General features: G+C 40.9%; 3 protein-coding genes, 2 long non-coding RNA genes and 1 pseudogene across 21 annotated transcripts; 3 read left to right on the top strand and 3 right to left on the bottom strand.

Annotated features, from left to right (window-relative positions):
• The first annotated feature begins 128,651 nt into the window (after nt 1-128,651).
• On the top strand, nt 128,652-453,290 carry LOC122553721 (uncharacterized). Of its 4 annotated transcripts, XR_015757933.1 has the most exons (9): nt 128,652-128,711; nt 129,151-129,198; nt 345,765-345,910; nt 382,190-382,342; nt 401,829-402,007; nt 407,293-407,351; nt 411,281-411,419; nt 419,066-419,173; nt 452,883-453,290. It is a non-coding gene; the product is annotated as an uncharacterized LOC122553721 (long non-coding RNA). The 4 variants fall into 4 exon arrangements; XR_015757931.1 differs by lacking the exon at nt 129,151-129,198; XR_015757934.1 differs by lacking the exons at nt 129,151-129,198; nt 452,883-453,290 and adding an exon at nt 429,710-430,429.
• Nucleotides 229,547-401,279, bottom strand: LOC122553722 (uncharacterized). Of its 4 annotated transcripts, none has more exons than XR_015757935.1 (6): nt 400,694-401,279; nt 356,853-356,980; nt 306,021-306,158; nt 236,896-236,934; nt 234,641-234,777; nt 229,547-230,425 (listed from the first exon to the last, which is right to left on the bottom strand). It is a non-coding gene; the product is annotated as an uncharacterized LOC122553722 (long non-coding RNA). The 4 variants fall into 4 exon arrangements; XR_015757937.1 differs by lacking the exon at nt 306,021-306,158 and adding an exon at nt 239,822-239,930; XR_015757936.1 differs by lacking the exon at nt 234,641-234,777.
• Nucleotides 453,291-565,725: 112,435 nt separating the features above from the next.
• Nucleotides 565,726-582,421, top strand: thbs1b (thrombospondin 1b). 2 transcript variants are annotated; one of them, XM_043697967.2, is made up of 22 exons: nt 565,727-565,944; nt 566,071-566,162; nt 566,302-566,852; nt 567,132-567,207; nt 567,706-567,899; nt 567,985-568,113; nt 568,956-569,049; nt 569,728-569,904; nt 570,304-570,480; nt 570,620-570,793; nt 570,921-571,048; nt 571,138-571,290; nt 571,854-572,072; nt 572,605-572,712; nt 573,250-573,409; nt 574,445-574,563; nt 575,801-576,035; nt 576,171-576,398; nt 577,832-578,103; nt 578,942-579,039; nt 579,873-580,012; nt 580,321-582,421. In XM_043697967.2, the coding sequence occupies exons 2-22, from the start codon at nt 566,096-566,098 to the stop codon at nt 580,326-580,328; spliced, it is 3,507 nt and encodes a 1,168-aa protein (XP_043553902.1). In that variant the 5' UTR covers nt 565,727-565,944; nt 566,071-566,095; the 3' UTR covers nt 580,329-582,421. The 2 variants fall into 2 exon arrangements, with proteins under 2 accessions (XP_087846134.1, XP_043553902.1); XM_087990008.1 differs by lacking the exons at nt 579,873-580,012; nt 580,321-582,421 and having other exon boundaries at nt 565,726-565,944; nt 578,942-579,043.
• Nucleotides 582,422-590,657: 8,236 nt separating this feature from the next.
• Nucleotides 590,658-991,473, bottom strand: LOC122553719 (fibrous sheath-interacting protein 1). Of its 6 annotated transcripts, XR_015757930.1 has the most exons (16): nt 991,289-991,425; nt 988,277-988,450; nt 984,894-985,116; nt 980,099-980,167; nt 976,625-976,794; nt 973,884-973,958; nt 972,201-972,276; nt 962,326-962,409; nt 945,793-945,947; nt 945,460-945,561; nt 935,022-935,195; nt 758,511-758,651; nt 598,305-598,857; nt 597,800-597,930; nt 596,475-596,625; nt 590,658-591,722 (listed from the first exon to the last, which is right to left on the bottom strand). XR_015757930.1 is itself a non-coding variant. In XM_043697966.2 (15 exons), exons 2-14 carry the CDS (start codon nt 988,442-988,444, stop codon nt 597,830-597,832), a joined length of 2,091 nt encoding a protein of 696 aa, XP_043553901.2. In that variant the 5' UTR covers nt 988,445-988,450; nt 991,289-991,425; the 3' UTR covers nt 594,019-596,625; nt 597,800-597,829. The 6 variants fall into 6 exon arrangements, 5 of the variants coding, with proteins under 5 accessions (XP_043553901.2, XP_087846130.1, XP_087846131.1 ...); XM_043697966.2 differs by lacking the exon at nt 590,658-591,722 and having other exon boundaries at nt 594,019-596,625; XM_087990004.1 differs by lacking the exons at nt 590,658-591,722; nt 597,800-597,930 and having other exon boundaries at nt 594,022-596,625.
• Nucleotides 991,474-1,016,164: 24,691 nt separating this feature from the next.
• gpr176 (G protein-coupled receptor 176) lies at nt 1,016,165-1,131,305 on the bottom strand. 5 transcript variants are annotated; one of them, XM_043697953.2, is made up of 3 exons: nt 1,131,162-1,131,305; nt 1,049,651-1,049,903; nt 1,016,165-1,023,054 (listed from the first exon to the last, which is right to left on the bottom strand). In XM_043697953.2, exons 1-3 carry the CDS (start codon nt 1,131,202-1,131,204, stop codon nt 1,021,944-1,021,946), a joined length of 1,407 nt encoding a protein of 468 aa, XP_043553888.2. In that variant the 5' UTR covers nt 1,131,205-1,131,305; the 3' UTR covers nt 1,016,165-1,021,943. The 5 variants fall into 5 exon arrangements, with proteins under 5 accessions (XP_043553888.2, XP_043553887.2, XP_043553895.2 ...); XM_043697952.2 differs by lacking the exon at nt 1,131,162-1,131,305 and adding an exon at nt 1,069,849-1,071,698; XM_043697960.2 differs by lacking the exon at nt 1,131,162-1,131,305 and adding an exon at nt 1,070,457-1,071,676.
• Nucleotides 1,094,333-1,095,224, top strand: LOC148149421 (uncharacterized; annotated as a pseudogene).
• Nucleotides 1,131,306-1,153,433: the final 22,128 nt, after the last annotated feature.

Raw genomic sequence — 1,153,433 nt, 5'->3', positions numbered from 1 at the left:
GAGGCCTCCCAGGTGAAATGTCCCTTTATTAATCTGTTATTCATGGATAAGATGAGGACAGTCATGGAGTACTGTTGGAATCCAATCATCATCAATACGGTTAAAGCGCGGAGAGCAATGCGACAAAGCGAAGGCAGTTCATCTAAAACCTCCTTTCTCACTCCTGTAGTTGGAATGCCAGGATTTTGACCAAGGTTGATAGACTCTGGATATAAGTTATGGGTGTCCAGGGGAGTCTCCTGTTTGAGAGACTTATTTGAGGGAGAGGTCATAATGTCCTTCAACCAAGTGAGTCACAAGTATGGATTGCCCAGCAGAGACCTCTATTGTTACTATCCAAAAAAACACTACGCTTTTGATCAACCCTTATAGATCTGATGCAGAGGAGAGTGCTTCAGACTACAGGCACTCTCTTGATTAACACCCTTTACCACTTATTGGGATGTGGCACCTCTAAAGATATCGAGCGACTAAGTGGGGTCTGGGAGCAAGAGTTGGAAGTGGAGATCCTTTCAGAGATACGGGAGGACATTGGGTGAACATGAGAAAGATCTCGATTTGCAGCAGAATGCATGCTATCCTGCTGAAGGTCCTTGGCAGAGTTTATCTAGCTCCAGATCGGTTTGCAAAATTCAAAAAGGGAGCATCTCTAATGTGTCCCAAGTGCAAAATAGGTGCGGTATGCTTACTCACTGTTTGTGGTCATGCCACAAGCCTTGAAAATACTGGGGTGCCATGGCAGGAGTCATAGGCAGGGTCCTGGGGACTGAAGACAAGGTAGATCCAGTCTCCCTTCTCATGGGCCTGCCAAATTTTCCTTCCTTAGATGAGTATGGGAAAAGGTTATTTAACATTCTCACCCATTTTGATGAGTTAGATATCGGAGAAACCCCCCGGGTCTACTGGGATGCCGTAAATTAGTTATGGAACACACCCCGGTGAACTTCCTTACAAACATGGTGCACCAGAAAACAGAACTTTTCTATAAGATGTAGTGGCATTGCTGAACTATTTAGAAGCAGATTTCTGTCCGCCATATTAATTAGGGCTTTTGTTTAGCTACAAAAGTTCTGACAAGCCGTGTGCCCTAAGACGAAGAAATCCCGAATAAATACAAAGTGATGGGAGCTTTGGTGGTGTTGCCCTGAGAGGTGTAATTTATTTAATTATTTATTGAATTGTAGTAAGTGTAGTTTTGATTTGTTTTGTAGAGTAGTAGTTAATTTATTGTAATTGTTGTTATACTCTCAGATTGTTATATACTTTGTAATTTTATAATTTTGTAAAGAAAAGTCTTTTTTTCAATAAAAATAGTTACGTAAAAAAGGAGGGCTGCAAAGAAAACCCTGGGAGCTATAGATCAGTAAGCTTAACATCTGCGGTGGGTAACTTACTTGAGGGTTAAGATATATATTCATTTGGAAAGACAGGATTTGATTAGGAGTAGTCAGCATGGGTTTGTGAGTGGGAAATCATGATTCACAAATTTGTTAGAGTTCTTTGATGAAGTGACCAATAAGGTTGACAAGGGCAGGGTGGAAGACGTAGTCTTTATGGATTTCAGTAAGCCTTTGATAAGGTTCCTCATGGTAGGCTGCTCTGGAATCACATGGAATCCAGGGTAAGCTGGCAAATTGGATACAAAGTTGGCTTGATTGGAGGAAGCAGAGGTAATAGTGGAAGGATACTTGTTAGACTGGAGGCCTGTGACTAGTGGAGTGCCTCAGGTATTGGTGCTGGGCCCATTACTGTATGTTATCTATATCAATGGTTTGGATGAGAATGTACAAGGTGTGATTAGTAAGTTTGCTAATAGACAATAAAATAGGTGGTATTATGGACAATGAGGAAGGTTATCAGAAATTGCAGCAGGACCTTGATCAGCTGGGGATATGGGCTGAGAAATGGCAAAACGAGTTTAATATAAACATGTGTGAGGTCTTGCATTTTGGAAAGTCAAATCAAGGTAGGAGTCTCATGGTGAATTGTAGGGCCTTAAGGAGTGTAGTGGAATAGACGGATCTTTGACTACAGGTGCACGATTCTCTGAAAGTGGAGTCACAGGTAAACAGGGCTGTGAAGAAGGCTTTTGGCACATTGGCCTTCATCAGTTAGGGCATTGAGTATAGAAGTTGGGAAGTTAAGTTGCAGTTATACAGGATGTTGGTGAGGCTGCACTTGGAGTATTGTGTTCAGCTTTGGTCACCTTGTTGTAAGAAGGTTATTATTAAACTGGAAAGTGCGCAGAAGAAATTTACAAGGACGTTACCTGGACTCGATGGACTGAATTAGAGGGAGAGGTTGGACCAACCAGGACTTATTTCTTTAGAACATAGGAGACTGAGGGATGACCTTATCGAGGTGTATAAAATTATGAGAGGCAGGGAGAGGATGAATGTATTAGTCTTTTTCCCAGGGTTGGGGAATTGAGGACTAGAAGGCGTCAGCTTAAGTTCAGAGGGGAGGAATAAAAAAGAACCTGAGGGGCAACGTTTTTCACACAGAAGGTGGTCTGGATAAGGAATGAGCAGCCAGCGGAAGTGTTGAGGTGAGTATATTAATGAAATTTTAAAGGCATTTGGACAAATACTTGTTTAGGAAAGGATTAGAAGGTTATGGACCAAGTGCAGGGAAATGGGGTTAGCGTGGACAGACATTTTGGTCGGCATGGACCAGTTTGGTCCAAAGGGCCTGTCTCCGTGCTGTAGGACTGTAGGACTCTCAACAAAATTCCTTCACACCTGAGATTAAATGAGTTTCCCCTTATTCTGTAACTATGTCTTCTCATTCAAGTCTCTCCCACTATTGGTAACATCTTCTTAACATCTAACCAGAATATCATATGTTTCAGTAAGGTTGCCCCTCACTCTTCTAAACTCTAATGAATAAACGTCCACAGTAAAAACAGAAATTGCCAGAGAAACTGAACATATCTGGCAACACCTCTGGAGAGAGAAACAGAGATAACATTTCGAGGGCAATTTGACTCCTCTTCAAAGGTCCAGAGAAGAATCATACTGGATTCGAAATAATAAATCTATTTCTCTCTCTACAGATGCTGCCAGACCTGCTGATGTTTTCCAGCACTTCCTGTTTTTATTTCATCTTCCCAGAATCCGCAGTATTTTACTTTTATCTGAATAAAGACCTAGCCTGTTTAGCCATTCTTCATATGTCAACCCCCTTCATCCCAGGATCCAGGCTTGTGAGCATCTCTTAATGTCAATATATCTTTTCCTAAATGCAGGAGCCAAAACTGTACACAGTACTCCAGATTTGGTCTCACCCACATCATGTACCATTATAATAAGGTTTCCCTATTTTTAAACTCCAACACCTGAATAATAAAGGTCAAAGTAACTTCCTGTAACTGCATACACTCAAATTTCTATATGTTGCACTTTTGGAATCTCTCCATTTAAATAAATAAAAGTCTGCCTTTTTTTTCTACAAATATGCATGACCTCATACTTACCTACGTTAAACTCCAAATGCTATGATTTTGCCATTCACTCAACCAATCTATATATCCTTGCAGATTCCTTGTATCCTCAGCACATCTTGTCCTCCCATATATTTGTTGTATTTGCAAATTTAGATACATTACACTCTGCTCCCACCTCTAAGTCACTAATATAGATGGTTAACGATCAAGGCCAAAGGACTGATCCTTATAGAACTCTTCTCGCTTGCTTTTTCAACCTGAAAAAGACCTATTCATCCTGACTCTGCCTTCTGTTTGTTAACCAATCCTCGGTCAATGCCAATACCTTACCCTAATGCTATGAGCCCCGACCTTGTGCCAAAACCATTTACATGGCAGCTTGTTGAACAAATTCTGGAAATTGAAATACACTACATCTACTGGTTTCCTTTTATCAACTCTGCTTGTCATATCCTTGAAGAACTCTAACAAATTTTTCAGACATGGTTTCCCTCTCACAAAATGATGCTGACTCTGCTTGGTTGTGTTAAGCTATTCTGAGCTACCTGTTTTCTCTCTCCTTCCCTTCTTGAACAGGGGTGTCACATTATTGATTTTCCAATACACTAGAACCTTCCCGAAATCCAGTGAACTCTGGAATATTTCAACCGATGCCTCCATTATGCCATAGTCATTCCCTTTAAAACCATTTGATGCAGCTTATCACATCCTGAAGCTTGTCTGTCTTCACTCCCATTTCTTTGTCAAGTACTTAGTCCCTCTTGGTAGGGACTATTACAAACATTTTCTCCCATTAATTATCTCTCAATTATCTGTTATCTTTGGGATGCCCTCCACCATAAAGACTGGTGCAAGGTTTTGGGTTAAATTATCTGCCATTTCCCCTTTTGCTTGCTATTAATTCTTCAGTCTCAAGCTCAGACTCAAAGGGTCCTGCACTTACTTTTACTACTTTGTTTCTTTTCATACACTGTGTTCGTATTTCTTGTCAATTTATTCTCAGCACCAGTTTTCTCCCCTTTTGTTAGCGTTTCAGCCTTCACTTCTCATTTCATAAACTGCTGCAATCTGGTGGCCTACTACTAGTTTTCATCACTTTCCCTGCCTTTGTTTTTGACTGAATTTTCTCCTTGACCATTTTTTTTTAATCACAAAGATGGCAGATTTCCTTCTCTAAAAGATATTAATGAATTATATGGATTTGTGTAATGAAAATGCTAGTTTCTATGGTTGACTATTGTTGAAACTAGCTATGTACAGCAAGTTTTCAAATTCCATTTGTCATGGAATTAGCATTTGTGAGGGCCTTTGAATTATTAATCTAGTGACATTACTACACACCATTATCCCACTGCAAAGGAAACAAGAAAGGACATTGGCATACAAAGGATGGTGGAAATATGAAACCCTAATTCCTGAAAAGGTTTGGTATGCTGGACCCATTAGAATTTCAAGGCTACATTTGGCTTAGGTAAGGCTATCAGAAAATATGGAACAAGGCCAGGCAAATGGAATTGAGATACGCATCAGTCATGATTTATTTGAATAATAGAACAAGGTTGAAAGGCTGAATGACAAAACTAACTTCCTATAAAATAACTAAAGTGCAGGAGAATTATACATAATTTATGCACAGATGTTAGTTATTGTGAAAGAAAATTCTATAATAATGTAGGTTCATCAACCACTTGACCACAAACTATTCGGAAACATCACTGAAGAACATTATTGACAGCACTATGCATAGCATGTTATTACGACTGCAAATGTATTTACTGAGAGTATGACACAAGTCATAGAAATTAATCCCAGCTGCAGACTCTCAGCAACTCATTAAACCACCAACACATTCACTATGTAAGCCCGAACATGCACGCTTCAGAATATAAAATGGCAGGAATAAAAGATAGAACTGCAGAGGAATCAAAAGAGTGCACGACTTGAATGTTGCACCAGGACATTAATGATCAGTGCAGATCAGACCTGCTTGCTTGAAATAACACATACAATTCTGAAATCAACTGGTTGCAGAACTCTATTTTACTGAATAGAAAATTGTATTGAAGTCCACGAGACTAAAAGTCCAATGGAAAATATTTTATGGCGTAGCAGCAAGCAAAAGGGTAAAGATTTAACCTACTAGGTCTATTTGTTATGTTCTAATGCAACTGAATTTCCTCAACGCTGGAACTATTCTTATTGACTTTTGCTGCACCCTCTCTAATGTTTTCACATCCTTCACTGTACATCTTTGGTAGAAAGAAAGCATGTACTTAACAAAAGTATGCTGAATTGACATACCAGTTTTTGGAGGATTTGTTGTAAATATCAAATCAATATTATACATTTATACATTACATTATACATGCCACACTTCTAGATCCCTGGCATATGTGAATGATGTTGTGCATTATGCACGAACACATCCAAAAATAATACTGTCTCATTTAAAGTTGTTCACAGTCATTTAGGTTTTACTTTTGTTTTAGATTGGATTACCTGTAACAAACACAATGAACCTTAGAGAATCCTTTGCCATAATTTTGCTTAAGATTGGTAATTACTTATTTTATGATTAAACTAGAAGAAATATTAAAGTATTCTTGAATAATAGAACAATACTATTTATTTGAATCATCTGATGGAAACATTATACTTAACATTATACAAGATTATCATGAAAAACTGTAGTATGAATTTCTATAGTGGAGATACTTGAGTTGATAAATTTCATCCTATAATCATGTTCAACTGAGTAATAACAATTCCAAGCAGCATTTTGAAGAAAATGACAATATTCTCACTGGATCTTTTTGCTTATTTTATTAATCACTAGAGTATAACTTCACTTCAATTCTAATACAGAATAATGTGAAAAGATAACTATGTACAGGCTATAACAGCTAACAGTAGGTTTCATAAGAGCAAGCTATTTCCAGATTGGATTGCAGTTTTGCTTCAAGTTTTCAACCAATGTTCATGTGTTTGTGAACACAAAAATTATAAAACTGCACCCAGAAAATTATATAAATCATTTTGGCCACCCCTATCATTGAACTATAGAAACTTGCTGAGCAATTACATGTGTAATTGATAATTGGTCAGATCACTGATTTGTAATGTTTATGGACAGATAGAATGGAATTCCCAAAGAACAGGTAAAAATTATTTGATCTAAGGTGATAAAAATGGAATTTGACTCGTTCAGATATCATAAAACAATGAAACTAGTTATGGTGGAAAAAGAAAATAAGGTGTTATTCATAAAATACTGTTAAAATCCCTGCAACTGTTTTCATAGAAGTTAAAGCTAAATGATTTCAGTTATCATTCAATAGTAGTCTTGATTATTTGGTTTATAGGCCTTTATCTTATTAAGTATCTAGACTTGTAAGCCAGCTGCAAATACATGTGCAGGATTGCAATGCACCTGGGGATAAATATGTCTTTGAAATAATTTTGAGCTTATTGTCTTCAGAAGCAGGGATTAGGAAATGTAATGATGTGTGTAGTTGGTGGTAGTGGAAAATTATGGCAAAGATGCAAGTGTGCAGATGATCCATGTAATGAAAATAAACATTTTCGTAAATCAACAAATTGTGGTTGAGTAAAGGACAAAGGTGGTGAAATATTGTTTGACGCTATATCTTATAGTGGATAGAATATATAGATGATTTATATACACAATGGCTCAAATCAAGGAAGAACTCAAGATTCAGAGGTTAACAACAGACTAAATGTTATGATATCAGAGGTGCAGAATTCTTTGGAATTGATGAATACATAAAAAGCTCCAGGCACAGCTGACATAACAAAAGAACATCTAAAATCTCTTGGAGAAATAGCATTAGCAGTGACAACATAAATTTATGATCAAATGCATGAGACACAGGAAACATTCCAAGTAAATTGAGACATTTATTATTTGTTGAATTATCTAAGAAACTTAAAACACTGTAGTTCAGTCACTCTAGAACTAAAATTTCAATGAGTCACCTCACTAAAACTATGTTGAAAATCATAATAGGAAGAAATAGCATATTTGCAGCAAATGTGGTGAACCAGTCCGATTTTAGACCTAGAGTAGGAACAAGGTAGGGGATACTTAACCAAAGAGAAATCTCTGATAAATACCAAGAAGTAAGCAAGACCATATTTTTCATAGTCTGTTAAACCAGAAGAACATAAGATATAGGAACAGAATTAGGCCATTTGGCCCACTGAGTCTGATCTGCCATTTGACCATGGCTGATATGTTTCTCAACAATCTTTGATCACCTTACTAATCAAGAACCTATCTATTTCTGACTTCAGCTAAGTGTTAATTTCATTGCGTTTTATGGAGAGTTTCTCTTTGTGAGACCTAGCACATTTTCTTGCACAATTGTCCCAGTCTCGCTTTAACAGCTACCTATGCTATCACTACGGCATCCCTCTCATCTGCTGCTTCCTAGATCCCACCACTCTCCATATCCAAGGAACTCGCTACTTCTGGGATGTTGCAGAATAGACTGGCATCTCTGGCACCTGCATCATCTTTAAAAGCTGTGGCAAAGGACTGTTAGACTGGAGCCACCCTGCACAACTCATAGCATTCGCCCTGGCCTTGGCAGATATGAGGAACTTGGCACCTCTCTTTATGGTCAGGCACCTAGTGGCTCTGTGGATAGGATGGTGCAGATCAGGCTGATTCTCTGCCCCAGGACCAGCAGAGGATGTCACTCCATCAAACCCTGCCAGCCTGGTACAGTTATCACCTGGATTATTGCAGTCTCAGAGAGAAATGCCCAGCAGTGAAGGAAGAAGGTCAATGATCTTTTCTGCTTGGCCAATGTAAATGTCAATTACCTCCCACCAAGGCTTATTCTCTACCACTCTCGCCATCACAACATCTTCCCTCACCTTGTCACGCACCCAAACAGCCCCATACTCTTAACCAAGCATGCCCTTCTCACTGCCCAGTCATTCACTTCGAACAATGTACCATCTTTTCCCCCATGGTAAAAACAATGACTGCAGATGCTGGAAACCAGATTCTGGATTAGTGGTGCTGGAAGAGCACAGCAATTCAGGCAGCATCCGAGGAGCAGTAAAATCGACGTTTCGGACAAAAGCCCTTCATCGGGAATAAAGGAAGAGAGCCTGAAGGGTGGAGAGATAAGCTAGAGGAGGGTGGGGGTGGGGAGAAAGTAGCATAGAGTACAATAGGTGAGTGGGGGAGGGGATGAGCTGTGTCACCCATCTTCAGCTTGCTCAATCCCTCCCTTTTTCTAATTCGCAGAGGTAACAGCTCACAATAGGAAAGAAAGAGTCAAGACAGATGTGTTGGCTCTTGACTCCTTTGAGGAGAGAATCCTGACCTTGAACACCCTGAGTGGCCAACTGACTGTGCCCAAGCCTTTAGTCTGGTATCCTATTTTGCTGTTGAGTTGATGTGCTGAGATACCCTGGTTGAAGACTGTGTCCCTTGATTTGTCTGGGGTGTGCTGACAAGCATGGTAAGCTTCCTGGCTTGGTATCTGTGCTGAATGGCAAGGCAAGATGGAAGAGCCTGGATCCCCTGGTTGATGGAGGGTGGAAAATGCCAAGCCAACAGCAGCCTCCAATATGAGACCAAAGGCTTGGGCACAGTCGGCCACTCAGGGTGGTCAGGATTGGGATTCTCACCCCATGGGGGGTAAAGAGCCAAATGTCGGCCAGCAAAAAGGCAAGGCAGGGCAGTGACCCTGTAAGCATCCAAGTAGGCTCATAGGGAACGAGTGCTCAGGGAATGAGCAAACGGTCCTGAGGTGCAGCTAGGTCCTTTCTGTGAGTTGGATGCCCACTTTTGCAAGCAAAGTGTCTCTGCATTTGCACTTCAATGTTAAATGCTAGGTGTGCCTAGAGCTGCAGCTGTAAACTGCAGCAATATCTGATAAGTGAATCAGAAAGGTCCCATCATTGCCCTGATAGGCAGCCAGGTGCCAATGCCCATGGACGGGTTGAGTGCAGCAGATACCCTGAACCATGTCCTGAGATATTGTTGCTGGGTTTCCAAGGTGGCACTCCAGAAGGGTGGGCAATGAGCCAGAGTTACCAGGTACTCACTTTGACTTTCATGTCAGGAACTATTGAAGTCTACTTTCCTTGCGGCAAGTGATAAGAAACCATATATTAATGAGGAGAGATGTGCAGCTAATGAGGCTGACAACAAGCAGCAATCTCTGTCAGTAGGCATCTAGTGAGAATCCCATTCTCGAAGCCTAGAAATCTGTTTAAATGAGTTGGGCCTAGCATCCTCCAGATGGAACTTGCCTGACTTCTCCCAGATTTCTCAGCCATATTGCATGTTATAAAGCGTTCATAATTTATTTTTTATTTCTGCAGTGTGGTCCAATCTCTCACAGTGCTTGCATTGAAAAAAGGGCCCTTTCCAAAATGTAAATTTATCTACTCTCTCCACAAATGCTGCCTGACTATCGAAAGTTGTTAGTCCCACCTTATATGAAATGACCTGGCTTCATTAAATGTGTGGTAGTTTGGAATATATTGTCACTGAGCTTTAAAGATTGAATCCTGAGTGCCTTTACATACATTGTACTATAGAACATTATGATGAAGAATCACTACAGTGTCTCTAGCTAATCAAGTCTGCAGTGACCCTCTGAACAGCAACCCACCTTATCCCCTTCACCCTGCAATAACCATGGCTTATTTAGCATACACCTCCCTGGTCACTACAAGACAATTTACCGTGGCCAACCTAACCTGCACATCTTTGGACAGCAGGAATCAAACCCAGGTGCCTAGCTTTGTGAAGCAGTGTGCTAATCATTGTGCCACCTGAGGTAATCTCTTACCACGTGAATGAATGAGGACTTTCAATGTCACTAACACTCAGTATGGAAAATGAAAACCGTCAAACAACTTCAGAAGAATTAGAAGGAAAGGAAAAGACGCCTGAACAAACCTTAGAACAATAATGCTACGCATTTAATGACTAGACTGCAGTATTCACTTCGCAAATTCACTTAATTTAATTGTGGTTTTCATGTGGAGGTTATATTCAATTGTCTGCAATTTACTTTAATTGCATTCCCTACTTGCCCAGTTATTTTCAAAACTTTCAGACTATTGCACTTACTGTATTCCCCCTGTGTATCACCAGGCGCCTGCTAAATAATTACCCGGTACTTAACTTTATTAATTAACCATGCCAAGCACAATTTGGCATCATGGAATTCAGCAAGGAATGATGGTAAACGACTCCCATTTTAATATTTATCATCCGGGTCAGTTTGGTCAATGACGTACCAAATGGAAAAGTAATTACTCTGACATAGTCCAGATAACAAACTCCATTTTCTCTTCACCATTTAGTGCAGCCCATTTGTGGTCAGTTCAGTAATTATCCAAGTTAATGATTCCAATAAAAGGATATGATGAAGTACAATTGTTATCCTGATGATTAAAACTTGGTCTGGATTTCAAAGACCAGGAAATGTGAAATTTATTAATAAATACCGTCAAGACTTTAAGGCTTTGTTTTGTTGGGGAAAGCCCTTGTGTTTAAAGAATTAATTAAATTTTCCATGTAAATTATATATTTTTTTCACATAGAGGTAGTAATTTGACATTTGTACGCTTTGTAATTTATTTCTCGAGAGTCCTCCAAACCATCTTTTTTCCAGCCACAGCAAGTCCTATCACACTGTGCAGCACTTTCAGAATGTAGTACTGCTTCACTTTAAACGTAGAGCTTTGTACACTCTCACCACTTTAAAAACAGAATCTGTCATTCTTAAGCACTCACCAGGCATTAATGGAACATTTCTCCATAAACTATGGAATCTTTATGCTTTCTGATTGTGAACAATAAAAGCAACCTCTTCCCAAATGACACAAAATGAGGTGCCCATAATGTTTGCTTGACGTCCATATCGTAACATTTTTAAGTTTTGAGGGTGTGTTCTCCATTTGGTTACCTGAATTCAAGATACCAGCCGTAGTACCAGACAACCCAAATCCTGAATATGAGCTTCTACATTGGGAAGACGGTGATACAGTAGTAATGTCACTGGGCTTACTAATTCAGAGACATGGGCTAATGCATTGGAGTCATGAGGTTAAAAATTTATCTCAGCATCTTGTGGAATTTAGATTCAATTAATAAATATCGGAAGTGAAATCTGGTCTCAGTAATGGTGACTATGACAACTACCATATATTATTATAGAAAGCTATCTGGTTCACTTATGCCATTTAAGGAAGGAAGTCTGCTGTCTTCACCTGATTAGACCTACATATGACTCCCGATCCACGGTTTTGTGATTGATTCAGAAATGGCACAGCAATTCAAGAGCAATTAGAAATGGGCACTGCTGCTGACTCTGCCAGCGATGCTCAGATCTCACAAAAATAATAAATCAAATTGCACCATTGAGTCCTCCCCTTTCAACTTATAATGTCAAAGACTGCCATAGAATGAGACAGGCACAAGAAAATTACTGTTAAAAAAAATGCCTTCATTTATTTCTCCAGGAGGTGTTCATGAAAAGTTAAATAAAGGCAAACTGCGTCAGAATAATAGAAGTCGAAGGGGAATTTAATTTCAGTAAACGTTGATGAATGTTTCTTGGTAAAAATGGTCATTTATTTGATAACTGTTGATTTTTGCCTTATACCGCCTGCCCGCCCACACCTATATCTCATTTCCTCTTCGCTGGTGCACCATCTGTAGCTTTGCAGAACAGTCGTTGTATCAAAACGTTTGCATTTTTTCCAGATTGTTCAAAAAACCCAATGATTAAGTGTTCTCATTTATTCCAGCTGTCATTTACATGACCTCACCCTGCCACTGGCTACAGCAGTTTTTTACATCAGAAGATCTCTTTATTTGTTCAAAGAGGTTACATCTGTGTTGAGCACTGCACCTTGCCTCTTTACCACCAACTTCAGCGCTGACAGTTGGCTTACATTCTGGCCTAATAGAATCTGCTGGTTTGTGCTAACTCTCACAGTACATACTTTCTTGTTGAGGCTTCTCACTCCCCTGCAGGAAACTTCCCTGGAACTCTGATTGTTGGACTTTCTTGGAGATCTACAGTTCAGCTCTTAGCTACCTGCAGCTGACGATGATCCAAAAGTCAAAGATGGGGAGAAGACTTCGTTCCTCTAGAGTTTGGTTTATTTTTTCCAGTATCAGAAGAGAGAAAAACTCAGTAACTGCCCAACTTGTATAACATTTTGAGAAACAGGCAAACCTAATTCCCTCTAGCGAGACTCAGAGAAGCCTCAAGATCTTACTTGGCTACCATATTGTAACATGCTTGAGCTAGGACTGGGTATTTATCACCTCCTTTTACCAAACTAGCCTACACGTAAGCAGCTATTGGAAATTCACAGGCTGCTTCCTTTCAGGTTTGCTTCAATGGCTATGCATTATTGTAAGGAATTGCTAAGCTTCAAACAGTTCAGCTTGAGTATCCCTGAGGTTGTACTTTCATTTCTTTTTGGCAGAATTTGTCTGAAACCTGTCCAACCATGTGCAAAATATTGCAAGATTTTAGCCATAAATTACATTTGCTAGCACTTGAGTTTCCATAATCTTTTGTATTGGAAAAATGACGATCTGTTTTGAATTGTAAAACACTGGACAGGAAGAAAGCCCACTCACAAACTGGCTGTGTCCCTACTTTGCGTTAATCACCATTTAGAGGTTTCTGGGCCATTCTTTATACACTCCTCAAAACTCCTCCCGTCTGCCGCCTTCTAACCATTCCTGATGAAGAGCTTATGCTGGAAATGTCAACTCTCCTGCTCCTCAGATGCTGCCTGATCGGCTGTGCTTTTCCAGCACCACAGTCTTTGACTCCATCTTCTAACCCTGTCAACAAACCCCTCTATTCCTTTGCCTTAGCAGGGGCCCTGAAAATTGAGCCAATTTTTCACATCCAAGGAAACAAAAAGGCTCGTTTTAAACTTTTATAATCTTTTCCCTTTGCTTAACAAACAAACTGGCTGTGGTACACCAATACAATTGGCAAATGGCGCTATATAGCATATCTTCGTTAAGTTAATTTTAGCTATTTAACATTATGTTACTCACAACCGGTGGGCCAAACAATCCCATTAAAATGGTTGATCTGGAGATACCAATGTGCCAGATTGGGTTTCTTGGTGAAACTTGATATTGGTGCAATTGGCATAAATAATTATGGAATTTTAAGTGACAAATTGCATTCGATGCTGCTCGAGTTTCCTCCTTCTTTGGCAAATTTATGGGATTCGTTTTCGTTGAAGCAAAATAAATTGAGAGAAAACAAGATTATTTTAGGGACGAAATAAATGTATTGGCAACTATAATGCCACATTGACTTCTGCGGTAGATTTTGTTCAATTATTTCAACAGGTCTCAGAGCTTTTGGAGAATCTTATTGACTTGAAAATGCTAATGTTTCGGCTTTCTCCTTATATTTGCTGAAGCTGCTGGTTTATGCTGGGAAGCCATTGTATTGTTGTAGGAATCTTTGATACCTTGTTGCAAATGGTGGCACATTATTCAATCAGTGAATAACTCTTGCTCAACTGCTTACCTCCTCTCTTGTATCCATTGGTCAGACTGGGACAACTTGAACTTGTATTTTAAATAACCTTAGAAAAGGGTCCAAATTGCTTCTGAATGCTCCTTCTATGAAACATTCTTAAATGTTTTGGGAATGATAAACGGAGGCTTTAACTGCAGAACTGTTAGATAATGTTATTACCCAGTTGTGGCAACAACTGTTGACAACATAATGCTATATGTTCCAACAAATTTCAGCACATACAGGAGATGTGTCTACATCCATCACTCCAGCTGACTCCACTGTGTGGTGCTATATCTCTCTGAGTAATGCAAAGATGACACTAGTTTTTAATTCTGCAGCAGGCTTATTTCCAAGAGATTTCAAATATTTCTGTAATCACAAAATGTCTGCACTCATGTTTACAGCTCAGGTTTAAGTTGCTTCAGAGTCTGCCAACTTAACTCTGAGTCCACATCCAGGCTCAACCAAACAAGCACGAGTGAGCATAGATCAGTCACCAGAATCACATGATGAGACATGGAACATTTAAACGCGACACGTGGGTGACATAATAAGCATCTGGTGCTACCTTATGCACTACAGTACACATCCGCAATTAGGCCTTTATAGCACTGCAAGAAGCACCGCTAAGTGAATAGTTTTGACCTCTAGGATGTGCTAAATGTTTTACAACCAATTAATTACTTCAGCAATGTCATCACCACAGTAGTGCAGGGAAACACAGCAATCAAATCGAACAAAGCATCAGTGTGTGCCACAACAAGCACATGTCTTAGTGATGTTGGTTGAGAGAGAAACGATAACCAGGGCACAAGGAAAATTAATCAGATCTCTTCAAATTGTGCCTTGGAATACTTTACTTTTACCTGGAAGCACCTCTGTTTAATGTCCAATCCAAAAGGTAACAGCTAACAAACGTGAGGCACTCCTTCACTGCTGCACAAGAGTGTTGGTCTACATTAGATCTCGGATTGGGACCTTGAATCTATGGCTTAATGACTGAAAAAGTAGAGCATTCGCTGACATAGCAGATATGTTCTAAACATCTCCCAAGAATATGAGTCATTCACAGCAAAAAGGGTGATCAGGAGAAAAGCAAACCACACTCACTACAACCATAAATAACTCAAAATAAACTTATGGCTGAGATGGGAAGATTTTTTTTCCCCAGAGGGCTGTGTGACTTCAGAATTCTCTGCCTCAGAAAGCGGAGGAGGTTTCATTGAGTATTTTTAAGACAACGGAGGAAAGACCCGAGGGCGAAATGGAAATGTGGAGTTTGAAACTCGAACAGATCAACCATGATCTCATTAAATGGCAGAGCAAGCTCAAGAGACCAAATGTCTATTTAGTTTGTTTCTGAGTTAAAAAAATAAGGATAGGAGGCATTTTACCCAAGCCAATTAAATGTAGTTTACAACCACTCCATTATGATTTTTCTTTGATTCTGTACTGCTTTCTTTCTGGTGTCTAAAGATTATCACTCCCTTCAACACCAGGAACTCCAACTGATACTGAGACTGACTCCTAAACACCACTTTAGTGAATTACAGATTGCCATGCGAATGGGACATATGAACTTATAAAGTAGCCTTAACTCAAAATTGAGCTTCAGTTTGGCCCATAGAGTCAATTGTGTGGATAACAGCCAATTCCACAGCCGCCTTTTTGGTCCCAGAGCCAATGATAATTTCAAGTCCAGCCAAAATTATGTTGAAGTCTCCAGTTTTCCCACTTCGGGACATGTCCTGAAAGGCATCTAAGCATTGGCTCTGACCCCAAAAGCAAGTTTAATTGATGTACCTTTGTGTCTGCACCAAAATATTGGCCAAAGGAAGGAATACTAATGAACCTAAAGAACACACTGCAGGATAAATAACTCCCTGTTGCACAAAATTTGTAGATAAAATGGATTTTTAAAAAAGTCTCCAGTATGATTTACAGCACCAGTGATTTTGTAAATCATTAGGCCGGTGTGACATTTTCATGAGGTCTGCTCTACATTTGACTATAATTAAGTCTTTGGAAAAAATATCATGAGGACTTATCAGTTTGAAATTGTTCAGTTCAGTACAATAGAGATGTTGGGATCATTTGGAAAATCAAAGCAAATTCCAACAACTTTGGTAGCATAATTTTGTAAACTTGGCTGAAAAGAAAGCATGTTATATTAAAAAGTGTAATGGTATAAAATCTGTGTTTTCTTATTGAATAATGTTTAATTTCAGAATTTACTTTCCAAACACTATGTTTCATCTCTTTTATTTTGTTTTCCGCTTTTACTGCTTTTTCTGATATGACAAACATTCTTTTCCAATCAATATTTATTCTGGTCATTGATCTTTTATGTCTGTCTCCTTGGCTCATTCAAAGAGTCTTCAAGACATGACATAACAACCTAGATAAAGGAATGGAAATGAAAATCTAGAAAACGTTTAGAAAACGTTTAGAAAACAAGTGGGGAGGATATTCAGGTTTTTTTTCTGGGTTGACAGACTAAGGTGAATCAAAAGGCCTCTCACATACAGAAGTATGTCCTGATCATATGGCACTGTCAGAATAATGGTTTATGGCAGAAAGTGCTACATTTCAACTGCCGTTTGTGGATATTCTAACTTCTCCTTGTATAACTATCAAGGTTGTTCTGGATTTTATATGTTTTTGTCACCATTTCACCAAGCAAAGCAATTCCTAACGTAACTGTTACAAGTTTAAGGTCTAACACAGATAATCAGTTTGGTCTGTTACTCCCATACTGAGTTTGCCAAAGTTTCTTAGTTTCAAGACTGTGTCCAATATCTGAATAAACAGCAGCGTAATTGGAAACATGTGGAAAGCCTTGTTATTTTAGCAACAATATTGTGACTTTATCAGGTGCTCCTTCTTACTCAAGTGGCTTTCATTGGGATGACCTTGAAACACTATAGAGAGCAAGCATCTTGTGTAAATTGTTAAGATCATTTTACAAACATATGAACATTCAAATTCTGGTACAGACGTAAGACATTTGACCCTTCAAGCCATTCAATAGGATCATGGCTGATCTGGTTGTGTTCCCACTTTCACATTCCCATCTATCCCGGATAACCTCTCATTCTCTGTCTTAAAAGTATTCAATGACCTCATCTCCTCTAACTTCTGAAGCAGAGAGTTCCAATGTCACACAGCGCTCTAAGAAACCTCTTTGTCTCTGACCTAAAAGAGAAAGCCCTAATTTTAAAACAGGGTCACAAAGTTCTGGACACACATGAGGAAACATCCCTTCCACACCCACCTGGTCAAAATCATTCAGGATCTTATACACTTCAATTCTAACACTCCTCATAAAGCATCTGAGATTGTTTGCAAAGAACAAAATTAGTATAGCACAGGAACAGGCCCTTTGCCCCACCAAGATGCACTGACACATGATGCCTTTCTAAACCTTTTGCCTCTACATAGTCCATATCACTCTCTTCCCTGTCTATTCATATATCTGTCAAGGAGCCTCTTAGACACTACTATCTCAAATGCTTCTACCACCTTCTGTGGCAGTGCATTCCAGGCACCCACGCTATGTAAAAAAAATTGCATCTCACATCTCCTTTAAACTTTCTCCCTTTTACCTTAAACTTATTTTTCCCTAGTAATTGATATTTACTGGGAAAAAGACTCCAACTATCCATCCTATTCATATCTCTCATAATTTTGTAAATTTCTATCAGGTCACTCTTCAGCTTCCGACATTCAAGTGAAAACAAACTAAGTTAGTCCAATCTCTCTTCATAGTTAACACTTGAGCTTTGTGTGCATTCAGGAAGTAAGCAGTGCAAACTAGATTCACATACATTACCCAATTTCCACTTGTCAGGATGAAAGGTTAGGAAAACTAATCCACATGCCACTTTATTTAGTCTTGCTTATATCCTTTGATCTGCTACTAACTGATCTATTTGAGTCTTGCACATTAACTTCGAACTCGAGTTTGACTGCCTTTGGGAGAGGAAGTCATGGTACTGGTAATTTTAATGGTAGTGGATAGAAGAAGATGGTGGTTTTGTGGAGTTGGGGAAGGTAGGGGTGAGCTGTTCATGATTTATGATATTCTAAAATCACCTCTTTAAACCTACCTATTTTTATTCCTTTTTCTCATTGACACCAATCACGAAGACTTTCAAAAGTTTCATTTGAAGGGTCTGGTCAAGAAACAGCACCACATCAATAAATACAATATCACGGAGCATTGCGACCAACTTAACTGTCTATGGAAAATATATCTGCAGATATTCATTGAATTTCTGAGGCTATATCGTCAATGTTGCTGGAATTAACAATCTTAAAGCAATTATTTATTCACCTGAGCTTCAATAATTTGTACCTGAAGACTTTTAAAGAAGCTTTTTCATACATACTAATTGCATTTGTATCATTTATGTTATAACTTCTTTGATTGGGTAGTTTTGGATGATGTCAGATCTGCTTACCCAGCATCACAATCACAATATATCCAGACAATTCTTAAGTCCAATCTTGAACAAAACTGTGAAGTAAGAAGAATATGTGCTATTCAATGACATGCATATGGATCAATTCATTTCATGCTGCCCCAGGATGAAGGAGTGAGATATTTGTTTATCAGTGCCTCTTCAAGCAGAACAATACAAACGACATTGATTATCTCGGAGTAGACAATGCTATGGGTCGTGTATGCAATGGTGATGCTGGCCATGGAGAATCAGGGCAATTTGCGCAACACAGCATTTTAAGCCAGGTGAATAAACTTTCACACCTTAGTGTCTTTCAAAGACACACAGGTTAATTCATCCAGCAAAATGCACATCCGATTTGATCCTTTTCCATTGCGCACTTTGGTTCCTTCTTTGTTGTAAATTAATTCAAAAAGAACATATTCTTCAGGTTAGTGAACATAGGGTGACTTTGAACATGATACCATCCAAAAGGCTTCCTATTCTTAACTCTCCCATTGGATCCATAGGACTTCTCCCTCCATATGGTGACCTGGCAGTTGTGGACACAGTTATCTCAGAATAGAGGTATCCTTGTAGACCCCAGCTAAAATGCAGCACCCATCTCTGCTAGTGAGACTGCTGGTAGTGCTTTCTGTGACCTCAGGCAGGGGCTCACCATCTATAATTGGATGTGATATGAAATTATTCAATTTAGAGTCCACTTCTTCCCAGAAATGGACGATCAACAAATACAGGTGGGAGTGCTGGTAATAGAACCAAGTAATGATCATTTCTGCTTCCATTTCTTCTTCAAGTGTTTATTTATGCTTATTGCCCTAAAGATGTTTTAAATCTGCAGCACCTTAATGTTAAGCTTCCAGTTTATATTCTTGCATTAAATCAAGTCTGTTGTCATAAAGTGCATTCAAAATTTTAGCAATACAGTATATAATTCTCTGATAGCTTTAAATTCTGTTAATTAGCAATCATTTGTTATATTATTTCTTTCAAGTTACAAAAGATATTAAATGGCATAACTATAGCTCTCTACTGTTTGGTAGTGACTTTCCTGCTTTTTTAAAAAATGGCAAAATAGTGGTTTCCACCTTCTGGATGGCTTTCCTATGTTTTGTTGCCAAAATGGAGGCTTTCCCGCATCTTTCCGGGTAAAACCATTGCTTTTTAGTCTTTCATGACCTAACACGCAAAGCAGACACCCTGCACAACATTTAAACTAAACTTCTGCCTGTAGCTTAATAAGTCTTTCTGCCAAAATCAGTATCTTAAAATTGTTATCTTAGACTCTCTCATCCATTCAGCTAAACTTTCCTTTTTGTGACCAAAACTAACATATGCAGCCTCTGACATAAATGGTTTTTCAGACCCTGACTTTTTCCTTTGCAGCTGCGTAGGGTGAAGCCTATTCACCCTGAAAGCAATGCTCATATTGAGAGGAAAAAAAATCTCTTTTTACTTGCTTTCCTTCTCTACCTGGTCTTTAGTTTTGTTAAAGCATTTTCCTTTTCCCCCAGGGATCCCTAACTTTATTTATAGATCCTTCAATTGCTCCTTGTAGAGCTTTCTTCTCTCTGCTTTCTCCCAATGTAGATTGCCTTGACTCTTTTCCAACCTGTTCCTCTTACCAACTCTGAGGAAAAGGTCTTCTTCTGGAGCTTTGCTGCTACACACATGGCTAATGCTGACTGCTTGTTGGTTTTCACATTTCAGTTGCTGATTGAGTGTTTCTTCTTAAAGTAGTATGTTCTTAAAGTGATAATGTCACTTGTCTTTTCTTCAGTTTCAAGTGGGATTTGAATCCTTCCTGTTCCATGATATTTGTATCTTCTGGTTACCAAACACTGATGGTTAGTGATTGCGATAGATCACTACAACCATTCCTCCTTTCTGCTAATCTAAGGACCTGTATACCATCAATGCAATATAGAGTTCATCACAAGAAGAGGTGCTTGTCTTGCATAACAGGGCATAGCTGATTGCATGAATGCAATAGGTACAATTAACATTGGCTATTTAGGCACAATTTCAAGTACCAGGAGCCAGGTATGTCATGGCAATGTCATTGCAAACTCAAACAAATCTAACTTTTCTCCAGCTAGAGAGTGTGTGGCATTATGAGTCTGGGTGGAACTAATCCATTTTCCACATTAATTTTTTCAGAAATGTTACTATATATATTTATTTATATATATGTATATACACACACACACACATACCTATATATACATATATATTACTGACAACACTTACAATGACAAATAATATTTGCAATGTCATTACTTACAGTTTGAGGTGTTTTGGTCCATTTCTATAATAATGTTCACCTCAGTGCCCAGAAGGATAAAACAGTAAAATTGTGAATCATGTGTATTGATCTGACTTGTAAACCTTAAAATGGCACCTAAGTATGATACTTTCCAAGTATTACTGTCCAATCATTCCTCCATATCTGCGAGGATTCCATTCCTGAGAACTCCTGCAAATGATGAAGTTTGATTGTGCGGAGCTATAAGTAAGTCAAAGATAGGTTAAAAAATATATATATGTGAGATTTGGTCAGAAATGTTGCATTTTTTTTGGTGTGGACAGGTTAATTCACAATTCATGATTCCACGGATACAGATTTTTAAAGCTTTTTGCCTTTGGGGATGTGCTGCTGAAGAAACTTTCTGGAGTCTGCTGAGATGGGGAAAACATTACTTTTATTGCAGAGACATGTTACTGTGGCTTCTTCTTGCTATGAAGCTGCAGGAGAAAGCAAGAACATGTGACATTACATCACTTCCTACGATGATATATCTTGTTTCTCAGCAGCATATCTCACAGACAGGACTAACATCTTATCTTACTTTTTCCAGGTCTTCCTGTACTTTGTCTGACAGGCTTCAGACGGCAACTGTAATTGCTGACCCAAGCTTTAGTGCAGCCTTCAGTACTTAATCCTGGACATTGGAATGTGCCAATCTGCAATACTCAGTGGTAGACAACTCCAGAAAATTTTGGACGGACCAAAATAATCCATCTGCTACTCTGTAAGCCACCAGCAGGTGAAGGTAGAGTTCACAACGTGCAGTAACTGAGTACTATTTTACACATAATACACTCAGCCACTATAATATGCTTGACATAAATTGAAGTTTGCACTGAAAGGGTTAGAGTGGATTAATTAGTGTCATTTGTCCTATATATGATTGCTTATAAAACACAGTTTAGGTAATTAATGTTTACATTTTGAACTGATTTCAGACTAAGCTTCCTGGCAATTTTAAATCATTCTGCAACTTCTCACTAAGCAGTGTGATACCACAATCAATGTGAATGATGCCCAAATGGAATAATGTTATGAATTAGTGGCTTATGGCCAAGGTATCATGCATATCCTGGCCAATTAAGCTGAAGCAGATCACTAGTGAAACAACTAGCGCCACTCATCAAAGATAAGCCTCGAGTATGTAGCACATTGTACAAGGTTATAAGTGTCTTCAAATCATTTCACGTAGCAATCTGTGATTTTCTTACAGATCATTAGTAGCAGTTTTACTTTAGCAGAGGAGAACTATTTAAACTTTGAATCTCCATTTTATTTATCATGATTGAATGTGTTTTGAGAGATAGTGATACAAAGAAACAAGACCTATGGATCAAGTCATCGCAAGCTGTCCACTAGTGCCCCCTAGCAATGACATGAGGGACTTTGGAAAGACTTCAAATAATTTATCTAAACCTCTCTACTAGGGAGTGCAATGCAGCACAAAGATAACTGAGGTCCTGTGGAACTAAACACAGTATGATATAATGCTAGGTATCAGAAAATAATGCTAAGCATTTGGAATTTTAGCAGAGTGGAAAATGATTCCAAAATATGTTGGTTAATCAAATACCATTAGGAATGTGAACTGCTGTTATTTCTCCACTATATCGCTTGGAATACTTTGGCAGAATTAAATAGTATATTACATTACTTAAGGTAAAATATCCTGCTTTCAATGATTTGCTGATCAGCATTATCTGTCTTGTTCCCATATCAGCTACTCTTCACTGCCATAACTTACTCATGGATGAGAATCTCCTCTGTTTATAATATAATCTGTGTGCAGCTCATTTTATATCTAATTCTACTGATTCTACCTTTAAAAGATATATTTCAATGCGCACAATAAGCACCAAAGAATCTATGTTCATACCAATCACTGAAAAATGCAGTGAGGAAATCTGAAATGAAAGCAGAAAATGGCGGAGATATTCAGCAGGTGAGCGAGCATCTGTGGATTTTGAAACAAAGCTAGCATTTTAAGTCAGTTACCTTTCATCAGAATTAGTAAAAATTAGAGATGTAATAAGTTTTGAGCAAAGGATATTTAGGATAAAGTTCCCTAGCCCGTGCCCTTCACTAAGCTGTTACTGTATAGTTGCAACATAAAGAAAATTGCCGAAGTATGCGAGCAAAAATCAGCACAAGTCCAACCCAGTCAATTACTACCCCATCAACCCATTCTTAAAAATCAGGAAATTGTCATCAACAGTGCTATCAAGCAGCATTTGCCGAGCAACAACCTGCTCACTGACAGCCAGTTTGGTTCTGCCTGTGTCAATCAGCTTCTGTACTTGGATCAAATGTGGAAAAAAAGTTGAACTTCAGAGGTGAGGTGAGTGTGACAACAGTGTTGCGTTCACCTGGGTGTGGCATCAAGGAGCCCAAGCAAAACTAGATTTAATGGGTATTGGAGGAAATCTCTCCACTGATTGGAGTCACACCTGACACATAGGAAGATGGTTGTTGTTGTTGGAGCTCAGTCATCTCAGCTCCAGGTCATCTCTGCAAGTATTCCTCAGGGTGGTGTTCTAGGCCCAACCACCTCCATCTGTTTCATCAATAACCTTCTCTTCATTATAAGGTTGGAAGTGTTGATGTTCGGCGATGATTGCACAAAGTTCTGCATCATTTGTGACTTGTTAGATACTAAAGTAGTCCATGTTCAAATGCAGCAAGACCTGGACAACATCCAGGCTTTGGTTGGAAGTGATAAGTAGCATTTCCACTGCACAAGTAATTGTAATGATCATCTCTAACAAGAGAGAGTCGAATTACTGCCCCTGGCATCGCCAATACTATATCCTCCACTATCAACATCCTCGGAGTCAACTGGACTATCCTTAGAAATACTATGGTAACAGGAGCAGATCAGAGGCTAGGAATATGAGTAACTCACCTCCTGACTCCCCAAATCCTGTCCACAAGGCACAAGTCAGGAGTGTGATGGAATACTACCCTCTTGTCTGGATGAATATGGCTCCAACAACACTAAAGAATCTTGACACCTTCCAGGACAAAGCAGCCCATTTGATTGCCAGCACATGCACAAACATCCTCTCCCTCCACCACTGACACTCAGGAGCAGCAAAATGTACCATCTACAAGATGCTCTGCAGAAATTCATCAAGGCTCCTTCGACAGCATCTTCCAGAAACTTGGCATCTATCACCTAGAAGGACAAGGGCAGTGGATACATTGGAATACCGCTGCTTGTAATTTTACCTCCAACCCACTCACCATCCTAACTGCTAATATATCACTGTTTCTTCAGTGTGGCTGGGTTAAAATCTGGGGGCTTCCTCTCCAGCATTATTGTAGATCCCAAATGAATTGCAGCAGTTCATGAAGGCAGCTCACCATCATCTTCTCACAGGTATCTAGGGCCAGGTAATAAAGACTGACCCAGCCAGCAATACTCACATCCCATGTATAACCAGACCTCTAGCAGCATGTGATGATGATGATGATGGAAGTGGAAGGGCAGCTGAACAGACTTTCGCTGGCAAAGAAAGAGTGTGTTTGGTGAGGAGAGAGCTGGTGAGAAGGTAGAGCAGACAGGTGAAGGAATTCCTTGGCCCATGTTATACAATCTGAACTTATTGAACTTAACTTTCAGCCTGGAAAAGACTAAACTGTTTAACTGAAAGATGAGGAACTGTTCCTCAAATTTACATTGAGCTTAACCAGGACAGCAGAATAGGCCAACAATCAAGATATCAACATTAGAGCAAAATGGAGAATTCAAATAACAGGCCACCTAAAGCTTGGGGTCATGCTTGTGGACTGAATGGAGATGTTCCACAAAGAGCTCTCCCAAATTGTGTTTGGTTTTCACCATGTAGAAGGAACTGCATTGTGAGCAGCGAATACAGAGGACTAAATTGAAAGAAGTATACATAATACTCTGCTTCACCAGAAAGGAATTCAGATCAGATCAATTCAGCAGGCAGGTCACAGCAAAATAGCACTAACAGCCTTTATACAATCATGATTTGGAGGTGCTGGTGTTGGACTGGGTGGACAAAGTTAATAATCACACAACACCAGGTTATAGTACAGCAGGTTCCAGCTTCCAAATAAACCTGTTGGACTATAACCTGGCATTGTGTGATTTTTAACTTTACACAATCACAGATATTCAATGTGCTGACAGGGTTCTTTTCCATTTTATAGAGTTCAAATGGGCTTGTAACGGCAAGAATGGGATCGTGTGACTTGAGCTCTATCCTTCACCCTTATGATTTCATGTTGTGGAATGCATTTGTTGTGAAGCTTTTTTTTATTTATCTGCTCATAAAACCATGTTTTCAATTTTTTGGTTTGCGGCAAGCTCTAACTCACTGCATTCTTCCAAACTGCATCCTTCCCCATTGGAAGGAGAGGCTTACCACACTCGCCACACACACCAAGTTCATCATGCTGGAGGATTAGTACTTTCTTGTGAAAACAAGACCTGTTCCTGCATGCACACTCACCGCACTGCAATATCAAATAGAAACTTCGTTATGAACTAAACCACGCCAAGATACACTGTTGACCACAATCATCACAACATACAAGATGCTATCAGCAACCTAACTGCATCAATCAAGCTCACTATAACAAGAAAAATACTGGTTTGTAAAATAAAATGTAATAATGAATAGCCATAACTGAAAAGCCAACAAATTTAGCAAGCCAGTCTTTAATAAGTTTTACCTGCATTCATTGGATCCCAAGCCAGATGGTGAAATAGGAAACAAAGTGCATTGTTTACTTGATAGATTCAATTTATAGAATGCAGATATATTTATGTCTATATTCTACCTACCACTCCAGTGTCCTTGCTAACCTCTTTTGAAAACACGATAACACCAAATGAAACCAAATAAACAAGTGGCAGTCCCTTAAAGAAGCACTGATACAAAGATCACAATTTTAAAGGAAGGTTAACAAATTAAATTAAAATTTCATTTTGGGAGTTGATAGTGCACTCCAGCCCTGCAGTGTCCACCAGGGGAAGTGCAACAACAGCAAAAAAATAAAGACAGGGCAAGAGCAAGAGGTTAAATCTAAATGGTTTTGGAGGGTAAGATAATGCAGTCTGGCACCTGACAGTGCCCAACTCTCTTTAAAGCCTTCAAGAGTGTGGATGGACACCATGGGCAGTGTATTCGGCAGTCACTCTTTATAGATTTTGCTGAATCTTTGTTAAACAATGAACTTTACCTCTGTATTTTAACAATATAATTAACCTGCCAATAATGACCATCATTACGTTTCATCATTTGAAATAAATATTCTGTAACAAATCCAATATTGATCTTGCTCACTGCACCTACCATGCTCACCACAACACAGGCACTTTTACATAAAACCAAACTGCAAAAGATTGTACTGAAGAAAATCCAAATTAAGAAACTGAAGGAATTTTAGATACTTTGTCGTCAACCCTGTTCAGAGGTGTTATTACACTTCTCTGGAGCAGCTGGGACTTCAACTAGGGCCTCCTGGCTCAGAGGCAGAACTACTACCACTGAGCCACAGAAGCCTTTCTAAATTAGTTTTATTAAATAAGGAGTCTATGACTCTATCAGTGTTCTTATGGCCCCCACAGTGAATTGCTTATACAGTTCAATGAGGCATTCTCTAGTCTTATCTGTTGGAAACAAATTGACCAATAGGGCTCAGAGTGAGTTACTGAGTAACATAAACCAGAGGTTCACCTACAATGGCAAGGAAACGCAAATCTCTATGAATGTTTTCAAAATCCCTTCAAATCTCCACCACCATGATTTTTTGAATGTAACTGATTACTGTGTGCAGGCTATTGATGGGACAGTGGACCCAAAACATTAACTCTGCTTTCTCTCCAGAAATGCTGACAGACCTGCTGAGTTTTTTCAGTAATTCTGATCATGTTTAATAACTGGGTCAAGTGCTGGCAGACTGTAATCTATCCTGTATGGTTGCTTTAACTTCCCTGGACATGGCAGATAAGGGGAAATAGGCACTCTGCTTTGTGAGCATGGAGCTGGAGTTACTGGTGGATAGGGTGGTGCTGAGTTGGGCTGCCTTTTCTTTCTACGGCTGACAGAGAAGGCCAAAAACATGCCAGCCTGGTCTGAGATTGCCCCCTGGGTGAGTGCTGTCTCCATGGTCTGGAAAAATGCCCAGCAGCATATGAAGAAAATTAAATGACCTTTTCTACTCTGTCAGGGGAAGTGCCACATCTTTTCTGTCTAACCCCATGCTCAGTGTAATTCAACTACTGTACCTACCTAACCACAATGCTCATAGTCTACCATTCTCTCTCTATATTACATGCAACACCTTCCCTCACTCTATCCCACTTCCCAACCTCTCAATGTCCCACTCTGTTGACCCTGCATGACCTCTGCACTCCCCACTCACTCACTCAGGACACTTCATCATCTTTCCCCTACCAGTATTAACAGCTTTGCCACCCTCTTTCATCTCACTCAATGTCTCCTTTTCTCGCAATACAGGAACAACCATATCAGGACAAAGATAGCCAATACAGGATAGTAGAGTACCCAACATTTGGCTCCTTATCCCCTATGAAGGGAAGATCCTGGCTGTGGTAGGTGAAGACTGGGATTATTCCTGTGGAGATGCTGAAATCTCCAATGCCCTAGAAATCCAGTAAGAAGTATCATCCATTGCAATGCTACTCTCCCTTTCCCTCCACATTGGATGTGTTGTTTACATGTCCAAACGTATGCACCTTGGCCATGCTGCATCCTGCAGGTACAATGAAATCATAACACCATATGATAAAGGAGTAGAATTCAGCCTTTCAACCTCTATAAGCCTAGATCACATTCCTAATCAAGAACCTCTGTCTTAAATGCACTCAATGACTTGACCTCCATAGCCCTCTGAAGCAATGCATTCCACAGATTACCTACCCTCTGGCAGAAGAAATTCCTCCTCATCTCAGTTCTGAAGGGTTGTCCCTTCACTCTGAGGCTATGCCTTCAGGTCCTAGTATCTCTTACTAGTGGAAACATTTTCTCCACTCTTTCCAGCCCTCTCAGTATTCCGTAAGTTTCAATGAGATTCCCCTCTGCTTTCTAAATTCCATCCACGACAGACCCAGTGTCCTCAAGTGCTCCTCATCTGACAATCCCTTCATCCCCAGAATCATTCCTATAAACCTCCTTTGGACCCCCTCCAACAATGTCCAAAACTGCTCACAATATTCCAAGTGTGGTAGCACCAGACCCTTATACAACCTCAGCTCTTGTATTCTAGCCCTCTTGAAATAAATGTTAACATTGCATATGCCAACTGAACCTTCATGTTAACCTTTAAAAAATTCTGAATGAGAACTTCTAAGTCCCTTTGTGCTTCAGACTTCTGAAGCCTTTCCCACATGAGAAATTATTATCCATTCTTCCTGCTGAAGTTCATAACCTTACAATTTCCCACATTGTATTCCATCGGCCACTCCTTGCTCCCTCTGCTAGCCTGTCCTTCTGCAGTCTCACCACTTCCTCAACACTACCTGTCTCTCCACCTATCTTTGCGTCATCTGCAAACTTAGCAACAATATTCTCAGTTCCTTCATTCAGATTGTTAATGATAACGTGAATAGTTACGGTCCCAAGACTGACCCCTGGGGAACTCCACTAATCACATGCTTACATCCTGAAAAAGACCCCTTTATTCCCCTCTCTGCCTTCTACCAGCCAGCCAATTCTCTATCCATCCTCGGTGGGTATTTTAGCTCGATTAGAATAGGGGTCATCAGTGGGTGAGCTTGTCTCCGTGGCTCACCACAGGAAAATATCATAGAACATAGAACAGTACAGCACAGTACAGGCCCTTTGGCCCTTGATGTTGTGCCATCCTTTTATCCTACTCTAAGATCAAACTAACCGACATATCTCAATTTACTACCATCCATGTGCCCATCCAAGAGTCACTTAGATGTCCCTAATGTATCTGACTCCACTACCACCGCTGGAAATGCATTCCACGCACCCACCACTCTGTGTAAATAACTTACCTCTAACATGTCCCTTAAACCTTCCTCTAAGCACCTTAAAATTATGCCCCCTTGTGATAGCCATTTCTGCCCTGGGCAAACGTCTCTGGCTATCCACTCTATCTGTGCCTCTCATCATCTTGTACAGCTCTATGAAGTCACTTCTCACCCTTCCTCACTCCAATGAGAAAAGCTTTAACTCCCTCAACCTTTCTCCATAAGACATGCCCTCCAGTCCGGGCAGTGTCCTGGTAAATCTCCTCTGCACCCTCCCTAAAGCTTCCACATTCTTCCTAAAATGCGGCGACCAGAACTGAATATAACGTTCCAAATGTGGTCTAGCCAGGGTTCTAAAGAGCTGCAGCATAACCTCACGGCTCTTAAACTCAATCCTCCCTCCAATGAAAGCTAACACACCATACATCTTAACAAACCTATCAACTTGTGTGACAACTTTGAGGGATCTATGGACATGGACCCTGAGATCCCTCTGTTTCTCCACACTGCCAAGAATTCTGCCTTGAACCCTTTTCTCTGCATTCAAATTCGACCTTCCAAGGTGAATCATTGCACATTTTTCAAGTTTGAACTCCATCTGCCACTTCTCAGCCCTGCTCTGCATCCTGTCAATGTCCCATTGCAACCTACAACAGCCGCCCACACCATCCATAACTCCACCAACCTTTGTGTTATCAGTAAACTTACTAACCCACCCTTCTGCTTCCTCATCCAAGTCATTTATAAAAATCACAAGGAGCAGAGATCCCAGAACCGAACCCTGCTGAACACCACTGGTCACCGAGGTCCAGGCTGAATATCGTCTATCCACCACCACCCTCTGTCTTCTATGGACCAGCCAGTTTTGTATCCAGACAGCCAAACTTCCATGTATACCATGCCTTCTTACTTTCTGAATGATCCTACCATGGGGAACCTTATCAAACACCTTGCTAAAATCAATGTACACCACTTTGACCACTTTACCTTCATCAATGTGTTTTGTCAAATCCTCAAAGAATTCATTAAGGCTTGTGAGACATGACCTGCCCCTCACAAAGCCATGCTGACTATCTCTAATCAAGCCATGGTTTTCCAAGTAACCATAAATCCTGCTTCTCAGAATCTTTTCCAATAATATGTCCACCACAGATGTAAGACTGACTAGTCTGTAATTCCTAGGGTTATCCCTATTTCCTTTCTTGAACAAGGGAATAACAATTTGCCACCCTCCAATCATCTGACACTACTCCAGTGGACAGTGAGGACACAAAAATCATCGCCAAAGTGCAGCAATCTCTTCCCTCCTTTCCTGCAGCAACCTAGGATATATCCCATCTGGCCCAGGAAAACAAACCTTCTCTTTGAGGGATGCACTTGCTCTGCCCACTCCGGGTGTGCCCACAGCCACTTTCAGCTCCATTGTGCACTTATTACTTACAGCACAATGGAAGGAAACATCAGTTGCTCCTCACACCATGAATCTCAGGCTCAGCCTCTTACTATTGGTGAGCCGTCCAAATGTATGCATTCCCTCTTGGTTGCCGTCCCCTTCAATGCCATGCAACCTGTCTGTCTAAATCTTTTATCTCCCTAATTTACCTCGGTAGCCCCAGGGATATCAAGTCAACATGCCAGATATTGTAATCTGCTGTTCTTCAATGGAGGCCAGAATGTTGCTGTTGATGAAAACCTTTCTGGCATTACCCCTTTCTCCTTCAAATTCTACTACTCCTGACTTTACATATGGAGTTGCTGCCCTTCACATCTGTTATTATAAAATCCCAACAGTGCAGATACAGACCAGTCTCACTGACCCTCCAAAGAGTATTGTATCCAGACCCCTACCCAATCCCCATAACCCTGCAATTCCCATGACTAACCCACCCAGCGTGCACATCGCTGTACAGTCCGAACAATTTAACATGGCGCATCCACCTAACCCACACAACTTTGGACTGTGGGAGGTAACTGGAGGACCCAGAGGAAACCCACACAGACAAGGGAAGAATGCGCAAACATCACACAGACAGTCGCCCAAGGCTGGGATCGAACCCAGGTCCCTGGTGCTGTGAGTCAACAGTGTTAACTATTGTGCCATCAGGCCCACGCAGTGATTAGCTCCTCTGCATCCCAGCACGCAAACTGCAGTATGTATAACCCCAGCTTCTCTCATGCGGCAGAGGCTCCCGACAAACCCTCTTGATTTTTATTTAATCCACCCCAGGACTGGCATAGCGCAGTGGCATAGTCACCGCAGCTACAAATCTACACCATTAACTGATTACTGCTGACAACTAGCACAAGCTGCTTGGCTTTGTGTCTGTGCTAAAAGGCAAGTCAAAACAGTACTGCAGGTCTTTAAGCTCCAGCAAAAAGGCAAGGTAGGGTGAGGCAGGGATGCTGTGGGCGTCAAAGTTGACACAAAGGGATTGAGCAATACGAAAGTGAGCAACCCTACTCCAATAGGGCAGCATGGTGGCTCAATGGTTAGCACTGCTGCATCACAATGCCAGGGACCTGGGTTCGATTCCAGCCTCAGGTGACTGTCTGTGTGGGGTTTGCACGTTCTCCCCGTGTCTGCATGAGTTTCTTCCAGGTGCTCCGGCAAAAACCTGGGTTTCCTCCAGGTGCTCCAGCTTCCTCCCACAATCCAAAGATGTGCAAGTTAGGTGAATTGGCCATACTAAATTGCCTATTCAGGGATGTGTCAGGGGTAAATACAGGGATTAGTCAGGGGTAAATACAGGGTTGGGGAATGAGTCTGGGTGGGATACACTTTGGAGGGTTGGTGTGCACTTGTTGGGCCAAAGGGCCTGTTTCCACACTGTAGGGATTATAATTTTAATTCAGTCCATGAGGTGGGTGCCTGTCACAGTACGCAAAGTATCCTGGCATCAGGGATCACTCCCCTTGGAACGTATCCTGAGATATTGGTACCTAGAGTCTAAATTGGATGTCTGGAGAAGCAAGCATCAACTGGAATTACCAGGGAACCGTTGGGAATTCTGTGCATCTGTCATTAATTATTGCATATACCTGAGGTGAAATTAGCCAATAATGAGATGCTAATGCATGCAAACAGGTCTGGCTGCTCACCAGTGAGAATTCTTCAATTGCCACTCAACACTTGGTTGGAAAATTGGACTTCTTTCTTTCATCGCCAAAAAAGTTCTCACTGTAATCTCACAATTTTCACAATTTTCCGACCAATGCTCACATCATTCCGGGGCTGGGAAGATTTTGTCCATTGGAAATACTCAGTAAGACAGGAGGCACCTTCAGAGAGAAATAGAGTGAATACTTCAGGTCAGAGACTGATTTGTTAGCCTTTTAATACTTCGCTTTGGTTTTCTGTTCAACTTACTGTTTATTTTAGGCTCTCTGTCAATGTGTAATGCATCCTGATGGATCTGTGAATTCAATACTTTGAATAAAGACAGTTACACAACTATCAAAAACTTTGTAACATTCTTGTGAATGGATTCAATTTTCATCCCCCTCGGCCTGAATGCTTTCAGTCGATGTCACCTTCCATAGTGGTCTTTGCAGACAGCTGTGTATGTATCAATGCAAACCTCTTAACCTTTGCAGGCACTTCATCATCCTGAATTGGTTGTGGATGCCATGTTGCTGTGAAGTTGAAAGTTAAGTATTTCATAGAATGAAATTCTGCTCAAATCACCCACAATGAAACAACACCAACCTCTAGATACATTGCATCAACCTCTGCCATTTCTGCCATCAACAATCAGACCCCACCAACAGGGATATATTTATCTCCCCACCCCTATCTGCGTTCTGGACAGACTATCCCTCTGCGATTCCTTCGTTAGGTCCACACCCCCACCAACCCACCCTCCAGTTCTGGCACCTTCCCTTGCCACTGCAAGAAGTGCAAAACCTCTGCCCACACCTGCCCTCTCACCTTGGTCCAAGGCCCCAAAGGATCCTTCCATGTCCGACAGAGATTTACCTGTACTTCCACAAACATCATCTACTACCTCCGTTGCTCCTGACATGGTCTCCTCTATATTGGCAAGGCAGGACACCAACTTGTGGAATGTTTCAGAGTGCATGTCTGGGACACCCAAACCAAACAACCTCACTGCCCGGTGGCTGAACACTTTAACGCCCCCTCTCACTCCGCCAAAGACAAGCAGGTCCTGGGCCTCCTCCATCGCCAATCCCTAACTACCCGACCCGCCTGGAGGGAGAATGCCTCATCTTCCGCCTTGGAATCGTCCAACCACACGGGATTAATGTGGACTTCACCAGTTTCCTAATTTCCCCTCCCTCCACCTTATCCCAGTTCCAACTTTCCAACTTGTCATCGCTCTGTTGAACTGTCCTGCATGTCCATTTTCCTTTCCCCCATCCGCTCCACCCTCCTCTCCGACCTATCACTTTCACTCCCAACTCTATCTACCTATCGTATTCCTGGCTACCTTCCCCCAGCCCCACCCCCTCCCATTTATCTCTCAGACCCCTTGGCCCACAAGCCTCCTTCCTGATGAAGGACTTATGCCTGAAACATTGATTCTCCTACTCATCTCCTACCTGACCTGCTGTGCTTTTCCAGCACCACACTCTTCAACTCTGACCTCCAGCATCTGCAGTCCTCACTTTCCCCACAATGAAACATAGTCTTGTTACAGCATCTGACAATATGATAGGTACAATTGAAATACAAGTGAGATCAGTCCCAATTCAGAAATTACTAATTGCAGGTATACTGATATAAAAGAGAGATCAGTAGCAGCTCCATTTGATTAACCCTTTGCTCCCTGAAAGTGGTTACATTAATAGATAGGATGGTAAAGGAGGACTGTGGCATGCTTGCTTTATTGTAGAGGCATTGAGCACAAGAGCCAGGAAGTAGTGTTGAGGCTTTATAAAACTTTGATTAGCCCGCACTTAGAGTACTACATTCAATTCTAGTCACCACATTCCAGGAAGGATGTGGAGGCTTTGGAGAGGGTGCAGAAGAGGTTTGCCAGGATGCTGCCTGGATTAGCGGGTATAAGGAGAGGCTGGACAAATTAGGGTTGTTTTCTGTGGAGCAGCTGAGGGGAGACCTGATAGAAGTTTATAAAACTATGAGAGCCATAGATAGGGTTGACAGTCAGAATCTTTTTTTTTCTCAGAGTTGAAATGTCTAATACTTGACATCATACATTTAAGGTAAGAAAGGAAAAGTGCAAAGGAGACATGAGAGGCAAGTTTTTTACACAGAGAGTGGAACACACTGCAGGGGTAGTGGTGGAGGCAAATACAATAGGGGTGTTTAAGGGGCTTTTAGATAAGCACATGATTAAGCAAGGAATGGAGGGATATGGTCCATGGGCAGGCAGAAGGGATTAGTGTACTTTGGTGTCATGGACAGCACAACTTAATGGACCGAAGGGTCAGTTCCTTGCTGTACAGTTCTATGTTCTATGCTTCACACTACCACACGGCAAGAAAGATTGAGGACCTTTTTTACTTATTTCTTTCATGTAAACATCGCTAGCTAGCCAGTACTGGTTTTCACTCTGTATTACTCTTGAGCAGGTGATGGTAAGCGATATTTGATATTCTTGAACAACTGCAGTCTTCAGGGTATAAGTACAGCCACAGTGCCATACAGAAGCGAGCTCCAGGAGTTTGGTCATTGGCAGTAAAGGAATAGTGATATAATTAGGATAGTTTGTGACTTTGAGGGGAACTTGCAGATGGTACTAGTGTTCCCATGCATATACTGGCCTTGCCTTTTCAGGTGGGATCTGAATCTTTCCAAAAACATCAGAGTCCTGACAATGACTGGATGACATGCGTGTTGGTGGCTTGGGCTGATCAGTGGTTTTACAGGAGACAGCCCATGGAGAAGGTACTTGGAGCTCCTGCCTTGTGCAATCCACCGTCCATCTCTAGAGCTGCTGTCCCAACCAGACGGTCTATAGCTCAATAGCGCCACCCAAGAAGCGTGCTCATCTACTGAGAAAGTATAGGTTGTTGCAGCCGACAGCAGGAAGAAACGTTTTAAAATTATCAAAATGCAACTGATAGTGGTGAAACCCTTCTGAGGTGATCTCTGGAGCCATGGGTGATACCTTCTTGGCCTGCATCCACCTCCTTGAATAAAATAACACAGTTCTTCCACCCTAGAGCTGCCATCAGTATTCAGCTTGATTCACCCAGATCACAGTGTCAATCAGCCTGGTAAAATGGCAATCAACTGGGTATTTGGAACAGTCAAACTTGCTTTCGTTTTCTCATGCCAGGAAGGCTTTCTGAGGCTGGTCCCATTGTCAGTAAAGTCCCCTGAGAATGAGACACTGTCAGGGAGCCAAACTACCACAGCCCTTTTTCATGTTTAGATTAGATTCCCTATAGTATGGAAACAGGCCCTCCAGCCCAACAAGTCCACACTGACCCTCTGAAGATTAACCCATCCAGATCCATTCTCCTACTCTACATTTACCCCTGACTAATGCACCTAGCACTGTGGGCAATTTAGCATGGCCAATTCACCTAACCTGCACATCTTTGGATTGTGGGAGGAAACCAGAGCACCTGGAGGAAACCCACACAGACACAGGGAGAATTGCAAACTCCACACAGACAGTCGTCCCAGGTGGGAATCAAATGCAAGTCCCTGGGACTATGAGGCAGCAGTGCTAAACACTGAGTCACCGTGCTGCCCCAACGTTATTGCTCCCTCACCTTTCACGTTATGGTCCCCACTCATGCAAGCCTTAAAAAATACCAATTAAGAGTCATGAGTGGCTGTCAAGAAATTTCCTCTCGAATTAAAGGAAAGGTTGACTTAAATTGCTGCAAATAATTGCATTCTCATTTAAATATATCCAATAAAAATAATAATCAAAGAGCTTTGTTTTTACACTTTAATAACATTCCTCAGAGACCCTGACACAGTCTTGCAATGGACTATTGGAAAGCAAACAAAACAGTTACTTAACATTCTCACACCCGATCAATGCAACCCACACACATATCCGCACGGATCCTCCTCACCCCCACTGGGAATTCCAGCCAACAGACTTAACCATATCGAGCATCCACTATGCTGCGTGTAACCACAGTATAAATCTTCTGTTAATTCATTTTGTCCTTTACGGTTCACATAAAAATAGCTTCTGCTAATTATTCATATGAACAGAACTGTGACACATTGTGGACTTCACCAGTCAGAAACACTTGTGGTCTTGCCACTCATCCAGCATTCTGTGGTTTTCAGTCAGAGAACAAACATTGCGTGCACCAGGCTCTCAGCAGCATCTTTTCTATGGCAAACTTCTTCCTTCATATCATTGCTTTTCTTGGTAATCAAATATTGCCATTCCAATTGTATAATACAATGGCTGTTTATTATATAATTCAGTCTTGCTGCTTTTATCTGATTTAACTATGTTTGGAAACAGTATGATCAAACTTCATATAACATCTGCAGCAAAATCAAACCTTGGAGCACTTTTCCTGTTAACATTAAATTTTGATCTGGAGGCATCTTTTAAATTGTAATCATAGACATTCAGCTCTTGTATTCTTATTTTCTTACCTTCTATCAACTGTCACAGTTAGTGTCCTCAAGACCAAAGTACCAGGGCGTAATTCTGTGGAAATGTAATTGCTAAACTGTAGGGTTTATACTAACGATTTACGAAAAGACATTTTCTCCTCAAGCTTTATACACTGATGAAATAGACCCCAAAAGTTAAAGGAGAAAGTGAGGACTGCAGATGCTGGAGATCAGAGCCGAAAATGTGTTGAAGAAGGGCTCATGCCCGAAACATCGATTCTCCTGCTCCTTGGATGCTGCCTGACCTGCTGCACTTTTCCGGCATCACATTTTCGGCCCCAAAAGTTAAAGGTAAACACAAAGAAAATACAGACTACACATTAATAAGGTCTGAAATAATGTCAACCAGCATAAGGCAGTGATTCAGTGTCCAAGTCTTGCTGACGCTCGTGCAGTTCTCAAGTTTCACTGAAGGGGTTTATGACCTTATCTAAAGATGAATCACAGCTTTGTACCTTACTGCCAATTATTTTCTTTTCTTTAATTTATTAAATGTTACAATCAAACAATTCTAGTCAAGAATCGGCAACGGCTTCAAACACAGGTGAAAGCTTTGACGACAGCAAATAGAAATCAAACAATATCAACGATATCTTTGAACCTGATATTCTCATCTTACCTACTAACCTGACAACATTGTAAGATCATGTGGTAAATAGCTTGGCAATGTACTAAAGGATTCTTGTTAAATTACTTTTAATAAATCAATGTAGATTTATTCTTGATGTAATCACTGTTTCATTTTGAGTGGAAGGTTATTAAATATATTCATTCAGATTTCACTAAATTATTGCCAAGAGGCTTTTAAAAATACAATTGATTTTCTACACATTACCATCTATCTGTTGAGCTAAAATTCTCTGGACATCTAACACCATCCTTTCTACACAAAGGTTCGTCATCTGCACATCTAATTAATGAATGTCAATAATTTGTGAACAGCATGATGGCCAAGTCAACACTCTCCTCTACAAACATTTTCACATGTGGAATTTTGAACATCTGTTAATATATTAAGTGACATTCGTACTGAATAAATCCAGGTAACTAACGAGAAATTTTATTAATCAGTCATTGATATTACAATCGCTCAATCGCTCACTATCAACTTGCTGGAAATTTCTATTCACCAGAAGCTGAACTGAAATATCCACATAAATACTGTGGCTACAAGAATAGGTGAGAGTCTGAGGCAGGTATTTCACTTCCTGACTCTCCAAAGCCTGCTCACCTGCCTCAAAGCACATATCAGGGGTGTGATGGAATGCTTCTCTCACTGTCCTGATGGACAGGTCCTGATGAAGGGTTATGTCCAAAACGTCGATTCTCTTGCTCCTCAGACGGAGTGGGACAATTCGGCACAGCCACTTTGGCACGAGCGATTTGGCGCGGCCGGTTTGGTACAACCCATTTCGGCGCAGACCCATTTCGGCGCAGACCCATTTCAGCGCAGACTTGTCTTGTAGTTATTCAGTAGTAGTTATTAAATTACTATTATTAAAATTATTAAACTATATTAAAATAAAATATATTTTGGTGCAGACCCATTTGGTGCAGAACTGATTTGTAGTTATTCAGTAGTAGTTATTAAACTATTATTATTAAAATAAAATATATTAAAATAAAACATATCAATATACAAATTATTACAATAAAATAAAACCCGTTAAAATGCCATCAACAATTTTGTATTTCCCTTATTTCTTTCATTTTTATTTTCTTTTTAACATTTTTACTGAAGAGGATAAACATTATTTTTCTTTTTATTGTTTTCATTAATGCTTGTAAGTAAGCCTGAAAAGGAACAAATAAGAGCTGCGCCAAAATGGGTCGCACCAAATCGGTCACGCCATAGTGGCCGCGCCAAATGGTCCTACACCCCTCCTCAGATGCTGCCTGTGTGTTCTCCAGTGCCACACTTTATCCACTAGATTACCACCTCATCTACCAACATAATCGCTTACTCCCTCCACCACAGATGGGTAACATTATAGCCGTCTGTACTGTATAAAAGATGCATTGCAACAACTCACCAAGGTTCTTTGGATAATACCGCCACCACTTTCACTGTAATTAAGGATAGGATACCAATGCTATCCTTTTTGGTGATGGCCACACATTGGCAGCAGCAGAGACACTACAGGGCCAGGTTCCAACTGACTGTAGCTGGTCGTAACTGGTACAAGCAATTAAACAGAGTGGTGTTGGAAAAGCACAGCAGGTCAGGCAGCATCCAAGGACCGGTAAAATCGACATTTCAGACAAAAACCCTTCATCAGGAATGACTTCTTCCTGGTAATTAAATAGTCATTTAATAATACAGATGTTGAACATTGCTGAGAAAAAAAAACTTTTTAACAAACATTTCATCTTCCATCAGGACATTTCACAACAAATGTATGTGCACCTAGTTTTCTGGCCATGCTGTGGCAAACAAACACAACAGTTGGAAATTCGTGAATTCAAACCAAAAGCCTGGCTAGTTTTATGGAAGAACACACCAAGCCAGGCAGCATCAGGAAGTGGAGAAGTCAGCATTTCGGGTGTAACCCTCCTTCTGTTCTGAACATCAACTTCTGCACCTCCTGATGCTGCCTGGCTTGCTGCGTTCTTCCAGCTTCCTACCTGTCTGCTTTGGACTCCAGCATCTGCAGTTTCTTTGCCTCTGGCTAGTTTTATGGGCAGGCACTGCTTTGAGGGAAATGGGCATTTGAACAAACATAAAAATTCACAGAGTCTAGGGCATGAAGTAACTATGGAATCAATTCATGTTCAAAATTTTGAGTTTTTTTTAATGCTGTTTCTTTCAATTCTGTCCAGTTTAGCTGAGGCAAAAGTGTTTCAAATGCAATTCATATAAAATATTAAGACAAAAGCCTACACCCAGGATTTTATGCATGGTGAACCTTTGACCTTAGCTGATAACTCAAGGAGCAAGAATGTACCTCTGGAATTAGCAAAGAAAACGTAGTGCTTGAGTCACCACTGGCTTTTTCCACATTTGTCAGTCGCTGAGTTAGAAAGGAGGTTGGCAGACGCTAAGCAGCTAGCTTGTCTTTTCTCAAAGCCAGGGATTGACCTGACAGAGAGCGAGATAGAGAGAGATAGAGAGAGAGCATTTATGACAATCCTCCCTGAACATTTTACACATACACAAAATATAATTGAACCATGGGAATATGACTAATTCTTTGTCTACCCATGCTGTTTTATTTATTTATGTTATTTTAACTCATTTAAAGCAGCATTCCAAAATAAAAGATAGAGAGTTCAGGAACTACAAATGCAAAGTTTATTTACTTTGTCATATTAATTAAGTAATAACATAGTAATGGGGTCAGTTAGAATAACTGTTACATCTTTGGCCCGTGTAATCCCACCTATCCATAATACTCCCCCTCCTGTTTTTCCAATGAGCTAGAATCCTAGTAATTACCTGGAGGTTGTCTCTAAGTACATGTGGTGATTGGTATCTGTATTTGAAATTTCCTTCAACAGCAAAACAAAGAATGGTTATATTTGCATGTAATTAAGCAACACAAAAGATCTTTCCTTTTATCATGGAAAGACCATTCATCATTAAGTTGGACATATGTATGCTGTTATTCCAACATCCAGACAGTTTCACAGCTGCAGACTAATTCCAAATAAAAGCCATGGCCAAATTTAACATGTACATTTTAAAAATACTGTTAGTCACAATAAAAGGTTAGAAAAATCGTGTCTCCTATGTCTGTAAATCACAAACTCCTCAGTTTAATGGTCTGGAAGCAATCATCAGATAAAAATTCCAAAAAGAGTTTGCACTTAAATCAGTGAAAGTGAGCAATCTCCACCCTCAGCATTCTGCTGTGGAATGAGATATATTGCATGGAATATTTATTTTTCAATTTGTAAATTGCAAGTGTGTTTTTCTTTTCTATTTCCATATTCGAGCTCAGAGTGTAAGGTGACCACCTTAATATTTTCAGTAAGCAAGTGTCGCAATAAATTTTGCTGGATGCCTCTTCAAATGAACATTAAATTCCATGACTCAAAGAGGAACAGTAAGTGCACCTCCTCTTCTGGCCAAATTCCTTCCTTGCCAAAAGCAAGTCTATTGATTATTCATTTCATTGTCATTTGTGGGGAGCTTCTGTGCAACACGGCTGCTCGATTTGCCTATGTGCCTGCACAACAAAGCAACTGGTTGTTTATGAAGCATTTTATGATGTTTGTGTTTTGTTTCTTCATAAATTTCCTTTCACACAAAATCTAAATAAACTTACAAAGGACGACATAGAATTTAAAAAAAACATAGTGAACAACGAGGATAATAGACTTCAGGAAGACTTAGATTTGTAAAATATACAAACACAAAGATGAAATGTAACTCAGGACAATTTAAAGTGCCACATTTTGGGTAGGAAGAAGAACAGAAGCAATATAAAATAAATGGTATAATTTTAAAGAGATTTGGGATGTCTCTGCCCCAAAAACCTGAAGCCCTGCACCTCGTCCTTCATTACAAGGCTCCCTTCCCCACCAAAAATTCCCAGACAACATTGACATGTGATATCCTACTCCCTCCTTCTCAGGACTCCTTGCAGTCCCAGGAGAAGCCACTATTGTGTTCTGGTGTTGTTGGCACTGCTCACCTCAGGTTGACTACCTGTTTATGCTCTGTATTCCTGCTTGGACGGTAATGGTGGTCAAATTCCCCATCTGTAAACTATCGAACACATTTAATGCTCACTGTTTTAGTGCACAAATGTGCCTCACAAATGTATCCTCTTCCTGTTTGAAGTTCACTGCTTTTCCTCGGTGTGCATCATTCTTCAAGTTATCCCTTTCTGACATGGGTCACCTCAGTATCTGTCAATACCTTTGCTGTTCCATTCCACCATTTGCTTCCCATTTTCTTGTTTTTATTCTTTATATATGCCAAATTTCTCTTCATGCAAAAACAAAGGTTGAATTCTATTGGTTTCAGTTGGAAGGGTAACATAATTGCACTGGAAGTTTAAGTGTCATTATGCCACATGCTACACCTTCCTTCATCTTGACTTCTGGGGATCAAGACTAGGAGTTACTATTTTGCCATTCAAATAGGGGAGTGATTCAAATCTGCAGTACCCCTTGGCTCAGCCATATGGGTAAAAAGTAAAGGAACCCAACAGGATAATTGAACCACCTGGCGTCAGATTTTGTGCTGGTAGTCAAGTACATTTTTAAGAAACATAATCTGGAAGATACATGATATGAACAAAATGGAAAACTTTGATTCTCGTCCAGAATCCAATCAGTTTCCGAGCCCCAGCCAAACAGTGAGCCGCACAGCGAACAGTGTGAGTACAGAGCAATTTGTTGCTGATTCAGTCAGTAATGTTAGTGCTTGGAGAACAAAATATTTCACAAATAGACAGTTTCAAGTAGTTTTCATCAAGGTTAACCTTTGCGTTGGAGAAAAACAATTTGGATATGGATTATGTTCACAATCAGGAAACATCTGAAGTAGTAAGTGATGACAAGAGCTTATTTGTAAAGGTGAGAGTGTCCAAAGGCTACAAAGATTATGTTAGAATTCCTTTTGTTGTCCTAATTTTATTCTTATTGTGACATTTCCCTTGAATTTACTGTGAAACCTTTCATTTAGATCACTGTTTTATAATGTTAAATGTTAATATCATATAGTTTAAAAATTTTCTTGTAGATGTATTTACCTCCGTGGGTGGCACGGTGGCTCAGTGGTTAGCACTGCTGCCTCACAGCACGAAGGACCCAGGTTCAATTCCTGCCTCGGAGGCTGTCTGTGTGGAGTTTGCACATTCTCCCCGTGTCTGCGTGGGTCCCTGCGGGTGTTCTGGTTTCCTCCCACAATCAAAGATATGCGGGTCAGGTGAATTGGCCAGGCTAAATTGCCCATAGTGTTAAGTGCATTAGTCAGAGGGAATGAGTCTGGGTGGGTTCACTTCGGAGGGTCGGTGTGGACTTGTTGGGCTGAAGGGCCTGTTTCCACACTATAGGGAATCTAATCTAATCAAACAAGCCATACTGATTCGGGAGCTGAGTCCCATTTGATTCAATGCTGGCATGTTGAATTGGGATATTACATTGTCATCCAGCAGGTAATTCACATCCAGTGAGTATCAATGACCCTGTCTTCATTGTATAAATTGAGGGAGTCCACAGAACCCACCCATCATATTGGACTATCCACCCTATCAGCATAAAAGCAGTCATATGCAAAGGGTAAAGGTAAACTTACCATAGTCCCACCAAATCAGAGGGCTGCTCTCTCATTAGAGTAAGTTACTGGTGGTGGTTTTAAAATGAGGGTCATCATGCCTCAGACAAAGGAGAGGTTGAGAAAGAATGCAGTAATGTAACCCATGCTGTTGACATTACTCTGTGTTGCAAACCAGCCATCCAGCCAACTGAGCTAACCATGTTGCAATTTGACAGACTGTTGTTGTTACATTCTACAAATTCTTTCATTGCTTTACATTTCTCAACAAGCGTGTAAAAACACAAAAATATCAGCATTCCTCCCAAAGCACCTTCTAAACCTGTGACCTACACCACAGCAGATGAATATAAATGGCACTCCCCACAAGCTCCCCTCTAAACACACTATCCTGACCTGGAGCCGATCATTGTTCATTCACTGTTGCTAGGTTAAAATCCTGGCATTTGCTGCACGTCAGCAATGTGGGTGCAGCAGTTCAAGAAGGCAGCTCAACATCATCCACCAATGGGCAGTAGGGATGGGCAATAAATGCTGGCCCAGCCAGCAACACCAACAGCCAGTGCACAAATATAAAACTGTTCTGTATCATCTTAGTCAGTAAGATGACCCTCCTGCAGTCATCAATGTGATACAACCATTACTTCACCTAAGACTACTGACTAGAGTTTTCCTTCATACAGATGATTTTTCCAAGTCAGATGACCTGATAAACTTGCAAAACAGAATCTAATGTGTACACCTTGTACCCAGAGATACAGTCCAAACTCTCCAAACACTGTTGAACAGATGAGGATAGTGGGCAGAATATGAAATTTGCCAAATGTCAGTATTTGACACGCAAATTGCTATTCACCACACAGAAGTTCCTGTTCAACTTAAAACTGGTTCAAACATGTACCTGAATATTTTACATAAAAGCAACAGAAGCACATCAGTAATAAATGAACCTGTCTCACGAAGGGCTCAGTTTATAAGAACAACTCTTACATTGAAGGGATTGTGAGACTAGACATGCATATAAATATTTCTCCATACTTCAAAAGCTTGTGGGCATTGGGTTTCTTCCTACATAGCAGAATGTCTATGAAAGTCTTTCCCAGAAGTCCAACAGTAGTTTATTTTTTCTTGGTGTATAACCCTGGGGATAAACATTCCAGGAACATGCTTTTTGACCACATGACATTGTGACCCGCATGTAACTGCTGCAGAGGAGCTCTTGTTTGTGAGTTCCACTGGTTCAATGATGAAAGCAAATAGTTTAAGATAAGACAGATGGCTGGTACATAACAGAAATGCTCAATTGGTCTTTAAATTGGAAAGGAGATGGAAAGAATGTACAGACAGAACTTTAACAAAAACAAACCAAAGGAAAATCACACATGAGGTCAAATTTTAAAAAAAAATGCAGTCTATCAGGATATGAGCGAAAACAAGTCAATGAAATGTGACATGATTTACAACATAATAAAAGTACATTATAATAGAAGATAATGCAGTGAAAGAGGGAGTGAAATGCAACAAATGATAATGATGAGGTTGAAGATTGAGAATAGGCCAGCTCAACAAATTATTTGGTGCTTGGAGGGGGAATCAAGGATATTAGTTTGGAGAATACGTTGTGGCTCACAAAATTTAATAACCACAGAAAGCCTGAACTTATCCAATATAGCTAAAGTGAACAAACAATCTAGTACTTGTTTCGACAGCGTTGGAAAAGTAATAAAAGGCTAATAACAATGTTAGTGCTGTTGGCCACCAGCCTAAGATCAATGGCTTAATGTAGAATTGTCTGAGCAAAGAAGGTTGGCCACAGCAAAAAAATGAGTAATAACACCATACCAGAAGTAAATTAGGGACACCTCCAGATTAAGACATTTGGGTGTGGTAAAGGGAGGAAACCAAATTCATAAAGCCATCTCCATCCTTCCCTGAAGGTATTGACTCATGCTTGGCTATGTGTCTACAAGCATCAGCAAAATTTCCAGTGCCTCAGTCAAGTTGTAACCATTGTACAAGTGAAAACCTACATTGGTGGAAAATTTAAGGCTAATTTGGTCAGGGCATGTGAATTACACAACACCTTGTTAGAACTGTATTTATGGAGAAAGTGAGGTCTGCAGATGCTGGAGATCAAAGTTGAAACTTTATTGCTGGAACAGCACAGCAGGTCAGGCAGCATCCAGGGAACAGGAGATTCGACGTTTCGGGCACAGGCCCTTCTTCAGGAATCCTTATGCCATGCAATAGTCCTGAAGACTTGTGCTCCTGAACTTGTCACTCCCTCAGCCAAGGTCTTCCAACATAGGCATGTACCCGACAATATGGAAGATTTCCCACTATGTTCTGCACACATTAAGCAGGACAAATTTAACCCAGCCAATTACCACCTCATCAGTCTATTCTCGATCATCAGTAAAGAGATGAAAGGTGTCATTAATAGTGCTATCAAGCAGCACCTGTTCTGTAATAACCTGCTCAGTGACGCCCAGTTTGGTTCTGCCAGGGCCACTCACCTCCTATCCTCATTACAGCCTTGGTTCAAATATGGATAATGAATTCCAGAGGAGAGGTGAAAACAGACCTAATTTTATAATCTCACAATCATAACATTACCCCTGAAGTTCAGGTATCATTCTTGTAAACTTATGTTCCCTCCAAGGCAATATATCCTTCCTAAGGTGTGGTGCCCTTTTCTGTTCACAGTGTCAGGTTTAACCAAGATTTTACATAACTGCAGCATAATATCTACATCATTGTACTCTAGTCCTCTAGTTATAAAGGACAGCATTCTACTGGCCTTCTCAATTATTTTCTGCACCTATTATATTAGATGACATTCTTAGAAAAAACAGAATACACATTCAAATTGTGTATGACAATCCACAAGTAAGCCAAGATAATCTTGCAGACATTGGAAGTATTGTGTTAACACCAGACAGCAAACCCTCAGAGTGAACATTTCACACCAATCTACAGTCGCAGATAACACAAAATGGTGCAAAATAACACAATCACATCCTGAAATCTCTGCAAAAACTGAATCCAGTCACATTATACATTCATCAAAATGTTATCTCAATGTGTAAAGATAATGTGTGGAAACAAGTCTCAATTATATTTGTTGTCATGGTTTGGAGATGCCGGTGTTGGACTGAGGTGTACAAAGTTAAAAATGTTTAACTTTATATTTGTTGTGTATCTTTGTACGTGCTTCTCGTGGGAGAAATCCTATTTTCTTTAAGGAAAAGGGTAAATGTGATATTGATTGCTTCTACAATCATGCAAAATTGAACGTTTAATAGAGTTAAGTAATGACATTGGTGTGACAACATGCAACATGATATTCTTGTGCAAAGACATCAGACCAATCATACACAATCCGTGTTGTAATTTGTAATCCATCAAGAAAGTCTGTTAGTCAACCAACCTGTTAAGTGATAGAACACAGACCATATAGGTATCCGTGATAGATTCGCAATGTATTTAGTTGCTCTGGGAATATAAAAACCTCTGATACTCTCAGTGAATGTTCTGTCCCAGTGTTCATGTTACATGAGTTAATATAATAGCAGAGAGAATACATCAGATGGGGGCAAGGTGCGTTTCTTATGCTTCATGTATCCCAGACTGTATCAAACATAACTTATAGTTACAATATTCTGCAGCAGGTTTGTAGGAGTCCATTATTACTTTACTATTAAATTTTGACAATGTATACTGCATATAGGTAAACACTTACAGTAAAATAAGAGACAATTCTTATCATGCATTCCTTGGTACCAGGATTTACAATAATTACTTTAGTTTGATAGGAAGTAGGACATAATTACCATCACTCCTACTCCTTAGTCAGTTGTGAACACTTGGGAAGATGTCAAGGAAGCACAATCTCTGGAATCCACAGGTTCGCTTAGTCTTACCATGAAGTACCATGTCTGTTATCATGTTGCTACATCTGCTAGAGTCAAAGGCTATCAATACTGCAGTACTGGTCTTTTGAGCAGACACACAGACTGTCATGCTTGGCAGTAGAGAAGTGTCCTGGGCTGGGGCAGGGTCAAGGTCTATCTTCAGCACACTCCAACTTGAAGATGCCACAGCAGATGAGTGACCAACAAGTTACTTCCAAACAGTAATGCACACTGTGCTCCGACCCCCTTCCTAGCCCAAGACACCTCAACCATACCATTGCATTCATCAGAGCCCATCTTCAAACTGATATGACATAAGACCTGAGTCATCCTGGTAAGATGGGTTAGAACTGGAAGTGAGAGATGTGTTGGAATGGGATATGTAGTCAAAGAGGCATGTTTGGTAAGATACAGTGAGAAATATCATCAAGCTTCATGCTAAAAATCTAGATGCAACTCGCATTTAGCCAAATATGGTAAAATTCAGCCCTGTGTCTTCAAATACTTCTTTGATCATTGCTTCTGAGCATACATTGGATATATCACATATTACACTGTAAATGTTATATTGAATGTGCACAATATATTTAAACAGGATGAGTCAATCTTCCACTGCTGCCTTCTCACCAGGTGCTGCCTGCACCTCCTGCTACAGGACAGGTACCCAGATTCTCTCCTTCTTCCTTTGCCAACAGACAAACGCCAGCTTGAACTTTAACATCTCCTTACCCATTCTCTCCTAATATCCTATGAGCGGGTACGATGACATAGTGGTCATCCCACTGGACCAGTAATTCAGATACTGGACAATTGAGATAGAAACATGTGATCACATGATCAACATGTATGCTGGGAAATTTAAAATCAACTCAATAATAATAAAATTTGGAAAAAAAGCTACTTTCCATAATGAAGATCATGAAACAGATTGTCATAAAAAAAACTATCTGACTCACAAATGTCCTTCAAAGGAAGTAAATCTGTTGTCATGAGCTTGAATCATAACCCCAGACCACCTATGGGCATATTGAAGCCTTAATTCCAACATACGTTTTTTTTTAAAAAAGAGGACTGCTACAGCCAAACAACTGACTGGGAATGTAAATTCAGTAGCTGTTTAGAGAGAGAGAGAGAGAGAAAGAGAGAGATGGAGAAAGTGAGGTCTGCAGATGCTGGAGATCAAAGTTGAAACTTTATTGCTGGAACAGCACAGCAGGTCAGGCAGCATCCAGGGAACAGGATGCTGCCTGACCTGCTGTGCTGTTCCAGCAATAAAGTTTCAACTCAAGAAAGAGAGAGATACCCTGTAATATCACATAGAGTCATAGAATGTACTGCATGGAAACAGATTCTTTGGTCCAATTCGTCCATGCTGACCAGATATCCTAACCTAATCTAGTCCCATTTGCCAGCACTTGACCCATGTCCCTTTAAACCCTTCCTATTCATATACCCAACCAGATGCCTTTTAAATGCTGTATTTGTATCAGCCTCTACCACTTCCTCTGGCAGCTCAATCCATACGTGTTCTGCCCTCTTGCCCTTTAGTCTCTTTTATATCTATCACCTCTCACCCTAAACCTATGCCCTCTAGTTTTGGACTCCCCACCCCAGGGAAAAGACTTTGTCTATTTATCCTATCCATGCCCTTCATGTTTTTATAAACCTCTACAAGGTCACCCCTCAGCCTTCAATGCTCCAGGAAAAACAGCCCCACCTGTTCAGCCTCCCCCATAGCTCAAATCCTCCAACCCTGGAAACACCCTTGTAAACCTTTTCTGAACCTTTCAAGTTTCACAACGTCCTTCTGATAGGAAGGAGACCAGAATTGCACACAATATTCCGAAAGTGGCCTAGGAGTTGAGGGGTTACGTTGCAGCTGTCCTGAACAGCTGCAACGTAACCCCTCAACTCCTGTACTCAATACTCTGACCAATAAAGGAAAGCATACCAAGTGCCTTCGTCACTATCTTATCAACCTGTGACTCTACTTTCAAGGAGCTATTAACCTGCACTCCAAGGTCTCTTTGTTCAGCAACACTCCCTAGGACCTTACCATTGAGGTGTCAAGAAAGTTTCAAAAGAATAGATGTAAATGGAAAATAAACTGAATGGCAACCCCCTTGGAGTCACTTCAGATCATGATCATGCAGGAGAAGTGACGGCAGTCTGGAAGCATGATTGTTCTATCTTGTAGACTTGTGAAAATTCACAAGAACAGGATTTAAAAGCCAATTCAACTGTGCTTTAGTGTGCGAGTTGAAGAAGGTGTGCTAGTGAATGGAGACACTCATCTGTATTAGTCTGGGTTCAAATGTTAGTGAACTGAAAGATACCACTACAAAGTCACTCTCACTCTCAGTGCTAGAAGCCAGCTCATCAGCAAATGAGTCAAAAGACAATAGGACAAAAGTATTTCAATAAACATGAAGCGCCGAGGCTTCCAGAAATGATTCCTCAACTCGCATTGTACCACTATCTATTCTTTACAAATGGCCATAAATATGTACATCTTTTAACTGGTATTTTTTTTGGACTCACTTTTATTTCTATTCTGTCTGTGCTGTCTTATTGACTCACCATTCCATTAACTCAAGAAAGCCTGCTCAAATTGGTTTCCTTTGGAAACATAAATTCACTTTGGTGCAGAAGAAAGGCATACTCAAGAGAGGAATCCTTGTTCACAAATTAAACATTTTCACCATGACCATAAAGGAAATGGATCAATCCCGATTCAATTAGGAATGTAGGAGGGTGTGGCAAGGCAGCAGGAGGCATTTGAAAACCTGAGGTGCAACTGTTGAAGCCTTGACACAAGACCATATACATGCCAAATAGAGTAAGCAGCACCTGGAAATCAAAGCGATCCCACACTCAGTAGATTAAATCTAAGCTCGACCTTCTTCCCAGGTGCTGATAAAGAAAATTAAACAACTGATGGGAGGCATTGGCTCCTTGAACATCCTCATCTACAATGAAGGGAGAATCCAACCCATCAACGTGTACTAGCCTGGGTTCAAGTGTTAGTGTACCGAAGGTCACCACTGCCTTGTAGGTCGAAGTGCTAGAAGACAGCTTGTCAGCAAAAAACAAGACTGAAGCAATTTCAATCACCTTCAGCCCAAAGTGCTAAGTGGTTAACTCACGTTGGCCTTCAGTTTCCCAGCATCAAGCTGGCAATTCTTCACCCAATTCAACTCACTCGATGAGATGTTGAAATGTCTGAAAGCACTGGAAACTGCAAAGACTGTGGACCATGAAAACATCTTGGCTACAAAAGATGTGCTTGCAGCATCCACAGCACCGCTATCCCAGCTGTTCCAGCACAACACCAAATTGGCATTTACCCAAAAAGGTGAAAATTGCCCAAATATATCCAATCTATGAAAAGTAGGACCAAACCAATCTGGCAACTTCCCACCCTATCAGTCTACCATCAATCAACAACAAAGTGGTGTAAGATGTCATTGACAGTGCTGTCATCAGTACTTACCCAACAATAAGCTGGTTAAAAATGTTAAGTTGGGTTGTGTCGGGAACATTCAGCTCTTGACCCCAATACAACATTGAACAGAGGTGTTGAACTCAAGATGTGAAGTACAGTTGACTGCCTTTGATATCTAGATATTGAGCCCAGTCACATTGAAATCAATGGGAATAGGGAAAAGTTTCCATCTGATGGGATGATACCCATAATGTTTGAGGTTAGCATGAAGGTCCTACCTGCCCAACCTCACCTCAGGCATTGTGATCCTCAGGTTAAACTTACCATCATCTCTCTCTCTCTCTCTCTCTCTAATAAGACAGCAGTTTCATAGTCCTCTGGGACTATAGTGACTTTACTTCTGGGGGTTAGTTAGGTCAGTTGTCTGGACAGCTGGTTTGCAATGTGAGTAATACCAACAGCACAGGTTCAATTCCTGCACCATCTGAGGTTACCATGAAGAACTCTCTTCTCTCCTTATCTAAGACATGGTGACCCTCATGTTAAATCACCACCAGTTGTTTCTCTTTAATAAGATAGCAGCCTGATTACAGCAACCTGACCTTTCTACCCAAACCTAGCACCAAGGAAGATGGTTATAATTGTTGGCAGCCAATAATTTCAACCTTGACATTATGCAGTTCCTTAGAGCTGAGTTTTCAGCCGAGCCATGTTTAGTTGCTTCATCATTGAGCTTCCCTCCATGATAAGGTTAGAAGTAGAGATGTTTACTAATGATTGCACAACATGAAGCAACATTCCTGACTCATAGAGTTATTAAAATATACCACATGGAAATAGACTCTTCCAACTCACCCATGCCAACCAGATATCCTAAATGAATCTAGTCCCATTTGTCAGTACTTGGTCCATATCCCTCTACACTCCTCCTGTTCATATACTCATACTGATGCCTTTTAAATGTTGTAATTGTACCAGTTGCCGCCACTTCCTCTGGCAGCTCATTTCATACACGCACCACCCCCTGCATGAAAAAGTTGCCCCTTAGGTCCCTTTTAAATCTTTCCCCTCTCACCCTAAACCTATGCCCTCTAGTTCTGGTCTCCCCCAACCCTGGGAAAAGACTTTGTCTTTTTACCCTATCAATGTCCCTCATGATTTTATAAACCTCTAAAAGGTCACCCTTCAGCCTCTGATGCTCCAGGGAAAACAGCTCCTGCCTATTCAGCCTCTCCCTGTAGCTCAACTACTCCAAGCCTGGCAACATCCTTGTAAATCCTTTCTGAATCCTTTCAAGTTTCACAACTTTGTTCCTATAGGAGGGAGACCAGAATTGCATACAATATTCCAAAAGTGGCCCAACCAATGTCCTGTACACCCACAACATGACCACCAAACTCCTCCACTCAAATGTTCTGCCTAATGAGGGAAAGCATACCAATTGCCTTCTTCACTATTCTATCTACCTGAGACTCCACTTTCAAGGAAATATGAACCTGCACTCCAAGTTCTCTTTGTTCAAAAACACTCCTTAGGACCTTGCCATTGAGTGTGTAAGTCCTGTCCTGACTTGCCTTTCAAAAATGCAGTACCTCAAATTTATCTAAATTAAACTCCATCTGCCCATTGGTCTATCTGATCAAGATTCTGTTGTAAGCTGAGGTAACCTTCTTGCTGTCTACTACATCTCCAATTTTGGTGTCATCTGCAAACTTACTAACCATATCTTCTATGTTCACATCCAAATCATTTATATAAATGACAAAAAGCAGTGGACCCAGCACCAATCCTTGTGGTACACCACTGGTTACACGTCTCCAGTCTGAAAAACATCCCTCCACCAACACCCTCTGTCTTCTATCTTCGAGCCAGTTCTGTATCCAAGTAGCTAGTTCTCCCTGTATTCCATGTGATCTAACATTGCTAATCAGTCCACCATGAGGAACTTTGTTAAAGGTCTTACTGAAGTCCATATAGATCATGTCCATCACTCTTCCATCATCAATCCTCTTCATTACTTCTTCAAATAACTCAATCAAGTTAGTGAGACATGATGTCCCATGCATAAAGCCATGTTGACTATCCCTAATCAGTCCTTGCTTTTCCAAATGCATGTACATCCTGTCCCTTAGGATACCCCCCAACAACTTGCCCACCAGCAATGTCAGGCTCACCAGTCTATAGTTCCCTAGCTTTTCCTTACCACCTTTCTTAAATAATAGCACCATTCTTCTGACATCTCACCTATGGTAATTGATAATTCAAATATCTCAGCAAATGGCACAGCAATCACGTCCCTAGCTTTCCACAGAGTTCTGGGGTACACCACCTCAGATACTGAAGCATTCCTTGTCCATAAACAGCAAGACAGGATAACATTCAGCCTGAGCTGAAAAGTGGTTAGTAAGTTTCACACCACACAAATGCTTGAAATGATCATCTCCAACTAATTAGCTCTCCTTGACATTCAATGGAATTACCATCACTGGATCCACCATTATCAATATTCTGAGGACTTGAAACTTAACTGGACAAGCCACACAAATAATGTGACTACAGCACAGGTCAATGCAGAGTAGTAGTTTATTTCTTAACTCCCCAAATTTTTGTACCAACTGCAAAACCCCTTAGGAGAATGATGGAATACTCACTTGATTGGATGTAAAATCCATTAACATTTGACACTATCCGGGAAAAAGCTGCCGACTGAATTTGCACCCTAACTGTAATGTTAAGAACTGACAACCAACTTGCAGCAGTTTTTGCCATTTACAAGACACACTGTGGCAACTCACCAAGATCTTCTCATCCACAGTGTCTACCATCTTGAGAAACAAAGGACTTAGGGGAACAGGAACATGCTCACTCCCAAGACACACAGTAGCCTGTTTGAAAATCTATTGTTGTTACTTCATTGTTACTGATGTAAAATCCTGGAAATCCCCCAACCACCAAAAAGCATTTCCTTCTTATTGCAGAAGAGAGCTCTTTAATCCTGTTATGTGATTGTTTTTTACAATGTGCAGATTGGTAAAATGGGCAGGACACAGTTCAAACTCTTTTACAAAATAAGTTTAAAGTGTGTAATTTGTCAGCAGCTATATTCTGATGATTTTTGCTTTGCAACCTACAATTTTTAAGCCATGAACATGATACATTAGAGGGAGGTCAGTCCTCACTGTATGAGACAGTATTCAATAAGAATTGACAACAGATTCCTACACTCAGATATCATATTTCCTCAGATTGACCAACTAGCAATGATTGGTGGATATTTGTGTGAGATCATTATGTGGGCAGTGCAGTGGGAAGGCAGTACTTTGTTTGGGTGAAGTTTACAAAAATTCTTTTTTTGAGTGTTTTGCTAAATCTGCCCTTCCAGCCATCAGTTTTCCTGTCGGTTATTTAAAACAAATATTTATCTCTTATGCTAAGTATTTAGCAACTGAATGGAGAAGTCATTTTTCCCAGTAAGGCAGATATAGCAAGGACTTGACGACTCTAATGATTGTGTAAACTTGTGTTGCTGTGGCCTCAGCTGCTGTGTATCCTGCGAATAATTTGATGCCCACAGCTCACATAGGTTAGCAATTATAGTTAATGATAATCTTTTATAGACAGCCCTGAAACATTATTTTGTGTCGTGATGTGTGCCCTATCTACTCTCTTAATGTCTGAATTATAATATTGAAGTTGAACACTGCTGAAGCAAGACCTGTTGCTAAATATTTTCTCCTTACATTCATCAGAATAAATGCATGAGTACCAAACTCCAAACAAACATAACAATTTATAGTTCATGAGAATTCAAATTTCCTGTATGCTCAGCAGGCCAACTCTCCCACAAAAATGCTGCGGAACATTAAAGTGGAGTGAAGAATGGTTTTCACTCAACTCTGGAACAGCTCAAATCATATTCCCTCCATTTCTGATGTGTTCCTGGGCTACATGAAATCAAAACTTTCCCACACCTGCTGGTAAGTGAGACAGATGTGACAAGTGACCAAATTGTAAGCAGCACTCAGGTTGCTGTAAATATTTTTGATATGATGAAGCCTGCAATTTGATCTCCTATTTCTTACTATCTTCATTCATGTCAAGCCGGTCTATATCAAAGGACAAAAAACTGATGGGCCAGGGGGGCAGGAGATAGAATTTACGATTTGAACAGAATTCTAACACACACCTCCTAGCGACCGGCTATCGATGGGGTATCTATATATTTGGGATCTGGGAAGTTGTTACTGGAGTAGATGGGCCAGAGCAATTAATGTCTAACCTTTATTGAACATATTTTCAGGCCAAAGTTCAAGAAACACCAGACTTGTTGAAATGAATGGTGAAGGGCCGTTTGGCATTTGACCTCATTTGACTGTTTCAGCAGATAATGCTAAACCACAACAATCCCGACGGAGAACAAAAGTACTCATAAATCCAACTTTCTCTCTGCAACCCAAAACCAGCGTGCCCACCAATGTAAATAGGAATAAAATTAGGTACTGTGGGTCTGCATAATGTTCTAGTAAACTGTTCTCTGGTTTGAAACTATAAGTGAGTACATATTTGACAAATTCCACATAGTTTTAAATCGGTATGAGGAGTTGCGATAAGTTTTGAAAAAATGCTTTATCCTAAAATGTTAGAAAAAAATGTTAAAGTCTAGCTGAACTTGTTGAAAATTTAAACAAATTGTAAAATTGTTGGGTTATGTAGATCATGTAACACTTACTATGAATGTCAAGAGTTACGTAAAAGAAACGAAAATTTAGCAACGCAGTCTGGCCAATCGATATGCATCTTCGATTTGAAGGAAGGCAAAAGGAACACTCTGCCACACCCATGCCCAACCAACCCCTTGCCATGCCCAAGTGTAACAGAGCCTGCCATTCACCATATTGGTCCATACAGCCTTCAGACTCACGCTGAGAACCATCCTTGTCTACAAGGGACTGCCAAACATGATGATGATGAGATTTTAAGTAAAATGTATTACACACATTATATACTGTATTCACAAATAAAGTACAGCAAAAATGAAACTTTTTAAAATTAGAAGTTTGAGTTTGTCTCTATTAAAAAACTGAAATTTATAGCATTCTAGAATCTTGCAATAAAGTAGGCCATTTAGTCCATCATGTTAGGGAGATACTTAATCATCCCCTGTCCTTCTTTCCCCATAGTTGAGTATTTTTATCTTTTCTGATCCATATCCAATTCTCATTTAAAAGATGTCATGACATCTCACTCTTTCAATCAATGCATTCCACTCCAGAACAACTTGCTTCCTAAATAAATTGCTCCTCATCGGCCCTCTAGCTCTTTTGCCAATGAGATTAAATCTGATTCCCTTGGTTCCTGACCCTTTTAATTATTTCTTTATCAAAATCCTTTATAACAGTCAATATACTTTAGCATAAATTATTCCCTATTATATGCTAAGGAGGTGACATTGCTATAGTCCAGCAGACCGTAGGGCTCCTTGGAAAGAGAGAACTGGTGGTGGCTTAACCTGAGGACCACCAGGTCTCAGATGAGGGGAGAGCTTGAGAAGACGAGTCCGTCATGGTAGCCGTGTCTGGTGTGGGAATTGAACCCAAGCTGTTTGCAGCATTCTACAATGCAGACCATCTGCCCAGCCAACTAAGCTGACTTCTCTATTATACTCTATGCCTCTATTTATACAGCTAATTTACCCTGCAACATTTTTTTAAGCAACTAGCTGTGATAACACTAAACACTTGCGTCCATGATCATGCATCACTCTTTATTTCTGCAACCAGTTGCACTTTAAAACGGTTCCCCAATTTTGAAATCATTTCTATCCTACAGTTGCAGAGTGAGTCAGTGTTGTAAGCAATGAATGCTCCGTAACCTTCCAGGAAGCTATAAAAGGAAAGAATGCTACTGACATTTTTGCAGCAGCTCTCAGACATCATTCCAAGCAAAGAAATCATCCACTGGCTGCATTGTGTCGACTTATTTGGCCAGAAGGATTTCCTCCATGCAGATTTTCCTTATTTTTGTTTTATGGAATAGCCATTTTTGACCACATCCTCTGGCCTCTGACTGTTTGGTGAAGCTTCATTGGGGTGTGATATCTCAGTTATGTTCAGTTATTCCTATCGTGCATTCAAATCTATCTGAATTTTCATTGGAATGATGCCATTGGCATCAAAAGCTACCTTCATTATAATTCTTCCCATTCCACTTCCTTTTATCTCTCTACTTCCATCACATTCCCTTTGATGATGGTATCTTCCATGACAGAGCTTCCAAATAATATCTCATTTTCTTTAGTTGAGGAATCCCCACTAGTATGCTGGCAAGAATACTCATCTGTGACCATCCCATTTTCCACACCTCTATCCTCATTCCTTCTCTAAACTTCCAGAATTATTTTGGGTTCCCCATCTCCTCAACCTATTGATTGCTATCACTTATAAGGTCAAGAACTATAGGCTGATGAGAGAATTCTCACCTGTACGTTCTCAACCAATTCAGAAGCCATTTGACTGGAACATATCTCATTGTTTCTCTATTGTCCCTGAGTCAAAGTCTTGGAACTGCCTACCTGACCAGTGCTGTGGGAGTACCGTCATGATCTGAAATGCAATGGTTTAAGAAGAAGCTCAATAGCAAGTCCTCTAGGAAACCAGGATGGACAATAAATGTTGACTTTATAGCGAGATCTACTTTCCTAAAAGTCCATCTTTTAAAAAAAAATCATCTTTTATCCTCCATCATATAGCTTAACTCTGTTGCCTTTACTCTGCAGCCCTGGGTTTTCTTAGTAAGCTGTTCATCTGTAACATCTTCCAGTTCTGATGATAAGTCAGATGTGACACCTATTGATTAGAGGCGTTACTTGCCAGCCAGAAATAAGTGGACACAGACCAGGGTCCTTTAACAATGACATCATGACTGCACTGACTGAGCACAAACCCATTAACACTCAATGCAGTTCAAACTAAAGTTGAAGCAGTGGAAAATGTGGTACAAATGTGAATATTCTCCGAAAAAAATGCTTTTTCAATAGTCCAGCTTTCTGCCAATAAATCTAAAACCGTCATAAAAAAAATCCAATTATAAGAGCCATTGGAGTGCAGATGGAAGCCATTATAAAATTATTTGACAATGGTGAGGCCCTAATGCAAACTCAGGCCAATAATTCAAACTGCTACCTTGGAATAATAACATAAGCACTAATCTATCAGAGTGTATAGATGCTTATAGACAAAATGAGACAAGACCCACTGGGGCAGTCATACACTTATAAATCCTACAAACTGTTGGCAGCTGCAGGGAAACTTATGGTTCTGATTTTGCACAATGCAATGTATGCATTCCATGACATAATGGCCAGCCAAAAAATGTATGACCCGTGATATGAAAAGAAAGGTTAAGTATTTACTAAGTGACCTCAGGCTTTGAGTAAAATAACATCATCTCTTTCTCCTGTCGTATGGAGAAATAAGGAAACGATCCAGTTGAGAATATTAAGATGCAAGCGCATGCCTCTATCACAAAAGGGGGAGAAGGTAAGGCTGTAATTTCTCCTGCATACATCAGCTTTTAAAGGGGAAATGTTATCCAGAGATACACGTTGCAATCTAAGCTTGCAGGGTTAGTTAGAAAGATCAAGCTGTCAGGTTAGTTAAGAACTGAAATCCCTCCTAAAGTGCTGTTGATGTGATTGCATGACTCAATGGAATTTGTTCTAGTTCAACAAAAAGCACCTGCCTGATCACATAAAATCCTCAACAACTAGAATCCAATTCTCTATTTGCACATGCTCAGCACTGTTTCAGTGAAGTCACCTCTGCTCACACCTCTCCTTCTTGCCCAAGTCTGGAAAGATAAGCAATGGCATAAACATAGGCATTATGGCTGGATGAATTTGGCTATTTGGCATTATGTCTACTCTGAAACAAGTTATGCCTTCCTGTGTACTCACAAGCTGAATATATATCTCAGTGCACCAGTTCAAGAATAGCACAATGTATATACACAGTGGCAAAATGTGGACAATCGGTTTTTGACTTTTATCATCTGATTTTATCGTCTGAAACCATGGATTGAAATAGTTTTAAGAAGGAAAAAGAAACTAACTTAGAAATAGCTGCAATGATCACCTGACCACAGCTTGATCCAAATTTCTTGAAAAAATGAATAAACAAAACTCAGTCTGAAGCGAAATTAACATGTTATCAAAGGACTGAAGTCCATCAACCAAACTGATATCCCCCTCTCTTTGATTTACACCTTTTTACAAAGTTCACATGTTGGAGACAGGGAAAAAAAATCACCTGGGATTAACCAGCTTGGAAACAAGGACCTCACATTAACCAGCTTGGAAACAAGGACCTCGAATATTGGAATATACAAACCAGCTGTGTTTCAGCGAGCTGTTTGTTTTTGGCAGGACAATGAAATGGACTTGTAATTATAACTGGACGGCTCAAAGAAATCTGCAATATTTATGGATGCTATTGTTCTAGCACATTCCTAACCAATCGTGGTATCAGATTAAAACGTAATACCTCAAGAGTGCCCTTAGGACTTTAAATTAATGTTCCAATTTTTGGAATGGACATTTAGTGCCTGTGCTCGAATGTGTGTTTCTTGCCATATCTTCATTATTTCTATCAGGTTTAGCAAGTAATAAAATTCCTCTTCTTTTCACTCAAGTAATCCTTGCAATTGAAACCTAATTGTTTCTAGTGAACTAGTTAACTGAATTTTAATTGGCGTTTCGTAGAGTCAGGCAGCACAGAAACAGACCCTTTGGTCCAACCATTCCAGACCGAACCGAGCCATAATCCCAAACCGAACCAGTCCCAGCCGCCCATGCCTGGCCCATATCTCTCCAAACAATTCTTATTTATGTAGTTATCCAAATATCTCTTAAACATTGTAATTGTACCTGCATCCACCACTTCTTCGGGAAGTTCATTCCACATCGGAACCACTTTTTTATCTAAACAAACAATGCTTGCCAAATAGATCATTAGATATCTGTTGTGGTTAACCAAGAAAGATGAAAAGAGGACAATGCAGTGATAATAATGAATGTACACTTTCAAAAACTTTCAGATCAGGCACTGTGTAGAAACATAATAATTGTAGGACTAAGGTCAGAATAGGTGGAATCAGGAGATACGCAGCAGAACCAGGAGGGTGGCATGGTGGCTCAATGGTTAGCACTGCTGCCGCACAGCAGCAGGGTCCCAGATTCAATTCCAGCCTCGGGAAACTGTCTGTATAGAGTTTGCACATTGTGTCTGTGTGGGTTTCCTCCCACAGTCCAAAGATGTGCAGGTCAGGCATTGGCCATGCTAAATTGCCCATACTGTTTCTGAAGGGGGTAAGTTGTGTTTTGTAGAAAATGGTGCTTCAATCACTGCTGTTCACCATCACCACGGCAATGATTTTTTTGAAACGTAAATTGGAAGCGCAATATTAAAATTCATAGATTCACAGTAGCATTTCATTTGGTTACAGCAAATTTTGAAAGTACATTAAGACTGGCCCAGAATTTACAGTACTTTCAGCAAACTGCTGTGTAGAAAAGTCTAAACCTAAATAATGACTATAGCCAGGGCATTCCAAACAAGGGAGGACAGTTTTCCATGGAAATGTACTATTTGTACAGGGATACCAAGTGAATGTTGCAGACATAGTTTCTATAAAAAGTACTACAATTCGGAAAACTTTACATACATACGTACACATATATATCTGTATCCGCATTTTAATCTCTTTGACAGGATGTTTCTCTGTCTAGATTCTGCACCAAAGGTAAACATTTTAGAGTCTGAATTTGTGCTTCAGAGTCCTAAAATCTGGAAGTAATTAGCACCTTTCACATGGAATGTTCTCCAAGGGTTTTGCGTGACCTTTGACATTGTTTTATTTGACACTTAGCTGTTAGTCTTGCATCCGCAATTGATGTCACACTCTAATATTGAACATAGGATCCAGGATGACAATGGAATAATGGGCTTTTCTGATGAGGCCTTAAAATAAAGCCCCTGTGCCCTCTAGGAGTCTCCTTCACGTTTTTAAGTGATAACAGGGTTGTTATCCAAGCAACAAAAGCAGAATGCAATAGACAGAGCTAAGTGATTCCACAGCCACTGCATCAGATTTGGGTTCTGCAATACTGTCACATCTAGTTGTGAATGGTGGTGAACAATGAACAACTAACAGCAAATGGAGGTGTCACAAATATCCTTATCTTCCAGCACGGGCAATTCCAGCACAGCAGTGCAAAAGAGAGCACTGAAGTATTGTGTCCATTATCAACAGAAGTGCCTAGTGCAGCATCCCACAGATGATGATGCTGGATGCTAAAGTAGACAAGCAGGAGGCTGGAAGAACACAGCAAACCAGGCAACATCAGAAGGTGGAGAAGTCAATGTCTCGGGTATAACCCTTCTTCTGGACTGGGAGTGAGTGTAGGGGAAGCTGCAGATAAAAGGGGTGGTGGAGCCAGAGTGGTGAAGTGAAAATAGGTGAAGATAGGGAGCAATTGATCAAGGGAGGAATGAATCCAGTTGGTGGCAGGGAGGAGTGGAAGGGAGGGAGAGAGGCTGGGAAGGGAGTTAGGGGATGGGAAGAGAGGTTATTTGAAATTGGAAAACTCAATCTGTTCAGAGATGTTATTACCCACCTCTGGAGTAGGTAGGACTTGAACGTGGGCCTTCCAGCTGCGGGGTAAGGACACTGAGGGCCAAATGACTTTTTAAGTAGTGTCTCACAATCACAAAGGCAATCAGGAATGGAAGTGCTAGTTAAGGTTGTGTCCTATCACCATCATTTGCATTGTGAGGGGGCTATTTCTTTGACCTGCTCTGAAACATAACAAAATTTCCACTGGCCACTTCCCTAGCAGAACCAGGGGCCACGTTTGCACTGTGACAAGTTCTGGTCCCACAAAGGTGCAAGGGCATTCCTCTCCCTGACTCAGAAATGACTCGGCAGTGACACTCCGTCTGTATATCCGAAAGCAGCAAAAGCAATGGTAGGTTAAAGGAGAATACTGCAAATTATCCCGAGAGAGACTCCGCTTTCTTTGAGAGACCCTTGTAGAATGGAAGGGTATTCTGGAACAGGAAACAAGGTCACACCAAGTTTGTGCAGATACTTCCGGTGACATCAGCATTAAGGTAGTAACTGCCCACCCAAACATTTGTCATGACTCATGTATTGGCTCTAATTCTTCTCAGGAACAGTTGGACATTAGCATCTTGGCCATGGATCAGCTAATGTGAATGCATTATTCATCACTTTAGGGAATTCTATGGTCTGATTTTGTCTGAAGGGTTACCATTTTTCTGGGGGCTTTCTCATGAAAGCAGTTAGCTTAAGACCATTCATGGTGTCTGTTTGAGAAAAACAAGGCAACCTATTTTGTGAAAATGTAGCCAAACAAATATTTAGCCATCCTGAAACTGTGTTCAAGTGAATTAACCCTTGGAATATTGGGTTAAGTACAATATTTGGAATATTTGGCACACATTGTACACTGTGTGCAATATTAAAGCATTCTTAAGTGAGCAAGATTTAGGTTTTTTTAAAGAATGGAGCAGTTGAATTAGAATAGTTCTAAATTTGTACTGTGATACAAATGAGAATCTGGGAACTAAAGTTAAGTGAATAACAATTAATTCTACCTATTCTTATAAGCTCTGAAGTGAATTACAATATAAAGCTTGTAGGAGTCTACAACATGATGCCTGTATATCTCGTTCATAATTTGTTGCTTAACAAGGAGATCGGGGAGCAGTTTTCAATACACATTCAGCCTCAGTCGTGTTGATACATCTTTATTTCATTCTACATGAGCCTGGATTGTCTAGAGCACAGTCTTCAATATTTTGGCATGTCTCTCAAGCAGTGACTCTCTCAACACTGCTACCTGTTTATGGCCTGGCTTCTGCACCCACAGAGTAAACAGTCAAACACACACCATTTCAATGCATTACCTGTTATAAGGGAAGTCGATGAATTAGATTAGATTAGATTACATTACAGTGTGGAAACAGGCCCTTCGGCCCAACAAGTCCACACCGACCCGCCGAAGCGAAACCCACCCATACCCCTACATTTAACCCTTACCTAACACTATGGGCAATTTAGTATGGCCAATTCACCTGACCCTGCACATCTTTGGACTGTGAGAGGAAACCGGAGCACCCGGAGGAAACCCATGCAGACACGGGGAGAACGTGCAAACTCCACACAGTCAGTCGCCTGAGGCAGGAATTGAACCCAGGTCTCAGGCGCTGTGAGGCAGCAGTGCTAACCACTGTGCCACCGTGCCGCCCACACGGGTGAATGTTAATGAATGGGTAGGCTGGGTAAGTAATTACTGTGCATTAAGGTGACTGATGTTGTAGAAAGCAGTATGGCGAACGGGAGAAGAGGGTGAGATGGATGAGACAGATGGAGGACGTAAGTCGATACATGGTCCTGGTGTGAACCAAGTCAGGTTGGCGGCAGGGTAATGTATTCAGAAGGGTCGGTCAGATTGGGACAGGAAAGTAGTAAAAAAATTGGGGGAAGGGAGTCAGTCTGATAGTTAGGGAATCAGGGATAGTGCAGTCCGGGGGCCAAAAAAGAAGACTGGGGGGAGGACGCAGCATTCAATATGAGTGATTGGGCGGTCAGTTGTACAGTTAACCAGGAGTTAGACTCGGATTGCTCCATCAAACACTTTACGAACAAGCAATCAATCAGTTAACTATCACAGGGCTAGCTGGGAGAAGCAGGAGGGTTGTCTATTGGAACTTCCTGGGCAATTCCCATGGAGGTTTCTAAAGATCCATAGAACAGATGATTTGGGCCTAGATTTGATAAGATCTGGAGAGAGAACTTCCTAAATCATGAAGTACTTGTTTGAAAAAGGGAAACAGATCACCACATATATGGAAACAATTAACTTTAACTTTATTTTGATAATGATTTTTTTTTTATTTTACAAACAATATTCTCTGAAGTCTCCTCTTTAGGAGGAAGGAGAATAAGTCTTATCCTTGGATGATCTGGCAGTGCCAAAGTAGCTGCTGTCAATTCAGGAATGAGGGATTGCCACGCCTTTCCAGCAGATGTCTGTTTTCTTCATCCCTCCCTCACGTGAGTCAAAGCTGGAACAGTTGACGTTTCAGACCCTTGTAAAGCATCTGCCAAAAGATACTGGCACGCTGAGGGATCACTGACAAACCAAGATCAGCAACAGAAGTTGGAAGCAATGCAGAAGAAATATGAAATGGTATATTTGTCATCAGTGATAATCCATTAGTTCTCAAGATGGAAAGGGTTTCACGGAAAATGAAATAGAGATTCAGTATTTCCGGAAAACGTGCAAAATCTTGCTAATATTTCATTGCTGACTCGGTTTTCTGACGGATGTATTCACTGATGATTGGAGGGGTGGAAATCCAGAGGTGGGACTGTGTCAAGGGCTAATTATTGACCTCTCATCAACTTTGGCTAAAATCATTAGAGAAGCACCTGTTCCAATCCTCCAGGAATATTTCCTTCCTGGAATGTGGGAGGTTTGACTCCTTTCCGGAACCGAGTCACAGCCTGAGAATGAAATGTTTCAAAAATGTAATTAACCCTTGATATTGTTTTATTCTTGTGGTTGTATGACTTAGTTTCATGATATTTGAAGGGACTTTCTCTGGTTTGGAAACTCACTTCTAATGTTGAATTCCTAAGCCAGTAACAACCATTGTCACTTATGGATTTTCACCTAAATGTTTGATGTTGCGCAAACAGCAGACCCAATCTCCTACGAACAACACTAGGTCTGACCTTTGGAACTCCTCAGATACTCAAGAAATCTGCATTCACATATAGTAAGATAGGGACAATATTTAGAATTGTATTAAGTATTGACAAGCAAGACTCATATCACACAAGTGCCAAACTATGACCATCACCAACAAGAGAGAATGTAACCATTGTCCCACGACAGTCAATGACATCAACATTATCTCACCGCTCCCTCCCACCACCACTACCACCTCCTCATTAACATCTTGGTAATCATCATGAACAAGAAACTGAACTGGAATGGCCAACTAAATATTGTTTAGACTTTGCTGCTCAAGAGTGAACAACTTTTGTTTACGATCATATAAAAGATCAGTGATCTTTCTCTCTATATTGAATGGTTGCATTTCACTTTCCTATGGATTCTGAACCTGCTGGGCCAAGTCATTGTGTTCATGATGGCTGAAGAATACTCTTCTCCCAACCATTATCCAGTATTACAGGAGACTAAAACTTCCCAACTTGGATCTAATTTAAAACGTGCCTTTCTTCCCTATACTAACAGAATTATTTTCCACTTGGCTTCTGAATTTTGCTAAGGAAAGGTATCTTCACATCATTGATATCTTCCATTTCATGAATCCTTCTAGCTTTTGAAGTTTCTCTTTTGCCTTATTCTATATAAGCTTGTTGTTGCAATGTATGGCTTGGAAATTATCCTTTCTCTTGCATTTGGCCTCATTGGTGGGAAACTTTTGCACCTGTGTTTTATTCCCACCATATTGAAAAGGAGTGAACCAGGGCAGCAGACACACATTCGTTCTGCCTCCTCTGTTTTTTTACCTTTCTCCCTTTAGAACTAACATACTCCACTGAGTCGCCCTGCATCCCACATAGAGTCATAGAGATGTACAGCACGGAAACAGACCCTTTGGTCCAACCCATCCATGCCGACCAGCTATCCCAACCCAATCGAGTCCCACCTGCCAGCACCTGGCCCGTATCCCTCCAAACCCTTCCTATTCATATACCCATCCAGATGCCTTTTAAATGTTGTAATTGTACCAGCCTCCACCACTTCCTCTGGCAGCTCATTCCATACACGTACCACCTTCTGCTAAACCTATGCCCTCTAATTCTGGACTCCCCAACCCAGGGAAAATACTTTGTCTATTTATCCTATCCATGCCCCTCATGATTTTATAAACCTCTATAACGCCACCCCTCAGCCTCTGATGCTCCAGGGAAAACAGCCCCAGCCTACTCAATCTTTCCCAATAGCTCAAATCCTCCAACCCTGGCAACATCCTTGTAAATCTTTTCTGAACCCTTTCAAGTTTCACAACATCCTTCTGAAAGGAAGGAGACCAGAATTGATTTAGATTTTAGATTACATTAGATTAGATTACATTACAGTGTGGAAACAGGCCCTTCGGCCCAACAAGTCCACACTGACCTGCCAAAGCGCAACCCACCCATACCCCTACATTTACCCCTTACTTACCTAACACTACGGGCAATTTAGCATGGCCAATTCACCTGACCTGCACATCTTTGGACTGTGGGAGGAAACAGGAGCACCCGGAGGAAACCCACGCAGACACGGGGAGAACGTGCAAACTCCACACAGTTAGTCGCCTGAGGCGGGAATTGAACCTGGGTCTCTGGCGCTGTGAGACAGCAGTGCTAACCACTGTGCCACCGTGTCACCCACTAATTGCATGCAATATTCTATCAGTGGCCTAACCAATGTCCTGTACAGCCGCAACATGACCTCCCAAGGCCTGTACTCAATACTCTGACCAATAAAGGAAAGCATACCAAACGCCTTCTTCACTATCCTATCTACCTTCGACTGCACGTTCAAGGGGCTATGAATTTGCACTCCAAGGTCTCTTTGTTCAGCAACACTCCATAGCACCTTACCATTAAGTGTATAAGTCCTGCTATAATTTGCTTTCCCAAAATGCAGCACCTCACATTTATCTAAATTAAACTCCAACTGCCACTTCTCAGCCCATTGGCCCATCTGATCAAGCTCCCGTTGTAATCTGCTTCCTGGCCTCAGCTTGCTTGCTCAGTTGAACTGCCTTTGTTAAAATTGTCCTCAACTGCTGGTGGTCAGTTATTGTTTCATCGGGCTATGTTCGCCGAAATGTTGCAGGCTGAAGGGTGAGCTTATAGAAGTTTATAAAATCATGGAGGGGCATAGATACGGTGAAGAGCCAAGTTCTTTTCCCCGGGGTAGCAGAGTGCAAAACTAGAGGGCATAGGTTTAAGGTGAGAGGGGAACAATTTAAAAGGGACCTAATGGGCAACTATTTCATGCAAATGGTGGTGCATATATGGAATGAGCTGCCAGAGGAAGTGATGGAGGCTGGTACAATTACAACATTTGAGAGGTATTGGGATGGGTACATGATTAGGATGGGTTTAGAGGGATATGGGCCAAATCGTGGCAAATGAAACTAGATTAATTTAGATTATCTGTTTGGCATGGATGAGTTGGACCGAAGGGTCTGTTTCCATGCTATTCATCTCTATGACTCTAACAGCAATTGTGTTCCTTGTCACATCATCTTTCAAGCTGTCCTATCTCTGTTCTCTGCAAACTGTAAGAGACCATTGATAAAATTGCGAATAATTCCCCTTGTCACTGGGTATACATATTGAAAGTAACCCATTTGACAATGGTATTTTTTTGGGATGAAGTATTTTATTACCCTCTTGTATATGGAAGACTGTGACTGTTTCTCATTAGCATATTAGACAGACAGAATCACAGAATTGCAAAAGCACAACAGCACAGAAGGAGGCCATTTGGACCATCAAGTCTGCACTAGCACTCCACATAAGTATCACAGTTTGTGCCCTTCTCCTGCCTTTCTCCATCCCCTTGTACAGTGTTTCTACTTTAATAATCATCCAATGCCCTCTTGAATGCCTCAATTAAACCTGCCTCCACCACACACCCCCAGCGGTATGTTCCAGATACAAACCACCATTGTGTGAACATTTTTTTTCCTCACATCACATTTTCTTCCTTTTCAATTCACTTGAATTCTCTGCTGTATGTTTCTTGATCCTTTCATGAGCGGGAAACGTTTCTCTCCTTATCTACTCTATCCAACAGCGCCATAATTTTGAAATCTTTCAGACATCCCCTTCAGCTTCTTCTCCCTAAGGCAGAGAATCCCAATCCCTCCAGTCTATTCTCATAATTAAAGTTTCTCATTGCTGGAACCATTCTTATAGATCACTTCTGCACTGCCTCCAATGCTTTCACATTCTTCCTTTGGTGTGGTGCCTAGAACTGCACACAATACTCCAACTGAGGTCAAACAAGTGTCTCATACAAGTTCAGCTGTAACCCCTTATAGTATAATAATGGGGCACCCTTTATTAACAAGGAAAGACTTATATTAATAAAGGGTCATTCACAATCTCAGGATATCCCATAGGTCTGTACAGCTACAGTTTTGAAGTGGTGTGATGAAATGTTGGTCTGTAGAAAGAGTTGGTCCAATGGCTTGAGATTGTTTTTAAATACATGTTTAAATTCAGAGTTCTACAGAGCGCGATTGAAATTTAGGAACCAACCTTCAATCATTGCACAGCAGCATTTATTACCTCTGCTTTGGTGAAGCAGGTGAATACTGACACACATGAACATTGCATTACGATAGCTTATTTCCTGGTTTAATTTGCTCAATCCACTTGCATTATTCCAGGAGTAACCACTGCCCTTTTAATTCCCTCCTGGAAGTAATGCCAATGTTATCACCAACATCTAGTCATGTCCCCATCACTGTTAAAATTGGTCCTTTTTTTTATTTTCTTGGTTTCGTTTCACAGACAATAGTGCTGCACTTCATTCCACTGATTTTGCATAGTTAAACTGAAATATTAAAGGAAGTCAGACTGATTGACAGTGACAAGCTGTAGTGGAGAATCAGCATAACACATGCATTTATGAACTCAGTATAAATGAAACTTGATAGTTAAAGAACATTGATTCTTGTATATTAGAAAACTTAACAGCGAAAGTATGTCAGTCAGCTTCGTAGGCTATTCAGTGGATCATGATGGATCTGCACCTCAGTTCTGCTTCACATCCATTAATACTTCGATCTAAGATAAAATCCTTTGACCTAAGACTTGACAATCTTAATTGCCTCAGTATCCGAAGTCTTGGAGAAGCAGATTCCGATTTTCCATTGTCCTTTTTTGGAGAAAAGTATGTTCTGGTTTATATCCAAATCATTTAGCTTTAATTATACAAACTAATTACTTTCACCAATCTTATCTTGATGGTATCTGTCCAAGTCCTTACAGACAAACAAGGACTATTTGACCCCTCAAGCCTACTCTGCCATTCAAGAAGATGATAGATGAATCTGCACTCCTGCCCACCCTTCGAGCCCACAATTTCTCATTCTAACTGTCCACTTGCAAAAAACTAGCCATTTAGATTTATGTACCTCTGGAAATAACACAGAATTATAAGGTCTAATAATGGCTGGGTTCAGCTCATTTCTTTTTGCCATTTTAAAAATTTAGACAAAATGATCAAAATGCCTGCTGTGTTACAACATAATTGATTCTAATCTTGACTTCCCGCTGCCTTATCTGTGCCTTGCACAAGTACGTGAGTCATTCCATATTAATGTCTTGAAGGAAATAAACATCTCCTTACATCATCTATAAGGTTTTTTTTATTCATTAGTCATTTGGTGGATTTTCATCGATTAATTCATCATTTAAAATTCAATTTTTGTCACTTGAAACCTTCTGACCACAATAATGTTAAATAGGTTATCTATTTGGCTTAATGCTTCAATCTCTAGGAATATGGACATGTTGAACGAATGTGCCATTTTAAGATGAGACAGCCTTCACAGAGTTACAATGTTACTGGATTAATTAGCAACCTAAAGGGGGAATATTTTTGGTGAAACGAGTACTTAGTTTCTGTGCAGATTGTTGAATAAAGTGGGAAACACTGAAGTCAGAAGAGCTTTTCCAAAAAAAAACTACTAGAATTAAAATTAGCTTTATTGTCACATGTACTCTAATGAGTATAGTGAAAAGTTTAAGTCGCCACTTAAAGAGCCATCTTAGGTACAAAAGGTACCTAGGTATAGCTTCTTCAGTTATAAGAGTTATTGGACCCTCCCTGTGTCTCGATCCATTTAAACATACCATTTGAAATGGTAAGCGATGCCTTTGGTTTGTTGGGATAGAGTCAAACTTAAATGTTTGTTTGTTTACTTGATATGCTACTGTACAAACTGAACTACATTTGTGACAAATATACATAAATAAATTTATGAATAAAGTATATTTTTTAAAATAAAGAAAAGCTACGGTGTAACAATGTTACCAACACCTGGCAACATCTTAGATACAGAGTACCTAGTTACAATCCTCAGTTACAGAATTTAGAACAAAGTTGTCAAATGTGAATTACACTTGACAACTGAATGTCAAACAAATGTTCATATTCACATTTATTGTCTCATGGATTCAATGCTAGACAGCACGGTGGTTCAATGGTTAGCACTGCTGCCTCACAGTAGCAGGGTCCCAGGTTTGATTCCAGCCACGGGCGACTGTCTGTGTGGGTTTCCTCTGGGTGCTCTGGTTTCCTCCCACAATCCAAAGATGTGCAGGTCATGTGAATTGGCCATGCTAAATTGCCCGTAGTGTTAGGTACATTAGTCAGAGGGGAAATAGGTCTGGGTGGGTTACTCTTCAGAGGGTCGGTGTGGACTGGTTGGGCTGAAGGGCTTGTTTCCACACTGAAGGGAATCTAATCCAGGCCAGAATTTGTTGGCCTCCCCTAATAACACTTGAAAGAGGATCAGTGAGCTACCTTCAGGAGGGCCTGCCATGTAAGTACACCCACAGTGCTGCTAGGAAGAGAATTCCAACACTTAACTAGCAATAATGAAGAATGGCAATGTTAAGTCAGGATGACCCATTGCTTAAAGGGTTGTTTTCCTGGCCATCTGAATACAGCAAAACAAATGAGGGTTCTGTCAAATGAAGCTTAGATAGCTACATCAAACCATCTGAAAGAGACATAAAGGCTGAAGTAAGAAACAAAATGATGAACAATCCAACAAAAGAAAGGGAAAGGAACAAAGACACATAGAATAAGATGGAGGCAAAAATTTATGATGTAAGGCTGTTGTCAATGTCGAGTGCAGAAGGCTGTAGAGTGATGAGTTGAAAGATAAGGTGTTTTCCTTGGGCTTGCATTGAGCTTAATCAGAACACTGCAGAAGGCTGAGTGGTCAGCATGTAAACAAGGTGAAGAGTTAAAATGAAAAGAAACCAAATGACCAGGGTCATGCCTGCAGATGGGCATGTGGTGTGCTCGGTCGTCCCAAAGTACTGGAGACCTCATTGTGAGCAGCGGAATGCACAGAATTTGACCTACCCAAAATTATGAAAATTTTAATCTGTGCATAGAATGGATCTCTCAAATGTGGGCTATTGAAAGAAGAAGCAGACACGTTTGAGCCAATGATATTGCAAACTCAGTATATCATGCGATGTTGCGAGGTATCACTATGTTGCTTCGTTATGATTTGTGAGAATTCCTCCAAATTTCTGTTTAAGGTCTGTGCCAGAAAACACTGTGCTGGACAAATGTCCTCTCTCGTTGTTACAGCTGCGTTGGACATTGACCAAATAATGACATCAGCTCCTTACATAAAGTTTCTTAATTCTGTCTGATAGAGTAGGTGGAACCGGAGGCGGACTATCCCAGAGGACACACCTCTTTCATTCCCAGTGTTATCTGAACTTCCTGCCAGCTCCCAGTGGTGAATTACAAAACCCAATCATTAGATTTTTCGTAAGAAACAACAGAATGGCAGAGGCTTCGTGAAACATTGCAACCGTTTTCACAATGACTGTACTCAAATGTCGTCATGAACATTTTGAAGATATTCAAAAGGATTGGATTCCAAAGCAAGCATTGCATGTTCATTATTTGGCATGTTACAGACAGGGAGAGATAGAGGTGGGAGAAGTTTTCTTCTTTGTCCTCATCACTCGGTTGGTCTCCACAAAGTGTGGTTTAGAGGGAGTGTTGTTAAAAGCCCTTTGTGGGTGGTGTGACTTTTAATAAGACTCAGTGCGGGCTTTTGGGCTGGCTTTAACCAGAAGAAGAGATACTTGGGTAAGTCAAAAAAAGGCACAGGCTCATTTCCTCACAGACACATTAACACAAGTAATGATTGCTTCTAGAGAACAAAGCATGCAGCTAGATTATCAGTTGTGTAACCATTTCTTCAATGTTTCTATTGATCACACAAAATGAATTGCAATTAAAAGCATCGTGACACAATGAGGTTGGCTGTTCACACCTACTTGTATTAAATTGATTTCACTGCACCTCTCTTTGTTAGGGATCAAGCCACTGATCTTGAACTTTGGTTAACAGACATTCCAAAAATGGTTTGGTTCCCTGCATGCCTATTCAGAAAGAGGGCACTTCATGCACAGTCATTTCTTCTTCAGAAGAAAGCTCTGATATGAACTGATCCTTTGTGCAGAAATCACAGAAGGTCACCTGATGCTTTGGTGTCCATCTTTGCAACATTATCCACATTTTAAAGTCAATTTCAAAAAGTCCAACTTAATTTTGATTCTGATCTTGAAAGTTAGAAATACATTCTATCCAGAAGGAATATTGTATTATTACACAAAGAGTAATTTTAATAACTGAGGTTATGATTTATAGTATTGCACGTTCACCTGCTGGGAAATACATTAGTTTAATGTTGCATATTTAACCTGTCTTCATCTTATCAAGTCATCACTTTGTCAACCTTTGAGGAAACATGCAAAGCCCAGAGTTTTTCTTGTGCTGACTACATCCCATGATATCTGTGCTACTACTTGTGACAGAACTGTCAATTTAGAACAAACATAAAACAAACAACTGCGGATGCTGGAGACCTAAAACAAAAACAGAAATCCAGTTCAGACAAAGAATCACTGGACTCAAAATGTTAACTGTTTCTCCCTGCATATGCTGCAATATTTCTCCAGCAATTTCTGTTTTTGTGGCCATTTAGAACAGTTATTTTTTGAAAATAATCCTCTGCTAAAAACTGCAGGACGTAGAGTTGTAATGCTTAGTAAACAGGGTTAAAAATCACACAACACCACATTATAGTCCAACAGGTTTAGTTAGAAGCACTAGCTTTTAGAACACTGCTCCTTCATCAGGTTGACAGTCACCTGATGAAGGAGCAGCGCTCCAAAAGCTAGTGCTTCCAAATAAACCGATTGGACAATACCTGATGTTCTGTGCTTTTTAGCTTTGTACACCCCAGTCCAACACTGGCACCTCCAAATCATTAGTAAACAAAGATATAGTAAAAGCCTTCAAATTAAACATTTTTGGCATTTTGTTCACTGAAATAGAATGAAAAGAAGATTTATCATAGCTATGAAGTACAATAACAGTAATTTGCACTTATTTAGCAGCTTTAAAGTAGCGAAATATCTTTAAGCACTTCACAGCAATGTTATCTGGTAAAATTTCACATATAGCAGATGTTAGAACTTGTTAGGTGACCAAAAGCTTAATTTCAAAACTAGATTTTAAGGAATATGTTAAAAAAAGAAGGGAGAGATGGAGGTACAGAAAAGGTTGGGAGAAGGAATTATATAGCTTAGGGCCAAAACCATTAAAGGCATTGCCACCAATGATTGGGTGCAGTAAATTGGAGTTTTCATGAATTGGAAGAGCACAAATATGTCAGAGATTTAGGACTGAAAGAGGTTATAGAGATACGGTGAGGTCAATGAGAGATTTGAAAACAAATATAAGAATTTTATTGCAAAAGGTGTTTCTAGGCCAAGAACATGTGAAGGTGCGGCACGGTGGCTCAGTGGTTAGCACTGCTGCCTCACAGCACCAAGGTCCCAGGTTCGATTCCAGCCTCGGGTGACTGTCTGTGTGGAGTTTGCACTTTCTCCCCGTGTCTGCGTGGGTTTCCGGATGCTCCGGTTTCCTCCCACAGTCCAAAGATGTGCAATTCAGGTGAATTGACCATGTTAAATTGCCCATAGTGTTAGGTGCATTAGTCGGAGGGAAATGGGTCTGGGTGGGTTACTCTTCAGAAGTTCGGTGTGGACTGGTTGGGCCAAAGGGCCTGTTTCCATGCTGTAGAGAATCTAATCTAATCTAGAAGGTCAGTGAGTACAGGAGTGAGTTGGACTTGGTATAAAGTCAGGTTATGGGTGGAAGATGAGGTCAGGAAAGGTAGCAATGACAAAGTCAAAGGATTGACAAAAGCATGGATGGTATTTTCAGCAGCAAGTGAGCCCCTGCAGTGTATAACAAAAACAGGAGTCGCTCAAAGAGCTCAGCAGGTCTGGCAGCATCTGTAAAGAGAAATCAGAGTTAACATTTCGGGTCCGGTGACCCTTCCTCAGAATCCTTAATATCTCTTCACAGATGCTGCCAGACCTGCTGAGTTTTTCCAGCAACTTCTGTTTTGCTTCTAATTCACAGTTCTTTCAAGTTTCATGCAGTATATAACAGGGCCAATACTACAACAATAGAGTCAGGAACTCAATACAGGCTCAAAGAACACTTACAGTTTACAAACACTATCTAGCTCAGTCTCAGAAAGTGTACATAGTTGGTGACTATGGAACGGTGTAGGAGGGTGAAGATCTACTACTTACCCTCATCCCATTTACCAGCACTTGACCTAAAGCTTGTATGCCATGACATTTCATGCGCTCATATAAATATTTCTTAAATGTCTTGAGGGTTCCTGCATCAATCACACTTTTAGACAGTGAGCTCCGGATACCTACTATACTCTAAGTGAGAAACCTTTTCCTCACTTCCCCTTCGCACCTTTGGTAGTGCAACCACATCCTTCCTATAGTGCAGTGCTCAGAATTGCACACAGTGCACCAATGGTGGCCTAACTAATTGTTATATGTAGCTCATAGAATCATAGAGATAGAGGTATACAGGATGGAAACGGACCTTTTGGTCCAACCCATCCATGCTTACCAGATATTCTAAATTAACCTAGTCCCATTTGCTGGCATTTGGCCCATATCCCTCTAAACCCTTCCTATTCACAAACCCATACAGATGCCTTTAAAAAAAAACAGCCTCCACCAACTCTTCTGGCAGCTCATTCCATACAAGCACCATCCTCTGCATGAAAAAGTTGTCCCTTAGGTCTCTTTTAAATCTTTCCCCTCAAATCTATGCCCTCTAGTTTTGGAGTCCCCCACCCTGGTGAAAAGACCTCATCTATTTACTCTATCCATGCCCCTCATGATTTTATAAACCTCTATAAGGTCACCCCTCTGCCTCCGATGCTCCAGGGAAAACCAGCCTCAGCCAATCTCTGTAGCTCAAACCCTACAACCTTGGCAACATCCTTAAAAATCTTTTCTGAACCTCTTTCAAATTTAACAACACCTTTCCTACAGCAGGGAAACCAGAACTGAATGCAGTATTTCAAAAGTAGCTGAACCAATGTCCCGTACAGCCGCAACATGATCTCCCAACTCCTATGCTCAATGCGCCAACCAATAAAGGGAAGCAAGCAAAATGCCTCCTTCACTATATGTCTACCTGCTACTCTACTTTTAAGGAACTATGAACCTGCTCTCCAAAGTCTCTTTGTTCAGCAACACTCCCCAGGACATTATCATTAAGTGTGTAAGTCCTCCCCTGATTTGCCTTTCCAAAATGCAGTACCTCGCATTTATCTAAATTAAACTACATCTGCCATTGGCCCACCTGATCAAGATCCTATCGTACTTAGAGGTAACCTTCTTTGATGTCCACTACACCTCTAATTTTAGATTGATCTGCAAACTTACTAACTATACCTCTTATGTTCATATCCAAATAATAATTTATATAAATGACAAATGAGCTCTCTCATAATTTCTTTGCTCTTATGATAAAATGAGGGAGGACTGAGCTAAAGTAGACTGGAAACAGACACTTTATGGTGCAGTGGAGGACCTTCAAAGAAATGTTTCAAAGTGCTCAGCAAAAGTATATTCCGTTGAGAAGGAAGGACTGTAAGAGGTGGGGTAACCTGCCATGGGTGTCTAAGGAAATAAGGCAGGCTATCAAAGTGGAAGAAAAGGCATAAAAAGTGGCCAAAAACAGCAGAAATCTAGAAGATTGGGAAAACTTTAAAGGTCAACAGAAAACCACAAAAAGAGCTATAAAGAAAAGTAGATAGAGTATGAGAAAAAAACTAACACAGAATATAAAGACAGATAGCAAATGTTTCAATAAGTATATAAAACAAAGAAGAGTGGCTAAATTAAATGTTTGTCCTTTAGAGGTGAGAAGGGGCAGTCAGTTATGGGATAGGATGAAATGGCTGAGGCATTGAACAGGTACTTTGCATCGGTTTTCACAGTGGAGGACACTAATAATATGCCAGTGAGTGACGAAGAGGCGAAGGTAGGTGCGGACCTGGAAACAATTATTATTACGGAAGAGTTAGTGTTGGGTAAGCTAATGGAACTAAGGATAGATAAGTCTTCTGGCCCTGATGGAATGCATCCCAGGGCACTAAAAGAGATGACATGAGAAATAACAGGTGAACTGGCGGTAATATGTAGAGGGTCCTGGGTGTCCTTGTGAATGATTCGCAGAAGGTTGGGCTGTAGGTACAACAAGTAATTAAGAAGACAAATGGAATTTTGTCCTTCATTGCTAAAGGGGTTGCGTTTAAAAGCAGGGAGATAATGTTACAGCTGTATAAGGTGCTGGTGAGGCTACACCTGGAGTACAGTGTGTAGTTTTGGTCTCCTTTCTTAAGAAAGGATGTTCAGGCACTGGAGGGAGTGCAGAGGAGGTTCACTAGTTTAATTCCAAAGTTGTAAGGGTTGGCTTATGAGGAGAAACTGAGTAGACTGAGATTATATTCAATGGAATTCAGAAGAATGAGAGGGGATCTTATAGAAACATAGAAAATGATGAAGGGAATCAATAAAATAGAAATAGACAGAATGTTTTCACTGGTGGGTGAGACTAGGACAAGAGGGCATGGCCTCAAGATTAGAGGAAGCAGGTTTAGAAGTGAACTGAGAAGGAACTTCTTCACCCAGAGGGTTATTAATCTGTGGAATTCCTTGCCCAAGGAAGTAGTTGACGCCATTTCAGTAATCACTTTTAAAGTTAAGGTTGATACTCTTTAAAAAGTAAAGGAATTAAGGGACATGGTGAAAACGCGGGAAAGTGAAGCCGAGTCCCCAAAAAGTTCAGCCACAATCTTATTGAGTGACAGAGCAGGCTCGAAGGGCTGAACAGCCTACTCCTACTCCTAGTTCTTATGTTCTCATATTCAATGCCTTGCCTAATAAAGACAAGTATGCCATGTGCAACTTAACTATCTTATCCATCTGTCCTGCTTCCTTGAACATTCACATCAAGGTTCCTCTCATCCTCTGTATCTCCTAGGTCCCTTGTCTTGTCAATCCCCCAAAATATAATGTCACAGATTTCAGGATTAAATTCCATTTACTGTTGTTCAGCCCACCTAACTAGACTGTGTATATTGTCCTGTAATCTAAGAATCCCTACAGTGTGGAAAGAGGCCATTTGGCCCGAGTCCATACCCACCCTCCAGTGAGCATCCCACAGAGACCAGGCTCCCCACCGTATCCTGTAACCCCATTTCTACCCTGGTAAATCTACCTAATCTTCTCATCCCCGATCACTACATACAATTTGAGAATGGCAAATCCATCTAACACATCTTTGGAGTGGGGGAGGAAACCCACTCAGACACAGGGAGAACATGCAAAATCCACACACAGTTGCCCAAGGCTGGAATTGAACCCGGGTCCCTGGCTCTGTGAGGCAGCAGTGGTAATCACTGAGCCAATCATTCTGCCTTTTTATCCTCACCATGTATCAGACTAAACCCTATTGTATACGACTGGACACAGGCTTCCAGTCACAAAAATACCCACCACTGTCTGCTTCCTGCCACTAAACTAATTTTGAATCCAATTTGTCCCAATTCAGTGCAGCCTCTAATGCCAAGTAGATGAAGCCATGAAATTGCAACTAAGGCTGGAAATCCATAAATATTTGTAGAGTCTCTGGAACAGGCCAACATTAGGAGTCAAAGAGGTATCATTGAGCAGAGGGCCTGGGAGTCAACAGTCTCCTATTGTCTTTGCAGGTCATATCCCATGAGATGGCTCTTTAACCATTCTGCCATGTGACAGCTTGCCAAAAGTCTTACTGAAGTCCTGAAGTCATACTGAAGTACTGAAGTCATACTGAATTGTATGACTCTCATCAACACACTCAGTTACCTCCTTGAAAAGTTTAATCAAATTTGAATACAAGATCTGCCCTGACAACACAATTATAAATATTCTTGATTAATCCTTGCCTCTCCAAGCGAAGATTGATTCTATCCTTCAAACCTTTTTCCAATAATTTCCCTACCACTGACATTAGGCTCACTGGCCTGTATTTTTCTGGCTTACCCCTCAATATCTATCATAAACTTCCTTTCTCCCCCCTTATCCAGTCTTGTACCTCCCCTGCCATCCAGTGTTCACCCCATTCTTCACTTTTACAGGGACATGTTAGCCCTGCAGTCTCACTATTATCTTTTTGAATGTCTCCCACTGCTCTGTTGTAGGTTTTCCCACATGTAGCCACTCGCAGCCCACTTTGGCCAGATTCTGTCTTAACTTCTTAAAATTGGCCTCCCCCAATTTAGATCCTTTCGTTCCAATCCATCTTTGTCCTCAATCAATAATTACCTTAAATCTTATTGAATTATGGTCACTATTACCAAAATGCTCCCCCACTGATACATTACCACCTGCCTGGCTTTGTTCCCTAAAATTAGGTCCAGCACTGCCCCCTCTCCGAAAGGCTTTCTACATACTGGATTAAAAAAGCTCTCCTGGACACATTTTCAGAATTCTGCCCTCTCTAAGCCTTTCACACTTTCTTTATCGCAGTTAATATTGAGGTAGTTGAAATCCCCTCTTACTAGCAACTTATTATGTTTGCACTTTGGAGATTTTCCTACACATCAGTCTTTCTATTACTCCCTGTCTATGCAGAGTCTGTAGTTCATCCACAAAAATAATTATTGCTTCTTTTTTGTTTTTAAATTCTACTGATATGGCCTCATTTGAGGCACCTTCCAAGTTACCATTCATCCTTATTACAGTAATTGACTTCTTGATTAATATTGTGACCACCAATTCCTCTTTTGCATCCCCTCACCCCCTTCTCACCTGAAGAAACTATATCTCAGAATATTGAGCTTGATGTCACGTCCCATCTGTTAATCAAAACCATGGTTAAACCCAGGTCTAAATGGTAAGGCTGACATGATTTTGAACAAAGGCATTGAAGGACGGCATCAAGATAAGAAATAGGCACTTGCAGTCTCCCAGTGTGGGAACAGGAAGGTTTACACTGCTGTCTGAAAATAAATAACCAGAAGTTTTCCTTTGCGTTCAGCGCTGCAAAATTTATGCTACAACTGCAATTTCTGAATAAATCTTTGGGCAGGCTCAAAGGCAGTTAATGTTTTCTCCAGCCTGCTAATGAGCTGAGAGGCTTGCAGGGGACACTCAAGAGAAATTCAGTAATGTGACTGCTGCAAAGAGGGTTTGTCTGATTTAATGCCAAGATAAATAGCCAAGATGACTGCGGAGTTTCCTGACCTCCACTTCATCGTCACTTAATGGTTGAATCTCATCAAACAACACCAGGAATTAAGCAGCACTATATTCATCATTTTGTAGGGCCTCCATTAATTCTAAGTGTACACTAGCTTTTCATTTTGAAATCTTTCCATCATAAAATGAAAAGGGTTTTCTTAATTAAACTTTCATCTCAATAGAAGATGGGGCTTCATATAAACTTAGGTTGCCCCTATTCATTTTGTTGTCCCATTGAGCACTGAGAATAGGACAATAATTGGACTGCAGAGTTTGCCAAAGTCTGCACTGAAACCAGAGGCTGAGTCACTAATAAGTTAAGCCATACAAAGCAAAATTCAGAAGGCATAAGCCCTTCATGTCCTATAATTTATTCACAGAATCATACGTTATGAATTCAATTTTTACCCGATGATAGTTTGGACTCTGTCTTTAATTTAATGCGCACATTTAAAAATTGTACCATTTAATCCATATAATATCCCTCCTCATTTTTCCTACTAAAGTGCATTTCTTCAAACTTACCTTCATCAAATTCCATCATTTACATGTCTACTCAGTTCACTAAGCTAAAGTGTTTTACAAGGATCATAGAGATTCATACAGCTCCTTCGCTCCAATTTGTCCACGTTGACCATAATCCGAAACTAAACTAGTGCTACCATAATTTGCCCTTCGTCCTTCCAACTTTTTCTTATTCATGTGCCTATCTAAGTATCCTTTAAACATTATAACTATACCCACATCCACCGTTTCTTGTGGAGTTTCATTCACACATAAACCTCTGTGTAAAAAGGTTACCCCCGTGTCTTTTTAAAAATCTTTCTCCTCTCACCTTAAAAATATGCCCCCTAGTGTTGAATGCCCAACCCTGAGGAAAAGCCACCTGCCATTCGCCTTATCTATACCTCTCATGATTTTATAAAACCTCATTAGATCACCCCTCAACCTCCGACAGTCAAGTGAATAACGTACCAGCCTATCCATCCTCTCCTTATAACTCAAATTCTCCATCCCCGGCAACATCCTGGTACATCACTCTGAACCCTCTCCAGCTTAATTCTTCCTATAACTGGGAGACCAGAACTGGACACAGTACTCCAGAAGACACCTCACCAATGTCCTGTACAACCGCAGTATAACATCCCAACTCCTATTCTCAAAAGGTCTGAGCTATGAAGGCAAGTGTGCCAAACACCTTCTCAATCACCTTATTGTTTACATTTTTCTAAGACTTGTTTAATCTGCAAAATTTGAATTTATGTCCTGTTTCCTAAGAGTAGGTCACTAACATATATCAAAAGTTGTTCCATTTCGACATTGTACATCTCTCTCCAGCTGAAAAAGTTTCACCCACTGTTATTCTCCGTTTATATGAATGATTTGGATGTGAACATAGGAGGTATCGTTAGTAAGATTGCAGATGACACTAAAATTGGAGGTGAAGCGGACAATGAAAAAGGTTACCATACAGTATAATGGGATCTTCTTCAGATGGGCCAATGGGCTGAGGAGTGGCAGATGGAGTTTAATGTAGATAAATGTGAGGTGCTGTATTTTGAAAGGCAAATCAGAGCAGGACTTTTACACTTAATGGCAAGGTCCTGAGGAGTGTTGCTGAACAAAGAGACCTTGGAGTACCGGTTCATAATTCTTTGAAAGCAAAATTGCATGTAGGTAGGATAGTAAAGAAGGTGTTTGGTATGCTTATCTTTAAAGGTCACAGCCTTGAGTGTAGTAATTTGGAGGTCATGTTGTGGCTGTGCAGGACATTGATTGGGCTACTTTTGGAATAGTGTGTGCAATTCTGATCTCCCTGCTATTGGAAAGATGTTGTTAAACTTGAAAGGGTTCAGAAAAGAATGACAAGGATGTTGCCAGAGTTGGAACTATAGGGCCAGGCTGAATAGGCTGGGGCTGTTTTCCCTGGAGCATCACAAACTGAGGGGGAACCTAAAAGAGGTCTATAAAATCATGAAGGGCATGGATAGGGTAAATAGATCCGGTCTTTTCCCCAGGGTAGCGAAGTTCAAAAATAGAGGGCATAGGTTTAAGGGGAGAGGGGAAAGATTTAAAAGGGAGCTAAGAAGCAACATCTTCACGCAAAGAGTGGTGCATGTAGGGAATGAGCTGCTCGGGGAAGTGGTGGAGGCTGGTACAATTACAACATTTAAAAGGCATCTGGATGGGTATATGAATAGGAAGGTTTTAGAGGGATATGGGCCAATTGGTGGCAAATGGGACTAGATTAATTTAGGATATCTGGTCGGTGTGGACAAGTTGGACCAAAGGGTCTGTTTCTATGCAGTACATCTGTGACTCTATGACTCTACTTAGATAATGTTTTATTCATGCTGCTACTACCCTTCTAGTCTCACTAATGTCACTAATATGATGCCAAACATTTTGAGAGTCTTCATGTACATTAACCATGTTATCCTTAAAGCACTCGCCATTATTTAATTTAATAATTCAATTAGGTTAATGAAACACAATTTGCCTCCTGTCATTGCTGACTTTTTTTATTCATTGACTATAGTATTTATTTGCTGAAAATGTGTTGCTGGAAAAGCGCAGCAGGTCAGGCAGCATCCAAGGAGCAGGAGAATCTACGTTTCGGGCATGAGCCCTTCTTCAGGAATGGCTTATGCCCAAAACGTTGATTCTCTTGCTCCTTGGATGCTGCCTGACCTGCTGCGCTTTTCCAGCAACACATTTTCAGCTCTGATCTCCAGCATCTGCAGTCCTCACTTTCTCCTATAGTATTTATTTGGCAATTCCCATTCAGTTTCCCAGCAATGGCAATCCCAGGATATTGATGGGGGGAGGAATTCAGTGATAGGAATATGATAGAATGTCAAGGGGCAATGGTTCAAGTTACTGTCCTATCGGAGATTGCCATTGCATAGCATTTGTATGCTATTTGCCACTTATCTGCTCAGCTTGGATATCGCCCAGGCATTTGGACACAAATTGCTTCAACATCTGAAGAGACGTAAATGATGCTGAACATTGTCTGCTGATTATTGCACATCACCACTTATGACCTTATGGTGGAGGGAAGGTCATTGATGAAATAGCTGAAGGTGATTGAGCCTGAGGAACTCCTGCAAACATGCCTTGGGACTGAGATGACTGATTTCCCACAACCACAACCATTTTCCTTTTTGCCAGGTATTTTTCCAACCAGCAGAGAGTTTTCCCTAATTCACATTGACTCCAGTTTTGCTGAGCTTCTTAATGTCACATTCAGACGTCAAATGCAGGCCGGATATCAAGTGTAGCCACTCTCACCTCAGCTCTGGAATTCAGATCTTTTCTCCATGTTTGAACCATGGCGACATTGAATTCTCAATCTGGGATACCCTGGCAGACTCCAAAATGAGTCAGGGAACAGGATTTCATGAACCTTTTCCATCACCTTACAAAGGATTGAAACCAGACTGGTGGAGTTGTAATTTTGCCAGATTAAATTTGCCCTGCTATTTGTGTACAGGACAAACTTGGGCAAGTTTCCACACTGTCAGGTAGGTGCCACTGTGTGACTGTAGTGGAACAGCTTGGCTAGGGGAGTGGCAAGTTCTGGAACTATTCAGTACTATTGCCAGAATGTTGTCAGGGCCCATAACAGGCGGTATCCAGTGTCTCCAGCTACTTCTTGATATACTATGGAGCAAATGGAGTTGGCTGACGACTACTATCTATGATGGTGGGGACCACTGGAGGAGGCTGAAATGGATCATCAGCTTATCACCTCTGGCTGAAGATGGTATAAATGCTCCTTTATACGAACATGCTAGGCTTCCCCAATCATTTTCACTTCCACCACCGCTCAATATTGGATGTAGTAAGTACACAGCACTTAGATCTGATAATTTAGTTGTGAAATCACTCATCTCTGTCTATAACTTGCTACATAGGGCTGTTTGGCACACAAGCAGGGGTGTGCACAATTTTACCAGGTCGACATCTTATTTTTATTCCTGGCATGCACTCCTGCAATCCTCATTCAACCAAGCCTGATCCTGTAGCTTAAATGGTAATTGTAAAGTTGAGAACATGCCAGACCATGGGGTTGCAAATTGAGCTTGAATACAGTTATGCTTCTGCTGGTGGCTCACAGTTTCTCAAGGATGACTGGACGAGCATAGCTGCATCTGTTTAAAATCTTTTTTTTTAACACGTTGGTATTGCCATATAACATTATGAAACAGATCCTCAATGTGAAGATGGGACTTCATCTGTGTGCAATGGTCACTGCTACCTATACTGACACAGACAGAAAGGTCTGTGGTAGATAGATTAGTGAGGATGACTTCAAGTATGTTTTTCCCTTCACTTGAACTGTGCTGGGACCACTATCCTGTTGAGATGAATAACTAGAACTGTGAGAGGGCTTTAAAATAATTTGGGGCCAGGGTCGGGGGCAGTGTTGGAAAAATGGAAATGTAGGTCTATGAAGCAAAAATGAAATGGCAGCATTGCAGAGCAGTTCTTTAGATGATACCCAAGCCCACTCCTTCCCCTAGTTCCTACCATTCTAAGATACATCCGTATGAAGGAGGATTTTAGGAAGGTCAAATTCTAAACATAGTTAGCCAAGAAACTCAGAATAACATCCTTAATTGAAAGAAAACTGGAAGAAAAACATACAACATGCCAGAATTGCATAACTTTGGGAAAAATTTTTAAAACCAGAAGATGACCAAATAACAATAAAGAGGGAAAAATAAACTTTGAGGGTAATGGTGCAAGTAATATCAAGAAGGACAGTAAGAGCTTCTTTCAATATATAAGAAAGGAAATGCCTAAGCAAAAGTGAATGGTCCCAGTTGGAGGGAAAACACACATCATGTAGTTGGTTTAATATAGTATTATATTCTTTGTATATTTATAAAAATAATGCAGAAATAAAGTGCTGTAAAGATTCTACAGTGTATTTGGTGAAAATAATAAATCATTTTAACAGAGGTTGAAAAGAGTTTCCTTTTTGAAAAATATTTTTATCAACTTGTTGTCAGCTAGATATTTTAACAGTGAGCTGATTCCTATTGAAAAAGAAATGTTCTACTTTTGAAAATGTTCTACTATTGTTCTACAGTTCCTTTACATACCTTTACTTTAGTTGTGTTTTGAAGATATGAAGGAAGAGCAACCCAAAGGTTCTTTTAGATAGATACATGGTAAAAGAAAAGAACTCCAGAAAAAATGGAGTTGCTTAAGGATCCTAACAGAAGATCTTCTATTGGGAGAATAATGGTGTCATTGAGACATTAAACGAGGAATTAGCTAGAGAAGCAAAACTGTCAAAGTTGCCTTAAAGAAGGAAGTTGTAACAAAATTCTGTAAAATAATCCATTGGATAAAAGGTGAGTATTGGGAAAGTCCTCCAGGTATCATTACCATTTGAACCTTCCTTGAAATTCACAAACTTTAGGTTGTGAGAGCTTTAACCAGTTTTGCTCATTTCTGAATTGAACCTCCTACATTTTAGAAACCATTTGCTTAAAGATCTTTAATTCGCTTATGATATTGGATAAGCATGTTGCTTGATTTAAGTGTTAGTATAATTATGTTCATTTGGGGTTTTATCAATGAGTGCAAGAACAATAATCCTTGTCATGTTTGTCTCCCCATGAAGAATCATCTCAACAAAATGCAGAATATAAGAAGAGCACGGACGTTGTGAAATGAATCAACAGATCATTTCCAGGCCTCTGTCTGAATTGCACTTGTAGGAACAATGTGACTCATAAAAAAAATCAACTCATTACAACTTCAAGTGCTCCTCAAATTTTGACATAAAAAACATAAGCTCTGCGTTTGATTTTTATCCAGCATCTAACCATAATAAATCAACCATAAAAATAAGGGTGAAGTATGGACATTGATATCTTCACGTAAAGCATTAGTGACTGGGAGTTCAACAAGTGTCTGCAGAAGAGGAAGCCTCCTCCTCAACAACACCAACACCATCAGTGAACTTCTCCTCTGCCCCAAATGGGTGTAGACTGGAGAAATACTCTACTCAATGAGGAAAGTTGAGCCAGGAAATAAATCAAATCTCATGCATCCTGCTCAGGATCTGAATTCTCCAGCATTGCTCTTCCTGAGCCAACAAATGAAAGCATTTTAAAACTCCAGGCCATGAGAAAGTATAGTAGCTGCTTTCCTTTGAACTTAACTGTGGGTCAACTACTTGAATGCTGGGTTGATCCAGCATTAAAACTGGCACAGTAACATGAGTAAGTCCATTAAAACGTTTCACAAAAGTAGGAGCATACATTATGATGGAACATTTCACATTTGCAGGGCAACCTAATGCACTTTGCAGCCCACTTAATATTTCAGAAGTGTAGTCACTGCTGTAAAGCCAGGAAATGCAGTTGGCAACTTGCGCACCGAAATACCCCTAATTCTAATGATGTTACACAGATATTGGCCAGGACCATGAGGACAGTGCCCTTGCTCTTTTCTGACTCAGTGAGAGGGCAGTTGGGCAGTTGGTTTAAAATTTCACCTGGACTTCGAACAGCATGGAAAAAGTTCTCAGTCTGGAGTGGAGCTTCAACCTATGACCTTCTGGCTCAAAGGGACCAATGCTGACACAATAGGCAAAGTACAGCAGCAATCGTCCTGTCTCATCAGTGAGTGATAAATGACAGTAACTCAGAAAGGAACGAGTTTGGCTTTCCAGTTTAAGAGCTACTTTAAATAGCAGTCCCTTATCATGAACTTCAGCCAAAGGAAAGAAAAGCTTAAATTGGTGCTACCTCTCTAAAAGGGTCATCCTTTCAATCATATTGGATAGATGAGTAAGAATTATTTCAGCAGAACTGAATGTTCTAGTAGCTGTAAGCCAATCCCTACAGCAATTTCAAAAAGATAATCAACCCTATTCAGGTGTCAACCTTCCATAAATACACAGCTGCACTGGATAAAGAACTGGGCAGAATCAGTTTCAAAATATTCACATTACTGATGATTTTTTAAAAAAACCCATTAAATGTTTGATTTGTTCAATAACAAGTAAATATCAAAGTTATTCCTTGCTTTCTAGTTCTCCTCTCTTTATTCTAAAGATGTTGGTATGTTCCCTCAGTAAGCACCTGGAAATAAAATATTTTCAAAGCATTTTTATTCCTAAACAATATAAAGTGCACAGAAGTAGGAAATATTTCAAATTTGCATGATTTAAAATACACAAATCTTTATATATTAATATTTTATAATCAATCTATATCTGCTACGTAAAAAAGCATTCACAGAATGCTTCAAATTCCAACATTTCATTGCCACATCTGAAGAATGGTAGCTTATGTTGAAAAAAAATTGGACTAGCTTTGTTAGCAGATCTTCCAAGGGTATTAAAATTGTATGGTAATTGTTTGTGAGAAAGGAGACAGGAAGCAGGTAATAAAGGGATTGTGCTCTGATTGTCAGAATTTGACATGTGAATCTCAGGGACCAATACTGGACTTCATCATTTCACTGTATACAAACTCCATGCTTTCGAGTGGAAAGAAAGACAGTCCATCAGCATCATTGAGGCATTAAACACTCAAAACCAACTCCACCAGTCAGGATGTGTCATTCATATGCCAAGCACCAGGCTCCCGAAGCAACTTGGAATGCGGTCATGATAAGAGACTTCAAGAAGTACAGCAGAAACGCTTCACCAATGTCCTCAAAGAATCCCTGAAGAAGACACCCATATCCACCAAGTCATGGAAGAGCCCGGCTTCTAACCAATCAATATGGAGAAGGCTCATTTGGGAAAGAGCCAAATGTCTGTTGGGTATATGTAGAGGTAGATTTGAGATGTGGAGAGAGTGCATGAATATTCAAACAACCACTTAATCTAGACCCTCAAAGCCCCCTTCCTGCATTGAGGCAGGCTCTGCACATCACATATTGCACTTGGTCTGAGAGCCATGCAGTCATCTCAAAATCTATTGAATCCAAGTGAAAGTAAGTCATCCTTGATTCCAAGGGACTTGGGAAAATGAGCAAACATTACTTAGATGAAGGAATTGAAAGCTGTATGTCCAAATTTGGAGATAATACTAAGCTAAGATTTTGAGAAAGTTGTGTAGGTGGAAATGAAAAAGGGACATAGTTAAACTAAGTGAGTAAGCAAAACAATGGCAGACGTAAAATCATTTGCTTTGGATTTGAGGAAGAGTAATTGGAATATTTTTACAATGACTAAAAAATTACGGAAGACAAAAAACTTTTTTGATACAACATGTGGTTAGGATTCGGAATGTGCTGTCGGAGAGTGGTGGAGGTATTTTCAAGCATGGCACAAGAGTATTGGGTTATTATCTGAAGGAAGTTTCGATGGAGGAGTCCAAGGACCTCCATGTCCTTGGTGGAGTGGGAGGGGGAGTTGAAGTGTTGACCCACGTTTCGATGGAGGAGTCCAAGGAAGGGCTCATGCCCGAAACGTCGATTTTAAGATTCCTGAAGAAGGGCTCATGACCGAAACGTCGATTCTCCTATTCCTTGGATGCTGCCTGACCTACTGCGCTTTTCCAGCAACACATTTTCAGCGCTTATTATCTGAATAGCAAGTTTTTGCCTGGCTACAGGAATAAGGAGGGGATAAGAGACTAAATGAGATTTCTTTTGACAGCTCGCATGACCACAACAGGCTTTAATGGTCACCTTCTGTACTGACAATCCCAAAATTCTATGAGCCCTGAAAGGGCACAGGAATTTAGGAACCTGGGCCCCAAATCATTGAAAGCTCAGGGACAAAAATCAATTTAAAATGATGAGTGGAATGTTGGACTTCATTGCAAGGAGGCAGCAGAAGAACAGTAAGGAACTGATGCTTCAGTTGTGTAAGTCTTTTCCAGGAGCTGATCTGGGAAATTGCCTTTAGTTTTGGATGCTGCACTTCAGACTGTCTTTGGAGCTGGTTCAACACGGATTTCCAGAATTATATGAGGACTTAGAAAATTAAATGAGGGCGGGTTGCCTAATGTGACTTGTATTTACTGGAATTTAGCAAGTTGTGAAGTGATCCAAATGAGGCATTCAAAATGGCAACAGAACTAATTATGGAAGATATAAAGAAACTACTTCCTCTGGGAGAGGGAAGAATCCAGAACAAGTGAACAAAAACCTTAAAATTGCAGCCAGGTCACGGAGGATGGAAATCAGGAGACACGTTTTCACACAAAGGGGAGTGGAAATGCCAATGACTCTTAAAGTCCAGCAAATGTATCATGAAGCTCTTTACAAATGCCAATAGTAATAGGAAAAAACAAAAAGTGAAATTGGTGGAAAAAAACTCAGCCAGCTGTGGAGAGAAGGCGGAGTTTACATTTCAGGTCCAGTGACCCTTCTTCAAAACAATTGTAGCCTGGTTTGAATTCACCTTCCATTACAGTCACAAAGGGATATCTATTTTACACGTTCTGCATTGTTTGAACTTGGCAAGGTGAAAAGTCACAAATAAACAAATGTTCTCTTCAGAAAGCTTTCCTTATCCCCTTTCCACAGCAATTACAGAAATTGTGGAGTCAGAGGTGTTGTGCTAGATTTAATGCAAATGGTAGGGACGCACTCCCCGCAGTGGGACAACTGACAGGAACCGGCCAGAAGACCTGCCAAATAAAATGCCACTCGGGCTTTTTACTGGCCACTGGCTGGCCTTCTCAGGGGTCAAGGATCTCAGGGCTGGAAGAGTAGCCAGCAAATCAGAGGTTGTTAGATCTATTAATCAGCAGTGATATGAGGCAAGCACTTGCACATTAATTGTGCTTACGCCACCTCTATAAAATCATGGCACCCACACCGCGGAGTTAGGCTGTTCAAAATGGATTGTAATGGCCCTACAGGTTCCTGTTGCTCAGCAACAACAGCGCCTGCCATATTTAAAATGCTGCAGTACACCCTGAGAAGCAATGTCATTCCAAAGCCATCCTGTTCATTGACAAACTGAATCTGAACAAGGCAGGAAAGAGGAAGATAGGATTGCAATTCTCCGATAGGGACCTGGAGGTCCTGGTCAAGTGGGTTGTGCAAAGGAAAGGTGTCCTCTTTCTGGGAGAGGATGTCATGCCTGAAACCCTGGTCCAAATCCACCACCCAAGTCAGTGCAATCTCCATAACATAGAGAAATGGCCAACAGTGCCACAAGGATAACCTCCTTCTCTGGCTGTAAGGTTAAATGGCGCACTCGTCTCTGCTGCCTCACACTCTGCTTCAGTACCCACCTCCCACCAAAGTTCATTCTCTGGCACTCACACTATTGCCTGCAACATCTTTCCTGACTCACTGGCACAGTGGTTAGCACTGCTGCCTTACAGCGCCAGAGACCCAGGTTCAATTCCCGCCTCAGGCGACTGACTGTGTGGAGTTTGCACATTCTCCCCGTGTCTGCGTGGGTTTCCTCTGGGTGCTCCGGTTTCCTCCCATAGTCCAAAGATGTGCAGGTCAGGTGAATTGGCCATGCTTAATTGTCCGTAGTGTTAGGTAAGGGGTAAATGTAGGGGTATGGGTGGTTTGCGCTTCGGTGGGTCGGTGTGGACTTATTGGGCCGAAGGGCCTGTTTCCACACTGTAATGTAATCTGTAAAGTAATCTAATCAAACCATTAATCCTGTATGGCCTCTACACTGCCAGTTCACTCCCTCCCATCACTATTCTCCCTCCTGCACCAACACTGTCAGTCACGCCACATGTGTCAGCTCACTCAATCCCTTCCTTTCTCTCATTCCAGGAGAAAACAGCCAATAATAGGGCAGAATAGGACCAGATGATTTAAGGAGTGTCTGACATTAGTGCCAGCCGTTACAAGCAGAGAAACTTGGGTCTTACAGGAAAGGTCCAGGGCCACTGCTGTGCCGGTGCTAAGATGTTCAAGTCCCTCCAACTGAGTAGCATCACTTTTCATTCTACGGTAACTCTCACATTAACCCCCTGCTGTCAGTGTCATTCATTGCACACACTTCTAATCATTGGCCATTATATCTTCTCTCTCATCTTGCACTGATCAGGACAAATGCAAAAATGCACTCTAAACTCAGCAGGTACAAACACAACACATCCAACCCTTCCTCAGAAGCCCACACACCCATGCCGGATATTTGTTGAGTAAACCTTCTTGGATCTGCGTCCAATATATTTCCATCCTTCTATAAATAAGGGAAACCAATACTGTACACAAATGTGGTCTCAGCAATGCTCTGGATAACTGAAACATAAACATCTTACTTTTATAATTTATTGCAAACACATTCAATATAACATTCCATCATTTTTCTGCTAATTATTTGTGATTCACACAGTTGAACATACAGATACCACTGCACGTCAGAACTCTACAATCACTCACAATTTGATAGAATGCTTCTTTTCTTTTATTCTTACTGCCATAACTGACAACTTCACACATTTTCTCACATTATACTCTGTCATATCTTTGCCCAGTCACTGGATCTAATGAGATCCCTTTATGTTTTCTTCACAATTTATTTTCCTACCTATCTTTGGGTAACCAACAATTTAGTAACTAAAAACTGAAAGAATTGTGGATGCTGTAAATCAGAAACAAGAACAGAAATTGTTGGCAAAGCTCTGCAAGTCTGGCAGCAACTGTGCAGAGAAATCAGAGTAAGCATTTGGGTCCGCTGCCCGTGCCTTAAAACAGTTCTGAGGAAGGGTCACTGGACCTGAAACAATAACTTTGATTTCTCTTCACAAGTGATGCCAGACCTTCTAAGCTCTTCCAGGAATTTCTGTTTTCGTAACAATTTACTTTTCATGCACGTCACTTACATAATGTATAAATGGTTGAGGATCCAGTACAGATCCCTTTGCTCCAACATTTATTTCATCTTGCCGATCAGACCCATTTATACTATTCTCCATTTCCTGTTAGTGGGCGGCACGGTGGCACAGTGGTTAGCACTGCTGCCTCACAGCGCCAGAGACCCGGGTTCAATTCCCAACTCAGGCGACTGACTGTGTGGAGTTTGCACGTTCTCCCCGTGTCTGCGTGGATTTCCTCTGGGTCGTCCGGTTTCCTCCCACAGTCCAAAGATGTGCAGGTTAGGTGGATTGGCCATGCTAAATTGCCTGTAGTGTTAGGTAAAGAGGTAAATGTAGGGGAATGGGTGGGTTGCGCTTCGGCGGGTCGGTGTGGACTTGTTGGGCCGAAGGGCCTGTTTCCACACTGTAAGTAATCTAATCTAATGATCAATCTTCTAGCCACACCAGCATGTTACAACCTGCAACAAGAAGTTTTATTTTTCATGATAACCTTTGGTAGAACACCTTATTAAATGTCTTCTGGTAACCTAACTACACACTCCTCTTTATCTGAAGTACATATTATTTCCTAAAAGAATTTAACAGAATTAGTGAAATAAGACTTTCTTGTCATGAAACATGTTGGCTCTGCCTGATTACCATGAAATTTTGTCATGCCCTTCCTTTAAATAATAGCTTCTAAAATATTCACATAACATTTGTTATACAACAAGCCTGTAGCTTCCTGTGCTTCAAATCTCCTTCTCTGTTGAACATAAGAGTTACATTTTCCACTTTCAGTCTATTGGAATCTTGACCAAATTTAGAGAGTTTTGCAAAATTGAAAACAATACACCAATTTTCTCATTCGTCACTTCTTTTAAAAGCCTAGGATGAAGCTTATCAGGATCTAGGGACTTGTCAGCCTGGAGCTCCAACAATTTTCTCAGTACTACTTAGCTGGTCATTGTAATTTTCCTGAGATCCCCAGTCTCCTCAATTTCCTGATTTACCACTATTTCTGGGATGTTACTAATACCATCTCTAGTGAAGACTGATGCAAAACATTTGTTCAGTTCATCTTTCATTTTTTCATTCTGCATTACTAATTTCCCGGACTCACTCTCTGTAGGACTAATTCTCACTTTATTAACTCCTTTCCTTTTTAAATACCTACAGTCACTCTTCGTATTTGTTTTGATATTTCTAGCTCGCTTTCTAGTCATGTTCTTTTGAATAACAAATGCATTAACGGCTGGGACCCACTGCTACTTCGATTTCTTATGTTCTAAGATCTCAGATAAACTCCCATTTCTTTTCTCACCAAGCTGCAGGAGGAGCACCTCACTATAGATCGGCAATCCAATATGCAGAATCTGCAAATAACTTATAAATCACTGAAATCAAATTATAATCTGTTTAATTTGAAGCACAAATCATTTGCCTGTATTTATTTTAACATTATTTATAGGAAGCAAGAGACTTTTGACAATTCCAACAGCATTTCATACAAATTACTTGGTTCTTGTATCTGAATTTTTTTGTTGCTTTCAGGAGAATTCTAAACCATCAATTTCCCATTTTGTAAAATTTAAAAAAAAACATTACTGCTGAGAATCCTTGGATAATTTTAGTGACATTAATAAACTTCCCATGAAGTATTTAATGTCAATATTTGTTCGGTCTTTTATTTCAGTTTTTCTAATGCTTCAGCTTTGCTGGATTTCCTTTTAAACTTGAAAAGACTCCCTTACTCTACATTAAGGTTTCTCTAGGAAAAAATCGTGAGAACTGCAGATGCTGGAGATCAGAGTTGAGAGTGTGGTGCTGGAAAAGCTCAGCAGGTCAGGCAGCATCTGAGGAGCTGGAGAATCAACATTTTGGATGTAAGCCCTTCATCAGGAATTTTTCTCTATCTTAATAATGCTATGTTTTATTTTTGGTATCTGGGCTTACCATTACCTCTGACACACCACAGACCTGTTTGCAATCTGTCACCTAATGCTTTGTAATTTGGTCATGAAATAACCAAATCTTATGAAAAATCATGTGTGATCATGCCGCTAATGTAACAAAGTCACACAACTGGTGACTTTCTTTTAGTCTGACAGTGGGTGCTTTCCCTCTCTAAAAGAATCTGTCCATTAGTGACTCTGGGAAATAAGCACCACAAAAATGAGTCATCCCTGGTCTCCAAAGAGTAAAGGTTGCCACATGATGGATTGAACTTCATGCTGTGACACCAGCATCCTCCCCAAACCAAGGACAGGGTAAAGGGGTTAGCAGGATGTTAATTTGCAATAGGCTCATGCCCTTCTGCCTGCCCAACCCTGATGTTGGAATTAAATTGGAGCATTGAATGTGGGAGGGTACCAGTTGTTCAAGCTACCAGGTGAAGCCTGGCAACATTATGGCCAGGTTGGGCGCCAGGGGAAGGAGGTAATGGTGCAGAGTACAGGTACCCTGTAGCTATCAGAGGCTTTCCCTCCTTCCCAGTGTTGACCTTTGTCCCACCATTGTTTCAAGCATTTGATTGGTTCACAACTCTTGGAGATAAGATCTACCCTCAGATGGGCCAGATGACCTAGCTCAAGCCAATTAACAGCGCACCCCCCCCCCCCCCCCCACCCTTCCACCGTGGGATGAGGCAGCCAAATGTAGACAAGCTCGCATGAATGTTGTATCAGGGTCCGCGGATCCAGACACCCTCTCCCCCAACTGTATTAAGTTCAGCATTCCAGTCCACAGCATAATCCATTTGTGCTTTACCCATCCCTGTCTCGAATTAGGTTTTTAACTAAAATAACAAGATGAAAGTCTGCTTTTCATGAAGTGACTTTGTTGAGTTTTAATTATATTTTCACTAGATATTTGCCTGCATTAGAGACTGCCATAAAATAATCTTCTATGCCACCAACTCCATCTTAACAACTCCTGCGGAGTGAAATAATGAAATCACTGGCATCATTAACTGAAATGTAGCTCATGTGCATATTATTGGGAGGTTAGAATTGAATTACCCTGGTATGACCAATTAATAGAGCCCTTTTTTTTGAGCCCGTGATATTACCCCAGAAACAGTCTGATGCTAACTCGGAGTGCTGTGATTAGAAAGTATGTCAGTCCTAGACATTGGCATCCAAAACTAAAATATAAGTGAAAATATAATGGTGTTCCCTGCATTCTAGTTGATGCATCAGGTGCTGATGTCAGCTCACTTTGCAAACTCCACTCACTTTATTCTGTTTCTGGGATAAGTGTTATGTATTATATGCATCTCAGATGTACGTTGAGACATACCTGCGTGGAACAGGTTTCATTTGCTAATGTCGACTCTGTGTGTCATTTCTGACATCCAGCTTTTTCTACAGATTTTTTTTTAAGAAGCCTTTCCGAGTCAACATCTAGGCTTAACCAATCAAGTACAGTGAGCATCAAAAGTAAACAGAGTCAAAGTTAGAGTGGTGCTGGAAAAGCACAGCAAATCAGGCAGCACCCGAGGAGCAGGAAAATCGATGAAGTGCTTTTGCCCAAAACGGCGATTTTCCTGCTCCTCGGATGTTGCCTGACCCGCTGTGCTTTTTCAGCACCACTCTAACCTTGACTCTGATCTCCAGCATCTGCAGTACTTACTTTCACCTAATCAAAAGTAAACAGATTTACATAATCAAACACAGAATATTTGAACATTACAGTAACCACCAAAGATGAGCTGTCATCAAATTTACTGGGATTTTTCCTTTTATTTGAACTTGGCTGTTTAAAAATTTCCAGCAACAGACACAATAATTGATTGATATATTGAGCTGACGAGCTGTTGTGCTAGACCTTTAACCAGGTAGTAACCATCTTCCAGAGCATGAAGAGCTACACAACACTTCATAGCTTTTACATAATGGAGTTATTTATATGTAATCAAGTGCTTGTGTAAGGGAGCAACTCAACCTTCTACAATGGATAAAAAAGCCCTGGGAAATATCTGACCAATACAGAAGATTTCCCTTCAGCGATTGCAATTCTTCAAGGGAGAAGGACATCAATTTTAGGGACCATTTTTGACACACTGCTGGCATTCTAGCCTGAGTTAGAAATTTGTGGAATCAAGTCCATTGTAAGACTTAACCACACCATCCTGATAGATCTCCATTTCAAACCGAAAACCTATCTTTTAAATGACATATTGAACCGATGCTCTATCTGGCCTCTCAGGTGGATGTAAGAGACATGGTTGGTGTTTGCATGATTTGAAGAAAAAAGGGGAGATCTTCTGATATCCTCATCGACAATTATCCCTTAGCCAACATCAGCAATACAGATTATGTGGTCAGTTATCTCATTGTTGTTAGTGTGATCTCACTGTATACAAATTGGCTGCCACATTGCCTTGGAGCTCTGCAAACCTTACATTGAGATGTGTGGCTACAGAGCACTTTGAAGCATTCTGAGGATTATGAGGGTCTCTGTTTAGGGGCAAGTTCTCTTTATTTATTCATCAATGTTCTCCAGTTTTCTTCCTTCTTTCCAACTCACATTATCTCACCTTGTCACTGTAATGTGCCCTTAGACTTAGGGGGCCAAGAACGTGAGAAAACAAAGTGAGATAATGTGAGTTGGAAAGAAGGAAAAAAACTGACTGACATTGACATGTAGAGACATTAGCATGGTATCAGACCAGAAATATAGCCGTTGAATGTGCTGCACCTGAGAATGCAAGATAACCATATGTCATGTTTCCAACACTCAAGTGATTTGAGTTCCTAAATTTACACACAAATATGTACAATAAAAAACAACATATATAAAATTTATGGAAAAAAAAAACAATGGACAAAGGGTTTTGGAATTGTTCAGTCAAAGATTCCAATTCTACATCTGTTTAATGGGTTTCATTTCAATCTCATGGACTGATGCTGTCCATGAGCCCTTTAAATGGGATCATTCTAACTGTTCGGAGTATAATTTTCAATGTAGTTTCCACAGAATGTAACATTTAGCAATCTATCTTCAGCCTGACCTCATGTCAAACAGTTGATTCTTGTGTAGCTGCAAACTGGGACAGGTCCCTTGGTGACCGCTTGAAGATTTTTTTTCTGTGAAACCTCACCCTCTATTGTACAAAAGTCTGTGAATTGCATTGTACTCTCTTAAATTTCTGGAATGCAAAAAAGGTGATACTCTATAGCAGCAATGCTCTGCTTGGAATCATTGCAAAACCCTGGATGACAGAGCACATTCTTCTGTGTGAAATCTTTTTGAAACTGATGCATCTGTGTTGGCTGCTGACCATTATGTTTGGCCCTGATGATAAATGCATGAATCATGAGGATACAGCACTGCCAACTGCCTATAATTTTACCAACAGTGGAAGACTGGAAAAGACCCTCTGGTTCTTTTAGCTGTGTCCCACACTCTATTGCATGTCACAATGTAGAGATTGTGATTCCTGAAGAAGGGCTTATGCCCAAAACGTCGATTCTCCTGTTCCCTGGATACTGCCTGACCTGCTGCGCTTTTCCAGCAACACATTTTCAGCTCTGATCTCCAGCATCTGCAGACCTCACTTTCTCCACAATGTAGAGATTCCCTGCCCAAAACAAAATCAGACCATCTGATCTTTTGGGCAAGGCAATAAAACCAGCTACCACCCAAATCAATTTGAAAAAGATTTTGGGAAAATCCTTTCTGATGCTTTAAAGAATCAAACTCACTAGGAAGCTACTCTAGTTCTGATATCTTTTATACATACTGCAATTCCCTTCCCAATCGTATAGTGGGTGCACTTCCACCACATGGACAGATACAGTTCAAGTAAGAAGCTAATTTCCGCCTTCTCAAAGGTAATTAGAGATAACCAACAAACATTTGCTTTGATGTCACAATCTAATGGTAGAATAAAATAAACTATTACAAATAGGTCTAAATCTTGTTCGAAATAATTCAGGCAATTAGTAACCAGCCCTTGAACCTCAAGTTGATTCTGGAAAGAAAAGTACAACCCCCTGATATTTGTCATCCAAATCTAGTCTTGTGTAACTTATCTTTGCAACTACTGGCCCACTCTAACTAGTACAACTTGGTTTCCAGGCACCCATAGTCTTACCATGAATTATTGAAATATTGGCACCTCTACAAAAGTACAACTGGAGTGTAAAAGATATATAGATATTTTTACTCAATAAATAGGGCACATGGACAACAAAACTGGTATACATGATTGGGGAACAGCATGACAGTTGATTTCATGATTCAATAAGCAAGTTGCAGAAATTATATAAATGGAAATGTCTCCCACCATTTCAGACTGAACCAAACTACAGTCAAAGTGTCTGGTCTGATGTCTAACTAATTATCTGACCTCCACATTATACAATTTGTGTTTTCAGGCACCATACAAATTGAAATGCTCCTCCAATCAGGAATGTCTGATTTATCTCCCACCTCCATCCTCCTCTCACCACTTTTTAGAAGCAGGTCTCTTAGGCCAACAGTATGGACACTACCACTGCATCACAAGAGCCCCTCTTTAGCCTGAAACCTAACCCTAATACTAGCCTTAACCTGAACCTATACAAATCATAAACAACATCTGACCACTATTATGTCAGCAAGGCAAAAGATAGCTGGCTGTTGTGAGGGTTAATATCAGCACAACTGAAATCAATCGATCACTTAATCTTTCATCCATCCTTTTGATTTTAAAGCTGACCAGATCCATTAAACTGCCGACAGATTCATATGAATTAATGTACACACTTACCATTAATGTCAGTTTTCCTTCCGTTAATCATTATTTTTTAATTCACTGGCACCACTTACAGAAATGGGTGGGGAAGAATGGAGTTTAGCTTGAGGTCCCGAAAGAGACAGAAATTCTACCATTGTCTGCCGAGAGGGCTTAGATATTATGTCTGACCAGCAAATTTAACTTCTACCTGTGCTATTATAGAGTAAACTATATCTTGCTAAGACAGCTACCTTTTCTTGTTAAGAATCAGTAATGATTCACTCTCTACCCCGGTTAACCAAATAGGTCATTGGACCCATAAAGAAAGGAGCATTGGGGGCAGCATTATATCTCAAACATTTGTTCTGCAGCAGATAGGCCTATCATTCTCTATAAATTTCATCGCATCCAAATCTCTGCTGTTTTTGTATCGATTCTGCAGCAATCCCTGCAAACTCCTAATTTCACTACTCTTGCTGCTCTCTGTTGGTTCTTTCATAGAATCTCGACAATGTGGAAACAGGCCATTTGGCCCAACAAGTCCATACCAATCTTTCGAAGAGCAACCCATCCAGACCCATTCCCCTCCCCTATTACTCTACATTTATCCTGACTAATGTATCTAACCTACACATCCCTGAACACTAGCAATTTAACATGACTAATTCACCTAAGCTGCATTGTGGACGGAAAAAAGAGAACCCAGAGGAAACCATGCAGACACAGGGAGAATGTGTAAACTCCACACAGACAGATGCCCAAGGCTGGAATTGAACCCAGGTCCCTGCACTATGAGGCAGCAGTGCTAACCACTGAACCACCATGCTGCAATTTCAAATCCTCACCAATGTGTTTACTTCCCTCTTTGGTCTCACATCTCCAGTCATCTTCAAATGAATTGTCACATGTCATTTTCAGATAATCAGGCAAGACCATCACGTGGCTCATTTAGGCTTTCTAGGAGCAACATAGGTTCATACTCAGGATACGCTGTGTGTAAATAAGAGATATATTTGAGTCTTGAGTCGTTACCTTGGAGCTTGTGGAGCCTATAATTCCACATTGCTTTCTCCATAGCAGCACCTTAGCCTTCCTGCTGTAATACAAATTGTTTTGATTGCTTGAAACTTTGCATTCTTGCTTTTGCCCTGTTGAGTGCAAGATGAAAAGCTTTGGCAGCATGCCTCTCTTTCCAACAACTTATCATCTGTGATATTGACCAGATGTCAGGTACCTCCAAGACCCCTGCTCGAATTGTTCAAATATTAATGTTTGAATACTTTATTTTTGGCAAATCTGAAAGTGAACAGGAGCAAGACCATGGCTGTGTAAAAGCAGTGCCCTTCCAGGAGAATGCGAGATATCAGCGATGGAGTTGCTTGAAGCATATTAAACTGAATAATTTACCAAAAATTACATCAGACATTACCAATAATATCAGACACAACCTAGTTCCTTCATGAAGAGAGGCATCATGGTTTTAATATAATCTCCAATCTCTTTCCTTATCTCACTTTAGTTTTCTTTTGCTGTCTGTTATTTACACATATGTCTTTTTCTATTGCCCACACTTTTATCACTACCATAGACATATAACTGTGCAGCATGTAGTAACAAGCCTATCCAGCTCTCCCAAAGCCAGTCAGGAAGAACAAGAATGTCAATATCTTTCTGGAAGTGTACCACTTGCTATATTGGATAAAACTCATATCCCACAGCTGAATAAAATAAAAGGTAGATATGCCTACAGCAGAAGCACGCATTGGGAATTTCATAAGGCCAGAATAACTTATCCATGCTAGGCTTCTATGCATCTTGCACGATGCGGTGTCAACATTCTAATGAATAAAATCAAAATACTGCGGATACTGGAAATCTGAAACAAACGCAAAGAATGCTGGACAAAACTCAGCATGTGTGGAGGGAGAATGAAGAATTAATGTCTTGAGTCCTGTATGATTCTTCTTCAGAACTCTGAACTCTTCTAAGAAGTTCTGAAGGCGAGTCATATCAGACATGGAAAGTTAACTCTGTTTGCTCTTTCCCTCTCTTTCTCTCTCTCTCCCCAGCTAATTTACAGTGCTATTAGTCAATGTTCAAGGCCTTCACAATGCACTTGTAAGCATCTTTGGAAAGTAACATACATTACAAACATGTTTTCGTCAAACTAACTTCCAATGGCATAATTCACCTGGTCCTATTTGCTCTTTAAACATTTTAATTCTGGTCTGTTGTATTCATATTTTCTTTAAAAGCCATTTTCTATCTTTCTTCCAAAGTCCTTCACATTTCTTTGGCAACACTAATAGAGAGACCAATCCAACAAACTAATCAATGGAGGTTGGGAATCTGTGTAGACCTGCACATCATCATCTTAACTATGAGCTTAATGCAGCCATAGTGCAAAAGGGACATGCAATGCCTGGAGTTTTCATCAGTTCTTTGTCCTTCTCAAGTCTGGTTCTCAGATTCACCAGCTTTAAAAGGGAGCAGAAATGGCTGTGTTCCATGATCCAGTTTTTCTTTGCTTGATTATGCCTCTCAGATCACTGACCTATAGTCAGTCTTGCATGATTGTGGTGGCTCCTGTGGAGCAAAGATACCACAGGAACCTCTGGAAGCTGAAGCTGGGATGAGAGCAAACATTTTTTAATTGCAGAGAAATGTAAAAATCATGCCATTAAACCTGTTGCACACCTAGTTTCTAGAGTAGCATCAACTCTGCACTCTGGGAAATTGCCTTTGCCCCAGCGATAGCAGAACCTTGAGTAACCATGAGAACCTCATAAGCACGACAGGATCCGTCAGAACTCAGGCAGCCTGAGGATGGGCATCACATCGCAAGCTGTAGGGTCGAGATGTTCACAGTTGTCTCTGCTTCACTGTCAATCAGAGGGATGATCCTGGACCCTGTATGAGCACCAGTAGGGAGCTAAGATTAGCACCTACCTGGATTTGGGAGTCATATGCTACATATAGAATCCTTACAGTTTGGAAACAGGCCTTTCAGCTCAGCAAGTCCACACCGACCCTCCAAAGACTTTCCCACCCAGACCTATTCCCCTACATTTTCCCAGACTAATGCACCTAACCTACACATCCCTGAACAGTATGGGCAATTTAGCATAGCCAGCTCACCTAACCTGCACATCGTTAGACTGTGAGAGGAAACCAGAGCACTGGAGGAAACCCATGCAGACACAGGGAGAACTTGCAAACTCCACACAGACAGTCGCCCCAGGCTGGAATTGAACCCGGGTCCCTGGTGCTGTGAGGCAGCAGTGCTAACCACTGCTTACTGCACTCAGAAAAATTCCTGGGGTCGAACTCTCCTATCCAAATTGCAGTAAACCTGTAAACCAGTGCTAAACACCGTGCCGCCCTAAATGGTAAGTTTTATTTTTAGTGTGCACCTAAATAAATCTTTCACTCACGCAGAGTGTTGAAAGCCCATGTTAGATGCTCACAGAAATCACATATGCCCTCCTCTTCTGGCATTCTTGTGGTGCAATGGTAATGTCCTGATCTCTGGACCAGAAGGCACATGTCCAAACAACTTGATTAACAATACCTTTGTCTACCTGTTTATTAGTAAATAGATGTCCCATTCCAAAAAACAAGGACTGTCTGACTGAATGTCTAATGGGCATTTACCCATTCTGTTTCAATAGTTGCTAAACTGTTGACATGGTTAGTAAGTGGGGATTCCTCATTCCTGATGAAGGGCTTTTGCCCGCAACATCGATTTTCCTGCTCCTTGGATGCTGCCTGACCTGCTGTACTTTTCCAGCACCACTCTAATCTTGACTCGAATCTCCAGCATCTGCAGTGCCCACTTCTGCCATGGTTAGTAAGTGGATCAGTGACAAAAATGTGAATATGCCTACAGGTTTACTGTAATTTGGATAGGAGAGTCTGACCCCAGGAATTTTTCTGAGTGCAGTAAGCTGTGGACCGCAGGTCAAAATAAATCTAACCTTGATCACATATCCTTCATTTAGCCAGCATATGTGAGAAAAGAATGTTGTATTTGCAACCATTGGGCACATGATTGCTTGTAACCCAACACATGGGCTTTCCCCGTTCTTATTCTGCCTGGCATATTTTACCAAATATTTTGCTTTGTGTGAGGGCTTCTCACTTCAGCGGACAAACAGCTCCCAGGACACAAGACATAATAATACAGGAGAACTTCATGTTAAAGATCGTTATCATTAACATTGTATCCATTCCAGACCAGGAGTAACTTGAGCTGGTTCTGAACGTGAGCTGATTTCATAATAGTCAAGGTCAGACGATTGTTTGACAGCAAGACTTAATGAAAAACAAAACAGATTGCAAGCATACCGAAGTGAATTTAGCTTTTGTTTTTAATCATACTGGGACACCTAAATATAAAAGGGAAGAATTTGTGACTTTCCAATCAAATGTAATCATACATTCTGAAACCAGCTTGTTTTTCTTGCTTAATTAATGCAACATTAAAGTCCAGAAAAGAAAGTGAGCAGTTCTTCATCATGGAATGGTCTCGCCTGTTTGTTCTCCTGTGAGATTAGTGAACTGGGAAAAGTACAGGAGACTCTGACCTCACAACAGCTGCAGGCCTTAAAAACACCGCTCAAGAAATTACCTGCAGCTTATCTCCCTAAGGAATGCAGATGTGAAAGATTCAATCAACGTTCATCTATGTCTGTGCAAAACTGCACGGCACAGTCACTTATACTTTAGATATAACGACAAGAGCGTTTCATTATATTCGAAGTGACAGTTTTGATTTAGCTGTAGACCTTAAAGAAGCACAAGTTTGCAAAATGATAGATTACATTTGTCATTGATCTAGATTGTGAAATTGTTGCAGAGACAGTGACTCAACCTTAGGTGTCAGCAATGATTCATTGGGAGCACTCTTGTGTCTTGACTCAGAATATCATAGGTTCATGCTCCCCAATTAGGGTTGTCAATCCTGTAGGATTGGCCTGGGAGTCTCCAGGATGTGAAGCTTAATCTCTATGAAGACAATGTGGAAAACTGCCTTGTAGAAATGCACACAGGTATAAGATGGTAACTGTGGCCCAGAGCTGAGAATATAATTGAGGTTGACATATCAGTGTAACAGTAAGAAACTACTACACTGTCAGAAGGGCTATGTTTATGAATGAGATATATTAAATCTCTCAAGTCCTCTGAAGTTGATATTATAGTAGTTTTCATTTTACGTTGCTAGAGAATATTTCGAGTCTGCTGAGCTAAGGAAAATAGTTACTTTATTTTAGGAATAATTTATATTGGCTTCATTTTACCACAAGGCTGCAGGATTATGTGACATTACGTTGTATCATTTACTACAATAATGTAGATTGTGTTTCATTATTGTATAACACAGTTAGGCCAAAGCATACAACTGCAGATATAAAGGATTCTATGGCACTGTTCTACGAAGATCAAGGGATTCTGCCTTTGGTAAACAGGTTATTGGGTTATACCTTTCATTGCTGCTTGAGTCAACTGTGACCAAATTGCTGGTTACATTTGCCCCCATTGCATTTCATTGGCTGTTAAATGTGGTGAGGCTTTCTAAAGTCATTGAAGGTACTAGCCAAATGAAAGTTCTGCCTGTGTTGTTGTTTATTCACTCAGCAGATATCAGAATTATCAGCTATTTTTTAATGGCTACTTTAAATCTGTTTCCAAACTCATGTTTATTTATCCAATTTTTAATTATGGCATTCCCATATCATGTCAGTATTTCCTCTGTAATAATCATGCTAAAAATAGCATTGTTGGACAGATTTAATCCTTTGATAATTATAGTTTCATTACTGGACCAAACATTAAAACCTAAATTATTGTTTTCTAATTCAGTGAACTTAGAAATAGTCAGCAATTATGTGTTACACAAGCACATATAAAATAAAAAAAAAATTTGTACATACTTTATGATGTAATAGATGAAAACAAGCTTATATTTGCACAACTCTGAAGGATAAAAATGAATCAGAAAAATGGATGCATAGCATTTTTACAAGAACTGGATATTGAAAAGTGGAAGACATCTGTGAAGGAAACTTTTTGATCGCATTTTCCAAAGACTTTACCAGAATTAAGCAAAGGTGTTTAGTAAGGGTCACATGTTAAGCTTAGTCCCTTAAGTAAAGGTATGTTGGTGAGTTGTCTACCCTGGCTTTTCAAAGTGCACCAGGAATACATACTGGGAACCTGAGCATATGTTCCACCTGGTTTTGCACGCATTAAAAGTTTGGTAGATCATTGAGGACAGGAACATTGCACATCCTGAATTCTTGACAGATACCCCTGCTTTATGAAGCTCCAAGTCACACGACACTGGCAAAAGAAATTATCCTGAAGGGTTTTTTTCCCTGCACTAAACTATCCACCTGGAAATGCTTGTGCAGTTTTAAGGTAGAAGAAATTATAAGTATAGCCCATATGTATGCTTGGCTCATTACCTTCCAAATTTCAAGTTAATTCACTACATGGCATTTATAACTAAATGGAAATATTTTCTACAGGCCTCCTTAACCTTTGGACAATTCTAGACCTGAGTTGAATTGTGGTTTTATATTTACATTGTAATTGTAACTTTACTTTCCCTTGATGGTGAATACTCTTGAAATAAGTGAAGAGGGCACTCAGTCGGTGACATATGTTTGCCACACTGTGTTAAATCAATAATTCCCCACCTAATTGATACTCTGTATCTACAAAGCTCAGAAAAAGAACGTCACTCATGAGGCTATAGATAAATCCACATCCAACAACTTGTATTTAAAATTCTGCTCACGTTTCATTGGCTTTGACAAATCCACAGCAGCAGCAGCAGAAACCAGCCAGAAACCAGGATCCAAAACAATCAATGGCATATTAGATAAAACAACCCACTATTTGAGAAAAAAAATCAATTCCCTCTATTTTCCAAACTTAATGGATCCTTTTTTAAAAGAAAAAACAGGATCCAGATTCCTATTTTCAACAAAAACTAATTTGTTTTTCCTTGGAATATCTGTTTGTCACAAGTTGGGTTTTACATACCTCTACTGGCTCGGGTTTCAGCAGATCAGCATATAAAGTAGGATGACTGTTCAATGCATCATCTTGCCACCCACCCCAAGCCTCACCTTCATAACATACTCAATGGGTAGGTGCCAAAAATCAGCAATCTAACTATCATAGTTAGATCACATATAAGGGTAAAATGAACTTGTTACCAAACAGCTGGCCCCTGAGAATATACTGCCCGTGCCATCATGTGGATGGCGGAGGTAGACTATTTCTTTAAAAAAATGTTTTTCAAAGTATGGGAAGGAAAGGTGGTTACTAACTTTCTACATTATATATAAAACACCCGTCCATCCCTCTTCATAAGGATAGTACCCCCATCTCTCCACTTGCCCTCCAAAACACAAATCGAGACATTCCCTGGAGTCATGTGCCAACCATGAAGAATCTTCGGGACCCATCTCTGATCAACGTAAAGGATGCTTCTATACTTCATGCTGCAGCAGCAACTCTCATCGTAATACTACAGCAAGGACACTTTGGGCTCTGGGACACACACTCATTGGTCAAATTGCCCTATCCATTACCCCCCACTTACCTCACTGTGGGGTACACTGGGATTTCTTTTTTCAGACTGGTTGCAGTTCTGGCAATGCCCACTACTGAGCACTTGGTTGGAGACAAAAAAATCTGCAGATGCTGGAATTCAAGGTAGACAAGCAAGAGGCTGGAAGAACACAGCAAGCCAGGCAGCATTGGGGGGGGGAGAGGCCGACCCTTCTTCTGGAGGGTCTACCTTGGAACTCTTGAGCAGGGATGGCTGGAGTTGACAGCCAATCTGATTGGTGGGCAAGTCCAGAGGTGGGTCTTACTCCCACTGAGTGGTGTAGGATGTACAGTCTACCACTTTAGGGCAGGCTTCCTTTTGGCCTGTTGGCTGCCCACTGATAAGGACAGAGCAAAGGCTGTAGATTGAACCTTTAAGTAGGATTTAAGTTCCTGCCCATGTAGAGGTTGATGATGTATAATATACTTCTGAGCCCACGGACTAGGGAAGGAAAAGCATCCCCAGACTTCTTATCCCTGATTTCTATTAAAAAGTGCCGATGTTGAACAGGTTGTTTACCTTCCAAATATTCATTGGCTAGGTTCACAAATAAAAAATGGGCACCCCCCCCCCCCCACCTGCTTATTGGCTGCATGCCATGAAATGCCCAAATCATCACATAGAAAACAACATGACACACACTAATCAGATCCGTGTGATGGGCTGAGTCTGTATACTTGGTTACATGGGAAGGCAAGTGGTGAGGCAACTATAATGGTTGGAATCTGATCAGGGTATGAACAATGTGAGCTATGGGATTGGAGCCAGTGCAGGATGTGAGGCTGAATCAGGCGTATGTGTGGTGAGGCCCATCTTGATACGGAGGTCATCTCACTTTACCTTTTATGCTTTTCACAAGCCTAACGATCCAGCAGTGAGCTGTCAAATGATGGTCATTATTGCTTGTTAAGATGACTTTGTTAACAACCCAGTTCACCTTATCATGTGGTATTCCAGTCTCCGTCCTAACCAGTTTCACCAAACAAACTTGTGATGGGAAACTCTTCAAGGAAACCAGAGCCAGCACCTGGTGGATTCTGCTCATGGTTCACTTCAAGCAAGCTCCATGTTGGAAACCAGGTGCTAATACCTCGGGGCACACTCCATGAGCACCAGCCACAAGCACCTCGCACCCACCGACTTTAGAATTTTACATGTGCTAACCATGAAGAATCTTTGGGACCCATCTCTGATCAACGTAAAGGATGCTTCTATACTTCAATGCTGCAGCAGCAACTCTCATCGTAACGCTGCAGCAAGGACACTGTGCGCTCTGGGACACACACCCAGTTCATGGACTGAACCAGGCTGCATCTCTGGATTCTTCACTTATTGACATAGCACTCACTGACTTCAAGCCTACGTGGATCTTCACAGCACCTTGCCTTGCATTATCTTGGCCTTTTGCACTTAACTGTCTCAGCCAGAGATAGCAGACTCATATTGCTGCAGGCCTCAGATATGGGGACAAGTTTCACTCAGGGGTTCTGGCACAGGATGTCAAGGACAGTCTTCAAATCGAGTCAGCCTCTGCTCAGAGTGGTCAGAGACAGGATCCTGCCCATATAAGGAGTCGAATGTTGGGCAACCCACCACTTGACTCTGCTTTATTGTAGGCGATTGTCCTTATGAAATGAGAACGAGAGGGAGCAGGTATCACAGGAGATGAAAGGAGTGGCTGTTTCAGCTACAGATTGTTCTGCTATAATGAGCATTCCGTTAATACAAATTCACTATAACACGATTGACGAATTGGGGACACTTTGTAAATCACAAGCTTTTAAAGTGTGTATTGGTTATAACATGATTCCAGCCCCATTAGTTTAAATAATGACGTTATTATGTGATTTTCTTCTAACACAGCATTGCATGAAAACAGAACTACCAGATTATAGCAGAAACAACTGTATTAGTATCTGTGCAGGGCAGGAGGTGGACCGATGAAGTGAGTGGGCAGTGAAGAGATCATGTGGCACTCATGATGTCAGAGGTCAGGGTGAGTGATAGGGAGTGAAGGAAGATGTTGCAACAATAACGATAACAGTGGAGCATGAGCCTCAGTTTAAGGTGGGTATAGGAGCAGGGATAGAGTGTATGCGAGGGATCGGACAAAAGATAAAGGCACTTGCGCTGGTGCAGTGGAGAAGGTCATTGAGCTTCTTCATACAATGTTGGTCATGCCTCTAGATGCTAAGAATTGCACTGACCTGGATGACAAGGTCTGGTATCGTGGCTTCCTCTGCTGGTCCTGGAGGAAGAACGCCATGCCCGCCATGACTTCCCAGTCTCTGACTGCAACACAAGGTGCCACTTGCCTTTCTCTGCTATGCCAGCAGCATAGAACAGGAACCGTGCCAAGCAGCTCCAACCTGACAGTGCTCGTCTAGGTAAGGTCAAGTCGCCTTAGTCTTACCAGACCATAGGGCTGCTCTCTCGTTAAAGGAAGCCAACTGACGATGGCTTAACCTGAGAGTCACCTATGTCAGGCGAGGGGAAGAGGTTGAGAAGGAGACTTCTTCATGGTATCCTCAGCCAGTGCAGGAATTGAACCCACGTCCTTGGTGTCATGCTGCATTGCAACTAGCCGTCTAGCCACTGAATGAACTCACCCTCTATTGTCCTGGTGTACAACAGGTTTTTAAAGAGGGTCTGGGTGGAATGGATCTCAGTGAATAGTGTGATATCTGCTGAGTGGCAAGTTGATCTGGAAATGGCACTCAGTGAGATGGGGCAGACAATGCACATAAGAAATATTATTGGCTATGACTGATGATTAATGAAGCAGACTTACTCAGACAACTTGCTCGGCCTTGTGGTGGCAAAGCCTCCAAAAAACTCAATTCAGCTTGTACTGGATCAAAAATACAAGATTCAGCAAAAGGATTGAACATGGCGATGTAGACGGATTAATTGATTGGGCAAAATCTTAGCAGATAGAATATAATGTGGGGAAATGTGAGGTTATGCACTTTGGCAGCAAGAATAGTCATAGAGTTATAGAGATGTACAGCACAGAAACAGACCCTTCGGTCCAACTCATCCATGCCAACCAGATATCCCAACCCAATCTAGTCCCACCTGCCAGAACCTGACCCATATCCCTCCAAACTCTTGCTATTCATATACCCATCCAAATGCGTCTTAAATTTTGCAATTGTACTAGCCTCACCTCATCCTCTGGCAGCTCATTCCATACACCCACCACCTTCTGCGTGAAAAAGTTGCCCCTTAGGTCTCTTTTATATCTTTCTCCTCTCTCCCTAAGCCGTGAGGCGGCATGGTGACTCAGTGGTTAGCACTGCTGCCTCACAGTGCCAGGGACCCAGGTACGATTCCAGCCTCGGGGGGCAGTCCGTGTGGAGTTTGCACGTTCTCCTCGTGTCTGTGTGGGATTCCTCCCACAATCCAAAGATGCGCGGGTCAGGTGAATTGGCCATACTAAATTGTCCATGGTGTTAGGTGCATTAGTCAGGGTTAAATGTGAGGAATGGGTCTGGGTGAGTTACTCTTCGGAGGGTCAGTGTGGACTTGTTGGGCCGAAGGGCTGTTTCCATACTGTCGGGAATCTAATCTGTGCCCTCTAGTTCTGGACTCTCCCATCCCAGGGAAAAGATTTTGTCTATTTACTCTATCCACATCCCTCATGATTTTACAAACCTCTATAAGGTCACCTCTCAGCCTCTGACCCTCAAGGGAAAACATCCCCAGCCTGTTCAGCCTCTCCCTATAGCTCAAATTCACCAACCCTGGCACATCCTTGTAAATCTTTTCTGAACCCTTTCAAGTCTCAGAACATCTTTCAATAGGAAAGAGACCAGGACTGCATGCAATATTCCAAAAGTGGCCTAACCAATGTCTTGTACAGCCGCAACATGACCTCCAAAATCCTGTACTCAATACTCTGACCAATGAAGGAAAGCATACCAAACGCCTTCTTCACTACCTTATTTACCCGTGACTCTACTTTCAAGGAGCTACGAGCCTGCACTCCAAGGTCTCTTAGTTCAGTAACACTCCCTAAGACCTTACCATTAAATGTATAAGTCCTGATAAGATTTGCTTTCCCAAAATGCAGCACCTCGCATTTACCTAAATTAAATTCCATCTGCCACTCATCTGATGGCCCATTTGATCAAGATCTCGTTATAATCTGTGGTAACCTTCTTCGCTGTCCACTACACCTCCAATTTTGGTGTCAATGCAAACGTACTAACTGTACCTCTTATGTTCACGTCCAAATCATTTATATAAATGACAAGACTTAGTGGACTCAGCACCGATCCTTGTGGCACTCCACTGGTTACAAGCCTCCAGAGTGAAAAACAACCCTCCACCACCACCCTCTGTCCTCTACCTTTGAGCCAGTTTTGTTTCCAAATGGCTAGTTCTCCCTGTATTCCATGAGATCTAACATTGCTAATCAGTCTCCAGAGCAAATATCATTTAATGGGAAAAGACTACCAGAAGCAGCAGCATTTAGGGATTTGATGGTCCACGTACATGAATAACAAAAAGCTAGCAACAAAGTTCAGCCAGTAATAGGGGATACATATGGTCTATGGCCTTCATTGCAAAATAAATGGAGTGTAAGAGTGAAAACCTTTTGCAAAAACTATATAAAACACCCGTCAGAATAAATGGTTTAAGACGGAGAGGAAGATGAATATCTTCTCGTAGTGTATTGAAACTTCAGATTTCTTTCACGCTGAGGACAATTGGGGTTTGATCATCAAATCATAGAGACACATAATCATACACTCTTTGGTCCAACCAGTCCATGCTGACCATAATCCTTAACCAAACTAGTCTCACCTGCCTGCACTTGGCCCATATCCCTCCAAACATTTCTTATTCATGTACGTATCGAAATGACTTTTCAACACTGTAAGTGTACCTGCATCCATCACTTCCTCTTGAAGTTCATTTCACACAAGAATCACCCTCTGTGTGAAAATGTTGCCCTTAAGGTCCCTTTTGAATCTTTCTTCTTTCACCGTAAAAATATGCCCTCTAGTTTTGAACTCTCCTACCCTACGGGAAAGACTTTTAGTATTCATCTTATCTATCTCCCTCATGATTTTATAAACCTCTATTGGGTCACTCCAAATGGGCTATAAGAGATGCTCAAAATACTTGTCTGTTAAGTATATTCAAGACTGAGATAGATTTTTAGTCAGTAAGGGAATCAAGGGTTATTATAATAAGGCATGCAAATGAAGTTAAGGATGATCAGATCACAGCAATCTCATTGAATAGCAGAGCAGGCTTGATGGGCTGAATGGCCTGCTTTTGCTCCTACATCTGATAGTCTAACCCATAAGGAAAGAGACTTTTAGGAACTAATGATTTATGGACCAGATTACATTAATATTCAGACAGAAAAAAAGACATAATTCTCAGAAATGCTTACCCATCTAATTCCAGGCAAATAGTTATAAAATTATATAATTTTGCAAGACACCAGGTTATAGTCCAACAGCCTTATTTGAAATCACAAGCTTTCAGAGCACAGCCCTTTAGTCGGGTGAAGTGAGAGTAAAGCACACAGACACAGAATTTATAGGCAGGGAGATCAAGGCCAGAGAGATCAAAAGATCATTCAATCTGTGTGAGTGGACTGTCAAATAATAAGGCTCTGCAGGTGATCAAAAGATGGTGCAAGTAAAGTGTCAACAGCTAAATAACAAGAGAACAAATTACCTATAATTTGACTAATTGAGACAGAGATTTAAAAATTTAAAAAATTTAAAAACCGAATGACTGGAATAACATGATAGGTATAACAGTTGCATGCTGAGGGTCTAACCAAAGTAATAAGTAATCCCAAACTGTACAAACTAATTAAGGTAGAGAGATCATAACAATTCATCAAGGTGATGGTGTAAAAACAGGACAGTAAGCAAGATTTTATAGACACAGAACAATGTGGTGGGGTCACATGTAGCATAATATGAAACCAAGACGTTTTACAATTCTTTTATAATTATCTCTCTGCTTCATTTAATCAGATTACATGTCAGCCCTTCATATGTTATTTAGCTGTTGACACTTTACTCACACCATCTGACACTTTTGATTATTCAACAGTCCACTCACACAGTTTGTATGATCTTCACTCTCACTTCACCTGACTAAGGGGGTTTGCTCCGAAAGCTTGTGATTTCAAATAAACCTATTGGACTATAACCTGGTGTTATGTGACTTCTGGCTTTGCCCACTCCAGTCCAAAACCAGCACCTCCACATCATACACAATTTTCAACATTGCACTTCAGAATTTTTCTCCAAGTACTTACCACTGAATTAAAAAGGATGGATTTGGTTAAAAATTGCAATGAATTCTTCTGCTGGATGTTATCTGCTGAAAGATTTAGTCTGGCAGATACTAATTTCAAATGGAACCTATATTCCAAATAACGGGAATCTCATGCTTCATGCTACCAGATTTCAGGAAATAAGTGTGTTCCAAGGAAAGAAGGAAACAAATAGAATTCTTGAGCCTCCATAAGCCCTCTGGTTTTCTGCCTCATTCCAGAAAGACTACCTAAAGTTTCCAGATTCCAATCTGGCAGAGTACCACTGAAAAGAAATGAAATCATGTTTAAGACAAACTTGGCTGGCTTTCTTTTACTAGTTTCTGCAACATGAGTTTATGATCTATGGAAAGAATAGCTTTGTCAGCTGAATTATCTTTTCCCGCTCAATGTCGCTTTAATCTTGTTGACTTAGTTACCATGAAGCAAGATCGCTTATCCCTTGACCAGATTTCTGGCAAAAGGTTATAGAGTCATAGAGATGTACACCATGAAAATAGATCCTTTGGTCCAACTCGCCCATGCCGACCAGATACCACAACCTAATCTAGTCCCACTTGCCAGCACCTGTCCCATATCCCCCCAAACCCTTCCTATTCATATACCCATCAAAATGCCTTTTAAATATTGCAATTGTACCAGCCTCCACCACTTCCTCTGGCAGCTCATTCCATGCAACTACCCTCTGCGTGAGAAAGTTGCCCCTTAGGTCTCTTCTATATCTTTCCCCTCTCACCCTTAAACTTATGCCCTCTAGTTCTGAAACCCCCCTCCCCCTCCCAGGGAAAAGACCATGTCTATTTATCCTATCCATGCCCCTCATGATTTTATAAATCTCTATAAGGTCACCTCTCAGCCTCCAACGCTCCAGGGAAAACCGCCCTAGCCTATTCAACCTCTCCCTGTAGCACAAATCTTCTAACGCTGCAATATCCTTGTAAATCTTTTCTGAACCCTTTCAAGTTTCATAACATCTTTCTGATAGGAAGGAGACCAGAATTGCGCAGAATATTTCATAAGTGGCCTAACCAATGTTCTGTACAGCCCGCAATATGACCTCCCAACTCCTGTACTCAATACTCAGACCAATAAAGTAAGCATACCAATTTTTTTCTTCACTATCCTATCCACCTATGACTCTACTTTCAAGGAGCTATGAACCTACACCCCAAGGTCTCTTTGTTCAGCAGAACACCCTAAGACCTTACCATTAAATGTATAAGTCCTACTAAGATTTGCTTTCCCAAAATGCAGCACCTCGCATTTATTTAAATTAAACTCCATCTACCACACCTCAGCCCATTGGCTCATCTGATCAAGTTTTGTTGTCATCTGAGGTAATGTTCTTCGCTGTCCACTTTACCTCCAATTTGGTGACATCTGCAAACTTACTAACTATACCTCTTATGCTTATATCCAAATCATTACTATAAATGACGAAAAGTAGTGAACCTATGGTGAATGCTTATATCGGTGAAATCACCTGACTAATCCCCAGACATTTTTGCTGGTATCGGACTTACTGAGCAATCAATTAAACTATAAGGATCAAACATGAGTTTGTGCATGGGAAATTATGTCATCCTGACCTAATTGAGTTTTTTGAAGAGGTGACAAAGAAGATTGATGTAGACAGAGTGATAGACATTGTCTACATGGACTTCAGCAAGGCATTTGACAAAGTTCCAGATGGTACACTAGTTACCAAAGTTAGATCACATGGAATCAGGGGGAGCTCGCCAGTTGGATGCAAAATTGACTTGAAGGCAGGAGACGGAGGGTGGTTGTGGAGGGTTACCATTTGGACTGGACGCCTGTGACCAGTCATGGGCCTCAAGGGTCTGTGCTGGGTCCATTACTTTTCATCATTTATATAAACGATTTGGATGTGAACATAGGAGGTAAGTTTGCAGATGAAACCAAAATTGGTGGTGCAGTGGAGAGTGAAAAAGATTATGTCAGAGTACAACTGGACCTTGATCAGATGACCAATGGGGCAAGGAGTGGTAGATGGAGTTAATTTAGGTAAAAGTGATGTGATGCATTTTGGTAAGGTAAATCAGGCAGAATTTATGCAGTTAATGGTAGGGTTCTGGGAAGTGTTGCCAAACAAAGGGACCTAGGGCTGGAGGTGCATAGTTTTTTGAACGTGGAGCCACAGGTAGACAAGGTGCTTGCCTTTATTGGTCAGTACATTTACTATAGGATTTGGGAGGTCATGTTGCAGCTGTACAAGACATTTTAGAATACCGAGTTCAGTTCTGGCCTCCCTGTTATAAGAAAGATATAAGAAACTTGAAAGGGTTCAGAAACGATTAACAAGGATGATGCTGTGATTGGAGGGTTTGAGCTATAGCCAGAGGCTTAATAAGCAAGGGCAATTGTTTTGGACCTGAAACATCGACTGCTGTCACAGATGCTGCCAGACCTTCTGAGCTTCTCCACCAAAGGTCTAGCAAAGCTCAGCTGGTCTAGGTGCAACTGTGGAGAAAGAAGCAGACTTAAAGTTTCAATTCTGGTATGGCTCAAAATGTTAACTCTGTTTCACTTTCCATAGATGCTGCCTGACTTGCTGAGTTTCTCCATCACTTTCTGGCTTTAATTTCAAAACATTGTTTGTTAGTAATTTCTCAATGTAATCTCTGAAGAACAATAAATGTTATAACAGCTCTCATCCTTTTTGACATGAGCCATATTACCATAATCGAGCTCTAATTGGTATCAAGTTAGCAGTCTCACAAAGAGCACAGGGATGTCAGCTTTGGGATAGACAACTGCAGTACTAGTATACCTAATGATCCTATTTCTAGGATCGAGAATGAGTAGCAGACATCAGAAGGGGCTTCATAATGGCTGCTATAAGAGATTAATTCCTACAACATTGACTTTCCTGCCTTGGTGACCATGAAAAATTGTCAAGTTGAGGGAAACATTTCCTGGTGGTGCAAATTTGAGTGGAAACTGAGAAAATCTGGACATAATTCACATTTTTATTGAATTAATATGAAGATTTATGCTCCACCCAAGGCAATGATTGGGAAATGTTTGGCTAAAAGACATCAAAATAATTTCCAAATTAAGCTTGCCACTGAAATGTTGTCTTTTGTATGTAAAAATAGACAAAAGAATTCCTAATTGTAATCCTTTGGCAAGAAACTTCAATAGACCTTCTTTTACTTCATCTTGTTCCTGTAAGTAAAGTCAGAATTGAATTCAAATCTGCAAGTTTATGACGCATGCAAAGTATGCTATGTAAAACAGCTCAGTAACATTGAGAAATCTTTCTGTTCCACCTAAGTTACAGACAAAGCAACAGCATACTTTTATGACAAAAATAATCTCTCAACAAATGCAAGATTTCCTCTGGGAGCTGTTCTTTTGTATTACTATATAATTGCAGATTCCTTTAATGCTCAACTTCAATCTAATCATTAAAACGTTGATCTAATGAAACATGTGACACTGAAAGGTTAGTCAGTCATAAATTCTGCAGGTTTTCTGAAACATGCCAAACGATGAATGCAATTACCCTCATGTTCACACACAAAGAAGAAAAACAGGGGTTTGTGCATGTAACCATTTAAAAAGTGTGACTTTGCCAAAAAGCTCTATTATTTTGCATTTATTTAAATATGATTGATGATCAATGCACAGTTTTCAGATTTTTGACTGAGCTGGTGCTACCTTTCGTCAATAACAGATTTCGCTCATGGGGAAAGAGGCCAGCAAGACGTCATTGTCCACATTGGAACCAATGTCATAGGAAGAGAAAAGCTTGAGATTCTGAAAGAAAAATACTTAGAGTTAGGCAGGAATTGAAAAAGGAGGTCCTTGAGAGTAGTAATATCTGGATTACTCCCGGAGCTACGAGCGAGGGAGGGCAGGAATAGGAGGATAGAGCAGATGAATGCATGGCTGAGGAGCTGGTGTATGGGAGAAAGATTCACATTTTTGAATCATTGGAATCTCTTTTGGGGTAGAAGTGGCCTGTACAAGAAGGACGGATTGCACCTAAATTGGAAGAGGACTAACATACTGGCAGGGAAATTTGCTGGAGCTGCTCGGGAGGATTTAAACTAGTAAGGTGGGGGGTGGGACTCAGGGAGATGGTGAGGAAAGAGATCAATCTGAGACTGGTACAGTTGAGAACAGAAGTGAATCAAACAGTCAGGGCAGGCAGGGACAAGGTAGGACTAATAAATTAAACTGCATTTATTTCAATGCAAGGGGCCTAATCGGAAAGGCAGATGAACTCAGGGCATGATTAGAAACATGGGACTGGGATATCATAGCAATTACAGAAACATGGCTCAGGGATGGGCAGGACTGGCAGCTTAATGTTCCAGGTTACAAATGCTACAGGAAGGATAGAAAGGGAGGCAAGAGAGGAGGGAGAGTGGTGTTCTTGATAAGGGATAGCATTACAGCTGTGCTGAGGGAGGATATTCCCTGAAATACATCCAGGGAAGTTATTCGGGTGGAACTGAGAAATAAGAAAGGGATGATCACCATATTGGGATTGTATTATAGACTTCCTAATAGTCAGAGGGAAATTGAGAAACAAACTTGGAAGGAGATCTCAGCTATCTGTAAGAATAATAGGGTAGTTATGGTAGGGGATTTTAACTTTCCAAGCATAGACTGGGACTGCCATAGTGTTAAGGGTTTAGATGGAGAGGAATTTGTTAAGTGTGTACAAGAAAATTTTCTGATTCAGTATGTGGATGTACCTACTAGAGAAGGTGCAAAACTTGAGCTACTCTTGGGAAATAAGGCAGGGCAGGTGACTGAGGTGTCAGTGGGGGAGCACTGTGGGGCCAGCGACCATAATTCTATTAGATTTAAAATAGTGATGGAAAAGGATAGACTAGATCTGAAATTTGAAGTTCTAAATTGTAGAAAGGCAAATTTTGATGGTATTAGGCAAGAACTTTCGAAATCCTTTAGGGGGCAGATGTTCGCAGGTAAAGGGACGACTGGAAAATGGGAAGTCTTCAGAAATGAGATGGCAAGAATCCAGAAAAAGTATATCCCTGTTAGGGTGAAAGGAAAGGCTGGTAGGTATAGGGAATGCTGGATGATGAAAGAAATTGAGGGTTTGGTTAAGAAAACGAAGGAAGCATATGTAAGGTTAGGTTCAAGTGAATCCTTGGAAGATTATAAAGACAGTAGAAGTATACTTAAGAGGGAAATCAGGAGGGCAAAAAGGCAACATGAGATAGCTTTGGCAAATAGAATTAAGGAGAATCCAAAGGGTTTTTACAAATACATCAAGGACAAAAGGGTAACTAGGGGGAGAATAGGGCCTCTCAAAGATCAGCAAGGCGGCCTTTGTGTGGAGCCACAGAAAATGGGGAAGGTACTAAATAAGTATTTTGCATCATTATTTACTATGGAGAAGGATATGGAAGATATAGACTGTAGGGAAATAGATGGTGACACTTTGCAAAATGTCCATATTACAGAGGAGGAAGTGCTGGATGCCTTGGAATGCATAAAGGTGGATAAATCCCCAGGATCTGATCTGGGCGGCACGGTGGCACAGTGGTTAGCACTGTTGCCTCGCAGCGCCAGAGACCCGGGTTCAATTCCCGCCTCAGGCGACTGACTGTGTGGAGTTTGCACGTTCTCCCCGTGTCTGCGTGGGTTTCCTCCGGGTGCTCCGGTTTCCTCCCACAGTCACAAAGATGTGCAGGGTCAGCTAAATTGGCCATACTAAATTGCCCATAGTGTTAGGTAAGGGGTAAATGTAGGGGTATGGGTGGGTTCGCTTCGGCGGGTCGGTGTGGACTTGTTGGGCCGAAGGGCCTGTTTCCACACTACAATGTAATCTAATCTAATCTAATCTAAAAGTGTACCCTAGAACTCTGTGGGAAGCTAGAGAAGGGATTGCTGGGCCCCTTGCTGACACATTTGTATCATTGATAGTCACAGGTGAGATGCCGGAAGACTGGAGTTGGCTAACGTAGTGCCACTATTTAAGAGGGCGGTAAAGACAAGCCAGGGAGCTATAGACCGGTGAGCCTGATGTTGGTGGGGGCTAGTTGTTGGAGGGAATCCTGAGGGACAGGATTTATATGTATTTGGAAAGGCAAGGACTGATTAGGGATAGTCAGCATGGCTTTGTGCGTGGGAAATCATGACTTGCAAACATGATTGAATTTTTTGAAGAAGTAACAAAGAGGGTTGATGAGGGCAGAGTGGTAGATGTGATCTATATGGACGTTAGTAAGGCGTTCGACAAGGTTCCCCATGGGAGACTGATTAGCAAGGTTAGATCTCAGGGAATACAGGGAGAACTAGCCATTTGGATACAGAACTGGCTCAAAGGTAGAAGACAGAGGGCTGTGATGGAGGGTTGTTTTTCAGACTGGAGGCCTGTGACCAGTAGAGTGCCACAAGGATCGGTGCTGGGCCCTCTACTTTTTGTCACTTACATAAATGATTTGGATGCGAGCATAAGAGGTACAGTTAGTAAGTTTGCAGATGACACCAAAATTGGAGGCATGGTGGACAGTGAAGAGGGACTGTGGTGTTGTGCCAATATCACTGGCTTAGTAAACCCAAGACTCAGGGTGAGTTTACAATCCCCCCCATGACATCCTAGGTGAAATTAGAATTCAATTAATAAACCTGGGATTAAAAGATAGTCTAAGAGTGGCCATTAAACTATTGCTGATTGGTATAAAGACTCATGCAGTTCACTAATGTCCTTTAGGAGGCCAAGTCTACCATCTTTACCTCATGTGACCCCAGACCCATAGCAATGTGGTTCACTTGAAATTGCTCTCTGAGATAACTGAACAAGCCATTCAGTTCAAGGTCAATTAAGGGTTGCCACCAATTGCTGGCCTAGCCAGAGATACCGACAACCCATGAAAGAATTAAAATAAGTCAATATTTTACAATCCTTACTGGCCACCTTTTAACGCTATTACACATATGTTATGGGTTGGTTCCATAGGAAACATTTATTGAATGATTTTGGAATAACATGCATTAAAATGCAGCCGGCTAGTTCTGCAGTGAATTTATTTATAACTAAATAATTTGTGCAAAAACAAAACAGTTACACATTTGTTTTCTTTTATTAATTCATGCTGTAGAATACTTTATATGTCAGTCATTTATTCAGTATGTTTCAAGGGGCAACAAGCAGAGACATAAGGCACTCAATATTTAATATCGTAAGGTCATAATCATAAAATAAATACTTTTTTTAAAAAGTTATAAATTTTTGTTAAAATAGTGTCCCATACTAGTGCAAAAGTACATTTCAGAACATTTTATATCACTGCAACAATTATCAACATACAGCCTTTGGGACCAGAATCGATTACTCATACCCTTCAAGGTCATTGGTACCGTGGCTCAGTGGTTAACACCTCTGCCTCTTAGCACCAGGATTCAATTCCACCTCAGGTGACTGCATATTCTCCCGTGTCTGTGTGGGTTCTCTCCCACAGTCCAAAGATGTGCAGGGTCGGTGAATTTACCATGCTAACGTGTCCATAGTGCCTAGGGATTTGCAGACTAGGTGGATTAGCCATGGAAAATGCAGCGTTATAGAGATCGGTTGGAACAGTGGGCTGGATTTAATCCTCTTTGGAGAGGCAGTGTAGAACATGTGTCGAGAGTGGGATGCTGGAAAGGCACAGCAGGTTAGGCAATGTTGATACATTGATTCTCCTGCTCCTCGGTTGCTGCATGACCTGCTGTGCTTTTCCAGCACCCCACTCTCGATTCTGATCTCCAGCATCTGCAGTCCTCACTTTCTACTAGTATAGAACATGTGGCCTGCTTCCATACTGTAGGGATTCTATGATTGACTCCTTTAACTTGAAGAAAAGATTTCCTCAGCAACCCTCCAATGAATTATATCCTTTTAATTGCCCCTATTTTAGCATAAGGCAAACTAGAATGAAATAATAACCATGAGTAGCTGCTAATTTCAATGTTATCGTTATAATGTAAACATCAACTGGACTAAACAAACTCTTGCATTTGCTTCAACTACTTCTAGATATTTTGCCTAATTAACTCATTCAGAGATGTAACACACCTCTCGAGTAGCTTGGAGTTGAACCCAGATGTACTGGTCCAGAGGTAGGGACACTACCACAATGCCATACGTGCTCAATCACCACATCTACTATGCCATACATAATCTAACATTGCAAGGTGTGAATGATCATTTCCACTCAATTCTTACCATTTAATCATTAATCTATGAATCTATTAATACCTCTTGACTTTATTATTCCAGTATTTGCTTCCCATCCTCTATAAACTTGAATTTATCAGACGTTCAGCTGCCCATGTCCTAACTCTTAATTTGACCCACGAATATTTGCATCCTCGTTTTCAATTCCATGGAAGGTGTCCCACCCCTTCCTGTCCTTCCACCTTTCTCCAGCCCAACAAACTTTTCAAAACTCTGCATTCTTCCAGTTCTTAGTCACTTCATTACGAGTAGTTATTGTTTCAGGTCCTTAGTCCTGAATCTCTGAAAATCCTTTTCCATATGTTTTGCCTTTCCTCTCCTCAATTAAAACACTCCTTGAGACTTAACTCTTTGGTTAAGGTATTGGTCAGCTGCCCTAATATCATCTTTCATAAATTGAGATGAATTTAGCCAAAAAATAGCTAAATGTCAATTTTGGAAAGTTTCATGGAAGATTTCTCTCCATACACTTTCCCTGAGAATTTTAAGAGTGATCTCAAGCAATTCTCCACTGTTTACTGAACTGTGGATATACCGTTCCCCTCCTGTGCTGAGCTGTGCTACACCCACCCACAATGGAAGTACTTGCTGCTGCCCTGATCTTCTGTGGTTATGCCAATGGTGCCATACCGAAAGTCCAGCTGCGCACCAGGTGCGATGCTACCAGCCAGAATTAACCCTTCACTGATGTATCTGGAGGGAAACAAATGTGTGCAATGCCTTTATCTCCTTCTTCAGAGGACTGGTGCCACTCTCTAAGCTTTTCAGTATCCATCACACCTCTTCCTTTTCTGCTACAATTGTGCAGAGCACTGCATGCACGGATTATGCAGCACAACCTGTCTGGTCTGTACTTCATGGTCTTTCCTGACTGCTATAAGCACTGGGACCTCATCTTCAGGAGATCTATCGCCATGGTCCTGATGAAAGAATGGTCTGGATTGTACCTGTACTCAACTTCAGCCATGGGGTTGCATATTGGAGTCATCAGCTGTAATCACTGACGGTAGCCCTTATATCCCAGCAGTCACACTTCTAAGGGCTTGAAATGAGGCTATGTGCTTGCGCCTGCTTGCAAAGTGACCTGGCAGCAACATTACAATCCTGGTGATCAGGACACTCAAAGTGCAGCACTGAAATGGAGAACTTTACAATGAATCAGAGATGCGCCATGATAACATGTTGAGGCTAGTATGTTTCTGATGTCATCCTCCGTGGATGAAGGATGGAAGCAGTTGCTGTCCGTGGTTTCAAACCTGAGATATTGGGGAGTGCTATCCAAGATGGAGGTTTGGATGGACAAGTGATGTACTTGCATCATTAGCAACCTGCTCTGAAGTCTTTGCTAGGAATTGTGTCCATCTTGATTCTTTCCACTGCCTGGTAAAATAGCAATGCATCCAATTAAACTTGTTGGACTATAACCTGATGTTGTGTGATTTTTAACTTGGTAAAATAGCAAACTGCCTTTAACTGAAGCAAGGCAGGGTATTTATGAGATGTTAATGTATGCAAAGATTTCTCTCATCATTCACTAGTGAGACTCTCATCTTGCTGTTAAAATGTTTGGTGGAAATTCAGACTTTTACTCACCATCAAAAAGCTCATTCTTCTGATTTCATCATATTTTAACAACTGACTGCCCACTGCCCATATTGTACAGGGTTGGGAAGTTCCATATAGTGTCAAATTCTGATTGGTCCATTCCCTGCAAATTACCTTGGGTTGTTTTATTATAGCAAAGATAGTTGTTGTTGCTGACAAGGCACCATAGATAGTGGCTGTTCTGAGAGAGCTTTGATAAACCTCTTCATAAGTAAGGCTGATTCACTAATTCAGGAAATAAAGTGGAGTCACTGTGATTTAAGAATTGTTTCAGTTATTACATGCCTTATTTTTCTCTGTTTAAGCTTCCTAACAGCACCAGAATAATTTTACCAACTATTTTGTCAATTTAGAGAAGTTCTGTTTGAAGTATTTTCGGATGCCTCACATGTAAAAATATGAAATCAAGTTCAAGGAATTTCCTTATAAAAATATTGCAAAGTACAACCTGCATTTGGTGAGCTGATAAAACATTTTGCGCTTCCAAAGTTACATGTTGTCGATACATGGTTACTTTTAAGGGCCAGTGGTGCTGGCAGTTCAAAGTAATCACACACTTAGACGCAACTATTGGAAGTTTACATTAAGTGTAAATTTTCTGATCCCCTGTGGGCTGGATCATTATAGTGCTTTGGTCCTCTGATTATAGTGAGGTGATGAGTGCTGTAGCACTTTGGATATATACGTAGAACCACCTGGGTTGTACTCCAGGATTATTTTGATTAATATACCAATAGAATCATCACAAATTTAGATTAGTGCAATAACATAATTTTGTGCTTTGTTTCAAATCCGGTTGGGAGGAAAGAAACAATTTTGCTTTTTCAGTTATAAATTCAGAGAGTCATAGAGAAACACAGCACCGAAACAGACCCTTTGGTCCAACTCGTCCATATTGACCAGATATCCTAACCTGATCTAGTCCCATTTGCCAGCACTCGGTCCATATCGCTCTAAACCCTTCCTACTCATATACCCATCCAGATGCCTTTTAAATGTTGTAATTGTACCAGCTTCCACCACCTCCTCTGGCAGCTCATTCCCTACACACATCATCCTCTGTGTGAAAAGGTTGCCTCTTGGGTCCCTTTTAAATTTTTCCTGTCTCACCCTAGATGCTTGGAAGGGAACCTGCAGTAGTGGTGTTTCTGCCCTTGTTTTGCTAACTGTGTGAGATGTTGGGTTTGGTAGGTGCTGTCAAATGAGTCTCGGTGAATCAGGTAGTGGGTGAAACAAAAATGGGCCTAGCAGGAAATCTGAAAGAGGGCCCATCAGTGGTACCGCAATCTGAAATGAGACACGTTCTCAGAGCAAACCTTAAACCTATCCTCTCTGGTTCTGGACTCCCCCACCCCAGGGAAAAGATCTTGTCTATGTGTCCTAACCATATCCCTCATGATGTCATAAACCTCTATTAGGAAGGCGAGAAACGTTCTTAAATTTTTGTGACAAACTTCCTGAATGGAACAAAGTAATTCCAAGTGACAATCTCCAGTAGATTATTTTAATGACATTGACCCTTGACCCTGCTTGGAGCTTTTTTTAAACTGTCTGTAGTTAGACAGGAAAACCAAAATCCCACATCCTCTATAAATCGTATACCACACTCTCAACTTTATTTGTACGACTGTAATTTCAACAACAGAAAATAAGATATTCATAGTTCACCGTTATTATACTGAAGGAAAATGTTCTAGTTCTCATGGATCACCCTGCCCCCAATAAAAAGAGTGATGTTAGAGTCGGGGCTTTTGCTTTCAGTTCAATACAATATTACCCAATTCACTCCTGCTTCAAATTTTAAGTGTAGCTTTAACAGTCTCTCCATCTATCTTTCATTAAAAGAGTTTGTAATTCAGGTGACACACAACACCTTGTCACTTGTCAATGTGTGATTTAATATTCCTGATGAAGGGTTTATGCCTGAAACGTGTATTCTCCTGCTCCTCGGATGCTGCCTGACCTGCTGTACTTTTCCAGCACCACACTCCCAACTCTGATCTCCAGCATCTGCAGTCCTCACATTCTCCTTATTATTCTACCAGTCCTGTTTAAGCTAAGCTGAAATAATGAGTTACCAACACATAACCAAACAACACTTGTGCTTTCACTGTTTATTTGAAAAGTATTGTGGAATTGAGGTGATATTTGCTGAGACCTTGGAGATGGTTTATTGATTAAGATCCAAGAATAGCACAAGTGTAAAGGGATGCATGTTTTGAACATTGACAATGAAAATCAGGGATGCTTTAAATTTCAATCACCCCGGGTTCTTGTCCCTTCCTATCTCTGTGACTTCCTCCCGTCAGACTCTCCAAGAAATTTTGTGCTTTTATACTTCAGCCTCTTGTGCATCCTTCCTACCATCATGTGGCTAACTTCACTCAGTATTCTGAAAGGACAGCACCGTCCCTGAAAAACTTTGTTGGAATGGGGATGGGCAGCATTAACTCATCCTGAATTGCTGGCATGAATTAAAAAAAGAAACAAACTAGAGAGAAAGATAAAGATACCTTTGTGATGAATAAAAGATAGACAAAGCAGATGGGAAATGAGAGTGAAACATTATTGCTGTGACATGATCCCTGCTGGATCAACAGGAAATTCCAAGGCATGGCCATTAAGAAAATGAGACCTTCTGAGACCTGTGCAATTTTGATTCCATACATTCCATTCCCCTTTGAATTGATATGATTTGCGTGAATCAGTGGCAGAAACCATATATGGCAATCCCAGCTGCTGGCCAGTATCACCTAAGCCCATCATTGAAACAAAATAGACCAGAGGAGATGACATCATCTGTCTGGACATGGTTAAATGGTTTCAAGGTAGGTAACCTTCAGAAGTAACTTGTGTCAGCACTCGCTGGAATGCAAAGGATTTACGAGCATTTATTCAGGGAGGTAACACAGCTACAAAGAAATATTTGTCCCAGTGGAGACAGCAGAGGGCTAAAATGCTATTTTTGTTTAAATCTACAGCCTCAACTTCCTTGAGTGGCAGAAAAGCGTAACTAATCCACTTTTAATCATCAGTAAAATGCTCAAAGCCTCTATTTTTGTACTGCAAAGGTTGTGCAAAGTTAAGCAAAATCGCAGTAAACACAAGCCTAAGACAAAGAAAGGTGGTCAGAATATGAATCCTCCCACCATCAATAACAGATGAAAGTCTGAAATGGAATTTGGCAAAGAACTTATTTGTTCTTAATTTCAGTCCCGATTTAAATTATGACATTACACAAAGCAATAGAGCCCTCAGAAACCTCACTTAGATGTGTTGCCAATATTGTAAAGTTTCACAGCAAGTTTACTTTTCTCCTAATTGCACACCTATTTCAGGAATGTGTCAAGTAAGATTTACATTAGATTGAACTGTTGATTAAGAAAACCTTGAGCTCACCAATTTCATTGCCTTGCTGTTATAAAAACAGAAGTGAAGAAAAGCATGCACTCATTTTCATCTAATCATTAAAAGAAATTATGCGCATAATGGTTAGTTTACTGCTGGGGAAGATAATACGCTAATTTCAATCACTCAAGACTGAGCCATGGTAATCGTAGGTATTAACAATAAGGAGATAGACAGCCTGCTGATGATTAATTTTCTTTATGCGTATTAATTATCAAAACATAAACTCATGAGACTGTTCCAGCTCACCCAAAGAGTCTGAATTGCTGCAGCACGTAGTCTGGAGTTTTGAATAATGACCAATGTTCCTTTCATTACATGACTGACCAGGAATGTCTCCTGCTGTTATTGATTGTGTTGGGAATATTTGCAGATTGATACTCAATCTGTTCGACCACATTATGAACTCACCTTTCATGCCATCAGATCCTGTGGTGGCACTCAAATCCTAAGTATCTGGCTCAGAGGCAGGGATACTACCCACTGCTCTGTAGACCTTTTTGTAAGTTGGTTTAAAGGTGTTATTGACATACAACAGTACACTTTACTAAGCGTAATTGAATTCAAAGTGTCATCTAGATTGCTTTGTTGCTTTATGCTTGACAATGGCTAGGAACAGACATTGAAAGTTCCCAGCAATAATATCACAATTCATGATGGAAGGGATGGCTTGTTTGCTGTCTCCTCAATGAAGGTTCCTCCTCAATCAAGGCATCATTGAAGGAAAACATTGTGACACTACTGCAGTGTGATGAAGACATGTGGAGATCCAATTTACATTGACATTATTATGCTTTAATAGGGTGGGAATACTTTGAAATAATGTTGAGAATATTCCCACCCCATTAGTAACTACAGAAAGGCTGGCAAGATTGTGAAGGGAAAAGAAACATTGGGTTGTCAAGGTGCCATGAAGCAAGTGGCAGCTCTGGATGAAATAATCCATCAATTATTTACCTTATATACTTATGTGGAACTGATTGAGAAACCCTTGATATTTCTTGGATAACATCATGAAAGGAGCAAGTGTTGTTGCAACTTTTATTGCAATTGATGTTGTCTGGCCACTGGCAATGGCAGGAAGCAGGTTCTCATCTCGGCATCTGTTACCAATTGTGTAATTCCTCCCGTGATCATGGTCCTTCTATTTGTCTTGTCTCTTACGCTTTGCTGCATGTTGTCTCTGAAATGGGTGGGAGTGTCTTCCTCTTCCAATATGGTATCATTATTCTCTATTGGCTTCCAATCTTGTTGGTGACCCTTTGAAAGCTTCCAAACTTCTACATAAAACATCATCAATGTTATTAAAGAGACTCTGTTATACATTTGCTGGTGTAAACCTAAATAGCAAATGTAAGGACTTGAACCTTCACTGAGACTAACCAATCTGAAAGTTAAAACTCCTTATGAATTGTGCCACATCCTTTTCGCTGGTGATATTCCTAAGACTTGTGCTGAAGGTGTGAAATTCAAAAGAAATATTAAAAAGAATTGAAACCCTCCTCTGAGTTACAAGGATTATGGTTCAAGTCCAACTTCAGGACTTGAATACAAGACTGACAGTCCAGTGCAAAGGGAGAGCTATCAAAGATAAATATGACAGCTCTATTTGAAAAAAAAGGCAAGAGAGTTATCTATAATGCCTTGACCAATATTGGCCAAAAATCATTGTCATTAATGCAATCTATCTAGGTACTATTGTTTATGGGATCTTTCTATGCTGCCACTTTTTCTACATTGCAAAAGAAAATATACTTCATAAAAGTGCTTAATTGATTGTAACGTGATTTACAAAATTTGCTAGGAGTGAAAGTGTTGTCTACATGCAAGAATATTTGGTTTTATCAGTTCTGTAAGATTATTGATTAAAATGATATGATACCTGTTCATCCATCAGTGTTAATTATTGCGACTGTCTAGGGAGCATTTTACATCCATGTAACCAAATTAGCCTCATTTTTAACCAGGAAGTAGATAAATTGAGTCTACTTTCATTTTCTTCAGTTTACCCAGTCCCAATCTCTACCCGTGCTTAGTTATTAACAATCAAAGTTATACCATAAACAGGAGAGTCTCATGGGTATCTTCCTTTGGGGTGTGCCAACATTAGGAATCATGGTTCATGGGACAGGGTATCTTTGCTTCTGGATGAGAAGCCAAGATGTCCCTCGTTCTAAATTGCTGCACTGATGTTGTGATTGGAGAGCAGGTTAGGTTCAACTGAAAAAGTGAGTGAATTTAGAACACCCAGGTTATGAGTTAACAAAAGCTTTCTGAATGTGACCAAATAGGAAGTTGTTCAAAGTTTTGCAAACCCTGTTTTCTTATGTAATCTGATCCTGAATTATTGAGGACTGTCTAAAATCTAAGAACAGAATTGGTATCTGTACACTTCAGCTTGGGAAGAGATGAGGCAGCCTTTGTTCTCCTGTTATCCCATGTATGTGCATGAATATCAGAGAGAGAAAACATTAAGTGAGGTCTTTTAAGTAACATGCCAGCATGTTAGTTTATTCAGCAGCCTCCATGTGCTTAAGAGATGTTTCCAAAATGTTTCCACTGATATGTAAACATATAGTCAGTTCTTCTTTCCTTTTTTCAGTGCTCTAACATTCCTAACAAGCTCACAAAAATAGACCAATCATATGTAATTACTTAATGAAGAGCTTTCATTCAAGTGAGACGCTTGTCAAATTTTTCCTAAGGTGGGGCTGCAACCACATTACATGTTGTTATCCTGACGATGACTTTAGTCCAAGTTGTGTTTTCAGAGAGGAATCTCCCTGTCACACAAGCCTGGACATACTGTGAACCTTTTGCTGTGACTGGCAGTTTATTTGCTTTTTAATTGTCAAAATTGAATTGATAAAACTACTTATTGAATCCTGTTTCTCTTCACAAGTGAATTGCCAGTGGCGTGAAGTAACATCAATGAAGCTTTGTTTCATAACACTTTCTGTCACAATTTGGAATTCTTTGCTGGTCTAAAAAATGACTAAATGATCAGAAATTCTCTCTGACTTTGTCCAACAATTTAAGGACTATTGCCCGCTGAGTTATCTTTGTCGGTTTATGATCACTCTTTTATACAAATCAATTCTTTCTCTCCTGCTGCTTCAAAGGATTCCCTCTTCATTCTGTCCAAAAGCCTATCTGATATCCTTTTGAAATAATTGATTGTCTTTGACCATCTCATAGGTAGTAAGTTCCAGATCGTTTCCATTCTCTTCCTCACATTCCTCCTCTGGATCTCTTGTCCAAAATCTTCCATCTGTGTCCCCTAGCCCTTGTACTATCAGTTAGTTTTTCTCTTAGCTACCTTAACCAAACCTGTCAGCTTCTCATGCATGTCTATCCCAGCTTTCCTTAATCACCATTTCTCAAAGGAGAGTAAACCCAGCTTCTCCAATCTAATCTTGCAGCAACAATTTCCCTGTTTCTGGAACTGCTCTAGCAAATCTCTTTTGCATTCTCTGAAGAAGGCTCACATGTTTCCCAACAATATATTCACATTTCCAGCATCGTTTGTGCTAAATATTTGTGAAGTATCTCTGGAATAATTCAACCACTCCAATTGCATTCCCCTTTTTCCTCTTATACTATATTCTCCTCTCTTTAGCTATTCATACTAAACATTAAATGCTTATGAAAACTATCATGATTGTGGTAAAATAGGAAATGTCAATTTTTGATTTCCTTCATCTGGTTAACTTGAAATGGTTTTAGAAAGGAAATGCACTGACCTTAAAAAATGATCACTTGATCACAGGAGAGAATGTGGCATAGTGGTCATGTCACTAGACTAACCATCCAGAATCCCTCGTGGCTCATGGCAGATGGAGAAATTTGACTTCAATAAAAATCTGGAACTAAAAGCACCAAACTGCTTCACACTGGTGTCCAGCCAACACAGTTCCAAGGATGGGGATGAGCACAATATGTATTTAAACTTGCCTATTGCGGCCTGGATTGTGATCAGAGCAGCTCAAATTTATATTAATTACATGGCTGACCAAGGAACTCTCCACTCTTACCACCTACCCTTTGGTATATTTTGGAAAGATTTTTCAAATTGATAATCGCCCTATTTACCTGTGCTCTGAACATACTTTACTTGGCTATCGTATCCTAGAAGGGTCTATATGCTTATTCCGAGTGGGTCTGGTCCTCTACAAACACTGCACCTAATGCTTCTATGTGTGTGCTCTTGTGTGTATTTTTAATGGAAATCCATTAACTATAGGGTCTATGTAAGCTGGCATCATGTTTGCATATCAGTAAGTTCTTTCATGGAGGCCAATAGTCGACAATATCCGCTCCTAAAGATAAGACAAATGAAATCCAGCTGCTGGTTCAGAAATGTGAAACAGCGCAAGGTCAGAAGGTGGAACCATGACAACCTTCTCATGTGAACAGAAGCTATCATGTTCTGGTCACATTGCACCAAACAGCATTAAATATTTACTGAAGAATGTGTGCTTGTAGCTGACAGAAGAAATCAAGGAGATATAGAATTAATATTCCCGTGATTATCAAAAAGGACAACTCATTGACCATCCCATAAGTACAAGAAAACTAAGAGAGAGGTAAGAACAGACTGGATATTTACTTCATTTATAAATGGTAAGGATCAGTTTAATTAAGCTTACCGTACTTTATTAAGAGAGAAAAAATAATTATCTTGAATCCAGGTCCTTACCCTCAGGTGCAGGAGCTCTCTCAAAACTTTTGATTAGAACCAGAAAAATTATGACTTCTAAAGTGTCAAATTAAGTTTCAGGCCTCAGCAAATGAACCAGGTCAGCTTTTAAATTCAAACCCTTCCAGTCCACGAGGGTTTCTTTTTATAATATTTCCCTGACAAATTCAGAATTTCACTGTGTTTTGAGTCGATCTTTCCCTTTTTATTTCTGATGATCAGCTGGATGTAATTTTCACAAGGGAATGCAGAAATATTTTGAGATACGTACAGGCCAGTTACAGATTTCTGATAACTTCATGCTTAGAATCCTGTTTCTTTTTCAGTGGATAACTTCCCATTTGGACTTGTGCACAGAAGAAAAATAGACTAAGGTAATGATGTTATCTAGTAAGAGAATTCCATGAATATGACACAAAGTGTGAAGCTTCATCTCTCATGTTGTGTTAGCATTATTTTGGACTGAGACAGGAACAGTTGGAACCTCTAAACAGTATGTGTCAGCATTGCTTGGAGGCAGCTGTAATCATTACCCTTTATTGTGTACTTGCCTGGATGGGTGCAGCTCCAACAACACTCAAGATGCTTGACACCATCCAGGATAAAGCAGCCGGCTTCATTGGCACCACATTCTCAAATGTCCAATCTCTCCACCACCAACACTCAGCAGCAGCAGTGTGTAATATCTAGAAGACGCAGAAGTTGCAGAAATGCAATAGGAGTAATTCATCAAGAGTCCTTAGACAGCACTTTCCAAACCCATGGCACTGACATCTCGAAGGTCATGGACAGTAGATACATAAGACTATTAGATTTTGGAGCAGAATTAGGCTGTATGGCCAGTCGAGCCTGCTCTGTCATTTGCTCATGGCCGATATGTTTCTCAACTCCATTCTCCTGCCATATCTGTGTAACCCTTGATCCCCTTAACAATCAAGAATCTATCTATCTCTGTCTTAAATACATTCAATGAGTTCCACAGAGTCACCATTCTGTGGCTGAGGAAATTCTTTCTCATCTCAGTTCTGAAAGGTCATGCCTTCATTCTAAGGCTGTGCCCTTGAACTTTAGTCTTTCCTCCTAGTGGAAACATTTTTTCTATGTCCACTCTATCTGGACCTCTCAGTATTCTGTAAGTTTCAATGAGATTCCCCTCCTATCCTTCTAAACTCCATCAAATATGGACCCAGAGTCTTCAACAGCTGCTCATATGATAAGCCCTTCATACCAGGATCATTCTTCTAAATTTCTTCTGGGCTTCTTCCTACGCTAGCACATTCTTCCCTAGATACGAGACCAGAAACTGTTCTCAACATTCCAAATGCAGTCTGACCAGGGCCTTATACAGCCTTAGCAATGCTTCCCTGCAATTGCATTCTAGCCCTCTTGAAATGAATGCTAACATTGCATTTACCTTCCTAACTGCCAACCGAACCTGCATATTAACTTTAAGAGAATCCTGAACTTAGACTCCCAAATCCTTTTGAGCTTCAGATTTCTATATCTCTATTCTTCCTATCAATGTGCATACCTCATTCGTTCTCACATTGCATTCCATCTGCCACTTTTTTGCTTTGTCTTTTAGCCTGTCCAAGTCCTACTGCACCCTCCTCATTTTCTCAACACTAATTGTCCCTCCACCTATCCTTGTGCCTTCTGAAACTTGGCAATAATGCCCTCAGTTCCTTCATGCAGATCGTTATTGTATAATGTGAATAGTCACGGTCCCAAGACAGACCCCTGTGGAAGTCCACTAGTCACCGGCCGCCATCCTGAAAAGACCCCTTTAACCCCATTCTTGGATGTCTGCTGGTCAGCCAATCCTCTATCCATGCCAGTAACTTACCTGCAATACCATGAGCTCTTATTTTACTTCATAGTTTCCTGTGTGGAACCTTGTCAAAGGCCTTCTGGAAATCCAAATAGATCATGTCTACAGGCTCTGCTTTGTCTAAGTTGCTTGTTACCGAGAGTCAACTAGAGAAAAGTGAGGACTGCAGATGCTGCCAATCAGAATCGAGAGTGTGGTGCTGGAAATGTACAGCAGGTCAGGCAACATCCAAGGAGCAGGAAATCCCTGATGAAGGGCTTTTGCCCGTAATGTCGATTTTCCTGCTCCTCGAATACTGCCTGACCTGCTGTGCTTTTCCAGCACCACGCTCTCGACACTGTTACCTAGAGTCACAGAGTCAAAGAGATGTACAGCACGGAAACAGATCCTTCAGTCCAAATTATCCATTCCGATCAGTTATTCTAACCTAATCTAGTCCCATTTGTCAGCACTTGGCCCATATCCCTCTCAACCCTTCCTATTTATCTACCCATCCAGGTGCCTTTTAAATGTTGTAATTGTACCAGCCTCCACCACTTCCTCTGGCAGCTCATTCCATATACACACCACCCTCTGAGTGAAAAAGTTGCCCGTTAGGTCCCTTTTAAACTTTTCCCCTCTCACGCTAAACCTATGCCCTTTAGTTCCAGACTCTCCCACAACAGGGAACAGACCTTGTTTATTTATCCTATCTGTGCCCCTCATGATTTTATAAACCACTGTAAGGTCACCCCTCAGACTCTGACACTCCAGCGAAAACAGTCACAGCCTATTCAGCCTCTCCTAGAGGTTAAATCCTCCAACCCTAGCATCATCCTTTTGAAACTTTTCTGAACCTTTTCAAGTTTCACAACATCCTTCCAATAGGAAGGAGACTAAAATTGCACACAATATTCCAAACGTGACCAAACCAATGTCCTATACAGCCACAACGTGATCTCCCAACTCCTATACTCAATGCTCTGACCAATAAAGGAAAGCATACTAAGTGCCTTCTTCACTATCCTATCTACCGAGGACTCCAAGGTCTCTTTGTTCAGTAACACTCCCCAAGACCTTACCATTAAGTGTACAAGTCCTGCTTTGAGTTACCTTTCCAAAGTGCAGCACCTTGCATTTATCTAAATTAAACTCCATCTGCCACTCCTCAGCCCATTGGCCCATCTGATCAAGATCTTGTTGTACGTTGAGGTAACCTTCTTCGCTGTCCACTACACCTCCAATTTTGGTGTCATCTGAAAACTTACTAACTATACCTTCTATGTTCACAACCAAATCATTTATATAAATGCTGAAATGCTGCGGACCCAGCATTGATCCTTTCGTCACACCACTGGTTACAGTCATCCAGTCTGAAAGGCAACTCTCCACCATCATCTTCTGTCTTCTATCTTCAAGCCAGTTCTTCTATTCAAATGGTTAGTTCTCCCTGTATTCCATGTGATCAAACCTTGCTAACCAGTCTACCATGAGGAACCTTGTCAAATCCCTTACTTGAAGTCCATATAGATCACACCCATCACTCCGCCCTCATCAATCCTCTTCGTTACTTCTTCAAAAAACCTTGCCTTTCCAAATACATGTAGATCCTGTCTCTCATGATTCCCTCCAACAACTTGCCCACCACTTGTTTTAAGACATCCAGCACTTGCTCCTCTGTCATATGGACATTTTTGAAGATGTCACCATCTATTTCCCCACATTGATGCAAAATACTTGTTTAGTATCTTCCCCATCTCCTGCAGTTCCACATAAAGGCTGCCTTGCTGATCTTTGCGGGGCCCTATTCTCTCCCTGTTTACCCCTTTCTCCTTCATGTATTTATAGAGTTTCTCTGGAGTCGCCTTAACCTTATTTGCCAAAGCTATCTCATGTCCCCTTTTTGCCCTCCTGATTTCCCTCTTAAGTATATCCTACCTCCTCAAAGAATTCTAAAAGATTTGTCAGACATGACATCCTCTTGACGAAGCTGTGCTGACTCAACCCTATTTTACCACGCATTTCCAACTACTCTGCAAGGTCATCCTTAATAATAGAATGCAAGGTCTTATCAGCAACCAAGATCAGGTCTTCTGCCTCAATCCCTCCTCAACAGGGCTGTTACATTTTCCAGTCTTCAGACATCCTCCTTGACTCCAGTGACTCCTAAAAGTTCACCACCAATGTCTCTACAATCTTGTCAGCTTCTCCTTCAGAACTCTGGTGTAGTCTATCTGGTTGGGGTGGTTTATCCACCTTCAGACCCTTCAGCATCCCCAGCACCTTCTCCTTAGCAATGGCCACTTGCATTCACCTCTGCCCCTCTCTTGAAGTTCTGGTATACTGCTGGTATCTTCCACTGTGGAAACCAATGCAAAGTCTGTCATTTCCTTGTTCCCCATTCTCCAGCCTTATTTTTCAGCGGTCCAATGTCCATTCTTGTCTTTCTCTTTCCTTTCAGATATCTAAAGAAACTCTTGCAATCTTCTTTTATATTACTAGCTAACTTGTTTTCATATTTCATCTCCTCCCCCTTTATTCGATTTTCAGTTCTCTTCTGCTTTTCCTGAGCAAAAATGTATCACTTTCATTTGGAAATTTTCAATTGCCCCTCAGCTCGAGCACCATTTTTGAAAGAGTTCCAAATTTTCACTGCAATTTTTCTGAGGGAGTATTTTATGTCAGCACCCACAGGAACCTGGCTCTAACTTTATCATGATACCCTCTTGTTCTGGATTCTGACACGAGATGAATCAGTTTCTCCTGGTCAATGCTCTATCAAATCTCTTATAGAGGACAAGCCTTAGTACATAGAACATAGAACAATACAGCATAGAACAGGCCCTTCGGCCCTCAATGTTACCTTAGAGGGATATGTCAACCAACATGAAGTTGGATGAGGAAAGCACAGACTGTTTGCAGAAAACGGACTGTAGGTGTGCCAGGATGGTGTACCATGACAGCAGGTCTCCCAGCTGGAGTAACTACAAGCAGCAGGAGCAGCTGCAATAGCAGGAGCAAATGGTGGAACTTGAAGTCAATCGAAATCTGGAAATAAGAGTCCATTGGCAATGATACCATTGTCAATTGTTGGAACAAAACTCATTCACTAATGCCATTTAAAGAAGAATACTGACTTCCTTACCTGGTCACACCTATATTATGACTCCAGGCTCATAGAAAGTGGTTTACCCCTAACTGACTTCTGGGAAATTAGGAATGGGTATTAAATGCTGGCCTAGCAAGTGAAACTCGCATCCTGTGAATTAATTTTTAAAAATGCTTTGTTCCTACAATTACAACTTACGTTACACTGCTTTTTTGTTTTGTTGGGTAAATGCCAATGTTATAGCTGACTTGGAATTGCTTGTAGCTGGTGCTGGAACACAATTATTCCAAACTTCAACTGGGATATTGCCTGTGTCCATATCCTTTGCTGTAGGTATTACATTCAGTCATTTCTTGCTATAAATAGAGTGAATTGCATTGGCTGCAGTCTTCTATTTATGATTGTGGGGATCTCAGGAGATGTCTAATCACTGCAGGGTAATATGGTTATTAAATTAAAAGTTAGGAAGGCACCCTACCTGACAGAACAAGAAACATATAATGGTTTCCTTTTCAAAGTAGTTGCATAAATATTTACTTAAGAATGTGACTGGATTTCTTAAAGAGTTGTTGCTGTACCTAAAGCAACTGTAGAACCTTTCGGAACCAGATGCCTTTGTTACGAAGAGCGACTGGAATATATAGGATTTGCAGTTAAATCCATCCTTCATCTTTTCTGCACTTTTGCCCCTGTTTCTGCTGACACCTGAAATCTGAAAATATTATGAGTTCAGTCTCCCATCTTTCAGCAGCTTGACACTGGACACATAAGGGGTGCTTGCTGATGATAAGAAAAAAAATCCATCAGTGTTCAAAATCTACCAATTGGAAAGTGACATTGGCCGAGCAGATCAATGAGAGACATTACAAGAGCTGTCTTACTCACACTTGACCCTCCCCTCGTCCCCCCACCCCACCTCCCCTTACCCTTTGATACCTTTAGCTTTTAGAAATTTTTTTTTTACATATCTTCTGTATCTTTGGCTCCACAGTGTTCTGTGATAGAAAATTCTACAAGTTCAGCGCACTCTGAATGTAGAAATGTCTTTCCATCTCAGTCCACAATGGTCTACAGCATATCCACAGACGGCCCCGCAGCTATTGGAAACATCATTTCTGCGTCCAGTCTGAAAATACCCTGTCAGAATTTGAAACATTTCAGTGAGACTCCTTCTCATTCTTATAAACTTGGTGAAAACAGGCCCTGTTGAACCAATCTCTCCTCATCCATCAAATCAGGAATCAACCTGGTGAACTCTCTCCATGACAAGTATATATTTTCTTAGGGAAGGAAACCAAAATTGCTTGCAATACTCCAAACGTGGTTTCACCAAGCCTCTGCACAGCTCAATAAGAACTTCTTTGCATCTGTATTCGAACTTTGTTGTAATGAAGATCAATATATTATTTGCCTTCCCGACTGTTTCCTTTCAATAATTTAATTGCTCTCAAGGGCAATTCCATGTGAGCAATAAAATGCTGCCCTAGTCAATGCTGCCAACATCCCATGAATGATCAGCAAAAAAAGTGTAGCTCCAGATTCGTCTGAGTTCTGAAAAATATGGCCCAAAGCCCATCCCATTTCATGTGGAATTCTAAGATGGTGAAGAGCTGCTGTTTCTTCCCAATATGTGATTTATTAACCTGTACAAATGTTAAATGATCCTTGGGCCAATCTGACTGGAGCTGGAACTTGTTACAGTCTGACAGAAGTAGCATATCTGCTATTTCCTGAAGCTCACCAACATTTCCACTAATTTGTTCCTCGGAGGAGCTGTCTGGTCTTTATATAAAACATGTCATTGGAAATAATTTATTGGATTTCCTATTTCTTTGCAGCCATTTTGCCTCTCTCACTTACCCCTCCTTTCCAGCTTTGCAGCTCAATTGTCTCTGAGATTTGATGGCTGGACAACCAGGGGTCAATCTGTCCTTGGCAGTTTCAGGGAGCCCCAGTGTGAATTTGTGATAAACTTGAACTTGGCAAACATGCATTATCTGTAATGTTTACATGTATTTTGAGTGTCTCAACAAGCAGCTCATATCTTTGTTATAGAGGTAGGAATTCAGACAACTTAGGGTCATCAACTAGTAGCAGATTGTGATACATGTTTAGCATTATAACCCTGTCTGGCAAGCGCGCAACAAAATATGCTGCACTGAACTTGGCAAAATAAAAATCCTGTAGATAGCTAACCTTTATGAAAAAAAGTGTGCTGACAAGATACCAACTTATTCCTAACCTCATTTACATTGTAGGCAGTGCAAGCTCAAATCATTGAGTTAGTTGTTCTGTTGATAGTTCTTACCTTTTATTTAGCATGTTTGATGATTACCCTCAATTTAATGGGAATGTTATTAAGTCAGCTTAATGTTGTTATGATCAGGTGAGGAGGATCAAATGGGTCCTCTCTTTTCCCTCTTATTTAACAGTAACACACTTTGCTTTGTTCCTAAAAAAAGGTTTTACTAATTCAGTGATGAATTAACTATTTGTGCACTGTGAGCTTTAAACAACCAATTGCGCAGGTTTTCTTGAGTGTAACACAATAATAAAGCAGTTAATTATATTTAACCGAATCCCTCCTCACCACACACCCCCCCAACACACCCCCACCCCCAACACCCCCCACCCCTCCCTCACACACACACACACACAGACAGATCATACAGTTCATAGTTTGGCTGAGTCAACTGGCTTCAATTTGAAATCAATGGTCTTGAAATTTCCAGTTTAAAGATTTAGATGCTGAATTTAGTTGTCTTCTTTGTTGTACACAAGCTGATGATAATCCTGGATAAGTCAGACCCCATCGTGAAACCTGGCTGACTTCTTAGAACAGAAAAAGTTTGGAGCTAACCAAACAGCACGCTATACTAGACCTCATTTTGCACAATGAGATATCATTAATTAATAATCTCATAGTGAATTTGTCCCTAGATAGCAATGAGCAGCTCAGAAGTTAATTTTATAAGCAATTTGAGGGAGAGAGGAATGGATCAAAGGCGAGAAAAATGAATTTATTTAAGGACAATAAGGAGGAGTGAAAACGGAGCCAGCTAAAGCAAGTGGCAAATTAGGTTAAGGGACAGATCAGTAAAGACACAGTGGTAGATAACTAAGGGTCTTTTTCAAAACACACAGAGTAGATGCATTCCAATGAAAACATATCAAGGAGGAGGATGCACTGTCTGTAGTTAATCAAAGAATATTAAAAATGGAGGTAAAGAAAATGCATACAGTTGTGCAAACTTCATGGCAGGTCAGAACATTGGACAAAATATTTAAAAAAACACAGAAAATCACTACAAGATTAATAAGGAGGGGAAATTTAGAGTATGAGAGAAAATGAGCTTAGAATATAAAAACAGAGTAGTAAGAACTCCTATGGACATTTTAAAAGAAAATGAGTTAACAAAGTGAATGTTAATTCTATAAGGAGTAAATCTGAGGAGTTCATAATGGAAAATGATAGCAGATAATTTGAACATTGAAATAATTTGTACAATCTTCACCATGTGAGGATAAATCAGGAGGTGGCATGATTGGAGGAACTCAAGAAGCACCAGAGAAATGATACTGACCGCATGGTTGGAGGTGTGGGTTTTCAGTCCATTGAGACCTGATGGACTTTAGCCTTAGTTATTAAAAGAAGTGGCAGTGAAATAATAGTTATATTGGTTTTAATTTTACAAAATTCTCTTGATATGTGGAAGCTTCCATTAGATTATAAAGGGCAAATGATAACTCCTGCACTCAAAGAAGCAAAGAAGACAATAAGTAGAAACTGTTGGCTTAACATCTGTCATGGTGAAGGTGTTGGAAGCTATTATTTAAGATGTTATAGCAGGGCACTTAGAGAAAATTTTAAGATTATTACACAGGGCTCTGAGAAAGGGAAATCAGTTTGAATTAATGTGCTGGATTTCTTTGAGGAAGTAACATTGAATGTAGATACAGGAGAAATGGTGGATGAACTGCGCTTAGGCTTGAGGAATGAATTTGATAAAGTGCCACATCAAAGGTTATTGTGGAAAATAAAAGCTCATGCTGTAGGGGGTAACATGCTGTTGGCATGGATAGAAGCTTGGCTAGTTAACAGGAAACAGGGAGTAATCATAAATGGTAATATTCTGATTGGAAAGATGTAACATGTGGTGTGCCACATTGATCAGTGCTGGAGCCCTGACTGTTCACAATTCATCTGAATTACTTTGTTGAAGGAATCGTTGCCAAATTTACTGATGGCACACAAACAGTAAAGAAAGCAAGTTGTGGAGATGACATAGGAAGCTATGAAGGGATATAACTAGGTTAAGTAAGTGCACCAAGATCTGGCAAATGAAGTATAGTTGTCTGGTTTAGCAGGAAGAATAAAAGAAATTGTGGATCTTTGGGATGCAGAAGGTTGTAGGTGTCCCAGTGCATAAAGCACAAAAGGTCAATTTGCAGGTATAGCAAGTAGATAGGAAAGCTAAAAGAATGTTGTCAATTATTGTGTGTAGAGGTTAAGTCAAAGGAAATGAAGAGATGAAGGGAATTGGTGAAACCACATTGCAGTATTGGTGGCCATTTTTTCAGAAAGGATCTAAACACATTGGAAACAGTTCAGAGAATGTTTACAAACCTGGAATGTATGGATTGTATTCTGAAGAAAATTTGGACAGACTGGATTTGTATGCTCTGGAGTTCAGAAGTTGGCTTGATTGAAACATATAAGATCGTAAGGGGTCTGAGTGGGATGGAAGTGAAGAGGATGTTTCTTCCTGTGGCCAAATCTGAAATAGAGTTCACTTTTTAAAAATAAGGGGACACTTGTTTAAAAATATGGGGACACTTGTTTAAAATAAAGATGAAGAGAAATGCTTTGTCACAGATGGACATGAGTCTTTGGAAATCTCTTTTACAAAGAGGGGGTGTAAATATTTTTAAAACAGTGTTAGACTGATTCCTCGTGAGCAGGATCTGAAAAATGATGGGGGAGGGAGGCTAGGTATTTGTTTGGACTCACCAGATTAGCCACAATCCTATTGAAACTTGAAACAGGCTTCAGAAGTTGAGTGGTTTGTGCCTGCTCCTAATTCTTATGTTCACATGAACATTCCATTCTGCATGCGTTTCTTCCGGATGCTGTGGTTTCCTCCCACAGTCAGCCTAGCTTGCTTAGCTATTGGAAATGCAGAGTTATGGCGATATGGTAGGGAGCGGGTTTGGGTGGACTGCTCTTCAGAGGACTTGATAGGCCTAAAAGACACAACAGACATTGGTTTGTTATGGCATCTTACTTTACAAAATCCAGTGATCCAAGAATGATTGCATGTTCTGACTGTAATAGGAATAGGTCTGATTTGGGAGTTTCCTCATCTTACCCATAGGTGTCATTGTCCAAGTAATTAATATTTAATGGTGAATCTTCAATGTATGAATACTCCAAATATTTTCTCACAGCTGTATTATTAATAGAACAACTTAAAACATCTTTAAGGTATCTTGCAGGAATTTTGTTGACTTGCTGTCTTAGTTTCAGTAGGGTTGGAATGTAAAACCATCAATGCTATAAGTTAGAATCCAACCACTTTGAGCTGTGAGTTGAATTTTCTGTTTCAACAGATTTATTAAAAGCTTAATTCCTTTTTCAACTGATGAATTAAAAGTTGATATTCAATGTAAGCGCATCTTCATGACAATGTTAATGTCAACGCAAAACTGTTTCCCATGAGCCTTCCAGTTTCTGTATTGTGTTTGTTCAAATAAGAAATAAATATCCAAACTATAAAATTAAATTAGCAGTTGAGAATTAAAAATAGAAATAGCCTGAACTTTCCATCTCCTGATTCGAAATCTCTTTGCCTGAAGTTCTTGGAACCAGTATTAGTGCAGTGTGTGCCATAACATATTGTTCCTATGTTCACTATTCAATTATGTGACAATATGGAATTTATTTAGGCATTTAATGACAAACAACAACATAATTTCTATTGTGACTTTTAAGTTAATAAAGCGTTCCAAGGCACTTCACAGGATCAATTCAGGAAACAAATCAAATTAAAGAACTTGTTTTGATATGGCATCATTCATGTACTCAGGACAGTCCAAGACATAGATGCCAATATGTGTACATTTGATAGTGCTCACATCCAATAAAAGAATGTTTTTTAAAATGATTTGCACAAGCAAGGTCCTACACACATCAAATAAATGCTGATTTCTTTTGTGATGTAGGTTAAGAGACAAATATTGATCACAAACTGGAAGTATCATTTCCTCTTCCTTGCAAAATGCAATTTGTTTTACATTTACTGTTGTATCTGAAAGACGTCACTTCTGATGAACGTTGAGAACTTGCTCAAAGTTAAAAATCACACAACACCAGGTTACAGTCCAACAGGTTTATTTGTAAGCACTAGCTTTTGGAGCTCTGTTCTTTCATCAGGTGGTGGTTCAGCAGTGCTCTGAAAGCTAGTGCTTCCAAATAAACTTCTTGGGCTATAACCTGGTGTTGTGTGATTTTTAACTTTGTACACCTCCAGTCCAACACTGGCACCTCGAAATCATGACTTGCTCAAAGTAATGTGTCAAGTGTGCTGAGCCTGACTGAAGCCGTGCACATAGCTTAAGACAAACAACAGAATAATACCAGAGTAAACAAAACAACAAGCTAAGTCTCATTGAGTTGCTATAGGCTAGCTAAAGCTAAACTTCCTGCTGTAAACGAGTATACTTAAAATTCTCACCATGGCAACAGAATGTTATCTAAAGCATTCCTGTGGCTTTCTTTCGATACAAATTTTGTAGTTAGATAAGTGAAATTTTGGAACCTTTCACGGGAGCAAAAGGCTTTGGTCAACATTCTGTTGGTTATCCTTTTGTTTAAAGATTTAAATCTAAACAGAAACATAAATGAAATAATTATGCAGTACTACTGCATTCTTTACAAATTTCTCATGGAAATAAAATCATCATTTTTGAACGAGGAACCGTTATGGTAAAAAATTTTGAGATATCCTAAATTAAAAGCTTTTTTGGCTTGAACCCAGTTAGTGTCATCGTGCTCTCCCAGCATTCTTTCTCATCAGCTGCTACATACAACCAACAGGTGGAATGGATTAATAGTTTTGACGCAATAGAACAAAAGTCTTAATTAATTCCTCTGATTTATTACAGCGGTATCATAGGAAGAAACATCTTATTGTGTTCAACACCAATGATACATAAGGAATCACTACCCCCAAAAATGCAAATCATTTCCATTTTAATTCATTTATATGACTCAAGGATTTAGCAATGATTTGCGAGAAATGTGATTAGTTTTGGACAACATGTACCACTAATTAAATGTTACAGAACTCTTTTTCATACTTACTGATACAAAACTGGTACTGGAAGAACAACAATTGTTCATTGTAAATCTGGGTAGGGTAATATATGTCAGGGTAATATAACTCTATAAAATAAAATTAAGAACTGCAGATGTTGGAGCTGTGTAACAAGAACACAAAGTGGTGAAGAAACTCAGCAAGTCTGGCAGCATCTGTGGAGACAGAAACAGAGTTAATGTTTCATGTTCAGTGACCCTTTGTCAAAACCAATTCTACATGCTGGTTGAAGCCTTGTGACACCTAATTTGACCCATTTTGTATTAGTGATTAGCTTGACTAAATAAATAACTCTTTTTCAATTCATGATTTCTATTTCACTTCAAAAGATGATCTATGTTAATATCAGGGCATTGATGACTGTGTAATATATTGAGATTTATGTAAGTCATGATAATGTAACTGATTACATACGTTTGACATCAGTAAGAGAAGTCAAAAGTCTGGAATGAATGTGCAAAGTGAAAGGTCTTAGACTCTGGGCTAGAGAGCTACATAAGACCATTAGACATTGGAGCAGAAATTAGGCCCTTCAGCCCATTGGGTCTGCTCCACCATTCAATCATGACTGATAAGTTTCTCAATCATATTCTCCCAATTTCTTGCCGTAATTCTCGATTCCCTTGATATTCAAGAACCTATCGATCTCAATCTTATATGCACTCAATGACCTGGCCTCCACAGCCTTCTGTGGCAATGAATATTTGATAATCTACAATGTACAGAAGTAAATAAAGGAGTGTTAAAGCACAAAAGAAGTTGAAGAGCTTTACTTAGAGAATGGAGGAAGAAGCCTCAGGGATAGTTCACACGCAGAAGCTTACAGGCTGAGATACTCTGGAGGTAACTCAACGTGTAGTCAGCAGCTTAAAGTCTTCAACCCAATCAACCACACCGCCCCGAGGCCCAACATTTCAACTCCTCCTCCCACTCTGCCGAGGACATGGAGGTGCTGGGCCTCCTTCACCGCCACTCCCTCACCACCAGATGCCTGGAGGAAGAACGCCTCATCTTCCGCCTCAGAACACTTCAACCCCAGAGCATCAATGTGGACTTCAACAGTTTCCTCATTTCCCCTTCCCCCACCTCACCCTAGTTCCAAACTTCCAGCTCAGCACTGTCCCCATGACTTGTCTGGACTTGTCCTACCTGCCTATCTCCTTTTCCACCTATCCACTCCACCCTCTCCTCCCTGACCTATCACCTTCATCCCCTCCCCCACTCACCTATTGTACTGTATGCTATTTTCTCCCCACCCCCACCCTCCTCTAGTTTATCTCTCCACGCTTCAGGCTCTCTGCCTTTATTCCTGATGAAGGGCTTTTGCCCGAAATGTTGATTTCGCTGCTCCTTGGATGCTGCCTGAACTGCTGTGCTCTTTCAGCACCACTAATCCAGAATCTGGTTTCCAGCATCTGCAGTCATTGTTTTTACCTATTCTATTCTATGAGATGATGTAAAGTGCAAATTGCACCAGTGCATGCATAGCTTTGGTTATTTTCCTTAATTCTTGTCTCAAATAGCAATTATAAAGTACAAGCTGAACTTTGAGTGATAGAAAAGAAAGAACAGTTACAAATTAGCCAAACTATTATACACCACACTTGATATTAGATTAGATTAGATTACTTACAGTGTGGAAACAGGCCCTTCGGCCCAACAAGTCCACACCGCCCTGCCGAAGCGCAACCCACCCATACCCCGACATTTACCCCTTACCTAACGCTACGGGCAATTTAACATGGCCAATTCTCCCGACCTGCACATCTTTGGACTGTGGGAGGAAACCAGAGCACCCGGAGGAAACCCACGCAGACACAGGGAGAACGTGCAAACTCCACACAGTCGGTCGCCTGAGGCGGGAATTGAACCCGGGTCTCTGGCGCTGTGAGGCAACAGTGCTAACCACTGTGCCACTGTGCCACCCAACCATTAAAGTCTTTTTTGGACTGAGGAAATGAGGAAACCGACTTTCACCATTAAAGTCAACTGATGCGAAAATTCAGACAGGGCCCTACTGAACACTCAATTCGTATTAGCCCAAAGTTCAAATAACCTCCAAGTTGTTTTGTCAGCACCCATTTATCTTTAATAGGCATGACACAATAAAATCAGTATATCTAAATGTGTTCTGCTTCTGGTAAAAGCTGCAAAGGATTTTGCTCAGCAACACATTATGCAATTTGTTCTGCAATTTGTCAAAAGAACTCTAAACAAAAATAAGCTATTTTAAATGTTGTCATAGATGTGATAAATTGTCATATCGTTCCAAGAAATCTAGGTCACAAATTTCCAACCTCAGGCGCCACCTTTAATGATTCGAGAGGCGCACAGAATGTATATGCAACCAGGGAACTTTCACTCTACACAGTCTTTCCTACATGCTGAGCCAAGCAAATATTATCAAACTGCTGTCTGTTGTACTGATGGTGCATTCTCTTCTCTTCTCCCATCAATTCACAAATATCTTTCAGTTTTGCTGAACAGGGGGAACTTTTAACTAACATCAACTAATGTCAAACAAGTTCCAGCAGATTCTATTCCCAACTGTCCCATGAAGAAAATGTTTTCATGTTGCTCTGTAAATTTGTTGCATTGGTTTATTTTTCAATGCAATATACAAACAAGGCCTAATCTTTCCTCTTAGACAGATATAAAGGATCCCATCTGCACAGTTCCAGGAAGCCTAAGGAATTTCACCTGGGATTTTGACTTATCTCTTTACCAACATAACCGAATATCAATTATTTGGTTCTTTTTCCTTTTTGCTGTTTAAGGGAACTTGATATAAAAAAACTGACTGCTCTATTTGCCTACATTGCAACAGTAATTACATTTCAAACATGTTTAAGTAACCGGGAAATTCTTCATGATATCCTGAAGTCATGAAACTCACACTACATCAATGCAAGTTACTGATTTATTTTTCAATGTGAGCATTAACTGACTGGGATGAACTCTTAGCAATTGTTTATTTAATCCATACTTACCTTTGAATATGAGTAAAATGATTTTGTATATATTTATTTATTGGGTACCATGGATTTCACATTCCGAATGGATACAACTCATGTCTTGACAAATGTAATAATAGACAAAAATGCCAGAATATTAAAGAAGAATTTGGGGCTTTTCAGGTTATACTGGATAACATTGTGTTACACTATGTAACACAGATACCCAAAAAAGAAAATAAAATGCTCTGTACGATTTTTAAAAAATTGCTCCATTTCAGATGTTAGTATTGGAAATCAATGTTGCATCACTTTTCTAAAAATGCAATTGTACAGTTTTTTTGTAATGAATAGATATATTATCTGGAAAGCCATTCTATTCCATGTTGAAATATTTACAAAATGAATGCAATTAGGTAGATGAGGTGATTGTATTTCATTGTAATATTGCCACCAGATTTCAAAGTGTCTTGGGTAGAATACTGTCAAAATATATAATTTCGTTTTGGGGAGTGAAAAATTTATTAAACACTTAAAATACCTAAAATAGCAGTTCCACCTGCCTTTTTTTTTTGTTTTTATCTGTGAAAGGCTTTTGTAGTAATATTGAATTTGTAAAAGGACTGGAAGACATTTGGAAATGGAAATTCTGATGGATTCTTGCAAATACATTCTCAAGGCTGGTTGCATTAGGGTGGGTTAATACACCATAGACAGTGCAGTAGCTATTTAGTGTGGAAAATGATAGTCGAGATTTATATAATTCCACTGAACCAGACGTCTTTTGAGACAACTTACATCTTCCAAACTCCCCTGCACTCGCAAATTGTGCCAGAATTCTGAATTCACATGGATAAACTCAAACATATTTGCAATGTTCTTAAGGGGTACATAAATTTAATTTCCCTTCAGGTTCCCTCTGTATTTCCTGATATCTCTAATCAGACAAATCTGGTCATATTTCTCCAGCGTTTGCTCCGAGTGTCACACCACCCATGACCCATTAACTCATAACTGCAGAAAACGTCTCCCCCTTACCTGCTATAAGGTGATAAATTAGAAATGGAGAGCAATTTCATGATCTAATGAAAGACAAATAGCCCATTTGATTGTCTGATAAGGCACCCATGCTCATGTTGAATTGATTTATGAATCATGCCCTCTAGCAGAGGAAACTAAATTTCTCTGACAATGATTTAGCTGGGCAAACCTATTAAGGGAACAATGGCACTATACTCCATGTATGGTGTAGCCAATTGGCTCTTATGGTGCTGGGTAATAGTGAATGGATGAGGATCAGGGATGCATTTAGATTTGGAAGTTCCACATTGCAGGTCAATTTAATTCTATTGTGGCATTTATCTGAATTGCCTTCTCTGTTTTGGTCTATCACAAGCCAGGGTCTCCCATGAGTTGCCTACCTTGAAGTTGCTTTGAGAATAAGTCTGACAAATTACCAACGTCCAGAGGACTTAATATCATGAACAGTAAATTCTATGAATCATATAGAATCCTTATAGTGTGGAAAGAGGCCATTCGGCCCTTCAGGTCAGCCCTAATTCTCCGAAGAGCATCTCACCCATAGCAACCCCCATATTCTACAACCCCACAATTACTATGGCTAATTCACCTAGCTTACAAATCCTTGGACACTATAGAACAATAAAGCATGATCAATCCACTTAACATGCAGAATTAACCAGAGCACCCAGAGACAGAGAGAACATGCAAACACCACATAAACAGTTGTCAGAGACTAGAATCGAACCCAGGTCCCTGGCACTAAGAGGCAGCAGTACTAACCATTGAACCAACATGCCACCACTGTAAGTGAAGACAAAATGAGAACCCTGTTTACAATTGGGAGACATCAAAGGAAACATCCAGAAGGAAGGGAACAGATATGTTGAGTAACATTACAGCAAAGACTTTTAGCCAGGATAGAAAATTAATATAACTTCTCCTTGACTTTATAAACTTGTGAACTACAATGTGTAAAAAGGCTTAAATAACATTGTAAGCATTTGGAATTGAGTGAAATTCCCTAAACTTGAGTCATCAACTAAGTTTTTTAGAAATATAATAAAAGTCTTTTGTGGGCAGAAGTACGTTTGGGAGCACAAGAAGCTATTGAAGTAGGTTAGAGTGAGTTTGTGGTGCATGAAATTAAAAGTTATAGTTATTATGTCAAAATAACTTAATAAACTAGTTTCTTCCTTATACATGACATCACACCAGCTACCTCGTATTGCCACAGGAGATCCCAGTACAGATTAGTAAAATGCCTGGAGATGTTTGATTGCATCCTGAACTATTTGTGAATAGCAGTGACAAGGGTTGGCTGCTGCTCCACTCAGCCACCTACATCACAACTGGAAGTCAGACAAAGATTCATAATAATGCTTTGGACAAATTGGCCACAAAACTTGCCATGGTTATAAATGTCAAAAGTAAACTTGATTGATTTAGGACCGCATAAAACAAAATCTTAATTCCTTAGAGGAAAAGTCTGAGTATCTTAAGAATTTTGCAAAGGAATTTTTTGAGTGTGAGATTGAACCTTTTCTTCTTTTGAACTGAACATTTTTTGTACTTTGTGCTGTGCTCCTTCACACAGGATTACTCCTCTCATAATGGATTAGAGATTTGATTTACTTGAAAATCCCAAACAGGCTTACTTAATAGATAAATGGATAACTTGCAGTTAGAGTACAAATTGTGTGGATATCCTCAGTCAAGCATGCTGCTCATGTGGTGTGACCCTGGTCCTTGGCTTATTAGCATACTCAGATCTTGAAGCAGTAACACAACATCCTTTTTTGTAACCAACATAAAATTACATATGCAAGGAATGAAAATGTGTGCGCGTTAGTTAGTTACAAAACTACTTACACAGTAAGAAGAATTGTAAGATGTACCAGTTTAAGAGCCTAAGTGTATACACAATAAATAGGGGTTTTGCCAATCCTTCTGCATCTTATGATGATATAATCTTGTGAAAGTCTGGACTTCAAACTTATTTGTTCTTGCCTTGTATGGGTGTTGGTCTTTTGTACGCTGTCAGGTTGTTGTCACGAAGGTTTTCCACATCTTCATTAACTGAGTGTATCCTGGCCATCGAAACAATGCATTTCCTTTTGTAGGATGCATGCAAATTATACTTAATGGGGAATGTCATGCATTTACTACAGTCATGCAATGTTTCTTTGTTTGTTTTAAAAAAAAACTTTGTTAATTATTTATTTAAAATCACTGTTAGAAGTTTCAAAATGCTTCTGTAGGCCTTTCTACAGCTAAAGTTTCGCCTGGCAACCACTTGAAAAATTAGAATAAAGGGAATCCTTGGCTCATTAGCATACTCAGCCCTTAATACCGTCATACAGCGGATTAATGATAAATTTACATATTGTTATCAGGAACACCCTTTAAAAAGATTAACTTAATACAGGAAAGTACTGAAGAATAACAAGCTTCTGATACCAGCTTCATGGACTTTAATGGAGGTTGTGATGAGCATGAAGTTTTATAAGATTGCTACCTTTTAATCTATTTCCTTATACTAAAGTAAAATGGAGGAGTGAAGAGGGATCTGTAATGAGTTCTCCCCATAGTAAGCTTTGTGGCTTGGTTACTATTGGCAAAGGAAGGACCAGATTGAGACTTCCTTGGAGCAAGGATGGCATGACATGCAAGGAGGCTGGTACAATTACAACATTTAAAAGACATCTGGATGGGTATATGAATAGGAAGGGTTTAGAGGGATATGGACCAAGTGCTGACAAATGGGACTTGATTAGTTTAGGATATTGGTCGGCATGGACAAGCTGGACCAAAGAGTCTGTTTCTGTGTTGTACATCTCTGTGACTCTATGACTCTGTTTCAAATGTTTACATCGAAGAGCAAAGGCAGAGCAGCTGTGTTGACTGTGGATAGACATCTTTGACAGAAGACACTAACAGGGACAACGATTAAGAGCTAGTATGGTCAGCAAAGAGCAGAGGCATTTTCTCCAAACTACAGAAAAAAAGAGGTGAGAGAGAGAATGGACTCTGCTTGAAGAATGCATCATGTGACAATCTGAGGAACCTGGAAGATATGTTTTGGTGTGGTCAAGGTGGGTGGGTTGGGGGGTGGAGCGTGGGAGGGGGTGGTAAAGGGAAGAATGGCCTCAGTGAGCCTTTTTGTTGGGTTTCGGTCAAAGCTTCTCCGAAAAGTCCCACTCAATGTTCCAACTTGTTGAAGCAGTGATATGTGAGCCCATTAGAAATTGAGAGTGAAGTTAGAACGGTTCCTGTGAAAACTGTTATCCAGCTGCGAGTAGGATGTAAAATATGAATTGTGCATGGGGGTTTTGGTCACATTCATAGTTAAAAGGCAAATATCTTTTCTGCTGTTTAGTGGTATTAGTTGCATACTAAATAATATTCAGACAATATTGCTTTTAAGTCATTTGTTAGAATAGAAGTCTTAAAAGTTGAAACCTTGCTGTGTGGTCCTTGCAGTCAATCGCTGGGAATTCAACCTCTTGCTTAATATCCTTGGTCTCTGTGGGAATTCTATTAAGGTAAAGAGGAGACTTGGAAATGTTAAACAATGTGGGAAGGCACACAGTCACATACATTAACATTGTATAGACCTATACCCATAGAGTGAAAATTGGAGGAAGTGCAGTTTTTCTTCGGTTGTAGTTCAATACTGGGGTAGAATCAGCCTCTCTCTTCAAAGTGTTTTTAGATTTTCAGTAAATAAATAGATTCTTTTCTATTCAGTCACAGTACAATTTTATAAAATTTGCAAAATTGAAGATGGAGTTTTTAAAAAAAAGTGCTGCTAAATGCCAGAATGAAATGATGAGTAAAATGTCTGCAAGGATTCATAATGAATATGCATATGTTGAGCACCTAACAGTCATAAGTTTACTGGCATCTTCAATTGACAATCAGTGCAGAGACTTGGATTTCTACCGGGGTGAGATAAATGCCAGCTGCACATCCTAACAGGCCAGTATTTTAACAGAACTGTGTATTCCATAGAAAAAAAACAGCGGGATTAAATGTGTTCATCGAAAGTAGTGAGAAATATATTTCCAGTTTTGATTGCCTAATTCATCTTGGGTTTTTAAACAGGGTTTCTTTTGCCTCCCCACATATGTGATGGGGTGTATTGCATATGCAATAATAATACTTTAGGCATTAACAGCATGTGGGGGTAGGCCTGAAATCAGATGGTCTTTCCCTGTCCATCATTTTTGCTTGCTTTGTTTGAAATTTACTTTTAAAAGTAATAAAAGTTATGTGGGACCTGAAGTTGAAATATAATGCAACTTGGTAATTTCCTATCTAATCTACTAATCTACATAGCCATCATTAGAACAGATATCATCTTCAATTGAAACAAATTATTCTGTTACCCATGACTGTGTATACACTACATGTTCTGCATTGTAATGCCGTTATAATATCATATCAGGATCTAATCATGGAATTAAATAATGTGTGATGTGCAGAAGGAGACTGTTACACACAGCTTGAATACAACACTTCATTGAGTGCAATGTGAACCTTTTAAAACATTTTTCATTTATCTGGATTAATTCAAATGTTCTGACAGTGAAGATATTGACACCTACTTTCCATAAACATCGACACTTTAGCAACTGGGAGTGTTTTATGTATGAGTTTAATCCATATGCTTGTTTTCAAGCAACATTTCAGACTGGTAATGGAACTGGATTATTGCCTGCTTGGATTGATACCAACAGCTATGATCAGAGGTTTGAAAGCACAGTATAAAAGCTGCTTTACCTAAGTTGTAATATTTATCAAGTACAGTTGCACAGGAGAACACCAATATCTTTTCAAAATGTATGATATGTAACTACAAGCATATAACTATATCCAAAATAAGTGTCAAACATTAATATTTTTAAAATGTCTGTGAACTCAGCCTTTTGTCATCCAGATTTAAAGGTATTAGCTAACTGAATGAAGATGTGATTGGGAATGGATTTAGGATACAATACTTTTCCAAATAGAGGTTAGGCTAGATGACTGATGGACTTGACCTTCAAAGTTACATAGCAGCATAAGAATTCTGCTTAAGTCAATATTGAAGGTACTTTATTGTAGAGAGGGTTAAAAAATGGCCATTTTAATGAAAAATGTAAAGAATATCTACTTTATCCTGTTTCAGTAGCAACAACAGGCTCCTAATATTTGTAGACTAAAGATAATGAAATTCTGTCTGTTCCCATTTCCTTTCTGCACACTGAGGCCACAAGTGCAGGCTGAGTGTCAGACATATTTGACAAGCAACCACCTCTGACACAGAACTAATTATGTTTCTGAACTTCCCAACAGAGGACCTCCTGATGATAAAGTACTTCTTCAAACCATTTAATGTAAACCAGCGACTATCAATTAGCTTTAAATATGCTTGTTGGTTTCAAGACCTAGTAGAGCCTCATTAATATCTATTATTAACAAAGAAAATATCTTAAAAGAGTGGCATATCATATATAAACTTGTAGACATTATATTTGATCATTAAGAGTTTGAAACTGAATTGACTATCAAGAGAGGTGCTAAGGGTCCCCAGTACTTTTAATTCTCTCACATGAGCTGCATTCTCAGCCTCTGTGTGTCATGTCAATAGGTCTAAGTTCACACCATAAAGAGGCTGGTGCCAGGTGCAAAGAACTGCAATTTTTTTAGAATTTAAAGGAGTTACATGTTGGCATGACTGAGAATATGCATTGCATGCAGCACTCTTAGAAAAGTCGTTCAAAAAGTGAAAAGTAGATTCTCAATATGAGAAAGATTTCCTAAATAATGAATGATTATTAATGGATAAGCACTGTACACCCCCAGCTTCTGGAGGAAACACACTCATGGAGAAGTAGTTGTTATTTTGAATGTCATGCTCAATGTGTTTGCGGCTTTCAGAAAGTCAATTCCATGCCCAACTTATGAAGGAAGAAAGCTGATAGATGATTGTTTATTGGCAGTGAGGCAATGTGCAGAGCAACCATGGTGATATTCATGTTAATTCAGTGAATTTGTCAACATTTGTAAGAAGTTATTAAGCCATTGTTCAGGAATCTCTAATCCAAAAACTATTTTGCATGCAACCAGCACATGCCCAAAGCCCATTAAAACCAAGATGGTGTTGATGCTTTGAATTACTGTGTAAAGCCACTTCACACAAACAACAAGGAACAATTTGAATTATGGCATGCAACACAATTTACACACATATTGATGAGTCATTGGGCAGGGATGTGGCTTGGAGAAACATCATAACCTCTCTACAACAGCCAACCACATTGGAGGTTCTGATGTGGTTATGGGCACCACAACAATATTTTATGCATAGCTGCAAATCAAGAAAAGCATGGTGTGTTTTTCCACTTTGGAAATTTCTCAGAGCTGAAGTTAGATTACAAGAAAATAAAGTTTCTGACTAATTCATTGGGATCAATTTTTTGATTCATTTGAACCAGAAATGGTTCTGGCCTACAAAGTATTATAGAGTCATAGAGATGTACAGCATGGAAATAGACCCTTCGGTCCAACCCCTCCATGCCAACCAGATATCTCAACCCAATCTAGTCCCACAATTCACAGCTTCATCACTGTCACCAACATTTATTATGTAACCAATTTTAGACTTACTCAAGCAGTGATGACGTAAGTTGCATCTGTCCCAAGACCAGATAGAAAATCAATTATGATCAACTTGAATGGCAAAATCTCTCTTGTTTCTACCCTCTCTTCAACAGATATCACTGTTCAAATGCCCAAAAAAAGATTAATCAAAGAGATGTACAGCATGTAAAGAGGCCCATTATATCCTTGCCAGTTATCAAGCACCGATCTACTTGAGTCACATGTTTCAGCATTTGGCACAAAGCCATATATGCTACTGCATATATCATTCATCTAAAATCTTCTTAAATTTTGTGATGGTTCCCACCTCTACCACTCTTTCAGGCAGTGAGTTCCAATCAACCCCCGTTCTTTGTATGGAAAAAAAATCTTCCTTCAATCCCCTCGTACCTTCTTGCCTTCAGCACAAACCTGCGGCCCCTGATTATTGTTCCCTCTACTAAGGAGAACATTTCTTCCTATCTAACCTATCTATGTGCTTCATAATTTAGTAGACTTCAGTTAGGTCCCATCTCAGTGATCTCCCATCATAGCTGAAACACTCCAAACTGGACCACATCCTGGTAAATCTCCTCTGCACCCTTTCCAGTGCAATTTCATCCTTCTTATAATGAGGTGACCTGTACACAAAGTACTCCACCTGTGGCCTAATGACTTATGCAGTTCCATCATAACCTCCTTACCCTTAGAGAGAGAGCAGACTACAAATATGGAAAATAGGTGAAAAAATTGAATGCTTCCAATGGCATTTGTCCATGATTTAGATACAGTTACAATGAAGCACTTTGACTTCTAAGAGATTCCACTACTTCAGTTTGTCACCACAGAAAGAGATAAAGCAGTGAGCTTAAACGTTTTCCCTATAAAGAAGCAATGTCAGTAAACAGCAAACATCTGATGAATCTAGTGCCAGGACAGAAGACAGTTGGTAAGCTGCCCAGCTCTAGATTACCACTGGATAAGGCAGTTTAGAATCAAAGGTAGGAAATCCAGCACGCTCACTCCTATAACCCCTATGTTCGAGTTATAGCCTATTTCAGGCACGGCCTTCAAAGGTCCAGTTAAGGACAGCTGCTTCAGCTGTTCAACTCCTGTTGTGATTATTCTTTCTGTTTGCATATTGCAGGTATGGTCCTACAATCTGCATTGAGCCCTGACTTTTTGTTTTGAAATGTATATTCAAGAAGCCTGTTTCAGACTGGACTAATGGACATCCATTAAAAAGTCCACCTGAGAATTGCAATATGTGGGTCTTTTGGCATCCACTATTTTCCTGTTATTGACCACTGCTGGACACTGACTGAAAAAATTCCAATTGTACGCACTTCCTGGCTTTGTAATTTTAATACCCTGTAACACATACCTTACAGATTGGGTTGAGAAATATACGTTGGTGGTTTAATCATATTTGCTCTACAATACTTAAACACCTCACCATCTCATTTTCCTACACCACCCAAAGCTCTCCTTGCAATGAATAAAGGTGAACGGTAATCTTTTCACATGTTGAAATTCGTCAGACCTGAACTGTTACACCCATTACTCTAATATGTATTATTTTATGAGGAACATGTGTCCTTATTTTTCACTTGGCTTTAGAATGAAAAATTCCTGGTTATAATATCCTTTCTTTGACTGAGTTATTTCAGCCCAAGGTTTGAAGCATTATACTTTGCAGTCTGTTTCCCTATGGACGGTTTGCAAATTAAAATCAATAGTATTCCATCCAATGTGGAGTCCACCTGAACAGATAACATTAGCATATATTCAGAATGCTGAGATAGGACCTAGAACATAATGTTCAGCACTTGTGAGGTCAATACTATCATTTTAATTTCTTTTTCTTCTCTTGTTTACTTTTCTTGTTTATTTTTCTTGTTTATGAAATTTCAGCTTAATGGATCGTGGAAATCCTCCAATATCTTGAATATCTTGAACAATTTTTAGATTATGAGCCAAGATGTTGAGACTTCAAAATGCAGCCTCCAACAGCTTGGCCTAAGCTTGCAGGCATGTGCCTGCTGAAATGTTACAGAGGCAGATAGCGACAGAAATCCCGACATCAACTCATTTCAATAACCAATTAAAGACAGAGTGAGGTTGGGGTGAGTGAACATGGTAGATGCTATGTCAGTGAGGAGGAGGAAAGAAAAAATGTGCAGCATAATCAATTAAGTGTGTACAAGAAATTTTTATGTTTCATTCTTCAACCAGGCCAACTTCAAGAGAGCACCAACCAACACATCTTCTGCTCCACCAGAGGACTGAACATCCTGGACTGCTGTTATACAGCCATCACAGATGCCGTCTGCTCCATCCCGCACCCACACATCAGCAATACTGATCAGGGTGCTGTATTTTTCCTCCCAGCTTACAAGCAGAGCCTGAAACGGAAGGATACTTCAAAAAAGGAAGTAAAATGCTGGTCCAAGACAGTCTCTGGAACTGCTGGGAATTGGTGGACTGAACCATGTTCAAGTACTCAGTGGGAAACTGAGATGAGTATGCCATTACCATCATGGACTTCATTAGCAAAGGCATGGAGGACTATGTACCAAAGAAGTTAATCCGAGTGTACCACAACCTTATACCTTGGATGAACCTTGAAATTCACTCCCTGCTGAAGACTAGACGGGCACCATTCAAGCGGGATGACCCAGACCAATAACAAAATTCCGATATGATCTCCGCAAAGCCAGAAGGGATGCCAAAAGGCAGTACCAGACCAAGTTAGAGGCCCATACCTACCAAACACACTCCCACCAACTATGGCAAGACCTGAACAACATAACGGGATACAAAATGAAGCAAAAGCAAGATAGCGGACAAAGGCACATCCCTCCCTGATGCGCTGAATGCTTCCTATGCTCTGTTTGAACAGAATGCCAGCGGCGAGGTGACCCCTACCCCAACAGCCCAGGACACACTTGTTCCCTTGGTCTCCATTGCAGATGGCAGATCGCTCTTCCTGAGAGTCAATCTAAGGAAAGTGATGGGCCTGGACAGTGTCTCTGGCCGAGCACTCAGATCCAATGTAAACCAGCTGGTGGAGGTATTCATCAGCATTTTCAATTTCTCCCACCTACAAGCCGTAGTTCCCATGTGCTTCAAGAAGACCAACATCATTCCCATAGCTGAGAAAGCACATGCAATATGTCTTAATGTCTACTGCCTAATGGCTCTGACCTCAATCATCATGACGTGCTTTGAGAGGCTGGTTATGCCCCACATCAACTCTAGCCTCCCAGCCTGCCTCGATTCCTGACAATTTGCTTACCCATGGAACAGGTCCATTGCAGATGCCGCATCCCTAGTCCTACACTCATCCCTGGAACATCTGAACAACAAGGACACCTACATCAGACTCCTGTTCATTGACTACAGCTCCATCTTCAACACCATAATCACCTCCAGATGGATCTCAAAACTCCATTACCTTGGTCTTGGCTCCGCCCTCTGCAACTGGATCCTCAGCTTTCTGACCAATGGACTGCAATCAGTGAAGATAGATAACTGCACCTCCTCCACAATAACACTCAACACTGGAGCCCCCCAAAGGATGTATGCTCAGCCCCCTACTGTTCTCCCTGCACACCTACGACTCTGTTGCCAAATTCCAAATGAATGCTATCTACAAGTTCATTGAAGGTCACTGCAGTGGGACGGATATCTAACAATGACGAGTCAAAATACAGAAGGGAGATAGAGGGCTTGGTGATGTGGTGCATTGAGAACAACCTCTCTCTCAACGTCGGCAAAATGAAAGAACTGATTATTGACTTCAGAAAGAAAGGAGAAGAACACACCCCCATTTACATCAACAGAACTGAGGGTGAGAGGGTGGAGAGCGTTAAACTTCTCAGAGTGGCTCCTCAGAATCAACAACCTGTCCTGGACTTGCCAACTAGATGTGTCAGTCAAGAAGGTACAACAATGCCTCTTCTTCCTCAGGTGGCTCAGGAAATTTGGCATGTCTGTAAGGACCCTCACCAACTCCTACAGATCCACCATTGAGACATACTGTCCGGATACATAAGGGCCTGGTGCAGCAACTGCTCTGTTCAGGACCGTAAGAAACTGCAGAAGGTTATGTGCACAGCCCAGACTATTACAGAAGCCAACCTTTCATTAATGTGCGCCATTTACACAGTTTGCTGCTGGGCAAGGCTGCTAAGATCATCAAAGATCCATCATACCCCAGTAATCATTTCCTACAACCTCTTCCATCACACAGAAGATACAGAAGCCTGGACACGTGCACCAGCAGCTTCAGGAACAGCTTCTTCCCTGCCAGTAATAGACTGATAAATGGACTCTCTAGCCTCAAATAATGCTGATCTTGCTAATGCTGATCTCACCCAGGGCACATCTTGTGCAATGTAACCTGTATGTCTCTGTCTAAGTCTTTGTGATCTGTCCATCTTGCTTACTATGATGTACTTATACTGTTCATAAACGAAGCTTTTCCCTGTACAATGGTACACGTGACAAAAAATATCAATCAACTAATCAATCAATGCACAGAAGGAGCAAAACTGGATTTACTCTTGGCAAATAAGGCAGGGCACATAACTGAGGTGTCAGTGGAGAAGCACTTTGGGACAAGCGAACATAATTCTATTAGTTTTAATTAATGATGGGAAAGGATAGACCGGATCTAAAAGTTACAGTTCTAAATTTGAGAAAGACCAACCTTTGACAATATTAGGTAAGATCTTTCAAAAATTAATTGGGGGCAGACTTTCATAAGTAAAAGAATGGCTGGAAAATGGGAAGCCTTCAAAAAGGAGATAACAAAAGTCCAGAGACTGTATGTTGCTCTAAGGGTAAAGGGCAAAACTGGTTGGTGTAGGGAATGCACGATGACTAGAGAAGTTGAGGTTTTGTTCAAGAGAAAGAAGGAAATATATGTCAGGTATAGACCAAAGAGCTTGAGTGAATCCCTAGAAGAGTATAAAGATAATAGGCATATACTTAAGAGGGAAATTAGGAGGGCAAAAAGGGGGCATAAGATACCTTTGGCAAATGGAGTTAAGGAGCATCCAAAGGGATTCTACAAATACTTTAAGGACTAAAGACCACCTGGGAGGGACTAGGGTCCCTTAAAGATCAGCAAGGCCACAGATGTGTGAGTATTTTGCATCAGTGCTCACTGTAGAGAGGAATATGAAAACTAGAAAAATGTCCATATTACAGATGCTGGACGTCTTAAAAAGCATAAATATGGTTAAATCCCCAGCACCTGATCAAGTGCACCCTAGAATTTCGTGGTGCCGGAAGACTGGAGTTTGGCTAAAGTGGTGCCACTATTTCAGAAAGGTGATAAGGAAAAGCGAGGGAACTGTAGACTGGTGAGCCTGATGTCGGTAGAGGGCCAGTTGTTGGAGGGAATCCTGAGGGACATGATTTATATGTATTTGGAAAGGCAAGGACCGATTGGGGCAGTCAACATGGCTTTGTGTGTGGGAAATCATGTCTCATGAACTTGATTGAGTTTTTTGAAGAAGTGACAAAAAGGATTGATGAGGCCAGAGTGGTGGACGTGATCTATATGGACTTCAGAATGGCATTTGACAAGGTTCCTCATGGTACACTAGTTAGCAAGGTTAGATCACACAGAATACAGGGAGAACATTTATATACAGAACTGGCTCGAAGGTAGAAGACAGAGGGTGGTGGTGGAGGGTTGCTTTTCAGACTGGAGGCCTGTGACCAGTGGAGTGCCACAAGGATCTGTGCTGGGTCCCCTGCTATTCATTATTTATGTAATTGATTTGGATGTGAACATAGGAGGTATGGTTAGTAAGTTTGCAAATGACACCAATATTGGACAGCGAAGAAGATTGCCTCAGGTTACAATGGGATCTTGATCATATGGGCTGATGGGCTGAGGAGTGGCAGATGGAGTTTGACTTAGATGAATGCGAGGTGCTGCATTTTGGAAAGGCAAATCAGAGTGGGACTTATGCACTTAATGGTAAGGTCCTAGGGAGTGTTGCTGAACAAAGAGACCTTGGAGTGCAGGTTCATATTTCCTTGAAAGTGGAGTCACGGGTAGATAGGATAGTGAAGAAGGTATTTGGTATGCTTTCCTTTATTGGTCAGAGGATTGAGTACAGGAGTTGAGAGGCCATGTTGCAGCCGTACAGGACATTGATTAGGCCACTTTTGGAATATTGCGTGCAATTCTGGTCTCCCTGCTATAGGAAGGATGTTGTGAAACTTGAAGGGGCTCAGAAAAGATTTACAAGAATGTTGCCAGGATTGGAGGGTTTGAGCTATAGGGAGAGGCTGACTAGGCTGGGGCTGTTTTCCCTGGAGCGTCGGAGACTGAGGGGTGACCTTATAGATGTTTGTAAACCAAAAGAGGCATGGATACAGTGAGTAGCCAAGGGCTTTCCCCCAGGGTAGATGAGTCCAAAAGTAGAGGGCTTAGGTTTAAGGGGAGGGGGGCACAAGCTATAAAATGGACTTAAGGGGCTACTTTTTCAAGCAGAGGGTGGTGCATGTATGGAATAGGCTGCTAGCAGGAGTGGTGGAGGCTGGTATAATTATAACATTTAAAAGGCATCTGGATGGGTATATAAATAGGAAGGGTTTAGAGGAATATGGGCAAAATGCTGGCAAATGGGACTAGATTACGTTAGGATATCTGATTGACATGGATTACCTGGTCTGAAGAGTCTGTTTCTGTGCTGTCTAACTCAATGAGACTATGTTGCCAGTTGAACTTGACAGAAACAGTGACAAGTATGTTATCAGAGTTTCAATCACACATGTTCTGTTTTGGAAAATAGCTGGGAGAGCAATAAATAGGCAGCTTCAACTCAATGCAGGGCAGCCTGGACAAAGTGACAACTGAGTAAGTGTTCTCAGCCTTCTTCCCATCTTTGTGAGAGGTTCAGGAATAAATGTTGTGGCCCTGAATTAAGAAGTGCTGATCTGTTTGACAGTCCAGAGAACTCAATGCAACTCTGAGACTAGAAGATATTCAATGATTTTTCTCTCAGGGAGGGAATGGTTTGAAGGTTCTTTGAGGGTTGTTTGCCTGCTAGTGACCAGAATTTCATTCCCATCTTAGTGGATACATGGTATTCATGATGTTAGGGTCATATTCTCCTCAAAGCAGAGATGGTCACTCCTGCAAGACTGGATCGCTCGTAGGATGTGAGAACCTCAAAGTCCAGCCCACATTAATTCCAGGTCCAGGAGGACCAGTGAGAAAGTTCACTTCCATCCCATCTCATAAACATCTCGTAATGTTTTCTGCTGGCATGCAGAGAAGGTATGAACATGGAGGATGAACGAAAAATTAAAATGGCTGTTAGCAGTTGTAACAAATCGCTAAGGGCAGCTTTATCCTGGTGCAAAACATTGGATTAGGAATATTGCTAATGTTAAGATTCAGGATTAGGATGTTAAGACTAGTTGTGAAAAGCCAAAGGTATAACTTCAGCACAGTGCTGAATGAAGTCAAGGAAGAGTTTCAATCAATAGAGACTTTGAAAATGATTCCATGCATTTTGAAAATGTTTCCCGAATGTGTTTTGCTTTCAACCATCTTAATGCAGTAGATACTGCAAATGTTCATCGTAGGTCAGCTCGGCATTATCATCAGTTTTCTGGCATCCACTGAGAGATCTAATTGTTGAGAATCTATATATTTTTGAAAATTTTACACATCCCAGAGCAATGCGGACTGAAAGATAGAAAATAAATTGTGTCTGCACACAAAATCTCCAGAGAACATATCAGCAGGTACAAAATATCTGGTTTTGTTCTGTCCTGCTTTCATACACAGGTTTGTAAAAAAATTTACGTTGTTGGATGTTAATAAAAAAGAAATTGGGGAAGTTTATAATTTCACAAGTTTCTAAGTGTGCAGTAGATTTACATGCTTTAAAATGTTCTGTAATTGTGGTGGCAGATCAGGGAATATGATAGCAACTCATCAGTTCAATCAATTCTTCCCAAGTATATAAGAATTGACTATAATTTTGATAAGGACATTTTTATCTTCTGGATAATTTTACACAACGCTAGAAGATAAGAAATAGGTGAAGGTGTCAATGCTGCCCTCAAGTCTACTTCCTTGTTTTATCTCCATATCCCTCAGTTACCCAATGTGTCAGCTAAAGGAAAAACTTTTGAATTCCTCTTTTATTAAGTACGAAAGATTTCCTATTCATGACCCAAATGCATGAAACTTGATAAGAAAAATAGCATATTTTATACAAAGCTGCTCTTGCTGTAAAAGTGATTTTAGTAAGGTTGTTTTTCTTATATCTTTCCATTACTGAAACAGATTTTCTCTGAACATTTCAGATAAAAAAAGGCCTTTTAAACATCAAGCTATTTATTTGACTAGAGGAAATACTGAATAGAGCAAAAGGATGAGTATTTGGAATATTTTGGCTCATATTCTGCTCCAACGTTGGTTAAATACCTGCAATTTTTACTTTTCCTTTGAGGCAAATGCTTTTGAAAGTACTCAAAGTACTGAATGGTTTCATTCATTGTGAGCTTATTATAATTATTGGACAGAAACATATTTATTGTTGGAAAATCAAAATATGCAGCAGTTTTCCTTTGCTCAATGTTGTGGTGGAAATGATACAAAGACTAGGTTGGAGAGAGGACTGGAAGAGGCCAATTATGACATCAGATCAGTGTTATGTTTTGTTTTTAACATCAGTCAGCCACAAGTCACCAGTGTATCTGGACAAAGAGATTGAATTGATAACATTCTGTTCATGGGGCATTCTTCCAATATCCCATATTAGCAATGCAATGGCTTAGTGGCATTATCACTAAACTATTATTCTGGAGATGCAGGTAGTGATCTGGGGACCCAAATTTGAATCAATGTCAGAAGGAATTTCAATTCAATAAAAGAGCGGAATTAAGAGTCTAATGATGACAATGAAACCATTGTGAATTGTTGGAATCTGAGTCATGAATGCACTTTCGGGAAGGAGACTGCTGTCCTTACCTGCTCTGGCCTATGCGAGACATCAGTCCCATAGCATTGTGGCTGACTCTCAACTGCTCTCTGAAATGGCTCAAAAAGCCACTTAACAATCACTGGAAAGTCTCAAAAAACAAGAAACCAAATGGACTACCACAAATCAACTTAAGCACCAGAAACGACAATGTAAGAAACAGCCCTGTTGACCCTGTAAAGTCATCCTTACTAACATCTGAAGTTATTGCCCAAACTTGGAGAGCTGCCTCACAAATTAGTAAAGCAACAGCTTGATGTAGACATGCAGAATGATAGCTGACAATCTCCCAGACACCAGCATCACCATCCCTGAATATGTCCTGTTGGATGTGTCCTGTTACCACCAGCAGGACATACCCAGTAGAGGTGGCAGCACAGTCAGGAGGCAGTTTCACTGGGACTCCTCAACATTGACTCCAGAATCAATGAAGCATTGTAGCACCTGATCAAACATGCAAGTTATCCTGTTTGAAAGCTTCACCAAATTGATAATTCGTTTTGATGCATGTCTGATGCTTCTCCTGGCATGCCCTCCTACACTCTTCAATGATCCAGGGTTGAGCCCAGGGGACTGATAGTAAAGGTAGATTACTAGCTGATTACCATGTATTATTCTCTCTCAGCTAATAGCTTTATGGTCCTCCATGTTGAACAACACTGAAGATAGCAAGAATGCAGAATGTACTCTGACAGGGGATTTCAATGCCCACCAGCAAAAGTAGCTTGGCAGCAGCACCACTGATCAAAGTGGTTGAGTCCTAAAGAACATTACTGATAGACTGGGTCTGCTGCAGATGATGAGGGAACAAACAAGACGGAAACATATTTGACCTCATCCTCATCTATCTGCCTGCTGTGGATACACCTGTCCATGACAGTATCGGTAAGAGTTGAGAGTGTGGTGCTGGAAAAGCACAGCAAGTCAGGCAGCATCCGAGGAGCAGGAAAATCAACATTTTGGGCAAAGGCCCATCATCAGGAAGCCCTGATATGCTTTTTCAACACCACACACTCGACTCTAATCTCCAGTATCTGCAGTCCTCACTTTCACTTAGTATCGCTAACAGTGATCATTGCACAAACCTTGGGAGATGAAGTCCTGACTTTACATTGAGAATACCCTCCATCATGTTGTGTGGCACTACCACCATGCTAAATGGACAAACTTCAAACAGATCTAGCAAAACTGGGCATCCATGAGGTGCTTTGGGCCATCAACAGCAGCAGAATTGTACTCCAGCACAATCTGTAACCTCATGGCCCAACATATCTTGTTCTCTACCATTACCACCATGTCGGGGAGGGGATCAACCCTAGTTCAACAGAGGGCTTGCCAGGAACAGCACTAGGCAAACATGAAAAGGAGTTGTCAACTTGATGAAGCTGTAAAACAGACCCAATTGCATGTCAAACAGCATAAGCTGCAAGTAATAGACAGAGCTAGGTAATCCCAAAACCAACTGATCTGTAGGCCTGCCACATCCAGTCGTGAATGGTTGTAGAAAACTAACCAACTCACTGGAGGAGGCAACTCAACAAATATCTCCATCCACAATGATGGAAGAGCCCAACACATCGGCAGAAAAGATAATGCTGAAGCATTCCCAGCAATCTTCAACCACAACTACCAATTGGATGATCTATCTTGGCCTCATCCTAAGTCCCCAGTCACAGATGCAAAACTTCTGCAGATTTAATTCACTCCCTGTGATATCAACAAACAGTTGGAAGCACTGAATACAACAAAGAGTAAGGATCCTGCAATATTATTGAAGACCTGTGCTCCAAAACTTACCATGCCCCTAGCCAAGCTGTTCCAAGACACTGGCATCTACCCAACAATTTGCAAAATTGCCCAGGTATGCCATGCACACAAAAAGAAGGACCAATCCAACCCGGCCAATTATCGCTCCATCAATCTATTATTAGTAAACTTATGGAAGGTGTCATCAACAGTGCTATCAAGCAACACCTGCTCAGTAACACCCAGTTTGGGTTCCGCCAGGCCACTCAGCTCCTGACCTCATTACAGCCTCGGCTCAAACAGGAGACCTTGACACTGATCCAGCTCCACAGAACCAGCTCTCCGAATGAACAGGATGTCTGACACTCTGTCTGTCAGCCAGGGCTCCCTGATTGGACCACACAAACAGCCCCAATCAGTGAACTAATATCTTATGAGATTCACCTGGCTGACCTTGTTACAGTCACCACAACCTCCACCTGAAAATTACCCTCCACGTCACGCAACATCCTGGCTTAAAAATATATTGCTATGCCTTCAATGTCATTGGCTCAAACTCCCTCATACTGTACATGCACTGCAGCAGTTCAAGAGGTTAGATATCATGGAATACAGGGAGAACTAGCCCTTTAGATACAGAACTGGCACAAAGGTAGAAGACAGAAGGTGGTGGTGGAGGGTTGTTTTTTACACTGGAGGCCTGTGACCAGTGGAGTGCCACAAGGATCGGTGCTGGATCCACTACTTTTCATCATTTATATAAATGATTTGGACGTGAGCATAAGAGGTATAGTTAGTAAGTTTGCAGATGACACCAAAATTGGAGGTGTACTGGGCAGTGAAGAAGGTTACCTCGGATTACAACGGGATCTTAATCAGATGAGTCAATGGGCTGAGGAGTGGCAGATGGAGTTTAATATCGATAAATGCAAGGTGATGCATTTTGGGAAAGTAAATCATCACAGGACCTATGCACTCAATGGTAAGGTCCTGACGAGTGTTGCTGAACAGAGGCCTTGGAGTGCAGATTCATAGCTCCTTGAAAATGAAGCGACAGATAGATAGGATAGTGAAGAAAGCGTTTGGTATGCTTTCCTTTATTGGTCAGAGTATTGAGTACAGGAGTTGGGAGGTCATATTGTGACTAGTCAGAACAATGGTTAGACCACTTTTGGAATATTGTGTGCAATTCTGGTCTCCTTTCTATTGGAAGGATGTTGTGAAACTTGAAAGGGTTCAGAAAAGATTTACAAGAATGTTGCCAGGGTTGGAAGATTTTGAGCGATAGGGAGAGGTTGAACAGGCTGGGGCTGTTTTCCCCGGAGCATCGGAGCCTGTGGGGTGACCTTGTAGAGGTTTATAAAATCATGAGGGGCATGGATAGGGTAAATAGACAAGATATTTTCCTTGGGGTTGGGGAGTCCAGAACTAGAGGGCATAGGTTTAAGGTGAGAGAGGAAAGATATAGAAGAGACCTAAGGGGCAATGTTTTTGCGCAGAGGGTGTAACGTGTATGGAATGGGCTGCCAGAGGTAGTGGTTGAGGCTGGTACAACTGCAACATTTAAAAGACATCTGGATGGGTATATGAATTGGAAGGATATGGAGGGATTTGGGCTAGGTGCTGGCAGGTGGGACTAGACTGAATTAGGATATCTGGTCAGCATGGACGAGTTGGACCAAAGGGTCTGTTTCCGAGCTGTACATCTCTATGATTCTCTGACTCTAAAGCAGACACCAATACTTTCTCAAGGGCAACTAGGCATGGTCACTAAATTCTGGCAGCCATTCAGCAGCTTTTCAATCATGGATGGAGATTAATTTTGGTTGAGGCCCTGAAGTGATCCACAAGTACGCTGGGAAGTTGGAAAGGTTGACCCTGTGCCTTCCTGTCCAGACCTTACTTCTGGTGTGGGGAGAGTGTGGCTGGATTTGTGTAAACTAATGCCTGGCCTAATTTAGTGCCTTTAAAAATACCTTGTGGTAGGCAAAGTCTGATTTATTCTTTAGGAGATTCATATTGAACTCAAAATGTTAACTTTGTTTTCCTCTCTCTCTAGATTTGGCCAGAGCTGCTGAATTTCTACAGTTTTTTTTTAATTTTAAGTATCCAGCTAGTGCAGAACTTCTGTTTAATCAAATGTTGTTCACTCAGTGTAGATTTCAAAGAGGATAACTGATGTGGCCAAATCAATCCTTGATGCATTTTAAATCTTGAGGATCTAGCACTGCAAGAGGAGTCTGCAGTATCAGTAGCAGATTCTCCCTGGATCCCAGACTCACTGACAATGAATCAGAATGTGGGTGGGGATGATGTAAAATCCTGTCTTCCTGAAAAAGCACATAAAAATTCTTTTATCATTGCATGAGGACGGAGATGAAGCAAAAGATTCCTTTATTTACAATTTCAGTCATAACTGTGAACAATTGATAAAACACTTTCAGAAAAGGAATATCCTATTAGAACGGTCCCCGTAGTCTCTCAATTAAATGAATGTCATTTGTACCCAGCAGGGAGCATTCTGCACTGTCTCTGTTACAATAACCCACTAGATCACAGCCACAAACCAACAAACTCCAGCTGTTTGAGCACTCAACCAAGCATGTGCAACCAATTTACCTGCAGCAAACCCACTGAACTGTTTGTTAGGTGCAATTATCTGGATTAGGTGGATGTTTATTCTGTAGGCGATACTGTCACTAATAACTGTGGCCTTGAGCAGCTGGGATAAACATTGTTCACACATGACTCTCTATTGCATATTATAGTTTTAATCAGCTGATTCAAGTTAGAGTTAGAGTCTTTTATACTCCTTTATACATGCTCACTCAAGTCCCCAACAACCACAGGTTTCATCCGCTGAAGTAACCTTTTTTTAAAGGAGATGATTTTGATTGAGTACTATAAAATAAACGATACTGAGCCACCAGTGTCTTCTATTATACAATAAAACAAAGAACTGTGGATGCTGAAGGTCTGAAATGATTAAAAACAGAGATTGCTGGAGAAACTCAATAGTTCTGGCAGCATCTATGGAGGTGAAATAGAGTAAATGTTCCAAGCCCAGTGACTGTAATAGAGTCACTGAACTCAAAATGTTAACTCTTCTTTATCTCTCCTGATTTTTATTCCTATTGACCGAGAATGAAAGATGTTATGATGTGGTATCATCTACCTTACATTATTTGATAAAATCAAAATGAGCCAACATTTCCAATGTACATATTTCATTGTAATTTGCTTCATTTTCTGCAATGTGGTCAATTTTCTCCTCCCTTCAATTACATTTCACAGTTTGAAATTGCCAGGAGGCTTTTAACTTCCCCAAGTTCCTTCACTGAGCAAAGTAGGTCCATAAAGCAATGCAGTAGCAGCAGAGCACGTGCCCAGTTTCGTGGTAGCCTGTTGCATCATCCACAATTTGATTTCATATGGGTGCAGCCTGCATCACTAGACTTTTGAGGGCCACATCTTAGGAGGAAGGAGAGATGAAATGGAGTAGGCATTTGACACCTTTTTGCTCTGGATGGACCATCCATAAGTGGGCAGACATTACTCAAGTGTTTACACCTCTCCCTCTAGGATAGCTTTTAACTGTAATTAATTCCTGGTTTATCTGAATGACTTGCACTTCAAATTTATTACAGTTCCTCAATCAAGATTTTTCATTTATCTTACAGCTAACACTCTCAACTCCTAAAATTAAAAATTGGATGGTAAATCATACTAATAAAAAACTAGACGTTTTCAAGACTAAATTTAACATTATACGTTTATGTAAAGTAAAAGAACAAGGGAAAATTTCAGGATTTAGGTTACGTATGAGCATATGGTATTGTGAGTGTAATAGTTATTGTACAATTTGAGGCTGTTATCTAGCAGGCAACCTCAAACACAGTCATGTTGAACAAAACTAACAGGATAATAACTAGTTCCTGCTTGCATACACGACTTTTCAATCTCAATCTTACAGTCACAATGTGCTAATGCAGTCCATTCAACATACACTCCATTGATGGTCTTTTCCTTCCTGTTACAATTGTTGAGAGTCTGAATGTCATGGGTGTGGAGCTATTTAAAGTTTAAAGTTTAATTGGAAAAGTACTTTGGATTTGATATTATGAAAGGTTAAAGCACACCTACGAACAGACATGACGCTAGCTCACACGATTGGGTTAGATGTCTTTTTGTTTTTGTAGGTAGATGCTGTTGATTCCATATGCGGCATATTTAAAGATTCTGAGTTAATTCTAGTGGTTATGACAGAACCAAACTGACCACAATTAAGCTGCTGATTCAGATCCTCATTGACAAAGGCCATGAGTTGAGTGGTGTAGAAATGCTAGTGGCTGAATCAACAGAAGTTGCCTTTCTAAGTCCATTGTTGGCCAAGAGCAGCTTTATCCACAGTATCTGCTTACATTTCAAAGGGTGAGGGTTTATTGCCTCGCATATAAGAAGTGGAAAGATTCTGTAACATAAGCATTGGTACCTTTCAAGAACACATAAACAAAACCCATCGTAAAATGTAATAAAAGACAAAAGAATTAATTTGCTGAAATATGGTGTTGCACTTGAGATGCTGATAACAAAATGGGCTTAATTCAAACCTACAGCTTGTACTCACTGATTTCTCTTTGGGGAACGCATAACTGTCAGACAAAAATTACTTCCAAATAAACACAGAACTACTAAGTCTGCAAATAATAAATGGTGGAAATTGTTTTACTGTTTGAAAAATACTGTTCCAAGTATAAGTATATTTAAATGAAAAGGCATTGGAGTTACTTAGGGAGGGAGTTCAAAAGTTATGAGTTGTGGCAATGAATACATGACTGCCAATTGTGAAGTAATTAAAACAGGAATGCTTACAAGTTGCTGGATGTTTGTATTGCTCTGCAATAAATTCTGCAAGTCATATCTTGCCATTAACCTCCCAGTGAGTTTCATGCAGCTGTTGTATTTGTGCATTAATTGCCCATTGAACTCACCATAGAAAATTAATTCTAATAATTAACAGTTTTAGTATTTAGCTGACAATGGGAAAATTTTCAACAACCCCCAACTTCTTCTCTACATAATTTCAAATCGCTGAAAACTCTGCAGCTCTTATCTCAACTCACACCAAGTCCTATTCATTCATTTCACCTGTGCTCTCTGATCTACATTGTCTCCCAGTTCAACAATACTTCAACTTGTTACATATCTATCCATGTCCTTGCCCCACCCCCTATCAGCCTGAAACATCCTCCAGCCCTTTCGGGGTCCCAAATTCTGGCATTTTGCCCATTCCCAATTTTAACTTCTCCACCACGGTGGTTATGCATAGCCTCAAGCTCTGGAATTGCCTCTATAAACCTTTGAATCTTCAACTGTACACCAGATAATTTAGCCTGTACCAGAGACCATGATTTTGGTAATTTGTTTTATTATCTCCTTATGTGATTTAATGTCAAATTTTGTTTGATATTGGTCTTGTGAAGAGTCTTGGGATATTCTATGGTATTAAAGCCACTAAGTAATGAAGGACAATCAACTTTTCTTGTCCAAGAATGCACATTGAAAGGTGTGAGGAAAAACCCCCAAAGAACTGGAAATCAGAAACGAAACCCAGAAATTGCTGGAGAAACTCAGCAAGTCTGGCAACATCTGCCAGAGAAAGCAGAGTTAATATTTTGGATCCAGAGGCCCTTTTTCTGAATTGATTTTAATAAGAAAAAGGTTGATGCTTTGGTTGAAGTTGGAGTGGGGGAAAGGGTAAACAATAGTTGGAGAGAGGAACAGTTAGGCAGACAAAAGAATGGATAAAGGTCAACCTGGGAGAATGAATAGCTGCTAATGAGGACCATCGTTTGTGGTAGCAGCACATATGATGACAAGGTCTGATGTGTGAGGGTTAACATAAAATATTAAAATTATTGAACTCAATATTGATCCCTGAATTTTGCAGAGTTCCCAAACAGAAAATGGGGTACTTTATTCCAGTTTATGCTGAGCTTTGCTGCAACATTGCAGCAAGCTGAAACACAGATGTTGGCCAGGGAACAGCTTTATGGGCTGAACGGTACAGAAATTGTTCAGTTAAATTTTCATATTATGAAAATAGGATTGTTAGACCCAATTATCATCAATTGAAGTCTATCTATTAACATTTCATTCTGCATGTAACATAGCTTTCAAAGCATGAGATAAGTTCACTTGTGTTTTAGTTAAAAGTTCTGCACAAGTGACAGAATGACGTAATAAAGGTGTAGAAGTGTACTGTACCTTTAAGAGAGTTGAAAAGCGAGCAAGGACTGACAAAGCACAGAGAATCCTGAACAAAGTAAAAATATAACACTTGGTCAAAACAAATAGCTGCAGATGAGTTGCCATGAAACAAAAACAAACTCAAATTTGGCCAATCAGTTTAAATTATGCCCCAAGATACCAAAATCCAATCAAATTTGAATTTAGTATTTTGACAATATTAAAACCAATGAAACAATCTGATGTTTTGGAGTATTAAACTGGACTGTCACAAAGTGCAGTGGAGGCTGGGACGCTAAATGTCTTCAAGGCAGAAATTGATAAATTCTTGATGTCGCAAGGAATTAAGGGCTACGGGGAGAATGCGGGTAAGTGGAGTTGAAATGCCTATCAGCCATGGCGGAGTGGACTCGATGGGCCGAATGGCCTTACTTCCGCTCCTATGTCTTATGGTCTTATCGTCTTATGGACATTTTGAACAGTTCGAGGGAGAACTGCCAAGGACATCCACATATATAGACTGCTAGCTGAAGAGCTCTCTGAAAGGTACCTGGCTATAACAAGTTTGCGCAGCAGAACATCGAGGCTGACCTGGAGAGAACCCACAGAGGCAAATCTACAAAGGAGACTCGACAAAGCTGACTGGGTTTTGAAATATATCTTTTTTGTGAATCTTAATCAGGATTTATCAGACCAGTATTGTAGAATGGCACGTAAAAGATAGGTGTAAGAGAAGGAAGTTGTAAAAAGCTGTTGTTTTAATGTTCTCTGTTAAACTTAAAGAATAAAATTGTTAACTTTTACTTTAAATAGTGACCTCTGGGATGGTTCTTTGCCTCTCAAAATTTAACAGATTCTAGCAGGAGGTGAGCTTCTCTGTGTGTCGGGGTTAAATTAGCAGAGGGGTTTATCCCATGTCGTAACAGACAGAAGCACCCGAAAACATTTACATCATCAAAACAAACAGACTAACTATTATTGGTCTGCCAGTTTGCACAGATCTTTATGTAATCACCATTCACAAGGTGAGAAATCACTAGACTCAGGCTCAAAGACTTTGATCACGGTGAAACAAAGCTGATTTAGGAAGCTACACTAGATGTTGACCAACTGCAGGGCTCAAATGGGCCATGATCATTAGGTGACCTGAATGAATCCTTCAAGTCCCTGAGCTAGAACATCTTTTTTAAGGGGCTCGATTTAGCGCAGTTGGATGACTGGTTTGCAATACAAAGTGATGCCAACAGGATGGGTGAAATTCCTTCATTGGCTGAGGTCATTAGCAATCCCTTTTTCAACCTTTCTCCTCACATGAGGCACAGTGACCCTCAGGTTAAACCACAACCAGCCGTCTCTCTCTCTCTCTCTCTCTCTCTAATGAGAGAGCAGCCCTGTTGTCTGGTAAGATTATAACAACTTTACCCTTACAATCGTTTTGGTCAGTCAGAAATGAACTAGGACTCTTCAAGGGCAAATAAGTCATAACTCTACAAGCTCTACATCAAGACATGCTGGACCACAGTCACAAGCTCAGAAGAAGACCAAGAGATTGGCTCGAGAATGTATATGTATGGCCAGCATTAATAAGGGCATATATCATTGCATCAAGCCGCGTGAAACATATCAATTCTATCAACATCAACAATTGAGAGAACTTTTCCTTCCCCATGGGATTCCTTCCACTCTATGGTGCAAGCTCCATGCTGATATTTTCCATGGCCAACGACACAGTTATATTAGAGTGATTGGTTATTTTACCAAATTCCCTTTTTCGTAATAAATCACCAGCTTTTGGCGCATTGACCATATAGATTAGATTCCCTACAGTGTGGAAACAAGTCCACCAACCCTACAAAGAGAAACCCACCCAGACCCATTCCCCTACATTCACCCCTGACTAATGCACCTAACACTACGGGCAATTTAGCATGGCCAATTCACCTAACCTGCACATCTTTGGACTGTGGGAGGAAACTGGAGCACCCAGGGAAACCCACGCAGACACAGGGAGAATGCGCAAATACACACAGACAGTCACCCAAGGCTGGAATTGAACCGTGGTCCCTGGTGCTGTGAGGCAACAGTGCTAACCACTGTGCCACCGTGCCGCCCCCATACTTGACACATACTCAGTGCTGAAAAGCATGGTGCTGGAAAAGTACAGCAGGTCAGGCAGCATACGAGCAGCAGGAGAGTTAACATTTCAGGCATAAGCCCTCCATCAGGAATGTTGAGGGAGGAGGAGAACGTCTTCAGGGTGAGCATCCTTGGAAGAGGTTTCACAGTGAGGTTTTCAACAACTAGGAGGAAGTGAGGACGGCAGATGCCGGAGAGTCAGAGTCAAAAATTTTGGCGCTGGAAAAGCACAGCAGGTCAGGCAGCATCCAAGGAACAGGACAGTCAATGTTTCAGGCATAATCCCTTCATCAGCGTGTATGGCGTATCTCAACAAAACCTGTCCAATGATGGTCCACAGTACACTAATACACCCTTCCAAGATATATGCAGGAAAAAGGGTGTTTAATGTATTATCTCTTCTCCTCACTACCCTCAGTGAAATGGTCTCACAAAACATTGTAAGTATTATAAACTCCATGATAATTAAAGGTAATGTGACTCGCCAAGATTCTCCGATAGCTATTTAAAGTTATGTGCGACTCCTCTAGGCAACAATTTAGTCTCATGTTTGCATCCACACACATTCTTCCCTCCCACACCCTCACCACCCAACCATATCTGCATGGTGCAGGAGTATAATGGTACAGGAGTATAATCATTGAGCATGCAGACAGTTATCCCAGTTTCAACCAGGACAAAGCCTGCAGGTTTCAGAGATCTATACAAACATGTGGATTTATGGAGAAAAAACTATGTTGTTGCATCCAGCCTAGGTCATATGAAGTTGTAATGAACAATGACCAAGTTGTGCAAAGAGAAAGAGACATAATCAAAATATTCATCTGCACATCATCAACTGTCCCTCATATAGGATGATAACTTGAATACTTGGAAAGAATTAATAACAATCACACATCCAAAACAAATGATATACATTAATTCATAATGGAATACAGTACACTGCAGACTGAAACTATCTTGCCAAGGTGTGATAACTGCATAAGGATCAGATAACACAACATTATCTGAATGTATAGGGATAATAAATCTATGTGCATTTTTGTACTCATAATTGAAAAAGAGTTTCCATTCTTTAAAGGGAAAGGGAGAATGCTGTATTATGGTATAGATTCCAGACCACACAGATACAATACCTTTAAGACAATTGCATAACATCACAACATGTGACATTCTGGTAAAGAGGTACCATCTGTGTTGTAAAATCCATGTCATGTTTTCAGCCATTCAGCAATGTAATGTGATGTAAAATCAATAAGCACAGAACCCAGACTAAGTGTGCAAGTCTGTGATATTGTAGCTGTGTAAATAGTTAGTGTTATTAATAAACCTCACGACATCTGTCTCAACAAGAACTATATTTTATAAAGACTAACATGCAGAAAATCACAATGTGTATCAAATGTGAATGCTTATTACTGCTGTTTGTTAAGCATTATATTTATGGACTTGTGATAGCCTTAATAAATTTTGTAAATACACAATTACCCAATATCGTTTGTAGTTAGGCTGAATTAGAAGTCTCTTTTGATCAGTTCTCCAGATCTGATTGTAATTGACTTAAGTCTTACAAGTTAAAAGAAAGTAAACACATGATCATAGATATTACAGCTGATGTTGAAAGCCCACGATCCTGCCTAGTACTCAAATTAAGTATGCTGAAGCAAGCTACATAAGTAAGAATTTATTTAGCTGGCTATGAGCTCCTTCTGAATGGTAGCAGATTATATACCCACTCTTGAAAGTACAAGCTATGTGGGGCTTTAAGAAAGGTCTCTGGGCAAAACACATAGGGACAAGTTAAGCACCCAATGTTATGCATGTAGTATTCCCTGATTCAAAAGTGCATACTGAAGCATAAATGTATTCCATTTAAAGAAATTGGACAGTTTAATCAGATGCAGGACCTGGTTAAACATTGGAAAAGTGACAGGGCTTTAAATTTAATTACAAATTCTGTATCACGATGTGCAGCACAATGAGCAAGTGACACACAGTTCCAGGTGAAACTGTTTGAACAGGATAGTTCAAACAGGACAGATAAAGCAGTGATACAGTGGTAGTGTGGAGTACCTCTGAGCTAGGAGACCTGAATTTAAGTCTCATCTGTTCAGAGGTGTGCAATAAAATTGTGAACAGGTTGATTTTTAAAAGCACAGGTCAAGCTGCAGTCAATGCAGCTTGAAGTGGTATATTATTAACTAGTTTCTGCATTGTGTAACGGAGGCTCTTCATGTCATACAGGCTGAGGTGTACTCTCACACAGGAGACTTCGCAGGTTTCTCAGAAGTTACAGGACTGTCAGTCCCTCTTAGGGAGCTACAAGAGTGACCCCACTGAGAGGCAGATCATGCACAGTGTAAGTCTATAATTAGGAGGCTTGGAAATTATATCATAATTCTTACATTGGATTTGGATAGTAAAATACTGACATTTGTTTGTTGGTTGCTTTGGTGATGTGATTTTTAAAATAAGTAGGTCAGACAGTCCTTCCAGACAGTGACCTATCCACATGTGTCAGGAGCAGGGAACCCATTGTGTGTTGATAGATAATTGACTGCATTGTGGAGGATTATGAAAGGTAGGGTGAATAGTGAAGTCTATTAGCTTGTTTTCAGTTTTAAATAGCTAAGGATTGATTTTAACTTGGGCATTCCAGAGATTGAATGTTTTTTAGGAGCATTTGGAAGGGACACGAGGGGGGCCAGAAGCAGATATATTCTTTCTCCTAGTATAAAGGTCTTTTTCATAGTGGTGAGGGAATGAGTAACTTCAGTAATAAAAAAATGTTTAGAATATGCAACTTCCAGACCATGAGTGCTTGGTAAAAATCTTCATGTTATTAGAAGCAGAAAACATCGAAGCTCCGAGTTTTGTGACTATTCATGTAAGACAAAATTACATTTCACAAGATAAAAGTTGAATTCAAAATTTTAATGCGGAGATATAATATTTTTCTGAATTTGAGTTAGTGATGGTGTTGGGAAATAGTTTAAAGCTTTGTTTTGCTGGGTGTTTTAAGGATTTTCCAACTGTGTTCTATACTGAGATATTCTGTTTGCTTTTTATTTGCATATTCTGTGTAATACATTCATTTCTGTTGATAAAGAAACCTGCAGCCTTTGTAACTGTGTTTCAGTAACTAACCACCACATTAATTAACATTTTTCAAAAAATATTATCTTTCATGTCAATTTTAATTCTCAGCTTTGACTTACTCAGCAGTTGAGATCATAACAGAAGTAAGCAAATTGGCAGTGAGAAAAATGATTACGTCACAAAACCAAATGAAGCCATAATTTGGCTAAATATTAACCCACCTGCATACAATATATCATACAATGTTGCAAGACTGTACCCCCAAAACATAAATTTGATGTGAAGTAGAGAGGACCATAAACAATTGTGACAAATTGAATTTGGCCATTTACCTATTAAAGGTTCCTTTTGGGTATAAGCAAGTACTAAAGGTGAAATGGTTCCAGAATAACCAGTTAAAATCTGTAAAGAACAAATGTTAAACTTGATGTACTTTTGTTATAAGGGTAAGCCAGTGTTCTAGGAGGAAGTGAGGATTGCAGCTGCTGGAGATCAGAGTCAAGAGTGTAGTGCTGGAAAAGCATAGCAGGTCAGGCAGCACCCGAGGAGCAGGAGAATTGATGTTTCTGGCCTAAGCCCTTCACCAGGAATGAGGTCAGTGTTCTATTTTACCTGTGATCACAAACAAGAGTTTGGGATAGTTGCAGGGGGACCATGATGCATCCAGGCCTGGAGCCAGCCAAAACAAATTTGACTGAAACAATGACAGCAATGTCTTCATCCTGGAAGATACATCAATAGTGACACCAGGAAGAAAGGGACTAGAGAAACCTTCAAATTTTACTGGATGCCTGAGGGGTCCCAGAGTACATATGGCCTCAGGTGATGGGGAGAACTACCTCAAATCATGCACCTCATACTGCACATTGAGAGGTTTCTATCTAGACATGGGAAGTTAAAGAGGGATATGCACATATGTGAGTTTAAATAGGAACAGCTGTGAACGATACCAAAATGAGAAATTGCTGCTGAGAGTATGAGAGGTACTGAGATTGAATGTAAATGATGATAAAAGGTTGTTGCGTATTGTCATGGGAAAAATTATAATATTCCCAACCTTAATTACGAGGGATCAGGTTCCTTCATCCTCAAGGCAAGAATGTTGTGAGATTAGAAATTCTTCTTAAAGTTAGAGTACTGTCAGAGAAGTCAAGTTGCCAGAAATTGAAGTCTATCTAATAACATTGCATTCTATATGTAACACTTTGGTTAGTAGGTTCAGCTGAATGTTAGCTAAATATTCAGAATAAGTGATGAAATGCCAAAAAGTGACATCTGATTGTTAATTCAGCAAACAAACTGTTAGTGCTAAATCTTGTCAGAATGTAATAATGTGGCTAGCAAAGCTGTAGGTCACAAAGTCAAAAGATTGTAATAGATTAAATCAGTCAGACAAGATTCATTAATTTTAGTCGAACTAATCATGTCAGCTCTGGAGTCGTCATATGGTCATGAGGGGGAACAATAAGGCACTGGCACCCTGAAAGATTTGAAACAAAGATATTTCTTGGAACAAACACACATCAAGAAGGAAGGAAGACGGAATTCATTCAATGTGAACTCAGAACAAATGTCACAGTTAGTTGGAGTTTGAGGGTTGATGTTTCATGATGAATCAACTGTTTAGACCTGCCAGTAGTTAAATGCCATATACTTGATACAGCCCTAACAAATGTTGCAAAGTTTGTGGAAAACACAAGTACCTAGTGTGGCTTGTAGCTAGTCTTAAACTAAAAGTGCCTATCTTTCACCCCCAATAACACCACATCAAAAGAATAACAAGAATTGGCTTCTGCTTCTTTGCTCTTCATCGCATCAGTGTGTCGAGATTTGAATTAGATTTTTTAGATTACTTACAGTGTGGAAACAGGCCCTTCGGCCCAACAAGTTCACACCGACCCGCTGAAGCACAACCCACCCATACCCCTACATTTACCCCTTACCTAACACTACGGGCAATTTAGCATGGCCAATTCACCTGACCTGCACATCTTTGGACTGTGGGAGGAAACCGGAGCACCCGGAGGAAACCCACGCAGACACGGGGAGAACGTGCAAACTCCACACAGTCAGTCGTCTGAGGCGGGAATTGAACTCGGGTCTCTGGCGCTGTGAGGCAGCAGTGCTAACCACTGTGCCACTGTGCCACCCCCATTGCTTAATGAATTTAACAAATACGTATGGCAAAGCTGCAAGTAATTTTTCTAAAGGAATTGATGAGAACTTGATGGGAAAGCCAGTTTCAATCCCCAGTCTTTCACCAGAAATGGCAGCAGAAGGTGCAGATCCATTTAAATGCAAATATTTTTCAGGTCGAAAGTGGGCTTTAGGAAAGTGCTTTAGAGGTACAGACAGATCAGTCATGAATTTATCAAAAGACAGAGCAGCTTCATAGTGCCAAATGGCATGCTCCAGCTCCTTCTTGTCTGTTGTATTCAAGGTTGTTGCAGACTAATTGTTAGTAATTGATTGCTGCAATTATCACTATTATTGCTGCAACAAGCAACTACCAGGAAGATGGTAGATAAAGTTGACGGACAACCTTGCAATTCACTTGTTACTCGATTCCAAGAATCTAATCTCTAGGAATGTAACTAATTCTCCTCGCCGTGAGATTGGCTGCTTCCATCACATGACCGACAGCATCGCAGCACACTTCAACTCTTTCAATCTTCCTTATTTTTGGTCTGAGTTATACACCCAGTGACTATTCATGAAAGCTGATAGTCAGTTGCTTCCATCACTGGATAGTGTGGAACTTGATTTCAACTTCCATGAATGTGTACTGTGTTTAGAGCTCAGAACAAATTAAAGACACTCGGGGGAAATGAAGAATGCTCCAATGGCATGGGTAACCAAAAGACAAGTTAGAATAACTATCAGAGAAGATTGTCAGGCCCTGTAAATGCTTATCTTATCCACAGGGTGGTCTTGAATGTTCATATATGAATTTAAAAAGTTAAGTTTGAAACTGAAGAAGTGAGATTTAAAAAAGTAAGAATAACAAAGTTAAAAATCACACAACATCAGGTTGTAGTCCAACAGGTTTAATTGGAAGCACACTAGCTTTCGGAGCGTCGCTCCTTCATCAGGTGGTAGTGGAGGGCTCAATCCTAACACACAGAATTTATAGCAAAAATTTACAGTGTGATGTATCTGAAATTATATATTGAAAAATTGATTGTCTGTTAAGCCTTTTGTCTGTTAGAATACCGTGATAGTTTCACTTCTTTCATGTGTAAATCACAAAACCTTTTTTTAAAAAGTTGCATTGAATTGAAGTTCTGACGAAGGGTCACCCAACCTGAAACGTTAACTCTGATTTCTCTGCACAGGTGCTGCCAGACCTGCTGAGCTTTTCCAGCCATTTCTCTTTTTGTTTCTTATTTACAGCATCCAAAGCTCTTTTAGTTTTTAAAAGGATCTGGGTTTGTTGTACTCTGTGAAATTAGTAATGCGCTGTGCTGTTGGCATAAGGAAAACAAGATAGTCTTTGGGATGTATTGTCAAGGGAATGGGGATACAATTGCCCAGAACTGAGTTCATATTGGCACAAGGCATTGGAACAGCAAACCTACTGAACACGTTATAATTTCGGTCACCATTGCATGGCTAGAATTGAGGCAGTGTCGAAAAGCACAATGAACTACACAAACACTGGAACTAGAGTCAAGGGCTGAAGCTCAGAGGATGGAAATTGGGCAGTTTGGATTTAACTACTCTATGCTCTATGTCTCCAACATATTGGAATGGGCTGTCACTGATGGAGCACTGAATTTGGAAACACTTAAAGGGAGATTTGGATAGATAATCTAGAAAATGTTAATTGCAGGGATTAAGCTTTGGAAATGACCAGATAGATTTCAGCATCTTATTCTCTGCTTTCTGTAGTTTCTATACTCTACAGGGGTATAAAATACAAAACAATTACAGTTGGCCATACTGCACAACCATCCTGATGTAAATCAAGGCATCCAGACTTTAGTTGAATACTAATGTTGTCCTGACAACAGGGCAATACACCCAAATATTTAAACCTCTTCCAACCATAAAAGGACAGGCACATGTTTGATGTGTGAAGTTGATGGAAGACTCAGTACTGTCTTATTTTCCATTGATGACCTCCTAGACTTTTGATTGAAAAAACCCTCAAGACATTTTTTCTTATTTTTTTATATTTTCATGAGAGGACTTCAGTCGAGTCCTTCCTGCAGTCTCATCAGGAAATTAAGGTCACCAATTGCACAAAGAAGTCAGCAAATTTTAAGTCAACAGACACGTACACGAGAGTGCATGCAAACAGTTCAGTTTCACTGAATGGCTGCCAGTCGAGTGGGCGGTGGCAAGGCAGAGTGAATGGCTTTCTGAGCGTCTGCACAGTTTGTAAATGCACATTTGTACACATTTGCATTCAATTCTGCTTTGGCTGTAAACTGAATTTTTGAAAGCAAAGTTTAAAATCTCTTCTGTGACCTGAAATATAATTACGTTGAGTGGATCTGGCTTTGACATTTAGCCAGTTCATCAATTCTAACCAATTCAATAAAGCCCACAGCAAACCCTTCATTCACTATATAGGAAAATAATTAATGCTGCACTTAACGAGAAACCCAATGAGCTTGTATGCAAGACAGACTCAATCCCAGTCATCCATTGTGAAAAATATGCAGACACTTCATTTCACCATTAAGCAAGTGCAGATACCTCGGGACAGATTTTCACAATGGAAGTGAGAAACAGGAGCCATGCAGGAGATGTAAGATCATAAGAACATAAGATATAGGAACAGAAATTAGGCCATTCAGCCCATCAAGTCTGCTCTGCCATTCAATCATGGGCAGCATCAGGAGGTGAAGAAGTCAACAGTTCTTAAGAAGGGTTACACCTGAAATATTAACTTCTCTATCTCCTGATGCTGCCTCCTGCTGGCCGACCTTGGATTCTAGCAACTGCAGACTTTTTGTCTCTCCTGCCATTCAATTGTGGCTTTCTCCCCGTAACCCTTAATCCCCTTCACAATCAAGAATCTATCTATTTCAGTCTTAAATATATTCAATGAACTGGCCTCCACAGCCTTCTGTGGCAGTGAATTCAACAGATTCACCACCCTCTGGCTGAAGAAGTTTCTCCTTAACCCCGTTCTAAAAGGTATTCCCTTTACTCTATGGCTGTGCTCTTGGGTCCGAGTCGATCCTACTAACGGAAACATCCTCCCAACATCTACTCTCTCCAGATCATTCAGTATTCTGTTTCAATTAGATCCCCCCTTTTCCTTCTAAACTCCATATAGACCCAGCATCCTTAAACATTCCTCATATGTTAAGCTTTTCATTCCTGGGACAATTCTCATGAACCTCCTCAGAACATGCTCCAGTGCCGATACATCCTTTTTGAGATGTGGGGGTCAACACTGCACACAAGACTCAGAAGTACATCCCTGTTTTTATATTCAAGTCCTCTCGAAGTAAATGCCACCATTGCATGTGCCTTCCAAACTATTGACTTAGCCTGCAAGTTTACCTTGACAGAATCCTGGACTAGAACTCCCAAGTCTCTTGGCACTTCAGACTTCTGAATTTTCTCACCATTTAGAAATTAGTCCATGCCTCTGTTCTTCCTACCAAAGTGTATGACCTTACACTTTCCCACATTGTTCTTTATCTGCCACTTTTTTGCCCACTCTCCTAACCTGTCCAAATCCTTCTGCAGCCTCCCTGCCTCTGCAATGCTACATGACCCTCTCCCTATCTTTGTATCATCTGAAAACTTAGCCAGAATGTCCTCAGTTCCTTCATCCAGATTGTTAATGTTTAAAGTGTAAAGTTATGGTCCCAACACTGAGCCTTGTGGAACACCACTTGTCACTGGCTGCTATCCTGAGAATGACCCTTTTATCACCACTCTCTGCTATCTGCTAGACAGCCAGCTTCTATCCAGGCTAGCACCTTGCCTCTGACACCATGGGCCCCTATCCTACTCAATAGCCACCTGCGCAGCACCTTGTCAAAGGCCTTCTTGAAGTTCAGGTAGATAATATTCATTGGCTCACCTTGATCTAATCTGTTCGTTACTTCCTCAAAGAATTCTCGCAGATTTATCAGCCTTGTTTTCAGGTGATAGCCCTTGGCTCACAATGGCCAAACTCTGGATTGCAATTGTGACTCATATGAAATGTGCAAAGCAGACCATCACAAAATGAATGCATTGTGGGCGTAAAACTGGGCATTGATGGTAAATTCTTTATGAATGGTCATACAAACTAGATATCAGAGCAGTGGAAGCCATTTCTCTTTCAGTTCATCTCAGAGTCAACAGATACTTCTTTCAAAGCTATTGGCATGTATCTGATGGGGTTTTACATCATGGCTAAGCCTGCAGTATTTGGTCTGCTTTCTGCTAAGGGGCAGTGAAATGTTCCCAGCCTCCCTTTTGCAATAGTAATAGATGGTAAACTGAGATATACTGCAAACTTTGTTTGCATTTGTCTGGTAAGTGCATGCTGCATCAATATTCATGGACATGGTCAGCTTTGCCCTGCTCTGAGATTGCAGGTCTGGTTGCAAGAGCTTGCAGACTTCTGTGAGAATGTTCTTAGTACGACACAGAGATCTGACACACTGTTCTTTGCAGGTGTTTGGGTTGGAGAATTGTTCACTAATCTCCACAGGAGGAAATGGTCTCCTGTTGGTGGTCACTCCTCCTCCTGCCTCATCTAGAAACAGGTATAATACTAAGTTAATTCTGAAGTAGTGTCACTGGACTCAAAGTGTTCACTGCTCTCTCTTCACAGATAATGCCAGAGTTTGTTTGCTTTGATTCTAAGTAGGCTGTGCTTGTTTTACAAATCCTGCCATATCCGAGGGGAATTCCTATTAGAGCAGCAGATTGTGAGATCGTGGATATTAGGGATCAACAGTCTGCCCATTGAACCTTCCACCATCATTCTATTCGATCATGACTGAAATGATTGTGGCCTTAACTTCACACTCCTGCCCATAATCAATGATTCCCTTGTCTATGCTTTGTATATACCCAATGACTCAGATTCCACTGCTCTCTCCACCAAATTATTCCAAAGATTAATGGCCTTTTAAGAATATAAATCCCTGCTCATCTCTGTCTTAAATGGGAGACACCTTACTTTTAAACTCAACTCCTTAGTTTGAGATTAGTCCACAACATGAAACATCTTCTCAGTGTCCACCCTGTCAATATTTCCAAGAAATAGTCACTTGGTAATGTAGAAATTAAGCATTGCTGATAAACAAAAAGACATGCTTTTGAAGCTTTTCATCTTACACTTATCTACTTAGATGCAAGAATGCCAAATTCTAAAAGGAACAACAATTTAAAACTGCATGAAAAAAAGGGAGCTGGTTTGTTGATAAGTTAACTGAGTGGTTAGGAATATGCTTTGGGGAATGTAGCAGGGAATTTTTGTCCCCCATTAGACATTATAATGCCTATGAAATGGACATCCATTGACCCACTAAAGAAAAAGAGCACACACCAAATAACACAGCAATGGAAGAATTGGGCAAAAAGTATGAAATAAAATCTTTAAGCAGCTAATGCCCAACATTGCTTCTACTATTTGGTGGCAATGTTCAGCTGAAAGAGTTCTGAAGGAGTAATTCAATTCACTTGTTGTTACTTGCTACTGGTAAACCCTGATTTGCCCCAAGAGCATTCAGTGGAAGGAAAGCTGCTTTGTATATTACTTAATATAAGACATCGTTTTATCACCAGCAACAGCTAAATCCAGCCAAGAGACTGCATTCCAACAAGATGCTCTGTAACTAACAAGTTTTGCTAAATTATTCCACCAAAACAAGAAGAAAAGAAATCACAAAAATAATTAAATGGGCAGCGTCATGACTCAAGCATATTTATTCAAAACAGCTGGAATGCTGTGAGCAAATTACAGCCAATTACATCAAACAGAATCTACTTCTGTGTTGCATAAAATAAACTCCCTAGTTCTGTCTTCAGGCTTCATGATTTAATATAAAACGCTGTTTATCCAAGGATATTTTGTATTGCATTCAGAAACTACAAATCATGGAAATCTTCATACAAATGATGACCATGTATCCATAACTTCCTTTACAATTTTTTTTAAAAGCTTCCAACAAAGATAGCAGCAGTCAGTAACTTTAAAATGTCTATTTAAACACAGAAGCAAAGAATACCAGGAATATTTTGGAAAGGATATGTTTTGAAACAGTTTATAGAACATGGATAAATTTGGTTTGAAGCTCTTTAGTGCAAAAAAATGTACTCTCTTGAAATTGTTTATGCCAATTATACAACCAAGCCTACAGCTGAAATCTATGAATAAATCCATCACAATTTTTATTTTGATTTAATGCAATTTGTAATTGTATAATAACAAACATATTCTCTTGTTGCATTCCTTAGGAGGATAGTCTTTAAAACTTGCAATAAAAACAGAAATAATATTGCAGCTCCGCCTCGCTAGCCTCCCACCCCACGCCAATCTATGTATGTGAATGTGATTGGATTCTGACTGAATTTCAATTAAACACAGAAAACAACCAATAAACATGCACAAAACAGACCTGTCAGAGGTTTAAAAATGGTGCATAACTACATGTTGCGGCTGTACAGGACATTGGTTAGGCCACTGTTGGAATATTGCGTGCAATTCTGGTCTCTTTCCTATCAGAAAGATGTTGTGAAACTTGAAAGGGTACAGAAAAGATTTACAAGGATGTTGCCAGGGTTGGAGGATTTGAGCTACAGGGAGAGGCTGAACAGGCTGGGGCTGTTTTCCCTGGAGCGTCGGAGGCTGAGGGGTGACTTTATAAAGGTTTACAAAATTATGAGGGGCATGGATAGGATAAATAGACAAAGATTTATTCTCTTGGGGTGGGGAAATCCAGAACTAGACGGCGTAAGTTTAGGATGAGAGGGGAAAGATATAAAAGAGACCTAAGGGGCAACTTTTTCACGCAGAGGATGGTACATGTGTGGAATGAGCTGCCAGAGGATGTGGTGGAGGATGGTACAATTGCAACATTTAAGAGGCATTTGGATGGATATATGTATAGGAAGGGTTTGGAGGGATATGGGCCAGGTGCTAGCAGGTGGAACTAGATTGAGTTGGGATATCTGGTCAGCATGGACGGGTTGGATTGAAGGGTCTGTTTCCATGCTGTACATCTCTATGACTCTGTGACTCTATAAAGTGATCAATTCACAACAGACTTACAACCTTAAACACAGCAAAGGTTTTATAAAGTTGCAACCTGCATTATGCTAGTAAGACTCTAATTAGTACTAGATCATTTCACAAGTTAATGTATCATTTTACTCCAAATGTCAATGTAAAGATCATCAGAGCAAGTATTGATTACTGCAAGAATTTAGCATTAGATTATCAATTGACACTTAAGATTGTGAAAATCACATCTCAGAGAATGAGAGTGAGAGCAAATGAAATCTGGATCATGCAATCAGACCATGTGGTTGAATCAGAAATTGGATCTGTTCATGGTCTGACTGCTGGCAAATGGGACTAGATTAATGTGGGATATCTAGTTGGCATGAATGAGTTGGACTGAACAGTTTGTTTCCATGCTGTATATCTCTATGGTTCTGTGACTCTATGAAGAGGATTAATTTGTGGAGTTATGTGAAAAATACTAAAGTGTGGTATTCATGAGTATCTCCTTCAAAGAATGGGAATAGGGTCAATGTTTTAAGATTCTATGGCCACAGAATTGAATTCCTCAGCACCCATTCTGACTGTCAACAGAATGACTCATTCACCAAGGGTCTTCCAGCAGGATGTTTCCTACCTCCACCTAAACCAGGAGCGATGTGGTTATTATCACAGAAAATACATTGCCCAGGGAATACAATCACTGGGACTTTACTGTAGCTTCCAGCAAACCTGCAACAAGTCAAGGTGTATCTTATAGAGGAAAGCAGTCTTTGTGTTTTTGTATTGTACACATTCAGGAAGAATATTTCTACTAATTATAAACTGCATGACAATGACTTGAAAAGTAACTTGAATCATACAATGATTCGTGTGGACCAATATAGTTTGCAATAATTTAGGACCGCTATGTAGGAAGAACTGAGCTGTTTCACACTGCACTAAAATACAAACAGTAATAATAAATTCTCAAGAATTGTAGAAAGCAAAAGAACAGCCACCCTAAGGCAGCAAGTTCTAATTTACAGGGTATAGTACAGGAGGAAGCAGGAAATTGAGTCAGATTAATCTTAATTCTAAATCAAGTCTTTAGAAAACTTAAACAGTATTTTTATTGATGTTAGACATGACAAATTAATTACCTCAGCACATTATGGCAAATTAAACAATGTCAGTTCCTCCCTAGATCTGACTTCAGGGGACAATTGTAGGGATAGTTAAATCTGCACATTAACTTGCATATAAAATAGACTAGACTCCCATGTCTGGTGAAGAATTTAGTAATGAGTGAAAACAATACCATATTAAATAGGTGCAGGTATAGGCCATTCAATCCCTTGAGCTTGCTCAACCATTCAATAAGATCATGGCTGATCAGTGTGTAGCCCCAATTCCATACAGTCATAAAGAGTTCTTGTTTTAACTCTCATCAGTAAAATATCCTACTCACATAACCTTGCATATGTTCAATGACCAGTCTTCTCCACTCTTAGTGAAAGAGAAATCTACAAACATAGTGAATTTCAAGGCGTACTTACCATTTCCATATAAGCTTTCTGGATTGACAGAGAGTCCAAAACCTTGGTTGCAATACTTCATGTGGTCTTGCTTCAGAAGGAGGATAGAATTTATGGTAATAAAATGATGGACGGGGGAGTAAGAGTCTGTCACTTCTCTAATGCTGTATGTGGAGAGCTGGATTGCTGCTTACTCTGTATATCCTATTGATCACAAACACATCATGACATTCAGACATCGACTGAGGATGGATTGGCAGCAGACAGGATGGATTGAGGAACCAGGTGACATCAAGGTCCAGGACGTGCTCTGATGAATATCTGCTCTTCCCAGTAACGCACCACAGAATTTATGCATATTCCCCAGCAGCACTGGGATGTTTGTGTTTAGTTGTTGAGACCACAAATCAATATGGTGAACTTACTATCTTTAAACTGCAAATTTGCCAATAATCATCAGCAAAAGCTTCATTGGCCAATTTTAGGGCACAATATCATAGCTGCATATTTTCTGTTCAAGTAGCTGTTTTGCAAATAAAGCTAATAAAAAAAGTCCTGTCAGAAAATATCCAACCCAGAAGCCCATTACATAGGTGAAGTCCGATCCAACCACTGGTTTCAAAGTCAGCCTTTTTACACCTAAATGGAGAGTTAAACTTGTGGAATCCCAGTTAACCTAAATTATGAACTTGATGCACTGCCATAATATGTATATTTGTATATTATATCTATATTATATATCTGTAAATTGTTTGAAACATCTATGCAAAAATTCATATTTTATTCGACACGTTACCAAAGAATTATACAATGGAATGTATAATTTGAATTGATGTATTTACCTGTCTTACTTCCAAATGATGATTCGAAGAAATAATTCTTGTGAAGATTGTCTTCTATTAGCACAGCTCCAGATTAGATTGGGGTAAGCACTGTGTTGGGAAATCTCAACTTCAGTGGAAGGGTCAGAGTGTCAGCAAATGTAATTTCAAACCAATTTCTCACTAACTGAACCCCATGTTGACAGCAGATGGCAAAGAACCCTTGCATTCTTCCATGCAAAGTACCTAGCCTCCAAAGGGTCTGGCATTGGATTCATATAACCATTTTCCTTCATTGTAATTTTGCAACACTGTAGAAGACTTGAAGATCCAGGAGGAAACTCATTGGTTATTTAATCAGGTGGAGTTTGAACAGATGAAAAATGGCATTTAGGCTTAGAACATAGAGCAGCCAGAATGTCAAATTCAATGCCAAAAGCAGTGAGTCACAACACATTTTGTAACACAGTTGCTTGCAATCTTCAAACAAAGTCCTTCGTAAGAAGGTTACTTTTTTGAAATGCTCAAAAGGAGTACAAACACATTCCTGGCACTACTCTTTATATTTTAAATAGACAGACTTGGCAATATAGTAATTTCCAAAAATGACTCCTATTCGCTGTATCACTCAGTATTGGCTATAAAGATGTCAATTTTTCATTCCATGAAAGAAGAGTAATTCTGAGGACAGTACATGTTGCTATAAACGACTTTGGGTCACTGAGAAACTCCATAAATCATTGTAATGGCATCAATCCAATTCGTAATCATATCAGTCTTGTATATTTACATCTCCTTGGAAAGTAAAATATGTCACTTGGCTAACTGATACGAGAAGGGTGCATCATGGAAACAACAATGGAGATTTGCAGGTCGAGCAAAGCTCAGCAGTAGCTTAAGAGCTGATGAAGGGCTTATGCCCGAAACGTCGATTCTCCTGCTCCTCAAATGCTGCCGGACCTGCTGTGCTTTTCCAGCACCACACTCTCGATCCTGATCTCCAGCATCTGCAGTCCTCACTTTCTCCCACCTCTAGTTTAATAGTATAATAGCAGTCTATTAGAACAAACACCACTGTCCGCATGTGGGGATAATTCTAAACATTTGGAACAAATAATTTTCTCCCCAGATGGGGATAAGGTAAAACAAAATAGTAGTTTCATGCCATGATTCCAGGCCATATAACTGAACCTAAACTAAGGCCTTAAGCTCTGGAGTTCTTCCCTTAAGCTTCATTGTCTCTCTATTCCTCCTTGCTCCTTGAAGATGCTCCTGAAAACCTACTTTTACTTTTAAAGAAAGAAGCAAGTTTTCTTCACCTTTCCCGATATCTTCTCAGGTGGTTTGCTGCCAAACTTTATTTCATTTCTTCTGGGAGTGCATTAACAGAGGTGAAAGAATACAGGATGCTGCAATTTTAAATCCAATTCAGCTAAGAAAACATGGTTATAACAATTAATATCATTACAGTTTTAGAGAGAGTAAGGGGTGAAGGAAAACAAACTGATGATTTAGCAACATCCAGATGGATCGTTAAACTTTGGAATTCTTCGTTCGCACGACTTCATATCAAAGCCATCCCTGGGATGCCCTACTGAGATAACAGATGAACAATTAGCATAAAGAGGCAGGTTCTTGAGAAAAGACAAAATGAAATCTGCTTTCAGGAGTATTTAGAGTTAAGCGCAATCTCAAATTGTGAACAGGTAGCCCTAATATTCACTGACAGGGTGAGTCGATATAAAGAGTGTGTCAACAAGATTGTTATGGCGAAGGATAAATAGGTGGAGAATATTGACTAAATAACCTGCGCACACATGAAGAGAACTGCTGTAACATGGGGATGGGGTCATGGGCAGTGGCAGTAGATAGGATGCAGTCCTATGGTTAATGCTATATTCTATAAATACATCCAAAAATGGTTTTGCAGGTAACTTTGTTATTCACTTGTGCAAAGATAGAGCTAGAATTTTGCTTGTGCTACTTAAGTTTGGTGTCCAATGATATCTATATCATGAACTGAACTCTGGGCTTTGAACCTTTATTAATGGAGTGCAGATTTCTCTGGTTAACAGTAGTAATAGGAGGAAAGGAACTCAAGCAGTGAAACTTGACCCTTTGGCCCAGGACTGCCCATACCTTGTACATCAGTAAATTCAGTAATGTGTTAGTTATAGGAGAGCAGAAAAGCTAGGAGAAAATACATATAAACACTTACCCAATAACAAAGGATCACTAAAAGTCATAAACTTGTTTGGGAGAGCCAACGCATTGAGTGCGTTTGTGCACATGCTGGAGATGGACACTATTTATAATGGCAAGTGGTGTAATCATTACAATAAATCCCTTCTTCCATGGCACAATCTGCCATCAGACCCAACTCAAATGCTCACCAGTCCCAACCCTCCTTATCTCTCTCCTTCCAGGATTGAACACTCCACCCATCTAGCATTGATATCAGGTTTTAAAACATCTACCACCAATGCAAATAGGCCTTCAAAACACAAATATGGGGTCGGTTCTAAACATTTGGAACTAACAACTTTCTTACCCAAGTGGAGATGTGATAAGACTAATAGTAGTTTCATGCCATGATCCAATATCATATAATTGATCCTAAACCAAGACCTAAAATTCTGAAATCCTTTCCTGAAGCTTCATTGTCTTTCTATTCTTCATTCCTCCTTGAAGATTCTCCTGAAAACCTACAAAAAAAAACAAGAATGTAAGTAGGAAAGGTACATGTAACAAACGATAAAATCAGAGAATTCAGGGACAGTAATAGAATAAAGAATAATTGGAGTCAACACAGGGAGAATCTACTTGAAGGAAAAAGGCTGACAGAATTTTTTGAATTATTCTGCTGCTTAGTTTATCTGATTAACTGCAGTCAGCTTTTTAAAAGTGAGTTAAGGAATATAGAATTTTTTTTTTCAATAGGGGTTTATGTCCCACCTCCATCAGTCTGTTCTGAAAATATCCTCCTGGGCTCTTATCTCACACAAAGTCTGGTTCACTTTGTACCCATGTCAATAATTCTGCACTGCCAGCCAGAGTCCAACAGTCTGCCTAAATTTTACATAATCCAAGTCTCTCTCTCATGAGTTAAGAGCTGTGGACCTTGGCCTTTCTCAACATATTTTCTCCAAGGAAATCAACTTCAGTTCAACAAGACTCTCATCACAAATATTCTTAAAAAAAACCTCAACATTCTTGGAGGTTTCTGGTCTACTCATGTCCGTTGAAGGCAAAATGTTAAAAATTGTTTATGACATTCTAAATGAATAGACACTTTACACTGAGTAGGTATAGAAAAATATTTAAACCAGTTGTCTTCTTTACAACTGATATAAAATATTTTTGGTCAGAGAGAGATTATTTTCAACGCTTCTGCATTTTAACTTCAAAGTGATTTATCTGCAGTGCAGCCACAACGTGTGAAGAGTCCAAAAACGTGTTTAAAAATGTATTACTTAAAGCAGTCTTCTGTATCCAATTCTGTATCCAATGTTACTGTTTCTATAGAGTTGAGTGGCACTGATTAAATGACTTTAACACAGTTTTCTCTTGCCCCAGTGCAGCCATAAGCATGAACAATAGAAATTCGGCTTTTCCATAATGAAAGCACGTCATTAATTAACTTTTACTGGCAATGATTCATTTAGTTCTCAGGAATGTTGGCATCTTTGAGTCTATTATGTTTCCTATTAATGAATTTTGCTTTAAATTATTTAGTTTCTATAAACTGTAGTGTACACCATTTGAATGGCAAAATCAATCTTACAGGTAAACATGTCAGATATGAGCATGACTCTCCATTAACTCTAGGTTTTTCTACAAATAAACAAAGTTGCATAAGTTAAAAAGGCAAATGTCTTATGGTTAGGGGGCAAGTTGTGTAAAAATAATTATCACTGGCAAATTGCAACGTGCTCATTTAATACTAAAAGGTAGTCCTGACCAAATTAATGTATACCTGTTCTTACTTGTTCACTTTTGATGATATTTTGAAATCTAAAACGAGAAATTTTGATTGGCTTATTATATAGAATAGTTAATTAGAGATCAAGTTCATAAAACAGATTGTATCCAATGTCATCAAAAAAGTATGCGGACTGATCATGCAAAGAAAACTTCCACTGATTCCAGTCCAGTAAGTTTTATAAATAATATATTTCATTCTCATTGCTTGCTTAAGAGATATAGAGTTTTAAAAAAATCTTTGATGGGATGTGAGCCTTTTGAAGATGAATCCTTGCCATTGCTCACAATGTTGTATGAGCTACATGGTAAACTTGCTGCCACAATCTTCTTTCTTGAGAGGGAACTACAGTGACTACTTGGTCCAGTGCAACAAAGAAAACTACTTGATAGTCTAATGAGAAGAGACTTATGTCTTAAACAAGATGCAGTTTATTACATGAGAAGAACTGTGTAAAACTATGTTACACTAAATTATATACACATTGTCAGACACTATAATGAAGATCCAGCTGGGTAGGTCTCTCTCCTTCAAAATCCTCAGCACCTCTTTCCAAATCATTATCACATAGCAATGGGAGGCGCTTCGGGAAATCTTTATTATTAAAACTTTAAGACCCTTATACAACGTCTACCCCCAACCCAAGCTCTTCTTCCAATATTAATGTTTATACATTTGTGTATATAATCATTTTTACCGTAACCCCATCTCCCCTAAAGTTGCTGAGTTCAGAAATTCAAATGCTCTGGAGGTTTCACTATGCTCCCAGAATGCATTTTCTTGGAAGACTGGTACGTCCCTGAATTGAAATTGACTTTGTCTCTGGGCCTGACAGTGACAGATTTGGAAGTCCCTTTCAGTGGGAGGACTAATTATCTATTAGATTTCCTTTGTGGAGGATATCTTTTCTGTTGAAACATACAATTGCTCCATTGCAAGAACATTTAATCTCTTATACTCACTCTGTGGAGGATGACTGTCCTGTTCATACAGCCAATTAAGTTTTTGCAATGTCCAGGATCATGCATCTCTGAACTAGGCAACTTGTTCTTCTTCAGAATATGCCCTATATCTGGACATTGGTCAATCTTCTTATTGGTGGCTTCCATTGACGTGTATGCATCTCGTCTCCAACTTGTGTCAGCAGATCTTTATTCTCCACATCCTGGTAAGTTTTTGCTGAAGTTGGTTGCTCTCCGTGATTGCTGTATTGATGAAATCAACTTGTTCACTCCCTTAATCATACCACTTGAGCACTGCATCTTGCTGGTCATTGGTCCTGAGGATTTTTCCCGGGAGAATAAAGTAAGATGTTCTGTCGAACTCGTACCTCCTCAGTATCTAGTATCAGACTCAAATCTGTCATTGTTTAGCACTCTGTAGCACTCTGTGTCAGCTCAATTGAAGATTCATCAATGAGCTCAAATGGTTACCCAAGTGTTTGAGTTATTGAAAATCTTGTTGACATATACAATATAAACACTCTTTAGTAATAACAGCAATGATAAAAAATTCATCAACCCATTTGAGTCACTGTTTACTATCTTGCTGACAGTATGAGACAAATTTAAACATAGGACATAGAATAGTACAGCACAGTCCCCTCAGCCCACAATGTCTGTGGTGGCTAATCTAAAGTAATCCCATCTGCCTGTATATTGTCCACATCCCTCCATTCCCTGCCTGTTCAGGAATCTGTCTAAATGTCTGTTAAATGTCACTATGATATCTGCTGTTATCACCTCCCCTGGCAGTGTGTTCCAGGCTCCTGTAGCAACATTTCAAATCTTAATGAATTCTAGCTTGCTTTAGGTTTCACCAAAAATCCATTGAGCCCGACAAAATCATCTACAAGTTGTCATTAGTTGTTCCATGGCTTGAAGGTAGGAGACGTAGGGTGGGGTTAGAGGGTAGCTTTTCAGACTGGAGACCTTTGACCAGCAGTGTGCTTCAAGGATCAGTGCTGGGTCCACTGCCTTTTTGACTTTTACATAAATGATTTGGATGTGAAAATGGGAGGAATGGTCAGTAAGTTTGCAGATTACACCAAAATGGGTGGTATAATGGACAGTGAAGAAGGTTATCTCAGAGTACAACAAGACCTTGATCAGATGGGCCAATGGACCAATGTGACGTACAGCATTTTACTAAAGTGAGTGTTGCCAAACAAAGAGACCTTGGGGTACAGATTGATTATGCCTTGCAGGTGGAAGCACAGGTAGACAGGATGGTGAAGAAGGCATTTGGTATGCTTGCCTTTATTGATCAGTGCGTTGAGTACAAGATTTGGGAGGTCATGTTGCAGCCGTACAGGATATTGGTTAGGCTACCTTTAGAATACTGCATTTAATTCTGATCTCTCTCCTATAGGAAAGATGTTGTTAAACTTCTTTGTGTAAGTAACCATTTGCCTTCTTGCCACTCTGTGACCATGTCCAGCTTCAGTACGCTTTGTGAAAGCGACCAGTTGTATCTTAGCTAAAGCGTTCTTTAGTAATATCTCGGCTCTGCTTGTGTATACGAGATTTCCTTGTTCTACAGAACTGACAATGACTACTGGTATCCACTGTCTTTCCTACTCATTGTATTGGTTTCTCACTGTCTTTGAAGGTTTCTAACTCAGGGACTGGAATTCAACCCGGCAAATGGAATTCAACCCAGAAAAGTGTGAGCAAATGAACTTTAAGAGGGATAACAAGGAAAGGAATTCCACTGTAAACATTAGGATCCTAGAAAGTATTTAAGGTCAGAGTGACCTTGGTTTGTATATCCTTGATGATAGCAAGAGAGTTAACAAAGTGGTTAAGGAAGCATATGTATTAACTGAGACCTATAGAAAGACCCAAAAAGGAAGAGATAGAGATTGACTGTTTACCTTCCACAGTGTGAATGAGAACTACAGTTAGAGTAACTGGAAACCCTCTTTAAAAAACATAGTCAGCTGATCTTGAAGTCAATCTCACAAAGAGCAAGTTCATTGCTGCCTCACAGCGCCAGAGACTTGGGTTCAATTCCCGTCTCAGGCGATTCTCTGTGTGGAGTTTGCACGTTCTCCCCGTGTTTGCGTGGGTTTCCTCTGGGTGCTCCGGTTTCCTCCCACAGTCCAAAAATGTGCAGGTTAGGTGAATTGGCCAAGTTAAATTGCCCGTAATGTTAGGTGAAGGGGTAAATGTAGGGGAATGGGTCTGGGTGGGTTTCGCTTCGGCGGGTCGGTGTGGACTTGCTGGGCCGAAGGGCCTGTTTCCACACTGTAAGTAATCTAATCTAATCTAAAAATAACAAGTGAATTCAAAAAATCTTTTTTAAAATTACATACTGGGGTCTAAATCATTCATGAAAAGTTATTTTACAGATGTTACATGGCACCAGTAATGCCGAGGTCAGTAGCTATTGCTCTAATTCATTTGATGGTGACCAGCTAGCAGCATTCAGAGTACAAGGTTATTTCCCTTACTTTACCTGCAGTGCATAAGTGTTTAATATCTTTTCTCAAGCCTTGAACTTCACAGCTCATGAGTCAGGACACCAGTATTTCAGTTCACTAATACACACTGACCAGGTGTTGCAATCAGTTGATCCACGTGACCTATTCTGGGTCAAGGATGATTACTGCCCATCACTGCATACGGACATGCAGTAGCATAGTTTCCCATTCCCACAACAAAGCAGGGAATCATGAGGGTTTCGAGAATGTGTGTAAACTATCAAAAGTTCATCCCAAATGTCAGCACAGTAGTTAAAAGAAAACTAACAGACCTATGACAGAAAAAATGCAAAGGGGGTATTGTCTAAGAAATGCCAGGGAGCTTTTGAAAAGCTGAAGGCTATTTAAGAAGCAAGCATGTCCTTGACACTTCAAATTTTAACCAAACATTTAAAATCAATATTGATGCAAGTGACCTTAAGGTAAGGGCTGCCCACCTTCAGGAGAATCTGGATTAGAGATAGGCCAAGTCACAACACCTCCACAAAACTTTCTATAAGCATCAGAGATGCAAGCTTCAGTTTGTCTTCACTATGTTGAGGTAAGATGTCTGAAAATGGTACATAAAGGTGCAGTCTTTACTGAAAACAATCCATTAACTTTTGTGACAAGGTTTAAGACTCAGAACATTAAGCTATTCAGAAGAAAGTTGCTCCTACACCTGCACCACATAAAAATCACCCATATTGCCAGGGAATCAAATGGCAGATGCCTTGTCCAGAACTTAAAGAAATCCAGTAGGACTAAACAGATAATATTAACCAAGCTAAGAGAATGAAAATGTTAGAGCATCTGTTGTTTTATATGCATTTAATTTTTTTCATGTTTTATAATGAAAAGATCGAATCTCAATTTATTTATTCTGTAGGGGAACTATTAGGATGAAAAAGCTTTGAAGCACTTATGGATACATTGAACTTTTAATTTGAATGCATGAAAGATGATTGCAAATGTAGATTTATTAACAGTTAGACAGAGTCCCCTGTGGACCCATGGCGTAAAAAGGAAGAGTGAATGAGAGGCTGGCTATCCAACTAACTCCCTTCGCAGGAATCTACCTACTTTGGGCCTTTTGTGTTTTACCCTTCCATTGATGTAAAAAAGGCAGTTAAAAACTGATTGCAACACCTGGTCAGTGTGTATTAGTGAACTGAAATACGGGTGTCCTGACTCACGAGCTGTGAAGTTCAAGGCTTGAGAAAAGCTATTAAACACTTATGCACTGCAGGTAAAGTAAGGGAAATAACCTGGTACTCTGAATGCTGCTAGCTGGTCACCATCAAATGAATTAGAGCAATAGCTACTGACCTCGGTATTACTGGTGCCATGTAACATCTGTAAAATAACTTTTCATGAATGATTTAGACCCCAATATGTAATTTTAAAAAAGATTTTTTGAATTCACTTGTTATTTTTAGATTAGATTAGATTACTTACAGTGTGGAAACAGGCCCTTCAGCCCAGCAAGTCCACACCGACCCGCCGAAGCGAAACCCACCCAGACCTATTCCCCTACATTTACCCCTTCACCTAACATTACGGGCAATTTAACTTGGCCAATTCACCTAACCGGCACATTTTTGGACTGTGGGAGGAAACCGGAGCACCCAGAGGAAACCCACGCAGACACGGGGAGAACGTGCAAACTCCACACAGAGAATCGCCTGAGACGGGAATTGAACCCAAGTCTCTGGCGCTGTGAGGCAGCAGTGCTAACCACTGTTCCACCGTGCTGCCCACTAATTTAATTTTGTGCATGTCATAGTCTCATAGAGATGTACAGCACAGAAACACCCCTTTCAGTCCAACCCGTCCATGCTGACCAGATATCCCAACCTAATCTAGTCCCATTTGCCAGCACCTGACCCAAATCCCTCTAAACCCTTCCTATTCATATACCCATCCAGATGTCTGTTAAATGTTATAATTATGCCAGCCTCCACCACCTCCTCTGGTAGCTCATCCCATACATGCACAACCATTTGTGTAAAAGATTTGCCCCTTAGGTCCCTTTTAAATCTTTCTCCTCTCACCCTAACCTTTGCTCTCTAGTTCTAGACTCCCCCACCCCAGGGGAAAAAAATCTTGTCTATTTACCTATTCATGCCCCTCATGATTTTATAAACCTCTATAAGGTTACCCCTCAGCCTCCAACACTCCAGGGAAAACAGCAGAACTAATGGACTTATTCTTTCCTTAACTCAAGAAAACCTGTTTAAAATGATTCCTTCTAAACCTAAATTAATTCGTTTGTAGAAAGGTATCCACAAGAGTTGGGATTCTTTTGAAATTAACCTTCTTGCAAACAATTGATATCGGTGGAGCAAGGAGTAAGTGAATCAAGAATGGGAGCCAATTCTTCACTCCTCCCTTGTTTGGAACCATAGCAAGTTAGTCAACCTTGTCTTGGCATTGGTTACAACAATGTCCTTATTCATACAAAACTCCAAATGGTAATGATAATGTTGAAATAAAACACTGCTGCACATTCCATGCTGTTAAACCTCCATTAACCTCTATCATCTCATGTGTGCACAAAAACCACCACCTTCTTGTGCTCCCCGCTTTCCTTTCCCCACCCCATACATAGATACACACACTTTGATTCCTTTAACACCGGCGCTTCTTAACATCCAGAACCTGAATTAGACAATTGAAAATGGCTTAATGTTTGGAAATAAATGATCTTCTATTCTTTCTTTTCATGTCCAAACAAGCAAAGCATGATCTTGCTAATCCAAAAGCTTATTTACTGGCAAAGCTCTGAATGCTAACACCCTTCAGTTCTTCATCAATGTCTTTTCACGTTTTGGTAAATATCAGATGAGTCATGCATTCTAAAATGGCCAGAAAATTAATTATTGCTATAGATAGGGAAACAGGACTGTACAGGTTCAAAAGGATGCTGAACAGACAACATTCAACACTAATGACTCAGCAGCATGTGATTCATTGCCATAACCATCTGGCTTATGTAGTCTTAGTGATACTACTTCAGGTACCACTTTATTATCTGTCTGAATGCCAAACCATTAGGAATTTTCAGGATGAGTGTGTCTACTGCATTTCCTAAAATTCTTTGACAGTCCATTTAATAGAAAGTTAGAATTCTTTGATATACTTCTAAATTGAATAGTTCTTTAGTATTTAAAATAAACTTTCTTTACTACATTCTGAAAGTACCATGTCACAACGGTCTTAAACGATCACTTCAGTGGAGGGTCAAGATTAAGCAAACGCAGATATCTTAATGTTATAAACGATTAATATATTGCAACCTGGGGTTGGAAAACATCTGAAAAAATGCTGAGAACCTGGTCTTTCTGCGTTTGTTCGGCCACATATCAGTTGATTAATGATCCTTAGACTAAAGATAATTGGACCTGGTTAATGGTCTCTAGTACTTTAACAAACCAAAACTAATATTATTGTCCCAACACTGCCTTGCTTATTGGATAAAAATACACTATTTCTATAACAAATCATTAAAACAAAAGGACAAGTGGCAAGTTACATCTCCTCAGAAAATGTGCTACTGGGGGCAGCACAGTGGCTCAGTGGTTAGCATTGCTGCCTCACAGTGTCGGTGACCCAGATTCAGTTCCAGCCTCGGGTGACTGTCTGTGTGGAGTTTGCACATTCTCCACGTGTCTGTGTGGGTTTCCACCAGGTGCTCCAGTTTCCCATAGTCCAAAGATGTGCAGGTTAGGTGGATTGGCCATGGGAAATGTAGGGTTGGGTGGGGTGCTGGGTCAAGGTGGAATGCTCTTCAGAGCATTGGTATGCATTCAATGGGCTGAATGGCCTTCCTCCACACTATAGGGATTTTATAAGAAAACAAGGGAGACCTCAATATTAGGCTTTGCTCCTTTGACGTCCAAAACTGTATCTTCACCTAAATCCATATCACATCACCATATTGGGTAATGCTTAATGCATTCCTCAGTATTAACACCTTTAAACTGTGACATACTCATATCACACATATGCCATTGTAAGTCATCATTCTCCTTTCTTTAGATTACTTTAACACTTGACTCATGAAAGGAATGGTAAAAAATCTATTTCAAACTGTTGCAAATTCTATCCTTAAGTCACACGATCTCTTTTTCATTTCATCCCTTCCAGCATTAGAAAGCATCTGGTGCTGCTGCTGATCAACAGGGATGGGATCAAGATCTTGCGATGCAGATCCAATCATCCTGTAGTGGCACAGTGCGTATTTCTACATATCTCCCATTCTAACAGCAGACATAATGGAACCTAGTTCACCTCCAGAGGATTTAAGGAACTCATTGAAGAGTATGGGTTCCACACCATTATCTCATCACCACATCAGCACATTACCTAAGGGGTCAGGGTTTAATGAAACATATGACCAGCTTGTCACGAGCACCCTCAAAAAAAGTCAAGAGAGGAAAGGAAGTCCCAAACCTTGCCTTATTGTCACTGTAATCTATATTTCTCAAGGTTGACATGGAATTACCTGCATATTTATTGGATAGAAAAAAAGTACTAGAGAACTCTGCCAAAGAACACATATCCTCTGGGTTACTTGTACGGAGTAAGATTGTGATTCACTGATATGCAGTTAGGAGATCAACACTTCAAAAAGCATGTCAAGTTGGTACATAAGACATAGGAGCAGAAGTAGACCTTTCAGCCTATCCACCATTCAAGGAGCTCATGGCTGATCTGATAAATGTCAATTCAGCTACAATTGAAAGGACAAACTGCACATGCACATCATTGAATCATGGAAACCTGGAACCCAGCATACGTTATTGGGAAAGTTGAGACTCCCAAAGTGCACATGATCGACACTGAGACTGGAAAGCAGTTGAGGAGGAGCACATTCAACCTTCACACGAGCCAAAAATGCTGAAACAATCAACCACAGCAACAGCAAGATTACTAACCAGTGGGACCACACCAATCTCATCACCAACAAGAATTCAACATCAATATGACCGTAGGGACTATAACATGAGCAACCTCAAGCATGACGCCTTCTGTCGCAGGAGCAGCACATTGCCTGCACAGCATACCAAAAACGCAGAGTCACATTCTATCACCAAATTAAAACTAGAAACAATATTTTGAGAAAAGACAACAAGCTATAAAGAACACTAACAGTGTTAAGTTTACATATAAACGTTAATTGTCAATTGTCCTTCGAGTGGAAAAAAATCAATAATTAAAACAGTTATATTGATTATAGTCAAGAATGTAGTGCTGGAAAAGCACAGCAGGTCAGGCAGGAGCGTTGACGTTTTTGGCATAAGCCCTTCATCAAGAATGAGGCTTGTGGGTCTGGGCTGAGAGATAAATGGGAGGAGGGGTGGGGTTGGGGGGAAGGTAGCTGAGAAAGCAATAGGTGATTGAAGGTGAAGGAGAAAGTGATAGGTCAGAGGGGGGAGTGATGGATGGCCCTGGAGGGCTGTGCCGAATCGGAGGCTTGGCACAGGGATAATGTGGGGGATGGGCTAATGAGGAAGATGTTGAAATCCACATTTATCCCATGTGGTTGCAGGGTCCCAAGGCGGAATATGAGGCATTCCTCCTCCAAGCATCGGTGGTAATGGTTTGGCAGTGGAGGAGGCCCAGGACCCAGGAGTGTGAGGGAGTGTTGAAATGTTCAGCCACTGGGCGGTGGATGCGGGTGTCCCAGAGATGTTCTCTGAAACGATCCACAAGAAGGCATCCTGTCTCCCCGATGTAGAGGAGACCACACCTGGTGCAACGGATGAAGTAGGTGACATTGGTAGAGGTACGGTAAATTTCTGATGGATGTGGAAGGATCTCTTGAGGCCTTGGACTGTAGTGAGGGGAGTGGTGTTGGCTCGGGTTTTCACTTCCTGCAGTGGCAGTGAAATGTGCCAGAGTCGGGTATAGGCTGGTGGAGGTGTGGACCTGAGGAGGGAGTCACAGAGGTCTTTTAGGAATGCTAATAGGGATGGAGAGGGAAATATATCTCTGATGGTGGGATCCGTTTGTAGGTGGCAGAAGTGGCAGAGGATGATGCATTGTATACAAACTTTGGTGAGGTGGAAGGTGAGGACCGAGGGTGTTCTGTCCTTGTTGCATTGGGAAGGGTGGGGTTCAAGGGCGGTGGTGCATGACGTGGAGGAGATATGCTGGAGGGCATCGTCAACCATGTGGGAAGGGAATTTGTGATCATGGAAGAAGGCGGCCATCTGGGACTTTCTGAGATGGAATTGGTCATCCTGGGAACAGATGCAGTGGAGGCAGAGGAATTAGGAATAAGGATGGCGTTTTTAGAGGAGGTTGGATGGGAGGAGGTGTAGTCTAGGTAGCTGTGACAGTTGGTGGGCTTGTAGTATATGTCTGTGGTTAGTCAGTCACCAGAGACGGTGATGGAGAGGTCCAGGAAGAGGAGGGAGATTTTCGAGATGAATTTAAGTCAGGAAGGAAAGTGTTGGTAAAGTTGATGAACTGTTCAACCTCCTCGTGGGAGCTCGAGGCAGCGCTGATGCAGTCATCAATATAGTGGAAAGAACAGGTTGGAGGTGGTGCCAATGTAACTGTGGAAGCTGGACTGTTCCACATATCCCGGCAAACAGGCAAGCATAGCTGGGTCCCATGCGGCGCCCATGGCCTCCCCCTTTGGTTTAGAGGAAGGTGGGAGATTGGAAGGAGAAGTTGTTGAGGGAAGGACCAGTTTAGCCAGGGGGATGAGGAGGCAGTGGAAGGGTACTGGTTGGGACGGCATGAGAGGAAGAAATGGAGAGCTTGGACACCTTCTGTCATGGTGGATCATTGTGGACTACTCCCTCATCACCGTCCAAAGACCCCAAGAGAATCCTTCCAGGACGCCTTCTAATGGATCACTTCAGAGAACATCTCTGGACACCCGCACCATCAACCCCACCACCCCATTCTCCCTCACACTCTGCTAAGGACATGCAGGTCCTGGGCCTCCTCCACCAGCAAACTGTTACCACCAATGCCTGGAGGAGGAATGCCTTGATAGTCCACCTTGGGACCCTGCAAACACATGGGATCAATGTAGATTTCAACAGCTTCCTCATCCCCCCCCCCCCCCCCCTCCCCCCCCCCAACACCTCACAACCTCCAACTTGGCACAGCCCTCCGGATCATTCCATCGTTCAAACCTCCAACATGGCACCCTCTGGATCTATCTCACTCCCCTCTGACTATCACCTTCTCTACCTTCCCCCCAAACCCCCACCCCTCCCATTTATCCTCCAGCCCTGACCCACAAGCCTCATTCTGATGAGAGGCTTATGCCCGAAACGTCAACTCTCCTGCTCCTCAGATGCTGCCTGACCGGCTGTGCTTTTCCAGCACCACACTCTCGACTCTGAGCTACAGCATCTGCAGTCTCCACTTTCTCCATATCGATATATAGGCACTGGATAGGAAAGGATATATTGTTCTCATTTGTAAAGAAGTAGGAACTAATTGTAATGTGAATATATCTATGTTCACTGCTGCACTGAAGTCATCCATTGGATAATAATGTATCAGTTTGGCCACATGGAGAACTGCAAGAAATAATCTCAATGAAGGTCTGGCATTTGGAGTCTAAAGCATGGCTATTTCTAACTTAACAGAACAAGAAAATGTAACAGAAATTCTTACTTAACTCCTGCGACCACTAATGTTATTGTTTTAAATTCAGAAAGCATTACTGTGGAGCCAGGAGTTCTCCCTCTCATCGGCATCCTTTGCAATCGACCCTTCCCGCTATGGTGCCAACTCATGACTCGAGATTTACCCCACTGCCAATTGAATCTTATCATGTGAGACTCCACACAGCAAATTGTGTGAACTGCTCGAAGACAATTATGGGGCTCTTGACAGCTTACACAATAAACGTTAACGAATCTCAAAGGACTGTTTATATAGTTACCACAGACTTCTCAGTTTGGGCAAACTCTATCAGAAAAGCATTGGTTACGGACATGAAGAGAAACCATCACTAATCTCAATCTCAATGCAGCAGCTGAGCAGTGACAGAGTCATGGCTGTTTCTAAAATGGGAAACAGAGTAGCGAAAATTTATGAAACTCTGTTGCGTCACTGAAATGTGGTAACATAACATGTATAAATCTGCCTCCCTCGGTTCCACTTCATGGTGAAATCCAGATGCCAGGGACCAACCGTACACTAAACCACAAAAAAGAATCTATTAATCATTGAAGTTTTAGCTATCTGTTACAATGGGCTATACTAAATGAATTAGTCTTGCATGTTTTTACTTGATATCTGCGGAATAGGGCAACAATAAAACTAATTATAAAAATACTTCAGAAAAGCTTTCTAATTTAAAAAAAAGAATGGTATTGAACTTTCTTCTTCTTGTTTTCTTTGTCTATCTACTACCTTATAATGAAATAACATCAACAGCATTAACTTTCACAAACATGTCAATATATTAACCCATAAGACCATAAGAAATAGCCACAGGAGTAGGCTGTACAGCTCTTTGTGCCTGTTCTGCCATTCAATAGGATAATATCATTCAATAGAATGATCAGACATTCCTCAAGTCCACTTTTCTGCCCTTTCCACATAACCCTTGATTCCCTTACTGTACAAGAATTCATTGCAGCTTTAAAATTAATCAAGGATTATGCTTCCACACCACAGCGTAGCAAGGGGTTCTAAAGGGAGAGAAGACATTTCTCCTCATTTCAGCTTTAAATTTGTGCCCCATTATTCTGAGACTTCTGCATCTAGTCTCTCTCATGTGGGGAAACATCCTCTCAGCATTTACCCTGCCAAACCCCTTAAGAATCCGAAATGTTTCAATCAAATCACCTCTTATTCTTCTAAACTCCAGTGACTAGACTCCAAACCTGTTTAATCTTTGCTTGTAAATAAAGGAAACAAAATTGCCCACTGTACTCCAGATGTGATCATACCATACCTGTATAATTGCAGTAAGACTTCCCTACTCTTATACTTGAAGTAAGGGCCAACATTCCATTAGACTTTTAGATTATCTGCTGCACCTGTGTTCTACACTACTTTATGTGCAAGTCCCCTCAAGTCTTTTTGTGTTGCAGTGTTCTAGAGTTTTTCTCCATCTAAATAATACTGTTTTTTTGTTCTTGCTTCCAACATGAACAATGTCATATCTTCCCTTATTATATTCAATTGGTGAATATTTTGCCAACTTAACATCTCCCTGTAAACTGTTTATGTTTTCCTAAGCTGTAAGGAAGCTAGACTGGGCAACAAGCTGAAGGTCTTAGTGCATAAGTCAGTACCTTTGAATCACCATCGGTGTGAATGTTGTAAAAATATGTCTTTTTAATTCACTCAGTGTGAATGGGGATCACTGGTTGGGCCAGCATTTATTGCCTGTTCTTTACTGCCCTTGAGAAGGTGGTGCTGAGCTGCCTTCTCGATCTGCTGCAGTCTATATCCTGTAGGTTGAACCACAATGCATTAGGGAGGGAATTCCAGGAGTTTGATCCAGTGAAGGGACAACGATGTATTTCCAAGTCAGGCTGGTGAATGGCTTGGAGAGGATCTTGCAAGTGGTGATGTTCTCATGTGTTGGGAACATCTGCTGTATCTGTTGTCCTTGTCTGTTGAGGCGCAACAGGTTGTGGGTTTGGAAGGTACTGCTGAAGGAGATTGTTGTAGTGCACCCTGTAGATGCTGGTGTACACTGTACACTGCTGCCACTGAGTGTTGGTTACAGAGGAAATGGATATTTGTGGATATGATGCCAATCAAAATTGTGTCAAGCTTCTTGATTGTTGTTGGAGCTGCATTCGTCCAGGGAAGTGGAGAGTATTCCACCACACACCAGACTTGTGCCATGTTGATAATGGACAGGTTCTGGGGAGTTAGGAGGTGAGTTACTCATTGCAGTATTCCTAGCTTCTGACCTTCTCTATACCATTGTACATTTAATGTCTAATCCAGTAACCACCAGGATCTTGATAGTGGGGCATTTGGTGTTGGTATCACCATTGAAATGTCTAGATGTGATGGCTAGAATGTCTCTTATTAGAGATGGTAATTACCTGGAATGAGTGTGCCGTGAATGTTATTTGTCACTTTTCAACACAAACCTGGATATTTTCTAAGGAGAAAGTGAGGTCTGCAGATGCTGGAGATCAGAGCTGAAACGTCGATTCTCCTGTTCCCTGGATGCTGCCTGACCGGCTGCGCTTTTCCAGCAACACTTTTTCAGCTCTGGATATTTTCTAAGTCTTGTTACATTTGGACATGGACTGTTGAGGATTGTAAATGGTATTGGACATTGTGCAATCATCGGTGAACATACCCATGCCTGACCTTTGATGGAGAGAAGGTCCTTGATGAAGCAGCTGGAGGTAGTTGGACCTAGGACACCATACTGAGAAGCTCCTGCAGCAACGTCCTGCAGCTGAGATGACTGACCTCCAATGCCACAGCCATCTTCCTATATGCTAGGCATTCCCAATTCCCATTGACTCCAACTTTGCTCGGGCTTTTTGGTGCCATACTTAGTCAAATACAGTCTTGTCACTCTCAGTTCAACTCTGAAAATCATTTTGTTTGTCCATGTTTGACCTAAGGCTGTAATGAGTGGTCCTGGTGGAACCCAGACCGGGGGTCACTGACCACGTTGTTGCTGAGCAGGTGAAGAGAGATGACACCTTCCATCTCTTTACTGATGATCAAAAGCAGACCAATGGGGTGGTAACTGAATTTGTCCTTTTTTTGTGTGTGCAGAGCATACCTGGGCAATTTTTAAAATTGCTGTTTAGATGCCAGTGTTATAGCTGTACTGGAACAGTTTGATTGTGGATTTTGAAATCCCTGACCTAGTGTACACTTTGCACCAATACCACACTCAGTTTTTCCTTCTGGTTTTATTCATTCATGTTATGTGGCAGCCACTAGCTGGATCAGTATGTATTAGAGTCATAGAATCACAGAAATGTACAGCACAGAAACAGAACCATTGGTCCAACTCATCTATGCCGAACAGATATTCCAATCCAATCTAGAAACATTTGCCAACACCTAGCCCATATGCCTCCAAACCTTTGCTATTCAAATACCCATCCAGATACCTACTAAGTGTTATAGTTGTACCAGCCTCCACCACTTCCTCAGGCAGTTCATTCCATACACATAGCACTCTCTGTGTAAAAAAGTTGCCCGTTAGGTCCCTTTTAAATTTTCCCCTCTCACCCTAAATCTATGCCCTCTAGTTCTGGACTCCTCTATTCCAGGGAAAAGACTTTGTCTATTTATCCTATCCAGGCCCCTCATGATTTTATAAACCTCTATAAGGTCACCCCTCAGCTTTCAACGCTCCAGGGAAAACAGACCCAGCCTGTTCAACTTCTCCCCATAGCTCAAACTCTCCAATCCTGGCAACATCCTTGTGAGTCTTTTCTGAACCCTTTCAAGTTTCACAACATCCTTCCTGCAGGAAGAAAACCAGGATTGTGCACAATATTCCAAAAGTGGACTAACCAATGTCCTGTACAATCGCAGCATAACATCCCAATTCCTATACTCGACGCTCTGACCAATAAAGGAAAGCATATCAATATCCTAGACAAGGTGATTAATCCACTATTTTGAACCACCATCACCATGAGGGCTAAGGGATACCCACAATGCTGTTAGGAAAGGAATTGCAGGATTTTAACCTGGTGATTGCAAAGGAGTGGTGATTTAACCAAAGTCAGGCTGGTGAACACTTTGGTGGGTTACTTCCAGGTGGTGGTGCTTCTATGCATGTGCTGTCCTTATTCTTCTAGGTGATAGAGGTCACATGTTTGGAAGGTGCTGTCTAAGGCATCTTGGTGAGTTACTGCTGTCCAGCTTGTAAATGGTAAACACTGCTGCTACTGTGTTCAGGTGATGAAGGGAGTGGAAGTTGAAGGTACTGAGTGGGATGCCAATCAAACAGGATGATATTAATAGCTGCACATATCCAGGCAAGTGTAGAGTATTCCATCACACTTCTAAGTTACTTGCTGCAGAATTCGTAATCTCTGATCTGGTGTTGTAGCCACAGTATGGCTGGTTCTATTCAAAGGTAACCCCCAGGATGTTGATAATGGAGGTTTCAGTGATGGTGATACCGTTGAATGTCAAGGAGAGGATGATTCTCTCTTGTTGGTGATGGCCTCTGCCTGGCACTTGTGTGGTATGATTATTACTTAACCATTTTTCAACACAAACCTAGACGTTTTCAGAGGCCATACAATTAAATAAAACACCTATACACAGCAAAAACAATAACAACTGAATGATGTCCAGGAGATCAGATGTTGAAAGGAACTGTAAAGATTCAGACTTTTCTTGCTTTTCATTATCTGTCTGAAACATTATTTAACCTGTGGTGCTTGGATCTCTTCACTCATTCGGATGTGGAAAAGATGAATTTAGCGTTCATTGCTGCACCATGAGAGCAACCTCCACTCTCTGAAACCTAGGGCTCTGCTCCCCATCTGGATTGTCAACGTCCTAATCCACATACCGCAATCAGGTCCTGATGAAGGGTCCTGCCTGAAATGTCGAGTCTCCTGCTCCTCGGATGCTGCCTGACCTGCTGTGTTTTCTCCAGCGCCACACTTTATCGACTTCGTCTCCACCTCTCGCTGCCTCAGAAAGGCAGCCAACATCACAAAGACCCGCCCCACCCCGGTTATAATCTCTTCCATCAGGCAGAAGATACAAAAGCAGAAACGCACATACCAACAGGTTCAAGAACAGCTTCTTCCCTGCCATTATTGGACTTGTAAATAGACCTCTCAAATTTCAAACCTGACATTGACCTCGGCTTTTGTGCACCTTCTTTGCAGCCATTAGTTTAAATTCTGCACTCTGTTCTATCACCTTATGATCTTTGTATGGTATGATCTGCCTGGACTGCACACAAACCAAAACTTTTCTCTACACCTAAGTACATGTGACAATAATAAACTAAATCAAATCAAATCAAACCAACCTCTGAGAGTTTAGAAGATATGCTCAGTTTGTTATCTTATACCACTGCACAGGAGCTACATTTCCTGTGTATCAGTAATCAACGGCCTTTGGAACTAGGGAGTCATGCACAGGTCATTAAAATGTAGAATTCCTGTTTAGATTAGATTAGATTACAGTGTGGAAACAGGCCCTTCGGCCCAACAAGTCCACACCGACCCGCCGAAGCGCAACCCACCCATACCCCTACATTTACCCCATACCTAACACTACGGACAATTTAGCATGGCCAATTCACCTGACCTGCACATCTTTGGACTGTGGGAGGAAACCGGAGCACCCGGAGGAAACCCACGCAGACATGGGGAGAACGTGCAAACTCCACACAGTCAGTCGCCTGAGGCGGGAATTGAACCCGGGTCTCTGGCACTGTGAGGCAGCAGTGCTAAGCACTGTGCCACCGTGCCGCCCTTTCAATTTATATTTCTGTATTTTAAAGCATGAAAACCTACAGAGAGGTTTGGCTTTGGCAGCAAGCTGTTCAAAATTTATATTAGGCACAGAATAGAGCACTTATCCATGATGTTTGTTCACCAGTCCATTTTTCACAGGAGGACTAAAGGTTTGAAGTGGTTTGTTCTAGCTTGAAAGAAAGCCAGAGTACAAAAAAAAACAAAATAAGTTGGCAGAGGTCTGTGTGTTTCAGGGTGAAGGAATTCAGTAGTACATCCCAAACAGTTTCCCTTTATTCTAGGACATTCATACTTGCGGCTAACCACAGCTTCATACTTCTTGAGACAAGAATTGTGCTTGACCTCACACCTGATGATCACGCAGGAATGTGTTTTGTACTGCCAATAAACCAGAGTCACAACATCTCACACAACGCTTGCTTCTTTTCCCCCCAAGGTTTTGGCCGAGACTGTCTGGTTTCTAGCTCGTCAGAGATCCAATGTACAACCCAAGATATGTACTGAGACCCCATGGACGTCCCCAAGAATCTCCGGATCTGAGCTAAAGCTGAAAACTATACAGAACCCAATTTGAATCTTATAATGAACGAAGAACATGCATAAAAATTTGGGAGGACATCTGAAATGAAATATGTAATGTCTTGGATAATAGTATCAGTGTGCATGTTATAGTCGGTGCTAGGCAAATGTATTATGAAGTAAATTTACATGGATTCTGCTTTACAATTTGACATGAAGGATGTCTATGTGAGGTACATATTCCATTTCTGTATGTGGTAAGTAAAAGACATGCAAAACTGTTTTCTAAACAAGTGGCTCAAACAGAATAATTGTATTTAATTCACAAAAGAGAAAACTTATATTGACAAAATTCCAGTCGTATGGATTGACCTATGTGCGAAAAAGCAATAGTAGTGTAAAGCAATGACTGCAGATATTCAACATGGTTTCGTCAAGGGCAGGTCATGTCTCACAAACTTCATTGAGTTTTTTGCGAAGGTGACCAAGCATGTGGATGAGGGTAAGGCAGTTGACGTGGTGTACATGGACTTCAGTAAAGCCTTTGATAAGGTTCCACATGGTAGGCTGTTGAAGAAAATGCAGAGGCATGGGATTGAGGGTGATTTAGCAGTTTGGATTAGAAACTGGCTTTCTGTAAGATGGCAGCGAGTGATGGTTGATGGAAAATATTCAGCCTGGAATCTGGTTGCTGGATTTTGACAGGCTTATAATGTAAATATCCATATGAAATATTCCCGATCCAAATGGGTTCTTAATTGATCTGTGTCACACAGATCTGTTTTGGGACCACTGCTGTTTGCCATTTTTATAAATGACTTGGACGCAGGAATAGGTAGATAGGTTAGTAAGTTTGCAAATGACACTAAAGTCAGTGGAGTAGTGGACAGTGTGGAAGAATGTTGCAGGCTGCAGGGGAAATGAATAAACTGCAGAACTGGGCTGAGAGGTGGAGTTCAATACAGATAAATATGAGGTGATTCACTTTGGGAAGAACAACAGGAAGGCAGAGTACTGGGTCAATGGAAAGATTCTTGGTAGTGGATGAATAGAGGAATCTTGGAGCCCATGAACATAGATCCCTGAAAGTTGCCACTCAGATTGATAGTGCTTTTAAGAAGGCATACAGTGTGTTCGGTTTTATTGGTAGAGGGATTGAGTTCCGGAGCCATAATGTCATGCTGCAACTATACAAAATGCTAGTGCAGCTGCACTTGGAATATTGTGTACAGTTCTGGTTGCCCAATTACAGGAAAGATGTGGAAGCTTTGGAAAAGGTGCACAGGACATTTACCAGGATTGTTGCCAGGTCTGGAGGGAAGGTCTTAGGAGGAAAGGCTGAGAGACTTGGGTCGGTTCTCATTGGAGAGAAGAAGGCTAAGAGGGGATTTGATAGAGATATACAAGATGATCAGAGAATTAGATAGGGTGGACAGTGAAAATCCTTTTCCTAGGATGATGACATCAGCTTGTACGAGAGGGCGTAACTACTAATTAAGGGGTGATAGATTTAAAACAGATGTCAGAGGCAGGTTCTTTACACAGAGAGTGGTAAGGATGCAGAATGCACTACTTGCTAATGTAGTCAACTCAGTCACATTAGGGAGATTTAAACAATCCTTGGATAAGCACATGGATGACGATGGGATAGTGTAGGGAGATTGGCTTAGATTAGATAACAGGTCGGCACAACATTGAGGGCTGAAGGGCCTGTTCTGCGCTGTATTGTTGTATGTTCTATATAATCCACCAATAATTTAATAGTTCCCTTTCCTTCATCTAGATGAACAGCTTCATTTCTGGTTGGAGCAGTAGGGACAATGATAATACTTAACAAAACATGTTGGGCATCTGATCGCTGACATTCTCATGGAAGAGAATAGATCATTTTAAAAGCTGTTTTGAGAAGTCACTGCTTTCCTACGTAGTTGGAATCCAGAAAACTGACTGCATTTGGCCCCTTTGCAAACTAAATTAGACCCACCAACTTTTCCACACTTATAACAAAGCTATTCCAGTTGAAATAAATGTTATTGTCAATGTATCTGTCACCAATATCATAGTTTCCACCAAGCCTATTACTCTCCTTTTCAGTAAACTCAAGCTAATCAAACTGAAATTGTAATTTTTGGCAATCAAAAATCAAGTGTTGGAGTATTGGATACTCAATCACAGGGGCGTGTGTTCACATCAAAGACTTGACTGATGTTTAAGCCGTGTCAGGGAGCTCTCCAGCTGTAGATTGCTGGATAATAATGATGCAGTGAAACATTCGGAGAAAGTTCAGAGTGTGAAAGAAAGAGAGCAAGTGAAAGGAGGAGAGAGAGAAAAAAAGAAAAAAATCTTGTTTGTCAGTGGAAATATAGTAACCAGAATTTGAAAGGAGGCAAATAAAGAAAAGAATTGTCAAAAGTTCGATATTATTACGGTGCTTAAAAAGTGCTAAATCAAAATTTTGCATTAATTGAATCTGGCACCACTGCAATTCTAAACTCACGAAGTTGATAAATGTTAACTCAAATATCAATAGAGAGCTTTAACAACTATGACAGGTGCTTCCTCATTGAGGGGAATGTTCAGGTTTTGATGTGAACATACGATGGGCCATGGTCAAATCTGGGGTCTGACAGTGGATTTGCAGCAGGATGTCAGTCTGGTTGTCTCAGGTAATGAGCCAAGCCTCAGAAAGAGTGAATGGTACATTGGGAATTCAGTTATTACCACTTGGATACCACCAAATCAGCAACGTATGTGGTCTGTGAGTGCTCAGGGAGTGCAGTGAATGGTATCCAATAAGAAGAGGGGCTAAGGCTGCCAAATACATTTTGGAGGATGGGGGGGGGGTTTCACCTGAGCACAAGGCAGCCAACAATTTCTAATGCAAGCACAGCTCTCAGACTTTGAGTCCAGTGCTAATGACATCTTCCTTCGGAGGGGCGGTATGGAGGGATGAGGGACAGGCAAGCATTGGATGCCAAACAATCAGCATAAGATTGATGACCAAGAATGGAGCTCCCTAGTTGGAAAGTAGTGTTGCTGTTGGCTGCCAAAGATAGTGACATTGAAATTCCTCACCAATGGTTCCTTCCAATGTCTCACAGACAGCCACACATCACTGCACTATACAGGTCACTGATGCTCTCTTTGTGAGAGCTGGACATTATATTCAACATCAGATGAGGGGGGTGGGGAATCTCACAGAGTTAGAGGATTTCACCTCCAACCTTGGAATCTCCAAGTTTGGCATCTTATTTAATTGCATTTACATGGTCAAGTCCCTAAATAAGTGGCCAGTGACAACAAGAAGAGTTTTTACTCTCTCAACATTCAGTTGGTCTGAGGTCACAACAAGGCCTTCCTGCATGTGTTGCCCTTGCTTTTTGGCCAGCTTCCATGACTCCTTCATCCACTGCTCGACAGGTACTTCAGCTTGTCATTCCTTAAACCTTAACAACCACCACTCCCACAGGTTTTCGGGGATAAGGGATATCTCTTGAAGATAGACAACTGACTGTTTGAAGAGGCACTGCAGAGAGATGTGATACCCAAAGCCACCTGCTCATGATGATATCCATCGAGTTAGCCAATAGGCTTCTGAAGAGCCAATGCTGGTACTTGGACCAGTCAATTGGTGTCCTAGCGCACTCTCCTGCAATGTTTTCAATCATTATGATGATCTGCTGCACTCTCCATCATGTGGAGCTTCAGAGAAGTGTGCATCTTAAAGGTGGTGACATATTAGATGGACAGGGAGGAAGGGGAGGAGTAGAGCATGAACAAGAAAAATGGGGGAGAGGGAAGATATTAAACACAAATGTGCCCTGCTTACAGAGACAGGTGGCCTTATCTGTCGCTGGTCTCAAGATGCCATCATATCAGGAATCAGCTCATTCAGACATGTTTCAGCTGAACTCCTCTGAGCCAGGAGGATCGAGATGGGCTGGAACTCACTCTGAGCTATCAATGAGAATCACTTGTATTGAAAGTACAGGTGGGACAGATCACCTATCAACACTAATATAGTGGGCACACTTACCCAATGGTTTTGCTGTCATTACACATAGGGCTTTGTCCACCATGGGCACTTTACTCTTCCCCTGTCCCAACACTTATAACAGGAAGTTTCATGTATCAACATTTACATGATACACTAATCTAAAAGACAGGTTGTACACATTTACAAGTGAATGTTTTTCTTTCCTTCTGGATCTTTATCCCACCTCGGAATACAGATAAACCTGCAATAAAATAGATCAGACACTTAGGTTTCTCCATCTAACATGCAGAACAGTGACTGTTGCCAAATCAGAAAATTGTTAACATAAACGCTTTTAAACATGACCTGAGGTATTTGCCACATGGAAATAAATCATGGATGAACCCTCTGGAGATCTTGAGAAAGATTAGCAAACTGAACCTAAAGATTACAAGTACATTAAAACTAGATATTTAGAGAGGGGATGATGGCCTTGACCAGTAATCTGGGGATGCAGGTAATGTTTTTGACCTGGTTCAAATCCTACCAAGGTGTATAGTGGAATTTAAATTCCCTAAAAATCTGGAATTAAAAGTCTACTGATGGCCACAAAGCCATTGTTGAAATAAAACATCTGTTTCACTAATTCTGGGAAGGAAACTGCAATTCTTACTCGGGCTGGTGCACAAAACCACTCCAAACCCACATCAATGTGATTGCGTCTTAACTGTCCTTTGGGCAATTAGGGATGGATGGTGGCCTAGCCAGTGCACCTACAACCTATGAAAGAGTTTTTAAAAAATTAGAACTGTTGGAAGTTAGCATATTTTACCTTAATTGAGATCATCTTAATTTGGATTCAATGTTTCCAATACAGTATTTTAGATATATTTATCTACACATGAAAAGAAAACACACACAAAAACATAAGAATTCAATCACCCACATGTAAATGTTGGCAAAGATAGATACAAACCCAAACTTACAAATCCTAAAACCTCCAACTTAGATGTTGATGCAGGAGTTTATGTCATGTTTTCACAACTCTTAACTTCAATAGAATAGATAAGTGAAGTGAAGGATAGTGAAGAAGTGTTTGGTATGCTTGCCTTTATTGGTCAGTGCATTGAGTATAGGAGTTGGAAGGTCATGTTACAGCTGTGTAGGAACCTGGTTGGGCCACTTCTGGAATACATTGTGAAATTCTGGTCTTCCTGCTATCGGAAAGATGTTGTGAAACTTGAAAGGGTTCAGAAAAGATTTACAAGGATGTTGCCAGGACTGGAGTGTTTGAGCAATAGGGAGAGCCTGAATAGGCTGGGGCTCTTTCCCCTGGAGGGTCAGAGGCTGGGAGGTTTATAAAATTATGAGGGACATAGACAGGGTGAATAGGCAAGTTCTTTTTTCCCAGGGCAGGGGAGTCAAAAATTAGAGGGCATAGCTTTAAGATGGGAGGGGAAAGATTTAAAAGGGACCCAAGGGCGATCTTTACATGCAGAAGGTGGTGTGTGTATGGAATGAGCTGAGAGAGGAAGTGGTGTAGGCTGGTACAATTATAACATTTAAAAGGCACCTGGATGGGTATATGAATAGGAAGGGTTTGAAAGTATATGGACCAAGTGCTGGCAAATGGGACTGGATTTATTTAGGATATCTGGTCAGCATGGATTGAAAAATCTGTTTCTGTGTTGTACATCTCTATGAATCTATGTAGTGCTCCAGCGTGCCACCTGGGAACATTTACCTTAACCAGAATTCATTGTTCTCAAATCAAACAAGGTCAATTTTCTCATTTTACTTTACATAACAGATTTCTTTCTAAAATCAAGCAGTCAATACATAACCACACAGAGTAATCTAAATGTTTAACAGTAGAAGAGGCTACCTGAGATAAATGTTGAACAATAAGCAGGTACTGAAATGGAGTTTACACAAGTAGTCCACAATGTTGTCTGTTGAACTACAAAGTGTTATGTTCTTCGATACTTAGGCAATTTTTTTCACATTCTAAGTTAAACCATTGCTGTGGTAGTAATGGACGCATTTATGTAGCATCTTTGACAAAGTCCCAAAACATTGAAGAAGGCATTATTAAAAGAGTAAACACCAAGCCAAAAAAAAGAGGATATTTAGTTTAATATTTAAAGGATTGAGGAAAAGATGGAGATTTGAGGACTTGCAGTAGTTTTAAGGATTTTAAAGTCATAGTGGGCAAGGTATGGCTGTGGTTTTGAAGTATGATGGGGACGGTGATAGAGATGGTATGGAGAGCATGAGCAGGCACAGAGGTCATAGGGTCATGGAGGACAGGTAGGAAGGGAGGGGCAAGGGTGGCAATGAAGGGTGAAGGTTTAGGGCCTGCCATTTCTCAGTAGAATTGAGCCAATGGCTCAATAATTGATGGTTGGCATTCTAGCCTGCTAGGGGCTCACCATTCACCTGTCTCTTGCTTCCTCTGATCTGCACCAAGTTGTGTCTGAACTCATCTTTGCCTCACTTTCATGAGCATTATGACACAATAGAATCAGTGCAGATATATTCATTGTGTATAGAGATGTGCCCTGTGCCAGTCATGTAATGTAGCTGCAATAATAGTCAGCAGGGAACCCATACTATGTGCAAGCCTGAGGTCTTTTAACGGTGTAACTAGTTAGTGTTGTTAATAAACTTCAAGACATCAACATGAATCCAACCTTTGTGGTAAATGCTACCTGATCTCACAGAGAGCAAAACACTCTGCTCATATCACACTAGCAGTGGCATTCAACCCAAGAAAGTACTCACCACTACTGAGACACCTCAGGATTTCCACTGCCGATACTAAAGACTAGGAGTGCACCAGGTCAAACATATGCATGTGCAATGCATGTAGTGTGAGGGAAACAAAACTAAAATCTTTCAACTATACATAGGTGGCACGCGTAACACTTCATTGGAAATAGAACCCCACATTCGTAAATATATTGCCATTTTGCATCATCACCTAAGTCATTGTCAGTGTCGTTGCAGTTGCAAGAATCAAGATACGGAGGCTACTGCTGTCAATTAAGTTCTGTCTGACATTTTGTGGACAGCTCTATCATGGCAAAGGCTCCTGCTCAGTGTTCTCACCTTCCTCCTCAGAAGATGCTGCTGCTCTCCCATGTTGAGTAGTATTCATCATATCTCCTTCTTTGCCTGCTCCAACTCTGCAGGTCACAGTGTGCTAGGGTTATGCAGCACAGTTCATCTGGACTGTACTAGAGCACGCCTCCAAGACTAATCCAGATTGAAACCTGATATTCCGGAGACCTATCATCTGTTCCTGAAATGAAATAGGAACATGGGAGTTTTCAAGGATATAGTATCATGGCAGCTTCCAGGGTATCTGACACAAACTTCTAAAATGTGGCCCAGATGACTTGCACATTTAAAGGATGGAACCCTTTTCTATTAATGACACCAGTTGCTTTATAATATAACAATGCAATGTCCATGCAGTCTATGGTGCCCTGCCCCTGAGAGAAACTAGCTATGCTGGCAAACAATATTCCTCCATATCCAAGGATATGATTGCATTCTGGTGTCTATTTAATAAATTCCTTTTTATAAGACAAATCAAAGCAAGCAATAGTGCAATGGATGTTGATAGATTAACTATACGTTCAGTGTTCCTCAATAAATTGTGTCCAAAAACAGTGTACAATACACTAGTTCACCCTTCTTACACACAGAAAATGAGTGTTTAACACATAATCTCTTTCTTTCTCAAACATCTGAATAACAGTCTCACAGAAGGCACTGTCCACACTGTGAAATCTAAGATGGTGAAGTTTTAAGTGATTTGCCAAGATTTCCTATAGCTACATTAAATCTACACATTCCTCCTGAAGGCAACAATGTACTCTTCCCTGCCATTCTCATGTTTGGGAGACATGAGTGCTTCCCTCCCACGGTCTCACCACCAACCACATGTGCACAATGCATTGTTGGAAACAAGGGAGAAAATGGTACTAGCATGATCAATGAGTGTGCAGACAGTTATCCCAAGAAGTACCAGGTTGAAGAATATGAGCTTGAGATTTTCATCCAAACATGTGGTCTTGTGAAAAGACAGCAAGTTGTTGCAGTCAGCCTGGATCAAATGACACTGTAATGAGCAGGAGACAAAAGTTGTGATCATATCGGAACTGTATACGATCAACCACCTGCTACACAGGATGACAACTTGAATACTGATAATATCATACTAGACAATAACCACGCAACCACCACAAATGATACATATCCATCTGTGATGTCAGATATACACAGTCAAGTCATGATAGATTTGGTCATGTGATACATCTGCCAATATGTTATCTTAGTGCAAGGAGAAAATGTATCTGTGTGCATCTTTGTACATGTTCATCAGAAAAGTTTGCCCATTGTTTAAAGAAAAATGTTTGTGGGTGTAGGTATATTGTATTATTACATAGATTCAAGAAAGAGAATGTACCTTGAAGGCAGTTACATAACATCAAGACATGTGACATCACTGTCTAAAGATCTTTGCCTCACTTTCACACCAGTTAGGTGCAATGGAATCAGCGTACAGTATATTCATTGCAGTCAGTCATATGTAGTGTTCCAGTAATGCAGCTATGACATCAGGACCCAGACTATACACGAGTCTAAGATCTTATAACAACATAGATGGCTAGTGTTGTCAATAAACTTCAAGATATCTATCTTAACAAAAGCCCAGACTTGGTGGTATATGTTACTTGGTTCAGATAATAGAAAAACCCTCAGAGAAAGGAAAGATTCGGCACTCATACTGAGAATGGTCTTTGACACAAAAAATACATTATGCTGGAATAAAACCAGCAGGGGTTGAAGGAAGTGCACCGGATGTGTGACTGACAAAAACCTTCCAGGATTTAAATAGGTACTACCCTCCTTGCCTTCCTGGTACCAGGTTCCTAGATCAGCTACAGAGTGCCTTTAAATTCTCGGCTTCCCATACAGCAATTCCCCCATCTATCACCAGCTGACCATTAGTGGCAGAAGGAATAAAGTCATTAAGGCAGCATTAAATCCCTACTTCAGGTTAAAAACCATCACAAACATTCCTCTTTGACCATCCCTCTGGTTAGCTTGCTTGACCCTCCACTAACTGCCTTGTGCCTAAATCCTCCATTATGAAGGAAAAAAGCTATGCATTTTTGCCAGAAAACAGGTAATAAATAAATTCAAGATACTGCTGTTGAGCTTCAGTACAAAGAACGAATGTTGCTGTAAATGAATAGTCATGTTACTGTCACATGAAAGTACTATAGGTTTTACAGATCATAAAGTCTGATATTTAATCTTCTAATTAGTTCAGTCAACCAAAATTTTCCTAGTTAGCACCACTAAGAAATCCTTAAGCACCTTTCAGATTTTTCTTCTGATTTAAGTAGGAACTGTAAAATCGCTTTGATATTTACCAGACTTTGTAGTATATGTCAGCTGATCCATTAATAGAATTAGCATAAAAATAGCTTCAAAATCAGTTCAAAGAGTTTCTTTAAAATGTTTTTATTCACATTAATTTGAGGACTTTATTACACCAACCCATTTATCAAATAGTGTATTATAATGAATCAGGCATCAATCCTATTTTTAAGTAGTGATGCAGTGGTAATAATCCAGAAACTGAATCTAACATTATCAGGACATGGGTTCAAACCCTTCAATGGCTGATTATGAAACTTGAATTCAATTTTTAAAACATATGGAATTTTAAAAAGCCAAGCCTGATGATGACGGTGATGATGATTGTTGTAAAAATCACTTTAGTTTACTAATACATTTTAGAAAGGAAATCTGGCAGCCTAACCTGGTCCTACACATGATTTCAGGCCCATAGCAATATAATTAACTCCAAATGCCCTCTGAGCAATTAGGGATGTGCAATAATTGCTGTTGTTTCAAGCAACACCCGCAAACCATGAACAGATAAAATCTAAATGCAGTGTGACAATTTGGAAACCAGCTGTCGAGTTGAAGAAGACATTCTCAAGATGGCCTCAGAGTTACTTAAAATGTATAACTAAAATGATATTTAAAGGGTTTATCCCTTCTTACAGAGTGTAAAAATAATCACCTTAATTGAACGGTCACACTTCATGCGAACTCGGAAACCTTGGGGTTTAATCCCAATCAGATATTCAGGTGCACTATCGATCTCAACATTTCATTATCAGAGGACTGCTGCATTTCTAACATGCTGTCTTTTGTATGATATCATAAAAGAGAGCCCATGTATTTTCAGGTCAATGTTGGAAATACATTGACGTTTGCAGAATGAGCATGGAAGTCCTCCCAGGATTTTGACCAATATTTAACCTTCAATTACAAAATTTATTGGTTTCCAAGCCCTTTGAGTTAAGCTAACATGCTTGATTGAATTTAATATAAAGTATTCTCTTTCTGAGGTAAGTGAATATATTGTGCAATTTCCTCATTTGTCTAACTGTTAATAAAAGGGATCCAGCAATATAGACACTGTGGGTTACGACAGAAATCTTTGAAGGTAGCAATACAAATTGAGAAGTATATTTGACATGTATGTTGGGCTGCCTGGGTTGATCATCATTCTCCATCTCCTCCTGTCAGTCATCAATTCCTGTTCCAATCCCACTGCAGTTCAGTCTCTTACTACTACATCTTTCCATTGGTCTTGGGTCTTCCTTTTCTCTTTTGTCCTCTCAATCCCATCTCTATCAGTTGCTTCATCACATTTCCTCTCCCTCGGGTAAACAAATGACCCGACCAATTCTATCTCTTCTCGGCTACTTTATTCAATGCTCCCACAATCTTCACTGATCACCTGTAGTGACAGTTCCTGATTTTATTCTTTGCCAGTGCGCCACACTTCCGTTTCAGCATCAGTGTCCCATTAATATCCAAATATTATCCCTCTTTAGCAAGGCCAGTCTCACAACTGTCTTATCAATTCTTCCTTTCAATTTCAGCAAAACATTTTTATCACTGAACACTCCACCAGTTACTCCATCCAGAGCTAATCTGTTGTTTCATTTTCATTTTGATGCTTCCATCTTCTTCTACCAGTTACCCCAAGTACTTGAAATAACACATTTTCTCCATGCATTCATCCATGATCATTTTACTTTCATTCTTATCCACTTCTCTTTGCTCAAACTGCAGTTCCATTTCTTGGTATGTGATATACTGATCTACATAATCCCCGTCTTCAGGGTTTTTCATCAGTCCTCCAGGTACTCACTCATGTTCAACCCCTGCCACATAGATCAATGTAATCTGTAAAAGTCATTGACAACGGCACTTCTTGTCTCACTTACTCAGTTAAAAACGTCCCTGACATTCAGGGAGTGGAAAAGTTCAATATTGATCCTTGCTTTAATCCAACTTGATTCTGAAACTTGCAAAACTTCCCAACTTCCCACATTGTTTCTTGTTCTGTCCCATGATAGTTGTATGCACTTCTCAGTTACTCAGGAACAACAGGCCCACTGTTTTTATTTCCTGACACTCCATCAGCCTTCACTGAGGATACTATTTGGCTAGAATTCCAGGAGGTGGTTGAGAAGTTTCCATTTTGGGTGATCTGTTATCTAAACTAAAACTAAATCATTGGTACACTAAATGCCAGGGTCACTTCCAAACTATTCTTGGATGGATGACCTCAGTAAAGTCCCAGGTGGAGAATTATGAATTATACCATCGTGCTTGGTTAGGAAAGAGAAGTCAAAATACAGCCAGGTATATGACTTACTTCTAATCAGAATTAATAATCACTCCTGGGAAATCTGTTTGACCATAGAGTTAAGGTGGTCCAAATCCCTCTATTTCAGATGCCTGCCAGCACTAACTGGCTCCTAGGCCTATGCATCAAAAATGACAACTTGGTGACATATGAGAAGATGCTTGGATTATGGAAACAAAAGCCTTTGAGGGAGTAAGGCAAGACCAAACTGCAAACTGGGTAAACTTGAATCAGGAAAATTAAGCAGAGTTGATAGTGAAAATAAAATGGGCAACACAGTGGCTCAGTGGTTAGCACTGTTGCCTCACAGCACCTGGGGCCTGGGAAACGATTGCCTCTATGGAGTTTCCATGTTCTCCCAATCTGCGCAGGTTTCCTCTCGGTGCTCCGGTTTCCTCCCACATTCCAAAGATGTGCAAATTAGGTGGATTGGCCATGCTAAATTGTCCATAATGTTCAGGGATATGTAGGTTAGGTGAGTTAGCCACAGGAAACACATGGTTATAGGAATAGAGTAAAGGGATGGATTGGGGTGGGATGTTCTTCAGAGGGTCAGTGTGTACTCGTTGGGCCAAATGGCCTGTTTCCACACTGTAGGGATTCTATGGAAAGAACACAAAGTGAAAACTTGCTTTCACTAGACTATTAATCTAGAGACTCAATTAATGTTCTGGGGCCCTGAGTTTGATTCTTACCGAGGCAGATAATGGAATTTGAATTCAATGAAACAAAAAATCTGAATTAAGCATCCACTGATGACCATGAAACCATTGCTCATTCTCATAAAAATCCATCTAGCTCACTAATGTCCTTCAAGGATGGACATTTGTCATCCTCATCTGGTGTGGTCTACATGTGACTCTGAACATACAGCAATGTGGTTGACACTCACCTGCCCTCTGAAATGGCCTAGCAAGCTACACAGTTCGAGGGTAGATAGGGTCAGGCAAGTAATGCTGGTCAGCCAATGATGCCCATATCCCATGAGTGAATTAAAAAAAAAATTCTGATGTCTCAGCAACCTCGACAAGGAAAATTATTCAGTTTAAACTAAATGTTATTAATGAAAACCGCATTTGATTGGTAACTCCCAAATGTTATTTTCTTCTTCAAGGAGGTCCTGAACAGTTGATTGCTCTTTAAGCAAAATCGACTCCAAATTGCCCAAAACCTCAACATACTGACTCAGTTGATTACAATAGAACTGTGGTTGGTCCCTTTCACAACCATGTGACCCTTTCTTTAAATATGCTACATTTGTTCAAAGGAAAGATTTATCTGCTACAACAATATATCTGAAGAAAACAGTTTGATAGATTGCATTTTATTTATTCAATTAATAAGTTAGGTACAACATATATTCCTGAAATCGGCAACATTTTAAAAAGAAAACTCTTCACGTGTGAAAAAGACAAAGTACTTGATGTTTTGATTTGTAAGCATCAGTCCGCAATGTGTGTTCTTTGGCTGGAAAATGACAATTGATGCTGCACAAACCATGCTTAGTCCTGATAATTTTCGGGTTGTGAAATTGTGAAGGCGAGGTGCTGGACAGTTTTGGGATGAAAGAATTCATCAAAACAACCAGCATGTAAAGCAGCCCATCAGATTATTTGAAATAATATCCTGTGCATACACTCAATTATTTCAAATGACTTTGGTCAGCTTGTGCCATGTAAAATAAATGAATGAACCTCATTTAACAATAGGTTTGAGGTTCTTTTTAACTTTCTGCAGTTCAAATGCAATGTGAAAGTGGAAGGATCAGTCTTCATATTAAAACATATGATTTGTTAAGCACCCTCATCGAAAATCAGGGAAACAAAAATGCATCATGCTATGTAGCAAAGTGTCGAGAATCGAGGCCGAAGTACATACAGTATTCCAAAAGCATTAATTATAACTACAATATGTATTTTTTGGTCAATAAATACAGGTGCTTACAGTAACCATTGTCAGTCCCAGAATGTGTAATGTCACCCTCTACATTTATGATCAAAGTGGATCTAATGTAACCAGGTAAGATATGACCATAAGATATTAGAACAGAAATAGGCCATTCAGCCCATTATGTCTGCTCAGCCATTCAATGTGATTACGGTTGACCTGATAATCCTCAATTCCACATTCCTGTCTTTTCCCTATAACCCTCAATTATTTTATGAATTAAAAATATGCCTGAATATCAGCACTGAATATACTTAATGACTCAGCCTCAAAAGCCTTCTGCAGGAATTAATTCCACAGATTGACTACTCTCTTAGAGAAGAAATTTCTTCTCATCTCTGTCATAAATTCAATCCCATATTCTGAGAGTATGCTCTCTGGTCCTAAACTCTTTCACAAGGAGAATCAACCTTTGTGCATCTACAGTTTCAAATCCCTCAAGAATCTTATATAAGTGATTATACAGCTTTAAGAGGTGCATTTTGTCCTTTCTTCTTAACAAAAAAAGGTTGAAACAGAATTAGTGAGTGGTCTGCTCAAAGCCAATAAAGTAAACAGCAATGTAAGGCCTTAAGTTTTTTTTTTAAGTTAGAACAAAAGAAGCAGCCTGAAAGGGTGGGGTTAAGTAACCACAGAACCAAGATTTTTTTTAAGTTTCAGCTTTCAGTGCTGGAGTTTTTAAGCTGGATGTGGAAGCTGTTATTCCTCTCTCTGTTACAGCTAAAAGCTGGGATTCTCTTCCTGCTGGTAGAATTGACTGTAAGACCATCTATTTTACTGAATTTGCCTTTGCCAAGGCTGGGTTCAAAGGATGTTACTATATAGGAACAGTTGATTAATAGTACCTGTATACTCAAGTAGTAGTCATTCTCATGTAAAAGTCAACCCCTTATTTTTGGCCAAATAACCTGGAATTTTCCAAATATCTCGTATCAAAGTCGACCCTAGTTCTTTACAGATAACAGATCAACATTTATGAATCAATGTGCCACCATCACGTCATGCTCCAGATTCCAGTCTGCCAGTTTTTCCGCTCCACTCCCGGTCTTCCAGTCCGCTGGCTGTTTTATTCTGCTCCGGGTTTTCAGAATTACCATAATTCATTTTTGTTTTCTTTATTCATTTCGAGATCAGTTGGACTTCTGCTAATGGTATGGTATGAATTTTGACGGGCATGAATTTCAGCCCCTCAAAAGTAATATCTATATAATAGTCGATCCCATAAATTTAACCTCAAAAAGTAGTCAAAAAATCGACTATTACAAGAGTATATATGGTAGTTAATATATATATATATAATTTTGTTAAGCATTTCAGTAGAGTTGCAGTTAAGCCGATTCTTTTATTTTTATTTTGTCTTTATTTAAATTATAGTGTGTAAAAAAAGTGTGTTTTGCTTAAAGCTTGTTTGACCAATTGAATTGCATCTGGAACACAAAGCCTTACACTTACATTTAAAATAAGAAAAGGTTAGAGTCCAGACTAACTTCTTAATATTCGGATGGGATTTGGTTTGGTCTGGTCTGTAACATATGTTTCAAGGACACGATAGTCCAGTGCGAATCAAATGAAGATGTGTAATTTGACTCCTAGTATATGGCTTTCATTAGAAAGCTCATTAGAAAATGTGCGCACACAAATCTAAACCATCTATCAGTAAACTATTTTACACTTTTCAGAATGCTGCTGTTGCGTGTAACCGCTTCAAGCAGGAGACTTGCTATCATGATTGGCTGTCTAGTATCATCCTCATACATTCTTTGTAACTTATCTACAACCATGCCGTGACATCCGTCATCCAGCTACACCAAGATTGACCATTCTTTCTGCTGTTTTTCATTTTGTCCTTTAGTGAAGATCTCTAACTTCTTCTTAAAACTCTGAACAAATGACTGAAACATTGGCATCATTTTTTTTCCCTCTGGTTGTCACATTTGTAGATTTCTTTGTTTTCTTGCAATTTCAAGCACCTTTTCATTTGTCTTGTGGTTTTTACTTGGTACTTGTACTATATATGTCTTAGCATCCACTTTAGAAAAGCCTTTATTTCCTTCCACAGACCTTTATTTACTGTCCAAGTTTTTGAGATAGTCAGCAAAGTGGATGGTGGTAGATATAGGACAGGTCAGAGGTAATTTCTTTACTCAGGGAGTAGTAGGGGCGTGGAACGCACTGCCTGCAACTGTAGTAGACTCACCAACTTTAAGGGTATTTAAATGGTCATTGGATAAACAATGAATGAAAATTGAACAGTGTAAGATAGATGGGCTTCAGATTGGCTCCACAGGACAGCGCAACATCAAAGATCAAAGGGCCTGTACTGCGCTGTAATGTTCTATGTTCTATTTGCATCTTAGTAGCTTTTTCCTTGTTACAAGTTGGGGTTTTGTCATTGAAGCATCCTTCATTGTTGCAAAATAATTTCCACGATTGTATATTAGTATTCTATTATCTCTATCTTTATACTGTACAAATCACATCTATTAAATGTTCCAAACAGAACAAATTTAGCTACTTGTTCCAGAGTAACACAATCCTTTTTCATCATCACTTTAATTTCTTTTAAGTTATCCCTTACAACTACCATTGATTCTGTCTTTTGGCTATTTTCTAAATTTGTGGATTTTATTTGATCTACAATGTTTTGTAGAACCTCTTCTGATTTTCCAAGCATCACTCTGTTTCAGTTTACCACAAGTTTCTTATTTTCTTAGGTCAATTTTTAATCTTGGAAGTAAGTAAAAATAAGTAAGGAAGAACGTTCAAACGGTAATGTAACTAGGATACAGACTGATATAGATAAGTTAAGTGAGTGGGCAAACATCTTTTGGATGAAGTCTGATTTGGAATATGCAAAATTGCTTATTTTTTAATCCTTCCTGCCAACATGAACAGAACACTGTTTAACCAGTGAATAACTCCAGAATCCTGACATATATAGTGTTGTACTTGCTTGTGTGCATGACGTGCAAAAGGTCAGTCTGATGGTACAGCAAGTGATTAAGCAGTCTAATGGCATGCTAGCCTTTATTATCAGAGAAATTCGACATAAAAGTAAGGATGTTATGCGATAATTAAGGCATTGTTGAGACCACATCTCAAACCTGCAGTTGTGGTTTCTTTATTTAAGGAAGTAGGTAGAAACAATGTTTTAAAATTAGGACTCAACTTTTAGGACAGAATTGAGTGGATTTTCTTTTTCTTTTCGAGGGTTGTGTGACTTTAGATGTTTCTGCCTCAGCAGTAAAGATTTAATTTCAGGGCTGTTATACAAACTGTAGGCATTCTGGATCCTGCAATAATTGTAGGATTGTCATGAAGAGTTTGAACTGATCATCACAAACACTTATTATAGTGTGGAATGTGTGGATTTACACATTTCCACAATTATAAAGGCCCACAGATAATGAGATTGTGATGCAGTCATTGGTAGGCAATTTAGATCACAGATTTCAAGTGAACTGTTCACTGAACACCATATTTAACAGTTGTTATAATTAAGGTGGTAGGATAATGATGCTCCCTGACAATGGATCCTTGCCAAGTCTGGTAAATTTGAAAGAAGAATTTCCTTTTTTGTGTGTATATTCTTGACACCAGCCACAGATATAAGTTCAGGATCATTCAGAATATTTGTGGGAGATGGTGTGCTGCAGCTGACTTCAAAGTCGACTTTGGAGCTGATTCTCATATTGGGGCTTGCACAAAATGTGAAGGGACCATCTACAATCAGTTTTACATTTCACTCCCTTTAGGAGCAAAGTCAGCATTCTACTTCCATAGCTTAGGAAAGTTAAAGGCAATCATCCAAATAGAGGAAAAGGGAGCAAACAGAAGATCTCAGAACACTGATGTAATTTAGTAATCTGGTGTCTTTTGTCTTCTCGCCTGAATCCATTGAAAGGTGACCACCCAGCATTTTTCAATGATTTACATTCTTCTCTCTTAGGTTTCTGAACAATATCCTAGTTACCTCAGATCTGTGCAGTACCTCTATTCAAAGCTTCTAGCAAATAAAGTGTTTGCAGGAGAATCCAGCATTTGAATTACACTCAGGAAGAGCTGAGTGAATGAGTTTTGGCAGTCTCTACTTGGTTCCACCGTGGAAAGAATTCCGAACTTTGCACTAACTCTGGTTCTAATTAACTCAGGAAACCTGAGTGATCAGTTCAATCTCAGTCTCCATTGCCACAGCCAGCTCTATGACTCAAATGTAAAACAAATAGCGGTCATTAAATTCTCATCTATGATTTTACACTTAACACTGGAAAGAGACCTTGCTCATTTGACACTATGTAAAACAGTGCATAATAGGAGCAATGTCCATACTTGTTAGCATCAACAATCACCATTCAGCTAATATTCTCTAGCTTGCAGAAGTAATTTTCCATCTGCAAAAGACAGAGGATCTGATGTTTGGCTGCCTAACCTAAAGGAAGTGAGAATGACAATGCTGGGATAGACAAAGGATTCTGATTAAACCATGTCTCCCTGGAGCAGGCTGCAAATTGTGGAGGAGCAAAGGGATTTTGATAGCTAAATTGACAAATTATGAAAAAGCTACTGCAGAAATCTGAAACCAAATAAAAAAGAAAATGCAATGTTGGCCTTTATCTGAAAGAGGTTGACATATTCTTTAGCTGCCGACTCTACCTGGATTTTACACAGAAAATGTAAAAGCACCATCAGTGCCTGCTTTGAACTTATCTGGAAGACTTCTGCACATTCCTCCTCCTCCCCATCCTTCCACTAGTCACCACTCCTCCCAATTATCTGAAGCAATGCCCTTCATAATTGGGAGGTCTTCAAATTGGATTAGATTTGACCTAGCTGAAGATTAACCACCTGTCTTGATATTTGTTTCCAGACGTGGGCTGGATTAGGTCAGACTGGTTCCTCTGTATTCTCACAGTATCTATTTGATAATACCGTGATTAAAACTAAACAAAAGTCTAGAGATGGGATGTAAGTAGTATTGAAACATTGGTTGCCTGTCCCTAATTGCTCTAAGATTAAATTACTTGCCAGACTATTTCAGAAGGCAGTTACATGTCAAACATGTTGCCATGCATCTGGAGACATATGTACACCAGCCTTATACAGATTTATGGCAGATTTATTTCCCTAAAGGATTGTCCACATTACTTTGCAGTTTCCCACCTTAAAGTCAGGGATGTTCATATCCTATTCAGTATTCTAAGAACGATTTGTGAGCAGAATAACTTGTTACAGTTTATGATCATCACAATTTGAGAAAGAAATGGTCCTGTTTGTTTGACCATGATGACTGTAGAAACATGCTAATTGGAAGTAGAATAACTTTTTTGAATCTGTTGCCTTTGCTACTGGATTTTGCTTTTCACTCTACATTCATTCACACTCAATAAAATGTGCACATACTTTCACAGTGCTGTTAAAGTAATTCCTTTAAATACATTTTACTGACTGCAGGATAAGTTATTCCAACAACATTTTCAAAAACTTAAAATGCCAAGTATTTGGCATTCTTTTTCTTGCTATTTGTTTGTTAAGTTCAGATAAATTCTTCAAAGAACTGACATATTTTATCAGTAATCAAGTTACCTGACTCAGCAAAAATATAGTACAATGAGTTACTTTATTATTGCCTCATATATAAGGGCACTTTAAAACAGTTTATGACTGTCGTGAATGAAAATATAATGTTAGAGCTGAAGTAGAGACCATTATAGTCAAAGCTTGTGGCACTAGAAAAGCACAGGCAGCATCCAAAGAGCAGGAGAGTCGATGTTTCGAGCATAAGCTCTTCATCAGGAATGTTGGGAGGTGTCCAAGGGGGCTGAGAGATAAATGGGAGGGGGCAGGGCTTGGGGGAAGGTAGGTGGGAATGCGATAGGTAGATGAAGGTGGGGGGGGTGATGGTGATAGGTCGGAGTGGAGGGTGGAGCAGATAGGTGGGAAGAAAGATGGACAGGTTGCATAGGCAGGGACTGAGGAAGGAGATGTGGCTGTAGGAGCTGGTCTGCTTCAGGATGTGGCTGAAGACCGTCAGGACAAAGGAGATGACCTGGGGGATGCTGTGAGGGAGGGACTCACTGAGATCCTAGAAGAGCGAGGATGCCCACCTTGTAGAAGTTTTCCTCCTCCCTCTGAAAGGATCTCAGTGAGTGTCTCGCTCACTGCATCCCCCCATCTCCTCTGCCCTGAAGCTCTTCAGCCACGTCCTGAAGCAACTCACTACCACAGCCACATCTCCTTCCTCAGCGCCTGCCTACACAACCTGTCCATCTTCCTTCTCTGCTCCACCCTCCACTCTGACCCATCACCATCACCCCCCCACCTTCATCCACCTATTGCATTCCCAGCTACCTTCCCTCCAGCCCCATCCCCCTCCCATTTATCTCTCAGCCCTCTTGCACTCCCCACCTCCCCCCCAACCCTCCAACATTCCTGATGAGGAACTTATGCTCGAAACATCGACTCTCCTGCTCCTCAGATGCTGCAGACTGGCTGTGCTTTTCCAGCGCCACACTTTTTGACTCTGATCTCCAGTATCTGCAGTCCTTACTTTCTCCCAGTACCTCTACAGACCATTATATGCTATTGATGATTACTAATCAAAATTGTGCTGAAGACAAATCAAGATGATTAAAATATCTTCCCTTTAAAATTCAAACACTGTAATCAATTACAAATGATGAACACTTTTGAAATAGCCTAATCTTTTATGTTTGGATCCATTTCTGTGATGTTTCCATAGTATTCAGCTCGGATAGATTTTGGTCTTCACCATTAGGGCAGAGTTTTTATTTGAACTTAAGAAGGGCTATAACAGCTTCATTCAACTGATTTCTGGGATGCAGGGTTATCTAATGTGGAATAGTCAAGCAATTTGCTTTAGTCTACACCCACTGGATTTCAGAAGAATGAGTGTTGATCATATATATCCTTAATAGATTTAACAGGATAGAAGTCAAGCGAAGATTTTTAAGGACACCTAGAACTAGGAGACGCATTTTAAAAATTAAGGATCTCCCATTTAAGATGGAGATGAAGGGGAATTTATTTTCTCTCAGAATGTCACTAATCTGTGAAACGCTCTTCCCTACAGAGCAGTAAAGACTGGGCCACTGAGTATACTCAAGGCTCAGTTAAGATTTCATCATGGAAATCAAAAGTTTTAGGAGGGGCTCAGCAAAATGGAGTTGTGGCAATAGTCAGATCAACCATGATCTGAGAATGGCAGAGTGGCTCAAGGAGGCAAACAACCTCCTCCTGCTCCTAATTTTCATCTTTAATTTGTATTCCATGTTTGAGCAGATGTTGCATTACATCTCCACCCTGACTTCTAAATCAGAAAGCCAACCAGTCCTGTCTGGCAGATAATGCCAGTCAGTAAAAACAATAATCTGCTGTTTGGAAGCCAGATTGCAAAGAATAAGTGGACTCAGATATAGTGAAGTAAAGTAGACTTGTTTGCTGAAATTTTCAGATGTTAAACAAACTTTGTTTTACACATAAAAAAAGTTGGAAAGGAGCAGTACAAAGGACAGGTTGAACTGTGGAGAACATGAGGGTCACTTCCTGAAATCTTTGGTGGATCCAAGAAATTAATTCTGTGATGTTGCTCCTCAGCCTTTGGAATGATCCTTGTTTTAGATAATACCATTAGAAAGCTTACCTGGAAGAAACAAAAGTCAGAGCTGACTCTGATATGGATGCAATGATTCATGAGCAGTGCTGTCATTCATTTACATGAACAGATCAGGGAAATATTTCTGAAAGTTACAGTGTGGTTAACATCATCCACTTGATATGTGACAAAGAGGCTTTGCAACCATTGTCACCTTTCTCTGAATAGATTAACACTTTTTCCTGCCTTATTTTACAGCATAGTGGTCTGAAAATGGCAGGAAGTTTGAGTTTTCTACAAACCATTGATGTTTTAAAGTTGCTCAGTTGATTTCTTTGCCATCTACAGATTTGTTTGCCATTCTAACTTTCATCACACAGAGAATGCACAGCACAAGATCTTCATTTTCAGTGAAGTATTTAAAAACTGTCTGAAATATGTTCATGTTAAAGGCACTCTTGAAAAACTGTGACCAACACTTTGCCCTCAATCAACATCACTCAGATTATATGTGTAATTATTGTCTGTAGAATCTTACTGTGTTATGTCCTGTGTCTTTTGATACATGGTTTTATGACCATGTTTATGAGTTATGTACATTAGGAGAACTTTAGGACTGTCTTCAGGCTTGGGCTTCTTTATACCACTGTTTGTTACACATTAAGACTAACTACTACAATGAACAGTAGTTCGAGACATACCAGGCTCTAACTTTACTGTTGTTGTGGTTCTGTTCGCCGAGCTGGGAATTTGTGTTGCAGACGTTTCGTCCCCTGTCTAGGTGACATTCTCAGTGCTTGGGAGCCTCCTGTGAAGCGCTTCTGTGATGTTTCCTCCGGCATTTATAGTGATTTGTATCTGCCGCTTCTGGTTGTCAGTTCCAGCTGTCCACTGCAGTGGCCGGTATATTAGGTCCAGGTCAATGTGCTTATTGATTGAATCTGTGGATGAGTGCCATGCCTCTAGGAATTCCCTGGCTGTTCTCTGTTTGGCTTGTCCTATAATAGTAGTGTTGTCCCAGTCGAACTCATGTTGCTTGTCATCCACGTGTGTGGCTACTAAGGATAGCTGGTCGTGCGTTTCGTGGTTAGTTGATGTTCATGGATGCGGATCATTAGCTGTCTTCCTGTTTGTCCTATGTAGTGTTTTGTGCAGTCCTTGTATGGGATTTTGTACACTACATTGGTTTCGCTCACTAGGACGAAGGACCCGATACCCAGCATGAGCAAAACCAACGTAGTGTACAAAATCCCATGCAAGGACTGCACAAAACACTACATAGGACAAACAGGAACATAAACACCGGAGGAAACATCAAAGAAGCGCTTCGCAGGAGGCTCCCAAGCACTGATGATGTCGCCTAGCCAGGGGACGAAACGTTTGCAACAAAAACTTCCAGCTCGGCGAACAGAACCACAGCAACGAGCACCCGAGCTACAAATCTTCGCACAAACTTTGAACCATCCAACTTTGGCAACATCCTTTTAAATCTCTTCTGAACCTTTTCAAATTTCACAACATCCTTTCTATAGCATGCAGACCAGAATTGCACACAATATTCCAAAGATGGTCTAACCAATATCCTGTACAGACATAACATGACATCCCAACTCCTAAACTCAATGCACTGACCAATAAAGCAAGCACACCAAACACCTTCTTCACTTCCTATCTACTTGTGACTCCACTCATCTGTGGTTCGGCAATTCCCCAAAAATCAAGGATACAAAGCAAGAGGTGATGCTAATATTTAGGGTACATTGAACACTGCAAGCATTTGAGCCTTAAATAATATCTTTAAATAATCAATGCCCTCGAGATCTCTTGGTTCAAATGGATTTAATGGATTATCTACTTTTTAAAAAGAAACTAATCAAACTGGAAGATGCACTGTTGGATTGCTGTGTTATGTGTCTTGGTTTGCAATACATCTAGCAATAAACTTTGAATGCATTTGTAATGTGCAGAATCAAAATCTGTCTAATACCTTATATTTTCTACTTTACAGGCCAATGGAAGTTGTCGATAATATTAAATAGCTTTCAGTCTACAATATTGCTGCTAAGTAGGCTAGTGGTTAGCTCTGAACTCTAGAATCCAAGATGTGCTCTTTGCATACAGTTGTCAAAGCTGTGCCTCACATGAGGGGTCTGTTACAACAATTGGCACTGATTCAGTGCTTTAGAAAGGCTCAACTGCAGCAATATCCTTCTTCCTTCATTTTGGCAGATATTGCTTCAACCTGTTGAAACAGAAAAATATAAATTACATTACATGAACACTGCAGTATTGTTATTTCAGTATTATTATCATTGATTGCTTAAGAATCATCCATAACCTTTTGAGCTTAAAGGTAAGGGAATATAGCAATTATGTACCCCTACATTTCAAAGTCTGAGTCCACATGTCAGCATATGTTAATGCTTGGAAGCATTTGCACACTGATGGGGAGTTCACATTGTCCAAACACAGGCATTTTGTTTTTAATCCCTGTCTGTTCTTCAAATTATTTCCATAAGGCTATAAGCTAAAGGAACAGAAGTAGGCCATTTGGCCCATTGAGTCAGCTCTGCCATTCACAGATATGACTGACCTGATAAACTCAACTCCACTTTCCTCCTTTCCACATTAGTCCTAATTCCCTTACTGACCAAAAATCTCTGTCCCAGTTTTGAATACACATAGTATCCCAGCCTCTGCAGTAGAATTCCACTGATTCATTACCCTCTGAGAGAAGTTATTCCACCTCACCTCTGTTTTCAATGAGCATCCCCTTACTCTGAGATTGTGTGCTCTGATCCTAGATTCTCTCATAAGTGAAACAACTTGCCACATCAACCCTGTCCTCAATAAGATCACCTCTCATTCTTCTAAACTTAAATGAGTAAAGGACCCAATCTACTTAGCCTCTCCTCATAAGACAATCCCTCCACATCCACAATCAACCTAGAGAAACTTCTCTGAACTACTTCTAATGCCAGGATATCTTTTCTTAGGTAAGGAGACCAAAAGCCTTCACACTATTTCAGTTGTGGTCTGACTAGAGTTGTATAGTTTTAGCACATCCTCCCTATTTTAATATTGCATTCAGTTTGAAAAAAAGGCCAGCATTCCATTTGCCTTCCCTATTACCTGAAGTTGTATGCTAGCTTTTTGCAATTCATGCACAAGGAATCAGATTTCCCTCTGCTCTGTAACTTTTTGCAGTCTTTCTCTATTCAAATAATATTCAGTTTCACTCTTCTTTGTGTCAAAGTACATAGCCTCACATTTTCCCATATTATATTCCATTTGCCAAGTTTTTGCCTATTCCATAACCCGTCCATATCACCCTACCTATTTTCTGAGTGCAGCCTAAAGAAAACCTGCAATGTTTCCCATGCTTGTGTAATACCTCAGTGTCTGGTTCTGGTATTAGCAATGTTTTCTAATAGTCATAGCAGCAGTGAATCATTGAAAATTGGGTCATGCAAAAGAATTTTGCAAAACATTCAATGACTCAGATAAGCTCGAGAAAAAAAAAGACAGGTGAATACTATAAGTTGAAAAGCAAAGCAGAGCATATGATGGAAAGCTGAATTAAAAAGTGCTGTTCCCACTGGGGGGGTAGGATTAAGAACAAGAGAGCACAGGTTTAAAGCAATTGGCAAAAAAAAATGGTGACATGGAAAAAATTATTTTCACTCAGCCTGGAAAAATGGAAGAGGGAGCTTCAGTCAAGGTATTCTGTATGAAGTTGGATTATTAGTGGAAGGGATAAATATGCAGAACAGTGGGGAGAAAGTAAAGGAGTGATACTGGATGAATTGTTCCTTTGATGCTGGATGCATTTTCCTTCAGAGACACAATATAGATATAGAGTCATAGTGATGTACAGCATGGAAACAGACCCTTCAGTCCAACCCGTCCATGCCGACCAGATATCCCAACCCAATCTAGTCCCACCTGCCAGCACCCAGCCCATATCCCTCCAAACCATTCCTATTCATATACCCAACCAAATGCCTCTTAAACGTTGCAATTGTGCCAGCCTCCACCACATCCTCTGGAAGCTCATTCCATACACGTACCACCCTCTGCATGAAAACGTTGCCCCTTAGGTCTCTTTTATATCTTTCCCCTCGCACCTTAAACCCATGCCCTCTAGTTATGGGCTCCCCAACCCCAGGGAAAAGACTTTGTCTATTTATCCTATCCATGCCCCTCATAATTTTGTAAACCTCTATAAGGTCACCCCTCAGCCTCTGACGCTCCAGGGAAAACAGCCCCTGCCTGTTCAGCTGCTCCCTGTAGCTCAGATCCTCCAACCCTGGCAACATCCTTGTAAATCTTTTCTGAACCCATTCAAGTTTCACAACATCTTTCTGATAGGAAAGAGACCAGAAATGCGCGCAATATTCCAACAATGGCCTAAACAATGTCCTGTACAGGCGCAACATGACCTCCCAACGTCTGTACTCAATACTCTAACCAATAAAGGAAAGCATACCAAACGCCTTCTTCACTATCCTATCTACCTGTGACTCCACTTTCAAGGAGCTATGAACTTGCATTCCAAGGTCTCTTTGTTCAGCAACACTCCCTAGGACCTTACCATTAAGTGTATAAGTCTTGCTAAGATTTGCTTTCCCAAAATGCAGCACCTCGCATTTATCTGAATTAAACTCCATCTGCCACTTCTCAGCCCATTGGCCCATCTGGTCCAGATCCTGTTGTAATCTGAGGTAACCCTCTTCGCTGTCCACTACATCTACAATTTTGGTGTCATCTGCAAACTTACTAACTGTACCTCTTATGCTCGCATTCAAATCATTTATGTAAATGACAAAAAGTAGAGGGCCCAGCACCGATCCTTGTGGCACTCCACTGGTCACAGGCCTCCAGTCTGAAAAACAACCCTCCACCACCACCCTCTGTCTTCTACCTTTGAGCCAGTTCTGTATCCAAATGGCTAGTTCTCCCTGTATTCCATGAGATCTAACCTTACTAATTGGTCTACCATGGGAAACTTTATCGAATGCCTTACTGAAGTCCAGATCGATCATGTCTACTGCTCTGCCCTCATCAGTTTTCTTTGTTGCTTCTTCAAAAAACTCAATCAAGTTTGTGAGACATGATTTCCCACAACAAAGCCATGTTGACTATCCCGAATCAGCCCTTGCCTCTCCAAATACAAAGGCCTCATCTGTGCTGTGACTGAGCTTGTTTCTCCTGGAACAGGTCATTAATCTGATACAAGAGACTAAAGCCTGAGGATTGGCACAGGATTAAGATTCTCTTGATCTTACTGCCTGCCATAGGCTTGTTGGAATTTATAGGTTGATAATCACCCTGCTTCACTGTATTATGGACCCTCCTTTGTCTGTCATTAAGTTTTAGAGTCATGGGAAATCCGGAACATCTGACTGAGAGCCAGGGATGGTACCTATTGCACAAGAGAACCTTGCTCAGGGAAGGAGAGAACAACAAATAGTAAAGTCTCTGAAAGAGTTTGAGGGACAAATGGGACAATGGAAACAAGATGGAAGTGGGTAAAGCAACAAAAGACAGACCACATCTCCTAAAGCCATTCAATAACCAGGGGTATGAATGGAATGAGGGATAAATGCAAGGCAGTGGGTACTGTCTTCAATTGCTGATGTGGAGGTGCCAGAGGTGGACTAGGGTGGACAAAGTTAAAAATCACACAACACCAGGTTATAGTCCAACAGGTTTATTTGGAAGCACTAGCTTTCGGAGCGCTGCTCGTTCATCAGGTGGTTGTGGAGTTCACAACCACCAGAGCTCCGAAAGCTAGTGCTTCCAAATAAACCCGCTGGACTGTAACCTGGTGCTGTGCGATTTTTAACTTCAATTTCTGAGAGTAACATGAAGTTAAGTTTAGAGACATTTGGCAGAAAAGAGGTCTTGTAGCTAAACTCGTGCTTATGAGTTTGCATTTCATTTCAGTTTTATAGAAATGACTGATTTTGTTTTTATTCATTCATTATTGGGATGAGGACATTGTTAGCTAGGCAGTATCAGAGTCCTCCACATTGCTGTGGGTATGGAGTGACATGTAGGCTCTGCCAGGTGAGGATGGCAGTTTCTCTCTCTAAAGGACATCAGTGAACAATTGACATGGATTCATGGCCATCTTTAGACTTCTAATTCCAGATTTTTATTCAATTCAAATTCCACCATCTGCTATGGCAGGATTTGAACACAGACCCTGGGTCTTTGGATTTGCAGCCCAGTAATAATACCACTAGGCCATCACCTACGTCTCCCCTCTTTCACCAAATTTACTATATTTGATTGTGAAGTCAGGTATTAACATCCGCACAAAGGAATCATTGAAATAACCAGGAGTACTTTGATGATTATTAAACACAAAGACTGAACATGCAGTTCTCAGTTCACATTTCTTCTAAGAATATTCTTCTTTCGGAAAATAAAGTTGGGTGCAATCTATTACCTTGCCTTAACTAGCGAGGCCTGATATGTCAAGGAAAAGCAAAATGGAATTCAAGGTTACACCATTATATTTTGATTGAATAATGTCAATGATGCAAAAGCCTTAATGAATTTCAGTAAGGTTTGACCAACATAGTCCTAAAGACAAAAAGTTATTTCAGTAGCAATATTGCACAGAAAATATGCAAACTAATTCAAAATCAACCAAAGCAATTGTATTTATGTGGTTTCTTTAATGTAATACAGCAACTCTAGGATTGCTATTAAATAAGATTTCACACTTGGCCACGAAAAGAGATATTGGGCTGACAATCAAAAGGATTGTACATGGAGGGTTTAAATAACACACTCAATAGAGAGAAATAAGGTAGAGTCTCAGAGAGGTTTAGGAAAGGAATGTTGTGGGTTTAGGCAGCTGAAGGCACAGCCACCAATGGTGAAGAGATTAAACTCAGAGATGTTGAAGAGGCTAGAACTGGAAGATTGTACATATCTCAGAGAGTTATGGGACTGGAGGACATTACAGAATAAGGGAGGGGTGAGGCAATGGAGAGACTTGAAAACAAAGATATGAATTTTAACGTTGAGACATTTAACCAGAAGTCAATGTAGGTCAGCAGGTACAGAAATGATGGGTGAACAGGATTTGGTGCGATCTTGGACATTGATATTATATGTGCTGTGATGCTAACCACTACCAGCTCATAGAGTCACAGAATCATACAGCATAGAAACTGACCCTCTTGTCCAACTAGTCCAGGTTGACTATGTTCCTATTTGCCTGTGTTTAGTCCATATCCCTCCAAACCTTTTGTATTCACGTACCTATCCAAATATATTTTAAATGTTGTAACTGTACTGTATCTACCACTATGAGCCAATCGCAGATATAGGTCTTCACTCAAAAAGCTGCTCTACCTTTTCCCCACCCAAGTCTATATGACATCAGATTGGGTAGAATGTAAGACAGTCTGTAACCTTAAACAATTCAGAACCGATACCTTATCCAATGAAAGGTAGCAGACGTTTGGATGACCCTAAGGTTTATGAAAGTTAGAAATGAGGAGCGAGCCAATTGTGTTCGAACAGTCAAACTCAGAGGTACCAAAGCCTAGAATGAGTGTTGCAACAGCAAATAAGCTGAGGAAGAGGTAGAATTAAACAATGTTATGGGAGTGGTATAGGAGGCCTTAACAATGGAGAAGATACATGGAAGATCATTCTGGGGGCCTGAGATTGAGCAGTTTCATAGAATAGATTTCACAATTACTTCAATTAATGGTTAAACCTTAAACTGAAATCAGAAGGTTTGCAAAGCATTTGCACTCCTGGTTTGCTCATTATGAAGGTAGAAACATATATCTAAAACTAACAAGAATAGCATGCTCCAGCTATTTGTACTGGATCCCATGAGAAATGGAGAAATTGCCTGCACGCAAGCCTGATCTTTTCCAGATGAAGTGACTGTTCCAAGTCTGGAGATTGACTTTGTTCATCAGGTATACAATGACAACATGTGATTCTGACCAAGCAAACAACAGCTCGAGGACAGGTTATCCAGGGCAGACTGTTCTACTGAAATCTGCATGACGTAAAAGAGTTTACACCAACCTTGCTTTACCAATTTCCAGTCCACTTAAAAGGGCAGAAGCCTTGGAAAAGACTGAGAACCCATCATGTAGACAGGATTTAGATGCAGAAAGCAGCAGTAGAAATCTAAGATTTCTTGAGGAAACATATTGAAGTGAATTTCTAAGCTTATTGAAGTTTCCTCAAAACCCTTATGGAAACACTAGCTTCATAGACTTGTGCATTGAAGCCATTACATTATATTTATTTGCCAAATGTTAAAGCCAACGTGGGTAAATCTTATCTTTCCTGCTGTGATTGAATTATGGGAACTGTAATCAATCTGGCAGCCTAGCCAACAATATGACTATGGCAGAACAATGTCCAAGAGCTGCTCAATTTTGCATTTTCAGCTCAGTAGCCAAGACCTGGATGCTTATAGTCAGAAAATGCAAACTATTCCATACCAATGCCAAAACAGAAAAATGCTCCAAATAGCTTATAAAGTTACCATATGCAAACAGACTATTATCCTGTATTAAAGACCTATCTGTCCAAGTACTTTTCAATGTAATGCCAAGTTATTCAAATCTTTGATGTAGAAAGCAATTGTTGACTCAAATGTTTAACAACGTTGCATATAAGTACAAACCAAGATCAAAATATTAATGTTTCTCAATTTCTTACCCCTATAAGATGCAGGAGAGATTATTACAGTGGATTTTCCTGTCAAAAAAACACATGCATGTTGTCAATATTTGTTTTTTTCATTTCTGCACTTCAGATGAAGAAGGAATGCCACTCAGCAGCCTTCACACAGCCTGTTCATAGAGACAGTTTTAGAAAAGGATGTTGAATACAGAAGGCTTTGCAGGGATGAATGGAATCATTGGGTGAGTTACTCAATATTTAGCGATGCATCTCTGCAGATGCGTCTGTGGCCGATGAGAAAATGAAGAAAAATGCTCTGTCAAGTCAATGGGAGATGGACCTCAACAAGATTTCTGGAGGTGGAATGGTTCAAGTTGAGTGAGCAGATCAGCAGCCATGGAATAGTCACGCAGACTTGGGTGCACTGTGCAAAATATTTCAATGACTTAGTATGAGCTGGAGCAAGCATGCAGTTCTTCATGCCATAGTAACACAGCAAATCATCATGTATTATCAGTGTCCAAAGTTAGGTGCAGAACTGATTCACACTCAAAGCCTACAAGTCAGAGTGATCACTGCATTGTCAACTCTGAATGATCACTTGCAGCCGACATTCTAATGGCACAATGCTGGGGATGGAAAATCAACCTCCTAACATCGTTTAGTTGCACTATGGGAAATTGGTCTCGGGAGACACCCTTCCAATACAGTCTATCACTGGAATCCTTCGAACGATTCAATCCTTTGTTGAACTGATCCTCAGCCTGGCATTTCACTGTATTAATCGGTTCCCACTTCCAAACACCAGTCAGCTGCTGCAGAGCGTTTGACTGTTTCGAGCAGATGAGCTGCTGAGACACTGTGGAAGCTGTGTACTTTGGGGGGGATATTTACAAACTATTTCAAAACTATTTGGTTGCTTAACAACCTTCGTGCCACCATTCTGCACATTTTCAAGCCCAATGCCAACCCATACCAATTTATCTGACAGTGGAAGGATGTTGAGGTTCCATGTTTGCCCTCTATTTTACTAGCTCACCCATCCCCAAACTCTTTCATCACTTGGACAGTAAAACCCTATGGATTAGCGGTTCTCTACAAATCCTCTCTGAATTGCGCTTATTTTCTTTATAATTTGGATTTCCAGAATGCTCAGTATTTTGGTTTCATATTTTATTATTATCATGGTTTTGTGAAAGACAGAAGAATAAAAATCTCGGTAAAAATTGCTTGGCACTACAACATAGACTGCCTGAAACCTTTACAATATATCAGAACTGGGCATTTTAAAAACTTCGTGAAGTCTTCTTGAATACATAAGGTTCATTTTGAAGTAGTTTATCTTTAAATGGAAAACAGAATATAGAGATTGTAAATTGTAGCCTGGTCCTCAATTATCTCAAATACTTCCTGAGGTCAGTCTGCCATAGCCTTTGGATGCTATCCAGCTAACTGTCTCAACAAATAAAAACAAATGCATCTGAAGTTTAAAGAATAATATCCTTTTCAAAATTCTTAGTTTTTTTTTGCAAAAGCATAATACATTGCGATTTAACTTCACAAACATAGCAGCTTATAACTATTAGCTTCACCTCCTGAAAGGGCTGTGGTAAACTGCGAGGGAATAATGTGTGTCTGAAGTATTCGTGACAGTGACACTGACAATTCAACAAAGAATAACAATGTGTTTTACACTGAACCTTATCTATCCACTACCATGCACAAAACAACAGCACTATTAAAATTAATTATGTTTTGCAGACTTGACTTATTTTAAAAGGTCACTCCTGAAAGTAAAACAATCCTTATCTGCAGGGAGATAATAAACTAGTTTTTCTCTCTACCAGAGCAGCGATGTTTATTTATCGAGTTTTATTTGATTCCTCCAGTCTGGTTAAGGCCCGGTTTATGAAAGGCTGGAGGAAGTTAAGTCAGTGTCATGCAAAATAATTGCATGCACTTTTGGAGAGAATACATACATTTGTTCACAATGTTTCTTTCAGTTACCTATTAAAACCCCTCTTACTTTCAACAACATTGACTTGTCGGCTGTAAGGTGAACAAAGATTCTATGAGTACATGGCAGCTGGAGGAGCCTAGAGGAAACTGCACATGTATACAAATAGAGACTGAAAGTCTGCAAGAATGACCAGCCCACTGTAGAATGTCATTCACGTGTAGTTTAAAGGATGCATATTTGGCTCCTGTCAGTCAGTTATTGCTGAGTTGGTAGCCTGAATGTGAAACTGTTGTGGGATGAAATCCCAATCGAATGACCTGAACACAAAATCTCGATTACTATTTGGATGAGATATTAAACTGAGGCATCAGCCTTCCAGGGGAACCTAAAAGATGGTGCCATTTTGAACAGGAGCAGGCCTCACCTAGATTTCCTGACCAATGATTATCCCTTAAACAACATCCACAAATTAGATTTTATGGTTGTTACAACTTTGAAATTTCTGGGTCCTTAGCTGCTGCATTTCTATATACCACAGTGACTAAAGCACCTCATTGGCTTTAAACTGCTAAGGGGGATTCCAAAGTCATGAAATGAGCTATAAAAATGCAAATATTTGTTTGTCACCTTGTGCAAACTGGGCATCAACTGCTTGGTTCAGCAAATTAGTAATATGAAAACATTCTTAAATAGAAGTTAAATACCTTCCAGCATTTTAAAAGAAGAAATAAATCTTTCAATACCAGATATCCTTATACCATTTCTCATATTGCACTGAGGTTTTGTATGTGATAATAGGTGCACCAGTACTACCCTCCAAAATGTAGGCATAGACTAACCTTACACACTGCACAATGACAGCCATTCCTGTTTATAACTGAGAGAGCTTCACCCCAACTAAACTCCTTCTTTCAAGCTTCATTGTTAAGTTGGAAAATCAAAATAGCATTTTCCTTTCTTCTATAAAGTTCTTGAGTCTGATGTTACTTCTTAAATCCATACCTTTTCCAGAATATCATGCTTGAAACCTCCAATCAGATATCTGCCCCGCCTTGGCTCCAAAGTAAGTCTCATCAAAGTCAAAAATCGCATCTTACTTGCTTTCTGTCATCTGTATAAATGATTTGGATGTGAACATAGGAGGTATCATTAGTAAGTTTACAGATGACACCAATATTAGTGGTGTAGTCGATAGTGAAGAAGGTTACCTCAGAGTACAATGGGATCTTAATCAGATGGGCCAATGGGTCAAGGCGTGGCAGATGGAGTTTAATTTAGATAGATGTGAGGTGCTGTATTTTGGAAAAGCAAATCAGAGCAGGACTTATACACTTAATGATAAGATCCTAGGGAGTGTTGCTGAACAAAGAGACCTTGGAGTCAGATTCATCGTTCCTTCAAAGTGGAGTTGCAGGTCGAAAGGATAGTGAAGGAGGTGTTTGGTATGCTTTCCTTTATTGGTCAGTGCATGAGTATAGGAGTTGGGAGGAGATTAGGTTAGGAAATCCAGTCGGCATGGACGAGTTGGACAGAAGGGTCTGTTTTCATCTGTACATCCCTATGACTCTATGTGAGTACAGTTGTACCTCTCTCATCTGGCACCATCAGTGCTTTCATCCAGTCTGCACTTACATATGATGGAAAAACCATGAAAACATTGATTAAAAAACAGCTGGATCTGTAGGTAAAGAGATGATCTATATTCTCAAAAATAATTGATTTTCACCTAATTTTATAGAACAAAATCCTTACAGTATGGAAACAGGCCCTTCAGCCCAACAAGTCCACACCTACCCTACAAAGAGTATCCCACCCAAACCTCTACAGTTACCCCTAACTAATGCACCCAACCTATACATCCCTGATCACAATGGGCAATTTAGCGTGGTCAATTCACCAAACCTGCAGATGTTTGGACAGTGAGAGGAAACCAAAGCACCCAGATGAAAGCCACGCAGACACAGGGAGAATGAGCAAACTCCACACAGACAGTCGCCCGAGGCTGGAATCAAGCCTGGGTCCCTGGCGCAGTGAGGCAGCAGTGATAACCACTGAGCTACCGTGATGCTCCTATATTGCACGGTGCTTTTTAAAGTCAAGAGTAGCTGTAATAGTCATTTTACCATATACAACTGATACAGTAAAAACGAGACAGCATTCCTCCAAGACTACATTGGCACATGGACAGAACAAACTAGACGATCATACACAGGGTGGCATACAGTGCATAAGAAGTGCAAAACACACAAGACAGCACAGTAATTCCTGACATGTCAAGAAAATAGGCACAGTAGTGTACAAATTACAGTGTAATGAAAGAATGGTAATTAATAAAACATTGTTCTAGCAGCAACTCAAAGTCATGCAAAGAGTTTCAGATGGAATAGAGTCTGATCATATAGCGTTAAGGAGCCTGATGGGCTGGAGGAAGAAAATGTTGCACAGCCTGGCCATGAGAGACCAAATGTTCCGGTATCTTCTGCCAGATGGCAAGAGGGAGAAGAGTTTGAGAGAGGGATGTGCGGGGTCTTCCACAATGCTCTCAACCTTTCGGATGCAGTGTTTGGTGTAAATGTCTGTAATGGAGGAAAGAGATTGGTTTTAAAACCTGTTTAAAGCTCCTGTGCTGACCCTGACACATGACCTTTTGTGGTCCATCATATTCTCTGGTCTGGCAAAGGGCCAGTCTGGAGGTTGCCAGATTAAGCAGGTAAAGCCTATTTGGCAAGGGTAAACTTGTCAACTTTTCAAGTACTCTTCAGCTTTTGGTATGTTTGATCATTGTATCTTCCTCCTATACCCATGATCCATCTTCCAACTGGTCATGCCTACACCTATTTGTTCCATTCTGGTCCGTGTAACCTTAGCCACAGAATCAATTGCAACACCTTCTCTTCCCATTCTGGGTATTCCAAAATAATGATCCTTGAACCCTTTCTGTTTCACATATATTTTTCCTCCTTTGGCAACATTATTGGAAAGTACATTGGTTTCCACATGTCCACTGACAACACCTATTTCTGCCCGTCTAGACCCCTCTACTGCCTCTGATCTATCATCTGCTTGTTTGATGTTCAGTCCTGGATTGACAATTTTCTAATATTGGGAAGACTGAAACCACTAAAGGCTAAAATTGGATTGCCTCTGAAAAGACCGACAGGCAGATTATGATAATTATCTGTGGGTTAATTGGAAGGCTGGCTATGCTTCAGCTTTGAGCTGCCTGTCTATTGTAAAGATTTCAATTAACGTTGCTGCTCATTGGTCACACACATTAACAAGGGACCCAATGTATTTCCTTGCTAGGATTCATTCAAGCTTTTGCGTTGAGAATGCTGGAAGCCCTGAGATCTTTGGGAATTAGGCAGTCAACACCCAGATGCTGGCAATAGAAAGAGACATAGATGGACTATAAAAGGTTTTTGGATACTATACTGGAACTCTTTGCAGAAGTTGAAAGAAAGATAAACATCCTTTATCTGTTGGAGGCAGAGGTCCTACAATCACACAATAAACCGACGGTGAGTGCAGATAACGTGGTGGTCAATGCCACTGTTGGAATATTGCGTGCAATTCTGGTCTCCTTCCTATCAGAAAGATGTTGTGAAACTTGAAAGGGATCAGAAAAGACTTACAAGCATGTTGCCAGGATGGGAGGATCTGAGCTATAGGGAGAGGCTGAACAGGCTGGGGCTGTTTTCCCTGGAGCGTTGGAGGCTGAGGGATGACCTTATAGAGGTTTACAAAATCATGAGGTGCATGGATAGGATAAATAGACAAAGGCTTTTCCATGAGGTCAGGGAGTCCAGAACTAGAGAGACTAGGTTTAAGGTGAGAGGGGAAAGATATAAAAGAGACCTAAGGGACAACGTTTTCACACAGAGGGTGGTACGTATATGGAATGGGCTGCCAGAGGAAGTGGTGGAGGCTGGTACAATTGCAACATTTAAGAGGCATTTGGGTGGGTATATGAATAGGAAGGTTTGGAGAGATTTGGGCCGGGTGCTGGCAGGTGGGACTAGATTGGGTTGGGATAAATGTCCGCATGGACGGGTTGGACCGAAGGGTCTGTTTCCATGCTGTACATCTCTATGACTCTATGACTCTATGACCTGGAGGCGGTGCTAGAAGAAGTTCAAGAACTTCGTTCAAATGGTCAAGGTCAGTGTAGGCATCTTCAAATGTCATATCTTACAATACTGCCCACAAGGCTCAGATAGTGCTCAATTTTGACCATATCCCATTATCACAAACCAACAATTTCCATCAACCAGGACTTATGCTCACCATTCATAATTCTCAGCAGACCCCTTATTAAGGTAGATAAGTCCCCAGGTCCTATGGGAACTATCCCAGAATATTGAACGAGTCAAGAGAACAAATTGCTGGAGCATTGACGGATATCTTTGGCCACAAGTGAGGTTCCAGACGATTGGAGAATAGTCCCATTGCTTAAGAAGGATAGCAGGGATATCCTGAAAATCACAGGCCTGTGAGTCTCATGTTGGTGGTAGGGAAATTATTGGAAAATCTACAATATATGCATTTAGAAGTAAATAGAATTATTAGTGATAGGCAGCATGGTTTTGTACAGGGGAGATTGTGTCTCACTAACTTGATTGAGTTTTGTGAGGAGGTGATAAAGATGATTGATGGGGGGAAAACAATTGATGTTGTCTACATGGATTTTAGTAAAGCCTTTGTCGAAATCCCTCATGGCAGACTGGTACAAAAGGTGAAGTCTAATGGTATCGGGTTGAGCTAGCAAAATACCTACATAACTGTTTTAGTCACAGGAGGCAGAGAGTAACGGTGGGAGGATTTTTTTTAGAATGGAGGGTAGTTACTAGTTGTGCTCCACAGAGATCATAGCACTGGGATCTCTGCTGTTTGTGGTTGACATAAATGATTTGGAGGAAAACATAGCTGGTCTAATTAGTCAGTTTGCAGATGAAACAAAGACTGGTGGAGTTGCAGATAGTGAGGAGGATTGTCAGAGGATACATCAGGATGTAGGTCAATTGGAAGCTTGGGCAGAAAAATGACAGATGGAGGTTAATTTGAACTAATGTGAAAAGATGTATTTTGGAAGGTCAAGTACAGTGAATGGCATAACCCTTAGGAGTATTGATATGCAGAGCAATCTGGGTGTGCACGGCTACAGATCATTGAAGGTGGCAGGTAGATATGGTATTAAAAAATGCTTGCCTTCGTTGGAAGGGGCATTGAGTATAAGGATAGCGAGTTATGCTGCAACTTTATAGAACTTTAGTTAGGCCACAATTGGAATATTGCATTTAGTTCTGGTCACCATGCTCCCAGAAGGATGTAGATTCTTTGGAGAGGGTACAGAAAATGTTTACCAGAATGTTGCTTGGTATGGGGTTTTCAGCTATGAAGACTGGATTGGTTTTAACTGGAACTCAGGAGGTTTACGGATGACCTAATAGAAGTTTATAAGATTCTGAATGACATGGATCGAGTGGAAAGTATGAGGCTTTTTTCCCAGGTGTGAAGGGGTCAATTACTAGGGGACACAGGTTCAAGGTGTGACGGGGGAAGTTTAAAAAGAGATGTGCGAGGCATGTCTTTCACACAAAGGGTGGTGAGTGTCTGGAACACACTGTCAGGTGGAAGCAGACACGATAGCAGCATTCAGGAAGGTCCTGGACAAATACATGAATAAGAAGGGAATAGAGGGATCCTGTAAGTGAAGACAGTTTTAGTATGGAAAGGCAAAATGTGGTGTCGCAGGCTTGGAGGGCCGGTTCCTGTGCTGTATTGTTCCAACAACTCACAGCTTCAACGTACTGCCAGTATTTCAACCATAACAACCACATCAACCAAACGTTCACTTTATCTTTCCTTCTCTCTTTGAAGGGAAGATGGCACGTAGCAGGGGGAAGGAGGAGAAACATAATCAGAGTGAGTGAGGTGCATCTACCCCCTGCCATGAAGAAAATGGTGCCTGATGATATGGGAAGGGTCATTGCTGTGGCTCGAGTCAGCATTGGATCTCAAACCAAAGGTATTGGCAGCCTTGTCCCCAACATCACACCCTACGTGCCCCTCATTCCAGCCTCTCTTCTGGTTTAAAGACTGCAAACAGTATGAGCCATTGTATTACCCTGCTGTCATTGCTAAAAGAGTTCATGTGCAATGTGAGTATCATTTTGGCACTCAAAGGAGACTTGCAGCAAGCAAAGTAAAGGAACTTGCTACTGAGCCAAGGTCAAGCCCTCTCACAAACATTATTCCCCAACAATCAACTCCATTGCGCTTCCTGATCACTGTCTGATACTGAACCATATTGGTGGAGGGGAGGGAGGTGGGGTGTCAGTTAGTTTAGTCTAAGAGATCCAGAATATCTGCCCTGCCTTATCCTCCACAGCTTCCTGACACTCTTACCCTTTGAATGAAGAGACAGTAGTAGAGTACTCCATCTGTAGTTGCTGATGATATAAAACCTAGGAGGAAAGCTAAGCTGCAGTGAGGACACAGAGACTCTGTACAGATAGAAAAACAGGTTATTTCCTGAGTGGGAAATATGATAGAAAATGGATTATAATGTTGAGAAACATGAGGTTATTCATGTCAGTCACAAGAATCGAAAAACCAGGATATTTTTAAAACATTGTGAAACTGGTTAAGTATCTACCATTCAGTCTTGACCAGATGGGGCAGAATTGTGGAGCTAAAATCTGATCATTGATGGCAGGATTTTTTAAATTTCAAAAATATACTTTATTTATAAAAATATCTTTATACATACATAGTCACTAAAGCAGTTCAGTTCTGTACAGTAGCATATAAAGGAACAAACAAACATTGGAGTTTGACTGTATCCGGCAAACAAACCAAAGGCATTTCTTACTTGTACCAGACTATATTTATATGTAGTTGAGGCACCAGGGTGTCTGATAACTGAATGGACCCCCATTTAACTTGGGCAGAAACACCTCAGATGGTGGTCTTTTCCCCCACTGCATCTTGGCAGCAGCTGCCCAAGCTTCAGTGTGTTCCTCAGTCCTAGAGCTTGGAATGTGCCAGTCTGCAACACTTGGTTGAGGTGGTGGGATCACAGCCTTATTATATGCTTCTTTCACTGTTTGTTATGTAGTTCCATTCTTTAGCTCCACCAAGCTGACACCTCATTTTTAGGTACGCTTGATGCTGCTCCTGAAATGGCCTCCTGCACTCTCTATTGAACCGCTGTTTCTCTGTCTTGTTGTTCATTCATTACGTGCCCAACATCCAGTCTAGCAGCCTTGTCAGTTAGAACTTGGCCTGCTCAATCAGTAAAGGTGCTACCAAGTTATTCTTGGTGATCAATTTGACGTTGCCTACCCAGAGTACATTCTATGCCTTTGGTATCCTCAGTGCCTCCTCCAATCAATAAACAATGTAGAGGATTCACCAGCAGAGGCAAGGAGGGAGCATGGCAAATAGTAATCAGAAGGAGGATTACTCTGCCATGATTGACCTGATGCTGTGAGATTTATTAGGTTCAGTAGCTAATATTGCGGACTCCCAGGGCAATCCCTCATGACTGTCTACATCTGAGTTGCCACCTGTGAGTGTCCTGACGATGGGACAGAATACAACTAGGACTGTTGACGGTGCTATGTGTAGCGTTGCTATGACTATGTCAGAATGTGTCCGACTAGTCTGTGGGTCAGTTTTCCCAATCTTTGCCCGAGGCCCCAGATGTTAGTAAGATGGTCTTTGCAGGATCGACAGAATAGAGTTCACTTTTGTTATTTCTGGTGTCTAGCTCAATCTTTAGAAGTCTGTCTGGATTCATTGCTTTTTTTTCGGCTTCGTAGCAGATTTACACAGCTGAATAGCTTGATAGGCCATTTTAGAAGGCAGTTGAGCATCAAGCCCATTGCTGTGGGTCTGGAGAAGCTATGTAGATGGGCCCTATATTCTCTGAAGGACAATGAAAGACATTCTCATGAAAACAGAATATTTTGAATGGGCTGGATAAAGCAGAAGCAGAGGGAATGTTGCCGTTGATTAAAAAGTCTAAAACATGGATGCACAGCTTTAGGAGCCAAGTGTTGAGGACTGAGATGAGGAGAATTTATTTCACTTAAATTGGTGTAAATCTATAGATAGAATGTGAGGATTATGACTGTTCCATCATTGAACATAGTTAAGGAAGGCTGGGAAAAACTTTGTTTCCTCAGGGGCTAAATGGATATAAGGAGTGAAGGGGAGCGAAGCTAGTTTGAAGCTCATGATCAGCCAATGATTATATTGAAAGAAAGAGCAGGTTTGATGGACTATATAATCCAAAGCTGTTCCTATTTCTTGTATTTTGGTGTTCCTCCTTAAGACATTCTTTAAAGCCTATCTTGTGGACAAGGCATATGGTCATTGGTGCAATTATATTGTGATGCAGTTTGATGTCATATTTTGTTCATTAACATATCACAAATATATTTTATTGCAGATCTTATTGCTGTTGTGTGGTACCTAAACATATTGGGATGCACAAGGGCTAGTTTTATTCAACTTACATTAATGAATGATTCAATAATCTTCTAATTTATGTTAGCATAAAGCTCACATTTCACGACTTAATAAAATTGAAAAAGGATCTTATGCAAGTCAAAAATTAAAAATTCTTAATGATTGCATTTAGTGCATAGTCCTATTGGAGAGGAAGGATGTATGTCATTCAGTTTTAGCAAACGTGCAACACACATTTGTTTGCCACAAATTGCACAATGAATTCCTTTAGGAAGTGGAACAAACCCCTCTTAAAGCAGTGGAATAAAAACACCTGGCAGTGAAAATGGGAGCCCACTGATACATCTGGAGTGGATCATAGAATCCCTATAGTATGGAAGCAGGCCATTTGGCCAATTGATTCCACATTGAGTACCCCAAAGAGTATTCCATGCAGAACCACACCCTACCCTACAACCCTGCCTTTCCCATGGCTATTCTACCTAGCCTGCATCTCCCTGTACACTATGCACAATTTAGTGTGGCCAATTCATCTAATCTGCAAACCTATGGATTGTGAGAGGAAACCTACACACGGGCGACGTGCAAATTCCACACAGAGAGACAATCGCCCGAAGATGGAATCAAACCCAGGTCCCTTGGCTTTGTGAGGTAGCAGTGCTAACCATTGAGACATCGTGCCACTCCTTTACTCATTGTGCAATACGGAGTCAGCTGTCCATTTAATATCTCATTTTCATCTTTGGAAATGGAAATCTGGAGAGTCATAAAGCTGGATGTCAACTCACTACCAACCACTTTACATCATCACACTTGTAATGTTCAGTTGTTTGGTTATGGGTGCTCACTGTACATGCTCAGTTAAGCCTGAGCAGGGTTGTGGTCACTTAGAGACTGAGAATCAGAGGGAGATTGAAATTGGATTGGAGCAGCTACAAAAAGTATGAGGGTGTACATTTTATAAGCATAGTAAATAACCATGCAGATGTAGAAATTACTTTATCATTTCTGCAAATCTATGTGGCATAAAGCACAAGAACACTAAGACAGGATCTGTCAATAGCAAGTTCAGGCTGTTGGCGTGCTTCCACTGTACTGTCTTGTACATACAGATAAAGCATCATGTAAAAGCCAACATGAAAAGAATTAACTCAGGCTCCTGTGTATCAGTGATAACTCAGATTAAAATCCAACTTAACTTTTTCTTAAAGTATTAAAGCATTTGTATCCATTCGGTACCTTTAGTCAAATCCCTCGCATCAGATATTGCCTGGAACAATTGATGGTAGGAATTTTAATCAGAGTAAAATAATCTTAATGTAAATATATGTAGGAGAGTGCTCCCTAGCCCCATTTGGCATAAATATGAAGCTTTGAATTTCTTGCAGATGCTTCAGAAAGCTCGAACTGTACCTCCAGGATAAACCAAAAACATGGGAAGGAGTTTAAGGAAGGTTGTGGTTTTGAATGGTGGCCCCACTCAGGTCAATGACTAGTTTTACATTTTGTTTCCTGGTTTGGTAATTCATGAAACAGGCCCCATATGGGAATTTAAGTTATGTCATTAATTCCCATATGGAATTAACAATATTTGTACTGATAAAATATTGTACTGATAAAAAAATCAACCAGAGAGCAGGAAAAAAAATACAATAAATATTATGCATTTTTATCTTGTTGCTGTTTGGTAGAATACTTTTTTAAATGAAAAATCTGACACTGGAAAGAAAAGAAACAGGAGAGTCAGTATCTATAGCTCAGTTAAGGATGTGGGCCTTGATGAAATCCTGGTGTCAAAACTAATGAGGATGTGTACTCCAGAACAGGCCAGGTCTCCAGCCAAGCTGGTCCAGGTGCTGTCAAAGGAGCCTTGGCCAGTTGCTGCAGAGATATTTTGTAGACAGCATACACGGCACTCACATCAATGGTGGAGGTTTGCAAATCGCGTCTAGAATTGTGTCATGCTTCTTGAGAATTGTTGGAGGAGTACTCATCCAGGCAAGTGAAGAATATTTCAGTAAATTTCAATAGGAATAATAGGGAGATCAAATATAATTTGGAGAATTAGATTAATTGGGGCTGGCGAGCAGAAAAATCCTAGAGTGCAGGCATAGAACTTATTCCTGACCTATGCCTTATTAACAGTGGACAGGTTTCAGGAGTCAGAGGTGAATTACTCACTGCAGAATTTCCAGTCACTAACCTGTTGTTGCTGCCACAATATGCATCTAGTTCATTTCGAATCAATAGCAAGCCGCACATGTTGAGAGCAGGGATTCAGCAATGGCAATGCCATATTGAACTTCAAGGGGAAATGCTCAGGTTTTGTCTTATTGGAGATAATCATTGTCTCATAATTGTTGGTGCAAATGTTATAGTACTCATCATCTGAAGCTGAAATGTTAGCCAGGTTTATTGCATATGGATGAGGATTGTGACAGTATCTGAGGAGTCGCAAATGGTACAAATGCAGTAATAGTCAATAAAGATTCACTTGCTTGAGTTTATCTTGGGGAGGGTAGATCATTGATGGTGCACGTACAGATGGATGTGCTGAGGATATTACTCTGAGAAACTCATACCATAATGATTGGACTCCAACATCATATCCATATACCTTCCTAGCTATGTCTTAAATCAGAAGAGAATTTTCTGGATTAGACTGATGCTGGAGAGGATGCTGCCTGAACTGCTGTGCTTTTCAAGCACCACTCTAATCCAGAATCTGGTTTCCAGCATCTGCAGTCATTATTTTTACCTAGAAGAGAATTTTCCTCAACTCCCACTGACTTCAGTTTTTCTAGAACTTCATGGTGCTTTATTCAATCAAAGACTGCCTTGATTTGAAGACCAATAACTCAAACCTCACTTTTGAAGTTCAGCTACTTTATCCTTTTTTGCATCAAGGTTGTAATGAGGTCAGGAGCCAAGACACTCTGGCAAAACCCAAACGCAACATTGTTGAGTAAATGCACCAGGTAGCAATGATTGATGTCAATAATATTTTCCATCAGTTTGCAGACTGATGAATAGATTTGTCCTGGCTTTGAGGACAGGATGTACTTAAATCATTTTTGACACTGTCTGGAAGATGCCTGTGATGATCCATGCCTATGTTACCTCTGAACTCACTGTTCTACTTCTCTCTTGCTTATACTCACATCTTCCACCTTCAATAATCTTAAACTTGCCGAGCGCACTGTTGTCTGTATCCTAATTTAATCCAACTCCCATTCACCCGTAGTCCTTGTCAGTACTGATTTGTATTGTTTCTGATCCAGCAGCCTTCTGAAATTTCTGTGCTCTTCCAATTCTGGCCTCTTGCAAATTCCACATGTAATTTCTCCACCATTGTCGGTCATGCCTTTATGTGCTTGGTCCCTGAGCTCTGGAATTCCCTTCCTGAGCATTTCTATCTTTCTCTGCATGTTTACGGTGTTTTTACCTCTTCAATCCAACATTTGCTCATCTACCCATATGCCTCATTCTGTCTTTCAATGTCAAACTTTGTTTAACATAATTCTGTGAACAGCCTTGGAACATATTACTAAAAGCCACTACATATGATACTGGTGCTGCTATGTGGTATCTCCATGAATTGAGATGCATGAGAGCAGGTTTCTCATATTTTGCATTGATGCACGGACTATTAGTCTTCTATTTTATCTTGGCAATAAACCCTCACTTTGCATAGATTACCAGGGAAGCATGTGCCAGTGTCAGAAAAGATTAAACATAGAGTTCCATTAAGCTGATGGTAATTTGGATTAAAAGTTTACGGTATTCTAATTCTATTAAAATAAAGATATCCATTTGACATATTTCATTAAATCCTTTGGATTAAATTTTGCCTGAACAATTAAAACTCCATTTGTATTCAGAAATATTCAAGTTGGAGCTGACAAATGGCAATTCATGTTCACATCACAGAAGTGCCAGATAATTAGCATCTCCAGGTCATAGAGTCATAGAGTCAGAGTGATGTACAGCACAGAAACAGACCCTTAGGTTCAATTCATCCAGGCCGACCAGATATCCCAACCCAATCTACTCCAACCTGCCAGCACCCAACCCATATCCCTTCAAACCCTTCCTACTCATTTACCCATTCAGATGCCTTTTAAGTGTTGCAATTGTACTAGCCTGCACCAATTCCTGCATCACCTTCTGGGCGAAAAAGTTGCTTGTTAGGTCTCTTTTATATCTTTACCCTCTCGCCCTAAACCTATGCCCTCTAGTTCTGGACTCCCCCACCCCAGGGAAAAGACTTTGTCTATTTATCCTATCCATGCCCTTCATGATTTTATAAACCTCTATAACGTCACCCCTCAGCCTCCGATGCTCCAGGGAAAACAGCCCCAGCCTATTCAGTCTTTCCCTGTAGCTCAAATTCTCCAACCCTGGCAACATCCTTGTAAATCTTTTCTGAATCCTTTCAAGTTTCACAACATCTTTCTGATAGGAAAGAGACCAGAATTGCACGCAATATTCCAGAAGTGGCCGAAAGGATCTGATCAGGTGTAGCCCAGAACTCTGTGGGCAGCTAGGGAAGGGATTGCTGGGCCCCTTGCTGAGATATATGTATCATCGATAGTTGCAGTGAGGTGCCGGAAGACTGGAGGATGACTAACATGGTGCCACTGTTTAAGAAGGGTGGTAAGGACAAGCCAGGGAACTATAGACCAGTGAGTCTGACGACGGTGGTGGCAAGTTGTTGGAGGGAAACCTGAGGGATAGGATATACATGTATTTTGAAAGGCAAGGACTGATTAGGGATAGTCAACTTGGCTTTGTGCGTGGGAAATCACGTCTCACAAACTTGATTAAGTTTTTCGAAGAAGTAACAAAGAGGATTGATGAGGTCAGAGCGATTGACATGATCTATATGGACTTCAGTAAGGCATTCGACAAGGTTCCCCATGGGAGATTGGTTAGCAAGGTTAGATCTCATGGAATACAGGGAGAATTAGCCATTTGGATACAGAACTGGCTCAAAGATAGAAGACAGTGGGTGGTGGTGGAGGGTTGTTTCTCAGACTGGAGGCCTGTGACCAGTGGAGTGCACAAGGTCAGTGCTGGGTCCACTACTTTTCATTGTTTATATAAATGATTTGGATATGGGCATAAGAGGCAGAGTTAGTAAGTTTGCAGATGACACCAAAATTGGAGGTGTAGTGGACAGTGAAGAAGGTTATCTCAGATTACAAAGGGATCTTGATCAGATGGGCCAATGGGGTGAGGAGTGGCAGATGGAGTTTAATTTAGATAAAATGCGAGGTGCTACATTTTGGGAAAGCAAATCTTTGCATGACTTATACACTTAATGGAGAAAGTTAGGTTTGCAGATGCTGGAGATCAGAGCTGGAAATGTGTTGCTGGAAAAGCGCAGCAGGTCAGGCAGCATCCAGGGAACAGGAGAATCGACGTTTCGGGCATAAGCCCTTCTTCATTCCTGAAGCCCATTCCTGAAGAAGGGCTTATGCCCGAAACGTCGATTCTCCTGTTCCCTGGATGCTGCCTGACCTGCTGCGCTTTTCCAGCAACACATTTCCAGCTCTTATACACTTAATGGTAAGGTCCTAGGGAGTGTTGCTGAACAAAGAGACCTTGGAGTGCAGGTTCATAGCTTCTTGAAAGTGGAGTTGCAGGTAGATAGGATAGTGAAGAAGGTGTTTGGTATGCTTTCCTTTACTGGTCAGAGTATTGAGTACAGGAGTCGGGAGGTCATGTTGCAGCTGGTGGCATTTAAATATCTCCTCTTGATACTTGATGTCATGATCAACATTGAATCTTCCACCATAAACTTCCAGCAGGTTACCAATGACTAGAAACTTAACTTGGCCAGCCACATGATTACTGAGGCTACAGCAGCAGATCTGGCAGGCAATCTGTGACAGATTAGCTCAACATCCCAATCCCCAGATTCACAATCCACTAATCCAGGAACGTGATGAGATTCTCTTCATGACTGGATGAATGGATATCCAACCACGGTGGCTCAGTGGTTAGCATTGCTGCCTCACAGCATCAGGGTCCCAGGTTCAATTCCAGCCTTGGGTGACTGCCTGTGTGGAGTTTGCAGATTCTTCCTGTGTCTGCGTGGGTTTCCTCCGGGTGCTCCGGTTTCCTCCCTCAGCCCAAAGATGTGCAGGTCAGGTGAATTGGCCACGCTAAATTGCCCATAGTGTTAGTTGCATTAGTAAGAGTGAAATGGGTCTGGGTGGGTTACTCTTCGGTGTGGACTGGTTGGGCCGAAGGGCCTGTTTCCACACTGTAGGGAATCTAATCTAATCTAATCTAAATATTTCAGAAGCTTAAGACCAAAGCAGTTGAATTGAAAAGCATCCCATTCACCACCTTTAACACTTTGCACTACTGGCACACAGTGGCAGAGGGGCCTACAAAGTACAAGATTCACTACAGTAACTCACCAAGGTTATTTTGACAGTATCTTACAAAACCACAAACTCTAGCACCTGGAAGGATAAGGTCAGCTGATGAATGGGGACAGTACTATCTGCAAATTCCCCTCTAAGGCACACACCATCCTGAGCTGTAAATACGTCACTGACCCTTCTTAGTTCTTGATCAAAGTCCTGGAATTTCCTCCCTAAGATCAGTGTGGGAAGTGACTTCAGCTACAGCTCACAACATCTTTTCTAGGGCAATTAGCAAAGGACAGTGGTTTCAGGTTTTGGTGGTAGATAATTATAAAACAAAGACTTAGTACAATGCAAATATTGAAGGCAATCTGGTTCCAATTTCCTCATAAAAAGGTTCAAGGAAGGAGGAAAGATAAATTCAAACAAATGAATACCATAAAATTTGATCAATTATGTATGATTGGCAGTTAATTTTCAATTTGTCCGACAGTTACTCAAATCTTTGGAAACCTGATAATCATTTTTGTGACTTGCAGTACATGTTTTCTAGAAACTGAGCTGAGTAAAGTTTAGATGAGTGGAATACATTTAGACTTCAGAGAGAGATAATTAAGGCCCTTTTGTCGGCAAAGTCTACAAAATGTATTATATTTCAAATGTTTCAAAGTTCATTACTAACTGATGACTTTTATAAATTGTGACCATTTATTGCATGATCAGTGAGTTGCTAAGAATAATTAACATGAATCTCATTTAGTAGGCAGATGTGCTTGGTAAAACTCTTGCCAAATAAAATCTAAAACAAAACCTGATATTTTGATACTCTTTGAAGATGAAAATTCCAGTGAAGGCATTGAGTAGCTAAAGGAGCTTGTGCAAAGGCTGATCTATATGCAATCTTTGGCTTGCTGTCATAATCCTACCTAACTAATCAGAGCCAGTGAGAATGGGGAAGAGCTACATCTCACCTTAAAAGTGATCAAATGTACAGAAGCTGAAATACCTCAAGTAAGAGAAATGGAAGGTTCCCAAAAACATGTTCAAAGTACAGAGACAAATAAAAGCTGTTGGTTAAATTGGATTGTAATCATAGAACTGAAGGGCAAGAGTGAAATAACATTCTCAAAAAAAAAAATTGAAAGAGAATCCAGTCACTCTTGCGGTAGATTAAAGGAAGCAAACTCCCCAAAAAGAAAAACATTGAATGCATTGATTAATTATTCCAAAATAAACACTTCAGGCTATGATCCTCTGTACAATATCAAATCGTAATCTAATACTCTACAAACAAATTTAGAGCTTTGTTATACATAAACCAAAGAAGAGATCTCCCCCATCAATAACAATGAAGTTGGCAGATTGGACGGTAAATATAGGCATTGAGCAAACACTGTATGAAATAAAATGGATCATGTGCCATTGGGCTCTGTCATAGATTAGCTGTGGAGAGAAATCTTACCTCTTTAAATTATTGTGGTTTTAAATGTATGTAGACTTGATGCACTTTAGTTGAAACATCTGTGGGGTCTTGTAATTTTGCAAGACTTTCTCATGAGAGATAAGAATCATGCTCCAGGGTAGTTTATTGAAGAAATGGATCTGAAGGCCCAAACAACCTTTGATTGTTTAATTTCTCATGTTTAAAGGGTTAAAAACCAGGACATCATTTAAGCAGCTGCAGTTTGAAACAAAAAGCACATGCTCGGTATTATATGTTTATTAACAATTTTGCTAGAAATGAGCTTCAAGCTACACTTTATGCTCATGGGGCCCTTATTGTTCTTAGTTCTGGAATTGAAAAAGACCTTGCTGGAATTCTATCTGAAGTATGCTAAACTAGCAGTACAAGGTCGAAAGCTGCTCTGCACTGAATGTGGACATGTTAAAAAGAAAGGTTAACAGTCTCTGAGGTCTCTCTCTCTCTTACACCCAGGGTCCTTTCCTTTCACTTGACCCCACTGAGATGCAGTAAACTAAAAGGCTGATTTCATTCCATCCCATCCGATTGGCTAAGATTATACTATTCAACTCTGGCACAACTTCTGGAAACTAATCCTAAATTTGATCCACAGTAAATATTTTGAATTGACAGGCCAGATAAAGAATGCTACACAATTTCCTTACCAAATCAACTTTCCTCCTAGACCTCCCCATAATGTTTGTTCGTCCACTTTTCCATGAGATTACTGAACAACTAATCCATAAATAATTTGTGTTGCTGTAACACCTCTGATCGCTTATGTATTCTTGATAATATGAAGTAAGAAATAGAAAACATGGCCTTGGATAATACCTCGAGGTCACCCGGACTGAAGCGACTAAAAGACACAACCCATAACTACATTTCAAGGTTTTTAGGATGAGCACAAGCTGCTGGCCTGGCCAGCAATGCCCACACCCTATAAGCAAATAAATAATATTTATGAAGTCAGCTCATTGTCAGCTACTGGCCATGCCTTATTTTAGTGTCATAATTCTAATATGTTCCTCATCTAATCTTCAAGTTTGAACCAAAGCTGAAAATATGACCATATGCCAGAATCATTTCACCTTACTGTATTGTGGAACAGTTACAAATCACAGGAATATAATACTCACAATCAGCCTTCTCCTTTAACGGTGTACAGGCATAGCCATTAAAATTGCGAAGCATCTCTTCAAAGATGTTTTACAGTTATTTGGGGCAATTTCCTAGCAGACTCAAGCTTCTAACTGAAAATGATTTCCAAACTCAGCGGTTCATGCTGCAAGTGATCACCTTGTGATGCATTTAAAAACATGGAGCTAATTTAAACTACGCAAATGAACAGTTAGATGCATGTGCACAGGGTCGCAAATGCCGTTACATATACTGGTTAGAATTCCTGAAAAATAACTTCACCAGATGTCAACATCCCTTTTTGCAAATCTCATCAAATACTAACTCACTGGATTCATAAACAATAAACTTCAGTATCATAATATGAAAATGCAACACCGTAGTCACTGCAAAAGCCTTGATCATAACTGTTGACATTTATTGGTGTGCAATTTATTAGCGTGGAGTATGTTGCCTTTAAATTGTTCACATTTTATTGCACATTTCATGGTACTTAAAATGCCTGCTATAATTCTTTGTCCTGACAATCTAATTTTAATGATGAAAATAAATAAATCTAGTGTTAGTTATTTGATGTCACTTCTGGAATTCAGGTTGAGTTAACCAGAAATATAGGTCAAGTTATACGAATATCTGCCTTTTTGATCTTAAGCCTTACTTTGAGAAAATTTGGTCATAGAAATTACTGGGCATTAGATTATTATACAAGGCTCCACAGGGGAAAAAGAATATAGGTTTCAAGAGGGTCATTGCTGACAGACTTGTGCTGAGCAGAAAGTATGTGGCTGGACTGTAATAGCAAGATTAAAGAAAGCTTGAGAAGATAAAGAGCAAGGGCGCACTATCTACAGCTACTCATTACTCCGAACAAGAGTATAAAACACCTCTTGCCAATAGGAATGAATTGTTTCAACAATATTCTAACAGGAGAAATTCAGAAATGACCAAATACAGAACTCCCCAATGTCTCAGGATAAAATAAATTATAATGGGCTATTAGATTAGTTCTGAGCAATTAGTACTGAAGAATTTGAGAAATGAAAGCAAAAGCTTTTGTTTATGAAGATGATATTCAACATTTAGAAAAGGTGTATAATCAATTTTCATCATCCACATTTCCATATACAATTTCTGTTTTCTTTTCAATTCTATCTTCTCATTTACAGCATCTTTTATTTGTTGACCCTCACCATTTTCCAACTACACTCTGACACAGGTTCAAGCAATTGCTAGTTGCTTTGGCCTAATGTAGGAACATGAGTAGGCTATGCAGCTCTTCAAGATAGAGTCAAGAGTGTGCCACTGGAAAAGCACAACAGGTCAGGCAGCATCCGAGGAGCAGGAGAACCAATGTTTCAGGCAAAAGCCCTTCACCAGCATCTATAGTCCTCATTTTTGCCTAGCCCTTTAAGAAAGCTCTGCCATTTACTATGATCACAGCTGATTGAACACTTCATTGCCATTTACTCAGACTATCCCTGGAAAAACACTCATTTGGGAAAGCATGGTTTTGTGCCCCATATTTAAAGCAGGCAGTGGTTTACTTACTTGCAGTAAGTAAATCATCTCTACTTACTTGCAGTTGAGATATTGTGGATTCTTATTTTAAATAGGCATGGACTTAAAGTTTGTGTGCGCTAGGTGGGTTAATGTAAATCAGTTAGTTCTCTGCCTAGCTGACAGATGCTCTGCTCCAAATTTGCCTCCCAGCCAGTTGGCTAAGAAGAGAATTGGAGAGTCAGGGTTCAGAGCTTCAGAAAATGCCAAGAAAAGATTTCATCTCCCTGATGTGACTGCAAATAGAGCGTAGATTATCTGATCAATATATCAGAAAACAGTCGAATATGAATTAGAGCAACCTCATGGTACATACAGATTATGATTATGACAAGGATTATGAGATTATACTGACAAATGTTGGGCATAGTTGGTATGATTGGCCAGGCAGAATGCTCAAAGGATTGAATGTCAATTAGATTTACATTCATGAAAATGTTGTAAACATTTTATACATTTCTCAGATTGGAAACATCCACAGTCAGGTCATGATAGAATGCATAGTGCTTTCCAAATATTATTTCATAAAGACAGTGCCTTTAAATATTGGCAGCTTTCTAAGTAATCAGTATTCCTTCACAGAACTCGAAGCAATGAGGCCACATGTTGTCTCAACATCTGTGGAGTTCTGACAGTTGTTAGCCGTGTAGTTTGATGAATTGTTGATAATTGTAAATCCCCCAACAAAAAGACAATTTAAAATGTGACACCTGTGAACTGCAGAACATCTGCAGTTGTTGAAATCAGGATATTGGTACAATAAATGATTCTTCACGATTCCCCCAGCGTTTGGATGTCATCATCGATAGTAAAGCTAAACATAGGTCACACAGCGAACTTATTGCAACTTGATGGAAACCTGAGCCAGGCCTGACTCAACACTAATACCAGTGGCTCGGATTGAGTCAGAGCTCCCACTTGGCTCCAATGTGGAGTCATTTATATTTACATGTGGTTGGCAAAGAGTTACTTACTGATGGCTGCTAGAAACCATGACTTCAATGATGCATTAAAAGAAAAGGAATTTGAAAAAGTCACATTAAATTATCCTAATGTGTGGGCTCAATTATACCACAAATCAGTTAAGAGTCAACTTTGGTGAGTTTTATAGAGGGTTTCGCTTTGTGAGTCCTAGCAAGTTTTCTCAGGCTATGCTCTGAAACTTGTCTTATTGCCCATGTGCCATACAGCTGTGGGACTTGGCACATTCATTAGCCCCTCTTTCAGTCACAGAGTCATAAAGATGTACAACAAAGAAACAAACCCTTCGGTCCGACTCATCCATGCTGACCAGATATCCTAATCTAATCTAGTCCCATTTGTTAGCACTTGGCCCATATCCCTCTAAATCCATCCTATTCATATACCCATCCAGATGCCTTTCATATGCTGTAATTGTACCAGTCTCCACCACTTCCTCTGGCATCTCATTCCATACACTCACCACCCTTGCATGAGATAAGAAGTGCTAGCCACCAGGGATTCACATCACTGGCAGCAGATCAAGTGCTGCCAGGCAGGAGTTATCCTTCACCAGGCAGGTAGTGGGAGGGTACATAAGTGGCACAGCTGGCAGTCCATTGCAAATACAAAAGCCCATTTATAAATGCACTGTTATTTAAGAACCAAGCTGTGCAGGTTATCAGACTTATGAATGGTTCCCTCACACATTAGAGTTGATCTTTCTCTGCACCTTCTCTGTAGATGGAACACTATATTCTGCATTCTGTTCCATTACCCTGATGTACTTATATAAGGTGCAATTTGATAGATTAGTATGCAAACCAATACTTTTCACTGTACTTTGATACATGTGACAATAATAAATCAAATCCTTAACCTCATCCCACCTTAGAATCCTTCCCCAGTGTAGAATACAGCCTCGTCATGTTAAACGTTGCCCTACTTTACTCTCTCTCCCCTCCTGCCATCATAGACACCAGAATGGATGTAACTGTAAATAATCCCCTTCTCCTGCAATATCCCATTTCCTCTGATGCATTATTGTCTCTGCCTGCCACTCATTATATGGTGACTTACCTCCTTTGTGATTATTGTCACCTCTGCATCCCTACATGCTGCCTCCAACTCACAGAATTTACTTTCCCAACTTCCCGCCCACAGAGATGGCCCCTGAATATCCTATTTGACTTTAACTGAGCTGATCCTGGGGACCGACTGTGGTCCAATTCTTGACCATCTTCGATGGACATCCCTGTCTGATGACTGACCAGACTCCTGGCTGATATGTGTGCAGCTCCCTGACTGATGTAGCACAACTCCCTGGCCTGGTTAACTGGCACAATGATCATGACCCATTCCCTGGCTATAGTGATATGTACCCGCTGACAGTGACCACCCCAATGTCCATGTTCAAGCCCTGGACTGACTGTGTTTGAGGCCCTTGACTTACTATACTGGAACCCCCAGATTGAAGGTGATCTTCCTTCACTCAACTGAAAATTTGTAACATGTTCATTTGGTTGATGCAAGTGCAGTGTATTTGCCGTACTAGCTGCTGAAACGCGTGAATGTATGAGATTGCCATTGCATGGTGCCATACAGCATCACATGCAGATCCTTGACTGATGGACCACTGACAACCATGAAAGGCTGCCTGACCTTGTGTTGACAATAAAAGGCAAAGCAACAGTGAGGTACTGTGAGCCATAATACACTGTCTGTGCAGTCAAGGCAAGGCAGGGCAGGGATGTCATGAACATCGAAACGGGCATGAAGTGAGTGAGTGCAGTGAGGAACCAGGAGAATGAGCATAGTTAATTCTTGAGCTAGTTGGCTGTCCCTGCACACAACATGATCTTGCAGCAGCCTTGCAGTGTAAAGTGTTGGTGTGCTCTATAGAGCAGCATGGAAGTGCAGAACCATCATGAAATTGGATTGGAGATGTACCTTAAGGGTGCAGTGAAGTTGGTAGCATATCATGTACTGATGTCCATAGAGATGAGGTGATGTTTTAGTTTAACACCCATTCATCAAGCCCTGAGATCCTGGGGAGTGGTATCCCAGATTAAGTGCTGGAGGAGTAAGTGGCGAGATGGAATCGTCAAGTAAATATTTTGACTCTCGTGTCAGGAATTGTCGCCATCTACTTTCCATGTGGCAGGGGGAAGGACAGGAAACTGCATAATGAGATGTTAATGCATGCTAATGGCTATAAGTAGGCCTCTCCCGACTCAGCAATGAGAACCTCGTCTCACCACTCAACCCTTAGTTGGGAAATAAGATTTTTTTGCACTAGATGCCAGGATACCCTTAGCCGATCTCAGATGCTTTTCTCAAGGCCACATAATTCAGTACCTCAGATAATTCCATGCTAATTCACTGCACATTTTTTGACATGGAACCTTTAGATTATATCTTCCATGGGACTTCACTCTGTAACAATTCTACCATAGTCTTATGCGTAATCTAGTGCTTTCTCTAATTTCTTCAGTTTTATAGCATTGTCTCAAAATTACTTCTCTGACTTATGTATTCTCCATTTCTTATTTATAAATGTTGCTCATAACGTTTTCTTGGATTGGTAATAAATTGATAACCGACGAAAAAGAAAAATCGCGCATAGCTGGCCTTTGAACACCTTCACTTTAAATCCCTGCACTTTTGGTGTTCATATTTTGAGTTGTGGAATTCACTTGCTAAACCTCTGCAGTGCTGTCTTCCTTTAGGATGCACCTTGAAACCTCTCTATTTGAGCAAATCTTTCATCACTAGTTGCAATATTTCGTAGAGTGTTAAATTCTAATTGGTAATGCATCCTCGGCCATAAAGCTTCTATACAAATATTATTTACTGCTGCTGTGATTTACATTCAATAACATGGTTTCTACTTAAAGGAAAATGAATTTTTAAATAGATAATTTGCATTCAAATATATTGTAACCGTTATCAAATCCCAAAGTAAGCCTTCTGCTCACTTCTTAGTCTTTCTCTCCCTGTCTGGGTGTTACTCCTCAATCCCAATAAGTGAAGTAGGTTTGGTCATTTTCTACATTGCTACAAATTCAGCTCACTCGTGATATCCAGGTGTCATTCAAAAGAAAATTAATCCAATTTTAAATCTATTTTAATATTATACCTTGGCAGAATGCCCAACTCAAAAAGGATGAAGCAGGGGCAGGAATTAAGCAAGATAGGAGTTATCCCCTTCCTCCCCCATCCCCACCAACTCCCTCATTCAATCCACTTCAAAATTCAAACTTCATATTGATTTTTGAGAAAATATATTGTCTCACTCAACCTTGCTAAGGCTACATCCAAAAATCAGTTCTCAGCTCTGCAAAAGCAACCGTATAATTTATTCTAATCCAGCAGAATGTGTGCTGATGACGTAAACCCAAGTAGTGCGACCATCAGTTCCAGCTGACACTGGCTACAGTACAGCTTCAGCACACTGGCATGATAATGATTTTTTAAAAATAGGCAATTGATCTTCAAATTCTATCATCAAATTTTACTAATAAAACGGTTTTAGGAAGGAAAATCACTGATTTAAAATGATCATGGCAAATCAGTTAACTGTGCTTCATAAAGTCGACATGGAATAAATGAAACTGCTTGAACTCTAATGAAACGTTTTGTCAAAATATATTGAGAACTAGTCCACCTGATCAAATGCAAGGAAACTCTTATCTTCTACTTTGATTTATATCTGTGTGATAAGTTTCCATATTGTACATGAAAGACATCACCTACAATTATTAAGCTTAGAAATAAGAAACATTAAACCATGGAATGCACAACCTGTTGAGTTTCAGGTAACTGTGAATGGCAGAGTGGAGAAGATGAATTTCAGACTCAAACCAGCTAGAACTGGAGAAACAACCACGGTCTCAGGTTAACAACTTTCATACTGAAGGACATCCTAAAGACTTTAAACTGCATATTCCTTTCATCTTCCTTTTGAACTGGACACGATCCTCTATCAAATATGCACCTGTGTGCTTGAATACTGGACGGCACTTCTTGCTTGTTTTCCATCAGGGTTTGCAGATAATAAAATTGTCCTTCTTCCAATCATGGAAATCTTGTAATTGGTTCCCTATTTTTTCTCACAAGGTAGTTAAATGCATTTTAATTGGAGCGAGATATAACTTCATTGTTAAATAGAACATAAAATGTTTAATAAAAGCAAAGTGCTACAAATCATGGAGATTTGAAATCAAAATTGAAGATGCTGGAAAATTTAGCTACATTTGATTAGATTAGATTAGATTACTTACAGTGTGGAAACAGGCCCTTCAGCCCAACAAGTCCACCCAACCCGCCGAAGCGCAATCCACCCAGACCCATTCCCCTACATTTACCCCCTCACCTAACACTACAGGCAATTTAGCATGGCCAATTCACCTAACCTGCACATTTTTGGACTGTGGGAGGAAACCGGAGCACCCGGAGGAAACCCATGCAGACATGGGGAGAATGTGCAAACTCCACACAGAGAGTCGCCTGAGGTGGGAATTGAACCCGGATCTCTGGTGCTGTGAGGCAGCAGTGCTAACCACTGTGCCACCATGCCGCCCACTTATCGAGTCATAGCGCCAGACAGGATGGAAACAGACCCTTCAGTCCAACACACCCATGCCGACAAAGTTTGCTAAACTAATCCTACTTGCTTGCATTTATTCCATATCCCTCTGGACCTTTCCTTATCATGTACCTGTCCAAATGTCTCTTTACTGTTGTAAGTGAACCTATATTTACTACTTCCTCTGGTAGTTCATTCCACATACAAACCACCCTCTATGTGAAAAAGTTAAAAAGGTCCATTTTAAATCTTTCTCCTCTCACCTTAAAATATGCCCCCGAGTTTTCAACTTCCCTACATTAGGCAAAAGACTTTTGCTATTCACCTTATCTATGCCCCTCATGACTTCATAAACCTCTATAAAGTCACTCTTCAACCTCTTATGCTCCAGAGAAAAAGGTCCCAGTCTCTCCAGCCTCTCTTTATAATTCAAACCTTCCAATCCCAGCAACATCCTGGGAAATCGTTTCTAAAAACTTCCTGTTTTTATATAAAATCTTTGTGGCTGGCTACTCAGGATGGTAAAAAGAAGGGATCGGATCCATCTTTACTCACTTGGTCGAACACCAGCCATATTGTCAAATTGGCCATTGTGTATGAGGAAATGGCATTGAAACCACGTAAGACTTTATGTTCGTCTTTTTGCTGCAATGGTCCCACTGTATATCCAAAACCCTCTTTCTGGTTGACCTAATTACAATGAGAGAGGTGCACAGCCAATTTTACTCAAATTCACTAACTACTCAGTATTCTTCTGATATACATCAGTATCACAATAGGCACAATGCACACTTCTAACTTGAAATTCTAGATCTTACAAATTTGGAGGGTATGAGAAATTCATTTACGTTGACCTCCCAGGGACAGGCAGTTCTATGGACTGTTACAATTGTGGCCCATTCGAAAAGCTACAATGAGCATTGAAGAACCCTGCATGGGCTATGGAAATAGCAACCAAAGCTGTCAGTCAATGGAGAATCAATTGCAGAAATGCTACTCAAATAATATTCATCCCCCTTGAGGTCTCATCAATTCTGTTAATGCCTTACACCCGATTTATGCCAGATGTGAATCTCTACTGTAGCTAGAACTGACATTTCTGGCTTCAGAATCCAGAATAAATGTTTATAGTAACTAAGTCAGTTGGACAACATTGAATGTCATTTCTTTACTTATGTCCACATTACCTGTGTTGATCACATTACAGTCCTCACCTATGTATTTGAAAAACAGACTTGTTGTAAAAAATGGCATTTCCTATTCCTTCCTTCACAAATAGCACAATAAGACTTCCTTCTTCCAACAAAGCATTATGTAAGATATCTTCGATATGTGTTTAGCAAAGGAAAAACAACTGCACAATCCAAACTATATTCATCAAAATATAGTTTGCTGAATGGGAGTGAAAGCTATCCAAAATGTTGAGCTAGTTTTTTCAGTATGCAAGAGTCATGGAATTTGTACATTAGTGGATAGATTCCATGGGCATGTTCCAATTAAAACTAGTTTGATTGACACCTTGGAAGCTTTCCTAATACATTGAATTAAATGCTGTAGTGTTGTGGACATTTTTGTTGAAAACTTTTGTATTTTATTGAAACAAAAGTGGAAAATAAAATGCTATGATTTCATAGACACAGAGGAAAATCAGGAATGTTTTCAGGAAAACTTCTGAAATGGTGTCAGGAATGTAACTGAGTAATTACCTATGTCAGCTGAGGACATATTCTCAGTCTACTGAAAATAGTTAGCTCAATAAAGATAAGCTTCACATCGGAGGAACTGTTGATTGCTGAAATTCCAGATGGAATGCCCCATATTGCAATTTGAAAAGGATCTAAAATAAAAATGATTCTTATCACCTGTGATGTTAGAGGGACAAAGATGTCTTGGAAAGTTTGTGCATGAAGTGCACAGAGTTAGAAAAGGCTGTCCCCTTTCATTCAGCAGACGGTCAGGTTGACGCAGTTGCTTTGCCACATCCCATCGGTTGGAAAACGCTGAACATGGAAAACTGGTTTAGGATTTGTCAGAATTCAGATACCACTTCAAGAAATTTTCTGTGGCTTTCAATTGGCAGAAGTACCAAAAATTAAAGCAAAGTAACTATTTCAAAAGATGATTAATTCACTGTGACAATTACTTTTTACACTGCTGTGTCAGGAGTGGTATTGTATGTCAACATATTTCAAAAGAGACTATTGGTGCCTCTTGAGTTCATGGAAATAGACTGCTTGGTCCAATTAGGCAAAAGTGAGGACTGCAAATGCTGGAAATCAGAGTCTAGATTAGAGTGGTGCTGGAAGAGCACAGCAGGTCAGGCAGCGTCCATGGAGCAGGAAAATCGACGTTTCGGGCAAAAACCTCTCATCAGGAATGAGGGTTTTTTTCCTGATGAAGGGCTTTTGCCTGACACGTCGATTTTCCTGTTCCACAGATGCTGCCTGACCTGCTGTACTTTTCCAGTACCACTCTAATCTAGACTCTGCTTGGTCCAATTTCCTTGTCTTGCACATGACTTCATCCAACAGGCCTTCTTTGATCCATTGCTCTTTATTCTCCTTTCTTTCAATTGCTTTCAATGTTGACAAACTCTGGCAAGCTATCACAACCTCTCAACCTGGAGGATGCTCCACAAATATCCTGAATCATATCTGTGCAAAAGATTAGGCTGAAGCATTCACAACAATCTTCAACCAGAAGTACTAGGTGGATGATCCATCTCTGCCTCCTCCAGAGATCTTCATATTACAGATGCCAATCTTCAAACAATTTGATTCATTTCACGTAATATCAAGAAATGGTTGGAGGCACTGAATATTGCAAAGGCTATAGGCTCTGGCAACATTCTAGCAATAGTACTGAATAAAGACAAAATAGTTTGCACACTAGAAATCTGAAACAAACAGAATGCTGGATAAACTCAGTAGATCTGGCAGCATTTACGGAGAGAGAACTGTTTTAAATCTGATATGACTCACCCTTAGAACTTACCATGCTCCTAGACATGCTGTTCCATTGCAGCTACAACACTGGAATATCCACAACAATGTGGAAAATTGTCCATGAATGTCCTGTACACTACAGGACAATGCAACCTAGCCAATGCTCACACCCCGTCAGTCCACACTTGATCATCAGTAAAGTGGTCAAAGAAGTCTTCAAAGGGGCTATCGAGAAGCACTTGCTTAGCAATAACCTACTCACTGATGCTCAGTTCAGTAGCCACCAGAGCCACTCGACTGCTGACCTCATTACAGCTTTAGTTCAAACATAGACAAAAGAGCTGAATTCTAGAAGTGAGGTGAGAGTGACGACCCTCGACATCAAGGCTGCATTAGATTGAATATGACATCAAGGATTAAAACTGGGATCAATTGGATTGAAGAGGAAAACACTCTGCTCGTTGCAGTCAAGTTTATCACAAAGGAAAATGCTTGTGCTTGTTGGAGGTCAGTCATCTCAGCTCCAAGATATTTCTGCAGGAGTTCCTCAGGTTAGTGTGCTGGACCCAACCACCTTCAGCTGGGGAGTTTCATTGTTGACGATATAATGTTCAGCACCATTTTCAGTTCATCAGATAATGAAGTAGGCTGTGTGCAAGATCTGGACAATTTCCAGGTTTGGGCAAGTGGTAAGTGACAAGTAACATTTGCACAACACAAGTGCCAGCCAGTGACCAATGCTGGCAAAACCAAGGAACTCATAATTGACTTCCGGCAGGATGTTACTCATACACCCCTACACAATAACAGCACAGAGGTTGAGCGAGTGGAGAGTGTCAAGCTCCTGGGAGTGGTCATCCACAGCAAGCTTTCTTGGACTCTTCAAGTGGACACACTGGTTACAAAGGTTCTTCTTCCTCAGGCAGCTGAGGAAATTTTGCCATGATGGCAAATACCCTTGCCAACTTTTATAGGTACGCCATCGAGAGCATTCTGTCTGGATGTATCACTACCTGGTATGGCAACTGTACCATTCAAGATCAGAGATGGTTACAGAGAATGGTGAACTTGGCCCGGACAATCACAAAGGCCAACCTCCCATCTATAGAGTCCATCTACCAGGCCCACTGACAAGGAAAGGCTGCCAGCATTTTCAAAGATCCATCCCACCCTGGCAATGTTTTTCTCCAACCTCTACCATTGGGGGGAAGATACAGAATTTTTTATTTAATTTCAAAAATATACTTTATTCATAAAATAATTTGATGGTCTGTACAGTTGGTCATGCCATACATATGTAAACATGTACATACAGAGATCAGAATTTATCATTTTTTATACAGGTCTGTACATTTTTCAATCATATGCCCATATAATTAGCTGAGGCGTCAGCAGAGCCCAAATGACTGCATGGGCCCCCTGTTCTTCGTTAGGCAGGCAGACTTTACACAGTGGTCTTTCCCCACCGTGCCTTGGCGGCAGCTGACCAAGCTTCATCGCGTCCCTCAACATGTAGTCCTGGACCTTGGAATGTGCCAGTCTGCAACACTCAGTCGGGGTCAACCCCTTCAGCTGGAAGATCAGCAGGTTTCGGACCACCCTGAGAGCGTCCTTCACCGAGTTGATGATCCTCCAGGCACAGTTGATCTTCGTCTCGGTGTGCGTCCTGGGGAACAGACCGTAGAACACAGAGTCCTGCGTCACGGCGCTGCTCGGGACGAACCTCGACAAACACCACTGCATTCCTCTCCAGACTTCCTCTGCATAGGCACATTCCAGAAGGAGGTGTGTGACAGTCTCGTCCCCCCCGCAGCTGCTTCGAGGGTAGCGTGCGGTGTGGCTGAGAGTCCGGGCGTGCATAAAGAATCTCACAGGCAGAGCCCTTCTCACCACCAGCCAAGCCATGTCTTGGTGCTTGTTGGAAAATTCTGGCGATGAGGCATTCTGCCAAATGGCTTTGACAGTCTGCTCAGGGAACCGCTCGATAGGATCCGCCCTCTCCTTTTCCCGAAGGGTCTCAAGGACACTACGTGCTGACCACTTCCTGATGGACGTGTGGTCAAAGGTGTTTTTCTTCATAAACTTCTCCACGAAGGACAGGTGTTACGGAACGGTCCAACTACTCGGAGCGTTCCACGGCAACGAGACCAGGCCCATCCTTCGCAACACCGGGGACAGGTAGAACCTCAGTACGTAGTGACACTTGGTGTTTGCGTACTGGGGATCCACGCACAGCTTGATGCAGCCACACACAAAGGTGGCCATCAGGGTGAGGGTGGCATTGGGTGTATTTTTTCCCCTGTTGCCCAGATCTTTGTACAGTGAGTCCCTTCGGACCCGGTCCATCTTTGACCTCCATATGAACTGGAAGATGACCCGGGTGACTGCAGCGGCACAGGTTCTGGGAAGCCTGACCACACGCACCAGATGATTTTGAAACAGTTTCTACCCTACTGTTGTTAGAATACTGGATGGACTCACAAACTCTTAACATTTGCCTGTACCTGAGTTTTTGTTTTGCCGCTGTTTACATATTATTTACTTATCTATGCTACTTAACTCTGTGGTCTGCCTATATTGCTTGCAAGACAAAGCTTTTCACTGTGCCTCGGTACATGTGACAATAAATTAAACTAAATTTAATTCAATGACCATCTCCAATAAGAGACAATCTAACCATTGACATTCAGTGGCATTACCATCACAAAGTCCCCTGCTGTCAACATCCTGCGTATTACAATTGGCTAGAAACTCAGCTGGACTCCTCACATAATTGCTGTGGCTACAAGATCAGGGCAGAGGCTCAGAATCTTGCAATGAGTAACTTGCTGCCTGACTCACCAAAGTCTGTCCACCATCTAGCACAAGTCAGGAGTGCTATAGAGTACTGAGATGGAAATGTGTTGCTGGAAAAGCGCAGCAGGTCAGGCAGCATCTAGGGAACAGGAGAATCGACGTTTCGGGCATTAGCCCTTCTTCTCTTTCTCCCTCTACAAAAACTCCAGCATCTGCAGACCTCACTTTCTCCTCAAAGATTTCAACCTACTGCGAATCCTCTTACAAGGATGCCTTCCTTGAAGAAGCTGTCTTTCTCCCTCTACATGCGCTTTTCCAGCAACACATTTCCATCTCTGATCTCCAGCATCTGCAGACCTCACTTTTTGCTATAGAGTACTCCCCACTTACCTGAATATCTGCAGCTCCAACAACACTCTAGAAGCTTGACACCATCCAGGACAAATCACCCTACTTGATTCACATAAATCCATAAAAAGTCAGTCATTCCACTACTGAAACTCAGTCACAATAGTGCGTGTACTATCTACTGCAGAAATACACCAAGACTCCTTAGTCAGCACTTTACAAACCTAGAAGCACTACCATCTAGAATGGCAAACATAGCAGGTATGTGGAAACAATACCACCTGCAAGTTCCCCTCCAAGCCACTCACAATCCTGACTTGGAAATACATTGTTGTTCCTTCTTTGTCACTGGGTCAAAATTCTAGAATTCCCTCCATAATGACATTGTGGGTTTACAGACACCAAATAGACTGTAACAGTTCAAGGTCACTCACGTTCTCAAGAGTAACCTGGGATGGTAAATAATTGCTGGTCTAGCCAGCTATGCCCTCATCCTGTGAATGAATAAGAGCAAAATCCTGTGTCGAAATGTTTTTTCTGCTTTCGACCTAAATCTCGTACATTTGTTTTAGGCCCTTCAGTCACTGGATAGGATCTGTTTCTACCTATATTGTCTCATCCCTTCATAATACTTTTAAACATCCTTATCAGATCATGGCTTACTTCTTTATTCTACAAAAAGAAGCTCCCATTGCTTTATAATTGTGTTGCTTCACAACAGACAGCATCAGAGTAAATCTGCACTGTAGCCTTACAATTGCCTTAATATCTTTCCTTGAATGTGCATTCCAAGATTATACACAATACTCCAACTGTGTGGTCTTGCTTGGATTTTTTAGAAGTTTATAATTACTGCTTAGCTTTTATACTCTGCTTCCTGCCATACAGTACCCTGCATTTCATTAGTTTTTTTTAACAACAGATGTATCCTTTTATGCAGCGCAATGTTCTTAGAAACCTGAACCCTTAAATACCTCTATTCCGCATCATTCACCTTTCTAAATTAATTATAATTTGTAATGTTCTGTTACATTGATATAGCACCTCACACTCACTTATGTTGAATACCATCTTCCACACTTTTGCCTCATTCACGACCTGATCAGTACCTTGCAGGTTCCTTTGGTATTCAGGTTTATCCATTGCGCCTCTATGGCTGTCAGAAAACAAATGTTCTTTGTCTCTTTATTCCATCACTGACTGTTCCTTGACTTTTAACAAAGTTGTCTCTTTCTGCTATTTGAAGATAATTTGGGTCAAAACACACAGATTTATGCTCAAGAGTGAGAATTCTTGATTAAGAAGTACAAATACAATGTTACCCCTTCTGTTGCAGAGTTGCTTGCAGCAATCATTTTAATTTGCAGTTTTTTGTCAGGCCTGCACCATTTAGTTGTATTACTATAGGCTGTCAACTGCATTTCTTCAACCATGATGCCAACCAATCTGATGTCACAGTGACAATCCACCCTTCATCAAACTCAAATAAGGTAAACTGAGGTGGCAAATTAGGTTAACAAATTGGTCAATGTGGCTAATGGCAGACATTTAATGGAATATATCAGGGTTCACAGAACGAATATGTACCAATGTGAAAGAAAAATTCCGAAGGGAGGAACCACCATCTGTAATAAACTGAAATAGTTAAAGTTAATATCAAGTTAGAGTCTTAGAGTCATGGAATTGTAAAGCATGAAAACAAACCTTTCGGTCCAACTCGGCCATACCAACCAACCAGGCATCCTAAATTAATCTAGTCCCACTTGCCAGCATTTGACCTTACTCCCTCTAAACCCTTCCAATTCAAGTAACCATCCAGATGCCTTTTAAATGTTGTAATTGTACCAGCCTCCACCACTTCCTCTGGCAGCTCATTCCAAACATGCACCACCGTCTGTTTAAAAACAGAGGTCCCTGAGGTCCTTTTTAAATCTTTCCTCTCTCATCTTAAACCAATTACCTCTGAAACGTTTTTAAAAAGCAGGTCAGAAGATTGGACAAAATATTTAGAAAAGATAGAGTTTGATTAAAATATTAATGAGAAGAGAATAAGATAATGTACAGATGAACCTCAATTTATGAAGGACAAAGGTGGGGGGTGGGGTTTGTTCAGTTAATCGAATACCAGATAATCGATGCCAGATAATGTAGTTAGCCAGACATTGGGATCTTGTTTAGATCATCTGAAATTCAATTAATTGAATACCAGATAATCGAGGTTCCTCTGTATTAGAGAAAGATAGCTAGAAACATGAAAACAGATAACAAGAGTTTATGGTCAATCAAGAAATGAAAGGGTTGGAGGAACTCAAAACTTCAATCATAAGGGTGGTACTATTGGACAAATTGTTTATGTGACTGAATAGTCCCCTGTTTGGACTTCATCCTAGGATTTTAAAAGATGTGGTGAGTGAGATAGCGAATGCATTGCTTTTAACTAGAAAAAAACACACTAGATTTTCAAGAGTAGCAAATAAAACAGTTTCCTTAAAACCTGGAAGGAGGCAGAAAGCAGGAAACTATCGCCCAATTTGTTTCATATCAGTTGTAGAGAAGATATTCCAAGCTATTAAAGATATGTTACAAGGGCACTTAAAAAAGTCACGTTAATCAGGCAAAGTTAACATGGTTTTATGAACAGGAAATCATGTTTAACCAAATTATTGCTCGTCTTTGACAATGTAATATATCATGTGGAGAAAGGCAACTGTTAGATGGGTGTACCTTCAATTTCTAGAAAGTATTTAATATTGTACCACATCAAAGGGTATAGTGTAAAATAATAAAATTATAGAAATATGAAATAATAAAGCAGCATATTCTCTAAATGGAAAAAGATTAAACTCTGAGATACAGAGGGATCTGGGTATCTTTGTGCATGAATTACACAATGCAGGTACAGCAAGTAAATAGGAAAGTTAACAGAATATCATTGTTTATTGTGAGGCAAATTTAATACAAAATTAGACTTCAGTTATTTAGGATATTGGCAATAAGTATTGGTCTTTTTATTTAAGGAAGGGTATAAACGTATTTGAAGCAGTTCAGAGAAGGTTTACTCGAACAATGTGAGTTGTTATATGAAGGAAGGTTGGTCAGGCTAGGTTTGCATCACTTGAAGTTTAGTAGAAATAAGATGGCTTGGTTGAAACAGGACAGCAAGATGTCTTTACAGAGTGAATACAGAAAGGATCTTTCCTCTTAAAGGAGCATCTAGAACTTGGAATCACTGTTTAAAAATAAGAAGCCACCCATTTAAAACACAGCTGAGGAGAGTTTTTTTCTAATAAGGATCATATGTCTTTGGAACTCATCCTCAAAAGGTGTTGGCAACAAAGTCTTTCGATATTTTTAGTGCGGACATAGATTGGTTCTTGACAAACAAGGGTTGAGAGATTATTAAGAGTAGGCAGGACTCTAGAGCAATCAGATCAGCTATTATCTCATTAAATGCTGCAGTGGGTTCAAGTAGCCTATTCCCTTTCCTAATTCATATGTTTGTTTGTTCTCTTGACAACAAAATAGATCTCAATCACCCATTTGTCTCAGGTTAACCTTTGACTTTTACTATTGCATACTTTTTTTATTCTTATGAAGGTCTTTGTGTTAATGGCTTTTTGACTTCTTGCAGTTCCTATTTTAGCATATTTTCTCAGAGTGTTTTTCAGATAAAGAATTCCTTTGCAGTAGCTGAGCACTACTTATGTGTATGAAGTCTCCTTGCTCCATAGCACTGACAATGTCTGTTAATGCCTGGTGTTTGTTCTACTTACTGAATTGGTTTCTTATATGTGCCTTAAGGGTTTTATATCTTAGGAACTGCATGGACTCTGCTGATCTCCTGTAATAAGGTTGAATTTCGTATCTCGGAATTGAGCTCTATTGCTTCCGGACTTCTGCTTCACTTGCCGTCTGAATGAATTTCTCTTGTGTAAAACTTTAGTTTGACCGTAATAAATATGAGAAAAACTTATCATGAATTCCAACAACAATGCTCTCTCTTCTAAATTTTGACTTTCAGTTACAATTGATGTACTTTTCCACTGATCTGCAAAAGTCGTTAATGACATTATCCGTGAATTCTTCTAGATTCTGAATGTTTTGATTAAATTTTGCTTTTTCAAGAATTTTACTTGGTTAAAGTAATGAAGTTTTCAGAATTTCATCAAAAAATCTGCTTCTTTTACACTTTGGTGAGATATAACATCACCAACTATACTGCCAGTTATATACAATAGTTTACTTACTTCTTTATCTTCTGATTTACATTTCCACTGTTTCTAAATAATAATCTCTGGTGCTTTCATAATCAATTTTTCCCCTGGATGAGTCCTGCTGTGTTCAGTTTAAATAAATACTTCCTTCCTCAACCATGCTTTAAGCAACGGATCTCCTGCTTTACCAAAGATCTTAATAATCTCCTGTTTTTTTCCACAAAAATGTGCCTACTTTGGCTTCTAAATTGCTCCTTTATTGCCTTAATTCTGCCTTTCTGACATTTCTGTTTCAAAACTATTGTTTCAAATTGCTTTTATCACCATTGATTTCTCTCACTGTAGCTGTACCTTCTGTTGTCCACACACTGTGTTGGCAACACTTAATTTGGGTAAGTGCTTCCTGTGCTACTTGCATTCTAAACATGTAAACTGCACCATTTTGAAGATTTCCACTTGAAAGGATTTAAACTTAACTCATGAGCCTCTAATGTCTGTTTGTTCTCCAGCTGAACTTCAACTTAAGAAAGATTCTGTAGATCATTGGTGTCCAATGGTATCACAACTGATGTGACAAGTGTTCAGCTCCTTGGAGTTTCCTGGCTCACTCTTGGTGCTGCACACCTCTTATTTGGACAGAAAAGCTTTGTACCATCAGTTGCAGATTCTCCATGTTGGAATATTACCACGTGTTCCTCTTCTGTAGGATTCTTGAATGTTCAACTCTTCCAACTGCATGTGCGGCCTTTCTGAAAGGTTCTGTGAAGGATTCGAAAGGTGTGGTGCCGGGAAAGCACAGTAGATCAGGCAGTATCCGAGGCGCAGGAGAATCAATGTTTTGGGCATAAGTCCTTCATCAGGAATGCTCCTCGGATGCTGCCTGACCTGCTGTGGTTCTTCAGTGCCACACTTTTCAACAGTGATCTCCAGCATCTGCAGTCCTCACTTTCTCCTTGAAGGAATTGCCAGACCTCCATCGTTACTCATAAGTAGGAGGCAACTAAATGGTGTCTGCAGTGGATGCTACCATGTTCTACAATGGATCCTCACAATTGCTCATCATGTTGCATCAGCTAACTAGCAGATTTGCTGCCTCCATTCTCTTTCTTGGCAGAATAGTTCTTTAAATGTAGAGTCACAGGTAGATAGGACAGTGAAGAAGGTATTTGGTATGCTTTCCTTTATTGGCCAGAGTATTGAGTACAAGAGTTGGGAGGTCATGTTGTGGCTGTACAGGACATTGGTTAGGCCACTGTTGGAATATTGCGTGAATATTGGAAGGATATTGTGAAACTTGACAGGGTTCAGAAAAGATTTACAAGGATGTTGTCAGGGTTGGAGGATTTGAGCTAGAGGGAGAGGCTGAATAGGCTGGGGCTGTTTTCCCTGGAGCGTCACAGAGAGGTTACCTTATAGAGGTTTATAAAATCAAGAGGGGCATGGACAGGATAAATAGACAAAGTCTTTTCCCTGGGGTGGGGGAGTTCAGAACTAAAGGGCATAGGTTTAAGGTGAGAGGAGAAAGATATAAAAGAGGCCCCAAGGGGCAACTTCTTCACACAGATGGTGGTGCATGTGTGGAATGAGCTGCCAGAGGAAGTGGTGGAGGCTGGTACAATTGCAACATTTAAAAGGCATCTGGATGGGTATATGAATAGGAAGGGTTTGGAAGGATATGGGCCAAGTGCTGGCACATGAAACTAGATTAGGTTGGGATATCTGGTCGGCATGGACAAGTTGGACCGAAGGGTCTTTTTCTGTGTTGTACATCTCTTTGACTCTAAGTCTAAACAGTCTGCGTGGACTCAGGTGATAGAGGAAAACAACTTGGCAGTTTAAAATAAAAACTGCCTGTCTTAAGAAAAAATGTTATTATTGCATGATAGCAACTATGTACACGTTACATAATTGCAGGGATAATGAGGAAGACTCAGATGTTAGATCATACTCTTTCGACATCCTGAGCCGTTTGACATCCTCAAGCTCATATGATATCATCATATTGCAGAGTGCTTCAGACAGCCTCAATATTAAGCCTTTCAGACCTCTACATTTAAGTATAATGCTACTCATTTGTAACGTCCTGAAGTTCTTTGGATATCTCACATCAAGTTCCAGCACCCTGTTCATTTTAGCTTAACTAACTTTGTGAATCTTCCCTTTATTATAACATCGTACAAGATCCAATTTCTATACAAGGTCTCATTTGCACATATAACTTGTAACTAACAGAGATTGAAAACCAGGAGAAATTGAATGTACATAATTCAGTAAATTCTAAGTTACTGCTGTATACTGATTTACAAATTTGGAAATGGCTGTTTACTCAGTCTTTTGATACTAGAATTGTTTATGATAGGTCAGGTATGGGGAGATTCAAAGAATTGCAATACAGGCCCCAGGCAGACATTCAACACAAATTATTTCACTTGGCTTTTATGACAAAAATGAAAAATATGAAAATATTTAAGATTTAGAGATATCTTCAAGGGTGAAGTGAATGTCAGAAGCAACTAAGATACATAAAAACTCTTCCGTTTTGGTTATCTTTAAACATAGTACATGGTGATATTGATTCATTTGAGGCAAAATTGTGAGCATAGTACAAACAGTGCAGTACTCCATTACAAAATATCTTTCTTTAAACTTTTACTAAAGGCTACCAATATTAGATATGTTTACTTTTGTCAATGTCATGGTTATTGCTGGGATGTGTGTTATTAAACTGTAAAAGCTATCTGGTCTCTCAATACGTGATAGATTTCTTCACCATGAGTTGTACAGGCAAGACTGAATCTGTTTTTACACAGAACCCCTCCAAATCACCTTCTTATGACTTGAGCTTCTTGTGTATCTATTCTTTTCGCTTAACTATTGATGGATACTGAGATCAATAGATATTAAATTAAACCAGACTGAGTTATGGTCTGGTTTGTTTCTTCGGTCTCTTATGGCTCGAATGAAGGCTCACTGGAAACGTTAAATCTAATTTCTCTCCATCGGTGATGCCTGAGCTGCTGAGCTTTTCCAGCAATTTTTGTTTTTGTTTGCGGGTTATGGTCTGGTTGGGCTGAATGGCCACCTCCTGTTTCTAATGACCCATCATGCCAATGGAAAATGTTCATTCTAAAGAAATACCAAGCTGAGATCAAAAGATGATGCATCAAATGGGAAACTCAGCAAACTCTGCCCAAACTGATGTGTGCTGTTTGATTGATTGTGGACCTGGTTCTAGTCCAGGTTTTCAGTTTCATTCTTGAACTTTAACTTTGCGTCCACTTTTTGCTTCCTGTTTGATGGCTCAATCATTCATCTATTTTCTCCAGTGCTGTTCCCAATATTAAATGTGGCTCCAAGGCAGTGATCTGATCATGAGGAACTCATCTTAATACTGGTTATGTTCTAGGTTGCGGCTCAGTAAATTACTTTCAGTTTGCAATTAGGCAAATTTCTATACCTTGGGATACAGTTTTCATTCTGGATACAATTAGAAAGCCAGACACAATTTAGTCTCCAAATTGCTCTAGTTTTTGGAGCTGATTTTTTTTTAACTAAAATTTCCATTCAAACTCATATGTATATTATCAAATACAAAATCAACCATGAGTCAGGATGATTGGAAAGCACTAAAAAAACTGATTTTGAATTTTTACTTCAAAATATATTCCTTGATATGTTTAAGAGTGGTACCATTTTATTAATATATTAGAAAATGGGCTCACAAAAATTGATCAATAAGAATGCATTTAGCACACTACTGAGTGGCTGATTTTAATTATCTGGAAATGGTATTTAAAAAATTGTTCAGAATAATTTATTAATTAAAAAAAACTGTGCAGCAATCACTTTTAAATTAAATAATTTTACACATTCAAAAGATACTAAAAATGCCAATTACAGACTTTGGGCTGATGCTTCCTAAAAATCAGGTAAGTGTCAGTTTTGGAGAGTTTCATGGATGATTTCCCTCCATGGGCCCTACTGATTTTTCTCGTGTGACTCTACATTGCCTAGCTCATTATGTATAATGAGGGTGCCCCTCTTGTGCTATCTTGTACTGTAAAATGCTCAATACTTTTGAGGGCCTTCCGATGTTCAAGCCACAGGCACCATATTTGCTGCCCACTATCTCAAATGTTGCCAGCCTGGTCTGAAGTAGCCACCCAGCTGCAAAGGAATGTGCAGTAATGCCACAGGAAGGTTCATGATATTCTGTACTCTGCAAGGGAAAATGCCACATATTTATTCAATTGGTATCGCACTCATCTCTGAATCACAAAGACCCAGGTTCTTGTCTCTATACCAGGGCATCAGCATGAAAGTTAAGTCCAAATAAGGGAGCACTGCAACGTTGGCAGTGCTTTCTTTCGGATAAGGCATTGAACTCAGGCCACAATCTATCTGCTTAACTGGACATAACATGTCCTGTGGAATTATTTTGAAGAAATTATCCCCATATCCCGAGCAATACCCAGCCTTGAATCACAGAAAACAGATTATCTGATCATTTTCACATTGCAGCTTGTTGGAGTTTGCTGAGTGTGAATTCAATGCTACATTTCAATCATACAATGGTTACTATATCGCAAAAAAGATTGCTTCAATGACTCTGAAGCACTTCAATATGAAACATGGAGAGTTTTGTGGATGGTGTTGACTTCGACAACAATGTTTTCACAATCAATGCAAATGAATTGTGCTGATGTCATTCAATCAATGGCACTTTTTGGCTTGATGCCCGAAACGTCGATTCTCCTGTTCCCTGGATGCTGCCTGACCTGCTGCACTTTTCCAGCAACACATTTTCAGCTCCATTGAGCAATATATACAACCAAATAGAAACTTTCCACTCTCTTCCCTTAGCCAACAGGGGAGACACCCAAGGTAAGTCATAAAACAATAGTGACAATACCTCCTTCCTTTTCACTGTCTGTCATAAATGTTTCTGAAACAAACAAATTTACATTCCATGGTTTCCTTTGTTAAAATTATCTTTGCTTCAAGTTCATCATTATTCTACATAGCTGCAAATCATTCCAGTTGATCAGATTGGAGATCATCTCAACGAAATAGTCTCATATTTTTATCTTTAAAACATTCTAAGAATGTAAGCGGATTGTGGTCAGTGTACACAATCATCTCCGACACATCGTTCGTGACATACACATTGAAATGTTGTGAGGCCAGTCCCAAACTCAGTAGTTCTTTATCAATTGTGGAGTATTTCCTCTGGTGGATGTTGATCTTCTTCAAAAAGTAACCGACTGGCAGCTCAATCCCATCCTCATCGTCCTGTAGGAGTACAGCTCCAACTCCTATGTCACGAGCATCGATGGCGACTTTAAAAGATTTTGAGAAGTTTGGTGCAGCTAAAACTGGTTTGGTGGTTATATTGATTTCAAATGGTCGAATGCCTCCTAGCATGGTTCTGTCAACCGAAACTTTGTGTTCTTCTTCAGCACATCGGTTAACAGGGTCACTACACTGCTAAAGTTTGGAACAAACTTCCGATAGAATCTGCTGAGTCCTCAGAATCGAAGTATCTTTTTCTTCGAGGTCGGTCATGGAAATTCCATAATGGCCTTTGTCTTTGTATTCTATGGGGCCAGCCTTCCATTACTGATGTATGTCCCAAAAACATCACCTCTGCTTTTGCGAATTCCATTTTATTTAAGTTTATCACCAATGTTGCTTCTCTTAGTCATTCAAAGAGCTCTGCAAAACTTTACCAAGTGACCTTTCAAGGACTTATTAAAGATCACTACATCGTCCAAATAGACTGCACAGTTTGTTAACCCAGCCACAAATCTGTTCATGAGTCTTTGGAATGTGGCAGGTGCGTTCTTCATTCCAAGGGGCATCACTTTAAACTGATATAGCCCATTTGGGGTTACAAACACAGAAATTTCTTTCGCTGTCTCTGATAAAGATACCTGCCAGTAACAACATATTAAGTCTAATGTGGGGATGTAACGCTTGTCCGACTTTCTTGATACAGTCCTCCAATCTAGGAATTGAGTCCAATTTTGTAACGGCATTGACCTTTTGATACTCCATGCGAACTCGACTTGCTCTGGCTTGGTTCAATGACATCCTCGTTGAGCATGGCCTCCACCTCCATTTGAACCTGTTTGGCTTTGAAAGGATTTAGCTGATAGGGACATTATAGAGTCATAGAGTCATAGAGATGTACAGCACGGAAACAGTCCCTTCAGTCCAACTTGTCCATGCTGACCAGATATCCCAACCCAATCTTGGCCCGCCTGCCAGCACTTAGGCCATATCCCTCTAAACCCTTCCTATTTATATACCCATCCAGATGCCTTTTAAATGCTGCAATTGTACCAGCCTCAACCACTTCCTCTGGCAACTCATTCCATACACGTACCACTCTCTGAGTAAAAGAGTTGCCCTTTAGGTCTCTTTTATATCTTTCCCCACTCACCCTAAACCTATGCCCTCTAGTACTGGACTCGCCCACCTCAGGGAAAAGGCTTTATCTATTTATCCTATCCATGCCTCTCATGATTTTATAAACCTCATAAGGTCACCCCTCAGCCTCCGACACTCCAGGGAAAACAGCCCTAGCCTGTTCAATCTCTCCCTATAACTCAAATCCTCCAACACTGGGCAAAATCGGAGGAGTAGTGGACAGTGAAGAAAGTCACCTTAATCAGATGAGCCAATGGGCTGAGGAGTGGCAGGTGGAGTTTAATCTAGATAAATGTGAGGTGCTGCATTTTGGGAAAGCAAATCTTAGCAGGACTTATACACTTAATGGTAAGGTCCTAGGGAGTGTTGCTGAACAAACAGACCTTGGAGTGCACGTTCATAGCTCTTTGAAAGTGGAGTCACAGGTAGATAGGACACTGAAGAAGGAATTTGGTATGCTTTCCCTTATTGGTTAGAGTATTGAGTACAGGAGTTGGGATGTCTTTGTAAATCTTTTCTGAACCCTTTCAAGTTTCACAATATCTTTCCGATAGGAAGGAGACCAGAATTGCACGCAATATTCCAACAGTGGCCTAACCAATGTCCTATACACCCGCAACATAGCATGCAGCTCCTCGGCTCTTCTTGGGTCTCCACTGGCTTAGCTTCTTTTACCACGTCTTTTCCCACAGTGCCTTTTCTTAATGACCAGCACTGTGAGCTTATGTGTCCCACCTTCTGGCAGTGAAAACACCTTTTCCCAGTGCACTTGAAACTACCAGCACTGTAATTTTCTGTGTCCCAGTCTATACAGTGAAAACACCTGAGGCCTTTCACCTACTTTCCACCCTCTTGGGCTTCTTTTTCATCCTGTGGTAAATTCTTTCCAGCGCTCTCTATTCTTTGTTTGGTAGTGTAGGTTCTCCCAACTTCTATCCCTCACAGGACAAATGTCTGGCCGGAAGCTTGCCTTATGCACCAGCATGTACGTACCTGCTAATTCTGCTGTCCTTCTCAATTCCTGAACGTTCTGTTCTTCTACATGAATTCTTACCATCTCTGGAAGTGAGTTTTTAAACTAATCTCTCTCAGAGCGTCAAATGTACTATTTATTTTCAGAGCACGCAACCATCAACCAAAGTGACTATGTTTAATTCTTTCGAACTCAAATTAAGTCTGACCTGGCTCCTTTGTGCTTCTGAATTGCTGCCTATATGCTCCTGGTACCAATTCAAAAGCACTTAAAATAGCCTGTTTAACCTCTTCATAATCTCTTGACACCTCACCTGACAGTGCAGCAAATACCTCACTAGCTCTGCCAACCAGTTTAGTCTGAACTAGCATTACCCATAAATCCTTGCACCACTCCATCTGCCCAGCTAATTTTTCAAATGAAATAAAGAAAGCTTCAACATCTTTCTCGTCAAAATGTGGCAGAGTTTTGACATATTTATGTATGTCATTTCCTTCTCTTTTAAGCTCTTTCCTGATAACTTGACTTTGCTGACTAAGTCGCAACTCCTTAAGTTCAAATTCTCTCTCTTCCTCTCTCCCTTTCTTCTCTCTCTCTTTGCTCAGCCAGGAATTTTCTCTGTCTCTTTTTTCTTCTCTCTCTTTTTACCTTTCTCTCTCCCTTTGTTTATCTTCTCTCTCCCTTTGTTTATCTTCTAACTCCATTTTCCTCAATTGTAATTTAAATTTTACTACCTCTACTGCATTTGTCTGTCTCTCTGACACACCTAAGTGCTTGAGTAATTCCCTTACAATTTCAGCTTTACTTTTATCCTTGGTTAAACTCAAATCTAACGTATTTGCTAATTCTAAAAGTATGGCCTTTTTACTTTCCTTCTCAAATATCTTGGCAAACTTGCGAATCATCTTCAAATCCCAGAACCTCTTTAGCAATTTTAAGAGCCATTTCTCTCACTTCAAATTTAAAACAATCACAAATCACCAAATTAAACAAATTGCCTCATCTACGTTTTATTTAAAGATCTGAGACACTAACCTGCAAGTGTTTAAATATGCTGGGACTTTTCATATCCCCAAATCTATTCAAATCTGTCTAAACCAGTTCAAATCATGAACCTGAGCTCCCTACCTGTTACGACACGGGGGTAAATCCTACTGCTTAATTTAAAACAGCCACACAGAAAAGATTGATCCCATGCAGTAACCTGTAAAAATCGAGTGGCCAAGAACTATTTAAAGTAAAAATTGACAACTTTATTTCTTAAAGTACAACAGAGAATAATTAACTAACCACTATTTACAATTTCTTTCTCTAACTTATCTTTTAGCTTCCCTTCTAGAATACTAGTCCAATAAAACTCCCAATTAAAACTTACAAAACAACACTTCTTATCTCAAAACCAGGCAGCTGTAGTTTCTTGCCTTCGGATCTCTCAGCGTCTTCCTTTCTCCTTATTAGGAATTTCAGTGTCACAGGTTACTAATCAAAAAAGGACTATTAAGAGAGATTTTTTCAAGCAGTCGCTTACATGTTAGGACATGGCAGATATCCTCTCAACTGTTCAATTTTCCCCCAGTCTTATATTCCAGAGCATAAGATTGTGGTATTGGCTTTTAAGATTGTCAATATACTCAGTTCAATCTTGATTGGAGTTTGATATGTTTTAGGTATAATTTAAACTGATTGGTCAAACCCAAATTTGTTTTTGCTTCCAAGCAACAAACTAACCGAGTGGTCAACCCAGTGTTACATTGTTACCAGTTTTGGGTACACTTGGTACTGGGTCCAGTAGTTCTGCTGCTTTTAACTCTCTTAAAGGTATACCCACATCTTCATAACAGTTCCCATTGTGATTCATCTATCACATACTTCTCCTTGCCTATAGATTTTTACAATGGCTGTGTATTGTGTGTCTCCAGTCATTTAAAGTACAATCACTCAAACTCAAGAAATTACTCTGGTCCTTTCTTCACACTCTAGATTTTGGTAAGTTGCATTTCATACACCCCAGAACCTCAGTAGAAGATCAGAAAACAGAAACAGAAAAGAAAAGATGTAAATGTCTTTTTCCAGGGTATCTGTGGAATTTCTGCTAATGTTGTAGTGAGTGACTGGGAGAGCTGCTTTGCAGATTTGAGTCCAAGAGATTAGATTCTAAGGGTAATTTTGAAAACAGATGCTGTTCATTGATTACTCTGGAGAAACATGTTTACATGTCTTTCCCCCTCCATATTTCTATCAGCTGTCAACTGGATTGGAATTTTAGAAAGATACATATTTTTAGATGCAGATTAAAATGAGTTGATCATCAAGATGGCTGACACGACTTCACAATACTGTATATTCCACATTCCAACCCCATGTGGAAGAGACAGTATGTCAACAAACCCCAAGAACAATGACACTCTCTTGCGATTTGTGATAAGGTGCTGCATGTTGTTGGATTTATACACCGGGAGACAAAGGGGCCAAAAGTTCAAGATAGTGACTAATTGCCTTAATGGAAAATTCAAGAGGAGTATTATTCCCATTTCTTTACCCCAAATCCAAAGGGTTTGTAAGAACTGCATTACCACAAACAAGAGTGGAGGCAAAAGGTGATAGATGAATTCAAGTCGAAGCTAGTTTGATAAGGGAGAAAAAAGAATGTTGACAGGCATTATGATCATGACCCAGACTGCTATTTGTGTAAAGCACAGGTATAGAAAGAGCTTGACATAAACTGTAAACACTGGTCAGGTGAGCTAAATAACGTGCTCCTGTGCTATAAATTTTATATAATTCTATTTAATAATCTACCAGTAATAAAACACAGCACCCAAGACTCTTGCCACTGTATGTTAAGTGCCTTCAATAATTCAAGACAAGATAAATTACTTCCATTCCAAAAACTCCTTACCCATGAGTCAAACGCAAACGTTATAAAACTTCTATATTGGGATTTTTGTTTTCTGAAGGGATAAAGAGTGCAATTAGTCATCAGGCTGCGTGAGAATAAACTTTTCCTTTAACTTATAAGATAAAATTCCCCTACAGTCTAAACTATTGAATGTTGAGTCATCTCCAGCATGATCTAATTGACCTGCATTTCATCTATGATCAACTTGTCATAGCATGCATCTTGAATCATAGCAGCAATACAAAATCAAAATAATCAAATACTGCTTCATTCTAAATATGCACAGTACGTAATCAGATTAGACTCCTATCATAGATAAAAATACTCCAAAGTGCACAATGTTCATTTACAATCACATTGGACTGAATCTTACTTGTTGTTTTGGCTAAGTGCAAGTTGTGTTGAGTTTTTTTGGATGGCTTTGCTCTGAGGCTTGGTGGGATTTCTAGGCAAAAGTGAGGACTGCAGATGCTGGAAATCAGAGTCTAGATTAGAGTGGTGCTGGAAAAACACAGCAGGTCAGGCAGCATCCGAGGAACAGGAAAATCGACGTTTCGGGCAAAAGCCCTTCATCAGGAATGAAAGGTGGGATTTTTCACCAGTCATGCTTCATTACTTCCCTATCCAACCCTATGGCATCCTTTTTGTCTGATTCTATTCCTATTTGACCATTCCCAAAACAACCCCCCCGTCACTGGATATCCACTGAATGACCGGAAGTCCTGGCACCTACGCCATATTTAAAAGGCCAATGTGCACTCGGGTGCGTATGGCATTCTGAAGCTGCCCTGCTTGGTCAAGGATGGGAAATGAACGTGTCGGAGGTGGGTAAGATGTTGCCACAATTCTCTGATGTCGATCTAGAGGTCTGATTAAGGAGCTGGTGCAAAGGAGGAGTGTCCTCTTCCTAGAGGAGGCTGTACTATCAGACCCTCGCAGCCTGGTCCCAGGTCACCAACTGGGTCATTGCAAGCTCCAGGCTGCAGAGAAAAGACCAGCAGTGTAGGAAGAGGTCAATGTCCTTCTCTGCTCCACCTCTCTGCTATCTCACCCACTTCTCAGCAAGGCTCACGCTCTATCATACTTGCCATTGCCAGAAACCTCTTCCCTCACACACTCACTCTCATCCACCCTAACCGCCCACACTACCAGAGTCCTGCCTGGCCTCTGCACTGCCTCCTCACTTCCATGGAGTATCTCACTAACGTTTGATTACTTACACCAACAGATGTACTACCCACTTCCATCTCACTCAATCCCTCCCTTTTTCTGATTCCAGAAGAGAACCCACAAAATTTTAGAGAGGCCCCATTAGCTGCAGGAATGCTCAACAATATCCAGCTACATGGTAGGAATCCTGGGACCCATAGGAAAAGAGCAGGACCATTTCTAAAAGGATGCTGAGACATCCATGTTCCAGCAACAATGTGAGTATCACTTTTCATAAGATCAAAAGACATAGGAGCAGAAATTAGGCCATTCAGCCAATCGAGTCTACTCCACTATTCAATCATGGCTGACAGGTTTTCCAAACCCATTTTCCAGCTTTCTCCCATAACCCTTGAGCCCCTTAGTAATAACATATCTATCTACCTCTGTTTTAAATATGCTCAAAGACCTGGCCTCCACAGCCTTCTGTGGCAATGAATTCCATAGATTCACCACCCTCTGTTTCTCCTTACTTCCCTTTACTCTAAGGCTGTGCCCTCGGGGCTTCATCTCTCCTACCAATGGAAACAGCTTCCCAATGTCTACTCTGTCCAGGCCATTCAGTTTTCTGTAAGTTTCATTCAGATCCCCCCCTCATCCTTCTAAACTCCCTTGAACAGAGTCCTCAAACATTTCTCATATGTTAAGCTTTTCATTCCTGGGATCATTCTCATGAACCTCCTCTGGACTCACTCCAGGGCCAATTCATCTTTCCTGAGGTATAGCACCCAAAATTGCCACAATACTCTAAATGTGGTCTGACCAGAGCTTTATAAAGCCTCAGAAATGCACCCCTGCTATTATATTCTAGTCCTCTCGAGATGAATGACAACATTGTATTTGTCTTCTAAACTACCAACTCAACCTCCACATTTACCTTAAGAAAAACCCTAAGACTTCCAAGTCCCTTTGCACTTCAGATTTCTAAATGTTGTTCCCATTTAGAAAATAGTCCATGCCTCTATTCTTCCTACCAAAGTACATGACCTCACAATTTCCCATATTGTATTTCATCTAGCACTTCTTTGCCCATTCTCTAACCTGCCCAAATCCTTCTGTAGCCTCTCCACCTCCTCAATGCTACCTTTCCCTCTACCCATCTGCAAACGTAGCCAGAATACCCTCAGTTCCTTCATCTAGATCATTAATGTATAAAGTGAAACGTTGTGGTCCCACACTGACCCATGTGGAACACCACTAGTTTCCATCCTGAGAATCACCCATTCATTCCCACTCTCTGCCTTCTGCCAGACAGCCAAGCTTCTATCCATGCTAGCACCGTGCCTCTAACAACATGGGCCCTTATCTTACTCAGTAACCTTCTATGCAGCACCTTGTCAAAAGCCTTCTGGAAGCCAACATCCATCGGCTCTCCTTGGTCTAACCTGCTCATTCCACCTCAAATCTCACAGTGACCACCCTGACAGTGTCAGTAATGGCACACCATGTTTAATCACTGCTATGATGCCTTCTGTCTCATCTGTCTTTCAGGTAGGGGCAGGATATTCACCAGGTGAAATGGCCACCTTCATCTAATTGACCCCTAAGGAGAAGGCATTCAAGGGTACAGAGGTATCAGAAGCAGTGTCAGTGAAGCTGCTTCCTGCATTTCAAACCCCTATCCCGTCACCAACACACACATTGGCACCGCTCTGTGTCAGCTCCGATGCTGCAGGAGGAAGAAACACCTCAGGCTACTAGTTCTCAGAGGTTTTCCAGACACAAGGGACTGACTCAGTCCTAGCCAAGGGAGGATAGTGATGACAGCACGTAGGGATTTCATCAGAAGGCACAGGGAGGAACAAGAAAGGCAGGCAGCTATGTGGAATGTAACGGTCCTCATTGTTCAGCTGCATACATGGAACGGTTGGCAGTTGCCATGAGGAGCCAGGTCCAGCACCCTCAGGGTATGGCAGATGTAGGCACACATCTGCACTGCATTATTCTAGCCATTGGTCCTCAGAATGGAGGTATTGGGCATAGGAACCTGGCTTGCACTCCAGGTGCTCCATCCTCACAAGGAGACAGGGCCATACTAGGAGGCCCCCAGTTGACCTCTTAGAAGTCTCCTCCCAGGACATCTAAGAGGTGGCCGGATCCTCCACCTCCAATCTGCCTGCCACCTTTCGGATCTTGGAAGTTGTAGTTGAGGAGGGTTCACTTGCCTCTTCAGCCTGTCAGTGCTGCCCAAAGACAACCATCCCGAGGGTTACCCAATGAAATTGCCAGGGCCAATGGGATCCACTGGCAAAAGGGGTTAATCCAACCCCCGCTGTGGAAATAGGAACTACAGGGAAATGTAGTGGGAAGGCGAAAAAGAAGGAAACATATTCAGGGTACTTTACTGACATGTTGACAATTCACTGCACATGAATTGTCTCCTTTGTAAAATTTTCACTGCTTTATCTTTACATCCAAGTGTTTGAGTCCCTCTGTAGCCCCGAATATAACTATTGCACCCCACTCCCAGCCCTGTATTTACCATAGACAGACCCTCCCCCTGACTGATGAGTGTCTCCATGGATTTGGTGAGGACTACCCCCTTTAGACTTTGAGTCATGGTTGCTTTCTTGATGTGCATACAGTGTGTTTGCCATTTAAACTGCTGAGACATGGTACAAGTTGATTGATGTTGCACACGGCAGCACAGCAAAATGTATGCCCTCCCCCTGCACCACCTCATTGACTGATGACTGCAGCCAACAAGGCAAGCTGCTTGGTCTTCTGACTGAGATAAATAACAAGGCAAGGCAAGGCACAGGTGCTGCAAGCATGCAGGTAGGTCCGAAGTGAGCAAGTGCTAAGAGAGCAAGTTAACAGACTCTGAGATGCAGCCTGGTCCAATCCCTGAGCTGGGTTACTGTTCCTATGTGCAAAATATTGCAGCAACCTTTCATTGCTAGTTGTTTTTGCAACCTATAATACAAGTCTGTGCTTCCTGAGCATGCTGCAAGTGAATCTGAGAAGTGTCATATTGGTCATGACACCAATGTCCATCGATGAGAGGTACATGTACTGATGCCCATGGATAGATTGTGCTCTGAGATGTCTTTTGGTGCTGAGCACCATGGATGCTCTTTGTCAATGTAACCACCAGGTGCTTACTGTTACATCCAGATGAAGGATCTGCCATGTCCAGCTGTTTGACACATTTAATAAGATAGCAAACTGAGTATTAATGAGGCAATTGTGCTAATAAGGCAATTTAATAAGCAATAATCCCCTTTAATTGGCAACTCTCTGCTGCCGAATGATAAAATATTCACCTGGCCACTCAGCTAAAGCATAACAGCTGGAGCAAAATACTCTGGACGTCAAGCTGGGCCTCACCACTAACCTCACCAGAGCCCACATCACCCTATAGCATTTCATCCATTGATTCAGAGCAGATTAAACCATCATTGGGAGCTCCATAATTTCATGACTTAAATAAGCTTTTCATTTTGTAGGCACAACTCAGTCCACAACAATTAATAGCAAATGATAATCACGGAGACAAAACAACATTTTAGAGTTACACAACTTGGGTACATGCCCTTGGACAAGCTTGTCAGTCAAAACACTTACTGTCAGGAAACTCAGGCCTGCGTGACCTGACAAGAGCGGTTTAAAAGCAATTGCTTGTTTGACCGCACCAGCAAGGCATTTGTAGGTCAAGAGGCAGCCAATACCCTCAATCCATAACCTAATATCGAGCCGCTGTGATACCAGCTGCATCCTCATGTAAGCGGCTGGAGGAAGATAAAGAAGAAGTGAAAGTTGATGGCCAACCAGAGAGAAATCATTTGCGCCAGAAGATAGCAGTGGGACAGGGCAGATGATTTGGGGTGGGATAAGAGCCATATTTTTTTGAGTACATTCCAAAGAAGTAGTCCTGAGCCTTGTGGTTCTACACTGAGGTAAGTACATTTTAACCCGTAAATCTCTAGTTGTAGTAACAGAACACCCTTTTAGGGATGTCAGTTGGATGTCATGTGGTTTCCCAGAGTGCAGTTAGCACCAAATCAGAGCAATGCATCAGAGTAAACCCATCTTGTAGTAGGGATAGTCTTGTTTGGACCATTATTTGCATATATGGAGAACACAGTGCACTAATCCATAAAGTAACAAATGAAACCAGCTTTGAAACCAGTTAACCCTCCAAGTTGCTAACATCTAATTTCTGATGATACAGTCACAGCATTGCTTCCTCAAATTATTTTGAATCTCCTAACTGAGCTGGTCTGATTTTAATGTATTTAATGACAATTAATAATGCCAAAATTGTCTCGTAAAACTGTGCAAGAAAAAACTTGTGATGCTTGGAGCATGAGTATGATTTAAAGCTGCGACAGTAAGAATGACACAGTAATCAGGCCCTTTGCCAGCAGTTCTGGATGGCCACTTTGGAAACTCATCATTTGGATTTGTAAAAGTCCTAAAGTAAAGCAAGTGTCTCCTCAAACCAAATTAGCTTTGTGAATATTGTGTGCATTAATAGAGTGAATCTTACTATGTGCATAAAATCAATGAATACCAAATAAATCATTTTGTTTAGCTGCCACTATCACTCAAATAGATTATTGTTTCCTTCATTTCAATATCATTACTGGGATGTCACTGTGAAAAATTGATTGTTAGACAATAGGTGCAGGAGTAGGCCATTCTGCCCTTCAAGCCTGCACCACCATTCAATATGATCATGGCTGATCATCCTTAATCAGTATCCTGTTCCTGCCTTATCTCCATAACCCTTGATTCCACTATCCTTGAGAGCTCTATCCAACTCTTTCGTAAATGAATCCAGAACTGCCCTCTGGGTCAGAGCATTCCATACTGCCACCACTCTCTGGGTGAAGAAGTTTCTCCTCATCTCTGTCCTAAATGGCCTACCCCGTATTTTTAAGCTGTGTCCTCTGGTTCGGCACTCACCCATCAGCGGAAACATGTTTCCTGCCTCCAGAGTGTCCAATCCTTTAATAATCTTAAATGTCTCAATCATATCCCCTCTCAGTCTTCTAAACTCAAGGTATACAAGCCCAGTCACTCCAGTCTTTCAGCATAAGGTAGTCCCGCCATTCCAGGAATTGACCTCGTGAACCTCCGCTGCACTCCCTCAATAGCCAGAATGTCTTTCCTCAAATTTGGAGACCAGAACTGCACACAGTACTCCAGGTGTGGTCTCACCAGGGCCCTGTACAGCTGCAGAAGAACCTCTTTGCTTCTATACTCAATCCCTCTTGTTATGAAGGCCAGAATGCTATTAGTCTTCTTCACTACCTGCTGTACCTGCATGCTTACCTTAATTGACTGGTGTACAAGAACACCCAGATCTCTTTGTACTGCCCCTTTACCTAAATTGATTCCATTTAGGTAGTAATCTGCCTTCCTGTTTTTGCCACCAAAGTGGATAACCATACATTTATCCACATTAAACTGCATCTGCCATGCATCTGACCACTCACCTAACTTGTCTAGGTCACCCTGTAATCTCCTAACATCCTCATCACATTTCACCCTGCCACCCAGCTTTGTATCATCAGCAAATTTGCTAATGTTATTACTAATACCATCTTATATATCATTAACATATATTGTAAAAAGCTGCGGTCCCAGTACTGATCCCTGCGGTACCCCACTGGTCACTGCTTGCCATTCCGAAATGGAGCCGTTTATCACTACTCTTTGTTTCCTATCAGCCAACCAACTTTCAATCCAAGTTAGTACTTTGCCCCCAATACCATGCGCCCTAATTTTGCTCACTAACCTCCTATGTGGGACTTTATCAAAAGCTTTCTGAAAGTCCAGGTATACTACATCTAGTGGATCTCCCTCGTCCATCTTCAGAGTTACATCCTCAAAACATTCCAGAAGATTAGTCAAGCATGATTTCCCCTTCATAAATCCATGCTGACTCTGACCTATCCTGTTACTACTATCCAGATGTGTCGTAATTTCATCCTTTATAATAGACTCCAGCATATTTCCCACCACTGAGGTCAGACTAACTGGTCTATAATTTCCTGCTTTCTCTCTCCCACCTTTCTTAAAAAGTGGTATAACATTAGCCACCCTCCAATCCACAGGAACTGATCCCAAATCTATCGAACTCTGGAAAATAATAACCTACGCACCCACGATTTCTCGAGCCACCTCCTTCAGTACCCTGGGATGTAGACCATCAGTCCCTGGGGACTTATCAACCTTCAGACCTAACAGTCTTTCCATTGTGCTCAACCTTGTAAAAGTTCAATTCAAAATTATTTCTCGTCGGCTGCAAAGAAGCTCTGATTTCATAATAGATGCTCTATGAATGCAAGTCCTTTTTTTTGATGCACAACAGTGAAACTGTCGATATGAACAGAAGCATCAAACTCTATTTAAACTATAAAATCAGTGGAGCTGACATGTAGCAAGATTGGATAAACATAACGATGCAACAAACTTTATTCGAAAGTGAATGCAGGCTGAGGAATTGATTAAAGTAGCAGGAAACTGCAACAAAATCTGATACTTTGTGTTTCTAATTTAGATAAGCAGAAAACAGTGCAATTATTTAAACAAATCTGATGTGTATGAACACACTGGTAAGTATGATGCTCATAATGTCAAACCAGATGCCAAAAGGAAAACTGCACTTATCTCCAAAACTATGCCTGGATGGAATGTTTCAGTATATTTTATATATTAGGTCAACATTAAACAAAGGCTAAAATGTGCTTCATATACAGAATATGTGTTGCACAGACCTTCAACAGTAAATCCTCAGAGCTGAACTACTCATTCCATTCACTCAACACATTTCTTACAGTTAGTTATCTGTGAGAATCAAGAGTGAATAGGCAGGTTGGTTATACCTCTGTTTCTGCTCTGGGTCCTCAAAGCAGCCATTCTTGAATGCACACAACTGAGGACTATAGGACTGTTTCTGAGAAGCACTGTTAAAAATGTTAACCTTTGTGTGCATGCTGAAAGGCAAGCCAAGGCAGAAATATGGTGAGGATTTAAAGTCTAGCTCAGGGAAAAAATGCAAAAAGGCAAAGTTGGGCAAGTCAGGGATGCTATGAGCAATGAGGTAAGCTCAAAATGCGTGAGCGGCAAGACGTCAAGGAGGAATGCCTGGGGTGCACCTTGGTCCAAACTGAGCTGGGTGTGTACTTGTGTACAAAGACTTGTGTACAAAAGTCGCCTCTCAGCATCACTCCAATTAAAGGAACCATTGTGCTCCAAAGTGTAGCTTTGAAGTGCAGAGCCATATCATAAGTGGATTGGAGTTATGCCATGAAAGTGCAGTCAAGCTGGTACATGTCATGTGCCTATGTCAGTGGACGGGGTGGTGGGAGTTGCGTGTAGTTGCTGCATGGAATATGCCTGAGATGTTAGAGCATGGAGGTCCAGAGGCACGAACAGTGAGTTGGAGTTGCCAAGTTACCTGTCTGGCTATTATGTCAGGAATTGTTGGCATCTATGTTCTGTCTGGCAGCTGGGAGAATGGCAGACTGTGTATCAATGAGACAAGACATGTTAATAATATGTCGCTGCATGCTAATGGATGCAAATAGGCCTCTTGCCTCTCACGTCCCCATATTCTGGGTGGAAAATGAAACTTACTGCTCTCAGTACCAATAGGTTCTTGACTACCAATCTCATGCAATTTTTCCGACTATCATACTCATGTTGTTCAGAGGCTGGAAAAATTCAGGCCAAAATCTTCTGAACTTCAAAACTAGCTGATGACAATACTGAAGATCAGTGCAAGGTGAAACAATGGAGGAAAGTGAAGAAACTATCAGGTAAAATGACCAAAAGCAAAATGTTTTCTGACAAAAGCAATACAGTCTAATGATGAAGGAAGATAAATATAGAAAACTACCAGACAGCAGAACTGACGAGCATTGTTTGCATGCAGGAGATAAAAATGGCTGTCATCAGGAGCTGGGGTGAAAGATACACTAGGAGATAGAAAAGATGTGTAGGAAAGGCAAAGTTACAGTGATCAAGGGGGACTTTTAATATGCAAGTGGACTGGGAAAATGAGGTTGGTAGGGGATTGCAAGGAAAGGAATTTGTGGAAGGTCCATGAGATGGCTTTTTGGAGCAGCTTGTGGTGGAGCCCACTAGGGAACAGGTAATACTGGATTTAGTGTTATACAATGAGGCAGACTTGATAAAGAAGCTTAAGGTGAAGGAACCCTGAGGAGGCAATGATCATAATATGGTTGAATTTACTCCGCAATTTAAGAGGGAAAAGATAGAACAAGAGGTAATGGTATTACAGCGGAATAAAGGTAACTACAGAGGCATGAGGGAGGAGCTGGGTAGAATTCACTGGGAGAGGAGACTAGCAGGAAAGACAGTGGAACAGCAATGGTAGGAATATTTCGGGAGACACAGCAGAGATCCATCCTGAGGAAAAAGCAGCATGGGACAGGGAGAATGAGACAACCATGGCTGACTAGGGAAGTCAGGGATGGCATAAAAGCAAAAGAGAAAGCATATAATGTGGTGAAGGGCAGTGGGAAACCAGAGGGTTTGGAAGCTTACAAAGACCAACAGAGGGCAACAAAAAAGAAATAAGGAGGGAGAAGATTAAATATGAGGGTAAGCTGGCCAGTAATATAAAGGAAAACTGTAAGAGTCTTTTTAGATATATAAAGAACAAAGAAAATTACAGCACAGGAACAGGCCCTTCATCCCACCAAGCCTGTGGTGATTTAGATCCTCTATCTAAACCTGCCACCTATTTTCTAAGGATCTGTATCCCTTTGCTCCCCGCCCATTCATGTATCTGTCCAGATACATCTTAAATTACTCTTTTGTTCCCACCCCTACCACCTCCACTAGCAATGCTTTCCAGGCACCCACCATTCTCTGCATGAAGAACTTTTCATGTATATCTCCTTTAGACATTTCCCCTCTCACTTTGAACTCGAGTAATTGGGTCCTCCACTCTGGGAAAAAGCTTCTTGCTATCCAATCTGTCTACACCTCTCACGATTTTGTAGGCCTCAATCAGGATCCCCCCCTCAACCTCCTTCTTTCCAACGAAACTAATCCTAATCTACTCAACCTTTCCTCATAGCTAGCACCTTCCGTACTAGGCAACACCCTGATGAACATCCTCTACACCCTCTCCAAAGCATCCACATCCTTTTGGTAATGTGGCGACTAGAACTGTACGCAGTATTCCAAATGTGGCCAAACCAAAGTCTTATACAACTGTAACATGACCTGCCAATCCCCAGTTATTTCCTCTCCTGCTTGCCTCAGTAAACTGGGATAGATCCCATCCTGACCTGGGGACTTGTCTACCTTAATGCCTTTTAGAATACACCATGCTTCCTCCTTCCTTATGCGGACTTGACCTGGAGTAATCAAAGATCTATCCCTAACCTCAACATCTGCCATGTCCCTCTCCTCGGTGAATACCATTGCAAAGTACTCATGAAGAATCTCACCCATTTTCTCTGACTCCATGCATATCTTTCCTCCTTTGTCATTGAGTGGACCAACCCTTTCCCTAGTTACACTCTTGCTCTTTATAAGTGAATAAAAGGCTGGCTTTGGGGTTTTCCTTAACCCTGCTCGCTCAGGATATCTCATGACCCCTTTTAGACTTCTTCATTTCTCCTTTCAGATTAGTCCTCCATTCCTGATATTCTTCCAAAGCTTTGTCTGTCTTCAGTCACCTAGACCTTATGTATGCATCTTTTTCCTCTTCGTTAGTCTCACAATTTCACCTGTCATCCATGATTCCCTAATAATTTCCATCCCTCATTTTCACAGGAACATATCTCTACTGACCTCTAATCAACCTCTCTTTAAAAGCCTCCCACATATTTAATGTGGATTTTCCTTCAAACAGTTTGCACGTTCTCCCCGTGTCTGTGTGGGTTTCCTCCGGGTGCTCCGGTTTCCTCCCACAATCCAAAGATGTGCAGGTCAGGTGAATTGGCCATGTTAAATTGCCCGTAGTGTTAGGTAAGGGGTAAATGTAGGGGTAGGGGTATGGGTGGGTTACGCTTCGGCAGGTCGGTGTGGACTTGTTGGGCCGAAGGGCCTGTTTCCACACTGTAATCTAATCAGTTGCTCTCAATCTATGTTCCCCAGCTCCTGCCAAATTTTGGTACAGTTGGCCTTCCCCCAATTTAGCACTCTTCCTTTAGGGCCATGAGTATTTTAGTCCACAAGTATTCCAAAACTTATGGAATTGTGATCACTACTCCCAAAGTAATCCCTACTGAAACTTCAAAATGAGCTGGGCTCATTTCCCAACACCAGGTCCAGTATGGCGTCTTCCTAGGTTGAACTATTTATGTGCTGCTTTAGAAAACCCTCCTGGATGCTCCTTACAAATGCTGCTCCATCCAGACCTCTAACACTAAGTGAATCCCAATCAATGTTGGGAAAATTAAAATCTCCAATCACCATCACCCTGTTGTACCTACATGATCTGTTTACATATTTGCACCTCTATCTCTCATTTGCTGTGGGGAGGCTATAGTACAGCCCCAGCATTGTTACCACACCCTTCCTATTTCTGCGCTCTGCCCATATTGCCTCACTGCTTGAATCTTCCATAGTGCTCTCCTTCAGCATAGCTGTGATATCCTCTTTAACCAGTATTGCAACTCCTCCACTCCTTTTACCTCCCTCTCTATCCTGCCTGAAGCATTGATATCCTGGGATACTTAGTTGCCAATCATGCCCTTCCCTCAAGCAAGAGTCAGTAATAGCAATCCAAGGTACTAATCCAAACCCGAAGTACATCTGCCTCGCTTACTATATTTCTTGCCTTAAAACAAATGCACCTCAGGCCACCAGTCCCTCTGTGTTCACCCCCTGCTCCCTGCCTACTTTTCGCCTTTGTCATGCTGACTTATCTAGTTCCTTACAGGCTTTAGTTGCTCCTTCTTGTCCACTAACCTCCTCATTTGGGGCCCATCCCCCTGCCGTATTAGTTTAAACCTACCCCAACAGTGTTAGCAAAAGCACTCCCAATGACATTGGTTCCATTCCGGCCCAGGTGTAGACCATCCAATTTGTAATAGTCCCACCTCCCCTAGAAATGGTCCCAGTGTCCCAAAAATCTGAACCCCCTCCTTCCTCACCATCTCTCAAGCCATGCATTCATCCTGCTTATTCTACCATTCCTACTCTGACTAGCACGTGACACTGGTAGCAATCCTGAGATTACTACCTCTGAGGTCCTACTTTTTAACTAGGTTCCTAACTCCCTAAATTCTTCTTGTAGGACCTCATCCCATGTTTTACTATATCATTGGTGCCTATATGCACCAAGACAACTGGCTGTTCATCCTCCCCCTTTCTGCAGCTGATCTGAGACATCCCTCACCTGTGGAGGTGGGAGGCAACGTACTATTTGGGGGTCTCGTTTTCGACCACAGTACCACCTAACTACTCCCCTTACAATTGAATCCCCTATGACAATAGCCCTTCCACTCTTTTTCCCGCCCTTCTGAACAGTAGAGCCAGCCACAGTGCCATGAACCTGGCAACTACTGCTTTCCCCTGATGAGCCATCTCCCTCAGCAGTACCCAAAATGGTATACCTGTTTTGGAGGGAGATGCTCGCAGGGGACACCTGCACTGCCTTCTGCCGCTTTCTCTGCCTTCTAGTCACCCATTCCCTTTCTCCCTCAGAAATCCTAATCTGCAGCGTGACCAATCCACTAAACATGCTATCCACGGCCCCCTCAGCATTGCATATGTTTCAAAGTGAGCCATCATGCAGTCTAACAAGAGCTGCAGCTTCCTGCACATGGAGTCAGGGACATCAGCTGTGTCCCTGAGCTCCCACATTGGGCAAGAGGAGCATTACATGGGTCTGAGATCTCCTGTAACTTTTACTCTTAAGCTTTATCTAAGTTGAAACTAAAGTTACGAAAAAGGAAAGAAAAGTTTTTACCAATCACACAATGAAATTTAAAAAAAAACAGAAAATCCCTACCTTTTCAACACACAATGGAGTCCTTTTGTTTGGCTAGAGGAGGAGGGCGGGTGGGAGATACTACACGTGTAGTGTCTCAGGTTCAGCTGCTGCCCAAATATATTAGTTTTTAAAGATCTGTTTACCTTCCCAGCAGCCCCCTGGTCCTTGTTCTCTCTGCCCTCGCTGCAATTAAAATGGACATCGCAGACTCCCGATGTAAGCTTTTTAAAGGGTTTGTTTACCTTCTCGGCAGCCCCCTAGTCCTTGTTCTCTCCACCCTCCAAAGGGCAAAAGAGAGGCAAAAGTGGACATTGGAACGCTGGAAAATGACACTGAAGGGATAGAAGTGGTTAGAAATGGCTGAGGAACTGAATAATTACTCCGCATCAGTCTTCATGGTGGAAGACACAAGTAATTTCCCAAAAATTCAAGAGATTGAGGGGTTAGAGCTGAGTTTGGTAGCCATCACCAAGGAGAAGATGCTAGAAAAGCTGAATGGCCTGAAGTTGGATAAATCACCTGGACCAGATGGACAACACCCCAGAGTTCTAAGGGAGATAGCTGAAGAGATAATGGAAGCGTTAGTGGTGATCTTTCAGGAATCGGTAAGATCAAAAAGAGTCCCAGAGGAGTGGAAAATCACTAACATGACACCCCTGCTTACAAAGGGAGTAAGGCAAAAAGTAGAAAATCATAGGCTGATTCACCTTACCTCGGTCATGGGTAAGATCCTGGAATCCATTGTAAAGAATGAGAGTTCTGAATACTTGGAAGTGTATGGTAAAATAGGGCAAAGTCAGCATGGTTTCATCAAAGGGAGAGCATGCCTGACAAACCTGCAAGAATTCTTTGAGGAAGTAATGAGCAGGTTAGATCAAGGAGAGCCTATGGATGTTATATACCTGGATTTCAAGAAGGCCTTTGACAAGATGCCACACAGGAGGCTACTGAGTGTGATAAGGGCCCATGGTGTCAGAGGCAAGGCGCTAGCATGGATGGAAGCTTGGCTGTGTGGCAGAAAGCAGAGAGTGGGGATAAATGGTGCCATCTCAGGATGGCAGCCAATGACATGTGGTGTTCTACAAGGAGCAGTGTTGGGGCCACAACTTTTCACTTTATACATTAACGAACTGGATGAAGAAACTGAGGACATTCTGGCTAAGTTTGCAGACGATACAAAGGTAGGTAGAGGGATAGGAGGTAAAAACAATGACTGCAGATGCTGGAAACCAGATTCTGGATCAGTGGTGCTGGAAGAGCACAGCAATTCAGGCAGCATCCGACGAGCAGCAAAATCGACGTTTCAGGCAAAAGCTCTTCATCAGGATTAGGTAGCAGTGAGGAGGTGGGAAGGCTGCAGAAGGATTTGGACAGGTTAGGAGAGTGAGCAAAAAAGTGGTAGATTGAGTACAATATGAGAAATTGTGAGTTCATGCACTTTGGTAAGAAGAATAGATGCATGGACTATTTTCTAAATGGGGAGAAAATTCAGAAGTCTGAAGTTTAAAGAGACTTGGGAGTTCAAGTCCAGGATTTTCTCAAGGTAAACTTGCAGGTTGAGTCAGTAGTTAGGAAAGCAAATGTAATGATGGCATTTATTTTAAAAGGACTTGAATCTAAAAGTAGGGATGTAATAAGGCTCTATCAGGCTCTGGTCAGACCACATTTGGAGTATTGTGAGCAGTTTTGAGCCCCATATCTCAGAAAGGATGTAGTATCCCTGGAGCATGTTCCAAGGAGGTTCACGAGAATGGTCCCAAGAATGAAAAGTATAACATATGAGGAACATTCGAGGACTCTGGGATTATATTCAATGGGGTTTAGAAGGATGAGGTGGGATCTAATTGAAACATACAGAACACTGAATGGCCTGGACAAAGTAGATGTTGGGAAGATGTTTCCATTGGTAGGAGAGACTAGGATGCAAGTACACAGTCTTAGAGTAAAGTGAAGACCTTCTAGTACAGAGATAAGGAGAAATGTTTTCAGCCAGAGAGTGATGAATCCATGGAATTCATTGTCACAGGAGGCTGTAGAGACAAGATCATTGAGTATATTTAAGACTGAGATAGATGGGTTCTTGAGTGTCAAGAGGATCAAGAGTTATGGGGAGTAAGTGGGAGAATAGGGTCGAGAAACTTACCAGCCATGACTGAATGGCGGAGAAGACCCGATGGGCTGAATGGCCTAATTTCTGTGCCTATGTCTTATGATCTTATGGTCTTTAAAGGAGCAGCAATGGTATAGTAAAGAGAATGCTGCAATGAATGGTAAAGGAAATAAGTAGTCAGAAGACCATGTGGAGTGATAAACATCATGTTACGACCAGGTTTGAATTTCCTGATGGTGTTTGAGAGTGACAAGATCAATGCAGCTGGAGGAGGAGAGTGTACTTTGCTACAGCAAATCAATGTCTCTGAGTTATCAACATGACCACATAAAAAAGAAGATAAACAATATAAGAGGAGGGAAGTGATAACCAAAGTATTTTCAAACTAAAATTTAATTTTTACATCGGAACATATCGTATGTACTTGTGTATAGGTTGAATGTTGACGACAGTTTTTTAAAGCTGAAATTAGGGGGATCGACTAATACATGGGCACAAGTTTTGAGGGGCTGAAATTCACGCTGCAGTTTGAAATACCGTATTGTTAGCAAAAGTCGATTTGTTCATGCAGCTAATCCCAAGTAAAAAAAAAACAATGAATTACGGTAATGGTAATTACCGGATAAAAGCAAGAGACCAGTACAAAAATGTAACATGTCAAAGACTCATTGAAATCCTGTAAAGTCACACTGTTCAACATTGTCACGGCCTGGTATAATGGCACACTTAAAATGAAATTTATTAAATTCTGAATGTGTGACCATCTTGAACTTTCCCATCAAATTCTTCTGTTTCCCTCCCATTTACTGTCGTATGTTATGAATCTTAACAGCATTAACACATTTGTCAAAGAATGAAAGATATACCAGTATATAGGTAATATATCTCACTTTTATTCAGATACAATGACACAATTACAATAATTAACTTTTTTAAGATATTAACTTTTGGATATATAGTGAACAAACTGTGATATGTTCCAATAGACCTAGTACCAGTCTAAATGAATGAATGAATTACAACGTGCTGTATTAAACCAAGTGCAGTAAGTAGAGTTATGAATGAATGAATAGAGATGTGATATAGTAAACAAAAAGTGATAAATACAGTTACCGGTATGAATGAATGAATGCGATTACATGCAATATAGTAGAGATATAAGGAAAATGCAAGATTCTTTGGCCAAAAATAGGGGGTCGACTTATACATAAGATCAACCTATATACAAGTATAAATGGTATAAAGCAGCAGCAGGAATGCACCATTCAAAGTCCCTCAGGCCTGTTTTGCCATTCATCAAGGTTATGGCTGATCTGATTGCAAACTCAAATCTACACTATTGCCGATGACTGATAACCTGGGTAATGACTGTAGAAAGATCATCCAGATGGATCTTATAGAATATGAGTTCCCTGATTGGGACTGTTAACTCGGTGCAATCAGGAGCCCTGGCTGACAGTTTTAAACAGATGTGTCAGAGGTTCTGTTTACGCTGAGAGCTGGCTCTGAGGATGCCAGACCAATGTCAAGGGGACCCCACATGTAAATAAAGGGCACGTTGGTGATGGGATAGTGGCCCCGTGGAGTTATTTCAACATCAAACTCTGTCTTAAAAATATTCAAAGACCCGGCTTCCATTACATTTTCAGGAAGAGGTCCGAAGACTTATGACGCTCTGAGAATATTTTTTTGCCTTGTTTGTTTTAAATGGATGAGCCTTGATTTTCAAACAGTGACTCTTACTTCTAGATTCTCCAAAAAGAGGAAATATCCTCCCTACATCCCTCCTGACAAGACTTCTCAGACTTTTATATGTTTCAATCAAATCACTTCTTACTGTCCTATTCCCCAGTGAATACAAGCCTAACCTGTCCCAACTTACAACATAAGGTGACCTGACCATTCCAGGTATTAGTCTAGTAGGTCTTCTAGTAAGTCCAAAACATTTATATCCTTCCTTACTTCAGATGTGTTTTCATCAGTGCCATGTATAACTGAAGCATAACCTTCCCACTTCCGTCATCAACTCCCCTCCCAATAAACAGTAACATTCTATTCGCCTTCATAATCACCTGCAGGATTTGTTTACTTGGACCTATTTACTGACCCTTTACGATTCATGTATGAGGGCAGTCCGGTCCTTTTGCATTACAGATCTCTACAATCTCTCAGCATTTTGATAATATGTTTCCTTTACATTCTTCCTGCCTTAACGGACAATTTACAGTTTCCCACACTATTCTCCATTTGCCACACCTTTGCCAATTCACTTAATCTATAAATGTGCTTCTCCAACTGCCTTGCCTCCTCTTCACGTCTTACTTTTCCTATTTATGTCCTATCAGCAGAATAAGTAAGATTACCTTTTGTCCTTTCGGTTACGTTACTTATATAAATTGTAAACAGGTGAGTTTTCAGCACCATTCCTTGTGTGACACCACTTAGTATATCTTGGAGAAAGCGGGGACTGCGGATGCTGGAGATCAGAGTTGAAGAGTATGGTGTTTGTAAAGTGGGAGTTGACATGAGGCTCACAGGCACAAGATGGCCGCTGAGCCATAAGTTGGTCACTTAGCACACAAAATGGCCACTTAGCACACAAGTTGGCCACTGAGCCATAAGTTGGTCACTTAGTACACAAGATGGCCACTGAGCCATTACATGGAAAAGTACAGTGAAGCATACACAGATACTGCCTGGGGCCAACAGGATACCAGCACAATAAACACAGAACATAGATAATTAGTTTAAGGTGGTTGGAGGAGAGAATACACATCAGTAAGGTCTACTGCCCACCGAAGTGCCTGAATCCAGTCACCACGTTCAATAGAAATGGTAACTACCTGAGACTGCTTGTATACAAGTGTTAATATCTTAGATTTGCAGTAATGGAAAACGATCTTTCTTCCTTCTCAGCAAGAACGATCACAACCAATTACTGCAGCAATGGACTTCTGCATAGCTGCTGAAACTGACAATGACTCTGTAAAGTTTTCTATAAACAAACCATGCTGCACAAACAAATTAGACCATTATACCATGAAATGTATAAAATATTGTGACATGCTCCAAGGAAGAGAGAAGGCTCATAGCTGACAGCCATGCTGTTGGACCTCTCTCTCTCTCCCCTGAGCTCCAGTGACTGTGATCGTTGGGAATTGAAGTGGTAATTGAGGTGCCGAGGGCACTAGGAGTTGTGAAGCACAAATGGCAAAGTCAGGTAACATTGGACTCTGTCGGGGCGAACAACACAGAGTCTAGTTGGAGTTTGGTTGAAGGTTGGGTGCTGTTTATTATTGTATTTTAAGTTGAAGTGGTGAGGAAGAAGAGCTGATCACTCTGACCAAGAACCAAACCCCAGTGGAGCAACACATTACGAAGGTGGGAAGCGTGGTCACTGTGATAAACCGTGATACCATCAGTCCATAGTAGAACAACAGAGCTTGAATAGTGGCTGTTGCCAGGAGGGTAAAAAGTCCCCCCGGTAGAGAGCACACCGGGCTAGAAGTAGGTTTCGGGGCCTATCAGGCAGTGTTGGAACAGTAGAGGTGGCCAGGAGGGTAGAGGAGTCTTGGTCGGTAGCACACCCTATTGAGCCAGCATTCCCAGCCAACCGGTACGTACTGACTAGTAGTGGTGGTCGGGAGGGTACAGAAGTCCCACTGGCAGAGAGCACACCTTGCTAGGAGGCTGCTATGGCCTTACGGATGGTGTTGGGACAGTATTATTGGCCAGGAAGTGGAGACGTCCCCACTGGTTAGGAACACTTTGCTGTTGGTAGTGTCCGGGGTATGCAATCTGCTAAATGGCAGATCAAAGTTTTAAAAGGGATACTGCAGGTTCTCTTATTGAGAAATACAAGGCAGGCAGACAAGGGTACACTGAGCAAATGAAGAAAAGTGATTGGGACCCAACCCAGACATTAGTACAACAGCGGAATTGGATTGACAAAGAAAAACGAAAAAAACCTAAAAAGATAGGGATAATGTTAGTGTACCAATTAGCAGGTCGAATTGAACAGGTAGGTGCCTCCACTAGCAGCTGGAGAAAAGGCCAAGAATGAATTGAGGAGCTGAAGGATAGAATAAAGGAGCTAGAGCAAACATTAGAAAAAGTACAGGAGGAAAGGGACACTGACTCTCTCCAGCAGAGTAGGAGGTGCAAGAATATAATCTAGTGCCAGTCACTAGAGGGGGGGACAGAGTTGCAGCCAAAAGCAAACTATAAATCCTTTACCCAGGGGGAAAGGCAACAGATCATGACCTCCTTGGGCAAATTACAGCCCCAAAGTGCCAACACGAGGTTCTGGGAAGAGCTAGACAGGATATAGGGCACCAGCTGCACTTGGGAGATGTACACCAGCTGGTTCAGGCAGCCTGCCCAGCAGACAAATGGAGACAAGGAGATGGCAGACCTGAAGCCACAGCAGCCTGAGACCATAGAGGAGACTGGTGGACATATGCTGTTGCCCTTACAGCTGAGAGAGTGCAGGAGGCAGAAGCTCCCACAATAAAAACAAAACCTGACAGAGCAGCCTACCAGAACAACGGTGAAGGCAGAACCAAACCATCCTGCCACAACTGTGGCCAACAGGAACACTTTGCCAGAGACTGTAGGGCCTCACAGGCAGGGAATAGGACAAGGAGCAGCGTAAAGTACTGCAGCCACTGCAATAGAGCAGGTCATACAGAGGCAGTGTGCTGGGAAAAGCATGGGGAACCCCCAATAAACACCAGTTAAGAATCTAAGCACTGCTGTGTGCCAGCAAACAGCCAAAAGAGGCTGCAGTAATAAAAATCAAGGCGCACCAAAAGGAGCCAGGGAAAGATAGTGCAGGCTGCCTGCAATTTAAAGGGAACCAAGCTGCAGACCAAGCAGCCCGGCGAGCCTTAGAGCAGGAAACCACTGATGAGGTTCCAATAGCAACAATGGAACTAGCGGAAGATGTTATTCACATATAGCAGTTGCAGGAGGACACCCTGCAGGCAGAGAGAGAGAGATGAAGAATGTAGGGAGTACTTAAAGGAGATTATGGTGTCTGGAAACAAGCGGACAAGGTGGTAGCACCAGTGTGCAGACAAAACACCTTGCTCAAGCTGCACCGCAGGCTCTCACATACAGGCAGGGAGCTATGATAGCAAGTCTAGGGAAAGAGTGGTGGTGGAGGGAAATGGGAAGAGATATAGCCAAACACTGCCGCAAATGTGTGGTTTGCACACAGCACAACCCAGGAGACCAATAAAAGTTAGGATGGGACACTAACCAAGGCCAAGGGAACCCTGGGAACACCTGTAAATGGATTTCACAGGGGCACTACCACCTTCCTGTGGGAAAACTGGTCATCATAGACCAGTTCACCCAATGGGTAGAGATATTCCCCACCAAGAACTGTAACTGCTATCACTGTAGCCAGGATTCTAGCAGAGGATGTAATCCCAAGGCGGGGGGGAAGGGGGGGAGCGGGGGGGAGGGGGTACCACTACAGACCGACTCCAACCAAGGGACACATTTCACAGGCAAAGTTACGAAAACAGCATGCCAGCTATTAGGGATAAAACAAAACTTTCATATCCCCTATCATCCCCAGAGCTCAGGGATGGTCGAGAGAATGAACAGAACCCTTACAAATGCTTTAGTTAAGACCATACAGACATCAGGGAGGACATGGGCCAAAGTGCTGCCAGTCATACTCATGAAACTAGGAGCCACCACCAATCAGGCACTAACACCCTCTGAATTAATGACCGAGCAAGCAATGCAATGATCAAAGACCATTATAACAAGTGGGACCAACATGGGTCCACTAAAAGACAAAATTCGGAGATATGTACTGGAATTAAGCACCCAACCAAAAAGGGTGTGTAAATTGGTAACTGAGAGACAAGAGCAAAAGGACAAGGTAGGGGAACTCGAAACCTTCCCTGAGGTGCCAGCAGCTGGGAGCCGCATCCTTGTACAAACCTTGCCTGACAAACCAGGCTTTGCCCTAAAATGGAATGGGCCGTATGAAGATATAATCAGTGGTGACTCCTGTGCCTGTGTAGACATTAGGGGAAAAGGTACGTGGGAGCACTGGACCCAGCTCAAACCATATAAGGATTCTTATGACAGAACTAATATGATTGACCATCCCCCATGCACAGGCAGGAACTGCGAGCAAGACAGTGACCAAGGGGAGAGCATCGAGACCACAGCCAAACAAGCCACCCGGAGACCCAGATAAAACTACTGACAAGACACAGAAATCAACTATTGCCGACCTCTGGGTACCACTGTAAAAAAAAGGGACACTGACTATTAACCTCATTTAACTTTAATCATGTACGTACTCGAGTATATATTACTGCTTCTAAATGTTGTGATAGCCAGAAGCCTGTCAGGATTTGAGGATAACCTTTTACAAAACCCACCTAAATTTACATGGGAACCAAACTGTTACCCACTGGTGCAATCGGTCAAATCTCTATTTATGGCTGCCCATGTGTGGACCCCTTGCGACTTACACACAATAGATACCTTGGGTGCACCATGCAAGGGACAGCGAGGGAAACACAAGAAGGGGCTCCAGGGTAGGTGTGTGCAATTGGTCAAGCCCACCGGCCCATGGGGTCGGGTGTCCAACAGAGGGAGGGAAATACCTATTTGAGCATTTCAGCTTACCCACTTGGTTTCATGGGGCAGGGATGGGGATGTGTTTATGCCCTGATACTAGAAACAATTCATGCGTGCAGACACAATGTACTCACCAGCACTGTATAACCACCCAGGGACAACTTACCTGCACCTGCAGCGAGCAGGTATGCTTGAATGTGACAGCTGAAGTCTCTCTCTCCCTCGAGCTCCAGTTTCTTTGTCCAATAAACTCTGTTCTTGAATCCCAATTCTGACTCTGAGACTGGTGACTTTCTCCACAACCCTGGAAAAGCACAGCCAGTCAGGCAGCATCCGAGAAACAGGAGAATCAATGTTTTAAGCATAAGCTCTTCATCTGGAATCTGGCTAGTGGCCTGAGGAGGCAGAGAGATGAATGGGGGCTGGGTTGGGGGGAAGGAAGCTGGGAATGTGATAAGTAGAGGGGTTGAAAGTGACAGGTCGGAGAGAATAGGTAGGAAGGAAGATGTGAAGTTGAAACTTTATTGCTGGAACAGCACAGCAGGTCAGGCAGCATCCAGGGAACAGGAGATTCGACGTTTCGGGCACAGGCCCTTCTTCATTCCTGAAGAAGGGCCTGTGCCCGAAACGTCGAATCTCCTGTTCCCTGGATGCTGCCTGACCTGCTGTGCTGTTCCAGCAATAAAGTTTCAACTTTGATCTCCAGCATCTGCAGACCTCACTTTCTCCAGGAAGATGTGAAGGACAGTCAAGGAGGCGGTGCCAAGTTGGAATGTTGGATCTGGGATAAGGTGGGTGCAGGGGAAATGAGGAAACTGGTGAAATCCATATTGATCCTGTGCAGTTGAAGATTAGGCATTCCTCCTCCAAGCATCAGGTGGTTGGGGTTTGACGATGGAGGAGGCCCAGGACCTGCATGTCCCTGGTGGAGTGGGAGGGGGAGTTAAAGCTTTCGGCCATGGGGTGGTGAGGTTGGTTGGTGCGTGTCCCAGAGATGCTCTCTGAAACATTCTGCAAGTTGGTGTCCTGTCTCCCCAATGTAGAGGAGTCCACACTGGGAGCAACGGACACCGTAAATGTCGTGTCTCAGAGTACAGGGAAATCTCTATTGGATTTGGAAGGAATCTTTGGGGCCTTGGACAGAAGTGAGGAGGAGGTGTGGGAGCAGGTTTTGCACTTGCTGCCATGACAGGTGAAGGTGCCAGGAGTGGAAAATGGGTTAGTGGGGGGCGTAGACCTAATGAGGGAGTCACGAAGAGAATGGTCTGTCTGGAATGCAAAGAGGGATGGGGAGGGAAATATATCTCTGGTGGTGGGGTCTGTTTGTAGGTGGCAGAAATGGTGGAGGATGATACGATGTATTCGGAGGTTGGTGGGGTGGAAGGTGAGGGGGTTATGTCCTTGTTGCGATCAGAAGAGTGGGGTTCAAGGGCCAAGGTGTGGAAAGTTCATGAGATGAACTGCAGAGCATGGTCAACCATGTAGGAGGGGAAATTACAGTCTTTGAAGAAGGAGGTTATCTGGGATGTTCTATAGTGGAATTGGTCCTCCGGGAGCAGATGCAGCAGAAGTGGAGGAATTGGAAATAAGGGATAGCATTATTACAGGAGGCAGGGTGACAGGAGGTGTAGTCCAGGTAGCTGTGGGAGTTGCTGGGTTTGTAGTAGATGTCCGTGTTGAGTCAATCACTGGAAATGGAGATAGAGAGGTCCAGGAAGGGGAGGGAGGAGTCTGATATGGTCCAGGCAAACCTGAGGTCAGGGTGGAAGTTGTTAGGAAAGTTGATAGACTGTTCAACGTCCTCATGGGAGCACATAGTGGCGGAGGAAACGGTAGGGAATGGTGCCAGTGTAGCTGCAGCAAACGGACTGTTCCAGCACCACACTCTTTGACACTTGGTATATCTTTCCAACCTAAATAGTATACATTTACACCTACTTTCTGCTTCCTGTTAGCAAGTTAAACCTCTACCCTGGCCAATATGCTAGCTTCCCTATACATGAGCTTTTATTTTCTCCAGTAACCTTTGATGTGAAAGCTCATCAAATCATCCACCTTTGTCCATCTGACATTTCCAGTCAATATGTAGATTAAAATCTTCTATGATTATTTGAGTTCCTTTCGAATAACTCTCATTAATTCTTCCCTTATACCTCACACTAATGTGGAGTTACTGTTAGGGGGCCTGTATAGCACTCCCGTATGTGACTCCTTGCCTTTATGATTTCTGATTTCTAACTGGAATATTGTCACAGTTGGTTTCTTCAATTTAAGTAATCCCTCTCAACTGTGCTAATATCATCAAGAGCAAACAGAGCCAGTCTGCCACCTTTTCTGACTTTCCAATCAAGCCTCAATGTTCTGTACCCTTTGAGATTCCTCATCATCCTCCACAGCCAGGTCTCTGTAATGGCTGTCAGACTGTACTTATTCACTTCTATTTGTGCTCGCAATCCATCTGTTTGTTCCAAATGCTATTCAGGTTCAGATACAGAGCCTTTAGTTTTATCCTTTTATTGTCTTTGTAAATTCTGCGAGTTGACTGTCAGAGTCATGCCCTCACTCACTTCCTGCCATGGCCTGTATCTTTTCCTACATTAGTACGTTTCTCTTTGGACTTGACTCTGCTATTTGATTTACAACATCTTCCTAAATTTGATCTCTTTCCCTTACAATTCAGTTCAAAATCCTTTCTATTTCCATAATTATGTAATTGGCAAGATCACCAGCCCCAGCAGGTTCAGGTCTAGACCCGAATCCATTTTTCCCAGTACTTGTGAGAGTGCCCATGAACCAGAACCCATTTCTATCACTTCACTCCTTAAGCCACTGTCATTGATAAATCAAAATTAGTTTTTAAATGTTCATCTTCTCCCTCACTATTTGGCTGAAGTCAAGAATAATTTGCTGTTGGGCAACAAGTTTGCACTCTTTAAAAGGAAGAAAACTCAGGAAGAAAACTCAATTGAATAATCGCTGTAGATCTGTATATGTGCTAATTTACTCAACGCTGAGGGTGGCTGGGGGGAAAAAGAAATACATTTTCTAAAGGTGTAGCTGTCCCTGGAACTTCATGTCCTTCTTCCATATTCTTATACAAATAGTAGCTCCCTCAAAACCATAAACTCAACCCAGGATGCAGAAAATCTACAGCCGCAAAGAAAATAAGAAACATTTGCAATCAGCCATTGTTACAAAAGTGACAGATTAACTTTATGGTACAACTGTGGCTCAGTTAGTAGTGCTCTCATTTCTGAATTAGATATATATTGATTCAATCCACCACACAGGTGAGAGCATAACATCTAATCAGAAACTCTAGTCCAGTACAAAATGTTTTTTTCTTTAACAGAAATTCCACTATTTAAATGAACTGTTAAGTCAAGCTTCTAGTCTCTCAGATAGAATTGGAAGATTCCATGGCATGAATAAGCAGATCATTTGCATAGTATCATTTTTATGGGGTATTACCATGGGCCAGTTGTTACAAGCTGCATTTTTCCATTTTTTGGACAAAATAGTTTTGCAAATCCGATTCATGGCACCCAATCCTTCACAGCTCACGGTGACTTTTCTCCCGTAATCTTCTGCTATACCCATCATTCATTATGCACCAATCTCTTTGGAGTCTGTCTCATGGAATCATGTGGCCGGAGAAGCAGAAGTGCTCCCTGCAGCCAGGACTTTGCAACCATTGGTGCCATAATGAAGCCCCACCTGTGCACCATGTCGGGTAATGTGTCCCTCGAAGAAGCATGTGAATTGTAGGTGTCAACAGGCTCCAAAGTAAGACCGTAAGACCATGAGAAACAGGAACAGGAGTAGGCCCCTCAAGCCTGCTTCACCATTCATTGGGATCCTGGTCGATCCGACGTTCCTCACATTCACTTCCCTGCCCTTTCCTTTGAATTTCCCCCAGTCAAAAATCATAACGCAGCCTTAAATTTTCACAAGGAATCTGACCCCACAGCTCTCTGTGGCATGGAGTTCCAAAGACTCTGAAGCCTCTGAGAGAAGGAAATCCTGCTCCTGCCAATCTGGAATTGGCACCCTTTACACTGAAACTATGCCCTCTGGTCCTAGACATTCCCATGTAGGGAAACAGCCTCTCAGCATTCACCCTGTCAAGCCCCTTAAGAATCCTATATATTTCAATGAGATCACCTCTCATTCTTCGAAACCTCAGTGAGTAGAAACCCAACCTGTTTAGATTTTGCTCATAAGCCAATCCCTCAGTATTAGAGACCATCCCTAGTGACTCTACTCTGAACTGCTGATACTAATACTTTTCTCTTTGGCCTTGACTCTACTAGTTGATTTACCACAGCTTCCTAAATTTGATTCCTTCCCCCCACAATTCAGTTCATAATCCTCTCTATTTCCATAATCATGCAATTGGCAAGATCACCAGCCCCAGTGAAATGACACCTTTCTCTAAATGAAGGGAAGCAAAACTGCTCGCAATACTCTGGATGTGGTCTCACCAGCACCTTGTACATTTGCAGTAGGTCTTCCCTACTCGAATATTCCAACCCCATGAAATAAAGGCGAATATTCCATTAAGGAGAAGAAAGTGAGGTCTGCAGATGCTGGAGATCAAAGTTGAAACTTTATTGCTGGAACAGCACAGCAGGTCAGGCAGCATCCAGGGAACAGGAGATTCGACGTTTCGGGCACAGGCCCTTCTTCAGGAATGAGCAGAGAGTGTTCAGCAGGAGAAGATAAAAGGTAGGGAGGAGGGACTTGGAGGAGGGGAGTTGGAAATGTGATAGGTGGAAAGAGGTCAAGGTGAGGGTGATGGGTCGGAGTAGGATGGAGGCGGAGAGGTCAAGAAGAAGACTGCAGGTCAGGAAGGCGGTGCCGGGCTGGAGGGATCCGGCTGAGACAAGGTGGGGGGAGGGGGGATGAAGAAACTGGTGAAGTCCAAGTTCATCCCCTGCGGTTGGAGGGTTCCCAGTCGGAAGATAAGACGCTCCTCCTCCGACCGTCGGGTTGTTGTGGTTTGGCGGTGGATGAGTCCAATGACCTGCATATCCTCGGTGGAGTGGGAGGGGGAGTTGAAATGCTGTGCCACAGGTTGGTTGGGTTGGTTCGTCCGGGTGGCCCAGAGGTGCTCTCTGAATCGCTCCGCAAGTAGGTGGCCTGTCTCCCCAATATAGAGGAGGCCACACCGGCTGCAGCGGATGCAGTAGATGATGTGGGTGGAGGTGCAGGTGAATCTGTGGCGGATATGGAAGTTTCCCTTGGGGCCTTGGAGAGAAGTGAGGGGGGAGGTGTGGGCGCAAGTGTTGCACCTCCTGCGGTTGCAAGGGAAGGTGCCGGGAGTGGTGGTTGGGTCGGTGGGGGGTGTGGATCTGACAAGGGAGTCGCGGAGGGAGTGGTCTCTACGGAAAGCTGATAGGGGAGGGGAGGGAAATATATCCTTGGTGCTGGGGTCTGTTTGGAGGTGGCGGAAGTGACGGCGGATGATGCGCTGTACATGGAGATTGGTGGGGTGGTAGGTGAGGACCAGTGGGGTTCTGTCCTGGTGGGGGTTGGAGGGGCGGGGCTCAAGGGCGGAGGAGCGGGAAGTGGAGGAGATGCGGTGGAGGGCACCGTCGACCACGTCGGGGGGGAAATTGCGGTCCTTGAAGAAGGAGGCCATCTGTGTTGTACGTATTTTGAACTGGTCCTCCTGGGAGCAGATGCGGCGGAGACGAAGGAATTGGGAGAATGGGATGCCGTTTTTACAGGGGGCAGGATGGGAGGAGGTGTAGTCCAGGTAGCTGTGGGAGTCGGTTGGTTTGTAGTAGATGCCCGTGTTGATTCGGTCGCCTGAGATAGAAACAGAAAGGTCTAGGAAGGGGAGGGAGGAGTCCGAGACTGTCCAGGTGAATTTGAGGTCGGGGTGGAAGGTGTTAGTGTAGTGGATGAACTGTTCAACCTCCTCGTGGGAGCACGAGGTAGCGCCGATACAGTCATCAATGTAGCGAAGAAAAAGATGGGGGGTGGGGCCAGTGTAGTTGCGGAAGATGGATTGTTCCACATACCCTACGAAGAGGCAGGCATAGCTGGGGCCCATGCGGGTGCCCATGGCTACTCCTTTTGTTTGGAGAAAGTGGGAGGATTGGAAAGAAAAGTTGTTCAGGGTGAGGACCAGTTCGGTCAGTCGAAGGAGGGTGTCGGTGGAAGGGTACTGGGTGGTACGGCGGGAAAGGAAGAAGCGGAGTGCTTTGAGTCCTTCGTGATGGGGAATGGAGGTGTACAGGGACTGGATGTCCATGGTGAAGATGAGGCGTTGGGGACCGGGGAAGCGGAAATCCTGGAGGAGGTGGAGGGCGTGGGTGGTGTCACGAACGTAGGTGAGGAGTTCTTGGACTAATGGGGACAGGACCGTGTCGAGGTATGCCGAGATGAGTTCGGTTGGGCAGGAGCAGGCTGAGACGATGGGTCGTCCGGGGCAGTCAGGTTTGTGGATTTTGGGCAGGAGGTAGAAACGGGCGGTGCGGGGTTGTGGGACTATGAGGTTGGAGGCGGTGGATGGGAGGTCCCCTGAGGTGATGAGGTTATGGACGGTCTGGGAGATGATGGTTTGGTGGTGGGGGGTGGGGTCATGGTCAAGGGGACGGTAGGAGGAGGTATCTGCGAGCTGGCGTTTGGCCTCAGCGGTGTAAAGGTCAGTGCGCCAAACTACTACTGCGCCTCCCTTGTCAGCTGGTTTGATGGTGAGGTTGGGGTTGGAACGGAGGGAGTGGAGGGCTGCGCGTTCCGAGGGTGAGAGGTTGGAGTGGGTGGGAGGAGTGTGGGAGTTCAGGTAGCGGTTAATATCGCGGCGGCAGTTTGCTATGAAGAGGTCGAGGGCAGGTAGGAGGCCAGCACGGGGTGTCCAGGTGGACGGGGTGTGTTGGAGGTGGGAGAAGGGGTCGTCAGAGGGTGGGCGAGAGTCTTGATTGAAGAAGAAGGCATGGAGGCGAAGGCGGCGGAAGAATTGTTCGGTGTCACTCCGTGTATTGAATTCATTGACCCGAGAACGTGTGGGAACGAAGGTGAGACCTCTGCTGAGGACTGATCTTTCATCCTCAGAGAGGGGCAAGTCTGGAGGGATGGTGAACACACGGCAGGCCTTCCCCTCAAATCCCCTCAAGACCCTTTGTGCTTCAGCTTTCTGCAGGTTTTCTCTAGTTAAATACCCTTCTGTTCTTTTATCCTGCCATCCAAAATTCCTAAGTTTCTTACACAACAACAATGTTGCCTCTTCAAAACTATTTAGCTGTAAAATGCTTTGGGATATCTGGAGGGTGCAATATAAATTTATGAATTCTTAGAAGAGAATGATGCCCTCTCTCGAAGGGCATAGTTTTTTGAGAAGCCAACTTAACAGGTCACTCAGAATAGCAAATTATTCCTCAATTCTTTCAGATTCAACCAACTGAACTATACCATTACAGCAATAAGTGTTTTTGTTTGATATTAATATACCAATCATTAATCACTACCACATGAAAATCAATACTTCGCATTTTCCCAAATTATACTCCATTTACCAACTTTTTGTCCACTTACTTAACCTAGAATCATAGAATCCCTACAGTGCGGAAACAGGCCCAACAAGTCCACAATGACCCCCCCCCACCCCCACCGACCCGTTCCCGTATCCTATATTTACCCCTGACTAATACACCTAACCTACACATCCCTGAACACTATGGGCAATTTAGCATGACCAATTCACTTAACCTGAATATCTTTGGACTGTGGGAGGAGCACCCAAAGGAAACCCACACACACAGACAGAGAGAATGTGCAAACACCACACAGACACCCAAGGCTGGAATCAAACCCAGGTCCCTGGCACTGTGAGGCTAACAGGTCACTCAGAATAGCAAATTATTCCTCAATTCTTTCAGATTCAACCAGCTAAACTATACCATTACAGCAACAAGTGTTTTGGTTTAATATTAATAAACAGATTGTTAATCACAAACACATGAAGATGCATAACCTACCAATGTCTCTCTGTAAACTGGTTGTATCCCTCTCACAACCCGTCTTTCTACCTATTTTTGTGCTGTCTACAAATTTGGCCACGTCACTTTCACTTACTTGCTGCAAGTCCTTAATATATATTGTCAACAGTTCTTGCCCCAGCACAGATCCCTGTGGAACCCCACTGGTTACAGTATGGCAATCTGGAAAATAATCCTTTATCCCCATTGCTGCTTCCTGCCCATTACCCAATACTCTATCTATTGTCAGTATTCTACCTCCAACAGCATGAGCTCTTATGAATAAACCTTTCATGAGATACCTGGTTGAACACCTTATGGAAGTCTTATAAAATACATCCACTGGTTCCCGTCCATTCACTCTGTTTGAGAATTCCTTGAAAGACTTTAACAAATTTCTCAGATACTATTTCCCTTTCATGAAGCCATGCTGGCATCGATTTGTTAGATTATAATTTTTCAAATGTTGAAGGGCTGGAGTGGTGTGCGATTGTTGGTCTGAGAGCAGATGTGATGATGTGGAAAGGCTAGTGGTTTCATTGCTGACCTGCAATGACTAAAAGTGAAGGGGTTTGGTGTCCACGGGGCAAACAGAAATGTTGTGGCATAGACAGAATTAGACGAAGGCCTGGAAAAGTCAGCAGCAAGCAGCTGCTGTCAGGTAGTCACTCCGACTTTCATGTCGGGAGTTGGAAACATCTAGTTTCAGGGGAAAGTGAAAAGAATCAGTGGCTGCACAGAAATGAGGCCAGTCAGGCAAGAAATGAGATGCAGATGCATGGAATTAGCATAGTAGCTGCTCATCAGCAAGGCCTTAAGGTGAACATCCAATTTTATTTCACAACTTTGAAATTCAAATTTTTTTCAATTTTATGATATACTTTCCAAACTTTCTCACCATTGCTCATGCTGTTCAAGGGAGCAGAAAATTCCTACGTTTCTTACACAGAAACTATTTCAAAACTGTTTAATTGGCTGTAAAGTGCTTTGGGGTGTCCTAAGGTGTTATCCTATCTCAAAGGGTAACATTTATAGAGAAACCTACTTAACAGGTCATCCAGAATAGCAGATTATTTCTCAATTCTTTCAGATTCAACCAGCCAAACTACAACATTATATCAGTAAGTATTTTTGTTTGATATTAATATACCGATGCTCCTAAATCACTAACACATGAAGCTCCACAATGAGGTAATTATATGTAAGATCCTCATGAGACCTAACTTTGGTAACATTCCACATCTTTTGAACTCGACTGAGGACACAGGTTTAAAATCACAGACAAAACTGTCCTGTGAATGAACTTCAGTGAAGCTTAGCAAGGATGAAATCCAGAGCCAGTTAATAGATTCCAGATCACCAATCAGGTCGAATCCAATATTCAATGACATCAACGCCCCAGTGTTATAAAGGAATTCCATTTTCTCACTCCATTTTCCTCCTTGAAGCAATGCTGACTTGCAGATTCATCATCATTATTGAATTTCATAGCGATACATTACAAGAATTTTCTTGTAATTCATTTCATGTGCAGAAATGGAATTTGCACTTCCTGTGTAACAGCTTTCTATTGCTAGCCACACCCAAACATACATCCGAAACTACTTATGTAAGAGGCTAACAATTGCCTTCAAAACAATCAATGCAAGAAAGCTATTCCAGTGTGGTGACTTATGTTAAAGAACGAAAAAGACGTCAAATTTGCAAGACATCATTCGAGTCATACTCATTCCACAGAATCAGATCAATGATGAAAAGAAGTTAGAGGCTGTCCAACACTGGAAAGGTTCAAAGTTCAACACCTGATCCGAATCATTGTATAAAACAATAAAGGTATCCGTGATTTAATGTTGCATGGGCTTTGAATTGTTTAATTCTTGCATGAACTGCTCTTGCAGCTGGTGAAAACTCCTTATGCTCTGTGACCTACCTAAATGGATAGATGAGCTTCATTGCTAAACTCTGGTAAACTGAAGTCATACACAGACTCCAATAGGTGAGGTGATGGCCACGTGGTATTATCGCTGGACTATTAATCCAGAGACCCGGATTCAAACCTCGCCACGGAATTTGATTTCAATAAAAATCTAGAGTCTAATGATGATCCATTGTTGATTGTCAGAGGAAAAACCCAGTTGGCTCGCTAATGTTCTTTAGGGATGGAAACTCCCATCCTTACCTGGTCTGGCCTACATATGACTTCAGACCCACAGCAATGTATTTGATTCGTAACTGCCCTCTTGGCAATTCGGGATGGGCAATAAATGCTCGACTAGTCAGTGGCACCCACATCCAGTGAATGAATGAAAAAATAAGGTGTTCTGATTTTTCTTTTAAACTGAGACATAAATATTGACTGAGGATACTAGGATAACTTCCCCTGTTCTCCTTCAAAATAGTCAAGAATGTGGTGCTAGAAAAGCACAGCAGTTCAGGCAGCATCCGAGGAGCAGGAGAATCAACGTTTCAAGCAAAAGGAATGATGAAGGGCTTTTTCCAGAAACATTGATTTTCCTGCTCCTCGGATGCTGCGTAAACTGCTGTGCTTTTCCAGCACCACACTCTTGACTCTAATCTCCAACATCTGCAGTCCACACTTTCGCCTCCTTCAAAATAGTCCCATGGGATCTTTTACATCAACCATAGCAGAGAGTGGGACTCAAATGAATGTCACTTCCATGAATAGAGATCTACCTCTGTAGTTTAAATTATGCTTGAAAGCCTTTGGGATGGAGCTTAAACCCATTATCATCTGATTCAAATCAAAGTGTGCTACCAATGAACAGCAAAACATACCTTATCAAACAAAATACTATGGGAATTAAGTACAGTTGTGTAGAGTTTGAAAGCAGTAAGTTATTCTAAATTAGCCAATTAATGGCCTTACATCTGTGTGGCTGTTTTGGACTACATATTCATAGAAATTATTTTCCACTTTTATCTGTGGCTAAAATCCATCATGTGTTCCAATATTACACAAAAATGAGTGATCCATCTGAGCTGACCATCTGCTGTCAACTCTGGCTGATTGTATCTTGGAGTTCACCAGTGATGCCATTGTGGCCTTTGATTGGGAAGTCAGTCCATTGACAGACTGTTTCAGTGTAGACCAATACCAAACTACTCAAATTAGAATTTGCATGCCATCCCTGGAAAAACACATGCAAGCACTATTGAACAATGCACAACATAAGTGCGAAGATTGGTCCCCATACTTTTTTTGGTTGTGCAATGAAAAGTTCTACATTTGCATAGATAAACAATACACATACCTCAAGACCATATTGAGACTAATAAGTGCAACCCCAGCAGAAAGGTAGTGCGGGGTAGTATTTTGATGCTTGGCAAGGCTGCCAGCTTCAAGGAGGAGGTCGCAATGTTGCAGATAGAAAAGCCATGGGAACGGGCATCTTCACATATCACAGAGAGATCCATGGGACAGAAAAGCAATCCCGCTGACCAGCATCTTATTGCCAGTTAATGAGGGACATTAAGTTATCCTTAAAGGTAGGAGAAATTATTAGCACAGAGTTATGAAGAGATGATAAATAGGAAAAGGTTTGCCAAAAATCAGAGAAGACAGCTGGTGTTTTCCATAACAGTGGTTTTTCATTGACCCAGTGGGAAAGGTATAATTTCAAAAATACATATTACTCTGGGTTCCAACTGTGTCCATGTAACACCAACAGAAGCTGGAAGATCTCTGTACAGTCTTCTCATACTATATCCATCATTGCACTATGGTGCAGAACTCTTATCTAAGTTTGACATTGGCTGGAATTAGCTACCTTTCTCAGAAAAGCAGATGGTTCTATGTGAAGATAGATAGGTTTAGCAGTGTCACCATGACACTGTGGTATACAGTTCCATGAATTTCATTTGCAAAGGATGAAAATAAGGAGATAGTGTTACCAACTTGCTATTTGATTGTAATTTGTAGCTACCACTGAGAAAGTATATCCTTATCCAAAGGCTGCATGTTGGTCTGTACTCAGCTAAATAGCTGAACTTCCTGAATAATACTGAACGGGCTAAGTTTAGTTTATCAGTAGATAAGTTGGTGAATGTGAGCAGCCACTTGGATCATTTTTCCAGGTTGGAAATTCACTATCAGTAGAAATATTTCTGTTATTTTCTTTTCCCACAGTGACAGTGTAACACTGCAGTAAAAATAGCAGCTTGCGGGAATCACATTGCAAACGCTGGGAACTTAAACTTTGAACAGTCTGATCAACATATTCAGTGTTCCCACTGTTAAAAAGTATTCATCTGCTCTCCATGATTACAAAGTCTTTAAAACTAAATAGTTCTGATAGATTAATCCTGCCAAATATTATTGCTGGTTCACATATTGGGTAGGATATCTGCAACTTTTAATTAAAATAGTTTACTGTTCTGAATTGCAACAGAGGACTCAGAATTTAATACATACATGAAGTTAACTTCAGTCTGCCCTCCAAATTGTGTCATTTAAAATGGCAACAGACAAGGCCATGTTTTGAATGCTGGCATCATTTTCACTACTTACCTGCTATGTTCCTATCAGGCAGATGGGATAAGATTCAGGGTTATGTTGTGTTAATGGTGACTGTCAGTTTTAGGCAACTTCTGGTATTATCTAATTTGCTCCGGTTAACAATACATTTACTAAGCAATTATTGTGCGGCAGGTCAATTAAAAATTCTACTGTGATTCTAAGGGATACAAATGTTACGCCATTTTTTGTGATACATGAGCTTCAATTAGCAGAGGAGATCATTCACAGAGGGAATTTCTAATTATATTGTTTTAAACTATCAGAGACTCAAAAAATATTTGTGGTGCAATTAACATCTCTATTACAATGATACTTGTTTGGATGCTATCACATTCCATTCCTCCTGTGTCATCTCTTTAAGCTATACATACCAATACCATCCCACCATTCCTCCCACTGTTTCCATGCCAAAAGCCCACCACTAGCACATTATTTAGGCTAGTGGGAAACTATTTTGAAAGACATTTTCAAAAAAAAAGCTTCTTCTCTTAAAAGTGATTGTTATTTAAAACAGTTCCTTAGATGGACTGTAGAGGCAAAAACATTGCAGATACTTAAGATGCCTTCAATCAAATTATTGATGGAATTTGTATACTGGAGGAATAAGCTTTGATAGGCAAAATTGCTTTTTCCTCATCCTTAATGTTTCTTACATTCTCATCTCCTGAACATTCTCACAAATTATTTGAAATAGAAGTACAGACAACATACAGCATGGGAAAGGCAATGTGAGTGGTTATACTCCAGATGAGTCACTTTACACCATCCACATCTTCTGAAAGTCACAGAATTATAGAACCCTTGCAGTAGATAAAGTGGCTTTTCAACCCACCAATCCTCAAAGGATCATCCCATCCAGATCCATCCCATCCCTGTAAATCCTATGGCTAACCCACCTAATCTGCACATCCCTGGATACTATGGGGCAATCTTTAGCATAGCTAATCCACCTAATCTTTGGGCTGTGGGGTGAAACTGGAACACCCAAAGGACATGGGGAGAATGTGCAAACTTCACCCAGACAATCGCCCAAGGCTGGAATTGAACCCGGGTACTTGGTGCTGTGAGGCAGCAATGCTAACTACTGTGTCACTGTACCATCTCTCCATATATTTTTCTATACTGTTTTCTCTAATGTAATCATTAGTTTCCTCTTGAAACAATCTAAGCTACTTGCTTCAACAGCATTCTGTGGTGGCAAGTTTCAAATATTAACCACTCTCTGAATATTTATCTTTTCTATTCATTCAAGAGGTGAGCATGTCAATGGCTAGGCCTACATTTATTGCCCTTCCCAATTGCCCAGAGGGCAGTTCAGAATCAACCACATTGTTGTGGATCTGGAGTCACGTTTAGGCCAGACCAGGTAAGGTTGGCAGTTTCCTTCCCTAAAGGACATTAGTGAACCAAATGGGTTTTCCTCAAGGATCGACAATGGGTACACAGTCCCTTTCAACACTTATTTCTAAATTTTTGTCAAATTCAAATTCCACCATCTGCCATAGAAGGATTTGAAGCTGGGTCCCACAAAGCATTATCTGGGTCTCTGGACTAACAGTCCAGCGAAAGTACCACTAAGCCGTCACCTCCCCCACAAAGAAATGTTTCCTTATTTTCATTATTAGATTTGTAAATAATTATCTCACATTATTACCCTAAACATGGATTTGCCACTGTGGAAATATTCTGTTCTATCCACTTTGTCCAATCCATTTATGACATTAAAGACACCTGGCAGATTACTTCCACTGCTTTTCTTATGAATAAAATAGTGCTGACCTGGTCAATCATTCTCGTCAGCTGTAATCGCTCTCAGTTCTAGTAGCAGCCCTATAAATCTCTTTTGCACTGAATCCAGTGCTTCTCTCTTTTTAGTTCCCTTGTATGGCAAACCAAACTGTGCATGCACTTTAAGTGCAGCTTGACAAGGTCCAGTTGAAATTCTTTTTTCTTATTCATTCACGAAATAGGGAACATCGCTGACAAGATCAACATGTATTTTCAACATCTATCTTCACCTTGAGCTGATTGACTTGCCAGACACCATCTTGGAAACAACAGGGCCATGCAGATTAATATGCATTTTCCAGTTTGTACAACTTCTCTTGCCTTTTAGTGGATGACATTTCTTTTGACCTCTATTAGTTAACACTTCTAAAGAGGGCCCATGCTGTTTTGTTTTTGTTTTGCAAGGTTTTCTACCAGTTTACCATCTTTGGTCCCATTTTCATTTTCAATTTGTTCTTTTTCAAACCACTATCTTAGTATTTGATCTACTTCTGCTATGCGATTCTAATCCTGAATCTTACTGTATTGTGAGCACTATTATTAAGGTGCTCTCCTACCAACATCTCCAATTACTACCCATTACAAAATCCAGGAGTGATTCTTTTTTTTGCAAGAGTTTATTGCCCACCATGTTGAAGGTGGGGTGTGCAATTACTTGGGTGGAAGCATGCCTGGTGGCATCCCAACTTATCCCAGTTAGGTCTGAAGTTAAGTTCATGGGTGGTCTTTCTACCCGTCTGCCAATTATAATTAATGCCATTTTAAGGCCTCAACCTGCCATGACTGATATTCAAACAGCAACAAGCAGAGCAAACATTACCGTCCTAAAGGACTAGGCAATCAATTCCAGACCATCTAGCAAAACCTGCATCACATGTATATCACATGTGGGCTAAGGGAGATGGAGTCACCTTTCAAAGGCACTTGATGCCTGATCAGGAAGGAGGCAGCAGGGAGGCTTACAGAGAGACTGCCACCTGCCTTTTCTGGCAACCATATCACCCTTGATCCTACCCCTGACCCTTAACATGCCATCTCAGTTCCCTCAGCCTTTGTTCCCTCAGCCTCCTCGGAATCCCCAGGAGCATTGTCAGCAGTGATTATTGATTCCTCAGTGGCACTGCCTGGAATACTTAGCTACCAACCTCTAGTAGAAAGGCAGTTCTGGGTCATGATCCTGGTGAAGACTCACTTCTGGCCATAAAGTGCCTATTTTGATGCTTAATTTGGTGGTCTTTCCTCGAAGGACATGGCCTGGGGCTGCATGGTAAGAACCCCATCACCTTTCTTAAATATTACCTGACTCACAGTAGGAAAGCAGTTTAAGAGGCATGGTCATGATAATATCACCATATCATACATGATGGTGTAAAGGTCTCAGGCGCCATCTGAACTGGGGACGTTTGAAGCATGATGCAAGTGTGCTACTGCGCCTATTTGAATAGCTTAATATTAAACTTGACACTAAAGTGCCATCTTGGAAGTATATATCAGGAGCTGCAATAAATATCTGCCAAATTGTTCAATACCATGTTACCTATGTTTAACTCTTATGTTACGGGAACTAACAAACACCCTGTTGAAGGCAAAGCCTGATGGTAGGTCACCTCCCACTGAATAAGAAAGGAGTCTGCACACACCATGAAAACTGAATCCCCTTTCTTTCTTTCACATCTTCCTGTTGATGTATTTAAGGTTGGTTGAAATCTCCTTTATGTCCGCTACTCAATTTGTAAACTTGCCCAATGTATTTATTTCTCCAATTTTTTTCCACTATTAGTCGCTCTATAATGTACCCCTATTAGGATGATAGATCACTTAAACTCAATCGATATGGATTCTGTCTCCACCTTTTCTCCCCCATGACTCGGCTTCATTTAACTAACAGTCTACTCTTATTTTCTCCCATTCCTATATTTTCTAAATATAATATTTACTTACCAATCCTTTTCTTTTCATATCCATGTTTCAGTCATCATAAGTAAATCAGGGTTCTCTCCACAAATTATTAATTCCTGTTCATCTCTTGGTTTTCAGTATAATGTACATTGCCATGTCAATGATTTCAATTGTTCTACTTTTCTGGTATTTTAATTAATTATCTTAATTTTTAGCTGTATAATTATATCCAGTCTCTGACCATTTGTATTATCATTTTCCTTTCTTATTATTTTTCCTGTTTTGGTTATTAATAGAGACCTTGCAGTTTATTCACACATCCCTATGTTATTACTTTAAAGAAAAAGCGTTATTTACAGTCCTAGTTATCCACTAGAACTGAGTTCTCAGCCCAAGTTGGGAGTAGGTAAAAACACGGACTGCAGATGCTGGAAACCTGAGTCTAGATTAGAGTGGTGATGGAAAAGCACAGCAGGTCAGGCAGCAACTGAGGAGCAGGAAAATCGACGTTTCAGGCAAAAGCCCTTCATCAGGAATAGAGGCAGGGTGCCTGCAGGGCAGAGAGATAAATGAGAGGAGGGTGGGGATGGGGAGAAAGTAGCATAAAGTACAATAGGTGAATGGGGGTGGGAATGGAGGTGATAGGTCAGAGAGGAGGGTGGGGGAAGGTAGCAAAGAGTACAATGGGTGAATGAGGGTGGGGATGAAGGTGATAGGTCAGAGAGGAGGGTGGAGTGGATAGGTGGAAAGGAAGATAGGCAGGTAGGACAGGTCATGAGGGGGGTGCTGAACTGGAAGGTTGGAGCTGGGGTGAGGTGGGGAAAGGGGAAATGAGGAAACTGGTGAAATCCACATTGATGCCAAAGGGTTGAGGTGTTCCGAGGCGGAAGATGAGGCATTCTTGCTCCAGGCTTCGTGTGGTGAGGGAGTGGCGGTGGAGGAGGCCCAAGACCTGCATGTCCTCGGCAGAGTGGGAGGGGGAGATGAAATGTTGGGCCATAGGACGGTGTGGTTGATTGGTGTGGGTGTCCTGGAGATATTCCCTAAAGCGCTCTGCTAGGAGGCATCCAGTCTCCCCAGTGTAGAGGAAACCGCATTGGGAGCAACCGGTACAATAAATGATATTGGTGGATGTGCAGGTAAAACATTGATAGATGTGGAAGGCTCCTTTGGGGCCTTGAATGGAGGTGAGGGAGGAGGTGTGGGCGCAGGTTTTGCAATTCCTGTGGTGGCAGGGAGGGTGCCAGGAAGGGAGGGTGGGTTGTTGGGGGACGCTGTCTCTTTGTTGGCTACGTAGAACAGTCCATCTTCGATAGTTACACCGGTACCACTCCCCACCTCTTTCTCCGCTACATTGATGACTGCATTGGCGCCACCTCGTGCTCGCGTGAGGAGGTTGAGCAATTCAGCAACTTCACCAACACATTCCACCCCGACCTTAAATGCACCTGGACCATCTCTGACACCTCCCTCTCCTTCCTGGACCTCTCCATCTCCATTAATGATGACTGACTTGACACTGACATTTTTTACAAACCCACCGACTCCCACAGCTACCTGGATTACACCTCTTCCCACCCTACTTCCTGCAAAAATGCTATCTCGTATTCCCAATTCCTCTGCCTTCGCCATATCTGCTCCCAGGAAGACCAGTTCCAACACAGAACACACCAGATGGCCCCCTTCTTTAGAGACTGCAATTTCCCTTCCCACGTGGTTAAAGATACCCTCCAACGCATCTCATCCACATCCCGCCCCTCTGCCCTCAAACCCCACCCCTCCAACCGTAACAAGGCCTGGTGCTCACCTTCCATCCTACCAACCTTCACATCAACCACATCATCCGACGATATTTCCGCCACCTCCAAACAGACCCCACCACCAGGGATATATTTCCCTCCCCACCCATTTTCGCTTTCCACAAAGACCGTTCCCTCCATGACTTCCTGGTCAGGTAGCCCATCTCAGTATTGTAGCTTCTTTTGATCCCAGCCACACAAAATAGAACAGTTTCTTTGCATACACCCCCCTAGACACATGTTGATTTTCCTAATCCCAAGATGCTGACTGATGATATCCTGCTCTTCAATTTAACTTCCAAATCCTGAAGCATCTTCCAGCAGGTCTCCTCCCTCAATATCTCCCATTTTGTTGCTTCTGACATGGAGCACTATCTAGATCAATCCTATTCCCTTTCCACATTCTTTTCCAGTCATCTTCTTTAACCCAGGACGGTGAAGTCAACTCACCCTTCAGGAATCTCAGTCATGACTGCGAAGATTACTCGGCCTTCCATCTAATTAAATACAGAATCTTTGATAATTACAACCATCCTGCTTTGCACCTTAGCCATTGGACAGGCGTTTGCTCTATGATACTTTGGTGGATCATCCAATTTTATCAAATTAATGTTCTTTCTACTGATTGAAGGAAGAGTGGACCAGGGTGTCCAGAGGGAATGGTCCCTGCGGGTCCCTGCAGAAAGCAGACAAGGGAGGGGAGGCAAATGTGTATCTGGTGTTGGCAAATCACTGGATTTGGCCAAAATGACTGCTGATGATCTTCTGGATGTAGATGCTGTTGGGATCGTAGGTAAGGACAAGAGGAATCCTATCGCAGGAGGGAAGAGAGGGGCGAGGGCGAAAGTGCAAGAGATGGGTTGGACCCGGTTGAGGGCCCTATCGACAACAGTGGTGGGGCATCCTTAGTTGAGGAAGAAGGTGGACATTTTGGCGAGTTCCTGTCAAAGATGGCTTCATTGAAACATATGCAATGGAGATGGAGGAACTGGGAGAATAGAATGGAGTCTTTACAAAAAACAGGGTGCAAGGATGTATAGTGCTGGTGGCTGTGGGAGTCAGTGGGCTTATAGCAGATATTGGTGGCCAGTCCATTCCCAGAAATAGAAACAGAGGTGCTGAGGAAGGGAAGGGAGAAGTCAAAGATAAACCTGGTGAAGGTGAGGGAGGTATGGAAGTTGGAAGTGAATTTGATTAACGTTTCCAATTCCAGACAAGAAAGGGAAGCAGCACTTATGACATCATCAATATATCAGAGAAATGGTTGTGGGTGGGGGCCAGCATCGGACTGGAACAAGGAATTCTCCATGTACCCCACTTAACTGGAGCCCAGGCATGTATTCTCTGACCTGAAGAAAGTGAGAGGAGTTAAAAAAGAAGTTGTTGAGGGTGTGGACGAGCTCGGCCAAGCGGAGGAGGGTTGTGGTGGGTGAGGACAGTTCAAGCCTTTGCTCCAGAAAGAAGCGGAGAGCCCTGAGACTATCCCGGGGGGGATAGGATGTGTAAAGGGTTTGCATGTCCATGGTAAAGAGGAGGCATCCGGAGCCTGCAAACTGGAAATTCCAAAACTGACGTAAAACGTCTGAGGAATCATAAATGGACATGGGCAGGGACTGGACGAACGGAAAAGACAGAGTCAAGGTAGGAAGAGATGAGCTTTGTGGGGCAGGAGCAAGCTGAAGCAATGGGACTTCCTGGATAGTCCTGTTTGTGGATTTTCAGAAGGAGGTAGAGGTGAGCTATGTGGGGCTAGGAGACTATCACCTTGGAGGCATTGGGGCAGGAGGAGATCGCTAGATAAAATGAGGTCAATGGCGTAAAGTGATCTTGCCTTTTATTGCTCAAATTGTTGAGAAGAGACATTGAGAGTGATATTCTTGCAAATGAATCAAGATTGGAAAACAAATAGAATTTACTTTGTGAATCTTAAGTTTTATGATTGTGGCACTGAAAAATGTTAATACTCATCAGCTGATTGTTATACTAATGACTCTTCATGAAGTAAAATGCTTTTAAAAAAGAAAAATTGATCTTAAATGGCTGCAGTGGTCACTTGACCTAAAATAGCTGCAGTGGTCACTTGACCTAAGGCAGAGGTTCCCTTTTGTGGAGATCCATGTGCAATAAACAAAGACATTGGCATTGAATTTACCATTTTATTGAAAAGGATTGATACCAGGCAATTGAGTTAGCATCAATAAATTGGCATTTCCTGCTTTACTTCACATAAACATGATATTAGGAATGAATGACTTGCCTACTCGGAAAGACATTGGAGACAGGTTCATCAATACACAATGAGCTATATTTCATCAGAAACTTTTGATCAACGAAACAAAGAAAAAGAACATGGATTAGTAAAAGCAAGGATTGAAAGAATTTCTCTCCCCACCTCTCTCATCATCCTGAAAAGAGCAGCTGATGAAAATGCAAATTGGGGAAACAATCATTTACCAAGAATTCAAACAATATTTACACGTGTCACTACTGCTGAGGATTTCAGTCAACAATAAAATAACCGTGGTCTCAGGTTCTAATACCTTGACAACTCCAAGGACTTTTAAACTATATAACTTTTATTAGTCATGATTTAGAGGAGCTGGTGTTGGACTGAGGTGGACAAAGTTAAAAATCACACAACACCAGGTTATAGTCAAATTGGTTTATTGGGAAGTACTAGCTTTCGGAGCACTGCTTCTTCATCACGTGGTTGTGGAGCAGAATCATACAACACAGAACTGATAGCAATAGGATTACAGTGGAATGTAATGTTAAACAAATTTGGCTTAAGTCTCTCACGTTTTAGAAAGATAATGTTAGTTTTGGTTCCTTCATATGTAAATCCCAGAACTATTTTAAAGTTACATTCTCAAGATGGCTTTTAAAAATAGGCACCATCTCAGCTCAGATAATACATTGAAGGTGTGAAGTTAAAGTCTGCCTGTGTCCCAGTGTTAGGTCAGACTGGTTCTATTTCTAAAGTGGGAGTTACAGAATCTTACATGGATTTATGCAGTTTTTGAGCAAAATAAAATGTAATTCTGCATGTACAAATTCACCCCACAAATTTCTGTGTGTCTGTGTGTGTGTGTCTGTCTGTGTGTGCAGGGAAGAGAGTGCATGTATGTGAGGGAGTGTGGGGGGGTATGAGTGTCTGTGAGAGAGTGGTGTCTGTGTGTAAGTGTAATAGGGTATATATCTGTTAGAGGGTGAGGGTGTGTGTGTCGGGGGAGTATATGTGTGAGTGTATGAGAGAGAGCTTATGCATGAGAGAGGGCCTGCGTGTGTGTGTGTGTGTGTGTGCGTGTGCATGTGTATTGCAGTGGGGTCACCTGTAGTGTGACATGAAACCAAGGTCCCGGTTGAGGTCATCCCCATGGGTACCGAACTTGGCTATCAGCCTCTGCTCAGCCACTTTGTGTTGTTGCCTGTCCCAAAGTCCATTTTGGAGGATGGTCACCCAAAGGCCCAAAGTCAAATGTCCTGGAGCACTGAAGTGTTCCCCGACTGAGAGGAACACTTCTGTCTGTTCATTGTTGTGCAATGTACATTCATCCATTGCGATAGCTTCTGCTCGGTTTCGCCAATGTACATGCCTGCAGCATATGAGATAGACAATATTGGCTGAGTCACATGAGAACTGATTTCCCCCTCCTCACTTGGGTCATAATAGCTTTCATGAAGGATAATCTTGTATTAGAATTCACAGATAAGGTCATTGCAATCACCAAGTCAGTTAAGTAATAAAATAAGTGAAACCTGTTCAATGCAATTTACAACATCAATTAAAGCATGAAATGGATACTAACCCTCATATTTAATTGGTAGCAATGTCACCTCAAATTCTTGAATTTGGACTGACACCCAGCTTTGGTTTTGTAATCATGAGAAACTAGTGTTGGGCAGATGGACCTCTAGCCTCCACATTTTTCTCTGGACTCACATGCCTGCCAGCTGTCCTTCCTCACTGAACATGAACACACTCTGTGGATAAGATAAAAGAATTCTGAATCCATTGAAATCTACAATGGGAACTTTGTGGGAACTTCATTACTCTTTTGGAAGAACTGAAGAACTGGGAATCTTGCAGTCAAATTGAATCAGTGATTCAATCAGTCAGTGATTCAATCGTATGGGAATACAAACAATTGCTTTCCTCCCTACCTTTCATTTCCTCACCAATTTTGAGTGGAATCAATAATGTTTCATTTTTGACTTGGAGATTCCAATGACGTTGAAGACCAATTGTTTCCCTCTCCACAGGTATGACCTGACCTGTTGAGTATTTTCAGCATTTATTTCAGATTTCCAACATTGGGAACCATTGGGAAATGAGCAGATAGTTCTCACCACCAGCCTCATGGCAGAGGTGAAGACTTGACCAGTTTATAATTTATGTTGACTATATTTAAAGAAAATGGTCATGTTTGACTCTACATCAAATGTTTCATGTAATATTGTCCAACTTCCTTCCCAGATCTGAACACTATGCTCAGATGTTATCCTTGCAAGCATGGCCTTGAATTGTAAGGAGTGAAAGACCTGATCCCTATCATTAATCTTTATGGAAAATACTTGTGTGTCAGCTTTAGAGAGGACCAAGCTTTGCCCAGCCTGTGGTGGAGAACCTGCCATTATTCACATTAAAGACTCATATCTGAATTATAGATGGGTTATGGAATGGAAAATATAGCAGCTGGACTGTACCCCAGTCAATGTCGTAAGGATCAGGCATGGAAGCATTTTGCAAAAAAAAAAGAAAATATTTCATATCCCCTTCAAGAATAATAAAGGAAGAGTTTAAAAAGGTGTACGAGGGCTTAGAAGGGCATGTCATATCCATTAAGTACTGATTCATTCACAAGCATAAAGTTATGCCAACTCATCACTTACATCCTCTTGGACCCCTCAAAATATAAGCATGCTTCCAATTCAAATTCTTGCACCAAAAAAATGTCTTAAATCAACTCTTCCAGTTTTGACTCATGCAAAATCATTCAGCGATATTAAAACAAAAAAAAGTGCATTCCTTCATGAAATCACAGAACAAGGTGACCTTGCAGAGAAACAGCCATCTCTTCAAATTGGTTGCAGCACAGCAGCTGAATTGAGAGGATCGTCCTGTCTATAAAATAGATATTTTTCCATTGGCTATCTCTAAGGGGTTTTCTTCACTCCACTCTTGCTACTATTTCTAATTAAAGGTTTGGAAGCAATTTTTAAAATGATGGAATAATTGAAGTCAAACCCCCTACAGGGTGGATAAATTGCTCTTGGTAATTAACTTATATCAATTTGATTTTTACATAGACTTGGAAAAATGAGGATATGGTGATTAAAAGCAGGCAGCTCTTAATTAAAGCTGTGGAACACATTATTATTCACTTCCTTGCATTCTGATTATGCAATGCATTTTTAACCAGTTAATGATAAACAGCAATTTGTTACTAATCCATCATTTAAAATATAGGCATATATTACTTCCCCTGTTCCTGAGTTACTCACTAAGCTAAGAAGATACAAGTATTGAAACACTAACCTCCTGTCTTTTCCAAAGAAAAGACAGTTGGACCAACTGAAACAAACATTCCTATTTTATGTTCAGTGTATGTTATTCCCCTATCTGGCCGTGCCCTTTGGGATTCTTTGTCAGTCAAAATACACCACAACCTCGATTATCTGAACATCAATTATCCAAATTTCAGATTGCCCGAACAAGATCTCATGGTCCCGTAAAAACAGCATTAGGCAACTCAGCATTGGCGTGCATTGCCAGATAGCTAAGAAATGTTTGATAATCGCTACTTAAATTACCGTTTGTTTATGATAGATCGGTTAAACGGCATTATGACGTGCATTACCGGATAACCAAGAAATGTTCGGATAACCAGCACTCATAAATTACTGCTTGTTTATGATCAGATCGATTATCCGAACAATCAATTATCCAAACAAAATACTCCCCGCCCATCTCATTCGGATAAGCTACTGCACACCATGTGAATGAAAAACAAGGCATTCTGGCTGGAAAACAGAAAATGCTGGGAAAACCCGGGAAATTAGGCAGCATCTGTGTAGAGAGAGAAACAGAGTTAATGTTTCAGGATTGTGACCCTTCAGCAAAATTGGGAGACATTAGTGATGTAACCAATTTTTTGAGCAAGGTTTGTGTGGGAAGAGAAAGCTCTGAGAGGGTGAAAGGCAGGATGACAGAAATATTTGGTTTCCAGAGCCAAAGGGAATGAAGATAAGACAAAAGAAACAAAGGAACCATTTAATTGGAAGCTGTTCCTGTACATGATTACTTCTTTGGTGAATCATATTTGGTGCATCAGTGTGGTGTCTTTACAGAACTGGATTTTGATCTGGGCTTTGTGAGAGACCAAAAGACTTCCTTAGACATTTTAGGGCTGGACACCTGGTTGGATATTTCAACCATCTTGCAGGGAGCTGCCATCCCTTTCAAAAACTGTCCATCTTCAAACCACTGCCAGCCAAACAGTGTGTTCACAGCTCTTTGGGCAGGCAGCCCTTGCAATATGGGATGGTGGGGTCTTGCTGATGATGATGGCTGGGGGTGGGGAGAGATAGTGTTATTGTGGAAATGTGCCCTCCATGTGCTGCAGAGTGCATGATCAAGATGGCTTGCCTCCTCAAGCCACCTCCCCCCCTCCCCACAAAGCAATCACACTCCCCCCCACCCCACCCCAGCGCAAGGTGAACAGAGTTCACCAGGCAGTCTGCACACGTGACAGATAAAATGCCATCAGCAGTGGGGAGGAGTCCTTCAGTGGCAGCCAGAGTTTCACCATGCTCCATCTTGCCAGCTGCTAACAAAATGCTGAGGAAACAGAAGAGAGAGATGCTACTGTCCACTCACTGCTCGTCCAGCTCTGCCACCCTTTCTCCTCTCCCCTCCTCCTGTTGGCTGCAATGCAAAATGTAGTACCTTTACTTGAGGGTGGAAACTCTATTTGATTCATTCATTAAATAGCCAAATACTAAATGTACCCTATGTAAATGATGGAACAAGTTTTTTTTAGATGTCAGATGAGTAAATAAATATAGTCAGTAGATTTTTTTGTTTCTTATTTTAATCAAAACAGTTCCAAGTGATGACTGTCAATTCAAAAATATCTTTCTAAAGTTGATCTGTAAGCAAAGAAAAAGAAAAGATGCAATTTAATACTTGGATAAGTAAGTCTGAAAAATCTGGCAGAAAAAAGGTTGATGTGGATTAGGTGCTAAGTGGAACTATATTTGAGGTCTTAGAGGACAAGATGGGATTTAGTTGCATAGATCACTAAAGCCAACAGTACAACATAGAGTTCTCATGATTTAAAAGAAAACAATATTGGTATATGTAACAGGAAATGTCAACATACAAATCCAGAGAGCTCACATTAATGCTGGATTTAACATTAGTTAACCCACATCTGGAGCACTGCTTGCAGATTTGAACTCATTATATCAAAAGAGATGTTCCACTTATGGAAGGATTGATCAGTAAGATTACACATTTGATGTCAGAACTTAAAGGAATTACATGAGAAAATGTAAATCCTTATCAAAGGATTGAACAGACGGCAAATTCAAATTAAGAACTATATTTGAAAATCAAACATAACAAAAGAAAATAGGAAATACAGGACAGTCGTACTTTTACTAAATTTGTGGAAAGGTTTACCAACACAGGAATCCTTAATCTTTGTCCAAGAAAGCTCACAGGACCAGACAGGGCACACATTGTCTAAGCTTTTCATGTTGTACTCATCAGGACAATTCACAAGACTACCTACTTAAAGGGAACCAACATATAGATTGAATAAGGGGAGAATGCTGATTGGCTGGCAAGTGAACGCTGTTTGGTAAAGGCTTTGTCATGGTGAATGAACCACATATGCAATCTAGACTTGTCACCATTGTATGAATTCAATCAGTAGTGATTGAATTTGTGAATTCAACCATTCACTTGTTGAGTTCACTTTTAATGACACCATGCATGCCTAAATAGATTATGTTGCAATGGGATCCCTATGAGGATTACATCTCACATCATTGTTTGATTCCATGAAATAGAAAGACATCAGAGCTCCCACCCATTGTACATTTTTGATGTGTTGATGATTCATTTGCTTTATGTTATCCACTGCTGCTTGCAAGAATTTGCTAATATGTCTCAATTGGTTCCATCCTGTGCTCAAATGGAACAGTTAAATGAACTCCCTTTCCTAGATGAGAAATCAGCCAAGGGATTCTCTATTATTATGCGCTCAAACCTACCTTCACTGATTCATATACGCACTGGATATACATTGTTCCATATGCTATAAGATTGGTCTCATCAGCATTCATGTAAATATGGCCTGAGCCATTTGTTCCCACTATGCAAACTTGATGTTGAAATCGGGTGCATTAAAAACATCTTGTGGGATATGGCTGCCCCTCTCATCATTTTTCACTGCATATTACACAAGCACACTGAAAGGTTCCAAGTCTACCTCAGATTACCCTGGAAAGCAAGTTATCTTAAAGGTTTAAGCAACATGTGAACTCGCTGTGTCACGGTGCTCCTATACAGTACCAACAGAAGTTGTATCTGTCACTAACAGGATGCTGCTGTCAAGCCAAACTGACATTCTGACTATTACACAAATGAGGTAATGCGGTATATGAATTTCAGTGCTGGTGTATTGCCAGGTATCTAGGCCATAGCCCCCAAAGACAAACAAATCACTTCAGCAGCATATTCTTTTGGCTATTCAGAACAAAGTACTGAACCAGCTACTGATGAAGCCACTAAACAGGATTATTTGCACACCAAACAGTATAAGCATCAAGTGATAGACAGAGCTAAGTGATCCCATAACCAATGGATCAGATCTAAGCACAGCTGTCCTGCCATATCCAGTGGTGAATGGTGGTGGACAATTAACAACTCACTGGAGGAGGAGGATCCACAAATATCCCCATTCCCAGTGTTGGGAGGGCCCAGAACATCAGTGCAACAAATAAGGCTGAAGCATTCTCAGCAATCTTCAATCAGAAGTGCCAAGCAGATGATAGAACATAGAACATAGAACATAGAAGAATACAGCGCAGTACAGGCCCTTCGGCCCTCGATGTTGCGCCGATCCAAGCCCACCTAACCTACACTAGCCCACTATCCTCCATATGCCTATCCAATGCCCGCTTAAATGCCCATATTGAGGGAGAGTCCACCACTGCTACTGGCAGGGCATTCCATGAACTCACGACTCGCTGAGTAAAGAAAGATGATCTATCTTTGCCTCCTTCAGGGGTCCCCAACAGTACCAAATCCAGTCTTCAGCCAATTCGATTCACTCCACGTGATATCAAAACACGGTTGGAGGCACTGGATACTGCAAAGGCTATGGGCCTTGTCAACACTTCAGAAAAAGTACTGAAAACCTGTGCTCCAGAATTTGCCGCTCCCCTAGACAAGCTGTACCAATATATTTACAACACTGGCATCTACTCAACAGTGTGGAAAATTGCCCAGGTCTGTCCTGTACTCAAAAAGCAGGACAACTTACTGCCCCATCTGTCTACTCTCAACCATCAGTAAAGGAATGGAAGGTGTCATCAATAGTGTTATTAAGCAGCACCTGCTCAGCAATAGCCTGCTCAGTAATGCCCAGTTTGGGTTCTGCCAGGGCCACTCAGCTCCTGACCTCATTACAGCCTTGGTTCAGACATGGACAAAACAGCTGAATTCCAGAGGTGAGTTGAGAGTAACAGCTCTTGACATCAAGGCTGCTTTTGACAGAACGTGGCATCAAGGAGTGCCAGCAAAACTAAAATCAATGGATATCGGGGTCAAAAGTCTCTACAGCTTGGAGTCACGTCTGACACATAGGAAGATGGAGAAAGTGAGGACTGCAGATGCTGGAGATCAGAGTCGAGAGTGTGTTGCTGGAAAAGCACACCATGTCAGGCAGCATCCGAGGAGCAGGAGAGTCGACATTTCAGGCATAAGCCCTTCATCAGGAATGAGGTTTGTGGGCGGGGGCTGAGAGATAAATGAGAGGGGTGTGGGGTTTGGGGGGAAGGTAGCTGAGAAAGCGATAGGTGGATGAAGCTGAGGGAGAAGTTGATAGGTCAGGGGGAAGTGGAGCGGATGGATGGGAAAGGTGATGGACAGGTCAGGAAGGGGGTGCCGGGTTGGAGGCTAGGGACTGGGATAATGTGGGGGGAGGGTAAGTGAGGAAGCTGTTAAAATCCACATTTATTCTGTGTGGTTGCAGGGTCTCATGACTGAATATGAGGCGTTCTTCATCCAGAGGTCGGGTGGTAACATTTCGGCGGTGGAGGAGGTCCAGGACAGAGTGGGAGGGGAAGTTGAAGTGTTCAGCCATGGGTTGGTGGGTGCAGGTGTCCCAGAGATGTTCTCTGAAATGATCCACAAGAAGGCATCCTGTCTCCCTGATGTAGAGGAGACCATACTGGGTGCAAAGGATACAGTGGATGAGATTGGCGGAGGTACAGGAAAACATCTGATGGATGTGGAAGGGTCCCATGGGGCCTTGAACGGAGGTGAGGGGAGTGGTATGGGCACAGGTTTGCACTTCCTGCGGTGGCAGGGAAAGGTGCCAGGAATGGGGTGGCTGGTGGGAGGCGTGGACCTGATGAGGGAGTCACAGAGGGAATCTTGATAGGGGTTTGGAAGGAAATATACCTTTGGTGGTGGGGTCCATTTGGAGGTGGCAGAAGTGGCAGAGGATGATGCGATATATGCAGAGGTTGGTGGAGTGGAAGTTGAGGACCAGGGGGGTTCTGTCCTTGTTGCGTTCCCCCCAAACCCCCTCCCATTTACCTCTCAGCCCCCAGCCCACAAGCCTCATTCTTGATGAAGGGCTTATGCCTGAAAAGTCAATTATCCTGCTCTTCAGATGCTGCCTGACCTGCTGTGCTTTTCCAGCAATACTCTTGACATATGAAGATGGTCTTGGTTTTTGCAGGTCAATTATCTGAGCTCCAGGACATCGCTGCAGGAGTTCCTCACAGTAGTGTCCTTGGCCCAAACATCTTCAGTTACTTTATCAATGACCTTCCCTCCATCATAAAATGAGAAGTGGGATGTTTACCAAAGGTTGCACAATGCCAGCACCTTTAACAACTTCTTGATACTGAAGCAGTGCATGTTCAAATCAGCAAGACTCCTGGACAATATCCAAGCTTTTCCTGACAAATGGCAAGTAATACTCTCGCTACACAAATGCTAGGCAATGGCCATCACCAATAAGAAACAATCTAAGCACCGTTCCTTGACATTCGCTCGTGTTATCATTCACTGAAACCCCACTCTCAAGATCCTGGGGGTTACCACCATCCAAATGGACCCACCATGCAGCAGATCCAAGACTATGAATACAGGAGTGAGTAACCGTTCTCCTGACTTCCGAAAGGCTGTCCACCATCTAAAAGGTACAAGTCAGGACTGTGATGCAGTACATCTCACTTGCCAGAATGGATTTAGGTCCAACAACACTCAAGAAACTTGACACTGTCCAGGACAAGGTCAGTGGGCTGAAAATTGGCTGATAGAGTTCAATCTGGATAAATACGATGTGTTGCATTTTGGTACGACAAACAGGGATAGGGCTTACACAATTAATAGTAGAGCTTTGGATAATGTTGTAGAGTGGAGGGACCAAATAAGTGCAGGTACATGATTCCTTGATGTTTGCATCACATATAGACAGGGTGATTAAAAAGGTGTTTAGCATGCTTATCTTCATTGCTCAGTCCTTTGAGTATAGGAATTGGGAAGTCACATTGAGGTTGTACAGGGCATTCGTGTGGTCTCTTCTGGAGTATTGTGTCCAGTTTAAGTTGACTAGTTATAGGAAGGATATTATTAAGCTGAAGACACTTCAGAACAGATTTACCAGGATGTTGCCAGGCACGGGAGATTTGATTGTAAAGAAAGGCTGGATAAGCTGGGTCTTTTTTCACTGGAGCAGGAGGTTGAGAGGTGACGTTATAAAAGTTTTATAAAATCATGACGGGCATAGATAAAGCTAATTGTAGGTGTCTTTTGTTTAGGATGAGGATTTTCTAGACAAGGCAGAACATTTTTAAGGAGAGAGATTTAAAAAGAAATGAGAGGCACATTTTTTACACAGAGGGTGGTTCAAGTGTGGAGTGAGGCTGTGGTGGATGTGGGCACAATTACAATGTTTAAAAGACAGTTGGATATGTACATGAATAAGAAAGATTTGAAGCGATATGGGCCAAGAACAGATAGGTGGGACTAATGTAGTTTGGAATTATGTTGGACGGAAGGATCTGTTTCCATGCTGTATGACTCTATGACAAAGCAACCCGCTTGACTGGCAAGCATCCATAAACTGGACCAGTGGTGCTGGAAGAGCACAGCAATTCAGGCAGCATCCGAGGACAGGCAAAATCGACGTTTCGGGCAAAAGCCCTTCATCAGGGTTTCCAGCATCTGCAGTCATTGTTTTTACATCATCCATAAACACCCAATCCCTCCACCATCAATGCTGCTTAGCAGCAGTATGTCCTATTTACAAGTTGCACTGCCGAAATTCACCATAGATCCTTAGCCAGCACCTTCCAAACCTGCGACCACTTTGATCAGGAATGACAGCAGCAGCAGGTACAGAGGAACCTCAATTATCCAAATATCAATTATCCGAATCTCGAGGTCCTGATAGAAACGTTACATCAAAGACATGTTTCCAAAACTGATCGCATCTTTTGTTTACAATGATTAAAAACAAACTTGGTTTACTGAAATGCTGCCGAGAACAGTCCTGGACATCGATGGGAACCCAGACACCATCTCCAAACGACTGACCTCCCCTCCCTTCTCTCTCTCTCCCCACACACTTTACCTGGACTTCTACACAGGGGTGTACCCTAAACCCCTCTTCCCCAGAGAATCTCTCCAACATTGTCCTGTACAGGGCAAAGGTGGAAAGGTGGAAAAAGTTGTGTGTTTGTATGTGTTTGTGTATGTGTGTGTGTGTGTTTGTGTGTGTGAGTGTGCGTGTGTGTGTGTGTGGGTGTATTTGTGTGGGTGTGTGTGTGTGTATGTGTGTGTGTGTGTATGTGCATGTGTGTATTTGTGTGTGTATGTGTGTGTGTGTGTGTTTGTGTGTGAGCGTGAGTCTCACCCACCCCCCAAAAGGCTGCAGCAGTCTTGTTGTTGGTGGCTAGGCCGGCTGCCCCGGAGAGCTGTCGGGGATGGGTGGGGGCAGACCCGGGGCACATGGAAGGTGGGGAAGGGGTTGGATGGATTTTGGGGGTTGGGGGGGAAGGGGGCAGTGTTAGATGGGTTTGGGGGTTGGGGGAAGAGGGGCAGTGTTGGACAGGTGGGGGGTGGGTTGGGTGGATCTGTGTTGAACAGGGTTGTGGGGAGGCAGGGTGAGGGTAGTGGCAGACGGGAACAGTGTTGGACAGGGTTGGGGATGGAGTGTGGGGCAGACAGTGGGGGCAGTGTTGCACGGGTTGGGGGGCTGGGTGGGGTGGGGGCAGATTGGGGAGCGATGTTGGATAGAGTTGGGGGATGGGCAGGGGGCAGGTGGGGGGCAGTATTGGACAGGATTGGGGCAAGGTGGGGGTTGGGGCAGATGGGGGTTGTTGGACGGGGCTGCGGGCAAAGTGGGGGTGGGGGGCAGACGTGGATGGAGTTGGACAGGGTTGGGTTGCGGGGGGCGGGGGTGGACAGGGTTGGGGACAGGTGGGGGCAAGGGCTCACTCGCGGTGAGCTGCTTCCTAATCTCCTGAATGGGGAGCGGACTTAACAGAAAACTCCAAGGCCCAGAGGAAAGGCAATGAATCAATTAACCAAATAATCAATTATGTGAACGAAATAGTGCCTGCACATCTTGTTCAGATAATCGATGTTCCTCTGTACATAGGAACACCACCATCTGCAAGTTTCTCTTCAAGCCACTCACCATCCTGAAGTGGAAATATATCACCATCCCTTCATTGTCGCTGGGTCAAATTCCTGGATTTCCCTCCCAAACAGCATTGGAGTATAATGGTTCAAGAAGGCAGCTACCACCACCTTCCCAAGGGGAAACTAGCAATGCTGGCCAGCCAGCAATGTCCATATCTCATGAATGAATTAAACAAAAAGCAACATCTATACCAATCAAAGTCCACTTGCCAACCAATCGGTACTCATTTAGTATAGATGATGGTTGCTCTTTACATTGGTATTCTTGTGCTTGATCTTGATTAGTGCAAGCTGAAAAACTTCAATAAAATCTGTCTTTTTCCAGCAATTTTCAAGCCCTGTACTGCAAACTGAAGGTTTGGAAACCTCACGGTTGTAATTAGAAACTACACAGATTCTTACCAAGAAAAAGGCTCCAGGATTATGAGAAAGAAGTGAGGAAGACTGTGAATCTGTGGGTTAGATGAGTTGAAGTTCTGCTGCTTGAATCTAATGTTGAAGCTTGAATCTACTGTATCAGTATAAAGTTTTTAGAATGCATGTTTATTTTGTGAATAAGCTCAATTTCTCTAACTGTCTGAATCCTGGAGATGATACAAAATACACTCTCCTAAAAATTGACTCCTGATCTTGAACTGCACAAACAGTGTTTCTGGTTCATGGAAGTCCTTCCATGGAATCTTTATCCATGCAACGTTCCTCTTTAAATCTGTGCTGAAAGATTGACCCAGGATGGGTGAGCGGTAGCATAATCAAATCATTCCATAATGATGACTTTGTCACACCGAAGGGCTAAGTTATTCTTTTAATTCTGGCAAATTGGAAAGTAAACTCTTTCCTGTCTTCGATTTTTAATCTGCTGTACATAAAACAATGTTCGCCCCATCCCAACATCCAAATTAATAGTAAAGCCACATTTTATTTGTTGCATTTTTTTGACTGAAGAGTTAATTAAAATGAGTTCTTAGCCCAATGGTTCACCTCGCCAAACAGCAAGTTAGAACAAATTGGTCATACTCACACATTATTGACATCGCTTTTCCCATACAGGCAAGTGAACGAAAACGTCTACTTGTCAAATGACAGCCCTTTCCATTAAAACACAAAGCTATTATTTTGCTTTTAAAACCTGACTTTTAATGCAAGATTTATCTGATTACTATTCCAATGAATCTGAAAGGGTTAATATCTTGAACGGTGTGATAAGCACCGCCCTCTGTGATAATATCATATGGACAGACTCACAGCAAGATCGACACTGTCAAGGTAGAGACGTGAAAGTTTTGGTGGATCTTAAGTATCATGCAGTAATGCAGTAAACAATGTATTTGCTAACTTTAACTAACTCTTGTGATCTTTGTCAGCGAGATGACCCTGATCCAGCACAGCCAGGCAGCAGTGGTCACAATAATTATGGGATTTAGCACAAATTTTGTCTATCCTCTAACAACTTTGATGAAGTTTACACAAAATTGCACAATGAGTGAGCTCACTAATGTGAAAAGAAAGACCAGAGTTAAGGCTGCAATCTTCCATGTAATGTAACTTTGCTGAATGTTAACTTTTGTCACTGTTAGTGGATTCAACAGGGCAAATACTGAACTAGAAAATAACCAGTTTAGTGAATATTGTAAAGTTTGTGCACAATGTAATGATTGAGTTAAATTACATCTCAGCTGAATCTATGTGAAATTGTGTCATTTGGAGAGTTCCATTAAATTTAGAATTCTTTTTTAAAATGGGTGCACCATTAACTAATAACTAATTTAGTGCAGATCCAATGTTTCTAATTTATGTTCCTAAGTATCTGTGTCTCAACCCAGATTTGATCTAATAATTTGTTTACCTACATCATGTACCAAACACAAAAGCAAAATGCTTATTTTAAAAAAAACAGGATGGTTTCATTATTGTAACCACATTTATAAGCTGATTTTTTTTCAAAAGAGCTAAATATGTCCCATGAGCAACAGCGCAGATTTACTTGAGATTATAGTACTTTACCATATGCTCCCATAAAGCAATATAATTATCCACCAGCTATATGATATTGGCAGAGATGCAACTATTCACAGTGAACATGACACTGATGAGGTACAATATGGAGAAACAGAGGCCTGATCCAAATCCATGGCTGAGGTGCAAATGGTTCAAAATGAACTGATTATTACTTTTTCCATCGTACTCAACAGCTGCACACAATTGAAACCATCCTTTGGACTGACCTGATTATTTGTAAATAATTTGGGGAAAAGCTGTGATTCCCATTATTAGGAGATGTTTGGCTGAACTGTGTTGGCAAAGGCATTGACTGTTATTTAGTTCCAAACGACTAAATAATTCTGTCAGTCATTTGGCTTGAGTCCCGACTGATCAATGAAATGAAAAAAAATCTGCCAGAACTTCAAAGCTAATTAGAAGTCCCATAAAGCCATAGATAATTGGTAACACTTGGTAAAGACCTAAGCAGTTGCACATGTAATGGAAATTGCTCCAAAGTTTTCAATGATATCATTAAGCTTTCCGAGGGATGTTGTGCTGTAGCTGTAGTTTCCCTGTGTCTATTCTAGAAGCTTGAGGTTTAACATCCATCTGCCCTAAGGATTTATCAAGTCCAAACAGGCTGATTACATATTCTTTTTCAGTCTGTCCATGCTTGGGACATCCCTCCACACCTATTGGAAGAATGAATTCTCTTCTGTTCATCACATTTTGTCTGTCTTTGGAGGTCCAACATTTGCTATTCTTCAGTTAATCATTGAGAAGTATACTGTCCTCTGCTCTCTGTGTTTTCAAAGTTTCATTGTTTTAATGCCTCCAAGTTCACTGACTTGTATTCCTTCACTAGGAGCCAATGTCTTGTTTTTGAAATACTTATCCTTGTTTCAAGTCCCTCTGTGGTCTCACCCCTCATGTCTCTGTAATCTCTTCTGAGATATCCACATTCATTGAATTCTGGGTTCTTCAGTGTCACCAATTTTATTGTTGCAAAACTGGTGACTGTGCTAGGTCCTTAACCCTGGAGGTAATAAACTCACTCTTTACTCTTCTCTATCTCTAAAGTCCACCTTAAAACCTACCTCAATGACCAAGCTTTCAGTTATCTGACCATTATCACATGTGGTTCGATGTAGTCCTCTTGTGGAGCACCTTGGGATATTTTATTAATTTAAAGACACAATATAAATATAATTTTTAAAAATTAATTTCCACATATGTGCTATTAACAGATCAACTGCAGCATTATGAGGAATAAAGGTTTCCTACACAAAATAAGGATAACAAAATACAAGCACTATACCAAAACAAACCTAACATATTGCAAATGCTGAAATGCTCAGCAAACCAGGCAGCATCTTCAAATTGAAGTTACTTGATGTTTTGGGCTTTATAACCTTTGGATCTGAGGAGGCATTTGAGGAGCTGAAATGGTGAGTGACTCCTGTTTTTCCTACATTTTCTGTCCGATCTGCAGAATATTTCCAGCTTTTTTTAATCAGCTGGATTTTCTAGGAAGAACCTCAAATTTAATTGATGGAGCAATATTTTCAACTTGAAGAGCTCAGTCTCTGGCAACCTGTAGTCCCTTGATGTTGTCTGAAATTGTTCTTAAGTCAACAACTTAACCAAAAATATCTTTTCCCAAGTAATTTACAAAATCTCCATTCAGCTTCCCAGCTTTGGTGAAACATAGTTCCGCATTGTCTTTGCTTCTTCAATCATTAGTCAGCAGTTCAAAACTTGTGTGTGTTTTAAGTGCTTTTAAATTATTCAAATAAGGTCAGTATCCAAATGCTTCTGTGTCATACAGTCAGCTTTGCCAACCAATGTTCTCTTGCTCAATTATCGCCTCAAGTAGAACTTTTAAATCAAATTGTAACATCAACAGAGCTGCTCCTATTCACCAAGATTTGTTTCAAACTGCTGGGAACTTTAGATATTTTCAATCATCCTGTTCAGTGAAATTATTAGACATCGCTGGCGTGGGTGGGCCTCCTATTTTAGAGGTGTTGACATTATTGCTGTGCCACTATAGCCCCTTCTGGGTACTTTAGGTAGTTGCTGGAGGAGGGGGCTATTGAGGAATCAATACTAAACAACTCCCAAAAATGGGAATAGGAATTACGACACAATTAATTCACACCCATTCAATGTAATGGAGGCAATAAGCCAACTTTGTGCTCCCTGTATATTTGTTGAAGGTCGCATGAAGCCAACACTAAAACCTGCTGTTTATTGGCTGCATGCATCAGTGAGATCCCAAAATAGTAACAGTTTGCAACACTTAAAAGCTAGCCAGCACTTCTTAAAGGGAGGTATACTGTGAATGGAGGATTATGCAGGAGGTTTTGGTGAAAAATGACAGAGTGTGGCAGACAGAAGGCCCCAAGGTTTCCAGTACTGTATGGGAGACCATGATGGAGGAGGTGGAAAATAAACAATTCCTCTATCTGAAAATGTGGGCAATGGTGGGCAGGATACCCTTCAGGCAAGACACACAGTCAAAAGTAGTGAGAGCAGACAGGCATGGAAACCATAGGCAGGGGTCACTGCTGTAAGGAGTTCAATGTCCTCATACAAATTGCCAAGGTCAGTGAATGTATGTCAAAAGGCATATTTTACTAACTGCACTATCAGCCTCACTCACTACTCAATTCATTGGCCCCACATCAGTCAGTCAGTCAGTCATATACTAACAATCTAGGTTAATTATCATTCATACCTAACATCTCACTTTCACACATTTAGCGCTGCTGCAAGCATCAGAAGCATATCTTGCAGCTTGCACGATGAAGGCCTCGTCAGCCACTCACTGTCTTTCTTCCCATTCTCCTGAAGGAGGCAATAGATATTAACCTGATGGGTGATAGCAATAGCGAAATGTCCTAATTCCCAAAGAGGACACAGTGTTGAGTATTAGAATGGCAATTGTTGAGGCTGTGAACAGCAGAAAGGCTGAAACTCCCAACAGAGAGTGGTGAGGCAGTTGCGATACAACTAGACATTGAGGCTTCTGCACAAACCAACCATTGCATGCATAGGTGATGTTCTAAGAAGTCCCTTGGAATGCAACATGTAAACCCTTTTAGGTAATCAGAGTTGATACAGAACAGGAAGAGCAGAAAAAGAAGGAGAAGGGATCTTATCAGGAGGCCATAAGTGCCCAGGTTGTTCAGGGGCAGTTGTCCTGCCTGAACTTCAGTGAATTTTATTACTTGAATAGTCTCACTGAGATTTGAACAAGCTGCTGCCACAAGTACTCCCTGAGAGCAGGACAAAGACAATATCACCAACAACTTTCAAAGTGTTTAATGCATTTGGTTCTAGGATGGAGCTAGAGATAATTGCAATTTCTCACAGTTGTGGGGCAAGGGAGACTCTATTTATAGAGAGCAAAACACAAAACATACACCAGTTTCCAGAGTCAAGCAGGCAGAATGAGCACACAACTTCTCCGGAATTGCAGATGTCCTGAAGATGGACAGTGCCAGTGACAGCAGATATTGTGAATTCCATACATCAATTCAGCTTTGTACCAGAACTCAAAGGCTTCAGCTGTCTCAATGTCCAACCGGTGTGTAACCATAGGCAGTGACTGCAGGATAAGTACTGGCCATGACGTAGGGATAAATCCCTTGTCTTTATTCGATAAAGGAGAAAGTAAGGACTGCAGATGCTGGAGATCAGAGTTGAGTGTGATGCTGGAAAAGCACAGCCGGTCAGGCGGCATTTGAGGAGCAGGAGAGTCGATGTTCAGGCATCAGTGTCCTGATGAAGGGCTTATGCCTAAAACGTCGATTCTCTTGTTCCGCAGATGTTGCCTGATCTGCTGTGCTTTTCCAGCACCACACTCTCAACTTTATTCTATATAGTACCATGGGAGCTGTTACGGCAGGCAAGACCTCGATTTAATGTCACGTCTGGAAGATGGCATATCAAACAATGCAGCACTCTGTATGTCCTGCTGTGGAGTGTCAGCCTGAATTTGTTGAGCTCAAACTCTGAAGTCGGACTTGAACGCACCGGGCTGTGAATCAGAGGTGAGCATACTCGCTAACCATAGCTAACAAAACATAAATTGTGACTACCATTTGACATACTATACATTTCCATTGCTCGTTGGCACATACTGTTTGTGCTTGAGTGTGAAGTGCCATAGCTGAAAATGTGTTACTGGAAAAGCGCAGCAGGTCAGGCAGCATCCAAGGAGCAGGAGAATCGACATTTCGGGCATGAGCCCTTCTTCAGGAATGAGGAAAGTGTGCCAAGCAGGCTAAGATAAAAGGTAGGGAGGAGGGACTTGGTGGAGGGGTGTTGGAAATGCGATAGGTGGAAGGAGGTTAAGGTGAGGGTGATAGGCCGGAGTGGGGTGGGGGCGGAGAGATCAGGAAGAAGATTGCAGGTTAGGAAGGTGGTGCTGAGTTCGAGGGTTGGGACTGAAACAAGGTGGGGGTAGGGGAAATGAGGAAACTGGAGAACTCTGAGTTCATTCCTTGTGGTTGGAGGGTTCCTAGGCGGAAGATGAGGCTCTCTTCCTCCAGCTGTCGTGTTGCTATGCTTTGGCGATGGAGGAGTCCAAGGACCTGCATGTCATTGGTGGAGTGGGAGGGGGAGTTGAAGTGTTGAGCCACGGGATGGTTGGGTTGGTTGGTCCGGGTGTCCCAGAGGTGTTCTCTGAAACGTTCTGTAAGTAGGCGGCCTGTCTCCCCAATATAGAGGAGGCCACATCGGGTGCAGTGGATGCAGTAAATGATGTGTGTGGAGGTGCAAGTGAATTTGTGGCGGATATGGAAGGATCCCTTGGGGCCTTGGAGGGAAGTAAGGGGGAAGGTGTGCGCGCAAGTTTTGCATTTCTTGCGGTTGCAGGGGAAGGTGCCGGGAGTGGAGGTTGGGTTGGTGGGGGGTGTGGACCTGACGAGGGAGTCACGGAGGGAGTGGTCTTTTCGGAATGCTGATAGGGGAGGGGAGGGAAATATATCCCTGGTGGTGGGGTCCGTTTGGAGGTGGCGGAAATGACGACGGATGATACGAAGTATATGGAGGTTGGTGGGGTGGTAGGTGAGGACCAGTGGGGTTCTGTCCTGGTGGCGATTGGAGGGGCGGGGCTCAAGGGCGGAGAAGCGGGAAGTGGAGGAGATGGGGTGGAGAGCATCGTCGATCACGTCTGGGGAGAAACTGCAGTCTTTGAAGAAGGAGGCCATCTGGGTTGTTCGGTATTGGAACTGGTCCTCCTGGGAGCAGATGTGGCGGAGACAAAGGATTTGGGAATATGGGATGGCGTTTTTACAAGGGGCAGGGTGGGAGGAGGTGTAGTCTAGGTAGCTGTGGGAGTTGGTTGGTTTATAGTAAATGTCTGTGTTGATTCGGTCGCCCAAGATAGAAATGGAGAGGTCTAGGAAGGGGAGGGAGGAGTCTGAGACGTCCAGGTAAATTTGAGGTCGGGGTGGAAAGTGTTGGTAAAGTGGATGAACTGTTCAACCTCCTTGTGGGAGCACGAGGCAGACCGTCTCAGACTCCTCCCTCCCTTTTCCAGGAACACATTTTCAGCTCTGATCTCCAGCATCTGCAGTCCTCACTTTCTCCTGTGAAGTACCGTATCCTGGAATTGTAGAGAAAACAGTTAAGAAACAACCAGCAGATGCTAAGGTGCATGATGTCAGTTGTAATGCATATTCCCAAAATCTTTTTAATCATGTGAACACATTTCAACACAACACAATGAAGACTTCATGTTTCCTGTAAATGCACAATCACATGAGCATGCCCCAGAATGTAATTCAAATCCAAATTTTCTCCATTCACAATAGCTGACTGATCTAAACACTCAGCTGTATTGCCTTCCATAGTGAAAATAATGAAAATAGCATCTTCTTACAAATATAATAATTGCCATTTGGTTGATAACCTTGATAACATAAATATTCCTTGTTGTGGTTTGTTCCAGGGATTGAACTCAAAACATCTAGACTGACATTCCAGAGCAGTGCACGGGATACACTGATCTTTCTTTTGAGACTTTGCACCAAGGCTCTATTTGCCTGCTCAGATCGAAATCAAAGTGTAGGTGCATTATCCCTGGTGACCAGGTCGGTATGTATTCTTCAGTCAATTTCAAAACAAACATCTGGTCATGATCATATTCCTGTTTGTGAAAGCTTGTTCAGCACAACTTGGTTGTCAAGTTTCCTATAGTACAAAATGACTAAACCTCAAAGAGCACTACATTGGGTGTAAAGGACTTTGAGACATTCTCCAATAATCATGAAGACCATTACACAAATGCAGGCTTTTCATTCTTGTTTTGAAAGAATCTGGTAGTACTAAATGTGTGTCATGGTTAACTGACTTCTGCATATTCTGCATATTGCACTTGTTCCTGATTCAGATCCTGTGGACAGATCATTGTGCAGGATTTCACTCAGCTCTGTCAAAGTATTTGAGGAGAACAACTGTGGAGGAAAGCAATAACAAATTCACGTACTGATCTTAAAGATGTGGGAAAACCCCTCAGATATTATTGCAACAACATTTTTCACCCATCCCTGAATTATTTTCCCTCATAAAATTCTTCAGTGCAGTCATTTTTAGAATTGACCCTTCTCTGCAACGTCTCTGTAGCTGTAACACTACATTCTGTTCTATTATCCTGATGTGCTTATGAAATGTTATGATTTGTCTGGATAGCATGCAAAACAATACTTTTCAATGTATTGCGGTACGTGTGACAATAAAAAGCAAATTTAACCAAAACCCTTAAAGGAACCCATTCAAGTGTGTGACATTAAAAACAAAAGCCTTCAAAAAATATTGAAGGAAAGAACCAATAAGAGTAAAAGCCAAAACAAAAGCGAAGTTATACAGGACCATGCAGCAAAGGCAACAATAGGTACATGAAACACAAACAAAATATACACACAGCTGAAAAATGTGTTGCTGGAAAAGCGCAGCAGGTCAGGCAGCATCCAAGGAGCAGGAGAATCGACATTTCGAGCATAAGCCCTTCTTCAGGCTTATGCCCGAAACGTCAATTCTCCTGCTCCTTGGATGCTGCCTGACCTGCTGCGCTTTTCCAGCAACACATTTTTCAGCTCTGATCTCCAGCATCTGCAGTCCTCACTTTCTCCTAAAATACACACACACACTACCTTCCCGTATTTATCTCCATGCTCTGTCAAGCCATCACAACATGGAGTCAGACAGCACTTCCTGATTGTTGCCTGCTGCCTTTAAGGCCTCGATCACGCTCTGTCCTGATAGAGCCTACACTTTCATCTCCATTATGTTAAATTTAAATGATAACCACTGTCAGAATTAGAAATTGCTTATTAATTGATCTTTTGAAGTAATTTACCCAGTTTCTTTTTCAAATAACCACTTACAAAGCTTTAAATAGGCTGCAAGAGAAGTGTAGAATTGTGCCTTTCCACTTACGTCAGCAAGCAAAATATTATGCTGTAACATGCATTGATCAATCCACAATAGGTTAAATTAAGCAACTTCTTCTTGTGGTTGTCTAACCTCTGTCTCTTCCACAATGCCGCGAATACTAAACGCACAGGCATAACACGCATAACTCAATTCTTGCAGTCAGAATTGGACATTTAATTTCAAAGTGACAGACTTCCTGAAAAATATATGAAAGAAACAGTTTGTCAATAGAAGAAGCTACCAAAATTTGTAATGTACATGTCTCCACAAAAAACTTCCTTCTCAAAAAAAGGAAACAAATGTATCTTAATGTAGTACTTGAATCTGTTTTCAAATTAGTAAGGAGTGAAGATAACCTTTCCTTTTGTTTTACATTTTGACTGTGAATGTGAATGTGCCCATAAATTTTGATTTGCCTGCGATAAGATAAGCCCTTTGTCAAACCAACAAAAGGCTCATTAACCATGATTCTCAACCAGGTTGGGAATCTCTCAGCTTGGCAGACTTCCCCAGACCTTTTACGGTAACATGTCATCAAATGCAACAAATAAATATGTTTTTGTTGGCTTGTTTTGAATAAAAAATGGTCAAATATCAAAAGGCTGCTTTCAGTTAGATTGCTTTCCATCTTAGATTTCACCAGTGATATAAATTTTCCATTCTGAAGTGATGTCACAAATTTATTTTAAATATTTTAAGAAGATATAATGTTTAACAATTGTCAGCATTTTCAAACGCCATAAATTCACCTTCAAGGCCTGAACAAAATTGTCATAAAGTTAGTAAGCTGACTGCAGTGTCCGCCTAGACCAGCCCGTTGCAAGAAGGCAAATGATCAACTTCTATGATAAGCTACCTGACTCATAGATAATTTTGGCAAAGAGGTTTCTTGAGTAGAAAGCTCTAGGGGAGTGCAGAATATGCAAGGAGAAACTTCAAATGGAGATTAGCGGAGCAAAGAGGAGGAACGGAAGAATAGTGACACGTAAAATAAAGTAAAATCCTAAGTTATTTTACAAGTGCATTAGGATAAAGAGATAAATAGGGAAAGAGTAGAGCCCATTGAGGACCACGTTAAAAATCACACAACACCAGGTTATAGTCCAACAGGTTTAATTGGAAGCACACTAGCTTTCGGAGCGACGCTCCTTCATCAGATGATTGTGGAGGTCTCGATCGTAACACAGAATTTATAGCAAAAATTTGCAGTGTCATGTAACTGAAATTATACATTGAAGAATTGATTGTCTGTTAAGCCTTTCATCTGTTAGAATACAGTGATAGTTTCACTTCTTTCATGTGTAAATCACAAAACCCTTTTTTTAAAAGTTGCATTCTCGGGTTAGCTGTTAATAATGGTGAGCTAGACAATATGTTGAAGGTGTTAGCCCCCTGTGTTCTCTGTCCGTGACCTGATGTTTAGATTGATTCCAATCTAAAAAGTGAGATAACAGAGTTTTACATAAATTCATGCAGTTTTTGAGCTCAGAGTTCTACATGAATGTATGTGGTTTTTGAGCAAAGTGCAATGTAACTCTGAAAGTACCAAACAAATTCACCACACACAATATATGTGTGCATGTGGGTCTTTGTCTGTCTGTGTGTGTGAATGTACATCACACTGCAAATTTTTGCTATAAATTCTGTGTTACGATCGAGACCTCCACAATCACCTGATGAAGGAGCGTTGCTCCGAAAGCTAGTGTGCTTCCAATTAAACCTGTTGGATTATAACCTGGTGTTGTGTGATTTTTAACTTTGTACACCCCACTCCAACACCGGCATCTCCGAATTGAGGACCACAGTAGTTATTAGTGTGGGGAGCCAGAGCACATAGGTAGGATTCTAAATACACTGTAAACACTTTGTGTCAACGTTCACGATTGAGAGGGATGATGTGAGTACAGAAATCAAGGAGAAAGATTGTGATATACTTTTAAAAGCCAGCATAGATAGAGAGGGGGTTCTGAGTGGTAAAGCAGGCTTAAAAATAGATAAACAACCAGGACTGGTTGAAATGCATCCTAGGTTATCAAGTGAGGCAAGGGAGGAAATTGTAGGGGCACTAGCAATAATTGTCAGTTCCTCTCTGACTACAGGAGAGCTTCCAGAGAATTGGAGGACAGCCAAATGTGACAATGTTATCAAAAAGATAGCAAGGGATAACATAGGAAGTCAGTCAGTCTAACTTTAGTGGTAGCTCTGAGGGACAGAATCAATCTGCACTTGTGGAGGCAGGGATTAATCAAAAACAGTAAGCATGGTTTTGTTAAAAGGAGATCATGCCTGGCCAACTTGACTGAACTTTTCCAAAGAGGTAACCTGGTGTGTAGATGAGGACAGTGCATTTGACATAGTCCAGTTGGACACTAGCAAGATTTTTGATAATGACCTGCATGAGAGACAGACAGCATAGGTAAGAGCCCAAGGGATCCAAGAAAATCTGGCTAATTGGATCCAGAATTGACTGAGAGTGAGGAAGCCAAGGGTAATGGTCAAGGGGTGTTTTTGTGACTGGACATTAATGTCCAATGAGTTTCACAGGAATCAGTGTTGAGGCTCTTGCTGTTTGTGAAAAGTATAAGTATTGAGACTTGAATATAGGAAGGTTGATCAGTAAGTTCGCAGATGACACAAAAATTGATGGAATAGTAAATAGTGAGAAGGATAACCTTAAATCACTGGAGGAAATAGACACAGAACAGATTCGTTGATCAATGGTAAATGGAATTCAATCTGGTTAAGTGCAAGGCGATGCACTTTGACAGGACAAACAAGACAAGAACAATATGACCCTGGGAAGCACCAAGCATCAGAGGGACCTTGATGGTCATGTCTACTCCCCTTACGGTAACAGAACAGATAGATAAATGAGTTAAGAAGGCTTAAATGCCTTTATTAGCTGAGGCATAGATTTTAAGAGCAGGAAGGTTCTGCTAAAAACATATAAAAACTTGGGTAGCCAACCGCTAGAATATTACAGTTCTGGAATCCAGCAGGTATTTAATAGCATTAGAAAGGGTGCAGACGAAATTGAACAGGGTGCTGCCCGGGCTGGAGATTTACAGTTATGAGGAGAAATTGGATAGACTGAGGTTGTTATCCTTGGAACAAGGATATTGAGAGGGACATGATTGAGATGTATATAATTATGAGGGACATAGACAGGAAGAAACTTTTCACCTTGCTGGAGGTGTCAATGACCAGAGAGCACAGATTTAAAGTAAGCAGGAGGTTTCGAGGGGATTTGAGGTAATACTTCTTTCATCCTGAGGGGGGACTGATTCTGAAACTCACTGCCTGTTTAAGTGGTAGAAACAGAAATCCTCAGAACATTTAAGAAGTATTTAAATGTACACTTGCGATGCCAAGGCACACCAAGACCAAGGGCCGGAAAATGGGATCAGAATGCTTGGGTGGCTGTTTTAAACCAGTATAGCCTTGATAGGACAATGGCCCTTTTTCTGAGCTAATTAGATTCCCTACAGTGTGGAAACAGGCCCTTTGGCCCAACAAGTCCACACCAACCCTCCGAAGAGTAGCCCACCCAGACCCGTTTCTCTCTAACTAATGCACCAAACACTATGGGCAATTTAGCATAGCCTGACCTGCACATCTATGGATTGTGGGAGGAAACCTGCACAGACATAGGGAGAACGTGCAAACTCCACACAGACAGTCGCCCCAGGCTGGAATCGAACTTGGGTCCCTGGTGGTGTGAGGCAGCAGTGCTAACCACTGAGTCACCATGCTGCCCTAGGCTAACCACTGAGCTGTGGACTTCTATCACTTTATGACTCTATTCACATTTTGTATTCAATGAGTGTCTTAGTAAAATTAGCAAGAAGAGTTTCAACCCTTAGATCACTTTAACCCAAATAATGAGGAACTACTAACTCCACTTCAGTGTACCTAATAATTGTACAGACCAGGTCAGAGAATATCCTATTCTAAAGTGAGAATTGCAAGAGCAGTCCTAGGATTTTCATATAAAAGGATAAATGATTTTTTTTTCTAGTAATGTAAATTACATTAAGTAGATGTTTTCACATCAAACACACAACCTGTATGTGTGCCGAGATTATCAAAAGTAATCATTATTCATGTACACCAGATCTATGAAAATAATTATTACTGCTGCTGAAAACTGTATAATCATATTTTTTAACAAGTGAATTAGTTCTATCAAGAGAAAGGAAATCTGATTTTTAAAATTGTAGGTTTTTTTTGTATTAGCCTGATGGTGGTACTATCCCAGCCTCTGAGACAGAAGCTCCAGGTTCAATTCCCACTCCAGTACCTGATTTCCAAGGCAAGTTTGTGTATAAGGATAGCCAAAAATGTAGAGCATCAATACTTAAATCTTTCCAGTACACACCAATTCAAAGGGTCTTGGTGGTGGGCACACTAATCATTAAGAAACACAGATGCTGGATGGAGCTCAGAACTTGGCTACATGGAGCTGTGGTAGAAGCTAAATTGTAAGCCACTCCTTCACAGGAGAAGGCTACTGATGCATGACTAACTGCATAGTTAACACTGTGTGCTGGTATTAGGCTAACTCTTGGAATGCGTAAATAGTTGAGCTAATGTATCTCGATGTCAGAACAGATATTGGGTAACTCACTAACAAAGCTGAGTCAGTTTTGTGACAGACACTGGTTGATGACTGTTGTGCAATTGGTGAATTTTGGGTGAATTCTACAGATATTTGTTTTTGAAACATTTGACTAGCCAAATTTGGATGTGAAAGGTACTTGTTCTGCCACTTGTTCTACAGATAGTTGGAAACTTTCGTACATCTCCAGGCCAATCTCACAAGAGCTAATTTCTAAACCAAAGTACAACGATATTTTTGGAGAGATTATGAACAATGGTGGTGCGAAACATTCTGGACAAACAGTTTGTATGTTTACTCTTCGGTCACTTCAGAATTAGGGCAAAAGTCCCCAGTTAAGAACAGAAATAGTTTTCCCAAGTTTAAAGTATAAGTCTCCTGCTGTATAAGCCAGGATGTATTAGCACAAGAGGTGTTGGACAGATAAAGTGGAAATTCTGCAAAGGAATTTGTGACATTATTTCATCTGGCCTCAGTTTGAAGAATGTTTGATAGCCTGTCTCAGAGGAAATGAATCCCTGTAAAGACTGATTGTCTCAGAGTATAGAAATGCTCTGAAAAGTATTTCACAATGATTTTTGAATCTTAGTGCCACTGTTTCCAAAAGGCTGATGTTGATGTGTGGAGATTCTGGCACAGAAAAAGACCACTAAATTTGTTGAACCCATGCTTTCTCTATGCAAGAAAAAACCAGAAAGGGCTTAAATTGTGGCTGTAAGAGTTGCTTTTTTTGAGGTAACTTTAGGTGTTGGAAGTGATTTCCTCGAATTCTCAGAGCAGTAATTACTTTTTTATAAGCTGTTGTATTGTTTTGGAAAATAAAGAACGTGGGGGAAATAGATTGTGACATCTTGAAAAATATCCATATTATACAAGAGGAGGTGCTGAATGTCTTGAAATGCATTAAAGTGGATAAATCCCCAGGACCTGATCAGGTGTGCCCGAGAGCTCTGTGGGAAGCTAGGGAACTGATTGCTGGGCCCCTTGCTTAGATATTTGGATCATTGATAGTCACAGGTGAGGTGCCAGAACACTGAAGGTTGGCTAACATAGTCTCACTATTTAATAAAGGTGGCAAGGTAAAGCCCAGGAACTATAGACCGGTGAGTCTGACATCGGTGGTGGGCAAGTTGTTGGAAGGAGTCCTGAGGGGCAGGACTTATCTGTATTTGGAAAGGCAAGGACTGATTAGGGATAGTCAACATGGCTTTGTACATGGGAAATCATGTCTAATTTTGAGTTCTTTGAAGAAGTAACGAAGAGAATTAATGAGAGCAGAGCGGTGGACGTGATCTATATGAGCTTCAATAAGGCGTCCATATATGTTCCTCATGGTAGACGGTTAGAAAGGTAAGATCAGATGGAATACAGGGAGAACCGAACTGGCTCAAAGGTAGAAGACAGAGAGTGGTGTTGGAGGGTTGTTTTTTCAGACTGGAGGCCTGTGACCAGTGGAGTGCCACAAGGATCGATGCTGAGTCTACTGCTTTTCGTCATTTATATAAATGATTTGGATGTGAACATAGGAGGTATGGTTAGTAAGTTTGTAGATGACACCAAAATTAGAGATATAGTGGACAGTAAAGAAGGTTACTTTAGAGTAAAACAGTATCTTGATCAGACAGGCAAATGGGCTGAGGAGTGGCAGATGGAGTTTAATTTATACAAATATGAGGTGCTGCATTTTGAAAGAAAAATCTTGGCAGGACGTATACGGTTAATGGTAAGGTCCTGGGGACTGTTGCTGAACAAAGAGCCCTTAGAGTGCAGGTCGTAGCTCCTTGAAAGTAGAGTCTCAGGTAGATAGGATAGTGAAGAAGGCATTTGGTATGCTTTCTTTTCTTGGTCAGAGCATTTAGTACAGGTGTTAGGTGGTCACGTTGCAGCTGTACAGGACATTGATTAGGCCACTTTTGGAATATTGTGCACAGTTCTAATCTCTCTCCCTTGGGAAGGATGTTGTGAAACTGGAAAAGATTCAGAAAAAACTTACAAGGACGTTGCTAGAATTGGAGAGTTTGAATTACAGGGAGGGACTGAATAGGCTGGGGCTGTTTTCCCTGGAGCATTGGAAGCTGGAAGAGGAGGGGGGTATAGGTTGGGGGGGGGGGGGTGACCTTATAGAGGTTTATAAAATCATGAGGAACATGGATAGGATAAATAGACAAGGTCTTTTATGGGGTCTCCAAAACTAGAGAGCATAAGTTTAGGGTGAGAGGGGAAAGATATAAAAGAGACCTAAGGGGCAACTTTTTCATGCAGAGAGTGGTGCGTGTATGGAATGAGCTCCCAGAGGATGTGGTGGAGGCTGGTACGATTGCAACAATTAAAAGGCATTTGGATGGGTATATGAACAGGAAGGGTTTGGAGGATATGGGCCTGGTGCTGGCAAGTGGGACTAGATTAGGTTGAGATATCTGTTAGGCATGGACAATTTGGACCGAAGAGGCTGTTTCCATCCTATTCATCTCTATGACCCTATGATCCTAATTTCCATTGACCTACTCTGGTCCAATGCAAGCAGTCACTATATCTCAGGACTATTTTTTTTACAATTTCTCATACCTGGCAGCAGCCCCATGAACCTATCTGAGGCGGCTGCACTTGGAGTATTGTGTACAGTTCTGGTTGACGCATTATAAGAAGGATGTGGAAGCAGTGGAAAGAGTGCAGAGGAGGTTTACCAGGATGTTGCCTGGTATGGAGGGAAGGTCTTACGAGGAAAGGCTGAGGGACCTGAGGCTGTTTTTGTTAGAGAGAAGGTTGAGAGGTGACTTAATTACTGCAAGATGATCACAGGATTAGATAGAGTGGACAGTGAGAGCTTTTTTCCTTGGATGGTGATGGCTAGCACGAGGGGACATAGCTTTAAATTGAGGGATGATAGATATAGGACAGATGTCAGAAATAGGTTCTTTACTCAGACAATAGAAAGGGTGTAGAACGCCCTGCCTGCAACAGTAATATACTCACTAACATTAAGGGTATTTAAATGGTCATTGAATAATCATATGGATGATAATGGAATAGTGTAGGTTAGATGAGCTTCAGATTGGTTTCACAGGCTGACGCAACATCAAGGGCCAAAGGGCCTTTATTGCACTGTAATGAGAATATTAAACCTTTGTTCAAAAAGTTCAGAAGCTATGGGACAATCCATTTAAATTCATAATTAATTCTTAATCAGTTTATTTATAATCACTTTGATAAATATGGGCTAATTAAAGAAAGTCACCACAGATTTGTAAAGGGCAAATTGTGTTTGTGTAAATAACTTGAAGTTTTTTGAAGAGGTAACAAGGAGGGTTGATGAGAGTAATGCCATTAATGAGGTGGACACGGACTTCAAAAGCTACGAACTCTGGAACTCTTTCCTCAAACATCTCAGCCTCTTCACCTATTTCTCTTCTTTAAAATGTACTGCATGAACCAAGCTTTTAAATACAATCTGTTGGTTATTAGCGGCTGTATTTCCCCTTTTTTACCTCAGTGTCAAGCTTTGTCTTATAACGCTTTCGCTTGTTATGTATGACATCAAAGGTTGCTATAAAGACATTGTAGTTCATGTTTGCCCTGAAACACCCATCTGCTGCAACGATATGCTATTTCCACCAGATATCAAAGAAACACCATGACAAACCAAAGGTAATAACAGAGTTGATAGTGAAGTAGAACTGGATAACGCCAGCACACATGCTTAGTCTAGTGTCTTTATTAACTCCAATTGCTGTACTTCCTTCAAAAACATTTTACCCACATAGACACTGCTGCAATACGAAACAAAATTGGCAAGACTGCCTTTGGAGTCTCAAATTATCAGATGGATTTTTCTGCCTGTTCATACTGCTCAGCAAAGCAGGTTGAACAGAAGATAGGCCCTTGTGCACTGATTTGAAACAATAAATGGTACTCCTGCGCAGCTGCATTGGAAAAATCTTCTATATGCACACTTGTGCTAGTGCACTCACTGCATTTTATAGTTAATTTATGGATTCTTTATAATGAGTGATGTTAGCACTGGGGACAACCATACATTTGTGTTTTGTTTTGCTGGGTGTGGTGGCTGGAATGCTCCACCTCACTGTGGTGGAGGCAGGTTCAATTGAGATGTTCAAGAAGGTAATGGGTGATTGTTTCCATTTAAATAACATGAAGGGTTACAGGGAAAAGGGAAGAGATTGCATTAAATTAAAATGCCCAGAGATCTAGACGGACACAATGGGCTAAATGGCCTCTTTTTGCACTGTAACAATTAAATGATTCTGAGCAGTTCTGAAAGTTGTTTTGAGTGTAATGTCTGGACTCTCTAAAAGTTTCAGCTTGCCGTACCTCAAAGCAATCATCATGTACAATGAGATAGCAAAGAATACAAAGTCTTCCCTCTTGCCAAACACCACATAAACGTGGTTGACGAAAGAATTAATGACGACAGGAGGAAAAACATCTTTAATTCAGTGAGTAGTTAGGACCAGAATGGCACTGTCTGGGGGGTTTGGTGGAGGCTGATTCAGTTTTAACTTTCAAAAAGGAATTGGATAATTACCTGGCTGTGTGGAGTTTGCACATTGTCCCCGTGTCTGCATGAGTTTTCTCTGGGTGCTCTGGTTTCCTCCCGCAGTCCAGGGATGTGCAGGTTGGGTGGGTTGACCGTGCTGAATTGCCCATAGTGTCAGGGGTAAATGTAGGGTGGGGGAATGGGTCTGGGTGGATTGCTCTTCGGAGGGTCAGTGTGGATTTGTTGGGCTGAAGGGCCTGTTTCCATACTGCAGGGAATCTAATCTAAAATGTCCTTCTGATAATAATGGTATCTAAAGCTAATGTAATCTAACCATGGCTTGTTTAATGTCTTGTATCTTTGAAGATAAGGTACTTCAAATCAATTGTTATTCCGATATAGCAAGTGTTTATTATTAGCATTGACAACAGAATAACAATGGCAGCACTGTTACCTTCACTTTCTGGGCACAATGTAACAGAGGTACTCACCATAAAATCCATTTGATCTTCACCCAGCTGCCATTCTGGCAGATTACTACTGGGACTATAGATTCAAAATTCAAAATTACTCCAAAGACTTCTCACTTTAAAAGTGCAGCAAATTTTGATGTATCAATCTTCAAAGTAAAACAGACACAAATGTTACTCCTCCTATAACTGCAATTATCAACATTCCCCACAGGTAGTGGTGATGCTATTGTTGTGAAGCAGACATGTACAATGAGAATCATTCCAAGATATACTACTTAAATTGTAGCTCCATCAAAGTCATTTAAATAAAAACACTTGAAAGACTTTGCATTTTTAACAGCATGTTAAATATCTTCATATCTATTTGGTCCTTGCAATGTATGCCTATCTTACTCATGTCATGAGTTGACTTTTTTCTTTAGATCTATATTGCAGTTTACTGGTGCTTTTAAATTTGGAATTATGTTTAACATCAAGAGATTTCACCAATGAGAGATTGGCAGAGTTGAGGCGGAATGGTAGTGCAATGGGTTAATGTTAATATGTAAAACACCTACGTCAGTGATGTGAGATCACATGCTACCAAAACTACCGAGAGATAGTCCTATGGAGACATCTTTTGTAAAGTGATGTTCCATGTTTAGTCAGAAGATAGCCTTCAGTAAAAAATAACATTTACTGATAACGAGGGCTCTTCAATCTCTATCAACCACAATCCCAGACATAAATAAACAATAACCACGAACAGTGACTACAGATGGTGAGACAAAGCAAAAATAAAACAACAGGTAAAGCAACAGCAAACGAAAACATTGCCATCAAGAAAGTCAGCAGATAAAAGGAAAGGAGAGAAACGGAAAATAGAAGGAACTACCGGTGATTATAAACTACCTGATGTCTGGTGACAGTGCAGAGAAATAACAAAGCAATAAAAACAGCTGAAATGATGAGTAATTTTGGTTAAATAGACTGAAGAGGGTGGAATTGTTTTTTTTTTGGAAAACTTTAAGAGATTTCATAAATGTATTCAAAGCAATGAGGAGTCTGTACAGATGAGGTAAGGATGAACTATTTCCATTATGACCTAAACTCTGCTTGGAGGAGAAAGTGAGGACTGCAGATGCTGGAGATCAGAGCTGAAAATGTGTTGCTGGAAAAGCGCAGCAGGTCAGGCAGCATCCAAGGAACAGGAGAATCGACGTTTCGGGCATAAGCCCTTCTTCAGGTTTATGTCCGAAACGTCGATTCTCCTGTTCCTTGGATGCTGCCTGGTCTGCTGCACTTTTCCAGCAACACATTTTAAACTCTGCTTGGTGTGGAATGTCAATTTGATGACAATATAGTCACTTGCACCAAGTTCATGGTAGGGTTAAGTTCATAACTGTGACCATACTTTGAAAAAGTAATTAATTAGCAATAAGACATTTTGCGGGGTTCTAAAGACATGGGAAGTGCTATATTAAGGAAAGCTCACTCTTCCCAGCTGGCACTGTGATAAAGACCCAAGAGAAATAGAAAGCCCATTTACAAGAAAAGTTAGGATTTTACAAAATCTTAATTTATATTACAACAATCAACAGGAATCATCTAAAATTGCATCTTCAAAATCATACAAGTTTAACATTAAAAACCTAATCATGTCAAATTTGCTTTTAACAATGAGTGATTAGAAAATGATTAGTGAGTTACTGCATTATTATCTCTAATATAAATGTAATATTTAGTTTCAATTCCTTAAAACAATGCCTTCCAGCTGGAAACTAATTATAGACTGTTGGAAAAACTAAGCACCCCCCCTTATAATACAATGTAGGCTAGTGATGAATAACGTTAGCATCTAAATAATGTTCAGTTTGTAACCAACATACAGCCACTTACAGTAAATGTGCCCTGAACTTTGCTATTCCCTTTAATTATGGAAATGTTCTGACCACTGAACATTCCAATTTCATTTGCTGTTTCATGTGTTTACTGGAAGTATAATAAGTTAACTTGTAGCCAAGAAACACCAGATAACCTCCAGTAAGACATGCCAGAGGAAGTCCCACCATCATCACAAAGTCTTTTGCTGATTACGTCGCAATTTAAATAACCATGAAGCGAACAAAATATTTGATAACTTCGAAGTTAAGTATTTTCTATGTTACTGAACACATTTGTGTTATCAAAATAATTGTTGTAATATATTGTAGGGTATCTGGAGTTTAGTTACTCTTGTTAGGAGCGAGAGTAACAGGATAGTTTTTATGTTTTCAACTTCTCCAGTATTGACTGGGAATACTATAGTTCAAGTAGTTTAGATCAGAGATTAGATTAGATTAGATGGGTCAGTTTTTGTTCAATGTGTGCAGGAGGGTTTTCTGACATAGTATGCAGACAGGCCAACATGAGGCGATGCCATATTGGATTTGGTAGTGGGGAATGAACCTGGCTAGGTGTTAGATTTGGAGATATGCGAGCACTATGGTGATAGTGACCATAATTTGGTTACATTTACAACAGCAATGGGCAGGTATAGGTATATACCACAGGGAAAGAGGTATAACTGGTGGAAAGGCAATTATGATGTGATTAGGCAAGGTTAATGATGCATAGAATGGGGAAGGAAACTGTAGGGGATGGGCACACTTGAAATGTAGAGCTCATTCAAGAAACAGCTACTGCGGGTCCTTGATAAGTATATACTTATCAGGCAGGGAGGTAGTTGTCGAGAGAAGGAGCCATGGTTTATTAAAGAAGTTGAAGCTCTTGTCCAGAGGAAGAAGAAGGCTTATGTAAGGATGAGGCGTGAAGGCTCAGATGGTGGGCTTCAATGTTATATGTTAGCCAGAAAACGTCTATAGAGAGGGCTACGAAGATCCAGAGGGGACATGAGAAGTTGTTGGAGAATAGTATCAAGGGAAACCCTAAGGCCTTACAGATATGTCAGGAATAAAATAACGACTATTAGGGCCAATCAAAGACAGTAGTGGGAAGTTGTGTGTGGAATCTGAGGATGTAGAGGAAGCACTTAATGAATACTTTTTGTCAGTATTCACATTGGAAAAGGGCAATGTTAGTGAGAATACAGAAATCCAGGCTACAAGATAAGATGGGATTAAGGTTGACAAAGAGGAGGTTTTAGCAATTTTGGAAGATCTGAAAATAGATAAGACCCCAGGGTCTGAATGGGATTTATCCTCAGATTCTCTGGGAAGCCAGGGAGGAGATTGCAGAGCCTTTGGCTTCAATCTTTATGTCATCATTATCGACAAGAGTAGTGCCAGAAGACTGGAGGATAGCAAATGTTGTCCCCTTGTTCAAGAAGGGGAGTCAGCTCAATCTGGTAATTATAGACCAGTGAGCTTTACTTCAGTTGTGGGTAAGGTGTTGGAAAAGGTTATTAAGAGATAGGATTATAATCATCTGGAAAGAAATAATTTGATTAGGCATAGTCAACATGGTTTTGTGAAAGGTGGGTCGTGCCTCACTAACCTTACTGAGTTTTTTGAGAAGGTGACAAAACAGGTGGATGAAGGTAAAGCGATTGATGTGGTAAAAATGGACTTCAGTAAGGCATTTGATAAGGTTCCACACGGTAGGCTATTGCACAAAATACACAGTTTTGGGATTGAAGGTGATTTAACAGTTCGGATCAGAAATTGGCTAGCTGAAAGAAGACAGATGGTGTTGGTTGATGGAAAATGTTCATTCTCGAGCTCAGTTACCAGTGGTGTGCCACAAGGATCTGCTTTAGGCCCACTGTTGTTTGTCATTTTAATCAATGATCTGGATGTGGGCGTAAAGGATGGGTTAGAAAATTTGCAGATGACACTAAGATAGGCAGAGTTATAGCTAATTCCATAGGATGTTGTGGGTTACAGAAGGACATGGATAAGATGCAGAGCTGGGCAGAGAAGTGGCAAATGAAGTCTAATGCAGAAAGTATGAGGTAGTTCACTTCAGAAGATATAACAGTAATGCAGAGTACTAGGCTAATGGTAAAATTCTTGGCATGTAGATGAATAGAGATATCTCAGCATCCAGGTGTATAAATCCCTGAAAGTTGGCACCCAGGTTGATAGTGTTGTTAAGGCATATGGTGTGTTGGCATTTATTGGTAGGGGGATTGAGTTTTGGAGCCACAAGGTCATGCTTCGGCTGTACAAAACACTGGTAAGACTGCACCTGGAGTATTGCGTGCAGTTCTGGTCACCAGATTATAGAAAGGATGTGGAAGCTTTGGAAAAGGTTCAGAGGGGATTTACAAAGATGTTGCCTGGTATGGAAGGGAAGTCTTACGAGGAAAGGCTGAGGGAACTGAGGCTGTTTTCGTTGGAGAGAAGATAGTTGAGAGGTGATTTAATCCAGACATTTAAGATAATCAGAGGGTTAGATAGGGTGGACAGTGAAAGCCTTTTTCTTCAGATGGTGAAGGCTAACACAAGGAGACATAGCTTTAAATTGAGGGGTGATAGATTTAGGACGGATATTAGGTGTAGCTTCTTCACTCAGAGAGTAGTAGGGTCATGGAACGGCCTGCCTGCAACAGTAGTAGACTGACCAACATTAAGGGCATTGGATATACATATGGATAATAATGGAACGGTGTAGGTTAGATGGGCATCAGATTATTTTCATTGGTCAGTGCAACATCGAGTGCCGAAGGGTCTGTACTGCGCTGTAAAGTTCTATGTTCTATGTTCTCAGTCAACTGCCATGTGGTATTAAACCTAAGTGTAATTATTGAGTTTGTAAATGATAGGTAGTTAACTGGAGTAAATGTCAGTGCAAGTGAGCTGAACTCCATTCACATGCAATCTAAATTGAGATCTGGTTAGCCAGGATCTAAGTGAATTGCACAGCAGAATCAAAGAATTGAACTCCACCTGTGTTTCTAAATATTTCACGAGGTTCTGGTAGAATTCATTCAGGCTCTCAGTCAGAAGCACAGTGACCTGCATGCTTGATTTGAAATTTGTATCTTGAATTCAGAAAATTGAACCTCTGTGGCAGATAAATCACCTGAAAAGCTGGAAGTGAGGAAGTTAGAAAGCAACAAAAGAATAAGTTCCATTTTTACTTCTTTATCATAACATATTAGGGACTCAAAGGTTAAAAATCCCACTACTAAAAGGACGCACTGCAGTACCAATTGCTTGCTTGTTCTCTTACAGAATGAGACCGGACATCAATCCTCTGGAGCTATACATGTGGATTTCACTTCCAGCCTCAGGCAAAGGTGTTTGTCCTCCCTGGACAACACGATAGCCTTGGCCATAACCTTATTAATTACCTCCTGTTCCCATTATCATTCTTCCCCTACCTACTAACATGGGCATGTGAATCTAACAATGAGAACAGAGCTAAGTTCTTCTGTCAAAATCCCTATCCATCAACATATTATTATGAAGAAAACAATAACCAGTTCCTGAAAACCATTCGCTATTTGTCACAAGAAGTCAGCAATCACCGGGCATTGTAAAATTGCAATTATCTATCTTAGACAATGTAGACCTCTGTATTATTCCTATAAAATAAACTGGTTGCATGTATCAAGCAGAGATTCACTGAGGGGTGCCACCACAAGAAGGCTATGAAACTCCTTTGTTGTCACCCAGAATGTCTCTCTGACTATCCAGAAATAAAGCTTTTGAACTGAAATTTGTGTTCGCTGAAGTTGAGAGCCCAACTTCCACAGAAGCAGGATCTTCACATATTTGTAAGGTAGGGGTAGATAGATTTTTGATTACCACAGGGATGACAGGTTATTGGGATAAACAGGAATGCAGAGTTGAGCATAAAACCAGATCAGGCATGATCTTTTTGAATGGTGGAGCATACTCAAAGGACCAAGTGGCCTACTACTGTTCCTTGTTTGTCTGTTTGTAACTGGAAAGTAAAAACAGTCTTTGTCTCTCATTAACTGATGTCGCACCACAAGCCTTTTTTTTCTGTTTTATTTCAGACTGTCCAAATGTGTGGAATTCTTTTCAAATATATTTTTAAAATGTTATTTTTAAAGATCCTGCAGGCACCACAACAAAGAGTTAGAAGGAATGACTTTTCTGCTTTACCCCTCCATCAACTTAACTAAGGTACAAGCAAAATAATCCAAAGTGCCCAGTCAGTGACTCAGTAAAGTTTGGCTCTCACTACGTTGTCAAGAAGTGGGAAAAATATTCAATCAAAAGATGCTTTGCACTTCTGACTAATGAGCTGGTAAGTTAATATAAAAGTGGTAAAGACAAAATAAAATATCTAACCTACTGGGCGTAATTTTGGTAATTGTTGAAATAGTAGAATATTAGCAGATTCGAAATCTTTTTTTGTGGTTGATGTATCAAGAGGCATGATGATAAAGTGATGTCAAGTGCTTTCAGTATACATGTGGATTGTGGCCAAGTGGACACTGGCCTAAGCAACTAGGCCAAAAATAAAATTGGCTAAAGAGTTTTTGCAAGCAAGGCCTGATGGAATGCAAAGAGGCCAAGTTAATCACAGGTGGAAAGCCAACAGGGATCAGCCCTAACCTATCTTGAACAGAGGTGACTGACCTAAACAATAGTCGAACCATTATGGACCTAAAACCCATTAAGAGGTACTCAGCAAGGACGATAGGGATGGATGTTATGTTTGTTTATTCCCCTCAGTCAGACTTTTAGTCAGAATCCTTAGTACTACGGAGTAATCACATCTTGAAAAGGGGATGGCTGCAACTACAATGACATGGCCTAACCTTACTAGGTGCTCTGATCGCTGCCATGTGACCACTTTGGCTGAAGCCAGAGAACATTTCAGAAGGGCTCAGAAAGGGACATTAGGAAAGACACCTAGTGGCCAACCCTCAGTGAAGACTCGGCCAGCAAAGACTCTGTGCAAGATTCACCTTCGGTCCAAGTTGACCCTGAGTGCACCTGTCAACAGAGTTTTAGATTAGATTAGATTACAGTGTGGAAACAGGCCTTTCGGCCCAACAAGTCTACACCGACCCGCCGAAGCGAAACCCACCCATACCCCTACATTTACCCCTTACCTAACACTATGGGCAATTTAGTATGGCCAATTCACCTGACCCTGCACATCTTTGGACTGTGGGAGGAAACCGGAGCACCCGGAGGAAACCCACGCAGACACGGGGAGAACGTGCAAACTCCACACAGTCAGTCGCCTGAGGCGGGAATTGAACCCGGGTCTCTGGCGCTGTGAGGCAGCAGTGCTAACCACTGTGCCACCGTGCCGCCCTTAAATTCAGTCAATTGAATCCAGCAGTCCAATTATGTTCACCCGAGCGGGTAGTATATGCGTCTTTCAGGCAGTCAGTCTAGTTTGAGGAAAGGTTAACCTAATTTGTGTGTAAGAACTTGAGAATGTTTTAATAAAATGCAAGTTTAAACCTCAATCATTACTTGCAACAGCACCTAATGACTAACAAGCTTGTTGAAGTGTCTGTATCAAGTATTTCACAGGCAGCAGGAACCTGATGACACATATGGAGATCAATACAGGTCAATGAAAAGATGTGTGAGGTGATACATTTTGATAGGAGGAACATGGTAAGGAATAGAAATAAAGGATGCAGTTCCAAAGAAGAAGCATCTTAGAACTTAGAATCCCTACAGTGTGAAAACAGGCCATTTGGCCCAACAAGTCCACACCGACACTCCAAAGAGTGACCCACCCAGACTCATTCTCCAACCCTATTACTCTGCATTTACCCCTAACTAATCCACGTAACTTATACATCCCTGAACATTACTGGCAATTTAGCATGGCTAATTCACCTAACCTAAACATAGATTGTGGGAGGAAACCGGGGCACCCGGAGGAAACCCACGCAGGCAAGGGGAGAATGTGTAAACTCCACATAGACAGTCACCCGAGGCTGGAATTGAACCCAGTCCCTAGTGCTCTGAGGCAACAGTGCTAACCATCAACAGAGGGGCCTGCATACCTATAAGACGGTAAGATGTAGGAGCATAAGTAGACTATTTAGCTCATTGCATCTGTGCTGCCATTCAGTGGGATCATGGCTATTCTAATAGTCCTCAACTCCACTTTCCTCATAATTCCCAATTCCCTTAATGATTAAAAATCTCTCTCTCAGGCTTGAATATTCTTAACAACCCAATCTTGACAGCCCTCTGTAATAAAGAATTCCACAGATTCACAATCTTCTGAGAAAAGAAATTCCTTATCTCAGTCATAGATATCCAACCCCTTACTCTATATTGTGTCCTGTGGTCCTAGACTCTCCCATAATAGGAAACAAGTTTACCCACATCTACCCAGTCAAGTCCTCTAAGACTATTAGTCCTCTTTGTTTCAATAAGGTCATCTCTCTTTCTTCCAAATTTCCTAACCTACTCAACTCTCTTCATAAGTCAGTCTTTCCTTACCCAATATCAGCCTGAACTGCCTCCAATGTCAGTATACCTTTCCTTCGACATTTGGTTAAAACTGTTCTCCATATTCCAGCTATGGTCTAATTAGTGTCTTGTACAGCTTTAGCAAAACCTCCCTACTATGTGTCAGTAAAGGTGGTAAGAAAAGTTGAAAGAGTAGTTCATAAACCATAATGAATCCTAGGCTTTACTAATAGGGGCATAAAGCACAAGAGCAAAGAGGTTATGTTAAAGTTATATTAAGACACTGGTTTGGCCCCTGCTGGATATTGCATCCATGAAAGCATTAGAGAAGGTACAGAACAGGATTGCTCTCTGGAAAGAGGAATTTCAGTTATGAATTTACATTGGAGAAGCTGAATGGTTTTCCTTCAGGAAGACTAAGCTGAGAGGAGATCTGCTTTATGTAATTCAAAATCACAGACAGAGTGAATAGGAAGAAAATGCTGTCATTCACGAAGGGATGGAAAATTAGAGAGCACAGACTTAATTAGTAAAAGAAGCAAAATTAAGAAGTAATATTTTGAAAAGTAGTGAGTGGTTAAGGTCTGCAATGCACTGACTGAGAATTCAAGCAAGGCATTCCAAAGGAAATTCCATGGCTACTTGAACAGTATGAAGGTGCAAGGGTCATGGTCAGAAGGCAGAAAAAACAGTATTAGATGAAATGCTCATTTGAAGAATTAATACAGACACAGTGGGCTGAATGGCCTCCTGTGCTGTAAAACTTCTATTATTCTGATATGATGCTTTTAAATAACAACACAAGGAGAAGCACATAGATGGAAAAAAAAGGGGGATTATCCAATAATAAATGGGCAGATGAATGGGAAATTGGAGTTTACATTGCAGAGATGGGATGGGAATTGAATGCAGAAAAGTCACTGAATACAACTGGACAGATACGAAAGTGGCCACATGACACAGGCCAAAAATTGGACATCTAAATTGACCCATAGCCAGAAAAATTGGGCATGACAGAAAATTGAGAGAAAGTGAGGACTGCAGATGCTAGTGAGTCAGAGTCGAAAAATGTGGTGCTGGAAAAGCACAGTAGGTCAAGCAGCATCCGAAGAGCAGGGGAGTCAATGTTTCGGGCATAAGTCTTTCTTCAGGAATGTAGAATGCTGCCTGACATGTTGTGTTTTTCCAGCACCACACGTTTTACATTGGTCAGTTTTCTATCAAAATCAAAGTCAACAGCAGCCATCGGCTATAGAGAATAGTATAAACCAATATCAAAGAGGTCACAAAGTTACAACCAGCCTGAGGGTTATGTATTGGAGAAGTATCAATCAGACTTTCTGGCACCTTGACTTCCAATCAGTGCCTGAGTATGTATGCTTTACACCTTCCCTGCATGGCAACAGTGAAGGATGCTGGTGCAAACACAATGAATGCATTGAACCCCACTCATGACCCCATTGGCCAAAGGCCACAGAACATTCTGGAAGGTCTATGTGAGGGGGATAAAAGCACTTAGTTAGAAGCCACCCCTCAGCAAATACTCACAGCAAGACTCTGCGGCAACCCAAAAAGATCTGCCCTGACCTGAGTAACCCTCCTTCAAGGAAGAGAGCCAGCCCTTGTCAGAGAGGAAGGAGATTCCAACAGTTCAAACACATGGATTGTTGTGGGTAATATCCTTTCTCAGATGATAGAGGTAGGCAGAGGTAGCATTGTGGGAATTTGGGAAATACGCACATGATGTTTTTAATAAGGAACATTTTGTTAATAAAATCAAGTTGAATGACAAACCAAATTATGTGTCCCTTTGTCCACCTCACCAACAAGAGCACTTGGGAAAATGTTTTTAATACATAAATTGGTCAAAGTGTCCAAAGCATGGACAACAAGAATAATGGGATCAGGTGAAGGCAGTTTCTTCAAGTTGGAGGAGAGAAAAGACAGTGGGATTAATTGTAATAAATGCTGCAGACAGGTCAAGAAGAGAAGAAGGAATAATAAACCACACTTATAAAATCTTGCTTGACTTGAGATTACTCTAGCCTCTTTAAGAGCCTTTACTTTGGTTTTTGTTTGCTAATTTCCAGTCTTATTCTGTGCACAAATGCTTTCATTTATAATGGTTGAGTTCATTTCCAGGCTGTGAACTGGTAAAGTCGTATTATTTCCAGTTAATTTTGAATATGTCACTCTGCTTTCATTACACTTTGTTTAATTTATTCTTTCACAAGATGCAAACGTTGAATGGCTGGCCAGAATTTGTTCCCCAATCTTTGGATGTGAGCCACTTTCATTAACTACTGCAATCATGTGTCAACGTACACCCATCATTCTATTAGGAAATTGCTTTAGTAAACGTGAAAACAGGATGCCAGTGTTTTTAAAATGCTACTCTGCTGCTAAAGTATTTTTAACATCCATTAAAAGGTGAACTGCTGATTTAGATCCTTCACTAACGTTATCTTCCGTCTGCTGAAGGATTTCCACATCCCTTCTAATTTCCAGAATTCCTGCATTGACGCAAGTAAACTGAATAATATTCCTGATATGTGAGCATCATTGGCACAGTCAGCATTTTTTGGCCATGCCCAATTTATTTTCCAAAGTGGTGGTGAGCTACCTGCTTGACTGCTCCAGTCTGTGTCCTATAGATGCATCCATACTGCTGTTTGGAAAGGATTTACAAGACGTTGATGGGTGTTAAGTTAGTCCAGAAAACAATGGTATTGGACATCAAGTGTAGATGTTTAAATTCTTTCTTTTTACAGTCAGTCATCACCTGACAAATGGATGGTGTGAATATAACTTGTCACTTATCAGCCCAAGCCTGATGTTGCCCAGATCTTGCTGCATATGGATACTGACTGCTTCGCTGAGGAGTTATGAATTGCATTGAATAATCATTTGCAAACATCCCACTGCTGATCTTTTGAAAGTAATTATTGGTAATCACACTTGGAACTAGAAATAGTCTGAGGAACTCCTGCAATGATGTCCTGGGACTGAGAAGATTAGCCTCCAACAACTGCAATCATCTTTGTTGTGGTTGGTCTGACTCCAAATGTTTGCCTTTACTTCAAGCATTAGAGAATATTTCCCAATTCATACTGGACTCCAATTTTGCTGGAACCCTTTGAAACAGCACTAAAGGCTACCTGATATCAAGGACAGTCATTTCTGGAATTCAGGTTTTTTGAATATATTCAGACCATGACTGTGATGAAGACTAGAAATCAATGACCCTTTGAAGAAGGATCTAAACTGAGCATTGCTGAGGGTCTTGCTGCATAATTGCTTCTTGATAGCACTTGGTGCAGTAATTTGCTGGATTGGATACATCATGGGTAATATTCCACTTCATTGTGTAGATGTCAGTTTTGTAACTTTACAAGAATAGCTTGGATAGAGCCACAGATAAGTCTGGAATGTGAATCTTCAGCTCGAGAATGCTGTCAGGCCCAATAGCCCTTAGCTGCCTTTAGTCCTTCTGGGTGTTTCTTAATCTCATAGAGTGAATCAAATTGGCTGAAGTCAGCCATCTGTGATGCTGGGCACCCCAGGAGGAGACAAGATCGATCATTCACTCAGTATTTCTAGCTGAAGTTAGGTTCAAATGCTCTAGGCTTGTATTCTGTACTTACATACTGAACACTGCCATTATTGAGGACAAGAACTCTCACAGAACCTTTCATGATTGCACCAGGAGATACCGTAGATCATTGATCAGATCATGCAAACACCTATTTTGTAGCTTATTGCCAGTTAACATGCATGTGTAACAGCTTCACAAGGTTGGTACCTTATCTCCAAATATGCCTTGTTATTTTTCTAGGGTAAATCCCCTGGTTTGCTGGTAATAGTAGAATGAAGGATATACTAGGCAATGAGGTTGAAGGTGAATATTGTTCTGCAGCTGTTGATGGCTGCAGTGCCTCATGGATGTCCAGTTTTGAGTTGCTGGACCTGTTAGAAATCTACTAGGAGAAAGTGAGGACTGCAGATGCTGGAGATCAGAGCTGAAAATGTGTTGCTGGAAAAGCACAGCAGGTCGAATCTCCTGCTCCTTGGATGCTGCCTGACCTGCTGCACTTTTCAGCAACACATTTTCAGCTGTTAGAAATCTATCCCATTTAACATCATGACAGTGCCACACAACACAATGGAAGGTATATGCAATATGGAGGCAGAGATTTTGTCTTCATTTTCATAAGGTCTGTGCAGTGGTCTCTCCTACAAATAATGCCATATAGAGATTAGCTATAGCAGACACCTTTCATGAGGACTTGATTAAATACATTTTACCTTTGTGTTGGTTCTCTCAACACCTACACCAACACAATCTAGCAGTTAGGATTTGGTCAGCTTGATATATAATGGTGTTACTGACATGAAGTACCCATCCAGAGTCCAATTTGGGCCTTTACCTTCCACAGTGTTTCTTTGAAGTAATTTTCAACATCAAGTATTGAGTTTTCAGCTGAGACAGGGTGATTAGCAGGAGGCTGTCTTTCCCATTTTCATTGGAACTCATGGGCCCTCATTGAGTTAATGTTTCAAATCATTCACTCCTGACTGGACTTTTTTATTATTTAATTCTTGCATGGGATGTTGGTCTCACTGGCAGGGCCAGCATTTGTTGCTTGTCCCTAGTTATCCTGGAACTAATTTATTGTCTCGACTGTATTTGAAGGCAGTTAAGAGTTAACCACATTGTTGTGGGTTTGAAGTCACACAAAAGCCAGTCTGAATGGCATTTCCTTCACTAAAGGACCTTAGTAAACTGAATGGGCTTTTTCACGGTCACAATTAGACCAGCTTTTAATTTGGAACTGCACTGAGTCTAACATTTATCTGCCTTGGTGGGATTTCAATACATGTCCCCAGAATACTAGCTTAGAGTTCTGGATCACTAGTCCAATAACAGTGCCACTATGGTACTGCCTCCCTCAATCCCATCTCTAAAGAGGTCTGAACTGCTGATGGTTATACCTAGAGGTAGTGATGGAGGAGTTTGGGACATTGATTCAAAGGTGAAATTCTTTGAGCGCATTTATGTAGTGCTGTTGCTTGACTAACCTCTGGGATTCCTCTCAATTTCAGCAAAGTTCCCGAGATGTTTTGACACACAGGTTTATGCCAAATGACCTGAGAGCTTTTATTCTTATGTTAATTGTGTTATAACAATTTAGTACAATTGCTTTGGCTGCTTGATCATTTCAATGTGTGTTTTAAAGTTAACCACATTTATTGTAAGTCTAGAAGCACAGAGACCAGACAAAGAAGATGAGTAAGTACAGCAGCCTTCCTTCCTTGAAAGGTATTTGTGAACATGATGGGTTTTCTGACAGTCTGGTAGTTTAATGGTCAGCCCATTGCTGCGGCTAGTTATTCAAAACTGGGGCAAAAGGTGCATGGATTTAAATGTACTGCTGAGGTTTGAATTCATATTGTGATAATCTGGTAGCACAACCATAATGCTACCTTTCCCACCATTAATCACATCACACTTTGTTTATGGAATATGATCCCCCTGCTCCCCTCAGGCCTACTGGATTTGTTAGGGTCAGAAATAATTACAGAATAAACACATTTCTTGTGGAAGTGTAAGAGATCAGCCAGCACACAGACAGAGGTCTATTTATCATTCAGTTGATGGCGCACAAATTTAGCACACAACAAACAATGCTTTAACCTCTGATTTCCATGACTCATTGCCAGAAAACCCCTGATATTAAAAGGAATGCTACATTTTCTCAAGGTCCTTGATGGCCTGTTCTAATTTCACAAATCACAGAAGACGATTTTCCCTAAAATATAAATTTATGCAGGTAAAATGAACAGAAATGTACCAGATTTTAAAAGGTTTTGAAATCACAGGTATTAGCAAGATTTACTTTGAAAAGTTGGAGATTGTGAAAGTTCCTAAAAGTCATAAAGTCAGAGAGATGTACAGCATAGGAAAAGTCCCCTAATTAAGTATAATTGATCTGTAAAAGTGACAGCCAAGTCATCCATACCCCAAGCCTCAGTGATAATGTCCAGATCGTGTCTTAGTTAAAGCAAAAATACTGCCGATGCTGGAAATCTGAAATAAAAATAGAGAATTCCAAAGAAACTCATAGATCTGGTGGTACCCGTGGAGAGAGAAAACAGAGTTAATTTTTCATGTTTGATATGACTCTTCTGTAGAACTGTTTTACATTACTTTAGTGATGTTATTTGAAAGCTGAAATATTTCCCAGCACAATTTCCCTGCTGTTCTTCAAATAATGACATGGAATCCAAGAAGGCTGATGAAGCCTGTCTTTCAAATGAAATGTTAAAGAAATCACCTCTGACTGTGCAGCATTCTCTCAACTTGAGCACTGGAGGTTCAGCCTCGGAATTTATGTTCAAATCTCTGGAGTGGATTTAGAACTCACAGTGTTCTGATTCAAAAGAAAGATTGCATGAGCTGAGATATAGCTGACATGTATGTTAGTGTCACTGATTTGAGGTGCGAATGTTTGTTATTTCCTTCATACAAAGTAATGGGAGTATCATTCTGCTAAAGACTGCTAAGCCATCATTCATGGTGTTGCATATGGTCCACAACCATATAAAGTAACCCTGCCGTATTGTGATTACTCGCATCATGCTTCTCAGGGGAAAATACTTCTTTTGAATTTAAAACTTACCAAAAGCAGTACACAGAAATGCATAGCTGCGCTATTAACTGCAATGGATTGCTTATGAATTAAAACTAAGTTACACTGTATGTGTGACTATCATGGAAAATTATTGCTAGATTTCAGACTGAACTTTCATTTTTTACAGCTCATCTAACAGAAGTACAAAGCTTTATGGAACACTTGTATAATACCAGCAATTTCCAGTCTTGATTAAATTTTGGATGTCCAGCTAGAAAAGGACAGTTCCTACACTTGGAAAGAGATTTCAGTCTGATAGACCTCACTCACATTAGAACTGGTGAGCCATTCAAACAGTAATAGGGTCATAGAGTCAGAGAGATATACAGCATGGAAACTTACTCTTGGGTCCAATGCGTCCAGATATTGGATTTAGATTATTAAATTAATCTAATCCCATTTGCCAGCATTTGTCCCATATCCGTCCAAATCATTCCTATTCATTTAGCCTTCCAGATACCTTCTAAATGTTATAATTGTACCAGCCTCTAACACTTTCTCTAGCAGATGATTCCATACATGCACCACCTTCTGCCTGAAAAATTGCCCCTTAGGTCCCTTTAAATTTTTTCTCCTCTTACCTTAAAACCTATGCCTTTTAGTTTTGGACTCACCCACCCCAGGGAAAAGACCTTGCCTGTTTACCCTATCTATGTCCCTCATGGCTTAATAAACCTCTGTATGGTCACCCCTCAGTCTCCAAAGATCCAGGGAAAACAGCCCTGCCTATTCAGCCTCTCCCAGTAGTTCAAACTCTCCAACTCTGGCAACGTCCTTGTAAATCTTTTCTGAACCCTTTCAAGTTTTACAATATCTTTCCTGTAGGAGGGAGACCAGAATTGCACATAATATTCCAAAAGTGGCCTAACCAATGTCCTGTACAGTTGCAACATGACCTCCCAACTTCTATACTCAATGCTCTGACCAATAAAGGAAAGCATACTAAAGGTCTTTTTCACTATCCTATCTACTTGAAACTCTAACGTTCAAGAAACTATGAACTTGCACTCCAAGGTCTATTTGTTCAGCAACACTCCCTAGGACCTTACCACTAAGTGTAAAAGTCCTACTGTGACTTATCTTTACAAAATGCAACACCTCATATTTATCTAAATTAAACTGCATCTGCCACTTCTCAGCCCATTGGCCCATCTGATCAAGATCCTAATGTACTCTGTGGTAACCTTCTTCGCTATCCACTGCACTTCCAATTTTGGTGTCATCTGCAAGCTTACTAACCATACCACCTATTTTCACATCCAAATCATTTATAAAAATGATGAAAAGTAGAGGACCCAGCACCAATCCGTGTGGCACACCATTGCTCCCAGGTCTCCAGTCTGAAAAGCAACCCTCCACCACCACTCTTTGTTTTCTACCTTTGAGCCAGTTTGGTATCCAAATGGCTAGTTCTCTCTGTATTCCATGTCATTTATCATAAGGAACTTTGTCGAATGCCTGACTGAAGTCCAAATAGAGTCATAGAGTCATAGAGATGGAAAGCATGGAAACTGACTCTTCGGTCCAACCCGTACATGCCGACCAGATATCCCAACCCAAACTAGTCCCACTTTCCAGCAACCGGCCCATATCCCTCCAAACCCTTCCTATTCATATACCCATCCAAATGCCTCTTAAATGTTGCAATTGTACCAGCCTCCACCACTTCCTCTGGCAGCTCATTCCATACACGTACCACCCTCTGTGTGAAACAGTTGCCTCGTAGGTCTCTTTTATATCTTTCCCCTCTCACCCTAAACCTATGCCCTCTAGTTCTGGACTCCCCGACCCCAGGGAAAAGATTTTGTCTATTTACCCTATCCATGCCCCTCATAATTTTGTAAACCTCTATAAGTTCACCCCTCAGCCTCCGACGCTCCAGGGAAAACAGTCCCAACCTGTTCAGCCTCACCCTATAGCTCAAATCCTCCAAACCTGGCAACATCCTTGTAAATCTTTTCTGAACCCTTTCAAGTTTCACAACATCTTTCCGATAAGAAGGAGACCAGAATTGCACACAACATTCCAACAGTGGCCTAACCATTGGCTGTACAGCCGCAACATGACCTCCCAATAGACACAAACTAAATGTTTCTAACATTTTACTGACATAATTGGAATCAAGCAAATAAGTTTCGAATTTTATGATTTGACAGAAAAAAATCACTTATGAACTACTTCAGGGTCAACTGTTCTAAACTGATCACAACCACAGTGCCTGTACATGGAAATATTAAAGAAAACCTGGAGCCTTGGTGGAGAATGTTGTGTGTGTTCCATAGTAATTTTCAAAGGAACTCCATTAAAAATAAGAAGATTTAACTACAAAAGTGGCAAAATTCATAGAAACTTCAAGAAAATGTCAAGCTTTATTCACACGAACATTAAAATGTTTGATGGAATTGAACAGAAGTATCAATCTCCATCAATCCCGGGTTTATTGTTGCAATGCAAAGCCAAATAGCTTACAAGGTTAATTTACAAGACTGCATCATTAACAAAGGAACAATAAATATTTAGAAAATCACTTGAGAGTATTGGCAATATGCATGATTATAGGCTAGAAATAAATTTGAAGCCATTGCATCTGTACTGTGAGAGGTCCAAAATAGACAAGACAGATTTAAATTTTCTCTGTGCAATTATTAATGCAGTTGTAAATACCAGTATTTACTATTTTGAGAAAGATTTTTATTTTATAAATGTTAGTGTTAAAATGTTAATGAGTTGGCTAGAAAGCATACGTGGAAATGTGATGCTGAGCATAAAGAACGTAATACAGAGAGAACTGTAACCCTGAATTGAAAAGCTCCCAAAAAAGGACAAGAAGTACATTTTGTAATGATCATTACACAAACAAACATTACACAGAAAGTGGCATTCCATCTCGACAAGTCTAAGTTCATAAAAATTGGGAAGGAAATTAGACATAGCCACAGCTGTTGTTTAGATGTTACAGGGGCTCATTTGACTGGAAGGCTGGTTTACAATGCAGAGTGATGCCAATAACATAAGTTCAATTTTCTGCACCAGCTGAGTTTACCATAAAGGACTCTCCTTCTGAACCTCTCCCCTCACCTGAAGGGTGGTGACCCTTTGGTTAAACCACAATCAATCTCGCTATGGATTGTTAAGAACATGGCAACTCTATCTTTACATTTGCCCAGTCTGTAGAATGTTGTCCGTTGCACCCATGTAAAGTTTTGCAATGAATTGCATTACTGTGAAGCTCTTAGTGTGTGCAGAATACCCAACACATGTCTGTAAATCAGCAAAATAGCAATGTCAGTATGTAAAACTGAATTTATACACGGGCTGTTGATTCAGATGCATGTATTCCAGCCAGCATTACCTTAACCTGACAGACCTAGATAATAATAGCCATGTTTTTTTTCTGCAAGAAATGCATTCATAGCCCAAAGGCTAAGTTGCAAAGTGAATTACTTTGAAAAGTCCATATTTAGAACACTTGTTAAACAGCCGGCAGGATATTACAAGAGTGCTTTCAAAGGATCATTGCTTACAATATTAATTACTAGTTGATTTTTTCTGGCACTATGTAGTAATTCTACAAGTATTTGATATTTCAATTCACAAAGAGCTACAGCAAGTGGTGTGGCTGGTGCTGAAAGATCTTTGGCTGACTTCAAGGCTTTTGTTCAGAACTGCTGTCAGATATGTTTGCACTGAAGGACTTCCTTTTGCTTTGACCATAAGTGGGGGAATGAGCAGAGGTCACACAGAGCAGAACAAATTGATCAAAGAGGGAGGAACAGGAGCAGAAATAAACAGCTTCCAGCAGGATGCCATATCTGCCGACGGCCTTGATGGAGCAAGATTATAGGAAGATTGTGAGACCTTGCACACTTGCATCCAGAGCCATGATGGCAGCACTTCTGAAATTTCACTGCATACTTAGACATTAGTGAAGGTAGCTGTGTTTTAGAGGAAGTTAAGACATTGTATCATGGTTGGGTCTGCAAGTGTGTTCATGAATTTGATCATCATTTCTATCCAGTGGAAGGGGCTAGATGAAGAGAGGATAATGAGTAGTGATCAAAATAGGAAATGGGGAATTGGGAAAGCAGAGAGAAAGTTCAGGAAAGAAAAGACAGGGATTAGTGAAAAGTGAGAGCAAGATCAGAAAGCAGCACAGAATGAGAGGTCTTGAAAAGGCAGTGAAGTGAAGAAGTGACAGGAAGTGAAGAAGGGATAAGAGGAGATCAGGGAAACATTTAGGAAAAGCAAAAGCAAGATTAACATCAGCTATAGAATTTGATATAACTTGCTACACTATAATCCGTGATTTGTTAAATACAAAGTACAACAAGTTTGGATTTCCAAATATAAAATAGGCGGGGCTTTTCAAAGCACCATAAGGTCATGGGAGATTTGTTGGTACTAAACTCAAAGCCTTTCTTGTAACAGTATTTGTTAAGTGATGCATTTACATTCTAAGACACTTTAATGCATCAAACCCCTGATTCACTGTTGACAATATCAATGGTTATCTGTTTTTTCACGGGGCTCAATGGTCTTTATCTGTTCCTGGACAAATATATTAATATGTAATGATATACCGCCAATTCCGTTATTTCCTGCAACTGTCTTACACAATCCCTCTTAACTTTGCCATGTTCATTTACTCAGACATCTTGGCACATTATTAAGAAAATGTTTAAACAATCATGAACTGCAAAACTGTTCAATGAAATCATCTCGACATGACTAAACAAAAAAATCCAGAGGTTGTGTTTTCTGTCAAGGTGATGCAATATGGTATGTAGCGCCATGTGAGTGAAATGAATCCCCAAAGTAACAATCTTCAAACGCACCATTTACAGAGAATTGCCACTAATGTAGCTCAAATCTTTTACTTCTCCCCACACAGCCATATTTCAGCCACATTCCACCACTTTGCTTCATAAAACTTTAATCTTCAGACTCAAATACTCGTTAATGTTTGAGATTAATGAAAGCTTTGAAACTCGACCTTTGCTGAGTGTGGCCTGTTTTCTGTCAGCAATGTCTGATGGGTCTGCCATCACAGCATCCTTCACATGGGGTATTTTAATAAATAGGCTGATTTTCCATTGGCTTTTCTTCAAAGGCAAAGTGCAGAGCAGAGACAAATATACAGACAACTTTGGGTTTCTGCCCAGTCCTTACCAAATCAATTAACTCTTTTTTGCAAATTAACTAAATGGTGCTCCTCTAAATTAACCCAATCTGTGATCTTGAATGTGGTTGAAAATATGAGGCTGTAGCTGGTGGTAGTCAACTTCTGTATTTAGAATAAGAACAAAGTCTTTGAATTGTAAATTTTCAGATTTATTTCTGAGAGGGAGTGTGGTATGACCAATTTATTTCCTACCTTTGAACAGAAAGTGGCAAGTCACCACCTTGAACTGTTGTATCCATAGGGAGTTAGTAAAGTGATGTTGGGATTGAGTTCTAGAATTGGTGGTATTTTGGTGGTAATTAATTTGGTTGAATTTGTCTTGCTTTTCATTGATGTAACATATCAGTGCAGTTCCAGTGCATTGTTAGCTAGATGTTAGTGCTATAGTTGTACTGGAACAGCTTGGCTAGAGGAGTGGTTAGTTCTGGAGCACAAATCTTCAGTACAACAGCAGGGATGTTGCCATGGACCACAGCTTTTACAATCCAGTGCCTTCAGTTATTTTTCAATATCACATGGAATAAATCACATTGGATTACAGTACTGGGGTTCTCAGTAGGAGTCCAAAGTGTGGTGCTGGAAAAGCGCAGCAGGTCAGGCAGCATCCGAGGGGCAGGAGAATTGATGTTTCGGGCATAAGCCCTTCATCAGGAATGATGGAAGCTGAAATTTATCATCTATTCACAGTCAGCATACTCTTAATAATGATTCGGTTAACAATAGATGGTTTTTATTCACATTTAGCAACGTCTCTTTTTTGACTTTTCCTTTCTTCGACATCTCCATTTCTATTTATGGGGAGGTTGGCCATCCATATCCATTGTAAACCAACTAACTCCCAGATTTACCTTGACTAGATGTCCTCACACTCTACTTCCTATAAATACTCTATTCCATTCTCCCAGTTCCTCCATCTCCATCACATCTGTTCTGATGATGCCGATTCACCAGAATAACACTGGGAGTTTGAAGAATGAAATTATGTGGGCAATTTGTGTCAAGTTGTCATATATTGACTTCAGTTGAGAAAGTCATGGAGTGATCTAATCAAGGCTCTTAAAATGACAATGAAATCAATGGAGTAGATACAGAGAAACTGCTTTTTTCAAGTAGAGGAAACCAGAACAAGGTGTTGGAACAGAAACTACTTAAACAACGAATGGTGATTTTTAAAAAGTTCTAAAATAATGCATGCTGTAACATGAATTTCATTATCTCCTTCATTACCTACAGTCCTTGATTGCTGCCAGACTTAATCTATTATGTTGTCTGTGGAGACTTCACCCATGTTAGCTAGCAAGGATATCTGTGCAATGATCAGTAAGGATAATGATATTTTGATAAGATTTCTCACATGTGTGTAGTTGTATAGCACCTTCCCTCACCTCAGTGTAACATATTCAACATCTAATCAGAAACACAAACAAAAATTGCTGGAAAAGCTCAGCACGTCTGGCAGCATCTATGGAGAGAAATCAGAGTTAATGTTTCAGGTCCAGTGACCCTTGAAGGGACTGGAACAAGGCCCGAAATGTTATAATGTTAATAGCGCTTGTTGAGTTTAATTTTCCAACCACATTGTTTCAATAAAATCAGAACATTACAATGTGGTTATATTGGTTAAAACTAGACTTTTAGATTTCTTTTTAGTTAATAGTCTTTCGGAAGATAGTGACACTGTATAAACGATGTGCTCAAATCTCAGAGTGGTGTTCAAATCCATAACATTGAGATGGAAGCAAGGGCACTTCCGCCAAACCAAGTCAACAACTCAAGGGAATTTGAAGCAAGGAGTAATATCCTGTCGGAATGAGCTTGCACCCAGTCTGTCAAAGGGGCATTGAGAAGGTTAATGGCTCTTTCTGCCTCCATGTATTTTCACAGCAGTGCCACATCTAACCATTATTACACACTGTGGACATTTCAACAGGTTTTACATTATTTTTCTCTCTTATTGGGATGGAACCATCCTCTGAAGAGGACCAGGACAGCCACAAGAGGAAGAACGCTGCATATTTTCCTACTCTAAACAAGGAGGAATAATATTTGTCTACCAATTCTTTAAAATGTAGCAATCCAGTAATAGCTTTGTTCATTATTACAACTACCAATGAATTGCATCATTATTGAAACACTTTGTAGCTTTCTATATGTTATCCTGTAAAATATCCCATAACGTTTGGTTTAAATGGGGTTCTTGAAGTTTATTAATACTTAGATTTTACACACTACAATATCACTGACTTACATGCAAAGTGGTTCTGCACTTACTGATATTACAGTACATCACACACACTGACCAATAACTGACTGGACACACTACATTGTGTATAATGGAGCCAGAGTGACTGAACATGAGGTAGATACCTTTACACTAGAACTTGATGTCATATAACTGTATTAAATGAGACAGACCTGTCTGATCCATGCCTATACTATGTTTTCCCTTTACTTATACACATTGCTTGTCCAAAACATGAAAGGTGGAGCAAAATAAAGTCATGAGGGGCATGGACAGGATAAATAGACAAAGTCTTTTCCCTGGGTTGGGAGAATCCAGAACTAGGGGGCATAGGTCCAGAGTGAGAGAAGAAAGATATAAAAGAGACCTAAGGGGTAACTTTTTCACTCAGATGGTGGTGTGTGTATGGAATGACCTGCCAGAGGAAGTTTAAAATATCTGGTCGGCATGGACAAATTGTATCCATGTTCTACCTCTCTATGACTCCATGACTCTAAAGAATGGAAACCCATGTGTTCTGATAAATATATCCAATCAGACGTATTGAAGGGAAACCTATAGGGATTTGAGTGACACGGGCTATGGCAATATTTGAAGTAGAATCAAATGAGCAGTCTCATGAGGCCTAGCTTGACATCAGGGACATTTTGCTCCACCTTTTATGTTTTGGACAAGCAATGTGAATGAGTGTCTCACCAGGCAGCATTGAGTCACCAATGAAGCGGGGTTACAGCTTGTTAAACATTTTGGTAGCAACCCAACTCACCTCATCAGTTTTCAGCTCCCTATCCTACTAAACAGACTGAACAAGCTCAACATTGAGAAAACTCCATATGGAAATCAGAGCAGGTACCTGGCAACTTTAGCTTGCCACTTGTTCCAAAGCACCTCTTTGTTGGTCAGCACCAAATAGCACCTTGGGGCATGAAGCATAGGCACCCACCACACACACACACACACACACACTCCAGCATCTGCAACTGCTCATGCCCATTATGCCCATCTCTATGCCAAATTTTAGCAAGAAGTTGCCCTTCACCAGGCAGGTAATGGGAAGATAAATACTTCATAGGGCACCTAGGTGGCATAGCTGGCAGTTCATTGCAAATACCGGAGCACATTTGTAAACATATTCCTATTTAAGTGCAGGTTACCCATCCTGCATCTTAGAACCTTATCTGACGGAATGCTACCCTTCCCCCCTGTGTCCAGTGTAGCCTGCAGCTTAGACATGCCAACAATCATGCTGTATTGTTCCCCCACCCCTGCCCCCACTAACACTCCCCTCCAAAGCCACGGTCATTGTAATCATCAATAAGCCTTGCAGTAACCTACCACCATCTCCCCCTCCCTTCTATCTTGCGTTTCTCCCCATCATGATTATTGTCCTTTTTGCATCCCAACATGCTGCCTCCAATTCCCACATTTGATTCCCCAGCTTCCCTCCCACAGCAGTGACCCAATGATCTCCACCCTTTGACTTTCGCTGAGTGTCTCCAGCACTGACCATGGCCAACACTCCATTCTGTAGTGATACAGGCCCCTTAACCTTGACCTCCGCCCCCCTCCCCAAAGCAGGTGAGTGAATGTGCCGGAGCCCCTGGACTGAGATCAGATACTGCCCTTCACTCATTGTACCAAGACCCCTTGACTGAAGGCTGTCATCTTGCTTTTCATTTCACTCGTTCAACACCCACCTCCCTCCTTTTTCTCATTGCAGGAGAAAACAGCCCACAATAGGCTGGAGGAAGCCAAGAGAAGTGGTGCGATGCTTGCCTTTCATTTTTTTATCTGTAGGGGGTGAGAATCCTTTCCCTCGTGGGACAGGACCATGTTAATTTTAGTTGTCCTCCATGTCCTGGCAACCAAGTGAGAATCATTGTCTGTTGAATTACTCTCCCAATTTCCATCACTCTGAATGTACTCCTCATATGCCTGAACTCCTGCTTTGCTCCTCATTCTCTCTTCCCTACACAATCCCTGTCACCAAGAGTCGGAACCACATGCTAGTGAACACATCACTGCAATGTCTCTGCAACTAGTCATACAGCTAAAGCACTTCCTGCAGGAGGACTTGGAGGACAGTTCATCCCTAGGAGAGGAGAGGATCCCATAGTATCAGCAATCAACCAGTTTCTGCAAGTGCACAAGCTGACACAGGAGCAGCAGACAGGTTTGGAGAGGACACCGGTGAACTGATAAATGTTAGGGAATTCTACCAGTGCTGTTTATACTGTGCTGCCTTTGGCATGTGAGTATCTGGTTGCTTCAATGGATAGGTTGGTGGCTACAATCCTTTGCGTTAGCCATTGCTGCTCAGAACCAACAGCAAAGCAAGAGGGGATAAGGGACATTGACCCTCTTCCTCACAAGGAGACAGGGCAGTGTCATGGGGGACCCAGCAGGAACTGCACGCAGGGCCTCCTACGGTCACCTCTCAGGACACTCTAGAGGTGCACTAACACCATGCCTTACATCTTCAACCGTTTGGGAGTGCAAGCCAACAAGAGGGAACGTGTAAGGTACACAGAATCGCTTCTGTGTTCACAGCTGTCATTCACCTGTATGGTCTGGGCATCTGTTAATGCTGTCGCCTTTGGAAGAGCTTCATGAGGCAGGAAAATGGAGACCCTCCTTCACAGAATCATCACTTACTCTACCCTCTGCTTGTGATGGCAGTCATTTTCATCTTTATTGTACACTTGAGGATTGGATGTGAATGGAAGGAAATGATGGAAATATGTCACAAAGCAAGACACAAACTCAACCTCTCAGCTTAGATTCCTGATCAAATCTACATTTTCCCTGTTGGTTGCCTTCCACTTTGACCCTATTTGTTTTGAGGTTCCCCTCATCCCTTTCTAAGGTTATTTAACTGTTTATCTCTTCAGTTTCTCCTCAGGTAAAAAGCTTTTGGACCAGACAGTGAAGGAAAACTGATTTATAATACAGAACTGGAAGATTCTCGCTGCCTGTTTCCTCAGCTTCCTGAAAAACAACAAACAAAGCAACACAGGAACATTTAACCACTCAGAACTCAAAAGGTATTTACAAATTTCACCAGATTTCACCAAGCATAGAAGACTTCCATTAAACAGCCATGGTTTCACACCTCTAATACCTCGAGTACAATTTATTTAACTGTATATTCTTGACCTTTTATACCACACACTGTGGGATCATGTTCAAATAATGACCAAAATCAAATAGCCTCTTTTATTCAGAAACCACAAGTAGCACAAGTTCGAGGCAGGAATCAAATCCTGAAATACTGTTCATGCACTAGCCTTTTTACACACAGTTCTTACATATATTAAAATTCCATTACAATAATGTTACATTTCATATCTATGGTACACTAAGGTTTGAGGGGCTTCTGCCCTGGGAGACAGGAAATGGGTTAAAACATGTGTTAAGTGCTGGCTGCTACTTCTGATGGGATTAAGAGTGTCTGTCCAGTCTGCTTGTATAATTAAGATATGCTAGTCCATTTGTCTTTAAAGTTAGTAAATATTAGTAAAACTACTAGGCCTATATGCTCTAAATAAGTTAGAAATTGTGCCTGTGCTTAATAAAAGAATAAAGGATATTAAACTGTTTGTTGAAGCTGGGTTGTGAGGCTTGTTTGCTAGTTGCTGGTGTGAGCTTCATTCATTCATGCAATTTCACATAAGCGCTGTTTTGACAGTTAGTTTCTTAAAGGGATAATGGCCCAGTTAAAAGGTATTCAACAAGTACATACTAATTGGGGAAAATATTTGGTGTTCTGTAATCTATTCAGATCCGAGCGATGGTTTGTAAGGGCTGATTAATACTATAATGTTTCATGAATGATGGGGTTGGCAATGTTCTGAATATGCTACACTTATTCAGAGGTAAATAGGCCTAAACACTGCTTGTAGCAAAAGCTGATAAGATGTGAAAATGCAGTAATGGGTTTGAAGGGTTTTTTTATTTAGAATGGGTTGTTTTAACTTGGTCTATCTCATAATAGTAAAATATATACAAAACTGTGGTTTTATGAATGAATGAATGAAACTGTGTTATAGTAGGGCCCCCTATGGTCATCTCTCAGGACACTCTAGAGATGCACTTACACCATGCCTTACACCTTCAGCCTTTTGGGAGTGCAAGCCAACAAGAGGGAAGGTGTAAAGTTCACAGAAGCGCTTTGGTGTTCACAGCTGTCATTCACCTGTACGGTCTGGGCATCTGTAAATGCTGTCGCCCTTGGAAGACCCTCACGAGGCATGAAAGTGAAGACCCCCTTTCACAGAATCATCACTTACTCTACCCTTTGCTTGGGCTGCCAACCATTTCCATCTCTATTGTACACTTGAGGATTGGAAGCGGATGGGAGGAAATAATTTCACAACGTTTCACAAACTCAACCTCTCAGCCTAGAACCATGACCAAACTGTGTTACAGTAGGGAGTTATGAATGAATGAAATGGGAAAACGGTGCTTGCTTGTCAGTGGGTTAGTAAATGAGTTATGAATAAATAAACATAAAGCGTTTGTGAGTGGGAAATATAAAGCGCTTATAAGTGGGTTAGTGAAGGGACCTAGAATATAATCTCTCACACACTGCCCTTCATAAACTTTACACCTGTGTTTGGTGTATGTTTTATGTGCATTTTTTTCCTTAGGGTTCTTCCATATGTATCTGCCATGGAGCCTTATCCCCAGAGCAGAAACTTTGGCCTCTGGATTACAAGTCGAATGATGTTGACATGACATCAGTACTTCCCCCATATATCACAGGAAAACAGGATATTTCATTATTCAGCCATAATGATCTCATAATTGAGGCAGATGGCACCATTAAAGTAAGCAATACTCTTGCAAACATTCTGCAGGATAGGCAGCTTTTTTCTAAAAAAAACAATCAAGGTGTTCACCTTCTGGAAACATATAACCAAGCATCATGAATGGGACAACTTCAATTTTAAATCAATGGAAGGAATGTCCCCAGCAGCACACCAACAATTTTCTGATTAAATGCAGGCACTAGAGTAGAATCCCACTCCATGTATCTTGTCAGATTAGTCCTCCCAGAATATAGTGTGGAACTGAAGTATGTTACAAACATAAGGTGCAATCAATACCTCACACACTGCAGCAACTATACTCCACAAATAGCTATCAGGATGTCTTACTAATGAGTAGTTAAGTGGTTTGGTTGAGTGTGGTCTGGTTCAAAGCAGTTGAGAAATGCTTAATTTAGCTGCAGGACTTTAATAAAAACTCAATCTAAACACAATAATTTTTCATGGAAATAATTTAAGATGACCATATTAGTAAGGAACTTATTTTCTTGTCCTCTTGCTTTCCCTACCTCCCCATTCAGGAGGGTTTGGAGTGACAGAGGTGAAAGATGTTATTAATTTTTGGATGATCTGTTCAAAGGTTGTGGGGTCGAGTAGGAAAGCATCTGTTAATACTTTCGAAGTGCATGTAGTCTCAGAGAGAAAGTAGCTGAGAAGTTCAGTTGTTCTATCTCAATTTTTCCAATCTAAGCATATTATATAGTATGCAGGGCGTTTGTGCTCACTTTGCACAGGAAGTACCTCTTAGACATGTTAGTAATAAAAGAAAGAGAGGCACTCAAAGCCCGCACTTAAACAAGCATCAAATCCTTTCGGGGGCCGTGAGACCTCCTCTGCAAACTGCGATGTCCGCTGGTGAGTTGACCTGCATCCAAACTAGTGGTTCTCTTTAAAATACTTTTTTTTCTATAAACATTTGCCAAAATATGACATTGGGAAGTGCAAGAATTGCTCCATGTTGGAACACAGTTGTACAAATGAATGTTGTTGTTGCTTCTAAAGGCTTCAAAATGGTGCATGTTAGAATCTGCATTCGGCTCCATCCAATAGAATAATGTTTTATGGTCTGAAATGATGACAATCGGAAGCACAGCTCCAGATGACTCGAGGACAGATGTGTCATCTAAGACTCCCAATTTAGTAACAATGTCTAGGTATCTAAGAAAAAATGTATCTAATTGCTATCATGCAATAAACTACATATTGTGAAAAGAATGCCTTATTGTTAAGACTTACTAGTATGTCATCTCTCTAAGATTGCAAATCAATTAGACCAAGTCAGGAGGAATGCTGGCAGCATTCTTTGATGTATTAAGCACATGGTTTTGAATGCTTAAGCTTTACTGTGCTGGTTAGGATATCTTTTGAACATTCCGTTATCCAGACATTGCCATTTCTGATTTAATGACATCAATGTGCAAGTATAGATGCCAGCTGGCAAGGAGTTATTTAGTGGTGCAATCATTGGTCATTTCTGTCTAATGGGAGGCAGCAACTCTCTCATTCTCTGAGAAATTATCTGATTACAGACATCTTAAGTGCTATTGTTTGCAAATCATTATGAATTACAAAATATAGAAAAACCACTTTGTCCTACCGTGATACCCAGTGAGTTCCTCATTGTAGTCTAGCTGCTTCTAGTCTAAGGCACAGTAGCATTTTTACAGTCTGCAGCAGGGGCATCACTCATCATGCTTCCTTTGTAATGTAGAATTTCAAATAAAGCAACAAGTGCTAGAAACAATGATATAGTGGAGTATGAGATATGTCACTGATCTGCATCACCTCCACCACTGTATTCCCATGACAAAGTTCAAACTGCCAATGAGCTCATCAGATATTGACATTTAGAAGCATAAAGTGGTCAATGCAAGAAATTCAAGCTCCAAGTGGCAAAGGTGTATAAGAGAGAGAAAAACAAAGATAAATCATTACATAAAAGTGGTTCACTTAACCACCTCCTGACTGCAATCCAGTTTTTCCCTCCTGACAAGAAATCTAATCAGGTTGATGAAGAGGCAGCAACAGGAAATGACCATCCCTCCTGTGAAACTGTATTTAAAAACCACAAGTCCCTGAAGCGAGTGCAGCCCCAGATCTCATGCTACACTAGTGAAGTAATAGGAATGTTGAATACCACAAAGGTCTATTGTTGAAAGTGTATTGCACTTTATTGAACAATGTAATAGTTCATCAAGATAGCACAGTGCTGATGTTAGATGGACCGTGGATGTTAAATGTTCTCTGGTGTGATTCAAGAAAGAATATTAAATTTTAATGGCATCCAGGCTATTGATCATTCCTTGACTGACACTGTTAAAAATCACACAACGCCAGGTTATAGCCCAACAGGTTTATTTGGAAGCACTAGCTTTCGGAACACTGCTCCTTCATCAGGTGGTTCAGAGCAGCGCTCCAAAAGCTAGTGCTTCCAATTAAACCTGTTGGACTATAACCTGGTGTTGTGTGATTTTTAACTTTGTACACCCCAGTCCAACACCGGTACCTCCAAATTATTTACTGACACTGTCATTCTATTTATTAGTCTACAGGAATGCAGACATGATATGAAGCAACCTGCTATCCATACTCAGCCCATCCCATTCCAACTTGACTTCTGAAATGGTCTGGCAAACCAATCAATTATATTATGGATGGACATGAAAGCCAGTGTCACTAACACCCCAAAGAGACATTGAAATCTTCCATTTCCAACAGTGTTTTCCCTGTTCCCTTCACCACCCCTCTGTGGAACAAGTTCACTCTTCATATTTAATCCAGTAAGGTTCCTTTTTTTCTGTCCCAAAGCAGTTGTTTACTCTTGTCCCTCTTCCCCTTATTGGAAATGATCCAAACTTCAATTTTACTGATTTAAGTGCACAAGGTTGCATCCTGTGAATTTTCAATTCTTTATAGAAATATTATTGGATGCTGGATTGATTTCCTTTGAATTAGAATTTTTTTTGATTCATAAACAGTCACACTGAATTTGCATCCGTTTTGTTTATTACTTATATAAACAAACAACATCAGGAAAGATACTTTGCATTTTTGTGAGAATTTTCCCACACAGCAATATAACCACAAGTTTAAGAAGTTTAGCTGGACTTTTCATCAAGTATGCAATTTACTGTGTGCCACAATGTTTGGATTAGATACTTGCCGCATTCTAAAAGATCACACAGGCTGATGGTTCTCCATCTTCATACTACAGAGCACATACTGCAAATGCTATTCTCTGATGGGAGCAAGGTATGATATGTGTGAATGCATACTTTAATCTTGCTGTTTATTAGTAAATAGGCATTCATTTACAAAACTGGTAAAAAGGTAAGATAATAAAGAAACTTGCACAAGTGCTCCATCTGAACCAGACCGAAACCAATGTTCCTTGGGGGAGTTTTCACTACTGCTGTTGGGGAGCTTTTAAACTAATGTGGCAGGGGGCTGGGAACCAGAAGAGAAAACAAGTAGGCAGTGAGGTGGAGACTGGAGACTGTAAGAATTATGAAGATAGCATTAATAAAAGGAAGAGTAGGCAGACTGCAGATGAGTGCAAAAAAACTGGTGGCCTGAAATGCATCTACATTAATGCAAGGAGCATAGTGTGTAAGGCAGATGAACCTAGGGCTTGGATTGGTGCCTGAGAGTATCACGTTATTGCAATCACAGAGACTTGGTTGAAGGAAGGGCAAGATGATTGGCAACTAAATGTTCCAGGATATAGACGCTTAAGACAGAACAGGGAGGGAAGTAAAAGGGGGTATGGAGTTGCATTACTGGTCAGGGATGATATCACGGCTGTGCTAAAGGAGGACACTATGGAGATCTTGGGGAGTGAGGCTTTATGGGTGGAGCTGAGAAATAAGAAGGGTGCAGTTAGAAGGGGGCTGTATTACAGGCATCCCAATAATGAGCGTGAGGTAGAAGAACAAATAGGTAAGATTATGGAAAGATGTATAGGCAATAGGGTAGTGGTGATAGGAGATTTTAATTTTCCCAATATTGACTGGGATACACTTAGCGTCAGAGGTCTGGATGGGGTAGAATTTGTAAGAAGCATCCAGGAGAGTTTTCTAGAGCAGTATGTCAATAGTCCGATGAGGGAAAGGGCCATATTGGACCTGGTACTGGGAAATGAGCCAGGACAGGTGGTAGAAGATGCGGTGGGGAATTTCTTTGGGAACAGTGGCCACAATTCTGTAAGTTTTAGAATACTCATAGATAAAGAAGAGAATGGTCCTGAGGGAAGAGTACTAAACTGGGCCAAGGCCAATTATATCAAAATTAGGCAAGAGCTCAGAAATGTGGATTAGACACAGCTATTTGAAGGGAAGTCCACATTTGAGATGTGGGAGGCTTTCAAAGATAGGGTAAAGATAGTACAGGATAGGCATGTCCTGTTGAAGGCAAAGGATAGGAAGGGCAAGATCCATGAACCGTGGATGACAGGAGAAATTGTACAACTAGCCAAGAGGAAAAGGGAAGCGTACATAAGGTCTAGGCAGCTAAGAACAGAACGGGCCCTGGAGGAATATCAGAAGAGTAGGACAAGTCTTAAATGAGGAATCAAATGGGCTAAAAGGGGTCATGAAATAGCTTTAGCAAGCAGAATTAAGGAGAATCCCAAAGTATTTTATAAGATTCAAACGGGTAACTAAAGAAAGGATTGGTCCAATACAGGATAATGAAGGAAGGCTGTGTGTCGAACCTGAGAGAATGGGTGAGATTCTGAATGATTACTTTGCATTAGTGTTCACTGAGGAGAGGAACATGATGAATCTTGAGAATAGAGATAGAAGTTTGATTAGTCTGGATCACATTGGCATAAGTAGGGAATATGTGTTGGGTAGGCTAGAGATTATTAGATTAGATTACTTACAGTGTGGAAACAGGCCCTTCGGCCCAACAAGTCCATACCGCCCCGCCGAAGCGCAACCCACCCATACCCCTTACCTAACACTACGGGCAATTTAGCATGGCCAATTCACCCGACCTGCACATCTTTGGACTGTGGGAGGAAACCGGAGCACCCGGAGGAAACCCACGCAGACACAGGGAGAATGTGCAAACTCCACACAGTCAGTCGCCTGAGGTGGGAATTGAACCCAGGTCTCTGGCGCTGTGAGACAGCAGTGCTAACCACTGTGCCACCATGCCGCCCACTAAAGTGGACAAATCCCCAGGACTGGATGGGATCCATCCCAGGTTACTGACAGAGGTGAGAGAGGAAATAGCTGAGGCCCTGACAGATATCTTTGTGGCATCCTTAAATACAGGTGAGATGCTGGAGGACTGGAAGGTTGCTCATGTTGTCCCCCTGTACAAGAAGGGTAGTAGGAATATTCTGGGTAACTACAGACCAGTAAGCATGACGTCGGTGATGGGGAGGTTGCTGAGAGGGTACTGAGGGATAAGATCTATTTATATTTAGAAAAGAAAGGGCTTATCAGTGACAGGCAACATAGTTTTGTGCGCGGGAGATCGTGTCTGACCAACTTAATAGAGTTCTTCAAGGAAGTGACCAAGTTGAGAGATGAAGGAAACGCTGTTGATGTCATATACATGGACTTTAGTAAGGTGTTTGATAAGGTTCCCCATTGCAGACTAATGGAGAAAGTGAAGTCACATGGTGTGCAGGGTGTTCTAGCTAGATGGATAAAGAACTAGTTGAACAACAGGAGACAGAGAGTAGTAGTTGAAGGGAGTTTCTTGAAATGGAGAAAGGTGACCAGTGGTGTTCCACAGGGATCAGTGCTGGGGCCACTGTTGTTTGTAATATACATAAATGATCTGGGAGAGGGCACTGTTGGTATGGTCAGCAAGTTTGCAGATGACACGAAGATTGGTGGAGTAGCAGAAAGCATAAGGGACAGTCAGAGAATACAGGAGAATATAGATAGAGTGGAGAGTTGGGCGGAAAGGTGGCAGATGGTTTTCAATCCAGACAAATGTGAGGTGATGCATTTAGACAAGGCTAATTCTAGAGCGAATTATACAATGAATGGAAGAGCCTTGGGAAAAGTTGATGGGCAGAGAGATATCTGGGAGTTCAGGTCCATTGTACCCTGAAGGTTGCTGCACAGGTGGATGGAGTGGTCAAGAAGGCATATAGTATGCTTGCCTTCATTGGACGGGGTATTGAGTATAAAAGCTGGCAAGTCATGGTAACATTGTACAAGACATTGGTTCGGCTGCATTTAGAATACTGTTCTGGTCGACACATTACCAAAAGGATGTGGACGCTTTGGAGAGGATGCAGAGAAGGTTTACGAGGATGTTGCCTGGTATGGAAGGTGCTAGCTATGAAGAGAGGTTGAGAAGGTTAGGTTTATTTTCATTCGAAAAAAGGAGATTGAGGTTTACAAAATCATGAAGGGTATAGACAGGGTGGATAGAGACAAGCTTTTTCCCAGGGTGAAGGATTCAATAACGAGAGGTCAGGCTTTCAAGGTGAGAGGTGGAAAGTTTAAGGGAGATACATGCGGCAAGTACTTTACACAGCGGGTGGTGGGCATTTGCCAGCAGAGGTGGTAGAGGCAGGCACAGTAGATTCCTTTAAGATGCGTCTGGACAGATGCATGAGTAGGTGGGGAGCAGAGGGATACAGATGCTTAGGAATTGGGCGAGAGATTTAGACAGTACATTTGGATTGGCTCAGGCTTGGAGGGCCAAAGGGCCTGTTCCTGGGCTGTAAATTTTCTTTGTTCTTTGTTTTTTGCTTAACTGCTTCTATTGAATGCCCAAAATTGATGTCTCTTTACTGATTTTGCTAACTGCGCAAAATGGACAGGTAATATGTGTGAGGAGTAAAGAAAACTCACTAGAAGAATGCCATTAATGCATTTGACTTGTCCAGCAGAGTTCACTATATCATCAATGCTCTACAACTTGTCTCACTGCTGACAAAATTATTATCCACATCGTCTTTGTATGTGCCCAAAATGTCCAGCTCACTGGAATTAGTCAGCACCTCAGGAACAGTTAACTATGGCATCAATACACCATGATTAAAAGCTCTCATCCACTCAATACTCCAAATTTTGCAATTCCTAACCTCCCAAAAAATTTCCCTAAACGATGTGCAGGCATGTGGTTCTAGGGATTTTAACTTTCTCAAGAGAGTTACCATTTGTCTAATGCATTGCAAACTTTAAATAAATAAATCTTAACCAGGACTTACCATCAGCTTCAAAGTGAACCACAACTCACATACACTGCAGCAAATTTATCTGGTTAGTTTTTTGTCCTTGCAATTACCGAAGTTTTAATCCTAACTCGACATTGACTGTAATCTGGAAAGCTGCATCATTTATTAATTTCTTTTCAAAAATTTTGAATATTGTGCATAACGTTAGACATTGTTCAGCCCAAGCATCAATATATAAATATTGCATTACCTCACATTTCACTTTCATCACTTGATCACTTCATCATTCTTGAGACACACCTGTTTTCCACATAAGATAGTTCAAAAACATTTCACTTGTATTGTTCCAAAAATGAAAAGCAAACACACACACACACTCATGCATTAAAATCACAAAATATGCAGCAGACCCATGTACCAGAAAGGAAGCAATTCTAATCTCACTGCAGAATCATCTGATGGCCAACACTATGGTTTCAATGACAAAAGATTCAATGTACTCAGCTAAGCCATGGCCAAACATGTCAAACTTGAATAAAGCTCAGAATAAAATGAAAACACCAAGGTAATGTTTGCATGAGAAAAACATCCAGTTCCTTTTTCTGTTTAATCGAGGAAAATAGGAATCATCAAGATTAGTATCACCAAAATGGGGTGGCGCAGTGGCTCAGTGGCTAGGACTGCTTCCTCACAGTGCCAGGGACCCGGGCTCAATTTCAGCATTGGATGATTGTCTGTATGGAGTTTGCACATTCTCCCTGTGTCTGTGTGGGTTTCCTCCCACAGTCCAAAGATGTGCAGGTTAGGTCAATTGGCCATGCTGAATTGCTAATAGGCAATTGTATGTCAGGGGCAAATGTAGGGGAATGGGTCTGGGTGGGTTATTTTTTGGAGGGTCAGTGTGGACTTGTTGGACCAAAGGGCATGTTTCCACACTGTAGGGATTCTAATTCTAAAACTAAAGCGCAACTGTCAAATTCTGTGGTTGAAAAGTTATTGCATATATTAATATATTAGTTTACTAAGCTTATACATTTATATCAAGTAAGGCTTTGAAGATTAGTACTCAGCTCACTAGGCATTTTTATGTGGGTCAGAAGACAAAATAAAACACAGATCTGTTGGTGGATTAGCTTTGACATAAATGCTTGATCTATCCTCCAGTTCATGTTATCTGTTGCTTTCTACCACTGTTGAGGAATAAATTACGTAACTGGTGATCTTCTCCCTGAACTAATATTAGTTGGGTTTGGGAACCCAATATCACAATTAAGCAAAGGGAAGTGAGTGGGACATGGCATGGGTCAGTTGGCCACTTGACACATAAGATGGCCACCAGACCAGAATGTGGAGAGAGACAGCAGAACATATACAGACACTGCCTGGGTCCACCAGAATGCCAGCACAATGCACACACAACCTCGTTGATTAGTTTAAGACGAGTGGGGGGGGGGGGGAGAATACATATGAGTAGTGTACACTGCCCTCCGAAGTGTCTGGATCCAGCCAACGCCTTTGATAGAAATGCTAACAGCTTGATACGGACTCAATACAGAGCGCTAAAAGCCAGGGCTGCAGTAATCGTCCTTCTCAGGAAGAGCGATTAGCACCCATTACTACAGCAATGGACTTCCGTGCAGACATTGAAACTGAAAATGCCTGTGTTGAAACTGACAACGACCAATTAATAAAGGCTGCACTGGAACTGACAATGACTGCACTGAATCTATCAACGATTCTGCAATGATTATCATAAACAAACCATGTTACAAAGACAATCATCTCATCAATGTCCTGTTGTATCACAAAATGTATAAACGTATCTTGACATGTGCCCCAGATTGAGAGAAGAATCGCAGCTGACCACTGTGCTATTGATGTCTTTCTGTTCCCGGAGCTCCGCTATTTCCTTGTGCAATAAATTCTATCATTGAATCCTGACTCTGACTCTGAGACTGGTGATTTTCCTCATAACAGAAGCAAATGGCTTTGTTTTGGAAACATCCTGAGATACAGTTTGCTCCTGTAGTATAACTGAGTATCTCAGGAGTCTGCACCCAATTTCCCTACAACTTCTTGTTTGGACTTCTCCTATCAATTGCCCTGCCATGCCTCAGCATTTGAGGTGGTGTTTATGAAAGATACAAACACGATTCTCCATCACTGTGGCCATGGTAAACTATCCTTCCTCATCTTTCTTGACCTATCTGAAGCCTATGCCATGGTCAATCAGACCATTGTTCTTTGACACGTTTCCTCTATTTACCAGCTGGCAAGGGCTGCCCATGGTTTCTTCTTTTCTTATCCTCTCAACAGATTTGTAAGAAGATTTTGTTCTTTCTTTTTCTCATTATCTTGGCTTCCTTCTATGTCCCATGTACATGGAGGGAGGTCTAATTAACATCGCTTTAGTATCTTTTCTCATTTCATTTGTATGCAATTTGCTATTTCCCCAGGCAATGGGGAGAAACTAAACTGTAGGAATTCCAAGTGTGGAGCTCACCAACACCTCCTATCCCAACTCTGATAACTTCTATTAGTTATCAATCATGCTAATATACTCTCTCCAACACCATGGGCTTTTATCATAAGTTGCCTGATGTGTGTTACCTTGCCAAATGCCTTCTGAAAATCAAAATATATTTCAATGACTGCTTCCCCTTTATCTATCCTACTTGTTACCTCCTCAAAAGAATTCTAGGAAATTTGTCAGGCAAGATTGCCCTTTCATGAAGCCATGACTCTGCTTGATCATACCATTCATTTCTAAATGCTGTGCTATCTCAGGGTTCTTACTATACTTTCTTAGTGCTCACTCACATTGTACTTAGTTGAATGCTCAAAGCACCTCTGTATTGCTTGCCTTACCTTTTAAAACAGACAGACTCTATTGTTTGGCAACAGTGAATGTTCAATGGGGAGTATGGTCATTCATGGAATGGTCTTTCATCATTCAGGAAAGATTAGATTACAAACAGTGTGGAAGCAGGGCCTTCGGCCCAACAACGACACTCCAAAGAGTAACCCATCCAGATCTATTTTCCTTTGACTAACGCACCCAACACGATGAGCAATTTAGCATGGCCAATTCAGCTAACCTGCACATCCTTGGATTGCAGGAGGAAACCAGAGCACCTGGAGGAAACCCACGCAGACACGGGGCTGGAATTGAAACCAGGTCCCTGGCGCTGTGAGACTGCAGTGTTAACCACTGAGCCACCATGCCACCCACAGTGGTGAGATGTCATAACTGAGTGAATAGGAAGTGCGGAGAGCAGGAAAAGTTAATCGTTTGGGGATGGAATAGGTGACAGCAGCGATGGAGGGAATATGTTACATGCAATAATGAGAGGGTAGAGATGAACCTTGGTGCAATGCCAGAATTAGAGTAAGTGTCATGTCGCAAAGCGAGGATGATTGTGCTTAATGTTCATGGAGAAGGTCATTAATCTTCTGGTGGCCTTAATGTTCATTTCCCCCAAACCATGAACACTGCACTATGTGGGTGGGTACATCAGACCCCAGACTGGGTTTAAATACACTCCCTGCAATGTGAACATGATAAGGCTGTGGCACTGGCAAGCAATTTGCTGCTGCTGAACACAAGGCAGAACAAGTGAGATACCATGGAGGCATGATGCATACTTAATGAGATGAGCAGCATACAATTGAATGAGAAAACATAATAGAGCCCTTGGAGGGAAGCTTACCATAAACTCCCCAAAATTGACACTTAAGCACTTTTGGATAAAACTTCAGCCCAATAATTAGAAGGCTCTCTTTTCAAGCCTCTCATATTATGCCCTTTGTAAACTTGTACTGATCAAGAATTCTTATCAGTTAACCCCTGACAGTTAATTACAAAGCAAAAGCCTTTGGACTAACAAAAGCAATCAACACTTGTATTGTGCTCTCTGAAATGAATCGATTTTTGTTCACCAAAACAATGAAGCAGAAGTTACATTACAGACAAAAAACATCCTCAGAAGACCCCATTGGAAATTTTTAAACAAATGAAATAGTTTACTACTCCAGTACTGCTCGATGGCCCACCAACCACACAAGGAGTTCTGGATTGTTAATTTCAGTTTTGGACTCCAGCTTAAATCAAGGACATTGACAAATTGATATCCCTCAGTTGTTTTTAATTCAAGTTGTTGTTAATGGAGCAATTGTTTTTTTTCTCCATCTCTTGTATGTTTGCAAGCAGGCCCGTAAATTGCAAAGTCTAAGACTGTTTAAAGTAAACCCTACTTCTGGTTTAACTTTACAACAATGTTGCTGCAGACCTTACAAAGTCCCAAACAGTGGGAATGGGAAAAATACAAAATCTGTTGTAACAAAAAAAAGCAAATCACAATCTGCTTACAGACAGATGGTGAGAATCAAAAGAGAGGTTTGTTTGCAATCTGTCAGTAGGAGTTATGAATTATTGGAATATGAAACTTATAGATAGTATTCATCCTGAAAAAGGATGAGTATTTGACCCAATTTTGGCTTTGAGTTCAATGGGTTTGTGGTGGTTCAATTTGTACTGGTGCAACCACTGAATGTACACCAGTTAGTTCAACCCCAACTAAGACGCAGCCATGGATACAGTCGAATAAATCAAACACCAAGCCAATGTTCCTAATCCAGTTTCAAAAAAAATTTACCCAATTCAAAAACAAAGCCACATTGTTTTACAGAATCACATTAAGAACCTAAACTGGCATTCAATTGCAGCAACACAGACAAGTTCTATAAAATGGAATAGCATGCCAAACCCTGGGTCGTTTGATATTAACTGTGTTCAATAACAACCTTCTCAGTTTCAGAGCCACCCATGGTGACTAGGTTTCTAGAAATCTATTTATTGTCCCATTGCAAAATGTGGGGTCCACCTGCATCAAGGAACAGCAGACATGTTTTGAACTGTATCTGTTCCACCCATTTTTTCTTTGCTTTAGTCATGAAAATCTTCATCGTTGTTTAAAAAATTTCATATACACAGATTGTCACGTGGCAGACAGAAATCAAAAGGGATACTTTAAACCACTGCATTTCTGTGTTGCTTCTGCTGTGTAATTGCTATAATAACATTGCTGAATCATGATACTGGGAAGTTAGACTTTGCCACATATAGAACATGCAGCTATTAATGAACAGGGCTCATCACTGGAAGCTTATAAAGAGAGCAATGAAGTTCAATGTACAGCAGTTGAAAAAACCTGATCCAGTTGATATCTAATTCATCTCATTAAAGAGGATATTTCAGACACAATCAATCCATTGGCTGTTAATCCTTGGACAATTTAAACAAAGTATCCAGCAACCCTTGATTTAAATTTTTGCCTCTATGATATTAATAGCATTTCAGGTAATGAAATCCTATCTTTGCCCATGAATTCAGAACTGTGTAAGTATTTGGAACCACAACAGGATTTGTTCTTAATTATAAATAACAAATTAGTTTTTTTTCCCCTATTCTAAGTAATTCACTATAAATACTTTTTGGCACGTTAAAGGAATAACTCGGTCATCTTTATTAACTCCTTTTCTCAAGTGTCCCAATTTAATATCTATTTCACCGTAAAACATTTCCCCAAATGCGATAACTCAATTGAACCAGACGTTACAGGTATTTGAGTTACTTTTCAATGAGGTACAATCAAATGCAATTTTGCTGAGCCTCCATGCGTAGCAAGTAGCTTCAAAAGACATGACCAAATCCTGATAAAAATGTAAAGAACTGTATAAAAGCCAATACATGTGTACAAGGAACGGAACTACTTAAGACTAGTGACTTTTAAATAAAGTTGCATTTGTTTTCCAGCTAGAAAATGAAGGAAAACTAAGTACCACTTGTACAGTGCTAACATTATTTAACACAAAAAGCATTGTAAACCAGTTGTTTTAGCAAATATAATATGGAAGGAGAAAGTATTATCCAATTGTTGTTGGAAACTTTCAACTGTAAAATGATGTCACTATTAATAGAATTGCCTCAATTGTTGTCAATCATTTTTTTTCCATAGGTTAGGATACGACTTAATACATTTCCCTAATCAAGGAAGGTTAACAATATTATAGTCCAAACACTGAAGTATCAGAAGACTAGACCTCAAAAGGAAAGGATTTCCCTTCCCTGGAACAGTATAGCCAATGGTACAAGTAATGAGAAAATATGGTGAAACTGAAAAACAAATCAGAACTTGGAGTTCCAATATTTCCAATTTTTCTCTTAAACTTTAGAAACTTGCTAACGAGCAGTGACTACCTTATTTCTTGTAATTGCATCTCATTATCAACCCAACTTGCATAATGTCTATGCCATTTCCCAACTTTCCCTCCTTCCTCAAGAAACTGGACAGCATAAATTCTTGTAGTGTAAATGTAAATCAGAGTGGGTGCCTGATGGCGGTAGCTAGCCAGTTAGGTGTCACAATCATTATCCAAACACCTTCGGTCACCCTTTGTCCATGCAGGTTGACTTGGACAAACCAGTAGCCTCACTAATCATCACACCAGCTCTTGATCAAACTCTGACACCACGTCAGCCTTTTAGGAGTTCACAGAGGTCAGGGAGGTTGTTTTACATGCAGGGACATACATGCATCTGCAGCTAAACAGGATGCATCTTATGGTGCTTAAGGTTATTTCTTACCATTCACTCGCTTTATGCTTGCTTGGAGGATACCAACCTCTGCAATCTACAGTTGTCTTCTAGCCTAGGGGGAGAGGCCAGTTGTTGGTCACTGTCCAGAGCTCTGAACAGTCAAGAGGGTGGACATGTCACTGTATGGCATCATGCTCTATCAATGTCTTTCACATGTACCAGCAGATTATACTGCAAACATACTGTCTGGATTTCAAGCAAATGCCCATGTCTCGATGTCAAAAACAAGCAGTGCTTATTGGGGTCAAGGAGAACTACACTCAATCAGGAGGTGCTGCCACATTTAGTCAAGGAGCTTATTCAATCCTAGTCTAAGACATTGGCCTGGGTCAGTCAGGTACTTGGTCCTACCAGAGTCCAGGGAGTGGGCTCCAGTCAGTCCTGCAGGTCAAGTGGGATTATAAATGCGACATTCAGGATGGTGTGGAGATGTCAGTCTGGAGTGGAGCAGCTTTTCCTGGAGTTGGCCAGTTTCTCCTGCATCTGACAAAGGGAGGTTTTGAATACAATGGGAGAGGATGGAAAAGAAGTTAGAGATGATAGAATGGCAGGACAGGGAGCAAGGTGATCCGAGGATGCATAGAGTTCAGGCAAGATCAGTAGTTGGGAGGATGAAGTGGGTGAGACCCTTTGAGTAAACATGATATGTACAATACTTGTGAGTTGTAGTACATGTGTCTTGGCTAGATGCATGTACCATGGTAGCGTTAGAAAGAGAGGGTTGGTCCTGTGAGTTTCAGATAATATTGAGAAGTTGGTGGCATTTATCCTTACAAAGCATAAATGGTAACTGACCTTCTCCCTGCACTTCTGATCATTCCTTTTAAACGAGGACACAGCACTAACCCAAGTCGTTCACAGATGCAGGCTGGTTCGGCCTGGTGATGTGGTCTACTTTGATGGCCAGCAGGGGAAAAGAAATATTGTAATTTTCCACCACCCCTTCTAGTCCCTATCTGTGAAATGGAGTGAGCTTTTCTCTTTGGGTCATTTCCTGAATGTTCATAATGGAGCGCAACAGTGCAAGGGACAATTCCAGATCTGCTGCACAAGGGGTGATATGCAGCTGAGCTGTACATGTGGACACCAGCAGTGTGACTGCCACAAAGTTCTGGCAGTGGTGAGCATTCTCGTTTCTCCTGCCACGTGATTCCTCAGAAAGGAGGTGAACAGCCCAGTTGTAGAATTATTGAGGTAAAGAGGAGAATAATGTGAGGAAATAAAAATCACTGAGCCAAAGCAGACCAAGCACCATTAATCTCACTCGACAAAACAGTTTAACTAAAAATGGGAGACCTCAGCCCCACGTAGTGAGGTCCAGTACTGGTTCCCTTTCGTTCTTTGCCTTGTCACCCACACCTCGAGAGTTAATTGCTTACCTCGCCTGCAATGCTTTGGAAAGGGCAAAGTGGTGAACATTGGAATTTAGTTGGTGACTTACAACACCTTGCAGTATTCAAGCTTCTGAATATCAAAGGTGACTAGGTGAGCAGCCAAAAGCCTTTGTTATGTCATCTTCCCAACCAAAGAAACAAAAACTGAATAAATTCAAAAATAAAGACAAAGATATGATTTAGAGAGTAAAAAGAAATATATCAAAAACACTCCAGAGAATTGGCACTGGAAAAAGTTGTGCTTAAGTTTTAGTTTTCAATGTTTATTTTCATTTATTGTAGATAAAGTCTTCCTTTCTACTGTAAAATATACTTTTTTTTCTTAAAACGTGCCACACAGGCTTATTTCGAAAGTGTAAGCGTTTATAATACACTTAGGTTTCAGAATCTAGACTGAAGCCCAAATGAAATCAACCTACAATCGCATACAACTCATCTGACTCATTGTTCAATAAGACAAACAGTTTTTTAAATGCCTGAGTCAAAATTACAACCAGACGATGAGTAAACCATTATGTCAAAGCTCACCCAAAGCAAATAAATGATTTAAGCAACTCCATCAATTATTCACTATTATACTGATACACTCAATGTACGATAAGGGAGCACCGAATGTTTAATGGTTCATTCTTGCTCTGAAGCTTTGAAGGTCAGAGATAGAAAAATCTTTGTGGTTTGTTCCTTTAACAATGGAAAATCATACTTAAAAGATCACAATTCTTATAAGCAAACCAATACATTATTACTGTTTTCGCACTAAATGTATATACCCACTTATTACATCAAAGAAAACCACAAAAATCTTTGGTGAATTATAAATTTGATTGATAGAACACATTGATACACTTGAAGAGAATTTATGAAAAGGACACTGATCCCACATACTAACATAAAATCAGGCTTACTTAACAGGCTGAAATAAAACCTCCAACAAAAACAAATAACCTGACCATCAGTTTTCTAATGAACCAAGCTAAGCATTTGTTTACAAATATAATGAAAAAAAAATTACATATTAAATGCACAGAACACAAATTCAGAAGATCCTTATGCATGTATACATGTGCAGAAAATTAAGCTATGGTAAAATTCTTTGATATTTAAGTAATAACGTATATGGTCATTTTTCTTTTTCATTTGTTTAATGAAAAGCCATTGCATTTAACACACACACACACACATTTGTGCTGCAGTGCCTTTCTTAGATATATAGAAGGATACACAAGGTACATAAATGATTGAGGATGTTATAATTTTGGCTCCTCTGCCCTCACCTTCATTTAAACCATGTCTGTCATGGAATTTTAGTATACATGCAAAATCTAATTCAACTTCAGCAATAACATCATTGGGAAGATACTTACTGCATGAGACCCTTGTGCTAAGATTCCTGTTGATGGTAATTCCAAACAAATCAGATTTCAGAATGAAACTTGATTGATAGATCATTTGGTTAATTTTTGCAGTTGGTTAAAGTGGTGGTTGATCACTGAAACATTTGCATATGGGGCTAATAATATCCTTTAACAACAGAGCATAAGTTTATTACAGAAATATGTGGAAGAGTAGAAAGATCTTAACACAAATATTACTCTTATCTCAACTTTTCTAAATCTTTACTTAACTGAACTTCTTGGTTTCTTTTTTTTCTGACTGCAGAGAAAATTTTTATGATTCCTTTCCGAGTCCCCAGACATGAAACTTTTACACTTCCAACAGCCCGAATGTTTTCAGCTCTAATAACTCTAATACTAGCTTTCCCAGTGTGGAAGCTCAACAGACTGGAAACCACTTACACTGAGATGACTGGTTCCCTTGAACTGACAAACTTGGAAAAATGATTATCTTCTGAACTAAACTGAGCTCTTATGCACTGTGAACTTGAAACTTTGATCCTGAAGTCAAGACTAAGCTAACTGCTTTAATATATTTACTCAATCGCATAAACTCATCAGCATAAAGATTTAATCCGCTAAATCCACTGGGGTTCTGCCACGCAATTGAGTGAAGGCACGTGCCATCTTAGAAGTGATATATTTTGGTAACTGTCCAAGTTACTTTATGACTGGTTTCAAAACAGAAATTTATCTTCATAAAACTGACCAAAACTAGCCTCTATTTAAAAGCCACTCCGCAAAAGCGTAATACCTATTATGCATATTCATCACATTTCACAGTCTCTCTAACCTGTAGTCATCTATTAAAATGATGCAAGGTTGTTACTATCTGAGGTGCTCTTCCCTTGTTATTTGTTAATACCCATTAAAGAAACAGCAGCAAAGGTTTGTGGGAAAACCTTAGAAAGTCCAGGGCAGCTTGATGGACAGCCAACTTGGCACAAATGGACCTCAATCTGTTTCACCCCATCCTGTGCAAAGATAATGCGAGTTCTCCAATTTCAAGGTAGTGGAATAGCTGCCCTCATACTGAATAAAATACTCACAAGGTCTTTTTATATGTCCTATCATGTATTCCACTTACATCTTTACATGCTTTCAGCACAAGTCATGGTGAAGGAATATTTTTGAAATTCAACGTCAATTTCTCACCTGCAATGGTTTACTCTAATGGATCAGGAACAACGGCCAGTCAACCTGCAAAATCCAGCGTCAAGGGGATGTTTCAAGAAGCATGAAGTAAAACACAAATATTCAAGATGAGAAGCAGCTAGATCAAAGGTAAGAAAATATGGCGACACTAGAGCTAGGAGCACATGCTGATTTCTACGGTTGTGAGAAAGATGTGAACTGTTCAGAGGAATAGAATGGTCATACAAATCTCAATACTGGCAGTGATGGGGGTGTAGGGTGTGAAACAGGATTTATTAAGCAACAGGCACTCTTCACAAGTATCTACCACAAGGCTTTTGTGACTGATAAGTGTTCTTCTGGTGTCACATCCTCAAGTTTCTCAGCAATGTCTTGCTCTATCTTCAACTACACTGAGTGAGTACCTCACTGAAAGGTGAAATGGTGGTGTATACGATACACAGTCATAATCCTGGCAATGAGCTTTATTGGAAGATGAATACTGGTCTATTCTTATAATCACAGCATTCCTGTTATATATGAAATTCTGTGTTTGGTAAAAGCACTGAGAGTTTTAATGCTCTCTCGGTGCTAGAGAGAGGACATATAAATCAGTTATGTATCAAATATTCCTCAAACCAAACCTATGTCTTTTGAACGGTAGTAAACAAAATAAAAAGTCTTTGTGGGTCATTAGTGTACAAGCATACATTTTTCATTAAGCATACAATCAAACCATGAACTTTCGGAAATCCAACCATTTCAAGACTATAGAGTCTTTGTTATATTGAATTTCTTTCTCTGTTACCTATAGTTGAAATTATGGTCCTAAAAACATGGAAAATTTTAAGCAGCAGGAGACTACTTAGCCTTTTCAGCATGCTCCACCATGCTCCAACTCAATAGCCTGCTCCTACTTTCTTTCCATACCTTCTGATCCCTTTAGCCCAAAGGACTATATTTAATTTCTTCTTGAAAACTTACAATGTTTTTGCCTCAAATGTTTTCAGTAGCAGAGAATTTCATCGAATCACCACTGTGTGAGAACATTTTTTTTCCTGATTTCAGTCCTAAATGGACGACCCTGCATCATTAGACTGTGACTCCTTGTTCTGGATTCCACAGTCATTGAGAGCATCCTTCCTGCATTTGCTCTATCTAGTCCTATTAGAAATTTAAAAGTTTCTGTGAGAACTCCTTCATTCTTCTAAACTCCAGTGAACATAGTTCTAACTGATACAGTATCTCAAATATTAGTCCTGCAATCCCGGAAATCAGTGTGGGAAATCTTTGTTGCACTCCCTCCAAAGCAAGAACATCCTTCCTCAGATAAGGAGACCAAAGCTGTACACAATTCTCCAGATGTGTTCTCATCAAGGTTCTTCCAACTGCAGCAAGGCATTGATGCCCCTGTACTCATGTAAGGTGGAGTTACAGGCAAAGAACCTGTCCTCTCTTCCCTCGCCAAATGCCATTGGCAAACCACCAACCTCCACCACATTGACACTCTTCTTAGAGGACCAAATCTCACACCATCTCAACCCTTTGTTGTCAGGGACACCTGGGACCTGTATGTTTCTACCAGGTTATTATTGCTCTAAGGTATAGACACACACCTCATGCACCTCTTTAGGATACTTTTGTGCTAACTTGGACACATGCAAATTAAATTTCTTAACTTGCTTTCTTAGCACTGATTCACTTTACAGCTCAAACTGAGGCAGCCAGTTTCAGTTTATTTAACAGTGCTTTCTTAGACCATGCTCATGAACTTCAGCATTGACTTGCAGGCTGCTGGCCTCCGAGAGCAAGTTATTCAGGAATTACAGGTAAGACAGTAGGACTGCTGCTGAGAACTAGCTCTGGGTCTGTGCTAGTTTTTTCCTGCAATGAGACCAAGGGAGGTGTCGAGGTTGATAGGAGTGGATGGAAGAGTCAAACATACTCATGTACAGGAGTGATAGTAAAGTGCTCCCAGAGAGAGTTTTTGAAAGCTCAGAACAGGAACAATTAGTCGTTTGGGACATTGAGGTGGGTGGAAACCATTGAGTGAAATGATGCCTACAATACAGAGAAGTGTAGACCATGAATCTTGGTGAGATGTATATGCAGTGGCAGAGTCTGTGTGAATGCTGGCTCAGCAGAGCAGAGATGGGGGTGATAACTTTGCAGAGGATCACAGATACTCTTCCTCACTATTAGTGTTTTATTTTTACCCAGAACATAATACTGACCTCAGCTGGATCCAGAGTGACTGTGCCCAATGGAGTGGAATCCTTTCACTGCCTTCCCCTCAATCACTGTGTCCTTCAGTACCTCTAGGTCTGTGTCCTCAAAGCAGGGAAGAAAGTGAGGTCTGCAGATGCTGGAGATCAGAGCTGAAAATGTGTTGCTGGAAAAGCGCAGCAGGTCAGGCTTATGCCCGAAGAAGGGCTTATGCCCGAAACGTCGATTCTCCTGTTCCCTGGATGCTGCCTGACCTGCTGCGTTTTCCAGCAACACATTTTCTCCTCAAAGCAGGGGATGAGCTTTCTTTTGCTCTGGGCCATGTGTACAGTAATAGCGGCCGAGCGCTACCATGAGAGGGGCTGGTTCCTGCCCTATCATCTGAAATGGTGCGCAGTTGGGCTTTAAATATGGCATCAGAGGCATAAAAACCAAAAACAGCCCCAGGAGTGACAAATGATTTGGTCCATCCAGCCACGCTGTTCCACCAGAGAATCTGGTTGCATGATTAATGAGATAGCGAGCGGAAGATTGCTGGAGAAAAGTCACTCGAGGCCAAGACAGACCACGTACCATGAAACTCATTCGACAACACTCTTCAACTGGAAATGAAGAAAGTTTCAGTCACTGACACAGCCACGGTCATAGAGTTATAGAGTCATAGAGTAATCAACGTGCAAATGCTTTCTACCCATTCAACCTGAATATCATTTCAGCTCCAGTCAAGATTATATTGATATTGGCTGAGATGTTCACTGCTAATATTATTGGCTGAAGCTTCACTCGGCTCATTCCAAGTATGGAGGAACCATCTTATGAAGAGAGGTTGAGTAGATAGGGCCTTGGTCATTGGAATTTAGCAGAATAAGTGGCAACCTTATTGAAACGGAGAACATTCTTAGGCGATCTGACTTGACTTGGCCAGAAATGTCATTTCCTCCTGTGGGATAGTCCAGAATCAGAGGGCATAATCTCCATTTAAGACAGAAATTGAGAGGAATTTCTTCTCTCAGAGGATAATGAACCTTTGGAATTATTAGCCGCTGAAAGCTGTTGATGCTGAGTCATTATGAATATTCAAGGCTGAGATAGATAGATTTTTGATCAGTAAGGGAATCAGGAGTTATAGGGAAAAGGCAGGAAAGTGGAATTGGGACAGCACAGTGGCTCAGTGGCTCGCACTGCTGCTTCACAGTCCCAGGGATCCAGGTTCGATTCCTGCCTCGGGCAACTGTCTGTGTGGAATTTGCACACTCTCCCTATGTCTGCATGGGTTTCCTCTGGTTCCCTCCACAATCCAAAGATGTGCAGGTCAGGTGAATTGGCCATGCTGAATTGCCCATAGTAATAGGTGTATTCGTAAAGGGTAAATGTAAGGCAGGGTAGTGGAAAGGGTCTGGGAGGGTTGGTGTGGACTTGTTGGGCCGAAAGGCTTGCTTTCATACTGTAATGAATCTAATCTGATCAGCCAAGATCTCATTGAAAGGCAGAGCAGACCCCCTTGGAATGAATAACCTCTTTCTGCTCCTACATCTTATATTATATTTTTATTGTACAACATGGAAGAATTTGGCAAAGACCAATAGCACAAGAAAATGTGAGACTAAGGGAATTCCACCACAACCAGAAGAACCTGGCAGCCACAGTTTTAGTTCAGCCAGCTCTTTTCACCTGGCAAGCAGATTGTGCAAGGCAGAGGTTGATGGTTGGGGATAATGGTAGATGGATGCAGATTCAAAACCTTGGGAAAAATTGCACAACTTTTCCTCACAGTTACCGAATCATCTCCAGCAAGTTTCCTTTGAATCACATTCTAGGCATTACAATCCAAAAAGAAACCAATCCTGTCTCATTTTTAAATATTTGAGGTTTGACACATAAACTAAATTCCACAATAACTTATTCAACAAAAGAAAAATGGAGTTGAGTGAAATAAGATTGCCAATGACGATTAAATGTGTTTCTGGGAATTGACTTGAATTTATTGTCACATGTACCGAGGCACAGTGAAAAGCTATGTCTTACAAGCAACACAGGCAGATCACAGAGTTAAATAGCATAGATAATTAAATGATAGGTAAACAGCAGCAAAAACAAAAACACAGGTACAGGCGAATGTTAAGAGTTTGTGAGTCTATTCGCTATTCTAACAACAGTAGGGTAGAAACCGGCTGGTGTATGTGTTCAGGTTTCTGAGAAGATTGAAATGAAGGATTGGGTAAAAACAGACACTACTCTGTTACCCAGAAACATTAATAAGCTCCATGGCATGGAAGTTTTGGCCCTATCTGATGCAAACATAAATAATAGTACTTGCCCTTTTAATTTAACCACAATAATAAACAAGAGCCAGCAGATAAATTGGTAGCTTCATGTCTACTAATTAAATGCAAGAAAAGCCAAAATTCTTTCCAGAATATACAGTGCAGTTCACACACATTTCACAATGCAAATAGCTTCTCTTTAATTGTACATCTGTACATTTGTAAAGGACCATAATTGCGCCTGGAGTTAAGTAGCTGTCATTGTTACCCTGAGTTGAATCTAATCTGGGCTTCATTGTCAGATTTGATTTGTATTCAGTGTACAAGACATAAAGAAGAAAAGTAAACAGTAGTGACCCGAATGTTAAAGAAGCACTTGCAGCTTTAGAATTACATAGCAGGGGTTAAATTCAGGGTGGACGTATGCAGACCAATGATGGTGCTGACTGGGACTGCTAACTGTTGGTAACCCTGGGAAATGTCTTAGCATTAAATCGTAATGTTGTAAAAGATAAAATGAGAGGTTGAGGAAAACCATCATGTCAATTTAAGAAAACTGCTCAATACAGACCAGCAGCGTTTGGCTTGCAGGCGTTTGCAGGACCAGAGGTTCATATTACTCTGACCACTACTTAGTTGTGTGGAATGGAGTGTTAAAGCTGAATCAATATAACAGTTTAATTGGCCTTTTCTAACAGATTGAGATACATTCTGCAGTGGATAAGCTTCAACAAAGGCACATTGTAACTCAAATTGTTTTGTCCACACATACCCCTGCTTTATAAACATTTGCACATTGACAAATTTTGGTTTGAAATTACCAACTTGTTCATTGATTATTTGGATGGATATCCTAGCAGGACATTAGTAGCATTTGCAGGAGGTTTTTTTTTACTGCTAGAAATCCTCAATAAATTGAACTGACTGACATTTTGACAATTACAGGGTTCTGGAAATTCAAATTGGAGAATTCATCACAATACAAGCCTGACAAATCACAACAGGTAAGACAGTGACAGAAAGGTCTATGAAGCAACTTAATGCAAACATATTGACCTCCCAATGTTTGGATTTTTGAAAATTCTGTGTGACATAATCTCAACTGGCAATGCACTGCTTCAAAAACCAGTTATATCTGTAGTTGGTAATAACTCTATAAATATCCATTGTGTAAAATCCATAGGTAAAATTTCTGACTTTAGGATTGAGAAGCACCTTCCAATCCCAATTTACAGAGACAATCTTTGATATCGCGCTATCAATTTACATAAGTACTCTCGATACTCCAGTCCAATGTAACAGAGGTAAGCCTTCCAAATGAGATCACAAAATCCATTCCTCAAATGAAATGTACTTCAAAGACTAGAAATTGCTTTAATTTGAAACATGTTTGCAAATTTTGGCATGATGTTCTTCCTGACCAAAATATTAATGACTTAAGTGATCCCATTGCAACACATAAAAAACCTAGATGGGTTGACAGAGTAGATGCTGAAAGGTCCTTCCCCTGCTTGGGGAACCTAGTGTTAAGGATCATGGTCTCAAGACTTGGGACCGTAAAACCATAAGATGCAGAAGCAGAACTAGGCCATTCTACCCATCAAGTCTTCTCTGCCTGTCAATGGGATTATAGCTCATTTGATAATCCTCAATTCCACTTTACTGCCACTTCCCTGTAACCCTTGATTCCCTTATTGACTAAAAACCTGTCTCTCAAGCCTTGAACATACTCAATGATCAAGCTTTAACAGTCCTCTGTGGTAAAGAATTCTACAGATTCACAACCCTCTGAGAGAAGAAATTCTTCGTCATCTCTGTCTTAAATGTGTGACTCTTTAATCTAAGATTATGCTGTCTGGTCTGAGTCTGTCTCACAAGCAAAAACAAACTTTCTGCATCTATCCAGTAAAGTCCCCTAGGAATCGTGTATGTTTCAATAGGATCACCTCTCCTTCTTCTATATTCCATTGAGTAAAGACCTAATCTACTCAACTTCTCTTCATATCTGAGATCAGCCTAATGTACCATCTCTAAACTGCCTCCAATGCTAGTAGATAAGATGTCCCAAAATTGTTCACAGCATCCCAGCTGTGATCTGACTAGTGCCTTGTATAGTTTTGCAAAACCTGCCAACTTTTATACACTGTTCCCTTTGAACCTGGCTATTTAAAACTGAAAAGAGGGAGATCCCTTCATTTAGAGGTTTGTGAATCCCTGCAATTATATGTCCCATCATGGAGCTGCAGACATTCAGATCGAAAGCCAATTCAAAACAGAGGTAGCCGAAATATTGAACAATAGGGGAATCAAGGGCTATGGGTTAAGTTAAAAATCATTCAACACCACGTTAGAGTCCAACAGGTTTATTTGAAAGCACTAGCTTTTGAAGTGCTGCTCCTTCATCAGGGGCCTGATGAAGAGGCAGCGTCTCAAAAGCTAGTGCTTCCAAATAAACTCTAACCTGGTGTTGTGTGATTTTTAACTTTCTACACCCCTGTCCAACACCAGCACCTCCAAATCAAGGGATAAGGGGATAGGGTGGGAAAGTGGAGCTGATATACAAATTCAGCCATGGTCCTACTGAATGATGGAACCACTTCAAGAGCCCATAACCCCTACACCCACCGTTTTGATGATTTCTCCACAGCAATGCTAAAGATGATTGCTAGTCACTAGCCATTCTCCTTCCTAGAACATGGTCCCTGTGGGAAACTAAAGAAGAAAAAAATCATTTTTTTAAAGAAAATAATGAACTATATCTATATTGTAAATGTTTCTTTTCTTCTGACAAAATAATATGGTGCAATGAGATGAGTGTGCTAGAATGCTTAGCCAAACCATGGATAAACAGATAATACAATATGATAAGTTTGCATCCCAATAGATTCATAAATTGGTTTTATTACTACACGTTCTCCTTATAAACCTAAGAGAAAATAAATTTACTGCAGATACTGAGATATTGTCACTTAAATCTCAGTATCTCACTGAGATACTGAGATTTAAGTGTATATCTTTCACCATACATTATATTCAACTGTCATACTGAAATAATTCTCTGCCTTTATTCTCTGCGAAGTGATTTTCACAATGAAAAGTGTACCCCCAATCACGTCATCTCCCTTCAACAACACTTCTGCATCCCCCATTCCACGCTCCCCTCACGCCAGTGCCCCTGGTTCACACCTGCTGCAGTCTTCATAACTGGGGCTGGAACTTGCTGTGAAGTGCATTCAGTTGACTAGATGCCAAGCCTGTTCATGTGATTGAACTTCTGGCAGGGTTGCTAGTGAAAAAATAAGAAGAGGAAAAACCAAGACTTGTTGGTTTCCCAACTGAATCTCTGTAATGCTACTTACACCAACTAGGAGAAAGTGAGGACTGCAGATGCTGGAGATCAGAGCTCATAATGTGTTGCTGGAAAAGCGCAGCAGGTCAGGCAGCATCCAAGGAACAGGAGAATCGACGTTTCGGGCATAAGCCCTTCTTCCTGAAGAAGGAATGTGGATTCTCCTGTTCCTTGGATGCTGCCTGACCTGCTGCGCTTTTCCAGCAACACATTTTCAGCTATTTACACCAACTACCCTTGTCAAATGATTGGGGCCACAAAAGTCTAAACTATCTCCATAATTTAACATCAAACCATGCACAGAACTCAAAATAGATTAGATTACCTACAGTGTGGAAACAGGCCCTTCGGCCCAACAAGTCCACACCGACCCTCCGAAGAGAAACCCACCCCCTATATTTACCCCTGACTAATCCACCTAACACTACGAGCAATTTAGCATGGCCAATTCACCTAACCTGCACATCTTTGGACGGTGGGAGGAAACCGGAGCACACCCACGCAGACACGGGGAGAACGTGCAAACTCTACACAGACAGTTGCCCGAGGCGGGAATTGAACCGGAGTCCCTGGTACTGTGAGGCAGCAGTGCTAGCCACTGAGCCACCATGCCACCCTCTAAAGAGACAAAAAAGAAAGATTGGCTTAAGAGACAGAAATGAAATAGCAAGTCAAAAGATACACTACATCTCTAACAAGAAATAGATTTCTCAAGGAATGCGTCTCCGCTTGTTAACTTTAAATTCCTGAGCCAGAGAGACTATTGGATAATATTTAAGCATATCACACCAAAACACTGCAAACGTATTTCTTTTCTGGAATGTTAAATAGGTACACAACACAGCTTCATTTATTTTGATGCAGAGACTATCACTGAAGTACCAGCAAAAAGAATCTTGTGGAAGAGCAGGGCAATACTCAGAATAATTCCTGGATCTTGCTGCTTAACTGCGTATCTAGTACAAATGTCAATATTAATATCCAACTTGCTTATTAGTAATGAGCATAGCCAACTTCACCATATTTAAAACGTTCTATTTCTTTAAGCGTTCCTGCACAGAATGAGCCAATTTACCATCATACAAAGGAAGTTCAGGGCCCCCAGACTCCAAATAAAAAAAAATCAAAAAACAATTGCTCTGGAGGAATGCAAAATATTATATCATATAAAACATTTATAACTTCAAAGTAAATGAAGTGAGTCAGATCAAAGTGAGTCAAAACTAAATACAAAATGGAAGAAAAAGATTGTTGCTCTTAAAAGTTGACTAAACTAAGGTAGCAGAAGCAAAGATATTAAGAAATTTTCTCACTTTTATGTTCAGGAACCTTTAGTCCCAACATACGGACAGCTAGGGAAGGTGGACATTGGACACTTCCCCTGCTGAGCTATGAGAGAAAGGTTTGAAATTTGGGGTGGAACAGAGTTTGTTTAGAATTCCATCTCATATCAAAAGCACAAAACCTTCCAGTGCAAGAGTCAAGTGTTGACGTGAGCTCCACTAAGCTTCTTTGTAAGTAAATTCTTTATTGGGATGTGGCCAGCAACTGTCATTCATCTCCAATTTCTGCTGACCTCTATAGCTCGGTTAGAAACAAATACAACTACAGATGCTGGAATCTAAAGTAAACAGGCAGGAGGCCGGAAGAACGCAGCAAGCCAGGCAGCTTCAGGAAGTGGAGAAGTCGACATTTTGGGTATAACCCTTCTTCAGGACTGGAGGTGAGTGTTGGGGGAGATGCAGATAAAGGAGGTGGTGGGGGCAGGGTGGTGAAGTAGGGATTGGTGAAGGCAGGCAAAGGGTACGACCTGGTTGGTCAATGGGAGGAATGAATCTGGTTGGTGGCAGAGAGGAGTAGAAGGAAGTAGGAGGGGCTGGGAAGGGAGTTGGGGGTTGGGAAGGAAGGTTATTTGAAATTGGAGAAGTCAATGTTTAGGTCTCTGGGCTGTAGAGTCGCCAGGCAGAAGATGAGGTGTTGTTCCTCCAATTTGTGGTTTGGTTCATTGTAACAATGGAGGAGGCCAAGAATGGTCATGTTGGAAAGGGAGTGGTTAGGGGAATTAAAATGAGTGGTGACTGGGAAGTCCAGTCGGCCCCTGCAGGACTGGCTGAGATCCTCAGTGAAGCGTTCCCTAAGTTACGCTTGTCAAGTCATTTTAGAAGACAAATAGTGTGAGAGTCAATCATTGCTGTTGGTCTGGAGTCAAGTATAGATAACATTGGGTAAGAATGGCAGATTTATTTCCCTTAAAAGGACATTAATGAACCAGATAGTTTCTCACAACAATCGATGATAGCTACTTGGTCAGCAACTCAGAGACTAGCTTTCTAATGGAAAGCAGGCAAGAAGCAAAGAAGGAGGAGATGTTGCAAGTGTGCAGTTAGGTTCTCTGCGAGTAAGTGAGCAGCCCTGAAATGCAGCCCTGTCAGATCCATGAGCTGCATGCCAGTCTGTGTATGCAAAGTATCATTGCTGCAGCTTTTCAATGCTAGTTGCTGATGCATACTGCAATGTGAGTCGATGCTTACTCAGAGGTCTGCCAGTCTATCAGAGAGATGTCATGGTGATTGTAAGGGGTTGTTAAATGCTGGATGCCAATATCCATGGATGAGAGTCTGTGTGGCTAGAGACCATGGATTTTGGGTGTTGGCTGAGTTGGAAGGTTCATTTTCAGACATTTCGTCACCATACTAGGTAACTTCTTCAGTGAGCCTCTGGACGAAGCACTGCTCAAACAAGCAGACAAAACACATCCAGAAACCCTAGCCACTCTCCCCTACATCAAAGAAAGACATCTCGGAAATGACTGCCAGTCTACTCAGACTCCTTGGTATCATGGCAGCCCACAAACCCACCAACACACTAAAACAGCAGCTAATGAACTTGAAGGACCCTCTACAGACAACAAGCAAAACTAATGTCATTTACAAAATACTGTGCAAGAACTGTAACAAACACTACATTGGACAAACAGGCAGAAAACTAACCACCAAGATACATGAACATCGACGAGCCACAAAACAACATGACCCTCTCTTATCTGTATTTTTACATACAGATAAGGAAGGACACCACTTTGACTGGGACAACACATTCATTCTAGGATAAGCCAAACAGAGACATGCACGAGAATTCCTAGAAGCATAGCATTCCAACTGGAACTGTTTCAACAAACACATTGACTTGGATCCCATTGACCCCCTGAGAAAAAGAACAGGAAATGACATCACCACAGGAAATGACATCACCAACCCAAGGAAACCCAAACATATAAATAGAATGCAGGAAATATGAGAAGTGTTTCATCCAGAGGATCACTGAAGATGTTACCTAGTATGGTGAATAAACGTCTAAAAATGAATCTTCCAGCTCAGCAAGCAAACCTACACCCAGAACCTCAACCTGAGTTACAAATCTTCTCGCTACCATGGATTTTGCCCTGAGATGTAGTTTAATTATAGGAAATATGGAGTTCCTTCAGAGCGAATGGTGAGCTGAAATCACACACATCTGTCCTGATTTCCATTTGAGTTTTCTCGATGTCTAACCTGTATGGTACATGTGGGAAGATAGAAAATTGAATATTAATGAGATCAGGATTTGAGTAGTGCTGGAAAAACAGCATCTGAGGAGCAGAAAAATCAACGTTTCGGGCTAAAGCCCTTGATCAGTTACTCCAATAACGATGTGTTTAACAAGCAATAGTCCTCCTTAACTCACCATTACCTAGCAAGAAACTCACCACACCTTTTGTTAAAATGGATTGAGATGCTCCCAATGTTGAGATAGGTCTCACAGGCCTTTCTTGTCCGATTCTGCCACGTACCTTGCCAATGTTCACACTAATCATGCCTCTGTAAGATTCTGTCTATTATGTTTCTTTCTTTGTAGAATTGGCAAATATTGGGTTTAAAAATCCTGTTTCAACTGATGTGCTAGTGGAGTTAACATTATTGTGTGTTCAAACGTTAGCATGCTAGAAAGGTCACAGTCAAATAACAATGCCCTCTTTTAAGTAGACGGACTCTCTCACTCAGAGTACTCAAAGTCAGCTAGATAGCAGCCAGGCAAATGGAAACAGGACAACAATGGTGCCACCTCCCATCCTTAAAGCTGGAATTCAATCACGATTGAAAGAAATCAGAACCTTAACCAAAACTAAGGATAGAACATAGAACTGTACAACACTGGAACAGGCCCCTCAGCCCACAAATACAACGCCAAATTAAACTAACCCCTTCTGCCTGCCTGCTGTCCATATCCCTCCATTCCTTTCATATTCATGTACTTATCTAAAATCCCTTAAATGTCCCTATTGTATGTACCTCCACCGTAACCCATAACAGCACTTTCCAGACTCCTACCACTCTCCGTATGAAAAACTTGCCTCTCACATTTCCCTTGAACCTTGCCTCTCTCACCTAAAATATGTGCCCACTATTTTTAGACATTTCAACTCTGGGAAAAAGATTCTGACCATCAACACAACTATGCAACTTCTATTCAGCCTGCCCTCAGCTTCCAACGCTCCAGAAAAAAACAACCCAAGTTTTTCTAGCCTCTCCTTATAGCTCATACCCTCTAATCCACGCAACATCACAATATACCTCTTAGGCATTATCTCCAAAGCCTCCACATCCTTCCTGTAATGTGGCAACCAGAATTGAATGCAGTACTCTAAGTGTGGCCTAACCAAAGTCTTACATAGCTGCAACATGATATCCTAACCCTTATACTCAATTCCTCAACCAATAAAGGCAAGCATGCCATATGCCTCCTTTACCACCCTATCTACTTGCGTGGCCACTTTCAGGGAGCAATGGACTTGAATTCCAAAATCCCTCTGTATATCAATGCTGTTCAGAGTCCTGCCATCAACTGTATACTTTCCCTTACATTTGATCTCCCAAAGCGCAGCACCTCACACTTCCCGGATTAAACTTCACCTGCCATTTCTCTGCCCATAATTGCAACTGATTTATATCCTTTGACAACCTTTTACATCATCCACAATTCCATCGACCTTGATATCTCTGCATTTTCATCCAAGTCATTTCTATATATCACAAACAGTAGAGATCCCACTAGTCATGGACCTCCAGCATGAAAAGCACCCTTCCACCACTATCCTCTGCCTTATTTGGACAAGCCAATTCTGAATCCATGCAGCCAAGTCTTAACCTTCTTGTTGAGCCTATCATAAAGGACCTTGTCAAAAGGCTTACTAAGATCCATGTAGACAACACCACTTGTTCTACCTTCAATCACCTTTGTCACCTCCTCGAAAAATTCAATCAAGTTAGTAAAATGTGACCTGCTCTGCACAAAGCAATACTGACCATCCCTAAGTACTCATTTAGGGTCTTGCCCACATTCATAGCTACCAAACATAAGTTTCTCCTTTATCTTTGGGTGGTCTTACCTTCTCCCTAGTTATCCTCTCATTTTTAATGTACGTATGGAATGACTTCGGAGTCTCTTTAACCTTACTTCTTGAGGTCATTTCATGGCTCCTCCTTGCTCTCCTAATTCCCTGTTTCTTTATATTCCGCACGGGCCCTGTCCGATTTTAGCTTCCTAAATCTTACACATCTTCTTTTTTCCCTTTTGACCAAATATCACAACCTCTCTCCTTATCCAGTGGTCCATTATCTTGCCATCACGGACCTTCATCCTTGCTGGAACATGCCAGTCCTGAACTCTTATCAGCTGGTCTTTAAATAATTCCCACATATCAAATGTGGTCTTGCCTGATAACAGCCTCCACTTCTCACTTTCAAATAACTGCTAAACCTTAAACAGAGCATCATTCACAGCAAACTGTCCAGCCTTCAGGACAATATTGTAGGGTTGTATGGTCCACAACAACATACAACCCTACCATGACAATCTCTGCAAGGCATGCCAGATCATTGACATGCATACTATCATCATACATGGGAACACCACCCACCACATACACCGCAGGTACTCATGTGACTTGGCCAATGGTGTATATTCATATGTTGTGGGCAAGAATGCCCCGAGGAATGGTAAATTGGCAAGACCATGCAGACACTACAACAACAGATGAATGGACACCGTGCAACAATCACCAGGCAGGGATGTTCCTTCCCAGTTGGGGAACACTTCAGCAATCAAGAACATCCAGCCTCTGATCCTTGGGTAAGCATCCTCCAAGGCAGCCTTCAAGATACATAACAACGCAGAAGCACCGAGCAGAAACTGATAGCCAAGTTCCATACCCATGAAGACGGCCTCAACCATGACCTTGGGTTCATGTCACGCTACATGTAACCCCTCTATACTGTTCTATATTTGTAAAGTCTTCCTTTTTGTCCCGTTTTGAAACCATCTTCTTGATAACCTGTTATGATCTCTCTACCTTAATTAGTTTGTACAGTTTTGGATTACTTGTTACTTTGGTTAGACCCTTGGCATGCCACTCTTCTACCTATCATATTAGTAATGTCATTTGGTTTGTCTCCATCACTACCTTAGTTTTAACATTTTGAAATTATCTTTCTGCCTTAATTAATTGGATTATAGGTCATCCCTTCACTTGCTTTTCAACTGTTGACGTTTTACTCGCACCGTCTGACATTTTTGATCACCTGCAGAGACTTATTATTCAGCCCATCGACACTCCACTCACACCATGTGCATGATCTTTTGATCTCACTGATTATAAGCTCTGTGCCTATGCACCTCTCCTCACTTCACCTGATGAAGGGGCAGCACTCAAAAAGCATGTGATTTCAAATAAACCTGTTGGACTATAACCTGGTGTCATGTGACTTCTGACCTTGTCCATCCCAGTCCAACACCGGCACCTCCACATCAATGCTCCTGGTAGTCTCCACTGTAACAACTTCAATGTTAAAACTATTTGCAAACTCAAGAGCTGATCCGTATGTCTGTTTTTTCAGGAAACCTTTTATACTTATGACTCACCTCTTACTGTTAATCTGTGTGTATGTGTGTTGCATTAGTATTTATTTCTATGTGAAGCAGTTTATAAACTCACTCTTTGTTAATTCAAGTAATACTGAATCCCTTGGCTCCTTTTCAAACATATGTTTGAACTGAGAGAACGGTATCCATAAGGAAAGGGGTCCTCCTTATATTAACCTTGCTACAACAAACTAGAGATGTGGGTAGGGGAAGAGGTGTGGGGAGTTGAGGGGTTTATGAGTAAGTGAAACAAAATGCAACCAGTTCATCCCTCCCCACTTGGCAGTTTAATCGTTTGGGGAACCTCAACTGGACTTGTGACAAGGATTACACTTGCCCTGGTATTGTATAATTGCATAGGATTAATTAATGATCTTAAATGTAAAGGCACCCTTAGGTAAAAATAATCACAATATAATCAAATTTTACTTTCAGTTTGCACAAGATGAATGGGTTCAAGACTGATCATTTGAAGTTAAATAAGGGTAATTAATAGGACATGAGAGCAGAGCTGATCGAAATGAAGTGGCAAATAAAGTTAAGGGAATAAAACGAGGAATTACAGATGCTGGAGACCTGAAGTAAAAACAGTAATTGCTCGAGAAACTCAGCAGGTCTGGCAGCATCTGCAGAAAGAAAGCTAAGTTAACATTTCAAGTCCAGTGATCCTTCTTCAGATCTGTTCAGAACTTTTGTTTGGAAGAAGGGTCACTGGATTGAAAACATTAACTTTGCTTTTTCTCAACAGATGCTTCCAGACCTGCTGAGTCTCTCCAGCAATTTCTGCTTTAATTCTGGGATTGGTCAGTGGAAATGCAGCAGCTGACATTTGAGGGGATATGTCAGAGTTCACAGGATAGATATATTCCAACAAGAGAGGAAATTTCCAAAGGAAGAACCCACCTTCTGTGCTCAGCTAAACAATCTGTACAATTCAAATATATTCTTTCAATGTTTATTCAAAAAGGAGTCAAGGTGGTAACAGGCAAAAAAATGAGGTGGTGAATGATTCTTGTTTTTGTGCAGTGTTACGATCTGAAATACACTACGCAACAGAATGGTGGCAACAGAACTGGTAATAATATGCAAAGGAAGAATTGCAGGACTATGGTGAAAAAGCAGCATTGTTGAATAATTGGAATGCTCTTTCAGAGAGCTGGCATGGATAAGATATGCCTCCTTTTATCCTGTAAAGTTCTATAAGTCAAAAGTAGGTTGCAACCACAAAGGAACCCACAAAGGTCCAACAGACATTCCTTTGGCTCAAAGCAAAAAAAAAAAATTCCCTTGTAAAAGAAAGGAGACCTTTTCTTTGTTTTGTCTTGTGTCTCATATTGCCTGCGCTTCATTTCACCTTCATAGCATATTTTTGCACATACCTCAGATTTCACATTCTAGAAAGTATCCAGCACTATTTCCCACAGATTTGAAGGTCAGCCAGTTACTCATCTCATCAGCTTTCCTCAGTCTCCAAGCCAATATACCAGCACAGAATTTCAATGATTTTTCTTTCCACTGAAGTACTGCACACTTATTTACATTATTCAGCTCTTCCCCTCTGGCCTTCACAAAAGTAAGATTTGCATTCATTATTCTTTTTTTCTGCAAGGTGAAGGTATTACACCTCTTCATGAATTTGCAACTTGCTCGCTCTAATTCATCTGTCCCTGTAGTACGTTGCTTTTCCAAATGAGAATTGTGCCCCAGGGTCATTTCTTCCAGTGCATCCTATCTTGGCTTGTGTTCCTCAGTGTTTAGCTCGTCTATCTCCTACGGCTCATTCCACGGATTCTTTGCTCCACCAGCTTTGGACCGTCTTGAAAGTACAATACTGCCTGCAGCAGGGGATCAAGGCCACATCCACTCAGTCCATCATGTCAACTTTACCATCAACCTCTAGCAGATGTTATCCTCTTCTATCTAAGACTATCAATTGCAATTAAAGAAAATGCTGAGAACATGGCTATTTCTAGTCAAGTTGGTACTGCCAGCCTTTCCTCGGATGGTGAAGAGCCAATCACATTGATACCAGACTGTAGGGTTGGAGTCACATTTTGACTAGACTAAGTAAAAATAATAGATTTCCTCTCTAGAATAATTAGATAAATAGTTGGTGTTAAAAGAACATATATATTTCGTGCAGGCACTTTCTTTTCTTTTAATTTACATATTGTTTAAAGTGAAAGTAATTCTCAAGCGATTGGAACTCCTGTGGTCTGTGTACTTATTCCAAGGGTTGCTCATCCAGTACCATAACCACAAATTTAGCCTCTTCACAAATTCTTCATTTTCAAATGATTTAGCTGTCAGTTGTGTGACATTTTCATAAGTGCTCTTGCTGCTATTTCTTCATTCTAATCTATAAATAAAAATCAGCCAAAGCAATTGTTAAGTGTCACTGCTATTTTTCAGATTTTCGACAAGAAAGCTTGTGGTCTCAATGAAATAGCCCCACTGAAACTTTACTCAGAAATTAACTCCAAAAACAATGGAAAAGCGCAAAACGCAGAAGAAAGAAAGGTGGGTTACATTAATAACAATAATGAGTTTATATAGAGCCTTTAACGTTCCAAAAACTTGGAAAAGAAAAGCCTGGAATGAAACAAAGATAATTAACATAACCAACCGGCACTAGGAAACAATGAATATGAAACAAAGAGAGTTGTAGCTGACTAAGAGGCTTGCCACAAATCAAAGGAGCTCACCAACCTGAAAGGGATAGACCTCAGGAGGAAAAAGGCGAGATGTAAACTAACATTACACAAGGGAGATTGGTCAGGAGAGAATAATCTGAAACAGGATCGATGATCAACATAAAAGCAGGAGAAAACAATTGTAATAAGGATAAGAAATTAAAGCAAGATGCTAAATACATCTTGGCATACTAAGATTAACCATAGGGGTAATATAATCAAATTTAAATATTAAAAATGATAATGCTTAATAGATACATAAATTTGTCCAGAATTAGTTTAGGAAGAAAATTCTTGAGCTCAACACCTAGGCAACTGAAGGCATAGCCACCAAAGCCTGACCAATTAGAATCAGGGATGTTCAAGAGACCAAAACTAGATAATCTCAGAGATCTAAACATATAATGAGACTGGAGGTGATTAGAGAGAAGAGCAATGTCACATAAGGACTTGAAAATAGAATGACAATGTTAAAAATATGAAATTTAGCATTCTTGCATCTATCAGGATGACTACAAGATGAAATGTTTCAGCAATATATTGCATTTTTCAGCAATACTGCAATAGAAGATAAAAATGTATAAGCTCCGATAGCTATACACCACAATACAAAGAAAGTTCAATGATTAAAAAAAGGAAAAAAACACACCAATCATAACTTTCTAGGATTCTTTGGAAACAGGAATTGTGCCAGAGGATTATACACCAATTGACAAGAAAAGAAAAAAGTGGATGATAGACCTCTTGCTGAGATATTTGTATCATCGATAGTCACAGGTGAGGTGCCGGAAGACTGAAGGTTGACTAACATGGTGCCACTGTTTAAGAAGGGTGGTAAGGTCAAGCCAGGGAACTATAGACCAGTGAGTCTGACCTTGGTGGTGGGCAGGTTGTTGGAGGGAATCCTGAGGGACAGAATGTACATGTATTAGAAAAGGCAAGGACTGATTAGGGATAGTCAACATTGCTTTGTGTGTGGGAAATCATTTCTCGCAAACTTGGTTGAGTTTTTGAAGAAGTAACAAAGAGGATTAATGAGGGCAGAGCAGTATATGTGATCTATATGGACTTCAGTAAGGCGTTCGACAAGGTTCCCCATGGGAGACTGATTAGTAAGGTTAGATCTCATGGAATACAGGGAGAACTAGCCATTTGGATACGGAACTAGCTCAAAGGTAGAAGACAGGGGGTGGTGGTGGTGGGTTGTTATTCAGTCAGGAGGTCTGTGACCAGTGGAGTGCCACAAGGATCGGTGCTGGGTCCTCTACTTTTTGTCATTAACATAAATTATTTGGATGCGAGCATAAGAGGTACAGTTAGTAAGTTTGCAGATGACACCAAAATTGGAGGTGGAGTGGACAGCGAAGAGGGTTACCTCAGATTACAACAGGATCTTGGCCAGATGGGCCAATGGGCTGAGAAGTGGCAGATGGAGTTTAATTCAGATAAATGCGAGGTGCTGCATTTTGGAAAGCAAATCTCAGCAGGACTTATACACTAGGGAGTGTTGCTGAATAAAGAGACCTTGGAGTGCAGGCTCATAGCTCCTTGAAAGCGGAGTCGCAGGTAGATAGGATAGTGAAGAAGGCATTTGGTATGCTTTCCTTTACTGGTCAGAGTATTGGGTACAGCTGTTGGGAGGTCATGTTGCGGCTGTACAGGACATTGGTTAGGCCACTGTTGGAATATTGAGTGCAATTCTGGTCTCCTTCCTATCGGGAAGATGTTGTGAAACTTGGAAGGGTTCAGAAAAAATTTACAAGGATGTTGCCAGGGTTGGAGGATTTGAGCAAAAGGGAGAGGCTGAACAGGTTGGGACTGTTTTCCCTGGAGCATCGGAGGCTGAGGGGTGAACTTATAGAGGTTTACAAAATTATGAGGGGCATGGATAGGGTAAATAGGCAAAGTCTTTACCTTGGGGTGGGGGAGTCCAGAACTAGAGGGCATAGGTTTAGGGTGAGAGGGGAAAGATATAAAAGAGACCTATGGGGTAACTTTTTCACACGGAGGGTGGTACGTGTATGGAATGAGCTGCCAGAGGAAGTGGTGGAGGCTGGTACAATTGCAACATTTAAAAGGCATCTGGATGGATATATGAATAGGAAGGGTTTGGAGGGATATGGGCCAAGTGCTGGCAGGTGGGACTAGATTGGGTTGGGATATCTGGTTGGCATGGATGGGTTGGACCGAAGGGTCTGTTTCCATGCTGTACATCTCTCTGACTTTATGTGCTGGTTAGGTGAATTGGCCATGCTAAAATTTCCCATAGGTGTTCAGGAATGTGTAACTTAGGTACATTAGTTAGGGGTAAACGTAGACTATTATAGTAGGTGAATGGATCTGGGTGTGTTATTCTTCAGAGGGTCAGTGTGGACCTGTAGGGCTGAATTGCCTGTTTCCATACTATATTTTTGATGTAAAGTCTCAACAGCTCTCTGTGGAAGAAGCTTCAACATTTCTCTATTCTTCACATGACAACCTGCTGATCCAGCTGCGGCCCACACGATCGAGACACCGACCAGAAATATAATAATTCTATCTGATCACTACACATAATCATCATGAACATCTCAGTTAAGTCAACACAAACTAATTTTCAAATCATCACAATGGATTTGCTCTCATAATTTGGGGCTTGTGTCATATTAATGCTTTCAGAAGGGCTATGCAATTCATGCTGCCATTCAAAGAAGCAATAGATGCAATATTGGTGAAGATGTCCTTTTCTAATCAACTCATGCAATGTGAATAACAATCCATACCCTCAAGCTCTCAACCACGTTGTCAGATGTTCAACTTTCTTTGAGGAGAAAGTGAGGACTGCAGATGCTGGAGATCAGAGCTGAAAATGTGTTGCTGGAAAAGCGCAGCAGGTCAGGCAGCATCCAGGGAACAGGAGAATCGACGTTTCGGGCATAAGCCCTTCTTCAGGAATGAGGAAAGTTTGTCCAGCAGGCTAAGATAAAAGGTAGGGAGGAGGGACTTGGGGGAGGGGCGTCAGAAATGTGATAGGTGGAAAGAGGTCAAGGTGAGGGTTATAGGTCAGACTGGGGTGGGGGCGGAGAGGTCAGGAAGAAGATTGCAGGTTAGGAAGGCGGTGCTGAATTCGATGGATTTGACTGAGACAAGGTGGGGGGAGGGGGAATGAGGAAACTGGTGAAATCCGAGTTCATCCCTTGTGGTTGGAGGGTTCCTAGGCGGAAGATGAGGCGCTCTTCCTCCAACCGTCGTGTTGTTGTGGTCTGGCGATGGAGGAGTCCAAAGACCTGCATATCCTTGGTGGAGTGGGAGGGGGAGTTGAAGTGTTGAGCCACAGGGTGGTTGGGTTGGTTGGTCCGAGTGTCCCAGAGGTGTTCTCTGAAACGCTCCGCAAGTAGCCGGCCTGTCTCCCCAATATAGAGGAGGCCACATCGGGTGCAGAGGATGCAATAGATGATGTGTGTGGAGGTGCAGGTGAATCTGTGGTGGATATGGAAGTTTCCTTTGGGGCCTTGGAGGGAGGTGAGGGGGGAGGTGTGGGTGCAAGTCTTGCACCTCCTGCGGTTGCAGGGGAAGGTGACGGGAGTGGAGGTTGGGTTGGTGGGGGGTGTGGATCTGACGAGGGAGTCACGGAGGGAGTGGTTTTTACGGAATGCTGATAGGGGAGGGGAGGGAAATATATCCTTGGTGGTGGGGTCCTATCGCCATCGTGGTGATGGCGATAGGACCCCACCACCAAGGATATATTTCCCTCCCCTCCCCTATCAGCATTCTGTAAAAACCACTCCCTCCGTGACTCCCTCATCAGATCCACACCCCCCACCAACCCAACCTCCACTCCCGGCACCTTCCCCTGCAACCGCAGGAGGTGCAAGACTTGCGCCCACACCTCCCCCCTCACCTCCCTCCAAGGCCCCAAAGGAAACTTCCATATCCGCCACAGATTCACCTGCACCTCCACACACATCATCTATTGCATCCTCTGCACCCGATGTGGCCTCCTATATATTGGGGAGACAGGCCGGCTACTTGCGGAGCGTTTCAGAGAACACCTCTGGGACACCCGGACCAACCAACCCAATCACCCTGTGGCTCAACACTTCAACTCCCCCTCCCACTCCACCAAGGATATGCAGGTCTTTGGACTCCTCTATCGCCAGACCACAACAACACGACGGTTGGAGGAAGAGCGCCTCATCTTCCGCCTAGGAACCCTCCAACCACAAGGGATGAACTCGGATTTCATCAGTTTCCTCATTTCCCCTCCCCCCACCTTGTCTCAGTCAAATCCATCGAACTCAGCACCGCCTTCCTAACCTGCAATCTTCTTCCTGACCTCTCCGCCCCCACCCCAGTCTGACCTATAACCCTCACCTTGACCTCTTTCCACCTATCACATTTCTGACGCCCCTCCCCCAAGTCCCTCCTCCCTACCTTTTATCTTAGCCTGCTGGACAAACTTTCCTCATTCCTGAAGAAGGGCTTATGCCCGAAACGTCGATTATCCTGTTCCCTGGATGCTGCCTGACCTGCTGCGCTTTTCCAGCAACACATTTTCAGTTCAACTTTCTTTGGAAACTGCAACATGTACTTTCAGTGAAATGTCAATACAACTGTACAGGGACTTGGTGAGACCACACCTGGAGCTTTGTGTGCAATTTTGGTTTCATTTTCCAAAGGAGGATGTTTTAGTTTTGTGGGGAGTGCAGCTAGACTGACTCCTGCAATGGCAGGACAGATGTATAAAGAGAAACTGCATTGGTTTGGACTATATTCACTTAGATTTGGAAGACTGAGGAAGGAATCTCATAGAAACCTATAAAATTCTAAAGGGACTAGTTAGGGTAAATGCAGGAAGGATGTTCCTGATGACAGGGGAGTCGAGAAACGGGAGTCACAATCTGAGGAGGCCTCCTTAGAGTAAGATGATAAATGCCTTCACCAGAGAGTGGGGTGAGCCTGTGGAATTCTGTGCCACAGAAATCAGTTCAGGCCAAAGCATTGAATGTTTTCAAGGAAGTGTCAGGTGTACTACTTAGAGCTAAAAGGGATCAAAGGGTATGGGGTGAAAGAGGGGACATTGAGATGGATGATCATGTTGAATGGTGGAGCAGGCTAGAAGGGCTAAATAGCTAGTCCCACTGCTAGTTTCTGTGCTTTTGTGAGGCTTGAAGAACAGGAGGGAAGACCAAATGTTGAAAAACCTAGACTTTCAATGGAACTGAAGGATAAAAAGATCTAAATGCAGATACAGACTTACTAACAGAGTTCAAAAAGAAAATTCAATTCTGAGTTTATTTATAAAGACATGGAGTACAAAAACAAGCTGGTGAGATGCAGGTAAAAGGTAGTGCATCAACTGAATGAGTATTACGTGCAAGTTTGTACAGCCCACCACAGAAAATGTACTGACATTACAGAAATGTTGAACAAATAGGTTACCAAGATAACATCAGAGATCATACAAGAAAATAATGAAAAGACTGAAAAGACCAGGGAGTTTGATTGCGTGACTGCAAAGGAAAAATGGGAATGGTGATCGTAATGTGTTATTAACTGGCCTCCAGTCCTTCCGTATACAGGCAGGTTCAAAACCTCATTTTGCCTGTTCGTTATGTTGATGACAGGAGTCAGACCACTCTAAATGTGCTGTGGAAGGGATGCACGACTGAATGGGGGAATATAGAGTCATAAAAGGCTAACATAGGCTCAACCTTGTCTGCAGTATTTAAAACAAACCTGCAAGGTGTGTTCTGTTTGCAACAGATTCTGCACAAGTCACTTTCCATAAAAAACGTAAGGCATAGGAACCGAAATAGGCAATTCAGCCCCTCAAGCCTGCTCAGTCATTTAATACGACCACGGCTGACCTCCTGTGTCATGGCCGCTGTCCACAACCCTTTTAACCCATTACTAATTAAAAATCTGTCACTCTCCTACTTAAATCTATTCAATGTCCCAGCATCCATTGCATCATCGACTATTGAAGTCCACAGATTCATGATTCTGTGGGAGAAGTAGTTTCTTCTAATTTCTTTTAAATCTGCTACCCCTTATCCTAAAACTGTGACCTCTCATTCTAGATTTCCCCAGAGGAAACATTCACCCTATGTCTACTTTGTCAATTCCCTTTCACACTTTATATACCTCAATTAGATGCTTCAAACCGGGAAAAATCTGCCTCCAGATCATTTTCATTATTAAGATTTTCATGACTGGGACTATCATATCAATGGGTCATGTCTGGTGCAGTTTTACCTAAATGTTGTCAAACATGGATGTTTGGTCATAGCCAAAACAACAGAAGATGACAAAACCAGGATTTTTTCATCCAACACCTAACATACAGACGTATTGATGCAGGAACAGGAAGACCCCCATGTACATGGATTCAAATGGGTCTCCAAGCAAATGCTCAAAGTCAATAGGAGCAGATAGACAATAAAGTGCATGCGAGGACATTGTCGCAGTGCTGCACGATGTCCAATTACACCACACAAATGGTCAAGGTCACCAAATTAATCTTCAATGCGCACCTTCCACCAGTTCTGTCACTCATCTCAAATACTGTTCGCTGCACCAATCCTTGATCTTTTCTCCAACAACAATCTCCTTCAATTACACCTCTCCCACAGAAATTGTCTGAAGTCAAAACAAATCACCCCAAAACCTGCAAAGTTTCCATTAGCATGATTTTCAACCATGGTATCAAAGGACAGGAAATAAACTTCTCTTTCCACTTTATAACCAGTCTGGACAGAGTGAAGAGAGAATCTTGCTATTTTCAGTACAGAATGTTAGTTTAGACCACCACTGGCAGCTTTGTGCATCATGTGGGGCTATTTCTGTTTTCTATCGATTGTATCATCTCAGACCAAATACTTTTGCGGTTTGCTGAGATAAAAAAGGTTTTTTTTTTAACACCTGAAAGTGAAACGTTTAACAAGGTGCACACCTGCACCCTACAAACATAAACCAATGTGACTTCTCTGGGAGAGGTATTCATGCTTATTTTGTGACTTCAATAGCAAAGTTAGATCATTACACCTGTGTAAATGATGGAGGATTAACCATCTCTGTCTCTGTATGTTTGTTCTCTTAGAGAGAGAGAGAGAGAGACCTGTGAAATTGTTAAACAGACTTACAGCAAACAGTACTTCTCCTTCTCTTGGCTCCGATGCGGGTTAAAACAGGTGTCCTCCAAGGAACAAAGAGAACTTGGCAACTGACCTTCCACTTACAATGAATCCTTTTTCCTCTGCCTCAGAGATTCCATAAATATATTTGATCTGGCTTCTGTGCCTAATCTTAATATTTAGAATACTTAATTGAAAAATATCTGTAGCCAAAAATAAAAGGCTGCAACAGAAGTAACCTCTTATTTTGAAGTTTTTAAACCATGAGTAATTAGTAAGGAATCTGTTCCTACCCTTTTACTCTGAAAATAGACGCAAGGTTTTTGATTTATATTATTAAAGGTATGAGGAATTCCTGAATACTTGGAAGCAAGATTAAAAATTGTAGAGAATGTTTACCTTGAAAATCAAAATCTTGAGTATTTCCTGCTCCCTTTCCTTATACTTTTTTTAAAAATTTCATCGGTCACTGACTCAGCCAGCATTACTAGCCCATCCCTAATTGCCCTTGAACTGGGTGGCTTGTTAACCCATTTCATACAGCAGTGATGAGTAAACCACATTGCTGTTATCCTGGAATCACATGTAGGTTGGACCAGATAAGATTAGCAGGTTTCCTTCACTAAAGGGGCAGTTGTGACCAAATGGGTTTTTACAACAATCAATGGTAGCTTCACAATCACCATTAATAAGATGAGCATTTAGTTCCAGAATTAAAAATTGAATCGAAATTCCACTGCATTGAAATTTGAACCTATGTCCGCACACACCATTAGCCTTGGCCTCCAGACTACCGTCTCCAATATGCTGCCATCTTCTAAGAAAGATCTTTTGGCCTTTTCACTCAGGCTTCCCAGGATTTCCCCACTATTCCTTCTGAATTTTTCCATCTCCTCATCCTGTCTCTGGTAAAGCTCCCTGATTAGCTTTTTTTTTGCATTGTTGCTTCCATTTGTCATCAAAGTTCTATGGTGTCACAATCCACAGTAAACAATTGTTCTATTAATCATCATTAAAATAACAAAGTGAAAACTATCATTCTCCACTTTGCTGAAGAGTTCAAAGTAATCTTTGTTTTAGCAAAATAAGTTCATACCTGATGGCAGCATTTGAGAAATTGTTCATATAAGAATGTCAAGAGTTTAAATTTTGTTAGCACTTTGGTACATACACAATATGTGTGTATCATAGAAAGCTACAAAAAGAGACTTAAGTCAAGATTTTGCATCACAACCACAATGGGGGCCACCTCTCTACAGTGTGTGGGAACAGTTACCAGGCAAAGATTTTCCAGAAAGTAGCTGAAAAGCGGCTAGACAGTAGATTTCAGGATGAGCAGATGATGTTTTGAAGTTTGGCAGCTGATAGAACATAGAACATAGAACATAGAACAGTACAGCACAGAACAGGCCCTTCAGCCCACGATGTTGTGCCGACCACTGATCCTCATGTATGCAGCCTCAAATTTCTGTGACCATATGCATGTCCAGTAGTCTCTTAAATGTCCCCAATGACCTTGCTTCCACAACTGCTGCTGGCAACGCATTCCATGCGCTCACAACTCTCTGTGTAAAGAACCAGCCTCTGACATCCCCTCTGTACTTTCCTCCAATCAGCTTAAAACTTCGTGTTAGTCACAAAGGAGGCCTTCTGTCTCTCTGGGTACAATCAGCGTTTGAGGCATACTCTCCAAATTTCTGAATCCTTAAAATTTAAAAAAAATTGCTGTCATTGTGGAACAAAAACAAAAATTCATGGAAAAGTTCAGCAGGTCTGGCAGCATCTGTGGAGAGAAATCATAGTAAACATTTCAGGTCCAGTCACCCTTCCTCAGATTCCACCTGCACCATGTGACTTGTGGCCAGCGCTGTTGCCCAGCAAGTGCAGATGGCTGCAAAGCTTTTTCTAAAATATTGATCATAAAATGTGGACAGTATTTGTTGACTATCCATATTTGTCCTTAAGAAGGTGATGGATACCCACCACCTTGAATTGCTTCAGTCCAAGGAGGCAGTTGGGAGAATAGTGAAGCATAGGTGCAAACAATGTTGTTAGGAAGGTAATTCTGGAATATTAGACCAGCAACAACAAAGGAACAGCAATTATAGTTCCAAATCCAAGATAATGTTTGATTTGGAGGGAACTTGTCGATGGTCGTGTTCCCTACACTCGGGCTTGCCTGCTACTAGGAGGCTGCATTAAGGCAAATAACCAGAAAGGTGGATAGTGCTGGCAAGCCAGCATTCCTGCCAACAGTGTGGATTTTCCTACCTACCCTTGATCTTTTATTATGGAAATAGTGAGTGGTCAGCAGAAAACGTCTCCCAGGTTTCCTTATGAAATGCTCTTTCCATTCATTTACTTCAGTGGCTCAGCCGAAGGTTATTTGTAATTTTCCAGTTAATTTTAAATAATAAATGAGAATAGATGACTAAGGCTAGGAGAAGACATTATAGTCAGAAAAAGTCTGTCAGATCTCTTTGCAACAAAACTAAATATATTTGTTCATCAAGAGAATGTTTTCAGTATTAGTAGATAACTATTCATAAATGTAGTCATATAAACCAAAGAATAAATTTTATTTGAAACATGTTGCAAGTATCTTAAATCCTAAAGAGTGCAATGTAATATACAAAACACTCTGTTCCCATATTATCAACTGACCAGACATATGAACATTACAGTTACAATTTTGCGTTATCATTATCAGTTTTAAGGGCAATGGCAGATTTTATAACCACACAATATTAAACTACCACGTTGAGATAACAAAACAAGTTCTGCAACTTAAAAGTTGATCCAAAGTTCACAGATGGTTTGATATTCTTGACATATTGAAGGTACAACCATCTGCATCATTTCAGGGTTAGACTTGGCCCAGTGTTCTTTAAAGGCTCTCAATCCTTGTATCTCTCATAGGCTGACTCTTCAGAGCAGCACTGAAATAAATACTGCCTTATATAGAAACTAACAATTGCATTTTTATTTCGCAGGTCTTCTGGCTATATGTTAGCCATTTTTTAAGTTCAGATGGGTTCCACAATCTTTATTTATTGGTATTTATTTAAGTTCTACTTTTGCTGGCATTGTCCAAAAATAATCATTGTTCTCCTCATGTTTAAATTTAAAAGTATGGAAAGGCTTTAAATTTGAGATGCAGTATTAATGATTGTGGCTTTAAAAATGATTAAGTCTGGTTGCATGATCACTCCAATTTTTTGAATATGTTGGTTTTCAATTGGGTGCAGATATCATCATTAACATTTAAGTTCAGTCGAGTCGCTAAGCACAACAGTTCAAGGGAAGAACATCAGCACACATTGTTACTGCTGAAGTAACCCAGTGACTGTAGGTGATTCAAGATGCTGATAAGTATTGATAACAGTTGTCAACAAGCAATATTGTTTTGGATCACAGACAGAGTTGGAAAGTTCAGATTAACAATTAACAAGTCTTCAGTAACTCAAGAGATTGGATAAAGGAAAAACAGTCTTTCAGAAGGCACAGGGGAAAGGTCTTCAGCGAACATTTAACTCTACAAATACTGCACCACTAACAAGGTACAGGATTTAATTATAGTTCGGAGTAGGACACTGAGGGATATGTTTCTGAGGTGAAGAGCAAGGAAATTCGAGGTGTGGGGATGGATGCAGTACTTGGTAAGTTAAGGCCTGCGTTGATCATTCTTCAGTTATTTACTCCAAAACCCTTTGTTGTGTTATGTCTCAGTTAGAATATAATACGTCTTTAAGAGTTGTTCTTATGATATCATTGCTGTATCAGAACATGTGATCTGAGGGTATAAAGATCTCAGACTGCACCTCAATAGAGGCTTCTTGAGACATGACACACTGAAGGAAGTGTGATGATTGTAACTGTCACTTAATATTAGTCCAGACAAAGTGACAAAAAGTTACTGTGGCTGTAATATTTGAACATATCTGAAACTGTAATAAACCTTTGTTGAATCTTTCAATACCATGTTCCTCACATTTAGTTCTTTTTACCAAGAGTTAACATAATCATTGCATATTAGGTACAACCACCGTGGTAGAGACCAAGCCACCGTAGAAGTTTATATTCGAAAGAAGTTAAATAAGTACAAAATAATTCGGGAACGGATAATACATGAAAAGAAAGGATGACATTAATTCAATAATCTGTTCCTTTTCTATGTTTTATATTTACATAACAATGGAGAAAGCTAACTCTCAGAATTAATAATTTCTTTCAACCACTTTTCTCCTCGATCCTGTTTCATTTTTAAATAAAGCTTAAAGAGAATGATATAATAAAACAAAAGAACTGATGAAAATGAAACATCCAACAGCAAGAGATTCTGATAAAATGTTTAGTGAATGCATATCCACTTCCCACACATTAATTTGTATTTCAAATTAAAATGAAGTGATGTATAAATAAAAGTGATTAATTTATTTCCTGTTGCAACATAAAACACATTAAAAAATCTGTAGCACTTGTGTGTAGCCAAATGCTGTAAAATCTATAACTAACTTGGTCACAAACAATATATTTTTATCCTCAAAGAGGAAACAAAGAATTGTTCTCAAATGAGACCAAAGATGGCTGAGCTAAAAGGAAAAAGTAATCAAAAGCGTAACTTGCCCCAGTTTAAAATGTGCGTGAATGAATTCCACATTGCTCCAAATGCTTTAAGCAAAACAGGAGGAAATTTCTTGATACATGTTGTTTACATCTGAGTCCAGAAAATTCAAAATCATTCATCTGGACAGAGTTAAATATAAGTTCACAAGAAAAAACCTACTGGTTGAGACTGTGAAAGAAAGTACGCATGTCTGGCACAAACCTAGATACACTCAGGTTTGTGGAATGGCTGACATCAATTTCTGATAACATTTAGAAGGTCATTAGCAATTTTTTACCCTGACGTCCCAGACATACATTATCATTGCCCATTATTTCACATCTGATCAAAATGAAGTAGCTGGTGGAAAACTTGTTGTAACAGTGAAATGATTATAAGTGTATTGTACGATTGCAAAAGGTTTGCAATGGAATGGAGGAGATTAGGGAGATAATTAAAGCAGAAATCAGAAGCCAAGCACTTGCTTGAAACTATTATCACCCTTGTTTTCAGTAGAACCTAACATTTGCAGTCAAAATATTTGTGGATAGTTTGTCGTAAGTTTCTCCCAGAAATATGCACAATCCCATTTTCTCTACCTGGGAACATCTCAAATGACTGTTGTGGAAATACCTTAGTAAATAGATTATAGGCCATTATATGTTTTCAAGCAAGTTCCATAACTAAACATAATCAGATAAATATAGTGCAGTAACAATGATACTAAATGATCATCATTTTGTGCAATGGAAACTTTTTCCAGAACAAATATGTAAATGCCTCTATTTCTTTCTGTTAGAGTACTTAAAAAGTAGATTAAAGTCAAAATAGCAAACCAACACCAACAACTTGCTTTAATATCAAATCTTTTACATATTAAAACATTCCAAGTCAATTCATTGGGGCATTACAGAGTCGCATAAGGAGATATTTAAGCAAGGGACTATTGAGTAACAGAATGGCTCTGAATGATTTAATATTGGAGATTAGATTTGGATCCACCCAATCTGATGATGTCACACAGTCTTGTGTAGAGAATTGAGTTGTCTAGCTCTGGATCCTAAGCAGGTCAGGCATGTCATCTTTGACTCCTGATTCTACTTATACTTACTACTTATATCTAACTAACCAATGTAACTTGTACCAGCTGCTATCATGCAGTAAACTACATCTTGTTGTTAAGACAAGTGCTTCATCTTTTTAAGATTTGTAAGTGGTTCATCCTCCATTATTTACTGAACATGCCCACAGACCTAGTGTGGAAAGGAGAGTTAATGGTAGCACTCCACCCCAGTCAGTAGCTGGTTCTCCAACAGACACAACAGAAACAGGTGAGCTTTAACAAATGTGTCAAAGGTGGTAAGCCAGAGAAAAGAGCAAGAGTGGCTTAGGAAGGAAATTCCAGAGTTAATGTCCTTGGCAGCTGAAGACATGGCTGCTAACGTAATCAGGATTGTAACTGCCACCAGAGTTTGAGGGAGGGTGGTTTAAGAACTGGAAAAGATTACTGAGATAACGAGGAATGAGATCATGAAGGGATTTGAAAACAAAGGATGAGAATTTTAAAATAATGAGGTTTCTGGATGAGTAGCCAGTGCTGGCCCGTTGAGCTTTAGATTTTTGAAGTCTTACCCCATTAAAAAATAGCTGAAAATGTGTTGCTGGAAAAGCACAGCAGGTCAGGCGGCATCCAAGGAGCAGGAGAATCAGAAAGGCTCATGCCCGAAATGTCAATTCTCCTGCTCCTTGGATGCGGCCTGACCTGCTGTGCTTTTCCAGCAACACATTTTCAGCTCTGATCTCCAGCATCTGCAGTCCTCACTTTTTCCCATTAAAAAATAGTCTATACCTCAATTCTTTTACCAAAGTATCTCATTTTTCCACATTGTGTTCCATCAGCCATTTCTTTGCCCACTCTCCTCACCTGTCCAAGCCTTCTGCAGTCTCCCCATTTCCTCAACATTGCCTGTCCCTCCACCTATATTTGTGTTAGCTGCAAATGTAGCAACATTACCCTCAGTCCCTTTATCCTGTTCATTAATATCTAACATGAATACTTGCGGCCCCAACACTGATCCCTATGGAACTCCATTAATCATACGGGTGCCTTCCTGAAAAAGATCCCTTTATCCCCACTCTCTGTCTCTCAGCCTCTACCCATATCAACATCTTGACCATAACATCATGGGCTTTGATCTTATTTAGCAGCCTCTTGTGCGGCACCTTCTGGAAATCCAAATGGATCACATCCACTGGATCTCCTTTGTCTAACTTGTCTCCTCAAAGAATTCTAGTAGATTTGTCAGACATAAACTCTCCTGTACTGACTCAACCTTATCTTACCAGTGCACTTCCAAGTGATCTGTAGTCACATCCTAATAAATGGACTCTATCATCTCATCAATGACAAAAGGTCAAGCCAACCAGCCTATAGTTTCCTGTCTTCTGCCTTCCTCCCTTCTTTAATAAAAATGTTACTTTAGCCATTTTCCAGTCCTCTGGAACCCTCCCTGACTCCAAAGATTTCTGAATCATTACTACTAATGCCTCCCCTTCAGAATTTATCCACCTTTCAGCTTCACCAGCACCTTCTCCTTAGTGATGGCCACTATACTCATCTCTATGACCTGACTCTCTTGAAGTTCTGGTATGCTGTTGATGTTTTCCACTGTGAAAACTGATGCAAAGTACCTCTGCCAATTCCTTCCTCGCCATTTCTACTTCTCTAGCCTCATTTTCTCATGGTCAAATGTCCACTCATGCCTCTCTCCTACCTTTTAGATATCTAAAAGCAACTCTTGCAATGCTCTTTCATATTACTAGCTAGCTTATACTCATTTTTCATCTTCTCCTTTAATGCTTTTTGACTTGTCCGCTGCCGGTTTTTAAAGGCTTCCAAATCCTCTGGCTTCCTTCTAATCTTCACCACATTGTATGCTTTTCCTTTTGCTTTGATGCTGTCCTTGACCTCCTTTGTCTGCTATGGTTGCCTCGTTCTATCCTTAGCATGTTTCTTCGTCCTTGGCATGAATTTCTGCTGTGCCTCCAAAATTACTCCCAGAAACTCCCGCCATTACTGTTCCACTTTTTGTTTCTGCTAGACTCCCCTTGCAATCAGCTCTGGCCAGCTCCTCCCTCCTGTTTTTGTAGTTACCTTTACTCAGTGGTAATAGTGTCAACATCTGATACCAGCATCTACCTCTCAAAGTGCGGAGTGAATTCAATCTTACTATGGTCACTGCTCCCTAGGGGCTCCTTCACTTAAACTCCCAAATCAAGTCTGCCTCATTACACATCATCAAATCCAGAATTGCCTGTTCCCTCATCACCTCTCCCACATACTGCTCCAAAAAAATAAAACTTCTGCTTCAGCTAGATACTGTTAACATGAAGAACAAGCATGTCTTGGAAACTGGGAGAACTGATACATCACTAGTTAGGCCCACAACGCAATTCATCGTATCAGTTTGAGGTGATACAGTTTGGCTAGCAATAAGTAATAAACAGCATCTTTAGAAGTACTAGCTCTCTTATACCATGTTATTTTGAAAGTAGCAAAGCTGTATTATCCTTGCAGGCAGGAGTGTTTAACTGCATTTTAGATAGCTGCATTTCCCTTGAATGCAGAGATGGTAACCATTTAAGTGTTTGAGTTCCTCAAATCAACCATGTGGCATACATATCCCCTAGAGGAGTTCTATTTTTATTCTACCATTTGACCAGTTAGTTTGGTCACACTGGGCCTATCGTTACTTAATCTAGGGTTTGAGGGTATTCAGTTGTATAGTGCTCGTGTTACCCAAAAATAAGCCAGAAACTTGTGTTTATGCACTTGTAGAATTTAAATTCAATTAATTTTAAAATAAATCTGGAATTGAAGACTAGTCTGTTGACAGTGACCATGAGATTGTCATCAGTGTTGTTAATTAAAAATCTGATCTACCAATATTCTCTTAGGAATTAAATCTGCTATCCAAACCTAGTTTTGCCTACAGAGCCATGTGATTGATGTTCATAAAAGTAGCGGACCTCTGGAGATAAAAGCAATGCTAGAGAAACTCAGCACATCTGACAGCACCCATGGAGAGAGAAACAGGGTTAATGGTTTGAGTCTGATATGACTCTCCTTCACCCTTGAGTTGAGTTAAGGTTGGGTAACAAATACTGGCTTTGCCAGCTACACCAACATCCTACAAACAAGCAAGGCACAAATGAGGGCATGTGATTGATGATAGGTCCCAGAAACCTAGCTTTCCAGGAGTTCTCTGGTGTCAGCCCTAGCTCCATGAGCTCCACATTCTGTAAGGAACTGCTGCAATTTTATAAAGAAGCAATAAATCAATTGTTACATTTACCACAAATTACATAAAGAGTTCATTAATTTTCACGAGGCTGACAAAAGCTGCTGAAATGCGCCTTTGGGAATGAGAGCTTTTGACTAAAACTTTTCAACACAAATCCATGCAGTTTGACTGAATGAACTGCCCATTAAATAAATTTTGTTTTCCATATTTATAACAAGCATTTTTAGATACAATCCTTGCCCCCTTATAAGCAGGAAAATTTTTTATAAAATGTGTGCGCTTATTACAGAAATTATAATCTGTCTGCACATCGGTCTGTTTCAAGACATGTGATGAGCTTTTTAGGTAGCGTTTCAGTTCAACAGAGGCTATATTGTATACAGATGGGAGGGCAGGTCACTGATAGCACCACAACCAAACAAAGTACAGTCTGTCAAGAAATTGCTGAACTGCACAAGAATGTGACACTCTGCTCAACAACATTACAGGTACTTTGTGATCTTTTTTTGTACAGGAGACTGGTCAAATCTCAGATCAACATTCGCGCATTGGAGCCTAAAGACTGCTTGTACTATGTACACTTGGAAATATGTTTCTCACCAATAAATGTCTATTAACAAGAGGCAAACAAATATCTTTCAGTATTATAGTCTGACTTATCCTCCCAGGTTCTTTCACCCCCACCAGAGGAAATAGGTTTATAACAAATGTTAATGTTTTATTGATCATTAGAAGAATCTACAAGTGGAACATTATACTGCAGACAAAGGAAGTTTGCATTGAAAAGCTTTTCATTATCCAATTGGAAATGTTCAAACTTCTCATGTGTGGCTGTGTAACCATTTATTTAATCCCTAATTTTAACTCAGGGCATGAAAGTGGTGTGCCATAAGGTGAAAGTGGGTGTGCAGTGGGTGGAAAAGAGAGAGAACTGGAAATAGAATGTCCACAACACAAGAATCTCAGATCATATCAGCATGGAAATGATGGGCTGATTGGTCTTTTATTATGGTGTAGAACTTTCCATGTTTAACACTGGGATATAATTACAAAAACCTAGGAAGGACTCCTGCCCACACCTCACGCTATTGCTTTCTAGAATGGCCAGTTAGCCCTCCATCACAATGGGAATAATTGTTCTGGGCGATGGTCTATGATATTTCAGCCAAAGACCACTTGAGTTAAAGAAGATATTTTAACTGTAAAATTAATAGAATTTCTTTCAAGATAATTTTATCTTATGTACACATTGAAATATAAGCTGTTAACCTTTACGGGATTTTTTTCCACCTTCTTTATGATTCCATCATCTGATTGTTTCACCTTGGCACCTTGCTATAAGTTATTGGAATCTTTCAAAATAAATCTATGTATTCATATATATTTGACATCTTATTTCTTTCTTTTCTTTGCGCATTGTAATGTTACAAGAATTCTTTTTCCAGTATGTCCAGGTTATTAAAACTTGTTCCTTTCTTTGTGAAGTTATCAAATGGCTGAATGCTGCTACCCATCATTTAATTTTGGAGATGTCTTGGTATTTTAAAACTACAATATTGATCGTCAGTCTTTTTCCATGCATATATTTAAGTGCATTAATCCAGGGGTGACTTACTATAAATGTAACCTTCAATGGGTTATTGCTGTAGCTATCCCTTTTTAGAATTTCTTCCAATATTTGCACTGAGAAAAAATTCCATATCTATCACATCGTCAAGCAGGAGATTTTCTGCAACTAAGGTACTTTTTACTATTCTAATGTTTTTAACGTCCCAAAAAAGGGTCAACGTTTAGTACCATTTCCACAAATGAAACTACAAGACTTTTTATTCTTAAGAACTCAGTTTGCACTGCTGCCTCAGCACCCTGGTTCGATTCCAACTTTGGGCAACTATCTGTGTGGGTTTCTCCTGGATGGTCCAAAGGAGTGCAGGTTAGTCAACTGGCTATGATAAACATTCCAAAATGTCGACTCTCTTGCTCCGTCAATGCTGTCTGACCTGCTGTGCTTTTCCAGTGCCACACTTTTCGGCTCATACTGAATTACCCCATGGGTGTCCAAGGATGTGCAGGTTAGGGGATGTGGATTAGCCACAGTAAATGTGGTATTACAGGGAGGAGGTTGGGCTGAGTCTGCGTGGAATGCTTTTTGGAGAGTCAGTGCAGACTAGTTGGGCCAAACAGCCTCTTTCCGCATTGTAGAGAATCTATGATTCATGAAGCATCACGTTCCTGGAATCTCTCAATGATGTAAACTTCAGTGCAAACACAATGCTGCATTTTTAATTTTTTTCAATTTCTTTTTGCCCAAATAATTTTCCGCCTTGTGATTTTTCATAGCTGTACTCAACATTAATACTGCAGTACTGGAATCTAGCATTATTTGAATGCCCAACCAAGTCAGCTGTGCAATTCGACTTCACAATTCCTCCATTTCTGTTTTTGAATCCATTGCATCTTTTTGTGATGCCCTACTTTGGCAAACAGCAACAGGGCTAATGTTTTCAATGTAAGATTTATGATGCAAATTGACCTTGATCCATTCTGCCTAATTTCCAAATCAATGCATCTAAAAGCGCTAGAAGCCTGACTTCCAACTTTAAATTCTCTTTTAAGCCCACATATGACTTTTTTTCTTTATCCCGTGCAGTTAAAACCATAGCTGCTACTTAGTTCAAATCTCGTAAGGGCAAAGTTATCGTAGGTTATGACTGTGTCCTTTGATATTTCTTACAAATTTCGTATCTATCACTTATGCCTTCAATGAGCTTATCGTACTCCTATATTCTACATCTTTTACTAAAGTGTTTAGCCTTTTAGAGGACAACTAGGCAAATTACCTACATAATGTTAACACAATTAACTTTTTGTCTAACTTTCTACCCACTAATGTCAATAACACAGCTTTAATTTGTTTAGTGGTGATGTGATGTTTCATTAAAGGAATAAAACAGTACTCTAGTTGTGTAAATTGCAAATTCACAAATTTTCTGAATATAATAGCTTTATTATTTTACATATCCAAATTCATTTGTGCTTTCTTCATCAATAGCCTACCTAATAACAATGGTATTTCACTTGCCACAATATCTGCGCCAATAAAGTAATTGAATCCAGGTAGCTTACAAGGAATAACCACTCTTTTCAAAGGTTGTAGTGAGTTATCATGCCCAAATCTGAAACTGGTTAGAACTCTCAAATTCCTTAACTTTGAATCCTCTTGATTCTTATTACTTAGAGTCTGAGTAGCATTTTATCCAGTCTATTCCATACACTGTAGACATGCATTCATTGTCTAATACTGCACAGTTGAAAGACTCTGCCACCAGACACCTGCATCCCTGGGCTCAAACTTTTTGTGATAAACACATGGCCCTTTTATTCATCAGTATACTAATCCTCTTCTTCTGAATGGTCTGCTCCACAAACATGTAGTTTTGAATAATTTATGATAACATTTAGGATGTTCATGGCATAACGATACTTTGAATTGCACCAGAACTACACACTAAACATTTTTGAGGTTCGTTCTCTTATTGTAAATCCAGAATTCCTTTTGCTTATCAAATTGGCAATAGTATTTCTGTCATCATTTCTATTAGTAACAGTTCTCCTTCCTGCAATAGCTAAGTTGTTAAAGTTACATCTTACTTTTTTTATCATATCGGAAATTTTCTCCTTTACACTATGATTGCTGTTGGAAAAGGAATGTTTTCCAAAGAGTACTTTTTGTGCTATCAGTGCATGTTTATCCATAAATTTACCTCCAGTCAAAACTAGAAGTTGGTCTACATTTAATAACTTTGAAACAGTCAAATAACCTAAACACCACTGGAAAATTTCCAAATTTTGTTTTGCAGTGTGGCACACAGTCTACTGGGTACCATTATGTACACTTCCATGGTACGATCCTTAGTCTTTCTAAATTTATCAAGATCTGAACACACCTCTCAAGCAATAAATAGATCATATTTGTAACAGTTTTTATCCATGAAAGTTAACAACCTGTCTAAACTTTCAGGCTCCAATTAAAACTTAACTTTCTTACTGTGTTTCTTTCTGTATGATAATGAAAGTGCAAAGTCCATATCCCATTTCTCTTTGGTAAGGAAGTCACCCAAGTCCACATCGTAGTTTCGTTGTTCCATTGTTCAGAAGCGTCATTTTTAGAAAATACGGATATGTAACAATATTCCAAAGTGTTGCAGTTTGACTCAATCATTCTCTGCTAAAAATGTTATACACTCGATTGTATTTCAACAGAGTCAAAGTCCATGCTTTTCGTGAAGGCTTTATGGAGTGTGATTAACTGAAATCAAGTTCACCCCCCACTGATTAATTGCTCTCTACATTTATACCAAATCACTTTTATTTAATATATTCATCACTTGTTCCCTCATTCGATTGGGTCTTATACATTCTTTCAGACCATCTTAGATGATAATATATTCAGTTAAGGATTTTGAGTTAAAGATCTCACACCTACAAAGTTAATAGTAATTACCTAAAAATTGTATTAGGATTCTTAGTTCTCATCATTAGTTACTTCAATTCTTTAGTGTATTGATTTTCCTTCTGAAAACATTCATCAATTAGATTAGTCACAAAAATATACTTCATAAATCTTCAGTGATTTTTATCATAGCCCTGTTTCTGTGAAATCAATTTATCATTTTGTACAATACTTAAAACCTTTAATATTTATTCCTGATTTCTGGGTGAAAGCAGATTTGCACTAATATTTTAAGCAATTTTACAACACCCTTTATGAAGAATCCTGAACTTTCCTCTTCACAATTTCCACAATGCTGCTATGATCATTGTTGGTTCAAAGCAAAAACAGTTCCAATTGCTTTATCTTGCTTAACAGACATGTTAAAATTACAACTAAATGGCATTTGTGTTGGTTGGACTGTGTGTAGGGACTCTGCCTTCACAAGTACAATACTGTTCCATTTTAATTTGATGGCACAGTATTTTTGCTCCATACCAAACACTTAATTTCCATTTCCCTGGCTATATTTTTAGAAACTGCCCAATTGCCAAGGCAAACTTCATTCAGATCAATGCAGCATAATGTTTAGTTTCATATACTTCTCTCTCTCTCTCTCCCCATAACATATGTCAAATAATTCTCTAAAAATGAATACTTCATAGATACATTAAAACAACATTGAAGAGAAGAACATCAATCTGTAGGAATATTCTGTCTCAGGTTTTATCAAAATATTACCAAAACACCCAACAGTTTTGCTCTTTAAGGTCATAATTTAAACTTAATTTGACTGGTGATTGACAATTCATTAATCACTGCTCAGTTTAAAATGACATACAAAAATGTTCGAAGCTTACAACAGTTCGTTGATTTTAAAATGCAAAACTTTATTTTGCACAAGAAAAGAAAATCAATACAGCTACAGCACCGATTATAAATTATTACTGTTGCCACAATGAGATCCCTTTATTGTTTCTCCTTGGTCACTAACAACTGAAAATGCTGGAACTAATCAGCTGTGTGGTGGAAAGAGATAGAGAAGTAACATTTCACTTAGCTTTTCAACCGATTGTTCCTCAAAATGACTTAGGTCAATCATCGACCTGAACAACTGTGAAATTTGACCAATTTACCTACTCATCTTAACATCTCACTGGTGACCACTATCTGAGATAAAACAAACTCTACCAGGTTTTATCAATGAACAAGAAAGCCAAAAAATTATAAGAAACTTATGCTCTAACATGACAAGACAGATTATCAATGACCAATGCAAACTTAAATATAGGATCAGGAGTAGGCCATTCAGCTCCTAGGCCCTGTTCCACCATTCATTCAACGAGAACACCGGTGATCTGTGGCCTGACTCCATATATTGCCTTTAGAACAAAACCCTTAATATTTTGCTTGAAAAAACGTATCTATCTCAGATTTAAAACTAACTGAGCCTGCATCCACTGCCATTTGTGAAAGAAAGTTCCATAGGTCTAACATCCTTGGTGTGTAGAAATGCTTCTGAACATTTCTCCTGGAGAGTCTGGCCCTAATTCTCAGACTATTAGAACTAAAGGACCTCCAATGAGTGGATACACTTTATCTTTATCTACCCTGTCCTTTCTGTTAATATCTTGATCACATCATTCCTTAACCTTCTACATTCTACAATCCCCCTGGCTTTATTTATGTAATTTCTCCTCATACCTTAAAAAAATCTCCATTAAATCAAAACACAAATGTTTATTCAGACTTAGGACAAACAGACAGACAAGGCAAGCAGTCTTTTTAAGAATGTTGCAGATGTAAAATATGAGCAAAAATGACACAATGTCTGTGGATCCAAGACAAAAGGGGAAATAGGGTGACTTTTCTCTGGGACTTTTTTTTTGGTTTTTTTATCAATGAAATCTCATTGACTGAGATTATCTTTAATTCGGTAACTGGTCAGCTGGATTCAGTCTGGGCTTTAAGCTCTCATTTGCAAAGTCGTAGAGTGTTATTTCTTTACTATTTCAAAGAAAAGAAAGAGACAGAGAGAGAAGGATCCAGTGTGCTTAAATATTTTTGGTGGTCTGTCTCAAATTGCTTTCTCTCCTCTCACTTCAATTCAAAACTGCTATTTTAAACCATCCAAACACTAATGCTGGGCAGTTACTTTTTCTTCCCCCTAAACAAAGCTGATACTAGCATTTCCCGTGAAAGCATAAAAATCCAGTTTCTTAAAAAACATATCTTTGTATAATCAATATGAGGCCACATTCTTTTACCATTCTTTTTTTGAGTTGTGTAAAGCAAATAATCCAAATTTCCATTTTATATTTTTAACGTCGAAAATAAAAAATCCATGTAATTTTTACAGCTTTTCCTCTCTGCTGCTGCAGCCTGACCTGCTACGTATTTTGAACATCTCTGTTTAGTTTAGATTCCCAGCATGCACAATATTTGGTATTCCTACATTCTCCATGACTACAAACAGCCAAGAATAAGAAAGTATAGCTAAAGAAATATCTAACAATAAGGCTTGGAAACATTCCCAAAAAGACATGATGTTCTTGAGTTTACCAGCAATTACTGACATTTCCTGATCCCAATATTACATCATTCAGATACAGATGAGGTTTTTATTTTTAAATTTTAGAATCTAGACACATTTTGGGTTTCCAGCTACAATAGTTGAACAAGAATGCTTTCCTATTCTTTGTAAAAGGAAAAACTCATTTGATGGAAAACAAGTGTTTTTTTGTATGGAAAGACTGTATGAAATGAGTGGAAAGAGGAAGCACATTCCTCCCATTGCGAAAGAATGAATATTGTGATTGCTATCAAAGCGTCATTCCTGACAAAACCCAGTTCCCCATGGACAACCCATTTTTAGCTCGTTCCAAGCTATTTGTGCATCCATCATTAAAAAGGTTTAAATATGATCATAATGTAATAAATGCAAAAGGAACATATGGTGAACTTTAGGTATGGTGAGCCACGTAATAAGCAAGCAATTCTGGCTCTTTTAAGTTTTAACAGCCGATTTCCACACGACTAAGAGAATATTATGACAGCTGTAGGTTTAATTTAGCATACCCATGCACATAAATAGCAAGGTTACTTCTTTCAAAGAGGATATAGCTCTTGTTTTTAAACAGACGAGGTACTCTATCTTGTATGAAGCAGTAGGATATTTCACCTCCAGCTAATTTCAAGATGTATCAACACAATAAAAAAGGACAAAATGACAACATCCATTATAATATCTTCTAATCAACCTGTTCAGAGATGCTATGACACACCTCTGGAGCAGGAAGGACTTGAAGACAGGCTTCCTGGCTCAGAGATAAGAACACCACCTCTGCATTGCAAGACGCCCTGACAAATCCATTATCTATGGACACATGCGGGTAATTAACCAATTATTAGCTGCACCAGTGAGAAATGGGTTGAGGAGGAGGGAGAGGAAATAATTCCAAATCTGCTTAAGCCAAACAAGTCTCCTTGAGTATCAGCAGATGGTAAAAGTGTTACTAGCAGATGAGAAAAGGTGATGGTGGTTTGATATTGTCACTGAATTAATAATCCAAATGCTCTGATTAATGTTCTGGGAACATGGGCTCGATACAAATAAAACAATTAATTGCAGTTTACAACAGTTATGAATAATTTAAAGTATAAAAAGAATTGCACAATAATCATTTCAACTAAATATAAATGAACAAGTCAATCCATCCAATTCCTAACATAATCATGTGCAGGTTGCACCGATCTATCTTTAATAATCATTCTGCTTTCCTCCAATGGGAAAGAAAATAGAATTGTAAATTATATCTAGAAATGCACAAAAGGTCCAATTGTAAGTTAGATCAAGACATCTTATTCACCAATTTCATTAAATAATCGCATATATTTTCATTTCTATTCCAATACACAGCAGCCACTCACTTTGATGACAATCCTAAAGAGAGCATCAAACACTAGGAATCTTTTGACTAAAAGTAAACCAAATGTTCACATTCGGGGTAATGTTCACATCCAATGATATTGTTAACTAGTAATTCATTGTGATAACAATGGCACCCAACCAGACAGTTGTCAATTCCCTTTAACCAATGAGCCCTGTCGAACTCATTGATTTTCCAAGCCAGCATTCCAAGAAACAGGCTGTTTATGTAAATTAATTATCTAGACATGGCCAAGACAACTGAAAGGTTTGTAAAGTACCCAGATGCCAACTCAAACTGTCAACACTTTCTAATCCAAACACTGAGCTGATTAAGCTTATTTTGATCCTATAAGATCAAAGTGTGGGCATTCCAAATCTGAAACCAAAATTATACCTTCACTGGATTTGGAGGGATTACATTTATATTTAACATGATACCACAAAGCAACTTGATGTAATCCTTCTCAACTGTTCAGCAGAGACAGAATTCCACCTATATTTTGAGTTCAGTACACCACAAATATATCAAGAATCTGATGTCTTTACACATCAGTGGATACATAATTCTATTTTAATTTAAAAATGCTTTCTCTTCAGGTAGTGATAGCTATATCAGATGTCAATCTCATTTTGTCCTGACTTAATGGCAATATTTCTGACCTTAGAAATTCAAGTCAACTTTTCTTTACTGTGCGTATTCAAATATCTGTTGTGATGTAATATTGTTAAAGAGTTGTATTTGCCATTAATTATAATTCAGCTTTAATGATACATTAAGCTTAACAAAGTGGAGTTCTTTGGATAAGAGCCCACAACTTAAGAAAAAGAGACTTTCCTCTCTCCATCGGGCTTTTTTGCTTTAACAGAAACTGAATTCCCCTAAAATTACAAAGCTTTCCTTGTTGTATACGAGGGTTGCAGTGATCATGGAGGGGTTATGTTTTATAGCAAGAATATCACTTTACCCAGCAGAATTGTAGAAGTTGAAGCAGATATCATAGGGGTACCTGCTCTGATCTGCTCTATTTCAATTGCTTAGCAGTCACAGGCAGCAACTGAGGACAAGATGTCTTATTCCCCCTTACTTACTCATGGAATGTGACTATCTCTGGCTAGGCCGGCATTTATTTCCTTCCTTAATTGAAGGTGGTGGTGAGCTGCCTTCTTGAACTGCTGCGGTCTGCATGTTGTAAGTTGGGAATTCCAGACTTTTGACCTTGAGAGGGAATGGTGACATACTTTCAAGTCAGGGTGGTGAGTGGCATAGAGGGGAACTTGCAAGTTATGATGTCCTTGTGTATTTGCTGTCCCTGTCCTTCTAGATAGTGGTAGTAATGAATTTGGAAGGTGCTGTTTAAGGATCCTTGGTGAACTTCTACAGTGCATCTTTTTGACAGCATGCACTGCTGCAATTGAGCATCAGTAATGGAGAGAGTGAATGTTTGTGGTGTCAATTTGTCCTGGGTGGTGTTAAGGTTCTTGAATGTTGTTGGAGAGTATTCCATCATACTCTAGGCTTGTATCCTGTAGTTGGTGGACAGGAGTTGGGATGTCAGGAAGTGAATTTCTCATTGCAGGATTCCTAGCTTCTGACCTGTTCTTGTAACTGCATTTTTCATATGGCTTGTCCAATCCCATTTCTGGGCAATAATAAAGCTCAGGATGTTGATATTATGAGGATCCAGTGATGATGATGCCATTGAATGTCAAGGGGCAATGGTTAAATTCATTTTTGTTGCAGATGGTCATTGTTTCACATTTTAATGGCATGGACATTACTTGCCTCTTGGCAGCCCAAGCCTGGCTATTGTCCAGGTCTTGCTGTATTTGAATATGCCCTGCTTTGGCATTTGAGTGGTCATGAATGGTACTGAACATTTAGATAATCAGTGAACATCGCACTTCTGAACTTATGGTGTAGAGAAGGTCATTGTCAAAGAATCTGGAGATAGTTGGGCCTAGAACACTATCCTGAGAGACTCTTCAAGAGTTGTCCAGGAGCTGAGATTTGTTTTTGTTGATGACTGTCCAGCAGCAATGAGAACCATCTTCCCTATGCCAGTTCCGACTGCAACCAGAGAGGTTACTGCCCCATTCTCCCTAAACTCCCACTGACTTCACTGGAGCTCTTTGATGCCACACATGGATAGGTGTGGCCTTACTCCAGTTCAATAGTCTGTTCCTGCTTTTCACCATGTGCACCCCTCAGCCCCCATGTTCTTTGATCCCTTTAGCCCCACGTGCTATATTCAACTCCTTCCTGAAATCGTGAGATGTTTTCACCTCGATCCCTTTCCATTGTAGTGAGTTCCACAGGCTCACCAATCTCTGGGTGAAGATATTTTTCATCATCACTATCCTGAACGGTATGCCCCATAACCTGAGACTGTGGCCTCTGGGTATTGCCTCACAGTCATTGGGAACATACTTCTTGCACCTACCCTATCTACTCCTATTAGAATTTTATAGGTTTCCATGAAATTCACCTCTCATTCTTCTGAAACCCAGCAAATATACTCCTAACTCCAGCAAATATATTCAACCACTTCTGATATCTTAGTCTTGACCTCGCAGGAATCAGTGTGTATTTTTGTCCTACTTTGTGCAAGACACACCTGTGCAATTTTCCATATTGCCTGTTACATGCCAGAGTTGGAGATGTATAGGAACAACTTGGTTAGGGGCTCAGCAAGTCATGGAGCACAAATCTTCAGTACTACTGCTGGAACATTGTCACAGCACTTTGCGTTTTGCAGTATCCAGTGTACTTAGCCTTTACTTGACATCACATCGAGTGAATCAAATTGGCTGAAAACTCAAAGCTGTGATGCCTGGGACCTCTAGAGGATACCACCTACTCAGCATTTCTGGCTGAAGGCTGTTGCAAATGCTTCATCCTTATGTTTTGCACTGATGTCCTGGGCTCTTCTATCATTGACGATGGGGAATGTCTGTGGAGTATCCTCCTGTGAATTATTTAATTGCTCACCGCCATTCACAATTGGATGTGGCAGGTCTGCAGTGTTAATCTGATGGTTGTGGAATTGCTTAGCTCTGCCTACCACTTGCTGTTTAGATCACAAATAGTCTTACAACAGTGCTTCACTAGCTTGGCACACGATTTTCAGATACGCCTTATGCTACACCTGGCATGCCCTCCTTCACTGCTCGGCAAAAGTGTGGACTGAAGATGCTGGAGATTAGAGTCGAGAGTGTGGTGCTGGAAAAGTACAGCAGGTCAGGCAGCATCCAAGGAGCAGGAGAATCAACGTTTCGAACAAAAGCTCTTCATCAGGAAACTTCTTCACTGTTCACTGACCCAAGGTTTGATGGTAATGATAGAGAGGGGAACCATGAGGTTGCAGATCGTGTTGGAGTACAATTCGGCTGCTGTTGATAGGCCACAGCTCCTCACCAATATCCTGTTTTGAAATGCCCAGTCTGTGTGATAGTCCATTTACAATGGTGATGGTGCTTCACAGCTAGTGGAGGGCATCCTTAATATGAAGTCAGAACTTTGTGTCCATAAGAAATATGTGGTGGACACTCTTGATCATGGACTGATGCATCTGTGGCAGGCTGTTCAGGAAGGATAACGTCAAGTATGTATTTCCCTCTTGTTAGTTCCTTCACTGAGTGCTGCTGACCTAGCCTAGCAGCTATGTCCTTTAGGACTCAACCAGCTCAGTCACCAGTGGTGCTGCAGGGCAACTTTTGGAAACATTTGTTGCAGTCCCCAATCCAGAGTACACTCTGCATCCTCCTGACTGTATTCCATTGTGCTACCATCTCTGGTGGCTATGCCCTACCAATGGGTCAGGACATACCCAGGGATGGTGGTGGTTTGTCTGAATTGTTATCAGTAAGGCACAATTTCAAAAGTATGACATTGTCAGGTTGTTGCTTCAAGTCTGAGAGACAGTTTTTCCAATTTTGGCTTTGCTCCCCAGATGTTACAATGTAAGATTTTGTAGGATCAGTGGTGCTGAGTTTATCATTGTTATTTCTGGTGTCTAGGTCAATGATATTTTCAATCTGGTTTCTTTCACTTGAGACTTTTATAGAAGCTTGATATAACTTCAGGTTTCTTACCGTAAAAGAACCAGATGAGTTTTAATGACAATTGGGAATAGGTTATGAGGCTTGTAATTTCATACTTTTTGTTTTAAATTTTAATTCCAATTCAGTCAACTGTCATGCTAGGAATCAAACCCAAAATCCCCAGAATGTTACCTGTGTCTCTGAATCATTAGCCGTGTAATCAATATCACAATGCTGCCACCTTCCTGTGTGATCATGAAGGTGGGAATGATGATGGCATGTTCAAAGCACCACCACAGCCCAGTGATTCTCAGGGTAAGAAGTGAAGGAGACTTCACCCTCCTCAGGAGTGCAAGGTACCTCAGAGTGACAGGAAGTGAATCCAATTGCTGTGGCTCACGTGGAAACCAACGACATCTGTAGCACTAAGGAAGTGTTTTTCCACTGAAGGGGTATGAGCAACTGGGAATTAAATTAAAAACTGGAATCACAAAAGGTGATCATTGCTACCTTACTACCTGAGTTACAAGAAAATTGGCATTGAATACATAGATCAGAGAGTTGAATGCATGGCTCAAAGGTTGATGTGTAAGAAACCTGTTATAATTGATCGGGCAGTCTACCAATAATGGGAAAGAGGAACGTGTGGTGTTGGAACAACCATCACCTGAATCATGCTGGGTTCAGGTGGGCTGGTATATCATATGTTATGCTGTTGAGAGAGTTTTAAACTAATTAGTAGAGGAGAAGGCTCATAAGTGGGGAAATTGATATGGTTAAAGAGAAAGAACAAGACAATACTGGTTATGATTATGCACTTCACTACCTGCAGAATGTGCCAGGAAAGTGTGTGTGAAAAATACTGCAGAGTAGGTAAACATGGTATAAGAAGCCGCTAATTCGATTTTCTTCATATGAACATCTGCAACAATTTGAAGATCAATCAGTTTCAAGATGGATGATTTTATAGCATAAATAGAAAGAAGATACATTGGAACACTGCCACCTGCAAGCTCTCCTCCAGTCGCTCACCAGCCTAACTTGGAAATTTATCACCATTCCTTCAGTATCGCTGCGTCAAAATCCTTGAATTCTTTCCCTAAAGGCCTAGAAAAGAGACTGCAGCAATTCCAGAGGCAGCTCACATGCAACTTGGAGAATAAATGCTGATCTAGTTAGTGATACCCACACCCCGCGAATGACTTTTTAAAAAATATAACATAGACATGGTAGGAAAGCTTGGACCTGTATATTTGATATTTCAGAAGAGCTGTACGTAAAGGAGGTGGCTGGTTCTGCTAATGAAGAATAACATCAGCAGAATAGTGACAAATCATCATGGCTCAGAATATAGATTGGATAGAAGTGGAAAAAAACCCAATGGAAACAAGTATTAGTTGGAATTATTCATGCCTCCTCCACCCTTTAAAGGAGCTACATACAACAAAGTATAAATTAACAAATAATGGAGGCCTGTATTGAAGGGAAAGCAATAATCAATGGATGATTTAATCTTTATGTAGATTGGATGCAACGTATTGACAAAGCTGGCCTTGGGGATAAACTTGCAGCATGCATTCAAATCAGTTCCTCAAAACAAGGCATTCTGCAACCAACCAAAAACAAGCAATTTTAGAACTGATAATGTGAAAGGGAGACAAGAATAACAAATTATTGTGTAATAAAGAATCCTGAAGATAAAATGTTTGTAACAATGAATTTCACATGAAGTTTGATGTCTAGAAATTTGGATCCAAAAAAAACATGTCTTAATCTAACAAAAGATAAGGTCAGAAGTCACAAAACACCAGGTTATAGTCCAACAGGTTTATTTGAAATTACACGTGTTTAGAGCACTGCTCCTTCATCAGGTGAAGTGAAGAAATGCACACAGTCACAGAATTTATAGGCAGAGAGATCAATAGGCTGAGAGATCAAACGATCATACAAATGGTGTGAGTGGAGTGTTGACAGGCTGAACAATAATTCTCTGCAGGTGATCAAAAGTGTCCTGTGGAAACTGATAGCCTGTAAATTCTGTGCCTGTGTGCATTTCCTCACTTCACCTAATAAAGGAGCAGTGCTCTGAAAGCTTGTGATTTCAGATAAACCTGTTGGACTATAACCTGGTGTCATGTGACTTCGGACCTTGTCCATCCCAGCCCAATACTAGCCTCTCCACATCATTAAATAAAAATAACTGCAAAGATATGAAGGCAACATTGGCTACAGTATGCAATGAAAAATAGGGTAAAGCAAATAAGCAATGGCTAATATTTAAGGAGCTATTTCATAGCCCTCAACAAAAATTATATTCAATTGAGAAATAATTCATAAAATGGATGCACAATTTGCATGGTGGCTCACTGGTTAGCGTGGCTGCCTCACAGTGCCAGGGACCCAGTTTTGATTCCAACTGTGGGCGACTGTCTGTGTGGAGGTTGCACATTCTCCCTGTGTCTGCGTCAGTTTCCTCTGGGTGCTCCAGTTTCCTCCCACAATCCAAATATATGCAGGTTAGGTGAATTGGCCATGCTAAATTGGCCATAGTGTTCAGGGATGTGTAGGTTAGGTGCATTAGTAAACACGGGGTAGGGGAATGGGTCTGAGTGGGTTACTCTTTGGAGGGTCGGTGCAGACTTATTGTGCTGAAGGACCTGTTTCCACACTGAACAGATTCTATGATTCTATTGCCTTTGGTGCTAAGACAGGTGGAAGAGAACACAGGGCATTTGTAGTTTACACACTAATTATTTCCTATTAAAGAATGAGGCACAGTATCTATTGCCAAGCACCCTACTGTTTAGCCACAGACAACATTTAATCCCTGGTAGGCAGCTAGTGGCAACTGAATGTCCAGAAATCCAGAGCTTAGTGAAGAATGCACTCACTTTCAGGGATGTACAGGTTAGGTGCATTAGTCAGGGGTAAAAGTAGAGTAATGGGGAATGGGTTTGAGTGGGATACTCTTCGGAGTCGTTGGGCCAAAGGGCCTGTTTCTACACTGAAGGGATTCTAAGATTCAATCTATGGCTAACAAAGGAACTTAAAGATTGCATCAAATTGAAAGAGAAAATGTAAAATACTGTCCAAAATATCAGTGACACGACAAAAGATTGAAAATTTTAGAACAAAGAATAATTAAGAAAACAAAGTTGAAAAAGTGGAATTGGAATGGAGAAATTGATAAAAGTAAAAGATTAGCAACACGTAACATTGATTCCTTTTATGGTGAGACTTGGGAGTTGATGATGGGAATCAAGGAAGTGGTAGGGAAATTGAATAAGTGTTTTGCATTTCTTTTCTTTTCTTTTGCATTTCTTTTCACAGTTCAAGACACAGAAGCCAGGAACTTAACATCTGACCTTGGGAAAACACTGGAATCTATGATTAAGGAAGTTCACATAATCTTTATGTAATACACAGCTTCAGTATTTCTGGAAAAATTAACATTTTGTCAAAGTTCTCGTCTTGCACTCAGCAGCACAACTTACAAGACTACCAAAGGAAAGGGAGAACACATTTATATTGTACGAGAGGAGAGTAGTGCCTGGTTTGCAAGCTGACTGATTGTTAGTGGCATTGCCATGGAGAATGCACCAGTTAGATGATGACTAATCATTAATTGACAAACTTGATTTAAATGTCAAGCCAGGCAGCTTGATTCTGATGAGTCAAGATGTTTCTCAGGACAATGAACAAGAGATTTGCTGTCATTGTTTTGTTGGGTTGAAATAGGTATAGTGTGTGCATGCACATGTTATTTTTGTTTGCAAACAACAGGGTCCAGTCTATTTTCTATGTAGCTTCCAGTAGGTGCAAATGTGCCATATTGTAAGCCTGACTGACAAACCTAGATTTGTCAACATAATTCTTTGCACACTTAGAATTATCCAGTAAATGGTGTCTAATTGTAGAATCACATCTGATGTTGGACATTATTTTGGGTTTTGGAAGCACAAGCTAGTGGAATAGAGTCAGTACTTCTCTTGTTAAAAACAGCCAAAAGGATATGTTGTTTATTATGGTCTGGGACCTATGGTCGACATCCTATAATCCAAATCCTAATAGGAGCGGCATGGTGGATCAGTGATTAGCACTGCAGCCTCACAACACCAGGAACCTGGTTTCAACTCTACCCCCGGTCAGCTGCCTGTGTGGAGTTTGAATGCTCTTCCAGTGTCTGTGTGGGTTTCTTCCCACAGTCCAAGAAATGCAGGTTAGGTGGATTGGCCATGCTAAATTCCTCATACTGTCCAGGGATGTGCAGGCTAGGTGGATTAGGGAAGGGGGTAGGTTTGGATTGGATGCTCCTTGGAGGGGCAGTGTGGACCCAATGGGCCAAATGGCCTGCTTCTATACTGTAGGAGATTCTATGATCAGTGGGGGGTAGTTGTTCTCAACAGCATGGTTTCCATGCATCCTCTGCAGTATCAGCTTGCACAATAAACAAATGGTCTGATCAAATATGCAAATAGTGAAGCTAGCTGTTGTTTCACACTGCTATTATTCAGTAGCAACACAAGTGGTGGTCACCACTATCAGGACACTGCCAGCATGCTAAAGTGGTGTTCTGCTTCACACACAAAGGAGTATGGTGGTATGTAAATTTCAGTGCCAGTATTTTGGAAAATGGTGAGGTTATCCACTTTGGTCAGAAGAGACAGCAGTAGGCTAGAAGAACACAGCAAGCCAGGCAGCATCAGGAGCTGGAGAAGTTAATGTTTTGGGTGTAACCCTTCATCAGAAGCAGATACTTGACGCGGAAGGATTGCAGAAGCTGCAGTCTGGAATGATCTGGGTGACTGTATATGATGTCATAAAACATTTAGCATTCATGTATAGCAGGTAATTGAGAAGACAAATGAAACATTGTTATTTATTACAAGGTGGATATGGAGTATAAATGTAAGGAAGCCTTGGAATGGTGGAGATGCTGCACTTGCAATGAAACAAAAGTTAGCCCTTTGTATAAAGTTCTTATATTCAGAAATAAATCCACAATTATCCTATCAATTTCAATACTCACTCCATTTCATTGTTACAGGATCATCCTTAAGAAGAATGCAACTACCTCCATGTCTATTGATGTCGTTCTGATAATTGTTGTATAGAAGGAACCCAACCCAACAAAAATCTGAAAATTCTACTCAGACAAACTCATGGAATAGTAGGAATGTTACTCCACTTTCACATTGCAAAGTAGGCTTTTTGCCTGTTCATTTAATAGTGTGTATGTTAGGACCGGAGAGGAGACAGGGAAACAGCAATAAAAGATGATGAAACAACCATAGTATATGTTAAAAAATGAACAAAGATATAAGTCATGTTCAAAGTAGCTAAACAGTAATATAAAATGATGTGCAGGAAGCTTTAAAATTGCTTCTCATTTTTTCCTTACATGGAACCATTCTAAATGTCTGTAAAACAATAATAAAGTTTTATGAGATGTAAACAGCACCAAATTTAAAGGTGTTATATTTATGAGAGTTTTCAAAGCCACCATTTAAATTATGTATATTTTACACTTAATCTCTCCATTTCACCCCCATTCTGAAAATTGACCCCATGCCATACAAGGAACCAAAGGTACCATTTACACATACTATGATATGGTAATATCAAACACTTCAGGGTTATCCAAATCAGGGCTGTGTCTTGAAGATAATTCCAGGTATCACTCTGGCAGGAACTCAAATAAAAATTTAGAAGCAACATTTGTTTTTAAAAAAATTGTTCGCTCCTCATAATGACATACCTTCCCTCAATGTTTCCCTTTTCACGTTTAAAAACCTCGAAACCTAACCTTTTAGTTTTGCAATCGGTAAACTACCAACACACAGTCTATTTGTTTCCTCAGCAATTTGCCTCACGACATTTGCTTGTGTTAAAGGATCTCCATGAAAGCAACTCTTGTCAAAGATGTAATCAAACCTCCTCATCCTCTGCCAAATAACTAACTTATAACAATACGAAAACTGTTTATGGACTACTCAGCACTACCGATAGCACATGGCTATTGAACTTGATTATTTGAGCACGTCCTTCGGCTGACATTTAAAATATAAATATCTTCTATTGAATATAGGAATTTCTTCACATTGGAAAGACACTCACCCACTCATCAAATTGCCTTTGAGCAATCTATCTGGAGCCAGATTTTTCAAAAAACATGAACAATAACATTGTCTGTTGTGAATTGGCAACACCAAAGGTTTGGTTGTCGCTGCATTAGAGAATGTACAGCAGGATGTCAAGTTGTTAAGACAGTTGTCGCTTTGAATAATTAAAATAGTCACTGCACCAAAAAATGCCAAATTTAGGATGAGCTCACTTTGAAGCAAGTTAAATGGTTAAAGAATTTCAACTGATTTTGTGAGTAGGAATTTCACAAAGATGCCATTTCATTCCATTCAAGGGAATATATTATCTCCTTCTTCCCTTCATTGCATTTGGTTGTCGCTGCATTATCCATATCCAATAGAGTGGATGGCTCATTGGTTAGCACTGCTGCCTCACAGCGCCAGGGTCCCAGGATCAATTTCAACCTCGGGTGACTGTCCGTGTGAAGTTTGCACGTTCTCCCCGTGTCTGCGTGGGTTTCCTCCGGGTGCTCCGGTTTCCTCCCACAGTCCAAAGATATGCAGGCCAGGTGAATTGACCATGCTAAATTGCCCATAGTGTAGGTGCATTAGTCAGAGGGAAATGCGTCTGGGTGGGTTACTCTTCAGAGGGTCAGTGTGGACTGGTTGGGCCAAAGGGCCTGTTTCCACACTGTAGGGAATCTAATCTAAAACAGGCAAACTGATTCCTGACTATTCCTAATACTATCCAAGACCAACTATATGACTTGTAATTTTAAAAAAACCTTTTTCATGAATTTTCCTTCTTCTCTCTCCATTTATAATATGACTCACAATACGACCATATCATGGAGATGTATTAACATCATGCCATTTAATTGCTTACACAACTTTTCACAAAGTTGGAATATTAAGCTGGATTTGGATGGGTATATGAATAGGAAGGGTTTGGAGGGATATAGGCCGGTGGGACTAGATTGGCAGGTGGGACTAGATTGGGTTGGGATATCTGGTTAGCATGGACGGGTTGGACCGAAGCGTCTGTTTCCATGCTGTACATCTCTGTGACTATGACTCTAAATCTGTAGTAGTCTCCTGTGCTAGTAGGGAATTGCCATCAGTTCCAAAGTCACAATACACAAAAGGCATTTTCAGTCACTTAACTAGCCAGCTTTGAGCCTTTTCTGGGATTCAAGACTCTGGTATTATATTATTCTTGTAATTTTAACATTTAAAAATCAGCCCTCACCTTACAGTTTCTGTAAATATAACAACAGCCTATAAAACTGGTTTCCTATTTGCATCTTGCTGCCACAAATTTTGATGTTTTATAGTGATTTCAATATGAGATCAATAAGCATCAATGAACTATTTTGCTTTTACTCACAAAACACTCACATTTAGGAAATTCAGGCCATTTTGTTTCCAATTGTCTCAACTTTGAAAATTGCCCTCATACACAGTGACTCAAAGACCTGGATTTTCCAATGGGCTGAAAATGTGTTGCTGGAAAAGCGCAGCAGGTCAGGCAGCACCCAAGGAACAGGAGAATCGACGTTTCGGGCATAAGCCCTTCTTTTCCAATGGACAAGTAGATGGTTCTGCAGTGTGGATGGGAGTTGCTTACAGGCTCCCTGCGGAGTATTCAATGTAGCAGACTCTGAATGAATGACTCAGGAAACAGAGGTTTCTGGTGGGTAACTCCCTTGTGTCTGGAATCCTCTGAAAGCTCCCACTTAAAGCTGAGAGTTTGGAGGACTCCAATACATTTAAGCAATTGGCTAATTCGAGCAGGTTAGACGATGAAAACCATGATGTAAAAAAAAGAACAGAGATGTAATCTGCACATTGTTGCCATTCCTCAGGTAGTACAGCTCAAGTATTTTGTCCTTCTCTATGAAAGCCTTCATATCTTTCCACCACTTTTTCTTTAAGCTCCTTAATACCTGTTTCTTTAGCCAATCTTCCAAGGTTTTAAGGAGTTTAAAGGAGAGAGTATGGAAGAATTTTTCAAGTGGTTCAGTGTCATTTTTCTCTCTGATAAAGCACATTGTTACACTTTTATTAAAGGATCTACATTATTTGAGGGCACAGTGGCTCAAGTGGTTAGCACGGCTGCCTCATAGCACCATGAATCAGGGTTCGATTCCAGCCTCGGGCAATTGTCTGTGTGGAGTTTGTACACTCTCCCCATGTCTGCGTGGCTTTCCTCTGGGTGTGCCAGTTTCCTCCCACAATCCAAAAATGTGCAGGTTAGGTGAATTTACCATGCTAAATTGCCCATAGTGTTCAGGGTGTGTAGGTTAGCTGCTTCAGTCAGGACTATATATAGGATAGGGAAATGGGTCTGGGTGGGTTACTCTTTAGAGGGTCAGTGTGGATTTGGGCCTGTTTCCACACTGTAGGGATTCTATGATTCTATTGCCTTTGGTGTTAGGACAGGTGGAAGAGAACGCAGGGCATTTGCAGCTTACACATCAATTACTTCCCATTCAGAGATGAGGCACAGTATCTATTGCCAAGCACCCTACTGTTTAGCCACAGACAACATTTAATCCCTGGGAGGCAGCTGGTGGCAACTGAATGTCCAGAAATCCAGAGCTTAGTGAAGAATGCACTCACTTTCCTGCAAATTCTTTAGAAATGATCAATTCAGATTGGAGAAGATGGTGAATCCAACCCCTTGTTATGAGGTCTCAGTATTCCTAATGTAGCACTTTAGATATTTACAAGAAAGTTAGCTGTACTTAACTCCCAAAGCATAATCATTCACAAGTTTCGTTCACTTAAAGCTAAAACAATAATGACACATCTCCAAACAAGGAGGCTTATACAAAAAACAGTATTAGGTACAGGAAGGTACGCCTAATAAATAGAATTGAATGCCAACTAGTATGAACATCTATAGTAATGCTGTCCAAAACATTGCATTAGTCCTCGAGAATTCAAATTTAACAATTACATTAAAAGCATTGAGAGGTCTTTGTTCAGTAGGAGATTGAACTAACAAGTCAGAACAATTTAAATAATTGAGAACTCATTCAAATGTGACTGCTTTTCTTCATCTCTAGACTGAAGTTTGCAGGCCATTTCCTGTGACTTTCATTATGACTCATTTCTACTGGCTTCCATTTTCATTTGATTTGACTGACATTTGGGACAAGAAGGAAAAACAAAAATTCAAACGACTCTTAAATAAACACAGCTTCTGTTTATCTGGTTCTTATCAGAGTGAAATACAAGTCAGTACACAGCTCCTGAGAAATGCAATATTACCCTGCAGAAAACATATTAAACAGTAAAATGGGCCAAAGAATTCATGGTATCACAGAATAGTGTGACAGGACTTTTATATCAGGAACAGGACTCTGTGACAGGCAGTCGGCATTTATCGAGAGTAGCAGCTGAGTCATGGACTCTCACTGAGAAGATTTTACTCGTGGATCCTCAAGTAACGTTAGGGTAAAATAAAAGCAGAGGCCATGTATTTTGCAGCTGAGGATTGTTAATGGAGCTCAGTCCTGTGATTTGCATACCCTGTCCCTCATGGTATAGACAACCATGTGTGCGGAAGGTGACTCCAACTGGAGAAACTCCAAGTTGAAGCTTGCGCAGTAGCTGGGGGCACTACAGTGATTTCATGAGGTTGAGAGGTACATGCATCACACGTTTCAGGATATGGTCAGCCAGCTGGTTAAGGAGGTGCAGACAGAGAGGGAACGGGTGACCGCCAGACGGACCTAGGGGACCAGGCAGGCAGTAGGGAATCCCCAGAGTGCATTGTTTTTGCAAAATGTTTTGTGGCCTTGAAAAACAGTGACAGAGTGGCCAGTCAGGACCAGGGCCATGACACAGTGAGTGGTCCAACTGTTCAAAGAGTGGGAGGAGGGACACATGTGTTAGAGGATTTGTTAGTGAGTAGAGAAGACAGGCTCTGTGAGGCTGCAGAGATGAGTGCAGGATTCCTGAGTGCCAGGGTCAAGGGCATCTTGGAATGGCTGCAGAGAATTCTGGAAAGGAAGGGTGAACAGGCAGAGGGCATGGTTCATTGGTAGCAACAGCACATAGGATGAAAGAGAAATGAGGTTCTGTAAGCAGACTCAAAGGAATTAGGTAAGAAATTGAACTGTAAGACTTTGATAAATAATTCAGAAGGAAGAGAAGGAGAGGTGGAATTAAAAACTAAAATGCTCAAAAGTAAGTGTGGAAGGGAGAGAAAACATAGACTAGATAAGATAAAAGTGTTAAGGTTAATAGGACATATTTTAATGCACGGAGCTGCAGGAAAAACAAGTTGAGGGTCGAGATAGGCATCTGGGAGTACAGTAACATAGCTATGACTGAGATCTGGCTGAAAGACGGGCTGGATTGGTAGAGTAGTCAGAAAATATACAGGTGAAATAGAAGTGGGGGGAGAGGTTGCAATATTGATCAAGGGATGAATTATAGTAGTGAGGAGGTCTGATATTTTGGGAGGATCATCAAATGAGGCCTATGGGTAGCAGTAATTAAAGGGGCAAATGGACTGTTTGGTGGCCTACAGTACATGTCTTAACAATCAGGGAGAAATAGAGCATTAAATATGTATTTAACTTAAAGAGAAGTGTAAGATTAATATAGGGGATTTTTACTACCCAGATATTAACTACAGTGGTTTCAGTGTGCAAGATAGTGGGAGGACAGAGTTCTTTCATTACATTCAGGTTTGTTTTTAATCCAAGACATAGAAATCCCTACAAGGGAGGGGACACTTCTGGACCTCATATTTGGCAAAAAGCCCGATAGCATCCTTACGGGAAGATTTTGTAGATGGTGACCATAATTTAGATTTATTTTGGCTATGGAAAAGGATAAGAATGGGCTAGGAATAAATGTTCTAAACTGCAGGAAGAATAAATTAGTAAGAGAAGGTATAAATTGGCCCAAGTTGACTGAGGGTAGCTACTTGCAGATAAAATTGTGGGAGGCAGTCAAGGAGGAATAGCAAGAGTATGGGTCAAACACATCCCTGTCAAGACAAAGGATGGGACCAAGTCAGAGAATCCTGGCTATCAAAGGACATAAATGTCAGGATTTAAGTAAAAGGTTTACAATGGATAAGGAAGACTCAATATAACAGAGTCCCTCAAGTATGGGGGACATTTGGCAAAGAAATTAGGGAAACAAAGAATGCATGAGAAATCATTGATGGGTAGAATATAGGAAGATCCAAATGCATTTTTCTTTAAAAACAGATATCAAGAACAAAAGAATACCTAAGTACAGAGGATGATTTGGAGTTGCTGGTGTCAGACTGGGTTGTGCAAAATACTAAGTACAGAGGAACCTCGATTATCCAACATTCGATTATCCACATTTCAGATTATCCAAACCAGATCGCAAGGTCCCAATGCTTGGCTAAACTGTGTTAACTGGTATTCAATTATCCAAACATTCGATTATCCAAACATTCGATTATCCAACCAAAATACTCCCTGCCCATGTTGTTCAGATAGTCAAGGTTCCTCTGTAAATAGTACGGCCCATTAGGGACAATAGAGGTAAGCAGTGTGTGTGGACCAGAAAGACACTGTGTCAGTCTTCACAATGACAGGTATAGACAGCAAGGTGGAGGATTGTGCAATAGGAGAAGAAATTAACAAAGAGAGATGAGTATTAGCATGTTCAGCACTCTTGTAAGTAAATAGACTAGTAGGCCTGGATGAGATGTATCTCACGCATTTTATGGAGGCACCAGCAAAGATATCAGGAGCCCTGACACTGATTTTCAAATCTTCCGCAGCCAAACATGGAGGATTGCTAATGTAATAGAATTAATACAAAACAAAATGTAGAAATGATAGATCAGGAAATTATAGGCCAGAGTCTGACCTCTGTGCTAGGGGAGTTATTAAATAATTCTGAGGGACAGATATATCTGCACTTTCAGAAACACAGATTTATCAGGGATAATCAGCCTGGATTTGTTAAGGGACTTTTGTATTTAACATTGATCAATTTGTTTGAGGAGGTAGACAAGGGTTTTGATGAGGATAATGAATTTGATGTAGTCCACATTGTGTTCTGTACAGCATTTGATAAGGTCCCTCATCAGACTTGCCAAAAAGCAAGAAAATGGTCATTGAATTGAATATTAGCTAAGAGGCAAGATGTAGAGGTTGGTGATAGAGGAATGTTTCTATGGCTGGAGCTGTTCCAGTGGAGTTCCATAGGGCTCAATACTGGATTGTTTGTGGTGCATATTAATGATTTGGACATAAACTTGAGGAATAATCAAGAAGTTGATGGATGACACAAAATTGTCAGCACGGTGGCTCAGTGGTTGGCACTGCTGCCTCACAGCACCTGGAACCCAGGTTCAATTCCACCTTCAGGCAACTGTGTGTGTGCAGTTTGCACATTCTCCCCATATCTTTATGGAACTCATCTGGGTGCTCAGGTTTCCTCCCACTGTCCAAACATGTGCAGGCTAGGTGGATTGGCCATGTTAAATTGCCCATAGTGTCCAGGGATATGCAGGCTAGATGGATTTGCCATGGGAAATGCAAGGTTACTGGTATAGAGTTGAGGGGGAGGGAGGGTGGGCGTGGATCTGAGTAGGATACTATTCAGAGGGTTGGTGTGACGTGAATGGGCCAAATGGCCTGCTTCCACGCTGTAGGGATGTTAGGATGATATATAATAAGGAAGGTAGCCATAAACCGCAGGAGGAGATCAACAGATTACTCAGCTGGGCAGAGCATTGGAAAAGGGAATTCCAACCAGTGTGAGGTATTGCACTTGGGGAGGGCTAACAAGGAATTACAGCATGAATGGTCAGATCCTTGAAAGTATTGAGGATCAGAGGGACTTGGTTGAACATCGACAGATCCATGAACATAGCAATGGCAGATAGAAAAATGGTGAAGGTGGCATATGATACATGCCTTTATTAGCTGAGGCACAGAATACAAAAGAAAGCCTGGTATGCTGGAACTGTACAAAACACTGGTTAGGCCACAACTAGAGTCCTTGACTTGGTTCTGATCACCACTTAATAGGAAGGATGTGATTGCTTTTGAGAAGGCACAGCGGAAATGTATGATGATGCCCCTGAGCTGGAGGATCTGGGCTCTTGGGAAGAATTGGATAGGCCGGAGTTATTTTCCTTGGGCCAGTGAAGGCTGAGAAGGGACCAGATAGAGGTGTATAAGGTTTTGAGGAGCATAGACTGGATGAATAGGAAGACACTGTTTCTATTAGTAGACGGGTCAATAACTAGGGAGCCCAGAGTTAATAAAGAGCTGGAAGGCTATAACAAGAGTTGAGGAGAAGATTTCTCACTTGAACAGTGGTGAAAGTTTGGAAATCACTGCATGAAAAGGTGGCAGGTGAGAAACTCTCATAACTTTTAAGCAGTATTTAGATATTCGCTTGTGTTGTCATAGTCTCTAGGCTATGCAACAAAAGCTAGAAAATGGAATTAGTATGGTTAGATTTTTGTTGACTAGCATTGGGACAATAGATAGGATGGTTTCCTTTTGTGCAATGAATATCTGATTAAACTAGGCAAAAGTGAGGACTGCAGATGCTGGAAACCGGAGTTTAGACTAAAGTGGTGCTGGAAAAACACAGCAGGTCAGGCAACATCCGAGAAGCAGGAAAATCGACGTTTCGGGCAAAAGTTTCCTGATTAAGAGCTTTTGCCCGAAACGTCAATTTTCCTGGTCCTCGGGTGCTGCCTGACCTGCTGTGCTTTTCTAGCACTACTCTAGTCTAAACGCTGATTAAACTATTCAACCCCATTGAGGTAATTCAGCTAGTTAATTACATTATAGCTGGTTTAAACCTGAAATCCATTTCCTCAACAGTTCTTGATGCTCCAGGCTGGCTTCTGAGTTTGCTGGGATGGTGTTGCACACTTACACATCCATATGATTCCTGCTTTTAAAAGAAAGCTAGCTCCAAAAATGTTGCTACCCTTTGAGTGGAAGCACACCAGTCTATTTTCTAATGGAGACAAGATTCTAGTTAAATATGGTATGCATAAACATAGCCAAAATAAGGTCAAACAAGGGGACAATAATCTATACATATTTTTGCGACTGAAATCACTGTGCACTAAAAACAAATTCAGTTCACATGGCTACCACTCCCATCCCATTTCCATGATTCACAAGTAACTTTCAAATAGACCATTTCATATACCCAGCAAGTTAATAATGGGAGCACAAGTTTCTTTATGGAAGAGCGAAGCATGTTTTGTGCATCATGCAAAAAGTGTTAATTAAACCCTGTGGAAAGGATTCCTGTAACATGTCTATTCAATAAGTTTTTTTTATATCAAGTCATTCCCATAGGGTCTATAACAAATTGCAGATATCCTATTAATGACTTCATTTAAGTCTGTACATGGTGACTCAAGACAGACAATTCTGGGTTGGTTTCCCTGTATGGATAAGCAGCTGGATAGCTCGAGCTGTTCCATGATAACATCCTGATCCAAACTCTCCTTTTTCTGTGTCTCTCACTCTCCAGTTTGCTAGCCAATACCCTAGTGGAGAACTTGCAGCTGGAGAGCAAGGTCAACGTTACTCTTAGCTTACCACATTGTTTAGTCTTTAATACATTCTTGTCTATTGAAGTTGATTCATTTAATGTTAAACACTGAAATTAATTATTTACTTAAAAGAACAGATTCATCTATCATGTTGCATTTGTCTTATGTGCCTCATCAGTGAACGACATGTCCAGTGTTGCTAGCTGTCTCAAGGTCCAAAGTATTGCTGGATGCTTCTGTGCATAACAGAAACCACCCTAGCCATCTCAAGAAAAGGTTTTCCATTCCATTAACACATAGTTGTGCAAAGTGCAGAGGATACTGAAAACCAAACAAAGAAACAGTGCAAGTCACCACAATATGTTCATTCTTTAAAATTCAGCTCTCACTAATTTCCCGGGTAGAAGTCAGGTTAAATGGATTACTTCTGGATGACAAGCTTTTCCCTTTCTCCTGTGGCTAATGACGTCACAAACTGTGGGCCAAAGCACAACAAAGAATTATTACAAAAAACATATGGCTCCACAAGATTGGCTATCAATTGAAATTACAGGGCCTGGCAAGCTCCTCAGTGCCTAGACAACGTTTTGTCTTTGAAGCCAGACTTCCTCAAACTTTCCAATGAAGGGACGTTCAAAAATGAACTTTGAACTTGTGTCAGTAATATGAGGAGGATATTGTGCTGTTATCAATTTTAAATCAGCAAGAAGCTGTTTTGCAGACAGATCCCACTAGAATTAATATCACAGTGGCTCAGTAGCTACCACTGCTGTCTCACAACACCAGGGACCTGGGTTTAATTCCAGCTTCGGGTGACTGTCTGTGTCAAGTTTGCACTCGCTCCCTGTGTCTGTGTGGGTTTCCTCCCACAGTCCAAAGATGCGTGGGTTAGGTGGATTGGTCATGCTAAATTGCTCATAGTATTCAGGGATTTGCAGGCTAAGAAGATTAGCCATTTGAAATGCAGGGTTACAGGGATGGGGTGTATCCGTGTGGGATGCTCTTCAGAGGGATGGTGTGGACTTGATAGACCAAATGGTCTGCTTCCACACTGTAGGGATTCTATAACCGCAAGTCATCCAAGCAACTAAGGTAATAAACAAAAATATCTTGTAAAAGGGAAATGCTAACATTGAGAAGGATGACTCCCCCAATCTGTTCCAACTTAGATTTCACCCAAGGCAGAACTTCCTGGAAATTTAATTACAGAACATCAGCTCCATCTAAGAAATTTTAGATCTGTCATGAAAAAGGCCTGAAATAATTAAACGGAAACAGTAGATTACATTTTTTGTACCAAATAGGAACAGGAATATGCTAGACAGCCCATTGAGGTCATCCAACCATTCCACTCGGTCATGGCTGGTCAAACACCTCAATATCTATTACTTATCTCATCATCTTAGCCCTACGTGGTATTGGTAATCAAAAATCTATCAATCTCTACTTTAAGCATATTCAAAGGCATAGCTTCTACCACTCTGTGCGGTAGAGAATTAGAAAGGTTCACAACATGCCAAGTGAAAACATTTCACTTCATCTTGGGCTTAAATGGCATGCCCCATATTTTTAAATTGTGCCCTGATTCCAGACTCCTCAACCAGTGAGAGCATCTTATCTTCATCTACCCTCGATATCCCTCCACGCATTTAACTAAGTTTCACTTTGATCACCTCTCATTCTTCCAAACTGGAGAGAATACATGCCAAGTTTGCCTAATCTCTGTTCATAGGACAGTCCTTCAATCTCAGGAAGAGGTCTTGTGAACATTTGTTACATTCTCTCTCTGGAAATTATACCTTTCCTGAGATAGGGAGATCAAACCTGCACACAGTACTCCAAGTGCAATCTAAACAAGCTCATGTATAACTGATGCAAGACCTTACTGCTCCTTTAGTCAAATCACTTTCAATAGAGACTAACATTCCATTAGTCTTCCTAATAGCATGTTCAACCTCCATGTTAGCTTTCAGTAACTTATTGCAAGGATGCCTAGGCCTTTGTGTACTTTACACTTTCCACCTTCTTACCATTTAAGAAATACATTCTTTTTTCCCACCAAAGTGGATGGCCTCACCTTTTTTCCACATTATATTCCATCTGCCATGTGCTTGTCCTTTCACCAAGCCTGTCCAAATCTTCCAGACGTTGCTTTACACTTCCTCACAAAACACATTCCCCCACTTAGCTCTGTATCGTCCACAAATTTGGAACTATTAGATTTAGTCCCTAGTTCCTGATCAGTTATATATATAGTGAATAGCTGGGGTCGAAGCATTGGTTCTTACAGCACTCCACTAGTTACAGCCAACTCTCTATTTTCTGTCCGCTGGCCAATCAATAATCCATCCAGTACAGTATCTCCCACCCCATGTGTTTGAATCTTTCCATCTAGCTGCCTGTGGGAAAATTTAGGGAATATTCAGAGAATTTAAAAAATCTTCAAAAAATCTTCAAAAAGTTTGTCAAACATGTTTTCTTATTTGTAAATCCATGCTGACTATGTCCATTCAGATCATTACCAAATATTCATCCCATCCCTTATAACAGATTTGAGCATTCTCTCAATTATTGCTGTAAGGCTAACAGGTCTGTAATCCTTGTTTTCTCTTTATGCTCCTTTCTTGAATGGTGGGCTGACATTTGCTATCTTCCAATCCACAGGAATCAGTAATTAGATTAGATTAGATTACATTACATTACAGTGTGGAAACAGGTCCTTCGGCCCAACAAGTCCACACCGACCCGCCGAAGCGCAACCCACCCATACCCCTACATTTACCCCTTACCTAACACTACGGGCAATTTAGCATGGCCAATTCACCTGACCTGCACATCTTTGGACTGTGGGAGGAAACCGGAGCACCCGGACGAAACCCACGCAGACACGGGGAGAATGTGCAAACTCCACACAGTCACCTGAGGCGGGAATTGAACCCGGGTCTCTGGCGCTGTGAGGTAACAGTGCTAACCACTGTGCCACCGTGCCGCCCAACGCCCACGGTGGTAATGAGTCTTACCAACTTAACTTCCAAAAGATAAATGAGTGAAACATTGCATTATTTTTGAGTTAAGCGGGTGAAAACTCAAAAACATTTATTGCTGGAAATACTTAATTGGGGCATACACTCAGAGGTAAGAAAACACAGACCACTTACATTCATACATATAGATACTGGACAGAAAAAGGGAACAGAATCTATCCATAATACCACTGTCCTCATGAAAGTACTCATGAAATATGGTCATAAACTCAAAAAGAAATGGGACTAGGTTTTGATCAAAATTGAGGCTGTATTTATTTTCCAGCCTTTTATTATTTCAAACACAGTATCAACATACTGCCCAGCAGCTTCCTTGCCATAAATCAAATTTGTAATTTATTTGAATGTTATTGTAGGAAACCACACTTTCCCTTTTCACAAGAGATACAGAGTAACATTCATTAATTTGTTACTTGATTTTCTACTGATTTCAACTCACTAACATTGTTTTAAGTGCCCAATCACCATTTTAAAATGTTGTGTTTGTCCATTTGTTGTTATTTAAGTTACATTTTACTATTCAAAACAGTTGTTTTGCTATGTTTAATTACCAGGATTAATTTATAAAGAGCCTGCTCAAATAGTTTATTATTTATCATTGTTGATTTCCACAGCATTTTTCACTAATCAACTTTCTTCAATGGAGTTTAATTTAGATAAATGCAAGGTGCTGCATTTTGGGAAAGCAAATCTTAGCAGGACCTACACCCTTAATGGTAAGGTCCTCTGTTGCTGAACAAAAAGACCTTGGAGTGCAGGTTCATCGCTCCTTGAAAGTAGAGTCGAAGTGGATAGGATAGCGAAGAAGGCATCTGGTATGCTTTCTTTTATTGGTCAGAGTATTGAGTACAGGAGTTGGAAGGTCATGATGCAGCTATACTGGACATTTGTTCAGCTACTTTTGGAATATTGCGTGCAATTCTGGTCTAGAACGTTGTGAAACTTGAAAGGGTTCAGTAAAGATTTACAAGGATGTTTCCAGGATTGGAGGATTTGAGCTATAGGGAGAGGTTGAACAGGCTGGGGCTGTTTACCCTGGAGCGTCGGAGGATGAGGGGTGATCTTACAGAGGTTTATAAGATCATGAGGGGCATGGATAGGATAAATAGACAAAGTCTCTTCCCTGAGGTGGGGGAGTCCAGAACTAGAGGGCATAGTTTTAGGATGAGACAGGAAAGATATAAAAGGGTCCTAAGTGGCAACCTTTTCATGCAGAGGATGGTGCGTGTATGAAATGAGCTGCCAGAGGAAGAGGTGGAGGCTGGTACAATTACAGCATTTAAAAGGCATTTGGATGGGTATATGAAGAGGAAGGGTTTGGAGGGATAGGGGACAAGTGCTGGCAGGTTGGACTCGATTTGGGTTGGGATATCTGGTCGGCATGGACGAGTTGAATCAAAGGGTCTGTTTCTGTGCTGTACATCTCTATGTGACTCTTGACTCTATGAACTCACCCTCAAAATACATTCTATTTAAAAGTGTAGTGTTTTACTGCATGGTCCTTTCCACATATTTTTATTAGATTTTCAAATCTGACAATACTATTGATCCTAGCTACAAACAAATTTTGATTCGATGAATAACATTGGACCTTTCTTGGGAAATAAACTCAAGTCATTTGGTTGGTCAACAAACCACGAAGGAGTTTCCTTTATGAATTCTAAGAACATGCAGTCCTCTATTATTTATTCTTCACATCCAACCAAATCAGCATCCAAGTATCTTAAATTCCCAAATTAAACAACGTTTTGATTATTTTCATATATTCTCATAATTGTTAAAAACATTACCCTTCCTGTCTCATCCCTGGTAAGTATCACATCCAAGAATCATTTTCATTTTATACTCATCCTTTGTTGTGATAGCCAAAGCATTCATATCATTTCATTTGATTCAACTTTCTTCTCAGCCAGGATGACAGATTTAATTTTGGTGTTTCCTTATTCCAAATCGTCTGAGCTCCAACATTGTAATCTCAGACGATGTTTAATCTTGGACAATGGTTTGTTTACTCCCTTTTGTAAGTTTCCAAGCTAACAAAAACAAGCATCACTTTACATTCAACTAGTTTAAAAGGCAGTTTCTGGAAATGATTCACATCCACTCATGGCCCACTTTCTGTACCCTGCACATCGAAAAGTAATAATATCCATGCCTAAAATTGATCCCAATTGCATTATCTAGAGTTTACATCATTCCATTTACAACTTTAATCTTTAGGATACTGGAAAATGTTGGAGGATGTTGAAGATAAAAACAACAAGTCAAAACCATCGCCCCCTTGATGTTATTACACATAGTGGGTTATATATCCTGAAGAAGGGCTCATACCCGAAACGTCGATTCTCCTGCTCTTTGGATGCTGCCTGACCTGCTGCGCTTTTCCAGCAACACATTTTCAGCTCCGATCTCCAGCATCTGCAGTCCTCACTTTCTCCTCTATATGTCATCAAAGCTGATAGTTTGTTGCATTCCCTTCATTTTCTTCCATTCTGTTTAGTTGTAAGCACATTTTCGTCATGTTAGACATCTTTTTTATCCATCTACTAACATTTAATTTTGTTTGTGTTACATGAAATTACAACAAAATTTGAATATAATCACATGTTTGTGTTTGGGGTATGTTGGCTAAGATCAGAAACCGGTCAAAAATAAATCAAGAAATCTCTAAGACTTTTTGTTAACTGCACAGGGATGAGCTGGGAGCAGTGCAAATACAAATTACCAGAGAATGCTTAACTCCAATGGCAAATGGGGAAAAAAGTAACAGAATTTAAAAATCGCACAACACCAGTTATAGTCCAACAGGCTTATTCAGAAGCACTAGCTTTCAGAGCACTGCTCCTTCATCAGGTAGCTGTGGAGCAGGACCATAAGACACAGAATTTATAGCAAACGATTACAGTGTCATGCAACTGAAATGATATATTGAACAAACTTAGATTGTTGTTAAGTCTTTCACCTTTTAGAATGGGTTGCAGGTTTCAGTTCATTAATATGTAAATCCCAGAACTTCTTTCAAATCACATTCTCCAGATAACTTAAGGCTTTATGAAAAAAGGTAACACCTCAGCTCAGATAATGCATTAAAGGTGTGAGGTTAGAGTCTAACCTCACTTTTAGAGTCTAACCTCACGCCTTTGATGCATTGTCTGAGCTGAGAGCTCACCTATTTTTTATAAAACCTTAAATTATCTGGAGAATATGACTTAAAAGAAGCTCTGGAACTTGCATGTTATTGAACGGAAACCTGTAACCCATTCTAAAAGATGAAAGACTTAACAGCAATCTAGGTTTGTTCAATACATCATTTCAGTTGCATGACACTGTAATCTTTTGCTATAAATTCTGTGTCTTATGGTCCTGCTCCACAGCTACCTGATGAAGGAGCAGTGCTTTGAATGCTAGTGCTTCCAAACAAGCCTGTTGGACTATACCTGGCGTTGTGTGATTTTTAACTTAGCCCACCCCAGTCCAACACCAGCTCCTCCACATCATCAACAGAATTTGGCTTCAGGCGTACATGCAAATACAGCATACCGGCATTCATCCAGCACTTAATCCAAACCATAATTGCATATGTAGAGAAGGCATTTCTATAGAACAATGAGCTTGGTAACAAGATCAAAGCAGCAGTCTGCTACTTCAAATACTTTAGTTGCCAATTGGAGTTAATTCTCAAGCAAGTTTTTCGTCATTGTGTTCACATACAGAAAGTTGGACCTCCTCAAGCCTTCCCTGCACGACTTCCAAAACATATGCACAAAGCCTAAATTTCAGCCTTGTTAAATCATTGCCTCAGACTGAGTAATGAGAATTGCAAACAAAAGTCACATAACCTTTTTAAAAAATGGAACATTTCATAGTGGTGAGTCAAAATGTTGTTAATTATATCATTTTTTATCATTTGCAAGAAGTCTTAGAAACTTTCTATTAAATTCAATAAACCCATTTCAATTGCAGTTACTGACATAAATTGACGGAATTCTAACAAAGTAGGAGAAGATTTCTCAATTCCCATTCTTCAGTCTGTGGAGTTTCCAAACTCCCCTGTACTGTGCCATGATAAAGAAATGTCCCAGATATGTGCAGAGTGCTCTGTACTTTACTTCTTTTGTGTCAACAACTGAACAACAGCAATGGCTTATAAATGAGGCAATTCTTCCATTTTCTTGGCTGCGGGGTCATGTGGGCCATTAAAAGACAAAAAAATGTTGAAATTGGAATATATATTTTAACTCAGCATAATTTTAAAATTGGTTCATCAATCTAAAAACTATTTTTAAACTCAGCTTTGCAGCAAGTATTTCTCTTTTATTTGAAAAATTCTGACTTAAAACACACCAAAATAGTATGATTGAAATTTTACTGAAGGGATAAATATTGCCAAAGTTCTTTACGTGCAATGATCAGGACAAATGCAAGAATGCAACATTTCAATCACTCACACCAAAGGAGAAAACATTTCTGAATAATTCTTTCATTTCTTGCTATAAAGAAAGTAATCTTGTGACTGACTTATGTTAAGACAATTTCAATAAGGACTCTTATGCAGTTTATGCAGAGTGTCATTATCTACTCTTTAAAAAGCTTTCATAAAGGATAAGCCAGATTTTGGAGTTTAAGGAGATGAAGAGTAATCAGAAATATTAACTGCATAATCAGAGGAGATGGAGAACTCCAAAACAATTCTTATTGCTTGCTACACAGCTGTCTCAGATTTGAATTGTTCCAAAAATGAGCAAGAGTACACAAACATCAAATGTGTGCCAAATCATTAATGATACATGACAGCCTTGACATTAACATCATTTGTTTGAAGAAGTGCCTGCATAACCCATTTCAGACAAAGTTTCAAATATCAAAATCTTGGAATTGGACTTATTTCTGTGCAATTTTATCCACAGCTGAAAGGCAAAAACAAAAAGGATTTTCAGTTGGACTATGCTGGTTGAAAAATATTACATCATATCTTTAACAGGTTAAGTTTCTCCTGAGTCTTGTGAAGAGTGCTTTCTTCTATTTATTAATTTGTGGAATGTGGGCGTCATTGGTCGGTTAGCATTTATTGCCCATTCCTAGTTTTGTCTTTGATAAGGTGATGGTGAGCCGCCTTCTTGAACCGCTGCAGTCCACCTGCTGTGAGTTGACCCACAATGCCATTAGTGACTAGATCCCCCACCCCCTCCCCCGGCCAATGTTAGTAAAGAGGACTTTGCAGAGTCAATAGGGCCGTTTCTGCTGTTGTATTTTCCGGTGCCTGTGATGATCCATCTGGTTTCATTTCTTTGAGATTTTGTAGCGATTGGTACAACAGAATGACTTGCTAGGCCATTTCCAAGGGCAACTGAGAGTCAACCACATTGCTGTGGCTGGAGTCACATGTAGGCCAGACCAGGTAAGGATGGCAAATGTCCTTTCCTAAAGGACATTAGTGAATCCAGATAGGATTTTCCAACAATGATTTCATGGTCATCAGTAGATTCCAGATTTTTTTTATTGAATTCAAGATTCCAAAATCTGATATCAGGATTCAAACCTGAATTCCCAGAATATTACCTGGGTCTCTAGATTAATACTGCAGTCTAGCAATATTACCACTAGGCCATCATTTTGCCATGGTTTACAACAGGGGCCACCCATAAAATATATCAAGAAATGACTTGTGTTTATACGTTCAGCTTATTGGCAAGGTGCCTAACAACCTATTAATTTGTTTAGGAAAGGCTTTGAAAGAACTTCAGAAAAAAAAATTCAGAATGTCCAAAACTGTTTACATAAAGCAGGGTACTTCTAAAGTGAAATCACTTCTATAATGTAGGAAATAGAGTAGCCTATTTTCACACAGCAAGCATGATGTGACCAGATAAAATAATTTTTTTTTGAAAAATCAAATTTGCATGGGGAATAAATATTGGCAAGGACACCAAAGAGAAAACCTTTCTTCATTATCTTTGGATAGCACTCTGGGATCCCTTCCCTTTGTTAAAGTGAGCTCCCACCAACTGTCCTGATTCTGAGGAAAGAGTGCTATCACTAAGTCAAGGGTCATATCAATTTGATTTTAAGTATAACATTGTTGGCAATTACATGGCATGCCTCAAACCACAATAATGTCCATTTCGATACCTGAGCATGGTATTGACTCAGTGAAAATGAACCACATATTCAAGGAGTCAGTACTTCCCAGAGGAAGGATTGAGAGTGCAGCAAGCTAATGGATGGAGAAAGAAACCAGGAGAAAGGAAAAATAGAATGTAATAATTTGTAGGGTTTAGGAGAATGAGTCATAATTACAGCATGACCTTTTAACATAAAAGAATAAAAACAAGAGGGCATCATGCTATTAACAACAGGTCATGAAAGAAAGCGAACTCACTTTCATCTTTGGTATTCATAGCTGAGAGAAAGAAACTGCAGAGAAACAATGTAATAAATCACTTTATTCAATGTGTAGTAATATGCCCATGTTATTGTATTGTGTTGTGCCTGCAATCAAAAGGCTTCCTCCACCAACAGGATGACTCAAGGAAACTTGTGTTGATAAATGTCTAACTAGACTGGGTACAGTTTTGCAAAGTGTTTGAGCTTTCTGAATTCCTCTTCTCTTCAGAATGGCTTGAGTGAATCCAGTTACCCATTGGAACAAAGAGAACAGAGTATTTCTGGACAGGAAACTCTGTGGCTTTCCAAATAAAAAAAAACACCTTGTGCACACTTAGTTGAGGCACTTAATTCCTGGGTTTAAATGACAATAATGGTTTTTGTGTTGCCCTAAGTACTACCAAATAAAAATGCTACCCATTTCAAAATGGTAATGAGCCCAACTTTAGCACTGAAAAGGGAATGATTGTGATTAGGCCCAATGTAGCAACTTCATATTATATTTGGCAAATGGTGGGGGAGATGAAATCGAAGGGTAGAGTGGTCGAATTTATACTGTGATGTGAAAGAAACTTAAGAACACAATAAAAAACAAAAGTTAGTAAATTCCAACAGGGACAGGATTTTGCTACTACTTTGATTAACTAACAAATATTCTCAAAATTAAAAGCGGAAGCGACGGCCACGAAACTGTTTGACTAAATATGGAATGCAGTTGATTCTATAGAAACTCCCACATTTGGCTTGTTGAAGTGCTGCTGAGTATGTGAGTGACGCACATTCCTTTTGCTCTCTGTTTGACCTCCAGCTCTCCGCAGCGGAAACAATCATTCACAAACAATCAACATTTCGTGTTGCGGATTAATCCATTTTACTGCACCCCAAATTACGTATGTCAAGGATTTAATGAATAAGAGACCCAAAATGGTAATCCCTCACTTTGTTCTGGTCTGCTGTTTCAATACCTCACAGAAATATGAATGTTTCTTAAGGAGAAACAGATTCTAACTTATTCTTGAACCATCAATTCCAACATCCTCCACAGTGTTTATAAATCAGGATTAAAAGCAAATGCCAGTAAATCTTTACTTTTAACCATTTAACCAATAGCGTCAGGCTGTTGCACACATAACTGAAGAGTTTGTGGCACTTGACAAACAAGTTCAAGCCCCAGTGAAGTAGTCTTTTTTTATCCCCTCTATTTCCCAGACAGCGCTCAACGTTTTCATGCGTAAGCAAAGTAGAAGAATAATTGATTTAAAATTGAAACGTGTTTTTCAGAAAGGAGTAGGGGTAAATGCTAGTTCTGATAAGAACTAAGAGTCAGCAGTGAGGTCAACTGACAGCTCGGTCAGGGGAGTGAAGGGAGCACAAAGGCGTGGAATTCCTGATGCCAGAAATCTTTGGCCTGCCTCCAGTAAATTCAGTCATGCTACTTTTCAGAAAGAAGCATGGAATCAACTTTAGTCCTCCTCCCACCAGCTCAAGTCAGGTTAACAGTTCATTAGGGATCTCAGGAAGGAAGAAGAATGGGTGCCTGCATCATGATGAGGGCAAAACAAATTGCTCAATTACACAGTTAAACACTGATATCTCTAAGTCCGCAGCAAGGAGAAACCAGAAATGTTTGCGTGAATAAGAAACGGTGTGTTATCATTCCTCTAAAACTACAATTCTTTGATTATATTTGTTAACTCTTCAGTATATACTCTTTGTCAGGGATGGGTGATGGGAAAGCTAGTGGATGGAGAGAGGGACAAGAGGAGAACATACTGACGTATATTAAGTATATGCGTAATATATTCTTAGCAACACATTTTTTTAATCTGTAAGGTTTGTAGCTCTGGCTGAGGGAGCAAGGAGAACAAGTGATGTTCTCCTAGAGATGTAGCCTGGTCCAATCCATAAGCTGGCTGCACATCCCTGAGTGTACAATGTCCTTGCTGCAGCATTACCAGTGAAGACCATAAGTACAACATTGTAGTACAGAAACTAATCCTATAACTGGATTAGAGTTATGCCTTGACAATTCTTGGAGGATGGCACCAAGATGCCAATGTCCATGGTTGCATCGTAAGTGTGCAGGGCTTGTGCTTAATGACCAGTGTCCAACTTGGAGCCCTTTTGAAGCAAACAGTGAGCTGAAGTCAGTATGTACCGGCTGTGATTTCTGTGTCCAGATTTCACAATGTTTAGCTTGGTTGGCAAGTTAGAAAGCTGAATATGTATGAGGCAACTTAGGCCAGTAACAAGGTGGATAACATGCAATAAACACTCTTAACTGAGCTGCCTAGGAAGAAATTTGCCATGTCACTTATCAAAAAGTACAAACCATTGCTCAAGATAATCCAGAGATAGGCCTCTCCAGAATTCTCATGTGATTTTGTCACAAGTTTTATCAGAGACAACGTTGCTGCTATAAGATTCCAGCCAATGTACCTAAAACCACCTTCTGCCAGACAGAGAATTATTGCCAATACCTCAGTCATTGAAAACTAGTTTGAAAGCAGCATGACAAATCATAACAGTTTGGTTTGCTGGGCTGATAAACTCTTGGCTAATAAATAATCTTCGTACACCAGGGAAGCCAGAGAGCTAAGCAGCAGGAACCCTTTGAATAGGCTTAACCAATTGGAAATCTGTATCTTTTCAACCAGCATCAGCTGTAGTGGTCCTCAAGTACGATGTTAAAGAAGACATGAAACTCAATTTTCTGCTGGAGGTTGCTTAACAGCGTAACTAAACAGTCTCTTGCTACGAAAGTTTTAACAACTCTCTGCTAAGATGAAGAAAAAATTCTTAAACATATATTCAACAGTCCCTGGTTACCCATTCCCCACACTCTCAGTATTTCCATAGTGTCAGACTTCATGACTTCTCCCAGTGGTCCCATCCATAAAGTATATCTTCAGCTTCCATCAGATCCCACTTGGAGGAGAGGTCAGAAGGACTATTGATCAAATCGTCACAATTCAAGTGTCTGCATAGAGTAGATATAAAAAAGACTGTTCCATTAGTGGGGAGAACCAAAATAAGAGGGCACAGATTTATAAGGACTGGTAACTTGAGGCAAATCTTTTCATACAGAATGCATTGCCTGAGACTTTGCTAGAGGCTGGTTCACTTGAGGCCTTCAAGAGGAAATTGTATTCTAATCTGAAAAGAAAGATGGGGGGAAAACAGGGGAATGGGGGATGAATTGCTCCTCCAGAGAATCAACCTGGATATAGTGGGTTAAATGGCCTCTTTCTGTGCCTATGATTCCACATAAAATCTCATGACAGTAATGGAGAAACCTTGTGGCCTTTTACAATTGACATTTCTGTGGATGCTCACTACTTTGAGACTGTAGCCACACTGTAAAGCTTTAGAATCCTAATGTGTTTCATATCAGTGTGCTGTCGGAAAAAAATCTTAACTGATTATCTCTCAGTGTATAACTCAAGCAGGATATGAAGTCTGAGCCAAGGATCCTTCTCTATCTCAACAAGGCCAAAGAACAGCTTACACTCCCAGATGTCATTTAATGCCGTGGTAACACAAGTTCAGCAATGAAGGAAACACCCTCAATTTCTGGAGCGGTCTCAAACTGAACATAAATCATTCTACAAAGCGAATAGCCAGACATATATATCACTATAGATGACACTCAATAATGCACAAACTGTTTATTGAAGAAAGATGATGATATTTTGATCCAAATGATCATCTCTTATACTCTTATTAAGGTAAAATACAGTGATGCTAGATATCTGAAACAAACAGAATACTGGAGAAACTCAGCAAGTCCTGCAGCAAATGCAGAGAGAGGAACAGAGTTAATGTTTATGTGTCCAGTATAACTTTTGTTCAGATTTCTTATGGTCTGCCTTAGGACATGAGAAGATCAGGAGTACTGAATTGTCAGGACAGTCACACGTTTACAAATGGATTAAGGTTGTATCTGTGAAACAATATTGCTATGCATCTTGTTTAGACCTAAAAAGAATTCACAATCTCTTGTGCCATGGACTCCACGTTTCCTGAAGTCATTTTGACCCTCTAACCAGATCAAAGGGATCTCCTCACATCAGCAATGATGTCGATTGAGTGGGACAGGCAATCACTAACACAGAAATATATTCACAGACAACAAACCAGGCAGTAAAAATATAAAGCATTAGAAATTGACAGCACTGAAGGAAGCCATGCAGCATATTGTTTCTGTGCCTAATCTCACTCTTCAGCTCTTATTCCATAAACTCCATAGTTATGGCAATTTAAGTGCATATCAAAGGACTTTGCAAGTGCAAAGAGGATTGCTGCTGCCAGGCAGCAAGTTCTCTACAGCCCCACTACCCTCAGAGTACAAATATTTATCTTCAATCTCCTCTAATCCCTCAACCAGTTACATTAAACCAATGAATCTGGTTATTGATCTCTATTAAGGGAACAAAATCCATCCAACCTTTTCTATCTAGGCTCTTCATAATTGTGTATACTTTAATTAAAGATGCATCAATTATCTGTGACCTCGAATTGCATTTTACAGAGTTGTTTGGGACTGCAAATGGGATTAAGTTAGAAGCTGAAATAGCAAATAAAACTTAAAATTGTAAGGAGTACACGGACATTTTACAAATAAAATTAGATCATTAGAGCCAGTGTTCAGCAATAAATTATGAACTGAGTAAATGTTGAAAATTTCATAAGAATTGAGACATGGTGTAGGTATGGTAATAGAAATAGGTGTATCGATTACAGCGCAACTGGTACCCTCAACAAAACACCATATGGAGGGTGGAAAACTACTGACAACATCTGGAGTTCCATATTTAATGACATGTGTGGGCTTCAAACATTGTTTAGGGTTTCAGAGGAGCAGTAACAGTAAGTATGACAGTATCTTCATTATTGATATCACAATCTTGACGTGTAACTGACGTGCGAGCATTTCCTGCTTACAACTCACATACAGCCTTTCCATTCACCAAACCCCAACATACAGCCTTTCCATTCACCAAACCCCAACATACAGCCTTTCCATTCACCAAACCCCAACATACAGCCTTTCCATTCACCAAACCCCAACATACAGCCTTTACATTCACCAAACCTTCACTTCACAACCAAAAGAAGAGTTTTAAGATGTAGTTCCTTCTCGGAAATTGATACAAACCAAAAACCCACGAGCAATGATATTTTTGAAGTAGAACTTGAACCCATGACTTTGGACCCAGAGCAAAGAGTATTACCACTGAACCTATCTGCTTTCATTCAAGTGAAACAAATCATTTGAGTAAAAAATTCAGAGTTTATACAGAATGCAGCCCAAGCTAATATGCTGGCACAGTCCACATAACATGTTACAACACACATATTGAGGCCTGGCTCCCCTCATAGCCAGATGCTGCTGCAGATAATGAGAAAAAGGTGTCATAACCTAAACAGAAAAAAAATCAGCAAACAGCTGCTCTGTAAAATAATTTGAATCTTGATAGTACAAATCTCGACACTGAGTGTTTAGATTCATAAGCACTGGAATCAGTGAACACACTACACACTTTAAAACATAACTAATAAGGATGACTTACATTTAACCTAGGCAATTTACCTTTGTTAGGAATACTCTTCTCTAACCACACAAAATTTGTAATGACTTTGGAAAGTGCAAAGAAGTTTTATTCTTGAATCAGAACACCTTCTATCAGTGGCAGTCTTACATTGTGACAATAAGGGTGTTTAGTGAACAGGACGCCAATAAATATTTTCTTTAATTGCTTCAATCTCCAGAACAATTACTCATTCAATAGTAGCCACCCCAGTTGAGACATAATGTTAAGACAGGCAGTAGCTCTACGTGAATTCACAGATCAAAATCAGGGATTACCTGTTCCTACTACAGAGGATAGTGGCCATAGTGATGAATCAACTTTTCAAGATGATATGGTCTTTGTGATGAAGGTACTTGTATGTGCTGTTAGGGAGAATATTCAAGTTTTTGACTCGGCGATAATGGAATATTCCTAAGACAGAATAGTTATGATTTTGAGGAGAACTTGCAGGGAATGGTGTTCCCATGAATCTGCTGTCCTTCTTGGTGATAGAAATTGTGGATTTTGAAAGTGCTGTCAAGAAATTTTGATGAGTTACTACCGCTCATCTTATAGGGTAATGATGGAAGGAATGAATGTTCAGGCTATTAGATGGTGTGTTGCTCACTGAGCTGCTTTGTCCAGAAGCTACTTGAATGTTATTGCAGCTGTATGTGTCCAGGCATGTGATGTATTCCATCACACCCCTAGCTGGTGTCTTGTAGATGGTGGACAATCTCTGGGGAGTCAAGAGACGATCCAATTGCTAAAGAACATACAACTTCTGACCTACTCCAGCAGCTAATTAATGTGGATTGTCCAATTGAACTTCTAATAAAAAGTAGTGCTGCAAAATTAATGATGGGGCAGTCAAGGTAGCTGTAATGCTGTGGAACATCAAGCAAGGTTGTTAGTCTCTCTTATGTTGCAGACGGCCATTTTCTGAAAGCTATGTGGTACTAATGTTATTTGTCAATAATCAGTGCACCTTTTTGTTGCCTGAGCAATTTCAAATGAAGCTGAGCATTATGCAGTCATTGGCAAACATCCCTACTTCTGGCTTTAGGATGAAGGGTAGATCAGTGATGCAGCTAGCTGAACCTCAGCTGCTTCAGTGAGGAACACCTACAGTGATGTCCCAACAGAACATTTGTCTCCAACAGATACTCTATGAAATAGATCTGTCTCTATTGATTGGTTTCCCTGTTATCTATATTGACTGTAGTGTTAACTTAGTGCCCAATTAATTAAATATCAGTTGGACACGGCAATTACTCTCACCTGCAATAAAAATAAAAAGTGTTGGAAAAATACAACAGGTTCAGAAGAAGGGTTGTACTGACTTCAAAAACAATAATTCTGTTTCTCTCTCCATAGATGCTGCCTGGCATGCTGAGACTCTCCAGCACCTTGTTTTTATTTGAAAATTTCAGCATCTGGAGATTTTTGTTTTTATTTGTAGCACACACGCAGATGACAAGCAACATGAGTTCGACTGGGACAACACTACTATTATAGTATAGGACAAGCCAAACAGGGAACAGCCAAGGAATTCCTAGAGACATGGCACTCATCCATAGATTCTATCAACAAACACATCGAAATGGACTCAATATACCGGCCACTGCAGCGGACAGCTGGAACTGACAACCGGAAGCGGCAGAGACAAACCACTACAAATGCCGGAGGAAAGATCACAGTAGCGCTTCACAGGAGGCTCCCAAGCACTGAGGATGTTACCTAGACAGAGGACGAAACGTCTGCAACACAAATTCCCAGCTCAGCGAACAGAACCACAACATCAAAGGTACAGTTTTACTACACAGATTGTCATTTTAAAAGAACAAACTATACCATGAGATACTAATTTCATAAAATTGCCCATCATTTAGATGGTACTGGTGCTTGTGTAACCATTATAGTGAAAAAAAACCTATCTGGTAATATGCATCTTACTTATTTATGAGAATACCTAAATGCATTCCTCAACTTAAATTTTGATAATATGGATGCACATAAAAGATAAAAAGAAAAAGATTATCTTATATACAGCAACGTAACACCAGAAATATCTCTACTTAGTAAACAGTTAATCACAAGAAATGCAATGACGGTCATTAGGTAAGCAAACATGACATTGAACACAGCGTGATTTACAACAAGCTGGTTGAGGGAGCAATGTTGATCAGGACAATGTACTTCTTCAAACAGTGAAATTGGATCCATAACTGTCACAACCCCAAAATCCGTGGGAAGCGCAGCTACAACAGAACCAAGCTGACATGTCCATCCATCTTCACAAGCAGCAATCAAAGAGAGAACCACAGTCAAAATTAGAGAGCAGACACAATTTACATCGGTAAATCTTAGCAATGGTCATCAAAAACCCTTTACACCAACACTCTTCTCAAAAACACATTTTCAAATTTGGCTCTATTGAAGTGGTCCCAGGGTCAAGCAACAGCTTTGTTTATTTGCCTTATCAGTAACAAATTAAAACTACTAGGTTGCAGTAATTGTTGATTTGCAAGCACAGAGCGACATTTACCTCCTATTCATGAACATGTCTGACCTCTTCAAAACAAAAAAAGGAAACTTGATTAGTTGGCCATCAACTCAACTCAGAGTAGTTAATGAAATTCATTGGTACCACCTTACCTGACTACAACTCTGACTCATTTTGAAATATCATGGTATATGACTATTTTGTTTTCATAAATTGTATTAAATTGACATTCACCACCCTTTTCATCATGTGTTTCAGACCAGAGCTGTGCTCTTTAAAACATTCTACTCAACTTCCCTCTAGTTATTTGTCAATTATCTTCACTTCCCTTCATGAGAAACCATTCAGCAAAAGAAATATGAATCAAAATTAAAAGCTTGGTCTATTAAACAGCATTTTCAAGGAACATAAGCACTATTAGGAACAAATGGGACAAGGACAGAATACATTCATATAACCCTCTTTCTAGTAATTTCAGGGCTTAAGCTGCAAAGACTTGGATTTCAAATGACTGCACAGGAGGAGATGAAATGTAGTCAAAACAGGATGCCGACACATAGTTCCACATTTCAGTGTTGGCTCTTCTGGGGCGCGAATCTGCAACGTCTGATACACACATATGTACATTTTACAAGAGAGAGGATTTATCCTGCTACTTTCAGAAGCAATAATCAGATAAGCGTGCAACTGCAGCCAACAATAGGAAAATTAAAACTGAAATGACGCAGATTATGGCCTCCAAATGTTGTTTCAAGAATCATTGTGCACTCAGAAATGAATGTTTGCTTCTTCCATGGCAGGCATTCAAATTCTCCAAGTTATCAGTGTATGCCGAAGACCTAAAGAACAAATTTTTTCTCAATGTCACATTGAGTTGAAGAAATCAACTGAACTGAATAATCAACTAAATGGATTTTCAAATTTCCTTTGAAAAATAATAAATTACATGGACTATTTTCTTAATTAATATGATTTTGAGGTTTGGAAATAGTTTTCTTGTGGAATCTGAGTCACATGCTTGTTCGCTTAGGTATTATAAGAAATCAAAATAAAAGGGAAATTGTCTCAACTGAGTCCTGCACCAAAAGAATGAATCCTGAACAGGGTGAATAACACACTGCACACTACATAAGAACTTACTAGTTAATATTTACAAATGTTGATAGCTGTAGCTCTCAAATCTGCTCAAAAGCCTGTTTATGATATAGACAGCGGTGTGATTCTTTTCCCATGAGAGATTTAAAAGTAGTTTAAATTTTTTTTTTTAAATTTCTTTCCCAAAGCAGCCTTACATTTATTCACACCATAGAATCATTTAGTTTTCAATTGGTTACTACGTTACATTTGTGGATTTAATGCAAAAAGCACATTTTGAGATTTTGTTCCCACAAGGATAATATCCCATCAAAATTAAATGTGATGAAGAGCAAGATAACGATGAAAAGCAGACACCTAGCTCCAGAAGTTAAAACTGAAATAAATCAACAAAACCTGAAAGAAGTGTGAAAGTTAACACAGAAGATAGGAGATATGATTGTGAATCTGAAGGAGAATGGATATACAGAGTGAAGGATGTGTTAACTGAAACTTAGGAAAGTAATGTTGAGGTCTTGCCTGGACGACAAAATATCAGACATGGAAATATGGACAACAAACAAGGAACCATAAGTTGAATGCATTTGCGGTAAAGGCAATAAGACAATGTTCCACATTATACACAGTCAAACAAATGTGAAAGTGAGGAAATGGCTGGACGAAAGAAGAGATCAATACATAACCTCAAAGAAAGAAAGACACAATAATATTAATACATGTACTATAGCCAAAGTTGTATATGACACTAAAATAGGTAGGAAAGTAAGTTGCAATCATGAAATAAGAAATTTACAGATGGATTTAGATTTAGATGAATGGGCCAAAATTTGGAAGATGACGTTAACATGGATAAATGGGAAGTTACTCATTTTAGTCAGAAAAATTAAAAAGGCAACTTTTATTATCTAAATGGAGAGAAATTTCAAAATGTAGAGGAATCTGTGTGTCCTCATGCATAAGCTGCAGAAAGCTAGTATGCAGGTAATAAGGAGAGCAAATGGATTTTTTTGCATTTGTTGCTAAAGGAATGGAATATAAGAGTAGGAAACTGCAGTACTGCATACAGGTTTGGTCTCCTGACTAGAGGAAGGATGTAATTGTATTGGAGGCAGTTCAGAAAAAGTTCCCTGGATTAATTCCAGAGATGAAAGACTTGTCTGATGAGACATTGAGAAGTTTATACTCATTGAAGGAAGGGAGGAGATCTGGTTGATGTATATAGGATGCTGAAGGGGATATATAGCAAAGTCGATGTGGAGTGGATTTTCCCTTGTGGGGCAATCTAGGATGTGAGGTGAAAGTTTTCGGGCTGGCAGATTTAAAGATAAGATTTGGAAAAATTACTTCTCTCAAACAGTCATGAATCTGTGGAGCCCACTATCTGGTTGATGCCAGGATATTGAGCAAATTTAAGAAGGAGATAGACAGATTGTTAATGAGCAATAGGATGAAGGGTTATGGAGAGGGCCAAAAAAGTAGAGTTAAAGCCAAGATGAGATCTGCCATGATTATATCAAATGGCAGAGCACGCCCAAAGGGTAGAATTGCTTATCCCTACTCCTAGTTGTTATGTTCTTAACAGTTATCTAAACAGTTCACTTTAAGTCAATGCACAATAAGTCATTCACTTTCACTGTTTCAAAGCCCAAACAATCTGTTACAAATCCACAGAATTTTGCAAGAAAAAACTTTCGACACATGCACAACATGGAAATGAAATAATTCAACTTTTCTGAAAAAAGACACTAGTTTTCTGGTTGTAATTATATATGAGATGTGGGGTTTTTCTCATTCATGCAGGGGATGAGGCATCTCTGGCTAGACCAGCATTTATTGACCATTCCAGAGGGCTGTTCCGAGTCAATTCCTATGGGTCTGGAGTCATATGTAGTCCAGACCAGGTAAGGATGGTAGTTTCTTTCTCTAAAAGACATTAGTGAGCCAGATAGGTATTTCCCCTGACAATTGACAATGGATTCATAGTCATCATTAGACCTTTACTTCCAGATTTTCTTTAATTAAAATCAAATTCTACCATCTACCCTGGTCCACAGAACATTATCTGGGTCTCTGGATTAACAGTCCAGCAATGATATCACTAGGCCATCACCTCCCAAAAACTACAAGTTTTTATAAGTAAGGAGTCCCCATGGTTTATTATAGGTAAGTACAAATATGCACTTGCAATAATGCAGAGGTAAAAAGTTTAGTTGAAGTGCATGACTTAGAAACGTATCAATTTTCAAAGCATAAAATAAATGTGGTCAAAACCAATTTAATCCAATTGGCCACGTGTCTTTAAAATATCTAAATATATTATATGCATTTTCTGTTTGGAACATTGATTGCGCATGTTTTAAGTATGTTTTTTCAGGAACATCTAAGCTAATGTTGACTTCATAGAATGTTGCACTCAACCATAAAGTAAAAAGACTAACTTATTGTTGGCTCCAGCATCCCTCCAACTTTCAGTGGAAGCCGAAACCATTTTTATGCATATTTTCTGAAACATTACTTACTTTGTGCGATTATCTAGGACGATAAAGGAAGCACTTTTTAAAAGAACATTCTAATTCCCCACAAAAATGCTCCTTATGCTGGATGCCTGCAACAAAAATGAAGTTCCAAAGGACGGAATTTAAAAATGGCTATGACAGCACAAAAACGTAGAAAGCTGAGAGACATCCCACCCCAGACACTTTTTCAGAACAGTCTAAAAACTGTCAGGCAATTAATTTTCTTGGGTTGGAGCACTTAGCCCTTTAAATAGCAGAGTTTCAGCAATGCCATAGGATGGGGGGGACAATGGCCACTGCTGCGACTGTAGCCAGCTTGGACCAGCAAACACTGGGAAGGAGGGCCCAGGATCCCCGGTATGTGGGGACAGTCAGGTAGGCCCCAATGAGGGCTGGATGCCCCAAGGATATGCCCTCTTACAGGGACGGGGGAGCGAACCACACTTGAAAACCCCAAATCATCTGGGAAATTACACGCATGGCAGCAATCAATAAGGGAAAACCCACACCTCTAAAGTACTATGGAAGGAAACGGTCACTAGTGAGCTCATCAGCAACATCTGTAATGAGAGGAGGGTAAGTTAGTGTCATTCATTGCCGGAAGTGGAGGAAGCCCAAGGGGTGCTGAGGCTAGGGCCAGGAACCTGAAGTGCTGGGATCCAGCTGAATGACAAGTTTGAGATGCAGCTACAATTCTTGCTGAAGCCAAGCAGGGAAGTCAGGGCTAGGGAGTAGCCCTTTTGCCAGTTCTGGGAGAGGAGGGGTTGCGGAGAAGTGAGAGGTGCTTTGGCAGCTGGGTAGAAATGGGATCAGAGTGGGATGAGGAGTGAAGATGAGGGACAAAAATTTCAACAGAACACAATGTCTTGTGGCCATACTAATCCCCCTGTTTGTAGTTGATGGAGTAAGTTGTTATTACAGCTCTCCAATCCATGAACACTGATAAGTGGCCACGAACCACTGCTGGATTGTGTGAAAATGTTGAGTGCTTAAACAGAGAGACACAAAGTAGATGTATGAAAGCTAAAGTCATTAACGTTTATGTACGCAGTTAATTTTAACAAGAAAGTATTCTTGACCTGTGCAACCAAAGTGCTCCCTAAGTTTATTTTTATTTTCTCCCTCCCACTACATCCCGAGTGTGTTGCCTAGTTCCGCAGCAGGGGTAGAGGGAGCCTAGTCTGCAGTAGAAACCATTGCCCCTAGCAGTTTGGAAGGCTCACCCTGGTTGCTCTTGTGTCTAGATAGGTCAGACATGCCAAGGGTCTTCTTGTCAAAGGCAAGTTGACTCTCCTTGGCTTCAGCTTCCAAGGGTCAGAAGGAAGCAGGAAGGCAGGAGATGGAGGGCTTACCACCTCTGAGTGTCCTGAGTCCAATATCCTGAGTTGAAATAGTCTCCAGGCACTGAACTGTCTCTTTGTGAGGAGGAGACCTGGACTGGGGTCAGGTTTGCCCAGTTGCCTTGCCTTCCTTCTGGGAAGCAATGGTGATAGAGTGTAGGTAGGTGCACTTCTCCAGCAGCCCCTGAGGATGCTGGATATGGCTCTCCAATAACAGCCTCCCAACTCATCAGTGGACATAGATGATTGCAGGGTCTTGGCAATAAGGACCATTGCATCTCAGATGCCTGTCTATTGATGCTGGCCTTCCTGTCATTGCCAAAACTACAAGATCATCTCCTGCAGAATTAGTACATCATAGAACAGTTTCAACACATTACTGTATTTCCAAGAACACCCAGTACTACACTTCAAGTAAGACCCAGCCCAAATCATTTTCACAGAGAATTTATTTTGTTTGTTTTTATTACTTTGATGAGCTTTAAGTGATTCAAATGTCAACACATCTTCTGGAATTGAAAGTTTCTTTTCTTAAATACTGTCATGTTCCTGATTTAGTTTCCTATCAGTGCTCTTCTATCTATGCTGCACCTTCTACTTTAAAGTAAATAAACCATCTTAGAATAAGAAATTATTCTTAGTCTCAGCCTAAAGTTTTGGTATACAGTTGAAGAATAAGAGACGTTCTTTTCCTTTACACTAAAAACAATGTAACTTCCCTTATTAGGCCATCTGTTTCCCAAAACGTCAGTCTTAGACTAATAATAATCTAAGATGATTTCTTTACTTTAAAATCCTTTAGCTAAGAATGCTGCTTAGTACATGTTACCCTATTGAAAGAATGTCACCACATCAATAGCTTGATACCTATACTTACTTCTCTCTTGCATGACTCAGAGCAACATTGAATCTGGAAAGTTCTCTCCTTAAGCCCTGAGGAATTCTGGGTAAATTATTCTTTCTTGGAATTATGAGTGTTGAATTTTCCTCTCCTCAAAACCCAATTGTCAACTCCAAATTCTCAGACAAACCTTCACATCCGACCCGGAATTGTAAGACACAAACTCATAGGAAACAACACCAAAATACAAATCTCTCAGTTTTATCTCAATTTGATGACAGAACCTGTTGGGGCTTGTGGTGCAAATCCCTCCAACAAACTCTACAAAACTCACACTTTGCCAAAAAAGTAAAATTCAGCCCATGGACTTTGATGCACTCTTGTCATATATTTGGGTCTGTGTTTGAGGCCAGACCTTAATTACCCTTGCAAGGAAAAGTTTAACTGATGGTGACTCTTGGCTATGTCCATTTTCTGAATGAGCAAAACATGTCTCTCAGCATGAACTCTCTCAACATGGAGTTAACAACTGTTAGAAACATTCTCGAAAATAATGAAAGCGGCATTTGTGAAATGAAGGGGTAAGCCTCACTCTGAGTGAACACACCAAACACAATTTTTATTCTGGTATTTCCAGAAAAAGGGCAGGATCAAGACAAATAATAATATTAAATGCACAGTCATACAAAGTAGATTATAAACATTGTGAGCAAAACACAACTCTAAATATTGATTCTTTCATTCTCGGCATTTGTCCCAATAATATGTTGGGATTTCACAAACAGTGCTGGGTCTGAAGCAGATCATAGCTCTTTTGATTGCAATCCCCATAAATGATCATTTTATGTATTTTGTGTGCCATAGGTTTTACTTTACCTTCCATTGATTACAGCAACACTATCTCTAATGATTTCAACAATCAAGATGTATAAATATGATAGTGTAACAGTTGTCACTTTGACTAAAATTACGATATTTGGCTTTGCTCCCATCTGATAAAATTCTCCATTATCACAGCCCATTTTTCCTTTCTTATTAATGTTAAAGGGAACCTATAATGATAGCCTTCATTTTGATCTTATGAAGTTTTCAGGACAGCTACTATTGTTGATGCACCCATTGATACCCCTCATTAGTGAAAGATTGGCACATATCTGAAGTGCTCAATTGTAACTGTAATTGAAGCTCAAAAGGCAAACACAATACTGTGAAACCTGTACCTTTACGCAATGATGACCATGCAAACCTGAACAACATCTAACAGACAAAGAAAGAAGAGATTAAAGTGACTGTGTTACCAGAAAAAAAAAGTCAACTTCTAATATTCTTTAAATATAAGTGAACAAGGAAGAAGTCAAGGTGAAGAGAAGACAAAGATATAATCATTCTTTTTTCAAAGTCAATAAACCTGTATCTGTTAAATAGTTTACAGTGGGAGCTATTCCTGACAAACAATCACCTTTGTATTGTACCACTTACCTCCACCTCACTCGAATAACTCAGAGATCAGAGGTTACTAAGCCAGGCCAGCTATGAAATACTCTGCCTGAGCATCAAATACCAGAAGAAAGCATTCCTTCATTTCTGGGGAAAATGAAGTAATTTAGTCTGCACTCAACCAACCAAGCACTGTTATGGTCCTAGCTGATACAAAATACTGAACAAGTCATATCTCAGAGTGCAATCTGTCTTGTTAGTTTTGTTTAATGGTGGAAGTCAGTTACTGAGTGCACTTACAAGAGTCTGCCTCTGTATATTTTATGATGAAGAATAAAATACTTATTAAACAACAAGCAAAAATATGAATATTACACTCAACAAAAAAAATTGGAAAAATTTCATTACAGATGTTAAAAAAGGACTCAAGCTTCACCTTACCTGATTTGTCCCAGCAATATCCTTATGAACACCTCAAATCTCAGTTAAGAGTTATAATTTCCATATTAGGTGTCCCTGCCTATTTGGCAACAAGATTCTTTCTAGCGAATTTCTACATTTATTAACTCTTAGTTTTCTTTAGTTAGTATGTCTCCCTGAAACACCTTAAACAAAAGCAACTGTGATTTTAATCTTAGAGCACACCAATGACTTCCAAAATTCAGCATCTAGCAGTCCTCTAACATCCAATACACTGGCCGACACCTGGATTATCCTCTGTATGTTATTGGACACCTGTTACTAATAGTTCTTTTTAACCATTGAAATGCTCAGATCAAGGGCTTAAATCCTCCTTAAGATGCATATAACTAAAATAGATTCTAAACTTCTCAGCACCAAGCCACAAGGATAAACTTATCTCCATCTCCCTTTCTTAACATAAAATGGAAAAATGATTTCAATTTAAAGTTATATAGTATCCTTCACAGCACCGATTTCTGAGCAAAGATTTATGGCACCGTTGTAGATACAATGTTGGTACTTCTCTAATTTTCTTATCTTAAATTATCATGGTCCTGGAATCTTAGCTCACCTTCACAAGTGGATCTTACTTCTCCATTTTTGTCACAGGCCTGCAGTCTGAAAAGCAATCCTCCACGACCACCCTATGTTTCTACCTTTGAGCCAGTTCTGCATCCGAATGTATAGTTCTCTTGTCTTCCATGTGATCTAACCTTGCTATCTAGTCTGCTATGAGGAACCTTATCGAATGCCTTACTGAAGGCCATATAGATCACATCCACCATTCTGCCTTCATCAATTCTTTTTGTTTCATCTTCAAAAACCTCAATTAAGTTAGTGAGAAATGATTTCCCAGTTACACCCAAATAACCTACCTGGATGTATTCTGAGGAATATCCTCCCTAAGTATAGTCGTAATGCTTTCCCTAATCAAAAACGCCACTCACCCTGTTCTCTTATTCTGTGCACTTTCTATCCTTCCCATAGCATCTACATTCCAGAACATTACACTGCCAGTCCTTTCCATCCCTGAGCCACATTTCTGTAATCTCTGTGATATCCCAATCCCATGTTTCCAACCATGCCCTGAGTTCATCTGCCTTAGCTGTTAGGCCTCTTGCATTGAAATAAATGCAATTTAATTTATCAGTCCTATCCCTTTTCTGCTTTGTTCCTGCCTGCCCTGACCGTTTCACTTACTCCTTTTCCCAACTGCACCAGTCTCAAATTGATCTCTTTCCTCACCATTCCCAGAGTCCCATCCATCTCACTAGTTTAAATCCTCCTAAGTCTCTAGCAAATCTCCTGGCCAGTATATTAGTCCTCATCCAATTCATTGGTGAAATGGTGAGCAGCAGATGTCATATAAAGATGCATTTGACACCCTACACCATACACATGAAGTGACTCAGTTTCTTGTGACAATGTTAAAAATCATACGATGCCTTCATTAGGAGCAGCACTCCAAAAGTACTTCCAAAAAAACTTGTTGGACTGCAACTTGGGGTTGTGTGATTCTAGACTCTGATTTTTAACTTTGTCTACCTTAGTCTAACATCGGCACCTCCACATCTGGTGACAATGTTACTGTATTCTCAACACAGACTGGGAATTGACCGCCCTGTTCTGCTTCCCATCTGTGGGTCAATCTTGACGGGCTCCTCACCCCTGCAAAATCATGACCAGTCTCTTCCTGCTTACCTCAAAGACTAAGATTTCCAGTATCCCATTCAGGACAGAACTAAATCTCTCTTCTCCCTGCTGCTCTGATTTTGTAGTTCAATGCTATTACAAGCAGCTAACAGAAGGTCCCTTGAGTCCAGCTCCCCCTCTTAGAGGAAATGACTGCTTTTAAAAGAGGCAAGCTGGTTGTGCTAGCCGGCTGCTCAACCCCCTAATAAATGTTCAGACAGCCAGCATCATGGGCTCCATTTGAACCAACTTTATAGTCTGGGATATGAGGAGGCAGCATCAAATATGCGTGGAGCATATTTAAGCCTCTAATATCTGCAGATAAACTTTAGTCATTAAATTTGTGTACAAATAACAAAAATGTGATTGTAGATTTTTCTGCTGTAACCTTTATCAGCAGCTGTTCACAGAATCAATGCTTGTTTCCCATTCCCAGATGTCAGAAGTTTAAATAACTGTACATCAGAACATTTAGGAATATAACAAAATTGATAACTCCAACATGAATAAGACATGTACCAAATGGTTGTCTTCATTTCCTTGGTTTTGATGCATTACGTATGGTCAGTTTTAGATGTATAATTATAGAAAGTTGAGGATCTTGCACAAACTCTACTGATTTGACTTTCAGAGCTATGTAAAGTATGGTTGAAGGGTTGAGTTCACTAGCGTGGTATTTATGTGTTTTTCAGAGAAAAAAAATGCTTTTAATACATTCAAAACTTTTAAAAACACAATAAAACTAGTGTTTGCTGTCCTGTCCCTTGCAACGATTAAGGTGGAGGGTCACTTATCACTTCTCACATTGTGAAGTCTAGTGCTCAAACTGACCTACAGAACAGGAAGTGCTGTACAAACAGCCAAATAAAGGGAAGTCATGATTTGGAGATGCCGGTGTTGGATTGGGGTAGACAAAGTTAAAAATCACACAACACCAGGTTATAGTCCACCAGGTTTAATTGGAAGCACTAACTTTTGGAGCACCACTCCTTCATCAGGTAGTTGTGCTGAACCTGATGAAGGAGCGTCGCTCCAAAAGCTAGTGCTTCCAATTAAACCTGTTGAACTATAACCTGGTGTTATGTGATTTTTAACCAAATAAATGGAGGGTTGGAAAACTCAAAGAAGTCCAGATGATCCCCCAACACATCTTAGTTCAAATGGAGTAAGTGAACACCATTTGATGGCACAATCTTTAGAGAATTGTACAAGAAACTGAAGGGACAACTTGAATTAAGCAAAATATGTAAACAACAAACAATCTGATATCATGTTTCTCAAAGTAGTCTTTAGCTTAAAAATGGTTTCTGATGTTTGCCATAGCTCTGCAGCTTGACTAACTATGTACAGGGCATGATTTTACATGAGGTTTAAACATAAAATCATCCCTTTGCAATTTTGGTAGTCAGGTTGCACCACTGATAATATAGACCATTTATTTGAAGGCAATCATCTTTTTGTACGATGCAACAAATTTACTGAAGCATTTTTTAACTTGTTGATTGTGTCTTTAAAAAAAAGTACTTGTGCTGAAAGATAATGACCTCACAAATCTAATCATAGTACAAACAAAGACCTGTCTTGCTTTCCACCATAAAATGTAACTTGCACATAAAACTTAGGCTAGAATCATAATTTGAAGTGATTTGCTGGAAGATTTTGTCCTTGCTTAAATAATTGAAATGATACACAAATCTGCTTTGATATACTTAGGGATGTAAAGAGAAAGCGGCCTAGATCACAATGCACCGATATCAGCAATTCTCTCATCATTTCATAATATGTTTGTGAGAAAATGCTATTGAGAACAGTCTTTAAGTTAGAAACCAGTCTAGTCCAATCTCAACTGGTCAGATTCAGTTTTGACCAGTCTGGTCTGATCTGGTCCAGTCTCAACCAATCTGGTCTGGTTTCAACTGATCCCAGTTTTGAGCAGTTTCAACTGGTCTGGTTCAGTCTCAACTGGTCTGGTTCAGTCTTGACCAGTTTCAACCAGTCTCAACCCGGCTGGTCCGATCTCAACTGGTCTCCAGAGGTCTTGAAAGGTCTGCTGTTGAAGGCAATTAATTAACCTGAATTTGAATTCTGAAATTCAGTTTGCTGATATAGAAAATCTGTTTCTCTTGTTCTCCAGTTTTAGCCAAACGCTTGCACTGTGTGGTGATAAAATGGGACTCATTAGGGCAAATTGTTTTTAAACCATGCCTGATATACTTATTTGTCTGGCAATAACTTTTGATTCTGTCTCAAGATGATAAATCACATGAATATATTCAATAGCTTTAGTCAAGAATAACTTGGGACCTCTGAATTATTCCATAAGAAATGTTTCTTTTAAATGTTCATTTCCAGGATATGGTTATCAACAAGTGAAACTTGCATTGATTATCCACTCAACATTGAATCTGAAAAAGGTATTATGGTTCTTCTTTAACCTTTGAAGTCTGAGTAGTGAAACTACCCCAACCCTCTTGCTATGTTGGTAGTTCAGAGGGAATTACCTTGTGAAAATTAAATAATATCAAGCAAGCCTTGGTGAGTTGCTGCTGTGCAGATGTTACATGCTACCACCACAATGCTGATGCATAATATTATGCAGATTTACAGAGGTTTATTTCAGAGAGGGTTTCCAAGTGTATGTCAAGTGTTCCATTATGCATATATAACATGGCATCTGTCATCACCAAATTGTCTGCACACTCCACCTTCCAAGTCACTAGCTTCCTTTCAATTCAAAGGGCTATATTTCAAGAAAATATGTATTTGAAAGAATTCTGTTATCATTGCCTGTGATTGTTATTTCATTATTATTGGCATTAGAATTGATGGAGTCCATGGAAAACAGGATGTTAGTCAACATTTCCTTTTGTTGAAAATTGTTATCTAACTATGTACAGGGCATGATTTTACATGAGGTTTAAACATAAAATCATCCCTTTGCAATTTTGGTAGTCAGGTTGCACCACTGATAATATAGACCATTTATTTATACATTAATATAAACACTTTACCTTACATCGCTCCCTCAAGTCTCTGAAACTACTCAGTACATTATTTATGTTTCCTTAAAGGGAAAGTTATCATGGGAAAGAGGACTCATATCATCAGCTTTTTAATAGTTAAATCCCAGCAAATGCAATCCAAAAAGGAATTTTATCCTTTGTTATTTGTTCAAAGTTGAAAATGTGTTGCTGGAAAAGCACAGCAGGTCAGGCAGCATCCAAGGAACAGGAGAATCGATGTTTCGGGCATGAGCCCTTCTTCAGGCGAATCCTATTTGTTCAAAGTACCTGGAAATGGCTCTGTACATGTCCACATGTCTTTGTGCACCTTCAAAAAATTAATATGAAAATGCCACAGAAGAAATACTCACAATGAATATGCAGCCTCAGTTGTTACTTCACACAATCCTATTATCTCTAGGTTTAATGAGATCACTTTACTGCAGATCAGTTCTGGTTTAGCTTGTCCAGGGCCTCTGACATCCCATAACTCTGGTCACTTTGTATTTCCTATCCTTTGTGCTCTTCCAATTTGTCCACTGTACCATGAAACATGACTGAACTGCAATTTCAGGGCTCATTAATTTCCTGCCTATGATTAGGTAACAAGAGTTCCACACTTCCTTTGCCATACAACCCTTTCAACGATACTGAAATCGAAATGGAAATTCAGCTTTTAACAATGCGATTAAGCTTAGAAAAATAGGATAATTTGGAATTCAATTCTCTTGTGTTATCATAGCTCTACGGCAATCCGTCTTGTCTGCTTGGCTTCTCCAGAAATCTTCAGCAAAATATATCTGTTTCTCATCCGCTATGTTCACAAATTGTCACATGCACATAAATTTCATCAAAGGGAAATTAAGTTACACTGAGAGCTCGTAAAGATGTCGGTCTTAACCCAATCAGGTGAGCTATTTCTGATAATCAGCACACAATACAGCTGCTGCCATTAGCTCCTCTCACAGGAAGTTACAGATTCATGCCAGGTGCAAGTTAAGACCATAAGAAGAAAGAAATAGGAACGAGAGTAAGCTGTTTGGCCAGTCGTGCCTGCATCACCAAGCTGGTGACCGATATTCATACTTGAAGATTAACTTATTTTCCAGAAATATTTCCAATTAAGCATTACATCCCTCAACAACACAATGATAAATTCCTCTGGTGTGAAAATCTTGAAGTGGAAATGTAACCAAAAAGACTCAGCCACAGATGTGGATTCACATATTGTAGCATTCACACCACACAGATGCCAGGCAATGACCATCTCCAATAAGAGATAATCTAACTATCACCTCTTGACATTCCATGGTGTTCCTCTCCAAGCCAGTCACCATCCTAACTTGGAAATACATCATCATCCTTTCACTGTCACCAGATCAAAATCCCAAAAGTTCCTCCCAGTGGGCATTGTGGGTCAAACCACAGCAACTGGACTGCAGCAGTTCAAGCAGGCAGCTCACCACCACCTTCTCAAGGGCAATTGCAGATGGGTAATGATTGTTTGTGAGGCAGCAATGCCTACACCCTACGACTGAATATATTTTTGAGAAATGCTGCAGGCATTTCGAACTGGTTTCAAGGAATTTGCATTCCATTTTTGCTCAGTCCACCCCACAAGTGTCAAGCAGTCATAGTCCAAGTAAGAGCAAGGCACAACTATGGACCTAACTGCATTAAGAGATTGGCCAAAGAACAGAGAAAATCTTGCAAAAAGCATCTCTTCCCCTCAATTTTGCAACTTTAATTCCACATTCCAAACAGAGAACAAAAAGTTTTCATTTATATAACACCTTTCATGACTTCACAACATCACAAAGCATCTTTATTGCTAACTAACATACTTTTGAATTGTAGTCATTGTTGTAATGATGGAAATAGGCTATCCAATCTATAAAAGCAAAGTTCCACAAACAACAATGTGATCATGAACAAATTATCTTTTTTTGTGATATCAGTCCCAAATTTTCTTTGAATTAGTCTCATGGAGTTGCATCTTTTGCATTCACGTGAAATTACAGAGGTGAAATTCAACAACTTCTCCTAAATGTATTGAAGCAAGGCAAAGATCTACAAAGCAGCTTCCAAGACAGTTTGAAACTTGTTTATCCATTTTCACTTCATCAACTGGGCTTGCCTCCGACATATTTGTAGACGTAATAACTTGCGTAGGGAAACCTCATGTCCATTGTAACCCAATGAGCCCAAACTATCTTTTAAGCAAAATTTGCTTGTTCAATAAAAGTCAACAGTTTCTGGATTTACTTTAAGTGAACACAGAATTATTAAAGTCTGAAACAAAATGCTAGGAACGCTGAACAAGCCAGGCAACATCTGTAAAGATTTTTAAAAAAATATTTCAGTCACTATCGAAGCTTACACTTAGAAATTTAGTCATTGGAGGATCTATGGATTTACACTGTAATAACCATTTATTCTTCAAAAAAGTGAAGGGTACCTGGGGGAATACTAAATAGGGAAGGAAAAGTTAATCATTTTCTCAAATTGTGACTATTTATTAACCACACAGAGGGATAAACCAGTCGGAAATTTATAATAGTTAGGAATGCATGCACTGGTCATACTATTCCCCAATTTGAAGTATACAAGACAAATTGGACCAGTATGTCTCATTCACTACATTGACAGCGTTTTTCCTTCCGGGAACTGAAAAAACAAACCATGTATAATTGAGTCCAATACTTTACCATTTTGTTTGGAAAGAGCCTTTTAATTAGACATCCTAGCTTGGAATTCCTTCAATCTCATTTCACTGGAGACAAATGTGTAAAATGGGACTTCTATCCACCTATAACATCAGGTCATTAATCCCAATTCATATGTGAATGGTGTATTTGCATACAAAGAGTATACCTGATATGTATTTAACTGACATAACTGTGGTGGAACTTTACAGCTAGGTTATGAGACAATTACAAATAAAGTATTATTCCTGGTGTGCTATATTCTAAAGTTTATTATACTGTAACCTCTATCATCTGGAAATCAGTTGGGCCAGATTATCAGGAGAGTGCCAATCTCACACAGTTTGCCATTCCAGCCCTTCTTTTTTCGCAAAAGAGAGATTCACATCTTAATATTACCAACTTAATAGAGTTCTTCGAGTAAATGACCAAGTTGAGAGATAAAGGAAGGGATGCTGATGTCATATACATGGACATTAAATGCCTTTAGTAAGGCATTTAATAAGGTTCCCCATTGGAGACTAATGGAGAAAGTGAAGTCACATGGTGTGCAGGGTGTTCTAGCTAGATGGATAAAGAACTGGTTGAGCAACAGGAGACAGAGAGTAGTAGTTGAAGGGAGTTTCTCGAAATGGAGAAAGGTGACCAGTGGTGTTCCACAGGGGTCAGTGTTGGGGCCACTGTTGCTTGTAAAATACATAAATGATCTGGGAGAGGGCACTGTTGGTATGATCAGCAAGTTTGCAGATGACACGAAGATTGGTGGAGTAGCAGAAAGCATAAGGGACTGTCAGAGAATACAGGAGAATATAGGTAGAGTGGAGAGTTGGGTGAAAAAGTGGCAGATGGCTTTCAGACAAGACAGATGTGAAGTGATTCATTTAGGCAAGACTAATTTTAGAGTGAACTATACAATGAACAGAAGAGCCTTGGGAAAAGTTGATGGGCAGAGAGATTTGGGAGTGCAGGTCCATTGTACCCTGAAGGTTTCTGCACAGGTGGATAGAGTGGTCAAGAAGGCATATGGTATGCTTGCCTTCATTGGACGGGGTATTGAGTATAAGAGCTGGCAAGTCATGGTAACATTGTACAAGACATTGGTTCAGCTGCATTTAGAATACTGTGTACAGTTCTGGTCGCCACATTACCAAAAGGATGTGAACGCTTTGGAGAGAATGCAGAGAAGGTTTACAAGGATGTTGCCTGGTATGGAAGGTGCTAGCTATGAAGAGAGGTTGAGTAGGTTAGGTTTATTTTCATTAGAAAAAAGGAAATTGAGGGGGGACCTGATTGAAGTTTACAAAATCATGAAGGGTATAGACAGGGTGGATAGAGACAAGCTTTTCCCCAAGGTGAAGGATTCAATAACGAAAGGCCATGTTTTCAAGGTGAGAGGTGGAAAGTTTAAGGGGGAAATATGTGGCAAGTACTTTATACAGAGGGTGGTGGGCATTTGGAACGCGTTGCCAGCAGAGATGGTAGAGGCAGGCAGGGTAGATTCATTTAAGATGCGTCTGGACAGATGCATGAGTAGGTGGGGAGCAGAGGGATACAAATGTTTAGGAAATGACCGACAGGTTTAAACAGTACATCTGGATCAATTCAGGCTTGGAGGGCCGAAGGGCCTGTTCCTGGGCTGTAAACTTTCTTTGTTCTTTCACAGATCCAAGAAGAGTCTCCAGTCTCCCTCAGTTATACTTGCTTTTTGATTTTTTTTTGCCTTTGACTGTGAAAAGGTAAGTATATATGGGCTGAAAAGGGCTTTGTGGCACAATGCTGATGTCTCTGTGGCATCAGACCAGGATTTGGGGGTGGGGGCAGGTGGTATAGTTGGAGGTGTGTGGGGTGAGCACAAGGTCGGTTCAGTAATTATGCAGGAGTTAGACTATGTATTTAATAGTCCAAATTTTCTTGAGTAACTCTTCAATTCAGAACCATCTGAAGTTTGGTTTTTATGGAGACTCTCAGAGGGTTCCACATGTAGAGGAACATTCAGTTTCGTAAGGGGTCTGCTAGAATGATCCACAGGATCACCATGCATAACTCCCATCTACATTGGCATAATGACTCTGGCCAGTGGAAAATCTGAACTATTGTTCGGACACTTTCAGTCATTAATATCTTGAGTTACAAATAACTCTCAGACTCACCAGTCAGCCACTTGGGCTCTGTTTTGTTATTGGAAGAATGGAAATTACAATATTTTGGGAATTGAAACATTTTTCTAAGGGCTTTAAAATGCTTTACCATAGTTTTATGTTTCACGTAAATATTTATTTCTACCCTATTTTCCAGTTTGTGCACTTGTGGTTAGAAGCCTTATTGTCATTCTACATTCTGGAAAGTTTTGAAATGCAGGAATAACTTGGTCCCAAGGAATCCAGAGAGAACAGTATCTAATGTTTAGTAATAAACTTTTTAAAGGTGGTGACATTTTCCTGCCTAAAATTCAATCAAGGTTCCCTTATTTCTTCAGATTTAAAACAGAAACAAAGTGTAAGTGGATAAATTAACCATCTGGCAATAATGCAGCCAGACATGGTTTAAAGTTCAATCATTGCACAGTTAGAGTTAGTTGATATCAGCCAAACTAACAGCAGGGGAGCAATATTTGACTATTGCATTCCCCAGATCAGACACAGGAAAAATTGCCTGGGCTTCTTGCCCACTTACCCTTCTGTGACAATTACCAGAACTGTGCACATAATCAGATCAGTTCAGGACAGGATCCGGTTTAGTTATCATGGTGAATTCAAACAGCTCAACCAGGCACAGTTGAAATTCACGGAAAAAGCATAATCACTCAACAGAGATACGAGATAGCTAGGAGAATCCCCTGACTCCCTAAAGCCTGTAAACCATCTACAAGTCAAGACTCTCCACCTGCCTGGTTGAGTGCAGCTCCAGCAACACTCAAGAAGCTTACCCTCCAAGGACAATGCTGGGGGCTCCATCCACCACCTTAAACACACAAGCACCCTTCACCTCCAAAAACACAATGGCAGCATCTATAAGATACACTGCTGTAGACCACCCTTTGTCAGCACCTTCAAACCTGCAGTCTCCACAACCTAACAAAACAAAGCAAAAGATGCGTGAGAACACCACCACCTCCAAGGTCCCCTCCAAGCCACACAGCAGCCTGACTTGGAACTAATTATCATTATATCACACTAACTGGGTCAAAATCCTGAAATGCTTTTTCTAATAATACTGTTGGTGTACAATGAGGCTTACACACTCATCATCATTTTTTTAAATACCAACCTGCCTCCTTGGCTTTTCCATTCAAATCCTGCCTCAGTTAAAGCTAAAAATTGATGGATTAGGTTAGGAATCATATTTTCATGCAAACCATTTTTAGGTTAAAATGCTCCTCTCCCTCACCCTTGACAACCTATTTTTGACGAGTAGAAAGCCAAGTATCAACTCAAATGTGAAAGATGCATTCCAAACTTAGAGAGCTGGAGCTGACTTTGAACGTCTCTACCTTATTTTCTTGTTTCTTTGGAAAACTTAAACATTTTCACATAGATTTTAATAAACCTTAAACAGACAAGCAAGCAAGCACAATCTTGCATAAGGAAGCTTAATGAGATTAGATTTCATGAACTGAAATGACTGAAAACTGTCTGATTACAATGCAACCCTCCACGCTCTCTCCCCCCCACCCCCTCACCATAAACGTTTTAATGCTTGACAGGTAGCCAAATAATCCTTTTTACCTGTATCAATGATAATAGATTGAAGATTCCAACTTTGGAACTTTCAGGTAAATAGAATCACTCAACAGTACTAATTAGAAAAGCACAGATATATTCATAAATCCTCATACGGAAATGAATTTCAAAATGACACATAAATAGCGGTTAACATCAAGGCAGATTAATTCAATTTGAAATGCAGTATTTACAAAAAGAACATTACATTGCTGCAAATCTCCTGTCTCATCTACTTGTTTTGGTGATGCATGCACTAAAGCCTGTTAAAACGTGGGTGTCAAATATATATCTCAGTGGACTTTGGACAATTTTCAGTCTGGAGTTATGTGTTCAATGTAAACCACATTTTATGTTTTTGTAATAAACTTACTGTCAAATGTGCACCCTGCCAATGGCAGTACGATCCCACAAGAAAGCAAAAATTCCACTAAGGTTTTTGTGTTTGTAACAATGTCAAGTTGTATAAAACTATTCTGTGTTGTTAACATATATGATGCTAATCTCTAAAAGATTTATTATAGATTAAATCAGCACCTCAGATTTACTGCTAATTAGTAACTTACAAAGGACACAAAACGTGAAGCTAACTAAATTTCAACTTATGGAAAATGATCCTGAAAATAATAAGTGCACAGCATGCTTCAGAAACCAGATTTCTAAACATGTTTTGTTTTTATTTTATTCCTGCCCTCTATTGAATTAGCCAGTAAAACGCAAAATGTGCATTAGTTTTTGCTGCTAATTTCAATGATCATTTTAAACAGGAGATGTACTCAATGTAACCATTCAGAGAGGCACTGCCTCTACTTATCAACCAGTCTTGCACTTCAGTTTAATCATTTTTCCTTTATAAAAAAAGCATTGTAGCAGAATGTGTAGCTGCTTGTTACTGCTGCTTACTGACTTATAAAAAGCAAATAAAAGTAAAACCAACTGAACCATTACTTTATAAAGCATAAATCAAAACGCTGAGTCATAGAAAGCTCCAGTAACGAACATAATTGAAGATCATGAAATTAATTTATAAACTGCACACGGAATTACATTTATTAAAAATAAAATTAGTATTCTGAAATGTTGAGTATACACAAGCTAACAATAAAAGTAGGGCCTGTTAGCTTTCCATTAATATTGTTTGTATATTATTAATATTTAAATTATGGATTGTCACGAACCTTTCAAATTAGTAATCATACAAACTGGCTGCTAAACTCCAACTATAAGAAGTGACCAAGGCCTTCGAGAGAAAAGTGAATAAGGAAAGATTTGCATTTGTATAGTGCCTTTCACTACCTCAGAACATCTTGAAGTATTTTATTTGTTAAAGTCGTAGCCAGTGTAGTGTAGTTTTAATGGAACTGAGACACCAATGTAAAGATTTTTCCTGTCATTTCCGAAATATGATTTATTCAAAGATGCTTCCCCTCCGCCTTCTCTTGTTCATAGAATTTTCTCAAGCCCAGCAAACAAAAAAAAGGTATGATTTACAGTATGTAGGCTGATGTCTATCCTGGAACCTCTCCAAAGTTTTTGCCAAAAGACTGTATTTCTTCAACACTCAGCTGATGTTACCTTGAAGTTATTTATCGAGAATGAAATAAATATTGCTGAATTAAATTTGAGACTGATATAATGAGAATAGTGGGCTATCACAGTTGCTTTGCTAAACCTGGATCTCAGTTTTGTGAAAAAGTGTTGAGATAAAAGAAAAAAAAAGGTGATGGGCCTGACTTTCCTGGAATGGGGCAGAGTGCAACATGACCCATTGGTTAGAATTGGATGTTAATTTTTGATAGTGTAAGATGATAAGGACACAGTGAAGGCAACAGAGCATCTGAAACCTTTTGGTAAAGAAAAATCTAACTGTAAACCCCCTCAACCAAAGTGATTATTTGATTTGGTGATAAATAAAGGAAACATGAGAAGGAGAGTAACTCAGAGTAAGCAAATTCAAAATTCAGTCTGGTACAGAAACAGAAATCCAGAGAGGGAAGGAAAGATTGGAATAAGAGAGATACAGGAAGCACAGAGAAAGCAACAATAAAAATACATTTTAACTACCAAATTTCCATCTTAAAACCACTTGAAATTAAATGAATGGCACAAGACACTCTGGCCACAAGAGGGTTTTGTTTATTTCTTACAATTATCGCATTGTTAGTGGGATATGTATGCTGATAACTTTCTGTGACGTTTTTAATGAACCAATATTGTGCACCTACATCAACTAGATGAACCTCATCGAGAGGTTAAGTATGGGATGCTGTTTTTGCATAGCTAATAGTAGAATGACACTATTAATCCAGTAACCCATAGTAGTGATTCATAGTTCACAAGCTATCACTTGCTTGTTACAGTTTTCTGGCTGATTCGCACATTAATAACTCGGTGTCTTTCACACGCCATTCGTTTTACAACAAAACCAAGCCTGACAGCTCAATACCAGAAAAATCTGCAACACCAGATAATTTCATTCTAAGTTATTTGCCAAAAATCTCTCCAAAAACAGATGTATTGCACTCACTCCCAGTTGAAATGTCACTTCTAAAATGTAAAATATATACTTCTTCAAGTTGTTTGCCAAAAGTTCAATTTCATACAAAATAAATTGAAATTCATTCACTTTAAGTAGATCTGCTCCTCAAAACTGTAACATTAAAATATCTCTTAATGACTGAAATGACAAAGGACTAGATCTGGCAATTGGCTCAAAGACCAGTGAAAATTAATTAGCCATGATATTAACGGTGGCAGTGGATGTGAGATTTGATAAGAAGGATGCAAGGGACCTGATTCTAGTAGGGTACCAAAGAAACGCCAGGGACATATAGATACTGATGAGTTTAATCATAAGGCTCTATTTCACTCCAGATCCTTATGTAACTACAGCTAGTTGGCACACCTGGCTATCATGCATTGTAAGTCAAGGGCTGCATCCTGTGACCTGTGAGTACAGTCTTCAGAAATAAATAGAAGGAGGTAATGAGGTCTGATCTACTTTGGGATATGTAAGACAATGTGATTTAGGAACAGAAGTAAGCCATTTGACCCACTGTGCCTTTCAATAGCTGATCCAATAATCCTCAATTACACTTGCCTCTCCTTCTTCCCCATAACCCTTGATGCCCTGAGATCTTTGGATCTCCGCCTTGAATGATGAAGAATTCCATAGATTCAATGCCCTCTGACAGAAGGAATTCCTCCTCATCTCTGGATTAAGTTGGCATTGCCTTACCCTGGTATACTGCCCTCTGATCTTAAACCTGCCTACAAGGGAAACAACCTCCCTGTATCCTCGCTGTCAAACCCCCTAAGAATCTAGTATGTTTCAATTCTTACAGACTTCAATAATATCTCCTCTCATTCTTCGAAATTCCAATGAATATAAGCCCAACCTACTCAACCTGTTCTCATAAGAAAGTTCCTCCATCCCTTGGATCTACAAAGTGAACCTTCTCTGGACTGCCTCCAATGCCACTATATCATTCCTCAGATTAGATTAGATTAGATCAGATTCCCTACAGTGTGGAAACAGGCCCTTCAGCCCAACAAGTTCACACTGACCCTCTGAAGAGTAACCCACCCAGACCCATTCCCCTCTGACTAATACACCTAACACTATGGATAATTTAGCATGGCCAATTCACCTGCCCTGCACATCTTTGGACTGTGGGAAGAAACCAGAGCACCCGGAGGAAACCCACATAGACACGGGGAGAATGTGCAATCTCCACACAGACAGTCACCGGAGGCTAGAATTGAACCTGGGACCCTGGTGCTGTGAGGCAGCAGTGCTAACTACTGAGCCACCGTGCCGTGATTAGGGGAACAAAATTACTCCCGGTATTCCAGCTGTGATTTTACTAATGCCTTGGATATTTTCGCCAGACCTGCCCACTTTTATGATCCATTCCCTTTTGAAATGAAGATAAACTTTCCATTTGCCTTCTTGAGTACCCGCTGAATGCTAGTTTATTGTGATTTATGCACTAGAACAGCCAAGTCCCTTTGTGCTACAGCTTTCTGCAGTTTTTCCCTGTTGAAATGACAATCAGCTTTTATTGAAGAGCTGCCACCATACATAACGTCACATTCTCCCATATTATATTCCATGTGTCATGTTTTTGCCCACTCACTCAAGCTCTTCATATACCTTTGTGTCATCCTCATTACCTGTCTTCCCATATATTTTTGGATCATTTGTAGACTTGGCTATAGTACATTACTTCTGTCATGCAAGTCATTCATATATGGGTCCAGCACTGATCCCTGTGGCACTCCAGTAGTTACAGATTGCCATCCTGAAGATGCTAAGGAGGCCTCTTGTCAAGGTGTGGAGCAAGGACCACCTCTGCATCTCCTAACATACATGGAGCTTAAGAACAGGAAACACGTAGCAGAGTTGAACAGGAACTTAACTGGAGCCAAAATAGTTCCTGTTCACCTTTGTTTTCCTATGTGGCAGAAGTTGTAGGTTTAGGAGATGTTGTAAACAGACAAATAAATCTTTTCTTAAAATCTTCACTTCTTCTGTATTTATAAGTATATTACACTGCAATGCAATAACCTGTATGCTCCGTTAAACATTTTCCTGTGCTGCCAAACCCTGAGTTCTGTCATGTTTACTTGAATGGGAGCTGATGTTATTTTGCTGAAACAGGGTAGACTGCCTCTTCAGTACTCGGAGATTGAGTCTCACACATACACCTATCAGCAGTGCAGGGAGAGACGAGGAAAGAAACAGAGAAAATAAGGTCACAAAGCTAATAGCATATAAATTGCTGCCAAGTGGCTGCTTCAGCAGGAGGATAACACAAGCCAAAGAGTTACTTGGTACAGGTCACCGGAGTTCAACGACAGTTGTTTAGCAACTGAAGCTGCAGACACCTCAGGCAAAATATGCTCACCCCAAGAACCAAGCATTCCCATCAGTGGACATTCTCAAATAACATTTTGCATTCCAAGTTTTAATGTGAAAAATGCCTTTGCAGCATGCTCCAAACCTTGGGGCTGAGTCCAATGAGTGAAACTAAACATAATTGCAACAAAATATGTCAGAGAGACAGACAGAGATAAAGAATTGACTGCTTCTTCAAAATTAAATGGTGTGTTGCACAATCCCAAACTCCTATCCTAAGTAAAGTTGAGGAGTTCAAAATGCAGCATTCTGATGAATGCTATAGGTTCAAGGATAAGGATGAATGGGGATACTCTAACAACTGACCAGTAGATTAGACCTCACAGGATGACAGTGGAAAATTCTTTATAAACCAGTAATTTTAAAACTGTGACCAGAGGGCATTGCTGGTATTTGCTCCAGGAAAGATAACTTGAGGACAGCAAGCTTGCTGAATTATCTTGGCTTCCTCCAGTGTAACAGAGCACTTTAATTTGGTTTTATCTGGAAAAATAGTTTATTGTAAAATAAAATTGAAAAGCATTTATCAGAGTATACAGGACAACTAGGGCATTTGTTATATTTTATGAATCGTATAATTGAACTGACTTATTCAGAATTGGTACATTTCAGTGAATTTTATTTCTTCCACTTATCAACTCTAGCACTGCACATCTATGGGGAAAAGAGGTATGACAACTTAAACTCGTTCTTAGCTAATTTAAAGTGTTACTACATTTAACAAGTGAATTTGTATCAAGGCTCTCCAGTTCATCCAGTTGGCCTGGAGTTTCCATGAAGAATCCCAATAAAAAATTCATCCTAAAGCGAACAGCCCACTGTTTCCAGCAGTGTGTTTTTTATGAAGTGCCAGCATTTTGTAAACAAGATAATGGTGTCGTGATAATGTTACTAGTAATGAAGAGTCTAAACCTAACACTCTGGGGACAAGGGTTCGAAATTTGAATTAAAAGCTTGTCTTCGTACTGCCACCATGGATTATTATTATAACTGGTGGTCATTACAAAACATATTTTGATCATTAATGTCCCTTATAGAAAGAAATCTACAGTCCTTACCATAGAACAGTCATGTGACTCCAGCTGTATAGAAATATGGTTGACTCTCTACTATCCTCTGAAATGACTAAAAAAGACAGTTTGTTGGGCAACAACGAACATATTCCATGAAAGAACAAAAAAGATGTAACGGTTTCAACTCTATCGTTGTACATGAGTCCAGTCTAAGGAACCGACACAAAGATCAATAGCAATATTTATTTTCATTGTTTAAAGACTTGAGGAAAATTGGAAAGCTTTCTCTTGTGTAAATTCAACAAAACAAAAGAAAATTAACATGTTTTCAACCACAAGTTATCTATAAACAGGCAAAACAAAAAAGCTACAATGTCATTATTCATCAAGCACATCCTGTCAAAGGTATTTACTCTTGTAGCCTTAATCAACACAACATCTGATGAATTATTAGACATATAGAATTGGGAGTTGTTTGGCAGTGAAGGGGAGTAATATTTCACCAAAATGATCATTCTCCATGTTAAAACATGAGTAGAGGTACTAACAAGTGAGGTGGATCATGGAACATCACAACTGGGAATGCGTCTGGGTGGGTTACTCTTCAGAGGGTTGGTGTAGACCTGTTGGGAAGAAGGGCCTGTTTCCACACTATAAGGGGGTGTAGGTATAGGACAGATATTAGGGGTAGGTTCTTTACTCAGCGAGTCGTGAGTTCATGGAATGCCCTGCCAGTAGCAGTGGTGGACTCTCCCTCATTATGGGCATTTAAGCGGGCATTGGATAGGCATATGGAGGATAGTGGGCTAGTGTAGGTTAGGTGGGCTTGGATCGGCGCAACATTGAGGGCCGAAGGGCCTGTACTGCGCTGTATTCTTCTATGTTCTATGTTCTATGTTCTAAGGATTCTATGAGCTATGAGCTGAATCCAGCTTCAGAGCAATAGGACACGGTGTCATTGTGGTTATATCACAGGATATAGCCTAGTGACACAAATTCACATTCCCCATAATTTGTGGAATTTAAATTCAATTATCAAAATTTGGAAGTAAAGGCAAGACAGCTATGAAGCTATCATTGTTGTAAAGGTCCATCTGCTTCAGCACTACATCCTTGGGAAGGAAATCTGACTTATTTATTTGATCTGGCCTACATATTATTCCAAATACAGAGTTGTGTAGTTCACTCTTAACTACTCTATACAATAGCTGAGAAAGTTATACAGTTTAAGAGCAGCTAAGGATAGATAATAACAATAATACCTACATTTCATAAAAGCATAAAAAACATATGACCAAGAAGGGGCTGTTATTGTGTTGATGTTATCTCTCCCACAGAACTACCTATTCAATTCCTATCCCCTGCTTTTTCCCTATTGCTCTGCAATCTTTTCAAGTATAATACTAATTCCCACTGTTGAATGTGCCTCCTCCAACCTTTGAAGCAATCAAGGCCATAGCAATTTTGTCTTCCTCCAACATTCACACAAATGACTGGATCATCATCAGGGAATGATAGTCATGTACAATGTTTGCTCCCTTCATCCAAGAACACTGAGAACAATTGTAGAAACTCTGCTATTCTGCACAAAACAATTCATTGTAGGCCAGAGATTTGTTCCTGGTCTTTTTAACTAATTTGAACAGCCCTGAATCATTAAATAATAGGGGATCTATGAAACACTTTTGAATTATGTTTAAATCTGTGATATTTAATGCACCATCCTCTTGGGTGACATGGAATCACAGGCGGTGAAACACCTGCCTGAAATGTGTATAGCTTTAGTCCAGAACAGGTTCCCTCTATTCCCTCGGGCATTTTGTTTGAAATGTTGCAAATGCTATCATATTACCTCTTCCCTTTTTATCTGTTAACAATTTCATTTTATGTGAAATACATAAGATTACATTATGAAGCATAGATTAAAACTTTGATTAGAACAACCAACTGCCTCAGGTCCATGGATCCCATTGTTTAATGTATAAATTCCAACAGCCAGAGTTTACTAATCCCTTTGGAGTGTGTGCTTTTGCTCTCAATTTTGAAAATGCATGTAATGTGATGCTGAAAAGTATTGTGTCTGGTTGAAAGTGTCACAAATTTTTGAGGATCCAAAAATAATTTGTGGAATCCTTGAAGGTAGCAAGATAGGTAGAAAAGGTAGTTAAGAAAGCATATTGGATACTTGTCTTTATTATACAAGATATAGACTACAACTATAAGGAGGTTGTGCTGGAAAAAACGTTTGGGTTTCAGTTTTGATTTTTTTTAAGCAGTCTTAACTGAAACTCCCTGGGTGTAACAGTTGTTGCCAAGAAAAGATGAAAGTCTAGAACTATTAAGAGTCTTGAGTTTACTTGTAAAGTTCCAGGCCAGAATAGTTTATTGAAAACTTTACTTGGGCTATTTGGAGCTGAGAAAGTTGAAGATCAGCTATAGTAAGACTCAAGAAAAAGGTTATCAGACTATCATTATTGAGAATTGAAGTCACAGTTAAATTAAGCGCTATAGTTATGATATAAATGAAACTCTCTGGCGTGAGTACCAGGAAGAAGTGCTCTTGGGATTAATGTTTTTGTATTTTACTGCATAATATAAAATCTTTTTTATGTTGCATGTAAATGGTTTGGTTTACTCTATTTTGATTTTTTGTTCTTGTGCATAATAAACTGTTGTTTATTATTAACACTAAACCTGCATATATTTCAGTGAACGTGCAGTTCATTAAAGCCAAAAAATCAATATGATCTATCAAGCCAGATTTCAGCCTGAGATCTGACTTGTCCAGTAATAATATCAGTTAGGCTCAAAACAATGATAAGATCTCTCAAAATTGTCTTTCATGTATAACTTTGTTTTCTTTTTTCTTTTTGTCTAATAAACATAAGTACTTTTGTTAAAAGTACATTAGCAGCCCTGTGTAAGTACTTTCAATGACAGATCACCATGGTAATCAAATTGCAAACAAACCTTATTATCTATAAATCACGTTTAACTCAGGAATCTGACCAAGTATTGCCCTCAGCAGGAATCATAAAAATATCTTATCCTTTTTCTTTGAATATTAAGAATTATTTGACTTTCTTTAAGGTTAATGTCTGCAAAGTTTATTTAATTGTCTTTTAACTGCTGTGCATGTGCCACATTATTTAGAAGGCACTATTACAGACCATGTTATATACTAACCAGCCCCACATCTTTACTGAACATGTCCTGTAATATTTGATATTATTTTACTACAGGTGTATAATAATTCAATATTAAATGAACACGTTTGGTGGATTTGTATTCTGAAATAGATAGCCTGGTACATATAATTAGCCACATCAATCAGTGGCTAAAACTTTTTTTAAAAAGTTTAAATATATATTGGCCAGTGGAGTAGTGAAACTAGAGACAGACAGTGCACTCTCCAAACTCAGTAGTAACAAGGACCAGATTAATCATTGATGGTGGATGACGGTACAGAATATATCTTAAATGGTTTAAAGAACAGAAAATATTAAGTGGTCTTGATGGATTTATGAGCCCATTCCCTTGTAGAAAGTTAATTTACAAAGGGACTGAATAAACTATGGAAAATTATTCCTAAATTACCTATCAAACGGCTGGATCTCATATTAGCTAATGTTTTGATAGGTTTAAAATTCAGAGAGTTTCAAGAGAACAGTTAAGTGGGAGAAATAAAGATTTTGCAAGAAGAACTTCCTGGATTTTTTTTCTGCTTTTGCATTTCAAGTTTATAAGGATAGGTAGGATAAAGTGCAAGATTACTACCAGAAATGCAAGAATGTCAAGGCTAGTGTCAGAAACTAGCTCCTGCTAAAGAGATCAGTGTGTAGAATCAACTTCCACATATGAAAGGTGAGTTTGCTAATGAAAATTATGAGGTGGTGACAACACTTGGGCATCAGTCACAGGATGTAGAACTTTTGAATGAGGGTTTGAAACATCTAAATGATAAATTTATAGAAGTAAATGTAACCAAGATAGATCTTCAATTAAGACAAGATGAACACGGCTCAGTGGTTCGCAATGTTGCCTCACAGCACCAGGGACTCGGGTTCAATTCGTCCTTTGGGCAACTGCCTGCGTAGAGTTTGTGTGTTCTCCCTGTGCCGCTTTCTTCCAGGTGCTCTGGTTTCCTCCCATGGTCCAAAGCTATGCAGGTTAGGTCGATTGGCCATGCTAAATTGCCCACAATGTCCAGGAATGTGCAGAGTAGGTGGGTTCGCCATGGGAAACACAGGGGTAAGGTAGGGGGCTGAGGGTGGGTGAGATGCTCTTCAGAGGGATGGTTTGGGCTGAATGGCCTTCTTCCACACTAAGGATTCTAACTTCCAGTGACAGACTTGTGAGGCTGTAAAACCTTGAATAAGAGAAGGGCTTGCTGATGAATCAGAACTGACGAATAAACATGAAACTTAAAAACTCAGACTGATGAACTACTGGACTTCTTAAAAACAGCAATTAAAGTTTTGAACTCTGGGGATTCTGCAGAACAAGAAACAATGAGCTGTGTAGAATGGTAGAATAAATCCAGGCTTTAAAAGCAGCTATGGAAATTTTTAAGGAGAGCATTCAGTTACTGTGGAGGAAAAATTCTGTAGTGCCTGTGTGAAGTAGTTGGACTTGTATAGGCGTTCTACATGTAATTCTGAAAGTGGCTCGGTGGTTAGCACTGCTGCCTCAGCGCCAGGGACCCGGGTTCGATTCCTGCCTCGGGCAACTGTCTGTGTGAAGTTTGCACATTCTACCCGTGTCTGCGTGGGTTTGCTCCGGTTTCCTCCTACAGTCCAAAGATGTGCAGGTCAGGTGAATTGGCCATGCTAAATTGCCCGTAGTATTCAGGGATCTGTAGGTTAGGTGTATTAGTCTGGGGAAATGTAGGGGCTGGGTGGGATACTCTTTGGAGAGGAGGCGTGGAATGTGGAATAATCAAGTTCAAGAAAATTGGAAGTCATTTTATTCTAAAACCATAGTCACTGCTGTTGATATGAAGGGAATAATCAGTAAATAAGAGTATTGAAGACATGACAAAAGAGGTCAATAATCAATTATAGAAACTCTTCCAATTAATTATCTCCGATATAACCCAGGCTGTAAGATAACACGTGTCCATCATTTTCTAAGTTGTTGTAGAATGACTTCAAAACTATTTATGTAGAACGATCCATGCTGTGAAATGCTTCTCTTAAAGATTCCTTTATATTCCTTTGTGGTTACTATTCCACAATCTGCCCCTCCAAAACAATATAAAATGGTTGAAAAAAATACACAGAATGTTAGTCTCAGAAGATACTGCATGAACTTAAATTCACTTATTCCACATAGTAACACAATTTTACAATGCAGTCTCAAAATACCATTCTGCAAACCTTCGCTGTTAAATGTTTGAAGCCCCAGTGCCCAATGCTAGGTTACCAGGATTGTTCAAGGAAAGAAATACAGCCCGGCACAAGCAGTCTTTCACCACTTAAGCACTTTACCATGGCAATGTTGTTAAATGCAAAACCGCTCTAAGCCAACAATACCAGACTATCTATTCTTAGACAGGACTCAGTTGAAAATGCACTGCTTAAGTTATAAAAACAAGTAATCATTACACAATTGTGGATGTTTGATCGTTCTCTGTTATTTAATTGTCCGTTGACAGCTGGCAATTAACTCTGGATTCTAAATTGTCGCTTGGTTTTGGCACTTTTGCTGATACAGAAAATGCATGCATTTTACTGAGCTCTTTAGATGCAATTAATCTTTCGAACATCAATTAAAAATACTTTCTGGCTTATAAGGTACACATTGGTTCACATCTATTTTTCAGACACAAAATAAGACCTGTGCTCACAGGTCAGATCATGTGCTAGAACCCATTTATTTCCTTTATGGGACGTGGACATCCCTGGCAAAACCAACACTTGGCACCCATCCCGATTTGCCCTTGAACTGAGTAGCAAGCAAGTCTGTTTCAGAGAGCAGTTAAGATTCAACTACTTTGTTGTGGGTCCAGAGTCAGATGTAGGTCAGAATGGGAGGAGGGCAGATTTCCTTCCTTAACGGGCAATAGTAAAGCAGAAATAAAAACAGAAATTGTTGGAAAATCTCAGCAAGTCTGGGAGCATCTGTGGAGAAGAAGCAGAATTAACATTCTTGATCCAGTGACCCTTCTTCAGAATTGATTGTGAAGCAGGTTAGTTTTTACAAGCGATATGGTCACTACTCCTGACGTCAGCTTTATACTCCACACTGATTAATTGAATTTAAATTCCATTAGCTGCTACATGGGGATTTGAACTCATCTCTAGAGTGTTAGCCTAGCCCTAGGCTACAAATCCAGTGGCATTAGCACTGCACCATCAACTCCCCAGGACAACTTGTAACCACACAACCAAACCAGAACTGGTGTTATCTTCGCAATATACTATTGCGATTTTTGTGCTTGTTTATTTAATGTATGTGGGCATACATGCCGGCTTTGTGCAATATTTGGCATTGAAAATACAAGTTGAGAGAAATGTCAAACAGACGGCTGACTCACTAGCACCTGTTTTGAACAAGGTCAGCATTTACCTCCTTATTGTTTAAACCCAACCTTTCTACTTGATGAAAACAACAGGAAGTAGCTCTTTTATATGAATCACTCAAACACAGTCTGCTCTAAATGGGTCTGAGCAATCCAGATGAAACCCCAGTTTGGCACTCTGACAGAAGTAAGAGATATGTTTATGTTCCCTTTGATAGGGTTATTCATAGAGACGGTGCAATAAACTCACAAGGAAGAGAAACGCAGATTCACATTTTAGTTAGGAAATGGGTCCTGCAACAAAACATTCACCTTTAAAGGCTACTTGAGCCTCCTACTTGGTCAAAGTGGCTGAAGCAATCATATTGTTTTATGAGCACAACATATTATTGCATCAACAATGCCTTTAGAAAATGGTCAATGATTAAATTACAGAATGGGGCAGGTTGAAAGGTGACAAATCTGGCATGGTTACATCTGAGTGTTTCAGAACACATCCATGTACATTAGGTTGGATGTAAATAGAACCAATAGAATCATTGTTAAGATAAAATATTTACTGTAACAATGAGCCAAAATTTGAAACATTGTCACATAAAATTTTTCTATGCTTTAATTAAAGTTCAATGTTGAAGTGAAAGGTAGTTTTCATCATTCACTCAGAAATGCATATTTACAACAGAAAATGCAGAACTACTGAAGGGAGAAGCAATGTGAACAGATTGAATTTTACTGACACCCCATCTCCCAAGGGTGAGAATGGAGGCAGAAGGGCTAGTAAAGTAACATCAGGATGGCTCCACCACCATCCAATTCTTGCAGACATTATCCAGCAGGGGGCAGGCTCGGTACAGGAAGGAGGCAGTTTGGGTATTACTGGAAGCAACCAGGATGAGGAAGGGGAGCACATGGCCTGGTTGGAGGGGAGCTGGGAGCAGGAAGGAGGTGGGATTGAGCTGGGCAGGTGGCGAGCTGAAAGTGTGCAATAGTAAGGTGAGACTGCGTGTTTCATCATTCAGTTTGCATGTATGCAGCTTACCATTGGTTTGATAGAAATAAACCACTTATTTCCCTCATTGGATGATGAGGCCACAAGCTTTGTGGAGACCACTTCTATGCCACCAGCTTCTGCTGAAGTCAGAGACTCCAGAAGAGGCTATTGGCCAGAAAGCCAACTCTCACATGCTCCGTGAACATCCCTTAAGGCTTTCATGATCTGATTGATGAGGCCTTCCATCCTTGCTATCCTGAAATTTCTCTGTGAACTCCATGTTGAGGTGATCCCTGAGTTACTGATCTTCCTCAGCAATGACACTTTTCCCTCTCCATCCTGCACCTTCCTGATGATGATGTTGAAGTTTCAAGGCTGTCAGTCTTCTAGTCAGGCCATCCTTGGTTAAAAGTGCTGAAACATCCCACTACCATCAAATGTGACCTCATGACCCCAATGTGGTCTCGAAATGACACAGAGCACAAGGATACCTGACTTGACTGAATTACTTTGGGAATCATTGCATGCAAACAAGATTGAAAGAAGAGTGATAAAGAAAAATCGACATGGTGAAGTTGCACCCTACAATATACCAAGATTATCACATTCACTGGCAGTGCTATACTTTTACAATGTGCAACATGGTTCAGTCATGAAAATGCAGCCAATGCAAGCAGCCCTCCTATAACCCACTGAAATGCATTCACCTCACTCTGCAAATACAATTAGAGGAGTCAGAGGATCACAAATGCATTTTCACCTGCCTTATTTACATTCTTCCTTCAAACCATGGAGGAATTCCAATAGAGAAACCCATTATGCTATTTCATTCATGCAGCAATGGCAAAGGTCCAGCTGTACCTCAAGAGCTATGTGAAGAAAAGGAACGCATCAAACAAAAATGAGATTTATCCTCTTAGTCTGGAGACAACACTTTTCAAAAGCACTTCTGGCAATAGCCCAAGAGTAGTAGCTCTGAACGTAATCAATATGGACAGGTAAATGGATTCAGTGTTAACTTGTAAGGAATACTGGGAAATGCATAAAAAACGTTTCATTCTTGAGTGATTAAATCAAAAGTAAAATATAATCAGGAGACACAGTGTGTTGCAAAACTGGCATGGCCATTCTTCACCCATATTTCCAATCGACTTCATCTGTTTTCAACAGCAAATGGTTCGAGAATCAAAGCTGAAATAGATTACTTACAGTGTGGAAACAGGCCCTTCAACCCAACAAGTCCACACCCAACCCTCCGAAGAACAACCCACCCAGAACCATTCCCCTACATTTACCCCTTCACCTAACACTACGGGCAATTTAGCATGGCTAATTCACCTGACCTGCACATTTTTGGACTGTGGGAGGAAACTGGAGCACCCAGAGGAAACCCACGCAGACACGGGGAGAACATACAAACTCCACACAGTCAGTTGCCTGAGTCAGGAATTGAACCCAGGTGTCTGGTGCTATGAGGCAGCAGTGCTAACCACTGTGCCACCCATATAGTATTCAGCTAAGACCCAAAAAATTTTGACCAGTTTTGCTGGTTCTTTTGGTATCTATGTATTCTACTTAGGGATCAAAGTGGCAAGTAATACATGTGCATACACTTCTGCAGTGAACAGCCAGACACTAACTTGGTGAGGACATCGGCACAGTAAGCAGATTCCAATGACAGTCACCAGTAGAATTGAGAAGAACACGCCATCTCTTAACCTTGCATAGCTGAGCATGGACTAAACAGTGAGAAAGAACCCACAATATTGCTATTTAAAGAGATTATCAACTGCCCAGAGGTGAGCTGCTGCTTAATCTCTCCTGCCTGTTACTGAAAACACCACAACAACAAATTGCGTAGCCATAACCACATTACTGTTTGTCGGGGCTTGCTGTGCACATTTTGGTATCACATTTCATACATTCCAACGCACCACGACACTGAAAATATCCGAAAGAGTTTATAGACAAAGGGGTACTGGTACGCAGAAATTGCAGCATTCAAATTGCACACAGGAAGCTCTCTCAAACAGTGATTATGATTGAATAATATTGCTAGGTTGATGTAGGGATACATATTTGCCAGCAAATGGAGATGTCTCCCCTGCTTTTCTTTGACATAGTGCCATAACAAGCACCCATTCAACATTGTAATAGTAGAAATATACAGAAATATATAAAAAATAAATATACAGCTTTGGAAACTGTTGGGAGGGACAGCGTTGCAGGTGTAAGCTGCAGTGAAGGGGTCTGTGGCTCTAAGACTCAGAAGGGAAAGGGGGAGAGGAGGAGAGCGCTAGTTATAGGGGACTCTCTAGTTAGAGGGACGGACAGGCGGTTCTGTGGACATGGGCGAGACTCACGGATGGTTTGTTGCCTCCCGGGTGCTAGGGTCCGAGACGTCTCAGACCGTGTCTTCAGAATCCTTAAGGGGGAGGGTGTGCAGCCAGAAGTCGTGGTGCACATTGGCACCAACGACATAGGTAGGAAGAGGGGTGGGGAGGTCATTCAAGAGCTCAAGGAGTTAGGCTGGAAGCTAAAAGCTAGGACAGACAGAGTCGTCATCTCTGGGTTGTTGCCGGTGCCACGTGACAGTGAGGCAAAGAATAGGGAGAGAGTGCAGTTGAACACGTGGCTGCAAGGCTGGTGTAGGAGGGAGGGCTTCAGATATTTGGACAATTGGACTGCATTCTGGGGAAGGTGGGACCTGTACAAACAGGACGGGTTGCACCTGAACCAGAAGGGCACCAATATCCTGGGGGGTAGGTTTGCTAGCACTCTTCGGGGGGGTTTAAACTAATTTGGCAGGGGGATGGGATCCGGACTTGTAGTCCAGCAAGTAGGTTAGCTGTTTGTCAGGATGCCCAAGACTGTAGGGAGGCTGTGGAGAAGGTAGCACTGACAGGGACTACTTGCGGACACAGAGATGGGCTCAAGTGCGTATACTTCAACGCAAGGAGTATCAGAAATAAGGTGGGTGAACTTAAGGCGTGGATCGGTACCTGGGACTACGATGTTGTGGCCATCACGGAAACATGGATAGATGTGGGACAGGAATGGCTGTTGGAGGTTCCTGGTTACAGGTGTTTCAGTAAGATTAGGGAGGGTGGGAAAAAAGGAGGGGGGGTGGCATTGCTAATTAGAAATGGTATAACGGCTGCAGAAAGGAAGTTTGAAGGGGATCTGCCTCTGGAGGTAGTATGGGCTGAAGTCAGAAATAGGAAAGGTGCAGTCACCTTGTTGGGTGTTTACTATAGGCCCCCCAATAGCAGCAGAGATGTGGAGAAACAGATTGGGAATCAGATTTTGGAAAGGTGCAGAAGCCACAGGGTCGTAGTCATGGGCGACTTCAACTTCCCAAATATTGATTGGAAGCTCTTTAGATCAAGTAGATTGGATGGGGCGGTGTTTGTGCAGTGTGTCCAGGAAGCTTTTCTAACGCAGTATGTAGATTGTCCAACCAGAGGGGAGGCCATATTGGATTTGGTACTCGGTAATGAACCGGGACAAGTGGTGGGCTTGTTAGTGGGTGAACATTTTGGTGATGGTGACCACAATTCTGTGACTTTCACCTTGGTTATGGAGAGAGATAGGTGCGCACAACAAGGTAGATTTTATAATTGGGGGAAGGGAAATTACGATGCTGTAAGGCAGGATTTGAGGAGCATACGTTGGGAGCATAGGCTGTCAGGGAAGGATGTGGTGGAAATGTGGAACTTTTTCTAAGAGCAGATACGACGTGTCCATGATATGTATGTACCTATCAGGCAGGAAAGAAATGGTCGTGTGAGGGAGCCTTGGTTGACGAGAGAGGTTGAATGTCTGGTAAAGAGGAAGAAGGAGGCTTCAGACAGAGCAGTGGAGGGATACAGGATAGCCAGAAGGGACCTGAAGAAAGGGATTAGGAGAGCTAAGAGAGGGCATGAAAAATCGTTGGCGGATAGGATCAAGGATAACCCCAAGGCATTTTATGCGTATGTGAGAAACCTGAGAATGACGAGAACGAGGGTAGGTCCGATCAAGGACAGTAGTGGGAGACTGTGTATTGAGTCGGAAGAGATAGGAGAGGTCTTGAACAAGTACTTCTCTTCAGTATTTACGAACGAGAGGGACCGTATTGTAGAAGAGGAGAGTGTGAAATGGACTGGTAAGCTAGAAGAGATACCTGTTAGGAAGGAAGATGTGTTGGACATTTTGAACAACTTGAGGATAGACAAGTCCCCCGGGCCTGACGGGATATATCCTAGGATTATGTGGGAAGCAAGAGAGAAAATTGCAGTACCGTTGGCAATGATCTTCTCGTCTTCACTGGCAACGGGGGTGGTACCAGGGGACTGGAGAGTAGCGAATGTTGTGCCCCTGTTCAAAAAAGGGAATAGGGATAACCCCGGGAATTACAGGCCTGTTAGTCTTACTTCTGTGGTAGGCAAAGTAATGGAAAGGGTACTGAGGGATAGGATTTATGAGTATCTGGAAAGACACTGCTTGATTAGGGACAGCCAGCACGGATTTGTGAAGGGTAGGTCTTGCCTTACAAGTCTTATTGAATTCTTCGAGGAGGTGACCAAGCATGTGGATGAGGGAAGAGCAGTGGATGTAGTGTACATGGATTTTAGTAAGGCATTTGATAAGGTTCCCCATGGTAGGCTTATGCGGAAAGTCAGGAGGCATGGGATAGAGGGAAATTTGGCCAATTGGATAGAAAACTGGCTAACCGGTCGAAGGCAGAGAGTGGTGGTAGATGGTAAATATTCAGCCTGGAGCCCAGTTACAAGTGGAGTTCCACAGGGATCAGTTCTGGGTCCTCTGCTGTTTGTAATTTTTATTAATGACTTAGATGAGGGAGTCGAAGGGTGGGTCAGTAAATTTGCAGATGATACGAAGATAGGTGGAGTTGTGGACAGTGAGGAGGGCTGTTGTCGGCTGCAGAGGGACTTAGATATGATGCAGAGCTGGGCTGCGGAGTGGCAGATGGAGTTCAACCCTGCCAAGTGTGAGGTTGTCCATTTTGGAAGAACAAATAAGAATGCGGAATACAGGGTTAATGGTAGGGTTCTTAGTCAGGTGGAGGAACAGAGGGATCTTGGGGTCTATGTACATAGATCTTTGAAGGTTGCCACTCAGGTGGATAGAGTTTGTAAGAAGGCCTATGGAGTATTATCGTTCATTAGCAGAGGGATTGAATTCAAGAGTCGTGAAGTGATGTTGCAGCTGTACAGGACTTTGGTTAGGCCACAGTTGGAGTACTGTGTGCAGTTCTGGTCGCCTCACTTTAGGAAAGATGTGGAAGCTTTGGAGAGGGTGCAGAGAAGATTTACCAGAATGTTGCCTGGAATGGAGAGGAAGTCGTACGAGGATAGGTTGAGAGTTCTCGGCCTTTTCTTGTTGGAACGGCGAAGGATGAGGGGTGACTTGATAGAGGTTTATAAGATGATCAGAGGAATAGATAGAGTAGACAGTCAGAAACTTTTTCCCCGGGTACAACAGAGTGTTACAAGGGGACATAAATTTAAGGTGAAGGGTGGAAGGTATAGGGGAGATGTCAGGGGTGGGTTCTTTACCCAGAGAGTGGTGGGGGCATGGAATGCGCTGCCCGTGGGAGTGGTAGAGTCGGAATCATTGGCGACCTTTAAGCGGCATTTGGATAGGTACATGGATGGGTACTTAATCTAGGTTAGAAGTTCGGCACAACATCGTGGGCCAAAGGGCCTGTTCTGTGCTGTATTGTTCTATGTTCTATGTTCTAAATAGGTCCCCACCATGTAAACAAGCCAGGTCCCCACCATGTAAACTCCAAATATGTTACTTCATTTTATAAACTATCTCAAACATCTCTGGTAACTAGATTTCTGATCTAATTAGCCCCATTCTCCTTTCTCTCAGCCCCCTGGTATATCCTTATACCTAACAATCATAGTCATCTGGTATTTTTCCCAATAATAAGCCCCAAACATATCCAAGAAGATATAAGCTATTGGGGACCAGTTCTTTGGAAATCCCTGAGAATTGTGACTTATGTTTTCCAGGCAGAAAAGAAATGACAAGTCACGGTAACTTCTGTACCACCAACTGGTGCAGAGTGTAATAAAAAGAGGCTATAGAATGAAGCTTGTTTCTCACACTCTCAGCAGCAAGTAGATTAGTTTGTCTTAGAAACAAAACAATAGGTGAAATCTTGTCGGGGCCTGAATGACATGGGTTATGGTGAAATTTGTGGCAGAATTCTACGAGAAATCCAGCAGAGCTAATCTCAACATCAGAAGCAGCTCAGTGCACCTTTATACACCTGTTGAGTTTCTCATTAGGCTGTGGTGTGTTGCCAGTTTGAGGAGTAATATAGGTTGTCAAATGCCTTATTAACTCAGTTCATTAACATTCTGCTTTGTATCTTACCAAATGCTACCTACGAGCTAGATGTTGACAAATTTCAGCATGGAAGTCAGAGCGGGTACCTGGCAACTTCAGTATACCATTTGCTCCAAAAGACCTCCATGTTGGGCATTGGGAACCAACATCTCAAGGCATGCTCCATTGGCATGGGGCACATGCATGCCACAACTACTGAAATGTACCCTAATACCCTCCTACATCTTCAATCCACTTACAGGACATTTCTGTACATCAATACTGCGTCTTGAGCTGCACAAGCAACTATTTTTGTATTGCTACAGCAAGGACACTGTGCATTCAGAACAATGCACCCAACTCATAGATTGACCAAGCTGCATCTCTGGGCTGTTCACTTACTGTCATGGCGCTCACTGAGCATACTTGGGTGCTCACATCATTCCTGCCTTGGATTGCCGGGGGAAGAGAGAGAGGCAGATATTATGGGAGATGATAGTGGGCGGCACGGCTGGCATTTAGGTGCATTTGGGGATGTATCCTGATCAAGTAAGCAAGCAGCACAGAGGCCTGCAGCACTAGTGGTATCGCAAATTGGGGTGGGTGTCAGTGAGTGAGGGAAGGTGTTACAGCAACTAGTGAGTGATGGAGCCGTGTACCTGCATGTACATTGGCAGAGTGGAGAAGGTCACTGGCTGAGCATTGGTCCAGACTTCACTATCCTAAGACTGCATTGACCTGTGTGAAACCAAATGGCTCACTATGAACCTGTTTGGCTTTCACACAGCTGAACAACACTGCTAAAAGGGAAATCCATCCAATGGTGTCTAGATGGGAGTTTGGCAAAGCTGAGAAAAGTTCAATTTTCACTATGTTAAAAATCACACAGCACCAGGTTATAGTCCAACAGGTTTATTTGGAAGCACTAGCTTTAGGAGCACTGCTCCTTCATCAGCTACCTGAGCAGCTCTCTGAAAGCTAGTGTTTCCAAATAAACCTGTTAGACTATAACCTGGTGCTGTATGATTTTTAATTTTGTACACCCCAGTCCAACACCGGCACTTCCACATCATGGCTACCAAGTTTCACTATGCTAGACTTGATTAGTGACATATACGCAATTAATTTTAGATGAGGAATCAAAATTATTTGCAACCTTTATTGTACAATATAGAGGGTATTGTTTTAACTGATTTACCATCTGTTATCCTAAATGCCCCAGAGATGTTTCAGTACAGGAAAGGTTAGAGGGAGTCATTTGCCACATGGATGACATCTTAAACCATGGATCTACTACAGTAGATCATAATGCCAGAGTGATACAGATATGAGCTCTTTCAACCAACAATGAAGTTCTTACAGTACATTTTGCAGGTATTAAGGATCAGAATAGATCTTTAGGAACTAGAATTCCCACCTTTGTGAATTTATGGGAGCAGTGAATCAAGTGGGGAAGTTTTTATCTAACTTCCTCAGTCCTGATGAAGGGCTTTTGCCCAAAACGTCGATTTTCCTGCTCCTCGGATGCTGCCTGACCAGCTGTGTTTTTCCAGCACCACACTCTTGGCTCTAATCTTCAGCATCTGCAGTCCTCACTTTCGCCACATGTGAGAGAACCACAGCATCAAAAGACTGAAAGAGGAGTGGAGATAGTAAAGGCTTGATTGAGAAAGAGCGATTATATTTATCTGATACTGTTATCATCTTACCCTACACTAGAATGAGCTGGTTCCATGTGACCATCTAATGTGAATTGGATGCGATTTTCTTCTCTTCTGGATACATCTTATGCCAAGTCTTATACAGCAGCAGATTTGAACAAGGTGAGGGAGAAGGAAGTTGAGTTCCATTCCACTCAAAGATTAAATTACAATAATTATTACAGAAACTACACAAACTGCAAAAACCAGTATGGATTTGAATTCAAAATTAGCTAGGCCTGGCTGTTGCGAAAATACTTCATCCACGTTGCGATCTTGTGGGGACTGAAAATGCAACAGTGAGTAATAAACATGAATTCATCAGCTGCCTCAAGAAGGTGTCCATCTACAGGTTTGACCAGACATTCAGAAACAAACAAAACAGCCTGAATGGTGAACTGTTATCAGGAAATAGCTAAAGAACTTAATAAGTACTTTGTGTCATTCTTCACAATGGAAGACATGAGTAATATCCCAACAATTAAGGAGATTCGAGGGGCAGAGTTGAGTATGGTAGCCATTACAAAAGAGAAAGTGTGAGAAAAGCTAAAAGATCTAAAAATTGATAAATTTCCAGACCCTGATGGGCTACATCCTAGAGTTCTGAGGGAGGTGGCTGCGGAAACAGCGGGGGCGTTCATTGTGATCTTTCAAAAATCACTGGAGTCAGGGAAAGTCCCAGACAATTGGAAAATCACTGCTATAAACCCCTTGTTCAAGAAAGGATCAGGACAACAGATGGAAAGTTATAGGCCGATTAGCCTAACCTCAGTTGTAGGTAAAATTCTCGAATCCATCATTAAGGATGAAATTTCTAAATTCTTGGAATTGCAGGGTCAGATTAGAACAAGTCAGCATGGATTTAGTAAGGGGAGGTTGTGCCTTACAAATCTGTTAGAATTCTTTGAAGAGGTAACAAGTAGACCAGGGAAACCCAGTGGATGTTATCTATCTAGACTTCCAAAAAGCCTTTGATAAGTTGCCTCACAGGAGGCTGCTGAATAAGGTGAGGGCCCATGGTATTTGAGGTGAGCTACTGGCATGGATTGAGAATTGGCTGTCTGACAGAAGGCAGAGATTTGGGATAAAAGGTTCTTTTTTTGGAATGGCAGTCAGTGACAAGTGGTGTCCCGCAGGGTTCAGTGTTGGGGCAGCAGCTGTTCACTTTATATATTATTGATCTGGATGAAGGGACTGGGGGCATTCTGACAAATTTCGCCGATGATATGAAGTTAGGCAGACAGGCAGGTAGTTCTGAGGAGGTGGGAAGGCTGCAGAAAGATTAAGAGAGTGGTCCAGGATATGGCTGATGAAATTCAACGTGAGCAAGAGCGAGGTCTTGCACTTTGGAAAAAAGAATACAGACGTGGACTATTTATTAAACAGTGAGAAAATTCATAAAGCCAAAGTACAAAGGGACCTGGGAGTGCTAGTCTAGGATTCTCTAAAGGTTGATTTGCAGGTGGAGTCTGTGATTAAGAAAATAAATGTAATGTTGTCATTTATCTCAAGAGGGTTGGAATATCAAAGCAGCGACATGCTTCTGAGACTTTATAAAGCTCTAGTTAGGCCCCATTTAGAATACTGTGTCTAATTTTGGGCCCCACACCTCAGGAAGGACATACTGACACTGTAGCGTGTCCAGCGGATGATCCCTGGAATGGTAGGCCTAACGTATGATGATCAGCTGAGGATCCTGGGATTGTATTCATTAGAGTTTAGATGGTTGAGGGGAGATCTAATAGAAACTTACAAGATAATGTATGGCTTAGAAAGGGTGGACGCTGGGAGGTTGTTTCCGTTAGGTGGGGTGATTAGGACCCGTGGACAGAGCCTTAGAATTAGAGGGGGTCAATTTAGAATGGACATGAGGAGACATCTCTTCAGCCAGAGAGTAGTGGGCCTATGGAATTCATTGCCACGATGCACAGTGGAGGCTGGGACATTGGATGTCTTCAAGGCAGGGATTGATAAATTCTTGATCTTGCAAGGAATTAAGGGATATGGGGCGAGTGCAGGTAAATGGAATTGAAACGGCCATCAGCCATGATTAAATGGCAGAGTGGACTCGATTCTGTAATTAATACAGTGATTACCAGACAGGAAACAGTCACATGTCCATTCAATTTGATCATCTTCATGGAAAGATTTTGCCTTGTCTCTTCTTACAGAAAGGGATACAGCTCCAAACTTAGGAACATTGAAATGTTTACTAGGAGACATGCCTTATGAAAAGTAAACCAAAATAAAAACTTTGTAGCATGCATAATCAAACTGGAAAATTGAAAATGGCCGCATCATTTATTTACTTTCAAAGCAACTGTACTTGCACAAAAAGCCAATTTGAGAAATCTGTATTCACGGATGGAACTTCGCTATGAACTGAATCAGGATGTTGTAGAAATAGCTTTGTCCCAAATTTCTGTTTGTCATCAGCTGCAATGCAAAAGGAGAATTTGCAATTCTAGCTGTAAACAAGATGCACAGTGACTTGAATTATTCATTGTCTTTGGATTGAACAATATTTTGCCAACATTTAACTTGCTGTTTTTCAGTGAGAGCTGCCGACATTAGAATCCGATCCTGGCAATTTGTGACCTTACTTGAATCGGAACTGCACAAAAAGCTATTCAAGCATGACTTTTCACATTTTCTGTTTCCTTACAACTTTTGTCCTTTTTACCCTCAGCATTCATTTCACCTTGGTTGACACCAAACTCCCACCAGCTAGAAAGAGCACATTGGTAACCACAGTTTTAAGTAAGGCCCCTTTAATTCACAATGTGCCCCGGACATTGCAATTTTCTTGCGTGTCTGTGTGGTAAGAATTGTCATTTAAGCACTTAATTGGTCAATTAGCAAGTTCTCCCACAAGAATTCCACAGCATCATCCAATACCACAAACACTAAGCTCAGGATTGTTTCTCTGATAAGTCAACTGCAATGAATGACAGAAACTAAGAGTGACCATTGATTCCCATGTTTCAGCCATTATATATCTAAAAATTAGCTCTAAAAGTCAGGAAAGAACAGCATCTCTGTGTGAAAAGTGCTAGAAGAGATTTTCTTGTTCCAAATTGTGTGCCTGGTTTTTTACAGAAATGTAATTGCACAAAAAAGTTATAATTTATTCCTAAATTTTCTGAAACAATTAGAAAAGAACTGACAAAACTAAAACAAATAGGATAATTATAAAGTTGCATAGCGTCATCAAATAAATTGTATTCTCATTTCCATCCATCTACTACTTCATCATAAAAAAAGAACTAATTTTTAAACATTGTAATGATTGGTATTGAGGTATAAAGGTATCACGTTCAATACATGTGTGTCAATTTCCTCACTAAGTAATTAAGTATGTAATTTAATTAGGTCATTATAGGACAGGATCTAGGTTGACATTATTATAGAGGTAAAAGGTAAAAAGAGCAATACTCCTGTTCTCTCCTTCCAAACATCTTGTCCAACATGCCTGTGATTTTGTTAAGCATGTCAACTCCTTTCTCATTTCAACCATAAATGACCACTTGGATTCTGCCAACATATTCCCAAACACTGCCCCTCTCTATATCCTTGGTAAGAGGCAAAAAAACTGCAGATGCTGGAGGCCAAAGTAGACAGGTAGGAGGCTGGAAGAACTCAGCAAACCAGGCAGCATCAGGAGGTAGAGAAGTCAATGTTTGGGGTGTAATCCTTCTTCAAGACTTGTGGCCTGAAGAATAGTTACACCCGAAACGTCAGCCTCCTGCCTGCTCTCTCTATATCCTAGCAGAATGTCCAGTCATGTTCAACAAATTCCTTTGCCACCTGTGATATTACAATTGAAGATTGAGAACAAACTAAATACAATCATCCTGATACTGATCTGTCCATTTAGCACAAGAAGTCCAAGAGCTTACAACATTTAAGATGCCATTTGGACAAAACTGTTTCCAGTGGTTACCATTTGTGTTATTATTTGGCCAAGACCTTTTCCAGCTGCACAAGTATAGGATTAATTAATAATGTATCTGGTTATATTTTGATTGCTGGCAATATTGCAATCATGGGTAAAACAAAGGCAGAATGTTACCCCAACTTCACCTCCTGATGAGAGCAGTTCAACAACAAAGATTAATAGTAAGCAGCTTGAAGTACCAGGTCAGCCACAGCCAAGGAAATATCTTTGGGTCCATTTACTCTACTCATGGAGTCCGTCCAAATCCGGGGAAGATCATGAATCTTAAACAAATGTATATTTTACCGAATAAACAGTATCTGCAAAGTTGCCTTGAGGTTTTTAATCTGTTCCTAATTTTGCTAACAAGGTATCTTCACTGAATTGCTCAAAAGGGATATGCCTCTGTGTGGCAAGACAACCACCAGGAGGTCATTGATTCTCTCAAGGAAGCTGTGACAGCCAAATCTAGTCTGCTGCAACCTGCAACTAGCTTAGTTTCCTGTAAATCCAGGAAAGACATGACTCTTGAAGTGGATGCATTGGAAAAAGAGCTGCAAGGCAAAACTCTGATTGCCTTTTGTTTGAAAACCCTGTCATCTGCGCAGCCAATTCTTTCATTAAAGAACACGGGTATTAGCTCTAGTATTTGGCATTATGCTTCACACATGCTAATTTGGTAAGAAATTCACTATTGAAACAGATCATAAGGTATTAAGGTAACGTGTATACTGCCACATTTATAGTACTTGCTTATCAAGATCCAAGGATTTGACTTTGAAGTGATATATATAAAACCCAGAGACTGAGATAATTATGTCTGATTCACTGTGCAATGGTAACCCACACGCAAATCAAGATATTCTCCTAGAGCTACACATTGATGTTCTAGAGTACAAAGTTTTGGATATTCTCACAGAGATCCGTTACAGTTGGCATCTGTTCAAGATGAGCATTTACAAAAGTTGCAAATGTTTATTCTCCAAGGATGGCCTGACAATATTAAAATCATCCCTGAGAAGATTTGTTCATTATTTCCATGCAAAGATCATCGAGGGATCACTATTGACTATTTTGAAGAGCAAATAATTCCTAAAAGTATTACGCTAAGATATCATTGACTTTGTTAAGCCAGGGATACATGATGTATTCAACACACAAGAAGGCCAGCATGTGAATCTATATACTAGGGATGAATCAAGGTATTCAAAAACTCCTGAATGCACTTGAGACATGACATATATTAACACCAGCAGTGCAGGAAACCTCTACATTCACATTATGTTTTTCTCAGTTTATTCAGTAATCTGGATCTGGTAGTGTCTGACAATGGAACTCAACACATCTAAAATTATTTCATGGTATATCTACTAACTGCATAGTGACCCATATGACATTGTCAGCTCATTATCCATTCTCAAACAGTATAGCAAAACACGTGGTACAATACAATCAAATCTAATGGGAAGGTATCATTATCCATATCGCATCTTATGCTTGGAAGACAATTGTGTGTGATCTTGCCCAGCAATGAATTGTCTTGCCATCCCAAGATATAGGACATTCTTCTTTAAAGCCAGAGTGGAATGAAAGAAATATATGATAAATAAGTACCAAAACTATGCACCAGGCAGATTGCAAATTAGAAATACAAATACATAGATACCAGCAAGGTTTTCTCAAACATATAATGAGCCCAGGTCAAACAAGGTCAATATTGATTATGGTGCTACATTGTGAAGGAACGGAAACCCACTCAGATTAATCTATGGCACACCAATCATGAATGAAGAATGTGAGGAAGAAAATTCCAATAACAATTAGTGCAGTGGTGTTGAGTGATAGCAACCAGCAGAAAAACAACCAAATTGTTAAATGAGAGCAACAGAAGACAATGTTACTATGTTAGATGGGTATAAAATTGTCAGAACTGGATGAGTTGTCAAGCATCCAAAGCATAAAGGATCGGTGCAGGTCCACTGCTTTTTGTCATATTTATAAATAATTTCAATGTGAACATAGGAGGTATAATTAGTAAGTTTGTAGATGACGCCAAAATTGGAGGTGTAGTGGACAGCGAAGAATGTTACCTCAGATTACAACGGGATCTTGATCAGATGGGCCAATGGGTTGAGGAGTGGCAGATGGAACTTAATTTAGATAAATGTGAAGTGCTGCATTTTGGAAAGACAAATCAAAGCAGGACTTAATAGAATAGAATCGTGTCTGGTTATATCCTGGGGAGTGTTGCTGAACAAAGAGACCTTGGAGTGCAGATTCATAGCTCCTTGAAAGTGGGAGTCCCAGGTAGACAGGATAGTGAAGAAGGTGTTTGGTATGCTTTCCTTTATTGATCAGAGTATTGAGTATTGTACAGGAGTCAGGAGTTCATATTGTGGCTGTACAGAACATTGGGTAGGCCACGTTTGGAAAACTACATGCAGGTCTGGTCTCTCTGCTGTGGGAAAGATGTTATGAAACTTGAAAGGGTACAGAAAAGATGCTGCCAAGGTTTTAGGTTTAGAGCTAAAGGGAGGGACTGAATGGGCTGGAGCTGTTTTTCCTGGAGCATTGGAAGCTGACGGGTGATCTTATAGAGACTTATAAAATCATGAGGGCCATGGATAGGGTGAGTAGCAGAGGTCTCTTCTCCAGGGTGGGGGAGTCCAGAACTAGAGGGCACAGGTTTAAGGTGAGAGGGGCAAGATTTAAAAGGGACCTAAGGAGAGGACAGTGAGTGTATCGAAAGAGCTGCCACACGCAGTAGTGGAGGCTGGTACAATTACAACATTTAAAAAGCATCTGGATGGGTATATGAATAGGAATGGTTTAGAGAGATTTGGACCAAATCCTGCAAATAATACTAAATTAATTTAGGATACTGGTTCGGTTTGAATGTGTTGGACCAAAGGGTCTGTTTTCATGCTGTACTTAATGACTCAATAAAATGTTCATCTTGTAAACTCTGTTTTGCCTGTTTGAATAATTATCAAATCGAAGTGTACCTATGTACAACCATGTTAGAGTTTCTTTTTATCTTTGGTAAAGAGCAATGTTACATTAAGTCTCACTGTCAATACATCAGTATATCTTTAAGAGGCATGCTGAATATATCATCATTGTATTGTAGCACATAGACTGAGGGTATAAAGGTCTCTTACTTCAACTTAAGCTAGAGCATGAAACACAATTGGAAGCCTTCTTCTCAATGTAACTGAATATATTCATGCTTGCCTAGAATTATATATTCTTATGAATGTAATATTTATATATAACAACTAGCTATAATAAATATCTGTTGGATTCTTCAATACCACGATATGCACGTCTAGTTTCTTATGATACAAGGGATAATGTAAGCACTGATGCATCAGGCAAGATACACTGCTGGGACAACATTACATCACCATTGAGGAAGCTGGTAACTCACCATTTCCCACACACCTCTCCAGGAAGGGGAAAATTCCACCTTCTGCGTTTATTACTTTCTGTGATCAAAGTGTATTTGTGTTAAAGGGGGTGGTGCACGTTCTTATACTCAGAATGAATTTCCCTAATTTAAACATTTTTTTGCAACAGGCTTTCTCAATTTATTATTTATTATCACACTTTTTTTCTGCAGGTTTTAATGTAAGGGCTCACAATATTAGACACTGGTGCAGAGGAAAATACCATTAAAATTTAATAGTTTAACCTTGTTTTTTTTGCAGACACATAATTTCTTAGCTGATTTGAGGTTTAGCTGGAGTAGAGGTCTGGAACAGCAAATGATCATCAGAAAACTGTAAGACTGCTTTCACTAGAAAGGCCAGGAGATAAGCTAGGGTGAGCTTGAAGTTGGAACAGACTAGGGAGATGCCAACTCCTAACCTTTTGGTATGGCTATTTAACCTTATTTGCATAACTGGTTTGCAACTGTTCGATGGCACTTCAAATGATATTTCAAATAATATCTCTCATGATATTACTCTAATTCAAGTCTTTTGTTACTAAAAGCCAGCCATAAATACCTGTCTTAATCATGTGATGTCTTATGAGTCAGAGAACTCAGAGGGTTCTGCTGCAGTTAATAGTTCTTTAGGAAATGTTAGACCATTTGAAAAGAAACTAGTTTAACTCCTAATTAAATTGACCCACCACAATTTACCTCAAAACCCCCTCAACAACACCTTCTCCAAGTCCTAGGCTAATATTCATTCTTTATTGTGGCCATTCATCTTTTGAGAGATTTGAGACAGCCAGGATCTTTGTAATTGAGTGCTATTTCCAATTTAAGCTCACCCTTTTACTGAACTTCATGAAAAAGATAGTAGAAGTCCAAAAATCGAGACCATATGTTTAAGGTGAAAGGAGAAAGATTTAAAAGCAACCTAAGGGACAATGTTTTCATGTAGAGGATGGTATGTGTATAGAATGAGCTGAGAGAGAAAGTGGTGGAGGCTGGTACAGGCATCTGGATGGGTATATGAATAGGAAGGGTTTAATGGGATATGGGCCAAGTGCTGGCAAAAGGGACTAGATTAATTTAGGATATCTGGTCGGCATGGCCGAGTTGGACTGAAGGGTCTGTTTCTGTTCTGTGATTTTATAACTCTATACTTACTGCATGTTGAATTTTGACAATTATATATCCACTGGTGAGGCAGGAAGATGAATAATTGGCTGGTGCATCACTACAGGGATCAAAGTACCATAGTAATGTTAAACTGGCTCAATGTAGAACATTTACATCTGAGTCAGAATCATGGGTTTAAATCCCATTTCAGGATTTAGGCACATACTCTAGGTACAATGCTATTTTCAATTAAGATACCTTCTGAATGTTTGAGTGGCTGCATACTATCTCCTAGCACTATTCAAAGATATGCAGGCAATTTTCATTGACATTATTCAATACTGCTGAACAGATGAAACAGAATTTTACTCTGTTGTTTAAGGAACCTTGCTGTGAACAAGTTGCCATCAAAACAATTGCAACTCTATTAATAATTTGCTGTCTTCATGCTATTTTAGATGATTAGGAACAAAAATAGTTAACAAATCTTGTATAACAAACAAAAGTGATTGCTTGGTGCAGTGAAAATATTCAGACATGATTACTTCTGCGCTACAAGACAGTTGTTGCTTTTCAGTTCCTGTTTTCTGGGAAGTCTAGATTTCAATGATGTCTGTGGGGGGCAAAGTTTGTGACTAAACGATGGAATGGTAGTGAGGATAAACATCACAGAAACCAGATGCTGACTCAGATTTAAACAGAAATTCTTTGTTATGTGAGACAGAATTGTTGTGGTCATTCTAGAGAAGGGCATACATACCCCCAGCAGAGATTATCAGGTGGCCAACTCATAGAAACAAGTTTCTTCTATAATGCATAAGCTCTTCAACATCTCTGGTGACATTTTGAAAATAGGCTCTCAATAATTTATTACCCAAATAAAGAAATTCCTGCATTCTTTCTACTCCACTGATTCTTGAACTTTGATGCTTTTCACCACAACTCTTCAAATAACTATCTATCCATAGACATTATCAGTTCTCAGTATTAACTAATGATCATAGAAAGCTTACTTGTAATTTTAAAATAATTCTGTTGTTACTCTAAAAGCGAATTCTCGATAAATAAAAGCACAGGAAGTTCATGATTTTTTCAGACAATTGAACATTTCATATGAAAGTCCACTCTGCAATATTTTTAATGTGTTTGTGCAAACAACTAAACAAGAGCAAAATACTGTGGAAATTGAAGAAATGAAAAAAAAAACAAAGTGCCAGAGAAACTCAGCAGATCCAAAGAAGGGTTATATTGGGCATGACGCATGTGTTGTTTCCCTCGCCATTGATGATGCCAGATCTGCTGGGTCTCTCCAGTACTTACTGTTTCAAATATGTTAATAATATCCAGGCCTCTCAGTCTTTTGTAAGTTTCAATCAGATCCCCCTTAAACACTTCTAAATTCCATTGAGTACAGGTCCAGAGTCCTCAACCGCTCCTCATATGACAAGCCCTTCAAAGCTGGGATCAATCTTCTAAACCTTCTGTGGATCGCCTTCAACATCAACTCATCCGTCCTTAAACACAGAGCCCAAAACTGCTCACAACAAAGCCTTATACAGTCTCAGCAGTACATCTCTACTTTTGTATTCTAGTCCTACTGAAATGAATGCCAACATTGCATTTGCCTTCCTAACTGCCAAGTGAACCTATATGTTAACCTTAAGAAAATCTTGAACTAAGACTCCCAAGTCCATTTGTGCTTCAAATTTCCAAAGCCATTCCCTATTTAGAAAATAGTCTACACTTCTATTATTCCCATCAAAGGGTATAACCTCACACTTGCCCCTCCTTGTATTCCACCTACCAGTTTTTGCCCATTCACCTAGCCTGTCCTAACCCTTCTGCAGCCTCTTCACTTCCTTAACACTATTTGTCCCTCCACCTAGCTTTATGTCATGTGCAAACTTAGCAACAATGCCCCCAGTTCCTTCATCCATGCATAATGTGAAGAGGTGTGGTCCAAACACAGATTCCTGTGGAACTCCACTAGTCACCAGCTGCTCTCTGTCTTCTGCCAGTCAGCTAATCCAGACTCCATGCCAGTACCTTGCCACTAAAACCATGGGCTCTTGTCTTATTTATTAGCCTCCTGTGCAGCACCTTGCCAAAAGCCTTCTGGAAATCAAAATAAATCATGTCCCCTAGCTCTGCTTTGTCTCCTTGCGTGTTACCTCCTCAAAGAATTTCAACAGATTTATTAGGCATGACCACCCCATGACAAAGCTGATTCAGCCCTATTTCACCAATCACTTTCAAGTACTCTGCAATCTCATCTTTAATCATAGACTCATTGAATCATAGAATCCCTACAGTGTAGAAACAGGCCCTTCGACCTAATACTGACCCTCTGAAGAGTAATCCACCCAGATCCATTTCCCTACTCTATTATCCTAGATTCTATTGTCTACCAATGACTGAAGTCAGCTAACAGGCTTTTAATTTTCTGTCTTCTGCCTCCCTCCCTTTTTAAACAGGTGCGTTACATTAGTTATTTCCCAGTCCTCTGGGACCCTTCCGGATTCCAGTGATTTCTGAAAGATCACCAGCAATGCTTCTACAATCTCCTCAGCTGTCTCATTCAGAACTTTGGAGTGTAGTCCACTGGTCTGGGTGATTTATCCACCTTCAGACCTTTCAGCTTCGCCAGCTCCTTCTCCTCAGTGATGACCACTACACTCACCTCTGCCCCACTGACTCTCTTGAAGTTCTGGTATGCTGTGGTGTCTTCCACTTTGGAAACTAATGTTCCTCTGCCAGTTCTTTGTTCCCCATCAGTACTTCTCCAGTCCCTACTTCCATAAGACCATAAGACTATAAGACATAGGAGCAGAAATTAGGCCATTCAGTCTATCAAGTCTTCTCCGTCATTCAATCATGGCTGATAGGTTTCTCAACCCCATTCTCTCGTTTTCTCCCTGTAACCCTTGATCCACTTGATACTCATGAACCTTTCTAACTTAGTCTTAAATATACTCAATGACCTGGACTCCACAGCCTTCTATGGCAATGATTTCTTCTGTGACAATGATTTCCATAGATTCACCATTCTGTGGCTGAAGACATTTCTCTTTATCTCAGTTCTAAAAGGACTTCCCTTTACTCCAAGGCTATACCATTGGGTCCTAGTCTCTCCTACTAATGGACACATCTTCCCAACATCTACTCTGTCCAGGTCATTCAGTATTCTGTTTGTTCCAGTGGGCTAGGGTCCACTCATGTCTCTTTCATACCTTTTAGGTATCTAATAAAGAGCTCTTGCAACCATCTGCATATTACTACCTCGCTTACTCTTATATTTCATTTTTCTTCTCCTATTATTGTTTTTTTCATTATCCTCTGCAGGTTTTAATGGCTCACCACCAATTTTCACCATATTGCATGCTTTTTCTTTTGTTTTTATGCTGTCCCTGACTTTGTCTGTCAGCCACAGTTGCCTCATCTTACCCTCAGTATGTTCTTTCTTCCTTGGGATAAACTCCACAGAAGCATCCATTGTAAAATGTGCCAGGGACTTTGACAGAAAGTAAGTCTTCTCAGCAAGACCTGATATCCATATACGATGACTTTGAGAAGAGGTCACTGGATAAAATTAGGATTGGATTCATAGAAGATTTACCTTTCCCCTAGTTCAGGAAGAGTAAGGTCAAGTGTCTTCCTACGATCTCTACTACTACTTTTGTCAGCTGGGTCAGCTCAGAGATAAGACTTGTTTTTGTCATTGTCATTGTAGTCAGCTGCTTCCTGGATCATTTTGTCAAACTTTCAAAAATATAGTGTCACGCCTTTGCAGCTGTTTGTGGTGAAAATTCATCTGCACCCATTTCAGATCCCAGTCTTGGTGCTGTGCAAGCAACATGCATCTGAATATTTAGGCCCAAAGCTTGGTTAAATTTGGTCCTATGGTTTCATCAACATTGTTGTATTGATGCCTCCCTCTGTGTAACTGGAATAGGAGTCACTGGAATATTAACAACTTACAACAAAAAAATGAGTTGCTTGGTGCTGGTTCTGGCTTCACTGCAGTTCTTTCTAGGAAAAGCAACCAACTTGAGGTCACCCACTTTGCTGGCAATAACTCTCAGCTGAGGAGGATTACAGAAGGTTATAGGGAGAGTGCTGTGGATCAGTCCAATTCTGATTCAAATACTGATTTCCTGATTTATCCTGTATCACAAGGATTGCTGAAGTTTCCGAAACAGTGAGGCTGCAGTCATCGTTGACATCTACAAGCATGCGTCTAGAGGCTTGAAGCCATTAATTAATGCAGAAATTAATGATGATTTGAGTGTCCTCCAAGGAACACCTAAACATTGAGGCCTGTGACTCTTACAGTGGGCCCAATGCCTAAGCAGACATGTCACAGGACAACCCACTGCCAAATGAGTACACTTCCCACACATGTTCCACACACTTCCCACACATTTTATGTCCAAAGGAAAGGCTATCCAATTTTAATTCCTTTATATTGTCATACTTAACTAAACACACATCTTAAATTGTTTGGAATGAGCTAAATAGAATTCATGGAGCCAAAAGGTTTTACAGAATTCGGCCTATTGTATCTGTGCTTGTCCTTAAGCACTTATCTAGCTTGATCCCATTTCCCAGCACAGCCCATGTCCTTGTATGCTGTGGACTTTGAAATGTTTACTTCTTAAATGTTGTGAGCGTTCCCAAATCTAACATCGTTTTAGAAAGTGCATTCCAGGTACCCACTTCCTTCACAGTAAAAACATTTTTCCTCACATCTGCTTTGAATTTTCTGCCCCCTACCTTAAATCTATGCTTCATGGTTATTGATCTCTCTATTCGAGAGAAAAGTTTCTTCCTATCAACTCTACCTACCTTACCTAAGCCCCTCATAATTGTGTACACTTTAGTCAGGTCCTTTCTTAATCTAACATAAGGCAAACAACCCCAGCCTACCTAGTCCCTCTTTATAACTGAATCACTCCGTCCAAGACAACATCCTGATGCACCTCCTCTCACTCTCTCTATCGTAACCACATCCTTCTTAAAATGTAGCAACCAGAACTGTACCCAATATTCCATTGTGGCCTAACTACCATTATATCCAGCTCCATCATAACCTCTCTGCTCTTGTACTCAATGCTGTCCCAAATACTGTCTTAACCACTTTATCCACCTGTCTGCTGCCTTCACGGATCTGTGGATATGCATACTGATCCTGATTTTATGGCAGTGTTTGTTGACATTGACATTTGTGAGCAACTACTCATGCCTGCTCATTCGGCTACATGTGGTTCCAAATGCTGACATCGTCACATAGACTTACATGCGCAGAGAAAAGCATGTGATTTTGAACTGAGCTTCAGTGGTGGGCAGAGGGTGGAGCTGTCTGTAGCAAGAAAGGAAGAGGGCCCAGAGGCCCGTAAACAGGCCCCCCCTATAAACTTCCCCCTCTGTCTCCCTTCTGCATGCCCTCTCGCCCTTTGATTCTTTCTCAGATCTTGATCTCCATCCTCACCACCATACCAATCTTTCACCACCCTCCCCATCCTGATATCTGCTTCCCCATGCCCAGCCTGTTCTCTTACCCTCCCAATTCCATGCCCCTGAAATCTGTGCAAGCAAAATGGAAAGCAGTGCAAAGCATGGATGTGTCCGTCTCTTCAAACAGAGCCTTTTTTCAATTGCTCATTGGAATGAACTCATTTAATGCCCATCTTTCATTTTCCATTCCAACCACATTGTAGCAGGGCTGGAGTCACATATAAGGCAGACCGGATAAGGATGACAGACTTCCTTCTTTAAAAGGCATTAGTGAACTAGACGTTTTAAAATAACAATCAATAGTGGTTACATGGCTGCTATTTGACCAGTTTTTATTACAGATTTTTACTGAAATCCAATTTCACTATCTACTGGGCTTTTAACTCATGTCCCCACAACATTAACCTGGGGTTCTATGTTACCAGTTAACTAGTATAGCAGCACCACTCTGCCATACCTTCTCTGTACTTCTGAGAGTTCTACCATTCTTCATATACCCCCTTACTGTGTCAGTCCTCCTAAAATGCATCACCACATGGTCTTCCACGTTAAATTCTATTTACCATTGATCACCATCTGATCTGCTCACCTATATTATCCTATAAATCCGAGGCTTTTCTCCTTGCTAGTTGGCACACCAGCAATGTTCATATCATCTGTGAACTTACTGATGATACCTCCTATTTTTGTGTCTTGATCATTAGCATAAACCACAAAGAACCCAGCATAAAAGCCTGAATACACCAAAGCCTGAACTCAAGCTTCCAGTCACAAAAATAACCTTTGACCCATTGCCCTCTGCCTTCAGCCAATCTGCCAGGTTGTCCTCGATTCCATAGGCTCTTACCTCCTTAACGCAGGTCCCATGAGACATCTTGTTATAAAGCCTTAAAGAAACCCATGTAGGATTTGTGCTGGGCTCTCATCTATAAACTCAGTCACCTCCTAGAAAACGTTTCGTTGGGCACGATCTCCTCTTGACAAAGCTGGGCTGAATATTCCTGACTAATCCTTGCCACTCCAAGTGGAGATTAATTCTGTCCCCCATAACTTTTTCCAATAGTTTCCCTACCACCAATGTTCAACTTGTGGCACCCTGATTTATCACCACCATCTTTCTACAACAATTTTATGACATTAGCTCTCCTCCAATCCTCTCCGGTGATCAGAAAGGATTTGAAAATTCATGTCAAAATCTTACAATCTCATCCACTGGCTCCTACAGAAAACTGCGTACATCTCATTTGTCCACTTAAGCCCGATAAAACCACAATGTTAAGTTGTTCAAATATGTAACAGCCCCTACTTGATTGTGATACCTACATTGTATTTGTTTATATTGAATACAGATGTAAAGTTCTTCATTTAAAACCTCACCTAAATCTTCTGGCTACATACACAGATTATCACTTCAGTCACTAATGAACCCTTTCTTTCCCTGGTTATCTTCTTGCCCCTGTCTAATCAAAACTGTGCAGTTTTACGGGTAATACTTATAATTAAATTCCTTGTCCAAATAGATTTCAGCCCATCATTGGGAGCCAAAGTTTAATGAAGGATCTTCCAGAAATGTAAATAATTTGTAAGTTCAGACTCAAATAAAGCTGTCATCAGATTGGTAAGAAACAACTTTTTAACATATCACTTTTGATAAGCCTAATTTTAGTCAGTTGTGAATCATGTGACAGTCTGGTAAGGTCTGTTAAATTAAGGCAATTTCTGGCTGATAAGCAAAACATACATTATTGACAGTTGTTATGATATAATTAGATTATAATCACTTAAGGAAAAAGCCTGTGTTAAACTGTTTTTTTGCCTATTTACATACTTCTCATATAATAGAGATGTTTGACTCCAAACAATTATTTAATTTTAAAAGTCGATAATAGATTAATTAAATCACTGAATTGTTACATCTCAGAAAGAGGTCATTCAGGTCACCACGTCTGCACCAGATCTTCAAATCAGCAGTTTCTTTAGTGCCATTCCCTGACCTTTTCCTCATAACCCTGTGCATCCTTCTTTTTCAGACAACTATCTAATTCAATTCAGAATGCTTTGATTGAACCTGCCTCCACTATATGTAGTCCACATATATCCTTAGTTAATCTTCAAGATCAGGGCTGTACTAGCAATATTTTTAAAAAGGAGCAGGAGAGCAGGAGTGGGCTATTCAGGGGAAATACTTATTGCCCTTCGCTAATGGCCCTTGAGACAATGGTGCTCAGCCTTCTTATTGAACCACTGACGTCTATGTGGTAAAGCTGCTCCTATGATACTAACAGTGAGAGACTTCAAGGGTGTTGAACCTGACAACAATGGAGGATTGTCCAAATATGCCCATAGGATGGTATGTGGCTTGGAGGGGATGATGTTCCCATGCACCTGCTGCCCCTGTCCTTCTCAGTGCTGAAGGTTCCAGGTTTGACAGGTGTTTTGTCAAATTAAGTATTGAGTGTTCTTTTTTAGCAGATCTCTTTGAACACTTGCAGCATCCCTGGAGCCAAAGTAGCAAGCAATAACATTGTTCTAAAGAATAAACAACATTTAATTTGTAACTAATAATCAGAGTCATCAATCTCAAGCAGACCTGGACAGAACAAGTCATTACCAGCTTCAATGCTGCTGACCTGCAATAAGCAAACAATGCAGCCTGCAGCTATCATTCACCTTTTCTCCTAATTAATGCAAGGAATAGATATGACTAAGATGTGTGCACTTCAGGAGAAAATGCAAAAGGATTTTGTCTATGCTTGCTTCTCACCAGCGATCCCTACCTCATCCAAAATGAATTATGAAATATAAAGAAAACTACATGTCTGTTAATGCATTCTAAACCAGCACATCAGGGGTCATGTTAATTTTGAGCTAAAGTATAGTACAATCAAAATTGTGCGCTCCTCGATTGTAACTTGTATAGCACTTGATTTTTGTTTCATTTGATGTTAATAGAAATGAAATGCTGGAGAGATGTATAATGGGCGCTGTTTCAGTGGCATCTCTTTTACATCGTTGCCCAGAGTTCAGCAGGTGATGTTGAACAGTATATAATTGACTGTAGGCCAAAGCTTGCATGAGCTAATTTAACAAAAGGAAAATGTCCAAGCTTTACCAGAACAATTAAGTGCATTGTACAGAGGCATGTTCTGCCTGAAAGTAAAGGTACTATGACTGCTGATGGGTAAATCATAGTGGTGATGACAAATGAGGAGAGGAAAGTTCTGTGTGGAGACAAGAGAACAAGCTTCCAACAAGTTCAGTTGCTAATGAAGGCAATTGTTTCTCTCCAACCTGAGTGAGCCATCTAGGTGTGGCAGGCAATGATAACATGTGTGTGTGAGGAATCACTAGTTTCCCTGGAAAGGCTATGACTCAGGTATGCCATCTGCGCTGTGGTTTTGTTCATGATCTACAAGTATTTAATAATAACAAACATTAGTTCTTTCAGGCCTCAGGAAGCAGGATTTAACATTCAGATGAAACTCTGACCTGCCTTCAAATATTTGAAAGTGGTGCTTCAAACATGACTGTTTACTGGAAACACAGTCTGAAGCTGAGAAAGGCAAGGCAGCAAGTTGAATGAGCTGGAAATATTCCTGTAAATTCTAAAGCAAGAAATTAATTGGATGGAAAGACATGAATACACACATATGAATGAAAGGGGGTGGGAGATAGACATGGTTTGTTGAAAAATTATCTTGGAGGCAGGTGTTGAATTGTGATGACAATACTGAGTAAATACAAGCAAGATACAAGTAATACAAAAATTCATGATTTGTAACACTTATAGACAACCATTAAAATAAATGAAAGTATAAAATAATAAAGGATTGCACAATTCTGAACATTTTGATACATAAATAATTACAAAATGTTGCAAGATGTAGGAGTCCTCTCAGGAATAAGACAAAAAGGCCTACTGGACACTGCATTTTATTTTCAAGTCCACTGATCGCATATTGATGAAAAGTGTATATTAAATTCACTCCTAATTTGCAGGTAAGCTCCACCAGCAGGTGAATTGAATTGAATCGAATGAATTAGCTTTATTGTCACATACTCAAATGAGTTCAGTGAAAAGTTTACAAGTTGCCGGTATCTTAGGTACAAAGATACCCAGGTACAGATTCCTAAAAACAAATCCTTGGGAAAACAAAGTTGAAAAGTAAATAAATAAAAAGTCCAGCATTACAGACCATGGGAATAAATTTTAAAAATACAGAAGTAATAAGTTCAGATTAACAGTCTTGCCAAGCCAGTCCATCCAGCAGCTATCTTCCAGTAATTAAAGGTAAGATCTACTCTGTCTCGCTGCCAGCTGCGTTGGACCCAACAATATAGGAGTCACCACTCTTCACCACTGGGTCCACCTAGCTGATGCCACTGAATCTGCACTCACCCCGCAACCAGGTGTTCCCGGCTCTGTTGCTGCTGCCATCTCACCAATAACTGGAAGTCCTTGCTCCAGGTCTACCACGATCATGACCAGGAGTCCCTGGCTCCGCTGCTGCCGCACCAGTGCCAGAGTCCCTACTCGAGGCCCACTGCAACTGCGAGTCCCTGGTTCCACTGCCAGGACAGACCCCTGCCATACCAAGGGTCCCATTTCAGCTGCAGATGTTGCCTAGCCAGAGCCGCCATCTTGAAGAGTCCGCTGCTGCCGGTGCCCCCACCCCCAATCGCTGGAGAGGTTCTTCTGCTGGTGGCCCCAAACACTAGAGGGCATCTTTGCTGCCACTGCTGCTGCTGCTGCCACCTCTAATTGCTGGGAGAAGCCACATCCGCCACTCTGAACGTGGCCCGCTGTCGCAGCCACACTGATGCTGCCAACCAATCCATCACAGAAAAGAAAAAAAAGGAAAAGAACAGAAGCAAAAGATGAAAAAAAGAAAGAAAGGTGACAGCGGATGAGCTCCAGCGAAGAGCTACCTCTCGTAACTCATACGTAGCAATGTTAATAGCAGAACACCATCATTTTGTCCTGAATTCTTCTCATCAGATAATTGTAAACACCAATAACAAAGTTGGATAGGCCTTTCATAAAATCCATTATTACAAAGAAATGAGAAGTACTTAGCATGTTCTAGAATGTTTTTGCTCTGATGCTTTGCTCTTCCTTACAGACTGAAAAGGTGAGACAAACTTGTAACATTGACTCTATATTTGACGAGGCATATCACAGGTGAATATCACAGGGGTTGAGAGTGGGGTTTCAAATGTTTTAAAACACAAGAAGGGTTCATCTGACATTATAAACAAGTGTGGTGCTTTAGCGATTTCTCAACATTGCCTGAAATTAAAATGTATGAAACAAATTGTGATGTAATGATGTCTCTTTAAAAAGTATACTGGCATCTTAGGATGGCACGGTGGATCAGTGGTTAGCACTGCTGTCTCACAGTCCCAGGTTCGATTCCAGCCTCGGGTGACTCTCTGTGTGGAGTTTGCACATTCTCCCCGTGTCTGCGTGGGTTTCCTGCAGGTGTTCCGGTTTCCTCCCACAGTCCAAAGATGTGCAGATCAGGTGAATTGGTCATGCTAAATTGCCCATAGTGTTAGGTGCATTAGTCAGAGGGAAATGGATCTGGGTGGGTTACTCTTCAGAGGGTCGGTGTGGACTGCTTGGGCCAAAGGGCCTGTTTCCACACTGTAGGAAATCTAAAAAAAAATCTAATCTGCAAAGTTAAAAATGACTGATCAAGACATCTGAGGTGAAAGTTCAGTATCATTTGTCAAAAGGACCCAATTCATGAATACCTTATACTTGTGAGTGTACCATGTGACTATAACTGCACCAGAAAAAGTTTTTATTGACTGAGTAGATAAAAGAAGCTAACAGACTATAAATAAGTACATTCCCTGGATGTAAGGGTAAAGACTAATATGAGCAAGTTGGGCCAACTGTCTAGTTTCCATTCTGTAACTTGTACGCAAATAAAGAATTATTCCCTCCAGGATATTCATGAAATTATTTCTATTGGGTTCTCTTTCTCTCTCTCTCTCTCGCTGTCTTTCTCCATGGAATCTTTAAATGCAAGTCGTTGAATTATTATTTTAACAACTGTCGTCGTTACGAGAGACATTTTTCCATATAAGTCTCCCTGGGTTTCTCCTGGTATTTCCACAGAAGCCCTTTTTATTAGTTCCAATTAAGTTCCTAGACATTTGCTGCAGTGTGCCAGCTAAAGACTTGCACAGACTTTCTGACCAGCAGGTTATGAAGCAAACCCCCTGGGTTACAGAAATAAACCTCTGCAATACAGTTGACTATGAAGCACCCTTTGCCACAGGCTCCTCCAAGGGCTCAGCACTCTGCCTGAGGCAATGGTTCAATTTATAATGATTATTTATGGAAGAAAAATACCTCCTAAAGTAACACAAGATTTACTAAAACAACTGTTTTCCAAACTGAGGCACAATCTGTTGGAACACGTTAATCTGTGAGAAATGAATGCAATTTCCCCCCAATCAAGTCTGGCCTATTCTCCAAAGTGAATCAGTAACTCATGACTGTACAGGCATGTCTGCTGAAAAATAACTAGAATATTAAGTTATTTGAGAATCTACTTACTGTCCAGGTACAAGTTGAAAAACTAAATTGATCTTTACTCAGACACTTATTGCATTAGAATAAAACATATTCCAGAATATACTAAGTACTTGCCATTTCTATATAATAATGAAATTTATGAAAGAGCAATCCAACTTTGTTACTGGTATTTATTGTCATCTGATGAAAAGCATTCATGATAAAATGATGGTGTTCTGCTATTAACATTGTAGTTGTTTTAACAGCTCCAGACTAATCTGTATGTTACTACTATGTGGCAGTATTTAATAATAGATGAAAAACCTTCTACATGACATGCAATGGATTATTTTTGATTAACAGGAAAGAATTTCATGTTTACATTCATGCACACTTGCTTTTTGATGGAAAAGATAACCATGGACCACAATCTAAAATCAAAGAAGTAAACATTTTTGGTTGTTCCTGAGAGGCAAAAGGAATATCACAAAATTACTTAATGAAACATATGAGATTGCTTTATAAAAATAAACTCAAGTTAAAATTAGTGCATGAGATTCTCCAAAGCAAGTTTTTTTAATTGTCTATTTTGTTTTCTGCCTGAAGTTGATTAACTGAAATATGTTAGATTATGTAATCCTCACAATATGTAAGCAAATTTCAGTCACTCAGGCAACACAAAGTTTGGCCAAAATTTAAAGCTAATCTCCAAACTAAAATTACTAACAGAAGAGTCTAGTTCTGGATTTCAATTAAATACATGGATATTCCATCATTTAAAATGTTAAGTATTCCAGATATATTGCCAAATGTATATTGTTATCTCTGTTATCAATCCCCTATCCCACTGATTGGGTTGAAAAAGAGCCATATTCTTTACTTCACTTCCACTTTGTCCTGGCCAAAACTTAACGTGACTAAAACAGATGACCTGGTCATTATTAGATACTGTTTGATAGATTCTTCCTGCGTGCAAGCCAGCCACACCATTTCCTACATCCCAACAGTGACTACACCTCAAGAAAACAAAAGCACTTGAGGATGTCTTGAAGTTGTACAAAGCCCAAATAAATGCAAGTTCATTTATTTCTGTTCTTTCCAGCTAGAATATTGGAAAGCAAAATGGAGGAGCAATATCATTTTGAAAATGAAAGTGTAAGCATTGAACCAATACTGAGGATGTGTAGTTTGGTGGATCAGCAAGGCCCAAGAATACTAAAAATGTATGCTTTACTTTTGTGTATCTGACCCCACCACATTCCTCTCCACTGTGTTCTTATTTCTCACACCCAGACCCCAGAACATGCTACTATTTATTTCCCAGTCCTTTACTGCTCATCAAATTCATGGTTAATAAGGTTGCAGATGATACCAAGATCGGTCATATAGTGGACAGTGAAGAAGGTTATCTAAGGTTACAAAGACATCTTGATTAATTGGATCAATGGGCTGAAGAGTGGCAGATGGATTTTAATTTGGATAAATGCGAGGTATTGCATTTCAGTAAAACTAACAAGGGCAGGATTTATACAATTAAAAGTATGGCCTTGGGTAGAGTTGTGGAACAGGGAGACCTGGGAGTTCAGGTACATAATTCTTTGAAGTTTGCATCATATATAGATAGAATGGTTAAGAAGTGTTTAGCACGGTTGCTTAGATCTTTGAGTATAGGAGTCGGGATGTCATGTTGAGATTGTACAGGACATTGGTGAAGCCTCTTCTAGAGTACTATGTCCAAGTTCTGATTGCCTGGTTATATGAAAGATATTATAAAGCTGAGGTGACTTCAAAAATATATTTGCCAGTATGTTGCCAGGAATGAAAGGTGTGAGTTATAAGGAGAGGCTGGATATGCTGCAACTTTTTTCACTGGAGTGTAGGAAATTGAGAGCTGACCTTATAGAGGTTTATAAAATCATGAAGGGTACAGGTAAGGGAATGGCAGGCATCTTTTCCCTTGGGTGGAGGATTTCAAGACTGGGGGCATATTTTTAAGGTGAAAGGAGAGAGATTTTAAGGAGACATGAGTGGCAAATGTTTTCAAACAAAGGGTGGTTTGCATTTGGAATGAACTTCCAGAGGAAGTGATGGATGTAGGTACAGTTGCAATGTTTAAAAGACATTTAAATAAGTACATGAATAGGAAAGGCTTGGAGGGACATGGACCAGAAATAGGCAGGTGGGACTAGTTTAGTTTGGGATTATGTTCAGCGTGGACTGGTTGGACCGAAGGGTCTGTTTCCATGCTGCATTACTTTGTGAGTCTACAATAAGAAACACCTACTGTCTTGAAACCTTTCTGATCCAGTTCCTAATCACTCATAGAATGGTTACAGCACGGGCAGAGGACAGTCAGTTCATCCTGTCTATGCTAAACCTTGTTCCATTTCGCTGTCCTTGCCTTCCAGCCTGCAACCTTTCTCTAATCAGGATCTCTATCAATTCCCCTTTAAAAGCTATGATCATATTAGCCATACACTTTTCGAACCGTTGCTACATAAAAACGTTTACCTCATATCACCATCAGTTCTTTTGCCAATCACTGAAAATCTGTGTCCTCTAATTCTCGAGAAACTTCTGCCAATCGGAAACACTTTCAGTATCCTTTTTATCTGCACTATCTGGACTCCTGTGAATTTGAACACCTTTACCAAATCTCTTAAAATCCTCTTCCTTAAAAAGTTTTTTAAAAAGCTTTTCTAATCTATTTTTGCAACTGAAGCCCCTCATGCCTGGAGCCAGTTTTGTAAAGCATTCAGTCCTTACCAAAATTCAACATCCAAAATGGGGCATGATTTTTTAGTTGAGGCTAAACTAGTGTTTTATAAAGGTTCATTGCTTTGCACTCTCTGCCACTATTTACAAAGCTTAGGATCTTATTCACCTTTTTCTCACCATGTCAACCTCAATGATTTGTGCTCATGGTTTTCCAGGTCTCTCTGCTTTTGCACTGCCTTTAGAATGGTGCCCTTTATTTGATATTGTTTCTCCTCATTCTAACTATAAAAATATCCCACTTCACACTGCTCTGCAATAAATTTCTTCTGCCATAATCCACCCACTCAACAGCTTGTCTATGTTCTCTTGAGGTCTACCGCTATCCTCTTTGCAACACTTTCAAGGTTTGTATCATCTACAAGTGTTGAAATTATGCCATGCACTATTAAATCTATGTCATTAATATCTATCATGAAAAGCAGTAGTTCTATTACAATGCCTGGGGAGTTAATAGGATACTTTTCTCCAGTCTGAAAAGCAACCATTCAGCACTAGTTTCTTTTCCTGTCATTCAGCCAAGTTTGTTGCTGGTGTCTTGTATTTCATAGTCTTCACCTTTGGAAGGCTATTACATAGCACTTTATCAAACGTCCATCAACTGCTTTATGGTCATAAACCCTCTCTGTTACCTCATTAAAACAGTCAATGACGTTAACGAAACACATTTTGCCTGCAACAAGTCAGTGCTGGTTTTCTTCAACTTAGTCCATATTTATGCAAGTAACTGAATTTTGTCCTCGAGCTTTCCCAACAGTGACTCGGCTGTGGTTGCAGGGCTGATCCTTGCACCCTTTTCAAACAAGCCGTAACATTTGCAATTCTCCAGTCTGCTGGTACCACTCTTGTATTAATGGAGTATCATAACCAACACCTCTGCAAATTTTACACTTAATTCCTTCGACATTCCCTAATGCATGTTTCATCTGTTCTTGGTGACTTAATAAATATAGGAACAAGCAGATTTTCTTATATGACATTTCCTTCAGTTTTTAGTGAAAGCAATAACTCGACCACAATATCTTTCAGTATGACTTTAGCTGCATCTTCTTGCTTGCGAAAGAGAGATGCAATGTTTTCATTGAATACCTTAGCTGTGTCCTTTGTCCCTATCCCATTTTGTTTTTGCTTCGCCCCTCCTTTCATGCTATTTTGCGACTTGTAAATGCATAGGAGACTTTTGGATTCCCTTAGTTGCCAGTTTCTTGTCATTCTCTCCCTCTGCCTATCTTATTTCCTTTCTTCCTTTCCCTCAGAACATTTTTTTTAATTCTGTCTGTTTCTTATTTGCATTATCAACCCATTTTCTACTTTATTTTATTCTTAATCTTTTGTGGTATCCGGGGAGGTCTAGCTTTGGTTGATCCACATTTCCCATTCTGGAAAATATACTTCAACAGTTCCTGAACCATCTCCCCTTTAAAGGGAGTCCATCTTTTCTTGTCATCCTTGATTCCATTTATCAGGGAATGGATCCATTCTTATCCCACTGAAAGTTTCCTTGTTTAAATTAAATATTTTTATTCTAGATTGTTTAATGTCCTTTTTTTTCAGAAATAACCTCAATCTTATAATACTACAATCACTGTTCCTTAAATGTTCTCCTTCCGATGCTCCATTTTCCCTTACCCATCTCATTCCACAAAACCAGCTCAAGCAAATCTACTGAATTTTGGATCACTTTTCATAAGTATTCACTCTTCTTTTCCCTCTTGCTTTCATCTTCCTTCATTCTGACTGGTTGTCCTCTGATATTATTCTGCCCAATGTCAGTAACAATGCACAATGTGAATATGACCATCGCACAGAATCTGTCCTTGAACTGATTGCTGAGAGATGATAATGAATGGAGTTAAGGGATATCTCTTTCTAACAATCTAATTTTAATTGTACTTAACATTTTACTGAAATATACCGTTTAAATTCTAATTCTTCATCAAGTCCGTGTGTGCTGCAGGTCAGGCAGCATCCGAGGAGCAGGAGAATCGACGTTTCGGGCATAAGCCCTTCAACAGAATGGCATGAGGATGCTGATTCCTGATGAAGGGCTTATGCCCGAAACATCGATTCTCCTGCTCCTCGGATGCTGCCTGACCTGCTGTGCTTTTCCAGCAACACACTCTCAACCCTGATCTCTAGCATCTGCAGTCCTCACTTTCTCCAAATTCTAATTCTTGTCCAGACTTAGGTGAGGATAAGAAGCTCTCCACTGGAGAGCAGCTGAAGTTAGTTAATTAAGAAAAGTAGTTTACACTGTTATTTCCTCTGGGTCTGAGCTACATCTTTTGTTTTTGTGTATCTAAGTGTGACCAGCACTGAATGCAACTTTGAAAAAGGTGCTGGGAGTTGGATGAGTAAGGTAAAAATGTGAAGAGGAAGGTGCTTCTTTGTTTTGTCTCCTTTATTCACTCATTAAGAATTGGTTCTTATTATAGTGTGGGAAGAAGCGTGGTGTTTGACAAATATCTGGGAAGTGGATAAGGCCTATTTTATTTTTAATGTGCAAAATAGTACAGAAGGTGGTAGTAAAGGCAATATAATGCATTACAAAGAAAAATAAATAGTTGAATGAAATAATAAAGGAGTTAATAAAACCTTACTAAGTCTGGCAGCGTGTGGGAACTGCAGGACGTTAATGTGATCCAGGGCAAACATATCTGTAGTGCTCATGGCTCAGGTAGCTTTGGTTCAGTGTTGAAACTAAGGGTTGAACCACAGATACCGCAAACACATCAGGAAGGATGAAAATTGCCTGAATATATTCTAATAGGATGGAGTCGCACTCCTTAGATTATGATTTCTAATTCATACAGTTGACAGGGACATAGAAGCATGTTGCAGCTGAGGCAGGTAACAGGCAGCAGAGGACAGGAAAGCAGGAGTCTCAGCTATTGACGGTAGCAATAGGAGATAGAGCAGATGAATGTGTGGCTGAGGAGCTGGTGCAGGTGGATCACTAGTATCTCTTCTAATTAGTCTCTTCTCAGTGACCTGTCTAAGAATGGATTGTACCTGAATTGGAAGTGGATGAATATACTGGCAGGAAGATGCCTGGGAGCATTTAAATTAATAAAGTGGGGGGTGTGGGCCCCAGGGAGATAATGAGGAAAGAGATCAATCTGACACTGGTGCAGTTCGGAAAAGGAGTAAGTCAAACAGTCAGGGCTGTCAGGAACAAAGCAGAGAATGAGGTAAGTCTAATAAATTAAACTGCATTTATTTCAATGCAAGAGGCCTAAAAGGAAGGCAGATGGACTCAGCGCCTGGTGAGGAACATGGGACTGGGATATCATAGCAATTACGGAAACATGGCTCAGGGATGGGCAGGACTGGCAGCTTAATGTTCCACGATACAAATGCTACAGGAAGGATAGAAAGGGAGGCAAGACAGGAGGGGGAGTGGCATTTTTGATAAAAGATAACATTATGACTGTAATTAGGGAGGAGATTCCTGGGAATATATCCAGGGAAATTATTTGGGTGGAACTGAGAAATAAGAAAAGGATGATCACCTTATTGGGATTATACTATAGACCCCCTAATTGTCAGAGGGACATTGAGAAACAAATTTGGAAGTAGATCTCACTGACCTGTAAGAATAATATAGTGGTTATGGTAGAGGATTTTAACTTTCCAAATATAGACTGGGACTGCCATAGTGTTAAGGGTTAAAATGGAGATGAATTATTAAGTGTGGACAATAAAATTTTCTGATTCAGTTTGTGGATGCACCTACTATTTCTTGGGGAATAAGTCAGGCTAAGTGACTGAAGTTTAGTGAGGGAGCACTTTGGGGCCAGCAACCATAATTCTATTAGCTTTAAAATAGTGATGGAAAATGATAGAAGCACATAGAAGATATAGAATATGGAGAAATAGATGGTGACATCTTGAAAACTGTCCACATTACAGAGGAGAAGGGGCAGAATATCTTTAAACACATAACGGTGAATAAATCCCCAGCACCTCATGAGGTGTACCCTAGAACTCTGTGGAAAGCTAGGGAAATGATTGCTGGACCCCTTGCTGCGATGTTTGTATCATCAATAGTCACAGATGAGGTGCTGGAAGACTGGAGGTTGGCTACTGTAGTGCCACTGTTTAAGAAAGGTGGTAAGAAAAAGCTAGGGAATTGTAGACCAGTGAGCCTGACATTGGTGGTGGGCAAGTTGTTGCAGGGAATGCTGAGGGACAGGATTCACATGTATTTTGAAAGGCAAGGACTGATTAGGGATAGTCAACATGGCTTTGTGCCATGTCTCACTAACTTGATTGAGTTTTTTGAAGAAGCAACGAACCAGACTGATGAGGAAAAGGCAGTGGATATGATCTATATGGACTTCAGTAAGGCTTTTGATGAGGTTCCTCATGGTAGATTGGTTGGCAAGGTTAGATCTCATGGAATACAGGGAGAACTAGCCATTTGAATACAAAACTGGTTCAAGGGTAGAAGACAGAGGTTGGTGGTAGAGGGTTGCTTTTCAGCCTGTGACCATTGGTATATACCAAGGATCGATGCTGGGTCCACTGCTTTTCATCATTTATATAAATGATTTGGATGTGAACATCGGAGGTATCGTCATTAAATTTGCAGATGACACCAAAATTGAAGAGGTAGTGGACAGTGAAGAAGGTTACCTCAGAGTACAATGGGATCTTGATCAGATGGGCCAATGGGCCGAGGAGTGGCAGATGGAGTTTAATTTAGGTTAATGCGAGGTGCTGCATTTTGGAAAGGCAAATCTAAGCAGGACTTATATACTTAATGGTAAGGTTCTGGGGAGTGTTGCTGAACAAAGAGACTTTGGAGGGCAGGTTCATAGCTCCTTGGAAGTGGAGTCACTGGGAAGAAGGATAATGAAGAAGGCATTTGGTATGCTTTCCTTTATTGGTCAGAGCATTTAGTATGGGAGTTGGGAGGCCATGTTGCAGCTGTCAGGACATTGGTTAGGCCACACTTGGAATATTGTGTGCAGTTCTGGTCTCCTGCCTATTGGAATGAAGTTGTGAAACTTGAAAGGGTTCAGAAAAGATTTACAAGGATGTTGCCAGAGTTGGAGGTTGAGCTATAAGGAGAGGCTGAATAGGCTGGGGCTTTATTCTCTGGAGCTTTGGTGGCTGAGGTGTGACTTTGTAGAGGTTTATAAAATCATGAGTGGAATGGATTGGATAAATAGACAAGGTATTTTCCCCAGGGAGAGGGAGTCCAGAACTAGAGGGCATAGTTTTAGAGTGAGAGGGGAAAGAAATAAAAGGCACTAAGAGGCAACTTTGTCACATGGTGGTGCATTGTGTGGAATGAGCTGCCAGAGGAAGTGGTGGAAGCTAGTACAATTACAACATTTAAAAGGCATCTGGATGGGTATATGAATAGGAAGGGTATAGAGGGATATAGGCCAAGTGCTGGTAAATGAGACCTGAGTAATTTAGGGTATCTGGTTGGCATGGATGAGTTGGACTGAAGGGTCTGTTTTCGTGCTGTACATCTCTATGACTTGAAAGGAACATCCAGTGGGAGTCAGAGGACCCAGCCATCACTATCTGTGTCAGTACCAATAACATAGCAGGACAAGGGAAAAAGTTCAGCAGAGTCAGCGTGAAGAGCTAGACAGCAAATTAGGAAGCAGAATCTTAAAGGTAATTATCTCTAGATTATTACCTGAACCATGGACAAATTGATTAGAGAAATGAACATGTGACCCAAAGTGGATGAAATAGGGCAGCCTTATCAATACCTGGGCAATGAGATAGTTTATATCTGAACCATGCTGGGACTAGTGCCCGAGCAAACTGCATAAATAGCGAAATAATAGAGCATTTTAAACCAAACAATGGGAGCAGACATCAAATTTTAGAAGAAGTGGTAAATTAATGAGCAGAGACATGACAGCAGAGAAAAATATTGATAACTCAGAAAGACTCCAAAATATTTACAACAGAGGATGTCATTTGACTTATCATGTCTGCACCAGTAAATAAAGATCTGACTACAGTAATCTCATTTTTCAGCCCAGGTTTATCGTCCTGGAGGCTATGGGAATGCGTGTGAATCTTAATATTTCTTAAATGTTACAAGAGTTTTTGACTCACATGTCCTTTCAGGCAATGAGTTCCAGACTGTCATCACCATCCAGGTGAAAACATTTCTCAATTCCCCATTTAGGCTTCTACCTCCTACCAGAATTCTAAGGCCCCTGATTATTGATTCTACTCGTTGAAAGGTGACTTCCTGTCTAGGCCCTTATGGTCTCACACATCTCCATGAGGAGCTTTCTCAGACATTGCATCTTCAAGGAAAACAATCCAATCATTTCACATAGCTCAGATCCGCCAGCCCAAACAGCTTCCTGGAAAATCCCCCCTAAAGTAGCAAGCTAGTTTATCCCTCCTCACACAGGAACACAGTGATTTGGCATATCCCAAACCAAACAGGAGAATCTCACTTGGGGACTGTTGCAACATCTATCTAATATCATGTATCTAAATGTAGCCAGCACATTTTGTGAAATGGCTTCTATTCCTGGGACCAGCCAACACTGTAGGCTCCAAGATTCCATCCTAGGCCTCTTCTACTCCCTAGTGGCATCATTTCGAAGATCAGTTTCCATCGTAGTGTGTAAACCTCCGCATTTACTTCTTCCCAAGTGCCCTCAACTTCACATGGGGATGCTCTGTTTTGCTGAACTGAAACCAGGTATAAGATAGAATTTTCTTTTGCTGATTCCATTCCCTTTCAGGTGCTCACCAGTAGTGAATGTCAGACAGGTGCAATATTGCTTCAGGCCATCAAACCAAATTGGGAGACTGATGTCTTGTGCACTTTCAGCCCTGTCTCTAAGATAGAAGGCAGATTTGAGCAAGGTGAAGTGACAAAGATGATGAGTTTGTTGGGACCAAATGCATAGAAAAGTGCAAAGACGGAAGCTGTTAAAACAGCTCGGTGGAGACAATGATGACATGATGGATGGAGAGCTAAAGGAACACAACTGGGAATTACTGAGAGTGACAGAGATGAAATTGTGAAATCATGTTGTCCAGGGGCAGAGAATGGGGGAAGTAATGTAACAGGGAAGCAGAAAGATATGTATGGGAACTGAGCAGATTTGATTGGAGACAGTCCAACCCAAGCTTGGATCTCACAGGGCTCAAATGAGTTGGTATAGTTGACCTGAACTGCAAGGTGAGGTTGAGGGCTGGAGTAAAGCAGAAGAGACACACAGCAAAATCATGGATAAATTAGATACAGGTGGAATCTGTATGCAATAAAACTTTGGGAATTACTTCTGTTATGACCAAATACTTGTTTTTTTTATGCCAGAACTGCACTTTTGAGTGAGTGGATTTGATTCACAAAGCAGTGAAAAACTATCAGTCAGCATTTCACCTCCCAGCTCACTGGGCAGAAACCTGGCCCTGTAAAGTGCTCGCTAGTAACCATCTCATGAAGATGGCCCAAGTTGAGCTCTGACGTTAAGTCTGTGTAGTCAGCAGGCTCACGTCAAATGTTCCTAAGAATAGCCACTCCGCTGAAGTACTGGGAGTAAAGCTTTGTGTCATTGAGAGTCGTGACCCTCAATGGGAAGCCCAGAAAAAGCGAACTGCTTTTTTTTTCATTAGCATTGCTGAGTACAGGATTTGTGCAGTCGTGTCAGGATCGCGTGACTTCTGTTTGAGTACAGTCAGCGAGCAAGGCGGAACGGGTGAAGCGAAAGTGTCTGTGTTCTGACCTGCCAATGCATCAGCACCAACAGATGATGATGTTGAAGCTCCTGCTCAGACACAACCGCCTTCACATGCCGCAATAATTAGTGTCTGCAGCGGGGAAGGTTCAGACGGCGTGAAGTTCCCCAGTTGACCTTTCGCTTATTTTATCAAATGTGCGCATGAAATTCTTCTTTTTTGGGGGGCGGGAACACACTACTGCAGAACATCCAAAAGTGGATCTGACATGATTTTTCTTATCTCCTGCTGTGGAGATATTTAGGATAACAATCTGATACTGTACAGGAAGATAAAATCTTAACACTGTGCGTTCCTGTGTGTTACATTGAATAGCAAATGGTCTGCAGATGGACCTATGTGTGAGACTGCCTTCCGAAGGCTAATTTTCAGACTATCCGCACATGGGCGATATAACGATCAAAAATCCTAATGAACTGTAAAATCTTTATTAGTCATTGTGTATTCGACCCCGGCCCATTGGGGTAACCTCTTAAGGGAATAGTAAGTAACAGAGGATTCCCACCTTCAACAATTCCAACAATTCTGACTCCAAACTTCCCTGGCTGAATCACAACTGTTCCTGCCCAAAGACTTTCACAAAAAAAAAGTCAACATTATAGGGGAAGGAAGGAGGCAAGCAAGAATGGAGGGAGAGGGTCATGAAGTGGTGGTAGAATGGGTCAAGGTAAATACAGAGATGGGGGATGTTGAACGAGATTAATTCAAAGCACTAAGGCTTATTGAAACGTATGCAGTTTGCAGGTGGGGGTATTAACAAGAAGCAGGATAATTGATAGCTTTAAAGTCGTATGGGGCAGTGGTGGTGGCCCTATCTCTGAGCTAAGAGGCCCCGGTTCAAGTCCCATCCATTCCATTAGGTGTATAAAAACATCACTTGCACAAGTTGACTGGAAAATAAATGAGAGTTTTAAGGTCTTATGATGCAGTGGTAGTGTCAGAGGTGTGGGTTCAAGTTTCAGCTGCCCAGATGTCATAACATGTTTAAATAGGTAGATTGAAAATATTTAAGTAACAGCCATCAGAATTGAAATTGAGGAATGCAGCAGAAACAGAAGGGACTGAATTGAGAAACTTTCTGTTCTGGATGACTCCCCAAAAAAAACACAAGATGCACTAACTCTTGTTTTCATTAATTCAGTCTTGGAATGTGTGTGATGTGGTGAACCATCTTCCCAAAATGAAGCAGTCCACTTTAGAACTTTTAGGCCCTCTCACAGGACAACCATATCAGTGTGGGACTAAAACCACACATAGATCAGATCAGATAAAGGCACAAAGTTTATAGCCTCACAAATAATCAGTCAGATTTTTCCAAAACTTAATACACTCACATGATTGTAACAACTTTCTCAATCTCAGGTGGCCCTACAGCTAGTGAAGTGTACTCACTGCACACTTGAAGTGTACGCACTTCAAAAGCCAATTAGTTGTAGATTTTTTTTTCAAAGCAACCAAATTATAGTACACCTCTGGAACAGGTTGGACTTAAAACCAGGCCTCCTATCCCAGAGTAAGAGGCTGCCTTCTAGTAAGAAGGGGGGACAGTACAACTGCACCACTACTCCAATTAGTTCTACCAAGCCACTAAGTGGATTGCAATGATTCAATTTGGCAGCTCATCACAAAATATACTTTATGTGCATAATTGGTGCTCATAATTCAAACTCTTTGTCCCTGTCATTGGTTGTCATCTTCTGTTTCCTTTCACTGACTGCAATAGCCCTCCTGCACAGGTGAGAATAAGATTCTTCACGCTATTTATTTATTTGGTATACAAATCATTACACCAATGATTTGTATACCAAGTAGCAGCTTTGCCTCACTATATCAGTTCAATATTGACCTTTCAAAATGTCACAACATTTGATTTGATATATTTTTTACTACTGAACATTGTTTCAATAATTCCAATGTATTGTCAACAGGATCCCTGGCATAAAAAGCTATAATTTTCTATACAAATACTTTCTTTCCATTTATGTAATTATCCCTTACTTCACCAACTACAACAGTATATCAGTATCTGGTCCGTCCCATTATTGGGTCTAGTTTGTGCTGTTTGTTTCTCTTACTAGCAAATTAGGTGTATCCCATAACTAACAGTCTATATCTTTTCCATCATTCTATACAGCCGGCTGCTTAACAAACGCCACAGATCTCTAGTCATTTGGTCCCTTCCAGTGCAGAGTCAAATGAGGTTTCAAATGCAAAAGGAGAGCAAATGGGTTGACAGCTACAGAAAGGATCAATTCAGGACTGTAATATTGAAAACTGCTAAAAGTGCTCATTCCAGATCACCAACAAAGTCAGTCACACATTGAGAGCTAGTGACATACACTTCAGAATGCATCAACCTCAAATATAAACTCAGGTCTTAAAGCCACTATGACTCTAGGGGGTAGTCATTCTGAAGAGAGGCTAGAGACGCACAACTGTTAGCAAGAAGGACAATGTTGGAGCATTTTCTACTTTTATTCCAGCAACTACAGTATTTTAAATGCTCCAACATTCTCGGCCTTTTGGCTAAGATCAAGTGTCTGTTCTTATCAGGACAGGGGTCGAGTTGTGAGTCATCAGAGCTAGTGGAGATCATCCCTGGATCGTGATTGGACGTTGGAGGATCGTTTGGTTGTGCTGACCTGCTATTGGTGGATCTTCATGCTGGCTTCGGCCTAACGCCAATTCAGGGACCAGCCAACCTCAGAGCTATGGCCTCAACAGCTGCGCGCAGCCCTGGGCAGGGGGTTCGAAACACTGTCTGGGTGTCTGTCAAGAAGGTGGAGGAGCGTACACCAGTCGATCGGATGGTGTTAGTCAAGAAGGTGTTGTTCGAGTGCTGTGGATTCGCCGCAGCAGACGTGTACTGCCTGCAGGATTTCCCTGGGGCAGGCTACTTCGATGTCACCTTCAGGAGCGTGAAGCAATGTGAGCAGCTCCTGAAGGTCTTCAAAGAAAAGGAAGGGGAGCCGCTGTTCTCCATCTTGTCGGCGGTCCCGTTGTGTGTGCTTCCTGCACAGAGGAGCCGGGTTGTTACAATCCACATGTACAACCCCTACGTGCCAGCAACTGATGTCCTGACGTTCCTGGGAAGATATGCGCAGGTCGAGGGTCAAAGCACCGATGTGGTTGACCCTTTCGGGATCTGGACCAGCAAACGACAGGTCAAGGTAACCCTGAGGGTGGATGCCAGCGGGAATATCCTCCACCCACCCTCCAGCTTTGCTATCGGAGGGAGCAGAGGGTACCTGACTTATGCAGGGCAGCCGAAAGTGTGCCAAACCTGTGGGAGGTCAGGCCACATGGCGGCGGACTGCAAGGTCACGATCTGTCGCAATTGCAAGAAGGAGGGCCACCCGACCAAAGAGTGCAAGGAGGAAAAGAACTGCAATCTGTGCGGGGAGGCGGGCCACGTGTACAGGGCCTGCCCAAGACGAGGGGCCGCCACCGACGCGCAGATGGCCGGAGGCGGGCCACAAAAGGACGGCAAGGCACCGCAAACCGGCAAGGGAATGGTGTCAGGAGGCATGCGACAGGAAGGACAGGCCGGAGCAGAGCAGATGACAGTTACCGGAGAGGTACAGCTGCCGAGCGAAGCTCCGACAGGACAGGAGGAGGAGGCGGAGAAGGGAAAGAAGGAGGCAGAGGAATGGACCGTGGTGAAACAACAGGAAGAGGAAAGCCCACCCGGTCACCAAGACCTCCCAGAAAAAGGGGAAAAGGCAGCTGCAGGTGGAAGACACGGACAGCTCTTCGGAGATTGAGGACGGAAGAAAGGAGGGTCGTCACCAAAAGAAGAGGCAGAGCGCTGCGAGGAGAAAGGAGAGCAGCAACTGCCAACCAAGGGACGAGCCTCCTGAGGAAATGGGAAACCACCATCCCCCACCAGGTGAAAGCCAGGAGGGCCCCGCCGTCACACAGCTCCAGGTCACTGGGAGCAGCGACCCTCTGACAGCCCCGCTGTCAGATATAGAAACAGACAACGTGGACCCTGGTCTCGGCCCGATGACACCGAAGCGGGCAAATGGGCTGAGTGAGGAACTGGACAGCTACCTCAGCCCTGTGAGGGTCCAGCAGTTTGCGTACTGCACGGGGATGCAGACAGCTACCCCAGAGGGGCAGGACCAGCGACAATCGGACATGGGTAACCTTACAACCTGTTAACAAAATGGGGTTTAAAATTGCAACTATCAATGTGCGCAGCATAAAATCTGCTGCGTGATCTGTTTCAACACTGGCATTCCTGGCCAACGTTAAAGCCGATGTCCTGTTTCTGCAGGAGTGTGGGATACCGCACCTCAGCAGTTACAGGAGATGGTCGAGCTTGTGGGCCCATGGGCCGTCAGTGTGGTCGGGGGGTAACGATAACCGCTCCTCGGGCCTGGGTATTCTGTTACGGGGAGGCAACTTCACCATCTCCGAGGTTAAGGAGGTGGTGGGCGGGCGCCTCCTCGTTGCTGATGTTACCTACAGAAACGCTCCCGTGAGACTAATCAACGTGTACGCCCCAGTGGGTAAGAGGGAACGGTTGGCCGTCCTGCAACAGCTTCCACTGTTGCTGGCTACGTCCAGGCCGGTCATTCTGGCCGGAGACTTCAACTGTATCATCGATGCAGATGGACGATCCGGCGGGGGGGACAGTAAACTGGACGCCACGTCCAGAGCCCTGATGGACACGGTCAAAGATGCCAAGCTGCACGACGTCTTCAGCACCCCTGCAGACGGAGCACAGCGTAGATATACATGGTCACGGGCAGACGGGTCTATCCGCTCAAGGATAGATTACCTGTTTGTGTCCCGAACGCTCTCGGTCAGATCCACCGACGTCAAGCCGGTGTTTTTCTCTGACCACTGCCTCCTGCTGGCCGACTGTCACCTACAGGACAAGCTGGTAAGGGAATGTGGAAGCTGAACACTAAGCTGTTGACCCCGGGAAACATTGAGGAGCTCAAGAGGGATTACGCAGGTTGGAGAACCGTGAAGCCCCTCTTTGAGTCTCCAGCAGACTGGTGGGAAACAGTAAAAGGGAACATCAAGAGGTTCTTCATCCTCAAAGGTGTTCAGGAGGCAAGAGAGAGACGGGGAAAACTGTCCCAGCTCCAGGAAAGTATGCAGAACCTGCTCCTGCTGCAGACGATGAGGGTGGATGTCACGGAGGACCTCAAGGAGGTGAAGGGCCAACAAGCCTCGCTCTTTGCCTCGGAGGCCTCCAAGAAAATCTTCCGGTCCAGGGTCCGCTCGGTGGAGCAGGACGAGACGTGCTCACGTTTCTTCTTCCAGAAGGTGCACAAAGAGAGCTCTGTGCTCAGCAGCCTGAAGGAAGAAGATGGCTCGGTAACGTCATCTCAGGCTGACATCATGAGGATCAGCAAATCCTTCTATGCCAGTCTGTACGACTCGAAGCCGACCGACAGCGCGGCCTCCAAGTCGTTCCTGTCCTCTATCATGGAGGTCCTAGACGACGGAACACGAGAGAGGCTGGACCAGCCGCTATCTCTGGATGAGCTGACCAAGGCCCTCGAGTCCTTCGAAAAGAATAAAACTCCCGGAAGCTACGGCTTACCGGTCGAGCTCTATTCTGCTCTGTGGGACTTGATTGGTCGGGACCTGCTGGAGGTGTATGTCAGTATGCTTCGGGCAGGTACCATGAGTGAATCCATGAGGAAAGGCATCATCACCCTCGTCTACAAGCAGAAGGGGGAGAGGGAAGAAATTAGAAATTGGAGACCGATCTCACTGTTAAACACAGACTATAAAATCTTGTCAAAGGTCATCGCCAACCGGGTCAGGTCTGCTCTGGGATCGGTGATCCACCCTGACCAAACCTGTGCTGTGCCGGGCAGGAAGATCGCTGAGAGTCTCGCACTCCTCAGGGATACGATCGCCTACGTGCAGGACAGGGGGGTGGACACCTGCCTCATCAGCCTGGACCAGGAGAAAGCCTTTGACAGGATATCGCATACGTATATGAGGGATGTCCTCTCCAAAATGGGCTTCGGGGAGGGAATCGCTAATTGGATCAGACTGCTCTACACCAACATTGTCAGTGCAGTCTCAATCAATGGGTGGGAATCAGATAGCTTCCCAGTCAGATCTGGAGTCAGGCAGGGCTGCCCTCTCTCTCCTGCCTTGTTTGTGTGTTGCATAGAGCCATTTGCCGAGTCCATCAGGAAGGATGCGAGCCTGAGAGGGGTGACTATTCCTGGCAGCGGGGGTCTGCAGGTTAAGGCCTCCCTGTACATGGACGACGTCGCCATTTTCTGCTCGGATCCTCTGTCCGTGCACAGACTCATGTGCATTTGTGACCAGTTCGAACGGGCCTTGGGGGGCCAAGGTAAACCGAGGCAAGAGCGAAGCCATGCTCTTCGGGAACTGGGCCGACCAATCCTCTATCCCCTTTACCGTCAGGACCGACCACCTGAAGGTGCTGGGTATTTGGTTCGGGGGGGCTGGGGCGTGCGCCAAGACATGGGAGGAGCGGATCAGGAAGGTGAGACAGAAACTGGGCAGATGGGAGCAACGGTCGCTCTCCATCGCGGGTAAAAACCTGGTCATCAGGTGTGAGGTACTGTCAGTGCTGTTATATGTGGTACAGGTCTGGCCTATCCCCAGAACCTGTGCCGCCGCAGTCACCCGGGCCATCTTCCACTTCGTGTGGAGATCAAAGATGGACCGGGCCCGAAGAGATGTAATGTACAAAGACCGGTGCAATGGGGGAAAAAACACACCCAATGCAACCCTCACCCTGATGGCCACCTTTGTGTGTGGCTGCATCAAGCTGTGCGTGGATCCCTGGTACGCAAACACCAAGTGTCACTATGTACTGAGGTTCTACCTGTCCCCGGTGTTGCGAAGGATGGGCCTGGCCTCGCTGCCGCGGAACGCTCCGAGTAGTTGGACCGTTCCGTACCACCTGTCCTTCGTGGAGAAATTTATCAAGAAAAACACCTTTGACCACAAGTCCATCAGGAAGTGGTCAGCACGTAGTGTCCTTGAGACCCTTCGGGAAAAGGAGAAGGCGGATCCTATCGAGCGGTTCCCTGAGCAGACTGTCAAAGCCATTTGGCAGAATGCCTCATCGCCAGAACTTTCCAACAAGCACCAAGACATGGCTTGGCTGGTGGTGAGAAGGGCTCTGCCTGTGAGATCATTTATGCACGCCCGGACTCTCAGCCACACCGCACGCTGCCCTCGAAGCGGCTGCGGGGGGGACGAGACTGTCACACACCTCCTTCTGGAATGTGCCTATGCAGAGGAAGTCTGGAGAGGAATGCAGTGGTGTTTGTCGAGGTTCGTCCCGAGCAGCGCTGTGACGCGGGACACCATGCTCTACGGCCTGTTCCCCGGGACGCACACCGAGACGAACATCAACTGTGCCTGGAGGATCATCAACTCGGTGAAGGACGCTCTCTGGGTGATCCGAAACCTGCTGATCTTCCAGCTGAAGGAGTTGACCCCGACTGAGTGCTGCAGACTGGCACATTCCAAGGTCCAGGACTACGTGTTGAGGGACCCGCTGAAGCTTGGGGCAGCTGCCGCCAAGGCGCGGTGGGGAAAGACCACAGTGTAACATCTGCCTGCCTAATGAAGAACAGGGGTCCCATGCAGTCATTTGGGCTCCGCTGGCGCCTCAGCTCAATGTAATCGCACCAACCTGTGAATAGGAATGATCACCCTGTTTCGATACGCACAGAAATGGAATGTTTACAGAAGGATGACATGTCCAATTGTATAGATGAAATATTTATGAATAAAGTATATTTTTGAAATTAAAAAAACATTTAAATGCTCCAACATTGTCCTTCTTGCTCCAACATTGTCAGGGTGACTGTGAAGAAGATGGAGGAGCACACACCGGTCGATCGGACGGTGTTTGTGAAGAAGATTTTGCTGGAGTGCTGCGGGTTCGAAGCAGCGGACGTGTACTGCCTGCAGGATTTCCCTGCGGCAGGCTATTTCGACGTGACCTTCAGGAGCGTGAAGAAATGCGAGCAGCTCCTGAAGGTCTTCAAGGAGAAGGAAGGGGAACCTCTGTTCTCCATCTTGTCAGCGGTCCCGTTGTGTGTGCTTCCTGCGCAAAGGAGTCGGGTTGTAACAATCCAGATGTAAACCCTCACGTCCCAGCAGCAGATGTTCTGACCTTCTTGAGAAGATACGTCCAGGTTGAGGGAGAGAGTACCGATGTGGTCGATCCTTTCGGGATCTGGACCAGCAAACGACCGGTCAGGGTAACCCTGAGGGTCGATGCCAGTGGGAACATCCTCCACCCACCCTCCAGCTTTGCCATCGGAGGAAGCAGAGGTTACCTGACGTACGCAGGGCAGCCAAAAGTGTGCCGAACCTGCGGGAGGTCAGGCCACATGGCGGCGGATTGTAAGGTGACCGTCTGCCGAAACTGCAAGCAGGAAGACCACCCGACCAAGGAATGTAAGGAGGCCAAGAACTGTAATCTGTGCGGAGAGGCGGGCCACATGTACAAGGCCTGCCCAAGACGAGGGGCCGCCACCTACGCACAGATGGCCGGAGGTGGCAACACGAGCCATGGACCGCCTAAGACCAGCAAGGTACCACAAAACAGCACGGGAACAGTGTCTCGAGGCACCCAGAAGGAAGGGCAGGCTGTAGCGGAGCAGACAGTAGACAGTGGGGAGATGCAGCAGCCAATCCAAGCTCCTTCAAGATAGACGGAGGAAATGGAAGAGGAGGGATCAAAGGAGGCAAAGGATTGGATTACTGTCAAAAGCAGGAAGAGGAAACCTCCCAAAGCCACCCAGCGAAGGGGGAAGCGACACCTACGCGACGAGGATACAGGCAGCTCTTCCGACGGTGAGGACGGGCGCAAGGAGGGTCGTCACCAGAGGAAGAGACAGAGCGCCGGGGGGAAAAAGGAGGGCAGCACCACCCAAGCAGGAAAAGACGATCCCTCTGAGGGGATGGGTAAAGGCCTCCCCCCACCCGGTGAGAACGAAGAGGTACCCAGCGGCCCACAGCTCCAGGTAACTGGGAGCAGCGGTCCTGTGACAGCCCCGCTGTCAGATGGAGAACTGGACTATGCGGACCCTGGGCCTGACCCGAAGACACCAGAGCGGGGAAATGGCTTCAGTGTGGAGCCGGACAGCTACCTCAGCCCTGGGAGGGGCAAGACCAGCAGCAAATGGACAGTGTCAACCTTGTAAACTGTTAAAATGGGGTTAAAAATTGCCAGCATCAATGTGCGTAGCATCAAATCGGCTACGCGATGTGTTTCTACGATGGCCTTCCTGGCCAACGTTAAAGCCGACGTCCTGTTTCTGCAGGAGTGTGGGATACCGCACCTCAGCAGCTACAGAAGATGGTCGAGCTTGTTGGCCCATGGGCCGTCAGTTTGGTCAGGGGGCAACGATAGCCGCGCCTCCGGCCTGGGCATCCTGTTGCGAGGAGGCAACTTCACCATCTCCGAGGTTAAGGAGGTGGTGGGCGGGCGCCTCCTCATCGCCGACGTCATGTACAAGAATGCTCCCCTGAGACTGATTAATGTGAATGCCCCAGTGGGTAAGAGTGAACGGTTGGCCGTCCTGCAGCAGCTTCCACTGTTGCTGGCTACGTCCAGGCCGGTCATTCTGGCCGGAGACTTCAACTGTATCATTGATGCAGATGGACGATCCGGCGGGGGGGACAGTAAACTGGACGCCACGTCCAGAGCCCTGATGGACACGGTAAAAGATGCCAAGCTGCACGACGTCTTCAGCACCCCTGCAGACGGAGCGCAGCATAGATACACTTGGTCACGGGCAGACGGGTCTATCCGCTCAAGGATAGATTACCTGTTTGTGTTCCGAACGCTCTCGGTCAGATCCACCGACGTCAAGCCGGTGTTTTTCTCTGACCACTGCCTCCTGCTGGCCGACTGTCACCTACAGGAGGAGCAGCGGGCTGTTAAGGGAACGTGGAAGCTGAACACAAAGCTGTTGACCCCGGGAAACATTGAGGAGCTCAAGAGGGACTACGCAGGTTGGAGAACCGTGAAGCCCCTCTTTGAGTCCCCAGTGGACTGGTGGGAAACAGTAAAAGGGAACATCAAGAGGTTTCTCATCCTCAAAGGTGTTCAGGAGGCAAGAGAGAGGCGGGGAAAACTGTCCCAGCTCCAGGAAAGTATGCAGAACCTGCTCCTGCTGCAGACGATGAGGGTGGATGTCACGGAGGACCTCAAGGAGGTGAAGGGCCAGCAAGCCTTGCTCTTTGCTTCGGAGGCCTCCAAGATAATCTTCCGGTCCAGGGTCCACTCGGTAGAGCAGGACGAGACGTGCTCACGTTTCTTCTTCCAGAAGGTGCACAAAGAGAGCTCCGTGCTCAGCAGCCTGAAGGAAGAAGATGGCTCGGTAACGTCATCTCAGGCTGACGTCATGAGGATCAGTAAATCCTCTATGCCAGTCTGTACGACGCGAAGCCGACCGACAGCACGGCCTCCCAGTCGTTCCTGTCCTCTATCACGGAGGTCTTAGACGACAGAACACAGGAGAGGCTGGACCAGCCGCTATCTCTGGACGAACTGACCAAGGCCATTGAGTCCTTCAAAAAGAATAAAACTCCCGGAAGCGACGGCTTACCGGTCGAGCTCTATTCCGCTCTGTGGGACTTGATTGGCCAGGACCTGCTGGAGGTGTATGTCAGTATGCTTCGGGCAGGTACCATGAGTGAATCCATGAGGAAAGGCATCATCACCCTCATCTACAAGCGGAAGGGGGAGACGGAGGAACTCAGAAATTGGAGACCAATCTCACTGTTGAATGCGGATTACAAAATTCTGTCAAAGGTAATCGCCAACCGAGTCAGGTCTGCTCTGGGGTCGGTGATTCACCCTGACCAAACCTGTGCTGTGCCGAGCAGGAAGATCGCTGAGAGTCTCGCACTCCTCAGGGATACGATCGCCTACGTGCAGGACAGAGGGTTGGACACCTGCCTGATCAGCCTGGACCAGGAGAAAGCCTTTGACAGGATATCACACACGTATATGAGAGATGTTCTCTCCAAAATGGGCTTTGGGGAGGGAATCTGCAATTGGATCAGACTGCTCTACACCAACATTGTCAGTGCAGTCTCAATCAATGGGTGGGAATCAGATAGCTTCCCAGTCAGATCTGGAGTCAGGCAGGGCTGCCCCCTCTCTCCTGCCTTGTTTGTGTGCTGCATAGAGCCATTTGCCGAGTCCATCAGGAAGGATGCGAGCCTGAGAGGGGTGACTATTCCTGGCAGCGGGGGCCTGCAGGTTAAGGCCTCCCTGTACATGGATGACGTCGCCGTTTTCTGCTCGGATCCGCTGTCCGTGCACAGACTCATGTGCATATGTGACCAGTTCGAACGGGCCTTGGGGGGCCAAGGTAAACCGAGGCAAGAACGAGGCCGGGCTCTTCGGGAACTGGGCCGACCAATCCTCGATCCCCTTCACCGTCAGGACCGACCACCTGAAGGTGCTGGGTATTTGGTTCGGGGGGGCTGGGGCGTGCGCCAAGTCTTGGGAGGAGCGTATCAGCAAAGTGAGGCAGAAACTGGGCAGATGGACGCTACGGTCGCTCTCCATCGCGGGAAAAAACCTGGTCATCAGGTGTGAGGCAGTCATTGCTATTATATGTGGTACAGGTCTGGCCTATTCCCAGAACCTGTGCCGCTGCAGTCACCCGGGCCATCTTCCAGTTCATATGGAGGTCAAAGATGGACCGGGTCCGAAGGGACTCGCTGTACAAATATCTGGGCAACGGGGGAAAAAATACACCCAATGCCACCCTCACCCTGATGGCCACCTTTGTGTGTGGCTGCATCAAGCTGTGCGTGGATCCCTGGTACGCAAACACCAAGGTACTGAGGTTCTACCTGTCCCCGGTGTTGCGAAGGATGGGCCTGGCCTCGCTGCCGTGGAATGCTCCGAGTAGTTGGACCGTTCCGTATCACCTGTCCTTCGTGGAGAAGTTTATGAAGAAAAACACCTTTGACCACAAGTCCATCAGGAAGTGGTCAGCACGTAGTGTCCTTGAGACCCTTCGGGAAAAGGAGAGGGCGGATCCTATCGAGCGGTTCCCTGAGCAGACTGTCAAAGCCATTTGGCAGAATGCCTCATCGCCAGAACTTTCCAACAAGCACCAAGACATGGCTTGGCTGGTGGTGAGAAGGGCTCTGCCTGTGAGATCCTTTATGCACGCCCGGACTCTCAGCCGCACCGCACGCTGCCCTCGAAGCGGCTGCGGGGGGGACGAGACCGTCACACACCTCCTTCTGGAATGTGCCTATGCAGAGGAAGTCTGGAGAGGAATGCAGTGGTGTTTGTCGAGGTTCGTCCCGAGCAGCGCCGTGACACGGGACACCATGCTCTACGGCCTGTTCCCCGGGACGCACACCGAGACGAACATCAACTGTGCCTGGAGGATCATCAACTCAGTGAAGGACGCTCTCTGGGTGGTCCGAAACCTGCTGATCTTCCAGCTGAAGGAGTTGACCCCGACTGAGTGTTGCAGACTGGCACATTCCAAGGTCCAGGACTACGTGTTGAGGGACGCGCTGAAGCTTGGGGCAGCTGCCGCCAAGGCGCGGTGGGGAAAGACCACTGTGTAAAGTCTGCCTGCCTAACGAAGAACAGGGGGCCCATGCAGTCATTTGGGCTCTGCTGACGCCTCAGCTAATTATATGGGCATATGATTGAAAAATGTACAGACCTGTATAAAAAATGATAAATTCTGATCTCTGTATGTACATGTTTACATATGTATGGCATGACCAATTGTACAGACCATCAAATTATTTTATGAATAAAGTATATTTTTGAAATAAAAAAAACTACAGTATTTTGCTTTCATTGAACATAGACCTCAGCCCTGGTCAGAAATCGTATGGAATATACATCCGACCAGAAAAGAGTTTTAAAACCCAATGTGCTTTGCCATTGCCCACCCTCATGTCTCCTACAAACAGTGGGCTCTGACGTGGAAGTGCCCGTGTTGGACTGCGTGGGCAAAGCCAGAAGTCGCACTGCTGAAGGTTAGAGTCCAACAGGTTTATTTGAAATCACACACTGGGTTTGAAAGGGAAACCTCGAGATTCAACTGAGATGTTTAACCACTTGACAAGGTCAAGTAGGACAAGAATACTTGCAAAAACTGCAAAGCAAATTTGGGAAATATTATTGCGTTGTTGGTTTACCCGTCTTTGGCTGATTGACACTAGTGGTGATATTTAGTGAAACCTTAATTACATGTGGCCAGTTGACAAAGGAAGAAATTGCGTTGTTGCCATATTAGTCTGTGCGCAAGATTTGGAAGGTGAGAGTAAGCCATGGGCCAAAGATACAGAGAGTGAAACGTGTATTGCTGCTGTCCCAGGAAATCTCAATGAAGCTGATATCCTCAGAATTCCTCTATTGTAAGAGCTAAGCAAAAAAAAATGCACCGACGTCAAAAACTATTTCCAGGATCAGAATTTTCTCCAATGACGTAAATGTCTATTGGAAAACATACAATTTTTTTAAAAAGACATCTTTTGTCCTATTCTAGTGAATACCACAACTTTTTAAACATTTGCTGGAAATATAATTTAGTTACAATCATTATAAAGTTGCTTTATCATTAAGAAGAGTAACGAATATAATCTGATACTTTAGTATGGCATGAAATCGAAAGATGTTGTATGTTTCCGTTTGCACTGCTGAAATATGTCAAGCATATGCATTCGGAAGGCGAGATCTGCTGCGAGACTGATCGATTGCAGTTTGGACTACCGTATCGGTGTGAAATGGGCTTTCGCACTGTCTGTCTTGAGAAGGTGAACCAAGAGTCGCAAGACATTTGCTGGTCGGCAAATGAAACGACACACTTCCCCCTAGTGGGGAAATCGGAGGACAGCTCGGAAACACTGCAACGCAACATACCATCCGCTCACAATTCGTGGAATGATAGTACAGGTCGTTCATTTATTCGAAACACGTCTTTTCATTGAAAAAAAATCACTTTCTTAAACCACACCATCACATTCCTATAGTAGGGAGACTTAAAAGTATGTTTCGACACGTGCTTGTTACATTTTGCTCAATAAAGGTGTGTGTCTGGGAAGGGAATGCATGGTACAGGACCGTCTGGGTTAGAGCGACAAAATCTGGGCCCACGGACGGGATGTCGGGGGTGGGTGAGTCTGGCCAGAACCCCAGCACCTCTCGGTAATACTCTTTGAGTATTCTTGGCTCGGCTCCACTGGCATCCGCCTAATTACTTTCCTCGCTGCGGTCTGGCTGCTTCGGAACTGTATCCCTCTTGTTGTGAGGTAACTGAATAAACACAAGCCCGCTTCCTCCCAGGCAGCCAGTGATTGGCAGAGACTGACTGTGAGGAATGTGAGAGGGTATTTAAAGCAGCCGTGCTCCAGTCTCACAGTAGTATCGATCTCGGGCACCCACAGCTGCAGGGGGCAGCTTCTTAGTCAAAGACTTGGAGGGGGAAAGAGAAGAGAGAATTCTTTTGGGAAAAAAAGTACAAGTTTCGAGTCTTTGAGAAGCCAGATCTTGTAGAAGGACTCTGTACATTTCGGATTTGGTCCCTGCCAGCGTCTGTCTTACGGGGAGCTATTCTTGTCTGCACTGCTCGTTTGAAGATTGAAAGTACTTCACTACTGGTCAGTGAACGAGTGTACTTCTCTGTCCCGATTACAGTAACACACCAGTTTGATTAATTGTATTGTTGGAAATTCTGTGCAGCAACAACAAAATAGATTTTCCCTCCTTTTTTTTATATATGCCAGGTTCTGAGGGAGTTCCTTCACTGAAATGAAGCCACTGCAAGGACTCTTTCTACTTTTAATGATTGTTGCTTGTTCGCCCAAGCAAATCCAAGGTGAGTTGTGTGTGTGTGCACTTATTCCGCGGTTGTGGGCGCACTCCTCCTGTTGCAAATGCCTTGTTTTAAACAGTAATTATGCGCGTTAAGTCTGTGCCCTTTCTCTCTCCCTCCCTCTCTCTCCTGTCCCGGACAGACGCCGGAGTGGATGGTGTCTTTGATCTGTTCGACATCACTGGCCTGACTCGCAAAAATGTAGGGGTGCATATGGTAAAGGGGCCGGAGGCGAGCAGCCCGGCTTACAGGATCCTGAACCCTGACCTCATTGCCCCGGCTTCAGAGAACAGCTTCAGTGAGCTGATCGACCACATTCAGCAGGAGAAGGGCTTCATCTTCCTCGCCACCCTGCGCCAGATGAAGAAAAGCCGGGGCACCTTGGTGGCCATCGACACGCTGCAGGGGACACGCATCTTCGAGATCCTGTCCAACGGCAAGGCGAACACTCTCGACCTGACCATCACCATCGAGGGCAAACAGAGCATGGTGTCCATCACCGATGCCCACCTGGCCAATGCCCGCTGGAAAAACCTCACCCTGTTCGTGCAGGAGGACGTGGCCACGCTCTATGTGGGCTGTGAGAAGGTCAATGGCGTGGAGCTAGAGGCGGCCATTCACAAAGTGCTGAAGCCTGGTGACTACAGCCTGAGGCTAGCCAAAGGCGGACCGGGTCTCCGGAACAACTTCCAGGTGAGAGGACCCAGGCACGCACACACACACACACACACACCAGGGACTGAGTCTCAGTAACTCTGCGCGCGTTAAAGAAACTACAGACAACGCGCCGACTAGTCTGTAAACATCTGCCTACTTTAAAATGAATTGGGAACAGAGAGGTAAACTCAGATAGCATTAAGTGTAGCGGGAGCTCTCGCGTTTACCGACATCAAGTGACAAGAGTGCAGTCCAGAAGAATATTTTTTTTTTAAAAGTGGCTCCAATTGTGTTTCTTCCTTCTCTGTAACACAGGGAGTACTGCAGAACGTGCGCTTTGTTTTTGGGACCAACTTGGAAACCATTCTGATGAACAAGGGCTGCTACAACAGTAAGTATCGCACACGGGATCTTGCCCAGGGGAATCACTCCTCAACAAGCGCCATCCGCTAGACCAGCCACACTGCCTCGCCCCGAGTATTAGCAGCGAAGTCAGTGAGACCCAAAAGTTGTCCCAAACTCTTAGCCAGGCATTATCGTATTCACGCAATATAAGCCCTTTCCCATGTGTGTGTTTTTGACGGGGCGTGGGTGCGGTGGGAGGCTGGGATTGGTTTAGGACTGATCCAGCAACACCAACTCTAAAAGCTGGAATGAGACACACGTTAAGTTGCTGCTGTGTTTTTCTGGGTGGAGGCAATTGCTGAATGCATCTCATGCCAGACTTTGCTCTTAAAACCTCTTCTTAGACTCACCCCCCTGCCCATAGATGCAAATACAAACTGTTATCCCATGGACTTATCAACTGATCTTGGGGCAGAAACAGCTTGGAATGTGTTGCATTGATTGCTGGCCCTCATGTATCTCCACCTCTTATGTTTTTTTGCAGCTGCTCCAGGAATTCTTCCTTTACCAATCAGGGGCTCTGAAAGCCCAGCCATCAGGACCAATTTTTACGGTCACAAACCCAAAGATCTTCAGACAGTCTGCGGCATCTCCTGCGAGGAACTGTCCAACATGTTCTCTGAACTGCAAGCTCTCAGGACAATGGTCACCCAGCTGGTTAATAATGTCCAAAAAGTGGTAAGGAAACTACAGGAATCAAGTCTTTTGTACTTTAGTCACATCTGCATGGGCTGTAATGACCTGTCACTGCCTTCTCCTCCAGACTGCAGAAAATGAATTAATTGCCAAAAGGATTGGAATCAAACAGATAGGAGGATGTTTTCACAATGGCATGACCTACAAAGACAAAGATCAATGGAAAGTGGACAACTGCACAGACTGCACTTGTCAGGTAAAACTGCAATACAAAACATGCTTTTCAAAACAAAACAAACAACTTTTAGCAAAGATTTTTTGCATTGTTATAAACACTGGAAGTTGCATTACTTGCATTCAGAGTGAAATCCCTGGTCTAGCAGTAGTCAATTGTTGCTCCAACTTAGTAGCTGGAACTACTGCCAATGCTGCCAAAACTGTTAAAAAGAATATGAATAACCACAGGTCTAAGGGCTGTCTGTGTGTACTGAGCAGACTATTGTTAGCTTTTGAGTGGTTTTGAATATCTGAGGGAAACGCTGTGTTGGGCAATATTTCCAAGGGGAAGAGCCTGTGCCAAACATAAACTGGACCAAATTTAAAGAAACTGACTGTTTGGAACTATGTTAAAAGCTTTTTCCAAAAGAGAAATATGAAAGCCACAATCTTTGTAATTCTATCAGGGAGTAAATTTGCAGATAATTGAAAGGTTCCTGTATGTTGCCCAATAATGATGTAAATCAGCAAAATATGTGGGATGGGCACATAATATTTCAACCGAAGCATGCTTTGAGCAGTCTGTTATCAAATTCTGCACTCCCAGATGCTGAAAATACTTCCACTGCAGTTCCTAGAGCAATATGGGTTTTCTGGGTCCTCACCAACACATGACATTATTCAGTCTCCATCCCTTTCTAGCTGCAGGCTAGAACCAACAAACCCAGGACTGGAAAAATAAAAATGGATTTTAATCAACTGCTGTTATTTTGCTTTTGCCAGTGCAGTTGGCAGATTGTGTTGTTGCCAGGCATATGTTTAAAAACTTGTCCTCTTCCAAAAGTTTCTTGATCACTGTTTCTTTTCTTACCCTTTTTCCAGTCATCAGTCACCTTCTGCCAGAGGATTTCCTGCCCTACTGTGTCATGTGCTGATGCTGTAGTCCCAGATGGGGAGTGCTGTGCCCGCTGTCCATGTAAGTCCTGGTGAAACTAATCTCTGTTCTTAAATGCATAATTGAAGAGGTATGGCATTGGGGTGGGGGTAAGAAAGTGTGTGCTACAGGGAAAAGCTCCACTGATCGCAAACTATTTGAATAACGTTGCCTTGATAGACTAATATATTTTTCCGCTGGAAAGCCCACTTGAGGCTTGAAAGTTATTATGACCTCTCAAAACTGAGAGGGTCAGGGCTTGTTAGTAAGGGGGCTTGTTAGTAGGGTAATAGTGGCATCTATTAGAAATAGAATTGGAAATCAAGTATAGAAGCTTGCTATGGTTCAAAATAACGAGTGTTTCTGGAATAGTAATACATCTTTCATAGCCATACTAAATCTGGATGATCCCTTACAGCCAAGGTGATAAGAGATTGTCAGTCATTTGATCCTTTGATGTGGTTTTGTCTTTTATCTCAGTATGAGGACAATAAAGGTTGAAAGTCTAGGCAAGCATTAAAAATGATCGCACATTTGACCTAGAGTGTAGGCAGCTGCCAAGAGCAAGTGCATTTTGAGAAAACAGAAAACATGTACAGACTTTGTAGTTTGGTTAGTTTACATTTCTTTCATTGTCTGAGGACATTCCATAGTGCAAGGTGCAATAAACCTCTCTTATTTTGAGAATGTTGTTGACATGTGCTTGTTTTTTTTTAACAGCAATTCCAAATGAATCCGAGGCTGGTTGGTCTCCCTGGTCTGAATGGACACATTGTTCTGTCACCTGTGGAATTGGAACCCAGCAGCGAGGCCGCTCCTGCGATCGGATTAATAGTGACTGTCATGGGACCTCTGTTCAGACTCGAAGCTGTCATTTAGAAGAATGTGACAAGAGATGTGAGTTTTATACCCTATCCACTATTATATTGATTGTGTGTCTCAAGGTAATAAAGTAGTCCTTTTAGTTTTACATACCAGCACACATGTCCTTGTAGGTACATTTCTTCCATTTCACACAAGCATGAACCCAAGTTGAACCAGTCCAGGGACATTGAGAAAGGAAGTACAAAATGCCAACTATTTGAAGACAGATGGAATAAAATGTGGCCAAAACCAATAAAAATACTGCAGCATCAGTGACACACATCCAAGCTTCCTTAACCTGCAACTACTTAATGTTGGTTTAATTCTTGAAGTTTGTCCATTTACACTGAACTATTTAAAAGAGAGTAGCCTACTTCTCCAATGTTCAACAAAACAATGATTCCTAATGTTTACCTTGTTACTTTGTTTCAGTCAAACAAGATGGTGGTTGGAGTTATTGGTCCCCTTGGTCGTCATGCTCAGTGAGCTGTGGAGCTGGAGTGATCACTCGCATCCGCCTGTGTAACTCCCCAATGCCACAAATGGGTGGCAAAGAGTGTGAGGGACCAAAGCGAGAAACTGAGAAGTGTGAACAAGTCCCATGCCCAAGTGAGTATTTGTTTAGGACGCAGGATGTTTCACATACCTCATTAATTCTGAAGTTATATTCCTAACAGTCACTGAAAACACAGCAATTGTAAAGCATGTCTGGTGCAAAATACTCAAAGCATATCATTCCATTTTTCAGTTGATGGGAACTGGGGTGTTTGGTCACCATGGAACTCTTGTTCCGTCACCTGTGGAGGAGGAATTCAGAAACGCACACGTCTTTGTGACAGTCCAGCACCGGAATATGAAGGCAAAAATTGTGTGGGAGAATCCCGGGAGACTCAGCTATGCAACAAACTGGAGTGCCCAATTGGTAAACTGAACTGTTTTCATGGTGTCTTCACTTCAACAACAATTATAATCAAGCAATGCTTTTCATTTTTTTGCCTGTAGTGTATATCTTACAACATTTTAATCAGCACAAATCATCTGCATTACAGATGGATGTTTATCAAATCCATGCTTTGCTCAAAGCAAGTGTACGAGCTTTCCAGATGGCTCCTGGACGTGTGGTCCCTGCCCTCATGGTTACAGAGGAGATGGTATTCATTGTGAGGACATCAATGAGGTACTGCCCTATGAAATTCATGGTATGTTTTGATATATTGTAAATTCTAGTTCTGTACCTCATTTCATTCTTTTAAAAATCTCTTGCAGTGCTCAGAAGTGCCTGATACCTGTTTTCAAGTCAATGGGGAGCAAAGGTGTGAAAACACTGAACCAGGTTACAATTGTCTGCCCTGCCCACTGCGATACACTGGCAATCAACCGTTTGGCAGAGGCATTGAGGAGGCTACAAAGAATAAGCAGGTGAGGTTAAGTCATTAACTCGCTCACACTTCGGATAACAGCTGGAGATTATTATATGGTACTTTTACCTCTGAATTAGACATGTCTTAGTTCATGTTCCACTCCAGGGCATGAGCACAATCAGCAAAACTAACAGTCCAGTACAGTTCTGAGAGAGCACTGTCTGACAGATGTTTCCTTTCAGAGGGGACATTAAATTAATTGCTGTGGGGAGATGGTGAATTAGGGATAATGTCACTGGACTAGTAATCTACTGCACCAGGTTAATTCTCAAAGGATGTGAATTTGAATCACAGCTTGTAGAATTTAAATTTGCTTAGTAGGTTCTGGAATTGAAAAGGTTAGTCTCAGTTTTAATTTGATAGCAATGTCCACATCCCATGAAAGAAGAAATTTTAGTGTTTTGTTTCTAAAGTAAGTAACTGCAATTAATTAGCGTAAGGAAAGTTGCATTGGAAAATTATATCTATCTGAAAGGTGGGATGTTGCCTAAAATATTGAATATTAAAACTATAACTTAAGTTTACAAGAAATTTAAATGATCCTAATTTTCTTTTTGATAGGTCTGTGAGCCACGTAACCCCTGCAAAGATGGCACACACAATTGCAACAAGCATGCCAGATGCATTTACCTTGGTATCTTCAGTGACCAGATGTTCCGTTGTGAATGCAGGCCTGGTTTTGCTGGCAATGGCATCATCTGTGGAGAGGATACTGACTTGGACGGTTGGCCAAATAAAGATCTCACCTGTGTGATCAATGCTACTTACCACTGTAAAAAGGTAACCTCTCATTGCTTCCAAATTAGGAGCTGTCTATCCGTTTCTTACCATCACAGCTTCATTACCCAGCAAACACAGACTCAGCTTAAGTGTAGTGCTTTAGTTAAAACAGAGTTGGTGTCATTTAACACAGAGCCTTTTACTTGAAAGGCAACATTTTTATACCCTCAGGACAAATAGCACTGATGTATTGAACATGCACTACAAACAGAAAGTTGAGTAGTAAACTATCGCATTTGGAATTAACTTGTCAGTTTTTGGTGTAATAAATCTGTATTATGACAAGAAAAAGACAGGGTGTGGATTGTAGAAGAAATTTCTGTCAGACTGAGTGAACATTAGTGAAAACAGCCTTCTCCTCAGATGTGTTCAACCTAATATTTTTTGTTAGACAAGGGCTTTTAAAGTCGAATCAAAGAGAGGTCTTAAAGCACAATTCCGTAGAGCAGCTTCTTTGCATGTAAATGAACTGACAGGTCTTTGAACAGTGTTATAATGCATAGCTACAATACCAATCCTTCTTGATTTACAGGACAATTGTCCATCACTCCCCAATTCTGGACAAGAAGATCACGATAAGGATGGAGTTGGTGATGCCTGTGATAATGATGATGATAATGATGGCATTCCAGATGAGAGGGTAAGTTGTGAGAGAAAGATATTCTACCCTTCTGCCATTCTGCGAGTATAGACTGTGCTAACAAAAAGCACAATCCAACCTATGACATTCATTCAGAGGGAGAAAAAACATTGCTGCTGCAGAATGAAGGCGAGATTCATTGGGAGTTATGCAACCTGTACACATAGCACGCAGCTGCCAAAACTGTCTGGGTCTTCTCTCAGGTATCTGAGAAACCGACTTGCAGAGTGAAACATCATTCAAAGGAAGCTTTCTTCTGACTTGACCCTTTGTGTTTTCATACCCACATGTACATAAAGAGTTTGAGAGACAGAAGTGCTTCGGCAATCAAACACTAATTTTTGAAACTCTGCTTCAGCATTTGACACTAACATGTCCATAACCACTGTCTAAGCTTGAGCTGAATAATCGGAGACTTTCAGAACATTCATTCAAATTACAGTTCAATTCAAAACTTTTAAGTGAACATCGTCCTTTCTTTCATATTATTTAAAACTTGTATTTCCATCTAATTTCATCCATCAACTTATTCTGCAGGACAATTGCGCATTCCTGTTTAATCCTCGTCAATATGACTATGATCGGGATGATGTTGGAGATCGCTGTGACAACTGCCCCTACGACCATAACCCTGACCAGACAGACACTGATGCAAATGGAGAGGGAGATGCCTGTGCCATTGATATTGATGGAGATGGTAAGAATTCTTTATTTGCCAGTTAAAGATTAAGTTATCATATTTCGACACACTGCATTAAAGGCATGAGTCCTTCCTGACTGTGACAGTTCTCCAAATTAGCAGTTTACCAAGTGCCATTCTATCACCTTCTCATAGCCCAGCACATTCTTCCCCTTCAGATAACTATCCAGTTTGCTTTTGGATTGTTTAATTGAACTTGCCTCCACCACTCTCTCTGGTAGTGCATTCCAGATCTTAACATTTTTTTCACATAGGAAGTAGTTATTTCTTCTGTTGCTTTCACTTCTTTTGCCAGTTACTTTAAATCTGTACTCTCATTCTCCATTTTCTTTCACAAGTAAGAACAGCTCCTCTTCAGCTGTTCTGTCCAGATCTCTCAATTTTAATTGTCTCTATCAAATCTTTTCTGAGCCTTCTCTTCTCCAAGTTCCACTCCCTGGAAACATTCTTGTAAATCTCGTTTTGCAATCCCTCCAACACCTTCAATTCATCCATAATGCATAAAATCCAGAATGGGGTGCAATACATTGGCAATAAAGGATTGGAATCATAATTAGGAAAGTGGCACACGTTTGTGCTGAAAGAGTTGTTCAGTTAGTCCCATGCAACTGCTCTTTGCCCATGGCTCTAAAGTTTTCATTTATTCCATTCCACTTTGAAGTTACTAATTTGCTATGACCAGCCTTTTGGGTAATCTAGATGACAACTTGATGTGCGAAAACAACCTCATTTCCCTAATTCTTTTATAAATCTGCATTCTTTACTTATTTCAGCGTCCGACTAGTGAAAACCATCTCTTTTTGATCGATCAGAATTCCTTACGCTACTAATGAATGCTAAATCTCTCCTTACCCTCTGTTCTAAGGAGAACACTTCCAATCTCTCTAGTCTCATAATCTTATTAAACTCAAATTAATGTGCCAATGCAAAGCTCAGATGTTCTGGCAAGATGTTTTATTTTAACAATACAGGAGGTTTATTCAAAGTTCCACATTTCTGAAAAATATTGCTACAAATGTTTTTGCTTTCTAGGCATTCTGAATGAGAAGGACAACTGCCCACATGTGTACAATGTTGACCAGAGGGATACAGATTTAGATGGTGTTGGTGATCAGTGTGATAATTGTCCGTTAGAACACAATCCAGAACAAGTAAGTCTTACTGAATTTTTAATTAATAGCCACCAGCAAAAATGCCAGTGTAAAATTAGATTCTTTTAAAATCAAGATTTTTTCCATATCTTAGAAAGGCCTGGACCAATGGTAGAAATTAATATTTGAAATTTGCAGAGATATGGTTAATAATTTCTATCCATAATCAGTGTCTAAATAATCTGAAGTAAAATTATTCACAAGTATGAAATTGTGGTTTTCAGTCAACATGCTTTGCCAATTAAAATGTACTAACTAAATTCCTCTAATTTAGCTTCTTTGGTTTGTAAGGATGATTGTAGTCCTCCCTGTTTTGGTTAATTTGGATTCTGTCTGAGAGTGAACAGTGATAAACATGGCAATAACGTTCTTGATGAGAGTGAATCCTGCCCCTGAGAATATAAAATTAAGTTGTAATGTAATGTCAATCTCTGTCTGGAGGGATTTGGATTGCATCCATGTAACCAATACAAACCTGAACTTTAAATTATTTAGCTTTTACGTGCCAATTAATTACATCTTCACCACATCCCAGGGAAACTACTACTTCCACATTTTGTGTTGAAGTGTTTAAGATTTTTTAAAAAATTGCATGACCCTCTCAATAGAAGCTTAGTTGTTATGAAATTGTTGCTTTCATGGCAGTTAAGGTTATTCTGGTAAGGATGGCAATAGTCTGTGAACAGAGTTTTACCTACAAATAACAGCCTGTTAGCAAGAATGCCACTCAGACTGAAGTGAACGTGAGACAAAGCTTTCGAGTGAAGTTTGTATTATCCTGGCACACCATAATAATCCAGAATTTACTGCTTCATTCCACTGAAACTAACCAAAAGAAGTAAATAATTGCACTGTAATCAACATCTCTTATATAATACAAATCATTAAACAAGGAGTGTTGATGTTTTGACTTTTGCTATAAACCTTATTTGCTAGGAACGTAAGTAGTACAAAAGACTGAATCTAATGGGCTCCAGTCAATGTAATTCTAAATGAATAGCAACACCAGCTTGTACAGTCAGTAGTTATTCTACTTTACCCAGACTTTATACATCCAGTTGCATATGTGTTGCAGCAAGATCACAACATTGTATTGGTATAGTGTGCTGCTATACCAATGAATTCAATTTGAACTTTTAAAAAGGAACTTATTTCACCTTATCTTGACTGACATTACAAATGACTATTCTAAACACTGCTCCAGAACATGGACTAATGTATGTTTATTTAATTTCAGACTGACTCAGACTCTGACCTTGTGGGAGATAAATGTGATAATAACCAGGATATTGATGAAGATGGTCACCAGAATAACCTGGATAACTGCCCCTACATCCCCAATGCTAACCAGGCAGATCACGACAAGGATGGAAAGGGTGATGCCTGTGATCATGATGATGATAATGATGGTATTCCCGATGAGAAGGACAATTGTAGGTTGAAAGCCAATCCTAACCAAACTGATTCTGATGGTAAGAAAATAAGAATTCTCTTAATGTGATTTAATAGCTTTTTACTAGAAACTTGAACCAAATAACAACAGAAATATACTTAGTAAAATGTTTGAGAATACTTCAATTGAAGAACATCACTTTTCTCTTGTTCAGGTGATGGCCGAGGTGATGCTTGCAAGGATGATTTTGATGGAGACAGTATTCTGGACATCTATGATGTTTGTCCTGAAAACTTTGAAATCACTGAGACTGACTTCCGCAAATTCCAAATGGTACCACTGGATCCCAAGGGAACATCCCAAATTGACCCCAACTGGGTAGTCAGACATAAAGGCAAAGAGTTGGTACAGACTGTTAATTGTGATCCTGGCATTGCTGTAGGTGAGTGGATTTAGATTATATCTGAATTCTCTGATTTAACCTGTAGCTAGAATAAGTGCAAAGTTGCCAGTGTTACGCCAGTACCTAATGAACTGTCCCAGTCCAAGAAGAAAGACAAACTCTGCTTTGGGCTTCATTTAAATGCCATTGGCACATTCCAGCTGCTAACTGGATGCCCAGTGTAGTTCTTAAAAATCAAACAGTTCTGAGTTCGTTGGTAGGTCATGTTGTGGGGAGGAGGGCATGAGATCAAGTATGAGGGAAACCCTCTAAAAGCATGAATAGCAGGCTCAATTTTATTTTTCCTAGTGCACTCCGAATTCCACAAAATTAAAAGCAAAAATTTAGCTGGGCTTTCCTTTTAAAGGACTGCACTTGGGCATTCACTACTTGTTACAGACAGATGGACTTTGCAAGGCAAAAAACACCACTGATTTTTTTGTAGCTACCCTTTGAAATCTTTGTCAGCCAATTGGCAAAGGGTGCATCTTTGCATATTTAAACATCCTTTTTCAGATGGGCTGCTTGGTATTTTAGTGTCTTGGTAGGCTTTAAGTTTCAAAACGTGCAGCTGAGAACCCCTCTCCATCCCTCCCCCCATGTCACAAAATTTCTGAAAACACGTGTTAAGAATTGCAATCAGCCAACTTACTTGGGTGACATAGGACCACAGTTCAAAAGAGGCAGAGATTGCACTGCCATTATTTTTACCTAGCTATTTGTAGCACCAGTCAAATCTCTAACTCATGTCTGTTGAAGACTGTAATGGCTAGTGTTTAACAGTCCCACTATGAAACTTTGTACTGCTGTTTTATCAGTACTTAGCTTTTCTAGCAGCCTCCATTAAACACGTGGGCGGCACGGTGGCACAGTGGTTAGCACTGCTGCCTCACAGCGCCAGAGATCCGGGTTCAATTCCCGCCTCAGGCGACTGACTGTGTGGAGTTTGCACGTTCTCCCCGTGTCTGCGTGGGTTTCCTCCGGGTGCTCCGGTTTCCTCCCACAGTCCAAAGATGTGCAGGGTCAGGTGAATTGGCCATACTAAATTGCCCGTAGTGTTAGATAAGGGGTAAACGTAGGGGTATGGGTGGGTTTCGCTTCGGCGGGTCGGTGTGGACTTGTTGGGCCGAAGGGCCTGTTTCCACACTGTAATCTAATCTAATCTAATCTAAAATCTACCTATAAAAGTGTACATTAGTCTTACCCTGTATTCACTTTCCTGATGTAGATGACTAACATTGGAAAATGATTAAAATAGCAGCAAGATTGTATGCAATATTAATTCAGAGGTCATTCAAAGTGTATGTTCCTGACTGAACATAACCATCCTTTATACAATATGAATGTAATTCATTCCATTCAAATCACTGTTGATCACTCATGAAAATGATTTATTAAATGGGTCATTAACATTTTCTTTACTTTGTGAATAGGATATGATGAATTCAATGCTGTGGACTTTAGTGGTACTTTCTTCATAAATACTGAACGAGATGATGACTATGCTGGATTTGTATTTGGATACCAGTCCAGCAGTCGCTTCTATGTGGTAATGTGGAAGCAGATCACACAGACCTATTGGCTTGATACACCAACCAGAGCACAGGGCTATGCTGGACTCTCTATCAAAGTGGTGAACTCTACAACTGGGCCAGGAGAGCACTTGCGTAATGCACTCTGGCACACTGGCAATACAGAAGGACAGGTACAAGAACTTCCTGCACAAACTACAAGTTTTATACTGGGACAAAGTGCATGTTTTACGCTACACCTTACAGAAATTGTAGCTATATTGGGTCCAAATCATGTACACAGCTTATAGTAAGTCTGTTAGGAAAATCAACAACAGTTCCATTTTGAAACTGAAGCAGGGAACTGTAATACTATAGGGAAAAAAAAGATAAGGATCAATCCATTTATGGAGTGTCTGTGATAATAGAATACATTAGTTTTACCTGAATAGAGAAATGTTTTCTGAGGAATAACGAGGCTAAAAAAAGTTAAATTTCTTTCTCCTATTCTCATACTCTGCCAGGACATAATGATTGTGAAGCTGTCAACTAATCATAGCAACCAAACTCTTATGAATTGGTTGAGATCAAATCTAGACTTGTCTTGAGTTATGAATCCAAATTTGTTTTAAGCACAGATATTTTCCTCAAGTCATCTTTTTTTCCCAAATGTGCTATATTTCCTATAATTCTAGATACTGATTAAGCAAGCACAGGATGACTTTTAAAATGCATTGATATTTGCATTTGGGAATGTCCTAAATAGACAGTGAGACCAAAGGACACAGGAGCACAAGTAGGCAATTCAGCCCATTAAATATGCTGTGCCATTCAGAGACCACAGCTGATGTGATAACCCTCAACTCCACTTTCCTACCTTTTTCCCGTTACCATAAACAGATTGCTACCTTTTGTTCTTAAATATTAAATCTGTACACAAATAGTACAAATAAACTACTGTAAAACCAGCTGGTTGTATTGTGCAATTCTAACTCAACATTTAATTGTTCATTTATTATTTTCATCTGTTAGGTTCAAACATTGTGGCATGATCCACGTAACATTGGTTGGAAGGACAGGGCTGCTTACAGATGGCAGTTAACCCACAGACCCAAGACTGGATTCATCAGGTAACTAGCTCAATGTGTACTTTGTGACTCTAATGCATTACTGGCAAGAGCAAGGAGGTTATGGTGGAGCTATATATAATGTTAGCTGGGCGACAGCTGGATATTGTGCTGTTCAGTCCCCACACTATAGGAAGGATGTGATTGCACGACTGTGCAAAAGAGATCTGCCTGAGTTGGAGGGACTGAGTTTGGAAGAGAGACTATAAAAGGCGGGGTTATTTTCCTGAGAGTAGAAAGGCTGAGGGGATCTGTTTCAAAGTTCTAAGGGCCATGGACAATGTAGATAGAGAGATACCTTTCCCCTTATTAGGGGGCAAATAAAAAGATGGCACAGGTTTAAGGCAAAGAGATTTAGATGGGATTTGAGGAAAAGTTTCTTTTACCCAACGTGTTGTGGGTATCTGGAAGTCACTGCCTAAAAGGCAATAGATGCGAGAATCCTAAAGTTATTTAAGAACTAGTATTTGGAAGTGCCATAACATAAGGATATGAGCCATGTGCTGGAAAAATGTGATTAGCATAGATGAGTAAGAGCATGCTGGGCTAGTAACTCGGAAGTCAATGGATCGAAACTATCCTCTTCTAAAAAGGGCTCTTAAGGCATAGTGGTAGTGCGCCTATCTCTGTGAGGCAGAAGTCCCAGGTTCAAGACCTACCTGCACCAGAAGTGTGTAATAACTTCTCTGAACAGAGTGATTAGAAAATATTTATAAATTGTTGAGAACAGTTGGAGTATTGAATCACAATAAACTGCAGATTAAGTTGCTTTGGACTGTGAACAATTCCACAGTTAAGTATTCTGACAGCATAAATCTTTGTTCTTCCTACTACAGAGTCGTAATGTATGAAGGGAGAAAGATCATGGCTGACTCTGGGGCCATCTATGACAAGACTTATGCTGGTGGACGATTGGGTCTCTTCGTCTTCTCTCAAGAAATGGTTTACTTTTCTGATCTCCGATATGAGTGTAGAGGTAAGGGCTACACTATTACATTTGGGAAAAATAAATTCTACCTCACCGCCAGTTTCATGAAGATTTCATAAAATTCTTAATGTGCTAATTGTTCCTTGATAATTCAGAATGGGGAAGGTTTAATGGGAAAATAGCTGTTGTATAAAAAAAGTAGAATAAATAATAGCAAGAGCTCACTGACATTCTAACAAAATTTACATAAAAATTGGGAGTCATGCAGACATGAGAACGTAAAGGTGCTCCATTAGAGTTAAGGATTCCTGATTTGGACTGTGACTGACTGAATTCTCACTGTCATCCTTTCACAGATTCATAATGTCAGCATTTTTGGAAGGGGAAATGTTTTAAACGTTGGTGTTGCACCTTTCTCTTTTCTTGGAACAATTCCTGGGACCATTGTTTTCTTCTTCACTTTCATTTGTGGAATCAAAAGCACACGACCAGCATTGGCTGATAGAACTCACTGGATGTTATCAACATAAAGTTCAGCAACAAGTCTGCAAAGGAACTGTTCCCTTGATCACAACTGACTATAGTAACTTGCCTTTGCTTCTGACAAATGCAAATCGCGATCACATTTTTCAAAAAAAATACCTCTGTTACGTCTGGAAAGAGCTTTACTTGGTAAGTCGTTAGGCATTCCAGCCCTACGATTTTGCATAGCTGGAGTTTCCATGGAAGGAGATTGCACACTGTTAATGAGACTATTTCTGCTGTGGACTGTTATTTAAGTTTAAAAAAAAAACAAGTGGGCTGGTATATGGTGGAAAAAATAACTGAGGCTTAAATGAATGGCATAAAAAATTTTCCAAAAGGTTGGGGCGAAGAACAATAGGATCTATCTTGTTTGTGAAAAATATCTGGAAGAAACCATGGAGGAACTTGTTACTTGTTTTGTACTGGACCTTATGTGATTATTTGTCAATAAATTAATATTACTCAAGTAAAAATGCAAATGCTAGCAGTAAGAGCTAGTTGGTTCCATGCGAAGTGTAAATGTCCAATCTAGCACCCCTCCCACAACTCCCAAACCAAGTCAACCCTCTAGATGCATGCTGACCTAATTAAACCAGAGGTCGAAACATGTATTGTCAGGTCCTGGTGCCAAGAAGAAAAGTGGAAGATCACACATATCCATGGTTCCCATAGGATGGCACTGCCATCAGCTAGCGCTTTTCTTCCAAGTGAAACCAGTCTGATGGTAACAAGTAAGTTTAGAAGAGCAGTTAGAGAGTACCTCTTCAGCACCTATGCTGGCCTCCTAGAAAGCTCATTTGCTTTCAATGCCATGGTTGAAAAGGCAAAAGCAGACTGTCAAAGAGACTGCTCTTCTCTTTAACTAGTGTTTGCCAAAGTGGCAACTTGTTCTGCCTGTAGATATAAAAATAAGTACAATTTTTAATGTCGTCGATTTATTTATTTTCTTATCCTGGATGAAATACAATTAAAGGACACTTTAAAAAGAAAAAAGGCGGCAGACTATCCATGAGAGTTTATCACTAGTCCTTGTGTGCATTGTAAGATTGTAAATACAATTATTATTTATTAACATTGTTCTATATTGATGCTAGCTAGTTTAGGGTATTTTCATTTGTTTGAAAGTTGTTGCTTGAAAAGGGCAGCCCATAGTGAAGCTGAAAATGGGAGACTCTGAGTCTGTAATCAGTGTATTTCTTGTATACCAGAGGGCTTTAGAATGCAGTTCTCTTCACTCTGCTTAAGAACAGAGTAGCCCTTAGAGCCTAGAAGCTGTTTTTTTTTCTACTTCAACCACTTGTGCCTTGGTACTTGTGGATCTATATCTTTTCCAAAAGTGAAAAAGGTGAAACTTCTTTATGTACAAATATTACCTCATTGTTGTATGATCGATACAAACCTTTGGATCAAGCAGCAGAAAACCTTGCTCACGTGTCTAAAGTCTCTCAAAGCTACTGTAGTATAAAAAGGCTGTGTACATAATCAAAAATTTATTTTTGCAGAAGGAAAATGTATTGCCCCAGTAAGGAAACAGCTTTGAAAAACAACAGATTTTCTCATGCTGCCAGGTGTGTTCTTTCCTCCCCAAACTCTTTGTATGTCATTGCTCTTTTTTTAAAAAAAAGGTTTGTATAAATTATTGAATATCTCAGTTGCAACTTGTAACATTAAGCAGGTTAAAAAAACTCATTATTTTGTAGATAAGCTATTTAAGTAATTTATCAGGCAATGTTACCTAGAGTTAGCATTTCTGTCTGTACGAAACCTTTTGCACACTGAGTTGAGATGTTGCTTTTTTTTTACATTGTTTATCATTAGCAGTTGCTTCTTTTGTACACCCTCTAACCATTTTACATTTAAAGCTGTTCAAATCATACAGTGCTGTTTGTTACAAACATGAAATGACAATAAAACATATAGAAATCTAAACCACACTGGCCTCAGTTTTGATTCTGTCTATAATGACGCACTATTCATGATTGTTGAAATTTCCCGAGCTAGCCACTTGATGAATGTAACCTCAGATTGACATCCAAGTTGCATCATGTCAGAATTCAATGCAATTACCTCTACGACACTTTGCAAATTTTTTTAAACATATATTTTTCATCTGGACTGAACTATTAATGAGATTGACAACACAATGGATCGGAAAGTGGATAATTCCATTACTCAAATAGTATAGTTAGACTTATTATAAATATGGTGCATCAAAACATCTTTTAAAAATTATATTCTAAGTCCCCTCGTACTGTTTTAGCATTGATTATTTCCCATGTCAAAAGGGAAGCTAGCTATTTAGTTCACAGGCCTCTGCCAGTACTACTTGAGATGGGAAGAAGATAACCAGGACAGCAAATACTGAACTCTCAGACTTGTTCTTCAGAATCAGTTGTTATGGTGTAGAAGGCCATTCAGTCCTATAAGTCTGTAATACACCCCAAATGAGCATCTTATTTCGTGTCATTCTCCTGCATTCTCCAACCCTGCACATTATTCCTTATCAAATCACTATCTATGTCCCTTTAGAATGACTCAACTGAACCTACTTCCACCACACTTTCAGATCCTACTTGTTAAAAGTCTTTTCCCCATACTCATTTGGCTTCAGTAATTATTTCATCACATACTTTGAGTTTATTCACTGTTGTGGTATAGAAAAACATAGCTAATACTTAGGCAAATACGTATAGTTCAAAGTGAGAGGAAATCAGCTTTATATCCTTATGCAGCTTTGCCTTTGTGAACTGTAGCATGCTGATGACACATTGAGGGTCACCTGTGATTACCTCTGTATCACAGAGATGATGATCACTCTGTAATGACTGGTGACCCACTCAATATCACTTGTGTCTCACATTTGGATGCAGAATGCATTTCTCATGCAGGGTGCTATGACCACAGATAATTTCAATCTGTACTGTGAAGGTGAAGAGTGTGGTACTGGAAAAGCATAGCAGGTCAGACAGCATCCAAGGAGCAGGAGGATCAATGTTTTGGGCATAAACCCTTCATTCCTGACCGGCTACGCTTTTCCAGAGCCACACTTTTTGACTCTGACAGCCAGCATCTCTATTCTTCACTTTCTCCTGTACTGTGAATTGATTAATGCAATTACCCTTTAAGGTCCTCACGGCATAAGTACAGCACACATACCCAGACAAAGACTTATTCCCCCACCCTGCATGTAGTCGCAGCCATTTTCCATTTTCATTGTGCTTTTGCAATTTGCATGAGGATGGAAGGCAGCAGGGATCACATTTCACAGTGAATCACAGACTCACCCTGGTAATCCAGAGCTCCTCACCTAAGCCTCCGTGTTGCCGCCTTCATTTCACTCTCTGTTGATGCCATCAGTGCTGAACTTTCACACATTCACAATCAGCCTCTTTCATTTACATCTTCATCTCCTGACATACCTGCCTGAGCCTCAGTCCTTTGGCTTAAACACACCAAGCATTATGCTGCACTCCTCCCCTTCAACTTCCTCCCATGTGAGGTTTCCCACCCCCCCCACCCACCATCAAGGCCAGGATGATTGTGATCTTTGATGAATACCCCTGCCCTCCTACCCTACCCCCTCACAGTCATCCATATCCTCCAAAGCATTATCATTACCCACCCTTATATGTTTGTTTAATTGCCCACTCTATAATTATTGTCCACTCTGCAGCTTAGCACTGTCTCTAATCTTCAGAAGTGACTTCCTTAAATGTGGTCCCTCTTAGACAATCTTCACTTTCAATAAGCAGAGGCCAAGGACTGACTGATGTCTCCAACCAAACGACATTTGCAGACAAGTGACTGACCTCTGTGCAGTTCTTCAGCTGAATTACTACAAATTATCAGACTGATTGCATTCAGACTGTCACTAAACAGACCACTCCAAGAGTCCAACTGACCATGTCCAAACCTGTGGGCTGAGATTGGATAGTGCCTTGGACTGGTAAGAGCCCCTGACTGACAACAGTCTACCTTGACTTCACCGAGGCCTACTCACCTTAGACTTTGAGACATGGCCATTTGGTTGAAGCATATGTAATGTGTTCACCTCAAACTGATGGCAGAAGATGTAGGAGTGAGATTGGCTTTGCATGGTGCCATACAGCAACATGTCCACTCTCTTCATCACAGCTAACAATCAATTCAGACCACCCAGTTTTGTGTCTACATTAAATAGCAAAGCAAGACATGAGTAACGGAAGCTTGAAAGTACCGAATGAAGCAGCAAAGTTCAAAAGGCAAGGTGTAGCAGATACACTGTGACAATTCAAGTAGGTGCAAAGTGAATGAGAGTTAAGTGAGCGAGCAAGGGGCCATAAGATTTATTCTGGTCCAATTCATGAGATGGGAGCTTGTCCCTGCAATGAAAGTGGCCTGTAGCAGCATTAAAATGCAAAATGGCAAAGCACTGTAAGGTGCATATTGAAGTGGAGAACCAAGTTCTAACTGAGTTGAAGATGTGCCAGAAGGATGTGATGAGACTGGTTGGTATGGTGATCAGGCTTGCAGGTGGTCACTGCCCATGGAGCATACCTTGAGATATTGGGGACTGCTATCCTACTCATTGTCATGCTACTGTTCAAAACTTGGTTGGAAAATCGGACTGTTTCATTAGAATTAAGAATCTCATTTTTCAGAACTTGCCATACATTTCCAACTGACTCGTCACATTGTCCACACCATTCAGGGCTTGGAAAATATAGGCCAAAGTAAGTATTTACTTTCTTGATTATTTTCCTGTACTCTACTACACATTTTCCAATCGCCATCCCTTATAGATCATCTTTATTTTCCTCACTACCTTGTGTTCATATACCTTTTTCCCTGTCCCATATCTGTTTCTTGGCCCTCCTATGCTGGTCCTAAATTGCTTCCAGTCCTCAGACATACTACTATTTCTGGCGTTCTCATGAGCCACTTCCTTTTATCTAATGCAACCTTAATTTCTTCTGTTAACCACGGTTAATCCACCTTTCCTTTTGGGACTTTCTGCTAAAATGAATGTACATCTTTTGTACACCTTGTAATATTTCTTTAAATATTAGCCATCGTTTGTCTACAATTACACAATTTCGTCTGTTTTCTCAATCCACTCTAAGAAAGTGCCCTTCATACCTGCAAAAGTTTCTTTGCTCAGATTTAATGTCCTGGTTTCAGAATTAACTATGTGGCATTCAAACTTCAAGCAATATTATATTGTGTTAAAATATAGTCGCAATTAAAGGTTCCTTTACAGCAAGGTTATCTCAACAATCCTTTTCTCATTACACAACACCAAATGCAAAATGATCCATTCTCTAGTTGGCTCCTCAACATAATGTTCAGGAAAACCATCTCACACATATTGATCCTCCAGAGCATTGCTACTGGCCTGTTTTACCCAATCTATATGCAGAGTGAAGTTAGCCATTATTACTGGATTTCCCATATTAAATGCACCCCGAATGTCCTTATTGACAGTGTATTCAACATTATTGCTACAAATTGTTCCATAAATAAAACACAGTAATGTTTGTCTCCCCTCATTGTTTTCTTAGCTCCACCCAAACTAATTCTACTTCTAGATCCTTCAACTGAAGATCCTCTCTTACTAATGTACGAACATCATCCTTTATTAGGAGAGTTAATTCACAGTAAGGTGGCCTTTGTGCGGAGCTGCAGGAGATGGAGCAGGTGCTGAACGGGTATTTTGTATCAGTGTTTACTGTGGAGAAGGACATGGAAGATATAGAATGTAGGGAAATAAATGGTGACATCTTTAAAAGTGTCCATATTACAGAAGAGGAAGTCCTGGATGACTTGAAACTCATAAAGATGGATAAATTCCCAGACCTGATCAGGTGGAGCCTAGAACTCTGTGAGAAGCTAGGGAAGTGATTGCTGGGCCTCTTGCTGAGATATTTGTATCGTCGATGTCACAGGTGAAGTGCTGAAAGAATGGAAGTTGGCTAACGTGGTGTCACCATTTAAGAAAGGTGGTAAGGACAAGTCAGGAAACTATAGACCAGTGAGCTTGACGTCGGTGGTGGGCAAGTTGTTGGAGGGAATCCTGAGGGACAGGATTTGGAAAGACAAGGACTGATTCGGGATAGTCAACATGACTTTGTGCATGGGAAATCATGTTTCACAAACTTGATTGAGTTTTTTGAAGAAGTAACAAAGAGGATTGATGAGGGAAAAGCAGTGGATGTGATATATATGTATTTCAGTAAGGTGTTCAACAAGGTTTCCCATGGGAGACTGGTTAGCAAGGTTAGATCACATGGAATACAGAGGAACCTCAATTATCTGAAACTCGGATTATCCGAAGGAGATCTCAAGGTCCCGATAGAAACATGTCTTTCCCGATAGAAAGACGTGTTTCCAACACTGCTCGTGTCTTTTGTTTACAGTGATTAAAAGTGAACTCGGCTTACTGAAATGCTGCCGAGAACAATCCTGGATCGATGGGAGTCCAGGCACCATTTCCAAATGACTGACCTCCCACCCTCCCACATTTATCCGCATGTATCCTAAACTCCCCTTCTCCAGATAATCTCTCCAATAGTGTCCTGAACAGGGTAAAGGTGGAACCTATCAAAAAGTAGCAGTAAAAAGTTGTGTGTGTGTGTGTACATGCATGCTATTTGGAGACACACCCACCCCCCCCCAAAGGTGGCGTCAGCACCAGCAGTCTTGTCGCTGGTGTCCAGTCCAGCTGTCCTGGAGATGGGGCGGGGGTGGATGGACTGGGGGGGGAGCGATGTTGAACAGGGTTGGGGGGGGGGTGCGGGCTTGGGGCGGATGGGGGCCAGGGGCTCACGAGCGATGTGCTGCTGCCTAGTCTCCTGAATGGAGAGCGGACTTAACAGAAAACTCTGAGCCCCAAAGGAAAGGCATTGAATCAATTAACCGAATAATCAATTGTCCGAACAGAATACTGCCCGCCCATCTCGTTCGGATAATCTAGGGTCCTCTGTACAAGGAGAACTAGCTATTTGGATCCAGAACTGGCTCAAAGGTAGAAGGTGTGGAGGAGGGTTGTTTTTTCAGACTGGAGGCCTGTGACCAGTGGAGTGCCACAAGGATCAGTGCTGGGTCCACTGCTTTTCGTCATTTATATAAATGATTTGTATGTCAACATAAGAGGTATAGTTAGTAAGTTTGCAGATGACACCAAAATTGGAATTGTAGTGGACAGTGAAGAAGGTTACGTCAGATTACAACAGGATCTTGATCAGATGGGCCAATGGGCTGAGGAGTGGCAGATGGAGTTTAATTTAGAGAAATGTGAGGTGCTGCATTTTGGGAAAGCAAATCTTAGCAGGACTTTATGGTAAGGTCCTAGGGAGTGATGCTGAACAAAGAAACCTTGGAGTGCAGGTTCATAGCTCCTTGAAAGTAGAGTCATAGGTAGGTAGGATAGTGAAGGCGGTGTTTGGTATGCATTCCTTTATTGGTCAGAGTTGGGAGGTCATGTTGTGGCGATAAAGACATTGGTTAGGCCACTTCTGGAATATTGTGTGCAATTCTGATCTCCTTCCTATCAGAAGGATGTTATGAAACTTGAAAGGGTTCAGAAAAGACCTACAAGAATGTTGCCAGGGTTGGAGGATTTGAGCTATAGGGAGAGGTTGAATAGGCTGGGGCTGTTTTCCCTCGAGCATCGGAGGTTTATATCATGAAGGACATGGATAGGATAAATAGACAAAGTATTTTCCCTGGGGTTGGGGAGTCCAGAACGAAAGGGCATAGGTTTAAGGTGAGAAGGGAAAGATATAAAATAGACCTCAAGGGCAACATTTTCACACAGAGGGTGGTGCATGTATGAAATGAGCTGTCAGAGGAAGTGGTGGAGGTTGGTACAATTGCAACATTTAAGAGGCATCTGGATGGGTATATGAATAGGAAGGGTTTGAAGGGACATGGGCCGGATCTGGCAGGTGGAACTAGATTAGGTTGGGATATCTGGTTGACATGGATGAGTTGGACATAAGGGTCTGTTTCTGTGCTGTACATCTCTATGACTCGATGATCTGCTCTTCCTTTTGATTATCACTCTTAAATGTAAAATATATTTGGATATTCATGTCCCATAATCAATTGCCCTGTAACTATGTTCCTGTAATATCTTTCTCATTTGCTTTAAAAATCAATATATCCTCAATTATCAATGTGTGTTGTTTCAATTTTAAGGTAGTAAAATACTCTACTGATTTTTAATATTTTACTGATTTTCTTCATCTGATTATGCTTATGGTGATGTCTCCAGTATACATTTCAATATGACAATCAGTCAACACTGTTTATTGCAAAACCATGTAAATCTCAGATGATGTGCTTATTCTAACTCTTCTGTGATTTATCATTTGCCCAATAAAGACTTGCATCTCAAAGTGGCACAATTAGGCTTTTATCCATGTGCTTTTGCACTTCATGTCAGTGATCTTTGGAATCACAATATTTCAGCCAAGACTGTCCCTTAATTTGTGAAATGCTCACAGATGCACACTGCCTGCATGGTGTCACCTTTAGTTATTTCATTTGAGTTTATCTCACTTATTTTGAAAGCTTCCCACAATCCCTTTTCATTTGGACATGTGTCTGACACAAAACCACCAAATGGAAAGGCATTAATACTTATTAGATAAGCTACAAAAATATACTTACCTAGACAACACCAAATTACTCATCAGATCAAAATGTGTTCTTTTTTATTCTTTACCAAATTCCACATAATTACTCATCCACAGATCTCAATCTTTCATGCTGCTGCATCCTGCTTTACACCCCTTATGGTGTCTACTTCAAATGCAACCAAGAACCACCCTCTCAATACAGCCAAACCAGCGTGACTAATCAAACAAAGAAGAAAGTTCAATCATATCATCAGGCAGCATCAGACACAAGATGATCAGGCATTTTGGCAAAAAAGAATTTCAAGACAATGAACAAGTATCAGAGAGACTTTACATAAATACAAAATTACACATTAAGACATACAAAATATTCCACTCTCGATCTGATTTGCTTGTCATATTGACATTTCCTTGAGGATTATGACCAGGTGAGGAGGGCTGAATTGACTCCCCTATTTTAAAATCCGTCATCACCCAGACCTCGTTGCACATTCTCCTCTCTGCTCTTATAGACATTCAGATAATAATCCACCTTCCTGTTTCTGCTCCCAAAGCTAATTACCTCACATTTATCCATGTCATACTGCATCTGTTATGCATTGCCCACTCACTCAGTTTATCCAAATCACAATGAAGCATTTCATATCTTACTCACAGTTCACCCTCCCACCCAGCTTTGTGTTATCTGGAAACTTGGAGATATTACATTGTTGGGCCGAAGGGCCTGTTTCCACACTGTAGGGAATCTAATCTAATGTAATCTAATTCCCTCATCTAAATCATTAATTTATATTGTGAAAAGCTAGGATCCTACCACTGATCCGCGTGGCATGCCACTAGTCACTGCCTGCCATTCACAAAAAGATCCATTTATTCGTACTCTTTGTTTCCTGTCTGTCAACCAGTTCTGGATTCATTGAAATATACTATACCCCAATAGATGTGCTTTAATTTTACACACTAATCTCTCAAGTAAAACTTCATCAAAAACCTTCTGAATTCAAAATAAACCACATCCACCAGCTCCCACTCATCAACTCTTTGAGTTATAGCTCCAAACATTTCAGTAGATTTGTCAAGCATGATTTCTCTTTTGTAGATCCACGCTAAGTCTGTTCACCACCTTCCTAGTGCTCAGCTAGTAAATCTTTAAATAATGAATGTCAGCACTAATAAATACAGGCTGACTGGTATATATTTTGGGTTTTCTCTTTGCCTCCCTTTTTGAATAGAGGGATTACGGCACGGTGGCACAGTGGTTAGCACTGCTGCCTCACAGCGCCTGAGACCCGGGGTCAATTCCCGCCTCAGGCGACTGACTGTGTGGAGTTTGCACGTTCTCCCCGTGTCTGCGTGGGTTTCCTCTGGGTGCTCCGGTTTCCTCCCACAGTCCAAAGATGTGCAGGTCAGGTGAATTGGCCATGCTAAATTGCCCGTAGTGTTAGGTAAGGGGTAAATGCAGGGGTATGGGTGGGTTTTGCTTCGGCGGGTCGTTGTGGACTTGTTGGGCCGAAGGGCCTGTTTCCACACTGTAATCTAATCTAATCTACATTAGTTACCCTCCAATTTGCAGGAACTAGCCCAGACTCTAGAAAACGTTACAGATGACCACGACATGTTACCCTTCAATTAGAAACATCAATTTTAAATCTTGACTCATTTATTATTCATTACACATTACAGGTATGATTACAATTAACCTTGTAACATGGATACTGACAATTGAACCTCAAAGGAATAAGGTTATCAGTTACTCGTCTTTATTGGTTTATTTAAGAAGACTGGAATATTTGGGCATGCAATTCATGCCCATTGTATCAACGTCTTCTTAAGAGTGCCCAGCATTGCGTCAACTGTTCGGGGTGTAATCTGCTCTTTGCACTCTACTAAAAGGGGAACTCAACATTTGTTCTCCCTGATAGTCCACAGCCCAGTCAACCCATTGTGCTACATAGGACCACTAGAAATGTACAGTTACAGAGATCTGATTGGTCTGGTGGGATGCTATTTGGAGGGTTTGTGTGGACTTGATGGGCCAAATGGCCTGCTTCCACCCTGTAGGCATTCTATGTCTATGTCCATTCAGCAAATATGGAAATTCCTCATCCTAGACAAAGCATTCTGTTATAACAGGAACTCAGCAATAGTGATGTTAAAGAGCAAGGGTGAAATTGAAGAACATATGCTATTATGAAGAAGTAGGGTGTGTGGTGAGTATCTGGAATTGTTCTATGACAAGAGGAATAGCCTCAAAATTAGGGGGAGCAGATTTAGGACTGAATTGAGAATGAACTCCTTTATCCAAAAGGTTGTTAATCTATGGAATTCCTTGCCCCTGAAGTGGTTGATGCTACTTCAATAAACGTTTTTAAAGCTAAGTTAGGTTTTGTTTTGAACAATAAAGGGATTAAGGGATATGGTGCGAGTGCGGGTAAGCGGAGTTGAGTCCACAAAAAGATCAGCGGAGCAGGCTCGAATAGCCACATGGCCCACTCTTGCTCCTCGTTCTTATGTTCTTATGTCAGGCATGTCTAACTTGACGTGGAATGAAGAGGATTTGTCCAGACAATGTTGTAACAGGCATGGTGGTTAGAGTTCCACTGTTTCGAGATCTGCAGGACAACAGGGAGGTGCAGCAGATGCTGTGTGAGAGAAAATTCTGCACAATGCCCTTTCTTTTTTTTCCCCTGTCACCAAGTCACACTTTATTTACACATGGTGAATCCTTGACACTGGTCCAACTCCTTCAGAGCACAATGCCTTTTCTTCTCAACAAGGCTGATTGGTTGGTCTGCTTATGTACCCAACCTTGATTGCTGTACAAGGGTGATGTTGGAGTACCTGATTGTTAGGGACAAGTCCCAAGTGCCGAACTTTACTGATGGCTGTGTGATTGCAATGTGGTGCATTGAATACTGTGGGAGACTGGTTTTGCAGAGACTAGGGCTTTAATTTACTAATCTTGCATGAGGCCATTAGAACTTATGGCTCAGCTGCCAGCTCCAGACTCTGGGAACTGACATCCCTGACAACCTGTTTTGAATCCCTTCTGTGGAAGGTCATCAGGACCTGCCATTCTGTCTCTATCAAACCCAAGGAACAATTTCATCTGTTCACCTGTCTACCTTCCCCATAAAAAGTTAAAAATCACACAACACCAGGTTATAGTCCAACTGGTTTAATTGGAAGCACACTAGCTTTCGGAGCGATGCTCCTTCATCAGATGATAGTCTATCACCTGATGAAGGAGCGTCGCCCTGAAAGCCAGTGCGCTTCCAATTAAACCTGTTGCACTATAACCTGATGTTGTGTGATAACAACAGTCCAACACCGGCATCTCCAAATCATTCCCCATAAAAAGCTGCAGTGCCATAAACATGACACTTCAGCCTTGCTTCTACCCAAGTGTTCCATTTTTCTTGTTTAAAATTGCAGCAGCCATCTCCTGTATTTCAGTGCATCTTCCTTTTTAAAGGGACAGTCTGCCTTTTAAGAACAGAAGGCTGGCAGCACCATATGTGATCTTGGCTCTCTGCAGAGTGCAGAGGAATCCAGCAATGTAGAGCCACTCAGTCCAATGTTACTATCACGAGGGTGAAATGTCAGCAACTAAATTATATTCTGCTTATCTCCAACAGAACCAATGTGCACAAGGTGCGAATTGTGACTCTTGGCCTAAAAATGCTGCCCTCTAGAATCATAGATTTGTTTTACCTACAATGAGTGAAAAGACAGTAAAGTTTAAGAAATAAAGAGTAAGAAAACTGTTAAGAAGAATTTAAGAAGTATAAGGCAAGAAATGAAACATTCCATTGGAACCTCCTATTATTCTTTGTCTAACCCATGCAACAAGATTCCTTGTTACATCTCTCTTACATCATACCTTCTACTTAAATGCATCCACGCTAGCCGCCTCACCTATATATTGTGATATAAAATTCCACATTCTAACTCTTTGGAAAAGTAGGTTCCCCTGAATTCCCTATTAGATTCATAAGTAACTAGCTGAAATTTGTACCCCTGATTCTGGTATCACTCGCAAGTGCAAACAGTTTTACATTTAGCAACCAAAACATTTCATAATCTAAGAGATCTTTATCAAATCACCCCCTCCGTCATCTCTTTTGTAAAGGGAACAGTCCCAGACCATTCAATCATTTCATAGTGGTAATGAAAGTGGGTATTCTTAGTATTGCTGTCGGTTATCAGTTGGGAGGTGATGGCCTCGTGGTATCTTAATCCAGAGATCCAGATAACATTCTGGGGACCTGGGGTTCGATTAGCATTGCAGCAGATGGTGGAATTTAAATTCAATAAATACCTGGAATTAAGAACTTAATGATGATCATGAATCAATTGCCTATTGTTGGAAAGACCCATCTGGTTCACTAATGTCCTTTCGGAAAGGAAATTGCCGTCCTTACTTGGTCTAGCCTACATGTGATTCCAGACCCACAGCATTGTGGTTGACTCTGAACTGCCCTCTGGACAGTTAGGGATGGACAATAAATCTTGGCCTAGCCAACGATGGCCTCATCCTGTGAACGAATAAACATAATATTACCTAGACTTTAAAACTACTTAATGTATGGATAGGCTTGGCATCTGAAGAATTTTATAGGAATAACCTTATAAGCTATCGAAATACTGAAACACTCAGAATATTTATTTTTAAGATAACAATGCTAACAACTAAAATTTCAGCTAGTTACTTATGGTTCATTTAATTGCAACCTTTTCTTCTGAGAGATTAGCAATCGATTCTTTTGCTTATTGGTTGGTATGCTAATTGAATCATAAAAGACTAACTAGCAATTGTAACATCAACAAATATGGAGACCAGCAAAATATTACACCGTCTAAGTCGGAGATCAAAATAACAATGCAACCAAATAACACATTCCCAAGTCCACAGCGAATTATTGAAAAATTTAAAGGCCAAGCTGCTCATTGAATTTAAATCTATGTAAACATACATTTATTTCCTTAAGAGTACAAGGGATAAAACTAATCAAAAGAAGTCTAAACATAACACAACAGTAGCCACAAATAGTGGCCATTATTTTATAGATTGCAATATATAGCACACTACTTATGTATTCATTATAACAATAGTCTGTAGTCATTGTAAATATTAAGATCCCATTTTTATCTCCATGAAAAATCATAATTGAAAGGAAACAACTAGAAGGAAATTATTTAAATAATTATTTGGTTAATGCAGAACTTAAATATTGCTAAATGGAATCAAGAAATTGAATTTTTCCATCTTCTACTCGTCAGAACTAGAACCCAAGAAATGAGAAGTAGGTGTTGATTGGTTGGGCCATCATTAACATGGAGATATAATAAGAGCAGTTAACTGTCAAAGTTAATTCTCAGACCAGGCAGATAGCTCCTGATTGTTCATTGTGTTGCTGTGGGGATGATGCAGAGATTGACTGTCTCATAACCCTTTTTTGTTGTGAAAACATTGCAATCTATGTATAAATTTCTTTTGCCTACATAAAACAGGGCCCTGTATATTTATACATGTAGCTTCTAGCACATCCAAATACTTCACACTGTGAGCCTGACTGATGATCTGAAATCATTTTTTAGTGTAATTTTTTATCAGAGTCCAAATTATTTAATACATAATTTTCAATAGCAGAAGCACATGTAATGGTGATATATTTTTCTGAGGCTTGCAAGCACGGGTTGGTTGAGAAGAATTGATATGTTTCTTACTGCGAATGGTCAATAGGATGTACTGTCTCATATATTCCACTAATTATTGGAATGTATGGTCTACATACCTGGCATCATCCTGGCAGTGAATTCATATATCCCATTACTTACCTGTACGTAGGCTGTGAGGTGTGTATAAACTATATATTTAACATTTTGAATTAGTAATGTGGTTTTCTGTGTGTTTAAAGTTAATTTCTGGAGTCATGGTGATTTCTTTTAACTGTTTTTGAGGCCTTTAGGATTAATGAGTTTTTGTGTGCTTTAATAGGGTTTTATGACAAAACAAAATAAACAAACTCCAATTTAGAAAATCAGAGAAAAGCTTTAAGCTTAAGAGAAATGCCCATAGCTGAGAGAGAGATTTTTTTTAAAGTTTTACATTGAATTTGAGGGCTGCTATGAAATTCTTCAATGAAGATGCTTATATGGACCAGGGTTCCTGAGAAATGAATGAATATTGTGGAACTAGATTACCATAGAGTAAAGAATTAGTGATAGTCTGGATCAGAATTGTTGGGATAAAACCTTGATGAGATTTCCTAAAGTTGGACATGTTTAGGCTAAAGTATACGATAGCTCCAGAAAGTATATGCAGTTCCAGTCCGTAAGTTAGAGTCACAAGTTAATTAATTCAATCAAGGTTATAGAGACAGGGGTTCTGGTGTAAATATTACATAAGTGGTATTTTCAGGATCTGTGCCGGAATGTGTTTTGGGTATTTTATAAAAGCTGTTCTATTTGTTCCCCATTATTTTATAATGGAGTGTTTTGAAATTAATGGAACAACACAGCACAAATGAGGCCTTTTAACAAATCATGCCTGAGCCAGCATTTTAAAACAGTTAGCTATGCAGTTCTACTCCAATTCTCTTTTCTCTTCTCAGTAAATTGTTTCTTTTCATGAACATATCCGATACCCTTTCAAAAGTTACTTTGATTTGATTTGATTCTATTCTAACTTTTTTCAGACATAAGTGCATAAAATAATTTTGGCCATCTCCTGTCTGGTTCTCAAGCTAATTATCTGATATATGGATTCTCTAATTACTGATGCTATCAATTAAAATGATTTTTATTTATTTACTCTACCAAAATTCTGCATCATTTTCAACACCTTTAGTAAATCACTCTGTAATTTTCCTTGCTGTAAGAGAACAACTTTGACTTCTCTGGTTCCCTATCAAATCTGAAGTTCCTTATCCCTGGTACCTTTCCAATAAATCTCCACTGTAGAGTCTCCAAGGTCTGACATCCTTTCTGTGCTTCCTGAAGGTCTAGCAGGGTTCCCAATGCTCGAGCGCAGTGCATACATTTAGCAGCATTTGGTGCTAATACAGACACATCAGCTGAATGGATATTCTCTCGCCTGTCTACCAAAATTGGCTGATCTCATAAGGCTGTATCAAGGTTGATTTATTTTCCAGAACTGGTAGAAAGAACATTAGTTTTTTTATGGGTAATTGTATTCCATTTAACTAAGGTACAGTACCACGGTCCTTGACAAAAGCAAGTTTCAATTCAATAAACAGCAAATTGATTACATAATTGCTTTCAAATGACTTGTCTCATTCAATATGTCAGTCAGCTCTGGCTGATAGACCAGGCAATTTAAATATTAAAAATCAGAATACCAGAGTGATTGGCTGCAACAATGATTTCTCAGGAGTAGACTTGTCATTCTTTAATAAAGGCCACTTCATAAATTTCTGACATTAAGCTCTGTGGTTCCCATAAACTGTAGTCACTTTTGTTCCATGCCAGTGTCAGCAACAGTTTCATCATCTGCAAAAAATAAAGGGATATTCAAGAGTGTGAATCAAATATCCAGTACCAGAATTTCTCAATAAACACTGAATCAATGTGCTCTCTCATTGAGATATGCAGACCAGGAAGGTCATGGGAACCATTCCAGAAATATTCTAAGATAGTGGGAGTGCCGACTGGCATCATCATTCCTGGAATAGGGAGAAGAAAAATCAGCTGAAGTTACCTTTGCTAATCATTTTCCAGTGACCATTGCCAGAAAGGCAAAACTGGGTAAAGGAAAGACCTACCTCAGTTTGCCTACCAACACATGTTGTTTTTAAGCATAAACTGAAAGAATGGCTAATGGCAATGTTCTCTTTCGTGATAAAAGCAGATGCAAAGTGTTTATTTAATATCTTAACCATGGTCTGTGTCTCCAGAAAAATACTCCCTTTTTTTTACTTATCATTCCCACCCTTTCCTTTGACTACACTTTTATTACTTATGTACTGAGAAAAGTCATGCATTCCTTTTCATGCTATCACCAATCTATTCTCATACTGTATCTCTGTCACTGTGTCCTCGGATTCCAGTATCAATCACTTTGGTGTTGTAATTATACAGATTGTGGCAATATAAAAGCAAATTTTTTCTTCTTTCTTTTATTAAGGTCATAACTTCTCCTGTTCATTTTACTTGATCAGCATATTTTCAGTTTTAATTGTAATTTGAGCTGATACTTGTGCAGACATGCTGGACAAAATGCACAAGACAATTGAAAATGAACATGTAACACTACATTATTTATTAAGGTTGTTGTGACATTATGTACATGATAAATAATGGCCAAGCACAAGTTATAGATAGATCTTTGGTCCAAAATTTGTTCTGCCTAAACATGGATATGTTCACGATAACTGTAAAGACGTTTATTAACTACGAGCCATTAAGGGCTCGATTTAGGTTGGTCACTGAATGCAAGTTCCCTTTCTCTTCACACCTATATCCAATAAAGGAGGCTGGCAGTGAATGACAATATTCTGAATGGACAGTCAAAGGGACTATAGGTAATGAACATGAATTTACCATATCATTATCTGTAATAATTTATATATTCAGGGTAAGACTAAGTAAACATTCTGTTTCAAACACATGCAGAACAATAAAGTAAATCACATTTGTTTTAAATTAAAAAATGTAGGAATCCCACCTGGTTAAGACTCCTGGCAAACTGAACTGTTCAATTGGTTAAACTGATATTATTGATGTCTAGCCAAACTGGGTGGTTCAGCAGTTCTTCCCAGGCTGTTCTTGGCATGTGTTTATCAGAACTAATTAGATCTAAATGAGAATGAGGAGAAACCTATTTGAAACTTAAAGAATATTCGTGGAGGGAACATCAACTCAACCATTTGTTAGAAACATGTTGCTGTTTATCTTCTTAGTCCCATTTGGCTTAATTAAATTATAAAATAAAATCTGCAAGAACTGTAATACTGTAAATGAGAAACAATAATAGAAATTTTTGGAGAAATTCAGCAGGTCTGACAGTACCAGTGGAGAGAAATCAGAGTTAATGTTTTGGGCCCATTGGCCTATCCTCAGAACTCAGAACTTAATAAAATAAAAGTTTTACAGAACATACAAAATATTAAAAAGATTATTTTTGGTTCAACACATATATGATTTTAAGTGACAATAGTATTTAATAGTACCTATGTGTGGTAACTTTGGAATGGTGGGACTGCTGTCATTTGTTGAAAGCTCCTGGTCTGTGAATTCATAAAAACTTGGATCATCCAGGAATACAGGCTTCTTCGCTTGTTTAATCTCTAGTGCCCTGGTCATGTAGGATTCTCCATTATTTCTCACCATCCACTCTCCCAATTCACTCTCCGATATATTATCATCTGGTCTTGATACTGCTAACCTGCTGATGTTTACCATGGCTTTGTTGCGATAGTATGCAGGGTCTTCACTTTCAAGATCAGTAGTTGATATTTTGCTCTCTCCTTCACCTCTACTTGGAGCTGGGGAAAGACCTGAGTTGTATGCATCTGCCAAAAGCTGGGAAAGAATGGTTTCGGACAGCCGTGGACTATTGTAGACAGTCAGCGACTGAGGCCTTGGAGAACAGAAAGAGCTAGAAGCAACAGAGTCAGAATCTAAATCTTCATTCCCAGATATTCTTCCTAAACTTTGGCATCGGATGCATTCATCCAGTAAGGAAGTCAATTGGTCTTTTGATATGTATGGGACACCATCAATCTGAAAACAAAAGATTAAGCAAGTCAACAATAAATTTTATCAACTATATTGAAGATTCTTTAAGGCATGCCCAAACTTTTATGCAATCAAAAAACACATAGATGAAACAGAAAAGGTAATTCCTTCACAATAAAATGACCTCCATATGAGAAACTCACTACAAAGTGGAAAAATTACAGCTGATACATGTTATCATAAAGTTTTCCAAATCATGTGATATAGCTGCTTACAGTGTACAGAACAGAATATGTATAAATAAGTGGTTAGACCCTGCTAGGAAATCAGTAGCATGTAAAAATAAATGGGATTCTGTTTCTGTTTAGTTAGCTCAATGCCACATCCTTTTTCAGCTCAAAAGATAAAAGTGTCATTCAAGTTGTCAATATTTTCTGGATATTTCATAAAATCCCTACAGTGTGAAAGGCCACAATTTAGATTAGATTAGATTAGATTACTTACAGTGTGGAAACAGGCCCTTCGGCCCAACAAGTCCACACCGACCCGCCGAAGCGCAACCCACCCATACCCCTACCTTTACCCCTTTAACCTAACACTACGGGCAATTTAGCATGGCCAATTCACCTGACCCGCACATCTTTGGACTGTGGGAGGAAACCGGAGCACCCGGAGGAAACCCACGCAGACACGGGGAGAATGTGCAAACTCCACACAGTCAGTCGCCTGAGTCGGGAATTGAACCCGGGTCTACAGGCGCTGTGAGGCAGCAGTGCTAACCACTGGGCCACCGTGCCGCCCACACACCTCCCAGTCTGCTTCATAGTGATGCTGACTTACTGCACACTCCTCCCAGTCATCAAGTTACACCAACCCTCCAAAGAGCATCACACCCAGGTATGCAGGCATCCCACATCCACGCACTCCCCCCACCAATCTCCCCCAATCCCCATACCCCTGAATTTCCCATGGCAAATTCACCAAGGCTGCACATCCCCGGACATGAGGGCAAATTAGCATGGCCAATCCACCTGCACATTTTTGGACTGTGGGAGGAAACTGGAGCACCCAGAGAAAATCCCCACAGACACAGGGAGAACTTGCAAACTCCACAGAGACAATCGCCCAATTAGCTGGGATGAGTGGGTTGTCTTATGAGGAAGAATTAGACAGACTGGGCTTGGTTTCACTGAAGCTTTGAAGAAAGAGGTATGATTTGATCCTCAATGGTCTTGACAAGGGGGATGTGGACATAGTGTTTCCTCCTGGTAGTGAGTCCAGATTGAAGGGACATTCTTTATAATTAGGAGTTACTCCTTTCGACCAGAGATGAAGCAAAGTTTTTGCTCTCAGAAGGTTGCGCAACTTTGGAACATTTTGCCTCAAAAAGGTGATGCTGACCATAAGACCATAAAACATAGGAACAGAAATTAGGCCATTTGGCTCACTGAGTCTGCTCTGCCATTCAATCATGGCTGATAGATTCTTGATTGTCAAGGGGTTCAAAGGTTATGGGGAGAATGGGGTTGAAAAATCTATCTATCTCAGTCTTAAACACACTCAATGACCTGGCCTTCACAGCCTTCTGTGGCTGTGAATTCCATAGATTCACCAGCCTCTGGCTTAAGAAGTTTCTGCTTACCTCCATTCGAGAAGGTCTTTCCTTTACTCTAAGGCTGTGCCCTCGGGACTTCATCTCTGCAACCAATGGAAACATCTTCCCAACATCCACTCTGTCTAAACCATTCGGTATTCTGAAAGTTTCAATCAGATCCTCCTCATCCTTCTAAACTCCATTGAGTACAGTTCCAGAATCCTCAAACCTTCCTCATATGTTAAGCCTTTCATTCCTGAGATCATTTGCGTGAACCTCCTCTAGACCCGATCTTGGGCCAATACATCTTTCCTGAGATATGAGGCCCAAAATTGCTCACAATACTCTAAATGTGGTCTGACCAGAGCCTAAGAAAGCCTCAAAAGTACATCCCTACTTTCATATTCTAGTCCTCTCAAGATGAATGACAACATTGTATTTGCTTTCATAACCACTGACCTAACCTGTAAGTTTACCTTAAGAGAAACCTGGACTAGGACTCTCAAGACCCTTTGCACTTCAGATTTCTGAATTTTCTCCACATTTAGAAAATAGTTCACGCCTCTATTCTTCCTTCCAAAGTGCATGACCTCACACTTTCCCACATTGTGTTTCATGTGCCACTTCTTTGCGTACTCACCTAACCTGTCTAATTCTTTCTGCAGCCTCCACGCCTCCACAATACTACCTACCCCTCCACTTGTCCTTGATGGTGGTAGGGTCATTAACTATTTTTAATGTCAAGGTAGATGGAATCTTGTTAGGGAGAAGAATGTAAGGTTATTGGAGCTCGCTGGGAATGTGGAATTCTAAACACAAACGGATTAGCCAAACTGATTCCAGTATGTTTCCATATGTTTGCCAGTGAAAATTCCAATCAAAGCTACTGTTTCTAAAAGCCACTGCCTTCTGACTATAGCTCAAGTAGGTTTAAATAGACATATTCTAAAGCTTTTGCATGTCAAATGTGACCAACTTTGTTTGACAGCCACTCATGTATAATGTGCAAAATGGAAACACTACAATATGAAGAGTAAAGTAAGAGTAATGAAAGGTATGAATATTTCAATACTCAGACATCAAAAATGACATTTTTAATTGATGTTGGACGAGCTTGAAGTTTCTTACAATAAGGAACATGCTTGGAAATGTGGTGGCCTGAGTAGGACATTTTGTTATATTTCTTCGTGGAGCATGACAGAGATATTATAAGTAAAGCCAATACCCTTTCTGTAGAGATGTATAAAAGTACAAAGTTGAGAGTGCGTTTCTGGAAAAGCACAGCAGTCAGGCAGCATCCGAGGAGCTGGAAAGTCAACATGTCGGGCCGGAGCTTCCTGATGAAGGGCTTCGGCCTGAAATGTCGATTCTCCTGCTCCTCGGAAACTGCCTGACCTGCTGTGCTTTTCCAGCAACGCACTCTCAACTCTGATCTCCAGCATCTGCAGACCTCACTGTCTCCTAAAAGTATAAAGATGAGTTCAAGGTCAGCAAGGAGAAGGTATTAAAGCAATTTGTTCCAATAATTTGTTTATTACAGGAGAATTATTAACCACAATGTTAATCTGCCATCCATTATTAACTGTTATAACCAAACACACTCAATGGGGTTTATAAGCTCAAAGAGAGAGCAAGAGTGTGAATTGTTATATTTCAATCAATTATCACATCTGTAATATTGACCCCTACTGGGCAGTTCTGGTGTTTCCTGGATGGGGTTTATGAGGTTGCTAATCTGATGTGATCTCATCAAGATGAGAAAAGGTCATCAAGCCGGTAATTAAGAAATTATTGTGAAAAATATTTTTCCAAGAAGAGTTTACTGGAGTAAATAAGGAAAAGCAAATTGCACTGCCGGAAGGTCAGGTTTCAAAGTAATTGGCAAAAGAGCAACTGCGGAGAATATTTCATGTACAGCAAATTATTATATTTTTGAAGGAATGCCTAACAGGATGGTGAAAACAAATTCATTAAAGCTTTCAAATGAAGTTGAGTATAGACTAAAAAAAAGCAAAAAAAAAGTGCAGGTCTGTGGGGAAAAAGCAGGGTCATGGAACTAACTGGATAGTTCTGTCAAAGAGGTAAAAACAATGACTGCAAATGCTGGAAACCAGATTCTGGATCAGTGGTGCTGGAAGAGCACAGCAGTTCAGGCAGCATCCGACGAGCAGCAAAATCGACGTTTCGGGCAAAAGCCCTTCATCAGGAATAAAAGCAGAGAGCCTGAAGCGTGGAGAGATAAGTTAGAGGAGGGTGGGGGTGGGGCGAAAGTAGCAGAGAGTACAATAGGTGAGTGGGGGAGGAGATGAAGGTGATAGGTCAGGGAGGAGAGGGTGGAGTGGATAGGTGGAAAAGGAGCTAGGCAGGTCGGACAAGTCCAGACAAGTCAAGGGGATAGTGCGGAGCTGGAAGTTTGAAACTAGAATGAGATGGGGGAAGGGGAAATGAGGAAGCTGTTGAAGTCCACATTGATGCCCTGGGGTTGAAGTGTTCCGAGGCGGAAGATGAGGCGTTCTTCCTCCAGGCGTCTGGTGGTGAGGGGGCGGCGGTGAAGGAGGCCCAGGACCTTCATGTCCTCGGCAGAGTGGGAGGGGGAGTTGAAATGTTGGGCCATGAGGCGGTTTGGTTGATTGGTGCGGGTGTCTCGGAGATGTTCCCTAAAGCGCTCTGCTAGGAGGCGCCCAGTCTCCCCAATGTAGAGAAGACCGCATCGGGAGCAACGGATACAATAAATGATATTAGTGGATGTGCAGGTAAAACTTTGATGGATGTGGAAGGCTCCTTCAGGGCCTTGGATTGAGGTGAGGGAGGAGGTGTGGGCGCAGGTTTTACAGTTCCTGCGGTGGCAGGGGAAAGTGCCAGAATGGGAGGGTGGGTCGTAGGGGGGCGTGGACCTGACCAGGTAGTCACGGAGGGAACGGTCTTTGTGGAAGGCGGAAAGGGGTGGGGAGGGAAATATATCCCTGGTGGTGGGGTCTTTTTGGAGGTGGCGGAAATGTCGACGGATGATTTGGTTTATGCGAAGGTTGGTAGGGTGGAAGGTGAGCACCAGGGGCGTTCTGTCCTTGTTACGGTTGGAGGGGTGGGGTCTGAGGGCGGAGGTGCGGGATGTGGACGAGATGCGTTGGAGGGCATCTTTAACCATCTGGGAAGGGAAATTGCGGTCTCTAAAGAAGGAGGCCATCTGGTGTGTTCTATGGTGGAACTGGTCCTCCTGGGAGCAGATATGGCGGAGGCAAAGGAATTGGGAATACGGGATGGCATTTTTGCAAGAGATAGGGTGGGAAGAGGTATAATCCAGGTAGCTGTGGGAGTTGGTGGGTTTGTAAAAAATGTCAGTGTAGAGTCGGTCGTCACTAATGGAGATGGAGAGGTCCAAGAAGGGGAGGGAGGTGTCAGAGATGGTCCAGGTAAATTTAAGGTCAGGGTGGAATGTGTTGGTGAAGTTGATGAATTGCTCAACCTCCTCGCGGGAGCACGCGGTGGCGCCAATGCAGTCATCAATGTAGCGGAGGAAGAGGTGGGGAGTGGTGCCGGTGTAATTACGGAAGATCAACTGTTCTACGTAGCCAACAAAGAGACAGGTGTAGCTGGGGCCCATACGTGTGCCCATGGCTACCCCTTTGGTCTGGAGGAAGTGGGAGGATTCAAAGGAGAAATTGTTAAGGGTGAGGACCAGTTCGGCCAAACGAATGAGAGTGTCGGTGGAAGGGTACTGTTGGGAACGTCTAGAGAGGAAAAAATGGAGAGCTTGGAGGCCCTGGTCATGGCGGATGGAGGTATAGAGGGATTGAATATCCATAGTGAAGATGAGGCGTTGGGGGCCGGGGAAACGGAAGTCTTGGAGGAGGTGGAGGGCATGGGTGGTGTCTCGAACGTTTGTGGGGAGTTCCTGGACTAGGGGGGATAGGACAATGTCGAGGTAGGTAGAGATGAGTTCATGGGGCAGGAGCATGCTGAGACAATGGGTCGGCCAGGATGGTCAGGCTTGTGGATCTTGGGAAGGAGGTAGAACCGGTATGTCAAAGAGCCAATTTTGGGATAAAGAACTGACTAGCCTCTTTCTGCTCTGTAAGATTCTAACCCTTAAAAGTAATCAAAGAAACTCCAATTTGGTAACCTATTTGTTATTATCCAAATATTATTTTCCTTCTACCATTATCTTGAATTTTCTTACGTTGAAGAGAGAAATATGCTCAATGTACTCGTGATTTTGCTGTGCTATCGAATCTATGAACAAATATAACTTCCTAGCATGTTATTACTAGACTCTAAAAATTTTTATATGGCAATCTTTATCTTACCAACATCCACTATGTATTGTGGATATAGATTTGCTTGCTGAGCTGGAAGGTTCGTTTTCAGAAGTTTTGTCACCATACTAGGTAACATCATCAAAAGACATGACACACTCTCACTAATATCTTTACACACAGAGGAGGACAGACACCACTTCGACTGGGACAATACATCCATCCTAGGACAAGCCAAACAGAGATGAGAATTCCTAGAAACATTGCATTCCAACCGGAACTCTAGCACCAAACATTGACTTGGATCCCATTTTCCACACCCTGAGAAAAAGAACAGGAAATGGCATCACCAACCCAAGGAAACCTAAACACATAAACAGGAAGTGGGCCATGCCACCAGTGCTTCATTGGAGGCTCACTGATGATGTTACCTTGTATGGTGACGAAACATCTGAAAATGAACCTTCCAGCTCAGCAAGCAAATCTACATCTAGAACCAAACATGAGCTACAAATCTTCTCAAAACTCGCTCTCCACTATGAATGCTGGTGTCAACAACCAAAACAAAAATTGCTAGGAAAGCTCAGCAAGTCTGGCAGCATCTGTGACGAGAGATCAGGGCTAATGTTTTGGTCTGGTGACCCTTCCTCAGACGGGAAGCAGCATCCACAGTTCTTTCAGTGTTTGGTATATATGTCGGTGTGTCATTTCACATGTGCTCAGTTGGACTCGACAATTTCTGAAAGCAACAAAAGGCTGCTCCAAAATGATAGTCTTATCAGATTGTGTTCTATGAAACCGAACTTTAACTATTCAAGTTAGCATTCTTTCTCTTGTTGCAAGAATAGTAACAAGATAATTATATTTTTGTTGAGACAATGAGACTTGCAATATATATTTTCATTACATTTTGGTGTCAGATGCAATATGGATTGCATTTAATGGAATGGTTTTATGAAGCTCAATGAATTTAGAGCAATTAAAATTCCATTTTTACATTGCAAATTCGAGGTAGATATTGGGGGCATTTAAGTGAAATTAAATACATTTAAAGTGTGAGCTTTTGTAACATTATCTTAGCAACAGAGAATAGTCCATTATCACCAGTTTAGTAACAGGGAATGACCTATAATGACATTATTGACTCAGCACAAACACACATTAGTTTCCCACACTGCGTCTAACTGGTATTTCATTGTCCAGCAGCAGTAATACTATGTAAACAGCACAATGTGTTCCACAATTGGATCAAAAAAGCTTTTACAACTAATGTATCATTTGGAAGCTCCAGTTTTCTTAAGGATAAAGACAAATCTCTTATAAGCCTAATGATTTAGCTTTGCTTTATTATGGAATTATCAATGGCATTATATCTGCATGCACTTCTCATAAAAGTGTTTTTTATCAGTTTAGTAGTTTTGCGGACATCTTCATGCTCCAAGATATCTAAATCTCTCACAATTTAGTCACTTGTCTCCTCATTTTTAATCAATTTAATATTTTGAAATAAACAACCAATTGGAAAATTCAACATTCTAAGATAGGATAATCAATGTAGCAGCTTCCCTAAATTAAGATGAACATAAAGCATTCTTCCCACGTCTGAAATGACTTGTAGATGATTGTAAAGTGCAATGACAGAGTGGAAGGCACGCATGTATATGCAAACACCACATATCTAATCATATTGTGCGTCGACTTATTGCGCACTTGAATTCAGTATATAGTACAAATCTGTACACTGTATTCAACTCCAACTTTGTTTAGGCACATATCACAAACCAGATCACATATATAACTAAATTTGGTCATTTGGGCATATAGAACTTGAATATTGCTGAAAAGAGAGACATGTTGCCAAATCTTTTTATCTTGTCCCCATTGGGATGAGCCTAAAAACACTGAATTTCAAACAATCACAACAATTTATACAACAGGAGAAAAGAATGCTGATTGGTTGACAAGTCAACTCTGATTTGTTGAAGAGTTGCTGTGGAGAAAGTAACACAGAAACAAAGGCCCCTGAGCTCCTGGCAATTCAAAAAAGGTACAAGGTTTGAACATATAAAAGGAATATGCTTTTTCATTTAAATTAGCCAGGGACTTAGCAACCCTCCAGCTCTTCAATGCTTTCTCCATGACAATGTCTCAGCCAATCACAATTGATTTGTTAACAAATCAGCTCTCTGTAGTATAAATTATTGTGATTGTTCAATATTTGATAGTTCTTTCCTGATGAATGCAAAACAAGAAGTTTTCGGTGTAATGCCTCTCTCTTCAGCAATATTTGTGTATCTACTTGTTGGGTGCTTAGATTGGGCATGTGGCATATATCCAATCATATGCATTTCCTATACCTTTCAAAAATTCTTATTTTAAAGGTTCAACAGGCTCTTCTCAGAAGAAGAATTAACCAAACTTTCAACAGTGGTTTCAGATTTTAGAAAGATTATTTGGTAAACTTTAAACAGTACACATATTCAAGAGAATCTGAGAATACAGTCAAACTATATCTTGCTTCAATTATTTATATATTCCCCATTAAGTTTGATTACGAAATGCAAAGGCCATTGTTAACGAGGATGAGATTAGCATAGGATTCCAATGGAATCTATTAAGCATCCTCAGTACATCACACTGGACCACTTAACACTGCATTCTTTTCACAAAGCTGTTGACAGCCAATGATTTGTATTCACTCGCTCCATAAGCATCGGTTCTAGAGGATCATTTGACATTGTTCAATCTATTTTAGTTTTGAGCCTGCGCTAATTTAAGTTTTAAAAAAATCAGATGAAAGGATTGCTTAAGCACAGACTCGTTTGTTGAGTAAGGCCCAAAAGCTGAAAAGCGGCAGCTGACAGAGTCGGTGGAACAATCTCACTGTCCCAGACAGATCTCAAAAGGGTAAACAAGACATAAAAGCTCTTTAATGACTGCATAAAGGTGAAGTAGTTAGGGTTACTGCAGCCTGCCATTAAGAGGAGGCTATAATTACTCTGATGGCACACTGATAGAACGGGTTCAATCTCAAGTACCACAACCCTCACTGTAAGTATTGCTCAGAACAAATTCAGAGTGTCTCACTCTCTTGTGTCTCTGCAATGACCTTTCAGCAGGAATTCAATGCATGTTATTATCAGTATACCCCCACACCCCGCTTCCTGCTGAACCAATTGACCCTTGTCCCTCTTTCCTCCAAAGGTTTTGTTCTTAACCGCATTCCACATTCCATGTGAGACTATAGGTTAGATCTTAAGTCTCAGCTGGGTGCAGCTGAAATTCTGAGTTATCAATGTCTCATATATTCCTGCTGTGAATTCTGGCTTAGAGTTGAGACATTCAGGAAATATCTGTCTAAGAATTACAGCCACTTATTTTCTATTAAAATTACATAAAATAGTTTGAACACTCCAGCCTTGCAATTCCTTGTCACTATCCCAAACATTTTTTAACTTGTATTACAGACCAAAAAGGATCATAGTGTCTCCTGAACATACTATAGGACTTATTGCAAAATTATAGAAATAAAACATGATCATACTTTGTATGCTGATCAGGAAAGAGAAATAACTACAGTAGTCTTCAAAGTTTTGAGGGTAAGCAATTTGAGAAAAAGGTTTCAGTCCTGGATTTATGAATCATTAGATTTCTACTTTGTTTTTCCCAGTGAGTAATTTGATACCTGTCCATCAAAGTGAATTGCTCGAAAGATGTTAAAGTACAAAAGGTATTTTGGGAATGTGATGAGAAAATATTATAAACATCACATAATTTGCATAGGTTTGTTACTTTGACAGGAAGACATTTTCCCATTAAGTGAGATTTAATCCTGAAACAACAGAAGTCACTGAAATTAAGGGTTAGAAAATGACAATTGGTCTGGGGTTTTATAAGTCAATTACGTTCCTAAAACTCACTTAATATATAAAGTCTAACAAAGTAATATTTCAACTCTGAATAAAACATCTGGATTGGGAATTTACAGTTGTTTGCATCATATCACAAAAATCTGCACTGATGCCCATTTTATACCCAGAGATAACTCAAAATCCTGACTGATATTTTGTGTTTTATTTAATAAATCTCACTGTTGAATAGACTGGCCACTGAGACCAGAGTAAGGTAAAATGATGTCTGGGACTCACTGAGGCTCCTACAAGAGTCACAACTTCTTCTCCTGGGATCCTGAGGAAGATCTGCAGTTAGTGCCAAAGATTTCCAGAGTAGAAAGGGAAGTAAGATGTCACAGCAGGGCCACCAGCCTAGGACCACGATCCACAGTGAGGATTGAGCTCCACTTGAGGCCCAATAGTCCTGTCAACGGTCATCTAACTGAACAACTGGTTAAATTATCTCTGTGCCTCAGTCCAGGGCTCCTATAGACAGTTGAGTAGCTATCTGTTCAAATGATATCCCTTTGCCCCAAAACCCAGTAAGAAGTCTGTGGGCATTCTTGTGAAGATCTGAGGCAATTCAGACTGGCAGAGTTTGAATAAGTCATGGCAGCTATCAGAAAAGTGAGCTTATTCATGGGACTGGACATTTCTGGAGTTGCACCGAAGAATGGGCTAGAAATCCAGGATCACTTCTGGAGCAATCCAGGAGACCCGGAAACATTGCAGGTCAACTTAGCAGCTTATTGCTGTCATCTGGAGTCCCAGCCCATGAGCTGGCCAAACAGAGGACTGACAGTTCTCGTGTCACAGTAGTGCCACCAGGGATGATGGTCACTATTGGAACAGCAGCCAGCTGAGGAAACACATTAAAAACCAAAGAATTGAAGATGCTAGAAATCAGTAACAAAACCAGAAATTGCTGGAAAAGTTCATCAGGTCTGGCAGCATCTGTGAAGAGGAATAAGAATTAACATGTTGGGTCCAGTGACCCTTCCTCAGAACACATTGATGTATATTGTACTCAGAAAAGTTTGCTGAGATCAGCCGGGAGCTGAAGCAGGGGATGGATTTGGATAGCAGCAGAAAGCATTTGTAAAACACCAAGAATGCTATTACAGTGCTATGCAACTGTTTTTGAGATGTCACTGAACTCTGCTGCTGATCCTTGGCAAGAACTAAAAGAGAAACAGTTCAGGTTAACGACTTTGACTTCCCCTGGTAGGGCATGGCGACCGAAGCTGTACATTGTGAGGTATTTGACAGTGATAGCCTGAAATCTGTGACCATCTGCCTGGAGAGACACAGCATCAACTGCAGCATCGTGTTCACATCTGGGCATTACACTTTAGGAAGGATGTCAAGATTTAGGTGAGGATTGCATATGAAATTAACTTGAATTGCACCATGGGTTACAAGCTTTGGACAACTAAGAGGTTCTTCTTTGAATAGAGAAGAGTAAGAGTAGATTAATTTGAGGTATTCAAGCTTGTAGGTGGTTTGAAAATTTATTTGAGGAGAACTTTCCAGTGGCAGAAGGATGGGTAACTAGTGGGCATAGACTTAAGTTAAATTAGTTAAAGAATCAGCCGATAAATGAGGAAACACAGTGATTTGTTGTGAGCGGGAATCCATCAGATCCAGTAAAAAAGTTCAAAAGATAATTGGATAAAGCTTGAACAGAAAACGATTACAGGGCAAGGAAAAAGGAGTCTTGTGTGAGATGATCTGGGGAACTCGACCAAAGAAACAGAATGAGAAAAGTGAACCAAATGGCCTCCTGGATTGTATCATTCTATGATGTGAACTCAGAATTCAGTGCTGTTGACAATAAAGTCAAGGCTGACACCAAAATACTGATTACATAATCAAAGGATATCATGTAGGATACATTATTTATTCGGACAGCAGGAAGTGATGATCAATAGGGGTGCCATTATCTTGAATTTTATACGTCATTTCATCTCAGTTTTTTGATTAATTTCCATTGCAGTCTAACTCACAGTAATTGCTCCCATCCAACTTCGTCAGTAAAGTCAGGATTACTTAAGATAAAAATATTTTAATAGAAAAGTCAATAAATAAGGAAAGTAAATATCTCTCTTTGTAATTTGTTTCTCAGAATTTGGTTTCTCCATTAATGTCCTGATTTTTCAATTTTTAAAAATCTCTTAAATGTAGGATGTAGGGCATTTTCGCTATACTATTTCAGTATTTCCAGTATTTGACAAAGCTGGGGTGTAGGAGATAACCATTGGATATTCTTAATGTGTTTCCTATATTTGAAAACAAAGAAATAAATCTGACTGAACAATACAAAGAAACAGTAAGGAAGGTTTCAACTAATTCGGTCAGCAGTGATAACCTCACAAATGACCTGACACCAAACAAGAAAACATCTTTCGGGCCTAATAGTCAAATGACTGCTAACCTATTGGTGAGTCTTACTTTGACAACCAGAACCTAAAATGCTCTTGCATAAAATTAGCCAGATGAAATAAAGGGAACAAAGCTAACTAAAACAGAGACATGGATAAAATTAGAAAACTAAAGCAAATAACCACAGGTCTGAAATTTTCTTAACACCTAGACACCATGGAGTCATTTGTGAAATAGTTACACATACCAAGGTTCATATACCCTTTAATTAGAGCTACAGCATTAACTAAAACTATAACATTTTGCTATGTGTTAAAAACAAATCAGTGAACTATGCAAGGCTGCATCTTAGTTCATGGCTGCCATAAACAGTAGTCTGAACTTCAGTGAATCATGAACCTAGTAATAGATATATAAAATTCTGACCCATCCCAAGCATCCCAGTTTGCTGTCACCAGCTGTCAGGAATTTTACTGCTTTCTGTTGGTCAAGATTGAAGCTAGCTGTAATAGCATTGCAGAGGAATTCTCAGCAATACTGTGAAACAAGAGGTTATTGAGGGAGAGGAGCGGAGACTCGAGCTAACCATAAGAGTAGTCAAGTTTTAATTTTGGAAGATTAGGCAGTTAGAATTACTGACTGCAGGAAGGTTAGCCAGGGCTGATGCATCATAGCTCGATTCATAATATTCTTCATGGCTAGGACTGACTGAGAAGGATATCGTCGAGACTTAAGAAGTGAGCTGAGAGAGAGAGAGAGATAAACATGGATTTGAAAGTCAACAGAAGCTTCAAATACAGAAAAGAGGAAAAGAAGATGAATGGTGGAAAACAAGATTCGCAGCGAGGCAGTAGTTCAACAGGTCAGAGCCATTAAGGATGGGTTTTCAAATGGGTGTCGATGGGCAGTTTTGAAAGGAAAGTTTCAACATCTGATGAGACAGAACTATTTACAAAATCAATTACCTTTTAACACAACAAAGTGGATTGGAGCAGTCATCATTTTAATGGCAATGGATCAAGAAGGCAAAGGATGGGTTTCGTAGACAAGATAAATTTAGGAGTATGGATAATCACAGGAGAGCAGAAAAACAAACCACAGCTAATATTAAGCAAGGGGATGTTGGAGAATGTTTAGGATGATGCTTATAGAATGTGGTTTGGGGAAGCAGGAGAAAAATTTAAATGGCAAGCCTCCATTTTAGTAAAAAAAAGGTCTATCAATCCTATCTGTTTGTTAGAGGTAAGGATGGAGTGTGATGTGATACATCCAAGTTCACTGATGGGTGGCTTACTGAGCTGTTTGGTCATAAAGTTGCAATTGATAGACTTTATGTGATCTTTAATTTCATCCACTAATTGCACTTTGATTAGAAAGAACACTCCTTTAAATCAGTAACTTAAAATGGCTGCAGAAATCAATTGATCTCATGTTCCTAGAAAGTGTAGAAATTGACTTTCCAACGGAATTTCTGAGCAGGGCCTATTGCCAAGCTTCATTCTTGATGAAGGGCTTTTGCCCGAAACATCAATTTTCCTGCTCCTCGGATGCTGCCCGATCTGCTGTGCTTTTCCAGCACCACTCTAATCTATTCAATAAGTAAACGATGTCTGTTCTGCAGAAACTGTCAGAGATAAAGGAAGGTACTGAAACCCAATATGCAATAAAGATGCTGAAGCCACCCCTATCTGTTTCAATGGCATCTTGATGGCTTTTTACAGTGGGAGGTTGAAATATTTTTATAAATATGGTTTGTTCCCACTCTGTGCCAAGAACCAGCTACCATGTGATTAAAGCATGAATGAGGAACTAACAATATTAGAGTAGAGTAGATTTTATTTGCCATTTATACCATATCCAACTGATACAATAAAAAATGAGACAGCGTTCCTCCAGGACCAAGGTGTCAAGTGGACAGCACAAACTATACAATTGTACAAAGCACGTCATAAAGTGCATAGAAATGCAAAACATGCAAATTATAGTGTAATAAAAGAATGATAATTAATATATATTGTTTGAGCAGCAATTCGAAATTGTGCAAAGAATTTCAGATGGAAAAGCGTCCAATCATACTGTGTTAAGGAGCCTGATGGCTTGGGGGAAGAAACTGGTGCACAGTCTCGCTGTGAGAGACTGAATGCTCCAGTGTCTTCTGCTAGATGACAGGAGGGAGAAAAGTTTGAGAGAAGGCTGTGTGGGGTCTTCCACAATACTTTCAGACACAGCATGTGATGTAAATATCTGTAATGGAGGAGAGAGAGACCCCGATGATCTTGTCAGCTATCCTCACTATCCGTTGTAGGGTCTTACGATCCGAGACAGTGCAATTTCTGAACCAAGCAGTGATACAACAGCTCAGAGCACTCTCAATGAACTCTCTGTAGAATGTGGTGAGGATTGGGGGAATGGGAGGTGGGCTTTCCTCAGTGTATGCAGAAAGTCGAGACGCTGCTGGGCTTTCTTGGCTATGGAGCTGGTGTTGAGGGACCAGGTGAGATTCTCCGCCAGGTGGATGCCAAGAAATTTGATGGTCTTCATGATCGCCATGGGGGAGCTGTCGATGTACAGAGGAGGGTGGCCCTCCTGAAGTCAATAACCATCTCTTTGAGGCAGTAACATCCAGGAGAGGTTGCAGACTGCTCCAAGAACTCTGTTGTATTCTGCAAATCAAGTCTGTAACCCTACCTCTGTTACATTTTGGAATGCATCAGAAAGACAGAAAAGTTCAGAATGATAGCACCCACTCTGGAAGTGGATGGAGTGCAGATTTTAAAAGAGAACACCTCCAGAAGAACATCCAACTTGTATCTGCCCCAACACCCTTGGAGCTTCAGGATCAACAAGGCAACATTGGAAAGTATCAATTCACCATGTAAAGGCTTCAGTTAGCAGCAGATTGGGAAGGCCATCCTTGAGCCTTCCTGCCATGGACTAAATGAGGAGAGTGTTAAGAATACAACAGAGTCCCCACTACCACTAGCCAGCCAGATTAAATGTCCTTAGAAACATCCAATTCACCACAGGAAGCACATGATTTCCACCCGCAATGTGCATTCATTAAAAGTAATGAAAAAGTAGAAAGTAGAAATACAAGAATATGGAAGAACGATCTCCGAAGTCCTTTTTTCCCCCTCAGCCCATTGGGTTACTTTCATCCAGAGGTATGCAGGAAAATAGGAAGACAAAATAAAATATTGAGCTGGATTTTCTAAGGAGCAGAAATCAAAATTAGATTGCCACTCTGCATCTATTTTGTCTCTTAAGATAGAGCTTTGCATTTCTGGCAGGCGACTCCATCAGGGCTTCTTCAGCAATGTGCAATGTACCTTAAATCCAATCGTAAGGTAGGATAGGTGCAGGAAGATAAACCACTGTTTCTTCCACACTGCAGTACTTGCTGTGTCCTCTGGTGTAAATGTCTAGCAGCACACACAGCCACTTTGACAGTTCCTGTGATAGGGAAAGCCTGTGAACTAAGTGTGGGTTAGGGTGCCAGGTGTGTAGAGTGCCAGGAGATCAAGTAAGCAAGGTGTCAGTGCATAAGGTGGGTATGGTGACAGGTAAGTTATGGAATATCTATCGTTTAGGTAGATGTATAGGTCGAATTTTGAAAACAGATTTTTAAATCTGAAATTAGGGGGTCGACTTATACATGAGGTATTGTTTTCGAGGAGACAAATATTTATCTACAAAATAGATAAAATGGGAAATTTATTTTCCCAGCAGCCCCCTGGTCCTGGAACGCTCTCAGTAATATGTTTGGGTCACGGTAAACTGCGGCTAACTGAAACCGTGGAAACTGACTCCACGGATACAATGGTCACCCTGTACTGTCGTACCATTGCAATAATTCTGAAAACCTGGAGCGGAGCGTGAGGGCTGGCAGACTGGAAGGCCTGGAATGGAGTAGTATGGCCAGCAGACTGGAAAGTCAGAGCAGAGCACAACGGGCAGGCTCACTTACTCATAAATGTTGAACTGTAACTGTGAAGAACTAGGGTTGACTTACATGAGATATATGGAAAATACAAGATTTTTTGGCCAAAAAATAAAGGGTCGACTTATACACGAGAATGGCATATATATGAGTATATACAGTATATGAGATCAAGATGGACAGGGGGTGTATTGGGATCAGTCGAGAAGAGTTACGGTAGGTGTCATGTTCAGCAAGCTGGAGGGAGTTACTGGAACTGGCGTCAGGTTGGGGAGTTGGCTCTGGTGGCAGGGAGAGAGCTGTCAAGTCTAGTGGGGGAATATAATATCAGGAAGAGAGACTGTTCTCAGGGTCAGGAGTTATTGCATTGCAGCAGGAGAGGGAGTCTCAGGTCCTGGAAGATGTTGGATCAGGAACCTGGGGATGTACATGGTTTGGGTGTGGTATAGTTGTGTGTATGCAATAAATTGGAACATTAGCTTAATAGTTACCCAGGAGGTAGATTAGGAGTTTAAACTTCTAACTTTTCTTGGGTAACAACTGCCAATGGAATCCTCCAAATGTACCAGTTCAACTATGATATTGTTGGAGGGTTCCAGGTGTCAGGGAATTGTCCATCAGAATCTTCAATGTCCCGTGCATTTCCCTTGGAGTTGGTTACATTGGGAATTTCACAGAGACCTGACACACAACTGCCATCTGCACAGAAATTACTATTTGGGCATTGGAAAATCCAAGTCAACATGGGAAAAGTCTGATTTACAAATGCAGTTATTACCTTCTCATAATGCCAATGACTGTGTTTAGGAGGAAAGATAGTATGACATTGTCATTCTCCAATTGACAGGATCGACATACAGCATTAGGGGATCAGAAGATTGGACAAGAGTCTACTCATTCCACCCACTGAAGTGTTACAGAATACCAGAAGTACATGTCCAATGCTCATAGCTGGCATTACTGTAATGGCATCTGGGCATTTAATGAATTGGCCTAAAATGAAAAAGCAGTTGTTACTTTCTGCTGCTACAAATCTCTGTCTCTCATTCCTTGCAGACTCTAAAAGAAAACAACCACCCAACAAAAATATACAACGTGTTCTTGGGCGGGAATGTAAACCGAAGTCAACGTGCATCTGCGTGGCAGATTGAAGTCCCATTATATTTAGGACATGGTCCCAACTGTGCTACAGTAGAAAAACCAGTGTGTGTGTGCAATGGCTGATTGACCGCAGATAAAGAGTTGTCCAATCACATAAAACGCACAGTTCCATAATCTGCCAACAAATTATGAGTGTTCTATCTGGACAACTGCAAATGGTCTCATTACAAACTATGCTAGTGTTGAGGCCTGACCTTGACCAGTATCTGTAGCGAGTACCGAGAGGTGACAGAGTCTCACTGCAACTGTAGCTTCTAGCCTTTTATTCAGCATGCGCTTGAACTGTATGTCTAATACAGATGTGTTGAGTAATTTATTATTCTCCTTCACTTCAACATTCCAATTTCCTTCTGTATGCATGCATTTGATTCCAAGAATGCAATACAGATGTGAAATTGATTTATTGCTGAAAATGTACTGCAAAGGTTTATGATTCTTTAAGGGAACCAAATTGTAAGCCAAACATAAATTATACTAAGGGTTGAATACTTCGAGTCGCACAGAAAAAATTGGCATGTCACATAATTTTGCTAAGTCCCTTACTGGAACATGTAAAGCAAGAAAGCATCTCTATCCCCTCAACCACTCAAAGAGGTCATGACTGACCCATGGCGTCTCTCTACACACCCACCTTAGAATCAGATCTCTCAACACTTTGGGTTAACAGAAATCTATCAATCTCGGTGCCAACTGAATGACCAGTTGTGGAAGAAAATTACAAACCTCGAACACTTTTCCTCCTTTCACCTTTGAATGCTCAGGCTCTTACTTCTAGACTTAAGACGTCCCAATCAGTGGAAAATAGCCTGTCTTCATCAATCCTATTTGCACTCCTGTTGAAAATTTTGATCAAACCCACCTTCTAAATTTCAGTAGTAGTCTTCAAGCAAAGTGTTAGCAGTTTCAGGTTTAAAGGGCTGTGCTGCTCAATGCACAGACGTCCGTTACTTTGTTCAAAGCAGAATTTTGGGGAACCACATTAATATAAAAAAGCTGTTTAAATGTGCCAACAGATCTTTTCCAATACGGATGGCAGCAAACACCTCGGATGACCCTCAATGTAAACCATTCTCGGTTTCAGGATGATGATAGTACATGAGTTGCAAACCTTTTGAGTTCTGCTTCTGCAGACTGGTATACTGTTTCTGGGTCAATTCACATTATTGCTTTGATATCAGAGAAAAATGTATCTAATACTATTACAAAGGGTGGCAAGGACATTTAACATGGTTTCTGAGGCCACACCTGGAGTACTGTGTGTAGTTTTGATCTCTTTACCATTGAAATGATATACTTGCCATAAAGGGACTGCAACAAAGGCTCACCAAGCTGAGCTCTTGGCTGGTAGGTTTGTTTCATGAGGAGAGATTGGATTGACTGCGCCTGTATGAAGAATGACAAGGGATCTCATTGAAAGGTATAAAGCTCAAACAGGCCTGGATAGACTGGATGCAGAGATGATGTTTCCCCAGGCCAGATGGTTCAGAACAAGATGCAATAGTTTCAGGACATGCAGTATGCCATTTTGGACTGAGATGGGAAGACATTTCTTCATTCAGAGAATGGTGATCCTGTGAAATTCTCTCACTCAGAATGCTGTGGAAGTGGAATCAAGAGACATTAGGAGAGAGAAACAAAATGGCATTGAGATAGAGGATCACTCATGATCATATTGAACAGCAGACCAGGTTCAATGGATCGAATGGCCTACTCCTGTTCCACTTTTCTGGCTCTATATCTTTATGGTCCGCATGCCCCTGCCTGCAGACTGTCTCTATCCAGATGCATTGTACAATATTTTGTGTCTCAACTCCTACATAAACATCTGGATTATAACACAGCTGCTACAATTTCCACTCTCAGCTCTCCAAGTAAACAACGTGACTGCTATGGATGATAAGCTGGAACTGCACAGTCTAATTCTTCATAAACTCAGCTCAGTTTTATTCATTCAGTCACTGGAAATCAAATTCACTGAATGTTCAGGATCCCACTCTCAGTTTCCAAGAATGATAGCCAGGGCTGCATTTTGAGGACAGACTGCATAAGTGTGGCTTGTACTCCCTGGATTATATAAAATTCAGGATGATCTCACTGCGCTACTTAAAATATGAGAAAAATTTGATAAGCTAGTTTCTTGAAATTATTTCCTCTAGTAGGAGAATCAAAAATAAGAGGGAGGGGAATTACATGCACCGATCGGGGCTCTCTGGCTGTCTGCTGGACTGTCCATGACAGATAGACATTGCCTCCATTGGGGAGGTCTTGAGGAATTAAGATCCTCTTCAGTGACAAATGACAGGCCTCCCTGTGACTAAGGAGACAAGGGCAGAAATTACTACACCCACCCGCAGAGCTGCTAGCCAATCAGAGGCTGACAGCTTGGCTGCTGGCTCGCTTGGCTGCTGCCAAAAGGGCAGGCCCACAGGTCCCCAACCAACATGTGACCCAAGACAAAGGTAAGTCAAGGTAGAAATGATTTCACAAGGGTAGGGGTTTAACTGCAAAGGCAGGGTGAGCAACTCTCAATGAGATCCACCTCCCCGCCCCCGCACCTCCCCCCCCCACCCCCACCCCACCTCCTGAGGCCATGAGCCTTCCCACTCAGAGTTAATTTTGGCAGTGGCGGGCAGGTCACAGGGTGCTCATAAGTCACCTTTCTAAATGATGAAATGCTCTCCCATCCTTCAATGACACCACAATAATGAGAATAAATTCCCCACAAGAAGCCATCACCATAAAATTGCAGCAAATCCATTTGGGAGTAAATCAGAAGCACTTTTCAGAAACTTCAAACTCTCTGCCCAAAAGGCTATGGATCCTGGAATGAACAGGGCTTTGATTCTTAAAACAACAGGGCTTGTTAGATCAGAAAATACTACAAATATTCAACAGGTCAGGAAAGCTCTGAGAAAGCTTCAAGTGAAACTAACATATCAAATTGTCATCAACTTGAAATATGGTGCTTTTCTCTCTCTGTATTTGTTGTTTAATCCCTTGAGTATTGCCAGAATTTCTGTTCTTCTCTCAGATTTCCAGTGTCTGAAGTTCTCTTTTTGCTTTAGTTGCAGACTTTTGTTGTCAATAGATATGGAGACAAAGACAAGAATATATGGCAGACTTTTCTCCTCCCAGCAGTGATTTAGCCAATGGTGAGAAAGAGGGAAAATGTAGTGAAAATTTTAATAAAACAGAATCTCAACATTGAGAAAAGTTTTCCAATGAAGTTTTATAGAGACCTTGAAAATTCACTATTAGGCATCAACGAGCTTGCGTCTCAGTAAACCTGTAACTCTGCTCATTTCCATCCACCTCTCCAATTCTCCTCTGTTTCCATGAGGAACTACGGCAAAAACTCTGGCAAGATATGAATGATAGTAATTACCTGGAGGCTGCATGTCGCCGATTTGTTTGATGGGCCTTCATCTGAAATTATTTGATCCCAACATCCCTGTACGATCAACCGACCGCCTCTACCCTTCACATATATGGTGGCATTGACAAACCACTAGCTTCACCACTTCATCATGAGTGCTCTCCATCCAACTCATATAGCACTTCAGTCTCTGACTACTGTTAAGTGGAGCTCAACAACGCATAGGACTTGCATGCTTCTACCAGTTTACTTTGTATGTAGAGAAACATACACATCTCATGCATCCAAACGGGATGAACCTTACAGTTCTTCACTTCATTTCTTAGCACAGAGGGAGAGGCAGGTAGCTTGTCACAGTGGGAAGCACTGAACAATCAAGGGATGGTCATGTCATGTATAACATTCTGTTATGTCAATGTTTTACCTGCAGCATGAGCCAGTAGCTTACACAGCACACTCAGTAGCTGTGCTACAACCTAATGACAATGTACGAAAGTCAAAGGGGAGCAGGCCTTAGTGGTGTCAAGGTCTTCTGCCAAGATTAGAGTGAAGGGCTTTTGCCTGAAACATCAATTTTCCTACTCCTTGGATGCTGCCTGACCTGCTGTGCTTTTCCAGCACCACTCTAATCTTGACTAATCTCCTGCATCTGCAGTACCCACTTCTGCTTCAAGGTCATCTGTGGTCAGTTGGGGAGTACCCACAACTTCGATGAGTCAAGGGGATCATTGATTCTAGAGTCAGTCAAGTGATTGCTCCTACCAGGGTCTGGTGAAATATGCCCTTGCAGTCTGTGGATTGGGTCATAGTCAGTTGTGTTGGCCAAGTGCATCCAGCATGAAGACTACAGGTAGGTCAGTCATATACTGTGTAGACATCAGTCTGGGGAATGAGTTACTTTGTTCTGCAATGACACAAAGTGAGTAATTGAATATAATGGCAGTAAATCATGGTGACACAAGGACAGAACGGGTTGTGAAGTGTCACCAGTGAATGAGTAGGAAGCACAGAAGGCAGGAGAGATTAGTAGTTTTGAAGATGGATGAAATTCAGTGAATGACCATGAGACATGCAATAATGAGAATTGTAGCCCATTACCCTTGGTGAGATATTTGTGCACTGGCAAAGTTCAAATGAGTTATGGCTTGAGTGCGAGGTTAGAGACAAAGAAAAATTGCAGATGCTGGAATCCAAAGTAGACAAGCAGGAGGCTGCAAGAACACAACAAGCCAGGCAGCATCAGGAGGTGGCGAGGTCAATGTTTCAAGTCTGAACCTTCATCAGGAGTGTTGGTGGCACTTACCCTTGTAGCAAGCATAAGATCATTGACCTTCTTCCTGAAGTTATAGTTATAGAATCATACAGTACAGAAACAGACAATTCAATCTAATCAGTCCATACTGAACATAATCCCAAATTAAAATAGTCTCACCTGCCTGGTTCTAGCCATTACCCCTCCAAACACTTCCTATTCAAGAACTTATCCAAGTGTCTTTTAAATGTTGTAACTGTGCACACATCCACCACTTCCTCAGGAAGTTCATTACACACCTGCACCACCGTCTGTGTGAAAAATTTGCCCCTCATTTTTTTTTTCAAATTTTATTTGTCTCATCTTTAAAAAATGCCCCCTAGTCTTGAAATCGCCCATCCAAGGGAAAAAGAAACACCTACCATTAACCCTATCTATATCCCTTATTGCTGGTGTTTCTTTTAACCTTGGATAGAGCACAAACTTGGGCCATTATCTGGGTTCAGGATGGCTGTGTCTGGCAGTATGGTCTCCTTTGGTGGACAGCAGGATAAAACACCAGCCAATCCATCGCCACCTCATGGTCCCTGTCTGAGAAAGAGGGCCAAGCATTGTTTTCTGGATCTTGTTCTCAGTGACAGCGTTGAACACCACAGTGTGACAGATATTTGCTGACTTGCCGTTGGCACCAGCAGCATGAAGGCCAAAAGAAACATGAAATACTTCCAACTCTCCTGCCGTGCAATTGCACAAGAAGACTGCTGAAGAGCCTAGATGCATAACAATGTGTGAAGAGAAGAAAAAATTGAGTGAAAGACGTTGCTTTGAGCCAAAATGGATTGTGATCTATAAATCTCACTTAACAAAATACCAAAACTAAAAATGGGAATTTCAGTACACACAGGTGAGGAGTAAATCAGACAATTTTCTTATTGAATTCTGGAGCAAGTTCAATGGGTAGAATGGCCTTCTTAAATTGCTTATGTTCTTAAGTAGCCGTATATCTTGAACCACTTCCTTCTCAAAGATGATCACTTATAATATGCATTCCTGCATTGCAAATACAAACTGTATTTTTAATCCAGATCATCCTCAACAATATGAAGAGTTGCACGTTCCCTGAATTTGATTTGGGAGATGGATTTTGTAAGAAAAAAAAATTGGGAAGGTTGATTAAAGGCAAAATAACTATAAAATGATGTTTTGAAAGTTGTGAGAGCTGAAACACTGTAGTGCAGCTGGGTTGGTGACATTTGGGATTTCACCAAAATCTTTTAGAATTTGAATTACTAAAAGCTTCAAATAAACATGGACCTAGACTTATCAAAGTTCTCTGCACAGGTTCAAACTCATTTTCTACTTCAAAGTAGCTTTCACAGTGTATGGCCAAAATATTTATACAAATTTCTCAGCTCTGACTTTATTCTCATTCTATAGTTACATAATTATTTGGGTTGTGCCTCTTTGAAATTTCTTCTTTCAAAAATATACCTTGCTCCGTGGAAGCATTTCTTGTATGTACTGAATGTAAAGGGGTAGAGTGCGCCCTTGCCTGCAGAGGAAACTTTGTTACAAGCAAATTGTGAAGGATTGGTGGAGCATAGAACATTTAACTGTAAACAAAATATCTTTGAAGGGCTGAAATAAAAATAAAGTTTGTATTCTTAGTTTCCAGGTATGTGCATGTAAGATTCCTAGATTCTCTTCAAAAGCAACATGCCTTGTGAAATATACCTTCTTGTCCCTAACCCCAAATCAATTTAATATTTCTCTCTCCGTTTGTTCCATTATCTTGTTCCTTAACAGAGAGAACCTAACTGCACTTTGCTAATAAGATTGCTGGCCTGTGTGGAAGGAGCTACAAAAAATGTGACCTGAGGGAACTTAATCAGTATTCCTTCTGTCATGTGGGGAAAATAGAGTCACTCTAAGGGTGAGTTTGGATATATGCAAATATAAATGGACATACAGTTTGTATTTAATAGAAAAATGAAGCATATAATTTATTATAGAAAACTAGTACTTAGAACAATGTAGTCAGTCTTTCTAACTTATGATACAGAAATTATGATTTATCATCTATCAGTTTATCATTCTTTGGTAAATTATAAGAGTGTGCACATGTGAGCATGTGTGTATCACTGAACACTAACTATATTGACTATGGACAGATAATGTGATATCCTGTACTCACAATGCTGACATGCATCTAGTCTCACCACAATAAGAAACTGAGGTCTGAGCAGCAGAATATCAACTGATATAGTCCTACATATCAGGTGGGAATGTTTCTTTCAGGTGGGGAAGTGGGTGGGCCATGCTCAGTCCTGAAGGTCAACTCAATGAAAGGCAAGGGAGATTAATAAACTGCTGTGGTAGGGAAGCTAGGGAAGTCAATCCTGGGAACTAGAGGTAGCATGTTGGAATGCAGAGGGGATCAGAATCATGAAGTGGAGGGGACTCACCACATAAAGTTGGGGAGATGATAGTGTATTTGAGGACATGAGGAAGGGTGGGGTGGGGGTAGTGGGGTTGCTTGACAATCACAATCACACTGACCTCAGTGAGTGGACAGTGAGCATAATGATTGGCATCACCAGGATGTAGGGCCAAGGCGGGGGAAAGGTCTTGTTGAAAGATGAAGTCGCGAGTCAATGGGAATGGAACATTTCGAAGCTCAGTGCTGATGGACTTTCCTGGCAGGAAGAAACAAACGTGGAATTAGGAAGGGACCTCTCTCATTACCTCACTGTAGCTGTGACTCATTGTGCCAAGTATGACCTGAAGTACCTTCCATAGACATGCAATTTAGAGGTGGCTAATGGAAAAGGAATATGGCCACAGCCACGCGTGGAGTAGAAGGAGTGTTTCTTTTCTGTCTGAGCATGTGGGCTCTGCTTGTCAGTGATGTGAGGCCCTTCAACAGGCAATTGCATTAATAAGGCACTTTTACAGTAAGTGTGTAAGCACAGTACCCTGCATGTGAAGTGCATACAGTCTCCAACTGTGTGGCGTGCAAATCCTAACCACTAGCAATCCTGACCAAGATACTGGTCATTGCAGACTGAAGATAGTCATCTCTGTGAAGCAGAAGTCATCATCTGCAACTTTACAAGAGTCATATGTAGGCCACAAAGCAAAATTTCATAGGCTGCACAAGGGTAAGGTATCTAGATTCAGACATATGAATATAGAACCAAGGAACAAGAGTAGGCCACTTGGCCCTCTGATCCTGATCCATCAGTCAATAAAATCATGGGTATTCTAATTTTAACTCTCCGTTGCAGCCTCAGTAGGGGGAGGCATGATGGCTCAGTGGTTAGCACTGTTGCCCCACAGCACCAGGGACCAGAGTTCGATTCCACCCTCAGGCAATTGTGTGAAGTTTGCACGTTCTCCCTGTGTCTGCATGTACTTCGACCAGGAGCTCCAGTTTCCTCCCACAGTCCAAAAATGTGCAGGTTAGGTGGATTGGCCATTGAAATTATCCCATAGTGTCCAGGATGTGCAAGCTAGGTGGATTAGCCATAGTAAATTCAGAGTTACAGGGATATGGTGCTGGGTTTAAGCGGGATGCTCTTCGGAGAGTCGGTGCTGATTCAATGGGAATAATTGGCCTCTTTGTGCACTGTAGGGATTCCATGATTCCTGCATAATCCCAACAATCTTTCAACCACTTGGTAAATAAGAATCTAAACATCTCTGGTTTAAAAAATATTTAAATATTCCACATCTATTATCTTTTGAGGAAGGAAATTCCAAAGATTCACAACCGTCTAAGAAAATTCCTCCTATTTCCTCCTATCTGTCATACATCAGCAATGTCTTATTGTTAAAGTATGATTCCCAGTTCTACATTCTCCCACAAGAGGAAACATCTTTCAAGTCACCTCCAACTCTTCTAAACTCCAGATAATACATGCTATGCCTGTTTAGCAATTTCCCATAAGGCAATCCACTTATTCCAGGTACTGCACTAGTAACTCTCTCTGAACTGCTTCCACTGCATAAGTACAGTGACCAATACAGTACACAGTACTTCAGATGCAGTGTCACCAGTGCCCTATAGGACTAAAGGTCCCGACTCATGCTTTAATGGATGACCAATGGATCAAATCACAGCACGGGTTATTATGCCTGCTGTTGCAGGACAAGAACCAAACCAAATGAATGCTTATCTTTTAGCCAAATTGGATATTTCCAGTTTGAGCTGGGCGACTAGCCATCTTTTTTTTGGGAAATAGGGATAAAATGCTCTTTTTTTCAATCTTTCACATATGCAGACAGTACATCTGGATACCACAACACTGATTACAGGGTAAAAGTTCTACTCTGATCTGTTCTGCAGATGCTGGCAATGAACCTAGATTTTTAAAAAATTAAACCCCAGACCCTGGCAGAAAAAACAGCTTTCTTCATTTAGAACAATGGTTCAGATATTTGTGGTAAAATCACAGGTGGTGCTACCATTGCTTATGCACAAATGGTACAGCAAGGGCAAATGCTTGGCTGAAATCAAATATAAAACAATGCTCAGTTATGTTGGTTGCTTTACTATTAAAATGCATTGCATGGCATGAACTAAGCTCCTCACAGAAAGTTAAGCCAAGCTCATTCTAGTTAACTACCTTTCTGAGGGTGTGATTAGGATTGATTACTGCAAAGCAACCCCAAAAATAACTGTGACAGATATAGAGTCTCCCTCCTTCAGATTTTAATTATTGTTGGAGTATTTAAAAGCAACTGCTCAAGTTCCAAAGTTGCTCTGTTTCCCACACAGTAATATTATAAGATCATAAGACATAGGAGTAGAAATTAGGCCACTCAGCCCACTGAGTCTGAACTGCCAGTCAATTATGGCTGATAAGTTTCTCATTCCTATTCTCCCACTTTCTCCCTATAACACTTGATACTCTATTTCAGTCTTAAATATATTCAATGACCTGGCCTCCATAGCCTTCTGTGGCAACGAACCCCATAGATTCATCGCTCTCTGGCTAAAGAAGTTTCTCCTTATCTCCGTACTAAAAGGTCTGCCTTTTACTCTAAGGCTATGCACTCGGGTTCTAGTCTCTCCAACCAATGGAAACATCTTCCCAACATCTACTCTGTCATCATTCAGTATTCTGTACATTTCAATCAGCTCATCCCTCATCCTTCTAGACTCCATTTAGTATAGGCCCAGAGTCCTCAAACATTCCTCATTTGGTAATCTTTTCATTCCTGGAACCATTCTCATGAGCCTCCCCTGAACACACTCCAGGGCCAGTACATCCTTCCTGAGATATGGGCCCAAAACTCCTCACAATACTCCAAATGTGGTCTGACCTGAGCCTAAGAGAGCCTCAGAGGTACAGCCCTACTTTTATATTCAAGCCCTCTTGAAATAAATGCCATCATTGCATTTGCCTTCCTGACCACTGACTCAACCTGCAAGTTTACCTTAAGAGAATCATGGAGTAGAACTCCCAAGTCTCTTCACACTTCAGACTTCTGAATTTTCTCCCCATTTAGAAAATAGTCCATGCCTCTGTTCTTCTTACCAAAGTGCATGACCTCACACTTTCCCACATTGTTCGCCATCTGCCACTTCTTTGCCCACTCTCCTAACCTGTCCAAATCCTTCTGCAGCCTCCCCATCTCCTCAATGCTACCTGTCCTTCTCTATTATCTCAAACTTAGCCAGAATGCCATCAATTCCTTCATCTAGATCGTTAATGTATAAAATGAAAAATGTGACCCCAACACTGAGCCTTGCAGAACACCATTGGTCACTGGCTGCCATCCTGAGAATGACCCTTTTATCCCCACTCTCTGCTTTCTGCCAGACAGCCAAGCTTCTATCCATGCTAGCACCTTGCCTTTAACACCATAGGCCTTTATCTTACTCAGTAGCCTCCTATGTGGCACTTTGTCAAAGGCCTTCTTGAAATCCAAGTAGATAACATTCATTGGCTCTCCTTGTCTAACCTGCTCATTACTTCTTCACAATTGCAGCAGATTTGTCAGGCATGCTCTCCCCTTGATGAAATCATGCTGACTTTACCCAATTTTACATACACTTCCAAGTATTCAGAATCTAATCCTTCCCAATGGATTCTAGGATCTTACCCATGATTGAGGTTAGGCTAATCAGCCTATAAGCTTTTGCCTTACTCCCTTTTTAAACAGGGTGTCATGTTAGTAATTTTCCAGTTCTTGGGACCCTCTCTGATTCTTGCGATTTCTGAAAGATCACCAGTAAAGCCTCCACTATCTCTTCAGCTATCGCCCCTAGAACTCTGGCGTGTAGACCATCTGGTCCAGGTGATTTATCCACCTTCAGGCCATTCAGTTTTTCTAGCACCTTCTCCTTGGTGATGGCCACCAAACTCAGCTCTGTCCCCTCACTCTCTGGAATTTTGGGGATATTCAGCTCACACTTTCAGCAATTTGCCACATTAAAACCAAAAGCAAGCCTAACCCTTTGCAGATACTGGCTACAAAAAATTATGACTCATTCACTCCACAAATTAGTAATAAAAACTATGTCCTGCGAAGTAGACATGAATTTTGATAAAACTAGTTATGATCAAATCTTTCCACTGAAGCTAATATTTTAACATTCACCTGCTGCCTCAGGAAAGGTTTCAACAATTTACATTGTTAAAAAAAACACTATTGAGCCACAAGGTTGTTAATATCAATAATGTTTAGGAATAATTAAAGGATTGTTAGGCTATAACTGTGGTTTTGTTGATTTTTCACTTGACAAATGCTCAAATTTTTTTTCTGTTAACTTAAGTTAAAAAGTTAACTTCCATTAACTTTTCAAAGAATGAGGATTTCAACTCAAAAATGAAAAACAAACAGAATTGTGAAAAAGGTGTATGGTACAGAATATATGTGGCCAAATTACCACCATCTTAGCCAGAATGCAATACAGAAGGCAGAATGGCATCCATGAAATGTGCAAAAATTAAACCAGTCCAAGCTACACATCCTCACAACAGCACAGTATAACTCATATTAGACAGTAGCACTGTGAATGCCAGCTATTTGAAACTATCTTTGCCAAAAATATTGTTAAAACAATAAATGTCGTGTCATTGGATTGTAAAACAATGACAACTGACTGTGGAATATAAAATAATTCAACCTCCCACGTACAGAACTTCTACTGAAAAGTCAGCTTACATCCTTGGCAAGGATGTTTATTTTGAAAGTTATGTTTATATAGTACAACACTAAAATCCATGCAGCCAATTGCCTGAGAGAATAAAAGGTAAATTTGGCAACATTTTTTCTCATAAAACCTGGAATTCTTCTTGCCGCAAGAAGCTGTGGGTGTAGGTACAAATGAAGCTTTTAAAGCTTGTACTGAAAAGTGACAAATAAGATTTGTGCCACACAAATGCCAGACAATAACCATCTCCAATAAGAATCAATCTAACTGCCATCCCTTACATGCAATGGCATTATCATCACTGTATCTACACTGTCAAGAGCGTAGGGGTTATCATTGATCAGAAGATGAACTGATTGACTGTATAAACAAAGTGGTTACAAGAGCACATCAGAGGCTAGGAATCCTGCACCTCCTGCCTCCTGCCTCACCTATAATGCACAGGCCAGCTGTGTGATGGAATACTCCCCACTTGCCTGAATGAGTGCAGTTCCAATAACAGTCAAGCAGGTTAATACCAGCCAGGACAAAGCAGCTTGCTTGATTGGCATCACATTCACTCTCTCCACTCTGCTCAGTAGCTCCAAGACCTATTGCCAAAATTCTCCCAGGTTCCTTAGACCTCACCTTTCTCACCTAAGACCATGACCATGACAAGGACAGCAAGTACATTGGCAAAACCCCCACTTGCATATTCCCCTCCAAGTCACTCACCATCTTGACTTGGAAATCTATCACCGTTCCTTCAGTGTCAATGTGTCAAAGTCCTGGAATTCACTGTTTAACAGAATTATGGGTTTAGTTACACACATGGACTGCAGCAGCCTAAGGCGGCAGCTCACAACCACCTTCTCAAGGGCAATTAGTGACAGGCAATAAATGCTGTCCCAGCCAGCGACACAAGTCCCAGAGTGAATTTGTTTTAAAACGCTAGATTTTTGTTAGGTAAGATCATAAAGGGATATGAAGTTGAGGAGCAGATGACATAACTAAAACGATACAGTAGATTTGGGAGACTAAACTGTTTACTATGTTTCTTGAAATATATTCCTCTACTTCTCAAAGATACTGCCCAGCATTGATCATGTATGATGTTGAAGCTCACTGGGTAGTGTTGTCAAACAGAGAGATCGAGGAGCTCAGGTGCATAATTCTTCGGAAGTTGCAATACAGGTGGACAGAGTGGTTAAGGCATTTAGCATGTTTGCCTTCATTGCTCAGACTAATGAGTACAGGAGTTGGGATGTCGTGTTGAGGCTGCACAGGACATTGGTGAGGCCACTTTTGGAGTACTGTGTACAGTTCTGGTCACCCTGCCATAGGAAGGACATTATTATTAAATTGGAGAGGGTTCAGAAAAGATTTATCAGAATGTTGCCAGGACTGGAAGATTTCAGTTATAAGGATAGGCTGAAAGTTTTATCAGTGGAACATAGAAAATTGAGGTTTAGAGGTTTATAAAATCATGAGGGGAATAGATAAGGTGAATAGCAAAAGGTGGGGGAGTTCAAAAGTGGGGGCATAGTTTTAAAGTGTAAGGAGAAAGGGATCTGAGAGGTAACTTTTGTACATGACAGTAGCTCGTATGTGGAATGAACTGTAAGAGGAAGTGGTACATGCAGTTACAATTACAACATTGAAAAGACGTTTGGACAGGTAATAGAATAGGAAAGGTTTGGAAGGATATGGGCCAAATGCAGGCAAAGGGGACTAGTTTTAGTTTGGGACATGTTGGTCTGAAGGGTCTGTTTCCGTATGATTCTATGACACACATTGTTTGCTTTTGGAGTATTGTGCTGAGGGAATCTTTGGAAACTGTCATCAAAAGTTTGGGTGTACTGAAGGGTACAACAGCAAGTAAAGGATTTAACAAGGCAAGTGGTCCACCTTCTAGTTCCAACGGCCAAGAGGCTTCAGTTTCCCAGCCCCTCGACAATGTGAGGAATGGTGACTCAGTTGTGAAAATATAGAGAGAGGTGGGAAAAATAGACCTAATGGAATCAGGGAACAGTTGATGGATATATTAATGAAGAGATATTGGGTTTGAATTGGTGGTGTAAACATGGGAAACCAGTAATAAGCAGTGTGTGCACTTTATGGAGTGTAGCTAACTGAAATAAAGCTCTCCCATAAAAGTATGGACTTGATGTTTGTTAAATACAGTTCTCTTTTGAAGTATAGCATCATAATCTGGTTGATATTACTGTGCACCATGACAGAGATTCCAGATCAGGCGGGCTTATGCCTTTAACACAGTTACATAACATCATGACATGCTCCAGTGTAACGTTGCCCCTTATACCTTCAATCAGTCAATCTGACTGTGCAATGGTGATGTGTAGTCAGTCAGTTGTGTGTGTATATTGTATAGTAATATCAATAAACATAGTACCAAGGTTCTGTGTGTAAGTTTGTGATATCACAGCTTTGGAAAAAGTTAATGTCATAAATAAACTTTAGACAAGCTGACTCAAGAAGAACTTGGCCATTGGCAGTAGAAGACAGTTGTTAAACCTCAGCTGAGTATAGTGCACAGCTCTGGGCACCACATTATTTGAAGAATATGAACACATTGGAAAGAGTGCAGAAGCAGTTTACAAGAATGTTTCGAGAGATGAGGAACCTCAGTTATGAGGATCCTCAATTATGAGGATATATTGAAGAAATTAGGACTAACTTCCCTTGGAGAGAAGAAGGCTAAGAGGAATTTTGTTAGAGGTTTTCAAAATCATGAGAGGGCTGGATAGAGTAGTTAGGGAGAAACTGTTCACTTTCACAAATGAACAGGATTATGAGGGCAAAGCTTTAAAATGATCAACAAAAGAAGCATAGGTGAAACAAGAAAAAAAGCTTTTTCACACAGCGAGTAGTTAGGGTATGGAATGCACTGCCTGAAAGTGCAGTGGAGGCAGGATCAATTGGGGTACTCAAGAGGGGGTTGGGTAATTGTTTGGGTAAAAATGATATGTAAGGGTATGGAGAAAAAGCAGGAGACTGGCACTAGATAATGATGCTCAGTTAATGAGATGGTTTAGGAACAATGGTCAAAATGGCCCTCTTCTGCATCAAAACGCTTCTTTGATTCTGTGATATTATTTGGACCAGCATATTGTAAAGCACAAACTGCTTCAGTTACAATTCATTATTTCAGATCTTTGCTGCTTTTCCACTGCCTTAGATATAAATTCTGGAGTTCCCTCCTTAAATCTCTCTATCTCTTCCCATCTAAGAAGCTTCTTAAAATCTAAATTTTGATCAAGATTTATTCATCTGTCCTAAAATCTCCTTACGTGGTTTGGTATCAAAAATGTTTCTACTGGGTTTGTTCTAATGCAGGTTGCAGTGGTTCACTGTCAAATTGTGTTTGATTACACTCTCCTGAAGTGTCATGGCCCCTACACTGCAATAAATGTATGAAATAAATGCAACATTGCTCAATTTCTTGAGCATCATCTGAATATTAAAATATTATTTCATATTGATAAAGTGATGTGTACCAGCAACAAGACAAACTGCAAAAAATTCACCAAGGCTCCTTAGCAGCACCTTCTCAAACCCACGGCTACTTCCATCTAGATGACAAGGAAACAGATGCATTAGAATACCACCACCTGCAAGTTCACTTCAAATCCATTCACCAGCCAGACTTTGTATTGTCTTGATATTGTCTAAATATATGCTAATTTCTTCACTGTCATCAGGTCAAAATCCTGGAACTCTCTTTTCAATCATTCAGGGTACTATATGATTAAAATTAAGGGTTGTTTCGACCACCAGTAACTCCAGCAAGGAGCCATAATCAATGAAATAGGTATTGTTTTGGATATAGTTGCAGCAGTGAAAGCTCAATTCTCTGACCTGCTCTCTGAAAATGCTTGTGGAATCACCCTCTAGCTTTCAACCATCAGCTGAGAATACCATCAAATTTCTTTGACAGCTAATTCTAGAACATTTTGACATCACAATCAAGGAAAACATATATTTTATCATCTGTTGTGTTTTATGTCAAAAATGGACCAAAATTATAGATTGCAACTTTGCAATATTATAATTGGTGACAACTTTGAGCTTGGGAATGGAAATTTCTGGAGTGAAATGTTACATTTTGGTGAATGAAATAAATAGTCCCAATCTTCGATCTCTCAATTCAAAATGATTACTATTCATTTTGAGCTTTGCTGGGGAACCATAATAACTCACTGGGTTTTGGTCACATTTTTCTCATGCTCAGTGCTGAAGACCACTCCCTTCAGCAAGTCTTTACTTTCGACAAACCAGATTGTACCTTCTCACATTGTTAATATAGCAAGCTCAGGAGATAAATAGAAACTTTGTATTTTGCTTGTTAGGGCAGTCATAAGCTCTCTTCAAACCCTTAACCTTCAGAAAGCAATATAGTAAACGCCATCATATTGTGCTTTCAGTTTTAAAATGCAGAAGAGATTGTTAAGAAATAACAGAAAAACAGGTAATGTAGCAGATTACATTATTCCACAGAGCAAACATAGTATAAATAAAGAAACAGGAGGCACCATAATCCCTTACTTTTCTGGATCCAAGATAACACCCTTTAACAACATTTCTTCCCTGCTCCTCTATGTAGTCTCTTGATGTCTTCAGACATGAAGGCCAGAGGAAGACTAATCAAAGTATTATCTCTGCCCCACTTAAAACCCAACCAGAAATCAACATGAATGAGCTTTGTGATGAGGCAGTGGAGAAATTGCATTGATGAGGAGAATGCTGTTGCTGCATTCTCCAAAAAAACAAATTCCACATGAAGTGCTTATCAGCAAAGTAAAAGGCCCTGGAAACAAATTGGGGTGAACAATTTAAAACAGTGAGAAATGGTGAATGGGTGTTCTACAGCCTGGAGGAAGCTTTTAGTGGAACTCGTGGTGCTGGGATCATTACTTTTCTTGAGTTAAATTAATAACCTTGATTTGGATATACAGGGCACAATTTCATAATCTATAGGTAGCATAAAACGTGGACATACAGCAAACTATGGAATAGCGATATACTTCAAAAGGACACAGACCAACTGGTGACAGAGGGATTTGTTGCTGGGAAACGAGAAGTGATACATTTTGGTATTAAGAATGAAGAGAGGTAATATGGGTCCCTTTTTAATCAAGGTGAAGGAACTGACAAACTTGACACATGCACGTACAAGTCACTGAAGGTGGCAGCACAGATTGAGGAAGTGGTTAAAACAGCCCACGAATGCTGGCCTTATAAATACAGCATAAAGTACAAAAGCCCAAAGAATTTCTGATGAACCTTTACAAAATGTTGGTTTGGCCTCAACTGAAGTATTTTGTTCAGTTCTAAGCACTAGGCTTTTAGTTGGATATCAATGCTTTAGAGGTGAGGGTGCAGCAAGCATTTATGAGATTGGGAATGAGGAACCTCAATTACATGGATAGACTGGAGAAGCTTGTATTTCACCTTAAAGAGCAAGAGGTGGAAAGGAAATTTGACAGAAACAAGAAGAGTCAATACAGAGTAGATAGAAAAAAATTGTTTCTGTTGGCAAAAGGTTTCTCTACAAGAGGGCATCAATTTAAGTTGTTTAGAAAAAGTTTAAAGGCAACATGAGGAAAGCAGTTTTTGTACAGTGCTTGGCTGAGAAGATGGTAGAGGCAGATTCAATTGTGACTTTCAAAACGGAATCAATTGCTAACACCTGAAGGGAATTTTCAGGCTACAGGGAGAGGGCCAGGAAGGACTCTTGTGGCACAGTAAAATTAGCTGAGTTGCTGTTGCAAAGAGTTGGCAGAGATTTAATGGGCTTCTTCTGTGCTGTAACTGTTCTATGATTTGGGGACTATATGTTTTGGACAGATACCAGGAAGTTCCTTTCTACATTGTGACCAACAGCTGAAGCAGGCTTCCAGGCAGTGTTGTTGAAGTCAGGTCATTAGACTAATTTAAGAAATAGAAATGAGTCAGTGAGCTCAGTTGGCTGGACAGTTGGTTTGAATAATACTGTAATATAAAGAAGGTTAAGACATTACTTTGGAATGAGAGACTAATGGGCCACCTTCATTTCATAATCTCTGCTGATATCACAACCCTCCACCAAAGTTCATAACTCTTATCTGAAAGATATGTGATGACTGAGTTATTCCAGACAAATGCACACAGAGTTAGACAATGAGCGCCAAATTGTTTAATTTCCAGAAAGACTGTGTTCTTCACTATTTTGGGAAAGATTGACCTTAACATCTAAGCGCAGTAATGATTCTAAACTCACTTTGGTTCCAAATGTTCACTTTGTCAGTTTGTAAATTAGATAAGATTTTTAAGATAATAGGCTAGTTAAGAAGGTATTTAGCAGTCACCAGTCTTTATCAGTCATGGTATCGATTATAAGAGCAGGGAGGTCATGTTAGAGCTGTAAAGGACTTTAGATAGGCCACAGCTGGAGTAATGTATGCAGTTCTGCTCACCACACTTTTGGAAGAATGTAATTGCACTGGAGAGAATGCAAAGTAAATCCAGCAAGACTTTGCCCAAGATGCAGGGCTTTGGATATGAAGAAAATCTGGATATGCTTGGATTGTTTTATTTAGAGCAGAGAAGGCTGAGAGAGGGTTTTTGCAGTTGTTGTGGATATGTTTATATTTCATCCCCTTCCTTTGCAAACTAACTTACCAGCTTGGCGAATATACCCACAACAACTACAACCAGCACCCGAGCTACAAATCTTTACAGAGATCTTTAGGGGTTCTTTTTATAAGATTAAGAGGGGCATGGATAGAAAGCAGCTGTTCCTCCGCGGTGAAGGGTCAATAACTGGGGGACAAAATTTTATGGTGAAAGTCAGGAGGTTTGGGAGTGACCTGAGGAAAGATGATTTTACCCAGATGGTGGTGGGAGTCCAAAATGCACTGCCTGGAAGAGTAGTTAAGACAGTAAGACGCACAACCTTGAAAACGTACTTGGATGAGCACTTGAAGTGTTATAATGTTCAAGCTTTGGCTCAGGTGCTGGACAGTGAGACTCGTGTAGACTGAGAGTAGTTTTTTTTAATTGGGGCAGACTTGATGGGCTGCAGGGTCTCTTCTGTGCTGTATGATTCTATAATTGTATTGGAGTAAAGAAGTAAGCAAGCGCTTTGACAAGTGAAAAAGTTCACAATAGCCTCAATTGTCATTATTATTCATTTCAGCATTTTACAAAGTCTCCCTCTCACCAGTGATAGGATGCTGCACACTTGCCTGGCAGAATGAAAAGGAAACATCTTTTATTTCTGCAAAACACGTCCAAAAACACAAATTGAGCATCATGTCTACCATCTGCAACTTCAAAGCAATGTGGACAACTGACTAATTATATACAGCCACACCGTAAACTGGCTAATTACAGTTAAATGATTACCGCAGGAGTGCCTACCACTGAAACCTGACCTCCAGATTCATGCCATAACTACAATCAATACTGCAACTGGAATAGTAAAACTTCACAAAACATTACTCCTGCTTTTGGAATCGTTTCCCTGTCAGTGTTCTCATCTGGGACTCTGAGCACAGGATGTCTAACTGTAGAGATCATCACCTCTTCTTGAACCAGCATTTCTGAATCCCACCTTCTGTTAGTGGAAACAGGCAACTTCTAATTTGGTGTCTCGGTACAATTTTTCCCAAGTCACTCTGCGTAAATGCTATGGTCAGTTTTATAAGTCGTTGTTACAATTGTTACAGGCTGCACTCTGGTCTTAGGTCTTCAAAAAAATACACAAAAAATAAAACAAAAGTTTTGCAGTTGTTTCTTAAATAGGCAGAGAAATGATTGAGCATTACATTTTCTTCAAAATGAGAGTTTGATCAGAAAAACTGTTGCATAAGTTTCATGTAGATCATTATAATGTAACTCTTCACATGACTATGACACTAGTAAGACAAAACTCACCAGTGCAGAGTTAACATACAAAGATAGAGGACTTAGACACTGAACTAGAGAGTTGTACTTGAGAACCCACTATGTACAGATGCAAATAAAGGAGCATTACAGTACATAAGGAGTTAAAGAGTTTTATTTAGACATATGGAGCAAGCAGCCTCAGGGACAGTATATATTAAGAATGACATCACAGCACTGAAAATTCATTAGCCTCTAATCTTCAATTTATAGTTATTAGTACAAAAATAAGCAGGACAGCTCAGCTATATGATAATGTGCATCCTGTGGCATGTGGGAATACCTGAATACTTCTTGTGAACAAAATGAACAGGAAGTAAAAAAAAACTGTATACACAAACAAGCTCTCAGGCTGTGGCTGGAATTACAATGATGCATCTGTGAGACAGAGAATTATGTGGATGGGACATTCAGAGATGTAGTCACACTGCAGGGTCAGGGCACACAGGCAGGTAGGGAATGGACAACCACCAGACAGTCCAAGAAATCAGGCAGGTTAGGCAGGAGTCCCACAATATCCTGCTTAAGAATTGGTTGTCTATTTTGCATATTAATGAAAGGGAGGATTTCTCAAAGTAATGCAGCAAGAATCTGAGATGAAGAGAACGTTCTTCTATAGAGAGCAGTGAGCCTGTGAACGTTGCTACCATAGAAAGTAATTGAAGTTAAAAAATTGTACGATTTCAGGAAAAAAGTTGGATATACACTTGGGGCCTAGGGATCAAAGAACATGAAAGAAAAGCAGGAATAGGCTACTGAGTTGGATGATAATCTATTATTATAATAATGAATAGCACAGCAAGTTTGAAGGGCTGGATGGCCTACTCCTGTTCCTATTTTCTATGTTTCTATATCAGGCCTGTGGGACTATCAGTCGACCAGCTGTATAGAAGGAAATGAACTAGATTGAAAGAGCATTAATGATAGAGGATTCATTTGTTGAGGAACAGACAGGTGTTTCTGTGGCCATATTTGTGATTCCAGGATGGTATGTTGCCTCATTATTCTTCACATTATTCTTCTGAGAGAGGGTGGACAGCCAGAGGTCGTGGTCCTATTTGTACCAACAATCTGAGTCAGAAGGGGGAATATGGTCCTGCAGAAAAAGAATAGGGGCATTTAGTGGAAAATTAGCAAGCAGGAGCTCAAAAGTAGTAATACCCAAATTATTTCCAGTAACGCACACCAGGGAATACAGAAATACCTGCAGAAGGTTAGGATAAAGTGTGGCTGGAAAGATGGTGCAAGGATAAGACAGAGGAATGTGTGGCCTGGAGAAATGGTATAGGACAGAGAGTTTCAAATTCCTGGGACACTGGCACTGACTGTGAGGGAGATGACACTGTACAAAGCAGACACGTTATACCCAAACAGAGCAGGCCTGATGTCCTTACAGCGAATTTTGCTAATTCTGTTTGGGAGGCTTTAAACTAATCATGTGTAGCTGCAAAAACCAGCAGAGAATATTAGAAAGCATTATGAGCCGCACAAAACACTGGCAGAGACAGATAGCAGTGGAATAAAGAATAGCAAGGTAATGGGTGGATTGGGGTAAAGGAGAAATAAAAACATACTAAATTAGAGTTACACTGTATGCACACAAATACGTAGAGTACAATAACTAAGATTAGTGAGTTACTTGCACAGAATACCACATGGAATTATACAGCTGCTGTAATAATAGTCTGAAGAAAGATCAGGCTACATGTAAAATATTTCTGGTTGTAGGTTATTCAGGGAAATAAGCGAAAGAAGAAAAGAAGGAAGGTGTGGTGGTCTTGGTTAAAGACAGCATTAATGGATAAAGAGGTGTCTCAGAGGGTTCAAGGACAAAATCCACTGTTAGAAAAGCATGCAACGACATTGCTCAGTGTAATCTAATCTAATCTAGTCTACAGATTACAGGGCAACCTTGATTATGCAAACAACACGGGTGGGGAGTATTTTGTTCAGATCATCGAATGTTCGGATAATCGAATGTTCGGTTAACAGAGTTTACCCAAGCATTGAGATCTTGAGATCTTGTTCGGAAATTCCGAAATTTAGATAATCGGTGTTTGGATAACCGAGGTTGTTCTGTAGTGAGAAGAATATTACAGAACAAATTTGCAAGGAAAGTTTAGAGATGCAAGCATTATCGGATGGTCATAATGGGGGACTTTGAATACACAAATATAGACTAAGACAGTGGTGGTGTTAAGGGCAAAGAGAGACAAGGGTTCTGAGATTGCAATATGTTCAGGAGAATGTTCTACAACCATTTGGTCTCACATCTAACAAGAAAGGAGGCACTACCAGGCCTAGTTCTTGGGATCAAAGTGGTACAAGAAGATGAGAGGTTAATCTTACTTTTTTGGCTACATCAAATTATGTCAAGTTTATGGAGGGCATCTTGATGTGGGCCTTAGTTGGTTTTCTTATCCCACCTTACCAAATTGGCCTCCATAATTGTGTACTGTCCCCCAATGACATTTTCCACTCCATTTTGCCATACACCCTTCCTTAACAACTCATCACTCAATGGATATCCCTGCATCCTTTGCACCCACTTCATCTGGAAAAGTCTGTTCTACACCCAGACAAGTGCTGTCAGACTGGAGCTGCTCTAAATGGTTACTAATTTTGGTCAGGCACGGGAGACAGAGGGAAACTGACACCCTGCTTTGTGGGCAGGGACCTGGCGCTCAAGTTAAATGGGGTGATGCAACTCAAAAATGTCTCTTCCCCCAGGACTAGCAAGGGAGGCCATAATATCAGACCATACCAGCCTGGTCTGAGGTTGCCACCGGGTTAGTGCAGTCTCAACATCTGCAGGAATGCCCAGCAATATAGGGAAAAGGTCAATCTCCTTCTTCACTCCTCCAAAGTAAGTGCCACTATCTTTTCTCTGATACCTCACACTCCATCTCCATTATGTACTTACTTCCCATCAAGGATCATGCTCTATCACTCTCACTATTACCTCGAACATATTCACCACTCATTTTCATCCACCTCAATCCCCAACTATACCAACCCATGAACAAATGTAGGTTAATTAGTGATTTCCTAATGAAAAATCATAGTTAACTAACTTGCTCAAGTTCTTTGAACAGATAGTAAAGAGCATTAATGAGGATAATGCTGTTAATGTCTTGTACACAGACTTCCAGAAGACATTCAATATAGTGGTGCACTGAGATACTCCTGTTAATTTAGTATATTACAGTACAGTCCTATACATTGCAGTATCTATGGATGCGTCTACAAATGTAAATCAGTCCAAATCACGTGCTTACTGACAGAACGGAAAAACGGTCTACTTAAAGTCAAGAGTTTTAATGCCAGCTGAATAGAGATATGCAACAATGGAGAGCAAAGCATTAGCAATTATATAGGGATGTAAAGGTTTCACAGACAATCTCAAGAGACTAAAATTTCAGATTGAGATGGACCAAAAGCCTTTGGTAACATTATTGAGATCAGGACAAATCTCCTAATGAAGGTCCTTCAGAAATTCCATGGAGGGCACTTCTAGGTATAAAGAAGTGCAGAGCAAGAGCATTTTGAAAGACACAGGATTACATTCAATTATGCTCAATGTGTGTCATACACAGACAAGAGTCACTGATTTCATTTCGATTTACAAAAGGCCATGGGAAGGGCTAGCAACCAATCTATTTGATTTTAAGGGAAATATGTATTCAAGATAGGTTGAAGTGGAAGATATCCATCAAACACAGCAGACTCAGTGGTCAGAGCACTGGAAAAGATCTTTGTGGTATATGGTTTCTCAGAGGCATTAGTATCAAATGATGGACCTCAACTTACGAATTGCATGAAGCCCATTTCGAAGGCAGGCTTCAATCAGGTAACAAGTTCTCTTCTCGATCCTCAATCAGGAGGAAGGAAAGAGTAGTCAATCCTATGATGTCACTGACACATAAGAATCCAGACTCAGAATGAGCTCTACACAGTTACAAAGCAACATATTGAATTGTTCATGGGAAGGAGATTAAAAACAGATACAGAAATTTTAGAACATAATTGCAAGGCAAACATAATCTCTCAAGACCATAAGGAGGTAGAACAACTTGAGAAAAACCTCTGCATAATGTAAGTAGGTGGTACAACTCTAGATCAAGGGCAACATCTCTGCACCCTAGCTTTAATGTCAACAGACAGATTAGCACAGCAGGTCAGGCAGCATCCAAGGAGCAGGAGAATCGACGTTTTGGGCATAAGCCCTTCTTCAGAAAATCCTGATTTCCTGAAGAAGGGCTTATGCCCGAAACATCGATTCTCCTGTTCCTTGGATGCTGCCTGACCTGCTGCGCTTTTCCAGCAACACATTTTTCAGCTCTGATCTCCAGCATCTGCAGTCCTCACTTTCTCCTAGACAACAGATTAACTGAGATCATGTATTGTCAGAGTACCTGAACAAGAAGGTATTGGTCTTACACACGAGGACACAAAACTGAGTATGATTAACACAGACTCTGGGACAGGTATACTTAGACTACATCAGATAGTGTACAGAGTGGTACAACTATTCCAAGCATATGCAACACAATCAGCCTAGTGTTGAATTCAAATTAGCCAGTTCAGGAAACCCAGGTAGAGTTTCAGATCATCTTGACCTGTGAGAGTCAGGTAGCAATAATGGCTCTAGTTATGTTAATGATTACAAAGATAAAGATAAATAAAGTAATACTACTGGAGTAATAAGAGAGAAATGTGGGCGAAATATGGTTTAATAAGATTCATATAATCCAAGATGATACAACTGATCACACGACTCATACCAACATATGGAACCAGAGCAGAAGTAGATCATTTGGCCCCTTGAGCCTGTTCCACCATTCAATAAGATCATGGTTGATCTGCTTGTGTTTCAATTTCCACACTCACATTTATCCCTGATAACCTCTGATTCCCCTTGCCTGACAAGAACATACCTCTATGTTAAAAATATTCCACAACCTTCTGATGCAGTGTTTTCCAAAGTCACACAACCCTCCAAGGGGAAAAAAATGTTTTTTTATCTCAAGTCCTAAAGAAAGCATGTCCTAAAGAAAGCTCTGGATTGATCCACAAGAGGAAACATTCCTTCTATGTCCCTCTTGTCAAGGCAATTCAGGATCGTATGCACTATAATCAAGTCATTCCTCGCTCTTCTAAACTTTAATGGAAACAAGCCCCGAATGACTAATCTATCTTCCTTGTCTTCTTTACATCATATTTTACCTAGACTTCGTTGTGTCATCTGCAAAGGTAGCCACTATGCCTTTATTCTCCTCATCTAAGTCATTGATGAAAATTGTAAAAAAAAAAGGAGGTGCCAGCAAAGACTTTGACATCAATAAGAGAGAAGACATCCGTCTAGAATGAGCATATGAAGACAGACGTATATTTGGGAACCTGTTCTGCAAAAGGGTCACTGGACCTGAAACACTGACTTTGCTTTCTCTCCACAGATACTGGCAGATCTGCTGAGGCTCTACAGCAATTTCTGTTTTTGTTTCATATTTGGGAACCTACTGTGTACAGATGTAAATAAAGGAGTGTTACAGTACAAAACAAAATGTTTCAAAAGATATGAAGCAAACAGGCTGGGGGACAAAGTATGAGCAGACACCCACAGCCCAAGTTCCTCCAGATTGTTAGTTTAATGTGCAATATCAGTTAAAAACACAAGATCAAGCAGACACATGTCATTATTCAGGCCAGTTATGGCTGTAAACTGATTAGCAGGGTAAGATCTTAACAGGGTAAGAATAATTTAATGACCTATCTCAGTTTAAAGAATTTCAATGGAGAGTAATATATATCTGAGTTTAATGAAATGGCACTAATCTCATTACAATTATTCAAATAAAGCTCTAAAAACTGAATGAAATTGCCTGACTGCTTGCACTCCTCTCACAGGTGATAGTTTTATACATTCAATACTCATTATGGTTATGGATCTTGTGATTGTTGTTCAATTAGATAACAGAGCGTGTTCATTCCTAATGCTCAACTTTCGATGTCACAATTACTTCCCTAATTCAAAATCACAAGAGGCTCAATAAATGAAATAATTTGGCACTTCTTCTGACTGTGTTAAGCAATGCTCCCATTGACTGAAACAATTTTCACCCTTGTTCATGGCAGTGGTCCAGAAAGTGGAAATCATACAGGGAAGAATTTGTTCTGGTAGAGTTGTATTGGTAACAGCTTTCAAGAATAACTGGATCTGTACATAAGGCCAACTCAAGATTATCTTCCAGTGAGCTGCACATATATTAATCTCATGGACTTTGTCGAGGGTTGAAAGAAATGTCACAAAAAACTCACATAGATTGACCATAACGAAATTGGTTTTCTTAATATTTGTTAGAATGTTCTATGAAAAAGAGAGATATTTCAGAAACATACAAAATAGTAGGAATAGGCTATTTGAGTATGCTACATCTTTCAGTATAATTGTAACTGACCATCCTATTCAGTATCCTGTTCCTACTTTCTCCTCATACCCTTTAATCCCTTTAGCCCTAAGCAGCACATCTAACTTATTTTCAAAATTATGCAATGATTTGACCTCAACCACTTTCTATGGCAGCAAATTCCACAATCTCACTACTCTTCGAGTGAAGAAATTTCTCCTTAACTCAGTCCTTAATGGCCTACCTTGTAGCCTTAGACCTTAGGACAAATTAAACATTATGATGTAGCTTTGCTGTGTGAAGGAGAAGAGAGAAAAATAACTGGAATTGAAGCTTCCTGTTGTAGTCTGTTGATCATTGAATGCGAATATTTGTCAATGTTAGGCAAGGTCAGAACTTGTCCAATGGAGTTACAATTTAGCAATTCATATTTCCTAATTATCATTGATTAAAGAGAATTTGTTTTCTTGTTAAGTAAAGAAATCTGGTGAGTGTTTTCTTTTAACCTGAGCTTATCAGTCAGGTAAATTGGGGACTTTGAATAGATTAACTAAATTTTTTTCATATTTTTGGAAACTCTGGAAGTAATGTGCCTTGATTTCCAGCGCACTTACCCCAGTGGGTTTAAACAAGTACACAGGATCATTGGTTTGCAGTTGAGGAATAATGTACAAAAACAGTACAGTGGTACTAAACCCTTATAATGCAATGTTTAGATTTCATAGAAACTTAGTTCTTTTTTTAATGAGTTGCCATGGTTCCTACATTACTCTCAAGACGACCAGCTCAGGTATAAAAAACCAGGGGAGTCCCACATAGGATCGCGCTAGCTGCTGTGCCATGCTGGGAGTAGCACCGATTGATTTCAGGAGTGACTTCCACCCCTTTTTTGGAGAAAGTCCCTCCTTAAAGAACAATATCACAGATAAGACTGGGCTTGGTGTCCCAGCATTGTTGAAGAAAGGGAGTTAACGATATGCTCACTAGATATTGTTCATCAACCAGGTCTCCTTGCTCAGAGATAGGGACACTACCAATACACCACAAGAACCCTGCCATACTCACCACATTATCAGTATTAAGGGTTCACAGATGAAGATCACTGATTGATTGATTAAGTACTTTGAGCACATATGAGGAAAGATTGCTGGGATACTAGGTTTTGGTGAGGGAAGAGGCAGATATAGCACTGTTCTCTGTAAATGAACATAGTATTAAGTAAAAGGATTGGCATTCTAATTCATTATCTGGCTTTGGAATGACTTAACAAGCATGAGTGGGTGGGAGGCCAGGTTTAAGAAGTAAGGGGGAGGATGAAAAGCGGATGATGACATGAAGGGTGAAGGGATGCCTCTGATGGGTCGTGGGAACCATCAAACAAAATCACTACTCACCTTTTGCCTAAGACCAGGTCATGCAGATAAAGCCATCAGGCTTCCCACATTTTATAGACTCCCCTCCCCTCCAGAGACAGAACAACAATAGGCTTGCAGGATGGGACCCTAATGCTCAGGGATGGGTGGGTAACCCAATGACTATGCCCCAATGTAAAATTTCAGATGGATCAAAGGGTGGATAGTCAGCAGGAATCCCAAGCGTTGGACTTTATATGCTCGTTGTCTTCAAACATTTTCCCAGATGAGTGTCAAATCCAGTCTAGAGAAAGAGAGGCAGGCAATTTAGCTTCCTCAATCCATACTTCCATTCATTTAAATGTTGGACTCGCTGAACATTTTAGGAAACATCTCTAGTACACACACATACACACCAAACAAATCCACTGCCCTGTGGCCAACCACTTCAACTCCCTCTTCCACCCCGCCAAGGACATGCAAGTCCTGGGCCTCCTCCACCACCAAATCCTAGCCACCCAATGCCTGGAGGAAGAATGCCTCATCTTCCACTTTGGAACCCTCCAACCACAAGGAATCAATATCAACTTCCCTAGTTTCCTCATCTCCCCTCCCCCCCCCCACCTTATCCCAGCTCCAACCCTCCAACTTGGCACCGCCTACTTGAACTGTCCTACCTATCCATCTTCCTTCCCACCTATCCGCTTCACCCCCCCCCCGACCTATCACTATTACCCCCCACCTGCATCTATCTAATGTCTTCCAAGCTACCTTCCCCCCACCACCCCCCTCATTTATCTGTCAGCCCCCTTTCCCACACAATTCCGTCCTCTCACCAAATTCCCGATGAAGGGCTTATGCCCAAAATGTCAACTCTCCTGCTCCTCGGATGCTGCCTGACCTACTGTCCCGTTTCCAGCATCACACATTTTCACTTAACATGTTACATAAAGACATTCTGAAGCTCTCATTGAAGTACGGATGAATTGATATTCTTGGCTGGGTGGAGCTTACTACCAACTAAAATGGCAACATTTTGTTCATCGAGCTGCATCTGCTTTTGTATCTCGGTACCTTACTAAAGACAGAGAGTGGTTGTCAAGAAGAAAATGAAGCAAGTCCTGCACTTGGCATCCCTGTGAGTACTCGTATTTCCTTCTCCATGTGTCCAAAGATCTGTGGATGCAGAATTGGCCTTTTCTGAATAACGAAGACCCATGGCAAAAGTTGAGACCCTGACTAGAGGTCATCCGTGAATCAAGCAATAGACAACAATGATGACCTTTTTCTTAACACATTGTTCGTATTTATACTGGTGTGAATATTGCACTAAATGTCTGAACTGCACTTTAGGAAGGATGTCACTATCTTAGAAAGGATGCAGTAAAGTTTCACTAAAATTATACCAGTTTTGATAGACTTCAATTTTGTGAATGGACTGGAGAAGCTGAGGCCATTCTCCTTTGAACAGAGACGTACAACATCCTTCAAGATTTTGATAAACAAGGACACAGATTTGTGCTAATAGATCAAAGATTCAGTGACGAGACAGAGTCATAGAGATGTACAGCACGGAAACAGACTCGTCGGTCCAACTCGTCCATGCCGACCAGATATCCCAACCTAATCTAGTCCCATTTGGTTCAGGTCTGGAATGCACTTTTTGAAATGGTGGTAGCAGTAGATACAGTTGCATCTCAAAGGGATGCTTTTTGAAAAAGATATCAATAGTACCTACTATGACATTCAAATCTTTACTTATTCAAAGCAGACAAAAGACAGTAGAAAAGAAACATTCCAGTCAAGTTAATTGTGCAACAGTACAAATTAAGTTTCAAAACTGGTATACTGTAAAACCTGTGGCAATACAAAACATTACTGATATGTGTATTGTTGATTGAAAAGAAAGCTAGCAAAAGTAGCAAAGTGTGACTTTTTTGTTTTCTTAATATTTAATTGAGTAAGTTTCCTTGACATTGAATCTATTTGATTGACTCACCATATGTGAGTCAACTGAGACTTTAAAGCAACTAAACGTGTGCCAATTAAACATATACGATTGGTATAAATGTGTGTTTCTGATATTGTTATTTGGGCTGAATCATTATCTAGTCAGTGTGCAGGAGGACTGTCAGAGAGTAGGTGAGAATGGGGCCAATGCAGTCAAGTAAGTCCTAGAAAAAGAATCTTCAAAAGGGAAGCTCAGCTGTGGACCTAGGAAAATAAGCTTCTTTGTGGGATCTGGAGAATATTCATCCTGGCCCACTAGAAAAAGGTCAAGAAGTTTTAAAGCAATTATATATTCAAGGGAGCCGGTTTCCTCCCACAGTCCAAAGATGTGCAGGGTCAGGTGAATTGGCCATACTAAAAATTGCCCGTAGTGTTAGGTAAGGGGTAAATGTAGGGGTATGGGTGGGTTTCGCTTCGGCGGGTCGGTGTGGACTTGTTGGGCCGAAGGGCCTGTTTCCACACTGTAATCTAATCTAATCTAATCAAATCTAATAGACAACTTTTTCTTTTTAATTTTAAAGACATCATAGGGTATGAGGAGAAAATGGGAACATAGCATTGAGTAGAGGATCAGTTATATTCAAGTTGAATGGTGAAGGAGGCTGAAAGGACTGAATGGCCTACTCCCCACTCCTGAAGACAAAAGGAGGCTACAGACAATATAGACACATTCAATGGGTTGGCAAAAGTCTGGCAGATGGAGCATTATGTGGAAAACTGTGAAATTGTTTAATTTGGCAAGAAGAATGAAAAACAGACCATTACTTAAATGGAGAAATACAGTGGAATTGTCAAGGTGCAGTTGTAATTTAAGTGTTCCATCGCATAAATTACAAGAAGTTAATATGCAGGTACAGCATGTAATCAATAAGGCTAATGGGATATTATTTTTTATTACACGAGAGATTCCATATATGTGTAAAATACTGCAGATCCAGGAAATCTGAAATAAAAACAGAAAGTGCTAGAGAAACACTGCAGGTCTGGCAGCATCTGTGGAGAGAGAGAGAGAGACAGAGAGAGAGAGAGAGACCAACATGAGTCATCTTCAGAACCAAAAACTTATTCTGTTGGAGTTTAGAGGAATGAAGAGTGACTTGATTGAAGTGTATAAATCCAGAATGGTTTTGACAAGGTGATTGGGAAAGGATGCTTCCTCTTATGGATCACTCTAGGACTAAGCACCACGATTTTAAATTTTAGGGTCACCCTTTTAGAACTGCAACAAAGTGTTTTCTCTCAGAGAGCTGCGTGACTTTGCAACTCTTTCCCTCAGTAGATGATGGAGGGAGGTCACTAACTATTTTTAAGTGAGAGGTAGATAGATTTCTTATTGGGAAGGGAATCAAAGCATTTCAGGAGTAGATGAGAATGTGGAATTCAAATCACAAATACATCAACTATTCAAAACTTATTGAATGGCAGAGCAGGCTTGAGGGTTTTGTTCCTGGTAAGCTTGAATAGCAAGGAAGATACTCTGAGGTTACTACAGGAAGTGAGGGAAGAGATTACTGCGCATTTGGTGATGATCTTTGCATCCTCACTGTCCACTGGAGTCGTGCCAGATGATTGACGGTCACAAATGTTATTCCCTGGTTCAAGAAAGAAACAGGGATAACCCTGGGAGATACAGACCAATCAATCTTATGTCAATAGTGGGCAAGTATTGGAAAAGATTCTGAGAGACAGGATTTATGATTACTTCAAAAAGCATAGTTTGATAGAGACAAACAGCATGGCTTTGTGAGGAGCAGGTCATGCCTCACAAACCTTACTGAATTCTTTGAGGATGTGTCAAAACAAATTGATGAGGGTCAAGTAGGATACATGGATTTAAGCAAGGTGTTTGATAAGGTTCCCCATGGTAGGGTCATTCAGGAAATAAGGAGGCATGGGGTACAGGGAAATCTGTCTGTCTGAATACAGAATTAGTTGGCCCATAGAAGATAGAGGGTGGTAGAAGATGGAAAGCATTCAACCTGGAGCTCGGTGACCAGTGGTGTTCAGCAGGGATCAATTCTGGGACCTCTGCTCTTTGTGATTTTTATAAATGACTTGGATGAGGAAGCAGAAGGGTAGGTTAGTAAGTTTTCTGATGACACAAAGGTTGGTGGAGTTGTAGGTAGTGTAAAGGGTTGTTGTAGTTTGCAATGGGAATTGACAGGATGCATTACTGGGCTGATAGTGGAAAATGGAGTTCAACCTGGAAAAATGTGATGCGATTCACTTTGGAAGGTTAAATTTTAATGTAGAATACAGGGTTAAAGGCAGGATTCTTGGCAGTGTGGAGGAACAGAGGGATCTTGGAGTCTATGTCCACAGATCCCTCAAAGTTGCCACCTAAGTTGGTAGGGTTGTTAAGAAGGCATATTGTTCTGGACTAGCCAGACCCCTCAAAACATTTTTAAGCAGGTAGCCCAGACCGTAACTTTGCTATTTGTCAGTGTAAATTTGTTGGGTTGACTGCCAAGTTTTAAACAAACAAAATTTATTTACAAAATTGCAGAATGAAACACAAAGAACAGAAAATAGAATACCTGATAACTTATTCTATCCAAACCCAACTTAATGATGCTGTTCCAAAAACACACACATCCCTCAGCACAAACAGTAAAACATGGCACAGGCTTACAGTTTGCAAGGAGAGAGAGAATTCCAGCCTTTCTTTACACATACAACTGCTGAACTGAACTGCACAGCTGAACAGATGGCCACGCCCTCTTAACTGTACCTTTTTTAAAAGACCTGGAAGTCTTAGGCTTGAGGTATCATCTGTTTTGGAGTAAACAAAAAGGACCCCAATAAACCATTCATCTCTGCACCAACCAGGCATTTCAGAGCCTGGGCTGTTTTACGACCCCTCTGAAAAATATCAGGGACACAGTAACTTTTAGAAAAAGAAACAGCTTTGAGAAAAGGACCAGCTTTGTGACAATACAGTGTGTTGGCATTCATTAGCAGGGGGATTGAGTTTAAGAGCCGCAAGGTTATGCTGCAGTCTATAAAATCCTGGTTAAACCAAACTTGGAATGTTGTGTTCAGTTCTGGTCACCTCATTATAGGAAAGATGTGGATGCTTTACAGAGAGTGCAGAAGAAATTTACCAGGATGATGCCTGGACTGGAGGACATGTCTTATGAAGAAAGATTGAAGTAGCTATGGTTTCTCTATTGGAGTGAAGAAGGGTGAGAGGTGACTTGATAGAAAGGTACAAGATATTGAGAGGCATAGATAGAGCAGATAGCCAGAGACTTTTGTCCCACAGTAGAAATGTCTATCATTAAGGTAATTGGAAGAAGGTTTAGGGGAGCTGTCAGAAGTAGGTTCTTTACACAGAGAGTGGTGGGTGTGTGGAATGCACTGCCAGGGTGGCAGTACAGTCAGATACATTAGGGACATTTAAGTGACTCTTGAATAGGCACATGGAAGATAGTACAGTGAAGGTTATGTCGGTTAGTCTGATCTTATAGTCGGATAAAAGGCCAGCACAACGTTGATGGCCGAAGGACCTGTACTGGGCTATAGTGTTCTATGTCCTGCATCATTGGGAATAATAAAATTGTAGGTGGGATCTCAATGAGATGATTTGAATCTGATCTGCATATTTACAGAAGACCTCATTGCCTTGAGGGTTGAAGCCTTGCTGAGGATTCCTTGTGGTCCAGCAGGAATCGGACTGCCATCCCAAGTATCACAAGAAAAAAGGAATATAGCAGATATCTACTTTCAAAATCAAATTTCAGAAATGTAACTTTTAGTTTGAAATTTGACTGTTTTGAATGCACATAAATTGAACCATTTAATTGTGAGTTGTAAGCTGAATATAAAGTCTCAAATTTAATTTAAAAAAAATACAAAAGTATCACACACAAAGTATTCAGTTAGGTCAGATGGTGATCAGCCAAACAATGGTTTACTCATGATGGAACGTTGGGTTTGAAGCCATGACACCTATAAATATTCCAGTTAAAGATTAAATATAATTCATTTATTTTCCAGATCAAAAGAAAAGTTACATTATAATTAGATGGGGTCTCATTGTGGAAACACGGAATTTGAAGGGGGCAATTATATCCATTAAAGATATATAGATTATTCATTAACACCAGACCCCATAAAAAAATTAACTTTCTTTGCTGATGGAGATGGGAACGGGATTGACAGTAAAGTGATCTTATAATAATCCCTGTAATCTCCTTTTGTAAATTGTTAATATTTGCTTGCACAAGATAAAGAAGCACCATATACTTACAACTTGTTATTGATAGTTCAAAGATCTAGTCGTTTGACACATTGTGGGACAGATTCATTAAAATTATGAATGGGTATTTTTTGTAAGCAGTTTTCCACACATTCCTTAGTTACTATAGAGTTCATCGGTACTGTATATATTAGGTGAATGGATGTGAAAGTGCCATGAGTTGGCATGGAAAATATGAACAGCCATTGAGGGCAGACAAGGTGGTATGATTTGGCACAGAAGCTACGAGAAACTACTGGACACGATTGAGATTGTAGGTTACAATTGGTCATATGATCATTGAGAGGCATAAGTAAGCATGAAGACAGCACAGTTAAAGCTTAATGATCTTAATTTTTAAAAGATTCTTGCATGAGGTTATTGATGTTGTGAATTTTGAGTCATGGAGGAAATGGCACACTCTAGAAAAACCATGCAATCTAAAAGATGCCTACTCCTACAATGGGGCCAGCCATGCTGGAAGTGCTCACTACTTGCACCATATCCTACATCAGCAAAAATTTGGGACTCCAGATCAGTGACAAGGATTCCAGAACATAGCCACTTTCACCATTTCCTGAATATCTCCAGAATCCTGATGAAACTACAAAAATCTAGTCCATTAAGTTTAGTGGCAGTCAATTTTCAGAACCCAAAGTGGCTGAGTAGAAAGGAACATAATGGTGGATGGAATGATTGGAGAGACCTTTCACATGATTAGGCTTCTAAGTAATGCTGATAGGTAAAATACTAATGTACTAATGATATGTCATGTCACAGGGGGTTTCTTAAAATCAAATTGTCAGGGCGAGTCAGGATAGGTGTGTGCAGGAGGGTTGAATACAGCCATCAGCTTATGTTTCATCACAGTTAATTTGATTTCAATAGAAATTTATGCAATGAAATGTTTAGTCTGTATAAGTTGCAGATGGAGTTTAATTTAGATAAATGTGAGGTGCTGCATTTTGGGAAAGCAAATCTTAGCAGGACTTATAACTTAAGGTGTTAGGGAGCATTGCTGAACAAAGAGACCTTGGAGTGCAGGCTCATAGTTCCTTGAAAGTGGAGTCGTAGGTAGATAGGATAGTGAAGAAGGTGTTTGGTATGCTTTCCTTTGTTGGTCAGAGTATTGAGTGCAGGTGTTGGGAGGTCATGTTGCGGCTGTACAGGACATTGGTTAGGCCACTATTGGAATATTGCGTGCAATTCTGGTCTCCTTCCTATCGGAAAGAAGTTGTGAAAGTTGAAAGGGTTCAGAAAAGATTTACAAGGATGTTGCCAGGGTTGGAGGATTTGAGCTATAGGGAGAGGCTGAACAGGCTGGGTCTGTTTTCCCTGGAGCGTCGGAGGCTGAGGGGTGACCTTATCGAGGTTTATAAAATCATGAGAGACATGGATAGGATAAATAGACAGTATTTTCCTGTGGTAGGGGAGTCCAGAACTAGAGGGTATAGGTTTAGGGTGAGAGGGGAAAGATATAAAAGAGATCTAAGAGGCAATTTTTCACACAGAGGATGGTATGTGTATGGAATGAGCTGCCAGAGGAAGTCGTGGAGGCTAAATTTAAAAGGCATCTGGATGGGTATATAAATAGGAAGGGTTTGGAAGGATATGGGCCAGGTGCTGACAGGTGGAACGAGATTGGGTTGGGATATCTGGTTGGCATGGACGAGTTAGACTGTAAGGTCTGTTTCCATGCTATACATCTCTCTGACTCTTTGACTCTATGACTAGGATTTGAATTTCTGAAAGTAACAAAATGGTGATAGAAAACTGAGGACAATCATCTTGAATTTCTCTGATATGATTTTTTTTTCAAAAGAAGCATTAGCAATGATGGGAGAAACATTCTGTATTCAATCCAAATTAACTGAAGCAATATCAAATACAGCCATTTGAAAGCCTGAAACCTCCATCTTGTGGTATGTGGGAAGTTAAAACATTGGGCAACCATTTCAAAAATGGTATCAGGTTTAGACTGGTTCACACAACACCTATTATAAGATCTGAAGCTCGATGTATAGGTGGATTAAGAGGCTAATCTGCTGGTTTTGACCTTTGAGGTTTTGAGTTCAAATATCAACAATCTTAAAAGTAAGTTGAGAGGGAGATCATGTTACAGCAGCCTTTAACTGGCCAAGCCAAGATCATTAGTTTAATAAAATATTCTTGAAATTAAACTGATTAAATTTGTTACCATTATATTTGTCCCTATTACTGAAAGATGTGAAAACATTTGATTACAACTCAAGAGATATCTGAATTTGATTTGACATTTAAAAGTCATCTTGAGAATATCATGACATGGTCACCGCTGCTCAGGGATCAATCCTCCTACATTAAAGAAAGCAGAAAGCTTGTGAATCAATTGTAATTTTTACATTGGTTGAAAAAAGCCTAGCAGTTAGAGTGCATGCTTAAAAACAAACTAAAGATATCTTTAAGAATTTGCTGAGGACACATTATTTGAGGGCATCTGTAACTGAGATGGGATCATGCAGATATTGATGCTACAGATCGTCTGGGTTATGAAAGAAAGCACTTACCAGTAATGCCTTTTTTTGTCATGGTTCAACATAAAATTTTAACAAATGAAAAAATGAATAAAAGGGAAGTCATTAAAGGAGCACCATCTTCAAAAAAAAAGAACTTTTGGCCTTCCAACTTAGAGGGGGAAGTTATATGTTTTGGGTGAATCATGTGGTCAATGAGGCAAGAGTTGTTTTCATGGATTGAAAGGACAGACATCGGGGTCCAATATTTGTGAAGTGGGGGGGTGAGTGGGTGTACCTAGCATCAGGGAAAAAAGGGCAGATAACAGAAAAAGACAGGAATTCTATTGAACAAAGTTGAGGCAAAACTTCAACTGAGGACAAAGGTACATTGCAGAAGCACTGCTAAGGAATATAGAATCATTGGAGTAGCTATATTCCAATTAATCCATTTGTCAGGGCCAACAGTCAGAATGCAAAGTAGTATACAGGACTGACGTGGGTCAGATTTCAGGAGTGATTCCTCTCCTCGACACTCGTGCTTCCAGAACGGTGGACACCAATAAGAGAACATTAAACTCCTTCAAGTGAGAGGTGGACCTGATTGTGGCTAGATTGAAGATTATATGTCACAAAAATATGCACTGCATAATATTATCAGGGCCAGAGCAATGTTGTGGATCAGTTTTAACTGTCTATTGAACAGCTTGAAGAAGAATTCTTCACATTTGTGGCCAAAATCACCTGCTGTCTTTGCCTCTCCCAAGAGATTGTATGGTGTTTAGGTGAGATTCAAGATATCATAAGGTGGTCAGGCTGGATGGTTCAGTGGTGTTTTTCTTTGCCTGTTATTGCTTGTATTTTTATTCAGTATGACAAAGATGCAGAGGAAGAAAGAGGCGAAGCTTGATCAGATGAAGAGTAATTCAAGTAATTGTAGTAAACCATACCACTAAAAATGGCAAGAGAACTTCTGGAAGGAAAATAAACAGTTTGAGACAGACCATGTAACATGTAAATTTGAATCAGGTTGGTTCATGATATATGTTTGCATTTCACTCCACCAACTATTTGGTTTTAAAATTCTCATTCCTGTGTTCAAATTGGTCCAAGGCCTCGTCTGTCCATACAACTTTAACCTTTCCCTGCTTTACAACCTTCCAAATACTCTACGATCTTCCAGTTCCATCCTCGTTTACACCCTGATATCTCCCATTCTGCCTTTGCTGTATCTTTGATCATCTTGGATTTAGCTCTAGAATAGCTTCTCTAAATCTGTCTGGCTCAATATTCTTTATCTTTTGCCACAAAATTAACTCTTTGATTAAGATTTTATAACCCATCACAATACCATCTGATGCAACTCGATGCCACATTCTATTTGATAATGATTTTGTGAAGCACTTCTGGACATTTTACTCCATTAAACATACTATATAGATGCAAGTTGTTGTAGGAAGCATAGTTAATGATATTCTCTAGATTTGGAAAAGAATCAAGGATAGTAGAGTTTGCAAGTCATTCTACTGATTTGTTTTCTCTTAGTGATTGACGTACTTATAGTTTTGCTCCTCTTTCCTTTACCATATTTGTCAATTCCTACTGAGGGCCAAAACACAAGGCTGTGAGCTGTCACTTTCTCTGTCCAGCAATTCATGAATTATTATTTCTTGATTCTTTTCTGAATTTTAATTCCCTTTCTGTTTATTTTAAATTGCTGAAAATATGCATGGAAGATACTTTCATGGGTCAGAAAATTAATCTTATTGTCACAATTTTCAAGACTTTCTTACATATTTATCACATGCCCTTCACCAGACAGCACGCTCACAAGGAGTCCTCACATCTGCTAAACTTCTGTAGTACAGTGAACCATATAAGGCACTGTATATGGTAATGTAGAAACGGCCAGGATTAAACAGAATATCCTTTTCAGTCTGCTCGCTGGAATTGACAAGACCCTTATCCTGTTCTCCAAATGTTTGGCTACTAGAAACATAAACATTCAATTACCTGAGTCACACACAGGCTAATTGTAAGTAAAGACTAAACAGCAACAGATATCACTGTATGACAACACCGGCAATGCCAAGAATGTGTTGCAGGGGGCAGAAGTGCAAATATTCTGCCTTCTCTGCTATCTTGCCATTGACCATTCAATGTACATTCAATGTATCTCTGATATGATGCTAAACTCAAAATAACAGGAAGCTTTAGGGAGGGGATATTGAAACATTAACATTAAAAAAAAATACACACGACTAAATGCCAAAGCAATGCCAACTGTTGGAATTGTGGTGTATGATGAATCTTCACCACAGTTCATGTCGTATGACCTATTGGGACACTTTGTCAGCATAAGATAGATTCCCTGTCACTATTCTGCTTAGTCTCGTGTGGCAGAGATAAACAACTTGGCAGTCTAATGTGAAGATCTGAAACAAGAAATTGGACATTGCATGATAGCAATTAGGTTCAAGTCACATTGATACGATAGACATTTTTAAAAAAATGATGAGGAAGCCTAGATGGTAGGCCGATCTTCTTCACGATGTAGAGCTGTTCTCTCCATCCAAGTCCTTAGGAACTCATCATATTTGTTGCAGTTTTCATGATTATAACTCTTTAGGAACTAACACCTTATACAACACTCATTATTGTAAAGACAATGGCAGAGTGGCATTCTGCCAATGGCCAAATAGTTTATGTTAATCTTTGCTCTTCAGCATCTTTTGGATATTTAAGAAGCCCACAACAGAACCTAGATGTGTACAGAGTTGGTGTAAAATATATTGGATCTAACAGATCTGAATAAATGTTTAATTCCTGGATATCTTGCAAATCCTTAGATATGTTCCATAACCACCAGCACCAAAAACAACTTACATTTATACAACACCAATAATGCAGTAAAATATCCCAAGATGGATGTCTGTTCCTGTGTGCAAAGTATCCTTGTGATAGCATTGCAATGAATGATGTCAGTGTGTTCCAAAGTACAGCATGGGAATCACACCCGCCTTTCAGGTGCCATGGGTGTGGTGAAGCTGGTGCACTTTGGATGCAATTGTCCATAGACAGGGGAAGGTGTGCGCAATCACTGCCAATGAAGTATAGCCAGAGTTGTTGGCAACTGGTGGCCAAGCTGGTCAGGGAGAGGAGGAAACAGCATGTTAAAGTCATTAGGTAACTGCTCTAACTTTCATGTTGAGAAATATCGCCAACCAGTTTCCATCTGGTGAATGGGAGACAGGGAAACTGCATATCAATAAGAGGAAATGAACCAATAAGATGTTAATGCATGCCAAAACATACCAGCAGGCTGCTCACTGCTCACTGATGAGAATCTCATCTCGTTGTTCAACTGTAGGTTGGAAAATTGAACATTTTACTGTTGACTGTTGAGAAGATCCTTACAGGCAATCTCACATCATTTTCCCAACATTCTAACCACCACCAATGTCTTTCAGTGGCTGGAAAGATTCTGGCCAAAGACTTTAATTGCATTGTTCCAATGAGATAGATAGGGTGACACAACAATCCTATTTTGTTGGGGCTAATTTTGTTTACTCACTTTCTGGCTTTGTTTCTATATTAATACAACTCGGTTTCCTTACTTAATCTCATGACTCACACTAAGGTACATATAAAAAAGCACTCGGAGGGAAATTCAACTGATGTGATTTAGTATAATGCCATGCTCTTTCATTCATATAAAGGATTGATAGGACTCAACAGTGCCTGGAGCTCATAAACTTCAGGTCATTCATGAAAAAAGTCAAAAGAACAGTTTTAGAGAAGTTATCTACAATCTAAATATAAAACTGTTAAGCAACAATTATTTCTCATTTTTATTCCTTTGAATAGCAGCCAAAGGTCAGAAGTGAATTGAGGTTCTTCCTCTATAGAAAAAGCAGATGCTTGAGAGGAAGTCCCCTATCAACTCATGTTTTTAAGCCTGGTGAAGCAACAAAATCCTTCCAGATGCACTGTCAGTCAAAGGTGCCCATATTTAAAAAGAAAATTTGTACTTGATGAACAGTTGATACATGAGGAATTTAATGAAAGTACAAAAGAATATTAGGGATTACTAACTGCTGTCCATGAATTGAAGAAATGAATAACAGATATTCCTCTTGTACACACACCATATAAACTCAAGGAATTATGGAGAATAAATTCATAATGGACACACTTTTAAAACAAAATGAAGAATGGACTACATTTTTTCAAATTGAAGTTGAAATATCAGATGACCTTTTCATTCCTCTCAATATACATGGCCCTGCCACTAGATTTCATATCTGGATGAGACATTAACATGAAAATGAGCTTTCAAGATATTTCACTGAGGAGTTATTAAGATACAACATTTTTGGTTAACAACTGACCTTATTCAAATAATTCATGAAACTGGTTTTCAATACTTCTTGCAGATATTTTAGTTTTGGATTTTAATTCTTGAGGATGGGTTGAAAAGAAAATTATTCTGTCATAACAATATTTGAAGGGGTGAAACTCAAAACCCCATTTTCTGACAATGGCTAAGTCTTCATGGACTGTTTATGTAGTTAATAGAAACGTAGACCGAGAGAAGCAGGACTGAACCATTCAGTACATCAAGCTGCTCCTCACTGTTCTTCTACTTCGGTGGCATTTTACAATATGATCCCCATATTGCCCAGATAACATTAGTACCTAGAAATCTATCATTGCCTTGAACATACTGTTTGAGATTCCACAGCCTTCTAGTACAAAGTACAAAAATTCACTATACTTAGGGCAAGGAAATGCCTCCTCATTTCAGGTTCTAAATGGCATGTGGTTTATTTTCAGGCTGTATCCCATGGTTGTAGACCCTCAAGCTACAATGTGCACCTACCATTTCAGAATCTGCAGAATATTCAAAGATGATCCCTGATTTATTAATTACCTCTATAGTCTTCTCCTTCTGAAATGTAGATCATCCCATTCTGGGAATTTGTAGGCTTTCACTCATACTAATTTAACCAGTACTACTTTTTCTTACTGACTTATTTTAGTTCCTCATTCTCATTAGTCTCTCGGGTAACTATTATGTCTGGGAGATTTCTTGTGTCTTGCACCATGAAGATAGACACAAAGGAATTATTTAGCTTCTCTGCCATTTCCATATTTCCCATTAGAAATCATCTTTGCCTTTACTAACCTTTTTCATTTTACGTACGTATAGAAGCTTTACCAGTTATGTTCCTTGCTAGTTTACATTATGAGTTTATTCTCCCTTCTTTTATCATTTTTTAAGCCCACATTTTCAGAATTCTAAAAGATTTCCAAACCACAGGCTTAATTTTTTTGGTATCTTTGTAAGTTTCTATGTTTGATTTAATACTATCTGTACCTTCCTTGCATTAGCCATGGTAGACTACATTTCCTGTTGGGTTTTTGTTCCGTAAAGCAATGTGTTTCTTGTGAGCTATGCATTAATTCTTTAAATGTTTACCATTGCCTATGTATCATCCTATTTTTTAGTATATTTCCCACTCCTCCAAAGCCAACTTGCCTCTGACACCTTCATAGTTTCTTTTGACTAAATTTAAGACTCTGGTTTCAGATTTAGTACTGCAATCTGGAGTGGCACAGTGATTAGCACTGCTGCCTCACAGTGCCAGGAACCTGGGTTTGATTTCAGCCTTGGGTGACTGCCTGTGTGGAGTTTGCATGTCCTCCCCCTGTCTGTATGGGTTTCTTCCAGGTGCTCTGGTTTCCTCCTATGTTCCAAAAGATGTACAGGTCAGGTGAATTGGCCGTGCTAAATTGCTTGTAGTGTTAGGTGTATTAGTCAGAGGGAAATGGGTCTGGGTGGGTTACTCTTCGGAGGGTCGGTGTGGGCTTGTTGGGCTCCAGGCCCTATTTCCACACTGTAGGGCATCTCATCTGACATTCATTATGCATACTGCCTACACATCTTAGTGGCACATCAAAAACATGAGCCAATTGGGAATGGATAGTTAATGTAAGCCATTAGACATGTTATCACTTTTTTGACTCAAATGCTGATGGTAAAGCAAATGATCAGAATGGCAGCATCAAAATTCCTGCCAGGACATTGATTTCAATGATAGTCTGAATATGACTGAATTCCATCTACATTTTGAAGTAGATCTCCTTGCAATCATGGTACATCTCTGAATATAGACTTGGAGCCTACAAATCAAAGCATGCACTGTCAAATCCCTCCATCCTGTGGAAGCCCATCATCAAGTTGAAACCACGTGCAAGCTGAGCTGCTTCTCTCTGGAAAGCAAAAAGCTAATTCATTGCCTTTCCTCACCTTCCTTATACAATAGTGTAAGGCAAATGGCTAGACATTGAAATTATCTCTACTGCAGCCTGGAAGAAGTCAAACATATTCATCAGTCTTTTTGCACACAGAACCACGAGCAGTGCCATCTATTTCCCTGCTCTACGGCTATAGGTCGAATTACAAGAGCTGACAAACTTTAAGGAACACCTCCTCGATCAATTAAAATGTTAACACACCTTGTTAGTGGTTTGGTATAGCCAAGAGAAATGGTCTGTTAAGAACTTAAGTAGACATGCTCCCGAGGACTTTTCTCCCCTTGTTCTTCTCTGCATCACCTCTTAAATTTTCCATTGTGCAGCAGAAAAAAATCGAATGTAAACCACAGCAACTGTGCCTGGAAACAAGTACTTTGAGCAGCACATTTGAAGTGAGAATGCAAGCCTTTACCTTGTGCCAACCACTCCCTTTAACAATGTTAAATAGCATAAGAAATGTCCAGAAGCTTTTACTAACTCACCTACAGCCACAAAAAGCAGTAGGCACCTAACCTGTCAGTAATTGATGATACTGTTAAAGGGTGCTGGTGGATTGACTTCCCTGCAACTGAATGCACACTCAACTGTGTAAGGTTAGGAGTCAGTTAGCAGGAGCATTGATTTTGATAATGATACAGTGAGAGGCAAATTAGAATTGCATGCTAATTGGGATCATGATTATCTAATCTGTATATTTCTAGCACATGCTGCCAGATAACAGACTGAAAGTCTTAGCAGAGAGGCATCTGATGCAACTCACTCTAAAAGCATGTGCATTCAGTTACCATGCTGCTGAAATTATCATCCAAATTTTGCAGCCATCTATGTCTATTAAAACTCCAAGTGTTAAATTCCTTTCAATATTTCACAAGAAAGTTTCAATTAACTGAAAGTTAGGTGATTTTTATAAAAGGCAGACAAATCGCAAAGTCAGTTTCAAACACGGGCAGCCAGTTGTAAACCTACTTCATAATTGAGTATTCATAACGGTGAGGAATAAGCAAAATCATTTTGAAGGATACTCATTTAGTGATACCCAAGGCATTTCAAGAGGGAGTCACTGTGGGCAATAGACAAATAAATTATGAACTGTTTTCTTTGCACTAGAATTCACAGCAGGCACTATTGATAAGAAATGAACCTGGCATGTTATCCAGACATGACTCATGATCCAGAACACATTGCATACAGATCTGTCTTTACCTATAGCCATAGACTTTGGCCACACAAAGTTCACTTCACTGCAGTATCCATAAATCATCTTGCAAAATGAGCAGAACATAATATTATGGCTTCCTGATGCTGCCTAATAAGTTAGATACCCATAAATGACTTGGATGCAACACCATTTTTGCTTGTGAGAGGCTATAGCCAAGATCAATTACACGTCACAGATTTACATTGTCGCAAAACTTTACAGTCCAACTATTTTAATATGACACTGAGTGTCTGTAAAAAGATTTTTATTAACCTAGGGTTTTAACACATGATGATAAGACTATATTAGCCATTTACAAATCCTTGAATAAAAATGGCTAAAATTGATAAAGAACAAAATGAGAAAATATTGTGTAAAAACCAACCGTATAAACAATATGACACTCATTATGATAGCCCACAGAATTGAGAGTTCTTAAAATATTATAAATAAATTATTTTATTTCAAAATCATGATAGTATACTTTGTGTAATGCAACAGATTAACAAGTAATTTTCTCAATAAGATATGATGGATCCTGTCAGAGCAATCACTCATGGACTAAACTTTGTGCTGCATACCAAGTCATCCAAGAATACTTGAATGCAAATAAATCATTCTATGACAGCCAATCCCAATCCCATACCCATCCAAAGACATACAGTCACACTTTCTAGCACAATTCCCCAGATATCAATAATCAGTTATGGTCTGGGTCGCTTTTTAATCTCTTTCTTATTCATAAATGAATACATCCAGTTTTTGCTTCTACCATTGAGGCTTTGCACCACTGAACATATAGAGTGGAATCTTAGAGGGATCTGAGCAACATCGGCTGTGGTGGGACACATAGCAAATTGGATGAGAAATCCAGTGAGCCATTTTGACGTTGAGATCATTTCACTCTGCCTTTTATGCTTTTCAGATACGGTGTGATGCGATCCTTACTAGGCAGCGGCAATGTGATAATTGATAGGGATTAATGCTCGCTAAATACTTGTTAATGCCTCATTAATACACAGCCTCCTAGCTGACCAATTCACCAAACTTGACAAGTTCCAGAAAACTAAAGGAGACGAGAACATAAACCTGGCAGATTCAGCTCACTTCTTCCTCCAAACTTTGACATTAGTTGAGTCTGGAGAGGCGGTGGTTGTTCTGAAACACCTCAGAATTTGAACAAATGTGGACTCCTTTAGTCATACAGCATAGAAACATACCCTTTTGTTCAACAACCCACACCAACCATGGTCCCAAACTAAACTAGTCCCACCTGTCTGCATTTGGCCCATATCCCTCAAAACATTCCTATTCATGTACTTATCCAAATGTCTTTCAAACTATACCCACCACTGCCTCTACCAAATTATTCCACACACGAACCACTCTCTGGGGAAAATCATTGCCCCTCATGTACTTTTTAAATCTTCTTCCTCTCACCCTGAAAACTATGCCTCCTTATTTTGGACTTCCCAACCTTTTGGAAAAGACCTTTGCTATTCACCTTATCTGTGACCCTCATGATTTTATAAACTTCAAAAAGGACACCCCTCAACTTCCTATGCTCCAGTCAAAAAAGTCTCTGACCACCTTTATAACTCAAACCCTCCATTCCCGCAACATCTTGGTAAATCTTTTCTGAACTCGCACCAGCTTAATATTATCCTTCCTGTAACAGGACAACCAGAACTGCTCACAGCACTCCAGAAGAGGCCTCACCAACATTTTATATAACCTCAACATAAAGTTATGATATCCCAGTCCCACGTTCCAATATGCACCTTGAGTTCATTAGCCTTACTTATTAAGGTCCCTTGCATTGAAATTCATTACTTCTTCAGACTTTAGCTTGTTCTCTGACTTGCCCATGTCTGTATTTTCTAATAAACCCTTTTTCTGATTTAGAACCATCCTTGTCTTTAAGCTGTATCTTTTCATTTTACTCTTATTTTTAAACTCTCAAAATGATGCTGTATTGTAGTGACAAAACGAAAGCTTTTCACTATACTTTATTATTTTTCTCACTATAAAACACACGTAATAATAAAATTATTCATTCAATAAAATCGATCATTCATTCATGTTACCTGCGAGTTAAATTGCAGCTCAGGGCACTATTAATAGAAAGCACCTCCTTCACAGACACTGGCATCCATCATTTGCCACTGATTACAACCATAAGTGAAAGCTGCAGCAGGGAAATATTCTGCACAGCGATAGGTACAGCCCACAGACTGAACCAGACTGCATCTCAGAGTCACTCACTTGTTCTCTTAGTGCCTCCAAGGCAGCTTGCCTTGCAGTTCAGCCGTCAGTCTAGTGGATGCACATCCTGACAGTTTGCTACATCAATCTCACACTTGCTGCATGTACCATCACCTCACAAAGCAAACACACTGCATGTGCAGCAAGCAGGTTTCCCAAAATCTCAGTCTTAAGAAAGTAGTCAACATCGAAGACCATGGAGGAACCCATCAGTCAGGGGGTGAAGGAAGGTATTGACTGCAGTAGAGAGAGTGGCAGGGTTTTGGTGGGAGATGGATGTAATGGCAGTGATAGAGTCTGTGCAAAGTAGCTGAGAGAAGAGTTGTGGCACGTACCCTGGTCCTGCACAAAAGGTTAGCATTGGCCATTCCTTCACATCCTAGAGATGGCAGTGACCTGGGTGGTAACATCAGCCCAGGCTGGCAGTATCTCATTGTTCTGCTAGTCCTCTGGAAACAAGACATCTGTCCTGTGCATCACCCATCTACAAGAATACCCAGGTCTCTGTCAAAGAAACACTTTGCCATCTTCCCATTTTTCTGGCATCTTGAGCACACCTCCTTGACTGAGCAGGGCAGCTTCAGAATGCCAGTGCTCATCCAGGTGCATAATGCACTTTTACAAATGCGCAAGAGATGTTGGGAAATCAGTGGATATCATCTGAATGACAATTTCTTCCAGCAATAGCATGTGGAAGGACAGGGTGCAAATTGGATGTGAGAGACCACATAGAGGTGGGGTTAGTAATTAATGTGGCAAGTCTGAAAAGAGATGCAAGAAAACCTGTGGAAAAAAAAACTGGCAAGAAACCCTCCAGAAAATGTGCACTTTGCCAAAAAAAATCAGAAGATTTGGCCCATAGTCATAACAAATATCTAGGCTTAAACAAGAAAACTCCTGTTGACAATCTTAATCATACTGAATGGAAAAATAGGCTTGAGGGATCCTGCTTCGATTTCTTACATTTTTGTGAACTAACTGACCGTCAGAATTACAGAAATTATTAATCTTTTGCAAAGAAAATTTTATAAACATAACATTCTCAGGTGTGGAGAACTGGCTCCCAGTGTCGAGGCAGAGATCCCAGTTATACTGCCCTGACAGTGTTCACAAACAGGCAGCTTTGGCATCTGGTAGCATTAATTTATTATTTACAAGGAGTAATCATAATGACAGACAGAAATACTTTGAAAAGAGGATTCTAACTTGAGGCCAAACTCAAAGCAACCTTTTGCAGAAAATGTTTTCTCAGTAACAGCTGTACTTTCTTGGCAGTTGCCAGAAGGAAACGTTCATCCAAAAGTTAAAAACAGTTTTCGGGTGCAAAGGTGGATGTAAACAGATGAGAAGAAAATGCCCATTTTGATCACATCGTAAACACAAACAACTTCTGTGCCGTTCTTCTCTGCACATAAGACTTCAGCGCTAATCACCTTCTGTGGTTTTAATTGCCAAACTGCTGTTCTTTGTGGCTCATTCTACATACTGCACAAAGGTAAAGTCACCATAGTCCTATTGGACTGCTCTCTTACTAGACAGAGACATCTGGTGGTGAGTTTAACCTGAAGGTCACCACATCTCAGTTAGGGAAAAGGTTGGGAAGGAGAATCGGTAACTTTAGCCAGAACTGGAATTGAACCCAAGGAATCATTCTTCATCACAAACCAGCTGTCCAGCCACCTCAGCTAACTGACCCCTTCTATAGAGTTAATAACTAAGGCAAAATAAATTGGTAAAGAAATTATTAATATGTTTTGAATTAAGGGGTTACACTGGAACATATAAGAGTAAGAAAGGTGAAACTGGACTATAAACGAATAAAGCAATACAGCAGGGAGTTATGTCCTTGATCAGATTTCAAAACATGAGCAAACATATTTCCATAATTTATCAACTTGACCTCACTGGTGAAATGTTTGCCACATCTGTTCATTTGATCTTTTCCCTCATCAAGAGCTGTTTTGTTTTGTAAAGAAACACATGAATAGCCTGAATACAAGTTCTACATACAATTCTGGATACAATAAGAAGAAAATTATTATGCAATTAAGTACAGAAATATATAAGATTGAAAGCAGGTCTATACAACTAACCAAAGACCTAACCTTTGTAATTCATGTCAGGCAAGTTAAGGAAAGCAACTCAAATACACGTGACTTTTTAACTGGGTAAATCTTGCTCCATTGCTTCAGAAGTTAACATTTTACTAAGGTCAATGTACTCATTGTACAGAAAGACACAGAGCTGATGACAGTCTGGTCCAGATTTGATGATCACCAGAGAAGGGACAGGAACTGTTAGCGCCTCAAAGAAAACCGCCCACATCTACGTTATTGATTCCTCCCCCCGCCAAACTCGTCCATTAAATCGAGTACCACGACAATGTAATCTCAACAGCACTGATGTATCCCCGTACATATTAAACTAGAAAGTAAAAGCACTGAATTTTTCATTTCTTTATTGAAACTTTGCTGAGAGTGAATTAAATGATTCAGAGATACGACAGGGATGCTGCTGAGGTGGAATGAGGAGGACTAAGGGAGGACTCTATTGTGGTTCTGGGACAGACGAGACAAGTAAAAGCAGATGTGGAAAACAGAACGCATGTGTTTGAGGACCCTATCAACCAACAGTGTAGGGGTTGGGTGGGGCAGGGGGGTTTCTTTCATGGAGTAAGAAAGAAGACATATGTAAAGCACTCTTGCAATATATTACACAAGAGATTCTTCCAGGTCTCCATAGATCAGGAATAATCAGAGAAGAGGTGAGAACCATAAAAGAGAAAAACAAGAGCCAGAAACACCAATTAGCATGAGGTAGTTAATATCCTGACCTATTGTTTCCACTTTGAATTGACAAAAGGAAACATGCCCTCTCCAAACAAAGATAACTTAAAGAGAATTATGATATGATTGAAAAGTAAGCTTTACTGGGGATTTGTTCCTTTTTGAACTCTGACTTGATCAAGTAAATTCCCAGTAATGAACAGTATTTAGTGCAGAGTTCTAAACCACACAGCAAAATGAATTATGAAGCATTGGCAAGCATTGTGAGTGAGTCACTGGGCAATGGACTACCAACATCAACAATTTCCATATTTAAAAGGGATAAAAAAACAGATACAGGCAATTCCAGACCCATGAAAGTCTTCAATCCAGTGTGAAATAATAATAACTGTCATGAACATAGATTCAAAATGGGAGGGTGCTATTTCACCAATTTCTTTGACCTTTTGAAAATGGAACATCCAAAGTAGAGTGGTGAACGTTCCACATGCAAGATGATTAGTTAGAGACATAATGCTTCAGAGTGTCTCCTGAAAATAAACAAGAAATTGGATCAATCTTAAAAGACAGTGACCTAGAACTTGTGAATACCATCAGAGCAAAGCTGAAATCATTTCAAAATATGTTTATGTACTTTTCTGCTGTTCCAAGATGCCTCCAGTGCATCCTGTGATTTGGCACTCATCACAGCTCAAGAGAAGTGAAGCTACAGTCCACAAGTTGCCAGAGCACCTGGGAGTGACCCTTAAGAGCAGGCAATAGACAGCATAGGGATTTAAGTCTAATTAATCTTCTGTACTATTGTTTAGATATTCCACAGCCTTTTATTTTATCGCTTTAATTATTCCTTTTAAACATTTAATATTACTTTGTTGATTAATTGTAAGAGTGGTTCCTTTTAAGTTTCTTCTAAGTATTTAAAGTTATTGTTCTTTAATAATTCTAAGTGTAAATTGTTTTTCTTATTTGTTTGAACATTTAATTAAAGTCATAGAGTCATAGAGATTTACAGCATGGAAACAGACCCTTCGGTCCAACACGTCCATGCCGACCAGATATCCCAACCCACTTGCCAGCACCCGGCCCATATCCCTCCAAACCCTTCCTATTCATATACCCATCCAAATGCCTTTTAAATGTTGCAATTGTACCACTTCCTCTGGCAGCTCATTCCATACATGTACCACTCTCTGTTTGAAAACGTTGCCCCTTAGGTCTCTTTTATATCTTTCCCCTCTCACCCTAAATCTATGTCCTCTAGTTCTGGACTCCCCCCACCCCAGGAAAAAGACTTTGTCTATTTATCCTATCCATGCCCCTCATAATTTTGTAAACCTCCATAAGGTCACCCCTCAGCCTCCGACACTCCAGGGAAAACAGCCCCAGCCTGTTCAGTCTCTCTCCTTATAGCTCAAATCCTCCAACCCTGGCAACATCCTTGTAAATCTTTTCTGAACCCTTTCAACTTTCACAACTTCTTTCAGATAGGAAGGAGACCAGAATTGCACGCAATATTCCAACAATGGCCTAACCAATGTCCTGTACAGCTGCAACGTGACCTCCCAACTCCTGTACTCAATACTCTGACCAATAAAGGAAAGCCTACCAAATGCCTCCTATCTACCTGCGACTCCACTTTCAAGGAGCTATGAACCTGCACTCCAAGGTCTCTTTGTTCAGCAACACTCCCTCGGACCTTACCATTAAGTGTATAAGTCCTGCTAAGGTTTGCTTTCCCAAAATGCAGCACCTCACATTTATCTGAATTAAACTCCATCTGCCACTTCTCAGCCAATTGGCTCCTGGTCAAGATCCCGTTGTAATCTGAGGTAACCCTCTTCGCTGTCCACTCCACCTCCAATTTTGGTGTCATCTGTAAATCTACTAACTGTACCTCTTATGCTCACATCCAAATCATTTATGTAAATGACAAAAATTAGAGGACCCAGCACCAATCCTTGTGGCACTCCACTGGTCACAGGCCTCCAGTCTGAAAAACAACCCTCCACCACTACCCTCTGTCTTTTACCTTTGAGCCCGTTCTGTATCCAAATGGCTACTTCTACCTGTATTCCATGAGATCTAACCTTGCTAACGAGTCAAACCTTGTCGAACGCCTTACTGAAGTCCATATAGACCACATCTACCGCTCTGCCCTCATCAATCCTCTTTGTTACTTCTTCAAAAAACTCAATTAAGTTTGTGAGACATGATTTCCCAGGCACAAAGCCATGTTGACTATCCCTAATCAATACTTGCCTTTCCAAATACATGTACATCCTGTCCCTCAGGATTCCCTCCAACAACATGCCCACCACTGACGTCAAGCTCACTGGTCTATAGTTCCCTGACTTGTCCTTATCACTCTTCTTAAACAGTGGCACCACGTTAGCCAACCTCCAGTCTTCCAGCACCTCACCTGTGACTATTGATGATACAAATATCTCAGCAAGAGTCCCAGCAATCATTTCTCTAGCTTCCCACAGAGTTCCAGAGTACTCCTGATCAGGTCCTGGGTATTTATCCACCTTTATGCGTTTCAAGACATCCAGCACTTCCTCCTCTGTAATATGGACATTTTTCAAGGTGTCACCATCTATTTCCCTACACTATATATCTTCCATATCCTTTTCCACAGTAAATACTGATGCAAAATACTTGTTTAGTATCTTCCCCATTTTCTGCGGCTCCACACAAAGGCCGCCTTGCTGATCTTTGAGGGGCCCTATTCTCTCCTTAGTTACCCTTTTGTCCTTAATGCATTTGTAAAAACTCTTTGGATTCTTCTTAATTCTATTTGCCAAAGCTATCTCATGTCGCCTTTTTGCCCTCCTGATTTCCCTCTTAAGTATACACTTACTGCCTTTAAATTCCTCTCAGGATTCACTCGATCCATCCTGTCTACATCTGACATATGCTTCCTTCTTTTTCTTAATTATATCAATGATTTCTTGTGAATGGATGTGGATAATCGAGATAAGTGGTTAAAAGGGTAAGATGGGGTAGTCAGTGGGGTGTGGTGAGTAAGGGGCAGCACAGTGCCTCAGTGTTTAGCACTGCTGCCTCACAGCACCAGGGTCCCAGGTTCAATATCAGCCTCAGGTGACTGTCTATGTGGAGTTTGCACATTCTCCCCGTGTCTGCGTGGGTTTTCTCCGGGTGCTCCGATTTCCTCCCATAGTCCAAAGATGTGCAGGTCAGGTGAATTGACCATGCTAAATTGCCTGTAGTGTCAGGTGCATCATTCGGAGGGAAATGTGTCCAGGTCTGGGTGGGTTACTCTTCGGAGGGTTGGTGTGGACTGGTTGGGCCAAAGGGCCTGTTTCTACACTGTAGGGAATCTAATCTAATCTTAATGGGATCAGTTTAATTGTTAAGGCAAGTTTTAGTCACTCTTGACTTTTACTGGGCAACTATTAATCTCAGTAAGTCAGAACTTTCCAAAGTCTCCAATTCTAACTCATTTGGGAGGAGTCTAGAATCTTCCACCAGAAGTTTCAATTTCCACAGTACTTCCTGCAGATTCACCATGTCAAATGCTTCAGAACTTCCATATTGTCCAGATGTACAAATACTGTCTATCCTGCTGCAATTACTATTTTCCAACCAGAAGATCCAGGCCATTAAATTCTTATTGGAAGGACTCTATCTGGGTCGTAATGTGAAGTGTTACTAGGGAGTGAGAAGGAGCAGGTTGAAAAATGCAATGTATGGGATGATTACAACATTGACATGGCTTCAAACTCACTGTAAAAAATAAATTGCATGTAATACCATATTAGAAGCTGCGATAAGGTTGGAGGAAATAAATTGGACATTACAAAATCAAGTGGATAAAACAATGTTTGGATCAGACATGGCAGACAAAGATTAGTACGGACAAATGTAAATTACAGTACACAGGAATTTAAAAAAGCAACACACATATTTAAGCAGAAGTATAAAGAGACTGACAGTCTTAGACTCGTTGAAGATGTATAAAAATTGCAGAGCAGCAATTAACAAAACAAATAAAAAATTCAAGCATATATTTAAGATTGATATAAGAGGCATGTTAAACTATATAAATCCTCTGGTCTGAGCATTGTGTTCACACTGGTCACCAACATACAAGGAGGAGATTCAAACATTGGTCCAAGTGCCAATAAGAGCCAAGGGGGAGAGTGAAACAGTTAGTGTTGGTAAACCTCAGCTGATCTAGCAGCTTCTATGGAGACAGAAAGAGTTATTGTTTCGAGGAATTTGAATCATGTGGTGGATTGTTACTGTCAGACACCTGAGGTAATGAACAAAGAATTGATTTTAAAATTCGTATTATTGTTTTTCCATCCATTTGTGATATTTCACTCTCTATCGTATGTAACCTCCTCCAGTCCAAAATGCTTTACATGTTTTTTGATGTGATGGGAATGCAGGACTACCAGACTGTCAAGGAAGAGCAGACAGACAGGAGGCTGGAAGAACACGGCAAACCAGGCAGCATCAGGAGGTGGAGAAGTCGATGTTTCAGGTGTAACCCTTCTTCCCGACCTGAAGAAGGGTTACAGCCAAAATGTCGACTTTTCCACCTCTTGATGCTGCCTGGCTTGCTGTGTTCTTCCGGCCTCCTGCCTGTCCACTTTGGATTCCAGCATCTGCAGTTTTTCTTTGTCTCTAAGGAAGAGCATGCAAGCAGGCAATAATGGAGTCCCCTGTGAGCATTTCACTTTCCAATCATTTAGTCCTAAACACTTGTGAGAATGGTTATTTATCTGTGACGTGGAGTCAGAATCAGGGCCAAGGAATCACAGGGGTAAATGGGAAGCAAAAGAATTTTGGAAAAGGACAATCACAGTGGTTTTTATAGTTAGAGTAACAGATAGGGAAGTCCACAGTCACTTATGTAAATTCAGAATGGCATGTTGCCTCCGTAGTATAGAGTATAGAGTACTCTGGCCGGGTGGGGACTGCTGAGCAGCCAGAGGTCAAGCTCCACATTAGTGCCACCTACATTGGTAGAAAGGAGGATCTTACTATCCATGAGCTATCCTCCATGTATAAAACCTTTCAAACCTGTTCCAGTCATTCCTCTCAGTGGAAGCAGAGTGTACTGCCTGAAATGTCATAGCCTACCAGTCCTTCTAACTAACACTTAGGGTGGCATAGTGGCTCAGTGGTTAGCACTGCTGCCTCACAGCGCCAGGGACCAGGTTTGATTCGAACCTCGGGTAACTGTCTGTGTGGAGCTTGCAGATTCTTCCCGTGCCTGCATGGGTTTCATCCCGGTGCTCTGGCTTCCTCCCATAATCAAAAGATGTGCAGGTTAGGTGAATTGGCCATGCTAAATTGCACATTGTGTTCAAGGCTGTGTAGGTTAGATGCATTAGTTAGGGGTAAATGTAGAGTAATTGGATACGGAAATAGATCTGGCTGGGTTTCACTTCCAAGGATCGGTGTGGACTTGTTGGGCTAAATGGCCTGTTTCCACACTGTAGGGATTCTAACTTCTAATACTCTTAAGTTCATAACTGAGCTTTCCAGGGTAATGTTTACATAGTGTAACAGTAAAATTGTCTTCCGCAATGTGACTGCTGTTATCTTGAAAATCTTCAAATAACTTCTTAATGATATTTTTTCTGGATTAGTGGATTCAAGCAAATTGACAAATAGTGCCTTTGACTGATGTTTTGGCATTGAACTTATTGTTAATTAGCCATAGCCACATAGCTGGCACTCAGAGAGGCGAGGACTATGTTTGGCAGTTTGCTGAACTGTTTTCTAAGTTGATTTTCAGAAGTACATTTCTGGAATTTGAGCAGATGGAGCATTGTTTTCATTACTGTTCTGATTGAAAGTTCTGTGTATGAACTGGTTACTTAAGCATTTTCTTTAAGTGTTTGCCAATTGTGGTTTTAAACACAATGGATATTCCCCAAATTCCTCACTTTCTTTTTTATCAAGTTAAACTAACTTTCTGTTCTTCAGACGTGTGCACAAACCAGTTCACAGTGCCTGTACCAGCAGTGGGCAAAAGGTACAACAACTTTCCAGCTTTTTAACTTGCATATTCAAAGATCAGGTCAGGACCCGCCAGGTCTTGTTTTCTCCAATCTCAAACAGCCAATGTTCCAGGAAAGGAAAAAACTGGAATTTAAAGAAACTCTGAAACACTCTTTGAAGCAAGCCACATTAACATTAATTACTTGGGGGAGTGGCAACAGCTTATCTAAAAAGCCATATCACACATTGGGAAAGAAAAATCAAACAAACCCACAAATAGTATTTTTCCAGAGGACTACTCCTACCACCTTGTGGTATTTTCCCTTCTATGACTATGTGCTACTGGGTAAGGGTTGTTTCAGGTACAGGTCTTTCTGCTATAATGCGTGTTTTGTTAATGCAAATTCACTGTAACGTGATTGACAAGTTGGGATGCTGTTTCTAAAGCACAAACTTTTAAAAAGTGTGTTGGCTGTAATGCATTTACATTGCCAACACTTTAAGTGTTGTTTATAAACCATAATTTTACTATAATGTGGGGTTGCTCAAGAATTCAACCATTGTATTATAGAAGAACTATCTGACACCAAGCCTCCTTTGTCTTAGGTTCAAATCATCATGAAGTATTTAGAGAACAGACACTATTCACAGATAATAAGATGATTTATTTTTTGCTAGCGATAAGCACAAATGCATTGAGTCAGACATCATTATGAAAACTTTAGGGAGCTAATACAGATACATTTGCACCTTCTGAAAACTAGCAAAGAAATTTTTTGTCTCCACCTACATGAGGAGAGTTATAGAAAACAATGTAATACAAATATGAACTCCTTTAGAAACATTACCTTGTATAAAACTATACTTTGGATCCCGTTTACTCAAGAAACATCCTGCCCATCTGCCGCAAGATTTGTGGGTCAAGAATTGGCCTCATCAGTCACATGAGAACCCATAGTAGAAACTCATGACCTTCAGGCAATATCATTCTTAAATCAGTGGACAGTCATTTCTTCTGACTAAGAATATTTATGTAGATTTTATGCGCAAACATATAGATTAGCAACAGAAGGAGACCCCACACTCCATTAATCCATAAGGTTATAGCTGAACTATTCAAATTCTAAATTTCACATTCCTATCTACCTCCAAAAACTTAATTCTCTTACCCTAAAACAATATCTGCCTTAAACTTAAAAATATTCAATGAATCCAGCTACCTCCACCATGTTTTTGAGGCAGAGGATTCCAAAGTCATACAAACCTCAGAGAAAAGAATATCTCTAAAGAGTCTAAAAAGGGTGACCTCTAATTTTAAAACAGTACACCATCACTCTAGACTCATCAATAAAAGGAAACATCCTTTCCATATCCATCTAGCCAAGAACATGTGCATCTTATACACTTCAGTCAAATCACCCCTTGCTCTTATTAACTCAGGTGGAGATAAACCCTATCTGTCCAATCTTTGCTAATAAGACAACCCACTCATTGCAGATATAAATTTAGTAACTCTGTTCTTAACCGCTTCCATCGGCATCCTTCCTTAAATTAGGAGACTAAAACTGCATACAGGATGTAAGATGAAATATCGCCAATGTTTTGTGGAACTGGAACATAACATCCTTACTTTTATGTTGAATTCTACTCATAACAAAGCACAGCATTCCACTAGCCTTCTTAATCATTTGCTGTACCTGTATACTGTAGTGACATTTTGTGACTCATGCACTGGAACAACTGGATATGGCTGCACCTCAGAATTCTGCAACTGTTCTCCATTTGAATAATACTCAGACATTTTTTACTCTTCCTTCCAAAATGAACTTTACACCCCCACATTATACTCCACTTGCCAGATTTTTGCCCTTTCGCCCAACCTATCCATATTGGTTTGTAACAAAAACAGAAATTGCTGGAGAAACTCAGCAGGTCTGACAGCATCTGTGGAGAGAATGCAGAGTCCAGTGATTCTTCTTTGGAACTGGCAGTAACAGGAAAAGATGGCTTTTATGCTGATGATAGGGATTGTTGGTGATGGTAAGGTGTGAGTGGATAGGTGGAGATGGAAGTCAGGAAGAAAGAGAGTTAGGGAGACAAAGGGATGGTGATAGTATGTCAAAAAAGGCGAAAAGCTGCTAACGGAGACACAGTGTAGGTGAAAATAGGTTGGCTGTGCTGAAAGCAGCTCACGTCATGATGGGGCCTGAGGTATGCGATTAGGTAAAGAAAATGGAAGGAGGTGTTCAAGCTCTAAAATTACTCAACTTAACATTGAGTCCTGAGGCTCCTGAAGTGGCAAATGGGGTGCTGTTCTTCCAGCTTGCATTGAGTGTCAATGGAGCACTGCAACAGGCCCAAGACAGAAATGTTGGCCAGGGAATACGGTGGTGTGTTCAAGTGGCAGGAAGCTGGAAGTTCAGGGTCACTTGTGCAGACAGAATATAGGTTCGAACTTCAGCTGCCTGCCACTTTCACACACCACCATATTCCCTGGCCAACATTTCCACCTTGGCCCTGTTGCAGTGTTCCAGCAAGGCTTAGCACAAGCTGGATGAATAGCATCTGAACTTTTGCTTGGGGACCAAGGAACCATAAATTGTACCAAGGAACCATAAAATTGTAGGGAAATTCAATAATAGAACAAACTCAAAGGCTTTGTACCTGAAGACATGAAACATTGAAATAAGGTAGACAAACAGATGGTGCAAATCAAAGTAACTGAATATGTTGTCAGCCATTATAGAAACATGGCTACAAGGAGATCAAAACTGAGAACTTAACATTAAGTGATATTTCACCTTTCGAGACAGGAGGGGAGGAAAAAGTGGTGGTATGGCACTGTTAATAAGTGACAGAATGTTGAGAGAGATGCTCATGGATGATGTAGTATCCAGTCCATTTGGGCAGACGTAAGAAACAGCAAGGGAAAGAAGACATTGGTAGGAGTAATCCACAGATCTCCAAACAGTAGCCACTCTTGAGATATTTGTATCATTGATAGTCACAGGTGAGGTGCCGGAAGACTGGAGGTTGGCAAACGTGGTGCCACTGTTTAAGAAGGGTGGTAAGGACAAGCCAGGGAACTATAGACCAGTGAGCCTGACCTCGGTGGTGGGCAGGGTGTTGGAGAGAATCCTGAGGGACAGGATGTACATGTATTTGGAAAGGCAAGGACTAGGGATAGTCAACATGGCTTTGTGTGTGGAAAATCATGTCTCACAAACTTGATTGAGTTTTTTGAAGAAGTAACAAAGAGGATTGATGAGGGCAGAGCGGTAGATGTGATCTATATGGACTTCAACAAGGTTCCCCATGGGACACTGGTTAGCAAGGTTAGATCTCATGGAATACAGGGAGAACTAGCCATTTGGATGCAGAACGGGCTCAAAGGTAGAAGACAGAGAGTAGTGGTGGAAGGTTGTTTTTCAGACTGGAGCCTGTGACCAGTGGAGTGCCACAAGGATCGGTGCTGAGTCCTCTACATTTTGCCATTTACATAAATGATTTGGATGCGAGCATAAGAGGTACAGTTAGTAGGTTTACAGATGACACCAAAATTGGAGGTGGAGTGGATAGCGAAGAGGGTTACCTCAGATTACAATGGGATCTTGATCAGATGGGCCAATGGGCTGAGAAGTGGCAGATGGAGTTTAATTCAGATAAATGTGAGGTGCTGCATTTTTGGAAAGCAAACCTTAGCAGGACTTATACACTTAATGGTAAGGTCCTAGGGAGTGTTGCTGAACAAAGAGACCTTGGAGTGCAGGTTCATAGCTCCTTGAAAGTGGAGTCGCAGGTAGATAGGACAGAGAAGAAGGTGCTTGGTATGCTTTCCTTTATTGGTCAGAGTATTGAGTACAGGAGTTGGGAGGTCATGTTGCAGCTGTCCAGGAGTTGGGCCACTGTTGGAATATTGCGTGCAATTCTGGTCTCCTTCCAATCGGAAAGATGTTGTGAAAATTGAAAGGGTTCAGAAAGGATTTACAAGGATGTTGCCAGGGTTGGAGGATTTGAGCTATAGGGAGAGGCTGAACAGGCTGGGGCTGTTTTCCCTGGAGCGTTGGAGGCTGAGGGGTGACCTTATAGAGGTTTACAAAATTATGAGGGATATGGATAGGTTAAATAGGCAAAGTGTTTTCCCTGGAGTCGGGGAGTCCAGAATTAGAAGGCATAGGTTTAGGGTGAGAGGGGAAAGATATAAAAGAGACCTAAGGGGCAACATTTTCTCACAGAGGGTGGTGGAGTGAGCTGGAATGAACTGCCAGACGAAGTGGTGGAGGCTGATACAATTGCAACATTTAAGAGGCATTTGGATGGGTATATGAAGGAAGGGTTTGGAGGGATATGGGCCGGGTGCTGGTAGGTGGGACTAGATTGGGTTGGGATATCTGGTCAGCATGGATGGCTTGGACCAAAGGGTCTGTTTCCATGCTGTACATCTCTATGACTCTATGACTCTTGTTGGAAAGGGTAAAAATCAACAAGCAATAGGGGCATGTAAAAAGCATTAGTTATGGATGACTTTAATCTTCATGTTGATTGGATCTATCAAATTCGAAAAGGTAACTACAAATTCAGAGTGCATTAAGAATCATTTCTTAGAGCGTGATATCATGGAGCCAACTGGGCTATCTGGGATCTAGTATGGGTAATGAGGCAGGTTTGATAAATGATCTCAAAGTAAAAGATCCCCTCAGAAGCAGTGATCATAACATAAAATAATTTAGTACTGAGTTTCAGCTTGAGAAACTTAGGTTGGAAATGACTATGTTTAACATAAATAAAGAAAATTACAATGAAATGAGATAAAGTTAACTAAAGTGAACTGGGCAGATAGATTAGCAGCAATGATAGCAAGTAAGCAATGTCAGACATGAAAGGAGGTAATCCATGATTCTCAACAAACATATATTCCAGTAAGGAGGAAAGATTCTAAAAGAGGGATAAACCAACCATCACTAACCAAGGAAGTTAAGGTGATGATGGAGTTGAAAAAAAAGCATATACGGAGGCAAATGTCAGCAATAGCCCCTAAGATTGGGATAAATTCAAAATCCAGCAAAAGAGGACTGAAAAAAACAGAAAATAAACTGAGGGTTAACTAATGAGGAATATAAAATCTGACAATAAGAGCTTCTTTAAATAAATGAAAAGGAAACGAATGGCCAAAATGAACACTGATTCTTTAAAAAATGAATCTGGGGAATCGGTTATAGGGAACAAGAAGTTAAACAGATACTTTGTTTAATCAGTCTTTACGGTGAAAGATTCTTCGAAGATTTCCATGAATGCAAAAGAATATGGAAAAGAATTAAGTGCCATCATCAGCACTAAAGAAATAGTATTAGACAAACTAATGGGGCTAAAGATAGAGAAGTTCCTAACCTTGATGGCTTGCATCCTCAGATTCTAAAAGAGATAGTGACGGAAATTGTGGATGTATTGGTTGTAATTTTTGAAAAATTGTTGGATTCTTAAGAAGTACCAGAGAATTGGAAAACACCAATATGACACCCCTACTTAAAAAGGGAGGCAAAAGCAGGTTGCATAGCATTTATTGTTGGAAAAGTATTGGAATCAATTATTAAGGAAGTAACAGCAGAACACTTGGAAAATCATAATCAAATCAAGCAGTCAGCACGGCTTCATGAAAGGGAAATCATAATCGGACTAATAGTATGCTTTGAGGAGGTCTCAACTACAGTGGAGCTCCAGAAGGCATTCAGCTAGGTACCCATCAAAAGATTAAGTCATAAGAGCCCATAAAATAAGATCCCATAAGATAAGAGATAGTGTATTGGTGTGGATAGAGAATTGACTCACAGGCAAGAAACAGCAAGTGGGGATAAGGGACTATTTTCTAATTGGTGACCAGTGACCACAGGGATCAGCGATGGGAATGAAAATGTTTACAATATATATTATTGACTTGGAGAAAGGAAGCAAATATACTGTAGCCAATTTTGCAGACACACAAAAATAGATGGAAAGGAAGGTTGTGAGAGGGATACAAAGAGTTTTAGAGTGATATCGGTAGGTTAAGTAAGTGAGCAAAAAGTTGGCAAATGGAGCAATGTGAATTTGTTCATTTTGGAAGGGAGAATATACAGTATTACTCAGATGGAGAAAAACTCTTAAAATCACAACACCAAGGGACTTTGGAAACTTGCAGCTAAAACATAGAAAGCTAAGTCATGGGTGCAACAGGTAATCAGGAAGGCTAATGGAATGAGGGTCCTTATTTCAAGATGGGGGGACGGGGTGTATAAGTGTGAGGAAGTCTTACTGCGGCTGTACCAAGTACCGGTGAGACCAAATCTGGAGTAGTTTTGGTCCGTTTATTTAAGGAAAGATAGGTCTACAAGAATGATCTCTAATATGGAGGGATTATTTTATGAACAGAAAGCTAAACAGTTGGTTCTCTACTCACAGGAGTTAGAAAGGTGAGAGGTGATTTCATCGAAACGTATAGGATTCTTAAGGAGCTTGACAGGGTAAATGTAGAGAGGATGCTTCCCCACACGGGAGCGTCTCAAACCAGATGGCATACACTCCGAATAAAAGAGTGCCAACTTAAGACTGAGATGAGGAAGAATTCCATCTCACAGAGGAATCTGTGGAGGTAGAATCCTTATGTATACTTAAGGCTGAGATAGATTCTTGGTCAGTTATGGGAAAATTGCAGGAAAGTGGATATAAGGATGTCATAGCAGCCTTGATCCTATTGGATTGGGGAGCAGGCTCAAGGGACCAAACTGGTATACTACTGTTCCTATTTCTTATGGGACCCTGCAACCTTCAGGACTCAATGCTAAATTTGATCATTTTAGGGCCTGAACCCTTCCTTTCAAGTTCTTTCCTCACCCCCCGCACTCCAGATCCTAATACGACATGGTTTGCTTTCAGCACAATCAACTTATTTTCACCTACTTGTCCCATTATTAGATTTTCTCCTTGTCTGGGTTGCTATCAGCCATCCCTTTGCCTGTCTCACTGTCTTTCTGGGCTCTATCTCCTTACTCCTTCCTTCCTCCTCAGCCCTCCCCCTCCACTTCCACCATCATCAACTTTTCCTAGCTACTACCAGTTCTGAAGAAGGGTCACTAGACTTGAAATATTTAGTCTGTATTCTCTTCACAGATGCTGTCAGACTTGCTGAGTTTATCCAGCAATTTCTGTTTTTGTTTAAGATTTCCAGTGTTCGCAGTTCCTTGTTTTATTACGTTGGCTAGACTGGGGTTGTTTCCATGGACAAAAGACAGTGAGCGGGTACATGATTGCGATGCATAGAATTATGAAGTGATAGACAAGGTGAAAGGAAGGAATTTTTTCTCCTTGATGGAGGGATCAATGACCGGGGACACAGATTTAAGATAAGGGACAGGAGGTTTCGAGGGATGTGAGGATTTCTTTTTCACCCAGAGGGTGGTGGGAGTCTGGAAGTCAATGCCTATAAGGGTCGTTGATACAGAAAACCTCATAATATTTAGAAGTATTCAGATGTGCACTTCAATGCCAAGGCATACAAAGCTTCTGGCCAAGTGCTGGAAAATGGGATTAGAATAGTTAGGTGGTTGCTTTTGACCTGCGCACACTCGATGGCCTTTGTCTGTGCTGTAGACATCTATGACTCTATTTGAGTATAACATTCAGGCATATATTTTATGAAGTTTCCTTCAGTAACTGTTTGGCTTCTCCCTACAAAAATATCATCCATTATCCATGTGATTAATCATGTCACAGTATTTGTCCACTTGATTAATTTATTTTATATTTATTCACATCCAGATTGTTCAGATGATTCTTGGTATTGATAAGGCACTAGTGAAGAGTAATCACTGGTATCTGTGAAACAAAGCATGAAAACACCTTATTCGTGTTCACACAGCACTATTAACCAGCTGAATGAATCTTGGAATACAGGTTTTGTTTAGCTATAAATAGGTTCAGATCTATTGCTATTTAATATTGTTTATTCAGTTGCTTCAGACATGAAGTCCAGTACTTTTAAATATGCTACTTGGTTTTCCTTTTGCAAGATGGCAAATTGTATTTTAGGGAGTAACATTATGGAATAGGTGAATTAAGGAAGAAGAATTTATTTTGAAATGGCGATTACGACAACAGATTCATAACTACTTGGAAATGCCTTTTCATCGTGGAACTAAATTTGGCCTTCTTATGATAATATTATTAGCCCAACACATTGTAGGTAGGTGACTAGTATTTTATTGTCTAATTTGTCCTTGATCCAGTAGAGTTGTTTTATGCCAATTCTTTTGTAAACAAAGCCAATCTGACACACTCCTACTAACCCTGACATTAATTATACATGATGGCCCAAATTTATAAGAACAGTATTCACTTTCCATTTCAATCTTATTCCCCTGAAGTGGGAAGCTCCATCTAGTGTTTTCTTGGAGAAATTCTGAAACATCATCCATCTAAAATCAGCAAAGTCTACAACCATTGCTAAAAATACAAATATTTCATGAAACAATTAACTATTTTTAACTTTTTCATTCTTGGGGTATGGGTGTCACTAGCAAGTCAAGCATTTATAGCCCATACCTAATTTCACTTGAAAAGGTAATGATGAGTTGACTTCTTGAATCACTGCAGTTATGTGGTGAAGGTACTCTCACAATGCTGTGCACTACTGGGAGATCCAAGATTTTGACCTAGCAACGCTAAAGGAATAACAACCACCTTAGGATGTATATGACCTAGAATAGAAACTGAAGGTGCTGGAGTTCCCATGCATTCGTGCCTTTGTTCTTCAATGTGGTAGAGGTTGGAGGTTTGGGACATGTTAATGTAAGGAGAAAGTGCAGATGCTAACAATCAGAGTCAAAAAGAATGGCTCTGGAAAAGCACAGCAGGTCAGGCAGCATCCGAGGAGCTGGAGAATTGACGTTTCGGGCATAAGTCCTTCATCAAGAATGTGGGAGGAGATGCTAATGTAAGCCTACTGTAATTCCAATCTCAATAGGTCTCAGCTATTTTAGTGGGGCACAATAGAAGCTATGGACACTCTCTATGCCGTAAGATTCCATAGTTCAATAAAATCCCTATTACTGGTTTATCTCACATTAACTTACGAGAATTCCATTCTGCACCATTTCTCTTTTGATCCATTTAACATTTCCATGTGAAAAATTTGTTCAACTGACTTTAAGAATGATGGAGTTATGGCCACATGAAATTTTATTGCAGTTAACATTCACTCCACCTCCACACAAATGAGCAGAAAATAACCACTTACATCATAAGTAATGATTGAGTAATGATTACAATTTAGAATGAAGGTAAGCTGGCATGGTGTCCAGCATTACAACTGAACAACTACTGCCAACGTCTTTTAAATACAACTCTACACAAATACAAAATAAAGAGGAACTATCCAGTCCAAGGCATGAACAAATTTCACAAATGTTACTAAACTGTTTTTCTTTCAAAATATTTTTGCCAGGTGATAGTCTCAAACTCACTTTCATCTGTGATTCCATGCACATTTCTTCCACTTCTCTGATGGTGGTGTTGATGTCTACTGTGGAATCTAAGTGGAACTTCACGATCACATTCAAAATTCTGGAAGCTGTATAAATCTTACACTCTAGTTAATGGCACTACTTTATGTCCAATTATTGCTTATGTACCTTAACTGATGTATGGTCTAACGAGGAGCCTTTGTGGCATACCAGGTAGTGTTTCTGACTCTGAGCTCAAGGTTTCAGGCTCCAGGCTCACCCTTGGATTCCATGGCCAAAGAAAGAGCACTTGTAACTAAAAAAAACCACTAACACATTCCAGAGGTAACTGGTAAGAATAGGAGACATGCCATGTGATGTAGAGAACATTGTAATCTCTGCAACTATTATCCATAACTCCAGACAACATGATTTGGAGATGCCGGTGTTGGGCTGGGTTAAAAATCACACAACACCAGGCTAAAGTCTAACAGGTTTATTTGGAAGCATTAGCTTTCAGAATGCTGCTCCTTCATCAGGTGGTTGTGGAGTGAAGTACTAGATGGCACGGGGCAGGGTGACACTAGGCAAACGGACACACAAGATGGCCGCTGAACCATAAGTTGGCCACTTGACACACAAGATGGCCACCAGACCACAATGTGGAGAGAGACAGCAGAGCAAACACAGATACTGCTTGGGGCCACCAGAATGCCAGCACAATGGACTCACAACCTAGTTGATAGTTTAAGGTATGTGGGGGAGAGAATGCACAGGAGCAACGTACACTGTCCGTCAAAGTGTCTGGGTCCAGCCAACACCTTTGATAGAAATGCTAACAGTTTGATACAGACTCAATACAATGTGTTAATAGCGAGGGCCGCATAAATCGTTTTTCTCAGGAAGAGTGATTAGCGCTCATTACTACAGCAATGAACTTCCACGCAGACATTGAAACTGACAATGTCTGCACTGAAACTGACAACAACCACACTGAAATTAAAAAGGCTGCCCTGAAACTGACAATGACTGCACCGCAACTATCAACGATTCTGCAATGATTACAACAAACAAAATATGTTACAGAGCACTGCATACACTGACATGACCATTGTTAAATCCCCTACAATTAATATCCTGGCATTTACCATTGATCAGAAATTGAACTGGATCAGCCACATAAATACTGTGGTTACAGAAACAGGTCAAAGATTAGGAATTTTGCAGTAAATAACTCACTTCCTGACTGCAGAACCCAGATAGAAGGCCCAGTGCAATGGATGTCGTGCACTTACAGCTCCAGCAACACTCAATAGCTCAATATCACCCAGGATAAAGTGACCAGGTTGATTGGCACCCTATCTAATACCTTCAAAGTTTACTCCCTCCACTACTCACAGACAGAGGCAGCAGTGTATACCATCTACAAGAAACTGTATGGCAGCTCACCTAGGGTCATCAACATCACCTTCCAAATCTATTTAAAAGAGTAAGAACAGCAGGTGCTTAGGGACACCGTCTCCTAGAAGTTTGACACAAACATCAAGCTGACTTGGAATTATGTCAATGATCCTTCCTGCGATACTGGGGTGAAACCCTAGAACTACTTCCTCTGCAGCACTGTTGAAGTACCTGCACCACATGGATGCAGTGGTTTAAGAAGGCAAGTCAGCACCACCTTTCCAAGAGCAATTTGAGATGGGCAATAAATGGTGGCTCATGACTGATGAGTGTTGCTGTCAAAGAAAAGCTCCGTATCCATTTCCTGATTTGTTGCTTGGCTATACCTATTGAAATACATGACCATAGCAACTCAGACTTCATGAGTGAACCGTAAGCCACCACAGTGACCCAATATTTGTAATAAAGTAACTTTTTCCTATTTTATATCAATTATAAAAGGAATTGACATTTAGATGCTTCTCTTTCTTTAAGATCTGGACCTTCTTTTCATTCCTTTTGACTCTTTTTCTCTTACTTCTGCTTCTTTAAAAATTATTTTGTGTTTTTTTAAATTATGGTTTTGTAACCAAGATGGCACCAGTGAATGGCGACTTTGTACACTTTTCACTGTACCCCTGCATTCCTAAACTTGAATACACATGACAATAAAATCTAATTCTAATTTTACTGTCCGTGGAGGAAAATCACTCATAGGTTTGGACAACCAAATGGACCAAACTCACTAAGAATATCTGCATAAGTGAGCCAACTTCTCACAGTTTCACTATTTAGGAGCATCTTTCTTAATTTGGTTAATGTGGGATAAAACAGAAGTCGAATCACAGTGATACTACTGAATGGAAACCAAATGCTAACTGCATAGATGTCCATAAAGCTCAACATCACATATGCTGAGAAGTTTTATACGGTGTCCAAGTTACCAGCCCATCAGCTGGATATTTCTTGCTTTCAAAAAGATACATGCTGATGGATTACCTTGCAAGCACAGGCTCAATTATGGAAGTGTTTCTCATTGGTCAGCATATTGTGCGGCTTTCCTATGCAATTATATATTGACTGAATGTTATTAGCCCTCTCAAAATGGGCTGGGTTATCTTGTAAAACAGAGCTGAAAATGTGTTGCTGGAAAAGCGCAGCAGGTCAGGCAGCATCCAGGGAACAGGTGAATCGACGTTTCGGGCATAAGCCCTTCTTCAGGAATGAGGAAAGTTTGTCCAGCAGGCTAAGATAAAAGGTAGGGAGGAGGGACTTGGGGGAGGGCCGTCGGAAATGTGATAGGTGGAAAGAGGTCAAGGTGAGGGTGATAGATCAGACTAGGGTGGGGGCGGAGAGGTCAGGAAGAAGATTGCAGGTTAGGAAGGCGGTGCTGAATTCGATGGATTTGACTGAGACAAGGTGGGGGGAGGGGAAATGAGGAAACTGGTGAAATCCGAGTTCATCCCTTGTGGTTGGAGGGTTCCTAGGCGGAAGATGAGGCGCTCTTCCTACAACCGTCGTTTTGTTGTGGTCTGGCGATGGAGGAGTCCAAAGACCTGCATGTCCTTGGTGGAGTGGGAGGGGGAGTTGAAATGTTGAGCCACAGGTTGGTTGGGTTAGTTGGTCCGGGTGTCCCAGAGGTGTTCTCTGAAGCGCTTCATCTTGTAAAACAACATCAGGAGGGGAGCCCAATATCTTCGCTTCGCCATGGGACATTTTCAGGGGTGGAACTTTAGTCATGTAGGCACCCACCACCTAATTAAACCATTCAAACCAATTCTCAGCCACTTCCATCCCTGCTGGCATCTTACCTGCATTAGGAGAGGCTGCTACTGCATTGGGAGACTGCCCACAAGAGCCAACCAGCAGGTCCCTGGGTGGGAATATTCCTTTATGGCCAATCCATAGCATACAGAGAGGTCACTGATGGCAATGGCAATCTCTGCAGCTATGGTATTGCCACTACATGGTGCACACCTCCAATCAGCAAGGCCTGCTAGCTGCTTGCTCTTCTTCCTCCGGTAGCCCCAACAGCAGCAGTCATCTCCATCTGATTGGGCCCTCTCTGGGTGCTGGGCTGCCAACCTTAAACGGGCAGGGACCCCCAACGGAGTCCTCTTAAATGGCATCCACCATTGAAATGTTGTCCAGGGTCCTGCTGGTCAACCACCTTGGCTCATATTCTGCTTTCAACCCTGACAAAGGGACAGTCAGAGTTTTGATACATTTCTGGCCATATCTAATTACACTTGAATCTGGTCTCAGAACATGGCCACAACATTGGGACGAAATGGAGCAATGGCTCCTGGGCAGAAAAATCTCATTTCAATGTCAGTTAGAAGCTTCAGATTAGATTAAATTCCACATTTAGGTCGGAATTCAATTTCATCCTCAGGAGTTTCCCGAGAGTTTGGGTGTCGAAGCTGCAGTGCACACAACTGGGAGGGAAGGTAAAGAGACTGGAATGTTTGGCACTTTGCCAACTCCTTCTCATTCAGTCAAGCAGTGGAAAGTGAAGATGGCCCTGCCAATTGTAGGTTGAGTCAAGTCCTTAAGTGGTCAATTAATGGTCACTAAAGGGCCTCATTCGATCATTGGTAAGAGCCCCCTTGAAGGTTCATGAGGGCCGCTTCCTTGGAAAAGCCTCCCCCCTTTCTCAACAATAACCAAACTCTCCCAGTCCCCCACAATCTATAACCTCACTAGGGCCTGCCTGACTAACTCTGACAAGTCTCATACATTAAACACAATTACTTCTCTTCCAAGGATTGATCGATTTGTGCTGAACCAAGCTGGCTGCAAAACCATGTCTAGTCTAATGACTGATCATCCTGGACTTGAAATGTTAATGCTTGTTTCTCTCTCCAGAAATGCTGCCACACCTGCTGAGTTTCTCCACCATCTTCTATGTTTGTTTCTCTTATTGACAATGTCTATTTTACTAACATAACATGCACCTGATTGTGTTTTATACAATAACCTACACCATATTTTAGGCACAAGCCTCTTTGTGTTTAGACTCAATAGTGATTTCCCTCAACCACTGTTAATCAAGTAGACACTTAAAACCATCAAGAAAAGTGGATGATGGCAGAAAACTATTCCAAATACAAGCTGATAGTGATCAGCATCTCAACACATAAACAGCATTTATTTTAGGTATTTGAACCAATCCCATTTATAGTTTCGCTGGACCTGGCTTTTGTTTCTTGACATGTCCAGTACATCACCTTGTTCCTTGCACCTTTTGTCATTCTGTACTCGTGCGTTTTTATCCTATCACTGATCTGCCTTTTGTTCTCATTGTTCTTTCACATCCTTCCTTCCCTTTGTACTTGCTAAAAATTGTGACCTCTCAAACTGTTTCAGTTCTGAGGGTAGATCATCATCTTGAAGCATCAACAGTATTTCTTTATCCACAGTGCTACTTGGTCTGCTGAGTACTTCTAGCATCTGTTGTTTTCCTTGCAGTTATGCTACCTTTTTGGAATAAAATCTTTCTAGTTGTCCCTTCAGCATCATGACTGCTTTAAAACAGGATCTTCTCATAGTGCCATCATGCAAAAGTTGAACATCATTGGGTATTGCAATGGAAAATTCAAATATATATACCTATTTATTTTATGTTCCATTTAATTAAACAGCATTTATTTTTTGTCAAAGATTACAGTGTTGTGTTACACTAATTAATAGGTGAAATTATTAATGGTGAAGATATCACTATAAGCAAATATCTGTCATACTCTTGTTAAATTCCCTGAATTTTCTAAGACTCCATATTGAGTAATAGTTCATAGTTTTGCAGACAGCATTATCCATTTGTACGTAGTATCCTTTATTATGTCTGAAAAATTCAGCTTCAAAAGAAGTTTAGAATGAAAAATGTCCAGTAGTTACAATGAATCCCAAAAAGTTATTTCATTTATTAATGATTTTGTACTAAATAATGGGCGCAAACCCTCCCCCTCCCCCAACTGACATCTGGATTGGGTTAAAGTTCAGCAATTCTACAGAATTCCAACATACTGTCAGACAAATTACTTTATTTCCTTCCCTCCCTGTCAGTTACAATGCTTTAAATTACATAATGACACTCCCACACCAAAAGCCATGAGAAAGTAGTTTGAATTTGCCAAGCCTTTAAGCAGCATTTTGCAATTTAAAAGCAAAGTTTCTGGCAAATGTATGAGCTTAAAAGATTCTTACAAAGAATAACTTCTATGAACTTTTTTTCTGTACATCTAGATGCTGAAATTTGAATATTTGGCAAAAATCTGCACTTTAATGGGATGAGTTAAAAAAAGAGATTCTCTGCTGTAACTTTGATCATGGAAACACCAACAAAGTGCTGTATTCTGCCGTGATAGCTGTGATTATTTCACCCATGTTATGGAAGATGAGTAGAAGACCCCAGCGCAAAAGTGTTCCTACGCCCCCTTACCATAATCCTACTTAATAAAATAGTGGTTTATATACTGCTTTATTTTCTTTGCCAAGTGTAAAAGGTGGCTGATTCACTGTGGTCTGTTCTCGCTCAGTGATAGAAGTTCACCTGCACCCTTAACAGCTTGATTGCTTATCTTCAGTGTGGGCACTCCTGCACAGAATGACTACTGAAAGGTGCAACGTATGCTTATGGGAATTGATTTTAAGCAACAAGATATGAAGACAGTTCTATAAAGGTCTAAATCTGTATCAAAGACACACATTGCAAATTATAAGCCGAAGTGAAATGTCTGACTCATACACTTAAATAACAAAACTAGAATGATTAAAGCAAATCAACTAAATAATAATCATTGAAAGCAAAGAATACCATATTATTATCTTGTATTTTAAAACTGAAAGCATCAGCAATAAGATTCAACTGTATATTGGTAAACATGCCCAACTTGCCCTTGTATCCAGCTGCCAGAGCTTTTAAAACTCTCTGCTGATTGCTGGCAGACTGCCAGCTCTCATTCCACATAGGGTTGCTGCTGAGCACAATCCATAAAGTGACCTCGTTCTAGGTAACTTTGTTCTGTAAATTAACATCAATTTCAGAATTGTTTTTATAATCATGTTCCTCTGTCAGCAACTTTGGCACAGACTAAATAATGTGTGCTTACAGTGATCCTAATAAAATCAAAGCATCAAATACTTCAATCATCTCAAACAGAGATTGCTGCAGTGAAATTTGAACAGCATAGTGCTATTACAAATTGTGGGCACATGTGGGTACTTACCATATATTTTGTGAAACCATTATTATTACTACCATAATTATGATCCCAGGAGAGCTTCCACGATTCATTACAATTCAGATAGAATAGCACAATAAAAACTGAAAGAACTGATGATGTTGTAAATCAGAGACAAAAATAGAAACTGCTGGAAAACCTCAGCAGATTTGGCAGCATCTGAGGACAGAAATCAGAGCTAATGTTTGGGTCGAGTGACCCTTCCTCAGACAGCTCCCAACGACAAGGGATGAACTGGTTCACTTCATTACTCACTCTGCCCCTTAATTGATTGCAAAAACATTACTTTAAAAAGGATCCACTCCGTTGTGGATCCCCTTTTGTGAGACCCTCATGAACTGTGCTTCAAAAGAAGCGAATTTAACCAGGCTTTGAGTTAACAAAGAGTTGGCTAACATATAGCCATTCAAAGTGGAAATAAGAGATCAGTCCAAAAAGATAAAAGCTTTCAAGAAATACATACAGATCATTTGAATTTTTCACAAAAAGTTCAACATTGCAGCCAATACTGTGGAGATTATCAGAAATATTGACATTAACAACCGAATAGACCATTTTAGAGATTCTTGGTTTTATATGCTGATTGAAGTTCCGTTGTCCTGATTCCTATTTTAACTGGTTTGCAACATTCAAAGTCAATCTTCAACTGCAACACAGGAGTGACCTAGGGGATAATTCTTTGATTTTGGTCTTCATTGCAAACCCAGGCTTATACATACAAGCACAATCAGTTCCATTAGTGTTTTTTTTTCAAATTCAATCATGGGATGTGTTGCTGGCTTGGCCCGCATTCATTGCCAAACCCTAGTTGTGCTTGAGAAGGTGACAGTGAGCTGCCTTCTTGTATCACTGCCGTCTGTGTGCTGTAAGTAAATTTACAATGGCACTTGGGGAGGGCTGTGGTGAGGAGAGGTGGTGGTAGTAACAGGATTTTGATGCAGTGACACTGAGGAATGGCAATATATTTCCAAGACATGATATTGAATGGCGTGGAAAGGAACATGTAGGTGGTGATGTTGCTATGTATCTGCAGCCCTTCTCCTTCTAGATAGTAGCAGTCATTGGTTTGGAAGGTGCTGTCGAAGGGATGAATTTCTATAGTGAATCATGTAGATGGTACACACTGCTGCTATTGGTGGTGGAGGGAGTGAATGTTTGTCAATGTGGTGCCAATTAAGCGGGCTGATTTATCCTGGATGATGCTTCTTGAGTGCTGTTGGGCTGCACTCCTCCAGGCACATGAAGAGTATTCCATCAAGTTCTTGACTTACGATTTGTAGGTGGTGGACAGGTTTTGGGGTGTCAGGAGGTACGTTACCCACTGCCAGATTCCTAGCCTCTGACCTGTGACTAGTCCAGTTTAGTTTGTGGTTAACAGTAACCCCCACAACATTAGTAATGGGGTTTTAGTGATTACAATACGATTGAATATCAAGGAACACGAGTTAAATTCTCTCTTGGCCATGGCCTGACACATATCTGATGCCAGTAGCATTAAGACTGGCTTTTAAACCCTTGTCTTTATGTATTCCTAGAGGATAAACAAACCTCCCTACAAAAGATGGTTTTCTGTAGCAAGGGAGAGATAGTCAACCCTTTCATTGTCTCTGCCCCTTTGAGTCACTCATCTGAAGTTTCATGATAATTTATGTGTGCGACACTCCATCGTCTTCTTACAGGACTTTGCCGGGCAGTCACTGAACTCAATCTGTAATTTTTCTGTGGCAGTCTTCCTCTTAAAAACAACTCATTTTGGAATTTAAAGCAAAAAATTCTCTGAATACATTAGGGTTCTGATCTATCATGAAACACTAACAACTAAGGAAAATTAAAAGGAAAAACATGAATGCACTAATTCTTAATTAGATTTGCTGTTCAGTTGTACAACACTGTTCTATATTACTGAGCTCTCATTTTGTCAAACTTTTCATCAAGTGTCTGAACAAATAAAAGGTGAAATACAAATTTATTTTACCAAAGGAGATATATAAAGCACAAAACATTAACTATTTATACCACAATGTCAAGCTATCTGATACAGTCTCCAAGTATATGCTGGGAAATTTGGTAGATGTGAGTACAGCATATCACTGAGCAGCACAAATACATTTTGAGCTTCAATACACCAGATCAGATCAAGGAATCTTCCTGTTTTTCTGCAGTTCTGTCCACTACTCTGGTGAGCACTGATTATTTCAAATGTCTAGAATTTTGCCAATAAGAAGAAAAAAAGGGAACAAAATTCAGGTCTGGTTCATTACTTGCTGAGAATCCCAATAAAAGATCCTCTTAGATCCAGGTATTCTCCAGCTGATAAGCCCTGCTTCATAAGACATCCAACCTATGTGACTAACTACCCAATGAGGTTGAATCTCAGCATGACATTTGGAGAAACTGAAGTAAATATATGGATTAGAACCAGGATAAATGTCCAAGCTTCTGGATTATCTCTCAAAGATAATATAGCTGGTTCTAAGTACCATCTAAAGCACCAAGAAAACACAGAGTTGAAAACTCATAACAGTAGCAACTCATGATGCAGCACTATCATCACCTAACCAGGGAAATAAATGAAGCAATACGTGTGACTCTGTCATCACATGAACATAGAAACATACAAAATCAGAGCCATTTGGCTCTTTGAGACTAGTCTGAGGATCAGCCTGATCCTTCAATATGATCTTAACTGATCATCCAACTCAGTGGCCTTTTCCCCACATTGTTCCCCAAATCATTTGATGCCTTTAGTCCTAAGAAATATCTCTAATTCCTTGTTCAAAACATGTGATATTTTGGTCTCAATCACTTTCCAGATCAAAGGATTCTATGGGTTCAACACTCTGGGGGAAGAAACTTCTCCTTACCTCAGTCTGAAATGGCCCATCCATATCCTTAGACTGTGACACTTGGTTCTGGACTTCCCTGGCCATCAGGAACATGCATCCTGTGTTAAACTTGAGAAAATATTGAAATACTTTTCCAAAGTTTGACTTTGTGTGATAGCTTATGTTGAAGGGGGTTTGCAATTCTCAAAATAAGATATATATTTTAAGCCACAGTAAACATAAATAATTAATCTATAACCTTTGTTAAACTGGTTTCTAACATTTGGTTTTCTTTTACTTTCAGAGCAGTTCTCACATAGAAGTCTGTAGAATTCCCAAAACAATTTATGTTATTCAGGTCTCATGGTGAATAGGAAATATTTAATAAAAACTGCAAGAATGGTGGATGCTGTAAATCAGATACAAAAACATAAATTGCTGGAAAAACTCAGCAGGTCTAATAGCATCTGTGGACTGAAATCAGAGTTAACATTTCGGGTCAAACTCAGCAATAGGAAATATTGATTTGGTCAACAGATGTTCAAAGGTGCATTAGATGTAGCTAAAGAACAAAAAAAATCTGAAGTAGAGCTGAACACAGATGATGCCTTTGTAATTACTGTCCAATTGTTGCCCGTGGAAAAAGATGAACAGTGAAAATAGTTTGAAATAGTTCAAAATTTTTCTGGGTTAATATTAAATCGCAGCAAAATCTTCACCATTCTATTTCTGGTAGAAATAAGCACATGAGCATAAGACATGGAGTAGTCTGTTTAGCCCTCTTTTGGCCTGCTAGGCATGTTGTTACACACATATATAAGCATCATATCTTTCAATGTCAATTTCACACTATTTCATAATTCTCTTAATCCCATTATGTCCCATTCAGATAGCTCCCTTTAAAACAACACAATTTCTTCTGTAAATGTGACTTCTACGAGTCTACTCTCTTATAATATGATCTGGGATTAGAATTAGAATTAGGTTTTATTGTCACATGTACAGGGATAAATGAGTAAGTGAAAAGTGCACAAAGTCACCATTTCAGACACTGCCTTAGGTACAAATGTACCGCAGTACAAAATCTTTGTTATACATTAGAAAATGTTCAGCAACTCCTCAGATACTGAAGCAGCCTGTGTCCAAGTATAGTGGCAAGTATGATTTGCACCACACAAATGACAGACTATGGCCACACCAACGAGACAATCTAACCACCACCTCTTGACATTCAATGGTGTTATCTGAATCACTGAATCCCCCACTTTCAACATCCTGCAAGTTATCATTGATCAGAAAGTCAACTGGACTCACTGCATAAACACAGTGGTTACAAAAGCAGGTCAGAGGCTCGGAATACTGTGGCAAGTAACTCATCTCCTGATTCCCTAAAGCCTGTCTACCAACCATAAGGCACAAATCAGGAGTGTGATGGAATACTCCCCAGTTGCCTGGATGAACGCAGCCCCAACAACACTCAAGAAACTTGACACCATCCAGGACAAAGCAGCCCACTTGATTGGCACCGCATCCACATGCATCCACTCCCTTCATCAGCGACAGCGGTGGCAGTGTGTACTATCTACAAGATACATTACAAAAATTCACTGAAAATCCTCAGACAGCACCTTCCAAATCCACAACCACTCTCTTCTAGAAGGACAAGGGCAGCAGATATGAGCACCACCACTTTCATGATCCCCTCCAAACCATTCACCATCCTGACTTGGAAATATATCACCATTCCTTCACTGTCGCTGGGTCAAGATCCTAGAATTCCCTCCCTAATAGCATTGTGGGTCAACTCACAGCAGCTGGACTGCAGCAGTTCAAGCAGGCAGCTCACCACCACCTTCACAAGGGCAACTAGGGATGGGCAATAAATGCTGGCCAGACAGTGACACTCACATCCCACAAAATGAATAAATTTTAAAAAGTTAAAAGTTGAGATTTGCAATCCTTCTAAAGCAGAGAAAGGAGCAGATAGGTCCGAGATGGGCTTCACCTCAAGGCCAGGAGTCCCCACTGGGCTTCACATTAAATCTGCCACTGAACTTCACCTCAAGTCCCACACCACCATCAATGCCGTCTGAGGATGGGAGATATGTAGAAAAGCTAAAAAAAAAACACACGAAAAGAGGGAAGAAGAAGAAAAGAAACGGACGGAGACCTTGGGTAGACTTGCCACCAAGCTTATCTCATACTTTTTTTTCTTATTTCGTACTTATCTAAAGCCTACCATAAATAGAATGCTATAATTTTATGAAACATAATTCCATGTTTAAAATGATGTAACAATAGCAATAATATTTTATTATCAATTGGAAAAGCATATGCACTCAGAACCTTTACTTGGGTAAAGTTTGGCCAAGTTTTCTTTGTATGAGAGAAAACCCTCACTGCACTATGATGCTATGGTTTCCAGTAGCATAATTCATGTTAGGGTGCAGCTTACTTCATAAAATGAAATATTATGGTTTCTTACCAAACTTCAAAATGTTTTATGCTGCATGTGGCCTAATTCAGTTAACTGTTCTTAAGTCATGACCCTCCTGTTGATAGCTTGCTGTTTTTAAGATTGTCAGGGGTACCTCTTTCAAACATTCCACATTTGCCAGAGTTATCCAGTGGTCGGATCAATTCATATCCTCAGAAAGCTAACAACATTGATTCAAATCTACAGTAAATCTTCAAAGATTAAATTTTTGCTGCACAATAGTTTCCTAGACTCTCAAAGGAATTTCAGTTGCTTTCAATGGAAGTAATACTGATTAGTTTAAACTATGTTTGAGTTTCTTTGACAGATACAGTAAAACGTTTTGACTGGAACATCCACTCAGCTTCTGCTCGATTCTGACAATAAAAGATGCTTAAGTTACTTGCTATTGGCTAGCTGGAAAATAGCCATTTTTGTTTTGCTATAAACACCCAGCATAATATCCCAAACTGATGTCAATTAAGAAGAATTTTTCTCCCCTAGAGTCATACACTCTAATGTTAAAGGTAAAGATGCCCATTTAGGAACACACTTCCTGTGTCACGCTGACATTAAATGAAGTGGCCGTGATGGATTATTTATTTCCTGTTCTCACTGCCAACATGATGCCTGCAGTTGTATCATTCTGAGAATAATAACTATGTTCCTTGCTCTCAATGCTCTCAACAATAAAGAATTAAGATTATCAAGTAAGCCCCATACATTCATGATGACGTGTAGAAATAACTCTGTGTGATAGATCAAGTGAGGATTATGTATCTGGTATCAGTAATTGAACAGGGCTAACTAGCATCATGAAAATAAATTAATAAATCCCAAGAGCAGAGTAAGGATACTTACATAAAATCACCCTTCTTAACTGATATTTTAATATGGACTGTTAAAACATATCACTTGCAAGTTAAAAAAAGCTCTATCAATATCCACTCTTAGAAAAGCTCCTGTTTCTTATTAATATAATCTCAGGAGAGTAGGGATCTTATTGAAAGGCAAAGCAGACTTGAGGGGCCAAATGGCCTACTTCTGCTTCTCTTTCATATGCCCATATGTATTCCATTGTAACTTTGTCTATCCCAAACGGTTATGAATTGAAATAATCATAAACAAAGAGAATAGGATAGCATCATTTAGTGCGTGTTTGATCTCTGGATGCAAATGCAAATAGTTATCCTTGCTGCATAAGGATTGTTCCAAGTCTTGCCCCGCTGACTATACACTGCAAATTGACCTCATCATTGACACTCTAGTACTTCGGCATAGTGTTGTTACCACTATATTTGTTTGATTCTAGTGAAAGCTGCTTCTTTTTTGTGCCCCTCTAAGTAGCAATGACATTGCAAAGAAGTTCACATTCTGATGATAAATTAGAATGTTGTAAGTAGTTCATGAGTCCAACAAATCACTACTACATTGTTGTACCGCTGGTCCAGCTCTTACCTTGTCAAGATCTGGGCAAAGCAATTCCCCAGTAGTACATGACCTCGATACTAGACTTCTGGACCTCCAATTGCATCCTCCGATTGTTCACCATCAGGTTTATCTGGCAAGCTCTCTCCAGTAGTTGCATTAGCTTCTGATGTGGTCTGCAATAAATTCTTCCATTGTGTTTCCATGTTCGTAAAATAGATCATCTGTAATAGCTTCCACCCCAGGAAGATTATTTATTGTGTCATACAATGTTAGCATGCTTCTGGAACAAAAGAAATGTCAAAAAGCATGCAAAACCATTTGTAGTCCCCATTTGGCATTCTAAATAAAATTAGAAAGCTGCTGCTTTCATCTAGCTTCCCTTTACAGTAACTATCCTTCATTTTGAGGTTATTAAAGATCTTTGCTTTAGCAAGTTGCAGTAAAATTCCATTGTGGTATAGGCCGAGAGATCCAGGTGTTTCCAGCCCCGTTAGATCTATGCACAGACTTTTTAACAATTACCATGTTGCAAATCCAGAAGTTGCTACTTGTTCAATTACTCCCTTCTTCCCCAGCGCACCTGTGCTCTCCTTCAGGTGGACTTTAGGACATGGGAATTCTCCTCAGTAGATGCTGAATTTTTCTTTCAAACTCATCTGATTAGATACATTATTGATCAGGAAATCATCCAAGGCCTGTAAAAAATAGCTTAGAATCTTTCAGGTTCTCTTCAGTAATCAATGGCTGGATGGATTCCAAATTGTTACAAATATTTTCTGGCACTTAATGGTTATTAGTCCAAGATTTAGACTGACTTCAGCTCAGACAGGTGGGTTTTGCTACTGTTGTTATCTACCAATTAGAAGTCCAGATTTTCTTTCTTCCTGTTGCAGAGGACTTCCATCGTTGCTTCCCCTCTGAAATGAATGTCACTCTATCAGATGGCCTTAACCTTATTTCCAATGGCTTCATTGTTGTCACCATTTTGAACAAATTTGCACAAACTGTGAAGCTCACAATATTGCACGAAGCACCGGACATTTACTCAATGCTTTCCTTCCGCAGTCATCATTTCAACAGTCCCAACGATTTATCACCATTAGACCTGATGCTGCCAACCTGTTGCATTGTGTAAACTGTTTCATTAGAATCATCGACTGACATTTCTCCAGCAGCCATTTTAATAGGCTTGTTTTGCTTTTCTAGTTAAGCACTTGCATGCAATAGGATTCAGCTTCTTGTAGTTAGAGACTGTTTCCCACACACTAGGTATGCTCCATTTCCTTTATGCGATATCTTCTGGAATATCTACCACTAGCTCTCTAGCCTCGATTTTTTTGATCTCTTTACTGCAAATATTTCTTCCATTTTATTTCCTATAAGTTGTTCTCATTCACTTTGGAATAGCTGTCAGCACAATACAGCTAGCGCAGTAATACACTTTAGCTGATGATTGAAAATGTCAGAGCTTACATACATGTTGAAAGATTAAGCAAAGATTTCTCTTCTCACAGCAGACATGCTCTCTCAGCAGGATCCCTCATGCCTAAACCAATCCTATCTTATGATGATATCTTTCAGTTGTTCAAACTTACAGGATTGAGCTAGGTATTTCAGTGCTGTATAATTAAAAGTTTCCCACCTCCCTGAATTCTAATGTTGAACAAATATGGTTTATAAGTAAAATTAATATGGAGTCCAAAGTGTGTATTCAAAATTTCTGCAGTTTCACTTTTATACTCTTCAGTGAGATCTAGAATGCATATATCTTGTATCACATTTTCCCCAGCAGTGTTACCAGTAACAGTATCAGATTTTAAAAATAATTCTGCCAAGCTCTTTGGGTATGGGGGTGTAGAAAATATTTAAATTTTGTCTCATACCTCCTTTAATTTCCACAGTAGCAAGAAGTGGAAAACAGACAGACATTTTAACTCATCCAACAAATCAAAGTTGCAGACTACTATTTGGTTACTTGTCTGGCTATATCGCAGGTCTGAAATTTACACATTTTCAATTGGACATCCCTTGCTATTTTTTTCACAGCAACTTGTCCTCTTCTAGCTCTGAAAATTCATACTTTTTATTCCTGACATTATATATCAGATGATGTACCTAATGCTGCCACGGAGGAACTTACAGTAGCAGTCACATGGCTACAATCATCCCAGCAATAAACTGTATATATTTCTCCAAACACATGCACACAGATTAAAATTCCAATGCACTACATCATTAATATTTCTGCCAAGGACAATTCCCCAATGAACCAAGCTACTAAAGAAAATACTCACATCATTCTATCATTTGAAGTCCTCAAGATCAATTTTTAGATGATTTCCATTTTAAAAGTTTTTATTGTCAGGATGACTATATCCGGTAGTCCAAACCATATAAATGTCTTTGGAAAACAGATATCAGTCTATGCTGTAGCCACAACTAAAGCAGAAGCAAAAAAAAAGACTTTTTTTCAATTTTAAAACCCTCATTCACAATATATTTACATTGTGTTTTTAAAATAGAAAGTTTTATAGAAACATTATATAAATATTTGAGAGATCTCAGTGAGAATTAAATAATCAGCATATTGAATTGATCTATCTGCCAATTCTTGCATCAACAATTGTCATAAGACAACAATAGCAATCTACAAGAATTTTTTTTAAATGTGATTCATTCTTCAGATGTGAATGTCACTTGGCATTCATTATCTGCTGAGTTTCCTGTGGTACCTCGGATATTATAAATTATCAACACCTGAATATACAAAGGAGGACAGGAAAATAAATTAGCAGTTCCATCCTGATGTTGTGTAATGCAGAAGTGCCATCAACTTCTTCTATCCCTTCAAATAACCATGAAAACCAAACAAAGAAAAAACCTTAGAACAATTTATAAACCAACTGAGAAATCACTCTCCATCCCCAAAAGCAATCAAATATGTTCCTGGAGACTGTAGTTACAGTTATCACTAATCTGAGTTGGCCTACCTGCCTTCTATGACTAGAAATGTCCGTGAATCTCAGGAACGTGGGTTCCTTTTCATAAAAAAACAATAAGTTCACATTCACTGCGCACTGGCAACATATTCCAGCAACTAACAACCCTCTGGGAAAAGAATTAGGTTCAATGCTTGAGAATGCCTGCTTCTACTAAGTGCACTAATGTCCTCTATTCCTCCATTGCCAATCAGGCTTAATAGCCTGTTTTCTTGCTTAATCCCTTCCTCATGCGAAAGATATTTCTTTAAAGCACGAGAGACAGTAAACTAAACAGCAAGAAAATGGCTCTCCCCTAGGTTTGTCAGGGCTATAATACACACTATCAAATGAATGGAATTAAATTAGGCAAGGTAATCTAGATGCAGTGAAAAAAAGACACACTTTTACGAGTTAAGAATTTGTAGTTCGAGTTTATTTATTTAATTGTTCTCACTTAAATTATTCTTGTTATATGAATGGAGACATCAGGTTTTTTCTGCTCGCCTACATATAACAAAATAATGACTGTCTTCCATAACCACCCATACACTGTACCGAATTCTCTCAATGATGTTTCACCATCCTGTCAATATCATCCCAAAGTCCACTAATATCAGCAATTACTATGTTACCTAGTTTTATATCATCCGCTAACTTTACAATGGTTTTCATTACACACGAGTCTTAGTTATTTATGAAAAATTAAAATGATAAATCGAAAACTAATCTCTGGGGAGCATTGTTATAAATTACTGCTTGATCAGAAAACATTAATTTAATATCACCCTCAAGCAACTTTTACCCAGCATACATAGTACTGGAAAATACCAAAAGCAACCAGAAGTGGTCATTAGGGAAAATACTTCAGCAGTAACTACTGTGGGAGTAGGAGTACAGAAACATAACTACTGAATGAAGGAGAAAGGGGAGCGGCGAACCATGCTCCCAGCAGGAGTTCATATCTCGCCAAGTTGTTCAGGCAGCAACTCACCTTCCTGAAACAACAAGGAACAATTTGTCTTACGCCTCTAATTCATCAAGGAAATCAGTGAACAAAAGAAAACTTGCTTTTTTACATTATTACTCTCCTGTAAAAAACCTTGTTGAATGAGATGTAACTAAGTTTATAATGACTGCTAGAAACATCTCTGCTTCTAAAAAACTAATTCAATATTTGTAGAACATTAGCTTTCTCTATACAGATATACCATGTATAAGGTATTTTCCAATGGCATCATTTTGTTTTAGTGTGCTTTGTGAATTAGGGCACTTACTCTAAAAGCATTGCTAACCTATAAGCTTCATTTATATTTTAGTGTAGTTCCTGCGTATGCCAAGAACTGTGTTGTAACTACACATGCTCAGTCTGTTTTAGTCACTACCTCATTTGATCTCCTCATTCCTTCCTGTTTATAAATCACTCCTGACTGCTCACTGCTTCCCAGTTGCCACCTCTTCCAAACTTGTCATTCCCTCTCACTCTCTTCTCCTCCTTTGAACCCCTCTCTTCTTCTCCTCTGAACCCCTCTCTTCTTCTCAACTTGCAATCTCTCTGAACACCCCAATCTCTCTCAACCACTGACTCTTTTCAATGTAAATGAGAGCTCAGGAAAGGGGAGGTGAAAGGGAAACAATAAGAAGGATAGGAGAGAGAGATAGCCAGCAGGAGGGAGAGAGGGTCCTGCAACATGAGGGAATGAGTAGAAAGCAAAATGGAGAGACGGGAAAGGGAAGCACCAAGCAGAAGGAGCAGGAGAGCTGAGAGAGGGGCAAAAAGCAAGAGATATTGAGAGGCTGCTCAGCTAATGGGAAGCAGTGAAAGGCAAGTAAGTAGAAAGAGTAGTTTGCAATTAGAGAGAGTTTTAAGTAGGAGGAGGATTTTTGGTCTCGTTATCCTTAAAGAAGCATTAGATTTTTGATGTAAAAATTATAGGTCAGGAACATATTCTCTACTTGTCTGTATGAGTACATCTCCAATAACATTCAAGAAGGTCAATATTATGAACAATGCAGCCTGGTGGATTGACATGCCATCCAACACCTTCAGCATTCACTCCCTTTTCCAGTCAGGAAGAGTGACATCAGTGTGTACCATCTACAAACAGGCACTGCAACAATGCATTGAGATTCCATAAAAGGCACCTTCCAAACCCATGATCTCTTTCACCTAGAAGGATGGAAGCAACAGATACACAGACTATCACCACTCGCACATTTTCTCCAAACCACACACCATCTTGACTTGGAACCACATCATCATTCCTTCAGCATCACTAAGCCAACCCTGCCCAACAGCATTGTGGGTCAATCTAGAGCAAATGGACTGCAGTGGTTCAAGAAGGCAGCTCATCACTATCATCTCAAAGGCAGTTGGGGATGGACAATAAGGGCTGACCCAACTTCCGATGCCTAAGTCCTGTGAATGAATCTGGATTAAAAAAAATACCCTTGTGATTTCTTTAGGAAAACATATTTTCACTTAGCCCACCACTTTTTGGAATACTTTAGCAGATAAGGAAAGCTGTATCCACATAAAGGATTTTATAGTATTTTGCTCTGTCTAAAATTGATTTTAAAATGTGAGATTATCAGTCCATTTCCACAGATTCTCTCCACTTAAAAGAAATTCCTCCTCATCTCTTCTTAAATGGGCTGCACCTTATTCTGAGATTATGTCCTTTAAATCTTTCTCATGTTGTATCATGCTCTGTTTTATAGAGTCGCAGTTATACAGCACGGAAACAGACCCTTCGGTCCAAATATAATCCCAAGATAAACTAATCCCACCTGTTGCTCCTGGCCCACATTCCTCCAAACTTTTCTTTTCATGTACTTTATCTAAGTATCTTTTAAATGTTGTAACTACACCCACATTCACGACTTCCTCAGGAAGTTCATTCCACACACGAACCATCCTCTGTGTAAAGAATTTGTACCTCATTTTAAATCTCTCTTCTCATCTTAAAAATTAGTGTGAACTGTCTAGTGCCTGTTCTGGCCATAATGCCCTCTCTCCTTTTCAGAGACACAAGCTTGTCTTAATTAGTGCAGCTTGTTTGAATTTGTGCTAGTCTTCAATGATTTTCAACAAGTTGGCTGGACACTTAATTAAAATAGAAAAATTAAAAAAAAACTCCAAACGCTGTAAATCAGAAACAAAAACAGAAGTTGCTGGAATAGCTGAGCAGGTCTAGTAGTATCTGTGGAGAGAAGTCAGAGTTAATGTTTCAAGTCAAGTGACCCTTCCTCAGAATTAAAATGGAAGGCAGAATTATGTTTGCATATTATCTCTATCATTATCACCAGGCACGGGAATCACAATCTGTGCTCACTTTCAGGCCCTGTTGAATTTTGGAGTGTACATATATATTTCAACTGAATGTTGTGTTTTTGCATACATCTGTTAGTGATTTTTATTGTACCTATAAATGGTACCTCACTAAAGTGAAAATATAAATTTATGATTGAAGATTTTATGGGTAATCACCACCATGTGCTACATACCTCATAAAGCTCATCTGTACTGATGGCACAGGAACATAGGAAAATCTACTCCCAAATACCATTGGTATTGTTGCCACATATTTACAAAGTAGTTAAGGAAAATTTAACAAAGCAAACCAATTACGTCTTTTGCCCTCCACTTTCTGACAATGAACACTCATAGAGTCATAGAGTCACAGAAATGTATAGCACAGAAACAGACCCTTCGGTCCAACTTGTCCATGCCAAACAGATATCCTATATTCAGCCTCTCCCTATAGCTCAAGTCCTCCAACCCTGGCAACATTCTTGTAAATCTTTTTTGAACCCTTTCATCTTTATATGCCCTACATGTTCAATTTGTACAACATAAGCAGGATGGTTGTGTAGCAATATTATAATTGCTAAACACTGCGAATGCTGGAAATCTTAAATAAAAGCAAAAAATGCTGGACAAACTCAGCAGGTCTCGCAACATCTGTGGAGAAAGTGACAACTGTAGATGCTGGAGATCAGTGTCAAAATGTGTGGTGCTGGAAAAGCACAGCAGATCAGGCAGCATCCGAGCAGCAGGAGAGTCGACATTTTGGGCATAAGCCCTTCATTAGGGATGCCCAAAAGGTTGACTCTCCTGCTCCTCCTACTACCTTCAATATGAAAAATTAATACTTAGAATGTAACATGTTTCTTATTCAACCCAAGTCTCAATTTTAAATTCCATGCTTGCTTATTCTTATAGCTCTTAAAAAGAGACCTCTTTATATATCAAGACAGAAAATTCTGATCTCAACAAAACACTAAATTAATAGCCATGGTTATTAGTTGCATTTTATTAAAAATCCAACAGGTTTCCACATCATGTAATAAAATACATGCACAAAGAATGCTTGCTATTATTTTCACTTAACTGCTCCACACAATCTATAGAAGTGACTTATTTTAATTCTATACAAATGCAATGTTCACTGGGTCACAGAGGCACATGACAATTACAACCTGAGGTGCATCACAATTCAAATTGTAAATTGAAATTCAAATATTCTGGAAGCTCTACTGCTTCAAAGAGAGTTTGGTACCTATGATGTATTGTTAAAGTGAAAATATGTGGACTCATTCATCTGTCAGCATTGTAAGGAATCTGTCTTTTTCCTGGTGTTTATTCTGGATAAAGACTAAATCGCAGTTAAACATGTTTTGTTATCAATCATCAGCATCGATTGTCACTATAGTGTGAAAGATTTGGACATTCAATCTATTTCTGCAAACAAAGAAGTGTCCAGCATGTCGAAAGAGAGAAAAAAAAGCCCACGTTTGAGAAGCTATACTGAACCTCTGTTTGTATAGTCACTCTAACACAGCGAAAGCTCTGCCTTTCCATGAAATCTCTAATAGTGAAAAGAGGGAATGTGCTAGGCTTTAGAATTAGCACCTGCAGTCTCCTCCTTACTCTCTCACGCAAACACGCATCTTGTTATGCATGTGAACTTACACATACTTAGAATCATCAAAATGTTTCACTCGCTAAGTCTCCAACTACTTCATGATCAGTGGCCCATGAGACACCATGGACAGGCGGGGGGTTTATTCTGTCCCTTCCTCTTGTGCTCAGCATGGGAATGGTCAAGCTTTAATTCCTTTGCAGCAGTCTTTCAGTCTGTTGCCAGGCACTGCCTTTGGCAGCAGAAACAGATGTACAATTAGCTTTGTTATGTTTCTCACTCAAGATCTGTCCTATATGAAAATGCTGCAACTAGTTAGAAAGAAAAATCTACTGGCACAAAACTTGTCCTTAGAACAGTTCACTATTCATATAAGTTTGCTATTTCAAGTACAAAGTCTCCTACTAATTAACATATTTATATTTTCTACTTGTATGACAGGAAACACTCAAACAAATATGATTCATGGCAATTATGGACAAGATAACAGATACTAAATTGTCCAAAATGTGTGGCATTTATTTACTTTTTAACATCCTAATGTCCAGAACTTAATTTGGATATCACACCACACTGGAACTCTCTATTAAAATTTTCTAAAGTGTTTGGAGAATTGATAAAAATAATTTTAGGAGCATACATGTAAAATGAAAATGCATTATTAATATTTTATCATCCTGGTGACTTATCAAACCAACATACGACTTAAAGGAAAAAGAGTGCACAACAAACAGACATACTTGTGAGTTTACACACACAAATCTTTGCAAGTGACAGAGCCATGTTGATAGAATAACTATAAATGCCTGTGGGATCTTTGGCTTTATACATCGAAGCCGGAGCGAAAAAGCAGGCAAGTTATAAATTCTTCATAAATCACTGATTAAGCCTCAGTTGGAGTACTGCATCCAGTTCTGGGCATCACAGTTTAGGAAAGACGTCGAGATCCTGGAGAAGTAGCAGAAATGATTTACTGGAAGAATAGCAGGGTTGAAGGAGTTCAGTTATATGAAGAGATGGGAAAAACGGGGAATGTTCTCCTTGATAGAAAGTTAAAATGGAAAATGTAGTTGGCGCTTTCAAAATTATGAAAGCTTATGTGATATAAGGAGAAATGATTTGACTTTAGGACAGGACTATCCCAAAATAGCACACCAAGATCTTTGTGTGTGCTCTATTTGGTTACTTTCAACAAGGTTTTTGGTTCTTTTTGCAAGGAAACAATTTGGAGGTGAGTGCTAGTCCCTGGTGGGAGATCTTTGGATTAGGGAGTGGGAGAGGGGGATTAGAATCTGATGACTAAAGTGGGGAGGAACAACAGCAAGCAGAGAAGGTGGTGAGCTGCATTGTTGAAAAGCTGTACGTGCCTGCTTCTCTCAGACAACAAGCCATGAAATAAAGTCATATAACTTTTTTTCACACAAAACTAAAAATGTAATAATTAGGAGCAAGAGTAGGCCACTTCAGACCCTGGAGTGTATCCTGTCATTCAATAAGATTGTGGTAGGCCTTCAACCTCAACTCCACCGTCCTAAATAAGAACCATATTGTGTGGTTCTCTTAGAATCCAAAGGACTGGTTTTAACAGTGAGTGAGTAGATTACTTTTGAGTTATTTTTATTTTGAAAACCCACCACCAGGTTATCAAATTAACTACTTAATGAAATCACAATTAGCAAATACTGCTCACTAGAGGCTGTGTCAGAAAATCAAAAAGGTGGGGAAACCAAGAGGGGCACCAAATACTTGCAATTCCAAATGTTGATTGAATTCAAATTCCATCATCTGCCATGGTAAGTTTCAAACTCTTGCCCTCAGATTATTAACCAGTCTCTGGATTATTAGTCTAGTGACAGTACCACTAGGCCACCACCTCCGCAACCTTTGAATATGTTAAAATGTCACTCCAAAAACCAATCAATCTGAGCCTTAGTGACCGGGCACACACAAGCTCTCTGATACACCTTACCCTGAGGGAAGAAATTGCTTGAGACTACACCCTTCCATCATCTACTGGGTTTCCTGATGCTTGTAAAAACTAACCAATCAGGGTTAAACCTGGAATCCAGTTGGGATCCTCCCAACCCCATGACAACATTTAAATGGCCAAGCTGCCTCCTGAATGGGTTAGTTGCCTACCCTTCCTTAGTTAAACCAAGATGTGGCAGAGGAGGAGGGAATCAGGTCGGGTCACGTTTAAGAGTTTTTTGTTTACAACTTTGGCCCCAGCTCAACCCCAAAACACAGTGATTGTTTTCCTAGTTATCCCTGCAGTGATATCTGGTTAAGGTTACAAGTTCACTAGAGACTTGGAGTACTTTTGTCACAAATTTTGAAAAACGAGCTAACAAACTGGTAGTAGTGGGTGCTCTCAGCTGTTGAAATAGGAATTTGAATGGCAATATTGAATGAAAAGTTATTTCTGACAGGTGCCCCTTTTCACTTATCAGTGCCCCAGTTGATGCAAGTTCAGCTTGGACACAGATGTTTGGCAATGCTTGAGAAAGACTAGAGGATAATTGGGTCTTTTCAGAATGACTGGAAAAATCACAATTCTCATTGAACCTTTGACCCCTTAGCCCTCAGTAAAGTTGTTAATCATAGCTCTGAAATCCTAAGCATTTTTTGGTTTTGACTACAAAGCTATGCAGTGGAAACATTTACAGATTGGAGATGATTTAGCTGATGCTCATTTGTCACTACCCTTAAAGACTCAGTCTATGACAGACATATTTATTTATTTAAACCCTTCACGACAATCTGGAGTAAATAGTGGATCAAAAGCTAGCTTGGTACATGAACACTTCATTCACACATGAATATATGAATTAGGAGGAGTGGGCCAATCAGCCCTCAAGCCTGCTCCACCATTTGTTAAAATCCTAGCTGGTTTGATTGAAGCCTGATTTCCAGTTACTTGCCCTTGACTCCATCGTTAGGCAAGAATCTACCCAACACTATCCGAAAAAATTTAACAACCCTGTGTCTATTGTTTTCTGGGAAAGAGAATTACAAAGATTAATGATTCTCTGATAGAAATAAATTCTTAAATGGGAGACCCCATTACATTCAAACTATGTCCCCTATTTCTAATTTCTGCCACATAGGGGAATATCCTTTAAATATCCATCCTGCCAAGCCAACTCAGGATCTTATGTGTTTCAATAAAATGACCTTTCATTCTTCTATCTCTAACAGATACAGGGCCAACCTGTGCAATCTTTCTTCACAAGATAACCTCTTCATTCCAGGAATCAGCTTTGTGAATGTTCCTTGAACTGCTTTTAATGCAATCCTGTGCCAGAGCTCATCCGCTCTGACAACTTTTCTTTCTTTTTCCTTTTGTTTACTTTACTTACTTCTCTTTATTTACCATCGATGGCAGCGAGGAATCCCAGCCACGACTCAAAAGGGCCCTGCGCAGATCTCGTGGCAGCAGTAAGTAAGCCACTATTTACTTTTCTGGGGTGAGCACAGGACCTGGCATCGAAATCGGCAGCTACTATGTTGGTGGAAGTGATGTCAGGAAAGTAAGCCCAGTGGTGAAAGATGGCACCTGAGGGTCAATGACTTCATCGCTGGTTGAGTCCAGCACGGCAAAGCAGTGGTGGAAGGGCATCACAGCAACATCATCGAGATGGGACCAGCGGCGAAAGATGCGACTCTGGTGTTAGTATGTCCAGCACAGGTGGCAAGGCATTGGCGGAGAAGAATTAGCCCAATGGTGAAAGATGATACCTGAAAAGTGGCAACTTCAATGTTGGTTGGATCTGGTGTAGACGGCGGTGAGGCGGCGGAGGATGCATGGTGGCACGTGTATCATTGACAATGAGCTGGCTCAGGACTAATGAGCTCTCTTTAAGTTATAACTTTTTATTTTTTTCTTAGTTGTAAAACTATCCAATTTGGCGCCAGATTGTGGCAACAGTAGAAAAGATTTTTACTGTATGTTACTGTTTTTCTGACTGTAAACTACACATGAAAATAAAATCATTAAAAATCAAATGAGGACAAAAATTGTATAGAGTACTGCAGAGCTGGGATGTCAGCCCACAACACAAGCGAACTGTGTATGTTGTACTATTTGAGCACAGGTGCATATCTAAAGCTATATGCAAACTACAGAAATTGATATTTTTGCTCAACAGGTCTATGTTACCGTTTATACTCAACATGACCTCTTTCACCTCTACTTCCTCTAGGCTTAACACCATATCCTCTTTGCTTTCTGCCTCATGTCCTTTGCTAGATTTTCCTTAATTGCATCTATGCATTTTGCCAGATCACCAGGGAAAAAGTTCCACATCCTCACTGTCTCTGGGTAAAGCAGTTTCTCTTTAATTCCTTTACAGATTCATTGTGACTAACTTCATATACAATCAGTCCGCGAGTTGTGAACGGGTTCTGTTCTCAAGTTAGTTCGCAAGTTGATTTTTTTAATGCAAGTTAGAACAAAATGCAAGACAATATGAAGTAACCATTCATCAATACAGGGGATATTCAAATGTCATAGCTGTAAAGTTACATGCCTGTCTGGGATCGCATTCATAAGTTGGTGAACCCCTGAACATAGAACCTCTGGTTTAAGATTCCCCTCCACAAAATGGAAATATGCTCTGCCTTATCAAATCCCTTCATAAGTGTAAAGATGTTTAGGAGGACACTCCTCACAGAAAACAGCTTTCAGTCTTCAAAAACCAGGAATTACTTCTAGTTTTTGCCCAAACTCATTTACATATCACAAGCAACAAAATCTACTGCAAAAAAAAAGCTCAATCCGACAGCCTTCCAAAAAAATCTTTTGTCGGAAAATTTATTCTTGACACAGTCAACAGTGGTAACTAGGTGGAGTTGGATTAAAGCAGCTGGAAATGAGCTTTTCACCAAAAAACAAACAAACATTCTCAATCACGATAGTAATCTAGCCAAGTTTAATTTGCTGTTAATTATAAAAAGTAGGTTGGGAAATACATATGTTGAGAAACCATAGACAGTTACCTAGTAATTTCATAAATCTTATACGAGAAAGTTTTTAAAACATACCAGCTTAATTTCTAGAGTTTCCTCAAAGCCTGCAAACAGGGATAATTAGCAGAAACCTAACTTGACCCTGTGGCACATCAGTATTTGGGCCTGGGTCTACTTCCAGTGCGATACTTTACTAAATTAGAGCAAAAGATTACGGCAACTCGAGAATTTGAATTGTCATGGACATAATTTGAGCTTAAAATTTTGTTACCTTTTTGTGCAGATGAGCAACATCTGCTGAATAACACCAAGAGAACCAAGAGTACATTCCAGGCCATGGAATACATTCATATACTGTAATTCTGAACTTTACAGCCTTGGGAAGCAGAGGCAAGGTGAACACAAACTTTCACACCACAATGGCACTAAGGTGAGGTGACAGCAGTTCAATTATCTGTGATAGCTGGTTCAATTATCTGACACTTGATCTGCAGCATTATGAATAATTAATTGGTGCCATGGCTCACTAATGGCACCTGCAGGAATAGCTTATCAATGAGCAGTGGAGACTTTCCTACTTAGCTCAAGATAATACTATAAACACAATGTCTTAAAAGGGAGGGTGAACTTCATAGATAAACAGCAAAACACTGGGAAACTTTAGCAAGATAAACTTTGCTCAGGCAGCTCGGTAACATTGTTAGATTTTGGTGAGAATTCTGGACTTATTACCAAGCAAGCAGAAATTCTACTTATGTCAATTTCAACTGGATATGCACATATCTCAATGAGAAAGCTGTCTGCTCTGCTCAAATCCAATTTCAACACTTGAGCTGACAAGTCAGTGCATTGAAAAGTGTATATAGGATCACAAAGTTGTAAGGTTAAACATCAGATCCACTGCCTGGTGTTTCAGATGAATTTTAAAAGTTCAAATAAAAACCGAGTTCTCCCTGAATCTTGGTCAGTTGTGTTTGACAAATGTATGAGAGTTGCTTGAAGGTGCAGAATGGAAGATGGTATAGTGGGGAAAGAAAGGGGAACTGGCAATTTAGAACTAAAATTAGCTTTATTGTCACATGTACTCACAAGAGTGCAGTGAAAAATTTACAAGTCGCCATTTATGGCACCATTTTAGGTATAAAGGTACCAAGATACACATTCTTAGGTACAAATTGTTTGAAAAAATTGATGGAAGGCCAATTTTAACGGTATTAGGCAAAAACTTCCAAAAGTGATTGGAGGCAGATATTCGCAGGTAAAGGGACAACTGGAAAATGGGAAGCCTTCAAAAATGAGGTAACGAGAGTCCAGAGATAGTATATTCCTGTTAGGGTGAAAAGCAAAGCTGGTAGGTGTAGGGAATGCTGGATGATTAGAGAAATTGAGGGTTTGGTTAAGAAAAAGAAGGAAGCATCTGTCAGGTATAGACAGGATAGATCGAGTCAATCCTTATAAGTGTATCAAGGCAGTAGGAGTATATTTAAGAGGGAAATCAGGAGGGCAAAAAGGGGACATGAGATAGCTTTGGCAAATAGGGTTAAGGAGAATCCAAAGGGATTTTATTAATATATTAAGGACAAAACGGTAACAAGGGAGAGAATAGGGCACATCGAAGATCAGAGTCGAGAGTATGGTACTAGAAAAGCAGCAGGTCGGGCAGCATCCGAGGAGCAGGAGAATCGATGTTTGGGCAAAAGCCCTTCATCATCCCTTCATCAGCAAGGCAGACTATATATGGAACCACAGGAGATGGGGAAAGATACTAAAAAAGTGTTTTGCATCAGTGTTTACTGTGGAGAAGGACATGGAAGATATAGAAAGTGGGAAAATGGATGGTAACATCTTGAAAAATGTCCATATTAGAGAGGAGGTAATGCTGGATGTCTTAAAACACATAAAAGTGGATAAATCCCCAGAATCTGATCAGGTGTACTCAAGAACTCTGTGGGAAGATAGGGAAAGTGATTGCTGGGCACCTTGCTGAGATATTTGGATCAATGATAGTCACAAATGTGGTGCCAGAAGACTGGATGTTGGCTAACTTGGTGCCTAAGAAAGGTGGTAAGGAAAAGCCAGGGAACTATAGACCAGTGAGCCTGACGACGATGGTGGGCAAGTTGTTGGAGGGAATCCTGAGGGAGAGGAATTACATGCATTTGAAAAGGCAAGGACTGATTTGGTATAGTCAGCATGGCTATGTGTGTGGGGAATCATGTCTCACAAACCTGATTGAGTTTTTTGAAGAAGTAACAAAAAGGATTGATGAGGGTAGTGGTGGACATGATTTCTGTGGACTTCAGTAAGCTGTTTGACAAAATTCTTCATGATAGACTGGTTAGCAACATTAAATCTCATGGAATACAGGGAGAACTAGCCATTTGGAATTGGCTCAAAGGTAGAAGACAGACGGTGGCGGTTGAGGGTTGCTTTTCAGACTGGAGGCCTGTGACCAGTGGTGTGCTACAAGGATCAGTGCTGGGTCCACTGCTTTTCGTCACTTATATAAATGATTTGGATGTGAGCGTAAACAGTATAGTCAGTAAGTTTGCAGATGGCACCAACATTGGAGGTGTAGTGGACAGCAAAGAAGGTTACGTCGGATTACAACAGGATCTTGATCAGACGGGCTGAGTGGCAGGTGAAGTTTAATTTAGATAAATGTGAGGTGCTGGATTTTGGAAAGGTAAATCAGAACAGGGCTTTTACACTTAATGGTAAGGTCCTGGGAAGTGTTGCTTAACAAAGAGACCTTGGAGTGCAGGTTCATTGCTCCTTGAAAGTAGAGTCGCAGATAAATAGGATAGTGAAAAAGGCGTTTGATATGTTTTCCTTTATTGGTCAGAGCATTGAGTATAGGAGTTGGGAGATCATGTTGCAGCTATACAGGACATTGGTTAGGCCAATTTTGGAATACTGCATGCAATTCTGGCCTACTGCCTGTCAAAAGGATGTTGTGAAACACAAAAGGGTTCAGAAAAGATTTACAAGGATGTTGCCAGAGTTGGAGGATTTGAGTTACTCGGAGATGTTGAATAGGCTGGGGCTGTTTTCCCTGTAGCGTCGGAGGCTGACGGGTGACCTTATAGAGGTTTATAAAATCATGAGTGACATGGATAGGGTAAATAGACAAAGCCTTTTCCCTGGGGTGGGGAAACTAGAGGGCATAGGTTTAGGGTGAGAGGGAAAAGATTTGAAAGGAACCTAAGGGACAACTTTTTCACACAGAGGGTGGTGCGTGTTTGGAATGAACTGCCAGAGGAAGTGGTGGAGGCTGATAGAATTAAAAGGCATCTGGAGGGGTATATGAATAGGAAGAGTCTCGAGGATATGGGAAAAGCGCTAGCAAATTTTACTAGATTAGGCTGGAAATCTGGCCAGCAAGGAAGGGTTGGTCCGAATGGTCTGTTTCCATGCTGTACATCTCTATGACTCTAAGTGCTACTTGATAGCACTGTTGACGACACCTTCCATCACTTTATTTTAATCATGGTGCACCAATTGTTTCAACATTTCCTCTGTCATAAGAATGTAAGAACGAGGAGCAGGAATTGAATGCCTGGTCCTTCGAGCCTGCTCCACCATTCAAAAGATAATGGCTGATCTTCTCATGGACTCAGTTCCACTTACCCGTGCTCTCACCATATCCCTTAATTCCACAAGCGGTTGTAATGATGTGTCAGGCTATAGAGGCAGCAGTAACCCAAACAGGAGTCAGAGTAGCTCTGCTGGCTGTCTTGGAGCATGAGCACCACCATTATTGTGGGCGGCACGTTGGCACAGTGGTTAGCACTGCTGCCTCACAGCGCCAGAGACCCGGGTTCAATTCCCGCCTCAGGCGACTGTCTGTGTGGAGTTTGCACATTCTCCCCGTGTCTGCGTGAGTTTCCTCCGGGTGCTCCGGTTTCCTCCCACAGTCCAAAGATGTGCAGGTCAGGTGAATTGGCCATGCTAAATTGCCCGCAGTGTTAGGTAAGGGGTAAATGTATGGGTGGGTTGCGCTTCGGCGGGTCGGTGTGGACTTGTTGGGCCGAAGGGCCTGTTTCCACACTGTAATGTAATCTAATCTAATCTACTCTGCAGTTAAGTGGAGGAGGAGGAAAAACAAATGTACATATGAGGAATAGGTTGGAGGTTTTTATTTGACCTTAAGTTTCTCTTTTTATTCAGGATTGCATGCAATAATGGCATGTTCAAGGGGAGGGGGGCCTGTTGGTAAAGGTGTAAATGAGGAAACAGTGTTTAATGCTTCAGGAAATGGTCAGGTGAATTTCCTCAGCAACCATCAAGGAGCCTCATGGTTATCTTCCCTCTAAATAAATCGTGTTATAAGGTGTGCCAGAGTTTTGTATTAAACTAACCATGGCCTCCATCAAACGTGGAAAACACTTAACAGAATTTAACAGCAACTCGAACGTGGTCACACCATTTGAAAGCCAAACTAAAAACCTATTTTGAGAAGGGAGATTAAAACCCTCATTGCTCAGTGATGCTAAGTTTGGGTTCTGCCAGGACCACTCAGCTTTTGACCTCATTACAGCCATTACATGAACAAGGAGATGAATTGCAGAGGTGAGGTGACAGGGACCATCCATTACATCAAAGCTACGCCTCATCCAGTGTGGCATCAAGGAGCTCTAACAAAACTGGCATCAATTGGAATCAGGGGAAACATCTTCGCTGGTTGGAGTCATACTTGGCACAGATGAAAATGGTTGTGATAGCTGGACATCTGTCATCTCAGCTCCAGAACACCTCTACATGAGTTCCTCATCTTAGTGCCTTTAGCCCAACCACCTGAATCATCAATGATCTTCCCACCATCATAAGGTGATGACTGCACAGTGTTCAGAACCATTTATTGCTCTTCAGGTAATGTTCAGCCCAAGTACAACAAGACGTGAACACTATCCAGGCTTGAGCCAAGAAGTGGGAGAAAGTGAGGACTGCAGATGTTGGAGATCAGAGTTGAAGACTGTGGTGCTGGAAAAGCACAGCCGGTTAGGCAGCATCCGAGGAGCAGGAAAATCAATGTTTCAAGCATAAGCCCTGATTCCTGATGAAGGGCATATGCTTGAAACATCGATTCTCCTGCTCCCTGGATGCTGCCTGACAGGCTATGATTTTCTAGCACCACGCTCTTCGACTTTGATCCAAGAAGTGGCAAGTTACATTTGCATCACTCAGTGCCAAGCAATGACCATCTCCAACAAGACAGAGTCTCATCATCCTCCCTTGACATTCAATTGCATTAGAGTTGAGTGTGGTGCTGGAAAAGCACAGCAGGTTAGGCTGCATCCGAGGAGGAGAATCGACGTTTCAGGCAAAATCAGGAAATCCGAAGCGTCGACTCTCCTGCTCCTCGGATGCTGCCTGACCTGCTGTGCTTCTCCATCACCACATGTTCGACTCTGATCTCCAGCATCTGAAATCTTCACTTTCTCCTATTCAATAGCACTACCATTGCTGAATATTCCAAGGTTCACAGTCTCGGTGTTACCATAAACTGGAAACTGGACTAGCCATATATATACTATGTCTACAAAACCAGGTTAGAGGATTTTACACTGAGTAACTCATGTCCTTATTCCCTAAAGCTTGTCCATAATTCAGGAGTGAGATGGAATTCTCCCCATTTGCCTGGATGAATGCAGTTCCAATAACACTCAAGAAGCTTGGCACCATTCAGAAGAAAACAATTTGCTTGATTAACACCCCATTCACAAACCTTCACACACTCCACCACAAGATACACTGCAGAAATTCAGGAAGGCTCCTTAGACAGCACCTTCCAAACCAATCACAACCACCTAGAAGTACAAGGACAAAGGAAACTTGGGAACACTAACCATCTGCAATTTGCCCTCAAAGCCATTCTCCATCCTGACTCAGAAATACACCATCATTCCTTCATTGTGACTGGGTCAAAATCCTGGAATTTCCTCTCTCAGAGCATTATGAGTCTACCTGCATCAAAAGAACTGTAGCAGTTCAAGAAGCAGCTCACCATCACCTTCTCAAGGGCAATTTGGAATGGGCAATAAATGATGGCCAGCTAGCAAAACCTACATCCCGTGAATGAATTTTAAAAAATCTAATATCTCAACCTGAATAGATCCTTGAAATATTTGCCAATTATTTATGAAATGCTCATGGCTCATGATTTTTGGACTTTTAAGTGAATTATCTGTAACAGCATTTAGAGTCTAATCACATTGAGGCTCATAAATGTGTCATTAATCCAGAAATACAAAAAGGCCTCATGAGTCATTTTCATCCTGTTATATAAGGCAATGCTTCTGAGGGCTTATGCCCGAAACGTCGATTCTTCTGTTCCCTGGATGCTGCCTGACCTGCTGCGCTTTTCCAGCAACACATTTCCAGCTCTGATCTCCAGCATCTACAGACCTCACTTTCTCCTCAATGCTTCTGAGGGGTTAATGTTCACCTTACATTGGTCAACCAATTCTATTGATGTCAAACACAGTGTGAATGTGAGGATAAAGAGTTCTACTCTAGCTTTTGGAGAAAGCAGACATTTCTGTATTAGTTCCTTAAGGTCCCAATAATTTTCCCTGACTAAATGTAGTTGTACCTGTTGATGGCATAATCTTATTATCTAGGAAACACTGTTTCTTATGCAGATACTCTACAGTGGTGGATCCTATACACCTAATCAATAGAAAGGCCTAAAACAAAGCACAGGATGATTAGTGGCAGCAAACTCCCTTGAATAACCCTTACACACATAATGGCTAAAGGGGGAAAATATCACAAGCTTCCAGGAGTAGGCACCAAATATTATAGAAAAAAAACACTTGTGATACCAAGGCATATAAGGCTATGGGCCATGTACTGAAAGATGGGATTAGAATAGTTTGATGGGTGCTTTTGACTGGTGCAGTCATGGTGGGCTGAAGGGCTTTTTTTTTTCTATGCTGTAGATCTGTATGACTCAAGAAAATACCACAAATCCCAAATTAACCTAATTAGTGAAAAATGACTGATGAATTCCATTGTCATGTTTGACATATTAACAGCATTAGACTAGCAATTTCTTGCAGAGAGGAAAGTGGTCTGGAAGATTTTCCTGTTTTTTTGTGCAGCTTTTAAAAAATTTCTCACAACTTGCCTTGCGTTTTTCAAGCAATTCTGCAACACATCTTCCAAAGCACCAATGCCATACTTTACACATGCTCAACAGTCGGCCGCTGGCACTGTCTCTGCACATTTCTTTGTTTCACCCTGCTACTGCACATGGTTGAGTCACACTTGGTCATGAGAGACACAGCAGCTGCCAGGATCAGCTAAGTTGAGAATGTCTTGATAAAAAACAGACTTTTCGTGCAGTTTCCAGAAGGCAAGAAGTATTTTTGGCAAGTGTATTCTCTTGCATTCTGCTTACAGAAACTTTCACTTTCTTCTGATGGGTTCTCAAGGGGTAGCTTACCAACAGGATTTGGAATTCTGTTCCTTTAAAGCATAGGTATGGCATTCTGTCTGAACATACTCCTATTTGCAAACAGCACAGAACAGCGACAGCACTGCTGGATGGTGAAGGAGACATGGGCAGCACTTGAAAGAAGCATCACAACATACCTCGTTACTGAAACATTTGCTGCTACAGAATAAAGTTTAGCTTTGACACCACAACCTTACTTCTTGCGACCAACCTTCCTGAGTAAAGGATATTTCCTCAAACCATTCCTCTTCTTACCACATGAAAACACAAGAGTCCTATTTTTCACTGTGTGTATGTGACAACAGACATCTCATTCAGGAAGACATCACTTCGGTGCACCCTTTCCTGTTTGACTCTAATCACCAGCAGGAACAGAAGAGGTGGATTGGCTCGTGCTTTATTTTAATATAACTTTCAAATGACACAATCAAATTATTTTTTCTTCTCATCATGCTTCCCTTGGTGCCTATGTGAGTTTTTCTTTATAAGAAATGTACTCTCATACTTGAGCTCTGGAATATTGGAGGACTGGGATTATGGAAGGTCTGAAGGAGGCCCTTGGAACTGAGTTGGTCTGCATGGAGGCTTACTCCTGGAGAGCTTAGCGTCTTCGCCTATTGTTACAATCTTGGTAGAGATCATTAAATCTTTCTTTAAAAAAAATCCAAAGTACAAGTTAATTTCAAAAAGAGTGAAACCACAAAATTCTACAGTTGACAACATAAAAATCTCCACTGCACAAGAGTTAAAGAAAGTAAACAGGAAACACTGTCTTAGCTTCCTATACTGAAACAGTAGAACAGTGTAAGTTAAACATGAGTTAACAGGCAAATTGCAATTGATTATAAACTACAAGTCACACATTAAATGCCAGCCACAAAAAAAGATACATTTTACGAGTTAGCATGACAATCCACAGCGCACACAGATCAGAAATCTCAGTAATAAAATCTTTCAAAACTCTGTCTTCCTCAAAAAGCATTTCAGTCCCTGTCATTCTAGACTGTAGTCTGCTTCCCAACTAATAGCAGTACATGCATTCCATGGGCATAGCTTCCTCACAAATTTCCCACATCTGCAGAAACTTAACTTGGTCTGGATCTACTATGTTCAAGGAACAGAAAGGACTGCATTAATCTATTCACAGATTCTGTCTCCTTCACCTTTCCTGTTCTGCACTCCTGGACACACTGTCTACTACTGTTGAGCATAGATGGCTCTGCATCCCTTTATATAGCCCCAGTAAGTTTCATTCTGCCCAGAAGATTTTCTCTCCAATTCTCAGTTGCAGTTTTTGTTTTCTTAGGAATTGGGAGGGTTGGTTTTCTTTTCCAGTTAATTTTCTTGGTTTCCTTTTTCATTTAGGGCCTGTCTCGGCATACACATTTTTGGCAATCACAGATTTCATGACATAATTTTCACAGATGTCATGCTGTGAATCAGGTAGTTGCAGGTTGGGCATTGTCACTGTCCTGAAAGACAACAACATTGTGCAACTACTATTCCTGGGGTGTTTTGGTACTTGTTATCATCTTCCCCATCAATGCCTTCTTCCTCTGCTTGTTTTAGCTCTGGTGTATCTGCTGGAAAGAAGTAAGCTGGCATGAGAAGATACCACTGATCTCTCTCTGTCTCACCTGCAACAAAAAAAGAATGCTTCCTTTAAATTAAAAGCTTCTTTCTGAGAGTCTACTTGCCGTGGGCATTGTCCTTTGGTGTTACGTCATTGTCCATTGGTGTGTTACAGTTAATGAGAATTAGTTGAGGAGTGTGGACAAGCTAACAGGGATGATGGTGAAGTGAGAGTTGTTGTGATATTTATGCATTAAAATTATTTTAGTGTTGTGCATGCAATGTTGCTGCGGAGAAAGCCGAGTAGCTGTGTTTCGGGATGTTAAATTGGAGACCGCCTCCACCACTTCTGCTTAATTAAAAAGCACTGCGAACCATTTAAGAAGCTGGTTTATTTGATGGAAAGTCTGTTCGTGCTCAGGACAAAAAAGAAAGAACGGGGAGAGATGCAGATTAAGATATTTTGCCAGCACTGCTGAGGATTTGGGACTTTTGTTCTTCAGTCCTTGCAAGAGGTATTCAACACTCAAAACCATTAGCAAGTACCAACAGTGCCCAACTAATAAATCTGAGTGACTTGTTGATATCTACAGCTAGAACTCCATTTATCCTGACTTCAGTACTCTTCCAAGGAATGGTTAGCAGTTGGCATGAATAATAGTGCACTCTTTGGTGCTTGGGATCATGCCCAGCTATACACTGGATAGAAATAGCATTGCATAAATCAGTACATGCATAATAAAATATTGTTAAGACATACAATGAAGTTCTTAGGGTGCAGGAGCCAAACATTGTTTTTCTCTTACCAAAAGAGAAAATGCTGAAAAATCTCAGCAAGTCTGGCAGCATTTGTAAGGAGAGAAAAGAGCTGACACTTCGAGTCTAACTGACCCTTTGTTTCTCTTACCTTAATTAGGCAATCTTCTGCTGAACAGTGCAATCCAGAGTGCCTTTTAAAAGATTGTGCGGAAGTCTCCTTGTAGCTCATTTGCATGGATCTTTTTTATGCTCTTCTAATAAGGCAAGGAAGCAAGAAGACTGACGAAACTTGTGCATGTTTCTTTCTCCAGAGGCTATCAGGAGATTCAACAATGTCACTGTGCACACTGCCAAAATTCCAGGCCAATCAATTACAGTGAACAGAGCTGTTAGGAACACAATTTCTTTGGAGTGCAAATCAAGTTAGATTATCAGAAGCCATCCTTCTGCAATCTGAATTTAAGTTTAAAGTGAAAAATTGGACTGTCATAGACTGGAATAGGAGGAGTAGCCCTTTGAGTCAGCACTGCAGTGTTATTTTAGGTATGGGTACATTCTCCTTAGCTTTTAATAACCATACTTCCTAAACATCTACCTCCCTTTTAACTGACTCAATTAACATGTCATTGTAGTTTTCTGGTGCAGTTTGTTTCACAGACTACATGTGAACATCTTACTTGGAACCTGTGCCAAGCAGTTTAACTTCATTTAACTCTAAATGTCTCATTTCTCTCAATTGCATCAGAATATTTAGCAAACAATGTTTATTTAAGTAATAAACTAAATTTAAGTGGCTAGTGTATATGGTATTAAGAATAACATGCATTATTCTTTGGCAAAAGACACATCCATCATCCTTTTGTCTAATGTCCATCTTAACAACACTGATTTCAAGAAGTCAACCACTTCTTTCAGATAAGGATATTAACACAATAAAGTGAAGTTCAGGCTTTTAGAAAGAAACTCCATTTACAATGAAAATAAAGGCAAACTTAATTTGATTTGGTGCAAGCAGGTCCATTTTGAAATTCAGTCAGTCATGGCAAATTAGACCTAGGTAGATTGAACTGCTTCCCATAACACAATTATGTAGAATGTCCCATCCAGCTGGAATGATCCTTCTGTTCGCACAGCAGCTGTGAGGATTCATTTTAGTTTAAATCAATCAGAATAAAACAAGACTAGTAGCTCAAGAACCGTCTCCTGAACTCAATCATCCTGATTTATGCCTATTTCTCACTGCGGTACTTGCTACCTGGTTACGACACAGAAAGATCATACTGTGCTGGGCTGATTTCTGTGGGCATATTAGTGTGGAAATTAAGAGCGCTGATCTCAGACTGCAGAGTTGCTGCCAAAATGAAGATTATTGAAGGGATATTGAAATCCAGAAACCTGGCAAAACTAGACTATTGACTGAGTTATTTTGGTACTACTTGAAAATATTACAAAAGTATTCTTGCACTGACCAGTGTCACACTTTAGTTATCACACACAATAATTAAGATACCAAGAAACCCAGACATGTAATTAAATAGTAAATTGAGAAAGAAGTGTTTGCCTATAATTATAATGTGGTGTTGCCTTGCTACAATAGTTTTTCTTTATAACTTTAGATTCCACAGCAAACAGAAGCAAGCTATTTAAGTTGATTCTGAAGCTGGATAGTATAGTAAATCTAGGATTCCCCTTTAATATATGCTGTTTTATTTTAGGGAAGAACTTCATTATTCTGAAATAATTGAGTTAAGTACAACTGTAGTAGACACAAAATTGTACATTATGAGGAGTTAATTTGATTTATATACTGTTGCGTCCTCAAACAGCTACCTACATACAGCATACTAGAAGTATGCTGCTCTGTTGTAACCAATAACCTAAAGTTAGGCCAGACACTAATGTGCCTGTGAATAACTTTTATACTTTTTACAGCTTAGCAAATTATAATAAATGTCTATTGGATTCTTCAATGGCAGGTAATTGACACTTTGTTTCTTACGTTACAGGAGATAAAATATTATGCTACAGGAAATAAAATTGCCGCATCAGGTAAAATTTGTTGCTGGAGGCAAAACCCATGTAGTAACTGGCAATGGTGGTTGTCGATACAATACAAAGGTATTTGAGGAACTACCTCCAGAACACTGAACAACAGCTTTGGACATCAAAAAATTTGGACAATCAGCAGTATCAATTTCTGTGAGTGTAGACAGCCATACAGATTTGTGATAGGGCATTGATCACTAAAAAGACAGAGCTAAATACAAGAAATTTCTAAGAGTCCCTTTACTTTGACATAAAAAGGCTGATGAAGGAAAACTAAAAGCTACACAGTGAGCAATCTACCCCTCTCTCCATTAAATAAAAGTGAGTCAATGTTTTTAAAAAAGCAACTCAAGTGGTCCAAAAACAAAATGTCTCACAGAAGGAAATGTAGCTTGAAAATACTAAAGTAGTTTTCTACATTAAGACAGTTTACCCATATCCAGATATTAGTCAGTTCCAGCACTTCCTTTCTCCAAACTGGCTTGAAGGTAGACAGAATCGAAAAGTGTGGTACTGCAAAAGCACAGCAGGTCAGGCAGCATCCGAGGAGCAGGAGAATCGACGTTTCAGGCATAAGCCCTTCAAGTGGAATCCTGATGATGGGCTTATGCCTGAAACATCAATTCCCCTGCTCCTCGGATGCTGCCTGACCTGCTGTGCTTTTCCGGTGCCAAAGGTTTTGACTTGGATCTCCAGCATCTGCAGTCCTCATTTTCTCCTTGAAGGTAGAGAGAAACCTACATTATTTCATCACTCTTTATTTGATATAAATGCTACCGAGAGGCAGAAACGTATAACTGTAAGTATGGATTCTTAAAAATCAAACCTGTTGTTCTTAAAGCAACAGCTTAAAGGATAAAGGCTTGTAAAGGGACAGCAATGGGAAAATTATAAAGGGGAACAGAAGCAAAACTAGGGAAAAATAAAAGGAGAGAGAAGCAAAACCAGTCAAAAAAATACAACACTGAATTGCACTCTACTTATAAAAGAATGTGTAAAGAGAAATGGAAAGCAAACAGAATTTTGCATTGGGTGGCTTGTATTGACATCTTTAATGAATTACAATCACAAACAATATATATGAATCATACAGGGAAAGCAATGGATGATTCTAAGAAAAGAGCTCTGGAAATTTTGTCATTGGATTTAACACATCTGGACTTTCTGTGAATGATCTGAAAGATCTGGAAAACATCTGTGAAATTCTTGGAGACCAGCTCAAGGTAAGAACTTCAAGATTAACAGACTCCAACTCATGTCACACAAACAGCAACACCAAGAGTCTATTACCCAGCATACTATGGCAAAGGGTGAGGAACCACTTGATAAAGACATACTGTCAGTGAGGCTGATTGAGTTAATCATCATCTCGGCACCATTTAAAGCCTCTAGAAAAGATCATTTGAGCAAGGAAAAGGGCCAATACCATTGACATTGTAACTAAGGATGGATGCAAATCGCAATGGCAGGTCAATAAAATTATATTTTTCAGGTGCAGTCAACACTAGGTGGGCGGCACGGTGGCACAGTGGTTAGCACTGCTGCCTCACAGCGCCAGAGACCCGGGTTCAATTCCCGCCTCAGGCGACTGACTGTGTGGAGTTTGCACGTTCTCCCCGTGTGTGTGTGGGTTTCCTCCGGGTGCTCCGGTTTCTTCCCACAGTCCAAAGATGTGCAGGGTCAGGTGAATTGGCCATACTAAATTGCCCGTAGTATTAGGTAAGGGGTAAATGTAGGGGTATGGGGTGGGTTTCGCTTCGGCGGGTCGGTGTGGACTTGTTGGGCCGAAGGGCCTGTTTCCACACTGTAATCTAATCTAATCAAATCTAAAACTATTGCTATAGTTAGCAGCATGCACCAAACCAAGCAAATTTGTAGCAGATACAGTTTGTCATACACACCTAAACACTGTCCTGTTTCTCTTGATCTGTAAAGCAAGTGAAACCAAGGAACATTGGGCATCCATGTACACAATGTCTAGTTCCCAATGCCAAGCCAGACCCCAGATTTGTACTACCCAGGGATGCAGCAGGATATTCAATGATCCATGAATGCATGTGAAACCGCCAAACCTATTAAACCCAGCAACAAAGGCAGTATCTACATCCACATACTATTCCAATGACACCTTGGCCAAAGGTATAAAAAAATCTTCTCATGGTGCATGGAGTAGATTCAATCCTAGCAATGGATTATGTCTCTAAATTTCCCATTATCTGACAAATTAGCCACACAATGGTTGCAACTATCGCTGACATGATTGTTTTATTTTTCAGTTTTCTTGGGATTCCAAATCAGATGGTATTTGATAATGAACTTCAAATCATTAGTAAATTGTTTCAAGATGTGTAAATTAAATGGAGAGTCACCCATATCATCATCACTCCACAATCCACACTCAAACAGTCCTGTAGAACATATAATACGTATTGTCAAAGCAACGATCATGGTCAAGCATTCTTGCACAACACCAGTAGAGAAGAGATTACCATCACCAGCACAACTTATGCTTGGAAGGCAAATGCAAAAAGCCTTGCCCAACAACCAATTGTCTATCTATTCTAAGACATTGATCATTCTGCTTTGGAGACATAGGAGAATGAAGGAGATGACTGAGCATGTGAAGGTGATACACAATGAGTGAGAACTACCAAATCTGTGCAATGGATAGAGACTGCAAGTTGGAAATATAAATACACATATTGGATACCATCAAACATTACTAGAATATACAACCACGTCAGATCTTACAAAATTATTACTGATCGTGGTGCTAACACTGCGAAGGAACAGAAGCTGGCTCAGACAAATATATGGCACATCAAGCATGCACTAAAGCAAGGAAGAGAAACATTTCGATAATGATTGTTATGCAATAATGCTGAATGACAGCACAGGCAGCAAGACAACCAGATTGCCAAAAAAATACAACAGAGAACAGGTACATCTCCACACCAGTATATAATGACCAGATCAGGACAAAACACCAAAACCCAAAGGTGTTACATTGAAGTTTGAACAGTTTTCTTGTAAACTCTGTTTTGCCTGTGTACATAATTATTGGATCAAGAGGGCGGTGCTGAATCCGGGGGTTGGGACTGAGATAAGGTGGGGGGAGGGGAAATGAGGAAGCTGGAGAAATCTACATTTATCCCGTGTGGTTGGAGGGTTCCTAGGCGGAAGATGAGGCGCTCTTCCTCCAGGCGTCATGTGGCCAGGGTCTGGCGATGGGGGAGGCCAAGGACCTGCATGTCCTTGGCGGAGTGGGAGGGGGAGTTAAAGTGTTCAGCCACGGGGCGGTTGGGTTGGTTGGTGCGGGATTCAGCACCGCCCTCTTGACCTGCAATCTTCTTCCCGACCTCTCCGTCCTTACCCCCTCTCCGGCCTATCACCCTCACGCTCACCTCCTTCCACCTATCGTATTCCCAGCGCCCCTCCCCCAAATCCCCCCTCCCCCGACCTTTTATCTCAGCCCGCTTGGCACACCACCTTCATTCGTGAAGAAGGGCTTATGCCCGAAACATCGATTCTCCTGCTCCTCGGATGCTGCCTGGCCTGCTGCGTTTTTCAAGCATCAAACTTTTCAACTCTGGTCTCCTGCATCTGCACTCCTCACTTTCGCTTACATAATTATTGGATTGGCAACATATATCTATATGTATGTGTATATAATCTGTTTTAGATCACCTTTTATCTTTGGAAAAGAGTGTGTCTGCTGATACCAGCCATCAGTTGATAAATTCCAAATGAGCATGCTCACTTCCGATTTTTTAAAATGCTCTGTACATGTTCATGTATAATATAGAGTAATAGAGTCATAGAGATGTACAGCATGGAACCAGACCCTTTGGTCCAACCCGTCCATGCCGACTAGATATCCCAACCCAATCTAGTCCCACCTGCCAGCAACTGGCCAATATCCCTTCCTATTCATATACCCATTCAAATGCCTCTTAAATGTTGCAATTGTACTAGCCTCCACCACTTCCTCTGGCAGCTCATTCCATACACATACCACCCTCTGTGTGAAAAAGTTGCCCCTTAGGTCTCTTTTATATCTTTCCCCTCTCACCCTAAATCTATGCCCTCTAGTTCTGGACTCCCCGACCCCAGGGAAAAGACTTTGTATATTTATCCTATCCATGCCCCTCATAATTTTGCAAACCTCTATAAGTTCACCCCTCCAACACTCCTGAGAAATCAGCCCCAGCCTGTTCAGCCTCATCCTATAGCTCAAATCCTCCAACCCTGGCAACATCCTTGTAAATCTTTTCTGAATCCTTTCAAGTTTCACAGCATCCTACCAATAGGAAGGAGACCAGAATTACACGCAATATTCCAAAAGTGGCCTAACCAATGTCCTGTACAGCTGACAAATGACCTCCCAACTCCTGAAATCAATACTCTGACCAGTAAAGGAATGCATACCAAACACCACCTTCGCTATCCTATCTACCTATGACTACTTTCAAGGAGCTATGAACCTGCAATCCAAGGTCTCTCTGTTCAGCAACACTTCCTAGGACCTTACCATTAAGTGTATAAGTCCTGCTAAGATTTGCTTTCCAAAAATGCAGCACCTCGCATTTATCTGAATTAAACTCCATCTGCCACTTCTCAGCCCATTGGCCCATCTGGTCCAGATCCTGTTGTAATCTGAGGTAACCCTCTTCACTGAACACTACACCTCCAATTTTGGTGTCATCTGCAAACTTACTAACTGTACCTCTTATGCTCGCATCCAAATCATTTATGTAAATGACAAAAAGTAGAGGGTCCAGCACAGAACCTTGTGGCACTCCACTGGTCACAGGCCTCCAGTCTGAAAAACAACCCTCCACCACCACCTCTGTCTTCTACCTTTGAGCCAGTTCTGTATCCAAATGGCTAGTTCTCCCTGTATTCCGTGAGATCTAACCTTGCTAATCAGTCTCCCATGGGGAACCTTGTTGAACGCCTTACTGAAGTCCATATAGATCACATCTACCGCTTTGCCCTCATCAATCCTCTTTGTTACTTCTCAAAAAACTCAATCAAGTTTGTGAGACATGACTTCCCACACATAAAGCTGTGTTTTTTAAATTAAATATACACGTTATTTTTATTTTGCTTTTCTTCACCTATATGTATTTTTATTTTCTTTCCCATTTTTAAATTGTTAGCTTCTTTATGTTAATGCATTTCAAAGTTTTCAATTCTACTATACAAGCTCCTTGGAAAAGAAAACAGGCATGATGTGTTATGTCTTTGGAACATTATGTCAGTACACCTTTAAGAGACGTGGTCATGATATCAACACTGCATCAAAGCACATGACTTGAACATATAAAGATCTCAGGTCCCATTTTAACTTTGATCACTGGAAGCATGGCAATCAACAGGAAGCGTACTGCTCTTAATGTCAGCTAACTCATTCATGTGCCTATGAATACACTACTTCTATATCATAGAAAGTTGCAATAAATGTCTGTTGGATTCTTCAAAAACACATTATCCACTCAAATAAAGGCAAAAATCTGAACATAATGGAGAGCTGAAATGAAAACAAAATGCTGGAGTCATAATAATGTTCTGATTGGTCAGGTTTAATCAATTTTTTCTCTTCCTTGGAATGGAGATGTTAGGGTCTGAAGAGTCAACATATCTCCTTTCTGCAATGGTATTATCTATTCCACTTGGACCTTTCATTTTGACTAAACTCATCTAGTGCATAAGCAGTAATACCAAGCAATAAATGTGCTCAACATTTTTTTAACCTCAGATATGTATGAAGTTAAGTGAGACTTTCTTTGCGGGTAACTGGTTATAATTGATCACAAAGTGTTTATTATGTGGACTTCCTGTGAAGGCACCATTTTGTATTCACGAGGTAAATAATTCTGAAGAATTTAGAAAGAGCAATAAAGAGGGAGACTACCAGAGTTACAGAATTGTTACTGTGCAGAAGGAGGTCTTTCAGCCCTTTATACCTGCACCAGCTCTCTGAGCATTTCTTCTTAGTGCCAATCTTCTGCCTTTTCCTCATAACCTTGTACATTGTTTCTATTTAAATAACCATCCAAGCCTTCTCTAATGTCTCAATTGACCTGCCTCCAGCACATTTCTTGGCAGTGCACTTCAAATCCAAACTACTCACTGTGTGAAAACATTTTCCTAACCTGACTTTTGCTTCTTTTGCAAAACACTTTAAAACTGTATCCTCTGCCTCTCAATTTGTTTACAAGTGGGAATAGTTTCTCCCCATCTATTCTGTCCAAACCTCTCATGATTTTGAAAGTTTTTATCAAATCTCCTCTTGGTCTTCTCTTCTCCATGGAGATCAGTCCCCATTTCTCCAGTCATTCCACATAGTGCCTCATCTCTGGAACCATTTTTGTAAATCTGTTATGCATTCTCTCTAATGCATTCACATTCTTCTGAAAGTGTGGTTCCCAGAACCATACAGAATAGTTGAGCTGAGATCGAACTAGTATCTTCATATATTCATCACAAATTCCTTGCTCTCATACTCAATGACTTTATTTATGAAGCCTAGAATACAATATGCTGTGTTAACAGCTCTACCTGTCATTACTACCTAATGACAAATGCACATTTATACTCCATCCAGGTCTGTCTGTTCCTGAACACTTTTTAGAACAGTACCCTTTACTTAATACAGTTTCTCCATTTTCTTTGTACTAAAGTATATCATCTCATACTTCTCCACATTGAACTTCATCACCCATCTATTTTCCCATTCCACCAGCATATCAATCTCCCTTTGTACTTCTACCATTTCTTCTAAGATTTGCATCATCCGCAAACTTTGAAATTGCCCCAGCACTCCAAGATAAAGGCTATTTAGACTATCAGGAAAATACCAATATCGTCCCCTGGGGTACTCCACTATAAACCTTCCACCAGTGGCAATACCTATTTACCCTCACCATCTGTTTCCTATCTCTCAGCCACTTCTTGTCCATGTTGCTACTGCTCCCTTTTATTCCATGACACCGTATCAAATGCCTTTGGAAGTCCATAACAAAGACCTCATCAGTCCTCTCTACTCTTTGTTCAAAAAACTCCAGCAAGTTAGTTAGGCATGATTTTTCCTTAACAAATGCATGCTGACTCTTCTGAATCAATCCACATTTGTCCAAGCAACTGTTAATTTTGTCCTGAATAATAGTTTCTATAAGTTTCACCATCAGCAAAGTTTAATTGATTGGCCCAGCAATTATACACCAAACTTTAGAAGCTTTTTGAACGAGGATGTAGTGTTTGCAATTCTCCAATCCTCTGGCACCTCCCTCAAATCCAGGATAAACTGAAATATAATTGCGAGTGCCTCCGCACTTTCCACTCCCACTTCTTTCGATATCCTTGGAAGTATCTAATCTGATCCTAGTGCCTATCACCTTTAAGTATCAATAACTTATCCAATATAATCATTGCTACAAAGACAACTAAAACAACAGCTTGCTCACCCTCATGCTCAATTACTCCAGGAAATAATTACTACAGACTGTCCATTACTGATTTTCAAAGCTTGTCTACACTGGAGAGGTGGAACCATTCTCTACTTATTTCTTATATTCACTTAACCAATGCAGCATGTGCTAAACATGTGTCCTCCTTCTGTTCATGACCCTGACCAATGTGACCACCACCATAGGGCTGTCCTCGAAACAGGTTGTGTCCCTAATTTCAGAACTAATCACCACCATACCCCTCTGGCCCCATAAAAATCTTTCATTTCTTGAGAATTTTTCAAACAAATGGGAAGATTTGATCAATCTAATTAATTTAAGTCTGATTAGCTGCTAGTCTAAATGATATGAGGTTTTCAAATTAATTTATGATATTATGAATGAATGTCTTGAATATACAAGAATCTACTTGGTAATATCTTGAATTGGTCTGTCTGTCAGAATTCAGTTAAAAACCGGAACACTCAGCCACTTTCCAGCAAACTTCATATTCAACATATTTCAGATTGTTTAATTCAATTCTGCTGGAAATCTTGAAGGCAGCCTTTGGGTAATTTATGGGACAATGTTCCTTCAAGTAGAGGTACTAGTAATTAGGATTTTGCAGTTTAAACACAATTACATCACATTTGTTTTCCACTTTGTTTAAACATTTGTACAATGATATTAAAACAATTGCCGTGGTAGTCCATCTGTGCTTTGCATAGTCCCCTTATTCAATGATAAAGATGTAATGGTACTTGGATAATCAACAAAATGAATTGTTAATCTGGCAAGGACCAAAGCAAGATGGGTTTCTGAGCACTCTAATAGCTCCAGTAACATTATATGTTGATTGTATTTGTAGTTGATCCAAAACTGAAACACGAAACATAATCAATCTTCAACATACTGGAAAATACACCCAACTTTACCAATCAAAATTAAAAAGCCTTTACTTCTTCCCATTTGGCCTAATTAAAATCTTTTGCAGTAATTTATACATCACAAACAGAATCAACAGTAAATACCCATTTTATTTCATTTGTGAAGCAAAGAGGCAGTGGGGAACAATGTTCTTGGTTACAACAATGTAATCCACAAACACATTAAAGTTTAGAATGATTTATTAAAGGCACATGTTGCTAGACATGGGAAAAGGTTGGAAGACAACTTCCAGACCTATATCACCCTTTCAAAAACAGTGGAAAGCAAAACGTAAGATTGCAGGAACAACATAGCAGTAATAGCCCTTGGTAGTTTGTTTGGTATGTAGTTTTGAGAGTAGTCTTCTATTCTCAAGGGAATAGGCGTGTCTTACACCTGGAAGTGGAGAAGGCAGTGAAAGCCACATCTTTGTTCTCCACTTTCTTCCAGAGAGAATATATGACACTTAATACTTCAGGACATTTAATACTTCAGGACACCTCAAGGATGATAAAGATAATCTCAAAAATTAACAATGAGTTGCAAGATGTTGAGGTCAGATCAGTGGAGCATTGGTAACTTGAAGGCTCAGGAATTTGCCTTTCTTAATACCACATAATAGAGGCCTTTAGGAATCCTAATTGCAGAAGATATTTTACCAATGGTTTGGTTCCTCCCAGCATTGCAGAGTTAGGTGTACACTTTCATCATGTAATCTGGATACTACAGAGAGTACAACAGCAACAACTTGCAATTATGTTGTGGAGAAAGATGTTTCAAAGCACTCCACAATAAAGAGGAAAAGATCTTGGTGAACAATTATTTACAAATTACTAGGTCTGATAGTTATACACATTTAAGAAATTCTTCGAACATATAAAGATGAACACTGCTGTCTGTCCAATAAATCTTGATGGGGAAGGCTGAAATTGGCTTACACGCTTAAAGAAATCAAGGCAGGTCAAATAAATAGTAATGCACATTCGGTTACCAACCAAGAACGCAAAATATGCAATACAAATTTTCAAAAGGCCTTTGTTAAGGTACTACAGAAAAGATGAGTGAATGAAGGCTGCACACAGAGAGTTGCGGACAAATAGATAACTAGCTGGCTGAAAAAAAATAGAGAGTGGGGTAAAGAGTAACTATCTAGCTTGGAAGTTGGTTGAAGTGTTGTGCCACAAAAATGTGTGTTGGGACTACTATTTATATTAATGATTTAGACTAGGGAATCAAGGATCCAATTTCTAAATTTGAAAGTTATGCCAAATTATCAAAACTGATGAGGACATAACTTGCATGTGTGACTGAATGTTGGCCTTTATTTCAAAAGGAAATAGGGACATATTGCTGAAACTATACAATGCACTCATTATATCACAGTTGGAATACTGTGAACTGTATCTAAGGAAAAAGGTGTTGGAAACGGTCCAGAGAAGGTTCACCATGCTGCTCCTGGGTATGAAGGGATTGTCTTAGGAGGAGAAGTTGAGTACGTTGGATCTGCATTCATTAGAGTTGAGAGGAATGTAAGTGATTTTATTGAAACATACAAGATTTTTAGGGGATTTGACAAGATACATGCAGAAAGGTTCCTTCCCTTTGCAGGAGAGTCTAAGGCTGGAGGGCATAGTCTCAGAACAAAGGGGTCATCCAGAGATAAGTAGAAATTTCTTCTCCGAGAGGGAAGTGAATCTGTGGATTTTTATTTAACCATAGAGGGATGTAGAGGCTAGGTCATTAAATATATTTACATGTAGACAGATTTTTAATCAATAAGGGAATCAAGGATTTTGGGGAAAAGGCTGGAAAGTGGAGACCTGAATTGTCCAACGAGCTATCATCTCACTGAATGGCAGAGCATACGAATTGAGCTGACTGATCTAATGCTGCTCCTAAGTCTTATGGACTCTGAACAGCTCTCCTAAATAGTCTAACAAGCCAAGTGAGTTGCATCAAATTATTATAGGAAAAAATGCTGTGGGTGAGGCAATGGCAGAGAGGCAAAATTTTGTGGTAGCTGGAATATGTTTATGGGGCCAAAAAAAAATTAAACTAAACTGTGAAATTAACTGTTTGTTTTTTTTTGCCACAGAAAATGTATCAAGCTGAGAGAGATAAAGAAAGGCTGGGAGAAAAACAAAGTTAGTAGACATAGTATGAACATTCTGATGAGTGCTAGTTTTAGGATAGAAGGCAGGAGAGATTGACAGAAAAAACTGGAAAAATGTGGAATTCATTCTTTGCATATGTCTTTCCCAAACATTGCCTATTGGTGTTGCCATAGCCTAATACAGTGCTGCCTGCACAGCCCCTTCACTTCCCTTTGCTGCTGACAGATGCCAAATCTAAACCACTCGCCCTGCCCAATATCCTGGTACCAAATCTCAATACTATCCACTATATGCCCATAATTCGACTTTGTATTACACTCCCAGTCCCAGAACAGCTAAACACTCCTTTCCTATGGCTAAAAAATCCAAATTACATATTTTCAACTAACACATCTTTCATACAATCCTACTGTGCATATATCAACTTTATAAATGTGGAGGGAGAAATATTTAAGTGCATATGTGAAATAAACACAAGATACAACTCATTTAAGCTTTCACAGAATAATGAACAATTACAGAATCCAATCCTACAGCACTAATAAAATTTCTATGATGCCATGTAATAAAAATAGCCATTGAATTATCAAGTCAATTAAATCAGTGTCCCTGAATTTATGCCATAGCAGACACTATAAATAAACTTATAGTAATAAAATATTGCTTCCTTAAATTTACATTGAGAAAGATTTCGGTGCTCAGGCAGCAAGCTGAAATAAGTGCTATATTAGATTCTTGATTGAAGTAGCTTGGCATAGTCTTACTTAAGTAGAATTTTCTATGTGTTTTACATTGAAATCCACCAATGGTAGTCTACTAATGTGCAATTTTCTTTGTATCTTTTATCCAAAGAGAGGCCTTTCTTTTTCAGAAACATTGTGTTGATCTTAAATTGTACAGACTTAAAGCTAGTCTATGGCATTAAAACAAATATTTAACTCATGGGTTTCTGGCTAAAAAGCTAGACCATCTGAATGGTCATTTCAATCCACTGTTTCTTCCTTTCTTTCTATGTGAAACGATTTACTGAATTAGGTGATGAGTTGAAAACAATGTAAGAGACATTGCTGAAATTCAACTTGATATCTTACTGTGGAATAGTTTGTTATTCAGGGGAACCTGGCACAATTTAATGTTTAACTTTTAGATGACTTGGAATCCACTTACCTCAGTATTTTAAGAATTAGTGCATTTATACTGTGATCACAGGACTGAACATTTTCTTTAAATCCATTTCTGTGCATCAACTTTTTTCATCCTGACCAAACTGAAACCTGACTGAATTCTCACCAATTTCCATGACATGTTTAAATTCCAAAACGTGAACCACTGATTAAAACTACATTAATTACTCCCAAAGGTAATTAATGCTTTCTTATGATTGACAGACTTGCAGCAAGTTCTACTTTCTTTTGGTTATCTGGCATATTTATTTTTCCTATTTTTTTTTCATAAATTTTGGGTATTGGTGCAAATTCTGCAAAGTGTAGATGTAACTGATCTCTGGCCCAGATTTTATTTTTGAAGTTTTCAAATGGAGCTGTGAAGTCTGAATAACGTTGTGTGCCGATTCTATTGCCAAAATATGCAAGTATTTGTCATGACTATTGTACAGGCTCAGGAATAACGACAATCTGCACAAAGCTTATGAGCTGCATGGAATTTAAAGCACGAAACATGCTTTTCTTTATACAAAAAGACAATTTAGAATTGCCAATTTTTCTCTTCCTTTCTAAATATTTCCACCATGTTACCAGTACATGGGAAGACTTGTACTCATCCCAGTCCGAATAATAATTTAAATCATTAAGAAAAGACAAGCTGAAGGTTGCTGGAGGAGAGGGGTTGGGCTGCATCACCTCCCAGAAGCTGACACACCATAAAGAAACATGTCTTGTAGTCACAACATGCTGCAGGCAGACACAGGCAGTTCAAAATGTGACTTCTGATCTTCAGTGGGAGGGACACTCCCCCCAGGTGCTGTTGACCAATTGGATCAGCCAACAGCTTCAACAGTTTGTGGGTGCTGCCATATTTGTAGGAAGCAGTAGGAAGAAGAGACGATGGCTACCCCACTAACCCCTGGCTGTCCTGGGGTTCTAGGTTGAAGGGGGATCCTGCAGCCCCAGTGACGGGAGCAGTTTGGATGGGTTAGGGATTTAGGTTTTAGAATGCATGTGGTGCAGAAGGAAGAATTTCTTTTTTAATCGTTCATGGGATGTGTGCATCTCTAGCTAGGCCACCTTTTATTGCCCATCTCTAATTGGCCAGAGAGCAGCCAAGAGTCAACTACACTGTTGTTGGTTTGAAGTCACATGCAGGCCAGACCACGTAAGGACAACAGTTTCCCTCCCCTGAAAAATATTAGTGAACCAGATGGGCTTTTCCAGCAATCAATAATGGATTCACAGTCAACATTAGACAATTTCAGATATTTTTATTGAATTCAAATCCCACTATCTGCCATAGTGGGATTTTAACACGGGTCCCAAGGACATTTTTTAGATCTCTGCATTAACAGTCCAGCGACAATACCACTAAGTCATCGCTTCCATATATTGACATTTCAGTGACATTTTATGGGGAAACTGCCCCTGATATGTGCATGTGACCCCCGAACGATGTGTCTCCTTGACCTCCCACCATTTTTCACCTGGGCATTAAAAAGCAACCTGTCCATTCCTGCCCATACCAGCGATATTAAAGCATTGGTAGCATATTATTTGTGTCAATGAGGCTGTGAATAAGCCTAATAATCCTTTCCTTAATTATTTGCATACAGGGACAGACTATCAGTTTCAGCATCTGCTCACCTACTGTATTGTGAGGTCAGCTTGGGAATGGGTGAGCCACCAGACCTATTTTACGTGCATACTCCCATGTCAAAAAAACACATAGTGGGGCAGTATGTAAAATCCAGCCTTTATTCAATAAACCCCAAAGCTAAAGCCTTTATTATATGAAATATTCTCTTTCTTCCTCTCCTTTCAGCAGTCATAATGCTGAAAATTTCATAAATCTGCATTGCTTGGTACATCCTGTGGATTTTAGTACATCTTTGGAAGTATTGTTACAGACTTAATCTTTCTTGTTTCATCAGTCTACTGGATTACACAGGTTGCAGTTAACACTTAGGCATGTCAGCAGAAAGATGTCAACAAAACAGTTATGGCACAAAGAATTTTGCAGTCTGAGGAAACATAATGAATGAAAGGCACCAAAGAGAAAAAAGTTTCTTTCTCTACCATTTTAATACATTGTGCATTCTGAGTTACTAGGCAAGAACTCAGATAACATCACAACGATGTTTCCCTTTTTGATCTTTTTGTTGCTAAGCTCATAGTTTTATAACTCAAATCACTGATTGAATGGCTTAACATTCAGACAAAAAAAATGCAGCAAGACTGTCCTGAGCATTACCCTACATTGAATATGTTCAATGCTAATCAACAAATAGATCTGTTTGAGAGAGTCTACTGAATGGTTACGCATACAATCATCTCTAATACTGCGCTCATTAGTTAGCTAAGTGTAAGATGGGAACAACGACAGAATTTTCTTACCTGAAAACGAATTTTTATAGATTATGTGTTTCATATGTTTCTGATATTGAAATGCCCTGTGATATTCACAACCATTAAGTTTAATTTAGCAAAGAGAGCTTATAAAAATGCATGTATTGACAAAACCGTGTACTGAAGCATAATCTTCAGAAAGTAAAGTGATAAGTTATTGTAATGACTTACAATAACTTTTGAATGAGACATTATACTTAGAACTCTCAAGCAATGAACAAAGCTCCTCAAATATACAAATTGGCCTCATTTTTTAGCAAAGGAAAATTTTAATCAGATTTAAGGTTTTAGTATCAAAATCAGAAATTGCTGAAACAAAATCTTACAATTTTATTTCAGGACAATATCAATATTCCAAACCTACCCACCCCACCACCCCAAAATTTGTGCATGTATTGAAGGAGCTTGGAGAAACCTGAAATACATCCTTTCAAACGATATTTTCTTATAAAGTTCCACATGTATTAAAGCATACATTTGTATTTTATTACAAACAATTATCAAAATATAACAAATTTAAAAGGTCTTACATTTATACGGATTTCTTTTTGTCTTGCTAAGTCATGACTTAGTTTTAAAACTTTTGAATACTACAAACTGCAAATTTATTATTCAAAGGATTGGGCTCCAGGAGGGAGAGGCATTCAGTAGCACAATTGCACAACTTTCTTAAAATAGGCACTTTGTTCTTCAGACTATACATTTTCAGAGGCAGTAACTGGCAGCAAGAATGTGAAATTTGGATTAGACACAGATGCTTTGCATCAAGCCTACAAATCCCTGAAAGCTTTATTTAAACCTGGTTCCTGCAGTTGGTGAAGAATTTACGTGTTGAGAATTGCAACTGTACTGCATAACAACATTGGAGAAAAACTCTGGTTTTCACAGATTAGTACCATAAAATTTCTGAAGTTTATGAAATTTTACCTTCTGAATGGTCAGAAGGAAGTTATGTTTTTCATATTCAATTTCACATGAAATACTTTACCTCGTGTTAAAGGGCAAGAACTTCCAGAAGAAACTGTAAACTTCAGAAGAAAATGCTGTGGATTGAATCCTATTACAGCTGTGATTTATATTTCCTGAAGCTCAAAGCCCAGTTTTGGGCCCCCGATATCATACCAACATAGTTAATAGTGTTGAGCATGTGGTGACTGTTAGCTAAAGATTGATTATTAGATTTAGTTCATTCAAAGTAGAAAAAAATCTATGAAACATGATGGCCAATTCAGAGGCAAAACTGTGTGATAGGAACAAGATACATACCACATACATTGTGGTATAACTTAGGAAATAGCTTGATACATGGTGTGGGGATTTTCAAGTTATGGCAGGACATTTTGATCAGGCCCATTGGTGAATGCAGTCATTTTGTTGCACAATTGATTACCTTTGTGCCCAAACATGTTTAGATGTTTGGCATATCAACTTTATTCTGTCTGTTCATCAACTTGACTGTAACTCACATCTTTTTCTGGATTTTCTCTGATGTCTCCTGAAGCCTTTTATTGAATTCATTCAACCCGTGAGATCCATCTCCTACTGCCTTGATCAAATTTTGACAAAATTGCTGGCTGCATGACTTCCCCTCCTGGTACTCATGCTGATATGGCAGATTGGTCTCTATCAACAGATGTGGATGCCTCTTCTTTAAATCGGTCCTCATTGTGCTTCAAAGAATAACCATTTATCCCAACATCTTTGCATACCATTGTCCAAACCCTAACTCCCTTTTTTCTTCCACTTACCTTGAAACCCCATTCATCTTTCCAGGAATTCCATGTTTGAAACACTCTATCCGTCCCTGTCAGACTGTCAAACCAGCTGTTATCAAAGATACACTTGCATCCAAATCACAAACAGCAGCACTGAGTCAAAGGTAAACTTTCCGTCCGTGACCTTACTGACCTACCTGCAGCCCTTGAAATGCCATTCTCCTCAAACCCTCGGTCAAACATGGACAAAATAGCTGAACTCCAGGCACTGTTCCTTGATACTGAACCAAAGTTTGACCAAGTATAGTGTATATAGGACCCCAAGTAAAACTGGAGTCAATGGCAATTGGGAAGAACTCTCCAACGATTAGAATCACACCAAGCACAATGGAAGACACCTAAGTCCAGGAAAACACAGCAATTTCTCAGGGTAATGTCTTAGTTCTAACAACCTTCAGTTGCAATATCAAATACTTTCCTTCCACCATAAGGTTAGAAATGGGAATGTTTGCTAATCATTGCACAACTTTCAGACACATGTGTGATGAATCAGACATGGCAACAGACAGGGAAAGAGGGAAAGTTACCTTTGACTCAGTGCTGCTGTTTATGACTTGGATACAAGTTGTGTCTTTGATAACAGGCATGTTTAATAGTCTGGTAGGGATAAAACCTGATTGGAGAATCTCAAATATGGAGTTCTTGGAAAGATGATATTAAGCAGCAAGAGCTGAACAACATAGAACTTTGGCTGAGAGGTGCCAAGCAACATCCATGCCATAAGTGCTAAGAAATGACAATCTTTAACAAGAATTAATCATCTTCCCTTCACATTCAATGGCAATAACATCACTGAATCCCCCACTATCAACATTGTGAGGGTTAACCTTGGTCAGAAACTGAAATAAGCAACCATATAAATACTTTGGTAGCAAGAGCAGGTCAGAGGCTGGAATTCAGTTGTGATCAACCTACCTCCTGACTCCCAAGAGTATGACTATCATCTATCAGGCACAAGTCAAGAGTGTAATAGAATACCCCACTTACTTGAGTGGGTACACCTCCAACAACACCAGTCAGGACAAAACCAACCATGCACAACAGTGCATAAATCCCCAAAACCTGATCAGGTATACCTTAGAATTCTGTGGGAAGATGGGGAAGTGATTGCTGGGTCCCTTGCTGAGATATTTGTATTATCATTAGTCACAGGTGAGGTGCCGAAAGACTGGAGGTTGTCTAACGTGATGCCATTAATTAAGAAAGGTGGTAAGGAAAAGCCAAGGAACTATAGACTGGTGTGCCTGACATCAGATGTGGGCAAGTTGTTGGAGGGAATCCTGAGGGACAGGATGTACATGTATTTGGAAAGGCAAGGACTGATTAGGGATAGTCAACATGGCTTTGTGCGTGGGAAATCATGTCTCGCAAACTTGATTGAGTTTCTTGAACAAGAGACAGAGAGGTTTGATGAGGGCAGACTGGTGGATGTGAAGTGTATGGACTTCAGTAAGGCATCTGACAAGGTTCCTCATGGGATCCTGGTTAGCAAGGTTAGATCTCATGGAATGCAGGGAGAACTAGTCATTTGGATACAGAATTGGCTTGAAGGTAGAAGACAGAGGGTGGTGGTGGAGGGTTGTTTTTCAGACTGGAGGCCGGTGACCAGTGGTGTGCTACAACGATTGGTGCTGGGTCCACTACTTTTCGTCATTTATACAAATGATTTGGATATGAGCATAAGAGGTATATTTAGTAAGTTTGCAGGTGACACCAAAATTAGAGGTGTAGTGGACAGCGAAGGTTACCTCAGATTACAATGGGACCTTGATCAGATGGGCCATTGGCTGAGGAGTGGCAGATGAAGTTTAATCCCAATAAATGCGAGGTGCTGCATTTTGGGAAAGCAAATCTTAGCAGGACTTATGCACTTAATGATAACATCCTAGGGGGTGTTGCTGAACAAAGAGACCTTGGAGTGCAGGTTCATAGTTCCTTGAAAGTAGAGTCGTAGGTAGATAGGATAGTGAAGAAGGCATTTGGTATGCTTTCCTTTATTGGTCAGAGCATTGAGTATAGGAGTTGGGAGGTCATGTTGCAGCTATATAGGACATTAGTGAGACCACTTTCGGAATATTGCATGCAATTCTGGTCTCCTTCCTATTGGAAGGACATTGTGAAACTTGAAAGGGTTCAGAAAAGATTTACAAGGATGTTGCCAGGGTTGGAGGATTTGAGCTATAGGGAGAGGCTGAATAGGCTGGGGCTGTTTTCCCTGGAGCGATGGAGGCTGAGAGGTGACCTTATAGAGGTTTATAAAGTCATGAGGGGCATAGATAGGATAAATACACCCTGGGGTAGGGGAGTCCAGAACTAGAGGGCATAGCTTCAGGGTGAGAGGGGCAAGATATAAAAGAGACCTAAGGGGCAACATTTTCATGCAGAGGTTGGTACACGGATGGAATGAGCTGCCAGAGGAAGTGGTGGAGGCCGGTACAATTACAGCATTTAAAAGGCATCTGGATGAGTATATGAATAGGAAGGGTTTAGAGGGATATGGGTCAAATGCTGGTAAATGGGACTAGGTTAGGTTAGGATATCTGGTCGGCATGGACGAGTGGGACCAAAGGGTCAGTTTCTGTGCTGTACATCTCTATAACTCTATGTTAATTTTCACATGTATACTGATATACAGCTTTACCTCACCACCACCATCAGTCTTGATTCCTTTGCAATTGAAAAAAAGTCTACTCATCCAACAGCCAATACTGGTTGAGCAGGCATTTCCTCAAATTAAACATTGGGAAGACTTAAGCCATCGTTTTCATTACCTGCATCAAACTTTGATCAGAAGCCTGCTGATCCTGTCCCTACCCTGTCAACAGTCTGAGGTTAAGTCAGTCTGTTAGCAAATTTGATGCCACATTTGGACCGAAGTTGAGCTCTGACTTCACATTTGTGCCATCATGGAGACTGTTCACGTCTAGCACTGCATCATCACCTGATTTCCCTTATGTCTCCACTAACTAATTACCAAAACTCTCATTCTTGCCTTTGTTACTTCAAGATGTGACTAGCCCAACACAGCCCTAACTGATCCCCCTTTCTTCACATTTCATAAACTTAAGGTCATCCAAAACTCGCCACCTATGTCTTACTCAGTCCTGTTGCCTTACCCTAGCCATGTTTTGAAGCCATGCTTTAGAACTACATGACTCCATATATTTGCTGACTGAAGGCCGCTAATTGTGTTTGAAAAGACTGAAGCAACATTCCAGTGACTTGAAAGAGTAGTTTCTAAGATGGCTGAACACTTGCTGAACAGTAACTTACACCGTTCAAATTTATTAAAAAGAAGACATTCTGTCTGGGAAAATCCAAGTAGACATTAATCGTGAAGGAGTGGAAATTAGATCATCACCTACTCCATTCACAGGCTATCCCAACAATCACTTGGTATGTTCATCTGATTGAAGCCTGGGCAATAGATATAATCATCTCTGAGAATGAACCCTGTCTGTGAGTAGGATCCATCCAACCATAATTCAGTGTTGAACACCATGGACTTGGAATTCACCATCCATGACCATTTTATATGAGGAAACTCGTCACCTAGAAGGATAGGATTATGTGGCAACCCAGTTAAGTCTCTTGTGATGAGAAACTGTTTTTTTCCAAGTTACAAGCTAGTGGAAAATGTGGCAGCCTCTCTCTCTCTCCTCCTCCTCCTCCTCCTCCATACCACTTGTAAGTTTGAGGCCTGTCTGCTGACTCACCAACCATTTGCAGAATATTAAGACCAGCTCAGCAATTGTTGGCTCTGTAAGAACTTATCACAATGCCAAATTCAGGATCTTAGGAATTATCCAAATTATCAGCCTACAAAACAGGTACAACTTTCAATTTTATTAAACTCTACAAAGACAGCTTAATCTGTATCTCACTTTAACTTATTTGTGTCTATGTGGACCTTCAGAATATGAGCATGGAAGTTGAAACTTTTTAAAACTATTATGATTGACAAAGTATAATAAATTCTCTATTCCATGCCACCAACAACTCTCTTCTTTGCCAATAATGATATAATTTTGTGTTGAAACACTCGCTCACTGTTCATTGTGATAATATTACTAAACAATACAAAAACAACTCCATGAGGAAATACAACTGACATTTTATGTGTTTATTTTGAACAGGAGAAGTTGTAGCCACCAGTCAGAGTGCAGACAAATTTTAAAAGAAGTATTTCAAGTTATCTGAGTGGTTAATGTGCATGTTATTATTGATCAATTATCTGGACTGATCATTCAAGGTTAGCTATTATTATAGCCTTAGCAATGTCCCACTGGCAATTTTCTCCTTTCCAGTTTTCATTCACACTTCTCACTATCTCTTCATTTCTGGATTGCTGTTGATTTACTTTAGGTGAATAATGATGGCCGAAGTCTGATAATAAGAAGTATGATCAACGGGAAGTGTATGTTTGATATAATACTTTGAAACATATTGTAAGGAATAAAACAATGCAAAGTGTTAACAACATTTTTAGAAAGAAGTAAGAACAGATCAATGCATGTCACTTTGAGGCATAACAATAATTACAGTTGAGTCGACAGGAAATGACTCTTCAATGAACTGAGAAATGTTAGTACTCTGCTTCTCATTTTCTGTCACCTCTTAAAACGTTTATGCTGGAAAACAGCAGGGTTTCATCATCAAAATTTCATTGTGTGCAAGACCAGCGGAATTGTCACCAATGTTATTTCATTGCTGCTGCACTTTGTGGCTGCAAGCCATATTTAATTTCATAATGATCGTTTAAAAACCACAGAGTTATTTAGATTATTGTCAGACAATAACCTCCAATCCCAGAGAAAAGCAGTAACATTTGCACTACAGACTTAATTTTATTTTTACATCAGAATAGCAATGGAACCTAGTCTGATTTGAACTAAGCAGTCTGGCTTTTGAGTGGGTGGCCAAAAAATTCTGTAATGTGAACCATGTGTCCATCAGTCTTACAAATAAGGAAATAATAACAGAGGAATTCATCTCGTAAAGAACAAGAAAGATGTCTGCATGGAATTCATTTAAGAAATGATGCCCAACTTAAGACCAGAATAATGACATTATATTACAGACTCCGGATGGCAATATTTCTGGTGAGATGAACAGCATTAATAGGCACAATCGTCCTAATCCATGAACAACATGGGAATTAGTGAGTCAGTTGAGAAAATGACAAAAATCAGAGAAATTAGATTCTCAGTGTCCACTTCTGCAACTAGGTTTTGAACAGAAGATAATAATCTCACTAGTAACATGGCTTTATGCATTGGAAATCATGTCTCACAAACTTGATTCAGTTTTTTGAAGAAGTAACAAAGAGGATTGATGAGGGCAGAGCAGTAGATGTGGTCTATATGGATTTCAGTAAGGCGTTCGACAAGGTTCCCCATGGTAGACTGGTTAGCAATGTTAGATCTTATAGAATACAGGGAGGACTAGCCATTTGGATAAAGAACTGGCTCAATGGTAGAAGACAGAGGGTGGTGGTGGAAGGTTGTTTTTCAGACTGGAGGCCTGTGACCAGTGGTGTGCTACAAGGATTGGTACTGGGTCCACTACTTTTCATCATTTATATAAATGATTTGGATGTGAGCATAAGAGGTACAGTTAGTAAGTTTGCAGATGACACCAAAATTGGAGGTGTAATGGACAGCAAAGAAGGTTACCTCAGATTACAACAGGATCTTGATCAGATGGGTCAATGGGCTGAGAATGGCAGATGGAGTTTAATTTAGATAAATGTGAGGTGGTGCATTTTGGGAAAGCAAATCTTAGTGGGACTTATACGCTTAATGGTAAAGTCCTTGGAAGTGTGGCTGAACAAGGAGACCTTGGAATGCAGGCTTATAGTTCCTTGAAAGTGGAGTCACGGTAGATAGGATAGTGAAGAAGGCATTTGGTATGCTTTCCTTTATTGGTCAGAGTATTGAGTACAGGGGTTGAGAGGTCATGTTGCAGCTCTACAGGACATTGGTTAGGCCAACATGCAATTCTGGTCTCCTTCCTATCGGAAAGGTGTTGTGAAACTTGAACGGGTTCAGAAAAGATTTACAAGGATGTTGCCAGGGTTGGAGGATTTGAGCTATAGGGAGAGGCTGAATTGGCTTGGGCTGTTTTCCCTGGAGCGTCGGAGGCTGAGGGGTGACCTTATGGAGGTTTATAAAATCATGAGGGGAATGGATAGGATAAATAGACAAAGTCTTTTCCCTGGGGTGGGAGAGTCCAGAACTAGAGGGCATAGGTTTAGGGTGGGAGGAGAAAGATATAAAAGAGACCTAAGGGGAATTTTTTTCACACAAAGGCTGGTACCTGTATGGAATGAGCTGCCAGAGGAAGTGTTGGAGCCTGGTACAATTGCAACATTGAAAAGGCATCTGGATGGGTATATGAATAGGAAGGGTTTGGAGAGATATGGACCAGGTGCTGGCAGGTGGGATTAGATTGGGTTGGGATATCTGGTTGGCATGGACAAAGTGGACCGAAAGGTCTGTTTCCATGCTCTACATCTCTATGACTCTATGAGTAGAAAGAGGCATGTCATTAGCATCTAATCCTGCCTTGTTGATATGCAGTTTCCTATTCTCCCACACACCAGATAGAAATAAGATCGTGACAACTCCCAAGATGTAAGTCAAAGGTGGGACCTTGCAGTTCCAGCTCACCGTTTGCTCCTCCAGACCTTCATCTTGGACATCTGCCACCAACACCTTTGATGACACAATGATGACAGTGAGATCCTGCACCTCCTGTCCATGGATGTTGGACATGTAACAGCATCACCATATAATTACTGTACATTTCTAATCCACTTTCAATATATTTAAAAATCATACAACGGCAGGTTATAATCCAATGGGTTTACTTGAAGCACTAGCTTTCGGAGTGCTGCTCCTTCATCAGGTGGTTGTGGAGTATAAGATCATAAGACACAGAATTTACAGCACAAGTTTACAGTGTGATGCAACTGAAATTATATATTGAAAAAGACCTGGATTGTTTGTTACATCTCTCATCTTTTAGAATGACCATGTTGGTTTCAGTTCTTTCATATATAAATCCCAGAACCTTTTTAAAGTTAACTTTAAGTGTACTTTAACAATAGGTGCCATGTCAGCTCAGATCATGCACTTAGGATGTGAGTTGCCCTGTGAGACTGTCTGTGCTTCAATGTTCAGACTAATTCCATTCTAAAAAAGGGATTTACAGAATCTTACATGGATTCATGCAGTTTTTAAGCAAAATAAAATGTAATTCTGCAAGTACAAATTCACCCCACAAACTTATATGTGTGTGTATGCATGTGGGTATGAATATGTGGGGGTGGGGTGTATGAGTGTCTGTGAGAGAGTGTGTGTATGTCTATGTGTGAGTGTAAAGGGCTATAGGTCTATGAGATGGTGTGAGTGTGGGTGTGTATGTGGGGGCGTATGAGGGAGAGGTTGTATATGGGTCTGTAGGAGTGTACGTGTGTGAGAGTGTGCATGAGAGAGTGTGTAGTGGAGTGGGGTCACCTGTAGTGTGACCTGAGTCCTAGATTCCGCTTGAGACCATCCCCATGGGTACCGAACTTGGCTATCAGCCTCTGCTCGGGCACTTTGCATTGCTGCCTACCCCAAAGTCTGCCTTGGAGGATGGTCACCCGAAGGTCCAAGATTGAATGTTCTAGATTGTTGAAGTGTCCTCCGATTGGAAGGGAGCACAACAATCAACAGACGGGAGTGTTCCCTCGTGGTCAGGTAAATAAGGTTCAAAGGCACCCTTATTTACCAGGGCTGAACCTGTGACTCACTGTGCCAAATGAGACCTACATTGCCTTCTATCCTCATCTGAACAATGAATATGCAATGGGAATGGAAAAGTATGTGCGGCACTCATCAGAGGCATGCTGTTTGCCAATGATGTTGTAGTTGCAACACGTACCCAGCAGGAACTCCAGTTACTGAAAGACTGCCTCTTTCACACTTGCAAGGATTTCAGGCTGACTGTCAGTCTGAAGAAGACAAATATCCTGGAACAGGACACAGAGACACCGTCAGTCATCATCATTGACAACTACAAACTCAATGTCATCCATCAGTTTACTTACCTTGGATCTACCATTACTGACAACCTCTCGTTGAACAGAGAGATTGACAAGAGGAGTGGGAAAGCAGCCTCAACTCTTGCTCACCTCACGACTCGAGTATGGACAAATCCCAAAATGTCAGTCTACAATGCCTGCGTCATATACACACTGCTATACGGCAGTGAAACGTTGACTACATATGACAGACAAGAGAGAACACTGAACATCTTCCACTTGAGTAGAATCCGCTGTATCCTGGGCATATCCTGGCAAGGCAGAGTGTCCAATGCAGCAGTCCTATCTTGCGCTGGCCTTCCTAGCATGTTCACTCTGCTCAGGCAGCAGAGATTGCGCTGGCTGGGTCACGTCCACCACATGGAGGATGGCCATTTCCCAAAGGATATCCTCTATAGAGAGCTTGCAACCGGGAAGAGACCTACTGGGCGTCCCCAGCAGCGCTACAAGGATGTCAGCATGAGGACATGAAGGCGCTTGATATTGTTATGGAGTCCTGGGAAAGGCTTACAGTTGTCCACATGAGATGGAGAAGCACCCTGAACCAACACCTCAAAACAAGGGAAAAGAAGCTGAGGAGCGCTGCAGCAGACAAGCGGGCACAAAGGAAGGACTGCAGCAGTTCTAGCAGATAAATGACCACATACAGATGTGACCTCTGTGACTGGGACTTTCATTCCAGCATTGGTCTCTTCAGTCACAAGCGACATTGCTTCAGGAAGAAAGTCAGAACAACAAGGATGCAACCTATGGTCAGCCATGACCAAAAGGAACCTCAAAACTGGGAGCCAGCTATAATAACAACCAAATGGGCATGTTAAGTGTGTTATTTTCTGTTTGAGCATGCCAATTATAGTTTTGAGTAATGTGAGGCGCTTTAAGAGGCAATTGCATTAATCAGACACTTACACAGCATAGGTGAAGCCATCCATAATCATAGTACTCTGCATGCAGTCCACGTGTGCATGTGCAAATCCTGGTCACAAGTAATCTTGGCCATGGTGTTGGTCATTGCAGATTGATCCTAGTTACCTCTGTGAAGCAGAAGTAGTTACAGGCAACATTAAATATGTCACCTGAGAACCTATCTACAATCTCCTAGTGTATTTGAGTGGTGAGCCTTGTGCTGCATATAGGGAAATACGAACTTCAAGCCAAATGTCCATATACATTACTTTTGATATTAACCGGCACCTATGGGACCAAGATTGTACTGGTTGATGAAGAAGACACAGAAGTAATGTAAAATCAAACACTAAGTAATAGAAATATAATACATGGGGTATACACATCACTGTCATACTTTATTTACAGCATAAATCACTTAAATAATAAGGTAACTTTGCCTTAAATAAAACCTACAAGCAGAGAATCTTCTCATTCGCACCTTCAACTGACTACTCGGACATTGTGGAGATTGTAATAATGCAGAAAATGCCCAGTATTTGAGGTCCATAATTTTTGCCAGTTTATCAAGAGTGCCAATTCATAAGGTGCCAGCTAAAATAAAGTTTGCTTCAGGAATCCTGGAAGCTCCAAGTACTTCTGCCATAGCTGATTGCACACTAGTGTAAGTGGGACACCATAGAGGCACGGGGCATATGTAGCGAGGGGAGCTTTGGAGAATTGCTTGAGAAAATTCACCAGACTTTATGGAGGGAAACTGCACGTGACTCCCCGAAACTAACGTAGCCAAATATGCCTGGTCAATAACTTGATGAAAAGTTAATTTGCTTCTTTCTCCAAAAAATACCTAACCTATTGAGTATTGACAGAAAAAATAATTTCTTATTTCAGATTTCCAGCAGATTCGGTATTTGCTTTCCTCCAAATTCTTGGTAGTACATTAACGTTTTGTTTGTGATGGACTCTTTTATTTTGTAATATGAAACAAATTAAATACAGATTTTGGGTTGTTCCAAAACACAAACAAGTCAAGAGTTAAATTTGTGCCAATGGGGATTAAGCACAAATAGAAACCCAGGCTGCTATAATCAAATGACCGTCAATGAATTTAGCATTTCCAGATGAACAAAGATATGGCTATCACATATACATCATTTCCAACAAGTACCTTCATTATCAGTTTTGATTTTTCCGGTTCCACTGAGAAAAGTAGGAGAAAACTTCTAAATTTAATTTAATCTGAATTATTTATAACATGCAAAATACATACCCCAAGCTTAATTTGTTTTGAAGTTTTTGCTTCAAACTATTTACACAGTTTCCAGACTTCTGTTGACTAATCACACAAGTGCGATTAATGATATGTCAGAACACAGCTTCGATGATATAAACTACCTTTAAAATACTGATGCATCAAAAATAAATTGATGTGGGTGCAGCTTGTCTCACTGTGTGAAGTATGCTCTGCCCTCATCTGCATGGCATGAGCCCAGTGACTGTTCTTAGATCTAAGAAACTTTTTCACTTCTTTTGTGTCTAATTTAGGTCATTTCCATGGAGAGCCCTGGTCCCAGCAGCTGGTGGGACGTCGGTTGCTATGGCTGCCTTACTAAGAACGTGAAGACTGCTGCAGGAGGACCAGAGTTGATGGCAAGTCCAGGAGATGCCAGCTCAAGGTCTGCACTTCATACTCCCTCTTTCACTTGGCACCTCCACTCAGCCATACACCAACATTTCTCTCCCCTCCAGGGACTTTGTTTCCCCTGCCATCATGGGAATCACTGCATGTACCTGGCCCTGATTCCAGGATTTTTGAACCTGATGGACTCCGCGTACATGCAGTCCTGTCCACTGCTGCAATTATCATTGCTGGGACTACACAGCTACCCACCAATCTGTTTGACTCCAAGCTGGAACTTCAACCCAGGTGAGGGGCGGAACCACCGAACATTATCAGGACACTAAGTGGCAGTGGGGCTGCTGTGATCAGTAAGACCATGATCCTCACCAAACTTCCATTGGTGGCATGGCAATACTGACAGTCATGTCAATCAAATCTCTTACATCTCGTCAAGCAAAATACTTTGTGACCATTTCCCTTATACATCCCAATGTGACAATGTCAGTCTGGTCATGAGGCCAGCAGCACTGGGAGCCATCCCACACATTATTCTTCTCCTTATGTGCGTCAGTCATGCAGAGTTGAATTTCACAATACAGATAAAATTAATCTATCGCATGACCCGGGTAGGCATACTGCCAACTGTAGTCAATTTAGTGACACACAAGACCTACTGGTCAAATCGAAAGACCAGTAGCTCAGCAGTGCCACCGCCAACAGTGATAATCATACTTTTTAATGCTACAGTGAATAGATTGATCCTAACCTAAATTCAGTTTGAGAATCCCCATTGTACTGTTTTAGGTGTTGAGTTATAAAGAGAAACATTGTTGCAAACCTAGTATCTAAACTAAAATAAAGTACTTTCAGTCAGATGAACTTTCTGTAAGTATTTGTAATGGGAAAAGACAGAAATGAATGGAATGCACCTGCATATCTGAAAAGAAAACATTGCTGGCATATTCATATAAAGTACCAGCGGGAACACTTTGATGATAAGAAGGCTGTCAGAAAAGAAAAATACCAGCTTTAATCTGCTTTACATCTAACTCTACTTTACATTTCAATTATTCCATGAGACATGAAAAATTTTGGAATCTCAGGGGCCTCAATACCAGAGGGCCACAAATCCCTTTATTTCTATGCAGTTTTTTTTTGAGAAAATTTACTGCACTTTACTTTTAATCATGTGTTGTATTCAAGACAATAGAACACAATTCAGCTACCACATGCTGCGGTTTTCACAAGATGTTTCTTGCTTTTACACTGTTATAATCAGAGGAGCTGATGCTATGCATGTCAGTGCAACACAAAAAAAACCTTGCTTTGGAAACTTTCTTCAAAACGAAAACTGGTTTTTGATTTGATTTTCTGTTTTCTTTGGATTCTTGCAATAGAAAAATAATGGTTACAGAAAATATTATTTGCCTCACCACATCCTTCACAAACTTTATTAACTACATATTTTATCATGAAAAATTCTGTGAAATTATTTAGCATACTTGATTCTCCTAGAAATGATTTGCTTTAGTTACAAAAGTGTAAAATCATGAAATGTGATGCCAGTGCAAGAAAACTGGGATTGATGACATTGTTAAGTACTGCAAAGGAGCCTTTAAAGCTTTTTTGAAAAAAACGCCTGAGAGTACGATAACATATTTGCAACTAAATGGCATTGAAAGGATAGATGTAAAAGAGAAAATGTATATTTAATCAGATCCCTTTGTTCAAATGTGTTAATTGATGCACTTTAAACAATGACACAGCAAAATTCAGGAATTCAGAGCTTTGTCTGCTAACTATTATATCACATCACAATCATCGAATTAAAGTCACAAACATCCACTGAGAGCGAAACAACAAATTTGTCATCTTTTGTCTGAAAGGCTCCTTTGCTTAGCACTTAGCAACCGTGCTATTAAAATCTGAATATATTTTTTAATTGTACTATCACTGAAGTATGCGAAATGAGGTAGCGCTGAATGGTTTCCAGGAACTCAGAGGTAAAAGGAATGCAGAGAAGAATCACCCTGGCTTTGATCACAGTGAGCAATATGTAACTGCAGGGCACAGAAGGAACCAGATGAAACATCATTTCAAGGGGATCTGAAAGTTCATGGTCAAATAAACTAAAAGCGAAATAGGGAGCTATACAACATTTTCACAAAAAGAATTCCAAACCATTTACAGTTTATTGCTGTCCTCATAATCTCTTTCTGCAGGATAATTGTAAAGCTTGTATTTAACTGAGTGCATGCATTACCTATTGTTAGATCTTAAAGAAACGACAAAGCCTGTCATTCCCTTTACAATTGACAGAGTATCGTTCATTGTTTAACTCCTGCAGAGAAAGCATTTTTTAATCTTAGTTTAGTTAATTTGCATTTCAAACTCTGGCTTCACTCTGGTGGTATTGTGATGTTAAAACAGGGAATTTCTTCCTGCATGATGCCCCTTGATATACAAAATTTAGTAAAGACTAAAGTAATAAAAGATAAAAGTTAATAGTCCTACCAATAAAGTCAGACTACAGGGTTATCCAGTGATTTTTGACAGTCTGCAGATCAAGGATTTTCCGATTCTGCTGTCCAGTTTCATAGAAAAATAAGTCGAGACAAATTAATGGCAAAGTTCCCCAGAATCCACAACTGTTACTTGTTGCAAAGTTTGTAATTCACCATACTGCAGTTGAATTAAGATCTTTTGGATGGTTAAAGTTAGCCTGGTCCATGCTAGTTTGCTTAATAAGTTCTCACTGCTTCATTTATGTTCCATCAACCTCCTTTTCAATCTCCAAATCAGTTAGATATTTTTTCAGTCTCAATGGAAGTGATTTGCACCTTCACTGCTTGGGATGGTATTTCCATTTGATGTAAAATCTGTCCAATTTCCATTGATTCCAGGAGAAATCTATAAACCGTGGCTGTCTTGTGAATGTCACTCTGCTTCAAATAGTGTGAAATATGAAACTAGCTATTAAAGCTGTTTAAACAATCTTCAGAATGAAATAAAATTACAATACAAGAACAAAATAACATGACTTTAGTCACAAAACAAGTCAATGTATGCTGTGCTCCCTCTGAATTACGTCCACTGCATAAAACATTCCCAATGTATAATTTAATTATACAATTTGCTATATAGGAAGCAAGGTCATAGAGTCATAGCATCTTGGAGATGTACAGCATGAAAACAGACCCTTAGGTCCAACCCGTCCATGCCGACCAGATATCCCAACCCAATCTAGTCACACCTGCCAGCACCCGGCCCATATCCCTTCAAACCCTTCCTATTCATATACCCATCCAAATGCCTCTTAAATGTTGCAATTGTACCAGCCTGATTACAGCTCCTATTTTACTTCAATTTATAAAGAAATCACTTGAATTTCCCTGAAATGCTTCCATTAACAAGACTGGAAATCCACTAACCATCTGGGTAGCCTGAAGTCACATTCCGTATCCCATAAGACCATAAGATACAGAAGCAGAATTAGGCCATTCAGCCAATCGAGTCTGCTCTACCATTGATCATGGCTAATATGTTTCTGAGCCCCATTCTCCTGCCTTCTCCCCATAACACTTGATTCCCTTATTAATCAAGAATCTATCTATCTGCCTTAAATACACTCAATTACTTGGCCTCCACAGCCTTCTGCGATAATGAGTTCCATAGATTCACCCTCTGGCTGAAGAAATTCCTCACCTCAGTTCTAAAGGATCATCCTTCACTCTGAAGCAGTGCCCTCAGGTCCTCGTCTTTCTAACTAGTGGAAACATCTTCTGAAAGTCTACTCTATCCAGGCCTCTCAGTATTCTGTAAATTTCAATCAGAACCCCCTCATCCTTTTAAACTCCATCAAGCACGGACCCGGAGTCTTCAACTGTGCCTCATATGACAAGCCCTTCCTCCCTGGGATCATTCTTATAAAACTCCTCTGAATCCTCTCCAATACCATCACGTCATTCCTTAGATGTGGGGCTCAAAACTGCTCACAATATTCCAAATGTGGTCTCACCAGAGCCTAATGTCGCCTCAGCAATACATATCTGTTGTTGTATTTTAGCACTCTTGAAATGAATGCTAACATTGTATTTGCCTTCTTCACTGCCAACTGAACATGCAAATTAACCTCAAGAGAATTCTGAACTAAGAGTCCTAAGTCCCTTTTTGCTTCAGATTTCCAAAAGTCTTCCCCTTTAAAAATATAATTTACACCCCTATTCATCCAACCTCAGACACCCAACCTCAGACACCCAACATTGAATTTAATCTGCAACTTCTTTGCCCACTCTCTTCACCTGTTCAATCCTTCTGCAAGCTTCACACTTCCTCCATACTACCAGTCCCTCTACCTTTCTTTGTGCCATCTGTAAACATAGCAACAACACCTTAAATTCCTTCATCCAGATCGCTAATGTACAACACAAACAGTCATGGTCCCTATACTGCCCCCTGCGAACTCCACTCGTCATCAGCTGCCATCCGGAAAAACACCCCTTTATCCCTACTCTCTGCCTTCTGCCAGTCAGCCAATCCTCTATCCAGGAGATAGTGAGGACTGCAGATCCTGGAGCTATCAGAGTCAATAAAGGGTGGCGCTGGAAAAAGCACAGCAGGTCAGGCAGCATATGAGGAGCACAAGAGTCGATGTTTCCAGCATAACCCTTCATCAGGACTGGGTAGAGGGAAGGGGGCTGAGAAATAAATGGGGGAGGGGTTGGGAGAAAGGTACTTGGGATGGCAATAGGTGAGCAAAGGTAGGAGGTGATTGAAGGTAGGAGTGTGGAGCGGATAGTTGGGATACTTACATGTTCTTGAACAAATCTGGCAGAGATGTACTAGTATTTCCACAGACCTCATTTACTGCGTCCGTTGCTCTCAATGTGGTCTCCTCTACATCGGAGAGACTGAGCACAAGCTCAGGGAACGTCTCTGGTCTGTATGCACTAACCAACCCTACATTCCTGTGGCCAACTATTTCAATACCCCCTCCCACTTCCCCAATGACATGTCCATTCTGGGTCCCCTCCACTGCCTAAACAAAATCTCCTGCAAACTGAAGGAAGAACACCTCATCTTTTGCCTCAGGAGCCTACAACCACATGGCCTCAACATTGAATTCACCAGTTTCCAAATCTCCCCTTAATAACTGACTCTAAAATCTTACCAAAGAGTGAGGTCAGGCTAACCACCCTATATAGCTTCCTGAGTTCTGCCTCCCTCTCTTTCTAAATATAAATGTTACATTAGCCATTTTCCAATCCTCTGCCACACTCCCTGACTCCAGTGATTCCTGAAGGATCACCACTAATGCTTCTACTATCTCCTCAGCTATCTCCTTCAGAACTCTGGGGTGTAGTCCATCTAGTCTAGGTGATTTATCCACCTTCAAACCTTTTAGCCTCTCCAGTATCATCTCCTTAGTGATCACCTCTGCTCCCTAACTCTTTTAAAGTTCTGGTTTGCAGCTGTGTATCTTCCACTGTAAAAACTAATGCATAGTATCTATTCATGCTCCTCTGCCATTTCTTTGCTCCGCACTACTTCATCTGCAGCCTCATCTTTCAGCAGTCCGCTCTTGTCTCTCTCTTACTTCTCATATATCTAAAAAAAGCTCTTGCAACCTTCATTTTTATTATTAGCTAGCTTACCGTTATATTTAACTTCCTGCTTCTTGCTTTTTTAAGTTATCCTTCACTGGTTTTTAAATCTTCTGGCTTCCCATTAATCTTTGCCACTTTGTATGGTTTTTCTTTTGATTTTATGCTGTCTCTGACTTCCCTTGTCAGCAATGGTTGTCTCGTCCTCCCTGTTTCTTCTTCCTTGGGATGAGTTTCTTCTGTGCTCCCAAATTACCTCCAGAAACTCCTGCCATTATTGCTTTCCTGCTAGGATCTCCTTCCAATCAACTCTGGCCAGCTCCTCACTCTATCTTTGTCGTTGCCTTTATTCCATTGTAAGATCATTATATCTGATTCCAGCTTTTCCCTTTCAAACAGCAGGATGAATTCAATCATGTTACAGTCACTGCCCCCTAGGGGTTCCTTCACCTTAAGCTCCCTTATCAGATCTGCCTCATTACACATAACCAAAGCCAGAATTGCCTGTTCCCTAGTCGGCTCTACCAGAAGCTGCTCCAAAACATAATCTGTTAGACATTCCACAAATTCATTTTCCTATGATCCACTACCAACCTGATCTTCCCAGTCCACCTGCATATTGAAATTGCTCACTATTATTATTATAGTGTCTTTCCTACATGCCTTTTCTATCCCCTGATCTTTTTCTTCCCACATCCTACTGTTACACAATGTTTTGTTTTCTAAACACATGGGTGGACTGAATAACTTCTCAAAGTTGCTTATTTACTGTAAATAGTTCTTGGTAAGCCAACCACACATGTACTCATGAATAGCACAAATTATACATTTGACCATTATATGTTTGGCATTTCACAAAGTCTTAGGTTTTACAGTAAAGCTTCCTTGATAAGAAAAAATCAACAATATATTCAAGAGATATGTCTAGATGTCACATGACAATACAGAAAACAGAATGCAACTGATATTCACTTAAAATTCCATGGTGTTAGGTGCCTAATAAATAATAGAAGCTATTGTTGCATCGCGGACATCTCAGATAATGACATCGGCTTCAGTTTGTTTTTAAAGTTATTTGATAAATAATGACACAACTCACGTTAAGAAAGAAATAACTTGAACTCATATCACACTAATCACATCCTCGTACATTCCATGATATTCCACAGTTGTTTTGTACGTAATTTATAGACAAAACAAAATACAACAGATAATCTGATTAGTTAAAAGTACTTGAGGGATTAATGTTGGTCAGGACCATTATAAGATCTCCATTGATTTATTCAAATAGTGTTATAGGGTCATGAACATCAAAAAATGCAAAACTCCACGATCATTGCTGTAGAACATCTGTTGAGATTATTTGCCTCATTTTATCTCTGGCCAAATGGCTAGATTTTGAATAAGTAAATAAATCTCACCCTATCTGCCCATCTGTAATCAGATCTGACTTGGAGGTCTTGTGAATATTATCCTTACCTCTGCATCCAAAGTTCCAGGTTCACATGTCTCATCAGAGCTTGGTGGTCAAGGAAGGTGCATTCATAACACTGCCAAACAGAATATTAATCTGCACATATATTTAACATATACCAATGATAGGTGATAGAGTGAGGGAGATTGTTGGTCAGGCAAGTGGAAAGAAAGTGTAACTCGACTATTACTATTCAAAGCTGCAGACTACAATAATGTATATAAAAACAACAACAACGTGGACTCTCTGAGTGAACTGTAAGATACCACCACATTACGGTTTGAAATCACATTTCCTGTCTTTGAAATGAATGCTGCCATTGCACCAAGATAATGTGGCCAATTGAGATAGCATGCTATTTCAAAGAATAGTAATGTTACATTATCTAATGCAAAACATCCTATTCTGCTACTAAGATAGAGTTAACATTGTAAATTGATAAGTGCTGCTTTTTAGACCCCCATGCTTTAGAGTGGGTGGGTTCACAGGATGAGATTTATTTGCTGCTCAAATTGTCTAGTATAAAGTAATGATGCTGTTAATAAAATTCAAACAATTTCATTCAGTTTCCTTTTGATCACTGCTGAGCAGAATTTGTATTTTATTGTTCTCTGTAATTACACCTATTTTTGAGAAAATCTCCAAAGCGGCTTGGTCCAAGATACAGGAAACACATCACCATTCTTCCATCCTTAAATCCTTCCAGTCCTCTTAAAGATAATGGATGGAATTTAGCCAAGGATCTCCAGTGATCAGTGAGCTCCCAATTAAAACTACCAATTTTCTTGAATAAAAATATCACCATTATGTAATCCACTAGACAGACCGCTTTCAGAAGCTACTTCCAATCTGTGGAATCAGCAATTTCTGACTAATCCAAGACCTTAAAAAAAAATGAAAGGGACCACTGATCGTTGTAATGATAGCTTCAGTGAGACATCTGGCACCATGAAAGGAATCGTTTGCTGGGGCATCGAGTGCCAATAAGCTGGTCTATTTTATATATATGCACTCGCCAGCATCATATTGCATTGGTTGGGAAAAACTGACCTCAAATGAAAGATATAGCCAGATGCAAATTTTAAGTGATCCAAAAAGGACTTCAACCAGATAACATGACAAGTTATCCTAAAGGCCTTTACTTAGGTCAGATCAATTTTCATTCAAACATAGCCCCATTAATGTTATCAATCAATAGATCCTACAAGCTGATAGCAACAGACAGGCACGACACGTAAAGTTTACTAGTTGTCTTTGTATCTGTGAAAGAATATATTGAAGCAATTTAAAAGGTCAAAATGAATATCGCTTGGGCATTATGGATGGAATCTTCCCAACCCCTGAATGACATGGGCAATGGCAGGAAAGTTAGAATTGTGAAAGATGGCCAGCAAGATGTATCATACAATCAAGAACAAAAAAATCTAATTTTCAACCAAACGCTGAATAGTGAGATGAGATTCTTATTAGTGAGTGGTGAGAGTCCTTTGTGAATGCATTAGAATGCATTATATCTTCACTATTACACCAACTCACCTCATTAATATGTAATTTCCTATTCTGCAGATTCTGTACTACTGCAAAGCTATCACAGTAACAAAAATGAACTTGTATCTTGTTCCAAGATTACAGGACTGTCATAAAGAACTGAATATGCACAATTCATCACCAAAATTAACTTAGAAAAAGGATATGGGTAAGATTCATTGACTGCACAGAGGACTATCACCTTTTGGCTTCAGAAGGACTTTATCAATGCGAAGTCATGCCATTTAGAATGAAAAATACATGAAGGTTTCAACAACACAATCAATGATGGACTATGCAAATATGGGAGGAACATTCACACCACTTTCCAGAAACTGGTCAATTGGCTAAAAGAGACAATTTGGTTATAAATATGACTAACGACAAAGTTGCCAAAAAGAATGACTTACTTGGGTCACCCTTTGGGATAAGACCAACTAGCCCCTAGATAAGTGGAAGTGAGGTCATTTTTGGATGTGCTTATGTCTATGACAAAATGCAAAATGGTGTGGTATTATGATATGAATGCATTTTATTGGTGGCTTGTTCCGAGTTTCAGTATTGGAGTGGCTTCATTAACAAACATCTTAAAGAAAGTCAGCAAATTTTTGGACACAAGAATGGCAGAGTGTCTTTGATAATCTGAAAGTCGTGTTGGCAAACACCAGGTTTTAGAAGCACTAAATTAGAAGAAGCCATTCATACTGATTGTGGTGCCAGCAACATCAGTATTGATGCTGTTTTGATGATGAAATGGGGAGTCAGTTAACTGCCTGTCAGTTAATTTTCAAAGAAACTGAATGTACAGTATGTCAATGTATGTCAGAAATACTCAATGGTGAACAAAGAGACATTGAGTCTTGTGTTGGTTCTACTAACAACACTGAAGAAATTTATTTATACACACCATTGGAACAATTTTGGGATAATATAATGGCCAATCAGGCATTGGCAAAGCCTCTGGAAGGTGTTCACCTGGAATTAAGATTCCAGCATAGATGTCCCAGCAGCGAGGACAATCAGAGGCTTGGAGCTCTTGCACTCAACCAGACCATGAAGAAGGTCATGGCTGCTGCACTCTCAGAGTCCCAGAAACATGGAGAACAAGGTAAGTGACTAAATGCATAGGGATTGGAGGCATTCTTGGGTTGGAAGTTAGGAGGCCAGGAAGGTCGGAACCAGGGAGAGGGTGCTTTCAGTGGATATGCTCCTGCTTTTCATCCAATCTCTCAAATAGGGACTTAATACCATTGATTGAGGGAGAATCCTCGCAGCTGAGAAACTGTTTGTATGGGCACACCCTATATAGCAGCAGGATTGTTTGTAACTGGATTAATCCCAATGACAGTAGGATGAAACCCTTCAGTGGTCTTTCATTTGCCACATAAGGGCTTCAATTGGTGGTACGTTGGGAGGGTCAGCCACGGGGCATTTCCTCACTAGATTACTTCCTGTGGAGAAAGTGGCAGAGATGTCATGGGCTTCCAAGCCCATGGCTCATCAAGATTCATTTGACCTCAGATGACAGCATCAGCTCTCAGGTAAAAACAATGACTGCAGATGCTGGAAACCAGATTCTGGATTAGTGGTGCTGGAAGAGCACAGCAGTTCAGGCAGCATCCAAGGAGCAGTGAAATCGACGTTTCGGGCAAAAGCGAAGGGCTTTTGCCCGAAACGTCGATTTCGCTGCTCCTTGGATGCTGCCTGAACTGCTGTGCTCTTCCAGCACCACTAATCCACCATCACTCTCAATTCCAATGACCGACAGGCCAAAAATATTTTTAATATGAAGTGTGAGGGATAAAATACAATTACTGCAGTCCAGCAAAATTCCAGTAACAAGACAGAGTTCTCCTGACTGAAATCTTTGTATGAAGTATAAAGCAAAACTTCAATGAATTTACCAAATCATTTATGAAATACAATTTGCTTTGGCATGAGTTATGATATCTTCTGCACTTTATATAATTTACTACAGATATCAATTATTTTGACTCACTGTGGTTTGATTAAACTATTGCCTAACTTTGATTTGTATCCTTATAAGAATTGAATGTTCATGGATTTGAACAAATAATGGAAGAAAGTGAATTTCGAGTGAGTATGGAAACATATTTTAATGAGATATTGAGTTCTGTTTTTGAAATACAACATGGTGACACATGGAAACATTACACGATGTTCTGTTACACCAAAATGAGTAGCTGCGCCAGACCACTGGGTATAAAATATAGCTTTGGCAAAAATAGGACATCAAAACTTAAATTACATCCTGAGACATGGAATTCCAGTATTATGCAATGACAAATCAGCATCAGATAGGATTTTAAAGATGCAATCCACCTGGATCAATTCACGTTGTTTCATTTTAATTGATACACAACATCCATCACGAATTGAACAATAAATTAAGGGTTCAACATTTAAAGCATCGAAAATGGTGACATCACCTTTTACATCTGATTATCCAGAGGTAAATGCACAAGTGTTCATAGTTTAGACAACATTTTGGAAAAAATAATAAAGCCTGAGCCTAGAACTCTGGAATTGTTTTTTTGGGCAAAATCTTACTTTTTTTGGCTAAATGCCAGTTGCATCAAGGTTTCTGGAGGGTTTTGTAACATAAGGTCGAGCAAGTTTTCTCACCATACCTTACCAAACTCACCTCATTAAATACCTACCCCAATCCTGTAGCAGGTTTTTAATGTGATGCTAGCCCCAGATTACCACACATGTTCCTGAAAATATTGTCACTGCTGGGATATCTCCAAATATACGGCCATCCTTGACACTGGCACCATATTTAAAAGCCCACTGTGCAGCTAGACAAGCACTGTCAGTCCAGAGCTGCCCTGTGCAGCTCCTGACATTTCACTACGTCATGACAAATAAGGGAAATTTGGGTCCCTGCTTTGCAAGCCTGGACCTGGAGTTCCTGCTGGATGGGTGGTCCAGGACCAGCAGAGCAGGCCACAATGCCAAACTATGCCTGTCTACTCTGAGGCTGGCACTTTGCTCAATGCAGTCTCAACTGTCTGACAGAATGCACAGCAATATAGAAAGGAAGTCAATGAACTTTCCCATTTTTTCAGTGTAAGTACCATCATCTTCTCCCTAATATCTCACACTCACTCCATCTCTGTTATTGTACCCACCTCCCACAAAGGATCTATCAAACCCATTACTGCCTGCATCATCATCCTTCCCTCACCTTAATCCTAATTCCACCACCCCTGCATGTCCTCTGTGCAGCTTACACACTCAGGACACCTCCCTACCTGCCATGAGGGTTCTTCAAGGCTGAAAAATGGTAGATGCCAAGGTTGGGACAGCACAGTGGCTCATTGGTTCGCACTGCTGCCTCAAAATGCACAGTTTGGCATTGTGGCCTCTGCTGTTGGTCCTGGGACCACCCATATAGCAGGACCTCCAGCTCCAGGCCTGTAAAGCAGGGCACCAAATCTCCCTTATTTGCCATGACCCAGCAAAATGTCAGGTGCTGCACAAGGCAGTTCTGCATTGATAGTGCAAGGGACCCAAGTTTGATTCCAGCCTTGGGCAACTGTCCGTGTGGAGTTTGCACATTCTCTCTCCATGTCTGTGTGGGCTTTCTCTGGGTGCTGCAGCTTCCTCCCATAATCCAAAGATGCATAGGTATCATGCTAAATTGCCCATAGAGTCCAGGGAGGTGCAGGCTAGGTGGATTGGACATGGGAAATGTGGGATTGGGTTTGGGTGGTTTATGCTCTTTGGAGGGTTGGTATAGACTCGATGGGATGAATGGTCTGCTTCCACACTGTACGGGTTCTATGATCTATGATAATCAAAGTCCACAAACATGAGGTGCATGTGGCTGATGCCCATGGTGCATGTCCTAGCATGGAAGTCATTTGGAGCAAACAAGATGCCGAAGGTGCCAGGTTCTCGCGCTGATTTCATGCTGGGAATTCTCGAAGTTCAGCTTGTTTCAGTTCAGAAAGGAAACTGAATATTAATGAAGTGAGTTGTGATATTAATAAGGTTTTTAACAAGCTATAACCCTCTTATATTAGCAACTCCTCACTGTTTTGAGAGGAACTCACCTCGCCACTTGCAGATGCATAAAAGATGCAACAAGTTCTCCAATGTTGAGACAGCCCTCCCGGAACCTCTTGCCTAATTCTACCACAAATCTCACTATAGCCCACATCATTCAGGCATCTATGAGATTTTACCAAGTGTAGCTCTTCATAAAAATATTTAATAGTTGTTTTTGTGTGGAGTGAAGGATTGATGCACCAATGGAGGTGCTGTCTTCCATATGATGTTAAAACAAGTGGCTGTGATTTGCACATACTTCCCCTCCTTCTCCCACTCTAAAGGCATATTTGCATGAAATCATACATACACATACAGTGCTTTGCAGTTCTGTGGTATAGTCATGCACAGCAAAGAACCATCTAATTAGATGCACTTCCATTGTAACAGTCCCTTGGAGAAAAGATAGCATTCAAGCAAGATGCTGAAGTTCTTATTAACGTAATTTTGAAAAACAATTTGAAAATATATTTAACTCCAGTATTAAAAATTTGTGACAAGAGGTAGCTGTTTTGAATTGAGTTTCATTTTTAAAAAGCTTAAGTTCCTACATTGACTATAATGTATTCTTCCCCATCCACAAGCTTCTTGACAAGTTATCAATGACTGTATAATGTATACAACTGAAGTACACAATGCAAGTAAAACCAAAGTTCGTTTGGAATAGCAAGATCTTTGCAGAGGTCCAGGCTGCTTTCTAAGAGTAGTCCTTTACAAAATGAAGATAGATGGTAAACTGTAACATCAATAAAAGCTAATCTTTGCACAATGTCTTTTAATTTGAGTTATGTTTCAATTTGACTTGGGTTAAATGTGGCACTAATAAAGGCAAGTTTCATTTAAAAAAAAGAAAGTTTTGATCAAGTCAGTCAGAAAAGCAAGAGTTTCAGTCCGCACCCACCTTCTCTACTTCTTCCTTATCACATTCCTTTAAGTATTTTCAGTTACAAAGATTATGTTGTTACTCACAGAAGGCTCACTGAAGGCTGTCTCTAGATTTTTCAGCTGCTGTTCTATCACTTCCATCCTCAAGTGAAGCTCTCGTTCATCTCGCAGTTGGATAAGGACCTCTTCACCTGGCCCAATCTCTACCTGACTGCTCACAGTGCCCTGAAGAAAATACGCAGTGAAGAAAGCATTTCAAATTAATTTTGAACATAATTAGGATGATACTTAAAAGATTTTTAGTGTCATATGAATCAAATTCCATACTTTTTCAACTGTAATGTAGTGCTTCTGTTCTACAGTATGAAGCATATTAAATGATATTTCAATGTTATTTATGGTACCACCATTTCAGTTTCATTCAACAATGGATTTCTGGGCACTATGTTGTTTTCACAAAATGCAGTGATACCAATTAAATATTGATTTTCAATCGAAATTTTGCTTACTGCAGGTTCATGCAGTGATGGTATGTTAATTTTTAATTTAATTGTGTTTAAGATAAACCTGACTGTCTTTTATTCTATAATAGGATCTGCTAAATGAACTACTAATAAATTAAGATGTGCAGTAACTTCTGATATATGCTGTTCTGTGCCATTAAGCCTTTTAGCTTTTCCTAAAAGCTTTTTAACCCAAAGCTTTTTAACTCCTGAGCACATTTAACCCAAGTCAAACTTTCTATTACAAAGCTAATGTACTTGAGGATAATACAAATTTTTAGCTTCTCCTGTAATCTCAAAAATAGGTTCAATGAATATCTTAGATTACAAAACACATATATTGAACAAGAAACCATAAATTGTTGACTAATATAAAGTACGAGATAAACATTTTAAGTAAATCTGATTCCGTGCCTGAGCTTGTGCTGACATGCAGGAATATGCTTGTGATCTTATATCCTTCCTATTGAAATTCCGTCTTACTCAATTTTACATAGAAAATGGCGAAATTACTATGACCCCCCAGGTTGAAACTTGGAATGTAAACATACATTTAGAGTCTTGTCCCTACAAATTCTGTGCATGTGAAGCTTCAAAAACATTGTTGTTTTGTTTAAAGAAAGTAAGTTTGTATGAAATATCTAACTTTGGACCATAATGAAATGGTTCAGTGATACATCCTAAGTACATGTAAACAACTGCTCATTTGAAAATAAACCACATGATGAAATGAATTAACATGGATAGAGCATTCTCCAGGAACATGGAAGTGTAATTTTAATACATTTTATTATTTTCAATATATTTTAGATTGATTGATTTTTCCTGATAATGCGAAGGTCAATTACTTACTCAAGAATTTGACAAAAAAATAGAACGCAACATTACTGCAATTAACATGCATCTACCACGGAAGTCTGCCATTATACTTTTGACCGTTGCTGTAGGATTTATTAGCAATGACTTGTTTCCACTGTGGTAAGATTCTGTCTCTAGTGACCAGGATAGAGAGCTAACATACATGCTTACATGAAAATACAAAACTCCAGTCTCAGCTGGTATTTCTTAAGTGCACTGAAAACACAAGAAGGAATGTCACTTTGTCCCAGCAACAAAGTAACCAAAACTTCTAATTAAATACTATCCTTAAAATAATAAAAATATGAGGATACTATGCGACTAAAAGTTTCAATTAGATAGATAATAAGGAGAGCTCAAAAGGAGAAAAGCGAGGTAGAGAGGTGGAACGGTGCAAAGGAGAGAATTTCAAACTTTGAGCTGATACAGTTGAAGACACAGCTGACAAACACTTCAGCGATTAAAATGGGGATGTTCCCTGAACCAGAATTAGAAGATTGCAGATATTTTGAAGTGTTGTAGGACCAGGGTAGATCACAGAGACAAGAACTCTAACTTCACTGCATAAGTGCATCACTTTATATTCTAGACAAGAAGAGGGGAGGGGAGGGGTAGAAAGATTTTAAATCGAGGATGAGAATTTATAAATTAGGACGTTGCTTGAGTAGGAGCCGATGTAGGTCAGGGAGCACAGTAATAATAGAATGAAAGACAAAGGCAGCAGTGTTTGAGATAATTTCTAAACTGCATAGGGTTGAATGTGGGAAACCAGCCAGGTGTGCACTGGAATAATGAGTTTTAGAGGTCCAAATGCATTAATAATAACTTCAGCAGATTTCAACTGGGACCTGGGTAAAGGTGGATGATATTCCAGGAGTGAAAATAGGCAATATTAGTGCTTGTGTGAACAAGTGGTCAAAAGTTCATCTTGAAGTCAAATGTGACACCAAGATTGTGAATAGATTGGTTGAATACCAGGTTGTTAGCAGAGAAAGATGCAATTCATTGATCTTGATGAACCAGGAGCTGAAATAAAGTGATAAATGAGAGTTTTTAAATCAGACATTTAAACCAGACTTAGTTTATGATAGTTATGTAGGAATGTAAAAAAGGGAAAGATTAGCTAGCCCATCTAGCATGCCCACACTCGACTTGGCTGGGTTGTTGTGAATGGGTACTCTCTCCAACCTTGCAGCAATGTGAGTTATTTTTCAAGTTGTCACCCAAATGGGAGAATGAATCTCTTTCAAGGGATCTCACTACACTTCCTTCTGGAAGAGGAATAAAACATGACTGAAATTATACCACCACTTAACTTTGTGTGGTTATAAAGCAAAGAAAACTGCCTGTAACTACAAAACATCTCCAGTGTTATAAGAATTCAAATTGTCTTTTCTTTCTTTCAGCCAGCTTCCTGCAGGCAATGATCTGTTATTATCAATTCCTTCATGCACAATTCCCTTAATGTAATCTGAGCTCTAACTTTAGCTGCATAAGTGCATCACTTAAATGTTCTAGTCCCTTTTTTAATACGAATATGCTTATAGTTATGCTACATTAAAATGTGACAACTTCTACATAATTGACTTTGGTTCAAATACAGGACTTAAAATATATAAATCCTGGAAAATAATTATAATGAAGCTTCCAATGGGAAACAAAACCTCCAGACTGCAATTATTGCTATTGATTTTGCCAAGGATGTTATTCTCAGACTGAATAATGATACATTTATGCTATGCAAAATCCAATTATTTCAAGTTCACTACTTAATTGTAGACTTGGATTGCTAAAATCAATTTGTAGAAACTGAAATGAACTGACAGCCTTCCAATGCTGTAGGTTACATACTGTTTTAATAACAGAAAGAGTTTATATAACTGCATTGCTCTTGTAAAACTAACACAAACTTCCTTTGTCCCCATAACCTCCAAGAGTTAATGTTTAACACCTCAATTTCACTTTGTCTGCAATTTAATTGTAATTAAATTGAAAATTTGTCTTATTGAACAAACTAAAACCAACTTGACAAGCACAACTAATTTTGAATCCTGCAAATAAATCGAAATGCCTCTAAACCTTCTCTTAGTTCGACACTCCAATAAAGGCATTTCAGTTATCATTAAAGAAATCACACAAAGCCAACAGTCTAGTCGATGAGGGAAAGAAATAGCCAGTTTGAGAAACGAAAACAGACTTTTCTTATTATAGTAGGCAAAAGTGAGGACTGCTGATGCTGGAAATCAGAGTCTAGATTAGAGTGGTGCTGGAAAAACACAGCAGGTCAGGCGGCATCTGAGGAGCAGGAAAATTGACGTTTCTGGCAGAAGCCTTAGTGTCAGATGGGGTTACATTTCTACTGCATTTTTAGGTGATATATAAAACGTACCATTCTCCCAGTATGCACATTTGGTATCAACCTTGCACATTTGTGCTTTGCAGTACAAAGTCAGTCAAAGTACACAAAATAATAGAAATAGAAACAAAGCAATATGTTTTTGGATCATTATCTTGTGGGTAAATATGACTCAAATTCATTGTTGTGCATATAATCAACAATTTTGGATCAGTATTAATGACACCAACTGAGTTGGTATCAAAATATGTGTATGGGAATATAATTGTTCATGAAATAGTTTAGTTTGGGTTTGCGCTTACAGCAGCAGACAGTAAAGGAGCAATACTGAAGATATCTCTGTACATTTGCATTTCAGCATTATGGTTTAAATCATGTTGTGTAGCCTTAGAAAATAGTACTGTGATAAATGTATTTATTTTAACAGATATATCTGAAACTATTAATATATTTGCTATTAATATTGTAGTATGATTTCAATACCATTGAATCCTGATAACATCAGGAGTGGCCAAGTCTGATAGTATGCTGAAACTGAGATTGATAGATCATTAAGACACTTTAGAATGTTTTCATCTTCATTGATATGAATTCAGATTCTTCAGTGTGTGAAGATCTGCATTGTTCCCAATTTACCAATCATCTCAGTATGCACATATTGGCAAAGCTTCCGAAACAAAAGTATAGAGACATAATGAATTCCATGTTAATTGAAAATGCTTCCAATTTTTTTTATCCCAGCATACAGCCTCAAGGCAAGAGTTCCTTTAAGTATGCTTAACTAGTGTTCAATTTAGACCAAGCTTACAACTGGATGCCATTTACATTTCCTTGTAAAAGCCTAAAAAATGTCTTCTGCTAATTGCAGCCAAACATAATCTTCATGAAGAAACTGGATGAAACAGAACAGATCTCTCAATTTCCACAGTCTACCTACATGGAGTCTAATACTTGGATGTCTTACTGCAAAATAAGAGATGACTTTGTACAATGCATCTGCGTAATTATCTTAACCCTTCTGGCACTCAGTATTTTCAGCAGATTTATTTGTGGAGATGCATGTTATATTTTCACATTGGAAATCAATTAAGTGATATTTTTATAATTCAGATTCAAACACACCATCTGTAAGGTATCCTTGCAGAAATTATAATCAATAATGACTTTTATTACTGACACATCTGATTATAGATTGAAGAAGAACTTTCACAAAAAGGTTATTATTTTGTAAATAATCATAGCCTTAAACATTAAAAAGGAAGATGGACTGAGGCAAAAATTGTCATACATAACAATCACAATGTAAAGTAAGATGTTACATTATGATCATTGTTTAAATCCAAGCAGGCATCATTTTTATAGAATGCAGCCAATTCCTCAAACCTGGAAATACCGATTTCATTATTTCAATTTCAAAGAGGTATAAAAGACAGAAGGATGTCATGAGTACTGCAGTCTTGAGTTCAGGGTAGAAGGATTTAGAATGGGAAATAATAATTTTCAAAACAAAGTGCAAATTTTGGAGTGATTCGTGGACAGTTTGCCTTGGTGACAAACTGTTTGCTGAAGCTCTGGAGGAAGTGTAGATATGCACTTCATCCAAGCTGACATTCCAATATGGTACCAGGATGTGCATTTTCAGACATTCTATCTTCAGATGGCACAGTAAACTGATGTTTTGTGGTGGGCATCATCTAATACAGAAGGAATTCTTCCCAGTTTCTCGGTCAACTGATAGCAGCCTATTAACTAATAATTCACCTCACCTACATGCAGAGACAATAATGATGCAAAATGAATTTGTCAACATTAATATTGCACTTATGAAATAATTATTTAGAAGAATATCTTTGGGACTGTTTGAAGTGACCATAAATATCTATGTGTTCTTATTATGCCTTAGACATGATGGGTTTTATCTGCACCTCATTGGTCCACTGCAACTTTTCTCAAACTAGTCATTACAAATGCCATAACCTGTAAACCACAAGGAGTATGTGATGTATGCAGACTTCTCCTCACAAAACAAAGACTAAAATTCTTAGCATTTTTCCACTCAATTATTAGGTCTCAAGAGATCTCCATGAACCCACAGCACAGGGATTGTGCTGCTTTGGGAATGAGAAACTAGTTACATGGCACAGTGCAGCTGTCTTCTGGTCCACCCACAAACCAAGTGCTGAATTTTTGAAGAGTAAAACAGGAGACTGAACCATGGCTCATGTATACATGGTTGAATTCTTTTGCCGTTATGCTGTTAACTCTGTGGTTTTCTGTAAAGTGTGAACATTGCTTCGCAAAGAAGCTTTATAAATCTAAATTAGGGGGCCTGCCTACAAAGATACTCATGAGGCCATTCTTGACCTAACTAGGTTTGGCAGCTTCCTCATTGCCAGTGAGCACCGCTGAGCATAAGGAAATGCTTTCAAATAATCACTTAGTAAACGACTGTTTTGTGAGTAATTGATCCAGTTCTTATGGAATGAAAAACTTGCCTGAAGGGTGTTGCTGTCTAGTTCTATTAATATACTAGAGGGAGTGGGCCTTTAACTTAGTGGTATAGTTTTATTTTCTGTGCCAAAGCTCTGGTTCTGAATCCTGAATGACATCCCACAGGGTATTCAAGTCTGGTTGGTGTGGGTGACTCCCTTCTCATCAAACGTGTTGTGGAAATACATATATCCCTCCTACCATATGGGACAAACAACCTATTATTTCCTCCCAGTCTCACATTAAAAAAAAGCATATGGGTATTTGTTCGCCATCAATACAATTAATATCAATACCATTGCTATTTTTCATTCAAGTCTCCAAACAAAAGCTCAACCATCTCGTATAGTACCAATCCATTATCCTCCTGACCACCTCTAACACTTTGACATGATTGTCACTTTCCTCAGTCTCCTTTAGCCACAAGTGAAAAGGTTTTGTATCTTTTATTCTCTTCACTAATGAGCTGCTTAGGGTCACCTATTAACTCTCTAAGAGGGTTATGCGTACAAGCCCAAATCATTCTTGTATACCAAAAAAGCATTCATTGCCAGCCACTAATCTTTGTTGAGCCCAGTCTCCTGCCTGACTGTCTCCTATCCAGCAACTAACTTTCCATCCATGCTGTTATAATTCTTCTTAAACTATTCATCTGAAATCTTCCAATAGATTTCCTGAGAATCACTTCACTAAATACCTTCTCAAAATTCATATATATCAACGATATTTTTTACATAACTAGTAATTAATTTCTTCAAATAAAAATACTTAAATTTATGAATTATGACTTGTTTTAAGAAATTTGAGCTGAATGATCTTTATTAAATCATTCACTTCTAAACACCCATTAATCTTTATCTCTCATTTTACTGAATCAGTGGTTGCGCAAACTATGTACAACATATTCTGAAACCATATTCCCTGGAAGAATCCCTTGCAAGCTTACAAAAATAAATTAAAATTGATTATCTCTAAAGTCAACTGAAAAAAAAACTTATTTTTAACAAATATATCAACTGAGTGAGTCAGAAGTAAGAACTGACAGTGACAAATTTTAACTTTTATTGATTGGAAGAAAGCTAATTTGCATTTTATTCAAGACCTTTTACTGAAACATTACATCCCTTAATAGAATCTTAAATAAATTCACAGATGACCCAAGAAGCAAACAACTTACAAAGCATTTGCATAATATCAGGATGTCTTAAAGTGCTTTAATTGTTAAATGTCATATATGTAGGACGTGCAGCAGCCAATTTGTATTCAACAAATTTCCATAAACAAAATGTGATACTGACCAGACCATTTTTTGAAGCAATGTTATTTGAGGAATAAATATTGTTCAGAAAACCTCCAACCACTCATCATCACTGCACTTGAGTTTCAGACTACATGATGTGCTTAAATCAAGCAAGGTTTGAATGCATAACCTTCTGACTGAGAGCCAAAAGTGTTACCCCAGTAAGCTAAGACTGAAATGAAAATCCAAACAAAGAGCTTTCTAAAAGAGTGCAATGCAAACTCATCCAAAGAAGAATAAGTTGTTGCTTGATCTGGTCCAACTGTAGGAATATCAGTAACAAATGAAAGTTATTCAGCTCATCAGGTTTGTACTGACAATGTGCAATAAAACGAGCTATTATTTCCTCTGGTTCTTCACCTGACTAAAAACCCCTGCCTTATGTCTATCTTCTTCCAAAGGGAATGAGCCAGAATTTGCTGTTAAAGAATTGGTGAGGCTAATGGCTCTTTTTGTTACTTATGTGTAAATTGTACAGCTACTTCAGAACAGGAATAGATATGCCGTTATACTTGAATATCCCATTGTATATGTATATGCTGCATCACTGTATTGCAACTTAGTGTCTGGTTCACCCATAAAATATACTGAATGGCATGAAGTTGCTGAATTTGTGTGTTTATTACAAACTAAACTCACCAAAATGTAAGTCTTAAAAATGTTTTACAAAGCACTACCTCTTGTAGCTAAAATGCTGTCCCATAAAATGCTGAAACGTTTCAGGACAACTTAATAATCTATATAGACTTGAAACATTGAAGGTTCATTAATGATGAAAGGCTCAAAAGAAGGTTCCTCAGATTACTCTCAACTTACTGGTTATCAACAGCACCCTGACTAATCTATAATTAATCTCTCGACTGCATGTACTCAATTTGCAGAACTAATTGCAGCCTCATCCTCATTCTGAAAGGACAAAGGACTCTGGTGGGACCAAGTGCCTGACTGACGAGAGCAAACTAATTTCAGAGATGGTCACTGTATCAAAGAATTGGACATCTTGGAGAAATATTTTTTTAAGATACAGAATTGCTTTGAAACTACACACTAAATCAGAAGCTGAACCAATAAATACAATTGGAAGTGTGTTATAGTTTACCAAGGGATAAAAGAAGCAACAGATACTTTTGATCAGGTTCTGCAAGCCTTTGAAAATTCCATAAACCTCAGACCTGATTAGACCATTGAAAGAGCAAAATTTAATGGAAGAGTTCAGCAAAGAGAATCCATAGATAATTTACTTAATAGCTTCTGAAGATACATAAAAAACATTGACTTTGGAGTTCTAAAGCCAGATGCAGTTTAAAATTGGTGAGATATCCATTGACTTTTTTTTCATTTCCTTTTGTGGGATGTGGGCATTGCTTGCAAGGTCAATACTGGTTTCCCATCAATAACTGCCCTTGAACTGAACGTTTGCTAAATTATTTCAAAAATCAGGAAAAATTCAGCCAAATTGCTGTCAGTCTGGCGTTACATATAGGATAGATCAGGGAAGGATGTCAGATTTCCTACAAGGTAGACCCAGCATCGACTCATGGCGGCTGCGGCGGAGGCAAGATGGGTTCTCTGTGGTGTCTGCATTCATGGAGGCGGCAGCAGAGGTGAGTTTGGGCCCAGTACGAGACCTGGCTGCATCACTGGTGGCTGTATTGGCAAGGTGTCTTTTTCCAGCGGCGCAGCAAGGGGACTCATGGCTGACCACTCCAGGCCCATGGCTATGCAATTAGCAAGAAGGACTGTAAAGTTGAATTTTATTTTTCTGCTTTTATATTCTATGTTTTAATTTGTTTTTGTGTGTTTTAAGATGGCGCTGGCGAGCAGCGATATTATACTTCACTTTACAATATATTTTGTAACAAAATACAAGTGACAATAAATAAATCAAATAAATCAAGTCAAAAGTGTAGTGAACAGAACTGCACACTGTACTCCAGCTGTGGCCTGACAAACTTCGGTACAGCTCTAACATGATTTCCCTGCTCTTATAATCTGTGATATGACTGATAAAGGCAAGAACCTTATATACCTTCATTACTAAACTATGAACCTGCCCTGCACCTACAGGGATTTGCGGGAAAGTACCTAAGATCCCTCTGTTCTACTGAGCTTCCTAGTATCCTGCCATTCATTCTGTATACCTTTATCTTGTTAGTTATTCCAAAATGCATCACCTCAGATTATCAGGGTTAAATTGCATCAGTCACTGACCTGCCCATCTGATCAAGTTGTCTATAACCTGGTGTAACTTCTTCACTGGCAAACACCCAGCCAATTTTCATGAGTTTCACAAACTTACTTATCATCTCTGCCAAATTCTCATCTACAGCTTATGTGTGTATTGCAAACAATTAGGGACCCAGCACTGGTCCCTCAGGCACACCAATGGACATTGGCCTCCAGTCACATCAAATAGTTTTCTACGACCACCCTGCCACTAAGCCAATGCTGTATCCAACTTGCCACACTACCTTGGATGCCACATGCTTTTCCTTCTTTATCAGTCTCCCAAGTGAGACCTTGTCAAAGATCTTGCAGAAATCCACATAAACTACAGAAGAGCCTTAATTATCCGAAAATCAGATTGTTCAAAGGAGATCTCCAGGTCCCGATGGAAACATTACATCAAAGACATATTTCCAACAGTGATCACGTCTTTTGTTTACAGTGATTAAACAGGCACCATCGCCAAATAACTGTCTGCCTGCCCTCTCTCTCTCTCCTCACACTTTCCCTGGAGTTCTACACAGGGGTGTACCCTAAACCCCCCTTCCCCAGATAATCTCTCCAACATTGTCTTGTACGGGCAAAGGTGGAACCTGTCAAAACATAGCGGTAAGAAGTTGTGATTGTGTGTGTGTGTGTGTGTGTGTGTGTGTGTGTGTGTGTGTGTGTGTGTGTGTGTGTGTGTGTGTGTGTGTGTGTGTGTGTGTGTGTGTGTGTGTGTGTGTGTGTGTGTGTGTGTGTTGGAGACTAACCCCACAAAGGCAGCTGCAGCAGCAGTCTTGTTGTTGGTATACAGTCCGGCTGCCCCGGAGAGGGGGTGGGTGTGTGTGCAGGGTTGGGTGGTGGGCGGGGGGCGGGGGGGATGGTGTTGGACGAGGTTAGGGGGCGGGGGGGGGCGGTTTTGGGAGCCGGGGGGCAGTATTGGACAGGGTTAGGGGCGGCACCTCGTGCACTGTGTGCTGCTGCCTTGTCTCCTGAACAGGGAGCAGACTTTAAAAATTCCGAGCCCCAGAGGAAAGGCATTTAATCGATTGACCGAATAATCGATTATCCGAACAAAATATTGTCCGCCCATCACGTTTGGATAATCAAGGTTCCCCAGTACATCATGTGCCTTACCCTCATCTGCTCACTTGGTCACCATCTTGAAAAGTTCAACCAATTTGTTCGACATGACCTCCCTCTGACAAAGCCATGGTGATTATTCCTGATGAAACCTTGCAATGGTTTGGGAGTTGGTTAGCTCAGTTAGCTGGTTGGCTGGTTTGCAATGCAGTGTGATGCCAACAGCACAAGTTCAATTCCCATACCATCGCAACCTCGCCCGTGCCTGAAATGTGGTGATCCTCAGGTTAAACCACCACCAGTCGTTGCTCTCTGTCTCTAAGAGAAAGCAGCTCTATGGAACTATGATAACCTTTAAGAAATAATGCACCACTACCTTCTCTTTTAATCCTTCCCTGCCTGAAAATCCTCTACCTGCGATGTTATGTTGCCAGTCATGCAACGGCAATAACATCGCATTCCATGTCAAGATTAGAGCGGTGCTGGAAAAGCACAGCAGGTCAGGCAGCATCCGAGAAGCAGGAAAATCGATGTTTCGGGCAAAAGCCCTTCATCAGCAATGAGGCTGGGAGTCTCAGGGGTGGAGAGATACATGGGGGTGCTGGGGGGAAGGTAGCTGAGAGTGCAATAGGTGGACGGAGGTGAGGGTGAAGGAAATACCTCAGAGAGGAGGGTGGAGCGAATAGATGGGAAGGAAGATTGACGGATGGGACAGGTCATGAGGATGGTGCTGAGCTGGAAGGTTGGAACTGGGGTAAAGTGGGGTGAGGAAGTTCACATTGATGCCATGGGGTTGAAGGGTTCCGAGGCAGAAGATGAGGCATTCTTCCTCCAGATGTTGGGTGGTGAGGGAGTGGCGGTGGAGGAGGCTCAGGACATGCATGTCCTTGGCAGAGTGGGAGGGGGAGTTGAAACGTTCGGCCAAAGCGCAGTGGGGTTGATTGGTGTGGGTTTTCTGAAGTGCTCTGCAAGTAGGCGGCCAGTCTCCCCAATGTAGAGGGGACTGCATCGGGAGCAACGGATACAGTAAATGACATGTGGAGAAGTGCAGCTGAAATTGATGGATGTGGAAGGCTCCTTTGGGGCCTTGGATGTAGGTGAGGGTGGATGTGTGGGTGCAGGTTTTGCAATTGTTGTAGTGGCAGGGGAAGATGCCAGGATGGAGGGTGGGTTGTTGCTTTCCTGCTGCTCGGATGCTGCCTGACCTGCTGTGCTTTTCGAACACCACTCTAATCTTGACTCTGATCTCCAGCATCTGTATTGCTCAATTTTGCCATTGTATTCCATATGTCAATCCATACACTTAAATCATCTGTCTCATCTTTACCTTGTATTAAAGTAGAGTCCTTATAACTTGCATTAAAGTAGAGGCCATCCAGCTCAACTTACCCTCTTGAGACTCAACAAGTCTGAATGCCCTCTGCCGAGGTTCCTTTTCTAAGGTATGCTGTATCATTATTGAACTAACACACTGTTTCGCTTGCTGCTGCTGAACTCATTTAGCTCCTCCCAGCAGCAATAGCAAACCCTCCCGCGAGGATGTTGGTCCCATTCTGCTTCTGGTGTAGACTGTCCCATTAACGGTCCCATTTCCTGCCATTTGTAGTGGATGTGTTGATGTTGTGACCTTTCTTTTTCTCCAAGAGATCTTTCTGGAGACCTTAAATAGACATTGAAACTAAACCAACCCATTATCAACTGAAACATTTCAGCCTCGGAAAAGCCACACTATTTGCAAAACATCAGCTCTAGATTACTTTTACATGAAGTTAATTTTGCAGCATTTCCCATGGTGTAGTAGGATCTCTCCAGTCCGCCTGGGGAACTCTGTGTAAGCCCTCATTTCCTTATTTTCGATCCTTCTTTTTACTGCTTGCTTACCTGTTTTAAGAGTTAAATCCAAAATATTAAATTCTACCTTTTGCTCAAAAAACATAAATTCAGATAGAGCAACTGCGACCTTCCAAATCATGCTGGGGAATTTGATAGCAATCATACTCATTTCATTGTTGTCTACAAATGGCATAAATGTCAGGGGGATCTAAAATAGTTTATAAAGTACAAGTTTTCTCTGCATGGAGATTTAGTAATCAAGCTGTTCTCATTCCCTTCATATATTCCGTGCTTTTTTAAAATTCTGCCCTATGTTCCTTTCAGCTGCCGTTTGAGTTTTTTACTTTTGTCGATAACATGCTTTTTTTCTCCTTTTTGAGGAGGAATGACATCCAGTGATCTCTTGACGGACCTGCAGTTTCCACAGCCCAATTTATAACTATAGTGATTGTAATGAGGTCAGCCAGTAGACCTCATTGGACCAAGTTAACAGTCCCAGTCAGTGAGCCCTGGCTGACAGATATAAACAAGAGTATCAGAGGTTCTGTTCACTCGGAGAGCTGGCTCTGATAACTCAGTGTCAAGTACTATGCCCGCCTACGTAAAGGGGGACTTGGTGACAGGATACCAGCCTCTGTGGAGTTATTTCAGTTACCAACTATCTGCCTGGACAGGTTCACAAATCAAGTATTCATTCATTCTGTGTTCATATTCCCTTCTAGGCCCCAGTGCAAAAATGACTCCTGCTCTTTAAGTCTTTTTGAAGTCTGCTGTAGTTTTCAAGTTCTTGGGACTGCTTTTCTTTCTAAAGCAGACCCTTCCTCAATACAGTCACCCCCCCCCCCCCCCCCCCAACCTATAGAATAGGACTTGAACAGATAAATGTATGATTGAAGCAAGAATGCTTCCACAAAGTCAATGTTAGCATCTGTATGAACATATCTGGAGCTCTAAAAGAAGTAGCTTAGCATTGAATAGGGTCATAAGTGGTAGATGTTACTGATGGAGTAAAAGGTGTTATACACATGGGACTATGATTCGTGGATACCTATCATCCATGAAAATTTAGTGTTGGAAATGTTTATGGAACACTAACTAATCAGTAAAGGATAGAAAGTAATTTGAGGCAGCTATAAGAAAATGCATTATTGTAAATACTCATAGACAAATGAAATTAAAAACACAATACTTATTCTATAAATTTCTTTAGTGTGTTTGCACTTAAAGTATCATGCTCCTAAAGCAATAAAGGTAATGCTGTACGATCAATATAAAATATTCTTGGTCACAGCACTGGCTTGAGAAATTAGAATATTTATTTCAACAATTGCAGGATAAGGTTAATTTTCTTTGATTCATAAGAAGATTGCTGCCACAGATTTGTACAAGACATTCAAAATGAATATAGATTTAAGCCTGTAAAACAAGCTATAAACATGCCACTGTGCCACATGCCATTATGCAGGGATTTCACAAGCTCCTGAGTGAGGAGAACGATACAGCATATGCAGCATGTGGCTTAGTTAAGGTTGCCCAATGATGTGTCACTGGTAATGTAGGCGTCTTGGAGTGTGTTTCCTTGCCTTACAGAGTCTGGAAGGAATTTCCCAGTTTCTCTTGAAATTGACTGCAGATTTTCTCCTCTGTTTTTGTCTCTCCAAGGAGCCAGCATTGCTACCAGTTAGTGCATAAGGTCCAGTGAATAGCAAACTTGGCTTTTCTCACTCCCTTCATATATTCCGTGTTGAGAATTGAAATATGTCGTACCTATGTCCGTGCATACCTCACTTTTGGAGTTCTGACATTCAAGACAACTGTATGGAACTGCTGCGTAGTTCTAATTGGCCTGTGTTCAACAGACTAATAAATCCTTCAGTGGATAAGCAATCCATTGAAACATATCTCATTCTGAATCAAATGAAAGAAATACTTTGCTAAAATGTCATTGGTTTATTTTGCAATGCAGCAAAATAATTGTTTGCATACCACACAGAGACAATGCATCCCTTGCATTACTATCTGCTTCAGATCATTGAAATTTTAATAAAATACAAACACAACCTATCTGTTGAAGCAAGAGATTTTGGCTGTCCTTTAAACCACGTAAGGCAGCCCTGTCTTCAATGACTTCAGCAGCACAATTTATAACACCACAAATGCTTAGGCTAGGTCACAACATTTCAACTCTCCCTTCAATCTCAGCTACACTCATTGACTTTGCCTTCATCCCTCTTCACAAACAAAATACTCATATTTGCACCAAACTTGTAAAATTTAAACCATTCCATGACAGTGTGTACCAACATCCAAAGTTGAGGACTTCCTGCAATCTACATTAATTATGAACTCAGTGAAGTATGCCTTGAAGCTCCGAGAAGTTCAGGTTTTCTTAAATGGATGAACATAAAACAGAAGTGAAAATCTTTATAAAGTTAGGACTTTTGAGTCTAATAAAGAACAGCAAAGACATTAGTTTTTGGATCAACAATTATTTAGGAACAAACATGCATAGTACACCAAGAATTGCTCCACTTTGAAACATAATTTGCTCTAGCTTCCACATCTCTTCATGTTAACAGAATTATATTACATCATAAGCTACCAGATAACCTTCTAAAAATAGCACATCAACACATTCTACAAATATTCATTATTACTTTCTAATATATAAATTGTGTGCTATTTCCAGATATATAATTCAGAATTTATTATGTTACTGCATATATCACTTTAATATTATACATAACAAAGGTTTAACTTGTGCAAGAAGGAGGAAAGCTATCTCTCAGACTAGATAAGCATCAGCCTGTCACAGGTGTACTTACATATTCCAGCCATCTCTTTCAGCATCCTAACCTGCCCGCTCCAGTTATTTTGAAGCTATGTTCCGATCTTTCATGCCTGAAGATGGACAAGTTAATATCTCCATTGGTGAAATGGTGCCAAGTCGACAAGCTTTCGAGTCACTTCTTCGATATGTGTACTATGGTGAAGTCAACATGCCTCCAGAGGATTCATTATATTTGTTTTCAGCACGTACTATTATGGCTTCACGAACAACAGACTGCAAGCATATTGTAAGCAGAACCTGGAGATGAATGTAACAGTGGAAAATGTTCTGCAGATTCTGGAAGCAGCTGATAAGACTCAGGTTTTAGATATGAAGAAACACTGTCTCCACATCATTGTACATCATTTCACCAAGGTCTCCAAGTTGCCCAACCTACGATCCCTAAGTCAAGCACTACTTCTAGACATCATCGAGTCATTAGCCAATCATATTTCAGACAAGCAGTGTGCAGAGCTGGGCTCAGATATGTGACAATTAATCTTAAATATTAATTGTCAAATTGTTTTAGAAACTTTGCTCTCTTGTGATTCAAATTTGTAGTATTTATTATAAATATTTAAATAAAATTATTTTAAGTAGGACCATTAGATATTAGGTTCAAGAATTTAAAGTTAGCGTTTGAGTCAGGTCTTTAGCTGGTGATAATAGCTAGAGAAATAAACTAAGTGTCCCACCTTTTTGTTTGCTGGTTCGAACGCTATAAAGGTGCAAGTAGCTACTGTTTTAAGAAAAATAAAATGACATGGAGAAATTATCATCCTTCACTTGTAAAAGGACTCACACAATTCAGTCATGAAATTTAAAAAGAACAAACCTCCTTTAGCACTTTTTAAGTTCTGTGTTACAAAGTCATTATTTCATCTGGTCATATGTATTCTTATCTTCTCCTTTTTTCTCTACTTCTAAAATTATCCTAAAAGAAATTTCTAAAATTAGAATGAATAAGACTGACATTCCAAGGTACATTCAAATGTTGTAGAGGTATCAGTTCCAATGCCTAGTAGTTTTGAGTTTCTAGTTTATTGCTTATTGTCATGCAATTATCTGAAGATGCAAACAGATTCCAGGGTTTAAACTGAAGCACTTTCAACAATGTCAATACGGTGCAGGCTCGAAACGGCTGAATGGCCTACTCCTGCACCTATTGTCTATTGTCTATTGTCTAACCTACCAACAAGACAGATGAGCCAAAGCCAGGGCATAGTTATATACAGATGAGTAAGAACAATTTTAGGCACCTTCAGAGTCCCTGAAGTCTCATTACTACAAATGAAATGAAATCAAGGGAACGTCACACTGATCACTTTGTCCACAACTGACAATTGATTACAAATCCATATGGAACAATACTTAAAAGGAGATCATAGGGAAACCCTTGACGAATGTTCTCCATCAAGCTGGCCCAGTAGCCCCAACATGGGCTAAGAACTGGCCAAGCCAGAGTGGAATTTCATTAACAGTAATAAAATTAGAATGGGGAAGTAACCTGCTTAATCTCACATCAACCAACCTATCAGACATAATTGTGACTTACAGCTGTGACAACAGTTCAGCTCTTGTAAAGATAAATTATCATCTCTAATAACTCCTTCACTGTGTAGAACAGTATTAACACCAAACTAAATGAAATGAGATAAGATTAATCTAGCAGAGCAAGGCTGGACATTCATGAGATAATGTGATAGCCTTTGCAAGAATGGCTTATCTGACACCTTAAAGCCTCTCCAACATCTATATAGGTCCGGTGATCAATTCACTATTCATCTGGACAACAATATCTAGGACAGAGCGGTTCAGTCAATTCATCTCCCTTCACAATGACAGAATATTCATTGCTGGTTCATGATGGTTGCAGGACATGCTCTGCAGGATGCAGTGTAGCAACTTTTACACAGATCACTTTGACAGCATCAGCATCCCTTGTGACACCAAGGACAACAACAGCTATGTCATGGGAGCAGCATCACCTCCCAGCTCTTCCCTGACTCACACACCAGACTGCTTTGTGCATTTATTGGAATCTTGCATTATCCTACAACCTCTAGCTATCATCAGTCTGGGAGCACTGTCAATACAAATGGTTCATGGAGTGGCCCTTTTCAGAACAGATAAGGATAAGCATAAAAGCAGCCTTGCCATTATACTGCACATCTTAAGAACAACTAATTAAAAATAAATAACTTATGTGAAACTGTGGCCAGACTTTCACACTACTCCACAGACATTTAAAAACTATAATTTAAAAGTCACATTTGCTCAAACTACTAAAAATAAATATTTTCTTTAGAGGCTTTTGTTACTTCAATTTGCTTTTTAAGAAATTGTTTAGCCTTTAAAGCCTATAAATGCTGACTCTACAGCATAACAGATTACATCCTACTGTTAAATTCATCACAGGTTAAAAGATGATGAGTTGAGAAGCACACTTACTACAGCTGAATACAGACAGTCTGCAGCCTGGCAGAAGAATTCAATCCACCCACAGGGACTATAACTATACTTAAAAGGTACAATATCTACATGATGTCCTTACATAAGTTTCTACCATGGAAAAGGCATTTCAATTGCCAGAATAATTATGAATGACCTAACCAAAATAAAATGAACAGAGTGCTGGAAATCACATTTTTTTTGAAAAAAGAATAAAACATCTACTAAAACTGACAACAACAAAATAATGTGACAGCCTATAGTTGTCCAGCATATACTGAATCATAGACATTGGAATTTAGAGTCATAGAGATGTATAGCACGGAAACAGACCCTTCGGTCCAACCCGTCCATGTCGACCAGATATCCCAACCCAATCTAGTCCCACCTGCCAGCACCCAGCCCATATCCCTCCAAACCCTTCCTATTCATATACCCATCCAAATGCCTCTTAAATGTTGCAGTTGTACCAGCCTCCACCACATCATACACGTTCCATACACGTACCACCCTCTGCGTGAAAACGTTGCCCCTTAGGTCTCTTTTATATCTTTCCCCTCTCACTCTAAATCTATGCCCCCTAGTTCTGGACTCCCCAACCCCAAATGTCTATTTATCTTATCCATGCCCCTCAATTTTGTAAACCTCTATAAGGTCACCCCTCAGCCTCCGACGGTACAGGGAAAACAGCCCCAGCTTGTTCAGCCTCTCCCTGTAGCTCAGATCCTCCAATCCTGGCAACATCCTTGTAAATCTTTTCTGAACCCTTTCAAGCTACACAACATCTTTCTGATAGGAAGGAGACCAGAATTGCACGCAATATTCCAACAATGACCTAACCAATGTCCTGTACAGCCGCAACATGACCTCCCAAACCTGTACTCAATACTCTGACCAATAAGGCAGGGATGTATTTAAAATCCAGCCGGTGATATTCCTCTCAGAAGATCATAAGATATAGGCCATTCAACTCATCAAATCTGTTCCATAATTCGATTATGGCTGATATGTTTCTCAACTCTATTCTCCTGCCTTCTTGCTATAATCCTTGATCCCTTGCTAATCAAGGATATATCCATTTCTGTCTTAAATACACTCACGGTCCTCTACAGCAATGTATTCACCACCCTCTCACTGGAGAAATTCCTCCTTATCTCAGTCCCTTCACTCTGAGGCTGTATCCTCAGGTTCTAGACTCTGCTACGAGTGGAAACATCTTCTCATCATCAACTCTATCTGGGCCTTTCACTATTCTCTAAGTTTCATTGAGGTCCCTCTTCATCTTTCTAAATGCCATCAACCGCCAATGCAAAGCCTTTATTCACTCTCACGACAAGCCCTTTATTCCCAGTATCATTCTTGTAAACCTCCTCTGAACTCCTTCCAGGCCAGCACATTCCTCCTTAGATGAGAGGTCCAAAACTGCTCACAATATTCCAAATGTGATCTGAGCTGAGCATTATACAGCCTCAGCAGTTCAGCCCAGCTATTGTATTCTAGCCCTCTCAAAATGAATGCTAACATCGCATTTGTCTTCCCACCACTGTCTCCTGCCCGACTCCGAACTGTCTGAAACCCTAAGGGGCTCTGGGTAGGTGACCAGTGGCCTGTGTATCCTTGAGTGTAATTGGTTCTTTAGGTGGTCAATTAATAACCAAAGGATGCTGGAATGTTGAGGGGGACTTGAAGAGCCACACTTCAGAGGACGTTATCTGTGATTGTAGTTAACTTATGGTCATTTCTTGAAGAACAGGCCTGACACTTTCACAATGAGATCTATAGTACTAGTTGATGCAGATATCCTACTTGATTATGTAGCCTAATCACATTCACTTTCTTTAAAAACTTAAGAGTCATGCATAGGTGAAATCTAGAATTACCTAGCACAAGGTGCATATATAAACAAATTTATTACTGAGAAAAGGCTAAATGAACAACGAAGGCTGGCTCATTTAACTGTGATATTAACAATTAATTATAATTGGCAATCGTTCAGAAGTTTGCATGGCCAGTTAGCTGCTCTGTAAGGCTACAGGTCCATGTACTGATCAATCTTTTATTAGAATCTGGTGTTTGAAAAATCAAAAGGCCTGACTTTCCACTGGGTCAGGTCATCTATTAGTCAGAGAGCTGGTAGCAGAAAGTGAGCTGGAGTTAAATGCGTCCACAGCCCTGGCAACCTTGGCACTGGCAGGTCCAAATAAACACTCAAGTTGGTATTTTGCTTTCTGGAATATTGTTTCAGAGGTATAATAAGCACTATAAAAGAAAACCCTGGAGTGTAATTGCTGCAGCATGTTTGCTCCCATCAGGAGATCTCAAGTGTTCATTTAGTATGCAAGTACAATACAGAACAGGCATTGTTTTCAGAAGATGGTGGATTGCATCAAAAGCAGCCTTCAAAACTTTGCATGAAGAGATGGATCATTCCACACCACATTTGCTCATATTTCGGCATATAGAATATCAATTCCAAATGGCGTCCAGGAAATTAATTTTGAAATAAGCATTTTATTTAAAGTTAACTTTAAAGGTAACATTTGTGTTTTGTTTTCATTTGTGGGCAACTAGCTTGTCACATGTCTTCATGCAAATTGTTCAAGTGGCCTCTGAACCCCACCCATACCACCCTTGAATAACACATTTCTGAAGTAGAATACCATCTGAAATAGAAAGACGGGTGCCAGTCAGGCTAAGCTTGTAAAAGAAACTCTGCAAACTTGGTTGTACCAACACTTCGCTATATATTAAAAGGTATGTAATAATGGAGTTTGCTTTTACCAAAGGAAAGTTGTGACAATGGAAACAATGCTAACTGTATGACTTGATGCTTCCATGGAAGCATTTAAAGTTGCAGTATACCATGCTGTCAGGGACTCAGTAAATGAAAGAGTAAAAGTATGGTCAACAGCAACAATATCATGAGTGTTTCACAGGCATCTTTCTAACAGTTTTATAAGTATATCCTTGGTAGTAAATGTCTTCATATAGCTGTGTTTTCATTTTATCTGTTTTGCAATTTGCAGAATTTTCTTGCTTCAATGAAGTTGCGTTATGAGACAGCCTGTCAAATACCTTTTCTGTTTTTGACTAATATTTTGTCTTTGGTGTCATTAGCTAGCCTCAGCTTCAGTAGTTTGGATACCAGAGGCAGGAATGTTTTTGCCTGGTCATATAATTGCAATTGAATCATCAGTCCTGTGTCAGGTAATGCAGCAAAATTAGATACAAATTTCCAGTGTTCTGCAAATGTCTTTTGGCAAGGAAAATGTCTTTTCTGAAGTTCTATTTGCTTGAGAACAACAATAGAATCCATTTTTTTCAGTGAACTTCTTAAACTGCACAGTGCCAAACGGTGTGTGCTACCTAACATGACTTCATTAGAAAATTATGCTAATATTATCTATAACAATTTGTGACTTGAATTGTATTATGATAATTGTATAATCTTGTACTTATCAAGCAGAGGACTCAAAAAGTTAGATTCATAATGCACTAATAGACAAATCTCTGCAACTAACTGAAATGGGTTTATTCCATATGTTTGTGAAAGCTTCACAACATTTTAATGGCTTCGTCAGGTTTGACTGACAATGATATGCTAATTTTTTTTATGCAAACATAAATATTGAAAAGGTAGTTCAAAGACGGTAGGGTCAATTAGGGACCAAAAGTAAATTAGGCATTATCCTTCCTGAGGCCTTTTTGTTCGATGTTAGGAGCTTGCACAGAATGTATACAGATTAGACAGATTTGGTAAGAGCATTGGGAAGAGTGTACAGCTGATTTGATGTCATTTTTAACCTCCCCACTCCAACTAACAAGAAAATCCATGTCCTTCACCTTGGCGAATACCAATGCAAAGTACACATTAAGGATCTGAACCATTTCCTGTCTCTCCAAATAGAAATTTCCCCTATTGTCCTTGAAAGGATCTACCCATTCCCTAGCTACCCTCTTGCTCCTAACATATATTAAAAAGCCTTGAGATTCTCCCTAATGGTTGCAGGTTTGCTTGTTGAGCTGGAAGGTTCATTTTCAGATGTTTTGTCACCATACTAGGTAACATCTTTAGTGAGCCTCTGGATGAAACACTGCTGATGATTCCTGCTTTCTATTTATATGTTTGGGTTTCTTTCAGTTGGTGATGTCATTTCCTGTGGTGATGTCATTTCCTGTTTTTTTTCTCAGGGGGTGGTAAATCGGGTCCAAGTCAATGTGTTTGTTGATAGAGTTCCGGTTGGAATGCCATGCTTCCAGGAACTCTCGAGGACATGACCCTCTCTCATTATCCTTACATACAGATGAGGAAGGACACCACTTCGACTGGGACAACACATCTACCCTAGGACAAGCCAAACAGAGACACGCACAAGAATTCCTAGAAGCATGGTATTCCAACTGGAACTCTATTAACAAACACATTGACTTGAAACTGATTTACCACCCCTTAAGAAAAATTACAGGAAATGACATCACACAGGAAATAGCATCACCAACCCAAAGGAATCCAAACATATAAATAGAAAGCAGGAATCATCATCAGTGCTTCATCTGGAGACCTCACTGAAGATGTAACCTAGTATTGTGATGAAACGTCTGAAAATGAACCTTCCAGCTCAGTGAGCAAACCTACATTCAGAACCTCAACCTGAGTTAAAAATCTTCTCAAAACTCATTAACTCTCCTTAATCCAAGAACCAGTCTTATCCTCAACAATAGCTGTCTTAAAACTTACAGAATTATGATTACTGTTCTCAAAATGTTTCCCCTCTGTAACTTTAACCACTTGTCAGGCTCATTTGCAATACAAAATCTAGTATAGCCTCTCCCATAGTAGAAAAGGAAGTAGTACCCTTTCTATTACAAAAGCCTCTTCTTGTGAGTCTTATTCATCGTTCATCCTTCAACATAGACAACAGAACAGGCTCTTAGGCTAGCATTGCAAGACTGACTGGTGGGAGCGCTTGACCCCAACTCAGAGTGGTTGGTACCTAGGTCTTTTCATCACTGTTTGGATTCAGTTGGCACTATTCCTGAAAACCAGAGCTTTTGAGGAAAATCAGTCCTTTTTTCAAAGAAGATAAGAAGCAAAATTGAAGATGTAGAGAAAATGACAAGTGTAGCTGCTGAGATAAATGAAAGATGCAACATCATTCTAATGTGACATTCCACAGAACTCGAGCCTGAGTCTGTAGGATTCCAAGATGTCTACTCTCACCATCCTGAAGGGTTACACAGCAAATTCAGTAAAGGCTGTTAATGTTCAGTGGACCTAAATCCTATAACAATATCTCCAAGCAAAGCTAATTCATTCTCTAATATCCATACTTCCATTTTTGCCACCACTAAGCTACTCTTTTCTTCCAGTTCTTCACCCATTATCACCATACCTTTGCACTCTCTTTTCACAGCACTATGACATTGCTTCAAAATCCTTACAGCAAAAGCACAAGAAAAATCCATTATATCTGCATTTAATCTGCAGAAAATATTAACCAGCTCCTAAGTGAGGGTGAGTCCACAATATAAAGCTGTTCATATTCAATACTAATTTATTCACTTAGACAGTTGATGTGATGGCTGCTTTAAAGAAATTCTGGACTAGGTCACATTGGGTACAACAGCAGATTCTGATCTGAGGTTAAATGGAGATATACTGTTCAGCAATGGAACGGGAGCTTCACTCTGTGTGTGTGTCCCAAGCTATTCTGATCAGGGAGTCCTGATGGGAAACACTTTACACTATAATCAAAGAAATTACTATTTCTATTCAGGAAATATTCCACATCTTTAGGGGCTGGATAATGTCTCAAAAGTTTAAAAACACAGATGTTAGCCAATCCAAGCAATGTTCCAAGTAATGCAGTTTGAGTCGCACCAAAATAAACCATAAAATTCCCAGAAATGCCATTTCTGATATAAATGACCAACATTATACGTGGCATTTTTTTCAGAGAATTCCAATGAGCACACCCATTTGGCATCTTGTGCTATTACATGACTAACAGCCCCCTCTTTAGACACAAACTCTTCATTTCTACACTTTCTGAAAACACAGAAACCTGGACTGAGCTGATGAGTTGGCCGTTGGCTTGTTTCTGACCACTATCCAAACAAGTCAAATTCTATGCAATTCTTTCAGATCATGGTGTATCTTGAGGAAAACCTTTACAATATTGAAATAAAATGTCAAAATAAAGACAGTTTAAAACTTCATACAGAAAATCATTACAGAACAAAACATAAAAAGTGGTGTCAGAATAAAGGTGTGGGGAAGTTCTGCCAAAGTGATGCGTTTCGTTTAGTTGCTGATGGTTGATGAATTCCTAAAATTATCAGTTGAACATTACATAATTTTATGGTTTTATCCCTGGGTTGAAAAGAGAGGAGAAAGTGAGGACTGCAGATGCTGGAGATCAAAGTTGAAACTTTATTGCTGGAACAGCACAGCAGGTCAGGCAGCATCCAGGGAACAGGAGATTCGACGTTTCGGGCACAGGCCCTTCTTCAGGAATGAGCAGAGAGTGTTCAGCAGGAGAAGATAAAAGGTAGGGAGGAGGGACTTGGAGGAGGGGCGTTGGAAATTTGATAGGTGGAAAGAGGTCAAGGTGAGGGTGATAGGTCGGAGTAGGATGGAGGCGGAGAGGTCAAGAAGAAGACTGCAGGTCAGGAAGGCGGTGCCGGGCTGGAGGGATCCGGCTGAGACAAGGTGGGGGGAGGGGGGACCAGGACAGAACCCCACTGGTCCTCACCTACCACCCCACCAATCTCCATGTACAGCGCATCATCCGCCGTCACTTCCGCCACCTCCAAACAGACCCCAGCACCAAGGATATATTTCCCTCCCCTCCCCTATCAGCTTTCCGTAGAGACCACTCCCTCCGCGACTCCCTTGTCAGATCCACACCCCCCACCGACCCAACCTCCACTCCCAGCACCTTCCCTTGCAACCGCAGGAGGTGCAACACTTGCGCCCACACCTCCCCCCTCACTTCTCTCCAAGGCCCCAAAGGAAAATTCCATATCCGCCACAGATTCACCTGCACCTCCACCCACATCATCTACTGCATCCGCTGCAGCCGGTGTGGCCTCCTCTATATTGGGGAGACAGGCCGCCTACTTGCGGAGCGATTCAGAGAGCACCTCTGGGCCACCCGGACGAACCAACCCAACCAACCTGTAGCACAGCATTTCAACACCCCCTCCCACTCCACCGAGGATATGCAGGTCATTGGACTCATCCACCGCCAAACCACAACAACCCGACGGTCGGAGGAGGAGCGTCTTATCTTCCGACTGGGAACCCTCCAACCGCAGGGGATGAACTTGGACTTCACCAGTTTCTTCATCCCCCCTCCCCCCACCTTGTCTCAGCCGGATCCCTCCAGCCCGGCACCGCCTTCCTGACCTGCAGTCTTCTTCTTGACCTCTCCGCCTCCATCCTACTCCGACCTATCACCCTCACCTTGACCTCTTTCCACCTATCAAATTTCCAACGCCCCTCCTCCAAGTCCCTCCTCCCTACCTTTTATCTTCTCCTGCTGAACACTCTCTGCTCATTCCTGAAGAAGGGCCTGTGCCCGAAACGTCGAATCTCCTGTTCCCTGGATGCTGCCTGACCTGCTGTGCTGTTCCAGCAATAAAGTTTGAAAAGAGAGGTCCTTAGAATTTAATTTGTTAAATCCTGTACATAGTCCTGTGCCAGTTTGAATGGTATGTCCCTTACCATCAGTTAAATCAAACTAATGTTAGGATACCAGCTGACTTTATTACAAGTCAGATCTAGATTAAAATCCATCTTGATAGATCATTTATTTTGATGTTGCCTTTTTAAAACTATGTTTAAAAAGTGGGCTTTCATTGAAACACAGGCAGGTTTAAACAATAAAATAAAATTTCTACAGTAAAGAAAAATATCAAAATAGAATAAACCAAACTATTTACACAGTACAGGCCCTTCAGCCCACATTATTGTGCCGAACATTTATCTTAATCTAAGATCAACCGAACCTATATACCACTCAATTTAGTGCCTTCCATGTGTTTGTCCAGTGGTTGCTTAAATTTCCCGAATGTCTCTGACTCTACTACCACCACTGGCAGTGCATTCTACACACCCACCACTCTCTGCATAAAGACCCTACCTCTGACATCTCCCGCATATCTTCCCCCAATCACGTTAAAATTACAACCCCTCATGACAACCATTTCTGCCCTGGGAAAAAGTCTCTCACTATGTATGCCTCCCATTACCTTGTCCACCTCTACCAAGTCACCTCTCTTCCTTCTTCTCTCCAGTGTGTAAAGCCTAAGTTCACTCAAACTCTCTTCATAAGACCTCTCTCCAAACCAGGCAGCATCCTAGTAAACTGACTGTGTGGAGTTTGCACGTTCTCCCCGTGTCTGCGTGGGTTTCCTCCGGGTGCTCCGTGTGCAGGTAAGGTGAATTGGCCATACTAAATTGCCCGTAGTGTTAGGTAAGGGGTAAATGCAGGGGTATGGGTGGGTTGCGCTTCGGCGGGTCGGTGTGGACTTGTTGGGCCGAAGGGCCTGTTTCCACACTGTAATCTAATCTAATCTAATCTAATCTAATCTAATCTAATCTAATCTAAATCTAAACCTCCTCTGCACCATCTCAAAAGTATCTACAACTTTCCTATAATGAGACGACCAGAACTGGACACAACATTCCAAGTGTGGTCTAACCAGAGTTTTGTAGAGCTGCAGCAAAATCTCGCGCCTCTTAAAATCAATCCCGATTGAACTCCATGTGCCACTTCTCTGCGCAGCTCTGCATCCTGTCAATGTCATGTTGTAGCCTGCACAACCCTCAATATTATCTACACCACCAACTTTGTGTCATCAACAAACTTACTAATCCACACTTCCACTTCATCATCCAAGTCTTTTATAAAACTACAAAGAGCAGAGGCCAAGGAACAGATCCCTGCGGGACACGACTGGTCACCAATCTCCAGGTAGATTACTTTACACCCACTACCACTGACTGTTTTCTTTCGGCCAGCCAATTCTGTATCCAGACAGCCAAAGTCCCTGTATCCTATACCTCCTAGTGTTTTGAATGAGCCCACTGTGTGGAACCTTATCAAATGCCTTACTGAAATCCATATACACCACATCCACTACTCGACCTTCATCAACTTGTCTTGTCACATCTTCAAAGAACTCAATAAGGCTTGTGAGGCATGACCTGTGCCTCACAAAGCCATGATGACTATGCTTTTCCAAATAGTCATTAATTTTATCTATCAGAATCCTTTCCAGTACCTGGCTTACCAAAGACATAAGACTGACTGGTCTGTAGTTCCCAGGGATTTCCCTAGTTCCTTCCTTGAACAGAGGAACAACATTTGCCTCCCTCCAATCATCTGGTACTACTCCCGTGGAGAGTGAGGATGCAAAGATCATCGCCAGAGGCACAGCAATCTCATTCCTCGCTTCCCATAGTAACCTTAGATAGATCTGGTCCGGCCCTGGGATTTCTCTATCTTGACGCTTCCCAGAATTTCCAACACATCCACTTTCTTAATATCAATCTGTTCAAGCCCATTAACCTGGTCCACAGTGTTCTCACTGTCAACAAGGTCCCTTTTGCTAGTGAATACTAAAGCAAAAACCTCATCGAGGGCCTTCCCAGCTCTTCAGACTCCAGGCTTTTTCATGGCCCCTCCTGGCTTTCCTCAATCCATTTTTGAGTTCTTTCCTAGCTAACCTGTAACCCTCTATAGCCGTGCCAGATCCTTGCTTCTTCAACAGTAGGTAAGCTTCCTTCTTCCTCTTGATGAGAAGCTCCTCTTCTCTTGTCATCCAAGGCTGCTTCAGCTTACCATTCCTTGCCTGTCTTAGTGCGATGAAGTTATCCAACACTCGCAACAAGTGCTGCTTAAACATCTTCCATATTTCTGTTGCGTTTCCCACAGAACAATTGTCCCCAATTTTTACTCCACTGCTCCTGTTTAATAGCAGGATAATTTCCCCTCCCCCAATTAAATTCCTTCCCATACTGTCTGTTCCTATTCCTCTCCATGGCTATGGTAAAAGTGAGTCAACTGTGGTCACTGTCGCTGAAATGCTCCCCTACCGTGGGATCTGATACCCAGCCTAGCTCGTATAGCCTCCCCCCTAAACGGCCTACCGACATATTGAGTCAGGAATCCTTCCTGAATACACCTGACAAAATTGGCTGCATCCAGACCATCGACACTGAGAGGTTCCAATCAATATTGAGGAAGTTGAAATCACTTCAGATTCCTGAAGAAGAGCTCATGCCCGAAACGTCGATTCTCCTGCTCCTTAGATGCTGCCTGACCTGCTGCGCTTTTCCAGCAACACATTTTCAGAAGTTGAAATCATCCATAACAATAATTCTGTTATATCTGCACCTTTCCAGGATCTGCTGTCCAATCTGTTCTTCCATCTCTCTGCTGCTACTGGGGGGTCTATAGAAAACACACGATAAAGTGACGTCCTTTCCTATTACTGACTTAAACCCATACTTGAACAGTAGACAAACTCTCCTCAACAACCTCCTTTTCTGCAGCTGTGATGCACTCTCTAATTAACACTGTTACTCTCTCCCCTCTTTATCCCTGTTCTTTTTAAAAGATCTAAATCCTGGAACATCCAGCAACCATTCCTGTCCCTGTGAAACCTATGTCTCCATTGTGGCCATGACATCATAGTTCCAAGTACTGATTCAAACTCCAAGTTCATCATTCTTATTTCTGACACCCCTTGCATTGAAATAGACACATCCCTTTGTCCTATCAACTCTGTATCCTTCCTGACAGACTCTCTGCATTCTATTTCTGCCTGTTCAACAACTACCCTCTCCTCTGATCTGTAGCTCTGATTCCCATCCCCCTACCAAACTAGTTTAAACTCTCCCGAAGTGCTCTAGCAAATCTTCCATCAGGACATTGTGCTCCTCCAGTTTAAGTACAGGTGCCACTTTCCCCAGAAGGTATCCCAATGATCTATGTCTGCACCCCTCCCTCCTGCACTAGCCCTGTAGTCACTCCCTGTTCCTCACCTCATTAGCACGTGGCACCGGCAGTAATTCTGAGATTGCTGCTCTGTTCGTTCTGCTTTTCAGCTTCTAACCTAACTCCCTGAAATCACTTCTTAGATTCTCAACCCTTTTCCTAGCTATGTCATTGGTGCCAATGTGCAACACAACTTATGGCTGCTCACCCTCCCTCTTCAGAATCTTGTAGACTCAGTCAGAGACACACTGGACCCTGGCACCTGAGAGGTAACATACCTACACTTTGGACGCTTTGCAGAGAGCGCACAGAAGGTTTACAAGGATACTGCCTGGGATGGATTGTGCTAGCTATGAAGAGAGGTTGAGTAGGTTAGGATTGTTTTCATTAGAAAAAAGGAGATTGAGGGGGGACCTGATTGAGGTCTGCAAAATCATGAAGGGTATGGACAGAGTGGATAGAGATAAGTTTTTTCCCAGAGTGAGGGATTCAATAATGAGAGGTCACGCATTCAACGTGAGAGGAGAAAAATTTAAGAGGGATACACACGGAGAGTGCTTTACACAGAGGGTGGTAATGCCTGGAATAGGTTGCCATTAGAAGTAGATTCATTTAAGGTGCGTCTGGACGATGCCTGAGCAGGTGGGGAGCAGAGAGATACAGACCCTTAAGAATTAGGCGATAGGCTTAGACAGTGGATTTGGATCAGCACAGGCTTGGAGGGCCGAAGGGCCTGTCCCTGGGTTATAAATTTTCTTTGTTCTTTGTTCTTTCTTTGTTCTGCCAGGAGTCCCGCTTGCAACCACAGAATCTCCTGTCCATTCCTCAAACTATTGAGTCTCCTACCACTCATGCTTTTCTATTCTCCCCCTTCCCTTCTGAGCCATAGAGCCATGCTCAGTGCCAGAGACCTGGCCACTATGGCTTTCACGTGCTAGGATGTCCCGCCCCAACATTATTCAAAATGGTATACATATTATTGAGGGGAACAGCCACAGGGGATCCCTGCACTGTCTGCCTGTTCTTTTTCCATCCCCTGACTGTAATCCATCCTACCTTTTTCCTGTACCTGAGGCAAGACTACCTCCCGGTAACTCCTCTTTATTACTCCCTCCACCTCCCAAACGATCTGACATTCATTCAGCTCCAGCTCCAGTTCCCTAATGTGGTTTCCGAGAAGCTGGAGTTGGGTGCACTAGTCAGTGGGAACACTAGTAGTGACCCTTACCTTCCACATCCTACAGGAGGAGAATGCAACTGCTCTAACATCCATTCCCACTGTTCTGAATTCCAAAAGAGACTATTGAAAAAACTAGTAACGTTACCAAATCAGTGCACAGAAGCTTTTTCTTTCGTTAAAGGAAGAGGATGGGTAGGAGACACTACCTAAGTAGCGTTTTGGGTAATGCAACCACCCAAATATATTACCTCACTTACTCAGCAATCATATCACAAAAGTCAAAAGATTTTGAAACACACAGTAAAAATACATTTTTACTCTTGGGATGTGGGCACAGATGGCTGGCTACCATTTAGATTAGATTAGATTCCCTACAGTGTGGAAACAGGCCCTTCGGCCCAACAAGTCCCCACTGACCCTCCAAAGAGTAGCCCACTCAGACGCATTTCCCTCTGACTAATACACCTAATACTATGGGCAATTTAGCATGGTCAATTCACCTGACCTGCACATCTTTGGATTGTGGGAGGAAACCAGAGCACCCGGAGGAAACCCACGCAGACACAGGGAGAATATGCAAAGTCCACACAGACAGTCACCCAAGGCTGGGATCGAACCTGGGACCCTCATTCTGTGAGGCAGCAGTGCTAACCACTGAGCCACCGTTCCCCACCTTGTCCCGAGTTGCCCTTGAGAAGGTGATGGTGAGCTGCCCTCTTGAAATACTACATGTGCTATAGATTGACTCACAATGTCCTTAGGGAGGAAATTCCAGGATTTTGATGCAGCAACAGTAAAGGGACGGTCAGGATGATGAACATTGGAGGGGAATTTGCAGGTGATGGTATTCCCAGCAGCTATAGAACCTGACCAGCTTAATCAGTAGTGCTGCTGCTGAACCATTGTTGTTGTATATTGAAATCCCTTATCCAGAGTACATTTTGCACCCTTGCCAAGTCTTGTTTGACATGGAGGAGTTCTGATTCATCAGATGAGGGAGGAGGGCATGTAGTAATCAGCAGGAGATTTCCTTGTCCCTGTTTTACTTGAAGCCATAAGACTGCAAGGAGTTCAGAGTCATTATTGAGGACTCCTAAGGTAACTCCTGCATGACTATATCACCTTGCTACGAGCTATATGCATCAATTTAAAGTACTCAAACACCAGAGTGAAATATCTTCTCAATCACACTTAAAAGTTTGGATTAACTGTTGCTTTCAATTCATGATCTTGAGATTTTGAAAGCCTTTTCCTAGAGTAGTCACACAAGTGGGTTCAGGCTTTCTCTGCTTCGATTTGGGGAGATAGGTAAGGAAGGCAGAGGAATGTCAACCAGTAGCCAATGCAACAGAAAGAAGCTTGCACTAGAGCCATAGCATGTTGCTGGTGGGCAAATGTAAGTAGTAGTATTTTACCAGCTGGTCAATCTAATTGACCGGCTGGTAAAGCAGTAGTCTTGGCAGTGCCAAAGCTCACCAGTAGATACTGCTGGGATTGCCAGGAGGTGCAGGAAGAACAGCCATGCCCACTGGAACTAACCACATCCTAGGGAGGGACCCCAATATCCAGGAAGGAGCATGGGTTTTGAAGGGCAGGTTGTAAGGAACAAAGTGAGTGGATGTGTCCTTGATGTGTAAGGTAAATCCTTTCCTTATCAGGCATTTTTCAATATGATCTCAAAAGATGAATCGTCCATTTCAGCCCACCTTCCCATGTCAATCATGTAATGTTGTAGACCATATAATTGGCTTAATTATAAGTTATAATTGACATAGCTCTTGCATAGGACAGTTAATTTAAGCTTTCAGGTACTGATAAGCTCCACTCATCACAATACAGAGGACTGCTCCTAGAAATTAAGCAGAGATGTCTGTGTCTTCTATAAGTTCTGTATGTGATCTTCAGAAGCTGCAGCGTGCTTCAGTGACTGATCAGTGCGAACAGCACAGAACTAAAGTAGTAGTGTGTACTGAACTTCAGTTGAGCCTGATAGTCTTATAAGAGGCAATCATGTAGCTCAGACATAATGTGCAGTGATTGTCATGAGATCAGCCAGCTGGTCCTCATAGAATATGAGTTCCCTGATTGTGACTGGTAACCTGCTTCAATCAGTGAACCCTGCCTGATAGATATAAAGAGGAGTGTTGAAGATTCTGCCCACTCTGGGAGTTGGATCAATGTCAAGGACTCTCCACATGTAAATAAATGGTGACTTGTTGCCGGGATACCGGCCTCCATGGAGTTATTTCAGTGGTGATGAGAGAAAAGCACTCACCTGAAGAAATTTACACACAACAGTCATCTTTGAGTTAAGGTAAGCATTTATGGCATTGTATCCTTGTTTGGGAAACTTAACTTGTTCGATCCTGCCATTGTAGACTGGGTCCAGTATGTGGAAAGAATGCATTATTTTTTCTTCACAAATTACATTAGGCAGATGAAAAGCAACGTGTAAGTCTTTTGACATTTTGTGGACCCACAGCTTTTTTGATTATTAGAAGCCTGATTTTAGGAACCTTTCAAGTTTACGGACGTAAACTTGTAATAATAAACAGACCACAAACCCCAGCTAGGTCTACTGAAAAAGGACAAGGCAATGCCATCCATACCGTCAAGCCAAATTCCACGCTAGGCTCTAATACGAAGTGTGTATAACTATAAGTTGGAACACTGTCTGGGAGGCCAAAGTGCAAATGCTGATGCATTGAGTTACCTCCTGTTGGCAGATACACCACTGTTAGTACCACCACTGGAAAAGTCTGCAAAGGTTTTTAATTTTCTGGACACAATTCCAGTCACAGTTGACAATATTGGACTTTGGAAGCAGAAAGATCTGGTCCTGGAAAAACTGGTGGCAATGGGGGAATCAAAAGGGTGGTCACAATCAAAATTGAAACCTTTTTGGACCAGGAGAGACCAGATCATAGTAGAGGATGGCCTATTATAGGGAGTAAGAGTGACTGTCCCAAGTAAAGGTCACCACCAGATTCTATGCAGATCCTTCTCAATGTTCTTAGTCATTGTGGATGCACACTCAAAATGACTGAATGTGCATAGACTTCATTTGATAAACACGCAGATGAAAATAGAAAAAACTGCAGTACCCAGACTTCTATAAGTGTTGGGGAGATAACGGGCCATCATTTACCAGCATGGAATTTGGGTATTTCCTATAGTTTAATGGCATTCGATAAATAAGAACAACTTCATATCATCCATCATCCAATGTTTTGAACGCAAATTGTTCTGGTTCCCGTTTGATTATTGGACCACCCCTTATACAACCACTCTGCTGGATAGCTCCAGCAGAGTTGCTAATGGGGAGAAGACTCTGCACCAGGTTAAAGTGACCTTCCCGGACCTGGGGAAGGTGATGAAACAGTATCAGGAATGCAATGTCAGATACAAGACTCTGCTAAGCAAGAGAGACAGTTTACGTCTGGGTGTAAATTGAAGTTTGGTGTAAGAACCATGGCAATGACACTGCATGGGTAAGAGGCATGGTCAACCAGAGGTCAGGTCAAGTGACATATTAAGTTCGGCTAGATGAGATGGTCCTGAACAGGCGTGTGGACCATATGAAAGCTGCAAACTCACAACTGGTGAGGGAGCGAAATATGCCTGGCTCCTCAACTACCTTTTCGACTATTCTGGAACCCACTCTGTCGAGTGTTGACGATAACTCGGAATCTAAGATGGACATGGCAGATGCTACTGCCTCGATGCCTTTGCTGCCTGAAGAAGAAAATAAATTTCTTCTGAGATGCTCTGGGCGCAAGAGGCGAACCAATGTGCATTACACACTGCCCACATCAGAGGCAGAGTTGGAAGAACCTGACCCAGTGCTAAAACATCCAAACAAAAAGCACCAGCCTATGTCCTCAGACTCAGAGGGGGAGGGATATAGTGATTGGAACGAGGTCAGTCAGATAGACATCATAGAATATGAGTTCCCTGATGGGGGTTGATAATCTGGTCCAGAGAGCCCTGGCTGACAAATGCAAACAGAAGCATTAGACATCCTATTCACTGTGAGAGCTGGCTCTGAGGGAGCTGGATCAGTGTCAAGGGCTCTCCACTAATAAATAGAGGGTGACTTGATGACAGGACACCAGCCTCTGTGGAGTCATTTCATAATGTAAATGTTATTAACTTATAGGTAATAGACCTATTTACTGATCATCAAGTTTGAACCTAACGACTGCAGGAGAGAGAAATTGCTGGAGAAACTCAGCAGGTCTAGCAGCATCTGTGGAGAGAAACCAGAGATAATCTTTTAGGTCCTCTGACTCTTCTTAAGAGCCTTCTACATGTCGACCTCTGTTGAAAATGTATACAGTCAGGTGGCCTTAAATGCAATTCAATATTCCACCATTAAAATTAAATAATTTAGATCTGTCCATTATTATGTGTATGTTTAACATCCAAGTTCTTGTTTTCATGAGTAGAGGGATTTTCTTTTTCTTTGCAGACTGCAACATCAACAGATTTCCCTCTACAGTACCGATTATTCAAGTATCATATACTTATATACATAAAGTTAGGTTTTCTTTTCAATACTGTTTTTGACTGTAGTTCAGTCAAAAATATTTCATGAACTTTTACACACATATACACAGAATTATACCATAGCACAGCAAGATCCTAATTGCAATCATGTTACTGGGATTCTCCCAGTTTCCAAAATGCAAAGTCTTATCACTTTTCAGACAGCTTAGAAGAAATGGAAGACATATGTAACTAATTTGCAAGGTAAGGAATGACTGACATAGCAGGGTATGAAGCAAGATGGAAAATGTTTAAGGTAGTGCCAGAAATTACATGTGGTGCTCAGCCAACAGGAATTAATTTATCTTTTGCTTAAGTCTAACACGTGAATACAAAAAATATTATTTCACATTTATACTAAATACTTTTTTTAACGTTAGTGAATATTTCATTCATAAAATAAATAGATGAGGCTAAGGGTGACTTGCTTAATCAACCCTTTGGAAGTGTAAAATATTAATCTCATTTGGACATATATTTTGAAATACAGTTGAGGAAACGCTGAGCAAGTGTGAAAATGGAGTCCAGGACCTGATACCAGGATTCGCAATCCTGTTGCTCAGTTTTCCAATTTTCATTTGCATCATTAATGGCTTTGGGTTGTGAGTTAACAACATGAATTCCCAAAGTGGCTAGTTTCATTGTGGGGGTAGGCATTTCCTAATCATTAGCAATTTTCTTGGAGTTGGGCCAGCTTTTAAACAACTCATGGTTCCCTGCTCCTCTGGGATGTCATGAACCATAGTCTGTATGAGGAAATCTTCTGAAAGGTAAGTTAAAAAGATCTTATTTACGACCCCCATGACAAGCTATGGCTCTCCACCACTTGCCATGCATTTTATATCCATGCATTGCTATGCTCCCAAAGCCCATGGGGCATCATATTCCTATGCCAAGCTACACCTTCGTAATAACCCACGAGCCCTCTCAGACCAAAAAGGCAAGCTATGATCCCCACACATCTCTCATATCATATCATGCCCTTCCACCATGCGATATGGATCCGAATATCCCAACACTAACATACGTTCCTTGACCTAATCCCATTCTTTTCTTACTCCCCTTGCCAGGTTCATGGAATTTCCACAGTATACAGCCAATGAGTCAGGGTGGTAAAACACTTAATAAAAGGCATTCATTCCACAGTCTTAAAAGAAATTTCTTTTCAGTATAGGCCAATAAAAATGTCAATTACCCAGAACCTGTAGCTGAGAGCTCCGGCAACATTAAACTGTTGAAACAGCTGAGCCCCAGACAGAAAAAAAAATGTTCAATTGACAATTCTGGCTCCATAATCTCTGACACAGAATTGTTGTGGTGCAAGCCATTTGGCCTATCATGACTATACTAGCTATCTCAGTATTTTAACTTAGTGCCAATTTCTTGGCTTTTTCACAAAACCCTCCACACAGTATGTCGATTTAAATGATCATCCAATGACATTTAGCATGTGTCAACTGAATCTGCCTGCACCACATTTCCGGGCAGTGCATTCCAGACCCAAACTACCCACTGAATGAAAACATGGAGGAGCCATGGGACAGAGGGAGTGGGCAAAGGTGTAGGAGGTGGCACGAATGGGAAGGTGGGGGTGAGTGACTGGGGTTTATTATAACTGGGAGAAAATGAGAACACTTTCTGAATTGACTGACCCAACAGCAGACCACACTCTCCCCTGACAACAAGAATTGTACGAGGAGAAAGTGAGGACTGCAGATGCTGGAGATCAGAGCTGAAAATGTGTTGCTGGAAAAGCGCAGCAGGTCAGGCAGCATCCAAGAAGCAGGAGAATCGACGTTTCGGGCATAAGCCCTTCTTCAGGAATGAGGAAAGTGTGTCCAGCAGGCTAAGATAAAAGGTAGGGAGGAGGAACTTGGGGGAGGGGCGTTGGAATTGCAATAGGTGGAGGGAGGGAGGACAAGGTGAGGGTGATAGGCCGGAGTGGGGTGGGGGCGGAGAGGTCAGGAAGAAGATTGCAGGTTAGGAAGGCGGTGCTGAGTTCGAGTAGGATTCCTAACCTGCAATCTTCTTCCTGACCTCTCCGCCCCCACCCCACTCCGGCCTATCACCCTCACCTTGACCTCCCTCTACCTATCGCAATTCCAACGCCCCTCCCCCAAGTCCCTCCTCCCTACCTTTTATCTTAGCCTGCTGGACACACTTTCCTCATTCCTAAAGAAGGGCTTATGCCCGAAACGTCGATTCTCCTGTTCCTTGGATGCTGCCTGACCTGGTGCGCTTTTCCAGCAACACATTTTCAACAAGAATTGTACGTCAGGAACCACATTTTCCCAAAGTGGATATGGCGAGCAGGAATTTCTTTCTGACTCCTTCTACTTGTTTCTAAGATGGAATCCAACCATAGCCTGAAGGGCATTAACGGCCACATAATTTTTCACCACAAGGAATCATGATTATTTTATGATACCCTTTTTTTGTTCATATTTTAAACAATAAATCATAATGCCATTAAAAAACTAAGCAGAGAGCAATCACTGAGTACTGCATTTTTGAAGGACTGGTATTATCATCTATAGTCAGTAACCTAGGCTACTTCAGCAACATTGTCACTTTGATACAGGATGTGAATTATTAATGTCCATGCCTGCTATTATAATAAGTCACCATTTACCTTAAGTCCCTGCAGCGTTTTAAACAGAAATCACAAAGTCAAGTAGAAAGCACTGATCATAATACAAAGGTGCTATGTGAAGCTACATTTCATTTTAAAAAGGCTAATGGTTCCAAGAATAGAGGAACCTGAAAATATTATAAAGAGTTCTTACTTACAAGGATGCAAATTAGAAAGATTCAACAAGATTTTTCAACCTTTTAAGAACTAAAACTACAATAAAATAGTAAGGAGCAATGCAGATTCTGGAGATCTGAAAGAAAAACAGAAATCGCTGGAGAAACTCAGCAGGTCTGGCAGCATGTGTGATTCTGATGGAGGTTCACCAGACTTGAAACATTAACTCTGCTTTCTTTCTACAGATATTGCCAGACCTGCTGAGTTTCTCTGGCAATTTCTAATTTTGTTACAATTACAATAAACTTTGCATTTTCGTATTGACTGTAGTCATTAAGAATTAACTACAATTATTGGATGTCAAGTGATCATTATGTTGAAAATCATTTCCTTTAAATCTCATCTCTCAGGATAAAACTTTTCAATAACATCACTAACCCAGAATCTCCAGATTCCCGTGAATACTCAGCAGGAGTCCCTCAGCTCTATGAGATGATCAATGGACATTTTAAGACTATATTCTTCTTCTAATCCCTCCACTGTATGAATGTGAGAGGGAACAAAATCCAGGAAATGCAGTTAGTGATGCATTTCCACTTCAGGGGACCGCTGAGACTTTTGGAACTGACTGCCATGCAAAGTAAGAATCTAGTTTTTACAAGGAACAAGGACAACGTTCTAGAATCTATTCAGCTAAAATTCTAAGGTTCCCATTCTGGAGGGAAGATAGAGTTAAAGTGCAGCCTCCTCAACAGTAACAGTAATCCACCCAAAGGTGCAGAATAGAACATTTAGAAACTCTTTGACATAATGCGATAACATCTTGAGGTAGGAGTTCTGGTAGTGGTCTTTCTACATGAGCAAGTGGTTAACTTGTTAGTTTCCCAAATTGCATTAAGAGACTGCCACCGAGAAATACTATTCATGGTTAACTCTTCCAAATGAGTTTTAACTATAAATGAAATTTTGATATTTGAAAATAGGAAAAAAAAGATGAAGGATGATAATAGTAACAATGAGCTGATAAATTCAACAGGCACAGAATAACAAAGTAAGGGAAATGATGAAGTTGTAGCTGCGTTATGCGAGGATTGAATACTAATAAATGGAGGTGATGCGGTAAAGTTTAAGAGCTTAATGTTTCAGATATAAATTGTGTCATCACTTGAGGTTTCATTAATACAGTAATTGCATTTTGGATGACTCCTATTAAATAAGCTGAAACAAAATATTTCTTCTAACCTCAACATTATGAGAACAGACAGTAGATCTAACCATTCAGACCACTGTAATAATGTGCTTTGAGGAAATTACTAAATAATTAAAGGGGAGGTGATGGCTTAATGATATTATCACTATTAATCAAGAGACCCAGGTCACGTTCTGGGGACCCGAGTTCGAATCCCACCATGGCAGATGGTGGAATTTGAATTCAACAAAGAGCCTGGAATTAAGGGTCTAATGATGACCATGAATCCATTGTTGATTGTTGGAAAAGCCCATCTGGTTCACTAATGTCCTTCATGGAAGGAAACAGCCATTCTTACCTGGTCTGGCCTACATGTGACTCCAGACCCACACAGTCACATGGTTGACTTTTAACTGCTCTCTAGGCAATTAGGGATGGGCAATAAATTGCTGGCCTAGCCAGTGACATCCTCATCCCATGAATGAATAAAAAAAAGTTTTCTGAGATTTCAATGGAAACTCAGTGAGGCTATGATAATTTATAAATTTGGAACAAGAAGTTTAAATTTTTGCTTAAACTTAAATAAAAGCTTATGGAGCATAGAGTTTGCGACAAATCATTATACTGAAGGTCAAACACCTCAATGAATCAAACAGCATAGAAACAAACCCTTTAGTCCAACTTGTCCATACCAACCAGATATCCTAAATTAATCTAGTCTCATTTGCCAGCATTTGGCCCATATCCCTCTAAACCCTTCATATTCATATATACATTTAGCTGCCTTTTAAACATTGTAATTGTGCCAGCCTCCATCACATCCTCTGGCAGCTCATTCCATGCATGCACCACCCTCTGCATGTAAAAGTTGCCCTTTTGGTTCCTTTTAAATATTTCCCCTCTCACCTTAAATCTATGCCCTCTAGTTTTGCATTCCCCTACCTGGGGAAATGACCTTGGCTATTCACCCTGTCCATGCCCCCATGATTTTATAAACTTCTAACTTTATATTTATCCTCTGACGCTCCAGAGAAAACAGGCCCAGCCTGTACAGCGACTCCATATAGCTCAAACCTTCCAACCCTGGCAACATCCTTGTAAATCTTTTCTGAACCCTTTTGAGTTTCAAAACATCTTTCCTATGGCAGGGAGACCAGAATTGAATGGAGTATTGGAGTCCATCACATGTGTGCTTCTAATATGTAACCTTTCCATGGACAGCCAAGGAATAGTTACACAGAAATTAATCCTTGCACCCTTTAAGATACTAAAGTATTAAACCAATATCATTCCAAAAATTACTATGCATCGGCAAAGATGGTAAAATTATATTTTAACAGTAAAATACACACACATTGAACTAAAATGATTTTGTTGGATTCTAAATATGTAGGTTGACCACCAGTTGATTTAACTCAATGCTGTTTTGTTGGACAAGATTTTCCTAGATAGAATATAATTGCAAAGTGCCACCTGACATAATATTTCCATAAAACCCTGTAAATGCAATTCACCAGCAACTCTCACAAAAGCCTACAGTCAGCACTTGTAGCATTCCAATGAAGTCTGAAACTAGCAGGGCCTATGGACCTTTTAGGTGAATGGGTTTCTTTGACACCAGTCAAATATTGGCCAATTTGCAGCTGCTGCACAGACTAATTTTCTCAGAAACCTGCTCGCAAGTATATAACTTATGATTAAGAGGGTTTTGTGGTTCTCGTGGTTGTGGCTCTCTTGCTGGACAAGAAGATCTCGGTTCAATTCCCAATTGCCTGAAAAGTTTGTTAAAATATATCCAAACAGTTTGATTTTTAAAAAGTATATAACTCCTTATTAAATCATTGATAACTCCTTATTAAGGTATATTATTTAGACTTGATAGTGATGGGATAATGTAACTAAATTATCTGATCAATACACTGTAGAATGAGTCTAGCAGGAAGTAATGTAACCATCAAGTCCATATCGAGGATATATTAAGCATAAATTAACATGTTCATATCAAGTGCATCCCATCATAGACATACTCAGTTTATTAATGGGGGTGCTTTTCTACACATAATGTTTTATAAACTCAGACACTCATGTGCTGCCTGGAAAATGAATCTATAATAATTTCCAGCACATTGACCCTCCTTACATTATTCTGAACTTCATGCCCTAGATTGGTAAAGGTTCAGACACTGACTGTAGATATTCCACTAAATCACAGCTTGTGGTACAATACATTGTGGCACTATATTGCTCATCTTTGTCCCACTCACACCTTACCTTTGTAATCACCCTCCACCTTCTTTTATCACAGCGCAACTTTTATATTCATAACTCTTGCAATTCTGTACTTACAAAGAAATGTGTGCATAAAACTTCAGAAGAGACACCTCGGTGATAGCCCTCCAATAATAGCCACTTTAACTCTTTGGTGGTGGAGGATAACTCTTTTTAAATCAGTTGACAATTGAAGTGCAGGCAATTGACAATGGGGAGCTAGAATTCACTTAGATATAGTGTGACAGAATTAGGTATTATTCACATTGTTGGTGTTACCTATGACTGAAATATAATCATCTGAACAATGACATTGCAAAACACTTTCTCCCAGTCAGCTCATAATCATGTCTTTAATCTCCAACAGGTCCAACAAGCATGATGCTAAAGATGGACAGCAGCCCAAAGAATCATCAAATGGGGTCACACAACCTGAGGAAGAACCATCTCACAGCTCATGTGTACGTGTCACTCTCAGAAATACACAGTTCAGCACAGCCTCAAAGGTTGGCAATTAACTTCCATATGGTGTTTTCCAAACAGGGATAGTTGTGAAGCATACTGAAAGGCTCACGACAGCCCCCCCCCCCCCCCCACCCCCCACCCCGCTTCCCCCAACAAGGTCTGCCTAGTTTAGTGCAAATGCAGGCATGTGGGGGTCATCAAAAACTGGATAATTCTGGAGCATTAGCAGAAAACATGAGAGATTCAGCTTGTATTTCAAGAGGTATTACATAATTAGAAAGAGATTGGAGGGCTCTGAGACTTCCTTGATGTCTCTGTCCTTTAAATAATGGTCCCCTGAATTGAACATCAGATGCAGCAAGTACTTGAGTCCATACATGTCCTGACCAGTGACCTGCACATGTCTATAAAACTCTCTAGGTGGAAAAACACTCTCATTAATACACTTAGTACATCTAATATGGGATGCCCTTTTTATGAACATGCTAATTGATGCTCACCTATCCTGATTTGGACTTCATGTTTCCATTTGTTTCTGCCAGACTCATACTGCTGTGTATTGATCAAATAATTCAGTTACATCATCCTATTACAATGAAGTAAAAATTATGAGGTCATGTTCTGGCTGTATAGAACATTGGTTAGGGCCACTTTTGGAATATTGCGTGCAATTGTGGTCTCCCTCCTATAGGAAGGATGTTGTGAAACTTGAAAGAGTTCAGAAAAGATTTACAAGGATGTTGCCAGGGTTGGAGAGTTTGAGCTATAGGGAGAGGCTGGGGCTGTTTTCCCTGGAGTGTCGGAGTTTGAGGGGTGACCTCGTAGTGATTTATAAAATCATGAGGGGCATAGATAAGATAAATAGACAAGGTTTTATTTCCATGGGGTGGGGGAATCCAGAACTAGAGGGCATAGGTTTATGGTGAGAAGGGAAAGATTTAAAAGGGTCCTAAGGGGCAATGTTTTCACACAGAGGGTGGTGTGCGTATGGAAAGAGCTGCAGAGGAAGTGGTGGAGGCTGGTACAATTACAGCATTTAAAAGGCATCTGGATGAGTATATGAATAGGAAGGGTTAAGAGGGACATGGGCCAAGTGCTGGCAAATGGAACTAGATTAGGTTAGGATACCTGGTTGAACAAAAGGGTCTATTTCTGTGCTGTACATTTCTATGACTCTATGTCTCTTAATAAGGAGTTATCAATTAATTCAGTTGTTAATTATTTTTAATCAACCTGCTTTGGCATGTTATAAGAAATCTCCAAGCTAATTGGGAATTGAACACAAACGTTCTTGCCCAGAGAGAGGGCCATTACGATTAGAACCACTTTGGAGAAAACCTTACCTTATTACTCAGTGCCATACTGAACTGCAATCTAGTTTCCAACTCTTGACTAGTAGGGAAATGTAGGTGAACCACGAGAGGGAAGACAGAAAATGTCCACCCAGAAGTTGAGATTCTGCTCAAGGCACTCCCGGTCCTGACTCCTTGATCTGCCACCTGAGTCAGAGTCCCACATGACTAATTTATTCACCCCAGAGTTGAGTGTGCCCGGGCACAAGTGGAGAAATCTTTTGTGGATCCTTCTCTTCCCTCATCAGAAAATAATGCAGAGGCACAAAAGTTGCTCACCTGCTGCTGTTAAAGCTGTCAGCTATGAAATACTGGGTAACAGAAATAGCGTTCAATGTCTTGGAAATCATGCCACATGAACATTCTTAAAGCAAATCATCTGTCTAAACCGCTTTCACTTAGTGTGACAAAAAGGCAAGATGTGCACATGGCTTTGGGCACAAGTAACCTTCAGTCGTCAGGAAAGGATCCCAGGGATACGATCTCCAGAAAGGGCCAAGTTGCACATGGAATCTACTGTAGCAATCTCAGATGATGATTTCAATAGCACAGCATACAGAGAAGGCTGATAGATGGAAATGCATACAGACATTCTTGGTGTCTTGGTAGTCCTGTCAGAAAGCCTGTTGTCATTCTCAAGGCACGTGAAGGAGGAGGCTGGCACCAACCTAACACACGGTATTTGCACAGACCATAGAGAGCCTACCCTTCCCAGGATGGAAGTGATGGCCAACTCCATGAGAACAGAGTGACTCAACAATGATGTAACATCTGACAGACAATGTTACAGTTTCAAATGCAGCACAAGCAGCAGCCAGCTGGCATTTCAATTCTGGAGTGGAAGAGCAGATTTAAGCTATTCAAGTTTGCCTTTTTACCATGCAAGGTCAACCTGCTACCATCATGACTGTGGATACCAAGGTCTTGAATTTCAAGAGCTCAGAAAGTTGTCCGCTAACAGATTTCTGCCAATCTTCAGGCAGATTACTGACAGCAGTTCTATGGAACACGAATCTACTTTTCTCACTCAAATCTACAGCATTCATCCTCACACTAGTATTCTTGTTGTCACCTGTTCTACATCTTTTTTAAATTTTTGATTAAGGAATTCATTATCTTATGTACTACATAGGTTACACCAACTGTATAATTTCACGGGCTGATTCTATTGCCCTTGCTACACAAAATAAAGGTATCATATGTCCCCATACTAACTCTTCCTTAATTGCTTTTAATATGCGGAAATGCAATTCATTCAGACCATCTCAACAAAACATTTTAATTCATACTTTTACAACTTAGCTTAAGTTTAAAGAACCTTGAAATTATCAAGTCAATAACTCTAACAAAACATATACACATAAAAATATTGTGCCTTTTTATTCTTCATGCCAGAGTGTACAAGGTCACATTTTCTACAAATAGAGTTGTATAGTGATGCAATAATGCATTTCCGTAGTACTTCCCACAATTTTGTATCAGTAGCCTTGTTCTTTGTACTAACACATTCCTCCAACTATTACCAGACTTGGGATACAATCTATAGGCAGGTTAAAATAAATCAGCCACAACTCCTCTAATCTAACACTGACCTGGTACTCTGAAATGACAGCTTTAATTTCTATGCAGTGTGTCGTTTGCTGCAGCCTTTCTCCTTCACAAGTGGTATAAATCCAAGGTATTTGGCATTTTGAAATGCAATGGTTCATTTAAGAAATTTTCATGTCCAATAATTGTATGGTGTAACTTAAAAGAAATCAGCAGGATATAATAGCATTTTTTTGGGTATTGTTTGGTCTCAAGTTCTTTTTTCTTTGGCAATAATTCACTGAAAGTCTGTTTAAACGTGGGGGGAGATTTTAGTTGATTCCATTCTATATACATCATGTGTAACAATGAATTTTCATTCTAAATTAATTGTGGTGAATCATTAATTCAATTTTTCCTGTGCTGTTGAACATCAAGGATGTTTAGAGCAATCAATCCAAGAAAGTTGCCATCATTAAACTTGTTCTTAATAAAAGCAAGTACAATAAAAGCATTTTCTTTGGAACTGTCTCCAGCTAGTGAAAACTTAAATTTTTTAAAATTAATTTGAGAGAGAAGACCAACATCCCTCTTGCTGCAATGAGTTACAGAAAATGGATAAGTATAACTTCTAAATTATATTTTTTTTTGGTAAATGACTGCAACTATCTTTGTGCCACATTAAATTGGTCACAAATTATTGTCTGACCTAATTATAATTTCTAGTGTCAGTTCATATGTGCTCGCTTATTGACTGAGAACAGGTCACCAGGTCCTTCAAATACACTAAAAATCACAGGCAATAGTTCATTGGCAGTAAAGAATTTCCAGTGATGTAAAGCAGATGGTATAGCTGTGTGGGTGTGCAGCAGAAGATAAAATGGTATATGATCTGGCAGTCCAAGTAACTGGGGAGGGGGGTCTGTGATATAATGACAGTTTCACTCAATCAGTAATCTGGAGGCCCAGACTAATGTTCTGGGCATACTGGTCCAAGTCTCATGACAGCAGCTGGTGAAATTCAAATTAAATTTATAAAGTCTGGAATTGAAAGTCAGTGCCAGTAATGATTACCATGAAACTATCAATTGTCATATAAATGCATCTGGTTCACTTATGTCCAAGCATAAGGAACCTGATGTTCTTGCCTGGACTGATCTGAGGAATGCGGTTAAATGTTGACTGCCCTCTGAAATGGCTGAGCATGGTCTTCAATTACTTAAAGGACAATTTGGAATGAATAACAAATGCATGCCCTACAAGAATTTTTTTTAAAATGAAGTGATCCAGCCATAACAAGGAGAGGGTGGAGTAAAGTTTAGCTCCTGAGGACCAGATGGTAAGTAACAGAGAGGCAGCTCTCTTGTGATAAAGCACCAGAGACAAACCAGACTGAACAGAAAGTCAGACAAGGTGGCAGTACAAGAGCAGCTACAGGAGAATTGATGGTGCCCATGTTTAATGATGCTTCCTTGGAAGTGCTCCTCCAGGTAACCAGAGCCAGGAGGGAAGCTCTCTTCCTTCACAATGGTAGGAAGATGCTGGCACAGCAGAACAAGGGGGCATAGCTGAGGTTAGCAGGTACAGGAAATATAGTTGCAGTACAGCAAGAAAATCACTCACCTGATGCATGGTCCAGCATGCTGGGAGTGGAAATCAGTAATAGTAAGCGCACAGTCTTAAACACTATAAATGATGCATATAAAATGAGTGGATGGAGTCCTTTTCATCTTCTCTAAAACAAAACTTTGAATTGTAACCTTAGCATGCTGGTCCATGCATTACGTCAGTGATCTTCTGTGATTAATAATTACCCTCTGCGTGAAAAGTTGCCCCTTAGGTCTCTTTTATATCTTTCCCCTCTCACCCTAAACCTATGCATTCTAGTTCTGACCCCAGGGAAAAGACTTGGTCTATTTATCCCATCCATGCCCCTCATAATTTTGTAAACCTCTATAAGGTCACCCCTCAGCCTCCAAAGCTCCAGGGTAAAACAGCCCCAGCCTGTTCAGCCTCTCCCTGTAGCTCAAATCCTCCAACCCTGGCAACATCCTTGTAAATCTTTTCTGAACCCTTTCAAGTTTCACAATATCTTTCCGATAGGAAGGAGACCAGAACTGCACGCAATATTCCAACAGTGGCCTAACCAATGTCCTGTACAGCCGCAACATGACCTCCCACCTCCTGTACTCAATACTCTGACCAATAAAGGAAAGCATACCAAACACATTCTTCACTATCCTATCTACCTGTGACTCTACTTTCAAGGAGCTATGAACCTGCACTCCAAGGTCTCTTTGTTCAGCAACACTCCCTAGGACCTTACCATTAAGTCTAGAAGTCCTGCTAAGATTTGCTTTCCCAAAATGAAGCACCTCGCATTTATCTGAATTAAACTCCATCTGCCACTTCTCAGCCCATTGGCCCATCTGGTCAAGATCCTGTCATAATCTGAACTAACCCTCTTCGCTGTCCACTACACCTCCAATTTTGGTGTCATCTGCAAACTTACTAACTGTACCTCTTATGCTCGCATCCAAATCATTTATGTAAATGACAAAACGTAGAGTACCCAGCACCAATCCTTGTCGCAGGCCTCCAGTCTGAAAAACAACCCTCCACCATCATCCTCTGTCTTCTATCTTCGAGCCAGTTCTGTATCCAAATGGCTAGTTCTCCCTTTATTCCATGAGATCTAACGTTACTAATGAGTCTCCCATGGGGAACCTTGTCAAATGCCTTACTGAAGTCCATATAGATCACATCTACAGCTCTGCCCTCATCAATCTTCTTTGTTACTTCTTCAAAAAACTCCATCAAGTTTGTGAGACATGATTTTCCATGAACAAAGCCATGTTGCCTATCCCTAATCAGTCCTTGCTTTTCCAAATACATCTACATCCTGTCCCCCAGAATTCCCTCCAACAACTTTCCCACCACCGATGTCAGGCTCACTAGTCTATAGTTCCCTGGCTTGTCTTTACCGCCCTTCTTAAAGTGGCACCACTTTTGCCAGCCTCCAGTCTTCCGGCACCTCACCTGTGACAATCGATGATATAAATATCTCAGCAAGAGGCCCAGTAATCACTTCTCTAGCTTCCCACAGAGTTCTAGGGTACACCTGATCAGGTCCTGGGGGTTTATCCACCTTTAACCGTTTCAAGACATCCAACACTTCCTCCTCTGTAATCTGGACATTTTGCAAGATGTCACCATCTAATTCTCTACAATCTATCTTCCACATCCTTTTCCACAGTAAATACTGATGCAAAATATTCATTTAGTATCTCCCCCATTTTCTGTGGCTCCACACAAAGGATGCCTTGCTGATCTTTGAGGGGCCCTATTCCCTACCCTTTTGTCCTTAATATATTTGTAAGAACCCTTTGGATTCTCCTTAATTCTATTTGCCAATTCTATCTCATGTCCCCTTTTTGCTCTCCTCATTTCCCTCTTAAGTATACTCCTACTGCCTTTATACTCTTCTAAGGATTCACTCGATCTATCCTGTCTATACCTGACATATGCTTCCTTCTTTTTCTTAACCAAACCCTTAATTTCTTTAGTCATCCAGCATTCCCTATAATTACCAGCCTTCCCTTTTACCCTGACAGGAATATACTTTCTCTGAATTCTTGTTATCTCATTTCTGAAGGCTTCCATTTTCCAGCCATCCCTTTACCTGCGAACATCTGCCTCGAATCAGCTTTCGAAAGTTCTTGCGTAATACCGTCAAAATTGGCCTTTCTCCAATTTAGAACTTCAACTTTTAGATCTGGTCTATCTTTTCCATCACGATTTTGAAACGAATAGAATTATGGTCACTCGCAGAGGCCTCAAAGTGCTCCCCCGCTGACACCTGTCACCTGCCCTGCCTTATTTCCCAAGAGTAGGTCAAGTTTTGCACCTTCTCTAGTAGGTACATCCAAATACAGAATCAGAAAATTGTCTTGTACGCACTTAAGAAATTTCTCTCCATCTAAACATTGAACACTATGGCAATCCCAGTCGAGTGTTGGCAAATGGGAAGAGATTAGATTAGGATAGCTGGTCGGCATGGACAAGTTGGACCGAAGGGTCTGCTTCTGTGCTGTGCATCTCTATGACTCACCAAATCACTTGGCACCACAGGAGCAAGAGGAAGAGGATACAACATTATTTCTTTGCAATCCATATTCTCATATTGGTGGGCATTTGAGTGTGTATAGGACTGATAGTATAATCTAGTAGGCTCTGTGGGTCCAAAAGCTGCTGAAATAAGTAGCATTTCCGGCCATTCTTATTGGAGGAATGCAAAAGTAATGCAGAGCCTCAGGTTGATGGTATACCTCAGGAGTCATTAACAGGGTAGCTACTGTTGGAGTAGTAGCATGATAGACATGGACATCTGCTGGAGATCCCAGAAGCTTTGTACACAATAGGGCGGACACTTGAGGAGTACATCTATGTTGTGCATGTAATCATACCTTAGGCCTGTACATGTTCTCATAACTGCACTTTATATTTAATAATGATTGAATAATTAAGCCTTGATTGTGGAATAAGGAATCTATTTCAAGTGTTGTAGACACTCCTAGAATGGTTTTCTTAAAAGAAGGTTCATTGTGGACACTGAAGATTTTAGCAAGGCTTTTAAGAAATCACTTCACTGGTGGTAGCTATTTTCTTTGCTATGGACCCTGCTAAGGATGTTTCGAACAGTGACTGGCTTGGAAAGTATGTATTTCTTTCTGTTCAGTTGGAGGAAAGCCTACTAAGAATAAGCTGCCAAGCAGATCGTTCTAATTTCTGAAAAGAAAAACCTTTTGCTTTGTCTAGGGAAATCTCTTTTGAAAGTATGATTGAAAGAATGTTTCAAGATTGCATTTCCTGAGTAAGCTATATCTGGAAGACTTCAGATACTGCTACACGCAATTAGTGATTTGACTAAATGAGCAAAAACATCAGAGAAACTGGAACTATGCTTTATAATTTTGCCATGTACAGTAATGTATTGGCAAAGTGTTTTCTTTTCTGAAAGCCAATCACTACTGAGAATTTTTATTTGTCCTCCAAGCATATACATTTTTTGGGGGGAAATTTGGAGAGATAAGCACTTGTACTTCTAAATTCTGATTATACATGTTAACCAAATATTGCTTCTTTATTGAAGAAATCTTGTTTTGATAATAAACACATAATTGTAACTATTTAGAAACCTAGTCCATGAATATTTTTTGTTTCAATCACAAGACAGATAAGGTATTTAATTCAGCATCTTTGTTACTGGAAAATATATTTTTACTTTATATTACAAACTGGAGTCGTGGGACTGCAGTTATGGTGCACACCTCTAGTCTCAGTCAGATCAATGCATGGCCATATCCATTGAAAACGTGTTGCCCCTCATGGCACAAAGTTTCCTCCTTTCAACTTATCTCCATTTAGATTTGGTCTTTCACACTTCTGTATCAACTTTCTACATTGCACCAGATTTATCAATCTGGCATCTAAACCTCATTTTCAGAAGCCCTATCGGCTGCCCAATGACTTTGCTTGTTAATAGTTTGGGTTAGCTGCTGTATCATCCCTCTGCATCATTTTTCAGAAGCCCTATCCGCTGCCCAATGGCTTCCCTTATCAATATTTTGGGTTAGCTATTGTATCATTCCTCTGCATTAGTTTGGGGTTCTACTCAGGCATCTTGCCTTTCGCACCTCGCATTTGGCACCTAACATCCATTCTCAAAGGTATTTGGCTGGCCCCAAATGATAGTATATATGGTTCTTTATAACGTTGAGATCGAGACAACGTTTGCAAATTTTGCACAGACTTAAAGAATCTGTTTATGGCGGTCACAAGCCAATTACACACTGAGCTAGTGAAAGAGGGAACAGCTACATTGAGACGTCCATGAACAGCTGTTGTGAAACTTGTCGCTTACCTTTTGCGTCAGCAGGTGGTTTACTGCTTTGGAGGGTACTTTGTGCTAAGCAAACCTTCAAGGGTGGTCTCAACAGTGATTGGAGGTTCTAGGCTAAATATCATTTGGTCTCATTCGTATATGTCCTTCATATATTTTAGCCACATGCTTTGTTATGACCTCTGAACTCTAATGAAGACAGCTATAGTTTAAAAGATGTGTTTTTGTTTAAGCTAAGACAGTGCATTGAGAAAGGATGGAGAGAAGGGAGGATAGATTCCGAATAAAACCTCAATTCAGTTGCTGTGAGGAGAAACTCAAATAGAAACTCGTGGACAAGGCGACCTTTATTTTGAAATACCTTTATGTATCTCACAGAAATAAAAATGACAGAGAAATGAGAAAGCTGCTGCTGTGAAAAAGCAGGAAAATTGTCCTCCTCTACAAGAATCAAAACAGCTTGCTGTTGGAAGATTGCAATTTGCAGCATGTGGAGGATGCATCTCTTTGCAATGAGAAACAGTCATTGCTATAGTCTGTTCAATTAGGGAAACCCCACATATCTGTCAAATTAGGATTACAGATCAGTCACGATGCTGGTGATGGTACTTTCAACACCTTATCAAGTTCAAATAATCACTTATCAACCTTAAAACAGAAAAGAAAACATCACCACATGAACAGCAGACACATACTGTCATTGCCTATAACCTAAAGACGTCAACATGTTCGAAGAATATTTATCTTTATACATTCTCGTCTGGGAGATAACAACGATCATTTAGTTTCTACTTACGCAGTACATGAGAATGCTATATGCAGACACTGATTTAACTGATTAACACAAGAGGAACCTACTTTCAAAATCTCTATGTAATACAGACTAAGTGACAAGTTTGAGTAAAATTTCAGACCATGGCCACCACTTCTCACACACTGTTTGATCTGTTGCTTTGGTGATGAACTTGGGAAACTGGACTTTGGTGAAAAACAAGGGCTGAGTTGAGAAAATGTGGTCTGAGTTCTGGACATATATAGAAAGCGAAAGGCATGCATTTATCTTTTGCAACTTCACAACATCAAGGCACTTCAAAGCCTAACAGGCAAGCTCCATGTATACCATTGTGACCAAGGATGACTGCTTTAAAGATGACTTTTTCTCTTTTGAGAAATAGCATATAATGTTACTGTTGCTAGGTAAAGTTTTATTGATTTACCGGTAGAAAGGAAATTTCCAAAAAGCTGCATTTAAAAAACAAGGAACATGAAACCACCTCCTCCATAAAACCCACGGAATGAAAACAAGACTTAAAAATACATCTATGTTGGCTTTCTAAACCTGTTCACATAATCATAGAATCCCTACAGTGCGGAAGTAGGCCATTTGAATCATCGAGTAGACACTGATCCTCCGAAGAACATCCCATCCAGATCAAATCCCCACCCTATCCCTGCAAAACTGCATTTCCCATGGTTACTCCAACTAACCTACACATGCTCTGGACACTATGGGCAATTTAACATGGCCAATCCACCTAACGTACACATCTTTGGAAAGTGGGAGGGAACTGTAGCACCCGGAGCAAATCCAAGTAGACTTGGGGAGAACTGTTTCTATGGGTTAGAATCTGTCTTCCATTAATAGCGTCTAAATCAAATGTTTCTGAAGCATAATTGGATTTAAGGTTACCATGTGTTGAAGGCCAATATATTTAGAACAGGCTGTTGCAACAGCCCAGTTTGACCATGCTGTAAAGTGATTTATAACCTATTGTTAAAAAGTAGTATTTTACATATTCTTATATCTTCCACACAAATGACATACTCAAACATTCTCATTTTTTTCCCCTTGCCCATAAAATATAAAATACAAATTTATATCACGTCATATTTCTAGGATCATGCTTTTGCTGGTCATGTTACGTAGACATGACACTTTCATGTAAGAACTTTCAGACTGGATAAATGCCAATCCAAAGCACAGGGATGTTATTTTATGAAGGAAGGCAGGGAAGGATATATACAAGTTCAGCCTCAAACAAATGCCAATGCCTGCCCCATTTTCTAGAAATATCAGGTGTAGTTCCATCATGAAAGTGAAATCAGACAGTTGTTCCCCCGAAGCTGCTGTCTTTTAAATTTTTGAAATTCAATCTATTTATCATGTAATTAGTTATTCAAATATTGGAATTTTCCATCATTCACATAATTCTAGCAGATGCATTTCATTTCAGAATAGTACAATGAATATTTCAACCAACCATACAAATCTTAAGGTATATACAATTAGAGATAGTAGGTCACTACAATCCAATTATCGAGAGGATCTATCTTATGTAGCTAGCATGGAGATCTATTTGAAGTGATTGATGAAAGTTTCCTTGTCAATCTAAGGCATTAAACATCAACAATTTTACAGGAACAACAGTTAATCTATTTTTAAAATATTTATCATATAGAAGCAATTACATATCTAAAATAACTTTTAAAAACTACCAATTAAACTGACGAGTTTCAAATCTATGCACAGATAAGGCTAGAAACAGAATTCATTTACAGCAGATAATGCAATTCAGATTCATCAGAAAACTGAGAAATTCTGTTTTACCATCGATCCACCAATTTATGATACAGCATCAAGAATAATTGATACTAATCATGAAAATAAATATCCAAGGAGACCACGTACAGAAGGTAATTGGTTATAAGGCCTGTTTGGATACTCCAAAGCAATATCCCAGCTCCCAACACAATGGACTAAAGCTCACTTTTCAATGCCCAACCATCTCCAAGCTAGTTCATGCCCCTCGGTTCATCTATGCCATACTCCTTATGTATCACCAATGCCCTCTTAGACTGTCCTTGTCTCCTCTATGGTCCTGTATGTCCCCTGTACTCCTTCTGCTCACCAATCTATCCCATGCCAACTCAATGCCCTCATGATTCCTCCATTTGCCATTCACACAATATGTGCAGTCCTCGCATTCTGTACAATATCAAACTGCTAGAAGAAAACCCTCACCTTATAATAAAAGCCAATGCATCAACAGTATTCAGGAACAAAAAAAATGAGAACCATATGAAAAAAAACTTGTTATATTTGTAATCGATTTGTAACAAACCAGAAACCATGTCAAAGGCAAAGTCCATTACTAAAATTTCTTAAAACGTTCAATCGCCCTCAGATGAATGGAATACTTACTGTGTTGAAATCAATTAACACTTGAAAATCAGCCAAGCATTGATAATGGCAATGGCTTTCTGACAAGGAGAGAACAGCAGGTGCTCATTCCAAAATCAAAGTAGATACGAGTCAATAAATGTAAGAGAGCAGGAGCAAGAAATTTTCAAATGTCAAAACTTGTACTTCTTATATCAACAAAGGCCACAAAATCACAGGGGGAAATAAATGGCAGAATTGGCTGATGGGGCATGTTGTAACATCATTCACTTCATTACTGTACTTTTTCCTTTGTAAAAGCACTGTAATGCATGTGATCAAATACACAAAATTGTTGAGTATATGGTTCTTTTTTTTAAAGCAAGATCCCTATACTGAATCACGACATTAGAAACACACCTACATTTGCATAAACATTCAATAGTGACATTTAAATGTGTGAAAGCACTTCCACTTACTATCAGAATGCTTCAGACTCCTTAATAATCATTCAATTTTATCATGAACACTCAGGCTTGCTATGTTTTTAATAGGCTTTCCAGATCTTGTGGCATCAGTCAAAAATGGTGTGAGAGGCAGGTGTGTTTACCACTCAAGGCACTCCAGACCCAGAAAGAGGCAAGAGTAAAATTTCTTGGCATCAGAAACATGGAGGAAAATAGGATTTACTCCTCCAAAGAAAAGTGTGGTTATTTCCACACCAAAATGTGCCTCAATAACCAGACAGAACTACAAGGCTTACCAACTAGTTAGTATTCAGATTTTCTGCAGCTGTTGCTTTATTACGCAAACTTTGCCATGTTATATTACAGTGTGGAAACAGGCCTGTCAGCCCAACAAGTCCACACCAACCCTCTGAGGTGTAACGCATCCAGACCCATTCCCCTACTCTATTACCTATATATCCCTGACTAATGCCCCTAACCTATACATCCCTGAACACTATGTCCAATTTAACATGGTCAATTCACCTAATCTGCATGTCTTTGGATTGTGGAAGGAAACCCACACAGACACAGGGAGAATGTGCAAACTCCACACAGACAGTCGTCCAAGGCTGGAATCGAACCCAGGTCCCTGGCACTATGAGGCAGCAGTGCCAAACACTGGGCCACCATGCCACTCTAAGTAGCAGATATATAAAAGTGCTATACATTTATTTACCTCATAACTGAATGTGACCAACAAGAGATGCTGCCTCACAGCGCCAGAGACCCGGGTTCAATTCCCGCCTCAGGCGACTGACTGTGTGGAGTTTGCACGTTCTCCCCATGTCTCCGTGGGTTTCCTCCGGGTGCTCCGGTTTCCTCCCACAGTCCAAAGATGTGCAGGTCAGGTGAATTGGCCATGCTAAATTGCCCGTAGTGTTAGGTATAGGGGTAAATGTTGGGGTATGGGTGGGTTGCGCTTCGGCGGATCGGTGTGGACTTGTTGGGCCGAAGGGCCTGTTTCCACACTGTAATGTAATGTAATCTAATCTACTCTAAATCTAATCTAAAGCTGTTGGCTAGCCAACAATCAAATTCCATTCCTCATACATCCTCCAAGATTAATAATTATAGATGGCTCAAAGATGGCACAATTATTTTAAATATACAAATCTCGAATAGTTTTCTTTGTTGTGGAACAGTATCTGAAAAAGTATTGCAAAATTCAAAAGCGGGTATTTGAAACTGACGGATACTCCTATTGAAACCACAGTCGCCATGCATTCAGGTCACTCATTCTAGATATTACTTTCACAGCGGATGGAATATCACGTGGGAAACCCAAATGTAAACTACTTTAATGCATGTACATAATTTTATTTCTGGGTTTGGCATTGAATTCTAGCACCAGACATGCTGAAGCTCTGCATGAATCAATTCCTACTCAAGTATTTAAAACGCCAGTCCACAGATGGAATTTCGAAGTGTTGGGAGGTTTGACACAAAAACAAATTTCACAATATTTTTATGGGCAAGAGGGAGAGGTAAATTGAATTATTTCATTGTTTGCCTCTTCTGTTTGCAAAATAAAAGCGTTTTTTTAAATCTATTTTTCCTTTCCCTTTTAAAAATAGGTGATGTGTGTTTCCCCAAACCCTATTTATAAAATCCGGTGTAAAGCGACCCACAGCAAGTTCTTCAAGGTTAAAACAAATTAGAATTTATTATTCCATTTGAAACCCTGGGCAAGGGTGCATGGCACACACAAACGCATCCAAGAAGAGAAAGGAAAGGAGAGAAGTTACAAGTTACTTAAACAAAGATAATTAATTTAGCTCATGTGAATTAGAGGGTCCAGTAAATCAATGTCCAACTGAGGCCCCTTCAGTTCACTGTGTACAAAGTCCCTTTCATGGGAATTCAGAAGTATTCAAATTGCTAGTGAAGGTATTGTAGGTATAAGCTTGATACCTGTCACATTTCACAGGTGAAACACAGGTTTCTTTCTGAGAAATATCAGGATCAGAGCAAGCATTTGGCTAAGCCTGGTGCTTCTTACTCTTCTGGTGTTACAAGTGGACTGTCAAACAAAAGTCAAAGTGGTATAGATAAAGGTGATTCAAACAAACCAGCACTTTCTGTCGTGTAATCAGAGCTTCACATTGAAATATTCAGTTTAATGAGGTGCATTCGATATGTCCTCATCAGAAATCAGTTTTTTGGCAAAAACAATGAAGACATTTGTACCAAGTCAAGAAATTAGAGGTTTCAATGGCCTGTTTATTTTAATACTTACCAAGGTAGAGATCTCATCTAATAGTCCCTTATGTTACTTTTTAAGCAATATTGTCATGAAGTAATGTGTTTGCCTCTGTCCTTTATTTGCTGAAAACATTTGGTAGTCAACTTTCTGTATTGTGGTCACTAACTGCCATTTTAAAATCCAGCAAGAGACCATCGAAAAAAATTAAACAATATATTCTTAGTTTTTAAAAAAATCCTCCTCCTGTCCACTGGGTGCTACAATGTGGACGAGGATTTTCTTAGAATTAGTTTTATTGTCACATGTACTCAAATGAGTACAGTGAAAAGTTTACAAGTCACCACTTACAATGCTATCTTAGGTACAAAAATACCTAGGAACGGATTCTTAATTACAAATTCTTAGGAAGAAAATATTTTTTAAAATAAAGAAATAAAAAGTCCAGCATTATAGATCACAGGAATAAATTAAACAAATAACAGTCCTCCCACAATGGCACTTAGCCTCTAGTCTGCATCGAGCCTTGACACCAGTCTATGCCAGGCTTCACCTTGAAGCTCTCGAGGCCAGGAGACCACTCTGGAGTCATCTTGATACCGGAAGTCCACACTGAGGCTCTGCCAGGCCGAGAGACCATTATGCTGAGCTGCCAAGAGAGACTAATATTCAAAGGCAGCACCATACTTAAATACATCTCCTTTCATGTAAAATTGGGAACGTTGTGTGGAATCAGAAAGAAACAATCTTTCCAAGAATGGCAGGAAGAAAACCACTGCTGCTACTACAGAAAAGGCACGTCTAAACGTAATCCATTAAGGTCTGAGGTTGATTTGATTTATTGTCAAATGCAGAGTGAAAAGAATTGCTTTGCATACTATCCAGGCAAATGATACCTTAAGTACAACAGGTTAATGGAACAGTATATAATATTGCAGCTACAGAGAAGGTGCAGAGAAAGATCAACTTTAATATATGAGAGGTCTGTTCAAAAGTCTGACAACAGCGGAAAGAAACTGTTTTTAAATCTGTCGGTACATGTTTTCAAACTTTAGTATCTTCTGTTTGACAGAAGAGGATAGATGAGAGTATAATCAGGATGGGAGGGGTATTTCATTACAGTGACTGCTTTTGAATCAACAAAGTTTACTTGTGATTTTATCGCATATAACTCACATGCTTCCAGAAAAAAAAGGTTAGCTAATGTGTAAGCAAACATTCAAAACTGCCACAATAATTAGCTTATCCAGCTTATACAAAACCTCTGCCAATCATTTGAAGCAGCCATGGTACTGTAAAACAGTGATCCAATTTAACATGTATTTTTTTCTATTCAAAAAATAAAGAAATGTGAAATTCAAAATTCATGACACAAAGCCATTAATATTAAATTGATCAAATTGCCAGCCCATTTTGTATATTGTTACTAGGTAATGTTTTATTGATTTTCCGGCAGAAAGGAAATTTCCAAGCAGGTACATTAAAACAAAAAACACACAAACCAGCTTAAGGCTTTCCTGTTCAACTTCCCCACAAACCCATGGAATGAAAATGAAACCTATAACGACATCCATGTTCTTTTTCTAAAACTGTCAGAATCTTTCTTCCGTAAAATAATATCCAAATCAAATATTTCTGAAGTGTACATGGGTATAAGGTTGCCATGTCTTAAAGGCCTAGATATTTACAGTAGGCTATTGCAACAGACCAATTTTACTATACTGTAATGTGATTTTATAACTTATAGTTTGGAAATAACTGTAGATCTGTACCTATTCCTATAATTTCTGTGCAATCTCATTTAACATTTCTCCGAGTTCATAACCTATAAATCAAAATGTATAGCTGGGCCTACTTTTAGGATTTTGATTTTGAAAAACTGAAAATGGCGCTGATTGTATTTTGCAGATAGAGGATTTGAAACAGCTGTCACATATCACAAGCTTAACATTTTGGTTAAGTAGATTTATAATATTTCTTTTTCCCTCTATCTGCTCTGTTTTACATTTAACAAATCAATTAACCTTCCATCAGGTAAAATTGTAGAAAGAATGAGGAAGATTATGTATTTCATTTTAGCCATACATAGCCAGAAGGATGTGTCAGATTTTGCTGTCAATATCACACAGAATGGCAAATGACAATTACTATTAATTATGCATGTACAGTGGCTTCCGGTAAAAGGCAAATACATAGTTCAATGCCAATATACAAAACATGCCACGTCAATTGCAATTAGCAGAGAACCTTGCACAAATTACATCTCATTGTTTGCCATTATGTTGGCATGTATTGAATAGCAAGAGATTACTGTATTTGCATTGATGACAATAGTAAACTCCCCCCAAAAATTATGTAATGTCATTTCACAGTTGTGAGTACCCTTTTAGAAAAAATTATAGTAAATTACTGCCAATCAACATATTGAAACTTATCTGTTACAAATATAAAGTCTCATTCCTTCAGATGTTAATTATTGTTGGAGATTTAAAAGGTACTCCGTTTAACAATTGAATTTTAATAACTACTTTTCTGGCTCTTTGTGTGTCTTTCTTTCTCTTAACAACACAATCTTATTTCCGTTCTCTTTATTTCTCCTTTGTATTTAACATTGAATTCACCCAAATGAACTTAAACATCCCTCTGCCATTAGTCAATACTTCAATCAGATTTGATAAGGAGATACATTGTTGCTTTCCCAATTCATGCAGATCCAATGCATCAATATAGGGGTGATGAGATACTAAATGAGAGTTTTGCATCTGGCTTTATCAGTTGCTGATGCAGCCAAATTCGGAATGAAAGGAATTTGTAGAGATACTGGATGAACTGAAAATATGTGAAGTAGTATAAAGTGAGATTGCATTTAAAAAGTTCATAAATCACCCGAACTGGATCAGATGCATCTGAGGATATGAGGAAAGTAAAGGTCAAAATTTTGGTCCACTCTTTCCATCTGCCTTAGACGCAGCAAGGTACCAAAAAACTGTACAATTGCAAATGCTGTACCTTTGTTCAAAACATGAACATATGGATACATGTAGAAACTGACCAGTCAGTTTAGCTTTGATGGTGGAAACATTATTCAAAATGTTAACATGGAACAAAATTAGCCGTCACAAGTGTGAAATAATTAAGAAAAGCCAAATTAGACAAAAAGGGATTTGTTGAAAGCAAATCATTTCTAAATAACTAGATGGTAATTTGGGATGTACTAACAAGAAGAGTTGATGCATTTGATGTTTAACAAAGTGACACATAAAAGGCTTGTCAACAAAGATGAGTCTGACACTTAAAAGGAATAGTGGCAACACTAGGTCTGAATTTGGTTGAGTTTCAAGAAACAGTAGTGGTGAGTAGTGACAATAAACACTACAGTAAAATTCTAAAGTGGAAGCAAAAATACACACACTGTCCCATTTGTTGGTTCCATGCTATAGCCTGGATCGTTCTGTATCTCACTCCTCCTCACTCACGTATGCACTCAAATTTTCATTCATTGAAGAATTGCTTCTTTATTCTAAAGTTGCATTTCATCCAAACCCTCCTTATTTCTTGTCAACCAGTGAACAAAGGAGATAGGTGGACCAATAGAAATGAAGTAGATTTCTTCCAAAAATAATAAACAGGGATGCAGAGTATGCATTATTTGATACTTGAATAGCAGTCTTAGCAATGGGGAAGGCTTGGTAACAAGCAAGGAGACTAATCAGCAAGGTTAGATCTCATGGAAAAAAGGGAGAACTAGCCATTTGGATACAGAACTGGCTCAAAGTTAGAAGACAGACGGTGGTGGTGGAGGGTTGTTTTTCAGACTGGAGGCCTGTGACCAGTGGAGTGCCACAAGGATTGGTGCTGGGTCCTCTACTTTTTGTCATTTACATAAATGATTTGGATGCGAGCATAAGAGGTACACTTAGTAAGTTTGCGGATGACACCAAAATTGGAGGTGTAGTGGACAGCGAAGAGGTTACCTCAGATCATAACAGGATCTTGACCAGATGGGCCAATGGGCTGAGAAGTGGCAGATGGAGTTTAATTTAGATAAATGCGAGGTGCTGCATTTTGGGAAAGCAAATCTTAGCAGGACTTATACACTTAATGGTAGGGTCCTAGGGAGTGTTGCTGAACAAAGAGACCTTGGAGTGCAGGTTCATAGCTCCTTGAAAGTGGAGTCAAAGGTAGATAGGATAGTGAATAAGGCATTTGGTATCTTTCCTTTATTGGTCAGAGTATTGAGTACAGGAGTTAGGAGGTCATGTTGCGGCTGCACAGGACATTGGTTAGGCCACTGTTGGAATATTGCGTGCAATTCTGGTCTCCTTCCTATCTGAAAGAGACTAGTTGTGAAACTTGAAAGGATTCAGAAAAGATTTACAAGGATGTTGCCAGGGTTGGAGGATTTGAGCTACAGGGAGTGGCTGTTTTCCCTGGAGTGTTGGAGGCTGAGGGGTGACCTTATAGAGGTTTACAAAATTATGAGGGGCATGGATAGGATAAATAGACCAAGTCTCTTTCCTGGGGTCGGAGAGTCCAGAACTAGAGGGCATAGGTTTAGGGTGAGAGGGGAAAGATATATAAGAGACCTAAGGGGCAACATTTTCATGCAGAGTGGTGCGTGTGAGGAATGAGCTGCCAGAGGTTGTGGTGGAGGTTGGTACAATTGCAACATTTAAGAGGCATTTGAATGGGTATATGAATAGGAAGGGATTGGAGGGTTACGTGCTGGCAGGTGGGACTAGATTGGGTTGGGATATCTGGTCGGCATGGACAGGTTGGACCGAAGGATCTGTTTCCATGCTGTACATCTCTATGACTCTATAATTCATGGCAGTTCCTTTGCACTGTCAATCTCACAGAGACACTCCCACTGCAGAGTAAAGTTCACTGTGTACTGCACAATAACAAGAACTAACAAGACTCCAGACTCAGAAGTAATCCTTCTTTTGTAACTATGTTCTTTTATCCTTTCTGCAATCACCTTCCTCATTGAGTAAGATTGATAATTGTATGTTAAACTTGAACTGAAACATGAGGAAACAAACTCTAAGTGGCTAAACATATTTCACATAATTTAAGAAAAAGTATTCACTGATGATGTATTAATTCACTGCACATTTAAAGAACCATGTGATCTGCCATGAATACCTATGTAATATGCAAGTCAGAAAATACCTCTGAAATTCATCACAAACATTGGGATGCCTGCAACATGAGGAACCAATAGCTCATTACTAATTCAATAGCAGAGGTTTCTAGTTTTGTGAAGCCTTATGTCTGGTTATAATGTCTGAAAATAAAAAAATACTGGATTAGCTTTCTATCATTCATTAAATTGTTTCCATTCTTTTCATGTACATATTTACTAGTCCTTGGTAAATAAATGATTTATAGCAATTCTCAAGATAGTTCATGATGTGCTGAAACATATTCTTCTCCAATTTATTTTAAGGTAACACTACTTGGCTTTATTATACTTTGGATAACAATTTTAATTCAGATCTTGGAAGATTGGTGCTGCCTAAAAATATAGTTCCACAAAATTATTTTCCACATTCAACTTACAAAACAAAGCAAGATGCAGCTTGAAAAGGTCTCATCTTTTAATGTTCTTGCATTCATGGAATGATTCCACAAACAAAAGTTTTGGACCTGGAGTGCTAAACATTTATTCTTTCCAATCTGAACTTGAATGGCTATGTGGCTTACTGCTGGGAGTTGACCTACTACACTGTGTATTTGTCTACTGTTTTTATAATTTGTGGAACTATAGCCAAGTAAACATTGCAGAACTCACACAAAGCACAAAGGAATTCTACCACAAAATGAATGACTATTTGTCTTTACAACTGGACAAAGTATCTACAAGTTGGGCACCAGATCACATCTATTATTGAAATTATTCTTAATTGAAATGGTTGCAAGCCAGTAATTTGCAATTTCACATTTATTATATGCAGTAACAGAAGCAGTGTTCCTTTTTCATCAATTAAAATAATTATGGAAGCTGCATTAAATTCACAAGTGTTCTGGAAATGTGGAATTACAGAATAAATATGAAAGCCACATGATGAATTTTAATCCCCAACTAAAAAGAAACAGGAACAGTTTGATTAAGTAGGTAAGTGATTTTTGCTTGTGGATTAAGAAGAATGTGTTTTTCATGTGACATTAAGCCAAAGCCTTGCGCTGTCTCAGGTGAATGTCAAGGACATTACAACATTATTTGATCGAGGGGGTGAGGGGTAGTTATTCTAGTGTCCTGACCAATATTCATCCCTCAAACCAACGCCTAAAATAAGTGACATGGTCATTTTATCTCAGTGATATTCATGCAATTTTGCTGTGACCAAGTTGGCTACAATGTGACTCATCAAAATTACACTGCTGCCAATAGAACACTTTTGAGATATCCTGGGATGATGAAAAGAGCTATATAAAAGAGCTATATGAATGGAAGTCTTTCTTTTTTATATAGTTGGATAATATTTCAAATCTTTATATATATATATATATACACAAATAAATATTAGTTACACCAGGAATATAAATGTCTAAATTATTAAAAGATAATTATTCCCTTGTGCCATATATTTTGTACAGTTGACTTAAATTGAACGAAATGGAAAATAAGTCAGACACATTGATATAGAATGATTCAAGACTCGGTTAAAAAAATCTTATTTTGTCAGTTAGATTAACTCTTTCAGGAATGGGTAGAAATGTTTACTTGGTGACACCATGAAATGAGGACGGGTATGGTGGCATGAGGGAAATGCAGATGTCTGGCTTTTGATTGTTTGGTTTCATGGGAAGTCCTAACTTTGCCCCTTTAAGACAGGGCATCCCACCGCCAAGAGTTGACAATCATCAAGGATTGGCACCACTTCAGTCCAAGCACCATCACTGAAATCAACGATCACCGCTGGGACAGCAACCAGTTCCCAGGCAGGAGTAACAACGGAGGGAGGAGTATAAGGTAAGTGGGGCAGCCTCATTGTGGACAGTTAGGCAGGTCTTGACAATGTGGAGGAGGTGGGCAGCCATTTTAAGGAAGCACAGGAGGTTTGTTGTGCTGTCTGTGGGGCACAGGTGCATGAACAGACAGTATACCATTCCTCCCCTGCCCCACCCCCACAGCAGACAGGCCAGCACAGTATACCTGGCAGCTTCACCTCATGCACTCCTCCACTATCACTGGTCACGTAAATGTAAAGGGGAGTAGGCAATGGGCATAGCACCCCCACCACCTCACCCAGTTTTGGAGACTCCCCCCTAACATAGTAGGAAGGGTGGCAAAACATTCTGGCCAAAAATCTTTCAACAGGTTGTAAAACCTAAACAAAAAACAAAATGTAAATGACCCAAAAGAAGCTTGTATCTTTATCAACCCTATGTTTGGATTATGTTCATTGATATCCTGTACGTATAAACTAAATGCAATATTTGTATGGTATTGTTTGAGAGCAGGCTGGAGCATTGTTACCACAAGTCTAAATTATGTTACAATGACATACTGTGATTAGCCCTGCAGTCTCACAAATATAAAATCATACCAATACACATGGGACTGTATAAAATTGAAATTTATTGTATATAGATTTGCAACTAGTCATGTTTCTTGGTCAGTTTTTCATTTCTGCCCAAGTAATTCTCAGTGTAATAGAAAATCTTAACTTTAAGTGACAGTAACTATATGTTAGTTACTAATTTATTAACATTTAACACATCGCATAATTAAAGATTCTTAGGTTTTATAAGCTGAATGAAAACAACTTGCTACTAAGGCATGAAAATATTAAAAACAGATTATTGTGAATAACTCTTTTGGACAAACAAAGTAGTTGTCATATGATAATTAATTTTAAGACAGAGCAATGTCAAGCGCTGAATCTAAAATGTGTGCAGAATCATTCTTTTGGTACTTAAATCACACATTTTATGTAAATATGTTGATTACTTAAAAAAATGACAAATTTGTCAAAAGTTTTCATCTTGTACTCATCAGGACAATTTGCAAGAAATACCAATATAAAGGGAAAGCAGCATTTACACTTTATGAGAGAGACTGCTGATTAGTAGCAAGGCAACTGAAATTATACGGGCATTAACGTGGATAATACACCAGTGGATACTATTATAGAAGACTTTCAAACCATCCTGCAGTTTAATAGCTATCCTGATCAAATCACATCTTGCTGTGTTATGCACAAACTCTTGTTCAAGCCTAAAGCTGCAAATACATTCTTTAATGTTTTGTAAAGTTACAGTTTCAGATGTTAAAGAAAGTTGCAGCAATAACCTAATACTGGCTACAGCGTTTACAAGCATAATGAGAAGCACAGAAGGCTAAAGTCACAATGTGCTAAAGAGTTTCTCATGAATTTTCATTTACCCACCTTCCATCAATTTGTACAATATAAAATATACATCACAAGTTTGCATCAATTGCTTATCTCACTGTTACATCTATATCGGGTCTTTAGCTGTTTCCATAGCAATTCTTATACTGTACATACAATCTAGAATAAAAAATAAGGGAGTAATCCATTATGGGAGGTGTAATCTTTCAGACAAATAGTAAACTACAACATTGAGGGATAATTTGAAGAAAAGGGAGTTTTCCTATAATGTGCTAGCCAATCCTCAGCTAACCTCAGGGAAACAAACTGACTAGATATACATCACAGTACTATTTGTGGTATTTACTGTTTACAAGTTGATCACTGTTTACATCCGAAGAACAAATGTTGACTGAACTTTCCAAAATAATGAATTGTTTGTGAAGCACTTTAGAATATCCTTTTTATATAAATGAGTTTTATTTTATTTCTTTTATGAGCAAATCATTGTACTAATCCAGCAAGATGAAAAATACTGTTTATATACTAGTCCGCATTTGTGACAAATCAAATTTCTATGAAGCAATGAGTGACAAAGGACAACTAATCAGAGTCAAAGTAGCTATTTGCCTGAGGATGAAATATATTATTTTCAGAAGTATCATTTTAAATATTGCATGTTAATTGGCACATAAAAAAGTAAAATAAATGTTTGCATGCCGATGTGATATCATTCAATCAGGAAACCTAATGCTGCAGTGCAATGTGACATTTTACATTCATGTTTTGTTGTGTTACATTATGTTTAAGTTATGTAACATTATGTTGTCTGGATCTATAAACCATGATGGTAGAGGATCCAAACTTCTTTTTATTGCATGGCTGTACAGGAATTCCTCCTGATCGTACCACTTGCTTAATGTGGTGAACAATTGGCTGATTGATAATTAACCAAACTGGTTACATTGTGATGCATGTTCCTTCCATCAAGATTGAATTTTGGAGCTTCAGACTCAGAGGCAAGGCACACACACACACTGTCACAAGGCCTCAAAATACATGTGAATGTAACGGTATTACTTAAAATTGGTGGTTGAGTCACCAAGAAACTTGGGGACACTGTTCTGCGGTCTATTCCCTGTGGCACATCTGAGCCAAAGTCAAAAAAGCTATAACAAGCGCAAATGCTCTTATAATAATATAGTTATTAATAACGGCCCAGAATTATTTTGATCCTAATACAGAATTTTACTTCAGAATACAGATGGCTCAATCGTATCATGTGTCCCTTAATGATGGAGATATTACACTTTTAAAATATTATTAATATGCAATAACAATGTAACAAAGGAAAATGGTATCACCATTTCTGTCTTTCCAAATAACAGGCCAAGAAACTTCCATCTTCGACAATTTGGGTTTTCCACATTAAACAATAAGAAATGCGTGACATTCATGGCTCAACTATTACAGCACATTGTTCTTTGTTAATATGAGAAAGGTAACACGTCATAGTCTTCTAAATTATGGAATGATCAATAAGAAGTTGTTTTTAAATGAAAATCAAAAATTCCAGTACTGCCTTTCGAGCAAGTAGCAACCCAGATCAGTCCTTTTCAAAATATTTAATCAATATTAAGTATTACAGTTTTACTTTTTCCAATTAACATCAACTTGTCACAAATGAAAATCATTTAGCCTTTCAAACAGGACCTTTTAGCATTAAGATATATTGTGGAAGTACTGGTCAAACATAATGGGTGGCTAATAATCCAAGTATACCATTTTGGTTTTACTTCTTTCTAACTCTCCAGTTTATTGGTGTAATTTTGATTATGATGAATAATTCTAATTAAAGGGGGTTTATTGGTGCTACAGATCAGATTTTTGTGTGTATATAAGTTAATCAATTGAGACAAAGAATGGAAATTAACTAATAATACAGTAAAATTTATGTGATGGTCATTCTGCCTGAAAATTCATCAGACTTTCAATGCTCTTTTACCTTCACCCTTGTGATTACTGTCATCCTTTAGGCTTTATTTTCTAAAACATGGTTGTAATTGCTTTCAACTAATCAAGAGCACATTTCAAGAAATGACTGACAGAAAGCATCAGAATTTTACTGTGGTTTTTCAAATGACTCTGCTAGGCTACGCAGCAATGGATTGCTCTCCAATAGTTTCACCACTGGATGGTAGAAATAAACCTAAAAATGAGAAATGCAGGGTGTAATTGAAATTTTCAACATAAGACTGAACTATGTGTCATTTTTAAATGTTGCTGACAAAGAGTAAATGAGGATCACTGCAAGTTATTACTATAACTTGAATATGAAGGAACTACCATTAACTTCCAAAATGATCCACAGGAGACTTCACCCCAGTATTGCAAAACATGTTTTTAGTTCTTAGGATGCCAAACTACTTATGCCCACAACCTTGGCCTCAATATGTGCTGCATTTCATACATTTTGCAAAATATCATCCTTCTCCACTCATTTTCATTGTGCTGCTGGCATATCTTCCTCAAAGGTAAGAAAAACTAGATAAGGAACTGAACACAGATGCAAAAAAATTGCCATGAAGGGGCTCCTCTTCTATTTTCAGAATTCTCAATGAATTGGTGGGATTAGTAGCCACTGATGCAGAGGAGACTCCTGTCTTCCTAACAGCTATCCATCCAGTTTATTTTTCCATCAAACTATATGAGTAATGTAGAACATTTGACAATAAATGTACTATAGCTGCCTTTGAAAAACAAGTACTGACATGAATCATGAAGCTTCTGCGGTGAAGTATCAGCTGAACCTTACTCGATTGCAAACCCTTAACTTCTGCTAACTCCACCACGCCAAAAAGTCTAAAAAGTTGATTGGAGGAGCCCTGATGTTCTCATAGGAAACCACTTTGCACCTAGTATCTGATGGAAGTTGTATCTCCAGTCTCCAGAAAAAGTAACAAAGGTGTGCTCCTTATGCATGTAACAGTTGTCATTTTCCAACACATGCACACTGTGTGAGGTAGCATCCGTCATCTTATGGTGATAGAAAATGAGAGGAACAGTTCCCCATATTAACAACAAACAAATATTTAAGCTATCATCATTTTAATTTATAACTTGAGAACCTTTAGGGATATCATCATTGCCACTTGTCATACTGAGTTGGAGGCAGATTTTTGAATCGCCCCAGCAGTTAACATTTCTTGGAATGGTACATGCAGGAAAAGTAAGTCAAGATCCACATGACTATATATATATATATTATATACGTGTGTCAATTCTCATAAAATCCAATTAACTTTGTAGCAAATAAAGATACAAACTTGTGTGTTGTGATGAGTGGCATACGTGACATTTTTTCATTATCACTGACAAGGAGATTATTTTTAAATAATTCACCTCTGCTAATGCATAGGAGATAGTGTAGTCTCATATCAGACTTTCTAGGCCCAGGGCTGTGTGATTATCACCTAAGGCCCTCGAAGTTTCCCCAAAAGGTTCAGCAGCTTTTCATCAGCCATTCTTGCATCGAAGCACTAAGGCACATGGAAAATAAGCACCCAGCAATTGCACAACTGATCAGTTTATGTATTGGTTTATGCTCTCTACTTTGTGGTAACTTTTATTTTTGCATTGTGGCCAAGTGGAAATTAAGCTAGTCAGTGACAGAGGGACAGGGGGTGAATGGGGATGCATTTACTGGTATGGCAACAAAATTACTCATGGACTATCTAGCCAGAATGAGGACTTTATTTTCTCTTCCTCAACCTCATAAAGGCAACCACAAGTCCATTAGCTTATCTTCCAGTGCTAATAATCTGATAGATGACAACCAGTTTGGCTTCAGAATTGAGTGGATCTTGCCTAACCTGTCCTAAACTGATAGAAAAAGCCATGTATCCTAAAATACCATAGGTTATTTGTTTGAAGCCAACTCAAGTCATGACTTCAGAATCTAAATCAGGTATTTTCTCAAACCAGAATGAAGAAATGGAAATGAATCTTTTAGAAACTCCCAAGTAGAAAAAGAGCTCATCTAATAACTTAACATCACTGCCAACAGGCTATCCCAGAAACCCTACACAGACGTTCATTAACCTGCTGCGCATTATCTGCATTTTTGCTCATTTTCATCTGGGTACCTGGGTCCATTATGAAATACTGAGGAAGGATTTTATCTCACACGCTGATGAATTAACTTCATGGAGTTATACTTTCGCAAATGTCTCCAATGGTAGTGCTGAGGCATTCCACATACAATATCAAAACAGAAAGTTCTGGAGTACTCTTCGGAGTTGCAAAGAAGAATCATATTGGATCTAAAATGTTAACTTTGTTTCTCTTTCCACAGATGCTGCCAGGCCTGGTGAGTTTCTCCAATATTTTCTGTTTTCGTTTCAGATTTTCAGCATCTGCTGTATTGTGCTTTTATGAGGCATTTTTTGTCTTGTCAGCAGTTGCTATCAGCATTGTAATTTTCTCATCCACTGTTAAATTATGATGTTAGTACATGATAGTAATGGAGAAAAGTATGGTCCATGTTAAAACTGACGGCGATCACTTATGGCAGTATTACATTTGCAGAGTAGTTGGAGTAACAAGAAATTGAATGGTTCCAGGTTTTGTACATGTCAGGAAAACTGACTCTTGAGTTTAAGAACTGTGTATTCCAAGAATGTTATCGTCTCTGGAAAATGCAAGCTCCCTCTGTCATTAAAAAGATGGTAATGTTGACATCCAGTGGTAGGGAAGGAGTTTACCCAGATGCCACATTTAATCCTGGGGAGGAGGACATGGTATCTGACTTTTTGATAATTTAGTGTACCTCAAAAAGGCACAAAACTGAAATTAGATCATCTTCTAGCTCTCAGCAGCTGAAACTGAGCCTGTCACTTAACTAACGCTTCATTATTCATGTTGATTTGAAACACTAGTTTTCTGTTCAAGCATGCATCACATTTAATTGAATATAGGAGCATTAGTTCTATAGCATTTTCATCTTAGTTTTACTTGGAAATAGTTTACAAAATTCATATGGAGTGAAGTCATGGGTCATAAGGAAGGCACCAGAGACACTGTACATTTTAGCTGTAATGCCAGAAAAACTTTTATTGAAAGCAAAGGCTGAAATTAATATAAACTATTGTATACTTTGCAGTACTGACTGTGCTTATACAAGGAAAACGAACAAGTCTGAGTTACAGTTTAACCCCCGTCAATAAAGATTCACATGACACAAGCAATGATAGAAGACTGCCTGAATGTCAGGGTTTGATTTCCAAACGTGATCTCAGTTGAACTGATTATTGACAAGTACACAGGATGCATTGAATACTGAAGGAGGCCATTTGGCTCATAATACTTGTGCTACATTGTTGGCAGAGTTAATCAATCAGCCTCTGCTCCCCTGTTAGGACCCATCACCTTGCCTAAAGAACATCTTTCATTCAAAAACTGATTTATCATAAGCATGCAGATGCAGCGTTATTATTTTGAGGTTATTGCCTCTTATCCCGAGGGATTTTGTTCAACCAGTCAAAAGTGCGTATGCAAACATATGGGAAAAGACATTACTCGTAAGGAAAAACCACAAATCTGGCTTTGATAAACAATTAAGACGGTCGAACTATTCTGTCCTAAATTCTAACACTTGCATCTGTTACCAATTTTACTTGACTCAGAGACTGTTGAACAAATGACTGTGAATTGTACTAAAAAGGCCACGTAATTACAGTTAAGTTCAGAAATGTTTATTGCAGAATAGTGAAGACAGTAACATTTAACCTCTGTGAATCTGACATTATACACAGCTCTTACATATATAAATATTCCATTACCACGGTGTTTTTATCTACAGTACACAAAGATTTGAGGGACTTATGCCCTGGGAAACTGGAGATGGGTTAAAACATGTGCTAAGCACTGGCTGCTACTTCTGATGGAATTAAGAGTGTCTGTCTGTTTTGCTTACATAATTAAGAGATGTTCGTCCTTTTGTCTTTTAAGTTAATAAATGTTAGTAAAAATACTAGGCCTTTCTGCTCTAAATAATTTAGAAATTGTACATCTGCTTAATAAAAGAATAAAGGATATTAAACTGATTACTGCAGCTGGGTTGTGAAATTTGTCAGTGTGAATTTCATTCATTCATTCATGCAATTTCATAGAGGGGCTGTTTTGTCAGTTAGTTTCTTAATGTGATAATGGCCCACTTAAAAGGTATTTAACAAGTACATACAAATTGGGGAAACTGTTTGGTATTCTGCAATCTATTCAGATCCATGACACGGTCAGTAAGGGCTGATTAATATTATAATATTCCACGGAGATTTGATAGGGATGGTACTGTGTACAATATTGACATCTCGTCAGAAGTATCTTTTGATGTAGAAGTAGACCTGATAAGGGTTTAAGGTGAATGGGTTTGGAAGTATTACTTTAATTTTAGTCTAAGGGCTTATGCCTGAAACATCGATTCTCCTGCTCCTCCTGACTGCCTGTGCTTTTCCAGCAACACACTCATGACTCTGATCTCCAGCATCTGCAGTCCTCACTTTCTCCCAATAGTAAAATATACTACAGAACAGTGATTTTATGAATGAACAAATGAAACTGTTTTATAGTAAATAACTGGTTAGTAAAGGATTGTAAGTGAATGAATAGAAACCCAATTATAATGAATATAGCGAGCTGGTGTGTGAGTTAATTTATAACACAATATCACACACAGACCTGCTGAATATTTCTAGAATTTTCCATTCTTATTTTAAATTTGCAGCATCCAGTGTTTTAGCTTTAAATTTCACTAGTTTCATCACAGTGCCACTCCAATTCACTCAGCATCAGCAAGCTCAAGCAACTGTGTCAGAAAAATGTCTTAGCAGCTCCGATGGCTGCATCAAAGTATGCATTCACCTTGACATAGAAGTAAGGATTATAGGCTAGAAAAAAACATTGATTCAATCTAGAATTGATACTAAGCAATCATACCTAGACAGTGAGTGGGTGATTTCACTGGTTTCAACAGCCCGAGCCTAAAGTGCTTAATACAAATCTCCCTAATAATCATCATCCAGTAACACAGCTGGATAGTGTTTGCATGTGGATATCACAGACTGGTCAGTCGTCTGCATCTTAGAAGAATTAGAAATGATCGGGAACTAATAAACATTGGATGTAGGTTTGCTCGCTGAGCTGAAAGGTTCATTTGCAGACGTTTCGTTACGTTATTAGGTAACATCTTCAGTGGGCCTCATGCAAAGCAATGTTGAAAATTCCTGTTTTCCATTTATATGTTTGGGTTTCTTTGGGTTGGTGATGTCATTTCCTGTGGTGACATCACTTCCTGTTCCTTTTCTCAGGGGGTGGTAGATGGGGTTTAACTCGGTGGGTTTGTTGATAGAGTTCAAGTTAGACCCCATCTACCACCCCCTGAGAAAAGGAACAGGAAGTGACTTCACCACAGGAAATGACATCACCAACCCAAACATATAAATAGAAAGCAGGAATTTTCAGCATTGCTTCGCATGAGGCCCACTGAAGTTGTTGGAAAATCTCAGCAGGTCTGGCAGCATCTGTAAAGAGCAAAAAGAGCTAACGTTTCGAACTTTGACAAAGGGTCAGTTAGACTCGAAACGTCAGCTCTTTTCTCTCCTTACAGATGCTGCCAGACCTGCTGATATTTTCCAGCATTTTCTCTTTTGATTTCAGATTCCAGCATCCGCAGTAATTTGCTTTTATCCACTGAAGGTGTTACGTAATAAGGTAATGAAACATCTGGAAATGAACCTATCAGCTCAGCGAGCAAACCTATATCCAAAACCTCAACCCGAGCTACAAATCTTCTCAAAACTCACTAATAAACATTGCTAACAGAACTAGAGGACCTCAACTTCCAGAAAATGGTCACGAATGAGAACAGATAGGATACAAAATTTCAGCAATATGGGCAGAATGCTCTCTTCCCATACAAGTTGAGAGAAATTCAAATAATTGTGATATTCAAAATGAGTACATTTCATCAAAGGAGCTCTGCCTGTACTGAAAACAACAAATGCTAGAGATCACAATGGGTCAGACAGCATCCATAGAGAGAGAGAGAGAGAGAGAGAGTAAGCTCACATTTCAAGTTTAGATGACTCTTCAGAGTTCTGATGAAGAGTATTCTAGACTCAAAACATTAGCTTGCTCTGTCTCTCCATAGATGCTGTCTGACCCACTGTGATCTCTACCATTTGTTATTTTCAGTACAGATTCCAGCATCTGCAGTAATTTGTGCTGAAAATGTGTTGCTGGAAAAGCACAGCAGGTCAGGCAGCATCCAAGGAGCAGGACAATCAACGTTTCGGGCATGAGTCCTTCTTCAGGAATGAAGAAGGGCTCATGCCCGAAACGTCGATTCTCCTGCTCCTTGGATGCTGCCTGACCTGCTGCACTTTTCCAGCAACACATTTTCAGCTCTGATCTCCAGCATCTGCAGTCCTCACTTTCTCCTCTGCAGTAATTTGTGCCTACATTGAGCTCTGCCTCTACACTGCTTTCCTATCTTTGGAATTAATTTGTGCCTGAAGACCTAATAAATCATGGAATTGTTATTGACGAGGGCAAGAATAGGAATACTGAAACGTGGTAAAACAAAATAAATGGAACCTAAGAAACAACTAATGAAAACTCTTAAGAAATACCAAGTGCTAAGACAAGATGAAGAAGAGCAAACAGAATGTAATGAAAGAAATATGTGGGAAAAGAAATAAGAAAACAAAATTGGGAGACAAAAACTGAAATCAGAAAAGGCAGGAAGAAGACATATATGCAGATAAAGAAGACAGAAAAGATTGGCAACAAAATGAAGTAAATTAAGAAAAATATGCAAGAGGTTTTTTGGCATTTATATAACTGATTTGGTTGTGAACATAGGAGGTATGGTTAATAAGTTTTCAGATGACATCAAAATTGGAGGTGTAGTGGACAGTGAAGAAGGCTACCTCAGAGTACAGTGGGATCTTGATCAGATGGACCAATGGGCTGAGGAGTGGTCTGTTGCAGCTGTACAGGACATTGGTTGGGCCACTATTGGAATACTGCATGCAATTCTGGTCTCTCTGCTATAAGAAAGATATTGTGAAACTTGAAAGGGTTCGGAAAAGATTTATAAGGATGTACCAGGGTTGAGGTGTCAACATACACTCCCACATTCTCACACACACACCCTCTCACAGACTTTTATCCCCCCTTTTTACTCACACTCATACACACGGACATACACACACTCTCTCACTGACACTCATAGCCGCCTCTGCACACACACACACAAGTTTGTGGGGTAAGTTTGTACTTGCGGAATTACATTCCATTTTGCTCAAAAACTGCAAGAATCCATGTAAGATTCTGTAAATCCCTTTTTTAGATTAGAATCAGTCTGAACACTGGGGCCAAGATTAGAGTGGTACTTCATCAGGAGGACTCCTGCCCGAAACATCGATTTTCCTGCTCCTAGGATGCTGCCTGACCTGCTGTGCTTTTCCAGCACCACTCTAACCTTGACTCTAATCTTCAGCATCTGCAGTCCTCACTTTCACCTACCTGAACATTGGGGCACAGACAGTCTCACACAGGACACTTCACACCTTCAATATATTATTTGGGACAACATGGCACTTATTGTTAAAGTTCACTTGAGAATGTAACTTTAAGAAAGATCTGGGATTTACATATGAAAGAACTGAAACCAACATGCCCATTCTAAAAGATAAGACACTTAAAACAATCTTTTTCAATATATAATTTCAGTTACATCACACTATAAACTTTTGCTATAAATTCTGAGTCCTATGATCTTATACTCCACAACCACCTGATGAAGGAGCCGCTCTCCAAAAGCTAGTACTTCCAAATAAACCTGTTGGACTATAACCTGGTGTTGTGTGATTTTTACCCAGGGTGTGAACTATATGGAGAGGCTGAATGGACTGGGACTATTTTCCCTGGAACTTCAGAGGCTGAGGGGTGTCCTTATAGAGGTTTATAAAATTATGAGGGGCACGGATAGAGTAAACAGACAACGTCTCTTTCCTGGGGTAGGGGAGTCCAAAATTAAAGGGCACAGATTTAAGATGAGAGGGGAAAGACTTTAAAAAAAGGAACTAAGGGGCAATTTTTCACGCAGAGGGTGGTGTGTGCATGGAGTGAGCTGCCAAAGGAAGTGGTGAAGACAGGTACAATTACATCATTTAAAAGGCATTTGATGGGTATATGAGTAGGAAGGGTTTACAGAGGTATGGGCCAAATTCTGGCAAATGAGACTAGATTTATTTAGTTATCTGGTCGGCATTGACGAGATGGACCAAAGGGTCTGTTTCCATGCTGTATATCTCTATGACTCTATGAGTAAAGAACAAAGATAAAGAACTGAAATGGATGTATTATGTTCCCATTCTGCTTCTTTAGACAGAGCGGTGCCGAGGCAAGTAATAGAAACGCTTAAGCTGTCATATAAAACAAAAAATGAAATGAGAATAGTGGGGAAGTGTTTGCACTTCATGTTTCAAATGTTCCTGCACAATCTATTAATAGTAGATATTATTACATTCCAACAGATTTGAAATGGAAGTGCTTAAAATTGTGCAATAAGAACTATTGCTACTGCCAATTCCATCAAGTGTAATTTATGGAGTTAGTGTAATTCTAGATTAGCTTTTGTTGGTACATAAAAAGAGCCAGCAACTATTATCTGAAAATGTCGTCCTATTTAATCACGTCAATCAAACAAATAAGCATTTGGTTTAGTGATCCTATTGGTGACAATGTGAATATAAAATAAATGATATAACAATAAGGATTTTGCAGCACAAGTTGCTAATAGTAGCTCATTAACAATTATAAACAGCTATAATTTATCAATTCATAAAACAAAACTAGAAACCTTCAAAAGAGTTATATTGTTCAAGAACGGTACCAAAGGAACATGAAACCCACCCATACCTGTAAAGCAAATGTGTAATCCAAGATAACACTGAAGATGAAAACAGGAATGTGACTTTGATACAGCAAAGTCTGCAAAGATGTTCCAATAAACATGATTTTTTTTCAATTAGTCTATCCAGGGAATATTTGGTGCCCAAGTTGACATTAAGTTTCACTGACTGGTGCACAGTCACAATAGAACTTGTTTAGCTTTAATTAAATGCAGAGTACTTTGACTGGCATTTTAGGGAGAGTAAAAGCTTATTTGTTCTTCATTGATGGTGATAATTTTACCTTCTTTATAGCGCGATACAAAATATAATTTCCAAAGAATTGTCCTTTTCTCCACATGATATGTATCTAGTTGCAACTGTCCAACTAAAGAGCATTTGCTTGATATTGCCAATTTTGTCAATATAGTGCTAGCTCCTTTTATGTCGGAATGAAGGCCAACCCAGAATTATACAAACTCCATAAGTCACTTTTGACAGAAGTGGCAGTGCTCTACAAGTCTAAGTCCAAACATATACACAAACACAGAATTAAGTAAGATCAGACTCCAGTTTATACATTATTCAATGCCAATTATTGATTCTGTCACCTCCTTTTGACCTGAGGATTAATCATTCAAGCATAGCAAAATTCAATGGCAACAATTGAGACAGGATAAGATTTTTTTTAAAAACTTATATTCTGGAACAATTCTACCTGTTAAAATATTCAATTCATCACAAACAAAAACAGGAATACATCTTGCAGGTGTTCTTACTAACATCTGTCATTGTTGGCTGTCGTTTGATTCAAGGATGATGTCTATTTGAGGTTATGAATTTCTGCGAAGGGTCTTCATATGACTGAAGACAGTAGCTCTGGATTCAGAGATATTTGGGCAGATGGGGCAGAACATCCCATGAAGTTGTGACATTCTGTATGCAGAATTTGCTTCCTTTACTTTCCTTCTCTGCTGCATGCCCTCCCTCGTCTTTAAGATCATTGGACACATAGTGTGATGCAGCCTGATTGACAAGTTGTCATCATGCTAAATGATTGGTAGCAAGCTCTCCACAGTCATTAATGTCAATGCTATCACATTTCTAGCAGATCTTCAGAGTATCTCGACAGTAATTACTTTGTTCACCATAAGAACTGTGGTCATTTGAGGGCTGGGAGAACTGAAGCCAGCAAGGAAAATTAGTTCTCAGAGAATGAGACCCAGAGCCCAGTTTAGCAAGTTCATCTTTGCAGGACTTTTGCCTTAACGTTTGTGGAGCTGATTTCAACACGAACGTTTGTTTGATGGTGTTTCTATCAAATCCAAAGCACTGCCTATTAGATTTCTCTAGTTCTCTTATGTGTGATTGATTTATAGCTGATGTGTGAGTACAAGAACATGGTGACAACATGCTCTGCTGCGTATACTAGAGCCCAGATCTGACAGTCTGGTATACAGAATGAGGAGAATTTCCTGCTCCAGGAACCAGAATTTTAAAAAATGTCTGCCTAAACAACAGTTTTTAGGTCCAGAGAAGCATTCAGGGTAGATAACCCGAGAACTGTTGAGCTGGATGCCAGGTGCACAACATTTGTAAAGAAAGAATCAAATATAAACTATCCGTCCATCCTTCACCCTCCAAATGTTCCTCATGTCCCGTCAACAATAACCACTGCCATCCCCAGTAACCATTACAAAACCTTCATATCCACCATGACAAAAAGCAATTCATTTTTAGTATCCTGTAAATAATGACAATAGTTACCAAATTGATACAAAAGTCTTCCTGAAGACTCAACACTTGCTATAATTGAAGTAATTGTACAATTTAAAATACTCAACACGAAAAGTGGTTACATCTACAAAAAGAATCCTGCAACTGCTTTCAAATAAATCATTTAAATAAGAAAAGCAACAGCAGTTAAATATTATTGCAATGGAAAAAGATATAACTCATCCAAGCATTAAAATCACAATTACATCAGACAGGGAATTAAGCTGGACTGTATGTCCACAGCACATTTCATTAGATTTCATTAGGAAGAAGCACAAAGACCAAGTGAACATATTTCTTGATTCTGCAGCAGATCAGAGTTTAAAATGACAGGTATGTTTGATAATATTTCAAGAACCTTTGACAATTACTTTACATTGAGCATCAACTATATCATAGAGAAAGAAAGACACTGTGGAACTTCATTAATTACCTCAAGAGATTAGCAGAATTTCGTGCTTGTGGTAACTTACAACCAAACTAATTTGAGCCAAAATTGTCATTGGAATTTCTGATACATTTTTTCCAAATATGTTACAAACGAAAGAGGACCTCACTGCAAAACAGCTACTGAGAAACAACATAACAAAATGATGGCAACAGAGCACAAGCTAGATGAAGAAGAATATTAAACTTTTGTCAACTTTCTAAGGTACAAAAACATCAAAACATCATGTGATAGGTCAACACACAATTGGCTGAATCTTATCAAAAATCTACTTGTCATTTTTGCTTCTCAGAACAGAAACAAAGTGCTTGCAAGTCAAGCACCAACAATTTTCCAGTCATTAAATGATCATAGCACCCAGCTCTCATTTACTGGGACTGGTGTCAATAAAATCCTGTCATGACTGAAGCAAGCATCCAATGTTGCAATGCTCTACCATGCAGAATGTGGTGTTCAAAGTTCACATCGTCCTCCTCAGAAGATTAATCCTGTTCTTCCAGTTTTTTAAGAAAACGTACCCAATCTCTGCCTTTTCCAAAACTGGATATTGCTAGAAAGGCTCATCAGGTCTGGTAGCATCTGCAGACAGAAATCAGAATTAACGTTTCTTAAAACATGAAGGGTCTTGCCTGCTCCAGTTGTGTAGAGCATAGCATGCCAGGATTATGCAGCACATTCTGTATGAAATGTACAGAATGACTCCCCAAAGACAGCTCTAAGCAGCAAAACCTTATCATTTGCAGACCTATCATTTGCTCAACCCTGGCCCTGTATTATATCTACACTCAGTCTCTGTCAGGGCACTGCATAATGGAGTCATCCGCCATTGTGGCAGAGGTGAGCCCGTTTCCCTATAATCAGTCTTTAAAGGTATTTGGCCTCTCAAATGTAAAGGAACATGAGACCTGTTAAAGATACAAACATCATGGCACCGTGTGCAAACACCAAATAAGCAGTACTGATGATCACAGATTCCTTGTACATTGATGGAATGAGACCCTTTCCTGTTGATGAACTCAGCTGTGTTGTGTTCTAGCCACCTCAATGTGATGTGAATACTGTCTATAGCACCTTGTACCTGGGGGCATCCAGCTATGGTGCCGAATCCCACTCCCGAGGCTGCATCATTGACCCCACCTAGGGGAAACAAGACGAAGGAGTGTAACCTGACCCTGTTTGTCCAAACAGACAACTGACTTCAACCAAGCTATTGCACTGTGAACAGATGCTACCTTTGACTGACTGTACTGAATGAGGACTACCCCCGTTTAGTATGACCATTTGATTCACACGCAGGCTGCTGTCACATTCTCTAGTTGCAAGATTGACATAGTCCAGTGTCATATAACAGTATATGCACTCCTTTGACTGATGATCACTGACAACCATGATAAATTGCCAAACTTTGTCTGTGTTAAACAGCAAGGCAAGGCAGAAGCACTTGGAGTCTTTAAGGTCTGTCTGAGGGTTAGGTTCAAAAGGGAAAGGCAATGATGCTGTGCGCATCCAGGTAGATCCATAGAAACACATGGAAACCATTCATTGTGGAAACAGGCCATTTGGCCCAAAAGTCCACACTGACCCTCTGAAAAGCATTCTATCCAGGGCCACCCCCTATCCTTTCCTGCAACCCTGCATTTCCCATAGCTAAGGCATCTAACCTACACATCCCTGAATACTATGGGCAATTTAGCAAGAACAATCGACCTAACTTGCATATCTTTGGGCTGTGGGAGGAAATTAGAGCAACCAGGCAGACACATGGGAAAACATGCAAACTCCACACAGACACGGGAAGAACGTGCAAACTCCACACAGACAGTCGCCTGGATGGTGGAATTGAACCTGGGCCCCTGCCGTTGTAAGGCAGCAGTGCTAACCACTGAGCCACTGTGCCACAAAGTGAATGTTTGCTAAGAGATCAAGCAATCAGCCTGGAGATGCAGCCTGATCCAATTTGTGAGCTGGATACCTATTCCTGAGCACAAAGTATCTTTGTGGCAGCTTTGCAATGAGAGGTGCCAGTGCAATGCAAAATGCAGCATTAAAGTGTAGACATATACTGTAAGTGGATAGGAGATGGGCCATGATGCTGTGGTGAGGCTGGTACATGTTAGATGCCAATGTCCATTGTCAAAAGGTGTTAGTGATTGTTGTCCAGTGGGCTGTGCCCTGAAACACTGCTGCCAGGTATCTAAGATGGAGGTCTGAATGAGCTGGGGTCAGAAGGTATCCACTCTGACTTTCATATCGGAATTCTCACACCCTGATTTCTATCTGACAAGTGGTAGAACAAAGCTCATGAGCCCCAAAGCTCATGAGGCAAGATTAGGTAGCAATGAGGGTGATAATGAGAGACAATGCCTGTTAATAAGTCTCTCACTAGTAAGAATCATATCTTGATGTCCAGGAATTGGTTAGAAAAAGCAATGTTTTGAACTTGGCATCAAGAAGGGCCTCTCTCAACATGTCTCCCAAATTTCTCACGAAAGACTACATCATTCAGAATCTAGGAAGATCCCACCCAATATCTTTAAATCATTTGATGCTAGAATTCATTGTTCCAGATGTAGAGTTAAATAAACACGTGTAGAAAAAAATGTTCATTTGCATATAAAAAGTTAATACATTATAGCGAGTAACTTTGGAAGATAATCCTGACTCCCAAGACTAAGCATTGGACCACCTGATGAAGAGGCAGTGCCTCGAAAGCTAGTGCTTCCAAATAAACCTGTTGGACTATAACCTGGTATTGTGTGATTTTTAACTTTGTCCACACCAGCCCAACATCGGCACCTCCAAATAATTGGAACATACACTTTCTCATGATGATATACCACACTAGGAAAAGTTAGCTCAACCATTTCAAGGGATAACAGGTAGCTCGTTTGAGTGAGATATGACAAAGACATACAGATTAATGTTCATTGAACTAATTTCAAACTTGAGGACAGAGTGTTGCTATTTTATCTGAGAAAATCTCTTGGCCGAGTTGAATAAGATGACAATTGGGGCAGCACAGTAGCTCAGTCTTTAGCACTGCTACCTCACAGTGGTAGGCTTCAATTCCAGCCTCGGATGACTGTCTGTGTGGAGAGATGACTGTCTGTGTGCAGTTTGCACATTCTCCAGATGTCTGCGTGGGTTTCCTCCAGGTGCTCCAGTTTCTTCCCACAGTCCAAAGATGTGCAGGTTAGGTGAATTGGCCATGCTAAATTGCCCATAGTGATCAGGGATGTGTGGGTTAGATGCATTAGTCATGGGAAATATAAAGTAATAGGGTTGGGGAATGGGTCTGGGTGGGATACTCTTCAGAGGGCTGGTGTGGACTTATTGGGCCAAATGACCTGTTACCACACTGTAGGGATTCTGTGATCTATAATATGACAATCACCTGACAGAGAACTGCACATCACTGGTTGAACACCACTCAAAAGTGAAAGGAATATCGAGAGTTATATTAAAATGCAGAGTTGAATACCATATAGAATAGGTGCACATCATCAAAAATTAAACCTTAGAGTCAAAGGGTCATAGAGAGGTACAGCATGGAAACAGACCCTTTGGTCCAACTCATCCATGCCAACCAGATATCCGATCCTAATCTAGTCCCATTTTCCAGCACTTGGCCCATATCCCTCTAAACCCTTCCTATCCATATACCCATCCAGATGCCTTTTAAATGCTGCAATTGTACCAGCCTCCACAACTTCCTCTGACAGCTCATTCTATACATGCAACACCTACTTCTCATTTCTAAGCAAAAAAGCACACTGCTCTTAAAACCCTAAGCTATTTTGAAGACCTTCAACCAGTTCAGACACCAAACAGCAGTGATCAAGATAACTGTACTCAACAAGGGGAAGACTTCCGAGGTGTCAGAAGAATGTTTGCTAAATCAAAGAGAAAGTTTACACCACCTGAAAGTTGGTCTATGGCAACCCTTCATAACTGAAACAGCAGAAGACAGCATTAATTTCACAAGTTTAGAGGAATTATTTAATTGTCTTCCAACCAGAGACAAGTCTTCAAAATCTGATCCAACATCCTTGGCATCACAACCATCAGGAGTTAGTCGTAAACTCTTGGAGCAGTCAGTTCATTAGTTTAGAAGAAGTACTATTCACTGCATAATTAGCTTTACCATAATTGAATCATCTTGATAAAAATGAACTAAGGTCACCAAAAAGTATACATTAGAATGAAAGAATCACATTCAATTCTACCTTATTATAAAGTAAAAAGATCATTTCTTTCAGAAGCACAACTAACTTTTCTGACACGTTGGAGGAAGTAGCAAAGTCAACCCTGCAAAGATCCACAAATAATTGTGTTCCAGAATTTTTCAGCAGCAATAAAGCATAATTATTCTTGAGCATACCCTGAGATCTTCCTAAGGGCTCTCATGCATCTTAAATGTAATGCAAATAGCTATCAACAATAATTTAATAACAAAAATAGCTATAGAGCATAATTTACCTATTCTGTTTATCAAAACAAAGCCTATCGTCTGCTGAAAACTTCATGTCACCATCCCTAAGCTGTTAGTGTCTTAGACTAAGACCAAGAAAAAGTATTAGTGGTAGTAAATCGAGCCAAGGCATCCCAAATGCTTCAGGTAGACATAATGTCAACATAAAGGATGTTGGCAGTCAAACATATGCCAAAAACTACAAATAGAACCCGAGAAAAATCAACTTATTTCCCACTGAATACTCAAGCCAGAACAGCTTGTTATCAAATATAGTAACAAAACAATCTTACTTAATTAGGATATTTGTCAATAACAAGCCATCTTAATATTTTATAAACGCACAGAAATACGTTTTATTACATCTCTATTGTGAATTGTGTTTAGGGTCATAGAGTCATAGAGATGTAGAGCATGGAAACAGACCCTTCGGTCCAACCCGTCCATGCCGACCAGATATCCCAACCCAATCTAGTCACAACTGCCAGCACCCGGCTCATATCCCTCCAAACCCTTCCTATTCATATACCCATCCAAATGCCTTTCAAATGTTGCAATTGTACCAGCCTCCACCACTTCCTCAAGCAGATCATTCCATACACGTACCACCCTCTGCGTGAAAACGTTGCCCCTTAGGGTTCGTTTATATCTTTCCCCTCTCACCCTAAACCTATGCCCTCTAGTTCTGGACTCACTGACACCAGAGAAAAGACTATTTACCCTATCCATGCCCCTCATAATTTTGTAAACCTCTATAAGGTCACCCCTCAGCCTCCGGCGCTCCAGGGAAAACAGCCCCAGCCTGTTCAGCCTTTCCCTGTAACTCAAATCCTCTAACCCTGGCAACATCCTTGTAAATCTTTTCTGAACCCTTTAAAGTTTCACAACATCTTTCTGATAGGAAGGAGACCAGAATTGCACTCAATATTCCAACAGTGGCCTAACCAATGTCCTGTACAGCCGCAACATGACCTCTCAACTCCTGTACTCAATACTCCAACCAATAAACGAAAGCATACCAAACGCCTTCTTCACTATCCCATCTACCTGCGACTCCACTTTCAAGGAGCTATGAACCTGCACTCCAAGGTCTCTTTGTTCAGCAACATTCCCTAGGACCTTACTATTAAGTGTATAGGTCCTGCTAAGATTTGCTTTCCAAAAATGTAGCACCTTGCATTTATCTAAATTAAACTCCATCTGCCACTCCTCAGCCCATTGGGCCATCTGGTCAAGATCCTGTTGTCATTGAGGTAACCCTGTTCGCTATCCACTACTGAATTTTGGTGTCATCTGCAAACTTACTAACTGTACCTCGTATGCTCGCATCTGAATCATTTATGTAAATGTCAAAACGTAGAGGACCCAGCACCGAACCTTGTGGCACTCCACTGGTCACAGACCTCCAGTCTGAAAAACAACCCTCCACCACCACCTCTGTCTTCTACCTTTGAGCCAGTTCTGTATCCAAATGGCTAGTTCTCCCTGTATTCCGTGAGATCTAACCTTGCTAATCAGTCTCCCATGGAGAACCTTGTCGAATGCCTTACTGAAGTTCATATAGATCACATCTACTGCTCTGCCCTCATCAATCCTCTTTGTTACTTCTTCAAAAAACTCAATCAAGTTTGTGAGACATGATTTCCCACGCACAAAGCCATGCTGACTAGCCCTAATCAGTCCTTGCCTTTCCAAATACATCTACATCCTGTCCCTCAGAATTCCCTCCAACAACCTGCCCACCACCGATGTCAGGCTCACTGGTTTATAGTTCCCTGGCTTGTCCTTACCACCCTTCTTAAACAGTGGCACCACCTTAGCCAACCTCCAGTCTTCCAGCACCTCACCTGTGACTATCGATGATATAAATATCTCAGCAAGAGGCCCAGCAATCACTTCTCTAGCTTCTCACAGAGTCCTAGGGTCCATCTGATCAGGTCCTGGGGATTTATCCACCTTTACCCATTTCAAGACATCCAGTACTTCCTCCTCTGTAATCTGGACATTTTGCAAGATGTCACCATCTATTTCCCTACAGTCTATATCTTCCATATCCTTTTCCACAGTAAGTACTGATGTAAAATACTCATTTAGTATCTCCCCCATTTTCTGCAGCTCCACACAATGGCTGATCTTTGAGGGGCCCTATTCTCTCCCTAGTTATCCTTTTGTCCTTTATGTATTTGTAAAAACTCTTTGGATTCTCCTTAATTCTATTTGCCAATTCTATCTCATGTCCCCTTTTTGCCCTCCTCATTTCCCTCTTAAGTATGCTCCTACTTCCTTTATATTCTTCTAAGGATTCACTCGATCTATCCTGTCTATACCTGACATATGCTTCCTTCTTTTTCTTAACCAAACCCTCAATTTCTTTAGTCATCCAGCATTCCCTATACCTACCAGCCTTTCCTTTCACCCTAACCTTCTCTGGAATCTCGTTATTTCATTTCTGAAGGCTTTCCATTTTCCAACCGTCCCTTTACCTGCGAACATCTGCCCCCAATCAGCTTTCAAAAGTTCTTGCCTAATGCTGTCAAAATTGGCCTTTCTCCAATTTCCTGGTAGTTCTTTGTTTTTATGATTGTGTATTTTGGTAAATCCAGGATTTTCGTAGGACAGATTTCAGTACAATTAAGCTCTAGTTTGTATTTCTGAAGCAACCAAGTTTCCCCCTGACAAATGGATCCTATCTTATTATTGTGATAATATTTCACAGTAGATCATCCATAATATTTTTGTGAATTATCAAATCTGTAATAGGAGTGATGCAAGATTTGAAAACCTATTGGTCCAATAGATCTGATGTTCAACTGGTCATTGTGTCTGCATTCAACTTTGTTTTTCAAATAAGAACAATTTACTCACAAGTTCCTTGTATTAAACACATGCAGAAATACCCCTAAACAATGCTGCTAAAGTGATTCCAGCTGTACACTACATTCCAGAACAAACTTCAATGTATTTCATCAAGAACTCTCAGCACCACATGTACAGTCTTCCAAAAACTTAAAACTTCAAAAGAAAGCACTACCAAGAAACAGATATTCATTCTAAATACACAGTAAAATATATGACTGTTTCAAAGGATTAGTTTAAATGGTGACTGTCATGTCAAGCAATGCTTGTTCTTTAGAATACAATTTACAACAGTAATCTGCATTTTCAAAGTAACATGAGTGTAGATAATTACCCCAAAGCCATTTATAGAGGTATAATGTAAAACAAACATGATTCACAGCAGTCAAGTATTCTATAGTTGAAAAAGGAATGAAAGGGTATAATGTAATACCTCAGTTTTCTGTAGAATCTTTGCCTGGAGTTTTAGTGCTTAGGAACACAACATCTGGAAGTTTTATAAGAATATTATGTGGTTTGAGATTTTTGTTTTTATTCTGAAATATTGAACTCTTCATAAGGAAATGAATATCCAACTATTACTTTCCTTTTATCTTACACCTATTGCTTCATGATTCCATAAGGTTTAGCATTTTCTGTAGTTACGTTTCTGTGTGGTAATGCTTCAAATCCTTCAAGGTTACTGTCAAAGGATCATTCTATTGCTGTGTTCCAACACATCCCTGAGGTATTTCCAACACATATGTTTAATTGAAGTGCATAGCTGAAGCAAGAGTAAAATCCAGTACATCCGTAATATAACAAACCAAAATGAAAAATGCATTTCCTGACTTCCATTTAAACTCATCCGGAGTTTGTTTCAAATTTTAAAAGAAATAGAGGTCAAGCCTGCATTTTAAAAAAATTGCAACTTGCAAAGCAGAATGAAATAATAATGAAAACTCTCCCATTTGTGGTTGCAGATGACAAAGAATCAACTTTGGCAGCAGATTACCAACGCCATATGATTCTGATGTGAACTCTTAAACATGATACAAAGGGTATAGCCACAATAATTTATAAACATTATTTGCTCAAGTTGGAAACTTCCATCAATTTTACTCCCAATTTCCACACTCTCCTCTGCCTTCACATTGCCAAACTACAACTTTTATTTTCCTTTCCGTAACTTCTCTATCTCCATGCACAGGACGCTGATGAATAAGATAAGGGCCCCTGGTGTTAGAGGCCAGTTACTAGCATGGATAGACGATTGTCTGTCTGACAAAGAAGAGAGAGTAATGATAAAAGGGTCCTTCTCAGGATTGAAGCTGGTGACTTGTTTACAAGGGTTGATGTTAGGACCATAACTTTTCATTTTAAACATTAACGATCTAGATGAAGGAACTGAGGACATTCTGGCCAGGTTTGCAGATGATACAAAGATAGGTGATGGGGCAGGTAGTATTGAGGATGTGGGGAGGCTGCAGAAAGATTTAGACAGGTTAGGTGAGTGGGCAAAGAAGTGGCAGATGAAATACAACATGGGCAACTGTGAGATCATGCAGCTTGGTAGGAAGAATAGAGACATGGTCTATTTTCTAAGTGAGGAGAAAATTCATAAATATGAAGTCCAAAGGAACTTGGGAGTCCTGAAGTCCAGGTTTCTCTTCAAGTAAACCTTTAGGGTGAGTCAGTGGATAGGAAGACAAATACAATGTTGTCATTCATCTCTTGATTTGGAGATGCTGGTGTTGGACTGGGGTGTACAAAGGTAAAAATCACACTTCGCCAGGTTATAGTCCAACAGGTTTAAATGGAAGCACTAGCTTTCAGAGCACAGCTCCTTCATCAGGTCGTTCGGAGCAGCGTTCCAAAAGCTAGTGCTTCCAATTAAACCTGTTGGACTATAACCTGGTTTCGTGTGACTTTTAACATCATTCATCTTGACAGGGCTAGAACATAAGAGCTGGGATGTACTTCTGAGGCTTTATAAGGCTCTTGTCAGACCATATTTAGAGTATTGTGAACAATTTTGGCCTCCATACTTCAGAAAAGATGTACTGGAGTGGGTCCAGAGGATGCTCGCGAAAATGATCCCAGGAATGAAAGGTTTAACAGATGAGGAACGTTCGAGGGCTTTGGGTCTGTACGCAATGGAATTTAGAAGGATGGGGTGAGGGGGAGGGGGAGGGGGAGGAGTCAGATTGAAGCTGACAGAATACATGGACATCCAGTCCCTGTACACCTCCATCCCCCATCCCGACTCTTACAAGAATACTGAACAGCCTGGACAGAGTAGATGTTGGGAAGATAATTCCATTTGCAGGAGAGACGAGGACCCGAGGGTGCAGGGAAGACCTTTTAGAATGGAGATAAGGAAAAACTTCTCTATCCAGAGACTGGTGAATCTGTGAAATTCTTTACCGCAGAAGGTTGTGGAAGCCAGGTCATAGAGTACATTTAAAAAAGAAATAGATAATTTTTGATTGCCTAAGAGGTAAAATGTTACAGAGAGAAAGCAGGAAAATGGGGTTGAAATGCCTATAAGCCATGATTGAATGGCAGAGCAGACTCATAGAGTCATAGAGATGTACAGCATGGAAACAGACCCTTCGGTCCAACTCGTCCATGCCGACCAGATATTCCAACCCAATCTAGTCCTCACCTGCCAGCACCTGGCCCATATCCCTCTAAACCCTTCCTATTCATATACCTATCCAGATACCTTTTAAATGTTGCAATTGTACCAGCCTCCACCACTTTCTCTGGCAGCTCATTCCATACACGTACCACCCTCTGCGTGAACGAGTTGCCCCTTAGGTCTCTTTCACATCTTTCCCCTCTCACCCTAAACCTATACCCTCCAGTTCTGGACTCCCCAACCCCAGGGAAAACAATTTGTCTATTTATCCTATCCATGCCCCTAACGATTTTGTAAACCTCTAAGGTCACCCCTCAGCCTCCGATACGCCAGGGAAAACAGCCCTAGACTATTCAACCTCTCCCTATAGCTCAAAAACTCCATCCCTGGTAACATCCTTGTAAATCTTTTCTGAACCCTTTCCAGTTTCCAAATATCCTTCCGATAGGAATCGCATGCAATATTCCAACAGTGGCCTAATCAATGTCCTGTCAACTCCTGTACTCAACATTCTGACCAATAAACGAAAGCATACCAAATGCCTTCTTCACTATCCTATCTACCGGCAACTCCACTTTCAAGGAGCTATGAACCTGCACTCCAAGGTCTCTTTGTTCAGCAACACTCTCGAGTACCTTACCATTAAGTGTATAAGTTCTGCTAAGATTTGCTTTCCCAAAATGCAGCATCTTACATTTATCTAAATTAAACTCCAACTGCCACGTAGTCAGAGAGTTACACAGTGTCAGAGAGTTACAGAGAGAGTCAGGGAGTCACAGAGAGTCAGAGTGTCACAGAGAGAGTCAGGAAGTCACAGAGAGTCAGAGAGTCACAGAGAGTCAAAGAGTGACAGAGAGTCAGAGAGTGACAGAGTCACAGAAGAGAGTCACAGAGAGTCACAGAGAGTCAGAGAGAGTCAGAGAGAGTCAGAGATTGTCACAGAGAGTCAGAGAGTGTCAAGGAGAGTCAGAGAGTGTCAAGGAGAGTCAGAGAGAGTCAGAGATTGTCACAGAGAGTCAGAGAGTGTCTAGGAGAGTCATAGAGAGTCATAGATTGTCACAGAGAGTCACAGAGAGTCACAGAGAGTCACAGAGTGTCACAGAGTGTCACAGAGTGTCACAGAGAGTCAGAGAGAGTCAGAGAGAGTCAGAGAGAGTCAGAGAGAGTCAGAGATTGTCACAGAGAGTCAGAGAGAGTCACAGAGAGTCAGAAGGTGTCAGAGAGTCACAAAATGTCAGAAAGTCACAGAGAGGCAGAGAGTCACAGGGAGTCATAGATAGTCACAGAGTGTCACAGAGAGTTAGAGAGTCACAGAGAGTCACAGAGTCTTAGAGAGTCACACAGAGTCACAGAGCCGAATGGCCTAATTTCTGCTCCAATGTCTTGAGAACACAAGACCATATGTCTGACTATAGGCTGTCAAACAAGTACCTTTTTATCCACATATGGAACATGAGTGTCATTGACTGAATATTTATTGCCTGTCCCTAGTTGCCCTTTTAGAAGTTGGTGGTGAACTGCTTTCTTGAACTGCTGCAGGGCATATGCTGTGGTGTACCCACAATGCCATTCGGGCAGCGAATTCCAGAACTTTGACCCAGTGACACTAAAGAAACAATAATATATTTCTCAGTCAGGAATGTGAGTGGCTTGGAGGAAAACTTGCAGGCGAGGGTAGCCCCATGTATCTACTTTTAATAGAGAAATTTTTAAATTCCAGGTACATGCGAATTGAATAAAGCCACAATGCTGAGAAAATTTGTCTTCTCTACAAGGGATTCCAATTCTAGATGCAAGTGGTTGTGGGTTTGGAAGGTGCTGTCTAAGGATCTTTGATGAATTTCTGCAGTGCATCGTGTAGGTCGTACACACTGCTACTGAATGGATATGGAGCCAATGAAGCAGATTGCTTTGACCTAGATGGTGTCAAGCTTGAGTGTTGTTGGAGCCACACACATTCAGGCAAGTGGGAAATATTCCATCACAGTCCTGACAATATCTTGTAAACATAACTACATTAATTACACTTCCTTTCATCTCAATTTATTCTCCTGGTATCTCCAGCTCGATCACACCTGTTTTGATGATGCAACTATCAATGCAAGTATTTTCAATGGGTTTTCCTTTTCCTCAAACAAGGATTTCTCCCACTCTGATGTACAGGCCCTTTGATCACATCTGATTCCTATCTTCCCCGTGGCCATAGAAGCCAAATTAGGGTCTCCCGTTTCCTTCCTGTCACCCTATCTACCTCACTATTTCCAGTAAATTGTCACAACTAAAGAAATCCCATTCCTTCTCAGTGTTCTGAAAGAAGCAGTTCCCTCCAGAACATCATAACTCACACTTCAGTCAGGCACAACACCCACTCCTCTTCCCACATCATCTTTCGAAGCAACAGCAAGCAATATAACACCTTCCCATTTCAGTACCTATCTTCCCATTCTCCAGATCTCCCATACGCAGACTTACTTCTACTTCTTTCAATTATAATGATATTGGATGAGATTGCGAAATGTATATCATAATCTGGTTAAGTCTATCTACTTTTAATAGAGAAATTTTTAAATTCCAGGTACATGCGAATTGAATAAAGCCACAATGCTGAGAAAATTTGTCTTCTCTACAAGGGATTCCAATTCTTCAATCTCAAAGATCTAGCTTTAGCACTCCCTCACAAGCACTCCATTACGAATTGTGTGAACTACTGCTCACATCCAGACAATACAATCCCTTCTCTTGAGACTGGATTTTGAAGGCTGTACTTCGATACCTATTCATGGGCACAGTTCCAGACTTTTTACAGACAGGTAGCTTCAATAACCAGACACTGTCCCAGGGTAACTTCAAGCTCCAATACTTCACAGCTACACCAAGCAAATACTGCTTGTGGATGTCTTTCACCCTCATTCCTATTCACACTGAATTGTCTGTGGATCCATTGGACTTCTTCCAAGCTCTCACTATTCTGGATGGCTCCTAAGAATTCTGAAAGGCTGAACTGCCGAGAGCCCACTACTCTTGTTTTTCAGCATGCATGCTTTTCCCCTGCTGTCAAATACTCCCATTTCCATTGACTTTCCTTTTTCCTGCACATGCACCTCATGCCACAAACACCTGCATGCATACTCCTGTCTGCTGGTGCTGAAAGACAAAACCAGAACGCTGGGCCAAATGTAAACAGACAGTCCTGCTCTGTACATACGCTGTAAAAGCTGGGAATTGAAGTTCTCAGCGTCTGCCTTGTTACAAAAATGTACCTTCGGGTTCCTTAATATAATTTAGTATCCTGTCTTTCCTGCTGACGTTGCTTTCAAATATTTAATGAGCAAACCAAACACAGATTGGTTGAGTGGTGTGCTGGAAACCCTATTGAAATCCACAAACATGACCTTGAGGTCTAGGTCATCCCGTGTAATTTTCATTTGGGTACAATAGTGACAGCATTAAAAGTGGTCATTGCAGTCAGTACCTATTTTAGTTATGCAGACAATTTTTTTTTTAGGTAGGGTTTCTGAGTCATAACACAATGTTAGAGCAAGGACCTATTGACAGAATATTTGTATGCACAAACAGATTAATAACCTGTTCAGGTGTAGATGAAGAATGGCTTTTGCTTTTCCTTATCCAACACAGCAGTTGGTACACCTCTGAATTCTAATTTCTGGGCATGGGTTTCCTGGCTGCTGTTCACGAGCCTTACAAGACCATATAACATTTGAAAAACACGGGTAACACTGACCAATTTAATTCCTTAGATTATTTGAATATTCCTTTTGATATTATGAACACAAATGAGTTTATAGTCTGTCATTTTCTCTAAGTAGGAGAAAGTGAGGACTGCAACTCTAAGTAGCATCATTTAAACTGTTGAGTAATTTGAAACTGTGTAATCCTCAACAAAGAGTTAATCACAGTGCTAATTTTTTAGATCAAATTACTGAATAATTACAACCTTTCAACACAAAATTAACTGAAATATTAGACAGAGACCCTGTGTTTATTTTTAACACAATAACAATAGAAAGGTGATATGAATTCAAAATTTACTGCTGTATAAGTCATGGGGAGTACCCAACATAATGTTCTTACAAAAAAAGTTTGTTTCTCTTAATGCAATCTGATGATAATGTCTTCTTAATTTCACTGATCAAAAAGAATGCGATTCTCATATTAATCAGATTGCATTTCTGGAAACAATTTCTTATTCATAAATACATTAGACTCTGGTTATTGCAAAACACTCAAGAACATATCTACTGCCAAAATTCTTAGCTGTAATTTGAATCTTCATTAATACCATTGCCACTTACATAAAATCAATATGAAATCAATCACTGCTCCCACAGAGGCAGGGTTGGAGCAAGGAGCAGATGTAAACTTAGAAACAGCAAATCACATTGGTTCCATGACATGTTTCCACCCCTGACCAAATTTGCCACATCAGGCAGGATCAACATGACAGTAATTAGCTGCCTGCCAATCAATTAAGATTCAATTGGGGACAATCGATAATGGTGCCGAGATCTTCCCTGGTGTCAGACAGGCACTCACTGAGGCTGCAGTCTGACAGGTACCCGGAGGTGTAGGGGGTGAGGAGATATATCAATGCCTCATCTTGATCTCCCCATCTCAGAGCCAATGGGCTGGAAAGGCCACAATCATGGCCAGATGCAATCCCATGGAGGAGGTGATAAAAGTGAGAGGTAATAGCATGAGAACTGTGGCCATTGTTTATTTGGAAGATTTCCCAAAGGCCTGAGCAAGTGTCTCCATTTTGAGGCACCCTCATGTTGTTTAATTGGATATTGAACATAATAAACCAACTGAAATCAGTGTGGTCTAGACTCATTATTTACCAATGACAAAAATATTACTTTAAAATATAAAAGCAATTGATGCAAGCATATGATGTAAAATTTTGATAAACAAGAAAAAAAAATTGCATATTTGCACAGATTTGTTTCCACAAAACTAGCTGTTACCAATTGTGATCATGTTGAACATGAAAATTGTTCAAATTCCAGCTGGCTTCCCAGTTAAAGACATTGATAATGACTTTTATGTAAATCCAAAATATTAGAACGCAGAGCCAAGTTTTTCAACCACAGAGAGTTCTATTAATTTGTAAATTTATTTTCAGGTTTTTCTTCTCTTTTAGACTTCTGCATAGATTCATGGGAAAGTACAAAACAGAAGATGGTCAGTCATCCCATAGAGCTTCCTCCAACTTTTACAAATGCAATGCAGTTGGTTTCTCTCCACAATACCTCTTAGCCCATGTAGGCACTTTTGTTTACAAGTATGTAACCAAATCCCCATTAAAGTATAGTATTGAATCTGTAGAATGGACAACAGAAAATAGTGCGAGAGGAGGGAGAGGGACAGAGAGAGGGAGAGAGGGAGAGAGAGGGAGAGAGAGAGCAGGTACCAGCTAAAACAATGCTTGAGAGACAGCAGACACAATAGAACAGTGTGAGGAGAAGAAGAAATAAAAGTCTGAGTGGCATCACAAGGAAGCTGTGAGTTGATGGGTTATAGTAGTTTTGAAAAACACCAATTTCTAAACAAGCACAAGACTATACAGTCCCAGGAAAGGAACCTGATTTTTGAGGATGAGTGGAGAATTTCTACTTTTTACTAATTTCCAATTTATAGTTAATACAAGATTAAGGTTAAATTATTAAAAGTAACTGAAGTTAAAGCAATATAGAAGAATAAGATTAAAGTAAAATAGAGACATTTAGACTAGTAGAACACATGTCCTGTGGCCCGTGGAGAGAGCTGTGGGTACTTCCTGTGATCCAAATAAGGAATGGGTAATAAGTGTCGCCAGATGCACAAGCTTGAACTCCAAGTTTCTAAGCTCGAATAGTGCTGAAGTCACTGACATGCATCCATGAGGCAGAGAACTATGAGAACAGATTGTTAAGAGAGGTAGCCACACAACAAGTTAGAGATTGGGTAACCGCCAGGCAGATGAAGAGAAAAGGAAGGGGAACAGGAATTTCTGTTAATCTTACTCATTTCATTTTGAAGATTGGTGACGGCGATGTATCCTTGAAGGAGAGCAGCAAAAGCCAAGCCCTTGGCACTACAGGTGGCCCAAATTTACAGGAAGGCAAGATGAAAAGTGGAAAGCCAGTACTGATTGGAGATTCTTCAATAAGGGGAACATATAGATGCTTCTCTTCAATATGACTCCAGAATAGTTTGTAGTTTACCTGGTGCTGGAGTCAAGAATATGACAAAGAAGATGCAGGATCTGGGGGAAGGCCAATAGCCAAAGGTCATGGTCTACATTGGTACTACAATGTAAGGAGGAAAGGACATGTAATCCAGCAATAAGAAATTAGGGAGATGGTTGAAGAGTAGCAAGCAGCACCTCTAAGTTAGTGATCTCCAGATTCCTCCCAGAACTAAGTGCAAGTGAGTAGAGAAGGAGAAAAATAATAAAAATGTATGTGTGACTGGAAAATGGTGCAGAAAGGAGGGTTTTAGATTCCTGGGACACTGGGATTGGGTCTGGAGGAGAAGGTATCTGTACAGCCTGGAACTGACCTCCAAGCAGGGTGATTTGATAGTGACGTTAGGAAGGGTTTAAACTAACACAGTTAGTTAGTTGGGGAACCAATACAGAACATTAGGAAGTAATACCAAGGTGCACAAACTGCTGGAAAATGCAGGTAGCACTAAAATATAGAACAGCAAGTTAATGGGTGCAGTAACAGAGTCATAGAGATCTACAGCACAGAAAAAGGCCCTTCGGCCCATTGGATCTGCATCAGTTAAAAGCAACCACCTAACTACTCTAATCCTATTTTCCAGCACTTGACCCAAAGCATTGTATGCCTTGGCATCACAAGTGCACATGTAAATATTTAAATGTTGTGGAAGTTTATGACTCTACCATGTCTACAGGCAGTGAGTTCCAGATTCCCACCACCCTCTGGATGAAAAGGTTTTTCCTCATTCCTCCTCTAAACCTCTGCCCCTTACTTTAAATCAATGCCCCGATTATTGATCCCTACATTAAAGCGAAAAGTTTCTTCCTGTCTACCGTACCAGCACCCCTCATTATCGTACACATCTCAATCATGTCTCCTTTCAATCTCCTCTGCTCTAAGGAAAACAACCCCAGTCTGTTCAATCTCTCCTCATAACTGAAAATCTCCAGCCGAGGAAATATCCTGGTAAATATCCTCTACACCCTCTCCAATGCTATCACATCCATCCTGTAATGTGAATTCCAGAACTGTGCACACTAATCTCGCTATGGCCTAACTAATGTTTCATACAGCTCCATAACCTCCCTGCTTCCTTAACACTTGTGAACGAGATAGGTAGATATGCATACGAAAGCCCTTCTGATCCTCAGTGCTTCCCAGGGTCCTTGTACTCATCATGTATTCTCTATCTGGTTTGTCCTGCCTAAGTGCATCACTAAGTTGGAGTAAGGGAGAAAGTAAAGATGTCTAAATCAGGGTTATACTGCATTTATGTGAATTCATGGAATATAGCTTATAGGATTGGGGAGTTAAAGGCACAGATTGCCTTGTGTGGTTATGATATTGTGGCAACAAGAGACCTGGCTTAAGGACGGACAGGTCTGTATGTGAAATATTTCTGATTGCAAGGTATCCAGAAAATACAGAAAGGGAGGAAAGAAGGAGTGCTTTCTTAGTTAAGAAGACCATAACAGCACAGAAGAAAGGTGATATTTCAGAGGGTCCAATTTGGCTAGATCTAATTTCATTGCTCAATGCTACCCATAGCCCACCAGGCAGTCAGTAAGACATAGTGAAATGAATCTGCAAAACATTGTAGAGTACTAATAAGAAGGGACTTTAATTACCCAAGTATGGACTGGGACGTGGTACTGTGAAGGACAGTCTTTCTTCGACCATGTTCAGGAGAATTTCAATAGTTTGTGTCCAGTTCAACAGGAAAGGAAAGGTTGGTGATAAAATCAGTGGCTGAGCAATGAACTATTTTGAAAGTGGAGATGGTTTGGGCACAGTCAAGGTATATCGCCTTAAAGGGGAAAAGGCAAACTAATCCAGAACTTCCCAGACAAAGGAGATTATAACTATCCAGAAGCAGAAGGTTCCACCTACACACAAAATGCACAACTATCCTCCCATATACAAATTCATGGCAAAAAAAAATAAGGGAATAAAAACTACTGCTCTAACATGCAGAACACAGCTAGTATTGGGTCTTCAACTTCCTGAAATTAGAAAGCTGAACTAGATGACTGACTATGATTGTCTGATGGAAGTAACAGTAAAGTATAAATATTGAAGATGGAGTATTAAATTATGGCAAAAAAAGGGAAAGAAAAGGAAAGCAGAAAAGATCATTCAGAATCTGCTGTCCAGATGTAAGGGTGAACCATTGTGGCCCTTGTGGTCATGGCAGTCACTGTGTTTAGGTAGGAACTTCCAAGGTATTGACCTAGCAATGGTGAAAATACAGCAATTGGTATCCAAGTCAGGATGATGTGCGACTTGTACAGGAATTTTGGGAGGTGAAGGTACTCCCATAATAGTACTCCATGTATTTTGTGAGAAAGATGCTGTCAAAGTAAACTTGGTGACGTTAATTCTCTGCGAGATGTTGATGATGTAGGATTCAGCAATGCTAATGTTATTGAAGGCAAGGGCAGGATAACACATCCTGAGCCTGGATTCTATCCAGATCCTGCTGGAGGCTGTTATGGACTGCTTCATTATTTTGTCAAGTTGCAAATGGAATTGGATACAGGAACTCTGTCAACAAACAACCTCCCTTCTAACATTATATTGAAGAGAAGATAATTGATGATGCTGTTGAAGAGAGTTAGGCAAAGGATACTTCCCTGACTAAATCCTGCAGATAGGTTGTCTGGCAACCACAATCTTTTCATTCAATACTCAAAGGGGTTTCCCTTTGACATTATTGGCCTTAGTCTCACTGGGCTTACTGTGTTCAGTTGAATACCATCTTATTTCCAACAGCATCATCATTGCCAAGTCCTTAACAATCAACATTGGCCAGGAACTTTAATCAGACCAACAGCCTCACTGTGAGGATAGATCTAGGTAAAAAATAATTATGGTTAGGGCTTAACAAATAGTTAGGAGAAAGTGAGGACTGCAGATGCTGTAGATCAGAGTTGAGAATATGGTGCTGGAAAAGCACAGCAGGTCAGGCAGCATCCAAGGAGCAGGAGAATTGACGTTTCAGGCAAGACCCCTTTATCAGGAATGAGGCTTGTGAGCTGAAGGGGTGGAGAGATAAATGGTAAGGGATGGGACTGGGACGATGTTGCTGAGAGTGTGATAGGTAGATGGAGGGTGGAGCGGATAGGTGGGAAAGGAAGTAGACAGGTAGGATAGGTCATGACGGCAGCGCCGAGTTGGAAAGTAGAAACTGGGATAAGGTGGAGGGGAGGGGAAATGAGGAAACTGGTGAAGTCCACATTGATCCGTGTGGTTGGAGGATCCCAAGGCGGAAGATGAGGCGTTCTTCCTCCAAGTGTCGGGTGGTAAAGGTGTGGCGATGAAGGCGGCCCAGGATCTGCATGTCCTTGGCGGAGTGGGAGGGGAGTTGAGGTGTTCAGCCACGGGGCAGTGGGGTTGGTTGGTGTGGGTGTCCCGGAGATGTTCTCTGAAGCACTCTGCAATTATCTAACTGACAAGCTCAGTTTCATTGAAGACTTTTAAACAGTTTTCTAGCCAGTTTAGCTGCACAGCTGAAAAGGCATCAGGTCCCCAAAGCCTTGCTGTATCCAGTATACAGCTGCTTCAATGCCATATAGAATTAACTAGGTTTGCTGGGTAATGGATCTATTTCCTTCTTACCTCTTCTGGAAATGCTATAACCAGTGATATTACAGTCCCAGTCCTGTCAAAGCTAAGCTGTGCATTCATGTATGATAAATGTTCATAATTACAAACAGATAAACAGACTGCAATTTTGTTTTGAATGCTCTGGACATTCATATATAAATCGTTCACTGTGACTCAAAATAGTTTTGAAATTTTTTCCTCTATTCCTTTTCCATGTTTTCTTTTGGTATACCTGTACAGCATTCTTTTACCTGTATAAAGCCTTTTTTTTATCTGTTCTCTACGAAAGATCTTACAAACATAACATACCAAGACTACAGTTGATCTCAGTTTCCCCCCTTAATGGCATAATATGCTGACAAGCAATTAATAGTTGAAAGCAAGAAACAAATTATGGAAATTAAAATTGAGTGTGAGACCCTTCAAAATCATTGCACCAATAAATTCAGTGACCTAATTTATTTGGATATCAAATCAATCTTAGTTACATTCAATCTCAGGTGAACACCAAAAAAAAACTTTCATCAGTAATTCTCATTAGTGCATTAGAAGTCTGAATAAAACAAATCTTCACATGCTCACAAACACCATGTAGGCCAAATGGCAAATGAATTGTGACTTCAGTATATTTCTATGAATAAGTTACCAGAATGGGATGTAAGTCGTCATTACAGATCCTCCACTTATCTGACAATCATCAATCTTACTTGTTTTGGTGCTGCAATTAAGTGCTAATTTTGAATTTACCTTGAAACAACGATTTGAAATATTTAAGATTTCAAAAACTCCTGATTAATAAAAGGCATTTAATGTAGCCCATTACTGCAGCAGCTTGTTTGTATAAAAATAATTGCTCATACTTTAAAATCTTATTTTGTCTACAATCAAGATGAAAGCTACTCCTGCATTCATTTCCTCCCTTGGCATTTTAACCCAAATGTGTTTCTGTGAACCATGACAGTCAGACCAACACATTACAGACATCTTACTCCACCTGTTGGCAGCTCATGGATTGGCAACAATTTACTGATGAAAAATGTCCTTATGCCAAAAGATACTACTTGATATGATGAGACTACAGGATCTTTATGAAGAATGACCTCTTAGGTGCTCCAGCCAGTAAGACCATCATTCTAAAATTTGCACTCTTCAACCGTTCCAAGCACACAACATACTAAACAAAACTTTGAGCTTGGCTCACGTATGTTCACAACCACCTGATGAAGGAGCAGCGCTCCGAAAGCCAGTGCTTCTAAATAAACCTATTGGGCTATTGGACTATAACCTGGTATTGTGTAATTTTTAACTATGTTCACATGGTACTCCTTGTAATAATGATGTGTCACATAATGTGTCAATTGATAGAAACAAATGTCAAACATTTGTGAAGGAAAATATATTGCAATTTTAATTAAATAATCGGAAAAGGGAAAACCAGAAATTACAAAAATAGGAATTGAAATTTGGCAATATCGCATATTTTCCTTTGCATAACAACTGTCTATAATTCAAGATTTGAATTATTTTTTAGAAAATATTTTTGTAATCTGTCTAGTATCCCAACCCAATGTTGATAGCCAGACCATCACCCTCAGTTTTTGTCTGCTTCACAGGATTAATTACAGGATATAATTCTACAATTCAACTCTTTTGATCTCAAATTACAGACCTCTAAGTCTTATTCCTTTGCACAAGTTGATTAAAGCAATTAATCTTTGTCACTATTTCCATCCACTTTGATTTGAACGGCCTTGTTTTTCTTCTTTGAAATTCAACTGAGCGACATTCCACGGGATGTTAACATTAAGTAGCACATCCACTTACTAAAGCCATTGCAACCATGTCATTCTTGAAACAATTATGCATCAGCTGCAGATGTCCTTGAACTATTTAAAAATGCCACTGAAATCTTCAAGCATATGGTGGTGAATTCTTGATTCCTGTTTTAAATAAAACTAGCAAACATATCAGTATAATTGCTTTATAAATACATTCCTGGATGGGCAAGTTATTATTTCTTATGGTGTAATTTCTTGATGCTATATCACCATTAGTGATTTTGTTTTAAAATCTGCTCTGGGCAATCAATCAATCACAGCATGAAGGATCCCTTAATCAGGTCTAGCACAATCAGAGTCTAGATTAGAGTGGTGCTAGAAAAGCACAGCAAATCAGGCAGCATCCAAGGAGCAGGAAAATCGACGTTTCGGGCAAAAGCCCTTCATCAGGAACAGAGTGTTTACCTAGCACAATCAGATGCAGTTTAGAGTTTAAACCACTTTGCAGCAACAAACCTAAAAACTAAGCAAAAAAATGCAACAGCCAATTGCAATGATACTATGGCTTTAAGAGGTGTATTTTGTCCTTTTTGTTTAAACGAAGAAAGGTTGAGACAGAGTTACACAGTAGTGTGCATCAACCCAGTAAAGTAAACAGCTTATGAGGCCTTGGGATTTTTTAAAGTTGGAACAATAGAAGCAGCCTGAATGGGTGAGGTTAAGGTTCCACATAACTAGGGTTTTTAGTGTGGCTTTCAGCCTTTGTTGAGGTTGTGAAAGCTGCTAAGTCTCTCTCTCTCTCTCTCTCTCTTTCTCTCTCACATTAGTACAGCTAAAAGCTTGGGTTCTCTTCCTGCTGCTGGAATTGCACATGAGACAATCTATTTTATTGACTTTGCCTTTGCCAAAGGGATGTTTATGGGATGTTAGTATATTGGAACAGTTAATGAGTAGATTATTATTTTGTTAAGTATTTTGATAGACTTACAGTTAAGCCAATTCTTTTATTTGCGCACATTAACTATAGCATATGAATAAAGTTTTTTTGCTTCAATCCTGATAGTTTGACCAATTGAATTGCATCCGGCAAGCAACACTTGCCTTTAAAATAAGAAAAAGTTAGGGGTTAGACTATCTCCTTGACATGCTTTGAGGGGTTTGGTCTGGTCCATAACACAATTATCCTAATGTTAATTCTTGGTGTTTCTCATACTTACTTATAGGCATAGTCTTTCTGAAAGTAAATGTATTTTTTAATGCAGAATTGACATTGGTTTCATCCTGCAGACTCCTTGGTAGACCACGTCAGAAATACATTTCATGAAGCTCCTTGCATGGAGTGGATGGAACACACTTTTATTTCACTACTTTGGTCTGGTTCTGGAATTTTGAATGTTGAATTTTCTTCCGATAAGGCAGGTGGGGCAGAGAATTTGAGTCTTAGAAGACGCTGCTGTTGCCTTTCAGTCAGTTTCGAATCTTATCCAGGACTTGTTAGCTGTGGAACAACTATTCATGACATGGGAAATCAACCTGCTATTCCTCCTAACATGCCTAATATGGGCAGTAAGAGTGAGGGAAATTTTTAGTCAGCCAGAATGAAGCAGAACATAGCCCCTCAATCTATAACAAGATGCCTCCAGGCTCTCATAAACTATGTCTAATTACAGACAGATTGAGAAAGTTGGGTTAATGAATGTTACGCTATAGGGATTTCAACCTACATTTTTACAAGGTTCATAGTAATCAATCTTTGATTTATTTGTTAATTTCACATTGCCAAATATAAAATTACTTAGAACTTACAGTATATTGAGATCATTCAGTGGTCAACAAGGTGGCTCACAGTGCCAGGGTCCCAGGCTCAATTCCCACCTCAGGTGACTGTGTGGAGTTTGCACATTCTTCCCATATCTGTGTGGGTTTCCTCTGGGTGTTCCAGTTTCCTCCCATAATCCAAAGATGTGCAGGTCAGCTGAACTGGTCACACTAAATTGCTCATAGTGTTAAATACATTAGTCAGGAGTATATATAGAGTAGGGGAATGGGTCTGCGTGGGTTACTCTTCGGAGGGGCAGTGTGGACTTGTTGGGCCAAATGGCCTGTTTCCATACTGTGGGGAATCTAATCTAATCATTCAATCCAATTCAGCTGCGCTGGTGATTAGGATTTCATAGCAATGTGTAAACTAGGGAATAAACATAATTTATTTTAGGGTTTAAAAATGTTCCAAATGCTTTTATTAGTTGGAGAAATTAAGGTACTGCAAAGATTGTTCAGCAGACAAGGGCTAAATAGGAATAAAAACACAAAATGCCAGACAAACTGATAAAGAAAGTTGAAATGTTTACTGTTTTTCTCTCTCCACAGATTCTGCCAGGCCTATTGAATATTTCCAACATTTTCTGCTTTTAGTTCAGAGGCCCAGAATTCACAAAATTTTGCTTTTATGAAGGGTGATTTTGCACAGCTTTCCTGATGTAAATAAATTGAAAGATATCAACAATTTTTCCCTTGGCCCCACTATCTGATGACAAGGGCTTTTAAAATTTGAATCGGATCTCCTTCAAGATCTTATACGAAGCAGCAAAGCTCCACCAATATTTTCTTACTCAGCCCATAAGAAATAAGACCACCGTACCAATATCAAAATGATTTAAAACATCATTTCATCTCTGGAAAGAAATGTTTCCTTTAAATGCATTTTTTTTCCTCTGAGCATTGAACGGCTCCATCTCCATTTCAGTATTATAAAATAGCAAGGTTCTGTTTAGCTTACAACATTTTATGACTTTTTAAGTTTTAAAAAAACAGTAGTACTACTCAGTCAAGGCTGGAAAATTCTACTTGCCAACTACGACGGTTGAAGGTAATTTGAGGTCCAGTGAGTTCAATGCAAAACAAAAAATCACCAACTTGTTCATTCTAATTTAGCGTGAGCGAAAAAATAAACCCAAGAAAATATAGAAAAAGCCTTACTTTTAGGGAAGTGTAAATTTTCAAGAACAAAAGCAAACCTTAAGGTCAGGATTGACAAAGTTCCTGCAATGTCTGTTTGCAAATACTGACAACAAATTGTCTAGGGGACCGTTTTAACTAGAGCTAGCCACTGGCCTAAACTGAAAAATCAGAATCCTCAAGTTTCAGGCAAACCCTGCCCCTGTGAATTATCACTGCATCATGTCTTCATAAGAGTTTTATCAAGATAAGGTAACTGACAACCAGTGTCACAGAAATAAAACTGGGAGAGAAGCAAAAATGCTGGAAGTACATCCAAAGAGGATGTTGCAAATAGTTGTCAGTCAGGCAGGAAAACAGAGACACAGCCAACTGGATTGCAGGCAGGTTGGCAATAGAAAGTCAGAAGTATACTCATTACAGAAACTTGCAGTCTTATGTTCATTCTTAAAACATTGCAATGTCCTTGCAGTTCACAACTATTTCTTAGTGCAGGAATATTCTTGAATGTGTATCTCTTCCATGATTCACACTAAGGGGTAACTTCAGTGAAGGCTAGCCAAGGCAAGAACCACCCAAGCACTCACACTGGATAACTAGGTCCTGGTAACAAAGATTTTATTCATTTTTCACTTAAGATGGGAAGGTAGTCTGCATATTGGCATGCAATGGAGAGAACATTGTGTGCGGAAGTTAGAGAAAATCTTGTAAATGTATATGCTTGAAATACATCCAAATGAAATGGAAAACCCACTCCCAGTTTGGATGTCATTCATTCACATGGTTTTCTACTTCTATAATCATGCTGTGAAGGCAGCTGATTCACAAGATTTTTCTTCTTGAGCCTGCTATGAGCTCATGTGGGTTTATAGCTGTGCACCCTGCCAGCTTATCTAAGAACAAAAATCGTCAGAGCTTGCATGGCGTGAGATTAATTTCCTAAAGTGTGGAAACAGGCCCTTCGGCCCAACCAGTCCACATCGACCCTCCAAAGAGTAACCCACCCAGACCTATTTCCCTCTGACTAATACACCTAACACTATGGGCAATTTAACATGGCCAATTCACCTGACCTGCACATCTTTGGACTGTGGGAGGAAACCACACAGACACGAGGAGAATGTGCAAACTCCACACAGACAGAACCTGGGACCCTCCTGCCGTGAGGCAGCAGTGCTAACCACTGTGCCATCATGCCATCGATGTATCGTTGAGAGATGCTGTAATGGCATTACTATCATCAAGCTGTCTGGGGATTGTTCTATTGTAGATGACTCTGGAGTGACCAGGTTTTATGTGGAATTGTAGAATTTCAGAAAATCTTTGATAAGATACCACACATTAGGCTACTTAATAAGATGAAAGATCATGGTGCTGGGTTAACATATATACATGAACAGTATATTGGCTAACTAATAGGAGACAGAGATTTTGGATATGGAACATTTTCAGGAAGGTAACCTGTAATAGTGGAGTGCCACAGGGATCAGCGCCACAGGGGCCACAATTATTGACAACATTTATTAATGATTTGAATGAGGGAAGTGAAAGTAGTTCTGCCAAGTTTGCCGATAACACACAAATAAGTGGGAAACCAAGTGAGGATGTCAGAAAAGAGTCTTCAAAGGGATAGAGGTAGGTTAAATGACTTGTCAAAAACGTGCCACATGGAATGTGTTGGAAAATATGAGAGTGTGCACTTTGGCAGGAAGAATAGAGCAGTTGAATATTATTTAAATTGAGAAATACTGCAGAACGCTTCAGAAGGGGGATTTGAAAGTCCACATGCATAAATTATATGAAACTTGAAAACAAGCTCAACAGGTACTATGGAAGGAGAATGGAATGTTGCCTTTTATTTCAAAGGAATAAAGTATAAAAATGGGAAGGTCTTGTTATAACTGTAGAAGGCATTAGTCAGACATCAGCTAGAATGCTGTGAAGTGTTTTGGTCCCCTTATCAAAGGACACATATATATAAATATTGTCTTTAGAGATAGTCCAGAGAAGTTCACTTCATTGATCTTGGGTATGGAGGGATACTTTTATGGAGGAGAGGTTGAGTAGATTGCGCCTGGTCTCACTGGAGTTTAGAAGAATGAGAGGGAACCTTATTGAAATGTTCAAGACTTGATGGGGTAGTCACAGAAAGATGGTTGCACCTTGTGGGAGGGTCGAGGATCAGAGGGCAGAATCTCAGAATAAGAAGTCATCCATTTAAGATGAGGAAGTATGTCTTCACTCAGAGAGTATTGAGCGTATGGAATCCTTTATTGTAGAGGCTTGCACAGGCTGTCTTGTTGAGTGTATTCAGACTGAGATGGAAATATTTTTAATTGGTGAGGGAATTTAGGTTTGAAAAGTGTGGAGTTGGAAAAGCACAGCCGGTCAGGCAGCATCTAAGGAGCCCACCTTGAAGAGCTTCTCCTCCTCGTTCTAGCTCATCTTGAAGAAGTTCTCCTCCCTCTACAAGGATCTCACTGTCTCTTCTGCTCCTCGGATGCTGCCTGACTGGCTATGCTTTTCCAGCACCACACTTTTCAAATCTGATCTCCAGCATCTGCAGTCCTCGCTTTCTCCTGAAGGAATTTAGGGTTTGGGAAAAGGCAATGTGGAATTGAGGACTATCAGATCAGCCATGATCTTATTAACAGCGGAACAGACACATGGCCTACTTTTACTCCCACCTTTTTGAGGCTTGCATGGTACATGTTATAGTCATATCCACTGGCACTATCTTATATATTGTAGGGGGATTCCCTATCACCAATTTTTATCCTTGGCATTATTCTAAGCTACTGATACCAAACAGGGAAGGATGGTCACACAACATCTTAGGCAGAAGACAGGCTCAGTCTTGATAAACAGAGTATACATATTACAAAGTAGTTAATAGATAGTCTCATTACATTAGAATTAGAATTCGAATTAGATTTATTGCAACGTGTACTAAAGTTACAAAAGCACAGGAGTACAGTAAAAAGTGTACAGTATCACCAACACACGGTGCTATCTTAGGTACAATTTACTTAGATACAAATCTTAGGTCCAAAAAAAAAGAAAATTTTTTTTACAAGTTACACAACATCTATACAGAGTATAAATTAAGAAAATAAGAAATAAATCGAAGAAGATAGGCTCATGCTAGTCTTTCTGTAAGGGTTGTCACATGGTATGACAGGTCTCCACTGGTTCCCAACCAGTCGCCATCTTTGCTCCAGGCCCACTGTCCACTGTCCCTTCTCTGTCCTGGGCCACTGCCACCACCCCCCCCACTCCACTCCGGGCTGCTGGCAGAAGGGAAAAAACTGAAGAGACAGAGAGAGAAAAAAATAAAAGAAACAGGCAGAGCGGACAAGCTCCAGCTGAAGAGTCCTACTCTGCTGCTATCCTGGAGCAGATACGAGTTACATGTGTTACACAAGAGTCTCTCACGAGGCTTCAGGCTAGTCTTCATGAGCAAACTGTTATTTAGTTACTGAGAACATAGCAGTGAACATGTAACTGTAAGTGGTATAGAAACAGATTGTCTCCTGGAGACTGTCCTTCATACCCGAATCAATAGAGCTCATCTCATGATGGCAGCTAATCCCTCCTGGCACTTTTGTACAAAATCTCTCCCAAGAATTTTTCTGGTTTTCAACTTCTTGATTCAATTGTTTCAAATAAAGAAAGAAGGTTTTTCACTTTGCAAATCTCTGACTGTGAAAATGGTTGATGACTTGGTTGAGTTGGAAGTCTGTTGGTAGAGGATGAAACATTCAGATTCAGTCGCTGCAATACTGAAACCATCAGGATCTTTGATTTCTTGAATACCCTTTGCAAAGGACGTGTTTTGGTGTTGATTTGCTTTCAAACATTTACTTCTCTTGATGATATTTAGTCTCCACAAATTGTGTCAGAGAAGATAGTTGTATTCTTATATTATTTTGGGTAGTATTGTCAGTTTTTTAAGTTAAAACATAGACAATTAAGCCAACTGTGCAGTTTTGGTACTCTGTCTTCTAAACAGCTCATTTGACTGTATCAAGAGTCTACTACAAATTCCTGGTGGGTGTGGTGTCAAGCATGGTTGAAGATCAGATTTTGAAGATTTGCCTGTGGTTGGAAGACTACAGAATAATTCTTCCACACCTGTGAAATCTGCTCTCTCCGTCATGAAGAGTGTTTAACACCACAATAATTAATCTAAAGTCATTTCATATTCTCTTAGATCTCAGAAGAATATTCACTGAATCAATGCAGCCAACCTATTGTTGAATAAAGTTATGTAATGAACAAAGGCATTTGGCTTTTCAGCTGATTGAGGTTTTTCAGCATACTGTACAATTTTAAGAATAAAGCATGCTCTTCTGCTCAGAAGTGAGAAGTGCTGACATGTGACTATGTATACCTGTTCCACAAAGAATTTGTCTTGTATTTTAAAACTACTTTCAGCATTCTGGTCATTTTGAAAAGTGATCGACATACAATTCTCTGTTAGAAGGCCATAGTTTTATTTTCTTCAGGACAAGGGATTTATTTCAGATAATATAGTAATACATACCTCAATGTAATGTTTGAAGTGTTATGGATGATCATTAACCTAAATAGTCATATCTGGTTTACATGAGCCACTTATTACTCCTAAGAATGGTTGAATTGCATATTCAGAAAGGGGTATATCATCATATAAGCATGTGTGTCTTGATACTCTATGATTTCTTCTAAACATGTTTGTTGTTAGGTACTAACGTCTGTACACAAGTAATCATTATTAGTTCTGTAGTTAATAGTTGTTTTTGACACTGGCACATTCTGAGAAAATCCCATTTTATTACAAAAACTGCATTGGTGTAATATAAAGTTGGATGTTGTTTTTGTTTGTTTTTTTATCTCTATATTTGGAACAGTGATTTCTAACATCAAGATTTTTAAACATTTTACACTGGGCTATGATGTTCTGATTATTTTGTAGCTTAGAAAGTTGTCAAAGTTTGATGATCTTCCTGAGCTAAGTTGGCTTTCTGTGCATCATTCTCTTGTGCTGTTTCCAGATTTTAGTTCCTATCACCATGTGGACATAAGATTACAATAACAAGGAGCTCTTTTGCTTCTAACATATCTGAAAAATAAGTAATAGAAATTCCACGTACAATTCTTCCAAGTTAGTTCTGGGTATAAATCACTATAATCAAAAAATTCTGACAATGTATGAAGATAATTAACAGAATTGTCAATGATTCTCCTGAAAGCTGTATTCTTCTACTAAATTTTATTGTCTACATTACATTATGCACCAATCATATAAGGTTATTGTAAATGCTCTTACAATATTATCAAAAGGTATCAATTTCTTATCTTATATTCTGGGCGGCACGGTGGCACAGTGGTTAGCACTGTTGCCTCACAGCACCAGAGACCCGGGTTCAATTCCCGCCTCAGGCGACTGACTGTGTGGAGTTTGCACATTCTCCCCGTGTCTGCGTGGGTTTCCTCCGGGTGCTCCGGTTTCCTCCCACAGTCCAAAGATGTGCAGGTCAGGTGAATTGGCCATGCTAAATTGCCTGTAGTGTTAGGTAAGGGGTAAATGTAGGGGTATGGGTAGGTTGCACTTTGGCGGGTCGGTGTGGACTTGTTGGGCCGAAGGGCCTATTTCCACACTGTAATGTAATCTAATCTAATTCTGTCATTTTAAAACATGATCTCCTACTGGACCTACGGAATAATGAAATGTCATCTCTTGTATGACTCTGAGCTTCTTTGGTGTTGCTGGCTACATTAGCAGTTATTGTTCATTCCTCGTGTAGGATCAGTAGGATAGTAATATTTCATGAGTGATTGAATTTAGTTATAATCACACAAAGTACATTCATTGATTAAACTAATATTATGTTATTTTACTCTGCTTAACTATAGCCAGTGCAGATTTTAGTACTTTAATGTGATTCTGGTGAACCTAACTTGACTAAAAAATGCAAAATTGTACCCCAAAGCTCACTCTAATTGCCCTTGAGAAGGTGACAATGAGCTGCTTTCTTGAGCTGAAGCACTCCATTTGATATGGTTCACTTACACAAGCGGTAAGGAGATCCAGGATTTTGAACCAGTGACACTAAAGGAATGGTCATATTTTTCAAAGTGCATTTGGAACTGGTACTAAAATTGTCTTGCAACTTAGACCCACTTACCTCCTCCCAAGAACAGTCCTTTCTATCCTCATAAATGGGTCTTATTCCATGTTGTCAGTTAACTTTTGCAGGTACTGAATACCTTATACACACAGTTCATCAGAACCTCCCACATGCAGGCTGCAGATTGTGGTAAACATGCTTTAACTAGGCAAAAGTGAGAACTGCAGATGCTGGAAATCAGAGTCTAGATCAGAGTGATGCTAGAAAAGCACAGCCGATCAGGCAGCATCTGAGGAGCAGGAAAATCGGGGCTTTTGCCCGAAACGTCGATTTTCCTGCTCCTCGGATGCTGCCTGAATGGCTGTGCTTTTCCAGCACCACTCTAATCATAAACATGCTTTAAGACAGTCCATACTTTCAGCTGTTCCTCAGGGGATTTTTGCAGGCTCTACCATTTTCAGCTGCTTCATTATTGACCTTCTATCATCACATTGTCAGAAGTTGGGATGTCAACTGATAATTTCACAATGTTCAATACCAATTGCAAATCCTCAGATACTAAAGCAGCTGAAATTCATATTCCACAAAACCTGGACAGGATAGGTTGATAAGAGAAAAGCAACAGGAGCACCACAACTCAAATGAGAGAATTTAAGCACCTCCTCTTGATGTTCAATAGCATCACCAATATTAATCTCTTATCAACATCCGGGGAATTATCATTGACCAAAAATTGAACTGGATTAGCCACATAAGTACAGTGGCTACAAAAGTCAGTCAGAGGATAGAAATTCTGTGGCAACTAACTCATCTTCTGTCTCCCCAGTGCCTGGTCACCATCTTCAAGACACACATCTGGAATACATTGCAACACTCTTCACTTGCTTTGATGAGTGCAGCTCTAATAATGCTCAAGAAGTTCAACACCATCCAAAACAAAGCAACTCACTCAATTTGCACCCCATCCATCACCCTCAACATTCACTCCCTTCAATACTAATACATAGTGACAGCTGTGCACATCATTTACACAATACGTTGCCACAAAAGTCCCACAATACCATCCACAACCTCTACCACCTAAAACGCAAGGGCAGCAGATTCATTGGAACATCACCACCAAGTCATACAGCATCCTGACTTGGAACTATATTGTCGGTTCATTCACTGTCACAAGGTAAAATGCAGAAAGTTGCTTCCTAACAGCATTGTGGGTGTATCTACATCACAAGAACGGCACCAATTAAAAAGGCAGCTATCCCAACGTTTTCAGGGCAATTAGGCATAGTCGTTAAATGCTGACATACCAGTGAAGCTACATCCCTTGAACAAATTTTTAAAAGTATTCTTTACAAATACGGATAACTGAGGTCAGCATTTCATCCTGTTCCACAGGCAGTGGTCATAAGCTGGCCCTCGGGACATTTGATTTATTATTTTCTTTTACCATTGTGACACTAAAGGAATGGTTTGTGCACTCTGTACTTTAAGTGATATTCAGTACTCCACGCCAAGTAACTAAGTCCCATATGGAGTGTATTTCTGAACTGGTGCTTGGCAGGGAAAATGAATAATGATGTATATTGTGGAATGGTTCATTTCTCTCCCAAGACTCTCAGCCCCAATTATGCCAAACAGCATAAGCAGCAAGTGATAGACAGATCTAAGCAATCCCACAAAGAACAGATTAGATCTAAGCTCTGCAGTCCTGTACATCAGTCATGAATAATGGTGGACAATTAAAACAACTCACTGGAGGAGGACGCTCCACAAATATCTCCACCCTCAATAATGGAAGAACCCAACACATCTTTGCAAAAGATGAGGCTGAAAGTTTGCAGTAACCTTCAGTCATAAGTACCAAATGGATGATCAAACTCAGCCTCCTTCAGTGGTCCCCAGCATCGCAGATGCAGGTCCTCAAATAATTCAATTCACACTATGTGACATCAAGAAACAGTTGGAGGCACTAGACACTGCTAAGACTATGAGTCCTGACAACATTCCAGCAATAGTACTGAAGACTTATGCTCCAGAATTTGCTTCTAATTAAAACTAAACCTAAAAACTAAAAAAATCTAGAAAGCCTGGTCTGTGAGAGATTTTACAGATTACATTACAGATTACATTACAGTGTGGAAACAGGCCCTTCGGCCCAACAAGTCCACACCGACCCGCCGAAGCGCAACCCACCCATACCCCTACATTTACCTCTTACCTAACACTACAGGCAATTTAGCATGGCCAATTCACCTGACCTGCACATCTTTGGACTGTGGGAGGAAACCTACGCAGACACGGGGAGAACGTGCAAACTCCACACTGGCCATGCCCAGGCTGCTTCCATTGGTTTCAACTTTTAAAAAAACCCAAAGTCTCACAAATTGTTTACTCCCTTAGAGAGATCGGCACCTCTGCCTTACAACGTCTCTTCAAACATACCAGGACACAATAACCTCTTTAAGTGATAACATCATAACAAGTGATGGAAGGTGTCATCAATACTGCTATCAAGTAGCACCTGCTCAGTAATAACCAGCTCAGTGACACCCAGTTTGGGTTCTGCCAGGGCCACTCAGCTCCTGACCTCATTACAATCTTGGGTTAAACAGGGACAAAAGAGCTGAGTTTCAGTGGGGAGGGGGACATCAAGGCTGCATTCAGCTAGGTGTGGCATCAAGGAGCCCTAACAAAACTAGAAACAATGGGTAACGGGGGATATGTCTCCATTGGTCGGGCTCATACGTTGGCATGTAGTCAGATGGTTGTGGTTGTTTGAGGTCATTCAGCTCAGTTCCACGACATCTCTGTAGGAGCTCCTCAGGGTAGTGTCCTAGGCCCAACCATCTTCAGCTTCTTCATCAATGACCTTCCCTCCAATATAAAGGACAGAAGCAAGGATGTCCACTGATGACTGCACAATGTTCAGCACTATTCACAACTCCTCAGATACTGAAGCAATCCATGTTCAAATGTACCAAGATCTGGACAATATCAAGACTTAGGCTGACAAGTGGCAAGTAACATTCACACCACACAAATGCCAAGCAATAGCCATCTCCAATAAGAGATAATCACCACTAATGGTACGTGTATGGAATGAGCTACCAGAGGAAGTGGTGGAGGCTGGTACAATTACAACATTTAAGATGCATTTGGATGGGTATATGAATAGGAAGGGTTTTGAGGGATATGGGCCGGGAGCTGGTAGGTGGGACTAGATTGGGTTGGGATATCTGGTTGGCATTGACGGGTTGGACCGAAGGGTCTGTTTCCATGCTGTACATCTCTATGACTCTATGTTATCAACACTGATTCCTCCACTGTCAACATCCTTGGGGTTAGCACTGACCATAAACACAGTGACTACAACAGTAGGTCAGAGGCAATGAATACTGCAGCAAGTAATTCACCTCCTGACTGCCCAACACTTGACCACCATCTACAAGGAACAAGTCAGGAGTGTAGAATACACGCCACTTACCTGGATGAGTGCAACTCTAACACCACTCAAGAAGCTTGACACTATCAGGACAAAGCAGCCCACTCAATTGGCATCACAACCACAAACATCCACTCCTTCCACCACTGATACTTAGTAGCAGCAATATACACTATTTACATAATGTACTGCAGACATTCACCAAAGATCCAAAGACAGCACTTTCCAAACCCATGGCCATTTTACCTAGAAAAACAAGGGCAGCAGATACAGGAAACAGCACCACCTGGAAGTTCCCTTCCAAACCACTCACCATCCTGACTTGGAAGTACATTGCCATTGCTTCAACGTTGCTGTGTCAATATTCTCGAATTGACTCTCTAATGGCATTGTGGTTCAACCTACAGTATGTGAACTGCAGTGATTCAGTAGACAGCTCACAAGCAGCTTCTCAAGGTAGCTAGTAATGGGCAATAAATGCTGGCACATCCCACAGATGAATAACAAAGAACTATCAGACTAAATTCATTTGCTAAACAAAGGGAATAAGAGGAAAGAATTAGGATTCAGCTGGAATTGGAAAAATACATCATTTCATTTTTTTGTGCAGTGATAAGATTTGAGTAGCTCATAATCTGTATTATTTGTTCAAAATCGAATGTTTATGTTCTGAGACAAATTGCTGAATCCAAGGATCAAAACCATCTTGAATCAAAGTTGTCCAAATTTCCAAATGCAATGTCGCACTTCCCACATCACACAAAATCCCGATTAGCAGACTGCATCTACCAGACAATCCCTGGTTTGAGCTCCAGCATGAACAGTAATATGCAGGCTGGTTAATATTACATTACAATTACCAGCATCAAAACTAATCCCAAGACAAAATGATCCGTCATTCAACAAAGTGATCCATAACTTGTTACTCTGGAGGGAGACATCATATTATTTCTAAAACGCAATTGTAAGAAACTTTGTGAGAAAATCAAATACAGAACCCTTGAGGTTTTCTGTCGAAATTTGAACTGAATGAGTCATGAGTGTACATTAAGATCTTACATTATTAATTATGAAGTCATTCTGTATGAAATAAATTTCAGCTAAGTCCACCTAGATACTTCCTTGTTGAGGTTCAGTTCCACTGAAATGTTTTTGAGACAATTTGTAGCTCAGGTTATGGATCAGGTTGTACGTTTGTTCACTGAGCTTGTGGGTTTGTTCTCAGACATTTCACCACCAGGTTGGGTAACATCATCCGTGAGCCTCCATTGAAGCACTAGTGTTCTGTCCCACTTTCTACTTGTATGTCTCAGTCTGTTAAGATGGGTGATATGTTTTCCGATTCTTTTTCTCAGAGGTTGGTAAATGGGCTTCAAGTTGAGTAGAGGGTTTAAAGGAAGGAGTATTTAATGCATTAGCCCTAAACAAAGACTCATTGTTGTTTCACTCTGGTTCTCATTTCCAACAGCAGTGCAATTGTTTCTCAAAAGCATACCTAAGAACTTGGTTGCGCACAGAATATATTACATAAAAATGGTTATAAGAAAAAAGAATGTCCTTCAGTGTCCATAGAGTCATAGAGCACAGAAATAGGCCCTTTGGTCCATGACGACCAAGCTTCTCAAATTAAACTAGTCTCATATGCCTGCATTGGACCCATAACTTCTAAACCTTCCCCATTAATGTATCTATCCAAATATCTCTTAAATCTTGTAACTATAGTGGCACCTACCACTCCCTCTGTGTGAAAAGGTTGCGCCCTTGTGCCCCTTTTAAATCTTTCTCTTCTCTCCTTCAAATTATGCCCTCAAGTTTTGAACTCCCCACCTCTAGAGAAAAGACCTTTGCTATTCACCATATTTATGCTCCTCATGATTTTATAAACCTTTACAGAGAAACCTCAATTATCTGAACGAGCTGGGTGGGTATTATTTCATTTGGATAATTGATTATTCGGTTAATTGATTCAATGCCTTTCCTCTGGGACTCAGTGTTTTCTGTTAAGTCCACTCCCAGTTCAGGAGACTAGGCCTAAGCACACTGCGCGTGAGCCTCGCCCACGCCCCCAACCCCGTCCAACACCGCTCCCTGTCCGCACCTCCCCGCCCACCCCACCTTGTTCAACACTGCAACCCTCGTCCGCCCCCGCCCCAACATTGTCCAACTCTTCCCCCCCCACCCACCAACCCCATAAAACACCACCCTCTTGTCCACCCCCACCCCCCAACCCCATCCAACACTGCCCCACCATCCATCCCCGCCCCCTGTACAGGGAGCCAGAGTGGACACCAACAACAAAACTACTGCTGCTGCCTTTGGGGGGGGGGGGGGGTGAGTCTTCAAATAGTACACACACACACGACAGGATCCACCTTTGCCCTTTACAGGATATTATTGGAGAGATTATCTGAGAAGGAGGGGTTTAGGGTACTCCCCTGTGTAGAACTCCAAGGAAAGTGTGGGGGTGAGAGGGAGGGCGGGAGGCATCATTTGGAAATGGTGCCTGGGCTCCAATCAGTCCAGGATTGTTCTCGGCAGCATTTCAGTAAGCCGAGTTCACTTTTAATCACTGTAAACAAAAGATGCGATCAGTGCTGGAAACACGTCTTTGATGTAATGTTTCTATCGAGACCTTGAGATCACCTTCGGATAATCTGATATTCGGATAATTGAGGTTCCTTTGTATAAAGGTCTTCCCCCAACCTTCTATACTATAGTGAGACAAAAAACAATTTATCCAGCCTCTCCTTATAACTAAAACCCTCCAAACCCAAGAACATCCTTCTAAATCTTTTCTGCACTCTCTCCAATTTAATAATATCCTTTCTATAGCAGGATGACCAACATATTGTAAAAGGAAACCAACTGCTCACTTGCCCTGCCCTTTCTTACAGCACTATTTGAAGACTCACCCCCCCCAAAGCACCTATCTAGCTCCCTTTGGAAAGATTGAATCTTTCTCCATCATTGTCTCAGGCAATGTATTCCAGATCACAACCACTTAGTGCATTGGAAAGCTTTTCCTTATGTTGGCTTTGTCAAAGAGGACCGAGTCTGAGTCATATTTTCAAACCGTCTAAAAATGAAAACAACTTCATTGTATCTACTTTGTTTACATCTGTCAAGATTCTGAATTCCTCAACCAAATCTTCTCTAATCTCTTCTCTGTGGAATATGGGTGTCTCTAGCTGGCCAACATTTATTGTCCTTCCATAGTTGCCCTTGAGAAGGCGGTGATGAAGCCTGTTTGAAGTGCTGCAGTCTACCTGCTGTGGGTTGACCCACAATTGCATTAGGGAGAGAATTCCAGGATTTTGACCCCAAGACAGTTAAGGAACAGCGATGTATTTCCAAATCAGGATGGTAAATATCTTGGAGGAGAACTTGAAATTGGTGGTGTTCCCATGTAACTGTTGCCCTTGTCCTTCTAGGTAGAAGTGGTTGTGAACTTAGAAAGTGCTGAGTAAGGATTTTGGATAAACGTCTGCAGTGCATTTTGTAGATAGCACACAGCTGCTGCTGTGGAGCGTTGGTGGTGAACGGAATGGATGCTTGTAGATGTGGTGCCAATCAAGCAGGTTACTTGGGCTTGGATGGTGTCAAGCTTCTTGAGTGATTTCGAAGCTTCATACTTACTATACAGAAAGAGCTTGGCTAGGGGAGCAGTCAGTTCTGGAGCACAAGTCTTCAGTACTATTGCCGGAATGTTGTCAAGGCCCATTTCTGAGGTGGTCACTTCATTATGAAAAGCTAATGAGAAGGTCAATTGGGATGACTTATGGGCCACAAATTGCCACTGCCATAAATTCCTGCCTTCCCGGCAGGAGAAAACTGGTCGGTAACCTACCTTCCTGATTTATGCAGGGCAGCTCCATTTGCACACATCTGGAGGCATTCATTGGCATGCATGACAGCAGTTGAGTGGCCTCTGGAAATTTCTCTTGGGATTTCCTAATTCTTGGTTGGTACCAGATATAGTTAGTTACCTTATTAGGTTTCTGAGCAGAGTTTCAAATTGCAGAGTGCCATTTTGAAATGCACACAGTCACTCCCCACTACACCCACCAAAACAGTCCTCAACAGAAACATTGGATAATGACAGCCACTGCTTCATCCTCCTTTTGCCTCTGTCTATTATCCAGTGAACTAATCTTTCTCTGGGCACTGAACCAGTCACTAAATCCCACGAAAGCTCACCACCCCATCAAGTTAAAAGTTGGCTCCACTTTTACTGAAATTCTTACTGCCAGCAGCAGTCTTGAGCAGCTTGGTCCAGCCCCTCTACTTCTTCGGTTGGCTCAAGGAGTAGAGTAATAGTCTCCAAAACTAAGCTAACTTGCAGCTGATTTTCTTAGGAGTCAAGTTAAACTTGCTTTCACTACTTCATGTATTGTTTGAGGCCACTTCTCACAATTTCTGTTGTTTTCACTTAGCACTAGTGTCTGCCTGTTCGAATATCTGCCAATTTACCTACCCCCCTGGAGTCTGCCTGTGCCAAAGTTTTCCTACTGCTACTTACTCTAAGGTTTGGCTTACTGTCAGGGTCTGTCTGCTCCATGTTTATCTGTTCGCACATGCCTGGCCTGTTGCCTGCGATTGCTTGTCAGACCTCTGCCAGTTCCATTTATCTCTTTTGTCTGGTTGCTGATTTTTCTCCAGTATTGCATCATCACTACTTCTGCTCTCCTAAATTTAAATTCTAGCCATCACTAGGGACCTTTCCCACTGTCCACAGGAAAGGATCATGTGATTTTATTGTTGCTGCCATGTTGTAACTGTATTCAGAGACAGACAGGAACCAGGTCTTGACAGCTAGAACATTTAATGGAACCACATATAATGTAAACATAGCAGGGAGAGGTCCCTATATAATCATTTCAGAATATGACCTACATACTGAATGCCACATTACCTGAACTCAATGTTGGTGTGTCATGAGTTTTTTTTTTAGTAAGAGCCATTTCCCTTATACAGTATTACATAAAACAACACAGTTGAGGCCAAATTGCTGTTTTGTAAAGTTGCATTAGAACACTCAACGTCTCTATTTGTAAAGCCCATAGTCTCATCCGTTTTTAAATCTGTCCAGACACCTTCAATATTATGCACATATCTTTCTGTTCCTTCACCCCCTAGAAAATTTGTACCACTTAGTTTTTAACGTTGTCTTCTTTGGTTTTTCCTACCAAATTTACCACTTTGCACTTCACATCATTAAAGTTCCTCAGCCATGAATCTACTCATTCCGCCAGCCTTCTCTTAAGGTCTATCACCCCCATTCTACCTATTATCCACTCAGTTATCTAGATCTGCAATGTGTGCTGAAGGATTCTGATACTCCTGACAATATGTAAATAATATTTGAAAAGACAGTGAAGCAGCATGAGAGTTAAGAACTGGGATGTGCAGCAATGAGCATCAATGGGAGAGAAATGGTTAGATACCATGACTTAGTGCGATTGGAGGAAGTGGGTCAAGATAAGCAGCCAATGGAAGCAAGGAAACATGGCATCAGAAGGTAGTTTGCAATTCAGATTGGACTGGAAGTTAGATTGAAAGGGAGAGAAACTGAGTCTGCAAAGGACTGTTTGACAGTTACGCATTTTGAAACATTTCATTTAATGAAAAATTAATGCAATGCTCTTGAACTGTATTGAGCAAATATGGCCAAGTACATATAGATTCTAAGATCACAATATGGATCAAAAATGGCTAACTAATTCCAATGTACCTCACATGAGGCCAAAGACTGGAGTGAACTGGACAAGTTTTCCTAAGGAGGCAGGCTAATTCAGTTCGCTTGATGGTCAGAGTGTCATGCAGACTAACACAAAAAGCATGGGTTCAAATCCTATACCAATTGAGTAAGTTCTTGGGGCTTAATTTTTGTCTTGCCGCACAGTAATGCCTTCACCATGATCAGTAACCCTAAGACATCAAGGACACTACATAAAGAGAGAAATCACCATCAACATTCAATTGGGTCTTAAAATACATGCCTGCTTTTAAAAGGAACAATAGGAAGAGGGTATAGATTTACAGTCATGTGCAAACGATACAAGGTAGTTGTGAAGAAAAGCTTTTTCACTCTTCAAGTATGATATGGAACACACTGCCTGGAAGTGGGGTGGAAGTATTCAAGAGGGTATTGGATGATTGTATTGAAATGGGTAAAAAAAAGTAGGACTTTGCCTCATGCCAGTGATGCTTGTTTGAAAATGGGCAGAATGGCCCCTTTCTGCACCGTAACAATTTTATGATTCGGTGGTGTGAGAAAACTGATATTTACAGAATGTTCTACATTTGGTTCAGGAGGACAGTAGTACAACTGACCCATCTTTTCATGAGAATCCCCCAACCAAAGGTACACAAGTGAAGGGGTGAAATGGAGCCTAGTCATTATTATATTTCCTTTGAACCAATTATTACAGCACATTAATACTGCAGTTTATTGGGACTAGCTATGCTTACACCCATTATTATGGGTACTTAGGCCATAAAAATGGTTTCTGTATGAAATGTTGTGGAATGTTTCTGTCCTGACTGCATGACAAGTCCCGTCATGAGCTTAAGGAACTTGGTGTTTGTTTTTCTGTTTTGGTTTCAGACAGGATAATTGTTACTGTGTATGGCTGATTGTTTTGTTTTTGCACTCCTTGTATGCCTTTGCAAACACTTCAACTTAAAAATAAATTAGAAAAGCTTTGCAACAGTTTTTTAAACAAAGCAATATTCTAAGAAAATTTTAACCAAGCTAAGAGAAGCTGGTTTTTAAACAAGGTCATACAAAGATGGTACAGTCCAGACATTTGGAAGAGAAGCTGGGAAGTTGGTTCTACTGAGGTGATTTAGAAATTGGTAGAATGTGTTTCTACTCTCTGTCTGGATCCTTCAAGATTTGTTTGAAAAAGTGTGCTATTACAATCTTGACCTTAAGAGACATCTAAAAGGAGTGTCTTTGAAGAGCCTACTATTTTCTAATTTTAAAAATAAAGTTAACTTGACCATTTGAAAACTGTACCACTAAGAGTTCAAAAAGTCTCTTTTCACAATAGTAAAAAGAAAGTCTTTTTCGCAACTGAAAGAGGAGAAAACTGAACATCCAGTGGGACCAGCGTTTACCACAGTTAAAAAGAAACAAGAGTGCAATACAAAAATTATAAACACTATGGTATAAAAAGTCCACCCCAATGTGTTTCGACAAATAAGCTCCACTGCATTCTACAAAGCACAATAAATTTGTCACAAGGCTGATCAGTTGTCATTTTAATCCTCCTTAAGTTTATACATTTGCTGTCCATATGTGCAAACGCAATTCACACTATAGTTCACCATGAAGACCGTCAAAATAAAATAATTGGTTCCCACCCATTTATTAGTCATGCTGCATTCAGTGATTCACTGCCTTTAGCTACAGTCTGAAACACAACTTTCAGTCAATGAGTAAAATTCATCACGAAAAGTATGCATTTGAAATATGAGTTGTGAAAAGTGTGAAGTGTGAAGAGACAAAGTCTCTTTCACTTGGGTTAGAATGAAGGTATAAAGAGGTCATGTGACTTGTTCTGCAATCTGCCTGACAACAAGCCTGGATTAGCTGTGAAAGGTGAAAAAGGGGATTCAGGTTGTCTTACTCGAAAAAATGTTAGAGATATTCCTACCTTGGAACAATGACCAGAGCAGATGTGCCTATGGTAGATAGAGTTTTAGGGCCATGTTTTCACAAAGTTTTGGAGACCCCAGAGATCTTTAAAAATTAGCTGCACAATCCAATTCTGAGATTCTGGCAATGAGCCTGCACACAGTATTCATGATCTGGCTAGTTCTATTTTGGGCGTTAGCATTTTTAGATTCTTGTAATTTTGATAGAATCAGGCTCAAGAGTCCCACAGAGGAGTTGTGAATCATAGTCTAGATTTGGAATGTAACTTCAAAAGGTCTTACCCAATGCCTTTATGCCAACCAATGGCCCCAGCCATGCCCAATATCCCCTCATTCCTAACATGCAAGCTCATGGCAGCCCACTTTAATTGGCCCCTCACAATCTCCAAGAAATCTCATTGCACCGCAGCACGACCAGTGCACTCTTGTAAACCTCTCACCCCATAGCACTTACATATCCATTCACCCTGTATATACAGAACCAATAAACCCAACAGTGACAATGGCATAATGGAAAATATCAAAGCAAAATAGCTATTCTGTGAGTGAGGCAGGTAGAGGGATTCAGAAGGTAGAGTTGCAAGAGCCTCAGCCCCATCCTTGTCCAAAAGGTTCAAATGTATGTGCCCTGTGTGGACAGGTATGTGGGCTGCAGGGAGGATAAGCCAACTGACCACAGCACCATGGTGCAGGGAGCGAAGAGAAATGTTGTAGTAACTGGGAATGGTAGAGTTGGAAGCATAGACATTGTTCTCTGTAACCAGGATCGAGAGTTGTGTGCCTGCCTGGTGCTCGGGTTCGGGATATCTCATCTGAGCTGCAGAGGAACTTGGAGTGGAAGGGTAAAGATCCAGTTGTCATCGTCCACCTAGGTACCAACAATATAGATAAATCTAGGGCAGACTTTCTGCTAAGGGAGTATGAACAGCTAGGAGCTAATTTTAAAAGCGGACCGAAAAAGAAATAATGTGTGGAAAAATGGGTTTGAATTCATGGGGAATTGGCACCAGTACTGGGGAAGAAGGAACCTATTTGATGGGACAGTCTTCATCTGAACCGTGCTGAGACCAGCAAATCGCATAACTAGGGCTGAAGACAGGGCTTTAAACTGAATGGGGGGGGGGGGGGGGTGTTAAGGTTCACTTATAAGGGAAATTTACAAAACCCAAATTCAAGGAGTAGGTAAGGGTGAAGAACTCAGGACAGGTTATTAAATTTGCCAGCATAGACACAAATAGGACAGAGTGTATGGAAAAAGTTAGCAATCAAACTTCAAGTGCACTGGACAAACGAATGACAATGAAAAGAAAGACGGCCTGGCGGTGGTATATTTGAATGCACGCAGTATAAGGAATAGGTAAATGAACTTGTGACGCAGATTTATATTGGCAAATATGATGTAGTGGGCATCACAGAGACGTGGCTGCAAGGGGATCAGGATTGGGAGCTGAATATTCAAGAGTATATATCCTATCGAAAGGATAGGCAGGTTAGCAGGGACGGTGGGATTGCCTTATCAGTAAGAAATGAAATTAAGTCAATAGTAAGAAACGAAGTAGGGTCAAATAGTGAAGAATCTGTATGGGTAGAATTGAGGAACCACAAAAGGTTTAAAAAAAAGCCATAGCTGGAATTATGTACAAACCGGAAGGAGAAAGCGAGGACTGGCGATGCTGAAGATCAGAGTCGAAGCATGTGGTGCTGGAAAAGCACAGCCGATCAGGCAACATCCGAGGAGCAGGAGAATCAACGTTTCATGCATAAGTCCTTCATTAGGAATGAGGTTTGCGGGCCAAGGGGGCTGCGGGGGAAGGTAGCTGGGAATGCGATAGGTGGATGAAGGTGGCGGTGAAAGTGATAGGACAAAGAGGAGGGTTGAGTAGATAGGTGGGAAGGAAGATGGACAGGTAGGACCGTTCAAGGGGACGGTGCTGAGTTGGAAGGTTGGGACTGGGATAAGGTGGAGGGAGGGGAAATGGGGTAACTGGTGAAATACACATTTATCCCATGTGGTTGGAGGATCCCAAGGCAGAAGATGATGCATGCTTCCTCCAGGCACTGGGAGGTTAGGGGTGGTGATGGAGGCGGCCCAGGACCTGCATGTCCTTGGCAGAGTGGGAGGGGGAGTTAAAGTGTTCAGCCACAGGGCGTTGGGGTTGGTCAGTGAGGGTGTCCCAGAGATGTTCTCTGAAACAATTTGCAAGTTGGCGTCCAGTCTCCCCAAAGTAGAGGAGGCCACATTGGGTGTAACGGATGCAGTAGATGACGTGTGTGGAAGTACAGGTAAATTTCTGTCGAATGTGGAAGGATCCTTTGGGACCATGGATGGAGGTGAGGGGGGGGAAGCGTGGGCAAAGGGTTTGCACTTCTTGCTATGGCAGGGGAAGGTACTGGAAGGGGTCCATGCCCCTCACTTTCCCACTCTCCCCGCAATCGCAAGAAGTGCAAAGCCTGTGCCCACACCTCCCCCCTTTGTCCAAGGAGTGAAACAGCGATTCTCTTGCTTCTCAGATGCTGCCTGACCGACTGTGCTTTTCCAGCACCACACTCTTCGATCATGTACAAGTGTTATGAGTTTTTGGCTCGACCACTCAAAACATTCTTAAGCAGGCAGCCCAGGCCATAACTTTACAATTTGTTTCAGTAAGTGTACAGTGAAAATTTTCCCAGAGTAACTTAGCTAGTTTGACTATCAGATTTTAAGACAGACAAAAATTTACTCACAAATTACACAATGAAACACAAAGAACCCATACAATATCAAAAGATGGCTTCATTTTTAAAACCTTTCAAAAACCTGGTTAGTAGTCTAAACACACATGTACACTATACTAACTATGAACATGCAAATTCAGGCCATGGCACACCCACCAAGGAACGTCTCCATATCTCATTCGAGTCTCGATAATGCATCAGCAATCACATGTTTGAGACCTGCCACATGCACCATTGTCAAATTGAATGGCTGCAACAACAAACTCCATCTAAACAGTCTGGCATTTTTGTCCTTAAATTTTTCCACAAATGTCAATAGGGTATGATCAGTCTATACAATTGTCTCAGATGCATTGCTGGTAATATAAACACTGAAATGTTGTAATGCCAACATCAAGCTTAAATTCTCTTTCTCCACTGTTGAATTTTTCTGTTGATAAACGTTCAACTTCCTGGAAAAATGTGTGATGGGTCTTTCTAACCCCTCGTCATCCTCCTGCAGGAGCACCATACCAACACACACATCACTGGCATCGATAGCCACCTTGAAAGGCTTCATGTAATCCAGTGTGACTAATACTAGGGCAGTGGTTAACACAGTTTTGAGGCTGTCAAATGCCTTTTGACAGTCCGCTGTCCACTGAAACTTCTTGCCCTTTTTTAACAATTCGGTGAGTGGAGCAGCCACACTGTTAAAGTTTGGCACAAACTTTCAATAAAATCCACTCAATCCCAGGAACCGTAGTACTGTTTTTCACATTGAAAGTGTGGGAAATTTTCCAATTACTTTTGTTTTTGCATTCCGTGGGGTCATTTGTCCATGTCCAATAACATGGCCCAGGAAGGTATTTGGGCTTTGGCAAATTCACTTTTAGTTAGGTTTACCACCAACCTTCCAAAGTCGATCGAACAAGTCTGATAAATGCTGTAAATGTTCCTTCCATGAGTGACTAAAAACCACCAGGTCATCAACGTAAACAACACAATTGAGTAACCCGGCAATTACCTTATTAGTCAGTCTCTGAAATGTGGCCGAATGCTTTTCATACCAAATGCCATGACTTTGAACTACTATAGTCCATTTGGCATTATGAAAGCCAAAATTGCCTTTGCTCTCTCTGACAGAGGTACTTGCCAGTAGCCTCTGAGCAAGTTCAACTAAGAAATGCAAGTTGCTTGTCCCACTTTCTCGACACAGTCCTCCACCGGTGGAATTGGATATGCATCAGTCTTTGTAACAGCGTTGACCTTGCAATAGTCCACACATAACTGTTGGGTACCATCTGGCTTTGGCACCATGACTATGGGTGAGCTCCACTCACTGTAACTCACTTCGATTATACCATCTTGGAGCATACGCTTTATCTCCTTCTGAACCTGTGCCAACTTTAGAGGGTTATGCCTATAAGGATGTTGCTTAATCGGAACAGCATCTCCTACATCTATATCATGCACAATTAGGTTAGTACTTCCCAGGTTATTGCCGCATATCTCCCAATGTGATAGTAATAATGCTTTCAGGTCATTTTGGTTTTCTTGTGGAAGGTAATTCAATAATTTATCCCAATTTTTGACAACTTCCTCATTGTCCAATTTGATTTGAGGAATGCCCAATTCAAAATCCTCTGAATTTGGTTCTTCCTTCTGTGCTATAATCATTAACACCTTTTCCTTTTGCTTTCCAACTGTTGGAGAAATTACCCAATTAAACAGAGACCACACAAGCGCGGATCGGATGAAATTGACAGTTTATTATAAGTGATATCGCTGGAAGAGAAATTGACTAGGCTGACACAGACCAAGGGTTCTCTTCCCCGAGCGGTGAGTGCGGGCAGTTTTTATAGGGATATACAGTACAATAGTGTGAATTACAGATTGATCAAGAGAAGAACGAAATTGATGGGAGAACAATCAGCCGTCTAGGAGTAGCAATCAGTCCATAACCGAAACAGGAGATTTCAGGCCTGTGTCAGAGAAGATGCAAGTGTCTCTCATCTGTGAATTTCCATTGTGGTTTGGTCGCAGGCGAGTTATCTTGGTGCCTCTCAGTCTGGGCACCCTTTGTGGAGTTCCAGTGAGAAACTCCAGTGTGAGGAGTGAGGCTGCCCTTAGGGCTTTGGGAGCGATTATGCTTAATGAGGGCTCAGAAGCCTATTGTCAGGATGTCTCGGGAAGTGTATTCCCCAGTCTGGAAGTGGTTTGAGTCATCTCCCGTTTGATGCCTCTTTGGTCAAGGCTGAGGCACTCTGGGTAGTTTCTGCTGTGGCTTAGGCAGACATGGTTCCTTTTTTTTGGCCATGCTATGGGTGGACAGGGTAACAGATTTTCTCCCACACGTTCCCTATCAAAATACCTTTTGAGCATATTCACATGACACACTGAGATTTCTTGCTGCTTGGAGTCCTTATCAAGTAGTTCACCTCACTCAATTTCCTCTCGATTTGATAAGGTCCACTAAACCTTGCTTTTAAAGGCTCACCTGTTACTGGAAGTAAAACCAATACCTTATCCCCAGTTACAGAATTGTGAATTTGTGATTTCTTATCCGCTTCCTGTTTCATTGTATGCTGTGATACTTTTAAATGCTGTCTAGCCAATTCTCCAGCTCTATTTAATCATTCTCTAAAATTTGACACATAGTGCAAATGGGTGGTCTCTGAGTTCTGCCTTATTAATTTCTCCTTAATCAATTTTAACGGTCCTCTTACTTCATGCCCAAAAATTAATTGAAATGGGTTGAATTTGGTCGATTCATTTGGTGTATCTCTGATTGCAAAAAATACAAACGGAATTCCCTTATCCCAGTCATCTGGATAATCCTGACCATAAGCCCTCAACCTGGTCTTTAATGTTCGATGCCATCTCTCTAGCGCTCCCTGCAATTCTGGTGGTACACAGAATTGAATTGCTTTATTCCCAAGTTATTCATAACCCCCTTGAATAGTTTGGATATAAAGTTTGATCCTTGATCTGACTAGATCTCTATTGGTAGTCCATATCTAGTAAACAATTTAAGTAATTCTTCTACAACCCTTTTAGCTGTGATGTTGTTTAATGGGATTGCCTCTGGAAATCTAGTCAACACATCCATTATTGTTAATAAATACTTATCCCCACTTTTTGTTTGAGGGAGGGAACCTATGCAATCAATCAAGGCTCTTGTGAAAAAATGCTGGAATAGGCATTAAAAGTGCAGGTTTTATTACTGCCTGTAGTTTTCCGATTAGCTGACATGTGTGACACATCTGGCAAAATTCAACTACATCCTTGTGTAGTCCAAGAATAAAAATGTCTTTACATTTTAGCCTGTGTTTTCCTCACCCCTAAATGACCTCCAAGTGGTAGCTTATGCACCACTCGCAGCACCCCCTTTCTATACCCTACTGACAAAACAATTTGATTAATCTCTGCCCATTTCTCATCTGCTTGAATGTGTGATGGTCTCCATTTCCTCATTAAGACATCACGTATTAAGTAATAACACACAGGGATGCATTCACTCTCCTCTGTATATGCCTTTTGATACAACTGTTTTAACTTCTAAACTTTCTGCTGTAACTCAATAAGCATAGCAGAGCTAAAGATACTTGCATGTTTACCAAGTTGCCCCTGCTCTGTCCCACTTATCTGATCAAAAAAAGTCTCAGATAAAACTATGTCAGCTTCCTTATCTGTGCCTTTTGATCTCTCCTGCTTCAACGTGTGCCTCTGTGATCTTGTGATCACACAATCAGGGAAAACTCCTGGATAAACATCCTTCATTTCTTCAGTTGCCTGCATCTCCACTGGCATGCCTACCGGTGAATCAGCTATATCATTTGCAAGGTCAAATTTTATTCTTGGAGCTGAGAATTTGTCCAGTACTCCTACCACAAATTGTCCACTTTTTCCTGGACTCTCTCGCCTCACTTTACATAATTGAACATTTTGTGTCCCATCATGAATTCCTGTTACCAGTACCTTTTCTGGCAATAGTTCCTCAGGAGTACATCCTTCAGCATTATAGACTTAGAGGATCCTGTGTCCCTTAGTATTCTAACCTCTTTACCTGACACTCCTGGCCTGCGTGAATAAATCTTACCCTTGCATGTATATTTTTTTAAAGCAGATTTGGCACTTCCTCCTTAATCAAACTCTGATCATCTTGTACACTCTGAGGCAATTCTCTAACGTCCCTTGTGCTTTTTGTTACTAATCCAACAAAACTTCTAGGCTTGCCTGGTTTTCCTACAACTGGCTTTCTCCTAGCCCACCAACACTGTGACTTTGTGTGGTCCACTTTATTACAATGAAAACACCTGAGCTTTTTAACCTTTGTCCCCCTCAAAGTTTCTTTTTTGCCCTGTGTTAAGTTATCCTTATGATTTTCACTAAGATCTACCTTTCTCTTTCCACGTGAGGATTTCTCTTTACCCCAATTTCTATCCCTCATGGACTGAAATTGATTCTGGAAGCCAAACCATGTTTTATGGATGAGTTCATAATCAGCAGCCGTGAATTTTTGAATTCCTCCAAAATAACTACTTCAGGCCGTGAATTTTTGAATTCCTCCAAAATAATTACCTCTTTAAGGGCATCATAGGTTTGCTTGACTTTTAAAGCTCTTATCCATCTATCGAAATTACTCTGTTTGATCCTTTCAAACTTAATGTAGGTTTGGCCTGGGTCCCTCCTTAAATTCCTGGAACTTTGTCTATCGGCTTCTGATACAAGCACATATGCACTTAAAATGGCTTTTTTCACCCTCTCACACTCCCCAGATATCTCCTGTGATAGTGATGCGAATATCTCACCAGCCCTACCTACACATTTCGTTTGGATCAACAAAACCCACATTGCCACTGGCCACTGCATTTGTTTAGCCACCTTTTGAAATGAGATGAAAAAGGATTCCAATTCCTTCTCATCAAAGGTAGGCAATGCTTGAACATACTTAAACAGTTTCTCACTGGGCTTCTGACTACCAGGGGTTTTCCTTCTTAGGTGTCAGTTTTTGAAGTTCAAAAGCTCTCTCTTTTTCTTTCTCTTCTGCTGCTCTCCCTTTTTCCCTCTCTTCTGCTTTTAAGTAAATCATAACTCAAACTGTTTCATTTCCGCTGCCCTTTCCTTATCTCTCGCCTCTAACTCAAGCTGCTTCATTTGCAATTGAATTCTTGCCATCTCTATTGATTCTGATGGTTTCTCCGGCAAGTTGAAATGCTGAGCTATTGCTGTAATTATCTCTCCTTTCCTCACAGAAGCAGGCAGGTCCAATCACAGATGGTCTGCTAACTCCTGCAGTTTGGCCTTATTCACCTTTTGCAAAACTTCCAAAGTCACCGCATCCAGAAACTTTTGGTGACTGAAAGAGCCATTATTTTCCCAAGCTTTGTCTACCCAACCAAACCAACATATGAAATAAAGACACGAGCAACCTACCTCTCTCTGTTTAAAATCCTGCAAAGAGCCCCAGTCTGTTATGGGCTAGGCCAGACCACTCAAAACATTCTTAAGCAGGCAACCCAGACGATAACTTAACAATTTGTTTCGGTAAGTGTATAATGAAAATTACCCGGAGTAAGTTAGCGAGGTTGACTACCAGGTTTTAAAACAGACAAAAATTTATTCACAAAATTACACAATGAAACACAAAGAACAGAATAAAGAACCCTTACAGAACTCAGCCAATCCAACTACACTTAATTATGCTCTTCTGAATATATACAATAGTCCCAAAAAGCAAACCCCCCTAAAAACAGTAAAAATGGAACAAATGCTTACAGGTTGAAGTTAGAAGGGCAGAAGGAGAGAGAGAAAGAGAGAGAGTTTAGCATCCTGTTTCTGCACAGCTGAACTTCAAACTAGTTCTGGACTGAACTACTCAGCTAGAGAGCTGACCACTCCCCTTTCATTATACAGGTCTCTTTGGCCTAAAGTCTCATTTGTTTACATATAAACAGAAAGCTTCTCAACACCCTTTTTCATCTCTGTACCAAACTAGTCACCTTGAAGCCGGGAGGGTTTTATGATCCCTCTGAAAAACAACCAAGGACACAGTCTCCTTGAGAAAAGGAACAGCTTTTAGAAAAAAGGGACCAGCTTTGCGACACAAGCTACTAAAACGTAGTCTGAAGCTGGGGTGAAAGATACACCAGGAGGTAGAGAAGATGTGAAGCAAATGCAAAGTTACAGTGATCATGGGAGATTTTATATGCAGGTGGACGGGAGAAATCAGGTTGGTGGTGGATTGCAAGGAAAGGAATTTGTGGAATGTCTACTAGATGGCTTTTTGGAGCAGCTTGTGATGGGGCTCACTAGAATAGGCAATAGTGGATTTAGTGTTGCGTAATAAGGCAGACTTAATAAGGGAGCTTAGAATGAAGCAACGCTTAGAAAGCAGTGATCATAATATGATTGAATTTACTCTGCAGTTTGGGAGGGAGAAGATAGAATCAGAGGTAAAGGCAACTGCAGAGGCATGAGAGAGGAGCTGGGTAGAATTGAGAGGAGCCTGGCAGGAAAGACAGTGGAACAGCAATGGCAGGAGTTTCTGGGAGTAATTCAGGAGACACAGCAGAGTATGGTACAGGGAGGATGACGCAACCTTGGCTGACTAGGGAAGTCAGGGATAACATAAAAGCAAAAGAGAAAGCATATAATATGGCGACAGACAGTGGGAAACCAGAAGATTGGTCTTTGTAAACTTTCCAAGAGAGGGCAACAAATAAAAAGGAGTGAGAAGATTAAATATGAGAGTAAACTAGCCAGTAATATGCAGGAAGATTGTAAAAGATTCTTTCGATATATAAAGGGCAAAAGAGATGCAAAAGTAGGCATTGGACCACTGGAAAATGAAGCTCGAGAGACAGTAGTGAGGAACAAGGAAAAGGCTGAGGAATTGAAAATTACTTCACATCAGTCTTCACAGTGGAAGACAAAAGTAATATCCCAAAAAATTCCAGAGAAAAAGGAAGCAGAGCTGAGTATGGTTGCCATCACCAAGGAGAAGGTGCTAGAAAAAAGACAATGGCCTGAAGTTGGATAAATAACCTGGACCATGTGGACTACACCCCAGAGTTCTAAGGGATATAGCTGAAGAGATAACGGAGGCATTAGTGGTGATCTTTCAGGAATCGCTAGAATCAGGGAGTGCCCCAGAGGACTGAAAAATCGCTAACATGACACGTCTGTTTAAAAAGGGAGTAAGACAAAAGATGGAAAATTACAGATCAATTAGCCTAACCTCAGTCTTAGGTAGGATCCTGGAATCCATTATGAAGGATGAGAATTCTGAATACTTGGAAGTGTATGGTAAAATAGGGCAAAGTCAGCATTGGGAATGGGGGGGGGGGGGGGGGGTGTTCATCCAAGGGAAGGTCATGCTAATAAATCTGCTAGAACTCTTTGTGGAAGTAACAAGCAGGTTAGACCAAGGATGGCCAATGGATGTTATCGACTTGGATTTCAAGAAGCCTTTGACAAGGTGCCGCACAAGAGGCTACTGAATAAGATAAAGGCCCATGGTGTTAAAGGCAAGGTGCTAGCATGGATAGAAGCTTGGCTGTCTGTCAGAAAGCAGAGAGTGGGGATAAAAGAGTAATTCTCAGGATGGCAGCCAGTGACAAGTGGTGTTCCACAAGACCACAACTTTTAACTTTAATATATTAATGATTTGGATAAGGAACTGAGGTCATTCTGGCTAAGCTTGCAGACAATACAAAGATAGGTAGAAGGACAGGTAGCATTGAGGAGGCGGGGAGGCTGCAGACGGATTTGGACAAGTTAGGAGAGTGGGCAAAGAAGTGGCAGATGGAGAACAATGAGGGAAAGTGTGAAGTCATGCACTTTGGTAGGAAGAACAGTGGCGTGGACTAATTTCTAATTGGGGAGAAAATTCAGAAGTCTGAAATGCAATGAGACTTGGGAGTTCTACTCCAGAATTGTCGCAAGGTAAACTTTCAGGATGAGTCAGTAGTTAGGAAGGCAAATGCAATGATGGTATTTATTTTGAGAGGACTGAGGCTCTATAAGGCTCTGGTCAGACCACATTTGGAGTACTGTGCACTGTTTGGGCCCTGTATCTCACAAGGATGTATTTGCCCTGTAGCATGTTCAGAGGAGGTTCATGAGAATGTTTCCACAAATGAAAAGCATAATATATGAGGACCCTGGGTCTATACTTGATGGAGTTTATAAGTATGAGGGGGGGATCTAATGAAACATACAGAATACTGAATGGCCAGGACAGTGTAGACATTGGGAAGACGTTTCCATTGGTAGGAGAGTCTAGGACGAGGGCACAGCCTTAGAGTAAAGGGAAGACCTTTTAGTACGGAGATAAGGAGTAACTTCTTTAGCCAGAAAGTGGCGAATATCTGGGATTCATTGCCACAAAAGGCTGTGGATGCCAAGTCATTGAGTATATTTTAATACTGAGATACATAGATTCTTGAGTTTCATGAGGATTAAGGGTTACGGGGAGAAAGTGGGAGAAATGGGTTGAGAAACTTATTAGCCATGATTGAATGGCGGAGCAAACTCAATGGGCTAATTTCTGCTCTTCCGTCCTATTTGTGACTTTAAAAAATTATTTTACTTGAACCATACAAAAGTGTGAAATAATCAAGTGTTTAAAGTATCAATGACAAAAACTATAAATACTTGACATCTCTTGATTTTTATAAGATTAACCTGCGACAGATTCAAACTCTGAGAACCTCTAAGCAATCAGTGTCATTGTGAGTACATGCTACTGCCGAGTAGGTTAATAAAGGCGTTCCACTTTAATGAAATTGTATTCAAGTTATGTGCAATTGACATCTGAGCTATTAGATCATGTGAGGGGCTCTTAAATAAAACCAGGAAGTGCTGGAGAAACTCATCAGGTTTGACAGTACATGGGGAGAGAGAAGCAACATTAATGTTTGAGTCTAATGTGACTCTTCTTCAGACTAGGGGGTCTTACAATGTTTAGGCTGAGGGATCTGTTTCTACATCTTTTTTCCAATATAATCGAATATATCTTCATGCTTCTAGATAATGAAAGTGACAATCTCTGAGCACACAAATCACTACAGTAATATTCTCAGCTTTCAGTTCTTTTATTTGTTAAAAAGTAGTCCATGACAGGGACTTGGAGGCATGGATGGACAAAATAGACGAAAGGGAGGAAAATATAGTGAGAATGAAAATCGAATACTCTACATCAAGAAAAAAATTTAGAATTAGAATTAGAATTCCTATAGTGTAGAAACAGGCCCTTCAGCCCAACAAGTCCACACCAACCCTCCAAAAGGTATCCCACCCAGACCTATTACTCTACATTTCCCTAGACTAATGCACCTAAACTACACATCCCTGAACACCATGGGCAATTTGGCTTGACCAATTCATCTAACGTGCACATCTTTGGACTGCGGTAGGAAACCGGAGCACCCAGAGGAAACCCATGCAGACACAAACAGAATGTGCAAACTCCACACAGACAGTCATCCAAGGCTGAAATCGAACCCGGGTCCCTGGTGCTGTGAGGCAGTGCTAACCACTGAGCCACCGTGCTGCCCTGATAGTCTTCTCGAGACGTAAACGGTGACTTCAGAATCCCTCCATTGAGCAGTTACAACATTATTTTCATACATTTTTATCCCAATCTCATCTCTGCCTGATTCTCCTTTCCTGCACTGAGAAATTAAATGGCGTTAATTCCTGACAGGTAGAAAAGAGTGGGTACCTGAAGGTTGCAGCTCATTGAATGCTTGTCCTGGCCATTGTGGAATTACCTTTTCTGAACAACCTCCCTGCATGCTCCATGGCCACCATCCTCCTCAATCCTTCAAGACTGAAATGAGGAAGAATTTCTTCAGAGTTGTGAATCTGTGGAATTCTCTAGCACAGAAAGCTGTTGGGGCCAGTTAATTAGATATATTCAAGAGGGAGCAGAATGTGGTCCTTGCAGCTAAAGGGATCAAGGGGTATGGAAAGAAAGCGGGAATGGGACACCACAATGACAAGATCATACTGAATAGTGGTGCAGGCTCGAAGGGTAGAATGGCCCACGCCTGCATTTATTTTCTATGTTCCTCTGCAGCTTAGAGGGAGATGCAGCAGCTTGTGACAGTTGAAGCACTGAACAGTTCAATCTATCAGTTAAATAAGGACAGTACATGCTGTGATGTGTACTGCACTACGTCAGTGTAACATCTGCAGCACATGCCAGGACTTTTACACTCCAAATTGCTCATGCAGGAGCTGGAGTGGTGATGAGGTGTCCCCAGTGTGTCAGCAGGAAACAGAGAGTCGGGAGAGTTAGTAACTTGGGAACATGAGGTGAGCAAGAGCACTAGAGTGGGCATAAGATGTAGTCCATGTGCCTTAGTGAGAGGCATGTGCAGTGGAAGAATTTGAGTGAATGCTGATCCAGTGAGTGTAAAGCAGCAGAGTGAAGACGGTGGCACTTGCTCATGGGGAGAACAGAAGATTGTGGAACCTCTAAGCTTTTCACTCGGTACACTGCACTGAACCAGGCTGCAATCTGTGTTGACATTGGCTGTGTCAGTTGGTGTGGCCTACTGTGAGCTGGCACTTGGAAAAAGGGTCACCCTCTTCCTTACCACTCTTCCACCCGCATCTCCATGTCCCTGCCCATCAAATGGGCAGCTATCGAGCTTTTCTTCTCGGCTATGTCTTCAGTAATCACAGTCGGCACCACTCTGTAAAGGTCAAATTCTGTCTTTCCAGCCCAAGCAAGTCTCCAAAAAAGGTTTACAACAGCCTGTTTATATTGTTAATGAGGTGACGAACAGAAAAATGCTCAAGAAAAGTTGCACTGGACCATAGCAGAGCAGATACTATGAAACTACTATGAAAACACCAACTGCAAATAAAATAATTACAGCCTATTTTTTAATCTCATGTGCCATGTACAAGTGCAATTGTTGCCATTTATTCCCAGGACAAAACCAGGACAATGTCTCCATGTGAAATATGGAAAAGTAGGAGATATTGTGGTTCAAGAGATACCATGCCTACCTCTAAGCCAGAATCTTGATGTTCAGGTCCTACTCCAGGAATTCCTGGCCAAGGAAGGTCAAGGAATATGGCCAAGGAAACAGGTTGACTATTGTAAATCCTTAGGAGAAAGTGAGGACTGCAGATGCTGGAGATCAGAGCTTAAAAATGTGTTGCTGGAAAAGTGCAGCAGGTCAGGCAGCTTCCAAGGAACAGGAGAATTGACATTTCTGAAGATTCCTGAAGAAGGGCTTATGCCCAAAACGTCGATTCTCCTGTTCCTTGGATGCTGCCTGACCTGCTGCACTTTTCCAGCAACACACTTTTAAGTATTGTAAATCCTTCAAACATATGCCAAAGGCAGACACAAACAGCCTGTAATTTTGTTACATTCACATGACAGAAATAAACTGGAGCTTGTACCATCATTATTCACTGATCCAGGCTGAACATGCAGATATGTTGCTACAGCAACTCAGACTTCACAGCATGGATCAGGTTGGTGTCAATAGGGTTCAATTCCTGTTCTGGTGTTTTGGGACCTTCCTCCTTTCCCTACCTATAGCATAGGTCATGGCACTATGGGCTAGACCTACCTCCGTTCAGAGAGCTGAAGAATAAATATTTTTATTAGATTAGATTAGAATCCCTACAGTGTGGAAACAGGCCCTTCAGCCCAACAAGTCCACACCGACCTTCCAGAGAGCAACCCACCCAGACCCATTTCCCTCTGACTAATGCACTAACACTGTGGGCAATTTAGCATGGCCAATTCACCTGCACATCTTTGGATTGTGGGAGGAAACCAGAGCACCCAGAAGAAACCCACACAGACACTGGGAGAACGTGCAAACTCCACACTGACAGTTGCCCCAGGGTGGAATCGAAACTGGGACCCTGGTGCTGTTAGGCAGCAGCACTAACCACTGAGCCATCGTGTCGCCAATTATCAGTCTGATGCTCTGCACTAATGAAGCAAATTGTCAATGCAAAACACTAATCATGCTGAATGCTTCACAAATTCTCATCAACTACAACAGTTTAATTCAATTTGATTAACTCAGCAGGACTTGGACAACTGAACTAAACTTTCCAGAAGTTGGAGATGGTCATCTCAAGCAGACTTATTATTCACAGGGAAAGGAATGTCCAATTCAATGGAATTCACTTATGAAATGGATATCCTTGCGTCTATGAATCTATAGAAAACCTGTAAATATTATGAAGGCATTCCTTGCTTACTTACCACTCAATCTAACAACCTTCAAGTAAATAGAAAGTTGTATCCAGCTTTCTGGTGCCACTCCTTACATAAGGAACAATTTGCCTCAATGTCATACATTTTGTCATCATGATATTTTCATTTCTGTAAACAGATCAAGTCTCCTCTTCTATCACGAAGTCATTTCTTTCCTCACAAATTAAACTTTCAGTACTGTCATCTGGATCTCTGATTTCTCCTTTCAAAAAATATCAATAACTACTTTATCAGTAATAAGAACTACATAGTAATCAACAGTTTGACAGACACTTCACAGAGCAAAATATAACCTATTTAAAATTACAGTAGCATTCTGCAAATTCAACCCAATACTCTACTTCGATTAGTCTTCTCACAATAATCAAGAATTAAGCTGACAATCTCATTGGCCCTGATTTTGCAATCAGAGGGGAATTCCTGTACATGCAACTGTGCTTGAAGAAACCTGCCCACAAAGATGTATTGATATCTGTGGAATCTATTTCACCTTTCTTAACATGAATTTAACTCTTGCGCCAATTCTGGGGGATCTGTGACATCCACAATGGCAGCACCATAGGGCAGAGTAAGCAGCCAAACACACAGAAGAATCCTCACAGATGGCAAACCATGAAGTTAAAAAGTAATGACTGTTTATTATTGTTTCATCATTTTCACAGAACTACAAATAAAGATTGAATATGAACATGAGATTCAGGTAGAAATTGAAATATTATAAACAAACAATAAATTAACGATTTTCATAACGGAGACATCTGACATTCAACAAATATCAAATTAGTTTTTCAATAAATTGTTCACCAATACATATGATACTATTAAAGAAAACAGTTCCATCTAATTCAACAAGACAATGCTTTCAAGGATTTTTACAGTAGGACAGCATTAAAAAGTGGAAGTTCACGTCAATAAAAGTCAAGATTTCTATCAATGGAGCTCAGAGGAGCACCCTGTTCAGGAGCAGTGACTCATTGACAGCAATGTTTAGATCCCCTGATTTAACTGCTAAGTCCTGATGCTAGAAATTAATGCCAGCTTCACATGCTATAAAATGCAATGAACAGTTTTGTTAATAATGGAAAAAAGCATAATTGATGAAGAAATTTCAGCTCCTAAATATTTAAATTTGCTTTTGTTCACGCACTTGTCATGAGTTCTTTTGCTCAAACTATTTCTCTCTTTCAACCAGTGCATTCCCCACTGGACATTTCTTAATAGCTACATTTTATTTTCCAGCAAACACATGCAGCATCGTGTTGGCTCAAAGCTAAACTGAGGGCTTGTGTAACGCAATGTGATTTTCTTTTGCTTACCTCAGAAACAGACCTTCTTTCACAAATCCAGCTAACATGAGGTCCAGCTCCTTGCAGCAAGGTTTTTATGTTTTAAACCACACATACCAGATTTTCCTTCCATAATGGTACATATATATTTCCCTTCACAAAAAAAGTCATGCAACCAAAAAGTCATGGAAACACACTTAACTAGACAAAATGCAGATACTATTAGTAGTGGCATTACATAAATGTGACACAATCTTGTGATTCTATCAGGAACCAAAGTCAAATTGTAGATTATTTACAAACTATACTAAATCCTCTGTATCCACGAAATCACGTATCGCGAATTTGCCTATCCATGCCAAAAAAAAGTAACTACAAAATTCAAAACTTGTGTATCACAATTTTGAACCTATTTCTAGGATACGGAGGAATGACACTATTGAGCTTGGAAGCTTGTTGTTTGGGTGTTAGATGTGCTGGGTCCCATAGCTTGGGGAGGGCATTTGTGCATGCATAGTTGATACCTGGCAGAAGCTGTAGAATAGGCATAAGAGGAGAATGCAGATATCCTTGAAGAATGACCTTGAGCGGGTCTGCACTTGGGAGACTCAGATAAGGTTTATACCATCTTAAAAGAAATAGGAGTAATCAAGGTTCGCTGGCTGATAGGCAATAACAAGGGGACTGAAGAATGGCTGCAATGGAAGGTGTGCCATTGTTGAAATCCTGATCAAGGACAGAAGTTCATTCTCCTCGAAGCCATTGCTGCCCCTTGCCTCAGCAATCCTACTAATCAATTGGAGAACAGATTGTTAGACTTTGCGATATCCCTCAAGTTTCTTAGAGCACCATACTCACAGCTATATGGAGTCATAGAGATGTACAGCACGGAAACAGACCCTTTGGTCCAACTCGTCCATGCCGACCAGATATCCCAACCCAATCTAGTCCCACCTGCCAGCACTTGGCCTATATCCCTCCAAACCCTTCCGCTTCAAATACCCATCCAAATGCCTCTTAAATGTTGCAATTTTATCAGCCTCCACCACTTCCTCTAGCAGCTCATTCCATACACGTACCACCCTCTGTGTGATACCACTTAGGTCTCTTTTATACCTTTCTCCTCTCACCCTAAACCTATGCCCTCTAGTTCTGGACTCCCCCACCCCAGGGAAAAGACTTTGTCTATTTATCCTATCCATGTCTCTCATGATTTTGTAAACCTCTATAAGGTCACCCCTCAGCCTCCGACACTCCAGGGAAAACAGCCCCAGCCTATTCAGCCTCTCCCTATAGCTCAAATCCTCCAATCCTGGCAACATCCTTGTAAATCTTTTCGGAACCCTTTCAAGTTTCACAACATCTTTCCAATAGAAAGGAAACCAGAATTGCACGCAATATTCCAACATGGCCTAACCAATGTCCTGTACAGCCGCAACATGACCTCTCAACTCCTCAACTCTGACCAATAAAGGAAAGCATACCAAACGCCTTCTTCACTATCCTATCTACCTGCAACTCCACTTTCAAGGAGCTATGAACCTGCACTCCAAGGTCTCTTTGTTCAGTGTATTAAGTGTGTAAGTCCTGCTAGGATTTGCTTTCCCAAAATGCAGCACCTTACATTTATCTAAATTAAACTCCATCTGTCACTTCTCAGCCCATTGGTCCATCTGATCTCAGCAATAATCTGAGCTTGCATGACAGTGATGAATTGTCATGAGTTCACGCTGAGTTAATTGCAGTGGCTGCTGTTGGTGGTGCAATTAAAGTTACGGCAACCAAAATGCATCTTTTTAAGAAGTTCAAGAAACTTCATCTGGGTTGGTTTCACAAGCATTTCAATAGAGTTGGTCACCACTTCCATGCAAGTAATGTGGAGCCTTTTACTAAACTGAGCACTGGTTTCTTACTTTTTAGTAAATGCTGTACATCTGTCAGGTTTTCCAATGTACCAATCATTTTACATAAATGTACTGCGCAACATTCACTGATACCATCCCCCCTCTCTAGAGGGCAAGGTTTTGGAACAGATGTGCTTGCGTGTCCTGACCTCCTTGGAGGAGGTGGTACAAACCATTGTTGAAACTGATTATGTTTGGGTACCTAAGCATCCTTTATCATCTGGCACTTCTTCGTCCCATAATCTCTTCTGATTTATAAGCTGCAGATGACTTCAAGATCCACCTGTTTCTTTTTCCCCACTTCCTTTGCAAAACTAAAAGACCTGGGCCTTTTTCCTTTGAGAAACCCAGAAAGTGCAGCATGGCCAGTCAGTGGAGGAACAGCAACAAGAAAAGACAGTGAAGACACAGGACTGTATCTGGATCTCACACTTTCAGCCATCACCTCAGGAACTGATAATGTGTAAGTTAGAGGACAGTACAATTGTGGCATTTCCCTCCATAAAAAGACTGGGCATATATAGATAGTAGCTTAGGCAGAGGAGAAGTATGATGTAAGGATTAACTTGCTGGAGAGCGAAGTGGTACACTGCATCCACTGGGGAAAACACAGGTGAAAATTTTGATGGGGCAGCTGGAGAAGAATACGATTGCTGTTGTAGTTGAATAGCTGGCAGTGTATGCAATCTGTGAGATGGGGTGCAAGGCTTGTAGCAGGACTAAGTGAACAATCGGTGAGGTGAAGTATTTTTGATTTAGTTATGAGTTCTATCAGTCGGCAAATGATGGGGGTGTGACGAATTGAGCAGTGGTTGATCTAAGTGGTGTAGTTAGTAGGATATGATCTTTGAAGATCCATTCACTACCTTAAACACTTATTTAAGGTCATTGAATTGCTTCTAGCACAGCATCCAGGTCCTCAGCGAGTATTAAGACATGATAACTTGAGTGATGTGATATGATATACTGATGATCTGCCATTATCATGCTTATGTTAGTCCCTGTAATACAAGAATGAAATTTGAGTCACACAATGCTGAAGAATTCAACGAATTTTTATTATAGCATCTGGTATCTATTCATGTAAACTACAATCCACAGGCATGTGTTTTGGGTTCAATTCAGATGTACTACAGCACATCTCCTTCAGTGCACTGTGCAGCAGAGAACAGAGCTTAGTAAGATGGAGACTGAGAACTTTATTCCATTAGACTTGTGATACAGTGATAACATCATAAGTACATCACATATATCATAGGTATATCACATATCTGCTGTGAGACTTAACAGTCAGGGCTTGACCTCCTGGCATTGATAACCAAGATTATCTGCTTCAACAGCTCTGTGCTCCTCCTTTTGTTTGACTTTGCACCTGGCAGGTTGCCAGATCCCAGCTGATAAAAGACAACTCTCTTGATCTCCATCATTCCCAACAAGACTTCCAATACAACATCCAAAAATTTAGGACCTGCTCTCTGCAATAGTGCTCTGTTCCACACATTTTCCCCAAGACATACTGACTTCCTGTATGTTACCCAGCTCCTACTCCAACCAAAATGCACCTTCTTTTTAAGAAGTTCAAGCTAGTTTCAAGTCATACAGTGCTAGTGAATTACAATTTTGGGTGCCAGTTCATGCATGCATCCAGAAAACAGGCCAGTCAGAGGTAGCTGCAGTTAGAAATCATTATAATAAGCAGACAGCATCATGCTTGCATGCTGCTTGCACTTCAATCTACAGCTGTTAGTAAATGAATCACAATCCTCTCTTGTACCTCTTTTTGGGGACTATCTAATTTATCCCTTATTGACATATCAGATATTGCTAATTCTAACAAAAAAAAAACAGAAGTAAAATATAGTCACAGGCTAGGTTGGCCAAATCGAAGAGATGCAATTTTAATTAAACATATGAAGCACAGCGTGCAGATAGCAATTTTCTTCATTTCAGAGGCAACAAGACAGCAGAACCGAATGGTTTATTGTGTGACATATGAAAGAAATTAGCCAACATTTATTAAAAAATAGAAAAAAATAACTTTCACCTTATGATTAAATTTATACCCCATGAATATTAATTAATGTTAAGGGGGTAAACTTTCACCCAAGAAATAAAACATGGCTAGTTTCTACAATGGGTGGCCCATCTTCTGCTCTTTCAGCTGACAACAGCAAGCTGTAAACTTCGCCCAATATATGCAAAACACACTTACGAGCTAGTCCAAGCCAAATGTTCACAGATGCCTCCATGAAATAATGACAAATACCTCAGAAAATGTGGAGTTTGCACATTCTCCCTGTGTCTGCGTGGGTTTCCTCTGGGTGCTCCGGTTTCCTCCCACAGTCCAAAGATGTGCAGGTTAGGTGAATTGGCCAAGCTAAATTGCCCGTAGTGTTAGGTGAAGGGGTAAATGTAGGGGAATGGGTCTGGGTGGGTTGCTCTTCAGAGGGTCGGTGTGGACTTGTTGGGCCAAAGGGCCTGTTTCCACACTGTAAGTAATCTAATCAAATCTAAAAAAAAGATGGAATGTAAGCTTCAAAATCTAAGTGTAATCTGAGAGAATTGTGAATCAAAACTTCTAATAATTCATTACAGACAGAATAAATAATTGATAAAATTACTCATGAAATTTTGAGTACCAAATTTCCGAGTACAACAAATTCTTTAATCAAAATCTAGTTGGTAAGTTTGAAAGGCCCTGGATCCTGAAAATAGCTCTGTTGTGTGATTCATCTAATTGTGATACTCAGTCATACTCAGGGCATTAACACAGGCATCAAGGCAGCATGTACTCTCCAAAGAAAGAAATCAAGATAATTAATGACCCTATTGAAATACTCAACAAACTAATGAAATCCCAAACAAATTTACGTCCACAGTGGCATTGGTCCCTTCGTGCTGACAGAGCCTAGGCAGTTTCTAAAATATAGACAATTATTAGGGAATCACTGGTCATGGGAGCTATCAAGGCTGCCAAACTAAGGAACATAGGAATAGGAGTAAGCCATTTGCAATTCAGAACCTGTTCCTAGTCTTTCAGTGATATCATCGTTGTTCTATATCCTAACTCCACCCATTCACCTTGGCTTAATTTCCCTTGGTAGCTTTGGCTAACAAAAATGCATTAGTCCCAGATTTAAAATCATTAACTAAGTTAACATTTGTTGTTCTTTGTGGAAGAGAGAGTTATATGCTTCTATCATCCTTTGAATGATTAAAATGTTTCCTTAGCATTCCTGAATTCTCTCGCTCTTAACGTGATGTCCCCTTGGCCTCTCACCACTAAAAAAAAACAAACTTATCTATCCTATCAACTTGTTTTCAAAATTCTAAAAATCTCGATTAAATCACACCATAATATTCATATTCCAAAGAATTTGAGATAGACCTTATAACTAACTCTAGAAGACTTGGGAGCATGCAGATAGTTCTGAGCTGCACTACTTCCAAGGTCAATATATGTCAGGACTTTAACCCTTCTCCTGGAAGCAGGAAGTACCTGCCAAAGCCTTCTTTCCGATTAGATGACTTTGTTTTCCTATTTTCAAACCGTGCAACCTCACATCATGTCAAATCGATAGCATTCTGTAATATTTTCAACCACAAACCACGTGCTTTTCAGGTTCCTTGCCAGATACTCACATTTTCTGAATTTAGGACTATCATATTGTGTTGTTGTGAGCTGGAAGGTTTGGGTATGTACTTTATATTTGCAATATTCTGCAATCTTATTTCCTAGATATTCATCTTTGTCTACACAAAACTCAGCATATTAGATCTTCTCACCTTGTTGTGATGAGCTGATTCCATTGAACACAATGGTGATTGTGACTTCAGAACATCATAAGAGTTATTGCTGAAGCTGTTTCACCTCAGAAAAAGCTGTTCCACCTCTGATGACTACCCTGCTCTTTCCATTTTATTACTAAATACTGTCATCTGCATACTAGAAAATGAATGATCTTCCTCCAGATCCCTTTTTTACAAAGTTGAGAAATTAAGGCACTTCTAATGATGGGTTAAGACTATTTGAAAGATGGTGTGTGGTGTATGGCTGAGACTGGATTAGCATGTAGCAAAATTACAAACTACAGAAAGATTGACAGATAAAGCAGATTTAGAAACAGCGAGTTCTCAAAGGGTGTGGGTTATGCTAGAATTCTGCTGTTGCCGTGAAACAGTAAATGTAACAATCACACCATGGTAACCAGGGCAAGATCATGGTATCATTTTGATTACTAACCACACCATCACAAGTAGATGTTGTTCCAGATTCACAGCATTACCTGCTTAACTTATTGAGTGCTCGGTGAATGAAAGGATCGACCATCATTCAGCAAATGTTGCCTCGTTGCTCAAAGACAGAGAATACTTTATCAACCACATTGAGAAAGTGTAAATTTATCAGTTTGCTGTAAGCAACTCAAATACTGCAATAAACTGGATGTTACAGTTAATAAACAGTAAATATACTGTGACATAAGGTCTGAATTTTATTGACATTGGTGTCAATTATATTGACCACAATGGCTCAAGTTAGCTGTAAAATATGAGGCTGATTAGATTGGGAATGAGCTGCTGTTAAGAGACGGCTCCCAACAGAGTGCTGTGCTTCAAAAACATACACTTCAGGAAGGCAAAAGGGCCAACATTCTGCAGTGGCGCCACTTCCCAGAAGTTTGCCATGAACATTTCTGAATCACAAATTGTGGACTAAGTATGCTTCTATTTCTTAACTTTATCAAAAACTCCCCTAACGATGACAAGATTCAGCATTAAATTGTATACAAAAGAAAATATTCCTAAACTAAATTTTCTTTAAAAAAAGTTCCTGTCATTACCAAGCATCACAAAGATTTTAAAAGTTGCCACTTCTGTCGTCTGAATGTATTCCAGGGGCAAAAACCCAGAACTATCCAGGATGCCCTGTGATTATGCCAACATTCCAGAGGGAAATGATTTTTTACAGCTGTGAAATACAGCTTAACCTAAACCTTGTATACAAATTGAACAATTTAATAGCTGTAGGAAAGATTTTCTTTATTTGGATTTTAGCAAAGCCTTCAACAAGAGTCCACATGATAAACCAATTAGTAAAGTTAGGTCACATGGGCTTCAGAATGAGTTCACCATTTGGATCCATAATTGACAGTGGTGGCAGAGGGTTGCTTTTCGGACTGGAGGTCTGTCACCAGTGATGTTCCACTGGTTCTGGGTCCTCTTTTCCTTCTCATTTATATAAATGATATTGATGAGAATATAGAAGACATGGTTAGTAGGTTTGTGGATTACACCAAAATTGGTGGCATAGCAGACAGTGAAGAAGGTTTTCTAAGATTACAAAGGGATCTTGATCAAATGGGTCAATGGGCTGAAAAATGGCAGATGGTGTTCAATCTGGATAAATGCGAGGTATTGCATTTTGGTACAGCAAACAAGGATAGGGCTTGCACAATCAATGGTAGGGCCTTGGGTAGAACAGAGGGAAATAGGAGTGCAGATATATAATTGTTTGAAGTTACCGTCGCATATGGATAGGTTAGTTAAAAAGCTGTTTGGCACACTTGCCTTCATTGCTCAGTCCTTTGAACATTGGAGTTAGGAAATCATGTTGAGGTTGTTCAGGACATTGATGAGGCCTCATCTGGAATACTGTGTCCAGTTCTGGTCACCCAGTTATAGGAAGGATATTATTAAACTGGAGTGGGTTCAGAAGAGATTCACCAGGATGTTGCCAGGTATGGAAGGTTCGAGTTGTAAAGAAAGACTGGAAAGACTGGGACTTTTTTCACTGGAGCGTAGGAGGTTGAGAGGAAACCTGATAGAAGTTTATAAAATAATGAGAGGTAAGATAGAGCTGATGGTAGTTGTCTTTTCCCTGGATGAGGGATTTCAAGACTAGGTTGGCACATTTTTCAGGTGAGAGGAGAGAGATGTAAAAAAGACATGAGAGGCAAATTCCTGCACAACAGACCTAAACAGGAAGACATAACACACCCAGAGACTCTAGTCATCCTACCATCAAAGACATTTCAGAGATGACCACCAGACTACTCTAGCCCCTAGGCATTATGGTAGCCCATAAACCTCCTACCATACTAAAACAGCTACTGATGAATTTAAAGGACCCCAAATCCACAGCCAACAGAATGAACACCATATATAAAATAACGTGCAAGGACTGCAATAAACATTACATTGGACAAACCAGCAAGAAACTAGCCACTATGATACATGAGCACCAACTAGTCACCAAATATGACCAACTATTCACTAGTATCCCTACACACAGACGAGGAGGGACACCAGTTTCAATACATCCATTTTTGGGACAAGTCAAACAAAGACATAGGTGGGAATTCCTAGAGGCCTGGCATTGAAATGGGAACTCCACTAACAAACATATAGATTAGGACCCCACTTACCAATCTCAGAAACAGAACCAGAAATGATACCACTCACTACAACAGACTAAAACACATAAATAGCAAGCAAGACAGAACACAGCGGTACAGTGGCCCAATGGTTAGCATTACTGCCTCACAGTGCCAGGGACTCGGGTTCAATTCCAGTCTCTGGCAACTGTCTGTGTGGAGTTTGGACATTCTCCCAATGTCTACATAGGTTTCCTTCAGGTGCTGCATTTTTTTTCCCACAGTCCAAAAATGTGAATTGGCCATGCTAAATTGTCCATAGTTTTCAGGGACGTGCAGGCTAGATGGGTTAGTCAGGGGAAATGTAGGGGAATTGGTCTGGGTAGGTTACTCTTCAGAGGGTCGGTTTGGACTGGTTGGGACAAATGACCTGTTTCCACACTGTAGGGATTCTACATTTCTAAGAACACCAATGTTTCACTGGAGGCTCACTGATGATGTTACTTACCATGATGATGAAACATCTGAAAACAAACCAACAACCTGACTTAAGTATCAGTGGCACTTGATTTGGTGAATTTCCCAGTGGCGGGGGTCTTATACCCTTGAAGATGCCCTTCTCTACACTTTGCCTATAAAATGGAAACCACCAGCCCTGTTTTCCAGTTCATATTATCAAGATGTAGAATGGGGGCGAGGATAAATACCAGGAAAGTTCAGTGGCAGCAATGCTGGCAAGGGGATTTAAGAAAAAAATGCAGATGTAATTATTCTTCTAAATATTATCACAAATGGTAAAACAACTCTGGAAATTTGGCACCATAATTTGTACCAAATTATGAAACATCATACCAGAGTACCATGTACACACTATAGTAACTGATGATGTTTTCTTGCTGACATTATGTATTATAAGTAGCAATTAAACTTCAGCACAAAATTGAAACAATGCCGGTTTGCAACTACAGAATGTGACTGATGTCAACCAGAACTCATAGCATTGCAACTCAGCTTAGATACATTGTAGTCATTCAGCTGCATGATAGATTGGAGAAGATTGCCTGCGTTAAGCAGTGAACAACAAAACCAAGAAAGTTTAAGTACAAATTTAAATGGGTGATGAACTGCACATTAATCATTTAATAAATTGCTGGGTCTAGTTTTAATATGATGTGAATAACATTTTCATAATTGATACTATTTGAGACCAACTGTATTTCCCATGTTCTGTCCAACATTCCTTTGAATATTAATAGCATCAAAACACATTAACTGTTCATTCATCTTGCTGTAGATGTTGTGATAGAGTAAAATTGATGCTTGTATTTTGACTGCACTTCAAAATTAGTGATGGAACTTGAGGTTCTTTAGGTTAATTGAGTGAAACAATAAGGAATAGATTAAACTCAAGCTGATACTTCTTTACCTGATGGTTGATTCTTTGGCATTTAGAGAAGTCACTCATTATTAAAAGGTTCCTCGCGATTATAAGACTTAAATTTATACTATTTCTTGAACATATTATAGTACTACAGTATAAAACATAATCTACAGCAGGATTGTTGCCTCACATTCACCTGAGTAGAGCTATCTTCCTGAAAGCTACAATTAAAGCAATTGGTTGTGTGTTTATCCTCACACTTAGTGGCAGCAATGACCTCTCAAAAATGTACTGCAACAATAATTATACATCAACTTAGCAAAAACTTGAGAGCACTCGATATATTCCAGACTAAAACAAAATAGAGTCAGAGATGTACAGCACGGAAACAGACCCTTCGGTCCAACTCGTCCATGTCGACCAGATACCCTAATCTAATCTAGTCCCACCTGCCAGCACTTGGCCCATCTCCCTCTAAACCCTTCCAATCATTTACCCATCCATCCAGATACCTTTTAAATACTGTAATTGTACCAGCCTCCACCACCTCCTCTGGCAACTCATTCCATACATGTACCACTCTCTGTGTGAAAAAGTGGCCCCTTAGATCTCTTTTATATCTTTCCCCGCTCATCCTAAACCTATGCCCTCTAGTTTTGGACTCCGCCACCCAGGGAAAAGACCTTGTGGTATTTATCCTATCCATGCCCCTCATGATTTTATAAATCTCTATAAGGTCACCCCTCAGTCTCCAACGCTCCAGGGAAAATGCCCCAGCCTATTCAACCTCTCCCTACAGCTCAAATCCTCCAATCCTGGCAACATCCTTGTAAATCTTTTCTGAACCCTTTCAATTTTTAGTACATTATTCTGCAGGAAGGAGACCAGAATTGTACACAATATTCCAAAAGTGGCCTAACCAGTGTCCTGTACAGCCCCCAAAAGACCTCCAAATCCTATACTCAATACTGACCAATAAAAGAAAGCATACCAAATGCCTTCTTCACTATTCTATCTACCTGCTATTCCACTTTCAAGGATCTATGAATACACACAGCAAGATCCCTCACAAAAAAAGGGATTTCTCTCCTCAACTCATGTTTATTCAGTAAACATATATTTTAGCAATACAGTAAGATCTATCTACAATATTTGAAAAAATGTTTTCAAAATTATTGTGGTACTCCAGAAACTACTAGCGAATGCCTTCAGAGCTTGCTAATATATTGGCATTTATTATTGATATTAAAAGTACAATTATTTAAACAAAATAACAATGCACTTTGCCAAGGGAACCAATAGCTTAAAACAGTCTTAATGGACTCCATATGAATTTTGGGACATGCTGTCCACAAAATGTTCTGTTTGTGAACAACAACATTCCTTTTTAAAATGGATCAGATGTATAAATAATAAATGCTACCACAAATACCTGCACTTTACTTTCAAACTTGTCACACAAACACTATTCACCAGTGTCTTTCAAACAGCAAATGTAATAGTGGCAGGACCCTGCTCTCATATGTTATTAATTGAAAATCTGAAACTAAATCCTTTTCAATTTTCCATTCTAAGCTTAATGCATAAAAAGTTCAAACATTACCTGAAAGTATCTACATAACATAAAAATCATGAGCAAAGATAAATGCTATAATGTGAAAGCAATTACCTGAATTCATTACCTCGGAATGTTAATTAATAGCATTAAAATAGAGAACCAAGTCTGATCATTAGCAAAGCAATTTTAGGTTCAATTATCCATAGATCCTTCTTTTTTCCAAATAAACTATTGCTTGGATGAATGTTTTATAGAAAAAGAAGCTAGAGGTTTTCATCTCTTAATGAATTAAGATACCTAAACATCTAAAATCTCATTCAAATTGCATTGATCTGGTACAGCAGCACATAAGGACAAAAGCAAATCAGTTTTCTCAGGTAATTAAAGCACTTAAATATTACGAGTTGCTGAATGAAAAAAAAAATTTGTACCTGGTGACTTAAACTCTAGAGCTAAGCATATCAGCTATGCAGACGCTCCAATGCAGTAATGAGGTTCTGCTGCATTAACAGAAATGAGGTGGCAAACCAAAATTTTACAGAACTGATAAAAATCAAGTTTTTTGTTCAACACTTCACTGATGCAATGACTCAAGAGCTGGAGCGTGGTGAAAGAAATCGGCAAAATTTCACATTCTTGATATTTTATCAGAAGTTCTGGTGAGGTGCAAGCATGTATTAGCACTGGAAAAGGACATAATGAGACTCTGTGAAGATACAATAGAAGAGGATAGCAAACACTAAGTTATCAGTTATCAACAACGCAACTATTAGCATTTTTGTCTAGGTCAAAAATAGCAAGTGAAAAAATACAATGGAATATTTGGAGAATATACAAGTTTTCAGCAGATGTTTTGTTGATGGGGACATTTTAATTTTTTCATGGAATTTGCATGTCACTTGCTAGGCCACGATTTATTGCCCATCCTGAAAAGTGCCCTTGAAAAAAGAAGTGGTAAGCGGTCTTCTGGAACTGATGCACTCTTTGGTTTGTAGATACATGCAGAGTGCTGTTAGTACGGACTTCCCAGATTTTAACCCAATGACAGTGAAGAAACAGCAAAACAGTTCCAAATCAGGTTGATGTGTGATCTGAGGGAGAATTATATATGGGAGTGTTGCCATGCATTTGCTGCTTTTAGCAGTAAAGGTCGCTGGTTTTGAAGGTAGTGTTGAAGGACCCTTGGTAAGTTATTGCAGCGCAGTGCTTGTCATAGATCGTATTACACTGCTACCACTGTGAATCGGTGGTAAAGGGAATGAATGCTGGATGGAGTACCAATCAAGTGGCTATTTTGTCCTGAATGGTTGTGAACTCTTCGAGTGCTGTTGAAGCTGCACCCATCCAGGCAAGTGCACAATATTCCATCACACCTTGTAGATGGTTGTTAGGGTTTCAGGAGTCAGGACATGCGTTGCTCACTGCAAAATTCCATACTTTTCACCTGCTCTTGTAGCCTTTTACACTCCTATTCATGTGGAAAACACTGAAGGAGAGGCAAGATTCTTCTGACAAAATTGCTAAATTCTTTTTAAAATGATTTAATTGAAATATTAATGACAAACTAAATTTAGAGAGTTCTATGTAGAACTTACAAAAATAAATTACTGCAGATCCTGAAAATCAAAAATAAAATTAGGAAATGTTAGAAATACTCAGCAGATCAGGCAAATTTGTGGCATGAGCAACTGACTTGATATTTCAGATTGGTGACTTCATCAAACGTGAACAAATATTAAATTTGGAGGAGGTTTTTTTGCAAGTATGAAAGCAAAATTCAGGGCATTAGAACAACAGTAAATACATGAGAGAGGATGGAAGCCAGAAGACATAACTTGACAAAAGGGATCATTGGCCCCCTACCTCTCCTGCCTTCCACCCAGTCATATACCTCCCTTTTTGTTCTCCTTCCTTGCCTCTCCTCATCTCTGTGCTTGCTCACAACTTATTTACATCACCAATGTTTTCAATTGTGATGAGGTCATTGACCTGAACGTGAACTCTTTCAGCGTCCATAGATGCTGCCTGACCTGCTGAGTATTTCAGACTTTGTCTACTCTTACATATGTAAATCCTGTTTTGTCAACAGTGTACATTTTGAAAAGAATTTATGAAACTCTTCCAAATTAAAAATAAAATTGTATTATCTATTGAATGCAAATACAAATAACCTTTTTTCTATATGAAAACCTCACTAATATAAACCATCAACTATATTTTAAGTTAAGTGAAATCTTTCAAATAATTGAGTGGAAGTGGATGTCACTGACAACCAGTTTGGGTCACGCAGCTCCTGATCTCATTACAGCCTTGGTTCAAGCATGAATGAAACAGCGGAATCCAGAGGTGAGGTGAGAGTAACAGCTCTTGACATTAAGGCTGCATTCAAATGTGTGTGGCATCAAGGTGCCCCAGCAAAAAACTACAAACAGGTATCATGGGGCAAACTCACCACCTGGATGTTTGGAATCATATCTGGCACATAGGAAGATGGTCGTGGTTATTGAAGGTCAGTCAGCTCTGCAGGAGCTCATCAGGGTAGTGTCCTAGGCCCAACCATCTTCAACTGCTTTATCAATGACCTTCCATCAATCATAAACTCAGAAGTGGGGATTTTTGTCAATGACTGCACTATGTTCAGCACCATTTGCAACTCCTCAGTTACTGAAGCAGTCCATGTTCAAATGCAACAAGATCTGGTCAATATTCAGACTTGGTCTGGAAGCTGGGAATAGCATATATTTCACACAAAAGCCAGGCATTAGCCATTTCCAATAAGAGACAATATAATCACCACCCTTTGACATTCAATGGTGTTACCGACACTGAATCCCTCACAATCAACATCCTGGGGGTTACCATTGACTAGGATCTCAACATAAACACAGTGGCTTCAAGAGCAGGTCAGAGGTTAGGAATACTGTGGCAAATAACTCAGCTTCTGACTCCCCAAACCTGCCCACCATCTACCAGGCACAAGTCAGGAGTGTGATGGAATAATTCTCACTAGCCTGAATGGGTGCAGATTTAAAAACATTCAATAAGCTTGACGCCATCCAGAACAAAGCAATCCTCTTGATTGGCACCACATCCACAAGCATCTACTACTTCTACCACTGACACAGCAGCAGTATAAATTATTTCCAAGTTGCACTACAGAAATTCACCAAGAATCCTTAAACAGCACCCTCTAAACCCACAACCACTTCCAGCTAGCAGATACATGGGAACACCACCACTTGTAAGTTCACATCCAATTAATCACTTTCCTGACTTGGAAATATATTGCCATTGCTTCAGCATCACTGGGTCAATAGCCTGGAATCCCTCCCCACAGTACTGTGGGTCAAACTACAGCACGTGGACTGCAGCAGTTGAAGAAGGCAGCTCACTACAACCTTCTCAAAGGCAACTAGGGATGGGCAATAAATGCTGGCACACAGTCAGTTATGCCCACATCTCAAATGAATTTTTAAAAAGCCAACACCAACTTAAAATCTAGGTGCCAATGTCTGGACATATTTAAACAGTGGAGGATTTACAGGTATAATGCTTCTATACAGTTTATTCATTTTATGTCAATTCTTGCCAATTAATTTCATTTTCTCCAAATGCAGAACCACATTACTGCCTATGACTCAAAATAGGAATCTAACCAGCTTTGATTCAAATGTTTATGTTGGCGATTATGTTTTGTCTCACAGCTTTTACTAGTCATGGCTGAAAGATTGGTATTTCCCTTTTCTGCTTATACAAACATATGTTGTGGAGGAATGAGATAGATCACTGCAATTTAAAGCTGACACCCCCAAAATGTCCTGATACACCATACAGAATCATGTGTAGACAAAACTAGGAAATGTGCCAATTACTTGCATACTGATCGTTGGTGCTATTCCAGATTTATTACCAATTAAAAATAAAAGATATGAAAGAGATTTACTTTATTTTTGTTTAATAGATTCTTTTAAAAATAAATAAAACAATCTGACATCTTTTAAGCTAAATGATATGGAACATTTACAAGCGATCATTCAAACAGCATAAATTCAAGAGTATACATTTAAAAGTGGTATGAAAGTTATTGTTTGGTAAAATTTTTCTCAAAAAAAAGTTTTCTCACTGTTCTGTTTCCTAAATTAATAGTAAGTTACTCCATTCCAACATTTTGGTAAATTGCCATTTTAAGCAATTGTTATTACCCAGGTATCAGACTCTGATGTACAGCCTCTTGTGAAACTGAAGTTAAAAGAAAATGCAGGTTTCTGTACTCCATAAGAAAGTAACTGATTATTCTGAACAAACTGTCTTTAACCAATGGAAAAAAGGAAATATGAATTGCCAACTTAACCTCTACCTCTTAATAACTATCCTGCTTCACAGACAGACAGACTCACAAAGGTATCAAGACCTGGATACTAAGGATGGAAGAAGAAAACTAGACAAACAGTTCAATAGCACCAGTTTGAACTACAGGATTCAGCAAGTTGTTTTCTTTTGCTTCCTTTCAATTCTTATGTGCGGAAGGAACCTTGTGTCAACATCAATGTCCAGTCTTTCACTCAGTGGTTGAGAATTTGTCCTTTCAATATCTCTGAAGCCATTTTACTTTTGAGTTTTGCAATGATGAGATGCTGTTTTCTATATGATGATGGTCATCCTTTAATTCGACAGTTGATCAGGGTTTTCTTTCAGGATTTTTTTCTTTCAAGCTCTTTGGGAAGTTTGTCTTCCCCCCCCCCCCCCCCCCCATGTGGACAGAGAAAAGGAAACAGGATGTTGTCTGCAGGCTGGGTGATTTCACTCTGCTGGTTTTGGCACTTATAGCTTTTTAACACTCTGCAGCTCCACCAGACAGATGTTGCCAGGTAGAATATCCTCAATTGAAAGAGTTTTGGTGCCAGTCTTGACTTCCCCTTATTTTTGCTTCCAGAAAACAACATTGCATGGCACAGCTCAACAATATACAACCCTTGCTTTGGCAAGCTGCAACTTTTTGTCTGTTTTTTTCTCCAATTAAATCAGTCCCACTTCCAGATCAATTTATAGTTTAAATAAAAAATGAAAACATGTTGTCTCTTACAGTATTTTGATTTATAAATAAAATCCACCAAATCCTGTCTTTATTAGGAAACAACTGTGCCAAAGCCATTCCTTAATTTTTCTTCAGTAATGTCACAGAAATTTGACCAATAGGGTTAGAGATCACAGCTTGAAGTGAAATTGACAAGCAGTTTATTGCAAGCCAGCTGGAGGAGAAATTGACCTAGGCTGACACAGAACTGATAGTCTGCACAGATAGATCAGATTTCTCCTCCCAGAGCTGAGGATGAGACCAGTTTTATAGTAATGGTGCACAATGACACTGATTAAGAAATGGGAAACTATAATGTTTCTGGAAATGGAGCAATTTAGTTGCAAGGATGCTAATTGGAAAACAGGTTATCGGATAAATGCCTTGTTCCTTCACACAATGCAACATCCAGGCAGTATCATGGTTCCATTCATCTTCACAGGTCAGCGTTAAAAGTCTTTTCTGAAGTGGTGAGGTGCTTCCATTGTCCTGTGGTGCCTCTCTGTCTGACCCGCTCTTTGTGTGGTTTTGGTATTGCTAGGTTGTGAAACTGCCCTTAGGGCTTTGAGATCTCTGTCATGTCCATGGGAGTTTAAAGCGTATTCCATTATCTGCGTGCTGTCTGACCCAGCTTGTGAGCTGCTTGGGAATTCTGGGTGTCCTGGTACAATGTGGCCAATTTGCTTTTGTGGGCCTATCGTGGGTTAGCAAATCTTTTCCCACAATTAAGGATGTGACCAAACTTGCAATTGTTTCCAACCCTCACCTTTAGGAAAACATCCTTTGCTACCAATGTCAATTTGAATGTCAACTTGATTCCAAGTCTGCTGCTGAAGTAGAACTTAAAACATTCAGGTATCACTTAAAGGAGACAAGAGGTTGAACCTCTTTAACTTGTACTAATCAGTATTAGGATGCAAGAAACAGGTTTAAAATAAGCGACCATGATTTATGCAGATGAGAAGAGGGTCAAATTGACACAAAATCTCATGAAAGGGTCTCTGTCCCTCACCTTTGGTCCCAAGTGGTGCCTACCTCAGAACTGGCTGGAAGTAGAAGGTGCCTTGAAAATGTGAACAACAGGTGAAGCTCCCTGTCTCTCAGCATTATTTTGCAATGAACCCACAAAGTTGTTTTGTCCACTATTAGGATGCTATCAAGCCAAATTCAATGTTAAAATAGACTAATCAAATAAGCATTTTCACATACAATTAATTTTACATAAATTCAGAGGACCCTGTTTAATGTGGCAAAAGGAAGTGTACATACTTTGCACTTTGGGAGTCATGAGACAGCCAGTCTCTGCTGCATCTCTATAGCAACACCCTGACCAATCATGATTTACCTGCCTGACCTGAGAACAAAGATTGACAAGCTATCTCTATGCTAATGATGGCCCAGCCAATCAGAACCCTCTTCTCAAGCTGTATAAAATGATGTCCTTTTATTCAAGTCTGCTGCCTGTGTCCTACTCAGAATCGTAGAAATGTATGGCCTGGAAACAGACCCTTCGGTCTAGCTCATCTATGCCGACCAGATAGCCTAATCTAACCTAATCTAGTCATATTTGCCAGCACTTGGCCCATATCCCACTAAACCCTTCCTATTCATATAACTATTCAAATGCCTGTTAAATGATGTAGTTGTACCAGCCTCCAGCACTTCCTCTGGCAGCTCATTCCATACACGCACCATCCTCTGTGCGAACACATTGCTTTTTAGCTCTCTTTAATATCTTTCCCCTCTCACTCTAAACCTATGCCCCAGGGAAAAGATCTTGTCTACTTACCCTATCGATGCCCCTCATGAGCTTATAAACCTCTATAAGGTCACCTCTCTGCCTCCGCATTCCAAGGAAAACAGCCCCAGCCTGTTCTGCCTCTCGCTGTAGGGCAAATCCTCCAACCCCGCCAACATCCTTGTAAATCTTTTCTGACAGCAGAGAGATTAAAAAGGGACCTAAGGGACAACTTTTTCATGTGTATGGAATGATCAAGATTTTGCTGAAATATATCCCATTTGTTGACTTTTTTCATGTCAATGTCATAATACTCAATTGTTCAATTTTTGGACAAGAGAGTTTGGTTGCAGACATTAAGTAAAGGAATTGATTGACTGATTGTCATGCACACTGAAGTATGATAAGAGGTCATGTTGTGGCTGTACAGGACATTGGTTCAGCCACTTTTGGAATAGCACATGCAATTCTTCTCTTCCTGCTATAAGAAGGATGTTGGGAAACTTGAAAGGGTTCAGAAAGGATTTACAAGGATGTTGGCAGTGTTGGAGGATTTGAGCTATATGGAAAGGCTAAATAGACAGGGTATTTTCTCTGGAGTGTTGGAGGCTGAGGGGTGACCTTACAAAGGTTTATAAAATCATAAGGGGCATGGATAGGGTAAATACACAAGGCCTTTCCCCTCGGGTAGGGGAGTCCAAAAATAGCAGGCATAGGTTTAAGGTGAGAGGGAAAAGATTTAAAAGGGAACTCGCAGGCAATTTGTTTTATGCAGTAGATGGTGCGTGTATGGAATGAGTTGCCAGAGGAAGTGGAGGAGGCTGATACAACATTTAAGTGACATCTGGATGGGTATATGAACAGGAAGGGTTTAGAGGGATATGGACCAAATGCTGGAAAATGAGACCAAATTAATTTATTGTTAGGAAACTGAACTTTTTATTGCAAATTTCCTTCACTGTTAATGAGCGAACATAATAACTTCATAAAATCACAAACCTAGTGGCAGAACAATGTAAACTGTCCAGTAAATTGTGACCATTCACAATTCATACCCTATCTATTCCTTGCCACAAACTGTTGCCGGGTTTGTGCATTAATAAATCTGTGTTCCATTCACATCATTGTCCATGATTGAAAAATAGCTGTTGTAGCAGAGTACCCTGAATGATGCACTATGTACCCATTGGAGATACACTAAAGCACTATGAAATTCGATGGTCACCCTGCATCTGGAACCTTCTTAAATTGCCCAGAACTCTGAGTTGAAGAATTTGGAGGGTTCCAACTTACATATCTGAAGAGTTACCCAGGAGTTACAAGATGCTTTAATTCCTCTTAACATTTCCTGGGTAACTTTGCAAAGAAGTTACTAAACAACTGACATTGTCCAACTTCCCCCACCTCTGATCTGGCTTGGCTTGGCATTCTGCCATATCCTATCCAGAGCCTCGAAAACTATACCTCACATTCAGCTGGCCCTCTCTCCAACCTGCCATCTGCTGGCCTGACCTTCCACACCCTTCAACTAGTGATTCAAACTCCACCTCCTGGCAGCCCCTTGATTCTAACTACATCCCCATTCAGAATCAAGTTAGCCTGTACAGAATCCTCTCCCTACAAGCCCAGCCCACCCACCAATGCACCTATCCCCCCTTCACTGACCAACCTGCCACCTTGCCTCAGTCATCCACCCACCTGCCAACCCACAATCCCACCCACCCATCCAACAGATTCCCCCCAAATCCAGCTTCTCTCCACAACATGCCGAAGTGATTTTTGAACCATTAAACTTTGGATTACACCAATGTTGCAAATATCGGACATAACCTAGTACCCAGTGCTGACCCTGTACTGTGCTGCAAGGCTCCCAATTTCGGGTACACTCCATATTTCTCAAGAGGCCTCAATCACATGCTCAGGCCAGTCTGTCTAGACCAAGTCAAAAGGAACAGAGTGGCAATCAAACTTGTCTCAATATGTTGTCACATTGTTTCATCCAATCTGAAAGGCATTGGCCTTTTGCTGAATTCTGAAAAAATGCAAACTATAAAAGAAAGAATTCTTCAGCTGTCTAGTCCTTGCACCATGAAAACTTAATTAACTGAAGAGTAAAATCACCTACAACTAAGATATAAACTGTGGGATTTATATGTATAATTTTAATGTTATTTGTCGTGAATTTGGGTATCTGGCTTTTGAGTTAGTAACTGGTGGGTTTTCTGTGAATCTGAAATTAATAATTAACTTATAAGCATTTCTGACACATACTGATTTTTTTTTTAAATTGTTTGAGGCCTGGCTTTTTCTTCCAGATTGTTTGCAACTCTGCATAGTATACAATAAGGTTTCAAGATTTGTTACTGTGTTCTGGAAGTTTTTTCTTTAAGATGTGACAGAGAGCGAGCGACAGAGAATGAAACAAAGACACTTATGTTTCACTTTTGACTTTAAGTGGAAGAATTTTGTGAACACTTTAGAATGGGATTGATGTGTAGAAAAGTGTTCCTGTGAAGAAAAGAATGTATAGTGAACTAGGTTACTTTAGAGTGAAGAATTAATGTTAGTCCCAGATCAGAAGTGTTAGGGAAAAACTCTGAAGTGATCATTTAAAGCTGAGTACATTTCAGTAGATGCATGATATCATCAGGCATAATCTGGAAGGAAGTTTCCATTTAAACATTGAATCATAAGTGAGTGAAACCTATGGTGCACAGGTGTGAATATTGTATACATAGTATTTTGGATACGATAGGTTTCATTTCTTTTCAATTTATGAAGGAGCATTTTGGGATTAATGGGATTATATTTTTACTGTGTGTTTAAAAATCTTTCAAATTGTATTAAAAATGGATAGTTTGGATTCTATTTTATCTTCATTTCTCTTGCAAAAAACCTCCACTTCAATGTTAAAGCAAAATCTACAGCATTGCATGGTTATATTTCAGAGAGAGACATTTTTGTTAAAACCAAAACAAATAAAAATATGATCTATCAAGCCACATTCCCGTCTGGGATCTGATGTGTCCAATAAAAACATCATGGAAATCATAACAAATATACATACACACTTCCTCAAGTTACAATGGAAATGTGGCGTGATATGCTGAGGATGTCAGTACATGGTCAATTCGTGTAAGAAAATTTGCTGATACTTTTAGATTTGTGCAGTATGAATTCCTGATTTCAGACCTTCATTAGTGTGAGCATGTAAGAAATAATGCCCAGAGTATCATTATTGAGAAGAATCCATCACACTGATTCACTTGCACACTTTTGAATTCCAATTTCATTCTACAACTGACAGTGAATCTTCCCAGCTACATAGTACTTAATGTTGGTAGATCCAAGAAAGGATGCAGATAGAAAACATTGTAAAGAGAAAACTTCTTTCTTAGTTGAGCAACAAACCACCTATTTAGAGTACTATCCTGACCTGAAACCATATTGTTGTTCCTTCACCAGCACTGGGTCAAAACCCTGAAACTCCCTTTCTAACAGCAATGTGGATGTGCTTGCACCCTCGGTGTACACCAGTTCAAAAAGGCAGAGTTTAGATCATAGTGGTGCTGGAAAAGCACAGCAGGTCAGGCATTTCGGGCAAAAGTCTTTCATCAGGAATAGAGGCAGGAAGCCTCCAGTTTGGAGAGATAAATGGGGGGGGTGGGGGGTAGCAAAGAGTACAACTGGTGAATGGGGGTGGAGCGGAGAGGTGGGGAGGGAGATTGGCAGGTAGGACAGGTCATGAGGATGGTGTTGAGCTGAAAGGTTGGAGCTGGGGTAAGGTGGGAGGAGGGGAAATGAGGAAACTGGTTTAAGGTGGGGGGAGGGGAAAATGAGGAAACTGGTGAAATCCACATTGATGCCCTGGGGTTGAAGTGTTCCGAGGCGGAAGACAAGGGTTCTTCCTTCAGGCGTCGGGTGGTGAGGGAGCAGCAGTGCTACAGCACCTGCCCACAGGCAAAGAAATGTGGGTGAAAAATACTGGCCTAGTCAGTGATGCCCATATCAAAGAAACAAATAATAAAAAAGCACTGCCAAGAATTCAACTTCAATTCACAACGAATTCAACCCACTAAAATAAAATTTAAGAACCATATGGGAAGACAAAGAAGACAAAGATTCAGTCCACAAACATGATCCTGACCTTTCAGTTGCATTTCAGTTTAATTCTCCACCTTGCTCCCATTTCAACCTCTACACAGCACAAGTTTGAGGAACAGCACCTCATTTTTCAACATGACGCTTTATAGCTTCTGGGCTTGGTAGAGTTCAACAAATTTTGGGCATAATCTCTGTGCCATTTTGCTTCTTTTTTATTCACCAGTTTCCTCTTCTTGGATCATTTGTCTTTTGCTTTGCTTACAGATGGCAACTATTCACACGCCTTCTGTGCATATCGTTTGTTTCTTTCAATCTCCCATTGCCCCTTACTATCAAAACCTTGTCATTTAGTTGATACAGTGTTCACCCATCACTTTTGCTCTTTTTTCACCCCAACACCCCTCATTCACTTACTCAAAACACACAACATTTCTCATGTTTCCTAGTTCTGATGAAAGGTCACTGATCTGAAACTTAGTTGTTTCTCTCCCCACAGATGTAACTAGACCTTCAAAGTGTTTTCAGCATTTTCTATTTTTACTTCAAAAGTACTTTATTGGCTATAAAATGCTGATATGTCCTGAGTCATAGAGATGTCCAGATTCGGTCCAACTCGTCCATGCCAACCAGATATCCAAACCTGACCTAGTCCCATTTGCCAGCACTTGGCCCATATCCCTCTAAACCCCTTCTATTCATATACCTGTCCAGAGACTTTAATTGTACCAGCCTCCACTACTTCCTCTGGCACTCATTCCATACACGCACCACCCTGTGTGAAAACGTTGCCCCTTAGATGGCTTATGAAAAGCATGATAGGAATGAAACACCCTCTTTCCTCCTTACATTTCTTTTTTAATTTGCCTTGAGTTTCTCTAGACACTCTGCTGAACTGAAATCCTTCATAGATAGTATCCTTCCAAAAGAGTACCCAAAATTAGCATGATACTAAACAAGTGATTCATTGAAGGTTTATTAAAACTACAATGGCTTGGAAGTCAATGTTGCATTTAGAAAGCAAAGGATCCCAAAGGCTTTTAAACAACTTGCCTTTTCATCCTCAAACATGTTTTTATTCAGTAACAACTTTAAACTCTATTGTTCAGGTCTGATGCTGACAGTTTTTGACAGTACACCAATTCGGCAGTGACTGTCTATGGGCACCATTCAATATTATTTGGACAAGGTCCTGTGAATTTTCATTGGTTATTCTTGTCCTTCTCATATGAATCTCAATTGACTTCTCATTGACCTGCTGCTACTTGACAATTGTTTGCAGTGACTGCTGTTTTCTTCTGACATGTACTTTCACCAACCTCAGCAAAAAGACTCTTCTTCTTGAAGCTGTAGCATCATGTTCACAAATCGGCAATTCAATGCCCAAAAAGGACTGAGCATCAAGATATTATATACATGTTGTGGTTCTGTTCACCGAGCTGGGAATTTATGTTGCAGATGTTTCGTCCCCTGTCTAGGTGACATTCTCAGTGCTTGGGAGCCTCCTGTGAAGCGCTTCTGTGATGTTTCCTCCGGCATTTATAGTGGTTTGTCTCTGCCGCTTCCGGTTGTCAGTTCCAGCTGTCCGCTGCAGTGGCCAGTATATTGGGTCCAGGTCGATGTGTTTGTTACCGGAAGCGGCAGAGACAAACCACTATAAATGCCGGAGGAAACATCACAGAAGCGCTTCACAGGAGGCTCCCAAGCACGGAGGATGTCATCTAGACAGGGAACAAAACGTCTGCAACACAAATTCCCAGCTCAACGAACAGAACCACAACAACGAGCACCCGAGCTACAAATCTTCTCACAAACTTTGAATATTATATACATGTATAAATGAAAAAATATTACTATGTCTCAGACACTCTTCCCTTATTAACTTAGTGTTTTTTGGTACATTCTTTTATTACTTTTCTCTGGGTTACCAAGTCCTAACGATCCCCTTTCTTTCACTCAAGAAACGTTGCAATTATTTCTTTAATTTTGACTAGCATTAATATTTTTAGGAGTATGATATAGTTGCATGATAGATAGAGAGTTAATATCTTTGTTTCAAACAATTTTTGGCTAGGGGAGTAAAAGAGGGCAAATAAATTCAGCGCTTGTAGCCCCCCTCCACCCCCACTCCATTGTCCTTCCTTCAATGTCACAGAATGAAAATCCTGGAACTCTGAGCCTACTCCCACAGCTTTGTGGACCTACCCAAGCCAAATGGACTGTAGAGGTTCAAAGAGGTAGCTCACCATTACCATCACCATCTCAAGAGAACTAGGGATGAATGAATACTGGCCCAGCCAGCAAAGTCCACAATATAAATGAAAGAAAAATTTGCTCTCCTTCATTTGTTGCATTGATAGCATCCCATATAGGTGAGATACTACAGTATGCAGAGAAGCTGTGTAAATACAGTCCAGGAAGAATTAATGCTTTAAGGAGAAGCAAGGAAATCAAATGAAAGCATAAAAAAAGGCAAAGATTAAGAATGGAGTTAAGCAAAAACCTTGAGCAGTTATATAGTACTTTCACAATGACCACATACAGTGACTCTTCATTAAATTTTTGTAAACGGCCAAACGATATTGTCTCAGATATTAAAATCCCAATGAAAATGTTGTTAAATTACAAGGAGGCCTGTAACCAGAGATGACCTATGTCATAAAGTAGTAATCACTGTTGCTTTACCACAGACTAAATTTATGATCTTGCTTTAATTTTAAAGCATAGCATTTTGCACCAGAATGCACAAAGCATACAGAATTCAAGAAAATTCTCAACAAAAGGTTTCAATTTCTTTGAAGAGAAGCTTACACACCAAAATAAGACAACAATGTTTACAAATATTTTTATTACATTTGTGTAGCATGCAATGTGAAAAGTTTCTCCAAATTTCAATCAACCGATAAAACTTGACACAGAATAAAAAAGGGAAACAAAAGCAGAAATTGCTGGAGACTCAGCAGGTCTGACAGCATATGTGGAGATAAAGCAGAGTTAACGTTTTGGGTTCAGTGACCCTTCTTCAGAACTGCAATATGATAAAAGGCAAACATCGGCTTAGATGATTTGCAAAAGCTATATATAACTAAATTTAACAATTTGCTGTTAAGACTTTACAATTTCAAAAGTGCTGAGACTAAGTTTAATCATTTTTTTAAACTACAATACACTACAATAAACAATTCAGTTTTTATACTCGAATACATACAGTACCTATGGACCTGCAGTCTAACAAGGCATTCACATAACATTTAGATATGTCAGCACTTGGAAATCACATGTTGAGTGATAGATCAGCGCCCTTGCCACATGGCAAAACTACATTTGGAACACAATCATAAGAATGTAAAGCTGAAACAAATCAGCCATTGCTACCACCTCACGCATCAGACAGTGGATATTGAATCCTGAAGCCCCAATGTCCCTAGGAGCAGTTGGCTCAAATGCTGTGATTTTAAAAAAACTGAACCATACAGATAACATCAAAGCCAGATGTATTTGATTACAGTTGTGTTCAACTCAACTCTTACCACTGTCTCGGTAGAGTGCAATCTAACTGCTGGAATCAAGAAATAGTTGCACGGTATTTTTCATTGCCAAGCAAACTGAAATACAATATGACCCTGGCCAGGATAAGCTAACAATTCTGTTCACAATAACAGACTCTATCACACTTTCTTTTGCAAGAATTTTAGGTGCTGCACATATCCACTCACCACAGGAAAAAAAACTCTATATTTAATGCTCTGCTATTAAACTAAATTCATGACAAAATTCACAAGACAGAAAGAAGAATGCAAATATTGGAGCAACCCAAGAAAAGATCAATATGTGGAATTATTTACAAACACAAAAAAACAGGATTTTAAAAAACTGCTTAGGATTATTTATTTCCCTGGCAATTTGATACCATGAAATTCACAGCCAAAAACCAAGGTCAGAAGCATCCCAACCGCACACCATAATGGTATCTGACACCCAAAGTGATTTTCAAGTACGTGGCCTACCAGTTGACAGGTGACACATTCAGAATCCAGTTAAGGATGTGGAGCAGCTTCCCCACATTGGGGGCCAATTGGAATATCTTCAGCAACCAAGATTAACCAAGCCCAACCATCAGAGGCAAATGCGGACAACGAAACTGGGATAAAGCTGGAGGTTTAGTCTGAAGAATCTTCAAAATGTTCAAATAAAAAACAGCCATGGCAGCCAGAATATCACTTTGCATCTACATTGGGGTGGCCTATTGCTGCAGCCAGGGGCCCTTGGTTAATTTGACTGTGAAGGAGATCCTATACCCTCTGCTCTGCTATGCCAGAGGGTAACCTCCATTCCTCATCTGGGATTTGACTGCAGAGGAGGATGTGTGTGTGTGTGTACATATGAAGAGAATTAGCCTTAATAGGTCCTCTAATTGGTTTAAATGACTACTGCCACTTGTGGACAGATAGCTATCTCACACCTGAAGCAAACTCTTGGAAAATGGCCTGAACATGCCAGCAAAATGGCACACTAGTCAGCTGCAGAGTTGCTGTGTCTAGTGCTGCTTCTGAACCGCATGATGCAGCTCCCATTGACTTCAGTGTTTTTACATTTGACTTTAGATTATTTTTCAATAAACATTTAATGAAGCTACAGGTAATTCTTTCATAACATGATGGTAGTGTTCTTGTCTAACCCCGCATTATAGAAAAATCATGCTTTAGAAACAGCGCTTAAAGTGTTAGCAATGTAATCGTGTTACAGCTGCCATACTCTTTAAAAATTTCATGCTTTAGAAACACAGTATCCCCAATTTGTCAATCATTTTACAGCAAATTTGCATTAACGAAACACGCTTTATAGCAGAACAACCTGTATCCAGATGATTCATAATTGTTTACCTGTAGCTAGAATCTATTTACTTGTCATTCAGTATGATTATGGCTGATTCGTTATCTTAATGCATATTTCTGTTTTCTCCTCATAACCCCTTGGTATCTTTAAAATGTATCTATCTCTTTATTGAATATATTCACTGACAGTTGTTACAAGCACTGTGATTGACCTTTTTCTAGGACAGGATCACAATCTTTACATCATGCAATATCTTTCAGCACTGCCCCCTCTGCTCAGTAGAGACAATAAAACTTGTATATTTTCTTCAGGAATGCTAGCTTGCTGTATTTGAATTCAGGTGGTATAGCATCAGCATCTGGGCTTTATCAATGGCAAGCTAGGCAATAGCTTTGATACGCTCCTTCACTCTAGGTTCAATATCTTTTTATAATATCCAGAGCTTCCTTAGTGGTTCACAGTGTTCCATCTCTCTGGCTATGCATTACATTTACCATTTGCTTTACATGGGCATCTTTTCCAATCGTATCAATGTACAAATATCCTAAAATCAAGTCTCTGTAATTACAAGTCATAATTTGTGAAATATAAATTCAATAAATATATTGCAATTAAAACAAATCAAACATGATCAGAATCCAACAAATCAAAGTGGAAATCCAGCAAATCAATATTTTAGTGAGATGGAAGGGATATTTTCTTTAAGAGGTGCTGTGAACTCCCTCTGTAATCTGGAATATTGCAAAAAGGTTGCAATATTTTCTAAGACTGTACAAGAATCATGTCAGCAAATCCTGTGAACAGGGAACACTGAACTGCTTTTTCACTTTCTCCCCTCAGTCCACAACATCCATGTATTTCTTTTTCCTGTCTGTGTATGCGTAAGCAGGTTTTGTAAAGGAGTTAGAGTTTTAACTAATACAGTTATACAGTCTGTTCTTCTATAATGCAATAGTTGTGGCCTCATGTGACCTCGTGTTATAGAAAATTGTGCAATAGAAATATTGGAGTCTATGGGAAAAACAGGATTGGGGCAGACCACCAAAAATATCAGTAAAAATTGAAATAGTTACCCTAACACAAACGATAACACAGTTTAAGTAAATTTTAAAATCATATATTTTAATGAAATAATACAATAAATTTAACATTTTACCCTGAAAAACTAGAAGGTAACTTGAAAGGGTTTGTGAGTTTGCTGAGTTACTGTCTGTATTAAGACAGGGCTGAGGGTCATCATCATTCTTTCAGGTGCAGTTCTGGGTGCAAGGTTACAATGAAAACAAAAATTAGTCCAGAAGTAGACAGCTGTGGTTCATTGTCCTCTGAGTGTTTCTGGGGGTTGGCTTAAAAAAAGCATCTAGTTTTTGCTGCTTTGCCATCTTTTTTATTTCACGAAGAAGCTGTACATAGGGTGCTAGATAAAACTAATGATTTTGTGCTATCCTGCTGTGTTCTGCATTGTAGTCATTGTTTTCTAAGAGCTACAACTGCTTCTCAACTTCCCTCAGGATAGAAAACAAAAGAGAAGTGTAAAACTCTCATGGTGCTGCATCCTGGACTTCTTCATCTTCATCTCGAGCTTCAACTTCCCCCACAGCAACAAACTGTGGAGAGGTTTTCACAATGTGACTTAAGGAGCTCTGCAACATCCTCAGTCTCCAGTTCTTCAAATTCAACTTGCTTTGCAAGAGCAACACAATGTTCTTTGATTGCTGGAGGATACTAAAGGTTCAACGCCTTTAAAATCATGAAGAAAATTTGGGAGAACCCTTCTGCCAAACTGCATCTAAGCAATCCTTACTGACATCACCCAGGCCTCCACAATGATGTCATTTTTAATGTCAAAGCTCTTCCAAAATTGAAGAGCACTATCCTCATTATCCCTCTGCAATCAACTTCCTGAACATGTGCTTTAAATAATAAGTTTTAAATGCTGCCATTGCAGCCCAGCCCATGGTTTGAATGAGAGAGGTTGTGTTCAGGGTTAGAAATAGCACTTCCTATTTTGTTTACAGCCCAAAATTGTTCAGTCTCCTGAGAACCAATTATTAACTATTGGAAAGCAGCTGTATCATTAATAACTGGTCACTTGTCCACAGACCAGCTACTTCTTGCTGCTGAATCTTCAATTCCCACCATCCCCCACCACAGCACCCCTCCCCCAATCAGCTCCTGCTTGTCTACATCTCCTCCTACTACTCCTTGAACCATCAGCTGTGTAAAATATACTTACAATGAGCGTAATGTTTGCTTTCAAAAAAAATGCAATCTTTTCAGCAATCTGAAACCAAAAGAGAAATGCTGGAAAATCTCAGCAAGTCTGGCAGCATCTGTAAGGAGAGCAAAGAGCTGATGTTTCGAGTCTAACTGACCCTTTGTCAAAGCTAAAAAAAAGGGGTGGTATTTATACTAGGCTGAGAGAAGGTGAGTCATGGGTCCAGAAGCAAAGGTAGCAATAAAGAGGTGATAATGACAGTGCATAGAGAGATTATAGGGAGATTAGGAGCTGGGAATGAGCAAGGCTGAAGCCAGTGCTATGTGACAAAATATGTGGAGGATGGTGGGGATGGGTGAAGCAGAGGCAAAATGGAAACAGGGGAGAAGGGTAGCAAAGAGGGAAGAGGAGGGGGAAAAGGTGATGAGAGAGTGGGGAGTGAGAGAAAGAGAGACAATCAAGAAATAAGAGGTACAGAACAGTGAAAAAAAATTAAAAATGAATAAAATAAATAAAATAAAATTACAGAGGAGAATGAAAACAGAGGGGTTGAGATGGGATAATCATGTGAAGTTGTTGAATTCAATGTTGAGACCGGCAGGCTGTAACGTGCCTAGTCGAAGATGAGATGCTGTTCCTCCAGTTTGCGTTGAGCTTCACTGGAACATTGCAGCAGGCCAAGGACAGACATGTGGGCACGGGAGCAGGATTGTGTGTTGAAGTGGCAAGTCACGGGAAGGTCCAGGACCTGATTGCGTACAGACTGAAGGTGCTCAGCAAAGCGATCACCCAGTCAGCGTTCTGTCTCTCTCCGATATAGAGGAGACCATATTGGGAGCAACGAATGCAATAGATCAAATTGAAAGAGGTAAAAATGAAACGCTGCTTAATCTGAAATGAGTGTTTGGGGTCTTGGATGGTGAGCATGGAAGAGGTAAAGGGGCAGGTGTTGCACCTTCTGCGATTGCATGGGAAGGTGCCGTGTGTGATGCGAGCGATGTTAGGTGTGATGGAGGAGTGGACTATGTTGTCCCGGAGGGAACGATCTCTGAGGAATGCAGACAGGGGGAGGGAAGGGAAGACATGTTTAGTGGTGGCGTCGTATTCAAGTTGGTGAAAATGGCAGAGGATTATTCTTTGCATGTGAAGGCTGGTGGGGTGAAAAGTGAGAATAAGAGGAACCCTATCCTTGTTCTGGGAGGGGAGGGAGGGGGTGAGGGTCATGGCGTGGGAAATGGACGGCACGCTGTCGAGAGCCCTGTCAACAACTGTAGGTGGGAAGCCATGGTTGGAGAAGAAGGAGCACATATTAAGAGCACCACTTTGGAAAGTGGCCTCATCAGAACAAATGCGGCGGAGACGAAGGAGCTGAGAGAAAGGGATAGAGTCCTTACAGGATGTAGGGTGAGAAGAGCTATCGTCCACCCTACACACAAATATATGTGTGTGTGTGTGTGGTTGAGAATGTCTTGGAGAGAGTGTATATGTGTGTGAGAGTATAAACTATCTAAGTTTGTTAGAGGGTGCATATGTCTGTAGGAGTGCGTGCGTGTCTGGGGTGGGGGTTGAGAATGTCTGAGTGTGTGTGTGTGTGTATAGTGCAATGGTGGTGACCTGTAATGTGACATGAACCCAAGGTCCCAGTTGAGACCCTCCCAATGGAAACCGAACTTAGCTATCAGCCTCTGCTCATCCACTTTTCGCTGCTGCCTGTCCCGAAGTCTGCCTTGGAGGATAGTCACCCGAAGGTCCGAGGTCAAATGTCCTGGACCGCTGAATGTCCTGGGCCACTTGATGAAGGAGCGGCGCTCCGTAAGCTACTGTTTCCAATTAAACCTTTTGGATTATAACCTAGTGTTGTGTGATTTTTAACTTTGTAAACCCCAGTCCAACACCGGCATCGCCAAATCATGATAAATATTTGGATATTTGGTCTCAAGGATTATGGAGAAGAAATGAGAATACCACATCGAGACAGAAGATCAGCCATGATCATTTTGAATGGTGAGGAATCTCAAAAGAGCCAAATGGTCTACCAAATGGTCCAGAGTTTTATATTTCAATGTTTTAAAACACGAGACTAATGAAAACTAATTAAATTGGTAACATCAGAATGAAATAACGAAAATGAGAAAATTGCAAAGATAATTAAAGGCTTAATATAGATATAAAAGGGTCTTATCTATGACTGTTCGACTTAAAAATGTTTCTATTTATAAACACACTCCCATACAGGGATGCAATTTTAAAGTATCACGTAGGATGGCACAGTGGCTCAGTGGTTAGCACTGCTGCCTCACAGCACCAGGGCTCAATTCCAGCCTCGGCGACTGTGTGGAGTTTGCACATTCCCCGTGTCTTTGTGGGTTTCCTCCCACAATCCAAGTATGTGCAGGTTAGGTGAATTGGCCATGCTAAGTTGCCCAGAGTGTTGAGCAATGTGTGGGGTAGGTGCATTAGTCAGGGTAAATGTAGAGTATTAGGGTAGGAGAATGGGTCTGGATGGTATCCTCTTTGGAGGGTTAGTGTGGACTTATTGGGCCAAATAGCCTGTTTTAAAACTGCAGGGATTCTATAAACATTTCATGATCACCTCTGGTCCATTGACCTGAATTGTGTTCTGACGTGCGAACAAATTCCAGAACGTATCTATTTGCAACCTGGGGACTACCTATTTTACCTTAGAAATGTAGTTGAATACATTTAATGAGCATTTAGATTAGTCATCTGTCACCAAGAAAAGTAAACAAACCAATGATTTGGTCTAACTCCAGGAAAATTGTGCTACATATTTGTATATTCGATGGATCTTGCAACCTGGAATCATGTTCTGTTGATTTCAATATGCTTTATCTTATTTAGAGAACTGAAGTTTGAATAAGTGAAACTATGTTCTTGTCCATATTGTCTTATTGATATTGACTGAACTGGATAATTCATATTTTAAATAGACCACATAGTTCATTGAAATCTGTCTGACATTTAGTTTAATTTAAAATTTATTGCCCAGATTCTATTGGAGTACTCAAAAAAAGTAAATTCAGCCCTCCAATGAATACTGCAGTTGCAAATCATCTGAATGAAGTTGTATCACAACTAATATGAAAGATCTTGGCAGTTGGATTATAATTAGATATAATGCATAATTTATTATGGAATTTTTCCCCAAAAATGCTAAACACAAAGATTATTGATAACATCTTGATTTCATGAGGAGATTGCTGATCACTAACAGGCACAGGAGGAATCCACAAACATTAACGTGAACATTCCTCCCATTTCTTACTCATAAACTGGAGGTTCACTCAAAAGGTTCTCTTGTATACAGTCTGAGAGAGATTGAAAGGGTTAATATATATTTGAGTAGTATGCAGCACCTACCATAATGATGTCAGGGATTTGGCCCATCGAGTCCACTCCACTATTTAATCATGGCTGATGGGCATTTCAACTTACCCGCATTCTCCCCATAGCCCTTAATTCCTTGTGACATCAAGAATTTATCAATCTCTGCCTTGAAGACATTTAGCGTCCCGGCCTCCACTGCACACCGCGGCAATGAATTCCACAGGCCTACCACTCTCTGGCTGAAGAAATGTCTCCACATTTCTGTTCTGAATTTACCCCCTCTAATTTTAAGGCTGTGCCCACGGGTCCTAGTCTCCCCGCCCAGCGGAAACAATTTCTTAGCGTCCACCCTTTCCAAGCCATGTATTATCTTGTAAGTTTCTATTAGATCTCCCCTTAACCTTCTAAACTCCAATGAATACAATCCCAGGATCCTCAGCCGTTCCTCGTATGTTAATTCCTACCATTCCAGGGATCATCCGTGTGAATCTCCGCTGGACACGCTCCAGTGTCAGTATATCCCTCCTGAGGTGTGGGGCCCAAAACTGGACACAGTACTCCAAATGGGGCCTAACCAGAGCTTTATAAAGTCTCAGTAGCACATCGCTGCTTTTATATTCCAACCCTCTTGAGATAAATGACAACATTGCATTCGCTTTCTTAATCATGGATTCAACCTGCATGTTTACCTTTAGAGAATCCTCAACTAGCACTCCCAGATCCCTCTGTACTTTGGCTTTATGAATTTTCTCACCATTAAGAAAGTAGTCCATTTTTGTATTCATTTTCCAAAGTGCAAGACCTCGCATTTGCTCACATTGAACTTCATCAGCCATTTCCTGGACCACTCTCCCAAACTGTCTAGATCCTTCTGCAGCCTCCCCATTTCCTGCCTGTCCACCTATCTTCGTATCATCAGCAAACTTGCCTAGAATGCCTCCAGTCCCTTCATCCAGATCATGAATATATAACGTGAACAGGTGCGACCCCAACACTGAACCCTGTGGGACACCGCTTATCACCGGCTGCCATTCCGAAAAAGAACCTCTTATCCCAACTCTCTGCCTTCTGTCAGACAGCCAATCCTCAATCCATGCCAGTAGCTCACCTCGAACACCATAGGCCCTCACCTTACTCAGCAGCCTCCCGTGTGGCACCTTATCAAAGGCTTTTGGAAGTCTAGATAGACCACATCCACTGGGTTTCCTGGTCTAACCTACTTGTCACCTCTTCAAAAGAATTCTAACAGGTTTGTCAGACACGATCTCCCCTTACTAAATCCATGTTGACTTGTTCTAATCCGACCCTGCTCTTCCAAGAATTTAGAAACCTCATCCTTAACGATGGATTCTAGAATTTTGGCCTATAATCTTCCATCTTTTGTCTTGATCCTTTCTTGAACAATGGGGTTACAACAGCGGTCTTCCAATCATCCGGGACTTTCCCTGACTCCAGTGACTTTTGAAAGATCTCAACCAATGCCTCCGCTATTTCCTCAGCCACCTCCCTCAGAACTCTAGGATGTATCCCATCGGGGCCAGGAGATCTGTCAATTTTAAGACCTTTTAGCTTTTCTAGCACTCTCTCTTTTGTAATGGCAACCATACTCAACTCAGCCCCCTGACTCCCTTTAATTGTTGGGATATTACTCATGTCTTCCACTGTGAAGTTCTCCAGCTATTTCCTTTTCTCCCATCACTAGCCTTCCAGCATCAGTTTGAAGTGGCCCAATGTCGACTTTTGCCTGTCGTTTGTTTCTTATGTATTGAAAGAAACTTTTACTATCATTTCTAATATTACTGGCTAGCCTACCTTCATTGTTGTGTACAAAGTTAAAAATCACACAACACCAGATTATAGTCCAACAGGTTTAATTGGAAGCACACTAGCTTTCGGAGCGACGCTCCTTCATCAGGTGATTGTCACAATCACCTGATGAAGGAGCGTCGCTCCGAAAGCTAGTGTGCTTCCAATTAAACCTGTTGGACTATAATCTGGTGTTGTGTGATTTTTAACTTTGTACACCCCAGTCCAACACCGGCATCTCCGATTCATTGTTGTGGTTCTATTCGCCGAGCTGGGAATTTGTGTTGCAGACGTTTCTAGGTGACATCCTCAGTGCTTGGGAGCCTCCTGTGAAGCGCTTCTGTGATGTTTCCTCCGGCATTTATAGTGGTTTGAATCTGCTGCTTCCGGTTGTCAGTTCCAGCTGTCCGCTGCAGTGGTTGATATATTGGGTCCAGGTCGATGTGCTTATTGATTGAATCTGTGGATGAGTGCCATGCCTCTAGGAATTACCTGGCTGTTCTCTGTTTGGCTTGTCCTATAATAGTAGTGTTGTCCCAGTCGAATTCATGTTGCTTGTCATCTGCGTGTGTGGCTACTAAGGATAGCTGGTCGTGTCGTTTCGTGGCTAGTTGGTGTTCAAAATGACACGACCAGCTATCCTTAGTAGCCACACACGCAGATGACAAGCAACATGAATTCGACTGGGACAACACTACTATTATAGGACAAGCCAAACAGAGAACAGCCAGGGAATTCCTAGAGGCATGGCACTCATCCACAGATTCAATCAATAAGCACATCGACCTGGACCCAATATACCGACCACTGCAGCGGACAGCTGGAACTGACAACCGGAAGTGGCAGATTCAAATCACTATAAATGCCGGAGGAAACATCACAGAAGGGCTTCACAGGAGGCTCCCAAGCACTGAGGATGTCGCCTAGACAGGGGACGAAACATCTGCAACACAAATTCCCAGCTCGGCGAACAGAACCACAACAACGAGCACCCGAGAGCTACAAATCTTCTCACAGACTTTGAAAGCCTACCTTCATATTTGATCCTCTCCTTCCTTATTTCTCTCTTTGTTATCCTCTGTTTGTTTTTGTAGCCTTCCCAATCTTCTGATTTCCCAGTGCTCTTGGCCACTTTATAGGATCTCTCTTTTTCTTTGATACATTTCCTGACTTCCTTTGTCAGCCATGGCTGTCTAATCCCTCCTCGGATAATCTTTCTTTTCTTGGGGATGAACCTCTGTACTGTGTCCTCAATTATACCCACAAACTCCTGCCATTTTTGCTCTACTGTCTTCCCCACTAGGCTCTGCTTCCAGTCGATTTTCGTCAGTTCCTCTCTCATGCCCTCATAATTACCTTTATTTAACTGGAACACCATTACATCCGATTTTGCCTTCTCTCTTTCAAACTGCAGATTGAACTCTACCATATTATGATCGCTGCTTCCTATGTGTTCCCTTACTTTAAGATCTTTTATAAAGTCTGGTTCATTATATAACACTAGGTCCAAAATAGCCTGCTCCCTTGTGGGCTCCATGACAAGCTGTTCCAAAAAGCCATCCTGTAAGCAATCCAAGAATTCCCTTTCTTTGGATCCACTGGCAACATTATTTAGACTTGGGCTAGTTTGCTCCTAACAGCCTCTTTAGTAATGTATGTCACATCCATTTAACCTGCAAGTAATTATATTATTTACTGAACAAGAATCTTCTAGGTAGACCAGAAAGATAGAGAGCCTCATTCACTCCACCCCATTTCAAACTAAAAATAACTCACATACAACCTGCAGGGGGGGGGGGGGGGTGGCTCTGCCACAATATAGTGAACAGTGATGACCAGCAGTATTTCTAAATAGTGCCAACTGAGAGAAACTAGAATTTAGATCTTCAAGTAAAAAGCATACTGGAATCCCAAAAAACTTCAAGATGAACAGATACTGCAGATTGACAATAGCGAATCCCATAAACTGTGGCAACACTTAACACAGAATAATATCTCAGAGAATGGTACAGAAAGCATTTCAAATTTGACACAGACATGCAGGAATTGCAGAAATCTACAGACCCAAACCTGAGATCTGCTAAATCTGCAGAAGCAGCCCTATTCTTTGTTGAGCCAGTGAGCTAAGATAAAGCATTGTTCGAGTTAAAACCAAAAACTCTTGTACGAAAGATAAAACCTTAAACCCATGCAGTAATACTGGCTGAAAGGACAGTAATTTTTTTTAAAAGAATTGCAGCTTTAATTGGGTATTGCTACAACAGCACATAGATACTATGAGACAGGACTGGAAAGCTATGAGGATCTGGAGGAAAAAAAAGTGCATATTCCAGGATCAGAGAGAAATTGATAACCAGGTATCATGGCCATTGGCTGGAACACCAAAATACATTGGACATCTTTAACTCTTAACAATCACCCAGACTTATTCACTAAGAATCATTAAGTAACAGTGAATGTTAAATAAGCAAAACACATTTTACTTGGAATGATTATACAACAATGCCTTTAAAATGTTTAAAATTTGAAAATAATTATATTTACAATTGGTCAACAGCAACACTCATGAAACTTCTATAGCTTTTTATTTTAATATATTAAATTTAGTTTGCAGTTTAATTCCCACTGCCTACTGCTGCAATCCAAACTACTCCAGCATCATGGGGAATTTGGCAGGTGGTCTCACATTCTCTGCACTGTGTCAAGTTCTCTGTACCTAGTTGCAAAGGAGGCTCTGGGAAGTGGCCATCTTGGAAGACTGGCTCATTAAAAAAAGGGCCAGGCAGGAAAGAGGATTGTTTTTCTTACTCCAATTTTCTTATGCCATTTGTCATAACAACTCTGATATTAATCAAAAGTTCTGAGCCATTAAATCTGGAGACCAAGAGGTGAGGCAAAAGTCATTGCCTTTGACCAGCTGTGGCTTCAAGGAGCCCTTGCAAAACTGAAGTCAATGGGAACCAAGGGGAAAACTTTCTTTTATTTGGAGTCATATCTGATATAAGTGAAGATGGTTTTGCTTGTTGAAGGTAAATCAGCTCAATTCCAGGGCACTGCTGCAGAGAGCTCTTCAGTATAATGTTGTTGGCCCAACTATTTTAAATTGCTCATTCATGGCCTTCTCTCCATCATAAAACCAGAACTGGAGATGCTTACAGATGATTAGTGTCCCACACAATTAACAATGCCCCAAATACTGAAGCAGTTCATTCCCACATGCACCAAAATCTCAACATTTAGGGTTGGGCCGAAAAGTGGCAAGTAATCCTGAATTTAGACATGTACCACGCAATGTAGTAATATAGAATCTAACCATTTTCCCTGCAGATTAAAGTATTGCTGAATCTCACCATACAGTTGGAAGAGCAGGTTCAAGGCTCGAAACTTTGAAGTAACTCACCTCCTGACTCTCCAAAGCTTGTCCATCATCTACAAAGAGAGAATCAGGAGTTTGATGGAATATTCTCCAATTGATTGGATGACTGCAGTTCCAATAGTACTCATGAAGCTCAACGTTCTCAAAGCAGCCCACTTGATCAATACTTCATCTACTCCCTGAAATATTCACTCCCTCCATCACCAAAACCCAGTAGCAACAATGTGCACCATAAATAAATGCACTGCTGCCAATCATCCTTCAACAGCACCTTACAAATCTGCAAGTTATTTTCAATACCTTCAAAGGTCAAGGGGAGAAGATGCAATGGGAATACTACCAGCTACAAGACCTCCTCCAAGTCACAAACCTCTCTGACATGGCAACATATTGTTGTTCCTTCACTGTTGCTGAGTAAAAATACATTTTTTCCCTTTTCAATTGTGGGTGCCCCTACACCAGGTGGACAATAGCAGTTCAAGAAAGCAGCTGACCACCATCCTTTAAAAGGCAATTATGGATGGGCATTAAATTAGAGTTGATGCGTCAGGTGAAGGCAAAAGTGCCAGAGATGGGTCGGACCCGGCTGAGAGCCCGGTTGACAATGGTGCTGGGGAATCCTCAGTTGAGGAAGAAGGTGGACATTTTGGAAGCCCCCTTATCAACATCAGCCTCATCAGAATGGATGCAATGGAGACGGAGGAACTGGGAGACTGGATTGGAGTTGTTACAGGAAGCAGGGTGCAAAGATGTATGGTGCAGGTAACTGTGGGAGTTGGTGGATATTGGTGGCCTGTTTATCCCCAAAAATAGAAACAGAGATGTTGAGGAAGGGAAGGGAGGGGAGGGGTCAGAGATAGACCAGGTGAAAGTGAGGGCGGGATGGAAATTGGAAGCAAAATTGATGAACTTTTCCAATTCTAAATAAGAGAGGGAAGCAACACCAATGATGTCATGGATATATCAGAAAAGATTTGAGGATGGAGGCCTGAATACAAGTGGAACAAAGAATGTTCCATGTACCCCTTGAAGAGACAGGCATAAGCCCCATGCTTGTACCCATGGCTACAGCTCTGACCTGAAAAAAAAGGTGTTAAAGGAGAAAGTGTTGAGAGTTCAGGCCTTTGCTCCAGGAAGAAGCGGAGAGCCTAGAGACTATCCTGGTCTCATATCTGGTCTCATCCTTCAACACACCAATCTGTTCCCTGGCCAACATCTGTCTCAGACTTTCTGCAATGCTCCAGCAAAGCTCAGCATAAGAACAATATCTCATTTTTCACTTGGGGACCTACAGCCCTTTGGACTCAATATGTGGTTCAATAATTTTAGAACCTGAACTCACCCATGTCGAAGCCCCCAACCCCACACACCAGGCCTTCTTATCACATTCTGCCATTACACACTACCTATTTGTCACTAACAGTCTCCATTAACAGTTATTCACTCTCCTAGCCAGATTGTTATCCACTCCTTTGTCTGTCTAACTGTTCTACTCTCTCTTTGGGCTCTATCCTAACTATTGTTTATTCCTACCTCATCCCCCCACCCTATCTTCCATATATTAACCAACACTTTCTGAGCAACCATCCGAAATTTCTTTTCAGATGCTGCCAGACCTGCTGAACTGTTCCAGCAACTTCTGTTTCTATTTCCGATTTACAGCATCTGTAGTTGTTCTGGGCTTAATGGGCAATACATGCTGGCTTTAGCTAACAGCTGCATAACACAAAGGCAAGTTACAGACATTAGAATGGCAAATAAATAGATATTTGACACAGATGAATACATGCCACCTGAGAACTACAGTACAAAAAGACTCTTCATAAATTGCATACTGTTTGATGTGGTTATCACATTAATTACATGAAGATAAATTAAGCCTAGAAAGGATGATGCATTTTCATGCTCTGTTTTTCATCAGGGCGAAGCAGTATTTGTCTACACAGCATTGCTAAGCTTGAAAGTATAAATGTAAATTTAAAGGGCTGATCCAGCTCAAGAACAAATCACAATGTAACCCCCTGCTGGCATAGTCATAGTATGAATTTATCATAATTATTTTTTGGAAAGGAGCATTTCTCCTTAAATTGTGCACAGTTTGAGCTATTTAATGTCATGCAGATATTTAGCAGTTGTATTGTGCACATTGAGATATAATTTGAATACAGGACATGGTAATTATGAGGAAATAGGATGTAGAACGTGTGACCAGTAGCTTGCAGCATGTGGCATGAGGAAATTGCAATTACATTTTCTTATAATAACAACAGTTGCTGCATCTTTATAGTAAATATGTCTGCTGAGGAATCTCATAATATATCTTCAAACAAAGTGAAGCTATGTTTAGGTTTAGTCTTGGTGTGAGACCAATTACTTTACGCAAGTTTATCATAGAAACACAAAACTGGTGAAATCAAAAAGGGGAATATGAATTATAACACAAAGGAAACACACGAAATTGACAGTATTGAACTTGAATTACAACACCATCGGAAGCAGAAAACAAAATAGCTTCCAAATATATGCAATACAAATGTCCATGGTAGATGTTGAGAGTAATTTAATTATTCGGCTGTGAAGCACACTTAACTACATATGCACAACTGCATTCTCAAGTTTTCAAAAGAGCTGATGCATTTTATATAAACAGGTTCTCTCAAGTTAAATTTTCTTGACATCTGTTCATGTCCTAGTCCAAGCAGTCGAGCTTGTACTACTAATTGTTTCAGCATCATGGATGCATGCCATAGCATGATAGTCAAAACATAGACAACAGACCAGTCTAATACAAAGCAACCATCTTCACTTTAAAAGTCACAGTGAAGTAGGTGAAACAGTGCAAAATATACAGTTACATTAACCAAATATTATACACATTTGTTGGAAATAGCTATGATTTGCTGTGGTTAGGTAGACTAACAAATCTCTTGATATGTGTTGCTGGAAAAGCGCAGCAGGTCAGTCAGCATCAAAGGAACAGGAGAATCGACGTTTCGGGCATAAGCCCTTCCTGAAGAAGGGCTTATGCCCGAAACGTCGATTCTCCTGTTCCTTTGCTGCTGCCAGACCTGCTGCGCTTTTCCAGCAACACATTTTTAAGCTCTGATCTCCAGCATCTGCAGTCCTCACTTTCTCCAAATCTCTTGATATGTAGATTTTAATTTCTCTAACAATGTAGGAAAAAATTTACAACTGATAGTTGGTTCCCCTACATAATGAGATCCGGAAGTTACATTCTTTTGTTCTTATCTATTGTAATAAAGAACTTTTGGCAACTAAATTCATAATTACCTTATTAATCATATTTTCAATTTGTGCTCTTGCATATTCATTACCAGATGAGTGAGTCAGATACCTTCTGAAATAAATTCCCAATTTTCTTTTTAATGGATAGCCTGGCCTCACTTACCTGATAATTCTGGGTTTGTATACTGGACAATGAGCTGGTAATCATTGGGAAATCATCATCCAAATTGAAAACTTGCAGTCTGGCATCTATGTCAGCCAACTGTTGTTGATCCATGGGTTCTGGAGTGTATCCTTCTCTTTCTACCACAGATAATGCCCAGGGAACTGAAGTGTCCTGCAGACAAATAAAATACAAAGCATCAATGTAAACTTTTCAGTAAGATGAGAACTCACTTGTACAACTGAAAACCAGAACTTTAATAAAAATTAGATAGCAAAAAAATGTATTGTACACAGCACTGATCGTGAAAGAAACTTAACAAAAAAAAGGAAAGCAGAAAACAGAAACTGCTGGAGAAACTCAGGAGGTCTGGCAACATCTGTGGAGAGAAAGCAGAGTTAACTTTTCAAATTCAATGACCCTTCATCAGTATAGAAGTAGGAAAGCAGATATGATTGTAATTAAATCACAAGGTAGGGATCAACTAATTAATAGACAAGAGTATTCAGTGGGCAGCAATGACAATATCTCAAAATTATTTTCATGGCGAAAAGAAAAATACTGACTTAATTATAATTTGTGATTGCTAGTAAGATTCAGCTGTTCCACAAGTATTACATTTCTTAACTGTTATAGATAAGGTGCTTTTGTTAAAACTGCAATGGAAATTCAATATTCAAAGGATTGAGAAAATCATAAAATCTAGAAATAGAAGTGCCAGTAAATTCTTCAAGTAATAGATACATTTAGAGCACATCTTTATTATTGCAGATGTTTAAAGAACAATGAACACATGCAATTCTGTGGCATGAACGCAACAGTAATGATAGACATCCCTGCTACAAACTCAAATATTCTACTATTGCCCACTGTCTGCTCTCCATGAACCAGCACAATAAATTGAGATATGACATTTTCCATAATGCATCTCATCTGCTGCCAAGTCAACTCATTTTATTTGTCGATTTCCATTAAAAGAAATGGAGCAGTATTGAAGGAATTTCAAATTGTATAAAATGAAATCAATATTATATGACATTCAAATCTCAGTTCATTGCTATCAGATAGTGTAAAAGTAAACTTCCCAAACTCCTCACATGCCAAGAGAGTTACACCACCTCCAGACAGTCAGGAGATGCCCATCTCTCAGGGCCCAACTTCCTCCCTCCTGAAACCTGCTGCTGCCTGAAGCACTACAAGCATAAGTGCAAGTTTAATCCTGCTTTTAAGGCAGCTTATGTCACACATCTGGCTGTGACTATATAATTAACTTGAAATTAAATGTTTATCAACTTGTTACTTGATATTTTAAATAATGAATTTTTTTGGCTACATTATATTTTATAAAATGTTCATCAGTTACTAAATCTTAAATGATAAGAACCAGACACAGCACTGGGTGAAAGAAATTTTAGATGAAAGGGCTAATTGATTTAAACTTCTGCTCCACTACAAACCAGCTTGTAAATTTTCATCAGGAAATGGTTAGTGGTTTATAACTGTTACACTAGTAGGATCCAAGAGGAAGAGGTTCATAAGGAGAACAGAACTCACCTGAAATATCATTTTTGTGAAACAGTCATCCCGCTCCCCCCTCAATCAAAGCAAAATGCTCAGAGACACAGTGTAGTTTTACCTTCTTCATCTTTATTCCGGGCCCTGGAGGGAGAGAGAATGATCGCCCATGTGCACAGAGACATGAGTTCACTGTCATCTCTCGAATAACAGTTTCTCAATGAACTACATATTCATTTTACAGGGAGGAGCATCCAGATAAGGTGACATACATATTGATTGGGTGACCGTTACAATTAGCGAGTGTCAATAGGTAAAGATTAAGCCAGCTGCTGTTACACAATGAATAACTGACTTCACATAATGAATACTTTTCACCTTGTTAACTGATGTTACATGCTGAATGCTACCTCATCTTGTTAAATAGCTCTACATAATGAATTCTTTTCCACCTTGTTAACCCATTACTCTTGCCTGCAGCACCCATTGTTAAGAGTAAGTTCTTATCTGATTTGAGTCATGCTCAACTGAACCTTTTCTTTCAAAAAGCGCCGAACTTAACTCTTCCCCTGCCTGCTCATACCCTATACACATCTTCATTCCCTCCTTTTATCATTTCATGATAACCACCTGGATGGCATTACCAGCTTTCATAAGACTCTGACAGCCAATATTTAAGCCAGTTATTGACACACAGCATAAAATGATTTTAACAACAAAATTACAAGTCCATTACATTAATCAGATTTTGAAGAATCTTCTCATGTGGAAACAAAATTCACCAGTAGAGTTATTAAATCCACAGCCCTTAGTGACCCTTAATGACGAGACTTTCATCCTTCTGGAGATGCTTCAGATGGAGGATACCAGCGCATCTGAGTGTGCAGTGCAGCAGCAGGCTAGGTGAATGAAGCATTCTTTGCTGATACTTCTCCCGCTCTGCTGTTAAATGTAACAAAGCCAACTGGCCATTTCGATGTTAGTTTGATCAGTGAACCTTCATATCCCTTAAATGATCGAAAGACAAGGGTAAAGCTCATGTGGTTTAATGTCCATAGGAAGGCCACTGACAAAAAGCATACAGATCTCCTCTTCGCTTGTTAGTTTCTTCACTTTTTGTGCTCATGACTGGGGAGCTGATTGAATCCGTTGGATCAGGTTGTGGAGGGTGGGCAGTGGTCCGAAGGCATGCTTTACTTGTGAATGGAGAAACTCTTGACACCATGTTAGCTGCTGAAAGTATTTTTGCATTTCCTCTCTCAAAACTACTATTTGAAACTGATATTACAGTGATACTGGAAGTTTTTTTTTTAAACAGTGAGCTACACTATTGTTACACCTAAACAAACAATATACTTAGATTATACACTTTTTAAAAACTGAGTAGTTGTGACATACTGCCATTTCTCAGTGCGAATACAACTTGTTGTACAATTCAGCCCTTTCCTCTTGATCCCCAAACTAAAATCAGTACAGGCAGTACCTATTAAATACCAGTTATTGGTTCCTTATCCCAACTGCTTCTCTTTGACCCAAAACTCATAGCGTATCCATTACCAAGACGATGTTCAACTTCACGATATTACTTCCTTGCACCTCCACCACGATCAAAATCTTTCAAATGATTCTTTAAAATTTCTCCGCCCACATTTTCAACCGGTTATCCTATATCCTTCCATGACTCCTTGTTCTCTAATAAATGAAGAAACAACGATTGGATTTCATAAATAAATCACTTTATGAAATTGATTCATATATGTTGTTAGTTTTAGCCAATCTGATGATTCTATACTATGACCTTGCAGATTGGAATTTGGTCTCTTGTGTATCCTCTTTTCTTTCCAATTCTGACACTCAAGAATCTCACAGCTTTAAAAGCTTTGGAAATAGAACCAATCTGACTCAAGATTGGAATACAGACAGACTTTAACCTTACACCTTTAATGCATTGTCTGAGCTGATATGTCACCATTTTTTATAAAACCTTAAATTATCTCAGGAATGTGACTTGGAAGTTGTTCTGAGATTTGCATACTAATGAATTGATACCTTCATCCCGTTCTAAAAGATGAAAGACTTAACACCAATCTAGGTATGTTCAATAAACCATATTAATTGCATGACACTGTAATCTTTTGCTATAAATTCTGTGTCTTATGTTCCTGTCCCACTAGTTATCTGATGAAGGAGCAGTGCTCCAAAAGCTAGTACAGAGGAACCTCAATTATCCGAAGGACATGTGCGGGCAATATTTCGCTCAGTTAATCAAATTCCGGAGAATCAAATACCAGATAACAGTTTAGCTGAGCAGCGGAACCTTGCGATCTTGCTGGATAATCTAATATTCAGATAATCAAATGCCGGGTAATCAAGGTTCCTCTGTACTTCCAAATATACCTGTTGGACCATAACCTGGTTTTGTGTGATTTTTACCTTTAAAAGACTCACTTAAATGTTTATTTTTAGTCATGTGTTCAATCATATCTCCCACCTGTCTCTCTCGTATTCAATGTCCCACATAGCATTATGGGCAATTCTCTACAATTTTAAAAGTTTTAAGTATTGCTGTTGATAAAATTGTTATTAACACAATAAACAAAAAGTAAACTGAAGACATCTGTTCAAATGAAGCCAGTTAAATGAGCTGGATTTGTGAGTCCAGTGGAAAAGCTAAGACATAAGTCAGGGGCACCATGCATCATCTATGACGATGGTTTACGCCATAATTGTCAAATATGTATTAACAATCACTTGACATAGTTGTCTCTGTTGTAAACCATCAAGCTAAAAAGGTGCATGATTCATTGGCTTGTTTTCTCTGAATCCTCTTCTTGGCCAGGTTAGCTTTTCATTTCTGCTCACCTCTTCCAGTGCTTTTCCAGACAATCAGCCTCCAGAGGTCACAGCTGACAGTGATAGCCTCCCAGCTGTCAGCATCAATGTACATCATCTTCCTATCTCACTTGTAGATGTCCTAATAGTAGATATATTGTTAGCGTGGCAGCAAGTGTATGCTGATGGAATTAGCATGCTCCAGGACTTCTGAGATGGTGACCTTGTCATGCAAATGGATGGTCAGAATATGGGACAGCAATGGTGAAAACTCTTGGGGAAATATGCTGCTCATGTCTCACCACTGTTGGGTTGATTATAGGCTTTGTAGACTCGCAGTTTGGTGACTGAGGTCAAGTTATTGTTATTCCATTGCTCTTAATCAACTGGGACATAATAGCTCCATAACATCTGTACTGATTTCATATTGCTGATGATTGTGGAGCCTAGAGATGTCAACTCCAACAATTCAATGCTGTAAAGCAACTCTTGGATAAGGACTTGGTGCTGCTTGTCTTGGATCTCACACTGGCAAGGCTGAACAGTTGTCAGCACTGGTATGGAAATAGACAACCTCTGTCACCAACATGAAGGTATATGATGAAATAAAAAGAATAGAAAATCATTATTGCCTGTTCCAACATGTCATAACCTTACTCATCACATTATCATATTGAGTAACTTTGGTAGTTAGACAATTTTCTTTAACTAAGAACTTTCTCCGTTCACATCTTCAAATTCCTTGGTGAAACAGGTGGGAAGTCATAATAAAGTGCTTTTCTTTGTTGAATGTATTTCCTTTGCAGCTGCTAGACTAAAGACCATTTCACTTATCGATCTTCCACCTTTGATATGACACTGATATGCTGAACCACGTATTCACCCTGCATCTGCAGTCTGACAAGTGCAACACAAAAATATTTTCCCGATGAAGCTTAGCACAGAGATGTTTTGATGGTTTTCTCGATCATGACGGTTATCTTCATTCCTGTACAGGATCGCAAGAGGCATTTCTTGGAGCATTGACCCCTCCAGCAAAGACCAAGAGGTTTGTGAGATGCTGCAGGACTGCTGTTTTCCCATGCTTTTTGAGCTTAAGCACAGTAGAATCAGTAGAATCTGGAACTTTGCTTATGGCAAGTGAGACAACAGCTTAGCTAAGCTTCTCTACTGTGGGTTCAATGTCTAGCTCTACCAAACAGGTAGGCCTTCTATGGTGTCTAGACCTTCCTAAGTGACTATGATTTCGCTAGAGTATAACGGTGTTCCACCCATCTCTGTTTATTAAGGTCATGTGATAGCTTAAATGAAAACCAAGACATGGGACATTATCTTTGTTAATACAGTAGATCCATTCCTTTTGATAACTTCATACATGACCCTGACAATCCATGTGCTGAAGCAGCAACATTAAGAGATAGACCATCTCGTAGTCTGTTGAACTTTACGTCTGTTACGATCAATCAGCAGACCCAAAATAGTTAAGCTTCCAGATTGCTCCCATTCTTTACTCAACTGGCCCTTTAATTGGTTGAAACAAGCACCTTTACAAAGGATTCTTTTGCTTCTGGATGTCTTTCTCCTAGACCAAATGAATTCATGGCTTGAAAAAAAGCCAATTTAAACAGACTTCCTTGATCATCTAAACATGAGAAGAAATAAAAACACAGCATGCATATACACAGATTAGGAATAATAAGCAAATTCAAATAAGTTTAAAAAAAACGATACACCACTCAGTCTCTGACTTTTTCATGAGGAACAGAATGTTGCAACTATCACACTGGATGATACGAATAGCAATGACATTGATAGTTCAACAGTCAAATTTAATATTGGCTTTGCAGGTTTATCTTATTTCCATTTTACTGATAGCTGGCTGGTGACACTCACTAAGAGTGTGTTTTTACCCTTTATTTACATACAGTGCAGGGAGTTTTGTCAAAGCCTCCCCGAGAGCTTCAGTGGGTAAGGGAGGACTCCCTCCTGGAATCTACTCAACCTTCACTGGTTCTTTCCCTGAGGTCATTCAATTGCCTGGAATAAAATTCTTACAAGCAGTCCATTAAAGGTTTAGCACATTTATTTAAACATTTATTACAGTGTCTCAGTTACAGAGGAACAAGACACCAAGCCCTAGTCTAAGTAGAGGTTCTAAAACCTCAGGAGAGGTAATGGTACCAGCACTTACCAACCTCATGCTCTCTCAGACTACTCTGAAATGGCACTCACAATCTTTAGTATTTATATAGTTTTTTGCCCACTAAACATGTCAATCAAACTCATGCTGATGAACATGATGTTCTCCCCACATTCCTGCTGTGCTTGTGATGAACTTGTTAGTCTTTTGATCACATTACTAGAATAGCGATGAAGAAACTGCCCTTGTACTGACTCGGGTGATGACATTAAGTGTTGATATCCTGTAAAATTACTCATTACTTCATGTCCTTGTTTAAACCTGATTACTGACTGTTTTTATGTCTTAAAACCATTCCTCATTGTTTTCCACCTCACAATCTTCAAACCCCTATTGTCTTTTCTCGTAGGTACTTGAAGTGATCTGTCAAAGGCATTTGTTCCTCCTTACTGACTAATTAAGTTTCATAGCTGCCTACATTTGTTCATGTACAGAGCTGGACTTTCTGCTTTTCCCAGCAAAGTTATCTTACTCAATACTTTTTCCTTATGCTTTATTTCTAACATTCTTTGGGTTCTTTAATTTTATGCTTTCCCTTTGTGTCCTTAGTTTAACAGTTGTTCTGAAAGTTCACAGTCGACTACAGCACACAGGAACATGTCACTATACACTCAGGCCAGGGGTAAGTCAGTTTTTAAACCCCATTATTTAAATATCTCTGAAAGGGTACCATACAAACATTTCTGCAGAAGACAGCTTCCTGCTGAGGTGGCAAGGTGTGGGGGCATCCTCTTGTAATCTTTCTTTTGAGTCTTGCTGTTTGAAGTTTCCTTGAATCTGTTCATGTTGCTTCCATGGGTCCACACAAAATTGTTCCGGACAATCACTGAATTTATATCTTCGTTCATATCTACCTTGTCAATACTCTTTCTCTTCCAAACTCCAGGGGTTACAAGTTCAATCTGACTAACATTTCTCATTAGACAACCCATCCACTCTAACTTGTCTTTTATGAACCGCTTCCAACCCAGAGGCATCCTTAGTTAAATAAGGAAACAATATTGTACACAATATTCCAATTGTGGTCTCACTTATGTCCTATTTAAATGAAACGAAGCATCCGTAATTTTGTATTCTATTCCACTAGCAATAAAGAATAACATTTTATTCAATTTTCTAATGCCTTCCTGTTGACAGTAGTGAGTTCCTTATTGCCAAGCCTTCACCTTGTTCAGGCCCTTCATCTGCCTTTGCTGGGTGAGCATGTCATGTGATCTACGCTCAGTAAGCAAGTTCCACATCAATCACAGCTGTCTTGTGCTCATTATTGGCCAGTTTTTTTCACCATTGCAGGCACTTAGTCTTAACATTCCAGCTTGCCCACAAAAAATTGGTATCTTCTTTCTTTTAGTCTGTTTCATTTGTTTGCCTGTTGTGATGGATTCTGTCACTTGCTGGCAAGATATTTTAAATTCTGAGCACCCTTTAAAGCAAACGGAATGTAATGGATCAGCACTTTACTTACCAACTTGAGGTGAACAACTACTGTCCAATAGGTCAAGATGCTCCCTCCTATCATCGGAGAAAGTGCACAGCACCAGTTCTCTATACCAATTGATTTGAGTTTATGACTCCTGGCTGCTGCTTCCCCTCTTGTATTAAAGCTCGGCAGTGAACTTGCATCATCATCTCCAGGGTACAAACCTGAGCAAACTTTACACAGCTGCGAGTACAGTACAATTCTTTATAGAATTATAGGTTGCCAAAGATCAGCCTCCACTTCTCAGGTTTGCAAAGTGAGGTCAAAGGACTGCATAGCCATACGTTTGGAACCAGCTTAGATACAAGAGTTGCCAGCCGAAAAAAGTAAAATCAGTGTTTAGTTTCACATCTTATTATTCCAAACTATGATATTAGCAGATCAAATAATTTAGCAAACAAATTATTGAAAATAGGTTTAAAAATTGATCCTTATAGTTATGCAAAACTGGAGTGCAGACTATTGAAAGTAGCAACTTCTGGATTGTGTCAAGTTGAGGATTGCTTATGGCGATTTTGTGTGTTGAAAAACTGTGTTACTCAAAATACAATGCAGTAGTTTTGCAGTTACAGCAGACAAAAATTATATTGGACAGTCATCTTTCTGTCTGTTTGAATCTGGATCCAGATAAAAATATAGTTTAGGTGAGATCTGTTGGGAGAATCCAGATTACCTCTACTCCTCAAAAGGACCTTTTTTTGCTCCTGTTTGTTAATTGCTTTGTGTGCAAACAACCTTTATCAAAAACTAAATGAATGGATTTCACTGAAACTTAGCACATAGATAAGTGATATAATGAGGATCTAATTTGTTTCTGATGAAGACATGAATTTGGATTCAGGCCCTGGAAATTTTTAAAAGGATCATTTAACATTGGTAAATAGAGAGAATCGTTTTTTCAAAAAGCATGGTATTGGTTAATTTTAATGTCATTAATTGTTTTGAAAAGTTGTCGGTATCTCAGCTGCTGTGATATCAAAATGTGAGCAGAGTTTCAAAGCAGGCTGCTGATATGGATTGGTCTGAAGCCTCCTCAGTGAGCAGTAAGTCGGCAGATTAGTGTTGGCTGGAGGTATTTTAACTTAGTAGTGCATAGTATATGAGTGAGAGAGTACAATATAAAATAGCCAAATAGCAAGATAGGTGCATCCTCCAACCTTACAATGTTGCTGACATAACCCAGTGCAGTAGTTTAGCATTACTGTTCTGTCACAAGATGGGATGATTATATCATCTTCCAGCTGATCTCCTAATTCATGATCTTCAGTGCTGCATATGAGAGACAATGGGTTCCTAAAAAAACTTCTCTTTTGCCTGCAAGATCCTGAATTAGCTTGCAGTTACACTCAGCCAAAATGTAACTTCCCTTTAAAAAGGTGCAGGTTGCCTTTTAGATAGCATTAGGGAGGTCCAAATTTCAGCACCCCTCTTAAGCAAACCACCAAAAGAGGTACTGGTGATTGATAACCCCAGCTGAAAATGCGTTGCTGGAAAAGCGCAGCAGGTCAGGCAGCATCCAAGGAGCAGGAGAATCGACGTTTCGGGCATGAGCCCTTCTTCAGGAATGAGGAGAGTGTGCCAAGCAGGCTAACATAAAAGGTAGGGAGGAGGGACGGAGGAGGGGCATTGGAAATGCGATAGGTGGAAGGAGGTTAAGGTGAAGGGGATAGCCCCAACCCTCGAACTCAGCACCACCTTCCTAACCTGCAATCTTCTTCCTGACCTCTCCGCCCCCACCCCACTCTGGCCTATCACCCTCACCTTAATCTCCTTCCACCTATGCATTTTCAATGCCCCTCCCCCAGGTCCCTCCTCCCTACCTTTTATCTTAGCTTGCTTGGCACACTCTCCTCATTCCTGAAGAAGGGCTCATGCCCTTAACATCGATTCTCCTGCTCCTTGGATGCTGCCTGACCTGCTGCGCTTTTCCAGCAACACATTTTCAGCTCTGATCTCCAGCATCTGCAGTCCTCACTTTCTCCTAGATTGATAACCCCACCAAAGGAACATGATGCCAATTATGTGCCAATTCTGAGCCCACTTTTTTTTTAATCCCAGAGACTAGATTCATGAGTCTATCTATACTCAGTTGATTTCAGCAGCAGTACGTGAGCTATGATGAGCCCAAACACCCATGAACTGAAGTAATGAAAGTTGGTATGTTTCCACCCTGGTTGCTGTCAAAAAAACTGGTATGTGGGAAGTGTTCAGTGAAGACGGCACCGGGCTTGACTATGATGCCCTCCAATGGTTACAAATCCATCTAAAAATCATTCAATGTTAGGATGTAGAGAATGATTATTACACTTGGTATCAGAAAGCAACCTTGAATTATTTTACACATAGCAATCAAGATTAACTTTGCTATAAAAGGAATGCAGAGCTATAATGTGTGAAACAACTGATCTTACTTCACTAATTGATGAATCAGCTTCAACATCCATCAGTAGTTCTGCTAATCTTTTTTTCTCATCATCAGTCAGTAGCACTGGATTCTTTGCTTCTTTTGCCAACTACAAAAATGAGTAATTAATTTTTAACAACTAGGGCTGATGATAGAAACACCTACAAACAACTTAAACCTGTTTAAAATTATACCAATAAGTCAAAGATAATTTTTGTGATGAAAATAAAATTGGACACATGCAACAAGCCAACAATTGATCCAATTCCAATATACCTCGAAACAATATGCTACTGTTGTAGTTAACAGGTTGTGGGGAGGTCAAAGTAATTCTACATACCTCAATGTTCTTCTTAACAAAATCTTTAACTTTGATCCTATTTTGGGAGAATGTTTGGTTCCTTTGGTCTTTGTAATGGGCATTTTTAGAGTTTGCATCTGAAGGTAATTTCGTTTCTGAAGTTAATTTAACTCTTTCACTACTGTCTTGGCAATCTAACAAGAAAATAAGCAGAGTGTTGGCATTTGTCAAACAGATTTCTGTCACCTGCTGAGCTGCTTCAACTCAATGCACAGAATAATACACCACATCCTGTTCCAATGCTGATAGATGGGTAAGGGACTTGCCAATAAATTTCAGTTGAATCAGGTTGCTGTAAAGTTCAAGAAAACAAACTACATAGAAATGAAAAATGATTTGCTCTGCAAAAATGTAACTTGAAACAAAATTTCTACAAAATACATTTGCCTCTACATGTACAAATCGAATTCAAAGTTTTCAGAACTGAAGGAGAAACTGAGGTCTGCAGATGCTGGAGATCAGAGCTGAAAATGTGTTGCTGGAACAGCGCAGCAGGTCAGGCAGCATCCAGGGAACAGGAGAATCGACGTTTCGGGCATAAGCCCTTCTTCAGAACTGAAACCAGGTCTTCAGTGCAATGATCATGAAAAATGATTACACGTGAAACCAATTTTTGGGTTTTATATTTGGGTCAGAAATGCCACACAAAGTAGTAAGGAATGTCAGAAAATGGAATTTCTTATTTGTAAAAGATAATAACAACATCACAGAATGTTTTTAATGTAGAACAATGTCACAATGCAGAGAACATATTTTAAAAAAGGTGTCAAAGAAGGAGATATCAAAGATTTGATCCAAGATGTGGCGTTTAAGAAGGTAATTAAAAACACAGTAAATAGAGAAGGTGACACAGCGTGGAAACTTCAGATTGGGGATTTTAGACTGCTGAAAGCAACCAAAAGGAACAAAAGGGGAGGAACTGTAGAGTTTGTAAGGAAAAAGTGGAAAGCTAGAAATGTTTACAAAGTGAGAGTGGTAAGATCATGAAAGGAATTAATCTTAAAAGGCATTGGGAGATCTGAAGCTAAAGACAAATAATAGGGAGCAGAAACCTAGTGATGAATAATAAGATTAATTTAGCTAATTTAGCTTAATGAAGCATAAAAAGAAACAGCATAAAACTGAAAGAAAAATTCAAAATAAGAAACAAAGAACAGACCCTGGAGAATGGAAAAGATACAAAATCAGCAAAGGATAGCAAAACAAAATGTAAGAGCTACTACATGGGAGCATGAAAGGAAATTTGCAACGATACAAAAGAAAAATATTAAAATATTGCAATTATTCTAGGTAAAGGATAATCTTCAGAGCAATGTTGGACTATAGCTGTCATGGAGATGCAGCAGGATCTGTTAACTGCTAATCATAGATATCTGATTAACAGAACGGGCAGGTAGACTCTGATTAATCAGGATAATGCCATGAGGAAAGCAGCAGCGATTGGTGGTCTCCGAAACCCTTTCTCATTGAAAACAGTGTAATGTACAAACTAACACCTTTCTCTACCTAGGATAGGGTCACATGTGCGAATACATGTAGTTTCTAGCACACACAAATGAAATCCATGGCTCATCACAAATCAGTTTAGAGTGTAAATCTTAGCACAGTCCGGATTACTTCGTAACTGTTATTGTTCCGATAGCAAAATCACATCTAGCACTGGACACTATGTTATAGGTTTTGCAAGCACAGCTGGTTGAGTATGGTGAGCAAACTATCCACTGTAGACAGTCAAAGGGCAACTCCTGCTGCACATACATGCTAACCATGGCCCGACCTCTTCTCAAGCAATGCAAATTAACATTTTCTTTCAAAGATGGATTTTTTACATCGCAGCCCTGATGAGAGTAAGAAAAAAGCTTTAACTCCATGTTTCTTTTTAAGAATTGTTTCAGTTGTAAACCATCAGTTGCACACAACTTACTAGTCAAAGAATTAGGACCACTTATTGGGTTAATCTGAGAAAAAAATAGGATCTGTCCAGGAGAAACAGAATTAGCACTCAAATTTTATTTTTTAAACCACTATTAAAAGAAGAATTTCTAATTCTGCAAACTAACAAAACAAAATTTTAAGTTCAAAGTATCCACTGTTTTCAGTTTGAAAAGGTACTTTTATAAGTTTACAACTTAATTATAAGATTTTTAAATTTTGAAAGCAGCAGTTAGTGATGACTTCGGTAAACAATAAGGGAAGGGGGGAAAAGAAGGGTTTAATCAGTGCTCTAGTGCCATCTGTTGTTAAGGATAATAATACATGTCTTTGAGACAGACGATTCGAGATATTATTTGGCAATGAAGAAATGTGTTATACTGTGTGTGTGTGTATATATATATTATATATATATACACACACAGTATAACACATTTCTTCATTGCCAAATAATATCTCGAATCGTCTGTCTCAAAGACATGTTGTATTATTATCCTTAACAACAGATGGCACTAGAGCACTGATTAAACCCTTCTTTTCCCCCCTTCCCTTATTGTTTACTGAAGTAAATAAAATCACAGGGTAAACCTGCTGGAAAACAAAAAGGAGTTCTTGAATTTTATTCACATTTGCTCATAAAATGTGGATATTGCTGGCAGTTATCTTATTATTCCATGTTACTGGCATTGAACTGACTTCTTGAATTACTACAGAGTTAATGATAGTTTCTACAATGATATTAAGTGGAAACTTCCTGGACTTTGACCTAATAGTAATAACAAAGGAACAGCATATATACTGTTGCCACTGTGACAGTGGAAACAGGCATTTAAGGTAGCAGATAGAAATATCGGTCAAGCAGGTTGTTTTGTCTTTGATTGCATTGAGCTTCTTGAATATTGTTGGATTGGACTCTCCCAGGCAAGTGCAAGGTATTCGATAACACTCCTGACTTGTTACTTGTAGTTAGTGGACAGGCTTTGAGGAGTTAGGAAAAGTGAAAACATACCCAGCCTCCAACCTGCCCTTGTAGCCACATTATTTCTTTAGCTGTTCGGTTAAGTTCCTGGTCAATATTAACCTGCAGGATGTTCTGGCAGTTTTACAGATACAAGACAGAATAAGCCAAATAACAGACAAATGAAAATGAGAAATAGACATGGCAAGATTAGGATACCTTGGATGACAGGTGAAATTGTGAGACTAAGTAAGAGGAAAAAAGATGCGTACATAAGGTCTAAGCGATTGAAGGAAGATGAAGCTTTGGAAGAATATCGGGAATGTAGGACCAATCTGAAATGAGGAATTAAGATGGCTGAAAGAGGTCATGAGATATCCTTAATAAGCAGAGCTAAGGAAAACCCCAAAGCCTTTTATTCATATATAAGGAGCAAGAGGGTAACTAGGGAGAGGGTTGACCCACTCAAGGACAAAGGAGGAAAGATATGCATGGAGTCAGAGAAAATGGGTGAGATTCTTAATGAGTACTTTGCATCGGTATTCACCAAGGAGAGGGACACGGCGGATGTTGAGGTTAGGGATAGACCTTTGATTAATCCAGGTCAAGTCAGCATAAGGGAGGGAGGAAGTATTGTGTATTCTAAAAGGCATTAAGGTGGACAAGTCCCCAGGTCAGGATGGGATCTATCCCAGGTTACTGAGGGAAGCGAGAGAGGAAATAGCTAGAGATTTAACAGATAACTTTACAGCATCCTTGAGCATGGGGGAGGTCCCAGAGGACTGGAGGATTGCTAATGTTGTCTCTTCGTTTAAGGGAAGCAGGATTAATCCAGGTAATTACAGACCTGTGAGCCTGACATCAGTGGCAGGGACCATTGTGGTGCTGGAAAAGCACAGGTCAGGCAGCATCCGAGGAGCAGGAAAATCGACGTCTCGGACAAAACCCTAAGATGAAGATCTTTTGCCCAAAATGTCGATTTTTCTGCTCCTTGGATGCTGCCCGACCTTCTGTGCTTTTCCAGCACTATACTTTTGACTCTGATCTCCAGCATCTGCAGTCCTCACTTTCGCCCTCAGTGGTATATACCCATTTGGAAGAAATGGGCTTATCAGTGATAGGCAGCATGGTTTTGTGCAGAGAAGGTCATGTCTTACAAACCTAAAAGAATTCTTTGAAGAGGTGCCAAAGTTGATTGATGAGGGAAGGGATGTAGATGTCATACATGTGGACTTTAGTAAGGCATTTGATAAGGTTCCTCATGGTAGGCTGATGAAGAATGTGAAGTCGCACGAGGTCCAGGGTGTTCTAACTAAATGGATAAAGAACTGGTTGGGCAACAGGAGACAGAGAATAGTAAAGGAAGGGAGCTGCTCTGTGACATCACTAGCTCAGCAGGGGGATGCGAACGTGAGGTGTAGTTCCAGCGCACAGGAGGATGGGAGTATAGAGGGCATGAACAGGATTTCACAGTCACAGGAACGTCCTGCCAGACAGCAAGCTGGTTTGAAGTGTGTCTACTTCAACACCAGAAGTATCCAAAATAAGGTAGGTGAGCTTGCAGCATGGATAGGTACCTAGGATTTCAATGTTGTGGCCATTTCGGAGACATGGATAGAGCAGGGTCAGGAATGGATGTTGCCGTTTCCAGAGATTAGATCTTTCATTAAGAAGAGGGAAGGTGGTAAAAGAGGGAGAGGTGTGGCCTTATTAGTCAAAGACAGTATAACGATAGCTGAAAGAACTTTTGCTGAGGACTCACTACTGAGGTGGTATGTGCAGAGGTTAGAAACAGGAGAGGAGAGGTCACATTGCTGGGAGTTTTTTTTAATAGGTCTCCACAGAGTTCCAGGGATGTAGAGGAGAGGATCGGCAAAACGATTCTGGGTAGGAGTGAAAGGAACAAGGTGGTCATTATGAGGGACTTTAACTTTGCCAACATTGACTGAAAATGCTATAACTCTAGTACATTGGATGGATCTGTTTTGTCAAATATGTGCAGGAGGGTTTCCTGACACGTGTGGATCTGGTGCTTGGTAATGAACCAGGACAGGTGTTTGATTTATTGGTAGGTGAACGCTTTGGAGAGACTGACCATAATTTGGTTACTTTTAGTTTAGCGATGGAAAGGGATAGATACATGCCACAGGTCAAGAGTTATCATTGGGCAAGGGCAATTATAATGCTATTAAGCAAGACATAGGATGCATAGAACGGGGAAGCAAAATGTAGGGGGTGGGGACAACCGAAATATGGAGCTGGTTTAAGGAACAGATATTGCGTGTCCTTGCTAGGTATGTCTCTGTCAGACAGGGAGGAAGTTATAAGGTAAGGGAACCGTGGTTTACTACAGAAATTGCATCTCTTGTTAAGCGGAAGAAGAAGGCTTATGTAATGTTGAGGCGAGATGATTCAGACGAGGCGATGGAGAGTTACAGATTAGCTAGGAAGGATTTAAAGAGAAAGTTAAGAAGAGCAAGGAGAGGACATGAGTAGTCTTTAGCAGGTAGAATAAAGGGGAACCCTAAAATTTTCTAAAAGGATGACTAGGGTAGGAACAGGGCCAGTCAAAGACAAAAGTGGGAAATTGTGTGTGTACCCTGACGGGATCGAAGAGGTGCTAAACGAATATTTCTCATCTGTTTTACTCAGGAAAAAGAGAATATTATCGAGGAGAAGAATTAGATATGGGATATTAGACTAGAAAGGATCGAGGTTAGTAAGGAAGAGGTGTTATTAATTCTAGGAGGAGTGAAAGTAGACAAGTCCCCTGGGACTTATCAGATGATTCTCTGGGAAGCTGGGGAGATGTTGGAGCCTTTGACCTTGATCTTTGAGTCATCATTGTCTAGAGGTTGAGTACCAGAGGACAGGAGGATTCTAAATGTTGTGCCCTTGTTCAAGAAGGGCTGTAGAGATGACACAGGTAATTATAGACCAGAGAGCCTTACATCTGTTGCAGGAAGTTTTGGAAAGGATTATAAGAAATAGAATTTATAATCATCTAACAAGCAACAATTTGACTCGAGATAGTCAACATGGTTTAATCAAGGGCAGGTCACGTCTCACAAACCTCACTGAATTTTTTGAGAAGATGACCAAGCATGTAGATGAAGGTAGGGCAGTTGATGTGGTGTACATTGACTTCAGTAAAGCCTTTGATAAGGTTCCATGTGGTAGGTTGTTGGAGAAAATGCAGAGGCATGGGATTGAGGGTGATTTAGCAGTTTGGATTAGAAACTGGCTTTCTGTAAGAAGTGGTGGTTGATGGAAAATATTCAGCCTGGAGTCCGGTTACTAGCGGTGTGCCACAAGGATCTGTTTTGGGACCATTTATAAATGACTTGGATGCACACATAGCTGGATGGGTTAGTAAGTTTGCAAATGACACTAAAGTCGGTGGAGTAGTGAACAATGTGGAAGAATATTGCAGGTTGCAGGGGGACTTGGATAAACAGCAGAATTGGACTGAGAGGTGGCAAATGGAGTTCAATGCAGATAAATGTGAGGTGATTCACTTTGGGAAGATTAACTGGAAGGCAGAATACTGGGTGGATGGAAAGATTCTTGGTAGTGTGGATGTGCAGAGGGATCTTGGGAGCCATTTTCATAGGTCCCTGCAAGTTGCCACCATGATTAATAGCGTTGTTAAGAAGGCATACGGTGTGTTAGGTTTTATTGGTAGAGGGATTGAGTTCCAGAGCCATAATGTCATGCTGTAACTATACAAAACACTAGTGCGGCCACACTTGGAACATTATGTACAGTTCTGGTTGCCCCATTACAGAAAGGATGTGGAAGCATTGGAAAAGGTGCAGAGGAGATTTACCAGGATGTTGCCTGGTCTGGAAGGAAGATCTTATGAGGAAAGGTTGAGACACTTGGGTCTGTTCTGATTGAAGAGTAGAAGGCTAAGAGGGGATTTAATAGAGAAATACGAGATGATCAGAGCATTAGACAGTGCAGACGGTGAAAGTTTTTTTCCTAGGATGATGACATCAGCTTATCCGAGGGGACATCACTACAACTTGAGAGATGATAGATTTAAGACAGATGTCAGAGACAGGTTCTTTACTCAGGTAAGGGTGTGGAATGCCCTGCCTGCTAATGTAGTTAACATGAGGGACATTTGAACAATCCTTGGATAAGCACATGGATGATAGAATCATAGAGTCATGGAGATGTACAGCATGTAAACAGACCCTTCGGTCCAACCCGTCCATGTCGACCAGGTATCCCAACCCAACCTAGCCTCACCTGCCAGCACCCAGTCCCTATCTCTCCAAACCCTTTCTATTCATATACCCATCCAAATGCCTTTAGAATGTTGCAATTGTACCAGCCTGCACCACTTCCTCTGGCAGCTCATTCCATACACGTACCACCCTCTGCATGAAAACATTGCCCCTTAGGTCTCTTTTATATCTTTCCCCTCTTACCCTAAACCTATGCCCTCTAGTTCTGGACTCCCCTAACCCAGGGAAAAAATTTAGTATATTTATCCTATCCATGCCCCTCATAATTTTGTAAACCTCTATAAGGTCACCCCTCAGCCTCCAACGCACCAATGTTCAGCATCTCCCTGTAGCTCAGATCCTCCAATCCTGGCAACATTCTTGTCAATCTTTTCTGAACCCTTTCAAGTTTCACAACATCTTTCCGATAGGAAGGAGACCAGAATTGCACGCAATATTCCAACAGTGGCCTAATCAATGTCCTGTACAGCCGCAACATGACCTCCCAACTCCGGTACTCAATACTCTGACCAATAAAGGAAAGCATACCAAACGCCTTCTTCACTATCCTATCTACCTGTGACTCCACTTTCAAGGAGCTATGAACCTGCACTCCAAGGTCTCTTTGTTCAGCACACTCCCTAGGATCTTACCATTAAGTGTATAAGTCCTGCTAAGATTTGCTTTCCCAAAATGCAGCACCTCGCATTTATCTGGATTAAATTCCATCTGCCACTTCTCAGCCCATTGGCCCATCTGGTCCAGATCCTATTGTAATCTGAGGTAACCCTCTTCGCTGTCCACTACACCTCCAATTTTGGTGTCATCTGCAAACTTACTAACTGTGCCTCTTATGCTCGCATCAAATCATTTATGTAAATGACAAAATGTAGAGGGCCCAGCACCGATCCTTGTGGCACTCCACTGGTCACAGGCCTCCAGTCTGAAAAACAACCCTTCACCACCACCCTCTGTCTTCTACCTTTGAGCCAGTTCTGTATCCAAATGGCTAGTTCTCCCTGTATTCCCTGTAACCTTGCTAATCAGTCTCCCATGGGGAACCTTGTCGAACGCCTTACTGGAGTCCATATAGATCACATCTACTGCTCTGCCCTCATCAACCTTTTTTGTTACTTCTTCAAAAAACTCAATCAAGTTTGTGAGAAATGATTGCCCACGCACAAAGCCATGTTGACTATCCTGAATCAGTCCTTGCCTTTCCAAATACATGTACATCCTGTCCCTCAGGATTCCCTCCAACAACTTGGCCACTACTGAGGTCAGGCTCAACGATCTGTAGTTCCCTGGCTTGTCTTTACCGCCCTTGTTAAACAGTGGCACCACGTTTGCTAACCACCAGTCTTCCGGCACCTCACCTGTGACTATCGATGATACAAATATCATGATGGCACAGTGGTTAGCACTGCTGCCTCACAGTGCCAGAGACCCGGGTTCAATTCCCACTTCAGGTGACTGTCTGTGTGGAGTTTGCACATTCTCCCAGTGTCTGCGTGGGTTTCCTCCGGGTGCTCCGGTTTCCTCCCACAGTCCAGAAAATGTGCAGGTTAGGTGAATTGGCCATGCTAAATTGCCCGTAAAGTTAGGTGAAGGAGTAAATGTACGGGAATGGGTCTGGGTGGGTTGCACTTCGGCGGGTCGGTGTGAACTTGTTGGGCCAAAGAGCCCGTTTCCACACGTAAGTAATCTAATCTAATCTAAAATATCTCAGCAAGAGACCCAGCAATCACTTCTCTAGCTTCCCACAGAGTTCTCAGGTACACCTGATCAGGTCCTGGGGATTTATCCACTTTTAACCGTTTCAAGACATCCAGGGATAGTGTAGGGGGATGGGCTTAGATTAGTTCACAGGTCAGTGCAACATTGAGGGCCAAAGGGCCTGTTCTCCGCTGTATTGTTCTAAGTTCTGTATTCTACGATCAATGGTGTTCCACAGGGATCCACGCTGGGACCACTGTTGTTTATGATATACATAAATGATTTCGAGGAAGGTGTACGTTGTCTCATTAGAAAGTTTGCAGATGACATGAAGATTGGTGGAGTAGCAGATGAAGGGGACTGTCAGAGAATATAGCATAGATAGATTAGAGAGTTGGGCAGAGAAATGGCAGATGGAGATTAATCCAGACAAATGTGAGGTGATGGATTTTGGAAGATGCAATTCCAGGACGAACTATACAGTCAATGGAAAAGTCGAGAGTGTGGTGCTGGAAAAGCGCAGCAGATCAGGCAGCATCCAAGAAGCAGGAGAATCAATGTTTTGGGCATAAGCCCTTCATCAGGAATCTGCTGAAAAGCTTCAGGGCAGAGGAGATAACCTGGGGGGGGGGGGGGGGGGTTGCAGTGAGAGAGGGGCTCAGTAACATCCTTGTGGAGAGAGGAAGAGAACTTCTTCAAAGGTAGGCATCTTGGAAGAGGCTTCACAGTAAGGTTAAAATCAACTAGTAGGAAGTGAGGACTGTAGATGCTGGAGATCAGAGTCGAGAGTGTGGAGCTGGAAAAGCACAGCAGGTCAAGCAGCTTTCAAGGTGTAGGAGAATCAATGCTTTGGGCATAAGCCCTTCATCAGCAATGGAAAAGTCCTGGGAAAAATTGAGGTACAGAGAGATCTGAGTGTCATTGATCACTGAAGGTGGCAACACAGATCAGTAGAGTGGTCAAGAAGGCATACAACGTGTTTTCCTTTGTCAAACGGGGTATTGAGTACAAGAGTTGGCAGGTCATGTTACAGTTGTATCAGACTTTGGTTCGGCCACATTTGGAATATTGCGTACAGTTCTGGTCGCCACATTACCAGAAGGATGTGGATGCTTTGGACAGGGTGCAGAGGAAATTAGCCAGGATGTTGCCTGGTATGGAGTGTGCGATCTATGAGGAGAGGTTGAGTAGATCAGGATTACTTTCATTGGAAAGAAGGAGTTAAGGGGGGATCTGATTGAGGCCTACAAAATCATGAGAGGTGTAAACAGGACGGATAGTAAGAAACCTCTTCCCAGAGTGGAGCACTCAATTACTAGGGGTCACGAGTTCAAACGAGAGGGAAAAAGTTTTGGGGAGATGTATGTGGAAAGTCCTTCACTCAGAGGGTGGTGCATGCCTGGAATGCATTGCCAGCGGAGGTGGTAGGGGCGGAAACAACAGCATCATTTAAGATGCATCTAGACAGATACATGAATGGGCAGGGAGCAAAGGGATACAGATCCTTAGAAAATATGTTGCAAATTTAGTTCCTGTGGTGTAACGTTCTTTGTTCTTTAAATAGCGAGTCTTGAGATGTACAAAAAATTTCATCATGCAGATGGCTGATAATGGGAAGAATAAAAGGAAAAGATTTTTTTCAGATGACACACTTAACTTGTTAAAGTGCATTTAGATTCTCTTCTTAAAATGCAGCAAAACTGAAACATAAGGTTACTTGAAGAATGCAGGTTGCAAACTTTACATTTTGCTACAACGGTTGAGTAATACACTGTAGTTCAAACATATTTGCTCTTAAGGAGGAGGAAAGCAAGATAAAGAGGAGGAACAAATTACTCCAAGCCATCTCATGGAGGTCAAATCAATCTCAGCAATATCATAAGGACTAGGGAAAATGACAGAGAGTCAGCTTTGTTAAAGTTTCTGACACTCTAGATTTGTTTTCTAGTTAAAAGCATGATCCAGTCAGTAAAAATGAATACAATACATCATGCACTATTTTGACCTTTAAAACTTGAGGAAGAATGATATATTTGGAAGATTTGTATTAAGGTACCAATGAACAAAGATTTACCATTGCGGAATGCTCAAAATAACCAGCGAGTGACAAGCTGAAAGGCAGCATTGTCTAAAACCCATCTGCTTCCATTCCATGCAATGGGAGATGCAGTTTGTAAAATATAATCTGGTCAAATTAGAACTTTTAAATGAAAAGCATTGATTGTAGCATTCAGTTTTGACAATTTGTAAAATGCATGAAGGTCGATAACTCCCTGGGACCTGATCAGGTGTGTTCCATAACTTTGTGGGAAGCTAGGGAAGAGATTACTGGGCCCCTTGCTGAGATATTTGTATCACTGACAGCCATAGGTATGGTATCGGAATACCGGAGGGGACTAATGTGGTGCCATAGTTAAGAAAGGCAATAAGGAAAAGCCAAGGAACTACACAGGTGAGCCTGACGTCATGGGTTGGAGCGGATTTTAAGGGACAGGATTTACATGCATTTGGAAAGGCAAGCACTGATTAGGGATAGCCAATATGGCTTTGTGCATTGGAAATCATGTCTCACAAACTTGACTGAGTTATTTGAAGAGGTCATGAAGAAAATTTATGAAGATAGAGCTATCTATATCTATCTTGTCTATGGTGACTACAGCAAGGTTTTTGACAAGATTCTGCAGGGAGAATGATTAGCAAGATTGGATCACATGGAATCCAGGGGGAGCTAGCCAATTGGATACAAAATTGGCTGAAGTAGGAGACAGAGGGTGGTGGTGGTGGAGGGTTGCTTTTTTGGTCTAGAGGCTCGTGACCAGGATTGGTGCTGGTTCCACTGTCTCTTGTTATTTACATAAATGATTTGGATGTGAATGTAGGAGGTACAGTTAGTAAGTTTGCAAATGACACCAAAATTGGTAATATAGTGGACAGCTATCTCAGAGTACAATGGGACCTTGATCAGATGGGCCAATGGGTCGAGGAGTGGCAGATGTAGTTTAGTTTGGATAAATGTGAGGTGTTGTATTTGGAAAAGCAAACTAGGGCACGACTTAAACGGTTAAATGGTAGGGCCTTGGGGAGTGTTAAATCTTCGAGGAGAAAGTGAGGTCTGCAGACGCTGGAGATCAAAGCTGAAACCTTATTGCTGGAACAGCACAGCAGGTCAGGCAGCATCTAGGGAACAGAAGATTCGACGTTTCGGGCACATGCCCTTCTTCAGGAATGAGCAGAGAGTGTTCAGCAGGAGAAGTTAAAAGGTAGGGAGGAGGGACTTGGAGGAGGGGCGTTGGAAATGTGATAGGTGGAAAGAGGTCAAGGTGAAGGTGATAGGTCGGAGTAGGGTGGAGGCGGAGAGGTCAAGAAGAAGACTGCAGGTCAGGAAGGCGGTGCCGGGCTGGAGGGATTCGGCTGAGACAAGGTGGGGGGAGGGGGGATGAAGAAACTGGTGAAGTCCAAGTTCATCCCCTGTGGTTGGAGGGTTCCCAGTCGGAAGATAAGACGCTCCTCCTCCGACCGTCGCGTTGTTGTGGTTTGGCGGTGGATGAGTCCAATGACCTGCATATCCTCGGTGGAGTGGGAGGGGGAGTTGAAATGCTGTGCTACAGGGTGATTGGGTTGGTTCGTCCGGGTGGTCCAGAGGTGCTCTCTGAATCGCTCCGCAAGTAGGCGGCCTGTCTCCCCAATATAGAGGAGGCCACACCGGCTGCAGCGGATGCAGTAGATAATGTGGGTGGAGGTGCAGGTGAATCTGTGGCGGATATGGAAGTTTCCTTTGGGGCCTTGGAGAGAAGTGAGGGGGGAGGTGTGGGCGCAAGTGTTGCACCTCCTGCGGTTGCAAGGGAAGGTGCCGGGAGTGGAGGTTGGGTTGGTGGGGGGTATGGATCTGACAAGGGAGTCGCGGAGGGAGTGGTCTCTACGGAAAGCTGATAGAGGAGGGGAGGGAAATATATCCTTGGTGGTGGGGTCCGTTTGGAGGTGGCGGAAGTGACGGCGGATGATGCGCTGTACATGGAGATTGGTGGGGTGGTAGGTGAGGACCAGTGGGGTTCTGTCCTGGTGGCGGTTGGAGGGGCGGGGCTCAAGGGCGGAGGAGCGGGAAGTGGAGGAGATGCGGTGGAGGGCATCGTCGATCACGTCGTGGGGGAAATTGCGGTCCTTGAAGAAGGAGGCCGTCTGTGTTGTGCGTATTTTGAACTGGTCCTCCTGGGAGCAGATGCGGCGGAGACGAAGGAATTGGGAGAATGGGATGGCGTTTTGACGAAGGAATTGGGAGAATGGGATGGCGTTTTGACGAAGGAATTGGGAGAATGGGATGGCGTTTTGACGAAGGAATTGGGAGAATGGACATCCAGTCCCTGTACACCTCCATCCCCCATCACGAAGGACTCAAAGCACTCCGCTTCTTCCTTTCCCGCCGTACCACCCAGTACCCTTCCACCGACACCCTCCTTCGACTGACTGAACTGGTCCTCACCCTGAACAACTTTTCTTTCCAATCCTCCCACTTTCTCCAAACAAAAGGAGTAGCCATGGGCACCCGCATGGGCCCCAGCTATGCCTGCCTCTTCGTAGGGTATGTGGAACAATCCATCTTCCGCAACTACACTGGCCCCACCCCCCATCTTTTCCTCCGCTACATTGATGACTGTATCGGCGCTACCTCGTGCTCCCACGAGGAGGTTGAACAGTTCATCCACTACACTAACACCTTCCACCCCGACCTCAAATTCACCTGGACAGTCTCGGACTCCTCCCTCCCCTTCCTAGACCTTTCTGTTTCTATCTCAGACGACCGAATCAACACGGACATCTACTACAAACCGACCGACTCCCACAGCTACCTGGACTACACCTCCTCCCACCCCGCCCCCTGTAAAAACGCCATCCCATTCTCCCAATTCCTTCGTCTCCGCCGCATCTGCTCCCAGGAGGACCAGTTCAAAATACGCACAACACAGACGGCCTCCTTCTTCAAGGACCGCAATTTCCCCCACGACGTGATCGACGATGCCCTCCACCGCATCTCCTCCACTTCCCGCTCCTCCGCCCTTGAGCCCCGCCCCTCCAACCGCCACCAGGACAGAACCCCACTGGTCCTCACCTACCACCCCACCAATCTCCATGTATAGCGCATCATCCGCCGTCACTTCCGCCACCTCCAAACGGACCCCACCACCAAGGATATATTTCCCTCCCCTCCTCTATCAGCTTTCCGTAGAGACCACTCCCTCCGCGACTCCCTTGTCAGATCCATACCCCCCACCAACCCAACCTCCACTCCCGGCACCTTCCCTTGCAACCGCAGGAGGTGCAACACTTGCGCCCACACCTCCCCCCTCACTTCTCTCCAAGGCCCCAAAGGAAACTTCCATATCCGCCACAGATTCACCTGCACCTCCACCCACATTATCTACTGCATCCGCTGCAGCCGGTGTGGCCTCCTCTATATTGGGGAGACAGGCCGCCTACTTGCGGAGCGATTCAGAGAGCACCTCTGGGCCACCCGGACGAACCAACCCAATCACCCTGTAGCACAGCATTTCAACTCCCCCTCCCACTCCACCGAGGATATGCAGGTCATTGGACTCATCCACCGCCAAACCACAACAACGCGACGGTCGGAGGAGGAGCGTCTTATCTTCCGACTGGGAACCCTCCAACCACAGGGGATGAACTTGGACTTCACCAGTTTCTTCATCCCCCCTCCCCCCACCTTGTCTCAGCCGAATCCCTCCAGCCCGGCACCGCCTTCCTGACCTCCAGTCTTCTTCTTGACCTCTCCGCCTCCACCCTACTCCGACCTATCACCTTCACCTTGACCTCTTTCCACCTATCACATTTCCAACGCCCCTCCTCCAAGTCCCTCCTCCCTACCTTTTATCTTCTCCTGCTGAACACTCTCTGCTCATTCCTGAAGAAGGGCATGTGCCCGAAACGTCGAATCTTCTGTTCCCTAGATGCTGCCTGACCTGCTGTGCTGTTCCAGCAATAAAGTTTCAACCTTGGGGAGTGTTGCCAAACAAGAAGACCAAAGGGTGCAGCTGCATAGTTCCTTCAAAGTAGAGTCATAGTTGACAGGGTAGTGAAGGCGGCATTTGGCACGCTTGCCTTCAGAGATCAGTGCATTGAATACAGGAGTTGGGATGTCATGTTATGGCTGTACAGGACATTGGTGAGGCCACTTTTAGAATACTGCCTTCAATTCTGGTCTTCCTGCTATAGGAAAGATATTGCCAAAATTGAAATGGTTCAGAAAAAATTCACAAGGAGAGACTAGGACCTGAGGGAACAGCCTTAGAGTAAAGGGAAGACATTTTAGAATTTAGGAGACCTTTTAGGAGAGATTTCTTCACCCAGAGTGGTGAATCTGTGGAATTCATTGCCACAGAAGGCTGTGGAGGCCAGGTCATTGAGTATATTTAAAACAGAGACTAATACATTCTTGATTGTCAAGGGGATCAAAGGTTCCAGGGAGAAAGCAGGAAAATGGGGTTGAAAAACCTTTTATCCATGATTGAAAGGCAGAGCAAACTTGATGAGCTGAATGGCCTAATTTCTGTTCCTATGTCTTTGGTTGGAGGGTTTGAGGTGTAGGAAGAGGCTGAGTAGGGTTGGGTTTCTTTTCCCCCCAGAGTATCAGAGGCTGAAGGATGACCTTATAGAGGTTTATAAAATCATGAGGATCACGGATGGTGAACAGCCAAGGTCTTTTCCCCAGGGTAGGGGAGTCCAAAATTAGAGGGGATAAGTTCGAGGTGAGAGGAGAAAGATTTATAAAGGACCTGAGGGGCAACATTTTTCACATAGAGAGTAGAACAAGCTGCCAGAGGAGGTTGTGGAGGCCGATATAATTGCAAGATTTAAAAGGATGGATACGCTAATGGGAAAGGTTGAGAGGGATATGAGCCAAATGCTGTCGAAGGAGACTAGATCAGTTTAGGACATGTGGTCACACGGACGAGTAGCACCAAAGGGTGTGTTTCCATGCTGTATAACTATGACTCGCTGACAGGGAGCTGTTTTAATCGTGTGGGACCCCATCCCTGGAAAGAGTGCCGAAAAGTTGGAAAATTCAGAGAAAATTCAAAATTAACTCTCATTTTAGCTTGAGAGTTACCCAGGAAAGATTGGACGTTTAAAGGTTGGCTCTGAAAGTCCCCTGTAACTCCTGGATAAACTATTAAATAAATTCCCCTAACTCCCACACTTAGATTTTTCCCAACCCTTTGAACCAAGCCCCCCCACCACCACGCCCCCTCACCGGATCCTGATAATATCCCACAACCAGACAACTCTTCTTACCCAAATTGATTCCACCCCAATTAAACCCAACATTCCAAGATCCAATATCTACCCTAGACCTATGGCCACCTCCATCTAACCCACCCGTGACCAATCCAAACCACCACAAACCAAGACCAGAACCACCTGGACCCTCTACCCCACTCCTGGAACTGTGTGATATATGATTAGGAGTAACCAAACTTTAAACTCTGGTGTTGATGAGTGGTAGCACAGAATACCTAGCTGTTTGTAAATCAAAGATTGAAACTAGCTAAACATTATATCAACCTAACATTAATTTAGAGAAAATTTCAGAGATATGGCTGAATCAAAATCTAAAGTATGAGTGCTTTATTTAGACTCCGTATTTTTTTTTTGTTTTACCTTGGTCTCTTTCATCATTAGCTCTTTCATATTCCTCCACGGGGAGTTGTGTGTGGAATATTGGTGTAACCTCCAAGTCTACACCTAATGCAAGTAAAATAATAGGAAAGGTCATGTATCATAATCAGAGCTGAATATTTTAGAATATGAATAAGATAAATTTGAAATTATATAGCAATAACCAATGTTGTTTAACTTTGTTCCAGTTTACTCTTTATTTTGTACATTTTAACTACAAAGCTAAAATTACAACTAATATCTAATCAAAAACTCAAAGATTAATACAATTTCTCTGCTGTACTTCACTCATCTGTTGATAAAACCAAGTTGCCGTTTCATCTGACAACTTAGATTTTGCTTAACTGCCTTAAAGTCAGACATTAATTTTCTACAATGTTGCATGTAATACCTTCAAGATTCTTCCCTCTCCCAGAGTTTGATGTATCTATTAGGTAGTGAACAGTGCAAATGGCATGGAATGGGCAGCGTAGATAACCCGGGTGGTACTTTTGTTTTCTTTTTGTAACATTCATGTGGCCTGATTTGTTGAAATACAAGGACAGTTTTTCAGTAATTTTCACTGATTTTTGTAAAGATCTTCAAATTACTAAAGTTTGCTTCAATCAACAGTTCCAACTTAATTTGTTTTAAGCAATTAAAAACACCTTAATCTCCATGCGGAGAAGGTGGTTCTAAGGACAAATGAATGTTGAATTAATTAACATCAGTCAAGGCAGTCATAGAGCCAACACTTAAGCATTTCTATCACTTCTAATTGAGAACAGATAAAGCAGTTTGGAGAGGGAGAAGGTGAAGGTTCTGATATATGACTGTTGGACAGGAATGTATAGGTACTGCTAGATGGAAAAAAATTAAAATCTATCCTATTGATAGATTTTACCATCCTGTTACTCATCCAATATAGTGATAATGGAGCTGTTGATCAATCAATGAATTCACTTCTATCAATATGAATTTGGATTTGAATCATTTATTGTTGTGTGTATTCAATATAAACTACAGTGAAAAGAGTGTACTGTTGCCATGCTTAGGTACCATTCTTATTAACATAAAATAAAATAAAAAGATAAATAGACAGAATCCAACTTTTCCTTCTCTGCTGACAGAGTCCCACTCTGGCTACACTAACCCATGCCACCCAGAAGCAGGATTCCCGCTCCGGGCTTCACAGGCCAGCCAACTCTGTAGCCATACTGCCTCTGAGGATGCCACTGCTGCTCAGGAGCCCATTAAAGCCATCTTCCGACCAAAGAGCTCTCTTCATAAGGCAAGTTTGAACGAAAACTAAAAATAAACTGAGAAAAGAAGAAGGGGAAGAAAGGGAGAGAAAGAAAAAGAAAATACAAATACCAGCCTGAGAATTGGAGCCAAGATGCTGCCATCTCAGTGGAGGGATCACTTGTAATCTATAAGTGAATCGAAACAAGAGAAGAGCAATGATGGGGACCTTTGGGAATCATAGATTCAAAGTCACCTGTTCCTCCACAGGATGCTGCACTTACTTTTGTCCTCCATCAGGTAGTTCATATTAGTGAGTTTTGAGAAGATTTGTAGCTCAGGTTGAGGTTCTGGATGTAGGTTTGCTCGTTGAGCTGGAAGATTCATTTTCAGACGTTTCGTCACCATACTAGGTAAAATTTTCAATGAGCCTCCGGATGAAGCACTGATGCTGCAGCCCACTTTCTATTTATATGTTTGTGTTTCTGATGTCATGTCCTGAGGATACTAGTGAGAGTGGGTATCCTTAGTATCTACTATGCTTACATACGGATGAGGAAGGACCACTTTGACTGGGACAACACATCCATCCAAGGACAAACCAAACAGAGACACGCACGAGAATTCCTAGAAGCATAGCATTCCAACCAGAACTCTACCAACAAACACACTGGCTAGGATCCCATTTACAACCCCCTGAGAAAAAGAACAGGAAATGACATCACCACAGGACATGACATCACCAACCCAAGAAAATCCAAACATATAAATAGAAAGTGGGCTACACCACCAGTGCTTCATCCGGAGGCTCACAGAAAAGTTTACCTGGTATGGTGTCAGAAGGTCTGAAAACGAACCTGCCCGCTTAGTGAGCAAACCTACATCTAGATACTTCAAAAATCTGAAAATGATATTTTCTGAAATAAATATTTCTAATTTATCTGTGAATGCATCTGGAAAAAAAAGTGATTCCACCATTTCCACTGGAAGCATTTTCTACAAATTAATCATTTGCTAACAAAAATAGTTTTTGCAGTTAGATTTTGAATTTACTACAGTTTAAACACATATCCTCTGACACTACTGTTCAGGATATTGTGAAATAAATTGACGGGTTTTTAAAATTTTTTTAAACATATTTTTATTGAAAATGTAACATGTTTTTACAAACTTACAAAATAAAAAAACACAAATACAAACACTAATATACAATTAAATATTAAATAATAACCAAACCCTGTCAAACAAAAGGAGAAGATAAAAGAAAAAGACAAAACTCAACTAACTACTAATCTAACCTATAACTAACCAGAGCGTATAATAAAATATCTTACATTACTCAAGAAAAAAAAAGGATAACATAGTAATTAAATAGTGAAGTACATGCTCGGAATGAGTTAACATCAAGTCATAATAAAGCCTGTATTCATGCAGGATTCCTCCCCCAAGGGGCCCCGGACCAGACAGAACCGCTACCACAACGAGATGAAAGCCTTTGACAAAATGGCCGAAATATCTGTATCGATGTAATTCAGGAAGGGCTGCCATATTTTATAGAATAATTCTGTTTTTTGGTGCACCATATTTGTAAGGAAGTCAAGGAGAATATATTCCATGATTAACCTGTGCCAATTCGGATGTCCTGGAGGGCCCTCAGCTACCCAGTTTACTAAAATATTTTTCCTTGCACAAAAGGAGAGAATGGAAAATAATTTCTTCCCTTGCACATCCAGGGAAGGCAAGCTCAAAAAGCCCAGGAGAAGAGGTATTAGATCTACTCTAATTTCCGTTCCCAAGATTTCTGTCAAAGCATTTGCTACTCTGACCCAGTATTTGCGGATCTTATGACATGTCCATAAGCAGGGTGTGAGAGTGCCCACCTCTATTTTCATTTGGGACACATTGGAGATGTTCCTGCCCTAAATTTTGCTATATGAGTCCTACGGAGTATCTTTAACTGAATGGCCTAGGTTCTAGAACAGATGGAGATTTTTCTGGCATTTTCCCAGAGGTCATCCCACATTTCTGTGGATATTTCCAAACCCAATTCCTGATCCCATGTTCTAAGCAAACGTTCCATGTCTTCCAACATTTCATAATGTAATAAATGATACAGAGTGCTGACCGAGGGTAAACCCATTGGCCACAACACTCAACGTTCTCTATCTGATTTATAAAGGATATCTAATAACAAAGGTAAAAACAATGACTGCAGATGCTGGAAATCAGATTCTGGATTAGTGGTGCTGGAAGAGCACAGCGGTTCAGGCAGCACACACCTCCTCCCTCACCTCCACCCACGGCCCTAAAGGAGCCTTCCACATCCATCAAGGTTTTACCTGCACATCCACCAATATCATTTATTGTATCCGTTGCTCCCAATGCGGTCTCCTCTACATTGGGGAGACTGAACGCCTCCTAGCAGAGCGCTTTAGGGAACATCTCCGGGAAACCCGCACCAATCAACCACACCGCCCTGTGGCCCAACATTTCAACTCCCCCTCCCACTCTGCCAAGGACATGGAGGTCCTGGGTCTCCTTCACTGCCGATCCCTCACCACCAGACGCCTGGAGGAAGAACGCCTCATCTTCCGCCTCGGAACACTTCAACACCAGGGCAATGTGGAATTCAACAGTTTCCTCATTTCCCCTTCCACCACTTCACCCTAGTTCCAAACTTCCAGCTCAGCACTGTCCCCATGACATATCCTACCTGCCTATCTTCTTTTCCACCTATCCACTCCACCCTCCCCCCACCACTGACCTATCACCTTCATCCCCTCCCCCACTCACCCATTATACTCTATGCTACTTTCTCCCCACCCCCACCCTCCTCTCACTTATCTCTCCACCCTTCAGGCTCTCTGCCTTTATTCCTGATGAAGGGCTTTTGCCCGAAACGTCGATTTTACTGCTCCTCGGATGCTGCCTGAACTGCTGTGCTCTTCCAGCACCACTAATCCAGTATCTAATAACATAGTCTTCTTCTGTATGTAATCTCAAATTTGGAAGTATCGAAAGAGGTCTCCATTAGGTAGTCCAAATTTCTGGTGCAGCTGTTCAAAAGACATCAAGACCCCCTCATCAAATAGATCCCCTAAACAGAAGATACCCCTCGACCACCAGGATTTAAATAGGGTGAGCCCCGGTTATAGGAATATAATGGAAGGTTTTTTTTCTTTTTATTCCTTTTTTTTTCTTTTTTTTTTAACCCCCACACTACCGCCTAACTGCGGTAGTGCTTATTTTTTCCCCAGCACCCATGGTGTGTGTGTGCAGGTGTGAGACATAGTGAGAGACACAAGGTACACGAATCTTTATTCAATTTCCACCAGCAGGAAGATAGGAAAACACCCGGGTGGCCAGTGACAAGCACTGCCCTTCACAAAAAAGGGCAATGCTGTGTGATCAAACAGTGAAGGGAAGGGCAGGGACTAAATCAAAATAGAGTTGGAAGGGGAAATAATGCACTCCACTCCCTGTGGCGCCCACCTCTCCCTGAACAACTCCAGGGTGTTGGTGGACACCACGTGCTCCTCCTCCAAGGACACCCAGGCTCTAACGTAACCGCGGAAGAGGGGCAGGCAGTCGGCCCTAACGACCCCCTCCACGGCCCGCTGCCTGGACCTGTTGATGGCCAGTTTGGCCAGGCCGAGGAGCAGACCCACAAGGAGGTCATCAGACCTGCCCTCCCTCCTCCGTACCGGGTGCCCGAAGATCAGGAGCGTGGGACTGAAGTGCAACCAAAAGCAGAGGAGGAGGTTTTTAAGAAAATCAAACGCCCACACCCAATATACACGTGGTCCACGGACTCCACAGCACCACAGAACAAGCAGTTGGGCTGGGAGTCTGTGAACCATCGCAATCTGCGGTTGCAGAGGACCGCTGCGTGCAGCCCCCTCCACCCCAGATCCCCGAGAGAAAGGGGGAGGACTCCCGCGTAGAGAGCTCTCCACTGGGGATCCCCACCGCCCGGTGGCAAATGGGTACGCCAAGGCGTGTCCCAATGGTGGATGAGGGAGAAGAGGTGGACGGTGTGCAGCAGCTGTCTATACAGGGCCCGCCTATTTACATCCTTAAAAGGGACAAAATGAAAATTCCGGAGGCGGCTCAGGTTGTGGGGCACAGGCTCCCCCGGGAAGTATGGGACCTTGGGGCCAATGTGAAATTCCGTCTGGGCAGGGGTGAGCGCGGACGGGATCCCACCGCACACCTGAGCTTACTCCATGTCGGGTCCGAGCACCGCCGTTTTAAGGCGGTGGATGGCTGTGGCCACGTACCGGATGTCTACCACTGCCCTGCTTGCTATGTCCTGCGGCAGCATCCAGCCCCGGCACATCCCCGACCCTGGTCACCCTCGCCGCCACGGCCCTCCCCTCCAACAGCCACTCGAACCCAAGAGTACGAAGGTGCGGATTCCTGAGCAAAGGCTCCCTGACGACAGCCGCTATTCCTGCCGGAGGGTAGGCGCGGTGCGATTTGACCATGTTCCAGACAGTGATCAGGTCCTGGTAAAAGACAGACAGCGTCTTGAGGGCGACCTCCAAACCTTCACGGTCGATGAACAGGAGCTGCGTGTCGGAGTTGAGGTTACGCACCTGGCGGAAAAAATACGTCGCCAGGGTGCACCACCTTGGGAGGAGGCTCGACGTAAAGGTATTGCTGCAAGGTCTGAAGGCGGAACGTCGTGACCTGGGTGCGGACGCACACCAGCGACTGACCGCCCTCCTCAATAGGGAGACTCAGAACCTGCGCAGCGACCCAGTGCATCATTTTGTCCCAGAAGAAGTCGACCAACGTTCTCTGGATGTCATTGACAAAGCCAGGAGGAGGGACCAAAGTGACCAGCCGGTACCACAGCATGGCGGCCACCAGCTGGTTTATGACCAGCACTCGACTCCTATAAGATAGCACTCGGAGCAGTCCTGTCCAGCGGCCGAGACTTTGGCCTCCAGCTCCAGCCAGTTGGCCAGCCAACAATTTAGTATGGCCAATTCACCTGCCCGGCGGGAGGAAACGCATGCAGACACGGGGTGAATGTATAAATTCCACACAGTTAGTCACCCAAGGCCAGTATCGAACCCAGGACCTTGGCACTGCGAGGGAGCAGTGCTAAACACTGAGCCACCATGCCGCTCTTATAAAATCTCCCGTTATGTGAATTACCCTCATTTTGCCACATTATCTTCCAGGCTTTAATTGTGTTTAACCCCATGCCCCCATTATAGGAGTACAAGGGGAGGTTTTATGTGAATTACCTTTGTTTTGCTGCATTATCTTCCAGGCTTTAATTATGTTTAATACTATAGGGTTTTTACAATGGTCCATAATAACTTTCAACTTATCTAAAAATAAGAGGTTAATAAGAGGGCACTTTACTTGAGAAGCCTCCATGTCTAACCAGATTGATTGCAGGTCAGACGAGACGCAATCGGCGATGTAGCTTAACAGGGAACTCAGCTGATACTTCCTAAAGTCTGGAAAATCCAGCCCTCCCCTTGCCTATGGAAGCTGTAGCTTCTTTAACTTAATGAGGGGCCGCCTATGATTCCAGATGAAAGAACCAAGCCAACCAGACAATTGCACAGTGCCGGCCTCAGCAGCATCACCGGGAGCATTCTCACGATATAAGAGACAGGGCAAGACATTCATTTTAATTAGAGCTATTCTACCGAGCCAGAAATTGGAAGATCCTCCCAACGTTGAATGTCCTGCCTTATCCTTTCTAGTAGATGCACAAAATTGGCCTTGTATAGCTAGCCAAATACTGGGGTGATAAAAATACCTAAATATAAAAAGCCCTCCAGAGACCACCGAAAGGGAAAGTGAGATCCATCCAATAAGTGGGACATATTGGTGAGACCACCCATCGGCATGGCCTCTGATTTTGAGAAATTAATTGTGTAACCTGAGAATGCACTAAATAAATTAATAACTTGGATCAGGACATCAAAGGATTACTAAAAAAAAGGAGAACATCATCTGCATAAAGGGTAATTTTATGTTTGTCTGTGCCAACTCTCGGGGCCGTTATATTAGAGTCAGCCCGTATAGCTTCCGCCAGTGGCTCAATTATTAGCGTGAATTACAACGGTGAGAGAGGACATCCCTGACGGCAGCCCCTACCAACACTGAAGCTATCCGAGCCTAAGCCATTGGTGATCACGACTGCTTTGGGGTCATTATACAATGTTGAGACCCATTTAGCAAATACCTTTCCAACGCCAAACCTTTGCAATGTATAGAACAGGTATGACCATTCAACCCTGTCAAATGCCTTCTCCGCATCCAGCGAGACTACTATTCCCGGTATTCTTTCCTGATGACAGATTTGAATCACATTCAAAACCCTTCTAATATTATTAGATGATCTATGGCCCTTGATAAACCCCATCTTTTATGATATATCTTTTATGATATATGGCAATACACTCTCCAGCCTCAATGTTTTAGAAAGAATTTAAAAATCTACATTTAGCAAGAATATTGGTCTGTATGATGCGCAATCTTCTGGGTCCTTTTTTTGAGAATGAGGGAGATATTCGGCACTTTCAATGAAGGCGGAAGGCAGCCCTGACTATATAAGTAGTTGTACATGTCCGTAAGTGGACCAGCTAATACTCCTGAAAACTCTTTGTAGAATTCAATCTGAAATCCATCTGGACTAGGTGCTTTACCGCTCTGAAGCTGCCCGATTGCATCAAGTATTTCCTGGGTTGTTAGGGGAACAGTCAGGTCGATACCTGTTCCAGGGTTAAGTCCGGAAAGGCCAGGCTTTTAAAAAAGGACTGCATCTTCCTGGCTCTATCTTCACAATCCTGCGATTTATACAAATCAGAGTAAAACTTTCTGAAGATTGTGTTGATCCTTTTATGATCATGAGTCAGAGTACCAGCACTTTCCCTAATGGACGTGATAGCTTGAGTGGCCTTTTTTTGCCTTGGGAGAAACGCTAGGTATCTACCAGGCTTATCACCAAACTCAATCTTTGCCTTGCAAATAATATTTCCCACTTTGCCGTTTGAGTGAGCGCAGTATTCAGGGCTATCCCAAGGGCCGTAATCCTTTGTAATTTAGCAACAGAGGGCCTATCAATGTACGCTGTTTCAGCTGCCTTTAAGCAAGCCTCGAGTAGACGCTGTCGTTCTCCCTTTAGTTTTTTCTGGGTCGCCGAGTACGAAATGATCAGACCCCGCGCATAAGCCTTAATGGTCTCCCACATCATTGACAGGTTACTAGTCGTACCTGAATTAATTTCCAAAAAAGTTTTGAATTCTTGAGAGAAATATTTTACGAATTTACTATCCTTCATTAAGAAAGAATCCATACGCCAATGTCAGGGGGGTAATCTCATTATTCCTAGTGTTGATTTCCATATATACTGCAGCGTGATCAGAAATTATTACATTACCTATTTTGCAGGATAATATGCAATTCAAAAAGGTCGAGGGGGCAAAAAACATATCAATTCTAGTGTGACACTTATGTGGGTTAGAATAAAAAGAGAAATCTCTGCTTTGTGGGTGGAGGCACCTTCACACATTTACTAATCCTATCTCTTTATTCAAATCTGCCAAATGCCTGGATCTATGGGTATCCTGTCTATCTCCAGGTCCATAATGCAATTAAAATCTCCCCCTATAATTGTATGACGAGCCCCAAGAGCCATCAGTAAAGTGGAGGAAAACAACAACAAACGGCCATTCCTAAATGTTGCAGTAGAACAAACAGCCAATGGGGAACTTCAAACTAGCGTCAACAGGAAAACAACACATACTGACCAAATACTGAACTACAGAAGCAATCATCCCAACAACAATAAACAAAGCTGCATTAAAACATTATTTTAATGAGCCACCACACACTGCAGTACAGAGGAATTACGTAGAGCAAAGGAAAATCACCTATACAGTGTATCCAAAAAGAACAGGTACCTAATGATCGCAGACACCGATTTCTCAGCAACAAACCCAATCAAGCAGACAAGACACATCCAGAAACCCTAGTCACTCTCCCCTACATCAAAGGCATCTCGGAAATGACTGCCAGACTACTCACACCTCTTGGCATCATGGTAGCCTACAAACTCACCAACACTAAATCAGCAGTTAATGAACTTGAAAGACCCTATGCAGACAACAAGCAAAACTAATGTCATTTACAAAATACTTCAACTGGGACAACACATCCATCCTTGGACACGCCAAACAGAGACACGCACGAGAATCCCAAGAAGCATGGCATTCCAACCAGAACTCTATTAACAAACACATCGAGTTAGATCCCATCTATCACCCCCTGAGAAAAATAACAGGAAATGACATCACCAACCCAAGGAAACCTAAACACAAACAGAAAGCAGGCCGTGCCACCAGTGCTTCATCCAGAGGCTCACTGATGATGTTACCTACTATGATGATGAAACTTCTGAAATTGAACCTTCCAGCTCAGCCAGCAAACCTACATCCAGAACCTCAACCTGATTTAGAAATCTTCTCAAAACTCACTAATGTATGTCATTCCTTCATAATGTCGAACAGTACCCAAAGGCAAAAAGCGGTATGGTCACAATAATTTCACTGGTTTCTCCATCTCACTTTGCATAATTAACACCGTTAGATTATCCTTCCACTCACCATTGCCAGTTGGTGTCAAAGCTAGAAACTTCTTTGTATTTTCTGCCACCTCAGGGCACTCCACCAATTCCTCCCTCTGAAACAAAGAAAATCATTATTTAATTTTCACCACAGCTGGAGCTTTCTGATTTTAATAAACTATTTCATTGATACACACTGTGATTCTAAGTGTAAATGAAGTTTTGTCATTTATCAGTTTTATTGCTCATTTGAACCAAGTTCTATTATTATTCTTCTACAGTTACAAGTATTTCATTCCATCTAAAACACTTGTCAAAATTCAATTCTAACATTATTGCTAAGACTGTATGGCAAGAATCATGCATTTGATAAAAGAAAATTGCATTTATAAGGCATTCAATGTGGGTAAAACTCACAACGCACTTCACAAATGCAGCCATACAAGATGATAAAACTGAGCAAAAGGAGGAGATATTTAGAAAGGGGACCAAAGGGTTGATTAAAAAGGTGTGCTCTGAAGAGTAAAAAGAGAAAACGGTGGAAAAGTTCAGCACGTCTGGCAGCATTTGTACACAGACAGAGTTAAGCTCCTATAACCTTTCAGCAGAATAGTGGGAATTTCCTTTGCCCATTGCAGGCACTTGTGTGCCCCCAACCCTCCCTCCCCCCCAACAACCCACACAAACTTTAACACTTGCTCTCAAGTGGCTCCCAAATACCACATCATCATACCCTGCTATCATGCTCCTCCATTACTCCAGACTCATCTAAAGTTTAGACTGTATTAGCTCCTCTTCAAGTTCTGACTGTAATCACAGCAGTTGACTTGTAAAATGTTCCCTCTCACCAGTTTCCATTGTTGCACAGGCTTACTTAGATTTCCTGAGCTTTGAGAGAATTGGAAGTATGGTTAGGCAACCTGACACCTCCTGGTACCTGGGGAAATCCAGTGACAAGGTATTCACCTCAAAAATCACTGGAAACCTTACTTTTTTCTCCTCTAATGTTTGCAGAAAATGCTGAGAAAGCAATAGATGAACGTTTTGGATGTGGTAATGGTACAGGACATATCCAAAGCTGGTTTAGTTTGGTGATCATGGAGTGCAAGAAGGAACTCTACTGACTATTATAGCTATCATGTCAGCCTGCTGCACCCTATATCCAGTAATTGTCTTGATATTTTATTTGCAGAGTTCACTGCTGCAGAGAATTGTGATAAGCCCCCACGCTCCGCCTGACATCCTGCAAGGACAACAGTCCAAATGTTCAGTGCAAGGACAGTCACTGCTATCCTCTGCATCCTGCAGATACACATACCTTAGTGAATAGTCAATCATATGTCAGTTCTTGGGTATCTTTAAAAGGATTGCAATTCAACAGAAGGATAGAAAGTCCTAAAACCTAACTGGACTGTGCAATGAATAACTAAACTAATATAAATAATAATTGTGAGACAAATGATCTAAAAGTGCAGTTCAAAATCAGTTTTCTTATAAAATGAAGAAGTTCAATTAATTACATTTATAATACCATCGCAAAAGCTTTTTAAAAAGCCAACTTCCTTACCTACAACCCTCAATATAAATATTCTTTTGTATCTGAAGGTTGAACAAACTGAGAGGAATTAAAGGGCAAATAAATAAAACTGCAATTACACCTATACATTATTGTACTTAGCAAAAGCAATAAAATTTTCATAGGAAATAGTTTCCCTGCACTTACATTTTCTGCAACAGAGATTCCAATGTTCATATTCCTGCTGCTTGCTTTCTTCTGAGCCTCTTTCTCACTTTTTTCCTACCAAATGATCAGGACTTAATGCTTAGTAAGGGTACTAGAGATTTTTGTAGTGTATATTCAGTGAACAGATCTTGCATAACACTATAGTTTAATATAGCTGTCATTTGAGAATAAGAGTCCACACTACCTGACTACCCCTATATCCTTAGCAGAGTATAGAATGTATGCTACACATTGTGTAAAGAGGCTAAGTCAAACGTAGTTCTAGAAATTCTGAGGGTGATAGTTTACTCGAAGGTTAGTCAGGCATTTCTATGATGCTCTGGAAAATGTCATGCTGATCACTTGTGTTTAAACAGCTGGAAAACATTCAGAAGAACTATGTCATATCGTTATTCTATCATCACCTGTTTATATATTTTTATTTCACTACAATTTACTGGTCGTATACATTGAATAGAGTATTCAAGTCTGAGTACGTCACTGTGTAGTAAGTCTCATACAGGAATCACAAGAGTAATCAGTGAAGGCCTGATCCATCCTTGTTTCAGTTGCATACATAATTGGGCAAACAGTGTTATAGTCATAAAAAATAACCCAGAACCTCAAGTTAATGTTCTTGAGACATAGGTGTTAAACATTACGGCAAGTGTTAAAATTTGAATAAAAATTTAAAAATAAAAGGCTAGACTTATGGTGATCATATAACAACTATTAATGTTATAAAGACACAAAAACTCATTAATGCCCTTCAGGAAGGAAAGCAGCCATCCTTACCTGGGTCTGGCCTACAGGTAACTCCAGACCCACAGCAATGTGGTTGACTCTTAACATCTGGACAATAGCGATGGACAAAAAATGCTAGCTGAGTTAGTGACACCCACAGTCCTTGATCAAATTTTTTAAATCTGCTACTTAATGTTAGTGATACAAATTTGAGTGAGACAAGTCTAATATGTTAGTCTTCTATCGTCTTCAAAGCTTTTCAGTACCTTCTTATAGCTGCAATTGTCTTTTTTTTTCACTTTATCTCTCTTGATTGTTTTATCATCACTTGCCTCCATAATTGAATATCCTAAGTTATATTTTCATCAGTAAATTTTGGTCAGTAGGTGTTGTTAGAACAAATTAATCATCAATAAGGAAATGAAACCAGACAGATTTTGCAAAAGGTAGAGGATTATATTAGATTAGATGCAATCTGACAAACCATTTCTAGATAGTAAGGCTGAAAATGCACCCCTATTTAATATTCTTGAATCATCTTACAGTCATTTAGTGTGTTGCTACTGATTACTGAGAAGAGGACACATTTTATTGCTTAACTTCCAAGCTAGCACTTATTTCCGTATTAGTTTTTCCATTTTTTCATTTCAAGTTTGTCCATTTTTTAAATTAACTTTGAAACCACCTCCTGTTTTCCCAATTACTTCAATTACTTGGGGCACATTATCCCCCAAGTTTCTCTCATAAAATACACTTTTCTATCCTGTCATTCCTATTTCTTTGTATAATTAAAACTTACTGCACAGAGTTAGATTTGAAAAAGTGCTCAATCTATGTTGCAATATTCTTTTATTTTTCTTTTCTAATACTGCTCTGTCCTCATCGCCTCCAATCAGCAGTCTCAAAGTTATCAACCAAACAATTTCACCGATTGAGGAAAATCACAATAATTTTGTTGAAACTTCCATTCCAATTCTTATGACCTCGGAGTAAATCCAACTTAGAGAACAGGCAATGAAACAACTGAAAGGTCAGAGTGAACAAGGGAGAAATGAGATTAAAAGGTGCGATTGGTTCACAGAGAATATAGGCAGTAATGATAAAACGGAGTCAGTTTTTCACAGTCTACAATCTATAAAGATAAAGCAATAATATTTAATATCTAAATGATGAAACATTAGGTTTAATTACATAATCCCAGTTCCCATCATGAAAACAGCACATGTTAATAAGATATAGCTAGAATATTGAATGACCTATTCTCATTTTAAAATAATTATGGCCCTGGGATTTGAGTGTTCTCCTGAAACATCTACAACAGTTTCAAGAACTATCTAACACCAAATAAAAGAACAATGGAAATACCATCACTGTTAATTGTTTAAATAAAGTATAAGAGTATACAGCTGGGGCAGGATACTTGCAGTACAGTGACAGTGTCTCTATCTCTGGACCAGAAGATTAACAGGCTCCCAGGCCACTGCAAAGGACCAATAACTTAAGAATGTTAATCAGCTGGATGCTTAATCAGAGAGTTAAGGTCTTCATCATCAATGCAACATCATTAGCAACTACCAGAGGACTCAAAGATATTAAATATGGAATTTCAGTATGAAATACGAATGACTTTTAATTATTTTAATTTCAATGGCCAGTGTTCATTCTGTTTTTGACTTTAGTGGACCCTATAATTAAAAATCAATTTTGAAAGCATAAAATGTTAAGTTGGATGCTTTAATGCAATGTTAGCAAACATGCAAATATGAGCTAAATAAGTGTATGCAATATGTGAGAATTACCATGACAGAACAGACAGTAATATTTACTTGTTAGCTGTCACAGCAAACTCTTGAAGTTTTCAACTCAGTGATAGAAAGCAAAGATTTTTTTTAAATTACATTAAAAACATAAAATGTATTCATTGCTCAATATATGACACTAAGAAAAATGATAGAAAAGGATCAGAAATTTACACGGGTTTCTTGATGCTGATTTACCTGAAGCTCCTCCCAAAGCTTTTTCCTTAGCTCTTCTCCTTGTTTCTTCACTTGCCTTTCTTTCTCCTGCTTCATAACCAAAATTTTATCCAGCTTTTCCATTTTCATTATTGCCTCTTCAAGTTGGGCATCTTCAGCTTTATAATCCAAATCTTCTTGCTTATTGTGGTCTAGGAAAAGGCATTCATTATATTAGCAACAAAAAGGCTGAATATCACCACAATTGAGGAAGTTTTTTCATCAAAATCTTGCAGGACAGGGAAGGGGCGGATAAGGAAGGCATCCTTAGAGACAAGGTAGGTTTATTCAGCAAAACAGGGCTAGCCAAGCAGTCCTCAGCAATCAGAGTTGGTGGTGGTTGTTGAGGGGTCAGGGAAGGAGTCTGCGGAGGGAGTGGCTGGGGATAAATGTTCCAGTAGCAATGTCTTCACCATGACGGTGCCCTTTGCCACAGAGGGGTTCCTAAATGGGCCAGAAAGTAGCCCCTGGATAAGTCTTTCTTTGAAGCAGCAGTGCCACTCCTGACTATGGTAAAATGCTGGTGGAGGCAAGGTGCAGTCCTTAATTAGGTACTTAATTGTCTCTAGTGGCTACCCCTGGGTAGCTGTGCCACTGATATACCTGCCTTAGGTAATACGTCGTGATGGAGGGATGAAATCAGGCTCCCCAGCCCACTTTCCAACCTGTCGCCAAAAAGAGTTGGTAAAATCTAGCCCTTACTTAAACAAAAACAAAACTTAATCCTATCTTAAAGTCTGTTTATTATATACCATTAATGATCACTAAAGCACCAGACGATACAGTGTACCTCAGTTGAAGTTCTATTTTATTTTGTTCTGTTCTGTTTCCTTTCATTGAAATAGTAAGGCCTAGTTAGTGGAACATATTACAAATGTTGCCCCTTTCCACTGAAATTCTGTCATTTTGCTTTCTCCACTTCTATATTATAAATGTGCATGAGGTTCCAGGCATAAAAGATAGAAAGAGGAGTAGGCATACAATAAACAATTAGGCATGATCTTCCATCTTCCTCTCAAATCCCTTTCTAAATGACATATGCCCATTCTTCTCCTATGAGAAAAGCAGAAAAAAAGTTGCAGTTTTATTTTTGTGTAATAACTTAATCTCAAGTTCATAGCATTACTTCTGGGATATTCTGAGGATCGAAGAAAAGTCTGTGACAGAATAGAAACCTAGAGGTACCAGGAAAATGGAGTGGGGGGGGGGGGGGGGGGGGAATCTTATTACATACAACAATGGGACATCACATTTTGAAAATCTCCCGTTTTCCAATGACCCAAAATTAACAGGCTAGCTGGCTGCTGCTTGGGAAAAATCAAACATGGAGACTACAGTCAGGAACATTTGAGAATGGTTCCCCAACAATCGCTATACAAACAGGCTGTAGTTCAAGGTCCGATAATGGAAATCGAGCCAGTAATCCTGAAAGTGGCTAGTCAGAGGTTGCAATTTACAGAAGACAGGGCATTGAAAGCTCTTTGAAAGAATCACTCAAGCTTTTCCTGGTGCACAAGATGTAAAATAGACACCCATTCACAAAATAGTAGCTTCTACCTCCATTTCACTGCCGGGTTTCCTAAATCCTAAGGAACCCACACTGTCATAGTGATGTACATCTTGGGTGGGGAAATGACAGGAAAATATTGTTTTCTGACTATTATTCAGACACCACACTACTAGCCAGTATAAAATATGTAGACGTGTGTGTGTTGGGAGTTGCAGTTTTAGGATTTAATCCTCCGAATAGCTGTCCACAATAAAGTCCCACTTGTCACGGCTGGAATATAAGAACAATAGCAAGACCACCGTACTTGGAATATTTGAAAATTTGGTCCAAACACAACATAAATGTGATTTCTACTATTTTAATGCAGAACAACCACATGGGATCAGAAACAAAGATAATGCCTTTTTTTTTTAAAACTTCCATTCACATTTGCCACAAAGAAAATTATTTAAAATTTCTTTTGCACAAATAATTTATAAACACATTGTGTTTTTTTATGAATTTCTTACAAACGGAAATTAACTATTATTGACTCTCACAATTAAACACAGCAATAATAGATTTCAGGAAAATTGGATATTGCCTCCTGAATTTACGCAAAAAATATTTCACTGAAGAAAACAATGGTCAATATTTGTTCAGCTTGTTAATTATACGTTTTGAAAATCTGACTTATACAGATATCCAGAACCATTCTATGGATTTCAAAACCACATGCAAAATTAGTGAAAAGTGTGATTTCACTTATTGCACATTTATATTACAAAGAACTGCCAACATGCTAGTAAATTAACTGAAGATGACAAATTCTCTGATTTATCTAACTCTGACTATGGTGGTGACACACTTCATCATCAGTCTCCAAATTCAGTAGGGGGCTACTAGTTCTGTTGATATAAAAAGTCTGAAGAACAAGTGAGAGGTTAGGGAGAAGTATTCTTGTTGAAACAAGAACTGCAGATACACATCAGAAACAAGCAAAACCAGAAATTGCTGGACAAACTCAGCAAGTTGGCAGAATCTGTGAAGAGAAAACAGAGTTAGCATTTCAAGTCCAGTGACCCTTCTTTAAAACTGATTGCATCTGCAATTTCTGTTTTTGTTTTTTAGGGAAAAGTATTTGTGTTTTGGCAATTCATTCCTCATTGTAATCAGTCTCACTACCTCAAAAGACAACGTAAAATCACCCATAAAAAGCCCTTATCTATGTGGATTCTTAAATTAATAAACAGAAATCTCACAGAATTAATAAACAGAAATTTGTCAAGCAAAAAGCTAAGTATTATTACTGTATGAACAGAATCTCAGTGTGACTGCCCATTTTCCAAAGACGCTGCAGTGTCTAAATAACTGGTACCATTATTTGGAAATATGCAAGCACACTAATTCCAATTTCTCCATTTTTTAAAATCAATCAGAAGTCAATCACAATGGTCAATTTAGTGACAAATTTGTCAATACACTACAAAATGAGTTTAGACTGCTTGAAATAATTTCCTGCAGAACATTTTTAGCAACCGCACGGTGGCACAGTGGTTAGCACTGCTGCCTCGCAGCGCCAGAGACCCGGGTTCAATTCCCGCCTCAGGCGACTGACTGCGTGGAGTTTGCACGTTCTCCCCGTGTCTGCGTGGGTTTCCTCCGGGTGCTCCGGTTTCCTCCCACCAGTCCAAAGATGTGCAGGTTAGGTGAATTGGCCATGCTAAATTGTCCGTAGTGTTAGGTAAGGGGTAAATGTAGAGGTAGGGGTAGGGGTAGGGGTGGGTTACGCTTCGGCGGGTCGGTGTGGACTTGTTGGGCCGAAGGGCCTGTTTCCACACTGTAAAGTAATCTAATCTAATCTAAAAAAAAAATTAGGTTTCTTTATAACAGATAAAATGAGCCAAGTCTGTCTAAATAGATTAAATTACATTTCTTTTCAATATTGGAAAAATACTTGGTCTTACCAGACTCCTTTGATGGTTTGGTTTGATCTGCAGTAGAGAAATGATTCTCTGGGTCCACTTCACAGTCAGCTGAAGTAGATAGAATTTTTGAATGAAAGAAAAGAGAGGGAAAAATCAGTGCACCACATAATTCTGATAGATTTTTGGCTTCCTCATATTTAAATTTGAGCAGAGTCCCCTTATTCCAATGAAAGAATACTGGTTTACCTAAATATACAATAAAATCAAACAGATAGTCCTTTCACCATTCAGAAAATCAGCATTTGTGAGAAAAGACACACTTTGTCTTTACTTTCTGCTCATTAGGACAATTTGCAAAAAGTACCAAGGTAAATGGAAAACAACATTCATACTGCAAAAGAATACTGACTGATTGCTTTGACCGGTCAACTTGCCTAGTTTAAAATTTAAACAAAGCTCAACAGCTAACCGACAGTCAACATTAACTGCTATCTTCTCCATAACAATCTATCAGTCAGTCAGAGACAACCAATACTATGCACCATATTTCAGATGTGAACTCAACAGCGCCTTGCAAACATTGGGTGTAATAGATTCTATGAGTTATTAAAAAGAAATCGGGGAGGTCATCCAGTGGTTTGGTTGACACTGAATGCTCAACCAAGGTAATTTAGAGCAATTTTATTGGATGCTCATCTTCCTTATAGATCGTAGGACCTTCATGTATGCAACGCATTATTACTAAAACATTGACCACACTTCAAAAAATACTTCAGCACATGTAAACTGTTTGAAGATATAGCAAAGCACAGTATAACTGTAAGATTTCTCCCCTCTCACTTGCATTTAAAAGATTGTTATGCAGAAACCCACAATTTCTTTACAAGCCAACCAAGTGTGAAGAGGCATCATAGTTTCAACCCAGCCTGAGATGTGACAACAGTCGTAGTGTGCATTTGGTTTAACCAACAATAATACAAATTCAAATTAATTATTTATTTTACTTTAAAAGATTTACAAAAATCAATTATATTTCTCACAATTCCTTTGTAAAATTTCTTAGAGATTTAACAACTGTTATATTTAATAACACAAATTGAACACTAGATCTACGTACTCAAATTTCTAATTTACAATCTATTTAGAGCCAAGTTATTGTCAGACTGAGCCCTGTAAAGTCATGACAACCAAGAAGGTATTTCTTTTTCACAAGGGGTACACTGTTTCAGAAACTAACCTCCCATGGGAACTCTTTTTTTTTAAACAATCAGGTTAGAACATTCTTACATTATATGCAGGACACTGGCTTAGCATTGTACACTTTAACTCAAGAATTTCAGCACACATTGTTGTGTTCACATTATACAGTGACTGCATAAACCCATATCAAATTAATTTAGCATTGACTGCTTGCATCCAGTGGAGTGCAGACACTTATCTGGCACTCAGTTTAGAGTGGATATAGGCTTGTGGCACAAAATTATCATATCCCAGCATTTCATTGTCAATGCTACTGAGAGGCTCAAAAAGCTGCTGAGAAGAAATGGGAAAGAAATTGCACTTGTACCACAGGGGATAGAAACTCTGAAATAAAGACAGAGAAGCGTGTTATACTCAGCAGGTGGGTATACAGCATTTAATTTGTCAGCTTTCAGTGCCAGTACTGAGTACTTGAAACAGGACATCTTTCTATTCACCAGTGTTGGCAACTTTTACCCTGACAAGAATTTTTTTTTTTAAATGCACAGTTCACTATGTTGGTGAGATAAAATTATTTCTGGCTGACTAAACATTTTTGGTATTTTTCACTGATTTTTTATGTCAGGTCTTTCTGTTTGATCAGTATGAATTTTGCTTGGGAATGATTGCATTTATACTCAGGCATGAGAAAACTGATCCTCACAATACACAATACTTTTCTGTGGAAAAAAAGACATGATTCTTTTGAAATTTCCATTAATTCTTAGTTAGACTGTTTATGAGGAGTAGCAATATTTGATCTAAATTCTAAAGAAATTATCCGAACTGTATCATTTAACTTAAAACCAAAGATAGAAGAACATGCTTTTGCTTGACAAAGTTGGTATTCAGAAAGTCACCTCACAACCACAAGTGTAGGGGTGATGGAACTGTGCTGTTCTGCAGGAGACCATGAATAAAGGAGTAAAGCACTTTTCTGCAGCTGAAAATCAAAGCAAAAATAATTATAGAAACTGATATGATGATGGGTCAGAACTCTGAAGTATTGTGGAAATTTTTAAACTTTTAATTCCAAAGTGTCTTTTTTTTTAAAAAGGATGGCTGACACAGCCAGACATGACCGCAGCTAGACGATAAGAAGTAGTAATAGAAGTAGGTTGTTCAGCTCCCTCAAGCCTGCTCTACCATTCAACGGGATCATGGCTGATTGGACCTTCCTCACAGCCATTTTCCTCATAACCCTCGACTCCACTACTAATCAAGAATCTACCTCAGCCTTAAATGTACAGAAGAATTCTGCCTCCAGCTCTCTCTGTGGAAAGGCGTTCAAAAGAATCACAACACTCAGAAGAAACCCTTCTTCATCTCAGCCTTAAACTGGTGGCACTTTATTCTAGACTATGCCTTCTGGACCTAAACTCTCCCATGCAGGGAAATATCCTTTGTATGCAAATTGAGCAGCTTTCTGGAGATAGATAGAGAGAGGGATCAATGGAACGTGACACCTAAAGTGCCGAAAGAGAGTTCAAATGGAATGAACTGTAATCTCTTGCGAATACAAAGATAATGAAAGGCCGATAATCATGCTCAAAGGCAAGCCATCCCTTACAGATTATTTCTCAAGCTGCAGACTTCATTTGTGTATTATTCAAAAAGAAAAATGAGGACTAGGATTAAAAAGCCAGTTTCAATAATAACAGAAAGAGCTATTGGGATTGAACACTCCTGTATGTATCAGCCGGTGTTTGAGCCTGGGCATGTTTTGATAGTCACAGTCGAAGAACTATTCCCTAGTAACCTCTTTGTTGCAGGTAATGACTCTCCCTTATTCAAAGTGCTACAAGCCATTTATATAAAAAAAAAGAAAATTGGGTCTCAAGAACTTTGATCAGCTTACAAATCCAAGAATCTCAAACTCAACTGTTCAGCAACCAATGTCAACACTAACATTATCCTCCACCCCAACAGCCATAATGTTAAACCATCCACTCCTGACAAACAATTCACACTAATCCTTAAATCTGTTTTATTTTAAAATTTTGTACTTTTCCTTTTTTTAAAATCATTTCTTTCTAATCTATCAGCATGCATGTTGTGTTATTAACTATTCTTGCATTTATTGATTAATAAACTCACCCATTGTTAACTCAAGAAAATCCCTCTTTATAAAAAACAAGATTATTTAGATTTGGGAGAAAAATATCTACAAGCAAATGAATCCCTTTGAAATTAACCTTGTTGCAATCAACCTTAAGAATGGGAGCCAGTTCATCGCTTCTCACTTGGGAGGCTAACAGTTTGGGTATTTCATCTAGAATTGGATTGAAATAGAGAACCTCATTTTAGGTCTGGTCAGATTAATACAAAGATTCCACTATTTTTGAGGAAAGCAGCAAGGGGTGAAACGATACCAGAGAATCAAAAGATCTATAAAAGGGCAGGCTTGAAGAAGTTATAACAATTGTGAAGAGAAAGGGTTTTATGCCAACTAAATACAAGATTAAATATTTTAAACCTGAGGCATTGCATGAGCAAGACCAAATGTATGATCAAAGTAGGTCAGATTAATGGATGAACAGAACATGATACATGTTTGAAATGTATGCAAGAGAGACTTAGATGACCTGAAGTTGGAGAAAAGTGAGATTGGAGTACTGGCCATGGCATCCGTCTTAAAGGTGACGAAGCACAATTTAAATTTTCAGCAGCAGAGTGACTAGACAGTCAAGAGTACAGAGATAGAAATGTGTCTTTTGATCATGAGGACGATATGGGGTCAACACGCTGGAGGCCGGTTCCAGGCCGAATACAATAAGATCCAGTTCATCAATAAACGTGTGTGAATAGAGATTACAAAAAGTTATTGGAGACACACAAAAAGAAAAATACGATATGGAGTGTACAAAGTTAAAAATCATACAACACCAGGTTATAGTGCAACAGGTTTAATTGGAAGCACTAGCTTCCAGAGCTCTGCTCTTTCAACCACCTGACGAAGGAGCGGCGCTCCAAAAGCTAGTGCTTCCAACTAAATCTGTTGGACTATAACCTGATATTGTGTAATTTAAAAAAAAAAATAAGCAGTGATGCCGAAAGGAAGTGCATGAAATAAAAACTGGTAGAAATTGCAAACATAATTAGAAAGATCTTTGCACCAGGTTTAAAACAAAACCATTCAACTCAACATATAACAAAGCAAAAAGGGACTAGAAAGAGGAATAGAAAGGTACTAGATAGTTAAAAAGAAACAATAGCTAAAACAGGAGAGATAATGCTGATCTCTTACCACCGCCATCAGAAATCTGATCCAGCACATTCTCACATTATAAAATACAAGTATACCTATAAAATACCTCATCCTCCAATTCAATGAGCTTGTAGAGTTATGTTGAAGAAATACAAAAGTAAAATGAAAATGATTGATGGTTCCCTCATCTGCAAAATATTATGTGCACAATCAATGAATCTCCATAACCTGTCTACAAGGGAAGCAAATGGCCACAATTAACGATAATGCTAACATTTCTTCCTGATACTTACGTGCATCAAAATTAATGAAGCAAAGTAGGCAGCAGTTATAAAAAGGCACTATTGAAATATTAAAATTTTGAACTATTATATGCAGTAATGATACCTGATTTGTCCAACACATGCATTTCTTGTACAATGGAGTCCAAATGTTCCTCTGGTGATAACTTAGATTCACAGGGTGTTCTGGCATCTGCACGGTCAGTATCCAAACTGTTCACTCCATCTTGCTCATTAAAGGTTTCATGCTGACTGTCCAAATTCTCAAAGGAAGAATTTGCTGTGGAATCCGTGGAGTTAATATGATTATCCAAAGGGTCAGACCTTTCCTGCAATCAAAACATAGACAAAGTTTCCCTAACAGAGTGTTTCAATTTCTCCAAATTGAGCTATTTCTAAACGTGAGGTAAAAACTACAAAGCCATACATTCCTAGACTGATACAGCGGTGATCATTTTAATTGCTCTGCGAACATAAGGGTCCCAAATAGTCTAAAATACATAAAAAGAACAAAATAGGGCAGGGCAGAGGTAGAATCAGATTATGATGTTCTGTTGACAAAAATTAATTCAGATTAAAAATTTTTTTACATCACCCCCAAATGCAGGGTAATCAACCTAAAGTGTGAACCCATTCTCTCCCTAGGCTTGCAACCAGTTTTACAGCATGTTCCCAACATTTTCTGTTTTTATTTCAAATTCCAAACATCTGCAGCATTTTACTTTTGTATCACAGAACATTCAAAGTTTTGTGTAACCAAATGCATGACCGTCCATATTGTGGCCTCCACAGTCAGCTCGCCAACCTCACTGTCAATGTCTCAAATCTCAATGGCCCTTCAGTTATCTTCTTTCCTTCGAGCTTGTCCTCTCTTCCAATGGGCCAGTTTGCAATTTCATCCAAATGACAGGACATATGACCATACAGTCCCCTTGCACTACAGGGTCAGCATCTGCAGAGGGGCATGAACCTACTATCTTTGTCACAGAGGTGAAAGTGTTACCATTCACCAAGTAATTCTTTCTTCATTGTAGATATGTGCAGCATGTGAGAGGTTTTTAAAGTACAAGCTATTATTCTTATGCAATAAAAGGAAAATTTTCCACTTCTTTGTAAACAACTTCATTTCTGTTATCATGGCATCACATGCAATAAATTCTCCTAAACATTTACAGCATTAAAAAAAAAAAGAGGCCATTTGGCCCACCAGATCCACACAAAAAAAGATCCAGTTGCAGTAAATCCATTTTTCAACTTTTGGCCCACAACCCTGAAGGCTACAACAATTCAACTGAACATCTAAATCAGCTTCAATGTTACAAGAGCTTCTGATTTAATCCTTACATGAAGTGAGTTCCAGACTCCCACCACCCTCTGGGTTAAAAAAAATTCTTATATCTTTTCTTAGCTTTCTACCTCTTACCTTAAATCTATGCCCCTGATTACTGGTCCCTCTACTTTTAGATAAAGTGTCTTCCTATCTGCCCAATCTATGTCCCTCGTGACCTTACACACCTCTAACAAGACCACTCTCAATCTTCACTGCTCCAAGGAAAACAATTCCAAACTGTCCTCATAGCTCAGGCCTTCCAGCCCAGGCAACAACTTGGTAAATCTCCACTGCACCCTCTCTAACTCAATCACATTGCACACAGTACACCAGTTAAGGCATAACCTTGACTAAAGGCAAGTACTCTATATGCCTTCTAAACTACTTTTTCTCGTTCCCTTGCTACCTTAAAGGATCTGTGGATTTGCACACCAAGGGACATCTGATCTTTAATCCTTTCTAACGGTCCTTTCATTCATGATGTTATCCCTTGTCTTGTCAGTCCTCCTCAAGTGCATTACTTCACAATTTTGTGGGTTGATTTCTATTTTCCAATCTGAAAATGTGTTGCTGGAAAAGCGCAGCAGGTCAGGCAGCATCCAGGGAACAGGAGAATCGACGTTTCGGGCATAAGCCCTTCTTCAGGAATGGGGAAAGTTTGTCCAGCAGGCTAAGATAAAAGGTGGGGAGGAGTGACTTGGGGGAGGGGCATCGGAAATGTGATAGGTGGAAAGAGGTCAAGGTGAGGGTGATAGGTCAAGGTGAGGGTGATAGGTCAGACTGGGGTGGGGGCGGAGAGGTCGGGAAGAAGGTTGCAGGTTAGGAAGGCGGTGCTGAATTCGATGGATTAGACTGAGACAAGGTGGGGGGAGGGGAAATGAGGAAACTGGTGAAATCCGAGTTCATCCCTTGTGGTTGGAGGGTTCCTAGGCGGTTTTTTATTTTCCAATGCCAAGTCCTGTTCACAGTTCTATTATATCCTCAGTTTACAGTTATTCTCCTCCACAAAACTGTAAGAGCAGAAGTAGACCATTCAGTCCATCGAACCTGCTCCATCAAACATGGCTGAAATGTTCCTCAACTCCATTCTCTTGCCTTCTCCCCATAACCATTGATCCCATTCCTAACCAAGAATCTCTCTCTCGTTTAAATACACTCACTGACTTGGCATCCATACACCTTTGTGGTAATGGGTTACACAGATTAACCACCTGCTGGCTGAAGTAATTACTCCTCATCTCAGTTCTAAAGGGTTACTTGAAGGCTATGTCCTCAGGTTCTCATCTCTCCTAGTAATGGAAACATCTACTCTATCGAGATCTCTCAGTATCTCAACGAGATACCCCTCATCCTTCTAAAACTTCATCAAGTATGGACCTAGAGTCCTCAACCGCTCTTCACATGACATGCCCTTCATCCCTGGGAACACTATAATAAACCCCTCTGCACTCCTTCCAATGCCAGCACATCCTTCCCTCGACATGTGAGCAGGTTTGCGCCCTAATATTCCAAATACAGTCTGACCAATGCCTAATTCACTCTCAACAATACAACCCTGCTCTTGTATTCTAGCCATCTTGAAATGAATGTTAACATTGCATTCCTAACTGCCAAATGAATCTGCATGTTTCCCTTCAGAGAATTCTGAACTAGGACTCTTACATTCCTCTGTGAAATTTTAAAGCAGAAATGTGAAGTCTTTCCTCGTTAAGGGAATAGTCTATGCCTCTATTTTTCCTACCAAAATGCAGTACCTCAAAAACAAAATTCTGCCAAAATAATTATTTACAAATATACCATTACCCAGTATCTATCTGCACTTTAAGTGCTGTATTGATAATTTCACAAAATAAATTAGTAACTTAGCCTTTACAACTCCTTTAAAGAATAACCAAAAATTTGAACACCACCATAGAGCTTGAGATTCTCTGGAATATGAGTCTTGCAACTCCAGATGTCCTTCCAACTTGAAATGAAAGCTCCTTCCTCCACCATTCCAATCTCATCGCCTCAGCATTCTCTGTTCTGCTTTTGAAAATCAGGCCAATGGTCACACTTGTAGCCAAATGTTTATAAATTCTGATTATGTGATTGCCTGAAGAAACAATTCAGAAAGAATGGAGGGGGAACAATTGATTTTCAAACAGCAAGCATTTTACCTGAGGTAAAATTGGTTCAGGAGTTAAAACCACCATAGCTCCTGAGGAACGCACACTCAAACGGCGCCTGTCTGGTGATGCAGCGCTCGCCACCCGGCTCCCAGGACGAGTTCGAGAATCAGATGCTGGGCGTGAAATCTCATCAAGCTGGCCTCTGACAATGTCCATTATCACCTAAAATAATGGAACCAATTAACTAAATTACTTTTCAACAAGCACTGACACTATTATAATGCGAGAGACATTCCCTCTAATGTGCACACAGTGATTAGATTAGATTCCCTACAGTGTAGAAACAGGCCCTTTGGCCCAACCAGTCCACACCGATTCTCCGAAGAGTAATCCACCCAGACCCATTTCCCTCTGACTAATGCACCTAACACTATGGCTAATTCACCTGATCTGCACATCTTTGGACTGTGATAGGAAACCGGAGCACCCAGAGGAAACCCACGCAGACACATGAGGCTGGAATCGAACCTGGGACCCTGGTGCTGTGAGGCAACAGTGCTAACCACAGAGCCACCGTGCCACCCCATAAAGACCAGATAATTAGCTTTACATGCACACAACTAACCACACAATCCTGTTTTTGTTCAAAATAGTGTCATTTGATCCTTTACAAGGAGGCAAAAAAAGACCCTTGGTTTTATGCCTAATCCAAATGACAGCAGCTCCAATGTCTTAGTATTCAATCAGGACTGCACTGAGCGTCATGCAACACCTTGTGCTCAAGTCTTAGTAGCTGGCTGGTCCACAACCTCCTGATCTAAGGAGTATAGTACTGCCACTGGACCACACAGACACCAAAGCTGAATACTATGAGCCTAATCAAAGACTTACTGCAATATTAGTGCACTTCTTCATGCAATTTTACAGACACAAGGCTTTTAAAAAAATTCAAACAAGTCCCAAAGGATTTTACCAATCAACATTACCCATTAACTAGAACTGGCAGCTTGAATCATTAGGTGATGCAACACTTCCCAAAGGCTGTTGGGAATGAAAAGTTTGACCTTAAATGAAAATGTAGATATCAAATCATTCAATCAACTCATAAATCCAGAAATTGATGTGCCCCAGCTTTATTTCACTGAAATCCATATGGTGTAGATAGGCCCAAAGCACTGGAAGCAAGTTCCAGGTTCTTGATCCAGTGACTGAAGGAACAGCAACATAGTTCCATGTTAGAATGCTGTGTGGCTTGTAGTATTCCCATAACTGTTGCCACATTAATAGAAGTCAAAGGTTTGAATGATGATGCCAAAGAAACCTTGGCAAGTTGCCACAGTGCATCCTTTATATAGTACATCTTGCTGTCACTGCACCATCAAGAAAATGTACACTTACAGTCGTGATAGGTTGGTAATCAAGCAGACTCCTTTGCCTGGATGGTATTGAACTTATTGAGTTTTGTTTGAGCTACACTCATCCAGGAAAGTGGAATGTATTCCATCACACTCCTTACTTGTGGGGAATCAGGTGAGTAACTCACTGAGGAACCCACAGTCCCCTCACTGCTCCAGGTTCCATTTGACTGATCCAGTTCAGCTTCTGATCAATGTTAATACCCAGTACATTGCTGAATTCCTCACTGGCAATTGTAATGCCATTGAGTGTCATCAGATAATGGTTAGATTTGCTCTCCTTGGAGTAGTCATTGCCTAATGCTTGTGGGAAGCAAATATTACAGCTAGTTATCAGCTGAATCATGTCCAGGTCTTGCTGCATTTGGAAATAGATTGGTTCAGTATCTGAGGAGTTACAAATGGTGCCTATCATCAATGAGCATCCCCATTCCTGCCCTTGTGATGACAGGAAAGTCATTAATGAAGCAGTTGGTTGAGCCGAGGGTACTGCCTTGAAAAACTGCTGCAGCAATACACTATGACTAAAATGATTGTTGTCGTTGTTGGAAGCCAGTCTTCTTTTGTGCATAGCATGACTGCCAAGCACTGAAATTTTTTTTATCCTAATTCGCATTGACTTCAATCCTGGTATGTCTCAAATCTCAGATCATGCCCAATACTACCTGTCTCGCGGTGCTCAATGAATCACAGTGTTGTCTCTCCCCCAACATCACATCCTACTCAGGACTCCTTGTACTACACCTCATCCACACAGATATCATTCAATTATGCCAGCTGTACATCAGACTCTTCCAACCTCTACAAACATATAGTTATGTGGTTATGACAGAGACATCACCAAAGCCAAGGGACAGTCAGCCAAACGCTACTGCCTGCTTTCTTGCAGTAGAAGTCTGTCCACCTTCCATAAGGTGCAGGTCAAGATGATGATGGAATGCTCTTCACCACTTGCCTGGATGGTTAAGGGTCGAACATGACCTATGAAGCTCACCACCATTTAGAACAAAACCACCCTCTCTTAATTGACAACATATCCATTCAGTATTCTCTCTGTCACTGCATTCAGTGTGCAGTGGTGTTAGTGGTCAATCACTCTGACAGTCTGGACACAGCATGGTATCCCAACACCAATCACAGGATTAACTTCCAGTTCCAGAGTGGATCTTGGAGGCCAATCAATGAAGGAACATTACATCCAATACTTAAAAAATTCACTCTCTCGCCACCTCCAATACATGGTAACAATTGTATGTATCACCTTCAAGATGCACTGCAGCAATTCATCCAGGCTCTTTTGCCAGCAGTTCCAAATCCCAAATCTCTACCAACTTCACCATGGGAACACCATCTGTAAGTTCCCACTCGTCGTCATGGCTTGGAAATAATCACTGATTCTTCACTGTTGCTGGGTCAAAACCCTGAAATTCCCCCCAACCCACCCCTATAAGGGCAGCGGGTTCACCTACACCACTAGGACTCACCACCACTTGCTCAAGGGCAACGCTGGCCTAGCCAAGGCGTGAAGAAAATCCCACAGACAAATAAAACACGGAGAAATCAAGTTCATGAAATTTCACGCCCGGGCGCCGGTGAGCTTACTCCTGATATTTACTAATATCGGTGAAAGACACCAATTCAATACCTGAAGAGGCGGGACATCAAACCAACGGGTTCGCTCACGTTTATGTAAACAGCAAAATGATCCGACTCGGTTTAATCCCAGCCCAGAGCTCCCCCGCCAGGCTCAGGGCCGGATCCTGGAGCTCTCGCCCATTTCCTCCCCCTTCACCCTCCTCCCTACCTTCTCTCGGGTGGGCAAGCGGGCGAGTCCCGTTACTAAGGACGCTCAGATCCCGGATGTATTGCTATTCAAAACAAACTCAACTTTATTTATCTCTACTGTCATTGGTGCAGAGCTCTGCCTACCCCCGCCCTCCGTAAACACGTCATCACCTCGCCACGAGCGGGAGGATGCACTCTTTTCCCTGAGCTGCTCCCCAATTCTGCACTGAACTCCACTCCCCCTCCCCCTCATTGGCTGCTCCTCACACCCCCTCTTCCTCATTGGCTGCTCCTCACACCCCGCCCACTCATTGCCTTCTCCCCCCTTTGGCTACACCCCATATCGCCCCTACCCCAATTGTCTGATCCCCGCACACCTTCCACCTCATTGGCTGCTCCCTACATTCGCCCCACCCTGCCCCTTTCGTTGGCTGCTCCCCACATTTCCCCCCAACCCCATTGGCTACCTACCCCCCATTATTTGTTCCCCATACCCCCTCCACCTCATTGTCTGTTGCCCACTACCTCTCCCCCTCATTGGCTGCTTCCCACTATCCCCCTCCACACACACACAATGGCTGCTCCCCCATTACCTGCTCCCCCGCATTGGCTGCTGCCCACATTTCCCCACCACCCCGCCCCATTAGCTGCCCCATTGGTTTCTCACAACCTCCCCCCCCCCCCCCACTCATTGGCTGCTCCCCACATTTCCCAACCCCCAACTCCATTGGCTACCCACTCCCATTGTCTGCTCGCCGCTCTTCATCCCAACCCCCACCCCCAACCCACCTAACCTGGCTGATGCCAAATCCTGCCCCCTCCCTCCACCAATGCACATTCCCTCTGCCGCTCATTGGCTTCTCCACACTCCACCCCTTTGCAGGCTGCTCCTCAATCATTCCCTTGTCGGTTGCTCACAAATGATTAAAGGATCATATGAAACATTATCAGGATTAGTGTGGTGCTGGAAAAGCACAGCAAGTCAGGCAACATCCGAGGAGCAGGAAAATCGACGTTTCAGGAGGGCTTTTCCCTCGGTAAATACTGATGCAAAATTCTCGTTTAGTATCTCCCCTATTTTCTGTGGCTCCACACAAAGGCCACCTTGCTGATCTTTGAGGGGCCCTATTCTCTCCCGAGTTACCCTTTATCCTTAATGTATTTGTAAAAGCTCTTTGAATTCTCCTTAATTCTATTTGCCAAAGCTATTTCATGTCCCCTTTTTGCCCTCCTGATTTCCCTCTTAAGTATACTCCTACTGCCTTTATACTCTTCTAAGGATTCACTCGATCTATCCTGTCTATACCTTACATATGCTTCCTTTTTCCTAACCATCCCTCAATTTGATTAGATTAGATTACTTACAGTGTGGAAACAGGCCCTTCGGCCCAACAAGTCCACACCGACCCGCCGAAGCGCAACCCACCCATACCCCTACATTTACCCCTTATTACCTAACACTAAGGGCAATTTAGCATGGCCAATTCATCTAACCTGCACATCTTGGACTGTGGGAGGAAACCGGAGCACCCGGAGGAAACCCACACAGACACGGGGAGAACGTGCAAACTCCGCACAGTCAGTCGCCTGAGTCGGGAATTGACCCCGGGTCTCTGGCGCTGTGAGGCAGCAGTGCTAACCACTGTGCCATCGTGCCGCCCACCGTGTCATCCAGCATTCCCTATACCTACCAGCCTTTCCTTTCACCCTAACAGGAATATACTTTCTCTGGATTCTCATTATTTCTGAAGGCTTCCCATTTTCCAGCTGTCGCTTTACCTGCGAACATCTGCCCCCAATCAGCTTTTGAAATTTCTTGCCTAATAACGTCAAAATTGGCCTTTCTCCAATTTAGAACTTCAACTTTTAGTTCTGATCTATCCTTTTCCATCACTATTTTAAATCTAATAGAATTATGGTCGCTGGCCCCAAAGTGTTCCCCCACTGACACCTCAGTCACCACCCTGACTTATTTCCCAAGAGTAGGTCAAGATTTTCACCTTCTCTGGTCGGTACATCCACATACCAAATCAGAAAATTTTCTTGCACACACTTAACAAATTCCTCTCCATCTAAATCCTTAACGGTATGGCAGTCCCAGTCTATGTTTGGAAAGTTAAAATCCCCTACCATAACCACTATTATTCTTACAGATAGCGGAGATGTCCTTACAAGTTTGTTTCTCAATTTCCATCTGACTATTAGGGGGTCTATAATACAATCCCAATAAGGTGATCATCCCTTTCTTATTTCTCACTTCCACTGAAATCACTTCCCTGGATGTATTTCCAGGCATATCCTAATTCAGCACAGCTGTAATACTATCCCTTATCAAAAACCCCACCACCACCCCCCCTCCTCTCTTGCCTCCTTTTCTATCCATCCTGTAGCATCATATCTTGGAACATTAAGCTGCCAGCCCTGCCCATCCCTGAGCTACGTTTCTGTAATTGCTATGATATCCCAGTCCCATGTTCCTAACCATACCCTGAGTTAATATGCCTTCCTTGTTAGGCCCCTTGCATTGAAATAAATGCAGTTTAATTTATTAGTCCTATCTTGTCCCTGCCTGCCCTGACTGTTTGACTCGCTTCTGTTCTCAACTGTACCAGTCTCAGATTGATCTCTTTCCTCACTATCTCCCTGGGTCCCACCACACACACCCACACTGCCCCCCCCCCCCCACCCCCTTACTAGTTTAAATCCTCCTGAGCAGCTCTAGCAAATCTCCCTGCCAGTATATTAGTCCCCTTCCAATTTAAGCACATCTTTGGAATATGGGAGGAAACCAGAGCACCCGGAAGAAACCCACACCGACACAGGAAGAATGTACAAACTCCACATAGACAGTCCCCCAAGGCTGGAATTGAGCACAGGTCCCTGGCACTATGAGGCAGCAGTGCTAACCACTGAACCACTATAAGTCGATTGGCATAAAAGTTAGTCTTCATCTTACATTAGCATTCTTGTAAATTGGCCCAAAGAGTGCAAGACAAAAAGCCTCAACAAAAAGTATCCTTTTACAGCAATATTTAATCTTGGTTCTCCAGAAAATGATAAGTTATATAAATACAATGTGTTATTGTTCAGATTCTCCTCCCAGTTTAGTTACCTGCTGTGAATCATGCTCAACTCTTAGTGTTTTCACATCCATCCGTTTTTCAGAAAAAAATTTGTGTTTTGTATCTTCCAATAGAGGGCAGTCATATATTTGTGTCTGAAATTTGAGATCTCAATGCTATAAATATGTTGCAGCGATTTGTTTACGACAGGAAAAGGAAGGGTTTCTGGTTTCAAAGCAAACGAGTGAGAAACAAGCGATACAGAAATTATGCAACAAGTCCTCTGGGTCAGAATCAATAGGGTGTTCACAATGACAGAAACTCTACATGACATTGTTGAGATCACAACGAGATTACTGCATACAGTTTTGGCCTCTTTATTTAAGGACAAATATACATGCTTGGATGCATTTCAGATAAGGGTCACTAGCCTTATGGGAAAAGAGAAGGCCGATCCTGCTGAATGGTTTCCTGAGACAAAAAAAATTGCAGATGGTGGAATCTAACGTAGACAGGCAGGAGGCTGGAAGAGCACAGCAAACCAGGCAGCATCAGGAGGTGCAGAAGATGATATTTCGTGTGTAACCCTTCTTCACGTCAACTTCTGTACCTCTTGATGCTGTCTGGCTTGCCGTGCTCTTCCAGCCTCCTGCCTGTCTACTCGAGAATAGTTTCCTGAGCAGACTGTCAAAGTAATTTGGCATGTTGACTCATTGCTAGAACTTTTCAACAAGCACCAAGATGTAGCTGCACATAGGTGGTGAGAAGGGCACGAATCAGCAGATCCCTCAAGCATGCCAGGTCTCTATTCCATGGCACACTGCCCTCGAGATAGCTGAAGTGGTAAGGTGACCATTGCACATCTCTTCTGGAATGTGCCTTTGAGACATGCAATGGCTTTCCCCAATTGGTTCCGTGACGCAGGACCCTGAGCTCGACAGGCTCTTCCCCGGTACGCACACTGAGACAAATATCAACTGTGCCTGGAGGACCATCAACTTGTAAATGATGCTCTTTGATCTGCCTGAAACTTTATTTTGAACTTAAGAAGCTGCCTTGATCCAAGTCACTGAAAAGAAACAGAACAGACAGCAGTTGCGGTCACCGTAAAAAGAAATCCTATATGAACGTAGCTGTGACACCAATTTTATCTCTCTCAGTATCTGCCTCCCTTTCATTCCATAAGGAAACCAGCTGACAATAATAAACATGATTCGGAGATGCCAGTGACTATAACCTGGTGTTGTGTGATTTTTGACAATAATAAAGAATGACTCAAGACAGATGGTGTTCTGCCCCTCATTCAGTTGCTCACCGCTTACGAGGAAAGGATTCTGGGGGACTCTGACCACACCAAGCAGGGCACAGATTAGTACTAGAGGTTTCCGTCATTATAGAATCCCTATGGTGTGGAAACAGGCCATTTAGCCCAACAATTCCACACCAACCCTCCAAAGAGTAAACCACCCAGACCCATTCCCCTATCTATTACTCTACATTTCCCCTAACATGGGGAGAACGTGCAAACTCTGCACAGACAGTCGCCCGAGACTGGAATCAAACCCAGATTCCTGGCACTGTGAGGCAGCAGTACTAACCACTGAGCAACTGTGCCACCCCTCAGGCTCAAAGAGGCAATTAATTTATTTTGAACTGTGTATGACAGTAGGCAAAGAAGAGCAATAAAAATGAAAACATGCTTAATGGAATTGCTAAGAGATGAACATTATCCATTTCCCTTGACTTGCTGTGCTGGGAACCCTTGAGGGAAGGCTCACTGATACCTGTCAGGATTGTGTCTATATTAAACAGTATGGCAGTAATATGAACCTGGGACCTCTGGAAGAGGGAAAATGTGCAAAGATTCATGGCAAGGATAATGTGAGCATCTAGGTAAACCCAAAGTGAGTTAACACTATGATAGCAAGTGAGGAGAAGATGCAGCCTAATCCAGTCCATGAACTGGAACATCATAGAGTCATAGAACTGTATACCAAGGAGAATGGACCTTCAGGTCCATCTTGTCCAGCCGACCAGATATCCTAAATTAATCTAGTCCGATTTGCCAGTGTCTTTGTTCTTTATCCAACCATATCCCTCTAAACCCTCGCTATTCATGTATCCATCCAGGTGCCTTTTAAATGTGCCCCTGAATGCAAAATGTCCTTGCTGCAGCAGTACAATGATAGCTATCAGTACAGCCTGGGGTGCAGCATTGAAATGAAGACATATCTTGTAAGTGAATTGGAGATGTACTGGTTGGCGCATGTCAGTGGCCAATGTCAGAGGACATGGGCTACCTATGGCCATGTGATGTTAATGCCTGGTTTTCAATATGCAGCCAATTCAGGGCAAGCAGTAAGCCAAATCCACCAGAAGCTCACTCGGGCTTCCTTGTTGAGTTTTCCCCAATTCAAATTTATTTGTAAATTTGTAAGATGAAGGCAGAATATTAATGAAGCAAATTTTTCTATTAACAAGGTTTTAACAAACAGTAATTGTCATTCATTGGCAACTCGGTGATGCCTAGTGAGAATCTCACCATTCCATATGTGAAAAGTGCAAAAGATGGTTCGAGTTGCTTGTGATGTTGAGATAGGCCTCACTGTATTTGTCATCTGATTCTTCCACACATCTCATCATAGCCCACATTGCTCAGACCTCTTCAAAGCTTTGCCCATTATGTATGTTTCATTGTTCATACGTAAGATACCTTCAGGAGACATGCTCATGATATCATCACTATATTACAGCATGTAACCTGAGGATACAGAGGTCTCATATTCCATCTTACCTTAAATCACTTGAAGCATGGTACACTGTTAGAGGCATGCTCCGCTGCTGTATTACTGAATTTTAATATTACGCCAAATATTTCTACTTTTGAGAAATGTAACATTTATGCAAAGTAGTTATTTGTAATAAAAAATCTATTGTATTCTTCAATACCAGAATATCCACATACAGTTTCTTACAGGAGATAACATAAGTGTAGCCACAACAGGTGAAGCAAATTGTTAGAGTTCAAACTCATACCAAGATCTGATGAGTATTTCCAGCATCTTTGTCGTTAAATAAATAAATATAATACTTTTATTCAAATCGTTGCAATTACGTGCTCATGGGGACAGACACATTTTTCTTTCTACTCATTATCGAGAAAATCTTTCTTGTCACAAAGATTATCTTTTCCTCTTGGGGGTCTTCAATATATACTTTTGCTTTCCTAGATTAGATTAGATTACATTACATTACAGTATGGAAACAGGCCCTTCGGCCCAACAAGTCCACACCGACCCGAAACCCACCCATACCCCTACATTTACCCCTTACCTAACATTACGGGCAATTTAGCATGGCCAATTCACCTGACCCTGCACATCTTTGGACTGTAGGAGGAAACCGGAGCACCCGGAGGAAACCCACGCAGACACGGGGAGAACGTGCAAACTCCACACAGTCAGTCGCCTGAGGCGGGAATTGAACCCGGGTCTCTGGCGCTGTGAGGCAGCAGTGCTAACCACTGTGCCACCGTTCCTAGGTTGCATCTCATGTAGACCAGTAATGAAAGCCTAGTACAATACTACCAGGACCACTGTCATAGTATATCTGTACATGTAGGAGTAAAATGAGTTCAAGTCATTCATGTAATTTCTTTCTTTTTCCACAAAAAGCTTATATTGCCCTGGGAGGATAGGAAGTGCACAAGGATAGAGCTTTTCGTGTTAAGTGGTCAGTGTCTGACAGTCGAGACAATCCTGGAAGGGGAAAATGGCAGCAGAGGTGCAAGATGAAAGGGACAGGATCTGTAAAGGAAATTCTTCTTATTTTTAAATATGTCAGTTCCTGAAGCTTATTCCAAAAATTCTGGTGCGGACGAACAAATGATGGAAGAAAATTATCAAAGCAGATCAAAGGATGTGAAGAACAAAGGGGAATTGTTACTATGGTAACATATCTTCAGAAACTGTTAATTGAACTGCTTGTTACAATATAACCTCAAGAAATTTTAACTTGTAAAAAAGATTAAGTATCTGATCCCACATCCATCACCTTATACACATGTTCACATTAAATTGCCTTTTAGATTACCTTGCTTTAACTTTGTCTTAAAGTGGAGAAATAAAAGCTGCTAATTAATCATGTTGACCCCAGATTGGCCTGTTCCTTTTTTTTGTGGTGAATAATTAACCTTTTCTTTACATGTTCATAAATGATCATCTGAGCAGCTGTGATGCTGAATACTGCAGCAGTTTGGAAACAAAGCTAGGGCACATGGTGGCTCAGTGGTCAGCATGACTGCCTCACAGTGCCAGGGATCTGGGTTCAGTTTCATTCTTGGGAGACTGTGCGAAGCTCACATGTTCTCCTTGTGTCTGTGTGGGTTTCTGCAGGGTGCTCTAATTACCTCCCACATTCCAAAGTTGTGCAGTTTAGGTGGATAATGCCCAGGATGTATAGGTTAGATGGATTAGCAATGGGAAATGCTACAGTAGTGGGTGTGGCTCTTTGAAGGGTCAGTGTGGACTCAATGGGCTGAGTGGCCTGATTCTATGATTCCTTTAGCAAATGATCTGCTATTACAGGACACAATGAAGAAATGCAACCCAATTGTGCCTATATTCAGATGTACAATAAAACTGCTGTCCAGCAATTTTTACTTTTGGATGCTAATAATGCAAAAGAAAAAGGTTGTGATATGTGACTTATTTTCGGAATTACAGATAGTGTTTTAGTCGCAAAATGGCATCCTGGCTGCATGTGTGCACTTTCAGCATGGCTTATTCTAAAGTGCCACTTTAGTAATGACATTTGTGCACACATTAGGAACATATGACAGAGGTGTCATCAGTTGGCATACAACACTGACTTCACACAAATGGCACAATTTATCATCTCAAAACTCCAGCTAATGTGATCTCTTAACATTGCACAACTAAAAATGTAGTCAAGGCTCAACAGATCCTCCACTAGCATTACTTAAAGGGACCATCAACTACTTTCAGATTATTAGCTGACTGATCTCTTCCCGCATTTGCCAAAGTGATGTGAACTTTCTACTGCTGTGTAAAATCTGCAGGCAATGATGATGTAAATGCTGAAGACTTTTGCTTTGACGTTAAGGGATCAGTCAGATTCCTGTTCGTAGTCTTGTATAATAGTTATCATCTCTGTTCCCTTGCAGCATCCTGGGGGAATGCAGCAGGGGCAATACTGAAACTTCTAAGCTGCTCTCAGACAGAGGAGATAGAGAATGGCTCTAAGCTTGAGGTCTTATTCATCATGGGTCCCTGTGGCATTCGGTAAAGCATCAGTCAATACTTGCCTGTTTCCTTTCAACCCTATTGTTCTACTTTACGTACTCTATACCAAAGAATACCTTGAACACAAGCGAAATTAAAAGGTGGAAAATCTCCAAACAATCTTGTATTAGATTAGATTACTTACAGTGTGGAAACAGGCCCTTCGGCCCAACAAGTCCACACCGACCCGCAACCCACCCAGACCCCTATATTTACCCCTTCACCTAACACTACGGGCAATTTAGCATGGCCAATTCACCTGGCCTGCACATCTTTGGACTGTGGGAGGAAACCGGAGCACCCGGAGGAAACCCACGCAGACACAGGGAGAATGTGCAAACTCCACACAGTCAATCGCCTGAGGCGGGAATTGAACCTGGGTCTCTGGCGCTGTGAGGCAGCAGTGCTAACCACTGTGCCACCCACAAATGTCACGAGTGTGTAATTATACTATAATATATTTTGTAACAAGTGCCAATCTGATTTTAAAATGGCAACAGATCTTGCAAATTGAGGAAACATGGCTACCTTTGTGGATTCCAGTTTGTATTGTGACTAGACTATACTTACATCATGAAGAAATCATAAGCCATCTTTTGAAACTCAATGAACATTTCTAAGGGTAAACAAAAACTATCTAACAATAGTTCACCCAAAAGTATGAGCAGTATTTTCTAGCTCACCACAACCTGTCAATGAAAGCCAATGAAAGGGGAGGCGATGGCCTGGGTTTCACTGCTGAACTGTTAGTCAAGAGACCCAGGTAGTATTCTGGGGACTGGGTTCAAATCTCAATGTGGCAAAAGGTGGAATTTGAATTCAATAAAAATCTGGAAATAAGTGAGTATTGATGGTCATGAATCCATGGTCAGTGTTTGGAAAAACTCATCTGATTCACTAGTGTCTTTTAGGAAAGGTAACTGCTGTCCTTACCTGGTCTGGCTTACACGTGACTCCAGATCCACAGCAAAAATATGGCTGACTATTAACTGCCGCCTGGGCTATCGGGGATAGGCAATATATGCTGGCGTTTCCGGAGGCACCCTCATCCCATGAATGAATAAAAGAAAATCCAAGCTAATGACAATTAATGGTTAGTTACATTGTATAAAAGACATGGATTAACTAATATGGAATCAATTTCATGATAGCAGCCTTTTTAATCTGCACAAGAGAGTCTGCGAACAAGCATTTTGGGTGGAACCTCCCATCACCTCCAACAAGAACTCTGAGAGGCAATGGTGAGGGTTTTCAACTAAAAGGGAACAAAAACTGGAATATAGAAATCCACTGTTGTTATGCAAAGAGACCTGGAACCTGCAAATGATTGAAATTCAGATCTAGTGAGGAAAAAGAAATCTCTCTTTTCTCTTCAATTGTGCTGATCTGCTGAGGCCACTTGTACAGGCAAGTACTAACTGGAAGTACTCTGGAAGTAATTGCAGCTTCTGAATCTCACTTCAGGTTTTCAAACTTCTTCCACTTCAGAAAGAAAAACCTTCAAGCAGGCTACACCTGGAATGATCTGATAGACTAATCTTACTTTCATTTTGACAAGTAATGTTTATTTTTTAGTTACTTTTAATCTTTATGAATTTTCAGATCATAATCTCATCACTTGTACTTGAAATAACTACAGCGGTAGATTAACCTTCATTTTGTTTAAGACTAAATTTTGCAGCTGTATAAAAAGCCAGAGGGGGGAAATAAATGAGTAGTTAAAACTCACAGTTTGTAGAGTACTCCGAGGACACAACTGGTGTAACAAGTATCTTCACAATTTCCTGCATAAAGATCTCTTTCTCCTCAGCCTGAGGCTTGGCCTTTAACCCACGTCCAGGCCAATAAAACTCATCTCTCACCAAACACTATCAGCATTCACCAAATTAAAGTTTGTGGTATTAGCTATAGATGTATTTTATCAGAAATATTGTTGTCATCCTATCCAACTGTCCAACTATAACAAAGTACCTCAAGAAAGCTAGAATTAGAATTTGATGTTGTGAGAAAAAGCACAAATTTCAGAGGCAACTTTACAGATTTATACAAGAAACCAATGTTGTTGCATTTTCAATTCAACTCACATTAGGTTTTCAGTTAGCTTTCCCAAAATAGTACATTTGATGACACAGAACTGTCCTTTATACGTGTACTGAATAATAATTCTACTAGTAGGATTGATAGGTCACCCTGTATTGCAACCTTATTTGCATTATATATATAAATATGCTAATTGCAGCAATACTATCACCAATCACGCGATGATTGGCAGTTCAGTTTAAGTGAATTTTGATGACTAATGTGTTGTGTTGTAAAGCAGAATATGGATGAATTAAAATAAGTGGGCCTACATTATGCATGCAGGTCATATTAATTATAAGGATACTCATCACTAACAAACAGTAATATCTTTTAAGTAGGCAGAGTAAATTGGCATTGAAATCTATTATAACGTTTTACACATTATTTGAATAAAAAGGTGAAACTGTGCCAGTTCTGAGCACTGAGCTGAATTTAGAGACATTGAATCATAGAGTCATAGACATGCACAGCACAGAAATGGACTCTTCAGTCTAACTTGTCCATACCGACCATATATCCTAAGTTAATCTAGTCCCATTTGCCAGCACTTAGCCTAATTCCCTCTAAACCCTTCCTATTCATATACCCATCCAGGTGCCCTTTAAATATTGTAATTGTACCAACCTCTTCCACTTCCTCTGGCAGCTCATTCCATATACGCACCATTCTTTGCATTAAAAATTGCCCCATAGATCCCTCTTAAATCTTTCCCCTCTCACCTTAAACCTATGCCCTCTAGTTCTGGACTCCCCCATCCCAGGGAAAAGACCTTGCCTATTTATCCTATCCATGACTCTATAAACCTCAGTAAGGTCACCCCTCAGCCTCTGATGGTCCAGGGAAAACAACCCCAACCTATTCAGCCTCTCCCTATACCTCAAACCCTCCAAACCTGGCAACATCCTTGTCAATCTTAAGCATGAATTTAAAACCTGAATTTCAAAAACAGTTGCCATAATTTATCCTATGTGGCTGAATCTTACTATTTTTTAGCTAAGAGTTGGGTTTTTTGTTGGGAGTCTCTTCACGACAACTATTGAGACTTTTCAACATATCTTACAAAAACACCGCACTGACTTTCTACTGTGCCCATGGCTTCCATCATATCCAATTCTATCACTATCATAGACAATGACTCAAGAGACATGTATTCTCATCTCATTATCGCATTTACTTGGCTTGAAATTAAAATCCTTGCTAATATTTTCTAACCCAATGAAAATCGAAAAATGGTGCAATGTTTAAACAGGTAAAAACAATGACTGCAGATGCTGGAAACCAGATTCTGGATTAGTGGTGCTGGAAAAGCACAGCAGTTCAGGCAGCATCCAAGGAGCAGCGAAATCGACGTTTCGGGCAAAAGCCCTTCATCAGGAATAAAGGCAGTGAGTCTGAAGCGTGGAGAGATAAGCTAGAGGAGGGTGGGGGTGGGGAGAAAGTAGCATAGAGTACAATGGGTGAGTGGGGGAGGGGATGAAGGTGATAGGTCAGGGAGGAGAGGGTGGAGTGGATAGGTGGAAAAGGAGATAGGCAGGTAGGACAAGTCCGGACAAGTCATGGGGACAGTGCTGAGCTGGAAGTTTGGAACTAGGGTGAGGTGGGGGACGGGGAAATGAGGAAACTGTTGAAGTCCACATTGATGCCCTGGAGTTGAAGTGTTCCGAGGCGGAAGATGAGGCGTTCTTCCTCCAGTGTCTGGTGGTGAGGGAACGGCAGTGAAGGAGGCCCAGGACCTCCATGTCCTCGGCAGAGTGGGAGGGGGAGTTGAAATGTTGGGCCACAGGGCGGTGTGGTTGATTGGTGTGGGTGTCCAGGAGATGTTCCCTAATGCGCTGTGCTAGGAGGCGCCCAGTCTCCCCAATGTAGAGGAGACCGCATCGGGAGTAACGGATACGATAAATGATATTAGTGGATGTGCAAGTAAAACTTTGATGGATGTGGAAGGCTCCTTTAAGGCCTTAGATGACCAGGGCCTCCAAGCCCTCCGTTTTTTCCTCTCCAGACATCCCCAACAGTACCCTTCCATCGACACTCTCTTTCGTTTGGCCGAACTGGTCCTTACCCTTAACAATTTCTCCTTTGAATCCTTCCACTTCCTCCAGACCAAAGGGGTAGCCATAGGCACACATATGGGCCCCAGCTATGCCTGTCTCTTTGTTGGCTACGTAGAGCAGTTGATCTTCCGTAATTACACCGGCACGACACCCACCTCTTCCTCCGCTACATTGATGACTGCATTGGCGCCACCTCGTGCTCCCGCGAGGAGGTTGAGCAATTCATCAACTTCACCAACACATTCCACCCTGACCTTAAATTTACCTGGACCATCTCTGACACCTCCCTCCCCTTCCTGGACCTCTCCATCTCCATTAATGACGACCGACTTGACACTGACACTTTTTACAAACCCACCGACTCCCACAGCTACCTGGATTACACCTCTTCCCACCCTACCTCCTGCAAAAATGCCATCCCGTATTCCCAATTCCTCCGCATCCCCCGTACCTGCTCCCAGGAGGACCAGTTCCACCACAGAACACACCAGATGGCCTACTTCTTTAGAGACCGCAATTTCCTCTCCCACATGGTTAAAGATGCCCTCCAACGCATCTCGTCCACATCCCGCACCTCCGCCCTCAGACCCCACCCCTCCAACCGTAACAAGGACAGAACGCCCCTGGTGCTCACCTTCCACCCTACCAACCTTCGCATAAACCAAATCATCCGCCGACATTTCCGCCACCTCCAAACAGACCCCACCACCAGGGATATATTTCCCTCCCCACCCCTTTTCGCCTTCCGCAAAGACCGTTTCCTCCGTGACTACCTGGTCAGGTCTACGCCCCCCTACAACCCACCCTCCCATCCTGGCACTTTCCCCAGCCACCACAGGAACTGTAAAACCTGCGCCCACACCTCCTCCCTCACCTCTATCCAAGGCCCTAAAGGAGCCTTCCACATCCATCAAAGTTTTACGTGCACATCCACTAATATCATTTATTGTATCCGTTGCTCCTGATGCGGTCTCTTCTACATTGGGGAGACTGGGCGCCTCCTAGCAGAGCGCTTTAGGAAACATCTCCGGGACACCCACACCAATCAACCACACCGCCCCGTGGCCCAACATTTCAACTCCCCCTCCCACTCTGCCGAGGACATGGAGGTCCTGGGCCTCCTTCACCGCCGTTCCCTCACCACCAGATGCCTGGAGGAAGAATGCCTCATCTTCCGCCTTGGAACACTCCAACCCCAAGGCATCAATGTGGACTTCAACAGTTTCCTCATTTCCCCTTCCCCCACCTCATCCTAGTTCCAAACTTCCAGCTCAGCACTGTCCCCATGACTTGTCCGGACTTGTCCTACCTGCATATCTCATTTTCCACCTATCCACTCCACCCTCTCCTCCCTGACCTATCACCTTCATCCCCTCCCCCACTTACCCATTGTACTCTGTGCTACTTTCTCCCCACCCCCACCCTCCTCTAGCTTATCTCTCCATGCTTCAAACTCATTGCCTTTATTCCTGATGAAGGGCTTTTGCCCGAAACGTCGATTTCGAAGCTCCTAGGATGCTGCCTGAACTGCTGTGCTCTTCCAGCACCACTAATCCAGAACAATGTTTTAACAGGCTAAAGCCTCATGAAGGGCCTATTTGGTGCTCCTGTTCTGGAACAACTAAATCCCAATCCTGTTTGAGTCCCTACCAGTGCTACTTCGAATTGCCCATGAAAGAGTTGTGGAGAACAAATTTGTTGCTCTTTGCCATAAAAAGCTCAAATGAAAATTGATAATGCTCAGCAGAATTTGTCAAAAATTATGAAACATAAACAAAAGATATCATTGATATGATATATATATTATGCAAAATTATTTCAAAACATGGATTGACCAGTTAAGCCAAATTGTTTTGGTTGCACATTTTATTTAATCCTACATAAGTAGAGCACATTGTCACTGGTGCCAAAAATTAAAGAGGAAATTCTTAATATTACAAAAGAGAATTGTGCACTATTGATTCACAGTAACCAAGTGTTTAAACCTTGAGAAAAAAATAGCTCACAAGACTATGAAAAATTTTCTGTGATCTGCTTTCATTAGCTGGCACACTTTAACAGCTTGGCCAACTGGATTTTCTTTTTAAAAATTAATGTTTTCACAAATGATTGAGGAACCTTAAACTGGTCACATCCATCATCAGACAAGGCAAAAAAATTTACTTTCAATGTAAAATGATCTTCAATTAATTCAGAGTTTATCTTTTCACCCTTTCATACATGTGATATATATTTCCCTCCATGTTCTCTCTCAGAATGCAAATCCCCATGACATGACTTTGACAAGAATTTAACAGTCCAGTGATTTCTTGTAATAGAATGTATGAGGTAAAATAAAAAAAAGAAATCACTCACAATATTTGAATTTTCAAAGTAAACCATGAATCATTTTTAAACACTTGTGTACTGCAAGGATCAGTGCTGGGTCCACTGTTGTGCATCATTTATATAAACAATTTAGATGAGAGTATATGAGACATGGTTGATACATTTGCAGATTCCATCAATATTGATGCTATATGGATAGTGAAGAAGGTTATCTAAGAGTACAATGAGATCTTGATCAACTGAGCCAGTGGACCAAGGAATGACAGATAGAATTTATTTCAGATAAATGCGGGGTGTTGCAATTTGTTACGACAAACCTGGGCAGGACTTACACAGTTAATGGTAGCGTCTGGGAAGTTTGTCAAACAGAAAGACCAAGGGGTGCAGGTACATACCTCCTTGAAAGTGGTGTCACAAGGAGACAGGGTGGTAAAGAAGGCAGTTAGCACACATACCTTCATTGGTCAAAACATTGAGGACAAAAGTTGGGATATTATGTTACAGCTGTTCAAGGTATTGTAAGGCCACATTTGGAGTACTGCATTCAATTCTGGTCTCCCTGCTGTAGGAAGTATGTTATTAAATTGGAAAGGGCACAAGAAAGATTTGCTAGGATATTACTAAGACTGGAAGGTTTGAGTTATAAGGAGAGGCTTGGACTTTTTTTCTATAGAGCACAGGAGCTTCAAGGGTGACCTTATAGAGGTTTATGAAATCATTAGGGACATTGTAAAACTACCACACTTGCAATCTCTTACTGTATGCATATGACATGATTTGTGCTGCGTACATTAGAATAAATTCCAAGTACAGGCATACCATAGCTGTTGTGACCAAAGTCTACTATGTTGTACTGTATCAAGGACAATTGTCACTTGTGTGTGTCACAAATGCTGACTCTAAAGGACCTGTTCTTCTTCTGCTTTCTTCCACACAGATTCATTCAAACTATGACCAATGGATCCAACCACAGTAGGCATTAACATGGTGCAAAGTTTTAACAGGCTAAAGGCTCGAAAAGGGCTTATTTGGTGTGCCTCTCCTGGAACAATTAAATCCCAATCTTGTTGAGTCTCTACCAGTGCTACCCCTAAATTATAACAATGACCAGTGGTTCCAATCATTCTCGGTGTTAACATCGCTGCGGCAATGATGCAACAAAGGGCAAACAAATTGAGGAGGAACAAAAGCACCAGCAAACCCAGAACCAGCAGCAATGTCCAGTGATTGTAAACACCCTCCACAAAAAGAAGTCACAGCTGAAGATCTGATGCTACCCTCAGAAAGTGGAATAGGTACATAGGACCATTGTCCTTGATACCATTGTCACCAGATGAATGAGCTGCCGTATCATTGTAAAATGTTGTAACAACATAGAAAATAGGAGGAATAGGCCGTTTGGCCCTTTGAGACTGCTCTGCCATCCGCTATGATTATTGCTGATAATTCAACTCAATACCCTGTTCCCGCTTTCTCCCCATCTCTTTAATCCCAAGAATTATATCTAACTCATTCTTGAAAACATTCAATGTTTTGGCCTCAACTACTTTCTGTAGCAGAGGATTCTACAGGTTCAACACTTTCCAGGTGAAGAAAAATCTTTTCATCTCAGTTCTAAATGGGCGGCACGGTGGCACAGTGGTTAGCACTGCTGCCTCACAGTGCCAGGGACCCAGGTTCAATTCCCGCCTCAGGCAACTGACTGTGTGGAGTTTGCATATTCTCTGCGTGGGTTTCCTCCCACAGTCCAAAAACGCGCAGGTTAGGTGAATTGGCCATGCTAAATTGCCTGCAGTGTTAGTGTAGGGGAATGTGTGTGGGTGGTGGGTCGGTGTGGACTTGTTGTGCCGAAGGGCCTGTAAGTGGTCCAACCTGTATCATTAGATGGTGATCTCTGGTTTTGGACTCCCCAGTCATTGGGAACATCCTCTTGTGTTTAGTCCTATTAGAATTTTATCAGTTTCTATGAGATCCTTCCCCATTCTTCTAACCTTGGTGATTGTAGTCCTAAATGATCCAATCTTTCTTCGTACATCAGTAGCTGTTCTCCCTCCATCGCTAGAATATCCATTCTCAGAAAAGCAGACCAAAACTCACAATACTCCAGATGTGGTCTCACCAAGGCCCTGTATACTTGCCACAAGAATCCCCTGCTCCTGTACTCAAATCCTTTCAATATGAAGGCCAACTTGCCATTTGCCTTTTTTGCTGTCTGCTGTACATAGTCATAGAGTCATAGAGATGTACAGCATGGAAACAGACACTTCAGTCCAACCCGTCCATGCCGACCAGATATCCCAACCCAATCTAGTCCCACCTGCCAGCACCCGGTCTATATCCCTCCAAACCCTTCCTATTCATAAACCCATCCAAATGCCTCTTAAATGTTGAAATTGTACTAGCCTCCACCATATCCTCTGGCAGCTCATTCCCACACGTACCACCCTCTGCGTGAAAACATTGCCCCTTAGGTCTCTTTTATATCTTTCCCCTCTCACCCTAAACCTATGCCCTCTAGTTCTAGACTCCCCAACCCCAGGGAAAAGGCTTTGTCTATTTATCCTATCCATGCCCCTCATAATTTTGTAAACCTCTATACGGTCATCCCTCAGCCTCCGACGCTCCAGGGAAAACAGCCTCAGCCTGTTCAGCCTCTCCCTGAAGCTCAAATTTCACAACATTTTTCCGATAGGAAGGTGACTAGAATTGCACGCAATATTCCATTACTTTTAGTAAGTACTGTACAAAGATATCCATGTCTAATTGCTACTCTCCCTTCCCAATCTATCGCCATTCAAATAATAATCTGCCTTCCTATTTTTGCAATCAAAGGAGATAACCTATATTTATTATTACATACTTCATCTGCCATTCATTTGCCCATTCACTCATCCAAATCACACTGAAGCATCTCTGCATCCTCGCAGTTCACCCCCCCCCCCACCCCCCCCCACCCCACCCCACAGCTTTGTGTTATCTGTAAATCTGGAGACATTATATTTCATTCTCTCATACAAATCATTGATAAATATTATTAATAACTGAGATCTAAGCACTGATCCTTGTGGTACCCCACCAGTCACGTGCTGCCAGTTGGAAAAAGATACATTTATTCCTCCTCTATTTTCTGTCTGCCAAACAGTTCTCTATCAATGTCTGCACACTACCCACAATCCCATATGCTTTAGTTTTATATGTTAATCTCTTATGGGAAATCTTATGGAAAACCTCTGGGAAGTCCAAGTAAACCATTCCACTGGCTCTCCCTTATCAATGCTATTAGTTACATCCTCGAAACATTCCACTATATTTGTCAAGCATGATTTCCCTTTCATAAATTCATAAATTTCATAAATGCTGGTTCTGTTTAATCTTGTCACTGTTTGCCAACTTATTAAATAATGTATAATGGATTCTAGTCTTTTCCTCATTATCAATTTCAAGACAACCAGTCTATAATTCCTGTTTCCTCTTTACCACCTTTTCTTTAAATCGAGGGGTTAAATTAGCTATCCTCTAAACCACAGGAACTGTTCCAGAATATTTGATCCAATGACTTCCAATGCATTAAAACTTAATGTTTGCTGTTCCTGCCATATAAATGCACCACTGTGAGTATGTTTTACTTTCAGCTAGAGGATTCCAGGTTCTACTTGGTGTCACTGTTGAACTTTCAGCGGGACACTTATGCAGGTCTTACATTTGACCTTAATTACCATGGGCAAAAAACCAATAATTCTTGCCCCTAATACCTGTCAACTAGTGAAACTTGCATAAATATACTTGCATGCAGACTACTGATTAATATAAGACTGGGTGCAGATTTCACATTGAGAATGCCCCCTTTGGTAATAATTAAGAAATCTGGCAGATCCTAATCCATTATCTCCGAAGGTGAATCAATCCTTTCAAAAAAGCGAAGACAAATACAAGAGAAATCTGGCAATGAGATGCTACTCCATTCAGTGCCAGCTATGTTATTCCTCTGAGTGAGACATCATTGTTCCTTTACTAGTTACTCTTATTAATAGTAAAAGCTGACATCCTGTAATTCAGGCCCAACACAGATCCTGGGCATGCTGAAAATTTGTTCCTCTCATCAATTTATCCAATCTCAAACTCTAACCAGAAAGCAATGTCAGAAAAGACTGTTCGCTTTATTTTAAAAATCTACAGATTTACACATACAGGGAGACTACTGACGTATGTGTCACAATGTGATGAAAGCAGAATGGTTTATTGGTAAGCAGAGCTTATCTTGAATACTCAAGCTGCAAACCCAAGATGTTACAACTGCTTTCACAGACCATGAGGTAGTTGCCAAATCAGAGAAAGATTACGGAGATGATCTTTGACCTACATGTTTTCTCAGAGATGGGAATTCGCAGAGCAGATTTTTATAGAGTCCCGACATTGCAGAGAGGTCATGCAGCCCATCTAGTCTGCACAAACCCTCCAAAGAGCATCTCACCCAGACCCTCACCCTATTCCCGTAAACCCACATTTACTATGGCAATCCACCTAGCCTGCTCCCCCGAACTACAGATAATTTTGATTTGGTGATGCCAGTGTTGGACTGGGGTGTAAAAAGTTAAAAATCACACAACACTAAGTTATAGTCCAACAGAAGCAGTGCTCCGAAAGGTAGTGCTTCCAAGTAAACCTGTTGGACTATAACCTGGTGTTGTGTGATTTTTAACTTTGTTTAATTTAACATGGCCAATCCACCTAACATATACATCTTTGGACTGTGAGAGGAAACCTGAGCGTCCGGTGGAAACCAACGAAGAAGTTGGGAAAACATGCAAACTCGATACACATTGTCACTCAAAGTTGGAATCCAAACCTGGGTCCCTGGTGCTATGAGGCAGCAAAGCCACTGTGCCACCCATTTTCACTGCATCAGAGTTATCTTCCAGCTTCAAGAATCACCAGCAACATCAATTTGCTTTTGGTCTGCATATAGATTTATAGACCCTTGTAGCACAGAAGGAAACCATTCAGTCCAACCTGTCAATGCTGGTTAGCAAAGGTCTGACTACTTTATTCCCATTTTCTATCTCTAGGCCCATAGCCCAGGAAGCTGTGTAATACAAATGAATATTGAATCACGTCTTAAATGCACGTGTGTTTCCAATGCAAGCACTCTTTTACGCAGTGAGTTCCAGACTCTCACCATCCTCAGTGAAAAAGATTAACAGTCTACTTAGTCCATATTTTACTCTAAATCTATGCCTCCTGGTGTTGACTCCTCTACTAATGGAAAAGAATGCCTTCCTAACCATTCCGACTGTCCTGAAATTTCAACATCACACTAGGAATTCAAATTGGCCAAATTCATTCTGCATTATGATGTAACTGTTAACTTCATCTTTTACAAAATAGAATCGATTACATTTTCAGTGCTGTCATCAGGATATAATTAAAACATACATACTATTTAGCCAATATGATTCGTTATTTTGTTATTTCATGGGATGTGGGCATTGCTGGCAAAGTTCGTTTTTGTTGCCCAAATGTAGTTGGCCTTGAGAAGGTGTTGGTGAGTTGCCTTCTTGATGAGCTGCAATGCATCTGCTGTAGGTATACAGTGCTATTAATATTTCGGACCAGACCAGACTCCCTCAAAACATTTCAAGGTAGTAGCCCAGACTCTGACTTTGCTAGTTGTTTTTGGCAGGTGTAGAGAAGATATTCCAAGGAGTGATGCAGCTTGCCCAATTACTTAGTTCTAAACAAAACAGAAGTTATTTGCAAGATTACTGAATAGAACACAAACAGAAGAGAACAGAATATAGAATCTGAACACGATCTGAAAATCCAACAGACTATTCCAACTTAAACAAGCTATTTCAAAGTCCTGCAACAATTCCCATAAACACCCCTTGGCAAAAAGGGTAAAATCAAATACAGAGTCCTACAGGAGAGAGAGAGATGGCAGAGAGATTCAGCATGAAACACCTTCTTCCAGGAAGCTGTTTCTTTTTATTCCCCGAGCTTAAACTGACCAGCAGCTCTGAACAGCAAGACTGCTAAAACCAAAACAAAAAGCTGAGTTGGGAGAACTGACCACCCCCGCTTTCATTGTACAAGTATTTTTTTAACTTGAACGCCTTTTCCCTGAGGCAGTTTCTATTAGCTATAATCAAATTGGCCCTAAAACGCATCCAAACCAGACACATTGGAAGCGATATGTTTATGACTCCTCTGATTAAAAAAAAAACAGGGACAACCTAACCTTGTCAATGGAGCAGCATCATCACATTAGAAAGGAGTTCGAAGATTTTCAAGTGAAGACATAGTGATACCTGGAGTTTGGTGCCGCCAGGAACTTGCAGGTGGTGGCACTTCCAAGCATCTATTACCTTTGTCAAGCTACATTCTAGAGGTTGCCAGTTTTGAAGATGATAACTCGCTGTGCATAACTTGCAGATGATACACTGCTGCCACAGCGGACAGAGTGAATTTGTAAGTGACGGATGTGGTAGCAATGGAGTGGGCTGCTTTACAGAAACGAAACTGACTTTTCTTTCAGGTAACTGAGACAATTAGCTGAATGTAAATGCATCAAATGTCTCTTTTTATACAACCGCTGCGTTTAGAAATAGAGGAACTGGTGAGTACAGGTTGCATCACTATTTTCTCAAAACAGAAGGGCAGAGAATTAACTTCAAATGTAAATTTAAAATTATGGAATATTTTGACAAGGTAGAGACAGGAAATACTTCTGCTTAGAATCATACACTTTTATAGGACAGAAAGAGGCCCTCTGGCCTGTCATGTGCATCAAACACTGTCTAGTACAATTTTCCAACACTTGGTCCACAGCCTTTGGTACTTCAAATATTTATCCATATATTTCTTAAATGTTGTGATAGCTCCCACCTCCACCACCCTCTCAGGCAGTAAATTCCAAAAGTCCACCATCATGTGGGTGAAAGAAATCCTTCCTAATTCCCTTCCAAACCACATACTCTTTGACCTTAACTGTCTGATTACTGCCCCCTCTGCTTTGGGAAAAGGTTTCTTCCTATCCACCTCTCTCCACCCCCCCTCATAATTTTGTATACCTCAATCAAATCCCTGTTCAGCATCTTTTGCTGTAAAGATTTTGACCCCAACCTATCTAATATCTTTTCATAGCTGAAAAGCCCAGCGCTTGGCAAATCCTGGTGAATTTTCTCAAGTGCAATTACATCTTTCCTATAGTGTGGCAACCAGAACTGGTGTAACAAATGTCTTATACAAGCTCCTGTGCTTGTATTCAATGCCTTGACTAATAAAGGTAGGTTTGTCAAATGTCTTCTTAACACCTTATCCACCTGCACTGATGCCTTCCCTACTTGTGGGGAAAAAATAAAACTAGAGACTATTGATAGACACAAAGAAACCAAATATTAAAAATCAGAAGAAACCTCTATTGTCAGAGATTGGTGAGAATGCAGGACTCACCACCACAAGGAGTAATTAAATTGCATTTAAGGAGAACATAAGTAAGGATATGAGAGAAAAGGGATTAGAGACAGAGCTGTGTTTACCAAGTTATAGTGTCATAGAGTTGGATGAGTAACGATAGTGGAAGGTTCAAACGAAGCATGAGTTGGTCCAGTCAATCAAATACTCCATGAAAATCTATGCAAACAAACGTGCACCTTCAAAATTTTTTCATATATTAGAAAATAAACGAAATGTTGAAAAGCTAACTTCCTGTCTGTCTTTCTTCCCACCTATCTGCTCCACCCTTCACTCTGACCTATCACCACCACCCCACACCTTCATCTACCTATCACCTTCCTAGCGCCTACGCAATCTAAAAGAATAATCCAGCAATTTAAGTGTATTGAGTGGATTAGCCTTTTAAATAGTGCTGCAGAAGACTCCTTCCTTCCATTAGCACCACAAATTGTTGTTGGATGAGTTTACCAGATTGCACATAAGATCTTGAGGTGTCCAATGTCAGAAAAGAGTTGTACAATAACCCATAAAACCTTATTTAAATACTTTAGTCATTATTTAACAAGCTTCAGATGCACAACTAAGAAGCAGCCTGATTTAATTTAGCATGGAGTACAGAATGACAGACTGCATGGCACTGGCATATTGAATTCATAGGCACCCCTTGTGCACCTAATAAATGGTGGGATGGCTATAGTATTTTAATAAATAACATTGAGGTACTAGTTTAAAAAACAAAAAATACTTCTATTAAATGTTTTCAGATTAAAATAACCCTGATAACTTCAGTATCGCATTGAAAATGATCACAATCAGTTGATAATACATTAAAAAACACAGGCACTATTCAGTAATTATAATCACACTTGGGAAATTTTATGAAATAAGAAGAGATTTTTAAAAATTCAAATGCATATGATTTTCTTTTCTTTATAATAGAAGTAAAATCCAGAGCTTTCATTCAGCTGAATTTCCATTCAGTTCATTTTTAATTTTAATTAGTCCTTGGAGATTCTGTATTATATGATGTTGAAATGGCTTTGAGTTCTATCTGAAAAAAAGCTACTCGATTAAGAGTATCTGATTAAAGAAGTGGATCTAAAGATATTTTTCACCCGAGCAATCTCCATTAAATGAAATAGAACTCAAGATTTCAAGAACGGATTGAAAATGATGACCAAGTCAAAAGGGACAGCAAAAGTTAATGAAACATCTTTAGGCTTGTCTTAGCCATTATACACATAATGGAAAGAGGGATCTGGCATTGTGCCAAGTCAAAATCCTTTAATCATGGCAATAATATGGGAAAGTAAAATCAAAGTACTGTGGATACCAAATAGACACCCATTAATGACTGAAAAATGTGTTGCTGGAAAAGCACAGCAGGTCAGGCAGCATCCAAGGAGCAGGAGAATCGACGTTTCGGGTATAAGCCCTTCTTCATGACTGACAATTGTCGCCCTTGACTGTACTAAGGACTACTCTTTTAGACGTCTAGGTATGGTCATTTAGTTACACCACATGCAGAGTGATTGCCACGTAAGTTTCTGCCATATGCTGTGTAACATTGAAGTAATGCAATGCCATACATCAATATGTCCACTCGCTGATTGTTCAAAGCAAGTAAACATGACAGGTTGGATGAGTAAAAGCAAAATACTGCAAATGCTGAAAATCTGAAACAAATGGGGAAAATGCTGGAGAAACACAATCAGTCTGGCAGCATCTGTGAAAGAGAGACAGTTAACCTTTTGAGTCCAAAATGATTCTTTGGAACCAAAAATACGGTGAAGTGTGATGGATTTTATGCTGTTGAAAACGCGGCGGAGGGTTAGGTGGAACAAAAGAGAAGGTCCAGAAAAAGCAGGAAAATTGCTGGATACACTGCTGAAAAGGACAAACCAATGTTGAGTGATAGAAATAAAAGTAAACAAATGTTTCAAGTAAAGAATGACAGCCTCTACTGTCACAGGTAATAATTAACTATTTTATTTCTACAGATTTTGTTTCCAATTCCAAATAGTCTTGACTACTCAGGAAGGATTCTCAGGGGAGAATTTCTGGAGTTAAGACTGAGGTACAGGAAATCTGAGGATGCGAAAACATCTGAATCCGTAGTAGTTTCCCATCAAAATGAACTAGGGCTTTATTTAAATTTTAATATTCTTTGAAATGAAACCAATTGTCCATTAGGCTGATGAATGGACTATAGAGCCAAGGGGCGGGTAACAAACACTGATTTCACCTGATCCTACTGAAGATTTCTTTTAAATTAACAAATGTGGGATTTTTTTTTTGCTATGGGAAAACACATAGAATAAATCTTTAATCAGAATTGACTTCTTTGAAATTCAACCGTACAGGAACATAACCTGATCAGAGATATACAAGTAAAAAATACCAAAGTGCAGCAAAACCAAAATAGAAGTTCCTTCAGTATAAACTTCAATGGTTTAAATAGAATTTAAATGAAAAGATTTTTATTTAGCACAGCAACATATCCATTGTTCTTAAAAGTACTTTATTTACAAAATGCAAGTCAATGTGTTCATAAACATATGAAATACTTGATCGTATGTGCATCATATGAATGAGACGATCCACACTGGGAATACAGAATCTTGACCAATTACTCCGTAATCTGTGTGAACAAGTCATAAGTATCTCGTTCTCGAATTTCTCCTAAATACATCTTGCAGATATCTGATTAGTTGCAGCTTCAGGTTGCAAAAACCTTTACCTGTCTAGTCCAGTGTGGCACTTTTTTTAGATAGCTGACAATAACCTGTTTCAGTAAGTAGATCACTGATAATAAATGTTATCACCAATACTGTGGCCTAGATTTTCACAGAGTCGCAATGACACCACAGCCATTTAAAAATGGCAGGCAAGACCCAATTCTGGGGTTCCTGCCTCCGTTTCTAGTGCTCCCAGTTTTCACACTGGTATTTTATAACCATGTAGGATTCCTGGACAGGTTGTTCTACTATAACGCATGTTTCGTTAGCGCGAAATCACTGTGATACAATTGACGGATTGGGGACACTTTCTAAAACGTGAACTTTTAAGACATGTTGGCTGTAACGCAATTACATTGCCAACACTTTAAGCGCTGTTTCTAATGAGCGATTTTTCTATAACCCATGTTTGCACAAGATGCAACCTACGCATTTTAGGAGAGCCACCTGTATTCTCAGCCTGGCCTCGCCCCATTGTGAGGATCAGTATCTTCTAGCCCACAAAACTTTCATAGAATCTTGACCAATTACTCCGTAATCTGTGGGAACATTTTGAAAGGTAAGGTCAAATATTCTTACCCATGTCTTCCATTTCAACTCAAAGCCAATTCATGCCCTTTATAGCTCCATGCCAATTCCGTATGGCCCTCTGTACCTATCCACCCAGTAAATACCATATAACAAGACAATGTAACAATAGCATATGGAACTGCTCGAGAGTAAAAAAAATCAACAATTCTAGCTGTTCATACAATGCCATAAAAATGTGCTTTTTATAAAGATATGCAGGTTACATCGATTGGCTGTGCCCAAATTGCCCTGTAGTATCTAGGGATGTGTGTTAGGTGTGTTAGCCATGGAAAATGCAAGGTTACGGCGATAGGGTAGTGGGATCAGTTTGGGTGGGATGCTCTTCAGAGGGTAGGTGTGGATTTGATGGGCTGAATGGCATGTTTCTACACTGTAGGGTTTCTAATGAAACAAAATAACAAAAAGAACAGCCTATTATAAGTTCTTATAAAGACATCAATGGAATAAAGTTTCCTCCAGTTGTCAAAACAGAATGCACCATTGTGATAGTCTGGAGACTTAGGCAAATCTTTTCAGTCTAATCAGCCTGCCCCAACATTAGTCATACCTATGGGCATTTAGAATCCATATCTGTGGTTGGCAGAGCTGACTACATTCAAGATCTGCCTTGGAGCAAAATTCAAGACTCAGTGGGCCTTTCTATTAGGGCAAATCAAATGAGACAAGAAATTTGTTTGTACAAGCTTGGTAAAAAGAAATTTTACCCTGTATATCCAGGATGCTCAGTGGTCTCTCAAGACAGACTCATGTGTAACATTGGGGCAGATGTTTGAGTTAGTTCTGGGATGCAGACTGCCATTGGGCAGGCATGGAGTTTAACATGGGGAGAAAGTGAGGTCTGCAGATGCTGGAGATCAGAGCTGAAAATGTGTTGCTGGAAAAGCGCAGCAGGTCAGGCAGCATCCAGGGAACAGGAGAATCGACGTTTCGGGCATAAGCCCTTCTTCAGAAGTTTAACATGACTAGGCTATGTTCTGGTTCACCACACCAGCCCAACTCCGAGCCATTTTCAAACGAACTAGGAATGATTGATAATTGCAGGATCATTCCTGGACTGTCTGAAAGCTTCATGGTAGGGTATTAGGGGCTGCAGCAATCATGCAAGGGACACACAGCTCGTGCTAACTTCCCCTCCTTGCCAGCTCACTCCATGAGCCAAGGCAGTTTCTGGGTCACGATTGTGGTCAGTGGTCCTCCCATGGAAAAGCTGTCCCTCCAGAATCAATCCACACGACAATGAGCCCATCCCTGCCATTAATTAGTCATGTACTGGGTAGGTATGTCTGAAACATAATGTGCGGATTAAGGACGTTAAACCAAGATTGAAAATCCTGGCCAACTCACTTTACAGAGTTGCAATGAAACAATTTCCGAAAAGAATCTTGCCCATCAATCTAATCTTTTCCAATGGCAACTAAACATAATCAGTGTTTTCTCTAGCAAAAACAAACTCCAGTGAAATACTGACTTACTAATAAATGAAACTTCTTTAAAACACGCACAGGTATGAACGTGAACAGGAATTTAAACATGAATCTTATCAGATGTGAACTTAAACTTGACAACTTGCCACAATTTCTGATGAAGAGTCACTGGACTCAAGAGGTCAACTCTGCTTTCTGCCCACCTCCCTAGTTTCTCCACCAATTTCTGTTTTGGCTTCAGATCTCCAGCATCCACAGTTGGACTTCTAGTGGTTTGAAAGGATTCAAAGGTTTCAGGTTCGAGGCCCAACAGAGTTGGTACTGTAGGGTGGCACAGTAGCTCAATGGTTAGCATTGCTACCTCATAACACCAGGGAGCCAGGTTCAATTCCAGCCTCAGGCAACTGTCTGTGTGGGTTTCCTCCCACAGCTCAAGGATGTGCAAGTTAGATGAATTGGCCATGCTAAATTGCCCATAGTATTCAGGGGTATGTAGGTTAGCTGCATTAGTCAGGGATAAATATAGTGTACGGAGATGGGTTACTCTTTGGAGGGTCAATGTGGACTTGTTGGGCTGAAGGGCCTGTTTCCATACTGTAGGGATTCTATGATTCTTTCATGAAATGCTTTGTTTTATGATGGATCAGAGACCAAGTTCTCTCCCTTAAATCACCTCCTCCACTTTGTGCCTTTGAAATTCTTCTTTCTTCCTGCCTTGTAATTTATTTCCAGTGCCATTTCACCATTGTAGAAGATGTGCCATACTTGGAAAAACCTTCCTGACAATTTACCCAAGACCAATGGTTCCCAATTAAAGCAAAGAGACCGGTCCTGGAAGAAGTGAAAGTGCTGACAATTTACATTTATAGAAGCACCATTAATGGAAACAAGCAAGTCCCCCATTTCCTCACCTCCCTAGTGTTGCTGTGATAGTCACAATCAACTAATTTGTTTGAAAGGGTTCCATTTTGAAAGAAAACTTTTATCTCCTATAAACTCACATTAATATTTGCCTTGGCTTCAGATACTTGAAACTGTTTTTGGTAATACTGATCTTTGAATTGCTTGTCTCTTGCTGCATATTGGATAAGAATCAAACAAAAGCACTTTGCAACAGCATAAACAGAAATCAAATCTCTTTAGACAGATCTACATTTTCAAACACAAATAAACATAGTTCTACCTAAGCACACAATATTAAATAAATGGAACAAAGGTGGGATGCTCTTGCCATGAATGCTTATATTAAATCCAATGTGTTGTACTGAACTGTCACACAAGGAATATTTGAAGAATAATCTGGAACACAGAGAGTGGCATTGCATTAAAGTTAATAAAAAATTCTTACGGAACAGTCTATTGTCAGTCAATTTAAAATTGTGCTTTGGGATATCCCCGAATGTTTCACCTTTCCCTGACACAAATTCAGCGACATTGCACTCCTAGGAAGATCTGGGAAATTCTCCAGAAGAGTTGAATGTTTCCAATAACAATAAGGTATGTGTTTTATAATATGTGAAGTGTACTAATTTAAATGTATGTTTATATAAATAGATATGTTATCAAAGGAAGTGACACAATATTATGCCCACAATTCTGATATCACTCTAAAAATCAAACTATACAATGGTTTTAACGTAAAACAATATACATTGATTCATCTTCGAAGTGTGCCTTGCAAAGATGCAACATCAGGACAATAACTTCTTTTAATACCACATCCATGAGGTTTATGGCAAGGACATGGAGTTATATGTGGCTGTTCCAGTAATGCGAATTGCAAATACACAGAAGGTAATAAACAAACACGTTCATGCTGCTTAAAAGCTGGCTAATATCTCTGCCAGTCAACTGTTTCAGGCCAATAAAAAAGGATAAAAATATTGTTACATTATAAACTATTAACAACTTGAAATGTAGAGCACAACTATTTGTTTCACATTATTTTATCGTAAAAATACTGACCACATAACATCATGACAATGACATTGTGGAAATTTTTATACCAAAGATGCAATACAGTAACTAGATTAATGAAAAACTTAAGTTTCTTTCATAAAACATAACACTGTAATATTAATAGTATCGAAAAATGATTGAAATAATTCAGCTGCTCAATACAGTTCAATCTGCACTCTCTTTTGGTTACGTTAGAGGTCACATACCAGATAGACATGTCACTTTACAGATCAATTTATGGTCAAGTTGGTCTGTCAGAAATGGTGCCTCAAAATAGAAAGGTGATGGCTTTGCAATGCATCAAAAAAAACTACAATTTGAGGATAAAGAAAGTTGGCAGGAACTTGAAGAAAATGTATTTGCATGACTGTGTGGACAGTGCAAGGGAATGATACTGACCAGATCAGATTACTCTGTAAACAGCGAACATGGGCTTCTTCGGATGAATGGACTTTCCTGTGCTTTTCCGACGACCCTATAACTGGGTAAAGTACTGTGTTGGTTATGCTACTGGACTAGTACTCCAGAGCCGGGAGTAATAATGCAACTGGTGTGGGTTCAAATATCAGCCTGGCAATTTGAAAATTTGAGTTCAGTTACAAATAAAGCTAGAAATAAAACAGCTGCCTCAATAAAAGTGACCCTGAAGCTGTTGGATTGTCACAAAAATCCTAATAGGTTCAGTAATGTCTTTGGGGCAGGAAAACTTCCATCCTAGTCAGACCTATGTGTGACTTCATCCCTACACCCGTGCCACTGATTCTGAACTGTCCTCTGGTGTCACTAGCTTGCAACAACCCACTCAAGAAGAATGGCCTCCACCATCTTTGCAGGGCAATGGGAAATGGGTAATAAATGCCACAGATACCCACATTCAGGAGATAAATTTTAAAAACTGCTGCAAAGCTTTGAATGGTGAGAGAACCACAAATACTGCCCTCACATGAACTTTTAAATTCTACTTTAAATGATTACAAATTGAGTCTCTGTGTCGTTACGGGCATGTTAATGATGATATGATGATGGTTCGCAGGAAGGAGCTCAAATAAGATGCACGTTAAAATATTCCAGAGAATCCAAAAAAATTGCTGATTCTCCCACATTGTCACAACAAACTAAACACCAGTTTAAAAAAAAGGTTAAGCAATCCTCTATAAATTGTGTATGAAAATAAACATTTTTCAAACACTTGGAAGTTCATTCACTTTTGAAGTGTTACAGTTTAAACCAAAGTACTATCCACTTATTCTTTCATATCAAAATATGAAACATATGCACAATTTTGAAGGTATGGTGAAGAGAATTCTTCAGCTGAAGATGAACAACAACCTTAGAAACAAATCCTTCTAATAAGAATGCTCAAGAATGTTGCTTTCTATCGAAAGAAATACCTGGTATGAAGCTTGTTCTTTTCTTTATATATAATTACTTTGACACACAACACATTACAATGACACTCTGTGCTGTGGTGTTCCAGGGCAGTTAGTTTCCAGAACGCCAGCTGGATTTATTCGAAGGACTAAGTGTCCACTTTCGGAAAAATGCTAACTTTATTATTTCGACTTATTTTCCATTCTGTTCTAAACTTTGGTTGCTTTTCAGTCGTTTGAATCAGTTCCTCCGGTGTGTTGCCCAAGGGAGGCAACAGTCTTTTCTTGCTGTTCCGTGTCTCCGAAAGCCATTGCGGGGGCAGCTCGAATGGGCCAAAGCCGAACTGCAATGCATACTTGTCGGAGATTACATCTGAATCTAGAGGTTGTGCAGCTGCCGCTCCAGCTGCTGTAGGGGAGTCACTGGTGTGTGCAGTAAATTTTTCCACTACAGTCTGTTCAACAGAGGTGGCTATGTCTTTCTGCCGGCAGTCTGCCGACCCAAGTGACTTAATCTCGTTTTCGTCATCCTCCTCAGAGGGTTTGAAGATCTGCTGCTGTCCAATGTGGAACATTTCCAGCAACTGACTACCTGAACGGACGCCAGGTTCAAGAGTAGCGTCCGTGAGGCCACCAGAGTTGACAATGTTGCGTCTACTGTACCTGCGATGGAGCTGAACCACAGTGCCTACTAAACATTTCCGAACAGACTTGTTCACCGTCAGAAAGAGCAACGGGTTAGTCAGCAGGGAGACCTTCGGCAGCCAGACTGCGGTCAGCATCAAAAAGACAGAGATGTCAGCAATGTTGAGAATGGTTCGATAAATCACAAAAACCACATAAGGAACACTGCAAACAATGAAGATCAGCACCATCGAGAGAAGCATGGCATGCAGTTCAGCTTCCCGCTGGGAAACGTATGGAATAGAAATTGTGTTTTGCGGAGTTCGTAATGCAGCAATGATTACTTTCTTCTTCTGACTGGCACTGAGAGCTCTCCGGATCAGAATCATAAACAAGAACACCACAGCAATGGGCAGGATCACTGTGGTGATGTTATACACAATTACATAAGCCAGGTGCCCAAAGGAATAGCTCCATGAACTACTGCATGTAGACATGGCATAGATGTCTGAGACATTGGTCACTGCAAAAACTGGAATGCTTGCCAAAATGGCATGAATCCAGATGTAGATCACCAAATCCCGGGATTTTGTCTCCGAGATCTTCCTCTCTAAAGGATACAAGACAGAGTAATACCTATAATTGAAACAAAAGACAATCAATGAATGCATAAATTTTTCCATCACTTTCACTCAAATTATATCGAAGTGCAGTAAAAGTCTTGTTATATTTCAAACATCTTTAGCATCACTTGTAATTATAAAACTTACAGATCCAACATCATGATTTTCCACTGCACTGTTGACCAGCTTGATAATTTATTAGCTATTATACTGGGCTGCTGACTTGACAACTGTTCCTCTGAGCTCAGTCATGCTACACCTTTTGTTATAATTATTCTAATTGGCTGATTCATGGCATGAAATTCACTCTCTAGCTGGTCCTCTGAATCACACCTGCCAGGTTTATTTTTGGCAGAATCAAAGCCCTTACCTTTGATGAATGATTTAGCCAATCAAAGAAGTCCTAGTAAGTGTTCTCCAGTACAATTTAGCTTCTGCTCTAGATTTTTTTCTGATAAAATTGATCACTTTCAAAACTAAAAAGAAAATCCAAACAAACAGTGTCCTGTGTGAAAATACATAACTTGGTCTGAGTCAACTGGTAGAAAGTTGAATTTTATCTTTGCACAGGAATGTAGTGACAAGAATTGAACATTCAACTCCTCTGAAACCTGTTTCCCTATGCAGTGAGTTTATAGTTGTTCACTGCTCTGTTAGCTAACTGAACCCAGCCTGTCTTGGATCCATAACCTATTATGCCTTTATGTATCAAAAATCTATCACTCACAGATTTGAAATCATTGGTAGAGAGTGTAATTACGAATTCGAGAAAGAATTCCACACTTCTCTCGCACTCTATACAAAGAAGTGGATCTTCGACTTGCAAGGTTGCTCAATGTTACCTAACCAGCAAAGAATAAAAACTCCATCTATCTCAAAACCTCCTCACAAAATGTCACCTGAAAAATGCACTCAATCCATTCACCGTAAGCTAACTATGATGCAAGCATTTTATATTCATTCATGGAATCTGAGCATCATTTGCAAGGTCAGCATTCATTGCCCTTCCCTAAAGGCCCTTGAGATGACAAGTTTAGTCATTTCTCCTCTTAATCTATTCACTGATGGTCTGATAACCTTCCTGTGACCCTGAGCAGTGCTCTTACCAAAGTCAGTATAGAATTTTATAGGAGCCTGAGCATTGTGGGCTATGATAAGTACACACAAGAAATTCAGCCTGAATCAACTTTAGGAACAACTCGCTGCAATTTTTAACTAGTTTCAGGCATCAAGCCGAGATTCTAGGCAGCGGCAAGGTGACTATCAAAAGCAAGATCGTTTGTTAACGGTCTTATTCACTGCACATAAAAGCAAAACACTGCAGATGCTGGAAATCTCAAATAAGAACATAAAGAAACTCAGCAGGTCTGACAGTATCTATAAAGAGAAAAACAGTGTTAATGTTACAAGTCTGATATGACTCTTGTTCAGAACCCCAGCCTTTTGTGTTTTTGTTTATTGCACACTCATTAATACACTGCTTCCTATCTTAACAACCACCACGAGCAAACTAGATGCCAAGAATTCTCGATATGAAAGTCAGAGTGGGTACCTCCTGACTTCAGCTTGCTGCTGGCTGTGAGAATCTTCCATGTTGGTCATCACACAACAGATTATCAGGGCACCCTCCATGGGTACAGATCACAGACATCAGAATCCATCATGTACCAGCCTCTAAGACCTCTATGGCACATGTCCGAATCTTCTGCACTTCAATTATGCACCTCAGGCTGCATTGGCAACTATCATTGTAATGGTCACTTACCCAGCTCATGAACTGGTCCATGCTGCATTTGCGAGCAGTTCCCTTGCTCTCTTAGCACTCACTCACAATGAACCCCTTAGGATGCTCATAGCATTTCTCCTCATCCAAATACCAGGGCTCACACAACTAACTGACAATTGGCACAAACACAATTGTCAGTGTTGGGAAGCTTGTCATGGTTGGCAGCAGTCCTCAGTCAAATTAAGGCAAATAGCCTTCTGTCATGGGGTCCAGGCATAGTAACTCAAGGGCAGTCTCTGATATCAGTCCAGGGCTTGGACTCAGTCAATCAGCCACTTGGGGCAGATAGAGTTAGAGTCTGTTCCACATGAAGGCTGAGGAAACAAATGTGAGAAAGGCCAATGCCCACATTGATTCTATCTGCTCTATTGAAGCTGCTTTCCTCCTGGGACAAAAGAGAGACAGATATGAAGGGAGAAGAAAGTGGGTGGCATAGCTGTTACGCCTGGTGCAGTTGGAGAATAGGCAGTGTGAAAGGTATGCAGGGTTAGTGGTGCCAGGGTTTTGGATGGGTGAGAGAGAGAGATGGAGAAAATGATGCAATCAATACTAAGAGTAGTTGAGCATGTGGATATATAGCAGAGATAGAGTGAGTGATGTGAGGTATTGGATAGTGGCACTCACACTGGCAGAGTGGGCAATGTCGTTGATCTTCTTTCGACATTGCAGGGCATCCCTTCAGACAGCTGAGACTGCACTGGCCCAGGTAGTAACGTTGAACTGGGCTTGCATGGTCTGGTGTTGTAGCCTCCTCTGCTGATCCTGAGAGAACAGAATGTCCCACCTCTGTCCATTCAGCAGGAGATCCAGGTCCTTGCCAGCAAAGCAAGGTGCCAATTTCCCCTTCGTGGCCATATCAGTGACCAATGTCTAAAACGGTTTAGGACAGCTCCAGACTGAAATGCTTATCTGAGAGGTGCACGATGGTGTTTTAAATGTATTGCTGGCACCAGGGATGCCAGTCCATTCCAGGATAACCTAGCAATAGCAAGCTGTACCAAGGACGTGGTGAGTAAAATGGAGCTTGAATCAGACAAGAGGGATGCCATAGAGGTGGAGGGATAGTTAGCGAGGTACAGATGGTAAAATGGGGAGACAAAGCTCACTAGGCCTCGCAGAGAGTAACTGTCCAGGACACTAGGAAGCTCAGAGGAACCGAAGAATCTTGGCATGTTTCACCACAAATCCCTGAAGGCAGCAGGCCAGATTAATAGGGTACTTCAGTTGGCATATGGGACACTTGCCTTTATCCTGATGAAGGTCTTATGCCCAAAATGTCGACGCTCCTGCTCCTCAGATGCTGCCTGACCTGCTGTGCTTTTCCAGCACCACACTTTTTGACGCTTGCCTTTATCAGTCATGGCATACATTACAAGAGCAGGGAGGTTATGTTGGATCTGCACAGGACTTTGGTTTGGCCACAGCTGGAGTAGTGTGTGCAGTTCTGGTCACCACACTCGAGGACGGATGTGATTGCACTGGAGGGAGTACAGAGGAGATTCACCAAGAAGTTGGAGCAGTTTAGCTTGAGAAGAGGCTGGATAAGCTAAGTTTGCAGATGGCACAAAGATAGGTGGGGGGGGGCATGTATTATTGAGGAGGCAGGGATGCTGGAGAAAGATTTAGACAGGTTAGGAGAGTGGGCAAAGAAATGTTAGATGAAATGTGTGAGGTCATGCACTTTGATAGGAAGAACAGAGGCATGGACTATTTTCTAAATGGAGAAAAAAATTTGTAAATCTGAAGTGCAAAGGAACTTGGGAGTCCTAGTTCAGGATTCTCCTCAGGTAAACTTGGAGGTTGAGCAGTAGTTAGGAAGGCAAATAAATGTTGTCATTCATCTTGACAGGACTAGAATATAAAAGCAGGGATGTACTTCTGATGCCTTATAAGGCTCTGGTCAGACCACATTTAGAGTATTGTGAGCAATTTTGGACCCAAACCTCAGGAAGGATGTTTTGGCTCTGGAGCAGGTCCAGAGGTGGTTCACAAGAATGATCCCAGGAATGAATGGCTTAACACATGAGGAATGTTTGAGGGTTCTGGGACTATACCCAATGGAGTTTAGAAAGATGAGGGGAATCTGAATGAAACATACAGAATACTGAATGGCCTGAACATAGTGGACTTTGGAAAGATGTTTCCATTGGCAGAAGAGACAAGGACCTGAGGGCACAGCCTTAGAGTAAAGGGAATACCTTTTAGAACGGAGATAAGGAGAATCTTCTTTATCTGAAGAGTGGTGAATTTGTGGAATTCATTGCCACAGAAGGCTGTGGAGGCCAGGTCATTGAGTATATTTAAAACAGAGATAAATAAGTTCTTGATTGTCAAGGGTATCAAAGGTTATGGGGAGAAAGTGAGAAAATGTGGCTGAAAAACCTATCAGCCATGACTGAATAGCAGAGCAGACTTGATGGGTTGAATGACCTAATTTCTGCTCCTATATTTTGTGGTCTTATGGTTTGGTTTCATTAGAAACACAGAATAATGGAAGCTAGGAGCAGGAGGAGGCCATTTGGCCCTTTGTGCCTGGTCAACCATTCATCACAATCATGGCTGATTGTCTAACCCAATAGCCTAACCCTGCTTTCACCCCATAAACTTTGATTCTACTCGATCCAAGTGCTGTATCTAGCTGTCTCGTGAATACATTCAATGTTTTGGTGTCAACTACTTGTTGTGGTAATGAATTGCACAGGCTCACCATTCTTTAGATGAATAAATGTCTCCTCATTTCCTTCCTAAATGGTCCACCCCAAATCCACAGACCGTGTCCCCTTGTTCTGGACGCAGCCACTATCAGGGACAGCCTCCCTGCATCTACCCTGTATAGTCCTGTTAAAAATTTATAAATCTCTATGAGATCCCCCTCACTTGTCTGAACTCCAGTCAGAGAAGAGGAGGCTGAGAAAGGACTAGATTGAGATGTATAAGATTATGACGCGTATGGTGGATAGTAAACAGCTGTTCCCCTTTGGTGAAGGATCAATAATGTTGAGATGTAGGGGACAGAGTTTTAAGGTGAAGGGCAGGAGATTTACAGGAGGTTTAAGGAAAAGGTTTTGCAGCCAGAGGGAATCTGGAATAGTGTCTGGGAGGATAGTTGAGGCAGGAAACCTCAAAATATTTGACAAGTACTTGAATGAGGACTTGAAATGTCATAACATTCAAGGCTATGTTGGAATGTGGCACTAGTGTAGATTTAGAGTAGTTTTTTGTCAGTGCAAACTCAGTAGGCTGAATGATTCTATCAAACTCAACAAAAAAAGAGTTGAAGGTTCAGCCTGTGCAATGTTTATAGGATAGAATGAAACCAGCTATCACGAGGGGGCATAATTTTAAGGTGACTGGAGGAAGGTTTAGGGGAGATGTCAGAGGAACGTTCTTTATCGAGAGAATGGTGGGTGCATGGAATGCACTGCCAGCTGAGTCAGACACATTAAGGACATTTAAGCGACTCTTGGATTGGCACATGGATGATAGTACAATGTCGGGTATGTAGGTTAGTTTGATCTAGTGTAGAATAAAAGGTTGGCACAACATCCAGGGCAAAAGGGGCTGTACTGTGCTGTACTGTTCCATGTTCCATTTGGTCCAGCAAACTGCTATCACCACTTTGCAAAAATGATTTTCCTGCTCACATTCAAAAGAATTAGCCTCCAAGTAAGCCCTAGATGTTTTTACTTTTTTCAGTCGTGGGGAATGGGCATCACTGGCTGGCCAGCATTTGTTGCACAACGTTAGGTACCCTTCTTGAACTGTTTCAGTCCACGTGCTGTACATTGAACCATCATGCCCCGAGGGATAGAATGTCATGATATTGACCCAGCAAAGGAACAGTGTGACTTGACATTGCAGAGAACCAGTACAGACATAATGGTTTAAATGACCTTCTTCTATGTTGTAACTATTCTATGATTAGCAACAAAATAACCTGAATTGTCATTGCAGATTTATTTGAGAGGATAAACATGGAAGGAGCAATTTGATGACAATTAGCCTGCATGATTTAAAGGAGCGCATCTGTCATTTTTATTTCTCCAGATAAATTATTACACCACCAACTTTTCCACAAGTATCACTGTGCATCCATCTGAGCTGCTGTGGAAAGAAATGGAGCTAGCTTTGGCCCCTTGTGACATCGCTGATGGGAGAATTACATTGCTGTGGCTGCATTATCAATATTGCTTCACCTTCTGGCAAGGGGCATTGATATGATTACTCATGGACTGGCCATGAACCAATGCATCTTTGAAATGAACAACTGCAGCTATAGCAATTTCCAGCTACCTTTCAACATAAGACCATAAGACATAGGAGTGGAAGTACGGCCATTCGGCCCATCGAGTCCACTCCGCCATTTAATTGTGGCTGATGGGCATTTCAATTACTGAAGGGTCTGTTTCCGTTCTGTACATCTCTATAACTCTATGACTCTGTACTCGCACTCACCCCGTAGCCCTTAATTCCTTGCGAGATCAAAAATTTATCAATCTCTGCCTTGAAGACATTTAATGTCCCGGCCTCCGCTGCGCACCATGGCAATGAATTCCATAGGCCCACCACTCTCTGACTGAAGAAATGTCCCCTCATTTCCATTCTAAATTGACTCCCTCCCTCTAAGTCTCCCCGCCTAATGGAAACAAATTCCCAGCATCCACCCTTTCCAAGCCATATATGATCTTGTAAGTTTCTATCAGATCTCCTCTTAACCTCCTAAACTCGAATGATTACAATCCCAGGATCTTCAGCCGTTCATCATATGTTAGGCCTACCATTCCAGGGATCATCCGTGTGAATCTCCACTGGACATGCTCCAGTGCCAGTATGACCTTCCTGAGGTTTGGGACCCAAAACGGGACACAGTATTCTAAATGAGATAAATGACATGACATTTGCTTTCTTAATCACGGACTCAACCTGCAAGTCAACCTTCAGAGAATCCTGGATTAGCGCTCCCAGATCACTTTGTACTTTGGCTTTATGAATTTTCCCACTGTTTAGTCCATGCCTGTATTCTTTTTTCCAAAGTGCAAGACCTTGCATTTGCTCACATTGAATTTCATCAGCCATTTCCTGGACCACTCTCCTAAACTGTCTAATTCTTTCTGCTGCCTCCCCATCTCCTCAGTACTACCTGCCTGTCCGCCTAATTTTGTATCATCGGCGAACTTTGCCAGAATGCCCCCAGTCCCTTCATCCAGATCATTAATATATAAAGTGAACAGCTGCGGCCCCAACACCAAACCCTGCGGGACACCACTTGTCACCAGCTGCCATTCCAAACAAAAACCTTTTATCCCAACTCTCTGCCTTCTGTCAGACAGCCAATCCGCAATCTATGCCAGTAGCTCACCTCAAACAGCATGGGACCTCACCTTACTCAGCAGCCTCCCGTGTGGCACCTTATCAAAGGCCTTTTGGAAATCTAGATAGATAACATCCACTGGGTTTCCCTGGTCTAACCTACTTGCTACCTCTTCAAAGAATTCTAACAGGTTTGTCAGGCACGACCGCCCCTTACTAAATCCATGCTGACTTGTTCTAATCTGACCCTGCACTAGAAGAATTTAGAAATCTCATCCTTAATGATGGATTCTAGAATTTTACCTATAACCGAGGTTAGGCTAATGGGTCTATAATTTTCCATCTTTTGTCTTGATCCTTTCTTGAACAAGGGGTTTACAACAGCGATTTTCCAATCATCTGGGACTTTCTCTGACTCCAGTGATTTTTGAAAGATTATAACCACCACCTCTGCTATTTCCTCAGCCACCTCCCTCAGAACTCTAGGATGTAGCCCATCGGGGCCTGGAAGTTTATCAATTTTTAGACTCTTTAGCTTTTCTCGCAGTTTCTCTTTTGTAATGGCTACCATACTCAACTCTGCCCCTGACTCTCCTTAATTGTTGGTATATTACTCATGCCTTCCACTGTGAAGACTGACACAAAGTACTTATTAAGTTCTTCAGCTATTTCCTTATCTCCCATCACTAGCCTTTTTGCATCAATTTGGAGCGGCCGAATTCCTACTTTTGCCTCTCGTTTGTTTCTTATGTATTAAAATAAACTTTTACTATCATTTCTAATATTACTGGCTAGTTTACCTTCATATTTGATCCTCTCATTGCTCATTTCTCTCTTTGTTATCCTCTGCTTATTTTTGTGTTCTTCCCAATCTTCTGAATTCCCAGTGCTCTTGGCCACTTTATAGGCTCTCTCACTTTCTTTGATACATTTCCTGACTTCCTTTGTCAGCCATGGCTGTCTAACCACTTCCTCCCCCCACCTTGGGTAATCTTTTTTTGCTTTGGGATGAACCTCTGTACTGTGTCCTCAATTACACTTCAATTATAAATTGCTAGTTATTTTGTCCTGTGGTTCCCATCACTGTTCTCAAGATTGTCCCTGTTGAGAAGCAAAGGAAACTCAAGCACATCATGTTCTTGAGTCAAAAAGAATGCTTTCGATCAACCTGGTATGTAGCACCTCTGGAACTAGTGGGACTTGAACACTCGCTCAGGGATAGTGACACTACCATAATGGTCTGTCAGTGTGAACTAGCCAGAAACTGTAGACCAACTGTAGGGCGGCACGGTGGCACAGTGGTTAGCACTGCTGCCTCACAGCGCCAGAGACCCGGGTTCAATTCCCTGGCGACTGACTGTGTGGAGTTTGCACGTTCTCCCCGTGTCTGCGTGGGTTTCCTCCGGGTGCTCCGGTTTCCTCCCACCATCCAAAGATGTGCAGGGTCAGGTGAATTGGCCATACTAAATTGCCTGTAGTGTTAGGTAAGGGGTAAATGTAGGGGTATGGGTGGGTTTCGCTTTGGCGGGTCGGTGTGGACTTGTTGGGCCGAAGGGCCTGTTTCCACACTGTAATCTAATCTAATCTAATCTAATCTAATCAATCATTTAAAAACAGACATCTTTCACTTGTATCTTTGTTCAAATGTTAAAAACAAGTATGTTGCATCCTATGATGGATTACGCTGTTGCTGTGGTCATCCTCCTGGACTGATACTGCAGAAGGATAGATTGATAAACCTCTCTTCCTCAAGAGCTTATTCGCAAAACAAGCTGGGACAGGAGAAAAACCAGTTGGAAAGATAACCCATTTGAAGTGTCATTTTTGTACGAATGCCCTCAGCTCATAGTGTGTGTGCCAGCAGAGGCCACAGATCACTGTGAACCTCCTTAGCACAGCACAGGTTCGGAATCCCTTCCCTGGTGATCAGGACTTGGAGCTTCTCTTTCTAGTTCTGCTTCTTAAAGGATATGGGAGAAAAGGTATTTAATTAGTTAGATCTGCTGCCTGGCACTTTTTTTAATGGCCATTTTTATTAATTACTCACTAATGCAAATTATCAGCTTGTTGCTTTGGAATTGTTATACATTCAGAATTCATTTTACTATGATAGAATCCCTATGGGGTGAAAGCAGACCATTCGGCCCAGCGAGTCCACATCGACCCTCTGAACAGCATTCCCCCCTTCCCCATCCTATCCCTGTGATCCTGCATTTTCCATGGCTAATCCACACAGCCTGCACATCCGTGGACACTATGAGCAAGTTAGCTTGGCCAATCCACCTAACCTGCACATCTTTGGAATGGGGGACGAATCCCACATATACAAACTCCACACAGTCACCTGAGGGTGGAATTGAACCGAGATCCCTGGCTCTGTGAGGCAGCAGTGTGAACTGCTGAATCACCCTGCTGTCTGGTATTGTTCTGAAATTTGATCATTGGTTGCCAAAGAAAGAAAAAAATTTGAAATGGATCAATTCAAGGAGTCTGGACAAGCCTGTTTAAGTGTATTTTCTCCAAACTTTGATATTATCAGACTGATGCAATGCCAAGACCAGTGTACATGTGGCTACACTTCATAGAAAATCAGAAAGATATGGTTTCAAACATCTGAGAGGGTTGGAGAGTGATTTTCTAGAGTATTAGTTTCCTTAATATGTCCTTTTATTGGAGATTTTGATGATCCCAGGACAGTTAAAAAAGGGGAAAAGTTGTTAATAATGACCATTTAACTCATAAGTTGTGTACCAGGCTCGATGGTCAAGTTGTCTTTGACTGCCCATCAGTTTCTCTATGCAAGCTCCACTGGAAAATAGTTTTAGCCCTTGAGGAATGATAGGCATATCTCAATTCATCAAGACTGTCCAGTAATTACTCACAATCTCCCTGACTGCATGTTGAAAGAATTCTCAATCTGTTTGCCTGCATTGTATGTCCAACAGGTCCTGAAAGAGTGATTAAACCTGGAGTTTCTGGCTCATAGTCAGGGCAGTTACTACTGAACCACCAGACATTGCCCCAGAGTAAAATACAACACTCAAATTTAAGTAAACAGAAAGGTTACTTCTTCTTTTGAATATGTAACTTATGCTGTGAAAGCTGAGTAATACTAAGGAGTTTATATATCCCCAAAGTCATTAGCAGGAAGCAAGAAACATCAACCAGAGGATTTTGAAAAGGGCTGGTTGCTGTTACTGACCTTAGAGAAACCTGCATATCTAGTATCCAATGCAGAAAGATGTTTTAATGATTTTACCAGGATGTCAGATAAAAGAACTTTATTCCAATCCATTAATTCAGCATGCCAAGCACCAACAATACTTACAATTATCTTCCCTTGCACTATCTCGAATTGCATTCAGTGCTTGCTATGAATGCTCATTAAGCACATAGTACGATTAGCTCTCTAAAGGGTCTGATGGTGCAGAGGTAGCCTGAACCAGGAGGCATGGGTTCAAGTCCCACCTACTCCAGAGGTGTGTAATATCATCTCTAAACAGGATGGCTATAAAGTAACTGCACTTAGCATCCTTTCACACAATCTTTACAGAGATGCAGGCTGAAATAATAATCCCTTTTAATGTAGGTGAATGATGCAAGTAAATGTCAACACATCCATTATGAGCTGCAATGAAAACACTTGGTTATCACTCTCATTCAGAGAAATTCAGCCTGTTATTTCTGTTCTGTTCACAGAAGGCAACTTATAACAACAAAGAAAGAATACACTCAGAAAGTGGACTCCCAGTAGTCAACTGCAAAGAGGAGAAAACCCAGAAAATGCTGGAAATAGAGAGCAATGAAAGGAGGGAAGTTGCCCAAGATCGGGGTTCATGCCAACTTCTCTCTATTACCCTCTTTGTTCATTTTAATTCCATCATTCATTCATCAGAAACAAACAATGCATGAGAGATTTCATCATAAAATCTTGGAATAGTTGCAACACAGGAGGCTGCCATTCAGTCTGCTTTGATATGCTAGCTTTTAGCAAATGAAAAGCTGCTCCCCCAGTCCTATCCCATTGTATGTCATTTTCTCTCTTCAGATGTTAGCACAAATCCATTGAGTACATTTAAGACTATGATAGAAATGTTCTTGAGATTCAAGGGGATCAAGGGTTATGGGGAGAAAGCGGGAGAATGGAGATGAGAAACTTATCAGCTATGATTAAATGGTGAAGCGGCCATAATTGAATGGTCTAATTTCTGCTCCTACGTATTCTGGTCTTATGATGGAATTTACCTTTCTCTTTCTCTCTGTGGCATTGTCAACCAGGCGGTAATCTCATTCAGCATGCACAAGATGATGAGTGAGCAGATGCAAGTTGGAATAAGGACACCAGAGTTTTGGCTCAGCTGAAGTCAACGGAGGTGCATGATGGGAGATCAGCCAAGAAAGTTTTGATGTATCCAATCTGAAGGTCCTGAAGGTAGTTCTATCTCAATATTACAAGTAGCCATCAGGCATGGAAGGAGGAGCAAAAAATATTTTCAAGAGTGATTTCATAATGGGGAGGTCATAACTCTCAGGAGAGACTTAAATAAACTGCTTTTATTTCTTTTGGAAACAGAAGACTGAGAGGTGAACTGATAGAAATCTTTAAAATTTTCAAGAGACAAAATAGGGTGGACTGGAAAAAATGTTTCTTCTTATAAGTTAGCCATGATATCGTCACTAATAAGTCCAAGAATGAGTTGCAGAGAAACTCCTGTGACCAGACAGGCGGTATGAGAATGTGGAGTCAACTACCAAATCAACAAGGATAAAGACTAGCCCACTCAGCCCTTCAATTTGCTCTATCTTTCAATAGGTTTGTGGCTGATCTGATTTTAACCTCAATTCTACATTCTTGCAAACCACTGATTCTTTCATCTCCCAGGTAATCAAGAATCTATATAAAAACTGAAAGAACTGCGGATGCTGTAAATCAGAAATAAAAACAGAAGTTGCTAGGAAACCGGATCAGGAATCCCACATGGTGTGTTGCCTGCCCGGTGCCAGGGTGCAGGACATCTCTGACTGGCTTGAAAGGATACTGGAGTGGGAGGGGGAGGATCCAGTTGTTGTGGTCTATGTTGGGACTAACAACATAGGCAAAGAGGACATGTTTGGGGATTATCAAGCACTAGGAACAATATTAAGGGACAGGTCCTCGACGGTCATAATCTCCAGATTACTGCCCAAGCCACATGTAAATTTGCTTAGGGATAAGAAAATTAGAGAAGTAAACATGTACCTAAGGGAGTGCTGTGGGAAAGAGGGGTCCCATTTCATGGGGCATTGGCATCAGATTTGGAACTGGGGCTGGGCAGAGGGTGGAATCTGTACCGATGGGAGACCGATGGGTCTCCACCTCAACTGATCTGAAACCAGTGCTCTCGCAAATCAAGTGGTTACTAGGACTTTAAACCTGTGAGTTGGGGGGAAGGGAAAGGGAAAACAACAGGGAACATGATGGTAAATAAAAAGGTAAGCAGCAGGTCAGCATGTGTGCAGGAGGGTTTAAGTACAAGGCAGAGTATGAAAGAAGCAAAAAGGAAGGATAACTCAGGAGATATTAGAGATGTTAAATATCCAGGGGTACCAGACTATTCAGAAGAACAGACAGGAAGGTAAGGGAGGTGGTGTAGCTCTGATATTCAAGGATGACATCAGGGTGGTGTTGAGAGATGATATAGGATCTATGGAGAATGAGGTTGAATCCATTTGGATGGAAATTAGAAATTCTAAGAGGATAAAGTCACTAATAGTTGCTGTCTATAAGCCACCAAATAATAACAACACCATTGGGGCAGGCAATAAACAAAGAAATAGCTAATGCCTATTAAAATGGTATGGCAATTATCATAGGGGATTTTAATCTACATGTAGATTGGTCCAGGGTAGCCTGGAGGTGGAGCTCATTGAATGTATCCATGATAGTTTTCTTGAACAGTATGTAATGGAACTGACGAGGGAGCAAGCTATCCTAGATCTGGTCCTGTGTAATGAGCCAGGAATAATTAATGTCCTCATAGTTAAGGATCCTCTTAGAAGGGGTGATCACAGTATGGTTGAGTTTAGAATACAGATGGAGAGTGTGAAGATAAAATCCAATACCAGGGTCCTGTGGTTGAACAAGGGAGACTACAATACAATGAGAGAGGACTTGGCTAAAGTAGACTGGAAATAAATATTTTATGATGGGACAGTTAACGAGCAGTGGAGGACTTTCAAAGCATCTGCCATGGGTGTCTAAGAAAATAAGGGAGGCTATCAAATTGAAAGAGATGGCATACAAAGTGGCCAAAACAGCATGACTCTAGAAGACTGAGAAAACTTGAAAGGTCAACAGAAAGCCACAAAACGAACTATAAAGAAAAGTGGTATGGAATATAAAGACAGATAGCAAACGTTTCTGTAAATATATAGAACAAAAAAAAGTGGCTAAAGTAAACATTGGCCCTTTAGAGGATGAAAAGGGGAATTTAGTTATAGGATATGATGAAATGGCTGAGGCATTGAACAGGTATTTTGTATCAGTCTTCACAGTGGAGGACACTAATAACATGCCAATAACTGACAAAGAGACGAACATAGGCGGGGACCTGGAAACAATCATTATTACAGAAGAATTAGTGTTGGGCAAGCTAACAGAGCTAAGGACTGATAATTCTCCTGGGCCTAACGGAATGCACCCCAGGGTACTAAAAGAGATGGCGGGAGAAATAGTAGGTGCAGGAGTGGTAATTTTCCAAAATTCACTGGACTCTGCGGAAGTCCCAGCAGATTGGAAAACAGCAAATGTGACGCCACTGTTTAAAAAGTGATGTAGACAAAAGTTGGGAAATTATAGACCAGTGAGCTTAACCTCTGTAGTGGGGAAGATGCTTAAGTCTATTATCAAGGAAGAAATAGCATGGCATCTCGATAGAAATTGTCCCATTGGACAGACGCAGCATGGGTTCATGAAGGGCAGGTCATGCTTGACAAATCTTTTGGAATTTCATGAAGGCATTATGAGCAAGGTGGACAATGAGGACCTAGTTGAAGTTGTGTATCTAGATTGCCAAAAGGCCTTCAACAAGATGCTGCACATGAGGCTGTTGCATTATATAAGGATGCATGGCGTTAGGGTAAAGTATTCGCATGGATAGAGGGTTGGTTGACTGACAGGAAGCAAAAAGTGGGGATAAATGAGTGCTATTCTGGCTGGCAATCAGTGACCAGTGGTGTGCCTCAGGGATCAGTGTTGGGACCACAATTATTTACAATTTATATAGATGATTTGGAGTTGGGGACCATGTGTAAGGTGTCAAAGTTTGCCAATGATACTAAGATGAGTAGCAGAGCAAAGTGTGCAGAGGTCTGTGAAACTTTGCAGAGCAACATAGATACATTGAATGAGTGGGCAAAGGTCTGGCAGATCGAATATAATGTAAATAAATGTGAAATCACAGATTTTGGTAGCAGTAATAGTAAAAAGGATTATGAGTTTAATGGTAAGAAGTTACAGCATGCAGCTATGCAGAGGTACCTGGAGTCCTTGTGCAATCACAGAAGGTTGGTCTTGAGGTACAACAAGTGATTACAACAAATGGAATTTTGTCCTTCATTGCTAAAGGGATTGAGTTTAAAAACAAATGTACAAGGTGCTGGTAAGGCCACACCTGGACTACTACAGGCAGATTTGGTCTCCTTACTTGAGAAAGGATGTACTGGCACTAAAGGGGGTGCAGAAGAGGTTCACTAGGTTGATTCTGGAGTTGAAGGGGTTGGCCTATGAGGAAAGGCTGAGTAGACTGGGATTATATTCATTGGCATTCAGAAGAATGAGGGGGGGGGCATCTTATAGAAACATATAAAATTATAAAGGGAATTGAAAAATTGACATAGAGAGGATGTTTCCACTGGAGGGTGAAACTAGGACAAGAGGGTATAGCCTCAAAATTAGATGGAGCAGATTTAGGACTGAATTGAGAAGGGACTTCTTCACCCAGAGGATTGTAAATCTATGGAATTCTTTGCCCAATGAAGTAGTTGATACTTCAGTAAACACTTTTAACGCTAAGATAGTTTTTTTTTGAGCAGTAAAGGAATTAAGGGATATGGTGAGAGCACAGGTAAGTGGAACTGAGTCCACAAAAGGGTCAGCCATGATCTTATTGAATGGCGGAGCAGGCTCGAAGGGCCAGACGGCCTACTCCTGCTCCTGGGTTCTTATGTTATTAGGAGCTCAGCAGGCCTGGCAGCACCTGTGAGGAGAAATCAGAGTTAATGTTCCGGGTGAAGAATCTACCTTGCTTTGCATTAAAACTATCTAATGTTTCTCCATCCACTGTCTTTTGCAACATTTTGATCTTTTTAAAATTCTTTCTGCCAAAATGGACAATTTCACATTTCCATAGATTATACTCCATTTAGCAGATCCACACAGGGTCTCGGAATCGACGAATGCAGTGTAACATATGGCCCTTCAACCTGCCTCCCTTGGGCAGACAGACTTGTTCCATCAGCCAGACCCCTTGTTCCATGCCTGTCAATCGGTAGCCTCCCTCCCTCAGTTATCCTTCATGTCCTGCTCAATGTAAGACTACCAACACCCATTCTCAATCAAGGCATGACAAAGACAAACTTTCCCAAAGCTGACCAAGTACAGACTGCTCCCTTGAAAGCCCAGCCAGTATAGTACCTCACTTTCTGCACACTCCTTCTCGATAACTCAATCGGGAAGGGCAACTTAATTCCAGTAAGCTGGCCATTTTATTAATGAGCAAATCATACACAAGGACTTTCTCAAACTTGGTTGTGGGAAAGCTTGACTCACCTTTAAAATTCCAAGAGATTAATTGCAAATTTTCATCCTGCCTTGAGGATGGGTTTTTTTTTGCCTCTGGTACAGTCCCACCCCCCTTATTTCCCAACACAAGACTCCACCCTATGTATCTATTTAATTGCAGCTTATTCACTCTTTTACACAAAGCTGTGGACTTGTTATTTTAATCACATGCAACTTTTTTAAAGACGCAAGTACACAGGACCACAAGTACATTCGGCACTACAGCTGCATTATTCAGATTTGATGACATGGACAAAGTTTTTATCTTGAACCCATCATAACAAACAACTTCAGTGAACTTGTCAGATCACAAGTGTTAGGTGTATGCCACTGTTATTAGGCTGCTCCAAAACAGAGAATTGGAACTCCAGTACAGCATGGTCGACCGTATCAAAACAGTGAAGATACTATGGGGGCTTGGCAGGATTGAAACTGAGAGGATATTTCCTCTTGTGTGAGAATTTTGAACATGGGCACACAGATTCAACATAAGGAGTTTTTCACTTCAGATACAGAGAAGAATGAATTTCTTCTCTCAGAGACTTATTATTGCTTGGAATTCTCTTCCATGGACAGAAATGGAGGTTGGGTTATTGAATTTATACGAGATTGAGTTAGACAAGACTTTTGATTGACAAGGCAGTCACGGATAATGGGAGAGGAGAGCAAGGTTAAGGCTGCAATCACATCAGCCGTGATATGATTAAATGGGGTTCAGGCACAATGGCCTACTGCTCCTGTTTCCCACGATCTTACCATCATGCTTTTAATTATTAATGCATTTGTTTTGGAGTTGTTACTTCTACATTCTCATCAGCAGTAAAACCCTCAAAATTACACACAGCATGGACAATAATGAGATGATTCTAGTCACAGTAATGTAATTCTAATCCCAAACCCCAAATCTAATTTCAACATGACCTGCCACTTTTAAATATGGAATGCAAAGTTCCCCAGATGGTGGAGAGCTGAAGTAAAAACAGAAAGAATTGGTGAAACTCAGCAGTTCTTGCAGAATTTATGGAGAGACAGAGAGAGAGAGAAATAGACTTAATGCTTCGAATACAATATGACTCAGTGCATATGATTGGCTCAGCTTCAATAGCCACTTATTTTCGTACATCCTGGCTCTCGTAATCTTTTGCATAAAATTTTCTTCTCAACTCCCCCTTTGTATTTCAAGTGTTAATCCTAAATACTTACCCCCTATTAACAGTTCAACAATGGAAATTATCTTCTGCTTTCTTTATAATTCTGAGCACTTTAATTAGATTCCACCTCTAACCTTCTTAACTCAAGCGAGTGCATTTTGAGATTTTCAAGTATCATCTTCGTATCCTGGTACTATCAGAGTAGTATCAAGCCTTTTCCAAAGCTGCAATATTTAAATCTCGAATGTGGCTGAGGCTTTCCAATGTGAATGATGACAAGCCCAATATCCATTGATATCCGGGCAGAGTTCTCTCGTGCAGTCACCTCCTTTTCCATTGATTCTCTAGGCAAGAGAAATATTTGTCGGCAAATCACATGCTCATGCGAGCCAGAGGTATTTACAGTGGGAGGGGCTTTCTGGCACCAAATCTGGCATTTGCCAATCACTTGTGAGGTGATTTATTATGATTGTTTTAATCTTGCCCCATTGTCAATGTTATCAATATTGACTAACGCCAGCTGGACACCATTTCACTGGCTGCAAGCCAGGAACTTTCCTAAGGCCAAAGATGGTTGCCCCCCCAAAAGCCCAGAATATTATTTTCTTATTCATTCATGGGATGAGGGTGTTGCTGGCTAGGCCAGCACTTATTGCTCACCCCCAGTTGCCCAGAGAGTGTTAAGAGTCAACCACATTGCTGTGGGTCTGAAGTCATCAGCCAAGTGTGGAGGAGTACCCCTTGTTGCCTGGCAACCATCACTATATAGGGGAAGGGCCTTTGAAAGAGGAGGGGCAGTTGTGAATGGCCCACGATGTAAGAGTTTGGGCAGCTTCCTGGATGTCAAGTGCAAACCTGCTTTTTCAGATTGCTCTGGTCACAAATGATTTGAATGCTAAAGGGATGGAATATTTTTTAACGCTTTATGAGAGAGTGCTCTAAATTGCCAAGTGAGTGCTATTGATGATATCCTGACCCTGTGAGAAACCAGAGGTGCCTGAGAACCCTGGCTGCTTGACTCCCCGTGTCGATGGGGCAATGGTGGTGATTTGGTGGGCTCTTCCAAAGAGTTTGTCAGTGACATCGTGAGTGCAGTTAGGAGTTGATCTCTGTTAAGTTCCTGGTAGCTCCCTGAAACGATTGGCTGGCAAAATGGTTACCCTTACGGCTTCAGGGATGGAATTGCCACCCAGTTTTTGACTGCAGGTCCACATCCAGCAGCCGGTAAAGGTACGACATGATGGATGAGGATATTCAGGGTCACCCTGGTTCTCACTCATTTCCAGTGAGTGGCTCCTAAGCCTGTAGATTGTTTTCACAGAAGGTTATACCCTGTTGCTTCTCCATCCACAGGAGAAGCAGGATGGTGGACAGGGCTGCTGCTGAGGCTGCAATGTCTCTGATGTCTTCTGTGTCGGTTCCTTTGCATATCATATCACCCCATGAAGACCTCCTGGGTCAACCTCTGCCAGGTTCCTTTGCTTTCAGCAGATTGGAGTGAAAAGGAGATGAAAGCTCACACTCTTAACAAAAGGCCACTTTAGCCCTGACACAAAGCTGTGGGTAGCCCTGACACAAAGCTGCAGGTTATGCCCCCAGTGAGGTTAGTCCCGGTCTTGGACAAGGCCTCAATCAGCAAGTGTTCCTTGTCATTCTGTTTGGCTCTGGGTCATTACAGGTCAGCTCTTTGCAACCAGCACCACAGAAGTTTGGAAGTGTATATAACTGTTGGATTATCCTCTAGCCTGACAATACCCATCACACACTCATCAGCCATCCTGGTCTCATGTTAGGTGGCCTAGCAAAAGTGTCCTTTCCTAGCACCTTTCATCCTGTGTGTGAGACTTTTTCAGTTACAAGTGATGTCTTGTAATCCTAGACACAGTGAGGAAGGTGAGACTTTTGGTGAATGTGCCTTATCCTACTGACTCCACTTGACCCAATAAATGAACCCCACTCCCCCGCCATTTATCTCTCAGTCCCCCTGGCCCACAAGCCTCATTCCTGATGAAAGGCTGATGACCGAAACATCCATTCTCCTGCTCATCAGATGCTGCCTGACTGGCTGTGCTTTTCCAGCGCCACACTCTCAGCTTTTATGGGCCAGAGCTGGGACACTAGCACAGTACCACAAGAATGAAGCATTCCTGGTTCCCTGATGACCCTTCACCCTCACCTTTTGAGCTCCTTTATGTGACAATTAATGCCCCCTTTAACATCCCAGAGCCCATGACTATTGAGATCAGCACGTCTTTGTGGGCCGTTTATCTTCCCCATGATGACCGAAAGTGACTTTGGCTTATCTTGACCAACCCACATCAGGACCAAAGCAGTGTATCTTCCAGCTTGGAGCCGCCTGTATGGAGTCCAATTTGCCAGTGGCTTCTCTTATCAAAGGTTCCAGTAAGTCATGATGGCAAAACATTTTTCCAGTTACTACAAACTGAAAACCAGAAAAAAAATATGGTACAACATTTTTGCATAATTCACTTACCCCCTCAGAATAAATAATTGCAGGCCACTCTATAGCAGAGGGGTAAGTTCCCAGCTGCACAAAGATACAGGATATATTCACCAATGACATTTTCTTCAATCACCAGCAGACGATAGGATTCATGAAAGGACTCGTGTGCTGATTATGTAATTGTGTGGGCCAAAAAGGCTGCTCTTCAAGTGATGTTGAATCACTTTGATTACAGGTTATAAATAGAATAATGCTGCTTAATTTAACTGAATGAGCATCCTGGTTTGATTTGCTTTGTTTGCAGCTTTGAAAGAAAACATGGAACCTGAAATTAGCCTTTTGACAAGGAGCAGCAATAATATTGTGAGCAGCTGTAGGAGTAAAACCCTGCGATTGTTTCTCATCAAACGTCTGAGGCCTGAAAACAAAGAAATAAACCTTCGGTACCAAAGAACAAATCTTGCTTGCAGTGAGATTTCCTGTCCCTGAATTAATAACATGGTTGTTCTAACCCCAGTTCAGTTAAGGTTTCATTTATTTCCATGGTGTCAGTCTGACTCTGTTTTCTTGACTTCATGCCTAGGGACTATGATGCTCATTACAAGAATATTTTGTTTATATCCACAATTGTCATAACATTTCTCTTGTTACAACAGGGTTTTCAACTAACATGAAGTGTATAACTTAGGCTGATACTTCAATGTGAACATAGGGAATACTGCACTATCAGAGGTCCACATATTGGCAAATCACTAACTAGATTTATTGTGTAGTTGATAAAGATCCTACTAGGTAACTGTCCCACTTAACAATTGGCCCTCATTTCCCAGCCTTTGCTCTGCACATAAACTCCCACAATCTTCAAAAGAAAAAAGACAATATGAAGGAATTTTTCTGAATATGAATCACTTCAAGAGTACGGGTGGCACAGTGGGCACAGTGGTTAGCACTGCTGCCTCACAGCGCCAGAGACCCGGGTTCAATTCCCGCCTCAGGTGTGGAGTTTGCACATTCTCCCCATGTCTGCGTGGGTTTGCTCCGGGTGCTCCGGTTTCCTCCCACAGTCCAAAAATGTGCAGGTTAGATGAATTGGCCAGGCTAAATTGCCCATAGTGTTAGGTGAAGGGGTAAATGTACAGGAATGGGTCTGGGTGGGTTGCGCTTCGGTGGGTTGGTGTGGACTTGTTGGGCCGAAGGGCCTGTTTCCACACTGTAAGTAATCTAATCTAATCTCCTAAATAATGTGAATGACACACTTTAGAAGCGCAGGCTTGCTCATTTTTCAGGGTATAAACAAACACAGTACTTGCAGCTTTGTAGGTTCAAATATCACTCCACATATTTCAGGATAAAGGTTCATGCTGACACACCGGCATAGTACCAGGGCAGTACCAATCGAATGAGATGATAAACCTTAGATGACCTGTCAGTTGGATGTAAGTAATCTCATGGCTCCATCATGAACACCAAGGATTTTACCCAGACTAATATTTATTTCCTCGACATACACCACGAAAACACATTAACTGGTAGTTATCAAATTGCCGAGCTTAATGTGCGCATTGATTGCTGCATGTCCTACATTACAACAGTGATTTCACTTGAAAATTACATTATTAGCTTGAAACATCTATTGAGATGTCAGGTAGCCATGAAAAGTAATGTATACATGAAACTCGTTACATAGAACATAGAATATTGCAGCGCAGTACAGGCCCTCTGGCCCTCGATGTTGTGCTGACCTGAGGGACCAATGTGAAGCCCATCTAACTTACACTATTATGCCTATCCAATGACCATTTAAATGCCCTTAAAGTTGGCGAGTCTACTACTGTTGCAGGCACTCCGTGCCAGGCCCCTACTACTCTGAGTAAAGAAACTAGAGTCATAGAGATGTACAGCATGGAAACACACCATTCGGTCCAACCCGTCCATGCCGACCAGATATCCCAACCCAATCTAGTCCCACCTGCCAACACCTGGCCCATATCCCTCCAAACCCTTCCTATTCATATACCCATCCAAATGCCTCTTAAATGTTGCAATTGCATCAGCCTCCACCACTTCCTCTGGCAGCTCATTCCATACACATACTACCCTCTGTTTGAAACAGTCGCCCCTTAGGTCACTTTTACATCTTTCCCCTCTCACCCTAAACCTATGCCCTTTAGTTCTGGACTCCCCAACCCCCAGGGAAAAGACTTTGTCTATTTATCCTATTCATGCCCTTCATGATTTTGTAAACCTCTATAATGTCACCCCTCAACGTCCGACGCTCCAGGGAAAACAGCCCCAGCCTGTTCAGCCTCTCCCTATAGTTCAAATCCTCCTTCCCTGGCAACATCCTTGGAAATCTTTTCTGAACCCTTTCAAGTTTCACAACATCTTTCCGATAGGAAGGAGACCAGAACTATACACAATGTTCCAACAATGGCCTAACCAATGACCTGTACAGCTGCAACATGACCTCCCAACTCCTGTACTCAATACTCTGACCAATAAAGGAAAGCATACCAAACACCTTCTTCACTATCCTATCTACCTGTGACTCAATTTTCAAGGAGCTATGAACCTGCACTCCAAGGTCTCTTTGTTCAGCAACACTCCCTAGGACCTTAGTCCTGCCAAGATTTGCTTTCCCAAAATGCAGCACTGAATTAAACTTCATCTGCCACTTCTCAGCCCATTGGCCCATCTGGTCCAGATCCTCTTGTAATCTGAGGTAACCCTCTTCACTGTCCATTACACCTCCAATTTTGGTGTCATCTGCAAACTTACTAACTATACCTCTTATGCTCACATCCAAATCATTTATGTAAATGACAAAAAGTAGAGGGCCCAGCACCGATCCTTGTGGCACTCCACTGGTCACAGGCCTCACAGTCTGCAAATCAACCCTCCACCACCACCCTCTGTCTTCTACCTTTGACCCAGTTCTGTATCCAAATGGCTAGTTCTCCCTGTATTCCGTGAGATCGAACCTTGCTAATCAGTCTTCCATGGGGAACCTTGACGAAAGCCTTACTGAAGTCCATATAGATCACACCTACCGCTCTGCCCTCATCAATCCTCTTTGTTACTTCTTCAAAAAACTCAATCAAGTTTGTGAGACATGATTTTATTAGCACAAAGCCATGTTGACTATCCCTAATCAGTCCTTGCCTTTCCAAATACATGTACATCCTGTCCCTCAGGATTCCCTCCAACAACTTGCCCACCACCAACATCAGGCTCACTGGTCTGTACTTCCCTGGCTTGTCCTTACCACCCTTCTTAAACAGTGGCATCACATTAGCCAACCTCCAGTCTTCCGGCACCTCACCTGTGACTATTGATGATACAAATATCTCAGCAAGAGGCCCAGCAATCACTTCTCTTGCTTCCCACAGAGTTCTAGGGTACACCTGATCAGGTCCTGGGGATTTATGCGTTTTAAGACATCCAGCACTTCCTCCTCTGTAATATGGACATTTTGCAAGGTGTCACCATCTATTTTGCAACTTTCTATATCTTCTATATCCTTTTTGACAGTAAATACTGATGCAAAATTCTCGCTTAGTATCTCCCCCATTTTCTGCAGCTCCTCACAAAGGCCGCCTTGCTGATCTTTGAGGGGGCCTATTCTCTCCCTGGTTACCCTTTTGTCCTTAATGTATTTGTAAAAACCCTTTGGATTCTCTTTAATTCTATTTGCCAAAGCTATCTCGTATCCCCTTTTTGCCCTTCTGATTTCTCTCTTAAGTATACTGCTACTGCCTTTATACTCTTCTAAGGATTCACTCAATCTATCCTGTCTATACCTGACATATGCTTCCTTCTTTTTCTCAAGCAAACCCTCAATTTCTCTAGTCATCCAGCATTCCTTATACCTACCAGCCTTCCCTTTCACTCTGACAGGAATATAATTTCTCTGGATTCTCGTTATCTCATTCCTGAAGGCTTCCCATTTTTCAGCCGTCCCTTTACCTGCGAACATCTGCCCCCAATCTGCTTTTGAAAATTCTTGCCTAATACCGTCAAAATTAGCCTTTCTCCAATTTAGAACTTCAACTTTTAGATCTGGTCCATCGTTTTTGCATCACTGTTTTAAATCTAATTGAATTATGGTCGCTGGCCGCAAAGTGCTCCCCCACTAACAACTCAGTCACCTGCCGTGCCTTACTTCCCAAGAGTAGGTCAAGTTTTGCACCTTCTCTAGTAGGTACATCCACATACTGAATCAGACATTTTTCTTGTATACACTTAACAAATTCCTCTCCATCTAAACCCTTAACACTATGGCAGTCCCAGTCTGTGTTTGGAAAGTTAAAATCCCCTATCGTAACCACCCAATTATTCTTACAAATAGCTGAGATCTCCTTACAAGTTTGTTTCTCAATTTCCCTCTATTAGGTGGTCTATAATACAATCCCAATAAGGTGATCATCTCTTTCTTATTTCTCAGTTCCACCCAAATAACTTCCCTGGATGTATTTCCAGGAATATCCTCCCTCAGCACAGCTGTAATGCTATCCCTTATCAAAAACGCCACTCCCCCTACTCTCTTGCCTCCCTTTCTATCCTTCCTGTAGCATTGTAACCTGGAACATTAAGCTGCCAGTCCTGCCCATCCCTGAGCCATGTTTCCGTAATTGTTATGATATCCCAGTCCCATGTTCCGAACCATGCCCTGAGTTCATCTGCCTTCCCTGTTAGGCCCCTTGCATTGAAATAAATGCAGTTTAATTTATTAGTCCTACCTTGTCCCTGCCTGCCCTGACTGTTTGACTCACTTCTGTTCTCAACTGTACCAGTCTCAGATTGATCTCTTTCCTCACTATCTCCTTGGGTCCCCCGCCCCCCCCCCCTTACTAGTTTAAATCCTCCCGAGCAGCTCTAGCAAATCTCCCTGCCAGTATATTAATCTCCTTCCAATTTAAGTGCAATCCGTTCTTCTAGTACAGATCACTTCTACTCCAATGATCCAAAAATGTGAATCCTTCTCCCATACACCAGCTCCTGAGCCATGCATTCATCTGCTCTATCTTCCTATTCCTGCCCTCACTAGCTGGTAGCACCAGGAGTATTCCAGATATTACTACTCTCGAGGACCTCCTTTTTAAATTCCTGCCTAACTCTTCTGTAATCACCCTTCAGAATCTCAACCTTTTCCCCTCTTATGTCATTGGTTCCAATGTGGACAATGACCTCTTGCTGGCCCCTCTCCCCATTGAGAACATTCTGCACCCTCTCTGAGACATGCTTGATCCTGGAACCAGGGAAGCAACACACCATTCTGATTTTTCGCTGCTGGCCACAGAAACGTCTAACCTTGGGCTAGAGAATCCCCGAACACAATTTTTGGAACTTTGGAAAACTACCTCTGACATCTGTCCAATATCTATCACCCCTCAATTTAAAGCTATTTCCCATCATTTCCTTTCAAACAAAAAAAAGGGCAAAACAATTATTATGAAAACACTCGAAGTAATTCTGTATGTAAAGGTTTATACAACGATGTAGTCAAGAGGGTTTACTTTGGTGGAGAAGCCTGGGGAACGTTGTTGTTATTGCTTCCTTATAGCACATAATCTTCTCAAACAAAAGAAGGCGTAAGGGATCGTCAATAATTGCCACTTATTCTGTTCTCTAATAGTTCACGATCGTGTAGGCTTCTCACTGGTTTTGCCTTCCAGTGGAGAAATCCATGCCTCTGACATGCATTCTGCTTAAGGTGATTCTATCAATCAGAGCTGTGGCTGTCATTCGAATGACAGGCATTTGCATCAACCAAACTTAGGAGCAGGTTGACTCCCCTGAAAGGATTCTTATTGAATTAAGGAGCATCAACAATACAGCACGGCAACGCTGTGCTCAGGATGGCCAATCTGTCTGGCTCTGTTGAAAAGCGAACAATGTAATGGATGCACAGGTAACCTTCACGGAAAATGTCTGTGCATTATACCAGACAGGCGAACAAATTTCCAGGAAACAGCTTTAACTGTTACACTGCTGCAAAGACAAAGTGAAGATCTATTTTATATTTTTGTTTCCGATGAGTACCAAATTGAAGTGACAAAGTGTGGCACTGGAAAAAGCACAGCAGGTCAGGCAGCATCGAGGAGCAAGAGAGTCGATGTTTCAGGCAGGACGCTTGAGGTACCAAGTAAAGAATAATAAAAGTCAAGGAGGGCTTACAAGATAATGTTGTGACCGAGGATGGTCAGGCAATTCTGTAATTTCCCTCATTTTTGATGCAATGGCCAAAGTATCGTATTCAGTTCTGCCGATTATACTACAGGAGCGAAAAATTCAAAATTCGAATGAGCACTTGTAGTCACGAATAATCAACTTTTGGTTAATAATTATTTCTACCCAAAGCATTAATGCGATTCACTCACAATTTAATTCTTTACAACCTATTTGAGGATGTCTCGTGGCACAATGTGGAGAGTTTCAGCCTCTGAGGTAGAGGATGCTGATTTGAGTCACAGCCCAAGGCTTTACAACCAGAGGCACATTATAATCCAGCAAAGAAGTTTTAATCATTTCAACACACACCAGTGACAGGCAGTAACAGCAGGAGAGACTGGGTCAGCCATCTGATGAAACGAACACGAGAGTCTCCAACATCATAACTGATAACACATGACTACACGGTGCCACTATACTTTGGCTCCATGATGGAATGGTAAGACCTTCACATCATCACATTATCTGACCAGGCTATTTTCCTGCATATTGATAATTACCACAGACCAAAGCTGCTAACGATGTATCCTTTGTTTTTAGTTAGTTATAACAATAATGCATCAAAGAATAGCACATCTATTTTAACAGCAATCAGAAACCACAATTAATGAGAAATCATTGTTTTTAAGAAACAGAATGAAGAACATAACATCAGGAAAGCCAGTTTGTAACTACAGAAGAATGTCTTTAAAATTCAATGTTTTAAGGATACCCTTAGCAGAAAAGGTCTGCCCATAGATATTGATTTGATCTCAGATATAGTATTGTGGTCATGCAGCCAAAACGTACAACTGAGAATTGCTCAAAGTGTATGCTATAGCAGTCTAGTCATAAGATAGGACCTACCTGTCCAATGCAATGACAGTAAAGCTGAGAACAGTGACAGAACAGAAGACTTTGTGCAAGAATTTGATAATTTTACAGAAGAGCAGGGTGTAGATCCACCAGCAGCAGTGTGGACTGGCACTCAGGATGATATCGAAAGGCACACAAAAGACACTTGCACAGATTCCAGCACAGGCCAGGTTTTTGATGAAACGATTTGTGACAGACTTGAATACTGATGTGCGGCATGTGGACCATAATACCATCAGGTTTCCTGCATCAAATAAAATGGCAAACTGGTGAGAGACATGCAGGAATAAAATGCAGTAAAGGCCAAATGGGGTTCTGTTTTAGTAGTCAGTGTCTTTTTCACATTACCAATGTCCCTTTAAGACATGGCATGCAACAAAAAACAATATTGATTTTACAGAAGTGATAACACATTTGAATGGATAATACAATGGCAAAAAAATGCCTTTAACTTATTTGCTTTCTGTACATCACTCTTCTCCCTAGCTCTCCAGGAAATACTAAGTCATGCACTATTCCAGAGGGAGCAGTAGCCCTCTGCTCGGTCATTTGTAGCTATTCCTTTTTGTCAGTGCACATTATTGGGCTATTTGGCCATCTGCAGAGTTACAAGCACATAACAGCATGCCTAATCCTCTAAAAAAGAGTTACAATCCATAATCAGCATTGGCTGACTTAATTTTTCTTTTGCATCTGCAATGTTTTGTTACATTTCTAGTCCAACTATTATCCCAGTTGAAATCAGATCATAGTCATAGATGTGTACAGCACAGAAACAGACCCTTCAGTCCAACTCGTTCATGCCGACCAGATATCCTAAATTTATCTAGTCCCATTTGCCAAGACTTGGCCCATATCCCTCTGAACCCTTCCCTATTCATATACCCATCCAGATGCCTTTGAAATGTCGTAACTGTACCAGCCTCCACCACTTCTTCTGGCAGTTCATTCCATATATGCACCACACTTTGCATGAGAAGTTGCCCCATAGATCCGTTTTAAATCTTTCCCCTCTCACCCTAAACCTATGCCCTCTAGTTCTGGTCTCCCCCACCCCAGGGGAAAGACCTTGTCTATTTACCCTATCCATGTGCCTCATGATTTTTTCAACCTCTGCAAGGTAACTCCTCAGCCTCTGATGCTCCAGGTAAAACAGCCCCAGCTGATTCAGCCTCTCCCTATAGCTCAAACCCTCCAACCCTGGCAACATCCTAATAAATCTTTTCTGATCCCTTTCAAATTTCACAACATCATTCTAATAGGAGGAAGATCAGAACTATACACAATATTCCAAAAGTGGCCTGATATCCTGTACAGCTGCAACATTACCTCCCAACTCCTGTACTTAATGCTCTGACCAATAAAGGAAAGCATATCAAACGCCTTCTTCACTATCCTATCTACCTGCAACTCCACCTTCAAGGAACTATGAACCTGCACTCCAAGGTCTCTTTGTTCAGCAACACTCCCTAGGACCTTACCATTAAGTGGAAAGTCCTGCCATGATTTGCCTTTCCAGGGTTAAATCCAGAATTTAAAGCCATAAGTCATGATTTAGTTGCACAACAGATGGTGCTTTGGATTGAATTAAATGGGAAGGTGTCTGACATCTACCTGCAAAACAAATTAACATCAACTTTTCTGGGTTGGCTATTAAAAGGCTGGTATTATTTCTTTTGTCAGCAGACTCATTGGCTGTTTTTTTTGTCTCCATGATGAGTGTACTTACCCTAAGTATTTCTAATCTGACTACAATAAAGGAACAAGGCTGAAAGAGAGGAATAACAGGGCCTGAAAAATACTGAATTTTAGAGATGACTTAGTCAAAACAGACTTTGAACCTTGTGAGGAACTGGTACAGGACTTTGGAGAGGCTGTAGCAACTCAGCAATTCCAACCAGATTCTAGTTTACAATATTAGTTCCTTGAAAATCACTTCCATAGGTGATTGTTGGGACCTGTTGAGGTTTTTAGATATTGATTAGCTCTAAAGGTGTGCCTCAATTCTGTTTGCTTGTTTTTAGAACATTAAGTTGCTCACTTAAAACTCAATCCCACAATCTCTGGAGGACAGGAATGACATGTTGATGCAGCAAGGAATGCTGTTGGAGTCCAACAATGTAGATTATTCTCATTTTTGCTACAAATTGATATTTAGGTTGGAACAAGTTGAACTCAGGAAGACATTTAACCATATACTACTGTCAAACCATTTGCAACAATGGTACTAGGAATAGCAACAGACTCCTACAAACATTTCAAAGTTCTGAATATAAAACGTTACCATAAGGGTCTTATGCTAATTGTCAATCATTGATTACATGGAGCTGGAACCTGAGGAAGAAAGGTTCTGATGAAGGTCTGCAACTGTCTATTTTGCAATTAGTGCGAACCCTCCATAGATATTTATTAAATTATGTTAGAATGCTTTCTGGCTCTCTTCTAGTGAAGATGTGCAGACCACAATCCGTGGTATTAATGCAAAAAGTAGAACCCATTGGAATTGATTTTAAAGTACTCCTGGAGCATTTTTTTCATGCCAAGTTTTATGAATCAGTTCAAAAAATGTTTAAAATCAAAATGCTTTGCTGGATGAAACAGAACTAAAGAACAATGTAAAGAGAATAGCAGATACCTGATACCAACAGCATTAATTCCATTATGATAAGTACATTTTTTTCAATCTGAGAAATTTATAACCACTGTCTGAACCTAACATAGTCTATAACTATACCTTTTAATTTCTAATGTCACAAGTGTAGCTGCATTTTTCTAAGTAACACAACTTAGCGCAGGCATTAGAATTATTGGTAATATATCCAAAATAAACTTGTATAAACCAAAGTATCAAAATCCCAGTAGGAGATCAGCTGGATATTGCTGTCTTTTAAAGCATTTAAAATTCTCCGCATTTTTCCAAGGTTGCTATAAAATAGCTCTACCGAGATGCATAGTCTGCAAAACTGTGTTTATCAATCCTTAAATAAAAGTCACTATTTAATTTCAGATCAGATACAGATAGATATTTTCATGCTGCACAGTTTGAAATGGATTTTTTTAATACTCTGCAAAAGATCGTTGAGCACAGTGACCCTGCAATAAATTTGGTCACAATTGAAGCTAGCATGGAACAATGAATTATATCTCTGGCTGCTACCCATTCCTTTACTTAGATGAAACTGATTAAGAAGCTTTTCAAATGTGCAAAGCACACTTCACCATCTAATCTTTAATTGTTATCAAATGATTAATGAATTTTCGGCTGAGTAAGTCTTTTGTAAAATGCACAATACCCTATCAAACCTGATTTAATTTGTTCTGCGCCACTTTAATCGTTTTAAATTCATTGATGGGATGAGGGTATTGCTGGACAGGCCAGCACTTATTGCCCATCCCTAATTGCCCAGATGGTAGTTAAGAGTCAACAACATTACCGTGAGTTTGGAGTTACATGTAGGCCAGGCCAGGTAAGAATGGCAGTTTCCTTCCCGAAAGGATATTAGTGAACAAAATGGGTTTTCCAACAATGGTTTCGTGGTCATCATTAGACTCTGAAATCCAATTTATTTTATTGAATTCAAATTCCACCATCAGCATGATGGGATTGGAACCTCAGAGTTCCCAGGTCTCTGAGTCATCAATCCAGTGATAATACCACAAGGCCATCACCTACACCAGTGTGAGAATGGGATTGAGTTACCTGAAAGTTTGTACACTTTCAGCAGTCAATAAATCATGGCATCAAGCAAAACCGGAGTCAAAGGGAGTTGGAGGAAATTGTCTGCTGATTGGAGTCATACACAGCACAGAGGGAGTTGTCAGAAGTCAGTCATCACAGTTCCAGGATATCTCTGCAGGAGTTTGAAAGTTGTAAAACGTTTGAACTTGAATACTACAGTATTTGCAATACAATCCAACTTGTTCCTATACAGCATATTCCACTTAATACAAATGGAATTATCCTTTTTTTTTTAACATTTACAAGATGTATTCCACATCAACCGACAGTAAAAACATTCAAATCGGAAATTACAGCAAGTGCAATAAACATAAAACACTACACACAGTGTTGCATTCTGAAACAAAAACAGAAATTGCTGGAGAAACTCAGCATGCCTAGCAGTATCTGTGGAGAGAAAGCAGAGTTAGCCTTTCTTCATTGCACCTGAAATGTTAACTCTGCTTTCTCTCCACAGATGCTGCCAGACCTGAGTTTCTCCAGCAATTTCTGTTTTGTTTCTGGATTTCCAGCATCTGCAGTTCTTTGTGTGTATGTGTGTTTCACTCCTAGGTTGCTTAATACACTTGCAGCTCTCTTGATTCACAACATACACTGTTTGTAAAGTATAGAGCCCAAGGGGTTCTCCAGTTCCTGATACCTCAACATATTGCGGCACTGTTCTGCCCTTTGATCATCTGCCCCAACATCTAGTGTGTCCCTCAGTTAATAGTTCTGGACCTTGAAGTGTACCAGCATACAACTCCTTGCACTACAAGGCCAGTGTATTTTGGGCATGCCAAAGAATTCTTTTTTCATCGAGTTGTGATCCTCCAAGGTTTGTCTTGGTGTGTACCTCTGGGAACACAGACTCCTACATCACAGAGCTGCTCAGGGTGAACCCCAACGTGTTCCAACATATCTCTCCCTCTCCCTCTGTGTCTCTCTTGGTCTTCTTTGCTAAGGCACATTCCAGAATTCCCTTATGCACTCATCGACAGACACAATCAATGTGGCATATTACTGAAGACAGTCCCTTCTACAGAGTAAGTGGCAGACTAATCATCATAAATTCAACAAATGAGGAAGCTATCACTGGCTTTCAATTTTGAATTTACTCAATAGGAAGTAATACTCCTGACAATATCACAGCTTCTCACTAGAGATTAAAATATGTTGAAGCTTTGGATCAGGGATTACAATCTAAACTCTCTAACCCAGACACAAGAGCGTGAGTATGAAGCCAATGTTTTATCAGTCAAATCACCAGCTGCAACAATGTCGGAAAATAACATTTAAGAAAGTAAAAACTTCATCTATCCTATAGTTTTTGAGTTGGTTTACACAGAAGAACTTAATTTAATATGATTTAATTATACTACACCAGTGATAACTATACGACCTGTTAAACCAAAGTGAGATAATTCAACTGGTTTTCAGGCTTGGAATAGTCATTGACTTCACTTTGCAAAGTATGGTACAGATCATTTATCTCATAACCTCATAATACAAACAAACCACATGTCTGTCAGAATGATCATACACTATCATTCTGAATCTTTACAAAATAATGAGAACATCTCTGTCAGAACCACAAACAGCTTATTCATACAATCAGCCACAATTATTGTAGAATATTAGTCATTAATTAAACTTTTTTTCAATCTGTTGGATAATTTAACAGTGCACAGTAAGGCATTCAGTCAGAAGATGCTGTATAAATCTGAGTGAGTCAGAACTCTGCAATTTCTGTTTGAATCTACTCAAGCTACACGGGATGACATCGCTAATATGTTAAAGAGGCTCTTGTTGGCTTGATGAAAGATCATTGAAATGTTAGCTCTGTACCACTCTGTCTCTCTCTCTTCAGATGCGCCACCTACTGAATGACTTCACTATTTTATATTTTGTTTCAGCAGCTGTGACATTTTGCTTTTATCTCATTGACCTGAGTTGTGGCAGCCACAGCATGGAAAATCTACAGGACAATGCAATTCAAAATTTGGAACCATGAAGAGCAATAGGGATATGAAAGGCTGGAAACATAATTCTGAAACAATGATTGACTGGTGTTCAGGAACATTGCTGGAATCCATCATAAGAGGAGATGATCTGTGCATCCCACAAGTTCCAGTTTTAATGTAAATAAGATAACGGTTCCATTTAGTTAATTCTTTGTGAAGCCGGGTATTATGGGAACTAGCAATCAATGCTAGTGTTACAGTGTATGTTGGGAAACTTGGTCAAACTTGTTTTGCTGACCGCGTTAGCTTGCAAGAGCCTGAACAAAGCTCTGCTCAGTCTCCCAAATGCTTTTGTTCTAATAAATGGCTTCTGGTCCACTTAAATTTGTTATTTTGGTGTTATTTTACCTACAACACTTTGCCTTGATAAGATGAAAGTTTTGTTTGGAGATGATAACTTTTGTGTTCACTTTTTAAAATTTGGGATCATTTTCCGCTGAAAACCAAAAGATTCAAAGGCTTAGAAATTGATACAATATTCGGAATTAATAGACTAGGATGCTGGCTGAGGGCAGGTATCCCACATTGCAGCGTACATTTTGGGATTTGAAACTAATTCCACTTGGTCACCATATTCTACTTTCATTTATCAAGTGATGTACCTTTAATTAGTATGAGGCAGGACATCTATCCAAATTCAGGAGGACATTACAACTCACAGAGCTGCTAAGCAGTCAGAGACTAGCCCTGGTAGCCCTGCCAGTAAAGCAGGGGTGCTGGGTGAAAGAGGAAATGCTGGATGTCTAGAAACCCAGGAACATCCAAGATTTCACTGAGGTCAGGTTGGTTGGCTTCAGCAAAGGCAGGTCAGAGGGCATGCTGCACAGGGCTCCGTGGGACAGTAGATATAGGAAGGGGATGGGAGTGCTACCATTGGCACAGGGGACTGGGATGGAGGCAACCCAGCTTTCAATGACCAACAAGGCTGCATGCTGGGCACAGACTTCTCCCACCACCCAATAAACTGGAGCAGTGATGGGATGAGGCCTTTAACTGGGCACTAACAGCCCACTTAAGGATCAATTGGTCCAGAGTAGTTGGTCCACCCAACATCTCCCCTCCTGCCCAGAAAATTATAATGGGGCAGGGCATGGGCAGGTAAGCTGTCAACGGCCCTAATTTATGGTCTACCTTCTTGTGTTCCAACTCATGGGTGGCAGTGCCCCTGCTATCGTATTAGCTTAAAATAAAAAAGACTGAAGGTTTATGAAAATAAATAGAAAATTTGTACATGCAGTCCTTCATATTTTATTCAATGTCTTTCTCTGGTGTAGTTCTTGCCAGTGACTATGATTAAATTAGCAAATCCTGACACAGTTTAAAGCCAGGTTAGACTTAAAATGTTTCAAGATTTGACCTTAAGCTTGAGTCCAGTGTTTCCAGTCCAGTTTCAATGTTGCCACGTCTGATACCGGTCAATCACTAACACTGCAGTAAAATACTGCAGATGCTGGAAATCTGCACTAAAATACTGGAGACTCAACAAGGCAGGCAGCATCTGTAGAGGCAGAAACAGAGTGAATGTTTCAGGTCATCATTAATAAGACCCTGCTTTATAGGCCGTAATTACAGCATTCATCTTTTTTGTTCAGTTCTCTACTGTAAGACAAGTCCTTGGTGTTTATTCAATTATTCACCTAACAAGGCTAAGTGTCATGTCATTTTTTAGATTAAAGGCAAGGTGTGCCACAAGCCTTTCTCAATTGCAATAGGTATTGAACCTCATGCTGTCAACATTAGTCTGGTCTGCATAATGGCCATCTTAAGCTCACCAGTGCCTCATATTAATGCAGCATTACATTAAAGGCACCTTACTTCCATGTAATGTGCTTGAATATGGCAGAGCTAAACTTAATCAGCTACTGACATATTTTTCACACAGTACACATAGTGCTGATCAATTATTTAAAACAAATGGGAAAACATAATTTTGAAAGAGCTCCTTTCATGACTGACAAAATGTCAAAGTGAAAGCGTTTGTCATGAGTCTTTGGAACTCTCTTCAGTAAACTCTCTTCATTAAAAGGTGGTGGAGGCAGTCTCCTTGAATATTGTCAAGGCAGAGGTAGATAGATTCTTGTTGGTAAGTCAAGTCATCGTATTCTTAATAGACCATAGGTTTGCTCTCTCATAAGAGAGAGACAACTGTAGGAGGTTTAACCTGAGTGCCACCATGTCTAAGGCAAGGGGAGAGATTAAGAAGGTGGGATTTTCATCCTAATCTCAGCCAATATTGAACAAGGGGGTGAAAGGTTAGCGGGAGAAGCAGGAATATGGCTTTAAGATTTCAGTTAGATCAGCCATGATCATTTGAATAGAAGAGTAGGTCTCATAGGCTAAATGGCCTACATTTGTCAGTCCAATATATCCTGTACACAAAAAGCAGGACAAATCCACCCCGGCCAATTCCCACCTCACTACTACTCTCAACCATCACTAAAGTGATGCAAGGTGTCATTAACAATGTTACCAAGCAGAACTTGCTCAGCAATAACCTGCTCAGCAACGCCCAGTTTGGGATCTACTAGGGCCACTCATCTCCTGACTTCATTATAACTATGGCTCAAATGTGGACAAAGAGCTGAATTCCAGAGTTGAAGTGAGAGTGACAGCCTTTAACATCAACAGCATTTTTAACTGAGTGTGGCATCAAGGAGTGCTAGCAAAACCGGAATCAATGGGAAAATATGGTTCGCGTTATACCGAGTACATTGGAATTGTAGTGTTTGGAGGACAGTCATCTCAGCTCCAGAGCAACTCTGCAGGAGTTCCTCAGGGTAGTGTCCTAGATTCAACCATCTTCAGCTGCTTCATCAATGACCTTCTCCTCATCATAAGGTCAGAAGTATGGAATGCTGACCGATGATTGTACAATATTCTGCACCATTCACAACTCTTCAGATACTGAAGCAGTCTATGACCAAAGGGAGCAAGATCTGTACCATGTCCAGGCTTGGGCTGAAAAGTGGCTTGTAACATTCGCATCCTGCAAAATACCAGGCAATTATCTTCTCCAGTAAGGGACAATCTAACCATCAACTCGGGACATTCAATGGGCATGGGGATTACCACTGACTCGCCATCTAAATATGGTGTCTACAAGAGTAGGTCAGAGGCTAGAAATACTGCAACAAGTAACTCACCTCCTGATTTCCCAAAGCCTGCCATCATCTAGAAGGTACAAGTCAAGAGTGTGATAGAATACTCCCCAATTGCCTGATGATTGCAGCCCCAAAAACACTTGAGAAATTTGATTTTGATCCCATCCAGGACAAATCGAGCCACTTGATTGGCATCACATCAACAAAAATTCAGTCACTCCTTCAGAGACGCTCAGTATCAGCAGTCACAATGTACCCTGTTAACTGTGTGGCCGTACAGGGTTCTGTGTACACCAATTGGTGTTAGCACACCGATCACAGCACTGACTTCCAATTCGGAAGTCACTGCCTCACCGGGGTGGCACGGTGGCTCAGTGGTTAGCACTGCTGCCTCACAGCACCAGGGACCGGGTTCAATGGTCGCTTCGGGTGACTGTCTGTGTGGAGTTTGCATATTCTCCCTGTGTCTGTGTGGGTTTCCTCTGAGTGCTCCGGTTTCCTCCCACAATCCAAAGAGGTACAGGTCGGGTGATTTGGCCATGCTAAATTGCCCACAGTGTTAGGTGCATTAGTCAGGGTTACATATAAGGAGGTGGGTTACTCTTCAGACAGTCGATGTGGACTTGTTGGGCCAAATGTCCTGTCTCCACACTGTAGGGAATCTAATCTAATGGTCTTCAAGGGCCTGCGTAGCTACAAGAAAACATGAGGGAATCCTGGCAGTGTGTGCCATCCACAAGATGCACTGCAGAAATTCACCAAGGCTCCTCAGACAGCACCCTTCAAACCAACAACCACTACTATCGAGAAGGACAAGGACTGCAGGCACATGGGAGCACCACCACTTACAAGTTCCTCTCCAAACCACTCACCATCCTGACTTGGAAATATATCGCTAATCATTCAGTGTCACTGGAACAAACTTATAGCATTCCATCCCTAACAGCATTGCCAAGTACAGCACATGGACTGCAGCAGTTCAAGAAGGCAGCTCACCACCATCACCTCAAAGGCAACTAGGGACGGGCAGTAAATGCTGACCCAGCTAGCAATTCCTGCATCCCATGAGTGAATTTAAAAAAAGCACTGGCCATGTAAACTGTCCAGATTGGACTAAGCTTTAATTTTACTGTCAGTCCTTTAGTTTTAAAGGACTTCAAAAATATTTTAATTTTGCAAATTCTCCAATTCTTCTTTGAATTTTTTTAATACATAATTACTAGTTTGGTGTGAATAACAGTAAGAAGGAATGGCATTAACATTCACTGTAGCAACAATCCACTGAAGCACTTTAAGTTAATTGCTGTTTCACTTCTGATGATAATCCATCTCCTTCACACTCTATGTTAAACAGGAGAATAAATTGCCAGCAAATGACACAATACAAAAATAGCACAAGATTACTGCTCTTCAGCTTTACAAAACCAACTAAATTAAATGCAAAGTCTAAATTTAGCATTTGAGTCAATACCCGTGTGTAATTATGATGCTCATTCTATACAAACAAGAAGCCACAAGGAAAGCTATCATTAGCTGTGACCAGCACAATGTAGGAATCTAAAGCCTCCATCAAAAAAGACAGCATAAAATAAGAGATCTAAAATAAAGCCGAGATGGGATATTGCAGGAGGAATAAGAATGATCCAATGTCAAAAATCCAATTATTTCCAATCGCTGCAATTAAGGGCAGCTACTTATCTATGTCAGAATTGCATGAGGGACAACAGCATGAACAGCAACAATACAGAGCCTCAGCCCTATGAAACGCCATGAGAGAAGCCTCTTTAACTGTGCCATCTGTTCTTTACAGTCAATTATAGGCAGGAACAGGACAGCTTATGAAGATTCTCTTAAAAGTTGCCATTCCTCACACAAATCAGCATTTTTCATTGTTAGAATTGTCCAATTAGGTGGTTGTAGATAACAGGTGTAACTATAAATGGAGTGAACAGATGGAGCTGCAACCAGCATTTCAAGAGGTGCAAGTGTCACACATTGACGTCAATTCCTAGTCTTCATTGCTTTTCCCAATTAATTCCCCTATTCCCTGTGGACAATGACTTTATGCAGTATCCATGAGTATCAGCAAAGCTCTATGATCTTTGTATCCGACAACCATGTGCATTTATATAGCACTTTACACACAGAAAAAAATTTCAAGACCCTTTATTTTATGAGGAGAATATGGTGGTCATTGTAGAAAAGTTAGGAGGAGAGCAAAAATCTAGTCAAAGAGGTTTTTGAAGATGGAGAAGATTTAGATAAACAGAATGGCTTAGGGAAGAGGTTCTAGGGAGTATCTCAAGTAGACAAAGAGTGCTAAGTTGCTGAGTTGGCTGCACTTATGTCAGGATTTACAGAAAAGCTATCTAATTTACAGCAAAGACACTTTAAAAAGAACTTCCTTAAATGAGAAAGAACTCATGACCAAAACTGCAGTAACTACTCCTGATAAAAGCCAGGTAATTTCTCCAGCAAAATGCAGGAAGCAGAGGACAATAACATTATACACACTGAGTGTCTACAATTAATCCCAACCATTTGCAGTTGTGTAGTCTCACAATATGATTGATGGGGGAGTCACCCACTCATGGATGATCATCTCCCCACGACTAGTAGTGTCACTAGTGGAAGTAATGGCATAGTGGTAATGTCACTGAGCTAGTAATTCACAAATGCTATCTATTCAAGCCAAACAGATAGTGAAATCTGGATTCAATAAAAACCTTGAGGAATTTACTGCAGCCTAATGCTGACTGTACAACTACTGTTGATGATTGTAAAAAATCGAACTGGCTCACTGTGCCCCTTTAGGAAAAGAAATCTGCCATCTCTATCTGGCCTGACCAACATTCTGGGCAATTAAATATAGGCAATAGAAGTTGGCCTATCAAATGACACCCCCATCTCCTGAACAAGTAAATATGGTCATTTCTGAGCTGTCATTGGGAAATGATCATGAAAGCAACTGAAATGTTTGAAAAACATAACTCATTCACTCATCATAGAACCAATCATAAAAACAGGAAGATACTCGATCTATTAGATCTGTGTTCGAGCTAAACAATTAATTCCACTCCCCAATTCTTTCACCCTAGACTCAAAAGTCTTCCTGTATCAAATATACCTCCAAAGATGTGCAGGTTAGGTGGATTGGCCATGCCAAATTGCTCATAGCGTTTAGGGATGTATAGGTTAAGTGTGTTAGTCATGGGAAATGTATGGTTACAGAGAAAGGGTAGGGAGACAGCTCTGGGTGGGATGCTCTTCAGAGGGCCGGTTAGGCCGACTGGCCTGTTTCCATACTGTAGGAATTCTATGATTCTGCGAACTTCTCCTTTGAAAGTTACCAGTGAATCTGCTTCCACCATTCCTTTGGGCTGTTTATTCCAGATTATAACTACTCATTACATGTAAATAACTGTCATCTTGCTTTTGCCTCATATATTATTTGTCTTATGTCTACGTTGGTGTTACCAACACTTTTGCCAATGGAAAAAATTCTCCTCACTCAATCAATAAAAAACAAATTGCGCATAGATGGAAAATCATTAGCTCTACCAAATAAACACTAAAAGAACTGCAATGTTGTAAATCAGAAACAAAAACAGAAACTGCAAACAAAAAGTATCAGGTCTGGCGGCATCTGTGAAGAGGAATCAGAGTTAACTTTTCAGGTCTGGTTCTGAGGAAGGGTGACCGGATCTAAAATGTTAACCCTGGTTTCTCTTCACAGATGCTGCCAGACCTGCTGAGCTTTTCCAGAAACTTGTGTTTGAGTTAGCTCTGCCAAACTTGGTGTATCTGTCACTCCAGTCCTACCTCAGGATAAAATCTTCTAGGAGAAAGTGAGGACTGCAGATGCTGGAGATCAGAGCTGAAAATGCGTTGCTGGAAAAGCGCAGCAGGTCAGGCAGCATCCAACGAGCAGGAGAATCGATGTTTCGGGCATGAGCCCTTCTTCAGGAATGAGGAAAGTGTGCCAAGCAGGCTAAGATAAAAGGTAGGGAGGAGGGACCTGGGGGAGGGACCTGGGTTGGAAATGCGATAGGTGGAAGGAGGTAAAGGTGAAGGTGATAGGCCAGAGTGGGGGTGGGGGTGGAGAGGTCAGGAAGAAGATTGCAGGTTAGGAAGGTGGTGCTGAGTTCGAGGGTTGGGACTGAGACAAGTTGGGGGGAGGGGAAATGAGGAAACTGGAGAAATCTGAGTTCATCCCTTGTGGTTGGAGGGTTCCTAGGCAGAAGATGAGGCGCACTTCCTCCAGCTGTCGTGTTGCTATGGTCTGGCGATGGAGGAGTCCAAGGACCTGCATGTCCTTGGTGGAGTGGGAGGGGGAGTTGAAGTGTTGAGCCACGGGGTGGTTGGGTTGGTTGGTCAGGGTGTCCCAGAGGTGTTCTCTGAAACGTTCCGCAAGTAGGCGGCCTGTCTCCCCAATATAGAGGAGGCCACATCGGGTGCAGCGGATGCAATAGATGATGTGTGTGGAGGTGCAAGTGAATCTGTGGCGGATATGGAAGGATCCAGCGGGGCACTGTTGACCTTTACACCGCTGAGGCTAAATGCCAGCTCGCGGACACCTCCTCTTACTGCCCCCTTGACCATGACCCCACCTCCCACCACCAAACCATCATCTCCCAGACCATCCATAACCTCATCACCTCAAGGGATCTCCCATCTACCGCCTCCAACCTCATAGTCCCACAACCCCGCACCGCCCGTTTCTACCTCCTGCCCAAAATCCACAAACCTGACTGCACCGGCCGACCCATTGTCTCAGCGTGCTCCTGCCCCACCGAACTCATCTCTGCATACCTCGACATGGTCCTGTCCCCCTTAGTCCAAGAACTCCCCACCTACGTTCGGGACACCACCCACGCCCTCCACCTCCTCCATGATTTTCGCTTCCCAGGTCCCCAACACCTTATCTTCACCATGGACATCCAGTCCCTGTACACCTCCATCCCCCATCACGAAGGACTCAAAGCCCTCCGCTTCTTCCTTTCCCGCCGTACCAACCAGTACCCTTCCACTGACACCCTCCTTCGACTGACTGAACTGGTCCTCACTCTGAACAACTTCTCTTTCCAACCCTCCCACTTCCTCCAAACCAAAGGAGTAGCCATGGGCACGCACATGGGCCCCAGCTATGCCTGCCTCTTCATGGGATATGTGGAACAGTCCATCTTCTGCAGCTACACTGGCACCACCCTCCACCCTTTCCTCCGCTACATCGATGACTGTATCGGCGCTGCCTCGTGCTCCCACAAGGAGGTTGAACAGTTCATCCACTTTACCAACAACTTCCACCCCGACCTCAAATTTACCTGGACCATCTCAGACTCCTCCCTCCCCTTCCTGGACCTCTCCGTTTCTATCTCGGGCGTCCGAATCAACACGGACATTTACTATAAATCGACCGACTCCCACAGCTACCTAAACTACATCTCCTCCCACCCTGCCCCCTGTAAAAATGCCATCCCATATTCCTAATTCCTTCGTCTCTGCCGCATCTGCTCCCAGGAGGACCAGTTCCAATACCGTACAACCCAGATGGCCTCCTTCTTCAAAGACCGCAATTTCCCCCCAGACGTGATCGACGATGCTCTCCACCGCATCTCTTCCACTTCCCGCTCCTCCGCCCTTGAGCCCCGCCCCTCCAACCGCCACCAGGACAGAACCCCACTGATCCTCACCTACCACCCCACCAATCTCCATATACATCGTATCATCCGTCGTCATTTCCACCACCTCCAAACGGACCCCACCACCAAGGATATATTTCCCTCCCATCCCCATCAGCGTTCCGAAAAGACCACTCCCTCGTCAGGTCCACACCCCCCCACCAACACAACCTCCACTCATGGCACCTTCCCCTGCAACCGCAAGAAATGCAAAACTTGCGCTCACACCTCCCCCCTTACTTCCCTCCAAGGCCCCAAGGGATCCTTCCATATCCACCACAAATTCACCTGCACCTCCACACACTTCATTTACTGCATCCGCTGCACCCGATGTGGCCTCCTCTATATTGGGGAGACAGGCCGCCTACTTGCGGAACGTTTCAGAGAACACCTCTGGGACACCCTGACCAACCAACCCAACCACCCCGTGGCTCAACACTTCAACTCCCCCTCCCACTCCACCAAGGACATGCAGGTCCTTGGACTCCTCCATCGCCAGACCATAGCAACACGACAGCTGGAAGAAGAACGCCTCATCTTCTGCCTAGGAACCCTCCAACCACAAGGGATGAACTCAGATTTCTCCAGTTTCCTCATTTCCCCTCCCCCCAACTTGTCTCAGTCCCAACCCTCGAACTCAGCACCACCTTCCTAACCTGCAATCTTCTTCCTGATCTCTCCGCCCCACCCCCACTCCGGCCTATCACCCTCACCTTAACCTTCTTCCACCTATCACATTTCCAACGCTTCTCCCCCAAATCCCTCCTCCCTACCTTTTATCTTAGCCTGCTTGGCACACTTTCCTCATTCCTGAAGAAGGGCTCATGCCCAAAACATCGATTCTCCTGCTCGTTGGATGCTGCCTGACCTGCTGCGCTTTTCCAGCAACACATTTTCAGCTCTACCTCAGGCTAAATTGAGATTGACAGTGTCACACAATCTCAAAGAACACATTTTAAAACCATCAAGAAAACAGACCTACTAGTCTCTATGAAGCTTTACCAAAGAAGGACTCACTTGTTTCAGAAGAGTGTTTTAAATGCCAGAGCTATCTAACATCCATCAATTCGAAGAATACGTATGAATAGCATTAACACTAAAAATCAACAGGCACCTTATAAAGAGTTAGAATTGATCGGAAGTAAATTATATTAATGTGCAATCTTCACAGGGAAAATACACAACAATGGATAACGGTCAGATGAGGAGCCAGATCAACACTTCTTACACTATCCAATTTTTCCACTGCTCCTGTGGAACAGAATCAGGGACAGAATCTGGGTGGCTTCCAAGTTGGGTTAAAATCAATGGAAGGCTAATAAACAATTTATAAGGTGTCTCCTTAATTCTGGTGCAAGATCAGAGTCAACTCTATTTATATATACTTAAAAAAAAATTGATTCTTTTAATCTTCCACCGATTACAGCGGATGTTCAGGAAAGCCTCAGTGTAAATTAGAAGGATTAATTTTCCTTCTATGCCTGAGCAAACATAATGTGGTTACCAGATGCCTCAATGTCTTGTAGACTTGGTTCATTTTGAGCAGTGGACTGTGGTAGGAGATAGCCGGCAGCTCCAGCAGCTTTAATACTGCAACATTGGAAGGAGATCATTCTCCAGGCTCAACAAAGTAATATTGTGGAAGAAAGGCTCTCATCTCTGAGGGCTGGAAGGGTTGGCTGGCAGGTAGAAAGCAGTCAGCACAGTAGTAATCAAGACTGAATTTGTGGTTCACTCTTGTTCCTCCTCTCAGCCATACAGAAAGAGATGGGAGTTTAACTTTGAAATCACTTCAACTGGAAAATCCAGTAAATCCAAACATGGCAAAAACTAAATGGTTATTAGGGAAAAATAAATACTATGGGCATCAAAGGGCCATGATTTGCTTCTCAAATTGGCTGACAGCCTGGCTCAGAAGACATTCCATCCACTCAGTAACACCCTGGTGAACAATGCCATTGGAACAACTCCAGTATTGTGCCATTGCCTCCCATTTTCAATGACATACTGTCCCATTTCTAAGTGAGCAGTTAATCAATATCTTTCAATAGCTTCACCTAATTTTTATAACATAAACGCTAAAACAAAGACTTTCCGCGAAAGATATATATTTCTTTATTAAATCTGTACCTGTACAAGTTTGAAGTACATAGAGTCATAGTCATAGAGATGTACAGCATGGAAACAGACCCTTCGGTCCAACCCGTCCAGGCCGACCAGATATCCCAACCCAATCTAGTCCCACCTGCCAGCACCTGGCCCATATCCCTCCAAACCCTTCCTATTCATATACCCATCCAGATGCCTTTTAAATGTTGCAATTGTACTAGCCTCCACCACTTCCTCTGGCAGCTCATTCCATACACGTACCACTCCTGCATGAAAAGGTTGCCTCTTAGGTCTCTTTTATATCTTTCCACTCTCACCCTAAACCTATGCCCTTTAGTTCTGGACTCCCCCATCAGAGGGAAAAGACTTTGTCTATTTATCCTATCCATGTCCCTCATGATTTTATAAACCTCTATAAGGTCACCTCTCAGCCTCCGATGCTCCAGGGAAAACTCCCCTAGACTATTCAACCTTTCCCTATAGCTCAAATCCTCTAACCCTGGCAACATCCTTGTAAATCTTTTCTGAACCCTTTCAAGTTTCACAATATCTTTCAGATAGGAAGGAGACCAGAATTGTCCACAATATTCCAAAAGTGGCCTAACCAATGTCCTTTACAGCCGCAACATGACCTCCCAACTCCTGTACTCAATACTCTGGCCAATCAAGGAAAGCATACCAAACGCCTTCTTCACTACCCTATCTACCTGTGACTACTTTCAAGGAGCTATGAACCTGCACTCCAAGGTCTCTTTGTTCAGCAACACTCCCTAGGACCATACCATTAAGTGTATAAGTCCTGCTAAGATTTGCTTTCCCAAAATGCAGCACCATGATGACAAATTAGTTGCTGCTTTATTAATGAGTCACATCCAGTTTATCCAATTCCCTCTGCCCAGGCCTCTCATCATGATTTTGAATGCCTTGATCAAATCTGGTCTCAAACTTCTCTTTGTCAAGGAGGCAGTCTCAATTTTTCCAATCTATTTATGTAACTGAATTTCCACACCCCTGGAATGATTCTCATTAACATTTTCCGCACACTCTCAAGTATCTTCAAACCTCTTGTAAAGTATGGCATTAAGGTCTAAATAGACAAATATTCCTGTTGACATCAAGCCAGTGTTTTATAAAAATTTAACATAGATTCCTTGCCGTTATACTCAGTGCCATAAGTCACATTCAACACATTAGTTTCTGAGTAAATTAAGAAAATTTATTCAGAGGTCTTTTTTTATTAATGTGTGTGTATTAGTGCATTTACACTCTAAAGGAGCTCGATTGTAAAATCCTACTCGATGTTCCACAAATGGGCATTGGGAGCAGAATCTTGTTACAGTGATGAATTAGATTTGAGAATATGGTCAGTTCTGTAGAGGTACCAGCTCCAAGTGCAAGGCGAAAGATCACAGAAATTCAATTTGCAGTGTTCCAACTTGCTGTAAAATATACATGGTTCATGAATGTATTGTGAGATGTCTGGATGAGTAAATGGATGTCATTTCAATGACTACACTTCAAAAAAAATGAAGAGCTTTGGGATGTCTTGAAAGATACTTTATAAATGCAAATCTTTCTTCAACAATGGACAACACCAATTGAAATTATGGTTTAATGAACAAAGTACAGAGATGGCTAGTTGTACAAAGAGACTTAGCTGTAGCTCAGTGGGCTTTGCAGCATATCTAGCAGATTCCCATCAGTAAAAACATAGGTTTTGCCTAAGTGTTAAATTCAGCATCAAATAGCATGGCAATAGGCTACCTTTTCGATTGGTTTAGCCATTTTCAGGCAAAAAGTGCTCTGGAACAAAAATGGAGGAATCAAAAGAGAAACTCCAGACCATGGTATTATTTCATCTCCTGGCTTATCTCAAATTTGAGGGTCTTTGCTGATGATTCCCAATCAATCAGATTTTCAAACTGACTTTTCACTGCACAAAGCTGAACTGCTTATAAGTAGACAGTCAAAATTGGGCAATGGATTTATGAGAGAGTTATCCCTGATGGCATGCATGATATCTATCTTTCAAACAACATCACTGGAAGTAAAATGAGAATTAGATTTATTGTCACATGTGCTCAAGTATAGGAAAGCAGGAGTACAATGAAAAGTGTAAAAGGTCGCCATTCACCAGCGCTATCTTGGTCACAAAATGACAATTAAACAAAACAACAAAATAACAATAAATGCTTTTAAAACAGCAGAAATAAAAGAAAAAAAGCCAAAAGGAAAAAAAAATTCCAGATCTTACAGCTTATCTGTCCATTAGCTCATTGCTGTGTACAAATTGGTTGTTAAAGTTTCAACATCATAATTAAAACCATATTTCATTGGCTGTTAAATGTTTAGGATGTTCTGATGTGATAAACTGAATCTTTAAAATGAAAACTCTTCTTTCTGCATAGAATACTCCTGTTTTGTTACTATTCTTGTCTGATCGTGCTCATACTTGAACAGAGCAATTATGATGAGGGTTAATTTTAAAGTATCACACACTTTGTTTTTCTAGGAACAAAGAAAAATGTACTGTGCATGTACAAAAGAATAATAAAAATCAGAAGAACTGCAGATGCTGTAACCAAAACATAAATTGTTGGAAAAGCTCAGCAGGTCTGGCAGCATCTGCGGAGAGAAATCAGAGTTAACATTTTAAGTGACCCCAACCGTTAATTCTGATTTCGCTCCACATATGCTGCCAGATCTGCTGAGCTTTTCCATGAATTTCTGTTTTTGTGCAAAAAAGGTTTTTTTTCCAAGTGACCACACTGTAAATGAATTTATTGCGTTTATATAAAATTATTTGAAAGACACTATATAAATGCAAGTTTTAACTAACATTAAAGCGGGGGGACAGGAGTGGTGAATAGAACAGGGTAAGGGTAAACGTGGAGCAATAAATCAGCCTTGGTATTATTGAATGGGACAGCAGACTCGAGGGAGCCTGAGTGGCCTATTCTTGTTCCTAATTCCTAAGTAACTTGTATTTTCCAGCAGTAGCTGTGCCTTTCTACAGGAGAGGCCTGCTGACTGCCAATGGAGGTGTGTGGTGGTGGGCAGGAGGAGGGTCAAGCGGGCAGGGGATTGTCCTGCGCCTTTTGATGCTGGAATTAACACCTTGACAAGAGGTTAGTTGGAAGTGGGGTGGATCTGCTGGACTGAACTGCAGTACCCGACAGCCGACACTTTCTGTGCAGCTAACAGTCTGTACAATAACAAAATGCACCCGAAAGCGCGCAGACACGGGGCACCAGCAGGATCTGCATGCATCACCAGTTTTGTTCATCCCATTTCAACCGGCGACAAGCGTACACAGGCAACTCCCAGAGATTCAACATTCCCAACTGAGGTGTGCGTTTCTCCATAACGTCGACCTCCTATCACCATCCATCAAATCCACACATTGCACATTTTATGGGGTGAGGGAGGATTAAAAAAAAGACAAATGAGTTGCATGAAATTTAAACAGATGGAGTGTGTGGCTAGTCGAGTCCTGGGTTCCATGTGTGAGCTGTGTGCTGTGTCAGCGTGTGTGCAGGGGGCAGCGGCCACTTACCCAGGACCGAGCCGATGAAGATGAGGATTTGCACCCAGGTTGTGAAGTCTCGGTAGCTCTGCACCTCGGTGTGCTGCCGCAGGCTGGCGGGGGGCTGGCTCCCTCCCGCGGTGCTGCCGTCACTGAGGTTACTGAGCTCGGCTGCCCTGGTGTCTGAGCTCCAGCTCACAGGGGAGCTCGCGTTCGGCTCCATGGTACTTGCAGCTTCCGTGTGTGACATCGTCAACTTCACCCCCACCCAAACATCTCGCAGAGGAGGAGGAGGAGGAGGGGGGGGGGGCACCAAAACAGAGATTCTCCCCACCCACAACAAAAAACTAATATCCTTCCCCCTTTTACTATTCTCGCCAAGAGAGATGAACCAATTCTAAAGCAGCGTCCAGCAGTTGCCCAGTTCCAGTTGCAGTTCGCCCCAAGCTGGTTACTGTACCATCCACAAGACCACTGCACAGGCGGGAATAAAATTCGTCAGAAATCGGTTGCCTGGTGACGACAGTGTAAAGGGGAGACAGAAAAGAAGAGAGAGAGAGAGAAACTACTTTCATTTCACCCATTCCATCCCTCTCCTTTCAGTCCTGCTGCACCTTTCACTCTGGGTGTTTGCCCACCTCTAGTCTTTCACTGCGAATTCTCCCTTCGCCCACGGTGAATATCTCCACACGCTGCTTCTGCATGGGCTCCCCTGCATCACCCAGAACAGCACGGATTTATTTGACTGCATTACTGGAACACGGCGCCAGCAAAACAGCTTCTCCTCTCCAGTGACTCTATTCAAAAGCACTTTTTCTTTTCTTCCAGAGCAATATTTAAGAAAACCTGGTAGCAAAACAACGGCTTTTTTTTCTCTGAAAGAGGCATTGTCTCCGTCTAATTTTATTCGCCAACGCCAGCCGATATAAGTCCATCATAATTCTTCATCAGGTCAAAAAAGGACGCTGTTCAAACTCCAAACCCTAGAGGCACTATTTTATCCAAGAAAAGAAGTATTCGAACATTCATCGAGATTTACTGGGGGTTTTTTAATTTCAGAATCTGTTCAGTCATGGAGAGACCTTCCCATTATTACCTGCATTATCTTAACTTAGACATGCAGTTGTGGACATTAAATCAACGGATCCTCCTTGAATAAATATCTAGAGAACAACAAACTCTAACACCAATCATTAAACAGATATGTGTGGAAATTTAATATTTCTGATACTTTCTGGAGAACATATTTGTACTGTTTGCAGAGATTCACTCCGCCTGAAAGTAAGAATCAGCAATATTTATGGGTTTTGTGCTGTATTCTAGCTGAAAGCTGTAGATCAAGGTTTTAAAATTGGCCACGCCTCCAGCAAAACTGTTGGAATACAACACCGGCATCTACCCATTGATCCTGGATTAGTGGTGCTGGAAGAGCACAGCATTCACAAACACCAGCAACGGTTCTCCTTCAAGATCCTCCGCTCCACGCTTGCAGCAATGCACCGGCACCTAACCTCTCTACAGTCAGCCCTGCCTCAGCTGAGGGCCACACTCAGAATTGCAAAGGACCCACTCTGCCGAGGACATGGAGGTCCTGGGCCTCCTTCACCGCCGCTCCCTCACCACCAGACGACTGGAGGAAGAACGCCTCATCTTCCACCTCGGAACACTTCAACCCCAGGGCATCAATGTGGACTTCAACAGTTTCCTCATTTCCCCTTCCCCCACCTCATCCCAGTTCCAAACTTCCAGCTGAGCACTGTCCCCATGACTTGTCCTACCTGCCTATCTTCTTTTCCACCTATCCACTCCACCCTCTCCTCCCTGACCTATCACCTTCATCCCCTCCCCCACTCACCTATTGTACTCTATGCTACTTTCTCCCCACCCCCACCCTCCTCTCACTTATCTCTCCACCCTTCAGGCTCTCTGCCTGTATTCCTGATGAAGGGCTTTTGCCCAAAACGCCGATTTTACTGCTCCTTGGATGCTGCCTGAACTGCTGTGCTCTTCCAGCACCACTAATCCAGAATCTGGTTTCCAGCATCTGCAGTCATTGTTTTTACCTACCCATTGATGCTGAAGATTGTCCAAAGAAATTTTGCCCATTTAAGAATGATAAAAAAAAACGACAAAAACTGAAATGTTTTACCCATTCAACCCAGGAGAAATCCAGTCCGGTCAATCACTTGCCAGACGTGTCTACTCTTGGTTATCAGCAAAGTGATTAAAGGAATCATAGAAAGTACACTTGCCGCAATAACCTATAATCAGCTCACCAACGCTCACTTGGGTTCTGTCGGAACCATTAGGTGCCAGATCTCATTGCAATTTTGATCTCAACAGGGACACTAGGTGAATTCCAAATGTGAAACCAAGGTCCCCAAATAAAACAGTTCAACAGCGATAAGGATGAAATTTCTTACAGTGCTTGGGAGCCATACCTGGCGCAATAAAAGAAATTTGTGACTGAGGTCAAACACTTCAGCTCCTGGACACCTTGACAGGAAATTCCTGATGAAGGGCTTTTGCGCAAAATGTCGATTTTCCTGCTCCTCAGATGCTGCCTGACCTGCTGTGCTTGTCCCGCACCACTCTAATCTTGGCTCTGATCTCTAGCATCTGCAGTCCCCACTTTCACCTAGGAAATGCTCAGGGCAGTGTCCTAGGCTTAATCATCTTCAATTGCTTCACCAGTGACTCTGGCATAGGGTCAGAATGAGGATGTTCAATGATGATTTCACAGTGTTCAGTTCCCATTCGCATATCCTAGATATCAAAGTAGCTCATGCCTGCTTGTTTCAAGGCTTGGCGTATATCCAACCTTTAATTGGTAAGTGACAAGTAGAATGCATGCCTCATAATTGCCAAGCAATAGTGCCAATGAGAGATTCTAACCTTCCGCCTCCCACTTAACATTCAGTGGCATCATTATCATTGAGTCCATACCTAAAAAAACCTTTGGAAAATACAAATGAAAAGTGTGACTTCACCAGTCACATCATTAGCATGGATACTCAAGCTACTCAAAGGCAGGGTATGCTACAGAGATGACCTGTCTTCTGACATGTTTCCAGCAACTATGGGTCTCAACTCAGCAGTTTGATGAAATAATAGCCATTTGCTGGGATGTGTACAGCTTCAGGATTGCAAAAGTTCAACACTGTCTAGAAAAAAGTCAAAGGTAAGAACACATCTCCAAGTTCCTTTTCGATATGTTCATACAGTTGGGACCTTTTGCTAAAGCATAGACCTTGAAGAGATTTGATTGAAGACGATGAAGGAGCAGGACTTGTAGATATAGAATTAGCTCAAATTTACAACTCAGAAACAAACTATTCAGCCAAATCAGCCTAAAGCAGCATTTTTGCTCCATTCAAACCTCCTCCCACCCATTTTCATAAAAACCTATCAATGTATCCTTCTAGTCCTTTATTCTTCAAGTGTTTATCTTCCTCCCCTTTAACTTAGTTGCTTCCCTGCAACCAAGCTATTCACCTCAACGACTAGGTGTGGTATTGGTTCCAAATTATCACCAGTGGGACAGAGTTGATGTAACTCATGTTATTCAGTTTGCCTTCTTTGCGTGTTTACAAACTAACATTGCAGGTTGTCTGCATTTTTACGCTATAAACAAATACTTCAAATGATCCAATCTGTTAATCAACACCAGATTTAGCTACTTAATGAATATGATACAGACAGATTGTGAACATTGTGCCAGAAAAGTCAATACTTCGCCAAACAGCCATTGCTGAGCAATTAAAGAATGGTAAAATAATGCCTAAGTTCTGTGTTTGCTCACAGCGATGTCATATAATCTGTAACACAAAACAAAGGTGCATTGGATTAGCTGGGGAGATGTTAAAAAAAAGCTCTTGCTAATAATAAACACTTAAGCACCATAGCTTTATCATTCTTACTGAGCAAATTAATTTTATATTGATCATCACTTTAAATTTGAAATTAAACTAAATTTAGAAGAAAAAAATTCAAGGTACATCAATCTTGAATACTATCATCAACATGTTGCTTGGAGTAATAAATGGAGTCAGATTTATCACATAAAGTAAAAGCACCTTTGATGTAGCTTTTTATAAAGCACGGGTTGTTCCTACTAAATCCGGACAACGGACAACGGAAAGAATCTCACAATCATATTAAAGCAGATACTACCAGCATCATTTATCCTACAGCCATGGAAACAGAAAAAGCAAAAAGAAATGCTTGAACTGCATCTTGATTCTAATTTGGCACACAATTAAGAAACAATTGTTCTTGTGGATTGGTGCCCAGAAATTTGAAAACCTGTGTATTTACTGTGTATTTTATGATGTTTTACACCATTGAAGGGAAGAGTGGGAGATATTCCAGTGCATGAAGAAGTTTAGAAAAAAATTGTGATGTGTTCAGGACACAAAATATCAAAATAATTCAGAAAGTCAGTCAGGTCAGCATGGACAAGTTGGACCGAAGGGCCTGTTTCCGTGCTGTACACCTCTATGACTCATGACCCTCAATGAAATGCTGCATGGGCGTGCAAGGGAGTAAAGGCTGAAGTGTTAAACAGTCTAATAAGAAATCCAGCAAAAAAAAACTGCTGGAAACTGAGTTTCGGGAACCTGTGTGTTTGATCTCCAGCATCTGCAGTCCTCACTAGCTGAGCTAACTGACCACCAAAGAAGAACAATAGCATGTATTGAATGTGCAGAAATTCACCAAAAAAGAAACCAGTTACAGCCATGCCGTTCTAAGAGAGAAGTCTTAGTGTGGAGATAGTGCGACTTTTTGCAATTTGGATGTTTTTAAGGATATTGCACAGATAAATGGAATAGAATGAATTCAGCCTTTTATTGATTTTTGTAATTAAGCTTTTCCAACTTTTTTATTTAGGGTAACATAGTTCATTTTTTTCTTCTTGTGTAATAACTACTTTATTCTTTTTATGATAGTATGCTGACAGCCTCTTATAAATGTGCACAGTAAATTACCTCCATATTAAATGAAAAATAGGATCCAACAAGCTAGCTTTCACTTTGAAATCTAACGTGTCCAGTGTTAACATCAGCTGGGACCATAACAGTATGGCCTTACTGTGTATGTTTTTTTCTGTTACGTTTTCCACATTAAAACAGTGATTGCTTTTCAAAACCATTTCATTGTTTGTGCCTTGGTGTAACCTGGGATGATATAAAGTGATATGTAAATGAAAGTCATTTTCCTAGCATTGTATGCACAATCAAAATTCTCTGAAGTAGTGTTCACACCCAATAAATTACTTTTGAAGTGCAGTGAATTCAATTACGGAGGTATAACAACATTTCTCGAGCTGATTGAGGAGCTGTTTGTTCAATATTTTTAGTTAAGGTTGTTGAATTTTGATTTCTGTCTGTTACATGTTGAAGGTATTATAGTTCCTTACTACTACTATAAATATCACATACTTTAGCTGCAATGATGCAGGAAGCTCAGAATGATCTCTTGGGAAAAACTTCAATAATTGTCTGATGATAAAATAATTAATATCCAGAAGCCTATTTAATATATGAGTTTTGAAATTGTTGTCTTCAGCTCAATAAATCTACTTATTATGCTAACAGACAGCAAAATATAAAAAAAACTTGCGATTGAAATAAGAGAGATAAAAACAAAACTTCAGAACCACACAGAATTTATTCTTTTTTTAAAAAAAATGTATTTACAAAATATTTTTCATCTCTAAATGCCATAAGCACTTTACAATCAATTAAAAGACATCTGGATGGGTACACAGATGGGTACACAAATGGGAAGGGTTTAGAGGGATATGGGCCAGGTGTTGGCAAATAGATTAATTTAGGATATCTGGTCAACATGGACGAGTTGGACCAAAGGGTCTGTTTCCATACTGTATAACTCTATGATATTAAGTACATTTGAAGTGTAGTCACCTTTGTAATATTGGTAACACGGCAAAAAGATATGGGTTCAGTGAACATCATAAATATCAATGCAATAATTGGCTGAATGATCTGTTTTAGGCACTGACTGACCAGTTTACTTGAATGATCTGGCAATTGAGGAGACAATTAAAAGAATGCTTTGAAAGCTTTGGATACATGTAAAAATATAATTTTACCTGTTGCAGTTTTTAAAAAAATTCATTCATATAATTTCGGCATCACTGGCTTTGCCAGCGTTTATTGCTCTTCCCTAGTTGCTTTTGAGAAGATGACAATGTGCTCCCTTCTTGAACTCCTGCAGTCCACTTGGTGTAGGTAGCAACCACAATGGTGTTTGTGAGCAAGTTCCAGGGTTTCAACCCAGTGAGACTGAAAGATCAGCAATACATTTCCAAGCCAGGATTCTGAGTGACTTGGAGGGGAACCTACAGGTGGTGGTGTTCCCATGTACCTGACGGCTTTTTTCTTCTAGGTAGTAGTGGTCACAGATTTGGCAGGTTGTCCACGGAACCTTGATAGATTACTGTTGCAAATCTTGTTAATGATTCACCAAACCTCCTTGATAAAAGTTCTTTTCTTTTTTAATATGACGTTTATGCAATTGTGGGCAACAGCATTGGAAGTACAGTAATTGAATGTAATTGAACGTACAGTAATTGAATGTTAAGGCGAGATGGTTAAACAATCTAATTTTGGAGGCAGTCAATGTTTGAACTGTGTTGCACAAATGAAACTTGCACCTCGTCAGCTCAAACCTTGGTGTTGTCCAGGAATTGTTTTATGGAGGCATGAAATATTTTAGGAGAATTCTATCGTCTATCTCCCACCTTTGTATAAGAAAATAATTACCAAGCTCTATGGCTCAGTTTAAATGGTGTTGTCAATTCTTGTGATGCCATGATCAATATTAGCAGGTAGCACCTAGAATAGATAATACAGGTAGTTCTTCTATATCACAATGGTTGTATTCTTGTGCAATGCTGCATTATAGAAAAATCACGCTTTAGAAACAGTGCTTAAGGTGTTGGCACTGTAATCGCTGTTATAGACAACACATGTTTTAAAAGTTCATGCTTTAGAAACAGTGTTCTCAGTTCGTCAATCGCATTACAGCAAATTCGCATTAAAGGAATGCGCATTATATCAGAACAACCTGTAGCTTGAAGATCTGAAATCAACTGCAATGTTGTCAACATTTAAACCAAAATAATCTTCCTGGATAAGAATGACATCAAGTCAGTTTGTGAATATGAAAAAAGCTTCATAGCACTAATGGATGTAATTGTTATAGAAGATCAATCATGCTGTCATCAGTTAACCTTAGAAGGCGCACATTTGAGTCCAATTACTCCAAATCCATCTTTCTGCCCATTGCATTACGATTTTACACATAACTCTGTGTGATATTTGTGTATCCATAGCAACACAAGTAGTCTAAATCTCCTGAATTTTCTGAAGAATGATGATCTGCATCTTTTCACAGTTGTACACATGGTAGGAATATTGGGCTTCATCAATTCACAGCTTCAAGATTAAATCCAACACTCGTCGAACACATGTGAAAAGACAGAATTTACTACACTCTACCATAAAGAATGAATTTCTTCACAAAATGTACTCCTTTAGTATGTGACTATGAACAAATTATCTCTTTTAAAATGCTGCTGCCCTTTTCACTGATGTTACTACACACAGTATCTGAGGACAAAAGACGTTACAACCTGACGACTGACTCGAGAGACTGTGTACAGCATGTTGACTCAGCATGATGGAACAACCTAAAGGTCATCTAACACCAGTCTTTTAGATTTGACATTATCATGAAAGAATCATTACTCACCCAGCAAGAAAATCCATGCTTCAAGGAAAAATATTATTTCCTATTAACAAGTAAATGTGATACTCAATTCCAGTTCTCCTCTGAAAAGAAGCAGTTGTAATGTTGGGAAAGGAGTAAATATTTGTTCAAAGAATGGGAATGTTTTGTAAGAGTTGATGGATTATGCAGCTTTGTGCTTCTGAATTCTCCAAGTTATTGGAGAAATAATTTCTTATTTTATCAGAGGTCCATAATGAATTTGTCCAAAATGTGCAACACATTTGTGGCTAATTATAAGCAGAGACATTTTCTGTCCAAACTTTAACTACGGACAAAATATGAGAATTGTTATCAAACATGTGTTAGTAGTCGTTATAGACAAAGATTGTAGAACAGGTCACCTTAAGCAAAAATAAGAATCAGGAGAGTCAAGAAGGACCACAGAATTAAATTATTGAGGAATAAAAGAGACAAGCATTGTACAAAATCTTACCAAAAAGCATCTAAGTGTCAATTTTATGAGTTTCAGTGAGATTCTTTCTGTGAACCCAAAAGAGTTTTCTTGTGCTATATTCCCAAGCCCACCTTATTATCTATGCACCATGCTCCATGTGCATCGTGAGTCACATTCTCCCACTCGCCACAGGTAGAGATACTGATCACCACTGGGACCTCTCACGATTCCTGGCACCAGCGCCATCTTTAACATCTTCCTTGCACCTGCTCAAGCACTGCAAGCCTGTAGATGCCCTGAAATTTCTTTAATTTGTTCCGGGAAATGTCGGACAGAGAGTATTTGGCATCCTGCATCTCTACTTTGTATGTACAGGCGCCGACTGTGAGAGTATACCCCTAGATATCTGTGACTGATGGAGGTCTAAATGCGCAAACAGTAAGCTGGAATCACTGGTTACTGCTTTGACTTTCATGTTAGGAACTGTTGGCATCTGGTTCCTATTCAGCAGGAGAGAGATGGGAAGCTGCAAGTCAGTGAGGCAAGATGATGTGATAATGAGGATGTTAGTGCATGTTAGTGGATGCAAGTAGGCCATGTGCAGCTCACTAGCCATTCAACACTTGGTCACACATTAGAACATTTTACTCTCAACAGCGGGAAGCACCTCACTATCAAATCTCACATAATTCTGGCAACTTTGTCACCAATGTCCACATAATTCAGGGGATGGGAAGATTCAGTCCATTGTCATGTTGTGTATTCTGGGCCCAAGGCAGGTCCTGTGATAATGTTCATTGTCTTCACATGCTTTATCCTAAGCTACCTTTTGACAATATTTTAAGTAGTGGTGGTTCGTCACCATCTTACACTCCCAGCTGTCTAACTACCTCAGCCAAAACAAGAGTCAAATTCATGCTGTTGACACTATACTGAAGCACACACTAATCATCAGCCAACTGGCCCCCCTAGATAGTTTATAGGCACTTGGATAAAAAGAAAAGGCAGGATAGGAACAGGGCGGACAGGGTTAAATGACAAAGTAATGATAGAGAAATGACAAAAGTATAACTTATTTTTCTTTCACGGTTTGTACGCATTGCTGTTAGACAGGCATTTATAAGCCATCCGTAATTGCCCTTAACAACCACTGAAATTCTTGATGTGTAGGGACAAACACAGAAATTTTGACTGGGAGTTCAGGAATTTGACCCAGCAACAGTGAAGGAATGGTGGTATAACCCCAAGCCAGGATAGTGTGCAATTTGGAGGGAAACCTGCAGGTGGTGTAGTTTCTATGCATTTGCTGCTCTCATGCTGGGCATTAGGTTGCATCTTGGTTCTGCCAAAGGAACCTTGGTGAGTTGCTGCAATGTATCTTGTAAAGTGTGGATACACCATACAGCGACGCAGTGAATTAGTGGTTAGCACTGCTTGCCCCACAGCACCAGGGACCCAGGTTTGATTCCAGCCTTGGGCAACTGTCTGTGTGGAGTTTGCACATTCTCCCTGTGTCTGAGTGGGTTTCCTCCAGGTGCTCCAGTTTCCTCACACAGTCCAAAGGTGTGCAGGTTAGGTGGATTGGCCATGCTAAATTGTCTGTAGTGTTAGGTGCATTAGTCAGGGTTAAATGTAGGGGAATGGGTCTGGGTGGGTTACTCTTTGGAGGATCAGTGTGGACATGTTGGGCTAAATGGCCTGTTTCCACACTGTAGGGATTCTAATCAACAACTATACCATACTCCAACTGTGTAAGGAGTGAGTATTTAAGGTGACGAATGAGGGTCAAACTAATGAGCTGCTTGGTCCTAGATGTCAAGCTTCTTGAGTGTTGTTGGAGCTGCACCCATCCAGGCGAGTGGGGAGTATTCCATCACACTCCTGACTTGTGTTTTGTAGAGTATAGGTAGATTTTGGGGAGAGTGGGGCTGAGTTACTTGTTGCAAAATTCTTATCCTCCGATCTCCACAGTGTTTATATGCTAAGTATTTATTTTCAGGTAGTGGTACAGTTTTGATGCATTTAACAAAGGCAATTTAAAGAAAGATGTGCAGTTTGTTTATCTGGTGAGAGACCATAACCTAGGCCAGTGAAACTGATCTGAAGGATATGAGAAGCTATGGTCTCATTTATGAGGATCATCTCCAATAAAACAAAGGAAGTATCCAGGATGAGAAGGACAAAATAGATTAAAAACCAAAACAATGCATCCCAATTGTTTGAATGATAATAGAATCAAATTGCATCAACGGAGTCTTTGATTTTCTCTGTTGTTACTGGTACAGTCATACAAACAAATGAATTAGGAGTGCAATGATTGTAATGAGGTCAGCCAGGTTAACCTTTTAGAATATGAGTTCCCCAATTGGGACTGTTAACCTAGTTCAATAGGGAGCCCTGGCTGACAGATATAAACAGGAGTGTCGCACCCAAGTCGCGACGTTCCACCTTCAGACCTTGCAGCGATACCTTTAAGTCGAGCCTCCTCCTAGGTGGTGCGCCCTGGCGACGTATTTTGTCCGCCAGGTGCGTAGCCTCAACTACGACACGCAGCTCCTGTTCGTCGACCGTGACGGTTTGGAGGTCGCTCTCAAGACGCTGTCTGTCTTTTACCAGGACCTGATCACTGTCTGGAACATGGTTGAATCGCGTCGTGCCTACCCTCCGGCTGGAGTAGCGGCTGTCGTCAGGGAGCCGTTGCTCAGGAATCCGCACCTCCGTACTCGCGGGTTCGAGTGGCTCTCGGAGGGGAGGGCCGTGGCGGCGAGGGTGACCAGGGTCGGGGACGTGCTGGGTGCCGGGGGCCTGGGCTGGATGCTGCCACAGGACATAGCGAGCAGGGCAGCGGTAGACATCCAGTACGTGGCCACTGGCATCCGACACCTTAAAACAGCGGTGCTCGGACCCGACGTAGTGCACTAGTTGGAGGACGCTCAGGTATGCGGTGGGATCCCATCCGCGCTCACCTCAGCCCGGACGGAATTTCACATTGGCCCCAAGGTCCCGTACTTCCCGCGGGAGCCTGTGCCCCACAACCTGAGCCGCCTCCGGAATTTTAATTTTGTTCCCTTCCGGGGGTAAAAAGGCGGGCCTTATATAGACTGCTGCTGCACAGCATCCACCTCTTCTCCCTCATCCACCGTCCGGACACGCCTTGGGGTTCCCATTTGCCACCGGGCAGTGGGGATCCCCAGTGGAGGGCTCTCTATGTGGGAGTCCTCCCCCTTTCTCTCGGGGATCTGGGGTGGAGGGGGCTGCATGCAGCGGTCCCCTGCAACCGCAGATTGCGGTGGTTCACGGACTTCCAGCCCAACTGCTTGTTCTGTGGCGCTGTGGAGTCCGTGGACCACGTGTATATTGGGTGTGGGCGTTTGCACTCCCTTTTTGATTTTCTGAAAAACCTCCTCCTCTGCTTTTGGTTGCACTTCAGTCCCACGCTCCTGATCTTTGGGCACCCGGTACGGAGGAGGGAGGGCAGGTCTGAAGACCTCCTTGTGGGTCTGCTCCTTGGCCTGGCCAAACTGGCCATCAACAGGTTGAGGCAGCGGGCCGTGAAGGGGGTCATTAGGGCCGACTGCCTGCCCCTCTTCCGCGGTTACGTTAGGGCCCGGGTGTCCTTGGAGAAGGAGCACGCGGTGTCCACCAACACCCTGGAGTTGTTCAGGGAGAGGTGGGCGCCGCAGGGAGTGGAGTGCATTATTTCCCCCTCCAACTCTATTTTGATTTAGTCCCTACCCTCCCCTTCACTGTTTTGATCACACGACATTGCCCTTCGATGTGAAGGGCACTGCTTGTCACTGGCCACCCGGGTGTTTTCCTATCTTCGTGGTGGTGGAAATTGAATAAAGATTCGTGCACTTTGTGTCTTTCACTGTGTCTCACACCTGCACTCACACACCATGGGTGCTGGGGAAAAAATAAGCACTATCGCACTTAGGTGGTAGTGTGGGGGTTAAATTTAAAAAAAAAGAAAAAAATAGAAAAAAAAGAAAGGAAAAATAAAATCTTTCAAAATTTGACAGATTTAGTTAAGGAATATTATGATCCCAAGCTGTCTCTAATTCTGTGATGCTATGGGTTTTTCTCAGCAGTTTGAGACCCAGGGGAATCCATGTCGGGATTTTTGATGAGATTAAGATGATTGGCAGAGGCATGTGACTTTGGTTGAAATCTTAGTGAGATACTGAGAGACTGTTTGGTATGTGGAATTAATGATGTAGCCATGCAAATACGCCTATTAGCTGAAGCTCAAATGGGCTTCAAACAAGCACTACAACTGGCTTCGCCAATAGAAAATGTGGATTACAGGGTATGTCAATTGAAGTGGATACCGTCATCAGTGCGACTGAACTTGAGGAACACCACTTGTGCGAGGACAACTGCATAGTCTCACTCAGGGCATATCCTGAACAGAGGGACTCTAGGTCAGTGCACAGCAAAACCCTAAAACAAAACCAAGCCTCGGCTAAATACTTAAGATTTTCTTCAGGATTCAGGCTGGCGAGCCATCGTAGTTGCTGCCGGTATGTGGACTTGAGTCAGCAAAAGGGTCTCAAAATAATGCATCCCGGTCGTTTGAATGATAATAGAATCAAATTGCATCAACAGAGTCTTTGATTTTATCTTTTGTTACTGGTAATTCACATACACACATGTGAATTAGGAGTGTAATGATTGTAATGAGGTCCGCCAGGGGGATAGTATCCAGGAAAGTACACACCCTGGAAAGCACATCTACAACTGGCTTGGAACAGTTCAACATCCAAACCAGAACCAATCAAAACAAATGTCCTACATTTAGAGGTCCTATAGACCACTCTCAACGGTGACTTCTTTCTTCTACTATACTTCATCTCCTCTCAAACCAATTCTACATCCTAATATCCATAATCAAGGTCTCAAACTAATGCACAAATACCATCTCTAATTAACAGTGCAAACCTTCCTTTCACCAAGCTTCTATTTTTCTTCAATGGCATACATCCCTCAATATTATGGGCGGCACGGTGGCACAGTGGTTAGCACTGCTGCCTCACAGCGCCAGAGACCCGGGTTCAATTCCCGCCTCAGGCGACTGACTGTGTGGAGTTTGCACGTTCTCCCCGTGTCTGCGTGGGTTTCCCGCGGGTGCTTCGGTTTCCTCCCACATTCCAAAGATGTGCAGGTCAGGTGAATTGGCCATGCTAAATTGCCCATAGTGTGAGGTAAGGGGTAAATGTAGGGGTATGGGTGGGTTGCGCTTCGGCGGGGCGGTGTGGACTTGTTGGGCCGAAGGGCCTGTTTCCACGCTGCAATCTAATCTAATCTAAAACATTATTGACCTTATCATCCTGGAACCATATCTCCATGAGATCACATTTATCTATTTCAATGCAAGCTATCATTTATGAAAGCATTTATTTTTGATTTTCCATTGTCTTCATAACATTCAGTCTTGATTATTTATGCATTCCTAGTTGCTTTTCTGCCCACGCCTGCCATTTTTGAACCCTCATTTCTTGTTACTAATTGCCTGTCTTATCTCACGCTTTAATATAGCACATATGTTTATATTTAATTTGTTGACCTCATTACTTAGTTTAGAATCTGGATTAGTGGTGCTGGAAGAGCACAGCAGTTCAGGCAGCATCCAAGGAGCAGCGAAATCGACATTTCAGGCAAAAGCCCTTCATCAGGAATAAAGGCAGAGAGCCTTCTTCTCCAGACGTCCCCAACAGTACCCTTCCACCGACACTCTCATATGTTTGGCCGAACTGGTCCTCACCCTTAACAATTTCTCCGTCGAATCCTCCCACTTCCTCCAGACCAAAGGGGTAGCTATGGGCACACGTATGGGCCCCAGCTATGCCTGTCTCTTTGTTGGCTGCGTAGAACAGTTGATTTCCGTAATTACACCGGCACCACTCCCCACCTCTTCCTCCACTACATTGATGACTGCTTTGGCGCCACCTCGTGCTCCCGCGAGGAGGTTGAACAATTCATCAACTTCACCAACACATTCCACTCTGACCTTAAATTTACCTGGACCCTCTCTGACACCTCCCTCCCCTTTCTGGACCTCTCCATCTCCATTAATGACGACCGACTTGACACTGACATTTTTTACAAACCCACCGACTCCCACAGCTACCTGGATTACACCTCTTCTCACCCTACCTCCTGCAAAAATGCCATCCCATATTCCCAATTCCTCCGCCTCTGCCGTATCTGCGCCCAGGAGGACCAGTTCCACCACAGAACACACCAGATGGCCTCCTTCTTTACAGACCGCAATTTCCCTTCCCACGTGGTTAAAGATGCCCTTCAACGCATCTCATCCACATCCCGCACCTCTGCCCTCAGACCCCACCCCTCCAATCGTAACAAGGACAGAACGCTCCTGGTGCTCACCTTCCACCCTACCAACCTTCGCATAAACCAAATCATCCACCGACATTTCCGCCACCTCCAAAAAGACCCCACCACCAGGGATATATTTCCCTTCCCACCCCTTTCCGCCTTCCGCAAAGACCGTTCCCTCCGTGACTACGTGGTCAGGTCCACGCCCACCTACAACCCACCCTCCCATCCTGGCACCTTCCCCTGCCACCGCAGGAACTGTAAAACCTGCGCCCATACCTCCACCCTCATCTCTATCCAAGGCCCTAAAGGAGCCTTCCACATCCATCAAGGTTTTACCTGTACATCCACTAATATCATTTATTGTGTCCGTTGCTCCCGATGCAGTCTCCTCTACATTGGGGAGACTGGGCGCCTCCTAGCAGAGCGCTTTAGGGATCATCTCCGGGACACCCCGACCAATCAACCACACCGCCCTGTGGCCCAAACTTTCAATCTCCCTCCCACTCTGCCGAGGACATGGACGTCCTGGGCCTCCTTCACCGCCACTCCCACATTACCAGACGCTTGGAGGAAGAACGCCTCATCTTCCGCCTTGGAACACTTCAACCCCAGGGCATCAATGTGGACTTCAACAGTTTCCTCATTTCCCCATCCCCCACCTTACCCTAGTTCCAAACTTCCAGCTCAGCACTGTCCCCATGACTTGTCCGGACTTGTCCTACCTGCCTATCTCCTTTTCCACCTATCCACTCCATCCTCTCCTCCCTGACCTATCACCTTCATCCCCTCCCCCACTCACCTATTGTACTCTATGCTACTTTCTCCCCACCCCCACCCTCCCCTAGCTGATCTCTCCACACTTCAGGCTCTCTGCCTTTATTCCTGAAGGGCTTTTGCCCGAAACGTCGATTTCGCTGCTCCTTGGATGCAGCCTGAACTGCTGTGCTCTTCCAGCACCACTAATCCAGAATCTGGTTTCCAGCATCTGCAGTCTTTGTTTTTACCTACTTAGTTTAGAACCCTATCTACTTCCCTAGTTAAGCAGTTTACAAGAATGCTGGTCACAGCATGACTCACTCATGGTTGTCCCAATGGTATAGTCCCTACTTTTCCCATAATTGGTGAAAGTGGTCCACAAACCAGAACTAACTTTAACCCCAACCAGGCTTTTAGCTACATATACATCTATCTAATTACACTATAATATTTGACATCTGCTTTTCAATTTAGTGCTTAGCTCCTCAAACATTCTATGCAGAACATCTTTCTTGTCAATTTATTTATCAGGTCTGCATTTGAATTTTATTCAGACAATCATTTTCGGTATGCTATTACAACTACTAATTTTTAAAACCATAAAACATAGAACCAACTGTGTCTGCTCCATGTCAGAGGATCCTTAATTCCAATTTCCTACCTAATTCCCAATAACCCTTGATTCCCTTACTGATTATAAAGCTCTCTATCTCAGCCTTGAATATACTTAACAATCCAGCCTCAATGGCCCTGTGTAGTAAGGAATTACACAAATTCAGTACCCTCTAAGAGAATAAATTCCTTCTCATCTCGGTCTTAAATGTGTAACGATTTATTCTGAGATTATGCTTTCTGGTCAGATTTTACACTGGAAAAGCAATATTTCTGCCTACAACCTACCTGTCATATCACCTAAGAGTGTTGTATGTTTCAATAAGATTGGCTCTCATTCTTTTATAATCCAACATGTTCAACATCTCCTCATTAAACAGTCCTTCCATACCTGATGACCCCTATCTGAGCTTCCACCAATGTCAGTCTATCTTTCCTTAGATAAAGGGCGCAAACTATTTATAGCATTCCAGCTGTGGTCTGACTAGTCCCTTGTGTAGGTAAAGCAAACCTCTCTTCTTTTATTAGATTAGATTACTTACAGTGTGGAAACAGGCCCTTCGGCCCAACAAGTCTACACCGACCCACCGAAGCGCAACCCACCCAGACTCATTCCCCTACATTTATCCCTTCACCTAACACTACGGGAAATTTAACTTGGCCAATTCACCTAACCTGCACATTTTTGGACTGTGGGAGGAAACCGGAGCAGCCAGAGGAAACCCTCGCAGACACAGGGAGAATGTGCAAACTCCACACAGAGAGTCGCCTGAGGTGGGAATTGAACCCGGCTCTCTGGCGCTGTGAGGCAGCAGTGCTAACCACTGTGCCACCGTGCCGCCCACCACGTATGCTCCAATTCCTTTGAAATAAAAGACAAAATTCCATTTGCCTACCCTAATATCTGCTGAACTTGGGTGCTAGCCTTTTAAGATTTATAGGCAAGGACTAAAAGCAAACAACACATTTTGATGCAAATTTTCATAAGTTAAAATTTAATAAGTCCATAACTTTCTGCAGTTTTTCTCTATTTAGAGATGCACAGAATGGACCCTTCAGTCCAACTCATCCATGTCTGACCAGATATCCTAGATAAATCTATTCCCATTCGCCAGCATTTGGCCCTTATCCTTCTGAACACTTCCCATTCATATCCCCATCGAGAAGCCTCTTAAATGTTATAATTGTACCAGCCTCCACTTCCTCTGGCAGCTCATTCCATACACACACCACCCTTTGCGTGGAAAAGTTGCCCCCTTGTAAATCTTTCACCTCTCACCCTAAACCTATGCCCTCTAGTTCTGGACTCCCCCACCCCAGGGAAAAGGCTTTGTCTATTTATCCTGTCCATGCCCCTTATGATTTTATAAACCTCTATAAGGTCATCCCTCAGAGTCCAATGCTCCAGGGAAAGCAGCCCCAGCCTATTCAGCCTTTCCCTTTAGCTCAGAACCTCCAACCCAGGCAACATCTTGTACACCTTTTCTGAGCCTTTTCAAATTTCACAAAATCCTTCATATGGGAGGGTAATCAGAATTGTACACATTACTCCAAAAGAGGCCTAACCAATGTCCTGTACAGCTGCAGCATGACCTTCCAACTCCTGTACTCAATGCACTGACCAAAAAGGAAAGCATACCAAATGCTGTCTTCACTATCCTATCTACTTGCGACTCCACTTTCAAGGAACTATGAATCTGTACTCCTTTGAGGTCCTATATTCTTCCTGCCAATGTACATAACTTTACATGTTTTATTCCATCTGTCAAGTTTTGCCCTTTCATTAGCCCCATTCATATCTCTCCGCAGACTCCTTGTTTTATCCTCACCACTTGCCGTCCCACCAAATTTTTTTGTCATAATTTGGCTATAGTACATTCACTTTTCAAACCATTAAAATCTATTGTAAATAATTGCAAACTCAGCATGGATCCTTATGGCACACCACTCGTTACAGACTGCTCCTAAAAACACACCCTTTATCCCACCTCTCTGTCTTATATTCAGTTAGCTATGTTCCAACTCCAACACCATGAGCTCTTACCTTATTGAATGACCTAATGTGTCGTATTTTATCAAACACATTCTGAAATTCCAAATGTATTACACTCACAGCTCATGGGTTTATCTATCCTGTTCATTACCTTCTCAAAGAATTTGTCAGGAATGATTTGTCCTTCATGAAGCCATGCTGACTCTGCTTGATCATATTATGCATTTCTAAATGTTTTGCTATAATGTTGATGTATGTTTTTCACAAATTCGGACGATACCAGTTTCTGCACAAAGGTAGATGCTTTATTATCGGACATCCGGCGAAAGATTCTCAATGTGACCAGAAGTGGTTGTTCATCTACTTGTGGTGACACCTCTTCATAAATCTCTGCCCTACACACAAAGGCAGTATTTTTTATAGGAATTAAACAAAAGGTCTATCAGTTACATGGTCGATTGTCATTACATAGTTTAAGATAGACAATTGTGAATTTACAAAATCTGATGAATGTTGATGTCCTGTGATAACTTGTGAATGGATTATAGGGACTGATTGTCATATCCTTCATGATTATGTGTTGATGGGAAGTGATTAAAACAGAAGGGTTTTGTCTGTTCTCAATGGGGGATTCGCATACCTATGCTAATATGGAGGGGAAGTAAGACAATGGGAGCAGGAGGCAGTTTAACAGGGTTGTGGTTAAGGCTATCAGTTTTGTTTGGGGATGACAAATACCTTTACCTGAGGCTGCAGAGGAATCCACATATGTGGATTCACTGGATTCCTTTTCTGGTATACAGTCAGCGCCCCCCCCACCCCCCGATTGAGATGTACTGTCTATACTGGAAGAGAACAGACTTACAATTGATAGTGCACTGAGCTCTTTGGCAGTGGAATGTTTAACCCTTGAGTCCCCAGTATGCATTGAAAGAGAAGTCAAACATGGAACTGATCCCTTTGTGGCTTTCTAACTTCCTCAATAACACCCGTTATAATAGGCTAATATTTTCCAATAATTTCTGTTCTATGCTTCCTGCCTGCTGATTTGTTCTCTATCCAAGTCAGCACATTATCCCCGAACACATGTGCTTGAATTTTACGTGCTAAATTGTTGTGGGAGTCAAAAAGTGCAGTGCTGGAAAAATACAGCAGGTCAGGCAGCATCCAAGGAGCAGGACAGACAATGTTTTAGGCATAAACATCAACTTTCCTGCTCCTCGGATGTTGCCTGACCTGCTGTGCTTTTCCAGCATCAAATCTTTTGACTCTGACTCTCCAGCATCTGCAGTCCTCAATTTCCCCAAACTGTTATATGCGACCTTATTGAAATCCTTCTGAAAGTTCAAACCATTAACGGTTCTTCTTTCAAATGTTGATGAACTGAATTCAAATATTAATGCAATTTGAATTTCTTAAAATTTGCATCAAAACTATGTTGTTTACAACTAGAAAGCTAATAAATGTTTTCTTTCTTTACAAATATAAGCATCACTAACCAATCACATCACAACAATATCAACCCATTCTTTAAAAAAATTCTCACAAGAAAGAAGTTAACAAGTTTAAATGGAATATATTTTAATACAAAGAGCTTGAGGAGTAAAGCTGAGGGCACAGATTAGCACATGGGAGTATGATAACATAGCGATAACCAAGACTTGACTGATAGATGGGCAGAGTTAGCAGCTCAACATTCCTGTAGATAGGGTATTCAGACAAGCTAGAGAGCGAGAATACAAGCAGAAGAGGAGGTCACATAATTGATCAAGGAATCAATTAGAGCAGTGAAGAAGGCTCAGGAAATGAGGTCAAATGAGTGTAAGTAACAAAAACATATAGGGGTAAACACACTGTTGGAAGTGCACCCAAACAAGGCCAAACAAACAGTCAGAGATATATAGAAGATGAAATGTGTAATTTACATTTCAGAGAAGTTTGATACTAAGGCAGTAGTAGTAGATTTTAACAAGCCCAAAATTAACTAGGATGCTTTTAGTGTGCAAGGTAGAGATTCTTAAATTAATTTCAGGAGAACTTTTTTTAGCCAGTACGTAGTAAGCCCAACAGGGACAGGGCAGGTCTGAACTCAATACTGGAAATAAGCCTAGGTAGGTGGAAAGTCTAACAGAAGGTGAGCAATTTGGGGTGACCAAAATCCAATTAAATTTTGGGTAGTTACAGAAAAGAATAAGGATGGGGTGGGAATAAAAGTTCTAAACCAGGGAGAGGCTAACTTTGCAAAGAAATTTGTGGACTGGGAGCAGCTACTTTCACATAAAACTGTATCAGAGCAAATGGGGAGGCATTCAAGTACAGGACAAATGTAATCCCATGAAGACAAAGGCTGGGGCCAACAACCAAAAACCTGGATGACAAGGGGCATAAACGTTAGGATTAAGAAAAGATGACAAACCCAGCAGATACTAAGGCAGAGTCCTGAGAGGAGTACAGGAAGTGTATGGGGGCACTTCAAGAGGAAACTAGGAAAACTGAGAGAATACATGAAAAAGCATTGGCGATAGAATAAAGGAAACCCCTTAGGGTGGAGGATTGTGACTATTAGAGGAAATTAACATAGAAAGAGAGGAGGTGTTAGAAGGTTTGGTGTCCAGCACAGTGGATAAATCTGAGGCCCAGGTGAAACATATCCCAGGCTGTTGAAGGAGGCAAGGCGGGAAATATTGGGGAGAGGGGATGGCAACGGGCCATTGCAGTAATTTTCAAATCCTCCCGAGCCATAAATGAGGTGCCAGAGGACTGGAGGACTGCTAATATTGTAGCATTATTAAAATAGGGAGGAAACAATAGACCAAAAAAATTACAAACCAGTCAGTCTAATCCTGCTGGTGGGAAAGTTATTAGAAAGAATTCTGAAGAACAGAATATATCTGCACTTGGAGTGATGCAAGTTATTCAAGGATGGACAGGAATGGATCTGTCAAGGGAAGGGTGTGTTTGACAAATTTGATTGAATGTTTTGAGATAACCAGGAGTGTTGATGGATGTAACGCATTTGATGTGCTCTCCATGGAATTTAGCAATGCTTTTCCTAAGATTCCATATGGCATGCTGGGGAAGAAAGTAAGAGCCCATGGTATCCAAAGCTATGTGGTAAATTGGATCCAATTGGCGGAGAGGCAGTAAGCAGGGGGAAATAGTTGAGGGATGTTTCTATCACGAGAGGCATTTGCATCTCATTATTAGCAAATTACAACTCACATATTCAGGGTGTAACTCTTCCAGATAGGTGTGAGAGACTAGGTGGTACCAATTTGACTCAAAGGTGTGAGCAGTAATCAGACAGTTACAGTTTACCAGTCTCTTCTCAGTCTCCATGTTGCCAATAATTCCCAATATCTCACAGAACATGGACAGTGACTGCCTTCAATATCCATCCAAAGATATTGGCACCATCAAAACACCAACCTCACCAGATCCCCACGGCCAATCTTGCCTACCTCCGAAGACTCTTCAGCACATCACTTTGGAGCTGACTCATGGCTTATGGGGTAAAGATCCTACAGATTACATTAAGTTCATGATAACAAACACACATCTCAAGCATATGCATGGATGAACCTTAAATTCTTCCTTAATGCTAATTCACTTTGTGCTTTCTTGGACACTCACAGCAACAGTACTTTGTCTTGCCTATTAGGGCATTGCCTATTCATCAGAAATGGGGGGGGGGGGCAAGGGTGCTGAGAGATAAATGGGAGGGGGGTGGTGTTGGAGGGAAGGTAGCTGGGCATGTGATAGGTGGATGAAGGTGGAGGGTGATGGTGATAGGTTGGAGAGGAAGATGGAACAGATAGGTGGGAAGGAAGTGGACAGGTAGGACAGTTCCAGAGGGCTGGGGTGAGTTGGACGGATGGATCTGGGATAAGGTGGGAAGAAGAAACTGGTGAAACCAACATTTGTCCTATATGGTTGGTGGGTCTCAAGGTGGAAGATGAGGCATTCTTCCTCCAGGCTTCGGATGGTTTGGATTTGGAGGTGGAGAAGGCCCAGGACTTCCATGTCCTTGGCAGAGTGGGAGGGGATTTGAAGTGTTCGGCCACAGAATGGTGGGATTATTTAGTGCATGTGTCCCAGAGATGTTCTCTGAAACATTCTGAAAGTTGGCTTACTGTCTCCCCAATGTAGAGGAGACCACATCGAGAGCAACAGACACAATAGGTGAGGTATTTGGAGGTGCAGGAAAATCTCTGCAGGATGTGGAAGGATCCTTTGGGACCTTGGATGGAAGTGAGGGGGGAGGTGGTGGAGCAGGTGGTGGCAAGGGAAGATGCTGGAAGTGGAGGGTGTGTTGGGGGGGGGGAGGAGGGTGAACTAAACAAGGGAGTTGTGGAGAGAAGGGTCTCTGTGGAACACAGATAGGAGTGGAGAGGGAAATATATCCATGGTGGTGGGATCTGTTTGTAAGTGGTAGAAATGGCGGAGGTTGATGCGATGTATCTGGAGGTTGGTGAGGTGGAAGGTGAGGCCCTGGTGGGGGGGGGGGTTCTGTCCTTATTGTGAATGGAAGGATGAGGTTCAAGGGCTGAGGTGCAGGAAGTGGAGGAAATGCACTGGAGGGCATTGTTGACCAACACCTAAATACAACACATCATCCTCCGCCATTTCCTTCCCCACCCCTATCTGCATTCCGCAGAGACCATTCCCTCCACCACTCCGTTGTCAGGTCCACGTCCCCCACTAATTCACCCTCCACTCCTGGCACCTTCCCTTGTCACCACAAGAGGAGTAAAGCCTGCGCCCCCACCTCCCCCCTCACCTCCACCCAAGGCCCTAAAAAACCCTTCCACATCCAACAGAAATTTTCCTGCACCTCCAAACTCCTTACCTACTGTGTCCATTGTGGTCTCCTCTACATTGGGGAGACTTGAGACTTGCGAAATGTTTCAGAGAACATCTCTGGGACACATGCACTAAACAATGCCACCACCCTGTGGCCGAACACTTCAACTCCCCCTCCCACTCTGCCAAGGACATCCTGGGCCTCCTCCACTGTCAAATTCTAGCCACCCAACACCTGGAGGAAGAATGTCTTATCCTCTGCTTTGGGACCCTCCAACCACATGGGATCAATGTTGATTTCACCAGTTTCCTCATCTCCCCTTCCCCTCATCCCAGATCCAACCGTCCAATTCAGCACCACTCTTTTGAACTTTCCTACCTGTCCATCTTCCTTCCCACCTATCCGCTTCACCCTTCACTCCAACCTATCATCATCACCCCCACCTTCATCTACCTACCGCATTCCCAGCCACTTTCCCTCCATCCCCACCGCCCTCCCATTTATCTCTCAGCCCCCTTGCACCCCCCCCAACATTCCTGATAAAGAGCATAGCTTGAAACGTTGACTCTCCTGCTCCTGAGGTGCTGCTTGATTGGCTGTGCTTTTCCAGCACCACACCTTCTGACTCTGATCTCCAACATCTTCAGTCCTCACTTTCTCCCATTACCTATTCATTCAGAACTCACAGGCTCACAGCATCTCTGTCTTGCCTTGTGTTTTAGTGCACACAGGGAATTGGACATGTTGCTGTATGGTACCATGTTATATCAATATCACAAGTACAGCATGTGCCAGCAGCTTACATGATAAACACAACACATATGCTTCAACCAAAGGCTGTATCTGAAAATCTAAGAAGGAGCAGACTTTAATCGAGTGAAATTAGGCTATTGTCTGTCATGGGGTGTCACCTTGCCCGAAATGTCAATTTTCCTGCTCCTCGGATGCTGCCTGACCTGCTGTGCTTTTCCAGCACCACTCTGATCTGAACTCTGGTTTCCAGCATCTGCAGTCCTCACTTTTGCTTAGGCACTTGATAAAGTCAGGATCTAGGGTCAATGTTCTTCCATTGTGACGATTGGGCCATGATCAGTCCAGCAAATCAAGTCTGACTAGTCCAGGGATCTCTTGGAGTATGGACCATGGTCAGCCTTGGAGGTGTTTGCAGTAGCCACTAAGGGGGATTACCAAGGTCCAGTCCATACTGTGTTGGGGAAAGTTACAAGTTGGGGACAGTTACAATATCCCAATGTATTTGCACATACATGGCAATCCCCATATCCCGCAGTTTCAGTTACCCGCGGTTTACCACAGCCCGAGCATAATAGAGGGAACGTTCCAGAACCAGGGACCAGGAAGCTACCGGGAAGGTACATTTCCCATTTAAATGAATGGGTTCACTTCATCCATGATTTTGGGCTTCTGCTGTAGTCTTGGAACGTAACCCCCGCGGGTACGGGGGGGGCAATATTGTATATGACCTGTGCTGCTTATATCTGGGTTAATGGTGCTGGAAGATAACAGCAGTTTAGGCAGCATCCGAGGAGCAGCGAAAATGACGTTTCGGGCAAAAGTCGATTTCGCTGCTCCTGGGCTTTTGCCTGAAACGTCGATTTCGAAGCTCCTTGGATGCTGCCTGAACTGCTGTGCTCTTCCAGCACCACTAATCCAGAATCTGGCTTCCAGCATCTGCAGTCATTGTTTTTACCCTGCTTATATCTGCATGAGTCTAACATCTCAGAAGGTCAACGATTTCTTGCTGATGACTGAAGATTAGTACTGAGTCAGGGTGAAGATGGCAGTGCACACAGTGCAATGTTGTTCCTGTGGGATGTTTGAGGTGAGGGACATCATTAGTGTCCCAGCTGAGTACTCCTGCAGGCAGTGCATCCAATTCCAGCTCCTTGAAAACCGTGTCAGGGAACTGGAGCTGGAACTGGATGCACTTAGATTGTTCGGAAGGCAGTGACAGTTATAGATAAAAGCTACAGGGAGGTAGTTACTCCAGGAAATGAAGATACCTGGGTGACTGTTAGAAGGAGTAAGAAGCAGGCAGTGCAGGGATCCCCTGTGTCCATTCCCCTGCATAACAAGTATACTGGTTTGGATACTGTTGGGGACGATGATCTACCAGGGGTAAGCCATGGGGTACAGGTCTCTGGCACAGAGTCTGTCCCTGTTGCTCAGAAGGGAATGGGAGAGAAGAGGAGAGCATTAGTCACTGGGGACTCTATAGTTAGGGGGACAAATAGGAGATTCTGTGGGAATGAGAGAGACTCGCAGTTGGTGTGTTGCTTCTCAGATGCTAGGGTTCATGATGTCTTGGATCGTGTTTTCAGGATCCTTAAGAGGGAAAGAGAGCAGCCCCAAGTCATGGTCTACATAAGCACCAATGACATAGGGAGGAAAAGGGATGGGGATGTAAGGCAGAACTTCAGAGAGCTAGAGTAGAAGCTTAGAGCTAGAACAAACAGAGCTGTTATCCATGCCACGTGCTAGCAAGGCAAGGAATAGGGAGAGGGAGCAGTTGAACACATGGCTACAGGGGTGGTACGGGAGGGAGGGATTCAGATATCTGGATAATTGGGGCTCATTCTGGGGTAGATGGGACCTCTACAAACGGGATGGTCTACACCTAAACCAGAGGAGGGAAATTTGCTAATGCTCTTCAGGAAGGTTTAAGTTAATTAAGCAGGGGGATGGGAACCTGAATTTGTAGCTCCAGTGGGAGAAAGTGAGGACTACAGATGCTGGAGATCAGAGTCAAAGAGTGTGGTGTTGGAAAAGCACAGCAAGTCAGACAGCATCCTGCTCTCCTGCTCCTAGGATCCTGCCTGACCCGCTATATATTTCCAACACCACACTCTTCGACTCTTGTATCTCCACTGTCCAGGATGTTGACATCAGTGAAGTCATGAATAAAGTTTCAAGGTCGCAGGAATATATCGGCAGGCAGGAAAGTGGTTTCAAGTGTATCTACTTCAAAGCCAGGAGCATTCGGAATAAGGTGGGTGAACTTACAGCATGGATTGGTACCTGGAATTTTGATGTTGTGGCCATTTCAGAAACATCGATATAGTAGGGACAGGAATGGTTGTTGCAGGTTCTGGGTTTTAGATGTTTCAGTAGGATCAGGGAAGGTGGTAAAAGAGGTGGAGGTGTGGAATTGTTAGTCAAGCACTGTGTCACAGTGGCAGAAAGGACATTTGATGAGGACTCGTCTACTGAGGCAGTATGGGCTGAGGTTAGAAACAGGAAAGGAGAGGTCACCCTGCTGGGAGTTTTCTAGAGGCCTCTGAAAAGTTCCTGAGATGTAGAGGAAAGGATTGTAAAGACGATTCTGGATAGGAGAGAAAGTAACCGAGTAGTTGTTATGGGGATTTTTAACTTTCCAAATATTGACTGGAAATGCTATAGTTCGAGTACCTTAGATGGGTCAGTTTTTGTCCAATGTGTGCAGGAGAGTTTCCTGAGACAGTACGTAGATAGGCCAACAAGAGACAATGCCACTTTGGATTTGGTACCAGGTAATGAACCAGGCCAGGTGTTTGATTTGGAGGTAGGTGAGCACTTTGGTGATAGTGACCACAATTTGGTTATGTTACTTTAGTGATGGAAAGGGAAAGGTATATATCGCAGGGCAAGAATTATAGCTGGGGGAAAGAAAATCATGATACGATTAGGCGAGATTTAGAATGCATAGGATGGGGAAGGAAACTGCAGGGATGGGCACAATAGAAATGTGGAGGTTATTCAAGGAACAGTTACTGTATGCCGTTGATAAGTATGTACCTGTCAGGCAGGGAGGAAGTCATTGAGCAAGGGAACCGTGGTTTACTAAAGAAGTTGAATCTCTTGTCAAGGGGAAGAAGAAGACTTATGTAAAGTTGAGAAGTGAAGGCTCAGTTAGTGTGCTTGAGAGTTGCAAGTTAGCCAGAAGGACCTAAAGAGAGAGCTAAGAAGAGCCAGGAGGGAACATGAGAAGACTTTGGCAGGTAGGATCAAGGAAAACCCTAAAGCTTTCTATAGGTATATCAGGAATAAAAGAATGACTAGAGTAAGATTAGGGCCAGTCAAGGACAGTAATGGGAATTTGTGCGTGGAGTCTGAAGAGTTAGGAGAGATACTAAATAAATATGTTTTGTTGGTATTCACACAAGAAAAAGACAATGTTTAGGAGAATACTGAGATACAGACTAGATGAGATTGAGATTTACAAGGAAGGAGGTGTTAGCAATTCTGGAAAGTGTGAAAATAGATAAATCCCCTGGGCTGGATGCGATTTATCCTCAGATTCTCTGGGAAGTCAGGGAGGAGATTGCAGAGCCTTTGGCTTTGATCGTTATGTCGTCATTGTCTACAGGAATAGTGCCAGAAGACTGGAGGAGAGCAAATGTTGTCCCCTTGTTCAAGAAGGGGAGTAGAGACAACCCTGGTAATTATAGACCAGTGAGCCTTACTTCTGTTGTGGGCAAAGTTTTGGAAAGGATTATAACAAATAGGATATATAATCATTTAGAAAGGAATAATTTGATTAGGGATAGTCAACACGATTCCGTGCTTCACAAACCTTATTGAGTTCTTTGAGAAGGTGACCAAACAAATGGATGAGGGTAAAGCAGTTGATGTGGTGTATATGGATTTCGGGGAGAAAGTGAGGTCTGCAGATGCTGGAGATCAGAGCTGGAAATGTGTTGCTGGAAAAGCGCAGCAGGTCAGGCAGCATCCAGGGAACAGGAGAATCGACGTTTCGGGCATAAGCCCTTCTTCAGGAATGGGGAAAGTTGTATATGGATTTCAGTAAAGCATTTGATAAGGTTCCCCATGGTAGGCTATTGCAGAAAATATGGAGGCATCGGAATGAGGTTTGGATCAGAAATTGGCTAGCTGTAAGAAAACAGAGGTGGTTGATGGAAAATGTTCATCCTGGACTTCAATTACTAGTGGTGTACCACAAGGATCTATTTTGGGGCCACTGCTTATATTTTTATATTTATATTTTTATAAATGACCTGGATGAGGGCGTAAAAGGATGGGTTAGTAAATTTGCTGATGATACTAATATCAATGGAGTTCTAGACAGTGTCGAAGGATGTTGCAGGTTATAGAGGGACATAGATAAGCTGCAGAGCTGGGCTGAGAGTTGGCAATGGAGTTTAATGTGGAAAAGTGTGAGGCGATTCACTTTAGAAGGAGTAACAGGAATACAGAGTACTGGGCTAATGGTAAGACTCTTGGTCGTATGGATGAGCAGAGAGCTCTCGGTGTCCACGTGCATAGATCCCAGAAAGTTGTGATCCAGGTTGATAGAGTTGTTAAGAAGGCATATGATGTGTTAGCTTGTATTGGTAAAGGGATTGTGTTTCGGAGTCATGAGGCCATGTTGTAGCTGTACAAAACTCTAGTGCAACCTCACTTGGACTATTTCGTGCAGTTCTGGTTGCCACATTATAGGAAGGATGTGGAAGCTTTGGAAAGGATGCAGAGGGGATTTACCAGGTTGTTGCCTAGTATGGAGGGAAGGTCTTCTGAGGAAAGGCTGAGGGACTTGAGGCTGTTTTCATTAGAGAGAAGAATGTTAAGCGGTGACTTAATATAGGCATGTAAGATGATAGGGTGACAGTGAGAGCCCTTTTTCCTCGGATGGCTATGGCTAGCACGAATGGACATAGCTTTAAATTGAGGGGTGATAGATATAGGACAAATGTCAGAGATAGGTTCTTTACTCAGAGAGTAGTAAGGACATGGAATGCCCTACCTGCAACAGTAGTGGTCTCACCAGAATTAAGGGTATTTAAATGGTCATTGGGTAAATATAAAGGAGAAAGTGAGATCTGCAGATGCTGGAGATCAGAGCTGAAAATGTGTTGCTGGAAAAGCGCAGCAGGTCAGGCAGCATCCAGGGAACAGGAGAATTGACGTTTCGGGCATAAGCCCTTCTTCAGGAATTCCTGAAGCCATTCCTGAAGAAGGGCTTATGCCCGAAACGTCGATTCTCCTGTTCCCTGGATGCTGCCTGACCTGCTGCGCTTTTCCAGCAACACATTTTCAGCCCACCAGAATTAAGGGTATTTAAATGGTCATTGGGTAAATATAAAGGAGAAAATGAGGACTGCAGATGCAGGAGATCAGAGTCGAAGAGTGTGGTGCTGGAAAAGCGCAGCAGGTCAGGCAGCATCCTCATTCCTGATGAAGGGCTTATGCTTGAAACATTGATTCTCCTGCTCCTCAGACACTGCCTGACCGCTGTTCTTTTCCAGCATCACACTCTTTCAACTGGATAAACATATGGATGAAAATGAAATAGTGTACATTAGATGGGCTTTAGATTGATTTCACAAGTCGATGCAACATCAAGGGCTGAAGAGCCTGTACTGCATTGTAATGTTCTATGTCCCAGGACAACAATAATAAAACTGTATCATTTCCTGGAGTAGTATTTGTACTCAGAAGGTGACAGCAGAGCATGCATCTTAAACAGCTTTTTAAACAATTCATCCATGGGATGTGGGGATCACTGGCTGAGGAGAAAGTGAGGTCTGCAGATCACTGGCTGACCAACATTTAGTGCTGCTCCCTAATTGCCCAGAGAGCAGGTAAGAATCAACTGCATTGGTGTGAGTCTGGAGTCACTGGTGGGCCAGACCGGGTAAGGATAGCAGTTTCCTTTTCTAAAGGACATTAGTGAACCCAGTGGGTTTTCCTGACAATAGGCAATGGCTTTGTGGTCATCATTAAACTCTTATTTCCAAATTTCACCAATTGTAAGGGCAGAATGTGAACACAACTCCCCAGAACATTACCTGTGTCTTTGCTTTAATAGTCGAGTGATAATACCACCAGGCCATCACTTACTCCAAGAATGATTATATAAAGAATGTTACAAATGCAGTTTGAGCAAGATTACACTATTTAATCTCGTTTTGCCATGATGAGGTCAACATGACAGTTCAGACTGTGGGATTTTCTAACATTGCTGACCTCCCCCAGGTACAAGATACATTGTGTTGAAAATGCCATATTAAAATGCAACTGAATGGATTAATGTGAAAGGTTTCCACTTGATCTATGTCCAACTCAACTATGATCATTATTCCCACAGTTTAGAGGTTTGCACCAGATATCCTGGAAGCTGCCATAATGCCTACATTCTTGATAACTCTCAAGTTTTTGCCTCATTCTAGCAGTCAAATTTCGAACAAGGATGCTGCTAGGAGACAAGTGCTACCTCTCCAACCTTGGCTGATGATTCCTTGAAGGAACCCTTGACTGAGGCAGAATGTAAGTTAACTACAGCCCATTCTTCCACCAGAACCACTGTGGAACAGGCCATTCAAGATTACATTCCAATGCTGGGGAGGTGCCTTGCAGTACAGTCTAGATGGAGTGTGCCATATAATCCTGGGGGTATGTGATGGACTCTGAGGAGCCGGCATAGTAGCAGTTTCCAATGAGCAGTTTCCACTGCCACCATGATACAAAGTTGCAGCATCAGGTACAAAAAGCCATTCAGAACTTCATTGATAGCTGCTTGCAAGAGATCTGAGTGAAGTGAACATATTGTTCACTGAATATTGATTTTTTGTTGTTGTTGTCATGAAGGCAAGCAGCCCCTATTATGTGCAAAAAAAATACACTTTATTTGTGAGATCTTTCTACACCTCTCCTGTTGTTCAATAAAAGTTACTATTATCAATCGTTTAAATGGTTTACAATGTCTGCCACTCCCACATTCAAGAATGGCAACCTTGTATGTTCTATGGGCTGCTCCTTCTCACCCACCCACCCACCCATCATTGTTTACACTGAAGCATTTAGAATTTCACATACAATGTTCACAGTGTGTAATGCTTAAGTAGACTTCACTCCAATGTCTAAAGTAATGCAGTAAGTGCTTAAAAACGTATTTTCCCACTGGAGAATGTGCTCAGAGGCAGAGTTTGGACACTAATGGAGCAATGGACATCACCAGCATTCCCACAATATTTTTTCTTCCTCGCAGACCTCTGAGTTCTGTCCACGGTAGTGATTCTGGAATCGGAAATCAATGCTACAAATGGCAATGGCACACTGATCTTCATTTGTGGATGCTCAAAGTGGCTGCACACACATTTTGGAGGGAACTTTGGACATCACTCTTCCTTATATGAGGGCGCATCCCTCCTGTAAGGCAGAGAGGTGAAATAAACCTTTGCTTCCAGAGATGTGTGCAGCCACAAATAAGCATGGACTAACACATACAAAGTGGTCATAAGTGTGCAACTTGAGTGATGGCAAGGTGTTCCCATTAACTTTGATAATCATTTCACTTAAGACCAAAGCCCAGATTTTACAATGTCTCTTATATACCTCACAGATGATACTGATACTATAAAAAACAGTCTGAATCTCTCTGTTGAAGAGACCAACCCACAGGCCAGTCCCTGAAAGCAGTGTCAAAGCTATCTCCCAAGGTCTTCCCATGCAGTATAAGGGAAGGCAGACCACACCCCTCCACCCCAACACCCATCCCATGACATTTGAAGGACAGGTAGCCCTTGAGGGCACCATCGTCAGCATTTAAACTGAAGCAGACATGATAGAAGTATCTTCAGCAATTCTTAGCTACACTAGTGCTTTATTTTACATATTTTTCCAAAGATTTAATGTTACTCCTCTAGTATTATTGTAAGTATAATTATTTCTATACGTTTAATTCATTTTTGCACGTATTATAAAGTTTGAATATAATTGTAGTCATATCATTGCTGTTTAATTAGTTCTTGTTTATTTCAGAAATGCAATGATGTTCGATGGTTATCTTTGTAACTTGCTGGGGGTAAGCAAGTTATTTATATTTATATTTTCGTCTGCTGAGGGTGGCAGTGTAAGGGATTGTAATAAAGAAGTGATTTCAAAATTTCATGGATGAGGATGTGAACATATTTTTTTCTGAGGTGGAATGCAGCATAGAGTTTGGACTGTCAAAGACCAGAGCCCCAAGAAAAGTATTACTCAGAAAGAGCTTCAAGCAGAGTCTAGAACTAGGGGGAGTAGTCTGAGAATTAGGCCCAGATTATTCAGGAGAGATGTTAACAGGCACTTCAACACAAAAAGGGTGCTAGATATATGGGACTGACTTCCACAAATAGAGTCATAGAGTCATAGAGATGTACAGCACGGAAATGACCCTTCGGTCCAACATGTCCATGCTGATCAGATATCCTAACCTAATCTAGTCCTATTTGCCAGCACTTAGCCCATATCCCTCTAAACCCTTTCAGTTCATATACCCATCCAGGTGCCTTTTAAATGTTTAAAACTCTACCAGCCTCCACCACTTTCTCTGGCAGCTCATTCCATACACACACCAACCTCTGTGTGAAAAAGTTGCCCCTTACATTCATTTTATATGTTTCCCCTCTCGCCCCAAACCTATGCCCTCTAGTTCTGGACTCCTCCACCCCAGGGAAAAGACCTTGTCTATTTATCCTATCTATGCTTCTCATGTTTTTGTAAACCTCCATAAGGCCTGTAAATGTTAGAACATTTGTTAATTTTAAATCAGAGAGACGTATTTGTTAAGCAAAGTGGTATAGGCCAAAGGCAGGAATATGAATTAGGCCACAGATCAGCCATGATATTATTGAATGATGGAACAAGGGGCTATATGGCCTACTCCTGTTCTGATGCTCCTACATTCTTCTGCAAATCATACTGTCCCCATGATGGTCAACCAATACCGAAAGAAATGGCATGTTTTTGTGCAAGCTACCAAGATACATGTATTTATTCATTTATCAAAATATAAATTAATTTATGAAACTTTAAATCCTGTTTTCTGGGTTACTATGTCAAGTAATTACCCAAAGTATTTACTATTCACTGATTTCTGGGTTACCATGTTATGTAATTACACAAAGTATTTACTATTCATCATTATTAATGACATCGTAAAATGCAGTTGCCTTGGAGATAGCTCTAATTTCATCCAACTTTGTACAATTAAACTGGTAGATGCAGAAAGATCAATGCTGTTTACTGAGCTTACAACATGTTGTAAAAGGCAATCTCCTTCAAGATGATGAAACTGTGTTCATAAAATTCTCCACCAGGGTCAAGAACAGAACTGGGCAAGATTGATTGGGACAAGAGGTCAGCAGGAAAAACAGGAACGAACAACAACCCACCTTCAAAGACCAGATGGTTCAGGTGGAGTCAAGGTGAGAAAAGTTGGAAAAACAAATTCAGGGTTTCTTGGATAACTAAGCTGGTAAAAATTAACATGAGAAAGATAAAATGTCCTTTATAACAGGCATGGCGTTCAAATGTGGGTGAGATGAACAGTTGAATGAAGCTTACACTATTTGCACTGGAATGACTTAGTGACAAAGATGAAGTGCACATTTCTTTCTCCTCTGACAGATACTACAGGCACATCGGATGCAAATGTGCCTCAGTGGGACCAGTGTCTGGGAGACTTGTTAGAAGTGAGAATGGGAGGGAAACAAGCACATTGCACCAATGTGATGGTACACCAGCAGAGAAGGAGGGATGCAGTATCCTGAGGGTGACCTTTCTGCCTGTGAGGGTAGTCGTGATAATGCATTCGATACTTTGACTTTGTCTGTGACTAAGGCGAATGCAGCCTGTGATGCCAATGTTATTGCAATGCAAGGAGGGTCCATTGAACCTGGAGGGGGTGGTGAGCTTGCAGTGTTGTCAACAGAAGCTCCGCCATCTCCACAACCTCACTGGCATTGTGAGGCTCACGTTGAGAATCGCAAATAATGGGAGATTCCTGGAGTCAAACTTTCAGCATTCAGACATTTCCATTACCGCACTACTTCATTTCAGCAAAGTATAATCGGATTCCGGATTGATGTAACTCAGTGCAGCCGACTGCTATGTCAACAACTGCAGCTAAATCAGAGACATAAGAGCCAGCTCCTGAACCACTAGCTGTAGCAGAATTCTTGGGTTCCAGAGCTAGCAGATTGATCTTCAAAGGCAGTATCTGCAGCTTATTCAACAACAGAACTTGGCCAGCACCTCTACTTTCTGACCACAAGCCTGCCAGTGCAGAAACTACTGGTGCTGGACACGTATCAGGTGGGTCTCGTCATACTGAAGGGAACAAAGAAGGAATTAGGGTCCATTTACCACTTAATCTTACTGCTAGTCCCAACTCCCTAAACCCAGAATTGTAGCAAAATGAATGTTTTCTGTAGCTTCATTCATTGACTTTTATGTTCCCATCATACTTCACTGCACATTTTGTTCTTTCAAGCTTTGATTTTCTAGTCTGTAGGGTTTACTTTGAGTAACAATAATCCAAGGCAATTCTATGGACAGAATACATCCAATGTTCTTTATAAAGCAAAGTATACTACAACAGAAAGTGAAACATCTTACCTGTACAATACTTACAAATGAACCCTTTGATATCACTGGTCTGACCTTCAGACAAGAACAGTCGATCAGCCTACTCTATCTTCCAGGTGTTGATTTGGTGACATCTTCGACAAGCTGGCTAATTTTGCTGAGGCAAGGGGTTTTTTTTAATACCTTTTCTAGACAAGAAAGCTGCTCACTGAAACCTTAACACTATCCAATCTCCAGCGAATGATTAGTTTGACCACGAGCAAACATCACAAAGGGGCCATCCATCACAGCAACTTTAATCAGTTAATTCATCAGGACCTGTTTCCGTCTCCTTGGAATGAGGCTTATCTCTTGCTTTTAATGAATTCTGACATAAAACCTAAAGTTGCTCTTGCTTTTCACCACTCTTATGTCATTCCAATCAGCCATATTATCAGCCATATGATACTTACACCACGACGTCATAACTTTAGTGAATTATCACATCTGATTCACTGTGTCTGTTTTAAACAAAACTTAACTTTTTGAGAGTTACTGCAACAGTTCAGTCCACTACTAAGTTTCAATACTTGATGTAAACAAAGACATTCTTTCATCCGAACACAGATACTTTTTAAAAGAATTTCTAATCACCATGAGACCTTGTATTCTTTCTTCTTCTCATTCAACTTCATTTACCTTCATTTCTGCTAACCCAGCCCACTTTAGATTAACATGCACAGCATGTTGTGACCTCATGGTTCACTTTCTTGATGCACAATTTATTTTTTTAATATGTTAATGATTTGCAAGGTTGTACCTCATATTGTTAACAGTTTTTAATCTACTGTTGGTTCAAAAATATTCATAAAATTATATTTTAATAAGCCCTGTCCTGATATTAAGGAGAAAGTGAGGACTGCAGATGCTGGAGATCAGTTTCCTTATTTCTCCAGTTTCCTCATTTCCCCTCCCCCCAGCTTGTCTCAGTTCTCCAGTTTCCTCATTTCCCCTCCCCCCAGCTTGTCTCAGTTCTCCAGTTTCCTCATTTCCCCTCCCCCACCTTGTCTCAGTCCCAACCCTTGAACTCAGCACCACCTTCCTAATCTGCAATCTTCTTCCTGACCTCTCCGCCCCCAGCCCCACTCCAGCCTATCACCCTCACTTTAACCTCCTTCCACCTATCGCATTTCCAACGCCCCTCCTCCAAGTCCCTCCTCCCTACCTTTTATCTTAGCCTGCTTGGCACACTTTCCTCATTCCTGAAGAAGGGCTCATGCCCGAAACATCGATTATCCTGCTCGTTGAATGCTGCCTGACCTGCTGTGCTTTTCCAGTAACACATTTTCAGCTATCATTTACCACAGCCCATCCTGTTTGGGGTGACCCAGCTACGTATTTTCGTGACCCGTCCATGAAGAGGGTCTCCTCTGCTATGTGTAGGGGGTATCTTTTACTCTCCTCCTATCCTCATCCCCATCTATATCCCCACAGGTGTGTGGTTCCCCTGCGTCTGGAATTCCCTCAGCTGGGTTTTCTCCCATATCCCTGACTATTACCACGGACTGACTTGGGGGATAAAAGAACTGCCTCTCCCTTTGCCCTTCTCATATTGGAGATGGCCCTCAGTTTCACTGTGTTGAGCATCTCTACTACGGTGTGTTTAGTGTGGAGGATTCTGGATTAGTGGTGCTGGAAGAGCATAGCAGTTCAGGCAGCATCCAAGGAGCTTCGAAATTGACGTTTTGGGCAAAAGCCCTTCATCAGGAATATTCCTAATGAAGGGCTTTTGCCCAAAACGTCGATTTCGAAGCTCCTTGGATGCTGCCTGAACTGCTGTGTTCTTCCAGCACCCCTAATCCAGAATCTGGTTTCCAGCATCTGCTGTCATTGTTTTTACCTTAGTGTGGAGGATGACATTCCCTGTCATTACTATGGGCTCGCTAACCCTAACAGCCCAAGCCGCACAGTCTAAGGCTGCTATACACCTGGGCAGCCAGTGACTCCTGGCCCTTCTGTGGTTGAGTAGTACCCTACAGGCCTTCTCCTGCTACCGTGGTCTTGGGTGACCACTGCAGAGTAAAACCTTCCCTCATTATTACAGTGGATGTAAAAATCCTTGCTGGGATCTGGAAGCCCTAGCCCGGGGGTCGATATGAGTCAAGTTTTAAGCTGACTGTATGCCTCCTCCTGTTCTGGCCCCAAGGTTACAGTTTCCAAGGCGGGCTTGCCTCCTTTAGCTAATCTCTGGATCGGTTCAGCCAATTTTGCGAACTCAGATATAAAGCTCTGACTGTAGTTGAATAGCCCCATGACATTTCTGACCCCCGTGACAGTGGCAGGTCGTGGTATCTGTTGGATTGCCTTCTTACGGTTGTTGGACATTTCTTTGAGTCCCTGGGATATGAGGTGTCCCAGGTATAAGACTTGTGTTTTGCCAATCTGTGCCTTTGTGGGGCCTTTCACCCTGCAGTTGCCAATTCCTGCAATACTAGACATAAAGCTTCCTGGTGTCCTGGCCCGTTCTCTGAGGCAATCAGAATATCATTTACATATTGGAGGGCAGTGCTGCCTTCTGAAAATCTACTCTCTTCAGAATGTCGCTCGTCACCCTGTGAAAGATAGTGGGCCTGTTGTGGAACCATTGTGGCAGGCGAGTCCACGTGTACTGTCTGCCCCTTACTATAAAAGCAAATTTGTTCTCGGACTCAGGGTGTAACGGAATAGACCGGAAGCCATTGGCTATGACTAAAACAGTAAACATTTTGTGCTTAGGGGCCAAGCAGTTTAATATGGTGGAGGGGCCTGCTACAATGGGGTACAATTTAGGAGTGACATTTTTAGTCCTGTATAATCAATGTAGCTCCCATCAGGCTTTAGTACTGGCCACGTCGGGGAATTAGTTGTACTTGTGGTTTTTTTCAGGATTCCCTGTGTCACTAGTCTTTGCACTATCCCCACAACTGCTTGTTCTGCTTCGGGTTTTATTGGGCATTGCCAGTGGGGCTTATGCTCTGGTCTGGGAACCCTTATCGGGTCTATGTATCTAACTATGTTCCCACCCAAGCTCCAGGGATGGAGGTGCAGATGGCTCCGAATACCCCCTTTTCGAGCTTCCAGTCCCTGTTGGTGACGGTAGCCACATTGATAGTTTCAAGGTGACTTGTAAGTTTGAGGAGAAAGTGAGGACTGCAGATGCTGGAGATAAGTTTCCCAATCTCAGTCTTCTGACCGTCCTGTCTGGGCCAAATCAATTTCCCTTTTGCACAATCAATTAGAACATTATATTATTTCATGAGATTGTTGCCCATTATGTTGCCCTCGTTATTTTGGCATGCATAGAATCTCATGGGGATATATATATTGCTTATTTCTACGAGGGTCGTTTTGCTTAGGTAAGCTGGGTTTCTATCCCCTCCTACCCCAATTAAGTGAACCATTTTATTTGTGTGGGGTAAGGGTAAGCTTGTAATGGATAAAGCTGCTCTTGTGTCTACTATCATTTCACATTTCCTCCCTCCTATTACTGCAGATACGTAAATTCTCCCCTCTCCTTTATCCTCATGAATGCGGGCAACTGGTTGTCAGCTCTGCTGACCACAAGATTCCCGCGGTTCCGTGTTGTTCCGGATGGTGTTTGGGGGTGCCCCATGCTTTTCCCAGCATACTGTTTCCATGTGTCCTGTTCTTTTGCAGTGGCTGCAGTATTTTACATTGTTCCCTCGTCTATCTCCTGCTCGTGGGACCCTACACTCTCTAGCAAAGTGTTCCTGCCAGCCACAGTTGTGACAGGATCATTTCATTCTACTCTTGCCTGCATTCCAGGAGGGTGCTTTGTCAGGTCTTGCCTTTATTGCAGGAGCTTCTGCCTCCTGCATCCTGCTAGCCCACTCGACTAGGTCATCATAATCCCATTGACCTAATTACTCCTATTTTCAGGATGGCTTGGTGGGCGATAGAGAGCCCATCTTTAAAAGCTTGGATGAATGCCCGGTCCCCCCTGATCTGGGTTTGCTTACCCTGAGCATTCCTGATAGACCCTAAATAATCGTTCCCCATATTCAGAGGCTCCTTTCTCTTTAAGTTGCCTAGTGGTCATGATCCTGCTCCAGTTCGTGGGAGCATTTCCTAGCACCCTCTGGATTTCCTCTTTAAAGTCGGTGAAGGGGGTCTGCTGGGCATCTATCTCAGCTGTGAGGGCAATGGCATGTATCCATTGTCCTGCCCAAAAGTCTTGGACTACTGTGGCGTTGGGTCCACCAACTACCTGCCTCCACTTGTCCGCTGGGCAAGCTGCCCGGACCAGCTGGTGAAAGTCCCTCAGGTGTAGTTGGTGCCTTACCCATACACAATCCAGCTCTTCCCAGAACCTGGTGTTTGCGCTCTGGGGCTGTATTTTGCCCAGGGAGGCCATAATCTGCTGCCTCTCCCCTGGGATGAAGAGTTTATAATTCGCTTTAGGTTGTGATTCTGTTCATCCTCTGGTAATGGGCACTAAGTTATACTCTTGTACGGTTTGTCCAACAGAGGGAGCAGTTGGTCCCTGCTGGATGGTTTTGTAGGAGGGGAGACAGTCAATTTCTCTCTCCTCTTGTAGTTTTTTTTAATGTGTACTCTAGAAATTTTATCCTGCCCTCCAGCTCTTTAACTTATTCCTGGTCCTTTCTCCACCGACTTGTGGAGGCACTCACTTGTTCAATTAGGCTTGCTAATTGGTATACTAACTTTTTAGTTAGTTTCTGTTTCTGCTCATCCATCCATTCTCTCTGTTATGCTAATGTCTGGGATTGGGTACCAACCACTTTTCTTCACTTGCTCTGTGTACCCTTGTCTGTCTGCCTTGTATTTCTCAATAAGGGAACCTTCAGTATCCCCCTTAAAACTTTGATCTGCCATTTAGCAGATTGTGTACCCCCGGATACCACCAACAGTAAAGTGTTCCTAACCAGTGGGGACTTCTCCACTCCCTGGCCAATAATACTGTCCCAGCATCATCCATAAGGCTATAGCAGCCTCCTAGCAAAGTGTGCTCTCTACCGGTGGGACTTCTCTACCCTCCCGGCCACCTCTATTGACCCAACGCCTCCCGATAGGCCCAGAAACCTTCCTGTAGCCCAGCGTGCTCTCTACCGGTGTGACTCTTTACCTTTCCGCCCACCGCCATTATTCAAGCTCTGTCGTTCTACTACGGACTGACAGGGTATCACGGTTACTCACAGTGTCCATGCTCCCCACCTTGGTAACATGTGCTCCATTAACGTTTAGCTCTTGGTCAGAGTGATCAGCTCCATTTCCTCACCACATTGGAAGTTAAAGTACAAACAGCACCCAACTTTTAACTTAAACTTTAACTGGACTCTGCATTGTTCGTCCCGACAGAGTCCAATGTTACCTGACTTTGCCACTTGTGCTTCACAACTCCGAGTGCCCTCGGTGCCTCAATTCCCACTTCAAATCCCAACCTTCGCATGGGGACTACCCCTCTTAACAACCGGTTTAGGGCAGCAGGCATTGCCCTGTCCTCTGGCTGTTTCAGCACAAGCAGCAGGTTCTTACAGAAGTTAATACTGTTAAGCACTTATTCTCCACAGACATGCAGTAAAAAGAATTTTTAACTCAGTAGTGCAGCAAATCAGACATTACAATCGGTATACCTTTTAAACTGCGTGTTTGACCCGGTTTGACCCTTCCCATTTGCAAGGAAAAAATTGGTTCTTGCCCCAGCTCCCTGCTCGTGGCCTTCGACCAGGGCACCATTAATAAGAACCCTGTTCACAATGCCAACTGTTATGGGCAAAATCACCAGCCTTGGAGTCAGAACGGGGTTCAATGACAGAGTTTATTGTTCAAGGAAATACCAGAGCTTCGGGGAGAGAAAGATACCAACAGCACAATGGTCAGCTGCGAATCTTCTCTCAACCTGGAGCACATGTCAAGATATTTTTATATACCTTGTCTTTGTAGCATGGTTTGTTTATGGTAATCATTGCAGAATAATTGATAGTTTTGGTGCAGTCATTGTCAGTTCCAACACAGCCTTTGTTGATTTCAGCGCGGTTGTTGTTAGTTTCAGCACAGACATTGTCAGTTTCAATGTCTGCGTGGAAGTCCATTGCTGTAGTAATGGGCGCTAAGCGCTCTTCTTGAGAAGGATGATTCCTGCAGACCTGGCTTTTAGCACTCTGTATTGATCCGAGTCAAGCTGTTAGCATTTCTATCAAAGGTGTTGGCTGGACCAGACACTTCGGCGAGCAGTGTACGTTACTCATGTGAATTGTCTCCCCCACCTACCTTAAACTAATCAACCAGGTTGTGAGTGCATTGTGCTGGCATTCTGGTGGCCCCAGACAGTGTCTGCATTTGCTCTGCTATCTCTCTCCATATTGTGGCTTGGCAGCCATCTTATGTGTCAAGTGGCCAACTGATGGTTCAGCAGCCATCTTGTGTGACCATGTGCTTAGTGTCACCCTGCCCCCTGCCATCTCCCACTTCACTTCTAAAGTTTGAAGAATCTTTTTATTCAACACAAATCACAATAAAGAAATGCGAAAAAATTAGTGTCGTAACATTACACTTTTGGAGGTAAAGTTTGATATTTAGAGTAATTAACTCTAAGTATTTTTCCGTTTCTAAGTAAAAGTAATTTGACTTCATCTTTTACAATAAAATATCTGGATCTGAGTCTTTGTCGCAGTCATGATGTAAGGTTTAAAGAATGGCTAAAATCTGTTGCTATCCAGGATGGTCCTGAGAGATGCCCCCCCTCTATAACCTCTATCCTCTGAGGGTGTATGAAGAGGCTGCTTAACTCTGAAATGATCTCCAGTGAATCTGCTGCTGTAGCTAACTCGACAGTCAGACAGGTTCCATATATTAACATCCAAATTATGGGCTAATTGGAAAGGCAAATGGAATGTTGGCCTTTATTTCAAATAGAATGGAATCTAACAATACACAAGTCCTGTGAAACCAATAAAGGCACTGGTTAAACCACAGCTGGAATAATGTGAACAGTTTTGATTACTTTATCTATTGGAAGAGTTACAAATGTGAGGTTGCATTTGCAATGCAGTAACACCTATATACCACCTGTGTGTTTTATTTTCTGTTGCCCTCCCATTATATCTCGATGCAGTCCTGGAGTCCACAGCCAGGTTGGAGGAATTATTTAGCCTGGACGATTTGGGTGAACAAGCCCAGAGAGACGTTTGTGGCTGGAGATTCAGAAATGCTGAGAGTGTCCTGCCCAATGGAGGCTCACTCTCCTTGACTAAAAATCCCACAGGTTTGGGGATGGCAGGCAAAGTGAAGATTGAGGGGCCTGGCATCCCTGGAGTGTCCTGAGACAGCCACATTCTCACATGTCAGATGCAACATTGATAGATTCCTTCACCTTTGATTCAATGTCCCAACTGTCTGTGATAAACGTATTCACTATTCCTGTTGTTGCTTCTGCATTCATTGACGTTACTAATGGCCAACATTATGTGATCCCCTCTTGCTTGGACTAGGCTAGTCTCCATCAGTCCTCTGAGTGCCAGTGACCTGGGGCATTCCTCCCTCAGCCAGCTGTGGAGACATATCAGTGATGTGGCACCAGTATGTTACTGTGATTCTACTCCAGCTAATGCTCAAGATACCAGTATCAGAGCTGATAGAGTATGCCGGTGCCAACCTTGCTGGTGTACCCTCAGACCTGTGGAAGAGGAGGTGTTGTCCTGAGGGACTGATCTCAAGGTGGAGATGATGCAGATTCTGCTGCTGGCTGCTAGAGACAAGAGAGGAGGAGAAGGAACTACGAAACAGGGTGGCAAATTTGAGTCGTTCAAAAATGCATTTACAGTGCTGGTAATGGTAATGCACTTGATAAAGAAAATTTCTTGGTTTCCGGGACATAGAGGCATTGGCGTCACCACTTGACCAGCCACGATCCTGGATTAGTGGTGCTGGAAGAGCACAGCAGTTCAGGCAGCATCCGAGGAGCAGTAAAATCAACGTTTCGGGCAAAAGCCCTTCATCAGGAATACAGGCAGAGAGCCTGAAGAATGGAGAGATAAGCTAGAGGAGGGTGAGAGCGGGGAGAAAGTAGCATAGAGTACAATAGGTGAGTGGGGAGGGGATGAAGGTGATGGGTCAGGGGAGGAGGGTGGAGTGGATAGGTGGAAAAGAAGATAGGCAGGTAGGACAAGTCATAGGGACAGTGCTGAGCTGGAATTTTGGAACTGGGGTGAGGTGGGGGAAGGGGAAATGAGAAAACTGTTGAATTCCACATTGATGCCCTGGCGTTGAAGTGTTCCAAGGCGGAAGATGAGGCATTCTTCCTCCAGGCGTCTAGTGGTGAAGGAGCGGCGGTGAAGGAGGCCCAGGACCTCCATGTCCTCGGCAGAGTGGGAGGGGGAGTTGAAATGTTGGGCCACAGGACGGAGTGGTTGATTGGTGGGGGTGTCCCAGAGATGTTCCCTAAAGCGCTCTGCTAGGAGGCGTCCAGTCTCCCCAATGTAGAGGAGACCGCATTGGGAGCAACGGATACAATAAATGATATTGGTGGATGTGCAGGTAAAACTTTGATGGACGTGGAAGGCTCCTTTAGGGCCTTAAATGGAGGTGAGGGAGGTGGTGTGGGCGCAGGTTTTGCAATTCCTGCGGTGGCAGGGGAAGGTGCCAGGATGGGAGGATGGGTTGTAGGGGGGCGTGGACCTGACCAGGTAGTCACGGAGGGAACGGTCTTTGCGGAAGGCGGAAAGGGGTGGGGAGGGAAATATATCCCTGGCGGTGGGGTCTGTTTGGAGGTGGCGGAAATGTCGGCAGATAATTTGATTTATGTGAAGGTTGGTAGGGTGGAAGGTGAGCACCAGGGGCGTTCTGTCCTTATTACGGTTGGAGGGGTGGAGTCTGAGGGCGGAGGTGCGTAATGTGGATGAGAAGTGTTGGAGGGCATCTTTAACCAGGTGGAAAGGGAAATTGCGATCTCTAAAGAAGGAGGCCATATGGTGTGTTCTGTGGTGGAACTGGTCCTCTTGGGAGCAGATACGCCAGAGGCGGAGGAATTGGGAATACGGGATGGCATTTTTGCAGGAGGTAGGGTGGGAAGAGGTGTAATCCAGGTAGCTGTGGGAGTCGGTGGGTTTGTAAAAAATGTCGGTATCAAGTCGGTCTTCATTAATGGAGATGGAGAGGTCCAGGAAGGGGAGGGAGGTGTCAGAGATGGTCCAGGTAAATTTAAGGTCAGGGTCGATCCTGTCACGATCCTGTCCAGCCACGATCCTGTCAGGCAAGGATTCTCTCCCTTGGTAGGACGTATAGAAATGATGGGCACCCCACCATCTTCTCTCTCTCTCCATGCTATTATAGGCTGAGTTCTGGTGAAATGAGAGAAAGGGAGAGATTGTGAGATCTGAGAGCAGATGGCATAGCTGTTAGTGCTCAGCATCAGCAGCAAGGCAACAGGCCATGAACGGACCTTGACCTTACTCCAGGTGCCTTTTCCTCTCAAGGGACCCAGAAAGTGAGGAATCACGGAGAGGCCTCCAAACATTTCTCCTGTTGGGAGAAGGTTCCCAGCCCCTCCACCATTGCCCTGCATACAATTCTAAGGCATGTGTGAGTTTAACCAAAAGGAGGGTTAGCCGGCATCTGGTCAGGACACTTTCAGCATCTTGGGGTCCTCTAGTCACAAATGTACCCCAATACCACCCTCACCAAAACTCCAAAGGGCAGGCACCAGCAATGAAGGCAACCCGACGAGAAGGTAAGACTCCAGTTGCCAGAAGTATGTAACAGGGAGAATCCTTCTTCCCACCAGCCTGGCGACATCTTTGTGCTTGTTTGAAAGTTCTGACAGTGAGACACTCTGTCAAAAGATTTCCCACTCAGGGAATCACCATTCCCTTTTATCACAGGATTTCTGACACATTAAGAACCAATCACAGCTTCATTGACTCATGAACAAAGATGTTTTTTTCCACAAACTTTTTATACAAGGAACAGGTGTTACGGCACAATCCAGCTACTTGAAGTTTATTCAGCAACATGACCAGACTCATTGTCTGCACCAATTAGAAGCTGTGCACGTAGTGTTACTTGGAAATAGAAAGTTAAAAATCATCACAATCACCTGATGAAGGAGCGTCCCTCCGAAAGCTAGTGTGCTTCCAATTAAACCTGTTGGACTATAACCTGGTGTTGTGTGATTTTTAACTTTGTACACCCCAGTCCAACACCGGCATCTCCGAATCTTGGAAATAGAAGATGGCTCAGGTAATTACCACAGCGCAGGAGTGAGGAATAGGCTAATCCTGTGCCACATACAGTGTCTCACACCTGATAACAAGGTTGTCACCTTCAATGAAGTGGGAGTGAAAATCGACTTGCCCATTTCTTGTTTCACCATAGCTACTCTCTCCTTCCATTTGTTGCATACTTCCCTTGTAATGTTTCTCAAGTAACTACTTTTTAAACTGCAGGAGAATGCTCCGAAATTTCTGATTTAATGGATACTTTTGGAGGTTACCTGACATAGACGAATTACCCAGCAGAATCTTCGATTTCCCTGGAAATTCCTTTGAAATCTGTAGGGTCCCCAGGCGCTACTCCCACCAACACTGGAATAACGATGGTCTGGTCATTGGAAACTCTAGGCCAATATTTCTTTTTGCTGCAGCAATTGACATTTTTATTTTCTGAGTGATCAGTCTAACATAATATATATGTGACTTTAGTCCAAAATTAAATAGATGTTGAGATGAGGGTTTTGTGGCCTGAATCAATTACTGTGACCTTTCACAGCAATCTCTGAAAGGTGAATGTTTCTTTTTCATAAACTGTGTAGTTTACTCGCTCACTTTGCTCCATGTGGTGATAATTTTCATCTCTTCATTTCATTCCCCTACTTTACTGTGAAGAAAGTGTGAATCCTGGTTGCATTCCACAAGTTAGTTTCAAGGACCTTTGTGGAATTAACCTTTCTATGTGGTATTTAGCACTGACAGAAGCACGTTGTGTTTGATCCTGCACCCCACCTCATTGAAAATCCACAAGTCCTTTCAGACATATTGGACATAGATCAGAAGGGGGTTAAAAAAAAGCAATATATAAACATAGCATTTATGTAACACATTTTACAGCCTCAGAACAGCTCAGTAGGATTTAGAGCCATTGAAGTAGCACTTTGAAAATTTCATCAGAGCTGTTATGTTGGTGAGCATGGCAACCAAATTGTGCACAGCAAGATCTCTAAACAACAGCGAGGAAACTGATCATGGAGCTTGCTTCCCATAGTGGCAGGTGATGGCGCGATGTTGGCAATGACACAGAAAAAAACACCGTGCTCTCCTTCCATTATTGATGGTTCCTGTTCTCCTGCCTAGATGGTCATATAATGTCTGCACTGGAAGACAGCGTCTCTGAATGTGCAACATTCCCTCTGGACTACACTGAAACGTCAACCTTGAACTATTTTCCCAACCTAAAGGCAAGAAGGCTGCTACCTTTACCGAGTTAAATGAAAACGTCTCAAACCTGAAAAGCAGAAGGGCTTCACTGAAAGTCCAGTGAACCACTGACCTTTCAAAGATTCCACATCAGACTTACCCAAAATTGCATCATATTTTGTGCTGCGCACAATGGAGACAAGCTGTAGAAATGGTGTTCTATCACCTGCTGGAATAGATCTGAAATGGATCTATTGAGGAATTTTGGGGTATGCCTGGAAAATTCCAGTTTTTTGACATTACTTTTTGTGCTCATGGTACTTTCAGTCTACTGTGTTTCATCTTGCAAATAGTCCTTACTCCTGGAAATATGAAAATAAAATAGATATTCTTTGATACAACTGCAACTGTCTGAACCCCAGCTACATCGTGTTAATTTAGAAATGCTTAACAGTATGTTACAATATTTACAAAGAAATTATAGGAACCGGAGATCATCTTGTTGCCAGACAATTCTGACATACCAATTAATAGCCTTAAAACCTACTGTAATATTGCTCTGTTATTGATGCCATTCTGGTCAAGTAGCATTGTCACAGAATATTTAAAAGTCTGCTGTGGTAGAGCAAAAGGTATTGGGCTCTGTTTTCTGATTTTATTCAGTGTTGGGGCAAGTGTGTTAGTTGATGCATGATGTGCCTCCCTCAGTGCTGAGGGAACTCACCAATCAGTTTGTTAAGAGCTGTCAGGAGGCAAACCTGCCTACTTCTCAGCCAAACACAAGCTGGGTTCCCGGGTCACCAAAAGGTGCCAGCCAATCAGAAATAATTGATTCAGCCATACACCTCAAGGAACCCAGTGGCAAAAAAGTAAGCTATTTTTGGCCCTCTGACAGGGTGGGGCTCATTGGGAGAGGGGTGGGTTTGAAGCAAAGTCAAGGAAAAGACTTCCATACACCACCCTCTTGCCCCACAAAGGTGCCTCTGATTACCCCTAGGTTGAAACAACTGGAGGCCTCTCCCAATTCGGCAGGCAAGTCGCCCTGGTTTCCCAGTCAGGAAACATGTCAGGATAGCAGAGGTTGAGACCCTTAACTGGCCATTAATTGAGCATTGAATGGCCACAGTAGATGGTGAGTGGAGTGGATGCCCTATGAGCATTTTTACTCAGAACTTAATTAACGAGTGAGTATCTCACCAGGGCCAACTCACCCAATTATTTCCCCATCTCACCACTTTTTTTTTAAATTCACTTATAGGATATGGGCATCTCCAGCATTTATTGACCATTCTTAAATATAGTTAAGAGTCAACTACATTGCTGTGGGTCTGGAGTCACATGTAGTCCAAATCAGGTAAAAACAGCATTTTTCTTCCCTAAAGGACATTACTGAACCAAGTGGGTTTTCCCAACAATTGATATGGTTATCATTAGACTCTTAAGTCCTGATTTTTATTGAATTCAAATTTCCTCATCTGCCATATTGAAATTCTAACCTAGGTCCCTAGAACAGTGCCTGAATCTCTGCATTAACAGTCCAGTGAAAATGCCGCTAGGCCATCGCCACTTCTGGAGACTGGAGGGGTGATAATGTTCTGCCATCAAACTGCCATTGGAGAAAATAACCAACTGTAACAATATCTAACTGAGACTCTATCTTGTAACAAAACTGTAAGAGGGTAAGGTCATGATCATATCATATGATATAATTTCATCACTTTGTGTTTAGATATACTATCCCATATTTGCATTTACCTTTTCTCCACATCGATCTTAACTAAACTTTTGTTCGCCCTTAACCTGTATCAATTCTTTTGTCCAATTGCAATCCTTATAAAGCATCTTTGGGGAGTTGGTTATCCCATGACCAATATTACTAAGACAGACTATGTGGTTATCACCACTTTGGTGTTTCTGGGAGCTTGCTATGCACATATTCACCGCATTACAACAATAATGACATTTCAGACTGGTTGAAGAATATTTTAGTGCACCCTGAGGCTGTGTAAAAATGCATCTTAACCATTAAAATGAACAGATTTGTAGATTATAAGAAAGCACTGGACAGAACAATGCATAAGAACATAACGGAGATCCTACAGAGAGTCAGAATTGATGGAAAAGCATTAGTTTTATTCACACATTTATTCAGAACTAAAAGTGGCAGTGGGAGTTAATAAGTTAACAAAATGAGCGATGATCAGAAGAGGAGCAAAAGAAAAACGTTTTATATCACAGACATTTTAAATTTATTGCAAAAAAAATCTGGATTAATCAGCCATGAACACTGAACAATAACCAATAATACAAGACAGATTGTCGATAGAAAGATTGCCAGACAGTCTCAGGACAGGTAAAACGCATTAGTTTGGATGACGGCTTGAAACTAAATGGTCAAATAAACTGAAATAGTGGAGCTCCAATGAAAAGTAATCTTTGAATGAAGCAATTGTTTGATTTGGAGAGTCTGATGATAGCAGATACCAGAATAACAAATAAACTGGATGAGGATGATGATTACAAAGTGAGTGTTTAACAATGACGGAGTTATTGCGAAACTACAAAAGCAATCTGCTGATTAGAAAATGCTGACCTATTTAATGTGGTCAATAGTATCATGCTGACGTGAAAACAAGAACATCTGAATTCTGGTGTTTGAGACACATAGTGACATGAATTGGAAAGGAAGCAAGAAGGCATTAAAAAAACACAGAGAACAGTGAAATGCTAAAGATACTCAGCAGGTCTGGCACCATCTGGCAGTGGAACAAATGAGGAGATCCCTGAATCCACACAGGAAAGGAAAAAACAAAGAAAATCAATGTTGGAGATAATAAGAAGATTGTTGTCAACGGGCATGTGATCTGGGCATCAGAGGGGAGGGTATAAATAAGTATAAAGTAAACAAAGTTCCTTAGAGACGTAGAGATGTACAGCACAGAAACAGACTCTTTGGTCCAACCGACCAGGTATCTTAACCTAATCTAGTCCCATTTGCCAGCACCCGGCCCATATCCCTCTAAACCCTTCCTATTCATATACCCATCCTGATGTTTTTTAAATGGTGTAATTGCACCAGCCTCCACCACATCCTCAGGCAACTCATTCCATACACGCACCACCCTCTGCATGAATATGTTTCAAGTTTCACAACATCCTTCCGATAACAGGGAGACCAGACTGCACACAATATTGCAAAAGTGTCCGAAACATTGTCTTGTACAGCCGAAACATGTCCTAACTCTTATACTCAATGCTCTGACCAATATAGAAAGCACACCAAACGCCTTCTTCACTATCCTACCTACCTGGGACTCACTTTCAAGGAGCTACGAACCTGCACTCCAAAGGTCCCTTTGTTCAGCAACACTTCCCAGGACCTTACCACTAAGTGTATAAGTTCTGCCCTGATTTGCCTTTCCAAACTGCAAAACCTCATATTTATCTAAATTTAACTCCAACTGCCACTCCTCAGTCCATTGGCCTTCTTCAAAGCCAAGATGACTTTTCTTTCTTATTTTGTTAAATCATATCATAGCAATTACAGAAACATGGTTCAGGGATGGACAGTACTGGCAGCTTAATGTTCTAGGATATAAATGCTACAGGAAAGATAGAAAGGGAGGTAAAAGAGGAGGGGGATGGTGTTTTTGATAAGGGATAGCATTACAGCTGTGCTGAGGGAGGATATTCCTGGAAATACATCCAGGGAAGTTATTTGGGTGGAACTGAGAAATAAGAAAGGTATGATCACCTTATTGGGATTGTATTATAGACCCCCTAATAATCAGAGGGAAACTGAGAAACAAATTTGTAAGGAGGTTTCAGTTATCTGTAAAAGTAATAGCGTGGTTATAGTAGGGGGTTTTAACTTTCCAAACATGGACTGGGACTGCCATAGTGTTATGGGGTTAGATGGAGAGGAATATGTTAAGTGTGTACAAGAAAATTTTCTGATTCAGTATGTGGATGTACCTACTAGAGAAGGTGCAAAGCTTGACCTAATAAGGCAGGGCAGGTGACTGAGGTGTCAGTGGGGGAGCACTTTGGGGCCAGCGACCACAATTCTATTAGTTTTAAAATAATTATGGAAAACGATAGACTAGATCTGAAAGGCAAAGTTCTAAATTGGAGGAAGGCTAATTTCGATGGTTTTGGCAAGAATTTTCAAAAGCTGATTGGGGGCAGATGTTCGCAAGGTAAAGAGACCACTAGAAAATGGGAAGCCTTCAGAAATGAGATAACGAGAGTCAAGAGATGGTATATTCCTGAAAGGGTGAAAGGAAAGGCTGGTAGATGTAGGGATTGCTGGATGACTAGAGAAATTGAAGTTTTGGTTAAGAAAAAGAAGGAAGTATATGTCAGGTATAGACAGGATAGATCGAGGGAATCCTCAAAAGAGAATAAAGGCAGTAGGAGTATACTTAAGAGGGAAATCAGGAGGTCAAAAAGGGGACATGAAATAGCTTTGACAAATAGAGTTAAGGAGAATCCAAAGGGTTTTTACAAATACATTAAGGACAAAAAGGTAACTAGGGAGAGAATAGGGCCCCTCAAAGATCAGCAAGGTGGCCTTTGTGTGGAGCCACAGGAAATGGGGGAGATACTAAACGAGTATTTTGCATCAGTGTTTTCTGCAGAGAAGGACATGGAATTTATAGAATGTAGGGATATAGATAGTGATATTGTGAAAAATGTCCAGATTGCAGAGGAGGAAGTGCTGGATGTCTTGAAATGCATGAAGGTGGATAAATCCCCAGGACTTGATCAGGTGTACCCTAGAACTCTGTGGGAAGCTAGGGAAGTGATTGCTGGGCCCCTTGCTGAGATATTTGTATCATCGATAGTCACAGGTGAGGTGCTGGAAGACTGGAGGTTGGCAAATGTGGTGCCACTGTTTAAGAAAGGTGGTAAGGACAAGCCAGGGAACCATAGACCAGTGAGCCTGACGTCAGTGGTGGACAAGTTGTTGCAAGGAATCCTGAGGGACAGGATGTACATGTATTTGGAAAGACAAGGACTGATTAGGGATTGTCACATGGGTGTGTACATGAGGAAGTAACAAATAGGATTGATGGGGGCAGAGCAGTGGAAGTGATCTATATGGACATCAGTAAGACGTTCAACGAGGTTCCTCATGGGAGACTGTAGCAAGGTTAGATCTCATGGAATACAGGAAGAACTAGCCATTTGTATACAGAACTGGCTCAAAGTAGAAGACAGGGGGTGGTGGTGGAATGTTGTTTTTCAGACTGGAGGCCTGTGACCAGTGGAGTGCCACAAGGATCGACGCTGGGTCCACTACATTTCATCATTTATATAAATGGATGTGAACACAGGAGGTATAGTTAGTAAGTTTGCAGATGACACCAAAATTGGAGGTGTACTGAACAGCGAAAAGGGTTACCTCAGATTACAACGAGACCTTGATCAGATGGGCCAATGGGCTGAGGAGTGGCAGATGGAGTTTAATTTAGATAAATGTGAGGTGTTGCATTGTAGGAAAGAAAAGCTTAGCAGAACTTATACACTTAATGGTAAGGTCCTAGGGAGTGATACTGAACAAAGAGACCTTGGGGTGCAGGTTCATAGCTCCTTGAAAGTAGAGTCGCAGGTAGATAGGCTAGTGAAGTAGGTGTTTGATATGCTTTTCTTTATTGGTCAGAGTATTGAGTTGGGAGGTTATGTTGCGGCTGTACAGGACATTGGTTAGGCCACTATTGGAATAATGTGGGCAATTCTGGTCTCTTTCCTATCAGAAGGATGTTGTGAAACCATGAAAGTGTTCAGAAAAGATTTACAAGGATATTACCACGGTTAGAGGATTTGAGCTATAGGGAGAGGTTAAAAGGCTGGGTTGGTTTTCCTTGGAGCGTCGGTGGCTGAGGGGTGACCTTATAGAGGTTTATAAAATCATGAGAGACTTGGAAAGGGTAAATACACAAGGTCTTTTTCATGGTGTGGGGGAGTCCAGAACTAGAGGGCACAGGTTTAGGGTGAGACTGGAAAGATATGAGGGAGACCTAAGAGGCAACCTTTTCATGCAGAGTGTGGTGCGTGTATGTAATAAGCTGCCAGAGGAAGTGGTGGAGGCTGGTACAATTGCAACATTTAAAAGTCATCTGGATGGGTGTATGAATAGGAAGGGTTTGGAGAGATATAGGCCAGGTGCTGGCAGGTGGGACTAGAATAGTTTGGGATATCTAGTCAGCATGGATGAGTTGGACTGAAGGGTCTGTTTCTGTAATGTACATCTCTATGACTCTTGCTACAAAACTAAAGCTAATTCCAATAAATCTATTTTAAGTCATTTCAGCTTTTAGCTCCAACAGCAATGAAACATTTAGCACCAAAACCATGAAGGAACGACATTTTCATATTTATTTTATTTCACTCTGGGCTATATTCACTATACAAGTATCTAAAATGTATGTTAAAACTTTGTCAAATCTTAGTGTGGTAATATTGGTGAATCAGATAAATGAGATTAGGTGCTGAGAAAATTATCTTTATCTTGGATCTGTCAGATATTAACCAAAGCATATGCTGTGTAATCGATTTATTTATTTTGAGAAGAAAACCCAATATTTGTCTCGGTAACATCTCCACATTCATTTGGAAATACGGGAATAGTTTCCAGGTTTATTTAGTTATGTGCCCTTTCTGGCAAATTTCTGCAATGTTATTTTTTCTTTCTAAATTCACGTTAGTGCTTCTAAATTTTCCACTGAATTACATACGTTACAGTACGCTCCGCTTTCATTAAAATGTCTTTACAATTCAAGAACCTTACACTTTTGCAATGGGAACACAACTTAAGTGAGGGAGGAAACTTTCACAGCACCCTGCCATTTAAACACTAGGAAACACTTCATTGGTGAGTCCATGTTAACATTCATGGAATTGTAGATTAACACTTCACAGGATGAGGCTATTCAGCCTGTCAACTCTATGTCAGCTCCTCCAAAGTTTAGTCCAGTTTTTCCTACTCTTTGCCACTATTCCTGCAATCTTGAGCCCTTCAATTGTTTAGTCAACTTCTCTCTGACAATTATCAATTAAGCTGTTCCCATTTTAGGAAGTGAGTTATTTTATCTCCAGCTCACTGCATGAAAATGTTTTTCCTTGATTCACTTTTTTTTATTTGCCAATTACTTTAAATCTTAATTGTCTAGTTATCAACTCATCACCTTATTGAAAACAGTTTCTCTTTTTTACCCCATCAAAATCCTTTATGAGTTTAAACACCTCTATCCTATATCCCCTTTATCTTCAAAGCTTCTCTACATGACCTTTGCTCTGTGTATGCATGAAGCTGAGATCTGATAATATCGCTATCCACAGATTTTCCACAGCCAGACCATATTAAATTCTGCAGAAAATTGTACTTACCTCATCCCACCACTTTTCCCCTCAAAGCATAAGAACCAGGAGCAGAAGTAGGCAATTCAAGCCCTGTAGCCTGTTACGCCATTTAATACAATCATCTCAGCCCCAACACTCCACTCCACTCCACTTCCTTGCCTCCTCGCCGTAATGCTTTAACCCATGGGCTAATTAAAAGCCTGACTATCTCCTCAAATTTAATCACTGTCCCAGCATACACCACATTCTTGGGTAAATACAGTTCCCCAGAATAAGCAGTTTCTCTACAAGACATATTGACTTTATTAGAAACTTGCTCTTACTGTAATGGATTGGGACAAGCTGGAGGTTTGTCGTGAGCTTGAGAGATGTGTTGCAATGCGTAGGGAACGTATCGGAGAAAAGCTAGGAATCACGAGGCGTTGCTTGGCTGGCAGTGAGAAGGGCACTATCTGTGAGATCCTTCATTTTTGCCCTCGAAGCAGTGCAGGGGTGGGGGCAGTGGTGTTGAGACTGTCACACATCTCCTGCTGGAATGTGCCTTTGCAGAGGAAGAGCATCAGAACAACAGGAGAGTCGATGAAGGATCCTGCCTTCTGACTCGGCTTGACCTGTTGTGTTTTTTTCCAGCTCCACATTTTATCAACTCTGACTTCCAGCATCGGTGGTCCTCACTACCTCCATTGCAAAGGAAGTTTGGAGAAAGATGCATTGTTTTTCATCGAGGTTCGTCCTGAGAAGTTGACAATGCAGGACTCTGTACTCTACAGTCTGTTCCTTGGAACACACACATCGAGTGGGGCTGCAGGACCTTCAGTTCAGTGAAAGATGCTCATTGTTCTCACTGAAACATGGAACAAAGAATTTACCTCGACCAATTGTCACAGACTGGCATATTCCAGTATCCAGGACTGTGTGTTGAGGGGCAGCTGCTGCTAAGGCACAGTGGGGAAAAACCACCGTCTAAGGTCTTCCTGCAGAAGTTAAATGGGGTCCATTCAGTTACCAGACCCTCCTGGTGCCTCAAATGCATGTAAACATCACCTTGTTCAAGTAGGAGATGCCTCTGGTTTGTTTGAATCGAGTCAAACTCCAAGGTTTGTTTGTTTCCTTGATATGCTCTTGTACAGAACTGAGCTGCGTTTGTGACTATGTATAAAGATAGTTTGTATGATTAAAATATATTTATTAAATAAAAAAAATCACAAAATATTGGACTATCACTTAGTATAAAGAAAAGGTGACATCGGAGCAGAAACAATGCATTACAGGTGTCTGAGCTGAGATGTCACTTTTTTTTAATACGGATAAAACCTTAAGTTATCTTGGGGCTGTGACTTGAAAGAAGTTCTGGCATTTACATCAATCAAAACTTGCATTCCCATTCTAAGTGATTAAAGACTTATCAGCAATCGAGGTTTGTTCGATACATCACATCAGTTGTATGACACTTTGAACTTTTACTTTACATTCTGTGTGCTATGATCGTGTCCCCTAGTTACCTGAGGACGGAGCAGCAGTACTTTCAAATAAACCTGTTGGACTACAACCTGGTGTTGTGTGATTTTTTACTTTGTCCACCCCAATCCAAAACTGGCAGCTCCATATCATCAATAATGTCCAAGACCCAAATAAGATTGGGATAGAATTTAATTGCAAACCTGCAGCAACAAAGTGTTGTGAATAAGGCAATAAATTATTTAAAATGGTGTTGCTTCTGAGAATATTATATACATGAAATAATAAAACATGAAATAATTGAATAATTTATTTTATTCCATTCTGCTTATAGCCCAAACCAGAGAGCCAATTGATCTTAGAGACACGTCTGCTTCAAATCTGTCTCTTGTAAGCACATACCATTACATTGTTTTTGCAACCGACATTGTTCGATTAAGTTTTGATTTATAGACTTGCCAAACATGCCAACACAAAAGCTCATCAACTGGTCCACCTTGTTTGTGTCAGCTTGAGTGACTGCATCACTCTCATTGCTTTTCTCTTCCTCATAGCTCTGCATATTTCTTTTACAGGAACAGGGAGTCACGTTTAACATTATCTCCTTCAGTATTGTTTCCCTTTAATGCAGTTAAACTATTAGTGCAAGGAATCTGGCTGAGAGCAAAGCTGTATAATCTCCCTCTCAGACCTTCCATAATACACGGCAACCCATAGCTGGTAGAACCATGCAGGTGAGCTGTCCATCACCATCACCACCTCTAGCACCATCACCACTGCCCCAGCATCCCAGTCCCCATGCCCTACCAGACCCCACCTCCCCCCCCCCCACCTCTCCGCCTGCAAGCAATGATCTCCTGCAGATAGACAGGAGAAAGAAGAGAAGGAGAGAGACGTGAGATGAGAAGGATAAAAAGCAAGAGGAGAGGAAAAGAAGGGGAGAGACAGAGAGAGAAAGAGAGAGAACAGAGAGGAGAAGGACAGAGAGATAGAAGGAGAAAGAGAGAAGGAATTGAGAGAGAGGACAGAGAAAGAAGGAGGAGAGGAGAGCGAGAGAGGAGAGATATGGAGAGAGAAGGACAGAGAGATAGAGGAGAAAGGGGTGGAGGAGAAAGAGAGAGAAGAAGAAAAGAGAGAGAAAGAGAGAACAAAGGAGAGAGAGGAGAAGGAGGAGAGAGAGGAGAAGAACAGAGAGAAAGAAAGAAGAAAGTGGGAAAGAGAAATAGGAGAGATAGAAGGAAGGAGAGGAGAGAGTGAGCGAAGGAGAAAGATAGAGTGAATGAGAGAGCGAGAGAGAGAAAGGAGAAGGACAGAGAGAAATGAGAACGAGGCAGAGAGAGAAGGGGGGAGAGAGAGAAAAGCAAAGAATGGGAGAGAGAGAGAAAAAGAAGAAGGTGAGAGAGGGGAAGGAGAGAGAGAAAGAGAGATGAGAAGGAGCAGTCAGAGGGAAGAAGGAGTGGGACTGAGGAGAGAAAGAAAGAGAGGGAGGAGAAAGATCACAACACCAACTGTTCAGATGAAACCCCACCACCCCACTGTTGTTCACCAACCCTCAAGTCATTCACTCACTCAAATTCCTCATCACTCACACCCCACCACCCATTAATCAGTCACCCACTCACTCACCTATCCCTCCAGACATTCAATCACTCACTCATTCCTTCAGTCATTCATTGATCCACCTCTTCAATCACACACATGCTCATCCAGCCCACACACACACACACACACACTCATTCACTCAAGCCGTACTGAACCTCATTCAATGACCCCTTCAAATAGTCACTCCTTCAGCCTCACTCCCCCATTCTTCAGCTTCACCATTGTTCAATTTCAGCCTGAGTCTGAGATGTATAATCACTTGCCCTGATTGACTCTTCTCCAAGCAAGGAATGTTTCTCTCCCATATTTTCTGCTGATAGGTTCATGAGAGATTGAATCAGCATTAACCATTGGAGGGAAGCACCCTCTGACTGGGGGAGCAACTTCCATGCAAATTCATGCAGATGCATCTACTTGTATTTTGAATAATGACAATGGTGGGTCATGCAGGACACCAGAGGGGGTTGCCCTATAGCCCATGGGCTGCCTGCTGGACGAACCTGATCTACACCTTAGAGGAGAGTGGCAGCATTCTATATAAAGGATAAAAAATGTGTGCAAGTCAGCAGAGCAAGAGCATCAAACTAATATGAAGTTCCAGATGGATTCTGATGCTTTACAAATCTGTACAATGTTGCACTGGAAGCTGATCCAAAACTGAAACCCTCCAAGGTAAAATTGAGGGATTCTCAGCACGGAGGACAAATTAATATGACAGCCCCAGGCTAAGGCGAGAACAACAACTTGAAATTCCAGATATTAGGCAAAATGTTAAAGCCAACTAGGTAAAAACAATGACTGCAGATGCTGGAAACCAGATTCTGGATTAGTGGTGCTGGAAGAGCACAGCAGTTCAGGCAGCATCTGAGGAGCAGTAAAATCGACGTTTTGGGCAAAAGCCCTTCCTCAGGAATAAAGCTTTATTCCGGATGAAGGGTTTTTGCCCGGAACGTCGATTTTGCTGCTCCTCGGATGCTGCCTGAACTGCTGTGCTCTTCCAGCACCACTAATCCAGAAAGATGTTAAAGCCATTCATCTCAGCAGAAGCAAGTTGACAGCTTGGACTAATAACCCAAAACGTTCCAGAAGAGGCTCATAGGCTTTCACAAGGCATAAATAAAAGCTAAAATCAGCAGCGTCAGCTGAGAAAAATTCAAAGCAGAACTACAGAGTGCATCAACAAGTCGACCCTGGGAGGAGGTGGGGTGGAGCCATAGCCCCCATGTGTACAATGTGTGCAAAGTGACTGGCAAGAGCGGGACTGACTAGATTAATAAACTGTTTTAATATTGCTTAAAATCAGTTGTTTGCACGGTAAGTAACTTGGGGAACTCACAATATGAGTTTTGAAAAGCGGGATAGTTAAAATAACAGCACGGAGGCCAATATCCCATCACCCTTTATTTACATGTGCAAAGTACATAGGCTCTAACCAAATTGCTCAGAGCCAGTCCCTAGACTAAGGAGAACTTCTTGACTCTCCTGTATATATCAGTCAGGGCACTCCCTGATTGGTTACCGACTCCATTTAAGACTCTCATAGTCAATGAGATCCATCTGACCCTCATTCCAATCACTACAGGGGTGTACACAGCACTTGGTTTGTCATGGTCATGTGACAATTGCGGCAGATACCACCTTACAAACAGCTCAAACAATAAGACACTACAGGCGACATTGTACCTCATGAACACGTAATGTCTAGAATCCAAGTATTTTGCTTTTGTTTTTGTGAAAATCCAATAGGCTGTCTTTGTTGGCCCATCCTTAAACAAAGTGAAACTTGATATCTCCAGATGAGTCCCAGAGAAAGTTCATTTTCAATGAGGTATTTGCATAAAATGATCCAGAACTCAATTGTTAAATGTCATACAACTGCCATTTTAAATGTGTATTCGTGTTCGCTTGTTAGAATTATTTTCTACATCTTCACAAAACTCTGGGGCTTGATCTTTCTTCATGTTCTAGTGGTTGTAATTCAGGTCACTCACTGTCACAGCCCAGGTTCAGTTCCTAATCGAGGATTCAGATCTTGCATTCAGCTACAGTGGGAACATCTGATGTTGGAATGTAAGCCGACACAGGTTGGGCTAGGACTTGGATAGTAGATTGCCTGGGTGCAGTGAGCTTTGGTCTCTTGTGGCTCAGTGGTAGTATTCCTATCTCTGGGCCAAAAGATCTGGGTTCAAATCTCAACTGGCTAGCAAGTGAGACTTAATAAGTCCAAATAAGTTGGTTCAGAATACATGTTTGAGTCCTGGACTAAATTGGCAAACAGCTTGACTGAGAGAGCTTACCAAAGCAGTCCACCAAATTCCAGAACAAGAAGAGAGCAATTGTGGGTAAAGTCAGCAAGGAGAGACTCTCTGCTCTACTATTGTGGGCCTGGGTTCAATGGCACCTACATCAACAAGAAGTGTCCATTCACCAGGATTGTGTCAATCTGGGACTGGATCCCAATAGGTATTGTGTCGAACGCAAAGATGCAACTGACCATTGTTATTTGCAGTGGCCATCTACACTATATCAGGAAGCACAACCATTTTGAGAAGTGACACAAGAATGTGTCTGTGAACCCATAGCCCTGCTTTTAGGGATGTGCAGAATGGATACAGTGTGAATGGAGGGTGAGTTGGGGAGGTTGTAGTGTTGGCCTCTTAGTGAGGCCAATGCACTTCAGTGTCCTCAAGATCGCCAAAGCTGCAGGAGCCAAGAAACAATACCAGGAGTTTTTAATACATTTGTCAAGTAATTCAACCATAATAAAGCATTTGTGAACAGGAAAAGGGAAATACTGGGTCATGACAGTGGTCACTGTTAAAAGATTTGAAACATGGCAGATAATTTCCACACAGCATGCTTATACAAAGAGCAATAACAGCGAACTAATCAGTTACCGTAATGGCATTTCACAGATAAAGATTGAGGGATATCAGGAATAACGTCACTGTTCTTTTCTATATATTATTCACATGAGAGAAGGTCTTGGTTTATCATCTCATCACTAAGATGACACCTCTGACAGTGCAGCACTACCTCAGTACTACGCAGAAGTAGTACATATATTGTACATATACCTCAGACATATATTGTGGTCAGCTTTTATGATGGGGTGGGGGGAATCATGGCACTACATCTCTGACTCATGTCAGTGTGTTAACACACAGATGACATCAAGTGCCATTTATACCCTACTTTCTCCTTCTAATCACCAGTCATGTATTTAGTGCACATTTGTACCATTCAATAGAGTTAGTACAGCAAATTGATAAATTCATTAATTCACTCTAGCTCTGTTCAATGGTTTATATATTCTTTGTAGTATGCAGCAATCCACATTCAAATGAATAAGAGACTAAAGATACTATTAACATGAAAGAGACAGCTGTATAATTCAACAAAGGTGTGGTAACAAGTCAAAAGTTTGAACAGAGTATAAAGAACAGCAACGATTAAAAGATTAATGTGGAGGGAGACATTAGAGTATGAGAGAAAGCTAGCTAGAGAGATAAAAAGAAGATGGGTAATTACATAAGAAAAGAATAGGTAAAGTGAGTATTAGTCCGGTAGAGAGTGAGTGTGGGAAAATAAGGAAAAGTTCAGAAGAATTAAACAAATATTTTGTGTCTGTCTTTGCTGTAGAGGATGCAAATATCTTCCCACAAATAACAATGAATTGGAATGTGAAAGAGAGTAAGGAACTTAAAACAATTAGAGTCACCATGGAGGAAAGTATAGGCCACTTAGCTGAACACAGGTCATCGGGAAAATGTGGGAAATTTATTATGAACATGAGTCATAGGGAAAATCTGGGAACGTATTATGAAGGAAGGCACTTGACATAATCAAACAGAATCAATATGATTTTGTGAAAGGGGAACTGAGTTTGACTAATTTATTGAGATTTTTTTGAGGAAGTAACAAGCAAGTTAGATAAAAAGGAACTAATGGACGTTCCTAGATTTTCAATATGCATTTGACAAAGTGCCAGAGCAAAGGATATTGCATAAAATAAGAGCTCATGGTGTTGTGCATAACATTTTAATATGGCTTGAGCATTGGTGCACTAATAGGAAGCAAATGATGGGCATAAATCAGTCTTTTTTAGGATGGCAAGATATGGCAAGTTTAGTGAGCCACTGAGATCAGTGCTGGAGCCTCAATGTTCTATAATTTTATAAATGATTTGAATGCAGGGACTAAATGTGCGATTGCTTTGTTTGAGGAAAATACAAAGACAGGTAGGAAAGTAAGTTGTGAAGAGGACATATAGAAAAGTGGGCAGAAATTTGCCAGCTGGAGTATAATGTGGGAAAATGAGAACTTGCTTGCTTTGACGGGAAAAGTGAAAAACAACAGACAGTTAACTTTGACGTACAGAGGGATTGGGGTGGCCTGGCACATGAAACACAAAATGTTAATATGCAGGCACAGCTAGTGACTAGAAAAGCAAATAGAGTTTTCAAAAGGGGAAAAGTTGATAAAAGAGGGTATGGAAAGTTGGTAGGGATAGCAATATGGAGTTGAGGCCACAATCAGGTCAGACCCTATCTATTGAAAGGTGACCACGATGTGGGCTGAGATGGACAAAATCAGAAGTCACATGACACTAGGTTATAGTCTAACAGGTTTAACTGAAATCAAGCTTTTGGAGCTACTCCTTCATCAGGTGGAGCAAGCTAGCGGAATTGAATTTTGTCTATTCTCGTTCCTAATTTATATGAATAGTGGAGGATGGAAGTCAAACAAAATAATAAAACATGTACATTAAAAAAAACAAATGTGTCCCCCCATTCTGCATCAAGCTTTATCATCCTCAGCACATGAATTCAGAAGTTACTACAGCAAACCTCTTGTGATTAACATTTTGAAATTGTGGGAAGATCCAAGATGGTGGCAGTCTGAGTGGCCTGCTGTGCTGGGCTCTGTGCCATACCCCTGGGCAAGGTGGACCTTTACCACCCCTCACCAACTACCACCAGGAGAAAAAAGTACTAATTTAAACTTGCTGATCATCTGGAGCTGCTGAAATTGTGTGTAACAGCTTTAAGGCCAGGATGAAATTGAATACAGGAAAGGGGTCTAAAGGAGCACAGAAGACAGAGCACTCCCCTACTGCATCGGGGGTGCCTGCAGCCGGTGCTCCAACTCCCAGGGTGGCCCCTTTGGATCTAATGGGACAGCAGCATTTACTCTCGGAGTTTGTCAAACTCCGAAAGAAGACTGAAGCAGCAGTAGAGCCACTATCTGCCATGCTGAAAAAACATGAGCAGGAAATCCAGCTGCTGGAACGAAGACTGGACGCAGCAGAGGGAGAGCGTGGTGGAGGTCTTGGGAGGAAGGATCCAAATGCTGGAAGACCAGGTTCGAGTCCTTCAGGAACAAGTCGACCACCTGGAGAATAAAAATAGGAGAAAAAAAACTTACGGCTCATGGATCTTCTAGAATACAAGGAAGGAAAGGACCTCATCAGCTTCTTGCAGGGTGGCTCCCGTAGTTCCAGGTGCTGGTGCTGGGGTTGGAGTTGGAGTCGGGCCTGGTGAGCGTGGAGCAGGCCCACCAGATCGCAATGTGCAGACCTGTGACCCGCGACCCGCATGGTCTTAGTGCAGCTCCTGTATTATAAAGAAAAATAGTTAATAGTTGAAACAGCAAGAAGACTGGGAAGAAATTCACAGGATTTAATGTAAAAAGGTTCAAACCTAATGTTTTTTCAGGATTTCTCAGGAGCCCTAATTAAGAAGAGAAGGGCATTTGATGAAGTCAAGAAAGAATTAAAGGACCCGAACATTCAATATGCCTTGAGGTACCCGGCCATGTTGCATTTCGCCCATGGAGAAAGATGGTATATATCTTTGACTCCCCAGAAAAGTCAAAGGACTTTGTGAATTCTTTGAATTGAAGGACCTGAGTCGGGGTGGAAGGGGAGGGGGCATCGTTGCGGACAATGGTATGGGTTTTTGTAATTGCCTCCTTTTCCACATCTCTCTCCCCCTTTTCCTTTTGTGGTTATTGGCTTTAAACGTACAGCCTTGTTGTAAAATTGGAATTATTTTATACATCAGTCAGTTGGGTATTACCTAGGGCCACTTGTTTTTACTGCTGTCCTTTTGATTTTGTATTGGGGGTGGCTATAACTGTGGTTAAGATGAGTGGAGGGGGACGATGGGCATCCATTGTTAACTCTCAGGATGTAAATAACAGGTTTTCCTCATTTGTGAATTGCCTGGGGCTAGGGCACAGCCTCAGCTAGAGGGACTTAAGATGGGAGTAAGGATTGGGAGGAGTGCCCCCTATGGGCAAGGGGGGAGATCTCAAGCGAATTGGGGGTTATTTGGGTGCTTGCTTTAGTTAAATGTAGTGATTAGTTTTTTAATTGTAATAGTTTTTATAGGAGTAGTTTTAGACTTCATAGAGTTAATGTCTTTGTCACTCATCACTCCTTAGATAAGCTTCCTCCTCCTGGGAAACCACAGGCTGCCCTTGGATGATCATGGCTAGTGATTTGTTCAGGTAGTGCACCTGGACTGTAAAAGGAAGCCATTCCCCTAATCAAGGAAAGAAGGTACTGTCAAGCCTTAGAAAGGAAAGGGTGCAAGAGACACATCTAACTGATAAGGAACATCTGAAACTGCAGCAGGGGGGTTATGACAGGGTATTTTTCTCCTCCTTCAACTCTAAGAGTAGAGGGGTGGCTATACAGGTAAGAAAGAGCCTCCCTTTCCAAATATCGGAGCAGATTAAGGACAAACATGGACGGTTTATTATTCTTAAAGCCCTAATACATGGAGAAGAGTGTGTATTCTTGAATGTATATTGTCCCCTGGTGCACCCTCTTAAATTTCTAATTGATGCAGTGGCTAAATTAATGAATCTTGGGGAGCGCCGCACAATTGTAGGTGTGGATTTTAATCACCTAATACATCCTGAAGTTGACAGGATGCCAAGAGGCCCGGGGGGTACTCACACTCAGTCTAAAGCAGTTGGTGGACATGTGTGAGGAGTTGGGACTAGTGGATGTGTGGAGGCCTCTCCACTCTAATGGAAGAGACTTTACATTCTACTCCAACCCAACCAAGTGCCATTCATGAATTAGCATTTTTTAATGCCAGCTGATGGTTTGGACTAACATTGGCATGCAAAATTGGGAATATAGCTGTCTCAGATCATGCGCCAGTGTATTTAAACGTTAAAATCAAGGATAGTGGAATGGATGCATGGCACTGGCACACAGACCCATTTCTGTTAAGGGATGGCAAATTTGTTGAGTATATCAGAAGAGAGTTCAGGGCCTCCTGGGATATCAACTCTGGTACGGCCAGTAATCCATCAGTATTTTGGGAGGCCATTACAGCATATTTACGAGGCCGGATCATTTTGTATCCTGCGACTAGAAGGTGGCAGAGGGAGGAGCAACAATGGATGCTGGATGCCCGGCTGCAGATAGCTGAGGAAACATATTATTAAAGGCCCTTTCTGGTAAAGTTGCAGCGGGTCACGGCCCCTGGATGGCTCTCGACTCATTGTACACACAAGTGGCTGAAAAAGAGGTCTCCTTTGCTGAACAAAGACTGTTTGAATTCGGGGATAAGTCAGGTAGATATCTGGCATATTTGGTTAGGAGGAAAAAGGCTTCCCAATCTATTACGTCTGTTAGAGAGAAGGCTGGTACGATTACTCACGAGTTGAAGCAGATCAAAGTTAGATTGAGGGAATACTTCACAGAACTATGTTGGTCGGAGGGGGTCGAACACGGGTGCAGCGAGAATGCAGTCCTTTTTTGAGAATCTGGACCTCCCAGTATAAATGCAGAACAGGCTTCCCTATTGAATGTGCCTATAACAGTACAGGAAGTGCAGGAAGCAATAAAGCATCTTTAGGGTGGCAAAGCACTGGGGCTGGATGGATTCCCAAGTGAATTCTATAAGGAATTCATAAATGTGTTGGTTGAGCCACTTCATATGTTGAGCTATTCTTATGTACAGGATTGTCTGCCATCTGCCCTTAGGGAAGCTAATATCTTCCTCATTTTTGAAGAAGGGGAAAGACCCTGAAGAATGTGCTTCATATAGACCAATTTCACTATTGAATGTAGATTTTAAAATTCTATCCAAGATGCTGGCTCGGAGTTTGGAAAAGGTCCTGCCCCATATTATAAAAGAAGATCAGATGGATTTTGTCAAAGGTTGTAGCTCCTCCAACATCAGGCATGCCAGCAAAGATTGATCCTGGGTCTGGTGGTCTCCCTAGATGCAGAAAAAGCATTTGATCGGATAGAATTGTCATATCTAATTAACATGGATCCAGTAATTCTTCTTTTGCCCTGCCTGGGGGAACATGGGAAGAGACTGTGTAACCTCCTTACCCAGTGCACGAGGAAGAACATTCTGGTGAATTGGACGCCAGAAAACCACCAGGTCTTATGGGGTGGCGTAGACTGGTGATGGAGCATCTCCCCCAAGACTACCTCACAAATATGATGCACCACAAAATGGAACGGTTTTATAGGACATGATGGCCCTTTTTAAATTATATTGATGCTGACTTATCAGCAATATTAGTCAGGGCCGTGGTATAGCTGTGGGAATCATTATGAGTGCCTGTGGGGCCCTGGGAGGAGGAGACTGGAAGGAAAAGAATATAGGTACTGGAATGGAAGCCTCAGTGGAGGTGTGATGAGTAAGTTAGAATAAAGTAGTGAGATATTATTTAATTTAAGTTATTTGAATGTAGTTTAAGCTAGTATTTATTCAATATGTTGGTAGTTTAGTTTTAGTTAAGTAGATGTGTTTGTTTTGGTAGAAGAGTGTGTTGAAAAATGTGTTGCTGGAAAAGCGCAGCAGGTCAGGCAGCATCCAAGGAGCAGGAGAATCGACCTTCGGGGAATGAAGAAGGTGTGCCAAGCAGGCTAACATAAAAGGTGCTTTTCCAGCACACATTTTTCAGCTCTGATCTCCAGCATCTGCAGTCCTCACTTTCTCCTAGAATAGTGGGTTGTTTATTAATAATGGTACTATGCTATGGCCTTGTTTTTTTGTACATTTTTTTCTGTTTTGATAGTGTTATTCCTTTTCTTTATATATAAATGCTTTGTAAAAGATTTAAAAAGCTTTTCAATAAAAATACTTATGTAAAAAAAAGGCCATATCTGTTTGGGGTCCTAGAGTGCTTTGGTCTGGGGTGATCCTTTGCCAGATGGGTGGCAGTATTCTATAATGATCCTAAAGCAGCAGTCATTACAAATGATGCTAAGTCAGATAACTTCAATATTGGGAGAGGTAGTCGACAGGATGTCCTCTCTCACCACAGTTATTCACCTTGGTAATTCAGCTGTTAACCAAGGCGTAAAGGAGGGACCCTGCAATAGTGGTGCCAAGGGTGGAAATGGGGAGCATAACATCAACTTATATGCTGACAACGTCCTTTTGTTCTTGGCCAATCCGAAGAAGTCTGTTCCTCAACTGACTCAAACAATTCGTTTATTTGATGGTTTCTCGGGCTACAGGGTCAACTTTACAAAATCGGGTGCCGGTGGGAGGATTAGAGGAGGTGCCTCATCTGAAGGAAGGAATGCAGTTCCGGTTTAGATGGTTGTCAAAAGATTTTTTTGTATTTGGGAATTTTTATTACCCCCTTCTTTCCACCAGCTATATAAAGCTAACTATGTACAACTACTAGAGAGGATAAAACAGGATTTGCACCGGTGGGAGGGGTTACCATTATCATGGTTGGGCTGAATAGCCCTGATTAAGATGAATGTTCTTCCTCGCCTGTTGTATCCCATGAGAATGCTCCCACTGTTGTTACCCAGACAAGTGTTACAGAGGCTCAGTGTTTGACGAGGGCCCTTTATTTGGTGCCACATGCGCCCCTAATTAAATTTATTAAATTGCAGCTTTCGCAGAGTGAGGGAGGGGTGGATCTTCTGGATTTGAAGAAATATCAAATAAATGCCCTGTCAGCATATGTTGGTGACTGGGTTTGAGAGAATTTGGAGACGATTTGGCTTGCAGTCAAGATGCCATCGACTTAATTTATTATTTATGGATGAGATGAAATCCGTGATCGAGAAGTGTAAGAGTCCATTCATTTTAAACACAGTGAAAGCCTGGAGGATAATGAGGCAAGACGAGGGTAAATAGTTTAAGACCTCGCCATTTATCCCATTGGTGGGAGCCCAAGCCCTGGGGCAATGGACTCCGGCTTTAAGTTATGAGAGAATAAGGGAATCTCATGCCTGGGAAAATTGTTCGAGGGGGAGGCCTTGATGTCATTTAGTCAGTTAAGCCAGAAATATGGATTGTTCAATAGGGACCTTTTCCGGTATTTTCAGATAAGGAATTATACACAAAGAAAGATCACATTCCTGTTACAAGTCAGACATGGAGAAAAGAGTACTCCAGTGTATGGATGCTCTTTCAGTCAGTACCTTGTATCATTTACAGAAAGGTAAAAACAATGACTGCAGATGCTGGAAACCAGATTCTGGATCAGTGGTGCTGGAAGAGCACAGCAATTCAGGCAGCATCCGAGGACAGGCAAAATCGACGTTTCGGGCAAAAGCCCTTCATCAGGAATAAAGGCAGAGAGACTGAAGCGTGGAGAGATAAGCTAGAGGAGGGTGGGGGTGGGGATAGAGTAGCATAGAGTACAATAGGTCAGTGGGGAAGGAGATGAAGGTGATAGGTCAGGGAGGAGAGGGTGGAGTGGATAGGTGGAAAAGGAGCTAGGCAGGTCGGACAAGTCCGGACACGTCAGGGGATCGTGTTGCTGGAGGTTTGAAACTAGGATGAGGTGGGGGAAGGGGAAATGAGGAAACTGTTGAAATCCACATTGATGCCCTGGGGTTGAAGTGTTCCGAGGCGGAAGATGAGGCGTTCTTCCTCCATGCGTCTGGTGGTGAGGGAGCGGCGATGGAGGAGGCCCAGCACCTCCGTGTCCTCCGCAGAGTGGGAGGGGGAGTTGAAATGTTGAGCCACGGGGCGATTTGGTTGATTGGTGCGGGTGTCCCGGAGATGTTCCCTAAAGCGCTCTGCTAGGAGGCGCCCAGTCTCCCCAATGTAGAGGAGACCGCATCGGGAGCAACGGATACAATAAATGATATTAGTGCTCCCGATGCGGTCTCCTCTACATTGGGGAGACTGGGCGCCTCCTAGCAGACCGCTTTAGGGAACATCTCCGAGACACCCGCACCAATCAACCAAATCGCCCCGTGGCTCAACATTTCAACTCCCCCTCCCACTCTGCGGAGGACACGGAGGTGCTGGGCCTCCTCCATCGCCGCTCCCTCACCACCAGACGCATGGAGGAAGAACGCCTCATCTTCCGCCTCGGAACACTTCAACCCCAGGGCATCAATGTGGATTTCAACAGTTTCCTCATTTCCCCTTCCCCCACCTCATCCTAGTTTCAAACCTCCAGCAACACGATCCCCTGACCTGTCCGGACTTGTCCGACCTGCCTAGCTCCTTTTCCAACTATCCACTCCACCCTCTCCTCCCTGACCTATCACCTTCATCTCCTTCCCCACTGACCTATTGTACTCTATGCTACTCTATCCCCACCCCCACCCTCCTCTAGCTTATCTCTCCACGCTTCAGTCTCTCTGCCTTTATTCCTGATGAAGGGCTTTTGCCCGAAACGTCGATTTTGCCTGTCCTCGGATGCTGCCTGAATTGCTGTGCTCTTCCAGCACCACTGATCCAGAATCATTTACAGAAAGGTCAGGCCCTGGAGTACGTGGAAGGACTTCGTAGGACGTGGAATCCAGAGCTAGGAGAGGATATTTCATCAGGGGTGTGGGAAGATATATGGGGAAATGTAAAGAAAATTTCAGTGTAGGCCATGCAATTGAAGATCTTACACGGGGCTCATATGGCACCGGAGAGGCTAGCTAAGTTCAAGAGAGTGTCAGTAGGATGTCCCAAATATAAGATGAGTATAGATACTCATACACACTGCTACTGGTCATGTAGTCCTAACCTTACTAATCAGTCTCCCATGGGGAACCTTGTCGAACGCCTTACTGAAGTCCATAGAGATCACATCTACCGCTCTGCCCTCATCAATCTTCTTTGTTACTTGTTCAAAAAAACTCAATCAAGTTTGTGAGACATGATTTCCCACACACAAAGCCATGTTGACTATCCCGAATCAGTCCTTGCCTTTCCAAATACATGTAAATCCTGTCCCTCAGGATTCCCTCCAACAACTTGCTCACCGGTCTATAGTTCCCTGGCTTGTCTTTACCACCCTTCTTAAACAGCGGCACCACGTTTGCCAACCTCCAGTCTTCTGGCACCTCACCTGTGACTATTGATGATACAAATATCTCAGCAAGAGGCCCAGCAATCACTTCTCTAGCTTCCCACAAAGTTCTCGGGTACACTGATCAGGTCCTGGGGATTTTTCCACCTTTAACAGTTTCAACACATCCAGCACTTCCTCTTCTGTAATCTGGATATTTTGCAAGATGTCACCATCCATTTCCCTACAGTCTCACATTCCAATTTAGGTGCAATCCGTCCTTCTTGTACAGGTCACTTCTACCCCAAAAGAGATTCCAATGATCCAAAAATGTGTATCCTTCTCCCATACACCAGCTCCTCAGCCATGCATTCATCTCCTCTACCCTCCTATTCCTGCCCTCACTAGCTCGTAGCACTGGGAGTAATCCAGATATTACTACACTTTAGGACATCCTTTTTAAATTTCTGCCTAACTCTGTGATCTCCCTTCAGAATCTCAACCTTTTTCCTTCCAAAGTCATTGGTTCCAATGTGGACAATTACCTCTTGCTGACCCCTCTCCCCTGTGAGAACATTCTGCGCCCTCTCTGAGGTATCCTTGATCCTGGCACCAGGGAAACAACACACCATTCTGCTTTTTCTCTGCTGGCCACAGAAACGTCTGTCTGTACCTCTGACTACAGAATCGCCTAACACAATTGATCTCTTGGAAGCCCTTGTTGTATTAGAGCCTTTCTCAATACCAGAAACTTGGCTGTTCGTGCTACATTCCCCTGAGAATCCATCACCCCCTACATTTTCCAAAACAGCATACCTGTTTGAAATGGGTATATCCACAAAAGACTCCTGCACTAGCTGCCTACTTCTCTTACCCTTGCTGGAGTTAACCCATCTATGTGACTGTATCTGAGACTTACCCCCCTTCCTATAAGTGCCATCCATCACATACTGTTGCTGTTGCAAATTCCTCATTGCTTCTATCTGTCTCTCCAACCGATCCACTCGATCTGATAAGAATCGCATCCAACAGCATTTTTGGCAGATATAATCCGCAGTAACCCTTAAACGCTCTTTAAACTCCCACATCTGACAAGAGTACATATCACTGCAAAGGCCATTTTTGCTCCTTCACAATCTACAGACCCAGAAAATAACACTGTCTTATTCCTCTACAAACACTGCCCCAGGTTAAATTAATAGCAATGGCTTATATTTTAAGTTTATCCAAGAGACTTATCTCCAAAAACATATAACCAAGAAAGAATCCACTATACCCACTACTGCAACCTTTCTCATGGACAAACTTAAAACAACAATTAACTTATCTGATTCTGTGCTGTGAACTTCGCCCAACAATTCCTCCAAGATTAGTTGTGAATTTCAGTTTGTTAATTTTCCCAGATGCACTCCGATGTGCAGCGATACACGAAATCAAACAGCAAAGGCGGTAACTGTGCAGGTTCTCTCTCTCTGTCTCTCTCTCTCTCTGTCTCTCCTGCACTGTCCTCACCATGTGCTTCCTTTGTCTGCTCTTCTCCCTTTTAAACTGCTGTTGTTTTGACTTTTTTTTTCCAAAGTTCCGAAACAATGCAACAGCATATAAAACAGTAATTGCTGCTCCTGGAATTCGAGGAAATCACCTCCAACACCTAAAATACCTCAAAAAAAGGAGCAGCTCTTACAGCCAGAAATTTTTCCCGTCCTCCATCTTGGATTACCCAGAATCCTTTATTTATAAAATATAAATATAAAATATTTATTAAAAAATGTTTGAAATTATAAGCAGATTCGCTTGTATCTTCTTTCACATTTTTAGCTTTGCTGTCTTCATTCATTGTCTTTCTGTCTCAATTTAAATCAGTCTCCTTGTCAAATTGCCCCAAGTCCTTCTCTACTGCCACATTCAATTGATGTTCGAAGTTTTATTCATGCAACAATAACAGGCTTCAATAGGTTATTCTTCTATCAGTTGACACTAAGGATCATATTTTCCTCCCCTTTTTGAAACATAAATATCACATAATTCTTTCATCCCTGTACTTTTCCATTTTGCATACCTCCAGGATTGCAGAATTCTTTCTTTGAAAATCTGGTTTTCCTCTTCCTTTCTATTCCACATCTTTTGTTTTATGGAGGAGGGACAGTAGTACCCTTCAGCTCATATCTGGAGTAAAATTTCTGAAAGCAGCATGGGTCTCACCTACCAGCTGCAAACCCAATGAGCTGAGACAGCCACCTTCTGAGGAAGGTCCAACAGATCTTCTGTCAATTGGGCCACTGGTGGGCCTTCACCAGGGCCTGGAAAGCAGCTGTTCTTCCTGAAAGCAACTGACAACCAGACAGAAGCCAATGACTCCTGTGAAGATCACTGCCACATCGATGGCTGGGGATGTTTCCAAGGATCCAGGACCCAAGCAAGTGATCTGTGGGCTGTTTTAGGGCAGGGGCCTGCTCCCTGCTGATTTGCAGGCTTGCCTGCAGTTAGATTAATCCCAGCAATGGCAGGAGGAGGCACACTCTTGACTATTATTACCTTCAGCTTCAGCCAGGAAAGACATGGATGTCTTAAAGTCATTACCACAGTCATTGTCACAGTTCCAGTCCTTGTCCTATTCCAGCTGTAGTCGGTGTCACATTTCAGAGAGGATATTTTACTGAAATACAAATGTTATACATCTTGTTTCTCACTAAGGGTCAGTTGAAGATTTGCTCCCTGAATTCCTGTTTGGATATGGCCTCTAACTAACAGTACATCGGGCCTCATCATCCTCCTTCTTCCAAATTCTTGTCCTGTTCTGTGTGACCTCTACTCATTCTCTAAGTAACTGTTGGTTCTGAGAAGTAGCCAATTTGTGCAAAAAATGTGAATTCAACAAAAAGTCCTTCAGCCCCTGCCACACCCCTCCCTATAGAGATTCGAAACTTGAATAAATTACACAAAACAGCAAAAATGTGCAGACATGTAACAATAACCAGAAGAAATTAACTCACCTATGAGTGGTTGACAACTCCTCTAAACAGTGCTGGTGGGGGGTGTATCAAGTTTTGGTGGAGAAAAAAAATAGATTCTTCCCAGCAGAAGAACAGTTTAGTTCTGGAAATCTTCATGCCATCCAAGCGAGAAAAAAAATCCTAAACAGTTGTCACTACCTCAACGTAACCAACATCAGAGAAAAGTTAGCGAGGTATTCTGTCTACACGTCTTGGGGAAAGACAGTAGTGAAAAGAATTATATCTGGTAAATGTGCACAATAATAGGTGCAGTAATGATTACTAATTGACTGTTCCAATACAGTTACATCCCAAAACCACACTCCTTGGCAAAAAGCCAAATTCAGAAATTACATTTTCTCATGTGCTAAGCCTGCAGTATGAGGTCAAACCCTAGCTTCTAGCTAAAAATCACACAACACCAGGTTATAGTCCAACAGGTTTAATTGGAAGCACATGAGCTTTTGGAGCGAGGCTCCTTCATCAGGTGATAGTGGAGGGCTCAATCCTAACACAGAATTTATAGCAAACATTTACAGTGTGATGTAACTGAAATTATACATTGAAAAATTGATTGTCTGTTAAGCCTTTCATCTGTTAGAATACAGTGATTGTTTCACTTCTTTCATGTGGAGAAAGTGAGTCTGCAGATGCTGGAGATCAAAGTTGAAACTTTATTGCTGGAACAGCACAGCAGGTCAGGCAGCATCCAGGGAACAGGAGATTCGACGTTTCGGGCACAGGCCCTTCTTCAGGAATGAGCAGAGAGTGTTCAGCAGGAGAAGATAAAAGGTAGGGAGGAGGGACTTGGAGGAGGGGAGTTGGAAATGTGATAGGTGGAAAGAGGTCAAGGTGAGGGTGATAGGTCGGAGTAGGGTGGAGGCGGAGAGGTCAAGAAGAAGACTGCAGGTCAGGAAGGCGGTGCCGGGCTGGAAGGATCCGGCTGAGACAAGGTGGGGGGAGGGGGGATGAAGAAACTGGTGAAGTCCAAGTTCATCCCCTGCGGTTGGAGGGTTCCCAGTCGGAAGATAAGACGCTCCTCCTCCGACCGTCGGGTTGTTGTGGTTTGGCGGTGGATGAGTCCAATGACCTGCATATCCTCGGTGGAGTGGGAGGGAGAGTTGAAATGCTGTGCCACAGGTTGGTTGGGTTGGTTCGTCCGGGTGGCCCAGAGGTGCTCCCTGAATCGCTCCGCAAGTAGGCGTGAGGTGCAACACTTGCGCCCACACCTCCCCCCTCACTTCTCTCCAAGGCCCCAGGGGAAACTTCCATATCCGCCACAGATTCACCTGCACCTCCACCCACATCATCTACTGCATCCGCTGCAGCCGGTGTGGCCTCCTCTATATTGGGGAGACAGGCCGCCTACTTGCGGAGCGATTCAGGGAGCACCTCTGGGCCACCCGGACGAACCAACCCAACCAACCTGTGGCACAGCATTTCAACTCCCCCTCCCACTCCACCGAGGATATGCAGGTCATTGGACTCATCCACCGCCAAACCACAACAACCCGACGGTCGGAGGAGGAGCGTCTTATCTTCCGACTGGGAACCCTCCAACCGCAGGGGATGAACTTGGACTTCACCAGTTTCTTCATCCCCCCTCCCCCCACCTTGTCTCAGCCGGATCCTTCCAGCCCGGCACCGCCTTCCTGACCTGCAGTCTTCTTCTTGACCTCTCCGCCTCCACCCTACTCCGACCTATCACCCTCACCTTGACCTCTTTCCACCTATCACATTTCCAACTCCCCTCCTCCAAGTCCCTCCTCCCTACCTTTTATCTTCTCCTGCTGAACACTCTCTGCTCATTCCTGAAGAAGGGCCTGTGCCCGAAACGTCGAATCTCCTGTTCCCTGGATGCTGCCTGACCTGCTGTGCTGTTCCAGCAATAAAGTTTCAACTCACTTCTTTCATGTGTAAATCACAAAACGTTTTTTTAAAAAAGTCTCATTCTCGGATTAGCTGTTAACAATGGTGATAGCTAGACAATATGTTGAAGGTGTTATCCCCCTGTGTTCTCTGTCTATGCCATGATGTTTAGATTGATTCTAATCTAAAAAGTGAGATAACGGAGTTTTACATGAATTTATGCAGTTTTTTAGCAAAGTACAATGTAACCCTGCAAGTACAAATTCACCCCACAAAATATATGTGTGCATGTGGGTCTTTGTCTGTCTGCAGTGCATTTTGTGGATGGCACATACTGCTGCTACTGAGCTTGGATGCTTTCTGCATGTGATGCCAAACAAGCAGACTGCTTTGTCCATGATGCTGTCAAGTTTCTTAAGTGTTGTTGGAGCTGCACCCATCCAGGCAAACAGGGATTGTTCCATCACAATCCTGATTTGTGCTTTGTAGATGATGGACAGATTTGGGGAGTCAGATGATTTATGCGCCACAGTATTCCTAACCTCTGACCTGGTCTTGTAGCCACTTTGTTTGTGTGCTGAGTCCAGTTGAGTTTCTGGTCAATAGTAACTCCCAGGATGTTAATAATAGTGATTCAGTGATGGTAGCACCACTGAATGTCAAAGGGCTGTAATTAGATTGTCTCTTACTGGAGATGGTCTTTGCCTGGCATTTGTCTGGCACAAATGTTATTTGTGACTTGTTATCCCAGGCCTGGATATTGTCCAGGTTTTGAACATGAACTGTTTCACTATCTGAAGAGTTGCGATTGGTGCTGAACATTGTGCAATCATTGGCAAACATCCTCACTTCTGACCTTATGATGAAGGGAAGGTCACTGATGAAACAAATGAAGATAGCTGAGCCTTGGACATACACTAAGGAGCACCTGTTGAGCTATCCTGGAACTGAGATTACTGATCTCCAACTCCACAACCATTTTACCATGTGCCTGCGAGTTTGCCCCCTGATTGCCATTGATTCCAGCTTTGCTAGAGCATTTGATGCTTCACTCGACTGAATGCAGCCGTGATGTCAAGGGCTCTGACTCTCACTTCCCCTTTGGAGTTCAGCTCTATTGCCCATATTTGAGCCAAGGCTGCAATGAGGTCAGGAGGTGAGTCACCCTGGCAGAATCCAAACTGGGCATTGCTGAGCAGGTTAGTGCTTGTGCTGTTTGATAGCACTAGTGATGACATCTTCCATCACTTGATCGAGAGTAGAGGGGTTGTAATTGACTGAGTTAGATGTGTACAGGACATGACTGGGCAATTTTCAACTTTGTCAGGCAGTTATTAGTATTGTGACTGTACTGGAAGAGCCAACCTTCCATTCATTGATTCCATCTACACTTCTTACTGTCTTGGAAAGGCAGCCAACATTGTCAAAGACCCTCTCACCCTGAATATAATCTCTTTCAACTTTTTCCATCAGGTAGAAGATACAAAAACTTAAACACACATACTAACAGGCTCAAGATCAGCTTCTTCCCTGTTGTCATTAGGCTTCTGAATGGACCTCTCAAATTTCAAATCTAACATTGATTTTGCTTTCTCTGCACCTTCTTTGCAGCCTTAACTAGGTATCCCTCGCTCTGTTCAATCACCATTTGATCTTTGTATGGTACGATTTGCCTGTACCACACGCAAGACAAAACTTTTCACTGTACCTACGCACACGTGACAATAATAAATCAAATCAAATTGAAAAGAGCTTGGCTAGGGGAGCAGCAAGTTCTGGAACATGCCTTCAGTACAATTGCCAGAATATCGACAGGATCCATATCCTTTGCACGATCCAATGTCTCTATCCGTTTCTTGATATCACACGGAGTGAATCAAATTGGTTGAACATTGGTATCTGAGAAGTTAGGGACCACTGCAGGAGACTGAGATGGATCATCACTCGGCATTTCTGGCTGAAGATTGCTGTGAATGTTTCAACCTGATCTTTTGTACTGATGTTTTGGGTTCTTCCATCACTGAGGATGGGGATCTTGGTGAATCCTCCTCCTCCAGTGAGTGTTTAATTATCTGCCACTACTGGATGTGGCAGAACTACAGAACTTAGATCTGATCAATTGGTTGTGGGCTCACTTAAGTCTGTCTATCACTTGCTTCTTACAATGTTTGGCAAGTATATTGCCCTGTCCAATTGAAATACTGGAATGTATACCAGGAACATCACCAGGATACCTAAAAAGTGAGGTGTCGGCTGGTTAAACTACAACACAGGATAATATGCATGCTGTATATTGTAAGCAGTATGTAAAAGACAAAGCTAACTGATCCCAGAACTAATGGATCAGATCTAAGCTTTGCAGTCCGACCACATCCAGACATGAATAGTAGTGAACAATTAAACAAACTAGCAGCAGGTGGAGGGTTCACAAACAACCCTATCCTCAGTAAATGGGACCCCAAAAGATCAGTGCAAAAGGCAAGGCTGAAGCATTTGCAGCAATCTTCTGGCAGAAGTGCTGAATGATGATCCATCTTGATCTCCTCCTGAGCTCCCAGCGTCTCAGATGCTAGTCTTAAACCAATTTAATTCATTCTACATGAGACCACGAAATGACTAAAGACATTGGATTCTAAAGGTTAAGGCCCCAACAACATTCCAACAATAGCACTGGAGACTTGCACTCCATAATCAGCCAGGCCCCTAGCCAACTATTTGACAGTGTAGAGAATTTCCAGAGAAAGTCCGCAAAAACACATGAGAAATCCAACTGTCTAATTACTGATTTATTTGTCCCCTCTCCATCTTTGGAAATGGTTGTTGACAGTGCTTTCTAGCAGCACTTGCAATGGAATAGCCTGCTCACTGACACTTAGTTTGGGTTCTGGCACAGTCGCTTGGCTCTTGATGTCAATATAGCCTTGATACAACATGAACAAAACAGGTAAACTCCAGATGGGAGGTGAGAATAATTTCCTTCCTGTCTCCTCAGTGATTATGAACCATTTATGAGACACAAGTCAGATATGTTATGGAATACTCTACACCTGCCTGATTGTGTGTAGCTACACCATCCAAAGCAAAGCAGCCCCTCAACCACCTTCTACATTCATTCCTTCCACCACTGATACACTGCAATAGCAATGTGAACCATCTCATAGAATCTCTACAGTGTGAAACAGGCCATTAGGCTCAACAAGTCCACACCGACCCTCCAAAGACTAACTCACCCAGACTCATTCCCCTACCCTACTACACATTTACCTCGACTAATGAACCTAACCTACACATCCCTGAACACTATGGGCTATTTAGCATGGCCAATTCACCTAACCTGCACATCTTTGGATTGTGGGAGGAAACCAGAGCACCTGGAGGAAACCCACGCAGATACAGGGAGAATGTGCAAACTCCACACAGACAGTCGCCCAAGACTAGAATCGAACCCTGGTGCTGTGAGACAGCAGTGCTAAACACTGAGCAAGCTGTACTGCTGGAAGTCAGAAAGGCTGGTTCGACAGCATTTTCAAAATCAATGAGCTTTACCACCTAGAAGGACAAATGCAGCAAATGAATTCACCATGGTTGTACAGCAAGGACTGTAGTCACTCAAGAAGAAAGCTCAGCATCAGCATTCCCCCTAATTTACTGATTGCCTGTTCAGGTTTCTGAGGCCCTTGCTCAGCATAGAGTCATAAAGATATAGTGTCTTTTCGAACTGTGCCTACACTGTTCACTGTGCATGGAACATCAGAGTAGTGTGCATAACCACATTGCCTAGAGCGAATGTTAAAATTCACACAAGGCCAAGTTATACTCCAACAGGTTTATTTGGAGGCACTAGCTTTTGAAGTGCTGCTTCTTTATCAGGTGCATCAGAAGAAGCAGCGTTTCTGAAGCTAGTGCCTCCAAATAAACCTGCTGGAGTATAACCTGGTGTTGTGTGATTTTTAACTTTGTCCACCCCAGTCCAACACCGGCACCTCCAAATCATAGAGGAAATTTGTTCACCACCTCTTCCTCCAGGACAATTAGGGTTCGCAGTACCTGCTACCTGAGCAAGCAATGCTCAGCCCTCAGAACCTAATCTTTAAAAAATCAAACACAAACAAGACTTTCCTGGCCAATATTTAGAAATCAAACAAAATCCAATTACTGTATGCAAATTAATGCTGCTTTTTCCTAAATTATTACAGTAACTCCACTTGAGAAAAACATTAATTGACCTGAGATGCAATATGACTGCAAATCCTTTGTATTTTTCTTTTCGGCCATATTCCTCTTTTAATACATCCATCAAGACCTCCATTTGCTCAACTGGGACAGATCCAACTTGAATCCTTTTGCTACTTGTAGTTATGTGAGCCATTGTACACTTGGGTTTGCAGTAATTCACACCAGCAAAACACAACAGTACAAACCTTTGGATGGAATAGAGTTTCCATCAAGTGGAGGTGGTGAATACTATTAAATGGCTCAGATGCCTGAATCACCACCAGCATGAAACATACAAATTATTCTGTGAAGAGGAAGAAACAATAAACCATTTGTTATAAACAAGCAACTGAATGGAACAGTTGAGTCTAAGCAAATTTGTCAGGATTTGCATGGCTTGTGAAACCAAGGCATTTAGAAAAATGTTTGATTCAATCCTACAAACTAACCACATATATAATTTACGGCCTTGCATACATGTTGGGTCCTGTATGCATTTCAACTACAGAGAGGTCTTCAAATAGCTGTAATTTACTGAAACCCATTCAACGACAAAGTTAAAATCAGGCCTCATTTGGTCATAAAGCAATAGTTCCAGAATGAAAAAAAGGAGAATTTACCTTGAATAAGATATTACAAGAAGTTCCTTTGTAATATATGGTAATGAAACATTCCAGTATTGTACACTTAACATTTTAACAAAGTCATAAATATCACAGCGTGCAACAAATTTTCTTCTGAATTACTGTAAGTGCTCATCTAATAAGCTGACATGTGAAGTGCCACACTGGTGATAAATTGAACTATTCTGAATTTCATCATCTGATGTTAATACCTAGAACTTTCGTGGACTGAAATGGTTTAAAAAGATACACTGACTTATTATTTCCACAGTCATCTGCTCACCACACAGGCTTGTCACGAAACCATCATAGGATAAAAATGTCATCTGAATGGAAGTTAACATTTATTAAAAGACACTGGAATTAGTTCTCTCAGATAGGTGTGAGCAGGTCCTCATTTCCTATTTTGATTTACACCTACATGATAAGTTTCCTTTTTTTGGAAATAAATCCATCACCTGCAGTGATGAAACTTGGAAACAATGAACTCAGGTAGTCACACAACCCAGCTTATATTTCAGTAAACTGATTTTGGCACAGCAGGGGAGATGGATTTATGACTGCAGAACTGAAGAAAGCTCTCTTTTTCTGCTTCTCGGAAGACAAAGCATCCAGTGACAACACAACTTGGAGAAAAATATCTGGACGCTGACAATTTGAAGAGATCTGCAATCCTCGTACTGCTAAGGATACAAGACATCAATCAATTTGGCACAGGCTTGGAAGAGTGAAGGGCCTGTTGCTGTGCTGTATTGTTCTTTGTTCTTTTCTTCTTAAACAATCATGGATTCAGGTTAAAACCTTTATACCTCAATGACTACCTCTCTTTTAAAATTTATACCCATGCGCATGAATGCTTGATGTCACAGCTTTATTATCTTTTACTCTGCATTAGCAGGTAAAATAGTTACTCACTCTTTCAGTCCACAAAATCTTGCTTTGACTCCTTACCGATATAGTATACATTGGGCAACTACATTTTTATTGGAGAGGAAGGGGATAGCCTCATGCTTAAAATATCGTAAATGCTCGTTGTGGATGATGAAGGAGATTGAAAAAAGCAATTCAACTTGCCTGACCTGGTCAGAACAAAATCCAGAACTCAGTAAGAGGTAGCTCCAAAAGGTTCATGAGAAAATGGATTTGGAGGGGCGGAAACGTTAATCCTTCAAAGGCAATTAAACAAAACTTCAAAATGATTTTCTTGGGTCTAGGATATTAAAGTGCTAAGAAATCTGTATTTGATGTCAATGCTTCCATAGAACAAGATGAAGTAACTTACAAAAAGTTAAAGCCACTATTATTGGAAGAATTACCAATTGCTGCAAGGCACTTACAGGTGGAGATCTGCTTGAAAATCAGGAAAACAGAAATTGTAACACGGGTGGCAAATTATCTAGAGATGGAAATTGAGAAGCAGCTAAGTTAAAATTGGAGCACTGAAAATTGGAAGCAGAGTTGGTAGGTGTCAGGAATACTGGATGATGATAGAAATTCAGGCTCTGGTCAAGAAGAAATTGACAAATATAAGGTTCAGTCTGTTCTGCTATAAAACACGTTTCTCTAATGCAAATTGGCTTTAATGTGTTTGCAAATTTTAGACCATTATTTGTAGAATAACGCAAACTTTCCGTATCGGTACTGGCTATAATGCAATTTGGCCCCGTTAGCTTAAATGGTGCTGCTGTTGCACAATTTTCTTACAACACAAAATTACACAAGAACAGAACTACCGCGTTATATCAGAACTGACTGTATAGACAGCAGGGATGGACTGAATCCCGAGAAGATTATAATGGCAGTAGGAGTATGCTGAAGATAAGAATCAGGAGAGCAAAAAGGAGACATGAGCTAGCTTTGGAAAATAGAATTAAGGAGAATCCAAAAGGATTCTATGAATACATTAAGGGCAAAAGATTAACTAGGGAGAGAATAGGGACCCTTAAAGATTTGTGTGGTTGTACCTTTGTGAAATCAAAAGAGATAGGTGAAATTCTAAATGAATATTTTGTATCAGTATTTACTGTGAAAAAGGACTTGGATGCTGGAGAACTTGGGGAAATAAATATTGATGTCTCGAAAAGAGTTTGTATTACTGAAGAGAAGGTACTGTAGGTCTTAAACCACATGGAGGTAGATAAATCCCTGAAACCTAATCAGGTATATTCCACAACTTTGTGGGAAGCTAGGGAAGAAATTGCTGGTCTCTTGCTGAGATATCTGGATCATTGATAACCACAGGTAAGGTTCGGAAAGACTGGAAGTTGGCTAATATGATGTCATTATTTAAGAAAGGCTATAATGGAAAGTCAAGGAGCTATAGCCTTACGTCAATGATGTGTAAGTTGTTGGAGGGGACTCTGAGGGACAGGATTTACATGCATTTCGAAAGGCCAGGATTGATTAGGGATAGACAGCAATGGCTTTGAACTTGCGAAATTGTATCTCACTAACAATTGATTTTTTTCGAAGAGGTGACAAAGAAGATTAAGGAAGGCAGAACAGTAAATGTTGTCTATATGGACTTCAGAAAAATGTTCGAAAAGGTTCCACATGGTAGACTAGTTAGATCACATAGGATCCGGGGAAGCTAGCTAATTGGATACAAAATTAGCTTGAAGGTAGGAGGTGGTGGTTGAAAGCTGTTTTTCAGACTGGAGGCCTGTGACCAGCAGTGTGCCACAAGGATCGGTGCTGGTCCACTGCTTTTCACCATTTTTATAAATGACCTGGATGTGAAAATAGGAGGTATGATTAGTAAGTTTGCAGATGACACCAAAACATATGGTGTAGTGGACAGTGAAGGAGGCTTACTCAGAGTACAAAGAGGCCTTGATCAGTAGACCAGTGGGGCAAGGAGTGGTAGATGGAGCTTAATTTAGATAAATGGCAAGTGTTGCATTCTAGTAAGGCAAATCAGGGCAGAACTTACACAGGTAATGATAGGTCCTGGGAGTGTTGCCAAAGAGATCTGGGGGTGCACAGTGAAGTGAAGTTGTGGATAGACAGGGTGACCCTTCATTGGTCAGTGCACTGAATATAGGATGGCATGATGCGGCTGTACAGGACATTTTTGGAATACTGCATATAATTCTGATCAGCCTTCTATACGAAGCATGTCGTTAAACTTCAGAGAGTGCAGAAAAGATTTACAAAAGTGTTGCTGTGTCTGGAGGGCTTGAGCTGTAAGGAGAGGCTGAATAGGCTGGGCCTTTTTCCCTGGGGTGTTGGAGTCAGAGGGTGACCTTATTGAGGTTTATATAATTATAAGGAACATGGGTAGGGTGATTAGTCAAGGTATTTTTCCTAGGGTGGGGGAATCCAAAATTAAAGAACATAGTGAATTAAAGAACGTAGTGTTAGGTGAAGGGGTTGCGCTTTGGCGGGTTGGTGTGGACTTGTTGAGCCGAAAGGCCTGTTTCCACACTAAGTAATCTAATAAACCAGTTCATTCACAGCAGCATCTTTTATGGGTGGCACGGTGGCACAGTGGTTAGCACTGTTGCCTCACAGTGCCAGAGACCCGGGTTAAATTCCTGTCTCAGGCAACTCTCTGTGTGGAGTTTGCACATTCTCCCCGTGATTGTGTGGGTTTCCTCTGGGTGCTCCGGTTTCCTCCCACAATCCAAAAATGTGCAAGTTAGGTGAATTGGCTGTGCTAAATTGCCCATAGTGTTAGGTGAAGGGGTGAATGTAGGGGAATGGGCCTGGGTGGGTTGCGCTTCGGCGGGTCGGTGTGGACTTGTTGGGCCGAAGGGCCTGTTTCCACACTGTAAGTAATCTAATCTAATCAAATGATAAGTTTAAGGTGAGAGAGGAAAGATTTAAGAAGGACCTGAAGAAACGATTTTTGTCCAGGAATCCAGGAAGGATTCCTGATTCGATATGTAGATAGGCCGACTAGGGGGGAGGCCATATTGAATTTGGTGCTAGGCAATGAGCCAGGTCAGGTGTCAGATCTCTCGGTGGGAGAGCATTTCGGTGACAGTGACCACAATTGCCTCACTTTTACCATAGCCATGGAGAGGAATAGGAACAGACAGTATGGGAAGGTATTTAATTGGGGGAGGGGAAATTGTACTGCTATTAGACAGGAGCTGTGGAGTATAAATTGAAAACAGTTATTCCATAGAAAATACACAACAAAAATGTGGAGGCTGTTAAAGGAGCACTTGTTGCGAGTGTTGGATTACTTTGTCCCACTGAGACAGGCAAGGAACAATAAGGTGAAGGAGCTTTGGATGACAAGAGAAGATAAGCTTCTTGTCAACAGGAGGAAGGGACTTTACTTAAGGTTGAGGAATCAAGGATCTGGCACAGCTTTAGAGGATTACAGGGTAGCTAGGAAAGAACTCAAAAATGGACTGAGGAGAATTAGGAGGGGGCACAAAAAAGCCTTCGTGGGGAGGATTAGGGAAAACCAAAAGGCGTTTTACATGTATGTGAGGAATAAGAGAATAATCAGAGTGAGTGTAGGGCCAATCTGGGATAGTGAAGGGAACTTATGCCTGGAGTCTGAAGAAGTGGGGAGGCCCTAAATGAGTGTTTTGCTTCATATTCATTTGAGAGAGACCTTGTTAATAGAGAGAACACCGTGGACCAGGTTAATAGGCTTGAACAGACTAATATTAAGAAAGTGGACGTGCTGGAAATTCTGGGAAGCATCAAGATAGATAAGTTTCCAGGGCCAGACCAGATATATCCAAGGTTACTATGGGAAGTGAGAAATGAGATTACTGTGCCTCTAGTGATGATCTTTGCATCGTCACTCTCCACAGGAGTAGTACCAGATGATTGGAAGGAGGCAAATATTGTTCTTCTGTTCAAGGTCAGAAATATGGAAATCCCTGGGAACTACAGACCAGTCAGTCTTAAGTCTGTGGTAAGCAAAGTACTGAAAGGATTCTAAGAGATAGGATTTATGACTATTTGGAAAAACATACTTTGATTAGAGATAGTCAGCATGGCTTTGAGAGGGGCAGGTCATGCCTCACAAGCCTTATTGAGTTTTTTGAGGATGTGATGAGACAAGTTGATTTGGATTTCAGTAAGGCATTTGATAAAGTTTGCTACAGTAGGCTCATTCAGAATGTTAGGCGATATAGGATACAGGGAAATTTGGCTGTCTGGATACAGAATTGGCTGGCCCAAAGAAAACAGTGAGTGGTAGTGGAAGGAAAGTATTCCACCTGGAGGTCGGTGACCAGTGGTGTCCTGCAAGGATCTGCTCTTGGGCCTCTGTTCTTTGTAGGTTTTATAAATGACTTGGATGATGAAGGGTGGGTTAGTATGTTTGCCGATGACACACAGGTCAGTGGTATTGTAGATAGTGTCAGGCTACTACACGATATTGATAGGATGCAGAGCTGGGCTGAGAAGTGGCAGATAGAGCTCAACCTGGATAAATGTGAAGTGTTTCATTTTGGAAGGTCGAATTTGAATGTTGAATACAGGGTTAAAGACAGGATTCCTGGCAGTATAGAGGAATAGCAGGATCTTGGGGTGTATAAGTCCCTCAGAGTTGCCACCAAGGTTGTTCAGAAAGCATATTGTGTTTTGGCTTTCACTAACAGGAGCTTTGAGTGTAAGAGTCGCAAGGTTTTGCTACAGTCTATAAAACCCTGGTTAGACCACACTTGGAATACTGCGTCCAGTTCTGGTTGCCTCATTTTAAGAAGGATGTAGATGCTTGACAGAAGGTGCAGAGGGGATTTACCAGGACGTTGGCTGGATTGGAAGGCTTGTCTTATGAA

The sequence above is a fragment of the Chiloscyllium plagiosum genome, unplaced genomic scaffold (genome assembly GCF_037043375.1).
Source record: "Chiloscyllium plagiosum isolate Xiang-an unplaced genomic scaffold, Cpla_swu_hap1 HiC_scaffold_8, whole genome shotgun sequence".
Classification (NCBI taxonomy): Eukaryota; Metazoa; Chordata; class Chondrichthyes; order Orectolobiformes; family Hemiscylliidae; genus Chiloscyllium; species Chiloscyllium plagiosum.
The sequence above is the reverse complement of the archived record's forward strand: the minus strand, read 5'-3'. Positions and strand labels throughout refer to the sequence as shown.

What these genes read in the sequence shown, in the direction of transcription:
- gpr176 (XM_043697952.2), bottom strand. Translation starts at nt 1,070,068, where the DNA reads ATGTCACACACGGAAGCTGCAAGTACCATGGAGCCGAACGCGAGCTCC. An exon ending in CTTCATCGGCTCGGTCCTGG is followed by an intron (nt 1,049,904 to 1,069,848) that starts GTAAGTGGCCGC and finishes TATTTGATGCAG; the next exon opens with GAAACCTGATGGTATTATGG. An exon ending in ACTGTCATTGCATTGGACAG is followed by an intron (nt 1,023,055 to 1,049,650) that starts GTAGGTCCTATC and finishes TTTCAATTATAG; the next exon opens with GTATTACTCTGTCTTGTATC.
- thbs1b (XM_043697967.2), top strand. Translation starts at nt 566,096, where the DNA reads ATGAAGCCACTGCAAGGACTCTTTCTACTTTTAATGATTGTTGCTTGT. An exon ending in AGAAGAATGTGACAAGAGAT is followed by an intron (nt 569,905 to 570,303) that starts GTGAGTTTTATA and finishes ACTTTGTTTCAG; the next exon opens with TCAAACAAGATGGTGGTTGG. An exon ending in TAACCAAACTGATTCTGATG is followed by an intron (nt 576,036 to 576,170) that starts GTAAGAAAATAA and finishes TCTCTTGTTCAG; the next exon opens with GTGATGGCCGAGGTGATGCT.
- LOC122553719 (XM_043697966.2), bottom strand. Translation starts at nt 988,444, where the DNA reads ATGGACATTGTCAGAGGCCAGCTTGATGAGATTTCACGCCCAGCATCT. An exon ending in CTGAACCAATTTTACCTCAG is followed by an intron (nt 985,117 to 988,276) that starts GTAAAATGCTTG and finishes TTTTGATTGCAG; the next exon opens with GAAAGGTCTGACCCTTTGGA. An exon ending in TTGTTAAGAAGAACATTGAG is followed by an intron (nt 945,562 to 945,792) that starts GTATGTAGAATT and finishes TCATTTTTGTAG; the next exon opens with TTGGCAAAAGAAGCAAAGAA.